This window comes from Gopherus flavomarginatus, chromosome 3, assembly GCF_025201925.1.
Source record: "Gopherus flavomarginatus isolate rGopFla2 chromosome 3, rGopFla2.mat.asm, whole genome shotgun sequence".
Classification (NCBI taxonomy): Eukaryota; Metazoa; Chordata; order Testudines; family Testudinidae; genus Gopherus; species Gopherus flavomarginatus.
In genome coordinates this window covers 233,343,311-234,496,743 of record NC_066619.1, presented here as the reverse complement: position 1 = coordinate 234,496,743, position 1,153,433 = coordinate 233,343,311, and the positions used below count along the sequence as shown (strand labels likewise).

Sequence of the window (1,153,433 nt, the reverse complement as noted above, 5' to 3'; positions counted from 1 at the left end):
TAGAAATGCTACGTTGATTTCCATAATCTATTTTCCTAGACTTTTTCATGAATCAGTGTTTTTCATGTCAGTAAATTAGAACACTGGAGTGGCATAACAGCAGCTCATTGAAGGATAAAAGTAAAACTGAAAGGAGGAAGCTCCTTGGTAATGAGGTGTAGAGTTGAAAGATATGCTGCATATTGGCCTTGGAGAATAAGTGCTGCTGATACCAAGTGCTTGCATATATAAGATTTACAGCATTGTTTATCATAGACCTGCTATGTCAGCAGGCCCTCTAGCAGGCTGTAATTGAATCTAAGTCCAAACACACCATGTAAAAGAATAATTGATATGCAGCTTTAAAAAAAACCCTTTGGGAATCCAACATCTGGGTTGGAAAGGGTCCTTGCAGGCCACCCCCCATGGGCTGGTGTAGGAGAGGAAAACAGGAAGTTTTATTCATCTTGCTTTCTCAGTGTTCCGAGTTACGGTCTCCAGCTGTTTACATCAACTTTGTTTTCTGAAGAAATGACCTTTGTAGAGAACCATAAGTCACAAACTTTCTTTAAAGTAGCCCTTTGTTAAAACCTACATTGTCCATTTTTTAATTCCTGAGTAGTCTTCCTTGCTCTTTTCTTCTTTTCCCAAAACAAACATCTCTTACTCCGCTTCCTTCCAGTCTGAAAGATAGCAGAAGAAAGCAAAGAAAAGAGAGCGAGACTAGGGGGAAGTAGGTTTGTTTATATCCAAGAAATGTGAATATGTAATGCCAGACCTGGGGATTCTGCCACATGTGACAAATGAAAACTCACTAGTGCAACATCTGTTGGCCAGCAGTGAAACTGCAGCATATGTGTGAGGACTTTTGCCATTGGTCTAAAATTAACATTTTATATACAATAGAATGTAACATTCCCAGATAAACACAGAAGCAGCATTTATCCTTATTACTTGGGACCATACGTTCCTTGCCTGCATAAAAATACCATACTTAAAACCACATGGATTAATAGGGCTGCATTCTGTACTTGCTTCCTTTGCCCTGGGATAGGGAAAGGCTGGAGCCAGAAACTGCTGGGAAAGCTGGCGATTTATTAGAAACCTTGTTCCCAACCATTATAGAGCAATTGGCTCCTGACCAGCAATTGCAGTCTTTGACACCCCTGATGGAAATAGTTAATGCTGCAGTTTTCTCCCCTCTACCTGTTCCTGTTCCATTTTCCCATGGATCCATGTGAAGTCTTTGTCTTTATATTACAGAAATGTACACACACCACTACCTTGGAAAATGAGATCATACAGTTACTGGCAACAAAAGTCAAACAGAAGATTGTGGCAGATCTGAAGTCAGCAAGGTATTACTGTTATTCTGGACTGCACACCTGATATCAGCCATATGGAACAAACAACTTTAATGGTGCGTTTTGTAACAACAACAGAAACCTAGTGAAAATGTCCCTGCAATGGTGACTGTCAGAGAGCATTTTCTAGAATTTATTGACATTGAAGATACTACAGAGGCTGGTATGACAAATGTGCTTCTTAAAAAGCTGGAAGATACGGGAATTCCGATAGCTGACATGAGAGCTCTGGGCTATGATAATGGTGCCAACATGAGAGGAAAGAACAGAAAAGTGCAGACGCGGATCCGAGAGTTAAACCCTCGAGCTTTCTTTGTTCCATGCAGTTCTCATTCATTGAACTTGGTGGTCAGTGACGCAGCATCAGCTTCTAGTGAGGCTGCTGAATTTTTAAATATAATTCAAAGCATCTATTTATTTTTCTCTGCATCAACTCATTGATGGCAAATTTTGAAGCAACATCTGGGAACATCCTCTCTGATATGGAAACCACTGAGTGCCACACGATGGGAAAGTCGAGTGGAGGCGATAAACCCTATCAAACACCAAATTGGGAAGGTAGATGATGCCTTGGTCCCCTCTGCCTGCCCCTGGTACTTCTGCCAGGGAAATAGGGTCAGGGCATGGTGGCTTCCCCTGCCCGCACAGCACTTTTGCTGAGGAGCTGGGTCAGGGTGTAGCACTGGTGTGTGTGTGTGTGTGTGTGTGTGTGTGTGTGTGTGTCCATCCATTTTTCTGGGGCCCTCCAATTGCCCAGGGCCCCGGCCCAGTGGCTAATCTGCGCCTACAAGGTACTCTGGCATAGCTGAGCCTAGTGCAGGGACTCTCAAACTGGGGATCGGGACCCCTCAGAGGGTCATGAGGTTATTACATGGGGGGTTGCGAGCTGTCAGCCTCTACCCAAAACCCACTTTGTTCCAGTATTTATAATGGTGTTAAATATATTAAAGTGTGTTTGATTTATAAGGGAGGGGTCACATGCATTCAGAGACTTGCTATGTGAAAGGGCTCACCGGTACAAAAGTTTGAGAACCACTGACCTAGTGCAACCTTGTGCTAATAGTCCTTCATACCAAAGAGCTGTACAAAACAAATTAACATTATGGAGAATGTTTTATTATTTTTGCAAAGTCTTTCGTTTGCAAAAACGTGCTACAGAATCCACGTCTCTTGATATGGTGAGCCTTGACATCTTCCATGTTTCCACTGTCTCGTTGGACAGAAATCAAGAGTTAAACAGATTCATGACTATGATGGTATGTGTTTTTAGTGTGAGAGCGCTTTTGGCAGCCGTGTTTTTTGGTATTTCTAGTCTAATGTTTTATTGCCTCTCCGTTGCTGTAAACAAAGCTGAAAGGAAAAGGAGAAGCTTTAGATTCTAACTAATGAGCATGAAAACTAAAGAAAGGAAATGAAGATGAATAGCTAGTGACCTTGCTTTATTCATGCGCTCTCTTATAAGTCAACAGTGAATTATTCAACTGATAAAACTGCTTCATTATATCAATCCCGGTGGTGGAATTGTACAGCAGTTACTTGGGGGCCCACTGTTTCTAGTAACTCGTGGGAGGCCAATTCATGCCCAGCAGTCAGTGTGGATTGACTCTATTTTGGAATCTTCTGCAATAATTTTAAGAACAGACTTCTGTTAATTACCCTTTTGGGTGAAATTGAAGGATCTCAGCACTTTGGATGATTGTTTGGTTTTGAAATAGAGTAAGTAGGAGGATGAGCTCCTCAGCCAAAACACTCTCAAACATGGATTTTTCACCTCCTGTACTGCATTACAGCTGACTTTCACCACATGATGTAGATATCACAACATCATCTTGTGTGCTTTGTCTAGATTTTATTCGCCAGCTGCTGAACAGTATCTCCTTGTAATGTGTTGATCCAAGACCATAGCCAATACCCATTTTAAGCTTCAACCAATAGATTAATGATTAAACAGCGTAGGGACTAATGCTCATCTCAGTTATGCTGGTGTGAATCTAGAGCTATTCTATTGACGTCAGTGGAGTAACTCCAAGTTTACACTGAAGTAAATGCTATCAAGGATTTTTTTGTCCAGTAATTTATTAGTTTGGGTATTTTACTGTTCATAAGAGTGATCTGACCCAGTATAGCCAATGGTCCATCTAGCCCAGTATCTGGTCTTCTGACAGCGGCCAATGCCAGGTGCTTCAGAAGGAATGAACAGAACGTACAATGTTGTCCAAGTGGTTTCTCTCCAGAATTTCAAACTGTTAGTGGATTAAAATGGTACTGGGATTAATTATTAGGGCTTGATAAAACAGTAAAAAGAAATAATAAATTATACATCGAGGTACATTCTGTTAAATTTCTTTCCCAACTACACAGTAGTTAGTGAAAAACTGTCTCTGAGCAGTTCCAAAACCCATTTCCCTTCTGCAAATAGTGCATGTTTCAGGTGAATCAAGAGGGCGCTATTAAAAAGCATTGTGTTCCTTTTTTTTAAAGTGCCAGGATTTCGTTGTAGAATTTTAACAACATATCTCCTGTTTGCTCTCTCCCTTTGCCATCAACTGTAATTTCATTTGCCTTTATCAAAGTCAACTGATATGAGAGTTTCACAACATTTTAAAACTCTTACTCATACTTAGCTCTGAGACTTTCCTCATGGAGGACTTGCTGAGTAGCTATATTTTTATGCTAAACATTTTGAGTTATTGGTGAGCAAAACATTACTTCAGCTGAAAGTGTGTGTTTGTATGAGGGGGTGTATGTCTGTGTCTCATACTCCAATAACTCAAAATTGGCTGAAGGACATTTTCTAACAGTTTCCACATATGTACTCTTAGTTCATCCCTGAACTGTGACCAAGCATGGAAATGTTCATTCTCAAAGGAGAATCTGGAAAGCTTGTGAGTAACATATGAAAATAGAGGATATCTGAACATAAACATATCAGTAGAAATATTGTTATAGCAAAATCTGCTTTAGTAAAGTTTTTTGTTTTTGTTTTTTTAACTGAAACTGTTTTATGTCTAATGGGAAAAAGACTCGTATTCCAAAACCAGTGCTGTCCCTAAGGAAATACTTGGGGTAAGCAAAGATAATATGGTAGACCATAGTCAGAGTGTGGAAACTATTGAGGCATTGCCTTGCTATCTACAACAGGGAAAATTCTTGCCTGTATCCTCTTAAACCGATTACTTCTCCTTGCTGAGGAAATATTTCCAGAATCTCAGTACAGTTTTAGACCATCCCGTGGGACAACCAACACAATCTTCATTGCCCGCCAAATCCAGGAATCCGAATCTCGGGAGCAAAATCAGGACCTGTTCATAGCTTTCACCGATTTGCAAAGGTCTTTGTCACAGAAACCCTGTGGAAGGTGCTGCCCAGATTTGGCTTCCCTCCAAAATTTATTAAGGTCCTAAGGCTTTTCCATGATCAGATGACTGCCACGGTTCTCTGTAATGGCTTTGAGAAGGAATCTTTTGTCATCAAAACTGGGGTTAAGCAAGGATGTGTTGTTGCCCCAACCCTGTTTTTCAATCTATGTAGCAGTCATTTTGGTCCTCGTTAAAGATCATCTCCCCAATGGAAGTGACCTTTAATATAGAACGGATGGGCAGCTCTTTAATCTTCAATGTCTCTGCTCGAAGTGTAAAGTCTTCAGGGTGTCCATTTACTGATCTTCAGTATGCTGATGATTGTGTCATCCTTGTGCACACTGAGCATGACCTTCAGTCCATTCTGGATTTTCTTGCATAAGCTTACCAAAGCCTCGGACTCTCACTCAATATTGGGAAGACTAAAGTGCTCCATCAACATGCTTCAGGCCTTGCACATGACCCACCACAAATCACCATCAAGTGTCAGACTTTCGATACAGTTGAGCACTTTTGCTACCTTAGTAGCTAACTTTCTCAAAATGCAAAAATTGACAGAGATCCAGCACAGAATCCGGTGCGCAAATGCTTCCTTTGGGAAATTTCTCTGATGCGTTTTCATGGACCATAATCTATGGCAGGTCACTGAGATCCAAGTCTATAAGATAATTGTTGTTCCTACACTCCTCTATGGGTGCGAAACCTGGGTGACCTATCGACAGCACCTCGAGAGTTTGGACGGGTATCATCAATGATTCCTCCGGAAGATCCTTCATGTCAAGTGGCAAGATTGCCTCACTAATGCCAGCATCCTTGCTGAAGGCACTGTCACCAGCATTGAAGCAATGATCCTCATGCACCAACTTCACTGGGCTGGACATTGTGTGTGGATGCCAGACTCTCACCCCCTAAAACAAGTCCTCTACTCTCAGATCACCCATTGTCAGTGATCCCGTGGTGGTCAGAGGAAATGCTATAAAGACATACTGAAAGCGTATCTTAAGAAAACTGATGTGGACATCACAAGCTGGGAAGAGCAAGCCACCAACCGACTCCAGTGACACGATATTCTCCATCAGGCAGTGGCCCGCTTCAAGAAGTGCTTCGCCCTCGAAGCTGAAAAGAGAAAGAGGAGGAAGGAAAAAGAAATAAGTTTCCCCCAGCAGGCCACTGGCCTCTCACAAAATGTCGGTAGCTACTGTGGGCAGATTTGCAGTTCCAGGATTGGACTCCTGAGTCATCTCCGGACCCATATGTAAATCTGTGGTAGAGATCATCCTCAACTCAAGGGATTGCCAGACCATAATATTTAAAACAACATGTATAAGTAATATTGTACCTCAACCCACATTCTCTTTATTCGTATACATTATGTGCTCTATTGTTCCTTTCAAAGCCACCCCCTGCATTTGGGGGGTGTGAGGGGGTGGGTGTGTGGAAGCAACCTGACTCAGTTGTGGTTCCTAGGAATATTCTGGCTTTGTGTTTGAGTTGCTGGAGAGATACAACAGCCTCTAAAAGGCTGCAGTGTGCCTGACCTTGCCTCAGTGTCCCAGCCTTGGATCACTGGCCAGTGGCTTTGGCTCTTCTTACGTGTCACAAGCTACCCACCCCCCTCCCCTGCCCCTTAGCCTTTACTTGTCAGGAAAGCAAGGCCTAGGATGGCTGCCCCTTCAAGAGAGGAGGAGGACAACTCCTTACTCTCCATCCACCCATGTACCCACAAAACGTTAGCTCTAATCCAGCCTGGTCTTTCAAATAAAAATGAATCCCAAATACAGAGCAGTAGTAGGAACAAAACGGGGAGGGAGGGAAACTTTAAATGTATTCATCCACCATCCTCCTTCTTTGGACCAAATTAGATTCCCAGCAATTGCAAAAAGGAAACAAATACTTTACAGTGGGCTCTGTATAAAAAATAAAAAATGAAAAAAAATAGTTTCCTATTGGTTCCAATGGGAGGTTTCCAGCATAGTCTGTGAAACTAGACAGAGTGTTTATAAATCAGCATTTCTATTTTCTGTATTTATATAATTTCAGGAAAAAAACAGACAATTAGTATATTTAGTTTTTCTTGAGAGCATCTTAAGGAAAAGATCCAAGTGTTATAAACTGATAAGGTTCTGCCTTGATAACTTGTTTTGTTTCTTTATTGGTAAGATTCCAATCTGTTCAAAAGCATCATAGCAAGATGGACCTCCAGAATCCTGCCCAATATGTGCACTTCAATGCAGAAAGGCCAAAATCTAAAGAAAAATCAAGCTTGATCCTGAAACAATATTATCATTGGCTTTAATGTGAATTATGATACAGGATTGGATGCATTGATAGTAACAATAAAACCAAAATGATTTTTACCCAAAAATAATTAATGTTGCTAAAAGAGCAATGGATACAATGAATATAAAGCAATTGATGATATGGAATTAGAAAGACAAATTAAAATACCCTTAAAAATCTATTTAAGGAACTTGTATATTAAAAAGAATGACACATGATTTCACTTAAATTCTGCAGCTGTTTTATTATCCAGCTAGTAGTACCCTAAACAGATACCTTGGAACCTCATCTTACTCTGCAGAAGTGCATATGCCAAGAAGAGTTGGCCAAGATGAAGCAGGTCAATTCTGCATATAACTTCTCTTTAATCATAGGAAACATTCAGCTAGTGAGCAATGATGCTTGTGCAAATGTGAATTACTCCTCCAAGGATTGTAGTAGTGTTTCCAATATTCTTTAGCAAAAGCTCCACTTCAGCACTTTTCATATTGTGAGTCTCATGCCTGGAAAAAAGTATAGAAATGAAGAATGAAACCAAAAGAAAAGAGCCTAACTATAAATAGCCTGGCATAACAGTATTTTTATTATGTGTTTTGGTAGTGCTGAGAGGCGAGGGCCCTATTGTGTTAAGTCTCGTACAAACATAACAAAAAGACAGTCTCTGTTCATAAGAATCTGGCTAGTTTGAAGCTTTAACTTTAAATGAATAAAAGGATAAAAAAACAAAAGTCTCTAGTGAGCATGTGCAAACTGCAATTTTTCAAAGGTTTATATCTTGGATCAGTTTGAGGAAATATTTACAGGAATAATAAAAAGCAAAGCTCTGAAACAAAGACCATCCCCCGTCCAAATTTCAAGTCCCTCTTCCAAAGCATGGGGCACTAATGCTGTTCAAATAAAAAGTTGTAAGAATTTTTTAACATGGGCAAATGAATCCATTTCCCCCTCACCTCAGTCTTGGAAATGGCTGAACTGTTTTGGCTGAAATTCCCCAAATAAATTCAGCCTGAGGCATACCCAGCATCAAAAATTGTAGCCTAAATGGTTAAAGATAGACAAAGTTATAAGTAACTGATATCAGGGTCCTAAAATGGAAACTGTCAGTCAACTTTAATGAGAGGTAGTGCTACCAGCCACCCTTTTAATAAAATAAAAATAAAATCTTTTTATTCATTATTATTTATATTACAGTAGTGCCTAAAAGCCCCATGTCATAAACAGATAGCTAAGGGTTAATGTCTCTTTCACCTGAAGCACCTGACCAGAGGACCAATCAGGAAACCGGATTTTTTCAACTTTGGGTGGAGGGAATTGAGTGTTTTTGTCTTTGTTTTCTGCCTGCCTGCCTTCTCTGAGCTTTGGAGAAGTACTTTCTACCTTCTAGTCTTCTGTTTCTAAGTATAAGAACAAAGAGATCAGATAGTAAGTTCTATGGTTTTCTTTTCTTTGGTATTTGCATGAATATAAGTGCTGGAGTGCTTTGATTTGTATTCTTTTTGAATAAGGCTGTTTATTCAATATTCTTTTAAGCAATTGCCCTGTGTTGTATCATCTATACAGAGAGAACATTTGTACTTATTTTTCTTTCTTTTTATATAAAGCTTTCTTTTAAGACCTGTTGGAGTTTTTCTTTACTTCAGGGAAATTGAGTCTGTACTCACCAGGGAATTGGTGGGAGGAAGGAATCGGGGAGATTTGGGTGTTGGATTGCTAGCCTGACTTTGCATTCCCTCTGGGGGAATAGGAAAGTACTTTTGTTTCCAGGATTGGGAACAGAGAGGGAGATTCACTCTGTTTGAATTCACAGAGCTTGTGTCTGTGTATCTCTCCAGGAGCACCTGGAGGGGGGAAGGGAAAAAGGATTATTTCCCTTTGTTGTGAGACTCAAGGGATTTGGGTCTTGGGGTCCCCAGGGAAGGTTTTTCAGAGGGACCAGAGTGCCCCAAAACACTCTAATTTTTTGGGTGGTGGCAGCAGGTACCAGGTCCAAGCTGGTAACTAAGCTTGGAGGTTTTCATGCTAACCCCCATATTTTGGACGCTAAGGTCCAAATCTGGGACCTAGGTTATTACACCCCAGCTGAGGTCAAGGTCCCATTGTGCAAGGCATTGTACAAACAAGTAGTAAGAGATGGACCCTACTTTGGAGAGCATAAACGGTGGGAGAAAAGTAGTATTATCTCCATGTTACAGATGGGACGCTGAGGCACAGAGAGATTAAGTGACTTGCCCAAGGTAGCACATGAAATTGGTGACGGGGAAACTGACTCCCAATCTAATGCCTTAGCCACAAGACCATTCTACCTAGTGCTTTTTAATTTATTTATTTTTTTAAGTCAAAATGGAAAGTGTGTTTCATTGGTGTCCAGCTAACAGGAAAACAATGATAACTTCCTTGCAAATATTCTACACCTTTGTAAAAAATCTAAACATTAGAATGTCTGGGAATGAACATTTTAAGAATCCATTCAATTCTCCACTGCCATCTAATCCTTCATTGGGCACTATTACCCTACCCAATTTACACTGCCCACCCAAACATAACAAAAAATATACACAAATGTCAAAATAATAAATTACTAGGCAAATAAGAAATGTAGTTTTTATAATCTCCTCTTATGACCTTTTTATATATTTGAGCTTCCTGGAATGTTGTAAGATTCACCTGTTTGAAGGTGGCGGAGGTCTTTTTAAGGAGATTCTTTCAAAGGTCTTCACCATGTAGTAGATCTGATTGTCTCTTTTCTGACGTACATTTGTATATAGAAAAGCTCTGCTGTAAGCAATATATAAATCGAAATAAGCTGAATGTTGCAGGGCTACGTGTCCCAGTATTTTCACTGTTACTAAAGACTTCCACACTGCAGATGGGCTGTGATATTTTGTAAGTTTGTGTGTGTTAGGGCACATTTAAAAAGTAACATTAAAAAATTGTACTGCGAAGTAGCCACCGTTCTTTACACAAAGTCATTCCAGTCACCAAATTCATTATAAAAGAAATGGCTTTTTTCAGCGACAACAGCAAGGTGGCTTCATAGTAAAGGCAAGAGAACTGACTCAACAGCCTGCTAATAGTGAGTCTTCCGAAGGAGGCTGCCATTTCTGCTCCCTCTTTGTCCTCTGCTTTGGTGCCACTGAATGCTGCCAGGGTATGGCTCCAATGAGCACACTATGCAGGGAAGGATTGCTGGTGCAGATGGTTACAAGTATGAAAGGAAATCCCAGAATTTGATCACTAGGTGTTTAAATAGATAAATAGATACTGACGTTATATTCCTGCATTTCACAAGTATTAGTTGATAAATACCAGAAGAAATTTCAATTTTCCTGTGGCTATAAATTCCTGTTACTGCCTGAACCTTATATTTTTAGCAGGGAACATTGCTGATTAAAATCTGGTAATTTAAATCAAGGGTTCCTGCTTGATTTAAATCAGAGATTTAGATCATAATTTTAATCTTGTTTTGCATTTGTACATTTTGGTTATTTTCCTAAAGAAAGGTTGATTCTCACTGGTTGGTAACCATTAAAACATGTTTATTTACAATTAAATATAGCCTTTAAACTAAAAATATGGTGCTTTTTTCCACTAACCATGAATATATATTATATAAATATACATTTACATAAGCAGTTATATAGCTTAACTTACATTTATTGAGATTCTTAGTTTTCATATTTTGTATTATGTTAGAAAATGGTAAATGCACTTTTAAGATACTTGATGAGGACTTTTTTTTTTAACTTGGTCACCATGTCCTTTCAGATTTTAGAATTAGTAGTTCTCATCCTCTCATTCCTGAGTTTTAGTCATAGCTGGCAGAGGAAAACAAACTGTCCTGCATTTATTTAACTCTCAATTGGTGTTTTAAGTCTGAATGAATTAGTCATTGAACTGAACTAGCTGAATAAACTGAAATGAAGAAAATAGTCTTCTCAGCTGCAGAAGATGTTATTGTTATCAAAAGCTAGTTTAGCACTTCAACAAATGCTGATTCCAGGTGCTTAGCCAGTGACTTCAGTGATTTTACTTTTTCTTTAAAACTTGGTAGCAAACATGTACTGCTTAATATTACTTTTTAAAAAATTTACTTTTTAAAGAGTTTATAGTAAATTTAATCCTTAATATAGGTTGCCATAATTTCAAATTTAATTTTAAATAGGTTGCATACAAAACTGTATTCAATTTAAATAAAAATCTGATTTAAATAAACTGATTTTTTTTATTTAAAGAATTCATTTTTATCTAACCTGATTTTTAGCAAGAGATGACTAATCCAAGGAGTTTAGGATGCTGAAAGAGTGCAGTTTTCAGTCTGTACATAATTATGTTTGCCAAAGAAAAATAGAAAGTTACTTGAACATTTTGTACTCGTGTGGTAGAAATAACTGGATTTATAGTATTGGAAGCATTCAGAAACATTAGCTTTCTAACACAAGACTTAATCCTGCTGCAAGGATTCCTGCAAGGTGCTGAATGCTCCCTGCGAGTTCCTAAATGGTCTTGATTCCTAATGAGCTCTCTCACAGGATCAGGCCTCTAGACAGCAGTGCTTGCACATCTCATGCAAATCCAAGTATTCAGCAAGAAAAGTAGTATATGCCCAGATGTGGGAAAATCTTCAGAGTTGTTTTATAATAGTTATTTCAAACCATTTTGCTGGCTTTAGAATCTGCTGATTATTTGGATAGACTCAAATAGTAAAGGTTGTACCTGCAAGTGAATCTGAATCCCAGCTTCCCCGAAGTTCAGTAGGATTTCGATTTGGCGTTTGGCACAGCACATTATAGAAGGCTGCTCACAGTCTGTATGTGGATCCAGATCCAAATTTTCCCCACATTTGAGGTTTTCTGATCTGAGCTCATTTCTGAGTGTTTAAAGCTCAGTAAGTGTAAACAATGCTTGTGACAGTAGAGGGCAGCAAGACACAAAGATGACAATTTTATAAATAAGGTCAAATTCCATTTTCTGAGTTTTGCTAGTAGAAACATTAGAATGCAGTAGTTAAAAAGTTGTCCCTAAATTCCCATGCATGCTTACAGTACATCCAGTGTTCTGTATCTGTCAGGCTGAACTATATAAACTGTGGGCCTGAGGCCAATTTCTTTCCTGGTGCAACTGTTTAAAACAGTGGAGAGAGTTTTTGGCTCATTGTGTCTATTATCTCAGCAAAAAGAATTTGCACTGGAAAATAAACCATGTTGAACTCAAAGAAGAGACTTGCCTCTGTTACAAAGACACCACATGGCATTTTTTTATGTTCTCATGATGAAAACCTTGTAGAAATCCTAAATTAGCTATGGATAGCATTCATCTTACAGTAAAATGTATAATTTCATAAACTTTCTTATATAATCACAAGAGTTGCTGAATCGCATCACCTTTCTACACTACTTTGCAAATGTCTGAAAATGTATGTTTGTTTTTGAAAATCCAATCCAGGCACTGCAAGGTTGAGATGAAGGCCCGCCACTGTTCCAAGGTTTTAAATAACAAATTCCCCTGTTAAGAAAGGTGGTACAGTTTTATCACAGGGCTAATGGAAACTGACATCTTTTATTTATCTAGCTACAGATCACACATAGCACCGGCAGCAGCAATGCAATTTTCCCCACATTGTACTGTGTCTATATGTGCCTTAACCCTGACCTGGAAGCATCATCTCTAAGCATAGGTACCAACTCTGTGGGTGCTCCACCGAAAAAAATTAGCAGATGCTGAGCACTCACTGGCAGCTTGCTCTTCCCTCTCCCACAGCATCTGCTGCCTGCTGGTGGCCCTGCTAATCAACTCCTCCACTTCCCTCCCAGCTCCTACTGCTGCAGCAATCAGCTGTTCCATGGTGTGCAGGAGGCACTGGAGGGGGAGGATTGGGGATGGGGCACACTTGGAGGAGAACTGAATGGGAAGAGGTGGGGTGGGGGTGGGGGTGGGGGCTTGGGGAAAGAAGCGGTGGGTTGGGGTGAGGTGGGGGATTGAGCTCCCCCGGGGCCCAGAGGAAGACAGCACCTGTGTCTCGAAGTGTGACATGTTTGAAGGGTGAATCTCCATTCCCCCATTCAGTCATTGTCCTCTTTGCTGACATACTGCTAATAAAATCAGCAGTTTTCATTTGAGATGACAATTTTTCTGATGAGGATATCCATTCACTAATAAATGGACTAAAACCACCAGTTTGTTTCTGCTCCACTCCCTAGCAGAGACCTTATCTTTATTTCCATCTTTAAAGTGTCTAACATGCTAGTGATGATATATAGATAACAACAGCACCTCCCATTAGAGGCACATACGCCATTTATACTAGAAAGCACCTACAATAAATGGGGTGTTTTTGTTTATTTGGCTTTTTTTTTTTAAAGCAGAGAGCAGCAATTTGTGCTTTTTCATTTATGTGAGAAAGGGACTAGTAAATGAAGTAGACGACTTCAACTCTTCCCATGATTAAGCTTCTCTTGCTCAAATTCTTGTACTGAGCAAATATTTATTTTCTTGCAAAACACAAGATAAGCTGCATATTATAGGCATTGGAGTTGATTGTCATCTCACTTACATCAGTGTAACTCCATGGATTAATTCCTGATTTACGTTAATACGATGGAGAGGAGAATTGGACCCTATCTTCTTTCATTTTAAGGGAACAGATGACTAAAGGAATATGTTATATAGATCATAATAGAAGAAATAGAACATACAAAATCAAATTTGGAATGGTGTCTTACATTCTTTAAAATAATATTTTGAAAATAAAGCTTTTGATTTGTTTTTTTTGCATTTCCCAGCAGTGCTGGAAACTCTGACGTAATAAGATGTACTAGTGCTTAAGCCTCTGAGTGCAATAATCTATAAGCAGAATGTGAAACTGACTGTTCTAGTTTTATTAAGCAGATTTAAATGATGGCTATGCTTGCATTTAGGGATGTGAGTGCTAGCTCACAAAGCCGTGTACTGGCTGTCAATGAGCTAGCAAGCTAAAAATAATAATGTAGATGTGGTAGCACAGGAAGCGGTGGGCATCAGCACAGGCTGGCTGCCCCAGGTACAACCCCTCTTGTGGGTATGAACTTGGGGCAGCTGCACATGCTACCCTGGCTCTACTACTATTTTTAGTGCTCTAGCTCAGTGAGAGCTAGTGTGAGTATGTCTATGCAAGCCTGGATTCCCCACCCCAGCTCTAAGTGTAAATGGCGCCTGAGTGAAATTCAAGAAGTAAGCAAACATCCCAAATCCTTAAAATCGGTACAATTTTAAAAATGTCTTTCATTTTATGTAATCTAAGATGGCTTTTAGTATGAATTTTTTTTAATGTATGCCTTTTATCTCGACAGTTGCTGTCTCTTTCTGAGACATGTCATTGGCACTTTATTGAGAAGGAGTTGGAAAATGTGGACTAGAAATAAGTGGATAATAAATATTACAGTATTTCTCTTCCTATTAAGTGTGGTAATACCATTGAGTTGCTTTGAAAAACAGCATACCAAATCATATTGTCTGCCTTCATGGTGAACAATGCTTATTGTCTGATCCCTATCTATTTTATTTTAATGGGACAGATACCAGATGTTCAATATTGAGCCTTCTGAGATTGGTCTTTGGTTTTGAAACTACAGCAATCAGATAAGACACATTAATCTCACTTTCCTTTAAACTTAAAAATTGAGTAAATGTGCAAGTACAAGTCTTGGGGCTTTATTAAAGACCTATGTCAACTTTGAACGAACAAGTGACAAGCTAGAGATTTAACATGTCAGAGCACACTTCAGTGATATACAGTGACTATTTTTTGTACCATTACACATGCAAAGGTCCATGCACATGCTTACATTGATTCCAGTCTATGGGGACAAATTCTGTACTTACTTACATGGGACTAGATTCTGCTATCCTCACTCATGCTAAATCGCACCTTACTCCATGAGCGATGCCATTGAAATCAATATATGGCCTTTAAGACAAGTTGATTAGTACCTTGATCCACTCATGAAGAAGTATTGTTGCAATAGTACTATACAACAACATGACTAAAGGTCTCTGTATCTGCCCTTTAGTTTTTATTCCATTCTTACTCGGGGGAAATGCCTATTGAAGTGATGGAAGTTGGCTTAATAAGGGGGTTTTCCAAGGCCCATGGGAGTCTTTCCATTGACTTCAGTGGACCTGAAGAATGGAGTAAACACTAAGTGGGACTTCAGAATCTGGGTTCTAGACTTTATACAGAAGAATCCATCACTAAATCTTAATTCCTTTCTTATACATCCACATGCAATGCTATTAATCTTTGATCTGTTTCCATATCTCGCTGTTTGTTAAAGATAGTGCTTGGATGAAATTTACTTTATTAAGCTTCGCCACCAGTTTCTTCAGAGCTCTAGAGATGACATGCTGAGGTCATTACATTTTCTGAAGAAATACCAGTTTTAAAGTTTTAAAAGGGAACCAGAGAGAAATTTTTTTTTTTTCTGCTCTCTCTGGCAGTTTGTGGCTTGCATGTTAAGCAGAAGTCGTTAAGGACTATTAACAGTCTTTTGTCACACAATAGCACTCCCATTGAGAGTCATACCAGCACTATATGAATGCAAATAAAGTGGTTTTTCAGGTTTACTTGACATTGAAGATTAGCTAAAGGCACTGTTGCTAGGCAGACTTCAGGAGGCAACAGAGAACCTGCAGTTCAGAAGATAAACACCGGAGGGCACCCCAACACAAGAAAACAGGAACCATGTCTACCAAGACAAAAATGGAGGCTGAGGAACAAATCAAAGAAGCTGAACACAGGCGAGAGATGGAAAAACACAAACAGCAACTGGAAATAAAACAAAAAGAGATGGAGATGAAAGAAAGAGAAGAACAGATCAAAGAGGCAGCCTACCAAAGAGAACAGACAGCCTACCAAAGAGAACAGGCAGCCAAAGAGGCAGCCAAGGAGGCAGCACACAAAAGAAAACTAGAAGAAGAAGAGGTGGCCCACCGCCGAGAAATGGAAAAACAACAAAAAGAGAATGAAGAGAAGGAAAAACAGAGAAAACATGAACTGGAGTTGGCAAAAGCTGGGCTGCCTGTGCCAGCCAACCCTAACAACCCGGCGCCAAATATTGCTCCACAGCACAGGAAATTTCCCACCTACAAGGCAGGTGATGACACCGAGGCCTTCTTGGAAAATTTTGAAAGAGCCTGTCTTGGGTACAGCATTCCCGAAGACCAGTACATGGTAGAATTGAGGTCACAGCTCAGTGGACCTTTAGCAGAGGTGGCAGCTGAAATGCCTAAGCACCAAATGAATGACTATAAACTTTTCCTAACCAAGGCCAGATACAGGATGGGGATAACCCCAGATCATGCCCGTCGGCGTTTCAGAAACCAAAAGTGGAAACCAGAGGAGTCATTTCCCAAACACGCCTACTGCATTGCAAAAAACTATGAGGCCTGGCTAACAGGAAACAACATTCAAACCTTGGAAGAACTGAACCTCCTCATACAAATGGAGCAGTTCTTGGATGGTGTTCCTGAAGACATCACACGGTACATACAAGATGGAAACCCCAAGAATATCGCTGAGGCGGGGGAGATTGGAGCCAAATGGATGGAACTGGCAGAAAGCAAGAAAGCTACTGTCAAGGGGAACGATTACCCCAGGGGGCACACAGACCATAAACCCTACAACCGAGGACAGCCAAAGACCCCACATACCACCCAAGTAAAGCCACAGATACCCTACCCTTCAACCTCACCAGTCTCCAGTAACTCACCTCGGCCCAGTGACCCATCAGATGGAAGATGCTTTAAGTGTAATGAACTGGGACATATCAAGGCCAAGTGTCCCAAGAACACCATGCGAGTGCAATTCATTACACCACCATCACACCAAAGATCCCCAGGCCCGGATGCCTCTCAAATACCCTTGGAGCGAAGGGAAAATTTGAGAGTGGGCGGAAAGAAGGTTACTGCGTGGAGAGACACGGGGGCACAAGTGTCAGCTATCCACCAATCCTTCGTTGACCCCAAATTCATCAACCCAAAGGCCAAAGTTACAATTTACCCCTTCATGTCACAAGCTGTAGACTTGCCTACAGCTCAACTGCCTGTCCAGTACAAAGGCTGGTCAGGAATGTGGACTTTTGCAGTCTATGACAATTATCCTATCCCCATGCTACTGGGGGAAGACTTGGCCAACCAGGTGAGGCGGGCCAAGAGAGTGGGAATGGTTACACGTAGCCAAACCAGGCAAGCTTCCAGACCCATTCCTGTTCCTGAGCCGTCCACAGAGGCCCCGTCTGTGTTACCAGAGACCCAGACAGAGGTAGTGGACCCGGATTCCATGCCTACCACTGAAACAGCCACAGCATCTCCAGTCCCAGGCCCGGAACTGGAACAGCAACCAGCACCAGCAAGTGCAACTACATCTTCAAACTCAACGCCAGAGGGCGCCAGCGAGCCAAAACTGGCAGAAGCACAAGACAGCCATACCCAAAAGGCTCAGCCAGAGCCTAAAATACCCTCAGGTGCACCAGCGGAGAGCGGTACACCAGCAACGGAAACAACCCCATCACCTACATCGCTTCCAGAGGGACCAAGCCCAAGTCCACAGTCTGAGGAAGAACTGGTGACCCCAGCCTCAAGGGAACAGTTCCAGGCTGAGCAGGAAGCGGATGACAACCTTCAGAAAGCTTGGGCGGCGGCACGGAGCACCCCACCGCCTCTCAGCTCTTCTAATCGATCCCGGTTTGTTATAGACCAAGGACTTTTATACAAGGAAATTCTTTCTGGTGGACACCGGGAAGAATGGCAGCCGCAAAAACAGTTGGTGGTTCCAACTAAGTACCGGGGGAAGCTCTTAAGCTTAGCCCATGATCATCCCAGTGGCCATGCTGGGGTGAACAGAACCAAGGACCGGTTGGGGAAGTCCTTCCACTGGGAGGGGATGGGCAAGGACGTTGCCAAGTATGTCCGGTCTTGTGAGGTATGCCAAAGAGTGGGAAAGCCTCAAGACCAGGTCAAGGCCCCTCTCCAGCCACTCCCCATAATTGAGGTCCCATTTCAGCGAGTAGCTGTGGATATTCTGGGCCCTTTCCCAAAAAAGACGCCCAGAGGAAAGCAGTACGTACTGACTTTAGTGGACTTTGCTACCCGATGGCCAGAAGCAGTCGCTCTAGGCAACACCAGGGCTAACACTGTGTGCCTGGCCCTAACAGACATCTTTGCCAGAGTAGGTTGGCCCTGCGACATCCTTACAGATTCAGGGTCTAATTTCCTGGCAGGGACCATGGAAAAACTGTGGGAAACTCATGGGGTGAATCACTTGGTTGCCACCCCGTACCACCATCAAACCAATGGCCTGGTTGAAAGGTTCAATGGAACTTTGGGGGCCATGATACGAAAATTCATCAACGAATTCTCCAATAATTGGGACCTAGTGTTGCAGCAGTTGCTGTTTGCCTACAGGGCTGTACCACATCCCAGTTTAGGGTTTTCACCATTTGAACTTGTGTATGGTCACGAGGTTAAGGGGCCATTACAGTTGGTGAAGCAGCAATGGGAGGGGTTTACGCCTTCTCCAGGAACTAACATTCTGGACTTTGTAAGCAACCTACAAAGCACCCTCCGACACTCTTTAGCCCTTGCTAGAGAGAACCTAAAGGATGCTCAAGAAGAGCAAAAGGCCTGGTATGACAGACATGCCAGAGAACGTTCCTTCAAGGTAGGAGACCAGGTTATGGTCTTGAAGGCGCAACAGGCCCATAAGATGGAAGCATCATGGGAAGGGCCATTCACGGTCCAAGAGCGCCTGGGAGCTGTAAACTACCTCATAGCATTTCCCAATTCCTCACTAAAGCCTAAAGTGTACCATGTTAATTCTCTCAAGCCTTTCTATTCCAGAGACTTACAGGTTTGTCAGTTTACAGTCCAGGGAGAGGATGCTGAGTGGCCTGACGGTGTCTACTACGACGGGAAAAAAGACGGTGGCGTGGAAGAGGTCAACCTCTCAACCACCCTGGAACGTCTGCAGCGGCAACAAATCAAGGAGCTGTGCACTAGCTTCGCCCCATTGTTCTCAGCCACCCCAGGACGGACTGAACGGGCATACCACTCCATTGATACAGGTAATGCTCACCCAATCAGAACCCCACCCTACCGAGTGTCTCCTCATGCCCAAGCTGCTATAGAACGGGAGATCCAGAACATGCTACAGATGGGTATAATCCGCCCATCTTCCAGTGCATGGGCATCTCCAGTGGTTCTGGTACCCAAACCAGATGGGGAAATACGCTTTTGCGTGGACTACCGTAAGCTAAATGCTGTAACTCGTCCGGACAACTATCCAATGCCACGTACCGATGAGCTATTGGAAAAGTTGGGACGTGCCCAGTTCATCTCTACAATAGACTTAACCAAGGGGTACTGGCAAGTACCGCTAGATGAACCTGCCAAGGAGAGGTCAGCATTCGTCACCCATGCGGGGGTGTATGAATTCAATGTCCTTCCTTTCGGCCTTCGAAATGCACCCGCCACCTTCCAGAGGCTGGTAGATGGTCTACTAGCTGGACTGGCAGAATTTGCAGTTGCCTACCTCGATGATGTGGCCATTTTTTCAGACTCCTGGCCCGAACACCTACTACACCTGGAAAAGGTCTTTGAGCGCATCAGGCAGGCAGGACTAACTGTTAAGGCCAAAAAGTGTCAAATAGGCCAAAACAGAGTAACTTACCTGGGGCACCAGGTGGGTCGAGGAACCATAAACCCCCTACAGGCCAAGGTGGATGCTATCCAAAAGTGGCCTGTCCCAAAGTCAAAGAAGCAGGTCCAATCCTTCTTAGGCTTGGCCGGATACTACAGGCGATTTGTACCACACTACAGCCAAATCGCTGCCCCACTGACCGACCTGACCAAAAAGACCCAGCCAAATGCAGTTAAGTGGACTGATGAGTGTCAAAAGGCCTTTACCCAACTTAAGGCAACGCTCATGTCTGACCCTGTGCTCAGGGCCCCGGATTTTAACAAGCCATTCCTAGTAACCACGGATGCATCTGAGCGTGGTATAGGAGCAGTGCTCATGCAGGAAGCAACAGATCACAACTTCCATCCTGTCGTGTTTCTCAGCAAAAAACTGTCTGAGAGGGAAAGTCACTGGTCAGTCAGTGAAAAGGAATGCTATGCCATTGTGTACGCCCTGGAAAAGCTACGCCCATATGTTTGGGGACGGCGGTTCCAACTACAAACTGACCATGCTGCACTAAAGTGGCTTCATACTGCCAAGGGGAACAACAAGAAACTTCTTCGTTGGAGTTTAGCTCTCCAAGATTTTGATTTTGAAATTCAACACATCACAGGAGCTTCTAATAAAGTTGCTGATGCACTCTCCCGTGAGAGTTTCCCAGAATTCAGTAGTTAAAAAGTGTTCTTAAAATGTACAAGTCTGTTAGTTATATACTTAGGAGTATATGTAAAGGTGTATGTGTTGTATTAATCTGTTTATTTTCAAGTTCTAGAAGGAAATCGCCGCCAGTGAGCTTCCCCACTGTCTGCAATTTGGGGGGCGTGTCATAAACAGATAGCTAAGGGTTAATGTCTCTTTCACCTGAAGCACCTGACCAGAGGACCAATCAGGAAACCGGATTTTTTCAACTTTGGGTGGAGGGAATTGAGTGTTTTTGTCTTTGTTTTCTGCCTGCCTGCCTTCTCTGAGCTTTGGAGAAGTACTTTCTACCTTCTAGTCTTCTGTTTCTAAGTATAAGAACAAAGAGATCAGATAGTAAGTTCTATGGTTTTCTTTTCTTTGGTATTTGCATGAATATAAGTGCTGGAGTGCTTTGATTTGTATTCTTTTTGAATAAGGCTGTTTATTCAATATTCTTTTAAGCAATTGCCCTGTGTTGTATCATCTATACAGAGAGAACATTTGTACTTATTTTTCTTTCTTTTTATATAAAGCTTTCTTTTAAGACCTGTTGGAGTTTTTCTTTACTTCAGGGAAATTGAGTCTGTACTCACCAGGGAATTGGTGGGAGGAAGGAATCGGGGAGATTTGGGTGTTGGATTGCTAGCCTGACTTTGCATTCCCTCTGGGGGAATAGGAAAGTACTTTTGTTTCCAGGATTGGGAACAGAGAGGGAGATTCACTCTGTTTGAATTCACAGAGCTTGTGTCTGTGTATCTCTCCAGGAGCACCTGGAGGGGGGAAGGGAAAAAGGATTATTTCCCTTTGTTGTGAGACTCAAGGGATTTGGGTCTTGGGGTCCCCAGGGAAGGTTTTTCAGAGGGACCAGAGTGCCCCAAAACACTCTAATTTTTTGGGTGGTGGCAGCAGGTACCAGGTCCAAGCTGGTAACTAAGCTTGGAGGTTTTCATGCTAACCCCCATATTTTGGACGCTAAGGTCCAAATCTGGGACCTAGGTTATTACACCCCAGCTGAGGTCAAGGTCCCATTGTGCAAGGCATTGTACAAACAAGTAGTAAGAGATGGACCCTACTTTGGAGAGCATAAACGGTGGGAGAAAAGTAGTATTATCTCCATGTTACAGATGGGACGCTGAGGCACAGAGAGATTAAGTGACTTGCCCAAGGTAGCACATGAAATTGGTGACGGGGAAACTGACTCCCAATCTAATGCCTTAGCCACAAGACCATTCTACCTAGTGCTTTTTAATTTATTTATTTTTTTAAGTCAAAATGGAAAGTGTGTTTCATTGGTGTCCAGCTAACAGGAAAACAATGATAACTTCCTTGCAAATATTCTACACCTTTGTAAAAAATCTAAACATTAGAATGTCTGGGAATGAACATTTTAAGAATCCATTCAATTCTCCACTGCCATCTAATCCTTCATTGGGCACTATTACCCTACCCAATTTACACTGCCCACCCAAACATAACAAAAAATATACACAAATGTCAAAATAATAAATTACTAGGCAAATAAGAAATGTAGTTTTTATAATCTCCTCTTATGACCTTTTTATATATTTGAGCTTCCTGGAATGTTGTAAGATTCACCTGTTTGAAGGTGGCGGAGGTCTTTTTAAGGAGATTCTTTCAAAGGTCTTCACCATGTAGTAGATCTGATTGTCTCTTTTCTGACGTACATTTGTATATAGAAAAGCTCTGCTGTAAGCAATATATAAATCGAAATAAGCTGAATGTTGCAGGGCTACGTGTCCCAGTATTTTCACTGTTACTAAAGACTTCCACACTGCAGATGGGCTGTGATATTTTGTAAGTTTGTGTGTGTTAGGGCACATTTAAAAAGTAACATTAAAAAATTGTACTGCGAAGTAGCCACCGTTCTTTACACAAAGTCATTCCAGTCACCAAATTCATTATAAAAGAAATGGCTTTTTTCAGCGACAACAGCAAGGTGGCTTCATAGTAAAGGCAAGAGAACTGACTCAACAGCCTGCTAATAGTGAGTCTTCCGAAGGAGGCTGCCATTTCTGCTCCCTCTTTGTCCTCTGCTTTGGTGCCACTGAATGCTGCCAGGGTATGGCTCCAATGAGCACACTATGCAGGGAAGGATTGCTGGTGCAGATGGTTACAAGTATGAAAGGAAATCCCAGAATTTGATCACTAGGTGTTTAAATAGATAAATAGATACTGACGTTATATTCCTGCATTTCACAAGTATTAGTTGATAAATACCAGAAGAAATTTCAATTTTCCTGTGGCTATAAATTCCTGTTACTGCCTGAACCTTATATTTTTAGCAGGGAACATTGCTGATTAAAATCTGGTAATTTAAATCAAGGGTTCCTGCTTGATTTAAATCAGAGATTTAGATCATAATTTTAATCTTGTTTTGCATTTGTACATTTTGGTTATTTTCCTAAAGAAAGGTTGATTCTCACTGGTTGGTAACCATTAAAACATGTTTATTTACAATTAAATATAGCCTTTAAACTAAAAATATGGTGCTTTTTTCCACTAACCATGAATATATATTATATAAATATACATTTACATAAGCAGTTATATAGCTTAACTTACATTTATTGAGATTCTTAGTTTTCATATTTTGTATTATGTTAGAAAATGGTAAATGCACTTTTAAGATACTTGATGAGGACTTTTTTTTTTAACTTGGTCACCATGTCCTTTCAGATTTTAGAATTAGTAGTTCTCATCCTCTCATTCCTGAGTTTTAGTCATAGCTGGCAGAGGAAAACAAACTGTCCTGCATTTATTTAACTCTCAATTGGTGTTTTAAGTCTGAATGAATTAGTCATTGAACTGAACTAGCTGAATAAACTGAAATGAAGAAAATAGTCTTCTCAGCTGCAGAAGATGTTATTGTTATCAAAAGCTAGTTTAGCACTTCAACAAATGCTGATTCCAGGTGCTTAGCCAGTGACTTCAGTGATTTTACTTTTTCTTTAAAACTTGGTAGCAAACATGTACTGCTTAATATTACTTTTTAAAAAATTTACTTTTTAAAGAGTTTATAGTAAATTTAATCCTTAATATAGGTTGCCATAATTTCAAATTTAATTTTAAATAGGTTGCATACAAAACTGTATTCAATTTAAATAAAAATCTGATTTAAATAAACTGATTTTTTTTATTTAAAGAATTCATTTTTATCTAACCTGATTTTTAGCAAGAGATGACTAATCCAAGGAGTTTAGGATGCTGAAAGAGTGCAGTTTTCAGTCTGTACATAATTATGTTTGCCAAAGAAAAATAGAAAGTTACTTGAACATTTTGTACTCGTGTGGTAGAAATAACTGGATTTATAGTATTGGAAGCATTCAGAAACATTAGCTTTCTAACACAAGACTTAATCCTGCTGCAAGGATTCCTGCAAGGTGCTGAATGCTCCCTGCGAGTTCCTAAATGGTCTTGATTCCTAATGAGCTCTCTCACAGGATCAGGCCTCTAGACAGCAGTGCTTGCACATCTCATGCAAATCCAAGTATTCAGCAAGAAAAGTAGTATATGCCCAGATGTGGGAAAATCTTCAGAGTTGTTTTATAATAGTTATTTCAAACCATTTTGCTGGCTTTAGAATCTGCTGATTATTTGGATAGACTCAAATAGTAAAGGTTGTACCTGCAAGTGAATCTGAATCCCAGCTTCCCCGAAGTTCAGTAGGATTTCGATTTGGCGTTTGGCACAGCACATTATAGAAGGCTGCTCACAGTCTGTATGTGGATCCAGATCCAAATTTTCCCCACATTTGAGGTTTTCTGATCTGAGCTCATTTCTGAGTGTTTAAAGCTCAGTAAGTGTAAACAATGCTTGTGACAGTAGAGGGCAGCAAGACACAAAGATGACAATTTTATAAATAAGGTCAAATTCCATTTTCTGAGTTTTGCTAGTAGAAACATTAGAATGCAGTAGTTAAAAAGTTGTCCCTAAATTCCCATGCATGCTTACAGTACATCCAGTGTTCTGTATCTGTCAGGCTGAACTATATAAACTGTGGGCCTGAGGCCAATTTCTTTCCTGGTGCAACTGTTTAAAACAGTGGAGAGAGTTTTTGGCTCATTGTGTCTATTATCTCAGCAAAAAGAATTTGCACTGGAAAATAAACCATGTTGAACTCAAAGAAGAGACTTGCCTCTGTTACAAAGACACCACATGGCATTTTTTTATGTTCTCATGATGAAAACCTTGTAGAAATCCTAAATTAGCTATGGATAGCATTCATCTTACAGTAAAATGTATAATTTCATAAACTTTCTTATATAATCACAAGAGTTGCTGAATCGCATCACCTTTCTACACTACTTTGCAAATGTCTGAAAATGTATGTTTGTTTTTGAAAATCCAATCCAGGCACTGCAAGGTTGAGATGAAGGCCCGCCACTGTTCCAAGGTTTTAAATAACAAATTCCCCTGTTAAGAAAGGTGGTACAGTTTTATCACAGGGCTAATGGAAACTGACATCTTTTATTTATCTAGCTACAGATCACACATAGCACCGGCAGCAGCAATGCAATTTTCCCCACATTGTACTGTGTCTATATGTGCCTTAACCCTGACCTGGAAGCATCATCTCTAAGCATAGGTACCAACTCTGTGGGTGCTCCACCGAAAAAAATTAGCAGATGCTGAGCACTCACTGGCAGCTTGCTCTTCCCTCTCCCACAGCATCTGCTGCCTGCTGGTGGCCCTGCTAATCAACTCCTCCACTTCCCTCCCAGCTCCTACTGCTGCAGCAATCAGCTGTTCCATGGTGTGCAGGAGGCACTGGAGGGGGAGGATTGGGGATGGGGCACACTTGGAGGAGAACTGAATGGGAAGAGGTGGGGTGGGGGTGGGGGTGGGGGCTTGGGGAAAGAAGCGGTGGGTTGGGGTGAGGTGGGGGATTGAGCTCCCCCGGGGCCCAGAGGAAGACAGCACCTGTGTCTCGAAGTGTGACATGTTTGAAGGGTGAATCTCCATTCCCCCATTCAGTCATTGTCCTCTTTGCTGACATACTGCTAATAAAATCAGCAGTTTTCATTTGAGATGACAATTTTTCTGATGAGGATATCCATTCACTAATAAATGGACTAAAACCACCAGTTTGTTTCTGCTCCACTCCCTAGCAGAGACCTTATCTTTATTTCCATCTTTAAAGTGTCTAACATGCTAGTGATGATATATAGATAACAACAGCACCTCCCATTAGAGGCACATACGCCATTTATACTAGAAAGCACCTACAATAAATGGGGTGTTTTTGTTTATTTGGCTTTTTTTTTTTAAAGCAGAGAGCAGCAATTTGTGCTTTTTCATTTATGTGAGAAAGGGACTAGTAAATGAAGTAGACGACTTCAACTCTTCCCATGATTAAGCTTCTCTTGCTCAAATTCTTGTACTGAGCAAATATTTATTTTCTTGCAAAACACAAGATAAGCTGCATATTATAGGCATTGGAGTTGATTGTCATCTCACTTACATCAGTGTAACTCCATGGATTAATTCCTGATTTACGTTAATACGATGGAGAGGAGAATTGGACCCTATCTTCTTTCATTTTAAGGGAACAGATGACTAAAGGAATATGTTATATAGATCATAATAGAAGAAATAGAACATACAAAATCAAATTTGGAATGGTGTCTTACATTCTTTAAAATAATATTTTGAAAATAAAGCTTTTGATTTGTTTTTTTGCATTTCCCAGCAGTGCTGGAAACTCTGACGTAATAAGATGTACTAGTGCTTAAGCCTCTGAGTGCAATAATCTATAAGCAGAATGTGAAACTGACTGTTCTAGTTTTATTAAGCAGATTTAAATGATGGCTATGCTTGCATTTAGGGATGTGAGTGCTAGCTCACAAAGCCGTGTACTGGCTGTCAATGAGCTAGCAAGCTAAAAATAATAATGTAGATGTGGTAGCACAGGAAGCGGTGGGCATCAGCACAGGCTGGCTGCCCCAGGTACAACCCCTCTTGTGGGTATGAACTTGGGGCAGCTGCACATGCTACCCTGGCTCTACTACTATTTTTAGTGCTCTAGCTCAGTGAGAGCTAGTGTGAGTATGTCTATGCAAGCCTGGATTCCCCACCCCAGCTCTAAGTGTAAATGGCGCCTGAGTGAAATTCAAGAAGTAAGCAAACATCCCAAATCCTTAAAATCGGTACAATTTTAAAAATGTCTTTCATTTTATGTAATCTAAGATGGCTTTTAGTATGAATTTTTTTTAATGTATGCCTTTTATCTCGACAGTTGCTGTCTCTTTCTGAGACATGTCATTGGCACTTTATTGAGAAGGAGTTGGAAAATGTGGACTAGAAATAAGTGGATAATAAATATTACAGTATTTCTCTTCCTATTAAGTGTGGTAATACCATTGAGTTGCTTTGAAAAACAGCATACCAAATCATATTGTCTGCCTTCATGGTGAACAATGCTTATTGTCTGATCCCTATCTATTTTATTTTAATGGGACAGATACCAGATGTTCAATATTGAGCCTTCTGAGATTGGTCTTTGGTTTTGAAACTACAGCAATCAGATAAGACACATTAATCTCACTTTCCTTTAAACTTAAAAATTGAGTAAATGTGCAAGTACAAGTCTTGGGGCTTTATTAAAGACCTATGTCAACTTTGAACGAACAAGTGACAAGCTAGAGATTTAACATGTCAGAGCACACTTCAGTGATATACAGTGACTATTTTTTGTACCATTACACATGCAAAGGTCCATGCACATGCTTACATTGATTCCAGTCTATGGGGACAAATTCTGTACTTACTTACATGGGACTAGATTCTGCTATCCTCACTCATGCTAAATCGCACCTTACTCCATGAGCGATGCCATTGAAATCAATATATGGCCTTTAAGACAAGTTGATTAGTACCTTGATCCACTCATGAAGAAGTATTGTTGCAATAGTACTATACAACAACATGACTAAAGGTCTCTGTATCTGCCCTTTAGTTTTTATTCCATTCTTACTCGGGGGAAATGCCTATTGAAGTGATGGAAGTTGGCTTAATAAGGGGGTTTTCCAAGGCCCATGGGAGTCTTTCCATTGACTTCAGTGGACCTGAAGAATGGAGTAAACACTAAGTGGGACTTCAGAATCTGGGTTCTAGACTTTATACAGAAGAATCCATCACTAAATCTTAATTCCTTTCTTATACATCCACATGCAATGCTATTAATCTTTGATCTGTTTCCATATCTCGCTGTTTGTTAAAGATAGTGCTTGGATGAAATTTACTTTATTAAGCTTCGCCACCAGTTTCTTCAGAGCTCTAGAGATGACATGCTGAGGTCATTACATTTTCTGAAGAAATACCAGTTTCAGAGATTCCACTGCATTCAAGAACTATTAATAATCACAAAGGACCTCTCACAGTGCTATTTACAATATTGGTGTCAACAAAAAGTAGAACACTTGTCCCCATCCCAAAGAACTTGCAAGCAAAGGCAGTTTTGTCATTGATCTTATTAGGAGCAGGATTAGGCCTAAAGTCTGACCATGTCTATGCGCTGCAGACACATGGTGATGATCCAATCTTTGGAGCATCAGTGGAGATAGCTTTAGGATATTGTGTGTACTTTTAAATGTATCTATAATTGGTAGATTATCATGTCATGGCTTTGCAGAACAAGTGAGTGCCATACACTGAAGTGTAGAGGATGCAACCTAGTGCCTGGAGCAGAAGTCTAGCCTAGTGGTCAGAGCAGAATCAGAGGGCAGAACCAGAAGTGTGGTCAGAAGAAAAGTCAGTGGTCAGAGCCAGGAGATAGGAATCAAGAGGTGGGCTGGGGCTGGGGCTGGGGCAGGCAAGGAGTGGACTGGAAGGAGACCTGGTGCAGCTGTGAGCTTAGAATGCATTGAGCAGCCACTATGCTACTGTTGCTACCAGTCTTAAATGGTGGTCTGTTGTCTCTTCTGACCAATCAGGGAGCACAGTTATTTAGTGAAGGTTTATTGGGCCCAGCTGACCTCCCTGGGTTTGTAGGCACTGAGCACCCGGATGCAGCTGAGATCCTGACAAGTTTTAAGGAAGGATGCAGATAGGATTGTTGTTTGAATGCAGATAGGATTGTTGCTTGGTGAATGCAGGTAGGTGTTCCAAGTGTAAGTGGCTGTATTTCACCTTTTTACTCAAAAACATGTTCTTCATGAAATTAACTTTTTTTAAAATAAAGAAATAGGCATTGGATACTAAGTGTTGCTTAGATGCCATGATGAATAGGCTATAGAAAAACCCTTAGATGGATAGATCAGACACTCAAGATATGGGATGAAAATAAATGAAGTATGAAGTAAAAAAATAAATATTTAGAGTTACTGTACACTTTCAAGAGGTATTTGACATTTACACTGTCCTTGACTTGTTTAGGAACATATTTAGAATGCCAGAAGTGATGTAAGTTACAATCAATCTTACAAAGCTGTTGCTAGAATTTTTATGCAGTAGTCTGCAAACAAAGGAAATATGCACTGATTTTTTTAAAGTGAAAAACCAAGAACAAATAAGAGCTTGAACTCAGATTGATGTTAGATTAATATCCCGCCTCCCCCACCTCAAATATACAATGTGTCAGGTATATCAACTGATAACACACACACACTCTCTCTCTCTTACTATTTTTGCATGATCCTTCCCATTATTTGAATAAGCCCCACATCACCTTACCTATTGTATTAATAGAAATTTAAACATTCAGCAAGTTTGTGGGGTACAGAATTAACACTGGAAAGTTAAATGCTACTTTTCTGTTAGGCTGCTAACAAATGAAGGGGAAAACAAACTAAAACTGTGATTTCATCTTTTTAGATGCTTATGGGTGAATATTTCTTATAGATGTGATATATATGGGCAGAGTTTCTTATACCTCTGAGTAAGATACAAGTAGAAATTTAAGAATGGAACTTAGTGACTCAGAGTTTCATGCACATTTCTGAAGGCAGTGTTTGGTCCTAGGAAAATGCTCCATAGATTTTAATCCGCTCTAATATTTTCCGAAAATGGATGCAAAATACACCTAGATATTTTTTGCCATAATTTTCCTTTTACTGAATTATCCCCTTAATAATGTTTTACCAAGTGATTTCTGTGCTTGTCTTTTCACTGAAGTATCTCTGCATGGTGAAAGACCCTCCACGCTCATTAGTGAGATGGACGAACTGAAGTCTTTCCCTGCCTTGAGGCATAACAATATAATATCACTCCATACTGCTAACTGCTTACAGAATGTTCCCTGCTCTCCCTGTTCAGGGCATAGATAACTTGCTGAAATTTGTCTTCTCACCTGAGGCAGGAATCTGCTGCTTGGTAAATCACCAGAACATGTCACCCACACATCAAAATAGACTTATGCGCCTCAGCTACAAAAATGCTTTTCTCCATCTGGAATTTAACAGTGATTGATTTCCTACCTAAAGCAATTAACTCCAAAGTGAATCAGAAATTTGACTGGCCTCCCTTTCATTTAGGAAATGTGGAATAGGCATTTTAATAACTAGCCCTTTGTATCATGACTAGCCTTCTGAACAAATTCAGGTTCTCTCCCTTATTGTGCACATCCTTACCAAGCGGCAATATATTAAATGCCAAAATCTGCATTAAATCTATGTGAAAGGTCAGACTTAATACACACCAAAGCAAAAAAAAGCAGACTTAGGTCAGAGCAGCAGCCTTAACGGTTCCAATTCTGTTTATTGTAGTCCATGGAATGTGAAAAAAACCTCACTTTTCTGGAACCCCTAGATATGGTGAGGGCATAGTGCTGTTGTGCAGGAGACCTGGGTTCTAGCTTTAATTCTGCCACTCGCTCACTATGTTGGTTAAAGCAAGTCACTTAGGCCCCCCCCAAAAAAAATTGTGTAATTTCGAATGTCTCCAGTTTTGGGTCCCTAACTCAAGACACTAGGGGCCTGATTGTCAGAGAAGTCCCCTAGACACTACTGCAATACAAATAATATATCATTCACTTAATATCAAAAACAATATAAGACCAAAGGGAAGAAGGTGGGGGGCGGGGCGCTAAATCCCCAGCTGCCCAAGGGGAAGGAAAGAGGAAACTAGACCACATAGGGGTGATGATTGCCATTGACATCAATGGTTGGGGTTAGGCCCTTAGCCAGTTGCTCAGATACACTGGTGAAGTTCATAGTATAGATGCTTATGTACATAGAAAAAGTTTTAAAAAAATGCTTAATAGTCTGAAAAATTATTTCAGAGATAGCCTCCTATGGTTGGTCTCATAATTGGATATTTCTCCTTTTGGATTTCAAGTTTCCACACTTAGGCCTCGATCCTGCTAACTCTTAACTTTATATCCATATATCATCCAACTGAATCCATGTACTCGCTAACTTTACTCCTATGAGTCAATGGATGAATTTCGTTGTAAAGTTTTTGAAGAAAATCTTTTTTTTTTTCCCTCTATGAGAATCTGCAAAAAGAGAAATACACTTTCCCCTTTCCATTGAATATAGCTGACAGTGGGATAATTTTTTTGGTATCTTCCCAACTGTTGACTTATACTGTAATTAAAACTATATTGCTCTGGTTTTGGTTGTCAGGTTTCAGCCATTACGAGTTATACAGATATACTACTGTCTTATTAAATCTGCTTTGCAGAAAACCAACTCCAGCCAAACAGAAGCATCAGCAAAGGTATGAACTTGACCCATTACCAGAGTGTAAGGTGGAACTCGCAGATACTTATTTGGACCATTTCTATACTAATATTATTAAGCAGCAGCAAGTTCTCTTTGTTTAGAAAAGAAATCGTGTGGGCTCCCCAATTTAAATATAGTCTGTATCTTGTTAGATTCTATAACAGATCAGGACTGCAGATTAAGGAGGAGAATTTTGCTGCATATATTGTTATTCATAGTAGTCTCAAGGGGGCCTCGATGTTCAGACTTCTTGACTGGGAGCTTTGGTGCCATAAACTTCATAGAATCAGTAATGGTGTATTGGAGTTGATTAGCACTGTCAGTGCTCACATGAATGAATGCCGTTGGGCATCATTTTTCTGGCTCAGAATAAACACACTATTTTTACAATTTCTTTTTAAATGAAAAATGAAACAAACCACCTTACAAACATATCACATTTATAGTAAATACATATATTTGTATTTCAGAAAGAATTCCAAAAAAGTTTATTAAAAATTAGCTTAATGTGTCTCCTCTTCACCCCATCCCCTCTCCACAAAAATACAAGTATAAGAGACAGTTATTTATGATAGCAAACATACTGGATGTGCATATGGTTGATATTTATACACTGCATAATTTTAAAGTAGTTGGCTCATACTTTCTGTCCCTTGCCTCTCCCACACAAAGTATTTTTTGCTCCTGGAAAATAATCACATTTTAGGTCTTGATATATTCTGGTACACAAATATATTAGGACTGTGTGTCAGTGCCTGTTCATCAAGCATATGGTATATAGCCTGAAGCACTCTAGGTTAATGGTATGTGAAGCTAAAACATTGCTCTTACGGATTCATCCTGCTAACCTTGACCAGAGGGCAACGTTAGTGTTTTGATGAGTGACTGGAAATAACTGTGTGTTTCTGAGAATGCTGAAGTCGTACGTCATCTGCATGCTAGGCTATTGCTATGATTTGCATTCTGAAAGAGCAGCAGACAAAACTAGGTCAATAATTTACAAATGGATTTTGATTTTAAGTCAAAAAAGGAACCAATGAAGATGAAATCTAGGACACTTCATCTGTCGGCTACGTTCAGTTGGCCACTGTCAATCATTTATGTTTAGATTTCTTTTTCCTTCAAGAGATGACAAGTCTGAAGTCAGAGAATGTTTAGAGGGTTATTTCAAAATATTTGTTCTTTGTACATGGGTGTCTTGTTGTTTTGGATTCTGTTTTTAGTACTAAGTGTTCCAAGACTCCAACACAGAGGCAAATTGATTGCTGCTTAATGCATAAATGTAAGTACATTTCAATGTAGTATACAACAGATTTCACTATAGATTCAGTACAGATGAATTAAAATTGCGTGACACTGGCTCCTGGATACTCAGTAGTTTGGAACGTTACCCAATCATCCATTAAAATTCCAGCAAAACAGTGGAATCTTATTTCTAAGGCTGTGGCTATAACACATTACTGAGTATTTTTCTCAAAGGAAAGCCTTTCTTTGCAATTAGAATAAGCCTTTATCCTGAGTAGATCTGAAGATTTTAGCACAGGAGATATAAAACAGATGATGTTATATTCTACTCTTGTATTACATTACCGTCTAGTCATACCCTAACCAATACCTTAAACAGAGGCAACACAGTGAGCTAAAACTGGATCAAAGAGAGGTCAAATGGAAGCTAATATCACATTGAAATTCAAGATGGAGCAGACCAGTAGTAGTTCTGCATAACCAATGCTAGGTGTTGATCGGATCCAGAACCCATTTACCTGAATTGCCCAGATTTTGAGTAGTTTGGGTAAATGATTACGGCTTTGTCCCATATCTGTTCCAATAGATTGGGATTTTAGTTTGCAAAGGAAAAAGCAGGGGATTCTGGTCCCATTTCTGTGAATCAAAAAGTCTGAGATTGGAGAAGCTTGGATAAATGATCCATAAATTTGTCCATTGCCACTTCCATATTTGAGAGCAATCTTCTAGGGGTAAGTATTTTTTCTTTTATTCAGCAAACACTATTAGAATTGCATGTATGTTGTAATGAACTGGCTGGAGTGAGTGTGCATCACCGCTCACTACTGAATGGAATCAAAACTGCTCAACTGTGTTTCACAGGCCCTATACTGCTAATAGCTAATGGAGATCCTCAAGTGCTAGAGGGCCATGTTGATGAAGCCAGTGGGTTTGGGGGCTATGATCACTACTGCCATGAAGTTCTGAGTGGCCATTCTGTTCAGAATGATGACTGATATAGCTACACCCATTGACTATGGGTCAACCAGAGTAACTTTGCTTGTGTATATGAGGTTTAAATGAATGGAGAGGCCTGTTTTTGGCCCTTAATGCTTTTCCCCTTGACTTAGGACATTGTTTTGATTTGAAAAACTTTTAGGTCTGCATTCTACTAAAGAAATGATCTCAGCAGTTACTCCAGGAATGAATTTGGCTTAATCTCACTATTTTAAAGAGCTAGTCAAAAATAAGTGGAACATCAATTTGGCAACTTTCACTCCCCTGTGCCATACATAAGTAGAGCCCTTACTGGCATGGCAAACTTCTTGTGGCACTAATGAAGAGGGTGAGGAAGAAGAGATGAGGGTTTAAATGTCCCCTCCTCCACACTCAGTGGCTGGAGAGGAGGACCTTGAACAGATGGATGGGTATGTAGCACAGTACCTGGGAGGACACAAAGGTGCACCATGGCCAGAACGTGCTGCCCCCATCACAGGTCTGCTGTCTTCCCATTGGTTGGGGATGTGGGACCAGGTTAGCCAATAGGCTCTTGCATGCCACTCCTCAAAACCTTGCATATTTAAACTATCCTGGGCTTTTCAAAAGCCTCGTGCTCCTTCTAGCTCCCATACCCGCCCTCCCCTTAGGTGTAGCACAGGAACTGTATTTTTAGGATATTGCAGGTCTGACTGATTGCCTGTTTCAGGATCAGGAAGGAATTTTTCCAGTTGGAACAAACTGGCAGAGGTCTAGTGAGGTTTTTTTCTGCATTCCTCATGCGATGGATTGGATCACAGAAACCCCCTTGACAACTGCCAACTGATGTGTCAAGACTACTTCTGCCCCTGCTTTCCTGCCCTGGCAGCTTAGGACTCAGCACCCTGTCTTAGTGAGCCAGATACGCCAGTCTGCTCCAACACAGACCCACGGTCTGAACCACATGCACCCAAAGCTGCAGACTTAACTGAAAACAACTTACAGAAGTGTTCCTGTCTAACACTCAGATGCCCAACTCCCGATGGGATACAAACCCCAAATAAATCCGTTTTACCCTGTATAAAGCTTATACAGGGTAAACTCATAAATTGTTTGCCCTCTATAACACTGATAGAGAGAGATGCACAGCTACTCCTTCCCCCATCCTGGTATTAATGCATACTCTGAGTAATTAATAAGTAAAAAGTGATTTTATTAAATACAGAAAGTAGGATTTAAGTGGTTCCAAGTAGTATCAGAAAGTGAATTACCAAGTAAAATAAAATAGAACACACAAGTCTGTCTGAGAAACTGAGTACAAATAAAACCTCATCAGTTCCAGTAAGCTTCCTTTTATAGACTAGCCTCCTGCTAGTCTTGGTCCAGCAATCACTCACACCCCCTGTAGTTACTGTCCTTTGTTCCAGTTTCTTTCAGGTATCCTTGGGGGTGGAGTGGCTTTCTCTTTAGCCAGCTGAAGACAAAATGGAGGGGTCTCCCAGGGGTTTAAATTGACTTTCTCTTGTGGGTGGAGACTCTCTCCTATGCAGAGTCCAGCTCCAAGATGGAGTTTTGGAGTCATATGGGTGAGCCACATGTCCATGCATGACTCAGATTTTACCAGCCAAGCCACATTCCTGTGAAAGCTCAGATGTGGATTGGCATCTTCAAGTTCATTGTTGGCTTAAGTGTTTTTTGATTGGGCACTTAATTTGCACTTTTCCCAAGAAGCTGACCAAATGCTCTACTAAGCTAGTTGAAATTAAGCAAGTATAGAGCCAATATTCCTAACTTCAAGTACAAAAATGACACATGCATACAAACAAAATTAATAGATTCAGTAGATCTTAACCTTTACAGAGATATGTTACTTGGCATATGTAGCATAAAACATATTCTAGTTATGTCATATATATACAATCATAAGTATATTCCATAAAGCCTTATGGGGGCACCGTCACATCTCACAGTATCACTGAGGCACAGTTGGGTTGCATGCAACAGGATTCAAAAGTTGAATATTCAGAAAGATAAGAATGTTTAGCTTGTTGCAACTTGTATCCAGTGTGGATAAAAGCTAAAAAGGCCGCTCCCAGAGGAAAATAAGACCTGGGATTTAACTTTTAGAACATGTGCCTATAAGAGAATGGGAGATCTGAAGTCTTCATGCTTTGATATCACCCCCTGATTACCCCTAGGTGGAGGGATTCAGAAATGTATATCAATGCAAGAAGTATGAGGATTAAGCAGGAAGAATTCAAAATGCTAGTAAATGAACGCAGTTATGACAGTTGTCATCAAAGACACTTGGTCAGATAATACGCATGACTGGAATATTGGTGTAAAAGGATACAGCTTGCTCAGGAAGGACAGGCAGGGGAAAAAAGGAAGGAGGTGTTGCCTTATATATTAAAATGTAGACACTTGGACTGAGGTTGAGATGGAAATAGGAGACAGACTTGTTGGAAGTCTCTGGGTAAGGATAAAAAGGTAAAAAACAAGGGTGATGTCATGATAGGGGTCTACTACAGACCACCTAACCAAGAAGAAGAGGTGGATGAGGCTTTTTTAAAAAACAAAATCATCCAAAGCACAGGACCTGGTGATGGTGGGGGACTTCAACTACCCAGATATGTGTTGGGAAAATAACACAGGAAGGCACAGATTATCCAACAAGTTCTTGGAATGTATTGGAGACAATTTTTTATTTCAGAAGGTGAAGACAGCTACTAGGGAAGATGCTGTTCTAGATTTGATTTTTGACAAATAGGTAGTAACTGTTTGAAAATGTGAAGGTGAAAGGCAGCTTGGGTGAAAGTGATCATGAAATGATAGAGTTCATGATTCTGAGGAATGGTAGGAGGGAGAACAGCAAAATAAAGACTGGATTTCAAGAAGGCAGAATTTAGCAAACTTGGGGAGTTGGTAGGTAAGATCCCATGGGAAGCAAGTCTAAGGGGAAAAACAATAGGAAAGATAGGAAGTATGGCAAGAGAGCACCCTGGCTTAACAAGGAGATCTTCAATGATCTAAAAATCAAAAATAATCCTACAAAAAGTGGAAACTAGGTCAAATTACAAAGGATGAATATAACAAATAACACAAGTATGTAGGTACAAAATTAGAAAGGCCAAGGCACAAAATGAGATCAAACTAGCTAGAGACATAAAGGGTAACAAGAAAACATTCTACAAATACATAAGAAGCAGGAGGAAGACCAAGGACGGAGTAGGCTCATTACTTAATGAGGGGCGGGGGAATAATAACAGAAAATGTGGAAATGGCAGAGGTACTTAGTGACTTCTTTGTTTCGGTTTTCACCAAGAAGGTTGTTGGTGATTGAATGTCTAATATAGTAAATGCCAATGAAAATGAGGTAGGATCAGAAGAGCCTAAAATAGGGAAAGAACAAGTTAAAAATTACTTGGACAAATTAGATGTCTTCAAGTCACCAGGGCCTGATGTAATGCATCCTAGAATACTCAAAGAGCTGACTGAGGAGATATCTGAGGCCATGGCTACACTCACACTTTACAGCACTGCAACTTTCGCGCTCAGAGGTGTGAAAAAACACCCCCCTGAGCGCTGCAAGATACAGTGCTGTAAAGTATCAGTGTAATCAGGGTGGCAGCGCTGGGAGCGCGGCTCCCAGCGCTGCACGCTACACCCGTAAAGGATGTGGTTTACATGCAGCACTGGGAGAGCTCTCTCCCAGCGCTGCCGCTCCGACTACACTCACACTTCAAAGTGCTGCCGCGGCAGCGCTTTGAAATTCCAAATGTAGCCATACCCCAAGCCATTTTCTTTGAAAAGTCATGGAAGGCAGGAGAGATTCTAGAAAACTGGAAAAGGACAAATATAGTGCCCGTCTATATAAAGGGAAATACAGACAACCCGGGGGATTACGGACCAGTCAGCTTAACTTCTGTACCCTGAAAGATAAAGGAGCAAATAATTAAGCAATCAATTTGCAAACATCTAGAAGATAATACAGTGATGAGTAACAGCATGGATTTCTCAAAAACAAATCATGTCAGACCAACCTGAACGCTTTCTCTGACAGGGTAACAATCCCTGTGGATAGGGGGGAAGCCATAGATGTGGGATATCTTGACTTTAGTAAAGCTTTTGATACTGTTTCGCATGACCTTCTTATAAACAAAGTAGGGAATTGAAACCTAGATGGAGCTACTATAAGGTGGGTGCAAAACTGGTTGGAAACTATTCCCAGAGATTAGTTATCAGTAGTTTACCGTCATGCTGGAAGGGCATAACAGGTGGGGTCCCACAGGGATCAGTTCTGGGTCTCGTTCTGTTTAATATCTTTATCAATGATTTAGATAATAGCATACAAATATAAAGTTTGTGGACGATACCAAGTTTGGAGGGTAGGATTAAATTTCAAAATGATCTGGACAGCAATTTCCAAGCACGGTGGCACACCCCGGGGGTCGCTCTGCCGCTTGCCGGTCCCGCGGCTCTGGTGGACCTCCCACAGGCATTTCTGCAGAGGGTTCGATGGTCCTGCGCTTCGGTGGATCTGCCGCAGGCATGTCTGCGGGAGGTCCACCGGAGCCGCGGGACCAGCAGACCATCCGCAGAAACGCCTGCGGCAGGTCTACCGAAGCCGCGGGACCAGTGGACCTTCCGCACAAATACCTGCGGGAGGTCCACCGGAGCCGCCTGCCGCCCTCCCGGCAACCGGCAGAGCACCCCCCGCGGTGTGCCGCCCCAAGCACGCGCTTGGCGCGTTGTGGCCTGGAGCCGGCCCTGGATCTGGACAAAGTGGAGAAATGGTCTGAAGTAGATAGGATGAAAAACAGTAAGGACAAATGCAAAGTACTCCTTAGGAAGGAGCAATCAGTTGCATACATACAAAATGGGAAATGACTGTTTAGGAAGTAGTAAATGTGGAAAGGGATCTGGGGGTCATAGTGGATCACAAGCTAAATAATAGTCACCAGTGTAACACTGTTGCAAAAAAAGCGAACATCATTCTGAGATGTATTAGCAGGAGTGTTGTAAGCAAGACATGAGAAGTAATTTTTCTACTCTACTCTGCATTGATTAGGCCTCAGCTGGTGTATTGTGTCCAGTTATGGGCAACACATTTCAGGAAAGATGTGGACAAATTGGAGAAAGTCCAGAGAAGAGCAACAAAAATGATTAAAAGTCTAGAAAACATGACCTTTGATGGAAGATTGAAAAAATTGGGTGTGTTTAGTCTGGAAAAGAGAAGACAGAGAAAGGATGTAACAGTTTTCAAGAACATAAAAGGTTGTTACAAGGAGGAAGAAGAATTGTTCTTATTAACCTCTGAGGATAGGACAAGAAGCAATGGGCTTAAATTGCAGCAATGGAGGTTTAGGTTGGACATTAGGAAAAACTTCTTAACTCTCAGGGTGGTTAAGCACTGGAATAAATTGCATAGGGAGGTTGTGGAATCTCCATCATTGGAGATTTTTTTAAGAGCAGGTTAGACAAACACCTGTCAGGAACGGTCTAGATAATACTTAGTCCTGCTGTGAGTGCAGGAGACTGGACTAGATGACTCTTGAGGTCCCCTTTCAGATCTATAAATTGTAGGAGTGGGCCAACGCAGGTCCACACAGAGTGTTCTTGGTTATACAGTGTGTGCCTGGTAACCCCACACTGGATCCAGTTAAATGCCAGGTATGTGAGAGCAGGGCAAGGGCACATAGCTCCCCTCCCCAGTGTTAAGTTAATAGTGTTTCAGCCTGCTATTTAAACCCATTCTATATGTCTGTCATTTATTCACCTGCATGTCCTGATCAAAAGATAGAAGGGTGACTTGTCTTTTACAGATACCGGTAGGTTTAGAAGTGTTCTTTTTGTATTTTGCAAAACAGTTACAAATAACTAGCTGAGCACATTCCTCTTACTTATTTTTCTTTATAAAACACAACCATTCATAAGGACAAATAGGACACCTTTATACAAGTGTCACCATATGGGATAACTTAGTGTGCCAGAAGGGATTTTAAACATGTTGCATAAGCTGTTGGTTTTTGCAAAAAATTAGATAGAGGGATCCGTATCAGAAAGGGCTATAGTCCGCTTGGGTTGTAAAGTGCTGTGGTTTGTACAAAAGTGTTATTATTTTTACTTTTTACATATACAGCCTTGTCATAAACAGATAGTTAAGGGTTAATAGAACAGGAGTACTTCATGTCTCTTTTGCCTGGAAAGGGTTAACAAGATCAGTGAGCCTGGCTGTCACCTGACCAGAGGACCAATCAGTGGACAGGATACTTTCAAATCTTGAGGGAGGGAAGCTTTTGTGTGTGCTGTTAGTTTTTGGTTGTTGTTCACTCTGGGGGCTCAGAGGGACCAGACGTGCAACCAGGTTTCTCTCCAATCTCTTTGATATAGTCTCTTATATGTCCAGAATAGTGAGTACTAGGTAGATAAGGTGAGTTAGGCTTATGTTTGTTTTCTTTATTTGCAAATGTGTATTTGGCTGGAAGGAGTTCAAATGTGTATTTGGCTGGAAGGATTTTAATTTGTACTTGAATACTTAGGCTGGGAGAGTATTCCCAGTATCTATAGCTGAAGGACCCTGTAACATATTCCATCTTAAATTTACAAAGATAATTTTTACTGTTTTTTCTTTCTTTAATTAAAAGCTTTTTTTGTTTAAGAACCTGATTGTTTTTTTTTATTCTGGTGAGACCCCAGGGAACTGGGTCTGGATCCACCAGGGAATTGGTGGGGAGAAAGGAGGGAAGGGAGAGAGAGAGGTTAATTTCTCTCTGTGTTAGGATTACTTTCTCTCTCCCCCTCCCAGACTCTCCCTGAGAAAGAAGGAGGGGGGAAGGTGAATTTTCCTCTCTGTTTTAAGATTCAAGGAGTTTGAATCACAGTGATCTTCCAGGGTAACCCAGGGCGGGGAAGCCTGGGAGAGGCAACGGTGAGGGAAAGGGTTTACTTTCCTTGTGTTAAGATCCAGAGGGACTGGGTCTTGGGGGTCCCCGGGCAAGGTTTTGGGGGGACCAGAGTGTACCAGGCACTGGAATTCCTGGTTGGTGGCAGCGCTACAAGTACTAAGCTGGTAACTGAGCTTAGAGGAATTCATGCTGGTACCCCATCTTTTGGACACTAAGGTTCAGAGTGGGGATTATACCATGACAAGCCTCCTAACAGATCATGGTGCTTTACAAAGCAAGTTAAATTTTGAATTCCTGTTTCAAAGAACTGACCAGAAAAGAACAGGAGAAAATAACAATAAAGAGAGAGAATCATGGAAATACTCTTCCCCATCAAAGCACTTTAATATGTGACCCAATTGATTTCAGTAGGCCTACTCACATGCTTACAGTTATGTCTGCGCTTTGCTGAATCAGTGTTTAGTGTGGGAATGTGGTCCCTTAAGGGAATAATGCACCTATCTTAAGGGTTACATGTTTTGTTAGGTTTTTTAAAAAATTATTATTTGTGTATTCATTTTTTGTAGTTAACGTTTTTGAGCCTGATTCTGATCCCTTATTATAAATCAAAAATAACTCCACATCAATAGGATTTTGCCTGGTTGTGAGAATCAGAATCAGAGATTGTAAGTCCCCACTGAATAAGCAAATCTTATAATTTAGTGGGCAAACAGCATGCCCATATCACATCCAGGAATAAAATACTCTACACTTTAAAAACCAAACCAAACAAAAAATCCCAACAACTATGGGGAATAAATAGGAGCAGCTATGTAAACAGCAAAACCAATACAAGCTGGTGGCTGAAATAGGAGATTGAGGTTTGTTCCCTTGTTTATCCAGGGCTGGTTAAAATAAATTGCTGGATTGCATAAGTGTTCCTTTGAGGACATATTTAAAATGTTAACAAAGGCTTCAGATTGTGTGAAGAATATTTACATAACAAGAAGTTTACTTAGAACTGGGTTGCACAATGTGTTTAAGTGTTTCATTAATCTGTTCCTCTTAATCCCTTAGTGCTGGAGCTGGAAGCTTTTACAGTCCGAACAATCTTTATACATTTTGTGAGCATTACATCTGAGATTTTTCAAAGGAACCTAAGGTAGTTAGGTGCCCAATATCCAATGAAATTCAATGGGATTCAGGCATTTTTCAGATATGATAGTTTGCACTCTTTTAACTCAGGATTCAAATGTATCATGTTCACCCAAACAGCTTTTCATAGCACTTAATTTACACTGGTATTACAGTCCCTAGAAGGCAGTATATACGTTCTTCAGCTGAAACAAAAGTAAGTAACTCGAGAAAGAAAAAGGTAACAGACACCATATTTACCTACTTGAGCAAGCTCCAGTAGCCCAGCTTGACAAGCTCTGATAATAGAACCAGTGTGTTATGTGACATACATGATGAAAAATACTTGTTTATTCTATTTTGCATACTTCCTGAATTTGATTACAAGTCTGTGGGAAACAGGTCATGATTACCTCAGACATTCTGCTATATTGGAGAATGGGAGAATCTAAATGGTATAGCTATTTATTTATTTATTTATTTTTAACCATTAGGTCAATGGTTCAAATGTTGTCCCAGGTGGTTGGAAACTGAAACTTGTTACCGTTTGATGTTTTCTTTCATATAGTAGCCAATTGCAAAAGGAGTTTGTGGCTTTTTTGGTTTTTTGTGTGGCTTTTTTTCTTTTTCAACTCTAATTTTTAGTGGACAAGTATCTACATCACAAAAACTACTAGCGCATCTAGCACCATTGTTGTGGCAAGTCTCAGCAAATAGGCCGGGGTGGATTAGTGTAAATATATGGGTATGAAATCTCCTTTACCCCAAGAGGTGGTCTTTGTATGTTAGGATTGAGGTGCATTACTGTTCCTTTTCTGTAGCTAATTAGACAACTTCATTTTCCTGTGCCATTACCTATGTAGCTTTCATGAGCAAAAAGTTCAATGTAATTACTTTTTTTAATTAAAAAAGAAAAAAGTTGAAGTAAAATGGTAAGCTACTGTATAGCAAGAGGCAGATTCTCAACTGGTATAAGTTGTCGTCATAGCTCCAAACAAGTTCTGACCATTCTGACCAGCTGATGATCTAGCCCAGGCATTTCCATCTGTAATAAAAAGTAGCCTTTTAGTTTTGATGCACTTTAGACAAGTGAAATCTATAATCTCATAATGGACCACAGTGCGTGACTAGCATGCAAAAGAGCTTGCTCTGGCTCATGGCTAGTGATGTTTGATTATGTATTATTTCATGCTAGATTTCAAGATATAGAAGTCCCTCATAGATGAGAACAAGTGTAAGCTAATCCAGCTCTTGTTCTCCAGTTTTATTCCTTTGATGTGCCATGGCCTCCTATTGAGAGAGTCATATCTTGTCCCAGGAGATGTGATAACGTTTTTTAAAAATAATGTCTGAAAATAATATCGCTTCTTGCATTGACCTATAATCCTCAGCTCCGTAGCAGGATTGCTATAATCAGAGCTTTATCATCTTGAAACAAGTACACTATAAAGAAAGTTTAAAATGATTGAAATAAAGTATGATGACCACCTGCATTGCTAATCTACTGTTTTGCCATGGAAACTGAGTGTTTTATACATTCTCATCTCGTTGGAGACCACCTCAGACTAGCCAAGACGTAAAGCTGAAGTGCAAGCCTTGCTTTCCTGAACTGCAAACTTCAAAGAGCATAGAGAAAGTCTTCAAGTATTTATTCATGTGTTTCAGATTCATGCCCACAGAGTGGGAGAAGCTGATAGTTTTTTCTGCAACAGACTACTAAATGGCTTCTTTTTCTCTATCACCAACTGTTCATCAATCAGACTGTCCCTAAAAAATCAACTTGATATGGCAGAGACAGAGATATAATTGACATATATGAGAGAACTCTCCTCTTTTTACAAACAGGAAAAATCTGTTGCTTGGTGCTAATTGTTGACTTTCTTTCAGATAGCCTACAGAAAATTAGTGTTAATAGTGAAAGATAACAGAAATTCTAGTTAAAATACAAAAGAGGTAAGGGAGTTTTAGGATAAGATAGTTTGTAGGAAAGGTGACATGCTTTGATTTTTTTTTTCTTATACCCTCCAGCACACTGAAAGTTTTAATTGCCTGTCAACTTGTTTTTTTCTGGAGTTTGATTATTCAGATATATTATATTTTGGATTGATGACATTAATTTGGATGGGAGTTGATGCAGGCATAGATCTAAGACATGCTTTATTATTCAGATTCCAAGTATTTATCAAGACAGATCATATTTGCAAATATGTCATTTACTTGGTACCCGTTATTACACAGTAAAGGGTACGTGAGATGTAGTGAAGATTTCACAGATCAAGGAAGACTAGAGTCAACTTTTGTTTTATGTATTTATTATTTGGTGCAAAATTTATAAAAAATAATGGTACAGTGAAACGTACTTTCAGCAAAAAATTGTGATAGCACACAAGCTATCAGCAAAAATTGTGACAGCACACAAGCTATCAGCAAAAATTGATTGCTTGGAAGAGGTGGATTTGGTTAAACAAAATTGTGCTGGGGGTATAGTAGGAGAAAAAGCAACTGCCTTGTAAGTTAAGACAGAGCCACAAAAGTTAATGAGTTTTCTTAATACGTTGGGCAGTAGGTGGCAGTGCTGCTACAACAAGGGGTCTCTTAAAGAGAGTAGGGAAACTAAATCTAGAGATGTCTCTGAGCTATGTCTGTGCTGTTCCTCTTTTTTCAGAAATAACAAGATATTATTCATTTAACCGTGTGTAGTTAAGTCAATTCGGCAGAGTTCTGAACTGGCTCCCATGAAGTCAATGGGACTCCTTCCACTGACTTCACTGTGTGTTAGATTGGCTCCAGTTGTGCAAAAGAAACCTTGGATTTACTCAACTGGCTGCGTAAGACAAGAGATACCTGTTAGGAAAAGCACTAGCACAAGGGCCCTTGTTGCAGTTTCATTTCATTACCCTACTCCATCTATGTTCCCATTTGAAGAGATCAGGTGCACGTTTTGCAACCAGAGTGCAAAGACAGGAAAATGGCTGATTATTACTTAATATATTTCACATAGATCATTGCAACATTAACTGTTTTTATACAACTATTTTTCTGATACTTGCATTTGTGCTCTAAAGTACTATAGTAATAATAACTATAGACAGCACTGTATCCTTGACATTGATTTTTGCATAAAGCTAGGGCTGTCAAGCAATTAAAAACAATTGCAATTAATCACACTATTAATAATTGAATACCATCTATTTAAATAGTTTTGGATATTTTCTACATTTTCAAATATATTCATTTCATTTACAACACAGAATAAAAAGTGTACAGTGCTCACTTTATATTTTTTATAACAAATATTTGCACTGTAAAAACAAAAGTAATAGTATTTTTCAATGCACCTAATACAAGTACTATATTGCAAACTCTTTATCATGAAAGTTAAACTTACAAATGTAGAATTAGGTACCAAAAAACCTGCATTCAAAAATAAAACAATGTAAAACTTTAGAGCCTACAAGTCCACTCAGTCCTACTTCTTGTTTGGCCAATCACTCAAACAAGTTTGTTTACAATTGTAGGAGATAATGCTGCCTGCTTCCTGTTTACAATGTCACCTGAAAGTGAGAACAGGCTTTCCCCTCTGGAATGATGGGTTCACATCTTGCCTTAGACCATGTGTGAAAATGAATTTGGTGATTCCCTCTCACTCTTCATGTGTTCCTTACTGAAAGATTGTCACTCTGCTCCCTAGATGCAGACCTGGACTAGCACAGGTGCTATAAATTATTTCAATCCAATTCAATGGAAGTTGGTCCAATTTCCTCCCTCATGGTCTCTTCACTTCAGCCTCACGCCACCTGCCTTCTCTGTTCCTCTCCTGTCAGTGTCTCATTTCCATTTTTCTAATTCCTTCCCAACAAAACCCCACACAATTTTGTTTATTAAAAAAAAAATTGTTCAGCCTGCTTCAGGGCTGTTAATTGATAGCAGTTAAGTCATGCGATTCACTCAAATTAATTGCAATTAATCGCAGTTAAGCAATAGAATAGCATGTGACATACTAAATATTTTTGGATGTTTTTGTACATTTTCAAGTGTTGATTTCAGTTACAGCACAGAATACAAAGTGTACAGTGCTCACTTTAAATTATTTTTACTACTACTATTTGTGCTCTAAAATGATAAAAGAAATAGTATTTTTCGATTTACCTCACACAGGTACTGTAGTGCAATCTCTTTATTGAGAAAGTGCAACTTATGAATGTAGGGTTTTTTTGGTTACATAACTACACTGCTGACATTTTTGGATTAGAGCTGGTTCTTTAGAAATCCTGCTCTCACTTTTGCTGATGTAAATCTAGAAGCATACTACTGAATCATGGGAGTTACACCCATGTAACTAGGAGCAAAACTTGCCCCAGCCCCCACCATCACTATAGGCATTTTAGGATCACACTGAAGACTACATGAGGATGAAAAACCCTTTTACTTTCATTTCTATTTAAATATGGACTTGTGCCAATTTAATGAGTTTCAAATGGATCTAGGATGTGAGCTGCTTTGAAGTCTGTCCCATAGCTGCACCTATATTTACATACTGGGAACATGCACATTTCAGTGGTCACATCCAGGCAGGAGAACATGATGAATTGGAAGTAGGTGTATACATGGTCTTACTCCTGTATATAGCCCAGTACATTGATATAAGGAACAGGAGGTAGTTTTACAAGATTATTACATCCTTCACAGGAAGATGTAATTGATCTGACTCTCAGAACCAGGCCTGGAGCAGAATATTTTATGTGGCTAGAAAGGAGAATTAGCAGCCTCAAGGGATTTTCTGAGCAATATCAAAAAGAATGACATGGAAAAGGTATAGAGTTGAAGAAAATGAGCAATCGCATTCCCACCCTGCTCCAAGCAGTCTGACATGCTGTATTAGTGTCTAATTAGTCCTCTTCCTTTGTTAACAACATAACTATTAACAATAAAAACATGAATTCTAACCAAAGCTTTCTTCCCCAGGCCTGGTTGTTCTTGCAGGACTCTTCCTTCCACCTCCAGAGCTATGCCTACCTTCTTTATGTCATATCCAGGGTGGGGTTAGCAAGCCACACCTGCCACAGGGAAGAATCAATTAGCATTTTCCAGCAGGGCACCTTACACTTCCTAAGAGGTTGGGTCAACAGAGGATCACTGCCATCTGTTACAAGGAAACAAGCCCTAACAGATTTTTTTTAAAAAACGGTAAAAGCCACAGAATATTACGGAAAGGGGAAGGCTATTGAATTGCTTGTAATAAAGATTGTGAAGAGCTTGTACTGTGTGGAAACATTGTAACAAAAAAGACTGTACCCAAGGAGCAGATACATGGCTACATCAAATCCATGTCCTCTCTAGGGGCCAGATCTTATTTAAACAGAGCTCCTATTGAAGCAGATGGTTAGAGTGAGAGAATTAAGCCTGGAAAAAGACAAGAAAATTGAGTTAAATTTACAAGGGAGGAATTGTTATTAAAGGTTAATTCTTGAATATAAGTGTGTATAAATAAGAGTGCTGCTACCTTAATTTAACAGGCATAATCATTGCTTACCTGACTTCCTTGTGTATCAACAGCATTTAACGTTACACTATTTAACTCCATAAAATATATTGGGATTGTTTATGTGAAAGACTCTATACCAAGCAAAGTTGTATAGTTCTACTTGCCTAAGTTATCTCAGGGAACTTGGGGATGGGGAAGGTGTCACCTGTGTAACAGTTTGATCCAACTTATAATGATGGCTATGTCCCTTTGGCTATTATTAGAATGTCGAATATTAAATAGGCACAGAGCCTTCAGGAAAGCATACCTTAGCCCAGAAGTTAGTGAGCCAAATTCACTCATAGGGTGACTACATTGATTTAATTGGATTCGGCCAAATCTGTATGAAATAGTGCACCAGTTTACATGCCAAATGTTATGTTCAAATTTTAAAACATTACAATGGGTTGAGATATAAATAAACTTGATCATCAACTTGTGCTTTAAAAGTTATGCCTCCTTTCCGCCTTTCTCAGCAAAGCTAGTATTAATTTGTATCTTAGACACAATAAATATAGCAATTAACTCCATTATGGGGCATGTTCCAAGGGACTTGCTGTACCATAGTTAACCATAAAAATATCCAAATTAAGTTCACATTCACATATTATTTAAGCAATACAAAGAATGTCAGAAAGCTAGTTTTATATAGTTTCCATGGGGATTTTTCAAACAGCAATAACAAAGGCTTAGATTTGCTTTTACTTAGAACGATCTTTAAGTATGCTTATGGATAAGAACGTACTATTTGAACTGTAATTTGTCCCTAGTGACCAAATAGCATAAAATAACTACATGTAAAATCTACGGGGCAGTGTTGTTCAAATATTTCAAAAGACCACCAAAATAGTTCTGAACATGTTGCTCAATATTTTCCCAGTTAACACACACACTAGAAAGGAAAAATAGTTCTGCTAGTTTAATATCTCTTGTAATCTACAGGTGGTCACATTAGACTACCTTCTGGAATGCATTTTGGCCTTCCCATTTCATAACAAAATTCAGAAGTTGGTCATGAGGCATTTAAAGCTGACAATGAAGACTATACACCGGCAATCACCCAAGAGCCCCAGGGCAAGTTGAAGTTATAAACTTACCTACAGTGTTGGGTGGGGGGGAGGGAAACAAATCATACTATTTCCTAATACTTAAGTCTGGCTAAAAAACTAATACATTGCTTCTTGTTTGAGTTCGCTAGCAACTAACAACTTCAAACAATAATGTTTCTGCAATTACAAACAAAGGGCCCACTTAAACAGGCCACATATTATGTATGACTTTGCAGGTTGAACTTTGAGGTCCCTGGACTTAATTCATCCAGGATAGCCATTTGTAGTACATCACAGGACGAAGAACTTTCCACACACCCTTGTGGGGTATTTGAACACATTCTCACTATGCTTGCTCTGCATGGCCTCCTATGCACTCAAGCATGTGCATAACTTTAAATGTGAGTAAACCCATTTGTGTTTAAAGTTATGCATATGCCTAAATGCTTTCCTGGATGAGGGCCTATGGGTACGTCTACACTACAGGATAAATTCGAATTAGCTAAAACCGATTTTATAAAACAGATATTATAAAGTCGATTGTGCCCGTCCACACTAGGCACATTAATTTGGTGGTGTGCCCGAGGCTACCGTCGATTTCTGGAGCGGTGCATTGTGGGTAGCTATTGTAAAAGAATGAGGCCAATAACGTTGATTTGCATCCACACTAACCCTAAATCGATATAGTAATATCGATTTTAGCGTTACTCCTCTCGTTTTGTAGGAGTACAGAAATTGATTTAAAGAGCCCTTTAAATCGATATAAAGAGCAGTGTAGTATGGACGGGTGTAGCGTTAAATCGATTTAACGCTGTTAAAATTGGTTTAACAGCGTAGTGTGGACCAGGCCTAAGTATTGATGGGTCTAGCACACCATTAGCGAAGTTTATCTTTCTCTTCACTTACAACATGCTGTACTGACAGGGCTTGCTATCGCCAATGAATCAAAAAATTGGGAGTATTTATTGCTGTGTAATCAGATTTTCACAAGTCTGATTTGTCATAGATTTAGGAGTTTTTGGACTTGACCCTTTATGGTGCTAATTGTTCTTCACCTCTGCCTCAGCACCTTGCAAGATTGAGCCATTGGGCCCACATCCTCAAAGGTATTTAGGCTCTAACTTCTATTGAAATTAATAGAAATTAAAAGTGCTTAAATACCTGTGGAGAACCTGGGCCTAAGTTGTCAAAAATTACCTCAGGTTTGCACCCTATGCACCAAAACCGTAACAAGTTTCTAAAATGGGACCAAAATGTTTAGTTGATCTTTAGTTGTGAATTATAAATGCTCAAGATGGAGTTTTTTCTACAGCTAGACTGCAAGAAAAACTACAAGCATGTACTGAGACCAGGGGTGAAATAACTTACAGGACTGTAACGAGGCGGTGTGGCTCCCCTCCTCTTCCGGGACGGTCGAGCCCCGTCAATCATTCCTAGGGGCAGGGCCTCTAAGCGGAAGTCCCGCCCCTCAGAGGGTCAAGCGGCGACCCAGAAGGATAAAAGCTGGCCCTCAGCCCTCAGTTGGAGACCAGCCACCGTCAGGAGCGAACCTGTCCGTGGGAGCTCCTGACTGGGAAGCGGCTGAGGCCGCAGGCCGGTGTCCGGACTGGCCGGAGCTTCCCTGCGCTTGCTACAACGAGGAGAAACCAGAGCCGCCCCGTCCCTGCTGTGGCCCCGAGGACACCCCGGAACAGGCCTGGCCGGACTTCCTGGAGGAGCTGCCAGATCTGCCGCCCAGCCCTGGCCGTGAGGAGCCAACGTGGTGGGACATCCGCGATGCTGATCCCATGAACCAGCTAGGCTCGGAGGGGGATATTAGAGGTAGCCTGGGGGCAGTCGACCCGAGTCAGGCTGCAGATTTCCCAATACCCATGGCAGTGTGTTGCGGTCAGGATCCCCACTGACCACCTGCAGCGATGATCACCGCTGCTAGGGCCCCGGGCTGGGACACAGTGGAGTGGGTGGGCCTGTGTTCCCCCTGCCACCCGTCCATGGGTGGCAGAATCCCCCTCCCCCAGCCTGAAGAGGCCAGCTAAACTGAGAGAACTGTGTAACTGGTGCCCCCCCCGAACCAAGGGCTGAGCCCCCTTTGACTGTGCCACTGCCAGGTCCTATCCACAGGGACCGAGCTACCTGGGCGGTGGGCGACAGTTCCGAGAACCGAGACCCTCAGACAACAAGTCGAGGCTGGTGTGGCTCCCCTCCTCATCCAGGAGGGTCGAGCCCCGGCGAGTCTCGCTTACAAGGACTTACTGGTACTGCTGGAGTCCTGAGGGGGCGGGGCCTCAACTGGAAGAGGTGGGGCCTCTCACACTTTAAAGACCCTGGGGCACCAGCTGCGGCTGGGAGCCCCAGGGCCTTTAAATCAGCTCAGGGCTCTCAGCTGCAGAGGTGGTTGGCAGCCCCTGGGGCTCACGGGCAAATTAAGGGGCCTGGGACTCTGGCCGCTGCGGAGCTCTGGACCCTTTAAATCTCCACTGCAGCTCCAGCTGGGATTTAAAGGACTCGGGGCTCCTGTGACTGCGGGGAGCCCCGAGTCTTGCCAGGCTGGAGCTGGGGCTGGGATTTAAAGGGTCCATCCAGGAAAGCATGGCTGCAGGGAGCTCCAAGCCCTTTAAATCCCAGCCCCAGCCTGACCGCTGGAGCTGCAGGTGGGATTTAAAGGGCTCTGGGCTCCCCACTGCTGCAGGGAGCCCAGATCTCTTTTAATCTCAGCCGCGGAAGCCAGTGCGGTCCTTCATGGCGTATTGTCTCTTGCCAGTACACTGTACTGGACTGGACCAGCTTACTTTCACCTCTGACTGAGACTGACATTTATTTTTGGTTTTGGCCTGCTGGTGTTAAAGCCTGCTTCTGTGCCAGGCCCCTGCCTATTCCCACTCCTTTGGAGATTGCTCCTACACAAACCTTTTAATTGCACTCAGAACTGTGAGTTGGCACAGAAGATTTTCTTTTGTTGTATAGTTACTTGTGTACTTTGGATGGCTGAGGTGAGGCTAGGGAGATTATGATACTTGTATTAAAAAAATTTCTGGATGCCTTTCCTCGTTGGGGAAAAACATAGCATCACCTTCCAAAAACACTCTGGGGCATATCTTAATCCACCTTGGATGAGTGCATAAGGACAGCAATTCTGCTGCTGTGGAGAGAATACACAGAAAACTCTGCACTATTCTGTGCTGCAGAGAAGTGCTCTGTGATGGTTTGCTCTGTGGTGCCACAAAGGAGGTGCTAGAGATAGTAGTATACCAGGGAGGGACTTGTGGGCTCATGATTACAGGGATCCTTAATCAAAAACCTCCATATGGAGGACTGTAGAGGCATCTGTGTAGGGAGGATTCTTTTCCCCTTCTGAGCCTGTAAAGATCTCCTTTTCAAAGCTCATTTACTCAGACTTCACACAGAGGGCCAACGTTTGGCACTGGACATTATGTGGGTGGTATGCAGGCCTTTAATCTGTTCAGAAGTGAAAGCCTGATTCTCTACTCCGTACGCTCATTTTATGCTGGTGTGTTTCTGCTGATTGCATTGGACTTACACTTATTTTATGCAAGTGCAACGGTGTGGAGAAATTTTACCAAATCAAGTGTGCAGCTAGCACCTGTGTGGAAATTCCCCATTCCCACCTGGCAAATTTCAAGCAGTAAAATATGGGGATTTCACAAACTTTTTCCTATTTTTTTTTTTTAAAAAGGACACATTCTCACACAGGGGAAGTGATGAGTGTTTGATGACCATGACTGACTTCACTTTAGTTATCTGCTCCCTCCCTCTCCTCGGTAACCAGCTGGGTGTAAAATTTGTGCAAAGCCTGCGACTGAAAAAAACCTAAGGGAATTCATGAGATGCTTTACATGTGTGTGTGGAACCTTCTTTTGAATGCTGCAGCTTTGCTTTGAGCTGGCTTTATTGAAGGGCCACCCAGCATTCTGTAAATGTCGACACAATTATTTGTCTATTTTATCTATTCAGCTGCATTTCTAATGCTCTGGTTGTAGCTGCTCTCCTGAGATCAGCTTTGATTAAGGGAACTGGAATGAAACACTGGACTGTAAATACATTGGTCTTAGTGGTAACCATCAGTCCATGAGCTTAAACCAATAAATGGTATATGCAGTATATGTATTTTTAGCACAATCATCCATGGCTCAGAAGAGACTGTATTGCCATAAGGAGGTCAACTGTTACTTCTAGGGGAATTCCGTGCTACTATGCATGCACAGAATTCATGGGACCCCACAGATTTCTTTTCTTCCCTGGGGAAAAATGACTTTCTGATGAGAAAGCAAAGGGAAGCCACAAGAGCGGTCACGTGCCCCTCCCCAGCAGTGCAGGAGCACCATTTCGGGCACTTGGAGCAACCAGTGGACAGGTAAATTAGTGCAGGTGGTGGGATGGGGCTCAGCTGCTAGTTCTGGCTGGGCTGGGGACGCAGGAGGATGGGACTTCCTTTTCCCTTGCAAGGAGTCAGTGCGTCTGAATCAGACCCACCTCCAGAAACCTCCCCCGGCTGCAAGAAGCTCGGTGCTCCCCCTGTCCACTTCCTGCCCCAATCTCTCTTCAGCCATGGAGGGGGGGTTCCCTGAAAGGGGAACTGATCCCCCATCCAGACCCCCTGCACTGGAATCCCCACCCCACTTTGCCTAACACCCCTGCATCTAGAGCCCTCCTGCACCCAGACCCCCTACCGAGCCTCACCTCCCTTGCACCTGGACCACCCAGATGAGCCCTCACCAGGGCCAGCTCCAGGCCCCAGCGTGCCAAGCGCATGCTGCGGGGGGTGCTCTGCCAGTTGCCGGGAGGGCGGCAGGCGGCTCCGGTGGACCTCCCCTGTGGCTGCTCCACCAGAGCCGCGGGACCGGTGAGTGGCAGAGCGCCCCCCGCGGTGTGCCGCCGTGCTTGGGGTGGCGAAATGGCTAGAGCCAGCCCTGGCCCTCACACCTGGATCCCCACGCTGCTGAGCCACAGCCCACCACACCCAGACACTTTCTCCTCAGCCCCAACCACCTTCATCTGGATCCCCCCCTGCAGAGTCCCATTGCCTCTACACCCAGACCCCCCCCCACAACGAGACCCTGTGTATCCAGATCCCTCCTGCACACAGACCCCCACTGAGCCGCCTGCACCGAGATTGCCTCACACAGAACCCTATCACCCCATACCTGGAGCTCCCCACACACTGAGCCCCTCCACACTTGGATCCTGCTGGGCTGAGCTTGCCTTGTGTGGAGTGGCAGGGCTTTTGCACTGTGTCAGTGTCAAGGTATTTTCCCCCCAGTTTGAACTTTAGCGTCCAAAAGTGGGGACCCGCATGTACCCTTCTAAGCTTAATTCCTAGCTTAGATCTGATAGCACCGCCACCAGCCAAAATATAGGGTTTGGCACACTTTCTGTTCCCCGAAAACCTTCCCTGGGGAACCCAAGACCCAAACCCCTTGGGTCTTAAAACAAGGAGAAATAAACCGTCCCCCCTCCTTTCCCCCTCCCAGACTTTCCCCTCCCTGGGCTACCCTGAGAGACTACACTGATCCAAACTCCTTGGATCTTAAAACAGAGAGAAATTAACCTTCCCCTCCTTCCTTTCCCCCACCAATCCCTTTCCCCTCACCAATCCCTGGTGAGTTCAGACCCAATCCCCTTGGGTCTTAAACAAGGGGGGGAAAATCAATCAGGTTCTTAAAAAAGAAAGCTTTTAATTAAAGAAAGAAAAAGTAAAAATTATCTCTGTAAAATTAGGATGGAAAATGTTTACAGGGTATTCAGCTCATATAGAATAGAGGGACTTCCTCCCCCTTAGCCTGAGATAAAAAGTTACAGCAAACAGAGGTAAAAATCCTTCCAGCAAAATACACATTCACAGGTTAAGGAAACAAACAAGATTAATCCACCTTTTCTAGCTAGTACTTACTATTTTGAACATGAGAGACTGTTTCAGAAAGATTGGGGAAACCTGGGGTGCACGTCTGGTCCCTCTTAGCCCCAAGAGCGAACAACGAACAAAACAAACAGCACAAACAAAGACTTCCCTCCACCAAGATTTGAAAGTATCTTGTGCCCCGATTGGTCCTCTGGTCAGGTGTCAGCCAGGTTTACTGAACTTCTTAATCCTTTACAGGTAAAAGAGACATTAACCCTTAACTATCTGTTTATGACAGTCAGGGTCCTCACTGTTGGGTTTCTGTCCTGGTGGGGAGTGCTGCAGGGTGATTTTCCACCTCCATGCAGCCAGTGGCCTTTGCTCCCCAATGCCATGCTGGAGCCTCCACATTTATTTATTGACAAATGAAATTTTGCAAAATTTTTATTTTTTTTAGTGCAGAATTTTTAATTGTTTGGCACAGAATTCTCTCAGGAGTAAACTGTAGAAACTCTGACATACAAATCATTGTAGGTTATTCGAGTACTTAATTTTAAAGCACAGAGGAACTCTCCTATTTAAACACAGAAACAAGAAGCTGCTTGATTGTTTATATAATGCAATATGTACAGCCGGTTACTGCAGCTAAATTTACCCTTGACATTATACCAATGCCTAATTATAAATAGCAGAGGCAAGTTATAATGACCTGGCTTTGTTTCCTTACTGTCTTCATAATTACATGGCAAAAGAGCCTTCTGGTTTGGATTGCTTTGCTTTGCTGTATGTCTACGACCACTTCAAATAAACAATGCAAGAATCTCCAAGCTTAATTCTTATCCTCTTTGTTCTTATGAAGATTTTATTATTGGCAGGCACAGAGATGTTGTTACTCAGTACATGAATGTTAAAAGGTGAACAGCAAAGCAAATATACATAGCATTTATTTGTGTCTTTTATTGTTTGTTTTCTTGCTTCAAAGAATTGGCTCAAATTTATTTTAAAATGTTCTGTTTGTTTTTTAATATTTGAAAGATCAGCTCTTCACATCTTCATTTTTGCTTGAGGAACTTTTGTAATTTACTCCAACAGAGAATTTGACCCACTACTTTTGACTTATTCCATTATTAAACCTGCGGTATTGCTCTGCTTTTTTTCAGCGTAGAGTGTTGTGCTACCACAGTTTGTCCAAACATGGGCTTGATTCTCACTCACGCTACTGCCCCTTTGCATTGCTAGAGGTATAAAGAGAATTTGCTCTTCATGAGAATCAGATCCAGTGGTTTTACTTTTGTGCCAGTTTTTGAGATGAGCATGTAGTACACTCAGCAGTTTCTAAGACTGGGCCGTAAAACAGAACTCCACAAGTAAATACGGTACAGTCTTTAAACAGAGGTGAACAAATGGAAATCATGTAAGTTGTAAGCTATAGTCTTTATGATCATTTATTTTTAAGAAAAATCTTTGAAATAATTGCTGCAAGGCAAACAACTTCAGTTACTAATAAGAGAAACATATGGAAATGTGTTTGCTGCTTTTATTAAATGAGCCACAATTAGTGATCTCTGAAACAGGTGATCGTTTTAATTTACATTAAACTCTCAGCATGATAGAGATGGTTGGTTTTCTTCGGAGGACTCTCACAGGTGACATTGAAATGTTAGCAATTTTTCTGAATGTTTTGTTTTAATAATGCAACAAAATAACTGTAGTTCCTCTGGTGTCCCCTGGCTCAGTTTAGATTTGCAAAGGAAACAGAGGTAAAATTGGATAGACCTGTCCTTGGCTGGCTTCTGCTGCAGGCAGAAGAGATTATTTTTATATTCAAACAATTTTGAGATGATATATCCAAGTACTGAACTTTCTGAATGACCGTGTGTGCCTGGAGGGCTGTAGAGAACAGAGTTCCTAAACTTTTGCAAACAAAACAAGGAAAATTGTTTTTGTTTTTAAGTGACCTTGTCAAGGTTTTACAGTCCCATCACTGAACTACCTGAAAAATGACAAAATCTGACTGAAAAGTCGTCTTGTTTCTGTAGTAAATATCTAGGAGCAGATCTTCAGGTAGTATAAACTGTCATCACTTCTCTGAAGTCAATGAAGCTATGACAGTTTACACCTGCTGAAGTTCCATTTCCTAGACACTAAATCTAATACAAAGCTTTTAAAAGCTTCTGAAGAACAAACTCTGCAGAGGCGGAATCCCAAGTAGCAGCCACAGTATGGCAGAACCTTGAAAAAACCTCCACTTCATCATTGAGGTCTATCACACTGTTATCACGTGTCATTAGTTACTCCTGAACAAAAAATTAAGAATTCTGCATACAATATTTTAAAATTCTGCAAAATTCTGCAGGACACTGGGAACATTTCACTTCAGGACGAAATGCAGAGATGAAATTTCTCGATACTTTAAATTTCTGCTTCATGGAGCAGCTGGTACGGGAACCCACAAGGGGAGAGGCAACTCTAGATTTAATCCTGAGTGGAGCGCAGGAGCTGGTCCAAGAGGTAACTATAGCAGAACTGCTTGGAAATAGTGACCATAATACAATAACATTCAACATCCCTGTGGTGGGAAAACACCTCAACAGCCCAACACTGTGGCATTTAATTTCAAAAGGGGGAACTATACAAAAATGAGGGGGTTAGTTAAACAAAAGTTAAAAGGTACAGTGACTAAAGTGAAATCCCTGCAAGTTGCATGGGCCCTTTTCAAGGACACCATAATAGAGGCCCAACTTCAATGTATACCCCAAATTAAGAAACACAGTAAAAGAACTAAAAAAGAGCCACTGTGGCTTAACAACCATGTAAAAGAAGCAGTGGAAGATAAAGACTTCCTTTAAAAAGTGGAAGTCAAATCCTAGTGAGGCAAATAGAAAGGAGCATAAGCACTGCCAGCTTAAGTGCAAGAGTGTAATAAGAAAAGCCAAAGAGGAGTTTGAAGAATGGCTAGCCAAAAACTCCAAAGGTAATAACAAAATGTTTTTTAAGTACATCAGAAGCAGGAAGCCTGCTAAACAACCAGTGGGGCCCCTTGACAATCGAAATACAAAAGTGCGCTTAAAGACGATAAAGTCATTGCGGAGAAACTAAATGGATTCTTTGCTTCAGTCTTCACGGCTGAGGATGTTAGGGAGATTCCCAAACCTGAACTGGCTTTAGTAGGTGACAAATCTGAGGAACTGTCACAGATTGAAGTGTCACTAGGGGAGGTTTTGGAATTAATTGATAAACTCAACATTAACAAGTCACCGGGACCCAGATGGCATTCACCCAAGAGTTCTGAAAGAACTCAAATATGAAGTTGCAGAACTATTAACTAAGATTTGTAACCTGTCCTTTAAATCGGCTTCGGTACCCAATGACAGGAAGTTAGCTAATGTAATGCCAATATTTAAAAAGGGCTCTAGAGGTGATCCAGGCAGTTACAGACTGGTAAGTCTAACATCGGTACCGGGCAAATTAGTTGAAACAATCGTTAAGAATAAAATTGTCAGACACATAGAAAAACGTATCCTCTTGAGCAATAGTCAACATGGTTTCTGTAAAGGGAAATCGTGTCTTACTAATCTATTAGAGTTCTTTGAAGGGGTCAACAAACATGTGGACAAGGGGGATTCAGTAGACATAGTGTATTTAGATTTCCAGAAAGCCTTTGACAAGGTCCCTCACCAAAGGCTCTGTCATAACATTTTTCCCAGATCTGGACCTTAGCATCCAAAATATGGGTGTTAGCATGAAAACCTCCAAGCTTAGTTACCAGCTTGGACCTGGTAAAGCTGCCACGAGCCAGGAATCTATACAGTGCCTGGCGCACTGTGGTCTCCCCAAAACCTTCCCTGGGGGACCCCCAGACTCAGATTTCTTGAGTCTCACAACAAAGGGGAATAAACCATTTCCCTTCCCCGTCCTCCCCTCCAGGTGTTCCCTCCCTGGGTTCCTGGAGAGATATACAGAAGCAAGCTCCGTGAATCTAAACAGAGGGACTCCACCCTCCCTGTTTCCAGTCCTGGAAAACAGAAGTACTGAGAGAGAGCTAATCTCTCCTCTTCCTCCCTCACCCAGAGGGTATGCAAAGTCAGGTTAATAAATCTAACACAAAGAGATTTCCCCCCCTGACTTCTTCCTCCCACCAATTCCCTGGTGAGCTGCAGACTCAATTCCCTGGAGTGCCCACTAAAGAAAACTCCAACAGGTCTTAAAAAGAAAGCTTTATATAAAAAGAAAGAAAAGGACATAAAAATGGTCTCTTTGTATTAAGGTGACAAATACAGGGTCATTTGCTTAAAAGAAAAAAAATGAATAAACAGCCTTATCCAAAATGAATACAATTTAACACATTCCAGCAACTACACACATGTAAATACAAAAAAAAACAATATAAACCTTATTGTCTTACTATCTTGTATTTACAACTTGAAAACAGAAGATTAGAAAGGCAGGAGACAGAAAGATCACTCTCAGAGCCGAGAGGGCCAGACACAAGACAAAGAACAAAGAACTCACACACAAACTTCCCTCCACCCAGATTTGAAAAAGTCTTGTTTCCTGATTGGTCCTCTGGTCAGGTGTTTCAGGTTACTGGTGTTACCCCTTTACAGGTAAAAGAACATGAACCCTTAGCTATCTGTTTATGACAGGCTCTTACGTAAATTAAGCTGTCATGGGATAAAAGGGAAGGTCCTTTAATGGATTGAGAACTGGCTAAAAGACAGGGAACAAAGGGTAGAAATTAATGGTAAATTCTCAGAATGGAGAGGGATAACTAGTATTCAATTTATTCATAAATGATCTGGAGAAAGGGGTAAACAGTGAGGTGGCAAAATTTGCAGATGATACTAAACTACTCAAGATAGTTAAGACCAAAGCAGATTGTGAAGAACTTCAAAAAGATCTCACAAAACTAAGTGATTGGGCAACAAAATGGCAAATGAAATTTAATGTGGATAAATGTAAAGTAATGCACATTGGAAAAAATAACCCCAACTATACATACAATATGATGGGGGCTAATTTAGCTACAACCAGTCAGGAAAAAGATCTTGGTGTCGTCGTGGATAGTTCTCTGAAGATGTCCATGCAGTGTGCAGAGGCGGTCAAAAAAGCAAACAAGATGTTAGGAATCATTAAAAAGGGGCTAGAGAATAAGACTGAGAATATATTATTGCCCTTATATAAATCCATGGTATACCCACATCTCGAATACTGTGTACAGATATGGTCTCCTCACCTCAAAAAAGATATTCTAGCACTAGAAAAGGTTCAGAAAGGGGCAACTAAAATGATCAGGGGTTTGGAGAGGCTCCCTTACGAGGAAAGATTAAAGAGGCTAGGCCTCTTCAGCTTGGAAAAGAGGAGACTAAGGGGGGATATGATAGAGGTATATAAAATCATGAGTGATGTTGAGAAAGTGGATAAGGAAAAGTTATTTACTTATTTCCATAATACAAGAACTAGGGGTCACCAAACGAAACTAATAGGTAGCAGGTTTAAAACAAATAAAAGGAAGTTCTTCTTCACACAGCGCACAGTCAACTTGTGGAACTCCTTACCTGAGGAGGTAGTGAAGGCTGGGACTATAACATTGTTTAAAAGGGAACTGGATAAATTCATGGTGGCTAAGTCCATAAATGGCTATTAGCCAGGAAGGGTAAAGAATGGTGTCCCTAGCCTCTGTTCATTAGAGGATGGCGATGGATGGCAGGAGAGAGATCACTTGATCATTCCTGTTAGCTTCACTCCCTCTGGGGCACCTGGCATTGGCCACTGTTGGTAGACAGATACTGGGCTAGATGGACCTTTGGTCTGTCCCGGTACGGCCGTTCTTATGTTCTTATGTTTATTTGTCAAATTAATGTGGAGGCTCCACCATGTCACTGGGGAGCACAGGCCACTGGCTGCATAGAGGTGGGAGATCACTATGCAGTTCCCCACACTCCCCAAACATGGACTTGGCAGTGAGGCGGCACTCAACCCTGATACAACACAAGAACCGAGGCTGCCCCAGAACAACCCAGGGCCTTGCCCCTCTGTGCCAGGTGCACCAGGTGTGGGCAGGCAGGCTCAGCAAGGCAAGATCCAAGTGTGGAGGGGCTTAGTGTGGGGGGATCCAGGTGTGGGTTGAGATGGTTCGGTGTGGGGCAATCTGGGTGTGCACAGCTCAGTGGGAGATCTGGGTGTGGAGGCAGATCTGGATGCACAGAGGCTTGTTAGAAGGTTCTGGGTGCAACAGTAATGGGACTCTGCAGGGGGAACCAGGTGATGGTGTTTGGGGCTCAGTGGTGGATCCAGAAGCTGTGGGAATGGGGCTCAGTGGGGTAGGGATCCAGGTGCAGCTGGTTGGGGCTCGGTGGGGTGGGTGGGGATCTGGATGTGGGTGGCTTGTTGGGATGGTCCAGGTGCAAGGGGAGTGGGGCTCATTGAGGGGTTCTGAGTGCGGGGGGTGGGGAGTGAGGCTCGGCAGAAGGGTCTGGGTACAAGGGGGTCTATATGCACAGGGGTTGGGAGGATGGGGGAGCAGCTCCCTGTATAGGGATCCCTCCTCCTGCAGCTGAGGAGTGATGGGTGCAGGAAGCGGGTGGGCAGGGTGATTTGCAGAACTTTCTGCAGCAGGGGGAGAAATTTGCAGGTGGGTCTGACCTGCCCTGGATGCCGTGCAGGGGAAGAGGAAGTCCCATCCTCCCCAGTCCAGCAGGGACTAGTAGCTGAGCCCAGCACAAGGGTAGGAGCCATCAGCTGGGTCTTCCTGAGTCCCACCTCCTGCCCCACAGTGATTTACCTCTCTGCCGGCTGCCTTGGGCATCCAAAACATACTGCTGGGGAGGGTCACATGACCTCTCTCATGGCTTCCCTTTGTTTCCTTGTCATTTTTCTGAAGAGAATCAAAGAAATCTGTGGGGGACATAAATTCTGCACATGTGCAGTTGCACAGGATTCTCACAGGAGTATAGCGTGCATGTGTGTATGATAAAAATGAGAAATGCAAATGATCTTTCCTTTAATGTTTCTTCACACCATTCCTGAGCTGCTGTATCTCCTGTTATTCCAGCATAGGATATCTCTTGAAATCAGTTGTGTCATATTGTGCTCTATTGCTTGTGTACTGTTGTCTGCTGTTAGTGTCAGATAAGATTTCAATATTTCTAAAGCTCGGATACCTGCATAAAATGTTCTTGGAAGTGAAATCATATTAAATACTTAAAAATGGATTTGACAGTCTTAATCTCCAGACTATTGAAGAAACCTAATTTTTCACTGCCAGTATCAACTACGCTATTGTTTATAATTTATGAATTTTATGAATTGTAAAATTTTAAAATGACAGATTGTTTTCTCCTTATACCTGGTGTGATTAAAACTTGCGCAAGTTTCCACTGTGACAGTAAAGAGTCTAATCTTCTTCCCATTGAAGACAATGGCAATGGGATCAGTTTCAGACTGTTTTGGACGAAAGGGAGTACATATTTGTAGTAGTGAACTATAGCATTTAATAAACAAAAGTCCCTACTGTAAGCACAAAACAGTGCTAAATAAAAAAATAAATTTTTTTATTGTTAAGTAGTACAATAATTTCAGTTCATCATTCAAAAACCCTCTATACAACTTTTTGCTCATGTGCATTGAACTATTTGCTACATTACAGACACGCCTGTCATGCAGGCAAGTATTATAGTACACAGTTCTACTGTGGCACTGAGAGGTAAAGTGTCTTGCCCAAGGTCACACACTGATTTAGTGGCAAAGCTGAGACTCAAACCCAGGACTTCGGTTCTTAGTGCCCTGCTCTAATCACTAGACAATTCTTCCTCTCCCACTTCTGCTTTATAGTAAACACAGAGAGTGGGACTTTCAAAAGTATCCAGCACTGACCAGACTCTGCTCCTGTTGCAGTCAGTAAGGTGAGTGTTTAGCCTTTTTGAAAAACCCATCCACACTGTCTACATGAAACAGTGAATCCACTTTGAAATATGTTTTACATTTTTTAAGTGATTACAACACTAAATAGTTAATAACGATTAGAGCTTTTGATTCATATCTGAGTGTTAGCTTCTAATACACATCCTCAGTGCTCCTTGAATCAGCTGGCCAATTCTCTTGTGATTTTTTCACTTTGCTGTTTATCTGACCTCCATAATCTTGTAGACATCATGATTGTTCCCGAGGAAAAGAAAAAATTTGCTTTAAATTCCATCTTCATTTTTCTCCAAAATTACTGCTCAATCCAATGTCTAACTGGTTTGATGAACATTATTTCTTCCAATGTTTCTGCCAGACATTAAAAAGAAAAAAACAATATCATAGCAAATTTTAGGATATCCTGTAAGTAAACTCTCTGTCCTCAAACTTCACGTCTGCTGCACTTCATAGTTATTCAACATTCCTTATTCTGTATTTACTCAGACAGCTTTCACTATCTGAGTTCAGTGGAAGAGCACAGGGCTTCTATAATGTTATCATCTTTGTTGAATCAACAGCATTTGGTTGCCTATGTCTCTGTGATAATCTAAGAAGTCCTTAAAGTAGCACTGCAGTTGAAGTTACAATATACCACATACATACAGCGGTTACTGGTGACATAACAGAGGCATAAAAAGGTATTGTGTCTGGGGAAAGGGAGATAATTACAGAATTTTTTAAGGTTATAAACATGGATAAAGTTGTATCTTTAAGGACTATATGAAAGCAGTAACAGCAAAAGCAGAGAAGACAATCTGTGGGCAGTAAATACACCTCTATCCCGATATAACGTGACCAGATATAACACAAATTTGGATATAACGCGGTAAAGCAACGCTCCGGGGGGCAGGGCTGCTCACTCCGGTGAGTCAAAGCAAGTTCGATATAATATGGTTTAATCTATCACACAGTAAGATTTTTGGGCTCCCGAGGACAGCGTTACATTGGGATAGAGGTGTATAGTCTAGGAGACAGTTCATGTTTCATGCTGTATTAAGGCCTTGATCCTGATCCTTGTGGGAACAGGAGTCTGCCAGCATAAATCAGTTTGAAGGACCAGGGCCTAAGTCTATGGCCTGGTCCACACTACGCTGTTAAACCGATTTTAACAGCGTTAAATCGATTTAACGCTGTACCCGTCCACACTACAATGCACTTTAAATCGATTTAAAGGGCTCTTAAAATCGATTTCTGTACTCCTCCCCAACGAGAGGAGTAACGCTAAAATTGATATTAACATATCGATTTAGGGTTAGTGTGGCCGCAAATCGAAGTTATTGGCTGGATAGTTATAGTGATAGCTACCCACAGTGCAACGCTCCGGAAATCGATGCTAGCCTCGGACCATGGACGCACACCGCCGAATTAATGTGCCTAGTGTGGATGCGTGCAATCGATTTTATAATATCTGTTTAATAAAACCGGTTTAAGTTCATTCGAAATTATCCTGTAGTGTAGACGTACCCTGAGTGTCATACCTTGAAAATAAAGAGATATTCAAGTCTTCTCCTTTTGTGGTGCTATTTTCCCCCCGTAGCTAATCTAGGTTTGGGTGATTCCCCCCCTCCCCCCCGGAAGGAAATGTTTGGAGCATGTCACAACTGCAAGGCTGCAGGCACTAACCAGGAAAAAAAAAATAGAACTGACTCGTTCTGGTTTTTTGGGGAAAAAAACATTAAAATTGCATTGAATTTGCAATTGCAAACCAGTTGTTTAAAAAATGGGTCAAACTTGGGGCACTGATAGGTTTTTACTAAAAGGGCAGCTAACTAGAAAATATTTCCAGACAAGATTTAGGTTGGAGTTAAACTGGCAAGTTCATAAGAACTTAAGTACTAAATTCATCCTTGGTGTAACCATAGTTATCTCGAATAGCACTGGAGAATAATTTGGCCCACTATTTTTCTTAGTTGAACATGGTCATTTCCATGAAATAGTTATTGGGGAAACCAGAAAATCCTACATTAAGATTGGTTTTTTAAAAAGCTCAAAGGTTAGAAAATGTGAAAATTCAGACTTACAGTAGCCAGACAAACTCTGTTCTTGATATCCTCCATTTGAATTATGCATGGACATCATGCTGTATCTCATATACATTGATATTCAGAGCTATAGCATCCGTTATACTGTCCCATGCTCTACATACTATGCACCCATTATATATAAGCGTTAAGGTTAAATGGGAATACAAAGAATTAAATCTGGAATAAAATTATTGTGTAGAAAGTAGAACAGATTCCATTTTCTTGTAGATGAAATTCATGTTTTTTGATTCTCACTGACAATGGCTTCCTTGTAATTCATAAAGTGTGTGTAGCTATTATAACATCAAACACATGTTGCATTCCTATAGCTGAGGTTAGAGAGGAGCCTCCCCTCCTTGATGGAATTTTTTGCTGCTCCGCTGACCAGATGTATGATTCAGGTTCATTTTCCCTTTAAATGTTAAGTATGGCCACAACTAGAGGCAGACCAGACTAGATAAACAGTGTCATGTCTATTACAACATGACAACCCTCATGTTCCTGTTCAATTCTAAGGATTTTCCACTTTGAGTCAAACAAGTATCTGAGCGTGGAAATGAGCAATGTTTTAATGTCTTTGCAGATATCCCAGAGTTATAAACAATAATACACTCTCTAGAAAATCTGCAATTTACAACATGGACCACAAGGACACTTTCAAGCTAAATATTCATGCTGAGATGAAATTTATTCTAAGCTGAGAGAGAACTTGATAGCAGGATTTGTCATCAAACACATATTTACCCCTTAATTGGACTCCCTATCTGATTAGTGATGTATTTCTATTATAGTAGTGCCCAAGTGCCCCATTGTGCTATGCATTGTGTAAACACATAGACACGATCCTTTCCCAAAGCTCTTACAAACTAGACTTGTTAATTGATTTTCTGTTGCTAACTATAACCTGCAAATACTCACCTTTTGAGTGTCACTGCACCAATACTGGGTTTTATTGTTTTTTTTTCCACCATCTCCAGCTTCACTTCTTTTAGCCTCTCTTTTATACTGGTCTCACCATCTTTACCACCTGTCGTCTCTCCCCCTCTTCATTCCCCTACTTCCTCACAAATCCACATCCCACCTCCACCCCAGCCCTACCTCTACCCCACCTCCTCCATCACTCTCAACCTTCCCCAACATAGCCTTTCACCCTCCCTCCAGCCCTTGCCTTCCTTTACCAGCCTTGTCCCTCCCTTTCTCCTGATCCCTATGGAATGCTCATCCCATTTTTAGCATCCGGGTCCTCCATTTCCTCTGTTCTCCATTGCTAGGAACTCATTGAAACCTGGCTCCCTTCTCTGGCACTGCCTTTAAGCTGTTCTCTCTCCTGGTGCCTCTCCTCACACATTCCTTGCCTTGGCTTCCACTCATGCCACTTCCAGACAGTCCTAATTTGTTCTCTTTGGAACAACATTTCATTACACATGGTTCTCCCCTCTCCTTCCATGTTGCTAACTACTGCCACCTAGCTGACATCTCCCCATTCTCTTTCATCCCAGACTTTGATACCTGGCTCTTTTCTTCTCTTCACCAAGCTCTACCCTTCACACTGTAGTATGTACTGTACGTAATCAAAAACTAGGCAGTAACAAGCCTAGAAGAGGACTCCCTTGAGTACATTGGTGCATCATAAATGTTATCAGAATCCCTCAATGAAATTATAGTCTCCTTAGGTACACTTGGCATGGTTCAAAGATATTAGAGACGAAACAGGCCTGCTCAGGGTGTTCAATCCAACTTTTATCACTCCAGGATTATAGCTGACAATTTATTTCCTATTACTTTGCCTGGCCTGGATTTAAATGTCTAACATAATCAGTGCCCTTGAGTCTTCCACAAACTAACAGATCTCACTGACAGGAAAGGGTTCCCAATATTCAGTTTAGGTTGCACTCTTATGGACTATTCATAATGAAGGTTGGTTTGTATGTTGTTTGTAGTTGGCCTTACCTAGTTACTACTTGATGTCATATTTTGCTTTTGTTGCTTCTCTTTGTAATTTGACTTCACCACTCTCTAGCTTATAAGCTTCTCAATCAGCACCATTTTCCAGGGTTTGAACAACAGTGGTCTCTGGAGAACTAGACACTTTTGTTGTCTTGCTTAACAAAGCACTAGCTGAACAGCAATGATATGTTTCCATTGCAAATGGCACTGTTTTTCCTCCACCCAATGATGAAAGAAGGGGGTAATTCTTCATATCCCAACCACCGCATTTCCTTGAGGCGCAGATCCATTAGCAATGGGAAAAAATGCTTCAACGACCACGATCACTGGGGACCCCATACTAGACATTAAGGGAGACGACCAATAAATACAGTAAAAAAAATTCAAATGAAATGAGATTGCAAAATGCACAGAGGGAAATAATTACTTTTTAATTCATGTTTTTAGACTGGACTGACACGGCCCCTCTTGCCACAACATCTGTTGTAGATTAAAGCTGAAGGATTTCTCTGAAATGATGCACTTACATAGTGTTCACAGCTGCAGAACTAACCAAGCCTACTAATGTTTGGCCAGTCCAAAGAGGTCTTGACTTAAGATGTGTATTTTTGAATTAATATAGTAGAAGTGGGGTTGAACTCAAACATGCCTCTCTCCTGGTCCCACCGGTTGATGATAATATCACTGCTACCAGCAGACCTCCCCACTCTGCGGTGTCAGGAAGGAGGCTGATACGAGTCTGCCTGTAAAAGTGTCCTCTTACAATAAAACTGGAATGCATTGTACTTTAGCTTTTAAGCCTTTTGTTGCTGATTTTAATTTCACTACTCCTGGGTCCCATCAGATTGGTTTGTGAAAGGGACACCTAGCATGGAAAGGGGGATAAAGTTGCCTCCATGATAGCATATTGACCTTCCCCATCAAGTGCTGATATCTCAATAAATTACATTCTGACCCTTTGCATAATACAGAAGTAAAACTATGGACTGGATCTATGAATGTTGTCATCAAGAAGTTTAGTAGTTGTTAAAAGCATATGTACAGGGATACTGTGCACCTTTCAGCAGTCACCATTAAAAACATGTCTCACAAAAGACACAGCACAGTTACCATTTCCTGTTCTATGAGGTCTGAATAGTGGCTCCCTGTTGAAAAACTGAGGTATGTCAGATACCATCATGCAGTAACTGTTAGGAAATGCTGCCTTTATAATGCCTGGAAATGCTCCAGGTCCAGTTCTCCTCCCACTGATTTCAATGACAAAATTGCAGGACTGAATCTCTTATGAGGAAAGAAAGTAGTGATCAGATAGGTGTATTTATTCATATGACTAGACAACTAGGTGCACTGCCATAGGATTCAGATAGCTGACTCAAATAGACGCTTAAAGCCAAGTCTGAACCCAGCAGCAGTGCACTTTGTCCAACGCTGACCTGAAAAAAAAAATCATGACAGCAGGGAGCTACTATTCAGACATCATTTACATGGGCCTCGTTCTAATATCGGATGGTCTGCATTTCCCACCTTCAAGCCCAGCTTTCCTCAAATCATCCCCAGGTGGGAGGTTTCTGAAAAACCTAATGCTGTGTTGTGCCAACAGCAGGATCTTCTACACGAGAGCACTGTAGTTTGAAAATCTCTGTCTTGCAGATTTTAATTTAACTACTACGGCTGGAAACTAGTAAATGAATTACCTGCTTGACCCAGAAGTTTCTAACAAGTCCACTTCTTTGGCTTATGAAGATTCTGCTACCTTTGTATGTAAAGGAAATGTGTTCATTTCCTATATCTGTTACTTTAGTTAAGCCAGTTTTCTGTTGCATTTCACTGGAAGTTTACTTTTGCTATTTGTCTGGAAATCATTCACTGTACCTTGGTTTATGCTTTGGGTTGGAGCACAGGAAATGTCTGGACTCCAGAAAAAAAGAAAAGAAAAAAAAAGACTACATATTTTAGTTGTTCAGAAAGCTCCTGGCCAGTGCATTGTCTTAATATCAGTTATAAAACATCCTAATGCATCTGTTGTAGTAAGAGAGCATGGTCCAGTTTATCTTTCTTAGAGAGTTAAAAAAGGCCCATTCCTGTAAACACTTACGGTTATGAGTAACGTTATGCACGTGTGTAGTCCCACTGAAATAAACAGAACTGCTTGTGAGCAAAATTAAGCACATGCGTAAGTGTTTGCAGGATCTGGGCCAAGGTTTGGAATGCACACATAATGTGGGGGGAACATATAGCTGCTTAGTAAGGAAGAATCAATCATGTGTCTGTGCTGACTGCTTCAAAGCAAGCCTGTCCCCATAGGATTTTTGAAAGATCCTTCCATCAGGCTCAGAGTCATGAATGAAAATGAATAATAAAATAAATTTAATGTAGGTATATGAAGGACTTTTAAAGATTATTTAGATACTTCAGGCAATATTTTAGATACCACTGAATGTTCATATGTATTTAATATGAAATTACTGTCTTTAAGATAGCATTTTGGCATTAACTAATTAATTTATGGCATGATCCTATTCCCAGTGAAGGCAAAGGAAAATACTCACTGACTTCAATGGGAGTAGAATTGGGCCATTATAGATAAACCTGTTGAAGTTATGCCAACCTATCATCAATTTAGCCAATTCTCTGCACATTTGCATCCTCAGCATGTTCTTCCAGTGTGTGTTTCCACATTTCTTTCCTGTTAATTAAGGAGAAAAACAAAATGTGTACTTTAGTGGATTCTCTCCACATGCCAAAACAAAATACTAATTCTCACCCTGGAAATTCATAGGCATTACCCATGAATGCCCCGTAATAACCATTTTTTTCCTCATTTTACATTGCTGTGTACCTGTGGTCATCTCGGACTTTGATTTGTTGTAGGATAAAATGGGTTTGAACATCATCTTGATTTTTCTCTCTCTGTTTTTGATGTTACTTGCTTCCTAATGAGAAAAATAACACAGCTTATTGCCCATCCTTTCACATTTACAACCATGAAGATTAGTCATTCTAGTGTTCTGAAATTATTCTCAAATTAATCACTTACACTTTGGATAGGACTGTATTTATTTCTTATGCATTATCAACATTTATTATAAAAATTCCTTTTGCGTATTTGATTTCTTCCTATGCTTGCTTTTCAATTTAATTTTTTTTAAATCTGAAATAGTTATTTGAACAGTTTTGTTATGCAGATGGGGTTTTGAATCTCCAGACTATAAGAAAGTGGGCATATAAAAATCAGATCTTGCTTTCTGGATAAAGTAATAAGATTTAATTTAAGAACCATTTCAGAAAAATATATAAATTAGAATGAATAATCATAGAGTTCTCCATGGGAATGCGAGCAATTCTGAGCATCAGTAAGGTGATAAGATCAACATATGGGGTAGGAGGGAGGGTGAGAGGGAAAGCAGAATCCAGATTACTCCCCAGGGACCAGTAGCATCAAAGGCAGCACTGGAGGTAGCTAATTTAGTAATCAGAGAGAGATGGGGAACAGCTTAACATGGAATTAATTATGAAAGAGAAAACCAGAACATGACACCCATGTTGCAACATTTAAACAGAGACTCATTCATTCCCAACACACACCATTATAAGCACAAAAGCAGAGCACCTGGAGCTGCTGTTTACCTTAGTCTACCTACCCCACGGATAAGTATACTTTTGCCTTGCAAACATTCAGTTCTCAAAGTGTGCAGAGTTTCATACATGAAACACTCATTCACTCAGAGATGAATAAACAAAGAGAGAGAGAGAGAAAAAACTGACCCTTTTTTGCAATTCTAATGTGAAGGTCTTTGTGATTGAATGAATCTGGGATGAGTGTTGGCCAACGCTCAAGTTGGCAAATCAGTTTATTGCAATGCTCAGCAGAGTTGGCCCCATTTTATATTCTTCATGTAACATTATGTGTCCAAGAACCTGCTTTTACACAACTGTTTACTGCCCTTGTGAACAACACAGCAGCAGCTTTCTAGAACACATGGACTGTCTCTGACAAGCTGCCAAAGACGCATTTTTAAATGGCATAGGAAAAACAGAGCATGGTGGTCGCTGAAAGCAGAGTGAAAGAAATGTATGTGGGGGATTAAAGTTCTTCTCTAACAGTTCATCTGTCCAGGTCTGCACAAAATCAAGGAGTAGGATGAAAAATGCAGCTTTGTTTTCATTTCTAGTGGTTGCTTCCCATTATCTGTTAATTCTCAAATGAGCATTTCCTACAGCTGGGACATTTCATTCTGTGCTTCATGGCTCAGTACAGGAAAGTACCAAAGACTTTAGTGAGCAGATGGAGGACACTTCTACCATTAGATCACATAGAATATGACAGAGACTACAGGTCTGGCAAAGCCGATGTCTTATGTCAAAGTCCTACACATGGCGTGAGGGAATGGATATCCAGGTATATGAAGTCACCTGAGAACCAGTGTAGTAGAACGTACAAAAACATACTCACCTTTTGGGGGGGTTATAAGATGGTAAAATTATGCCTATTTTTGGCTGCTACAAGTGATCAGAATAATAATGTGACTCAATATTAATTCAAGTCTCCCAAATTAACAGGAAGACAGATATGTACAACACAGTGGTGTCTAAAAGCTAACCTTGTGACCTAGCAATCAGGACGGACCCATAAAGCTTCATTATAGGATGGAGTGAGAGCTAGAATGAAGGATTAAAAGAACAAACTGTGACAGAACTGAACACTATCTAGTGTCTCTAGCCCCTGCCTCGAGGAGCCAGGTGTCCATTAGGTAATATTAATTGAAAAGACAGTTCATGATAAGACTAAGATTGATGCCTGAGGTCACCTACCACAAAAAGTTCATTCTTCAGAATAAAATAGCTTGTTACACTATAGCTGACTGTATCCTGAATTGTCAGTGATATACACCACTGAACAGTTTCAATAAAACATATATATCCCTTACCCCTCCTCCTCAACCCAAAAAGTGCTGTTTATGTAAAACTTCTACAACTGTTTGAAAAAGTAAAGTTATATGAGTGAATTCTAGATATCATCTAGAAATACCTAAGATATGGTACATACATTCGCTAGAAAAAGTGAATAGTGCTAGTATTATATACATGCCATAACATAACACATGACATATTGTATTTTATGATGTAAATTAACTTCTGATCTTTATTGCTTACTTCTGTGGCTCTGAAGATTATGTCAAAACCTAAAGTCCATGTTGGGCTCTTGTCAGTGAATGTCTCCTGACTCAGCTGCTTTGCCATCTCAGATGTTACCTGGAACACAATACTCTTAATTACTAATCTCTAAATGACGTGTCTCATGAAAGTCTTGCAGAAGCCACCATTGCTCCTCATCCTCCTCTTAAATTGCTCTGTGCGTTCTTTGGCTGAAGCTGAGGGTCTGGGTCACTTTCTTTCTTTCTCTTTCATTTATAACAGCTTTATTTATAAAACAGTTACACACACACACACACACACACACACAAAACCGCTCTTTAAAATACAACAAAAGACCCATTTAACTATCATTTTTTTAAACTTTCATGAAGAAGTCCTTAGCCCAGCTACCTATGAACACAAAATGCAATGAAACTTGTCTTACACAACTACTCAGACTAAAATGTGCTTAAGGGAGATGTCCTTCTATTAGATGTGAAACAGAATTGTACGCAGAAAAATTGGGGATACGCTGATGCGGTCAACAAAAACAGAAAAGTGCCTAATAACCATGACGACTTGTATAGGTTTCACTGTATAAGAAAGAAGGATGAGATTGGAATTATCATGTATATTTCTTTTTCTTAACCCTAAAACAGCTGGATTTTTATGAAAGTTTAAATTTACAGACAAAGATGTCTAATCTTGAAGTCTATACTCCAGCAAAATTCCTACTGATCTCAGTGGAACTATTTAGATGCTTAAAGTTAACATGCACTCAAATGCCTAGCTGAACTGGGGCCTTAATTTTTGCTAGTTTATCTATTTTTTTCTCAATGTACCCTTTAATCTAAAACATACTTTAACAATACCAAGCAATAAAAACTTTAATGAAATTATTTGGAATACACCTTTATAGATCTTTTTTGAGAAAGTTCTTTGTTTATACAGTATGTTGCAAAATGCTTGGATGTCTAAAATAAACCATTTGAAAGATGTTTGACAGAATAGTGCCAAAAGGGGAGCAGAGGGTGAAGCAGAATGTCATTTATTCTAAAAATTTCCAGGCATAAAACAAAACAAAATTGTCAAGTTATGTGTGACGAGTCTAATCCCCAGACAGTATTAATCACCCAGCATGAATTAAACCTGTTACAAAGTGCTGCATGGTATGTGGATTGTTTTTCTCATTCTGATCACCCATACTGCCATTTTAGCTAGACTCTCTGCATGGCAGCCACCACTTTAAAGAGCATGGGAAGTGTGTGCTTTCCCCTAGAACAGGGGTCAGCAACCTTTCAGAAGTGCTGTGCCAAGTCTTTATTTATTCCCTCTGATTTAAGGTTTCACGTGCCAGTAATACATTTTTAACATTTTTAGAAGGTCTCTTTCTATATGTCTGTAATATATGACTAAATTATTGTTATATGTAAAGTAAATAAGGTTTTTAAAATGTTTAAGAAGCTCCATTTAAAATGCAGAGCCCCCCTGACCGGTGGCCAGGACCCGAGCAGTGTGAGTGCCACTGAAATCAGCTCGTGTGCCGCCTTCGGCATGCTTACCATAGGTTGCCTACCCCTGCCCTAGAAGGTCTCATTCTGGAACAGTGAAATAGTTTGGACTGTTGGCAGGCTTAAGCAAGAACTGCCTACAAAACAGACACTTAGAAACAGAAAAATCAATTAATGGTGTGGCAGGCTTTGACTCTTGGGAGCCTCCTTATGCCAGTCATTTCTCCACATAAAGTGGAGTGTACAAACGTCCATGTCACCTGAATACAAAAAAATGGAATAGATGCACACAGTCATAGCCCATCATCAGTATCATTCTTAGAGCTGCTTGGAAATTTTCTGACAGTTTTCCATCAGAAAATGCCATTGTGTCCAAATTGAAATGTTTGTGGAAACACGGCTATTTCACATAAATTTCCTTTTGGAAAAAAATCAAGGCAAAGTGTTTTTAATAATGCTGAAACATTCTGGTTTGACATTGTTTTGTAGGAACATTTTGATTTCTCATTTCAAACAACTTTTTTAAACTTTTTTTTTAATTTAAAAATATTTTAAAATTATTTTCAAAAGTCAAAAGAGGAACAAAAAGTTTGATTATTATCAAAACAGAACATGCCAATTGACCAGAAACTAATTTTTAACATATTTTCTTTTCACAGGAAATTTTTTTGTTTTTGTTTGAATTTGAAAAGAGAACAAAAATTTGAAATGTTGGAAATTCTGTGTTCTGACCAGCCCTAACCCTGCTAAAGATCTTGGTTGATGTCTGATTTCGCATTCTGCCATTTCTGTGGAGCTCCACAGTGACATGAGGACATAGTATAAGAAGAGAACAGGTGTTCTTTGGGGGCTTGTGTGAATTCCCACTGCCCCCATCAATGTCTTCTGCAACTGTGAATGCACAGAGGTGATTCTCAAAGAACCAGCAGTGGCTGATAAGTGACTTCTTCTGAATAGACAGAACTAAATTAACTCTTAATAACATGCTTCTGAGGACTGAAAATCACCCATTTTAATCTGAAGAATGGGTGAAAGTGATGCAGTATATTTACTGGTGAAGGGTGGGGATGGATGGCAGGAAGCAGGCAATCTAAGGACATGAAGTATCAGTGGAGAGCACCCTGATGGATGGTTAATCCATTACAGTATGTATGGCGATATGAAAGGTGTTCGGACAGCTGAAGATCCTTGGCCAGAACTTAGGCTTTTAGGACACAAATCAATAGTTAGAAATAGCCTGGTTAGGCTATTGGTCCTTGTTAGCAAGCGCCAGCCAGGCTTTTATGAAATTTGATCCTCAGCACAAAGTCCTACCTTTAAATGACTGCCTCAACTTTGCCACCCACAAAGTAGCATTCACAGCTTTTAGCAATCTCCTTCTTATGACTGAGTTGGTTAATAATTTAGTAATCTAATGGCTTTGGCAGGAAGTGCAGCTTCCGCATGTGAATGCAGAGGGCAGTCATTTTTCCCTTCTGACTCACTGTAGCTCTGAGCTTAGAGAAATGTTCTGCTTCTGATTCCAGGTGAAGCTTTAAACTTTCTATCTTATTTAAACAAAACCTCATAATTGTTCAGTAGTTGTTGCAAGAAGAAAAGCAAATATCAATGAATTTCTACTGCATTTGAGTTTTTAATTGCAACGTCTCCTTATCTTGTCCACTGTTTTAAGAACAAATATAAAATAAGAGTTCAAGTAGAAAATGGGAAAATTATCATTTCCCAGCAACTCAGAGCAAGATTTTGATTGGCCATAGGTCTGCTCCTGAGATGCTGTACATGAAACTCCAACTGAAGTCGCTGGGAGTTTTGCACACTGAAGCAACTTAGGATACTCCCCTTTTTCATTATTTTTGGAAGGTTTTTGATTTTCTTTCTTTGAGCCAAAATGGGCTAGATCCTCAGCTGTGGTTCATCAGTGCAGCTTCATTGACTTTGTTGGGCTCAGCTCTTCAGCTGATGTAAACTGGAGGAGATCAATTGGCTTCTTCGACCAGATTCTCTGCTGCTGGTGTAAATTGGCATAGCTCTAGTAGAGGAAAGGATCTGGATTTTAAAATGTCCCATCACACCAATCCAAACATCTCAAACTGGGGGGGTATTTGAATTCTGGGCTTGAATCAGAATTTTGTCCCTTGAGCCCATCTCTAAATTAAACATAACTCTCTGGAAGTGAATTACTTTCCCCATAGAGCCATTCCTCATTTAATTTCTGATTCTAACTCTTCGTTATTTATCAAAAAGGTTTGACTTGCAGACTTTCCAATGAAATTTCCATCTGTCTCTAATACAGCACCAACTCCCTTCTGGGGCAATATACATTTGGATTTTGAAACAGAAACTATTTGTCTTCTAGGCTACTTAAAATAAGGTATCAGAACAACAGTGCTTCCTTGCTGCCGGGTCAAAACAGTTAAAACTTTCTTTCTAAACTCTGTGAAAAGACAAAACTTATTATTCTTGCAAAACCACATTAAATTGAAAACAACAACAAAAGTATTGCTGACCTTGTTTAATAAAACCCAACACATTCCAGTGGAAAACATACCAAGAAGGATAGTCTGGATTAGAGGGAAGGAGCAAGGTGGGGTAAATTAAAGACTTCATTTATACCACCTAGAGAAGGAATGTAAAAGGGGGGTTTCAAGGAGGGTCTAATTGAAGTATATGAAAATGTTAAATGGTTTAAGATAAGATCAGCAAGGATAATTACTTTCAACACAGACAATATAATCGGGGTACACACAGAAGTTCAAAAGAAACAATTCAGAACAGACTTGGACAGGGAAGAATCCTAAGAACAGTGAAACTGTGGAGCGCCTGCTGTACCAAGGATTTTAAGAGAAAAATACTAATTGCTCAAAAAAGCCAACTGTCTGCTATCACATGGAGAAAAGTGAATTTAAATGGGAGCAGAGGACAAAATGGCTCTTTCTTAAAGAGAGAATTTAAAAAACTGGGTGAAATTTATGCTATCAAGATATTTTGATAGTCATTTAAAACCAGCCACATTAATAGTGAAACTTTGCAACACTAAGAAAGATAAATACACAGCCCTCAGTTTCTCCAATCTTAAATTACTTAGGCCATACTGGATGTTTCTTTTTAACATGTTACATAAAAGAGATTTTATCGGCTCAAATATGCTTTTAATTAACATAAATTGTGAATGCAACAGAGAGATAAAAAAGAAAAAAACAGGATGACTAAAATTATTTCATGTACAATTCCATTAACAACAACAGAAGTCAAAGAGAGAGGGGTTTCTGCAAAGAAGCATTCTCTCTCTCTCTCTCTCTCTCTCTCTCTCAAAAGATTAGTCCAGACAGTTGCACTGTCATATACTCATGCTTCTTTTTCAGGAGCACTGGAACTCAAATCTTATTCCCCCTCCCTCTGATGCAACGAAATAGCAATATCTATGTCCCCAACCAGCTCTGTTGGGAAACTCTCACCCAGTCCTCAGATGTATTGGGTAGAGGAATCTATTTGAGCTTCATGCATGTGGTTTAGTTCAGGGTCTTGCAAAGCCAAGTGCCAGTCCTTTGGCCCCAGATCCTCAAAGGTATTTAAGCACCTAATTCCCATTGATTTCCGTGGGGATTTAGTACCTAGGTGCTTTTGAGGGTCTGGGACTTGGTTCCCATTTGAGTTGTTACATAGCATTTAGAAAACAAATAAACCCTTCTACGGATGAGTGAGTGGCTGTAAAACCACAAAAAATGTTGTGTTGTGTCTCACAATAAATATTTTGTGATGATTCTGGAAGTGAGCAACAACCTGAGCAGTTAAAAGGATTTTAGCATTTGACTGATTTTATTGTTTTTTTTGTATGGATAGGTAAATAATTCTGCCCTTACATTTGCTACATACCTGATTTAGAGATATAGCTGACTGATTTTTCATTTGACAGACTTTAGAATCTAAGTGAGACCTTTATCAGCTGACTGACTGATCTTGACATCTGATTATTTCTTGCTGTGTAACTGATTCTGCCATCTTAACTGATTCTCCTCCATCTGACTGATGTGCCATTGATCTTGTATTGTTTCACCACTTTATACATTGATTATTGCTATTTGATCACTTTTGTCAATGAACTGATTTTGCTATCTATTCTTTAACCCTGCCATCCGCTGCCTTGATAGTCAGTGAAATTGTAGCACAAATTAGACAGTCTCTCTCTTCAACTGCTCCTATCAATTCCATATTCTAATCTTTCTGTTCTCATTCCAGCATACCAGCCTTAACACTCATCTTTAACAGCCAGCTAGCCTGTCGTACATTGTGCTCTTGTCTCTCTATCCTCTCTTCCATCTTTACTTGCCCTATCCACCTCATACCCCTCCAGTGTATCAAAAACATTGCTGTTAATGTAATAATCTTCCTCACTCGCTGCTTGGACCATGCTTGAAATCTAGACATTTCAAAGCTGCTGTGTAGGTTGCAAACAATCTCCCTGGTGATCTAGAATCACACAAGTCCTGTCACTGGAAAAGAAGGGTTGTTGCAGGTCAGGTTTTAGGAGCATTGGTAGAACTATGTGAGGAAGGTTACACGGCGCCTGTCTGTACCGTGTCTGGCTCTTTCTAGTGCCCTAGGCCCATTTATTTCATTAGCACTTAAAACCTTTTAAAGTATTTATAAATCTTTATTGGGTGTTTCCAAGAGACACACATTATATAATTGGTCTTAAAATAAATCCGCTACAATATGTTTATAAATGTTGACTTTAGTTTCTCTGGAACTTTCTTCTTGGATGACAGGAGTTTATGTTGAGGTAGAAATACAAAAATAAAAGAAGAAGCCAGTTATGCGAGAAGTTCTATTTTGGTTTGAAATAAACTAAACACCAAGTGGTTTAATTAGGAAAGGATTGCTAACACAGTGTTTTCCCTTTTGATTCAAACTGTAACCTAGGCAGAAACTTATTGATAAACATATGCCTGATTGCTTGGTTTCCATTTTTGTTTTCATCTAGGTAGGCCAATGCCTCAAGATTCATGTCGGGATCCTGAAAGATCATACCACCCTGACCATAAAGTTTAGGGGGTTCAGATCAGGGAGCTAGCATAAGTCTGTCTCTAATTTTTGGTCTGCAAGCCTAAAAATATACAAATTCCTAGAAAATGTTAAAACAGACAGTTTTACCCAATTCCTTTTTGCCCCAATACTGATATATATTTTGAATAATGTTCTTAAAAGTTGTTTGGTGCAGTAGTTGAGAGATGGTCTCAGTTTAAATTACAATGACAGGGGCTCTCAATTCAGATAGCTAGCACCATCCACCACTTAAGCAGGTAGATGAGGTGGGGTGGGAAATAGGCAAAGTCTGTAGCTGCTGGGCAACACACCTAAGCATGCTGGTATAGCTATTAGCATGTCTACATCTACAATTTTGCAGCGCTGGTTGTTACAGCTGTATTAGTACAGCTGTATAGGGCCAGCGCTGCAGAGTGGCCACACTTACAGCAACCAGCGCTGCAAGTGGTGTTAGATGAGGCCACACTGCAGCGCTGTTGGGCGGCTTGCAGGGGGGTTCGGGGAACGCGAGAGCAAACCGCGGGGAAGGAGACCTGCTTGCAGGGGGGTTCGGGGAACGCGAGAGCACACCGCGGGGAAGGAGACCTGCTTGCAGGGGGGTTCGGGGAACGCGAGAGCACACCGCGGGGAAGGAGACCTGCTTGCGGGGGGGTTCGGGGAACGCGAGAGCAAACCGCGGGGAAGGATACCTGCTTGATTACTGGAGAGGCTTCCTCAGGTATGCTGGGATACCTGCTTATTCCACGGAGGTCAAGAAAAACGCTGGTGAGTGTCTATACCTGATGACCAGCGCTGGATCACCAGCGCTGGATCCTCTACACCCGAGGTTCAACCGGATGTACGGCCAGCGCTGCAAACAGGGAGTTGCAGCGCTGGTAATGCCCTGCAGATGTGTACACCTCCTAAGTTGCAGCGCTGTAACCCCCTCACCAGCGCTGCAACTTTGTGGTGTAGACAAGGCCTCGGTGTCTTTCCCAAAAGTAATTGTGAACTGTTATTGCATAGCTTTTCCACATATAGGCTTCTCCTGCTGTGCCCAACTATGACTGAGAGTTTCCTCATTTTCATTAACTTCTATCCCAACCCTAATGTTCTTTCACTGCCCCTTTTTCATAGTAGATTTGTTCTTTGCTCTTGGTTAAACAGTTTCAGAAATTCAGTTGTGAAATTATGGGAATAATTTGTCTTTTTCTCAATCGCTTCAAATATTCAAACCTGCCCTGAACAACAAGATAATTTACAGGATAAATAACCAGGAGTGCATTGACTATTACACTCAGATAAAAATACTACTCTGTGGAGTATGGTATATTCACTGTGAGTAGAGGAATCCTGTCCTGATCCTAAGATGCTGGTAATAGGCAGAGATAACATGCCCCTGATCCTACAAACTCTTATGGGCCAGATTCTGCCATGGTTGCAATGATTCTGCAACATTAATTTCAGTGGGGCTAAGTCATGGGGCAAGGTATTACTCACACTCAACATGAGTAAGTGTGGCAGACTTGGCTCTATGTGGTTAGACCTTACACCAGTAGTTCCATCAGCAGTTGGGCTACAGGAGTTAGATCAAGAGCACAACAACAAAAATTACAAAAGACTTTGTTGAGTAGGAAAAGGTAAAGAGGGTTGGAAACACATCTGTATACACAGTGAGCAGTGAACTGGTCTTGCAGGGGGCGCAGAGCAGATCACTTGTGGAAATTAATATCACTTTTTGTTGGTTACTTGGTATTTTTAAATGTTTTATTTAATAAAGATTAAATACATTTCAAATTCAGTATTTGGTGGGACTTGATTGGAAAGGCCTTGTGGTGTTTTAAGGGAAAGTAGCCCGAACTTGAGAGAAAGCAAGCAGGGACCAGTAAAGGAATTTGAACGGGCATGTGATATGGTCCTAGATCAGGAGAGAGAGAGAGAGAGACTGTTTTGGGAGAAGCATTTGGATAAGCTAGATGGGACCAAGATGAAAGAGATAATAATGACATATATAGGAAAATTATTCCTGAGTGGGGGCAGAATAGTAAAGCCAATAAAATCTGAGGTTAGTGGAACTCAGAGCCTCCCACAGAGATATCCAAAGATTTACTTTTTGAAGAATAAGCAGAAGTGAAATCCTGGGAAGCACTACAGCAACTGTCACCAGGGATACCATCACAAATCAGAAACATATTTATCCAGAAGAATTATATGCTTTGGAGTGGGATGATAAACTCAGAAACAGTATTTTAAAAGCCAAAATGTTATTACCTGGTAATACCTATGGTATGTGAATGCAGTGCTTGTGCATCAGAATGAAACAGTTATTTTTAACAAGACGCTGCATTAAGCTATTCCTTGCCATAAGATGTGTCTGACAGAAAAATCAGGATACATATACAGAATTGCCAACAAACAGAGGCCATGTCTGCACTATGGTGCTACAACAGCATAGATGACGGCGCTGTGTATTTTCGTAGGACAGCAAAATTTAAGATTGTATGAAAAAATATACTAATGATGAAATAAGAGGGTGCATGTACTTATCACTGCTAACAGCAAGCTTCCTAATACAGCATTCAAACTTAAGCAAAACTGAGTAATTTTTATAACTATTTTTATTTATTCATTTTGCAGTGTCCTTCCTGGACTTTACAAAGACAGGTTTAATCCAAGTTCAGTTGTAATTTTTAACTTTTTTAAAAAAATGAGACCTCCCTCTCAACAATATACACATTTATATTTGACTGTTTTTAATTTTATGTAAAATATAGTTAAGACCTGAAAACCAACTTGGTAAGAATAGTCTAACAATCAACATACTGTATGTTGTTCCCTGTGTCTTTGCTGCTTACTTGATGGACAAAAATAAGTTCTTACTACTCCAGAGCCAATACAAGTATTGGAAACCAAGTGGGGTTCTGTTTTGCTAGAGCACCAGCACATTTTGGTGATATAACAATAATACTTGACACTTTACACAAAGCCTTTCATCTGAGGATCTCAAAGCACTTTATAAAGGCGCTTATGCATTTGATTCTCATTTTACAGATAGAAAATGGAGACACAAGGCACTTAAGTGATCAGCTTTATAGCACACACTAACTCAGTCGCAGTTCTGGGAATAGAACCGAAGTCTTCTGACTCCTAATTCCCAGAGGTCTACTTAAGTCACGGAGAAATCATACATTTTTCATGGGTTGGTCATGGCATAAATAGCAAATTTTACAGATGTACTCATACCAAGTCATGCTTATTTCTGCGCTGCCTTCAGAGCTGGGTGGCCGAACAGTGGCAGCTGCTAGCCAGGCACCCAGTTCTGAAGGCAGCGCAGAAGTAAGGGTGGCAATACTGCAACCCCCTTACAATACACTTGCAACCTCCTTTCGGGTTGTAAGCCCCAGCTTGAGAAACGCTGTGCTCTCTTGTATACTTTTACGGCCGCACATTTGGTAGGGCTTTACCTATTCCTTACTCTAACCACTAGATGACATTGCCAATGTTTGTTAAACATTTAATCTTGGTTAAGACTTTCTATAGCAAGTTTCAACAAAAGCGGATTAGTTTGTGTTCAGGTTATACACTTCTGATTTTAGGAGTTTATAATGCAAGTGTTGGCACAAAATATTATATCTTCTTATAGGCTTCCAACATAATTATTTCATTGCAGAGTTTAAAACATCTCTTACCTATACCATTAAGATAATCTTTTATTCCCCTCTCTCAATGTTCCTTGAAAAACTATTTGATTTTGACTGCATTGTCAGCTGAGATACATTGAGCTGCATTGTCAGCTGAGATACATTAAGGAGTTTGGAGCGCAGGTGGTATTCTCTTCGATTCTTCCTGTCGAAGGTAGGGGCCCGGGCAGAGACAGATGCATCGTGGAGGTGAATGCCTGGCTGCGAAGATGGTGTCGCCAGGAGGGCTTTGGCTTCCTCGACCACGGGATGCTATTCGAGGAAGGACTGCTAGGCACAGATGGTGTTCACCTTTCGAGGAGGGGAAAGGCCTTATTTGCTCACAGACTGGCTAACCTACTAAGGAGGGCTTTAAACTAGGTTTGACAGGGACAGGTGAGCAAAGCCCACAGGTAAGTGGGGAACAAGACCTGGGAGATGGGTTGGAAACAGGAGGGAGCACGGGCTATAATGGCAGAGAGAAAGGAGGGTCAGGGCAAAGCTGGGAGGCAAGATCAAACCAGTATCTTAGATGCCTATATACGAATGCAAGAAGTATGGGTAATAAGCAGGAAGAACTGGAAGTGCTAATAAATAAATACAGCTATGACATTGTTGGCATTACTGAAACTTGGTGGGATAATACACACTACTGGAATGTTGGTGTGGATGGGTATAGTTTGCTCAGGAAGGATAGACAGGGGAAAAAGGGAGGAGGTGTTGCCTTATATATTAAAAATGTACACACTTGGACTGAGGTAGAGATGGACATAGGAGATGGGAGTGTTGAGAGTCTCTGGGTTAGGCTAAAAGGGGTAAAAAACACGGGTGATGTCGTGCTGGGAGTCTACTACAGGCCACCTAATCAGGTGGAAGAGATGGATAAGGCTTTTTTCAAACAACTAACAAAATCATCCAAAGCCCAAGATTTGGTGGTGATGGGGGACTTCAACTATCCAGATATATGTTGGGAAAATAACACCGCGAGGCACAGACCATCCAATAAGTTCCTGGACTGCATTGCAGACAACTTTTTATTTCAGAAAGTTGAAAAAGCTACTAGGGGGGAAGCTGTTCTAGACTTGATTTTAACAAATAGGGAAGAACACGTTGAGAATTTGAAAGTAGAAGGAAGCTTGAGTGAAAGTGATCATGAAATAATAGAGTTTGCAATTCTAAGGAAGGGTAGAAGGGAGTACAGCAAAATAGAGACAATGGATTTCAGGAAGGCGGATTTTGGTAAGCTCAGAGAGCTGATAGGTAAGGTCCCATGGGAATCAAGACTGAGGGGAAAAACAACTGAGGAGAGTTGGCAGTTTTTCAAAGGGACGCTATTAAGGGCCCAAAAGCAAGCTATTCCGATGGTTAGGAAAGATAGAAAATGTGGCAAAAGACCACCATGGCTTAACCACGAGATCTTGCATGACCTACAAAATAAAAAGGTGTCATATAAAAAATGGAAACTAGGTCAGATTACAAAGGACGAATATAGGCAAATAACACAGGAATGCAGAGGCAAGATTAGAAAGGCAAAGGCACAAAATGAGCTCAAACTAGCTATGGGAATAAAGGGAAACAAGAAGACTTTTTATCAATACATTAGAAGCAAGAGGAAGACCAAGCACGGGGTAGGCCCACTGCTCAGTGAGGAGGGGGAAACAGTAACAGGAGACTTGGAAATGGCAGAGATGCTTAATGACTTCTTTGTTTCGGTCTTCACTGAGAAGTCTGAAGGAATGTCTAATACAGTGAATGCTTACGGGAAGAGGGTAGGTTTAGAAGATAAAATAAAAAAAGAGCAAGTAAAAAATCACTTAGAAAAGTTAGATGCCTGCAAGTCACCAGGTCCTGATGAAATGCATCCTAGAATATTCAAGGAGTTAATAGAGGAGGTATCTGAGCCTCTAGCTATTATCTTTGGGAAATCATGGGAGACAGGGGATATTCCACAAGACTGGAAGGGGGCAAATATAGTGCCCATCTATAAAAAGGGAAATAAAAACAACCCAGGAAACTACAGACCAGTTAGTTTAACTTCTGTGCCAGTGAAGATAATGGAGCAGATAATTAAAGAAATCATCTGCAAACACTTGGAAGGTGGTAAGGTGATAGGGAATAGCCAGCATGGATTTGTAAAGAACAAATCGTGTCAAACTAATCTGATAGCATTCTTTGATAGGATAACGAGCCTTGTGGATAAGGGAGAAGCAGTGGATGTGATATACCTAGACTTTAGTAAGGCATTTGATACGGTCTCGCATGATATTCTTATAGATAAACTAGGGAAGTACAATTTAGATGGGGCTACTATAAGGTGGGTGCATAACTGGCTGGATAACCGTACTCGGAGAGTAGTTATTAATGGCTCTCAATCCTGCTGGAAAGGTATAACAAGTGGGGTTCCGCAGGGGTCTGTTTTGGGACCGGCTCTGTTCAATATCTTCATCAACGATTTAGATGTTGGCATAGAAAGTATGCTTATTAAGTTTGCGGACGATACCAAACTGGGAGGGATTGCAACTGCTTTGGAGGACAGGGTCAAAATTCAAAATGATCTGGACAAATTGGAGAAATGGTCTGAGGTAAACAGGATGAAGTTCAATAAAGATAAATGCAAAGTGCTCCACTTAGGAAGGAACAATCAGTTTCACACATACAGAATGGGAGGAGACTGTCTAGGAAGGAGTATGGCAGAAAGAGATCTAGGGATCATAGTGGACCACAAGCTTAATATGAGTCAACATTGTGATACTGTTGCAAAAAAAGCAAATGTGATTCTAGGATGCATTAACAGGTGTGTTGTAAACAAGACACAAGAAGTCATTCTTCCACTTTACTCTGCGCTGGTTAGGCCTCAACTGGAGTATTGTGTCCAGTTCTGGGCACCGCATTTCAAGAAAGATGTGAAGAAACTGGAGAGGGTCCAGAGAAGAGCAACAAGAATGATTAAAGGTCTTGAGAACATGACCTATGAAGGAAGGCTGAAGGAACTGGGTTTGTTTAGTTTGGAAAAGAGAAGACTGAGAGGGGACATGATAGCAGTTTTCAGGTATCTAAAAGGGTGTTATCAGGAGGAGGGAGAAAACTTGTTCACCTTAGCCTCCAATGATAGAACAAGAAGCAATGGGCTTAAACTGTAGCAAGGGAGATTTAGGTTGGACATTAGGAAAAAGTTCCTAACTGTCAGGGTAGTTAAACACTGGAATAAATTGCCTAGGGAAGTTGTGGAATCTCCATCTCTGGAGATATTTAAGAGTAGGTTAGATAAATGTCTATTAAGGATGGTCTGAACAGTATTTGGTCCTGCCATGAGGGCAGGGGACTGGACTCGATGACCTCTCGAGGTCCCTTCCAGTCCTAGAGTCTATGAGTCTATGAGAATCTAAAAAGATATCCTTTAGTTTAATAGCTTTCATTCTATTATCAAGTCATCACTAGAATAAACAAGGAATTGTCTGCAGTCAGGTTTCATTTTCAAGAGACAAAGAAGATCCAAGGTTGAGTTTGCACTTAAGAAAAAATAATCTTTTGACTTTTAAACTGTGCAAAATTTGACATGAAAATAATTGAGATAGAATAAATATAGAATCCAAAATATTTTCTAAAGAATTGCCCTTGCATGTTAACCTGTGATTCTCTAATATTTTAAACCAAATCAGCATTTTGGTGAAGCCACATTTTTGTTAGTGTCTTGAACTCAATGCTGCTCTCACTGAAATCAATTGAAAGCTTGTCACTGCCTTCACTGGGAGCAAGATCAGGTCCATGGTCTTGGTAATTTAATAAAATCACTAGAAATGATGTGGGCAATGTGAAGATGCTCAATGTTTAACATGGTAAACACTGTTAAATAGGGAGATCCAATGATTATATTACTGTATAATGTTTCTCCGTACAAAAGTTCACTCTTGTCTCTGATATTTATGTGACTAGGATTTCTAAGCCTGTTAAAACTTTCTAAATAAAGAAATAGTTTAAAAATAAATAGTTCTGGATTATAGGAGTTCTGGGTTCTATTGCTGTCTGTCACTAACTCATTATGTGACCCTGGGCAAGTCATTTATTCTGCCTGCTTCAGTTTCACCATCTATCAAATTCTTACCTACCTCCCAGATCTGAGGTGGAATGAATTAATACTTGTAATGTTGATGTTCTTGTAAGAAGACATGCTAATGCAATGTACTTTTAAAGGTACCATCCCGGCCCCTCAGTGGTCTGAATCCAAGGATTACATCCAGCTCAACTGCCATGGAACCCTGTTGCCTTAATCCCCTTCACTTGAGTTCAATGTGGGGTTCAGGATTTGGCCCTCACTGCTTTTCTTCTAGTTGCAGAACCTGCAACAGCTTCTGCCTTTGTCAAAAAGATAACTAATGAAAGTGACGTACCTAATGTGCTAGTGTGTAAAAACAAAGGTTTATATTGAATATACACAGTCGAAACTAAAGGTTTTGCTCTTGTGTATGTTTCTATAGAGATACATACAAAAAACCCTTGCAGAAGACCTTTTTAGTGGTTAGTTTACAGGCTTGTGATTTACATGGTAATATAAAAATAGTTGTAAAATAACCAGGGGTTAAAGAATAGACATCAATTTCAGTTTAACTATTTGGCTTTCAGATACCACAGTAATGAAAACTGGAAATTTAAGCAACAGGGGAAAAGAATACAGGCCAATAAAATAGAAGAGTCAGACTAAGAAGGAATTATTTATGTATGCATTTATGGCAGTGGAAAATAAACTTACTGTCTCAGAACAGAAAGAGAGCTTTGTATATTTTGTGAAAGTTTAATACCGATTTCTACTAAACTCCCTTCAGCCCTCCCCATCCCCAAGACCAAAGGTGATCCCTTCATTAAGCAGATTCTTGACTGAAAGACAAGCTGCTTTGCTTACATAAGATAAGTGAGAGGTAGGCACAAAATGATCCAAAAATACTGACCTCCAAAACCAACTGCTTCATGTTGAGCTGAACTGCTCTTTCAAATGACATTTCCTCAAGTATCTTGACTTGTTTATCCTTTTCACACTCTGGTTTTCTGGAAGTTGTCATGGAATAAGCAGGCAGAAATGATACAACATTTATAACCTGCCAAAAGCCGTGTTTTGCTGACGTTCTAAAAATTCTGATTGCATTGTGTGTTTCAGTTTACTACCATATACCAGTTATGAGCTCAGATAGCCAGTTCCGGCACCACAATGGGATAAATTCTGCCCACATTTACACCATTGAAGACAGCGGGGTTGTACTGTCGTTTTGCCCCAATGTCTGTTCTCTTGTGTCAAATAAACATCACAGGAGTATAGAGGCCTAGCTGACTAATGTAATTTTGGGTGTATTTGGATTTGAGGTTCTGGTTTGGGCCCTTTTTAATCATCATGTGCTCATAAAGACTGCCAGATATATTTTCTCTCTTGATTTTGTGAAATTCAGATTACAAAGCCAGGGCAAGCTGGCTCTTGGATCGGGGAAAAAATATTGAAAACAACCTCTGAGGTGATGAAAATACATTAACAACGTGAATTAGTTTTTGACATTGGTCTATTTCACACTAAGGAAATATGTTGCATTGGATAGATAGAACTGGAGTTTTTCCTACAACTATTGTTCTCATTTGATTGATATTCAATTGTACAATCCAGAGGAAACCAAAACAGTGTGGGAAGCTACCATTAAAACACAATTGGACATACGATAGGCTTTGAAAGTAATCTGTTGAAATTTTGCAAGTTACAGTAGAATGCTGAGTATTACTTTGATTAGCTCTAAAGAATATTCAGCTGTGCAAGGATACATGTCTTGAGGCACATGTATTATGTAGTCATCCATCAGATCTTCCACCATTTCACCAAGTAGTTCTTGAACCTTAGAGACAGGATATTTCTTATTTGTAAAATTGCTAACCACATTGTTAGAAAACATTGTTTTAATTCAGAGTCTAGTGTTATATGATTTAATTATTCTTCTAAATTTACCCATTATAATACCATTTAGCAGATAAACAAAAGCTGTCTTTTTCTAAGTTTGCTCTAGAAGGCCAATGAAATGACGTTAGTCCTAAGAGCCATTCAGTTAGATTCATTCTACAGTTTTGGCTTAAAGACACATGCAACTGCCTTACTAATGATTAGCTCAAGCCACAAAATTTGGATCTGGATGTGAACTTTCCCAAAATTCAGGAGTGCTCAGATGAATATTTTGGTTCAGGACCAACTCTAATTCTTAGTTTCTCAAATGGAATCAAAGGCTGGGTTTTCTAACAGTACAAAAGAAGTTATAAGAAATTCAAAGCACAAACCATTTTCATGTCTTGTAACTGATAGGGCTCAGCAGCAACTGACAAGGACTCTCCAACGTAAGGCCTTAGCTTCTTCTCATCTTCTCTATAAAGCTCCTCTCTGTACAGTAGCATACCACTGTTTAAGCTTATTTTGCATAATCAAAAAGGTTGTTTTTTTTGTTTTTTTTTAAAGTTCTTGCTACTCATGTTAAATGGCCCTTTCTGTCTTTTTAAATAAAGAACCAATTGCTCTCTAGAACCAAAAATTTGTTCTGGCTAAAATATCTATTACCAACTATTGGAAGCCCGTTCCCCTGCCAATGTAGGATGCGTCACTACAATACATTTTCTAGCATTTTATCCAGTCCCAAGCAATGGAGCTTCTTTTGGGAGGCTATTTTACAGAGCTGGGTGGGCAATGGTTCTCTTGTCCCATGAAATTTTTCCTGAATTAGAACAAAAAGTCAAAATTGGGGTGGGGTGGGGTGTGTGTTGTGATTCTCCTCAACCCTCCAAAACTGGTCTAGGTCAATTAACATGTTTCATTTCAATAACTTCAAAATGTTTCATTTTGATTTTGACTTTTTCCCTCTATAATTAGCTACAAATTCTATACAAAAAGTCATTTTGAACTGGAAAACCAGAATTTTTAATGTAAAAAATATTGAAATAGAAAGTGTCAACAATTTAGAAACTTTTTAAAAATATTTCAAGTAGAGAGATTTTTCATGGGAAAGGACTAATTTTTACTAGTTGTGGTTCTGACCAACCATTTTGTTTGAATAATTCCTGGCCTAATTGATATATTTCACTATCCATCTCTCTGAGACTTTAATTCTCTCATTGCCAGGATAACTTCCTAATATTCAGCCTAAATTTTTCTTTGTAAATTTCATGCCATAATTCCTCATTATAGAATCATAGAAGATTAGGGTTGGATTAGGGTTATACTCCCATATACCACATCTCTCGCCCTGATGTTATCATCTTTCACATATTTACAGTCTCACACATATTGTGACTTAGTGCATATTTTATGTGTTAATATAAAGAATACCACTGAGATTTATCATTTTGAGAAATATGTGCATATCCTAAGCTACTAAATCAATTGTGACATGACTATGAGGTGAAATGGTAAAATTAAGACATGACGTGAAATCATAGATCCAGAGAGCCTGAAGGCGGATGCACAATATAGCAAACATCAGTTATTTCTCAAATGAAATGGAGCAAATGCTTACAGCAAATATTTCTTCAAGAGGCAACATATAACAAAGAAATGGCCCCAAGCCCAGATCCGGTAGCCGCTTGACTTGAGAAATGGCTGTTTACTTCAATCCAAGGTCTATGCACAGAGATGGCCATTGTGCACAGTATTGGCCCATAAATTTGGAACTTGAATTAATAATTAATCAGAAACCCTCTTAATTTTTAGGGAAGTTCTTAAGAAAGTAACACTCTCCATGGAGATGTAGTCTTAGAAATACTGCATGTTTGCCCCAATTCTTATTTTACGTCAGTGGAGAAAATCAAGTAGAAAGCTACCTGAGGTTCTGGACTCTGGCCTCTAGTTCAGGCAAACGCTCCAATGTAGAGTGGATTCGATTCTGCAGAGTACCTTTATTTTCCATGTCTCGAGGAGACACTTTGAAATCTAAAGGCACAATATAAATTAGTAGAGAGGGCTTAATCTTGTGCAGGATCCTACAAATTAACCATATACATTTTCCAGAAATTTCATAAACATGGACATCACAGACTATAAGATCTCTACAACATTCTTTGTAAATAATAACAATAAAAAATAAAATTCAACAATGAGATTTACAAAAAATAATTTGAAGTCAATGTTTATGAAAGGTGACAATTTAACATCCCTCAAGGCTAATGTTCTTTACTCACAGAACAGGTACAGCACTATGCAGCTATCCAAATTTCCCTGTTGACAAATATACTTCAGTCCTGCCCCAAAGTAACCATTCCTGCAATGCAAGAGGATCTCTCTCTAGCTCTTCAGTCTTTGGCCTCTCCAATGAAGCAGCAAAGAAGTCTGCCGGTTAATACCACTTCTGGTAGGATTTCCTGAAGGGTATAAACTTGTCTACTGGGAAATTGGAGTGTGACTACCAAATTATTTCATCCATACTATCACACAGCCATGAGATGATAGCAACATGTGGAAACTATTGACCAGCTCTTGATTTCAACTGGCAGTCTAGAGGTGAAAGTTCTCTAACTCATTACAAATCCCTGGAGCCATCCAGTCCCTACAAACTAACAACTTGATTGCAATAACTTTGACTAAATGTATAATCAGAGTGGGCTCAGCTGTGAGTCCTGCTGCATGGCCATGCAGGGGAATAAGGGTGATTACTGCAAATCTTTAGACAGGTTAACAAGTTTGCAGAGTACTGCCCCTGGTTTTGGTTAAGGAAGCCCAGCAGATAAAGAACTGAGCATTGTATAAAGTGGGCAGCCTACTACAGAGGAGTAGTGACCTTCACCTGATGCAAGAACTGACACAAGATGTTAACTCCAAGGGCAAAACCCTGTTGGAAAGGTGTGAAGGACTTTGAAACCTACCAGGTTCTCCATGTGGAAGATGGGTGACACAAGGTGGGAAAGGCATGTATCTAAACTGCTAATTGTTTTCATGATATGTTTTTTCTGTAATGTTTTGTCCTAAATAAATGTACTATGCTTTGTAAAAGCTAGCTGGGGTCTCATCTCTCTGTAATAGCTCTTAGGAGATAACAGTGCTGAAGTAACCCGCTAAAGTGATCACTATGAAGAAGAGAAGGAATTGCAACCTAAATCCCCAATCTGCAGGGAGAGGGATGCTAGTTCCCTCCCAGAGAAAGGTGGGGGCCAGAGGCCTAAGTAGGGGTGCTCTCAATGAGGCCAGAAAGGGGTCAGAGGTGTAATTACTCTGGGGCTGTGACAACATGCATAAATGTTTCCAGGAGCAGGCCCATAGGGAGCCCATATATTAGCACATCAAAATGCAATCAGAAAAAGTTTTGAACTTAGGCAGAATAAACAACAGAAGGAACCTATTAACTCAGAAATCTAGATCAGAGTAATCATATTTGGTATTAAAGGCTATATATAAATGTAATGTAAGCAGAGTCTGAATGAGCTCTCCCTTGACATCTAGTGGTGAGCTGTGGAAAAAGACTTCAGAAGCTGATCTCATTTGCATGGACACACTCACCCTTCCTAGGGGTTCTGCATGATGGGATTGCTTGCCCAAATGATCATTTGTGGCTTGTGTTGGATCCCCAGTCTCCTTGTTATTGGGGCAGGAGTAATAAAGGGTTGTTATCCTTGTTGTGTGAACTAATGGCAGCAGAACTCTACCTGGCATACCCTGATAGAGAAACTCACCCTCAACTGAATGGCACTCGCTAGGCAGGGGACATGGGTTCCAAAGCCCAATGAGCTGAGAGAGGGTTTAAGGGTTCTAGACATCAGTTGATCCTCTCTCTGGCATAATAAAAGAGTGAATTTAGATTTGATTGAGAGTATTGTTACATGTTGCAGAGCTGAAATCACTGATACATAAGTCTAAGTATTAGACCTACTTTGAGACAGTGTCTCTATTGTAAGAGACTGTCCAGTGTGCACCAGCAGTGAGGCTCCTACACTAACAACTGAAATCACTGAGTGCTGTGTTAATTGAGGGGGCCCTGAAGACATCTTGGTGAGCAGCCAGCAGGGTGGCTGGTGGAGAGGTGCATCCAGTAGCCAGCAGGGTGGCTGGTGGAGAGGCATGACAAGCAGTCAGCAGGGTGGCTGGTGGAGAGGGTGTGGCCAGCAGGGTGACTGGTGGAGAGGCGTGGCAAACGGCTTGCAGGGAGGCTGGTGGAGAGGTCCAGAGCAGAGCCCTGTGGAGGCGTGGCAATTGGCCATTGGGGCAACGAGTGAATGCCCGAGCAGCAGAACATATAAGGTGCCTCCTTGCCCTCCCCTCCACACAGAGTGGGAGGTGAACTCTGCAGATGAACCTCCGAACTCTGGGGCTGCACTAGCTAAGGACAGCAACTGTGAGTGGGGTACCGAGATGGGACAGAGATGTTAATGGGACTTTTGGGTTGTTGGACTTAAGAACCTGAGGGGAAAAGGACACTGCCCAACTTACTTGGGGGTGGGTCTTTTGCTCATGGTTTGAGTTTATGAACCCTAACTGCAGTGTTTTCCCAAATTAATGCTGTTACTTCCCTCCTTTTATTACAAGTTCTTGCTACACTCAGAATATGTGCTTGCAAGAGAGGAAGTGTTGCCTCTTATAGGGTGGTGTGTAATTGTCCCAGGTCATTGGGTGGGGCTCAAGCCAGTTTTGTGTTGTATTGATGAAAAGGAACCCCTAAATACTGAACCTGGCCCTTGTTGCTGCTGGCTCCACCTGGTTACAGTCATGTAAGTTGAGTGATACCATACCATGCCTAAAGGATTGCTTTTCTAATTGTAACTCCTAGAGCATTTTCTCCAAACACACTTTTTCTTCATTCAGCTTTCTGGAAAACCAAAACAGATGACATTTTCTTAAAAGGTTGCATTCTGATTCCTTCTTAGATTTTGACTGAATACTTCCACTGTGTCAAATGGATTCAGTGTTGTTGGGTTGTTTTATTTTTTCCTGTTTCTAGACTGCTGTATAGTTTTACTTTGGTAGTATTTGTGACAAGACTACTATTAATCAAAAGCCATTGCTCCCACAATGCAAAAATAGAAACATTCTGATGGAAGAGATTAAAATGAAAAAATGCACACAATACACACACTGTTGGACTCTGCTGTTAGTCTTCTAGCCCCTTCAGAGAATATTTCAAAGGGTAAAAACTAGATTAAGAGTAGCGAAACTTTGTCTTATATTACTTCAGAGCTCCTCAGTCAGGATGCCAGTAACAGACTACACAAGTTTATTATGGGATCAAACTATTTTTTCTGATTAGCTTGTGACCCATTTCAATACTTACTTGCTATGTGGGGAAAATTTAAAATTTCTCTTTGGGCCTCCAAAAAGGTGCTTGCTTGCAAAAAGGGAAACTCAATTTCTTTTCATTCTTTCAAGAAAAGACTAGGCTAAATAGATAAGATCCAATGTATCAAAGTTATATAAGATGTCTGTAGAGATCATAGAGAATTAATCATGGGGATATCAATAATGTAAAGTGTCATAAGTAACTTTACAGAAAGCTTGACCAAAGCAGAAATGTACTTACTTTATCATTTTGGCCGTTTGTTTTTTCTTTTCAAGCCTTTGAATACTTCTCCTGGCCAAGATGTTATCAATCATCGTCTGGCTAGGGAGTGAAACTGCTGCATTTGACTGGTTCCCTAAAGGGAAAATATATATTAAGTAACTTCAGGTTAGTAGTGGGCATGATGCTATTATATTCCTTGTGCACGCAAAACTCCTGTTGACTTTGCTGGGAATGTTTTATGCACAAACAATGCAGGATCTGGCCCCATTGGTTTGTTTACACATTTATATGAAAAAGACAAAACAATTAATTCTGATCTTGCATTCTTAGGTGTAAACCAGGCGTAACCCTGTAGAGAAGTCAGTGGAGTTACACTGGTGTAAAATCAGCGCAGATGAGATCACAATCAGCTACTATAACTCTACAGAGAATAAGTGCAAAACTGAAGAACATAAAACAGAAGCTAGGACTTCTCATCCTCCAAACCTTTCCTAAAAATTAACCATTTGTTCCTCAGAACATCCCCATAAATTAGCTAATAGGTCTACTTTTACAGCTGTAGAAAGTGAAATAGAAAGCCTCAGAGGGGAAAGCGATGCAATATTATAATGTATTATCTTGTCTTCGTTCAGCTGATTTTGTTGTTGTTACAATGGTTGCCCTTGAAATCTTGTCTACTGTGTAAGATATTATAGGCAATACTTTAAAAAACAAGGTAACATCTCATTATCTAAAGCAAAACCAGAATGCTTTTAAGACTACAGAACATTGTTTTTTAAATTAAATTCTACAGACAACTTCTAAAAAGGGCATGAGCTAAGTAGAAAACGATTGACTGCTTAGGCTTGGGAAGTCTCTCTGAAGCATGTGAGCTGGCCACTGGAGGAAACACTATGCTGGATTTGATGGACCAGTGGTCTGATCTGGTAGGACAACTCCTCTGTTCGATTGCCTATTATTCCTCACTTTGGGCCTGATCCTTTCTCATTGACTTTATTTGGAATCAAGATTAGACCATGGTGCTTAGAAACAAATTTCAATACCACTAACCTTCTAGCAAATGGTCAGAATATATTTGCCTCACTAAGTCCACTCCTGACAGTCCATAATACTTTTTGATCTCTTTGTAAAGTTCTTTTCCTGTCAAATAATGGTCAACTATCTTTGCAGGCTGTAAAGCCCCGTCACTGAAAGGTGTGTTGTATTTATGAAAAGAAAGTATCTGAAAAGAAAAAAAAAAAAGCAATAATCTGAAAATCCCTATTTATTTTTCCCCTTTTATTACCAGACTTTAGATTTCTCCTCCCCACAGAAACAACCTGGAAGTCCCCAAATATTGGCTAATCACTTGGCCTAAGATAATACTACTTTAACAATAATATCTTTGACTTGTATAATACTTTTCATCCTGAAGAATCCCTAAGTAATTTACAAACTACCATATATACAACTGTAGATTAAAATAGAATGGGTACATAGAACTTATTCAGATTAATGACATTTCTGATAAATGAGGAACTTTTCAGTGGAAATGATTCATGGCTGGGTATGCAGGCCATTTTCAGATAGTAGTGTTTTTTGGATAAGATGTGTTTGGATAAACAAATGTATTACCACATGTGTAATAAGTAGTGTGCAGTGGAATGCTTGTTTCATCCTCCCTGTCACTGCAGAGTGAGGGATGGGTGTTACCTCAGGAGAAGCAGAGCAACTAACCCAATGTAATAGGGAAATATGTGCTCTTGGTGGATCTCTTCCCAATATAGTCACTACTAAATTAACACAGTAAGCCAAGCTTGTCTATTTCATTCTTCCACTTGCACATAGACCAGGTTCTCCTGCAGAAGTGAGGGATTGTGGGATGCCACCTACTCTTGTGATGCTTCAATTGGCCTTCCTCATCCAGGGCCATTCTGTAATTGCATCAGTGGAAGCTAATTGAGTGAAAATGCACATTAAATTTTCTAGCTAAATGCATGTATAATATTGCTGTCAAGTAAAACTCATCTTTTTTGTTTTCTGTCTTCTCTGGGCCATGATAATAAATACAAGAGTACAGACATTGGTGGCGCAGTTGACTGTAGTCTGTGCCACATAAAACAATCCTCTTAGCAGTCAAGATTCAATGGCAGAGAAAAGGGGGCAGAGGTGACTCAATAAAAACTCAAGTGGATAAGTAGTGAGGGGCAAAGGTCTGAGGGGCTTGGAAGGTGATGACAAGAAGCTTCAACTTCATGTAGTGGAAAAGAAGGAGCTAGCGGAGGCATTCAAAGACTGAGGTGACATAATCGGGACAATGGGCAAGAAAGATCATAGCAGATGTTTTCTGTTGATGGCAGGATGCCCTGTCGGTGTCAGGGAGGCTGGAGAGGAGGAAGTTATAGACCAGGGTGGCCAACTGGAGCCTGAGAAGGAGTTGGAATTTACCAATGTACATTGCCAAAGAGCCACAATAATGCATCAGCAAACTCCCATCATCTCCCCCACTCCACTCTCAACACCTCTCACTCACCAGCAGCCCTGACAATCAGCGCCTCCCCCTCCTTTCCCACACCTCCCAATCAGCTGTTTCGTGGCATGCAGGAGGGTCTGGGGTGGCGGGGAGGAGCGAGGGCATGGCAGGCTCCGGAGTGAGGGCAGGGCCTGTGGCAGAGCCAGGAGTTGAGTAGTGCGCACCCCCTAGCACACTGGAAAGTTGGCGCCTATAGCTCCAGCCCCAGAGTTAGTGCCTATACAAGGAGCCACATATTAACTTCTGAAGAGCTGCATGTGGCTCCGGAGCCACAGGTTGGCCACCTCTGTTAGAGACCATATCAGAAGATGATGCTCCCCACCCATCCAGCCTGCACAAACTTTTTCTGCTTTCTCTAACCTTTCAGCCTCTACTCTCCAGGTTCTCCTAAAAATCACTTTTTCCTCAGACACTACAACCCCTCTTTTTTTCCCTAACTGCCTCAAGACCTTTTAAAGATTAATTTCAATCTAGTGGCCTCTGCACTGTATTCTGGTGTGTGCTTCTCTGTGTGGCTGGCCTCCTCCTATGCTTCAAAGATAGGATTCTGAAATGACCGGGGCAAGGTCTCTCCTGGCTGAATAAGTAAATCTTTCCCCTTAAGAACAGGAAGCAAGCTTTGGCCCTCATGAGTGGAAACTCATGGAAAATGGCCCATGACTCATGGGACATCTGCTACAAAGACTGTTTGGGACTGGGCTATGGCCTCTGATCATAAAATACAGCAAATGTACAGTGATCTACAGTGGAAACAACTAAAAACTTTCAGGTTACTCTAGAGTAAAATACTGGAGAGATGGGTGTAATGTATGTTATTACAGAGCTGGTTGAAGCCCTAAACTTAGTGCTGCAATGGGACATGTGGTTTTGTTCAGAGAGAACCTCCTTTATGTAACCAAATGAATTGTCAAATAGCACTTAAACACTTTAAAAAAATCCTTGCTGTAAAGGATAGTTACTTTTAGGTTGTGCTTTGTCAGCAAGGCCAGCTTCTGATAGACGGCTTGGACTCCAGCATGGTCTGGTGGTTGTGGTTGGTCTAACTCTCTGCCTGGGTCACTCATCTAGCAGAAATTAGAGCGGTTGCTATTAACATCACTTTACAAGACCTCAGAATACTTTTGCAGATCTAAAAATAGAAAAAGAAACATCTAGAACTGAAAAATATAAAGAAACCAAATAAGTGGGATGGCCCAGCTCAATCTAAAATGTCCATGTAGATGCCTGTGATGTGATTGGTTATTTCAGGGGATACAGAATTCTGAATTCAGGCTTCAGAAAGTAAGGGATTGCTAGTGCAAACTCCCCAGCTGACCTCAACTGCCATGGCAGATTCCAGGGAAGACACGCAGTTTCTTGGATAGCCAGGGATCAAGTCACATAGTGCTAAATAGAAACACAATCAACACCTTGAACTATATCCAGAAGTGAATAGGACACCAATGAAGCTGTTGAAGAACTGCTGAAATATGTCTCTCTTGGCCAACTGACAGGCAGACACATTCTGCACTAGCTGTAGATATATTAAGACATGTTACTTTTAATACAAATGATATGGTTTCTATGGTTTTTACCAGCTTAAATGGTACATTCATTTAATGAATTCCTTTGTAGGCTACACTGAAGATGAAAAATGCTGCATAAAAGCCAAGTATAATCATTAACTCAACCAGTGATTTAATTAAGTGTAAGTTTCTGTATAAACTCTGAGTCTTGAGTTGCATTTTCAAACTGCAGGGCTAACTCCTAGTTTCAGTTTGAAACCTATTCCAGTCCTTACGATGTTACACACAGTGTAACTTATAATTACATACGAGTTAGAACTCTTCGTACCTAAAGCTTCGTATAGGTTTTGTAAGAAACCATGTGCTAATATCTACTCTCATTTACCTTGATACAAATGTATAAACTTGTATGGAGTTAGTCCAGGTTTATAGTGATGTAACTGAGAACAGAATTTGGTCCCGATCTGCAAATCTATTCTCTCGTGGTGATTGATTGCTAAAGCAAGTGATGTCTAGTTTGTAGAGCTGAGCTGATTTTCCATTTCACAGAAAGTAACACAATTTCAATGAAATGAAAACCAAAAATGTCAAAACATCCCACAAAATGACATTTTAAAAATTAAGGTCAGAATGTTTTGTTTTAATAACATCAAAATGTTTTATTCTAATTTCTACATTTTATATTATATTAATTCTATTATAAAAATTGTTTAAAATAAAGTAATTTCACAATGGAAAACAAAGATGTTACATTCCAAAAAGGTCAGAACAGAATATTTTGACCTTTATCAGAATGCTCCATTCCATAATTTTCAAAACAAAATTTACTCAAAATTAACACAGTGTCACAACATATTTCACTTTTGATTAATTAGATTTTTCCAATAAAATATTTTTACATCAGAATATTTCCAAACAGCTCTAGTAGTTTGGATATTTACTCTTTAATAGTTAAGATACTTTGCAATCTCTCCATACAAACTGTCTCCTTCAACTGAAAGTAAATAGGCATCAGAAAAATTCATAGTGGTTTATTTCATTATTTAGCTCAACATCTGACTAGTTTTTTCTCTAACAAGTATTTTGCATTACCACATCATAAAAGATACCCCAAATGATAAAATCCTACCCTGTGTTGAAATAAGACCAAAACATATCAGAAAGGAAGCAGTGATGATGTGGTATTGCCACCTATGCAAACAGAAGTGTGAAATATACATTTTACCTTATTTTTAAGTTCCAAGCTTGAGAAGAAAACTGAGGATGTTGTTAAAATAAAGACAACTAACATGCACTTTGTCAGGAAGGTAATAAGTGTCCTGCCTGACTGGGCAGAGTTTAGTTGTTATGTATAGTTGCTATTGGTGTGAAATGTAACTTTGTTGATTTAGTGTCTTTGTGGTTCTACTGCCTGAGAATATTTATTATTTTTTTTCAAATGCATGTAGATTTGCAAGGAAATTAGATGTTGCCATGGCAAATGTAAACATCATTTCAAATATTTGACCAGTCCTGATGTGTGATATTTTAAGTCAGATGTGTACATTTAACTGACAATACTAATACTTTCACCAGCATTTGTTGCATTTTTTAGCAAAATAATTTGATTTATACAACAAATATGGCTTGTTGAAAGTGTGTTTCTCTATATTGTTGAGATTGTTGATTTCAGTCATCTTTCATCATTAAACTTCAAAATCTCCTTGGCTCACTCAGTTAAAAGTTTTCTTTCTAATAATCTAAAAAAGAAATCTGAGTCTGATTCCAGGTCTTTGTCTTCACAGAAATTCTATGCCTTAGCTGTGTAGTGTTCACTCTCTAGTCCTTTGATACTTTGATAATTCATAAATCTTGTTGTATCTTTGCTATAATTTTAACATACAGTCTTACAGCAATATTTGAATTTGGTTCTCCAGGGGAGTAACAAGAACCCATGTAGACAAGGAAATTTGCCTGCCACTATAGAAGGTAAATAGCGTTTGCTAATGAATAGTTTCAAGGATACGAGCTGACTCAGAGAATCTTCCACTTCTCTGACATGATTTCAGACTTCATTAGCAAGCACTTCCCCACTCTAGCAGTCGCAGGGAAATGAAGGTATTTGGATTCTAGTTGCTCCCCTGATGAGATGGGTAACTTCATTCTGCCTGGTTTTCATTCTGTTCAGTTTCAGCTGTTCTCAGCAGCAAATGTTCCTGTTGACAAGGTCAGTCATGTGACTTGAACAGGTACTGCTGGCTGATGGAACTGTGTGTGTGTGTTCCACCAAAACGACCAAAGGGCTGCATACAAAAATTGTTCACTACAGACACTTCACAAGTAGTTAACCCAAGTGGAGTTATAGGCCTGGTCTACACTACGCGTTTAAACCGATTTTAGCAGCGTTAAACCGATTTAATGCTGTACCCGTCCACAATACGAGGCCCTTTATATCAATATAAAGGGCTCTTTAAATCCGTTTCTGTACTCCTCCCTAACGAGAAGAGTAGCAGTAAAATCGGTATTACCATATCGGATTAGGGTTAGTGTGGCCGCAAATCGATGGTATTGGCCTCTGGGCAGTATCCCACAGTGCACCACTGTGACCGCTCTGGACAGCAATCTGAACTCGGATGCAGTGGCCAGGTAAACAGGAAAAGCCCCGCAAACTTTTGAATTTCATTTCCTGTTTGCCCAGCATGGAGCTCTGATCAGCACGGGTGGTGATGCAGTCCCAAATCCAAAAAGAGCTCCAGCGTGGACCGTACGGGAGATACTGGATCTGATCTCTGTATGGGGAGACAAATCAGTTCTATCAGAGCTCCGTTACAGAAGACGAAATGCCAAAGCGTTTGAAAAAAATCTCCAGGCTACACAGTGCTGTGTGATAAGCGTAACGGAAAGCCAAAGAATCAAATGGACGCTCATGGAGGGAGGGAGGGGGTACTGAGGACTCCAGCTATTCCACAGTCCACAGCAGTCTCCGAAAAATATTTACATTCTTGGCTGAGCTCCCAATGCCTATAGGTTCAAACCACATTATCCAGCGTGGTTCAGGGTATAGCTTGACAATTTACTCCCTCCGCCCCCACGTGAAAGAAAAGGGAAAGAAATTGTTTCTTGACTTCTTTGAATGTCACCCTATGTCTACTAAATGCTGCTGGTAGATGCGATGCTGCGGCAGTGAAGAGCAGTATCCGCTCCTCTCCCCTCCCTGGTGGCAGATGGTGCAGTAGGACTGCTAGCCGTCCTTGTCATGAGCCCATGAGTGCTCCTGGCTGGCCTCAGGTGAGGCTGGCCGGGGGCGCCTGGGTAAAAATAGAAATGATTCCCGGTCATTCCCAGTAGATGGTACAGAACGGCTGGTAACTGTCCTCATCATAGCAACTGGGGGCTGGGCTCCATCAGCCCCCTCCCTTTCATGTGTAAAGAAAAGATCCTGTACTGCCTGGACTATCATAGCAGCAGGATGCTGGGCTCTTCTCCCCCGCACCACTTAATGTTCTGCTTTGATTGTCATAGCTTCGGGAGGCTGCCTCCCCCTCATTTTATCTCACTAAGAAGTCACTGTTTCTTATTCCTGCATTCTTTATAACTTCATGACACAAATGGGGGGACACTGCCACGGTAGCCCAGGAAGATTGGGGGAGGAGGGAAGCAACGGGTGGGGTTGTTGCAGGGGCACCCCCTGTGAATGGTATGTAGCTCACCATTTCTGCGGGATCTGACACGGAGTAGTTGTGCTCTCTGATACACTGGTTCTCTAGTACACTTGCCCCATATTCTAGGCAGGACTGACTCTATTTTTAGAAACTATAAAGGAGGGATTGACTCGGGGAGTCATTCCCAGTTTTGCCTTTGTGCCCCCGGCCAGCCTCAGCTAGGGGCACCCATGATAGCAGCAAACAGTATAGAACGACAGATAACCGTCATCTTACTGCCAATTTACAATGGCAGCAGACGGTACAGAACAACTGATAACCATCTCTGCTATCATGCAAAAGCAAATGAATGCTGCTGTGTAGCACTGCAGTAACGCCTCTGTTAGTGGCATCCAGTACACATACGGTGATAGTGAAAAAAAAGCTGAACGGGCTCCATGGTTGCCGTCCTATGGCGTCTGCAAGGGCAATCTTGGGAAAAAGGGCACAAAATGATTGTCTGCCGTTGTTTTCCCGGAGGAAGGAATGAGTGACGACATTTACCCAGAACCACCCGCGACAATGATTTTTGCCCCATTAGGCACTGGGATCTCAACCCAGAATTCCAAGGGATGGGGGAGACTGTGGGAACTATGGGATAGCTACAGAATAGCTACCCACAGTGCAACGCTCCGGAAATCAACGCTAGCCTTGGACCATGGACGCACACCGCCGAATTAATGTGCTTAGTGTGGCCGCGTGCACTCGACTTTATACAATCTGTTTTACAAAACCGGTTTATGTAAAATCGGAATAATCCCATAGTGTAGACGTACCCATAGTCTTTTGCAAGGAGAACCATTTAAAAGTCAACAGTACTGCTGAAGGAAATACATTTTTTTAAAGTCAGGTGCCTTCATATTCATAACAGTCCATAAACAATCTATAATGAGATTTGAAAAGCATGTTACATCTTGAATAAAGTCCATCTACAGACCCTTTGCCACTGTCTCAAACTGAAGCAGGATCAGGTCTCTTGTTTAAACATACATGCAAGAGTCCAAGCAAAACAAGCCAAGATAATCAGCTTAGGGTGTTCTTTTTATTTACAAATGTAAATATAGTTAGCAAACAGAAAAAAGCCTGCTTTCCCGTGTTACTACCTTGATATCAAACCAACATGTACATCACACCTCTGGGGATATTGCAGGTTTGTGACACATGTGAATGACTAGAGCGAACAGACACAAAACAATGTTACATCAGAATTATAACTCTAATTGTTACTTCCTGTGATGCTTCCCAGGGTTACCCAGAGTTGAGAGGTACACCTTGCTGCCACCTGCCCTTAGCGTGAGAAAGCTTTGTGTCTGCCATGCATCAGCTCCCCAACCCCACCGGCCACTGGCAATACAAGTGCTCCCCTCTAGGCCTTGCAGGCCCTGCTGTTACTCTGCAAGTTAACTATAGGCACCCATCAGCTCTCAAGCTCTCCAAGTGTCCCCATAGAGTGTCCACCCTCTTGTCTACTGGAAACTCATAGTCCAGAGGAACAGGGCAACCCTGTTCCACCGCTGCGCTGCGTAACTCACAGCACTTAGATTTGTTTATAGTGAATCAAATATAAGTTTATTTAACAGAGCACAGACATTCAAGTGACAGCAAGTAGAAATATTGGTAACAAATGGATATAAAATATCATAACACATTCTATAGCCTGGATTTAATTAACAAGATACTCTCATGTCTAATAGGGTATTGCTCACCCAGAATCCTTGCAGCACTCTATAGCTTCCTCTTTCATGACACATGCGTGCTGTTAGCTGGTCTCCAAGGTGAAGGATTCAATGTGTGTCTTTGCACTCCATGTACATTGGAGCAATTCTTCATTTTTATTCATTAACAGGACACCATCCCCACCCCGCCTTTTGTTTCAGCCTGTAGATGTCCTCTCTTGTAGATTTTGCAATCTCTCCATTTGCACCTGGCTTAGTGTGCAAATAGGCATACAGCATGAGGTGGACAATACACCAATGGCCAGACTGGGAGTTAGGTGTCAGTTACTGCCTGCCTGAAAGGAACATCTCTGAGGTATGTTACCTTCTGGTGACCTGCCGTAATTCCAAGACCTTAAGAGCATAATTTTCAGAATAGATACATAACTCCTTAAATATTATCCGTATATAGATTTTGCAGTGATTATGACAATCAGTAGGCTACTTGCTCTCAGTACAGACCTCACATGTCACCCTTCAGTGAACTCTTATGCAGATATCTGACCCAAGGATCCCTGTAAAACCCTATACACCCCTGTACCTTTTGACATTTGACAGCAAAAGGTCCCTGTGTCACATTATCTTCCTAATAATACCTACCTCTTATATAGCACTTCTTATCAGTAGATCTCAAAGTGCTTTATTGAAAAGGCACAGCGAGGTCAAGTGATTTGCCCATAGTCATCCAGCAAAGAGCCAGAAATAGAACCTGCCTGTCTTGAGTCCCAGTCTAGTGCTCTATTAAGTAGGCTATGTTTGTGTTATGTGTGCTCTAGAGATGATATACCCATACAGGAAGTCTCATCATACTATTTTTAAAGTGGATCTTGACTACATGGTAGTACTTTAACGCTTCATACTACATTTGTAAATTAGTCAATAAGAAAGCTCTAGTGCATCAAAAGAATTGCAATAACTTATTATGGTTACTTTTCTTTTAAAAAGAAAGGAAAGCCCCAGAGGTAAACCACACAGTTTCATCTGTGCTACTTTCTTGTCTTTAGCCAGTCTGGATCATTCCCAAATTAATACTTCCCTTTTGAGACAAATATAATTAATAAAATAAAGACAATTATGAAACATAAAGAAGTGAAGCAAGATCAGTCTTTGAAGCAGCAGCAAATATTCTCATGAGGGAAATTATCTATTGTTCTGTATCTCCATTGAGGATTCATCTTGATTATAAAAACTAAACCTTCCACATCCTTGAAATAGTTAAAGAGAAAAAATATTTTCAGAATTAAGTTTGAGATGCTGAATGTTATAATTAATCTTAACATATCACAGATATATTCAAAGCCCCAGAATGTGCAGTTTTCTACTGTACACTCTGTTTGGTATATTTCCATTGTTAACCTTTTTTAGTTTGTCTTTATAGTTTAACACATAGTAATGCTCATGTTCACCACTGAAGATTTGACTAGAGGTTTCCAACATTTTTAACTCTTTTTCCTCATGCCTCACCTATGTGAATGATTTTGGGGTGGGGAGCAGCATACACATACCATTTTATAGCTTTCAGTCACCAATATCCTTGTCCTAGCTCCCTTCTCTCTCTCTATACATACAGTGATGGAACTCTCAAGGCCAGTTAACAAGGCAAATTCAAGTTATGTAATTTCCATTGGTCAGTATTCTCTAATGAAAGCCACTAGAGCTGAAAGAGTGACTCCATGAGAAAAATCACTTGAGCCTACAATATGCAGACCTCATACTGATGCACTATTGGCAGGGGTGAAAGTAAAATTGAAAACTTACAGGGATGGGGGACGGCTCTGCCCCTCCCCCCCCCGAAGGGGAGGGGTCTTGGGCAGAAGGGGTGGGGCTGGGGGGGGGACAGCATCCCTCAGCCAGCCCTTCCAGCTGCCTGGCCCACACCACCCAGGGCTCCAGCAGTGATTTAAAGGCCCAGGTCTCTGGCCACTGCTGCTGCTACTGCAGCAGCGGCTGGAGCCCCAGGCCCTTTTAAATCACAGGCCCAGGGCAGCCATTCCTCTTCCTCCCCTACCCATTGGCAGCCTGGGGGGACAAAAAGGGCAGCGATGATAAAGCGCTGCCACGGCAGTGTTTTAAGCAAGAACCTTAAAGTGCTGCTGCGGCAGTGCTTTAGGGGCTGGTACCAGCAGCCACTTTTTACCGGTACGCCATACCAGCCCATACTGCCTTACTTTCACCCCTGACTATTGGGGAAGAGAAGCCGCCACCTATTACTAGGAGAATACTAGTAAGCTGTATGGTGTGTGAACACAAACCATATTTAGAGCGAACCATAACAAAGTGGTAGTGTTGACAGGACACTGCACTTAGGAATTTTGAAAGTATTTCTAAATTCTTTATTGTAGCTGACAAGTTGTTCATTGGAGGACTGCAGGTACCTTTCTAAAGAACTTGCTTCTACCTCTTGGGAGTCCCCTCATGGAATACATAGTACGCATTGCCTAGTGGTTAGAGTATAGGTCTTATTCAGGGTAGAAGTTTGGGGTGAGAGCCCTGAGTTCCAGGTCCAGCCCCCGACTTGCTGAGTTACCATGGATAAATCATTTACTCTCTTTTTAACATTATTACATGTCCTGGAGTGGCCACCTCCAAGAATCCTTCATCTGAAAAGACGTGTTAGGCTATTAAATTGACAGCTGTGATTGGCCCATGGATGTTATTTTACACTGTGTGATCATCTAAGCCCTGATAGTCCAATGAAGTGGAATGATTAAAGAATTACAGTAACTAAGACTGTTAATATAGGGAGTCAAGTTTGGTCTCATGTCTAAGCACTCAGGCAAAGCCAGCAAGCAAACCTCCTGGGGGAAAAGAATCACTAACTTGTAAGAAGACTCAAGATTAGCCCAGATGGCCATACCTTGCGGGTGAATGCCTTCTAATAGGTATTATCTGACCTTATCTGCAAAAGGGATATGTTTATCTAACTGGTTCCTGTAGCAGAGTTCTAATAATTCCTTTGAATTACCACTTGTTAATAGGAAGGATATTAAAAGTCTGTTTGTCAAAGCTTTCTGAGTATCATTTAGATATCGACTGCTATCTTAGGGCTTGGCTACACTTGTGAGTTAGTGCACATTAAAGCAGCCCTGGGTGCCCTAGCTCACTCCCCATCCACACTGGCAAGGCACATAGAATGCTCTGACTCCACAGCTAGGGCGCTCCTGGTACTCCATCTCGGTGAGAGGATTAACGTTTGCTGCGCCTTGGCTACAACACCCGGGCATCAGTGTGAACGAAGTGTTGCATTACTGTGCTTTAATCAGCCTCTGGAAACATCCCATAATCCACTTAAGTCAAGTGGCCACTCTTGTCATTGTTTTAAATCACTGTAGGAATGTGGATGTGCCCTTTGAAAGCTCCGTATCTGACAGCTGCCTGCTCATCTGCTCCGAGACAAAGCAACCATTAATGTGCAATGCTGTGTGTCAGAGAGAGGCTGGAGGGGGTGAGTGGGAGGTCTGATGCTGTCTGAACTTACAAGACAGCATGCTGACATGCTCTCAGCCCCCCAAAAATCCACTCTCTCTCCCCCCACATACACACAACACACTCCCTGTCACACTCCACACTCCCCCGCCACCCATTTGCAGTCACTTGCATCCTGGGATAGCTGCCTATAATGCACCGCTCCCAATGCCGCTGCAAGTGCTGCAAATGTGCCCACGCCAGTGTGCTTGAAGCTGTCAGCGTGGACAGACTGCAGCGCTTCCCTACTGTGCTCTAGGAAGGCGGGTTTAACTGGAAGCACTCTACATCTACACCTGTAGCCATGCCCTTAAATTATGAAGAAAAAACATCACAAAAAGAATTTACTTAAAGCTTTTGCAGTTTAGAAATAGCCTGGTCTTTTTACTGACCACAAAGAGGACTATCTCAAATGGTGATGAGGTTATTCTCAGCACTGGTATTACAATAAGTGCATGCCCATACAAGAAGAGCTTTCTTGACAAGCTCGATAGGGGCATGTTACAATAACAGAGAGATGCCATGGGCACTGATCTAGAAGAAATGTAAGGTGTTTACAAGACTTATCCTACCCAGTTATCTCTTCCTTTTATATGGGCACAGGGGTTGGGAAGGAGGGAGCAAAGGGACTTATTCTCCCCTCCTCCCCCCAACATAAGGGCCAGGGATAATTGTAGCTCTTGAGCTTGAGTACATTAAAGATTGTGAAGTGCTTGGAAGTTATGGCATGTGGGGGGGGGGGCTTACAAGTATGACTGACTGATAGCGGGAGTCCAGGGACCAGTGTAATTGGGGGAGTGGAGGTGGCAGAGGAAAGAAGTAATCCTCCATTTGGGGAAAAGAAGGAAACATTTCTGTAGCAGGTGTATTTTTTATATGGTGGTCATTTGTACTCCCAGATGGACCAGTGGGCAGAAGAAGCTGTCAAATGTGCATGACAAATACAATTTTTCATGTAGATGCTACTACCACATATGTGATTTCTATTATATGTATTAATTTAGATTTTAGACGTGAAATCAGTTTTTGATTGGCTAAACAAGCCATGGTAAACCATATCTCAATAACTCAAATCTCTTTGTATACAATATGCAGTGTAGTTGTAGCTGTATTCAGCCCAGGCAATTAGAGAGACAAGTTGGGTGAGGAATATCTTTTATTGAACCAACTTCTATTGGTGAGCGAGACAAGCTTTTGAGCTACCCAGCTGACCCAGGACACATCAACTCAAAGCAGCACCAGATCCTGCCAGAACAACAGATGCAAAATCTGCAGATGTATCTCCACTGCTACAGTGATCACCATCCCCCACAACACATCTTTCAAGATCCATGGGTCTTACACATGCCTGTCACAACATGTGGTGTACTCATCTGGTACACTAAATGCCTCAATAACAACTATGTGGTTGACACCAGATAATCACTATGCTCTCGAATGAACTCACACAGGAAAATGATAAAAGACCCAAAAAACCTTATCACCTATGGGTGAACAGTTTTCACAAAGCGATCACTCTATATCTGAATTCTCAGTCCTTACTCAAAGGAAACCTGCCCAACACTTTCAAAAGACAAGCCTTGGACCTAAAATTTGTTACTCTGCCAGTCACTAAGAATTATGGATTGAACAGAGACAGTGGATTTTAGTTTATTACATTAATTTGTAACCTACCAACTCCCTTTTTGTCCTGTGACAGCAGAGAGGTTAACGGGCCATTCTACCTTGAATGCTCCCTTACAATATGTGCTCATTGCTTATGCTAAACAATCTTTTCCACTTTGCATTTTGCTGTGATGCTGGGAGTACCTTTCCCAGACCTGAAACAGAGCTGTGTGTGGCTCAAAAGCTTGTCTTTCTGAGGCTATGTCTACACTACCGCGGTAAGTCAACCTACGCTATGCAACTCCAGCTACATGAATAACATAGCTGGAGTCGACGTTTCGTAGGTCGAGTTACCCCGGTGTCTACACTGATATTCTCCCATTGACTTACCTTACTCTTCTCATTGTGGGTAGAGTACAGGGGTTGACTGGAGAGCAATCTGCAGTCAATTTGGCAAGTCTTTAGTAGACCTGCTAAATCAACCACCGATGGATCGATCTCAGAGCATCGATCCCTGCTGTAGTGTAGACTTGCCCTCACCAAAGAAGCTGGTCCAATAACAGATATTATCTCACCCACCTTGTCTCTTTGCATACAATATTCCACAGACAATTCTCTAGATAGGTTTTTGTGTGTTTGTTCTGAAAACTTTATTTTAGAGGCAAAGTGTTAAACCGATTGAAATTTCACAAGATTAACATTATTGCTTAAAGTGCATGGATCAATTAAAAAATCAAAGTAAAGTACATAATTAAAACATAAGGCTAAGCAATATTAGCTATACAAGTAAATAATTACAGAAATACAGTAAATAGTACAGTTACTGAGAAAAAGAAGACAAATAAAGTAAAACAACATTGATAAAAGGTACTAGAGTAAAATATATACCAAGAAAGAATCCCCTAAAATTCTAAAACACATTAAGTTGTAAAAGAGAGTGCTCAAACTCCTTGACCACAAAACAGAAAACAAGAGACAAAACATTAAGGACCTGTTGCCAAGTGGTGCTGAGTAGCTGGAAGTTGCAAGTAGTCAGCGCCACTCAGGATCAGGCCCCCAGTGCACAATATCATAACACATATGGGTGCAAATGTATATGAAATGTACTGTTTGAAGATAAAAGCCATGTGTAATAAAATGCTAGAATCCATTGTAACGTTGCATAAATTCCAGTTACATCTTCTTTCAAGTCTTAGGCTATGGCTAAACTGCACCAGAGGATGGTCTATGAGGATATGAATTGTAAGAGAATAGCATTTTGATGCAATCAACTGGTCCATGTGGACGCTGCTGGCTCAAACGAAAAGGTACCGAGTTTGCAAAAACTTAGTACTCTTTCAAACAGGACTATATTAATGCAAACTAGCCTTTTAGTTTGCGCCTGTGGTGTCCACACAGAGCAGTTAGACTGTAACAGTTTGGTGCACTCTGCAATTCACACCCCTGTAGGCTGCACTGCAGCGCAGATGCATAGACAAGCCCTTAATGTCTTTGTTAAATTCAATGCATAGGAAACATCTGCTGCTTTTTAATTTTAACTGCTAAGGGAGCCAGACTTTAAAATGTTAGTCTATTGAACCACATCTGCACCCTATTAAAATTGGATGAGTATTGGGGTGGCTGTGCACATCTTATTTTCAACTAGATATTCTGCTTTCATTGATCCTCCTTCCCCACTGATTCCTTCTTTCGTCACCATCTACTATGTTCCAAAAATAGAAAATGTATAACATGCTGACAGCTTGCTCTGGGATACATAAGATTTGGGTCTGAACTTGTCCTCCAAGGTAGCTAATTTACACAGTGTACAGTAACACTTCCTTGGGGTTAGTGGAATACCAACGGAGAGTAAAAATGTTCTTTTCTATAAACAAGAACATGTAAAAAAAATGTGGAGATGAACGAGTAACAACGTTACACAGAAAATACATCTCATGCAATGGCACACAAAACTAATGAACTTAAATTATTCTTGGGACTAATCCAGTTAGAGCTCAATAAACTAAAAATCACATTATACAGGAGCACAGACAATCTGCTACAATTTTTTTCTAAAATTGCTGGCTAGAAAAAAGTCTTGACTGTCCCAGATTTTCTCCACTCTTTTCATGATGCACTGGAAGTGAAAAATGTACCATGCATATATTAAAAATCCAGGTAAATAAATGTACATCATCCTGCAAGGCGCTGAGCATCCTGGCCCCAATCCAGCAAAGCACTTACAAATGAGCTTAACTTTAACCAAGTGTATAGCTTTATGGACTTCAATGGGGCAACTCACATTTTAAAGTTGAGCACGATTAAGAGTTTTGCTGGCTTGGAGACAGGGTGGTGGATGGACCCTAAACTGATGATTAGAACTGTATCACGATGGCAATTTTTTTTGATCGACAGACCAAACAAATATTGAGTAATTCAACTGGTGCTAAAATAAAGTTCATGCTGACATTATGTACTTTGTAGTATTTCCAGGATTTCTAATCCAGCCATTGATTTTCTACTTGTGTTACATCATTACTGTAAATCTTTTCTTGAATTAGCAAAACCCTCTATTTAACAACTCTGCAGCACTTACATATAACTCCTCTGGGTCCCCCTAATGTATCACAGAAATGTTGATGGACTTTTTTTTTTTAACCCATAAAGTATGAAAAAAGCCTGCCATAATAATTGTACTGTCAGGGAACAAATTGTAATTATCTGAATTTATTATCCAACATAAAGTCTTGTCTTGCAGCCTGGGAAAAACAAAAATTTGCATATGCTGAATCTTAGATGTTAGTGTTTAACTATTGCTGCAATACCCAAACTTTATTAACACAAAAACCATTTCCTAGAATCTGACACAATTTAAAATAATTTCTTTATGTACAATTGTTCTTTATACAAACATCAGTCCCGAACACAAGTCATACATTGCTATTTCTTTTTGTTTTGTTGTAAAGTTTCACACACATCCTAAATATGTATGGCAGCAAATTGCAAAGTACAGAATGTTTGTCTGACCTTGGTTAACTCTGATCTAAAAAGTGCATTTATTCGCAACCAGAATACAGTCTCACTTCCCAGGCAAAAGATGGCCACATTTATTAAATCGAAAGATGTGAATGTTCAGAAATATTCCATTAAAGAAAACAAGTGATTTTACAGAATTTAGGGCCTGATCCAGCTCCATTAAAGTCAATGGACTTCAAAGATTGTTGAAGCCTCTTATTAGGCCAGTTCTAAAATTAAGAAACATCATAGTCCTCTATGGTAAAACTTCCATCCCACTGTGAGTAAAAGAAAAAAGTGCACTTGTCTGGACTCAATCCTCCAACCTTTACTCATGTGAATGGTCCCATTAGAACACTTGGACTACTCGCATAAGAAGAGTTGTAGGATTAGATCCTGTGTCTGATCTGTTGGATCAATACACTAGCATAATAAATAATTCACAAATCTCTGAAGATGAAAAAATCCAGTTTTGTTTTTCTTCCAAGGTAAAGTGCTATACTTCTTAGTATATGGCCACTGATATAAAATGACCACTTATAATTCCAAATAAATTTCAAACCATGTTATACCGGAGGCTAACATTGCATGCTCACTAAAACATAACAAAAACAATTTCACTTTCACAGTAGATTGTAACACAAGTAAGTTTTTTTCCCCCACTCTCCCAAGAGAAACGGAACTATCAGATTCAACATTGGTTTTAAACAATATTTGTTGAAATAAAAAGCTCAGCGACAAAACTACAGTTGGACTTCTAAAAAAGTACTGGAAGTGACACTTTCTAATAAATTTACAAAGTTAAAAACATGTAACAGTAAATACTGTGAGATGACGATGCTTCAATCTTTCTAGAATTCCTCCCCCTTTCTTTCTCTCCTCCCCCTCTAGTAGGGCCAAATCATGGTTTTATTGAAGATAATAGTAGTTTTACCAATTGTCTTCAGTGAGATCAGGATTCAATCCTTAACATCCATACACTAAATGGTGAAATATTACTGTCAAATCTACCAAGTCAGCTGTCAGACAGAAAATTACTCTCAACATGCTATCAATCCCTTCTCATGCCCTATTGATACTCCCTCTTACCCTCCTTTCTTGCCAAGTATTTCCAGTATTAATTTATAGCAATTTATTAGCAAGAACATGACCAGTGACAATCAGGTTTGAAAAGTAAAACATGAACAGTCACATTATGCCTTTTGATATCTCTAGAACCATGTACTCTTGAACCTTTCTGATACCACAGTGATTGAGTTGTTGACAATATATACTGCAGGTGTAAACTGTGGATTATTAGACAACAGGTTTCTACATTGATAAGCAATGGGCCTTGTCCTAGGTGTCAAGTACCTATAGTTGCCACTGATGTCATTTGGAGCGGTGAGTGCTCAGCACATTGCGAGATTGAGCCCAATGATAGATATTGTATCAATAACATTATTTAACTAGACTGTGTAATACTAGCTCTGATGAAGATGTTTTGTATGCACAATATTGGAATAGCTGCAAATTCAATAAGCACACACACGTTCTGTTACTCTTTTTGGCAGAAACATAAGATCACTCCTTAGAAAAGTACTTCATGTGAGGAACCTCTCCCTCCACTTTTCCCAACAAAACCCTCAGTGCCTCTGTTGCTTTTAGAATCAAAATGATCAGCTCAGCTTATTTGTGCTCTCTCATCAGGATAAACAGGAAGACTGGGCACATTGTATGATTTTGCTCCAATGTGATTTAAATCTCTTTATGTGAACTACAGTCTTGAAGTTACCCATTTAAAGTTTTTAATAACCTAAAGCTCAAAGGATTTGAGAAGAATATCTTTCTAGCAGTGGAGAGTAACATGACAAAATCCTCTATGCAACCACAATTCCAATGGTTATTAAATAGATTTTTTTCTACACTTAAAATGGATAACCATACATATTAGTACATATTTAAAGGAATGCTTCATAAAGTGATATCCCAAAGCTATTTAGAAAGTTTAAACATTTTGCTCTAAATATAATGAACACTTCCATAGAAAATACTATTCTAGCTCAGCTGGATTTAACAGGTGACCCCAAATCCTATTATCTGTAAATGTTAGTCCATATGAATTTTACTAAGAGCTGATTGAAATTCATTCAGTCATACTTTAAAAAAAAAAAGTGCTGCACATCAGCAATGAAGGGTTATAGTCAAGAACACATAAACCATTTAGTAGAAGATAAGATAGATCATTGTTCGGCTATTCAGGATGTGCTCTGTGTAAAAGTTAGTTAACAGTGCTGATCAGTTTTCTCCACTTGCAGCATTTCACAGTTCTCCTCCAAGTCACTCTCTTGACTGATAGAATAAAATATAACCAGATTCTGAATTTTTTGATATATCAGAGGTCAGACCATAGAATTCTTCAATAGCTTGAGCATCTATTTTCTGAAAAAATAAACAGAGTTGTTTAAAATGTTTGCTAAGAAAAAAAACTAAGCTTGGATTAAATGAATATAAAAATGCAAAAACACGTATGTAGTTATTTGCCTCAGGGTAATGATTAGCAAGTTTTGTTAGTGATTCAAGAAGTGAATGGGCTGTTTAATAATTTAGGAGCCAAATCCTGATTGCTTCACTCATTGAAATCAATGGGACTACTACTCTGAGTAATCCAAGCAGGATTTGCCATAGGTAAATGTAGAGAATCTTTTCTCTGTTACATAATAGCAAACAGGTAAATTGTGATTTAAGTTTTTTCTCCAAATGTAATGGTAGATTGGTGCTGAAGTAGTGATACTGCATTTAACTTTTGCCTTCCCCCAGAGGTCCTCTACTTTCCTCCTTTTATTTTCCTCATCACAGCGTCTTTTGGGACAGATTCTGCGACCCTTATATTTAAGTACACCTCTACCTCGACATAACATGAATTTGGATATAACATGGCAAAACAGTGTTCGGGGGGGGGGTGCACTCCGGTGGATCAAAGCAAGTTCGATATAACGTGGTTTCACCTATAACGTGGTAAGATTTTTTGGCTCCCAAGGACAGCGTTATATCGGGGTAGAGGTGTAGTACCACACTCTCTCCTTCCAAACAATGGGCCTGATTCTGATCTCACACTAGTTTTACTCTGCTATAACTGCAATGAATTTGCTCCTGACTTACACTAGAGTGAGATCAGAACCAGCTCTTAGTCTTGGCAACATACGGCAGCGATTTTTAGTGTCTGCTTGAGACACTACTGCACTATGAGTAGACTGCATCTGCACCAACTGTAGGACAGATTCTGCTCTGATTTATAGACAGCAAGTTGTACTGAAAGGTGAACTATCAGACTGGAGGGAAGTTACTAATGGAGTTGTGAGGCACTGTCAACACAGAGGAGGATCAGAACATTGTACAGGAAGATCTGGATGACCCTGAAGATTAGAATAACAAATAGGATAAAATTCAGTAGTACAAAGAGCAAAGTCATACAATTAGGGTCTAATAATAAGAATTTCTGCTACAAGCTGGGGATCATCAGTTGGAAGTGACAGAGGATGAGAGAGAATTGAGTGTGCAGCTCAATCACTGGATAACTATTAGCCACTAATGTGATTCAGCTGTGAAACAGGGCAAATATGATTCTAGGATGCATCAGGGGAGGCATTTCCAATAGAGATAGAGAAGTATTAATGCCATTGTAAAAGGCACTGGTCAGACCTCATTTAGAATACTGTGCACAGGTCTGGTAAGCCATGTTCAAGAAAGATTCATTCAAAGTGGAACAGGTGCAGAGAAGAGCTATTAGGATGACAGGGAACTGAATGACCTAGCTTATGAGAGGAGACTGAAAGAGCTTGGCTTGTTTATCTTTTCTTAAACTGAGGGGAAAGGAAAGAGGGAAATCAAGTCACCATCAAAGGCAGATGGTCTCTGAATGGTAAGCCACAACAAAGGGACATAGGAACTTACACAACAATAATCTTTTCATGATCGTCAGCATACTGACCTCTACAATGTCATCATCAAACAAAAGCCAAAATCCGTGACTTTTCACAATGGTAATATAATGCCCACGATTAGGTCCACTAGAAAAAAAAGTAATTAAAAAGTGTGAGATATAAATGGGCTGGTTCTGATAAGTCATATGTTAAATAGATATTATATTTCCACTGAAGCCCCTTGTAAGCCAGCTTTCAGTGTTAAATAGACACGTGCATTCTTCTTTCTCCTATACTGGGTTATCTAAAATGGGTTGGTCAACTGAAAATTGAATGCCCTCTCATTATCTGTATTATGATAGTTTATAAATCTAGCTAAAAGTAATTGACAATTAGTTGATGGCAGACATAAACTATGAGAAATATTTTCAAAACTGGTCAATGGAATTTAAATAGGAAGAAAACAGGCTGATATTAAACACGGAAATGCAATTATGTATCTTCTGGGTGGGGAGAACAATTGTTCACATTCTTTTTGAGCTTTAAGAATTCTTTTAGTTTTTTCCACGCTTGACAATCCATCCCATCCAAGAACTCCTATTATAGCTATGATTCTTCATTCTAACCAATCATTACCAGTCCTTAAAATCAGCCAGCTGAAGCAATCACCATTTAGTAAGAAAAGAAAATACAACCACTGCCTCCTGTTAGAGTCTGAATATGCTGTCTCCACATATTTCCAGCCCAATGGAAGTAAGACACAGAGGGCCAGTTTTTAATCTTTGTTACACTGCTATATAAACAGAGTAACTCCATTTAAAGTACTTGGATTTAAACCAGCTTCATTTACAAAAATCTGACTGAGATATAGGTATTTCATATGGCAATGCAGGATATTATGGCTATGATTCTGGGTTGGCCTATAATTACATATTTTTTTTGTTCTAAGTATTTATAATAATCCAATTTTAGGTAACCTAAAGTTCGTCTCAACTACATAAACAACTTGGCACAAGCAGACCCTGGCTTTCATATACTATCCCACTGACTTCAATGTGACTCTGCACAGTAGTAAAGGTCTGTTTGTTCAAATTTGTTGCAGGATCAGGCCCAGAGTCAGCATTCTAGATATACATGTATTGGCAGATAGCTGAATTAGACAGTTTGTTTGATCCTTTTCCATGTCTCATTTCTAGTCCTATGACACCTGTTTCAAGTAGAGCTGGTCAGGAAATGGAATTTGACATCCATGAACAATTTGAGGTTTTCGGAAATTGTTTTGTCTTAAATTAGGGCGAAAAGTAAAAATGTTGAATTTTTTTTGCAGAATTGAAATTCTGTTAAATCTTTTGGAAACAATGAAATGTTCCCAGGAACCGTTTTGGTGTTTCCCAAACAAGTATACTTCCTGGCTCCTGGGGCCCCCCACCTCTACAGTAGTTTGTAAACTCCTCACCAGGCAGGCCAGCTGCTGAGAAGCCTGGGAAAAAAGCTCCAAAGACAAAAGAACTCAAAATGCATTTTTAAAATCTTAAGATTTTTAAACCAATCTCAGTATATTTTGAGGCCTCACACGTGCTTGTTGAATGTTTGGAATTGGCAATACTACTGATCTAATAATAGGTTGGGTACTCCTGAATGCGCTTTACCTGCCACAATGAACGACAACAGCCACCAAGTCATACATGCGATCCAAGTTGACTGCATCGCTGGATGTGTTGAAGAGACGTAGCTCCAGAGGAAATACCACACGGTAAGAGAGTTTGGTGTACCTATGTAACTGCTCCATGTACTTGAATCTCTTGAGGTGCAATGCAAGGATCATTGGCAGCTTTTTTACTCTCATCCTGTGAAATCATTAATAAGGGTGTATATTATGAAATGCTGCTCAGTTCAGTGTTATTCTTTTCTTGCACTCCTATGTCTGCACATTATAAATGCACTTTGTAAATAGAGGTATTCCATCAGCAGTAACTGGCGACCTAAGAGATGTGTGCAGCAGCTGTGGCTCCACCTCTTGTTTTCAAGGTTCATATGGAGTGTACGTGTGTTGGAGAGGGCTGCAGCCACTAGAGGCCAAGAAGCTGCAAACAGGTTCAGGAGGGGGTTCACTGCAGCCACAAAGGTATCACAGGCAAGAGACTGGGAACGTTGTACAAACACAGAAGTTGGAGGACTGGACTGTAGTTTAATGTATCAGTAACAGAGTGAGTGAAGCTACACTTCAGCAGTGATTTAAATTTCTACTAACAATATGTCTACATTATGATTAAAAAAAACCATGCCCCAAAGTCTCAGACCCTCCCCTCTTGCGGGATCTCAGAGCCCAAGCCCGAATGGCTACACTGCAATTTTGTAGCCCTATGAGCCCAAGTCAGCTGACCTGAGCCAGCTGTGTCCATGCCACAGGTCTTTTATCGCAGGGTAGACATACCCTAACAGCTCAGTTTACCTGAACAGGGATTGAACTGCACTATTCTTTACCCACCTTTTCTGTGCCTCTTGTTTACTGCAGCAAGTTTCACAGTAGTACTTCTGTTCACTACATAATGTTTCTGTGTTGCTGAAGTCTCTGTAAATAAATATAAATTATCAGTTCTTAATGTTTCTTGGAACTTCCCCCAATATCATACTTGAACTGATGAGCTGAAGAGCCAGTAAGACACAATGGGTGAAACACTGGCCCCACTGAAATCAACAGGAGTTCCATCCAATTTCTAAAACATGCTATTTACATCACAGCTTATACTTATAAAGGCCCTGATCCAGCAAAGCACTTAAATACCTGAGTAATCCCATTGACTTCAGTGTGACTACTGGTGCTTAAACTTGAGCATGTGTTGAAGTGCTTTGCTGGGGGAATGTTAAGAATTACTTTTCTTTGTGAGTACTAAGAGTTTTGTGCTACTTGCTTCACTCTGGCAATTACTTCACCAAACAAGACTTTTCAACAGTATTAAATTCGACATGCATGCTTCCATCCCGTCCATATAACTCACACTGAAGTTCATGCAAAATGTGTGTGCATAAGGTACTCCTGAGGGAATTCTTTGCCAAAAAAAGTAAAAATTCTGCACACAAATTTTATTTGTCAATAAATAAATGTGGAGGCTACAGCATGGCGATGGGGAGCACAGGCCACTGGCTGTGCAAGGTGGGAGATCACCCTCTGCCTCTCCCCCGACCCTGGAACACGGACAAGGATCCTGACACAGTGCAAGGGCTGGGCCTGCCCCAGAAACACCCCAGGGCACTGCCTCTCTGCACCAGGCGAACCAGGTGTGGGCAGGCAGGATGTAAGTGTGGAGGGGCTTAATGTGGGAGGGGGGATCCAGGTGTAGGCTGAAAAGGTTCTGGGTGGGGCAATCCACATGTGGGCAGCTCAGTGAGGGGTCTGAGTGCAGGGGCATCTGGATGCACAGGAGTTTGTTGTGGGGGTTCCGGGTGCAGCGGCAGTGGGACTCTCCCAGGGGGTCCAGGTGAAGGTGGCTCAGCAGGGCGAGGGGATGGGTGTAGGGAGATGGGGCTTGGCGGGGGGGGCGGTATTTGGGAAAGTGGGGCTGTGTGGTGGGGGTCCAGGTGCAGGGGGCTCATCAGGGTGGAGGCTCAAGTGCAGGGGGCTCAGTGGATGGTAATCTGGGTGTGGGGGTCCAGATGTAGGAGGGTGGGGCTCAGTGGGAAGGTCTGGGTGCAGAAAGGTTCCAATGCAGGTGGTCAGTGGGGGGGTTGAGTGGATGGGGGAGCAACTCCCCATACAGTGACCCCTTCCTCTATGGAGGAGAGATGGGGGCAGGAAGTGAGAGTGGGTAGGCAGAGCTTCCTGCAGCCGGGTGAGGTTTCTAGGGGTGGGTCTGACCTCGCCAGGCTGCTCCTTGCAGGGTAAGTGGAAGTCCTGTCCTCCCACACTCCCAACCCAGCTGGGACTAGTAGCTGAGCCTGGTGCAGGGTAGGAGCCACCAGCCAGGGCATCCCCAGCCTCCCCCCCTTGTTGATTTACTTCTCTGCTGACCACTCTGGGTGCCCAAAACGATGCACCCACACTGCTGGGGAGGGATATGTGACCGTTCTTGCGGCTTTCCTTTGCTTCCCCATCAGAAAGTCATTTTTCTGCAGGGAAACAAAGAAATCTGCAGGGGACATGAATTCTGCATGTGCACAGTGGTGCAGAATTCCCCCAGGAGTAAAGAGCTTCAGAACTGGGTAAGGTATTCCTAGCAGCTGTAGCACTCAAGACACTCCTACTTCTCCCCCCATGTCACTGATTCAAAAAAGACTGAATTCTGTTTGTGTGGTTTTAATAGGGAGCAGAGGGGAATTTTTTGATACTTACATACACCCCACCCCAAACTATTTCTGGATTAGCCCATCTGGATTATTAAAAAAAAAAAAAAAAAAAAAGCCCCTATAGGTCTCTCTGCAAGATTTATCCAATGGTCAGAAAGGTGCCTCCTAAAATAGAAAGTGTGTTGGTGTTATTTAGTCATGTAACCAATATAAATAATATCTTTTAATGGGATAAAAAATTATAACAAAGAGACTGGAGTTGAAAGTTGGGATCAAATGGACTGAGTCAACTGGCCTTTATAACTTGGAATGGAAATAAAAATAATTGATACATAATTCATTTTGTTGTTAGATAAATTCCTCTCCTGCTCTTTGCCAGACCTTATACTCAGGAGAGAAAGATTATGCTGGAGGCATGTATTTTTTGGAGCTCTTAAACACAAAGATCTTTTCATCTGACCAAAGACAGAAATAACTAGAAAAGTTTCATCTATAGTTGTGAAGAAATATGTTTTACTGAAATACTGAACAATTCTTATTTACTTGTTCCTCTTTTCAACATTTCAGTATTTACATCATGAAGATGCAGCAAAAGCAGTTATTGTCATAGAAAACAGGCAGTGAAATTTAGTAACATAATTTGATGTTCCCTGCTGAAAAAGGCTGCAGAGGCATTTGTGCATTTTTATCATGAGTGATATGGTATAATAATGCACCTATGGAAGGCCCGTGTTCTAGCTTTACAAATGTTTAATTAAAAGAGGGTTTCTCTTTCTTCCAAGGAGGGAGTTGTGCTCCTTCTAACAGGCCATCGCAAAGTATAACAATTGTGGATTCTCTGCCTTGTGTGTTTTGTAGGTAACAATCTGTAGCCACCTTCTCAAAAAAGATTTGGAGTATTTTCATCCTATTGTGTTCCTGCAATGGAGGATGGAAAGGCTACTTAAAGCATGTGGTTGTGATATTGTTATACTGCCAAGGTTTTAGTTATGTCAGTACTGTAAACTACGGTATGTATATAGGAGGTTGTCCAGCAAAGCTACTAAGCTTCCTAGCTTCTGTTCTAGCTGAAACACATATGATACTGGCAAAGTGTAGGAGGAAAGGAATGGATTGCACAGATTCAAATCACAGTATTAGGAAGGCTCTCCATTCCAGACTGTATCCTTTATTGAAGAACTATGTAGCCTTGAAGAAGAGGGGTCCTTTTAAACAATACATTTCTTATGAGTTTAACAACTAAGAGGTTAGATAAAATATTAAGCTCTGTTTAGAATATCTAGTATAAATTATTTGTGCAATTTGCTTTTTACATATGGTTGGTTGTGTTACAATTTTCTGTTTAAATCTAACAGGCAGGCACTCAGAAGTATAGTTTAGGGTACTTTCACATACAGGTATTAGATAGTTATCTAGAACAGCAGTTCCTAACAAGTTTTCCAGATTTTGGCTGCAAAAGTCAGTGCTGCCTGCCTCCTATTTACAGTCTTTGTATACCCTTCTATTTGGAGACTTCTAAGTGCCATTGGAATTTGAAAGCATAAAGCTGAAAGAGAGATGATATGCTTAACTTTTAGTATGTACATAAATCCTAATCAGCAAAGCACTTGAGCATGGGCTTAAAGCTAAACACATACTTAAATCCCACTGAAGCAAACTCATATTCAGCAACAACTCTTCCAGGTGAACCAGATGATCAATTTCTTACCCCAATAGGGAACTGTATTCTCTCTCTCTCACACACACACACACACACACACACACACACACACACACACACACACACACACACACACACACACACACACACACACACACACACGAACAAAATGAATTTAAAGTAAATTTCTTATTAAAGGTTCCATTGCATCATGAACATCCAAATTACTCCCTTTTTCTTTTGCTCAGCAAAAGCTCAGTTAACACTGCACAGTTTGTCTTGCGTCTCATCACGCAGGGATGCTCCTAGAACCTTTACTTTCAATCTTTACTGGACTGACGGAATCAGAAAGAAACCACCAGGAGCTGAGGGAAGCCACCTGGGGTTTTCCTGCCGTGAAATTGATTTAGGAGAGTGGGGTAGAAATGTTTCCCAAACTGATGCATTTATGAATCTTCCATTTATTTACCTTAGACAGTGCGTAATGGATGTGTTCTGCTCCACATCAACAGAAAGGTCAAGAAAATCCTCATCTTTGCTACTAACCTGTAGCAAAAAATACATATGTGAAAGATAAACACACGTCTAAATGCACCTGAAACCCATACACAAATTTTGCACTTGAAACAATTACTACAAATACAAATTGTACAACATAACTACTTTTAATATTTTTTAGACAGATTTCTGGCTTTGTATAAATAGGTTCCCGTGTCAGTCAGCAAGTCCATTAATCCACTTTTCACACCATTTCAGTTCTGTTTCTGGAACTTATCCCAACTCACTGACCATGACCAAGTGACCATCTATCTCCAGTCCTTAAAATGGCCTGGCTTTTCACCACCGCATTTTTGGAGCGGCCAAATTTTAGTTCATTTGTGGTTTTCAGATGCTTATGAGAGAAGCAGGAGAGTGAAAAATAACTGATGTAAATATAAAAAATAAGGGTGTGTCTACACGACAAAGCTAAGTCGACCTATATTAGTAATTACTGCGGTGGTGCATGTCTACACTACCCTCCTTGGGTCAGTGGTGTGCATGCTCACCACGAGCACTTTCACCAACCTAAGGGCAGTGTCAGGAGCTGAGAGACCAGCCCCACAGGCTCTCATCCTGCCCCCCATTCCCTGCACAGAGCATGGGGGAAGCTGCCCAGGACTTCTCGCCATGCCTCTCCCTCTCCCTTCCCCACCAGGAGCTGAGGGAAGCCACCTGGGGTTTTCCTGCCTTGAAATTGACAAGCCCATGTAAGGGACACACTGTCTATGCAGACATTGTGTTGCTCTAACTACACTGACATAAGCCTTATGCTTCTTGTGGAGGTGGAGTTATGATGTTGGTGTAGTAGGGCACTTACACTGGTGAGAGCAAGGTTGTAGTGTAGACACTGAGATAATTAGGTTGACATAAGCTGCCTTACATCCATCTAATTGCACAGTGTAGACCAGCCCTAGGTGTTTCACCTCTTTCCCCTAGAGATGCACCTAGAATTTATACATATTGTTCTATGGTGAATTTTAAAACAATATGAAAATACTTTTGCCAGTTTTAAATTTAAGTGCACATTGTTCCAGAGCTTACTTGCGACATTATAATATACTGCATTATATGCGCACAGCTAAAGATTTACATAATTATATTCACCCTTGTGGCCAGGACTGCAATGAAAGTGCAGTGGTTGGTATAAATCAAGAATGGACATGCATGGAGAAATATCATATTCACCAAAATGGATACCATTTGGTTTTGTGTTCTTTCATCTTCACGGACAATCAGGGAGGTAAGCATCGCATTTTTGTACCAAATTTCTAGTTTTGTACCAAATTTTTTAACTTTATCCTTCTATCAAGATCTAGTTGGAAAAAATTCAGTAAAATAGTTTTCCCTCAGAGAATGCAGTTCTGTAGAAAGTGACATGCTTTACAAAATCATGCCCATTTCATCAAAATTTTATTTCAGATTAAAAAAAGGGGAGGGAGGCAGTTCTAACAATATTGAAATGTCCCATTTAATTTCAATATTTTTAATGAAAATTTTCAATTTTTCCTTTACAACTACTTTGTTTTGTTTTTAAATTTTGCATTATACCATACAGTGAAATTAAAATTGAAATGAAATGAATCCTGTAATTGTGCTAACATATTTGATCAAGCTCAAACAATTTTTCCCCTGTCATTTTCTTTCACACATAATTTTACATGATCAGGTTTCATTCCAGCCAAATGAAAACAAAAATTGAAATGTCACAATGCTCTGCAAAATGGAATTTCTGTTCTCTGCCCTGCTCTACTCATGTCCCTTATAGGCCATCTTAAAGAGTTTCAGGCAATTACAGGATTCAAATTTGGGGAAATTCTTGGAGAAGGAGGTGTTTAGGGCCATAGTTTTAGTTTAACCTATTTTAGAATTGCCAGCTGAGAAATCTGAATTGAGATCCAGACTTCTCCCAAATTTAGGAATGTTCAGGCCTTAGGTTTTAATTGGGATCCATCGCCAATTAACACAGAATATGTCTTAGAAGAGTCTTGAGAATGAAAGACATGAATAAATCTTCCTAGGATCTAAGTTTATTACAAATAAGAAAAAGACCCCCCTCCCGGCCTTTGATTCATCCCAGATCAGCAACCACAGAGGTTCTTCAGTATGCAAACACATCACATATTTATGATTGAAAATATGCTCTTTTCCACTGGTCTCCAATATTCATGCTTTAGCCTCTTATTTCATTATAAGTACAAGAGGTTTAGGCTGGTGTCTGAGGGAAATCTTTAAAATCCATAAATGCAGCCATTTATTAGGCAGCTCTGAAAGAAACTGAGTTTGAAGCAACATTGCCACATGAACTGATTTTGGCTAACTTCATGAAAATCAAATCCTGTTCATTTAAAAAAAAAATTGTGCACACCGATTAAATACTCTAAGCTGTTAGTAACTCCATGTGAGTCTGTATCTTATTAGAATAACTTGAGATGGAACTGAGAAGCAAAGTTCAAATCTAGATCTGGATCCAAACTTCTCCAAAGTTGGAGCGGGTTGGATCCTGTATTCTGCTGTGGATCCATATCACAGAGTTGGATCTGAGCTCTGATTCAGATCCACAAAATTCAAGGGGTTCTGGAATCAATGTTCTGGTTTGGGCCCATCTTTAAAGTAATCACCAACCCAGCAGACATGGTGAATCCAGCTGATGTCAGCCCTGAACCCATAGGAACATGTTTTGGGATGAATTTTGATATTCTCAAAAGATGTGGGTAGCCATAAAATATGTCCAAATAAAACTAACAGAAACTCTTCAAACAAAAATCCCCTCTGTAATATAACTCCATGCAAAATGACAGGAAATCACAGGACTCTTCAACAACTGCCCGTAGTATAAACACACAGCTAGAATTCAAAAGACAGAGGAACAAAATTTCAGAGAACATTTTGTCTCTGCTGCTGGAACTAAGAGCAAATTCTGTCTGGCTTATCAAATTTTAAAAATGCACGTAGATAGTCTTCTGGCTTGATTCTGTTACCACTGAAGTCACTTGGAATTTCGCCATTCGTTTCAATGGGTGCAGTTTCAAACCATCAGAGAGACTGGGGGGTGGGGAGGAACCTGTTGATCTGGAAGTAGAGTGACGTATACTGTACTAAAATTAACTGGAAGAGTGGATTAAATCTGTATTCATAAGTAAGAATAAGACGGCCTGTATCTGAATAACTCTCTGTAGATTGTATACTTGTACCACATCTTTTAATCCATCCTATTGCTTTCCAAAAAGTATGAGACAATAAATAAATAAATAGTTACATAATACAAACTGGAAAAGTGTACGAATAGATTTTTCCTGCAATCACAGGAAACTATAAGATCAACTTTCCTATAACAACAACAGGAATCTTCAGAAGTTAATTTTTCCACCAAACCTTGGACCAACTGCAGCGCTGACAACAGGGATGAGGGTAAGGGGGACAATTGTACCAGGATCCTAAGCTCAGGAGACCCTTCAAAACATCTGTAACATCTGTGTAAATAAAAAGAAATGGGAGGGGGTGGGACCCCAGTGAACATGATGTTCCAGGGCCCCAAATTTCTCTCAATGGCCTGACCCACTGTAAGATTTTACAAATAAGGTATTTAGCAGCTCTGCTCAGCTAGTTAGGGCAAAATCCTGGCTTCAGTGGGAATTTCCCTGAGTAAACACTGAATATAAATTTAGGATTTCATCTCAAAAGTTTAAAGGGACATTGTCAATTTAAAAACCAGCCGTTGGGTTTTCTTTTAACCTACTATTGTTACTAGGGTTATTATAACTGAAATACATTAGAGCAAAATACTGCTTTCCAATTTTTCCCATTGTTTTTTCACTTTGGGCAAGGTTCTGATATTGTTACTCTGCAAGTAGTCTTATTAGGTCAAGACTTTTTGTGGAGTACAACACTACTCTACAGCAGCAGGGGCAACTGAATCTGGTTCTCTATGCATTTGACTGCACTTTATATCAATTTCAACTGTTCTCCCAGAATAGCCAGGTTCCCTGTTGTTTGCATGGGTCTTTCACACAGCAACAAAGGAGAGAAAAATATTTTTTAAATAGGAAAGTGTGATTGAAAAACAACAAAAATTGGCAGGGAACTCTCTCTCAGGTATACTAGGTGGAACTACTCATACTCATTTTTCAAAATGAAGAGTTTTCAAGTTGACATTCTTTTAAATACTGGAAAAGAACATGATAATGTACAGTGTGTTGTTAGCAAATACTTTGAACGTTAATGGCATTCTTAGGGATGAATTAGCACAATTTGATCTTAACTTTGCCACTTGTTGGTTATGTAGTTATCCCTAACTCATGGAATAATGAGGCAAATTCATTGTCCATAGTTGCAGCAGCATCTATATATACTTAACTGTTTATAAATAAGATGGCTTGAATGAAAAGGGTATATCAGATTAGTTAATGAGGTGTCTAATCATATAACTGCAAAGTTTGGGACAGGTTAGTCAAGTTATGTTTACAAAAATGTATTTTTGGAAAATAATATAGTCACTTCAAGAAGTGAAGTTATACAGGAATATCCACATTTCTCAGGTGGCAGAATAGATTTGCATATTTATACATATCTATTAGTGTGTAAAAATATCAACCACCCCAATGCTTACGGTTTCACAGTTCAAACATCTAGTTTCGTTAGTCAGTGTTCCCTGAAAAATCTCATGCACCCAGGTGAGTTCTTGTTTATTGTTCTCTTCAGCTTCATTCATGTTTCCATTTTTTAGTTTCCCATTTTGCTTTTCCTGCTTCTTCTCTTCCTGCAGGATGTCTGCAATGGTGTTTAGCAAGTAATTTAAAAATTCATGTGCATCTTGCTGCATGTAGTTGTCAAAGAGATCTGCAAAGGAGAGAAGAAGAACTGTATCTTTCTAAAGTTCCTTTGCTCTATGCAGGAAAGGATATACTTAAATTCAGGTTCTGCTCTCAAATAGAAGTACAAGTCCCAATTCAGGAACATACTGCCTAATTTAAGTTTGTGAGTAATCCCACTGACTATGTGCTCTATGTTAGGAATGTGCTTAATTGGGGCAATAAAACACATGGGTGAGGATTGAGGGTGGGAGAGTCTGACACAAAAAGGTGTGGGTTTTTTTCAATATTTCCATCAGCAGCTTGGTTTGCCCCATCCCACTCTCTGTCGAAGATGCAGGAACTTCTGTTCCCTAAACACATGTATTTTTATCTCCTACAACCCTTCCAGCCAAGATACATGTGAATCCCTTCCCAGGGAGTTCCATCAGAGGCACAGGGCTATCTGTATGTAGACCCTTTGCACTGTCTCTTGGGCCACACCCACTGAGATGGCTCCCATGCAGAATGAAGCTGTGTTACCAAGACTGCCTCCTCCTCTGATGCCCTTAGAGGGGAATCTCCCCACATGGAATGGGCACCGTTGCTCCTGTGAAGTCACTATTTCTGGGAATGGGAGGAGCTGCAGATGTAGCTCACTGCATGTGTGCTAATACTGAACCCCAGGATGTTTTGGGCTAGTGGATCTGTACTATCCACAAACCGACTGGTCACACCTCATTCACTCTTCCAGCTGCCCAAAATATCCATCTCCATGGTACTGTATAGAAAGCCATGCAAAGCCCCTCATCCAGACCCAACTGCCTGCTGCTGGCTTTCTACAGCCTGCCCCTCTGTGCAGTGGAAATATCAATAGAGCAGTGCACCCATAAAAGATTTGGCCCTTAATTGCAAATCCTAGTATAGTTATTGCCAACTACAACACACATACGTATATGTATACACTAAATAATTAATATTTAGGAAACAAAGCATTAAAAGCTTATTACAAATCTAACCTGATTCTTTGATTAATCTGACCACACTGTTCAATGTTTTTACTTTCCTAGGCATTACATGAGTCTCTGAAAAGAATCAGAGTTTGCACTCACCATTCTCCTTTCGTAACCTTGAAATGAACTTCTTTGGTGGAATCACTCCAACTTTTTTTTTCTGAGTAGCAATACTGTGGAAAAGGTCTGCCAGGCATGTCAAGAGGTTTTCCTTCTTTTTCTGTTGGGCCTTGTATGCCAACACATTCTCCCGAAATGGCCGGCAAAAATACAATGCCTGCAGCACAGAGTTACAGTAGCAGGTGTTCCCAAACTGCCAATGTAAAAGCAAAAATGCCCTGAATCATTGTGCAAGGTAGTATAAACTAATCACTTCATCCAGCCTCTGCAATCTGCATCTCCAGTAGAATACCCCATCAATTACTACACAGATGTTGACTGAATATAGGTTCGGTGCCATTTACTGACTGTCACTTAGCAAAAAAAAAAGTATAAATATTAAAATGTCTTAACTGACTAGGACTGAAAAGAAAAGCTCCAAATGTAGGGCCATAATTTAAAAGGTATTCACTGCAATGAGCGCATCTTTGATAAGAGTTCCTATAAACCAATATGCTCTGGAATGGCCCACTCCTGTTCCCACTGAAATCAATGGCAGAACTCCCAGTGACTGCAATAGGAACAGAACTTAAATCGGTTTCATTCAGGACATGAAAAACACCCTTTAGACTGGATGCTTGCGCTCATCCGCTCTCCATTAGGTGAATAATGCTTTTTGACTGATACACCTAAGCATATGCCAAATTTTAACCATGTAAATACTCCATTCCCATTAACTTCATGCATCTTGATTTAAAAAGGTAAATATCAAAGTGGGGTTTTATAGCTAGAAAAAGATATTATTTAATTTTACTTGGGGTCAGGGAAAGAAGTGGTTTATAAAATGTTAAAACTCCTCAGATTTCACTAAACTGATCTCCTCAAATGGTAGATGTCCTAAAATGTTTGACTTAGGTGCAACCAACTCTCAACATATTACCTAAAATTTCCCCTGGAACACTAGGAGCACCCTCCCAAATTCTAGGCTTAAATCAGTGTTGCACTGGAGGTCATTGAAATTAAAGCAGCATCAAACCATAAAAGAGTCTATACGGTTCTTATCACAACTGCTCAATATAAAACAGTATACAGTTCACCTTACAGAAATGGTACTTACATTGACCAACCCAAAGTAGTGTTCATTGATTGGAAACTGCTCTGGACCAATGTCTTTTTCCAGAGCAGAGGCATTGGTGCCCTAAAAGGGAGAAAAAAAGCCAATTATCCTCCATTTCAGATTCCAAAATAAAGTTATGAATAATCATCAGATGGAAACCATTTCCCCTTTCCTGGGAAAAAATTAATCAAGCTAAAGCTGGCCTTAGGAATGGACAACCTGGGAGCTGCTTAGGCCAATAAAGATATTTGCATTTCTAGATAATTGCCTGGCTGGCCTGATCCTGTAGTCTCAAGTAATGGTTGATTTAAGGTGAGCAAGACACTCTATTGATAGCCTCCCCATCCTACCTTCCCTGCATGAAGGAATTCATGTGGTTTGGGGAGAGGCAGAGGAAACAGTGTTCATTAGTTGTATTCCAACTGAGACAAGTAAATGAAAAGCAGTGTGCAAGATCCTTCCTTTCTGAGGTAGGGAGTTGGAACCAACAACCACGTAGTTCCCTCTACCCTTAGCTACTGATCATTCTATCATCCAAAAGCCCAGTCTGTTTCCCTGCTGTATATAACATGCCAATATTTTAAGGCCAGGAGGAACCACTATGACCGTCTCTTCTATCTGCATAGCACAGGCCACGGAATTTCACCAACTGAATTCTGCATCAAGCCCATAGCTACAGCATATCTTGTAGAAAGACATCCAGTCTTGATTTAAAGACTTCAAGTGACGGAGAATCCACCCTATCCCTAGGCAACCTGCTGCAACACATAATAACCCTCACTGTTTAAAAATTGCACCTTATTTCTAGTCTGAATTTGTCTAGTTTCAGCTTCCAGCCATTAGATCTCATTGCATCTTTTTCTGCTAGATTAAGCAGCCCTTTATTAGATACAGTCCTCTAATATTAGGCACTTAAAGATTGTGATCAGTCACTTCTCATAGCTAAACTAGTCTCACTATACGGCAGATTTTTTAAATTAATATTGTAGTTCTTTTCTGAACACTTTCTAATTTGTCAACATCTTTTTTGAAAGTGTGGACACCAGAACTGGACACAGTTACTCCAGCAGTGATCTTATTAATACCATATGCAGTGGTAATACCATTTCTCTTTTTCTATTTGATATTCCCAGGTTTATAAATCCAAGGATTATGTTATGTCTCTTAACCACCGCATGGCATTTGGATCTCATGTTCAACTAGTTATCCATCATGGTCCCCAAGTTACTTTCACAGTCACTGCTTTGCAAAGTACAGTCCCTGATTCTGTAAGGGTGACCTACATGGATCTATTTTGCCTGGGATCAGTGTCAGGCTAATCAGCCTATATTTACCCAGGTCATTCTTTTTACTCTTTTTAAATGTTGGCACAACATTAGCTTTTTTCCAGGCCTCTGGAACTTCCCCAGGGTTCCAAGATTTGTTCAATATAAATATTACTTCCTTAGAGAACTCTTCAGCCAATATCTTTAAATATGCTGGTTATAGGTTTCAGTGATTTTTTTAATGTTACTTTTTTTCTAAGTCTGATTTAAATTTTCTTACTACTCCCATCATCAGCCACTTCCTTGCCATGCTGGATTCTTATCTCCTGTCATTCACTGAAAGAAGCCGTTTCTTTTCAGACAAATCAGCTGTCTTAAAATTGACACAGATGCTGTTGGTGACCCTGAAACCTTCCAAGTAAAATGACTTGCCTGAAGTCAGTAGCTTCCAATACAGTTTCAAACATCCTGCATTTCATATCCCTTTTTCAGACCCTTCCACCCCTCCACACCGTTCATCTTAACTCCCGGGGGCAGAGGTGAAAGTAAGCTGGTACGGGCTAGTATGGAGGACCGGTAAGAAAAGGAGACTGACTGAGGGAGGGAGGGAGAAGCCTGCTCCCTGTATAAGAATAGTTTAAACTCAGCTGTTCCCTGATGGTTCAGCCCCCAGGGCTAGGTTTCTGGTATCCTTGTTAATTTCACTCACAGTAGCTGGGGGGAGGGGGTTCAGGGGAAGGTGTGTTTGACCATGGCAGGGGCAGTCCTTTTCTGCCCCCAGGATAAGGGGATCTCTCCAGTACTAATATATACAACAAATACAAGCATTTGGCTGCACAGCTTAAATCCAGAGCTAATATAAGCAGGTGGAAGGGGAAAAGTCACTGTCACATTGGTTTCTCGGCTCCTCCCTCCTGCTCCTCCAGCCAGGCTGCAGACAAGGCTCTGCATTCTTCCCCCCCACCACCCCCAGCAGGGTTTCTCCTCTAGGCTCTAGCTTGCAGTATGGACACTGGCTGAGATGCCTGCTGCTGCTGCCTGCAAAAGAACAGTTTAAACTCAGCTGTTCCCTGTGCAATTCAGTGCCCAGAGTTAGGAACCTGTTAATTTCACTCCCAGTTGTTGTTGGGTGTGTGTGACCATGGCAGGGGCAGTTCTTTTCTTCCCCGGGGATGAGGGGATCTCCTAAACACAATCAAAATCAGGAACCATTTCCAAGTTCAAATCTATCCCATTCCCTCCCCAGCAGAGGATCATGGTTGTGATGTCCAAACTGCCTGCAGATCCTCTTTGAAATATTACTTTTTAAAAAAAAACAACACAAAAAACATGAAGAACATGGTGGAAAGATGTGTCACGATGATTAGGGTTTATTTTGGGCAAAGCAATTTTGCCAAAGCAACTAAAGATTCACAGCGAAAGCAAATACCCCCCATAGACAAAACCACAAAGGGATTGGAGGGGAAAACTGAATATTCAAGGAAATTATTGTGCCTCCTTTGAAAGAAATAGTAGTTTTCATTCCAGTCCACCCTCTTTATATATTGATTTAAACACATGAAATGTCCTTAGGACATTGGGTGCAATCTCAGATCTCTTTCTGTTTTGTCCTGCCTGCAGAGTGCAGAGGCTGAAATTGACAACACTTTCTCTAAATATCTTGTATATTTCATGAAGGCTATTCAGTTGTCCTTCATTCACTCCTGACTTCCCCTCCCTCCCACCCCCGGCTCCCTTCCTGGCTGTGGTTTTGCCTTGGTTATTTACTCCTTGGCAGACCCAGCCCAGTGGCACCTGCTGACTCTCTGCAGGCAACAGCCCACAGGGGCTAGTTCTGGGGTCACTGCTGGTCACTGGCAGGCTGCAGTTGCATTGTTTGTGACACATTCATACACATACACATTACATACAGTCAGAGGTGAAAGTAAGCCGGTCCAGTCCGGCGTACCAGCAAGAGCCAGTACGCCGTGCTGGACCACATTGACTTCCACGGCGGGGACTGAAAGGGCTCTGGGCTGCCCAGGGCTGTGGGCAGCCCTGAGCCCTTTAAATCCCAGCCGCAGCTGAGATTTAAAGGGCTCAGAGCCCCCCACCACTACGGGCAGCCCAGAGCCCTTTGAATCCCTGCCGCATCTGGGATTTAAAGGGCTCAGAGCTCCCGGCAGCTGCAGGCAGCCCAGAGCCCTTTAAATCCCGGCCGCGGCTCCGGTGGCTGGGCTGGGGCAGGGATTTAAAGGGCTCAAAGCTCCCCGTGGCTGCGGGTGGCCCAGAGCCCTTTGAATCCCGGCCACAGCTCTGGCAGCCGGGCTGGGGCCAGGATTTAAAGGGCTCTGGGCTTCCCTCAGCGGCAGGAGCTCTAGGCCCTTTAAATCCCTGCCCCAGCCCCGCAAAGCTCGGGGTTCCCCCTGGCGGCCAAAGCCCCAGGCCCTTTAATTTGCCCCTAAGCCCCGGGGGGTTCCCAGCCACCTCTGCAGCTGGAAGCCCCTGGTTGATTTAAAGGCCCTAGGTCTCCCAGCCACAGCTGGTTCCCAGGGCCTTTAAATCTTGAGACGCCACGCCTCTTCCAGATGAGGCCATGCCCCCCTCAGGACTCCGACAGTACTGGTAAGTCCGGCAGTACCCGGGGGCAAGTACATGTTTGAGTATGTTAATATTTCCCAAATGAGCCACCTGTAAACAAAGTACTTTACTTCATTTTTGTCAAGCCACAATAGGCTCAGTTCTTCAGTTCGTTCTAGCAGAGAGCTCAGATATAGAGGGTGTGGGTGTGTGGGGATGAAACAGGGAGCCAATTGTGGTTCCATGATTGTCAGCCACCTTGCCCCAGCAGAAGTTAGAGCAATAGGGGGTGTACTCCAACTTCGGCCACTAGCATGCAGTCACATTACACCAGTAGAGGACCAAGAGAAATGGCCCCCTTTTGTCCACCTCCCATTCCAGACATGCCTTTGTATTCCCCATATACTGGGGGGTGTTAAGAGAAGCTGGCACAGGAATATCAAAATGAATGAAGTAGCTGCAGCGTATTCACTGCTGAGAGAGGCTCCTATCAGAAACTCACATTTAACCACACACACACACACACATACACACACACACACACACAAACAAAGAAGCATCCACATGAAATTGTTATTGGCTGCATCTCAAGGCAGATGAAAATATGACATGCTGCATACATTACAAACTCCATGTGAGGATTAGTGTATTTGCTGGGAACAACAGTCTCCATTTCTGAGCTACTACTCACCAAAGACACACTGATTCAGCAAAGCACAAAACAGCTGTTGCTGAGAGGGAGGAAAAGGTATTAATCTAAGATATATAAAAAGCTAGTGGGAAAGTAAACTGCCATCACTGTTGGTCTTAAAACTTTGCCTGATTTTAAAAAAAAGTTCTCATAAGTAAATACAGAAGTGTGATGTTGTTTCTTTCGGAACTAAACTGTCTTTGGGTTGATAAGTTACTCAGATCAAAGCATGGGTATAAGGACTCAGAAAAAAATCAAAGTTTAAGTTCAGTTATTTGTCCAATAGACTTTCTGTTGTTATGTGACTAGCATTTAAATCACCCCTGTACAAAGACACTTCTGGGCATTTTTTTAGCTTTGCAGAAAGTTTCTTGACCTATATAAAAAAAAAGTCTAAAGGCCTTAGGAAATAATGACCTGTAACATGCCACTTTTTTGTAACCCACTGTGTAAAGAGGGTAGGTGTGTCATTAAACCTGTGGAGGGCCAATACTATGCTTATAAATTACTTCTGCAGTGCCCACTTGTGAATTCTCAAAGACCTGACTCCATGGTTTCTTATTTGAGAGAATGCCAAAAGGCTTGGACAGATTTTTTCTATTATTTAAAATATCTCCTAAATATTGTGAGAAACTACAAGAATTAGAATTTAACAGATGAACCACCACTGAAAACCAAAGAAGTCCATGATGTGCACTATCCATCTGTGCACCACGCAATCTGTATTTAAAACTCTGGACTCTAACTGCTTTTCAATATGGGGAGTGATGCGAATGTCAACTCTGCACTGAAGTTGCTGAAGCATACTTCACAGAAACAACATAGGCTTAGCAATAGCTTATCACTCATCACAGAGCTACCCCTTCTGTTTCAAAAGTAGGCCTTGGACATGGCAATTACACACTATACTCTATATCATCTTTGGAGAAAATAAAATAGGGAGGGCCAAATTCAGCCGTTGCGTAAGCTGACACAACATCCACTGATTACATGGAGAGTTGTGCCAGCTTACATCAAGGGTGAATTCAGCTTCGTAACTATTACTTTCAGGTGCCTGAGACGGTACTGTCAAAATTACATGGAGAGATTAGAGGCTGAAAAGTCTAGAGAGCTGATTTTTAACAGTAGATGCATTTCCCACACAGAGGAAGAAAGATCTATACAGTATACATTTAAAAAAAATAAAAAATTGTTAAAGAGCATTGACTTTACATTGTAAATGTTTAATATAGGACGGCTCCCCAATAAGCAATGGAGCTCAGAGAAGAAGGGAAAAGTTTTGACATATCCCACCTAGGCCATGTCTACATTAGGAACATGTATCTTGTTACAAGCATTTAACTAATGTTTATCTAGCCTGATGTTAAACATGATTTCACCCCTAGTGTAAAAATAGACAAGTCATGTTTAAAAAAACATGTTAGTCATTGTGCTTAACCTACCCTAGAGTTATCCATGGCCACTTAATAAGTTTTTAAAACATTACTATCATGGTTACATAGGGTTGCCAACTTTGGTTGGACAAATTAGTGGAGATCTCTTTAATTAAAGATTTATCTTTAATTCTTGGAGACTCCAGGAAAATCCTGGAGAGTTGGCAACCCTATGGTTATAATCAAAGTAAAATCATATTTATTAATATACTAATTAAAATGTCTAATACATTTTCCCACTGTAAACATGATCCTAGGCTGTATCTCCACCAGGAATTTTGGCAACATTTTCCTAACGTTGCTAATGCCAATTCAGCCCACATCCAGACTAACCCGCTGTATCGGCGGGTTAAAATCGATTGCTCGGGGATCGATATATCGCGTCTAGTCTGGACGCGATGTATCGATCCCCGAGCGCGCTTACATCGATTCCGGAACTCCATCAACCTGAACGGAGTTCCGGAATCGACACGGAGAGCCGCGGATATCGATCCCACGCCGTCTGGACGGGTGAGTAACTCGATCTTAGAAATTCGACTTCAGCTACGTTATTCACATAGCTGAAGTTGCGTATCTAAGATCGATTTTCCTCCCCTAGTCTGGACGTGGCCACAGTTCCATCAGGAGTAGCAATGGTGGGATAGCTGATTATAGAGAAGGGTCCTGCACCGAGGAGGCCCTACAGAGACAGATACTGGACTTGGATTTTAGGGTGTTAATTCCCAGACAGGATTCAGAGGCAACAGATTTGGTGAGCTGAGCCTAAATAGGCTCAACAGCTTAAAAGAAGAGTATGTTACAAAAGTAAATGCTAAAGGGGGCTGTGGTGACCAGAACACAGGCTGGGGAGCTCTTGGGAAACAAAGGAAGTACCCTTACAGCTTGTAGTCTGGGTGAAATCCTGGCCCCACTGAAGTCAATGGGAGTTTTGCCATTGACTTCACTAGAGTCAGGAGTTCACCTTTAGCATTTTGAAATGTACTGCTCACAAACCAGCATGGAAGGAGAAGAGCTAGCAGGGGCGGCTCCAGGCATCAGTAAACCAAGCGCATGCCTGGGGCGGCAAGCCACTGGGGGCACTCTGCCAGTCGCCGCAAGGGCGGCAGGCAGGGTGCCTTCAGCGGCATGCCTGTGGAGGGTCCGCTGGTCCCGCGGCTTCAGCGGACCTCCTGCAGGCTGTCGCTGAATCCGCGGGACCAGGGACCTCCCGCAGGCAAGCCACCGAAGGCAGCCTGCCTGCCGTGCTTGGGGTGGCAAACTACCTAGAGCTGTCCCTGACAGCTAGAGACTTTTGCCAAGTTTGTGTCAGTGTGGTATAAACCAAGACTTCTGAAATAGAACCAAAGCCAACGTTTGAATCAAAAGCACAGTCCTGAGCTTCTGATAATCTTTTCTCTTGTTTTGTCCCTGGCCCTACTGCACTTGAATTTGCTGATCATCATCTCATCTCAAATGGCTGATAATGATTTTTGCACTGGAGGGCCACATGAAACAAGAAAGAATAGCAGATTAACTACATTATGATTGTTCATTCTCAAAATTATTGTGGAAATAATGAAGCAAAGACCAATATTTAGTTTATTGCATATATAAACCAACAGCCCCCCAAAGCCCCAAACAGATCATCATGATTAAATCAGATTAGATTGTAAAGTCTGCAAGGCAAGGAGAGAATCTTCTCATTTGTTTGCAAATACCTAGCATAGTTTTGAGAACTATACAGTTATTTAGTTGTAATTACTTTGCCTCCTATTTTGATTATGAGTCTTCTCATTCTACCTCTTATTTTATAGATTACCATGGAACACAATCCAAGTATGGCACATTTTTATATGTACTCTTTGGGTACCTCTATCAGCTACCTCCAAGGCACAAAATACTGCCCTTTGGACAATGTAGTCTAAGTGATTACTGTACATATGTGCAAGAGGCCAATTAGCTGAGAATCTCAAGAACAAGACTAAAAACTGAATTCTGCTCATGGAAGTATGTGCAGGGCTCCCACTGACTTAAATGGCAAAGAACAGCTGTCTATGGAGATACAACAAGATTTGTGTTATGTCTGGTCTGATTTTTTCATGAATCATTTAAAATAGAGTAATACCAGTCATGACAGAAAAATGATATAAGAATCTGATATTAAAAATATGGGCAAAAATATAACAAAATATTTGTTTTTGAAAAAACAGAAACTAACTTATCTAAATTATAAAAAATAATTAAAACTCAGATATTTTTGGGAGATAAAAAGTGGAAACCAGTGAATCTGAAAGAAACTAGGGACAACAGAGGATGCAAATTAGATATGATTTTGCAGTGTGATAAAGTTAAGCACATGCTTGTTTGCTGTAAGTACATGAATAGTTCTACTGAAGTCAATCAGAGGGGAAATTAAAAGTTTTTTTTAATGTTAACTTCAGGGAGCCCAACAAATAGATATTCTTCTGAGAAAATAATACATTAGAACTGTAAGGTCAATATTAATGACCATGGAGAAATAAAAGAAAAGATGAGAAATAGTAATAAGGTTGCTACTGCAAGAGAAATGAAAAGTAAAAGAACATAAGAAAATGATCATGAAAGACACAGATGAAAATGAACTGTGAAAATGAACATTTAACAAATGAATATATAAGGAGCAAGAGATTAATGAAAAAAAACTGCCACTGAGAGAAACTGAGGGTCAGACATGGCTCGGAACTAAAGAACACTTTTTTGTCTTAGTGTTCACTAGGGAAAACATGCTAGAGCAAAACATGCTAGAAATCAAGAAGTTTCCTGGGGGAAGAACATGAAAGCTTAAAACAAATGAAGGGTGACACCAGAACTGGTAGAGAAACTAGAATAAAACTAGAAATGGCTGCAGGGTCAGGCAGCCCTCATCCCAGAATTTTGAAAACAGTAGCCTATAAAAGGGGAGGAGAAAGAAAGAAAGGGATGTAGAACTTTCTTTCTGTGTGTAGCTAGCCAGTCTTGCCAGCTAATGGCTGTGCAATGTAATAGGGAGAAGAGCTATTATGTGTAAAATCACAGCTCAGCTCCCAGAGTCAACATGCACAGAAAGAGAGTGCAGACAAGAGTGACCCTTACATCCCACTCAAGCTATTCCTTCTAACAGATACACAAAGTAGCACGGACAAGAGTTAATCCTCATCTACACTCAGGAACAACCACTTTCACCAATCAGTGACCAGCAATCAGTATAGCAGTAGCAGTGCCAACAAGCGCAGGCTGGAGTATAACTGCTTGAAAAACAGAATTCCCATCCCATGAGAAATTCTAAGAGTTCCAGATTTTATTTCATCCCAAAATGGAATGGAAAGTTGAAATTCAGAATTTTTCATTGAACAAAACATTTTAAAAAATTTCATTTCATCTTCAGAGAAATGTTTCATTTTGATAAGATCCAAAGGTTGTTTTGACTTTTATTATAAAGTATAAAAGTCAAAATTATCAAATTGAAATGAAACATTCTGATAATTTCCCATATAATATTTTGATGAAATCAGCACATTCAAACAAAAGTTTTTATTTAATCAAATTGGTATTTTCTGATAGGAAAACACTCCAACATAAAATTTTCAACCAACTCTATAACTGAGCTATTTGAGTTCTGCCCCTGCTGGGAGAATGAAGAGATGAGCCAAACATATTTTAAATGGGTGCAAGGAAGGAATAAGTGAATTACAAGAGCTGCAGAGGGAGCTGCAATTGGTCACAGGCAGCTGAGCAATCTCCTGAGCAGCTGCCACTGCCTGGGCTTCCCCAGCTCTGGTTCCAAGAGAAAGCTGCTTCCCAATATCTCCCTCCCCATTCTTGATGCCTCTGAGCCCAACAGAAGCAGGTTCAGCTGCTTCTCCCCACCAATCACTGCTTCCTGCTGCTCTGAGATCAGAGGAGAGTCTCCTCCTCCGCTGCCGACTGCCACTGCTGAGCCTGCAGCACCAGCACCCTAAAGGATAGGTAGCAAGCAAGCTCAGAGAGGAAAGCCAACTTGCCCAAAACTGGGTGGGGAAAAGGGGTGGAGAAAGAGAGGAGTGTAAGTGTCCATAAGGAGAAGGCAAGAAATTCACAAAAGATAGGGCAGGGAGGGAAGGTGGTCATAGTGGGAATGCACATGCACAGAAAGGTAAGTTAGTGGACAGATGGACTGACAAGGTAATTCAGCCCTTGTCACCCAATGAATTTGACACCCCTGTTTTACACTAACTGATCAGGGGCAACATAGAACTATTGCAGAGGAAAAGTATGGATAGTCTTCCTAGTATATGCGCAATGTGCCTCAGGTGGAGCATGACCAAGGATTCATCACCAAATTTGATCCACTGGTTGGATCTTTAGTTTCCCCAGCCCGGGCTGGGTACTGACAAGGAGTGTGACGTGAACGTTGATCCATGCCCCCCCCGCATGGATAGTGAAAATTATTAACATGGAATGATACAAGCTCTCTTATTTTTTTCCTCACCAGCATCCTTCAAAAACTTACTGATTTTTTTCCTTTCAGTATCTCCAAACTACATCTTTACCTAAAATGAAGGGGCTGGAGAGGGAAAAGTAGGTTTTTTTAAATAAAGTTGTGTCAAAATTGAGGCCAAAGTTTCTAAATGTGGTTGCCTAAAATTAGGCACCTACTGCATGTGGTTTGATTTCTCATAGATGATGAACAGATGCAGCTCTCATAGAAGTCAATACATATTTCAATTAATTAAAACTTTTAAAGTAATAATTGCAGATTGTATTTAAAGATGTGTGTGAGAGAGAGAGAATGACAGAGACCAGAAAACTGGGCATGAAAGAAAAAATGCTTAATTATTTGTACTCTCATTTACAGAGATGGAATTCAGAATAGTGGCATTAGGAGTACATGAGGAGTTGTTCTATCTCAAAATCAGAATTCATGACAGAGTAAAGTGGACTATATTATTTACAATCCAGAAAAGAATATAGCTGATAGTGAAAAGAAGTTAACCTTAAAAGTATATCATCCTGCTTTTTTCTTATGTTATAATAAGTGCCATAAAAATGCATGTATTATAATAGTTGCAGCAACAAAACAATTAACCAAAAATAATGTAATTTCTTTTGGCTCATCAAAGATCATCAGAAGAAACAAGTCATATGTATAAAAATTATGCACACTTGAGACCACACTTCTAAAGATTGGAATCTAAATTGTGCCTGCAACTATATTTTCACACTTAAATATTTACAGTGCTTCATTAATCTACCCATAAATAATTTCAGATGGCTAGTTTATTGCCTAGACAGTGACAGACTGCCCAAAGTTTTTCTTGTTAGAAGAAATTTCCAAAATTAAAATGATCATATAATTTGTTCTGTAATAATTTTAACCACTATCAAGTATGATGTAAATTTAAAACTCATGGTGCTAACTTCTGCCCCTCAAGTATACTTGTGTTGCAGAGAGCAGAATCTGGCTCAGAACTGTGTTTATAGAAATAACTAGAATGTACATAGTTTCCAGAATCTAACATTTTTCTAATTTGTCTCTGTAGCTAAGATCTTGACATTGCTAACTCCCATCATTCAAACAATCCTGAGACTTTAAAAAATAATAAAATATTGAGTTCTTTTTTTATCTGACTTCTGGGTTTTGAGCTTTTCATGTTTTCAAGCTTTTCTCCACAACCACAAGGGCTAGAAGCTTAGTTTTTTAATGAAAACTGAGATTCTCATGCGGTCACATAACTCTTGGAGCTGGCCTGGGACTTTAAGAAAAACACCAGTGAGGCTTGATAAAATCTTGAGTTGGAAAAACTAAAGCCATGTTTATATAAAGTAGAGAACCAAATTAACTTGAAGGGGTTTTTTGTACTGAAACTTGTTACTGAACTCATATTTATACATTGTATAGGATTACCAAAGAAACATGCCAGTGTCTAGTGTAAGTACAATGTATGTGACATCTGTGATACGCTGTATAACAAGAGATCCTCACAAGTTGTGTCACGTTATAACTGTGCATTAAACTGACACATATCATCTTTCAGTGGAGATCAGGTGATTTCAAACACTATCGAAAAATGTTGGGAAGGGGATATAAAACCTGCTTTTAAGCAGGACAACACAAAGGTGTATTTCTCTTGTTCAGAGTACAACGGAGATCGTCAGGTGACTCTGTACAAAAATAAATAAATATATATGTTTAATAAATGATTAGATGCAGTTCTTACAAAAGACAGTAACATTCTCTACACTGCAGTCTGAGCTTAACTCAAGAGTCCTAGGCTGAATCAGAAGGCCATCAACAGAGAAACGCACTGCAGTGGATTTCAGTAACAATCTAAAAATTACAACATGCTTATTCACCTTTGGACCAAACATTCTATACTCTAGTCACACTGGCTGCCGTCAAGGAGCTTTACGAAGAGGATTACAATGCAAGTTTAATATGGATACAATACGAGTAAATACAGGTACTAAAAATAAAAGTCCCTAATTTCACCTGGACTCCTTTCAGTTGGGGTAACATTAAGGCATGGACATTCTCTAGAACTGGGTTTTCCAAATATATCATACCATTCTTCCCCAAGCAATATTGCTAATAAACACTTTTATATCACCTAACATGATTAGAGCACTGTACACACATTTGACCAACAACTTCTCACAGCATCTGTTAGGCATGTAAAAAGAGAGAGTTGGACTCCCCTAAAATACAACTTTGCTGAGCAAGTGGATCCCACCATTCACACAAGAGTCCCATTCACTTCACTGGAGCCCCACATGAATGCAGGGGTATACCTCTGCAGAACAAGTTGCATAATCAGGGTGTTGGACCTCACCTACCAGTGATGACAATTTTTTTTCTAATTGTGGGGCAGGACAAAGAGAAAGGACATGGTCTTTATTGGTTTGTTTTGGAAATTGTGGGTTTATTTGTTTAACACGTGGACAGGGATATCTGCTAAGTTGTTCTTTTACTGGGTCACTTCTGCTCAGTTACTGTTGCCAACTCTTTTGCTTTGGGCTCAGTAAATGAGGATTCATCTATCTATTGAATATGCAGTACTAGATTTTGATTTTTTTCAACCAAGTTAAAATATTTTCCTTCACACTCTTGTTTCCCTACACCCGTTTTGGCCTTCCTGAAAGAGGCCTCCCCATAACTAGGAGACCAGACTTACAATTTGACATACTATACCCTCAGGCAGTCAACTAAATAATAAGAAGCATTCTTCCCACAACTCTGACTAACCCAGTTAGATCAGGCCAATTTCACCCTGTTCTCACTGTATTCATTTAATCTAGAGATGAGCACATAAAAATTTTGAAACAAAAAATCCTTGTTCAATAGAGGACTACAATCCAAAACCTATAATCCATCATTACATGACAAATATTTATAGCAGTGTAGGTGAGCAAACGCCAACTAGGCAAGGGTTTTTATGTAATCATTTCATGCACAGACCTTCAAACGGAAGGGGAACTAGAAGGATAAAGGGAAAATAACAGGGTGAGTTTTTAAAACTCCTTTCAACTAGGAAATGAACTCCAAATATATTTCTCTCTTAACCGGTTAATTCTTAGGCCAAAGAAGAATTGAGCCATTTGGCACCAAGCACTGAGACATTGTCTGGGATTAAGACCTGGGCATTAATAGTTCTGGCTGGAATTCATAATAACCTATCGTCATTCACCCTTCTCCAATCCCACTCTTAGTGCCTTTTTTTCTCCTTTGGATTTAACACATTTTGTTCTCGTCTTCACCCCCTGACCCCCACTTTATTTGTGTCAGTCTCTCTCTTCCCTACTTCTTGCTTCTATTGTCCCTCCTTTTTGGAAGCCTTTTATGATCCACTTGCCTCCCCCTGCAACAGGCCAAGCATTGCAGCAGCCGTCCCATATGGGGTTGACATAGCTTCCTCTAGAGTACATTGATAGAGCTCCTTCATTCAGCTGAAAGTTGTAGTTAGAGAAACAAAGCATTGTTGCCACCCTAATATCATGAAGAGAGCAAGAAACCAAACTTGGTCCTGAACATGAGGCTTCACTAGACCATTCCCTTCTTCTGTTCTTGTGTCCCTTTCCTGTTAAAGAGTCTAATTCTCCTCTTTACATTCATAAAGATGTTACTTGTGCAGCTGCCTACTGATGGTAGCAAGAGCGGCAATAGCAAGTAAAACTAATGCAAGTCTAGCTGGTTTTGCTCTGTGGTTCTTCTGGACCTTGGGGAAAGCGCAAATATATCCCTCTAAAATAATTGGAGTAGGTGGGGGTGGAAACATAGGATTCTTAAGACATCATGCCAATGTTAAACTCTTGTAGCCCTCTAACAATCTCCAGCTTTTTTTCATGCGGTGCTGTAGCATGCAGTCTAGGCGTGATCGCACCCACCATTCATCAAACGCTGAAAACTGAAGCCTGCCTATAGGGTAAGGTAAGTAACTCCAGGTTTTCTCCCCAAATACTGTATTGTTTCCTATATATTTCTTTGCGGTATACTTGCCTCCTATTCCACAGGGTTAAAAAAATAAAAACAATGAAAACGTTAGGAAACCACATTGGGGAGAGGAGGCAAGAACTCGGATTATCTTACCCTAGGGATTCTCAACCTTTTTTCATAATGTGACACTTAAAAATTCAATCCTCCTGTAATGCACCTCAGAACAGACATTTCAAAGGTGGCAACGAGGACCTTGGAACAAGGGTGGGGGCATTCCTAGCATCCGAGAATGACAGGTTGCAAGTGACTTATCAAACCAACTTCAGCATAAGACTGGAGACATTGAATGGTGGCAGACTCACAACCCTCACCCCCTTGGGCAACTGCTTGTGACCCCCAAGGGAATCATGAGTCACAGGTTGAGAACCACTGCCTTACCCTATAGGCAGGCTCCATTCTCCAGTGCTGATGAATGGTGGGTGTGACATCACCTGCAAAGGGCATGCTGGGGCACCACATGGAAGGAAGCTGGCAACTGCATGTAACTGTTCTTGCAGAACCTGAAAACAAGGGGGGAAAACATAAACTACAACAACAAAGGGTGTTGAAATGTGTTCTTACCCTATTTATTTTGGGCATTTATCACTTACCCCATAAATTGCTTTCTTTTGCAGCAGGTCCATTAAAACCTTTGAGCCCTTAAACTATAACCAAACAAATCTTAAAAATCCAAAGGCAATGTGGTCTAATACGCAAACCCCAAAGTCTGTAGAATCAAAATGAAAACCATATTCAAATGTGTAAAGAAATCTTCCTGTCCAATCTTATTGGGGCTGAAAGCAGCAAGACCCAACACAAACTGAAATGAAACATTAATGTTTTAAATTTATTTTTCTAATCTTTTAGACTATCCTGGGGGTGTTGTTGGTGGTGAAGTGTTTCAAAAATATAACAGAAGCATCTTGGGCCAAAGTCAGTTCTTATTTACTGTATATCCCTTACAATATTCATCAGCACAGATTCCAATCCTGTGGCCATTTTCAAAAATGGGTGCCTAAGGCTAGACTCCTAAGTCCACAGTTATAAGCCTAAATAAGTGGCTTGATTTTCAGAACAGATGAGCACCAACTGCTCCTATTGACTTCAGTAGGAGTTTTTGGGTGCTCAGTGGCTTTTAAAATCAGGCCACTTATTTTGGAGCCTCAGGATGGATTTAGGAACCTACTTTTAGGAATCCAGTTTTAGAAATATTGGCTCAAGTGTTTAATTGGGGCCACAAGGTGGGGACACAAACTGCAAACTTGTCAGCCTGCCCAAGTGTCACAGTACAAAGGATGAGACCTTCCACTGTTCTGAACTCCTTCCCATACCTAGATGCAGAGAGGTGATTGGACAGCTAAGCTCTGAACTCTCCCTTCTTGGGGAGACAGAATGTCTACATTCAATGCAAGGAGTCAGTAGAAGCTCTTCAAGCTATTGACTGTCCTGTTTTGAATTAAATATCCTGCTTATCTTTACATGGCCTTCACCCACTTCCAGATCTCACCAGCCTCCAGCGAGGGGATTAGACAGAAATAGCCATAACTTTACTCCCCGGTGCACCTGGAAAGGAGTCTCCTCCCCTCCCCCCATTCTGATGTTGCACCATTGGGGATTGTTGAGTTGTGTCCCCCACCCCTGAAGCCAGCCTGCAGGTCAGCAAGTACTTACCATATTACAGATGGAGGCGATGTTTCTGACAGTCATTAGTCTAAAGGTTGCAGTGATCCCACACCGCCATCTTTATAAGGTAAAAACAGACATGCTCATGTTTGGAGGATCGCGGGGAGGGGAGGAGGAGGAGGGTCCGAGGTTACGCTGGGGGGCTGGGAGAAAAGCCGACGGAGGGGGGTAAACAGCCACTAAAGCCCCCGCTGCAGCAGGGAGGCAACTAGCAGAAAGCGCCTCGATTCCTCCCGCTCCAAGAGCCGCCGGCGGGCGGCGGCTGCTCCTCCGAAGGGCTGACTAGCAGATTTACCAGCGCTGCACTGGCAGCTGCAGCAGCATCCCTCCCTCCCCCTCTCCGCTCACTCCCCCTTCACTGCATGGGGAGATCAGCCGCGCAGCTGTGCCAGCCAGGGCCGTGTTACTGTCTCCCTTCCTCCGCCTTCCCTGGCGGCCGCTGTTGCCGCGTTTCGCTCCATTGCAGCGCAGCGCCCACCCGGTGATCAACTTTGACAGCGCCGGGGAAGGGCAGGTCAGCGCTGGTAACTGGCGTGCAACGGCACCAACCGGCAGCGCCTGTCCCGCGGAGGCTGCTGTGCAGCAGCCAATGCGGTGCATGGGAGGGGAAGGCGATCGCTCCCTCCTCGGCTACCCGCCGGGTGTGTGCTGGGTGTTCGCGGATCAGGTGGGGCTTCGGGGCGTTGGCATGCCACAGCCTGGAGAGGACCTGGCCCAGATCCATAGGTGCTGGAACTAGGGCTGCTGCAACACCCCCTGCTTGAAGGGGTTTTCATCACATACAGGATTTACAGTTTGGTTCAATGGCACACAGCAACCCCGCTATACAAACTGTTCCAGCACCCCTGCCAAGATCCTTTAGTTCTGACAAGTGCAAAACAAAACTCCCACTGGATTCAAAGGGACTAAAGGATCTGGCTGGGACCCCAGAAAGGGGAAGAGCGCCCTCGTTCCAATTTGCATCTATGATGTGAAACCGAAAAGCACAAGGCAGATCTGCTGAGGGATGTTAGTTGGGGAAAGGTCGTTTGTTTTTAGATTTATTTGCTGCTTCAGTTGAGTTGTCTGTGATGTGTGCTAAGAGAAATAAAAAAATTATTAAAGCTAATGTTTAAAAAAAGGTAATACATAGGTTGGGGAAAGAGTTTCTGTACATCTGGGTATAGTGCTTAGATTATCTACAACTATAAAGTTAGTTTCGAAAAGTCATACGATACATAGAGTACATAATCAGCAATAATGCAACTGTAGGTGAATATATTTAACAATACAGTTTAGATATTAGAATCTGAATACTCTGGTACATCACTCATGAAAAGTTGTACAGAGATTTGGTTGTGGAAAGCAAAATATATCAATGAGTGGAGATTCTCCCTCAGTAATTGAGAGTTAGGTTGGCTGTCTATTTAGAAAATACAATCCATCCCTATTTAGCTGAACTATACAGTCCACAGATAGTTGTGTGAAAGACAGTAATATGTACTGATGTTCTGAAGAATTAGGGGGGAAATGTAGAGATTGCAATATATAGATGTATAACGATAATTATTAGGGCTGTCAATCGCAGTTAACTCACGCCGTTAACGCAAAAAGATTAATCGCAGTTTTAATCACACTGTTAAACAATAGAATACCGGTTGAAATTTATTACATATTTTTGGATGTTTTCTACATTTTTAAATATATTGATTTTAATTGCAACACAGAATGCAAAGTGCACAGTGCTCACTTTATATTATTATTTTTATTGCAAATATTTGCACTGTAAAAATTATAAACAAAAGAAATAGTATTTTTCAATTCACCTCATACAATACCCTAATACAATCTCTTTATCATGAAAGTGCAATATACAAATGTAGATTTTTTTTTGTTACATAACTGCACTCAAAAACAAAACAATGTACAACTTTAGAGCCTACAAGTCCACTCAGTCCTCCCTCTTGTTCAGCCAATCGCTAAGCCAAACAAGTTTGTTTGCATTTATGGGCGATAATGCTGACAGCTTCTTATTTACAACGTCACAAGAAAGTGCGAACAGGCATTCATATGGCACTTTCGTAGCCAGCATTGCAAGATATTTATGTACCAGATATGCTAAACATCCGTATGCCCCTTCATGTTTTGGCCACCTTTCCTGAGGACATGCTTCCATGCTGATGATGCTCATTCAAAAATTAATGCATTAATTAAATTTGTGACTGAACTCTTTGGGGGAGAATAGTATGTCTCTTGCTCTTTTACCTGCACTCTGCCATATATTTCATATTATAGCAGTCTCAGATGATGACCCAGCACAGGTAGTTCATTTTAAGAAAACTTTAATTGCAGATTTCACAAAAAGCAAAGAAGGTACCAATGTGAGATTTCTAAAGATAGCTACAGCACTCGACACAAGGTTTACGAATCTGAAGTGTCTTCCAAAATCTGAAAGGGATGAGGTGTGGAACATGTTTTCACAAGTCTTAAAAGAGCAACACTCAAATGTGGAAACTACAGAACCCACACCACCAAAAAAGAAAATCAACCTTCGGCTGGTGGCATCTGACTCAGATGATGAAAGTGAACATGCGTCAGTCTGCACTGCTTTGGATTGTTATTGAGCAGAGCCCCTCATTAGCATGGATGTATGTCCTCTAGAATGGTGGTCGAAGCATGAAGGGACATATGAATCTTTAACACATCTGGCATATAAATATCTTGCAACGCAGGCTACAACAATGCCATGTGAACACCCGTTCGCAGTTTCAGGTGACATTGTAAAGAAAGCGGGCAGCATTATCTCCTGCAAATGTAAACAAACTTGTTTGAGTGACTGACTGAACAAGAAGTAGGACTGAGTGGACTTGTAGGCTCTAATGTTTTACATTGTTTTATTTTTGAATGTAGTTTTTTTTTGTACATAATTCTATATATAATGCACAGTCAACCTGTGGAACTCCTTGCTAGAGGATGTTGTGAAGTCCAAGACCATAACATGGTTCAAAAAAGAACTAGATAAATTCATGGAGGATAGGTCCATCAATGGCTATTAGCCAGGATGGGCAAGAATGGTGTCCCTAGCCTCTGTTTGCCAGAAGCTGGGAATGAGCGATGGGATGGATCACTTAATGATTACCTGTTCTGTTCATTTCCTCTGAGGCACCTGGCACTGGCCACTGTTGGAAGAGTAAGTTCAACTTTCATGATAAAGAGATTATATTACAGTTACTTGTTTGAGGTGAATTGAAAAATACCATTTCTTTTGTTTTTTATAGCACAAATATTTGTAATAAAAAATAAATATAAAATGATCACTGTATAGTTTGTGTTCTGTGTTGTAACTGAAATCAATATATTTGAAAATGTAGAAAACATCCAAAAATATTAAAATGGTATTCTATTATTAACAGTGCAATTAATCGTGATTAATTTTTTTAATTGTGGTATTTATCATGATTGATTTTTTAAATCTCTTGACAGCCTAATAATTATACATTCATTGTATTATATTTATAACATTTAGCTTTACAAATTTTAACATTTGGTGAGCATGTATGTATACACACATTCATATATACACAGGCTCACATGCTTTATAACAGCTTCTATCCAAGGATCTCAGATCACTTTACAAGCATCAATAAATTAAGGCTCACAACACTCTGTGAGGGAGATTAGCACTGGTATAACAACATTGCAGATGAGATAACAGGTACAGGATGCTAAATTACTTGCCTAAATCCACACATTAAGTCTGTGGGAGAAGCAAGAATGGAATTCAGTTATACAGACTCCACAACTTATTGTTCCTCCTCTCTGTTGAGGGAGTGGTTCAAATGAAGAAAGAGAAATTTAAAAAAGAAACTATACACTGCAAACATCACTATGCAGATGTGAGGACATGTTTTTTCCTATGACCTCATCCTCAATGATAAATTTAAAAAAATCAGGAAGTTAAGTATGGCAAATTTGTACTTGGGGGCTTTTTCGACCACAGCTTGTTACTGGAGTGTAGCACCTTCAATCTGTAGAGGCCTAAACCCTGCAGACCTTGCTTAGGCAAAACACCCTGAACACACATCTTTAGTGGTCCTCTACTCAGTTAAAAATATTCCCTGGCTTCTACCAGGTGGAAGCTTGCATACTGTTGCAAAAACAGTCTCTTCACCGGGTAGTTTATTCAGCAAGAAAAAGCACTTGTGAATTTTACAAGTTTGTTTCTTAGATATGCAAAATGTGCTTTATAAGTGCTAATTATTAGGCATTTTGCACAAAAAGATGAGCCAAACCCTTCAAAGTCACCAAAATATGCAATTTACCAAACAAGAAAAGAAAAAAAATAACATAAAATTAAAGTTTGTAACAAAACTGCAAAATGCTTGTTTGACCTCTTCTCCTTCTCCAGAGTTTTTTTTTTACTCTAATCTACATGTGCTAATTGTAGGGAATATAAATTCTGGAAACAAAATTAAGAGGATATATTGACAGTATGTGGGCTGTAAATGGAGCCTGATCTATTTTCAGCATGATTTTAAAATAACCCTGCAGTTGCATGCAAATTGTGATATAAATTCATAAAATATTTTTATTACAGTAGCATCTAAGGGTTCAAATCAAAACCAGGGTCCCATTGTGCTAGATACTGTACAAATATATGTAATAGACAAGGTTTCTACAACTGAATGTCCCAGTCCTACAAATTATTCCATGTAGGTAAATCCCTACAGTCATCTATCTGGGCATAAAGTTTGCTCACATGGTGCACCTGCCAAGACCAGGCCTAATTTGAAAAAAGGTGCAACAAATGACCATGACAAAGTAAGGAAGTGGAGAGATAATGAAAATAATATCAAATAGTGACATAGTTCTTGCACAACTTGGTGGCTCCAACTCATCTGAAAGACTTTATTTAATACATAAAAGTCTGCAGCACTTTTTTGTCATCATTTCATGTCAGCAATTAGGACATATATGGGTAACTTTCTAATCTATCTAGGTTTTTATACCATCACTGTAATATCTGAGCGCTTCCAGTACTGCATTAAACTACACGACTGCAAATCTGTCACCTTGTTTGTTCTCTCATCCTCTCCCCAGAGGAAAAAGTGTGTGGAGTAGAGTGTCTTGTTTGGTAGTGTTTGTTTTTTTTAATACACCTGTTTCTATTGTGATAAACTCAGGACAGATAAACTCCTGTGTCCCAAGGAGGACTGCATTACCCAAGCCTGTCTCACCAGGGCTAAAAGCAGCAGAGGCTGGGGAGACCGAGAAGGTGCCTTGCCACTCTATGTGTTTATACTAGAGAAGGTAAGGTCAAAGAAATGTGCTTTGCACGTGGAGTGGAAAGTGATGCAATTTATGATAGTCCTTAATCCCTGGGGGAAGAAGGTTGTTTCCCACAGAAAAGCTTTATTCTTATTACTAAAGTTAAGATTTTGTCATAGTAATTTTTAGTAAAAGTCATGCATAGGTTGTGGGCTTCCATGGATTTTTGTTTATTGCCCATGACCTATCCATGACTTTTACTAAAAATAATAGAGGAGGGACTGCTGCCCAGAGGGTGGGACTGAAGCTTGAGCCCTGCAGGGGGGATAGGATTGACAGCCCAAGCCCCACCACCTGCAGGTGACTCCAGCCCCCGCTGCAGCCACTAACAGCTCCAGCCCTGCCATTGCAATGGGGGCTGAAGCCAAAAGTCATGGGGGTTTGTTAATTATGGAATCCCTGACCTCTGTGCCTAAATCATATCCTTATTACTGTTCTCTTGTGCCACAGGAACAAAGTTTTCAGCCATCTTCATCTCAGAGCTTTAAATAATCTTTGAGGCATCCTGGTCCCAGGCCATAGAGTGCTTTGAAGATAAGGACTGAGACATTAAAGTTGATTCAAAATTCTATGGGAAGCCTATGTAGAGAGTGGAGGACAGGTGTGATATGCTTATGGTAGCCTGTGTTGCTGAAGAGACACACTGCAGCATTTTGTGCTAGTCGTAGTTGTGCAAGTTTGAGTTTTCTAAGTGCTAAAGGTTTCGTGCCCACATCTATAGCATTGTGGTAGTCCAGCTGAGAAGTGACAGCATGAATAACTGAGACCAGATCCTTGTCCGCCAGGATGAGATGGAGTCTCCTAGCTAACTGGAGATGGTAGAAAGTGTTACTTGTGGCTGTTGCAACATGAGAGCTCAGCTTTAGCAAATCCACCAGTACACCTGACCACGGACTAAACTGACCAATTGTGGATGGGAAAACTTCAATCACAAGAGACTGCACCATGGCTGCAGACTCATCAAAATACTTTCTTCTGTTGACCAACATCACCTTCTTCAGTACTATGCAGCTGGATTCAAATCAAGGTGAAAGTCTCTGTGTTCCACTAGGAGAGGAAGGCTCCTCCAGGAGTTAGGGCACTAGCTTGGGCTTTAAGTTGGGAGACTAGGTTCAATTCTCTCCTCTCCCACATACTCCCTGGGTGACTTTGCATGAGTCACTTAAACCCAGATCATAAAAGGTATTTAGGTACCAAAATATCCCAGTGGATCTGGGCCTCAGATCCCCATGTGGAGTGAGAGTGTGTGTGTTTGGGAGAAGAGGTCATAGTAATTACCCCTTCCTACCCACACGGGTGTGCTGAGGATAAATACAAGGGGAGCCTCCTGCAGCAATGGGAAATCCTTAGACTGGCAGATACCGATCCCCAGCTAGTTTCCAGAGCTTTTACAACCCCTACTCGAAGCCGAGGGGCCAGTGGCGAGCAGGGCCGCAGCTGTGACCCCAGCGGGTCTGAGTTACACCGCGGCTACCCCCGGGTTGGCTGCAATCGCTCTCGGCAGGCAACAGGCAAGTTCTCTTTTCCCGCCTCTGGCGCTGCTCCCTACGCCGGCTCCTGGCCCGCCGTTTGTGTCACGCCATAATGGCGTCGCCATTGGTGATCTGGCACGGCCGAGGCCAGGCCAGGCCCGGCCCGGCCCCTGGCTGCAGCCAGCCCCGGGCAGCATCAGCGACCCGCCTAGCTCAGACTCGCGCTCTCAGCAGCCTGGCAACCGAGGGGCGGGGAGAGGGAGGAGAACACTCGGTGGCCCCCGTCACCCCACCGGTTGGCTGAGGTCACGTGCCTCTTCCCCACCAATAGTTGCGCACTCGCGGACATGGAGTCGCCCCGCGCCACTGACTGTTCCCCCTAGAGGTTGCCCCGCCCCCAACGCGCGCAGACATTAGAGCGAGAACTAGCGTGCGAGGATGCGGGTGCAAGATCTCGCGGTAACTGCCCGCTAGTATTTAAGCTCCCTCGAGGCTAAGGCTCGGTCTCTGGCCTCTCCTCCCTGCCTGGTGTGTGGACAGGTTGCTCGGTCCTTCCTCCCTGCTGAGGGCCGCGTGGGCAGCAGCAGGGACTGGGCGGCCCGACTCCTCCATGGGGAGCTGGGCCTGCGCAGGGCTCCTCGCCCCAGCCTGGCGGGGCCGTTCCGCCCGGGGGGGCAGCGCTGCGCTGGCGGTTCTCCCACCTGGGGGGCCCTTCCGCTGCGCCCCGCCGCGGCCCCGGATCGCCGGTAGATGCGGAACCGGGTGAGGCTGGCCCGGGGGGTGGGCGCTCCGGGAGCGTGTCCGACGTGGGGGCAGAAATAACGAGCTTTGTGCAGGTAGAGCCGGGTCCGCCCGCGTGAGGGGCTGGCGGGGGATGCGGCCGTTACCTGGGGGACTCCACTCCGGCCCGGCCTGCCCTGCCCTGCCCGCGCCTCTGAGCGCTCCCTGGGGGGTGGGTTGAGCACTGGGAGTTGTTAAGGGCCCAGCTTGGCAGCACACGTCGGTGTCTTCCCCTCGTCAGCGTTGGCGATATTAACGTAACAAACAAAATCTTCGTAAACTGCCCTAGCGCTGCGCCTGGCTCCTTGAACAATTCATTTAACAAGCTGCGGAGCTAACTGCTTTGGCGAAGTATTTTTGGCATTTTTAATGAAAGTCTAGTCCTGTCTCTCTTCTGACACATACATTGCTCAACGTGCGTTAAATTACTATATTGTAAATACTTGAAACTCATGGGGGGTGCGAGGGAGGCAACTTGCACAATTAATATTTGACATGCATTTTTCTCCATGTGGACAGCGAAAATTGAGTAACCCGTTTTATTTACTGGTTCTTGTCCACTTGCCCAAAGGCTGTATCTTAAACATCATGCTACAAAGAAACTCCTAGGCAAAACTCTCGAAATTTTTTTTGAAAGTTGGAAACATTTCTACTAGACTTTGTTACTCAGTTTAAAATCCTGTCACTTCAATAGTGTTGATTCTTGTGTGTAACCATTGCCATGTGCTTTAGTCTTTACATTGGTTGACTACCTAATGTATACTGTTACAATATGTATCTAAGATTCCAGTGAAAAGTTTCTACATTTTTTAAATGTGGACTTCCACTTTTTAGATATTAGCCACACTAATATCTAAAAAGATAATACAAAATTCTCATCTTGCTTATTACAACGAATAAGCAGTCTATTGCAGAAACATGTCTTTTTATATATTTAACTTGCTAGAGCTGACCATGGGTTAAATGGCTGCCAGCAGATATTGGCTGAAATATGGCTGAAAGCAAATATTTTTTTCCTAAACTTGAACCATTGACTTTTTTACTTTAGAATCTGAATTGATTATTAATAGTTGGATTGTATACAAGGGATTTTATAGAATAAAAACCCAAATTATGGCTGTTGGACTCACTAATTTTTTTAAGTGATCTTATGTTTATCTGTTGAAAATGTTGAACTTTAAATATCTTGAACAATGCATAGTAACATGTCCTTTAAAATATTGTGCAGATAAATGGTCACACCTGACTGAAGTGCTCATGAAGACACCTCTTAGGAATGAAGTGCCTCTGCTGGAAAGTAAGCAATTCTGATTGAATGAAAGTTAATAGTTTGCTTTGATTGTTACTTTGTGGTAGTTGGATGATAAATTAGAGGAATTTTTATGAATTACTTACAAATCACTAAATTACAGTGAATTTGAGAATGTTAAAGGAATTTTGAGATTAGTTATTTCCCCTTTTTTGCTTTGCCCTCTTAAGGCAGACTGTGCTTTAAGTGGCCAACACAGAGGGGTATAGTAATTCTCTCTCAAACCCAGAAGTGAGATTAAAACTCTTCTCTGGATCCTGTCGGGAGGAACAAACTCATAAGGAAATCAACTTAATGTGTTACAATTCCCTTTTTTTGAATAAATTTGTATCTGTTTTCTTCAGGTTCATTGACTTGAACCATTGGTGCTAGCATCAGATTACCATGCTTAGCTTTACTTTATGATGTTAGGGAATTACTTGTGATCACATGAAGCTTTTCCTGGTTTCAGAGTCCTCAAGAATGTATTCATAATAATCAGATGCCTAGATGTACTTCATAGAACTTGCAAGATACTTTTTGACATAAATCTCCTTGAAGAGTGACAGATTCCCAGGTATGTAATGTAAATAGGAGCATCAGACTGAGGTGGGTGGGTGCATATTTTCCACCAGTTGAAGTAAAATCTAAATTTGTGTACCTTGCCAATCTTCCAAGGTGCTTCCATAGAAACTTAATTGTGGGTCAAGAGAATAAACGCTTCAGTGTAAGATTGTCTAGGAGTCCTCTGCATAATAACTCTTTTGCAATGAATGTTTACTAGTAGTAGCTGATAGTGGAATTATAGCTCTGAAGTGAATTAGTGACACATGACTACTCCAGTTTATTGGCATAAAATAAGCTATGAACTTAATAGCTTGACTTTCATTTTTGGTTCTCTGGATGTTGTCTACATTACAAGTTTTGCTGATTTTTTAGCTCAACTTTAACATCTTTTTATAGTTTAAATCCTAGTGTGGATACTCTAAAATTGAAACCTGGATTACATTGATTTTAGCTGACCAACTTTAATTGGAAATGGCTGGGGAAAGCTTGAGGCATATTGAAGGCATGACAAATATATTGCATTTATGAATTATTTGCTGGTGATTAAACTCTTCCTTTTTTTAACAGGGGAAAAACGAACAAGATAAGTAATGGCTAGGACAGCACAACAGTTGGTAGCCTCAGTTTGCATGGCTAAATTTTTGACCCAGCTCATGTTTCAGTTCTGAAATGGAATAAAACTAGTGTCATTCATCTTTGAATAATGTATTTGGGGAATGTTTTTATACTATACTCAGTAATAAAGAATTTTGTAGTACAATGTACCTGGGCATTTTTGTATGCAAATACAGCAGAAGACTTGAAGCATGAAGAGAGGAGGAAGTACAATTCCTATCCCTGTGTCATGGCAGATGAGACAGACCTTCTGAGGCATGAGTACTTCTGCATAGCTGGGTCACAAGCCAGTCAATAGGCTGCTTACACACTGACAAACAGGTCACTTGTAGTCCACAGATTTGAAGCAGTTGTCATTTATCAGGTGGAGGTGGACTCCACCAATTAATGACTTGGGAGATCCCATGTAGTCAACATAAAACAATTTACAAAAAAGCATAATTTACCATAAGACACTAAAATTACACTTGGTTTCAGGATAGGAAGAGACAACAACCTTTGCCTTCTGTGAGGTGTCAGTTTTAGAAAACTGAATCCACTGTAAGGTTTTCATAAGAGTGGTTTCCTGCAGACTTCTACATAATTAGACTACAGAAATAATTGAAGTGAGAAATATTTGTGGTGCTGTCCTTACACTTCTAGTTGACAGCTGAAGACCTTCCTTGCTTCAGTCCATCTGTTCTTTGTAGTGGCAGGCAATAAAACAGTGAGTTACAAGCCTACTCGGTTGCTGTATGAAGAAGTAGGTGGAGCATGTGATTGTATTCTGCTTTCCTTCATCTCAAAACTCATCTAAGGGCCTTGCAGTTATACTACTAGGTCTAAGTAATTCAGTGGACAACAATGCATTTGGAACTTAAGGCCCCAAGAACATGGAGTGGGATATTGGAAACTTAATCTTAAGGCCACAAGCTACTCTTGCTTATCTGCTGACCTGCCTAACTCTGCTAGAACCTTATCTATTAATTCCTGTGTCAAGCCCGTAACTTATGCTATAGAGCAGTGGCTTTCAAACTTTTTCTGGTGCCCCAGTTGAAGAAAATTGTTGATGCCTGTGACCCAATGGAGCTGGGGGTGAAGGCTGTGGCATGGGGATGAGGGGTTCAGAGTGTGGGAGGGGGCTCTGGGCTGGGGATGAGGGATCCAGCATGTAGGGGGGTGCTCAGGGCAGGGGATTGGGGCATGGGCTTATTGTGGGCAGCTCCTGGTCAGCAGCGCAGCAAGCGTGCTAAGGCAGGCTTCCTCCCTGTCTGGAACTGCCCTGGGAATGACCAACAGCAGGTCTGGCTCCTCGGTGCAGGCCTTGTGTATCTTTCTCCCCCTCCAGTTCCCAGCCAGTAAGAGCCAGTGCTTAGGGTGTGAGCCCCCACCTAGGAGCCAAACCTGCTGCTGCCCACTTCCAGGGTGCAGCACAATGTCAGAACAGGTAGGGACTAGCCTGCCTTAACAGGGAACACCACTGATGGGACTTTGGTCAGCACTGCCAACTGGGCTGTTAAGAGCTGTCGTGACCTGCAGTTTGAAAACCACTGCAATAGAGCAGTGGTTCTCTAACTTGTATTAGTGACCCCTTTCACCCAGCAAGCCTCTCAGTGTGACATCCCCCACCCCTTATAAATTAAAAACATTTTTTTATATTTAACACTACTATAAATGATGCAAAGCAGGATTTGGGAGTGGAGGCCAAGAGCTTGTAACCCCTATGTAATAACCTCATGACCCCCTGAGGTGTCACCATCCCCAGTTTGAGAACCCATTCTACTGAGCAAACACATGATCTTGACTTAAAGTAATGGAGAATCCACCATATCCCTAGATAAATTGTTTCAATGACTAATTACCCCAGCTTATAAAAATTCATCTCAGGTTTATTGTATGCAGTACAGTTTTGGAGGACTTGGCTAGATTTTTTTTCTTCTGGGCATGTGTTCCACTTTAATTTCTTCTATGGTGTTTGTTTGAGAAGAGGCTGTGCACCTAATGCATAAACTGTTAAAGATGGGATAGTGCATTTTCTTTTCAAGTCTACATTACATCCTAGGTAATTTGTCTTTTTGCATATAATCTTGAATAGTACTTTCCTGTGAAAAAAGGACAATTAGTAGATTGAGACTATACTGGAACTAAACTGTTGAAAGCAGTATACTAGAATCACCAAACTGTAACACTGAGAATTAAGACCTAAATGCTTTAAAAAAAAAAAAAAAAACAACCTTCAATTTTTAAGTTCGTAGGCTCAAAATCCAGACCTCTTCCCTACAGCATTGCTGGCAGCTTTTGGAGCAAGTCTTCCACATGTTAGCTAGTGCTGTCATATTGTGCTATACATTAGCTATGCTGGCTATAATGAGAACTAAAAAGGAAGCTCTAGAAGATCTTGTAATATTGAGTTTTACCAGCTTGTATTAATATCTTATAGCATAAGATCCAATAATCATGCAAGTAGTTGGAGTTGGACTTTGGAGAAAATGCCTTTAAATGTTAAACTCTTAAGATACTAACTCAATAACTGAATGTATATAGACTTAAAATGCAAGTATTTTAAAACACATTCCTTTCCCTTTATTTATCTACCAAGACCAGAGTCTTCACCTTTTACCAATGTTTATTCTTTTACTGTGGTGAAAGCATTTCTTCCTCTTCCTCCCTCCCCTCCCCATCAGCCTCCTTTGAACCTTTTTTACTCTTGCTCTAGGACTTTATTGCTACTGCACTACTGTACAAATTTCTATACACTAATGGAATACTTAGAACAGGTGTTTTCTCAGTAAGCTCCACTCTACCGCTAGCTAACTCTTAACTTTTCTGTAATTACTAATGTCAAATGCAGATGTGATGTGGCATGAGAAGGGTGTCCAGAGGAATAGTAAAATTGAAGATAAAAGGCAAACCATTGTTTCAGAACATATTCCTTCTAGAGGGGATTGTAAGGATAAGAGTAGACAAATATTCCTTTCTAACCCAGACAACTATTGTTCAGAAAATGTAGTCACCCACAACTTTGTTTTTTTGCTCCAAAGTCTTAAGTGCAAATGCAATATTGACTACCCTTGGAACTAATGCACACATAAGTTAAATGAAACTGGCCACTTTCTATATACACGGAGACTATCTGCCAACTGCAATACATTTGTTTACATGGAAACTAGATATTTAATTCACAGCTTTTAGAAATGGTTGACAAGTTATACAGTAAAATTGGTTTTACTTCAAAATAGTTTTAGATTTTAAACATCTAATAGAAATGTCAATTATATAGTGAGCACTTTTAGTGTTCTGGAAAATTATTATTTTACAATAAGTTAATAGAATTATGGTAATAATTAGAGGTTTATATTTTGTTAGAAGTGCTCTGCATAGATTGTGGTTTTGAATTGGTGGTGATTAAAAGTATAATACAAATTGACTGGAAAAACAGATGACTTCAGTGAACATCCAGTGTCTTAGTCAATTTACTTATTTAATCTTGGAGTAACTGAGATTCATGGAAAGCTGCAAAAAATTGTATTAAAAATAATGGAATGAATACACTTCGTTTCTTTAATTTTTAGGTACATTTACACAAACAAAAGGAGTCCATCACTTATTCCTATTCATACAAAAGTATAACCCCCACTCTGATTAACTGATTGGGATTAATTATATTTTTATGGCACCTTTAACATGTAGAGCAACAAAGTATTATATTATACAGATATTGTGACTTGATATCTAGGAATAAGTAGCTGGAGCAAATGCAATCAAAGAGAGGAAACATTAAAACTGTTGGACTAAGTAGGCTGTGATTTTGCAGGTGTAGTAAGTAGAGGCTCTGGGACAGAAACCTTAGTTCAGGCCTCAGGCCTCTGATACCAAAGTTTCTGTCTCAGGGCCTCTACTTACTACAACAGCAGTTAGATCCTTGCAGCTGAATAGTGCACCAGTGACTAGCTGGCATGCAGGCATCAGCTTTTGAAAACATTTTCTCGATTAGTTCACTGAAAGAAATCTAAAGGAGAGGTGGAAGGCATACATTCTCAGGTGGCATTGGAAAATAGTTACTCTAAATCACAAAGATCTGAATACTATTGTCAGTCACACAGATATAAATGTTGAAGTAACTCAGTTAAACTTAGTAAAGTTACACTGGTGTAACTAATGGCAGAACTGGGCTTGATATGTGTTTCTTACATCTAGTAGACTTTGCCAGTATGTATAGTTTGTGCACTGGAGGTTGCTACTGAACCTCCCCCTCTTTCCTCTGCCCCCTGCTTGTCTCCTGTTTTGAATTTGGTTGGTGACTGCAAATTTAGGTTAGCACCGACTGACTGCTCAAGCATCAGCTCCTGCTTTGAGTGGAATTGACTAAACGTACAAGATACCTGCTAAATAAATTTCACAGCAGTTTCTCCAACTCCTGTTTTAGGAACTAATTGTCAATCAAATAGACATTGAGAAAATGATAGTTTAACATCCATTCATTTGTTTTGTGAGCTGGCAGCCCACTAATGAATGAAAGCCACTCTCATCTGGCCCACTTTCTTTAAATCAGTTGTTACCACCAGTTTGAGAATCACTGATCAAAAACAAAAAGGGTAGATTAAGAAATTGCATTTCTTTAGCCTCATTAACAATGCTCTTAATCTCTGCAGCAAACATATGGGGCAGGAAAAAAACTTCTTAAGGGAGGTAACCTAAATGGTAGTTCATCCTTGCCAGAGGTTTTTGCTTAATCTAGCAGTATACTCAATATTGCCTTTTGATCAACAAGAAAAATACAAAACTTCTGAGCAACTTATTCATCAAACTAATCAGTCAGGCAACCATTTAATTCTGAGCTCTGACAAATACTGTATTGACAACTCAGCTCCATAACTGGCCTCAACCTGCTGTTTTTATTAGAGATGGCCAGAGCTGAGGAAACTCAGATACAAACTTCCTGAAGTGTGAGCTGACTTAGGTATGGAGTCCTGGTTCAAGTCTGTCATTAGTGTTGATTTTTAACGACTATGAAAGTAATAAAACATTTTAAATAATATATATAGTCAGTTTAATTTTAAACTTTTATAACATACTGAGAAGGATGGTCCAGTTCCTCCTACAGATGTATCAATGTTACATGAATGTGAATTGTCTTTTTTAGACCTGTAATATACAAAATTGTAGGCATGCTTCCAAAATATACATACTGCATATTATGGCATTTCTGTGATTTAGTCATCACAATAATACTTTAATTTAGTCTACCAGTTAGTTTTCTTCACATTGGATACTTTTTGAATTCTGGGTAATGGATATAATAAGGAACTAGTTCCACAATATTTCAAATCATTCCACACATCTCAGTCCAGCATCTGCTTCTTGGCTTCTCTTTTGCACTAAGGAAAAAGATACAAAGCCATGAGGGTTATGATTGTTGTTGACGCTATGATCATAGTGTCAATCTCAGTATCAGCATATAAACCCTCTTCAAAGCCAATGTTTTGGGGTATTGTTGGCATCTTGATGTCAAGTGCCTATATTGACTGACTTTTGCTTCTGACCCTGATGTCAAGTTATTCCAGATGTTTTCAAAATCTGATGCCTGCACACTAGATGCTTTGGCATTGGGTATGTCAGCAGTGAGCTTTTCTATGTTATTGCCATGGCATTAGGCATGTGAGCCTCAGGCATTGAATAATTGGGTCCAAGTGTTGACTACTATCCATGTCATCTCTATCATTAAGATAAGCACTGGCCATGGATTGAGCCCCATTAGAAATGTCTCTTTTTGTACCTCTTCTTAGTCCTATTCTTCCTGGGGCCTGAGTAGAGGAACCTCTCATGTTTCTGCTTTCTGTTGGTAAAATTTTCAAAAGTGCCTAACTCCTGTTGACTTTCAGTGAGGCTTAGGCTTCTAAGTCACTTCTGAAAATTTAGCCTATACCTGAGTCCTGCAGTCTTTTTTAAAGTAAAATTCCTCAGACTTTAGGTCTGGGGACTACTTATTAACCACTTAAAGCAGGGAGCCTTGCAGGGAATGCTTGAAGAATGTGTGGTTACTTACCATAGTTGTTCTTTGAGATGGTAGGGCAAATCCAGGCAACCAACCTGCCATGCTGCCCCACTATTTTATAATCTTTCAAGAGATGCTTGAGTTTGTAGAAGGAACAGAGTGGTGTTTGGGCTGTAAAGACAGGCAGTTGCACAAGAGTTGTACACTTGTCTGGCCTGTACAATGGCAATGCCCGTAGAACCACTGTTTCTGGTAGGAAAATGTTCCTTTTGCATATATATTAGATAAAAAAAAATTATGCTTTGTTCTACATCTTTTTACATCTCCTTTTAGAAGCAGCTAACATTTGATGCTTTAACAAGTCAGTCCTTCACTTTTCTTTGTATAGACAAGCAAAGGCTAGAGGCTGAGTGACATTAACTGAAATGTACTGTTGTGAACGTTTTTCTGTTTAGAGATCTTTGAAGTAAAGATCAGAAATTATTCTCTCACACACATGCCTCTGATGTTTTCAAGTGGTACTGCTCTGATACAACATATATAAACCCTGAACATAAAAAGTATGATTGTTTTCAGCATTATCTAATTAAATGAGAAATCTGGAGAATGAACAGAATGATTTGCTATTTCCAGATTAATTATGCATCTATAAATCTATTGTAAAACTCACCACAAGGTTAATTAGCTGTAACTCATGGCATTGATCCTAATAAATACCAACAATTTTAACCTGTTCAAAATGCAGCTCATAAAGAACTTGCCCTGCTGTACCTATTGAAAAGCCAGGAGGCGAGCAGGTGCAAGCCAGTCTTGCTCTGCTATAGTTGAAGGTAACATAACTATTGAAAATGAAATTTAATGGAAACTGTTACTTCAGGATTTGAGTATCTTAATTTAAGTGAAACGTCTATGTTAAAAATGAGAGTACATACTAATAACTTAAGAGTAATTGACATTCTTGGCAATGAAAGTCTGCAGATCCATTACAGTGGGTTTTTCACCTGCTTGCAGTTCCTTAGAGGCGGAACCAGACTTGTAAATCAATGCAGACTGGGACTAGCCACACCCCTGAAGACCTTATCAGTTCAGTCTGCCTCCAGCAGCTGCAGGTAGGCCTAATTCACCCTCCTGCTCAGAGCATCACCAAAAGGAGATTTTATTCCTAAATTGCAGCTCATTGGATTCCAAGTTTAGGGTTGTGCATCAAGTTTATTGGAAACAGCTCTTCAGCTACTGAAGTTGCAGGCTGCAGCAGTTTCTAGCACAGCATGTCTAGGCCCTAGAAACATCCAGGCTACCTTCACCCTGCCAATTATTTACCAGATTATCTAACCCACACAAGCCACCATGCCCACCCACCATGCTACCCACCTTCCACCTCAACTGCTCACTCCACAAGTCATCACATCCCATTGACTGCCAGCTAGACTACCTAGGGTGATCAGACAGCAAATGTAAAAAATCGGGATGGGGTGGGGGGGTAATAGGAGCCTATATAAGAAAAAGACCTCAAATCAGGACATCTGGTCACCCTAAGACTACCTGGCCTGTGCTCACCCTGTAAGCCACGATGCCTTTCTGACAGCTATCCACTGCACAAGCCCACTGTGCCCTGCTGAGGGAGCCATCCAGCCTCCGCATACTGCAAGCCACTACACCCCACAGTTGGCCATAGAGAGAGGAGAGTGAGAGCAGCCCAGATCTGCAAGCAGATGGTAAGGGACCTCTTGGTCCGCCATTTATTTCCATAATAGGGGAGGGGAACTGGACAGAGGTATGGGTCAGCTCTTGTGTAATCTGCCTTGCTTTCTGTGGGATTCAGTGAGACAAAATGGCTACTCAGTGTTAAGGCTTGCCCTGCCCATCACTCAACCAAGGCCTCTGGGAGCATCTCTAAAATTCAAAGAAGCAACTAGGGTTTAAAGACTGAATGCTCTCAAGTGTTACATTTTACTGGACAAGAAAAGTGAGGTCCTAGAGTTAACTTGATGGCATTTGTCTGTAGGCATCTGGTTGCCTATCTCCCACCTAGCTGCACCCAAGTCTAAATAATGTTTATTTCTTAATACAAGAGTAGCTAGCATGTTTCTCGCCATTTCTTCTCCAGTGTCTTTGTGTGTGTGTGTGTGTAAAAACACTTAAGTGTGTTGCAAAAGCACTGTTGGAACCTGATTTGTAAGTGTGCTGGGTGGGAACTCAAGCCATGTTACAAGCGTGTTTGGCTATAACTGTGTTTGAAAACTGTTTCAAACATGGTTACAAGCCCCAGCATGGACAGGTTCTAAAACATCTGGACACCTTCTCTTGCTGGGAGATTTCTCTGACCTGTGTTTGCAAACCTGCAACCCTCCTGGATGCATCCCAATTCGCAGTGGATTCGCACTCTGACACCAACATCCCCATCCTGCAGTACCATGCCTGCTGGTGGCCTTTCCACCCAGTGTTGGTGTATGCTCCACTTCATCCAGTGGCCTGGGTGACTCTAGGTGCATGCTTCCCAACACCTGGTAGCCTTATGGACCCACGGCTGTAGGCACTTCACCCTCAGATCCTCCCCAATCAGTTATGGCAGGTGCCCCTCCTGTACAGTGGCCTCTGCTTCCACAAGAGAAGAATGCTTCACCTCCTCTCATCTTCCCATCCTGTAGTGGGAGGAATCTCACCTACCTGTTGGCCTCTGTGTCCTGGTTGTTTCTCTGCTGAACCCTTTGTATCCCATGAATCCAATGTCTTCATGGATTCTGGGTGGTAGGCAGCCTTTGCTGGCTATGCTGGGGCTTTGCTGATAATGATGAGTGTACCTCAGTGGTTCAGGGGCTTCTTCCTGGCCAGAGGAATCTTCCATTCCTGTCAGTGCCAGCTACAGGCTGTGTGCTGCCCCTGAAACTGCTAACTGAGGGACTGGGAGAATAAGGAGGTAGCCAGCCAGCAACTCTCGTGCCTCTAAGATTCTCTGGTGCAGAGTGAGCTCCTCTCAGTTCTCTGCAATCCCAAATCTATACCAGGACAGGAAGAACCAGAACATCTTCCCTCTAGTGACACGAGAGGTACGGCTTTTAAAGATGAGAGCCTCTTGATGCTATCAAATCCACCTTCAGCTCTGTGTTCAGAGAGCTCATTCCATAGTCCTCATTGGAATGGGAAGTTGCAGAAGTAATCATTTCCTCGTCCCAGCTCACAACTCTGACTCCATATTGAAAGGATGGCATAGAGAGAGAAGTGACTCCCTCTGCTGGCCTTTACTTGGCTGCATGATCATGACTTCTGGAACAGGAGCTGAGTGGTTTGTCCTCTCTTGCCATCTGTCTCTCACAGAGTTCTCCTGTCCCCAACCAGACATGTCTGGGATAAGTGGTTCTTGTAAGATTCAAATACCCCATTCTGGCTCTGAGCCTTATCATGGAAATGGGTTGGAAAGCTTTCCTTCCTCTCTCTATGCACTCCGTGTATACCCTTCCCCCCACTGGTAAGTGACAGATGAATGCTGTGCATATATTCAGTCAGCACTAAGCAGAGAGATCAGAACACAGGAATTGTCATACTGGATCTCAGTGAGCTGTTATTCAAGAACAGAGTTCCCCTTCACTCAGCTGCCAGTGTCCTCGCCCTCTGGAGCAGGGGCCAGGGAAGAAGGTAGCTTGGTTTGTTTGCTTGTAAGGCTGATGGACCTTTTTTCATCCTCCTTTCTTCTAAGTGACCCAGCATGGGCTCCAGGGTCCTTCTCATGTGGGTGCGGAGCCTAGGGCAGCTTGAGGTTAGCATCACTGCCATGACACAAGTCAAATTCCCTTGGCATTTTACTGATGAAGACATCTCAGGAACCACTAGACCCAGAAGGTCATGTGACACATGTATGTAGAATTCTTAGTGGTTTGTCCCTGCTCCAAGCTCCTTGGCCAGCTACAGGATTGAGGTGGCAGTATAGCAAAGAAATGACTGGTGGAGACTATGATAATCATTCACCCCAGTGCTTTAGAGAAATGTCTGCTCTAAAGTCAGAAGGATCAGCAGACAGGGTGCACAGACCACTGGAAATGGCACCCACCATCATTTCCCGTTTTACAAGAATGCTAACTAAAGGAATTGCCCCTATAATGAGACATATTGGTAACTTTGTGTAATCATCTTCCTTTCAGTGGGGTTGCCAGAGTGATACACCAGCTTGTTTTCAGACCCAGTACTTCATAGTATGCCAGGTATACCATGCCTCAGGTTAAAGGCAGTTCAGCTAGTAGGCCCCAATAAGCACTTGAACTGCCTCCAGAGATCACACTCCAGTCCCAGGCCCTTCAGAATCCCTGACTTACTCCTCATCAGCCATCCTTTCAATTGTCCCGGAACGATCCTCCCTTTAACTGACCTATGAATGCACAGCATTATTAGAATCTCATGGTTACCGCTTACCCTCAGAAATACCAAACCACTCGTTTATTACCAGACAAAAAGCTATGGTCAGCTGGAATTAAGGCTGAGAGTACGTATCAGTAATTTAGGGTAGAAAGCACTCTGAGGATGTTGTAATTATCCCCAAAGCAAGCATTATAAAATGAGGACATTTAGAGATAAGGTTAAAAGTGTGAATGTCTTTCAAGAAGGCTTAATTCATGTACTCTTTCATTTTTGGGGAGTCATCATGTGATGCTGTTGGAGATGGTCTTGGTGCTACTAGCATTTATGTGAACATATAGGCATTAGATCTTGGGTAACTGCTTATTGTTACCTGGGGTGCAGGTCTTTAAGAAGCTGAGTATATTCCCTGTAAAACTTGTTTCCTGCTTGGATTTCAATTTCTAAAATAACTTGCTTAGGACTAGAGTTGCTGCCTGCAGGTTATGCCCACACAAACAGGCAAAGCATAACATTTCATGGCCAAATTGAAAATCAAAGTGACCACTGATGAGAACACATTGTACTGAGTATTTAAGATTGGTTTTGCACAGTGAATTGTATGGGAAGGCTGAAACAAGGTGTATAGCCACTTTCAAGATACTGTGTGTGTTTAGTGTCAGAGAAAAAATGAAATGGTCCTTGAATCAAACCCTTTAACTGTATGTAAAAAGCAGGCAGATCTATTTAAAGTTAAGAATAATGAAAGAAGCTCAGTTACAAGATGATGTCCTAAAGAAAGTTCTGAGGAAGAGACAGGGAAAAAAATCTTATCCGATAATGCACTGTCACCGTAGTGGGAGATGCTGCTATTACAGTATTAGTTCTGTAGTTCTACACATTTCTGAAGCTGGAAAACTACAACTTATTTAATTCAAATATTTTTGGCATGAACTGATAAAAGATGTTCATAGGATTGTCTGAGTGATGCCAAAGAATGAAACCAGAAAGCAACAAAGCAGTGACTTCATATAGTTTACAAGAATCCTGAGCACTAGATTTGATTGCTCCTGACTTAAAAATAAAGGACTTCACTGACTACTGCAAACAGAATGTTTGATTTTTTTTCCCCTAAAAAATTACCTGGAAATGGGAATACACAATCCACAGTAGCTAGTAAATTCCCATGTTTTTGCAACTGACTATAGCCCACAATTTATAGGCAGGCAGAGGTATTGTCTGTGATAATCCAAATTGCACCTTCTAGTCCCCCCACAAGCTAATCATACAATGTGAATTATAACATCAAATTCATCTTAAGAACTGATGTGGGTAATCAAAATTTATCCAGGACTAATTTAAAGTTATGTTTTCAAATCACAAAACCATGTATTACATCTTAAAATGTGGACTAGTCTCTGAATCTTCTTTATTTTTCTTACTGCAAGTGTTTCATGAATAAAGAAACAAATTAAACATACAATATCACACGTCTTCCTTACACTACTGAGCCCGTTTTACCAGTGATTGTTTAGAGTAGATGGTAAATTCAGTAATAGTAAGAGATACAAGTGATCATCCCCTTTCCAGGAGTGGGTTGAAGTACAGAAATAGAGAATCATGCTTTGTTGACAGCCACAATCCAACAAAGAAATATATTAAAAAATAGCGTCTATATTCATCAGTTTGTGTATATATATTCCTCTTTGACCTTCTCTAAGGCATTATATCTTTTTATTCACGTAGTACGTCAAAGGGCTAGTAACCTCACAGTTACATCAGCTCAAAATGTATTTTTCAGGCTCTCCTGTAATTTGAGGTATGACTGAATGAACATCTCAATTATTAGCCCATAAGTCCTTTTCTAAGTTCATTTGGTCTTTTTGATCATGGATTTCCTCCCCCACCCCCAAAGTTTACAGTCAGCTATTCCCAGGAAATAAATTTTGATCATTTAAAGTTATTACTCTCAATTTTCCAGGCAACAGCCAAAATAGCACAACCACTAAGTCTTACATAAGCCATTTTCACCTAATTCATTAATTTTTTTATTTGTTCTTGGGAAGGAAGAACAATGTCTTTGAGTTTTCAATAAGATTGTTTTTCTGGCTGACTGTGTTGTGTCCGTGTCTCATTACTCAGAAACAGTTGAGATCACAGGTCCTGATCCCCCACTCCTTACTCAACCACAACTCCTTTTGAACATGACATGGATTTTAGCACAATTAAGAATGCAGGAACAGATTTCCCCCCCACCCCCTTGCATCAGTTTCCCTGAAGTAACTTGAACTGGATCTGTAATGAGCTCTGCATGAGTGGAGCCCTGCTGATTTGCAGGATTGGATCCTGAACAGAGTTCCTTCTAATTTTTTATGTCCAGATGGGAATTAATTTTGTTATGCGCACCAATATGAAGGTGATGTGTGGCGAGGGTGGGGTTGAGGGGTTCAGAGTGTGGGAGGGGTCTCAGGGCTGGGGCAGAGCGTTGGAGTGTGGGGGGTGAGGGCTCCAGCTGGGGATGAAGGGTCCAGGGTCAGGCTGGAGATGAGGGGTTTGGGGTGCAGGCTGCCCTGGGGGGAAAGAGGACTCCCCCCCGGCCCTGTTTCACCGCAGCAGCTCAGGGCCAGAGGAGAGCAGGTCTCTCTGGCTGTGGCAGCTCCAACTGGGCTGAGCCGGGCTGGGGAAGGGGCACCTATCCCCAGCCACAACAGCTTCCAGTGGGGCCCATCCAGGGGTGAGGTATCACTTCCCCCTTGCACGACCCTTGATAGCCTGCTGCTCTCATTGGCTTCTATGGTGCAGGATCAGGGCTGAAGATCCAAAGAAATGAAAGAAACATTTCCATAACCAAAATTGCCTTTGGATTCTCCTTCCTTTCCAGGTTTCTCATTAGGCTTTCAAAATATTGGCATATTATTGATTCTCGCATATTATTGATTTTCAAGCATTTCAATATGCCTTTCCATTGCTAACAGATGTTTAACCATTGTAGTTTGTACATGATCCAGTATATACAATTTATATATATAATCTCCCTCTCCCCCAACTTTTGCATTTTACTCATCCCCTTATATGGTAAGCTGTTAGGGGCAGGGACCAATCTTCTCTGTTTGAACAGCACTAGGACTTCTGGTTGAGACCTTTGGGTTCTAGTATAGTACAAATACTAAATACATAATTATAAATTTGCCAGTAGTTCCCCATTAATAATCAAACTGCCCTTTATTTCTCTCACTTCTGCTGCTTTTCCTCTGTTGATGTGTCTGGTTGTAATAGTTCCATATTGGGAGCATATCTGACAAGCCATCAGTTTCCCTTTGGGAGAGACTATGCTCCCAAGGCTCCCTCAGTGCTTTTACTTTTAGAGCTCTGTATGTACCACAGAACATTTTGATTAAAAAAATAGACTGATATAAAATGAACATGGCACACATTAAATGGATTAAAAACTGGCTAATTGATAAGTCTCAAAATGTAACTATACATGAAGTATCATCATTGAGCAGGTCTGTTTCCAATGTGGTCCTGCAGGGATGGGTTCTTGGCCCTATGCTGTTTAACATTTTTAATAATGACCTGGAGGCTGGAAGAAAACATAAAATCTTCACTGATAAACTTTACAGGTTACACAAAAATTGGTGGAGTGATAAACAATGAAGAGAACAGGTCACTGATTCAGAGCAATGTAGATCACTTGGTAAATTTGGTGCAAATAAACAATATGCACTTTAATATGGTTAAATGTAAATGGATACATCTAGGAACAAAGAATGTAAGCCACATTTATAGGATGTGGAACTCTATCCTGGGAAGCAGTGATTCTGAAAAAGAGTTGGGGGTCATAGTGGATAATCAGCTGGACATGAGCTCCCAGTGTGATGCTGTGGCCAAAAGACCTAATGTAATCCTCGAGCCATTAACAGAGGAATCTCCTATGGGAGTAGAGAGGTTATTTTACCTCTGTTATTTGGCACTGCTGCAACTACTGCTGGAATTCTGTGTCTAGTTCAGGTATCCACAATTCAAAAAGGATGGAGAGAGTTCAGAGAAGAGCCACAAGAATGATTAACAGATTAGAAAACATGCCTTATAGTGACAGACATAACAATCTATTTAGCCTAACAAAGAAAAGGTTAAGGGGTACTTGTTTAAAGTCTATAAGAATCTACAAGAGGAACAAATATGTAATAATGGTATCTTCAGTCTAACAGAGAAAGGTATAACACCATCCAATGGCTGGAAGTTGAAGCTACAGAAATTCAAACTGGAAATAGTGTATATTATTAACAGTGAGAGTAATTAACCATTGTAATAATTTACCAAGGATCATGGTGGAGTATCAATGACTGACAATTTTTATATTAAGATTGGATGTTTTGCTAAAAGCTCTGCTCTAGGAATTATTCTGGGGGACACTCTATGGCCTCTGTTACACAGGAGGTCAGACTAGATGACCACAATAATGATCTGACCTTAGAATCTATGAATCCATGAAATCATAGAATCATGGTAAGGTCCTCTTGACCATGAAGTCTGATTTCTGTGCTAACATTCCTGAGACTGTATCAGTTTTATTTTTATTTTGGAATTGTGACTAGATTAATTAAAAAAATAAAAAGATACTTGTATAGGTGAGCTGGGTTTTTTGTTTGTTTGTTTTTCGTTTTGTTTTTAAGTACAACAGCATTCCTTCTGGCCAGGCAGAGGGTTGCACCTGAGTAGTTCACTCAGTTTAGCAGGGCAGTCGACTTGAGAACTCTGACCATGTCCTGAGCTCCTTCCTACCACCCTGGTTTCTGTAGGCTCCTCAGCCTATCGGGCTGGTTGTCCATCTTAGGGTGCTGTCTCTGAGCAGCTTTTCAGCAGCTTTCTGGCAGAAGTTCCCTTCTTCAGCCTGCTGGCTCTGGCAGCTGCTGTACCCCTCTGCTTCCCAGCTTTTTTTATCCTCTGAGCTGCTGTGAGACGACCAATCAGCACTGTCCAGCAGTACCTGCATTAATCCCTGGGTTTCTGGTATACACACCCCAGGACAGCATGACTAAGCCATATGCCACTTTTAAAAGAGAAAGGCACAAGCCCTTACAAGAGTTCCATGAACTGATGTCACCTGTGGCAATATATCACAAAGGGATTGTCACTATAGCACGTTCTTACTGTATCTGAAGAGGTCAACACTCAGTGCAAATTGATGATCATTTTCAATTCCCTCTTCTTCTTAGTGACCTGCCTCTGATACTGACAACCACGCTGGCTATTTTTCCCAGGACTCCTCAGAGTGGCCACGTTGAATATTAACAAATATTTCTTGAGTGGGTGTTGAAAGTAGAAATGCAACATAACAATGAAATGGAGATGACCATGATTTCAGAAATAGGATTGTGCTGTTAGGCTCCTAAATCTATATTTGTAATAAATGATCAGATTGTGGCCCATTCTGCACACCTGCCCTAAAGAGTATGGGGCATAGGCACCTCTTCATGCTGTTGCATGGGTTGTCCATACCATGCAGAGCCTCTGTGAGCTGTTACATCCCTACATGTGGGAGGAGCAGGCAGGAGAGGATGAAGAATGGGTGGAGCCCAGCTGTGCCAGTGCATCGGGGATGTATGCTGTGTCACGTAGGGCTGGTGCAGGGTTCATTCTCTGCTCTCATGTCCTGGGCTGTAGGGGGGATTAGGGCTGTGTATGTGTTGGGAGAAGATTAGCTTCCTGGGCTGCCGTGGCAAAGCTGCAAATGAGCCCTAAGTGACTTGAATTTCAAAAGGGCTGAACACTCAGTAGCAGGGAGATACAACAACCGCACTGTAGCGGAGACTTCAATCCTAAACAGCACCGCAAATATTTTTAGTAACGAAAGTTGTCTATGATGCAATATGTGCAAATGTGTCTCCTTATCATCCTGCTTCTAAGAAGAAGTAGATTTTATTGTGATGAGCAATTTAATTTATTATTGTTGTTACATGAACACCACTGTGCAACTGTCACGGCTACCAAGAAAGGAATATACCTGTGTATTTCTAGATGCACTGTGTTCCATTTATATAGGACATCTTAAGTATTCGCTTCTCTGAGTATGATAATAAGCTGCTTCTTACCCAGAGAGTTTTTATAACTGGTTTATTATGATTTGAAGCAACATCAAAGAAGTCTCATCGGGTTCAAGGAATGTAAAATCGTGTATTTCAAGACTTAATGAACTGGAACATAAAAGCTTTTTATCCTCTGAAAAATATATTTAGTATATATAATCCACCATTTTCATTATATTGCCATCCCTAAATAAACTGTAACACTTAAATCACAGGCTCCAAGATTTTCCTAACATTAATATATTTCTGCAGTTGTGATGACTTAAAACTAAGAATTAAGTTGTACATCCCTGAAGAACGTTCAGCAGTTCACTTGAAAGAACAAAGTGCCATAATTTATGGCAGCAAAAAGTGCCGGGCATTTAAAGAACTTAGTGCCAGGGGATCTTATCATAGGGTTAAGAGATTGGTTATGAAGCTTATGCCAAGCCATTGGATATGAATTCCAGATGTGCCTTATCTATGACCTTGTTCTTAGAGGACAGCCTAATTTAAAAGACACCTTGTAAAACGGCATATTTTGTACTATTACAAGCAAATCTAAAAGTATTATTCAGTGTACATAAGCTTACACTTGCTGGAACTGAATGTTGCGGTGCTGGAACGTTTGGAAAGGCCTAAGTAGTTGTGTCATGCCCCATTTTTCACGATTGCTGGCTGGAAAGGAGGATGAAAAGCAGTGGGATTGGAAGGGAAGAAAAGGGGGAATAAGTGGCCAAAAAACACTTATGAAAATCAGTGATTTTTTCCCTTAAATATTGGAATAATAATGAATTAAAGGGGTACACGAAGGAAGCAAAAATGTTGTACTGTTTAGTTTACCAAGCAAGAAAAATAAATAGCATAATATTGATTGCTTTAACTTACTAGAACATCAGTTTGAAAAGGGGAATATTTTCTTTGGAAAATTAAACTTTTAGAATCACACCTGAATTTTTAGTATTTTAAATCTTTTGTTGAGAAGTACACAAGCCAAAGTACACAGCAGCAGGGATATTTTGGAATCTAGGGAGATCCCTCGGTGGCCATAAAGCTGAAAGTGAGCTAGAGACTCCAAACCCAGCATTAAAAGAAATCTAGGATTAACAGTATATTAGCTCAGAGTTTACAGTGTGATATGGCAGGAAATAAGAACAAAAACAAAACACACACCCCCCACTCATTTTGCTGTATGCATGTATATGCAAGAAGAAGAGAGGTGTTCGCCCTTCATGCTAGTCCTGGTAAGCCTGCAAGTAACTGTGTTAAGGTTTAGGGACCTCAGCACCGAAAGACAGAGATTAATTGGAGAAATACAGAGAAGAACAATGACAGTGATAAAAAGTACTTTTGGGGTTGAGTCATGAAGAAAGAGTAAGAGAATTCTTTGTTCCCCCAAGTCATCATTTACCCAAGCTTTGTAACTAGCTATAAATACTTGAAGGAAATACCACCATGAAGGGAGAAGAATTGTTTCAATTGGCACAATGGTACTAAGATGATATAAAGGAAAGGAAAATTTAGGCTCAATAGCTCTTCATAGCCATTGGACTGTGGAATAGCTTCCTAAGGGATATAGTAAAAGCTTTGTCAAGACTAGACAGAGTACCACAATTATTAGTCTAGAGAGAGTACTGGAAAACTCACAAAGGAAGGGACTTAATGACCCAAATTCAGACCTGATCTAAGCAGATGCAGCTTCAGTGAAGTTAATGGAGCTGCAGCTGCTTAGATTAGGTTTAAACTTGGCCCAAGTAGTCACGTCCATATCTAATTTCTATACCTAACTCAGGGTTGGGAACAGCAGGGCACCTAAACAGGCTGGGTACTGCAACACTCCACACAGCAGTGACCGAGTCCCTTTGTGACTCTAGCTCCTAGGACAAATGGGAGATTGACCTATGCTCTTTCCTTATGAAATGTGCTTCCTAGAATCTTATTTTGTATGTTCTATCATCTGGGTTTGGATTTTTCCTCCCTCACACCCCTACCTGTTCTGTCTGGGTCTTGCTGCATGTTGACATCGCCACTTTACTATGATCTGGTTCCTCTTGGTGAGCATTGCTGCTGCTAGAGACTTTTATGAGGAGGACTCCTACTGCCTCCCTCATTTAGGCATCTGATTTTAACTTACAAACATATCCGGGAGATCTAGTACCACCTGCCCACTCCTGGAGTAGTGCACCTAAGCTGTTGTTTTCAGTAAACACTGGAGGAGGCAGTGGTGGTGCCTCTCCCACTCCTATACCTTTAGCCCAATGGTTATGGCACTCATCCAGGATGTGGGAGACACACATTCAGTTCCCCCTTCTACCTGATGTAGAGAAGAGATTTGAGCTTACATCTTTTGCCTCTCAAGCGAGTGTCCTGACCCTAGGCTATGGGATATTCTAGTGTGGGGCGCTCTTCCTCTCTCCAGTTGAAGCTGTTCCACTTGGAATAAACAAACATGCACTGAGCCAGAGAGAGACTTCAGTGGTTAGGTCACTTCCCTGGGACATAGGATGCCCAGGTTTCAGTTCCTGCTCCACAGGGCTGAAGATCATAAAGGGTGGAAGGCAGCACCACCTCCTTCTCCAGCCATTTTGCATGGATTCCCATGTGCTGAGTACACCTGGTTACTGGGTCCCAAAGGCAAGAAGGGCAGGGGAATGCCTACTTTGTAAATCCTGCTGGAGCTTGAACATGAGCTAGATGCCGAGTTGCTGAGTGGCATCAGGACTTAGGTGGCTCGCACATGTTCAGCTACTGAAATTTAGGCACCTGGGGAACTTTAATGGTGGAAATTTAGGTGCCTGAGGTATTTAAGTGCCTATAGGGTTAGGCAGTAGCTGGGGGGGAGAGGGAGTAGTGAATCCCAGTGGGGCCTAAAATGTTGGACTTAGGCACCTAAGTCCTTTTGTAACTCTAGCTCTTGGTGATTTATTTTTCTGTTTGAGCAACTCTTTTGGTTGTTGGTGTACAAATTAAATGTTCCAAGGGTCCAATTCAATACACATTCCATTCCAGTGACACTTTTTAGACATCTTGTACTTTTTACATTTCTTTGTATTTAAATGTTCAGTTCTTGTGAATGATGTCAGATTGTCAGTGCTGGTGTTCGAAGCCTTCTGTTTGTCCATAAAACTAGAACAGTGCAACCCTCCTCTTACTGTTCTACAGGGGTATGTGCCTAAAACCTTGACTGGGATGAAGATAAGGAGCCAGTTTGTCCCAAGTGTGTCTGCTTAAGCTGCTGACCAGTATGTCTTCTGTGGTGATTTCTGTTGCTATTACTTAACTGTACTACAGTAGTGCCATAGGAACTGATTCAAGGATTGCACTAAGTAATGTACAAATACTTAGTAAAAAGACCAACCCAGTCCCAAAGAGTATGATAGAACACAACAGGTGCATGAAACAAACAAATAGAATGGTGGAGGGAAACAGATGGAGGAAGACGTAATGCAAAAATAAACACTTTCTAGCACAATGAGCATTAGTCCTGATGTGGACATCTGCTGGAGACTAGACTGATCACCAAATTAATATCACTTGGGCTATCAGTCACCCGCTGGTAACAACTTTTGAGCTCAAGCAATGGAACTGGAAGACTTTGATTTATACTGTGGTTGTCATGATTAACTCTGTTTCAGTCATCAAATTAATTTACTTGGTTATTGATGCTCCTGGCCAGCTGGAGAACTGCTCTAAGGTTCACGCAGCTGGTATCTGAAGGATTGAATTGTGCATGTGCCCAGAGACTGTCCCTTCACAGAAGAGGGCGCTCGCATGCTGTGCCCAATCTCTAGTGCTAGTAGCTGGAGGGGAAAAGATACATGTCTGCTGTTAAGGAAAGAATAAAATTACCTTTGGGGGCTGGGGCAAGAATTAAGTATAAAAATACAACAACATGACAATGTAAATCAGATCTAACTTAGTTATAAAACATACCAGTTTGACGCACAGTGTGATACACTTATAATAATATTAATTATAGCAATTAATAATGCATTGTTATTGGTTCATGGTATGTATTATGACCTTCCAAACATTCAAGAAGGATAAACCCTGCTCTGAGGATCTTACAGTCTAAAGCTGGCTGGACAGACAGACAAGTAGACAGATGTTAAGGAGAGGGGAACAGCAGTTGGCAATTTATGTACAAGTTAATATGATTCACTGAAAACAATACAAAGGGGTCTTTAAGAGAGACTTAAATGTGAAAATGATATCTACCCCAAATTCAAGTGTCTGTCAGAAATAGCAATGAGGTATGGTGGGAAAATAAAGGTAATTTTGAAATGATTACGATTTTGATCTCTGCATCTGTAAAGTAAGTTTTTTTACCTGCTACTGGGCCCTGCCTTTAGCTACAAAGGTTTGTTTGAAAGAAAGCCAGAGGGGGAAAGGCACTATAGAAGTTTCTAGTGCAGACAAGTATAAGGGTCTGATCCTGCAAGAAGGTATTCATGGGGGTGCAGGTTCTGTCGCACAGAGTCCCTTTGGATCTCCATGCAGCTGTCTGCAGCATATGGCAAGAGAAATAGGCCATGTGCAATTGTGAGCACCAAAGTTTTCCCCTTAGTTTTTATTTTTAAATGTTGTTGTTTGTATCCACCCAAAGTGCCAGTGAACACTAGAACACACAAAATCCCTAATTTTTAAATTGCATTAGATGCTTACAAGGATAGTGCCAGCTGCCTCCTTAACTACATTTTCCTGAGCACCTAACCTGTCTACAGTCGGAAAATGACTGGTTGGTAACAGCCATTGCCAACAGTGATTCTTCCCAGACCCCCCATCAGATGGTGTCAGGAATGGTTTGACTGCTAAGGGAGATGTTTTCCACAACTTCCCAGGAAGCATGTTGGACACCATGTTCTACCAAGGCTCTTGTATGCTTTTGGTCTCAGTGGGTGAAAATACCTCTAGTCTGGATAATAATATAGGCAAGGCCAAACTCTGTTCAGCACCAGTTTGGGAATGGAGTGTTGCTGAGATCATTTGCCTAGTTTAGACAAGTAATGTGAGGGAAGGGATAACTCAGTGGTTTGAGCATTGGCCTGCTAAATCCACGGTTGTGAGCTCAGTCCTTGAGGTGGCCACTTAGGGATCTGGGACAAAATCAGTACTTGGTCCTGCTAGTGAAGGCAGGGTGCTGGACTCAATGACCCTTCAGGGTCCTTTCCAGCTCTATGAGATAGATATATCTCCACTTATTATTATAATTAATTAGAGTACTAGATGTGCTTTAATGAGGGAATGTAAATGAGTAAACTCGAATCCAATCCAACTCATTATCTATCCCTATCAGGGGCCCAGCTTCTTGGGCCTCCTTGCTACCATATGAGACCTTACAGGCACTCTGCTGAGTGCTGGTGCACATGCCCTCTGAGAAGGCCAATAACCTCATGCTGCCTGCCTGCTTTCTGTCTCTCCTAAGCTATCAGCAAGAGGCGTCTTCTCTGCTCCCGGCCTGACCTTACAATGTGATCTTTCTTCGGCCTTCTTTGTTCCCAGCCTTAGCTGTGCCAGCAGGTGGGGATGCCAGTCTCAGTAGGCATGCGGGGGGTGGGGAGAGTTAGAGGGTTGGATTGGTTTGAACGCTCTCCTTCCAAGAGTCCCAACATTGCCCCACCTCCCAAACAGAAAGTCTTCCTATCACAACACCCATTGCCCGCACTCAGCAACCCAGCTGAAATAATGGGAAACTGGCTAAGTCTCCTGGAGTTAAATGTCACCTGGGAAATCACGACTGTGCTAAGAATTAACAGGTGTTTTTCCAAACTAATCTTTGGCAGGTTTTATGAGTAAATTTTAAATTTCGTTTTACTCTTGTTGCCTTTGCATCTAATTATAAATCCTTTTTACCATGGATTGTTCAGCAGTGGAATGTTCCTATTCCAATCTCTTGGCAGGGTGAAGAGATGCAGTCTGAGTTGAAAATCATTTCTGTTCACCTTAGAAAATGCTTTTAATTGTGGGCTTTGGATCAGAAAATAGACTGTGTTTCTCAGCAATTGCCTTGTAAATTGGACCATGATATGTGAGAAGAATGCTGCCCCGTCATCGCTGTAGGAGCAACATGTTCTGTTGTGCACCTGCACAATTCTTCATGATAAGCTTCGTCTTAATTCCTTTACCCTATCACAGCTGAAGGAATGTGCATGTCAGCATGAAATCTGTAGTACAATGGTTCCACTGTAGCACTAGAATTAAGCTGTAACCAGTATATAAACAGGAAAAACTGCTTTGCCTTTTCTGTTTGTAACAAGCATGATCAATGCATGTTTAGGGTGAAATAATCCAATTTAGAGATGCACACAGGTTGAAAAGTCTGGATTTAGATTTTGAAATGTCAGGAATGTTCAGATCCTAGGGTTTGGTTCAGACTTTATAAAGACGCGGACCACTGGCAAAGTTTTGATACACATCTGGGTCCAGAATTTGAGAACCAACATTCATGGTTGTTTAGATTTGGGTTATAATAGAGGCCCAATTCTAATAATTATTTTAGAAGTTTTGTCTCCACAGTCCATAGAACCGCTAATCATTAGAGCTATTAAAGCTATAAAGCAAACATTCTTCTGTGATTAAGACACAGCAATATTTTGCCTCTTCTATAAAAAGCTGTTTAAATTTTTCAACTCAGAGCCTTATTCTTTAAATTATTCTGTACCTCTTCATGCTGAGAAAATACTATATTGAATGTTAATGTGACTCAGAGTGACAGGGAGCTTTCCCTGTGTTTCCATTTAGGAAACACTGAAACCAGTATTCTAAAATCTTATCACCTTTGTTATGCAGACTAAACATAATTATTTATTATTATTTGTAATATATTAGCATCGGCTGAGATCAGGGCCCCAGGGAGCTAGATTCTGTACATACTCGCAGTCAGAGACAGTCTTCACCTTGAGAAGTTTAGAGTTTTAAACAGAACAGACATACAAAAGGTAGGAGCATTTTACACATGAGGAACTGAGGCACAGAGACCCTGATTCTATAAAGTACTTGAGCACATGGGTAACTTTAAGCACTGGAGTAGCTCTGTTACATTAATGGGATTACTCACATGCTTAACTACCTTGCTGAACTGGGGCCAAGAAAATTAAGTGACATACTGAAGATCACACAGGAAATCCATGACAGAGCTGAATTGAGCTCAGGTTTCCTAAGTGCCATCTTTTCTCTCTGCAGTTCTGTGAGTGGGCCTGCCCTTGCCCTAGTAGAAAGGATGCTAACAAGCTCCTCTGGGCTCAGCCAGTACTAACCAGACACACCTGCAAGGCTTGCTCTGCCTGGAGGGAGGAAGCTTAAAAGGGGAAAGCCCCTATAGGAAGTGGTGGGCTGACTGGTTGGGCCTGGAACAGCTACTGGCTTGACTGGCTCTAAGCTTGGGTGTGGAACTCAGGGGCAGTTTGGGCTGGTGGCTGATTGACTGAACAGAGCTAGAAATACAGGCTGAGAGGGACAGGCTGGTTATGCTGGAAAATGAGGAAGAAGATGTAAGGAATGGCTTCAGATTAAGAAGAAGGAAAAAAAGAATAGAAGTATCTGTATCTGAAGAAGAGGGAGCAGGCGGAGATGAAAAAAGAGTGAGGAAAAGGAATGATGGCTTATAATTATCAAATCACTGGCTGAAGATGTAAAGATAAGTGATGTTAATCCCTCAGAAACAGGAGAATAGATTAGATAAAGCATCAGAAATATATTAAGCGCTATAAAAATGCTGGGCAGAGATTTACTAGTAGAATATATATATATAAGGAACTGGTTGAGAAACTCCTTAAAACTACAATATAGGGAAAATAAAAGTAATTTGTCTGCTATCTAAATTTATTATAGAAGCAAGAGGGGTAGTGTATGGGGTTCCACTAGGCATGACTAGGGTGAAATTAAAAGGGGTATAGGTAAAGCCTAGTGCTGTTTGTTAAGTGACAGATTAGCAGGAGAGGGGAAGAGTAAAACCATCCACAACCATCTCAATAACACTTAAAGATGTAACACTACCTGACATAGTTACTATAGGATATCAACTCTTCTGGGTTAAACCATATATGCCAACCCTGTTGAGATGTTATAAATGTCAAAGGTTAGTGTATATGGCAGCTGTCTGTCAGGGGAAAATGAGGTATGGTAAGTGTGGAAGAGAAAACTAGTATGAGAACTGTATGGAAGGAATAGATCTAAAACACAACAATTGTGGGGATAAGCACAGTGCAGCATACAGAGTGTGTGTGGCAGCAGAATGAGCTAGAGAGATACAGAAAATTAAAACTATATTCATAAAATATCCAATGCAGAAGCTACCAAAAGATATTCACAACAGGAAGTGGAGAAGGAGGAAAATGCCCAGGAGGGAAAAGAACTACTGGTACAACAACACTCAGTTCGGGGCAGGAAAGATAATATAGGGGATGCACTGTACAATATAGATGAAGGCCTATTGCTTGTAGGTAATTTATAGCATTTATGATAGCAGTGATTAACTGCAATTTACAGACTAGGAAGAAGACTGAAAGAATAAAAAATATAACAAAAGCAGTAGAAAAGTATTTTTCACACAGCGCACAGTCTGTGGAACTCATTGTCAGAGGATGTTGTGAAGGCCAAGACTATAACAGGGTTCCAAAAAGAACTAGATAAGTTCCTGGAGAATAGGTCCATCAGTGGCTATTAGCCAGGATGGGCAGGGATGGTGTCCCTAGCCTCTTCCAGAAGCTGGGAATGGCGACAGGGGATGGATCACTTGGTGGTTACCTGTTCTATTCATTCCCTCTGGGGCACCTGGGACCAGCCACTGTCAGAAGATAGGATACTGGGCTAGATGAACCTTTGGTCTGACCCAGTATAGCCATTCTTGTGGTCTTAAAAGTACACCTCTACCTCGATATAATGCTGTCCTTGGGAGCCAAAAAATCTTACCACGTTATAGGTGAAACCGTGTTATATTGAACTTGTTTTGATCCACCAGAGTACGCAATCCCACTCCCCCAGAGCACTGCTTTACAGTGTTATATGCGGATTCGTGTTCTATCAAGTGGCGTTATATCGAGGTAGCGGTGTATTTGCACATAGGCAATCTTTCAACAGACCACATTCATGCAATTTTAAACGAAAGTAATAATGTAGTTTAAACAACATGGTTCTAGCTTGTTTTCCTGGAATGCACATAGTTTAACAAGACATGGTCAGGAATTACACAAAACTGAAATGGAAAACAAACCTGTTGTGATATGTGTACAAGAAACATGGTTAGGGAGAAAACTGATGTTTAGACTTCCAGGATATGATGTAACCAGATGTGACAGAGAAATAACAAGCAGAGGAGAGGTCTGTATATTTATTAAGGAAGATATTAGTTACATTGACATAGTGTACAAACTTAAGTTCTGAGTACAAAGCTGTTGAGATTCCCCTACAGAATAATAACACCTTTATACAAATCTATAATGTTTACAATCCATGTAAATAAAAATAGACAATCTAGAATTGGAAGAGTTAGGTAAAGGTGCCAAAGGCCCATATATTATTTGTGGAGATCTTAACAGCCATAATGAAATATCAGGAAGCAGAAAAACTGATTATAATGGCAAATGCCTGGAACAGTTCATTGACATGCACAACTTGGTATTGATCTGCTGGATGGAACCTTTTTGTGTTCTGATCTGGGAATTGCAACAAGCAATACAACAAGTAAATGCAGCTGGGAAATCTATAAAGAAGATGAAATGGAAAGTGATCACTTCCCTATGCTAATTACTTATCAAGGCCTACGTAACATTGAGAACACTTAAGAAGTTCCTACCTGGAATCTTAGAAAAGCAAACTGGGGACTCTTTAAGAGTAAATGTGCTGAGTAGCAAAGCACCCATTGGATAAGTGATAATCTAGACGAATTTCATGCTAATTTAATAAAGGGAATTGTAGCAGCAGCCATCCTAGCTATACGTATGACATTGAAGTGCCACAAACTCAGAAATCCAGTTTATACCTGGTCTGATCGCAAATGATAAACTTGAAAGTTCTAATTTAGGAAAAGTGAATATTTTATCAAAAGAGTTCCAAAAAGTTAGTAGTGATACAAGTCAAAGGAAAGAGTTTTGTGAACAAAAACTAATACTTGTTGAAGAAAATTGTGTGCTCTTACATGGCTGAGTAGAATATAAGGACGATGTACTGAATGAAAATTTCAGCATACAGGAACTCAAAAAAGCTATAGACAAAAGTAAAAATACAGCCCCAGGTAAAGATAGCATATGTAATGCAATGCTTAAGCACCTACTGGAAGGGAGTTTAACAGTTTACCAGAAGGGAGTTTACTGAAATTATGTAATAATATATGGGGGAAAGGAATATTACTGGCAAAAAGGAAGCAAGTGATGGTTATACTGATAGGAACACCTGGCAAATTACAAACAAGACTTGATGCATATAGACATATTGCCATCCCACTGTATATGGGCAAAATTATGGAAAGAATGATAAATGAGAGATTAGCAGCATGGCTGGAAAAAAATTAAATTATAAACTGTGGACAAAGTGGCTTCAGCAAAGAAAGATGCACAGTTGATCATATCGTAAGATTAGAAATGCAAATACCACGAGGAAAAGAGTTTATGACAGCTGTCTTTTAGGACATTGAAAAAGTGTATGACAAGCTGTGGAGGAAAGGCTTGCTCTATAGATTGGTCACAATTGGAATAAGAGGAAGAATATTCAGATTGATAAAAAACATGTTAAATGATAGACCCATACAAGTCAGAGTGGGGGCAGCTTTGTCAAATATTTATAAACGTACTAATGGCACTCCATGGGGAAATGTTATCAGCCCAACCTTGTTTAACATTACAATGAATGATCTCCCAGAGAGTATAAGAGCAGCAATAGGTATTACGGTATTTGCAGATGACTGTGCTGTTTGGGTCAAAGAAGACTTAAGATAGCTGTGGATGGAACCAATGAGGCACTTAGGGATTTCAGAATGGGAAGATACTTGAGGATTTAAATGCTCACCTGCTAAAACAAAGGGAACAATCTTCACAAAAAGGAAGATTAGGGATAATGGAACTTATATCTCTATACAGAAAAAATACAGGTAGTTCAAAATTTTACATTCTGAGGAGTTATTTCCAGTAACAAACCAACTTGGAAGGGTCAAGACTAAGGGCTTGTCTACATCACAAAGTTGCAGCGCTGGTGAGGGGGTTACAGCGCTGCAACTTAGGAGGTGTACACATCTGCAGGGCATCACCAGCGCTGCAACTCCCTGTTTGCAGCGCTGGCTGTACTCCCGTTTTGTCTCGGGTGTAGAGGATCCAGCGCTGGTGATCCAGCGCTGGTAATCAAGTGTAGACACTTACCAGCGCTTTTCTTGACCTCTGTGGAATAAGCAGGTATCGCAGCATACCTGAGGAAGCCTCTCTGGTAATCAAGCAGGTCTTCTTCCCCGGTTTGCTCTCGCGTTCCCCGAACCCCCGAGCAAGCAGGTCTCCTTCCCTGCGGTTTGCAGGGGGGTTGGGGGAACGCGAGAGCAAACCACGGGGAAGCAGGTCTCCTTCCCCGGTTTGCTCTCGCGTTCCCCGAACCCCCGTGCAAGAAGGTCTCCTTCCCTGCGGTTTGCAGGGGGGTTCGGGGAACGCGAGAGCAAACCGCGGGGAAGCAGGTCTCCTTCCCCGGTTTGCTCTCGCGTTCCCCGAACCCCCGTGCAAGCAAGTCTCCTTCCCTGCGGTTTGCTCTCGCGTTCCCCGAACCCCCGTGCAAGGAGGTCTCCTTCCCTGCGGTTTGCAGGGGGGTTCGGGGAATGCGAGAGCAAACCGCGGGGAAGCAGGTCTCCTTCCCCGGTTTGCTCTCACGTTGCCCGAACCCCCGTGCAAGCAGGTCTCCTTCCCTGCAGTTTGCAGGGGGGTTCGGGGAATGCGAGAGCAAACTGCGGGGAAGCAGGTCTCCTTCCCCGGTTTGCTCTCGCGTTCCCCGAACCCCCGTGCAAGCAGGTCTCCTTCCCTGCGGTTTGCTCGCGTTCCCCGAACCCCCCTTGAAGCCGCCCAACAGCGCTGCAGTGTGGCCACATCTAACACCACTTGCAGCGCTGGTTGCTGTAAGTGTGGCCACTCTGCAGCGCTGGCCCTATACAGCTACTATACAGCCCTATACAGTACTAATACAGTACTGGGCTATACAGCCCTATACAGTACTAATACAGCTGTAACAACCAGCGCTGCAAAATTGTAGATGTAGACATACCCTATATGTAAAGGTAGGATTAATCTGTTTAAAAGTTTTGCTGGGAACAATTGGAATGCAGATAAGAACAAATTGTTGATACTGTAGAGGGAATTAATAAAACCAGTTATACATTATGGATGCCACACCTTTAATTCAGCTTCTTAATTAACATAAAAATTAGAGCTGATCCAAGCCCAAGCTCTGTAAATCACATGTGGCGAGAGTATTTTGACTCCATTGTGTGTGCTGCAGGTAGCAACTGGAGAAATGCCTATACATGTCAGGATGAACTTGTTAGATTTAACCTTTTGGGCTAAGGTTAATGAAAATAGTGAAGATAAGAGTACTAACTGAATATATGAGGACTGTTGGGAATTAAATAGACAAGAAATAACTGGGAGCCACAAACTCCTACATGCTAACAGGGTCAAAAGGTTGGTAAAAGACATAGGTGAAAAGGCAGATCTGGAAGAAATTAAAATCTTTACTCATAGGAAATCAAACTATAGCTGGACGGCTGTCTCTCCAGCTGTGATTGGGAATTGTACGATAAAACTAAGAGACGAACAGGATTGTCAAATATGATGTCTATGATTTGTGAGTTTATATATGGCAAATGGGATCAGCATTGCCAAATCTATACTGACCGCTATAGAGATGACAACACAGGCCTTAAAAAATGAGGAGGTTGATATAAAGATCCCATTGAATATAGAGAACTTCAAAAGTTTGGTTAAGAGAGAATTTAAGAAGGAATGGCAAAAAACTATGGATCAAAGAGCAAAAAGGACAAAGTCTCTATGAAATATATCCTAAACATGAGGCTAATGGTATACGTAATAGCTGTGCTAGAAGAAGTGACATAACTGTACTTAAAGTGCTAACAGGCCACTGTAATCTGAATGGTAATTTACATTTACTAACAAGCACAAAGACGAGTTTTGCAACACATGCAAAATCCGAGAAACAGTTGAGCATCTGCTGTGACAAATGTAGGGAGAATAACACAGAAAGAAAGACTCGTTATGAAGAACTGAGACCACTCCAGTTGAAAGAATGTACTCTTAAAGGAATGGTGAGAGCACTGGGCAAGGGGGGGTAGCATTGAAAAGCATTACTTCACTTTTTTAAGGACACAGGATTGGCTGACAGAACATAGATATTTACTTATGCAAAAACTGCAGTAAGCGCGGTCATAGCTTCACATGCTGAGACTGCTGTACCATGAAACGAGGAAGGAAGGAAAAGGGCTGTAACTCGGGGGAAGACTGCTGTGCCTGGGAGATCAGTGAAGAGGAAGATAGTCGCAGAGCACCCCTTAGACCAGTGGTTCTCAAACTAGGGCCGCTGCTTGTTTAGGGAAAGCATCTGGCACACTGGGCCAGTTTGTTTACCTCCAGGTCAATGGGGGCTGCAGAAAGCGGCGCAAGCCAAGGGACATGCTGGCTGCCCTTTCTGGAGCAGCAAACCACGCCAGTGGGAGCCGCAATCGGCCAAACCTGTGGACGCGGCAGGTAAAGAAACCAGCTCGGCCCACTAGGGGCTTTCCCTGAACAAGCGGCGTCCCTAGTTTGAGAACCACTGCCTCAAGGGACCAGGTATAGGGTTACTTGGAGGAGGCTTAAAGACAGACCCTAGCCCTGATCAAGGACAATAAAACTTACAGATTAGCTGAGTCCTAAAGGGGTGACTGAAACTCTGCCTAAGAGACTTCTTATTATTATTATTTTGATTCTCCCTGTCCCCTGGGAGGGACAGAGAAAATCTCTTTTTCTTTGTTTGGAGAAAATCTTGTACACCACAAGCAGGGGAAGGACTCTGTGAGTGCCAGAGGAGAGAAGCATCCTCAAATCATGTTCTGGTAGGGACGCAAAGCGGCTTCCCCACCACAGCCCTGCTTTGGGAATGCAACCCTATTCAGGGCAGCACTTCAGTCCAAGCTTTAAACATCAGCAGGTGCTGACGGGTTGTCTTGACGAGGGATGGACTTAAGCACATGCCTAAGTGTTTTCCTGAATCACGGCCTCAGAACTGCTTTTGGTCCTTCATACATCTTAATAAGAGCAAATAAAAGTACAATTATTAGCATTTAGTGCAAATTCACTAAACCCAGTCCTGAACTTAAGTGCTTTCCTGAACAGAGATGCTTTCCTGAGTTGGGCCCAGAGCCATGCTGCTGCTGCTTGGTTCTCTGTTGATCTCCTTTCAACCACAGATTCCTCTGTAGCTGAGGATGTCACTGCCAGCAGAAGAGGTGAATCTATTCCTGCAAGGGTGGAGAGTTTTGTCACAGTCAGAGTGAAAAGAGAGTCTGAAAAAGGCTATCTAGTCTCTAGTTTATCTAAGGTTCTTATAAGACCCCTTATTACTATAGCAGGGGTAGGCAACCTATGACACGGGTGCCGAAGGCGGCACGTGAGCTGATTTTCAGTGGCACTCACAGTGCCTGGGTCCTGGCCACCAGTCCAGGGAGATCTACATTTTAATTTAATTTTAAATGAAGCTTCTTAAACATTTTAAAACCCTTATTTATTTTACATACTACAATAGTTTAGTTATATATTATAGACTTATAGAAAGAGACCTTCTAAAAACATTACAATGTATTACCGGCATGCAAAACCTTAAATTAGAGTGAATAAATGAAGACTCGGCACACCACTTCTGAAAGGTTGCTGACCCCTGTACTATAGTATCAGAGCACCTCACAATCTTTAATGTAGTTATCCTCACAACACCTTTGGGAGGCAGGAGGTACTGTTATTCCCAGTGATGCATCCAGTGAAGTGGGCTGTAGCTCATAAAAGCTCATGCTAAAATAAATTTGTTAGTCTCTAAGGTGCCACAAGTACTCCTGTTCTTTTTGGCGGATACAGACTAACACGGCTGCTATTCTGAAACCAAAGAAACCAAAATGATTTGCCCAGTGTCAGGCAGAAAGCCTGTGACAAAGCAGGGAATTGAACTTGCATCTCCCAGGCTAATGTCATTAGACCATCTTTCCTTTTAAAAATAGGCAACAGCTAATGCATTTTTAAGCTTGTTTATCAGCATTTTCCTAAGGGGCTTTTTTATATTTTGACGTGTCTTTGGTGTTTAAAATATGTATGTAAAAGTTTTTTCACAGTTAGAATTGAGTCCCTTGGACGTTTTTAGCTTGTCTTGTTGGTAGTGCTGGAGTACAATTCAAGACTCTTTTATTAATGATTTGTTCTTCTGAATGGCCATCTAGAATAACTCATTATTTGAACTGCAGGTATTTTCATGCTCCCTATGTGAATGTCTCAGGTGCTCTTTATGGCAGACACTAAAGAAAAGATTTAAATGCTTCTGTTTGTTCTTGTAGGAATCAATGTACTGCCCAAGTATCACTTTATAGTCCCTGAGCCAGGAGTAAGAAGGATACTTAGTACTTACGTAATGTTTCATCTTTAAGAAAATCATAATTGATTTTTTTATTAGTCTTATAGTAGCATCCAGAAGCTCCAAACAGGATTAAGGCCCCATTGTATTAGGTGCTGCCTCATTCACTGAGCACTGTCCAAACTCTGCACTGAATGAGCCAAGGGTCCAATGGACAAAATGATGTATGTTCATATAACTAGTGACTGTATCATATTGCACAAGGGCCGAGAAATAAAGTTGTAAGAGAACCTAAATTCTGGCATTTCTTAGCTATTGGGCGCTTGACTTTGCAACTTTAACAATGTTCTTTTAACAGATTTTTTTGGAATGGAATTCTTTAGGTTCAAAAAAATCTGAAGAAAAAGAAGTTCCATCATATGGCACTGTAACATCCCTCCTCTTCCCCTGTGGATCATCAGCAAAGTGTTTACAAGACCATTCAGATCCACAGCACAGACCTCTACCACTTAAGCTAAGGGAGCAACTCTATTAGCAGGTAGCAGTAGTAGGCTGTTATCCTTTGATTGAACCACCTGTTAGAGAGGGGCATAACAGACATTTTGCTGTTGGGTTACATAACTATTTGCTAGGAAGCATTAGAAAGATAGGAATCAGAATTCCATGTCTGTTCCTGGCTCTGATAGGGCACTGTTGTCTAGTGATTAAAACAGGGGACTGAATGTGAGGCCTCCTGAATAACATTTGTTTGTTAGGACTCCTGCGTGCTATTTGTTTGTTAATGATGCTTTGCAGTTGAATAGTGCTCATTCATATGTGTGTCTCAAAATAAAATGTCAGTGGATGTGCAGGAGTAGCCCCATTTTACAGATGCCATAGGCAAGCACATAGATTTGGAGTATTCATTCTGAGAGGCTGGATATGCAGATAAGACTTGAGTCTTCCATCACAGGATGTGTCTACACTGCAAATAAAAACCCACAGCTGGCCTGTTCCAGCTGACTCAGGGCTCAGGCTGTAGGGCTGTTTAATTGCAGGGTAGGCTTCCAGGCTCGGGCTGAAGCCTGAGCTCTGGGACTCTTCTACCTCACTTCCCAAGCCCGGAAGTCTACACAGCAATTAAACAGCCCTGCAGCCCGAGCCCTCAAGACCAAGTCAGCTGGCATGGGCCAGCCATGGGTGTCCAATTGCAGTGCAGACATAACCTAAGAAACCTGGGTTCTCTCTTAGCTTTGCCAAAAATAGTCCATTGGCTCTGTGGGGAGGCTTGCACTGCTTTTGTCTATCGGTATAGAGAGCTCCTTTAGTTTCCAGGGCTGTCAATTTGTCACCTTTCGCAAGCACTACATTCCCTAAAAAAAATGCTATTTAGTCAAATTGGTTTTAATTTACTTTCTTACCACTTGCACTTCTGTCTATATAAAATTGTGATCGTGTGTGTGTGTGTGTGTGTGTGTGTGTGTGTGTGTGTGTGTGTGTGTGTGTGTGTGTGTAGGGGGGGGGCGGGTTCCCTGCTTCTCTTTTGGAAATAATACCCTTCTGTGTGTCAAAACCAAAAAACTTTCACAATACAAGTTTATCTTTAAAAAGATCTTTGAAAATAGTGGAAAAGCATGGCATATCTTTTGGGTTTTTAACAGAGAACAGGGCAGGGTTAGAAGAGTTGTGACTTAATTTGGGTCACCAGGAATTAGAAAACTGTCATTTAATAAGAACAAATGTACAATGTTTATATGTATTGTACTTATTTATAGTGGTATGTTGCAACATGGCTAAGTATGTATTTCCTAGCCTCATTATTAAAGCTCATAATGGACTGCATCTCTCTTTTCCCCCTCGAATGAATGCCAGTAATCCAGCAGCAACATTATGAAATTATTTAGCACACGTACTCAAAACAAAAACAGCAAAATTTCTGTTTATTTCTATTCAGGCTTTTGCAAGATATATTATCACCTCTTTTAAGTAACACAAGGCTCAAGAGGAGATGAGAGGTGAAGCAAGACAATAGAACACATTGTTTTACAGAATGTTATTCCCCCCATTGTGCAACCACAACCAGCTGTCCCAGGCCAAGTTTTTTAAAGGGGCAGGATGAACTCTTGTTTGAAAGTGACATTAAAGGAGTCCTGCTGTGAAATGCTCCCTAGGTCACAACCTTTGTGGCCTCAAAACGTACAACACTGAATTGGATCAATCCAGCCCCCACAAATTTCTTGTCCAATGTACACATCTCTATGGTTATGAGAGTTCAAAGAGATATAAGTGATGGAGGAAATCACAGCAAAACTTGCATTCATATGTGACCGGTAAGCCCTCCAGAAGATTCCAGCTCAAAATCGGTTTACAAGGGAGAGTGGAAGAAATCTTGATGTCATTTAAAAAAAAGTGGGGAAGGGACTTCCTAGAATTACAGGTCCCCTGAAGAGTAGCCCATACCAGTCATTTTCTTTTCTTATGATGGGATGGCTAAACTGTTTCTCACAGGCCAGATATTCTCCACTGTGCCCAGCTACAGTGGTGAAATTCAGGAATAGCTCCACTGAAGCAAATAGAGTTAATTGGGGTAACACCCTGAGAGAAGAATTGGGCCCAATAAGCTTGTGGCATGAAGCTATACTAACTTTGGGCAGGTCTACACTACGGGGTTAAGTTGACCTAAGTTATGCAACTCCAGCTAATTGAATAACGTAGCTTAGGTCGACTTATTGCGGTGTGTACACCACGCTGGGTCTACAGGAGAAACTCTCCCGTTGACTTATCTTATGTTCCTTGTCCTGGTGGAGTACCGGAGTCCACGGTAGAGTGTCTGCAGTTGATTTAGTGGGTCTTCACTAGACATGCTAAATCAACCCCCGGTGGATTGATTGTCACAGCGTCGATCCCTGGTAAGTGTAGACATACCTTTTGAATACTGAGGTGCCGCATGTGTTTGTGCTCAGATCCTGTGAAGCACATTGTGCCATTTGTAGCCCTGGGGCTCCTAGCAGATTACTGACATAGCTCTCAGTTGGACAAAGCTTGAGTGCACCTGTTTCATAAAAGAGATAAAATTTCAGAAATTTTCACTGGCTCTCATGCTCTAATCTCTGACTGCCTGAGAAATTATAAATGTTTAAAGGGAAACTGTCCATTTGCACACTAGGAGGCCAATTCTCCATTGTTCTAGGTAGCCTTGACATCACTCTAGCAACTTAAAGGACTGTGAAGTACTGGTGCTCCTAATCAGGAAATAGCCCTCGCATAGGGGCTTCCCTGGATGGTGGAAAGCTGGTACAACTGGCTGGCTGCCCTCCCACCCAAAATACTCTGCCGTTGGAGCATGCTGGGGGCATGCCAAGGATGGTGATATTATTTTTGATATTACCATAGCACCAAGGAGCCCCAGTCATGAGCCAGGACTCCATTGTGCTACATGCTGTACAAACACAGACCAAAAAGACACTCAGGGCATAGCCAGAATGCTGCTGGGCTCTGGCTGTTCTCAGCTACAACAATGGCCACAGAAGGCCATTATAAATGAGCTTAAATAAGGTGTGCATCTATTCATGCAAAACGCTTCTGTAAAGATCATGTTCCTAATTTGTTGCTTTGACTACATCCGTCCTCTTGTGTCCCTCACTGGCTTCTTCTTTTCTACAACATCAAAAAACAAGCAAAAAACCTATTTCTCTTCACTTTTAGGGCACTTTGTGGTCTATTCCCAGTCTACCAATCAAATCTTGTATATTATGGTGTTGTCAATACCTACTTGATCTGCCAGTCATGACTGTCTTTGAATGCCCATTTGTCAAACTTTCCACCTTTGTGGGTTTTTTCCCATACATTCTCTATACTGGGAAGGAACTCCCTGCAAACATCCAAAAAAACCACCTCATTTTTCCTCTTTCAAGTTTCCCTCTGTCATGATTACTACAAAAATTTGGGGACTGGTGTGCAGTGACTTCTGCTTCTTGTGCTGTTCTTAATTGTTTCATTGGTACTTTTTGCTTCCTCTGTTTATAGCTTTCTGTTGTCTTTTGTCTTAGGCTTAGATTGTAAATTCTTCAGGGCAGGGGGCATTTTTATATGTGTTGTGCTAAGTACTGTACAAACAGGGCCCTGAGCCTTCACTAGGGCCTCTTCAATACAAATAGTAATTTACATAAATTAGAGCAGCTGCAGGGCTCTGAGGCTGCTCTAATTTGTGCCAGAGTTTGACCCTGGACTATGAGTAAATGGAAACTCACCTTTGCACATTTCTTTTCCTGCACAAACCTTATCTTGGTTGGCACAGACATCTGGGACACATAAATTGTAAACAAACACATTCCTTTACCTGGGTTGTTAATTACATTTTGGGTTATTAATCATAAAAATGTATAATTTAAAATGCACTAGTCACCGATCATACTCTTCAGTTGTCACAGTTCTCTCAGTTTGGACAATGAACATTTAAGGGAGTCAGTTTCCATTTTATTTGTAGTCTGTTTCCCTTTCATGTTCTTAGTGCTGCAATTTTGGGTCTTCAAACACTTCAGGGGAATATTTGTTTTAAAATAAATGCTTTTAAAATGTAATTTAAAACCAATCATGAAAACATTTCTATTGGGCTTAGGTTCTGAATCTTGGGCCAAAGTTAAGTTGATAAATTCCTTTAAAAGATCAAACTACAGCACATATCTCATACATTACGTACTGTTACCCAGGGACCTGATAATATGACACCCAATATATATCCACTTTCCTGTACCGTGAAGTTAAATAAACTTTTCAAAACAAATGCTCCATTAGCTCCTGACTATTAATCTTTGTGTATTAATGGAGGCTGTTTTAAGCCAGTTAGACTTTTTTTCCTATTCTATTAAAATATTTACATTGTAATAACTCAGCGAGGTTTTTTTCCTAAATGGAAAGCCCATAAGTGGGTGAAAGTATTTTAGAGCAGGGTGAGACTGAAGGGACATGACATGTTATTGAATTGAGGGCCCTAGAAGGTGAGGTCTGTGCAGTCATAAATTCCAGGAATGCGGATGTGACTCTCTCAATGTGTATATGAAGTTGACAGCATTTGACAGCTACCATCTGTGAACAATAACGTATAGAAAAGCAAGGCTGCATGATGCAGACTGGAATGTACCTATCAGACTCTAAGGACTATAACAATTTACTACTCATTATCAGTGACCATAGTCATGATTAGCTGCAGGGCTTGGAATGAAACTTGGAAATTATGAGAAGTCCCCCTTGTTAAAACAGAGTAATTAGTTTAATACATATGATGAGAAAATAGGCAAAAGACTTCCTTTTTTCCCCTTTTTATTAAGTGTTTACCCTCCATGTCCTGCACAGGAGCCCTAAAAAGCCTGCAGACTGAAAGTGGACAGAATGTTGTGTCATTCTGGATCCTAAGAAAATGGCTTTTTTGCATTTGAGGACTTAGGGCTACTGATTTAACCCTTTCCTGGCATCATGCATACCTTACAACATAAGATTGCAAAGAGGGACCATGATGATAAATGCATTTGTCACATTAGCTGATCAATGTTATTTTCCTGCTTGCCCATGCTGTCCAATGTTTCCTGTGATCAGAACATTTTGGCGGTAATGCCTGCATTGAGGAGGAAGTTTCCATAAGGGCACTCTCAATCCTATGGCTGATGAAGGAATATTTCATATTTTCTCAGTTCCTTATATTATCAATGTGTCTCCTAGTCATGACAGTAATGCAAATAATACATCATCATAATTAATAAGTTACTCAGCAGCTATTAGATAGTAACAACTTTTGGTCATTATTGACTTGGATCAGATTTGAACTAGGTGGCCACAGGTGAAAAGTTCCATTTACCATTACTATTCCTCCCTCCCATCCAATCTACTCTGTAATGGTTTTGATTTCCTGGTAGATGTCAACCATAAAGACTCAAACAGACACTAATCCTACAATATGTATTGATCAGGGATGTAGAAGGGTCTTTGCATCCCTACTTTGCAAATTGTTCTTGACAGGTTCCATCCTTTTGGCAACACTGTTAAGATGCTTTCTGTATGCAAAGAGGGACGTTTACAACTGAGAGCTTGAAATACTATTAGATCTTGAGAGAAATCAGTTCTGTCTGTATCACGCCCTGAAATGTCTCTGCTCAGATTTCGCTTCCTCAGAGGGAAGCTCAGTTAAGAAGTTAGCAAGTGATTTATTTCTAAACATTGTTTGAGCAATTCCCATATTTAGACATTAAACTTTTTCAAGCACATAGTGAAAAGAGGATCATTTTCACAGCACTCCACTCTAATTCAGGTAATATAATGCATTCCCTCATAATTGTACAGAAAATGGTGATGGGAACAAGATTGCCTGTAATTTTCTTCCCAACATTTGAGAGCTAGTTACATGGTTACTTTGTTATTTTACCTCCTTTTTTTTTTTAAGGTGGGAGCAATTTTTGAGAGTTCAGAGTCACACATCACTGAAAATTCCTTCCCTCTGTGCCTTAAAATATTGGTATTAAATCAAAGTTTTCATTGTTTCTCAAAAAGCAGCAAAGAATCCTGTGGCACCTTATCGACTAGCAGACGTTTTGGAGCATGAGCTTTCGTGGGTGAATACCCACTTCGTCAGATGCATGTAGTGGAAATTTCAGGTGTATATATATGCAGGCAAGCTAGAGGAAATGAGTTAGTTCAATCAGGGAGGATGAGGCCCTGTTCTAGCAGTTGAGATGTGAAAACCAAGGGAGGAGAAACTGGTTTTGTAATTGGCAAGCCATTCACAGTCTTTGTTTAATCCTGAGCTGATGGTGTCAAATTTGCAGATGAACTGAAGCTCAGCAGTTTCTCTTTGAAGTCTGGTCCTGAAGGTTTTTTGCTGCAGGATGGCCACCTTAAGGTCTGCTATAGTGTGGCCAGGGAGGTTGAAGTGCTCCTACAGGTTTTTGTATATTGCCATTCCTAATATCTGATTTGTGTCCATTTATCCTTTTCCGTAGCGACTGTCCAGTTTGGCCGATGTACATAGCAGAGGGGCATTGCTGGCATATGATGGCGTATATTACATTGGTGGACGTGCAGGTGAATGAACCGGTGATGGTGTGGCTGATCTGGTTAGGTCCTGTGATGGTGTCGCTGGTGTAGATATGTGGGCAGAGTTGGCATCGAGGTTTGTTGCATGGATTGGTTCCTGAACTACAGTTACTATGGTGCAGTGTGCAGTTACTGGTGAGAATATGTTTCAGGTTGGCAGGTTGCCTGTGGGCGAGGACTGGCCTGCCATCCAAGACCTGTGAAAGTGTGGGATCATTGTCCAGGATGGGTTATAGATCCCTGATGATGCGTTGGAGAGGTTTTAGCTGGGGAGTGTATGTGATGGCCAGTGGAGTCCTGTTGGTTTCTTTCTTGGGTTTGTCTTGCAGTAGGAGGCTTCTGTGTACACATCTGGCTCTGTTGATCTGTTTCCTTATTTCCTCATGTGGGTATTGTAGTTTTGAGAATGCTTGGTGGAGATTTTGTAGGTGTTGGTCTCTGTCTGAGGGGTTAGAGCAGATGCGGTTGTACCTCAGTGCTTGGCTGTAGACAATGGATCATGTGATGTGCCTGGGATGGAAGCTGGAGGCATGAAGGTAGGCATAGCGGTTGGCAGGTTTTCGGTATAGGGTGGTGGTAATATGACCATCACTTATTTGCATTGTTTCTCACACACACTTTCTCATATACATGAAGGTGTGTAAAGTTTTAATAAGTTCTAAGGCTTTTTATTCTTATCCTGCCCCTTAACTAATGTATTGCCAATTGCCTTCCCTTTCCTCCCCACTCAAACCAATCTGGGTGATCTGACCTCATTCTCTAGTTTTGCTTCTTGCATGGTTCAAAATCCATTACCTGTCAGATAAGAATTCATCTTTTAAGTTCCTTGGCCTTCCAGTTCTTTTGGGCATTGTAGCTGTCTGGGAGTGATTATCCGACTTATAAACACAGTGGAGAGTCTTTATCATACAATAGTGCTTATCACTGATAATAGGTTTGATCTTGAGAAATGATGAACTCCATGGGAACTGGGGCTGCTCCACACATCTGAGCATCGATAAAATCCATAACTAATCTGCCTATTTCTGTCATGATTTTTTTGAGATATTCATTGATTTTTTTTCTAACATGCTTGATGGCCTTTGATTAAGTAGAAAGTTCCAATAAAGTGTGTGAGATTTTCAAAAGCACTCAATATTGACCTACCTTTGCTCCCCTTGAGCTCAGTGGTAAAACTCCCGTTGATCTTCTATCTTCAGTGGCTTTGTTTCCCTTGTGTCTTCTCACAGTAATAGACAGTGGGTCTTGGAGTGTTTTTTTTCCCTGCTATTAAATAGTAGCTACTAACTCGTCCCTTGTCCCACAAAACTAAATGGAAAGTAATGTTCAGTTTTTGTATTAATGTTCCCCTACACTAAATATAATTAAGTGTCTTGGTTTATATGAGATTAATAAACTCTGGAGACTCCTCTGGGAGCCCAGGAGGTACATTCAAGAGTAGAATTTGACTTTTATCTTTAGCAGAAACACTGATAATGAAAAAATGATCAGCCTTCAAAATAAGGGCTACAACAGCATTAAAAGTCCAGCTCCTTAGTTTGGCAAGCTGACACCCACAATGACAAATCCAGGGTCAGGGACACATATTAAACGTGTTGCCCTATCCCAATGCTCTCTGTTGGCTCCATTTTCATCACTGAGAAGGGTATTAACCTTGACCTTAATCCTGTTCCCCAAGAATTTCAAAGGTCCACAGCATTGCCATTTTCAACCCCATGCTGGATCCTGAGAACGGAGCCATTAGGGGAGAGAAAATGAATGGTGCAAACTGGATGTACATGCCCATAACCTAATAAATTTGGTCCCCTGGATGGGTTATTGTTGGGTGGCCTTAGTTTGGAAGAGTGAAATTATAATATTTTAGAGCACAAAATTGATCTAGAGCACAAAATTGATCTATAAAAGCTGTGTGTGTGTAGATCTAGATCTAGATCTAGATATATTTGGCAGTATGCCTCTCCTCCATCCTGTAAATTCCTTAGGTCAGGCACCATATCTTCTATGTGTTTGTACAGTACCCAGAGCAGTAGGGCTCTGGTCCTGATTGGAGTGTCTGGACACTACCACTATACAAATAAATCATAACATTATAATGATAAAAGCTGACTCAGCCTTAACTGTCAAATCATTGCTATAAAAAGAGAGAAGAGGCTGAATTCATCAACAGCATACAAGGCTGATATCTTTCAAGTTATGAATATACATGCGCCATTGGCTTGTTTCTGTTCAGACTAGATTTCAGACTAGCAGCATTTACGGAATTGTTATATTTAGAGAAAATCTTGTATTTTTCAGTAAGGCAGGATTCTGCTCATGCTATTACCCTCACAGCTGGGATGAGAGATTACAGTAATCAAACTCCTCTTCTCTTAAAGTTAGGAATTGGCAAGTGCCAATGGTTGTGATCTGGGTTTAGATTTAAAGGGGGAAAAAACAACTTGGTAAAATACTGTGCACAGATGGATTTTTCTTTGCTCAATATTTAATATTTCATCTATCTCAAAATGGGAACTACAACTTCAGTAAAAGATGGATAAGGTCTATTCTACATAAGTTCTTATCCTGCCCTCATCACTGCCCTCATCTGAGCACCTTCCAGCAGTGCATTAAGTGACTTGACTAACATCCTTCACATGTGGTTTGTTATCTCTCTCATCCTCACTTCGGGATAAAGATGAGGAAAATTGAGCGTGTGGAGTAATGCTTTGTTTGGTAGGGTTTTGTCTGGGAGATTTTTGTTGTTTACATGTGTAAGCTGCTATGTTTTTATGTTAAAGAAGGCAGGTCAAAGAGGTGTGCCTTGCACCTGGACCGGAATGTGATGAGATTTGTGACAGTCCTTAGAAAACTCTGTCTCTACACAGATGAATTTTACCCTTATGGAAGAAAGTTCCTGTACCTATTGGGTGTCTGGGAAGTGGGCGGGCGAAGCCCGCCCACTGCTAAAGGATCCTCCCCCAGCCTAAGGGGAGGAACCACAGGGCCACAGAACCCACTGAGTGCGGGGGACAACTAATAAAAGAACAGGGACAGGAGTGAGGTCAAAGGGTCAGAAGGAGGGAACCTAACGGGGACACCGAGCAGAGAACCCCGGAGAAAGTTCCTGTATCTATTGGGTGTCTGGGAAGTGGGCGGGCGAAGCCCGCCCACTGCTAAAGGATCCCCCCTCAGCCTAAAGGGAGGACCCACAGGACCACAGAACCCACTGAGTTCGGGGGACAACTAATAAAAGAACAGGGACAGGAGTGAGGTCAAAGGGTCAGAAGGAGGGAACCTAACGGGGACACCGAGCAGAGAACCCCGGAGAAAGTTCCTGTAACAGGGCAGGTTGCCCCTTTAAGGGCCAGGGAGGCTGGGGAGCAGCCAGGAAGAGCAGCAGTTCTGGAAAAGAGCTCAGTAGCCAGGTGCTGGGAATCATCTGATCCAGCTGGACAGTATCAAGTGATTGGGTCTGATGATTCCTAGCTAGGGGACATAAAAGAGAGCCCAGCACCATTGGGGAGCCTGGGACCAGGAGAGGCTGGAAGTATACTTTCCTGAGGCTGCAGCAGAAGACTGCAAGAGGGCAAGCAGGCCCTTCAGAGTCCCTTACACTGGTGAAGGTCTGGACCATTAAGCTACCAGAGGGCCCTACAGCCTCAATTGACAACAGGACTGTTGCTTTTTGTTATTGTTTCACATTTCTCCCCTCCTTCTCCCTGGAGTGTATGCAAAGCCCTGAGGTAAGGTCTACAAACTGAACTAGGGGTGGCTGACTATTTTCCCAGGCTGGTGGTTAGGTCCACCAGCCTACAGTTCTGTTGTGCCAGAGGAATGCAGTTGTCAACTGCTGCCATTATCTCAGAATGTTAGGTGATCTTTTAGATACCCTGAGCCCAGGCCATTGAACACCTGGAAAATAAAGATCAAGACTTTGAACTTTATTAGATGTGCTATAGGAAGCCAGTGCAGAAAGCAGAGGTTTGATGTGCTCATGGTAGCTTGTGTTACTGAGGGGACATGCTACAGCATTCTGTACTAGATGGAGTTTCCTAAGGTCTGATGGCTTCATGCCCAGGCTGTCATTGTCCACCATGTTGATTTGGAGTCTCTTAGCAGGGCATAGTAGAAGGCATGACTTGCTGATGCTCCTATGTAAGAGCTTAACATCAGTGAGGAATCCAGGAGCACTTTGAAACTACAGACTGAACTGACCAATTGTGCGTGTGTATTTTCAACCAAAGGAGACTGGGCTATGGCTGCAAACTCCTCAGTGCTTTCCTCTGCCCACCTGCATTACCTCGCTCTCTCTTCTTTTGGTGGGGGGAAGGATAGCTTGAATCAGTTGCTCTTTATCCATGAGCTGAACTCATCCAAGCACTGGGTTATCTTGATGGTAGTGATATGGATGTATGCAGTGAAGAATAAGTAGAGTTGTGTGTCATCTGTATATTGTGGAGGTGCAATTTCCCATCACTACTCTTTGGGTTTGTCCCTTCAGGAAGGACTTATCACAGTTTAGTGTATTCCCTTGTACTACTGCCACCTCTCTCAGGCAAGACAGCAGTATCTCATAGTAGAGAGTGCTGAAAGCTGCAGAGAGGTCCAGGGGGATGAAAATGGATGTCCAACTGCTAACCATTAACAGCAGATTATCATCCATCAGTGCCACTGAAGTGGTTTCTGGCCCGTGTCCTGACCTCAATCCAAATGGTGCCAGGTCTGAGATAGCAGCTTCAAAGAAATGAGCTTGTAGTTGTCCTTTGGGTAGCTTTTCTGTGAGATTGCTCAGGAACAGAAGGTTGGATACTTAGACAGAACCAACGTATTCAGGGTAGATTTCTTTAGTTTTGGGTTTCTATTACATGTCTGAGGGAGGAAGGGAAGATTCCTTCCCTGAATTGGCTATTTCAGTCAGGACTGGCTGCAGTTGTTCAGACTCTTTCACAAACCAGGAAGGGCCTGGCTAGATTCACAAGTCTAAGGTTGAGATTTCTTGAATGTGAACTGTGGGAATGCAGATGCCTGGGCAGCTTGTTGGCTGATATAGAGGGAGCAGATTCATGCTGTCTGAGAAGCCTTTCCAGTTGTGCATGATCTTTTCAGCAAGTAGGTTGATAGTTGTTCATAGTTCTGGGTTCTTTTATGGGATGCAGGCACTAAGGATTGATAAAGTGCTTACTACCCTGGGTAGCTCCTTCAGATGAGGATTAGACAGACAAGGTGGGTGATTTAAGGGATTGACAGGTTCAATGAAGACTAATGGGAAAGTTGTCTTGGCCTGTAATACAGCCTCAATATAGGGCTTGGAGATGTTCTTTGTTTCCACCTATTTGGCACTCAAGTTTCTGCCCCTATCGCTTCATCTGAAACAGAGTGTCAGACCATCAAGGAGATTTGTGTGAGTGATGGGGAGGAAGGGGACATTTGGGGTAAGACTACATAGCCCATGTCAGCAAGCCTCTCACCCAGGTTGGCAGACTTGGGTTAGCAGGGCTTATGCTAGCACCCTAAAAATACATGTGTAGACAGCGCTTTGAAGTTGTGGGACCCTCCTCGCCAGGCTTCAGAGCCCAAGCTGCAATGTCCACATGCCTATTTTTAGCGTGGTAGCATGAGCCCTGCTAACCCAAGTCTGTTGACTCAGGCTGGAGGGCTTGCAGCTTCAGGTTGTGTAAATGTACCCTTGGGAGGCAGTGTATTGATGGTCAAGCCTAGTGTAGGATGATAATTCAACAGATCCTTGGTTCCTTTTCCAGTGGCTGGAGTGCTGCTGTCTTTTAACATGCTTTGGAATTTGATGGTAAATAAGAATTTTTTCATAATCCTATCAGGGTCATTGTTTTGTTGTGATTCCTATATATGGAGATAGAGCTATCTCACAGAGCTGGAAGGGACCCCAAAAGGTCATTGAGTCCAGCCCTCTGCCTTTACTATGAGGACTAAGTACTGATTTTGCCCCAGATCCCTAAGTGGTCCTTTCAAGGATTGAACTCATAATCCTGGGTTTAGCAGGCCAATGCTCAAACCACTGAGCTATCCCTCCCTCCCTTGTCTAGGAGCTGGGTGAGCCTCAGTGAGGGGATGATCTGTCCAAAACCATGGCTGTTTTGGGATGTCCTTGATATTAACATGTAATCTGAAGACCAGGTCAAGGGTGTCACTGGCTGTGTGGGGTGGCCCAGAAATGACCCAGGACTGGGAGAGTTCTAAGGAGGCAAGTGAGGACATTAATTATGGGGTTTTTGCATCTGTGGCCTTGTCAAAACGAATGTCAAAATCTCCCAGGAAGGTGTTTAGCATATTATATCACCATTGTCTGCAAGTTATAGGTAAGCTTCTCCATTAACCCTTTAGTCTGTGGTGGTCTGCAAATTAGCATAAAATCTATGTATCAGAGGAGTAGCTGTGTTAGTCTGGATCTGTAAAAAGCGACAAGATTTTACATAAAACCTATGTTAGCTTTGGCTCTGGTTTTCTAATGCTAGATAAGTGAATTTGCATGAGCTGATTATCTGATTTCACAGCTTCTGTCTCTTGCCCCCAGTATCTTTGACTGGAATTCTGGTTTGTAATGTCCTGTAGCAATGCTCCTCAGTGCATCATAATAAATATACCTCTACCTCCTACACCAACTCTGCACATGGGGTCTATTTTGCATTTCCCTGCGGTAATAGATGCTCCCTTGTGTTACAAAACACTGCATTACATGTACATTGAGGAAAAATCTTTTCTTCATGGAATAAGGTTCATTTTAAAAAGCCAGATAATGTGCACTGAGATCCACATGTGGATGGGTCCTCCACACATATAAAGGAGACATAGGTATTTCTGTGGCACCATCCTCCCTCACCCCATAGAACCTGCAGAGGGATCTCCATGGAGCCCAAAGACTGTGGCCAAAAAGGGTGAAATCAGGAGGCTGTTGGGGAGGGGATTGCACATCTTCCCCACACACTCTGGCACAAAAAAATGTGTCCAAAAAGTTACAGCAGCTATAGGATGTATTTACTTTCCTGTGGATCCTCCTATCTCAGGCGGGAAATTGCAGCAAGAGAGTGGCTCCACTGGAGGATGGTGCTGTTGGGGACCAGAACCACTTCACGCTTGGTCCATGAAGATTGTCTCATTCTCCCATGGATCCCCTGCTCCAGCAGATGTGGGCTGTGGCTTTTCCACAGGGGGCAAATCCTGCCTCCCCAGTGGGATGAGGCAGGAGAATCTCTGTAAGGAAATCATGGAATTTCCCTTGCAAAAAGCCCCCCTGAAACTTTTACCCCTGGACAGACTGATCTGATTCAAAGCATACACTGAAAACCACTTTAACTTTTAAAAATCAATTTTTTTTATCATAACAATACATCACACTTAATAGTACAGTCTCCCACTTTGCAAAGATGAGTCAGGATTAGTATCCTCAGTTTGCACATGGAGAAAGTGATGCCTGAAGCAGTTAAGTTTATTTTTGTTATAATTGATTATTGGAAATACTACAGGATTATGGAATAAAATAATATGAATATTTTAATACTTCAGAGCAGCTGAAGAAGTCACAAAAAATGTTTTAAAGCTAAATGAACAAAAGATGGAGTGCTTGAAATGCACACTTTGTTATGGCCACAATCCACATGTGCTTTTTAAAATCCAACTGCAAAATTATATGAGGGGAAAAAAGGAGCCTCTGGAACAGTGAATAATGTGTTTCTGATTTTCCTGAGACAAGGAAATCTCCTGGTTGTTCCAAATGTTTTATTTCTAATGTTATGTTCTTGTTTAGTGAGTTTCCTCTAGGAAGAGCTGACTGAATATTGGGTGTTCAAGCCTCACAAAAAGACCAGCATCTAGCAAAGACACTAATGGTGCGTATAAAGTATGTTCCAGGATACTGAAACTGAGCCAAGCGTTCATATGGTTCTTGTATCATTCGTCTTGTTTGGAATTCCTTTCATTGTCTCACTAATCCCATTGTGGTTTTCTTGAAAAACAAATATATATCATGGGGGTGGGGGGAACCTGTACACTAGAACTTAGTGATACAGCACATGCTGTTTCTATTTGCCTACATAAAGGATCTTGTATATCTTTACCTGCAATTTGTCTCATCCTTTTACATATTCTGAAATACTTCAGAGGTCACAGGAGCTTGCATTAGTTCTGCCTCCAAAGGAAGCCAGTTAAGTCTGCTCTTTCTTCCCAAAGGATTGCAAGGCAGGACAAGTCAGCTGAATTGGCAGGCAAACAAAAGCTATTTGGAAACGATAAGGAACACAACTGCTACACAGCTTAAATGTGGAATGCACACTGTGATTCACTACATGTCCCTTACAATTTCACAATAGCTCTCTTCTTTTGAGAGCAAAATCTAATGCCAGAGCCGAAAATAAATCTTACAGTATGTGGATTGTAATATTGTAACAGATTAATTTTCTAAAAATGAAGTATTTGGCCTCAAGTGTTGGGCCTTCAAGACTTGTGAAGAAATTTAATTTGTACTATATTTTATATTAAATCTTGACACCCTCTGATACAAAGCAGCAGGTTACATCTCTATGCAAGAGACACCAGCCCTGCACCCCTGCTATTCCAATTTTCCAGCACAACCCCATATCCTAACAACAACCACACTTAAGTCCAGCCGTAGTATACACAAACCATTTGCAGTTTCTTGCAGTAATCACAATTCCATAATCCTGTGTGCCACGAAACCAGGAGTGGCTTTTGTGTCCCAAGGGGGGGAAAGTTGAGAACCATTGGGCTAGTGGACTAAAACATAGTGCTAGGAACTAGGCAGTCTTGAGTTCAGATCCAGATTCTACCACTGACTTGCTGTGTAGCCTTTAGCAGGTCATTTAACCTCCTTGTGGGCCTAATCCAAATCCCATTGAAGTTAGTGAGAAGATTCCTAATTAGAGATGGTTGGGGAATTTTTTGATGAATAGTTTTTCATTGGAAAAATGCCTCTTCATCAAAACTGAAACTTTTTGAAGGAATATATCCATTTTGGCTAAATTCTGAGTTGGTAAGGATTCTCAGGCAGGGGCGGCTCCAGGCACCAGCACGCCAAGCGCATGCCTGGGGGCGACCAGCCACAGGGGGTGCTCTGCCAGTCGCCGCAAGGGCGGCAGGCAGGTTGTCTTCGGCGGCATGCCTGCGGAGGGTCCGCTGGTCCCGCGGCTTCAGCAGACCTCCCACAGACGTGCCGCCGAATCCGCGGGACCGGGGAACTCATAGACTTTAGGGTCAGAAAGGACCAATATGATCATCTAGTCCGACCCCTGCACAAAGCAGGCCACAGAACCCTACCCATCCACTTCTATAACAAACCCCTAACCTATGTCTGAGTTATTGAAGTCTTCAAATTGTGGTTTGAAGACCTCAAGCTTGCAGAGAATCCTCCAGCAAGTGACCCATGCCCCACGCTGCAGAGGAAGGCGAAAAACCTCCAGGGCCTCTGTCAATCTTCCCCGGAGGAAAATTCCTTCCCGACCCCAAATATGGCGATCAGCTAAACCCTGAGCATATGGGCAAGACTCACCAGCCAGCACTCAGGAAAGAATTCTCTGCAGTAACTCAGATCCCATCCCATCCCATCACAGACCACTGGGCATACTTACCTGCTGATAATCAAAGATCAATTGCCAAAATTAAGCTATCCCATCATACCATCCGTTCCATAAACTTATCAAGTTTAGTCTTAAAGCCAGATATGTCTTTTGCCCCACTACTCCCCTTGGAAGGCTGTTCTAGAACTTCACTCCCACAGGGAAACCGCCAAAGGCAGCCTGCCTGCTGTGCTTGGGGTGGTAAAATACCTAGAGCCGCCCCGGTCAGTCAAAAGATGACACAGCCCAAGGCCTCCTAGAATAGCCAATTGCCCAGTGGTTAGGGTACTTCTCTGGAAGGGAAGAGACATTGGTTCTAGTCCCTGGTGTGTATCCAGGGACTTAAAGCAAGGTCTCCCACCTTACAGATGAGTGTCCAATTACTCAGCCAATGGTGGTTCTGGGCAGAGATGTGGTCTCTCTGTTTTTTCATGGGGGGAAAAAAGTCAAAAGTTCTTGGTTTCACCCTAATGCAGCTGTGAAAATTTTAGTGGTACAGAAAAACCATTTCCTGCCCAGCTCTACTTCTAATGAGTTCAGTGGACTTTGGATTAGGTCCTTTGCTGAGATAATAATCACTGTATCTTAGAAATAATACGTGAAAATTATACTTGCGTACCTCAATGATGTCACAACAATTAATTGGTAGTGCTTTGAGGATGTAATGCCTGGAGCAAACATTAAATATTATTATTTTTCCTGGTACAATATTAATCTATGTAAGAAATCTATGATTATAAAATGCAAACAACTGTAGATTAAAACTGTCTTTTTCGGGACTCGTTTTTATGCATGCTATATAATTCAAACACTTCATTGTGGTCTTCCCTCCTCCCCCATCAAATTGTAACAGCAAGTGGATCATTATTCCATTTGTCAAACATTGAGAAGAGTAGGAAGATACATCTACACACTATAATGTTATTGTCATCTCACTATGATTGTACACTTTGGCAATGTGGCATTTGGTGAGGGTACATAGTTGACGATGACTCTTGGGAATTCATGGGAGAGATTGTGTAACCGAAGTGGAACTGTTGTGGCACACAGGTCAGCAGACTGCAGACTCAATAAGTAGACAGAGACAACTACGGTGGTTTGCCCATGTCATCAGGCTACCCACTGGCAGAAGCACAAGGTATGTGGAGGGAGGAGGTGGTGTGGAGGACAACGATTGACCTATCATAGGATGATTGACAAGGATGCTGCCATCATGGAGACAATGTTTGTTGGAATCAAACATCTTGCTTTGGACAGAAAGCAGTAGGGAAAAACAGGTTTCCTCATGTGCTACTAGGCACAGGAGATTCTAAGTTTAAGCTCATGCTGGTCCTGGTTTGTTTTTACTGAAGAGCTTTCTTTCCATTCCCCAAATTAGATTTGTTGCCTTCCTCTTTCCCAGTGTTTGAAAAGCTTACCCTTGGAAGTATTTTGCGAGCACTTTTTCAAATACAGTGGGGCTACAAGCCCCCAAACAAACCAAGGTTTGTATCATCTTGATGGACTTTTTGAGTTTGTATTTGATTTAAAACTATAACACAGGATAAATAAAATATCTTCCTTAATTTTTAAACTTCCTTGCTAACTACAGGACAGTCTGTTCCTGTGTAAGGAAAGTTCATAAGTGAAGCCATTAGAACTTTGCTGAATATTTGCCAGGTGCTCTTGTTAAAACTCCATGGTTGCTTAATATAACTCACAACAAATCTTTCCATTTGTCCAGTCAGATGATATGCTAACCAAGGAACAAAGGACAATTATTACAAACAACTCAAATGCTAATTCCTATGTAGTAGTCTCTAAATTAAAACCAATCGTACCATTTTATAATCATGCCCAATACTTTTGTGAGAACTTTCACGCTGGACCCTGATTTTGCAGAAGTTTTTATTTTAGGGCTACAATTTTAACCTTATCTGCCATGAACAGGGGGAAGCAGGTAGCTGCATTGCCCCATGAACAGGCCAGGGAAAGAAGTGTAACTTGGCCCCTTTTCTAGATGTATCATACACCACAAGAGACTGTATGTCTTTTTATGTATTTGGTGTCGTTTGGTATTTTGAAAGAGTACATCTTTTGAAATCACTGAGATAGCACTTACTGTTCAAATATACGTTGAAAACGCATTTTAGCAACTTTTAAATGTTTTATTCATGACTGCGTGCAATATTAATGCAAAATATTTTTACTTCTCATTTAGAAAGCTGAAACATCATAAACTGATAATTGGCTATCTTAGAAATAGATAGAGTCAGAGATTGGAGTGAGAGATTGTGTGACTTTAAACAGCGAGCCAGCTGCTGTCTAGGTTCTCTAGCTGAGTAGTGTGGAATGGACAGCATCTCATTCCATTGATCATCCAATTATTTTAATGCAAAATCTGTTCTCATTTGCTCCTAAAATCATTCCACAAGGCTACTGAGAATACCTGAACTGATAATTTCATATAGCTAGAGGAGTCCACAGCTAGTGGCTCTTTAGCTAGCTAGCAAACAAAATACAGGAGATCATAAAGGGATGGTTATATTTGTTCAATTTCAATATTGTCTGCTTTGCAAGTATTGTCACCTAAGAGTTGTAGTTGGAATAGCTCTTATAAGTGACTTATTGTAAGAATTCCTGCTACATAAACTCATCAAGCTTTTATTTTATAGTGCACTTAATATGACCTTGATTTTCAGTAGTTAATATGCTTTTAAATGGTTTAAAATCATAGCAGGCTCAAATGTGAGATACAAGTCAGTCTGGATCAGAATTACCGTATTTTTAATGAAAAATATATTAATTCATTTTAAATGTACAAGTGTCATATACCTTTTTTGCCCAGCTTCAAACCAAAGTAGGAAATAAATCCATAATGAAAGACTAATGACCAGGGTCTGATTGTACATCATTGAAATCAATGGAATTTTGTTACAGACTTCAATCGGAGCAGGATCAAGCTCATAAAGAGACACATGCTATATTGAAATATGTAATACAATACATTATGTATTGATAATACTTTAATGTAGTCATGATAGTACTTTGCACTTCTGTTGACCTTTCATCTTAAATTCAAAGACCTTTATATTTCAAGATTACATTTAATTAAGATCACAACTCTACTGTAAAGTATGCCTCCCCATTTTGTACAGAGGACTAAAAGGAGACACAGAAGTTAAGTTATTTGCCCAAGGACAACTAGTGAGTTAGTAACAAAGTCATTATTAGAATGTAAGAGTTCTGACTCCCACAGCCACGTTACAATCTGCTCTAACCACTTGAATGTACACAACAATTGTGGTGGCAGAGCATTCAATGTAGTAATTTGCTTTCATGGATCAGTAGATCCTGAAATGAAGCTGTGACATTTGCAAACTTCATCATTCTGATCAGGGGCGGCTCTAGACATTTCGCTTCCCCAAGCACGGCGGCATGCCATGAGGGGCGCTGTGCCAGTCGCCTGTCCCGTGACTCCAGTGGACCTCCCGCGGGACCAGCAGACCCTCTGCAGGCATGCCACCAAAGGCAGCCTGCCTGCCGCCCTCCCGGCGACTGGCAGAGCGCCCCTAGTGGCATGCCGCCCCAAGCACGTGCTTGGCATGCTGGGGCCTGGAGCCGCCCCTGATTCTGATTGTACTCCAGGGCATTGAATATTTTTATTACACAGAAAGGTGAATGAAGCTAATCAATCAAACCCCAAACAATTTTTAAATAAAAATATTTTAATTCTCTCATCCAGGTTTGAAAGTGCTAGAGAAATCAACAACAGAGAAATGTTACCTTGGGGGTAGGATGAATAACTTGTTTGTGGGTAGGAGGAAACAAGTGAATGGTTGTCTGAACTAGTGGCCTACACAGAAAATATGTAATCTGATTGGAAACACAGAGCATATAAAAGCTTTAGTCTTGATTGTTGGGAATGATATTTGACTTTTTGGGTTCTGATGGCTAAAATATTCCACCCGGCAGATAATCAAGCAATAGTAAACAGATGGTCACTTCAACCTGAAGGTAAATATTACATGAAACAGTCTTTTGTTGATCATTGAAATGTGAAGTCAGTACATTAATAGTGTTTATATATTCTGAATATTTTAATATGTATATAAATCTCCCAAGATATTAAGTGTAAGCATTTTTTGGTTTTGGTTTTTGTTTTAAACTAACATTCCAAAGAGATAATGAAGTCAAAAGGAAAGGAGAAAAAAGTCTTTATCTCTGAGCCAATCAGGAAGCAGAAATGTACATATACACCTTCTTGGGTCAACAGTGAATAATAGTTTTTACTGAATTCAGTTACAGCCAGTGACAGTGAAGTCACTTACATGTGGAATTTGAATGGTAAATGTTGGTCTGTTGTTGACCTCTGAAAAAGTAAACAGAAATTTCCTGACTTGCCACATGACTTTTCAGCCATTGACAAGCCAGGATTTGCTTCCTGTAAACTGTTGGTTAACTACAAAGTTATATTTTTTTTCTTATTATGTAACTGCCTTTGTTGCTATGGAGTATATTAAGCAAAAAATGGGAATTGAGCTTGTAAAGTTAAATTGAGGTATTTACTTAAAGAGTTCTGCAGAGCAACTGAAATTACTCCTATGGTTCAGTGAATAGGGTGCTGGTCTGGTCGTCTATTCCTGCCTTTGCTAATGATCTGCTTTGAGACCTGTAATAAGTCACTTCGCTGCTCTGTGCTTCAGTTTCCTCCTTGCAAATAGGGGTAATGATACTTACTTTCTTTGCTATAGTTCATAGACATATATGGATGAAAAGTGTGATGTAGGAGCTGTATGCTAACAAACCATGGAACTGAATAATAAACTAGGATAAATGTTAGAGTGACCAGGTGGGTGAAGACATATCTTTTATTGGATCAACTTCTCCTGGGGTGAGAGGCAAACTTTCAAGCTTACATAGAGCTCTTCTTTGGGTCTAGGAAACTTAATCAGTGTGTCACAGCTAACTACAAGGTGGAACAGATTGTTTAGCATAAGTAGTTAATATATTTTATGAGATCATTCAAGGTGAAGTGGTCCATTAACACCCCTCCAGTTATAGGGAGGAAAGGAAGGAGTGGGAGGAAGCAGCTAGGGGAAGGGGGGAAAGTTATTCTGTAATGTCCTTTGACCAGATCCCTCAAGGGGGTGTAACTTAGATGAATAATTGTTTGAGAGTAGGTTGAAAAGGGAAGAATTTCTAATGAGAGCTGCCTATGTGGAAAAGAAGTAATGTGAATGGACACAACGGGCCTTATTTGGATTGCATTCTCATCAGTTTTACAGTGGTGTAAATTTAGTGATTTTGGGAGAGTCAGTCCTAATTTACATTGGTGGAAGGGAGATAAGAATCAAACACAGTTAATGTACTTAGGGGTTTCAGTGTCATTTGTGAAAATACTATCTGGGTTTTTGGACTGTGAACAACTGGAATTTCTTTTTTGTATAACTCTTAGGCTATGTCTACACTACAGACCTTACAACGGCACAGTTGCTCCACTGCAGTTGTGCCTCTGTAAGGTCTCCTGTGTAGCTGCTCTGTGCTGGTGGAAGAGAGCTCTCCTGCTGGCATAATTAAACCACCCCAACAAGTGGCAGTAGCCTTTGCTTTGACCCCTCCAATGAATCCCCTCCTAGGAATATGGGGAAAGGGAACACTTGTTTTCAAAGATGCTGAATATTTGGGGGAGGAGGAAGACAAGAAGAAGAGAATTACATGGAAAATGAATGGTTAAGTCTTCTTGTTGTCCTTTTTTCTTTGCCCTATTTACTACTTGCTGGCAATGGAGCAGATGGGAAGATGTCCACAAATTGGGTGTCTATTTGATAAGGTTATATTCTGCTTCCTAAAAGGGATAAAGACCATCTTAAAAAAAATGACTTATCTTTTTGAATCTAGAGTTGTGGCTGTGTTGGTCCCTGGATATTAGAGAGACAAGGTGGGTTAGGTAATATTTTTTTATTGGAACAACTTCTGTTGGAGAAAGGGACAAGCTTTTGAGCTTAGCGTTAGGATCTCACTCACCTTGTCTCTCTCATCTCTGTAAATGTTACTAAGGGAGTTATATTTTATTTGAACGCCTACATCTTTAAAAATCTGGAAATTAATATACTGGTGCTATCATGGGGCAAAACAGTGTGAATTCTGAACAAGAAAATGAAGATAATAATGTTCATGAAAGTGGTATAACCAGTTAAAACTGGTTCTAGCAAACAACTGTAGTTATACATTGAGACACTTAAGTTCCAAGTGGGATTCAATAGCTTTACATTCCAGATGAAATATTGATGGCTCATATACAATATTCTCTGCAGAGATGCCCTAGCATACCAACCTTTGTTTTTTGGTACTTGGAATTTGTAATTCGTCCAGGAGCTGCATTCTTCCAAGTGTTACTTCTATTTTTTGGACTGACTCCATGCTTGATACAGAAAAAGAGTGCTCAGACCATATGAGACTATTTGAGCCATGTCTCCATACTATAGCACTGTATTACCCTCCTCTGCTATGGTACACTTCATCATCACAGGAGGATTTATGGAATACCAACATTTTTGACAGAGTCCAGGCTCAAGCTTCCTGTGTTTAATTCCTGTTCATGTTTAACCATTTTCACAGTATGTTGTTCAAAAGTGGCTTGTATTAGTGTGCTGGATGCTGCAGTAGCTCCAATTTCTCATTTTTGCTAAGAAAACTGAATAGCGTTTTTTTTGTCAACTTTCGGCTGCATATCTGTAGTCAACTGCCTGAATAATAATTGTCTGAATACTAATAACTATCTTTAATGAACAGAAACGATTTGAGGCTGTTATACAACCTTGTGGGCAGCAGTGCTGGCTCATTAGCATACCGTAAACCACATCCCTCACAAATTATAACAATGAGGCTCTTGCCTTAGATGAAAGGGGATGAAGAGAGTTACTGAAGGAAAATGGTTCATATTCATATAAAGCACAGCCATGTTTATCCAGCCTCATTTAGCCCTATCTGGAATGTAGTTATGTCTCTCTAGTGGGAATCACTTACCCAGTTACTTCCTGGGTTGGCTTAACTCCTGTTTGTTTGGCTGGTTTTGATTATCCTTGAAATGCTTTGCGAGCTGATTTCTGGAAGCAAAATAAGTGGGCATTTTCCCAGCCATTAATTAAAGCCAATTAGTGGTAATTTTACTAATATTTATTTTTGATACACAGTGAGATTTTCAAAGGATTCTACAGTGGTGAGGGTAGGTATCCAGGTCCCATTGAAACTGAAAGGGAATCAGTGACTAATTCCTGATTTGCTTTCAAAAGTCTTGCTCACAGAGCCATTGCTGTACCTGTTGCTTTACAACCAAAGGACACAACCCTGCCCTAAAGAGCTCACAATCCATGAGCTCAACTCTGCAAACCCTTCCTCACATTTGTAGTCTTTTCTCACATCAGTGGGCCTTCTGTACGTGAGTGGGCAGCAGCTCATTCCTTCTGGAGCCCTACACCCAGGTTTGTGTTTTCCATCACTGTACCTGCTGGGCCCAGGAATACTGGAATTGGTGAAGTTATGGGGTCAAGATTTCTAAATGTTGTGGTTTGAGCTGTTTTAATGCCAGCCTCTTCCCCACTGTGAACAAATCCAGCCCCTTCCCACAATACTCACAGAAATGAAAAATAGAATGTACTTATTTCTAAGAAAAATCCTGCTTACTCCTCACTAGTAAGTTTTGCAGGAGGGCTAGAGTCCGGGTTTATTTAGAAGAGTCTGTCATCAGCGTTCCATGCTCTGAGAATTACATGTACTGTGAAAACCCAAACATATGCAATAAAATGAGAGAGGCACATGAGCTGTTCTGGATGGGAAAGACAAAACCTTCCATTTCACTTCTTGGCCCAGAATTTGCATGTTACATAAGGAGGAAAAGGGAAGGGGCAATGGGCAGGGGGATAGGACCCAAAAGGATAAGAGAAGATAAAATCTGATTAAAATGCAGACTAGTATAACGGCAGAACATTAGTCAGTCTTCCTTGTGGAAAGAGAAAAATGTCTGATTATGCTGCTATAGAAACCAAGTAGGGTATGTGGGTGGGTGTGGGTGGGTGAGGGTATGAGTGTGTTTCTCTCCTCCCACCTCCCTTTTTCTTGGAATGAAGATCTTATCTTACTCAATAAGCTTTGTGCTTTGTTGCCCAGATGATCGTTCCCAGTACAAAGAAAAGTTGTTTTCCTGTTTAATTTCTCTTAAAATCTCTGCTCTCTCCCTCTTTTGTTCTGTTATTCACAGTGATGCATCTCTGTGCCAGAAGAGCAGTTAAACTAGTCTCCATGGTTTAACTGTCTTCCCCAGTGGTTGGAACATGGGTACTCTGCCATAACGGTACACATGGTCAAGGATGCTTTGAAAAGTAAACAGTGACCTGGAAGGAACACACATTGTCTGTGTTTCTGAACACTCTGTCCACACAGCTTTCTTTGCTTTAAAGGTGGATGTTAGTTGTTATATGCCACACGCGTTAGAAAAAAAGAGAGACAGAATCTGAGTTATAAAATTAAACTCTGCCTTGTTGTCTGCATTGCAAATAAATTATCTTCTTTATGGAGCTGCAGAGAATTGTGCATGAACTGTTTCTCTCTGAATAACAGCACAAAATTTTATTTAAAAGACCCTAAAATGGGAACATAGGAGTTGCCACACTGGATTAGACCCTAAATCCATCTAGTCCAGTGTCTTGGCACTGATGGTAGCCACTACCAGATGTTGCAGAGAAAGGTGAAAGAAACCTTACGTTAGACTGGTTAATAGCTGGGATAAGCTGCCTCCCCAATACTTGGTTTAAACCTTGGAGCATGAGGTTTCATAGCTCTTCCAAAGATCGTATTAGCATTAACTGATATTCTTGTTATCCAGAGAAATGTCTGATCCCTTTCCAGTCTGCTGAAGTATTTGGCCTCAGTGAATGTCTGTGGCAACAAGTTCCAGAGTTGAATCATGTTCTGTGAAAAAGTATTTCCTTTCACCAGGTTTGGATTTTCTACTGTTCGGTTTCATTGACTGTCCTGTGGAGCCAGGGAGAACTGCAGTTCCTGATCTGCCTTCTCTAGACCAATCATTATTGTGACTTTTGTCACCTCCAGTGGCATTGGAGCAATTTGTATAATGGGGGAGCTGAGAGCCATTGACTAAAACCATAACTCCAGTATAGTATGGAAACCACTTCAAGCCAATGGTGCTGCTGCATCCCCAGCACCCCTAGTCCCAGAACCCTGTGGTCACCTCCATTTTAATCATCCCCTTCCTAAAGATAAACAATCCCAATCTCTTGCCGGGGTGTGTGTGTGTATGTGTGTGTCTTTCACTTTCACTTCTTAGGTGTTTTCCCAGTCCCTTCTCAGTCTCTGAACCCTTCTCCAAACCCTCGCTGAGTCTGCAATACCCTTTTTGAGATGGGGTCACCAGTACTGCACACCTTCTTCTAGATGAGGTAATGCAGTGGTTTATATAATGGCATTATATTATTCTCCATTCCATTCCTGATGCACCCTAATATTCTATTTCCCTTTTTTGACCACCGCTGCATACAGTAGAGGTCTCAAGTTAGCTGGCTATGATGAAGTCCAGGTTCCTCTTCGGAGATGAAACAGTACTTGAGATATCCCTTTTCAGAGATGATACAGAATCCTGTAAAATGCATCAGATAGTAGAGCAGTGGCAGCTTGCTTAATTCCTTCCCCCTGCAAAATGTTGTACAACTCTTGAGCCTGCTCTTGCACCAGTTACAGTCAGTGGGACCAAGATTTTCAAGGTTGGCTAGGTGTGTAAATATGGAGATTTGCACCTAACCACATGTGTAAGGGGAACTGATGTAGTAATGGAATTTTCTAAAAGGCAGCATAGCAAAGTCTGTTGAATTCAGTGGGAGTTGGCTCAGGCCCTAAAGAGGAGAAAGTGTATGTTCCTGGAGGGCAGTGGGGGTTAAGTGCCCTGTAACAGTGGTTCTCAATCAGGGGTATGTGTTCCCCTGGGGGTACTCAGAGGTCTTCCAGAGGGTACTCAGTGAATCTGGATCAATGTTTCTCAAACTGGGGGTTGCAGCCCTGAGGGGGAGGAGGTGTCACAGGACAGGTTCAGGAGGGTTGCAAGTGCAGGACCAGCACTAGGGGGTGGCAAGCAGGGCAGTTGCTCAGGGCCCCACACCATTGAGGGCTGCGCAAACCTAAAGTACATGCTTCAGCCCTAGGTGGTGGGGCTTGGGCTACAGACAAGGCTCACACGTGAAAAACAGGCTCAAACATTGCACCCAAATGTATATTTATATTCCAATTGATTTAGTTTATAATTCTATGGTAACAATGAGAAAGTCAGCAATTTTTCAGTAAGTTTGCTGGGACACTTTTGTATTTTTATGTCCAATTTTGTAAGTTTTTAAGTGAGGTGAAACTTGGGGATAGACAAGTCAGATCAGACTCTGGAAAGGGAGACTGTGTAGGCTGGAAAGTTTGAGTACAATGGCAGGAATAAGCACCTACACTAGTAGAGACCTTGGTTCAATTCTTCCTGAGATGGGATTTGAACAGTGACAAGAATGAGGCTTTCATGTTAATTAAAGTGGAACATTTTCATCTGTTATTTGGGCCAAAGCAAAATTCCAGTGTGGGAAGCCCTCGATAGGGTTAGGGTACTCAGCTGGGATGTTAGATACTCTGGTTCAATTCCCGTCTGCCAGCTGAGGCAAAAGGATTTGAACGGGGAGTGCTGTCTGCTTGCCTGTTCCACTTTAACTATTGGGCCAAAGCGATAGTTGAGTACAAGAGGCCTTCTCTAGCAGAGGGGCTAGGGTAAACACCTGTAATGTGGGAGTCCTTGGTTCACATCTTCTCTGGGCCTAGTATGGGGAGGCATGAGACATCTATGACAGGGTATCTATATATTCTATTGACACAGAGCTGGCATAATGGCCTGCTGGGACCATGAGCAGTTAGGCATAAAGGATCCGTCAGACCACTTTTACACCAGGGATCAGCCTCCTCTCTAGGCAGCCCAACAAGAAGAGAAGATGTATAAAAGTGGTTTAAAGCCACTTTTACAACCCTGCTCTCCAGAATGGTGCAAAGTGCATCTTGGCCACAGCCCATAATGTAAACCCCCCAGTTCTATAAACCTCGGCTCCCATTTATCCTCTTGCCTCATTTTTTTTTCCTTCCTCCTTCTTGTCACTCCTTCATCAAACCCTCTGCGGCCCTACCTCCCAACTGGCTCCTATTCCAGTTATAGTTATTTTGTGGGTGTTGCCTTCTTATCATGAACCTCCAGCAGAAACATATTGTAAGGAACATGGAGCTACTGGCTGACACTGTAACTAGCTCAGTATTTCACCCAGCAGCAGCCAATGACATTCACAAAAAAACAAATGTCTGAGGGACATTGTGTACTTTGCTGGCTTTTTCTGCCCTCCTCTATGTGAAATCAATTGTATAGCCTTAGTCCAGTGCCCAGTGGACTGATGGTCTGTATCACAAAGCCAGCTCTTATTGCCACATGTGTTTGTTGGTAGTCTCCACAGACAAGCCAAGAATTGAATGGGCATGGGAGAGCACTGCCTTCTCACCTGGAGAGGTGCTTCCTTCAGTTCTGGTGAGGGAGATTGGCTTCATGGTGAGGAAGCTTGTGCTGTGCTCCTGCTGCTTGTCATACTCTACTCAGAAGCAGATTCAGATTGACTGGGATCCTGGGCACAAAGAACTTTTGGGCCCCCCACATTCCTCTCACCACAGGGCCCTGCCCTGTGCTCCTTCTCTCCCTGCCCGCCCCCATGAGACCCTGGCCAGGCCAGAAGCCAGGCCACACTAAGAGTTGCCCAGGGCCAGCCTTGGGGAACATGGCACCTTGGGGAAACTTATATTTTGTCACCTCTGGTCCTGTGGGCATGGTGTCCTCCCATTGCGCTGGCTCCCATGGAGGCCCCCCCCATTGCTTCTGGCCCCTGCAGGCTCCACACCCCCATCACACCTGGCCCCTGTGGGTTCCTCCCCAGGGCCCCACGGCCTCCCCCCAGTGCTTAATTTGTATTGAAAGAGGTGCCAGGGCTCGGCCCCAGCAAGCGCTGGTACAAATTAAGCAGGGGCTGGACCGTGGCAGCTGCTGAGTGCCTAAGTAGTCTAAAGGCAGTGCTGCCCCAGATGCAGTGGAGAAGTTAGGGTGGCATCACAGGCGCTGCTTAGCACCTGCCGGTAGCTTCCTGCCCTGCCCCCTCCCCCACCCCAGCTCACCTCCACCTCTGGTCTGCCGCCGCCTCCTCCTCCGGGTGCACCACCGCATCCTGCTTCTCGCTCCCTCCCTCCCAGCGCTTGCACTGTGAAACAGTTGTTTCACATGGCAAGCGCTGGGAGGGAGGGCGGAGGAGGGGGAAAGCGGCATGCTTGGGGAAGAGGCAGGGCTGGGGTGGGGACATGGAGAAGGGGTCCAATGGGGCAGAGAGGGGGGCAGAGTTGGGGCAGGTACTTTGGGGAAGGGGTTGGAATGGGGGCGGGGAAAGGGTGGAGTTGGAGTGGGGCCAGGGACACAAGCACCCACCGGTGCCAGGGAAAATGGCGCCTATGGATGGCATGGTATATGGCAGGGATTCGCAACCTTTGGCTCATGGCTTGCCAGGGTAAGCCCCCTGGCGGGTTGGGCCGGTTTGTTTACCTGCCACGTCCGCAGGTTCGGCCGATCGTGGCTCCCACTGGCCGTGGTTCACTGCTCCAGGCCCATGGGGGCTGTGGGAAGCGGCGCAGGCAGAGGGATGTGCTGGCCGTGGCTTTTTGCAGCTCACATTGGCCTGGAGTGGTGAACTGCAGCCAGTGGGAGCCACGATCAGCTGAACCTGCAGATGCGGCAGGTAAACAAACTGGCCTGGCCTGTCAGAGGGCTTACCCAGGTGAGCCACATGCCATAGGTTGTCAATCCCTGGTATATGGTGTATTGTCACCCTTACTTTGTGCTGCACTGTGACCCCTTTGCCCCTTAGCTCTTCAGCCCTAACCCCTGCACACACACCCTGTGTCCCAACCCCTGCACTGTGACCCTCTTCACGCCTAACCCCTGGACGCCTCTTCTACGCCCATGTGCGGAAACTGAGTTGGCTGCATGGAATGACTGGTGCTGCTGCTTGCTTCCCCCCTACCCTCAATGCTGCTCCCCTCTAGGGGGAAGTGAGGAGCGATATCTGGGCTTCCTGCAGCCAGGTCACTTTCCCCACCTGGGCTGTGCTGTGAAGCAATCATCAGGAGATGTTGCTCTCCTACCATCCCCTTACACAGCCCAGGGGGAGAAAGGGACCTGGATGCACGGAGTGCTTGGTGTTGCTCCTTGCTCTCCCTCTTACAGCCCCTAGGGGAGGTGCAGAGGAAGCGGGGGTGAAGGGGCCAACAGTATCTGTGCATCACTGCTCCCCCACCATTGCTCCGCCAGGCAGAAGCAGGGAGAAATCTGCTCCCCCCACTCGTGTTGCCGCTACAAGTTTGCAGCACTCCCCTGCCAGCCAGCAGCATGCACCGACCATTGTGCCCCCACACAGAGCCCGCTTGACCCTGAGTGGCCCACCTCAAAGCTGTTCCTGGAGCTGCCCAGGCTGCTGTGGGGAGCCCTGGACCCTCCAGCTGCCCTAACTGGTGCATCCCAGGGAGTGGAGGGTCCAGGGCTCACCACAGCAACCAGGCTCCCTGGGTGATTCTGACAAAGGCCTGGCTCTGACTTCTGGCCTGGCCACCAGGGGACAGGGCTCCAGGGGGAAGGGGAGTAGGGTGACCAGATAGCAAGTGTGAAAAATCGGGATGGGGGTGGGGGGTAATTGGTGCCTACATAAGAAAAAGCCCTGAATATCAGGACTGTCCCTATAAAACTGGGACATCTGGTCACCCTAAAGGGGAGGAACAGGAGGGCTGGGCCACAGTCAGGTGTGGCTCCAGGCACCGTGTGGGACCAGCGGACCTCCCGCAGAACTGCTGTCAAATCCGTGTGATCGGGGCGGACCTCTGCCAAAGGCTGCCTGACGGCCGTGCTTGGGACAGCAAAAACCATAGAGCCACCCCTGGCCACAGTTCTGGCGCTGGTGGCACTTCTACCCATGTTCCAGTGCTCCTGTGGGGGGGGTGGTGGTCCCTGGGCACAGACCCTGTGGTGCCACGTGTTAATCTGCCACTGACTCTACTTGTTCAATGGGTGAAGCAATGACTTTGGTCTCTAGGGCCAAGTGTGATAAGGCGGCATCAGCACTAAATTCAAAAGTAATATTGTGCATTCACAGTGCTTACTTGTAGCACTGCCTGTATTGGATGAGAATTATGCTCAACTAGAACATAGGGTCTGAGAATAATTTCTCAAAAGGTAAATCCCAACAAAAAGTGATGATTTGGATCCTATGCTGTGTCAATACGACATAACATATCAGAGGAAGAGGCCCTTTAGAAATGGGTTTGCCGTAGTATTCTAATCATTTGCCAAGACCACCTATCTGATGATTGTCCAGTGGGTGGAGGGGGACAGTGGGGGGCGGCCGGCTACGTGCTACCATAACACAAATAATAAATGATACTTCTCCCCACGTAACATAGTAACTGACTGCAGGACCGTTAACGCCCTTACGTTCAAGCTATGGCGACGGTTTATACATTGATATGGATAACAGGCCTAGGCTGAGTTACATTTATAATAAATAATCTTTGGGAGGGATATTAACCCTCGTGCTTCAGGCACTAAGCCTCTTTAACTACTAGACAGCATCGGGATGAGTCCTAAGGGTGAGGGAAGATCACCCTTGAGCTGCCCGGTGGCAGGGTCTTGCCCTTTCGGCTGCACCATCTGGTATCGCCCACTGCTGGAGCAGGGAACGGGACTGGCTGGGCCATGGGGCCGGTGCTGTGTGGCCACTCCTAGGGCTGTTACCGGAGGGACTTGGAAGCTGTTTGGGATCCACCCTTGGAACTATTCAGCCACCTCAGCGGGGTTTAATATTTCAGGGGTGACTCTGGCTGGAGCTGGTTCCCTTTGGTTAGGGCTTTACGCTGCCTTGTGACAGGCGGACTCTCCCCCTAACGCAGCAGCCCCGCACTGGGACCAGCCCAGGCCAGGCCTTCGCTGGTGCCTCGCCCCCCCCACGCCCCGGCCCATGGCTCGTTCAGCAGCATCCTCGAGTCTTCGCCGCTTCTCTGACCCGCTCGCTACCGCCCGGCCGCAGCCAGCAGCGCTGATGGGAGCGCGGCGGCCCAGGGGCAGCCACTGGCGGCGGAGCAGCGGCGCTGCAGGCGCGGGGCGGGCGGCTCCCGGGAGCGGTGAGTGGCCGCCGGAGGAGGCGGGGCGGGGTTTGGAGGAGGGGAGAGAAAAGAGCCGGGACAGCGCCGGGAGCTCAGAGAGCAGCGGGACCGACAGAGACTCGCCAGGCAGCTCCCAGCGCGGACACATCGGGTCCTGCCGCCCCCACGCCCCGCTGTGCCGCCAGCAGCAGCGCCCCCCACCCCGGCATCCTCCCTCCGAGCCGCTGCAGCGCCCGCTCCCCGACGCCGGCTGCTCTGCTCCCGGGGCAGCTGCGATGCGCCTTGTCCAGAACATGTGCACCATCGCCGAGTACCCCCAGGCCGGCAGCGCCAGCGCCAGCGCCAGCGGAGACGGCTGCAGCGGGGGGTCCTCCGCCCGCCCCCGCCTCATCAAGATCGCCGTGGTGGGAGCCAGCGGCGTGGGCAAAACCGGTGAGTGCTGCGCGCCTCGATCGCCTGGGGGCGGGGAGTGCAGCGTGGCCAGGCGCGGGCTCCCTGCCGCCAGAGCCCCTGGCCTCCCCCGCTCCCGCAAAGCGGGGTGCTGCTCGCCCCCGGGGCCTCGACACTGACCCTCTCCGAGCCCCTGGGCTGCGGGAAGGGGCTTGCTGCGCACGCGTCCCAGCGGGAGCGGTTGTAACCGGCTTTTGTTGTGTTCATTGCAGCCCTGGTGGTGCGATTCCTCACAAAACGCTTCATCGGAGACTACGAGAGGAACGCAGGTAAGGGGGCGGGGAGTGGCTGGGCGGCTTGAGCCTCATGCTGCGCGGTGCTACATTGATAAAGGCTAAATACCGCCTTGCCCTCGCCCCCGAGCACGTCGGGAGGTAGATGCCACTTAGATTTTCACTGCTTAAGGCACAAATTACATTGTCCAATACCCCTGCTCTCAATAATCACCGACCGCTGCCTGGCCGACTAACGTTCCGGGGCCGTGCACCAGTTTATCAGGGAAGCAAACAGGAGTCTTGCACTGTAGGGTGCTGAACACTGGCTAAAAGCAGACAAGGAGCATCTATTCCTGCTGCTGTGATGGGGATCGAGACTTTACACAGAGTGTTTAATCTGAAATTCGACTTGTTAAACCCCTAAGGCACCCCACTTTAGCTTGTCGTTCAAAGTTGTGGACCCAGCTGAGTGATGTTGGGGGGGAAACTCAGCTTCATTACATGCCCCTTTCAGGGGTGCTGGAACTGGGGTTGCTGCCCCCACCCTGGCTTGAAGTGGTTTCTTTCATATACAGGGTTTACAGTTTTGGTCAATGGTTCTCAGCACCCCCACTTTTAAAAACTGTTCCAACACCACTGGACCTGTTCTCTCTCTCTTTTTTTTTTTTTTTAAGATTAAAAATAGTTAATGATCCAGGGAAGACAGACAAGCAAACAAGCGTAGCCAAACTAGATAAGCAGTATGAGTGATGGACGGAAACATTTAAAAAAAAAAGAAGTGTAGGTCCAGGTAATACGATTAGAAATCAGCTATAGTATAGAAATAAGGCAATAAATATATCCAAGAAAGGAGTGTTTCTAATGACATCACAAACCAGTCAAGATGTTGCTGTTGTAGGGACACATGCCTTTAAACGTCTCAAGACCATATAGACTCAAAATGCATCCAATCCAAAAACACTTTAAAGAGAAAATATTTGCTCAAGTGCAGAACCCCTAATTGTCAAAGCAACTCATGTCCTATAACAAAAGTGGGTTTGTCTTTGCTGGTAATTAAAATTGTCCCAGTCTCTTGAAAGGTGTAATCAGCTCCAAGTTTTTTATAAAATTAAAAAACTGAAAATTTGCAAGCAAGTTAATGCAAAACTAACTTCTATGGGTTCTGATAACAACCACAAACCACTACAACCTTCCCTCTGTCATTGTGTTAAAGTTACCAGTCTCTTACTGCAGTTGCTTACAGTTGAGTGGTTATTGATAAGAGCACAGGACAATAGAAACGTTTTTAAGTGCTGCCGTTCATGTCCCCCCTCCAGGCAATTTTTGGGTCTGTTCATATAGCTTTGAGTGTATTTGTAACAGAATGATGTTGTTGTTAGGTAACCTTTATAGCAGACAGATCCAGATAGATGGAGAGATGCTTGCTATTCAAGTGCAAGATACACCAGGAATTCAGGTGAGCCACATATCCATACATTTCTTAAAATAGGAAAATAAGCTTTAATCTTTATATCTTTTGCCAGATGAGCTGTTCAGCCACTTATCAATTGTTCTGGAAAATAGTTCACTATCCATTTTAGTATCAAGTATTTTGAATGGCAGAACTGATAACCTTGTTTATAAACAGTGAAAGCTCGATGTCCTGTATGTATATAGTGCATTGACAGTAAAAGTAAACAACCCACTATTTCAGTTAATCTTTTGTACTCTTGGAGAGACATGGGAAGGCTGATTTATCCAATACAGATTTACATTCTAATGTGTTAGGAACATTTTATTTTTGTGCCAACAAGAAATGCATTGGGAAAAACTTGGAAGGAAAAATGTCATTACTACAGCCTGATAAACTCTAAAGTTTCACAAAAGTGCACAATAGAAACTAAAAACCATAGTATTGTGGTTGCATTCATTAAGAGTTGTTATGACTTAATCTCGTATTATGGAAAGTTTGAGTGTGTAGACAAGAGTAATGCTGGATTTTGCCTTTTTGCACTGGGCAACTCTCCAGGTTTAAATGCTTCCAGCTCATATCTTTGCTTCCCTAGACTTACTGTCTAGCCAGTTAATTTCCCATTCTGTGGAACTACAAAGCTTTTCTCTGCTTGCAGAACTATTCAGGTCAATTTTCCACTGGAGTGTGGCAACTCTAGTGTTATTTATTCCAGATTTCTGCAGTTGGATCGACATACTTTATAAAGGTGTGCGCGCACACACACAAATTATAGCTTAATTTACAATACAAAATACAAGTCTATCAAAATATAAAATGCATTTAGAATTACACGCTTTAAATGAAAGTCAGGTTACTTTAATTTTTTTCTGTCATAACCATCTAATTTAAAACAATTCTTCTTTCTCAGATCCATGAACACGGTCTGGACTGTAATGAACAGTTGAACAGGTGCATTCGATGGGCAGATGCTGTTGTGATTGTTTTTTCCATCACAGATTATAAGAGCTATGAACTACTTAGTCAACTTCATCAGCAAGTTCGACAGTTACACCCAGGAAACAGAGTCCCTGTTGTTGTTGTAGCAAACAAAGCTGATCTCCTACATATTAAAGAGGTGGAGCCACAGAATGGACTTCAATTGGCCAACATGCTAGGTTGTACTTTTTATGAAGTGTCTGTCAGTGAGAACTACAATGATGTCTTCAATGCCTTCCATGTCCTGTGTAAAGAAGTTAGTAAACAACAAATAACTAGCACCCCTGAGAAGAGAAGAACCTCTCTTATCCCAAGGCCAAAGTCGCCAAACATGCAGGATCTGAAGAGAAGGTTTAAGCAAGCTTTGTCTGCTAAAGTTAGGACTGTCACTTCTGTCTGAAGGCAAAGTTAAGTGGGGGGGTTTATCTTCTCAACCTGTTGTCATAAAGTTCCAACTTTGGAATGTTAAACACTGGCACTATGGAGTCCAAGGCCATGTGAAAGAAGGATGGATCAGAGGTTCTTTTGAACTACTGTAGAAATAAACCATTGCTTAAAGGAGAAATAAGCATGAGGCTTGAATAAACTCCTTAAGTGATTCTAGCAAGTGAACGGTAGAACATCTATCTTCATTTTAAAACCAAACTTTTAGTAATTGAAAAGAAAACAACCCACAAAACTTTAGTCTTGCTTTCCTAGGATGGGACACAGTTGGCTTGATGTACAACCACATCATTTAACTAAGTTTGGTGACCAAAACAATAAATACCCTGAACTGCAGCTTACTAATTGGAAATAACCATTTGAGTCTTACAGCTGTATGCTTGTTTTCGTGCTGGATGAAGGACAGCATGTATGTATTTTTATTGCTCAGTAGAGCTTGATTTTACCCATGTATTCTGAAGCACAAATGGGCTTGTTTTGAAAAGTCAGTGTAAAATGAGTGGCTGTGACTGGGTTTTCATGATTGTAAAAACAATGCTACACTATTTTGACTTGCTACATTGTTACTGAGGGTTTGACCAGAATTTTTGTACACAGAAATATTGTGCACAGGGTCTAAGTGTATTTTATCATTACAAATAACTTGTTTGTTTTTTTACTATCTAAAAATATTGTTGAGATTAATTTTAAAATGTTACACTACTGCTGCTTTTCAGATGCAAGTCCTGAGTTGGAATGATGATCCTTGGTAACTGCTCAGTGCAAAACCTTTTCCATTTCCCTGCAGCCCCATTGTGTGTAGTAAGCATGGAAGGAACTCTGTCAATTCAGTATTGTATGATATACACTGTTGGCTCCAGGCAGTGAAGCTGGCTGGGGCGGCTCCAGGCCCCAGCATGCAAAGCGTGTGCTTGGAGCGGCATGCCGCAGGGGGCGCTCTGCTGGTGGCTGGCAGGAGGCTCCACCGAAGCCGCGGGACCAGCGAGTTGCAGATCGCCCCACCGCGGCATGATGCTGTGCTTGGGGCAGCAAAATGTCTAGAGCCGCCCCGGGAAGCTGGTTGGATTTTTCTTAGCTGAGCCCTTTCTCTCCGAGTTCAGTGGGATATTCATCTTTAACCACACCTAGCAGACTTAAGCATTTTTACATTGAGCCAATGGAGTTTGAGAATATAGGCTAAAGGCCTTATACAAATGCACTTTAAAAAGCCACTTGTGCTTTTGCTTAAACTGTAATTTATTCTGTGTATGATAACTCCTTATGTGGAGCAGACTTTTCACTCCTGCAGTCTGTTTCAGCATTAAATTTTTTTGAACTACACATTTTCTCATGTAGTGTTTTTTGTTTTAAACAGAACTGGAAACAGCCTGTGAACCCTGGGGACAAAGCATTGCTTTACAAGTATCTATTTTACTCAGAATTTCCTGTATGGTATATCCTAACCACTCTTTACAAAATCAATAGGCAGAAATATGAATTAAATCCTCCTCCTTTGCATATTTTTATGTATTCAGGTCTTACAGGCACAAGCACCTTAGGCATTGTGAAAAGTACTCAGAAGCTTTTCTGTACCATATATTGTCCTTTGATGCAATTATGCAGAAAACAAGGCCTTTCAGACTAGGGTTCAGGATCCAACCCTCTCTCTTCTGGCATAAAAATTCAAATAATGGGGCTGTGGGGGTGAGGCTTGATGGTACTTAGATATGAGCTAAACACCAGCCTCTACCACTTTCAATTTCTTCTGTTAGAAACTGGCAGTATTAGCACAACCTACACTACAATTTTGCTTAGTGATAAATACGATGCCTTGAAGAATGAAAGTGAGCTTGATCAGTGTATATGGGGATAAAAGTAAATTGGCACAAACTTCTGACTTCATTCCATTCACAGAGAGAACTAGACAGCTGAGACATACCGCCTGGAACAAATGGCACCTAGGCCCCAACTTTATCGCACAATAATAATAATCATGGGGAAACACAGACTCATTCTTGAGAAAAGAGGTGGCTGTGCCTGATCTAACCACAGACCACCCCGCAGACCCAGCCAGCCGGCTTAGACGATAAGCCAATAACCATTCTGCCTTCTTAAAAAGGACTAGTTTTCCTAGGCCAACCCTTAAGAGCTTCTAGCACTGGGTTTCACTGTCCTGAAATATCAAAATTCTCTTCTCTATCACCCACGTAGGAGACAGTGACCATTTCCCCCAAGTTAATTTCCAATTGCTTATGAAAATGTCACCTGCAAGACTAGCCTGCCCCAAGATGCTATTAGTCATTGCATGATGGTCACCTGGACAAAGTGTTTCCTTCTGGTTGGCAGATTGGCTGCAGGCAAAGTGCTGTAATCAAAAGCCTACCCCTGGGAGTCAGGCTCCCAACTCTGCTCCTGATCTAAGGCATCCCCACCTAATGCCAAGCTTAGCTAGAATATCTTCCACTCAACACTTGCAATAGGGCAGTTGCTTCACCACCACTCCTGCTGCAGTAATGTGCAATTATACCAGCCTGACCAGAAGGATCATAGACTGTAACTTAATCTAGTCTCATTTGAGCTTTAATGCAGATGTGTCAACTAACTCATTGTCACCCAAGTGACTAATGTCCATGTCAGACTGGCCAAAGTGCCAGGGCAGGTGACAGAGGGTTGCAAGCATTCCACCTTTCCCCTGGAGCAGGTTCCTGGCATGGTGCTGGTATGGCAAAGTGGGGGGTGGGGAGTTGGAAAAGGATGAGGGCTGCAGGAGAACATGATGCATTATGAACCAGTTGTGTAACCAGACCACTGCTTTCTTATTTTCAAAGACCCTCTCCCCTCCACCAATTTCACTACAACTACTAAGATAGGGAAGCCTTCCAAAATCTGGTATAATATCCTTTGACATCCCCACTTCTTTGGCCAGCAAACACAAAATTCAATCCTCTACTGCAGTGGAGAATGGCCATGTCCCGTACTGTGTAGATGACGTTTGCCTGATGAAGTAGCGGCATCTGCTGAGCTATTCCTGCTTGTAGATGACTGGAGGGAACTCGAAGGCCCTTGAATCTTGTGTATGTGTGGTTGGAGGAAGACGAGAAGGAGTCCACCAAGGGATAAGCAACAGACACCTGGATATCTGCTTGGCCTCTACAGAAAATTTGGGTGCTAGCCATTACCTCGCTTTGGGACAGCAAGCATCCTCCTGCCAGTTCACAGCATGCAATGCCCATGCTGACCCCCCACTTAGGGGCCAGTTCCCTGCCTTAGCTCTCTATCTCACCCTCCCTCAAAACTTCTGCTGCTGATACAACCAAAAACCACACTCACCCTGCCCCACCTCCTCCCCCAAACTAGGAGACACAGCCCCCACCCTCCTTTCCAAAACAAATCCTGAAAGGCCCAAGGTCTGCCTTGTTGTCCTTGAACAGTAGCCAATCATCTTTGTCTCCTTTCAGCCCCTGACTGCTTGACTGCTCTCACTGTTGCTGAAGTACAGTGCTCTAGCCTGCTGTTGCATTCCACCATGGCAAACTGGCTATGAAGGTTCCTCCAAGGTGGGCATAGAAGATTAGGCATCCCCCTATACAGGGATCTGTGGAATCACAAGAGCTGTGGGAACCTCCAACACCAAAGTCTATTTAGTCCCCAACCCTCACTGGTTTACCCTGCCCAATAACTCATGCAGCATGTCCTCAGATTACCAAGTCAGGGCTCTGAGAGTGTTCAGGTAAGGGGGTGGGGAGAGGAAGGGACAGAAACTGTCACAGCTGCAACAGCTTCTTAGGACTGGTGACCACTTCCCTGTGCCAGGAGCTCCTGCATAGAATCCCTTGCAGCGGCTGAAAGATGGGGGAAGGGCCATACGATGTGGAGGAATTGACAGCCACACAGCAGAATTAACACATGACCAGGTGCCCCTTTCTGGTTATGCTGCCTGTGTATGTATGGGGTAGGGTGGGGTGGGGGAAGAGCAACAGACTGTATCTAATAAATGAGGGGTTGGTGTGTATGAAAAAGCCAGGAAGATGAGCAGATTCTGTAATCTTTTCTTCATTGTTAAGTAATTTCCAAAACATCTACATTCTGATAATGTAAACTAGGGGTAGGCAATGTATGGCATGCGTGCCAAAGGCGGCGAGCGAGCTGATTTTCAGTGGCACTCACACTGTCTGGGTCCTGGCCACCGGTCCAGGGAGGCTCTGCATTTTAATTTTAAATGAACCTTCTTAAACATTTTAAAAACCTTATTTACTTTACATACAACAATAGTTTAGTTATATATTATAGACTTATAGAAAGAGACCTTCTAAAAACGTTAAAATGTATTACTGGCATGTGAAACCTTAAATCAGATACTTAAATCAGAGTGAATAAATGAAGACTTGGCACAACACTTCTGAAAGGTTGCCAACCCCTGATGTAAACACTGCAGATGAAGAAGAAGAAATGTAACCACAGAGACAGGCTGTTTGCTGTTATTTCTCTAACTTGTTCAGTCAAAAAGACTTCATAAGCTTTTAGCATTACATGTGGTTTGATATGTTATTTTCCCATCAAGTACAGTGGAACGTAACGTTCTATATTCATCAACTAAATCTGTTTTCATAAAGGCAACTTTGTCCATGTTTCAGTCTAACCTTTATAATCAAGCTTTTGTTCCCTTCTGGCCACCAAAGTGTACCATTAAAACAAAACGAAGAGTTTTCAGAAAAAAGGTTACATTTAACAGAACTTAAACTAGCTAGTGAGCAAAGCTTACAGAACTAGTTTCTATTTAACCTAGTCTCTGGGCATAATAAAGAATGCTAAAATAGGGGAACTTCACTGTATATAGAATGACGGCCTAAAAATGTGGCCCTAAAATGTAACTGTAAATGATCTCCCAGCACAGAATGTAGCCTTAGCATCCCTGGGATGAACAAACTGAGACAATACGCTACATCTTTGTGGCACCATTATTTTATGCTGCATTTTTATTAACCTCAGTGCAGTAAACAGCTGGAATCCTCAACCACTTACGTTTTTTTCCTCCAAAAATTAAAGCAAAATTAAAAAAAGAAAAGTTACATAACTCAGAGAGCCTGCCTTGTTAAAGGCTGTTGCCTAATCATAAATTAAAATCAAAAGCTATTCCTACCTTTGTTATTCAGAAATACAACTTTAAATGAGCGTTCTACTTTTGGAACCCTAATGTTTTTGCACATGGGAATATGTTATTTATTTGATGTGCCTGAGAGAAGCATTCCTCTAGGATTAATAAAGTGAAACATCTAATCATCTCGGCCCACATGTTTTCCTGTGCAAAATCATGCAGAGGAGAATGTCAAAGAAAGTAACTTTTCTCATGAGATTATGACTAAGGCAAACAAGAGAGAAAACCAGGGACCTGTGAGAAAGCCAGTACATGGCTCACCAGTTTGATTATGGTGGAATTCTCCATCCATGCTTCCCTCCACTTCTACCATCGGTGGACTTGTAGCTATTCTACTACTGACAACTCAGTTCACTGCTGTGCTTCATAGCTTCTCCCTGGGGCTTGGGTCACAGACTGCGCAGAAGGACTTAAACACTAACTAAGGCACATGTGTTTTACAGGGGAACAAAACAGGCCATGGCTAGGTTCTGCTACCTTTACTCCAACTTTACACTACAAGGAATCCCATTTTGGGACTACTTACAGTGGAAAGAACTACTCCATGAAGGTAAGGCGGCAGAATCTAGCCCTTTGCAGCTGTTCCAGAATTACCCCCTTTCTGGGGAATTACTACAGGCAGCCATCATTCTCTGGGCAATGCGGTGGGGAGGGCCCATGTTAGCAATATCATTCAGCAGGGAGGAGCTGAGTGTTAGCCTGATGTCACTGAACAAATGAATGATTTTTAAGTGCTCCCAAAATCCATTCAAGTCCCCTTGCAGCCAGCTATCAAATCACTTAACTCAGTTTTCAATTACAACCACAATTAGCTTTTAGACAAATTCATTTTTGGAAGAATATTGGAAAGAATAACAGGCAAGAGGGTGGTATTTCCAGTGAAGGCAAATCACTTATCTTCTCCACAGATCTGCACTCTTCAGATGCCTATGTCTGGTTGTAGATGGTCTGTTGCAAACAACAACTCAGGAATGTTAAGTGGTGTCAGAAGCGTTGAGGAGAGCACAATTACCTGAAGACAGAAATAAAAAAATGCAATTCAGGAGACTAATCTTGTCTGCAATCAGAACAAGATCTCTAAACGTGTACTGTTCATTTACAGTACAGCAGAAGGATCATTGATGTCTTATGCTCACTGTGAGGTGGCAATACAGCTTGTCCAATGCTACCACCTGCTCAGCTAATAATTATAGCAGATCCCATCAGTGGGAGAAAAGTGATCACTATCTCACTCCTAATGCATTTGTAGGGTGACTCATTCACCCCACACAATTCCACTACCAGAGTAGCACAGTGATTTGTTATGACTCCCGTTGCATTTACTTGTGAAAAATGAGTTGATCAACCAGCAGTTTCCCTTGCCACAGCACTGAATTTTGTCAACAAGTGACACAAAATTGCAGCTGTTTCTTCTTTGTTTATGCTGAGGTGAAAATTACAGAAAGCATTGTCTGCCTGCTGTGGCTAGTCAATGAAATACAGTCAACTATCAGAAACTTGCCACTTGAGACTAGGAGCCTGGTGTTCCAGCCAGCAGGATCACGGCTGAAGCACGGACACAGTTTGGATTATCTTTGTTACTCTTTTCATAAGGAAAAAATATGTCCCTAGTGAAAGGCAGCATCACCCATTACTAGAGCTGGTCAAAACAGTTTTGATAAAATCTTTTTTCCACTGAAAAATACAGTTTTGTCAAAACCAAAAGAAATGTCTTGGTTCTGACACAATATTGATTGGGAAGGTTTCTCAGGTCAAGGAGGGAATTTCTAGTCAGAGACAGAGGTGTGGGCAACCCAGTCTGAAGCCTGTTTTCTGCCTGATTCAGAGCAGGGACTTCAACCTGAGTCCTCCCAAATCTCAAACACCCAAACCATCAAGCTTTAGAGTCAGCCTCTCTCTCTCTGGCTCAATGAATATTTAATTCTTTACATAGATCAATGCCAACATCCAGCATTGGAACACTTCAAAAACTAATATTTTTCACAGAGCAGAATTGTTGTTTTTATCCTTTAAGCAGCAGACCATCATAGATGGATTTTTGTACACAATATATATTTATATATGTTTTTTTCTCCCCTAGATCCCTAACTAGATTTGATTAGCTACTAAATTCTCAATCCTGCAGATCTAATGGAGTGTCGGGCATTACTACCTTTAGAGCCAATGGGACTACTGCATATAACAAGCACTACTCACAGCAGTGTTTGTAAGATCAGGCCCACATATTAAGTACAGGACAAACTGGAGGAGGGTTGTACCAGACTTAAAAATGAACTTGCTTTTTCAATGTAAGATTAAGGGTATCTAATTTAGAAAAATCCAAAAAAATGAGGAGGCATAAATTATGGCAACTGTAATTCAAATGCCAACAACATTGAGTGTGCATGTACCTATTTTCTTTTAATAATTGATCAAATTGTGCACACTCTTCATCTGAGGTAAAAATCAACACGCATGAATATATTGTTATCTGAATATTCAAACACTGCAGGTGATTTAAAAAAAAAGGTATTAAATTCCAAATACCCCAGATCTCAGTAGTACTACACTTAAGCCTCCCCTGCGCCACATTCTTTTCTTTTCTTTCATCCTCTCTTTAAATAATGAAAAGAATCTGGAGTTAAATTACTACACTTTCTTTTGTGCTAACAACCTCATGTGCTTTCCCATACAAACTACAGCAAAATGACACTGATTATCTCTTCTATTTCCCATTGCTTAAGACCACCTCTGTAATTTGCTGGTGTCAAAGACTGCACTTTCCTATTTATGTTGTGGAGGAATCAGAGTACAGTACAGTCTGTGCACTCCTCTTCCTATGTACTCAGCTTAATTCTAAGAAATGTGAGGTGACATATTACTAATGTTTTTTGTCTATGAATCTACAGGCCAAACCACCACCACTCACAGATAAAAGCAATTTCATCTTCATAGTATTATCATTAAACTACCAGGGTAGATGTGCAACTGATAAAACGAGTCCACACAAACAAATGAGAGTGATGACTGTAACTTATTCTGACGTTAAGACACAATCTTGCCGTCTCCCATCCATGCATATGGATATCAATAGTGGTTTCAGATGTGGATGAAGGAGAGCATATAGCCCTCTGTTTCTATGGAAAGCAGATGATTCAATCTTTTGTACAATTGCCCATAAAATAAATGTCCAAGCAAGTCTCTTTAGGAGGATAAATTTCCTTTGTAGATCCTCACCCATCTTAACATTTGTGCCCTTGTCTGTGACACTTCAATTGAGGGCTACATTTTGCCATGACAGCCACCATAAAGTGGCCAGAGGGTCATTCCACGATCTACTACACTGCAATGAGTAGCACCAGGGTAGAAAAAGAGAAGGTGAGGAGAAGGTTTGTGTGAAAAATGAAGGAATTGTGAAACAGAAACTAAATTGGGAAATTAATCATCCCACAATGCAAACATCCCATGAGACGGTAGCTGGTAATCTTGGATATCACCAGATATCTGGCTCGCAAGGAGGCACAAGAGGTTGAATGCACATGCTGTGAAGTTTCAGACTACATGGCTCAGGCAATATGATGCAAGCAGCAATACTAATGACAATGCAGTACAACTCTGGGTGTAATCCCCTGGGCAAAACTTCCTTTGACTTCAGTGGGGCCAGGATTTCACCCAATATTTCAGATCAGCTAAAGAACACAAACATAATCATGGTTGCCAGGGGTGATAATTGCACTTCATAAATAACTATGCAGTTTTATAGCATTTAATGTAAGGCATGTTTGAGACCTCACAGAAATAATCTGGGCCAGCAGAAGTAAATCATTGGAACTGAATCTGTATAAACTGGGCATGTCTTTATATTTCTGTTCTCATCTGTGTCATTGTTGCATAGTCATACAGTGGGAATATAGTAAACAAGGTGCAGGACACATGGATTGTCACATGTCACCATGCTCTGCTGTAGAGCAGATCTCTGGAGTCTGTGTGCACGTGAACATGAACCAATGTTGGTACATGTTCAAACATTTGTGGGTAGTGATGTGACACAGGGAAGGGATTAAAACATCCACTTTTTCCTCTTTCCACCTCTTTAGTTTCTTTCTTTTTTTTTTAAGTCATTCTCTTCTCTTGTTAGTTCAGCTGTTTCTGCCTCTTCGCAAGTTAGATGCCTCTGAAGTACCAATTCATTACACCTATGAGGTGGTATCTGCGAGGAAGCAGTAGGCAGAGCTATTCAGCTTCATCTGAGAACAAATGATGCCTGAAACACACTGTTCTCCTTTGTGTCTCACAATGAGAAGAGATGAACCAAATGTTCCCTATCTACACTAAAATATATATTTGCTTATGTGGATAAAAACATATGTTTCCAATCTCCAGACTTAATTCTCATTTGCCTAAACTCCAAACAACTGCTGGAGCAATTGGTGGGGAAACCAATCTGCTGACAGGGTTGTCTGTTGTTGTTTTATAAATCTCTTTACTTTCACATCCACAGTGCAACTCTAGTTTAAAAGAAGTGCCAATAATTGGTGCAAATGTCAGTGTTTTGTTTAAGTGCAACGGAACAGGGAGGCCAATGTTTCATCTTGCCCTGATGTCTGAAACTGATCGCCTGAACATCAAAAAAACAGCTCTGTTAAACACTGGCTTGTGGTAGATGAATGCCTGACTCTTTGAAAAGAGAATAATCCCAAACAGGTGGCGCATATTCACAGCCGAACTCTAGAAATTCAGGTAAATCCAGCTAACTCAGACACTTTTATATGTGAGACTCGAACAACCATTTCTTTTCTTCCTTTTATCCCCCCTCAGGACTCTCCCCTAAAGCCCTTTAGTCCCTAATGTAACAATTTTATACAAAGGCAAGGGGCAGTAAAAGATGCGTCACCTCTAAATTCTTTGGGAATCTGCCTCAAAGGGTGACCTGCCACCAGGGTCAACCAAAGCAAAGCAGCACCAGATTCCATGTCACCACTGTCAAACCTCAATCCCTTTTAGAAAGTTAGCCAAAAGAATTCTTGCATAGTTTTACACCATCTCCCTCATTAACTCTGTGCTTATCTTTCAAGCTATATTAAAACATTTAGAGTCTGGATTAACTTGTCCATCAGTACCTCACAATTCAGTCCCTGTTCTGAATTGCAAGGAATTTGACTCACCGTGTTAAGGAGATAAGTGAGAAGCTAATTGGGGAGAAACATGTTATCAGATGAAAAAGTGCTCTTGGAAAGGGCATTTAATCTTATAAAGATATTGAGTTCTCAACTCAAAGATGCGGTTAAGGTGTGGAAAACATGCTATCAATCAGAGGCTGCTCTGCCTTGGTTGGCTCCATTTTGCTACAGACTTTTCATTAGCAAGAGCTGTATTTGCAGGAATTAAAACGAGAGTTTACATTCAGCCTTTGGAACAAGACATGTTTAATGACACAGGCAGCTGGTTATGAAGTGTTTCTTTGCATCTCTCTTGCAGCTATAAGGATCACCTTCTGTGCCTGCTCCACCCAGGAGAAATCCAGCTGCTCCCATACACCTTCCTTCAAATTAACAATTATCAATATCTTAGAGCTTGGTTACACTCGGAACTTCAAAGCACTGCCGCAGGAGCGCTGCCGCGGCAGCGCTTTGAAGTGCGAGTGTGGTCGCAGCTCCAGTGCTGGGAGAGAGCTCTCCCAGCGCTGCACGTACTCCAGCTCCTCATGGGGATTAGCTTGCAGCGCTGGGAGCCGCGCTCCCAGCGCTGGAGCACTGTTTACACTGGCGCTTTACAGCACTGTATCTTGCAGCGCTCAGGGGTGTGTTTTTTTCACACCCCTGAGTGAGAAAGTTGCAGCGCTGTAAAGCGCCAGTGTAGCCAAGGCCTTAGACCCTGCCAGATGTAACCCCTGCCCTCCCACTCCACTGGAATGACAGTGAATGCAGTCAGGAGCTGCTGCCAGAGAATGAATGGGGCAGGGACCAGTCAGATGGACTTTTTGTCCCCTCTCCCAGGAAACCCCACCACATGGAGCTACCTGCCCCCCCCCCCCCCAGGCAGTGTGCCCAGGAGCAGCAGACCTTCTGATGCTTGCCAATAATAGTCCCTTCCCCTTAACTGACTGAGCCCAAAGTTATTTTGGAGGGTAGGCAGGGTCAATGAATGGCACCTTAGTGCCAGGGGCATCTGGACAGAAGAGAGGGGATGGGGCAGGGGAGGAGGTTGGTTTGGTGAGACAAACCTGGAGGGAATGCAAATACTATTTGACAGGTTGCCTGTGTGGTTGTTTATAGACTTTGTCTGTATTGTTTATTCAGCTGTAAACTCTTTGAGATGGACCTCTTTGCGGGATAGGATGGCAGCCAGGTTGTCAACTTGAGCATAGCACACTGAACTGCAGGTGGGGGGGGGGGCGGGGGGAGAGGAGAGGGGACACATTTTAACCTAGGAGGCTGGAGCAAACTCTTACAGAAAATGTCCAGGGATCTGAGGTCCATACAAAGCAGCTAGGATCTTGATTTTTAAGGCCTCATCCTGACTCTCAATCAGTAACAGAAAATAAATAATTTATCCAGTACAGAAGGATGAAAGGCTAAGTCAGCCCTGCAAGAATTCAACCCTGTTGGTGTAGGGAGTCACAGTAACTCAAACCTGACTGTGAGAAGGTGGAGCTGCTTGGGGCACCCTCCTGTGGCAGGTCATGGCATGACAAGTGTGTCTTTCTCAGTTTTCCATTAGAATGCACCCAGATTAAGGCACATTGTCTCTCTCAGCAACAAACTCAAACCTCTTTATTCATATAAGTGCCATAGTCCCATCGTCGTAAAGACAGTTGTTCTCAAAACCTCAAAGTAAAACAAGGTTACAATACAGCAGCTCTTCAATCCCTGGGTCACCACCCAGAGAGTCATTAACCACTCTGCCCCAGTCCGTTTAGCCTGTTACAGGGCTCCTCATTCTCCAGGCCTTCTACCCAATAGTTCCTAGACCCGTTTCTCTACCATGGGTTTTCTTCTGTAGCCCAAAGCCAGGTCTCCCACGACAGAATTCTGCTCAGTGTTCCATTCAGCCAGGCATCCCTGCCCGACAGTCCTACCTCTGCTCAGGGCATGTCCCTCCAGGACCAACCGCTTGTTCTGGGATCAGCTTCCTGCAGCCTCCCAGGCTCACTGTAAGAGGACTTCCCACAGTGTTCCATTCAGCCAGACTCTGCCTGTGAGTCCTGCCTAAGGTGACCAGATGTCCCAATTTTATAGGGACAGTCCTGATATTTGAGGCTTATTCTCATATTGGCACCTATTACCCCCCACACTCTGTCCCAATTTTTCATACTTGCTGTCTGGGCACCCTAGTCCTGCCTCTGCTCCTGGGATCCACACTCCAGGATCAACACTCTCCTTTTGGGCTTACTTTCCCCTAACCTTCTCTTCTTCCTAGGGGCTTCTGCACAAGCTCTCCTCTAACTCATCAGGGGTTCCCCAGTTTTGGCCAGTCCTCACCAACAACCTTTTGCTCTACCTCATGGCTTTCTGTAACAGCTCGTGGCTGCTGATGCCGCCACCGCAAGGAACTCTCCTTTCCTCCTCAGGCAGCTCTCATCTGCTCTTCTCTGCCTCTCTCAGACAGCTCTGCCTCATTAGGTCTCTCTCTCATAGGGCCCAAGTGCCCTCTTTTAAGCCCAGTTAGGAGGCAGTTGAGCAGTCATAGGTGCACTGGTCTTTTCCCTTTTAAAGGGCCAGCATCACCCTGTGACACTGACACGTAAGCCTCCCCTTTCCACCTCGGAGGCCCCTAATCCCAGCCATTTTCTTTCTGGCTGAGGAGAACAGAACATTTTGGACAGTCATTACTGTTCCTCTTAGTGGCATCGCTGCTTGCAGTTCAATTTATGTATGCAGATTCCCAAGCAAATGTTCATTCACAGAAAACTGCATGTGCAAATTCTGAGGTCCTATGGAACGATCTGGGCCTCACTGAATCTACTGCACACAACAAACTTTAAATAACTTGCATCTGAAAGCTGCTTGCCTGCACATGTTTATTTATATGACATGGTACGTGTTTGATACCAGGGCAGTGTTCAACACTATAAAAAGCATTTTCTTTGTTACTCTTAATTTTCCTGGCTCAGATAGAAATCACAGTACTTAAGGTTTCATACCTGGATACCGGGTTTGTATGCTGATATTAGGTCCCTCACCATTCTGACTTCAGAGACTGTCACTCCACCAACCATGTAGAAGATCAGGAGAGGATGATCACTGGGGTGAGGACGACTCACCTATAAAACAATGGAAAGCATTATTCACATTGCTTCAGTTTATTCTGAAACACAAGTACTCTTGACTACAAAGCCGAATGGGGCAGATGATCAATAACATAATGTAATGGCTATTTATGACTGGTCAAGACAGAGTATTGAAGGATTAAGAGGAAACTCAGAAATGATTTTTTAAAATGCTGGTTTCTATGGAAGTTGGATAGAAAATTAAAGAGATGCTGGCAGGTTAAAAATCACTGGAACGATACTCAGGTGTGGCATATTCACAGGTCCCACTGAGGTCAAAGGGAGTTGTGTGTACTCAGCAGACCTGAGAATCAGGTCAATGATTTTCAATGAATCAAATGTGTTTACATATATTACCATATATAGGAAAAGCTTTGTTATTCAGCATATTGGGGAAATGGGGGTGCTGGTTAGTCAAAAATTCCAGTTAACTAAAGAGTTATACTTATCAATGGAGGGAGAGAGTTTGGGTGAGGGAGGGAGCTCAGGGCTGGGACTTGGGGCGCTGGAGGGGGCATGGGCTCTGGGAGGGAGTTTGGGTGCCGGAGGGGATGTGGGGCAAGGGGGTGGAACATGGGAGGGGTTTTGGGGTGCCAGATCTGGGAGATGCTCACCTCGGGCAGCTCCCTGCAAGTGGCAACATGTCCCTGCTGCTCCTAGGCAGAGGCGCAGCCAGGCGTCTCTGCGCGCTGCCTCTGCCTGCAGGCGCTACCTCCACAGCTCCCATTGGCTGCAGTTCGAGGCCAATGGGAGCTGCAGAGCCAGTGCTCGGGGTGGAGCGGGGGCAATGTACAGAGCCCTGGTGGCCTTTCCTTCACCTAGGAGCATCAGGGACATGTCACCACTTGCAGGGAGCTGCCTGAGGTGAGCACTGCCTGGATCAGAAATCAGAGATATCAGAAATGCCGTTTTATAGAGCTTTCTGGTTGGCAAACATAAGAACGGTCATACAGTGTCAGACCAAAGATCCAGTATCCTGTCTTCCGACAGTGGCCAATGCCAGGTGCAATTTAACAGGTAATCATCTAGGGATTCATTTCCTGTCTCTTATTCCTAGCTTCTCACAAACAAAGGCTAGGGACACCATCCCTGCCCATCCTTGCTAATAGCCATTGATGAACCTATCTTCCATGAATTTATCCAGTTCTTTTTTGAATTTTGTTATAGTGTTGGCCTTCACAACATCCTCTGGAAAAGAGTTCCACAGGCTGACTGTGTATTGTGTGAAGAAATACTTACTTCCTTGTTTGTTTTAAGCCTTCTGCCTATTACTTTCATTTGGTGTCAAGTATCAGAGGGGTAGCCGTGTTAGTCTGGATCTCTGAAAGCAGCAAAGAATCCTGTGGCACCTTATAGACTAACAGACGTTTTGGAGCATGAGCTTTCGTGGGTCAGAGCATGAAAGCTCATGCTCCAAAACGTCTGTTAGTCTATAAGGTGCCACAGGATTCTTTGCTAATTTCATTTGGTGACTCCTAGTTCTTGTGTTATGAGAAGGAGTAAGTAACACTTCCTTATTTACTTTCTCCACACCAGTCATGATTTTATAGACCTCTATCATATTCCCCCTTCATCGTCTCTTTTCCAAGCTGAAAAGTCCCAGTTTTAGTAATCTCTCCTCCTACAGAAGCCATTCCATACCTCTAATAATTTCTATTGCCCTTTTTTGAACCTTTTCCAATAACCAATATAAAGTGCCGGATAACACAGCTTTTACTGTTTTGTGAAATCTGAATTACAAACATCTAATGTGCTTTGTAGACCAATTACTCTTTGCAATACATCCAATGTAAACAGATTAGTCAGGTCTACTTTAATTTAAAACCAGTCTCCTGACAGTTTCATGTTGGTGCTCTCCTGCAGTAGAACAATGCTGCAATGTTTGGATTGCAACCTCTGTATGGGATGTTTAAGACCAAACAAAATACTGTTTTCATTTAAATAAATAAATAAAACAATGCAAATATTGTCATTTTCATTTAACAAGCTCAATTAACTTGCTTATTTTGCTGTTTTCTAGAGTTATGTTTTGATAGAACAGTTCCATTGATATCGTCCTGGGTCAGACTCAGTAGATCCTTTGGACATGATGCCAGTGGAACAATCACAATCCCTCTTGTTATAACACCATGTCCCTACGCATGAGGCTCAAAACATTTGGCTCCGAGGACTGAGAACAGCTTAATTTGTTCTTTTCTTTATTCTTTTTGCCAGCATTCATTCTATAAAATGAAAGTAGCAATCTATGTTTGGGTGGAGCATGGTTCAATTTCCTTTTACCACCCACGGCATCTCTCTTTGATCCTGGTGGTTCCAGCTCCCCGGAGTACAGCTCCTCCTCTGTTCTTTATTGTGCCTGTCCTATATTTAGTCCTTGGGCAGTTTTTTGGCCAGCAGTCCAGTTCATGATTTCCCTTCTGGAGCTGACTGGCAGTCTTCAGAAGAGAAGGTTCCCTCTGTGGCTTTTCCCTTTGAAACCAGCAGGAAGTTTCCAAGCTCTCCAAGCAAACTGCCTTTGATAAAGCAGAGGTCTCAATCAAGTGCTGCTCACAGGTGCAGAGCTCTGGGGACTCTTCAGGACTTTGAAATAGGGCAGATAATTGACATACAGCCAGTGCCTGAACACTGTGTGTATGTATATTGTTTGCTCTCCTAGCCTTCCCTCATTCATCTTCATTCTGCTGGCAGCAGGGACAAGTATGGTTATCACATAGTCACGCATACCCCCCATTCAAGAACTGCATGCAGCTCCTTTCCAGTGAAATCCACAAACCACCATTAGGTCAATATAACTCATTTTTAACCTGTACACGGGCTTTCCCTAATTTCCCAACGCTGTACAATGGCTGCATAAGATGTATTGTTAGCTTAATTAAGATACCAAATGCATTCTTATTACAAATACTGTGAGGAGTTCAAGTAAGGTCTAAAATAGTCCAGTACAAAGTAGGCCAGATAGGATGATAAAATAGCTTAGGTGGTGGAGTATTACAGGGAGTTTACAGCGAACTGCATGGGCAACTGCCACAAGGCTGAAGAACAAACTGTTCACAAAGATGGTAAACATGAATGTTGGCCAAAGCGCTTGTGCTAGGGTACTCCTACGCAGTGCAAGAACTATATTAGCTTTAAGATGTCAGCCCAAAGGCTAACTTACATGGCTGCTTCCCACTTCCTAGGGTTATTTTAGTTGCCACACAGAAAGAAGGTGGTGATCAAAGAGTTAGATTTGAAGAATTTAAACGTTAGATATTCACCTCAGAATGTCCTCCATAAGAACTTTATCAAGTGACTAAGAAACTCATTGTAAACATATACATATAAATCTGGAAACTTATTATAAGGTTACCTAACATAACCTTTCATGGGTATAGAAAGGGAGAAAATATTTGACAAATCATTTCCATTAGTCAAAATAAGCCTCTATCCAAACACATGGTTCATATATAAAATGAATTATTTTTCAGAAAACTGAAATTCAAACCACAAATTCCAGAAATGCATATTAAAAAATACCAATCATTAGGCGTGCAAGCTCTAAATTAAATTAAAGTTGCCATGAAAAGGGTTTGGAACCTGTAATTTTATTACACTATGCACAAGTGTTTTGGAGGAGGACAATACTTTGGGTACAAAATATTTGGCTTGTTAAGAATGTGGGTTTCTGCCAACATATTTCCATTTGAGAATAAAACCACCCAAGGCTCTCTCTTTTGAAGAGGCTAGCTCCATGTGGCTAAACACAACTCAACTCTTGTGTTACAGAAGAAGAATAAAAATGAACTATAACAAAAAGCAATACACATTCTGTCATGCTTCTACAAACTATGCCTAGTTAAAATGGGAAGTTTTTTTTCCTTTCCCAAAATAGCACACACTTTTTACTAGTTTGTTTCACAAGGTTTTCAAGTCCTCAAAATCTCATTTTTAATATGAATTGTCAAGGATCTCAAAATGTTTTGCAAATCACCTATACAAATTCACTTCAAAACATCTTGATTTTGAAATTTTGCCCCAGTCTAAAAATCATTAGAAATTACCATGGCAACCATCTTTAGTAATGTAGATTGGTAGAGAGAAGACAGGAGAAGACAAGGTAATGCACAGAAAGTCTCCTCTCAGAGGCACATGCAGAGATGCATACTTGGTGAGATGCTGACAGAAGTGGCCAGGGACACATGCACTTTGGCTCCACCTCCAGAAGTAGCGCAAGCATACATACCAGGCCCAGGTCCTGCAAATACCATGGACAAGTCGTATAACTTTACACCACAAGTTCGGGCAGATAAAAGTATGAGAAACAAGATTGACACTGCAAGCATGACGGTTATGGTTGCTGGCATTATTGATATAACATGGCAGCAGAAAAGCCAGCCTATGTGCCACCAGGATTCTACAGTGTACCCAATACTCCTAAGAGTAGTATACTGTAACTACAAGGAGAATAAAATAAACATGCAAATCCCAGCATTAATGTAGTCAAATCACAGGTAAAGATGCTGGGCGAATCAGCTTCACTGTAGCCAGACTACACGTACGAGCATATTGTAAAACTACATCAACATAGCCAAGCTATCAAATAAATCTAGTGAAGGAGGAATCTTGGAGTTTGGATACTTATCTGAACCTAGCTGGTCATGAGGACCTTTGTCCCTACAATTGCCAGTCCTGGTATTTTCTCCTAGGGACTTTAGTGGTTGGAGTGCTTTCCCTTTGGTGTATTTTGGGGATCATCAGGAAGAGCCAATGCCCCTCAACAACACTTTATGGACCACATTAAATGGGAAGGCAAAGCAGGTTCCCAACTGCAGCAGGAAGAGGCTCAGTTGACAGGTTTGTTTTTACTAATTTAGAGGTCACAAAAATGCAGCAATTTCCTCTGAGAAAAATCAGTCAAAATGACTCTTCTAACCCAGGAGGGTCAGAGCTCAGACAACCAGGAAACTAGACCTAATATATCACTTCTGTGACCAATCACAACTAACCAACCCAGATCAAAATTGGAAAAAGTAAAATGGAAATGTGTCATAATCACTTTAAAATTAAAAAAAAAAAGTTTGCATTGAATTTTGTCAGAACATCCATCTAACAGATGATTTTCCATGAAATGAATTTTAATTATAAACATTTTACCCAGCTCTCTGTATAAGCATTTCTAATAATTTGTTCTTTTTTCTTCTTCATTGGGCTATACAGTATTCGTCATCAGATACTCAACCAATGTGAATCAGCGCAGCTCCATTGACTTCAGTGAACTTCAGATGAGGATCTGGCCCAATGCCTTGGCTTGCACTGACAGTTATGCATCAACTAGCATGGTGGAAGAGTTAATTTGGGATCTGGATATCTGAATAGCTGAGCCTCTGGTCAGGAAAAACAGAAGGCTGACAGTTATCCTGCATGCCCATTGTCTGTTGATATAAAACATATGGGGCAGGCCCATTAAGAGATATTCTGGGATATATGTAAGCCAAGAGCCATTTTATTGTGCCAATGACATGGTTCTTCACACAGAATGAGGACAATTGAAGTGCCATTAAGAACTGATTAAACTGAAGTTATTGACCCTGATTACGCATCTACCCATAAACAGCAGCTACTATACCAAACAATATTCCAAGGTAAGAAAATATCATTAATAAATTAAATAGTTTTACACAACACACCATTACTATTCAAATGAGAACAGACCTCATGCTCTGGCAGGAAATAAAGTTCTTGGAATCAACTGCTGAAAAAAAAAAAGCAACTCTCAGAGGCAATAATTTAACACCAAGAAATAAAAATGCAGAAAAGGTGGCTGTAGTGGTATAGAGCAGGCCTCTGCTGCACTCTCCCTCAAAACAAACCTGTTATTCTGCCAATCTAATAGTCTTGGGATGGAAGGCTTTTCTATCAGAGCAGCACAGAGGCAAGTTTTAGAGCTAAATCAAAAAAGCTCACTCAGGCATCTGTGCAAAGGGACAAATCCCTGCCCTTCTCTGTGGTGTGGAGGTACCTCCTGCAGCCGAACTGGTATGGTTCTGCTGGGTGTGTGGGAGGTGAGATTCGTGAGCCCAATTCCAAAGGGGATCCCTGTGTGCAGCTGTCCACAGAGGAGGATCCATCACAGCACAGATCCCCCAGACATTCCCCCCGACCATTCAGACAGGGGGCCTCTAACACCATGAAGGCTACTCCAGCCACTGTCCTTTGGTCTAGGAGAAGTCCTTCTCCCTTCTTTTTCCCAAAAGATACTCAACAACCAGCTGAGTAACTGGGCTGGGCATTAGGGATAGGACGTCCCCTTGAAAGCGGTGACTCATGAGATGGAGGGAGGAAAAATATTTTTGAGTATCCCTAATAGGAAAAAAAATGCATGAGGAGCTCAGTTCTGAAAAGACTATCTGTAGCCTTCTGGGCAGAACACGAGCAGAGGTGGACAGTGATGTGGGATTGCCAATGCAATGGAGAGAAAAACCCACCCCAAATGGCTAAAAGGGAAAAGCTCCTCTGTAAGAAGTTGTGGAGTGGTTTGGCAGTTAAGAGAATGTAAAGAATTGAGCTTTTTCCATCTCACACTCCCTCATACCTGTCTTTAACCACCTCATTGGGGCCACACAGCCCATCAGAGTAACCCACTTGCACAGCTCTTTGGGAAGATATTCCCAAATTCCAGGCCTTGGGAGTACAAGTTAGAATAAAGACAGCATCCATTTATTAGGGGAATCTCTCCTGCCCATGAATGAAGTAGGGACATAGCTGAGCACTGTTGTATAAAGCAATCGATATAAATGAAATGGGTCCTCTTTAAACCACCATTTGGTTTGGAGTACCACTAGAGAAGGAGGAATCTTGGACACAAAGGAACCCTTCCCTATCTCCTTGGCTGAACTCCAGAACAGATATGTCAGCTACAGACACAACTATTGGGTGAGTGGCATCTTTAATCTTCTCTGACTGAACAAATATTTAGCCAGGCAAGGGGATACACTGAGCATGGTAATATGTGACTGGGTCCTTCCCTGGCTGACTACTGTTGAGTCATCCAGCATGTTCAGCATGTCCCCAGATGTTACATTCCTAATGAACGCAATTAAGAAAGCAAGGTCACACATTCCTCTATGGAAAGTAACTGTCCTAGGCAGATGTGAACTGAATGAAGAACTAGTCCCTTTGAGCGTGGCAGTATAGTCCAGGAGGGTGGTGTATTCTACTGGACATGGGCTAGGAGAGGCTGCTCTTGGCTGGACTCTTAACACATAACAACTCACCAAATGTAACTTTAATGATCAAACTCGATTTGTTTGAGTTGTCACACATTTAAGGAACAACACATTTCAGGCTGCTTGTGAAATAATCATGGAACGTGATAATTATGTAAAAAAGGGGAAATCTGTGAAACATCTCCTATGTGATGAATACAGATCACTGGCTGGCTCAGAATCTCTCACATTGTAATACAGCACCCTGCCAACTAGCCACAGGTCTAAACAACATGCAGAGGAGAAAATGTGAGGGAAGCGAAGACAGTTTTGTGTCCATGAAATATTCATACTTGCACATCTGTTATGCATTTATATTTGCTTTATATTACTAGCAGATTTACAGACATTTAAGGTAGTAAGTATATGTTGCTGAAAGACCATAAAAAGAAAACTTAAAAGCCTAGAATGACTCAAAGACAAGTGAAAACACTGACATAGACAACTTTTAAAGCCTTCATAATCTTTCTCACAGACAAGGAGAGAGTTTTGGGGGAAGAGGGAAGAGAGAAAATTAATGAATGTTATGTTTGTTTGTGTGTGTCCATTTGTCTGTTTAATTGTCCACTCAATACTACTTTTGCTACCCCAGATACATGTGCTTTCTGGAGGCTCACCCTTGCAAATGGCAAGCATTTCTTGCAAGGCTGTTGCTACCAAACTCATATACTATGTCATGGAATATATTCTCGGGGGCTCTGAGTGTCTCATTTCAAGGTCTGAGCAATTCCCCATTACTCACAACATGCCACAGAAGAATAAGTCCATAGTTTTGTTATATTTACACTGAGGTCCCAAAAGGCAGCATTTTTTTACATTCCCCAGAAATGTTCCACTTTTACTTTTGTATATCAATACATTTTTGTTCATCTCACTTAGTAGAGCAACACATTTCCAAAATCCCTGAAATTGGCGGGGTTTGAACTAAGGATCTCTCTCTGATCTGGAAACAAAAATTAGAACAGTCCCCTTAGATGGAAAAGAGGGTACCCAAACCTTGTTCTGAATTCCACTAATTGGGCTTCCCCAAAAAGAAGGGGCAAAACGGGGTGAGGGGTGGAGAAGAAAAAGAAAAGCAGAGGAGACAGAAAATGAAGAAAGGAAATAAACATGAGATAAGACAGAGAAAAGTGGCAAGATCTTCTTTTCACATATCCTTGCCCCTTTCTTCTTTTTCCACACTTTGTGAAAGTGGCCCCCCTCTGTTTGACAAGAGTGCAATCAGGAGACTGGAGGGTTAGCCTGGTAATTATATTGACCAATGATACGCTGATAAGTAATTTAGTTTCTTCATCTATGGGAACTTTTTAAGAACCATGACACAGTCAAGTAAATTTTAGAAAAACATAATTTTAACAAAATCCAATCTAACTAACATGTATAGAAGTATTTCCTTACTCATCATAGCTGGTTTCCATATCTGGGTGCACATAAAAAGTGCTCTCCTTTATAATTCACTTGCTTCATTCAGTGATGTTCTAGTAAAGTGTTTGTGACATCATAATTTGTTATCATGGAAGAAAATGTGATGTGATATAAACGCTGAACTGTAACAGCACTCAGTGAGTCATGCAGGGGAGCATATTGATTATACTGTCCTATTTGCCTGTAAAATGCCAGGCATATCTTGGTGTTGTGTAACTAACAATAATATCTTGGAGTCAAAGCAACTGCTTGCCCGCAGCCCTACCGACATGGGTGATTCCGGCATGAAGAGAGCTTTGTTGATACGGTGCATTTTGAAAGACTAACTGGTGGCAGGGTACTGGTTCTTAAAACGTTGAGCAGACAGATGAAAAATGTCCAGAGCAACCAACAGAAGAGACCCTTGGTAAAACAACAGAGAATGATTCATGACAACTACTGAAAGAGTGAACACATGTATGATTACAAATCTCTTTTAGTATCTCACATTTTTTCAGAAAAAAAAACCCAACATATTTCAGGAGATGTCAACTTAACTCCCTCCCTTTTCTACCATTTCTCAAGGATTTCACCTACTCTTTTCCCTCCCCAACCCATTAGTTAGTGCTCCCTCAACAAGTTACCTCTTACCTTAAGCAATCCCTGGAAATTCACCATTATGTCAGTATGGAACAATGGGGCTCTGCGCAGGGTTTGCCTGCACAGGTCCAGCTGCAGGAGTGTGACCTGAGATCATCCACTCTCTGGAGAAGAGACCGATTTTGGTATATGACTGTACAGAACCTAGCACAATGCAACCTCGACTTAGATGGCATATAGGTGCTAGTGTAATAACAACAACAATTGGGTAGACCTAGCAACTGGTCAATGTTGAAAATGGCTCTATCTGAATGTTATACTTTCTGGAGACCACACATATGTTTTTAGAAAAACTAATTTATGTTAAAAAAGAATAAGGAGTACTTGTGGCACCTTAGAGACTAACAAATTTATTAAGCTCAAATAAATTTGTTAGTCTCTAAGGTGCCACAAGTACCCCTCGTTCTTTTTGCTGATACAGCTACCACTCTGAAACCTGTAATTTATGTTCCTGCTTTAAAAATAAAAAAAATAAACAAGCAAATAAAATCAATAAATGCAGATGTAAATTACAGGGAAATTTCCAGTAAATAAAACCCAAACATCATGTGTGCACAAGCTCATTTATATGCTTTGATAGTGGAACGTCTTTTTTTCTTTCTTTCTTGGAGTTACAGCATGGATTGTTCTTCAGAAATCACACAGGTGTAGTAAGATCTTTCAGAGGCAAAGAACTGTGGGTCAGTTTTTAGGTCTTCCAACCCTAACAGTGTATCTTTATACTAGGGCTGTCGATTAATCACAGTTAACTCACATGATTAACTAAAAAAATTAAATCGTGATTAAAAATTAATTAATTGTGATTAATTGCACTATTAAACAATAAAATACCAATTGAAATTTATTAAATATTTTTGGATGTTCTTCTACATTTTCAAATATATTGATTTCTATTACAACACAGAATACAACGTGTACAGTGGTCACTTTATATTATTATTTTTATTACAAATATTTGCCCTGTAAAAATGATAAATAAAAGAAATAGTGTTTTTCAGTTCACCTCACCAAGTACTGTAGTGCAATCTCTTTATCGTGAAAGTGAAAATTTACAAATGTACATGTTTTTTGTTTCATAACTGCACTCAAAAACAAAACATTTTAAAACTTTAGAGCCTAGAAGTCCACTCAGTCCTACTTCTTATTCTGACAATCACTAAGACAAAGAAGTTTGTTTACATTTACGGGAGATAATGCTGCGTGCTTCTTATTTACAATGTCACCTGAAAGTGAGAACAGGCATTCACATAGTACTTTTGTAGCTGGGGTTGCAAGGTATTTATGTACCAGGTATGCTAAACAGACTCCAATACCACCGCTCTCTTGTACTTAATCATAAATGCCTAAGAAAGAGAACAGATCATATAGAACACATCCTCCCTAACCACAACACCCCTCACTAGCGCTCCCTTCCTTTGGGAGTCCTTGGAAACCATCTGCATTTAGGAAGGTAAGCAAGGTCCCCTGCCTCACCCAGGCTTCTGCAGGTTGGGTTACCCCTTCCTCATCTTGAGCTGGAGAAATATGGCCCACAGAAGAGCAGCTCTTGCCTCTTTTATAACTTTTTGCCCCCTTTGTCAGGTGACATCCTCCTCAGCTCCCTGAGTGATCACAGCCTCCTGCCTGCTGCCTTTGTTGCCAAGATGACCTCTCCATGGCTAAATAGTTCTCTGGGTTGGGAGCCAGTATATTGTTTATAGTTATTTCATTTTGATAGGAGAGCACTTAATGTCAATGGTCCTCTCTTGTTATTCTTTTGCCACCAGCCTTTTGAATTTCAGCCCAGCATGGAAGCAACAGACAACGGAGAAGGCAAAAGGCTGCGCTTTCAAAATGGAGCTGTTACAGCTTGGTCAAGATACATACAGGAAGTTCATAATTCAGCATCTGCTTTTCTAACATAGTTTTTAGAACTGAATTAAATAAACATGTATAATAATATAAATAGACACATATTTATATCTCTCCATATAGATATATACACCTATGTACACACATATGTATAAGTATTACTGGAATAATTAGGTCTTCATTTTCTTGAGCATTAATCTCATCCAGTTATTACAATGACGAAGGCAAATACAGTTGTGTACCACTTCCTGGGCAGCTAGTGGAAGTATACACAACCATATATAATAGCAATGGCTGAGATGTTAAACTATGGACAGATGCAGATTTTATATATGAACTTGGGATGGCTGCTTTACCTTCATGAACATGCTGAATCCAGTTTTCAGGAGATCAGTGAGGCCTGCAGATAGGTGCTCAATATCAACAGAGTCAGGTCGATCAGAATTGAATATCTCCTCTACCACCTGCTTCAGTAATGGCTTGTAAGTGGCCTGCAAAAGTAGAATATGTGCTGAAAATAAAATGGCCTGTACTTGTGGCTAGTTGCTTTTCTTAGCATTTCATTTCCTTTAAAGGAAACAAAAGCTTTTGTCACAGAATGGAAACTGATTGGACATATTTACAAGGTTGAAGCAACAATTGTATTTGCAACACTACATAGCAATGATATGCACAGGATTCTCATCTAATTGAAAAGACAGGTAAATGCAGTATTTACCCAGGTGCTGTGTGTACTCCATGTGTAAAGGGAGGCAAGGAAAAAATGTGTGAAGATTCTTGTGGGAGAAGACGTCAAGCTGCCAGTCGTGGCCGTTACTATTAGCAGAGTAGAGCGTATGGGCTTAGGCTTCCTCTCCAACTCAAAGCTCCTTTAGGGTCATACAGAGAGGGTGGCGAACTGTCACCACACCTGTAAGTTATCTCGAATCCAGAAGGCATAATTACAAGGAGACATGTGGCTTTGTTGAACACTTAAACAGAAATGAGTACTATGATTTGTTTGAGTTAATTTAGTGTGTTTGAAACAGGCTGTCCTGGCAGCTAGAGAAGGGCATATCAAGTAAAATGTGAAATAATAATTCAGTCCCTACTCCCAGACTAGGAAGTGCTATAGAAGGAATGATCATGCACCTCTAGCTCTCTCTCCCTGCAGAGGCAGCCACTCCTGCTCCCTAGCTACATAGGAGAACGGGGACAGATTAAGACAATCTGGGGCCTTAGGTTCATAATAACATAATGACATGCAGTCTCCTGTGGTTCTGTCCTCCCAGCCCAACCCTCCATCTGGAGTGATGGTGGCAGGACCAGGGGCCCGTTTCCCCTGAAGGTGTTGCAGTAGGAGCCCCCATCCCTTTGGATGCAGCAGGGGTGACAGCACAGGTCACCTGTCCCACACAGAGTCAGGGGGCAGTAGAGGGAACCCACATACTTCCCCTGGCAGTCAGTTACTTAGGTGGGCATGTTTGCCACATACAAAGGACTGCTCAACACCTAAATCTTAGATCAACCTAGCTATGTTGCTCATGTGAAATTCACACCCATGAGAGCCATAGTTAAGCTATAGCTATGGGGGGAGGAATAGCTCAGTGGTTTGAGCATTAGCCTACTAAACCCAATCCTTGAGGGGGCCATTTAGGGATCTGGGGCAAAATCAGCACTTGGGCCTGCTAGTGAAGGCAGGGGGCTGGACTCAATGACCTTTCAAGGTGCCTTCCAGTTCTATGAGACAGGTATATCTCCATATATCATTTTTAATCTGACCTAACCCCGGTGTGGACATTGCTAGGTTGCAGAAAAATTCTTCCATTGACCTAGCTACTGCCTCTTGGAGAGGTAGATTTATTATATTGACAGGACAATCTCTTCCATCACTGTAGTAAGTGTCTACACTACAGCACTACAGTGGTGCAGCTGCAGCTGCACTCCTGCAGTGTTTCTAGTATAGACTTACACAGAGTCTTCTGTTTGTGTGGTGTTGGCAGAACCCCCTAGAGTTAGTGAGTCTTGGAGTGAACACTCTGCTGAGAACATAGAGCTGTTCACATCCCTCAGAGCTATTATTTCATGCTGTCTGCAAACGCACTGGTTTTCTTCACAAACATGATGGCTAAAAACTTAGTTTTGTTTTTCTAAATGAAAGCTGAGATTCTGATGTAGATTCCCACGTGGGGAAAAGAAGGGAAAGACCCCTTCATCCCTGTTGTCTTCAGGATGTGGCCAGCTGGTTCCCTTCCCAGAACTTCAGGGTTAGTTGAATGGCATGTCCTCACTGAAAGCTGGTCTGTGCTGCCTGTCCCTGCCCCCAGAAGCACATGGAAGCACTTCTCTTGCTCCTGCTAAGCTACATCTTTAACTCCTATGGTCTAGGACACACAAGGTGACATTGGACCAATGGGAAATCCTGTCTGTTGGCCAAGCTTCTAGCACACTCTGGGATGGTCTGAATGTCTGAGTGTTAAGGGGTCAGTACAGGTGGAGTATTTAAAGATGTAAATCTCTTCCTGTTCCCCCGAAGATACTAATTTAAATGTAGGGTGCAGTGAGCCTATTGGTCATCCCTTGAAAAAGACAGAAAGAGGAAGGGGTTTGCTAGCTGCCTTTGAAGATCCAGGATAAGTCCAGCAAACTACCCCAATGGTCTGAGATTACAGGGATCCTCCACTAGAAGGAAGAGAAGTGATCTTCAGCAGAGGTGGTGGGGGAAGCACTCAGACTCATATCTGATATTTAGAGGTCTGAGTATCAGAGCCCTCTGAATATGAATATTATCCAAACATTAAAACACAAATACAGCCCACACTCTGTAAACACGCCCTCAACCATTTTGAGACATTGGGTCTGATTTTCCTTACACCAACAAGATGAGAGGAGTGGTATTTTTTGTGACATGGACAGCTGTCAATTAGTGAATGGACTGAGATCACAAATTCTTTGCATAGTACACCAAATAGCTATTAGGTGATAACTTTCAGTGTCTATCAACCTGGGCTGACTTTGAACTGGTGATCTAGAGATGAAAGGGTCTATATTCCATTACCAATGGCTTGAGCCATCCAGCATAAAACTCCACGTAATATCAACTTAAAGCCACAAATGAGCAATAGAAATGCATTAAAAATGAAAAATTTGGAGCAGAGATCAAAACCAAAGTTAACCAGAAACCTATTATATGAAATAGAGGATAGATATCATCTGAATGCCTTCATAGATGAATACTTAACATCTAAGATTTTCAAAGGTGACTAATGAGTTTGGGAAGAGCTGCTCAAAATATTTTTGAATCTTCTTTCCAGCAAAAAATGCCATTTTGTGAAAACCAAAATGTTTCATGGAGCGTACCAACTTCCAGGAAAATTTCCCTGTGAAGGTTTCTCAGGTTCAAGATGGCACTACTAAAGAGATCCACCCCTGAATTGCCAATGGCTCATGGAGAGGAGAGAGCACTTACCTGGAATGTGGGATACACAGGTTCAAGATCCCACTCTGCCTGATTTAGAGCAGTGACTTGAACCTAGGTCTCCCACTTCCCAGAGGAGTTCCCTAGCTACCAGGACACCAGCTATTCCTGGGCCACCCAAAAAATGAGAGCCATGAAATCACTAGTCATTTTTTAAAATCTTGGCCACAATATTTACAATGCTTTTCAAAATATAATGTAATCTCCTTCAATTCCTACATTAGACTGACAATAACAAAAAACTTATATCCTAATGCCTACATTAAGATCCTATCTGGAGATTTGACACTGCTAACATTTTTTTTGTATAAAACCGTGTTTAAACACAGCTTTTGCTAGGAAGATGCTAACAAGTGGACCATATAGACAGACCAGGTTACCAAAAATTGTGTAAGTAACCAGAATGAGAAATGACAGGAACAGAGCAGCAGTTACAAGAACAGGCAGAGCAGAAACATTTGTTGTGCAATCCTGTGACACATGTAACCATGAGGATAACTGATAGGCTAACTTTACATAAACACTCATTAGCCTGTTTAATACAGGACATTTGTGGTGATAATAAAAGTTCTCTTTAAAGTTTCCTAGTAACTCTGTTAGCAACAGTATATTTTGGGATATGAACTCAATCAGAATAACTGCCCCAAAACATATCAATGCTGATAAAATGTCTATGAAATATCAAGAACCCTACATAGGTGTTAACACACTTTCAGATCTCAGTATAGACATGGCCCCTGGCAGGATGGGCTGAAGACTGGGGACTTTATCTGTACATAATAGAGATTAAACTAGGGTTTTTAAGGCTAGGCTCCTGGCCCAAGGAGCCATAGGCTGGGCTCTGTTTGGTGGCTTAATCAAACGTGAGGCAGTAAACAATAGTCTTATCCAGAGAACAGTATAATGCTCCAGTAGCCACTCAACTCCTCCTACCAGTTCATGTTTTTGTCCCACCTGGAAATGCAGTGTCTCCTGATTCCCTGCAGTGGGTGTCTCCTCTCTGACTGACAGGCACTGGGAGCAATATATACAGAAATGCGCACCCCTATTACATCACTCCTTAGTGGCAGCTCTGAAAAATCCCTCTACTCAGAAAACCCACAGCGCCCCAACTCATAAAACAGTAACTTTTGTTCTTTTCCATTTAAAAGGAGAGGGACCCTGGGTCCCTGCAACTCTCTCTCTTTGTAGCAGCTGTAGCATGGCAGTAACTGACTAAATACAGGGGGAAAGGACTTGGGATCCATCCACAGAGGGATGCTTGACAGAAAAGGGGAGCTTGTTTGTATATGTCCCAGCCACCCCAAAAATCCTGACCACAGTGAATCTGCAGATCTCTTCCTAATCTCCTTCTGCATGATCAGCTAGCACAGTACATAGCTAGGTTAGGCAGCTGTAAGGAATTAATGGATCCTTTATCTCCATAAAAGGTGTTCCAGGACTTGGCCCTAAATGAGTAGAAGTGGGTTAAAACCAAAGAACATACTGATGCTAGCTACATTTCTAGGAATCTTTCAGAAGTACTTTTTTTATCATGCTGAGTATTCTGCACAGAGCTACCTAATGAATATTTTGATTATATTTGTTATAATCAGCCATCATTCTGGTCATAAATGCCAGAAGATGTCAGGATTAGGTTTTCTGTTTTGACAGCCATTGCAATTGCAGCGGGATCCGTGTCAGGCTTTCATCTGCCTCTCCTACAGTTCTTCCACTGCACGGCCTCTTCAGCAATGTTGTGTAAAAGCCAAATTTCCATTGCTACATAGCATTGTTTGACTTACCACTAGACTAAGTTTATCCATTTGTTGGTCTGCAGTACACTGAAGTTTCAAAGGAGTCTTTCTGGCTAAAGACCAGGGACAAGCTTAATGGTCTTTTAAAATCTGAAATTACTACATGTGCTTTCCATGTGGCAAACGTCCATTTCCAACTGAAGAAGTTTTGTAATTTAGGTGGGGGGTGGGGCGGAAACTACCTTTGGTCAGGATGATCTATGCTACAAGAAAATCACATTACTTTTACTAAACAGAAGCTGTATTATCAGGCAATTTTTACAGCAAGACCCTTGCAATTGTGGAAATCTGAGAAAAAATACTTTGAAACACAGTCCCATGTAGGTACCTAGACATAATTTCAATATACAGTAGTGGATTCTGGTCCTGTGTAGTCATATGAAATGTATACAATATCACTACATCATTGTTAAACAAATACTGAAGCCCTTACTCAGGCAAATTCCCACTGAAATCCAATGAAGTCAAGGGAAGTTTGCTTGAGTCGGGACTAACTAAGGACCTCAGGAGGCTGCTGCTGCTGAGGTCAATTCTCAAACCTATTTCCAAAAACATTCCATGGGGTTGCAGAATATGTTTTGTATTCATACACAAGTAAATTAGTCACATCTGTGAAACTGTAATTTTGACCATATGCTAGAACAACATAACACAGATGGAAAAAGGATTATCTACTTACCTGACAGGTATTGCTTCCTGGGACATACACAGAATTAAACTGTTTCATGTGCATTCGAGCTCTTGTAACATCCCTGAGGGACTTAAAGATATTGTCCACTGCAACCGTAGCCTTCTGAAACGTCAGTTGAAGAGACGATTCACAGCCTGAAACAATACAGAAACACATGGCCGTGTGAACGAAGGTCTTTCCATATTTTGATAATGAGCAGTGGGAAAAGGATGATGAGGAAGAAATTTTAAATTAGTTCATAATATTTTTAGACTTTAGAAATCAACATATATATACACACAACACACTCCCAGCATAGAACAGTTCAGTAAAGCAGTCACAAATCCTAGAGAGTAAACAAAGCCAACAATGGATGAGTTACATGTGCATCTTGGATTATGAAACAATTTAACAGCAATACCATAAATTCTGTTTGCTACAGTAGGCAGAAAAGGTAGTTATGCTCCTAGATCTTTAAGGAATAGAACCCTGTTAAAGAGGGCACCTTCATTTTTCAGTCTGCTCATTGTGACACAATCGTGCACGGAAGTTTACTCACAACATAGTACCTGAACCTTTGCCTGCAGTCCAATGACCAAGAAGCCATTTCCGAGCTGTGTAGAACTGAATGACTTAATGACAAGTATTCTGAATTGTCAAGGAAGATGCAGTATTATCCAAAAGGAGATATGTTCCTCACTAATTCATAATTACTATAATTTTTTTAAATTTATTTGCTGAGAGCAGCTCAACCTAAGATGTGAATGTTAATTTTCATTGAGGCCTTACTTTTTAACCCAATTATCTCCACCGGGTGCAGGCACAAAGGAGTTGATGGTCAAGTGATTTCTCCAAGCCATATCCAGTTGGAAGCCCAGGACTTAGTAAGGAAGGATTCTAGTCCTTGGCTCTACTCACCACACCATCTGACCCATATCACAAAACAGAATGGGAACAGCACTTCCTAAACTTAAATGGCTCAAGTTAGAGAATTACTGGACAATTCATCGTTTATATTGAGATGCTTGTTGTTCCTGCCAACTGTCTGCACAACTCTCTCCCTGCCTAGTTTTCTGCTCTCATTTCTTCATCATTCTCCCCACTGCCTCTAATAGTAAAGGATAAAGAGAGTGTAAGACAAACCCCTACTCTCATCCTCACAAATAACTTACCACTGGGGACACAGGATGCATTCTGTTTTGCTGGTTTACATCCTGATTCTGTTGGACTGATCCACATGGGCAGGCCCTTACATCTGCCTGCAATTCCACTGGCATAAGTGGGGCTCCCTCCAGGCATGAAAGACTGCCTACATGTATCAGTATGCAGGAATGGTGTCTTGGGATGGCGTCCTGTAACAATGCTTAATCAATACTAAAGACTTTGGTTTTCCATGAATGGAATAATGGCCAAATGTTTCTACGCAGCAAACAAAGACAACAAGAAAAGCAAAACTTTGTAGATTTAAAGAGATGCCTAACTAAGGCCTTTAGAATCATCACCTGTCAAACCATCAATGAAACACAAATCTCTGTATTCTGCAGAGCAAACATTAAGAACTTTACAGTGCTGAAAATATTCCTACAAGATTATTTTTAGGTATTGAGACTGAAGTAACAGGTTCTTTATTTGTCCAAATACTAGCTCAAAAAGAATTTGGGTCAGATCCACAGCTGGTATATCAGGGCAACACTCCATTGGATTTTCATTTGTGCTACAGCTGAGGATCTGGCTTTCTAACTATTCATAGCCATTGTGTGGTCTAGTAATGCACTGGGACTGGGAGCCAGAAACTCCTACATTCTAACCCCATCATTGACACTCAGATGTCCTTGGGCAAGTCACTTGAAATCTAGTCAATTTTTAAAAAGTGAGTGAAAAGTTGTTTCAGGTACTGTGTTTGTTCAAGTCCCTCTGCAAACTATTGTGCTTTTACAATAATCGTTTCCTGTTTTTAAAACATGCTTCTCTCTCTCTTGTTGCTGTGTGAACAATCTGCACAGCCACGGAAACTAATTTAGGCCCTAATCCTTCAACTGACAAGTGTACCTGCTTCCTACCAATGACAGGCCAGGGTACCCCAATCCTTCAGACAATTATATATGTCCACATCTTTACTCACATGAGCAGTCCCATAGACATCAGTCTACTCCTCTGGGTAAAGTTAAGCATGTGTGTGTTTGTAGGAATGGAGCCTGATTCTATAGTGAAACTACCAAATACATAAATTTGTGCTACTGAATGCACAAAGTAAATAAACTGGGGGAAAAACGTTTTTGCTCTAATATCTGTCAGCTGTAGTAAGTTTTAATGTTATTTCTAACAATAGTAGCTAAACAAATTCAGATAGATTTTAAATAGACAATGTTCTTTTAATCTCTGTCTTGTTTTCCCAGTGAGTAAAATGAGGGTCCTAATACTTCAGTGGGGTACTCAAAATGTATCTGCCTTGATGGGGGTGGTCACTCTCTCTCTGCTATATTAAATTCCATAAGAGCCAAGCTCCCTCCTGGTATGTAAACACTAGAAGTAAGCTTTTTCTGACTAGCACAAGTTATTTTTCCTTTGTATAAAGTGCTTTCTTCAACCTTTTATGAGAAGAAAGCCATTGCTTTTGGCCAAAACACATCTGGAATGTTTTCTCTTGCTAGTGAACCACAGCACTCTTTGTTAAGCAAGGTCAGGCAAAGCAAAACCACATGAGGCAAAGTTTGTTGCTTTGGCTTTGGATATTTTCCTTTTTTTTCGGGGGGGGGGAGTTATTTTTTGTCATTTAAAACTCCATTGTCATGTTCTTATAGTTATTTTTCTCATTAGCAGAGACTACTCTGTATACAATTTCTTCCTTCTTCTATTGACAGCTTTTTTACTTAAGAAACGAACTTCAGATCAGAATTTTTAAACTTTCCACCCTCCACTTCTTCTGAAATGTAATGACCAGTCACTGAGGCCCATTGCCTTGAACTCTGTGCAGTCATTTATGCCTGTGCAAAGTGGGCATGAAATGCTACCACAAGTGTCTGTGAGTGGAGAGTTCTTATTTGGCAACATATTACAGCTCCATTGCTGGTGTGCGAATTACTGTACTGGGGGAAAGGCAGCAAGAATCAGGACCTGTATGTATACGGTGCCACAGGATAGGGACTCCATATAGTTACTATGATAAAGTTCCTCCTCTACCTTGGTGGGTCCTGCGCTTATTGGCAGATTTTCACACCTTAGTGATCTTCCCCTCTGGTGGAACCCACAGTCTGGGCCAACTCCTCCTGTATCTGATCAGGAGTTGGGAGGTTTGGGGGGAACCTGGGCCCATCCTCTACTCCGGGTGCCAGCCCAGGGCCCTGTGGATTGCAGCTGTCTATAGTGCCTCCTGTAACAGCTGTGTCACAGCTACAACTCCCTGGGCTACTTCCCCATTGCCTCCTCCAAACACCTTCTTTATTCTCACCACAGGACCTTCCTCCTGGTGTCTGATAACGCTTGTACTCCTTAGTCCTCCAGCAGCTCTCACTTTCAGCTCCTTGTTCCTCTTGCTCCCAGCTCCTCACACACCATCCACAAACTGAAGTGAGCTCCTTTTTAAACCCAGGTGCCTTGATTAGCCTGTCTTGATTGGCTGCAGGTGTTCTAATCAGCCTGTCTGCCTTAATTGGTTCTAGCAGCTTCCTGATTACTCCAGTGCAGCCCCTGCTCTGGTCACTCAGGGAACAGAAAATTACTCATCCAGTGACCAGTATATTTGCCCTCTACCAGAGTCCTGTACCACACTGGCCTGGGTCTGTCACATAACACTAAGATAGTCGCAAACACTAGCAATTATCATTTTGTGTTCTTTTGCTTTTATTGAATCTTCTATTTTCATATATCTTAGCCACAGTTCTCTTTATTTATTTATTTATTTTTATTTGAGCCTGGCGATTGTTTGGTTGTTATTCTCTCTGCATTTGGCACATAATCACAGCAGGTCTTGTTTTGCTTTCTTTGTTGAGATCAACCTGTTGTTAATGCATTTCTTGATTAACTGCATGCCCTTTAATTACTTGACTAACTACCCATCTTATTTATAAACATTGATTTTACATGTACCCATTGTTTTTACAGTTTATGTTAACAGAGTCAGATTTTAAGGCCATTAGATCACTTAGTTTGATGTCCAGTATAACACAGGCCCTATAATTTCATCTAGTTACTTGTGTATTGAGCCCAATAATTTTTTTTTTGTAACCAATGCATGCTTTCCAGGAAGGTATCTAGTATTAATTTAAAGACTTCAAGAGATGGAGAATCCAGCACTTCCATGGGTAGTTTGTTTCAATAGTTAATCATCCTCACTGTTAAAAATGTATGCCATATTTCTAATTTGATACTTGTCTAGCTTTAACTTGTATCCATTATAAAGATGGAATTTTAAAAGGACCTTATTTTATGAAATATTTATTTTAATTTGTTTCGTATAAATTTCTATGCACTTTCTAGGATTCACTGGCTTTAAAATTTAAAAGGAAGCATTAATTTTTATATTGCACGTCAGATTCCAGGAAAGGAAATAAGGAATCCTTCTGTTCAGCCTAGAAACAGATTCCAAAAAATCAGCCTAGACTCTTCAAGACAATTTACAGTGACCTAACACGTGTGCAATCTGAGACACCAAGAAAACCTTATATTATGAAAATACTTTTGTCATAAACAGATAGCTAAGGGTTAATGTCTCTTTCACCTATAAAGTGTTAACAAACAGTGACCTGCAACACCTGACCAGAGGACCAATCAGGAGACAAGATACTTTCAAATCTGGGTGGAGGGAAGCCTTTGTTTGTAGTTTTTGGGTTTTGCTTTGTTCTCTCTAGGCTCTGAGAGTGACCACACGTACCTACAGGCTATCTAATCTTCTGTTCCAATTTTGTAAGTACAAAAGTAGAAAGACAGTTTAGTCTTTTTAATTGTTTTTCTGTATTTGCAACTGTGTATCTGGCTGGTAGAGTTTTACTGTGTATTTGGGTGAAAGTATTCTAAATTGTATTTCTGCTGGAGAAAGCTTTCTTTCTATTGTCTATAAGCTGAAAGACCCTGTAACTTTTTACCATCTAAATTGCAGAGCTAGACCTTTTATTTTTTCTTTCTTTTTATTAAAAGTTTTGCTTTTAAGACCTGTCTGATTTTTCCCCTTGTTGAGGCTCAAGGGAATTGAGTCTATACTTAACAGGGAAGGAGAAGGGAGGGGGAGAAAAAGGAGGGTGGAAACCCACCTGATTTCCCTGTGTTGTGATTCAAAAACTTTGAATCACGGTGATCTGCTAGTGTACCCAGGGCAGGAAAGATCTGGGAGGAAGAAAGGAGAAGGGGGAATCCCTTTGTTTAGATTCACGGAGCTTGAATCTGTATATTTCTCCAGGAGCCCAGGGAGGGAACACCTGGAGGGAAGGAGGGGGAAGGGAAATGGTTTATTCCCCTTTGTTGTGAGACTCAAGGAATTTGGGTCTTGGGACCCCCAGGGAAGGTTTTGGGGGAGACCAGAGTCTATCAGGCGCTCTACTCTAAGTCCTGATTGGTGGCAGCACTACAGGATCTAAGCTGGTAATTAAGCTTAGGGGAATTCATGCTAGTACCCATATTTTGGACGCTAAGGTCCAGATTTGGGAATTATAGTATGACAACTTTACATAAGAAAAATGTATATTGTGGAGTTCAAACAGAGAAACTTGCTAATAATAAATATTCTGCTCAGGGTTTCATTAAGTCAGGTTGATTACAAGTATTTAGTGAGTACTTCGATTTCAAGCAATCATTTTCTTCCTCTGACTTTTCCCATTTTAGAGCTATATTCTTTCACATTTAGAAATCCATGGCATACTGCACAGCTGGGTATAGATTATAAACCACTGTAAACTCCTCTGGGATGGAATATAGTCAATTCTAACAATTATTCTAATTGGATTAAAATGACTAAGGCACACAGTTACGAAAACCATCTCCCTGACATTCTTTAAACTGTTACCATAATTGTTTTCCAGATTCTACCATTTCAACCTTTAGAGTCCTGCAGACTCCACGTTACCGTCCCTCGCGTTCAATGTATCAGCATCAGAAACTTCTGCTATAAACTAGAACCACAGGCATCCAAAGCTCTAGGATAAATTTTTCATTAGCATGTTAGATTGTCAAAGTGCACCATACACATTAGAGAGAGACAGAGAACTAATGTGCAAATTGATATATGAAGTGATTAGAGAGGGTTGTAGCCTCATCTCGTAGCTCTTCGAAGTGGGACAAAATGGGCAGTTGACATCACTGAAGAAATAGGGTTGAGGTAAAGGCCTGGGGGTCCTGGGAAGACAACAGTGATGAAAAGTGTGCCCTGGGGGAAGTGCCTATTTTCTGCTTTCATACCCAGAAGTAGAAGTTGGCATTTCCCAGGTTTTGGATCCAGTTTGGAGTCTGAGGACGCTTAGATCCAGAGTTCCAGTTCAGGGCCATCTCCAATCTCTTTCCTTCAGCTATCCTGAATAGTATATATTCCTTCTGTGCCACCGGGAAAAAACTCCATTCACATGGTAATAAATCAGACAACTCCAGTCAAGTTGGACTTTTTTCAGATAGTTCTCTTTGGAATCAGAGTTTGGCTTTGTCCTTGTTAGTGGTTTGGGCACGCTGGCACCAGCAGGCCACAGTGTTCTAGATAAAAAATGCTCACACCATCATATTATGGAGTAACAGGAAGTGCTGCAGGGATAAGAGGGGGTACAAGACTGTGCTGGACAATGAATGTGCATGTACTCTTGATCTACAGTAAGGATTTGGTATTTTGTTCCACTGTTCTGTGGCAGAGCCTACAGAAAAAACATTTGTCTGTCATGCCTTTCTCAGTTGCCCACACAGTGCGGGAAGGAGAGAGCTCCTTTTAAGCCCCCCTGTCCATCAGAAAAGTGGCTGTTTTGGGACTATGTTGATCCAGAAAGCTCAAATGCCTGAGGAAATCAAGTCCTTCATTTCTCTACTTGGCAGCATGACAGTTATATTCTTCTCCTTTCAAATGTATTTTTAGTTTTTCAATCCCTTATGCTAGGCATTAATAAAATATCCCAGGTTCTTTGAAACTTGTTATGTATTCGCTGTACTATAATATGTCTGTAAAATGAAAGCAACTTTGCCCTGATCTGTTGCCAAAAATCAGGAAAACAAAGGCAGTTGTGTTGAACAAATGACATGCTCCTACAAATCGCGCCCTATTCACACCTTTCATGTCAGTGGGAGTTGTGTATACGTATGGAGAGAAGAACAGAACCTTTATACTCTAGCTTTTTGATGTTATCAAGAAATATGTTCCTTTTCACAATAATGCAGAAGTGGAATATATTAGCTGGAGTACAGCTCATGTGTTAATTAAAATAACCTTAGCTGTTACTGATTCTTCATTATAAAATGGAGGTAAAATAGCATATCAATCTTCCTACATGTGGAGGAAGGAGTTTAAAGGATTGTCTACTATGGGAAATTTTTGGATATTGCCTTATTATTGCAAATATAAAATAATCCCACTTGTGAAAATGGGAAAATCCCTATTAATGGCTTATGGGATTGGAGATCTTCAAGAAGTAGCATTCGTGTAAAAATTCTAATATCGTACAGGAAGAGGACATTCAGACTTTGTGCTAATCTAAGCCTGTTCAACTTTCACTGACTTTACCAGGAGTTGAGGGGGTTTAGAAGCACACAGTCTTCATTCAGCAACTAACAGGATTCAGCCTCTGGTTGGCCCACTTTTGATTTTCCCTAGATCTCCGTCTGAGTCATATCATGGCTTTTCTTTTGTGAATAGCAGAACTATGAGAACTAGAACCAGTGGATTTCCACATAAAGTTTAAAACAAGAGAAAAATGGAGTTGTTCTTCTCTTTAACCCACAGTAATTATAGAAACCAAACTGTAATATGTTTATTTGACAGATTTCTAAAACTGAAAAAAAATCAGTAAAAACCTACTTTAAAAGGAAGACACAAGATAGATCTGTACTGTGAACCTATCAGCTTTGTCAGTGAGTCTTTAAGTATGTTACTGCTTTATTTTCCTCTACAGGAATACACTCCCAACTGAGACTTTCAAGAAGACTCATTGTGCATCGGAAAATCACCTTCACACATTGTTACTATACTTTGTGTCTATTAGTATATAGTACAGGCATTATAAGTAAGCTTTTGTTTCTTCTAAAATAATATACAATCATTGCAATTTAGCATGACACCAATGTTCTTTCTGAGAGATGCCCTTAATAAAGATAACGCTGTTTTCAAGGCTGCAAACTCAGGGAAAGATCAAACACTCTTTTAAAGCTCATGAGTTCACTGAGGTTCACAGTGTAGGGCCATTGTTCGGAACAACTGAGGCATAGTGCAGCCAGCATCAGAATTGTGACAAGTGAATGTATAAAGTACTTGCAAAAAACAACCAACAAACCCCCCTGAAAACCATGCCACTGGGTTGGTGGGAATGTTAAGCTGTTCTAAGAGCACAAGCAAAATGATGCGTTGAAATAAAAATCATCACTCAGAACAACAACAAATCCCAGCACCAGGATCTCATTATGAATGTTGGTTTTTTGTACATGTGCAAAGTTGGCTGACTTGGACTGTTATGCATCAGCAAGAGACAAAGAAAGAATAGAGGGCCAAGATACTGATCACAGCACCATTTCTTAAACTAATGAAAATCTCACATTTATTCTTTTATTTTGTATTAGAGGAATATTATGCCTCTCATTTTCTAGCAGATTAATATAAAAACATATACACATACCCCTCCACTCCCACATGTTTCATAATAGTTTATTAGAACATGAAAGCTATTAAGAAAAATGTAGGGAATGTGTATCTCAGTATCCATATTACACATATGCAGGTCTTTATACCTATCAGCTAGGAGAAAAGAGCCATAATAATCAGAACTAAAGTGGTATTTATGGGATATCACCTTCAGCCCTGATGGATCCCAGCATGCTTTACAATCATAATTATAAATAAGAATTAATTCGCTCCTCGCTGGGGTCAAACCCATAAGCTGTTTAACACTGTACAATGACACTGCTGGATAGTTTAAGAGAGGGCAGGGAGTGAAGAATACCACTATAGCCCAGCTGAAATTATAGGAGAAATGTAGAGTCAGAATTTAATTACACAAATTAGAACTCAGTGAATTAAGTGCTTGGAAAGAGATCAGCTTGACAGCCTGGGAGAATGAAATCATCCATTTTATCTACAGAGCAAATATTAGACAATGCAGGTGTAAGCTTTTCCACACTGCTCACCAACAGACTATAGCCCTGCCTCTAGGGATGAATGTTGTTCATTCTCAAAGCTCATTCAGCTCTCGGCTTCTCTGCTGAAACTGTCCACAAAGGTGTCATTTAGTGCCAGCTGGAAGTAATTTTTGTGCTCGACAGCTTTCCCGAAGGAACTAAACTGAGGCCCACTAACAGGGTAGGCCCACTGCTCAGTGAGGAGGGGGAAACAGTAACGGGAGACTTGGAAATGGCAGAGATGCTTAATGACTTCTTTGTTTCGGTCTTCACTGAGAAGTCTGAAGGAATGTCTAATATAGTGAATGCTTATGGGAAGAGGGTAGGTTTAGAAGATAAAATAAAAAAAGAGCAAGTAAAAAATCACTTAGAAAAGTTAGATGCCTGCAAGTCACCAGGGCCTGATGAAATGCATCCTAGAATACTCAAGGAGTTAATAGAAGAGGTATCTGAGCCTCTAGCTATTATCTTTGGGAAATCATGGGAGACGGGGGATATTCCAGAAGACTGGAAGGGGGCAAATATAGTGCCCATCTATAAAAAGGGAAATAAAAACAACCCAGGAAACTACAGACCAGTTAGTTTAACTTCTGTGCCAGGGAAGATAATGGAGCAGGTAATTAAAGAAATCATCTGCAAACACTTGGAAGGTGGTAAGGTGATAGGGAATAGCCAGCATGGATTTGTAAAGAACAAATCATGTCAAACTAATCTGATAGCATTCTTTCATAGGATAACGAGCCTTGTGGATAAGGGAGAAGCAGTGGATGTGATATACCTAGACTTTAGTAAGGCATCTGATACGGTCTCGCATGATATTCTTATAGATAAACTAGGAAAGTACAATTTAGATGGGGCTACTATAAGTTGGGTGCATAACTGGCTGGATAACCGTACTCAGAGAGTAGTTGTTAATGGCTCCCAATCCTGCTGGAAAGGTATAACAAGTGGGGTTCCGCAGGGGTCTGTTTTGGGACCAGTTCTGTTCAATATCTTCATCAACGATTTAGATGTTGGCATAGAAAGTACGCTTATTAAGTTTGCGGATGATACCAAACTGGGAGGGATTGCAACTGCTTTGGAGGACAGGGTCAAAATTCAAAATGATCTGGACAAATTGGAGAAATGGTCTGAGGTAAACAGGATGAAGTTCAATAAAGATAAATGCAAAGTGCTCCACTTAGGAAGGAACAATCAGTTTCACACATACAGAATGGGAAGAGACTGTCTAGGAAGGAGTATGGCAGAAAGAGATCTAGGGGTCATAGTAGACAACAAGCTTAATATGAGTCAACAGTGTTATACTGTTGCAAAAAAAAGCAAACGTGATTCTGGGATGCATTAACAGGTGTGTTGTAAACAAGACACGAGAAGTCATTCTTCCGCTTTACTCTGCGCTGGTCAGGCCTCAGCTGGAGTATTGTGTCCAGTTCTGGGCACCGCATTTCAAGAAAGATGTGGAGAAATTGGAGAGGGTCCAGAGAAGAGCAACAAGAATGATTAAAGGTCTTGAGAACATGACCTATGAAGGAAGGCTGAAGGAATTGGGTTTGTTTAGTTTGGAAAAGAGAAGACTGAGAGGGGACATGATAGCAGTTTTCAGGTATCTAAAAGGGTGTCATCAGGAGGAGGGAGAAAACTTGTTCACCTTAACCTCCAATGATAGAACAAGAAGCAATGGGCTTAAACTGCAGCAAGGGAGATTTAGGTTGGACATTAGGAAAAAGTTTCTAACTGTCAGGGTAGTTAAACACTGGAATAGATTGCCTAGGGAAGTTGTGGAATCTCCATCTCTGGAGATATTTAAGAGTAGGTTAGATAAATGTCTATTAGGGATGGTCTAGACAGTATTTGGTCCTGCCATGAGGGCAGGGGACTGGACTCGATGACCTCTCGAGGTCCCTTCCAGTCCTAGAGTCTATGAATCTATGAATCTATGAATTGCACATAGGCCACTGAATAACCATAAGTTGGAAAAGACTGAGTCATTGTCAAGATGAGCTGGACTCAGATGGGGCTTGCTCTTCTTGTCAGTGATCAATTGTGATATGACAGCAGCTGAGAGTGGCTAGAAGGAAAAGAAAACCAACAAAGTGGTGGAAAAAGGAGAAGATTTTGCAAAATAGGATTTATCTTTCAAGTGTGAACTTTAAAATCCCCCTTCATCCACAGCTATTTAGTAAACAGGAATCCAAGATCTGAGAACACATAGATCAATGCTGCCTCAACATCCAATAATGAGAACTGAGGGTGAAATCCTGATGCTACTGAAGTCAAGCAAGTTTTGCGATTGACTTCAATGGAGGATTTCACTATAACTCCAAATGAGGGTGCCCTGACAAAACTGATTACTATACCTTGTTGTAATTAGTATTTGAGCATGAATAATGAAAACAAATCTAATGAGTTAAAATCACTAATAATTTGCTCCTATGTAATATTTTTCATCTTAGAAACCATTTTAGAAACATGAACTGATCACAACACCGCTTTGAAGGATGGCCAAAGTGAGGCAGAAACTACCTGAGGAGTCCTGGACACTGAAGGGCTCAGCATCACAGTCAGAATTATAGCTCAGGAGTTCCTGGCTCTGAATCCTGTGTTCAGGCCATTCCTTTCTCAAGTATATTGATGATATTTAAATAGTAACTAACAACACATTGTGAATGCTAGAAAACAGACAGATACTGTAAAGAGAGTGGATAAGGAAAGGAAAGGAAAGGAAACCAGGTTACAATGGAGAAAAAATGTCAGAAAAGAGAGAGAAACTGAGACTAGCAATAGATTTGATGCAGAAATGAAAGAGGAGAAACAGTACTTTTTTCTGCTCTGGATTACAAATGAACATTTGATATAAACATGTTTGGAAACTGAAGTCTGCATACAGGCTTATTTATAAGACTCCAGTTGATTTACAACTTTAGAAGAAATCAAACGGGATCACTTGAAAAGCCACACTTCTATAAATGTCAGTTTCCAGGCTGACTAGCATATAGAGAATGAAAACAAAGCAGCGAGCAGTAACACTTTGGAGCAGTCAACAGTATCAAAGAATTCATATTAAGGCATGAATGTGGTTTCTGTGACTAGAGGAGGGTGCATGGAGCAGACTTGAAACCTTGCCAAAACAAACACTGCAACTTTTTGGACTAGCAGTGTCAGCAGCAAAGATGCAATATGTGTTTATTTTTATCACAACAAACACCTCCCATCTGAGACTTGGGCAAGGATTTTTTTTTAAATGAGTAACTAAAGCTTCTAAGTCTGTATGTAGGCACCTAAATAAGCAGCCTAATTTTCAGAAGTCCTGGGCACTGAGAGGCTCTCTTTGGCTCCCACTGATCAACACAATAACATGCATAACTTTAAAATTGTGAGTAGTCCCATTTACTACAATGGAATTGCATGCTTAAAGATATCCTTGTGCCTAAGCACTTTGCTGATTTGGCATCTTTAAATTCAGTGCGAACTGCTGGGTGCTCAGCACTTTTGAAAATATCTCCTTTTATTTAGGTACTTAAATATGGTTTTAGGAACCTGACTTTCGGGTCTCATTTTTAAAAATCTTGATCTTAGCATTTATTTCTACCACTATGTCTTATTACAGCAAAGTTTCATCTCCTTCCCAATTCACTGTATTTTAGTCTAACATACCATGTAAAATTAACTTTTATGTAGTATTGACAAATTCCATGCTGGAGGCTCTTTTGTTACATGAGATTAAACCTATCAATTTAATGAACAATTACAGAAAAGACTACAGTACGTATTAGAATAAATTACATACACCTATTGCAGGAGGAATTAAGTTATGCTCAAATGGTCTTTCTAAAGAAAATTATTGCAATAGTTCATTATGGAACAATTGAGTTGTTTCCTCAAGTAGTCTATATCTTAATTTAAAAGGTACACACTTTTAGAGTATAAATAAAAGCAGCTATGGTAAATGCTTTATGTATCTAAATAAAGTTTCTTAAGAAGGTTCTTGAAGGATATCAGTAAAACTCCACATATTACAAAAGATTATAAACCCCAATGGCAATGTCACAATCTAAATCCTGGACAATTGGTTGTTCTCAGCCTATTGCAGCATACAAATTCCTAATTTTGTTGAAAGCTTTGGCCTTTTTGCAGCTCAGTGAATGTATGATACTGTTAGGCTAATCTTTCTTCATCAAGGACCTACACTGTGGGTGAACCTGTCAGTGACAGTTAGTATTGATGCTATAGTTCTTAGGTTCTCTCTGAGATTTGTTGCCTCTGACCTACATACAATAAGGTGGCCGGGCAATATCTAGAATATTGTAGGGGCAAACTTATGCCTGGGGAGGGGGAAGAGGTGCACCATCCAATTAGCAACAGTGGAGGCAGTATGCCTCCTGGGCATTGGCTGGAATGTACAAGACAGGAATACTTGATACACCTGTACAACAAGTGTAACTATTCTCCTCTGGGACAGCTCTACTGGCAGAGAGGGGCACAGCCACAATTCTGCTTTTGCCCCTCCTACTATATCCTCCCTGGGGGCATTAGCAAAAAGCCTTGTACTCCACAGATCAGCCAAATGCCACAATATCCAGTTCTAGCAATTATTATTATTACAGTATATCACATGACATCTGTTGAAGAAAACCTTGTGTTCAGGGAAAGAAGTGTTTCTTAGTAAACTATGTTAAAAAAAGATCTTAATAAGGAAGACCTGTCATAGGTCTACTCAGTCTTTGTATTGAAAAATCAGAACAGTAGGAAAGATGCTTGAACAGATTTCTTCAATCTGAAAAATATATGTCTGACAGAGCCCCATCCACTTTACCTCAAAAACGATTAAAGAAACATGTCAAGATTTTCAATAGAGAAAGGCTAGTGATTTTAGGTGCTTTACATAGAACACCTTAAGGGAGCCTGATTTTCAGAAAGTGCTGAGCAACTACCTCTAAAAATCAGGACTCCTTTATGTCAACTTAAAATTCATTTATCTCAAACAAACTAAACTTCCTTATCTATGTTAATAACAATGCCTCAGATCTCTAACGCTAACAAAAATTGTTAATCTAATTTACTATTCATGTTTATTTTTGCATCTTTTTCAGTGCAATGAAAATTAATGCTGTCAATTACACTTGTGTTCATAGTCAGTTTTGATTTTACATTGTCTATGCTGCAAAGTTTGGGCTGCAACACAACAGGTGTATATTAATTTTTTAAAACAACTGTTCCACTTGGATTTTTTAAAAATACATTAAATTACAGGCCTTAGACTCTGTAAAAACTCTACTCTTGTGAAGGTTGTGTACAAATACCTAATACCTGATAGAGGTATATAAAATCATGAGTGATGTGGAGAAAGTAGATAAGGAAAAGTTATTTACTTATTCCCATGATACAAGAACTGGGGCCACCAAATGAAATGAATGGGCAGCAGGTTTAAAACAAATAAAAGGAAGTTCTTCTTCACACAGCACACAGTCAACTTGTGGAACTCCTTGCCTGAGGAGGTTGTGAAGGCAGGACTATAACAGCGTTTAAAAGAGAACTGGATACATTCATGGAGGTTAAGTCCATTATTGACTATTAGCCAGGATGGGTAAGGAAAGGTGTCCCTAGCCTCTGTCTGTCAGAGGGTGGGGATGGATGGCAGGAGAGAGATCACTTGATCATTACCTGTTAGGTTCACTCCCTCTGGGATACCTGGCACTGGCCACTGTCGGTAGACAGGATACTGCGCTAGATGGACCATTGGTCTGACCCAGTATGACCGTTCTTATGTAAGTCTTCTATCCAAATCTAAATTCTTAGCCAGATTTGAACTGACAGCATCCTTTAATTAATAGTAGAGCTATGCACAATAATATAAATGAATGAAAAAGATGAGATCTCATTGCCGTTTCCCCCCAATAAAAATAAATAATTATAATCTATTTATAAAGTAATGAGATAAAACATTCTCAACATGAAGGCAAAAATAAAATTTTAATGCAGTGCACAACTACCTATTCAAAAAAGCCTCTATCCAACATGTTATACAGTAAGTGAAAAGCGATTTGCAAACTGACAAGGATAATAGGCACTAGGCTCCATTTAATGGGATTTACTTAATGGTAGATAATAATTGTAATTTTGAATATTTTATTTCCCCTCATTCAGATTAATGGAATTACAACAGATGCCTGAAATACCTTTTTGTTTCCAGTCCATAGCAATGCTGAGAGTGTTTTTCTTGGTTTTTTTTTTTTTAAAGAATAAATGGCATTTTATGTGTATTCTAAAATGAAAATTGTATCTGCATGTAGAAACAGTGTAAAAGAGCTCAACATTCTCCAAACACTATAAGGTCATTCTACAGGAGAGCTAGCACTGAAAAGGCTACAAAGCTTCAATGACAGTATTGTACTCTCCTGTGCTGGATGGAAATGAACACTTTGTAACATGTTTACAAACCTGATCGCATAAAGAGGTCAAACTGTCAAATACATAAAAACATCATGAATTACAGTATTAAAATGGGTTGAATTCAGTGCATGAAAAATCTGTTAAGTAACACGGCTTCTACTCTGAAACATGTCATCCCTGTTATGTTTTAAGTGCTATTCTTACTACCGCACTTCTAAGCAGGGATAAAAGGAAAGAATGAATGCCAAGTTTGCTATGATTAAAACAAAACAAAAAAATATGCCTGACATTAATAAACACTAACCCTTTCAAAGTGACACTAGAACAGTTATTCTAGTGACATTAGAATTGTATAGTTCAATATTGTTCTCAAAGGAAAAACTACTGTTTGCTCTGCATGTGCTGATTTCTGAAGCCCTAATCCAGGAAAACATTCCTTTTCAGGAAGGTTATTTAAACATGCATTTAAGTCCCATTGAAAGCCACCATAATAGCTTTAACTTTTCAGTAGCATTTAACTATACGAGAAATAAAATCTTTGCTATTCCAATGTTGTTGCTGTCAAATACTGTACAACAGTACTTTTATGAACAAAAGGAGACCCATACTAGTGATCATGACCAAAAGATACTCCCCTATTTTAAGTAATCAGTTTAGCATAATGTTTCCTACACACAGTGGTTCAAATTTTAGCTAAGGATTCCTCTCCTAGATTGTTTGCTGGTTCCCTTATGACATATCGTGCTGATATCTTTTTAATTATAGTATAGTCAACCTGCAGAACTCACTGACACAGGAGGCAGACTATTCATACACTGTGGCTGAATTTCCTAAAGGCTTAATAATTTTACGACCACTGAGTGGAAGAATAGTCTTGTGGACAAGGCAGTAGCCTGGAACTCAGAAGCCATAGATTCAACTCTCAGCTCTACCACAGATTCCATGTATGAACTTGAGCAAGTCAGGTAGGCCCTCACTGGGCAATGAGATATGTGCAGGCAGTCTCTGCACTTGCGTCCTGTTGACTTCAAGTATTAGTCAGCACCATGGGGGTGCAGGAGCCAGCCAGCATGCATCGATCTCATTATAGCATTGGGGACTTAATCTCTCTGTCCCTCAGTTGCCTAATGTGGGGATACTAATGCTTCCTTCTGCCCACACTTTGCTGTCTTATCAGTTTGGACTGTAAGCTCTTGTGGGCAGGAGCTGTCTCTCATTATGTGTTAGTAACACAGCCTATAGCATAGTGAGGCTCCGATCTTTGACAGTGCCATTAGATGCTCTGTAATCCAAGTAAATAACAATACCACCACCTTTTGGAAAGGCTAGTGGTTTGTTTGCATGGCCCTGCAGTTCAGACTACAGGGTGTGAACTGCAACATGCAATGGCGTGCGGTGCTGTAACTTCCCAATGTCGACCCTGTGGATGCAAACTAAAAGGTACTTATTTCAAACAGAATTACACTAACACAAACTAAGACTATGCTTACACAAACTAAGTACCTTTTAGTTCACATCAGCAGCATTCACATAGGGCAGTTAGAATGCACACTAATAGGCATTGCAATTCACACCCCTGTATTTCGAACTGTGGGGCTGTATGGACAAAGCCCAAGAGAATGATAGGATAAGAGAATGAAAAGGATAATGAAATATCATGCTATCCGGGATAAACCGATTGCTAGAAGAAGTCAAGTCGGAAATTCCTTCCTCATGACGTATCGCACTGTGCAGTGCTAAGTGCTGTACAGGAGGCGGAAGAAGGGTTTGTTTTTTCCTGAAAGATCGAGTATTGGCCAATGGACTAGATGGGCAGATCTTCTTATATTATTTCCTGCTAAGCTTCCATCAGAAGCCTCCTCAGAATTTTCAAGTGCTACATTTTATTTATATATAAATATAGATATATACACAAACAAAAATGTTGGAAAAATTGCTGAAAGTGTTACAGTAGCCAAGTCAAAGAAAAGAGATACATTGCACCTAATTTCCTGCAAATTAAAATCATCCTAAATGTAACAGAGTAACTCTTGGGGGAAAATATTGGAAGCTTTATGGTAGGGGACTGCATTGTGTAAAATTAAGATTACTGTATATCTAAGGCAGCCCACAGTATGGAAACAAATTCAATAGCCACAATTTTCACACTAAAGACTTGAACTGTAGCTTAATTGTCATCTACTACAAAATAAGTCAAGTCAGTATGACACATGCAAAGTGTACTGTAGCTATGTTGGACCAAGAACTTGAGTACTACAAAACTTCGAATCTCCATCATGATAACTGTCAGCCCTCAGTTGCACCCACTAGCTTCAATGATGCTGCATGAGTATAACTGAGGGCAGACTTTGGTGTACTGCATCTCATGAATTCTGAACACAGATCAGGAACAACAGTAGTATACAGCTTTCTTGAGCCTTCGCGTTCTATGCTTTTTGCTATTATATTTCATACCGAAGAAGAGTGATTCTCAAATTGTTTTTCATTCAAACTTTAAGAAAAACAAATTTTTCTTCTTTATAACTTGAAGAGTTACAACATTGTCACATAACAGCAGAAAAAGTGCTGGCTAAAGCAAACACAGCATACATAGCATACATTTTTAACATACTAGCGATATCAAGTTTCTATTATTAGACTAAATGTACTTTATCTTCTGCATACAACACATATTGATCTGACCCAATTAAATGCAGTGCCTGTGGTTTGTCATGCCTTTCTATGCACAGTACACAGAGGAAACCAGTCATCATTTTTACAACTAACTGCCTGCCTAAAAAGCAAAATACTGTACCTATGGATTCTGGATGTGAGAGTCATTTTTTAAAGCTATGAATCATGAAAATTCGCTTCCAGTGTGGAAGAAAGCTGAACTGTCATTCAAGGAGAGATTATTATTCAAGAGCTTTGTGACAAGATAAAATGGTAGATGACACATTTGCCAAGTGCATGCGCGATTATGTGAGTTGGAGTAAACACTGCACCTTGATCAGATTACAAAAACATTTTTTGCAGGGGTGTTTACTCTTGTTTACATACATCATGAATCTCATGAAAATATCCATTTGAGAAATTTATTAACTTTGACAGAGAAATACAAAAGAAGAGGTCTTGTGAACCTCTCTGTAGACCCTTTGTCTATACCTTTATACTCTTAGATCACTTGCAGTGCAGATATTTCATTTGAATATATCACTCTGGAATAACTGGATTTTTCCCTCACATAATATTAAAAGTGTCACAAAATAACGTACTCCTTTTTTGGGGAATTCTTCAGATCAGCAGCCAGAAAAGCATCTCATAAAAATTGCATTTATGGAAAAAAAATTGTTATATATAAAATAATTGTTACTATAAAAAAGACTCAGATAACTCTGAGACAGCTATTGGACACAAATTAATCTTTCTGTATTAATGAACTCTGTTCATAACTATAGCCTTGCATAGTACTTTACAGAAATTGAAATGATACATGGTCCCTGTCCTCAAAGAGCTAACAATCTACAAACAAATAGGAAATGAAAACAAGTGGAATGGAAGTGAGGGACCATAGTTAAAACAAATAAATCATGTGTGAATCTAAGCTCTGTGTTAAATAATCTAAGTTCTGTGTTAATTCTAAATGGAGTGTAAAGCAGAGATAGCAGAAGAGTGGAGAGCAATGGTAAAAAGCAAGAAGAAAGAAGAAGGTTTTGAGGAGAGATCTGGAGGACTGGAAGATGGGTCACATGGTCTTCTTCAGTCTCAAAATATTACCATGCTATGTTGCATGTTAACCTAAGAGAATGCTATAGCCATTCTAGCTGTGTGCTCATCCATTTCTAAAGTCTGTACCCTTTGGTTACACAATAGCTAACACAATAGCCTGTATATCCATAGCAATTGTTTTTCCACACACACAAAATTATGATCCTTTGGTCTATATTAAGGAACAAAGACAAGCACAGAAGTGTTTTGGAACTTTCCTGCAAGTTTGTGGAGAAATCATTATAATACAGATTACACATAAATTTTTCCATAGCATTTTTTCAGTCGATGAAGAAAATGAGACTTCAGTAAGTGCTGTAGACACATACGTAGGAGAAGAAACTGGCCAAAAGTTTTAATGGTCATAAAAGAACTAATGGAATAAGTACAAAAGACATAAAAGGTGTCAGTAAAGGCCCCAATTCACTAAGGTACTTCAGCATATGCAGTTAAAATGCATGAATAGTCAATGAGAACTAAAGTTAGGCCTATGCTTAAGTATCTTGATGAATTAGAGCCAAAAAACAGAGTATAATGTCAGAAGTAGTAGTGCTGAATCTATTTCCCTAATGTCTGAGATGGCTGTGAAACCAATTTATAATATTTTATTTTCTCTTGGGGGTCTTATGAATTAATATATTCTGGATAAAATAATCAAATATAACTACAGAATAATGTACACAGTGGAACTACTCTTTTTCAAATATGCTCAAGTAGAATAAAAATATAGAAAATGTGCATGATTTTCAGTCACAATCAGTTACTGTAAATTGTTAATATTTCCAGGAAAAAGTAATAATGAAAACCACTCATAATGTTGTTGTCACATTTTAACACCTGTTTGTTTGTTCTGCCAGAGAGAATAATGAATAAAAATGATTTACGTTTCAAGTATATTACAGTAGTAAAAATACAATTTTTTTCATCAAATTGTGCTTGCATAATTCCAAAAGGCTATGTGCAGTTTCAACGTTAAAATGGATTTTCTCTGATTATGTGTGGAAAAGCTAACAACAACAGAGCCTAAAGTGCTGGCTATGGTCTTCAAAGGCCAAATTTTGCCCTGACTTAGACATATACAATCCTATTGCTTTCAATAGGATAGCTAGAGTGACACTCAGTGGAAAAACTCAGTAAGGTCTTTGGGGCAGGGGCTATTATTTACAATATATGTTTGTACAGAGCCTAGCATAAAATAAATTAAGATTTATTATTGCTATTGTTATTGTTATTAATGAGCAGATTCCAAAAATGATTGCTGGACCCAGGGCCAGCCCTAGACCAAATGGCGCCCCAGGTGAGCGGTGTCTTCGGCACTCCTCCCCATCTGATAAACTTTTGACTACCTTAATTTTTATTGTATTTGTAGCCCATTTCACGATTTTCATGCAAGATTTGCATGCATGATTTAGCCCTATCATATAAGACACTAGGATCTGTAAATCTGTATTTATTCATGCCATATATAAGCACTGTCTGTACTGGGCTATCTTGATTATCACTTCAAAAGTTTTTATTTTCCTCTTACTTTATTGGCCTCTCAGAGTTGGTAAGACAACTCCCATCTTTTCATGCTCTCTGTGTGTGTATATATATCTCCTCAATGTATGCTCCATTCTATGCATCCGAAGAAGTGGGCTGTAGCCCATGAAAGCTTATGCTCAAATAAATTTGTTAGTCTCTAAGGTACCACAACTACTCCTGTTCTCTTTGCGGATACAGACTAACACGGCTGCTACTCTGAAACATAAAAATTTGTTTCCTCTAAGGTTATAGAAACTTTTTAATTTTAAGAATAACTGAAATGTACTAACATCAAGAAATTGAACTGTGCACCAACATCGGGGTGGACCAGTATTAAAGTGTGTTACCGTAGATGACAGCTTCAGAATGTTAACCCTAGTCCTTTAGTTCAGTGGCTCTCACCATTTCCAGACTACTGTATCCCTTTCTGGAGTTTGATTTGTCTTGTGTACCCCCAAATTTCACCTCAGTTAAAAACGATTTGCTTACAAAATCAGACATAAAAATACAACAGTGTCATAGCAAACCATTATTGAAAAATTGCTTACTTTCTCATTGTTACTGTATAATTATAAAATAAATCAATTGGAATATAAATATTGTACTTACTTATAGATCAGTGTAAACAAGTCATTGTCTGCATGAAATGAAGTGTACTGACTTCACTAGTGCTTTTTATACAGCCTATTGTAAAACTAGGCAAATATTTAGATGAGTTGATGCACCCCCTGGAAGACCTCTGTGTATCCCTGGTTGAGAAGCACTGCTTTAGTTCAAAAAGTCACTTCTCTTGCTTTGCCTTTGCAAAACTGAAGCACAGCATCAAAGAGACACAAAGACTGGCCAATGGCATTTTCAGCCAATAAACTAGCAAGCCAGGTCAGTCTCCTGTTGGCCATCATCATTCAAAGATATGTTTAAATGAGCCTGAGCTTCAAAAAACTGTGCTCACCACTCACAACTGTGACCAGCAAGCGTGAGCAGAATCCTCAAAACTATCCACCCATTAGGAAAAGCATCCTTCAGCTTTGCATCATGAATGAATTGGAGAACCTGGAATGGAGAGTGCCGGGCTGCAAAATGTGACGGATGTTGTCCAATCTGACATAGAGATCTTTGTCACTGACGTCCAAACATTCCCCATATGTCAGTGTCCGGTGAAGGTCTGTACAATTGTTCAAGAGTGTTTTTGTATCTTCCAGCAGCTTACTAAGGTCATACAACCCCCTCTCCCCCCAGATCTTTTCATGGTGCTTAATTTTCCAAACTGTTCTTCAATGGACACTTGAGCACTGTCAACAAGCAAGCAAAAAATCCCTCCCTCTTGAGCGTTTCGTTTGAGCTTCCCATTTCTGCTGTCGTAACCCAAGTGTCTCTTCTTCCAATGAATATGAGTTTCCTTCAAGACAGGCTCAACTTCTAAGCTTTCTGCCATTTCTTTGACAGCAGTGATGGCATCTTCAAATCCATCATCTCTGTGGGCCCCAACAAAATCAAGACAGCTTCTCATCAAAGTAGTAGGGGTTGCAATGTCCATCAACTGAGTTTGTAATGCCTTGTGTACAATGTTTACTTGGAACAGGATATTGTGCCAAACCACAACTGAGACTGGAAATTAGAAGTGATCTGGTTTGCCAGGCTTTGCGCCCCGTGTCAGATTCCAGCCTTGGCTTTACTCAACTGAGCCAGTTCCATCAGGGTGTCATAAACCTCAGTCACTTGATACCTCAATGGCCTTATGCTGTCAATGTGGCTCTCCCAGCAGGTATCACTTAGCAGCTTCATGGTCAGATTTGTAATACTGTCCATGAAGATCTTCCACCTGATAGCTGATGCTGAAAACAGGACATATATGCTTTGAAGTACTCTGAAGAGAGATATTGAATCTAAAGAAGATGACATTGGATCTGACACAATCAGGTTGAGGGAATGGCAGCCACAAGGCGCAAAGAAAGCGCTTGAATTTAGCGCAAGGATCCTTGCCTGTGTTGATCTCTGATTACTCTCGCCCCTCGCTCCACCGAAATGGTCACAAGGTGCCTGTTATCTACTAGGTAATGAGCGCTGAGATAGGGCGGAGGCTCGATCACTGGATGTCCTCGGGAGGGGTGACAAGTGCCTCCGAAGGTAGCGATGGGGATAACGCAAACAATGAGTCGTGGGATTAAAATTGAGGGTTTATTGAATGGGTCACAGGTGCGGATAAGGAACAACTTAATATTAGTCACAATTTGGGCCTACAATATAATACTAGAACAAATAATAACAATACTGCAATTATAAACAGAACCTGACCCTGGTACCGCTCCAGGTCCCAGTAGTTATTCAGGTCCTTCCAAGGGTTAGTAAGGGTGCTATTGGTACTATTATTAAGCATAAATGCAATTACTCGTCTAATTAAAAAAATGCATTAAGACAGTTAAAAATTGCCGTGAGACTCCGGCCAATCCCCCTTGCGTTCAAGGTTTCCTGGTTAGCGGGTTTCCCCTCGCAGGAGCCTTGGGGCGGCTAGAATCAGCTTTCGTCTCCGGCTTACAATAGACGATTACAGGCTCAGTTAATTAGCAGCTAGGCATACTTACACATACAAACCACAAAAGTTTCATCACCGCCGGCAAACGGGTAGGCTTCTGAGAACACGGAGCCGAGGGAGACCTCGAGTTGATCAGGCTTGGTTACGGGTACGGGTCTCTGCGTTTCTCCCTGCCCACCGCTGGCACGGTGGGCCATTTATAAGGGTCATGACGTGTTCAGTTTTTTGGCCAGGTTTCTCCTAATTAGGAGATTTACAGATGCCTCGTTACCACCTTCATGGGGGGGGAGCTGTCAGGAACTGGCTGACCACAAAATTTGCCTAGCCCCAACGGTTACTTTCGGGGAAATGCTTCTTGTTTGAGAGTATGTGTATGCTCGTTTCCTGAACATGGAGGCCAGGGCAAAACTGCCTAGGGCTGTGGCACTAACATGGGCACTAACAGCCTGTACGCCACTGCTTCTTCCCTTCACATTCATGATGTTGTAGCCTTGGCCGCAACAGTGCTGAAGCTTAATTTTATTCTCATTCAAAACTTTTGCAAACAGTTCTGTTAGGCCTTTTCTAGTAGAGTCGTTCACAGACCGGAAACAGATAAAGTGTTCCTTTACTTGGATACAGCCTCACTCGTCAACAAATCTTACTGTAAATGATATCTTTTCACTGTGTCTAATGTCGGGACAGATGTCCATTATTACAGTGCAGTCCTTCACTTTGCTAAGCCGCATCAGTATGTTATCAAGCACCTTCCTTGCCATAAGGTCAGTCAATTTGTTTTGAATTGTTTTGCTGCAGTGTCATGTTATTGACTTGAGCTGGGACCATATCGAATGTGGTTACAACCAAGGTCCTGTAGTAGCACCAAATCTTGTATAAAGGGGGTCAAATGAGGTGTCTAAGACAAGGCTATGGTTGGCTGGTTATGATTATACTCTGTATGTGTGTATCATTTTTGTAATTAAAGTTATGAATATTGGCTCTATATTGTCTGTACAGTAACTCCTCACTTAACGGTGTAGTTATGTTCCTGAAAAATGCGACTTTAAGTGAAACAATGTTAAGCAAATCCAATTTCCCCATAAGAATTAATGTAAATGGGGCGGTTAGGTTCCAGGGAAGATATGCACAACTTCTCCCCCCCCCCAGTTATAAATTGCACAAATTGGGTTTAATAATAAACAAAAACAAGTTTATTAACCATAAAAGGCAGATTTTAAGTGATTATAAGGGATAGCAAACAGAACAAAGTAGATTACCAAGCAAATGAAACAAAACCAAACATACTAAGCTTAAGATCTTTAAGAGACTGGTTTCAAGAAGTAATTTCTCACCCTAAATGTTGTTTTAGGCAAGTTGCAGAGTTTCTATAGCTTAGAGTTCCAGTTAGTTCTCTTTACTGACTAGATTCTTGTTTTAGTCTGGACTCAGTCCTTGCCTTTCCCACCACTCAGTTCCTTTGCCTCTTCAGGTACTTTCAGCAGTCTTTCTTCTTGGGCAGAAAGGCAATGGAGAAGAGTCCTGTTTGCCTCACTCCCCAGCCTTAAATAAAATTTACCAAAGGCGCGAATCTTTTGTTTCCTAGTCTTGACCTTCCCCTCCTTTTAGTGGAAAATTACTAGAAGCCCAAGATAGTGTTTAGTACCAGGTGACAGGACCATATGTTAAAAAATATTACTATTATTATTTGTATTGCAATAGCACCTCAGAACCCCAGGCATAGACCTTCACCAAAGAAATATTATTGAGATGTGGCTCAGCGCTTACTCATTCTGAGTCACTGACCTGTGCTTTGTTCCAGAATTTCTGCAGTTCTGATAAAAACTGACAATTTTTTTAAAATCTGTTTTTGGATTTTTTAAGCAAACTTGAAAACATTCTTTGACATTACATAATGAGAAAAATGACCTGAAAGATCATTACATTTGCCATTTCATATTAAGCACATTATATTTTACAGCAACTTCTGTGAATGGCTTCTTGACACACTGTAATGAATCAGTAGGGAACAGCTCAGCATAGGTCTTACGTAAACAATTGCTTGTGTGTTTCTGTTACGTGATCAAACTATTCAGTCACTGTTTGACATTCTGAATAGTAAAAAAAAACCTTCCACTTTTACAGCTAGAGATAAAAGCTTCAAAGAGATACTTTCAAGGCGGAGGGCCCAAAACTTTAATCCCAGATCTTCAGTTAGATGACTCACCAACAACCCCTACAAGCTTCTCAGTGTATTTGTAAACCCACACAAATATGCAATTCTAGCATACATCCAAAATGCCCTCCGTGGGATTTAAAAGAAATGCTGGGAGTAGCGGATACCGGGAATTAGCAGGATTGCACTGAGACGGTTTCAGTTGTTCCCCTCAGACCATTCTGAGAGAGCTGTCATGGGGACCTTCTCCTTTGCCTTGAGAGCCTTTACTTGCAGAATCCTCACAGGGATCCAGATTCTCCCTCAGTAAAGATTAAAGCATGCGCAATGTCCATATAACAACTAGCTCTACATTTCCCTTACCTCAAGTGCAAACAGCACATTTCTCAGGTCTCCAAGGGCTTGGCTGAGATCAGTAAACAGATGAAGAGCAGCTGGCTGAAGATGAAATTTGAAATAAGAAAGGTGATCCTGATGATGACAGGGAAGCACTTTGAAGAGCTCCACACCTCATTACAGATTGTTGAATGGCCCCACAGGGTTTCACTTGGACCTCTTACTGATTCCGGATACCCAAATAGCCACAACTACAGAAAACTCTACTTTCCACTTATATCTGGAAAGAAGACTGCACCACCTTTCCCTATTGGATTCAGTTTTGTACACCGGGATCTCAACATCTGTGACCTTCAGGTGTGATTATTGTTATTCTCTGTATCTAATATGAAACTGCCAACTTCCAACAAGTCTGTACTGGTCCATAATGCAGTTGCTTGGAAACACAGGCTACCAAGAGAGTATCATTCCAGTGTTCTCTCTCTTCAACAGCTCCTTGATGAATACTGGGTCACATTTAAGGTCTTGGTATTGGTCCTCATCTTCAACATTCTCCATGGAATGCCCCAAGTAATCTGAGGGACAACAGCTAGGATCTGTCACAACAGCTATGTTCCCCTGAAACAATGGAAGAGTCAGCCTCAAGACTGAGACTTGTGTGTGCAGGAGACAGTGCTCTCTCAGTAACAGGCTCATGCTTCCAAAACCATGAATCTCAGCAACTTCAGAATAAAAAGTAAAATCTATTTCTTCATCCTATAATAACATCACCAAAATTACAGACAGAGATAATTAAAAGCACAAGGCAATATGCAGGAGGCATTCCTCCACAAACTTTTTTGCTTGACACACCTCTCACCATTGAGACTGCAAGTCTCTTTAGTTACTGTGGGTGAACAAATTGATTCATTATATGATAGATTAGTAGGCTCTAAGCCAGGGGAGGGCAAACTACGGCCCCTGGGCCAGATCTGGCCCATCAGGGCTTTAAATCCAGCTCATGGGATTGCCAGACCTGTTGTGCTTATGCTTACTAGATTTCCTGTGTACAGAGAGCTTTGGAGGAAACAGTGACACTGCACCATCCATTCACTCTGCATGCCTCCTCTGATCTTGCCAGCTGACAAAATATGGAAATTAACGTTACTCATTCCAGCTGGAAGTAGATTTCTTGTCATTTTCAGTACCCTATCTGCCTGCTCACAAACATGGAGCAAGCCAGATGAGTCGACAGATAGCATGACTTGCATACGCATGCCACAACAAACCCAGCTGTAGTAACCAGATGTACAATTGGGCAAATTTTTGAAATAAAAACACATGGACTGTCTTTTTTAGACACTAAAGTAGGGATGCAAAATCTACAAATGAATTTATGATCAGTTTTAAAATATATGCTGCAAGGCAAACAAAAACAATGCTGCTTTCTTCTGGATGACCCCAAGGGTGGTGGTGGTGGTGGTGGTGGTGGGGTTAGGTGTAAAAGCACAGCATAGGACAACACAGGAATCCTCTGAATAAATAAACCACATTGCATCTCCTGAACGGATTCTCAAAAAGGGAGAGAGATGTTAAGATTTCAGAACAGTCAACAGGGGACATTAAGGCCTGGTCCACACTATGCTGTTAAACCGATTTTAACAGCGTTAAATCAATTTAACGCTGCACCCGTCCACACTACACTGCTCTTTATATCGATTTAAAAGGCTCTTTACATCGATTTCTGTACTCCTACAAAACGAGAGGCGTAACGGTAAAATCGATATTACTATATCGATTAATGGTTAGTGTAGACGCAAATCGACGTTATTGGCCTCATTCTTTTACAGTAGCTACCCACAATGCACCGCTCCAGAAATCAACGCTAGCCTCGGACCACGGACGCACACCACCGAATTAATGTGCCTAGTGTGGACGCGCACAATCGACTTTATAATATCTGTTTTATAAAATCGGTTTTAGCTAATTTGAATTTATCCTGTAGTGTAGACGTACCCTAAGTCAATGACAAAGCCTTTCCCAATCCTTTATTGCAATTGCCTCAGCCCGGGTCCTCAACAAAGCAGCAGCTAATAGATGATCTACCAGTTGTACTTGCTTCTCTGGGTCATGGTCACAGCCTCTTTCAGTATTACGGCGCCCTCCTCTGCCCGTGCACACTGAATGGATCAGTTGGTTTTATTAACTCAAATGTGAAATGTGGATTATTAACTCCATGTTTTTCAATGTAATTGGGTAGTCTTGTCTTCATGTGGGGGAACCCTGCGTTTTCAGTAAGTAGTTATTTTATTTTTAGATATTGTCAAATTAAAGTTTATAGTTAAAAAAACAAAAGGAGTAGAACAATCATATTACATTATTTCTTGGAATGATATATAAGGGCAGGTTCTGCTCTGATTTATGTGCATGCACCACCATTGACGTGAGTTGGGCTGAACGGTTATAGCTGAAAGCACAGCATGACTCTGTATCTTTGTAGATTACTTAGAAGAGATTCTAAGACAACTAAAGGAAATTGAAAATACATTTTCAAGTTGCCTATTTTCAGTCCAAAGGTGAGGAAAATGAAATGCGAGAGGCAAGAGCAGCAGACCTATGCCTCCTATCACAGGGGTGGGCAAACTACAGCCCAGGGGCTGCATCTGGCCCTCCAGACGTTTTAATCTGGCCCTCGAGCACTAGCTGAGGAGCAGAGTCTGGGGCTTGCCCCACTGCAGCACTCCAGCCAGGGAGCGGGGTATCAGAAGCAGCAGCTTGTCCCCTCTCCAGCTCCTAGGTGTAGGGGAAGCCAGGGGGCTCCGCACGCTACTCTCGCCCCAAGCACTGGCCCTGAAGCTCCCATTGGCCGGGAACCACGGCCAATGGGAGCTGCAGGAGTGACGCCTGCGGACAGGGCAGCGCGCAGAGCCGCCTGGCTGCACCTCCGCTGCTTGAGGTAAGCGCTGACCAGAGCCTTCACCCCTGACCCCCTCCTGCGCCCCAACTCCCTACCCCAGCCCTGATCCCCTCTTGCCCTCTGAACCCCTCAGTCCCAGTCCAGAGCACCCTCCTGCACCCTGAACTCCTCATTTCTGGCCCCACCCCAGATCCCAGACCCCCAGCTGGAGCCCTCACCCCCTTCCCGCACCCCAGCTCCCAACTTTGAGAGCATTCGTGGCTCACCATGCAATTTCCATACCCAGATGTGGCCCTCGTGCCAAAAAGTTTGCCCACCCCACTCCATCAGAACAAGAGGCAATCGACAGCTTGGAGAAGAATAGGTCATGGAAGATGGTCTCATACTCACTCAGGGAGAAATTTACCCCCATGCATAGGGCCAGTACAAAGCTTCGTGCCATGTAAGTCCCACTTAAGCCCTTCAACAGCAGGCTGAGGTGGGACATAAATGCTGCATGCTTTTTGCGCTGGCCCTCTGCATAGGGCACAACACAACAGATAGTAAAGACATAGAGTACAGCTCAGAATCTCACCCTAAGAGGTGCAGCGCAGGACTCACGGCCCAGTGGGCAGGGGAATAGGTGGCACTGAGTCACCTTTGCACCCTGCAGATCCAGGGATGTTCAGGGGGCTAGAGAGGCTAAGACAGTCTTGGGGGCTTGTTTGTGTTATAGCAGCCTTGATGAAATTCCCTGTGGATGCTAGTGCTGCCAGGAATCTCCACAACACTGTGCAATGGAGCCTCCCACTTGATGTTCCCCACCTGTTGCAAGCACATACCCCAATGTTATGGCTTGCAAGGGGGTCCTTGAAAGGCAGCCTCATAGCTGTCTCCATAGTGCCTGTGCTGGAGGAATTCTCCCTCAGCTGGAATCAGGACATTTAGGGCCCCTTTACACTACTACAGCCTTTTCACTCAGCATAAAGGGGCCAGGCAAAGGACAAGGATCTCACCCATGGGGCCTGATCCCAAGCCCATTCTATGGGACTTTTTCCACTGACTTCACTTGGATCAGGCCCATGAGGTTTATATTTTTGTCCCTAATTTGCACAATGTAGTAAAACAGCAGCGGATGCTAACCAAATTGAGGCAAGATGATACAATAAAACTTGTGTCATTTTGATCTTATGGCATCATATCACAAGTCAGCACCCTCTTCGCACTACCTGAGGCTCAATTAGATTAACATCTACAGCATGCTCTTTTTTTGTGTGTGTGTGTGGTCAAGAGCAGAGCTGCACATTGGCTTATTTTAATTACAGCAGAACCAATCTTATGAATGAGCAGCTTTACCAAACAATTTTCCCACCAGGGAACTAATAAAATATAATCACATTATAAAAGTGATGTCAAAGAAGAAATGTCCCTTCACATTCTGATGCCTCCAAAGCATTGGAAATCACTCTGCAGTGGCTTGAAGAATAAGACAACAGCAATGCAGTGCCACCATGCTAAAATTTATGCACTCTACCTGGCGTAATTTCGAGGTGCTCAATTTCATGAGCTTTTAAATTTTATGAACTCCTCAATCCCCAATTAGTTTGTAAATTAGGGATTCTACTGTACTGGTAATTTTGGATACCCAGGTGCAAGAGGTCTATGGATTAGCTAGCAAAACATAGCTCTCTTGTACTGAAAAAATAATAATCTATAAATTAGGAAAAGTGTAATCAAGTAAAAGTGAGACAAGTATTTCTCTCTTTAAAGTCAGTTACGATTAGAAAAGTCACTAGGACAAATAGCACCTTCTGCTCCCTGGGTATATTGAAAATCAGAGCGACTTGCTTTATGGACACAAATAAACTATGCTAATTTTTACTCATGCCAGCACTGCAGAAGCAACAAGATAAAGGGAATTGCGCACGATTCTGTTCTGCCTTGTGGATCTTTAACAAAAAACTTAACCAATCTTTATGGAACCTTTATTATCTGTAATATTCTATTTTATTTACTGTTTTACATAGCCCCTTTAGCAGCAATACCTACATACTGAACTGAGCACAAAACTCGTAAGTGCCCCACTCTCATAAAAATTTGCCTGGCCTAAGGCTTCCGGAGAGAAGCAACCAGAATAAATACAAAATGATATAATGTTCAGCCAAAAGCCGGATGGAACAAAGAAGCCTCACAACATGATCTGAAGCTCTGATGTGCAAGCCAAGAAGGACACAGCTTGACTTCCAGATCTCCAGGGGCGTTTGGAGGGCTAGCAGCTAGAAAAAATATATCTGCTGTTGTAAACTGAGCAAATTTGATATGAATCATAGAGGCAATACACTTGGAACCCTCCAGAGTTATCTGCATGTCACTTTTCTGAGCATAACCACCTGAATTCAGTTAAAGATCCTTGAACTCTTGAAAACAATTTTTATATCTCAGTTACTGAAAAACAAAAAGTTTATTTAAGGACAAATAACTTGAGCTATCTCAATCTATATAAACATTGCCATAAGTCCTAATGCAGCATTTTGATTATTAGAAGGAGTAGAAACATTCAGGCAGCCAGTTCAAACTAGCTGTAGGCTGCTTCTGGCCAGTTTTGTCAAGTGCATTTTTCTATCTTGACAAACGATTCCAAGGACAGCCGTGGGATGGGCAATCTGGAAGTTTTACAATCCTTTAGTGACAAAGTGCTGAATGTTGGAAACTGGTCCCTAACAGAAATGATAATATTTTCCCCATGAAAAATTATTTCAAGTCTCCTTCCTTCTCTCAGAATATAAAAATAATCACTTGGGTAACCTGCTTAGCTATTGGAAAAGACTGGGAGTAACAGAAAAGATATCAGAGAGCACAGATAGATAGCTGTTTTACTTTTTTAACACACACACTGAACTACTTCAGGGATAAAGAAGCATTAAAAAAGTCACCAATGAAGCAATGTAATGAAAAAGTCTAGGCTGAAAGGAAAGCATGAGGCTTAAAACCTATCCTGGATTCTATTTCAAGCAGACAAAGGGAAACAAGAAGTTTTTCCTTGTCTGAATATGTGGCAAATATGTGATGCTGTTTGACCTGCAATATATTCTCATAGAGAAGGGTTTTCATCAGATAGTCCCATACAGCATGGAAAAGCAAATGCATCAGTTCAGAGCATTCAAAAAAAGTTAGACTAAAGAGGAAAAAATAAATCCAGCTGGTCTGATACATTGGCAGTAATACATCCTGACCAAAGGATAAGAATGTGAGGGTCAAGACTTAAATGCCATACTTCACTGCTGACCCAGCTAGCTAGGAATACTGTGGAGCAGAAACTGGGACTGGGTAGGCAAGAAGAATGGGACTGAAGAAAAGATAGGACTGGCACAGGAAAAAGTTTGAGGGGGATGGGGCAGAAGTGGTTAAGCTTAGGGAGGAATGGACAGAAAAGAGTAGGACCATTAGATCTCACAGAGCTTGGAATGGAACCCAATATTCCTGAGTTTCACCATTTCTCTGCTGACAGCAGATATCTTTGAAAACCACTGGGAAAGTGTGTGTCTTGTCCCCCCTTGTGCTGGTCCATATAGAGAATGACAACCTACTAGTGCTATCAGTCTCTCTGTTAGCTCAAGAGGCAGAGATATGTAGATCTAAAGCTTCGAACCCCACTGATGAACCATGTGGGTGTCAATATAGTGCCACATGATGGAATATCTGTTCTTTTGGTTTGTTTTTTCAAGAATCTTGTACTGAATGAGGCAGGGTCACTGTGGAAAAATTTTATGTGATCATGTAATTAAAGACTTTGTCATAATGCAAACACACAAGGAGGCCGAATTAAGGTTGCACAGGCAACCTTAATTCTGTCATTTCCTATCTTTTGAACACTTAAATGTGGAAACGTAACAATGTTTTTTACCCTAGCTTTTACATGATGTATATAAAATGCAACACTAAACACATGTTCTCATGTGTCTTGGCTTTTGGATACTGTTCATCCAATGCCATATTCTGGTTGGGGTTTTTTGTTAATGTTGCATCCTAGGTTTAAATCCTCCAGCAAGCACCTCTGATCTAATCATGGGATTGACTCATTTACACACTAATCTCAGTATGTGTAGGCTATTAAGAAAACAAGCCGTGTGAAGAGATAAAGTCCATATCGAAAATGAGTAGCAGAAAAGTACTATTTTTTTCAATATGTAGGGAGATTTATTAAAATATAGAGGAATTTTAAAAAATAAACTCAACAAGTTTATGCTGGTGTCAATGAACAATCCATGCTTACAACTAAACCAGCTTGCCTTATTAAATCTTTTCCTCACCAGGTTAGCATCACAAAATTTAACATCTTGTTTTTATAGAAGACTCAAGCAAACTCTTCATACTTGAAATGTCTAAATGGCTCCAATCAAACTCTTTTCATTTACAAGGAATGCAAACAAAATGACATGACCTTAGCAGAAAATTGGCTTGACTGTTTCACAAACAAAGGACAATAAACATATGGAAAGAATTACAGAACAGGGGGTCAGTGGAGCCGAGAGAATGAACTAGTTCACAAGAGAAATAGATGTGTTTAAAAATAAAAGACAATTATAGAAGAAGGAAGAAAAAAATGGTAAGAGTAGCAAAATGAGACATGCACGAAGAATGTACCTTTTCCTGCAAGCACATATTTTTATGGTCTTGCCAGGGTTTCAAGGACAGTCACTGCAAGAATGTATATCATATTATAGAAAGCAATCATTTATATGACATGTGTAAAGACAGTGATTTTGTCAGGGCTCATTGTTATGAAAAATCACAGCCCCAGGAGAGTGTAAAGGGCAAAAATCATAGAAGCATTCTAAAAATGCTGAAGTCACAGACATACAAAACACACACAATTACTCATTTAGTTGTAAAATACCCCCCATTGGTTTGTAGAAATCTAAGGGTCTGATTCTGCCAACACTTGCTACCAGGTGAAGCGCTAGTACCGTGACTAGTCTCATAGAAGTCAGTCCCAGTGTGAGCTAGAGCAGCCTGTCATTGGTCCAACTTATATTATCTAAGATGACTCCCTATGGAGCTGTGTGGCACGGCAGAACAGGCAAAGAGCACCGCACTTCAGCCTCCCCCTCAGCATGCCCTTGTGTCAAGTTTCAAGAAGGGCCAGGGGCCAACATAGGGCTGGTCTGCCAGCACTATGTCACTGGGAAATCCCTCTCATATTGGGAGATATTCCCTGGCAGGCATTCCTGCTTGTTTTGTTGCCTACAGCACCGAGGTGCAGAGACCCTAGGAAGCCCATAATCAGAGGCACTGTTTGATTTCTAAGCAATCCAAATTGAATGGAGGGCCTGAACCTGCAAGGTATGGTGAGCCTTCAACTCCTACTGAACTCAATGCAATATTTTAGCAGATAACCTGTCATGCCAATGCAATGGAAATATACTTACCAAAGAGACAAAACACATTAAATGCTATAAAACAGACTAAGAGGGCCGAGAAGGGAATAGTTATTGGATATTGTGAATTAATTTCCTCACTGGCTAGTATTAATTTGTATTAGCTTTAATTACTATCATGTTATTTCTATATCTTTATGAGAAAAATTCCACACAAAGTTTATACCAATTTTTTTTTAAAAGTGACAACATGTTGGATATGTTTCTGTACCAAGAGATTGAGCAGTAAACCTGGGCAGTGGTTTTAAGAAGCCAAAGGTTCCAGGATTGCTAAAGCCAAAGCTTTCATCCAAGTTATTTAGCATCAAAGAACTGAATGTATCTACTAAAAAGCACAGACTTTAATATGGATCAGGAGTAGTTTTGTCTGCAGAGAGTAGGGGAAAACAAAGTGTTTTGATTGATGGGGAATAGATGCTTGAGGGGAACTGGTAAATGACACTGCACCTGTCAGTTTTGAGTGCTGCTCTGAATATGGTCCTGCTCATTAGTGACCAAAAGTCACTACTATCCAACAGTTGTATGATGCCCCATGTGAAATGAGTTGCTGATCTCTGTTCAGCTCTTCGTGCACTGATGTCCTCATCACAAAAAAGACCATCACAACCAGTATGCTCAGTACAAAAGCCAAAGACTGAAGGGGCACAGAGCCTAAACTGGTTCCTACAGACACATTGGTGGGGCAGTGCAGTAAAGTTTGCATTGCATATCGTGCATCCATTTTGTTGTATGTAGAATTTTAGTCTGCCATGGTTGTCAACTTGCTGCTTTCATAAGCGTCAAAGTTACTTAAAGCAAGAGGAAGACCATTTGAGAACAGGATTTATTTGGTACAATACAAATTTCAGCACTGAAAATAGTGAGGCAGTAATTTAGAACGGAATTTTCAAAAGCTCTAATTATTGGCCTAACTCTGCTTCCATTGAAGCCAATGAGAGTTTATTCAGTCAAATAACTCAGGGCTTGTCTACATCACAAAGTTGCAGCGCTGGTGAGGGGGTTACAGCGCTGCAACTTAGGAGGTGTACACATCTGCAGGGCATCACCAGCGCTGCAACTCCCTGTTTGCAGCGCTGGCCGTACTCCCGTTTTGTCTCGGGTGTAGAGGATCCAGCACTGGTGATCCAGCGCTGGTAATCAAGTGTAGACACTTACCAGCGCTTTTCTTGACCTCCGTGGAATAAGCAGGTATCCCAGCATACCTGAGGAAGCCTCTGGTAATCAAGCAGGTCTCCTTCCCCGGTTTGCTCTCGCGTTCCCCGAACCCCCGAGCAAGCAGGTCTCCTTCCCTGCGGTTTGCAGGGGGGTTCGGGGAACGCGAGAGCAAACCGCGGCGAAGCTGGTCTCCTTCCCCGGTTTGCTCTCGCGTTCCCCGAACCCCCGAGCAAGCTGGTCTCCTTCCCTGCGGTTTGCAGGGGGGTTCGGGGAACGCGAGAGCAAACCGCGGCGAAGCTGGTCTCCTTCCCCGGTTTGCTCTTGCGTTCCCCGAACCCCCCTTGAAGCCGCCCAACAGCGCTGCAGTGTGGCCACATCTAACACCACTTGCAGCGCTGGTTGCTGTAAGTGTGGCCACTCTGCAGCGCTGGCCCTATACAGCTGTACTAATACAGCTGTAACAACCAGCGCTGCAAAATTGTAGATGTAGACATACCCTCAGAAGTAAAACTCAAAGGCCCACAAATATGTCCTGAGGCAAGGCTCTTACCTCAGAGCCTGAGTGAGAGAAAGTGTTCCTTCAGGATCCTTTTTATAAAATTAATTCTTGGGGGTGACCCACCGTAGGGCTCAGCTTGCAACTGTCTTGCTCAGAGCTGACTTCTCTGTAGTCTTCTCAGAGTCAGCCCTCTTAAACAACTGCTTCATCTCTCTCATAAGGAACCAGCTGCTTGAGCTTCCCTCCTCACACCAGGTATCTCTGGTTGGTTCATTTAGCACAGTGCCTCTCAATCTTTCCAGACTACTGTTCCCCTTTCAGGAGTCTGATTTGTCTTGCGTGCCTCCAACTTTCACCTCACTTGAAAACTACTTGCTTACAAAATCAGACATAAAAATACAAAAGTGTCAGAGCACACTATTACTGAAAAATTGCTTCCTTTCTCATTGTTACCATATAATTTAAAATAAATCAATTGGAATATAAATATTGTACTTACATTTCAGTGTATGGTATATAGAGCAGTATAAACAAGTGATAGTCTGTATGAAATTTTAGTTTGGTCTGACTTTGCTAGCGCTTTTTTTGTAGCCTGCTGTAAAACTAGGCAAATATCTAGATGAGTTGATGTACCCCCTGGAAGATCTCTGTGTATCCTCAGGCGTACGTGTACCCTTGGTTGAGAACCACTGAGAACATGTCTGCTCCAGGCTTTAAGTCTCCTGCAGGCAGCTCCCTCACTCCCTGTGCTCTCTCACATACCATATCTAAACAGATAGGTTGTTTCATGGATCTCTTCCCCTGTTGTACACAATATCCCTCTGCTAACTGCAACACTTGCTTACCTGGTAAAGTATTATTAGGCAAAAATGTAATTTATTTTTTAGATAACTTTTAATGATGCATTGCAGGTACAAGCAAGGAAGAGGCACCTGCATCACATGGCCAGCCAGCTTTCCAAAGGCCACCAGCATGGGCTCCAAGGACCACCAGTTTGAGAACAGAGGCCCTAGTTTAGTGTCCCAAAGTACCTCTTTGATGAAAACCCATTATGTAATTTAATGCAGTAATGTATGTCAGTAAATCACAACAGCTATACTTATGCCTCTGACATCACCATTGTATCTGGGAGATTGCTAGGTTAATTATCATAACAGATAACTGCCCCACAGCAAGCAAGAAAGGTATTTAGCACACGAAACAGTGCAAAATAACAGTGATTTCAAGCAAAATAACAATAAAAACCACAATGTCCCAATAAAAGAATAGGTTTTTTTAAGGAATTCAACTGATCTGGAAAGAAGTCTATGCAATTATTAAACACTGACTTAGATTTAGTAGGGTACATACTCCAGTATTTGAGCATACCTTACCTCAGTGTCTTTCTGTGGGGTCTGATGTTTCCATGCAAGGCTGTAGGGAAAAGTGGTGAACTAATGAGAACCAGGCTTTATAACTACACCTGGGTGGCAAGGCATCTTGCTTTGGCTATTATAGTGAGTACCATAAATTACTAATTGCGGTTCAGCAAGAAGTTTTGGAAAAATGCAGAACAGACAAGACATTCAGCAAGTATGAGAGTTTCAGTAATTAACACAAACCCCTGCCCCCACCCCCGCAAACGGTGCACATGGAGAGATATTTCGCAGAAAGGTCCCAAGTCAGGAGGGAAGTGCTTAACTTTAAAATGACAGGATTTAAGTATATGCTTAAAGTTAAGCACAAATGTAACTGCTTTCCTGAATCAGGATCTCAGTATGGTGCTCTATATAACTATAAGGGGGAAAGGCACATCCCATTTCTCCCTTCCTCCATCAAAGGCCATACCTACAGCACAATAAATCCAGATAGTAAATTTATGTAGGCTGAGGCCAAGAACAAAATTGAGATATCGCTTTTAATGTTTCCTAAATATGTATCATCTTTGTATCATATATAATATTATTTTATTTAAAAAAACACCATCACTAGATGTTGGAACACTAGGTCACACAATTCTGACAAATTCTGATCTACAGGCGTACACTCAAGTTATACAACTGCTCAAGAACACCAGAACCAAATGAATTAAAATACATGTTCAGTGTGAGATGGCACCTTCTGTCTAGTCTATGCTGTTATTTAGTTAAACCTGCATTGACTCACTTAAACTAAATTCTGAAAGTACTCTTGGGAAAATAACCTGCTTAACAAATGTGCACTAGGGATAACCATGGGTAAATTTTTCAAAAGAGTCTATGTTTCTTAGGAGACTGAGTCTCGTTTTCAAAAACAATTTAGGTGCTTGGAAGTCTAAGGGCTCGTCTTCACTACTGGGCTGCAGCAGCGCCAATGTAGCATGTCTGGTGAAGATGTGCTATGTTGATGGGAGAGTGCTCTCCCATTGTTGTACTTACTCCACCTCTGCGAGATGCGGAAGCTATATTGGTGGGAGAGCATCTTCCACTGACATAGCACAGCTCGGACACCGCTTTAAGTCAAAGTAACGTACATTGCTTATGGGGGTGGTTTTTTCACACCCTGAGCAACATAAGTTACATCGACTTATTCAGGCTTGTCTACACTGCCGCTTGTCAATGGGACCTTGGGTTTCTGGTTTATTTGCCCTTCTCTGCAGCATGCATTGTGGTTTGCCTGCGAGGATCCTCTGCTCATGTCTCACCTAATCAATTCCCTGCTTCTGAAAGGATCTCAGGCATTGGGGGCACCTTGGTCTCTGCTATTCTCTGCCTGCGGCACATAATATTTAGTCTACTGATGACTGAAATGCTTTAGTCTAACTGTAGTCATTGGATTCAACAACGGCACGTTGGAGTTAAATTTAATGGCCTGTGATATACAGAAGGTTAGACTAGATGATCTAATGGTCCCATCTGTCCTTAAACTCCATGAAACTATACCTACATCACACTGAAAATGTAACTAAGGAGCCTAAGAAATGAAAATGTTGCCCTCAGAAATAAGGGTACGTCTGCACTGCATTAAAAAACCCATGGCACCGAGTCTCAGGGTACCTCTACACCACCCATCGGATCGGTGGGTAGCGATCAATCTATCAGGGATTGATTTATCACGTGTACTGAACTCCAGCAGTGCGAGAGGCGGAAGCAAAGTCGATGAGGGAGCTGCTGCTATCGATCCAGCGCCACACGAACGTGAAGTAAGTAATTTTAATTCAGTCTAAGATACGTCAACTTCAGCTACGTTACACTCTGGACAAGACATACAATTTTTTCAGTGAATTCATAGGTCCTCTTCCAAGAATACTGGTGGAAGGGAACCAGATCAAGTGGACGTGTCCAGAGATACAAACCAGAAGTAGCTGCTACTTTGTGGCATATGTTCCTCTGACCCTGAGACCATGCAGTCCCTTTCTACCTCATCTCTGTGGCTTATAAGCTCCATAGATCAGTAGAGTTATGCCTGAGTTGACAGGCAGAGGGGCTGAGAAGCAGCTACACTCCACACTATACTGGCTATCCTATGGATACACCTCTAGCTATCCCATGGATCTTTGCATGAGATTTAATGCTGCTCCAGGAAGCTTTAATTCCAGCGGAAGTTCCTCCATTGCTTGTGCTGTGCAGATGCATGGGCAGCAAATGACAGCACAGCTTATAAGGGTATGTATACATTTGTTCTAAACCAGGGTCTGTGGTGTTTCCAGGCCTGTGCTTGATCGTCCACACTACATTGTAAACCTGGGCTTACAGTTGCTGGACCTGCATCTCACAGCTGTGCTAATGCATCCATGCTGCACTACGCATCCATGCTGTACTTCTGATGTGGGCCTGTGGCTTGAGCTGAGTCCACAATGCAAAATGTTAGGGCTTGGACCCAAGCCACAACAAGACTTGGGCTCTGACTCAGCCCCTGTGGCACAGAAGCCCATTTGCAATTCACTGCTCTGCGTCAGCAACTCTTGTCAGGCCTGACACACTCACTCCACCTCACACATGGGTGTCCTGACATTTATTTAAAAGGTGAAATGTATCATTTGAAATCTAAATACACTGTTCATTAATGTCACTGGGAAATGTGTGTGTAACAACTTGGTAGGTGAAATTATGGATATTCACTGGTATTATGGCCTGGAGATTGTAAACGGACAAAGGTGACAAAACAGGTTCCTTCTACATAAAGGGGAAAGAAAATACACTGGCAGATGCCCTGTGTAGGAAAGAGGGCTCTGATCTGCTGTCTCTTGGACAGTCAGTGGCTAACCCTGCTGCAACTTTGTACGGGGGGAGGTGTGACCTGAAGAGCATCCCAGTGCCAGAGGGCAAGGAGCTCACTGGTATCAGGTAAATGAGTTTCAGCTGGCTTGGCCAATTCAGTGTACCCCAGATCACTACAGTTATACAGTAAATGGTATCTAAAAGGTGACATGTAATATGTCATTGGAAAACTAATAACTCACTGATCATTAATATCCTTGCATGATATATGCCCAGGGTATGTACAAAGAGTTAATGGATATATACTGGAACTATGACTAAAATGTGTTTAAACCAAGCATGTCAGGGGGAGTTGATAAACAGGTCTGCCCTAGATAAAAGAATGTGTTTGCTTCTCTAACCAGCTGGGTCATCAGGCAGAGACAATGAATGTCCATTTACATATTAGGTAAACAAAGCTATCAAGCTAAGAAGTGGGGGAAAAGACAGCTTTGCATCTACACCCAGCAAGGAAGAGGAGAATGGCCTGGGTTTTAATTTTCAAATAATATATTGCAAAGGATTACTAGTCTATAAAGCCAGGGAAGCTGAAGCTCAAGTGATAAGCAACTGAATCAACTGATTATATGCAGTATTTCTGTACTATAAAAGTGTATTGAGCGAGGTCTTTTATCAAAGCTTATGACATTGGTGATTAATATAATTGTGAACTGTATGTATTAACATTACATGAGGAATTATGGATACTCATTAATACTGTGCTTTACAGTCTGTGACAAACTGAATGGAGAAGCAGGTCTCTTCTAGACAGGACAGCTGTTTACTTGTCTTCAGTGAAATTAAGCAAGGTGTGACCAGAAACAATGGAAGGCATATTTACACACAGGGGGATGGGAAGCCCACAAGGTAGAGTATGGGGGTGGGAAAGCATTAGGTCATCCTGCCTCTTGAAACAAGGTCATACAGTTCTGGAAGATATAAGCAAAGACAGAAGCCACCTTTGGCATTCAACACTAGACAGATACAAGAGAACAGAACTCTTGCAAGCTGAGAAAGATGGGTCCTTCAACCAAGGCAGGGGTAGGAGAAGTCTCTGGAACTGAATATAGGCAAGAAACCTACTTATGCAAAGATCTTTCACCTAAGAAGACAAGGGAAGCCAGCACCTTGTATTCTGTGCAAGATCCTGACTGAGGAAAGTCAGCCATGACTGGGAAGAAGGAAGATTGGTGAGAGAAATCATCTTGAACGAAGTCTATACCTTGCTAGATTAAGTTTTAGACTTTTAGATGCGTGTTTTCACTTTTATTTGCTTGCAACCGTCTCTACTTTTATTTCTTTTACTTGGCATCACTTAACCTATGTCCTATTGCTAATAAAGTTGTTTTATTTTTACTATAAACAAGCTCTGTGCTGTTTCAAAGGAAGGGTATATTTACCCCCGTTAAGTGAATAAGCTGTACTGTATTTTTCTCTTTAAAGCAGCAACAAAACGTATTATTTCTCTGAACTGTCCAGGTGAGGGCTGGACACTTCAGGGCACACGGTTTTGGGAAGATTCAGGACTGACCAGTTGGTTGTAATCAAGGCTGGTGGAAGCCAGAGTGGGGCTGTAGACAGGCTCCTGGGGTGACAGCTGCTGAACCAGAACTGACTAACACACAGATGCTCAGGGTGTAACCTGCCTACTTGAAGGCTGATGATGAGCGTCCCAGGCCGGGAGCTATAGCAGCAAAGCATTGTAAGGCATCCAGGGTTCCAGAGCAAATGGCAACATAGCCCCGGCCCTTACTGGCCTGGTTTGCCCCCTCAGAATGTAATACTCCTATAGCAGAGTCCTAGGATCCATGTCCTGAGCACTTGCTGACCCAACGTGAGTCAGAGCCTGGGCTTAGTGTGCGGTACTGACATACTCTCTGGCATCAGTGTTGCCACTGAGGGCCCCACTGCTCCTGATCATCTCAGATGGTCAGGCCTTCATTGGAAAGGCTCCAGAAGCCAGGTTATGAAGCTCCATTTTTACATTTATCTGGGCTCTGCAAATTTGGAGGCTAAACACCTCAGCGCCCTCCACATACCAAACCCCACTTCCCTGAGGGATGCTCTAGGAGGACACTCTGAAGAGTTTTTTGCAAAGATTCTTCTGTCCTTCTCCACCAAACACACACACTGGTTTTTCCAGAGGAGAGTTCATGGCCCAGTGATGTTTCAAAATATAGCTGTCTTTCTGAAATCTAGAAACATGTCATTGTTAAAATCAGAAATCCCTGTGTGTTTCTCATTAATTGACTTCTGCCAGACCTTCACATTTAAAATGTCCAAAGTCCTGAGTTCTGATGTAGAATATCAAATGTGTGTATACAACATGAACACAATAATAATAACCAGATTGCAGAGCAATCTTACCCATGTAGAGGGATTGAGGTGAAACAATTATTATTTCCAAACTATGCCAACAGAACTTTCTATTTTAGAAGCCATTTCTATAAATGTTTTTCTCCAAGAAATACACATAATTTTATACTTGATTATTGGAAATGTTAGCTGAACTAAGTGGTTTACTTTCCTTCCCTAAGCTTTCCCCACATTGTGCCATTTGGGTTTTAAACCTTGCAACTACAGACATCCCCTGAGATTTCACAACGTATGGGGGAGGGAGGAGGAGGGAAGAGCGGGAGAAGATGAATAAATAACTCTTTGTGCTCTTAGGCTTTACTGTCATTTTGCTGTCCCTTGACAGAAGGCTCCTGTGACACAGAGGTCTGGTATAAAACTACCCCTAACAACAACCTGCAGATTTGCTTACTCATTTTCCCTGTGGCAGTGAGATTTAACTCATGTTTCAAGGAAGAAAATGAGTTTCTGCTCTTTTCTTAGCTATTGGATCCTTGAAGATCAAGAAGCTTGAGTGCGGGTGCTTTTGGTATGCTGTTCAGTTCTACTGATTACTGGTCACCATGTCTCCTGCAGGAACTGAGCTTCCACACTCCACCTACTGTGGCTGCTGCAACAATTCCACTGAAAATGGGTGACCTGGTCTTGGGCTGTTTTGATCTTGTCTGACATGGTTCTGAGGAGAAGAATCTAGAGGAATTTCCTTGCTTACACCCCAGCCACCTCTATTTGTGTGGTGCTGAAACAATGGAAAGTCAACATGGAAGGGCTTCCATTGGCTGGGAGGTGAGACGTAGCATGCAGCAGAGGCAGAATTCCCTTCCTCTGCAGGCACAGTGTCTCCTACATGCCCTGGCAAGAACACGGGCTTTAAGAACATGGGTTTTTAATTACAATGGGAAGTCACATAAAAAACCTGGATCATCATCTATGGAATCCCCCAACGGCATGTGATTATGGAACCATTACAATACCATTGTAAATCAGGGGAACCACATTAAAAGGTTCAACTATCTCCCAGTGCCTGAGGTCAAAGCTGGGCAGTGCCCATTTCAGGTACAGTGCTAGGATTCCAGCCACATTTAGCTTTGCCTATGAAGGGATGTTCAGACCATTCTGACCATAGAGCTACACAGCAGCTGGTATATTTATACAGCCCCAAAGTTTACTGGATGCAGACATATACCTTCATGCAAGAACACATTTTTGCCTTGTTATCCCTCTGTGGTATTATACTATACTGTTACTCTGGATAGATATACTAAGTAATTCTATTATTCTGACTTATTTAAACAGACGTTACTACCACATTTTTTGCATTCCCCAAAGTCAACATAACTCTATTAGTTAAAATAAATAAAACCAAGATATCAATATAAGTAACGGCATTCTTGACTTTTAGCCCATTAAACAATTTTGGATTTAAATTACAGAATTTCTATAAAGCAGAGACCTCTATTTAATGATAGAGAATGCAGTTTTAAAAGCTTCTATCGCTTTTCTGATGGAAACAAAACATACTTCCGTAAGTGCCTGTGTTTTATCTCTATCTTTTTTTAAGATTTGTATACAGTTTTGGTATTTAAAACAATTCTGCCCTCTGCTGTTGAATTCTAAACTTGCTACAGTTAGGCCAAAAATTAGCTGGAAAGTGAAATCTCTTCCTATCTAACTATGTGAAATGTGCTTTTAAATTGTGCTCAGATCTGGTTTAATTTAAGTATGTCTACAAAACAGACATGAAAACATATTCTGGAATATTAAAGTACATACTATAAAGTTGTGCTACCCATGTAAGAAGAGTGATTAGAAACTCCTTGAAAACCTAATAAATATTACATATTCCCTATATTTAGATAATATTTTCAGTCAGAATTTCCCACCCTTTCCTCCTCTCTATTTTAAGGCTCTCTCCACTGCATTTGGAGCTATTAATGTTGACTGCACAAGGGATAGTTTAGAGCAGGGGTCAGTAACCTTTCAAAAGTGGTGTGCTGAATCTTCATTTATTCACTCTAATTTAAGGTTTCGCGTGCCAGTAATACATTTTAACGTTTTTAGAAGATCTCTTTCCATAAGTCTAGAATATATAACTGAACTATTGTATGTAAAGTAAATAAGGTTTTTAAAGTGATTAAGAAACTTCATTTAAAATTAAATTAAAATGCAGAGTCCCCCAGAGCGGTGGCCAGGACCTGGACAGTGTGAGTGCCACTGAAAATCAGCTTGTGTGCCGCCTTCTGCACGCGTGCTATAGGTTGCCTACCCCTGGTTTACAGCCTCAGTATAAACAATGCCATTAGGATTCCTAAATAACTAACTTTACTCCAGGATAACTTTACTATGGGATAATTAGCGATCCCGCTGCAAAATTCTACTGGAGACAAGGCACTGTCATTTTACTATGAGGCCACGTCTACACTACAGCATAAAATCGAAATTATTAAAACCGGTTTTATAAAACTGGTTTTATAAAATTGATTTTACGCGTCCACACTAGGGCACATTAATTCGGTGGTGTGCGTCCATGGTCCTAGACTACCATCGATTTCCGGAGCGGTGCACTCTGGGTAGCTCATTAAAATAATGAGAGCAATAACTTAGATTTCCGTCCACACTAACCCTAAATCGATATAGTAATATCGATTTTAGGGTTACTCCTCTCGTTGGGGAGAAGTACAGAAATCGATTTTAAGAGCCCTTAAAATCGATTTAAAGTGCCTTGTAGTGTGGATGGGTACAGCATTAAATCGATTTAACGCTGTTTAAATCGATTTAATGCTGTAGTGTGGACCAAGCCTGAGATAAATATGGTGAGGTTAACCAAGCACAGGGATTGTTTTGATGTTACTTAGCTACCTGGTGATTAGCTATCCCACTGTAAAAGCCCCCACCTTTTCTGCAGTGAAGACTTAGCCTTAGGGTACATCTACACTGCACGCATCTTTTGGTGGTGAGTAGAGTACATACCTGCACAGTCCCCCGGCACAGATATAAATAGCAGTATAGCTGGTGAGGTACAGCTTAGGCACGTAGAGTAAAGACATTCCTGAAGGGTGTGGGTAAATATGTGAGCACATACACTATACCTCCTCTATCTGCCCAAGCCATGCCTCTCTGTCTAACTGCTACTATCAGCAGTATAGTGTCCTGCTACCAGAGCCTCTCTCCTCTAGGAAAAGACTCCCCCAGCAGGGAAAGGCTCCAGCTTGGAGAAGGGCTGCCCAGAGGGGCAGGCAAGTGGAGCAATTTGCTCCAGGCCCCGGGCTCCACAGGGGCCCCACGAGAGTTTTTTGGGGGCACTGGAGTGGGGTCCTTCACTCACTCCGGGGGCCCCGGAAAACTCTTGCAGGCCCCGAGCCCCTAGAGCTTCTTCCGCTCCGGGTCTTTGGTGGCAATTCAGCGGCGGGGGGTCCTTTCATTCCGGAACCTGCCGCCGAAGTGCCCCAAAGACCTGTGGCGGGGGCTCCTTCTGCCCTGGGACCCACCGCCGAAGTGCCGGGTCTTTGATGGCAATTCGGCGGCAGGGACCGCCATAGACCCCAGGCCCCCTGAATCCTCTGGGTGGCCCTGGCTTGGAGGAAAGGCTCTGCAAGCTCCCCACCACTGCCGCCCTTCCCCACTGCAGGAAAAGACTCTAGTGGAAGGGGAAGGCTCCATCAGCTACCCATTGCTGGAGCATTTCCTCTCCAGGGGGAAGGCTCTGGCAGGGGGAGAGGAAGTGAGGAAAGGCTCTGTCAGCTCCCCACTGTTGGAGATCTTCCCCCATCACTAGGGAACTCTCTGGCAACTCCTCCCTGCTGGAACTCTTTCCCGGCCACAAAGGAGAGTCTGGCAGCATGAAGAGGGTTTGGTGGCAGGGAGGCAGCCTTTCCGCAATGCCTCCTCCTTGGCAGAGCCTTTCCTTGCTGCGGTGAAAGGCTCCGGCACTGGGGAGCTGCTGCTGCCTTGTTGCCAGAGCCTTTCACTGACACAAGTAGCTATACACCACTGTGTGGACATGGCTTGCTTTTCACTGCGGTGTGTAGCTACACGTACACTACATGTTGCTGCCAGTGGTATGCAGTGCAGATGTAACCTTAGGTTCAGTATGCTCCACATGTCTTTTAAAACTGGGAATCCAGTTACCATGATTTAAAGTGTGGTTCACTTTGAAAAGGGACAATACAAAAATTGGTTCTTCTTACTCTGTCAATCTGCTCCATGTATGGATTCCATTTTATCTGTTCACTTCAGTGACAAAAAGTATGTTTTTACTACTGGCAGCCCTCCAGATCCAACATACCTCTGTTAGAGTAAACTGAGTTCTTACCTGACTAGCAACAGAATTGTTCCCTAAGTTCCAACTGCACAGCCATCTGTGCAAACCCCTGCCTTTCAATTCTGTCCTCTGTTATGCAAGTGCAACCCTATTATCATCAGTGGATGGCACAGGTGAAATTCAGGCATAATTTGGGAACAATAGGTTTGTACAGAGGTAAATGAAGGCAGCAGTGGATCTGAAGTATATTTATAGTCAGTCATCAGTGAAGATACACAACCCAGACAGAACTAAGCTTCATTCTCTAATCCCAATCCAAATTTACAGGGCAGAGAGAAAATAAGACATGTTTTACTTGCATGCTAAATAAGTAAATATGCACTTTTATCATACTTCAAAGAAAGATATTACTTCTTAAAGCTCTTTTATGAGTTTAAAGAGACTGCATCTCTAATACAAATTCCCATGAGAATAGGAAAGAAGGCGGAATGGAAAAAAAGATACAGACCTGTTAAAATGATGACTGTCATTAATTCTGTTTTAGGCAGCCTTCATTTTATAATTGTATGATGCATCTCCTCTAGGATAGCCATTCAGGAAAACATCTGGCTTTAGACTGTTGTTATGACTTCACCCACAACTCTACAGGGAGGAAAATTATTGTGTCTAGAGTGTACTATTTTTATTCTGTTATTAAGAAATCAAGGACTGCAAAACTGCTAGTGTATCATGCAGCTTCAACGCTTTTTCAGAATGAGAACAGTGACCTCTGCTGTTTTGTGCAAGATATACTATTTAGAAAAGTAATAAGAACAACTTAGAGGCTTTCTCCCTTTCTCGGTAAAAAAGAAGCATAATTTTACACAAATGCACTTTTTATAAAAAAGAAAAAAGGAAATAAAAGAATGCTTGTTACAAATATTTATATGTTGTTTAGGCAGGAAATCTGGCAATTTTGTTGTGCTTGGATCCTAGTGAGGTGATTCTGGTATAGGCTGCATGAGGTGATGATCTGAGAGAACCCTAATAAAACAAAGATGCACTTACTCCTTCCCATCATATAGTGATTTTTTTAAACTTGGATTGCAACCTTGACATCTCACAGCAGAGGAAGAACTGGTCCTTAATTTAAATCCACTCTGGAAATCATAAAGAAGCTGTTGACAGAGGTCATGGCCACAGGGGAGTTCACAGTTAATTAGTTCTTCTCCACCGAGCTTTTGCAGCCAATAGAGAAGTGTCGAACTAATGGGAAACAATTTGAGATGACTGCTAATTGTTGTGTCTGCCCAGTTCCTAAATAAATGGGAAACTCATATAACCATGGATTCTGTTGCAGCTTTCAATGATTTGGGTGTATCTGATACATACAGATTTAGACACTATCACTGATTTGCCATCATATTGTATCATATAAAACTGGGATTCACAACTACTAATTCAATACAAAAATGTCACTTAGAAAACACGAAAATGATCCATTTCAGTAGTAAAGGGCTTAATCTGCAGCAAGAGAGATTTAGGTTAGATAGTGTGAAAAACTTTCTAACTATAAGGGTAGTTAAGCACTGGACTTAGGTTTCCATGGGAGGTCGTGGAATCCCCATCATTGGAAGTTTTTAAGAACAGGCTGGACAAGCACCTGCCGGGATGGTCTAGGTTTACTTGCACCTGCCTCAGCGCAGGGGGCTGGACTTGATGATCTGTCTATGTCCCTTCCAACCCTACATTTCTATGAGTCTCCTAGATTTAGGCTGCAACAGTTGGAGTTTAAATTTCCTCATCTCTTGATTTGACTTTTGTAAATTAAATTAAACACAGACCAAATTTTGGGCCCTGACTAAGGCCATAAGCTGGTACCATAATAAATAATAATAATAATAATAATAATAAACATAAATAAAAGCATGGAATGAGACCAACTAATTACAATACATTTGCAATTATTGAGTCATACAATCACTGATAAACCACTGCAGCCCTGATCCCAGGTAGCAGCAAGTGCCTCCTGGTGGAGGGCAGATTGAGCTGTATTAATCACCCAGTTTTCCTGCAGGACTCCCTTTCAAAGGATGGAGGGAGATTTCAGGGGTGTGATGGAGCAGATGCTAATGGTCATATCAGGGAATGTCACTTTGCTGCGTAGCAATTCTGAGCCTGAGCTCTGATTATTATTATTTGTCTGGCGTGAAACACACTAGTTCTAGAAAAAATTCTAGGCAAGTATTTTGAATTAGGGAAATAAAAATAATTTACATGAGGATGAACTTAGTGCCGGCAAGTGTATTAGAGAACGGGAGATTTCAGATTGTCATTTCTTTTATCTTCTCTTCTCCCTCTTCCACTTACTTTTTCTTCTCCTTATTTTTATTGATTTTCTTTTTTCCTCTACAGTGCCTTCGTTTTCACTGGGTTTGTTTGATTTCACTGTACTTGTCCACTGTAATGTGGTTGTTATTGTTATACTTGTAGGCTTCTGTGCAACTCTCAAAAAACAACATAAATAAACTAAATGATAAAATGCAAGGCATTAAGAACAAACATTACATCTTTTATTAAATGAATATTGTTACATTAAAGATGCTAAGGGAGTTAAATATTCCACCTCCCCCTGTTCTGTCAGCCTGCTTACTATCTCCTCACCTGCATCAGACAACTCCCCTGCCAAAACTTATTCATGCTTTCAGTCATCTCACCCTGACTGCTGCCATTTCTTCCTTTCCAGTCTCCTTAAATCCTAGTTCTCTAAACTTCATCCCATTCAGAAAGACTTGGCTCTTCTTTTTAACCCTATCCCGAAGCAGGAAAAGCTTACCTCATTGTTGAATATCAGTTGGTTTCCTATGCACTAACAAACAGCAAACAGTATGGCCAATGCCTTTTGAGTGGCTCAAAAAAGCCAGGACTGCTTAATACCCATCAGTTGACCAAAACCACTAGTTTGTATAAAAATAGATAAATACAATTCGGGATTATTTATGAATATTTTGGCAACATGCTTTTAAAAAGAATTAAAATGCAAACAGCAATATCTCCCTTGATTTGTTGTGCTTTCTCTTTCCTTTTTAACTTCTTTTACTCTTCCTTTTATTTCTTTCTCCAGTGTACCTTGCAGCAGCTTTTCCTCAATGCTGGTCAGTAATCTGCTTTGACTTAAATTTTCCATAAGGTTAAACAATTGTTCCCTCTTTCCTTATCTCTCCCTCAATCTCTTTTCTCTCTCCCTCTTTTCTTCAACCCCCACCTTTTTTTTTGCATTTTGTTTTCTTCCTCCTGCCCCAATATTTTCTTCAATGTTTCCCTCGCTAGTCTTCCTCTGTGTCCTTGTCTTCATTTTCATCCTTACTCCCCATCTCACCTAATCTCTCCCCCTTTCTTTTATTCTCTATTTCTCAGCCTCTCTCTCCTTTTCCTACCCTGTTTCCTCATTGCTGATCCAACAATTTAGCATTCAGTAACGTACCACAGGAAAGTCCCTGGACATGTCACAAGTACAGTAGTTAAATGCAGTAGCAGCATTTAAGATGGTCATTTATAATCTTTTAAATCAGAGTGCTGGACAAGAGACAAAATGTGAGAGACTTCCTTGAAAATCTGGGTTGCTCTGTGGTTCATGGATGTGCAGTTTTCATATCAACTGACCTTAAATAAACAAATGTTCACAACTCAAATACGCAGACACATATGTATGAAATGCAGGGGAAATATTAACATAAGAAATGACCTGCTATTGTATAAAAAATTTAAGCCTCCTTATTTAATTTTATATAACCTGATGCTTTAACATTTTATGCTGGCAATTTGATTTAAAAATGCAGTTCAGTTCAGAAAAGTTGTGCCATTACTGGTGTTAATAGAGAGGTGCTGGTGAGCTGTAGACTCACTCAACATACATTATAACAGTGAACATTATTTTATTTAAGTATTATTTGCTCTAACTTCTTTACAACTAAATATTTATTTACAATATTTATAGAAAACTGACCAAGACCCTGATCTGGCTAATTTGGGTGGACTCGGTACCAGTTGACTTCATAGAGGGTCTATGTGGCTCCAGGGTCCGGCCATGAGATTAAATTACCAAAATTGGGGACCAATTTAAGACATGCTGTACATGGGTGGAACTCCTCCAGAAGTGAATGATGTGGCATCCACTTATACCAGATCTGAATTTTGTCGAGCCTTCTGAACACATCTAACTCTGAATGCAAGGAAAATGGGGTTCTACTTTATGGTGGCTCTTTACTTTAATGTTCCACTTCAACATAGATGCAGCAGGCAGTAACAGCTACAGTTAAGGCTGCCTGCTTCCATTCTAAAGGCCCTTTTCCAGTTGCCCATAACTGCTAAATGTTAACTGTTAGGCCTGAAATGTTCCACAATCAATTTCTTCTCAAAAGGTCAATGTTTTTGGAATACAGGACCGAAAATAGTTCAGCCACTTCTGAGAAAACAGACTGGAGGAACAAAAATACATTTTTGTTATTCTACATTTTTTTTGCAATTGTTTTTTGAATAGCTCCAGCACCAAGGTGGTAGTAGCTAGAACGTTTAAGCCTGGGCCTTAGGTCGGTTATATACTTTACCATGGTCTGGTCAAAATCCATTTTAAAATTGAATTTTTAAAATGTACATTATGAAATTTTAACAGTCTAGAGTTATTTAATAAAATAATATTAATAACTTGAACATCTATAGCAATTTCCATCCAAGGATTTCAGAGTACGTTAAAACATTAATTAGGGAATTTAACCTCACAGCTCTCAGATGAGGCTATTATTTATGTTATACAGATTGGATAAACTGAGGCACAGAGGGTTTAAGTAACTTGTATGATGAGTCAACAGCAGCACTGAGAAAAGAATCCAGATCTCTTGGCTGTCAGACCCTTACTTTAACCACAAGAACAGGCTGTCCCTCACATGACATTAGATGTACCCAATTTGCTAATTTCAGTCTCATTTCATTCTGGCTTTCTTCTGTTTTCACTTTGAACATGACACATCACTGAAGTCACTCATATTTAACACTAGCAGCCTTATTTTAATTCCTTAATTATAGAGTTTTAAGGGGGGAAAGAGTATGTTTCAGGTTTATTTTAACACCAAACATATTCCCCCACCGGGGAGGGAGCAGTGTGAAATGTAGTCTCTACTAGCGTGGACAGTGCAACATGCACCTTTCACCCTGCATCAGCCAATGAGCTTGAGAAAACAAAAAAACTTTTACTAGAACTTCCTACCATGATTCACTTCCATCCACGGTCAGCAAGTATTAGAAACATTTTATTACATTTGTTCTCTCAAGTCGTCCCGATATACATAACTGCACCATGGTTTTTACATACCAGCACGGCATGTTTCACGCTCATTTTCAGGGAACTTGTTACCCATCCAAAAGGAAAAAAATAGCACAAAAAGACAGACTCTGATTAATTGAGGCCAGCTCAGCAAGAGGAGATCTATGAATTATTACATTTCTGACCCTCACAGCAATGCAGATTCTGGGGCTTGCCAAGAACAAATTAGGCTGTCTGCATTTGTTACTCATCCTCAGGAAAAAATCCTTCCTTGTAGCTGGAAGAAACAAGATGTTGTGCCAATGCTAGAGAACAACAAAAACTAAAGCTAAACATTCCCTTTCCAAAGTTTCATTTGGAGAGTTTCATGATTTTTCAGATGGATGATATGACCCAAATATTTTAAACTATAAACACAAATTAAAAACCTGCAAAAACAAGACATTAATTATCCTCTGAGAAGGCTAGGCTTTGAATTTCCATAGCTTTGTGTCAAACAGATGCCCCCTGGTGGTCCCTCAATGCCATGGTGTGAGAAGAGCTCCCACCTGCCCTGCATCTGGGACCTTTTGGGCTCTGAACGAAGGTAGCAGTCCAAACATGACTCCCAATCACTCTGCTATCTTCCCAATATCACTTCCATTTCCATGTACAACTGGCTGTCCCTCCGTGTAGGAATAAGGTACAACAGGGCACAGACTCTGGGATGCTTCCGTTCTTTCCAAAAGCATCACAAAGCCTGGCACATTAATAGGTTGACACAGATACAAAGAGGAAGCCCAAACAATTTTCTCTGAAGCTTACACTGAAAATCCACCTAGAAGATTGAAATAAACTGGTCAAACTCCCCTTTCTCCTGAAGGTACCTTCTTAACAGAACACAGTTCATGTGGCACCAGCAGTGGTAGCCTAATTTTTCAAAAGTGGGTATCAAAAATTGGGCATTTAAATCCATATTATAACCCTGGAGTGAGTGATCTGATTTTCAGAGGCAACAAGCACCCGCAGCTCCCAATGAAAATCAAAGAGCTTGTCTCCACCGTACAGTTACCTTGAGTTATAACTCAAGTGATACCACTAACGCGAGTTCCATCCACACAAAAACCCCTTACCTCCAGCGTGGTGGTGCTTTTCATTTGAGTGGAATCTCAATCATTGGGGATTTTTAAGAGTAGGTTAGACAAACACCTGTTGGTCCTGCCATCAGTGCAGGGGACTGGACTAGATGACCTCTCGAAGTCCCCTACAGTCCTATGAGTCTATGATTCATTTCATGATAACTGGCTCTCCTTTTGCTTCTAATATAGTTCATAAGATGAATCAGAATCAGGCCTATATAAAGGCTATCAATACAAAAAAACCCAGATGAAGATAAGAAAAATGAGTAAATAATTGCATAAGAATTACAGAGAGAACAGGAGAAAACTCAACCGAGAAACCTTAAGAGGCAGGTAAACCACATTTTTGTGAATTTGTCTTATTCTGTGTCCCCTTAGCAGAGAGCAAACCAGTGTTTACTAGACTCTAAAAATTGAGTCAGATGATATAACAGCTTTGAAGGGAGCATGATAGGTTGTTAGCTCCTGTAGCATTTCTATTCTATTTTAAAATAAACATGAAACTCAACATTAATCTTTCAGGTGACCTAAAAAATCTCTTAGGCATTATTTAGCATAATGAAAAATTATCCAGAGTAAGGGCTTATTCCTGCCTCTGATACAAAGGATGAATCTTTCCTAAATCTTCCATTTTTTATGTTGAAACAAGCAGTCACTGACTAGAAACCTTTCACTTAAATAGTGATTTCTCTGCATTCACTCTGTTTATAGACAAGTAGCGTTAAGGGCTTGAGTTTGCTCAAGACAAGTGTGGAGTGTTGCATGTACAGTACTGGCAACTCCAACCATTCAAAAGTCATGAGTCAGGCTCCAAAAAATCATGAGTGGCTTAAAAATTATGGGATTTATAAAATATTAAATTGTATTTACCTTGTGGTGTTGGAATATTTTGGAGTCGCATTTTCAAGCTCTCCTCCGCAGCCATAAAACCGTACTTAAAAAAAAAATGCAGGTGGTTACCTGAATCCAACAACTGCTTTCTAAGAAAAACCCAAAATATTAGGAGACTTGGGGAAAAATTGTGAGAGTTGGCAACACTGCGATATATAAATGTAAGCTGTACGGTGATGAACATGACAGGGAGTGCAGGGGAGCTGATCCTGCATTAATGACAGTGCTAGTGGCCACCAAGTTATTCAAGCCTAACAGCAGGGGGAGCAGGTAGCTAAGTGCCTCATTTGCATGCTGAGGATCACATTTCACCTCAGGATTCCTCAGACATCCCCATTCTCTTGCCTCCTTTTGTGGTTTTCTTACCCTGTACAATTTAGAGACGGGAGCATGGCCGTCCAAGGGGCTAAAGAATTGTTTCTGCTCAATGAGGAGGACTATGCTTAGTGCTGAACTTCACTTGCACCCAGGCCTAGCCTCCACTCACATGTGTGCTGGAGCACAACTATCTTGCACTCCCCACTGTGCGCTTTGCAAGGCTTCGTGGCATCGTGCCCTCAATGTACTTTTTGTACTTGCAAGAAAAGAAACCTTCAAGACTTTTACAGTAAGTAAGATGATCTCTTTCCTCTGCGAGTGGTAAACCTGCAGCTATTCAATTGCACTCCATAAATATGAACCATATGACCACCAGTAAGGAAAAGCATAGCTGTTATAGGCTACAGCTTAGGATCACTAAGCACCAGACCTTTTAAATGCACGCACTGTGACAGCTTAGCCTGTGAATCTCAGACCTGTTCACCAGGTGGGCCATTGCCATATAAGATATTAACTCCCCCCTTTAACTCCACCAAAAAAGTGTTTTGTCAGTGCCTCACTTGACATGGATTAATAGAGGCTAATTTCTCTCTCTTTTCTCCCTTCATTCCAGGCCCTGGCATGTTTGCCACCATCTCTCTTTTTTTCCTTTTCGATTTTCTCTCCCACTCTCTCTGTTTTCTACTTTATTTATCTTTACATTTTGCTTTTACTATTTTTGCTCTTCCTCGGTTTTTGCTCTCTCTCTGCTGTCAGCTCCCCCTCTGGAAGGAGGCATTTCTGCAGAACCTCTCTGTTCCATTCCAAAGACTGCCAGCCATGCTAAATAAGAAACACTAGGGACAAGACTGCAGCCAAAAAGCTCATTTCACCGGGGGCCTCGTCCAAATTAGAACCAAGAGCACATGGTGGCTCTGTGGAACTGGACTGCAAGTGTCCTTTCAGCTCAGCTGAACGCCAAGGGAGCAGAAAAGAGAAATGTGGGATGTCTGGCTGCTGTCTGACCTGTATGTGTGCAGTGCACCCCCAGATAGTGACATAAGAGTGGCAGCAGGAACAGGGAGGAAAGGCAAGAGTCTTGCAAGGAGTTGTCTGCAGATGTACTCCCAAAGATGCAGTGAGCACACGATGGATCCAAGATCTCTTAGCTTTCTCTGCCCATATAGTTTCTTTACTCTGCCAATATTCTCCCCGCCTCTTGACATGAATCTATGGCTCCCCAAGGGGATCCTGCCCTCAATTTGGGAAATACTGCTTTACAAGGTCAAAGTTCGTATCTTGTTCATTAGTTAATTTACAGTTGTCGGCAGGGGACAACAAAATTACTGTCAGGAGCAGAGTTCACACCATCTGTTGTTCCTATTATTTGCCTAAAGATCCCAAGCAAGCTTTGCAGACCCATTGTGCTAGGCACTATATAGACACATAGGATGAAATGCTCCTACCCCAAAGAGTTAATTTATGTTTCTTCATGAACACATCATCCCTACAAAGTAAGGAATCTATAACCAGTTCTCCTTCCTGATTTGCCTGGTTGCCAGCCTTTCACACTATTGTATGCAGTGTTGCTGTAGCCACATCGGTCCCAGGATATTAGAGAGACAAGGTGGCTGAGGTAATATATTTACTGGACCTCCTATGGGTGAAAGATAAACTTTTCAGCTAAGGACATAGTTAAAAGCTCGTCTCTCTCACCAACAGAAGTTGATCCAGTAAAAGATATTACCTCACCCACCTTATCTTTCACACTGTCTTTTCATACACTTGTATCCATTAGATAAGAGACCTGATCTTGTTCTCACTGAAATCAATGGGAGTTTTGCCATTCACTTCAGTGGTAGCTGGATCAGGGCCAAAATGTATCCCCTCAAGACATGTCCAAACAATACTTCTTTAATAAGAAGACAAACCTGAGAGGTCTTAATTTATCTTCTAGGCTCTTCCATCTATCTCCACAGTCTATGGATTGTATAGTGTGGGCAGGAAATGTGTGAACAGAGGGCCCTTAATCATAAAAAGTACTCTTCTTCACTAGTACACCCTCTACCCCGATATAACGCTGTCCTCGGGAGCCAAAAAATCTTACCTCATTATAGGTGAAACCATGTTATATCAAACTTGCTTTGATCTGCCAGAGTGCGCAGCCCCGCGCCCCCGCAGAGCTGCTTTACTGCATTATATCCGAATTTGTGTTATATCAGGTTGCATTATATCGGGGTAGAGGTGTATATTTTTTCCTCAAAGGGAGTTTGTTATTAATTCCTTTGGGAATAAAAATGGAAAAATTAAAGAAGGCAACATACGTTTAAAAAAAAGCTAAGAGAAAAAATAGGAAAAGATAATTCTCTAGTATATTAAAAGTACCATTAGTCTAGATTCAGAAGGAAAAACTCACTAGGATACTGGCAGTATGTTAATTTGTTTATTATACTGGATCAGAATGTGATATAAGATAGATGGGTAAATCTAGCAATATTTTTCAAATCTTTAAGAAGTTTCTCATTAGAAGAAAGTAAGCAAGAGGAAGAGGGATCCTATTTATTTTAGTAAATACATAGTTCAACAAGTCAAAAATAATCTTGACTGATTCTTAAGTATTATCCTGGACTTCCAAATGAACACTTTGGTTCCCTTTTAATTAGAGAATTGGATAGTTACAGTGTTCTATAAAGAGAAGCCATACTTAGACATTTAGTTTTTAGCCACAGAATGAAATTCAGCAACAACGCACATGCTCAGAACCTGCATATGGCACTTGGTAAAATGATGAAATGACTACAGGAGACTATGAGTCTGACTCAGAACTCCAAAACAAGACACAGTTCAATCCCATTCCTGCAAATAAAGCCCTTGTGATTGAAAGTTTGGCATGAAAGAAAATTTACTTATTAAAACAAAGTGAAAAGCAACTCAACTTATATAATATTAACTGACATGCATTATCTTAAATAGCACACGTCTCAGATTCCCATGTAATATCAGTCATTTATATTAATCTTCCACACAAGTTAGAGTAGACTGCCATTCTGACTTTACAAAACTCATATACATCTTAAGCAGCTTGACAATTACACTAGGGGGTGACAGCCATAGAAATGGTTAAACACAAAAACAACAGGAAGTAGTGTTGAGCAGGGAGTGCAACTTAAATGTATTGTTTTTTTCATGAAACAGGTAAATAAATGAATAAATACAATATGCAAGATACACATAATGTTAGAACTGCCTCTGGAAGAATTAAAATGGCTCTAATGTAACAAAAACTACAGCATATGTTTCCTCAGCCTTCTCCTACTAGATATTTCTCAAGATGGTTTACAAGGCATTTAAATAAACAACGATGTCTTTGAGTCCCAATGGCTTCTTTAAGTAGTTTTGCTCGTGATGTGTTATTGGACTACCATATCATAGCAAAGTTAGCGGGAAAAATGCTAAAACATTTTACTAACTGACCAGTGAAATAGCATGCAAACCTCATTAAATATAAGTGTTACTGACACTCTAGGGATGTTAGTGGTTCCTGATATTTCATAACACATTCCAATAAAATAAGAGATGCAGTAGAAATACCCCAACAGGCAAAACACAATTGCATGTTCAAAACAGAGAAACAGAAGGATGCACTACCATATGGGGATCAGAGTCTGCAATTTAACTTTGGCTGCCTGGGAAAGTTTCAGGAATAACACTGGTGGGCTCCAACATTGGAGAGTAACTGTGGGATAAAAGAATATTTTCAAAACAAAGGTGTTTGGGGGTTGTTCAATAGCAGCCATGAGTTGAAATCTTGACATTTTTGTTCAACATTTACACTGCTATAAAAACAAACATATTTTAAATAGCAGCAAATGATGCTGCATTTGTCAACATGGGAAACCATGCCCATTAGATATACTATTGTTAGGGGAAGCAGTAAAAGCTGATGCTGTTTCACTAAATATAAAGGCTAGTTTTAAATGTTTAAACATGATCAGACCCTCTGGCAACCAAACAGGAATGATTTTTAACTTGTCCATATTTCATTACAATACAAAATTATTCTATGTGCTTGTAGAAGCCATGTTCCCATATGCATACTACCATTCCACTCTCCCGTTTTAAACTGGGTACACCACATACCCAGGTTTGTTGAAAGCAAAATCCCAGCATGACTACAGTACTGCTTTAATTAATCAAGCCCTAAAACATTATTAAAGCAGATGAGAATAAATAATAAGTCCACCAAGAGATCTGTCTATTCAGACAGCAGAGTTATGTGTGTCATGGGTGAATTTCTCTGAACAGTCCGTTATATCTAACCACAAGAATGAGGTTAGAACATCCTTAAAAGACCATTCTTTTGGAAAACTATCATCTATCTCTAGACAATGTTTAATAGGTAAATATATTAAGTTAACTCAAGCATAGCTGCTGGAATTAGGAGTGCTGGAAGTGCTGCTGCACCCCTGGCTTGAAGTGGTTTCCATTATATAAAGGGTTCACCATTTACCTCAGCACCCCCATTATACAAATTGTTCCAGCACCCCTTAACTCAAGTCTTTACATTCTTGTTCTAGTGAAGTTAATATTTTATCCTTTCGGTTCCATGTCTAATAACTGCATTTCAGATATCAAAGCAATACACATAAATACCTTCAGGAAAACAAAACTATACATCAAGATTTCCAGAGCATGTGTTGACGAAAACACCCGTGCAGTAATTCAACGGGAACACATTTTACTACAGCACCAGAAGTCAGACTGAATTTTTAACATTTTGAAATAATTTGTGACTTTTTGAATTTCATTTCTCCCAAGATAGAGGAAAGGGGAGGAGAGATGGGCTATAATTTTACATGTTTGCTGTTTTGACAATTAGAACAATTCAGTTTCTATTACCAGAGCAGTATTGTTATGGGCCTTGCTTGTAATAAAACCTTCATACTAAATCTCTGTGCACTTTATGAATTTCACTACATCTTTACATAAAAAATCCTCAGGTTCCTTTAATAATACCAGAAAATAGTTCCAGCTTTCTGCAGCTGCAGAAGTTTGCCCTCCCTAGAGATCTGCGATGGTGCAACTCATGCTTCCAATCAAAACAGTGACATAGTGGACATGATTTACAGTCTAGAGGGGTTAGATTGGGGAATAGTACACTACTGAGCAAATATTAAACAACTAGAGAGAATTTTTAAAGTGTAGTCCTTTCTATCTTCGCAACAAAAACAAGCCAAAAACAATTTCCTGCCCAAAAGCTAAGGGAAATGGTATTTAAGGTTTCTTTTCCTCTGTTGTCGAGGTTTCAACCAGCAACTTTCACTCATAACTGAGACTGGCTCCTTAAACAACTTTAGCCTTATAATTTTTAACAGAAAACATCTGTACTTTTACACCAAAGGCAATGCAATATTTAGATTGTAACAAGGAATAATATTTATAAGGTTAGCATCAGACTAAAACTGTCTCTCAGGTAGATCTGGCAGAGTTTTCCTGACTGAATTCCTGGGGATTAACTAATGAAGGGAGCAATCAGAAAAAGGAAAGATTTATTTTGAAAGCATCAATTTGGTAGGAAGATGACATTTCAATTTCTGCATGCAAGCAGAACATCTTTCTAGGCTATTCTTTTCTGTCAGTATTAAGAGCACCAACTCTTCTGTGATTCCTTTCTGTTGTTTGCATTAGATTTTCCTAAAGAAGGGCACATTTGGAAACAATGTACAAAGTCTTCATAAGTTTGATTGTCTAGAACTAAAAAAAGTTTAGAATGGTTTAGACTACAAGTACGTATTCAAGAATGACAATGTGTGAATGAATAGTCTAATTTACTGTAATATTGCTTTCAGCTCTCAGTATCTGGTAAAGTTTTAGCATCTTAATTTTGATAAATGTTCCAAACGACTTGGATTTTTGAATAGCTATCTAGCTACATACATTTGCATTTTGTGAAAGTGAACTCAGTTGTCTTTAACAAAACATATATGTACATAAAAAGAGCACAAATTGTGTATTTTAACACTGGCTTTATGGACTTCTGCCACTTTTATCTGACTGGAGCAGTGGAAAAACTGCAGCAGCCTAAAGGTCAATGTTACAAAACCTTCTCACGTATTCATGCATGGTGATTTAAAAAAAATTAAAATGCTGTTAGCTATGAGAAAACCACAATGATGCTGTAGTGATTCATCACTTGACAGAGATTTCAAGCCACAAATACAAACTGTACATGAAGTCTTTATGAATTGCAGAGTCTAACTATCAAGGGATATGTCTATCAGTGAAATATTAGCAATTGTCACTATTCCTCATTATAAAATTGCAGAGAAATATCCGGTGAAGAAAGAAGCAATACTGAAACTGTTAGTTGCAATTCTAAGTCTAAATCTACGGTTAGAATCTAGCATTATCACATGTGTTACATATTAAGTAGAGAGCCTGGGGCTATTTGTCTGGTCTACATTTAATCTGAAGTTCTTTTTATTCTTTTTTCTAAGAAACTAATTTTTAAAAAGATATTCAGATTTTCCACCTACTTTTCCAACTTTCATGAAGCAGAATCCAATTTCTTCTGTAGAATTATTTAATTTTGTTTAATTTCAGTTTTCAGAGATGAAGCAGTCCTTTCCCAGCATAGATCATGAGTCTATTTCAGTTATACAGTTAAAACACATCTGCATTTATGGAGTTAATTGTCATCTTATTAATTTTACTTAGACTTGATTTTTTTTTTTTTTTTGGTAGAGAAACCTAATGAAAACCATGTTTATGTGCTCAAAGGCACAGAGGAAATTCATTACTCTGAGGAATAACACACTCCATAAGTTAAATGAAAGTAATCTTATTTATGACAGGAAGAGGCCTTCACTAGACTGAACTCCACCACACTTGGACTGATACTAACAGTCTGAAAGAAGCTGCAAGTTCAGGAACCAGTTTCAAATGGAAGCCTCATCACAGCAATAAACACATTTGCAGTTTAGTTTTGAAAACATTCAAAATCCTTAGAAGAGGACATATCCTGCTGTTATAGCCGCTAAGCAAATTTACCAAAATGTGCACATGAGCCGAACACAATAATGAAATGCTAAGAATGTAATCATTCCTTCCCCTACTTTAACATAAGCTTCTCTGTGTTCCACAGGCTCCTTATGTCAGTATTCACAATGACACATACCTGTGTTGACAGCCAAGCTTCCTCATTATCAGTTGGTCATTAGCACTCAATTTAGTAGCATTGGTAGAATACTCAACTTTCACTATTGCACTGTATACCCTCTTTGGAGTTAACTCATTTTACAATTTTATTTATTTTTAGGTGGGGGGAAGGGACTTGAATCTGTGATTGATTCTGTATGGGTGGACAATCAGTCTGTGGCCCAGCTGTGAACAACACCTTGCAGGACTGGTGCCTTAATTTGTAAAATAAAACGGATTTTGAAAGTCTCAGGAGGCACATACCCTACTCTGCACAACTTTTAAACAGAAGAGCAAAAAGTCTCCCTCAAACAACATTACACATTGCCCCATCTACCCAGGGCCACATTCATAAGCCTAAAAATGAGCGGTGTCTGGCATCTGTCTGCATTTATGTATGTTTTTGCCTTAATTTTAGATTTAAAACAAATTTTATTGGGAAGAAGGGAAGGAAAATAAAAGGCAGAGAGTGCCTGAGAGCTATTTCCACAGCTTCTTCTGAGGAATACAATACTGTCTGTCTTCCAGAACAAAACAGGAAATGCTCAGCACCTCTGAAAAATCAGACGCTATGCATCAGCTTTAAAATGCATATTAAATATACTTCAAAACAGTAATTTTATTAATATTAAATTGTAACGTTTGAGAGCCTCCTGGTGCATCTTGATGTGCTTGCCACTGCTTGGCCTTTTAGCCATTTTGTCTAAGAAGAGAAAGAAAGGGAAAACAACATTTATACTATGCAGATTTCATTTAGCAGTAAGATATTTTGTCCACAAGGCGGCACTATGTGTTCATAAATAAAAGATGTGCTGACATGTTTTATGAGTTTATTGTCAGTTTTTGCATTCTTGCTGACTTCTGTTAAGGGCCCACCAAAAGAAGTGTGGGCTTATCTAACATCATGAAAGACAGCTGCCTTCGTTGATATGCAGACGTTTGGCCAGTTCAAGTTTAGATGTTTGAGATAATTCCCTTTACAAGGCTAAAAAGCTTAATTGTTGCTGTTGTGGACGACCTCCCCTCAAAGAGGTACTTTTTACACTATAGCAAACTTGAAAAATGAGAACATTTAGGTAGAGAAATGTATTTGGCTATACCTTTTCTATATTCCCTTTGCAAATATATCATGTGAGTGTTTGAATAGATGCTTTCTTCCCTTGTAATCCCAGTTCTCCTTCTGCTTGATCCCACAGCAAGACTATAATCCTTTGTTTGCAACATCACAGCTGGTTGTCATGGAAATAAATGTGATGTCACAGACTTACCATTATAACCAGTACAGAACTATTCTATTAATAGAATAGATTGGTTGTTTTAAAAAACAGCTTGTTAACTACTAAACATATCAGAGACACATATTTTGAAAAGGTATAGAAAATTACTAAAACAGACAAAAAAGAAACAGAGTTTTAAGTTTGAATGCTGGGAAGAATTTTCAGATCTTTCTTTAAATCTTATGTATTTTATTTTTACTGAAACCTTCTCAGTCTTTTTCATCTAGACCTGAACTTGTTGCTGGGCGAAGTGAGATTGAAAATCTCCTTCCCATTAGACCAATAGTTTATTTACTGACAGAGAAGAGCAAGCAGTTCTCAGCAGAAGATGCAAACAGTGGCAGTGATATTTTCCTTGGGCCATATTTTATTCTTCCCTTTAAATACACATTTATGGGAAAGAGAGGAAATCTTACAAATGTGGATATGAAAAGGTGGTCCCATCCCCTCTGACATTTGCACATCTGAAGTTGCTGGAAGATGCATGGCATGGTCTAAAATTCCCATGTGAGACAGGGCAAATGGATAGGATGGAGCAACAGCACATATGGAGACAGCACAGTTTTGCAAGATCTGCATCTGGGGTTGATGGTGTGGTGAACTGGGAAATGCAGTACCAGCAAATGTACCTAGGCTACTAAAGGAAAGGAGAAACTGTTGTCGTAACCTCATGAGCAGCATGATAGATAGCATCAAATACCCACTGAGATAGTGGAACTGCCAGACAAGCTTCAGACAGCCAAAAGATGTTCTGCAGAGAGATCTGCAGAGAGCTGCACTCCCCCTTCCAGATTGAAAGCCCTCTGCCACCCCAATACTCTCATACAACTCCAGTTTCACCCTGCTCACATTAAATGACTTCCATTGGCTCAGACACAGAGGGAGGGGTGGCTCTGCTTCCTTCCTTCCATGATTTTCGAACCTATTTGAATACTACTGTCAGATTTAAATCCACTCTGTGCTGTGCAGCAAATGTGAGCACAGACCCCTCTGTTCAGAATTGATAAAGAAATGGAGATTATACAGAATATTTTTCCAAATGTCTGCTTTGGAGGTTTTTAAATCAGCATTTTGCACTACTTTCAGCTCTGCAAGAGTCAGTTTCCCTCTCTTTCTCGCTCTCACACACTTTAATGTTAGACACCTAAGATAAAATGCTGTAAAGGAAGACATTTCTAGGGAAAAAAAAGTGAATGTTAAAATAATCTCTAGCTTCTTGTTGTGAGGAGTGGCCTCCCATTGACCCAGAGGGGGAGGGGCCACTCGCAGAGCCCTGGTGGGCAGAGCCAGGCTGCGCTCACCCCGCCCAGTGAAAGTCAGTGGACGGAACAGGAAGTACAAAAGGCGGGTGTGCAAGCTCAGTTGGGCTGCAGCTGCTGAAGGAGCCAGATGCTCCTGCCTGCTTCTGAGCTAGGAGACTGCCATGGATCTCTGTGGCACGGAGGACTGGCCAACACTGCCGGAGCCACACACTGACCAAGCCGAGGAGGAGTTGCTGACACTGCCGCTGGCCTTCTATCTGGACGGTGCAGAGGCCCCCGTACAGACCCAGGTACACCCTGAGGAGGAGAGAGGAAGTAGCCCAGGGGAACTAAAACACTGTCTGGTTAAGAGATGGCCTGTGACAAGGTCAGCATGTTGCGGGAGGATCCCTACTGACCCAGTGGTGGACCCCTCTGCCACTGCTAGGGCCCTGGACTGGGATGCGGTGGAGTTGGGCGGGCCCACATCTTCCCTGGTGGAAGTACTCCCCCTCTGTAGGCCAGAGGGCCTGCATCTGCCTGCAGTCTGCCAAGTGAGGACACTAGGCTCTACTCCTCCCTGAGCCCCCTAGACTGTGTTCTACCCTGGCCTAAGCCCGGAGGACTCGTTGCCCTGCTCTGACTAAGGGTCTGGGCTCTGAACTATTTGTTTGCTGCTCAGCTCTGAGTGCAGGCCCGAGCTCCAGACTCTGTACTGCCCAGCCCTAAGGCTCAGCTTACAAACTGTTTATTTGCTGCTTGCCCTCAAGTACAGGTCCGAGCCACTGACCTTTCACTGCCCTGTATATGGGCTAGGGACCCTGACTGCCGATCACTCTACCCCAGGGGTGGGCAAACTTTTTGGGCTGAGGGACACATCTGGGTGGGGAAATTGTAAGCAGCGCTGGGGCAGGGATTTGGGGTGCGGGAGGGAGTGTGGGGTGCAGAAGGGGGTGCGGTGTGCAGGAAGGGGCTCAGGGCAAGGGATTGGGGCAGAGAAGGGGTGTGGGATGTATGAGGGGGCTCAGGGAAAAGGGTTGGGGTGCAGAAGGGGTGTGGAGTGCAGGAGGAGGCTCACGGAAGGGGTACAGGAGGGGTGTGAACTGCGGGAGGGGGCTCAGGGTAGGGGGTTGGGGTGAGGAGGGGTGTGAGGTGCAGGCAGGGGGCTCAGGGAAGGGAGTTGGGGGGGTAGGATGCAGGAGGAGTTTGGGCTCCGGCGCACTTACCTAAAGCGGCTCTGGGGTGGCAGCGGTGCGCACTGAGGCCAGGGCAGGCCCCCTGCATGCCTGCCCTGTCCCTGTCCCCGCACTTCTCCAGGAAGCGCTGCAGCCCCTGCAGGATGGCAGGGCAGAGGGCTCCGCATACGCTGCCCTTGCTGCACCTCCAGGTATCTTCCCCGAAGCTCCCATTGGCTGTGGTTCCCTGTTCCCAGCCAATGGGAGCTGCGGAGGGCGGTGCCTAGAGGCAAGGGCAATGCACAGAGCCCTCTGCCCCCCCACCCAGGGGCCACAGAGACGTAGAACCGTCTGCTTCTGAGAGCGGTGGAGGGCCCACGGCACCATAGGGGGCAATCTCTTGGGCTGGATCCGGCCCGGAGTTTGCCCACCCCTACTCTACCCGGACTGCCGACCAGAGCTACAGGCCGAGAGTGACTCAGCAGATTCCCCAACCATGAACAATGCACCATGATCTAGTGAGGTGGAGTGGCCTCCCACTGACCCAGAGGGGGAGGGGCCACCACTAACCCGCTACACTCCTATATAGCACACTTCATCCATAGATCTCAAAAGTACCCTACAAAGAAGGGTCAGTGTCATTATCCTCATTTTACAGATGGGAAAACTGAGTCATGGCATGAGGAAATCACTTGCTCAATGTCCCGTAGCAGGCCAATTGGCAGAGCCAGGAATTGAACCCTGCTCTCCTGAGTCTCCATCTGTGGCTACGAGATCCTAAATTTAGGACCTACACCTAGCATTATTGTAACCTGTTCAATATTCAAACATGAAAGTGGACAATGGTCCCCAAATGAACAAAAGAAGCTAGTCACAGGGAGGTATCACCAACCCACTGTATTCTCTCACTAAGAATATGTTTTGGAGCAGTTAGTCAAAAACATGTCTAAGACATTCTTTTGCTAAAATAATTTAGATTCACTTCAGGACCTAGGAGGGTCTGTTTTAAAAATAATGATGAATCATCCCCATAAAAACTGACCATTTATATTTATGTAATGTTACACAGATACAGCCAAGTAGCAGCTTAGGCCAAAATTTAGGTCTTGTAATAAACTGAATAATAAATGTATATTACAAAATCTAACCTTAGCATATCACCTAAAATTACTACAAACAGATGTTTGTATGTAAGTGTTCATCTGGAACAGGGGTGGCCAACCTGAGCCTGAGAGAGCCAGAATTTACCAGTGTGCATTGCCAAAGAGCCACAGTAATATGTCAGCAGCCCCACAGCAGCTCCCTCCACCTGCTCCCAGTGTCTCCCTCCCACCAGCAGCCCCACCAATCAGCATCTCCCCCTCCCTCCCCGCACCTTCCAATCAGCTGTTTCATGGCGTGCAGGAGGCTCTGGAGGGGGAGGAGTGAGGGCACGGCAGGCTCAAGGGAGGGGCGGGAAGAAGTGGAGTGGGAACAGGGCCTGTGGCAGAGCCAGGGGTTGAGCAGTGAGTACCCGCCAGCACATTGGAAAGTTGGTGACTGTAGCTCCAGCCCTGGAGTCAGTGCCTATACAAGGAGCCACATGTTAACGTCTGAAGAGCCACACGTGGCTCTGGAGCCACAGGTTGGCCACCGCTGACCTGGAACATTCGTACCTCAAACGCTACAGCAATATGGGTAGTCAAAGAGTGAAACTGAATATAAAAAAACAAGTCTAGTTTTGCTTCTTGGGCTCCAATCCTGCTATTGGATTTGCATGGACAAACTCCTACACAGATCCAACTGTGGACTGGGGCCCTAGACTGTAAAAACTTTGGGGCAGGAACCTGTCAGGATCCTGACACAGGCAGTTAGGATCAAAGGTCAGAGCAGGGTCAACCCTGAGACTGAGAATAGGGAAGAATTTGTAGTCATGTTCCAGGTCAGGGTAAATTCCAAGGATCAGAGTCTGAGTTGGGTTTCAGGGTCTGGTTCAGCAGATAAGGTCAAAATCAAGCCGAAGTCATAGACAGGAGTTCAAGAGCAGAGTTAGTCCTGGTCACAGGTGCCAGCTTCTTTCTTTCCCCAGGGCTCGACCATGCACAGAGTCAGCACCTATGGTCCTGGTAGCTACAGAGGAGCCACACTGTTGCCTGGACACTTCCTGGAACACACATTGGGTTTATATAGTGCAGGAAGCTACTGCATGTCAGCCCCCTTGAAGCAGGACTTCCCGTGGTCTGTGTCTGCAGTGGGTTGCGGGTAGTGTCGCATGAGCTGTCTCCTGCAGCTGCTGAATGGCACCATGGAGGTTTACTGCCTGCCAGCTCAGCAGACCCAGGTTCAGGAGCTGTGGGGACTTATAGAACTGCATCTACCACATTAGCCCTAATCCTGCAGAAAGTTCCATTTCAGCAGACCCTCATGCCTACATGGAGTCCCAGCGAAGTCAATGGGGCTCCATAAGGTTCAGTGACTTGCAGGATCTAGGTTTCAGTTTGTAGAGCACATTGGGCCCCTCATCTCAATCAGGGCCTCTGGGTGCTATGTTAATATTAAATATGAAATGTCTAAGCACAGTGAAATGTGTGAAAGATAAATCAAATTTTCAAATGTGTCCAGTTTTAGTAGAGTTCGCTCTTACTGGTAAAACAGGGAAGGATGTAGACTTTTCAATCTATTGGGCTGGATTTTTGGCTCCCCATTTGCAGGGGAACTATCTGCCAGTGAAAACAGCTAAGGCAGCTCCACCACATCCTGCACTGGCTATCCCCTTCCTCCAGTGAATGGGAAAGAAGTCATCATGTCAGGGGTGTCTGTGGGTATGATGGGACTTAAGCTCCACTCAGCTGCAGTCAAGAATCTGGCCCACTCACTTTTTTCTTAAAGATCCCTTTCAATGTTACTTCTAACTGCAAATTACAAATGCTTCAGAGGTTTCTGTCTCTGTGACTTCTCCAGCCTCAAAGAGCTCTCATAGAGCAATACCAGCCGGAGTCATTGACACCCTCTTGGGTAGCAATCAGATAGTTCATGCACCAGTAAAGACTTAATCCCATCTGTGGCCAACAATTTGCATTCACAGTATTCTCCTTATAGCTAGACAGGCACTTCCTGAAAATAGATCTCTGTATTATCTATGCTTAAAATCATATATAAACTTCTCAAAGAATATCCTGGAAATATAACAAAACCGATGCCAGCCTGACCCTACTCATTAATATATGAGCATGTACGGATAGCATATGTTCATATAGAACTTGTAGACAATATGTGTACAATCAAATTAATCTTTGGACTGCTGACATTTGGAACATAATTTACTGCAACAGGTTTCCCAACGTATATACTGTGCTCTGCTCAGTGCTGTTACTACTACAGAAATACTAGCCTATAAAATAAAGTAGGCTGATAAGAGTTGAATGTTTCAACTTCTACTAAATCTAGGCTACGTCTTCACTACCCGCCATATCGGCGGGTAGCAATCGATTGCTCGGGGATCGATATATCGCGTCTCATCTAGACGCAATATATCAATCCCCGAACGTGCTTATATCAATTCCGGAACTCCACCAACCCCAACCGAGTTGCGGAGTCAACATGGGGAGCCGCGAACATCGATCCTGCACCATGAGGACGGTGAGTAATTCGATCTTAGATACTTCGACTTCAGCTAGCTGAAGTTGCGTATCTGAGATTGATTTTCCCCCGTAGTGTAGACCAGCCCCTAGTTTAACATTCTTGGATACTCAACAGACATGTGATTAAATTCTGTTGGGTAATGGTTGGGTCATTACACTAATTGAATCTATTTCCCCATGTTAAGTTCTCCTCACACCTTCTATGGGTCATCGCGATTATCACTTCAAAGGTGTTTTTTTCTCCTGCTGCTGATAGCTCATCTCAATTGATTGGCCTCTTGCAGTTGGTATGGGTACTTCCACCTTTTCATGTTCTCTGCATGAATAAATATCTTCTGTCTGTGTGTTCCATTCTAGGCATCCAAAGAAGTGAGCTGTAGCCCACGAAAGCTTATGCTGAAATAAATTTGTTAGTCTCTAAGGTGCCACAAGTACTCCTGTTCTTTTTGCGGATACAGACTAACGCAGCTGCTACTCTGAAACCTGTTGTGTAGCTGTAATTATTTGTGTTTACATTGCAAGTATGAACAATTATTTCAAACTTTTGCTAAGAAATGGCTCAGAATAACTTGGGCAGATGGAGGGGAAGGAGAGAGAAACTTGGTACCTTCTCCAGTCATTGATTTAATTTGGATTAATGAAGTAGATCTTTGGCGGCTGAGCCATAGCATCACTGCCCAGGTCTCTGCAGCTGGTTTCCCACCCCTGCTAATTATTACTTGAATGGGATGTGCAGTTCAAAGGTTAAAAGTTCAGTCTCAGAAGCTTCCCTATAATTTGTATTGTTCTGCCAACCAAATAGGAGTGTCACCACGCGGTTTGAGTTAAGATGAAATATTCTAGTCACACAAGACAGGCATGGGCCGTTGTCCATCTGAACCCAATCTTCACTGCCAGGAATTAGCATGTAATCTCTCTTCTATACATGGTCACCTCTAACATGTCTAATACTAGGCTGCCGCCAATTATTTTGAACCAGACCTCTCATTTTTGAGTAGGACTGGTTTCTAGGTGCTGTGCCCACATGTTAAATCAACATAAAAGCTATATATTAGTCTCATTTTTCCTGAAGTACTTATTTTAATTACATTATAAAGGCTTTCAACAGATATACCTGAAACAAAACATTTTCTAAAAAATGTTCAGGTGACCTCTGGTGACTGTAAGAAACAATCATTCATAACACCTGCAAAGTTAGGGCCAGGTTTCCTAGTGCTGGAGCACTAAATTCTATTTCTCTGCACCAGAATATGCCCCTGCACTACAGAGAAATCCAACCTAAGCCTTACTATTGCTGCTGTCTCCTTCAAGGATTCTGTCAGTTTCATTTTAGTTCTGTTTAGTTTGCAGTTGAGACAGAACATTACTGGGGAGCAGGTAAAAGTGCACTAGACATACTGGTTCAAATCCTGGGGTGATATAACTTAAATGCAGAAGGGAATGGAAGGGTGGGCTTGTAGCCTGAAAATCACCCAACATAGCAGAGTAAGATTAAATAGAAAGAGGCTATTTCATCTTACAGCTTCTGAGCTCCTCCTAATGCTAGCTTTCCCTGCTCCAACCCCAGTTCATCTTCACCCTTTTGTTCTCATGGTGTAATGGCCACTTACAGACACACTTCTTAGTGTGTAACTTACACTAGTCTTTACATAACCTCAGGATTTGGACCAATGTGTCTCGTGTGCTTTTACTGCTTCCTATGTTAGGACATTACATTTTTTAAAAGTCTGCCACACTTACAATATTGCCACAATGAGGAGATATTCAGATATTTCTCTGAAAAAATTCACGTTCAAATTCTGCTTAGTTACACTTCAACTAGGGTTGCCAGGTGTCCAGTTTTTGACCGGAATTGGCGAATGTGGCGAAAGTGGCAACATGTCCCTCAACTCCTTGACAGAGGGACGGCCAGGGAGGATCCACGTGCTGCTCCCACCACGAGCACAGGCTCCGCAGCTCTCATTGTCCAGGAACTGTGGCCTAGGAGCTGAGGGACATGTCACCACTTGCAGGGAGCCGCCTGAGTTGAGTGCTGCCTGGAGCCCACACTCCCTCCCTCACCCCACTCCCACCCCCTCTCCTGCACCCTTGCCCCAGCCTGAGCCCCCTTCCACACCCAAACTGCCTCCCAGAGCCTGCATACCCTCCTGAGACCCTGCCCCAGCCCTCAACCCTTTCTTACACCCAAACTCCCTACCAGAGCCTCCTGCACTCCAAACTCCTCATTCCTGGCCCGACCCCATAGCCTGCACCCCCAGATGGAGCCCTCACCCCCCCCACACCTCAACCCCCTTCCCCAGCCCAGATTCCCCCTCCTGCACCCTGAAGCCCTCATTTCTGGCCCCAGCCCAGAGCCTGTACCCCCTCCCACACTCCAACTCCTGGCCTAAGCCCGGCACCCCCTCCCATACTCTGAACCCCTTGGACCCAGCCCAGAGGCCCCTCCCATACCCCAACCCTCTCATCCCTGGCCCCACTACGGAGCCCACACCACCAGCCGATGCCCTGACCCCCTCCTGCACTCCAATCCCTAACCTAGTGAAAATAAACGAGTGAGCGTGGGGGAGAGTGAGCTACAGAGGGAGGGGGATGGAGTGAGAAGGGGCAGGGGACCTTAGGAAAGGGGTTGGGCAAGGGAGTTCAGTTTTGTCCACTTAGAATGTTGGCAACTCTAACTTCCACTGATTTCAGTGAGATTGCATATGGGTAATTGAGAGCAGATTGTGACCCTCAGAATGTAAGTACAGGACTCTCAAAGGAAGGGGGGACAACTGTACTGAGGTCCCCAAAACATGTGTAACATCTGTGTAAATAAAGTGAAATAAGAGGGATGGGGGCCCAGGGAACATGATGTACCAGGACGTCAAACTTCCCTCAACAGGGATGTGTATGTAACAAAACATGTGCATTACTGTACTAACTTCATGTGCATTCATGGATATTTTACGCTTGTGTTCCTAAGGATAATATACTTCCCCTGTGCTTCACAAGTTAATATATATCTCATGACCAATAAATCTTAATTGCCACCTCTACAAAAGTGAAAGGCCCGCTTACTCTTTATAATAAGTTAGAATTACTGCAGAACAATGGTGGGAGTTTGCAGTATTTCCCATTCGTTCAAATACAGAGCAGCACTTCCTTTAACATAAACTATATCAGCTGACAGAAAAATAAATATTTCTGGACTCTTCAGTATTTTTATTTTTGGGGAAGCAGTGTGGCTTAGTGGATTTGGACTCCCCAGAACCAGGCTCTGCTATGGCCTGCTGGGTGACTTTGGGCAAATCACGTCACTGACCCTGCCTCAGTTTTCCCATCCGCAAAATGAGGATAATGATACCTCCTTTATAAAGTGCTTTGAGAGCCACTGATGAAAACTGCTATATAAGATCTAGATATTTTTCAAAATATATTGATGATTTTTTACAATTACTGCACAAGCAGAGTTTGCATATTTTTTGCGAAATAAACTGCAGTTTTCCTTTAGCAAATGTTAAGGTCAGGCTAAGCACATGGTGCTAAATTTTCAACTTGTTTCAGTAATTATTTTAAAAATAGTGCCATATTGTGCCATGAATGTTTTGTTTCAACATACCCAAGTACAATATAGCATTTAACTTTAAAATATTTAAAACAAAAGGTAAATAATACTTTGTACTTCTTTCAAATCATATTTTAGTCCGTTGCGTGAAGTAAAATATGTTGGAGTAAAAAGTAGGGGACTTTTCTTTTCAAAACAATGCATCATTGCTTGAAGGTAGTGGTAAGAACGTGATTTTAACCTAAGCATTTGGTGCTGTTTCAGAAACACACAGCGCGCACACACGAAAGTTCAGTGCAAACTTGTGAAGGTAAATCTACAATGATTTGTTTTGAGGAAGACAGCTGAGTTATAAAGCTTAAAAGAATGCAAACGGACTCATATCATAGCTAAATTCATGCTCATGCACTGTATGGCACAACTCAGAACACATGCACAATTGATGTTTCTCATTTTGATGAAAATGAACATAAAACATTTTTGTATTGTAATATCTTGCTCTTTCAGTAAAATAACTCTCTTTCAATAGACTTCTTATTACGTGAAAACCGTAATCTCTCTCCTTTTACATAAATCAGCACAATCTTGTTTTGCTAAAATAAAATAAACATTGCCAGGAGATGAAATGGATAGCCTGTTCTTTTGCAAGGCCTCCAATCTTGGCTCTGTGAACACTTAGATAGGAACCAAGTGACACCTTTTGGATAATGGTGCCAAGTCAGCAGATGTAACGCATTACAGAACTGGGACAATTCTGTTTAAACAATTGAATGCCAGGATCCCAGAATACAAAATAAAGAGGGGTTAAAGGACAATGCATTAGAAAACATGAATGCTAAGACCACTAGAGATGCTGTTGAGTTTTTCATTTCAAAGCAATTTTGGTGGCTGTTGAAAACCCTCCTCACACTTAACTCTTTTGATACAAATATGAAAAGTGTTGTCTGCTGATCATTCCAAAGGATGTTGGGAGTCTGAATGGATTGCAGAAAAAGATAATGATGGACTAACGTGCTTCACAAAGAAAGTGAAGCAGAAAAGACTAACTTTAAATGATAATATTTAATCACTGTGTGCAATGCAGTGAGCATTTCCAACTCCTATGGATTTCAATGGCAAATGAGGATGCTCAGAGGCAAGATCAGATCCCACAGGAGGGTTAGATTTATTTCACTGTTTGTTGAGGCGCCTCAGGCATTAAAAGATGGCCTCTCTCTGCTTTAACACCCCAATCAGTCCAATAGGGATAAATTAAGCTTTTCAAATATCTTATTGCTCCGATTTAATTTAATCTCACATCTTCTCTTTCCAGTAACTCATCTGAATGGGATTAGTACCTAACATCAAGCCAAGTTGCAATGCTCCATAATTTAGGCAGGAAATGGTCGAATGGTGTGTTTTCCCCTAAGAATAATGTAGTCAGAGCCACTTTCTTACCAAAGCTAGTTAAAATCTCCTGACTAGTGCTGGACAACATTTTCTGGCTGAAACTATTTTCTGTGAGACTTGCAGATATGGTGACACTGAAATGTCTTGGAAGCTCATGTGAGCTGTTTCACCAAATAATACTGGTAAAAAGAAAAACCTAAAATAATTTCAGAAAAAAACAAAGTGTTTCATTTCAACATTTTGTAAACAAAACATTTTGATGTTTTTGGGTCAAAATAATTTGGTTCAAAATTGTCTTTAATTTTATTAAAACAATAAAAAATGGTCTCCTGTTTTGATTTTGTGAAAGAGAAATGTTATGTTTGACCCCAAACAATTTTTTTTGACATTTCAATTCACTGAAAATCTAAAATAAAAATATGAAATAAATATTTCTGGTTTGACCTGAAATGAATTTTTTTTTTCCAGAATTGCCAGAAAACTAAAAAGTCATTATTGGCATAGCTTTAGTCCTGACAATGTACACGAAAATGCAAGCTTGAAGGTCCCCAGAGTGAAGCCATACTGCTGCTGGGTCCTAACCTGGCAGATTCCAATTAGTCTTCAATAACAATCATTTAGATTCTAACTACTGTAACGATTAGTAATACAACTTCTTACGGAGTTGAAATTAGTCATTTAAAAAAAGGTTTCGTTCCAAACATTATAAAGAGCTTGGCAACAGGAAATTTTTAGATGACAAGTTAATGTTTGAAATGTTCTCAAAGCAAAGCAATTTAAAACTACTCTAAAGCTGGTTTGAAACATAAACTCCTTCATCAGGCAGTGAGAATGAAAGCAGAGTCCGTGAAAATGCTCCAGCTGGTTCAGAATGCAGCAGTCTGCCTGATCCGGTGTTCTGCTCTTCCATGCGTTGGGCCTGGGCTATCTTCAAGACTTGCTTCTCCCTATGAGCTCAGGCATTACCATGAAAATGGTGGAACTGCACTCACCAGGAGCTAAGGAACTGGCTGTTCCTAGGGTGAAGCTCACATTGCAGGCTACCCGGCATTCTCAGCAGCTCCATAATGGCTGTAGGACTCTAAGGATACGTCCACACTACAGGATAATTTCGATTTAACATAAACCAGTTTTATAAAACAGATAGTATAAAGTCGATTGCGCGCGGCCACACTAGGTACATTAATTCGGCGGTGTGCGTCCATGGTCCGAGGCTAGTGTCGATTTCTGGAGCATTGCACTGTGGGTAGCTATCCCGTAGCTATCCCATAGTTCCCGCAGTCTCCCCCGCCCCTTGGAATTCTGGAATTCTGGGTTGAGAGCCCAGTGCCTAATGGGCAAAAATCATTGTCGCAGGTGGTTCTGGGTACAGCCTCACCCCTCCCTAAGTGAAAGCAGCAGACAAATGTTTCGCGCCTTTTTTCCTGGGTGAACTGTGCAGACACCATAGCACTGCAAGCATGGACCCCGCTCAGATCAACACCGCGATCGTAAACATTGTAAACACCTCACGCATTCTCGTGCAGTCTACGGTGAACCATGAACTGCAAAGCCAGGCGAGAAGGCGGTGGCGGCGGCTACGGCAGTGCAGCGACTAGAATGATGAGGACATGGAAACTGAATTCTCCTTAACCGTGGGCCCCTGCGCTTTGGAGCTCCTGCTGGTAATGGGGCAGGTTCTACCCATTGAACGCCGATTTTGGGCCCGGGAAACAAGCACAGACTGGTGGGACCGCATAGTTTTGCAGGTGTGGGACAATTCGCAGTGGCTGCGAAACTTTCGCATGCGTAAGGGCACTTTCATGGAACTTTGTGACTTGCTTTCCCCTGCCCTGAAACGCCGTAATACCAAGATCAGAGCAGCCCTCACAGTGGAGAAGCGAGTGGCAATAGCCCTGTGGAAGCTTGCAACGCCAGACAGCTACCGGTCAGTCGGGAATCAATTTGGAGTGGGAAAATCTACTGTGGGGGCTGCTGTGATGCAAGTAGCCAAAGCAATCACTAAGCTGCTGCTACAAAAGGTTGTGACTCTAGGAAACGTGCAGGCCATAGTGGATGGCTTTGCTGCAATGGGATTCCCTAACTGTGGGTGGGCGATAGATGGAACCCGTATCCCTATCTTGGCACCGGCGCACCAGGCCACCCATTACGTAAACTGCAAGGGGTACTTTTCAATGGTGCTGCAAGCAATGGGGGATCACAAGGGACGTTTCACCAACATCCACGTGGGATGGCCAGGAAGGGTTCATGACGCTCGCGTCTTCAGAAGCACTGCTCTGTTTAAAATGCTGCAGCAAGGAATTTACTTCCCAGACCAGAAAATAACTGTTGGGAATGTTGAAATGCCTGTAGTTATCCTGGGGGACCCAGCCTACCCCTCGATGCCATGGCTCATGAAGCCATACACAGGCAGCCTGGACAGTGGTCAGGAGCTGTTCAACTACAGGCTGAGCAAGTGCAGAATGGTCGTAGAATGTGCATTTGGCCGTTTAAAGGCGCGCTGGCGCACATTACTGACTCGCTCAGACCTCAGCCAAACCAATCTCCCCTTTGTTATTGCTGCTTGCTGTGTGCTCCACAATCTCTGTGAGAGTAAGGGGGAGACCTTTATGGCAGGGTGGGAGGCTGAGGCAAATCACCTGGCCACTGATTACGCGCAGCCAGACACCAGGGCGATTAGAAGAGAACACCAGGAAGCGGTGCGCATCAGAGAAGCTTTGAAAATGAGTTTCACCACGGGCCAGGGTACGGTGTGACTGCTGTGTTTGTTTCCCCTTGATGAACCCCACCCCCTTGATTGACTCATTCCCTGTAAGCCACCCACCCTCCCCCTTCGATTACAGCTTGCTTAAGGAAATAAAGTCACTATCATTTAAAAATCATGTATTCTTTATTAAAAAGCTCATTATAAATAGAGGGAGAGAACTGACAAGGTAGCCCGGGTGCGGTTTGGGAGGAGGATAGGAAAGAAGGAAAAGACCACTAAAATCATTTCAATGTAATGACAGCCTTTTGGTTGGGCTGTCCACGGGGGTGGAGTGGGTGGGTGCACAAAGCCTTCCCCCACGTGTTCTTACACGTCTGGGTGAGGAAGATATGGAACATGGTGAGTACTGAGGGTGGTGACACAGGAGCTGCAGCGGCACTCTGTGACCTCGCTGCTCTTCCTGAAGCTCCACCAGAGGTCGGAGGATATCAGTTTGATCACGCAGCAGCCCCAGCGTTTCATTCCGCCACTGCTGATCTTCCTGCCGCCACCTCTCATCTCGAGCGTCTCTCCTGTCCTCACGTTCACTGGCATCTTTCCTGTAATTTGATACCACGTCCTTCCACTGATTCAGATGAGCTCTTTCATTGCGCCTTACTTCCATGATTTCCGAGAACATTTCGTCTCACGTCCTCTTCTTCCTCTGCCTTATCTGAGCTAGCCTTCGGGATGGAGTAGGGAGGCTTGAAAAATGTGCAGCTGCATGAGGGAGGGAAAAAAGGGAGAGAAGTATTTAAAAAGATACATTTTACAGAACAATGGTTATACTCTTTCACAGTGAACAACACTATTGACCTTACACAGCACATGTGATTTCACTACAAGGTCGCATTTTGCATCTTAATTTTGAGTGCCTGGGCTCTGGTGTTACAGATCTCACAGATGCAGGTCCGGGCATCAGAATTCAGCTTGCATGCGGCCATGGTAAGCCATTGTCTTTCAGCTTCAGCAGCCTTCACTTCCATTCACAGAAGCCACCCTCACCCCCCTCCAATTCTCTAGGATGATCGCTTTACCCCCTCCCCCCACCGCATAGATTCATAGATTATCAGGGTTGGAAGGGACCTCAGGAGATCTAGTCCAACCCCCTGCTCAAAGCAGGACCAATCCCCAAAAGGCCTCCCTAGGGACTGAACTCACAACCCTGGGTTTAGCAGGCCAATGCATGGCTGGTATCATGGAAGATCACTGCTAATCATCCCCCTTCCTCCCCACCGCGTGGCTAGTAGCTGGGAAGATTCCTGCTAGCCAAACGGGAGAAAGTTCAGCGCTATCCTTCCTCCCCTCCCCCTGCTTGGCTACATGCAAGGAAGGATTTCTTGTAAGCAACAGGCAAACACTCCTGTAGGAAAAAAGCCATCTCTGTCCCCTTAATTAAATTCCTGAATTTCAACCAGGTTACCATGAACGATATCACACGGCTGAGGATGACAGAGCGAGGTAAAGAACGGATGTTTCATGAATGCCAGCAATAACCGGGACCATACGCAGCTATGCTTTGTCATGCAATGATACCCGATTACTTGCTACATGCATGGCGTGGTAAAGTGTCCTACCATGGTGAACGGAAAAAGGCTGCCCTGCCCAGAAACCTTCTGCAAAGGCTTTTGGAGTACCTCCAGGAGTGCTTCATGGAGATGTCCCTGGAGGATTTCCGCTCCATCCCCAGACATGTTAACAAACTTTTCCAGTAACTTTACTGCCCGCGAATGCATCCAAAGCCCTCAGGGCAAATCAATCATTAAAAAACGCTTGCTTTTAAACCATGTTTTATATTTACAAAGGTACACTCACCAGAGGTCGCTTCCATGGCTTCACTGTCTGGGCTAAGTGGGTTGGGAGGGCTGGGACGGTAATTCCGTCTGGGTCAGAAAAAGATCCTGGCTGTTGGGGCTGACGGAGTGCTGTGTGCTTTCTGCAAGCTCGTCCTCCTCTTCCTCCTCCTCACCTTCTCCGTCCGCATAATCCTCAAGCATGGTTGAGATTACAACCCCCCACCACAGAATCCAAGGACAGGGGTGGGGTAGTGGTGGCGCAGCCCCCTAAAATTGCATGCAGCTCAGCGTAGAAGCGGCATGTTTTCAGCCCTGCCCTAGACATTCTGTTTGCCTCTTTGGTTTTCTGGTAGGCTTGTCTGAGCTCCTTCACTTTCACTCTGCACTGCACTGAGTCCCTGGTGTGGCCTCTCTCCTTCATGGTCTTGGAAATTTTTTCAAAAGTTTTTTCATTTCGTCTTTTTGAACGGAGTTCTGTTAGCACTGAATTCTCTCCTCATATAGCAATCAGATCCAGTACCTCCCGTGTGGTCCATGCTGGAGCTCTTTTTCTATTCTCAGGAGACTGCATTGTTACCTGTGCTGATGAGCTCTGCGAGGTCACCTGTGCTGATCAGAGCTCCATGCTGGCCAAACAGGAAATGAAATTCAAAAGTTCGCGGGGTTTTTCCTGTATACCTGGCCAGTGCATCCGAGTTCAGATAGCTGTCCAGAGTGGCCAGTGGTGCACTGTGGGATATGGCCCGGAGGCCAATACCATCGTTTTGCGGCCATACTAACCCTAATCCGATATAATAATACCGATTTTAGCGCTACTCCTCTCGTTGAGGAGGAGTACAGAAACCGATTTAAAGAGCCCTTTAAATCGATTTAAAGGGCATCATAGTATGGACGGGTGTAGCGTTAAATCGGTTTAATGCTGCTAAAATCAGTATAAACACGTAGTATAGACCAGGCCTAAGTGTGATAATCACCAGAGATCTTCCCTCAGTCAGGATGAAATGCAAAACCCATCTTTTCAACCTAGGTATCTTCCCAAATCAAAACTAAGACACCATAAAGAATATAAATCTTACTCGCTGAAATCCTAATATTTGAAATATGTTTTGTTGCTTGTTTACTTTATATAATTTCTATCAGGCAATCAGATATAACAGTATAAATGCTCACAAAGAGAGACATACATTGCTGCCTACTTTGTACATGTAAAAAAAACAAGTGGAGCAATGGAAACCTTCTGTTTTCAGGGCTCACCAGAAATAAACCAATCCTAATGGCAATATTCCCAAATCCCCATGAACCCCCCAGTTTTTCAGTTTACTGGACATTTCTGGTGCTGCTGTAAAGAACCTAAGTTTTGAAGTTAGACATTTCAACAACAACAAAAAACACTTATCCTCATTCTTATTAACCAAATATTTAGATGAGTTGATGTACCCCCTGGAAGACCTCTGTGTACCCCTTGTTGAGAACCACTGAAGTAGGTATTTGCCTAGTTTTACAACAGGCTACATAAAATGCACTACATAAAATTTTAGTCAGTACAAACTAAAATTTCATACAATGACTTGTTTATACTGCTCTATATACTGAAATGTATGTACAATATTTATATTCCAATTGATTTCTTTTATAATTATATGGTAACAATGAGAAAGTAAGCAATTTTTCAATAACAATGTGCTGTGATACCGTTATATTTTTCTGTCTGATTTTGAAAGCAAATATTTTACGTGAGGTGACAAATCAGACTCCTGAAAGGGGCACAGTAGTCTGGAAAAGTTGAGAGCCACTGCTCTAAGCAACACAAGTGACTAAAATTGAGAAGCTATCAGTCTAATAGATACTGTGTAGCAATATGGAACATATTAAAGGGCCTAAAATAATGACTTCAATTATTAACTGGAGATAAGGTTGCCAGCCTGTTATGCTCTATCAGAAACACCCCGTCCTAATCACTGGTGTTGATCCTGTTGGGGAATATTAAATATGTTCCACTGATTCAGTGTTGCAGGTGCCTCAACACCCAACCAGTATATAAGGGAGGCAGGAGAAGTTCTCCTGAGAGAAAGGATATAATGTGTGGACTGAGAAATCCTGAGAAGAAGATCTGAGCTAAGCTTTATGTTAGCTTGTTGTTAATGTAGGTATCAGTAAAACCAAAACTAGGAATGGGCGAGTTTGGACTCTACATATTATGTGGACTGTGTTTGAGAGCAGTTTGGGAATGGCTCTAGTTCACACGTGGTGGAATTTTTTAAGATCACTCTGCAAAGGAAGTATCAGAACGGCAAGTGGTAGAGATCTGAGGCAGGCCCAACATCAGCAGCAGATCTTGAAGGAAGGAACAGCAGCTTGACAAGAACAGCAGACACAGCTACCAGAGCAGATGTTCCCGAGCTTGTTAGTCCAGGGATACCACCTAGACTAGTAGTAGGAGAGTGTCTATGGGTATGCTTACATCACACACTACTCTTCGTTTGTGGTGTAGACCTACCGTAAGCAGGGACTAGATGATGACCCTGAGTCCTTCCTTGTCACCTTTCAGTGGACAGCCAATGCCACTTAGTGGCAAGAAAAGCCTTCGGCCATTTATTTATCTTCCTTTCACTAACAGGAGAGGCCCAAGCAGCACATGGGGCTGTGGGTAGGGACACTGCCACCAATCACAAGGCCATCAAAGCTGCCATTTTGGACTGGTTGGGAATCTTAAGAGAAAAGTACTGGCAGCAGTTATAGAAGTGTCCATTCCCCCTTAGGCCTATGATTGAACATTTCTGCCCATCGGCTGACTGAATGGACATCTCTGGCTCAAGTCTGAATCTCAGACAGTGAGAGAACGGAGCTATTTAGTTATCCGAGATCTGTTTCTAGAAAGTCTGACTAGGAGTGCAGACATGGTACATCAGTACCAGCTGTCTATGCCAGCAGATGTTGCGTGACACACAGAAGGCTACATGCACATGGAGATACTGCAATGTCTGGGCACTAGCTATGGCCATGAAGGACTGAGAAACCAGCAGAGAGAAAACAAAGGGATTCAGGGACTCCAACAGGAGCCAAAAAGGATGTTCACCCAATCTTTGAGCTGCAGTCAGAAACTCCTATGGGTGAGTTAAAAAGTCAAACCCCAGGGAAGAAAAGTTTAGCTCTCCCTGGTGTGTGGACTGTTTGAGAGCAGATTGGGATGGCACCTGGTCACACATATCTGGGAGTGAGTGGAAAACCTGGATGGAAGAAAGGTAATACAATGATACCAACAGCTCTTGTTTTTGTCATTTATATCACAAGGCCTGGTCTTCTGCAGCTATGAAATGTGATGCTTACTCGGATGCTTCGCTAACGGCACCCTAGGGACCAATCCTGCTTCCAAAAAAGTAAGAAGAAAAAATTTCCATTGAATTAAACTAGGCACCTGCTCCTGTTCCCATTTATCATATACTACAAGTATTTTAAATTGTTTGAAGTGGATGAATGGTAGTTTTCTCTCCAACTTCGGCTTGTTTTCTGTTTTATCATTGCAAGGGAATTTTCATGCAAGTTACTGTGTAAAATAGAAATTTGCCAATGGGGAGAATTTTTCATTTCCCCTCTTAAAAGACCATAAAAAACGGCCTCTTTACTATGTGGACTTATTTTTTTTTTAGACTTACGTAATTCACACTTCCCTCTGGCTGCATTGTGACACAAAGTAACCAATGGTTGTCTTTGATTTATAATATATTTTAGACTTTGGAAACGGAGGTACTTACAATCTTGAATACTATACATTCTAAACAATGGTTACGCAGACACTATTGTTTTATATTGGCATGTTTGTAACAAGCTGGGAGCTAAATTCCCTGGTGGAGGGGATGATCTAACTGAAGCAAAATTAAATTAGAGCAAGAAGTGCTGGGAATGTTTGCTTGTGTCTGTGTCAAGAACTGTTGCAATCAGATCTCACATTTCATGGATATGGTTGATGCCAGATCAGTTTACACAGGGGATGTCCAAGACACCTAATAAAATAGTATTTTCAAATTAAAGTCTTTTATTTGATTGCTCTGAAGAGTTTTTGTGGAGTTCTTATAGGAGAGACTTTCTGGAAAATATGAAACCACACAATCTCTTATTTAAAATAAATCTATAGCTATACTCTGAAAATATTGTACTTCTTAATGGAAAAATACACCTCTACTCTGCTATAACGCAACCCGACATAACACGAGTTCGCGTATAGCGCAGCAGCAGCGGGGGCTCCAGTGGCGCTTTAAAGGGTCTCGGGCTCCAGCTGCTGTGGGGAACCCCGGGCTCTTTAAATCACTGCCGGAGCCCTGCCGCCACTACCCCAGGGTTGCGGCAACGGGGCTTGGTGGTGATTTAAAGGGCCCAGGCTCCCCGCAGTGGCCGGAGCCATTTAAATCACCGCCGGAGCCTGCCGTCACTACCCTGGGGCTGTGGCAGCGGGGCTCCGCTGGCAATTTAAAGGGCCGGGGGCTCCCTGCGGCCGGAGCCCCGGGCTCTTTAAATCACCGTTGCAGCCCTGCCACTGCTACTCCGATATAACAGTGTTTCACCTATAAAGCGGTAGGGATTTTTGGCTCCCCTCAACCGTGTTATATCAGGGTAGAGGTGTATGCACTGCCTGTTACTGCACTCATCACATCCCACACTGTTCATGAGGATCTTCCAGATATTATATACAAAGATTTTTTAAAAATATCTGTACAGTAAGAGTACCTGAAAAAAAATGTTGGGATGTTTATCTATTATGTACATCTGCAGTAAATTTAATGGCCAAGATAGTTGGCTTCTAAGTCCTTATTTAGGCACCTAAATAAACAGCAGACATTTATGGGTGCTTGAAACTTTTGGAAATTAGGTTACTCAGTTCTAATCTTTCGCCTACATTTTAAAAGAGAGACTTCCCTCTCCAACCCCGACTGTATTAAAAATCGCTGTTCCTGCTTGAGAACTGTTGTGCTATGGGTTTTTTTTGTAAAAGACAAAGGTAACAGACAAGTTATTAACTTGGGGAAAGAAAGCAGATTTACTGTAGGAATAAGAGTTACGGTTACCCTTCAAAGAAATCCAAACATGTTAAGGCACAAAATGCACAGTTAAGATATTTTAGTGTTTGTGATCACAGATTAGTTTAAACTCTTTTGTAAAGATTTTTTGCCCCCTCCTCCCTCACCTCTCACTGTGTCACTACCAGGCAGAGTTAAGGTTGTCTGAGTGCCTCAGCTGTGCATCTTACCTTAATATGTCTGGACTTCTTTAAAGCAAATTTAATTCTGAATTTCTTGAGTTTATAATGCTTGATTTTGAGATAATTACACCATTCATGTAATATTTCTTCTTCTTAAATTACTGATATGAACACTCAACCTCAAGAGGATTTCACCATAGTTTTAGCCTGGCAATTCCCTTAGTCTTTAAAATTATTAAGAATTTCACACAAACACTAAACAAGATAGGGATTAATAATCTTAAATCATTTGTTTAAAATTAACTGTTAAGGGCAAATTCACTGGTACATCAAAACACCATAAAGTAGCCAGAGTGCACTGGCCACTTCAACTATGTTTATAGTTGCTTGGTAGCACCAGTACAGGCAAACCTGGCCCTTAATTTGCAGACAATGTATTGGTTTCAAGGGCTATGTTAGTGAGATTGGTACTAAAGTGATGGGGGAGGTAGGGAGAGCCCAGTCCCTAGGTCCCAATGTCTCAGTGATTTAAGGGATCCCCTCTGCTCCTGACTCAGTTCCCCTAGCAATGTTGCCATGAGCACCTGGGCAGGGCACTAAACCCTATGTAGCCTCTGTCTTGACTCCCCTCCCACAGCACCAGGGGGAGAAAGGAGGGTGGGGCAGAAAGGAGAGATGCAGTTGTAGGTGTTTCTGTTGTGTTTGCTCCTTTTCATGCACTTTTATTTATTTTGAAAATGTTCATTTGTAACTGGTGTTTGGGTGTTGTAATGACAGCTGACCGGCTTGGCAATGGGTTACTGCTATACTGTTTTAACACACTTACAAATAAAGCTTTTTATGTCATTGAGAAAGTTCACTGCTATCACTGCATCTCATCATGCAATCAGTATTTGAAATAATAAAGCTAAACATATGATCAGGAACAGTTAGGAATTAGTAAACAAACACTATTCCTCTGTACTGGGATGGACACATTTTTTGGCCCAAGGGACAGATCTGGATGGGCAAATTGTATGCAGGCCCATGAATGTAGGGCTGGGCTCAGGGCAGGGGTTTGGGGTGCGGTAGGCAGTTAAGGGGCTGGGTGCAGAAGGAGTTCGGGATGCAGGCTCTGGCCTGGCACCACTTACCTCAAGCGGCTCTGGAATGGCAGCAGCACGCAGTGGGGCTAAGGCAGGCTCCCTGCCTGCCTTGGCCCTGCACCACTCCTCGAAGTGCCCAGCATGTCCGGCAGTGGCTCCTGGGGGTGGGGTGGGGTGGGGTGGGGCAGGCGGCTCCGCTGCGTGCAGCCCTTGCCAGCAGTACCACCCCTGAAGCTCCCATTGGCCATGGAGCCCTCTGCCCGTCCTCCCCAGGAGCCGCTTTAGCCCTGTTGCACCAGAGGTTGACAAACCCGCAGGCCGGACTGAAAGCCCTGACAGGACAGATCCATCCCGTGGGCCATAGTTTGCCCTCCCCTGCTCTATACAGTCAGGTACAGCAATCTGTTCTTCAATCACTTCCTTACATGAATCCATACTCAAAGACTAATAGACTTTAAGGTCAGAAGGGACCATCGTGATCATCTAGTCTGACTTCCTGAACATTGCAGGCCACAGAATCTCACCTACCCACTCCCTAACCTCTGGGTGAGTTACTGAAGTCCTGAAATCATGGTATAAAGATTTCAAGTTACAGAGAATCAACCATTTACACTTTAAACTTCCAAGTGACCCATGCCCTATGCTGCAGAGGAAGGAGAATCCCCCCGAGGGTCTCTTCAAATCTGATCTAGGGGGAAATTCCTTTCCAACTCCAAATATGGCGATAAGTTAGAACCTGAGCATGCGGACAAGACCCACCAGGCAGATACCTGGCAAAGAAATCTCATTAGTAACTCAGATCCTTCCCATCTAGTGACCTGTCTCCATTAGGTATTTTTGTTGCTGGCAGTTGTCAATACGCCACAGGCCATTGTAGGCAGCCCGTCATACCATCCCCTCCATAAACTTATCAAGCTCAGTCTGGAAGCCATTTAGATTTCTTGTCCCTGCTGCTTCCCTTAGAATGCTGTTTCAGAACTTCACTCCTCTGATGGTTACAAACCTTCACCTAATTTTGAGCCTAAACTGCCAATTTAGTTCCTTGTTGTTCGGCAGGCTATATTGGCCGGCTATTCAAACTTCCTGTAACACGCAGGGTGGGCAGTAAAGTTTTCTCACAGTGCACCATGGGCAAAGGGCTAAAGCAATCACATTTCAGGAAGGTGGTAGGGAATCTGAGATATGGTTGGTTTGACTCGGGTCTGTATGTTGCAGTGTAGATGCCAGACCCCCAGGTTAGACAATTCTTAACCTAGGATTCAGAATGAATGTAGATGTTCAAGCATCGGGTTCTCTAACACAGGCCAGCTGACTCAAGTCCCACTAACCCTAGTTTTACATGGCAGTGTAGATGTACCCATGATGGTCCAACAGCTAAGGAAATGCATCTTTCTTGGATAAGACCTTAAGAGAGCAGGAGTATGGAACCACCAAGACTGACCAGCTGTTCTATCACAGGATAATGTTAAGAAGTACTTTTAAAAATAACAAGCCTCTCATCTGGCACTTCTTTAAAGACATTAAAAAGATTTTTCTCTTCTTTCAATACTATAGACAGCAGAAGCCATGTGGACAATTTCACCATGTAGGAGTTCATAACAAAGAATTTAACTGACGGTAATTTGGAAAAAATAATTGCTACATTGTTAGAAAATGTCCAGTGATTTACATTTGCATTGCTCAAGCTTTATAGCTTCCAAGGTTCATTGCTCAGAATCGTGTATGCATTTAATAACTCAATTTGTGTAACTCCTAAGAGTGTTTCAGTCTACATGACCTATAATTATACTGCTGCTGTAGGTAAGTGTCTGCCAGCGTTGTCATCATAAACCCTGCTTTTCAGGGGTTTATAATGTGATTGTAACAGTTCACTTGGGGCTAAGGACTGGCGTACAACACAGCCTAGGAATGAACATACCAGGTGAAATCTTAGTCCTGTTGAATTCAATAGAAGTTTTGCCAATGACTTCAAATTGGGTCAGGATTTCACCCACAGTTTTCAGGTATTTTGAAAAAAAACTAACTGTACATTTTTGTTGGTTTAAATGTTATGAGGATAAAAATAGTTCATTGATTTTAAAATCTGGTTTTGAACTTGCATAACTCAAAACTGTCTTGACTTAAGAAAAAAGAAAGCTGTGCTATCATTAGTCTCTGTTATGAAGGACTATGTACACTGGAGTAAAAATGATATTGAGCTTTACTGATGAGTTAATCAGCACATGCAGAACATTTTCTAATGTTTCCTATGGAGTTTAACATGTGAATTCAGAGCAACACATGGACACCAGCTGTGCTGACACAAAAATACAATTCACAGTTTAGAAGGACACGTTAAATGAAGCCTCTGAGGCAGGAAAGCTTAAAAGTTCATGAGATTTTTATACAGCATCCTGATAAACACATTGTCAGAACTACTAAGATTCCATGATGGATACCAAATATCAGAAATTTTATGTGCATGGAAAGAGAGGTAGAAGAGACCTTGGATTGGGTCAGGAGCAACATAAAACTGTAGCCCAGGCTTTGAGAAAGAAAGATGAAGAAAGAAGCCAGAGGACTAATTTTATTACAAAGGAGAGATATGCTCTGTAAAACTGTCTGGTTGGCAAGGTAGGAGGGAGTGAGATATATGGGAAGCAGAGAAGGGAGACAAGACCTTACAAAGGCTCTGATTTATTTAGATAAGTGAACCAAATTTTTGGAGGCACTTACCCGAGTCAAACCACAAAAGCTGTTGGGGTTTATATATCACTGCATAAAATGGGGGCCTGTCCATACTACATTTGAAACTGTGTTATTGAAAACTATATTTGAAAACATTTGCAGTCATGCCTTCTATGACAAACCCGGACAGGGTTTTTGTCCCTAGCTAAATAGTGTGATATAATCCCTGGCTTGGTAGTCTATAGAATGGTTTGGTAACATGATCATTACTGGGCTCTCAGAAAGAAAGAATCTTTGTCAATACTCATCAAGGAGTTTGCATTAGAAGACTACTATGAGCAACTGTGTTTAAACATTCTTTTTAGCTGTTTTACCAGTAATGTGGAGAAGGTCATTGAAACTCAATATTTCAGATTCAGATACATGGATTTACTTTTCAGCATTCATCTAAGCCAATATATGATACTAGTCTTACAAATTACTTTACCCAGCCAGTAATATTGCCAAATCAGTGCTGAGTGTAAAACAACTCAAGCTGGTGTTGAAAAATGGAACAAAAGGACTGCCAACCAAGAGAACCTAGGAATGAAGGGAATGTATTTTCTATATTTTTTAAGGAAAGGACACACCAACACAATACAGAACTACATTCAGAACGAAGCTGAGTCAGGACACATTAGCTGTGGTTCTCTAGTTAAGAGTTTGATCTCCAGATGTGCCAGGGCAGCACTTGGTAGATAGGTAGCTTGATGCCACCTTTCTGCCCCCCTTCATCCTGGGCCAAGTAAGGGCAGTCGCAGGTACTGTTTAATGTGTGCCGGTGGACAGTAGCTAGCAGAGACCTGCTTTGTTGCCAGAATTGCTGGAGCACTTTGTGCTCTGGCCATTCCCCTTTCCTGCCCTGGAATACCCCTGTGCTGGAAGGGAGATTGTGCAGGCTGCCTATGCCATCTGTACACCTCAGGATTTCCTTATGATGGGAATTCTTGGATGCTGTCTTAACATGGCTTTAAACAACAATTTAATACATACATTTCACCATTTCCTCCCCCCACTTTCATTTTTTAAGTATGAACAATACACGGCCAGATTTTTTTTGGTTTGAAGCACCATAGCTTTACTGAAGTCAATTCTAAGCTAAGGCTATGCCAAGATCTTAATCAGGAACTCAAAAAGAGCTGATCACACTATCAATTCTAGAGAAGATGTATTGCTATCCAATTTATAGGGGGGAAAACCCTCTCCATAATTACAAATGTACGTACACCATCAAACACTACTTCTACCTCCAGAGCCCTTTTTCTAACATGTCATGTCTTGGAAGGAGACCTATGATTTTGCATTACAGGAACGTCCTGTTCAAAGAATTTATGGTCACTTCTTCATTGAAGATTCTTCCTAACAAGCTGTGCCCCTCAGTAACTTTCCATTCACTGGGATGTGTCCTTGCATGTTCCAGGGAATACCACTGATATATACCTTAGGGGTGCCATGAAGAATGTCACAAAGACTGTTCTAAAACAAAGCTGTAATGGAACATCTGCATAAAAGAAGAATACCACCCTTTGGAAAGGAGCATCATACACACTGGAAAAAACAGCTTGAAAGGACATCCTTTGACTCCATTCTTGAAGAATATCAATTATTCTGGGGACGTTTGAAAAGCATTTTATCATTAGAACTCCATTCCCAACATTCCTGTCAGTATATAAACATTCTCTTCGTGTAAACTTAATATTTCTAGAGTTAATTTTTATAATATTGTGGAGTGAAACATGTTGAACATCCTTTCTTCCTCGTAGACTTTCAGTAAGATTTTAAATATCTATATGCTTCCATAAAGGATTTTGTTTACATTTCCAACTCTGCAAGGTTCATACACTGCATTTCTTTTTGCAACATTGCAAAATTCAACTTATTCACTCAGCTGAAACAAGTGATTTTTAATCTATTTGTGAAATATCATTAGTTTTATCATCATAATTATCGTGATGGTAAGTAAAGACAACTAGAGTTTGTGAGTAAGCTGCTAAATTTTCAAGAGAATACTGCACTGTTGCTTCGTCTTTATCAGGGCTGAAAGATCCATAAAAATATTTTAACAAACAACAGGGTCCGTATGCTGCACATACCGTCTATGCATCACTGTGCAAATTAGGATCTGTGTATTCAAATGCCTAACGGCTGAGCAAGTTTGAGACTCAGCGTTCAAATTACTGCTATTAACCTGTAGAAAAACAAAGTTTCCTAGTAGTCACTCAATTCAAACATATACTACAATTCATAATTAAAGACTGGATTACTTTCTTGCTGTACAGTTCTTCAAAATCCATTTCCAGCTATGTATTACCATCATTGCCAGCAGACCAGAGTCTTTCTTATGGCTTAAGTCTTTTTAAAAATACTAAGTTACAGAAAATAACTTATTCAGAATCTTTCACAACCTTGATTTATTTAAAAATGTGCATGAGGAGATTCTCTCATCTCATATGTACAAACAGCACTGTTCCTCCTCAAGAAAGAACACTGTTCAGAGATAAAATTGAATGTCCAAATACCTGTGTCATCTGAAGACTGGGGCCTGTTACTGCAATGACAGAGTTATGGCTTGTCTAGAATGAGTATCTATTTGATGGAAGGTTGACTCAGACCCATGTCTTCTCTCATGGGTGCATAGGCATTGATGAGACTTTAAAAGGACCTTTTTACTGGATACGCTTCTGTAAGCTAAGCTCAACTTTATTGCCACCAAGGGAGAAAGCATGTCAAAGGGTGCTGGAAAAAGCTAATGTACATCACGCAAACAAATCTTATCAGAATAGGTGACAGAGTGAGGAAAGCACTGACCGTAGGGCTAATGGACACAGGATGCTGTTGTCAGACAAACTAAGATTATATAGTTGAAGATCCCAAGTGATTCACTAGAGGCGCAGTATAAACCACATGTAAATAATGTATCATTTTCATGTAAGTCTCCAGGGGCTGTTCAATACTTATGTTCCCTGCATTTCTGTGTGTTCCACAAATAAATCATCATGCATCTGGGAAATGTGTCTGGCCTCCTCATTTCCCTAATTCCAAAACATTTCCATTGCCATATTACCATATGATGAAAAAAAGCACCATCTGCCACCTTTGGATGCAGCCTCATCCTTTACCACTTATTTCTCACAACGTGCACTCCCTGCTTGCATCAAATTTGCTCCCCCCTCCCAATTAAAATTCTTTCTTCCTTCCTTCAAAGTGCAGAAAAAGGCCACCATGCTGAAATGCCACACACTAATCTTAGTCTCAGTTCAGCAAGCAAGTCATTAAACTTTCCTTCTTGCATTTACACACTTACACGGTGTCAGATTTGAATACAAAGAAAACCCACAATGACTTTTCCCCTATATTTGCAAACCAACTTCTTGCTAATTCATCTATTTTTTTAGAAGAATGGGAACAAGCATTATTTAGCTTTTCTTGAACTGAGAGGAACATTTTAGTATTATTGCACCACATTTGCTCTCAGCTGTAGATTTTTTTGGCTCTCAGATGTACAGATTTTTACAGCCACAACTGGCAGAAGTGTAATTCCCTCTAAAACTGGGTGGATTCCAGAATCCAATACACCCTTTTTGTGGTGAAAAAACTGCTGCTGTGTCTGGTCAGTGCAAGCAAGAAATGAGCTTACAGCCCTCTGTTATCTCTGGAAGATTTCAAAAAAGCCTTATTTAAACTAGTTTTCTTGTGGATTTGTTTTGGGGGAAGGGTCTCAGATAATGATGGCCCCAATATTTAGATGCCAAAGACACAGAGTTATTTATCTTATTTTTTATTAATGCCAAAGAAGTGGTCCACAGGTCACAATATGAAGTCAAAACTATATTTAGTTACTGGCAAATATCTGTGAAATAATGTCAAGCTTTTCTTCGTGCATACAGGAGTAGTACCATTATTATTCTATTTATAGAGTATAGCACCATTTATGTAAGATGGCTGTACCAAACAAACCATATATCCCCTGCCCCAAAGTACTATCAGCCTTAGGAGCACAAGCTGGAACTGTACAAAGTAATACAGAATGATGTAATAATAAAAAGAGTCATTTTAACAGGACTGCACCATGGAATGGGAGGATGGGTTATACGAAGCAAGAGAGTGATAGAGTTTGTGTATATTAATGGAGTGGCTGTTTCAAGCATAAGGACAGCATGACAGGAGGCACAAAATTGAGAGTGTAAAAGAGACAAATGTATCCAAATTTTACTTTGAGCAAACAGTGTGAAGAATACTCCATACCAATAATAGCATCCAATTCTTTTCGACTGGGGCACAACTAGCACATACCTGCACATCTGAGCTTGCCAGATAACAGTACCAGACATTTTGATAGCCTTCGTTTTGTTAGGTTCATGAGCTAGATAAAGCTACAGATTCACGCTTGGAACTCAGAACACAGGAACTGCCCTACAGAATTAGACACATAAACTGGGATTTTCAGAGGTGCCTAAAGGAGTTAAGCACTGGACACTCCTATAAGCGCCTCTGAAAACCCCAACATAGTCCAGTGGCTGGTCTCCTTGTTCAGTATCAGATACATTAAAGGAAGGTGCAAGAAACACCTGGATGGATGATTATGAAATAACCTACCCATAAGGAAAGTTGCTTCCTAACTTCAGACAGTTTTAGTTTGTCTTATTCCCTGAAACATGAAGGTGTATTATCCTTTGAGAGGACACTTTGTTAGATACATTAATACAATTAAACGAATGCACTGATCAATATATAAATCAAGAAGTAAAAACACTATTTTACATACTGTTCTCATACTCTTTAATCTAGTTCATTAGCATTTATTGGCACTTTTCAAGGGGCTGCACTCCAGCCTTTTTTTTTGCTTGGGGCAGCAAAAAACCTGGAGCTGGACCTGCTCCCTAGCAAGTACTGGAAGACAGAATTTCAGGTCATTCCTTTACTTATGGGTGGAAAAGAACAGCACTTTTAAGAAGCCACAGACTGCAGCTGGGATTTTGAGTCAGAGAGATGGCCAAACTGCACTAAATTGGAAAGGAATACTGTCATACACAGGGAAACCTATCAGATCCAGATGTGCTCCCAGTGAACTTGGGTGGTAAAAATCTGCTTAAAATTTGTTAAAGCTATAATCTGAGTTAGGGTCTTGTAGTCTGATAATTTTCACAGGGCGTTCTGGACCTGGCCTGAAATGTCTAGATGAACAAGGAAATATAACATAGGAGGTTTTCCCACCTGGACAGTGTCCAGTTGCCCAAGGCTGAAAAAAACATTTTAAACTCATATTCATAAAATGATTAAAGGATTAAACTGTGCTGTGGCTGTATGTGCCTGAGATAGGAGAGGAGAAGAGTAAGACTAAGTAAGGAGCCTGTGAAAGAGGGCAAAGTACAATCCAATGGTTGGAAACCTGGATTGGGAATCAGAAGAATTGGTTGCTATTCCTGGCTCTGCAATTCATCACAACCTCTCAGTCACTGTGTCCCTATCTGTAAAATGGGGATGTATGGCTGCCCGCTGAGGACCCCTCACCATTCCTGGTTTATGGGGCATGCTGGCAGCAGGGCTGGAAGGGGCAGGGCCACATCACATAGTGCTGCAGAGATTGCGGGCAGCATAGTAGCTCACAGTGCAGTCCCACAAGGCTATTGTAACTTACTGTAACAAGGCCCCAGGCTTGTCTAAATTATTCCGGGAGGCCCCTACTATCCCATCAGCCCAGGAGAAGGAGGGTGCCACAGCAGCTTGAAACCACATCAGCACCTGCAAGTTTTGTACTGCACCTCACTGTTGATGAAGAGAACTTTGGCCTGGAAAACGTGGTCCTGATTTCCTAACATACGTGAAAGGGGTTTGCCATCAGACACAGAAGCACAGAAATCAGAGATGGAAAAATCTTACAGAATCAGCTAGTCCATCTTCACTGATAATATAGCTATGGGGAGCAGGGAGGCATGTGTGTCTAATTGTCAAGGGGCAGGACTAAGGAAGGTGAGGTGATAGATTAATGGACACCTGGGCCTTACAAAATGACCAAGTGAGATCAGTCTGGAGTTGGAACTACAGGAAACAGGCAGGCTCCTTTGGAAGACCGTGAGCCAGACTCTGCAAGGAAAAGGGGTACGTACTACTCCAGAGTAACCAGCCTAGGGACCCAGGGTTCTATTTCAGAGCTGGTAAGGACACAAGGCACGCAGCCCAGAAAGGGGCTGGGAACAGGGCCCAGACGATGGACTAAAGAAAATCCCAAGGGTAGAGGGACCTTTTATTGGTTGGGACTTTTTAGTTTGGACCCTTGGTACCCCAGAAGGGAATATGTTTGTTGTGATTTGACAATCTCCAGCACAGATTGGTGTCTGGGAAGCTGAGCCAATCAACATCAAAACTGATAGGGCGTGCCAGCTGCACCAAGGGATAGCCACACCCCTATGACAATTGGGTACTAGAAATGGGATCACTCCAATTTAGGAGGGATTATGAGGCAGAGAGATACAGATGCTTCCTTTGGCTGGGAAATCTCCACCTTCTCAAACTGGTGTATGTAGGGACAGGGTGGGTCTGCTGAACCCCTGCTAGCAAAAGGGAAAGGAGTGGAAGACATTCTCAGTGTGCTGGTAGCACAAGAAAAGCAGACACAGGGAATCCTCCTAAAGTTGTTGGAGGGCCAACAAAAGCAGCACTGGCATGGCATGGTCCAGCACAGACCAGGTAGAAATGCCTGGGTACGCTTTAGGTGCAGAAAGATGGAGCACATAAGGAGGATCTTCTCCTTAAAGAGGAGAGAGGGCAAGTCCCTTGGGATGGAATGTTTCTCATGTGGGAAGTCAGGATACATTAAAAGTCTCAGTCCCATTAAGAGGTTGAACCTGAGAGACGGAAGGGTCTGGAGAACCAGATTTCTGCCCTTCACTGGCAGATGGGGCTCTGGACAAAAAGTTCAGAGGTGTGAATAGAGAAAATTTGTGCTGATAAAAGACTGAACACAGAGGCAGTAGAAAGGGCAGACTCTGCAGCTGTGGCAGAGACAGGAACCTATGCAGTACTGGAGGGCACACCTGTGGAAGGCCCAATTTTTGTAGTAGATGGATGCCAGGGGGAGTTGCAGGAGACACTCCTGGAAAAGGACCAGCTAAAAAACAGACCTAGAGGAGACATGTGCTGCAAATGAGAGGCCTGTGGCATAGACCAGGAAGAAAGCATGGGAAATGGTCCAGCCCAGGTTGGACAATGAGCACTGGAGACAACAGCAGGTGCTACAAAGTCATGCCCCTATGACACTAATGTAGATAAAATGTCTGAAGCCTCTCTTTTAAAGGGAGATGTATTGCAGATTGGGCATTTAAAAATCTCCAAAATGAAAAACTGGAAAAAAAATCATTCAACCCACAATGATTTTTCAGTTTTCCATTATGTTTTGGGGTGTTTTTTACCTTTAAGAAAAAATTAAACAAATCTAGCTAAATTTCAAATCAAAACATTGTTTTGAAATGAAAAGTACTGTTCGTTCACCCCAGAATTGCATTTTTCAGCAAATTTAAAATTTGACTGAAAATTTTTGCCCTGCTTTACACAAGTACGTAGAAAAGTAGACAGCGATAATGGGCCAGAGTCTTAAATGGTGTAAATCAAGATAGCTTCTTTGAAGTCAATAGAACGGCACTGATTTACACCATCTGGGAATCTGCTCACTGTTTGCAGACAGAGAGGTCTATCTACTGGTGAAACCAAGAGTACTAAAACACCTAGATTCCATGGTCCTTGCTTCCTATAAGAATTTAGGTAGATGGAAGGTGTGCAATTTATTTGAAAGATCATCAACACTATCTATTACTTATGTAGCATCACTGGTATCCGTTATGGGCCTGACCCAAAGTCCATTGAAGTCAATGGAAAGAAACTCACTGAGGTCAATGGACGTCAGGGCAGGCCTCAAGTTAGAGATGGTTTAATGGTTATATATTTATACCATATAGTTAAAGCTGCAGTCTCTATTTCCAAGGTTTGTGTTTACTAGTTTAATTAAATGGGGAGCAGAACAAGGTAGGAATGTGTCACTTTTAATGCCATATGGCCCAACTTTCTGCAGTACCAATGTATGTTATACAACTAAACACACACATAGTTGCACCCTGAAGGGAACAACCATTTCCAATACACCTCTACCTCGATATAACATTGTCCTCGGGAGCCAAAAAAAATCTTACTGCGTTATAGGTGAAACCGTGTTATATTGAACTTGCTTTGATCCACCGGAGTGCGCAGCCCCACTCCCACGGAGCACTGCTTTACCACATTATATCCGAATTCGTGTTATAGCGGGTCACGTTATATCGAGGTAGAGGTGTACCTGTAAGAACCAAGAGCCTGGCAGTGAAGAAACCACACAAGAAAAGTACAGATCAGTAAATATCTGCAATATCCACAGAATGAGAGCTAGTCAGGTTAACATGGTCCTTGTAAGAAATGTATGGTACTTATAGGAGCCACAACAGATAGAAACAACAATTAAGTTTAGATATTCTGGTGGGTGGAAGTGTATCCTGTTTATTTTTGGTAAGACTAGGGAGCTATGTATTTTCTGTAGCTGCCAAGAGTTCTGTTTATTAAAGCGTACCTATCTGTTTGGACTGTCTTTAAACAGATTGCAATGATAAATGATAATGACTGCTGTGTGGAAAACTGACCACCATCAGAAGAACCACCACCTTCTTGGAAGCTCTTTCTGCGGTCCATTTTCAGACCTGGTACTTAACTAAAGAGAACAACTAATGGCAAGTAGAATGTAAAACATTACTGTCTATCGTCTTCTAAAGCTGGCACATTCATCAAATTCTTCTGCCAGATTTTGACAAAAAACACTTTCCAAAACCAACATTTTCAGGGTGTTCTCCTACTCTTAAAAATAGCTGACTTTCTAGCATGCAGATCCAAAAGGAAAAAATTTAAAGCTGACAGGACTATGAAAACAACAATGTAAAATGTGTAGGACACAATAAAGCCTTATACTCTCACTGTTCCTCTGCATTCAGACATAACCAGTGGACTTAGATTAAATCAATTTAGTGACCTTAGGCAAGATTAAATCAATTAAGTGACCTCAGGCATGTCCCAATGGGAATTCAGCCTACATATCACCAGCAGTCTGGCTTTTGCACTATTTAAAACATCTGGACCTCATCTTCTCTCAGAAGCTAAACATGTAATCTGAATTACCTGCCACTCATAGAGAAGACAGCTCCTCCAAACCAAGGATGAACTTATTATTAGGTCTATCTACAGAAACTCATAATACATAAATTTTCATCAGATGATAATAGGATGGTTGGCAAATTTCAGTTCTAAGTGAGCCTCTCTCTAAATATTTACCAACTTAACAAGACATGGTCAACTTAAAAAAATCCAAGACACTTCTGTCTGAAATGTTTTACCTATTCTCACAAATGACGCAGTGTCTGTAACTGTAAGATAAGAAAAATATATTTTCTCTGCTTTTTCAATGTGTTTACTTGATGGATTTTATAGCACTGTGTGTATAGTCAGCTTCACTGCTTCCCCTGTACAGTCAGTTTCCTCTGTTGATTGTGTGGGTCTTTCACACAGCATTGTGGGAGAAAAAAAATTTTGAAAATAGGAAACATAATTGTAAAATTCAAAGAAATTGGCAGGGGATGTGAAGAAGTACAATGTAGTACTTTCATAAATTTTTTTAGAATGAACTAGGTAATTGATTGACAGCATCACTTTAAATGTAAAATAAGGAACAAATTCTATATGTTATTTTGAAAATGGGGAGAGGTCACATGCAAGGAGTAATTTGTAGGGTCAGAGTCTAATTTACAAAAAGAACCTTGTTTTCAGAAATTAATTCATTATCATGTTGTTAAATGATTACAGGTTTCTTGATTTTCTATATCCCCCCCCATAATCTTCATAATTTCCTAGAGCTCATTCTACATGCACCGATGCTAAAAAACGCTTTTAATAATAGTTGATTACTGTAGCAAAGGATATTGTAATTTTAGTCACGAGGGCATTCACCCTTAAATCCTTTATATTCTCCTTCTCTACTGTCACAGGAATGGGACTGCTTCATTTTACTGCTAAATTCAAAAGTAAGATAGAGGGGTTTGGAAACAAGGCAAAAGGGAGAAAAAAGACAAATCAGGAGTGAAGAGGTGGAAGGAGTTGGGGAAGATAAAAAGTAAGAAATTAACAGAAACATGGAGGGAAGGTCAGAAGGAAAACATCATCATCAATAAAGGGCAAAGAAGTGGAAAAGAAGAAATATGGAAGTGCAAAAAGTGAAGCAGAAAATGTAGGTGCATGTCTCGGAGTGACTGGCCCCTTTAAGAGGAATGAGGGCCAAGTCTGCCTGTGAATGCTGTCTAAAGGTCCACTTGGGGGCAACTGACTGACCAGATGCCAACTTAAAGATTAACTGGTAAACAAATTCCTGGACCTAATGAAAAAATTATCCGAGCTTAGGATAGATACTCTGAGGCCAATGGTGATTTTAGAGCAAAGACTCTCACAGAGAGAAGGTACACTCCTAGGGGCAGGCAGCTCTCAGGAGAGCTTGATCAGGAGAGCTCACTGAGCCTCGAGGCAGATCCCTAAAAGGAGAGCTATAGCTGGTAGGCCACAAGGAAGGAGCCAGCGAAGGGATCTCCCAATAGTGGCAGGAAACCCAGTCTGTCAGGAACTACGCGGCTCTCCTTGACAAGAGCTACAGCTGGCAGGTCTTCCCCAGCTCTGGGGAAGAATTCTTCCCAGATAGCAGCAAGAGACTGGATTCTAGGAAAGGGACCTGAGTTGAGAGAATCCTGCTAACGGAGGTCCTGGACAGAGGTGAGCAGTGGCCTCCAGACAGATCAACTAAGAATGATTCTGTCTCCCAGCTAAAATGCTGGGATGAAGGTTTTGCTTATGCTACGTGTTGACTTTTTCTGTTACTATATGAGAACTGCCAAATGGAGTGCTCTTTAGTATCTGAAGGTTTTCTGGGACCTGTTTATATCCTGGGTGAGGGGAAATCAAGGTAGGTCTCACCCATGGCACATGCCTGACCCCAAGGGGGTAGTCCAGAATGGCCAGCATTATAACAATGGACCTCTAGAAATGGAGCAACATGTGAATACAACTACAGAACAGCAAAGGGGCTGGGCTAAATTCATCACTGCTCAGTCCAGATGAATTGCCTCAAATTTTTTGCCATAAATTGCAAAGAATCACGGATTAAGATGCATGATGTCTTGTGCACTTCTAGCTCAAAAGAAAATAATCTCTAGGGTGGCATAGTAATATGCCGATCTGGAAAGAGCCACAAAATGCTCCTGGCATTAACATGTACTGTATATCATGGAGGAAGACTAGGCTACCTAACTTGGGTCCAAATTGTGCATCCTCTTCTATGTGGACCCACTGCAACTACATAGAGGCCCACTGACTTCAATGTTAATGGGTTCTGCCGTGGTGGAACAGTTTGCAGAATCAGTGTCTAAAGTGTAACTCAAGATATTGAGACTAGGATAGAAAAAGACAATCTGAAATTGTTCAAGTTGAAGCAGTGAAAGATTAGTGTGAGTGCAGACATATACTCATTTATCTGTACAAAATAGGATTAATTTGCCTTAATATTTTTTGCTTCCTCCCCCCAGAAAAGTGGAAATAACAAGCTTATAATTTTAGCAAAAATATCATTTAAACTGTTCCATTTATTCTGTGTTTTTACTGAAGTCCTGGTAATGTGAAGGACCTTTACTGCACTTAACAAAAAAAACAAAAAGTTTACTTGTGCTTTTGCATAATACAAAATAAAAGTTTGTACCATCTGAGACTCCTCTGAAGTTCTAACAACAAAGGTATACCAGAATACGTTTTATATTAAATATCACATATTTCTACATATAGTGTTCTACTGTGTAGTGAGAATTCCAAGGGATTTATTCCACAGCTACTGTACAGTACCTAGGGGAGAAAGGAATATTGATGGAAGTTCAATAAGTAACCTTTCAAAAATCTATGGTAACTACGATAAATAAACAGGTTGAGAGGATCAGGTGGTCAGATGCAATATCACCTAACAATTTTAAATGGACAAAAAATTAGTTTCTTATAGAACACCTTAAGGTATCTAGAAATATTTACTGTAGTTTTCCCAGCTGCCAGCAGGCCTATTTTCTTCTGTCTAGACAACAGCTGATTGGAAAATTTCACTCCATTTCTGCTTTAGACCTAGCACACTAAAGCAGGGCTGCTTCCAATTCACTGTGGACTAAACTGTGAAGACCTTACTCAGACAACATTAACAATGACACCTATTGAAAGTTTTGCTTGACCAAGAAATAAATTAGGGGGAGAAAAAGAAAGAGGGGGGAGGAAATGGATTATGCCTATAACCTATTCTCTTTGACTTTCCCCTTAGCCTCTGCACTGTGCCAGTGATGCCTTCCTCAATGCCTCTTATATGTCTTTCGCTCACAAATACCTCCAGACTTTCTCTCATGCTTCCTTTTATGCCTGAAATGCCCTTCTAAAATCTATTTGCCAAGCCTCCACCCTCATCTCATTCAAGTCACTCCTAAAAGATCCATTTTGGCAGCATTTACTTATATGAGTGGCTTTTCCACTTTTTTTACATTTTTTTTTTAATCAACAAGACTTTTGGTTTCATAAAGTGACTAAATATGTGACTCCCTCTGTCCTCCACCCCCTTCCTGTTATTTATTTTTAGCACAAAATTACTTCCTTTGACTTTTCCACATTTGTCGCTAGAAAAAACTGAGTAACACACATGTCTGAGCTAATAATTAGCACATGCAAACAGGACTATGAATGATTTATGGAACTATTATGCTTTCTATTTGTGGGTGGGCCTGATTCAATGACCACTATGCACACATGACTCTTGTTGAAATCTGTGGAAGTTATGTGCATGGAGCAGCTACAGAACTGAGTCTAACAAAACATGCACACATATTCATAGACTAATAAAGAAACTGCTATTGTTCTCCATTCTGTTATTTAGAAACTGAAAATACTGGTATTGTAATGTTCAAAGCCATAAAATACTCTTTATTTTGTTTTCATGCATCAAAACTATGTAGGGCATTCTAGATCAATATACACTATTTAGTGCAACCTTGAGGAACACAAAGACGTGAGAGGGAATGGACATCATGTTTAGACAAGGAAGGGAATTGTCAGAATAATAAATGCTTGATGGCATGACTCTGCTGTGGATCAAAAGGAATTTCTTATAAGTGAAGCTTGGATAATAACATTGGATTGTATATCTTGAATGGTGCCCCAAAAGGAAGTGGAAGCCAGCGCAGAACAGGTGCACTCTGACTCAGCTCTGACCATTAAGTGAACAGTCATGCTCGGCACTAGATGACACTTCCATTTGGGCTTCATGTGTAGCCCTATGTAGAGCATGTTGCAGCAATCCAATCTGGAGATCAAAAAGCACTTGAAAACCCATCACAGAGGAATGGTTGCAACTTAATACCTAACCACAGATGAAATAAGGCTCTTCTAGCCACAGTTACGAACAGAAAAATCAAGGAGTAGCTGGGATCCAGGAGGTCCCTCAGACTGCCAACCTCATTGACAGAGAGAGTATATACCACCTTTGCCATATGCTCTAGATACACTACCCATCTATACATTTTAATATTTTCTAATTGAATACAGCCTCTTCTGGTAGGAGACAATCTTTCTAGACTTTCCAGGCTATGAGTTCTTTTAACATACGCTTGTAAGACTGTGCATGATACCCATTAAATTACTGTGTTTATCTTTCATAAATCTATGAGGTCCAACGTGCAATGTTTTATTCTAATCATAAAGTCTGCCATTTGGAGCAATATAGAATCTTGTACTATATGGGATTTTCACATTAGCTTACAGAATGTCACATAACAAGACTCATAGGCTGTATCCCTCTTTTCTTCTCCAAATTACTCAAATTCTAGTTATGTAACAGAACTGCTGTGGCAAGAAGAAAATGAACCTTCAACATTTCCTTGGTGGGGAAAAAGCTGCTTGACATTAAAAAAATCGATTTAAATAAACTATGAGAAGAGCAAAGTTAAGGTAAATGAATTCTTCTTTCCCATTTGTAGCAGTGACAGGGGAAACAGGAGGGAATAAAGCCTCTCCACTTCTTAGGGCTTCTAAAAATGGAGATGGTAAAAAGAGATAATTCACTGGATCAGGATGGCTGTGTAGCAGTTCTCATCAAGAGAGAGTAGAAAGAGTGGAAACACTGGGTTTCACAAAAGAGAACTTACACCCAGCTATGGTAATTTACATGGCACCTACGCATACATTTTTCAGCTAACTACATTTGCACAGAATAAGGTCTTGAATGGAGTTTGAAGTCATGTAAGGTGGAGAAAGATATAAAAAGACAGCACGGACAAGCTTTAGTCTGAGAAACAGAGAGGCCACAAGAGAAGCTACACAATACCACCATTATAATAGAGAGTAGATCATACTGGAAAGAAAAATTGTATGTGCTTTGTAAATCTCCTATATTATAGAGTAAAACATTCCTAATAGTTAGAATGACTACCATATCATATCTTGTATATTACAATGACCCATTCATTAAACCACATTACAATATTTTCCCAGCTCAAGCATTGTCCTCTCGCAAAGTCTAATCTCTTTGTCTGTTCCAGATTATTTTTGCCCTTTTCCAGCATGAACTGCAAAATATTCTACCTCCTTTATACTGCTATTCTCTTCGTAAGATTCTGAATAATTTTATCTTATAATTTATATAAAAACATTATTTGGTTTTGTTCCTGTACAACCTTTGCCTCAATAAAAATCACTCTGGTTATTTTTTGTAACATTCTGCTATACTCCCTTTATTTTGAATGTTTTTCATACTAAGAGTCCCATTAAAATACAGATAATAATATAAATGAGTAAGACTGACAAATTCAGATGTTCACACAACTTGATTCACTAAACTCGTGAGTAAGAACAACATATGTTTTTCATTTGCTTTCACCTACTGTATTTATTTAGCTACTCTTGTAAGAGTAAAATTCAAAAAAAGAGACTGTATGGCAAGACCAAGAAGCAAATCAAGAAAACTGGATTTTTATCTGAAAATGTTTCCTTTAACATGAGTAGCTTTAATACCACCATTTCTTCATAAAAGAAAAACCACCACACATCAAAGCACTGACCAGGACTAACTCTTAAGTCTTGAAGTGATTTAAGTTCAAGCACTAAAACAATGGCGTAAAAACAACACTTTCATTTTCATTAAAAAAAACCCAAAACCTATGGTGCGGTTCTGACACACTACTTCTGTGTTTACTGCAAAACTAACTTCAGGTGAAATTAAGTTAACAAACTTTAGGGTGAAATAATGTTAATTGAACCAATGTGCCCTAGTTACTTGCTATAGTCGTTCAAGCAATTTAATAACTTGAGGATGTTGCCTGTCAGTCAGTTATTCTGGTAAGAACTGGCAATAGAATTTTCCCCTCCTCATGGCAATTATGGTTGCTAACTCTCCAGGATTGTCCTGGAGTCATAATGTCATGTGATGAAACCTCCAGGAATTCATCCAACCAAAGTTGGTAACCCTAATGGCAATTCTATGATACATTTTCATATTCTGATACAAAATAAAACAGCTATAGTGCTAAACTTTTCCTATAAGTGATACATTAAATGTATTTAACAAGGACAGAAGATCATGAACATAAACATAAATGTGCTGTTGCCATAACTTAAAAATACGATATGTGTTTATGGTTTTGATTGTATGATGGATTTTTGCTCATACAATCATATGAGCCTGAATAAATATATTTATTTATTTTGATTTAAACATGCATCCATTTAAAGCTCTGGGCACATGTGCAAAATATTAATACAAATTCCATACAACACACATACCATTCCAGTGTCTAAAACTAAAATCCCTCCCTACATCTCCCTGTCCAATATTCAGACTCTCTCACCACACCCTCACCTCCACTCAACCCTTCACCATTGCCAACCCCTGGAAAAGGCCTGGGAAAACAGCTAAGTTTTGTGGAGTGACCAGAAGGTCACTAAATATGTGCTCTTGCAGAGAAACAGGGTAAGATGGGGAGGGAAGATTGTTCCTGAGTACAGTGCCCTGCTCCCAGGCACTTCTACTTTAAAGAGCTGTCAATTCATGTTGCTTGATAAGAGTTGAAGAGAGAGACAGCCAATATCCAAACCATTTTGAGTTGACAGGCCAAATATAACACCTGCAACTTCTGTCAGAGAGCAGCTGGCTGTGAAGGCAGATCGTAAAGCACTGGTGTCATATGCTACTTATGGGAAATATCACTTAACAGGCACACAGTTGCATTTTGTACTAGCTGAAATTAAAGAATTATTTCAAGGTGGCCCCACCTGTGGAGCACATTGCTGTGACCTAACCTCATGGTGACCAAGGCATGTTATATCTACGTGGTCTTATAATTAGAAGGCAAGTTCTATGTAGCAGGTGGTTATCATTTTTTTTAAAGTGTCAGTGCATTGCATAGCATAATAGGGCAGTGACAAGAGCTGGCTGGGAAGTTTTTGATGACATTTTTTGTTGGGAAATGATTTGACAAAATCATAACTTTTTTGGGGAAACATCAAATTTGACTAAACCTTCAGTTGGATGGTTTCTGAGGCCCAGGACAGAATTTGGGTTGAAGCCAGGGGGGGTGGGGGAAGAAGAGTGAGAGATAGAGAGTGAGTGAGAGAGAGAGCGCAAGCACACACATGCTCAGAATAGCCTGGTGATTAGGGCACTCACCTAGGATGTGGGATGCCCAGCTTCAAGGCCTTGCTCTGCCTGATTCAAACCAGGGATTTGAATTTGGGTCTCCAGCATGCCAGATGAGTGTTCCAACCATCAGGTACTGGCTATTCAGGGGTGAAGTGGTTCTTTGTTGCTGGATTTCACCATAAATTCCTTCCTGATTCTGAAAAACTTACCTGATGAAAGTTTTGTCAAAATCAATAGAAGGGTGCTCTACCTGATTCAAAGCAAAGCCTTGAACCTGGGTCTTCCACACTCCAGCAAGTACTCTATCCCATTCAGCTATTGGAATATTTGGGGGCGGGGGTACATACATACTCTCTCTCTCTCTCTCTCTCTCTCTCTAATATATATATATATATATATATATATTTATATATATATACACACACACACACACACATATTTTCATATATATATTCATTCTTCCCCTCCCTCCGCCCTCTCCTGAAAGATTTAGAAAGTTCTTCCTTTTGTTTTACAGACACAGAAAACATGCTCAAACTTTGAAATTTTTCACTGAACAGAATTCTTGTTTTCCAGCCAACAGTGACCTCTAGGTGCTCCCACAATACAAATAATAATAATAATAATAATAATAGATAACTGTGATGAGATGCACATCTACTTTTTCTGCGCCAATGTGAGAGATCCTAGGGCTGTAATTTGGATTTTGGTTTCTTATTCTGATTATTCTGTTTAATAACCCATTGATTACAAGTAGCAGAATACAAAAGTAAAATGTCTAGTTTTGTGCAATGTATAAACATTAGAAAGGGCAAATTCCCATTCTACTGTAGGAAATATCTTCAAGAGTATCCTGCTTCATGGTTAACAGAATTACTACATGGTTTAGCCCGTAAGCATTGCCCACAGTTCTATGATATCTCACACAATTTTTTTTTAATTTTCACTTTAATTTCCAAGATTTAAAATGAGATTTCACAGACAGAAGAAAAGCCATTGATTACCCTTGCTGTCAGAAAGGGTAAATAGAGTAAATTAGGCTGCATGAAACAGGATATCTGGACATTTTAAATAAACCTAGAATATGTATGAAAATGGTCAAAATTCTACATAAATCTTAATTGAGTTTACATGGATATTATAATACAATCAGCTTAAAAGCTTCCATAAAAAGTATTAACTTGAAGTCAGAATTAACTGTTTAAAAGCCACTTTTTTCTCCTGAAAGACAGATTGATATTAGTATTCTCCCAGTAGTTGCAAGCATCTGAGTGCAAATTTTATCCCATCCACCTTCTTTTTAGAGGGCTGGGAAAATCTAATTGGTAAACACTGAGCTTCTGTTTTAATCTTTATGCAAGATACTATCGTTGGAACTTGGCAAAGCTGAAGAAAAGAAAACTCTTATAGCCCGATTTAACTTCAGACGGATGTGCATGGTACAAAGCCAGTGAAGTGATAAATAGGTTCTGGCAGCACATTCTTCCTACCTTGAGTAGTATTACAGTTTATCATTGGCGTTGGCCATTCAGTACAGGAAACAGGGGAAGTAGTGTGGTGGTGTCTCAGTGTAAATTCACAGATACTTCATAGAATTCTTTGGCAAATACTCAGTATGGACTAAAAAAGCATAAAAAGTGGCTTTATTTAAGGAGAAGATTCATCTCAAAGGATCTGCTAGGGAACTCAAAGAAAGGGAAGCCCAGGCTTGGGTTAAAATAGCTAGTTTATTCACTTCTTCACAGGGCACAACAGCTTTACTGATTCACTTCACAAGTCATTTGCTAATTTTGCACCTTGGAAATGGTTAGACACATATATAAATTAACATCGATTACCACTCAACACAAAGTAGGATCAAATGGCAGCTTTTCAAACCAAATCATAGACAAAATATTTTCACAAATGTTCTATAACAGCTATTTATAGCACCTTCTCTGATAATGCTGTAGTCTAAGGGGCCTGTTCTCCCTCACTCTCAATAATTACTCCTGCAAGCTATGTTATTGGATGCAATGGAAGAATTTACATACGTTCTACTCAACTAAGGATTGCAGAATCAGCCCTGGGTGATTTGAAAAGCTCTTTCTTACTAATGAAATCAACGATTCATAAAATCTCTTTTTAAATTAATCCTATACCAGATTTCAAAACTCTCAGCTATCAACAAAATACAAACTTTTAGCAAATTCTTTTGCAAATAATTCTAGAAGTAGAAGTAGAGGCCACTCAACACACTTTCCCTAAATCCTGAGTTATTCTCCTTTACCAAAGGGTTTTAGACGAAATCATTAATTTGAGGAGTTAGAAAAAAATGGTTTGAAACTAACATTATGGGCCAAATTCACCCTGCTGTAACTCTACTGAAATTAATGCAGAGGCTCCAGCAATTAATTTAGCTCTGTGTGTTTAACACTTGTAATTTGATTTAAGAATAAAAAGGTGCCAAATTCCTTGACACTTTATTTATATTTAATCCAAACAATAGCATGAGCATTTACATCTGCAAGATTCTTTGTGGGAAGAATAGATTATATACACTACAGTATAATGAATATCACATGTAAGGAATATAAAATGCAGCAAAATATTAAAAACGCACAAAGTTCTTTGTGATGCAGAATTTATGAGTTGGCTATTACAAATTACAAATGTCTTACATTCAGTATACATTCTGTGCTGCAAAATATGATTAACGAAGTAGAAGCACAGGAAACATATTTTAATGTTTCTGACATTAAAAAAGAATAATAAATTTTAATTCCTATTAAAATTAAGGAAGAAAAATGTAAACATCGAGCCCAATTTAATTAACATGTACAGGTTTATATAATATATTGCATAATACTGATGTAAAAATCATTCATTTGACTTATGTACTTTATTTTTCTCTGTAATAGCCTTGCTGAATTTGGGACCGTGTTTTGAAGTGTATTGTTATAACCACCCTCTTTTTTACAACCCTTTACATATTTGAAGACTGTTATGTTCCCCTATAGCCTGTATATCTATATCAGTATATCTATATCCAAAAAAGGGCTCCTCATGAACTGTAAATCCTCTAAAAGAACAGAAGTACTTGTGGCACCTTAGAGACTAACAAATTTATTTGAGCATAAGCTTTCATGGACTACAGCCCACTTCATCAAATGCATAGAATGGAACATATAGTAAGAATATATATATACATACAGAGAACATGAAAAAACAGAAGTTATCATACCAACTCTAAGAGGCTAATTAATTAAGATGAGCTATTATCAGCAGGAGAAAAAAACTTTTGTAGTGATAATCAAGATGGCCCATTTCAGACCAGGGGCGGCTCCAGGCCCCAGCACGCCAAGCATGTGCTTGGGGCGGCATGCCGCGGGGGGCGCTCTGCCAGTCGCCAGTCCCGTAGCTCCGGTGGACCTTCCAGAGGTCCGCTGGTCCCTCAGCTTCGGTGGAGCCGCGGGACCAGCGGACCCTCCGCAGGCACGCCTGCGGGAGGTCGACCGGAGCCATGGGACCAGTGACTGGCAGAGCGCCCCCCGCGGCATGACGCCGTGCTTGGGGCGGCGAAACGTCTAGAGCCGCCCCTGTTTCAGACAGTTCACAAAAAGGTGTGAGGATACTTAACATGGGGAAGTAGATTCAATTTGTGTAATGACCCAGCCACTCCCAGTCTCTATTCAAGCCCAAATTAACATGGCTGCTAGTCTGAAACCTGTAAATCCTCTGGCAGAACAAAGGCGCATCCTGAAATCCTATCCACAAAGCCTCAGGCTGCAGCCATCTTGGCAGGAAGAGGAAATGAAAGCTCTCTCTCATTTGACCCATTGTTGAAATCTATATGTTTCTAAGAACCATTTTGCTTTTGACAAAATGGCATTTTTTTATTGAAAAGTCTTTTTCATAAACATTTCAATGAGCTCTACCTTTAAGATTTGCATTGCATGTGCTGCACTGGCTATCTGTTCAGTTCCACTTACAATTCAAGGTGTTATTCTCAATTTAAAATTCTATGAGGTCTAGGAGACTGTTATATAAAAGATCACCTCATTCTCTATATCCGACCACATTAGCTGAGGTCCTCTAGGCTGTCAGTGCCTGGAATTCAGTTTTCCCAGGTCAGCAGAAGGGGATTCTTAGCTGCAGACGTTCAGTTTCTGAACTGATTCCTTCACGACTGCCTGTCAGCGCTTTGCTTAGGCAAGACTCAGATTAGGATGCAAGGCTTTTTTGTTCGGTCAGGCCTGTGGCTGAACAATATTTTATTTTCTATTCTTTTTGTTATGTTTTGCTCTGGTAGACTGGATCTCCTAGGTGCGTTTTACTGAAGGACAAGACTGTAAGTTTGGAGCTCTGTATGTTTTTAATAATTACTGTTTGCTGCCTTGGTACTTTTGTTTTAAACAGTATGAACGGTATCAGATAAATAAATTAAATGAACAACAGAATGAATTGAATGAGATAGATTCAAAACTGTAATAAAATATGCACATAAAAATGCCCCAGATGTAACAGGAAAGGGAGTAAAATAAGAAAATAAAAGATTTTGAATATATTTTTGAATTAGGAAAATGCTTCCAGCTACCAGAAGAAAACCGCAACAATTTGTAAAAATGGCAGCACATTGCTCAATGCTATTAAAGTCAGACAGCAGATTAGCAGTGAGATAATAACAATATATATAAATTATATATGAATTATGTAATATATATGAATTACTGGTAACTCAACATACATAGCAGCACTCTGTAGGATGAGCGAGAAAAGAGCAATGCTTTTGAGAAATCTTCTAACATGCAATGATTCACAAATTTCAAAATGATGACACGATTCCAGACTCCCTCAAACAGTGGAAAAAAATACACAAATCTTGTCTTGGCTACAATAGCATCTATGCATATTTCAGCTGATTCTTTTGACTCCTAGATTTCAACAGTGGTTAACATGAGAAGGAAGCAGAGTCATCCTTATCACATTTAATTGGTCCAAAAGATGCACGTTTGAAGAGAACAAGGAATGTTTTTACTGGCCTCAGGACTGGAACTTCTATGACTGGCAGACAAGAAAATATTTCATTAGCATACAAACCAAGACAGCCCCTGTAACATGAAATAAAATCATGCAGGAGTATTGCATTGAAATGTTATATAGTGTGGGTGAAATCCTGGCCCCGCTAAAGTCAATGGGAGTTTTGCCACTGACTTCAGTGCTGCCAGGATTTCACTCTGCATTTTTCTCTCTCTCTCTCTCTATTTTTGCAATAGCTTTTTAAAAAATTCTTTTGAATCTTTATTAGTGAAGTTAGCCAACAGGGTCATTGGCTGATCAACTTACATTCCCCCTTTTTCCCTAATACTTCAGCAATTTGTTTCAGCAACACCTCTGCATGTGACAGTTATTAGAGCACAAATCTATGTTGGATACTTGCTAGCTCATCAGGTCCAGCAGTGGACTACTTGAGTCAGCTTGACAAATGGCCAGAGTTCAGAGTCTTTCCATTAATAATGACTTCGTCTTGTCAGTTGTTTTGGCCTCCGCTGTACAGTAATACGTTTCCAGAGCAGATGGAGCAGCTCTCATCTGCCATTCTCTGTCTTTAGAACTTCCTGTTCAGTGGTATGGTTCTCATCAACAATGATTCTGCAGAGAACACCTACTTTATAAGACTGATTATTTTTTTTTCAGCCAAGAGGAAAATGGCTGAATATTTTTGTACGCTGAAAGACTTAAACAAAAAAATAAAAAATTAAAAAATTATTCAGATTTCTGAATTAAAGTTCTAACTACGATATTAGTTTTAACTGACAACAGTTAGGCCTTATAAAAGCAGTTTTTATCAGGTCTGTATTTCATCATACATCATTAAAAACTATATGTTTTTGCTGTGCAATTGCCTTTTATGATTTTCAACTCTTCCTCATATAAATGTATTTTCAACCACACACATCTACAAATCCTACAGTCAAAGTAATTCAGATATTAATTGGTTCCTTCTGCCTTTTAATTGCTGGGCCCAATTTTCAAAGCAGACTCTAACATTGCTCCTGTAATATTTATGAATACATCAACATGCAATCACAAAACACTACATTTATTGATGTATGTACATTTGCCTGTGCAGTTGTCCAGCCTACATGCACAAATGCTCATAACTCTGTAGACTAATTTTAGAGGCCTTCTTAGAAATGTGCTTCTTTGCATCCATGTGTCCCTGAATGTGAGAGATCTGGGTAACGGATTGTAACAGGAACTTTTATGAAGTTGTTCCTTAAAGTAGAACGCGAAGTTTTGCATTTACAATTTTTGTTGCTTATGGAAATTTAAAATTACATGCACATAGTCAAACCCTACGAGGACCAGGACAGAATTAACTTCAAAAAAAAAAGAAAATGACAAAGATATACATATTTCTAAAAGCTTACAAACTTGGGGCTCCATGCTTGTCTCTGCTCCACAGTGCAGAAGAGAGCAGCGGACCAGAAATAAGGGCCCAAAGAAGTCTGTACCCACAAAAGGGGGAGAGTAATGTCGACATGGCAGACTACCCTTCTTCCTTCACACGTACAGAAGCCCATTTGACAGTATATGCTCCATGGGATTTCAAGGTGCGTGACAATGGGACAGGAGACAAAGGAACTAGAAAGCATTCTCTTGGAATCCCTGCTGGAGAGGGCTTTTTGTGGAGATGTAGGTAATGGGTCTCCTACACTGAGGGACAGGCCATGCAGAACTGTGGAAGATGCCAGTATACAGTAGGCAGGCCCAGGGATATAACAGGATTATGCTACAGAACCTCCGGCTCCACTGAATTTGGAGACTGTGCTCCTTTTCTGAGCCACAGAGTGATGAATGCAGGATAAATTCACAGATAGGCAGGGTATCAAACTCTTCCCTCTTCAGAGAAGAATCTGGCTGGAACAACACAAGTGTGAACGCAAAGAGTTCCTCATTCACTTCCCCCCCAAATTCCTGCAAGCTGATCTGTAGGAGGAAAGAATTAGGCATGTGATGCTTTCCCTTGCTTCCTGCCCTTCAGTGTGTTACAAGCATGTGTCTGTCATAAACAGATAGCTAAGGGTTAATGTCTCTTTCACCTGAAGCACCTGACCAGAGGACCAATCAGGAAACCGGATTTTTTCAACTTTGGGTGGAGGGAATTGAGTGGCTAAGGTCTTTGTTTTCTGGCTGCCTGCTTTCTCTGAGCTTTGGAGAAGTAGTTCTACTTTCTAGTCTTCTGTTTCTAAGTGTAAGGACAAAGAGATCAGATAGTAAGTTATATGGTTTCTTTTCTTGGGTATTTGCATGAATATAAGTGCTGGAGTGCTTTGATTTGTATTCTTTTTGAATAAGGCTGTTTATTCAATATTCTTTTAAGAAATTGCCCTGTATTGTGTCATCTTAATACAGAGAGAACATTTGTACTTATTTTTCTTTCTTTTTATATAAAGCTTTCTTTTAAGACCTGTTGGAGTTTTTCTTTACTTCAGGGAAATTGAGTCTGTACTCACCAGGGAATTGGTGGGAGGAAGAAATCAAGGGAGATTTGTGTGTTGGATCGCTAGCCTGATTTTGCATTCCCTCTGGGGGAATAGGAAAGTACTTTTTGTTTCAGGATTGGGAACAGAGAGGGGGAGTCTCTCTGTGTAGTTTCACAGAGCTTGTGTCTGTGTATCTCTCCAGGAGCACCTGGAGGGGGGAAGGGAAAAAGGATTATTTCCCTTTGTTGTGAGACTCAAGGGATTTGGGTCTTGGGGTCCCCAGGGAAGGTTTTTCAGGGGGACCAGAGTGCCCCAAAACACTCTAATTTTTTGGGTGGTGGCAGCAGGTACCAGGTCCAAGCTGGTAACTAAGCTTGGAGGTTTTCATGCTAACCCCCATATTTGGACGCTAAGGTCCAAATCTGGGACTAAGGTTATTACATGAGTGGCAGCTGGTGGGAGACAGAATCCAGAAGCCAGTAGAAATATTATATTTTTCTTTTCTCTGCTAAGGGCTTTTTAGCAGAGAGAAGCAGTTGGTTTTAAAAGGGAACCAGAGAGAATTTTTTTTTTCTGCTCTCTCTCGCAGTTTGTGGCTTGCATGTTAAGGGTCTTTTGTCATGCAATAGCCCTCCCATTAGGAGTCAAGTACCAGCACTTATAGGCATGCAAATAAAGTGGTTTTTCTGGTTTCCCTTCATTGAACATTAGCTAGAGAGAGAAAAGGAAAATTAGCTAAAGGCACTGTTGCTAGGCAGACTTCAGGAGGCAACAGAGAACCTGCAGTGCAGAAGATAAACACCGGAGGGCACCCCAACACAAGAAAACAGGAATCATGACTTCTAAGGCAAAAATTGACGCCGAAGAGCAAATCAAAGAAGCTGAACACAGGCGACAACTGGAAATAAAACAAAAAGAGATGGAGATGAAAGAAAGAGAAGAACAGATCAAAGAGGCAGCCTTCCAAAGAGAACAGGCAGCCCAAGAGGCAGCACACAAAAGAAAACTAGAAGAAGAAGAGGTGGCCCACCGCCGAGAAATGAAAAAGCACCAAAAAGAAATGGAAAAACAACAAAAAGAAATGGAAAAAACAACAAAAAGAGAATGAAGAGAAGGAAAACAGAGAAAACATGAACTGGAGTTGGCAAAAGCTGGGCTGCATGTGCCAGCCAACCCTAACAACCCGGCGCCCATTATTGCTCCACAGCACAGGAAATTTCCCACCTACAAGGCAGGTGATGACACCGAGGCCTTCTTGGAAAATTTTGAAAGAGCCTGTCTTGGGTACAGCATTCCCGAAGACCAGTACATGGTAGAATTGAGGTCACAGCTCAGTGGACCTTTAGCAGAGGTGGCAGCTGAAATGCCTAAGCACCAAATGAATGACTATAAACTTTTTCAAACCAAGGCCAGATACAGGATGGGGATAACCCCAGATCATGCCCGTCGGCGTTTCAGAAACCAAAAGTGGAAACCAGAGGAGTCATTTCCCAAACACGCCTACTACATTGCAAAAAACTATGAGGCCTGGCTAACAGGAAACAACATTCAAACCTTGGAAGAACTGAACCTCCTCATACAAATGGAGCAGTTCTTGGATGGTGTTCCTGAAGACATCACGCGGTACATACAAGATGGAAACCCCAAGAATATCGCTGAGGCGGGGGAGATTGGAGCCAATGGATGGAACTGGCAGAAAGCAAAAAGCTACTGTCAAGGGGAACGATTACCCCAGGGGGCACACAGACCATAAACCCTACAACCGAGGACAGCCAAAGACCCCACATACCACCCAAGTAAAGCCACAGATACCCTACCCTTCAACCTCACCAGTCTCCAGTAACTCACCTCGGCCCAGTGACCCATCAGATGGAAGATGCTTTAAGTGTAATGAACTGGGACATATCAAGGCCAACTGTCCCAAGAACACCATGCGAGTGCAATTCATTACACCACCATCACACCAAAGATCCCCAGGCCCGGATGCCTCTCAAATACCCTTGGAGCGAAGGGAAAATTTGAGAGTGGGCGGAAAGAAGGTTACTGCGTGAAGAGACACGGGGGCACAAGTGTCAGCTATCCACCAATCCTTCGTTGACCCCAAATTCATCAACCCAAAGGCCAAAGTTACAATTTACCCCTTCATGTCACAAGCTGTAGACTTGCCTACAGCTCAACTGCCTGTCCAGTACAAAGGCTGGTCAGGAATGTGGACTTTTGCAGTCTATGACAATTATCCTATCCCCATGCTACTGGGGGAAGACTTGGCCAACCAGGTGAGGCGGGCCAAGAGAGTGGGAATGGTTACACGTAGCCAAACCAGGCAAGCTTCCAGACCCATTCCTGTTCCTGAACCGTCCACAGAGGCCCCGTCTGTGTTACCAGAGACCCAGACAGAGGTAGTGGACCCGGATTCCATGCCTACCACTGAAACAGCCACAGCATCTCCAGTCCCAGGCCCGGAACTGGAACAGCAACCAGCACCAGCAAGTGCAACTACATCTTCAAACTCAACGCCAGAGGGCGCCAGCGAGCCAAAACTGGCAAAAGCACAAGACAGCCATACCCAAAAGGCTCAGCCAGAGCCTGAAATACCCTCAGGTGCACCAGCGGAGAGCGGTACACCAGCAACGGAAACAACCCCATCACCTACATCGCTTCCAGAGGGACCAAGCCCAAGTCCACAGTCTGAGGAAGAACTGGTGACCCCAGCCTCAAGGGAACAGTTCCAGGCTAAGCAGGAAGCGGATGACAGCCTTCAGAAAGCTTGGGCAGCGGCACGGAGCACCCCACCGCCTCTCAGCTCTTCTAATCGATCCCGGTTTGTTATAGACCAAGGACTTTTATACAAGGAAATTCTTTCTGGTGGACACCGGGAAGAATGGCAGCCGCAAAAACAGTTGGTGGTTCCAACTAAGTACCGGGGGAAGCTCTTAAGCTTAGCCCATGATCATCCCAGTGGCCATGCTGGGGTGAACAGAACCAAGGACCGGTTGGGGAAGTCCTTCCACTGGGAGGGGATGGGCAAGGACGTTGCCAAGTATGTCCGGTCTTGTGAGGTATGCCAAAGAGTGGGAAAGCCTCAAGACCAGGTCAAGGCCCCTCTCCAGCCACTCCCCATAATTGAGGTCCCATTTCAGCGAGTAGCTGTGGATATTCTGGGCCCTTTCCCAAAAAAGACGCCCAGAGGAAAGCAGTACGTACTGACTTTAGTGGACTTTGCTACCCGATGGCCAGAAGCAGTCGCTCTAGGCAACACCAGGGCTAACACTGTGTGCCTGGCCCTAACAGACATCTTTGCCAGGGTAGGTTGGCCCTCCGACATCCTTACAGATTCAGGGTCTAATTTCCTGGCAGGGACCATGGAAAAACTGTGGGAAACTCATGGGGTGAATCACTTGGTTGCCACCCCGTACCACCATCAAACCAATGGCCTGGTGGAAAGGTTCAATGGAACTTTGGGGGCCATGATACGAAAATTCATCAACGAATTCTCCAATAATTGGGACCTAGTGTTGCAGCAGTTGCTGTTTGCCTACAGGGCTGTACCACATCCCAGTTTAGGGTTTTCACCATTTGAACTTGTGTATGGTCACGAGGTTAAGGGGCCATTACAGTTGGTAAAGCAGCAATGGGAGGGGTTTACGCCTTCTCCAGGAACTAACATTCTGGACTTTGTAAGCAACCTACAAAGCACCCTCCGACACTCTTTAGCCCTTGCTAGAGAGAATCTAAAGGATGCTCAGGAAGAGCAAAAGGCCTGGTATGACAGACATGCCAGAGATCGGTCCTTCAAGGTAGGAGACCAGGTTATGGTCTTGAAGGCGCAACAGGCCCATAAGATGGAAGCATCATGGGAAGGGCCCTTCACGGTCCAAGAGCGCCTGGGAGCTGTAAACTACCTCATAGCATTTCCCAATTCCTCACTAAAGCCTAAAGTGTACCATGTTAATTCTCTCAAGCCTTTCTATTCCAGAGACTTACAGGTTTGTCAGTTTACAGTCCAGGGAGATGATGCTGAGTGGCCTGACGGTGTCTACTACGACGGGAAAGAAGACGGTGGCGTGGAAGAGGTCAACCTCTCAACCACCCTGGAACGTCTGCAGCGGCAACAAATCAAGGAGCTGTGCACTAGCTTCGCCCCACTGTTCTCAGCCACCCCAGGACGGACTGAACGGGCATACCACTCCATTGATACAGGTAATGCTCACCCAATCAGAACCCCACCCTACCGAGTGTCTCCTCATGCCCAAGCCGCTATAGAACGGGAGATCCAGAACATGCTACAGATGGGTATAATCCGCTCATCTACCAGTGCATGGGCATCTCCAGTGGTTCTGGTACCCAAACCAGATGGGGAAATACGCTTTTGCGTGGACTACCGTAAGCTAAATGCTGTAACTCGTCCGGACAACTATCCAATGCCACGTACCGATGAGCTATTGGAGAAGTTGGGACGTGCCCAGTTCATCTCTACAATAGACTTAACCAAGGGGTACTGGCAAGTACCGCTAGATGAACCTGCCAAGGAGAGGTCAGCATTCGTCACCCATGCGGGGGTGTATAATTCAATGTCCTTCCTTTCGGCCTTCGAAATGCACCCGCAACCTTCCAGAGGCTGGTAGATGGTCTACTAGCTGGACTGGAAGAATTTGCAGTTGCCTACCTCAATAATGTGGCCATTTTTTCAGACTCCTGGCCCGAACACCTACTACACCTGGAAAAGGTCTTTAAGCGCATCAGGCAGGCAGGACTAACTGTTAAGGCCAAAAAGTGTCAAATAGGCCAAAACAAAGTAACTTACCTGGGGCACCAGGTGGGTCGAGGAACCATAAACCCCCTACAGGCCAAGGTGGATGCTATCCAAAAGTGGCCTGTCCCAAAGTCAAAGAAGCAGGTCCAATCCTTCTTAGGCTTGGCCGAATACTACAGGCGATTTGTACCACACTACAGCCAAATCGCTGCCCCATTGACCGACCTGACCAAAAAGACCCAGCCAAATGCCGTTAAGTGGACTGATGAGTGTCAAAAGGCCTTTACCCAACTTAAGGCAACGCTCATGTCTGACCCTGTGCTCAGGGCCCCGGATTTTGACAAGCCATTCCTAGTAACCACAGATGCATCTGAGCGTGGTATAGGAGCAGTGCTCATGCAGGAAGCAACAGATCACAACTTCCATCCCGTCGTGTTTCTCAGCAAGAAACTGTCTGAGAGGGAAAGTCACTGGTCAGTCAGTGAAAAGGAATGCTATGCCATTGTGTACGCCCTGAAAAAGCTACGCCCATATGTTTGGGGACGGCGGTTCCAACTACAAACTGACCATGCTGCACTAAAGTGGCTTCATACTGCCAAGGGGAACAACAATAAACTTCTTCGTTGGAGTTTAGCTCTCCAATATTTTAATTTTAAAATTCAACACATCACAGGAGCTTCTAATAAAGTTGCTGATGCACTCTCCTGTGAGAGTTTCCCATAATTCAGTAGTTAAAAAGTGTTCTTAAAATGTAGAAGTCTGTTAGTTATATACTTAGGAGTATATGTAAAGGTGTATGTGTTGTATTAATCTGTTTATTTTCAAGTTCTAGAAGGAAATCGCCGCCAGTGAGCTTCCCCACTGTCTGCAATTTGGGGGGCGTGTCATAAACAGATAGCTAAGGGTTAATGTCTCTTTCACCTGAAGCACCTGACCAGAGGACCAATCAGGAAACCGGATTTTTTTCAACTTTGGGTGGAGGGAATTGAGTGGCTAAGGTCTTTGTTTTCTGGCTGCCTGCTTTCTCTGAGCTTTGGAGAAGTAGTTCTACTTTCTAGTCTTCTGTTTCTAAGTGTAAGGACAAAGAGATCAGATAGTAAGTTATATGGTTTCTTTTCTTGGGTATTTGCATGAATATAAGTGCTGGAGTGCTTTGATTTGTATTCTTTTTGAATAAGGCTGTTTATTCAATATTCTTTTAAGAAATTGCCCTGTATTGTGTCATCTTAATACAGAGAGAACATTTGTACTTATTTTTCTTTCTTTTTATATAAAGCTTTCTTTTAAGACCTGTTGGAGTTTTTCTTTACTTCAGGGAAATTGAGTCTGTACTCACCAGGGAATTGGTGGGAGGAAGAAATCAAGGGGAGATTTGTGTGTTGGATCGCTAGCCTGATTTTGCATTCCCTCTGGGGGAATAGGAAAGTACTTTTTGTTTTCAGGATTGGGAACAGAGAGGGGGAGTCTCTCTGTGTAGTTTCACAGAGCTTGTGTCTGTGTATCTCTCCAGGAGCACCTGGAGGGGGGAAGGGAAAAAGGATTATTTCCCTTTGTTGTGAGACTCAAGGGATTTGGGTCTTGGGGTCCCCAGGGAAGGTTTTTCAGGGGGACCAGAGTGCCCCAAAACACTCTAATTTTTTGGGTGGTGGCAGCAGGTACCAGGTCCAAGCTGGTAACTAAGCTTGGAGGTTTTCATGCTAACCCCCATATTTTGGACGCTAAGGTCCAAATCTGGGACTAAGGTTATTACAGTGTCATATAGTGCAAAATTATTGCATCTATGATATGAGCAATTCACCTTATGGAGTGCTGACTGTACTCAAGCAGACCTGTTAGGTCTGCACATCCTTGTTTGTCAGACTGACAGTGGAAGTCCCAGAGACCTAGATTTTTACTGCAAGACTGCCTCTAAGAATCCATTACTGACTGAAGTTTGTGTCACACAGCTACTAGCAGAATCTAGCTTTGCAGGAGGAGAGTCTGTCTGCCCAACAGGCAGGGAGTCATATCTTGGGTTCATTTGGCTTTGCAGTTTCAGCAAGCAATATGTATGGGGGTAATCCAGTCAGGGCTTCCAGTTGCTGGGGAAGGAGCATTAGCAGCCGGCTGAAGCCATGTACTCCCAGCAAATAATGAAGCTATGAACTATCTAAATAAGACATTTTGCCTTGTAGTCTTACAGGTCAATTGAAGGAGAGGGGAATCTGTATGGTTTGATAGTGAACCTGGAGAAGGCCCTTCCTGACTTCTGTTTCATTTTGCAATCTTAGCATTCTTGTAATAGTTATTTTAATAAATATTTGCAAAAAACAGTTACAAACTTGAAGCACCACTCCATCTTGATTTGAAAAACATCAACACCAACAACAAAAAACCACTTTCACTTGTAGGGCCCTAAGGGGTTACAATAAGGGTGTGCAAAATGTTCACAACAGAACCTGAAATAGTGTGAAACTTGTCTGATTGATAAGTGTGCTAATGTTCATAAACTCACACCAATTAATGGATTTGCATGAAAATTCAGATGAGCCTGAACCAGAACTTACTGTGTCTCTTCTCTCAAATATCAAGAGGATTCAGAGTGAAAATCACTTTTAGACTGAGCTCAAGCAAGAAAACTTTCAATCCAAAAGGAGATCTTTTGAGTAAGTTCTAAGTATCTGAAAACGGCTTCATAATAGAACAGCTAATACAACCTAATTAGGTAAAATTAAGTTTGTATGGTACAGAAGTAATTCTATATTTAAAATTAAGGACAGTATGTTCGACATGTATCTCCTACATTTAGCCAATTGGCTTTGTAATTTCAATTTGAGAAAGAGAAAAATTTCCTCTCCAGTTTTTTCAATTACTATCTTGCTATCTACAGTGAACTGCAAGGCACAGAGCACAATGAATTTTTTAAAATGCAGTTTAAGTTTCTAAAAATTCTATTTTTTGGCCCAAATAATAGAAATTTGTGTAGAAAACCCGATCTTGTTTGGCAAACGGGAGAAACTTCCCATGCATATTGCCCAAAAGGATATGAAAATATTTGTCCTGTTACTGGATGGCTAAACAGTTTCCTAGAGGAAGTTGCATGACCTGAGGTAGGGTAAACTTATAAAGCACTGATACTTGGATAGATTTATTTGCTTCAGGTCCATAACAGAAAATTGCTTTCTGAAACCATTTACACTGACAGTTGGCAATCTACAGTCCATCAGAGAGGCAGAGGATATATCTGCACTGGCAAACTCTTTGACTTCAAATCTGTAAGTCTGAAAAATGAAGATGCTCAAACATAGCAAAATATCCTTGAGATTTCTGGTGTTAAAGAGGTACATTCATTTCCCTGCACCTTTCAGGAAAGCTCTATTTAGTATTTAATACCCCCAATGAGGAAAAAGAGCTGACTTTCTCACTTTTCAGGACTAGGTACTAGAATTACCATGAACTCTAAAGTAAGGGGCAGCGCACAGTTGCAATGCCCCAGGAGCACACTGGGCACTAAGCTGTGACTAGTGTCACAGTTCAGTCCTTGCTTTCCCCTTCCTCTAGTGGGAAAGTGAGGCAGGCCAGGTGAATGTAGCTTACTCCACGCCATCTCAGCTGCACTGATCAGTGCATGGGGAGAGGGGCTTTGGGACCACACACTGCCCACCTGTGTAGGAGGGAGAGCAGCAGCTCACAGAGGCTGCTGCACAGGTCACAGGCAGCTCATGGTCAATCTCCTTAGAATTTAAGATAGCCATAGGGCATGTTTGCAAATTCTCTACAGGATCTCAAAACACATGTGTATCTCCAGCACTGATTCAGAGGATATATTTTTTCCACACTTGCTTATGACACTGATATGGCCACTGTAAATTGCAGCATTATGTTATACATTTATACTAAGGGGCGTCTATCCTTGTAAGCTGGCAATTTCATGCCCCAAGAGTTCTAACAATGACATTCCTTAGTTTGCCACATATCTGGAAATCTCTTTCTGCTGTGAAAGCACAACATATTCCCCTTTGTTGTTCTGTTCTCATGGGGAGACATTCTTGTGGCAATCAACGAGAAAACACGAGGAGACTCTAGACATTGCTTCTGCCCATCTCTCAGAAAAATTGCCTCTAAACAGAAGCAATATTTCTTTGGAGCATTTGTTTAGCTAGGATGCTTCAGAACGTAATCAACTTTTGTGGCCTAGCATTTCTCATTGCCCAAACTGAAACTAGGTCAGAGTGGGCTGGAAAGCAGGCGCTTATTTAACAGAGTCTAAAACCACGAGACATAAGAGGACCCCAATGGTCCTTACTCTTTCCCTTGAGCCAACGGGAATGGAACTGTCATTGAATGTTCAGAAAACAGGAAAGGGATGTGGGAAGCTCCTATTTAACTGTCTGAAACTATTTTTGATTCTGTCGGTAGATATATCAATGTCAAGTTTTCAAAAACACTACATGAACTTACATTAGGCATATCTAGGCAATGATCTTTTAATGCAAACATTTCTCCTGAGAATATTAAAGTTGGCCCTGTGTCAAGCAAGAGACCTGGGAAAGCCTTTTCCCCTCCTTGATGAATGAGTCAGCTATGTTTGTAACTGAAGCAAATACCTACGGCAATAGTCTTTCATGTCCATTGATTAAATGCTCTCTGTTACTGAACTAACTGGAAAGCTTTGATACATAATGTGTGCAGGACTATGATCTGCTTAACCTCCTGTGAAACAGAAATTATACCTGCCACTAAATCTGCACTTGAAATAATATTTCAAACTGCTATTTATCTTAAAGCAAAGAATGGACAGAGATGGAGATTTCTTGATTTAAAATTTCTTCTGATATTTTGTGGTACAGGTATTTGCCATCACCAGAAATTCACAATCATGTAATCTCACCTTTTTACTAGCCCAAAATGAAAATGCATTTTTGTGATTAATTTCTCAGTGTTTTTGTATTGGAGCAATACCTCCTTTTGGAATTTTATAATCCATGATATACTTTCCCCCTCCTGTTGCTGGAGCTTTTATGTACATGCAGTGCTGTCATTTTGTAAGTGTGGACGTATGGTTTCCCGAATCTTGTCACATTAATTTGTAGCCTCCAACATGAGATCCCTCCTTTTGAAGCAAAACATTCCTATGGTCACTTTCAAAACTTGGTTTGGTACTGCAAAATCGTATTTTTCCAATGACAAGTTCAGTTTTGTAAAAGAAAACTGATCAGAAAGTGCTTTAAAAAACATCCACAAGGAGATGGCAAGAGAGATTTCACAGCTCTTCTGGAGCCCTAAAGATGACGCCCTTGGAATTCTAACACTTTTCAACTAGCAGAAATCTTCAATATCGTAGGCACTTGAGAATTCATTAGGAATGTGTACGTTTGTATGGATAACCTTCTCAGTGAAAAAAACAAATACATCCATCATAAGATTTACTCATAGACTCATAGACTTTAGGGTCAGAAGGGACCAATATGATCATCTAGTCTGACCTCCTGCACAATGCAGGCCAAAGAATCTCTCCCATCCACTTCAATAGCAAACTCCTAACCTATGTCTGAGTTACTGAAGTCCTCAAATTGTGGTTTGAAGACCTCAAGCTGCAGAGAATCCACCAGCAAGTGACCCATGCCCCACGCTGCAGAGGAAGGCAAAAAACCTCCAGGGCTTCTGCCAATCTGCCCCAGAGGAAAATTCCTTCCCAACCCCAAATATGACGATCAGCTAAACCCTGAGCATGTGGGCAAGACTCACCAGCCAGCACCCAGGAAAGAATTCTCTGCAGTAACTCAGATCCCATCCCATCCAACATCCCATCACAAACCACTGGGCATACTTACCTGCTGATAATCAAAGATCAATTGCCAAAATTAAGCTATCCCATCATACCATCCGTTCCATAAACTTATCAAGCTTAGTCTTAAAGCCAGATATGTCTTTTGCCCCCACTACTCCCCTGGAAGGCTGTTCACTCCTCTAATGGTTAGAAACCTTGGTCTACTTTCAAGTCTAAACTTCCTAGTGTTCAGTTTATACCCATTTGTTCTTGTGTCCACATTGGTACTAAGCTTAAATAAATCCTCTCCCTCCCTAATATTAATCCCTCTGATATATTGATAAAGAGCAAGCATGTCCCCACTCAGCCTTCTTTCGGCCAGGCTAAACAAGCCAAGCTCTTTGAGTCTCCTTTCATAAGGCAGGTTTTCCATTCCTCGGATCATTCTAGTAGCCCGTCTCTGAACCTGTTCCAGTTTGAATTCATCCTTCTTGAACATGGGAGACCAGAACTGCACACAGTATTCCAGATGAACACAGTAGTATTCATACTACTCCTCTCATTTATTACATAAAACACATTTTATTGTGCTTACTGTAATTATGTCGTATCTGTTTACAATGACGCAAGCTTACAAACACTCACAAATGGTTTGCAGGCCAACTTTTTTTGTCCTTCGTGCTTGCAAATTTCAAGTAATTGTTTATCTGTGCCTTCCCCTTCTCCCTCCCCCCCCAACCTGTCCCTCCATGCTTTCATTGTATATTTCTGAAAAACAAGCAACCAGCAGAATAATCAAACTTAAAATAATAAACCAACCCTGTACATACAATAACATATGAAGAAACTACTGTATGAGAAATAGTTTGACATTAAGTATTTTTTATTAATTATTTTATCTGAAAATCATATAGGAGAACAAGTCATTCTTCCTCTAATGCAGTGTTTCCCAAACTTGGGATGCCGCTTGTTTGGGGAAAGGACCTGGCGAGACGGGATGGTTTGTTTACCTGCCGCGTCCACAGGTCCGGCCAATCGCGGCTCCCACTGGTTGTGGTTCGCCGCTCCGGGCCAAAGGGAGCTGTAGGAAGTGGCGCGGGCCAAGGGACAAGCTGGCCACCGCTTCCTGCAGCTCCCATTGGCCTGAAGCAACGAACCGCAGCCAGTGAGAGCCGTGATCAGCCGGACCTGTAGACACGGCAGGTAAACAAACCGTCCAGCCCACCAGGGGCTTTCCCCAAACAAGCGGCATCCCAACTTTGGGAAACACTGGTCTAATGGATTGTCACAAATCGTACCTGAATACTCCTGTAAGCTGCATGTAATAAAACACATGAAATCACACCTCTTAAGCTATAATCTCTGCTGACAATTTCTGCATCTAGACAGGGTGACTAGTGCTACAGAAAAAAGACCAATCGACTAAGCATTTATTACCAAAGGCCTACCAAATTTCTAATGTACATAATCTATTTTAGGTACTTATATGGCCCTCTGACTGTAGTAGGTGAGCACGTCTCAATCTTTAATGTACTCATCCTCAAAATATCTCTGTGAGGTAGGAAATACCACTATCCACATTTTAAAGCTGGGGAAGTGAGGCACAGAAAGGCCCTGGTCGGATCCACAATCGGTTTTAGGCATTGTCATGTTGAATGTTCCTACATTTAACTTTTAGGTGCCTAGAAAATCACTGGAATCTACAAACCCTGAGCTAGGCACCCATGCTCCATAAACAATAAATGAGGAGAGACAGGCACCTGAAAATGGGATTCACAAAAGCCAGCACAACAGTTGGGGGACATCTAAGCTAGCCAAAGGCATTATTACTGACCTTGGCACAAAAAGTGGGAATGTGCTAATAAAGTTTGCGGATGACACAAAGCTGGGAGGTATTGCTAATACAGAGAAGGAGTGGGATATCCTACAGGAAGATCTGGATGACCTTGTAAACTGGAGTAATAGTAATAGGATGAAATTTAACAGTGAAAAGTGCAAGGTCATGCATTTAGGGATTAATAACAAGAATTTTAGTTATAAATTGGGGACACATCAGCTGGAAGTAACGGAGGAGGAGAAGGACCTCAGAGTATTGGTGATCACAGGATGACTATGAGCTGCCAATGTGATATGGCCGTGAAAAAAGCTAATGTGGTCTTGGGATGCATCAGACGACGTATTTCCAGTAGAGATAAGTAGGTGTTAATACCATTATACAAGGCACTGGTGAGACCTCATCTGGAATACTGTGTGCAGTTCTGGTCTCCTATGTTTAAGAAGGATGAATTCAAACTGGAATAGGTTCAGAGACGGGCTACTAGGATGATCCGAGGAATGGAAAACCTGTCTTATGAAAGGAGACTCAAAGAGCTTGGCTTGTTTAGCCTAACCAAAAGAAGGCTGAGGGGTGATATGATTGCTCTTTACAAATATATCAGAGGGATAAATATTAGGGAGGGAGAGGAATTATTTAAGCTTAGTACCAATGTGGACACGAGAACAAATGGGTATAAACTGGACACTAGGAAGTTTAGACTTGAAATTAGACAAAGGCTTCTAACCATTAGAGGAGTGAAGTTCTGGAACAGCCTTCCAAGGGGAGTAGTGGAGGCAAAAGACATATCTGGCTTTAAGACTAAGTTTGATAAGTTTATGGAAGGGATGGTATGATGGGATAGCCTAATTTTGGCAATTAATTTGGCAACTGATCTTTGATTATCAGCAGGTAAGTATGCCCAGTGGTCTGTGATGGGATGTTAGATGGGAAGGGATCTGAGTTACTGCAGAGAATTCTTTCCTGAGTGCTGGCTGGTGAGTCTTGCCCACATGCTCAGGGTTTAGCTGATCGCCATATTTGGGGTCGGGAAGGAATTTTCCTCTGGGGCAGATTGGCAGAAGCCCTGGAGGTTTTTTGCCTTCCTCTGCAGCGTGGGGCACAGGTCATTTGCTGGTGGATTCTCTGCAGCTTGAGGTCTTCAAACCATAATTTGAGGACTTCAATAACTCAGACATAGGTTAGGGGTTTGCTATTGAAGTGGATGGGAGAGATTCTTTGGTCTGCATTGTGAAGGAGGTCAGACTAGATGATCATATTGGTCCCTTCTGACCTTAAAGTCTATGAGTCTGAGTATAAGACAATGAGAGGGGTGTGTTCTAAGCCCCACGCCTCTTACAGATTTAGACGCCTAAGTCTGGGGTACAGGGAAATGTTTATTTCCGCTTGCAATCCACAGCAGGGAATCCACTGCTGGAGTCAGGTGCCTTAGCTGTTTCTTGAGAGAATGGTTTAGGTGCCTGCTTAACTCCACACAAAAACAGCTGAGGGAGCCGGCACCGGCATGGGGAAGAGGAGGAGGAAGAGGCAGCCTCCTTTATAACTCAGTGTTTGGGTAAACTCACCCAGGATGTGGGAAACACCGATTCAATTCCCTCCTCTGCCTGGTGAGAAGAAAGAATTGAATAGGGATCTCCTACCTCTCAGGAGAATGCCCTAATGACCGAACTAGAGATTCATTCTCACTCTTTCCAACCCACTTAATATTTTATTGTTAAATACAAAGGGGAATGCTTTCAACAAGAGAGATGGAGAGCCCTACATCAGAATACCTCATAGCTTACCAGATAGGGCTCTAATCGCCTCTGACATCAAAGGCTGTGATTTTCAAAAGCTGCCTAAATGAATGTTCTTGTTCAGAATTCACTTTTAAAGTGAATTAAGCTAAACTGAATTTAGTTCTGAATAAGAGTGTCCACACAGGGGTTTACTGTAGTTTAATCTGCTTTAAAAACTAATTTGGATTAACTGTCTGGAGTGTCTGCATGTAGACAAACCCTAAGGAAGTAAGCTGCCTGATTCCCACTGAAGTTAAAGGGAAGCCGGGCACCTAATTCCTTCAAAGTCTCTTGAAAATCTAGCCCATGTCCTTGGTTCCAAAAAGACAAGCTAAATTTTCCCAATAACTCTTAAAATAAAGTATCAAATGTATATTAGTATAACTCTTCAAAATATACTATTACAATAAATGTATTTTTAAACCACACTGGTTTTCTACAAAATCATGTTTTCTTTTTCAAACACCATGTACAGATACCTCTTTTCTCTGACTGGCTTGTTGTATAACAGAAATTACACATAAATAAGTCAAGTCTGAACAGACCTGTCTTTGAAGAAACGGTCCTCAGAATAGATCATCTTAGCAGATACCAAAGAATCAATAGTACTCTGGATGGTAAAAATAAACAGAAAGGAATCCACATTTCTGGAAACTGATATAAACTAGCAGACTGCTATTAAGAAAGAAAAAAGAAAGTTATTTTCTGAAGTTGAAGTCATTAAAAGAGAAACTAGAAGATAGCTGTCGATAACAAACTTAATATGAGTTCTGTTGCAACAAAGCTCTTTCCAGTCAATCAGATATACAAGGAAGAATCTCTTGCAGGGCAATGGAGCTTATATTATTCCCACTTTACAGTGTGCCTGAAATACAGCCCTGTGTGGTTCTCGTTTCCAAACAGAAGTTTTATTTTACCTTGGCCCTTTCATCCTGAATGTAGAATTTTTAGAGAGACAAGGTGGGGGGGGGGGGAATATCTTCTATTGGACCAACTTCTGGTGGTGAGGGGGACAAGCTTCTCTCTCACCACAGAAGTTAGTTCAATAAAACAGTGGTTCTCCACCATGGGTACATGTACACATGGGGATACACAGAGGTCTTCCGCGGGTACATCAACTTATCTAGATATTTGCCTAGTTTTACAACAGGCTACATAAAAAGCACCAGTGAAGTCAGTACAAAGTAAAATTTCATACACTGGCTTGTTTATACTGCTCTATATACTATATATTGAAATGTAAGTACAATATTTATATTTCAAGAGATTTATTGTATAATTATATGGCAGAAATGAGAAAGTAAGCAATTTTTCAGTAATAGAGTGCTGGGATATTTTTGTATTTTTATGTCTGATTTTGTAAGCAAGTAGTTTTTAAAGTGAGGTGGAACTTGGAGGTACTCAAGACAAAACAGATTCCTGAAAGGGGTACAGTAGCCTGGTAAGGTTGAGAGCCACTGCAATAATCCACCTTGTCTTTCTAATATCCTAGGACTGAAAGAGCTACAATACTGCATGCAGAATTTTTAGCATGCCATTTATTATTTCTTTACAGTGCCTGCAAGTATGACCAGTTTTTAGGCTGTGCGAAGTGGTTCTGCTATGGCAAGGGTTTACAGGAAACTGTAAGTGGACCAGAGATAGTTAAAACTTATCATTCTTTCAGACAGGTCTGATGGATTTCTGGAAAGAATAAAGTACTACAGGGCCCGTCTTATTTAAAGCAAGGGTTTGGACTGGCCAATATAAGAGATTGCAAACCTATTTTTTATTAAACAGAACACTGGAAAATATATATTTACCTATAGCCAAGGATTATACTCAATATGGGCCTGAACGGGGGTCCATGGTCAGAATTCACTGTTGGATGAATACCATAGGTTTAGTTTTTTGGCTAACAACATCGGGAACAAGGACGTGGAAACTTTATTCTCTCTATCGCTCATTCCTCCTAGGAGAGAGAAAGTGCCTCTAACATCTACATCACTCCCTACTGGCCACTGGTAAATTCTGGAGGAGCTTCACTCCCAATTCCTCCCCTATCATGAGTGCTGGGGGTCTGTATAGCTCCACTCTCTTTCCCCCTTTTTCAAGGCTGAGTGTGGGGGAAAGAGAATCTACATCCTTTATCTCAAGTTCCTGGAACGGCTGAGAGAAAGGAAAGCTCCATACTGTCCATATCACACCTCTGCATGGAAGACAGAAATTAAAATACTTTTGTGGTGAGCAAATAATTTCATTATTACTTAGTGAGCGACATTTTTAACTTTTGGCTGTGGTTCTATTTTTGAACAATTTTCAGGATTAAAAAGAACAGGGTTTATTGTTTCAGCAAAGAAAACATCTAAAGGAAAAGCAGCAAAGAGTCCTGTGGCACCTTATAGACTAACAGATGTATTGGAGCAATCTCTGCTGCTTTTACAGATCCAGACTAACACGGCTACTCCTCTGATACTTGAGCTAAAGAAAATAATACTTGTCTTTTTTACAGAGCTTTCCATCCATTGATCTCACAGTGCTTCCCAAAGGGAGTATTAATAGAACATTATCTCCATTTTACAGATGGCAAAACAGACACAGAGAGGTGAAGTGATTTGCTCAAGGTCACACAGCAGGTCAGTGGCAGACCCAGGCATAAAACCAAAGTCTTTAGACTGCCAGTCTTGGTCCCCAGTCACTGGACTATGTTCAGAGTAGAACTGCTAACAAAATGTCTCCAGAGAACATCCTATGAAATTTTAAATTAATTTTGAAGAGGCATATTTATAAAAATGAATCTAAATGAAAGTTAATTATGACGTATTGTTCTGTAAAATATCAGTGCACTTTAACTTTTGACATCTGAAAATTACAACACCTTAAATCTTAAATAAGTGCCTCAGCGAGGAGATTTGTAAACACTGCTAAGGTGACCTGTGACACAAAACAGAGCTGAGGATTACTATAAGAGAGGTATACTTTGAAGTGTCTAATTGTGATATATTGCATTTTATTTCCAGTTTATCACTATCACATCATCACTACTAATAGATCATATCTCACCCATATCCAATTACTCTTACTCACAATTTTCAGCTCTTTGAGTGATGCTTTTGGTTTTCACTTTGTCTTTAAAAATGGGAGAGGCTAGATAGCTAATATGTACAAGCTTCATATACACTGCAACCTTGGGTATTTGGGCCCCAGTTTTTTAGAATTTCCTAAAGGCAAAAGCCTGAGAAAGGAGTTCAACTTTATTTCATGCCTTTCTGCCAAACAGATTCTAGCTCTGGTAGAGTGTAAGGGAAACATGCCTATACCTTCTTTGTACATCCTAAAAAACAAACTAAAATTCTGGTCTGACATCAGAAAAGGGATGAAAAAGTTTTTTCAGTGATACATGCCATAAGAACCCATATTAAAAGTGTAGCATATTAATTTCAGAGAGCATCTCCATACCAAGGATAAATAAGAACATTTGACCAGGTCTGTCTGTGCAATTCATATTTAATAATTTCATCTCTTTTTTCCTTTCTATACAATTGTAAATAGGCCTAGTTTCTTTACATGGACACCTATTCTACCCCATTCCTTCAACTATTTTCACTCCTTCTCTAGATCTTTTCTATTTCCATTGTGTTTTCTTTGAGACAATGTGACCAACACTGAATTCAATATTCTAGGTAAGCACATTACATCAGTTTATAAAAAGGTACTATAATATTTCTCTCATGATTGTCTATCCTCTTAATATAACCTAACATTTCTTTAACTGCTGATGTGCAAGCACAGAACAGACATTTTCAATGGAGAGTCCACATTGTCTTCTAGTTGTTCCTCCTGAGAGGTTACAGGTCATTTTTAAACTTACCAGTGTATATTAATAATTTTAAGTGCTCTTTCCCATGCATATTATTTTGCACTTGTTTAAAGTGAAGTTCACCAGTTATTTTGTCACCCAGTGTTCAAGTTGTATTAAATTCCTCTAGAGGTCACCACAATCCTCCCTCACCTTGGGCAACATAAATAATTCTGTGTAATCATTACATTTGGACTCCTACTATTCATTCCCTGCTCTAGGATGTTAAGATGACCCAGTACTGATCCCTGGGGCACCTATTCCTAAGCTGTTTCCACAATAAGAACGAGCAATTTATTTATACTTCTGGCTTATCTCTCAACCACCTTTTTTAATCCATGACAAGACTTTACATCTCATGGATACAAAGTTTTCTTAACAGCCTTTTACAGGGGACTTTAAAAGGAATTTGTCAAAAGATGACATTAGATTTAATTGCATCCAGTCCTATATGCCCATTTCTAATTCAACTTGCGTACCTGCACATGGAACAAGCACATCCCCATGGGGTAGCAGGACTCTGTCTCTGCTAGCACCTCTAGCAGAGCTAGCTCCCCCCAAAATGGCATGGAGACGCGGAGCTGTCTAGGCATAGATGTGGAGTGCATGCTGTATGTGTTGGAAGGGTATCAGAGTTGTTATACCACAGGCTCCCCTGGGGGCTTTCAACTGTAGCACAGTTTCTCTGCACCCCTCCAACATGAGGCCAGGCTTAAAGGCCACAGTGCAGCAGCTCACAATATCCAACAGTTCTTTCTTTTCACCTACACTATTCAACCTTTCAAAGAATTATAATAAAGCTTGAGAAGATGCTCAACCCTTATGAAAGCTGTGCTGGCTGGCCCCTATCAGATAATATTCACGTTGACCAGTGTTTTTATTTCTGTCTTCAATACTTGCCTATATTGTTCTTCCTGGAAGTAAAGTAACATTTATAATTCCATCCATTTTTTGAAGCTGGGTGTGTGACATTGGTCACACTCCATTTCTGTGCTGTAGCAGCTGTTTTTAATGATGTTACATAGTATTGTTAGTAACTCTACTTCACTCTTAAGTCCTGTCAGAAATCTTGGATGTATGCCATCCATTCCTGGTGATTTACTGCAATTGCATTTCTCCAGCTGATTTATCAACTCTTTTATAGATACTACTGTCTCACCTTCACTACCTGTAAAGAGCAACCCCAAGCAAGACACAGCACTGCTTGGGAGCATAACACAAAACCTCAGTGCCTCAGAATGACAGATCAAAAATAAAACAGAGAAATCCTGATGCTAGTTAAAATACTCACAAGAGAAACTCTCAACATTGCTTCACAGAAGCAATGTCAGTTTTAAAACGTTTCATAAAATACACTCCACGGATGCCTTTGAAATTACAGACAGTACTTCAGCTGTGAATAACTACTGTTGGTCACAATAACTTGTGACAATACAGCAAGGGCTCAGCCTGGCAGACCAACACCACAGCACGGTCAATAGAGAAGGATCCACGTCTGGAACCTCAACTCCTGAGGCTGAAATATGAAGTACATTATATCATGCCACATCGGTGCATTTTGTAGATACCGGCCAAATTCCTAGTACAGTAAGGAATGTCTATTTGTGTACCATAACTGACTAGTCATCCTATAAAAGCAGCAAAGAGTCCTGTGGCACCTTATAGGCTAACACGTTTTGGAGCATGAGCTTTCGTGGATGCTGTATTTCTGAGAGTGTATATTGTACAGTATAGTGTTTCACATTACAAAATACAACATAATTTGTTTTTAAACTAGAAATACTGCATAAAAAGCAACACAAGAGATTTTATTGTAAAGGTACACCAGAGAGACACCACGCAAGAAAGCTGCATAGTGGCACTCATGCAGGCAGGAAGGGAAAATGATGTAGGAAGGTGGAGAAGATTAAAGTGAAATAAAGAACAGAGTGAAATGATACAATCAAGAGCTTTTGCAGATGAAATGCACTGAGAGGAGAATGGGAAAATGTGGAGGTGGAGAAGGGAAAACTAATGGGATTTAGTGTTAATCATTTCATATAACTGACTATTTATAAGGAAATTAAATGAAGGTAAAATGCACAGGGTGGTGAGCACAGTAACTGGGTAACTGAAGATCCCAAATTCAGCGCTCCCCTACTGATTTCCCCTGCCACAGGGAGGGCAGCCTGATACGTGATTCCATGGGTTTAATGACTTGGGAGAGGGCAGACAGAAACAGAAGTGTCCACATACACGTAGTCCGTTTATTTAAAAAATGGAAAAGCCATGAGATCTGCTACCCTTGCTTATAAAGTGCTAGTCATCTGTTATTAATGCTTATGGGCCAGATTCTCACTTGGCATAAATCAGTATAACTTCGTAGGAATGTTCTGAATGTGGCCCAAAAAGTCAGCAAGTTTTTCACTGTTTACCATTACAGTGATGTTGGAAGGAGCTTTTTTCCATTGAATGATATTGCATACTGAAATGTTTTCTATGTAATTCATAGACTTTAAGGGCAGCAGGGACCATTACGGTTATCTAGTCTGTTCTCCTGCACAGCACAGGCCACAGAACCTTACTCATCCACTCCTGTAGTAGGCCCATAACCACTGGCTGAGTTACTGAAGTCCTCAACTCTTGATTTAAAGACTCCAAGTTAAAGAGAATCCACCATTTATTCTAGTTCAAACCAGCAAGGGACCTGTGCCCCACTCTACAGAAGAGATGAAAACTCTCCAGGGTTTCTGTCAATCTGACCTGGAGGAAAATACCTTCCTGACCCCAAATATGGTGTTACAAAATGTTAAAGAATATTAGGCCAGAGCTTTGCATTAATTTATTCATAAATATTTAAGGCTCTAATTTTCAAACAGACCTGTGCAGTGGCACTTACAAACAGTATACGTGCATATATTCAGCTCGGCAAACTGGGCAATTCTGTGTTTGATGATCATATTTGCAAAAACACATGAGAGTATGTGCTGTAAATCTGCATGCATAATTTCAGAGGTCACTTGAAATTGGCCCATATTTGGCCCATACTGTTTGAAACCATGTAAATACCTGTAATCAACAAAATTAAAAAAAAATTAAAAATTAAAAACAAACTGTTCCAGGATGAATCACTTAGAGAAATGGGCCATCTACTTCTTCCATGTTGCTCAAGTGGGAAAAAGAAAAGAATAAACTTCACACTTAAAGAATTCAAATAGATCATGTGGAGGAAATGGTGAGAGAGATGAATGCTCAAGAAAATGCTCTCCTTCTCTTCTTCCTTTCATGCAAAAATTCAGATAATAATTACTTCCAGGCCCATAACACTCATTTCGGTGGAAAGACTGTTCTTAAAAAGTACCATCTTCTTTGATAAACTGGGTTGATAAGCAAACCTGGTATTTATATTTTATGCATCTTCTTCACTTTAATCACCGGTCATGAGCCTTACATTCCAAACAGTATAGACACAAAGGAGCAAAGAACTTACCTTGCAGATTAAATTTTCTCTTTGAAAAATCAAAGCTTTACATTTTCTTGAAGATCATGGTGCATATATTGAGCCTAGTTCTATTACAATAAGCAGTCAAACTTGATTTAAACTGTTCTGCTGATGTTTACGGAAAGTTTCATAGCAGTGATTTCTACTGATACCGTGATTATATCTATCATTAAAATTGTTTACATTACAATTAAAAGGAAACATGTACAGTACATTGTTAATTTACAGTGTTGCAGTTTATATGTATAATTAAAATTAATAATTTTCCTCAAGAAATGTTAATAGTGAGCCACAATACCTATTGCAGCTGCACAGGTAAGCCTCTAAGGAAAAAAGTTTGGGAGCCCCTGGCCTAAACCACGACACTTATTAAAAAAAATGGATTTTCAAAGTGCCCAGCATTGGCCTAACTCTCCTCCCATACCGAGGCTGATGGTATATGCTGAGCACTTTTGAACATTCAACCCTAAAAGACTAATCTCACACACATCACCTACCTAGTTGTGACTTAACACAGAAATGTCTTTGTCATTGCACTGTACAATGTATAGCTAAAGGAGTTCATCTAAACAATACATTGGCAAACACTCCACATTAATTACACCCCCAGTTTCATACTCTTATACTTGCTGTGATTTACTGTGTTTGATATACTCCAAAGGAAAACTGATGCAATAGAGGCGGGAGTCTTTGTACCCTCAAAAGCAAGATATTTCAACTGCATGCTATATCTTTGGGGGAACACTGTACAAGGTTATGAATGGTATATACATCACTGAGGGGCATGGACTGTATGCAGCCCTGGGGTGGAGGACTGCTTTTAGCTCCTCCGGGAACCAAAAAGAGTGAGGGATGATTAAGGTGAATCACTCATGCTGTAAACAGCTCTAGAGAGGTAGCACCCCCTGGAGAGGCTTGTATAAACTGGTTCAAACTGGGTTTTCCCAAGAACAATAGACAAAGAAGGGGCTTTTGGTATAAAAAGGTTAGGTTCAAACCAACTCAGGGCCTCTTTTCTGATCCAGCAAACGGATAGGACTTTCTATCCAAGAGGAGTCTCCAACCCTTGAGGAAGCAGTGGAAAGACTTTGGCCTACTAGGGCCCCATAACACTGATGAGCAACCCCTGATAAGCCTTCAGCATGCATATAAGGACTTCTACTGGTTTTATGTGCTTTCTCTGTAAGGTATTAAGAATAAATGGGATTGCTTAGAAGGAGCTATGTGGTAACATGCAACTGCTGGCTATACACTGCCCAGGGCCTTGGAGAGAAACTGGCCATTAGGCAGAGTGGCTTGCTGGGGATTATCACAGTATAAGGCAGGGAGCTGTGCAGCCTTAAAAATACCTAGTCAGAAGGGAGTAAGTCATGGGTGCCTGTCTAAAGACAGGTGATGGCTGGAGGTCTGAGATCAGATTGGGGACTCCCAGAGTGGACTACAGGGGGGGAAGGAGAGTAGGTAGAAATACAGGTGCAGTTACCCTGAAACTGTGACAGTATACACCAAAAGAGAACTGATGTAACAGAGGTGGGAGTTTCTGTACACTTAAAAGCGAGAGCAACTAGTTCTATCCCTCAACAGCGGCTCTGTTTTTATTAATTGAAACTCAAACATAAGAGCTGAAGAACTGCAAAATGTTGATGTAGAAATAACAAGCTATGCCCTATTTGTCAAGGAAATAGTTTTAGCATATTATAAAAACAAAACTGGAAAACAGATACACACAGCTGGAGTAACAATTTCTAGTTTCCTACTCCTGTTTCAAATTTTTCTTTTGATAATTCAACAAAACAGCTAATATTTCACCAATTAATAATGTTAAATGACAAGCCTGTGCTATTCCCAGCTGAATGGCTAAAATGCAGCATCAGACAAAGGGAAACCCACTACCATATTCCACAAGTTTGGGTACTGTGCTGTCATACAACACAAATGAGCAGGTTTTTTTGGTTAGTTGGCTGGGGTTTATATATTATCACACTTTCAAACTTTCTGGTAAAGATCTGTCCATTCTTATTTGTGTCATCTTTCTGTTCAGATGCTTCATAATTTCTCATAAACACTTCATAATTTCTTAGTGTTTTTCATTCTCTAGAAATACTTTCTTTAGTGATTCTTACAAAAAGGCAAGAACAGTCCCATCAAATTGTAACAACAGATAAAATACTGCCATTTGAAAACTTCTCGTAAGACAATCTGAAAGTTGCTTGTTTCTGTCACTCCTGACTATCAGTGTTACATGTTGCCTGTATACAACTGACTGTAGTAAGACATGTTAAGTGGTATATGTTTCATTGCTTCATCACATAGACTGTACCAATGATGGCGTACATTTAGTTATACTGCATACAGTTTGTCCTCCCTTAAATATTGGCTCAGTCTGAGTATTTTTGATTGCAGCAGTTTTCTCTTCCTTTCTTGGGTTATTGTAGTTGATACACTTATTTTGGAATTAGACTGGACTACATTGTTATTAATTGATGTTATGTTAAATACATTCATTCACTAAGTATTTACCACATTAATCTTCTTAATAAAAGATTATTAAAGAACTATTGCATTATTTTAAACAACTTATCTTTTCTCCTTTCTTCTCACTACAGATGTTCCTTGGAGTAACACGAGTGATTTATTAACTTTCAGCCTACTCGTCTTTCTTTTGTAAGTATATTTCTTTTGGACACTTGCTTTAGGTTTTCAGCTTTTTCACTGTGAATGTGTTTCAAATACACACATAGTCAAATATTATTTTTTCAATATAGTTCAACAAAAACCCTTACAATAATTTTTATTTCAAGAATGAGCCATTGTTTACCTGAAATAAACACTGAAACCCTAAATGCAGAATATTTGTTACTTCATTGCTAATCGTGGCTGGGAACATAGAATTAGATTCAGAATCTTTTACTAGTCATAATTAATCATATCACTTTCCATATGTTCACAGAGTTTAGATGTCGTTTGTTTATATACATCACACAGGGTTATATTCTTTTCTCAGGTAGACTGAAGTGGAAGCTGTGTGTGCACTTCTGGCTATAGTTTGGCCCATTTTGTAAGTTGGATAGCAGCAATACAAACATTTAAAGCATGATAAGTTAAGATAGGACAGCAATTGCCATCCAAGCCAATCAACTATGGAAGGCTAGGCTAAAAAGTGGACTTTCAGGAGAGATTTGAAGAACATAAAAACTTCAATCTGATAACTTCAAGCTTGCTCCAGCTGAATTCAGAATCTATACCAAAGGGAAATCAGGTCTGGATGTAAAACATTTCACTGTCTGGAACAGAAGGTCAAGCATGATTGACAGAAGAAAGAGGCCTCCTTCAAGACAAATCCAGAGACTGGAATCCCAGATACCTGGTGAGGTCACAGAGGCACTACTGCATGAAAATCTCCAGACATGGTTTGTAAGGCACCTATGGCAGCACAGGAAAGGAAGAATCTTTTTTCCCAATGGAACTGAAAGGTGTCTGAAAGAGGCCTCAGACCTATGCCCTTGTGGGCGCAGAAGTGTGGATACTTGACACTGGCCTGGGAAAAGAAGTTATTCTCTGGATAATTCTGCTTGCTGAACAGGCAGCAGAGATGTGTGCTTATCAGTATTTCTCAAACGCTATATAGTGTATTAAGGGTCATGTGGCTAAATCCAGGCACAAGCTGTTCAAAATTAATCTATGATAAATTTGAACAGAAACCCAATCTAATTATAATTTGCAAAGTCTGCTATTGAAAATGCACCTCTAACTTACAAAACATTGTTAAGCTATGCAAACTAAAAATGAAGGTCTACAAAACTACAGTAACATTTCCTAATGCATGCCCTGACACACCAGAATCACTATATACAGATAGCATGATAGATAAGTGTGTGAAGGGGGGGAGTGGAGCTGCACAAAACAAGGAGTCTATGTGATCTTTACCCCCTTTTTTCTCACTTTAAAAGAATTCCCTGTTAGTCAACCACATCAGTGTATTGTTTTTCATTATATAAACATGCCTAATCGGTTATGACTGGCTGCTGCTGCCACTGATCATCAGACAAGCATTTCCAAAACAATGTTACTGTCATGAAAAAGGAAACAAATTTTTAAAACAAGACTCATACATCTGCTTATAAATAAGGCATGTTGCTTTCTAGAATTATGAAGTGTATAAATACTGCACTGTTATTCACATGAAACTGTTACGTAACGGAACTGCCTCTGTCTGACTGTGCAACACTGTCCATCACAATGAGTACCAAAAGCAAATCCAAGAAAGAAATCCTGCACTGTGGACTGTGAACTTTTACATCTTGACAGACACCAGCCCGCATGTCCATAAACCAGAGTAAAAGGGTCAAAGCAAGACATATCTTGACCTGAACTTTAACTACCAGAGGTGACACTTATGCAACATTTAAAACTAAACAGAACAAATAGGGAAGGAGGGAATGCAGGAGCCGCCTAGTCCATGTTGAACTAAAATACAAGACAATTTAGTCTCTCTCTCAGAAGAAACTCCAGAGACATTCCCTGCTCTGTAGTCTTGGGTATGGAGTAGGGAAGAGAGTGTACACAAAGATGTCTACAGAACAACATTTGCTTAAATCCACATAAGAGTAGTTTATTTGATCATTTGTAATAGATTAGGAAATGGATAGTAACATTTTAAATGATACTAAAAAACAGCAGCAACACCATGTAGTATATACAGAACACCATATGCTATATTAAAATGTGGGATAATTGCTAATTTATTGCTTTTTTAGAACAGTTTTTAAGTAAAGGCAGCAAAATATCAGAACTGTACCATCAAGTTCCAGAGATCAGCTGAGGTACTAGTTTGCTAGCTTATGCTCATAGGTCTGAATAGCTTTATAGGCCATAATCACAATGGCCAAATTTGATCTCAGCCTTTTTTTTTTTTTTTAAAGAAAGAAGCACCTCATCAAATGTGTATTTGTATATGCATGTAATCGAAACTGGCTCTTAATTATGAGGGACAGAATCCATCTTGGCCAACACTGGGAACTAAATTGGAGTCCTCCAGAGCTAAAAGTATGAGTGTCTACAGCCTGACCTAAAGAGCCAGAGGCTTTGTCATAAGGGTCTATAGTAGACTCACACCCTCTGTGGATAGAGCACAGAGGGGAACACATAACACTTGCTGCATCTGCAAAATTACACTTAAGTCCTAAATTATTAATAAAAATAAAAACATATGACATTATTGATAAGCAAAATATATACCAGCTTTAAGAAATGCTCGTGTCATTTTCAGGTTCTGAAATTTTCATTACACACACTATTAGACTATAAAGGCACCAATGGGCCGATGCAATAAAAATGGTTATGATCAATAATTCAGGACATTTATTTGGCTTTGCACATAACCCTGTGATTATGGACCCTTGTGACTCTTTTTTACATCCATGCCCAGCTGTATATTGAAATACTGTATTTCAATATACTGTATCCACAGTAAAATCTGTACAGACTGCTACCTTGCTGAAACTGCTCTAAATTCAAAGGATCAAATTAATCTCCGGTATAACTCCACTGAAGGCATTGGAATAACACTGGGGTAAATCTGACCCAGTAATTATAAATGTCCTGTTCTGTCCAGTAATTATTCCTGTTTGCCTCAGATGATGCATTGTTTTCTATATTTGTGCATTTCCACTGAGAACAACCTGAAACAATCAATAACACAGCGTGCAATTGTTCAGAACAACCATCTATAAAGCTTAGCACATACTGGTAGCATGCCTTCTGGCTCCTAAAATATATTAAATTTAAAAGAATGGTAAAAGACTAAGAAGATACTTGCTGAATAGTTTAGTACCTTAAAATTCTTGAAAGATGGATATTGACACTAAAGAAAGAGGCAAACTGCTACAAACATATGCAAATATCCTAAAATTTGTTTCAATGTGCAAAAGAGAAACAAAAACAAGTGCCAGATTTATTTTATTTGGGTGGCGATCACTAAGAAAACATTTTTAATCGTATTATCTAACATCTCTCTGTTTTTGTTTTGCCGGGCTCGGTGTGTACTGCAAACTAGCAAGAATTTACTCATATTTTTAAAATTAGTAAGTTATATCCTACCAAAACCTGGAATCTTTGCAAGGAAATGACTCATATGGAAAAGGAGGGGAAAAAAAAGATTTAATTTCACCACATATATTTTCACAGGTATCTTTTAAAAAATGTCACCTAATTTTAAAAAGGAGCTTTAGTTTCCATTCCACAGCTTACTTAAACAGGAATACTTGATGTCAGAATGTCCTCTATATGCTATTGCATCTGCACACTGAAAAATAATATAAATGGTTAATGAATATTGCACCATATCAGTTTCCTGTTCCATTTGGCTGTCTTGTTATGTTGGCAGCAATTCAGGGGCCTGCAGAGCTGCAGGCATATGTCTCATGTTAAAAAGTCTCATGTTATAAACACTTCAATGAAAATTACCATCCAGTTTGGAGCCAACTCCGACCAGGTGCTGAAGAGAAAATAAATAGGTAACATATGAAAGCAGAATCAAAGTTGGGCTTCTATGGGGATTATGTTCTATGCTACATTTAAAATGTCAGTTTGAAATCTAAACTAAAATATCCGTGCCCTGGACAAAGAAGTCTAATTCTTTTACTGTTGATACTGACCAGTTTTTCAACCCAGTCTTTTGTTATAAGACATCCAACAAAATGTTTGTAAACAAATACTGTATTAATTTCTCAACACTAATTTAGAGTTAGGCTGCACAAAAATACAGATAAAACTGCCTCCGTGGTGGTCCCCTACAAAAATTCTCCAAGTATCCTGATTAGACAGGAGCAGAAGTTAATTCTGAAGAACTCTCCCATTCTGAAGCCAGAGAAATCTGAATTGGACATTCCACATCTCTCATTTTCAAGGGCAGAGTGTTTTTTCCTGATTATCATGTATAACTAGGTTCTAGGATTCTACCACAGCTGACATAGGGTTTGATCCTGCAGTATCCAAGTCAAAAGGAATGTTTCCATCAAGCCCTTAAAAAGACCATAGCGAAAGTTATTTGGGATCTTAGACGTCTGTGTGTTCCTGCAGAAAAGGCAGGAGACTGGGAGTCAGGTGTCCTGCATTTTGTTCCTGGCTTAGCCACTGACTGAAGCAAGTCACTTCAGTGCCTCAGTTTCTCCATCTGTAGCAGTGGGCATAATACCTACTTACAATACAGTGTGAGGTGCCAATTAAAACTTGTCAAGTGTTTTGAGATACTTGGGGCAGTATGAACTTCCAGTTGCTGCACGGCCATGAAAAGATGGACTGGGACACCCAGTCACTGAAAATGGCAGGAAGCTTATTTGCATGAGCTTTTCACCTCTCATGTAGCACCATAACTTGGCCATGAAGCAGCTTTGTTTTATGTCAGATTCACCATCTTCCGGGGTTTCTTGATCACAAATATTGTCAGCTGGATTTTGTCCAAAATATGTCAGGTAAATGATTGAAGGTAACAGAAGATCATTTTTATGTTCAGTTTTATATGCACACATTGCAAGGCAGAGCAAGGAGAATTTTAAGTTTTGGTAATATCAGCTGGTGCTGCAGGAGAAAAACAGCATACTGAACTGGGGTCGTGGCACCTGAAAACCATTTCAATGTACCTCTGAACAAAGCGATCTGGTTTTATTTGGTCCCACTGTAATGATTTCAGCATTGTGGCAGAATAACTAGTTAGCGAGATCAGCAAAGGCCGTATTTTGACATAAACTATAAAAAGAGAAATCATGCCAATAAACTCTGTTGTTATCTCTATAGGACCTAAGTAGGGTCTACACTGACCAAGGACGAATCTCTTAGCTACTGACAAAAAATTGTTATAAGCTATGAAGGGCTTCTGTTTACAATTTGATTGTGGCCAGTCTGTCACTAACCAACATGTTCTTCTATTTAATAAAATCATAATCACATTCAGAGACATCATGGCTCCGTGACAATGACATCTTTCCATTCAAATCACATCAGGGAGGTCTACATAGATCCTGCCCAAGGGAGTCGTCAATGATTTGCTATCATCACAGAGGAACATTTATAGCAAGAGGCTTGCACCATAGAGTAGATTCCTGCAATAATACCACCGGCAACTGACCATGTCTGGAGCATAACCCAGTGGAACGAGATCATCTTAGTGATATAAACTGATGTGCAGTCGTCCTGCTTACATCAGACAGGAAAGTCATCTTTTACTCTAACAACAGGGATTGGAGACAGCTAATCTGTATTTAAGAGAGCAGTGCTCCTGGAAATTCAAAAGGTTTTGCTGTTTGATGCTTTGAGGCATTGCCCCGCCCCCTGTAACCACGCTATGAACTTTTAAATTAAACAGTTTAGTTTATAAATCTTAGCTTTGGCCTGGAACAGATCTGTATCTAATAACCCCATCTATAGTTAGACACCCACACATGCCTGAACTCAAGAAGCAATCCTCAATACCAGGCTCTTGCACCCTGGTCACTCCAAAATGCCCTGACAATAGTCTAATGGGTTATTTTTATATTCACTTTTCCAAGCAGACAATATGAATGGGGCAGCCAAGCCCTCAGGAGTAGACAGACAAAGTGGAAGCATTTGGGGAGGGACTAGGGGACAGAAGACATAGTTAAGACATTCCGTGAGATGCAAATGCACAGTCTAAGGATCATAACTTTGAATTTCCTGTTTTATGTGTGTTTACAATCTTAAATACTTAATACTTCAACTGGCATTTGTTCTAGTGTCCCAAATTTCTTCCTGTGTAATGCGAAAATTTAAAAATATACTTCACCCATAACCAGATCCAATGCCAAAAGGTTTAGCCTTTTCATGACGCTCACTTAGTAATATATTGAAATAAAAGTTTCATCCACTAGAGCAGTGCTGGTTTTCCACGTCTCATAACTAAGGCTATGTTTTAGCCACAGATATTTTTAGTAAAAGTCATGGACAGGTCACGGGCAGAAAACAAAAATTAATGGCTCGTGACCTGTCCATGTCTTTTACTATATAACCCTGACTAAAACTTGTGGGGTGGGGCATGGCTCAGGAGGGTGGCCCGGGGACACCAGGGGTGCTGGGGGGGGATGGCGCAGGGGCCACCATGGGTGTTAGGGAAGGGATGTCACGGCAATTATTTTAAAATTCTGCAAAATTCTGTATATTAGATTTGCCAAAATAACACTATATAATCACTCCAATTTCAATTATTTTGGTAATTCATTTCAAAATACCTGTCAGCTACTATATCTGTAACAATACAGATGCCAATAACAAACAAAAAATCCCCCCCAGGAGTAGAGTTAAATAAACCCTTACAACAACCGAGTTACTGTTTCTCTGCCCCCTCCCCACAAAAGCCCAGTTGCAGGGTGCCCCCCAGTCCAGACACGCATACCTGCTACCCCTCAGGGCCCAGCTGCACCCCCCCCCAGCCTAGACACTCATACCCACAACCCCCGGGAACCCAGCTGCAGCCCCCTCAGCCCATAAATTTGCACCCCTTCTTCCCCCAGAGCCCAGTGGCAGCGTGCCTCTCAGTCCAGACACCCACACTCCTTACCCACCCCAGTGCTCAGCCACGGGGTGGCCCCCAGCCCAGATACCTGCATCCACTACCCCGCAGAGCCCAGCTGCAGGGCACTCCAGACGCTCTCATCCCTCCTCCCCCAGAGCCCAGCCAGAAGGTTCCCCCCCACCCACACACCTGCTACCCTCCAGAGCCCAGCTGCGGGCCACGTCCCAGACACTCACATGCACCCTGTACCTTCCCAGAGCCCAGGGACGCAGAGGGAGAAACAGTCTGAGGCTGGGTCCCGGGCATGTACAGAGTTTCCTGCATGCCACCTCCTTCCTTCAGGGCATGCCAGGAACTGCAGCTCCCTGGAACCCTCCATCTCTGTCCCCCTCCTCCCAGCAATGTCTTCTATTTGCAAGCTGGGCTCTGTCAGGTCCAGTGCGCCCCAGTGGCAGCCAGAAACTCTGCAGCCCATTTCAGGGGGATGAGGTGGGGAGGAGAATCTGTGCAGAACATTAATTTCTGTGTAAATTGTGCAGTGGCACAGAATTCCCCCAGGAGTATCATACTAAAAGAAAGCACTGGTACAGTGCAATGCATCTGTTCGGGGTTTACTACATCAATGCAGTTATATCAGAACAAATTTCAGCCTCACAATATATAATAAATGTACATTTACACTTTAAAAGGAAAACAAGGATAGAAAATAGAATGACAAGAGTTATTGTTGTGAGAGTATTCCTGACTTCCAAATACTTGATCTTGCAATCTAAATAAAGAACATCAACAAAATACTTTAACACTAGGTTTTGGTATTTAATGTCCCTCAATGCTTTGAAGGACAGGGAGAAGACCGAGAAAGGAAAAATGTGAACCTCTTCAGCTTGCAGATTTTACAAGATCTGCAAGTGAAGAGATATGCCAAGGGGGGCATACTTGGGGTATTGGCTAAGGTTCAGAGTCACAGTTAAGGTCTAGGTTTTGATTTCAGCCTCATCCAAACTAGAACCAGAAAATAAGCTTGGTAAAGGTTTGTACCTGGGGAGTACAGCACAATGCCCCTGAAATTCAAAGGATTCTGATTAATAAGAAGAACGCAGGAAAGGCCATATTAGGTCAGACCAATGGTCCATCTAACCCAGAATCCTGTTTTCTGACAGTACCCAGTCCAGATGTTTCAAAGGGAATAAACAGAACAGGGCAATTATTGAGTGATCCAACTCTGGTCATCTAGTCCGAGCAGTCAGAAGTTTAGGGACACCCAGAGCATGGTGTTGCTTTCCTGACCATCTTAGCCAATAGTCATTGATGCACCTACCCTCCATTAACTTATCTAATTATTTTTTGAATCCAGTTACACTTTTGGCCTTCACAACATCCCATGGCAACGAGTTCCACAAGTTGACTGTGTGTTGTGTCAAGAAGTACCAATACTTCCCTTTTGTTTGTTTTAAATCTGCTGCCTATTAATTTTATTGGGTGACTCCTTGTTCTTGTGTTATGTGAAGGGGTCAATAACACTTCCTCATTCACTTTCTCTACACCAGTCGTGTTTTTACAGATCTCTGCCATATACCCCTTAGTTATCTCTCTTGTAAACTGTACAGTTCCAGTCTTTTTAATCTCTTATCATATGGAAATTGTTCCATACTCTTAATCATTTTTGTTGCCCTTCTCTGTACCTTTTCCAATTCTAAACAAATCTTTTCTGAGATGAGGAAACCAGAACTGCATGCAATTTTCAAGGTGTGCATGTACCAAGGATTTATATAGGGCATTATCATATTTTCTGTCTTATTATCTATCCTTTCCTAATAGTTCCTAACATTCCGCTAGATTTTTTTTGACTGCAGCTGTACATTGAACAGATGCTTGCAGAAAACTATCCACAACGAATCCAAGATCTCTTTCTTCAGTGATGACAGCTAATTTAGACCCCATCATTTTGTATAAATAGTTGAGATTATGTTTTCCAATGTGCATTACTTTGAACTTATCAATACTGAATATCATCTGCCATTTTGTTGCCCGGTCACCTAGTTTAGTGAGGTCCCTTTGTAACTCTTTGCAGTCAACTTTAGACTTAATTATTTTGAGTAATTTTGTATCACCTGCAAGTTTTGCCACCTTATTGTTCACTCCTTTTTCTAGATCATTTATGAATATGTCGAATAACAGTGGTGCCAGGACAGATCATTGGAGACCCCACTATTTATCTTTAGTCCTGCCATTTGTTTCTGATCTTTTAACCAGTTACTGACCCATGAAAGAACCTTCCATCTTATCTCATGACTCATCACTTTGCTTAAGAGCCTTTGGTGTGGGACCCTGTCAAAAGCCTTCTGAAAGTCCAAGTACACAATATCAACTGGATCACTCTTGCTGACTGCCTCAAAGAATTCTAATAGATCGGTGAGGCATGATTTCCCTTTACAAAAGCTTTATTGACTCTTCCCCAACACATCATGCTCATTTATGTGTCTGATAATTCTGTTCTTTACGAGTTTCAAACAGTTTTCCTGGGGCTGACGTCAGGCTAACTGATCTGTAATTGCCAGCATCACCTTTGGAGCCTTTTTTAAACACTGGCCTTACATTAGCTATCCTCCAATAATCTGGTACATAACAAATGTTAGCCTTCATATAGTGGTTTTCATCTGTAGCTCCCAAAGTGATTCACAAAAGATTGGTATCAATTCATTTTACACACTGGAAGCTGAGACACAAAGAAAGTAAGTGACTTGCCCAAGGTCACACAGTGAGTCTGTAGCAGTCAGGAACAGCACACTTAAGTCTTGACCACTGGAACATGCTGCCTCTCTTCTAGTTCATAGTTCTGGCCCTGTTTTACTTATAGGTAAGGCTAAGATTTTGTCAAGGTTATGTTTAGTAAAAAAAATCACAGCCAGGTCACAGGCAATTAACAATAATTCACAGAAGTCGTGACCTGTCTATGACTTTTGCTGCTGCGGGTCCATGGTTTCCCCTGCCACCATGGTGGCTGGGAGCTGTAGGGTTCCCTCTCTTCCGGCAGCATCTGAAAGCTGCAGGGGGGCTGCTGGGTGCTACAGGGTGACCATATTTCCCAAAGAGACAATGGGACACCCCCAGCTGCTCATCCGAGGCATCTCCCCCCCCTCCCCCCCGGCAAAGCTGCTGCCCATCATGGGAACCCTGAGGAGGGCCCCCTCAGGAGTCTGTCACTTGTCGCTAGAACCTTGCAGGGGGCCCCCTGTATCTGCTGTTACCTGTCACTGGAACCCTGCCAGGGCTCCGCGGGCTGCCAGCTACAGAGTTCCACAGTCCATGGGACTGAAGAAGAGAATGTCATGGAAGTCTCTGGAAGTCACGGATTCCATGACCTCTGTGACATAAACATAGCCTTATTTATAGGTTCTTTAACTTTAGAGCTAACTTTGCTGCAAACTTAGGTGGCCTATATAGGCCACCTAATTACCACTATTTATTTATGATGTTACACTTCATTGTTAGTATGTTGTACATAAATGGTTAATTCTAACACTTTCCCAGTCCTTTCTGCATTTGTCCTGTGGAAAACCTAGTATGTGATCATGTAATTAAAGACCATATCATAATTCATACTCAAGGAAGCTGAATTAAGCTTGCACAGGCAACCTAAATACCGGCATTCCCTAACTTTCAAGTGCTTGACTTAGCAAACTCAATAACATTATTTTAACACAGGCTTTTGGTATGAAATTTCCTAAGGTTGATAATAACAAGCCTCTGATCATGTTTCATCAGCAGGATCTGAACCATGAACCTTCAGCACTGCTAGTAGTTGAGCTTCAGGACTAACTTTGGTAGCTGGCAGCAGCACCAGCCTTATCTCAGAAGGTGGATGGACTGCGGGGACAGGACCAAGGGGCGGTTGGGGGAAATGTGGTCTGGTTGTATCTCCCCACTTTGGGAGTCATAGGAACTCCAGCCCCCTCTGGTACCACCAAAAGGGATAAATGTTGCAAAGTGCTGGGTCCATGTGTGTATGCGTAAGGCACACGCAACCTTAATTTTGGCTTTTCCTGTCTTGAATATTTAACTATGCAATTTTAATGTTCTCCAACAATTTATTTTTATGCAATTCTCAAATAAGAGATAAAAAGCATGTTTCCCTTTGTTCTACTAATGAAAAGAAATGTATTAAAGCTGGTTGGAGTTTAACTGAGTTTTGCAACCATTCAAAAGCAAACCATACTTTTTAATTTAAAAAAAAATGAGATATTATAATTGGAATATTCCAGATCCACAGTTGGTGTAAACCAGCTCAGCTACACTGACTTCAAGGAGAGATGCCAATTTACACAGCTAAGAATCTAGACCCAATATTCTTTTTCACAAGATCCTTCTATGTCTGTAGGCCAATTTTTGTTCTTTTTAGTTAGTCCAATAAAATGCCACCAACAGCTTGTTGTTTGTTTTTCTTTGTGATTGGGCTAGCAGAACTGACACTTCTAAATAAAGTACAAACCACAGAACTGCAACAGGTCAAAAAACATGCCAGCAAGCAAACTATACATTATATGGTAAATCACAGACAGACGCACACACACAGAATGACCAGCATTTCATCCATATTTCTTCAGGTAACTAAGGAACTGCAGGAGCATAATATAACTAATACATATACTAAGAAACAGTTCTGTACCTCTTTAAAAAATAGCCTTTTACACTCACAATTTGTCTCCTAATGATGTGTTTGTAATGTTTCATACATATCAGCAGGTTGCACGGGCAACTGGCCTTCGTGATCCACAATTAACTTGACTGTGAATGAAACCCTTTATCTGAAACAAAAGTCTTTATAACACATCAGCATGAACTTTTCAAAACTTTTAGTAAACAGCTAAAACCCTCCAAACTAGTCAAGGTATATTATGCAGACAGACAGCTCAGTTTTCAAATGCTTAAATTATGAGATCCAGCTCCATACTAGTACAAAAATATTTTGATGATTAGGAGCACATCTCAAACTCCACTGTCCAAAGATTATGTCTGCAATGTGAAAACAAAGAATTGCTTTTTCAAAATACAACCTATTTGTACTTGGACTTTCATTTATCATTTTTTATTTGTTTGTTTCCTTGAACATCCTGACATTCGCTTCTACTTAGCAAACCTATAAACACACAAAACACTGGAAAAAAAGTAAGGAAATCTACGTAGAAAATATGGAAATATAGTTAGAATTTAACATTACTTGGTGAATACTGTGAAGAGCTTACTCCAGTCCAATGAGCTATGTAATCCACTCTCTATTTGTACTAGCAACTTTGATGGACTGTGAGACTGTAGAGGGCAATGAACAAACTTTCTGTGCAAATCAGAAAGCAGTTTCCCTGCTGATTCTTCATGAAATTAAATGTTAAATAATGCAGCCCCTCCCCATTTTCTTTTTTTGTTAGTCACAATTAAAGAAAATTATAAAACAGTGACTTGAAACATGGATCAACAGAAGAAAAACTTAAACATGGAGTTCTGCACAGGAGGGTTCGGTTTTCACTACATCCAACAGTGAATACCTCTGACGTCATTTGGAAACACTATATTAGCACAAGACAATCAGCATGCACTGAAAAAACTGTCATAGAAATGGAATGCAAGAAATATAGAACACACACACACACTCTCTCTCTCTCTCTCTCACACACACACACACACACACACACACACACAGAAACTTAAGGGCAAAATGGGCAAACTACAAGCAGTATGCCACTAACAGTAATATCGCTAATCCAAGTCCCCCTGAAATCAATGGAAAGGCTCTAACTATCTTCACTGGGCTTTGGAGCAGCGTGTAAGTGCATGATACTTGTGTAACTACATTTAAGGTGGAACACGCACCTCCCATTCCTGCACTCACAAAAATAATCTTCAGAGTTTCTATACATGTGGAAATGTACTGGCATAATTATTTTGGTATAATTTTACTGCTATAGTTAGAGCAATATAAATCCCTGTGTGGACACGCTTATTCCAGAATAAGAGTGTCACTTTATGATTAATTTATACTGTTTCCAGAGTGACAAACATGGAGAGTTACAGTGATATAACTACAGTGGTAAAATTATGCCAAAAACTTAGACTGTTAGTACTTTGGGGCAGGGACTGGCTTTTTGTTCTGTCACCTAACACAATGGTCTATGACTGAGGCTCCTAAGCACTAATGCAGTACAAATAATAATTATACCTGCGAACAAGTAGATGAACCCATGGTAGATGGGCAACACAGCCCCCCTTTCATTCTGAAATACTACTCTCCTGCTACAGTTCTAGTGCTTACAATCTTTTTTAACAATTTTTAAGTATATGGCAAGGACAACTGCAAGTTATTACTTGGCAATTCTACACGCACTAATAAGTTATAGCGTCTGCCAAAAAGGTCTCACTATGCTTATTACTTCTGTAAAAAATTCAATGTTAGTTTTAGACACAACTCTTTTTTTATGACAGACTGGGCAGTTCCTAGCATTCACAACTTTGTGGTTCGCTGAACATGTTTCCAGGATTAATTTTGACTTTCCAAGGTCAACTTTACACTGATCAATGTAAGAAAACTGGGGAAAAGATTACTTTATGAAAACATACAAACTTAACTACTCTTTAACAAAAAAAGAACAAATTACAGAACTTTCACCAGACTCAGCACTATTCAGGATAACCTGTCAGCATTTGGCTTTTGTGCACATCAGTGATGGAATAATCCACAGGAAATCCTCATGCTTACTCACATACCCTAACCACCACAGACAACTCACACTGTTTCTATGCTTTCTTTAGGTACAAATTTCATACCTACTGTTTTTTCATTGCACTGAAATATAAACTCACCTGTTATTTTTTGCAGTAAGGAAGATAGTTCTGGTTCATCACAAAGAGTCTGGACTAATGCTTTTTTCACCTCTCCTTCAGCTTTATCCAGCTCTTTTCCAGCTTTGATTTCCCCAACCACAGAGTAAATATACACCAGCAAGACAAGGAAATCTTCTGAGGTATAGTCATTAGCTGTCCTCTCATTATGAGACTTGATCATAGGCAATAACTCGTTCAAAACACTGGGTATCTCTGACTCACCAATATTCTGAAAACAGAGAAGAGAAGATCTTGGTTTCCATAATATAAACAGGTCATTTTTTGTCACCATCAGACAGATGCTGCTGCCTATGTGTGGGAACAGCTCTGAGTTCTTCTGCAAGGCTGCTCAACTGTTTTCAGATTCTTCCTGACAACCATTTCTTCCACACTGCCATCAAAAAACAAACCAAGTAATTTATTTAAAACAAATCCAAGCACTGTCTCCTCCATTATGCCATGAACTAACCTTTATGGAGCAACTGCATAATCTCATTGATGTTGCCCCTCTCCGTCTGTTACTCTCTTCACTGCATCAAATTTGTAAGCTCCTTGGGGCAAGGATTGTGTCATCTCACCTGGACTGTGAGAAGGCTAGCGCACTCTTGGGAGTACTTGCAGAGTAACACATTCCTCAGCATAAGTAATGGCGATGGACTCGGGCCCTAGAAGTTTTTCTGTCTGTGTTAACCTATCTGAATATTTTCCAGTTTTTCAATTAGAGTTTCTTTCAGACACAATTACTATGTATTATACACACACAAAATCTTAAAGAAGTTTTTATTAAGGTTGCAAAGTCAAGTCCTCAAAAGCTAGGAAATGCCAGAATTAAAGTTGCCTGTGATGCTCTAATCTGACTCCCTGTTGTATCATGCGTTATGATAGTCTTCCTCCCCGTCCCCCAGAGCATGTTCAGTCACTCTGTGAGATAGTGCATGTGCTATCTGGTCAGCACTATGACCTGGGAGGGGTTGGAGCATACTCAGTAAGGACAAAATCTTCAGAGACTTCAGCTTCTAATACTGAAGAAGTCTCTGTGCGCAAACTACAATTTTTCAAAGACTTATAAATTGGACAAGTCTGAAGCTGGATCTGCCTGACTCTGTTCAGGCATAGCAGTGTACCTGGAAAGAATGTAACCCGTGGTGGTTTTTAATTATTAGCTTAGCTTTAATTCTGTAAAATTCACTGTGTTTTTGGAAAGCAGTATGTTTTTGGTGACACAAATTATTTCATGTGTATGTATACACTGATGCTATTATTTCAGATCACTATTGATCCTAAAATGGAAGATGACACAACTGAAGAAAAACAGTTGTAAAGAGCTGGATGGAGGAAGCCATCTGCAGTGAACAACAAGAAGTTTTTATTGGTCCCATAAACACCAATAAAAAAATCAGGCACAAATTCTCAAACAGAATAAGTTCTTTTTTGCACGCACCCTGTTTAAGTGTACATGTCCTCTAAAACGGATGTGTTGCTTGGGAACATACAAAATAGAGCATGTTCACCTAGTTGAGAGCACACAAAGGAACCTAGAATAAATATGTGCAAAATTGCACACAAACTTGATTGAAATTTTGGCCCAGACTTTTAAAGGTATTTAGGCATTGCGGTGTTCAGCACTGCAACAGCTAGCTAATTCAGGAACCTATGTTTCATGTTCAAATGTGATTAAGGCACTTAGGAGCCTAAATACCATTGACTGTCAATGACTAAATGTGTTTAAAAACCTGAGCCTTTCCACCTATATTTACATAACATTTACTAAAGAAAGGGTATAAGTTAAACTTAACAACATGTCTTCAAAGAAAAAGGAAAGAAATAATAACTTAAGCAGCTACAATCAACTGTTGAAGTTTAAAACATGCATTTGGATTTTTGGATTATGATCTATTTTGAAATGTTTTTTCTTCTCTCTTGGGAAATAGTGTTACAGTGAATTTCAAATTTAAATGTCACATTTAAAAGGCTATTTTGTGTAAACAGGCCAGTTGGACTGTAACCTCCATGAAATAAGGGACTAGCCACCTCTTTTCCAACCAGAATACCACAGAGAGATGGGAAATTTGTCTCAAACAAAACCCTTAGCAGTTTGTCATTATCTAACCACCTCTAACATGATTAAGGAGCTCTCTGTGCCTCGTTACAATCAATCAATTACGCTGATTGAACAGCTCCTAAAACACAAGTTTTAAAAATGCAACTGCACATGACCTAAATTTCCTGTTGGCAATGTAGGCCTCAGGTTAGCCCTGTTTGTCTATCACCAAGAGAGCCAATAAAAACAAGTCAATCCTAAACTTTCCAAAGGCTCCATAAAGAACGCTCACAATGTTCAAGTTGGCACCAAAGTAGAATCAGACTCTACCCCCTCTCCTCAATTGCACTGTTTGGACATTTTAAGCCTATGATTGAACATTCTTCAGACTCCAAAGACAGTTAGTTAGTGATAGATTTTTTTTCCCTTTCCCCTCACCCCTTCCTTTCTCTTTCTTTAAAAAAAAAAAAACAAAAAAAACCTTGAGCTGAGCAATAATTTACTATCCCTAAAGGCAAATGAACTGATGTCAGTTTGCTGACTTCTGCTAAAGCTCTGTTTTTGGTAGATTGGAGAACACAGGAGAAAGTAAAAATATAATTTTCAATTTCCAAAGAGCAGCAAAGAATCCTGTGGCACCTTATAGACTAACAGACGTTTTGGAGCATGAGCTTTCGTGGGTGAATACCCACTTCCTCTGATTCACCCACGAAAGCTCATGCTCCAAAACGTCTGTTAGTCTATAAGGTGCCACAGGATTCTTTGCTGCTTTTACAGATCCAGACTAACACGGCTACCCCTCTGATAATTTCCAAAGAGTGAACATGATATTATGCTTCAAAAATTACATTTAAAACTGACTTCAAGAATCTACAGCATTGAAGAAGGAGTATAATAAATAATAAAAAGAAAATATTTTCCCCTTCTGTAGAACTTTTTAACCAAGGACAATTATTGTAAATATTAATTAACCCTATGTAAATCTTGTCCAGTAGGCATCATTACACACCTTTCCTCGTTTGGGAAGCTGAAGTTCGGAGGGGTTCAGTGACTTACAGAAAAGTTTGTAGAAGCTCAAGTCTCCATTCATTTATTGTCATCCCATAACACTACAAAAGCGGGGGCCAATTTATGTACTGTCCCCACTGTGAGATTTCAGCAGAAATTGTTACATAAGATCTTTGCAACATGTACAAATACATAAGATCACAGAAGCTAGAGCAGGAAAACACTAGTCCACGCAATCCCATCTCTTTCAAATCCATACCATTAGATGGCATGTGTATGTTTTACCTCTTTAATAGAGGTTTGCTTGTGTCAATGACAGAGGTGGACAGGAAAGGTTAGTGAGTGCCGGGAGGACCAGAATCTGAGATAGCTTTTTCTGTTTCCTCTTTGGAAGGAACAGAAATTGTCAAGAAGTGAACCTTTTCCCCCAAATTAAGACATTCAGAAATATTTTATAATACGTAGTATGCTCCAAATGTAAAAGTACATATTCTCTCCTGATACTAGCTCTGAAGTACCATGCTGTTGAGTGCAGGATAACCAGATGAGCATCTAATGTGTTCAGTTTCCTAATGTTGCAGTACATGATTTATAACGTCTCACTCAATTTTCAGTTGGTTTTTGCAAAAAGTTTTAGATGGGAAATTTAAGATGCAGTTGTGTAATAGAACCCATTGTCAACAATACCACCTTCACGTTTCAAAATGGCATATTAATTTTTTTATTCTAATTTTGAATAATGTTTAATTTATTATATCTTTGTAGCAAATGTCAAACAGACTTTGTAAGTAAAAACTGATATGAATAACTTTTGTCTGTGCCCTATGTATGTAAAATGGATTTTCTCAGAACTACTCAATGATAAATCTGTCATAAGCAAACCAAATTTGTGTTAGTCTGTGGTATGCAACTCTTCCGTTGCTGCTTGTTCTCTTTTTGCTTATTCTCAAAATAGGTAAATTTACAATCCATCCTCCCGCCCCCTCTCCAACCCCCCCCCCAAAAACAACACACACTGTAATGAGGACTGCATCATCATCCTACCATGACCCTGAAGGCCACATTTTCTATCCATGAAAAGGAACACCTTGCTCCACTTATTTTTAATGTGTCAGTGCAGTTCTTGGAGACTGCTATTTCAGCATGCAATTCTCCAATCTCCATCTTCATCCAAGCATTTAAATTAAATGAAGACAGAGCTGAGCATGTATTCCAAGGGCTTCACCCTTATATTAAAAATGATGGCTGCATTGCAGAACTCCATGGACATGGACATGCACAGAGTCCCACAGACCCCAAAGAGGGGGCAGATCTCGGCAGTTGGCTGACAATGTGTCACTGACATTCTTAGAGGGAGCCACATGGGTTTGGGGTGGAATGGCACTGCCCTCCTTAGAGAACATCCAGAGCCCTTCATCCACAAGAAACACCTTCTTTTCATTCCTCTTCTACCATGCCCTATGGCAGTTCCATGGGAGCTCCTGCAGTGGTAACCTCAGTAAGAATAGAGACCCAGTCAGGGTAAGAAGGAATTCACTCTCTTCAGCTGCTCAGCAGGTCATGACTCCAGAGACGCTCCAGATCTATTCAACACCCCAAGATTTGGCCTATTAGTATGTAGCTCCCCTTAGTGAGAGTAATGGGACCTGTGTGCCTCCTACTCTCATTAAACCAGGTCAGGATTTAGCCCTTATAGAGTGACTGCAATGAGTTACATCTAGTGTGACTTAACATACTAACAAAACATTCAAAATAAGATCTTATCAAGTAAATTATGCTTCTCAAGATAAGACACAAGAAGCCACTGTAGTTTATTATTTATGTAGCATTCTATAAATAAAAGCATCTTCTTTGTATCTTTTGATTTTAAATGCTCGGAGAAGGGCATCGGGGCGGGAGGGAGGAGGGAACGAAAGAGAAAAGGGAAATCAAAAACATTACACACACACAGTCCTTAAAAATATAGCTCTCCCTCATATGGTGACTCTTAACCTGACAAGGTCCAAATGTGAAAGACACAATTATTCACATAGGGCATTCAAAATAAGGATGGATTCTTCTCTTTAGTTGAAATATATTTGGCTTCTGCCTCTCTGATGTTATTAATTTACAGTAAAATATTATCAAGTTTGAGTGGAATGGAGTTAAATTTGGGTCTAATCAGAAGGCTGTCCTCATAGCGAGGAGATTTGAGAGGTATGCACTCACTTCCACCTCTAACAGAAAACTTTTTAAGTTTTCAGAAACCCTTCAATTATGCCATAATCTGCAAGATCTTTCCCAAATGCAATTTACCTGTTTAATCTGAGACGATATTAAGGACATCCTGACCATGCCCTCACGTCTCATAATGTCTGAGATTGAATGCAAGAAATCAGGCAGGGTCCCAAGTACTGAGCAGGGAACCTAACACAGAGTCAAGACATTTAACTTCCCTGTCTCAACCCCAGGTTTACACAAGGGTTGGACTGACAGGCTCCAGCTTTGTGGACAGAATGGAGAAAAGCCCGATCCCAGCAGTTGTGGAGACAAAAAGGAAGCAGATGAGGCATTCAGCAAGCTTGCAGTGGCTTGGGGGCAGAGGGGTAGTATGTGCTGCTGAAGAAGGCCATTTCCGGGTAGAAAGATATAAATAACTAAGAGTGAAGGCAGAGATGGCTCTGCATTCTGCTGTGCAGATGACTGGAGTTGTGACTGATCAGCTTGCTGCTCTTGGGGCCAGTAAAGAGAGAATACTGCTCCTGGTGAAGGGCAATGGTTCTAGCATGATCCTCAGGCTTAGCCAGACTCCTCTGTCTTTGCTCTTAATGTCCTCTCCCCCTGGAGGCTGCTCCTTAAGTTGTCAAACCTGTCTTCCTCCTAAAGCTGGGTGCTTACTGGCCATTTCAGCCCTTTAAACACTGGCATTCGGGAGCGATACCCTCAAAACTTCTGAGATTCAGGTTTCCCCATTCTCATCATTTCCTCTACGGTGAAACTTTGCTTGAGGATGCCTATTTCAGCATAGTTTAGGGCCTTGCCTGTCAAAGGATGCTGGTCCCTATCTCTCTCCTGTTATCTCTTCCCAGTTTCACACCCTCCCACCCCAATAATCCTACACACAATCTCAAATTAAACTGGTACATGGCATTTAAAATGCAAACACAATCACACCGATTGGAGGTTTATTTAAAGAAGGGGAAATGTTGATTGGGGCACAAAGAAAATGTTGACACACTGTAAAAATTAGGTTTTAGCACTGAGCCAATAACTCCTGAGATCTATTCCCAGCTGTGCCACTAAATCACAGTACTATATGAAACTGAGTAAGTCGATAAACCAGTTTGGGCAGAATTTTCAGAAGGGGCCAGCAGCTCCCAACGAGCACTTCTGAAAATTCAGCCACTTCTTTAGTTGCCTAAATGGGAGCTGAGATGATTTAAAAATCTGGCCCCATATACTTCAGATTCCACATAAAACAAGATACTTGCCTACAATACCTTACAAGAGTGATGTAATGATGAAAATGCTTTACAGACTTAACTAGTGGAAGATGAAAAGCTCCTTGTAATTTATAGAGCTAGTTGGAAAATGTTATTTCAAATTTTCTTGGAAATTCAAATACTGAAATATTTTGGCCAAACTGCAAACAATTTCAATTAAGAAATGCTGCTATAGTGCATTGTTATGCTTATAGTTCAGAAGCCTCATGCACCTATTCTTCTCTATAAGCTAGGATCCTTGTATGGACTACTTCTATTATAGACCACGGTCACACTTCATGGTGAGAGGAGGCGGTTGCATCACGCGAGCCTGCAGCCATGGTGCATCATGCAACATGCAGTCTGGCTGGGAAGCCCCAACCCACAGAGGAGAACGGGGAGATGAGGCAACTGAATTATATCTCCCATGAGGTACTGCAGCAGCATAATCAAATCCAAATAGTTTGTTTCCAGCTGAAATATTTCAGTTTTCAAGTGTTTAGTTTCTCTTCAAAAATTTATGTGGAAAGCAAAAACATTTAGGGGAAAAAAAGTATTTGGTCAAAGACCCAATTTTCTGCCAAAAAACTGTTTTGGTGGAAAATTTTCAGCCAGCCCTATGAGGCACAACACTCAAAATCTAATTTAAACAACAAAAGAGTTTTTAAAAATTCAGCATTATTAATATACTCTGTTCTTAACCTGCCCTGCCTCATCTAAGTTTGCCACCTGACATAACTGGTGATAAATGAGTGGAATTCTATGGACTACTTTGGAGCTACACCTATTTACACCAACGGAAGATCTGGGCTAGGGTAGCTATATAAGGCCTGATAGAGAAAAAAAAATACAGAAAAGAATACCAGATCTTTTATGATGTTGGTGTTTACTGCGTAACAGAATGACCTATCAAAGGGAAATAATAACTCATTGCACTAAGCTAAAAGCATTAAATTTATAAACTTCTGGCCAGTGGTTTTCTTGACTGTGTCTCTTCTACAATTCCAAGCACACTGTTGACACATAAATAATAGTTAACACACAATAATGAAAGCATTTGAAACAAGCTGCTCAAGCCACAACATTTTGTAACAATGGATGGATGGAACCGTATTTTGAGTTATTAAGGACAGATCTAGCCGATCTTCATGCCCTGAAAAAGATTATTTTCAGATTTGGTTAAGCTGCATAACCAGTTATGGAAATATACGTCATTACTTTTTTACCTAATTTCCAGAGGCCATACCAAACCCTTTTTGAACAGTATAATTAATACTGCCCTTTACTTCCTTTCTCTCCCACCTCGCTTTCTCTGCCTCTCCAGAACTCCCCAATTGCTTAAGTGGCAATTTCCTGCTTTCATTAAACTCACATCATCTTCAATCATTTCTTGTTTCTCTTTAGTTATATGCCTGTCAGATTCAGTTGTTAATTGTTATATCATACCTGCAAGGCTTAAATATGTGTTCTAATAAAAATTAAATACCCTTAGTTGTCCAACACAAAGGCTCATAATAAACTTACAAATAATTAATCTGCTAGTAGACACAGTGCAAAAATCAATCCATCTCAGGGAGTTATGCTGTCTGGCAATGTATCATTGTATCACAATGTCCAGTTTCTCTTGGTCTCTCTTTGGAAATAATATAAGTTTACAGCTGTGTTAAGATATTTTAATGAGTTCATGGGGGCCCAATAGCAACAGGATGCTAAAAAAAAAAAAGAAAAGAGATATAAAATAAGTCTGGATTTTATTAGGCAAATCTCTGCTAGCATAAGAACAATTTTACTTAAAACCCTGAGGGTATGTATACACTGCAATAAAACACCCGCGGCTGGCCTGTGTCAGCTGACTTGGGCTCATGGGGATCAGGCTGCGAAGCTATAAAATTGCAGTGGAGACACCTCAGAGCAGGCTGGGGCCTGGGCTCTGGGATCCCATGAAGGGAGAGGGTCCCAGAGCCCAGGTTCCAGTCCAAACTTGGATGTCTACATTGCAACTTTATAGCCCCACAAGCCCAAGTCGGCTGACAGAGGCCCAGCCATGGGTGTTTTACTGAAGCATAGACATACCTTGAATGTCCAACAGAAGAGAATCATCGACCAGGAAACAATTAATGTGGGCTTCAGTCCAACCCTGCTAGGTCAAAAGCCTTTAGCCATAATGGCTTTCCAGAGGGCATGCTTAGAATAACCATGAATCAGCAAGGTGAGCAAATCTGTCAGAAATATGGGAGGAAGCAATATGTAAACTACCAGCTGCAAGGGGGCTACAGATTTACGTGATGGGAATATGAGAGCAACAGTGAACTGCAGCCAAGGAACATTAGACTAAGAGTAATGGGTGCTTCGATACTACAGTATAGGCCCATTACTAGACAAAGATGGTAAAAGAGAAAGAAGAGTTACATAAATATTTCTGTTGTGTATTTGGAAAAAAACAGGATGTACCACATGAGGACATTTAATTACTTTCCAGTCCATTAGTAACTGAGGAGGAGGGTAGACAACATCTACTAGGGATAATAATTTTTTAAATCATCACCCCCAGGTAACTTGCACCCAAGAGTCCTAAAACATTTGACTGAGAAGCATCTCTAGCCCACAAAGTTAATTTTCAAAACATCTTGGAATACCAGGGAAACTCCAGATGACTGAAGAGTGTTAATGTTGTGCCATTATCTAAAAGGTTAAGTGGAGTGACCCAGATAACTACAGGCCAGTAAGTCTGATATCAATCCTGGGCAAAATAATGGAAAAAACTGATACAGTATTCAACTGATAAAGAATTAAAGGAGTATAGTTAATAGCAGTCAACATGGTTTTACGGAAACAGGTCTTGTTTAACCAACTTGATTTCATTCTTTGATTAGATTACACTTTCACTTGATAAAAGGTAATTATGTAAATGAAACATTCTTAGGGGCATAAGGTGCATAAGGTGTTTGACTTAGTACCTCATGGCATTCTGATTATTGATATTGTATAGTGCTATTTTTTTAGAGCACATATTAAATGGATTAAGAGCTGGCTAACTGACTGATTGCAAAAAGTAGGTTTCAGTGGGGAATTATAATTGAATGGGATCAGTCCAACACTAGGCCTAATGCTATTTATTATTTTCATAGATGATCCTGAATTAAATATAAAAGCATAAGAATGGCCATACTGGGTCAGAACAATGGTTCATCTAGCCCAGTGTTCTGCCTCCCGACAGTAGCCAATGCCAGATGTTTCAAAGGGAATGAACACAGGAGGACAACCATCAAGTGTTCCAATCCTTGTTGTCCAGTCCCAGCATCTAGCAGTCAGAGGCTTAGGGACACCCAGAGCAGGGGGTTGTGTCCTTAACCATCTTGGCTAATAGCCACTGATCATCCTATCCTCCATGAACTTATCAAATTCTATCTTGAATCCAGTTATAGTTTTGTCCTTGACATCCTCTGGCAACAAGCTCTGCAGATTGACTCTGCATTGTGTCAAGAAGTACTACCTTTTGTTTGCTTTAAACCTGCTGCTTATCAGTTTCATTGAGTGACCTGGGCAAGGGCCAGGGAAGGGTTCTTGCATTAAGTGAAGGGGTAAATAACACTTCCGTATTCACTTCATACCATTCATGATTTTTTCACCTCTTATCATATTCCCCCACTTGGTCGTCTCTTTTGTAAGATGAACAGTTCCAGTCTTTTTAATCTCTTCTCATATGGACGTTGTTCCATGCCCCTTTATCATTTTTGCTGCCCTTCTCTGTACCTTATCCAATTCTAATATATCCTTTTCTGAGATGGGGAGACCAGAACTACATGCAATATTCAAGGTGTGGGTGTACCATGAATTTATATAGTGGCATTATCATATTTTCGGTCTTATTATCTATCCCTTTCCTAACAGTTCCTAACATTTTGATTTCCACTGCACAGTGAGCAAATGGTTTCAGAAAACTATCTACAATGACTCCAAGAACTCTTTTTGGAATGATAACAGCTAATTTAGACCCCATCATTTGGTATGTATCGGTGGGATTATGTTTTCCAATGTGCATTTCACTTTACTCATCAACACTGAACGTCATCTAGCATTTTGTTGTCCAGTCACCAACTTTACTGAGAGATCCTGTTGTAACTCATTACAGCCAGCTTTAAGCTTAACTATTTTGAGTAATTTTGTATCCTCTGCAAAGTTTATCATCTCACTGTTTACTCTTTTTTCAATATTATTTATGACTGACTATGTTGAACAACACAAGCACCAGTACAGATCCCTGGGGGCAACACTATTTACCTCTCTCCTTTCTGATAACTTACCATTTATTCCTATCTTTAACTAGATACTGATTTATGAGAGGACCTACCCTCTTACTCTATGACTGCTTAGTTTGCTTAAGAGTCTTTGGTGAGAGACCATGTCAAAGGTTTTCTGAAAGTCAAAGTGCAATATATCCACCAGATCCCCCTTGTCCACATGCTTGTTGATGCCATCAAAGAATTCACACAGATTAGTGAGGCATGATTTCCCTTTACAAAAAAGTGTGTAGTCTCTTCCTCAACAAAATGTGTTCATCTATGTGTCTGATAATTCTGTTCTTTATTAGTTTTAATCAACTGACACTCAACCAATTATCATTGCTGATAAAATTTGTGGATGACAAAGACTGGCAGAGTTTCATGAAGATGATAATCGTGAAGATAGGATTGCACAGTAAACAGCCATTTTAAACAAAATATGTTTTAATACAGCCAAATGCAAAGTTATCTATCAAGGAACAAGGAACGCAAGCTGTATTTAAAGAATGAGGGACTATATTTTGGAAAGAATTCATGATTCTAAGAAATGGTAATGGGGAAAGCAGCACAATAAATATAACGGATTTCAAGCAAACTCAGGGAGTTGGTAGCTAAGATCCCATGGGAAGCCAGTCTAAGGGGAAAAACAGTTCAAGTGAGTCGGCAGTTTTTCAGAGAGACATTATTAAGGTCACAAGAGCAAACTATCTCACTGAGTAGGAAAGATAGGAAGTATGGCAAGAGACCACCCTGGCTTAACCAGGAGATCTTCAATGACCTGAAATTCAAAAAAGAGTCCTACAAAAAGTGGAAATTACAAAGGATGAATATAAACAAATAAGATAAGTATGAATAAGACAAAATTAGAAAGGCCAAGGCACAAAACGAGATTAACCTAGTTAGAGACATAAACGATAACAAGAAAACATTCTACAAATACATTAGAAGTAAGAGGAAGATGAAGAACAGGGTAGGCCTGTTACTTAATGAGGGGGAAAAACAATAACAGAAAAAGTAGAAATGGGAGAAATGCTAAAGGACTTTTTTTGTTTCAGTTTTCATCAAAAAGGTTAGCAATGATTTGACATCTAACATAGTGACTGTCATTGAAAATAAGGTAGGATCAGAGGTTCAATTAAGGAAAAACAGGTTAAAAATTACTTAGACAAGTGAGATGTCTTCAAGTCACTAGGGCCTGATGAAATACATTCTAGAACACTCAGGGAGCTGACTGAGCAGATATCTGCATCATTAGTGATTATCCTCAATAAGTCAGGGAAGACAAGAAAGATCCAGAGGACTAGAAAAGGGCAACTATAGTGCCAATCTATAAAAAGGGAAATAAGGACAACACAGCGAATTATAGACCAGTCAGCTTAGCTTCAGTACCCGGAAAGATAATGAAGCAAATAATTAAGCAATCAATTTGCGAACACCTAGAAGATAATAAGATAAGTAGTAACAGTCAGCATAGATTCGTCAAGAACAAATCATGTCAAACCAACCTAATACCTTTCTTGACATGGTAACAAGCCTTGTGGATGGGGGAAGAAAACGATGTGGTATATCTCGACTTTAGTAAGTCTTTTGATACTGTCTCGCATGACCTTTTCATAAATAAACTAGGGAAATACAACCTAGATGGAGCTACTGTAAGGTGGGTGTGTAATTGGTTAGAAAAACATTCCAAGAGAGTAGTTATCAGTGGTTCACAGTCAAGCTGGAAGGGCATATTGAGTGGTGTCCTGCAGGGATCAGTTCTGGGTCCAGTTCTGTTCAATATCTTCATCAATGATTTAGAAATAATGGGCTTAAATTGAAGTGAGTGAGGTTTAGGTTGGACATAGGAAAAACTTCCTAACTGTCAAGGTGATTAAGGAAGGTCAGGAATGGTCTAGATAATACTCAGTCCTTCTTTTGAGTGCAGGGGACTGGACTAGATGACCTCTCAAGGTCCCTTCCAGTCCTACGATTATATGATGATTCTGTGATTTACAGATCAGATTAGATGATCTTACGATCCTAATTGGCCTTAAACTCTACAAATCTGTGAAACTACAATAGTAAAGACCTTAGAAATATTTATTAAATATATAAATAAGAAAAAAAATATAGCCCTGCAAGTTCACAAGCAGGATTTTAATAAAACTTTTGTGAGTTTGCATCACTGACCCTGAATTTTTGCATACATGTATTTTAAATTTAGGGTAGATCTTGAATCTACTACTGCTTCCCCAGTTTATTATGGAAGATTGTGTTTTTTGTTTTTAATTCTCCTTTAATATGTAAGATGGGACTATGTTTTGGGCAACTTGCCATTTGGAGTTAGTTGAAGAAATCTTCCCCAAGCAAATTCATGTAGTGATGTAGGCTTCTCTCGTGTGAGCTCAGCTAATGTTCTCCCATTTCTATCACATGGGAAGATACTGTAAGAGGCTTATACAGTTCAGCATACAATAATGTCAGGTTACCGTTGGTTAAGAACAGAAAGAAGAAAAGAGAGCATAACCTCACTAATACATGCAATACAACACTAGGCAGGAGTAGCACCTGGTGAATAAAACTGTAAACTCTTTGGCACTGCTTAATAGCAGTGGCGGGAAAAACAAAACAAAAACTGTGGACTGCACAGGGGAAATCACTTAGGAACTGCACAAAGGACCAGGGAGGCCATTTTTGAAATATTGGAAATGACTCTTAGGGCTGTCATGCATTAATAAATTATAAAGGAGACTATTCATAAATACTTATGGCCCCATCTTATGGTCCTACATTTTATTTCTTCCTCCTGCTACCCTGTGTTGTCTCCCCCTGTCTCCCCATTCCTTCCTGTCTCAGCCATCTCCACTACATTGTCTCTCACCAATATTCCCTGTCTACAGTCTCTCTTCTCTGCATCTGTCCAACCTCTGGCTTTTGGGGGATTTCTCAAACTCTCAGGAATACCTCCAGACTTTTGGCAGTGTGGCAGTCATTAGTGTCAGAGCCACCGGCACTACAAACAGGAAAATGATGCTGACTAGAATAGAGAGAAATGGAAGAATGTATTTTCTCCAGGCAGGCTGCAGACAAAATAGGTCTTTAGCCCTTTGGTTCTTTGAGTTTATTAAAGCAGGTTACCTATTTGTGCAGGCTGCTGAAAGGAGAAGGGTTTGGTGAGGGTTAGATCTGGGGAGGGAAGGGGAGATTGTTAGCGAGGGATAATTTTCTTGGGCTGTTGTAAGATAAGCAGCTGTTTATAGCTAATTGTCCTGTACAGGAAAATATGCTTGGACCATAATGAAGCTCAGGATACTGTTTTGCTCACCATCATAGCAAAATAACAGGGTGCCTTGTTTAATTTGCTGTTATTATTTTGGTCCCAATTTCTCAAACTAAAAGAAAAGCACCATTCTTCCTTTTCCTTTGCAATACCCAACTGCTGTGTTTTGCTTGCCTGCTGTGTTTTACTTACCTATGTTTTGCTTATCAGACTTTTTAACTAACATACCCAAGACTAATGTTTCCACCACTGAATGTTTAATGTTGCTAGATATTATATATTTCCTCAACCACCAGTGACTAGCCAATTCCTATCAGAGAAATTTGTAAAGTAGCATTTCATCTAAGGCAAGGCCTAATACACACTTCAAAATAAACATCAGCAGTTTTCCAGGCATGATGGAACACGTTGTGCGTTATGCAATAAATGCCCATTTTTCACTCATCCATTCCCCTTTTCAGTTCCACCACTTAGCAGCCATACAGGCAGATTGGGATCAGAACAAATTTGGGAAATACGGAGGAATCTCAAATTATACCAGCTAACGTACAAGCCAAAACTGTCCTCCCTTAAATTACTACTCAAAGATACAACTGTGCAGAATCAGACGGCAGAATTTGGCCCTTTAAGTAGGATGCTGTCCGTTGACAATAGTATTAGCACTGTGCATTGCAAGTTCAAGCTATAAATTTTGTAAATGGCACACAGATATCCTGAGGAATATGTAGAAAGGTTTGACTTATCGCTCTTACCATCCCCCTTCTGAAAAATACCCCAAGGAATTCAATACAAAACCAACAAGAAGAATGCGCCACCAGAAACTGTAAGAACGAACCATTACATTTGGAAACTGAAACTCATAGAACTCAGGAAATTCACAGATCTATTTCCTGTACCAACACAGTCGCTGCACTTTTCAAAGTAAGCATTTTTATGATTTTCACTAGATGATCACAGAACACTATGAAGTGGGATAGATGTGTCCACATTTTACAAGTATTGGCTAATATTAACCAACTTTTAAATATTTTAAATACTTGCAGAAACTGTTACATGTCTGCACATTGTATCTTCTAAAATACAAAGGAAGTCTACATTGTTTTTGAGTATGCAGGAAAGTATTCTATTTCTCTCCACAGTCCCTGCTCAAACCACAGAAAGGAGCAAGAATGGCAATACAAAGACATGTTGAAGCCTCCCCCTGCAAGACAGGAAGGGTTCCAGAGACCGGGCTCCAGCCCAAATGTCTACTTCGCAGTTAAACAGCCCTGTGGCCCAAGCCTCATGAGCCTGAGTCAATTGACACAGGCCAGCCACGGGTGTTTAACTTCAGTGTAGACGTACACTAACATTACCAATCAACCGTGTAGTGCCAAACCAGTTAATTAACAAAGTAAATGTTATCTTAGAGGAATACTGACATCCATAGCAACTGAACAAGATCCACCATGCTTTAAACAGAACTTTGGCTTTCGGTGTGATTATGTTTATATCAGTAGTCAGCAATTTAAGAGCACCTAGTTCATATTTTGTCAACAGGATCCTTCATCTGTGGGACATGTTTTATTGGTGGATGCCCAGTCCAGTATGATTTTCATCAGAGAGCGTATTTTCCTTTCCCTTTCCCCAGGCTAGGAAAGGTAACACCACCTATAGTATGTATCCATATCAGATTTCATCCTGTACTTTGTATCAAGTTAAAGACCCAAATTCCCTGCAACTAAATTAAGATCAGTTTAGAAACCTTTTTGGGAGCATGAGGAAATCTAGAGTGGTACTTCAAATGTGTCAGTATTATTCTTTTTTCATATTAAAGTAGGAAAATGACAAGAACAATAGGCTACGGAGTTATGAATATAAACAAATGTAGGTATTTAAAGAATAATTATTGTTTTACAAGGTGGTCCTTATGTTAGAGGCAGGGGTAAAATCTCCTGAGACCATGCATTTTTTTCACTTCTCATGGTGTTACTCTCTACAGCCAAGGATTGCTAATTATTCTCTCTTTTCCTTAGCAAAGATTAATTTGTTCAAATACATGTTTTGTTTAATTGTTTAACAAAGCAGAAATCCTCACTGCCATATATTTTAATATGTGGCTGGAGGATAAAAATTAAACTTAGCCTATGTTTGGTTAAGAAAACAACAATTTACCCTTATACTTCATGGCCAGGAGAGAAAAGACCCCAGTCAGCAAGTAAATGAAGGCCATGAGAATAGTAAGTTGTGTTGCTTGTAGTATGGAAGAATGAATGGTTCCAAAAGTAAAAGTAAAAAGAGCTGCAGTAACAAGACAAAGGCAAATTGTCTTAAAAGAAACAAACCCAAACCTTCTCACTGTTCTGCTTTGCAAGCCAAGATGGGGGCAGAGAGAAGGTAACAGAAGGCGTCGAAGGAAGGAAAGTAGCAAGGAGAAACTGCTTCAAACTAGACAATGGCATAGAGAGTACACTTATAAAGTTTGCAGATGATATCAAGCAAGGAGGGGTTACAAGTGCTTTGGAGGATAGGATTAAAATTCAAAATACCCCGGACAAACTGGAGAAATGGTCTGAGGTAAATAATATGAAATTCAGTAAGGAAAAATGCAAAGTACTCCACTTAGGAAGGAACAAATCAGTTCCAAAATAGAACTGCCTAGGAAGGAGTACTGCAGAAAGGGATCTGGGGGTCATAGTGGAGCAGAAGTATTGGAGTATTGTGTCCAGTTCTGGGCGCCACATTTCAGAAAAGATATTGACAAATTGGAGAAGAGCAACAAAAAAGATTAAAGGTCTAGAAAACATAACTTATGAGGGAAGATTGAAAAAGATTGGGTTTTTTAGTCTGGAGAAGACTGGAGGGCGGGGGGAGTGGGGGAGGACACACATAATAACAATTTTCAACTACATAAAAAGGTTATCAAAAGGAGGAGGGAGAAAAATTGTTCTTCTTAACCTCTAAGAATAGGACAAGAAGCAATGGGCTTAAACTGCAGTAAGGGAGGTTTAGGTTGGACATTAGGAAAAAACTTCCTAACTGTCAGGATAGTTAAGCACTGAAATGATATGCCATCTAGTCCAGTCCCCTGCAATTTGAGGTTCCTTCTAGTCCTATGATTCTAAAGCTAGCAAATTAGCTGAAGACAGTTATTGCCAGTGACATTACTTGTTTGTTAAACGGTATAAACAGTAAACTCTTAAGGGGTTCATTGCTAATACCTGCCTGACCACATTGAAGCCGACCAATATGAGTCTAAGCATTCCCAGTTTAGCTTATTTGTAAGTACACTGATCACATGCTTATAAATATTGTTACTGCATTGGATTTAGTAACTGCTAAGTGCCAGGCTGTTAGACATGTTTAGAGCAACTGCATAAAATACCATTTGGCTTTTGGATTTAATAAAGGATTTATGGATAAATTAGTGTTTGGTGGTTTCCCATATCAATGTTAATAATTACAAATATTATTAGTAATTTCAACAGTAGAAATACCCATGGTGAAAAGATTGCAACTCATGCATGGGATAATCCATGCAATCATGTTTACCAAGCAGCATTTGTGGCATGCCAGACAATAAGTTGAAGGTATGTCACATATCTGCCTTTCAATCGTGACACACCACAAATAATTTAACATGGCACAGCACTTGTGTCATGTCTTCATCCAAAAGACAGGTGTCTAATACTTTCATTTCACTGATATGTCTGCTAAAATGTGTCAAAGTCTTTGACTTCCATTTCAGTGCAGTTGTGTTTTCTCAGATGTGAGACCTGATTCTTTAGCCTGGTTGAGCTGCACTGGATGGCAGCAAAGGTGGTTTTGCTGATCCCGAGCTGGCTCCCGGCTCCACTTAGAGCAGCTTCAGGGGCTCTCTAAATTGTGTCAAATTGCAACAGCCCTTTCAAGGGTCATTCTACCTGACAGCGACTATTGAAACACAGCAGTGCTCCAGCCACACTTCTTCCATGTCTGTGTCTCCAATAAGCAGCAAAAGGGATGACACAGATAAAATTATGCTGGTTCTATGCCTTCTAGGAATTCCCTCACACTCAGTGATTACTTAAACCAGCATTATGGTCCCTTATGGTGTCAGACCTGTGCAAATTGTCCCTAAGCCACATGGTGCTGAATTACAATATTTATGCATTTGTGAACACACATGTACAGTGTACTCCATATTAAAAAGTCAGCTTTTATCCTCTGTTTCCACATGCTGAACTCTGAGATGCCAGAGTAGTTCTTCCATATTTTTGGTGGGAAAGTGAGGAAGGATGGTGCAGTGGTTTAGCGTGCTAGCCTGGGACACAGGAGACCTCGGGCAACTCACTTAATCAGGTGTAATTCCTTGCTGTGCTGCAAACTTAATGACCTAGGGCAACTCACTTAATCTTTCTGTGCCTCAGTTCCCCACCTATGAAATAGGAACACTACTACTTTCTTAGCTCATAGGAGTGATGGGAGGATAAATGCACTAAGGATTGTGAGGCACCCAGATATTATGGCAATGAGGACCAGATGAATATGATCTGTAGCTAGTGCAGTAATTTCTATCTCAGACACCATAGAATTGTAACTGTGCATAAGGGCACAGCTACACTAGAGAGCTTACAATGGGAGAGCTGCACCGCAGTAAACTCTCTAAGGCCTGGGCTACCCTAGCGGGGGGGAGGTTTCGAACTAAGATTCGCAACCTCAGCTACACAAAGTATCTTAGTTGGACTTAGCTGGCCGTCCTCACGGCAGCAAGTCGACTGCTGAGGCTCCCCCGTCGACTCCGCTTACTCCTCCTGCCAAGATGGAGTACAGGCATTGATCCCCAATACATCGAACACTACCCACCCATCTGGTGGGTAGTATAGACGTACCCTAAGACAGCTGCTCTAAGCCGACGGGAGAGAGCTTTCCCACTGGCTTAACTACTCCAGCCCTCTGAGTGGCAGTAGCTATGTCGGCAGAAGCAGCTCTCCCACCGATATAGCACTGTCCACACCAGCACTTATGTCAGTGTAATTTATATCACTCAGGGAGCTGATTTATTCACATCCCTGAATGACATAAATTATGCTGACATAAGCTATAGTGTTACATTGCCTAAATATTTACTTCTGCTTGACAATCATTAGTAAGCTCCCAGCTCACTCCATACTAGTGACAGTTTCTGACTCCTGAACAGGCCATTTAAACTAATTCTAAGGTCAGAAGAATCAGATTTTAGTACCATGAAAGGATACAACAAAACCTGTTGGGTAAACCATACTCCCTGTGGAGATCAATTACCATCAATAAGGCAAGAAACACTATGTGGTGTCTGGGAGAATCCAGTGGATCTCAGTTATAGGTTACAAAACATAATATACTTTGAGTATCAGAGGGGTAGCCATGTTAATCTGGATCTGTAAAAGCAGCAAAGAATCCTGTGGCACCTTATAGACTAACAGACGTTTTGGAGCATAAGCTTTCGTGGGTGAACACCCACTTCGTCAGATGCATGTAGTGGAAATTTCCAGGGGCAGGTATATATATGCAGGCCAGGGAGGTTGAAGTGTTCTCCTACAGGTTTTTGTATATTGCCATTCCTAATATCTGATTTGTGTCTGTTTATCCTTTTCCGTAGAGACTGTCCAGTTTGGCCGATGTACATAGCAGAGGGGCATTGCTGGCATATGATGGTGTATATTACATTGGTGGATGTGCAGGTGAATGAACCGGTGATGGTGTGGCTGATCTGTGGCTAACCACACTATAGCAGACCTTAAGGTGGCCATCCTGCAGCAAAAAAAACTTCAGGACCAGACTTCAAAGAGAAACTGCTGAGCTTCAGTTCATCTGCAAATTTGACACCATCAGCTCAGGATTAAACAGAGACTGTGAATGGCTTGCCCATTACAAAACCAGTTTCTCCTCCCTTGGTTTTCACACCTCAACTGCTAGAACAGGGCCTCATCCTCCCTGATTGAACTACCTCATTATCTCTAGCTTGCCTGCATATATATACCTGCCCCTGGAAATTTCCACTACATGCATCTGACGAAGTGGGTATTCACCCACGAAAGCTCATGCTCCAAAACGTCTGTTAGTCTATAAGGTGCCACAGGATTCTTTGCTGAATATACTTTGAGGCATTTATTTGAAATGTGCTTAGCGCCCGTATTCGGGAAAGCGAGTTAGTAATATTCATGTGCTTCAAGGAACCATAGTTTATTAACATTGAAACAAAATATTAAAAAACCAGGACTCAATATGTTCAACAAATATATTAAATAAACAAAATAAAATGACCTAATGGCAACTAGAGGTAGTAAGATGAGGCCCTGAAATATAAACTCTTGTGTCAGAGGCCTAGTCTGAGACCTGAAGCCTGAACCAAAGTACTTCCAGGCACTGCTAAGCAAAAGCTGGACTGTGAGCCAGAGGCAGGCCTCACTCACAGAAATTGGTGAGAAGAGGCTTGTTAGAAACAGATGTGTTCACACATAACGGCTAATAAGAGGAACTTGTGCTAAGATGGAACCTGGACAGCCCGATACAAGGACACTCCATAGACATAACAAGGAACAGGTAGGTGCATCTTAAAGACAGGACAGCATGATGGATAGATCTGTATGTCTGGAACAACATGATCAAAGGGGAGACAGCACCCTAATAAGCCAAGAGGCTGTACCTCAATACATCAGGAGGGATGAGTAATCTGTCCTGTAACTGTATAAAAGTAGGTCCAGGAGTGCGTATCTTTGTCCAGCCTAGGGGGCAGTGGAAAGTCCCGCCACTGACTGATCTGTGTCCATTGCCAGGGGGCACATATTCGTAGTATGTCCTGTAGAGTCTATGGGAAACTATTACTGTTTCATTTGACAATAAACCTGGCTCGGGTTCCTTCGTACCTTACTAGAGTCTGCGGTCTTTGGGGGTCTCTCGGGGTCTGCTGTGTCAGCTATCTGCACAGAGTTGGGGCAGCACACAGGGGGAACACGCACGCAGCTGGCTATTATTATCATCGAACAAGAGCAAAGCACCACACCGGTAGCTACTAACAACACTAGACATTACTAAAGAGGACTGCATATTAACTGTTTATATTAAATAAACAAGAAAAATAAATTAAATTATGCTAGATTGATGTATTATTGTATGCTTCTACAAATAAACTTTCAAACCAACATCAGCACATAATATTAGTTAGTGACTTGAAAATGTCTTATCAGAGTAGCTACTCTAGTCTTAAATTGTGATCTTCATGTCCTAGCCTGCTTTTTTAGTTTTATTGGAGCAAAATTTCCAAAACTAGCTGTCAGGCTCTGATCCAGGTTCTTCTACTGTTCACAACAACAGGATTTTCCCAATAGTGTTTAAAAATATCAATATGTAAAAGCAAAGAAATTATATAAATTTGGTCATAGTTATTTTTCTTTTAAAAAATGTACAATGAATTTTTACAGACATCTCTAAAGAAAAGCGATTAGCTAAACTTGTCTCAGAACAATAAGTTTTTCCACTTCTCTGCATGTTTTCCCCCACCTTGATCAATGCCAATATTTTCAGCATCCAGATAAATTACTGGCTGATGGTCTGGTTGTTCCACACAAAGAGGTACTTTAATTAGTCAGAGCATTGAAAAAAAAAAATTATTCTACAAATAATGGCGAATCTTCAAACACAAGGTCCATTTTATTCACAATGAAAAAGCTCTTAAAGAGATTTCGATAAAGATTTGCCTGCTGCTCGCAGCCCACATTTGTAATGTTTATATAAGTGGGGGATATAAATCTTTTTCCAACGAACCCCTAGTTTTTAAACCAGACTGCTTGTTATAAACTGCCTGTTTCCGTTGTGCCTGCCTAAGCAAGCAATGCACAGCCTGCTCTGGATAGACTGGAACTAATTTAATGTGCTCCAGGTTTAATCCCCAATCCTCCCAGCTTTTATGGGTAGATTTGACACAGAGGATTACTGCTGACTTTAACAATGATTCATTTGATAAGTGGGTTTTGATTTGTTTTTCCACATCAGAAAACATGCAACAGAATTGCCACCAACTTCACTTTAATAAAACAATGCTGATTCAAAGAAAAGAAAAAGAAAAAATACATAAGGAGTTAAACTTTCACATGAAAATCACTCCCATATAGTAATCAGGAATATGAGTTTTTCCAAGTGAATTCCTAGTTTTCTTTATGTGCTAATGAGAGTTGATTGCAGACTGCAACATTTGGTTTGGAAGGAAGGTAACATTTTGTTACATGGATACACTATAGACTATACCATAGGACTCATGCTTATTATTAAAAACAAAGCAGCACAGGAGAGAGACAAAAGTATCATTCTTTTTCCAGCCCAAAATAATATCCTATATTGTTTCCCCAAATAATACTGTTCAATTTCAGACTACAAAAAAACAAAACAAAAAAACAAGAATGATGATGCCACAGTATCTTACCCTATCTTTATGAATTGTACCCCATGCAATGGTTACAATCATTGCTAGCTATTATTAACTTCTTACAATCATACTCTGCATGTGTATGTTTTATTGTGCACAGACAATATTGCAGGAAGTGAGATCTCCCAAAACACAGCAAAACAGTAGGTGGCAGTATTGCACTATACTTGTTGAAACAAAAACAAACTACCATCTGAAATGATGTAATAGCCTTTGACATTAAATTTCAGCCATGTCATAGTAATTACCCACACACAAAATTGCTGGTGAATTACCAGTATGAACTTATTTTGTTCTTTTTAATTTATAGAAAGAAAATGTCAATTAACTCTTTAAAACAACACAGAAGAGTAGGCATGTTTTACAAAATTGGAACAAAAACTATAATTTTCATTTTCACATTACATATGGCTGAATGATGAAAGCAGAGCTGATAGATAATATTAAGAAATCATCTTCTAAAATGAAGAATTCCCAGTGGTTTACACAACAATTCAGATGTTTCTTATTACACAAATATAATTCGTCTTAAAAAAAACCACCCAGCATACTTCATATCTGAAAAGATGACCTGAATACACTGAGTGGTGTTTTCAAATATTAAGGATAGGCAAATATTTGTGAGAAGTGCAGCAATTTTCTTCTATTTAGCTGAACTCTTCTTTGTCTTAAAGACCTTGGCAGGAGCGTTCAGAAAGGAAACTGAAACTGCTTGTATTATATGCACTGCCTTCAATAGCTTTCATTTCCTTTGAGAAAGCCAAATAAAATTCTTTGCCAGGTCCTGACACTAGAATCAGTCCACTGAGGAGTCTTTATAATGGACAAAGAGTATATGTTACACTGGGAACAGTCATTCATAGTCTTCTTCATTTCTGTAGGGATAACTGGCCGATGGAATCTTTTTGTCACATCTGATTCCCTGAAGGTCACTGAAGAAGCAGGGAGGAGGATAACTGATGATTTAACTATTAAAGTAACAACCGTATCTTCACGAACTTTTGGTTCATGTGAACAGGCTGAAAGGACACAGAGGAATAGATAAATAACAACAGACGGAATGATGGATTTCATACGTTTCTTTGGGCTACTAGTTGACCTTAATTTTTAGCTATTTACGTAGGGAATGATCGTGACCAAATTACTACATTACTATGAAACACAAAAATTGACATTTTACTTTCAGACTCTGGAACACCTGATTTTATGGATGTTAGACTGTGGGCCAAGGACCCCTTATTTGTTTCCTGTATGGCCATGACACACAATTTTAAAAAGTTTTATGACAGACCTGATTAAATTTATCTTGAGATTCTTCCACTGTAGGTGTCTTCAGTCTTGCTTTATTAGTTGCTAATGATATCTAAATGGTAAGGATGAATCCATGTAAGAGGATGCCCAAAAGACACCTACTTGATGGTGGGGCATAAAAGATTGTTATCTTCTCTATTGGAAGGATTACATTTTCTATGAGGCCCTTCGGAAAATCCTCGTTTCATTAACCTCTGAGGTCAAAACTCAAAATCAGAAAAAGAGAGGTGAGACCTGACCTCAAAATGCAGGAAGCAATGATCAGGTCATGACAAGAGCAAAACTTCCAGGCTTCCAACCTCAATTGAAACACCAGAGCAAGAGCATGGCTTACTGACATGAGCTGCATTTACCCTAACCCTCCCAGAAATGTGCCATGTCTATGACGATAGCCATGAAATCCTGAGCAGAATCAGAAGCAGCAGCACCTATGTGGATATTGAAGCCACACAGCACAATCTACCTTGGTGACTCCAAAGACATAGCAGTTATAAACGTCATCAGTTCATGCAGTGATGTTGGGAGACAACTGGGATGCCGAAACTAGCTCTATGTAACTCCATCTTGACACTTAAATGTCAGGTGGATATGCTTCTTTCAATCAATCTTAGATTGAAAACATTACATCATATGTAACAACATAGCACCACCACTTTCTCAACCATTCCTTTTGGTTTATGTTGCAGTGAGTTCCTGGGTGAATAAACTGAGCCAAACTGAACCCTGCAGTATCATTCAACCAATTATTCATGATACATGCACAGTGTATATGTAAGGCCTCACCCTTAATTAAGTCATGAATTTTACTGGCCATCACCCTGGATTACAAAAAACAAATCTCAGTGCCTCATCCTCTTGAAAAGTCATTAGAAGACAGACCAGTGGCAACAGAATTGAAACTAGACATTTTAGCTGAGGTCTACACTTCACCCTTACCTGTGTGGTCACTGGCTGCTCACTATCATACGAAGCAAAGGACCCAAAACATCACAGCTAACCCTCTTGCCCTACCAGGCCTCCCTATCCCCAACACATGGCAGGATCATTTTATCCTCCTGAAGACCATAAGGTGTCCCTCCAAGTGCTGCAACTGTCACACCGAGCACCTGAATAATGACTCCGAGTTGTTTGTCATACTCCAAATTATCTACAACTTCTCAAAAAAGCCTCTGAAAATCCTCAATCTACATCCCCCAAACTAGGATCTCAAATGCCCATATCAACTACTCTTAGCTACCCCAATCCTCCCATCTTTCCTTTCTCCGTATGCTTCTCCATACATTCCTATATCCCAAGATCTCTCAAGTCTTTTGATTCCTCTCCCCACCACATTGACCATGTTCTGAAATAGACAAATCCTCAAAGTCCTGTGGGGCTCTCACTCCCACAGGTGAGAGGAGAGCATTTCTAATGCCAGCGCAACCTTGCTGAACCCATAGATAAGATGTGAACATGATCATATCTAGGGGAACAAATATTACTCCCTTCCTATATCAAGAGATCTCTCAACCTTTGTGATTCTCACCTTCCATTGATTTGTATTTTTAAATCTAACCCCGCTCTCCAGACACTAAAGAAGTGTACAGGTTTAAATGGAGAAATACGTTTCCTTGCCTTATCCTAAACTGCTTTGAACAGCGAGCCTTCCAAAAAACACTCATTCATAATCAAACTCTCATCCCCTTAAGAACTTTCACCATGAAGTAAAGGTTGCTCATCCTAGCCTCGCCCACTGAAGCTGAATTTATGAACACAGAAATATAGTACAGAACCACAACCATTTATATCCTTACAAAAATCAGCACAACCCAATCTTCCCCATTTCAACTCCTAACGCCCATTGCAACCATCAACTACATGTGATGCTGAGCCAGAAAGGGTTAAGCAACAAGAAGGGTAAATGATCCAAATTCTACCTCTAAAGACCTGTTAGGAAAGTATGTACGTGGTAATTAGGGCTGTTCCTTACAAGTAGCTAGCTAAGCAATGTAGCAATATTAGATACACTAGAGCTTTGAAATGCAAACCTGTATTGTTAGAGAATTAGAAAAAAACAGTAATTGTATTTGTCTGTGTTTATCTATATCTTATTAGAGGTTAACAATGTAACCAGATGATTCCTATCACTATATTGTATTAATTCAGAGATCAAAAGGGGATTATTAACATTTAAATGAAACTTGGGTGTAATAATACCATTGTCTAAGTTTGTGTTAAACTGTCAATGAACTTCTTAATGAATAATTACCTTATATTAATCCATGTAGTTAACTACCAGTGATGTTTAGGAAATAGAAGGCTACTTCAAAAGCCTATTGTTCATCCAAGGACTGCATGCTGCCCAGGAATTGTATAAAGGGCTCTTGAGACCTGATCCTTTTTATCTCAAATCTGCTTATGCTTCATTCAGGGGGTGCATGAGCTACAAGACTGAAGTCTCCAAATTAATTTAGATCACCCTAGTATTGGACATTGCACTAAAGCTATGGGCTAATATAAGAAATCTTTGCAACTCCAAAGCTCACCATCTCTACTATGAAACTCATCTCAGAACTGTATTCATGTCTGTATGTATAATGATCTTTTAACCAATACTCACTCTCTCTTTTCTTCTTTTATTAAACTTTACTTTAGTTAATAAGAATTTGCAGTAAGCATATATTTGGGTAAGATCTAAAATATCATTGACCTAGTGGGTAATGTGTCCGATCCTTTGGGATTGGTAGAACTTTTTATATGATAAACACAATTTTCAATAATCTTCATCATATTTAACTTGGCTGTCTGGGTGGAAGCCCAAGGCCAGGTTTCTTTAAGGGAACTGTGTTTTTGGCTTCTGGGTAACCAGTAAAGTATTGTAGAAGCTGTTTTGCAGCTGGCTTGGTAAATCTAAGTATTGAAATATCCACCAGTTTGGGGGATTGTCTGCCCCATTCTTTGTAGTTTTCTCTTATTAAGCAACCTCAGCATAGCTCCCCCCGGGATCCCAGTCACATCACCTTTACTCCCAGCTTGTGGGATCACTTTAAAGGGGCCATAGCTTTTGCAGCTAACAGACCCTGGAGGGTGGGGGGGGAATAGGGAGCGAGAAATAAATCTAGGAAGATCAGATCCCACTTTCAGTCCAGGCTCTGTTTTTAGAAGTAAAGGTTTAGTGCTTATGAAAGCCAAACTGGCAGCATTGTGAAACATACAGAAGTATGAGGGGTTAGACAGAAGGTACTTCAAACTCTCTTCCTATTCAATCCTTGGCCTCTGCCAATTTGGCACCAATTAGACCTCTAAGAAATGGATTGATATCTGCAATTCACAGGCCACAGCACAGTTGGGATATGATAATGACTTTCAAGCAACAACCTGGGTGGAATTCAAAGCAGTCACCTAGAAGTGAAATGTTTTATGGTTGTTAGCTGCACTGCATGTCTTTTTGGAATATTTAAAGTTTTAACACCACTACTCTTGTTGGTTAGAGTTCAGTGAGCAAACCAAATTTCTGACTGCTACTTGTGACCCATCATAACCTCTATTTTTCAGACAATGGCCAGTGGTTAGCACAACTCTTTACTCAAGATATGCAGCTTCGTCTTTTACAATGGTCTACGTAAAGATGAAAATAGATTGGTAAGGTTTGCCAGCTCTTCAGCTGATTTTTCAATGTCAAGTTTTCTACTTGTAGACGGAACTCTTGAGTTCAATATTAGTTCCATTACATGGCATCTAACTTTCCAAGAACCTATCTTCTAAATGTAAAGTCATCAGCTAAATCCCCATGATACAAATTAAATTATAGAAATTAGAATTTGTAGTCAATTTCCCTGTCAAATACTCCCTAAAGTACATATTTTGTGCATGGGCTAGTCAGGTTTTTAAAAGACTTGAGAAATGGAAGTTAGGACTCTATTCCACAGTCTAATAGATCTCTCTTTTAAAATGGTTTTCCTGGTATATAGCCTAAATAATATGTTCCTCACAATCTAGGCAAGTTTGCTACATTGTTCAGCTGATGACCCTGTAAGTTTAAAGATTGTGAATACCAAAGATGTTTGGTGTTTAAATACAAAGGTTGTACAACTAAACAAAGTTTTGGGACAAAGGCTAAAACAATTAGCTTCTCAAGAAAACTTGCCAACATCTGGTTCCTGAAAAACTAAAAGCATGCTTTAGGAGAGATGAGGAAGAGTAAAGGAATACATCTAACACTAGTGAACAGCTCTTAGAGGTACTAGAGTGGAGGTGAGAAGAGAAAATTAGAAAGGCTATTTAAGAAGAAGATATATGTACTGGATAACATTTTTGTTGAAAGTTGATTTTTACTGTGATAACTTAAGCTAAATTCATGTTTATTTTTCTTACTCAGTTTATGATCACATTTAGTCATGCAGGATGATTAAGGAAGTTTTAGAATCTGGGCATTTGTTAGTTCCATGGGAAAGGAAGCTGTTTATTCATGTTTAGCCCTGTTTTGCTGGTTTTAGTTTTATCCTTCCTCTCTCTCTTTACATCATGACACCGAAGACACAGTGTTATTTTGCAGAAATATAAAAGCTCACCTTTGTTTGAAATTGATGTCGGTGTCACTGTGAATCATCCAGTAGAGGGCACTGAGTAAACACAATGGAAGTCACCTTACATATGAAGAGTGTGTATTTCACTTCTGTAATGTACCCACCCCCCACCGACTCCCAATGTAGATTTAGGCTCAGGTTTTGCAACTGGCATGATCATTTTTCCATGCAGCAAAACTACTTCATTTAATCACTTGTTTCAAGAAAAGCACTTTGGCCTTTGCCAGTAAGGTATAAAGATTCTGACTTTAAATGTGCACACATTTCTGGTACATGTTAACTGTGTCCGGCTGAAATAGGTCAGATTCACATACAATTAGGAAAAATAGGAAAAAGGGAAACCAAAGTAATTAAATTTGCATGTTTATTAATATCAAAGCATTTGAATTGGCATTAAGTTTTAAACCCTAACACACAGTATCTTAAGAGGGAATAACTGAAAAGGGGAATGGCCTTGTTAGAGAAAAACATAGACCTTTTCACTATACAGAAATGTTTACTTGAATGTCCCAAGTTTGGCTCCTTATAAGCCACAGAGAGGTTTTGTGGATGAACTCTTCAACCTGAGAGTTTTAGCAGAAAAGCTCCTTTACAAAGCTTAATTAAAAGCAGGCTTATGTCAGGGCCCTCCCTCACTCTGGTTTTTATTTTGGCCTTCTCTCCGTGTCAGAAGTCAAGTCTCAAAAGAGAAATGAAGTTCATTATTAAGTCAGAAGCATTTTTTTTTCCTTCTTCATTCTAAGACCAACTAAACATGTTTTAGGTTTTGGTTTGGCATTGTGCACCTCCAAATGAGATTTTGTTTTATATGCACCTAAGGGTGAAATGTAAGAAGATAGTGATCATAAGTCTGAACTTTACCCTACACAATAAATAATCTGCGAAAAGTACAGTGCAATCCCACTTACATGCAATGGATTTGGTATTGGGAACCAAATATTCTCAACAGATGGTGCTCACTCTGGAAATATTTTACAGCCATAAGAAGTTCACAATAAATTCAATGTCATCATCATGCAATATGGTAAATGTTTATGTAACCACATTATAAAAATGCATGGAACTGTACCACACAGATATGTAACAGAACCTTTCAGTTTGGAAAACTTTCTTCATTTGTAACTCCATGTAGCATTAATGTTGATAGTTTAACATACTGATTACTAAGTGTTCCTATTTTTTTACGTTACTGAAATGTTATAGTTAATAGTTGCATCTCATTTAGTTTCCTTACCCATCTCTCTTTTTTAATATTTCATACTGTGCTAGCATTTTTAATGGAATAACCCTATAGAACGCATTTAGCATCAGTAATACAGGAATTACAACAAACAAAACAAAACTGAAAAGAAGGGAAAAAAGCATACAGATTGCTATAAACATAGCAGGATTTTTTCCCTCCATTCTAAGCCTCTTAACTCATGCTTAACCTACTAGACATGGCCAGAACGACCGCACCTCCACTGCTGCCTGAAATACCAGTATAGTCATTACAATCCACTGTGATTTCAATGGAACATCAAAGAAGCATCATCATACACAGATGCAAGAAAGGTAGACCAATAGTTAAGTAGCTAATCTCTTGAATTTATTACAGTTATTCTTGGCAGTATTATAATTGCACAATAGCTGCTTTAGACTTCAGTGTGCTCTGCTTGCAGCCATCAGAAGAAGCAGATTAAATAGCATGATATTTGTAGTACTCATTTCCAAGCACAAAATGTGGTGGAGCTTTTCAGAAGGCCCCTGAATGTTCACCAGATGTGAAGCACATATGGCATTTGGATTCAAGAGAATAATGCGACAATGAAGTTTAATCTAATCAATTCAATATGTAATAGTAATTGCACAAAGATGACATGCAAGTGTTTTAAAAAAACAAAAAATATTTAAATTGTTTTATAGTTCTTCAGGCCAGAAAAGCAGGTCACCTGGTCATACATAAGTTTGTGCTTCCACCCTTCTTATAGAGTCCATCCGCATGAAATATATTACTCCCTCTGTGAGACAGCTATTTAAAATGATGTACCTCTTTTATAAAATATTGAATTCCTTCCTGATTATATACAACAAAACCTGTATTAAAGAAAGCCATCATCTACCCCAACAACTTTCATGCAAGTGGAACCCTTTCTCACTGCACATATTGATAACACTGAAGAAAAAGAAAGGCAACTTTAGTACTCACGAAGGATGCTTGACTAACAAATCTGGAGATTATAGTTCTCCTTTGATTTACTGAACAAGTACAGCCTGGGAAGTAGCACTACAAGCTTTCCCACATGGCTCCATCTATCTGTCCCAACCAGGAAGTGAAAAGGTAGTTCAGTTTCCATGACCAATCTGTCCTTAGCATCTCTGCCAAAATTGCCAGCAGAACACAAGCAGCTTTTGTTATGTGGACAGCTGTCCAGTAGGAAACCCCCAATTTCACACAGGACACCAAACTATCTTTGGGTAGTAATATTTGTGGTCCAAACTTGATAAACCTGTGTGGACTGAATTTGCATGGAGTTCAAGAGGGCTTTTGTCAGCTCAACAGCTACAAAGCTGGTTGAAATCTGAACCTGTGGCCCAGACGCCAAAGGTTCAGTATCCCATTATTAATTTTCTCAGCTACTGAATCCCCAAAAATACATGGCAGCAGTCTGAGGTATAAATTCACAGGTGATGTGTATATTAAACCCTCTGCCAATTAAATCCAGACAGGTACACCATCAATACAATGGTAAATCTCTGCTCCTGATACAAGCAAAAGGGGAACCAAAAATAATATGGTATCAACTGCCTTACCTACTTCAATCAGTGATGCTCACTTCAAAAATTACCAACTTCCCGCCCTCCCCCTTAGGCGGTTGATGCCAAAGATGTAGTGAAAAGTAATGGATACCCTTTCAGGATAACAGCATCCTGGAGGAGCAATTCCAGCAGGGAAAGCTGCTTGCTTGCATCACCTCCAGACCTGGACAGTGTGGCCAAGCAGACGGCTATATTCTGGAAGGCAAGGAACTAGAATTCTACCTGAGGAAGATCAAGGCCAGGAAAAGCGACTGCACGATACACAACTACAAGACCGAATAAAAACCCCAGAGTCTTGTTATAAAAAAGTGAACCCATGTGCTGCTCTTAAAAAAATCTGTTCTTTTCCTGTGGAAAAACAGAAACTCACATCCTTCAAATCCATAAATAAGACTGGCTCTTAATAAGACAAGCTGAAACAAGGTAGTATATTAGTAAGAGAATGGGAAAAGGCAAAGTGCTATTTACCACCATCATTTACCAAAGTTTTACTCCCATGGAATAAATCAAACATCAACCAGACACTTCTGGTGCATGGTAGTGTTTTATGAACTAGCTCATCTATCTACTGTCACTACAACCAGAAATTTTACCATTCAGAAAATGACTTATCCATTTCTAACTTAGACTACTAATAATATAAACTAACTCTAAGGAAGCAAGATTATTAATGGAGTAATCAACAAACTACCCTTTCACAAAAGCAGTTTGCGCAAGAGCCATGAGGAGATACTAAACTTTTGTCAACTCCATTGCGCTCCAATCTGTGAATATGAGGGTATATAACTCATGCCCCTTCTCTACCTACACTACAGTGATGACATCTTGACCATCTGGACCCACGGGAAGGAGACTCTGGAAAAATTCCACCATGACTTCAACAGCTTCCACCCCACCATCAGCCTCAGCCTGGACCAATCTACACGGAAGGTCCACTTCCTAGACACCACGGTGCAAATACCACCCTATATCGAAAACCTACTGACCGCTATACCTATCTTCATGCCTCCAGCTCCCATCCCAGGCACAACACACGATCCATTGTCTACAGCCAAGCACTGAGGTACAACCGCAGCTGCTCTAACCCCTCAGACAGAGACCAACACCTACAAAATCTCCACCAAGCATTCTAAAGCCTCCTACTGCAAGACAAACCCAAGAAAGAAACCAACAGGACTCCATTGGCCATCACATACACTCCCCAGCTAAAACCCCTCCAATGCATCATCAGGGATCTACAACCCATCCTGGACAATGATCCCACACTTTTAGAGGCCTTGGGTGGCAGGCCAGTCCTCACCCACAAACAACCTGTCAACCTGAAACATATTCTCATCAGTAACTGCACACCGCACCATAGTAACTCTAGCTCAGGAACCAATCCATGCAACAAACCTCGATGCCAACTCTGCCCACATATCTACACCAGCGACACCATCACAGGACCTAACCAGATCAGCCACACCATCACCGGTTCATTCATCTGCACGTCCACCAATGTAATATACGCCATCATATGCCAGCAAAGCCTCTCTGCTATGTACATCGGCCAAACTGGACAGTCTCTACGGAAGAGGATAAATGGACACAAATCAGATATTAGGAACGGCAATATACAAAAACCTGTAGGAGAACACTTCAATCTCCCTGGCCACACTATAGCAGACCTTAAGGTGGCCATCCTGCAGCAAAAAAACTTCAGGACCAGACTTCAAAGAGAAACTGCTGAGCTTCAGTTCATCTGCAAATTTGACACCATCAGCTCAGGATTAAAACAAAGACTGTGAATGGCTTGCCAACTACAAAACCAGTTTCTCCTCCCTTGGTTTTCACATCTCAACTGCTGGAACAGGGCCTCATCCTCCCTGATTGAAGTAACCTCGTTATCTCTAGCTTGCTTGCATATATATACCTGCCCCTGGAAATTTCCACTACATGCATCTGACGAAGTGGGTATTCACCCACGAAAGCTCATGCTCCTAAATGTCTGTTAGTCTATAAGGTGCCACAGGATTCTTTGCTGCTTTTGAGGGTACATATGTCAGTTAACTATCTTCATGATTTAACAGATACAGCTACACAAATGAACTACTGTCAGACTTCGTCAGAATACATGAGTTTTATATCTCGGAGAGTCACTATAATTCCAGAGCCAACCTGGCTAATCAGAATCTTCGGAACACTCATGGAAGCACACTGTACTAGTTCTAAAGGTACTAATGCACAAAATAAACTAAGGACAGTTCCTTTACAGGTTACTTGCATAGAGGCAAACAACCCAGTGAGAGAAAATCAGACAGACCCACAAAGAGGAAATTTGATTTTTTTCTTCTCTTTCAAATTGCTTCATTTTGTAACAGACCAAAACATTCTTACTAAAGAACTGCAATAAAAGCTAACAGGCTAAATTCAAAAGTAGCTACAATGGCCCAATAAAGTTTGGCGGAGAAAATATCAGTAAGGTAGCATCAGCCTAAATATTGGAGGTCATATCCACGCCTAGGCTAAGTCTTCCCCTTTGTGCCCTCCGGGGCAGTTATCAAGTAGCTTAGATCAGCCCTTACATTGTTCTAAGTTGCACTGGGACCACACTGGCCCCCAGTCTGCCTTCGACACAGAGCCACCTTTGTGTGCTTAATGTAGTTCTCATGCACCTCAGGAGTAAGTCAGGCACAGAAGGGCTGCACAGAGTCCTTTGCACAGCTCAGGAAAGTTCAGAGAGAAAGTCTGAATGCCTTATAGTGTTTGACTCACTATAACAATGGAAGTTGCACTGCTAACACAGGAAGCTGCAAGAACAGGAGAAGGAAGGAGAAGGAAGAAAGTTCTCTCCATTTCCCCAGGAAGTTCAGAAATTTTCTACTTGGGCAAATCTAGGAATCAATCCATAACACTGCATGTTGTTTGGCTTGTTTTATGTATTAGTTATGTATACGTGTATATATATCAATTATTTGTGTACTAGCAAGACATACATTTGTGTCTGGCCACCATTGTTTTCAGATTATTTAAATCCTCATATGTTACTTCTCTCTGAGATCAAGGATTTTCTTTTGTTTAAGCAGTGAAGGCTCTGGTAATTTGTCATGGGGAACAGAAAGTAGAAGCGTGGCTCCCCCAGAGATAGGACCCTGGCCAACCAAATTTATTTTGAAACACTACTTGCCCTGTCTACACTAACGTATTAAACCCTGTTTAAAATCACGTTAGCTAAAATGCATTAAACAAGATCTCTTTTCCTAATCTAGAGATGCTAAATCGAGGAATCCAACCTGACTGAATTTGCCCTCCACACACAAGCATAAGGGATGGACCTTTGGGAGGACTGTTTCAATGTCCAGAAAAAACAGCACTGAAAAAATGGAAATCTGGCATAGTAGGACTGAAACCCAGCCACACTCTATTTATGCTACCTTTGCTTTCTGTGGACCGTTTTTTTTTTTTTCTTTTTCAGAGAACTTGTTCCACAGAAAGTGTAGACTAGAGCACACCCATACACTGCCTTTCCAGTCCTCTTTAGGTGTGTCTTCACTAGGAAAAATAGGTGTGTTCTTAACCTGAGGTAACTAGAATACAGTAAATTCTAGTGAAGACAAGGCAGTCTGTTTGCACACAAATTAGCAGGTCAAGGTAAACACAAGGCTCTCCTACAGCAGGCTGAGTTAAAAACTATGGGAAAGCCTAGGGTTTATCTTGACTTGCTAACTTGTGTGAAAATTACAAACTGTCTTGTCTTCTCTAGGATTTTACCTCCAGTTAATTCAATACTGTGAAAAACTTTCTAAAATAATTGTTTGACAAAACAAACTCAAAATGAAAATTAGAACGGGTGTCTTCCTTTGGGCATTCTGTTACCAGGAGGCAAAAGGAACAACAGAGAATACTTTACAGTTGTGTTTGTTTTTATGGGACCACAAAGACCACATCTAAAGACACCATTTCTTTTCCATATTATACATTTACAAGACGTAGTCGGCCAGGGTTTTGGAATCCATCACTTTGTTAGCTCTGAAATATGTCCAATTCCTTTTTCTGTACATTTGGTAAGCCAAAAAACCTGGGTGGTACATTGGGCTCATTTTTCCTGTTTTCTGAAAAGTTTCTGTATTTTTGATCACTCACTACAACTTGTAGAATTCTTTAATTTTATACTAAGGAAAACTGTACCGAAGTTATTTAATAAAATTTACAATAATCTTTTTAAGAATGTAGGGATTGTGGATCAGATTCTCCCACCTTTACTCCTATTGAGTAATATCTTATTCATTAAATAGAGCCATCAGTGAGATTACTCACAGAGTAAGAGACTACTGACACTGAGTAAGGGTGGCAGAATCTGTGTCTTTGTGAGTAAATTAATCTCTATACAAATTCTAAGCAGATTAATTTATGTACTTAGAAAACAACTGTTTTTAAAAGGTACATGGCAATTAGCTCCCTGTATCACTAATGTTCCCATATTCTTTACCCCTGTATTTCATACAATTACAGTACTTGGCATTTGATCCCTATTAGTGAAATATTTAATAGAAAGTTAACAGTTAATAATACATCTGGGGGCATAAGGGAAACAGAGTAAGAGTGACATGTGATTGACAGGAGTATATAGACATGTAACTCTCAACAGACATTCCCATGAAGCTAATGAATGTCTCCAACAAATCTTCAATGACTAATGTGCTTATAAAACTGAATCTTATATGGTACTACTAGAAAGCAAGCCATACCAATTGCAATATGATTTTCTTATGTTATTCAAGGGAATATTGACAAGAAAAATCTGTTAAATGCTTATTCTTATTATAAAATAATGTATGTGTTCTTAACAGTTAGCTCCCCTAACAATCATTTATTTAATAAGATAGTAATATTTTAGAGCACGTTTTCTGTTTTGGTACACAGGAAATTCATTTAACAGCTCAAATTCACTTAGTACAGTCAGCATTCTTTTCCCAAGGCTTTTTCTATTTTATTGGTGTAAACATTAGTTCATTTAACAAAGTTGTTTCTTCACTAGGTGTTTACTTTAAAGGCTTTGTATGAATTTTATTTGGCTGCACAATATTTCTTCTTTTAAAAGAGAGTCACAGCAGAGTACTTTTCATTTTCTAGAGAGGACTACAAACAAGCTGCTGCTCCATGGGCATAAAAGGACTTCCTAACATCTCATTATGATTGTTCCAATGCTGCATAATGAAAGATATATTCAGCCTTTGTCAAGTCGTTTTAGAAATCCTTAAAACAGTTTTCTTTAACCCTTTTATCAATAGAAACAGCTGCACCTATGTTTGCACTAAATATGGAGGAGTTATAATTTCTACTCTTATTTTTTTTTTCTTCAAGTTCAAAAACCTAGCAAGAAAGAAAAACAAATTCTTCCAAAGGTGGGAAATTTTACTTACGGCTTAGATAAAATTTTACTTATGGCTTAGATTTTCAAAAGTGACTAGTCATTTTGGGTGCCTCAATTTCTGGGTGTCCAACTTGAAATTCCTTGAATCAATGAATTTTTGATTTTCGAAAAGTGATGAATATGATCTCTGGTGTGCAAAGCTGGGCACCCAAAAATAAAGGCATTTGAAGTATGAAGTGAAAATTTAGGCCATTATCTCTATTACAGAAGCACTTAAGTAGTCACAATTAACTTAGGGCCCTGTTTTGCTGGATGCTGTATAAACACATAGGAAGAGAGAATTCTTGACCCAAAGAGTTTACAGTCTAAATTAACATAAGATACAACAGGTGTGTGCAATAAACAAGTGGTGGAAATCTATGACAGGAGATGAGAGGGGACAGGATTGAGTGGGGCTGTACATTGGCTACTTGCATAAACTGCCAAGTTCTTTAAAAATCCAATTATAAAAATAATAGATACTAATGATACCAATAACATTGGAAATGCAATGGCAGAATGCAAAGACGGTTTAAATAGGTCTAACAAAACTATGCAAAATTCACAATATAAACCAATGTAAGAGTTATAGATATAAGAAGCTGAAGTAAGAACTTATAGTAAATGGCCAGGAACATTAAGTAGGTGATTGTTGTAAGGACTATTTTCTTTTCAGAAGCTATTGCCATATTAAATTTGACAAACTTGTGCGTTTTTTATCTCTAATACTAAACAGAGTCAATATCAGAGCACATTATTTCTTAACCTGATTGCCCCAGTCTGCAGTTTAGCCAGCAACATGCCAAACTCCAGAAAAGGACCTTTATAATCAATATGACAGAATGTAATATTCCTGCACAGCAGATTCACTTCATATGCAGTTTCATGGCTGAAAAATTATTGATCTAATGGCTACTCTCCTCTTCTTAAAATCAAGGTTAAATCTCACATAGCTGAGATATTAAAACTACAAAGTGGATTTTTCTGAAGCGTTTTTTAGAATGGAGATATTACTAATTAAGCTACATTTGATAAAATTTCATGGTGATTACAAGTAAGGATGTCAAGAATTCTTCACCCTAAATAGCGCTCCTGAACACTGTGCTCAGGCTTCGGATTCGTATTCAGAGTGAATACTGTCACCCATGTGAATGATGAATGTTCCTTCCTTCAGGATGTACTGTAATAGAGGTATGTAGGTCCCAATCTTCTAGTAAGCTCCACGCAGGTGGAGTCCTATGCCCATGCAGCACAACAGGCAGGATCATGCCCTTAGTTTGGAAATTCCTTGGTACAGAGACAGTGTTTTCATGCGTATGTGTGGGTGTGCTGCCTACACAAATAAATATTAACCATAACGTCATCTGTTTAAGTACTGAGCCAGCTGGACCCTGTTTCATCTTACGAGATGGGACAGAATCATAGCACTTGGTGGAATCACTGCATACTTCAAAGTTATTACCTTTAATATTAACTTATATTTGTTATTGAAACATAAGAAAATAAGAACAGCCGTACTAGGTTACACCAAATGTCCATGTAGCCCAGTATCCTGTCTTCTTACAGTGGCCAATGCCAGGTGCTTCAGAGGGACTCTACAGAACAGACAATCATTAAGTGATCTATTCCCTGTCATCCACTCTTAACTTCTGGCAAAATGGAGGCTAGGTACACAGAGTATGGTGTACAATGCATTTAAACACTAGCTATAATGTAAAATGTTTATCTGTATTATAGTTTTTTCCATTCCTTTTTCCTTAGCTTGCACTATGGCATTCACAGGAGAGAGAATGATGTCATTTTATTAACCTTATAACTTTCCTGTAGGAGAGGAAAAAAACATTGGAATGACCAGCTGGCAGTAAGTTTCTGTTTTCTCTTTTTCAAATATATATGCATAAAATTTTATTTTTTCAATAAGCTTAGCAGAACAAAAAGCCCACTATTCTGCCTTTCAAAACATTTTGTAAGATAAAGAACAAAGTAAATAAAACAAACATTAAAACAACTAATTATGTGTGGACTCTGAGACCATGAAAATATTGTACTCTGCCAATGTTTATCTGTTTAGGTACTTTTTTAGCTCCCATCACCACAGAATTTGACTTAGTCACATCACCAGGAGACACTAAAACCTAACACTCTACTAAAATAACCTAATTCCTGAGCTGGCCTGGAACTTTAACAGCTGCATAATGCAGTGTCAGACATACAGAATAAGAGTTCTGGTTGCAGTCCTGGTCCGCTAGTCCTGGTCCTCAGAGGCTGGAGGTACCTTGCCTCTCTGATGCCCCACTCTTGTCTACTAAATAACTAGCACTGATAGTTTTTGAAGAAAAGGGAGCTCCAAGCTCCCTGATGTCATTTCCAGCAGTGAATGGTAGGTGGGGTAAAGGCCAACGGCTCTGGCACCCAGGAATCTATTATTAATTGTTATTGAATTATGATGGACTCACAATGTGCCATGTAATGTCCACACACAGCAAGACACAATCCCAGCCTAAAGAGCTCGCTGCCTAAGTCAGGTGGTAGAGAAAAGCTGGGGGAGTTTTAGTTGGTCATGGATCCTAAGGTTAGCCAAATAACAGTCATGTTTTAAGTGTAGACAAACCCTTAGATTACATGACTTACACAGTAGTACACAACAAACCACTGATAGAACTTAGATCAGACCACAGGAGTAATGGCCCCCTAGTCCAGGGTTGAGGCTACTGATCCATATTGACTTTCCAAGTGCTCTGCAAAACAACGTTACTGCACTTTTAACTATTTTGTTTTCCATTTTACAATAGAATAAAGCATATAACAAGACCCAGTATTATGTAGTGATTCTTACACAAAAGGACTGGGTTAAGGGAACTTCTTTTCTCTGTTTTGGGCAGTTTAGCTCTAAATGTAATATTGTTTTAGTTTAACAGTTTTGTTATGTTGAATTTTACACTTCTTACCATGAGTTTATCCCAAAGCTATTATAACAGAAAAGAACAACCTCCTACTAAAGAGGGATCTCCCTTTAAAAAATAAAAAAATTGTGAAAACAGCTGTTTGTTTTCAGCATCTACGGTCTGCCATGTTTAAAAAAAAATCAGTAATCTCTTGCTAATAAAATGTTTCCTTCTGAAGAGTAACACAAAAATATCAGTGATATATTGTAGAAACAAGAAGCTTTGCTTTTCCAATTCAAATTATTTTCCAAGCATAACATTTTTAAACATCATAAATAATCTATTTTCCAGTGTATGAGTCCAAATATGGGGATACACTCATAGGTGAGAAAGATGGCAATTAAAATCCACTTCATTTACTAGATATATTTACATAATAAAATCTGCACTGGATACTTTTGACTCAGGAGAAAGTGTGAAGAACAACTATGTCATACAATGTCGGTAGATGCATTTAACCTGCTGTCAGACAGAAATTACACCAGTAGGAGTAAAACTATTTTTATGACTCAACAAAATTTATTTGTCAAGCCAATCTATATTAATTTGCAGTCAAATTACATCTGCCCTTTTCTAAACTTTGTTCTAAATACAGCAGTAAAATGTTAAATGCTAACAGGGCTGTATTTTTTGCAGGAAAAAATAGATATTTTAAGCCGCCAAACTGTATTTATCCACCTATTGTATTTTAGAACAAGTTTCTGCAACCCTTACTCATTGTGAATAATCCTTCCCTTATAACAGTCTCATTGAAACAGATGGGACTACTCATGGAATAAAGTGCTAGTCACTGTGAATAAGGGTGGCAGACTCTGGCCATTAATATATACTTTAGAATCTTTTGGGCTAGATTGTGCCAGATGAAAACAGCCCATAGTAAGGGGTAGTGTTTTGCTCTGCTGCCCCTGGGTGATCCCACAGAAAGAATTAATAGAATCAAAGAAATGTAGAGCTGAAAAGGACATTGAGAAGTCAACAAGTCCAGCCTCCTGCCCTGAGGCAGGACCAAGTAAATCCTAGACCATCCCTGACAGATGGTTGTTCAACCTATTCTTAAAATCTTGCAATGATGGTAGGGTGACCAGATGTCCCAATTTTATAGGGACGGTCCCGATTTTTGGGTCTTTTTCTTATATAGGCTCCTATTACCCCCCACCCTAGTCCTGATTTTTCACACTTGCTGTCTGGTCACCCTAAATGATGGAAATTCCACAATCTCTCTTGGAAGCCTGTTCCAGAGTTTAAATATCCTTATAATTAGAAAGTTTGTCCTAATTTCTAACCTAAATGTCCCTTGCTGCAAATTAAGCCCATTACTCTTGTCCTGCCATCAGTGGACATGGAGAACACCTGATCACCAACCTCTTTATAACAGCCCTAAACATATTTGAAGACTGTTAGCAGGTTCCCACTCAGTCTTCTTTTCTCAAGACCTACCATACCCAGCTTTGTTAACTTTTCCTTACAGGTCAGGTTTTCTAAACCTTTTATCATTTTTGTGACTCTCCTCTGGACTCTCTCCAATTTATCTACGTCTTTCCTAAGTGAAGCACCTGGAATTGGATGCAGTACCAACTGAGGTTTCAACAAGGCCGAGCAGACTGGGACAATTACTTCCCAGAACAATATTAGCCTTTTAAGTAACTACATCGCATTATTGACTCATATTCAATTTGTGATCCACCATAGCTCCCCCTCACACACATACTCTTTTCAGCAGTAGCACCAGCTAGCCTGTTATTCCCATTTTGTAGCTGTGCATTTGATTTTTATTTCTGAAGTGTAGTATTTTGCACTTGTCTTTACTGATTTCCATCTTCTTGATTTCAGATCAATTCTCCAATTTGTCAAAGTCATTTTGATTTCTAATCCTGTCCTCGCAGGTGCTTTCAACCCCTCATATGAAAAGTTTTTAAGCATATTCTCCACTCTATTATCCAAGACATTAATTGTGTGCTCACTCTGCCGTGCTCCAGACAGTGATAATTTGCAGAAGTCCTGTATGAGTTAAGTTACCCACTTTACACTACCTGCACCTAACTCCCTTAGACTCTTTTGAACACCCCTGCTGTATGCAAGCTAAGCAGGATATAGTCTGTTCACTGTACCAACTACTCTTAAAGTTTAGCGGTAGCATAGATAGAAATATAAATTACATATTGGTTAGTGTGTCACTTCCAACAAGAAGTTGTAAGAAGTTGTCAGTGACAATATGAATGTGAGGGAACAAATTAATATCACATTCTTCTAATGGTGGCTTTCCCTATTAAATCTCACCCACTCAATATGTAAATTACACAAGCTTACACTCACATAAAGGTATACAACTTACCACTTTAAGTCATGTCTGAATTTGACTGTCTTGGCTCCAGAAGCCCATTATTTATCATTATTATTTTAAAGCTTAATAGTGATCCTAACCAGTGACATAAATCTATACTGTCATCTTGCAATTCAGTATGCCAATGTTCCAGTCTCAATTTAAAGTATTTTATATACTTTCATCTGTAATATTTAATTTTGTACCTAAATTATTATTAGATTAAAAACTACAAAAATAATAACTGTGTAGTTTCCCATTCTTTTAAATAGCTTGAAATGTATGAAAAGCAAAAGTTCAGGAGGTAGCTTTTTAATACTATCATATAGCCCAAACAAAGTATGCAAAAATAAAGTTGGGCAAAAATATTTAAAACCAACTATGTAAAAGTTACATTGTTTATTTAGTTTAAAGTTAAATAAGCTTATATAATATTGTACCTGCAAAAGTAGCCTTTCAAAGGCTAAGAAGCTGTCCCATTTGGCATTCTGGGGGTGTTTTAAAGCCTGGATTGTGGCCAGCACAAGCTGTAGAAGTCCACAGTGGTTCCTGAGAGCTTTGGAATTGTTTTTGAAAAGCTTGATGTATGAACTGAGCTGTTCTGGGGTGACTCTACCTGTCAAAAGAAAAACAGAGCATATTACCAACATTTCATGACGGTGAATAATCATAAATAGCTGAACAAACCTTTTTAATGACGATGGATAATATTATGCAGTGCTTTTCATTCAGAAAATAAGCTTCACAGCTATGGGTCTGCTCCTGGTTCCATTGCAGTCAACGGGAATTTTGCCCTACGTGTTAATATTAGCAAGTTTGGACTGCATAGTTCTTTTCTATAGGAGTCACTTCATCCATGATTGAAGTGCAGTCATTTTAGATAACACACTTGGCTGATATATAACAACATACAGCAATGCCAAAGAGCAATTTAAGACACAAAGTTAAAAGTAACTTCTCTCATTCAAACATATGGGGAAATTCAAGTAAGCTACCAAAAATCACTCCAATCTCTCTCCCGGACACTGGGCTAACACTTCTACTCTTCGGAAAATTACGGTAGGAATTTTAATGAGCACATGCAGAGGGCTCCTTAGTCTTACACCTTGTCCATAACACTGCACCATCCAGCAGCACAGTCTCTCATGGCACCTGGCTAGGACAAGATTTGGCTCAGTATTGACTCAGGCCTTGGCTACACTGGTGCTTTACAGCGCTGCAACCTTCTCGCTCAGGGGTGTGAAAAAAACACTCCTGAGCGCTGCAAGATACAGTGCTGTAAAGCGCCAGTGTAATCAGTGCCGCAGCGCTGGGAGCACGGCTCCCAGCACTGCAAGCTAATCCCCATGAGGAGGTGGAGTACGTGCGGCACTGCGACCACACTCACACTTCAAAGCGCTGCCGCAGCAGCGCTCCCACAGCAGTGCTTTGAAGATTCGAGTGTAGCCAAGCCCTCAGAGGAAGAATACAACTTACTAAATCACCAGTATCATTTCCTGAAACACATTACAGAAGAGAAACCTCCAAGGGATCTGACCTTTCTCAGCTTATGTGAGTTGAGGAGATCACTGAACAAGACAGTATGATTTCATCCATTGTTCATATATACATGCATTAGTACCCAGTAGACAATCATCTCCTTAATGTAAGAGAAGAGTGTGGATATCCTTTACAGTATATTTTAAGAATTATCATATAGTTAATCCTGAAATAAATATTATTCTATAAAATATTAAAGTGTAAACTATATTGCTTTGTAAACCTAAAAAAACCCACCACAATATTTTGCCCTGTGACCAGGTGTAAGCTGCACTATAGTACCTGATCCCCAGTGAACAAGGTGTGAAATCTAAGTTTCTCCTCTCCTTGTGCAAGTGCTCAAGGGGAGATCTACAAGATCTGACCTACTCTAAGAGCATTATCCCTTGCTGATAACAGGTATCATCAATGTGCACAGCTGAATCATTCTAAACATGGGTTAACTGCAACGCATAGACCAGGATACACCATGCCTGTACCATTTCATGGCATATTATTAGCAATGAGTAATTTTCCTAGTGCAGACCAGGCCTAAGAGTGGTTTGGAAGATCAAATTGGGAGAATACTTGGTATAGTATTGGTATTATAGTCATAGTTAGTTAGGGCTCCAGACCCTGGATCATGGTCAGCTTAAATGAAAGTAAGGCTTTTCTGTTATTAAGTATTATTTATGTTATTTTGATTTTTTTTTTTATAATTTATAATCTTCCTTAAGGAAAGGACCCTGATGATGGCAACTGTATCTTTTTTTTTCCCCTGTTTGGCCTCTTCACCAGTTTATGGGACCCCTCATCTCTTTTCTTCTCTCTAATGGCTTGTTTACACTGCACAGTTTTGTCGGCAAAACAGTGGAGACAAAACAGTGGCGGCATACACACTACAATATTACTTTTTTTTACTCTCCTGTTTTTCTGACCAAAAAACCCCCACCTCGACAAGAGGCAAAAATCTTTCAGCAACAAAGTTAAAGCGACAAAACGTCAATGTAGATGCTGCCATTTATGTCGCCATCACTAGCTTCCCCCAATATCCCACAATGCCCGTCGTGACCACTCTGCTCACTATTTTGAACTTGACTGCCCTGTATTCCAGCTACACAGGCACGTGCCCCTCCCCTTTCAAAGCTTCGGGAAGTTCAGACAGCTGAGCATATGGCAGTAACCAGCAAATCATTAACAGGAAATCCTGCTCTCTCTGGCACTAGGAACACAGTGGCAGGTAGGCAGGGAGTGCATGTGTAGGTGTGTGCTTCCATCTGCTGTCTGAATTTAAAGGGACAGCATGCCAATACACTCCTCCTCCCCCAACACGCACTCTCCCCCCCCCACACACACACACACTCATCCCCCACATTTCAGTTGAAAAGCACCTGGCAATACAATAGGAGGCCTATGGAACAAGAGGATTAAGAAACCTGCATCACGTGACACTGAACCTGTCCCATGAGGCACTGCAAACGCTTCCCAAAGCTCCCTGTGTCCAGTTGCACAGCGGGACAGCTACCCACAGTGCACTGCTCTCTGTGTCGATGCAAGAGCTGCTAATGTGGATGTATTCTGCCAATACAAGGAGCATAGTGTAGACAGTGTTTTAATTAAAGCGGTTGCTGTATGTCAGCATAACTTTTGTTGACAAAACTCTAGTGTAGACAAGGCCTCAGATTTCGTCACAAAGATACAATCTTGAAAGGGCTTTCTTTTAATCCCAGTGATTCTAAGCAGCAAGCACTGGAGATACAGCTCTCCAAATGTATCTTTAAAATATGGAAAGCCATTAAAACAAAAAAATACAAACTCTTTATAGGAATCTTAACTCAAAACATCAAGGCATTTAGTGGGACGAAGAGCTGACAAAAGAGTTCTACAGTTAGTTCACATAGCCTAAAACAGCGACCTCAGCCATATGTGTTTTTAGACTAAACACTGGAACTTTTAGTTGTGTTTTATTTCTTTTAAAGTTTTGTCAGGCAGATGTAGATGGTGACTGGAAAATGCCACCCCATGATGCTTTGCAACATACTTTTGATAAAGAATACATTTTTACCTTTAGCAATCATGATATATAATAGCTCATTCAAAATCTGATAACGTGCTACAATTGAGAAAACATGAAGCTGCAAGTCCCTCTCTCCTCCCCCACAATATAGTCAAATGTGGGGATCATCAAGACCTCTGATTTCAAGTTAGAAAAAATAATTTAATCTCATTCTATTACTAATACTATTCTTTATACAAATAAATCCAGATGCCTTATTGGATCTGTTCCTTTGCGATCCATTCAGCAATTTTTAATGTACAATATCTCTGTTAGCACTAGAATACTAAAAAGGGAAAGTTCCACAGCACATGAAATCAAAGGGCGAAATCCTGGCCCCATTAAGCCAATGGCAAGAATTCCATTGAATTCAATGAAGCCAGGGTTTCACCTGTAATATTTACCATTTCCATACATTTTTCTGTAAATCTGCCTAAAGTGTGTGTACCCCCCTCTGACAACCCCCTCGTCCCCCTCCGCTTCCATTTCTGCTCCTTTTTTTCCAAACTCAGCTCCAGAACCCTGGACTTACGCAGAACCTCACTGCTTTTTGGACACAGGCGTCTGACCACAAGGAACAAATTGCAGGATCAGGGCCTATATTAGGCTAGCTGCCTAATTCTAAAGTCCTCCTATATAATGGAGGTAGAGTCCATACTGTCTTTCTAAGGGATACAAATAAGTTAAGAATATCCTTTCTTGCACAAAAGTTAAAAACTAAGTAGAAATTAGGAAGTGAACTTTGACAAGGGATACAGCAGGAGGCAACCATTTATTTATGTTTGTAAAACAAACAAGCATTCATCTCAGACTCAGGCTGCCGCTGCATTCAGATATTTATTATGAAAATTAATAGACCAGATTAAATCCTACTCCAGCAATAATTATACAAACATGCCCTAGTAAACATGGTAATAAATGAAAACATCTCTGCAGAAGGCAAAATAACAAAAACAATACCTCCAAACCTCAGCCCACCCACTTCCCAAATGCCTGGGAAGAAAAAAAGGGGTTTTGCAATATGTCTGAAATGTTAACAGATCCAAGCTCTGGAAGAATGCAGAGAGTAAATTCCAGTCTGACGACCCCTCTCAAAGAACATCTTAACAGCAATTTTGTTGTTTGGAGTGAAGGAGAATCAGCTCAAGAGCCTCTGATGATCTCAGCTTTGGCTGTATGTCCAAAGAAAATAATCTATTTCCCACAAAACTGGGCCCCAAAACTTTTAGGACCATGCAGGCTAAAACCAACACTTGAATTCCACCTGGAAATTACTGGACAGCAAATGAAGATCCCAAAACTACAAGTTATACAAGCCTCGTAGACAAACAATAACTTCTGTTGAAATGATTTATTTTTTCCTTTATCAGAGTTGTGTTCAAATAACTTTATAACAGCTTTGAAAACAACAGGTGCAAGAAAACACATTAAACATAAAAATATTAAATGCACAAATAATGACCTACATTAGCTTGAGGTGGAGTGAAAAAGGGGAAGTGATTTGTCTTCCAGGAATAAACCCTTGCACAATTTTTTTAAAAGCGTAATATTAAACATATTTGGGCAAAAACTCTTAGGCTATACAAATAAAATAATGACAATGTTGGAGGCTTAGTCTAAAGTTTATGGTGAAGAAAAACTAGTGGAAGAGTAGCAGATGATTCAGGGAACTCATAATGGAACAGAAAGACTTTCACTTCAAAGTTAATGGTTTGAATCCAGTTCAGCTTAACAACAATGAAAATTGTAACTTCTTAGCTGTTCTGTGAATAGTCTGTGTGAAGTTAGTTAATGTATTCTAGAAATATTACCAGGTCTCTACAGAGGTACCTCAGTTTATCAGCCTTCCATCAATTAAACAAAATGTAACACTTAACACCTCCTGCTCACTTAAAAAAACCCTCCTACTCTATATTACTGCTTAAAGATCGATCAAAAACGTGACCAAAAATACCCAAGCCATTCTTTTATTGCCCTCAAACTGTCTCTTCTCTGGAGTCTACTCCATCCATGGCTGTAGAAGTACACTCTGAAGTCCTTAAGAGTGCTTTCCTGCTGAGGAAAATCTCTCTCTTTCCCCATAACAGTAATGCTCCATTGGACACTGGAACACAGGAAGGGAGACAATCCCTCAGATAACATGTTCCTATACCAAATGGAGGATTAGAACTAGAACCCCAAGTTCCCTCACAACTTAGCAGGAATCCAGTACAGAAAATGGAGCACTGATATTCTGTGCTCAGAATGCCTTATTATAGACATTATAGACTCATAGGTCAGAAGGGACCAATCTGATCATCTAGTCTGACCTCCTGCACAAGGCAGGCCACAGAACCCCACCCATCCGTTATTCAATCTGCACTGACTGACATTCTGAATCCTTTTCAGGGGTTGCCCTTAAAGTGCAATGCAGCAATTTAGCTTCAACGTTACACACACATGGCCCAGTGGCAAGGTCCCCATGGAAAAGGCAGAGTCACAAGTTTTGTCCCATCAAAAGGAGTACTGTACACCACAACCGTCATCCAAAATGTCTAGACACAGCAATGGGCCCAACAGCGACAGAGCCTATGGGACACAGAGTTGACCTCAGTTGGTGTAGCAGATCTTAGTGTGATTCCTAGAAGAAGGCAGGCATACCAAAAAACATCACCACAACAGGCATCTATTCCGGCATCTCAGCAGAAACACCATGAAGTGACAGGACAGAGAGACTGTGCTACTCTTTCTTATAATTCAGATGAGTGTCTACAGAGTTTGCAGATTCATTTCTAGTAGAACAAAGAACTGTTCTACTTTGAGCTTGGCTAATTCTTGCTCTGTGATCTCAGTTGCATGTTATCTTCCTTCACTGGGCTTCTGTTTCCTTACTTGTAACATGAAGTTAGTAGCTTAGCTATCCCACATGGATTTTGTATAGCTTAAGAACATAAGAATGGTTAAGAAAGACGCTGAGAATGGGAGACACGGGACGGCTCACTTGATGATTACCTGTTCTATTCATTCCCTCTGGGGCATCTGGTATTGCCACGGTTGGAAGACAGGATACTGGACTAGACGGATCTTTGGTCTGACCCAGTATGGCCAGTCTTATGTTCTTATGCATTTAGTGGGTAAGCTGAGGGGCATTTTCATCAAGCAGCTGAGGGGCACTTGGGGAAAGCAGATATCTAGGTACTGGCACAAAGAAGGGTACCTGGCCCTTCTAAAGGGAAATAGGTCTCAGCCTACCTCTGGTGCAGCTCGTTTGCCTCCCCAAAGGAATTAAATCACATGCCAGACAATCATATGACTAAACCAGTCTTCTGTTGGGGGAGGGCGGTCGGACAGGAAAAAAAGGGTGATTGCAGTGTGAAGCTGCAGGAAGTCCCCTGCACTGGTCTCTGAGGAAGGGAACTGTGGCTAGGTAGAAAGATACTGCTGGAAGTCTTGTTTTCCTTCTGTGAGAAGGCAAAAAAGGCAGAGCAGACTTTGTATCTTCTTTAACAACTTACAAAACAGTGACACACGGTACCCCTGGGAGGAGGGGCTGTGCCCATTTTAAGACTAGGGTGGATGATCTTTTTGAGCTTATTTTGAATTTTACATGAATAAAACTAGACCCTAAGAAAGGCAGTTATGAGACTTGTGAAAATCTTTTTTTCCCAAGTGTGAAAGTCACTGGCAGCCTCCCTTAACAGCTTACAAGCAGCCAGTAGGGAGAAGCAGAAGCAGAAGCAGAAGCCTCACGGACACAGTACCCTGAACTTTTGAACTGTCTCCCCTTATCAGTTTTGAGGCAGTTGAAGCTGGTTCTTAGCTGTTTTTTGCTGAGCAGATTGCAGAAGTGCAGGGTTTGTTAACCACCAATCAAATGCTAGCACGTCCGAAGCCTGTGTGTGAGAGTGTATAAAAGATTCTTGATTTTTGTATTGAGTAGAGTTTTTTGTACCAAGGTACAAGGCTCTCCTTTCTTCTGCAGAATAAAGCATCTTTTCCTTATCTCTGTCGGGCTGTTATTGGCTCTCAGCTAGGCAGACCCGATATTTCGGTAACACAAAGAACCAAGATGGGGAAATGAAACAGGCTGCTGCAGAGCCACCCCTGGCTATGAGGAGGCATTCAGAAGGAGGCTGTCCTCTTACATGTACATAAATAAAATTATATACTTCCCTCTGCATATGCTTTTTAATCATGGTTTTAGAAGCAACTGAAGTGGAGAAGCCAGAGTTGCAAAATTTAAAGTGAAATTAAGTACTACCTATGTCTATAAAATGACTGGAAATCTACAACACTGCTTGGCTGAGCCATCTCCTAGCTTGTTTTGAGTGAAAGAGTGGAGCTTGGTTGTGGGCAGAACCTGGAAAAGTACCAACACATCTTATTCCTGCGCTGACCCCTGGAACCCAGAGGTGAGTACAAGCCCCTGAGATACCCAGACAGCAGCAGGAAAGCCAGGTGCCATGAAGTGGGTTCCAAAGAGGATGGATCTAGACTATTCTCAGTGGTACCAGATGACAGAACAAGGAGTAATGGTCTCAAGTTGCAGTGGGGGAAGTTTAGGTTGGATATTAGGAAAACTTTTTTCACTAGGAGGGTGGTGAAGCACTGGAATGGGTTACGTAGGGAGGTGGTGGAATCTCCTTCCTTAGAGGTTTTTAAGGACAGTCTTGACAAAGCCCTGGCTGGGATGATTTAGTTGGGGACTGGTCCTGCTTTGAGCAGGGGGTTGGACTAAATGACCTCCTGAGGTCCCTTCCAACCCTGATATTCTATGATTCTATGACCTCTAGGAAATGAGCTGACTGAAAAAATATATGCCCAGAGGATTTCAGTTGGCTTTTTAAAATGCACACATTCTCATTTAGCATTAAGTCATGTGTTTTCAGACATTCTTGAGTGCTTCATCATGTTCTTGGCAAGTTGTTCCAAAGACAAGCATGTCATTGCAATAGGTCAGTACATTATTCACAGGACTGATTATCTGTCTGATAATGCTTTGGACAATTTATACAGCTGAGTATACTTAAAGGATCACCTTGGGCATGGTGCAATCCAATATGAGTGGAAATCATGATGATATGGATTAGGGCAGGGGTCGGCAACCTACGGCACGCATGCCAAAGGTGGCACAAGAGCCCATTTTTGATGGCACGTGGCGGCAGGCTGAGACGCTCAGCTCACCATCACTCTGGGGTTTCTGCTGCCGGCTCCTGCCAGCCGGGGTCCCACCGCCGGTCCCACTCAACAGGAGCCAGTGGCCAAAAAACAGAGTGGGGGTGGGCTGAGCTGCTCAGTCATTGCTCTGGGGTTCCCGCTGTTGGCCCCTTGCCAACAGGGTCCCCGCTGCCGGCCCCACTCAGCACCCACTGCCAGCCTGGGTGAAGGAACTCCAGGCTGGCAGCGGGTTGAGACCCTGGCTGGCAGGAGCCGGCGGCCAGAACCCCAGAGTGGCAGTGGGCTGACCTGCCCAGCCCGCCGCTGCTCTGGGGTTCCGGCTACTGGCCCCTTGCCAGCCAGGGTCCCCACCGCAGCCCCACTCAGCTTGCTTCCGGTTGGAGTTCTAGCGCAGACCCCCTGCCAGACAGGGTCCAGGCTTCTAGCCCTGCTCAGCCCTACCAGCCGCCAGCTCCACTCACCTCAGCTGCCCATCTGGGGTTCCAGCCGCTGACCTTCTGCCAGGCTGTTAACAATTGATCACTGAGAAGCCTGTGTGCAGCTTAAAGTATCCAAATACGTGCCAAACATTGGAAAACTCAGCAAGGAAAAGCAAGGGCAAGGATCACACTAAACTGCTAAGATCTGCTTTTAATTTAATTTTAAATAAAGCTTCTGAAACATTTTAAAAACTTTGTTTACTTTACATATAACAGTAGTTTGGTTATGTAATATATAGACTTATAGAGAGACCTTCTAAAAAACGTTAAAATGTATGTCTGACACACTAAGCCTTAAATTAGAATGTATAAATGAAGACTTGACACACCACTTCTGAAAGGTTGCTGACCCCTGGATTAGGGGTATAGTTTGTGTTCCTATAACACTTTTTGAAGTAGGGTCTTGATTCCAATTCCATTAAAAATGTAGTGTGCAGGTCCATCCAGATTCAGTGTCATATGATGGTCCACTTTAAATGTTACATTTGGAGAATGCATGACCACACAAATGTGCATTGCATCTTCATTTTGTGCTTTGAAGACATTTACAGCTTTAGAACCCCACGGGGTAGATCTTTTTAATAATGTCTTGCTTTTATATTTTTCTTGTTCCTTTCAGATAGTTCTCTCATTCTCTTCTGTGTTCTGGGCTACAGGTGTGTCTGTCTTACCTTTATGTAAATAAATCTGGAAGTCCCTTATTTTTTCCCCAAGTTATGAAACATGGTGAGGTACTTTACTAGGAGACTTAATACCAACATCCATAGTGTTTTGGTCAACAAAGATATTTGCCACCTTTTTTATTATGCATAAGGAAAAACCTGACAAAGGTATCAGTATTTCCACATAGGAAATCATTTGGTGATATAGAATATAGGTTTTGCAGTTGATCCTCCCTTTGTCACTTATTTTGAACAAGCCCAGCATGGGGCGCAACTCTCAGCAGAACATGTTAAATCTTTGTCTTTGAAACTAGTCTGGTTTTGTTCTGCAGATAATGATGCATTGTCTAAATCAGATTTACAGGTGACCCAGATTATCAGTGGCTCCATGCTTGTGTCTATTAATTGCATATTTGTTTTGGGGCATCAGCCCTTTCATCTTGGTAGGCTGTTAACACAAAAGCAGCAGCTTCTTCTTCAGACTTTAGGTCAGTCCCTACATAGCGAATTTTTCTGAAAACTGCATTTTCTCTTGTGTCTCCTAGGTGAAAATCAGAAGTTTGAAAATTTGTGATGACATGACTGTCAGTTGGCTTCTTGCTGTGCCATACTGACCCAAGGTGCTCTCTCTCTGCTAGGCACTGTACACTGCAGACCAGCAGAGAGCCACTTACCCAGAAGGCTTAAAATCAAAACAGACAATGAATAGATAAAGAGTAGTGCAGTGGTTCTCAAACTTTTGCACTGGTGACCCCTTTCACATAGCAAGCCTCTGAGTGTGATCCCCTTTATAAATTAAAAACACATTTTTATATATTTAGCACCATTATAAATGCTGGAGGAAAAGCAGGGTTTGAGGTGGTGGCTGACAGCTCGCGACCCCCCACATAATAACCTCACGACCCCCTGAGGGATCCCGACCCCCAGTTTTAGCATCCCTGGAGTAGCGGATGGGATGGAACATATCAAAAACAGATGTCAGAGAAGCGATGGTGAGAATGCATCTACATTTTGTTTTGGTTTTTTGTTGTGTTGTTTTTAAACAGGTGTTATTTACAAATAGTTCTTGAAAACAGGGCTAGCATTTGTGGCCCCTCAGAAAAACATTTCTTTCCACAAATGCCACAGGTTCACTCTCATGTGAAGGGGCCTAACAAATTCATGGCCATGAAAAATGCTTCACAGACCGTGAAATCTGGTCTTTTGTGTACTTTTACCTTCTACAACACCAATTTCACGGGGGAGACCAGAATTTCTCAAATTGGGGGTCCTGACCCAAAAGGAAGTTGGGGGGGTCGCAAGGTTATTTTTTTGTGGGGGGGGATTGTGGTACAGCCATCCTCACTTCTGCACAGCTGCCTTCAGAACTGGGTGGCCGAAGAGTGGCAGCTGCTGACTGAGGGCCCAGCTCTGTAGGCAGCAGCGCAGAAGTAAAGGTGGCAATACCATACCCTGCCATCCTTACTTCTGCTGGCAGCAGCTCTGCCTTCAGAGCTGGGCTCCCAGCTGCCCAGCCTCCACTCTCCAGCTGCGCAGCTCTGAAGGCAGTGCAGCTAGCTGCAGCAGCGCCAAAGTAAGGGTAACAATACACAGCCCCCTTACAATAATCTTGGAACCCCCCCAACAACTTTTTGGGTCAGGACCCCTACAATTACAAACACTGTAATTTACTATTTTTAAAATCCTATGACTGTGAAATTGAACAAAATGAACTGTGAATTTGGTAGGACCATAACTCATGTGGGATAGTCCCCTTTGTGAACATATGGTTAAGCACAATTATGGCAATATTGTCTGACTTCTGACTAGCAGGTGTCTTCCTTTTGCTGCATACGTACACTTAATAAACATTGGGAAGTAGAACAGGCCACCATTTCTTGGGCACATAGGCAAATATTTCCAGTCCTCTATCATGTTGCAAGAGTGCCATAGGAGCCATTTCTGTTTCTTCAAGCATGTACTGATAGTCACCTACATAGAGATCACACTAATATTTATTGTACAACTCATCTAGAGCATGGAATCTAGCTAAACCAAATTTGCACAGCCCTCATAGGGTTAACATCTATCTATTGTAGTGCTTTGTAAATCTAAAGACATAGTTTCTGTTTTATAAAGTTACATGTTGGTGCAAAATTTTTAGTGAATCTTTTCTGCATTGAGTATGTTTGATTGCTCTGTATCTTCTTGCAGGTTATTTATCTCATGTAGCTTTAGTACTATGCTTTTAAGATCAGTGAACTATTCTCTCATCATTGGTGTTGTCAGTGGCTATGTAGCATTCAACATTTTCATGTCACTGATGCCACAGTTGAGCTGCCTCCACCTTTGCGGAGGTATTTGTTTCAGTGAGTTGTCCTTTTTTGCTGTACAGTGAGATTTTTCTTCTGGTGAGAAAATTTAAAATAAAAATAATTACTACAAAGACGTAATGGACATTTCTTGATCCAATGAATAAGAGAAGCATCCATGTGTACTTATAATGATACTGTGCCACTTTCAGCGGAGACCAAGAAGTGGCAATGCACCCATTTCCTTTTCGTAGTGCACAGTGGTGTCCTCAGTGTTGTCAGTTGGCTTTGATGCATCTATAGGTAGAGTACAGTTTATTTCTATATAACAGGAACCCTGACTTAGTTTTATGCCTACTATTGGTTAGTGGATAATCAGTAAACACTGATGGAGGTATTTTTGGACACATCTTGCCTGTCTTTTATCTCAAGATACATGCCTAAAATGGCCTCAACATGTTATATGACAACCGGAGTCAGAAGTCTCTTGCAGGTATTGTCATGTATTACCCTCTCCTAAACATTAGAAAGTGTCATCCTAATTATAATGGGTTGAAACTATGTATTTCTGATAATCTAGAATCAAAACTTTCATTATTTTTAAGTAAGCAGTCTAAGATGCTATTTTTGTCAGTTTTTCCTATCACAAAATCATGATCTTCCCATTTTTAAAGCCAATCCAAGCTTCAAAGGAATTACATGATAATAATTATGATATGTGAAAGACAATGCAAGTTTAGTTTAAACCCTTGGACTTTCTGAAGCTAAAATGTGATGGATATATATCAGTGCATTAATGTTTACCATAACTGATCATAGGAAAACAGGTTACAAATTATGTAAAGTAAAGGCAAATTAATGAAGAGCTAATACAATTTTATTTTATTAACTGACAGACTTCTGGCCCTAAAGTCTATGAGTCTCTGATGAAGTTGATATTCACTATCTGCAATTTTACAGTAACATAATAAAATTGGATTTAATTGTAGTATTCTTACAAGATCAACATACTTCTGTTTTCTTTTAAACTTTTAGAATTACCTTTAAGCTGTAATAACAACCAGACATATAAAGAGACCTGCTCATGAATTCAAATTAAGTGTTTTGAGTTTTCTGTCTACAACAAAAATTGAGATTAAATATATAAGAGCTTTATCCAAAAACTCCAGACTCACAAAGAGCCTATTGTCAGCAAACTCCTCTGTTAAAAGAAATAATAGTAAGGTTAGCCAAATAGTACTGTTTCCATGTGCCAACTGTAATTTAATCAAAGATAACATACTACCAGTATATTGCTGTTTCACATCACTGCACTGGATTCCAATAATGTCTCACTTCCATCTGCTAACGGTTTTACAGCAATAAAGTGCAAAGTAAGTGAGCTATGAGGCACACGTATGATATGCCTTACAATTTTATTAGGGCTTGAACTGTTTGTTACCTGTCTTACACCACTGAGATTATATATGCTCTAAGGTTATTCACTGAGTAAAGATAGGACTAAAATAGTTTATTTGAAACCCTGAAATACAGTTTAGCCTTCGAGCTCTGCAAAAGACATGAAGCAGAACAATAAATTGTATAGGCTATAGTATGCACTTCTTGTAATACAAGCACAGAACTGGAATTTTATTGTAAACTGAATTTTTATATCTTATTTTCTTATAAATTATAATAGACCTTAATATCTCCTCCTACAAGGTAAACGAACATAGTTAAGCAACTATTAAACGTACTTAGAAAATAAATCGTTATTCAGCTGTTACATAAGATGAAGAAAAAAGTATGGAAGTACAGCAAGAACTGACAGGGATTTGAAGGGGATTTCAATGCAGTCTCTTCTGTGAGCAAGAGTCAGGCTAGCTGTAACCCTAATAACGCAAGACTTGTAGAAACGAGGATTGTATGAGGCAAGTGAAAAACAACTGTGTAAAAAGTTGTTGCGACCTTGTGTAGATAGATATTGAATATAGACTAGAGTCTAAATAAATGTGAAAATAAGACATCAGAATGACCTATGTATAAACAAAATGCAGCTGTTGCTCATTATTGTATGTAACAAAAGGTATAAATGCTTGCTTTAATTGTTTACCTGGAAAGGGACCTGTTTAGCTCTCTCCTTCCATGCAATTGCTAGAGATAATAAAGTATCTGATTTGCTGCACCCAACCAAAAAGTGAGAACTATGTTTTTCTCCAACAAAAGGCAACCCCAATATTTACCTGCTACAGAAATATCATCCTAAAATATCAGGGGCCAAATTCTGCTCTCACCTATGCTTCTTCAACTACATTTAGCCTATGAAGATTTATAAAGCTTTTAATGTTCAAGATACATACTTTTCTGAGCAGGCTGAATTCATTCAGTCTTTGGTTCATTATCACCTCTTCTAAAATGTTCCTGCTAACCTGCACTGGTTAACATAATTCCATTCAATTATGAATAAATTTTCCCTTTACCCATTTCAGCCTCCCTGATAAATAGGGCAAATTTTCTTTAACAGTCTCATCTCTGTAGTTAATATTTTTTTTAATTGCTGAGAACATTTCCAGAACTATTTCCACCACCTCCCATATGACCTAGATCTGTTGCCCCGTTAACAAAACACAGCGGCTGTAATGTTCCCTGGGGTATCCAGAGTTGTGAGGCACCTCACAACCACCTGCCCTTAGCATGAAGGAATCCTGTCTGTGCCTGCTGTGGATCAGGTCCCTGAAACCATCAACCTCTGAGAGCACAAGCACTGCCTTCAAGGCCTCGCTTTCTCTGTAGTAGCAATGGTTTCACACCAATCTCTGAGTTCTCTGAGAGCTCCCTGAAGAGTCCAACCCCTTATCCACTGAAAGGTTACAAAATTACCAGGCCTGCTGTCCCCAAAGGAACAGTGCACACCAGCTTGTAAGATTCAACTCAGGACCAGCACTCTGCTTAACAGCACAGGCCTTAGATATATTTTAAAGCGAAAACAAGAATAAGTTTACTATCAAAGAAGAGAGAGATATTCAAGTGACAGTGAGTGAAAATATTGGACACTAATGGCTACACATAAAACAAAATCATAACACATTTTCTAGAAATTAAACCCAACTAATCAGTTAACCAACTGCTAAAGAAGTTTCTCACCCAAAGTTCTCTAAAGCATTTCCAGCCAAGCCTGGGGGAGACCCCACTTTCATGAAGCAAATTTGCTGTCCATTTGCTTCTGAGGTGAGCAACACCAGCGTAACTTTACTCCCAAACATAAAGCAAATCTTTGGTGTTCTCCCCTCCCACTGTTTCTCTCTTCATTTTAGTTTCTTTCTGAAGTTCTTATAATCTTTCATTTACATTCAGTTCAGAGTGGTGATAGGATACCCACTGTGAATGAGACTATACTCAATTTACATATAAACAGGTCGATGGTTAGACATCTCTTCTCTGACACAAAACTTGTTTTTCAACTTTGCTGGTGACCAGTACCTAGACATAGACTTTAAGAACATATTTTCAATATATACACATATCACTCTTTACACAACATCTGCACATGCATGTTGCAATGATACTGATGACAACTGTGACACCAGTTTTTATCTGAGATCTCATATTACATTCTTTGGTGAATCAGAATGTGCATGCCAGACTCAGGAGATTCCTGTAACCCCTATGCACCCACTCTGTGCCCCTTGCCAGGTGGCACTAAGAGGTTTCTGGGTCACATTGTCCTTTAGCTTAAATAGCTCTTCACTGGAAATGCCTTGCCTGGATCACAGCTGCCTTTTTCACAGCCACATGACATTGGTGGCTCATCGTCATCCGGCAATCAATCAACACACTCAGTTCTCTTTCCTCTGTCATTTCCAACTAAAGAGCCCTGAGTTTGTAACAGGAATTCTTATTAACAGATCCTATGTGCATGATCTGACACTTCATACTATTGAATTTCATCCCTACCTGAACTTTTCTAAGCTGTTCATGAAAACATAATAAAAATTACAATAGCAGCTTGAAACTGAATGAAGCTAATAGAGAAGCCTGTCATAATGACCTCTGCCTTTTTTAAACCCTGAAGTTTCTAATAAACTCAACTGTTAGGTTACAGATATTCAGGCCTGTCTTTAAAGTCCTATACTTTAAGAATTTAGGTATATGTTTATCATTTAGCGAGTTATAGAGGTATAAAAGAAAGAATCTGTGTAAGGGCCTTCTCTCATTGTGACAGTCTGAGGCCCTCTTCTTAAGCTAAGGCCTTTGACTAAGCAGTGGGAAGAGTCATAAGCTGGGAAGCGTATGGTCACGTCCTCACAGTCCAAACTAGTCACATTCTGGGGCTGTTAGAAAGGTGACCCAATCTATCACCTCCAGATAAAGGGAAGAGCCTAGAAGATGAAAAAGGAAATTTAGTTTGATAGTTTTCTGTTTGGTAAGAATTCACTTATCAATAGACACAGCTGGGAAACCCTAATGTCTTTATAGATGTAGCTGTAAAATCCTCACTTCTGTATTGTTTTGTCATTATAGTTCCCACTTTGCTATTGTTTATTTGCATGGTCTCTGTCTGGTTCTGTGATTGTTTCTGTCTGCTGTAGAATTAATTTTGCAGGGTGTAAACTAATTAAGGTGGTGGGATATAATTGGTTAGCTAATCATGTTACAATATGTTAGGATTGGTTAGGTAAATTTCAGTAAAATGATTGGTTAAGATATAGCTGAGAATATTACTATATAAATTAGGGGGAAAACAGGAGGTAAATTAGGATTCGAAAATAAGGAAAAAGAAACTTGGATTTAAGCTTACTGGAAGTTCACCCCAATAAACATTGAACTGTTTGCTTCTTTGAACTTCGGGTATTGTTGCTCTCTGTTCATGCAAGAAGGACCAGGAAAATGGGTGGTGGTGCAGGAATAAACTCTCTAACATCACCTTTTAAAAAGAAATTGATAGTAGGGCTTTTCTTTTCACAATAATTTTTAATAAATCCTCGATTAAAACAATACATTTCAAGCAATTGAAAGATCCAGTAAAATTCCTGAAATCAGTTTTCTTTGACAGATTATCATGCACTGATTCTGAAAAGACCAATAATTTCCTTTTATACACATATGCGACAATTAGATCTTAGTTCTTATGCCCCTCTGGAGGTAACTTATCAAGCTAACTATCAACATGCAATAAAAAGTCACTGGAATACATACCAAAACAGGGCGCACATACCAAGGGAAACCTTTACAAAAGAAATACTTCTGTGTTTTTAAAACTAATAAAATGGAGTCCAACCACACCAGTGAGAAAGAAGGGCAGCCTCACTAAATTGCTAGGAAGGGGCCAGTGGGATAGGAAGGGCACAGTGGATCTGAGAAGCTAGGCTCTGTAGATCCTTGTTGGGCTGCATGCGTTAGTACATTTGACTTTTGTTTAACACAAACAAGTAAACAAACTAAAGCAGATGCTGCTTTAGCATAAGCATGGCTGTGGGACCTGCACAGATAAGTCTGTGAAATTACAAACAAAAAACGAGGGCATTTTAAGTAGGAAAAAAAAAGGGTATGTCAAGGAAAGAAAGACCAAGATTAGTGTTTTAAGCTCCAAGTGAGCCTCACAAATCGTACACTTTGAGCTAGTGTGTGTAACCTTAATGCAAAAGAACAGATTAAAAAAATACTTCATCATTCTGCTTCATATTGTAATAACCTTAGTCCCAGATTTGGACCTTAGCATCCAAAATATGGGGGTTAGCATGAAAACCTCCAAGCTTAGTTACCAGCTTGGACCTGGTACCTGCTGCCACCACCCAAAAAATTAGAGTGTTTTGGGGCACTCTGGTCCCTCTGAAAAACCTTCCCTGGGGACCCCAAGACCCAAATCCCTTGAGTCTCACAACAAAGGGAAATAATCCTTTTTCCCTTCCCCCCTCCAGGTGCTCCTGGAGAGATACACAGACACCAGCTCTGTGAATCCAAACAGAGTGAATCTCCCTCTCTGTTCCCAATCCTGGAAACAAAAAGTACTTTCCTATTCCCCCAGAGGGAATGCAACATTAGGCTAGCAATCCAACACACAAATCTCCCCTTGATTTCTTCCTCCCACCAATTCCCTGGTGAGTACAGACTCAATTTCCCTGAAGTAAAGAAAAACTCCAACAGGTCTTAAAAGAAAGCTTTATATAAAAAGAAAGAAAAATAAGTACAAATATTCTCTCTGTATTAGATGATACAACACAGGGTCAATTGCTTAAAAGAATATTGAATAAACAGCCTTATTCAAAAAGAATACAAATCAAAGCACTCCAGCACTTATATTCATGCAAATACCAAAGAAAAGAAACCATATAACTTACTATCTGATCTCTTTGTCCTTACACTTGGAAACAGAAGACTAGAAAGTAGAACTACTTCTCCAAAGCTCAGAGAAAGCAGGCAGCCAGAAAACAAAGACCTTAGACACTCAATTCCCTCCACCCAAAGTTGAAAAAATCCGGTTTCCTGATTGGTCCTCTGGTCAGGTGCTTCAGGGGAAAGAGACATTAACCCTTAGCTATCTGTTTATGACACGCCCCCCAAATTGCAGACAGTGGGGAAGCTCACTGGCGGCGATTTCCTTCTAGAACTTGAAAATAAACAGATTAATACAACACATACACCTTTACATATACTCCTAAGTATATAACTAACAGACTTCTACATTTTAAGAACACTTTTTAACTACTGAATTCTGGGAAACTCTCACGGGAGAGTGCATCAGCTACTTTGTTAGAAGCTCCTGTGATGTGTTGAATTTCAAAATCAAAATCTTGGAGAGCTAAACTCCAACGAAGAAGTTTCTTGTTGTTCCCCTTGGCAGTATGAAGCCACTTTAGTGCAGCATGGTCAGTTTGTAGTTGGAACCGCCGTCCCCAAACATATGGGTGTAGCTTTTCCAGGGCGTACACAATGGCATAGCATTCCTTTTCACTGACTGACCAGTGACTTTCCCTCTCAGACAGTTTCTTGCTGAGAAACACGACAGGATGGAAGTTGTGATCTGTTGCTTCCTGCATGAGCACTGCTCCTATACCACGCTCAGATGCATCTGTGGTTACTAGGAATGGCTTGTCAAAATCCGGGGCCCTGAGCACAGGGTCCGACATGAGCGTTGCCTTAAGTTGGGTAAAGGCCTTTTGACACTCATCAGTCCACTTAACTGCATTTGGCTGGGTCTTTTTGGTCAGGTCGGTCAGTGGGGCAGCGATTTGGCTGTAGTGGGGTACAAATCGCCTGTAGTATCCGGCCAAGCCTAAGAAGGATTGGACCTGCTTCTTGGACCGTGGGACAGGCCACTTTTGGATAGCATCCACCTTGGCCTGTAGGGGGTTTATGGTTCCTCGACCCACCTGGTGCCCCAGGTAAGTCACTCTGTTTTGGCCTATTTGACACTTTTTGGCCTTAACAGTTAGTCCTGCCTGCCTGATGCGCTCAAAGACCTTTTCCAGGTGTAGTAGGTGTTCGGGCCAGGAGTCTGAAAAAATGGCCACATCATCGAGGTAGGCAACTGCAAATTCTCCCAGTCCAGCTAGTAGACCATCTACCAGCCTCTGGAAGGTGGCGGGTGCATTTCGAAGGCCGAAAGGAAGGACATTGAATTCATACACCCCCGCATGGGTGACGAATGCTGACCTCTCCTTGGCAGGTTCATCTAGCGGTACTTGCCAGTACCCCTTGGTTAAGTCTATTGTAGAGATGAACTGGGCACGTCCCAACTTTTCCAATAGCTCATCGGTACGTGGCATTGGATAGTTGTCCGGACGAGTTACAGCATTTAGCTTACGGTAGTCCACGCAAAAGCGTATTTCCCCATCTGGTTTGGGTACCAGAACCACTGGAGATGCCCATGCACTGGTAGATGAGCGGATTATACCCATCTGTAGCATGTTCTGGATCTCCCGCTCTATAGCGGCTTGGGCATGAGGAGACACTCGGTAGGGTGGGGTTCTGATTGGGTGAGCATTACCTGTATCAATGGAGTGGTATGCCCGTTCAGTCCGTCCTGGGGTGGCTGAGAACAATGGGGCGAAGCTAGTGCACAGCTCCTTGATTTGTTGCCGCTGCAGACGTTCCAGGGTGGTTGAGAGGTTCACCTCTTCCACGCCACCGTCTTTTTTCCCGTCGTAGTAGACACCGTCAGGCCACTCAGCATCATCTCCCTGGACTGTAAACTGACAAACCTGTAAGTCTCTGGAATAGAAAGGCTTGAGAGAATTAACATGGTACACTTTAGGCTTTAGTGAGGAATTGGGAAATGCTATGAGGTAGTTTACAGCTCCCAGGCGCTCTTGGACCGTGAAGGGCCCTTCCCATGATGCTTCCATCTTATGGGCCTGTTGCGCCTTCAAGACCATAACCTGGTCTCCTACCTTGAAGGACCGATCTCTGGCATGTCTGTCATACCAGGCCTTTTGCTCTTCCTGAGCATCCTTTAGATTCTCTCTAGCAAGGGCTAAAGAGTGTCGGAGGGTGCTTTGTAGGTTGCTTACAAAGTCCAGAATGTTAGTTCCTGGAGAAGGCGTAAACCCCTCCCATTGCTGCTTCACCAACTGTAATGGCCCCTTAACCTCGTGACCATACACAAGTTCAAACGGTGAAAACCCTAAACTGGGATGTGGTACAGCCCTGTAGGCAAACAGTAACTGCTGCAACACTAGGTCCCAATTATTGGAGAATTCGTTGATAAATTTTCGTATCATGGCCCCCAATGTTCCATTGAACCTTTCCACCAGGCCATTGGTTTGATGGTGGTACGGGGTGGCAACCAAGTGATTCACCCCATGAGTTTCCCACAGTTTTTCCATGGTCCCTGCCAGGAAATTAGACCCTGAATCTGTAAGGATGTCAGAGGGCCAACCTACCCTGGCAAAGATGTCTGTTAGGGCCAGGCACACAGTGTTAGCCCTGGTGTTGCCTAGAGCGACTGCTTCTGGCCATCGGGTAGCAAAGTCCACTAAAGTCAGTACGTACTGCTTTCCTCTGGGCGTCTTTTTTTGGGAAAGGGCCCAGAATATCCACAGCTACTCGCTGAAATGGGACCTCAATTATGGGGAGTGGCTGGAGAGGGGCCTTGACCTGGTCTTGAGGCTTACCCACTCTTTGGCATACCTCACAAGACCGGACATACTTGGCAACGTCCTTGCCCATCCCCTCCCAGTGGAAGGACTTCCCCAACCGGTCCTTGGTTCTGTTCACCCCAGCATGGCCACTGGGATGATCATGGGCTAAGCTTAAGAGCTTCCCCCGGTACTTAGTTGGAACCACCAACTGTTTTTGCGGCTGCCATTCTTCCCGGTGTCCACCAGAAAGAATTTCCTTGTATAAAAGTCCTTGGTCTATAACAAACCGGGATCGATTAGAAGAGCTGAGAGGCGGTGGGGTGCTCCGTGCCGCCGCCCAAGCTTTCTGAAGGCTGTCATCTGCTTCCTGCTCAGTCTGGAACTGTTCCCTTGAGGCTGGGGTCACCAGTTCTTCCTCAGACTGTGGACTTGGGCTTGGTCCCTCTGGAAGCGATGTAGGTGATGGGTTTGTTTCCGTTGCTGGTGCACCTGAGAGTATTTCAGGCTCTGGCTGAGCCTTTTGGGTATGGCTGTCTTGTGCTTCTGCCAGTTCTGGCTCGCTGGCGCCCTCTGGCGTTGAGTTTGAAGATGGGGTTGCACTTGCTGGTGCTGGTTGCTGTTCCAGTTCCGGGCCTGGGGCTGGAGATGCTGTGGCTGTTTCAGTGGTAGGCATGGAATCCGGGTCCTCTACCTCTGTCTGGGTCTTTGGTAACACAGACGGGGCCTCTGTGGACGGTTCAGGAACAGGAATGGGTCTGGAAGCTTGCCTGGTTTGGCTACGTGTAACCATTCCCACTCTCTTGGCCCGCCTCACCTGGTTGGCCAAGTCTTCCCCCAGTAGCATGGGGATAGGATAATTGTCATAGACTGCAAAAGTCCACATTCCTGACCAGCCTTTGTACTGGACAGGCAGTTGAGCTGTAGGCAAGTCTACAGCTTGTGACATGAAGGGGTAAATTGTAACTTTGGCCTTTGGGTTGATGAATTTGGGGTCAACGAAGGATTGGTGGATAGCTGACACTTGTGCCCCCGTGTCTCTCCACGCAGTAACCTTCTTTCCGCCCACTCTCAAATTTTCCCTTCGCTCCAAGGGTATTTGAGAGGCATCCGGGCCTGGGGATCTTGGGTGTGATGGTGGTGTAATGAATTGCACTCGCATGGTGTTCTTGGGACACTTGGCCTTGATATGTCCCAGTTCATTACACTTAAAGCATCTTCCATCTGATGGGTCACTGGGCCGAGGTGAGTTACTGGAGACTGGTGAGGTTGAAGGGTAGGGTATCTGTGGCTTTACTTGGGTGGTATGTGGGGTCTTTGGCTGTCCTCGGTTGTAGGGTTTATGGTCTGTGTGCCCCCTGGGGTAATCGTTCCCCTTGACAGTAGCTTTCTTGCTTTCTGCCAGTTCCATCCATTTGGCTCCAATCTCCCCCGCCTCAGCGATATTCTTGGGGTTTCCATCTTGTATGTACCGTGTGATGTCTTCAGGAACACCATCCAAGAACTGCTCCATTTGTATGAGGAGGTTCAGTTCTTCCAAGGTTTGAATGTTGTTTCCTGTTAGCCAGGCCTCATAGTTTTTTGCAATGTAGTAGGCGTGTTTGGGAAATGACACCTCTGGTTTCCACTTTTGGGTTCTGAAGCGCCGACGGGCATGATCTGGGGTTATCCCCATCCTGTATCTGGCCTTGGTTAGAAAAAGTTTATAGTCATTCATTTGGTGCTTAGGCATTTCAGCTGCCACCTCTGCTAAAGGTCCACTGAGCTGTGACCTCAATTCTACCATGTACTGGTCTTCGGGGATCTTGTACCCAAGACAGGCTCTTTCAAAATTTTCCAAGAAGGCCTCGGTGTCATCACCTGCCTTGTAGGTGGGAAATTTCCTGTGCTGTGGAGCAATATTTGGCACCGGGTTGTTAGGGTTGGCTGGCACATGCAGCCCAGCTTTTGCCAATTCCAGTTCATGTTTTCTCTGTTTTTCCTTCTCTTCATTCTCTTTTTGTTGTTTTTCCATTTCTTTTTGTTGTTTTTCCATTTCTTTTTGGTGCTTTTCCATTTCTCGGCGGTGGGCCACCTCTTCTTCTTCTAGTTTTCTTTTGTGTGCTGCCTCTTGGGCCGCCTGTTCTCTTTGGAAGGCTGCCAGTTTGATGCTTTCTTCCTTTTCTTTCATCTCCATCTGTCGCCTGTGTTCAGCTTCTTTGATTTGTTCTTCGGCGTCAATTTTTGCCTTAGAAGTCATGGTGCCTGTTTTCTTGTGTTGGGGTGCCCTCCGGTGTTTATCTTCTGAACTGCAGGTTCTCTGTTGCCTCCTGAAGTCTGCCTAGCAACAGTGCTTTTTTCCCTTTCTCTCTCTAGCTAATGTTCAATGAAGGGAAACCAGAAAAACCACTTTATTTGCATGCATATAAGTGCCGGTACTTGCCTCCTAATGGGAGGGCTATTGCATGACAAAAGACCCTCAACAGTTTCTTAATGGCTTCTCGCTTAACATGCAAGCCACAAACTGCCAGAGAGAGCAGAAAAAAAAATTCTCTCTGGTTCCCTTTTAAAACCAACTGTTTCTCTCTGCTAAAAAGCCCTTAGCAGAGAAAAGAAAATATAATATTTCTACTGGCTTCTGGATTCTGTCTCCCACCAGCTGCCACTCATGTAATAACCTTAGTCCCAGATTTGGACCTTAGCGTCCAAAATATGGGGGTTAGCATGAAAACCTCCAAGCTTAGTTACCAGCTTGGACCTGGTACCTGCTGCCACCACCCAAAAAATTAGAGTGTTTTGGGGCACTCTGGTCCCTCTGAAAAACCTTCCCTGGGGACCCCAAGACCCAAATCCCTTGAGTCTCACAACAAAGGGAAATAATCCTTTTTCCCTTCCCCCCTCCAGGTGCTCCTGGAGAGATACACAGACACCAGCTCTGTGAATCCAAACAGAGTGAATCTCCCTCTCTGTTCCCAATCCTGGAAACAAAAAGTACTTTCCTATTCCCCCAGAGGGAATGCAACATTAGGCTAGCAATCCAACACACAAATCTCCCCTTGATTTCTTCCTCCCACCAATTCCCTGGTGAGTACAGACTCAATTTCCCTGAAGTAAAGAAAACTCCAACAGGTCTTAAAAGAAAGCTTTATATAAAAAGAAAGAAAAATAAGTACAAATATTCTCTCTGTATTAGATGATACAACACAGGGTCAATTGCTTAAAAGAATATTGAATAAACAGCCTTATTCAAAAAGAATACAAATCAAAGCACTCCAGCACTTATATTCATGCAAATACCAAAGAAAAGAAACCATATAACTTACTATCTGATCTCTTTGTCCTTACACTTGGAAACAGAAGACTAGAAAGTAGAACTACTTCTCCAAAGCTCAGAGAAAGCAGGCAGCCAGAAAACAAAGACCTTAGACACTCAATTCCCTCCACCCAAAGTTGAAAAAATCCGGTTTCCTGATTGGTCCTCTGGTCAGGTGCTTCAGGGGAAAGAGACATTAACCCTTAGCTATCTGTTTATGACACATATACTTTTGACTTTCAATTCTCTACAAATCTTTAAAGTAAGCACTTCAACTTTAAACTGACCTTTACTGAAGAAATGAGCTGAGCTTTGCCTTATACACGAGCTACTAAGGAGAACTATACATTTACAGGTACATGAACGTATGTCTAAGAAAGTGTGCGTGACCATACATATTTGACTATACAAGAAAATCATTAATGAAGAAATATATAGGAAGTCTTATGTTCAAAGGCTACCAGAAGCATAAGAAAAAGATCAACAGAAAAAAATAGAAGAAGATTTGTGTGGAAAGGCCTTTAGAAGAAAACAGACAAAATCTACCAGTGATTAGGGAAATGAATTATAAAGGCTGAGGCACTCTAAATTCTATTTCCATATGTATCTTGGGTCAGGAAGGAAGCACTATTTATATTTATATAATCACTAACTTCAAATGGGAGGAGATTAGGACTATGATTCCACGTATGTACTGACATTCTCAAAGACGATAGTATCTTTCATAAATCTCTTCCAAAAGGGACTTTTGCAAACGGATCCTTTTGGAGATTTCTTGCCCCAGAGTCCACTTCAATGGTTTTTAACACAGAAGGGAACAATTTGACCCTAAATATAGTTGTGTCCTTGCCACCTTAAGGGAAACAAGGAAAGGCGGTAGCAACAGCCTGTGTACCAGCCACATGCATGGAGAAGGCTGCCATAATCACTCTAGAACAGTGCCAAAGAAGGTACTGTTGTGGGCCGAATTAGCACAAGGCCACACAGGCTAAATATAAATGCTGATGCTAAGAAATACAACAGACAAGTAGCAGTGTATTTCTGAACAGTTATATACTGCATGCAAGGCTAAGTCAACACTGTTAAGGTTTAGATTTTAGGTAGAAGGGAGCCAGGCAACCAGAATTCCCCTTCACAAGAATCATTTGCAATAGGGTTGTACTGCTATCATACAGTAATCAGGTAATTTTTGTGAAAAGTATTATAGATATTCCTGAAGCTTATTTGATCCCTCCACTTGACAGTATTGAGTCTTTAATACTTTTGGACTGATGCTGTCTCTAGAAATAGCACATCAATAAATGTATTGTTATTTATAATATCATGCAAGCAATTGTTTTAAAAATGTCTGCTTCCTATTCTATATCTGCTTCAGATTTCAGATACTGCATTACCTCAGTATACGTAAAAGTTGTTGGTATTCTCTCTATAAACATCATTCCAGATCAATTTTCCATAGGAAAAAAATCCTATGAGCTAATGCCCACCCCCAACCTCACAGGCTATTCTTTCATGTTCCCTAAGGCCAGGCCAAATCTCCAGGCCTGCCCCGCTCCTACTTAAAGTTTGGAATTTCAGTTCAAACTTTACTCAGGGAGTTACCACACTACTCTAGGGAGTTACCCCCACCATCTTTTACAAAGCCTGATGCTGGGCTAAGGAGTTAGTTTAGGTCTCTCCAGGGATCTTTAAATTTTTAAAGACTAAGACTTTCAAGTTGCATTTTGTATACTTTAATAGGAAGAAACTAAGAAGGATTTCTTCCCATTAATGAGGATTAAAGTAACAGCAGAGAGCACTTTGTTTCTGTTACCGTACTGGTGTTTCAACTTTGATCATTCACAATGTCACTAAGGGAACATAATCAAGGGATTCAGACTCAACCTATATTTACCATCCTCTGTTAAAATTGCCAAACAAGTCTGTTTTTGAGACAACAGAAAGATATTTGTAGTAGGGTTTCTATTACTGCCAAGTAATATGTTAATAGCACAGCTTTCATCAACAGAATCAGGGACCGTCACATTCAGAGGATTACTAAAAGATACACAAGATTAGCAATGGAGTCAGAGAGGAGGTCAGGACTGGACAAGCAGCAGCACTTCTACTAAAGCTGAAAAAGCAGAAACATTTCTCCTCTGGTATAAGTGGCTCCCTAACTCCAGAATGGAACTCATAAAATCCAGCTGCACCTAAGTTATTGATCATGAAAAATACTCTCAGAGTCTGTTAAAAACAATTTGTCTTTAATTGAGCAAAAGTAAGCCGCATCAGACATCCATTCCTAACTGACTTCATTCTCCTTGGATATCACAAAGGTCTTTAAATAACTGTACCTCCAAAATGGTCTCAACAAGAGGTTTGTTGAAAACAGATTACCTTTTAACTGTTTAATTTAACTGAATGATTTTCTATAAAAGCTACAATGTGTCTACGCATCAAAATAAAGAAACAATGGCTAAGTCATCTACACACTGGCAAATCAGAACTGCACTGAGCAAATATTTATCTTCTCTTGATACTGAAGGTTATTTCTACTCTACAGCAGCTAGTGGTGCAGCTGCACTGACGCAGCTGTGCTGCTGAAGCACTTCTAGTGAAGATGCTCTAAGCTGACAAGAGAGAGCTCTCCCATCAGCTTAATAACTCCTGCCTCCGCAAGAGGTGGTAGCTATGTCAGTGGGAGAAGCTCTCTCGCTGACATAGCACTGTTCACATCAGCACTTAGGTCAGCATGACTTACGTCGCTCAGGGGTGTGGATTATACACACCCCAGAGCGAAGTAAGTTATACCAAAATAATTTGTAGTGTAGACATAGCCTAACAGTACTCACCTACTACTATATACATACAGTTGTTTGAGAGTCAAGATGGAGCTATTTCATTTTCATTTACTATTTTAAATAATAAAGTATCATAGTATTCCAAGTATCTTGATATAAATGGTTCTCAAATATTTATGGAACTCTAACAAAAACAGACCAACCAATCAAAACAAAAAGTCCAGAGTTGCACCTGGACTTTACAGACTAGCTGGGGCTGCTCTGGGAAATACATCCAATCTAAAGGAAAGAGCAACTCCCACAATCCTCCGATCTATTGCCACAACAACAATCTTGACCCCATGGCTTTGGTTCCACACTTTGAAACACTCTCAAGTGTTTTGAGTATATTGCAATAAATAGTATGCACAATGAACAAGTAATTCACAACAAGAAATACAAATGGTAAAAAAAACTATTACTGAACACCACAGCAAATTAAATCTTCAAAAACCAAATAACTATTTTTGCATATGGATTGTAAAATAATTTAAGATTAAATTTTAATATTAAATGGCAAAGCACTGTTGTGTAAGTTCGAAAACATGGCTCTCTCACCAACAGAAGTTGGCCCAATATTAGATATTACCTCACCCATCTTCTCTCTCTAAAACCACTGATAAATAATCCAAATATAGCATAAAGATTCAAAAATAATACAAGGGTCCCAAAGTAAAATAGTACCTAGAATTTAGTCTGCCTCCTTCAAGTCTCATTTCAGATCCGAGCCTTAGGAATTCAAATATGCTCTTAATTGAGACGCAAAGTCATGTGGATAAAAGGAAATCCCTTTTCCCTAATCTAGCAATTCCTAAAAAACACATTTGGCTCCCCTACGAAGGGAGGCCAACTCATATTTCAGCCTCTAGTAGGCCTTCAGGTTTAGTCTAGTTCTTTGTCTAGTTCTGTGAGATGGTTCCCCAGGCCCTCAAGTTTTCCTTTAACAAAATTATCTGAAGTTCTTCCAGATGCTACTATGAAGCATCAGTATGTTTGATAAACAACTCTGAAGTGTTTTCTAGCAAGTCAGCTGGACAGGAATCTCACACTGAGATTGTAAAATTATGGCATCACATCTGTGTCTTTGACCACGTTGCTGTTACTAGCAGCTTAAAGAGGCCAATTTTCCTTTTGACGTCTTTGGAGCGAAAAAACTCATCTGAAAGTGGCACACACTCCACAGAACTCTTATCCTCACCTGGAAACCACAGCACTAGCTGACTGGAGAATTCAGAGGGAAAACCAGCACACTCTCAGCAAAATTCCTCCTTAGGAGACATCAGGGAGATCTTGCCACCTTGGAATTGTATTTATTTCTGAGCTCCCAGAAAGTTCTGCCAGTGCTGCTCTCTCCATTCTGCTGCACTTTCTTTGACATCCAGGCCTCTCACAACAGCCTCTGGCTGTTCCAGAAGCTCTCTCATCAAATCTGATGATAGTTGTGCCAGCAATAGTTTTACACAGCCAAAAAGAACCTTAAAGCAACACTCCACACCTTGCCTACTCAGCTCAGCATTATGTCCTCAAAGTTGTTTCCCACCACTTCTCTAAAGCATTAGTCCCTACAGACTAAAATCCTGTTAAAATGGATGAGTTCAGAGGTGGAATTTAACCTACTCTTCACTCCTTTCAACTAACAAACCACTGTAATTCACTCAGTTGAACCCTGGGGGCAGTTTGTACAGGTGAGTCATAATTCCCTACAATTAGGGATTTGTAATGGAACTCTAGTCAAGCCCTTAATAAGAAGGCACCAGCCATTTTGCTCAGTCCAGTCTTGAGAGTTCAGAAGGCAAAAGTCATCACGAATTTTTAAATGAAAGCTTAAAGGGACAGTAATGAGTCTCCTGCAGCTGTGAACATTTTGCTGAAATATGACGTCATTTGGGACACTAGCAGCACAGGGGCCCTATATCTGCAACTGAAAAGTAGTTTCCAAAGTTCTCCAATACTTAGGGCATGGCTACACTTGCAGCTGTACAGTGCTGGGAGTTAAACCTGTCTTCGTACAGCTGTGTAGCGAAAGCGCTGCAGTATGGTCACACTGACAACTACCAGCGCAATGTCGTGGCTACATCTGCAGCGGTGCTGGGAGTGGTGCATTATGGGCAGCTAGCCTACAGAGCATCTCTTCCCATTCTGGCACCGTGGGTTGTGGGAAGGGGGCGGAGGGAGCGGGTCATTCTGGTTCCTGTCTCAACGCCCTGTGATGCATCGCTTCACATCCCAGCAATCCCTGTGTTTCTGTCCACATTTGGTGCCATCTTTGCACAGTTTCAGTGCAGCGCGATTCTGTGTTCCGTTTCGGTCTGCGGGAAATGGAGCCCAAACTGCTGAGGAGTATGCTGACGAGTCTCGCCAGCACATCACGTTTGGCAGTTGAGTTATTCCTTAAGGCCCAAAGTGACAGTGAGGAGTCCGACAATGATAGCAAAATTGCTTGTGGCATTCATGGACATGCTTAGCACTGTGGAACGCCGCTTTGGGGCTCAGTAAACAAGCACTGAGTGGTGGGATCACATCATCATGCAAGTCTGGGATGACGAGCAGTGGCTACAGAACTTTCGGATGAGAAAAGTCACTTTCATGGGACTGTGTGAGGAGCTCGCCCTCACCCTGCGGCGCAAGGACACGAGATTGAGAGCTGCCCTGCCGGTGGAGAAGCAGGTGGCTATTGCAATCTGGAAGCTGGCAACTCCAGACAGCTACTGATCGGTCGTGAACCAGTTTGGAGTGGGAAAGTCCACCGTTGGAATCTTGTTAATGCAAGTTTGCAAGGCCATTAATCGCATCCTGCTAAGAAAAATCATGACTCTGGGGAACGTGAAGGACATTGTGGATGGCTTTGCCCAAATGGGTTTCCCTAACTGTGGAGAGGCGATAGATGGGACGCATATTCCTATTTTGGCACCACCCCACCTAGCATCCGAGTATGTTAATCGGAAGGGGTATTTCTCTATGGTTCTCCAGGCGCTTGTGGATCACCGTGGACATTTCATTGACATTAACGCAGGCTGGCCTGGAAAGATGCATGATGCATGCATCTTTCGGAACACTGGCTTGTTCCGGAAGCTCCAGGCCGGGACTCTTTTCCCCAGAGCGGAAGATCACAGTAGGGGACGTTGAATTGTCCACTGTGATCCTTGGAGACCCCGCTTACCCATTAATGCCGTGGCTCATGAAACTGTACACAGAGAGCCTTGACAGCAGCAAGGAACAGTTCAACTACAGGCTGAGCCGGTGCCAAATGACTGTGGAGTGTGCTTTTGGCCGTTTAAAGGGGCGCTGGCGATCTCTGTATGGGAAGCTGGACTTGGGTGAAAACAGCATCCCCGTGGTTATATCCACGTGCTGTACCCTCCATAATATTTGTGAAGGGAAGGGTGAAAGATTCAGTCAGGCATGGACCTCCGAGGTTCAACGCCTGGAGGCTGAATTTGCACAGCCAGAGAGCAGGGCTACTAGAGAGGCCCAGAACAGGGCTGCAAGGATTAGGGATGCCTTGAGGGTGGAATTTGAGGCTGCAAACCAACAATAATGTTTGGTGCCCTGCACGGCAGCGAAATGCAGTGGTTACAATGTTAGTAGGAATCTGTGTTTGCTAAGCTGATTTGCAGTGCCTGTTTCTTTCCTGGGCTAAGGTATCTTTAACTTTATGCAATAATAAAGACTGTTTTCAAAGCCAAAATTCATTTATTGAAAAGAAAATTACTTTATTGAAAGAAACATAAGTTTTTGGGAATCTGAAAGGGCAAGGGAGTGGGGTGGGGAACCATACAATCACAGATTTGCATATGTCCTGTCTGGAGTGCTGTGCAGTGAGTGCTGCACTTCAGGATGGCTATACTGCATGGTGATGGGGGTTGAATGCAGAGGGTAAGGGTCATAGTTCTCAGGGCTGGTTGGTGAACATACAGGTGTTGGAGGCAGCTGGTGGTGGTAAGAACCCGGATGTTGGGGAAGGGAGGATGGAGCTGACATGGGGGCACAAGGGAAAGAGCTTTGGGACAAGGGGTGCAGGGAGGGGCGGGGGCGGTAATGCTCCACCTGCATGGCTACAAGCGCCTGGATAGAGTCTACTTGGTGCTCCAGGATGCTTATCAGCCGCTTTGTGCTGTGCTTTGCTTCCTGTGCGCTGCGTTTTCCTTGCAGATCCTGCTTTCCCTCTCCCTCCATTCCTGCGCTTTTCGATTCTCTGTGAAAGACTGATGCATCACTTCGTGCAGCATGTCGTCTTTGCTTTTTCGCGGTCTCTTCCGAAGGTTTTGCAGTCTCTCAGCCGGTGATAACACGGACAGCCGAGATCTCAAGGTAGCATCGGTAAAGGCAAAATGCAACACTTAACAGAGGCAGCATTTTTTATACCAGACAGAGTAATTCCCCCGCACTTAAGGAGGGCACATACAGTTTTCACAATAGCATAATTTTCCCATCCCAAAGAGACCACACATAACCCACGGGAGCCCCGAAATGGTGAGTAAGGGGGACTGATTGCTTTAGGACTGTACTGTCCTCTGGGTTTCCATGCGTTGGGGAGAGCCAACAGCTGCAGGAGGCACCTACACTGAACACTATCCCAACATTTTCCACAGGAGTTTATCCTGGAAGATATCTCGCTGCTGAGAGTCACCTGGGAAGCAAGGGAGGGTCTTCTACTGCAATGCGGATTTCGCCCTGGCCCCTATGCAGCTTGCTTGTGTGCAGCAATGGTCCCCCCACCCCTCGTGGCAGAGTGGCACGGACGCGTTAGCCTGACTGGGACAAGGACCACAGTGGCTCTCCCAATAAACCTGCGCAAGCGCATTGCCCACGCTCTGGCTGAAACTTTTGAAGAGATTACCGAGGCCGATTACCGCAATGTGATAGACCACATCAATGCGCTATTCCTCATCCATCCTGAAAATAAGAGCCGCTTACCGGGAACCCGCTCCTCTGCTTGTCCTCCACCAAGTGCCGGCTGCTGCGACTGGCTACCTTCCTCCTGGCTTGAGAAGAGCTCCTGGCTGCATGTCTCCAGGGAGTCTCCCCCCACCCCAATACCCTCACTCTCGCTTTCCTCCTCCTCCTCCTCCCCCCGCTCTGAAGTGTCCCTGGTTGTCCTCGGAGTGGAGGTGGGGTCACTTCCAAGTATCGCGTCCAGCTCTTTGTAGAAATGGCAGGTCATGGGGGCAGCACCGGAGCGGCAGTTTCCCTCGCGGGCTTTGCAGTAGGCACTCAGCAGCTCCTTCACTTTAACCCTGCACTGCAGTGCGTCCCAGTCATGGCCCCTTTCCATCATGGCCCTTGATATCTGCCCAAAGGTATCGTAATTCCTATGGCTGGAGCGTAGCTAAGACTGCACAGCTTCCTCCCCCCAAACACTGATGAGGTCCAGCAACTCACCACTGCTCCATGCTGGTGCTCGTCTGGTGCATGGAGGCATGGTCACCTGGAAAGATTCACTGATTGCACTCCACACCTGGCTGAGCAAACAGGAAGGGGATTTTTAAAATACCCGGGGAATTTAAAGGGTGAGTCTGATGGTTGGTCACTTGAGGCTAGGGCAGTAGAGTTCGAACTGATAAGCAGAGTGGCTAGAACAGGCATTCTGGGATACTGCCGAATACTTCTGAAGGCCAATAACAGCGTTTTTGGTGGCCACACTGGCGGGGCAGCACTGCATCAGCAGCGCTATAGTCTTTATTCCTCTTGTGGAAGTGGAGTACAAGTAGCGCTGTAGCCAGGGAGATACTGCACTGTATGTGCCTTGCCAGTGTGGACAGTGAGTGAGTTATAGCGCTGTAAAGACACCACCAGCGCTGCAACTCTCAAATGTAGCCAAGGTCTTAGAGTCACAGAGTTTAAGGCCAGAAGGGACCACCAGATCATCTAGTCTGACCTCCTGTATGTAACCAGACACCACCACCACCACCTAGCACTTGCACAGTAAACCAAACAACTGAAATTAGACCAAAAGTATTACAGCCCACAGATTAGACTTCTGTGTGCCACAGACAGAGAACAGCAGAAACTGAGGCCCACCAATGCCCAAGGAGCCCCAATGTCAGGGAATTGATATGCAGTAGGTGTTCAATACAGAAGGGTTAGCAAGAAGGGGTTTACCTGACAGCTAATAGGAAGATATTTAGTGGTTAATAAGGCATGAATACAATTCCACATTTATTTATGAATGGTGATTTGTACATAGCCTTCAAATGGTGCTGCTGTTTCCTGGGATTCTCCTAACCAATCTTCATGTTTACCATTCATTGTGTTAATGCTTAAAACTTTATTTGGGTTTAAATATTAAAATGAAACTCGAAGTTGCATACTAGTGAAGACTGACCATGGAAACAGATCCCAGCACCAGTGAGGTTCAAAGACAGTGCCCAAGTGGTGAGATCAGACTTCTGTCTTGCTCACAACCCCCTCTTGGCTGCTGGAAGGGCAAGGAGCACCTGTTCCCTCTCTATCTCTCCTGGCAGCTTCGCAGAATTCTCTCCCTCTGTTCATTCTTGCAGCCTGAAGTGTGGAGCGAATGGAGCTGCCAGCAGGTGTAAGCAGAACAGTTACAATGACAACTTTTCTTCCACAGCTGGTTTCATAAGCTCTCACACTCTCCTCCCACCCCAGGGTGGGAGAGCTGATGCATTTTTCAACACCCCGCAAAGATGCTGAGCACTCTGCAAGATACGGGGTATCACACTGAATAAACTGTGCTCATATGATAAGTGCTCTGCTCCCACTACATCAGACCAATCAAAGAAAGGAAAAAGCTAGTCCTTAATATTTGCCTGTCGAGGAAAAACATGCACCACACTAGGGAGACCACATCCCGATTTTATTGGGACTGTCCCGATATTTACTTGTTTGTCCTGCATCCAGACTGAACGCAAATTGTCCCTCTGCTGCCGACTCGGTTTTTTGGGGGTTTTTTTTGTTGCTCTGCTGGCACCCCTCCTCCCCCCCCCCACGCCCCGACATTTCATGTCTCTCATCTGGTCACCTTACACCACACAAAGGTGAGCTGGTGCAGGGGGGCGGGGTGGGGCGGGGCATGGAGCTACTGGCAGGTGCTCAGCCCCTACCAATTTTTCCTATGCTCTTGGGGGGAGGGTGGTAGTTTTTTTTGTTGGGGGGAGGCGCTTTTGTTTTTGTTTTTTCCTCTGCTGCCGACTCTTGGGTTTTTTTGGTTTTTTTTGTTGCTCCGCTGGTACCCCTCCCACCCCCCCACACGCCCCGATATTTCATGTCTCTCATCTGGTCACCTTACACCACACAAACACGCACACACACTGAGGAAGGCAGGAGAGTGATCTGATTCATTGCAGTGAGTGGTTAAGGATATTTTAGTACACTGAAAGAAGCAGAAGTTTTTTACTTTCTCTACACATATTAAAGGAAGATAGAATATGGTTTATAATTTCTGAGACAGGACCTCCATGCTGCCAGTGTCAAACCTGATACAGTTTTTCAGCCAGCTGCCTACAACAGGGGGTCTCAGAAATACCAACTGGAATTGAAAGCTTTGCTTCCAAATGCATTTCACATCTTATGTCAAGCATAAAAACAGTTTTTACCTTGTGACAGCTGACTTTAGTAAAAGTGTTAGAGATTTTCTTCCTGTTGGAAAATGATGCCTATGATATTTAATATGAGGAAGGGCCTAAAAGTCCTCAAAACATCCTCTCTAAATATTGGAGTGACTGAGGTGCTACTCCTAAGCAGCAGAAGACAGTTCACTATCCACTGAAATATACCGATATCTGCAGAGCCTGAACTATGACAGTGCAAAGTTAACCTTGGCAGAGGGTATGGAGACTCAAAGCACCTCCATCTTCTCTCCAGCCTCACTGCCCCATATCTCAATCATATTGGAAGCAGGTGGCCTTTCGACTAAATAAAGGCATCTGGCAGAAAAGAGTACCTAGAATTGTTTTGTCCCAGACAAAGGAAGCAACTGATAGGCAACATGCTACTTAATTTCTCGCTGCCTTAAGGGGCTTTAAGTATTCCCGTAGCATGATATATTTGGCACTGCACACTCAAAGGACACAGTACAATTTTAAAAGTTCATTCAACAGTTATGCATCATTGAACAATTTAGTCCCTGACATTAGGAGCAGCTTCCTGCATTTATTAGCCAATGAGAAGCTATGGTTTTTAGAAAACCACACACACACACGCCCTCATTTTTAGCTTTTGCTTCTTATTTCTCTCTTTTTCTATTTGCAAGACTGTCCCAAAGCTTTTCTTTGTTGCTCTTCTAGTTATGAGCTGATGAATCCACAGTTTAAAAATTAAATGAGACACACATACAAATAGTAGTAATTTATATCTGTGCTTCAAAAAGTATTTCAAGCGCAAATAGCACCTCCACTGCCAAAACAAAAAAACAAAACCCCAAACAATAAAAGCAAATACATACTATGTACTCAACAGAAATCAGTTTTAACACCAATTCTTAAGGAGGAAAAGTTGTTGTGACACTACTTTGGCCTAAATCCAGCAAATGCTTCTCCTTGCCAGTAGTCTCACTGAAGTTTCTGCACATGTGAGTAAGAGTCTACAGCACTGGACCCTTAATTTGAAACCACGGGAATGGAGAAGGGCACACAGGATGGAGGCAGGGTTACTGGTTTATTAGCAATACAAAGCAGCAAAGATGGCTAATGGATCATGAAGTCTCAAAAGTGAGAGAAACCATTTTTAAAAGAAAAAATTAAACTTGTTATAAAAATTAACACTATCACACCAAAATGAACAAGTCATCCCGGGGGATGCTCCCACACACATCATTCAAGGTTATTTAAGCAAATATTCCCAATTTCCTGTACCCTTTTTCTTATAGGTAGATTTGTGACAACAGCCCTACCACACTTGCCATCTTCCCACTCTCAAAATATCCCAGACTGCAGTGTACTGTTGGTATCACCAACACTGACAGAACAGTAACTCTGTTTAAGGGGTAAAGCAAGTCAGTTTTTATTCCCTATTCAGTGTTTTCTATTCTTGATTTACAGACAATAGAGTAAAAAACAATATGAATTTTGCTTTTTAAAAACAAAAACTGAACACCGGGAAAAAATTCTATGTATTTTCCTTGTAAACAGGTTTGCTGCTTCATTTGCAGCTACTTCTGTTAACAGCACTGTGCATGCCAGAATGTCCTGGAGCAGGAAATCTGGCTGGAGTAGAGCTGTGTCATGGCCCTGAAAAAGGTACATTAGAAAAAAAATACATCAGTGGTTTATTATGCCTCATCCAACAAGTCCTATTGAAAAAGATCTGTTTTTTCCATCTCTGATTAGCACACTGATCAAAATACATTAAGTTCACTGAACAGCAAAGCACATATTTTTAAACTAAAAAGTTGTTCAGGAATGTTTTAACTTCTAGTCAGATCAAAAGAAAAAAAAATCACATCCATCCTTAGACACTGTCCAGAATAAACATTTTGGAAAATATGAATATAAACAATGAAGTGATCAGACATTTGAAAGAAGTGTCTCTGCCAGGTACACACAACAGGAGAGTCCTATTATATAGGAAACTCTCAGCAACAGCATGGAGCCATGCAAAAACACAGGTCTAATACTTGATAGTCTCATTAGCGTCTAATGTATTGATGAGACACCTTGAGATATTTCATTCATTCCACACTTTCCCTCCAGTCTCAGGGAAGATTCTGGGACTGTCATAGCTCTTCACCTCCTTGATCTAGGATCTGATAATATCTTCTCTCATCCTCTGCACTGGAGCTGTTCCCCCCAACTCCCCACCAAGGTTCCAACCCCTTCCCATCTAGACCCGCAGGAGATAGGGTGGAGATTCCAGTGCCCTTCCTCCCCTTCACTCCCCCTTTCCACAGAGAGGTCAGATGGCTACCAATGGTGTTTCTCCTACATATCTTCAGGATCTTTAAGGAAGTCCTCAAGACATGAAGGTTTTCTTTAACATCCCTAAAATATGCCCATGTGTTCAGAATGAATGGAGTGTGTGTAAAGAATCTCAACCTCTCCAAGAACTGGAAAAGGACTTTGTCAGTCTCCTCCATTTGTTGTCTTCGCCTCTTCCATTTTTCCCTAATCTCATTTTCTTTTCTTTAGAACAAAAAGAAACAAGAAATAAACACAACTAAGTATGTTAGTAAAATGAAAAAAGCTGTAATTTAAACAAATTACATATGAAATGTAAAAGTTAATATTTGCATATTAACATTGCCTCTCAACATAAATGTAGTATTTCTGATTACTAATCTATTAATCTATACTTTAAGCATATCAGGTGCATAAAGAATATACAATAGGTAAGATGAGTGAGTTAATACTATCACAAGAATCTTCCTTTATTTTTGTATTTCATGACTTGTTTAAATATGTAAGCCTACCATTAACTTCTTGCATTTCAATCTATTTTTGTTTTGTTTTTGTCCAATTAGAATAACGTACTAAAAAAGCTGTAAAACCTTTATGTCCCACAACTAGCATATTTCTAAAGACTCTGACTCTAAAAATGTATTAAATATTGTTTTCAGCTTTTTCTGAGGTGGCCTTGCTTCACAAAATATTCAGTTAAAAAAAAAAAAAAGAGAGAGAGAGAGAGATCAGTACAGATTCCAACAGTTCCGATTCTAGCTAGACTGTCTGCTTGTCGAGAACAGAAGCTCAGCAGACTACTTTCTGCAAACATGCCCCAAACTGTCATACTTCATAGTACAAAGGCAAGAAGTAACAGTAAGCACTTGCATCAGTGTATTTATCATCCTCCATGTAACTCTACCACTTTATAGGCTTTTGAATCTTTTATTTAATTTTTTTTTAATTTCCAAACTCCAAAAACACAACTGCATCATGCTTAAGCACAGCCTCAAAGTTCACCAGAGGCTAACTAACTATGATGGGATAAGAATTTAGAGAATAATGTAAATGCTTTAAATCAGTGGTCTCCAAACCATGGGACGTGCCCCCCTGGGAGTGGAGGGGGGTGTGGAGGAATGTCTGGGAGGGCAGAGTGGGTCACAGGCCAGCCCATGCAGGGGGGCAGGGAAGGAGCATCACCCAGCCTTGCTCTGCCCCCACCCCCAGCTCCAGTCCCTTGCCACAGCTGAAGCCACTGTTCCACTCCTGGCTCTAGGCTGCCACGCCCTGGTTCCCAGGACACAACTCCCGGCCCCCCCGGCTGCTGGTTCCACTCCCGGCCCGGGGAGGGGAGGGGTAGGGGGGCGTGGACACACACTATTACTGTTAAGGCAGGGCAAGAGAGGAAAAGTTTGGGCACCACTGCTTTAAATGTTGGGACTAAAGGGAGTATGACGCTGAAATATTCCACATTATAGTCACCTGGTGAAGGGTATATTATAATGCTTACCCATGCTCATCTTAATGGGCAAGTTTTCTCTGCTTGCAGCCTCCACTAGGTGTCTCCTAACTTCCATCACAGCTTCCTTTTGTCTGAGATTCATTAAGGACTCCCAGAGTGCTTTGGCAGCTGGATCACTGCAAAAAAAACAAGAGGGTTACACTAAACATCTGTTGCATAATGAAATAAGTTTAAGGCAACATTTACATTTTAAAATGTGTGTTCATATGCAGTAACTCCTATGAGGTGGACAGTAGATAAAGTGAAGATTAACTTTTAAAAATAGCACTCTCAGAACTACAATATCCGCACGAGGAAATAAGGAAACAGATCAACAGAGCCAGACGTGTACCCAGAAGCCTCCTTCTGCAAGACAAACCCAAGAAAGAAACCAACAGGACTCCACCGGCCATCACATACACTCCCCAGCTAAAACCCCTCCAACGCATCATCAAGGATTTACAACCCATCCTGGACAATGATCCCACACTTTCACAGGCCTTGGGTGGCAGGCCAGTCCTCACTCACAAACAACCTGTCAACCTGAAACATGTTCTCACCAGTAACTGCACACCGCACCATAATAACTCTAGCTCCGGAACCAATCCATGCAACAAACCTCGATGCCAACTCTGCCCACATATCTACACCAGTGACACCATCACAGGACCTAACCAGATCAGCCACACCATCACCGGTTCATTCACCTCCATGTCCACCAATGTAATATACGTCATCATATGCCAGCAAAGCCCCTCTGCTATGTACGTCGGCCAAACTGGACAGTCTCTACGGAAAAGGATAAATGGACACAAATCAGATATTAGGAATGACAATATATAAAAACCTGTAGGAGAACACTTCCTGGCCACACTATAGCAGACCTTAAGGTGGCCATCCTGCAGCAAAAAAACTTCAGGACCAGACTTCAAAGAGAAACTGCTGAGCTTCAGTTCATCTGCAAATTTGGCACCATCAGCTCAGGGTTAAACAAAGACTGTGAATGGCTTGCCAACCACAAAACCAGTTTCTCCTCCCTTGGTTTCACACCTCAACTGCTAGAACAGGGCCTCATCCTCCCTGATTGAACTAACCTTATTATCTGTAGCCTACTTGCATATATATACCTGCCCCTGGAAATTTCCACTACATGCATCTGACGAAGTGGGTATTCACCCACGAAAGCTCATGCTCCTAAACGACTGTTAGTCTATAAGGTGCCACAGAATTCTTTGCTACTTCTACAGATCCAGACTAACACGGCTACCCTTCTGATACTTTTAAAAATGGTTACCGTGATTCTATATTAAAAGCTCATATTAGCTTGTTATAAACTTGCATTACAAGTCACACATCCACATTTTCATAGATGTTAACATATGCTAAAATAAACAAGATACCCCAGATGTAACCACTATTGTTCACTTTGGAAATATCAATAATGCTCTGAGGTTTTTCAAATACTGAAACTGAAGTACAGATAGGCTCCAACTCCATCGTTTGGGTCCGGATCTTGGTGCAAACATTCTTAAAATTTGGTAGCTGATGTGCTGATTTGATACAATGGGTACCATATCTCGGGGCTTTGTTTATTGTCCTCATACTTACGTATAAGAAATGAACAATATGCAATAAAGCTTAACAGTCCTTATGTTTTTGGTACCTACAGAATGTTAAAATTATTTATAGTTAGTTTTTTATAAAAGACACTTAGTATTTTATTTGGCTCATCTGCATTCATTTCCTCATCAGTATTCTCTCTCACCCCCAAATACTGTATTTTATATAATGAATGGCTCCGGTGTTTTCTCTGGAACAAACGTGCCTTAAGCTAAATCCGCGCACATTTGATTCACTGGGTTGGTTTTTTTGCTTGTTTGTTTTTTTTAAAATAGCTTCCTTCTGTTTTCTCTCAGGAGATTTTTTCCTCCTAAACTTCCTCTAGAGACCCTTACTACAAGTTTACTGTACGCCAGAAAAAGTCGTTTTGTTTTATGAAATACTCATAATTGAGTTGATACCTATGTTGTGCTCTCTCCACTGATATAGTCTGGTTATGTTAAGTCCAGAATATCATCCTCCAGTGCAGATGAGAGTGCTTTCCAAGCCCCTCTATTAGTAGCCCAAGAACCCCATAACCTCTATTTGGATTTGGCAGGGGGAGAAGTGGAGGATGGGAAGGAAATTAAACACTTCCCTCAGCTAACCAGGTTGTGGGGGGAGGGAGTGTATATTTCATCCCATTAACGTGCTCTGGGAAAGACAATCCAAGCTAAATAGCAGAGAAAAATTGGAGTAAATTGGGGAATAGTCTCCCTAGGGAAATGGCAGGAGACCCATCACTTGAGACATTTAAAAATTAGCCTTGATAGAGCACTAAAAAAAATCCTGTACAGCACGATCCTGCATCAGCAGAGGAACTGACTAGATGACCTAAAGAGTCTCTTCATTTCTAATTTCTAGGACACTTATTACATCTCTTTGAGGCGGGAGGCCTGGGGGGACAGCTCCTTCCAGAGACCATCCAGCCCACTTGTGATGCAGCCACAAGCAATACAAGTCACTCCATTCGCAAGGGTGATCTGAGTGCACTGTCATGATGGCCAACCCAGCACCAGACTTTGAGCTCTTGTAACACAAAATGGAGTACTTTTTGATACAAGGACTAGAATTCAAGACAAAGCAGAGGTTCCAAGAGTAACTGTATGCTTCAACACAGCTTCCTTGAATTAATGCACTGCTGTGTTACTTTATAGTTATGACTATTGGATTGTTTGGGGTTAGTGCTCAAATTCCTTTCTAGTTATCATCATCATACAAAAATGTAACTAACTGACCCTATTCAGACCACTCATAGAGGGCATGTCTACACTATCATTTTAAACTGTGTCTAAGGGTTAGGTTACATGCGGCAGCATGGCGGCGGGGCCGGACGCGCTGAGCCTGTTCACAGCCATCGGCCTGAGCGAGCCCCAGGCTCGCGAGACCCTGAAGAACGAGGCGCTGAGCGCGCTGCTCCAGGAAGCTGTGACCCAGATCCAGACTAACATGGCTACCCCTCTGATACTTGACACCATGCAAGGCACTGCATTTAGCCGTATGGAGTGGAAATCCATCAACCTCATGAAGAAACTTGCACAAATACAGACAGATATCATCTTCCTTTCCAAATGCAAACGGACGGACATCATACCAAATGGACTAAAGGTAAAAAATCCACTGCTATCTACATACTACATAGACCACAGTGAGAGATTATGCCATACTCTATCAAAAAAAACTGAGGAACCACCTGATCAGCATCCTATACAGCAAACAGGAAAACATCAAAAAAGAGCTCTCCAACCTGGAGACTCTCATTAATAACCAAACTTCTATACAAACGGACTTCACTAGAATAAGACAGGAGATCTACATTACTCACTTCACCTCTCTACAAAGGAAAAAGGACTGTAAGCTGTCTAAACTCCTACCTGCCACATGGGGCCACAACCGTGGTACCCCTAACCCACCCAGCAATACCGTCAATCTATCCAACTACACACTCAGCCCAGAAGAAAGTCTGTCCTATCTCGGGGACTCTCTTTCTGCCCTGCCACCCCCACCAACATGATACAGTTCTGTGGCGATCTGGAAGCCTACTTTCGTCGTCTCCAAATCAAAGAATACTTCCAGGACAACACTGAACAGTGCACTGATACACAGGTGCCCTCCCACCACCAGCACAAGAAGAACTCCACATGGACTCCTCCTGAGGGTCGAAATGACAGTCTGGACCTATACATTGAATGCTTCCGCCGGCGTGCATAGGCAGAAATCGTGGAACAACAACATCGCTTGCCTCACAACCTAAGTCGTGCAGAACGCAATGCCATCCACAGCCTCAGAAACCACCCTGACATTATCATCAAAGAGGCTGATAAAGGAGGTGCCGTTGTCATCATGAACAGGTCTGACTACCAAAAGGAGGCCGCCAGACAACTCTCCAATACCAAATTCTACAGGCCACTTCCCTCAGATCCCACTGAGGAATACACTAAGAAACTACAGCATCTACTCAGGACATTCCCTACGCTAACACCAGAAGAAATCAACATACCCCTAGAGCCCCGACCAGGGTTATTCTATCTACTACCCAAGATCCACAAACCCGGAAATCCTGGATGCCCCATCATCTCGGGCATTGGCACTCTCACTGAAGGACTGTCTGGATATATGGACTCTCTACTCAGACCCTATGCCACCAGCACTCCCAGCTATCTCCGTGACACCACTGATTTCCTGAGGAAACTACAATGCATTGGTCACCTCCCAGAAAACACCATCCTAGCCACCAGGGATGTAGAGGCTCTCTACACAAACATCCCACACACAGATGGAATACAAGCTGTCAGGAACACTACCCCTGATGATGCCACAGCACAACTGGTTGCTGAGCTCTGTGCCTTTATACTTACACACAACTATTTCAAATTTGATGACAATATGTATTTCCAGATCAGTGGCACTGCTATGGGGACCCACATGGCCCCACAATATGCCAACATCTTTATGGCCGATCTGGAACAACGCTTCCTCAGCTCTCGTCCACTCACGCCCCTTCTCTATCTACGCCACATTGATGACATCTTCATCATCTGGACCCATGGGAAGGAGACTCTGGAAACATTCCACGACGATTTCAACAGCTTTCACCCCACCATCAACCTCAGCCTGGACCAATCTACACAGGAGGTCCACTTTCTTGACACCACGGTGCAAATAAGTGATGGTCACATTAACACCACCCTATATCGAAAACCTACCGACCGCTATGCCTACCTTCATGTCTCCAGCTTTCATCCCGGACACGTCACACGATCCATTGTCTACAGCCAAGCACTGAGGTACAACCGCATCTGCTCTGACCCCTCAGACAGAGACCAACACCTACAAAATCTCCACCAAGCATTCTCAAAACTACAATACCCGCACGAGGAAATAAGGAAACAGATCAACAGAGTCAGACGTGTACCCAGAAGCCTCCTTCTGCAAGACAAACCCAAGAAAGAAACTAACAGGACTCCACTGGCCATCACATACAGCCCCTAGCTAAAACCCCTCCAACGCATCATCAAGGATCTACAACCATCCTGGACAATGATCCCACACTTTCACAGGCCTTGGGTGGCAGGCCAGTCCTTGCCCACAGACAACCTGCCAACCTGACACATATTCTCATCAGTAACTGCACACCGCACCATAATAACTCTAGCTCAGGAATCAATCTATGCAACAAACCTCGATGTCAACTCTGCCCACATATCTACACCAGCGACACCATCACAGGACCTAACCAGATCAGCCACATCATCACTGGTTCATTCACCTGCACATCCACCAATGTAATATACGCCATCATATGCCAGCAATGCCCCTCTGCTATGTACATCCTGCAGCAAAAAAACTTCAGGACCAGACTTCAAAGAGAAACTGCTGAGCTTCAGTTCATCTGCAAATTTGACACCATAGCTCAGGATTGAACAAAGACTGTGAATGGCTTGCCAACTACAGAACCAGTTTCTCCTCTCATGGTTTTCACACCTCAACTGCTAGAACAGGGCCTCATCCTCCCTGATTGAACTGACCTCGTTATCTCTAGCTTGCTTGCTAGCATATATATATACCTGCCCCTGGAAATTTCCACTACATGCATCTGAGGAAGTGGGTATTCACCCACGAAAGCTCATGCTCCAAAAACGTCTGTTAGTCTATAAGGTGCCACAGGATTCTTTGCTGCTGTTACTACATAGTTATCTCTTGTTCTAGTTACAACACTTGTACACTCTGCAGCACACATGAGATCCTAACCAACTTCCCAAACCATGGTAAAGCTTTGGACATAATTTGCTCAAGACTTTGTCTGGAACTTAGCTATATCCCCATCACACCATCAAATGAAACCGTGCTATAACTGGGTCCCCGACACATAGCATGATGGTTATCTACCACAGTGATCATTTACAATGGTGCTTGGAGGGTGAGGTGGGAGGAGTAGCCCTGGCTGGCTCTCATCTATCTCCCTCCTCTCCTCTGAATGTTTTCCCACTGTCTCCCACCCCACTCCCTGCCACTGCTTTTTCTCATGTCTGTTTCTCCCTTATGCCCCAGTTATCTATGGGCCCATCTAGAGTGTACAACATCAGATGGTTTTACACAATTTTTATTCTGAATATTCTTTCCTCTCTGCTGATTGACTATTTGTTCCAATAATCCCCATCCTCACAGTCTCTTCACTGGAGCACTGTCTCCCATGCTCTTCCATTCTTTGTCCCCCATCCTCTTACCTCCCTTCCTTTGTTTTTATTCCTTTAGCTAATCCCTGTCAAACTGTCTATTACGAACCCCAAGTTTGTAAATATCATGAAACTGACTAAAAATATCAGGAAATTGCCTTAAGATCATGGATTTTTTAAAGAAAATAATACATTTTGACTGTCTTTTTGGCCTTCTGGTTTTTGAAACTTCAGAGTTCACATTTTCCTGCTTTTCTCCACAACCATGAGGCTAGAAACTTTCATTTAAATAAAAAAGTAAGCTAAAGTTTTCACACACATGCCTCCAGGAGCTGGGGCTTTAAGAAAAGCATTAAATATAGCAGTGCCCCTGACAAAATTGTGAGACTTGGCAGCAGGGCCACCCAGAGGGGAGGGCAAGTGGGGTAATTTGCCCCAGTTCCCTCTGGGGCCCCCACTAGAGTTTTTCAGGGCCCCTGGAGCGGGGTCCTTCACTCACTTCGAGTGCCCTGGAAAACTCTCACAGTGCCGGGCCCCCGGAGATTCTTCCGCTCCGGGTCTTCGGCGGCAATTCGGCAGCAGGGGGCCCTTCTGTCCCGGGACCCGCAGCCAAAGTGCCCCGAAGACCTGTGCCGGGGGGGGGGGGTCCTTCTGCCCTGAGACCTGCAGCCAATCTGAGATCTACTGCTGAAAAGTGCTGTATAAGAGCTAGATCTTATTACTTAGATAATAACCAATTTTTAAAAAAACAAAAAACCACCCCCAGACTTACAGCTGAGCCAGACTGATGTACTAAAACAAAGTTCTATCTTCTTCAGCTATTTCTCATAGCTTTTGACAAAGTAGGTTTTCTTTACTCTTGCTGGCTTAAGTTGCGGGACTGAGGGTTGTTTTAATGGGCTAAAACAGCAAAAAAAGACAAGTGTGGTGAAGTCTTAGAGCTGACTGGGGCTTGCCATATTCCCATGTGTCTGGAGCTTTTCACAAATTACAATGAGTATTTCCAGACAAAATTCTGGTTACTTGAGAAGAAAAAGAGCAAGAAGGGTAAACAACAGTAGAGATACCACAGATATTATTTTTCTTTCTGCAGATGTACCAAGAAACAAATACCCAAGCTCTAGGTCTCTGTATACAAATATTTTAAAATATAAAAAAAGAAATAAGAATCCCTAATGCAAATACTTGATTGCTCAAGGCCAATGCTCTCAAAAATAATCCACTTAACAATTCAAAATGCCTTATCAATAATACTCCACAACCAGCACTCGCCAATTCCTCATGTCACCCTGTTCCTGAAAAGACCGAGTAAGCAGATAGGCCGTGCAGCATGCCCTGATAGTAAACACACATGGATACTATGGGTATAAGCCTGGGTCTGAGCCCAGGCTCAAGCTAAACCCCACTTACGACAGCACTACAAATGTGCTACCCTAGGGCTCACACTCAGGGTCCCAGGACCCTGCAGGGCTGGAGAGTTCAAGCCCATGATAAGCTGGGACCAAAGGTCCAAGGCTCTATTGCTTTCCTGTATGCAAGCAGCCCCAGCTTGACTTGGGTCCTGAAAGTTCTCCAAATGTATCCCAGCATGCCGAGCAGCAAAGGAGCATCGCTGCAGGCAGCCAGCCCAGTATCTGACTACCATTACTGCCTGGCCGAGCATGCTATCCCTTCCTGCTCCAGCTCCTCCTCACTGCTGTGCAGAGTTTGCCCCAAGCAGGAAACAGAGATGACAGGAGGAAGAGGCTTCCAGGTGTCGGGCTGTTCGGGGGGGTCATCCCTTCCCTGGGTCTGCTGAGACAGGAGCACTACCACTCCCCCTCCGTGCAGGGTGGTGCTTGGTTCCCACTCTGCTCTCTGACCCTTACACCTGGGACCTGCCTGCCTTCCTTGGGGCTGTGTGAACTGTCAAGCCGGTGAGTGGGAGCCAGCCTCAAAACTTCCCTGCAGCCTCCTGCAGCAGCGGCTGGTACATCACTGCACAGAAGTTTTGGAGCTGGCTCCCACTCACTGTCCTCACCAGGGCCAGCTCCAGGCACTAGCTTACCAAGCAGGTGCTTGGGGCGGCCACTCCGGAGAGGGGCAGCACGTCCAGCTATTTGGCAGAGGGTCCCTCACTCCCGCTCGGAGCAAAGGACCTCCCACTGAATTGCCGCAGATTGCGATCACAGCTTGGGTTTTCTTTTGTTTTGGTGTTTTTTTTTTGGCTGCTTGGGGCGGCAAAATCCCTGGAGTCAGCCCTGATCCTCACAGTGCACACAGCCCAAAGAGGGTGGAACCAAGCAGCTGCCCTGCAGGAAAGGAGGCAGCAGAGCTCCCAGCTCAATACAGCTTGGAAGGGATGATTCCCAACACCTCCGCCACTCCCCATCACTACAGAGCAGCTGCTTGGTCCCGCTCCACAATCTGTCCCTTGCTCCTGGGCCCCCCCGATGTTGGGAGATGTGAGGCACTTTGGGATATGTTTACTTTGAGTTGGGTCTGTGCACTGCAGTGTGGACGCCAGAGCCCTAGGTTTGAGCACATGTTAGAAATTTTTTAACCTAGAGTTAAAATGCATAGCCCAGAGTTCCCTGACACAAGTCCGCTGACTCAAGTCCCATTAACTCTGGACTTACACGGCTGTGTCAACAAAGCTTATGAGACCAAGGGTGCAGAAGGAACTCAGCTCCAGCCCCTAGGATTTCTGCAAAGAAAACTCTTCAGCTAGCAGCCCCTTCCATTTTAACCAAGCAGAAATGAGCTCAGGCCCCTCTGCTGATCACAGCTGCCCTAATATTATACATGGTGAGGGGCTGTCTTTCAGGGCCTTCAACAATTTAGGGCTTTCTATGTCAAAAGCAACTTCTTAAATTCCATTTGGAAGCTATCCTGGATCTGATGTGGATTTTGGATCACTAATATAACATGCTTCTTGGGTTAACCACTGTTTAATAAGTAGGTAAATATATGTGGCATGAACTTGACATTTCCAAATGATATTAAGGTGCATTCTCACGCAGGGCATGTTGAAACAGTCAAACCTCAAAGAGATATTGCTAGTGATCTCAAAATGTGTGAAATGAAAAGCAAAACCAGGAAGGCAGAGTCTTTTCCAGTCCAGTTCTCTGGGCTGGCCAACCCAATCTCCTGGTTTCAACCAATACCTCTCAATGTTTTGGACAGCCAATAGGATAATTCAGTTTACATATCCAGAGATGCTAAATGAAAGAAATCCAAGTATTTGCAGTAGGCCCTATATTTCCCTATATAGAGCGAATACTGCGGTAAATTAATTTAGTTATTTATGGTAAAATTGGCAAATTGCTAAGGGTGAGTAGTGTGTTCTTTCTCCACCCCTTAAAGAAAGATTAAAATATTACCTGATATCCAAACAGGGAACAAAACAAAAGAGTAGGAACAACAGCATCCAGTAGTAAAAACTTTCAGGGACGGGGCAAAACTCAGCAGATCTGAGAGATTTTGGCCCAGATTCACAAAGGTATTTAGGTTCCTTACTTCCAGTGAAATCAACAGAAGTTAGGAGCCTAATAAACTCTCAGGGTCTGAGCCTTTGTAATTAGAAAATTTTAGGGACACACACACACACACACACACACAGCAAAAATGTACCAGTTTTTAAAAATTATATGACCAGCCAAAGAATTTTCTCTCTCAAAACACTATCCCTTCAGTCATACATAAAACTATAAGTTTGCATAAAACGAAAGACTACATTTTTACAGTGTTCTCTTATAACTGTAAAATCCATAGATATACCAGCAAACTGGCATCGTCCTGGGAAAGTGGACTCCACCTAGAACGCATAGCTTTACCAATCTGTGTCAAAAGGCTCCTCAAGATTTTAAACTAGACTTCTATAGATTAAGGATGTTCTATCAGTGAATAGCCTGGCACCAAGAGTAAATCCTGTCTTTCACCAGTGCTACTTCAATCTGGATAAAGCATTTAAAATAGTTATGGCATGCAATAAATGTCAACTGGAGTTTGCTAGAAACTAACAGGAAATGCTAATCATAAGATAAAATGTGAGCCTGTTTTCATGTATAAGAAAGTTGTTAAGTAGTGAATCATGGGAATGACTCAATGAAGTGCAAGTAGAAAAATGGAGTGAGTGGTGGGATAAAAAAACAAAATATATCCCATGGGTCACCAATACCTGATCTTTCAGAATGGAACTGCTAATATGTATTGTTTATTCATGGCACAAGACCAATTTACTCACATATTTTTAGTAGGTCACATCACTTTTTGTTACCATGACCTAGTGTTAGGACAAACTAGTTATTAAAATAATTTAAACAGAGAACAACTCTTGAGTCTCAATAGCCAAAACCGTTGAAAAACAGCCTGTTTTTGCATTGTGCATCATATTGCAGCAAGTGCTAGTGGCTGATTGATTTAAAGAGTAACACAAAAATGTTGAGATGTACTCTTCTGCGGTTCCTCTAATCCCCCGCTCCCCAACCGTCTATTGCAGCTCTAGGGAATGGTTTCAGTTTTAAAAAATATTAGCTCCATAATCTGTCCAGTGAATATACATGTAATGAGTACAATAGTAAACAGATTAGAATAACATGAAGAAGAGTCTCTCTTTGTCCAAGTTACAAAGCGGACGGGCAACAAAGTCACCACACTGTATTTTAGAATCCCAAACTAAATGAAAAACAGAGATAGGATCATCTTATTTGCCACTATTATTCAAAGCAAAGTCTGGAAGAGAAAGTCTCTCTCCGTTCACTGTCTTCCTATTTCCTCCCACAGTGCTCTTCCCCTCCTCCTTATTCACCTTTGGTTCCTGTAACTTTCACCTCAGGTAGTTTATTCTGATCACACAGACACTGGTTTTACACTTCTGTAACTACTGACTTAAATGAAGTTCTGTCCCCTAGCTCCTCTTTCCCTATTTCCTGAAGTCTTCTGCTGCTTTGCATATCTGCATATATTATCAGAGGCATTCGGGGGGGGGGGGGGAATAGCTCAGTGGTTTGAGCATTGGCCTGCTAAACCCAGGGCTGTGAGCTCAATCCTTCAGGGGGCCACTTAGGGATCTGGGGCAAAAACTGGTCCTGCTAGTGAAGGCAGAGGGCTGGACTCAATGACCTTTCAAGGTCCCTTCCAGTTCTAGGAGATTGGTATATCTCCAATTATTATTATTTATCATGAACCACAATATTCACAATGTACTTACCTGTGGCTACGATGGATTTTTACCTTTAATTTTTTATTACAAAAGCAAAACAAAATATAACCATGAAGTTTTAACACTGTATTCTTAAAATTAACACAATTCTTTACACTTATAGAACCTTACATTCAAGGAACCCTAAGTCACTTTAAAAATATTAACTTTCACAACAACCCTTATGTATTACAACACATTTTACACAGAGGAAAATGGGAGGCACAGAAATTAAGCAACTTGTCCAAGGCCAGAAGAGAGCCTGACAAAAGCAAGGAATAGAACTCAGGGTTGAAATCTTGGTCCCCTGTGACATCTATCAGTGTTTTGTTAGGGATTTCACCACAGACATTTTTAAGGCCTTGTCTCTTATTTTTACGATGTGGTCTCACTACCTAATACCCCAGTACAACCACCAGCTATTGCTGATGTGCTATAATTCCACATTTGTGCTTTTTAAAAAGTTGTACACACAACAAGTATGTAACATCACATTAATCATTAAGGTTAAGAAAGATAACAAGACTTCTCAGCAAGAGCAATGCCATTTGATCCTTGCAAAGTAAGATTTATTTATTCTTTTTTTTTTTAATGACACTCAAGTTACTGAAGATTCCTCTTTCTTTTGTAAAGGGCTTCATACATTTCATGGACATGAGAAGTGGAAAACATCATTCTGTATTCTACATTTTTGATTACCTATCCAGGGAATTTTACATGTAAACAAGTTTTGTTTACATCAGAAAACTCTTGGATGTGACACTATATCCAGGGTGGTTTGTAACAGAAGTTAAGCTACAATTTTTATACTTCAGGCCAGAGGATGCTCTTGTTATCCTCTAAGTTGAAGGCTCCTCACATTTGAAACAGCAACATGAACTCAGAAGCTGATATGTAATTAGACAAGGAAACAGGGGGCACATACAGAAGGTATTGTACTGAAACATACTCTCCTTCATCCTGATTAACCCTGCTTAGAAAGGATTGGTCTGCATGTCAACTTACATATTTTACATATATATTTTTTTAAATTCCTCTCCTCTTTGAAAGAGCATTTTTCCCTGTTCTTAGACAATGAAGGGCCAGACAGGACCATTGTGATCATCTAGTGACTCTGGTTTGCTCTCCAGCATAACATACACATAAGGCTTCCCTACATTAATTCCTGTTTGGACTATAGTATATCTTATAGAAAAACATCTACTCTTGACTTAAAAATTTGCATTGATGGTAAATCCATCACAATCCTTGGTAAATTGTTTCAATGGTTCATTACCCCCATTGTTAAAAAGTTTCACCTTACTTCTAGCCTAAATTTGACTAGCATCCTCTTTCAGTCATTGAATCTTATATGTTTGCAAACTAGATTGAACAGCCTTCTATTATCAAATTTCTGTCCTCCATGCAGATACTTACAGATTGTGATCAAGTCACTCCTAAAGATTCTTTTTGATAAACTAAATAGATTGAGCTCCTTGAGTCTATCAGTGTAAGGCCTATGTGACAGAGTACTGAGAGCCAGGAACTGACTGAGCACTCTGATCACTTCAGCATTAATCAGTACCCCAGATCGGACTGGAGTCTGATGAACTACAGAGCTAATTATCCGTTACCTGAGAGGGTAGTTAAAAAGCACTGGAAGAAAATGCGGGGGCAAGGGAGGAGGTTGTAGAGTCCAGAGGAAGTAAGATCTCAGGGCGGTGAGATCTCTTTCTTTCCCTTCCTGAAGAAAACTGCAGACAGAGTTGCTGCATGGGATAATGATTGTGGTTTGGTGGAGGTAATATAAAGCTCAAAGAACTGTTAAACAGAAAGTAGACTCTGCCCTGTTACAGCATGTTTTCCAATTCTTTAATCATCCTTGTGGCTTTTCACTCAACCCTCTCCAAATTATCAACATCCTTAAAGTGTGGACACCAGAACAGGACACAATATTCCAGCAGCAGTTGCCCTAGTGTCTAACACAGAGGTAATGTAATCTTCCTACTCCTTCTGAATGTTCCATTGTTTATACACCATAACACCTACATCCTTTTCAGAATCACTACTTCCCAGGATAGATTCCCCTAACCTATAAGTATGTCCTACGTTCTTTGTTCCTAGATGTACGACTTTACATTTGGCTGTAGTGAAACACATGGTTTGCTTGCACCCAGCTTACCAAGCAATCCCAAGCGCTCTGTATCAGTAACTTGTCCTCATCTTTATTTACCAGCCCTCCTATCTTTGTGTCAGCTGCAAACTCTGGCAGTGATGATTTTGTTTTCTTCCAGGTCATTAATAAAATGTTAAATAGCATACAGCTAAGAACCAACCCTTCTGCAATCCCACTATAAAACACACCTGCTCAGTGATGAATCCCCATTTACAATTGCATTTTGAGACCTATCATTTAGCCAGTTTTTAAATCCACTGAATGTGTGCCATTTTTGTATACTTCTAGTTTCTTAATCAAAATGTTGTGTGGTACCAAGTCAAGTGCCTAACAGAAGACCAAGTATATTACATTTCATCAACACCATAATCTTTGTCAACCAAACTTGCAGTCTTATCAAAAATAGTTACCAAGTTAGTTTGACAGAATCTATTCTTCATAAACCCAGGATGACTGGTATTAATTATATTAATCTCCTTTAATCCTTTATTAATCCATTCTTTATCAGCAGTTTCATCAATTTTGCCCAGTATCGACATTAAGCTGACAGGCCTATAATTACCCAGGTCAACCCATTTACCCTTTTTGAGTGTTGGCACAAAATTAGCTTTCTTCCAGTCCTCTAGAACCTCCTCACTGTTCCACAACTGTCTCCAGAAGTGGAGAAGAGGGTATGTGGGGTAGTATGAGTGAAACATGGTGGGGAGGAATGGCAAGCAAGTGGCACTCATGTCTGCTCCTGGCATCCTGAAAGCAACAGATGGAGTATAGGAGCTTGCATAAGTGAGAAAACATCTGAACCGTTGTGAGTTAGTAACTGTACAGCATTCCTGCCCTGATTAGCTCACACAATTGCATTTCAATATAACTGAATGTAACCATTTACCATATTTGTAATCATTTCCTTTATATTTAAAAATGGAAGACCATGAGACATATTATACAGATTCTGTGGTTTCCAAGTCAGCAGCACTACTTCACTTGAGGTCTATGAAGCTCAGGTAATTGTGCAAAAAGAAAAAAAGTCAGTATGGATTAAATTAGAGCTTCATTAATTCTTCATTGCTACCCAAGACTGAGTGATTGCTAAGAAAATGAGCAGGTAGCCAGAGTATCCTTCTCAGAAACAATGCATTAACTCCCAAGTTTGTTTTAAAAAGGAGGAAGCAACTTCCACATTAATTGCTAAGCAGTTCAAAAAATAATAATGTGATTGTTAGATTTTTCTTGCTGTAACTATCTTCTATTATCAACAATGTGTAATACGAACTCTGATAAGCCCAAGACTGTAACAGGAGCTATACAGTTTGACTACAAGCCCTGATCAAGGGCCAGTACACTGAGAGTTACAATCTCCCTCCTAGTTCCCTTGCTGCTTCAGGGAGCAGTAACTGTGCTGAATCTAAATCTGGTGTAGTATATATTCCGGTTATACTGGCTAGTGCATATGCAAGGCTCTGATCCTCCCAAGTGCATGATGTGGGAACATATCAACTCTGCAGAACCCACTTGCCTTATCATGCAGACAGCCATGATGCTAGTGGTTGGCACAGGAGAATAATGGGGGGCCTGAGTCACTGCATTATCCAGATCACAGTTTGGCCCTGACTTAATTGCACTCTTGCCAAGGTCTTTTCCCCACTTTGAACTTTAGCGTCCAAAAAGTGGGGACCTGCATGATCACTTTTAAGCTTAATTACTAGCTTAAATTTGGTACGCTGAAACCAGCCAAAATATAGTGTTTGGCACACTTCCTGTTCCCTCAAAACCTTCCCTGGGGAACCCAAGACCCAAACCCCTTGGGTCCTAAAACAAGGAGAAATAAACCATTCTCCCTCCTTTCCCCCCCCCAGACTTTCCCCTCCCTGGGTTGCCTTGGGAAGCTATACAGATCCAAACTCCTTGGATCTTAAAACAAAGAGGAATTAACCATTCTCTTCCTTCCCACCCCCACCCCCCCACCACCAATCCCTGGTAAGTTTAGACTCAATCCCTTGGATTCCAAAACAAGGAAAAATCAATCAGGTTCTTAAAAAAGAAAGCTTTTAATTAAAGAAAGAAAAAGTAAAAATTATCTCTGTAAAATCAGGATGGTAAATGCTTACAGGGTATTCCGATTCATATAGACTAGAGGGACTTCCCCCCGCCCCAGCCTGAGATTCAAAGTTACAGCAAAACAGAGGTAAAAATCCTTCCAGCAAAGGAAAAGCATTCACAAGTTGAAAGAAAACAAACATAAGACTAATCCGCCTTGCCTGGCTAGTACTTACTATTTTGAAACATGAGAGACTGATTCAGAAAGATTGGAGAAAACCTGGGTGTACATGTGGTCCCTCTTAGCCCCAAGAGCAAACATCAAACAAAACAAACAGCACAAACAAAGACTTCCCTCCACCAAGATTTGAAAGTATCTTGTCCTCCCATTGGTCCTCTGGTCAGGTGTTAGCCAGGTTTACTGAGCTTCTTAACCCTTTACAGGCAAAAAAGAGACATTAACCCTTAACTATCTGTTTATGACAACTCTTCCATTTCATTTTTATGAAAGTGACATTGTGGCTCTCATATCTATATATATAAAATGTAACTGGCTCCAGAGAGGGACAAGTGTTAATGTTTTCAGATTTTTTTTTTTCAAAAATAAATACCTGGCATTACTGTATATGCACCGATAGGACAAATTGTACACTTTGCTAGATACAGTATAAGATACAGTACAATTAAGTAGAATTTATTTAACTGAGTGCATGGCAGTGATTTCTCCTAAAGAAACTAAAAATAAGAACAAAACATTTAATTCTGGAACTAACATAATTCCTAATCCAGAGTTTGTAATACTAATGGGACTATTTCTAAAATAATCAAAGACAACTTTTTAAAACCACTAAAATGGCTCATGTTAGTTGGCTGAACTTTTAACATGAGCAAAAAGTCCACTAATGCTGATTCACCTTGTCGATCACAGGAAGAGTTAATAGCTAGAGGCTCACTTGAACTATTAACTATAACACGTAACACTTCTATTAACAACATCTGTCTCACAATCATAGAATTAAAATATAGGACTTTATCTTCATTTGGATTTACTGTGTTTAAACACCCTCAATGCGTGGATTTTTCTAAAATCACCTCATGCAAATGGATATGTGAAAAATATCAGATATCCATTAAAGAATATATACGTTTTCTTGAATAAATTAAGCTTATTTTCCAGTCCTACCAAACCCTCAAGCCACTTGGTTGGTGTAATCTGCTCTAGACTCAACTGTGCCTGTGTATTTTGGCACAGTCTCAAAACTTTGAGGTTATTGTTTGATTTATGTGCCAAAAGTCCACAGATAAAGAACTAGTGACAGGCTGATAGATTCAGCCTTTACGTGGGCTGTATGAACAGACTTGCCCCTCATTCACTTTCTGCATTTACTCAAGGAAGACTGTGTCACATCAAGATCAAGTTATCCAATTAGCCTATTGTTAGCATAACTTGATTGATAAGTCTATCAATTCATTGCAAGTCACTGAAAGTGCTCTTGCCTCTGTTAAAAACATACATAACTTTTCTGTGTCTGAACCATGTGAAACATTTTTCTTAAATGTGCATTTTTCTACAGAGTGAAAAGCAATGTTTAAGCAATAATCACATGGTAGAAGATTGAAAGTAAGAGTCAGCAGAAGAAATCACAAATTTATTTTTAATCAACATGAAATAGGAGCACATCAGAAAAACAGCAACAGATTTTGTATGAAAAAATTAAAATGGTTTAACATAGGCAAAGCATGAATACGGGTATTAGCAGTGAAAGAGCCCTCTAGTCCCATTTTTTTTAAATGAAAATGTACCTGAAAGAAGGAGCCTTTTATAAGATGACTTTGATTACAATGGAAAGTCTGATAGTTCTGAATCTTCAGCCAATGTGTTATAGAATAAAATTAAAGAAAAAGAAAATTCAGGCTGAATATCCAGAAAGTTTCCTAAGAATGAGGTCTATTAGACTGTGCAATGTCTCAATAGAAATGGTGGAAGCATCTTTTGCTTGAGTCTTTTAAAACTAGACTGGGCAATACTTTAGTGAATACACAGTAAAGGATCATTCTTGAATTGGCAGGGAGTGAATTAATACAGATAGATCTTTTCCAACATTGGCTTCTATGAGATACGGAAGAGACGTATTAGGTAATTAGGAATTGCCAAAGTCAGTTGCCTTTCATTGTTGGGCAAATGGTCTTTGTGAAGTTCTAGTTTCGAGAATGTTTTGATATCCTTTTATATTAAAGGCATTATATAAATGTAACATTATTTGATTAGTTATATTCATTATATATCAAATGAGAATATCATTTGAAAATTAAACTAACATGCTGGCTCTATTGGTTAGTGTAGTTTAATTCCAGTTTAAGTATCCATAGTAGCAAACAGAGCTTATACTGAGAAAAATGCAATAAATCTTATTTCCAGGAAGATGATAAACAGATCTGTAATAAGCTGACTCACACCAGTTTATCAGTTTGACGAAGGACTTTAAGGAGGACCCTGCATTTTAGCTCCTCTTCCTTCAGCAGCAGTGTGGCCAAAAAAGAAGAAATATGCCTCAATTTCTTTAAGAGAATAAGTTTTTTTTGGTACAAATGGATTAACTGGTTTAGACATACATTTCCAGGGGCATGGTGTGGTGGAGACAGTGAGTGGCTTTTCAATTGGAAACAGCTGTGAATAACCCAAGGCTGTAACATTTCTGGAGTTCTTCCAAATTCTAGTGGTGACCAGGGTTTGGAGGTCTGAGACCAACTAATATGAATTTTGTTTTATTCAGTTAATTGATGATGGAAGAAGGGTTGTTTTTTGGAGGGGGAGGGGAGACAGACAATCTGTCAGTTAAAAGTGTGTTATGAAGTTTGCAAGGTATTTTGTGCTACAATATTTTTCAAAACACCACACTCTTAAAGCAAACACGAAAAGTCACTCAGAAGACCCACTACTTCCTCTCACTAATGATGCCAGTTCTAGTCAAGATACTCACACTCATTCTCATCTGATTAAGAAAAGAAACTTAAGGCAGTAATTATGTGCAAGGAGTAAATGGTACCTATACATTTTTTTAAACACAAAAGAACAGCTACGAATTTCCCCAAACAAAATCTTACATATTTGTTACCAGCCTGGGGTTCACAAGCTTCATTATTAGTAAATATTATTCCAAGTATTCTTTACAAGACAAAAGATCCAGCTAATATTGTAGCTTTCTGTTCCAGAAAGCATTGGAAAGACAAACCAAGATCTGAATTAGAGGATTCTTAAAGATCCAGTACAGATCATTTACTTTAAAAATGTATTCATAGCATTTAGCAGATAAAATACAAAAAGTTATAATACACACTGCAAATAGGTCTGCACTGCGACTCTCCCCAAATGAAATGGAGTATTTACAAGCGTATGCTGGTTAAGAATAAATAAGCAAAATTTTCAAGCTGACCTGTAGGGATAATTTGCTGTAAGAATCTTGTTCTCCATATACGAAGAGAGTATATGAATACAGGTAATTAGACAGACTTTCATAATTTGACTAGAGAATAGCAGCTTTCCTCTTGGCCGGTCTGCTTGCATTACCTTTAGCTGCATATTCAGAGAACCTATACACACTGGGAAGTGCCAGCCATCATCAGAAAATCTGAAGTTTAAAATAATTTATACTACTTTTTAAAATTGTTTTATTACATTATGTTTTGAAGGAGTTAATTTTGTAACAAACTACCATGCACAGCATAATGGTGAAAATTTACATGTATGGAGAAGCATGTACATTAAAACATACAATGTACTTAATATTAAAAGAATTAGGCATGATAAAGGGGAAATTATTTTCTTAAGAGCTAAGAAAAAATATTTAGTTTCATAAGATGTACTTAAAGATAACTGCACCGAGGGTGAAATCCTGGCCCCACTGAAGTCAGTGGAAGTTTTGCCAATGACTTAGACGGAGCCAGGATTTCATCTTGAGTCTTTTCAAGGGGGAAGTTATTTACCTTTGTAACTAGAGTTCTTTAAGATGTGTGATCCCTGTGTATATTCCAGTGTGGGGTATGCATGCATGCAGTCGAGATTGGAAGATTCTTGCAAGCAGTGTCAGTTGGTCCGTGCCTTGCCCCTGCTCTCCTTGTACCATACACAGAGGGTACAAAGGGTGTGGGGGACTGACAGCTTCTTCAGTTCCTTCTCTACTGCAAATCTAGCCAAGATCCAAACCAGAGGGGAAGGAGGTTGGGTAGTGGAACACAGATAGGGTACATATGTCTCAAAGAACTCCAGTTACAAAGGTAAGTAACTTCCCTTTCTTCTTTGAGTGCTGGTTCCTATGTCTATCTTTTCCACTCTGGGTGACTAACAAGCAATACTCAGAGAACAGGAGGGTGCAAGGATGCAGATAGTATAGCCCAGGGGTAGGCAACCTATAGCACGTGTGCCGAAGGCAGCATGCGAGCCGATTTTCAGTGGCACTCACACTGCCCGGGTCCTGGCCACCGGTCCGGGGGGCTCTGCATCTTAATTTAATTTTAAATGAAGCTTCTTAAACATTTTAAAAAACCTAATTTACTTTACATACAACAGTTTAGTTATATATTATAGACTTATAGAAAGAGATCTTCCAAAAACGTTAAAATGTATTACTGGCACATGAAACCTTAAATTAGAGTGAACAAATGAAGACTTGGCACACCACTTCTGAAAGGCTGCTGACCCCTGGAATAGCCACTTGTAAAACCGCTGCCCCAAAGGATGCATCTGCAGGGAGTCTTGAACTAAGGCTTACTGTCTCAAGAATGTGTGGCTGGAACTCCAAATAGCTGCCCTGGAAATATCAAGCAGGGTTAGCTCTTGAAGCAAGACCACTGAAGTCATGTCTGCCCTTAGAGAGTGAGCCCACATGCCATGTCAGGGAGGAAGCTGTGTCAACTGATAACAGTATATCTTACAGCCAGAGATCCACTTAAAGATCCTCTAAGATGTGATAGTCTGACCTCAGACTCGTTCTGCCACAGCAATGAAAAACCTAGGCAATATTCGGATCGTTTTTGTTCTTTGCAGATGGAATTTTAATGCTCATCACACGTCGAGGCAATGAACTCTCCTCTCTTGACTAGAGGTAGCGGGCACTGGAAAAAATACAGGTAAGTGACTTGACTGCTTTATGTGAAATTCCAAAACTATCTTAGGCATGAATTTCAAGTGTAGGCAAAGCAAGACTTTGCCCTTATGGAATATTGCGTTCACCTACTTGTCTGGCTGAGGTGATAGTAATGAGGAAGGAATGCTTCACTGACAAGAGGGACATGGAACATGTAGCTCGTGGTTCAGAGGGTGACTTAGTGACTGCTGAAAGCACTAAGCTAAGGTTCGCAATGCGGGGGTTGCTTTCTTTACTGGCAGAAAAGTTCTGATCAGACCTTTTAAGAAGCAGGCTGTAACTGGGTAAGTAAAGATCGAGTGACTGTCTGATAGTGGGTGACAGATGTTGATTGCCACTAGGTGAACCTCTACAGAACTAAGGGAAAGACCTGTCCTCTTGAGAGTAAGAAAACAATCTAAAATAGTTGGAATATCCACAGATACATAATTTTGCAGGGCCCAGAGAAATGTTTCCATCTGACTACGTAACATTTTCTGGTGAAGACCTTTCTGTTATTTTTAAGAATGGTTTCCACCACTTCAGAACAAGAACTTTCTAGGTGTGATTTCCATCCAAATACAAAGCCGTGAGATGAAGCACATCCAGGTTTGGATCCCTGACTCAGCCACTCTCCCGGGTCAAGAGACCCGTGAAGGATCGAATGCTGATACGGACAGGATGACATTTGTAAGAAATTTGGAAACCAGAACTGTCTGGGCCATTTGGGGGCAGACTTGTGCCCTGTCCAGTTGAATCTTCCATAGAACCTAAGGTAGTAGCAGGATGAGAGTGAAGGCATAGCTGAAGTGATCTGTCCAATGTAGTAAGAGAACATCACCTCTGCAATGTTTTCCTTGAGCTTCCCTGAAGCAATATATGTTGCTTTGCCTGGGAGGTAAATACATCCCAAGTGGGGGTTCCCCACTGAGTGAAAAGGTTGTTCTCTACTGAATTGTGTAACTCCCATTTGCAATCAATGGCTAAATGACTGATGTCTGCTAATGAACTCTGTGTTCCTGAAAGGTACATTGCCAATAGTATGATATGGTTTTTGATACACCAGTTCCCTAATGCAACCAACTTCTATACACAGGGGAATGGATATTGCTTCTCCCTGCTTATTTATGTAGAATACGGTTGTTATGCTGTCTGATGTTATCAATACATGGTAAGACAGGATGATTGGTAGAAATGTACTGCCCAGAGGTCCAGAAGATTTTACGTGCATTCTGGTCTCTTGGTGCACCCAAGTGCCTTGCACCATGTGACCATCCATGCATGCTCCCCAGCCTAGCAGGGAGGCTTCTGTAATTAGTGTTTTGTTCGGTGTGGGGAACAAAACAGTAACACTCACAGGATCTTTCCACCAAGTTAGTGAGTCCCTAACTCTGGTGGTGTCATAAACAGATAAGTAAGAGTTAATAGAACAGAAGTACTTCATATCTCTTTTGCCTGGAAAGGTTAACAAGATCAGTGAGCCTGGCTGTCACCGCGACCAGAGGACCAATCAGAGGACAGGATACTTTCAAATTGAGGGAGGGAAGTTTGTGTGTGATGTTAGTGTTTGTTGTTGTTCACTCTGGGGCTCAGAGGGACCAGACGTGCCAACCAGATTTCTCTCCAATTCCCTGATACAGGCTCTGTATAGATTCAAAATAGTGCAGTACTAGGTAGATAAAGCGAGTTAGGCTTATGTTGTTTTCTTTATTTGCAAATGTGTATTTGGCTGGAAGGAGTTCAAATTTGTATTTTGCTGAAAGGATTTTAATTTGTACTTGACTACTTAGGCTGGGAGAGTATTCCCAGTGTCTATAGCTGAAAGACCCTGTACCTATTCCATTTTTTAAGTTTACAAAGATAATTTTTACTTTTTTTTTTCTCTTTAATTAAAAGTTTCTTGTTTAAGAACCTGATTGTTTTTTATTCTGGTGAGACCCCAGGGCACAGGGTCTGGATCCACCAGGGAATTGGTGGGGAGAAAGGAGGGAAGGGGGAGAGAAAGGTTAATTTTCTGTCTCTGTGTAAGGATTACTTTCTCTCTCAGGGAGAGTCTGGGAGGGGGAGAGAGAAGGAGGGGGAAAGATGAATTTTCCTCTCTGTTTTAAGATTCAAGGAGTTTGAATCACAGTGATCTTCCAGGGTAACCCAGGGAGGGGAAGCCTGGGAGAGGCAACAGTGAGGGAAAGGGTTTACTTTCCTTGTGTTAAGATTCAGAGGGTCTGGGTCTTGGGGGTCCCCGGGCAAGGTTTTGGGGGGGACCAGAGTGTACCAGGCACTGGAATTCCTGGTTGGTGGCAGTGCTACAGGTTCTAAGCTGGTAATTAAGCTTAGAGAAATTCATGCTGGTACCCCATCTCTTGGACGCTAAGGTTCAGAGCGGGGATTATACCACGACAGGTGACAATTGTCACTATGGTGCTCATGCTGTGCCTGTTTGGTATTTACAAAGTTCGGCGCCAAGCCTGCAAGCAATGGATGTGGAGTCTGGTGAACAGCATAATGTAACTGTAGGATACCATGTGCCCCAAGAGAGAAAGACAAAACCAAACCTATGTTTGAGGGTTGTGCATAACCTGGTCCATCATGTTGCTCGTGGCATGAAATCTGTCAATCACCCTGACTGAGTCTAGAGTTGCTCCTATAAAATCTATAGTCTGTGCTGGAGTCAAGGCAGACCAGTAGTTTCCAAACTTTTTATGTCACACCCCACCCTTCACCCGTAATGTAATCTGTCTGCACCCATCTGGGAGTCGGGGCCAGGAGTGGGATCAGGGGCCAAGGCTGGCGCTGTGGCTGCAGCTGGGAGCGGAGCCAGAGCTGGGAGTGGGGCCAGGGGACAGGCTGCTGACAGAGGCCAAGGCCAGGGTCATGTGTGAGAGCCATGACCGGAAGCTGCAGCCGGGAGCCGTGCTGCAGTTCGAGGCCTGGGCCCCACCACTCCTCCCTGAACATTCCCCCTCTAGTGGGGCACGCCGCAGTTTGGGGACCACTGAGGTAGATTTTTCCATGTTCAAACAGGGTATGTCTAATAATAATAAATAATAATAATAATAATAATAAACGCCCGTTGCTGGCCTGTGTCAACTGACTCAGGCTTGCAAGGCTCGGGTTAAGGGGCCGTTTCATTACGGTGTAGATGTTTGGCTTGGGCTGGAGCCAGGCTCTAGGATCTTGTGAAGTGGGAGGGTTCCAGAGCTCTGAATGCAGCCCAAGCCTGAGCCAGCTGCGGGTTTTAATTGCAGCGTAGACATACCCACAGACTCCTAGGGATGATACAAGATGAAACAACAACAGTGCAAGGGCTTCTAAGCATGTCCTGCCCATGAGAAGCCAGCCATCTAAATAGAGGAAGATGGTGAAGCTGCGCCATATGAATTCTGCTGCTACTATCAGAAACACTTTGATGAAGAACCTTGCTGCAGTTGCTAAGCCAAATGGATGCACCTTGTATTGACAGTGGTTGGGATCCACCATAAATCTGAGGAATTTTCTGTGGGCAGGGTGAATGTCCATGTGAAAGTAGATATCTTTCATACTGAGAGATGTGAACCATATGCTCTTTTCCAAAGATTGTATTATCAATGACAGTGTAACCATACAGAATTTTAATTTATGGGAAAAAAAAGCTGAATTGTCTCAGGTGAAGAATAAGCCTCCACTCTCACTTCCTATTGGGAACTAGGAAACATTTTGTATAGAACCCTTTTCCTTGATGTTGAAGAGGCAATCAATCACTCTATTGCTCCCCACTGGAGGACAGATTCCACCTCCTTGAGAAGGATCTCTTGATGAGAATGGCCCAAGAAGTGGGATGTGGAAGGGTTTTTTTGAGGGAATAGGGAGAGGAACTTGATGGAATAACCAGAATGGATTATACCCAACACCAACTTGTCTAATGTTACTGCAATCCAGCTGTGAGAAAAGAGTAGACAGCCACAAAAGGATATGGGAAGCCTGGGAAGAAACAGCATCAACAGTGGTTCACAACTCCCGAATGCTGATGGAATTGCCACCAACCTCAATGCAGTGTCAGCGACATCAACTGCAGACTGCAATGAAGTTCTGGCCACCAACATGCCTTCACGGATAAGGGCCTGAAATTGAGCCCAGTCCTGCTGAGGTAGCTGCTTCTTAAAATTTGGAATTTTGAGTAGTTTAGAAAATTGTATTTAGTCAACAGCACTGGACAGTTCAACATTCTAAAGTGGAGGCGAGTACATGTAAACACCTTTGTTGGTATTGGCATATCCAGCACATATTCTTCCTCTTCTGTTGGGTCAGGAGGAAGCTCTGGTGGCTCTCTTGGAGGGCAGAGATTGTATGACTCCTTATTAGATCACACAGAACCTGGCTCTGACTGAAGCCTGATAGCTTTCCCATGAGGTGCTTTTTAACGAGGAATTTCTATGCCTGTCGAGTCTAGCTAGGGAATGAATGACAGATACTGCACCTGCTGGAGATACGCACTTCCCCAAAGCAGTATAAGCAGCATTGACTGAGAAGGTGCAAGGGCAGGAGACATATTTTTTGAAGCCCGATGTTCCGGGCATAATCTAATTCCCATATCAGGAACCAGAGGGTGAAAAATCTAACTAATCACTAACTATACACTAAAACTATTAACACTGTAATTAAAGATAAAACTTTGAAATATTTACAGGTGTGAAGGCTGGAGAGAAAAGAGATGACCTGTATACTGGAGGTTCCAACGCAGGCTGTGTGGGGGTAAGAAAGAACAGAAGCAGTGGATGGCCCGCCCCTCCCATTATGCCCTCAGTGCAGAGCATGAGGAGAGCAGGTGTGCAGGCACAGACTAACAGACACTGCTTGGAAGAATTTTCCAGTCTGAGGCGCATGGAGCACAGGCGTACTCCACAGCAGAATACACATTGGACTAGCTTGAAGAAGTAGCGTATGCCCAACACTAAAACACTCTCCTCCCCTCAAACCCCACATATATTATTGTACTCATTTATTTATTCTGTATAATGTTTAAAATGGCTTAAATACAGACCCAGTTAAAATGGTTTCTATCATAGTTTGGCCAGAAAGTATGAATGGAGTAAAGAAGTTTTAAAACTATGCTCTAGATTAGTTAGGACAACAACCTTCTAAATAGCCATAAAAAGTGTTTTAGGTAGAACTGCCTTCAAATACCTTTCCTAGATACAGTAAAATATATAGTGAAGATGGGGGCCTTAGATAAGTTAGTTATACTGGCATGTTTAGTCACTCATCTCAAAGGTGATTGATGGAATTAACTTTTTGTATTTTCCCCAAATCACCTCCATAGTTAGAGAAAGATCACACAGGCTGCTGAATATCACTGGAGGGAGAGTGGGGAAGATCACACACTCCATGGGTGGGGCCAGTGACTTTTTTAAAAGGCAAATATTGTCTCAATTTGTCGAGGATCCTTTCCGGAAGACTTAGGTCCACCTTGTTATAAGCAAAGTAGCCAGAGTCCACTCATACTAGCTGAGGATATACATTTTCCACAGAGGTACTCTCAAAACATTTAAGTGATGCTGAGAATACATAAAACCACAATTGTGTTTCAGCCAGATAAGGACTATGCAAGAGTTATGGTGTAGTTTTAATGTTACTTTGAGATAACATTAAGTTAAAAGATTGTTCTGTTTTGTGTAAAATATTGTGTTCCAATAAAACTGACCACTGCACTCCAAAAAAATGTATTCCCTGTCATTTATGGAGCGTGGGAGAACTTGAAAACAAACAGAATTCAGAAGGTTCTTCCAAGCACAGCAGAGCGAGAAATCCTGAAATGCCCTAGAAACATCTCTGATTAACCCAAAGTAACCTAAACCTCACTGCAGAACACCAATATTTTACAATTCTTGCTTTACAGGTAACCATTAATGAAGTAACTTGACTCCATTTGGCATATTTTTGTCCAGAGAGTGAACTGGAATGTAATAAAGTAAAAACTGAAGTTTTAATTACACAAAAAGATTGGCTATGATTCTATGCATATCAGAGAAGACCCCAGAGGGGAAAAAAAAATCATCACACAGCATGGTGAGGTTTACCAGGCTCTTAGAAAACTGATTGTATCAGCTGTCTCTCAAATCTATATTACAGATAGATGCACATATGAGGTAGAATGTGTGTGCCATCTCGTCGGCTGTGGTCAACCAACATTCTAAGCAAGTTCATAATTTGCCAAACCACCAACAAAACCAATATCTGGAGTTTTAATCAATCATTTCCTGCAACCCAGCATCTTGTAAATTTGCAAGGACAAGCATCTTAACCACAGTCCTACTTAATACTGATCTAGCAGAATGTGCTCAGACATACAAACACACATGAAGTTCCTAGGCTTTAGAATGCCAAAGTTTAAGATATATTTTAGTCTCTGTGACATGGAACAACTTTACATGTTAATTGCTGTATGTGCAAGATATAACCCAGCTGTCTAGGGAATAACAACATATTTCAAACTCAGCTCACTGTATCCTTCAACTTCAATAGTAACAGTGTGAGACTCAATGTAGTTGGTCTGTGCTAACACACAACAAGAAAAATAACCAAGAATCCTAGAAAAACAATTTTGGGAACCATATTATACATTCTAAGAGTAGTCAAAAATGCACATTATTCCAAAAATGAAAGGGCTGGCACAAAGTAAACCCTAGAATTTGGTCTTAAATCTGTGATTATAAATCTGTTTATTTGGACAGATAAATAAAGCATTTATATTCAGGCAAAACACTTCATTGTTCAAATCTAACCCACAAACATTAATAAAAAAAAGGAAAAACGCATAATACACACTGAATGCTGTTTGAAACATTTCTTAAAGAGAATCCAAACTTATTTGTATGCAACTTTTTTTTTTAAAGAGGCGTGGTCAAATTTCAGCAATCCCTTAAATAAAAGATGCTCTATGACAGGGGTCCCCAACACGGTGCCCGCGGGTACCATCTAAATGTGCTTGCGTCCTGGCCAGAGGTCGAGCATCTGCCGAAATTCAGCAGCAACGCCTCTCAATGACGCCGCTTGTCACCAACAAGCGACGGCATCAAGAGGTGTCGCCGCCAAAATTCGGCAGCATTTCGGCGGATGCTTGACCACCGCCACGGTCCTTTGTCTGGAGCCCACCAGACGAAAAGGTTGGGGACCACTGCTCTATGAGGTGAAACACTGTAGACAATAGAGCATTTCACTATGTTAAACAAAAATGAAATTGCACAGTTCAACGACACCATACATCAAACAGTAGTTTAGTGAACTATGAGCTCTCGCCGCCTTTCTGTTCTGTTTAGTTTAGCTGTTCCCAAGGCCATTAATATTCACTTGAACCTGTAAACTTCAAGGTCAAACAAAGGTGAAATGTAAACAAACCATACGATATGAAGCACTTAACATGTGAGCCATTTTGGCAGTATTTGTGGTCTTTTATATTCTTCCCTTTCAGGAATATCAAGAGACAAAAGGAAGAAGCCAGCATACAGTAACTGAAGCAGAATTTGTAATTTGAAGGATCTGGAGTGTGTTACTGGCATCTTTTAGACAGGCACATTTTAAGACAGATGACAGTAGCTCCCTAAAGAAATTAGACTATTCAATGTGGTGCTATATCAGAGCAAATGAGTCGAGTTCTTAAGGAATTCTATCAAAGGAACTATATTTTATAGGAAGAAATATAGAAACAACAGTGAAAATATGTATAATGGGGCAAGAATGTTCCTTTTTTTGCATGCAAAACACCTTACTTAGCTGTAGCTCTATATAAGTGACAACAATGAAGTTGATCTGTCAAGCAAACAACATTGACCAACGTACTACCAATTAACAGTAATTCATTACTAACAGTAATTAATGCAATCCTTTATCTGAAAAGAAAATAAATTGCCATGCTTAAAGAATAATCTGGACTGAGTGTCACAAGAACCTTCTTGCTTACCATAGGCTGCGTACATATTTTTAAATGATTGCAAAGGAGATTGTAAACTCTCTAGGGCAGGGACTGTCTCTTATTATGCATTTGTACATGTCTAATACAACAAGACTCCCTTCTCAGTTGGGGCCTCAAGGTGACAGTGTAATATAAACAAAGTTCAGTATAAAAAAAGTATAAATTACAAGGAAACATCGTACTTTAACTCTATTTTTAACCTCAGAACCTTAGGAACATTTAATATTAGGGCTTTTAGGACCTTGTGATATTCAGTGCAGAAAGGGAGAGGGAAGGGCTTTGTTTGTTTACATATCAGTGTGTCTTTTCTTCATATACAGTCAAGAGGTAAGTCTTCATTGTGTAGCAAGAAACAACAACAATAATGAAGGCTAGAAACAAGGAATGAACTTCACTTGAGACTGAAATGCTTTCCACATCTGAGCCTCAGACTGAAAACTCTTCAAAGACTGACATACTGTTAGCTTGCATTTTTTGGAATTTCGTCAGACACCAGTCATTAAGATGCTTTTTGTATAAAATACCACTTGGAGGATATAACTCATCTTTGACAGTACACAGTTATTTAAATGTGAACTTCAAAGGAAGAGGATTTTAGGGTTTTTTATTTGCACCTTTTATGGATGTAAAAAAATGGCTTTGGGGATTTTAAAAATAAATTGTTTCTAACCTTAGAGATTGTCATAAACAGATGGTTAAGGGTTAACGTCTCTTTTACCTGTAAAAGGTTAAGAAGCTCAGTGAACCTGGCTGACACTTGACCAGAGGACCAATAGGGGGACAAGATACTTTCAAATCTTGGTGGAGGGAAGTCTTTGTTTGTGTTGTTTGTTTTGTTCATTGTTCGCTCTTGGGACAAAGAGGGACCAGATCTACAACCAGACTCTCCAAATCTTTCTGAATCAGTCTTTCACGTTTCAAAATTGTAAGTATAGCCAGGCAAGGCGGATTAGTCTTATGTTTGTTTTCTTTCAACTTGTGAATGCTTTTCCTTTTGCTGGAAGGATTTTTACCTCTGTTTGCTGTAACTTTGAATCTAAGGCTTGGGGCAGGGGCGAAGTCCCTCTAGTCTATACGAATCTGAATACCCTGTAAAGCATTTTCCATCCTGATTTTACAGAGATAATTTTTACTTTTTCTTTCTTTAATTAAAAGCTCTCTTTTTTAAGAACCTGATTGATTTTTTCCTTGTTTTAAAATCCAAGGGACTGAGTCTGAACTCACCAGGGATTGGTGGGGGGAAACAAGGGGGGGATGATTAATTCCTCCTTGTTTTAAGATCCAAGGAGTTTGGATCGGTGTGAATCTTCCCGAGGAAACCCAGGGAGGGGAAAGTCTGGGGGGAAAAGGAGGGGATGGTTAATTTCTCCTTTTTTAAGACCCAAGGGGTTTGGGTCTTGGGTTCCCCAGGGAAGGTTTTGGGGGAACAGACGCGTGCCAAACACTATATTTTTGGCTGGTGGCAGCGTACCAAATTTAAGCTGGTAATTAAGCTTAAAAATGATCATGCAGGTCCCCACTTTTTGGACGCTAAAGTTCAAAGTGAGGGAAAAAATCTTGACAGAGATACACCTCCCTTCTCCCTACTTATCCATTCTTCTCTATTATCTTGTCTGTTTCTCACATTTACTCTACTAATATTGCTAACCTTATCTGTTTCTTCCACAACAATCTTTGCACCTTCTTATGTGCTGCCTTGTGCATGGAACACCCTTCCTGAACTGAACCATAAGCCACTACCTTCTCATCCTGCAAAACTACCTTCTCATCCTCCAAATTCTTCCTCAAGACTCATTTCTATGATAACTAAAAGAAATTGACTAACTAATAACCAGTGGATTGAAAGGCACTCAGGTACAGGTAATGCTTATTCATTCTATTGACGTATATAAAAGTTATGTTCTTGCCTGCATGTCTTCTTTTACAGTAAACTGACCAGGGGCAAGGACTAAGGGCTTGTCTACATCAGAAAGTTGCAGCGCTGGTGAGGGAGTTACAGCGCTGCAACTTAGGAGGTGTACACATCTGCAGGGCACCACCAGCGCTGCAACTCCCTGTTTGCAGCGCTGGCCGTACTCCCGTTTTGTCTCGGGTGTAGAGGATCCAGCGCTGGTGATCCAGCGCTGGTAATCAAGTATAGACACTTACCAGCGCTTTTCTTGACCTCCGTGGAATAAGCAGGTATCCCAGCATACCTGAGGAAGCCTCTGGTAATCAAGCTGGTCTCCTTCCCCGGCTTGCTCTCGCGTTCCCCGAACCCCGAGCAAGCAGGTCTCCTTCCCTGCGGTTTGCACGGTGGTTCGCGGAACGCGAGAGCAAACCGCGGCGAAGCTGGTCTCCTTTCCCGGTTTGCTCTCGCGTTCCCCGAACCCGAGCAAGCAGGTCTCCTTCCCTGCGGTTTGCAGAGTGGTTCGCGGAACGCGAGAGCAAACCGCGGCGAAGCTGGTCTCCTTTCCCGGTTTGCTCTCGCGTTCCCCGAAACCCCTTGAAGCCGCCCAACAGCGCTGCAGTGTGGCCACATCTAACACCACCTGCAGCGCTGGTTGCTGTAAGTGTGGCCACTCTGCAGCGCTGGCGCTATACAGCTGTACTAATACAGCTGTAACAACCAGCGCTGCAAAATTTTAGATGTAGACATGGCCTTAGTCTTCCTGTGTGAGTGGAAGGTGTCTTCCACATTATGGGCAGTAAAGACATATTCATCATTTTTAAAATTGACTTTCCTGTTTCTACTGCAGGACTGAAGGGCAAAGTGAGAAATGTTCTCACTTCTCAACTGAATCTTCAGCAAAGGAAGCTTTTCTCTCAAGTGTTAGTCAGGCATCTGAATTAAATTGGTATAAGCAAAAATGGATAGAAAAAAAGCTTTAAAATCTGACTAAGGGCTTGTCTACACGTACACTTTATAGCGCTCTAACTTGCTGGCTCAGGGGTGTGAAAAATCACCTCCTCGAGCACAGCAAGTCTGAGCGCGTTAAAGCGCTAGTGTAGACAGGCTCCCAGCTATGCTCCCAGTGCTCAGAGCTAATCCCCTCATGGAGGTAGATTACCACACTCACACTTCAAAGTGGAAGCATTCCTGTGGCAGTGCTTTCAAGTTTCCAGTGTAGACATACCCTAAAAATTCCTTCTTTTCTCAGATGTCAGTCTCTTGTGATGTCATAAAATCCATTGGTTCTCCCTCAATGGAGAATTCTCCCTCAAAAAGAGGAAATGTAGACAGGATATTTCTAATGTTTAAAAACAAACTGTAAAAATCCTGAGGCCTACATTATTCAGCAGAGAGTATACAGCTATGCTGTCCTTCCCCTTCCCCCCTCCCACTCTTTGCAATATCTTTCAGGACTATATGGTATTATGTTTATTTATCACTGTGAGACAGGGACTGTATGCAACTCCAGGAGGGAGGGTTATCACTGCTCCTCCAGAAACCAAAAACAGTAGGGGGGGGCAGCCCTAAGGTGAATCACCTTAGGTGTAAAACACCCCCAGAGAGGGAAGGAAATGCTTGTATATATTGGTTCAAACTGGGTTTTCCAGAGACCAACAATAAAGAAAGGACTTTTGATTTTTATTTTTAAAGACTGGATTTAAACTGACTCAGGGCCTTCTGTCTGATCCAGCAAATGGGTAGGACATTCTGTTCAATGAAGGCCCCAGCCGTTTAGGAAGGGTTAGACTGACTATGACCTACTAGGCCCCACTGTTTATTGTTTTACTATGTTTCCTTTGTAGTGCTTGCTTAAAAAGAGCTGTGTGGTAACTTGTAACTGCTGGCAATACACTCTGTTCATAGCCCTTGGAGAGAAAGCAAAGCACAGGCACTGGCCATTAGGCAGTCACTGGCTTGCTGGGGATATCATGGTGTAAGGCAGGGAGCTGTGCAGTCTTAAAATCCTCAGTCAGTCAGAAGGGAGTGGGACAAGGGTCCCTGCCCAGAGCAGGCAATGGCTCGAGACATGAGAGGAGACTCCTCTCCCGGAATGGACCATGGAAAATGGATACCCTGAAACTGCGACAGCCTACTTTATTCACTATGGAGCAGAAAAAAACAAGGGTACAAATCATCATCGTTTAAGCACTGCAGTTCACCTTTAAGTGAGTTAACAAAAATGCAACAATTGCCACACCAAACCAGTAGTCCAGTTCTCTGTTCAACAGTGGACTATACCAGATACTTAAGGGGGAAATATAAGAAACCCTGCACAGGATGATTATGGAATATCCTGCCCATACCTGATTTTTTTCCCTATGTCATATGGGCCATTAGTGTATACTGCAACAGTAGTCATAACAGATTCCCCTTCCTCCTACTCTGAGGAGTAAGTGAGCAGCTTTTTTCTGCAACAGTTGGACTGGAGGCTACAATCTGAAAAACCTTAAGCAATCTAGTCCAAATGTGACTGAGCATGGTGAAGTCCACATGCAAGAGAAATGGGCACATTTTCTAGATATGCAGAACATAAGGCCCATATTATTATAGTGGGCAAGAGTGGCTGTTAATACTGAGAGAGCATGCCAGCATAACTCCAAAGTGCCACTCCTGTTTCTCTCACTATGGCCAAACTCCTTAAAAACAGCATGCATGAACTACCTCAGCAAAACTCCTTACTCACAAGCATTGCTTCAGACCTGTCCGAGTTTCTACTAGTTGCCTCTCATCCCAATAAAATTTTTCTGTAAACATTTTATTCATACAAACTGTGAGATAATTTTATAGAGGATACCAGACTGAGTTATAAGTGCAGGAGTCTAGTTAACTGAAAGCTAACAAGTCAAAAGTTTTGCACAATACAAGACATATTAAAACTCTTGCCAAGTAATTCTTCACGAAGTGCATATTAAGGAGTCATTTGTCAGGGGATTTGAATTTAGTTTTTGGACAAAGCAAATGAATTATGCTAAAAATAAATTTTGATCCTTACAACATATGTATTACTTGGGAATTCTACATGTAACATAATAATGATTTAAAATAACCTTTGGTCTGTTGTAACACTGTCACAGAAGGTTATTTTAATAAAAACAATTCCAATGAAAGAGTAGTTAATAATGAGGTGATGACAACTGAATCTACATTCAGGGATTATATTCAGAGTGCCAAGTCCATTTTTACAGATGTGCTAGCTAGTAATCGAATAGATGTCCAGGATACATGTAAAACCAATATTTTGGATCACTTTTTGCAGAAGAAGTGGATAATCTGACTGAAAATGTTCATTGAACACTAAAATTGCATTCTCTTCTATTTGTATAAAACAAGAAATGGAAATTCTGATCCCACGGAATGCCAGGAATCCCCTTGCCTCTGAATGTTTTCTATTTGCAAGGCCACCTTTTGGTACATGACCCTCTGACCTCTCTCTAGTTCTCTGGCCTTAAATGCAGTTACTGAAGCAAGCTCCCAGCTAGGAATTCATTACACTGTAGCCTGTGAAGCTGCTCTGCATGTTTAAATGCAAGGGGATTTTTTTTCCATCATAGAAGGCAAAATCATCCTTTAAATAAATGACACAGCAACCGCAAACTTTATAGGATTTTTTATGTTATTGACCTGTTAAAACACTTTTTCTGCCAATCCAACTATTCTAGTAATAGAGACTTAGAGCCCCCAAAGATTAATTCATCTATTTATTTAATCTAAGTCAGGCTCTACATTACAAAGTTCTACTATTTTAAATTTGTTAAGCATCAGTGTAGCACCCCACTGACTTCAATGGAGCTATGCTGATTTACACCAGTTGAGGATCTGATCCTCTACGCATAGAACTTTTGGGTATTTATTTTCTTTACTTACTTCAAAGCTGAATATGTCATTACTGCAGTACAAACAAGGACTGCAAAGCAAATCATGGTCTTTCTTTTGCAGACCTCATGCAAGCCTAATCTGGCTGATTGCACCCATCCAAACTGAACGGAGACCCACTCTAATAAAGCCTAAAGCACTAACTTCAGATTCTGTTTTGTATAACTGTTTCCATACTCAGAGTGATCTGCCAAGAAGACAGAGATAACCATTCCTATGTTGCACAAGATCATCCACTATTCTGGAGATCCTATCACAAAGGACCAGATGTATAGTGCCTACCACAGAATGACTAAAAGACAGAATTTTGACCTACACCAAGATATCTGTATTTTAATTCGGTTTATGTAGGTCTTCAATAATCTATGTTGGAGGAGATTTTTCTTACTTGAGCCATTGTCTTCTGGTGCCACCCCCATGCATATGTGCTTGCATGCATGTACAGACAGATAAGAAAAGGGAAGGCTTACACACAAAGACGACGACTGAGGGATGTTGCCACTTAGCCTCATATCCACCATCTCCTTGTATGACTAAAGCATAGCTCGTTTTAATCAGCATTTTTGTAATTTCTAGCCTCTGTAAGAAGTTTTTGAAGCCAGGACATGGCCCCATGTCAGTAATATGACCCGCAAGTTTCACTGTCAAGTTTCATTTCCTTCTTCTCAATTGTATATCTACAGCTTGGACTAAAAGTTGAACTATCAACATTTTATATTCCTGCTGCTGTTTCTAGTAATTAAAAATGGCTTAACACTTATTTTGTTTAAATAAATACATTAGAGGAACAACTTAAATAAGGCCTGAAATATCCACTCTCCCACAGAGAATTGGAATCTTTCCTGGTTGAGTATCAAACTTCTCCAGAACCTGGACTTTTTTTTTTTTAAAAAAACAGACAGAAAGAAAGAAATTTGCAAGTATCTCCAGTGGTCAGATTTGGGACACTGGATGGGGAGGGATCTGAGCTACTACACAGAATTCTTTCCCAGGTGTCTGGCTGGTGGGTCTCCCCCTTTTGCTCAGAGTCTAACTGATCATCCTGTTTCGGGTGAAGAAGGCATCTCCCCCTAGGTCAAATTGGCAGACATCGCGTAGCGGGGGGGAAGGGGCGGACAGAGAGAGAGGAAGGTTCGCCTTCTTCCACAGAGTGGAGCAGGGCTGATTTGAACTAGAGAAAATAGTAAAGGCTCTGTAACTTGGAACCTTCAAATCAAGATCTGAGGACTTCAATAACCCCGCCTATTACAGGAGTGGGTGGATAAGATTCTGTAGCCTGCCATGTGCAGAAAGTCAAGACTAGCTCATCATGATGGTCTCATCTGGCCTTAAAGTCTATAAGACTAAAACTCTATTCTTCATGGATCCAATTAAAACCTTCCAAACATGAACTGAGTACAAACTAATGCAATGCTGTCTTCCAAAATCTGAAGACAGACAATCCTTGTATTTCTGCAGCTGCTCAGAGCTTTGCAAGCTTTGTCAATTTTCACTGCTGTTACTGGGATCTGGCAGAGCAGCTATAAAATTGACAAGAATCATGCCAATGTCACTCTGGTATATCTTGGGAAAGCAACCACCACCACCAGTACAGCAGGTACTGGAGCTACTGACTGGGAACTAGAACCCATCAGAGGCTGAGGGACAGTTAAAAAAAGGTCCACAGACATCATTATTCTCACAGATCTGGGATGAGAATGCGGTGAAAGAGGGAAAAGGTTCCTTTTCCCTGTCCAGAGGGGATGGATGTTTCAAACTGAACAGAAATCTACTAGCCAGAGGCTACAAAAGATGGTATCCCTGAGCAATGTCAAGGGACAGCTTCCCGGTACGAAGCCCACAATGCAGCCCAATCCTAAAGGGTGGGAATGGGGAAAATGACCTGACTTGTCACTGGACAGAGGGACCTGTCATTTTATAAAACAGAGGATTAAATTAGGTGCCTAGTAAAAAGGTTATGGGGTATGGAGAAGGCAGGAAAAGAGAGAGAGCAATTATTAAGTATTTTATAGTACCAACTAGTGTGCTAAGCACCTCACAGGACACAAGTACCTGCCCCTTACAAGGGTCTTACAAATTAGAAATGAGAAGTAGGGAGAAATGATTGATTTCAGGGAGAACAGTGGAGAGACAGAAAATACAAAGGAAGAGGCAGAATAAAAAATGTGGGGAGTAAAAAAAGTAAAGGAATGTAGGGAAAAAGAAAAAAAATGAGGCACACTGAAAACATCACTTTGATATATTACAGGAACATACAAAGAAAAAAAGTGTGACGCTACAGAGAGAAAGAAGACCTAACAAAAACATGAGAGATGTAGTAAGCTACATATTAGACAGGAAGGGGATTGCCAATGCCTTGGAATTAAATATTTTTTTTAAACGTAGGAGTTGTGGCAGTGTAGTATTTTGCAGCCTGGCTAGTAGGCTTAGTTTTCAGAAGACTAAGTGCCAGATAAATGTCTCACACCTTGAACTTAAATTTTAGCCTGCATAATTTGCAATAGCAGACACTGAAGCTTGAGTTTATACAAAAAACCTTGAGAGACTCTTAATGATACTTCAAAAAACTGCAACAAAACGAGTTGCCAACTATGAGGCAGACTCTTGTTTTCCTTCCCAAACATTGCTCCCTCATCAAAATAAGACGGTTTCATGTGTTCTTCCCATTAGTTTATTATATTATCTTTTACTCTTTTGAGAGAAAGCAGGTTTATTCTACTGTATGAGCTTCTGAATCACCCTTCCACTCATACACAGGCTGTTCTTGTACCTAGCAGAAGAGCCAAGGAATAATTCCACAGTATGTAATAAGGCTGATAGGTACACTTGCATTTTGGAATTTTCATGTCAACCTGAAGGCAGCATACAACGTAGAGTGGAAACTAGTCTTTGAAGAGTACCTTACAATATTAGGCAAAATTACATAGATAGGAACATTACACAAACCCTAGTGCCCATCCTGGCTGCTTAAAATAATTTTGTAAGGGTATGAACCCCTCCTGCTCCCTAAAAATTATGAAGAGGTAAAAGAAAGTGTTGCCACACCTGAGTAATAAGTGAGAATATAAAATATCTAAGGGAAAAATCCTAAAGAACTAACAAAAGAAACAAACAATTTTCAACTCAGGTTTAATAGTAATAAAGAAGGGAGAGGCTAGTTAAAGATGGATGAACAGAACTGGATCTTTTCCATACCTCTAGAAGAAATGCTGCTACAGTCCACACACAATAAGAAGAGTCTTTAAATAGCTTACCACTACTCTGCGGATGGATCAATAAACAGACGTTCGGGAGGAACATCATTTTTCTTTATTTTAAGTCAGAATGGCAATTCCATGACACGCATTTTATCAAAAAGAAATATGGCTATGAAGCACTAAAGCATAAATACCTATATTTTATTCCCTAATTTACAAGTGAATGAAGAACAAGGGTTTTCAAAACTGACAGGCAATTCTGAGATGCTTTGAAGGGCCCTGATCTGTAGAAAGTGCTGAGCACCAATCCATTGGGGGACACCCAAAATCATTAGTTACTTTTGAAAATCTTGGCCAAAAGACATATTTTCCATTTTCTATAAATGTATAAATTCAAAAGGGCGTGTAGTTTGTATATTATACATGCATACAAAAAATATGGCATGCACCCTACATTTGACCAGGTAAAGTTTTTAGCAACTTGCAGTTAATGAAATCACTTTTTCTGAACAAGAGGTTAAGCAGATAACTGGTCTTCCTTGTGAATCAAATATGCTCTGCGTTTCATACTCAGTGTTACACCTGGTGAATTATAGGCTGCTGCATACACTATGACATCATAATAGTTATTTAATCGAAGAGTTTGAATGGTTCCACTGGCCAGCTCGTTGGCAGTGTAGTGGTGAGTTCTGGTCAAATAAGGGATACCAACTTACAGAAGATACAACTACAGATAAGGAAGTTAATTATATCTTTCTTCTGTGTGGACACCTGCTCCTCTGTCAGTCCAGTACTCGTAGAAAACAACAAGCAATAGAAAACATCCTCCTTCCAGCTAAATACTGTCTGATAGTACTGGCTACTTTCGAAATTAGAGAAGAAAGGCATAAATCACTCTGTCTAAGAAAAAGAAATCACCAGCCTCCGGGCTTCAGTGGCAGGAACAAAAATCTCATTTCCTTTCTATTGCAACTATTCCTTTCACTTACGAATAGGTTAATCTGAAGAAAGAATCATTTCTCAATAATCTGATTGATTTGGTTTCCATTCTTCTGATTCCAGCTCATATTGGCTATGACAGTCAGTCTGTCTGTTGCTTTTATTTTGAAAATACATGGCTTTGATGGACAGACCCTGTTGTGCTAGACACAGTAGGAGAGCTCATTTCATGACTCATGCTTTTTATTTTGCTCCACACTGGAGGTTCAAATACATCACTATGATATTTCCTGTCACTTTCCACGGGGCAAAATTTCTGGAGCAAATTAAATACTGCATTCTTTACCACCTGCAACTCCTGGAAATTAGTGTTACGTTGGGATTCCCAGAATAACAGTTTGTTCTGAACCATAGAGGAGCCCATCTGTGTCTCCCACCTCAATAACCTTGTGTGAGTTGTTATTCTGATTGCCAGTGAATTAGTCAGAGGTTTGCCCTTTATAAGTTCTGAAGTGAAAAGATAAAACAAGTGGTAGCTACACTGATAGAGGAAGGGTCAGAAAATAACTTGTTTCTGGAAGTTCCAATGATTGATGAGAAAATTCTCCAAAAGACAAAGATATAGCCTTGGGCAATGCCATTATCATGCTGATCATCAGAAGATGCTAGTGAGTTGACACTTGCAGAGTGCTGAGAAATACTCTGTTGAGATGTTGAAACTTACTGAACCTTTTTACAAGCAAAGGAATCAGAAGCTGAAAAACACCAGCAGAAAACGGAAGTGACCCCCTTCAATTAGAAAGCACAGGTAGTCCTGGTGATGAGGGCAAAGAAGGACTACAGTTAGACATCATTAAGATCTATGGAATGAACAAAATCCTGAAGAGGTCAACTTTGCCACACTGTCTGAAATTTCCATTTTTGGGGTCCTGAGGAGGAGATTAGGAAGGCAAGATCTTGAAGTAAAAAAGATTATTTAGATAATGACTGTATTAAGGTTTCAGGCCTGTATGGGACCCTGGACTAGAAGTCTGTTCAATATCTGTGTGGAGCAAACTAATGATGGGAGATTACAAAGGGCTGTAAGACAGGGATAGGCATTGGTTCTAGGGCCCTCCTAGGGTTCTAGGTACTATGGGATACATAGAATTTATAAATGAAAGCCAGACACTCTAATATCCGGGGAATGAGGGACCATCCCTTCAGGCATTTTTGTTTCCTCAGACTGACCAGATAATTCCTCCTAGAAGGCATCTGACTTCTGATAATTGGAGAGGCAGGAGAAGTTGACAGAGAAATCCTAAAAAAAACAAGTCCTATCTCTGGAAAAGAACCCCAAATGGTCCACAGAGTCATCCTGCTGCAGGCAGAAGGGCGGGAGGAAGCAAGGAGTTGCAGGAACATAGATCTGAAAGGGAAAGCACCTTTGATTTTAAGTATTGGATCTGCTGCAACTTCTGCTACTGCTGGGAAGAAAGCAGAAAATTCCCTTAGCTCTTTTTATCAATCCTTCAATAAACACCCACATGCACTCATGTTTTTTTGGCTAATATAGTGAGGGAGGCTAAAAAGGCCATTATCATGTCTGGAATCAGGGTAGTCCTGAAGGAGAACTCAAGAAAAACCTCAAAGTTGAAGCAGGATACTGGTTTCCAAACATGAGTGCAGTACCTTAAACTTTCCAGCAGGGGGAACTGTCAAAAAACTGAAAAGGTCTCAAGAGGAATTTCTACCTGCCAATGCATGGGACACAGGTAGAAAATCCAAGCAGCGCTGGACTGATGAAATGCAAGCCTGTACAATGGATAAAAGAGGAAGAGCTCAATATAGAGATGGATACAAGAATACACATACACATATATTTTACATTTAAAGGGGCCTCACCCTCCATCATTCAACAATAATATTCAATTATACTATAATCTAAGGCAGTGCTTCTCAAAGTCGGGCCGCCGCTTGTTCAGGGAAAGCCCCTGGCGGTCCAGGCTGGTTTACCTGCCGCGTCCACAAGTTCGGCCGATCGCAGTTCCCACTGGCCATCTTAGGCCAATGGGGGCTGCGGAAAGTGGCGCGGGCTGAGAAATGTGCAGCCCTATTGGCCTGGAGCAATGAACCGCAGCCAGTGGGAGCTGCAATCAGCCAAATCTATGGACGCGGCAGGTAAACAAATTGGCCCGGATTGCCAGGGGCTTTCCCTGAACAAGCGGCGGACTGACTTTGAGAAGCACTGATCTAAGGAAACCAGATATCAGCAGCTTGCTATGGAGGTAGTTTAATTATTCTAATTATGAAATACAAATTTTCATTCAAAAACACAATCATTCTGATTTACCTTCTGAAAACCAAAGTTTTCTCTCACATGCCAAAAAAGAAAAAAAAAATTACAAAAAGAAACCATTATCCCACATGACTGTTAAAGTTCAGTGTGTCATTTATTCAGCATTAAAGAAAAATAGTGCTTCATATTTTTTAAACTATGTTCAAGAACATATGTCAAAAGGACAAAGTATGTATGTACAATAGCTGAAACAATGCCCAGCCAATGGAAATAAGCTTCCCCTCCACCTCCCGTTTTCTTTTTCCAATATTGGTAGAAATTTTTCTTCTTTTAATGGCTGTACTGGTTGCTCTTTTTCTTCATCATGCAAGAATAATTAAGCCTATCTTCATTAATTTACATTATGTATGATTGTTGGATGCTTATATCTAAGTATCACAGTAGCTCTAATATAGTCTTTTTCATCCTTTCAGCAACAATAAGTCGAATGCATCAAAAAACAGCACACAACTAAGATTTGCAAATGATGCAATGTTAAAAGAAAATGAAAAATTAAACACATGCAAAGAGTTTCAATAACTTACTGTTAATTATGTTCCTAGTACTATTATTTATTAAACCCCAGTTGAGATCAGGGACCCTTTTTGCTATGCACTGGACAATCACATAGACAGACCCTGTCCCAGACAGCTTACCATCTGTCACAAACAGATAAGTAAGAGTTAATAGAACAGAAGTACTTCATATCTCTTTTGCCTGGAAAGGGTTAACAAAATCAGTGAGCCTGGCTGTCACCTGACCAGAGGACCAATCAGGGGACAGGATACTTTCAAATCTTGAAGGAGGGAAGTTTTTGTGTCTGCTGTTAGTGTTTGGTGATTGTTCTCTCTGGGTTCTGAGAGTGACCAGACGTGCAACCAGGTTTCTCTCCAATCTCTCTGATATAGTCTTTTATATGTCCAGAATAGTAAGTACTAGGTAGATAAAGCGAGTTAGGCTTATGTTTGTTTTCTTTATTTGCAAATGTGTATTTGGCTGGAAGGAGTTCAAATTTGTATTTGCTGAAAGGATTTTAATCTGTACTTGTATACTTAGGCTGGGAGGGTATTCCCAGTGTCTGTAGCTGAAAGACCCTCTACCTACTCCATTTTAAATTTACAAAGATAATTTTTACTGTTTTTCTCTCTTTAATTAGAAGTTTCTTGTTTAAGAACCTGATTGTTTTTTTATTCTGGTGTGAGACCCCAGGGGACGGGGTCTGGATTCACCAGGGAATTGGTGGGGAGAAAAGAGGGAACGGGGAGAGAGAGGCTAATTTCTCTCTGTGTTAGGATTACTGTCTCTCTCAGGGAGGAGTCTGGAAGGGGGAGAGAGAAGGAGGGGGGGAAGGTGCATTTTCCTCTCTGTTTCAAGATTCAAGGAGTTTGAATCACAGTGATCTTCCAAGGTAACCCAGGGAGGGGAAGCCTGGGAGAGGCAACGGTGAGGGAAAGGGTTTACTTTCCTTGTGTTAAGATCCAGAGGGACTGGGTCTTGGGGGTCCCCGGGCAAGGTTTTGAGGGGACCAGAGTGTACCAGGCACTGAAATTCCTGGTTGGTGGCAGCGCTACAAGTACTAAGCTGGTAATTGAGCGTAGAGGAATTCATGCTGGTACCCCATCTTTTGGACGCTAAGGTTCAGAGTGGGGAATTATACCATGACACCATCCAAATAGGCAAGACAGACAGTGAGGGGAAACAAGCACAAAGAGATGAAGTGACTTGCCCAAGGACACATAACAAGTTGATGGAATTAGTACCCAGGTCACATCATGCCCAGACCAGTATCCTATTGATAAGGACTATCATCATTACTATGCTTAAATCTTTTAACAGGACACTTAAAAACCACCAGCACCAATACTGTCCATAAGCCATCTAGGATATTTTGGAGCCACATGCTGCCCCAGATCTGCACTCAAACTGCCTCTGAGGTTATGAGGAGTTCCATATGTATGCTGCATGACTCTTATTACCACATCATCTGCAAGAATGTAAATATAATGGAAGAGTTGGATTTCTTTTCTTCCTAGTTTAAATTGTAACAAGTCAAGTGTTTTCTGAAATGTGAAGATTTACAATTACAGTAAGATCAGAGTACATATCCAAACAAAAATGTTAACTGTTTAAGACCAAATGAACATGCACACGTACACCCACACACCATCCAAAGATAATATGTGCCTAAAGTTAAACAGGTGCATTACTGTTTTTAGGACTGAGGAAGAGACATGCTTTCAGCTTCAGCATATTCTTTGAGTATGAGGCACTGACTGAAAAAAAAAAATCTACCAAAGTTTCTCAGTGGATGATTAAGTTTCCACTGCCAATGTTTTATATGGGGGAAAAATAATAGAAAGTTTTGTAGTGTATCGTATTTTAAACATCTGGTCAGCACTTCCAGGTTTATTGAATCACACACCAATGAACAAGATCACCACATTTTCAGGTTGTTATTTTTACCAATGCAAACTCAGATGATTTAATGACTAATTGCTTTGTCAAAAATGTCTAGACACCTTAGCTACTATTACCTATTGAATTGCTTTAGGCACAGCAATCCAAATGCTAAATGTATTAGAGTATGGTTTTGCATTTTCATGGACAAAATATTTACAGTAAGTAGCTAATGGCCCATTTCATGTTTTATAAAAACTGTTTTATCTTCTGCATAAACGTCTGGCCCTTTACTGAGTTGTATTCTACCACAAAGCTGGTCCAAAATGTATACATAGGAGATATTTACAAGCTCCCAAGTGTTTTGGAGGGATAAGAAAAACAAGCTGTATTCAGGAAGTCACTTATATATGTATAACCAATGTGATTATAATTTGTCTAATTTGATACTGAAAACACATGATATAAGATATGGTTGAATAATAACATGTGTCATTTAAATTTCCCACATTTCAGCACCATGTTAGTTAGTATTCTCTGTTCTTGCTCATCATTGCCCAGTGATTAGGACACTAGCCTAGGACTTGCAAGACCTGGGTGCAAGTCCCTACTTTCCCACACACTCTGTGTGGCCTTGAACAAATCACTGAGCCTCTCTGTGCCTCGTAATACAGCTCAGGATGTTGTGAGAATGAATAAATGTAAAACTGTGAAGTGATCAGATACTACGGTAATGGGGGGCCACAGATAGACTGACACTTTTTTTTATTGAGATAAATGACCAAATTCTGCCCTCAAGTGGACAAATGGTTCAAGTCAACAGAATCACAGATATTCATCCAAAGAGAACATACAGCGTCCCCCAAAGAACTGCCATGGTCTTTAATGAGAAAAGTAACTGAAATGATATGAATACAAACTTAACTCCAAAAGCATTCCACAACTCATCTAAATGCTAACACCAAAGGTGCCATCAATATCAGCCGTTCATTTTTAAAAGTGTCTACAACTGTTTCCATCATACCATTATTTTGCTCGTATTATACATTCTTTGTTTGAAAGAGCAAAGTTTTTCTGCATAAAAAATATGGAGAAGCACATAGTACTGATCCAATATGGATGTCTTTAGTTCTCATTCCATAAGTTGTTTCATTCTTTAAATCATAAGAGTCTTGGGTTCTTTTCAAAATATTTCTTGATTAGCAGCCATTCATGCTGGAACAGCAATGTGTTCATAATTATATTAATGCAACATTTGTTCCTCAAACTTTTTTTTTGTACTACTAACACTATTAAAATTGAAAAATTTAAAAAAGCAATTCTTGAACTTTTTTCCTCGTCAAGAGATCACCTTCAAAGTATAACAACTTAAGCAGCACATGGCATTTAAATTTTCATTTAAATCTTTAAAGAAGCCCATTATTTCCTTAGGTTTAAGAAAAGAACCCTGCTTTATTTCATCACACCAGCCATAAATTATTCATTAATTCTGTTTGCTAACCTCATAACTGAGCCCAGATGTTTCTGTTGGAGAAACATTCCTTTAAAACGTAAAAGACAGCAAGCTGTGTGGATACAGCCGACATTTCTTCTCCTCCTCCTCCCCCACCGCAATATATTTGAATATTAACTCAGAGGAGAAAAAAAAATTTTTAAGTATTTGAAAATATTCTGAATATAGAAGTCAGCATTTGTGAAATGCCACTGAATTTGGCACAACCATTCCGAAGCCATTGTGTAAAGAGCCACTCTGTCCACTCCTGTGCCACATTAAATTACTAGTTCTTTCCCTGACAGAGGCTCTGCTACCTTCACTCCGCACAGTAACTGGAAAATTTACAAGCAGAGAAACACTTGTTGCCATGCATAAACTGTACTTTATATCTGTATGCTAAAGTTTTTAATTACAACTAGCATTTCTGAGCTTGCTACCACTGGCAACAGCCATAGCCATTTTGATGAAGCACGAGATCACTCACAGCACAATCAGTATGGGAGCTCATCGTTAGGAATTATAAATCAGTTTAAGTATTGCAGAAGAATTTAGGCATTTCACACTGGTCAATAGCTGTAATGTGACCTTTAAAACAGACTTGCGTTGAAGAAGAATGGAAACTGGTTTAAAATAGTTAGACTTCCATTCTGACAATGTCACAGATTCTATTACTTTCAGCATAGTAGAAATGTAGTAGAAATGCCGACAGTAATTGAAAACTGTTTTCAAACATTTCATAGTTTATAGAAATGATTAAATAAACAGGACCTGAATGATCCAGAATAGCCTTCTGATTTGGAGACATGAACTTTTTCAGGCCATGTAGTACTTCTCCAGTTGTGAGCGATGTGGAGATATAAACATGGCTGTACAAATAACACAAGCACTTCCAGCAAACCACAGAACAAAGACAGTGTAAAAGGTGCTAATAGCCACCCCAGAATCTGCTTTAAAATGACTCAGCAGAGTGGAGCAGTTTCCCAGGGCTTGTCTACACTGGCAACGTTAAAGCACTGCTGTGGCTCTTTAATGTGGTTTGTGTAGTTGTGACAGAGCACTGGGAGAGCGCTCTCCCAGCGCTCTAAAAAACCCACCTCCATGAGAGGCGTAACTACCAGCACTGGAGGACAACTACTGTCTACACTGGCACTTTACAGCGCTAAAACTTGCTGCGCTCGGGGGGATGTTTTTTTCACACCCCTGAGCAAGAAAGTTGCAGTGCTGTAAAGTGCCAGTGTAGACAAGCCCCTAGAGTCTGAGGAAACCACACTCTAAAAGCAAAACTCAAAAGACCAATTAGCACCTTCAAAAATGGTTGGTGAAGATCCAACAAATGGTTTATTTTTGCTAACCCAGTCATCAGAGCAGTAAAGTCCACCTAGCTGAGCAAATGTATCCCTCTCTATCCCCTTAGGAACAGACTGAAGAAACATACAGCTGTGCATTGCTTCAGAAGCTGGACCCAGCAGCACCTAGCTAGTCAGGGGTGGGAGTGGGGAGAAGGCAATGGGCACAGAGGACCCCTATAAAATAAAGGTCATAGGATGAAGTGTAGGAAATCAAGAAGTCCTCTGCAAAATATCTGGGCGAGAGGGGAAGGAGAGGGGCAGGACCCAAAAGTTGTCAGTCCAGAAGGAACAAAACAAACTTGATAGTCTCTCCCAGAAAATCATGTTCCAACATGAGGAGGGGATGTGGTGGAAATGGGAAGTAACCTAAGATACTGGTTCCCTACCCTAGGACTTCCAGAGCACTATGCTGAGCAAGACTGGTATAACTTTGTAAGATAAAAACACAGCTAGCTAGCTAGATATTTTATGCTCTGTTTTCATACTGTAACAGAAGCTGTTGTAATACAGCAATTCACAAATAAATGACTATATCCAGAAATTGAAATTTCAAGTTAGGTGCACTGTATACACAAAAATAAAATATTAGTTCTGAGTTAAACACAGGAAAAGCAAAGCAAAGTTATTTCTTTTAAATGGCATTGTTATTTTTATGTGTTATCATAGAGTGGGATGGCCTATAAAGAAAGGTGATCTTAGCCCCACCTGTGCCTAATTAGCTCCCTCTGCCAGTGAGGTGTCTGAAGCCAGGGATATGGTGATAGGCTGCAAGTTACCTGGCTCTCAGGTAGAACGCCAGCAAGTAGTCAGTTATTAAGAGACCCACAGGAGCTGGAAGGAGACAGAACCTGGAAGGAGGCTCTCCACCCCAGCTAGCTGGAACACCTAGCTAGAGATACTCACTATGTGGGCGCAGAAATTTTGTGAGGTAGATGCTTTAGGAAGGGCCAGGCAGCAGGACCTGGCTTATCTGTTCTGATTTACTTTGGACTGTTTTAGTTTTAAAAATTAAACTTAACCTGAAGAACTGAAATCCTGCCTCTACCAGGAGCTTATTTCACCCACCACTGTACATGTATATATGTATTGATTATTATTTCAGAATCTATTTCAATAGCACTAAAACCATAATCTTCCATTTTTCTGGACATATGGTTATTGTTCTCTTCCCCGGTACCACACAAAAAAGTCTGTTATTTACAAAGAAAAGAAAAAAAGCAGTTTTACTTTGGTTGTGCCAAGCAGCCAGGTGCTATAATATTGCAAGTTTCATCTTTAGTCTGCAGTGCAGTGAGTTCCACCATATTAACCATCACATCATTTGCGTGTCCAGGAAGTCGAGGAAGCACAGAGAATATCTTCTCTGCTAGGCTGTCACCATGATGACCAACTGCCCCTGGGAAAATATAAGTAAATAAGGAGTCAGATACAAACATGGGAAAAAACGGAGTATTAAGAACAAAAACCCATTCGATTACTGGGGAGAGGAGATTTAGTCTTGTTTTAAAAGAGAACATACACATTTTTAAAGTTACTGTGCTATAAGAGCCTGGGGGTATCCAACATTAAATTAGAAAGAACAATACTTTTTTGAAGAACTTACTTTAAAAAGTAGGATTTAAATGGACTTTTATGATTTTAGAGATGTTTGAGATTTTTTCAAACAAGAATCTAATTCCTTATCTAAGGAGAAAAGTGGACGAGAAGGCTTCCAGTGGCTATTTAAGAAACAAAAATGAACAAAAAAACCCCAAAACATGCACCACACTTTTCATTACCTAAATGAACAGTGGTAAACCAAAACTTCTCCTCTTACACAAGCCATATGCCTCCTCCAAGAGTATGGCTTTGCATACCTCCTAATGTGGGCCTGTGGGTTATTTCTGATCAGTTACATTAGCTTGCATTTGTCCAGAATTAATCTCATTTTATTATTCCCTGGCCAGATTCCTAATTTTTTCTCTCCCTTTATATTATTTGTGTTCTTTCTGGTGTTAGTAGCATCTCTCAATTTAGTACCATCTGTACATATTTGGAGGGGAAATGTAAGATTTCATACAGAAGGGGCAAGGACTCTGTCTCCTTGGACATCTGATACAAACTATGATTTATAGCTCAATGCTGTAATCATCCCCTCATTCTGACAGACAGCTGCCATTCAAAGAGAAGCCACCTCATAGTTAAATTATTACAGTTAGTAGTAGGGATTGAGAGCAGCTGAAAATATTTCAGACAGGATCAAACACAGTATTGTCTGACAAGGTATAGGCTGTGTTCAGATAAAGTTTGCGAAGAATCTGGCACTTATTAATTAAGCAAACTGCTATATTTAGAGCTTTATGGTGGCATTCAAGAATTCTTCAACAGTTAGTTACAAAGTGCTTTAGCAGTTTCAGAGAGGTCAGCAAAATATGATGGAATAATTTGAATGTTCTTTTAATGCTTAAAAGAAAGCAGCACCCAGTTAGCTTAGTGCATGGATTTGAAAATTCCCATGCTTGGAAGTAAACTTAAACAACAGCTCAAACCTTTCCCATCATCCAACATACTGTATATATTTGAGCTACACTGCTAGCTCACAGTGCCACATAAATAAGGAAAGTGGCTGGCTCTTTATATATGAGAGACTATAGCTGTTAAGGACATTATTTTGAAACTCAATGCACAGCTCATCTTGCATAGGTAATCATAGATTTTAAGGACAGATGGGATCATTAAATCAGCTATTCTGACCAACTGTACATCACAAGCCATTAAATTTCACCTAGGTACCACTGCATTGAGCCCAACAATTTGTGTTTGTCATGCAAAGGCTTTGCTGGACAAATATGTGTTTGTTTTTAAAAGGCAAGTTTTTAAGGGAGGTGATTTGTTGCACAAGGAAGACGGCAACCACTCAAAGTGTAGGGCAAGCCATGAAAAACTGGAGCAAAGTTACCTTGCAGAAAAGTGGCATCATTTTGGTGGAAATCTCATGTCAGACTATACATTAGCTTTCTTTTCTGCTTATAACAAGACCCTATCTTCTTGGTTCTACCTCCTTTCTCTTGGAGATCCATGTATATTAGGCATGAGTAATGCTACGTTTTAGTCACTGGTATTTTTAGTCAAAGTCATGGGTCATGGGCAGTAAACAAAAATTCACACCCTATGACCTGTCCATAACTTTTACTATACAGGTAGTCCTTGACTTTACGATGTTGGTCCTGCAATGGACTGTACTGCAGTTCTGAGTTACAACATTTTGACTTATGACAAAATTTCCAGGAATCAATTGTGTTGTAAGTCCGAGGACTGCCTCTATACTCCCAACTAAAAGCTGGGGGAGGGGTGGCTCCAGAAGCGGGGAGCAGGAGGTGCCGCAGGTGCTGGGTGGCCTGGAAGCACTGCAGGTACTCAAGTGGGCACCATGGGTATTGGGGGGGGGGGCAGCGTGGGTACTCAAAGGGGGGGTTCCCTACACGACTGCTAGGAAGTGACGACTTCCAGCTCCTAGCTCCACGTGCTGCCTCCGCTCCATCCCAAGCCCCAGTTCTGCAGCTCCCACTGGCTGGGAACCATGGACAATGGGAGCTGTGGGGGCAGTGCCTGCGGGCGGAAGCAGCACATGGAGCTAGGAGCTGAGGGAGGGGAGTTCCTGTTGCCATTCCGGGAGCCCCCCCCAGGTAAGCACCACCCACACCCCAATCCCGAGCCCCCGCACACACAAACTTCTGCTTTTGGAGAGCAGAGGGAAAGACTGTCCCAACAGCAACTGGTGCAACTGGCCCAGTGGCTGCTCGAGCTACTCAGGTGGCTCCCAGGCCAACTGCATGGCCTGCTGCAGAAGTCATGGAGGTCACAGAATCCGTGACTTCTATGACCTTCATGACAAACACGGAGCCTCAGGAACGAGCAGTGTGTTTTCAATTCAAACATACACATGAGGAATAGGCGTCAAATGTATTAGAGAAGAGACCAGGATGTAAGCTCAAAATTAAACAACAACACTGGTCTACAATTTTTGAGAAGTCGTCTGCTTCAGAGATAAAATGTGATATTATGTATTTTGATGTGCTGAATTCAAATATGACAATTAAAACAACTGATTGGCTACTGTTTCTAAGATATTTAAGTTTTTACATTTTATGTCTATGTATATTGTGTAGATAGTAGAGTTTTAATCATAAATTGTAAACCTAGGTCTTTTCATGTGTTTATGGTTGCTTTACATGATAATATTTCACCTGTCCTGTTTATGTAACACTTTAAAAATCAGCAAAAGGGATATAAATAAAATTTATTATGAAACAAAAGGCAAAAAACTATTATGTACATAGTTTAGTCCTATTCAGTGTCTACTCGACGCTTCTTGGCTTGTCTCTTGTATTCATTAAATGGAGCATCTCTTGTCACTGTCCAGCAATAGTCTGCAAGCATTGATGGGCTCCATTTGCCCTGATAGCCTGCCAGGAGATTCCACTGCTGTAGTCTGGAGCCCAACACCTCTGCCTTACTCTTGGGTAGTTCCAAATCCCTGACAAGGTCATTCAGTTCACCTTGTGTTATGAGGTGTGCTTCAGAGGAGGAGGATGGGAGAAAATGTGGGTCCGGTGACATTGATGGTTCAGGACCAGAAGTGTCATCCTCTTCCTCGTCTGACTCAAGTGAGAATGATTCTGGAACCGGCAGTCCTTCTCCGTGGGGTACTGGGCGTATAGCTGATGGAATGTTTGGATAATGCCCAGTCCACTTTTTCTTCTTTGACACACCTTTCCCAACCAGAGGCACCATGCAGAAGTAACAATTACTGGTATGATCTGTTGGCTCTCTCCAAATCATTGGCACTGCAAAAGGCATAGATTTCCTTTTCCTGTTCAACCACTGGCGAAGATTTGTTGCACAAGTCTTGCAGCATATGTGTGGGGCCCACCTCTTGTCCTGATCTCCAATTTTGCAGCCAAAATAAAGGTGATAGGCTTTCTTAACCATAGTAGTTATACTGCGCTTTTGGAATGCAGAAGTCACTTCACCACAAACATAGCAGAAGTTATCTGCACTGCTCACACAAGTACGAGGCATCTCTGCTCACTTTGGTTAAACAGAAATGTGTCCCTTTGCAAAATCAAACACTGACAAATAAGAGAGCAGGACACTGTATGATTTCTAGAGCTGATATAGGGCAATTTGTTCAGCAGAGTGATGTAAGCTTCGTTATGATTGCATCATCCATGACTTCTAGGAATAACATGATGCAATTCATATCATGTATGACGCAATACCAGCTTCAGATTGCATCACTCATTGTTTTGCCTAAAAAGCAAGTACTGTCCAAACCCAGTCATAGATTTATTCATAGATCCAGTCAAAGGTGTATTTTAGTCATTTCTGGTTTAAATTAAGATCCCTTCCCTTTATAACTCACTTATCCTCCGCCATTCCCAAGTCAAGGGTCGTATATACTGACCCAATAGCATATCTTGAAAACTAGAGCCAATTAACAATTTTAAGCATCATTTTCGTTCTCAGTGACCCAGAATTAGTAAAGTTGGACTACATTTATTTCAGAAGCATTTTGGCTGTAGAGTAGTGTAATTAATTTGGAATAAAAATCATTCATAATCACATAATATTAACACATACGCTTTTCCTGTCTTAACTGCTAGTTAAGAAGGGGAAGAGTTTTGAAGGAGTGGAAGGAAAAGGAACTCTGAAAGCCACTTTAGGCTGCCATCACTGCGTGTTACTTGGCTTTGAGACTCTTCTCTTGATTCCAACCACCATGACCCTCTCACTCTCCCCAATTCCTCTCAGCATAGTTAGTAGAGCAACTATCCTTCAGACAACTGTGATACCACCTTCCTCAGCTTGTTCAAAGTTGACTATGAGTAAATCTGATTTTGGATGACACTTTGGGCAAGACACCTGACCTTGCTTGTTATGAAGACCTGGTTTAATGCACCACCAATTCTCTGCTAATCAGTTAGTCCCCACAGACTACTTAAGACAGTTCACACCAGAAAACATCCAATGATCCAAGATAGAGGTCCTGTCCTTCTCTCACATTAGATCCAAGAGATGCCTCACACCAGAAGAAATCCATTGAATGGTCTTCGGTTCATTTTGATTAATGCAAGATCAGTGGTCAATAAAATTACAACAGATCATGATTTGATTCAAGGCTCCAACTTTGCACAGATTTCTGAGATACGATCATCAGATTTGTTTTGGGTGCTGGGATAGTTTAATCCAACCTGCTTGTGTTCAGTGGCTGATCTTAAGTTCTTGTCATTGTGAGAATTCTTATTTTGTAGTTACATTTTGCTCAGATGGAGGCAGAGATGTCTGCTTCTGTGGAGATAGGGAAATATATTTAGGGGACAAATGCCAGTTCTGTTTCTGGGTCAGCCACTGTTGCTACCTGAAGTACTGGGGGCGGGGGCAAGGGGGCTTTGTTCGACAACTTCTGACTGTGACCTATGCTGTACCTGGCTTGTGGAAAAACAGTGAAGAATCATCATTGGCAGAGATTGTTTCTGGAGCAGCAGCCACATACTGTATGTACTTTTTTTCCCTCCCTTTTTAAAAACAGAAGCCACTCATGTTCTCTCTCTCAAGAATGCATTGGCAATCACTTGACTTTGACAATATGGCCAACTATAGCTCTATACTAATCTTTCTTTCTCTCTCTCTCTCTTTTTTTTTTTTTTTTTTAAAGCTTACTGAAGCATGGATGCTTCTACCCAGATCCTGGTGTGGTTTTGCAGAAACTATGATTTGCAATTCCCACTTACTGACATCCAGGCCGGGGGGACCATCCAACGTGAAAGGTGCCTGCTGGTGAAATCTCTCAGGCAGCAGGTGAGGGAGCTACAGGAGGAGATGGCTAGGTTGAGGAGCATCCGAATCCACGAGCAATTCCTGGACAGTGTCCATGTGGAGACAACTGAGATAGCTGTCTCAGTACACAGGACTGCTGACACACCACTGGTGGAGGAGGAAATGGCTCAGGGTGGACATTGGCAGCTGGCTACTTCTGGCAGCAGGCAGTGCAGCACCCCTGCCCCAAACCCTCTCGCCATGGTAATAGGTAACCGTTATGCTCTTCTTGATACAGAAGAGAAGGAATCACCCCCTACAGTAGAGGAGGAGAAGCCTCGTATCCCTAAGGCTGGGAAGTCTGCTTCCACCACTGCGAATAGGCAATGTAGGGTAGTGGTGGTTGGGGACTCTCTTCTGAGGGGACGGAGGCGCCCATCTGTCGCCCTGACATTTCATCTTGAGAGTTATGCTGCCTGCCAGGGGCCCGTATCCAAGACGTCACGGAGGCATTGTCGAGGATTATCCAGCACCCTGATTACTACCCCATGCTACTCATCCATCTGGGCACAAATGATACTACGAGGTGTGACACTGAGCGGATCAAGAATGACTACAGGGCTCTTGGAGTACAGATGAAGGAGTCTGGAGTGCAGGTGGTATTCTCTTAGATTCTTCCTGTCAAAGATAGGGGCCCAGACAGAGACAGATGCATCGTGGAGGTGAATGCCTGGCTGCAAAGATGGTGTCACCAGGAGGGCTTTGGCTTCCTTGACCATGGGATGCTATTCCAGGAAGGACTGCTAGGCAGAGATGGCGTTCACCTTTCAAGGAGGGGAAAGACCCTATTTGGACACAGACGGGCTAACCTAGTGAGGAGGGCTTTATATATAAAAAATGTACACACTTGGACTGAGATGGAGATGGACATAGGAGACAGAAGTGTTGAGAGTCTCTAGGTTAGGCTAAAAGGGGTAAAAAAACAAGGGTGATGTCATGCTAGGAGTCTACTACAGGCCACCTAACCAGGTGGAAGAGGTGGATGAGGCTTTTTTTAAACAACTAACAAAATTATCCAAAGCCCAACATTTGGTGGTGATGGGGGACTTCAACTATCCAAATATACATTGGGAAAAATAACACAGCGGGGCACAGACCATCCAATAAGTTCTTGGACTGCATTGCAGACAACTTTTTATTTCAGAAGGTTGAAAAAGCTACTGGGGGGAAGCTGTTCTAGACTTGATTTTAACAAATAGGGAGGAACTCGTCGAGAATCTAAAAGTAGAAGGCAGCTTGGGTGAAAGTGATGATGAAATCATAGAGTTCACAATTCTAAGGAAGGGTAGAAGGGAGTACAGCAAAATAGAGACAATGGATTTCAGGAGGGCGGATTTTGGTAAGCTCAGAGAGCTGATAGATAAGTTCCCACAGGAATCAAAACTGAGGGGAAAAATAACTGAGGAGAGTTGGCAGTGTTTCAAAGGGACACTATTAAGGGCCCAAAAGCAAGCTATTCCGATGGGTAGGAAAGATAGAAAATGTGGCAAAGACCACCTTGGCTTAACCACGAGATCTTGCATGATCTAAAAAATAAAAAGGAGTCATAAAAAATGGAAACTAGGACAGATTACAAAGGATGAATATAGGCAAACAACACAGGAATGCAGGGGCAAGATTAGAAAGGCAAAGGCACGAAATGAGCTTCAGACTAGCTACAGGAATAAAGGGAAACCAGAAGACTTTTTATCAATACATTAGAAACAAGAGGAAGACCAAGGACAGGGTAGGTCCACTGCTCAGTGAGGAGGGAGAAACAGTAACAGGAAACTTGGAAATGTCAGAGATGCTTAATGACTTCTTTGTTTTGGTCTTCACCGAGAAGTCTGAAGGAATGCCTAACATAGTGAATGCTAATGGGAAGGGGGTAAGTTTAGAAGATAAAATAAAAAAAGAGCAAGTTAAAAATCACTTAGAAAAGTTAGATGCCTGCAAGTCACCAGCGCCTGATTAAATGCATCCCAGAATATTCAAAGAGCTAATAGAGGAGGTATCTGAGCCTCTAGCTATTATCTTTGGAAAATCATGGGAGACAGGAAAGATTCCAGAAGACTGGAAAACAGCAAATATAGTGCCCATCTATAAAAAGGGAAATAAAAACAACCCAGGAAACTACAGACCAGTTTGTTTAACTTCTGTGGAAGATAATGGAGCAAGTATTAAGGAAATCATCTGCAAACACTTGGAAGGTGGTAAGGTGACAGGGAATAGCGAGCATGGATTTGTAAAGAACAAATCATGGCAAACCAATCTGATAGCTTTCTTTGATAGGATAATGAGTCTTGTGGATAAGGGAGAAGTGGTGGATGTGGTATACCTAGACTTTAGTAAGGCATTTGATAGGGTCTCTCATGATATTCTTATCAATAAACTAGGCAAATACAACTTAGATGGGGCTACTATAAGGTGGGTGCATAATTGGCTGGATAACTGTACTCAGAGAGTAGTTATTAATGGTTCCCAATCCTGCTGGAAAGCTATAACAAGTGGGGTTCCACAGGGGTCTGTTTTGGGACCAGCTCTGTTCAATATCTACATCAACGACCATATATATTGGCAGAAAGCTTATTAAGTTTGCAGATGATACCAAACTGGGAGGGACTGCAACTGCTTTGGAGGATAGGGTCATAATTCAAAATGATCTGGACAAATTGGAGAAATGGTCTCAGGTAAACAGGATGACGTTTAACAAAGACAAATGCAAAGTGCTCCACTCAGGAAGGAACAATCAGTTTCACACATACAGAACAGGGAGAAACTGTCTAGGAAGGAGTACGGCAGAAAGGGATCTAGGGATTATAGTGGACCACAAGCTAAATATGAGTCAACAGTGTGATGCCATTGCAAAAAAAGCAAATAAGATTCTGGGATGCATTAACAGGTGTGTTATGAGCAAGACATAAGAAGTCATTCTTCCACTCTACTCTGCGCTGGTTAGGCCTCAACTGGAATATTATGTCCAGTTCTGGGCACCGCATTTCAAAAAAGATGTGGAGAAAATGGAGAGAGTCCAGAGAAGAGCAACAAGAATGATTAAAGGTCTAGAGAACATGACCTATGAAGGAAGGCTGAAAGAATTGGGTTTGTTTAGTTTGGAAAAGGGAAGACTGACAGGGGACATGCTAGCAGTTTTCAGGTACCTAAAAGGGTGTCATAAGGATGAGGGAGAAAACTTGTTCACCTTAGCCTCTAAGGATAGAACAAGAAGCAATGGGCTTAAACTGCAGCAAGGAAGGTTTAGGTTGGACATTAGGAAAAAGTTCCCAACTGCCAGGGTGGTTAAATACTGGAATAAATTGCCTAGGGAGGTTGCGGAATCGCCATCTCTAGAGATATTTAAAGAGTAGGTTAGATAAATGTCTATCCGGGATGGTCCAGACAGTATTTGGTCCTGCCATGAGAGCAGGGGACTGGACTTGAACTCTCGAGATCCCTTCCACTCTTAGAATCTATGAAAAGGTGGTGACAAAACAACTCTTGTTATCTTGTTGCCTCAAATCTCCTTGACGCTTGGTGGGCAGGGTGCTAAACTGGCACAGACACAGCTGTTTGCATTGGTAATTGATTTTCTCCTGCCAATAGATGCACATCAAGTACCATGCCAATATTGTTTAATATGTCTATTGCCTTTGATTATGAGATGTTGCTGAGTTGCAATGGGGACTCTGGTTAGAGTGTGTGGAGCTACTCTTGCATAACTTTGTTCTTTTCTCTTCTTGGCCACTCTCAAAATGTGGTAATAAGCAATTGTTCCTTTTTCTTTCTGGGTGTGCTCTCATGCAGTTCTTTGAGATGGTAAAAATATAGATGAAGTATTCTGATACCTGTTGTCTTTTTAGCTATCCATCAGAGCTTGAAAAATTCAATGGCAAGTAGGAAACTTTTCCGTAGGGTGTAGGAGACTTAAACTACCAATTTCTGTAGAATCTAAACTTTTATTAAAGAATATTAAGTTTAGCACATGGTTAAGCATATGGCCTACTCAATGTGAACCAGTGAACTGCTAGCAGATTTCCCAAACATCAGCATGACATTAATATCATTCAGGTCAGTTTCACAGTTGCTGTTCAGCACCCTGTGACCAGAGCTATGAAACTGACCATAATCAAGCAAGGATACACTTAGAAGGATAGAGAATTGTACTGAAAATATTATAGCATAATGCATATCTATGGTGCATCTTCACCTTGGATGCTTAATTAAGTTTTAGTATAACAGAAATAAGATGTATAGAGAAGACTAATGAAAGTTATTGATAGCATAGAAAGAGCTCCATAAATGGAGAGATTTGAAAGATCAGCATTATATAGTTTAGCGATGAATAAAAGGGTAGACTTCAGAAGTTTACAGCATAATAAATGGCATAGAGAAGGTAAATTATGTGCTTCTATGTACGATTCAGAATACAAGAATAAGGGGACAAAATTAAATTAATAGGTAAATGTCAAACATTAAAAAGAAAATCCTTTTTAAAGATCCCATCAAATTAACTTGTGAAACTCACTGTCACAAGGTACTGTATTGAACCAAAGATCTTAGGAGGACTAAAAAAATTAAACATTTATAGTTATGATACTTAGGATACAAGGGTCAGATTTTCAAAAGTGCCTGAATGGTTTAGGAACATGACTCCCATTGAAGTCAAATAAGGACTTGTTCTCCTAAGCTCGTAAGCCAAGCACAAACTGCCTGGAAATACAAAGAAACATCACCTCAAAGACCTGTTATCATAAAAATATCCATTAAGGAAGTGGGTTGTATATAACTTCCACCAACACCTCTAGTACTGGTGGCTACTGTCAGAGACATGATTCTGAATGTTGATCAGATCCAATGTGGCAGCTTATCTTCTGCTGCTTCTTGGGGAAGTTCTTGGATTCACTGAAGCTATTTATGCGGAAGAAAAATTCTCATCAGCAGCCAGGCTGCTGTGAAGTGAATGGATTCTACACTTTTCCTAGCTTTCTTCTCCCAACCCTTGTTTTCTTTTCCATCCCCCAAGGGGTGAGGGCTACTGTATCACTGTCCATCTCCATAACAATCCCAAAGCCATAAAATAAAATAGAGTGGGGGAGAAAAAGAGAAACATCCTTTGCCTTCCATCACTGGTGGGAAGCATGCAAACTTATCAGAAACACAACCTGCCAGATCCTGATACAAAAGATGGAAGTTCAGCCTTCTCACAGGTCATTGTCCCTGGAGCTTGCTGGTGACTCCCCTCCCCTACTCAAGTCTTTCATTTCTGCCTATCAATATCATTTTTTCAAACATCTAGCTAGGAAATGCCTTGTAAATTTTTCAAGCCCTGAGCATTTTATTCTTATTCTGTTCTTCCCCATACAGGTTCTTATACTGCTCTCATCACTGTAATATTTAAGCACCCTCCAGGAGTGCACTAAGTGACACGCCTAACATACAGCATGTATGGTTCATTATTTCATCTTCTCCCCAACCTGAGAGTTGTGTTTAGTTTTGCTATTGTATTTTCTAAAATAGCTTCTATCAGGACAACTGACATATAAAAACTAATAGTTAAATAAGATACAACTCAGGTTTTATCTCTCATTATAAAAAAGCTGTTTACCCTTATGTGACATTTTAAATCCAAAGATTTCAAAGTACTTTACAAACCATGATGAAATAAACTTCACAGCACATTTCCCTCTCCCTTCCCCACCCCTCTCCCAGGATTGGGAACCTGAGGCACAAAAACTATACAGACTCTCTCTAGGTCACAGGGTCAGTGGCAGAACCTAGAATTTATGGCTCAGTCTCATGCTTTAAACACAAGCCCACATCTCCTATTTTCACCACTCTCAATGGGCTACTAAAGCCACATTTGTATGTGAGCACCTATCTGCACAGGCACTTCGAAATCCAGTGATCACCATAATAATGTAAATGAAGCGTCTCACAATTGTGATATTGCTATTAAGCTTCTTACCTGTCAGATCCAGTGTCCTGTCTATGAAGATGACAGAGGCTCGGTTTTGTGCTGTCTTCCTCCTGTTTCTGGCCTGTGAGTAGTTCGCCAAATCCCCTGCAATAATCTTGCTCAGAGTCCCAATTGCAAAGCACTCCTCTCTCACACTTAAGCACTCAAACAAGGAGTTCAAGCCAGACACCAGGGTTCTGATCTGAAGCTGCAGCTCAGGAGGCAGAGAGGAGAAGTCCAGGTCGTTCAAGCTGCCAAACTTTTTCTTCTCGGGCCTGGAGGCATTGATGCGAGCCAGGTCTTGGGGCGTCATGGGAAAGAGCGAGGCAAAAGCCGGGGTCACGAAGAGATGGGGCGAGATGGGCGCCAGCAACAGGGGGGCATGCCGCACCTCGGCGGTGTAGTTCATGTTGCCCATCCACTGGCAGAGCTTCTCCTCGAACTGCTCGAAGACCGCCTGGCTGCCCCCCTCCGGCTCGGCGCCGCCGGGCGCCCCGTGGGCCAGCAGGTGCACGGCGTGGCTCACGGCGGTGAACACCACGCAGTACTGGAAGCGGCTGAGGCTGACGATGTCGCGAATGACGTCCACCGCCCGGCCCTTCAGCAGGCTGCTCACCACGAACACCGCCTTGGGCTGCTCCGCCGCGCCCGCCTCGAAGCTGGAGAACTCCTTGACGTTGAGGGCGCCGGCCTCCAGCAGCCCGCCCGCGCCGCCGCCCGCCCAGTGCAGGCTCTCCGCGCACGCCGCGTCCACGAACACCACGGCCCGCTTGGCCTTGGCCAGCACCTGCTCCCACGCCTGGCGGCAGGCGGCGAGCGCGGCCGCGGCGGGGCAGCCGGACATACTGGGGGCGAGGGGCGCGCGGGGCGGAGAGCTGCCCAGTCCCCACGGCGCGAGCCAGGCTCAGGAAGAGCCGCGGCGAGACAGGTACTGCCGCGGTGGCTGTGACAGGCACAACACAGCACACGTGCCCTTGGGGGGGGGCGGAACGGCCGCAGCAATGTGACGCACCGAAATGGTGGAGGGCGCTGATTGGCTGCTTGAAGGCGGAGGGCGGGCGATGCGATGCGCCAGTTCCGGCGTCGTGGCCCTGTCCACTGGCGGAGGGCGCTGATTGGCTGCTTGAAGGCGCGGGGCGGGGTCGTGGGCGGGGGCTGCGAGCCGGGTTGCAGAGGAAGCAGAGGTGGGTGTGATGTGGGGCGGAGCCGCGGTACTGGCTTTGCTTAGAGCCCCGAGTCCCTATGTTGCTTTTTATTATGTGTGGAGTCCTCCCAAAATATTAATGTTTATGGGTCCCAATGGGATACCCTTGCCTCTGCCCATGTTTTCTATGCTCTGTAGCGTTCACGTTTTCAAGCATTTCTGTGCGATGCTAAAGGGTAGAGAGTTTTTAAAAATTATGACGTGCACGTGTAAATCACAGGACTCCAAGAGCTGCGGCTTTGTAACTTGGACTACCTTAACCCTGCAGCCTAGCCACAGTCAACAGCTTGGGGGTATGTCTACACTGGAGCTGGAAGGTGAAATTTGCAGCTCTGGTAGACGTACTGACGCTGTAATTGAGTTACTATGCTAAACAGAAGTGTAGCCTCAGCAGTGCTGCCTGAGTACTTGGGGTGGCTATCGACCCACAGCTACACTTCTATTTTTAGTGCAGTAGCTTAATAAGAGCTAGCAGAGGTATGTCTACTCAAACTGGAAATTACACCTTCCAGTGCCAGTGCAGGCATACCCTAAATAGCATAAGACTTGTGATAAAAGGCACAATAAGATATAATGGTGTGCAGGGGCTTCAGCTAGATGGTCAAGCTAGTTCATTCTTGTCTAAGCATCTGAGTCCCCCTTTTCTTCCCCTTCTTTCATGGATCATGGGCACAGTGTGCCCTTGTTGCCAAGAAGGCTAATGGCATATTGGGCTGCATTAGTAAGAGCATTGCCAGCAGATCAAGGGTAGTGATTATTCCCTTTTATTCAGCACTGGTGAGGCCACATCTGGAGTATTGCATCCAGTTTTTGGGTCCCACTACAGAAACAATGTGGACAAATTGGAGAAAGTCCAGTGGAGGGCAATAAAAATGATTAGGGGGGTGGGGCACATGACTTATGAGGAGAGGCTGTGGGAACTGGACCTATTTAGTCTGCAGAAGAGAGAAATTGAGGGGGGATTTGATAGCAGCCTTCAACTACCTGAAGGAGGGTTCCAAAGAGGATGGAGCTAGGCTGTTCTCAGTGGTGGCAGATGACAGATCAAGGAGCAATGGTCTCACGTTGCAGTGGGGAAGGTCTAGGTTGGATATTAGGAAAAACTGTTTCATAAGGAGGGTGGTGAAGCACTGAAATGGGTTACCTAGGGAGGTGGTGGAATCTCCATCCTTCGAGGTTCTAAAGACCTGGCTTGACAAAGCCCTAGCTGGGATGATTTAGTTGGACTAGATGACTTCCTGAGGTCTCTTCCAACCGTAATCTATGATTCTGTGGGGAGAATAGGATTGTATACATTGCCCTCTACATGCTCATAATACTTGCAGCTCTGGTGTAACACGTTTGGTTGCTGTGGGGGCGGGGGTTTGAAGTTTAGGTTTGATAGCTGATTGTCCTGCAGTTAGATGAGTTAGCAGGGCTCTTTGAAGGGCTCTAGCAGGAAACTCTGAAATGTGAGCAGTAGAGTTTTTGTTTTAATAGGCCAGTGATTAGAGGAGACTGAGTGAGAGAGTTTGAGTCATCCATTCCAACTATGTGTGGGGCCCAGACTTTAAAAAGCATGCAGATGCCTAGTTGCTGGTAAAATGAAAGCAGCTGAAAGACTCAGCCCTGGTCTACACCTAAAACTGAGGTTGACATAGCTGTGTCACTCATGGGGATAAACAATTCACAACCCCGAGAGATGTGGTTAAATCAATCTAAACCCCACTGCAGACAGTGCTAAGTCAATGGAAGAATTCTTCCATTGACATAGCTACTGCCTCTCGAGGCGGGGGGATTTACTGTATCTACAGAAAGGATTTTTCTGTCCATGCAGTTAATCCATCTTTCCAAGAGGTGGTACCTAGGTCCACGGAAGGATTCTGTCAACTGGGCTGCATCTACACCAGGGATTAGGGTGACCAAACTACAGTGCTCAGGACATGAAAGTTTTGACAGTCCTGAGCAATCAATGTAGCCAGTTCGATATAATTTTTAAGTATAGATCAGGCCTTAGGGCAGTGGTCCCCAAAGTTTACAGGGTCATGCCCCTGTTTATCCCTGTCCGCACCCTCCCCGCAAGCTGGGGCCAGGGGTGGGGTCACGGCACTGGGAAAGAAAGGAGACTGTTTGTTGCGGAAGTTAGTAGCATTGTTGTAAGCAAACTCAGTGTGAGGGATCAGAGACAGACAATCATCTTGATGATAGTTTAGACAGCAACATAGTTACTGATCAAGGATCTGATTGACCCACTGTGACAGAATACACTCCTGTATTCACACCCTGCACACTAATGTAATAATCTTTGTACAGGCCATGTCTTGTAAGATATCATTTGAAAAGTCATAATTTGCTCGTCAGTATCATCCTGATAAACTGTGTGGCAACATTGTAATGTGAAGTTAAAAGATTTCCCTGTATGATGTTATTAACACATATTCCATACCCCACAGCCCTGCCCAAACAGAAGTCTGCAAACAGGTCTGGCCTAAACAAAGGAATATGTGCTTTGTTTACTGCTTAAATGCAAATTAAGGCAGAGTCAGCAAACAGGAAGGGAGGAAAAAACGTTCAAACAGGTGGGAAAAAAACAGCAGGGAATATTCTTCCACATGGACCCTTTGCCTCCTGGTTCTCAGCTGGAAATGTTTTTCAGGAGGGGGACTGAAACAATAAAAGGAGGGGAAAACACCTTCAGACACACACACTCTCCATGCCCATCACATTCTCTACACCTAAGAAGAAAAAGGAAATAGCCGTTGGACTCTGGGGTGGGTCTGACCTGAAAAGTGTGGTCAGTAATCCCGCTGGAAGCATGTAGTGAGACTTTGCTTGAATCTAATATAGAGTAAGTTAGTCACTAATAAGCGTTTTATCTTTATTTTCTTGTAATCGTTTCTGACTTTTATGCTTCATTGCACTCACTTAAAATCTATCTCTTTGTAGTTAATAAACTAGTTTTATTGTTTCATTTAATCCAGCATGTTTAAGTTAAAGTGTCTGGGAAACTTCATTTATCATGATAAGCTAGTGTATATTATTCCCTTAAAGGCAGAGGTGAAAGTAAGCTGGTCCGGTCCGGCGTACTGGCAAGAGTCGGTATGCTATGCCGGACAGGACTGGCTTCCCCAGGCCAGCGATTTAAAGGGCCCTTTAAATCACCGCTGGAGCCCTGGAGCCCCCACCTGCTGCCGCTAACCCTGGGGCTCCCGCAGCGGAGCTCAGGCAGCGATTTAAAGGATCCGGGGCGGTAGTGGCACTCAGAGCTCCAGGCCCTTTAAATCACCACCCAAGCCCTGCTGCAGGAGCCCTGGAATAGCAACAATTGGGTTCCGGGAGTGATTTAAAGGGCCAGGGGCTCCCAGCTGCCACTACCACAGTGGAGCCCTGGGCCCTTTAAATCTCCGCCCAAGCCCCGAGATAGCGGCGGCAGTCCCCAGGCTCCGCTGCAGCCAGGAGCCCCTGGCCCTTTAAATTACTGCCAGAGCTCTGGGCCACTGCTGTTACCCCAAGGGCTCCAGCAGTGGGGTTCAGGCAGAGAATTAAAGGCCTCGCCTCTTCTGGTTGAAGCCCCACTCCCTGCTCAGGACTCTGGCGTACCGGTAAGTCCTTTAAGTTACTTTCACTCCTGCTTAAAGGAATAATGGATTTAATATATTTGGACTGTCCAGGCGAGGGCTTGGCAGTACAAAACATCCATTTCTGAGGGAAAGTCCAGGACTGGGAGTGTGTTGGGATAACCCTGCATTATAACCACACCCTGGTGGGAACCAGGGTGTGAATGACAATCTGCAGTTACACAAACACAGCTGAGAGTGACCTTGTACCCATTGGGTTTCTGGGAACTGGCGCACTGCTAAAGCATCCCCCCCAGCCTAAGGGGAGGACCCACAGGACCTCAGAACCCCACTGATTGCGGGGGACAACTAATAAAAGAACAGGGATAGGAGTGCGGTTAGAGGGTCCTTGTAGCAGGGTGGTTACCCGCTCCTGCCCAGAGGGGTTTAAAGACAGCCCAGGGAGAGGGCTGTGGCAGGGGAAAAGCTACTAGGCTGATTGGGGAAGCAGCTGCAGCTGGGCCACACCCTAATCGGGCCTAGCTGGCCCTATAAAGGCAGGAAAGCCAGGAGACAGACATAGTCTCTCTCTGTCTGTAGAGAGAGAAGGGCCTGGCTGCAGGGAGCTAGAGACAGGGGACCTGAGTGGAGCAGGGCTGGGGAAAAGCAGAGGAGCTGGGGAGCTCCAGCCTGGAAAGCCCTAGGCTGCAGCCTAGCAGCAGGCAAATAGGTACTGGGGGTTGCAGAGAGCAGCTCAGGGGTAGGCAGAGGCAGCAAGTCCAAACCCAACCTTGCCAGTGATGAGTAGGCTGATACTACATTCTGCCCCAGGGCGCAGGGGCAAGACAATGACTGGCAGTAGCCGTATACTGAGGTGAGGTGGGGATAGTTAGTGGGGGTTCCCCAGAGAGGGGAGACCCTAAGATTGAAGGGTTACTGCCAGGGGGCAATGCCCCAGATAACAGGTCACCAGGTCCGTGAGGGACACGGGGCCAAGCCTGCAGAGGGTGCTCCGGGCTGGAAATCAAGCTAATCCCCTGAGAGACCAACAGGAGGCACTGCAGGGGTGAGTCTGCACATTGCTACAAACCTACATGCTAGTGGCTGGTTGTGAGCAGTCTAGGTTGGAGGCTACAACAGCAAGGCATTGCAAGGCATCTTGGGTTAAAGGGCAGGGGTGACACAGCACCCTACTAGTCTGGATTGTACCCCTATATGTCAGACCCACTCTGCCTGGCCATTGGTGCTTGGGTGATAGGCCATTGAACTAGGGCATCCATACTCGGCATAGAAATTCTCACCAGAAGGAGAAAATAAACACAGATCCTTGATCAGCTGTGCCTGTAGGCAAGTCATGGAGACTAAAGATGTTCAGAAACAGGTGGGCTTGGGCTTGTGCTTCCAGGGACCATAAAAAACAGATTCCCTTCCACAGCAAAGCTCTGAGAGGACTGGCCAAACTAGAGAATTCTGGGGTAAACGGTCTGTAAAAGTTACTGAAATCCAAAAAGCATTGGATTCCATGAACATTATCAGTCCCTTGGCAAGATAACATATCCAACAAATTCAAGGGTGTCCCAGTCAAATTTGTATTTCTCTGGCTTGGCATATAGATAATTTGTAGTCTTTGAAGAATGTTATGCATGTGCTTGTCATGAAGAGCTAGGTCATCTGAGAAAATCAGAACATCATCAAAGTAGATAATGACAAAGGTGGTTCAGCATATCTCTGAATGTATGTAATCTCATAAAGCATTAAAAAATTTGCTGGAGCATTTCATAGGTCAAGGCAAGATGGCCAGGTTACCCACAATACAGGCACAAACTTAACACCAAATGTTGGTGTTTCTTTGAGTCAGAGAATCAAACTGGTTGGCTTGCAACTGCTCAGATGCCAGGGAAGACCCATACGGATGGGGTGTTGTGGACAGGATGGCTGGCAACCTCCAGAGAATCCAGGTATGCTTGCAGTGCTGCTCCGTGAGGAGTTATTTGATTCTAATGTACAAGTTGATCAGCTCATTCAAACTGGGCAGAGGGTCACCCATGTGAGCTCATCCTTTATAACCTCGTTAGCCCCAGGTAGAAATAGTGGTGCTCTGCCATCTCATTCCACCCTGTGTCAGAAGCCAAACAATGAAATTCAGTGGTATATTTGGTGAAGGGCCAGAATCCTTGCCGTAAGGCTTGAAGGATTGTCTTGGTCGCCTGTGCACTGTCGGGGACATCAAAGATAATGCATATGGCTTGAAAGTATTTGCCTAATTGTTACAAGAGGGGGCTGGACTGCTCCAGGAGGAGGGAAGCTCAGGCTAAAGCTTCCCCAATCAACAAGCTAAAGATGAGCCCCCCCATTGGCCTGGTCTGGAGAGAATGATCTAAGGTATAGTAAGAACAGGAGCCAATGTTGGTTCAAGAAACCCTGAAACTTGTCCTGATGGCCATCAAATTAATCAGGCAGTGGAATCTTCAGCTCTGGGAGGGGTGGTGGAAGAGTTCAGAGAAGCCAGCAAAACAACCTGCGCCTGCAGAGCTGCATTCTGTGATTGCAGAATGGTTAATTGCACCTGCAGATTCTGTACAGTGTCCACCAGTCCTGATGGGACCTTGCTCGGAAGACCCCTGTCCTTTTTTGAGGCTGGTCAATCTGTCAGGCAACTGGGATAAGGGCAATCTAGCTTAGTGATAAGACCAGGTGTCATGCCTAGTGGTTGGAACAGGCATTGAGAAGCATGGACGAGAATCAGAACCAGAGTCAGTAGTCAGAAGCTGAAGTTAAGGGTCAAACCAGAGGAACTAGAGCAAGCAGCTGGCAGGCAAGGAGGGTGTCACAGTCTGGGGTGCAATCCAGATCAGTGAGGGGTTGTGTCACCATTAGCTCTGTAATCTTGGATGCCTCACAATGCTTTGCTGTTGTGGCTGCCAACCACGGCCACTCACAACCAGCCTATGAGCATGCAGGTCACACCCTGATTGTGTGCTAGACAGCCCTGGTTCAGCAGATCTGCCCCCTGCGGTCTATGTACAGCCCCACAACACTACGCTGGCTTCTACCAGCCTTAGTTACTACTAGCAGGATGATCCTGTCATAAACAGATAGCTAAGGGTTAATGTCTCTTTCACCTGAAGCACCTGACCAGAGGACCAATGAGGAAACCGGATTTTTTCAACTTTGGGTGGAGGGAATTGAGTGTCTAAGGTCTTTGTTTTCTGGCTGCCTGCTTGCTCTGAGCTTTGGAGAAGTAGTTCTACTTTCTAGTCTTCTGTTTCTAAGTGTAAGGACAAAGAGATCAGATAGTAAGTTCTATGGTTTCTTTTCTTTGGTATTTGCATGAATATAAGTGCTGGAGTGCTTTGATTTGTATTCTTTTGGAATAAGGCTGTTTATTCAATATTCTTTTAAGAAATTGCCCTGTGTTGTATCATCTTAATACAGAGAGAATATTTGTACTTATTTTTCTTTCTTTTTATATAAAGCTTTTTTTTTAAGACCTGTTGGAGTTTTTCTTTACTTCAGGGAAATTGAGTCTGTACTCACCAGGGAATTGGTGGGAGGAAAAAATCAGGGGAGATCTGTGTGTGTCGAAGTGGCTAGCCTGATTTTGCATTCCCTCTGGGTGAAGAGGAAAGTATTTTTTGTTTCCAGGATTGGGAACAGAGAGGGAGATTCACTCTGTTTGGATTCACAGAGCTTGTGTCTGTGTATCTCTCCAGGAGCACCTGGAGGGGGGAAGGGAAAAAGAATTATTTCCCTTTGTTGTGAGACTCAAGGGATTTGGGTCTTGGGGTCCCCAGGGAAGGTTTTTCAGAGGGACCAGAGTGCCCCAAAACACTCTAATTTTTTGGGTGGTGGCAGCAGGTACCAGATCCAAGCTGGTAACTAAGCTTGGAGGTTTTCATGCTAACCCCCATATTTTGGACGCTAAGGTCCAAATCTGGGACTAAGGTTATTACATGGTGGCAGTGGGTGGGAGATAGACAGAATCCAGAAGCCAGTAGGAATATTATATTTTTCTTTTCTCTGCTAAGGGCTTTTTAGCAGAGAGAAACAGTTGGTTTTAAAAGGGAACCAGAGAGAAATTTTTTTTTTCTGCTCTCTCTGGCAGTTTGTGGCTTGCATGTTAAGCAGAAGTCGTTAAGGACTATTGACAGTCTTTTGTCACAATAGCACTCCCATTGAGAGTCGTACCAGCACTTATAGGCATGCAAATAAAGTGGTTTTTCTGGTTTCCTTTCATTGAACATTAGCTAGAGAGAGAAAAGGAAAAAAGCACTGTTGCTAGGCAGACTTCAGGAGGCAACAGAACCTGCAGTTCAGAAGATAAACACCGGAGGGCACCCCAACACAAGAAAACAGGAACCATGACTTCTAAGGCAAAAATTGACGCCGAAGAACAAATCAAAGAAGCTGAACACAGGCGACAGATGGAGATGAAAGAAAAGGAAGAAAGCATGAAACTGGCAGCCTTCCAAAGAGAACAGGCAGCCCAAGAGGCAGCACACAAAAGAAAACTAGAAGAAGAAGAGATAGCCTACCGAAGGAAACAAGCAGAAGAAGAGTTGGCCCACCACCGAGAAATGGAAAAACACCAAAAAGAAATGGAAAAAACACCAAAAAGAAATGGAAAAAACAACAAAAAGAGAATGAAGAGAAGGAAAAACAGAGAAAACATGAACTGGAGTTGGTAAAAGCTGGGCTGCATGTGCCAGCCAACCCTAACAACCCGGCGCCAAATATTGCTCCACAGCACAGGAAATTTCCCACCTACAAGGCAGGTGATGACACCGAGGCCTTCTTGGAAAATTTTGAAAGAGCCTGTCTTGGGTACAGCATTCCCGAAGACCAGTACATGGTAGAATTGAGGTCACAGCTCAGTGGACCTTTAGCAGAGGTGGCAGCTGAAATGCCTAAGCACCAAATGAATGACTATAAACTTTTTCTAACCAAGGCCAGATACAGGATGGGGATAACCCCAGATCATGCCCGTCGGCGCTTCAGAACCCAAAAGTGGAAACCAGAGGTGTCATTTCCCAAACACGCCTACTACATTGCAAAAAACTATGAGGCCTGGCTAACAGGAAACAACATTCAAACCTTGGAAGAACTGAACCTCCTCATACAAATGGAGCAGTTCTTGGATGGTGTTCCTGAAGACATCACGCGGTACATACAAGATGGAAACCCCAAGAATATCGCTGAGGCAGGGGAGATTGGAGCCAAATGGATGGAACTGGCAGAAAGCAAGAAAGCTACTGTCAGGGGGAACGATTACCCCAGGGGGCACACAGACCATAAACCCTACAACCGAGGACAGCCAAAGACCCCACATACCACCCAAGTAAAGCCACAGATACCCTACCCTTCAACCTCACCAGTCTCCAGTAACTCACCTCGGCCCAGTGACCCATCAGATGGAAGATGCTTTAAGTGTAATGAACTGGGACATATCAAGGCCAAGTGTCCCAAGAACACCATGCGAGTGCAATTCATTACACCACCATCACACCAAAGATCCCCAGGCCCGGATGCCTCTCAAATACCCTTGGAGCGAAGGGAAAATTTGAGAGTGGGCGGAAAGAAGGTTACTGCGTGAAGAGACACGGGGGCACAAGTGTCAGCTATCCACCAATCCTTCGTTGACCCCAAATTCATCAACCCAAAGGCCAAAGTTACAATTTACCCCTTCATGTCACAAGCTGTAGACTTGCCTACAGCTCAACTGCCTGTCCAGTACAAAGGCTGGTCAGGAATGTGGACTTTTGCAGTCTATGACAATTATCCTATCCCCATGCTACTGGGGGAGACTTGGCCAACCAGGTGAGGCGGGCCAAGAGAGTGGGAATGGTTACACGTAGCCAAACCAGGCAAGCTTCCAGACCCATTCCTGTTCCTGAACCGTCCACAGAGGCCCCGTCTGTGTTACCAGAGACCCAGACAGAGGTAGTGGACCCGGATTCCATGCCTACCACTGAAACAGCCACAGCATCTCCAGTCCCAGGCCCGGAACTGGAACAGCAACCAGCACCAGCAAGTGCAACCCCATCTTCAAACTCAACGCCAGTGGGCGCCAGCGAGCCAAAACTGGCAGAAGCCACAGACAGCCATACCCAGAAGGCTTGGCCAGAGCCTGAAATACCCTCAGGTGCACCAGCGGAGAGCGGTTCACCAGCAACGGAAACAACCCCATCACCTACATCGCTTCCAGAGGGACCAAGCCCAAGTCCACAGTCTGAGGAAGAACTGGTGACCCCAGCCTCAAGGGAACAGTTCCAGACTGAGCAGGAAGCGGATGACAGCCTTCAGAAAGCTTGGGCGGCGGCACGGAGCACCCCACCGCCTCTCAGCTCTTCTAATCGATCCCGGTTTGTTATAGACCAAGGACTTTTATACAAGGAAATTCTTTCTGGTGGACACCGGGAAGAATGGCAGCCGCAAAAACAGTTGGTGGTTCCAACTAAGTACCGGGAGAAGCTCTTAAGCTTAGCCCATGATCATCCCAGTGGCCATGCTGGGGTGAACAGAACCAAGGACCGGTTGGGGAAGTCCTTCCACTGGGAGGGGATGGGCAAGGACGTTGCCAAGTATGTCCGGTCTTGTGAGGTATGCCAAAGAGTGGGAAAGCCTCAAGACCAGGTCAAGGCCCCTCTCCAGCCACTCCCCATAATTGAGGTCCCATTTCAGCGAGTAGCTGTGGATATTCTGGGTCCTTTCCCAAAAAAGACACCCAGAGGAAAGCAGTACGTACTGACTTTAGTGGACTTTGCTACCCGATGGCCAGAAGCAGTAGCTCTAGGCAACACCAGGGCTAACACTGTGTGCCTGGCCCTAACAGACATCTTTGCCAGGGTAGGTTGGCCCTGCGACATCCTTACAGATTCAGGGTCTAATTTCCTGGCAGGGACCATGGAAAAACTGTGGAAAACTCATGGGGTGAATCACTTGGTTGCCACCCCATACCACCATCAAACCAATGGCCTGGTGGAAAGGTTCAATGGAACTTTGGGGGCCATGATACGGAAATTCATCAACGAATTCTCCAATAATTGGGACCTAGTGTTGCAGCAGTTGCTGTTTGCCTACAGGGCTGTACCACATCCCAGTTTAGGGTTTTCACCATTTGAACTTGTGTATGGTCACGAGGTTAAGGGGCCATTACAGTTGGTGAAGCAGCAATGGGAGGGGTTTACGCCTTCTCCAGGAACTAACATTCTGGACTTTGTAAGCAACCTACAAAGCACCCTCCGACACTCTTTAGCCCTTGCTAAAGAGAACCTAAAGGATGCTCAAGAAGAGCAAAAGGCCTGGTATGACAGACATGCCAGAGATCGGTCCTTCAAGGTAGGAGACCAGGTTATGGTCTTGAAGGCGCAACAGGCCCATAAGATGGAAGCATCATGGGAAGGGCCCTTCACGGTCCAAGAGCGCCTGGGAGCTGTAAACTACCTCATAGCATTTCCCAATTCCTCACTAAAGCCTAAAGTGTACCATGTTAATTCTCTCAAGCCTTTCTATTCCAGAGACTTACAGGTTTGTCAGTTTACAGTCCAGGGAGATGATGCTGAGTGGCCTGACGGTGTCTACTACGACGGAAAAAAAGACGGTGGCGTGGAAGAGGTGAACCTCTCAACCACCCTGGAACGTCTGCAGCGGCAACAAATCAAGGAGCTGTGCACTAGCTTCGCCCCATTGTTCTCAGCCACCCCAGGACGGACTGAACGGGCATACCACTCCATTGATACAGGTAATGCTCACCCAATCAGAACCCCACCCTACCGAGTGTCTCCTCATGCCCAAGCTGCTATAGAACGGGAGATCCAGAACATGCTACAGATGGGTATAATCCGCCCATCTACCAGTGCATGGGCATCTCCAGTGGTTCTGGTACCCAAACCAGATGGGGAAATACGCTTTTGCGTGGACTACCGTAAGCTAAATGCGGTAACTCGTCCGGACAACTATCCAATGCCACGTACCGATGAGCTATTGGAAAAGTTGGGACGTGCCCAGTTCATCTCTACAATAGACTTAACCAAGGGGTACTGGCAAGTACCGCTAGATGAACCTGCCAAGGAGAGGTCAGCATTCGTCACCCATGCGGGGGTGTATGAATTCAATGTCCTTCCTTTCGGCCTTCGTAATGCACCCGCCACCTTCCAAAGGCTGGTAGATGGTCTACTAGCCGGACTGGGAGAATTTGCAGTTGCCTACCTCGATGATGTGGCCATTTTTTTCTGACTCCTGGCCCGAACACCTACTACACCTGGAAAAGGTCTTTGAGCGCATCAGGCAGGCAGGACTAACTGTTAAGGCCAAAAAGTGTCAAATAGGCCAAAACAGAGTGACTTACCTGGGGCACCAGGTGGGTCGAGGAACCATAAACCCCCTACAGGCCAAGGTGGATGCTATCCAAAAGTGGCCTGTCCCAAGGTCAAAGAAACAGGTCCAATCCTTCTTAGGCTTGGCCGGATACTACAGGCGATTTGTACCACACTACAGCCAAATCGCTGCCCCACTGACCGACCTGACCAAAAAGACCCAGCCAAATGCAGTTAAGTGGACTGATGAGTGTCAAAAGGCCTTTACCCAACTTAAGGCAACGCTCATGTCTGACCCTGTGCTCAGGGCCCCGGATTTTGACAAGCCATTCCTAGTAACCACAGATGCATCTGAGCGTGGTATAGGAGCAGTGCTCATGCAGGAAGCAACAGATCACAACTTCCATCCTGTCGTGTTTCTCAGCAAGAAACTGTCTGAGAGGGAAAGTCACTGGTCAGTCAGTGAAAAGGAATGCTATGCCATTGTGTACGCCCTGGAAAAGCTACGCCCATATGTTTGGGGACGGCGGTTCCAACTACAAACTGACCATGCTGTACTAAAGTGGCTTCATACTGCCAAGGGGAACAACAAGAAACTTCTTCGTTGGAGTTTAGCTCTCCAAGATTTTGATTTTGAAATTCAACACATCACAGGAGCTTCTAATAAAGTTGCTGATGCACTCTCCCGTGAGAGTTTCCCAGAATTCAGTAGTTAAAAAGTGTTCTTAAAATGTAGAAGTCTGTTAGTTATATACTTAGGAGTATATGTAAAGGTGTATGTGTTGTATTAATCTGTTTATTTTCAAGTTCTAGAAGAAAATCGCCGCCAGTGAGCTTCCCCACTGTCTGCAATTTGGGGGGCGTGTCATAAACAGATAGCTAAGGGTTAATGTCTCTTTCACCTGAAGCACCTGACCAGAGGACCAATCAGGAAACCGGATTTTTTCAACTTTGGGTGGAGGGAATTGAGTGTCTAAGGTCTTTGTTTTCTGGCTGCCTGCTTGCTCTGAGCTTTGGAGAAGTAGTTCTACTTTCTAGTCTTCTGTTTCTAAGTGTAAGGACAAAGAGATCAGATAGTAAGTTCTATGGTTTCTTTTCTTTGGTATTTGCATGAATATAAGTGCTGGAGTGCTTTGATTTGTATTCTTTTGGAATAAGGCTGTTTATTCAATATTCTTTTAAGAAATTGCCCTGTGTTGTATCATCTTAATACAGAGAGAATATTTGTACTTATTTTTCTTTCTTTTTATATAAAGCTTTTTTTTTAAGACCTGTTGGAGTTTTTCTTTACTTCAGGGAAATTGAGTCTGTACTCACCAGGGAATTGGTGGGAGGAAAAAATCAGGGGAGATCTGTGTGTGTCGAAGTGGCTAGCCTGATTTTGCATTCCCTCTGGGTGAAGAGGAAAGTATTTTTTGTTTCCAGGATTGGGAACAGAGAGGGAGATTCACTCTGTTTGGATTCACAGAGCTTGTGTCTGTGTATCTCTCCAGGAGCACCTGGAGGGGGGAAGGGAAAAAGAATTATTTCCCTTTGTTGTGAGACTCAAGGGATTTGGGTCTTGGGGTCCCCAGGGAAGGTTTTTCAGAGGGACCAGAGTGCCCCAAAACACTCTAATTTTTTGGGTGGTGGCAGCAGGTACCAGATCCAAGCTGGTAACTAAGCTTGGAGGTTTTCATGCTAACCCCCATATTTTGGACGCTAAGGTCCAAATCTGGGACTAAGGTTATTACAGATCCCAACACACTCCCAGTCCCAGATTTCCCCAAAACTATGTGCTCTGCACTGTCCAGCCCTCTCCTGGTCAGTTGAGAGAAATAATATGGTTTGTTTGCTCCCTTAAAGACACAAAAAGCATCACAGCACATTAACTTAACTAGAAGTGAATACACTCTTTCTTTTAAACACAGAACTGAATTGATTTATGGTAAAATAAAACAAATTTATTAACAATAGGACATAGGTTAAGTGATGGTAAGTAACAGGAATAAAGTTAGAAAGGGTTACAAGCAAATAACAGTGAAAACATGCATCTAAAGTCTAAAACTTAATCTAGCAAGATACAGGCTTTGTTCAACGTAGTTCCTTTTACCAGTCATTCTTTTCCTAGCCATGGCTGACTTTCCCTCATAGAGAACCTTCCACAAAAGTACAAGGTGCAGGCTTCACCTAAGAAGACAAGGGAAAGGTCTTTACCTAAGTAGGTTTCTCACCTATATTCAGTTCCAGAGACTTCAACCTCCCTTTGGTTGAAGGACGCATTTTCTCAGCTTGCAAGAGCTCTGGCCTCTAGTTTGTTTAGTGCAGGGGTCGGCAACCTGCGGCTCCAGAGCCGCATGTGGCTCTTTGGCTGCCCCCTTGTTTTTTTAGGAGCTGTGAGGTAATCTCAAAAGTAATGGAAATGGTCATGCAGATTGTTAACAAAATAATGGCAAGCACTCTCAATCATCAGCAGTTTTACCAGGTTCTTCAAGACGTTAACAGCCAATATGATGATCTTCTCATGTATAACAAGGTAAGATGGCTTTCCAGAAGTGCAGTCCTGGTAAGGGTTGCATCATGTCTTGAGGAAATTAGGGTGTTCCTATGAGGAAAGGGCCTTAAATATGTGGTGCTAACAGTTCCTCACTGACTGCAGAAATTCAGTTTCTTGGTGGATTTAACTTCTCATTTAAATGTATTGAATTGGAAGCTACAGGGAAAAGAAAATACACCTCTACCCCGATATAACGTGACCTGATATAACATGAATTTGGATATATCGCGGAAAAGCAGTGCTTGGTGGAGGGGGCGGTTCTGCGCACTCTGGCAGATCAAAGCAAGTTCGATATAACGCAGTTTCACCTATAACGCGGTAAGATTTTTTGGCTCCCAAGAAAAGCGTTATATCGGGGTAGAGGTGTAGTGCAATTTTGCTTTTGGAAGAAGTTCTTTCATTTAAATGAAAGCTGTTTTTGTTTGTAAGGGACATTGAGATGCACGTGTTGGTGCATTTCCCAATACTGAAGCAATACAAACAAAAAAATGACTGTGACGTTGATGTTAGATTTCTTGCAGAAACGGTCATCAGAATGCAAGCTGCATTTGCTGTCCGATTTCAAGAGTGCAGAAGGGAAAAGGCCACTTCGTCATTTCTGTTGAAACTGCTTGAAGCTGACACTTCTGCATTGAATTTTTCAGGATTTGTGGGAATCCATCGAGTGCAATTTGAACTTGAATTAGCGGACTTGCAAGACAAGGATTTATTAATTCAAAATTGAAAGATCTTGTAATTGAACTTCAAAATCTGGGAAGGCAGAAATCCACCCTGGGGCTACAATACAAGTGGTCTGAAATGGATGACCTTAAGTGGGAAGACCATGTTATATTTGATGTTTGGAATTGTCTACCAGATACGTACAGTCACCTGAAGAAATATACATTTGGACTTCTCTCAATCTTTGGTTCAATGTACTTCTGTGAACAAGTGTTTTCCAACATGAATTTAATCAAAAACAAACTGAGGAGCCAACTACAAGATGTTAGTCTTGAGTCTTGCTTGAAAATGAAAATCACGGCATATTCACCGAACATTGAGCAACTCTCTAAAGATATCCAACAGCAGAAGTTGCATTAAAAGTATTGGTCAGTAGTAATAACTTTAATATGTTAAATTATTATTAGTTGATAAATTCTAACTCGACAAGTAGCTTTGCGTGTGTCATGGTCTAATTCCCCACTCTGAACCTTAGCATCCAAAAGAGGTACCAGCATGAATTCCTCTAAGCTCAATTACCAGCTTAGAACCTGTAGCGCTGCCACCAAGCAGGAATTCCAGTGCCTGGTACACTCTGGTCCCCCCCAAAACCTTGCCCGGGGACCCCCAAGACTCAGACCCTCTGGATCTTAACACAAGGAAAGTAAATCCTTTCCCTTACCGTTGCCTCTCCCAGGCTTCCCCTCCCTGGGTTACCCTGGAAGATCACTGTGATTCAAACTCCTTGAATCTTAAAACAGAGAGGAAAATCCACCTTCCCCTCTCCTTCTCTCTCCCCCTCCCAGACTCTCCCTGAGAGAGAAAGTAATCCTAACACAGAGAGAAAATAACCTTTCTCTCCCCCTTCCCTCCTTTCTCCCCACCAATTCCCTGGTGGATCCAGACCCAGTCCCCTGGGGTCTCACCAGAATAAAAAAAACAATTAGGTTCTTAAACAAGAAAAGCTTTTAATTAAAGAAAGAAAAAACAGTAAAAATTATCTTTGTAAATTTAAAAAATGGAATAGGTACAGGGTCTTTCAGCTATAGACACTGGGAATACCCTCCCAGCCTAAGTATACAAGTACAAATTAAAATCTTTTCAGCAAAATACCAATTTGAACTCCTTTTAGCCAAATACACATTTGAACTCCTTCCAACCAAATACACATTTGCAAATAAAGAAAACAACCATAAGCCTAACTCGCTTTATCTACCTAGTACTTGCTATTCTGAACTTATAAGAGCCTGTATCAGAGAGATTGGAGAGAAACCTGGTTGCACATCTGATCCCTCTGAGCTCCCAGAGTGAACAACAACCAAAAACTAACAGCACACACAAAAACTTCCCTCCCTCAAGATTTGAAAGTATCCTGTCCCCTAATTAGTCCTCTGGTCAGGTGACAGCTAGGCTCACTGATTTTGTTAACCCTTTACAGGCAAAAGAGATATGAAGTACTTCTGTTCTATTAACTCCTACTATCTGTTTATGACACGCCCCCCAAATCGCTGACAGTGTGGGACCACGCTGGCAGTGATTTTTCCCTAGAACTCTAGAATAAACAGATTAATAACCATAGCGTGTGATGTGGCTGTTGAAATATTTTGGTCATAGACCAAAACAAAAAAGTGGCTATTCTTCTTTGAAAGGTTGCTGACCCCTGGTCTAGTGAGAGATGCCAAAGATGGCTTCTTTTCTTGCTTATATCTTCCAAAGTTCAATAAACTTGTTTCAAGTGGCAGGATGACTTTGTGCTGTTCTTCCCATTCTGTGGGCTTCCTAATACCTGTATGATTTCTATGTAAATGGGGCTCCCCTTGCTTGATTCCATCATGCTTAATTTATATAGGAGACAGCTAGAGAGCTGTGACATTCACTCTTTTCTGGGCAGATCATAGAGCCCTAATATCAATAAGAATCTATAGTTCCTTACATAGTGTTAATACATACCTTTTCACGATGATATTAATCACCAGTGTGTCACTAGCTTTCAGAAAGACCTCACTCTATACACTTTTATAATACAGTAATATAATATAGCATCAATTGATTCAGTTGCTTACCACTTGAGGTTCAGCCCCTATGTCTTTATAGACCACTAAAACTTTGAAATGGATTCTTTGAAAAGTGAAACCCAAACCAACCTTCTCTTCCTTGCTGGGTGTAAATGCTATGCTGTCTTCTCTCCTTGTTAGCTGGGAGGTTTGCCTCCACCCCTCATTAACCTGATGGGTCTCTTTACTGCTTATAGGTAAATTGAGGTAAACACACATTCCTTTGTTTAGGATAGATTTGTTTAACAATTCCCCTGATACATCTGGTTTGAACATATCTTAGTTATCGTTCAAGCATATATCCATTACTCTTAATTCCCACCATGTGCATACATGATGGAAGATCAGTAATGATCAGTGAGTTATGAGTTTTCAAATGATACCTCACAAGGCTTATTTTGTACAAAGATTATTACAATAGTGTGTGTAAGGTGTGAAAACTGGGGTGCTTAGTGTCACAGGGGTCTAAGGGTGGGGACAGGGCAGAGGCAAGGCTGGGTACAAGGCAGGAACAACAGGGATAAGGTAATGCAGAAGCAATCACAGTGGTAGGCATGAGCATTGAGTAGCCATTGAGCTGCTGGCCCTTCCATCCAATCGGGCAGTCTGCTGCAGGCCGCCTGTACTGATAAGGCTACCAGGAAACTAGCTCTGCTGCAGGCCTTGGTTCCTGACATTTACCATTGAGGTCCCAAGACTGCAAACACAACACATGCAAGTATTCCTATTGGAATGTAAGTAGGTCTAAGGGAGTCATAATGACTTTAAGTTACGCTAAATTGGTAAACTTAGGCCTCATCTACTCTGGCAAGTTTCTGCAGAGTAAAGCAGCTTTCTGCGCTGTAACTCCTGAGGTTACACATTGCCAAGCCTCTTAGTGCACAGAAACTGTGCAGTTGTAGTGCTCTAAAAAAACTACTCGAATGAGAGGCATAGAGCTTTCTGCGCTGTGGCTACTGTGCTGCAGGGCAGTGTAGACACCATGGTGATTGGCCTCTGGGAGGTGTCTCACAATGCCTGTTCTCATCTCTCTGGTCATCAGTTTCAATTCTACTGCCCTGCCCTGAGGTGACCAACCGTCATCCCCATCCCATACATTCCTTTGCAGATCTGAAAGTCCCCTTCCTGTTTGCTCAGTGATGCATGCAGTGGTCTCAGTGCATCTTTCCAGGTAGCCATGCCTGCTCCACTCACCAGGGGATCCCCTGCTTGGAGCAATGCCGAGATGCTGGACCTCATCAGCATTTGCAGAGAGGAGGCTGGGCAGTCCCAGCTGTGCTCCAGCCATAGGAATTATGATACCTATGGACAGATTTAACAAGATATGATAGAAAGGGACCATGTCCGGGCCACATTGCAGTGTAGGGTAAAAGTGAAGGAGCTGCAGAACACCCACCACAAGGCGCAGGAGGCAAACTGCCGCTCTGGTGCTGCGCCCACAAGCTGATGGTTCTACAAAAAGCTGGATGTGATATGTGGTGGCAACCCCACCTCCACTGCAAAGGCCTCTGTGGATACTTTGTTGGCTCGCGTGCCAGTCGAGAGTGGACCGAGCCAGGAGGAAATTTTGGACAAAGAGTGGGAGGGAGGACCCAGAGGCAGAGGATGACTCAGAGGCCAGAGATGCATGCAGTCAGGAGCTGTTTTCTACCCTGGAGGAGTCTAGCCAGTCACAGCAGTTGGATCTTGGCACAGCACAAACAGGAGAGGAGGCCCCTGGTAAGTGGATCTGATTTTGTGAATTGCTGAAGCAAGTTGTTGAGGGCAGGAGGGCTGCAGAAAGCAGGCTTGTTTCCCACCTTATGCCTAGTTTGAGTGGTGGAACAGGCTATTGATAGACTCCCTCACTTCATGGTAATCTCCCTCAGAGATCTCCAGGAAAGTCTCGTGCCTATACAGTAACTCCTCAAGTAATTTTGTAGTTATGTTCCTGAAAAATGCGACTTTATGCGAAACGATGTTAAGTGAATCCAGTTTCCCCATAAGAATTAATGTAAATGGGGGGGGTTAGGTTCCAGGGAAACTTTTTTCGCTGGACAAAAGACATTATATACACATACAGTATAAGTTTTAAACAAACAGTTTAATATTGTACACAGCAATGAATGATTGTGACACTTGGTTGAGATGGTGGAGTAAGAGGGAGGAATATTTCCCAGGGAATGCCTTGCTGCTAAATGATGAACTAGCACTTGGGTGAGCCCTCAAGAGTTAATAAACTGTCGTTAATGTAGCCTCACACTTTACAATGCAGAAAGAAGGAAACACAATAGATGCTGGGCAGTAGTTGCAAACACTTCCCTGCAAAAACTGAACATGATGATGAGCCCACGCTATCTAGCTAAAGCGCACCACTCCCTCCTCCTGACAGCACATGAACGGCTGCACAGGTGCTGACTTTCCAAAGTGCTGGGGGGGGGGTGCATGAGTGAGAGAGAGAGGTGCATTGCCCAAATATGCTGACCTCGACAAGTACGTTGCCCTTTTAAGCAGATCAGACAGGAAGCAACAGCTTCCAGCAAGCTCCCTCCTTTCTGTCCCTGAACCCTGTCTCCCTCCTCCGCTTTGAGGGAGTATGAAGGGGGGGGGTCAGGAGTAGGGGGACATCCTGATATCAGCACCCCTCTCCTCCCACCCCCCAGCATGCAGAGAGCTCCTGGGAGCAGCTTCAAGCAGAGGGCAGGGCAGAAGCAGCAGGGCAATGGTGGAAGGGCCACCTGAACTGCTGCAGGGCAGCTGCCGAGCCACATACCTAATCCCCACGAGGGGCTGCTCTTCCAGCAAGCAGTGGCAGAGGCGCCTGGGGGGAGGGGCAAGTGGGGCAATTTGCCCCAGGCCCTGGGCCTCGCAGGGGCCCCCATGAGTTTTTTGGGGCCCCTGGAGCAGGGTCCTTCACTTGCTCCTGAGGCCCCAGAAAACTCTCACGGGGCCTGGGCCCCTGGAGCTGCTTCTGCTCCAGGTCTTCAGCGGTGGGGGGTCCTTCTGTCCCTGAGCGGAAGGACCCCCCACCGTCGAATTACCGCCGAAGCGGGACCTGCCGCTGAAGTGCTGGGTCTTCAGCGGTAATTCGGTGGTGGAGGGCCCCCACCGCGGGTCTTCGGGGCACTTCGGCGGCGGGTCCTGTAGCAGAAGGATTCCCCGCAGCTGAATTACTGGCGAAGCGGGGGCCCCCCACCGCCGAAGACCCCAGACTCCCTGAATCCTCTGAGCGGCCCAGAGCAGTAGACAAAGCAGGCAGCTACCAAACACCGTTATAAGGGAGTATTGCACAACTTTAAATGAGCTTGTTCCCTAATAGATCAGCAACGTAACAACGAAACAATGTTAACCAGGACAGTGTTAAGTGAGGAGTTACTGTACTGGGCAATCCGCTGCCACAGGTTCCTTGGCAGAGCTGCTTTGTTTCTAGTCCCATTAATGGTAACTTTCCCATGCCACTTTGCCATCACCGGGGACCATTGCTGCACACAGGCAAGCCACATAGGAGCCAGGATGGAAGCCGCAGGCTTGGAGAAGACCCTCCCTTGATTCCCTGCTCACCCTCAGCAGCGAGATATCTTCCATAATGATCGCCTCCTGTGGAAAGTGTGGGGACAGGAAAGATTATCAGACCCTGTCCCCTACAGTGCTGGCTCTCCCCAAGAGCAGTAGGGTCCAAAGAGAGTGATTTACCCTGCCCTGTAGCTACTCACCATTTTGAGGTCTTGTGGATCACGTGTGCTTGCTTGGGATCAGCCAGTTAGTGACAGCTGTGTGAGTACTGGCTGTGTTTTAAAGCACTGAATCAGTATTATCTGTGTTGCAAACAATACTGCTTCTGTAAAATGTTGCATTTAAATTTCACAGAGATGATCTTGGGAGCCCAGCCTCCCTCTTTGTTATCAGTGGCAGAAAAGCGGCACAGAATTAGAAAGTGGCCACGAAGAACTAAGAAGGACTTTCTCCGTGAGGTTATGATGCACTCCGCTGCTGAGAAACAGGAATTGAAGGAGTGTCAGGACAGCGAGAAGAGGGACCGAAAGGAGAATGCGGCACACCAGAAAGAAGCCACGGAGCGGCTCTTAAATGTTATGGAGTGCTAAGTGGACATGCTCCAGGCAATACTAGCTCTTCAAACTGAGCAGCTCTGCGCCCACCCTCCCCTACTGCCGCTGTCACAAATCTTTTCCCCATGCACCCCACACACACCACCAACACACTGTTATCAACCTCCTGGCTCCACTCTCTACCCGCAGCATTCCACTCCTCTCTCCTCACAGTCCAGCACTGTGGACTCCCACTACACTGAACCCCCATCCCCCTGCAGTTTGGCCCTGCTGAAGTACAGCACTCTCTTCATTGTACTCCAAAGGAGAAGGTTGGGCATGATCCCTGGGCATACACAAATCTGTAGCCATCTTGGGACCCTTCCTCCTCTGGAAACCATCCCTTCCCCCCTCCCTCCTGATAAATTTTTTATTTAACTCTCTCCTCCAGTTGTCTTTTAATAAAAGAATTGTGTTGGTTTGAAAGCAATCTTTATTCTACTAAGTGAAAGCAAAAAGAGCACTGCAAAGCAACATACAATTATGTTAAGCCCCCTTTCTTGCATCATGTGCACCAATCTCCTCCTAGCATTACAACACTGCAGTCCCGAGCACAGCAACAAATATAGTGACTTTCAGCTTCAAATTGCTCCCTGAAGGTATTCCTGATCCTTATAGCCCCACGCTGTGCCCCTCTAATAACCCAGGTCTCGGGCTGTTCAAACTCAGCCTCCAGGCGCTGAACCTCTGCAGTCCAGCCCCGAGTGAAGCTTTCACCCTTCCCTTCACAAATATTACAGAGCATACAGCACACGACTATAAGCGTACGAATATTGTCATCGGCAAGGTCCAGCTTCCCATACAGGCATCACCAGTGGGCTTTTAAATGGCCAGATGCACACTCAACAGACATTCTGCACTTGCTCAGCCTGCTGTTGAACCGCTTCTTGCTGCTGTCAAGTTGCTCCGTGTATGGCTTCATAAACCACAGCATTAAGGGGTAGGCAGGTCTCCCAGAATCACAATGGGCATTTTGACTTCCCCTACGGTGATCTTCTGGTCTGGGAAGAAAGTCCCTGTTTGCAACTTCTAGAATAGGCCAGTGTTCCAAAAGATGCATGCGTTATGCACCTTTCTGGACCAGCCTGTGTTAATGTCTGTGAAAACCCCCACGGTGATCCAGAAATGCCTGGAGAACCATTGAGAAATACTCCTTACAATTAATGTACTCAGTGGCTAGGTGGTCTGGTGCCAGAATTGGAATGTGCGTACCATCTATTTGCCCCTCTGCAGTTAGGGAAACCCATTTGTGCAAAGCCATCCACAATGTCATGCCCATTGCCCAGAGTCACAGTCTTTCGGATCAGGATGCAATTAATGGCCCTGCACACTTCCATCAACACAACTCCAATAGTCGACTTTCCCATTCTGAACTGGTTTACAACCAATCGGTAGTAGTCTGGAGTAGCCAGCTTCCACAGTGCAATTGCCACGCGCTTCTCCTGCAACAGGGAAGCTCTCATTCTCATGTCCTTGTGCTGCAGGGCTGAGGCGACCTCATCACACAGTCCCATGAGTGTGGCTTTTCTCATGTGAAAGTTCTGCAGCCACTACTTGTCATCCCAGATGTGCATCACAATGTGATCCCACCACTCAGTGCTTGTTTCGCGAGTCCAAAAGCGGTGTTCCACTGTGGTCAGCACCTCGGTGAATACCACAAGCAATCTCATGTCGTAGCTACTATGTGTGGCGAGATCAATGTCGCACTCCTCTTGCCTTTGTAGGTTAAGGAATAACTCCGCTGCCACTCGTGACATGTTGGTCAGAGCAAACAGCATACCGGTTGGCAGTTCGAGATCCATTCCTGCTGCCCGAAAGAGGCAGGGTGCACAGTACACAAACCGTTGAAAGATTGCACCAAATGCAGACAGAAGCACAGGGATTGCTGGGATGCAAAGCAATGCATCACGAGGCATTGGGACGGGACCCAGGATGCCCCGTGATCCACCTTCAACAAATCTTAGTGGTGAAAGAGAAAGAGGTACTCTAGGATAGCTGCCCAGAGTGCACCACTCCGAATACCACTGCAAGTGCTGTAAGTGTGAATACATTATTGTGCAGGCAGCTGTCAGTGTGAACATACAACCATAGGCGCCGACTCCAAGGGAAAATTGGTGGGAGCAGCTCCCCGCCCAGCTCACCTCCGCCTCTGCTCCGCCTCCTCCCCAAGCATGCCACATGCCCGCTTTTTCCTCCTAGCTCCCAGCGCTCGCACTGTGAAACAGCTGTTTCGCATAGCTGGGAGGGATGGAGGAGGGGAAATGCAGAGTGTTTGGGGAAGAGGCAGGGCTGGGGATTTGGGGAAAGGGTGGAGTCGGGGCAGGGAGGCATGAGCACCCACTGGCGCCAGGGAAAGTTGGTGCCTATGCACACAACAGCAGTTTCCCTTCTGAGCTTTGTAACTGCCAGGACTGCAACTTTGCCAGTGTAGTCGTGCCCTCAGATGCTGAAGAGACAACGTGTAAATAATAGGTGACATATTTTAGCTTACATATTCTAACACCCTCCTGTTAATTGCTTTTTCTGCTATGCTTCTCTCAACCCCTTGACCTTGAATTAAACAATCCAAGACTCTCAGGCTCAGGACTTGCCTACAAGGAACACAGCTGCATGCCAGGGTGCAAATCTACAGAGCACTAGCTTGTTGAATAGTAATGTCCCATATGGACACTGATATAGTGAGTTGAAAGTATGTCAAATGACTAATGATGGAATTTTTGGTGTACTGTACCAGTTTCCGCACTGGATGTTACTGCACAGCAAGCTAATGTGATGTACATTTACATCCTGGCTTGCTGTGCAGTAACATCACATATAGATAATCCCTCAACTGATTAATTCAGGAATGAGGCCAACTCTTCCTCCCAATATTCAGTGGGAGCAAGACTAGACCCACGATAAGAGTCCTTTATTAAATCTTGATTAGTTGGTGAGTCTCAGAGGGCAAAATAAGTTGTAAATTAGCTCTGACTTTGGATTTGAAGCCTGCCTCCTCTTGTCCTGCTGTGAAAGCAATTTTTTCCCCCATCCTGTAGATACCTTTCCACTTGCCAATACTTATAGGATCCCGAATGGAAAACCAGACTGAACATGCTACAGCATCCAGAGTATCATCTAATCATGATAATTGATAAGAATCCTTTGAAGTTACTTCATTTAGTTTTCTATAGTCCACACAGAATCTGGTACTGCCATCTTCTTTAGCTAGAACTATGAGTGAGGTCCAAGAACTGATTGAAGGCTCATGGAGATCAGCCTGCATTTTCCTCACTAGCATCTGCTACACTTTCTGGTGGGCTGCTGCAAGGAAAGATTCAAGTTCTGTGACAAATTCCACAGCCTCTCAGAGTATTCTTGACCTCCTTTCACTGATCTTGATCTGCAAGTCCAGCTGATCATCTATAAATTGGTCCATTGTTAATATATCCTGGAAGTTCTCACTGGTATCTAGTTATGTCAGGAACACAAATCTCCTCAGGGCTTCTACCAGTTCAGGCGGGTTCACTTCTTTCCATTTTCTTGCTCTCAGCTGCAGCTTATGCAGCTTTTATTGATGGACGACTCCAAACTGCATATCAACGCCTAGTACCAAATCTGGATGATTGATTTAGACTCTTTTCTTGGGGTAAGTTCTGAAGAACCATCAGAGCTGCTCCATTCAAGCTGGCTGATAAAAACTCCCTTCTCTGTTCATCTGGGGTATGTTAAATTGAGCCAAATAAGCCTCCCAAGAAATTAATCCTTCAAAGAAAGTTGGCTTTTGTATTACTTTAGTTGTAACAATCAGATCTCTCCCTTCTGAGCCTCTGTTATAAAGGAGGGTAGGTAGAAAAGTGTTGCAAATGTCCTGTTTTATCCAAGTGCTTTGGCTGGCCCAATTCCTCAACCAAATGGATTACAGTGACATTTTGATTTACTTCTGAAGCTGATTTAAGCTCCTTAAGTCTTTGCAGCAGCTCATCTCTGTTAGGAAGTTCCAAATTAGACAAAGTTTTCCTGTTCATTTCTATTTCCTGGAAAGGCGTGTCCATGATAATCAAGTTGCTGGTTACCTCATCAATCCATCCTGCCATTCCAGGTTGGGAGTTTTGTAGTTGGGTTTCCAAATCTGTCCAGATAGAGATTTGTATCTCAAACCACAGGTCTCTCAGTCCTTTCTGAGAAACCTCTAGATGTTTCTTTAATTTCTATTCCAGGGTCTTCAGCTCCTGTTTTAAATTATTTTGAGAAGTCTCCGATTTGTGTTGTAAACCTTGTTTTAATTCTGTTTTGGGCATCTTTGTATTCTGTGAGCACCTCCCTTATGGCTCAACAAGAATGCCAACTCACAATTTCTCTCCTTGGAAACGCTATCCCACCACTAACAGTGTTGCTCCTTAGTTAAAGTAGTTAGCCAATATTTGATGTCTTGTCATGTTTTTGTTAGGAGGAAAAATTAATGATATGTGTCAGGTATTTCTTTGGTGAAATCCTATTTACAAAGAACATACAGACTGTCCTGTTTCCCAGAACACAGTAGGAACAAACTACAGGCATCAGAATAGCAGCTGTGTTAGTCTGTATCCGCAAAAAGAACAGGAGTACTTGTGGCACCTTAGATACTAACACATTTTCTCACAATTTCTAAGCCTGCCTTTCCTGTGCCTGAAGGGAATCAGACTCTGCTCCCTCTCAGGACTGTGTTCATGACTGCTTCTCAGCTTTTCTGATGGCTTTCACAGGGACACACCATTTGCAGCCACTCAATGCTCCAGTCCCTGTGTTTCCAATCAGTCTTCAAGCCTGCATGGCTTAGCTGTTTATCAGCTTTGCATGTGCCCTAATGCCTTGGGGGATGGTTTCCATTGTCTTCGGCAATCTTATTCCATAAAGGAGCTTAATTACCTCTGTTTAGTCTAAATGGAAGGTGGCTAGCGTGACCGTAAGTTTTAAAGGGGCTGTGGTTGCCTACAGATCAACACTGCTTGATGGCAGCCATAACCACAATACCTTGCTCTTATATCTCAAAACAGATGATTATTCTGTCACACCATCCAACTTAATATTGCACAATAAATTATTGAAAGGCAAGTATAGTTAAAAAATTATTCCACATGTTGCTTAATTAAAAGAAATAAATATTTAGAATTTGTAAAGTGGTTGAAAATCAGTCCTACAGAAACCATCAAAAATAATTCTGTCCACAGGCAACTTTAAAAAAAAATCTCAAAAATATCTATTACTTTATTTGAAAAAAGCTACAAATTACCATATTTCACCTAATCACATTCAATTCTCAGACCTGACGATAAACACTCCTGATCTTCTATGGTGATGAATGGCAGGAGAATGTTCTTTTAATTCCAGCTATGATGTGTCTCCCTACTATTCCCACTCTGATGTATCTTTTTTTCCATTCTCAGTTCTGATTTGTATCTTTGTTTATTTCAGCTCTGATCTATTATTTCAACCTACTAGCTGTGGTGTAAAACTTTACAGTGCAGAACAATATGAAAGACAAAATTAGTCTGGAAAACTATTTGATGTGAACAATTAATGCCCAAAAGGATTGGTTGATCACCAGGCCACTGGGCCTATCCCCATGCAGAATTAATTCCTTGTCAGACTGAATTATCTTGAAGGCTAAAAATCTAGGTTTTTCTTTGACATATCACAAACGCTGAAAATTTTTGTTTTTGTTGCCTTCTGCTTTTCCAGTGTTGTTTTTATTTTTCAATGTTTTAACTTCCATTGTTTTCACAGTTATGCAGAGTCAAAGCAACAAAAGTTCTGTCAAGAAATCATGAGTTTTTTTTCTTTTCAAAAAATACACCATACAGTGCAATTATTTCTCTTTGTAAGCTAGTCTGAAAGAAAAACTACTAGCCAGTGCCCAAAATCAGATTAATCAGTGTAAGTCCAGAGTGACTCCATTAATGAGGAAATTTATATTGGTAGTTAGTTGTAGTCTATTTTAATTATTACTTGTGCAAATACTTAAGCATTCTGGAAATAAAAATAATAGGTATTGATTTGAAGACTCACTGTACACTGGAAATCTTGTAAGTTCTAAAAAATAATGTAAAAGTAGTTTCATGTTCTGCACCTGGCCTTTGAGTCCTGTCAATTTTTATAGATTTAGTATCAGATTTTTTAATTCAATTTCTTATTTTCTAATCTGTGTGAAAGTCCAAACAAGTAAAACTGACTGACTCCACAGGGGAAACAGTGTAATCCTGCAAGCACTCTTCTCAGGTGGACCATTGTATCTACATGGAGTGCCTGGTATGACCAAGGTCAAAGTACTGCCAAATATACAAAGTAAACAAATGGGGGGCGGAGGGAAGAGAAATATTGTACTGACCCTTAAAAAAAGATACAAGTTCCTTAAACTGTATATAAAATTTGTATAGGAAACCCAGGTCTGAAAACTTTCCAAATCGAACCACCTTTCTCTCTCCATTTATGATTGCATAGTGAATGAGAATTGACTTGTAGCAATGAAAATGACCTGACTTCACTGCATGGTTAAATAATTAACTAAAGTAATGTTCCATTCGCGCTCATCACACTATTTTCAAGATTTAACATTTCAAAAGGAAATTTCTTTATTCAAGGCTACATCTATGCCAAGTACAAAGCTGTAAAACAAGGTTGTCTGTGCAGATGATTCAAAGAATGAGCTCCCTGCCACAAAGTGGAGCTTTTAATATTTGCATAGGCTTCTGTTTTGATTTTCAGAGGGTAGATGATGGCATGAGAGCATCTCTTTTGAGAAAAACCCACATACCTGGGCTGAAGTGGACCCAGGGTGGGCCAAATTTCTTTCCACACCTCCCTCTTCTTGCATTTTATCATAAAACTTTTCATTAGTTGGCGCAGGCTGAAACCACATTAAAGATGGTCTCCATTTGCTGCATGTGAAAGGGAGGCTTCCAGTAACAAAGATGGCAACCATTGTCTATTGTTTTTGAAAGGGGACAGATGCAAGGCTGCCTTTTAAGGCAAATAGTCTCAGTCCCCCATGCTAAATGGACAGAAGAGTGCAGGAGGGCATGGCAACGTAGGGAGCAATAGCGATTCCCAAAGGGAATGGGGAGGGGAGGGGGTGTGACAGAAAAGAGATGAGGATGCTGGACCAATGAAGGGAAAAGGACGGGAAATATGGGAGAACAACAGCTGAAATACAGAGAGTGCAGGAGCAAGGGGAAGACTAGTGAGGGGAGGAGGGCAGGATCCTGGCTGTAGCGTGGAGGGATGCAGGATTATGCTACGTGAGTGCGTATCAAGGAACAGAATGGCAGGCCCCCCCCGCCCCCTTAACGATAAGGGAGGCTAAGCCCTTCTCCCTGTGCCAGTAGCCTGGGAAAGGCCTCCATTAATGTGGACCTGTTCAGGGCTGGATTCACCAAGCTGCAATGAGCAGCATCCTCCAGCTGGGGAAGGGTTTACTCCCCTAGAGACATCCCCTTCCCCGACTTCCCCGTGCAGTTGGTTTAATCTTTTTATTTTGGGGCTGGGTCTCACGGAGGATTTCTGTAACCCTCGTGGTTGGCAAGTGTGTATCTCCCCCTCCCCTGGCTGCAGAGGGAAGCCCCCGTTTCTGTGGCACCAGTTAGCAGGCCAAGGGCCCGCTGCGATGGTTGTGGGCCTATGGCAGCCCAGCCCCTTAGAGGGGGTTCTCTCCCCACTGTGCCCCAAGGGCCAGGCCACCTTACTCCTACCCGCACGATGCCCTGCCGGGAGAGGGGGCAGACCCCCTTGTCCTACCCCCAGTGGGGGCCGGCCCGGCACCCTAGTGCTCCGGGGCCCGGCCCTTTCCTGTGTATGTGTGAGTCACTCGGCAGGGGGAGGGGAAGCGCTGAGCCAGCGAGCGGCGGCGGCTCCTCGGCGGGGGAGGGGCGGGCGCTGCACACACCGGCCTCCTCGGCTGCCGCTGGAAGCGTCCACGGGGCTGCGCGGGGAGCCGGCGCGGCGGGTGCCTGTTGTCCGCGCTCGGCAGGGGCCGGCGAGTCCCGGGGGAGGCGGCCATGTCGACCGGTGAGGTGGAGCGGCTGGCGGCGGACCTGAGCGGGACCGGCGGCGATGAGGAGGAGGAGTGGCTCTATGGCGGTACGCACCTTCCTAGGCCCCGGCCTGGCCCGGCCGCCTCGGGCTCCCTCCCTGGCGCCGCAGGACGGGGAGAGGCCGAAAGGGGAGCGCTAGGCCCCAGCGTGCGCAGCGCGCACTCTCCCCATCGCCTCGGCCGGCTCCCTGGCCCAGGCCGGGCCCGCTGCCTCTGACCCCGCTCCCCGCGTGCCCATCTCCCGCAGGAGCCGCTCCGGGGACTGCTGGTGCGGGAACCACCTGCTAATGCGGCCGCGCCGGGCATGGCGCAACGCGGGTCTCCTAATAAGCAGTGTGATGCCTCCACTGATCCCCCGCCCTGCGGCACTGGCCATCCGCCCCATTTCTGCTGGTCCCCGCCTACTGCCTGGCCGCCTGAGGGTCTTCAGCGCTCCCCTCTTTATTCCCCCCCTCTCCCGCCACGGGCCTGGGGCACTGCTCGTTGTGTGCCCCACAAATGCGTCCCCCCTTTAAAACAAGTCCATTATTCTTCCTGGTTTGTAACTTCGCCATCACCATCCTGTCTGGGCACTTCCTATATCTAGACTCCTTTGAAATATCAAAGATTTAAAATGTGTGTTTCCAAGTGTATTTTTCTATCCTGTATAGTGACTGTACCATTGGCTGTAGAAGAGCTAAGAGGGAAAGGCCATTTGGACACTGGATTCATATAATGCTTCGGTCTATCTATAATCTGTACCAAATGCACTTGTTTTGGAAAGGAGGGTTAGAATATAGTGACTGATCAGAATGTGTGTGTGCTAAGAGGGAGTTCTTTGTCTGAGAGGTAGTAGCTGCTCAGGTACTTTGAGGAAATTCTGAGGTGTGATTGGTATGGGAGTACTGAATACATATTTAGGGGCCATTCTTGCAGCCTTCATTCACTTGAATAGTTCCACCAAAGCCTTATTTTCTGTCATGCCTTTCAAATAAATTATCTTAAAATTCTTTGAATTCTCAACACCAATAAACTATCTTAGGCACTCCTTATTGTAGATTAAAATTTCACATACATAACTCACATTTAAGTAAAACAGTAACAGTAAATAAGTGACCTAAAAATGAAAACAAGTTTGAAATACTGTAATCTCTCTCTTTTGGTTTGAAACTTGTAGAGCTTGACTTCCTACACTGCCACTGGGAGTGAGCGTCCCAGTCTGGGTAGACAGACCCTCACTAGTGGGGCTTCAGCTGACATGCTAAAAATAACAGTGTGGACATTGTAGCGTGGACTTAGAGTTCAGGCTGTCGAACCTAAGGGGTTATGTTGGTTTGAGAGCCTGAGCTCCAGCCCAAGCCACAACATCAACACTGCTGTTTTTAGCATGCTACCTTGAACCTTTGCAAGCTGGAGTCTGTTTTCCCTGACTGGGGGGCTTGCTTCCAGCTGCAGTGTAGACATACCCATTTACCCTAACCACATGAATACAGTCTGCAAACTAAAATCCTGATACCGCAAAGGGTCTGTTTGTGGAGCTTTGTTGGCTTAAGTGGAGTGTTGTGTTGGCTTACACGTCTGACCACACAGATCCAACTCAGGATTGGAGGATCCACCATTTTATTTAGTGGTACAGAATTAGAGCTTGCAAGATATTCTGCTGTTTTTGACTCCATGGTTTCTAAGACATAATTCTTAAATAATGTTTTTTGCTTTTGACAGATGAAAATGAACCAGAGAGACCAGAGGAGCAAAAAGCTAGGTGGGTGTCTTGATAGTTGTGAATTTGCTAATGTAGTTGTGTAAAAAGTGTATTCAGAACAAATCATTTCACACCTGTTCCTTGCAAAGTGATAGCCACTGGTAAGTCATTGGAAGTTGGGCACCTAAATTGATACCTTTGAATATCTCCTTCATATCATATGTAATCTAACTCTTTAAATGGTTTAACATAGAATTTGGCCTGTTCAGTCTTAAATATGAAAGTCCACTTTTCAGGGTTATCACTATCACTGTAGAAATGACTAACAGATTTCTTTAACATAGCTTTTGTTACATTGGGAGCCTACTACTGTAGAATGAGGGACACCCTTCTCCCCACGCACTTAAATGGATTATTGTGGGAAGTATAACGATATACGATGTAATTTAGTACTTGCTATGTGCATTTCAGCATAGAAGCTACAGTGAAATAAGAACATTTCGCTCTGTTTTCCAGGGGGTTACTGCTCTCTTTTGAGGGCAGGTAACACAATAGATATTGAGCAAATAAAGGCATTCAACAATAAATATAACATTAAAAATATCAACGTGGAACCATTCACTTTTGCTAGTTCTTGTTTTGTATTCATTTGACTTGATTAGTGTGTTCCTAAAGTCAGATTCTAGGGCTGAAATATATACTGAATGTTCCTGGGGATTGTCTTGTTGGGGGATGTACATATTAGATTTCAGTTAATCCCTTTTAAATTGTGCCTGAGAAGTGGCATTGTCAAGAGTGACTGAGATTCCTGAGCAGTAAGTGTTTTCTAGGTATCCCTTGACCAGGCTACTTAGTGCGTTGATGGTAAGGACTGAAATCTTCTACTTGATATGATTTTCTGTGGTGAGCAGAGGGCAGGTATGATATGCTCATAGTATCTTGTGTTTGTGAGGAGATATGCTGCTGGATTCTAATTTCCTCAGCAGCTGTCAGGCCCACGTAGATTGTATTGTTGCAGTTCAGGCAGGAGATGACAAAGGCAAGAATTACCAAAGCCAGGTCATTATTCACAAGGATAGAACATGACTTCTGGCCAGGGAAAGATGGTAGAATATATTACTTGCAAGGTGCTGCTGTGTGAGAGTTTAGCTTCAGCAGGGAATCCAGGAAAGCCTCCTAAACTGCACAGTGCCTACAAACTCTTCTTGGCATTTTATTCTACCTTCCAGTATAACCTAAGTCTTACAGCGGCTTAATGTCAACCAGCTTTTCTTCATCCAAAAACATATCTCAGCCAAGCATTGGGTTAACTTGGTGACAGAGATCATCCAGAGGTCCCTACACGTGCAACTGTGCCCTGTCCTCTGCATCTGCAGGGTTTGGAGACAGATCCTGCCAAGATATAACTTGGGAAGGCTGCATCTTCATTTCTAGGCTGCAACTACGCTGAAGACTTTGGCCCAGCTATTTAGGTGTTGCTGTGCTCAGCGTTACAATGATCCCAACTGTCTGGTTTTAGACTCCAAAGTGCCTAAATCCCTTTTTGGGGAATGAGGTTTAGGCTCCTAAGTCTGTTAGCAGTTTTCCCGTCATTAGTCTAGCGCAGTGCAGTTCTGCTGATGCTGATAGAAGCACTAAAGTACATTCGAGGTCTGCCATTTTTACAGTGTAATCTAGACATGCTGATTTAGTGTGGGTTTTTTTTCACTATAACTATAGATAGATGTGACAATAATTTTCTTTTATAATTTCAGCAGATAATATTGTTTAAATTGATAAAAATTGAAAAAATGCTAAAAATGCACAATTGCAGGAAATTATGGGGTCAGACAATTATTGAATGAAAGTAGATGTTGAGATTCAAAAAGTTAAAACTTTATAAACCATTAAAACACAACTTTTCAGCATCACATGTCAAAATATACCAATAAATACCCTTAAATCAACAAATTATACCTGTTTTTACTATTCATTCATAGGGAATTTGTAAGAAGTCTAAATCACTGGATGTTGACTCTGTACTCTGCCTATTTGTACATTTTGGTTATCATCTATGGAAATGTATTTCTGTTTGTGGCGGGTGGGAAATAGGGAAATCCACATGTACCAATTAAAAAAATCTAATCCTTCCAAGCCTGCTTATAGTCACCCATAGTAACTAGCTAGGAGCAGAGTTAAATGACAGTGTTAAAAAGGCCTACACCAATATATTCTATTTTTTCCACCTCTGCTAACACTGATGCCAAGGTTGCACTGATGTTTAACCAATGGTGGAAGAATTGCTAACAATTTTCAGTGTCATCAAGGCCACAAAGTGGAGTAGCTGTAGCAAGTACTTTATTCTTTGCTGGAAACAACTATTGCAAGACTGGCCCTTTTTTTTTCTTAATTCTCTGGAGCAACTGCATCAAGATGATTTTTTTTACCGCTCCTCTCAGAGGACAGTGGTGGGGTAGAGATGATCCCTTTGAAATTCAATGCTTTACATCTGTTTATTATATAATGACTTTTGTATTCAACAGTGGATTCAGTTCTAATGGAGCGAAGCTTCATTATAAGAAGAGTGAAAGTCCACTAAAATGCACTCAAGCAATTTTGGACTTGCATACTCCCTTCGTATGGAAGTAGAATCATTATATATGATCAATTATGATCATGTTCCACTTTATCTGCTTCTTGTAAACATTTGAATCCAGTTTTGCTATCCATGGGGTCATATCGGTGGACAGGAGTCAATGAAAATTTAAACATATTTCTTAGATTGAAACAAAAGGGATTATTTCATTATATTTTGTAATACTACTTTCATATTGGTGAGTCTTCTGATATTGATGGTGAAAATTGCACTATTCTGTTGTCTTCTGATTTTCTAGTATCTTCTGTAGATAATCTCCAGATTCATAGAATATCAGGGTTCCAAGGGACCTCAGGAGATCATCTAGTCCAACCCCCTGCTCAAAGGAGAACAAATCCCCAGACAGTTTATTTATTTTTTTTTTTTTAAAACCCTGTTCCCTAAATGGCCCCCTCCAGGATTGAATTCACAACCCTGGGTTTAGTAGGCCAGTGCTCAAACCACTGAGCTATCCCTGCCCCCATAGTATTTCATTGCTATGCCCATGAGCCTTTCTTCTTTTGTAGGTTTTCAGACCCTTGAGGCTAGATTCACAAAAGGGTTTAGGTACCAAAGTCCAAAGTTTGTGTGCCATTGGCATTCACTAAACTGCTGCTCAGCTGCTGCCTAATCACCTTTGAAGGGTAGTATTTAAGGCCCCACCCTCTCATCATGTTGTACTGGTTAGCTTAGACAGCTCTCCACCAAGCTTACTGGCTTCTGTGAATCCCTCTTTTGTGGCACCTAACTCTCCCTATGCGTTGTGTGAGGAGCCAACTCGGGCTTGTGAATCCCACTAGGTGGCAGGGGGCTTAAGTCCCCCTTGGGAATCTAGCCTTCAGTGTAGTTGTTTGATTTCCTAATCTTGCTGCCACCATCTCCATTTCTACAACTTTTGTCAAAATTGATATCATGCTAATTTGCTTAGTTAGGTGTGCTGTAAAAGTGCTTTGTCACATTTGAGTACAACTGGTGATGAAAAGAAATACTGAAAAAACACGGAGTCATGAGAAAGTTAATAATGTAAACCTCTACCCCGATATAATGCGACCCGATATAACACAAATTCTGATATAACGCAGTAAAGCAGTGCTCGGGGGGGCGGGGGGATGCGGCGCACTCCGGTGGATAAAAGCAAGTTCGATATAACACGGTTTCACCTATAACACGGTAAGTTTTTTTTGGCTCCCAAGGACAGCGTTATAATCGAGGTAGAGGTATATGTGCATTCTTTGAGTGTCACTGTACTTGAGCATGTGTAACGAAAAATATTTTCAGGTTTATTGAACCAGCCTCTGTGGCAAATAAACTTTAAATTGTATTTGCCATAGTAATAACATGTGCTGGACTAGTTCTCTGATGTATTGGTTAATTTTTAAGGCTTTGTAGTGATCTCATAATTAAAGTCACACTGGAAAATCTGTTTTCTTTTTAGAATATTGGCTATGTGGCAGGTAAAATGATCAGTTGTTAAATGAGTTGGTTCCTGCCGTTTTTAGTCAATAGTACCACACCTGACCACAGTACAAATGGTCCTGATTAACAATAATTGGCATCACTATTGGCAGTGTATTGAATGGATACCAAACTACCTCCTAACACCTAAATTGGCCTATTTCAAGTTGGGACAGAGTGGGGAAGGTTGTACTACTACTAATGCTTTAATCTCCATTCTTGTAATTCCAGCATAATTAAAAAACATGAAATTAAATGATTGTTTTTTAATTTAACAATAGCCAGTGTGTCATCCTAGTAAACGGTGATGTGAAACACCTAGGTTTGAATCCCAGAACCAGCCCTGGTAACAAGCCAGTGCAACTCTGATTGAAGCATTGGGAGTGTTGCCAATTTAAGTTAGTACTGAATTTGGTTTTCTGTCTGATTGCCCATCCAGAAAGAAGCTGGGACTACAGATCCCATCTAGCGGCTTGAGGAAATAATTTTAAGTACCAGTAGTCTCCTTTTCAGTTAAGGAGCATTTTTCATTATGGCTCTTATATGTTGTTTTGTTTGTTAAGCAATGTAAACAAGGATATCAGCACAGTGTTAGAATTAAGTTTAGTAGTCAGTTTTTGCTTCTCAGAAGCAACAAAACACTGGCTATTGAGTTAACTTGTTTTTATAAATTTCAGAGTGCAACAATGACTTAAAAAACAGTATTTTCAAAACTGGTGGATGTTACAAATCAGGTTACAACAAATTTAAAGGCTAATCAAATGTATCTAAGATATCATATACTATTGTGCCAGATAAAAAGAGAGAAAGAAACCTTGATAGAAATTTTTTTTGAAGCATTCTTGGATGTTCAGGCACATGTCTTTCATCATTTTAATGGAAGACATGTCTAAACAACCTAGTCATTGTAAAATATGAGTCCTCATTTTTGCATGCTAAGGTCCGAATCCTGCTCCCAATATACCCAAAGTATACTCTATGACTTCAATAGGTGCAGGTTCCAAACATGGTGAAAAATTGAAAATACAGTACTCTGAAAATATCTAGTTTGCATAATTTGTGTCACTTGGTAGTGTAAAATTGACATTAAGTTATCTCTTAGAGTATTTTTGCTTAGCAGTCATATAAAAGACTGCTGGGACATTGGCTATACTTCAAAATACTGTAACAGTGCTTTTTCACTGTAACCTGTAGGTACACAGGGTAACTAGCTTGCATTTTCTGTTTTTAAGTGCTCCACCGCCTTCTGCAAATGAAGAGGAAGCTGCTGAAAATGGTGTAGTGAAAACGGTAATTTTAAATATATATTACAGACGTATTCGTTAGTATGCTTTGCTTTCACATGGGGCAATGATAATTTCAGTGACCAAAGAACTTCGCCAAAGTAACTGACTTTACACGTTAGTTTGTAAGTTCTGTCACTGACTAATTTTCAGTTCATTTTTTATATGCAGTGCTTGCCAGAAATTTCTTAACATCCAAAACAGTATTTACTATGTGACCTTCTGCATGTCTCATAGGTTAACCTCTCACTAAGAATTACCTTTAAAATGGGTCTAACAATGACAGGTCTAACAGGGATGTTGAAGCTTATCTAATGTTTGGAAAGTGTTTTGTGATTGTCTAGTTAAAAGAACTGTGTAAATGCTAATTACTATTAGTGCTGCAAATGGTTTTTTTTGGAGCGGGGGTAATTCTGATTTTGTAAATGAACAGTAGTTTTAATATTTTGGATATACGAAGACAACTGATTAGTACAATGTTTTAAATGTGTATGCATGTTAATACTCATTTCTAATACCATCTGCCCCCTTTCCCCTTTTGCATCTCCAGGCAGTTAACTTATATGCTACATGGAAGAACGGTATATTAAGACATTTTAATAAAATTAGGGTTATCAAGGGAAAAGGGGAAATAGGAAGGGTATACATATAGGGTCAACAGCAGTCTAAAAAGCATGCCTTAATGTTATAAATTCTTGAGTAACAGAAAAAAAAATCAAATAACTTATTCAAGAACTATAATTGGTATACATTGACTAAGTTATTTGATGAGTAATATTCACCAAGCTGTAGAGAAAAGGAATTGTTTATGTAAATTATTTAATGAAAATTTGTGATGTTTGCTGAATTTCATGTATCTGAACATTTTCACCAGCATTTGTATATATTAGTATTTGATTTGCTGTGAATGTGTATTTAAAGATGCAAAGAACGTGGTCTCTTATATTTTTATGTTCTTTCCATGTTGAGCAGATGACAGTAGAGCTGAACTGTTATGGAGTAGGTAGATAAACCGCAGTCTTGAGTAGCCAAAGCCAGTTTTTCTTTATTTTGCAAAATGTTACATTTCACAAATAGCATATTGACATTCAAGATACATAAGTCTTATCACCCCTTTGCATCCAGATATCATCAACGTTAACATAGAGTCAGTGGATAAGTTGGGTTTTCTTGGTAAGACCCTGTTGTGCTAAGCAGTAAATGCCAGCTGTAAGCCAAAAAATATAAATTAATGTGTTACGGTTAATTTGTTTTTCTACCAGAGTTTGCTGGAATGGACGCTTAAGTCTGTGATATTTTAGGTAAATATCTGATTGTACCTTTTGTCTGTTTTTGTTGAAGAAGGTGACAGAGGCTGAGGATGACAGTGACAGTGACAGTGATGATGATGAGGATGATGTTCATGTCACCATAGGAGATATTAAAACAGGAGCTCCACAGTATGGGTAAGTTATTTTCAATACCTGAATATTAAGTGTTTGACTCGGAGCTTGCAGCAAGTATAATGCTTGAAATAGATGACAACTAATTTGTTCTATGTGTTTCTATGTAGCCTTTTCATCTGGTTAACCAATTAAAATTTAATTATCAAGTTGATCTGAAAACAGAAAACTGTAAAATAAAATTTCTGCAAGGAAGAACCAGCAGATGGGTTACATTTTCACTCTCTGAAAAACCCAGAGTGGATTTGATTTAAATCAAATCGATTTAAATCACTAGTTGGGAAGACTAAATTTAATCATGGATTTCTACATAAAAGTGCATTCTTGTTTGTTACAACCTTAATACATATTCTTCACAACTCAGCGATAGATATAGGTTTCATTTTTAGAAGGTACACACTATACATTTTTAAAGTGATTTATTTTAAAAACTTTTCAGATTAGTTTTTACAGCTATATCAGAAAATGAATGATTGGTTGTTTCATTTATCAAAGCTAATTAAAGCAGATATTTATGAAGTCATTGGGAGGTGAACTATTTACAATTCAACAGGCTAATCATTAATATTTGGAGGATTTTCTTGCCATGCTGTATTAGGAGGAGACTATCCCCAGACAGATATTTAAATTGTTTTATTTAACTAAAACAACAATGTTATGTATTCTGGATTTTTTTTCTTCCACAGCGAACATATAATATTTTAACAAAATAAGCATGTGAGTTTTTGAATTTAGTTGAACATTCATGTTTTTTAAAATCAGGTTTGTTTCTGTTAAAATTGTTTTTAACTAAAATAGTTAAATGAAATATTTAAAACAAAAATTAAGTCAACTATATCAGCCAGGTAAACATGAGAAACTTAAAATATTGGCTTCTGCAGCTCACTCAGTGGTCTTCACCTTCATTTTCCTGTTTGTTCATAATCTGGAAAAGAAAAACAAGCTTTCCTGCTTTTTCAGGTCCCAAACAATTTCTCAGTTTGGAATGAATTAGTCCAAAGGAAGAAAATATTCTTTTTACACCAGCAGAAGAAGCTACTGCTCTTAAAAGTGAGATTATCACTTCAGCAATCTCTGAATCCAAGTGATTAAGTGACTTCCACCAGTTCACTGGTGTGACTTTCTTTAAAACATCAGCAAACGTATATTTCTTGAATTGTTCACTCTTAGCTCTGAAGTTTATTATAGTTGGCATTATGGAGGGATGATTGCTGGATGTCCTTGTCATAACCAACTCCTCTTCTTCAGCATTTAAGGTTTGGCCCTGATACTGAGTATTAAGAATATTTGCAAGAAAATGAGCTGGTGGTAGTGCTTGTCCCATTCATTTTCTTAATGCTTGTGATTTAACTCGGTCATTGCATATTTCTCTTTTTAAGATCTCACTCAGTTCCTTCCAGATTTCAACAGCATCAGCAATAAAACAGCTATTTCCCTGCATTTTGTTCAAGGCTACAGAAATAGGCTTCAGGGTACTCAGAATGTATTCAATACTTCTCTTAAGCCCAATGTTGAGAACTTTGGCTGTGACAGTGCCATCTATTTTTTTTCACGATTTTGTTCACAAACTGTTATCAGATTAGGCCAGTTCTTGATATGGTCCTCAAAACAGTCCACTGCTGAGTTTCATCACATGTATTATGGGAGAGTTAGCTTGATTCCTCCAACTTTTTTCAGAGCAGCTGTTGTTACGGAAGTATTTTGCAATTTCAACAACATTAGCCTTTATTTCTGGAACAGTGAAGTTTTGGCTAGGAGGTGCGTCAAATGAGAACTGTAACCATAAGTTATTAGCTTGGGACTCTCTTCTAAATAATTTCTTCTCATCTTAGATACATTTGCAGCATTGTCTATGACCAAGCAGCATACTAGACATTTGAATTTTTTTTCATAGTTTGTTATAGCTTTTACTGCTACTTCTTGTAAGTATTCTGCTGTGTGTGCATTTCCTGATGTATCAGTTGTTTTCCTTACAGAAACAACTATTCCTTTCTTCTGTTGTCACACAAGCGTATACAACAGGATCATTGTGGACATTGCTCCACCCATCAAGACTCAGGTTAACAATTTTACCCTCTACGCATTTTGCACGCTGCTCAATTTCTTTTTCATATACTTTATCCAGCAATTTGCCTGCGACATCTGCTCTGTTGGGTGGACTGTATCCTAGTCTTAATGCCTGAACCATGTTAATGAAGTGTGGGTTCTCAATCATATGGAAAGGAGAGTTTGTTGCATAAATTTTTTCATCAGTTACCTCTGAGTAATCTGCTCATCCTTATCACAGACTTATCTATGATTGTTTCCGGATGATGGGGATTTTTTTTTTCTTTTTGCTACAGGTTATATGCAGTGGCTATGTGACATACATGATGTGACAGAAACACTGTCATTGGCAGATAACTCTGAACTATAGAAAATGATGGTGATCTTGAAGGTGGATAGTTTTGAGAATCCTCTATGTTGAAGATGGATTCTCCTAAACAAAATAAGTCAATGCAGTTATTTAATTATTATTATCATAGTGCTCATTTAGTATTACTCATTGCGTTCACTGACACTCAGTACTATTTTAAAGGTGAAATTGTTAAAGGAAGATCTGCCTATTTCAGCTATTTATTTTTTATCACAACTGCATCTAAAATGATGTTACTCTATGGTACTGATTATAGTTTTTGCTCAAACATGAGAATTCAAGAATAATCCAGAAGGAAGACAGGCAGTCCTTAAGAAAGAAGTATGAAATAAAAAAGTTTACCAACCTTAATATCCTGCATATTCAGACATGTTCCTTTCATCATCTTCAACGCCGCTTCCTCCTGAAAAGGAACACTTCTCATGGTGACTTTTTCATTCGGGCAGCCAGGCCTTGCATTTCTTTGTTGCACTGTTTGCGTTTTGCACGCATGCCTGTCTTACCTACAAGTAGAGGAACTTAATTAAAATATTCCAAACAGGGTCTCTTTTATGTCCTGCTGCCATTATAGGTTTTCCCTAGTGAGAGAATGGTATGTATGGTAGCTCTCAAATCAATGAAGGCTACATATTCTGGAATATGATGCGCAAGGAGTTTTGCTTTTGTTTCTACTGCCTGTCCCTCCCTTCTCACATTTATCTCCAGACTTCTTCTCCTCGTCCAGATCTATTCCACCCCCAACAATCTTCTATTCATTGAACTTTTTGAAACTTTGCACTTTTAGAGACAGGTAAGGGATTGACTCTGTGTACACAAATTTGCAGAGGGACAATAGGGTTGAGGTCTCTTATTTCTCACCTGTATTTATTTATTTTAAACCATTTTTGGTATTAACAAGCATGTTATCTCTGGAGACACAAATCCACAGTTTGAGAACTGCAAAAATAAGCATCTCTGATGGTATCCTCTAGACCGGGGTGGACAAACTACAGCCCGGAGGCCGCATCTGGCCGTTCAGACATTTTTAATCTGGCCCTTGAGCTCCAGCTGGGGAGCAGGGTCCGGGTCTTGCCTTGCTCCACGCCTGCCAGGGCTCCGCGCTTCTCCTGGAAGCAGTGGCGTGTCCCCCCTCCATGCTATGTGTAGAGGCAGCCGGGAGGCTCCATACATTGCCCCTGCAACTCCCATTGGCTAGCAGCCATGGCCAATGGGAGCTGCAGGGACAGCACCTGCAGATGGGGCAGCGTGTAGCCGCCTGACTGTACCTCCCTATAGGAGCTGGAGGGAGGACATGCCACTGCTTCCAGGAGCTGCTTAAGGTAAGCGCTGCCTGGAGCTTACACTCCTGACCTCCTCTTGTGCCCCAACTCCCTGCCCCAGCTCTGATCCCCCTTCTGCCCTCCGAACCCCTCCGTCCACGTCCAGAGCACTCTCCTGCACCCCAAACCCCTCATCCCCAGCCCCATCCAAGAACCCACACCCCCAGCCATAACTCGCCCTCCCTCCCGCACCCCAGCCCCCAATTTTGTGACTGTTTATGGCCCACTATACAATTTCCATAGCCAGATGTGGCCCTTGGGCCAAAGAGTTTGCCCACCCCTGTTCTAGACTGAGCACTGAGTCTCATTGGGTAGATAGAAAGATTAGCCTAAATAATCTATACAGAAGCCCCTGGAACCCCATAAAATTGGATCCCTAATCCATGAACTATTGGAACTCATTTACAAAAACTTTTTTTAAACATTACATGAATATGTTGTCTCCTACTATAGAATTAGAATTGATCATCATGGAATAGGGATTAGATATCTTTGAGCTCTAATGTATCTTAATAAAAACCCTTAAAAGCATTTGATTAAAAAACACCGGTTTTTTTTTTTTTAATCATTGATTTTTATCCACCCTGGAAAAAGTTGCATTGCAGAAACATATGAGGGCTGAGACTTCAGTTTTAATTAAGTGGCAATATAACCGAATTAGAATTTTAGGTTAATACTTATGATATATTGACTTTTCCTTTGCAAACTGGAAAGTATTATGCACAAAGAGGACATTAAATATGTTCTCAGTCCAGTTTCTTGTGGACAAAGTGCATATTAAAACACCATCATAGTTGGCATTTTTATGATGTTCATAGAGGATTTAGTGGACTTCAGGATTGAACTGACAGTCCTTAGAGATGGTCCTTCAAAGTTAGGGCTCAGGCACATGTTTGGGCTGTGTAGGAGAATTTGCATTATCACTGTCCTGTATTTTTTTACCTGTGAATAGAGGACTTCATTTTCATTTTCTGCTACCCCAGCAACTTTAGAGAGCACTAAGTTCACTTAAAATTATGGAATACAATTTTCCAAGTGAATTATGTATTTACAAGGATTCTGAAGGAAAAGCACCATTAAAGAATGGAAAGTCTGCTTTAGGGTTGCTGTTCATGTGTAGAATAAAATTCTGTTAATCTAATGCCTATGATAATACTGAGCCAAATTCTGCTTGTGTTTCTCACATGTGTAGTCCAGTTGACTATTTACATGAATAGAACTAGTAGGGTTTAATGCTGAATGTGCTGCAGTAGTACATTTTCTAGGCATAATTCACTGGGTTATGTACACAGTCTTAACTTTAGAATTATATTGTATATTCTTCAGTTTTGCAAAGTGTTCAATATTCCAGAGCTTTAAGTATTTCGTATCTGAAAATAACAAAATTTGCGAAACTGGGCAATATTAAAAAATGCCAACTGTGTCATCAATATTTGTGATTGTCATTTCAACAGCATACTGCATGTTCTGGAGCTGGTCACCTTTGGATAAGGAGAACCTGGGGTGATGGGAGAGTTTTTTAATGGGCAGAGTGCCCCTCTTACCCCGAGTACATAGGTTTATTAGCATATTATACTAAAGCTTATTAAACTGAGTACAAGGAATTTTAAATAAAAGCCCTTCCAGAACAAGGTTATACAATGAATTTGTCACCCACTCCTGCTTTTATGCATGGGAAAAGGATTTTAAAATTAATTCAGTTTTAGTTTATTTAAACTTTAGTACAGAAAATTATTTTACAAGTTTAAATTGTCTCTATGTATTTAGTTTTGGCCATTGATACGAGAACTATAACATTTTCTCAACAAAGTCATATACTGATGTAGCATTGTCATACCAGAAGAAAAGTGCTATTTGTCAGTCTTGCATTATTGCAATGGAAATTACTTTTATTTAGGAAGAGAACTGGAATGAGAAAGATGTTACAGGGTAGTTAAACAGGAAATTGTACACTTCCCTTTACTAACCAAGATTATCTGGAAGATTGTCTGCACCTTGAAGTCTTTAAACCATGATTTGAGGAGTTCAATGGCTCAGACACAGGTTTAATACAGGAGTGGGTGGGTGAGATTCGGTAACCTGCATTGTGCAGGAGATCAGACTAGATGATCATAATGGTTCCTTCTGACCTTGAAGTCTATGATTCTAATAAAAGTGCTATCATCACTGTCATTAGGGGCAAATACTAGCTGTGGGGATGAGCCACTTGCACACATTATGGGGTAGAATTTGTTCCTTTGGTGTCCTAAGTTACAACACCAGTACTGGGCCTTGACAGCACTCTATTACTAGAGCAGTGTAGTGTCTAGTTTATAGTTAATGCATATTTATATATGCACTGGAAGCTCAAGATCTATTGGTATCTGTGAAGCAAGTTCTATTGGCCTAATTTTTGTTCTTTGTTTTTGTAACATATTGTTAGTGTAAAAGTATGAGATATTTGTTTAATTTACTGAGGATTATTTGAGATGGTACAAAATAGCATTTTCAGCAAAAGACACAAGGGTATGTACTTATTGAAACTACAGTTACCTTTCATTCAGTTTCAATAAATGCTTATTCTTCCTGCTTCAGTACAGATTAAATGATAATACTGAAACAACAGAGAATCTTAACAGTATTGTCCAGTCCTAGTCCCCTGGCATTCTCTGTATCCCGAAGTGAGCCTTTTTTCTTTTTTTGGTCCTGTCCATTCTTGAGGCTCTGTCATGGTCACTGTGCTGTCAGCACCCAAAGTGTGATTGAGACTTCGGTGCCGTTTATTAATTGGAGAAAAGTGCTATTGAGTGTTGGAGCGATGCATTCTCTTGCCCTAAACTGATCTCTCTACTTCTGTGGTGTTTGTTTGGAGAGCTTGAGATTCAGAATGACAATCAAGTCTAGGTCCTCTTCTTGTTTCTGGATATAGCTAACCATTTTTATGAGTATTCTCTATCTAATTCAGTTTTGTTAATTTGTTGAAGATATGGAACAGCTCCTGTGAATCTCAACATCAAGACAGGAGGTCGAGTTTATGGATCATCTGGTAAAAAAATGTTTACACATTTATATTAATAGAAAATGTAGCAAATGTATTAATCTGTAGTAGCAGCACAGACTCTGTTTTTAATAACAGTTTTTGCATAAAGTTTCTGCACAGTGTTAGTGAATTAGACAAATACAAAATCTTTAACATTTTAGTCCATTTGCTTTTAGTGAAGTGGCCCCTAAACTGAGGTTTGCTCCCCCCTAGGGGAACACGGGGGAACGTTTGGAGGGGCGGGACCCGGGCCAGCTCCCATGGCGGGCGGGGAAGGAGCACCACCCAGACTCTCTCCATTACTAGTTCTGCTCCAGCCCTGCCCACAGCCCTGGCCCCACCCTTAGCCTTGGCCCCTGGGGAGGAAGTGGAGTGAATGGGAGTAAGAGGGGGCACAACGCTGAAAAGTTTTGGGACCAATGCTGTAGAGTATTAGATCAGCTGATATGTTAAGAATTAGGGTCGTAAAAATGGTATAGTTGCATTATGTATAATTTAATCCTAACATTTAAGGTAGTACAAATAATTAAAAATAATATAAATAATATATTAATTGTACAGCAGAAGTCTCTGAAGAAACTTTGCCTTTGTATTTACCATCTGTACCGTAAGGCACTTAAAGGGTAACACTTGGTTCGCCTCTGTTGCTGATTTCTACTATTGCATCTCTCAGCTCTCTCGTAAAAATTCTGTTTGCATTCCAGCGGTGATGAATGAGCTACAACTACTTAGATAATATGAGTTAAAAAAGATGCATAACAGGTGTCATGACTTGGACCATTGTCTTCCCTTGCTGTATATCTAATTTAGATGGTATACTGCTTGGAGAAGAAAAAAATTTTTTAACTGTCTTAAAGTACCATGTGTATCTACAAAATAATTATGCACAAATTAGAGAGTCAAATTACATGGCAGAAATTATATATATAATTTAAGATCCAATAAACAATGCTTGCATTTTGTTATAAAAATACTACTATATGTGAAGCTTTGGATGATATCTTCTTGAATGTAGAAGGGCCACGTGATGTCCTAAGTGCAGTGGAAAAGGTTTGGTGCCACTTCAAGGCGAGGGCAGGGCACAGAGAAGACATAATTGGAGACTGCTCTATAAGTGCATGCATAGAGTACAGCTCAGATTGCAATAGAAGGGTTTCAGCATGTGGCTGTTCAGGTGGTCTGTACCCTGACCTTTTGGTTTTGGGGCAAGGGTTGCATGAGAGGAGGATTTGTGTTTCACAGGGACTTTTTTCATGTCATACACTTTAGTTTATTGGAATCTGGAAATAACGGTGATGCCTCTAAAACCAGTCCTCAAAACAGCAATTATGGTAATTGAAATTTCTGATAAAACAAACACATGTATAAAACTACTGTTTTCTGAGCATGTACAGTTGTTAAAGTCTACAAAAATTAATTGCAGATCATGTAGTTGCTATTTATTCACTATAGGTAAGTTGGAAGGATAAAATGTGTTTAATATAGTAAAGAAAATGGTTTCATTTAGATTACATGCTCTTCGGAGTAAGGATGCTTTCTTCTTACTTGTCTGTAAAATGCCTAGCACTCTAGTGCTAAATAACTTGTCAAAAATAAAATTTTAATTTTAGGAAAGTCACATGAAAAGTGTTGCATTTATTAACTTATCTCTGTAAAAGGGATTTTATGATTTTTGTTACTTTTCTTTATAGGTGCAAAAGTCAAAGGAGTAGATCTTGATGCACCAGGAAGTATTAATGGTGTTCCACTGCTGGAAGTAGATTTAGATTCTTTTGAGGATAAACCTTGGCGAAAACCAGGTAATATTTCTGCATGACATTCTTACTGCATAATGTACGCATCGGTTGAAATACAGTGATATTTAATAGATTACTTTAGATAGTTTTTACCCATAGCAGATTAATTAATTGGTAACGTCCTACAAATGGAAGTAATATACACAATTGTACTAATTTTTAAGTGTACAATTAATGAGCTAAATCAACCATTCCTACTTGAAAAACCTGTAAAGGGAGACAAGTTACTTTGATGAGAATGTATTAACCTACATGGAGTTCCAGGGTATCCACTGCAAACACCTGTCAACAGGTAGGGAGAGGAGGGGATGGGAGAAGGGGGCATAGCATATGCCCAGCTAAATTCATGGACATCCTGAGAGATCCATGACTGGAAAATCCAAAGTTCTCTGGGGTTGTTGCTATTAGCTCCATGCCTGCATGTGCTACCAGAGATAAAGCAGAAAGTAATGTTACTAGCAGAAAAAGCTACATAGAATGATTGGTTACCCCTTGGCCCACTGACTTTGAGGAGAGGGCTGACTCTTAGGGTCTCTGCATGTGTTCATTGTTTTCTGCTTACCCCTCTCCCCATACATATGGTAGAGCCAAATTTGGCCAGTGTTTGCATTCTTTTCATCCCTCTGAACTGCTCATTGGAGTATTTTGTAAATTGCTTTAAAGATGAAAATGATGTCTTTATAAAGATGTAAGAGGCATAGTACTTTTTGATTATTATTTGAAGCCTGATATCTGCATAATTGGAATGTATAGCATCACCAGAATAGACATCAAATATATTGAACTGTAGAAGGTTACATATTATTTAGTGTAAGAAATTTATAATTCTTAACATTGGGACTTTTCCCTGATATCTGCTTCTTTCTGTTGCTATAAACAAAGCAGAAATAGAAAAGGGAAGATGAGTTATAATGCTTAATTCTTAGAATTTGTGCTTTTCTGTTTGAAGGTGCCGATCTTTCAGATTATTTCAATTATGGGTTTAATGAAGATACCTGGAAAGCTTACTGTGAAAAACAAAAGAGGATACGAATGGGACTTGAAATTTTACCAGTTACCTCAACTACAAATAAAATTATGGTAATTAATAACATTTCTGTGGTATTCCATAATGTGTAAACACTTTTCCCCTCTCCCTCCATAAAACTGTTATGGTGCTGTGTCACTGTTTGTGTGTTAGAAACCTCTTCTGCCTGGTACAATATCATTGTTAATAAGTTCATACCTTATCTATCCTTTCCCGCCACCCAGAATATTTCTCTATTGTGTCATTGACTATTGGTGCGGATAGTGGCACCGCTAGGCTGTGACCATGTGTTAGTCATGATGTAGTCCATCAGTTCAAAGTTGTGTGGTATCTTAATGGGCAATGTGTTATTTAACTTAGGCCGAAGACAATTCTATGGAAGTAACACCAGGTGCAGAGATTCAAGATGGCAGATACAATCTTTTTAAGGTGAATTTTAGTAAACTTTCCTTGGTTGCTCTCATTTTTGTTGAGTATTGCTTCCCGTATCACTCCCAAGTGATAGAGGCAAGATTGAAGTGGACATAGCTATTTTTCTAAGCTCTCATCTTACGTCAGTGACTTTCAGTGCATGTCACAAACTTGCTGAATTAAAAAAAAATTGTTTGTTTTGTCATCACTGCTGCAGGCATGAGAGTTAATGGCCTAGTGCACTAACAACTGCTAAGTGAAACTATACTTGCTTTATGTGGTGGTTTCATTTTTTTAGTTGTAGTGCATTTGTTTATGCAGGTTAAAGAATTCCTGCAGAGGTTCTGGAGAGGCTTTGGAGATTATGGCATGATATTTTACTCCACAGCCTTGTAGTTATTTTACTTTTTGTACCCTTCATCCTTGATGAGTCTGAGATGTGAAGATGTCTTTTCTATTAAGTTATTTTGTTGTCTGGTGTGAGTTAGATGTACTCTGCTTTATTTTCTATCTGATATTTGTCTAAATGAGGACAAACTGCGATAAATAAAATACCAGTATTTTAACAGAAAAACAACCTAGCTACCTGTTTTTATCTTCAGTAGACTGGCTTGAAGCATTGACTTCAATTTTCTCTTTTTTTAAAGTCACTCTTTAATACTTCAGTTTATATTAAAAGTAGTTTTAATGTAAATAAGTCTGTAGTTTCAGTTGAAATGCTAAAGTCATTTTATTTTGGTTGTTGAGTTATAATGTGTGGTAAGTGTTTCATTCTTGAATTTCATTAAAACCAGTTCAGAACAGATCATTGCTGTTTCTCTATTCCATGCTACAGTAACAAAAACAGCAATTGTAGCCAGGGTAGTTTTTTTTGTTTTTGTTTTGGGGCGCCATTTCTCACTCCTGCATTGCTGTAGTGTCCACTAGTTTTCTTCTCTGTCTCAGTGAGGATATTCTTTACAGTAGCTCCTGTAGCTTTTCTTACCCCCATGTTCATCATGTCAGAGTTCAGGAAATGCAAGGAATGTGGTCTCCCATTGCAGCTAGCCATTACAAGGTCAGACTCTCTTCTGGACCTGCTGCTTGCCCTGGTAGGGGGAGATTTAAGTGGTCTGACTCAGAGGCTGCCTTCCTTGAACCTGGGGATTGAGGTTTGAAGCTCTAACAGGAAGACAGCCGGGGGGGCAAGAGTTAGTGATCTATCACTGTTTAGGTAAGTATTTTCATTGTCTAAACACAATAGATTGTTTGCCATGTGTGTCTTTCAATTTGCGTGCCTTTTCTGAGAAAGAGGAGGATATGTACATATTTCCTATAGACGTCTGAGGACAAAGACACTTCTTCTTTGAAGAATATAACTTCTGTCTGATTAGTACAGAATCTACCATTTAATATCATTCTTGTTAATTTCCCCATAATAGAACCATGAATGAATTACTAAAGAATAGCTTTTATTTGAATACAATTTGTTCATAACCACTCCAGACTTCATATTTGAGCTACGATTACAATTAGAATGTGACTAAAACATACAGTTACAAAATTGTTTTGTTATTGAAATAGCATTCTATAGCTGATCATTTGAAGCGTCTAAAACAGGTAGGCAACCTATGGCATGCATGCCGAAGGCAGTACATGAGCTGATTTTCAGTGGCACTCACACTGCCTGGGTCCTGGCCACCGGTCCGGGGGGGCTCTGCATTTTAATTTAATTTTAAATGAAGCTTCTTAAACATTTTAAAAACATTATTTACTTTACATACAACAATAGTTTAGTTATATATTATAGAGTTATAGAAAGAGACCTTCTAAAAATGTTAAAATGTATTACTGGCACACGAAACCTTAAATTAGAGTGACTAAATGAAGACTCGGCTACACCACTTCTAAAAGGTTGCAGACCCCTGGCCTAAAACATAAAAGGGCATGCATTTGGTTAGAATAAGAAAATAGAGAAAGCTGAACAGGGTAATGAAGAATAGGCTTATTTTATCATTTTGTTTACATTTTTCATTCTCCATTGAAACTATAAGAGCCATATTATTTGCCTTCATATTGTAGGTTTAGACTAGCCCTAAAGTAATTAACAAAATTAAATCTTACAGTATTTTCACATTTTCCAGAATCGATGGGCCAATAGAAATCTTTAGGGATTTTATCCTTCACCCGAAGAGTCTGTAATAATATTAATTCAGTTTTTCCAGCTATTATGCTTTTTTATTTCTGGTTAAAAGAAAGGTCGGTGAGCTACAGCAACATACATATTCTGGCTGAAAACTTGAACAATTATGCCACTCTTGCATGTTTGATTAGAAATTTTCTAATGTTAAAGTATTTGTTTAAAATCCAGTGTGACCATGGCAACAAAATGTTGAATATAAAGTTACTTTACTATACATGGAAATAGCTCCACAATGATTTCTTTTTAAGCTGATGTCCTGTGAGGTTAAAGAATCCAAGATTGTCTATTATCATTACTAATTACTTAAGCACTGAAAGTCTCTGAGGTGTTGTACATAAATGTGTGAAGGAAGACATAGTCCTTGCATTAGACAACTTGCCTTCTAAGGTTGGACTACTGTGCCTGTGTGGAACTCTGTTTAAGGGACTGAGGCTGTGCAGAGGCTTTGCAGTCCATTGCCATGTGAAAAGTTACAAGATCAGAGCCTATATGGAAGTATACCATGATTTAGCTACATTCCCATATAATATTCTGAGATGTTGGGATCTAAACAATCATCCAATAAATGTTGTTAATAAATGGAAATTGTTTTACAGATGTTACAAATGGAAAGTTGTGTGTCTTAGGTTTTTTTCAGGCTCCTAATTCCACTTTTGCTACTGCTTTTCCAAAGAGAGTCTCTGAAGAGGTGGTATGCATGTGTCACCAGCACCAATTAGCATGTCCATTCTACTACTGAATCACTGCTGCTTCTGTTTCTTTCATAGTGCTCACATATTTACCTAACAGAATCTTTAGGATATTTTGTTTATATACCGTGTCACTGTCAGCTGAAAAATTGGTGGGGGAAAATAGGTATTATAGGTATTTGCATCAGAAATACTTAATAAGATAGAAATTCTATAAAATCTTGCATTATTTTAAAAACGTTTCTACATTTCTAGTATTTCTTACTAAACTGTAAATGCCAGTAGCTGCATAGTTAAAGTGCATGAATTGAATATTCTTGGTATGACTTTCAACAGTGAAGTAATTAATTAGGCTGTAGTTACTGTCTCGTTACGTGGAGAATGTTTTCACCTTGTTTTGCCGTTTGTTTCTGATGTGAAGACTTTACATTCCATTGGTTTTCTTGATGATTAGCATCTTTGAAAATAACTTCGATATTTTAAATCAAAATGTTATTTTACAAAATAAGAGTCTGCAGGAAGATTAATTTAACTCAGATTTTGTTGTCCTTGGTCATATACCTTAACAAAGTTATGAATTTTGATGTTCATTGATAAATGTGAAGCTCTTTAGTTTCTTTTTTTAACGTCAAAAAGAATTTCTTGCAAGTAACACTTCCTTGTAAAATGTGGGATTTTATTAACTGTGCAAGAATAATAGTTTTAATATTATTGAAGTTGTGAATCATGTGGTCTCTTTCCAGTGTGTATTGTTGTATCGAGTGATGGTACTGTTAAACTTCTGAGGCTGAGCTAATGAGGAAAACTGTTGTTTTGAAGGTACAGCAGGGCAGAACTGGAAACATGGAGAAGGAGGTGGCAGTGCAGTTGACCAAAGCTGAGTTTACGTCTCCTCCCCCACTGTTCAAATCAGGAATCCCGACAAACAGGTCAGTTGGACAGTCATAATTTCATAGCTTGTTGTAAAGTTTTTTCTTTTTAAAGGTTTTGATCTGTTGTAGAAAAAAAATTTTTTTGACTTGTTAAAAATATGCAAGGAAGCATGATCTTACTCAGTTTCAGTTTGTAACCAGTTCTGAGTGAATCATTTCTGTTTGTGCATGCAATGCAACTCCTGTGATGTTCCTAAAAGAAATGGTAGAATGACAGACCAGGAAAAAGTGATAGGACCAAATAGGACAACAGTGAAAATCCCAATGTTGATATCTCATATAGTATTTTCTGCATAGTTAATTTGGCTCCCAAAGAGTGGAGTAGCCACCAAAATGTCTCTTGTTTACACTGCAGTATTAGCACTAACGCACATTTTTTTGAAATAAAATTTAGAGTTGGAAAACTAGAATAAAAACAACTCAAAGATCCTGGCATCTAGTCCCCTCTCTGCAAGGTATCTCTTGCTTTCTTGCACTTGGTTGACACGTAGCATACTTTTCTTAAAAGTGGAGGAAATAACTTCATTACTGTAGTATTGTTCCACACCTCTCTGGCTTTAATATGAACTACTTGTGTCCTTCTCCCTTCAACTCTAAGCTTTACTGTGTTTGTGATTATGAACTTGGCTGTCTTTGGAGTTCATGACTCTACTTTGTTCTAGTTATCAAATGGTCCTGAAGAGCAATTCTGCTGGCAACTCAAAAAACCTGAAGGCATTTTATCATAGTATCGTAGACGTTACAGATGATGGCAGTGGAAATATATTGAATCATCCAGTCCCACTCTTCCCCAATTCAAGGTTTTTTGCTATTCATTTTTTAGTACTATGTCAGGAGTAATTTTAAATATCCCAAAGAAGGGGGCTTCTGTCATGTTTTTGAAAAGCTGTTTAACAGGCAAATACATCTCCCTGTAAAGAAATCCTTGCTTAATTTTCAGCCAAAATGTTCCCCTCCTGTTGCTCTGAGTTATACTCCATTGTGCTAAACTAAATAGTTCTTCGCTGTGCTTGGGGCTTACGCTGTTGAGATGTTGGTAGATTATTTTCAGGTCCCTCCACTAACCTTTATTTATCCAAAAAACAGTATAACTTTTAAACTTTCCTCATTTATATATATCCTTCCAGCCCCCTGACGATTTTTATTTCTCTTATCTGAATTACCCGTAGTTTATCTGTATTGATAATGAGATTCCCAGACTGAACACAGTGTTCCAGGTGTGATTGCTTTAGAACTGTGCAGAGTACCATTGTTTCATGATATGATATCTTGTGTAACACAGCCCGTTATTGCACTGGTATTTTAAATACTTTAGATAATGTTAATGAACGGCTATGAAATTAGACTTTTTAAAATACATATCCATTCAGCTTAAAATATATTGATAGTGTAGATATGGATTGCATATTCTATGGATGTATATTATGAGTGTGCAGTTTTAGTTTAAGCACTGTATATGTGTGTATTGAGATTGAATTTGTTACTTTGTAAGGAAAATCCCTGTGACATGCTGCAGATGGAATTAAAATTTCATGCCATGCCTCTTCCCTTTCCTAGTGTTTCCCTGCCTACTTTCATTTCCCCTCACATCCCTTATCTTTGAGTCTCAGCTTGCAGCTACCATATTCTGATTTTCCAGTGGTACTAAAGTCAGTAAACATTGTTGATTAGAGGAGTTATTCTTGAGCAATTGAGGAGCACTCCTTTTCTTAAAGAGCCAAGTTTACTCCCCAAGTTTTGATATCTTTGGGAGTAGAGATTGGAAATCAAACCTGGTTCCCTTGCATGGCAACAGAGAGCACAAATCAGCATGCCAGCATTTATATTCCTATCCATCCTTCCCCATCAGTACATGTTTAGAATAGGTGTGTATATGGTGCGTCTGTATTTATATATAAACTTTGTTTAGATCACTGTAATTGCATGTCCTTATAATGGCAAAGCTGACTTTTTTTAGTATTTGATGTCTGCTATTTTAGGATACACTGAGTTATAAGTTGCCATGCCAAAAACAATGTTTCTTATAAGTGGTCAGATGAGACTTTGAAAGAAAAATTTAAAAATTATTATAAACAACTTAGTTTTAGATCATTTGCAATGCATGCTTCTACTTAAAACATTTTTGGTAGAATGCAGTAACAGCAGTACAAAGTTCATCACCACCACCACCCTCCCTGCACCCTGTTTGTATATGAGGGAATGTTACTCTGAGTTTTTGTATTGCAAATTAGAAAAAACTTGGAAAAACTATTTTAGATGTTCTTATCCCTTAAAATAAGAGAATTTTAACTAGGTACAGATTATTTCAGGTGGTAGGATTGCACTGCAATCCCAGTCTGATGTCATTTGTTAAAAATTCCCAGTGTAGTATGAGGCGCCAGCAGTAGTATTGTTTATAAATGTGCTAGTAAAGCTTCTTGTCTTACATAAGAACTCCTGCTAGTTTTAACAGTAGATGATGTACTGGGTGGAGGGAGTGGAAGAATGACAGTGGAAATGGGAGTAGGGAAGAGAAGAGGCGCTCAAAGAACAGAAAAGGTAGAGACACAAGAAAAGAAAGACCTAGAAAATTTATCTCACCAGAAACAGCACCTCTTCTCAGTCACAGACAAGCACTGCTTCCAGAAAAGCCAGTTCAGGCATCGGGAAGTGGCAGGAGCGATATGGGAGGGCCGAATCACCTGAATTAAGGTAAGAAAAACAAAAAAATTAGGGCACAAACATTATTTAACATTTTAATCCCTCCCTTTCCCCCTCCGTCTTCCCATTTTTTATTTTATTTTATTTTATTATTTTTTTTGTGTCATTGGTGGGACATTGTCCCCCTTAGACAGATTTTTGGAAATCTACCTAGTCAGGGCTGCCATTTGGTTTGCTGGATGTACTCTTGTGCCTAGATATTGCAGCACATATTTCCCCTTATTTGGGAGTCTGAAAACAGATGGTGGTCTGACCACATAATACATGTGTGAGAAGCAAAAATTGAAAAACATTTCATTTTAAAAATTTGTTCTCTAGTGTTTGAATTTAGAGCCTATTAATTACTTCCATCCAATGGCTTATCAGCTTGAAAACCCTAATACCCAAATAGCTTTCCCTCTAGTATGTAAATCAATAATAGTGGTTAGCCAGGAGCATGGAAATTGTTGTTTAAATGATGCAAACAGAACTATCATTGGCTACTAAAAAGCTAAGAAGCAATTTTAGCCAGGTGGTAATAGGTTTCATTTGAAAAAAAAAATCGTGAATGTACATCATATGAATACTCCTGTATAATGGAAGACTTCCATTTGATTGAATAGTTTTAGTGATATCTCATCTATTTATAGCTTATTTATTAGGTTTATTTAGAAACTGCAGTATAAATATAATCATGTAGAAGGTTAAAGATTATTGAATAATCTAACAATATGTACTTCTGAAAGAACTAGAACATTATGGAAGTCATCTAATAGATGTCTAAATAACACAGTATTTAGTTAGCTATTTTAGCAGTTTAACAGAGACAGATAATTACAGGGTGAGTCTTGTTCTGTCACTGGGCTAGCTGTACCTCTGTCCGTTCTTCGGAGTCTCTGTGAGAGCTCAGGCTGTTGGCCTTTACCATTTCTGAGGTGGAATTCCATAGTTTGCCCACTGTCACACCAGGATCCCTTGGGTATTAACCGTAACTAATGTGGCAGGTCCTACTCAAGTATGACCCCGCAAGGGTTTCTCTTTCGGAGCCTGTGACAGCGTACGCTTGCAGTAAGATGAAATCAGCTTCTTCAAAACAAAACATGATTTATTTTGCCCAAAGGATACACAGTACTTAGATCAGTAGATATAAAGCAAGAGGCCTTACATACATATTCCCTTGCCTAAGCTTAATCTCTCTATCCACAGCTCAGGTGGGTCTGACTTATTTCCCCATCTCTGAGTTGGGAAAACCAGCCTACACTGCTTCTAGCCTTTTCTCTTTGTCTCTAAATGCATCCCCCTGTCAGCTTATTTTTCCCCCCACTGACAGCACCCAAGACCAGCTCACCCCAAAAATGTCTTCAGTTCCTGCCAGCAGCACTTTAACTGTCATAGTCTTTTGATCTCAGTGACAGAAAGTGAAAAATTTTAGCCTGGATGGAGCCAGCTAAGTAACTGTTCCCTCAGTTGATAGCCCAGCCATTGTGTGCTTAGCTGCTTTGAAGGTGTGTACCTAAAGCTAAATTATATCTGTTATTGTTTTACCTTTCTTGCTCAGTTCTGTAGCAGTCCTTTGTAACAAGGTGCACCTTGGGCCCCTCTGGTTTTGGACCCTACTGCCCTCTTCAGTCAGGAATGCATCAGCTTGATGCAATACCAGTGTTCTTTTTTTACAGTTGTTTTCCCACCACCACTTTCCACCTATGTGTACGTTTTGCAGCTAACTTTGCCAAGTGCAGGCCTGGCCAGCAGCAGACCAAGGCTCCCAACTCCCTCTGTGCCTGTCTCTCTTCCTCCAAACCTTTATAGCCCTGGCTTATGAGGCTGGCAGGTGCTGGCCGTTACCAGAGAGAGACAGGGCTATCCAGCCAGCCCCAATCCATTCCCCTTGATTGGGGCTGGAGTGGCAGGGGCTGATTTAAGTGCTTCTCACTCAGCACCCTGTCATACCCCTTTACAGCTCTCTGCATTGGGTCAGGCGCCAATATAAAATTGAATAGGGAAACTGATGTTTTACACATCATATTAATAAAAAAACCCCACCTGCACTACTTACAGCAAATATAAAGCAATGAAGGGAACCTCTTTGAACATATAAATAACTAGATTGTGTACAGATTGAACATTTATGAAGTGTATTTCAGACTAGCTTAACAACCAGCTCACACTCTTTAGGTCTTTGTAGACTATTCTGTTCTCACAGGTCATAGTGGAACATTTTATAAAAATGATATGTTTCAAACAGTCTAGGTATGAACTTGAACAGTGAAGTGCAACATTTCTCGCATCTAGATTGTAAATGATATAGCTCATTTTTAGTAATATATAGTGTAACTAACTCTCCATTACTTTTTTGGTAGCATTTTTATGTTGTTTATCCCTTGTCTGCTCTGTTAATTTCATTATTTTATGTTTCTAATGGATATTTTCATTAGGGGAAAAATGACTTGTCACCTTGACAGTCATGTTCTCGGTTCTGCATGGTTCAGAGAAAAAGCACTGTAAGTGCCATAGAACATTGATCTGTGCTTGTTCATAATTAAATAGGTAAATACCTCAAATTCCGTGAATTAGCATTGCAAGATTAAAGGGTGAAATATCAACTAGATTTGAAGTATGTCTGTTCATGTTGTACAGAATTGAACCTGGTTAACTTTGTTACATTTGTTTGCTTACTTGTGCCCAATAATTAACAGCAAGTAAAACTGTCTCAACAAATCCCTGGTCCTTGTCAGGAGATACAGGGTAACAAAATGTACTTATGAAGGTAGGATAAGAAGAAACAAAGAAAAGCATTATTTTATTAGTTAATGGTTTCTAAAGCACTGAGAAGATGAAGAGCAAAATATAAATGTACAGTTGGTATTGAGTAGCCTAGTCAGTAATTGGTATCTTTCAGATTTTATTAGTTTATACATTTGGAAAAAGTTGAGTTTCTGTTAAAACACATTTCATTGTTCATAGTCTCATTTCTGGTGAAGGTATGAAGCAGTTTATAGCAACTTGGAATTTCTTAACAGAGTTGCATTTGTATTTTTTCTTAAAACAACTTCAGCGTGCCATATAAGAGAGTCACTCTTTAAACTAGATTTCCTTGGAGAATAGGGATAGTGTGATTTGAATGGTTTATAAATAACTATTCTCTGCTTAGAATGGAACCATTCACTATGTATTGTTGGAGCATCATTCTTTTTCAAGTTTCAGAGTGGTAGCTGTGTTAGTCTGTATCAGCAAAAAGAATGAGGAGTACTTGTGGCACCTTAGGGACCAACAAATTTATTTGAGTGTAAGCTTTCATGAGCTAAAACCCACTTCATCGGGTGCCTGGAGTGGAAAATACAATAGGAAAATATATATACTCAGAGAACATGAAAAAATGGGTGTTGCCATACCAACTATAACGAGAGTAATCAAATAAGGTGGGCTATTATCAGCCGGAGGGGGAAAAAACTTTTGTAGTGATAATCAGGATGGCCCATTTCCAACAGTTGACAAGAAGGTGTAACAGTAAGGGAAAAATTAGCATGGGAAAAAACAGTAAGGGAACAGGAGTAACAGTAAGGGAAAAATTAGCATGGGAAAATAGTTTTTACTTTGTGTAATGACCCATCCACTCCCAGTCTTTATTCAAACCTAATTTAATGGTGTCCAATTTGCAGAATTGGAATGAATTTGCAATTTCTTGCTGGAGTCTGTTTTTGAAGTTTTTTTGTTGGAGTATTGCAACTTTGAGATCGGTAATTGAGTGACTGGAGAGGTTGACGTGTTCTCTGATTGGTTTTTGAATGTTATAATTCTTGACATCTGATTTGTGTCCATTTACTCTTTTGCGTAGAGACTGTCCGGTTTGGCCAGTGTACATGGCAGAGGGGCATTGCTGACACATGATGGCATATATCACATTGGTAGATGTGCAGGTGAACGAGCCTCTGATAGTGTGGCTGATGTGATTAGGTCCTATGCTGATGTCCCCTGAGTAGAGATGTGGACAGAGTTGGCAACAGGTTTTGTTGCAAGGATGGGTTCTTGGGTTAGTGTTTTTGTTATGTGATGTGTGGTTGCTGGTATTTGCTTCAAATTGGGGGACTGTCTGTAAGCGAGGACTGGCCTGTCTCCCAAGATCTATGAGAGTGAGGGATTATCCTTCAGGATAGGTTGGAGATCCTTGATGATACACTGGAGAAGTTTTAGTTGGGGGCTGAAGGTGACTGTCCATGTAGATAATACTTCTGGTGTGCATGTGCCTCATGTCTGCAAGACTACATTCTTCCTGGTACGCAGGGTCCTTTGGAGCAGTGCCTGCACCCTACAGACCTTTGGGGCATAAAAGGTGGAGCAAGCAAAATTGTCCTTCAATTCCTTCCTACTGCCCATGGCAGCAAGATGGAACCCTTTTAGCGTACACTTACATCTTGGCCTCATTAGGCTAGTTAGTTTAGTTTTATTTATGCCCATTGGCAAAAATACAAAACCAAACTTTTTCCTAGTAGATTAGGACATATCCCCAGTACTGGAACTCAAGACACTGTACTGAATTGAAGTCTCCAGGTTTTAAAATTTGTCCCTCTGTGAGGTTGCTCTCTTGCTCAGTGATGGACGCACTCTAGATGCCTCTTGTTCCTTGGCGAGGGGCATGTCTCTGACAGGCTTAATCTGATGCTCTTTTTCCAAGAGGACACAGAAAGCAAGCGAGGCCTGTTTCAGCTCTTTCTGCTGGAGGGCTCAATGAAGAGCCTCTTTAAAGTCTGAGAAAAAGAACCCTTGAAGCCTGAACTTTCAGCAAGTCTCCTGTGAACAGTGGCTCTGCTGTGAGCTCCTGGGCTCATTTTTCAGATGAACAGCTTGAACTCTTTGACTACTGAATATTGAAGAGCAGTCAAGACCTCCTCTGCCCAGTCATCAGAAAGGAATAGGAAGGAGCATCACTGCAAGGACCAGCGTAGGCATAGGTCATTCTCTCTGGTGCTTATTAAAATGAGGCAAAAAGCCCATCATGCATCTGTATTGGCTCTTGCCCTTCACTAGAAAAGAGTTCACAGGCTAGATCCAAGTATGATAGAACCAAGTATGTTGGCTGGTCACTAAGAATCTGTGGTACCATCTGAAACCAAGGTTCATACTCCCCCCAGTACTATTGACTTGGTACTAATGTCAGCACAGTACACTTGGTACTGATAACCTCGGTGCCCGGGACTCTGATGTTGACCTCCATGGTGCAGATGTTTGTAGCCCAGGCTGTCAGTGCCAAATGATCTCATGATGACCCCACAACTGGAGTCACTCTTGCTGGACTCATCTGTGGTTAGAGGTGCATCTGCTTTGGGACCGACTACAGATATCACCACAATACTGCTGAGCTCTCCTGTTCAGATTGTGGATGAGATTTGGGCGTGCCCTAGGACACTAGACAGAGTAGCTCCCTCTTTGGAAAAACATATTCATCCAGGCTTTTAACAGAGGGCACCTAGAGCACAAGCATGGTCCCAACAGACATTGCTGGCCAAAAATAATCCACTCTTGCGTACATGGGGAATATGCTCACCAGGAGTAGAATCCATGTATATAACATATTTCAAAGAATCCCAGTTACTATAAGGTAAGTAACTTAGGACAGAACTTTTTACTGTTTGTTTTTTAGGAAGTAGACAACAAAATACAAAGTGTGTTTTTAAAAGGAAGGATTTTGAACTGTTCATTTCTTTAAAGAATTCTGTCAAGTAACACTTCTTGCCGCTTCCAATATATTACAGTAATTCCTCACTTAAAGTCGTCCGGGTTAATGTTGTTTTGTTATGTTGCTGATCAATTAGGGAACATGCTCGTTTAAAGTTGTGCAATGCTCCCTTCTAACGTCATTATTTGGCAGCTGCCTACTTTGTCCACTGCTTGCAGGAAGAGCAGCCCGTTGCAGCTAGTTGGTGGGGGTTTGTAACCAGGATTAACTGGCAGCCCCCCAGCAGCTTCCTACTCCCTTAAGTTCAATGTGCTGCAGCTGCCCAGCAGGCTATCAATTGCAGGCTACCAGTTGCGGGCAGTTCAGCTGTCCCTCCCCCGACGGCCATGTGCTGCTCCTACCCTGTGGCTTGGAGCTGCTCCCAGAGACTCCTGCTTGCTGTGCAGGAGGGGAAGGGGGTGGGAGCTAATATCAGGGTGTCCCCTTTGTGCTGCTCCTGCACCCTGCTTACCCCTTCTCCATATAGAGCAGGGAGGGGACACGGACGGAGAGAAATAGAGAGAGCTTGGGGCAGCAGCTGCTGTCTCAACTTCCTGGTCCACTTAAAAAGACAATGCACTTGAGAGGGTCAGCTTACTTAAAGGGGCAGTGTGCATCTCTCCTCCCCCCTCCCCCCCGCCACACACAATGTGTGTGTCTGTCTCTGTCTGCTATGCTGTCTCCCCTTCCACTTCTTTGTGCTGCCTTCTGTGAGAGGCTACATTAACAACAATATGTTAACCCTTGAGGGCTCAGCCAAGTGTTCATCATTTAGCAGCAAGGCATTCCCTGGGAAATATCCTTCCCTTTAACTTCACCACCTCAACCAAGCTTCACAATCATCATAGCTGTGAACAGTATTAAATTGTTTAAAACGTGTACTGTGTGTGTATCTATATAATATATAGTTTTTTGTCTGGTGAAAAAAATTTCCCTGGAACTTAACCCCTCCTATTTACATTAATTCTTATGGGGAAATTGGATTTGCTTAACATCGTTTCGCTTAGTCGCATTTTTCAGGAACATAACTACAACATTAAGTGAGGCATTGCTGTAGTTACATGTGTACCTCCCTCCTATGCAAAACAGACAAAGTTTACTGAATGGAGAAGGGGAGGAGAAAGTGAACAATCTGAGATAAGGAAAACAAGGTCTATAAACCTTCATAACCCACTTCCAGTATCTGGAAATCTACACTATTTTGTTTTGGACAGTGGTTGTATGTGTAAAGTAGGTGATCTGGAGATCCACTCTCTGGTTCATTTATTTTTGTCAGAATGCTGTCCCAGAACTACCCTATGCATTGACTTTCCTAGAATGTGGTGATAATTGCCAGCGCTTGCCTTGCCAGATATTCAGTGTCAGCGGTTATCTCATGGACCTGTCTTGTGCTTTCACTAGGGGGTCTTGTATAACATGTCAAGATTTTAATTGCGTGAGTTTCTGCATAGTCTCTGGACCCAGACTGACTTCTAACTGGGCCAGTCTGCTTCCAAACTCTGCCTCCCAGATTTGCTTTTAGTGTGTAGGTGACTTAATTGTAAAATCTAGGAGCATGCTTTAAATAATCAAAACCTATTTAACTCTGATTTTTTTTTGAGCTGATTATCCAATTTTTTGTTCTTTGGATTTAAGAGTGGGTAATCCAAGACTTTTAATCAGATTATGTATTTTAATTGTAAATACTGATAGATATTACTCTCCCTCTCCCCTCCACCTCCCTTCTTTCTTATATGTACATGTACACACAACACAAATAGACCTCTATTTTTGTCTAAGCACTATATATACACTATGCTTTTTATTCACATAGCATCCACCAGTTGTATTTTGCCTTCACCTCCTTTTAAAAACATTGATGTGTTATATTGTTTGGATTTTTGGCGTAGAAAATCAGCGAATAACTTCTGTGTATGACTTGTAATTTCTGTGTTGCCTGCATTTTAAGACCTGAATAGTAGGTCCTCCATTCTTTTCTTTTCACCCTACCTTTAACTCACTTATTTCCAAAATGTTTCAATCTCCTGTATCTATATTGACTGATGTCACTAAAAACATTCATATTCTGTTGATGTTCTATTATATAGTCTGGCAGATTTATGATGTAATCTTGCAGTTTACTGTATGTAAGTAGTGCTTGATTTTTCACCTATGGTGTTATGGTCTCATCAATGTGATTTAGTGAATTGTGTAAGACTGATAAAGCTTAGCTTTATGATAGATGAATGTCTGCTTTCCTCATGGAAGCATATAGTTTCTTCAGTTTCAATCTTTGCTTTTTCTGCCATATAAAACTAAAAAAACCTACTTTTAATTCCAAAAGTTAATTTTCCAGCTGGTTAGTAGTAGCAGTTTGAGGCCAAAGTAGTTGTGAATTGTGAATCTGAGTAGACCTGAAGAGACTTTTATAAGAGACAGTCTGTAAGAAGTTATGTGGGGAGCGGAAATTTGATGGTAGAGGGCTCTTCAATCTAGCAGACAAAGTGGCTGGAAGTTGAAGCTTGACAAATTCATGCTTGATATAAGACGCACATTTCTAACAATGAGGGCAGTTAGTTGTTGGAACAACTTACTAGGTTTGTGGTGGATTCTCCATCACTGACAATTTTAAAAATCAAGATTGGATGTTTTTCTAAAAGAGGTGCTAGAGTTCAAACAGGGATTAATTAAAGAAGTCCTGTGGCTTGTTGTAAAGAAGGGCAGAGTCAGTTATTACAATGCTCTCTTCAGGCCTTAGAATCTATGACTCTGTCTCCAAAAGTCCTCTGTCTAATAATGTTGATTTTTGAATTATTCCTTTTTTTCTCTCAATATGCTTTAAAGCTCTGTTTAATGTCACACTTAAATAACTCATGCTTTTTGTGACCCATATAAGTTGGTAGTTCTTAAAAACAGAAGGATGGCAGAATGTAAAAGGTAGAAGAATTTCCATATGAACCCAATCGGCTTTACATCCTGATATTATTCTAAGTACTGCAGTGTTCTGTTACTTGCCTGGCTTACTAGTAGCTGGGTCTTTAAACTGATAATAGAGAATTGTCTGTATATAGTATAGACTTGCATTCAGTCTCCATGATTTGATACCTTGTGACACTTTCTTTCCTTATTGCTGTTATTAAAGATTCTAATACCAAAAGAATAAACCAGAGAAAAGAGCCAGCCTTATCTACCCCCCTGTTTCCAATTCACAAAATACATGCAAAAAAATTAGGTTGGAGTTAAATAAGAGCAACATATTGAAAGACAAAATGTTAAAATTCTCAAACTGTTCCACAGCTGTATCACTTCATAAAGGGAGAGAGCATGACTAGAACAGTAGCCACAGTGGGGGTGAGAAGAAAAATGGAAACTCAGACTTTTTGGACCCCTGTTTCTAAAATGAAAAATATGTCAACGTCTCTAAGGGACTGGAATTGCTATTATCTGTTTAGTCTGTGTTTGCCTCTTTTAAATGTACTTTTAGAAGACCTTGTCTTTTTCCTATCTCAGAACTAGTATCCTTTAGTTTTAGAAGTCGTCTCCAAAATGGAGACCTTTGGGAATTATTTGAAGCTCAGTGAAAATGAGTAGTCCAAGTTTTGTGAAGGGCCATTACCTCTCCTACATTATCAGAGCAGTATATGAGAATATTTTAAAATGTCTCAGATTTGAAAGCGCACAGCAAAGCACATCTGAGGAAAGAGTAGAGAGGTAGGGGAGTATTAATATAATGCTGAAAGTAGATTAGTTAACTTCCTGAGACAGTGAAGTCAAGTCTCTTTGCTGACATAACTTGCATGTTTTATTAATAATTTGCACTTACGTGTTGAGTTTCATACGAGGATCTCAAAGAGCATTATAAACACTGAATCTCTCAAAGAATTGTTAAGTAGTTAGGAGATATATGTAGGACATTTAAACTGTGCTTGAAGTGGTGACATGTGGAAACTGTTTACTGGCACAGAGCAATAGTATATGACAGCTAAGGACTGGACTAGCCAAGTGAAATTTCAGGAGGAATTAGGTAGCCAGGGTGCAGTTATTGGAGCTAGAATTTGCTTAAGGTACCAAGATTAATACCTTCTGCTCTAACACAAATACCACAGATTCTTTAACAACCACGTCTCTCTCTTCTATTATGTTGTGTTAAAAAAAATTCTTAAACTAATGCTTTTTCAAATGAAGCTACTGTACATGACCTTTGTGTTGATATTTAAGATTCTTGGAAAATTTGTCGGTCAGTGGAATTCCGAAATTTATTGTCTAATCTCTATCTCAAATCTCTATGTGATTGTGATTCATTCATCTATGACAAGAAGGATGATGGTTGTGGTGGTAAGAGATCTTCAGTAATATAAAGTGACAAAAAATGCAGAATATCTCAAGAATCTCTGAGTGGATGTAGAGTAGAACTTGGGTCAAGACCCTCTGGTGCTTCATGAGTAAGGCTCTGTATTTGTCACACAGGTCACGGATTATGTGCCTTTCTGTGACTTTCCTGCTGGCTTGGGAGCCATCTGAGCAGCTCAGCCAGCCCCTGGGCCAGTCGCAACGCCTGCTGCTGGGGTAGTCCCTTCTCCCGCCCCCAGCATCAGGGGTTCAATGGGGGGGTTAGGTCTGGGGATTGGGGTGCAGGGCAGTGTTTACCTGGGAGGGGCTCCCCGGAAGGGTGACAGGAACTCAGCTCCTAGCTCCACATGCTGCCTCTGCCTGCAGGCACCACCCACGCAGCTCCCATTGGTCATGGTTCCCAGTTAATAGGAGCTGCAGAACCAGGGCTTGGGTGGAGCGGAGCTAGCAGCTGGAGGTTGCCACTTCCCAGTTGCCGGGTAGGGAACCTGCCCCAACCCAGTCAACCCCCTTCTCCAGTCCACATGGTGCTCCCTGGGCTGTGACCCCCCCTGCCTCCACCGAGTACCCATGGTGCCCCAGGGCTGTCCATCCCCATCCCCTCCCCTGCCCCAGCTGCCCCCACCAAGTTTTAGTTAGGGGCATATAGTAAAAGTGATGGACAGGTCATGGGCTGTGAATTTTTGTTTACTGCTCGTTCTTGACTTTTTCTAAAAATACCCATGACTAAAACGAAGCCTTATTCATGAAGAGATGACTGCTAGGTTGCACCTCTCAGGTTGAAGTGGGTGGAAACAGCAAAATCCCTTGGACACTAGGCCCAGCAGGAACAAATGAAGTTAATGGTAGAAGAAACTGCTCCCTTCTACTACTCTTTCTATTGAAACTGCCATTCCACTCCACACCTCTGCCTTCATTTCAGCTCTGGGGGCAGCACCACTTCGAGATACTGTAACTGGTTCCATAGCCCCCTAACAGTGCTGTTGGACCTGATTGTTGTGGAGGCCGGAAAGGGAGACGTACTTACCCCAGACCCTTCCCCCCCCCCTCCCCGCACTCAAAACCAGTTTTGAGTTTATACTCTGAATCAGTCCTTAGAATCATAAATATTTGTCATTTGGGCAATAAACTGCGGATGGATTTTGGATCCTGGGTGAGACGCACTGGGAGTCAATGCCTTCCAAAAACAAAAATATAAACAAAGTCTGTCAAGAGGTTTGAGTTGAACTTTATCCTACTATTAATTTCTTTGTTAGTAAAGGCAAACCCAGGAAGGAGTTAAGTGTTTGCCTCTGCAGGTCTGTCGCATCTTAGGCACATTTATCATGCACGAGTTCAGCTTTAGGCAGTCAGCAAAAACAAGAAAAAAACAAAAAAAAGAGGAAAAAACAATTTAAATACTGTTTCTGTAGTGCGGGCAATTCCGCCTGCCATTACACTCAGTGTAATTTTGACTATACGCAATTTTTGCTTTACACACTAACTGCGGAATGTAACCCCAGCATAAGATGAGACAGACCTGTACTTTGTTTTTAGAGCAATTAGGCAGCTCCTTGCGTAACTGGGAGGAGTGGTAGATACTCTGGAGGGTAGGGATAGGATACAGAGGGACCTAGACCAATTAGAGGATTGGGCCAAAAGAAACCTGATGAGGTTCAACAAGGACAAGTGCAGAGTCCTGCACTTAGGACGGAAGAATCCCATTCACTTTTACAGACTAGGGACCGAATGGCTAGGAATCAGTTCTGCAGAAAAGGATCTAGGGGTTACGGTGGACCAGAAGCTGGATATGAGTCAACAGTGTGCCCTTCTTGCCAAGAAGGCTAACGGCATTTTGGGCTGTATAGATAGGAGTATTGCCAGCAGATCGAGGGACGTGATCATTCCCTTCTGTTCGACATTGGTGAGGCCTCATCTGGCATACTGTGTCCAGTTTTGGGCCCAACACTACAAGAAGGATGTGGAAAAATTGGAAAGAGTCCCGCGGAGGGCAGCAAAAATGATTAGGGTGCTGAAGCACATGATTTATGAGGAGAGGCTGAGGGAACTGGGATTGTTTAGTCTGCAGAAGAGAAAAAGGAGGAGGGATTTGATAGCTGCTTTCAACTACCTGAAAGGGAGTTCCAAAGAGGATGGATCTAGACTGTTCTCAGTGGTACCTGATGACAGAACAAGAAGTAAGGGTCTCAAGTTGCAATGGGGGAGGTTTAGGTCGGATATTAGGAAAAACTTTTTTACTAGGAGGGTGGTGAAGCACTGGAATGGGTTACATAGGGAGGTGGTGGAATCTCCTTCCTTAGAGGTTTTTAAGATCAGGCTTGACAAAGCCCTAGCTGGGATGATTTAGTTGGGAATTGATCCTGCTTTGAGCAGGGAGTTGGACTAGATGACCTCCTGAGGTCCCTTCCAACCCTGATATTCTATGATTCTATTTCATTTCTACATTTTGGGAAACTGATGTACCAAAGGATAAGTGGCTTCGTCTAAGTGACTTCTGAGTTTCAGGCAGACCTATTAACTCAAGAACAGAATCCAGGTCTCTTGGCTTCTAAGTACCCTGTTCCATTTGACGTTACCCACTAAATGGTATGCTGCTATGTCTAGATGTTGCAGAAGCCCAAGGATAATGGGTGATTTCATGTAATATGTGCTGCAATATCTACAGTATGCACAGTATGCTAACCGTTTTTATCAGTGCCTCAGTATTTACCTTGTCAGTCCTCTCCATCTTCCATGGACCATTAGGTATAGTTTCTGGAGCCTCAAGTCTAAATTTCCTGTGTTTTGATAGTTTCCTGTAACACTTTTTTAAATTGCATTTGTTAATTTTTATAGAATTTCTCTGAGAATACTCTTTTCTTGTTACATGTTACCAGTACTCTTTAATTCCAATATTGCCGATCTTTTTTTTTTTTAACATAGGCAGAAACATATGGCTGTTTACTGTAGGAAAGTGGGAGTGGAATGTGGAAACATTCACCTTTTATTCTTGAGAGGGCTGTACTGTTCCTTTCCTTAATTCTAAAGAAACAAGAAAGCTGAAGTGATAAGATTCAATAAATGAAACATGTTTTTAGGATCTAGCATTCTGCAGAAACTTTACATGACTTGTAAATAGCTTTTGTACAAAGGATGGCGCTTATGGACTTTAATTGATTCATATATTATTTGCCTTGGCTGTTTAATTTGCTTGTTCTAAGCTTTGTAAAAGTCCTTTAGTACTTTTTGGTAATTCCATTTTGTCCTGTGTTGCAGGAGATTGTCTGGTACAATAGATGTGATTGGACAGACCATTACTATCAGCAGAGTGGAAGGAAGGCGGCGTGCTAATGAAAATAGCAACATACAGGTTTCGTATTGCAGATTTTCACATGTTGTGTCACTGACCAACAAGGGGCTTTTTTTCCTTTCACCTTATCGTCTGAATAAATAATTCTAAACTGCATGGATGAATGATGATATGAACAACCAAGGAAAATGAACAAATATAATTTAAAATTAATATGTTGTATTTAACTCCAAGAAACTCTTTTCGCTGTGAAATCCAAATTGATGTTGTTCAGAAGAAAACATTTTAATATACTTTTTAGTAAAAAGCAGCAGTGGTCCAGCTTCTTTGCTGACTTACACCCCAGGCATCTACATTGACTTAATTGGGCATGTATGGGTGTGGTGGTGTATGTGTGCGTCTGTGTCTGTAAACACACACATATAATATAAATATAAATGTCCATTGTATGGTCAGGGTGGATGTTATATTGGAAATGGTCATCTACCATGCATGCCTGCCCCCCAAATGACATTGATGTTAAAAAGAAGTGAGGAGAGTTTTCTTAATATGCAATTTAAGAAATAAAAATTTGATTTAAGGCATAAATGGCTTGTAATGAAGGGAGACATTTTAATGAATTTCTTTATCACTGTTCCACTAGCTCACACCATGTAATAAGAAATTTTAGTGTTTGTGGTCCCTGATTAAATTAAATTGATTTTTGAAGGTAATCAGGGTTTTTAGTCTAATTTTTCCCTCATGGCATCACTATATGGCAGAATGAAAGTTTTTGGGTGCCCTAGTTGTAGTCTTATGCTTTCACATGTTCAAGTTAAATTTAAAAGAAATCCTAAGTCTGAATTACCTGAATATAATAATTACAATTTTCTTATAATATTTTTTACTCTTAAATTACTAATATGCAGTCTCAACCCTAACTCCGGCTTCATGTTGTTTTTTAAATCTAGGAATTCAAAATGTTCTTGTTTTGTTTTTAATATTTAGTTTGGTTCATAAAAAGCATTTTTAAAAAAAATTATATATTCTTTACATATCTATTTAAGAAGGTATTTTGTGTGATGTATGTTCCTTCCATGGAAAGAACTAGAAAGAGAAGAAAATTATATTTTCCAACCCATCTCTACATAACAATTGTAACTGTAGGTTTCATATCTTACAGGTTCTTTCAGAAAGATCCAGTGCTGATGTAGACAGTTTTACCAAGCCACCTCCATTTTTCCCTCCTGGAGCTCCACCTACCCACCTTCCACCACCTCCTTTCCTCCCACCCCCTCCAACTGTCAGTACTGCTCCTCCTCTGATTCCGCCACCAGGTAAATACAGTAAGTTTTATAAAACGATTGAAACAGGAATGTGATGTTTGAAATGATTTTTTTTTTAATGCGTAGATCCTAAATTATTTATTCTTCTTCGAGTGATTGCTCATATGCATTCCAGTTAGGTGTGTGCGTGCCGCGTGCAGGTTTGGAAGACTTTTTTACCCTAGCAACACTTGGCGGGTCGGCTGGGCGCCCCCTGGAGTGGCGCCGCTATGGCACCGTATATATACCCCAGCCGACCCGGCCATCCTTCAGTTCCTTCTTACCGCCCGTGTCGGTCGTTGAAACGGTGGAGTGCGGCTTAGCTGGCCTCCACCTTCCCTAGCTACTCGTAGTTTCTCGTTGTTATCGTGTACATAGTTATTGTTCTTTTGTGTGTATAGATAGATAGATAGATTTAGTTGTAAGTTCTTACATTAATAGTATAGTTAGTTTAGTACTGCTTAGTGGGGTTCGAGGAGTAGCCCCTTCCCCACACCCGGCGCCGGAGCTCATGCCGGGCTCACCGGGTTTCAAACCGTGCTCGGCCTGTCACAGGCCAATGCCAACAGGAGACCCACACGACTCCTGTTTAAAGTGCCTCAGGGAATCGCACTTAACAGCTAAGTGCCCTATTTGCAAAGCTTTCAAGCCGCGAACTAAAAAGGAGCGGGATATCAGACTAAAACAGCTCCTCATGGAGGCGGCCTTGACACTGCCATCTTCGGCACCGAGCACCTGTCAGTCAGTGAACAGAGGCACCCCTACGGCACTGGATCGCACCGGCATGCCTAAGGACTCTCGGCACCAGCCGACACCGGCACCGAAGTCGACTCCGCGTCGCTCCCTCTCCCTGAGGTCGAAGAAGGCCAACACTTCTGCTGCCTTGGCTCCAACTACGCCGCAGCCAGAGAGCATGCCCAGTTCGGACCGCCTGGTACCGATACTCGCCGCGGCACCGACTAAATCGGCACTGTTGATTCTGGTCCCGCAAGGGCCGTTGAGTCCGGTGCCTCATAGCTCCCCGGCGCTTGTTGCGGTAGAGTTCACCATGCCATCCACGCCAGAGGCATATTCGGCGGCGAGAGACTTAATCTCCTTGACAGCCTCGGCACTGCCTCTACCCCAGGCACCGCCGTGCGGGTAATCCAATCTCGGGGCAAGCCAACCCTGCCTAGACCACCGTCCATCGGCACAGTGGACCGGCACTGTGCGGTCCCATAGACGCTCCAGGTCGAGAGGACGCTCCCGCTCTCGACGCTGCTCGCAGTCCCGGCACCGTTCTCCTACACGGCACCGGTCAGACTCGCAGCACCAGTTGTACTCCCGCTCTCCACCTCCCTATCCACAGCACTGCTCCAGTTCTCGGCTCCGATCCAGGCACCGTACCTCTCAGAGCCGTTCACGCCGCAGAGACTCGAGATCTCGGTTGACCTCCCGGCACCAGTCTGGTCGCAGGTCCCAATCTCGATCCCAGTACCGCTACGAATACCGGCACCGGTCCCCGTTAAAGAAGGGAGCGAGGTCCGTCGGAACCTCAGCCCAAGATTTCTCTGCTCCTCCATGGCCATCCAGACAGTCGTCGGTGTCCTCTCATGCAGACAGTTATTACGACCAGGAGCGAGATACGGAGGTGCCTTCCGAGGTCTTCCAGTAGGTCCAGTCTCAGGACCCGGGCCCTCACCAGTGGTCCTTTTTGACACTCTGGGCGTACCATGAGGCCTTTTGGACACCCTGGGTGTACCATTGCTCCAGACCTGCTCCGCTTCCTCAGAGCATCGAGCTCCAGAGGCCACCATTAGCCGTCCCCCTCCAGCTGGGACAGAGGAGCTGATAACCCATCCACGAGGTTCCCCGGTACCGCTGAAGCAGGAGCCAACCCCGGAGCAAGAGGCCATCCAGGACCCCCTCATCCCCGGTGTATCGTCCTCTTCCTCCCCAGACGAGGCGGGGGCAGGGACCTCATCATCAGGGCCCCCGCCGATAGACCTCAGAGCCCATCAGGACCTCCTTAGGAGGGTGGCGCTCAACATCATTCTTCCTGTAGAGGAAGTCCCGGAAGTTGAGGACCCAGTTGTCAGCATCCTTTCGGCAGATACCCCCACTAAGGTGGCTTTGCCTTTCATCAAAGCCATCCAGGCCACTGCTGACACCTTATGGCAGTCCCCAGCCTCCATTCCCCCTACGGCAAAGGGAGTTGAGAGAAGATACATGGTGCCCTCTCTGGGGTACGAATACCTATATGTTCATCCTCCTCCCTCCTCATTAGTTGTCCAATCAGTCAACGAGAGGGAACGCCACGGCCAACAGGCACCAGCCCCCAAATCAAAGGAGGCTAGGCGGATGAACCTACTGGGCTGTAAGGTATATTTGGCAGATGCCGTACAGCTCCAGGTGGCCAACCAGCAGGCTCTCCTGAACCGTTATAATTACAACACCTGGGCGGAGGTGGGTAGATTCACAGATCTTCTACCCCCGGACTCTCGCCAGGAATTTGCCACATTCCTTGAAGAAAGAAAGAAAGTGGCTAGAACCTCCCTCCAGGCTTCTCTCGATGCGGCCAACTCGGCATCCAGAACTCTGGCCTCAGGTATCACCATGAGGCGTATCTCATGGCTACAGATCTCCAACCTGCCACTCGAGCTCCAATACACCATCCAGGACTTACCCTTTGATGGCAAGGGTCTGTTCTCTGAAAAGACTGACTCCAGGTTGCAGAGTTTAAAGGACAACATGGTCATCACGCGCTCGTTGGACATGCATACACCGGTGACCCAACGCAGACCCTTCCGACCCCAACCTCACCAGCCTTATTTTGTGCCCCGGCAAAGACAAGACTTCAGCAGAAGGCGCGGGAGGGGTGGCCGTAGACACCAGTCCGGACCCCAAGGGGGTCAAAACAATGGCCCCCCAAAAGCACCTCCAGGGCCTAAGTCTACCTTTTGAAGGTACGCACGAGGACGGTGTAACAGTTTCAGGACAGGATCCTTCTCCTCCCTTCTCCAGCCGCCTCTCCTACTTCCTCCCGGCGTGGTCCCAATTGACCTCAGACATCTGGGTCCTACGGATGGTGAAACAAGGATACCACCTCCAATTTGTTTCATCCCCGCCTTCCCACCCCCCAACCCAGTCCCTCTTCAGGGACCCCTCTCGTGAGCAAGTCCTCTTATAAGAGGTGCAGTCTCTCCTCGCCTCAGGAGCAATAGAGGAGGTAACACCAGACGAGAAGGGAAAAGGGTTTTACTCCCGCTACTTTCTCATCCCCAAGTCCAAGGGAGGCCTCAGACCCATCCTAGACCTGCGAGGCCTCAACAAGTTTATGGTCAAGTTGAAGTTCTGCATGGTCTCCCTGGGGACTATTATCCTGTCCTTGGATCCTGGAGACTGGTATGCCGCCCTCGATATGAAGGACGCGTACTTCCATATCGCCATCTTCCCTCCACACAGGAGGTATCTTCGCTTCGTAGCCAGTCACTGGCACTTCCAATTCACGGTCCTCCTCTTCAGCCCCTCTACAGCCCCAAGGGTGTTTACGAAGTGTATGGCCGTCGTCGCCGCCCACCTCCGCCCGTGGCAGATACATGTATTCCCATCCCTGGACGACTGGCTCGTCAAGGGAACCTCTCAGACTCAGGTCAGACAGCACGTGAACATAATCACGGACCTATTCTCCCGGTTGGGGCTGCTCCTCAATGCCAAAAAGTCCACACTGGTTCCCACACAAAGGCTGGACTTCATAGGGGCAACCCTGGACTCCACTCAAGCCAGGGCCTACCTACCTCAGCCACGTTTCCAGACACTCACGGCGATCATTCGAGGTCTGCAGAGCTCCCCGGTCACCTCGGCTCGCACGTGTCTCGGCCTACTAGGCCACATGGCCGCCTGCACTTATGTGACAAAATATGCCAGGCTCCGCCTCCGGCCCCTTCAAACGTGGCTCAACTCGGTCTACCGTCCGGGCAGGGACCCAATAGACACTCTGGTGACCATTCCCCCGAGCACCTTACGCTCCCTCGACTGGTGGCTGACTCCCTCCCTGGTGTGTGCAGGGCTACCTTTCCATCCACCACAGTCCTCGCTGTCCCTAACGACAGATGCGTCATCTTTCGGGTGGGGGGCTCACCTCGGTCACCTTCGTACGCAGGGCCTTTGGACATCAAAGGAGCTGTTGCTCCACATAAACGTCTGGGAGCTGAGAGCAGTCCGCCTCGCGTGCCAGGCGTTTCAGCAACCTCTTCATGGCTGTTGTGTCTTGGTGTTTACGGACAATACAACGGCCATGTATTATATCAACAAACAGGGAGGGACTCGCTCTTCTCCCCTGTGTCAAGAGGCCATTCGACTCTGGGACTTCTGCATACCCCACTCGATAGACTTAGTAGCGTCCTTTCTCCCAGGGGTTCGGAACACTCTCGCGGATCAGCTGAGCAGATCCTTCCTCTGTCACGAGTGGTCGATAAGACCAGACGTAATTCATTCCATCTTCCAGAGGTGGGGTTTTCCCCTCATAGACCTGTTCGCCTCTCCCACGAACAGGAAATGCCAAACGTTCTGCTCCTTCCAGGGTCTTTCACCGGGATCGATCACGGGCGCATTCCTCCTGTCCCGGGAGCACCACCTGCTCTACGCCTTCCCACCGTTCCCTCTGGTTCACGAGATCCTAATAAAACTCTGCAGGGACAGAGCGCATCTAATCCTGATCGCGCCAGCGTGGCCCAGACAGCACTGGTACACCACACTGCTCAACCTGTCCCTGGACAACCTGATTACCCTACCACTCCTTCCAGACCTCATAACGCAGGACCACGGCAGTCTTCGCCACGTAGACCTGCAGGCCCTTCACCTCACGGCATGGCTCCTGCACGGCTGAACAGATCAGAGTTACGCTGTTCCGCTTCGGTACAGCGTGTTCTACTAAGCAGCAGAAAGCCTTCCACTCGGTCTACGTACCTGGCCAAGTGGAAACGTTTCTCCTGCTGGTGTGCATCGCAGGTTGTTACTCCTTCTGAAGTCTCGATCCCCACTGTTTTACCACTCTTAAACAACAGGACCTGGCGATATCTTCTCTGAGGGTGCACTTGGCGGCTAGCTCCACATTCCATCCCGGAGGAAGTGGCCGCTCCGTGTTTTCCCACCCCTTAGTTACTAGATTTCTTAAGGGCCTGGAACGCCTCTACCCCCCAGTACGCTGCCCTGCCCCCACCTGGGACCTCAACTTAGTCCTAAGTAGACTTATGCATCCGCCCTTTGAGCCATTGGCTACTTGCTCACTCCTGTACCTGTCGTGGAAGACAGTCTTCCTGGTGGCCATTACATCGGCCAGAAGGGTCTCCGAACTTCGAGCGCTTACAGTGAACCCACCGTATACTGTCTTCCACAAGGACAAGGTACAGTTGCGACCTCATCCAGCTTTCCTCCCTAAGGTAGTGTTGGCTTTCCATACCAACCAGGACATCTTCCTCCCGGTCTTCTTTCCGAAGCCTCCAGGTCTTCTTTCCGAAGCCTCACTCTTCTCGGCGGGAGCAACAGTTGCACTCCTTAGATGTCCGTAGGGCGCTCGCTTTTTATATCGAGCAGTCAAAGCCCTTCCGAAAATCCCCCCAGCTGTTCGTGGCAGTCGCTGAACGGATGAAAGGTCTACCCATCTCCTCCCAGAGGATCTCCTCCTGCGTAACGGCGTGCATACGCACGTGCTATGACCTGGCTCATGTCCCCTCGGGCCATCTCACGGCGCATTCTACCAGAGCTCAGGCTTCATCAGCCGCCTTCCTGGCCCACGTGCCTATCCAGGAGATATGTCGCGCAGCGACCTGGTCATCGGTCCGCACCTTTGCTTCCCAGTGTGCTCTGGTCCAACAGTCTAGAGATGATGCAGCCTTTGGCTCAGCGGTTCTGCACGCTGCCACATCTCACTCCGACCCCTCCGCTTAGGTAAGGCTTGGGAATCACCTAACTGGAATGCATATGAGCAATCACTTGAAGAAGAAAAGACAGTTACTCACCTTTGAAACTGTTCTTCGAGATGTGTTGCTTATATCCATTCCAAACCCACCCTCCTTCCCCACTGTCAGAGTAGCCGGCAAGAAGGAACTGAAGGGTGGCCGGATCGGCTGGGGTATATATATGGTGCCACAGCGGCGCCACTCCAGGGGGCGCCCAGCCGACCCGCCGAGTGTTGCTAGGGTAAAAAAGTCTTCCGATGAACGTGCATGCAGCGCGCGCACACCTAACTGGAATGGATATGAGCAACACATCTCAAAGAAAAACAGTTACAAAGGTGAGTAACCGTCTTTTAGATATCCTAAAAGAGATTTTTCAGAATGTTCCTGGTCCCTCCCTTCCCCCGTTGAGAATTAAACTGGGAAGGCTAAGACTGAAACCTGTTTTTACATCCTCAATACTTATACAATACAGACCGGGATACTACAGAAATAGCTAAAACAGGGAGATTATCAAATTTTAAGTCTTCCATGCTTGAAAGTGCCCTTTTAAGTCAGATGCTTTTGTTATGAATATTTACTATTGTTAATATTGCAGAGGTGTGTTTTAAAGAGGAGCTATGGGTGGCAAAAGGACTAGAGGGGACAATACTAAAAGTGCAGTGGGGCCAGGCAAGGAAGTTCTTGAGCAAAGGAGCAGCTGAGTGGGAGCTGATTAAGATGGGAAAGGTATACTACTCATGGGGGGAGAGACTGATTCAACCTGGAGCCAGAGAAGCACACTCATTTTTTTTCTTAGCCTCTCCATTGCTCTTTACCTTCTCCACTGCTGAGCAGTTTTCCTTCCCTTCTGTGGCCCTGCAGAGATCCCACTCAGCCACTCCTTTGCTTAATTGTTTCCCCTGCTGTCTGGTGCTCTTCTAGAATCCTCCCTTCTAATCTTCTCTGCACATGAGCTGAATGGGGATAACTGTGGTAGAGGCAGCACCCTTCAATTTCTGCAGTGTTTTTTTGGCTTTTCCATGGTCTGGATCCTTCTCTTGGAAGAGGATGCCAATGCAGCTGCTGCTGGCGACCTTTAGAATTATCAGCTCCTGATCCCTGGAAAACAAAATCCTTCTCAATGGCCTGCATCTGGGAAATGGTGCAACCTAGGGGAGATGGAGGAGAAAAAGTTAAAAATAAAATCTTTCCCATGCCATGTGTGTGTGTGAGAGAGAGAGAGTGTGAAATTATACGTACAAATAAAATGTAGAAATACGAACATGATGAGAGAATGCTGCTGCTCTGGAGCCTTTATAAAAGTTGTGTTGTTGTTAAAAACAGAGCTAATCAAACTTTCAACTTTAAAGTGACCTTTACATTGAATTAATGTGTGCAACTAATTGGAAGGAATTTGAAAATAATTATCTTCTTTTTAATGGTGGAAAGGATCAGAGTTACATACTATAAAAGTTATGCTGATCTTCCTTTTTTTCCTCCTAAGTGAGATGATGATGTTATGTAGGTGTACCGTAATGTTTTTATAAAACCTTTCACATGTCGAGAATAGGCATTTCATGAAATATACACACGTGTTGCAGATCTATCAGGCAGGTTTGGCTTTAGTCTTATGTTTTACAGACAGGTTTATGACATGCACTTGTTCAAAAAGTCTCCTTCAACATCCTTCCGTGCTTCGAGTAATTTGAAAATAACCATTAAGAGCTGTGGCTTTGGCTCCTCCAGTCCTGTGCTTTAATTGTGCTGCTGCCAGCTCTTTATCTTCAAAGCTTTTACTAAAATAGAATCTGCCATCCCTCTTAGGTTCAGTGGAAAAAAAATCCACTGTTGTTACCTAATATTAACTTGGACTACTTGCCAGAAAATTTAAGTAATCCAAATATAAAACATCCTCCAGAAGCTCCTTTGAAAAAGAATTCTGCTTTGAAGTTCTGTCTCTTGTACTGTGTTCACTTACTCTCTCTTGTGATGCAAATGCCTTTTGAGGAAAAAGTACTAATATTGTTCAGAAAGCTGAACGTGGAAAACTATGAAATACTCCTAGAAAAGTCACTCTAATTGGTTGTGGTAAAAGGTATATGTTTTTAATTTGTTAGGATAATTGAAATCTGGGAGGAATTATATTTAGGTGCTGTTGTGATAGTTTTAAAGCTTATTACCTTTTTCTTTCTAATATTCCATTTTAAAAAGATGCCCATTTATATATTTATAGTGTTACAAAAATATTTTTACATTGTTATATTCTCATTCAGGCATGCCACATAATTTAAAAGGTTATTACTGATCTTAGTGACAGGACATTGTGGTCCTGCTCCCCTTCAGTGGAAGCTGTAACATTTTGTGAAGATTTTACACACTTGGACTGAGTGGAGTGGTTAAAGGCAGGGTCCCAAAAAAAAGTGCTTGAAGTACATTAGGTCATCTTTTTCAGACTAGCCTTCAGGTCAAGTCCAGAATTGCAAGAAATGAATCCGTTGCTTCAATGTTATCCTCTCTCAAAAGAAATCATTGACTAACCATTTTGTCCTAAGAATATCTTTTTAAACATTATGTTCATCAGATATAAGGGACTAGAGTGTCCCTCATGCTAATTACCTGATTCTCCTGATATTATGTTACACATTTTTGACATTTATACTATGGAAGGTAAGGTGAGAGAGAACTTTCTGTCTATATCGGGGTTCTCAAACTTCATCGTACCGCGACCCTGTTCTGGTAACAAAAATTACTACATGACCCCAGGAGGCGGAACTGAAGCCTGAGCCTGCCTGAGGCCCGCCACCCCTGGCTGGGGGGCCAAAACCCTGGAGAAGGCAAAGCTGAAGCCTCTGGGCTTCAACCCCTAGCATGGGGCCTATAATTCAAGCCCTGACGCCCAGGGCTGCTGAAGCCCTCAGGCTGTGGCCCTAGGTGGTGGGGCTCGGGCTTCAGTTTTGGCCCCGGGGCCCCAGCAAGCACCATTGAAACAGGGTTGCGACACGGTTTGGAGTCCCGACCCACAGTTTGAGAACTTCTGGTCTAGATCTTTTCACTTGGTGTCTGCTATCTTGAAGTAAAGAAGAACTGCTATGCTAACACCAAATAGATTCCAGTCCATTATTTAAAGTGACGTAACAAATAATCTTTTCCTAGTGTTAAAGATTTGAGGTAGAAGAATCTGAAATGTGATGATTTAATATAAAGATCTGTTAGTGAACCTAACTTACTTTTTGTTAACTTTTCCAAGTTTGGAAATCAATTTCAGTATTGAGACATTTACTATTAGTAATATTGGTCTCTAAATATAAAAGTTAACACTACTAGGTCTAATTTTGGTCTTTGCACACGTCTCTGTAGAGTACATATCTTAAAATGAAAGTCTTAGTTTTACCTAGGCTCAAGTATAGTGCTTTATATTTATGTATATTTTCTTGAGATGTACAGATTGTTGCAACAGGACTCATTTTGTAGAAGGTGTTCACTGATGATTTTCATAGTTAAATAAAATGTTGTAGTATTACCTGTAGTGGAGAAAAACTTATTTTATCCTGAAACTTGACAAATTAGACTGTTTTAGTACAGTAATGGAAAATTACATGCAAAAAGCCAACATTCATTCAGCGTTAAGTTTGAAATGTCAATCATTTAAGTTGGAATTCTAAAAGTATTGCTGGGGAAACATCTCTAAGATCTTTCATTTTTGGTATATTTAATGGTGTATGTTGATAACGTGGAACGTTAACAATTATCCAAGAAAGGAGGAATAGAAAATACTCCATGTGTTCAACTTAACTAAGTTAATATTGCCCTCTTGCCCTTCAGGTGAAGTATTTTCTGACTCTTTTGGTGCTTGATCTTTCAACCATCACATTAATGCTAGCTAGCTTTTTTTCTATCAGATTTCCTAGATTATTAATAAGAGTGAGTGTAGAAAATGCCACAACCAGAAGGTAGAACAGATAGCACATTTTACAAGATCTACTAATGAAACTAGTAGATCTTGACCGCTTTTATCTCTGGAATTAATGGATTCCTGGAATCACCAGGGTCCTGTTATCCCTTTAGTCCAGATGTCAAGGAGTTGCTTGAGTTCAGAAGTTCTGTTACCTCTACCTCCAAAGCCACCAGGTTTTTGGATCTTGCCATTTCCTGCTTCCCATTTCAGGTAAAAAATTAGCTTTTAAGTTTGTAGTTCAAAACCAAGAAATTATAATTTACAACATAAACAATTTAATTGCCTTTGAACTAAGGTTGCTGAAATTCATTACATGTCAACTCAGGCATTAAAAAGCAAGCACGTCACTAGTTGATATAAGACTTATCCAATACTCTGTCTCAGCTTGTATATTAAACACTCTGCTATCATGCATAAGTCACTGGGAAATTTGGTAAGACAGTACAGGCTGCAGTGCCAGCAGAATGTGGCTGACACAGTTATACTTCCATTTTATGCCTTAATATGCTCAGATTCCACTGCTCCACAATATATTCGCTTAACATTCTTAGAACAGAACCACTCAAATGTATACATCTAGTTTCTGTCTCTCTCGCCCAAAGCAAAACCTTAACACTGACCTCTGCAAGGTGAAGGTATCTTACCTATAGATGTATAGTATTAGCGTAAGTCATGAGAAATTCTAAGAATGGACCCTGTGATTGGGTCTGAGCTTTGTTCAGTGTGCATATTAAAGTAGTCCTCACAAAACTGGTGAAAGCACCTTTCCAACCACTCTTTCTGAATAACATGAGGGAAAGAATTGAGTCTTGTCGGGCTCCACAGATGCTGGCTTTCCTAGTGGAAGCACTGTTGTCCATAATGACCCTTATGTTGCTGTTAAGTCTGCCACATTGCCCGTGTGACCTATTTCGGATTCTCATTTGTGCCGTTAATGTGAATGCCCTTTTAGAGTACATTGGGGCCCATTAATATTACTTGGGGTTTTTAGCTTTTGATTTTCATGGCTTTTGTACTTTTATATCTTCAGTGTTAATGCTGTGTGGGGTTTTTATATTGAGTTTTGCCCACACAAAGGAGAAAGAAGGGACAAACTTGCTAGTGATTTTATATCAAAATAAATACAACTCTACTCCGATATAATGCTACCCGATATAACACAAATTCTGATATAACGCGGTAAAGCAGTGCTAGGGGCGGGGGGGGGGGGAGAGCTGCGCACTCCAGTGAATCAAAGCAACTTCGATATGCAGTTTCACCTATAACATAAGATTTTTTGGCTCCCGAGGACAATGTTATATTGAGGTAATGGTGTACTCAAATATATTTGCTTATTTGAATAATTTCTTGGTGCAGTTACTGAAATATATCGAAATGGAATATGTTTGCTTCAAATTACCCCTGATTTCATTAGATTTTTATATTTTAAAAATGTCCTTTATGATGTTCTAGAAGATGTCAATGGAGTCTTGTGAAAAATAAATTATTAGCACATGCTTTCATATTGGAGCTGAATGTTTCAAGCTGATATGATTTGATAATTCAAGGAACTCTCTGTAAATATTAACAAATTGTCACCATTCAAACAGAATATGTTATATTATTTGTAGTTATAATTTTAGACAGGAAATACTGCTTTAAACATATTATTTTATCTGTATATAGAACTGAAAAAGATCATTAATACAATCTGCACAGATCCTCAGGCAGAAGTTTTCAAATTTGGATGCCTAAAAGTAAGACACTTAAATCTATATTTAGACATCTAAGGAAAGTATCTTTACTTTGAGATGTGGTGAGCATCCATAATTCCAATTTAAATCAGTGAACACATTTAAATCAGTGAACATATTTGCATTGAAATGAATTAGTGGGATGTATGCTCTCATTTAGGTGTTGAACTTTAGGCTCCCAAGTTTGAAAATGTTGGTCTTAGTACTTTAGCTTCTGAACCTGCAAAAACTTGTCTTTTCAAACTCAATGGGACTACTCTTGTGCATAAAGTTATGAATGTTCATAAGTGTTTGCAGGATTGGGCACTAAGATGCAGGATTGATCAGTCTTTTCATTGACTTCAGTGGGCTTTGGATCAGAGCCTAAAGTAGGTACGTGTACTTGGTGAAGTATTCTGATACATATTCTATAAAGCCCAATTGTACCTGAGACTAGTTTAGAGTTTGAAAGGGGTTTAAATTATGTAATTCAGCATTACTCCCAAAAGTTCCTTTTTTCTCACATTAAAAACCAAACTAACAAAACAACAATGCAGCAACAACAACAAAACAGCTTTGGATGTTTGTTTGCTTTCTAGTTTTTGAATGTTTTGGGTATGCTTGGGTCACATTTTCAAGGTATTATTTGTAACTTTGAAATCTTGAAACTTACTGGAGTGTTTGTTGTTGTTGTGTTAATTGAAAACAGTTTGCAGGAGCTGAAGTTTTAAATAAAACCCCACATATCATGAGACTCGAGAGAAAATGACAAGTTGATAACACTGAGACAGCCATGATTCTTACTGTAAGCACAGGGAAATTAGATACTTTTGTTCTTTGTTTTGATGACATAACTTTAATTAGCTCTGCTGATAATGAACACAAATTATTGCTAAAATTGACTTAGTATGCATCATATATTTTTATTTCTTAGGTATACCAATAACTGTGCCACCACCAGGTAATTTATTTACATATTTTCTGAAGCATTGTTAAGAAACGTGAAACTTAAATTTGAATGTGCAACAAGGAGTTGCCTACATCTGCTTGTTCATATCAAGATAGAAGTTCATAAACATAAAACTATATGTGTAGACATAGGCCTGGTTGATTTTATGCAAGGTAGAGATGGAACAGTTTTAATGTTCCTGATTATGGGACCAACGTGCCACTTCCCTGAGAGCTACGCTCCCCATTAATTCCCCTCCTCCCCCACCCCGAGAAGAGGCTCATTAAAATTATTCAGAGACTTGTTGCTGGAGCAAAGCATTCTTGATAACCTCTCAAGAGTTACAGCGCAATAGAAAATACCTAAAGTAAATGTTTTAATACTGATGGCAGGTGAAATTAAGACACTGAAAATATGTACATCTTTAGGACTGACCCTGCTTTTCGTTAAGTAGTTATGTATTGTGTAGACGGTAATTCTTTGCTTCAGCTCTGCTTCTCTGAAATTAGTATGCCATTATATACCTAACCCAATTTTTTGTTTTCCAATTAAATATTTCAGGTTTTCCTCCTCCGCCTGGAGGTCCGCCACCTTCTCTTATACCAACAATAGAAAGGTAAATTTTGTTTGAAATCATTTTTTAATTTTCATCCCTTTCAACATGGGACTTTTAAAAAAAAAATACTTACAGTAAGCATAATAATTTTTATGTTCCTTATCTAGAAAAAAAATTCTGCTTTTGTCATCATTTTCTATCTTGGTTTTTCCCTGGAGTTCCTATCGTCTAAAATTTCAGAAGGCTAATATGGTTTGTGTATAAAGTACTTTGCTATCTGTCATCCTGTAGATCTATCCCATTATATTGATGCAAGATTTAAGAACAGAGCAGCTCTCCCATTAGTTAGGGCGCTGATTATTCAGAGAGTCTCAGATTATTCAATGGATTAGCTAATTTAATTTTACCGTGTTTCTCTTGAACAGCATATGTATTACACACACAAAAAGTTAAGGTTGCCAAGTCAAGCACTCAGAATCTAGAAAATGTTGGAAATCAGGTTGTCTTTGCAACTGTAGACACTGATCGCCATAGTATCAGAGTGCTTCTCAATATCCCCATCAGGTAAAATATAAAATTATTCCCATATTGTAGATGAGGATCTGAGAGAGAGAGATATTAAGGCGAAATTGTCATGTCCACAAATACTGGAAATCTAACTTGAGATGTCTAGGGCCTGATTTTTTTTAAACACTTAACATTTTTTAGCACTTGTTGTTCAAAGCTCAGGTCCCATCAACTCCAGTTGCAGTTGTGAGTATTTATCACTTCTGCAGATCAGGCCCAAAATGTCTCAAGCTGGGTCCCAAGATAATAAGGGCGCACAGTAGCCACTTGTGAAAAGTTGGTTTAAATTACTTTCCTAGCATCACATAAGAATTTTCTGGGAGAGGAAGGGATAGAATCCATTTCTCCAGGGAGGCATTTCAAATGTCTAAACCACAAGACCATCCTTTCTCTTCCTGTAGTCCCCAACCTTATTTACTACACACCTTCCTTCTTTGCAGCAAATCAGATCCTGCCTGCAATATTCTAAATCACAACACACTAATTCAAAGGTGGTCTACACTTAAAAGATAGGTCAGCATAGCCAGGTGCACAGGGGTATGGAAAACACAACCCCCCCCCCCCCCCCCCCGTACTGTATAGTTAAGCCTGCCTAACTCCCAATGTAGATGCAGCTAGGTTATTGGAAGAATTCTTCTGTTGACCTAACTATTACCACTCGGGGAGTTGGATTACCTATATTTATGGAAGAACCCCTTCCATTGCTGTAGGAAGTATCTGCACTATGGTGCTTCAGTCATCTAGCTGCAGCTTTGAAGCTGAAGTGCTTGCAGTGTTAAGATGGGCCTGAACATCTTGTATGCTGAATAAGTAAGGGTCCTGTGGAAAAAATAATATTCAGTCATGTGATTAAAAACTATGGGCCAGATTTTTAAACATATCTAGGCAAGATGCAGGAATGAACCTAGTGGGATTCTCAAAAGTGCCTAGGCACCTAACGCCTATTGATTTCATAATGCATATGCTCAACAGAGCCAAATTAAAGTGCACAGACAACCTCAACTCTGGCATTTCCTACCTTTTGAGTGCTTGCCTTTGCAACCTTAACATTTTTGTAATATAGTTGTTTTTATATGTAGTATCCTAATTTTTTTTTAATTAGAATTTCTGCAGGTTTTTTTTATCATATAGAACCATATTAATCTTCATATAGGTCAACAGCACTATCAGAACCTTTAGATTCATAGAACAGACCTTTGCCATTTGAATTTGTGAGGTAACTGGTAATATCAGTAGGCTATTATTCACTGTCAGCCTCTAACAAACTTCTAGTGAGCATGTGAAAAATGAGATTTTCAGTGGTTTATAATTTGGCCAAATTTGGATGGAATTTCACAGAGACAGTAAAAGGCCCATTTTTGATATCAGAGCATCCCTTTTGCCAGATTTTAAGTCCCTGCTCCACAGTATGGAGATGATAAAGCTTCTCAGTGAAACAACTGAAAGAATTATTTTTAACATAGGTCATGCACAACCCAAAGATTTACATTCCCACCAACCGAGATGTTAAAATTTGCTGAAGGATATAAAATATATATGAAATACTTTTCTTAAGATTTTGCAAGTAAAAAAGACATAGCAATACAGAGAACTGCTGAAAAGGTCTGAAGTATATGCTAGCTTGATTTTGTTTCTTTGGGTCATTGTATTTTTTATGCCTATTTTTATTTATGAGAATAAATTATATAGGTTCCTCAGTATAGTACAACTTTGTAAAATTCTTTATCTAGTTTATATTAAAACCTTGCATTTCCAGCTTTGACAAATACCCTAAAATGCTGAGACATTGCATAAGGCTTTCATTATTCTATTTTTAAAACCATACTGATCCAAAAGCTTTTTTATACTGTGAGGCTGTCTTCAAGAACAAAAGTAGCACTTAAGTAAATGTGTTAAATAAGATATTGTTGATTAATTCAAGCTATCTAGGAAGCGATAAAACTTATCAAAGGTTATAGAAAATTGAATTTAAGCCCTATGTGCACATCATCCTTTTCAACCTCTATATTTTACCTATTTAAGTTGGCTACCATTGAAAGAAGTAGCTCTAGAAAATATGAAGTTGATTTAGAAGAATATTTATAGAACAATCCATTTGAAGCCCACCTGCTTTTATATGCATATGTGTTTGAAAAAATTGGATTCACTTCCATACCTACTTATTTAACAGGAAGGATATCAGGAAGCGTTCATTCACAAATTTGCTTGTTGCCAAGCAATTGGGCATGAAGTATGATTTCTCTGCCAGTATTTGTTTTTTGGAATATAAGCAACATACTGAAATAGAAAATCCAGTGAGGACAAGACAGAATAGTTTATATATAATATAAAACATATTCAGACCTTTTTGGGAACAAATGTTTAAAAAAATTAGGAATGTTAAGGGAGAATATGAATCCTCCTTGCTACATCAGTATTAAAATATTTATATATTAGACATCTGTGTTTATTCAGTGCAGTTGATGATTAAATTGTTTTTTATAGTAGGAAGCTTATGATGGAGGGCATATTATTTAAATATAATCCCCTTTAAATACACCTCTACCTAGATATAATGCTGTCCTCGGGAGCCAAAAAATCTTACTGCGTTATAGGTGAAACCGCCTTATATCGAACTTGATTTGATCCGCCGGAACGCACAGTCTCCCCGCCCCCCGAGCACTGCTTTACTGCGTTATATCTGAATTCGTGTTATATTGGGTGGCGTTATAACTGGGTAGAGGTGTATACTCTTTTTTAGTTACATACTTCTAAGAATTGTGAAGAATAAAATCAGGTACTATAATATATGGATCCATGCAGGTGTGGGCAGGAACCTGACTTGTATATTTACCTTTCAACAGTGGACATTCCTCTGGCTATGACAGCCGCTCTGCTCGTGCATTTCCGTGTGAGTATGGTTATCAGTTTTGAGGATTTTACTTAAGCTTTGTTAAAAATTGTTTTAAAATAGCTATAGCTATGTTATTTCAGTTTAAATGTAAACAAGAATCTATCCACTAGCCAAAATAAGATGGTGCAAAAGATCAACATAAGTATTATCATGACTGAATACCTAGCACCTCATATTAGCAGCTGCTGGTAAATACCTGCTTACCTATTCATTCATTTTTCTGTCTTCTAAATTGAAATTTCTATGATGGGGGCATTCTTCCATTCTGCTTCAATGCAAATATGTTTGTTCTTTGTTTTTTATAAACCATGCAAACACCAATAGAATTCAGTGTGTATCACTAGCAGGTGAACAGACATCATTTTCTCTTCATGTACCTTCAAAACTGTACCCAACAAAATCTAACAGTGGTTGGAAAGATGCAAACTTGTTTTGTTAAGGTATTTTTCCTGCACATGCTGTAAACTTGTTGCAGATGGCAATGGAAGGCAAATAGTTGAGTAGTTCAGTATTTTCTTGGTGTGTGTGTGTGTGCTGTGGGGCACTGGATAATCTAATACACTCCCAGTGTGTATGTGTGCGCGCGCGCCCTTTCTAGAGCAAGTTTTTTCATTTCCTATTTAAAAAAAAAAAACAACTAAGGTGAATTGATTTAAATAACAGACTGTAATCATGATTTAAATCAGCAAGCAGGAATCCTTGATTTAAATCATGTGTTTTAATTGTGTTTTGGATTTGTACTTACGTTCTTTTCCTAAAGATTGATTCTCATTTGTTGGTAATCATTAAAACATGTTGACTTAAAAACTCAGTACAGTCTTTATGCCAAGTCTGATACTCTTTTTTTGCTAACCAGGAGGATACACTATATCTCTACACATTTACTTAAGCAGTTTATATAACTTAATTTACATTTATTCAGATTCTTGATTTTTACATGTTAGAAAATTGTGAATAATGCATTTCTTATTTACTAGATAAGGATTAATTTTTTACTTGTGATTTGTTCAAGTTCTGTTTGGATGGTAATTCAAATTCAATTAAAAATGCACAACAACACCTTCTTTTTTATTAAATAAAACTACTGTAAGTGAGGGAAACATAAAAAATGATCAAATATATCAAAACACATTTTGCTTTTAAAGCTAACTGATTTTTTTAATAAAGGAAGTATTGTCTGTAGTTAGTTAATTAAGCTGATTATTTCTGCATCACCATGTCCATCAAGGCTTTAGAACTAGTAGATCACAACCTCTCACACGTAGTTTTTATTCATAGATTGGAAGAGGAAAACAAGCTCTCCTTTTTAAACTCCCAATTAGTTTAATAACTTTGAAGAGTAATTTAACTGTGTTAGTTGAGTAAATTGAAATGACAGGTTTTTTCCTGCACCTGTAAAAGGGAGGCAACTGCTGTCAAAAGCTTGTCTAGTACTTCTGCAGACTCTGGTTCTAGGTGCTTAGCAGTGACGTCCACGAGTTAGTGGTTTGCCTTTCTTTAAAACTTGGCAACAAACATGTACAGCTTAATATTATTTTTTTGTATTTAATGTGAATCATTTAATAGCTTATTGAAGTTATTATAAGGTTAGGCCTCCTCAACATAGGTTGTCAATTTGAAATGTAAATTTAAGTAGATTTATTTAAAAAATAAAACTGTATTTAATTTAAATTAAAAAGACAGTTAATGTAATTAATTTTTCAATTAATGTAAATCTTGGGGATAGCTCAATGGTTTGAGCATTGGCCTGCTAAACCCAGGGTTGTGAGTTCAATCCTTGAGGGTGTCATTTAGGGATTTGGGGCAAAAATCTATCTGGGGATTGGTCCTGCTTTGAGCAGGGGGTTGAACTAGATGATCTCCTGAGGTCCCTTCCAACTCTGATATTCTGTGACTGCAAATTCTTCAGGACAGGGCTCCGTCTTTTGGGAGGGATAGCTCAGTGGTTTGAGCATTGGTCTGCTAAACCCAGCGTTGTGAGTTCAATCCTTGAGGGGGGCCACTTAGGGATCTGTGGCAAAATCAGTACTTGGTCCTACTAGTGAAGGTAGGGGGCTGGACTCGATGACCTTTCAGGGTCCCTTCCAGTTCTGTGAGATAGGTATATTTCCATATATTATTAATGTTACATGAATGACCTTAACTCTGTCATTCCTAACTTCTAAGTGCTTGAGTTTTCAAACATTTTTCAATGTATTTTTGTAGTTTTTAAAAATTTCCTAGCTTTTTAAAAAAGCAAACTGAAAAACCAACAGTTCCATCCTGTGTAATCATAAATTATTTGGATATTAATATCTTCAGGATTAGAAACTTGAGATGCACAGCATCTGGCACTTGAGCTAAGAGTAAATGATAGCAGTAGTAGGTTGTCGTGCTCTGTGGGCCAGCCACTAGAGTGAGATAAGGTGCACGTTTTGCTGGTCACCATCTCTGCTCTCTACTTCTCATTCCAGTCCTCACATTCCCATTCTGGCTTTTCCATGACTGTCTCTTCTTTTTCTCCCCCATTCCAGTTCTCCCTGCTTCAGTTACTGTGCCGCAGGGCCCCCTGGGTGCTGGAAGCAGCAATTTCAGAGAAAGTGCTGCTCAGACCCTGCAGCCCTGAGACAGAGTATGCTTAATACAGACAGCGTCTTCAGAAAATTTATCTGCCAAACTCCTAACAAATCTCTACTGACCATTTTAAAAGGCTCATAACTTGGTCAAATTAGGGTGGATTTTCATAGGAATGGCAAAAGACATATCCCTGACCTCAGGGCAGTCTCCCTACCTTAACTTTAAGTCCTTTCTCCAAAGCATCTTCTTAATGCTTCCTAGAGTCTGGAGTGTCTTAGTGAAACAGTTGGAAGAATTTTTGAATATGGGCAAAACACCCTATTTGTCTTTAACTTTGTTCTCACAAATAGATGAACCATGCTTCTGGAAATTTACCCCAAAAAATTCAGACTAAGGCAGACACCCAATCTGGAAAATTTGCACCCAGATATTAAAGTTTTGCAAAGTTATAAGCCAATGGAAAAGGGTCTTACCATGGAAAGTGCTGAAAATTAATTATAGATGTTACTAACTACACTGCTTATAAAGAAAAAAACCCATCCACCCGCTATGGTTTGCTCTTTTGCTCTTGGCTGGAGGTGTACTCTCAGTTGAAGTCTTTATTTCATGTTGGGGAATGTTTTGGTTACAAGGGCTAAGCTATTTCCAGCCACCTTTATTGCTGCTAGATAGTGGCAGAACCAGCTCAGCATTTTCTACTTTAGAAGACCGTGATTGACCTTCAGGGATGATATTAATGTCATCCTTACAATGAATATTCTCCTGTCTCTTGGGCAAAATAAAAGCAGCAGCAGTGCATATATGTGGATGTGAGGGCCAAGCAGCAAGTGAGGGGGGAACAAAATGGAAAGTTGAAGGGACATTTAGTTGTGAATGGGCATACCAGAATTTTATTTTTCAGGTAACTGATCACAGATGTTGGTCAAATTGACTCCTGCAGTAGAAGACAGATGTGATCTGATTAAGGCATGTATGCAAATATTTTTTTTAACTGTCTTTTCTATGTTAAATAACATAATACAGTAAAAGCAGCAAAGAATCCTGTGGCACCTTATAGACTAACAGACGTTTTGGAGCATGAGCTTTCGTGGTGAATACCCACTTCCTCAGATGCATGTAATGGAAATATCCAGGGGCAGGTATATATATGTGTGCTAGCAAGCAAGCTAGAGATAACGAGGTCAGTTCAATCAGGGAGGATGAGGCCCTGTTCTAGCAGTTGAGGTGTGAAAACCAAGAGAGGAGAAACTGGTTCTGTAATTGGCAAGCCATTCACAGTCTTTGTTCAATCCTGAGCTGATGGTGTCAAATTTGCAGATGAACTGAAGCTCAGCAGTTTCTCTTTGAAGTCTGGTCCTGAAGTTTTTTTGCTGCAGGATGGCCACCTTAAGGTCTGCTATAGTGTGGCCAGGGAGGTTGAAGTGCTCTCCTACAGGTTTTTGTATATTGCCATTCCTAATGTCTGATTTGTGTCCATTTATCCTTTTCCGTAGAGACTGTCCAGTTTGGCCGATGTACATAGCAGAGGGGCATTGCTGGCATATGATGGCGTATATTACATTGGTGGATGTGCAGGTGAATGAACCAGTGATGGTGTGGCTGATCTGGTTAGGTCCTGTGATGGTGTCGCTGGTGTAGATATGTGGGCAGAGTTGGCATCGAGGTTTGTTGCATGGATTGGTTCCTGAGCTAGAGTTATTATGGTGTGGTGTGCAGTCACTGGTGAGAATATGTTTCAGGTTGGCAGGTTGTCTGTGGGCAAGGATTGGCCTGCCACCCAAGGCCTGTGAAAGTGTGGGATCATTGTCCAGGATGGGTTGTAGATCCTTGATGATGCGTTGGAGGGGTTTTAGCTGGGGGCTGTATGTGATGGCCAGTGGAGTCCTGTTGGTTTCTCTCTTGGGTTTGTCTTGCAGTAGGAGGCTTCTGGGTACACGTCTGGCTCTGTTGATCTGTTTCCTTATTTCCTCTTGCGGGTATTGTAGTTTTGAGAATGCTTGGTGGAGATTTTGTAGGTGTTGGTCTCTGTCTGAGGGGTCAGAGCAGATGCGGTTGTACCTCAGTGCTTGGCTGTAGACAATGGATCGTGTGATGTGCCCGGGATGGAAGCTGGAGGCATGAAGGTAGGCATAGCGGTCGGTGGGTTTTCGATATAGGGTGGTGTTAATGTGACCATCACTTATTTGCACCGTGGTGTCAAGAAAGTGGACCTCCCGTGTAGATTGGTCCAGGCTGAGGTTGATGGTGGGGTGGAAGCTGTTGAAATCATGGTGGAATTTTTCCAGAGTCTCCTTCCCATGGGTCCAGATGATGAAGATGTCATCAATGTAGCGTAGATAGAGAAGGGGTGTGAGTGGACGAGAGCTGAGGAAGCGTTGTTCCAGGTCGGCCATGAAGATATTGGCATATTGTGGGGCCATGCGGGTGCCCATAGCAGTGCCACTGATCTGGAGATATATATTGTCATCAAATTTGAAATAGTTGTGTGTAAGTATAAAGGCACAGAGTTCAGCAGCCAGTTGTGCTGTGGCATCATCAGGGATAGTGTTCCTGACAGCTTGTATTCCATCTGTGTGTGGGATGTTTGTGTAGAGAGCCTCTACATCCATGGTGGCTAGGATGGTGTTTTCTGGGAGGTCACCAATGCATTGTAGTTTCCTCAGGAAATCAGTGGTGTCGCGGAGATAGCTGGGAGTGCTGGTGGCATAGGGTCTGAGTAGAGAGTCCATATATCCAGACAGTCCTTCGGTGAGAGTGCCAATGCCCGAGATGATGGGGCGTCCAGGATTTCCGGGTTTGTGGATCTTGGGTAGTAGATAGAATAACCCTGGTCGGGGCTCTAGGGGTATGTTGATTTCTTCTGGTGTTAGTGTAGGGAGTGTCCTGAGTAGATGCTGTAGTTTCTTAGTGTATTCCTCAGTGGGATCTGAGGGAAGTGGCCTGTAGAATTTGGTATTGGAGAGTTGTCTGGCTGCCTCCTTTTGATAGTCAGACCTGTTCATGATGACAACGGCACCTCCTTTATCAGCCTCTTTGATGATAATGTCAGGGTGGTTTCTGAGGCTGTGGATGGCATTGCGTTCTGCACGACTTAGGTTGTGAGGCAAGCGATGTTGTTGTTCCACGATTTCTGCCTGTGCACGCCGGCGGAAGCATTCAATGTATAGGTCCAGGCTGTCATTTCGACCCTCAGGAGGAGTCCATGTGGAGTTCTTTTTCTTGTGCTGTTGGTGGGAGGGCACCCGTGTATCAGTGCACTGTTCAGTGTTGTCCTGGAAGTATTCTTTGAGTCGGAGACGGCGAAAGTAGGCTTCCAGATCGCCACAAAACTGTATCATCAAAACTCCTATCTGCCACATGGGGCCACAACAGTGGTACCCCTAACCCACCCAGCAATATTGTCAATCTATCCAACTACACACTCAGCCCAGAAGAAAAGTCTGTCCTATCTCGGGGACTCTCTTTCTGCCCTGCCACCCCCACCAACATGATACAGTTTTGTGGCGATCTGGAAGCCTACTTTCGCCGTCTCCGACTCAAAGAATACTTCCAGGACAACACTGAACAGTGCACTGATACACGGGTGCCCTCCCACCAACAGCACAAGAAAAAGAACTCCACATGGACTCCTCCTGAGGGTCGAAATGACAGCCTGGACCTATACATTGAATGCTTCCGCCGGCGTGCACAGGCAGAAATCGTGGAACAACAACATCGCTTGCCTCACAACCTAAGTCGTGCAGAACGCAATGCCATCCACAGCCTCAGAAACCACCCTGACATTATCATCAAAGAGGCTGATAAAGGAGGTGCCGTTGTCATCATGAACAGGTCTGACTATCAAAAGGAGGCAGCCAGACAACTCTCCAATACCAAATTCTACAGGCCACTTCCCTCAGATCCCACTGAGGAATACACTAAGAAACTACAGCATCTACTCAGGACACTCCCTACACTAACACCAGAAGAAATCAACATACCCCTAGAGCCCCGACCAGGGTTATTCTATCTACTACCCAAGATCCACAAACCCGGAAATCCTGGACGCCCCATCATCTCGGGCATTGGCACTCTCACCGAAGGACTGTCTGGATATATGGACTCTCTACTCAGACCCTATGCCACCAGCACTCCCAGCTATCTCCGCGACACCACTGATTTCCTGAGGAAACTACAATGCATTGGTGACCTCCCAGAAAACACCATCCTAGCCACCATGGATGTAGAGGCTCTCTACACAAACATCCCACACACAGATGGAATACAAGCTGTCAGGAACACTATCCCTGATGATGCCACAGCACAACTGGCTGCTGAACTCTGTGCCTTTATACTTACACACAACTATTTCAAATTTGATGACAATATATATCTCCAGATCAGTGGCACTGCTATGGGCACCCGCATGGCCCCACAATATGCCAATATCTTCATGGCCGACCTGGAACAACGCTTCCTCAGCTCTCGTCCACTCACACCCCTTCTCTATCTACGCTACATTGATGACATCTTCATCATCTGGACCCATGGGAAGGAGACTCTGGAAAAATTCCACCATGATTTCAACAGCTTCCACCCCACCATCAACCTCAGCCTGGACCAATCTACACGGGAGGTCCACTTTCTTGACACCACGGTGCAAATAAGTGATGGTCACATTAACACCACCCTATATCGAAAACCCACCGACCGCTATGCCTACCTTCATGCCTCCAGCTTCCATCCCGGGCACATCACACGATCCATTGTCTACAGCCAAGCACTGAGGTACAACCGCATCTGCTCTGACCCCTCAGACAGAGACCAACACCTACAAAATCTCCACCAAGCATTCTCAAAACTACAATACCCGCAAGAGGAAATAAGGAAACAGATCAACAGAGCCAGACGTGTACCCAGAAGCCTCCTACTGCAAGACAAACCCAAGAGAGAAACCAACAGGACTCCACTGGCCATCACATACAGCCCCCAGCTAAAACCCCTCCAACGCATCATCAAGGATCTACAACCCATCCTGGACAATGATCCCACACTTTCACAGGCCTTGGGTGGCAGGCCAATCCTTGCCCACAGACAACCTGCCAACCTGAAACATATTCTCACCAGTGACTGCACACCACACCATAATAACTCTAGCTCAGGAACCAATCCATGCAACAAACCTCGATGCCAACTCTGCCCACATATCTACACCAGCGACACCATCACAGGACCTAACCAGATCAGCCACACCATCACTGGTTCATTCACCTGCACATCCACCAATGTAATATACGCCATCATATGCCAGCAATGCCCCTCTGCTATGTACATCGGCCAAACTGGACAGTCTCTACGGAAAAGGATAAATGGACACAAATCAGACATTAGGAATGGCAATATACAAAAACCTGTAGGAGAGCACTTCAACCTCCCTGGCCACACTATAGCAGACCTTAAGGTGGCCATCCTGCAGCAAAAAAACTTCAGGACCAGACTTCAAAGAGAAACTGCTGAGCTTCAGTTCATCTGCAAATTTGACACCATCAGCTCAGGATTGAACAAAGACTGTGAATGGCTTGCCAATTACAGAACCAGTTTCTCCTCTCTTGGTTTTCACACCTCAACTGCTAGAACAGGGCCTCATCCTCCCTGATTGAACTGACCTCGTTATCTCTAGCTTGCTTGCTAGCACACATATATATACCTGCCCTGGATATTTCCATTACATGCATCTGAGGAAGTGGGTATTCACCCACGAAAGCTCATGCTCCAAAACGTCTGTTAGTCTATAAGGTGCCACAGGATTCTTTGCTGCTTTTACAGATCCAGACTAACACGGCTACCCTCTGATACATAATACAGTAACTCCTCACTTAGTCGTCCTGGTTAACGTTGTTACGTTGCTGATCAGTTAGGGAACATGCTCATTTAAAGTTGTGTAATGCTCCCTTCTAACATCGTTTGGCAGCTGCCTGCTTTGTCTGCTGTTTTCAGGAGGAGCAGCGCCTTGCAGCTAGCTGGTGCGGGCTTGGACCTAGGGTGGACTGGCAGCCCGCTATCAGCTTCCCGCTCCCCTAAGTTCCCTATGCAGCAGCTGCCTGCAGTTCACCTGTGTCCCTCCCCCCACTACCATGTGCTGCTCCTGCCCTCTGCCTTGGAGCTGCTCTCTGAGACTCCTGCTTGCTGTGCCAGGGTTGGGGAGGAAGGAAGGAAGAGGGGGGCTAATGTCAGGGTGTCCCCCTGCTCCTGAACCCTTTACCCCATCTTCCATAGACTAGGGCTCAGGAGGGAGGGAGCTTGCAGCAGTTGTCCTCTCAGCAAGCTGATTTAATTAACAAGGCAGTGTACTTAAGAGAAATGCGTGTATCTCCCTCCATTTCTGCTGCCTTGCAGAGTGAGAGAGTTAACCCTTGAGGACTCAGCCAATTGCTAGTTCATCATTTAGCAGTAAGGGAAGTATCCCACCCTCTGACTCTTTTACCTCAATCAAGCTTCACAATCATCATCACTGTGTACCAGTATTAAATTGTTTCAAACTTATAGTGTGTGTGTAGTCTTTTGTCTGGTGAAAAAAATTTCCCGGGAACCTAACCCCCTTATTTACATTAATTCTTATGGGGAAATTGGATTCGCTTAACGTCGTTTCGCTTAAAGTCCCATTTTTCAGGAACGTTACTACGTTAAGTGAGGAGTTACTGTGTCTGGATTTTTTTCCTATTCTCTTCTCTTATTCTTTCTAACATGATCCATTGTGGTGAATCTCTCACTAGCGAAAACAAGATGGAAATGGCGCCCTCCTGAAACCTATGGCTGTTGCTTATTAAGCCAGTTGGAAAAGTTAACTAGAAAGGAACATGTGGTGCTTCCTCACCTCCTTCCCGCCTTCCCCCTCTCTCCCCCCCCCCCCGGCACATAGCTGACTCAGATGCCAGTAGCAAGTTTGAAACCCTAACTTTTGAGCATCACTTTTTATTTCAGAGACTAGGCATGTATTGTCTCCTTAAAACATGCAAATCCAGTACATGGTTTTTCCAGTTTCACAACTTCATTCTGAAAAAGCAAAATATTTTACCATTATCAAAATACTATACAAATTTTAATTGGATGGCTTCTCTGTATTTCTGTCTGTCAGAATTACTGTAACTTGAGAGAAAATGAGGGTCTTAGTTCTTGATCCCATTTACTAAAGGCACTGAAGTTTAAGAATTCATTTATAATTTATTAAGTCAGTTTTCTCATGTACATTTTAATTCTTCTAGGTTTAGCTCCTGGTTTTTAGTGTACATAAAATTTTTGTTTACTAAATGAACAAAATGTGCCATCAGTTTTCACTGGGGATATCTACAGTATTGAAAAAATAAGCTGCTTTTTTAGTGAATAGATTTGTCTTGGATACAGTACATATTTCATAACAAACTCCCTTGGTAATAGATGTCTTTCAGTCATTCTTTGAAGGTCAGTAGACTTGGACTTTGTCAGGCAAATGTGGAGAGTGAGTTTCTGCCACGTAGACCTCCTGTTACCTACCTGCAGATGTTCATGTGTAGGGGCTGTTAGCAAGAGGTTCCCACCTGATCTCAATTGTTGCAGCAGCGTATAAGGAGCGATTAATGTGGACCAAAACCATGCGGAGCTTTATAGACTATATCTTGCATTTGTACTCAGATGCAACTTGGAAGTTTACAATTTTTAGAGAACAAAATGTTCCCTATGGGTGACATAAAGTAGGGTGCTGTTATATTCTGCATTGGCCCTAGCTTCCCAAAAGGGTATTGAAATAATCTAATCTGTGGATCACAACTCAGAATTGACTGCCACAGTACACAGCTGTGGAGAAGTGGTTGTAAACATCTTAGCAGACTCAGATGGGAGAAATGTCACTTTTGCCTACAGATGCTGCCTCAGAAAACAAGAGTAATAGTATTTTTGGATTCCCAAAATTGTGGGCCTGCTTTGAAACAGGTGGTTGAGCCCCTTTAATAACAGGAGCCAAGTGCCAGCTTTGCAAACCCATCAGTTCCTTAGCCTGCTAGGACAAAGTATCTCCTCAGTTTTGTCTGGACTGAGCCTCAGACTGCTCATTTCTATTCATATTCTAACTTCTGGAAAAGTAGACACTGGACCATCTGTTTTTGAAAAAAAGCATCAGGCTGTGTTACCTGGATCCTGATTATTTCAGCCCAAATGTCTTGCTATCGTCTGTTCAACTGTCTGTGAGCCCACTAGAGAAGGGATAACAAATTTTGTGGAACCCTACACAAAAGAGCTCTCAGAAGAGTGATTGCTCAACATCACTCTTTGAAATCTGATTGAAAGGTGGGTTGGCTCAACATACTAGCCTGTCTCTGCAATCAGTAGCAAGACCAAAACCAAACAAAAACCCACTGTGATAGACAGCTATCAGAGTCTAACAGATACAAAAGAATCGCTTTAGTAGTTCAGAGTGGCATCTGTGCATTCCCAATATTGGTATAAGGCACCCTAATACCTCAGGACCAATAGAGGATCTCAGAAAGAGTCTAGAACTAAAACACTGATTCAGTAAGCTTGTGTAAGAAGCTCTGTCATCATGACTCTGGGCGACTTTTTCCTAAAAAGGTCTCCAAAGTCACAAGTAGTAAGTTGCTAATCCTCATTTGGTGCTGTAACCTGATACAAGACAACCCGTTTCTAATCAAGACTTTGCAAGTGGACCTTTTCAAAATAATTTCCAAAGGCTCAGGTTAAAAGTTCTTTGGATAGAGCCAAGGAAGGACTGGTGATCTTGAGAGGCTGCACAATGCAGAAAAGATTTCCAATAAAGATTCTGCCATCAGATCCAGCCAGAGTTTGGTGTGGTATACATCACTCGATCTTAGGGCGAAGGTGTGGACTAGTTGTCTCATTCATCCGAGTAAGGGTGCTCATCTGGTATCATCCGGCAGAAGAAAAAATCCCGAGAGACAATCTTTGAGGATGCTGTTGGAGGAGCATTGGATGACTGGAACGGTCAGTAATGCTGAACTCCAGTTACTTTCCCAAAGGGCAGAGGGACGGAATTGAAGGAAACCAGTCACAACCATGTGTTGAAGAAAGAAAGAGAAAGAAAGAAAGAGAAGCCTAAAGAAAACAAAAAATTCAACTGAATACAGATGCCTTCAGCATTAATTTAGGCAAAAATATTAATGCACTCAGTTACTCACCATAGAGAAAAGGCCTTAATGTTGCCAGGCATGTACAGTGGCCCACAAGGAGAGAAAGATATTGTAAAGATACTTTTGAAAATATGACATTTTTTAACATGAACGGTATGTTAAATATAAAAATATCACCCGTTTGAGAAAAATAATATATTTTCAGTATATCCCTATATATTTTCAATCATTTATGAACATATAGCTTGTAAAATGTTTTATGGAACATAGTGAATTGATATAATCAATATCATATTTACTTATTTTCTTTTTGATTACATAGTAGTTTAAACCAATTAAGCATATATTAGGGCTATATAAATGCTATTCTTTTATATGGTATACATTTGACAAAATAGGAATCTTGCTGTTTTCTACGCTCAAATAAGCACTTTTTTCATACTCTGCAAAACAACAGACTTCTCTTGCCACGATTCCTGCTGCTTTGACTTTTCTGATTTGAAGGGTGATTCTGTCTTAAATTATCAACTAAATATCTATTTTTACTCCTTAAGACCGTTTTTGAATGCATGGCAGAAGTTGGCCTACTATAATCAACTTCATTAATGTTGCTTGAACATACTAGATTTTTTAGACTGAATTTTATGAAGGAGATTATAAAGGAAGATGTTTAAAGGTGACCTTTAATGAGCAAAAAACTGACTTGTCTGGGGTTTTTTTGCTTCATAAGGTTTAAAAAATGCTTGCTAGTTCTCTTTTATAAATGAATGTTATAAAGGGCTTTTTATTTTTGATTTTGTTTTCCTGCTGGTGTTTTATCTTAGAATGTCAGGAATGTTGTCTAGCCTTCTTAGGCTTTTCTGGAAGTCTGAGACGTGGATTGTGAGCTCTTTTAGTTCTTAATTGAAAGGACCAGAGTTGCTTGAATCCTTAAGAAATACATCTTTTTCTCTTGAAAGTTGCAGTAGTATTCGTATTAACAAAAAACAAAATTTTAAACAGTTTAAAATCACTTAATTTCTCTGTCATAATGCTATCAGTTCTCCAGTTGTACATAGCATCTTCTAGGAAAAATGAGGTAGACGTGATCAGAATTTCTAAACTGATGCCCCTCTAACTGTGGGTTTTGAGGTGATGTTTACTCATAGGTCTGTGAGTACTGATACTCTTCCCAGTCTAATGTTCTCTATCCATTTAAAATGGAATTACAAATTTCGTGTTAGTATTGCAAAAAAGTTGTAACAGTTTTTTCTACAACACAAATAAGATCAGCTAATGTTTTGTTATTGTTCATGATATAGTATAGTCTTATTTGTATGAAAGCAGAGTTAGTCTCCAGCTGTATTGAGTAAATTACATACCTGAAATAACAATCACCAATCTTATTTGCTACTCCTCTCTCCCAATCTAGAAATGATCAGTAGTGTTGTTTCAATATGAAGTTTATTACAAATCCATCAAGAAGAAACAAAATATTTAAATTTGTTCTTAGTAGAAGACCCAAAATACTAATCTTGATTATGTTTGAAAGCAATTCTGTTTTTTAACTTCTTGCATGTTGAGAACTCTTACAGATGAAATCTGATTAGCTGCAATCAGAGCTATATAAAGCCAGAGCACTGGGTCACGTTAGGTCACTGAGATTCAAATGACATACTTTGCTTATGTCAGATGAATTTTCTGCGTATTTGTCTGGCAGGATATGGAAATCACTGTAGTTATTCCAGAGGGGGGAGCAGATAGAATCAGCCTGGATGTAGATTCCATAATAAGTAAAAATCATGACTGTTTGTGTTTTGCAACTTAATTTGTGTAAACAATATAATTTAGTAAATATAATTTCATATTTTTAAATCAGAATAGTCTCTCTCATCCAGTGTATTCAAGCCCTGGACACCATACATACCTTGTTGAAATCATGGCAAGTTAAGGAAATTAGCAGTCTTTAAAGTCCAGCTGTTTGTTTTGTATGTTTTGCTATTTCTAGTTGCTTTCCTTACATAGAAGAATTTCAGTTTTGGCAGCATAATAAACAAAACACTGTTGTGCTAAGATTTTTTTTAACTCCTCGTTTTCCCTATATTCCTAAACTCAAACATCAACTAATGTTTGTTCAGCATTTTGTAGATGTAAAGCACTGTATTGCTGCTGTTATGCATTATATGGGTTGTCACTGGAAGTAGTATTTTAAGGCTGAAGTTCCTTCTCCCTCCCTCCATCTTCCCCCTCTCAAAAGATCTTTTGTATTAGTTCAGGAGCCCTTGGCGAACCAGCATTTTACACTTCTGCTCAAGCACCTTGCTGCAGGCACATTCACAGGCATCTTAGACAAAGGAGATTGAACATGACTCTTGTAGAAACCGTTAGTGCTGCCTCTTCGTGCAGTTATGTAACACTTTATATTTTTGAAAGTTCTGTACAGTTAACTTGCCCTCATAACAACACATGAGTTAGATAAGTAGTATTCTATTTTACAAATGGAGTAAAGTGGTAAGTCACTGCAGTTAAACTGATTTACCTAAAACCACACAGTGAGTTGGTCGCAAAGCAGATAAGAGCACTCAGGAATTCCTAACTTTGAGACCCTAAGTCCACTAGAGAGTGCTGTGTCTCAGTAAAATAAAGCAGTCACTGTTGGGTAGAATGAGGTATTCCAGTTGCCCCATTGAGCATTATCTTAGGGCTACTAAGCCAGATCTCTAGTCATTTTGGTGTCTTCCTGACATCAGAGCATACTGGAGAGTCTTTCTATCCCACTGCTGGTTACAGAAAATTCTTGAGTGCAAGAGGATGTTTTCTTATCCGAAAGTCTGGTTAAAATTTTTCTCCTCTGAACAAGTATATTGTGTTTTACAAAAAGTCTTAAACTGAAGGACGTATTTCATTTTCTCAAAATGTAATATGTTTTAGTAGTAACTGGTTCTGGTGAACGTTTATTTGAATGGTATATTTGTATAAGATAAAATAATTATTTCCTTTAGCTAGTTATAATAGCTTCCCCAAGGCTAATTTACAGAAGGGACTTCCACATTTACTATTATGTTCTATAATTGGAAATGCTTTGAAAAATATACAGTGTAGAATATGAACTCTTGAGAGAAAATATGGAATGCAACTGTCAAAAATTGTACATTTAGTTGCAACTATTTTTATTTTGTGTACCTTTTTACTTCCATAATGTTTTTCTTTAAAATAATTAAACTGACCAAAGTAGGAAACACTCTTTCCTCCCCCTTTTTTGATTATGCTTTCAGAGCCACATCATTTAAAAGGTTCTATGTTTGTTCTGGCTGTTTTATTTCCATTTGTTTTGCAAGAGTAAAACTAAGCTAATCACATAAAAAAATCTGATCCTTCTTAGGAAGTGTTTGTGTGACTGTTTATTTGTAGTGACCTGGAATTCAGACATTCTGTATGATATATATCTGAAGAAACAATGTATACTGGTAACCATACATCCTCGGAATTAAAATGCAACAGAAGAGTGTCTGTGATCTTGGATTGCCATCATAGTCAATACTGTACCTAGTTTCAAGTAATATGTAGACTTGCGATGGAAAAATTGTGCATGTACAAAACTCTCTCTCATTTCAAGAGTGAATCATACTATATTTTACCAGCTTTTGTTCTTGCTAATACCAGCATTTTTTTCTTTAGTCACCTTTCCGCACCTTGCAGGTTCTGCTCCTTCGTGGCCTAGTCTTGTGGACACCAGCAAACAGTGGGATTATTATGCACGAAGAGAGAAAGATAGAGAACGAGAAAGAGAGAGAGACCGAGAGAGGGATCGTGATCGTGATCGTGATAGGGAACGAGAACGTACCAGAGAGAGAGACAGAGAACGTGATCACAGCCCAACTCCAAGTGTTTTCAACAGGTTAGTAATAAAATAGTTAACTATAATACTGTGTTTAAGTGTTGTGTCCATATTAGGTAGTGTGCTTCAACACTTAAAACCCTTGGTGTGCAGCTGTATGGTCTCAAGGGACGAGAGGATCTGAGTCTCCTTCTCCTTTGTTTTCTGTTGGAAACTAGCAAAAATTTCCAAATGTAGAACAGAAGTGTAAAAATATACTTTATGTCCTAACTACTTATAGGGCTGTAGGCATTAAGAATGTGATTTAAGCTTTGAGTATGAGGGAGAGAAGCAGCTCTTTGACCTCATTAATTCCAAAAACAACTGTGGAATCTGTGGGTTCTCTATTATTTTACAACTGGAATTTCTACTTCTTTTGTAAGAGCAATGTCCACCTACAGTTGACTAATTTGAAACAGTAGTATTACTGCATGCTAAAAACGGGTTGATTAGTTTGGTGGCTTTTGTGAGTAGTTGGGAATGAATAATATTCTGTCTAAGCTATTTATTTGTGAACTGCAGGCTTCACTAAAAGGTCAAGAACTTTTTGTTTTCAGACAGATAACTCCTTTGACATTTCAACTCTTCAATAATTTTTATTTTTTAAGTGATTAAACTTAGACACTACTGCTGTCTTCAATATGTCTTTGTGCACAAGAACAGAGCATTTAATGTTGAATTGGATGTGACACAAAGAAGTTGAGAGCTATAGGCTTAACTTAGTATAAACTTACTTTGCTTAGGCACTTTTTCATGCTTTTCTAATGGTTGCAAAATATTTTGGGATTAGTCCCTTGACTCTTCAGTTAATTGTTTTGATCAGTTTCGTGTTTACAGGATATACACATTAGCCATTAAATTGATTTTGGGACTGTCACCTTAATTGTTTTACGTTGCTGAACCTGAGCAGAACACAAGGAATTAATATTACCTTAGTTAAGAGAAATGTTGTTGTTTTTTAAGATCATCTTTATCAATCATTACAGGCATAAACTCATTGTTAAACACCTAAATTAGGTGCAAGAAAACTAGTTTTTATTTTGTGCAGACACTGACATTGTGGTGTTATGGTCCTGTACTGTGTCTGTGTTTTGTGTTACAAATTACAGGGTCAGTGTTTAAGAACTTAAGTCCAATTTAAACATCTGTTTCGCAGGCAGCTTGATTGAAGGCCAGAAAGAAGGCTGGTCATTCAAGGGTGCTTGAAATGAACCTTAATGACTTCCAGGCCCAGTGGAGTCTCTGTGTTGCTGCCAGAGATATCAGTAAAGGAGGGGGGAGAGGAGGCCTCAGCCTTTTTTTTTTTTTCTTTTTTTTTTTTCAATATGACTAAATTATCCACCATCTGCAGCAAAGCTGCTGCCACAATGCTATAAGGAACCAAGAGGCCCTTAACTAGTAAAAAATACATTTGGGAGTAACAGAGAAGGTGGGAGAAGATTTAAAAGGACATATAATTCACATCCAGTAATGTTGTTTTTTAAGATTATTTACAGTTTCATTCACTTTTCAAAAATAAAAACACCTGTGAGGAGGAAGAAGGGAACAAGAACTTCACACATCACAAAGATGCATTAATTTTCAAGGAAAGAATACTTACAATAGTGTCTTTCTTCCTCTCTGTTTAAAGCTACCAGAAACAATACTTCTGTGAGATTCAAAATAGGCATCATGTTTTGTGCAGGGAAAACTAAAATGAGGCTATATGGTCCTGCAAATGAAAAATCTGTGTTCTATTGCATTTCTTACCAGTGTAAGATAACCAGAGTGCATGTTACTGGAAATGTGCAAGTTAATGTGGTTTTAAAATGATCCCACAACCATCTTGCCACCTTCTTCCCATAGTACTCCCTCTGTACATGATAATTCAAATGATGCCTTCTTTCTTGGATTATAATCTCTTCAGGGCAAAGACCACATCTTACTTTCTGCTGAGGTACAATTTTAAAGTTAGTTATCACTAACAATGTAAAGTGCAAGTAATTGACTTCCTCCCTGTATTGGAACTCATTCTTAGCAGGGTATCTTATAAAGAATGAATTCTACCATTTAAATCAATATGAAGGGTTTTAGCAAAATTTATGATAAAACTTTCAAATATGGATGCCTTAAATTAGGTACCTAAATAGAAGTGGGATTTTCAGGTATGCTGAGCATCCTCAACTGTCATTGAAGTGAACAGCAGTTGTAGGTTCTCAGAATCTCTAAAATTATGCCCATTTCTGATTTGATGTCTAAATATAGATTCAGATGTTGACCTTTAGGCACCCATATTTGAAAATTGGGTATAAAATATGTGGATGTGTGTAATGGGGTGTACATTAACGTTTATTGTGTGTGTATGTTCAAATATGTGTGCGTGCACATGCAGTGGTATCACCTATATGATAAAATAGTGGAATCACGATAATTTTTTATTACAGAGTTCTGTGTATTGTCATACACCTTTGACTGCCCTCTATACACTAATCTATTTCTCATTGGGAATATTTCTGACAATCAGAATGTGAGCAGCTTCAAATATCCATAGTTTATTACTTTAAGCTACCTACCAGGCAGAGAAATGTTGGTTCCTTTTGTCTAACGTCATGGAATCTCTGCTCTTGCTCTGAAGATCCACTGATCCATTGCCCAAGGCTGTCTGTATTTGTTCAGTCCTACACCGGTGACTGGTTTTAAGGTCCAATATTACACAACTCTGCAGGGCAAAAAAATCAGCTTTAAATTATTGAAAAGGAGAATATGAGACATGTTTACCTGTCAGTTGTTGTTTTTGAGATACAGCAGAATAAAGATACAAAGGAGTAAGAAAATATAAGCTCTCCCTCTCTCAGGGTCACAGTGAGCTAGATTTAATTTGACATGTATAGCCAGAGAAAATTGTTATACGTACCAGGATCCAGGCATCTTTACACTTTAGGATGACTGAGGTGTGAGCAAGATAAAAAAGCATTTACAATTTTAGGTTGTGTGAGAGGAAATTGAATAACTCCAGAGATGGACAGGAATGATGATAGTAGGCAGATATAGGTAACAATAGCTATTGTACAGAGAATAAACTATTCCACTTCTCCTCATCTCTCCCCTCCCAATGGCACATCTAATCAGCCATTTCATTGTTGAATTGCTGATGTAGTCCAGTGCTGTGTGCCTGATGGAATGATGGATTGTCATAGTTTTAATGACAAAAAGGGTAACCATTACGAAGGACTTGGATCTTGGAGAGGAGGGAAGGTAATATGGTTGAGTCTCAGACATGTGTCCTGCTTAGGCGGCTAGAAAGAAACTGGTACAGGAGTCCATTCTAGAAATCTAGGATATTGCTTTTTTTACTGTAACAACATGGATTGTATTTGTCTGGAATTAACTTTTACAAAGTTTGACTAAATATGCTAAGCATACAGTTTTTTCCTAATCTAATTGTATTGCTCTGTTTTAATTTTTTGGTTTTTTTTACCTATAACCAAGATGGCTTTAGACTGAAAATATCACGCAGACCAAGTTGAAGAGGTAGAATAATTTCAACCTCTTAAGAAGAGATAGCGAAAGGAAGCTTGTCTGGATCCTATCACACTTGGATTTCTCTGTTAAAAAGAGCACTGGTTAAATATTAGATTCTTTTTTGAGTGGTGTCTCTAGGGTTGCTTCACTTTGTGAGTGCTGGTGTTCTTCGAGTGCTTGCTCATATCCATTCCAGTTAGATGTGCACATGCCGTGTGCACGTTCGTTGGAAGATTTTTACCCTAGCAGCACTCGGTGGGTCGGCTGGGCGCTCCCTGGAGTGGCACCGCTATGGCACTGGATATATACCCCTGCCGACCCGATCGTCCCTCAGTTCTTTCTTATCGCCCGTATCGGTCATTGGAACAGTGGAGTGCGGCTTAGCTGATCTCCACCTCCCTAGCTATTCGCTCTTTTCTAATCATTATTGTGTATATAGTTCAATTTTCTATAGTTATAGTTAGTTTTATTAGTCCTTTTAAGTAGTTCTTGTATATTGTTAAGAGGGATCGGGGATTAGCCCCTTCCCCTCACCCGGTATCGGGGCCCATGCCTGGTTCACCGGGCTTCAAACTGTGCTCAGGCTGTCATAGGCCAATGCCCACAGGAGACCCTCATGACTCCTGCCTCAAGTGCTTGAGTGAATCCCATCTCACAGACAAGTGCCGCATCTGCAAGGCCTTCAAGCCCTGGACGAAAAAGGAGCGGGACATTCGTCTCAAGCAGCTCCTGATGGAGGCAGCTCTCACTCCTCCACAGTCGGCACCGACCACCGCACCGGGGAGAAGTGTCTCTTCCACACCAGAGCGCATGGGCACTCCGAAGGCCCCTGGGCACCAGCCATCACCGGCCAAGGATCCTGCCCGGCACCGCTCTCTCTCCCCAAGGATCAAGAAACACAAGACTCCTGCAGCTCCCGTGCCTACGCCGCAGTTGGAGTGCCCACCTAAGTCGGACCGCCTGGCACCGTCAACTGCCACGGCACCAACATCTTCTGCGCAATTGATTCCAGTCTTGCAAGAGCCGTCGAGTCCGGTGCCCACCAGCTTCCCGGCGCACGCCGTGGTTGAGCTTATTGTGCCCTCCACGCCGGAGACATTCTCTGCAGCAAGGGAATTGATTGCCCTGACGGAGCCGGAGCTGCCTCAACCCCCAGCACCTCCGGTGCGAGTTGTGCAATCAATGGGCAAGCCCGCCGTGCTGAGACCATCCTCGCCCAGTACCGCTGAATGACGCCAGTCATGATCAAGGTCCCGCAGACATTCTCGGTCCCGTCACCGATCCTGGTCCCGACGCCGCTCGCAGTCCCGGTACCGCTCTCCATCTAGGTACCGGTCGTACTTGTGGCACCATTCGAGATCCTGATTGCCAACCCGATACTCTCGGCACCGATCCAGGTCCCGGCACCGCTCACGGCACCGTACCTCTCGCAGCCAATCTCAATGTTGTAATTCGAGGCCCTGGTCCACCTCCCAGCACCGCGCCGGTCGCAGGTCCTGGTCTCATTCTCAGTGCCGGTCTGACTCCTGGTACCGTTCTCTGGTGCCGCGTGGAGACGGATCGACCAGAAACAGAGACCCTCCCCAAGCAGTTTCAGCTCCTCCGTGGCCATCTCAGCATGCCTCTGTATCATCCCATGCGGACAGTGCTTCCTATGGTGATTCAGATACACACAGCCGGGTCATCCAAGGGACGCACAGCCCTGACCAGGGACCTCATCAGTGGTCCTTTTGGACGCCTTGGGCATATCACCAAGCCCAAGGCGAACCCACTTTACCATCACGCTCCGTTCCTTCAGAGCACCGCGTGCCAGAGGCCACTGTCAGCCGACCTCCCCCTGCTGGTACGGAGGAAGTTCCCATCCACGCACTGGATCCACATGTCCCACCGGCCCCGGATGTCCCCCTTGATCAGGAGTCCATCCAGGACCCACTCGTCCCAGGACTTTCATCATCTTCTTCCCCGGGTGAAGCGGTAGCAGGGACATCATCATCTGGCCCGCCTCCAGTTGACCTCAGGTCACACCAGGATCTCCTGCCGCCCAGAATATCAACTTGCCAATAGAGGAGGTTCCAGAGGTTGAGGACCCGGTGATAGATATATTATTGGTGGAGGCACCAACCCAAGCGGCCTTACCGTTCATTCATTCCATCCAAGCTAAGGCAGATACCATCTGGCAGTCACCGGCATCTATCCCGCCCACAGCCAGAGGGGTTGAACGGAAATACATGGTGCCCTCCAAAGGGTACGAGTACTTATATATGCACCCTCCTCCCTGCTCATTGGTTGTACAGTCCGTCAATGAACGGGAGCGTCATGGCCAGCAAGCCCCTGCCCCAAAATCTAAGGAGGCTAGGTGAATGGATTTGTTGGGACGTAAAATCTATTCAGCAGGAGGCCTCCAACTCAGGGTAGCGAATCAACAAGCCCTGCTTAGTAGGTACAATTACAACACCTGGGAGGCAGTAGGGAAATTCACAGAGCTGGTCCTGCAACACTCTCACCAGGAATTTACGGCAGTATTGGATGAAGGAAAGAAAGTGGTGCGGACCTCTTTACAGGCCTCGCTGGACGCCACCGATTCAGCAGCCAGAACGGTCATCTCTGGAATCGCCGTGCGACATATATCGTGGCTTCAGGTGTCAGGCCTGCCACCTGAACTTCAGCACACTATACAAGACTTAACATTTGATGGCCAGGGCCTGTTCTCACAGAAGACGGACCCTAGGCTACAGAGTCTGAAAGACAATCGGGTGATTATGCGTTCGCTTGGAATGCATACGCCACAGACTCAAAGAAGGTCCTTCTGCACCCAACCTCAACACCCTTACCCCCCACCTAGGCCAAGACAAGATTTTGCCAGAAGGCAAGGTCGGGCCAACCTCAGGCGTCACTCTGGACCTCAAGGGGGTAAAAATACCAGTCCCGCCAAGCCAACAATGGGACCCAAATCAAACTTTGGAGGGGGCGCCCAAGAGCAGTGTACCAGTTGTCTCCCAGAATCCTTTTCTGTTTTACAACCGCCTTTCCTCATTCCTCCCTGCGTGGCCCAATTAACCTCGGATCGTTGGGTCCTACGCATGGTGGAGTTGGGATACCACCTCCAGTTTATTTCACCTCCTCCCTTCCGACCCCCCTCCTCGTCCCTCTTCAGGGACCCCTGTCATGAGGATTTCCTCCTGCAAGAGGTACAGAAGCTCCTTACGATGGGAGCTATAAAGGAGGTACCGAAGGAATTAAGGGGCAAGGGGTTTTATTCCCGATATTTCCTAATCCCCAAAGCAAAAGGAGGCCTCAGGCCTATCCTAGACCTGCGAGGAGTGAACAAGTTCATGAAAAAGTTCAAGTTCCGCATGGTATCCCTGGGGACCATCATCCCTTCCTTGGATCCCGGAGATTGGTACGCCGCTCTCGATATGAAGGACTCGTATTTCCCCATTGCCATTTACCCTCTGCACAGACGGTATCTACAGTTTGTGGTGAACCATCAACACTTTCAGTTTGCGGTCCTGCCATTTGGCTTCTCTGCAGCCCCTCGGGTATTCACGAAGTGCATGGCGGTAGTCGCCGCCTCCTTCCGCCGTTGTCGAATACGTGTCTTCCCATACCTCGACGACTGGCTCATTCGAGGGACCTCAGAGGCACAAGTCACCAGTCATGTGGGCATCGTCAAGGACCTATTCATGCGACTAGGCCTGATGATCGGTCTGGAGAAATCTACTCTAGTGCCTACACAAAGAATAGAGTTCATTGGGGCCATTCTGGACTCCAGTCTTGCAACGGCCAGTTTACCACTACCCTGTTTTCAGACAATAGTATCACTTATACAAAGACTTCAAAACTTCCCATGACCTCGGCTCGCACTTGCCTCGGCCTCCTCAGTCACATGGCTGCATGCACATTCGTGACAAAGCACGCCAGACTGCGCATGCGCCCCCTTCAAACTTGGCTCGCCTCAGCCTACCGCCCAGGCAGGGACGCCATAGACATGGTGGTCACCTTTCCTCCGAACATCCTAGACTCCCTTGACTGGTGGCTGACACCATCCCTGGTGTGCGCAAGCCTTCCGTTCCATCCACCATAGCCCTCCACGTCCCTGACAATGGACGCGTCATCTCTTCGCTGGGGTGCTCACCTAGGACACCTTCGCACTCAAGGCCTTTGTTCGCCTCGGGAGTTGGTGTTATACATAAATGTCCGAGAACTGAGAGCAGTCCGCCTGGCTTGCCAGACGTTCCAGCGCCATCTAATGGGTCGTTGTGTGTCAGTGTTTACGGACAACGCAACGGCCATGTATTATATAAAAAAGCAGGGAGGGACACGATCCTCCCCCCTTTGTCAGGTGGTGATACAATTATGGGACTTCTGCGTAGCCCACTCAATAGACCTGGTAGCATCCTTTCTCCCAGGAGCCCAGAACACTCTGGCAGATCAACTAAGCAGATCCTTCTTCTCTCACGAGTGGTTAGTCCGTCCGGACATGCTCCGTTCTGTCTTCCGGAAGTGAGGGTTTCCCCACATAGACCTCTTTGCCTCCAGAGAGAACAGGAAATGCCAGGTGTTCTGTTCCCTGCAAGGTCGCTCCTCGGGCTCCCGTTCGGACACATTCCTAATTCCGTGGAAAGGACACCTCTTGTATGCCTTTCCTCCGTTTTCACTCGTCCACAGAGTCCTACTCAAGCTCCGCAGGGACAGAGCTCACCTAATCCTGATAGCTCCGGCATGGCCGAAACAGCATTGGTACACCCTGTTGCTCGACCTCTCGGTGGCAGACTCGATCCCCCTGCCACTCTGGCCGGACCTCATAACACAGGACTTTGGCAGGCTTCACCACCCGGACCTGCAATCCCTTCATCTGACAGCATGGCTGCTGTCTGGTTGAGCCAGTCCGAATTGCGTTGTTCCGCACCGGTACAACAGGTGCTGTTAGGAAGCAGACAGCCTTCCATGCGGATGACATATCTCACCAAGGGGAAGCGCTTCTCCCACTGGTGTGATCAGCGTAACTTTACTCCCGGACGCGTATCTGTCCTCATTATCTTGGATTATTTATGGACCCTCAAAGAGCAGGGTTTGGCGGTCTCTTCTTTAAGGGTTCATCTTGAAGCTATTTCCGCCTTCCACCTGGGGGAAAGTAGCAGTTCAATCTTTTCTCACTCCATGGTTTCCAGGTTCCTTAAGGGATTGGAGTGATTGTACCCTCAAGTCAAACGCCCGACCCCTACCTGGGATCTAAACCTGGTGTTAGCTAGGCTTATGAGTCCCCCCTTCGAGCCTCTAGCCACATGCTCGCTGCTGTACCTTTCCTGGAAGACAGCCTTCCTCGTCGTTATCACCTCAGCTAGGCGAGTCTCAGAACTTCGAGCTTTGACAGCAGATCCCCCGTATACGGTCTTCCACAAGGACAAGGTACATCTGCGACCTCACCCAGCATTCTTCCCTAAGGTGGTGTCTGCCTTCCACATTAATCAGGACATCTTTCTACCATTCTTTTTCCCAAAGCCGCACTCTTCGCGTCGGGAACAGCTGCATACTTTGGATGTCCGCAGGGCTCTTGCCTTTTATATCGAGAGGACCAAACCCTTCCGACGTTCGCCTCAGCTCTTTGTAGCTGTCGCAGAGCGGATGAAAGGCATGCTGGTCTCTTCCCAAAGAATTTCATCTTGGGTAACATCCTGTATCCTGGCATGCTATGACTTGGCTCACGTTTCGGCTAGCCATCTCACCGCCCATTCTACTCGGGCTCAAGCCTCATCTGCCACTTTCCTGGCCCATGTTCCCATCCAGGAAATATGTCGCGCTGCTACCTGGTCTTCCATCTGCACCTTTGCATTGCACTACGCGTTGGTTCAGCAGTCCAGAGATGATGCAGCCTTTAGCTCAGCGGTCTTACATTCCTCAACATCTCACTCCGACCCCACCGCCTAGGTCAGGCTTGGGAATCACCTAACTGGAATGGATATGAGCAAGCACTCGAAGAAGAAAAAACGGTTACTCACCTTTGTAACTGTTGTTCTTTGAGATGTGTTGCTCATATCCATTCCAAACCCGCCCTCCTTCCCCGCTGTCGGAGTAGCCATCAAGAAGGAACTGAGGGACAATCGGGTAGGCAGGGGTATATATCTGGCGCCATAGTGGTGCCACTCCAGGGAGCGCACAGCCAACCCACCGAGTGTTGCTAGGGTAAAAATCTTCCGACGAACATGCACGCGGCGCGTGCACACCTAACTGGAATGGATACGAGCAACACATCTCAAAGAACAACAGTTGCAAAGGTGAGTAACTGTCTTTATCTGTGCCTAGGATTGGAGATCTTCGGTAGCAGTGCCTGTTGGGCTCATCCCTGTCACATGCTCATCCCCGTCACACACACTGAGTGACATCTATATACCACTGTGCGACCCAACATCAGTCAGTTCCTTCTCAACTGTCCTTGATCTGGGACAGAGCCTCTAGCAGAGCTCTTCATTGCTTGTTGTAATTCCTTTAAATGTTTTAGGTTTCCATTTAAGATAGTTGTTATCAGTTTTTCTGCCTCTTTTATTCTCCCTCTCTGTTATTTCCTAGTAGAGATTCCAGAGTCCTTCCCATTCGTGAAGTTCTCCCCTCACGGGACTATACCTGGATCCCCTGGCTTTAAAAGATGCCTCCCTTGAGTGATGGGCACTCCCGGTGCATTTTGGGTGTGGGAGAGGAGCACATATATCAGCAGTTGCTCCCGCTGCCTTAATTTAAAGGCATAAACCAGAAAAGACTCTGACCTCAAACTCAGGTTAAGTATGATGAAGAACACATTATGGCCTGCCTCAGACCCTTGTCCTGAGACCTCTTTTCTGCAGCACTCACCCCCCGTGGTATCATCAACTGCTGACCCCGACTCCTCGCATGCTGTGAAGGGAGTCTGCTCTCTCCTGTCCAGAAGACAAAGTGTGCATTCCAGGCTCACTCTCCAAGGAGCCACCCCCAAAAAGACCATCCCAGCGAGACCTGTGGCTGCCATGTCTTCTTCACTGAGATGTAGCTGTTCTGACCGCGTGAGTACCTCCGGTACCAGCGCTATTGGCAGGCCCAAAGACCCTAAGAGGGCAGGACAACATGAGAGGATTCCACCGTGTGAGACCAACAAGGGTAATGCAAAAACCTTCAAGTTGGCTCTGCCTTCCGTACCAAAATATATGGCTCGGAGTGCCTCAGCATGGCCGAAACCACCAGCACCGCAGAGGCCCTCAGCATCGATGAGGCTTTCAGCACCACCTGGTGGCCATTCACCAAGCTACACTCTGTCTGCCGTACCACTGATACCGACAGGCTTCACACTAATGCCTCATTCTAGGACATCTCAACACATGATGCCAATGATGCTTACGCCGGTACCTCAGGAGTTTAGGTTCCCGAGAGACCTGGCAGTTTCTGACGCCCTGGAGTAGACTCTCCTTCAGACTGAACTACCATGATCCACGTCTCTCTCCCAGAAATGCATGCACTACCACACTCTCCCTCACCTTCTAGAACTGTCTCCCCTCCTACCCCCCTCCAGTGGGGAGGAAGAAGAGGACGACAAAGACTACGCCACTGCACAACCTTCCATCATATCCCACAGCATGGTGTATCGTAAATCCTATACACATCCCCAATAACAGGAGTGAACAACTGAACCAGGTCCTTAGTATGGGCACCTGTGGACGGCACCTAACATGCCTATTCCCCCACAATGGCCATATTGGGACCCATGGGCTGTGTATAGTCAATCCTTTCCTCAACCATCCTCTCACAAGAGGGCATTAAATAGTCGCTCTTCATCTTCCTCGCTATCCAGGCCCCTGGAGCCAAAGCTAGAATTTCTGAAGGAGCAAGCAGTGGATTTAGAGGAAGAAAGCAGATCACTGGCCAACATCTTGTTCTCTCCAATCATGCCACCACCTCCCACTACAGATGACTTCAGACACTTACAAGAACTCTTTCAATACAGACAAGTGTAGCGGACACTCTGCAGATCCCACTAGAGGAAGTCTGTGAGCAACAACATAAGTTGTTAGATATCTTACAGATCTTCACATCAGCAAGAATCACGATTCTTGTCAACGAAGCCATATTAGACCTAGTTAAGGTAATCTGGCAGATCCCTGCATCCATACCACCAGTCTGCAAACGGGTGGACAAAAAAGATATCCTTGCAAAAAAGAGATCTTTTTTTTCCCACCCTACTCCTAATTCCCTCATAGTCAATGCAGTGAACGAGAGAGGGAAACAACATTCTTGGCTAACCCCCTACAATAAAGAATGAAAGAGGCTGGACCTCTTCAGCTGCAGGGCCTCCTCATCCACTACACTCCTGTTCAGGATTGCTACTTACGAGGCGCTTCTATAAAATATAACCATTTGCATTAGTCTAAGTTCACTGACTTCTTGCAACATATCCTGGACAGCAAGAAGGAGCTATTTCAGGCACTCATAACTAAAAGACAGCTGTTGGGACAAACAGTGCTACTGGCCCCTCTGGATGCTCCCGACACTGCAGCCCAATCCATAGCCACAGCTACAGTCATGAGACATGCCTCGTGGCTACATCTATGGGGGTTTCCCAAAGTAGTACAGACCACAGTGGAGGATATCCCGTTTGGGGGTCCCAAACTTTTCACTGAGCATACTGACAAGTCCCTTCATTCCCTGAAGAATTTGAGGGCAACACTATGCTCCCTCAGCGTTTAGACACCAACACCAAAACAAAAACAAGGTAGATATCAAACTATTGCTAGTTCTTGTCCTCCACTTTTTGGCCTCTAACGATACTACAGCCCACAACATAGATGCCAGAGACCCCCTCCTAAACATAAGCAGGGACCAGCTCAGTCAACTGCTCCTCATCCTTCCACCTCCAAGCAGCAGTTTTGAAAGTTAGGTTGAGGCCCTGAGAGCTCTCCCCCTGAATCAAATGCAGTAACCATCCACATTATCTCACCAGTTTGGCAGCTGTTCATGGAATATCAAGGTTGAAAGGGACCTCAGGATGTCATCTAGTCCAACCCCCTGGTCAAAGCAGGACCAATCCCCAGATCCCTAAACGGCCCCCTCAAGGATTGAACTCCTCCCCCCAAATATATGGCAATATACCTATCTCATAGAACTGGAAGGAACCCCGAAATGTCATCGAGTCCAGCCTCCTGCCTTCACTAGCAGGACCAAGTACTGATTTTGCCTCAGATTCCCAAGTAGCCTTCTCAAGGATTGAACTCATAACCCTGGGTTTAGCAGGCCAGTGCTCAAACCACTGAGCTCTCTCTCCCCATGGCAGACAGTCACCTCCAACAAGTGGGTATTGGAAATTATAGACAAGAAATACTCCATTCCTTTCCTCTCCCTCCCATACACCCATCTCCCTTTCCGTCCCTCTTCAGGAACCTTTCTCACAACCATATGGGAGGAAATAAGCCACCTTCTGCAACTGGGAGCCATAGAACTAGTCCTGTTCCATCACAGAGGGAAAGGCTTTTATTCCAACTACTTCATAATAAAAAAGAACAACAGTGGATGGAGACCTATCCTCAATTTGAAGTACCTCAACAAGTTAAAATGCAGTGCTTCAAGATAGTTGCGTTAGTAATTGATAATCCCAGCTTTGCAACATGAAGACTGGCTCTCAGCCCTCGATCTCCAAGATGCATATTCCGCATCTCTATACACCCTTTAGACAGACAGTTTCTCAGATTTGCCCTATGATTGGACCATTATCCATACAAGGTACTATCCTTTGGCCTTTCTACAGCTCCCAGAATTTTTACATCAATAGGTTAAGGGGAATCCAGGTCTCAGTCCCTATGCACTGAAGCCCATAAGGTTGTGGAAAAGGTGTATCCGACACGGTATCCATATCTCTGCCATGTACCTATCTGGCCACCAGAACACCACAGCAGACTCACCAAGCAAGAAGTTCTCACAAAATCACAAGTGGGAGATACACCCGCCAACTCTACAGACTATTTTCAACCAATGGGGGTTTCCGAGCATAGATCTGTTCGCCACACCGCACAATGCCAAATGCTCACATTTATGCATGAGGGCGGGTCTTGGCCACCAATCCCTCGGTGACACCTGCCTTATTGTATGGAACGCACCTCTTCTATATGCCTTTCCACTCTTTCCCCTTTTTTTCAGAGTACTGCACAAGATACAAGTAGAATAGGGCAGAGTCATTCTGATAGCTCCGAACTGGCCCCAGTAAATATGGTACCCCTATTTCCTGTGCATGGTGGTCTGTCCTGCTGTAACCCTTCATCTGGAGCCACACCTCCTCAGCATGCAGGCACAGTTCTCCACCCCAACCTGAAAATTCTTCATCTGAAGGCCTGATTCCTTCATGGTTCCAGCTCCTGAGATGACCTGCTTTATAGACATACAGGAAATCCTTTAAAATAGTAGAGGTGCAACCACTCGCTAGACTTAACCACACAAATGAAAAGATTCCAATCCTAGTAAAAGCAGCAAAGAGTCCTGTGGCACTTTATAGGCTAACAGACGTTTTGGAGTATGAGCTTTCGTGGGTGAATACCCACTTTGTCGGATGCATGTAGTGGAAATTTCCAGGGGCAGGTATATATATGCAAGCAATCTAGAGATAATGAGGTTAGTTCAATCAGGGAGGATGAGGCCCTGTTCTAGCAGTTGAAGTGTGAAAACCAAGGGAGGAGAAACTGGTTTTGTAGTTGGCAAGCCATTCACAGTCTTTGTTTAACCCTGAGCTGATGGTGTCAAATTTGCAGATGAACTGAAGCTCAGCAGTTTTTCTTTGAAATCTGGTCCTGAAGTGTGTTTGCTGCAGGATGGCCACCTTAAGATCTGCTCTAGTGTGGCCAGGAAGGTTGAAGTGTTCTCCTACAGGTTTTTGTATATTGCCATTCCTAATATCCGATTTATGTCCATTTATCCTTTTCCGTAAAGACTATCCAGTTTGGCCGATGTACATAGCAGAGGGGCATTGCTGGCATATGATGGCGTATATTATATTGATGGACGTGCAGGTTAATGAACCGGTGATGGTGTGGCTGATCTGGTTAGGTCCTGTGATGGTGTCGCTGGTGTAGATATGTGGGCAGAGTTGGCATCAAGGTTTGTTGCATGGATTGGTTCCTGAGCTAGAGTTACTATGGTGCAGTATGCAGTTACTGGTGAGAATATGTTTCAGGTTGGCAGGTTGTCTGTGGGTGAGGACTGGCCTGCCACCCAGGGCCTGTGAAAATGTGGGATCATTGTCCAGGATGGGTTGTAGATCCCTGATGATGCGTTGGAGGAGTTTTAGCTGGGGAGTGTATGTGATGGCCAGTGGAGTCCTGTTGGTTTCTTTCTTGGGTTTGTCTTGCAGTAAGAGGCTTCTGGATACACCTCTGGCTCTGTTGATCTGTTTCCTTATTTCCTCGTGCGGGTATTGTAGTTTTGAGAATGCTTGGTGGAGATCTTGTAGGTGTTGGTCTCTGTCTGAGGGTCACACCTCAACTGCTGGAACAGGACCTCATCCTCCCTGATTGAACTAACCTCGTTATCTCTAGCTTGCTTGCGTATATATACCTGCCCCTGGAAATTTCCACTACATGCATCACCCACGAAAGCTCATGCTCCAAAACGTCTGTTAGTCTGTAAGGCACCACAGGACTCTTAGTCTGGATCTGTAAAAGCAGCTAACACAGCTACCCCTCTGATACTCCAATCCTAGTGTGACACTAAGCATACTCCAGTGCTTCATGCTCCTCTGCCACTCATTCTGGACTACATTCTCAAACTGAAGAAATCTGGACTCTCTTTGAACTCTATTTGTGTACATGTGGCTGCCATCACCACCTTCCACTGCATAGTAGAAGACCATTGCATTTTTACCCATCCTATGACAAAACGATTTCTAAGGGCCTCCAAAATATTCTGAAGTTCAAGATTCAACCCCGTCTTGGACCTTATCTTAGTCCTAGGCTGCTTCACCAACTCCTCATTTGAACTCATGGCCTCTTGTTCCTATATCCACCTGCCTATGCAAATGCCTTTCTCATCTGCTCAATGAGTGGGTAAAACAGGTGCCCTCATGGTGCGTACCTCGTATACAATCATCTACAAGAATACGGTCACATTACGACCCAACCTGAAATTTTTACCCAAAGTCCTTTCACTTGAACCAATCGCTCCACCTTCCATCATTCTTTCCCAAGCTATATAAAAACAAACATGAGGCAATGCTACACACACTGGAAGTAAGTGAGCCATACCCTTCTACCTCAAATGACCTAAATCATTCAGACACTCACTGCACTTATTCCTTTCTACAGCTGAAATGTCAAAAGGATCTGCAATATCAAAGCAAAGATTTTCAAAATGGATGTCTCAATGCATTCACCATTGCTATGAACAAGATAATCTACAAACCTCAGCGGGAACTCAAACATATTCTTCCTAATTGCTGTCCATCTCAATAGCCTTCCTGAATAACATGCCCTGAATAATGGACATTTGTAGGACTGCTACTTGGGCTTCCTCGAACATGTTCACACAACATTATGTGATCATGCATGATTCAACATCCGATACGTTACTAGGACACACAGTCCTATCTTCACTCTTCAATACTACTCCGAAGCCTCAACCTTCCAACACTGCTAAAATGAAGCACCCATAGGGACACCACTCAAAAAGGAGAGAAGGTTACTCACCTTGTGCAGTAACTGTGTTACTTCAAGATGTTTGTCCCTGTGAGTGCTCCATGACATGGACTCGGCAGTGGCGGAGAAACAGGGTGGTTGGATTGCATCATGCTATATAGACGCTGCTCACGGCACATGACAGGGAGGAGCGCATATGCGGACCAATGGACACTGCTACCAAAGATATCCAATCCCAGGCACAGGGTGCAGGGGTTGCCAGCACACCTAAGGTGGAACCAGGGGTGGCTCCAGGCACCAGTACGCCAAGCGCATGCCTGGGGCAGCAAGCCACGGGGGGCACTCTGCTGGTCGCCGCAAGGGCAGCAGGCAGATTGTCTTCGGCGGCATGCCTGCAGAGGGTCCGCTGGTCCCACGGTTTCGGCGGACCTCCCGCAGGCGTGCCGCCGAATTCGTGGGACTGGGGACCTCCCACAGGCAAGACTCCGAAGGCAGCCTGCCTGCCATGCTTGGGGCGGCAAAATACCTAGAGCTGCCCCTGAGTGGAGCACCCATAGGGTCACATCTCGAAAAAGCTCAGTTACTGCACAAAGTAGCTAACCCTCTCATCCTGTCCCTCAAGGATGTGGTCCTACAAGCACATAGGAAGTGCCTAATGACTACAGATCGAAACCAGGTGTAAAGTGACAGGGGAATTCCTAGCTTGCCAGTGGGGCACATGGGTCTTATCCCTAGCCTGGAAGGTCCCAACATACTGGACCACTCAAATTGTGATTTTTCTTTTACATGTAGTAAAGCTGGGTTTGGTCATGTTTAGAATTTTTCATAGTTCTTGCTGAATCCGTTGTCATTTGGTGGTAAGATCTCAAACTGTTTAAATAAGAGGGATAAAAAAGAGTGTCAACTTTGAAACCTCTATAGAATATTTTAAAATAATTTTCTATAGCTCTCTGGCAAATACGGAATATGAAAAAAGTGTGATGAAAGGTTTTGGTCTTCATTTTTTAAACTTGAAAACATAGCAGGCATTTGACTACCTATGTTAAACTCATCAGAGGTAGCATTCCATATTCCAAAGTTAACTTTTTACATTAGACATTAATCAGCAATTTTTTGATCTTGGGAACTAGATCTCAGGTAGGGGGAAATCCACTGAATTATTATTTTTTTCCTCCCTGGCTTTGTTTTTTGCTACAAAGTACCAAAAATATTAAGCTCTTTGAACTGTGCTGAACATTCTTATTTCAAAAGTGTCTTCATTCAGGGAATTGTCCAGTTATTTAAAATTTGGTGCTCAGTTTCTCTCTCTTTTCAGACCTGGCTTACCCATTTTAATACCAATATGACATTTTTGTGATTTTAGACATGGGGTGAAATTTCAGTTTATAATTTATAATATTTGAAGTGCATAGAAGTATAATTTATATTTAGCAAGTATGTTTATGAAACCCCACTTATGCATATGAGTGCTCACCTAAACTTCCTTTTTCTCAACCTACAGTATGTTATCAATTTCAATTTTTTTTAATTATAAGACATTTAAAACATTTTACTCTTTTTGATAGAAGGGCTATATATTTTAAAATTGATCATTTAAGTGAAGGACTGAAGCAGAATCTAGAGCTAGACAGATGTTATGTAAGCTCTATCAGTGCTTCTCAGTTCTGACCTGAAACAACCTTTTTATTCCAGACCTGAGCCTCTCATAACTAGACTGACTTGTCCTGTTTAGTTTTTGTGACATGGGCTAAATTTATTCAGGATTAGGACACACCTCCACTTTAGGCCAAATCAGGATTGGAATCCTGAACTAGAAAAGTAATGTGAACTATCCACCAAGTCTTTCTTAATGCTTAAGAAATAATTGCTAATTAGTTAATAATGTTAAATAATTAGCGTTTCTAATGTTGTATACACTGCATAGGTTGGGAAATGTCTGAAGTGATGTACCACGTGGATGTGTGCCCCACTGCAGCTCTACTCCACAAAGGCCTAATGTTCTCTTTGAGTTTAGTCAGCTCTGTCTCTTGTTTAGTGTTGTTAACCTGGGCTGCCCTCTTTCAGTATGACATGTTTTGGAAACTGGGTTGATATTTGCAGAATTTTCTGCTTAAATTCATAAGAAGTTTGATGTGAGAGAGTTTGATTGGTCAACATTTTTTTCCCCTCAGTGGAATGACTGTGATGTGAGGAAATATGTAGTGGAATGGAAGTTTGGTTATGGACCTTTTCCCTTCATAGCATCTTACAGTAGAAGGGAAATTCAGCGGTAAACTCATTAATTTCTAATCCATTATACTGTTGGGATTCTGTTGTATACTACAATTGGGATTCAGCAAAGTTTCTTTTTCTAGCAAAACTACGTCACCTTATTCTGGTGTTGGGCACCTAAGAAGAGTGAGAGAGTGTTGTGGATTCAACACAATAAGCACATGTGTGTTTCGTGTAGCTTATTAAGTATTACCCCATACTCCTCAAACTGGTCATGGAACTGTCTGATTTAAGCCTTAATCAGTTCCCTATCTATTTCTTGTTTTTTGTTTAGGTATGTTGTAATTGTAGGGTTTACTTTGAGCCATAGTGTGAATGTGCATATGCTTTTGAATAAATTTATATTTCTTTTAGATTTAAAGTAGTGTCTCCCGCAACATAAGATCATGCTTTATATCAATTTGTATGCTCCTTCATCTTTGGTTGTAACTACAGTTAAATGGTTATAATGGAAAACATTTAGAAGAGCGTTGTTAGTCAACCCAATTGTATTACTTAGCAATGAATCATTACTGTGAGTTAACCAATGGTAACTATTGTTGTCCCATATTTTGACAGAGGAAATATTTTAACATATTGTGGAGAAACAGATGACATTCCTTGGGTTCCTTTATCATTTGTCCATTTGTTAAAGTGCTGTGTAATATTTTAGGAATTAGTATTCTGTAACTTCCAAGGAAATACTTCAAATTTTTACCCAAGATTTAACTGCCAATGACAGTCCCTAATTTTACTGCTCCACAGCAGTAAAATTATGTAAAGCAGTATATAGAGACCCATAGTGAGACTTGGCAGTACTCATTCAGGTGTTGATTTCCTTCCCCTTCTCCTCCCCCACCACAAGTCCATGCCCAGGCCTGGAGTAGTCAGAGATGCAGTGGTCCTATTAGGGAGAATTCCACTGGAGCCATATTGTGGCAAATCAGTCTTCTCTCATCCAAATTCTCACTTCATTGAGATGTGGGGAATCTCTGTGGAGCTGGGTTCTAATATGTGTAGAAGGCACATTCCCTGCACAGCTTCCGCAAATCCTTTCTCATTAGTGGAGCCACATAGATTCTTCTGCACATAGGGTCCCCAGTACCATGAAGGAAAAGAGTAATATTTTGCTAGTAAATGTTGACTTAGACTAAAGATGTGGATCTTCAGTTTTTGCTTTAACTTAATGGCTTCTAAGTTCTAATTCCTTTTAGCTAGTTTGACTCAAAAAGTTTGATCACATCAGTCTGTAGTTTTCTTTCAGGATCTTAATTTTCAAAGACCTCCCCTTTATTTTCTGAGCTATAGAAACTAAGAATTCATATGACATGCTGCTATTCAGTCAATTTATCTTCATTGAACAACACAGCTGTTAAATTGCACCTATGACTCTGTATCTGTTTTTTAACTAAGTAATAAATAATACCCAGCTCTTACATAGAGCTTTTTCATAAGGAGATCTCAAAGCAAGGAGAAGGCAGATTGGATTATTGACAGCGGCTGCATAAGAAGATAATGTTTGTTAAAATCTACTGTGTTTTCTGTTGGGCTAAGCTCAAATAGGTATAACTACCAACTTCTTATTTCATGGAACACTTCATTGACTTTGTGTGTGTGTTTTAGTAGGACAGGAACATGATGCAGTGCCTGCTTTATCTAAGATGTTATGAAGCCTTACCAAAGCAACAATATTTTACAGGATCTTCTATAGTTTATAGTGTCTCTTTAACAGTGCATTGAGGCCTCCTATATATCTAATTTCTTCCTTCATGGCTGTTACTGCATGTCATCACGAAGACTTACTGAAGATTTCACTGAACATGCTCAAATGCTTTATAACACCTCAGAGATGCTGATAAGAAATAGCCAGTATGTTTTTTCAAAAACTTCATTTATAAATGTGAGCTCAAAACTGTATAGCATACCATCCAGATGAGGATTAAGTATAATAAATTTTCACTACCTATGATTTTCATACAAAGTTTGTTATTGCATAATAAACTGCATATATTTAATAAGATGCTGCTAACTTCTCCTTTTTCCCCACCCCAGTGCACCCTTATGTCAAAATATCAAGACTTCAAATCGAAAGTTACAAGAGTCCTTATAGTCTACCCCTTAGGTTAAACAACTTTAATGTCTTTTTAACATATGTTGTAGATGGTATTTATGAATCCTGACTAATAGTCTGGTTTGCCATTCTGGTTTGCCATTTAGATTCATAGATTCTAGGGTCAGAAGGGACCAATGTGATCATCTAGTCTGACCCCCTGCACAAAGCAGGCCCCAGAACACTACCCATCCACTTCAATAACTCAGGCACAGGTTAAGGGTTTGTTACAGAAGTCTTCAAATTGTGGTTTGAAGACCTCAAGCTGCAGAGAATCCACCAGCAAGTGACCCATGCCCCACACTGCAGGGGAAGGCGAAAAACCTCCAGGGCCTCTGCCAATCTGCCCTGGAGGAAAATTCCCTTCTGACCCCAAATATGGCAATCAGCTAAACCCTGAGCATGTGGGCAAGACTCACCAGCCAGCACTCAGAAAAGAATTCTCTGCAGTAACTCAGATCCCATCCCATCCCATCCAACATCCCATCACCAACCACTGGGCATACTTATCTGGCGATAATCAAAGATCAGTTGCCAAAATTAGGGTCTCCCATCATACCATCCCTTCCATAAACTTATCAAGCTTAATCTTAAAGCCAGATATGTCTTTTGCCCCCATTACTCCCCTTGGAAGGCTGTTCCAGAACTTCACTCCTCTAATGGTTAGAAACCTTCGTCTAATTTCAAGTCTAAACTTCCTAGTGTCCAGTTTATACCCATTCGTTCTTGTATCTACATTGGTACTAAGCTTAAATAATTCCTCTCCCTCCCTAATATTAATCCCTCTGATATAGGTATAGAGAGCAAGCATGTCCCCCCTCAGCCTTCTTTTGGCTAGACTAAACAAGCCAAGCTCTTTGAGTCTCCTTTCATATGACAGGTTTTCCATTCCTCGGATCATCCTAGTAGCCCGTCTCTGAACCTGTTCCAGTTTGAATTCATCCTTCTTAAACATGGGAGACCAGAACTGCACACAGTATTCCAGGTGGGGTCTCACAAGCGCCTTATATAACGGTACTAACACCTCCTTATCTTTGCTGGAAATACCTCGCCTGATGCATTCTAAAACCGCATTAGCTTTTTTTCACTGCCATATCACATTGGCGGCTCATAGTCATCCTGTGATCTACCAATACCCCAAGGTCCTTCTCTTTCTCTGTTGCTTCCAACTGATGCATCCCCAATCTATATCTAAAGTTCTTATTATTAATCCCAAAGTGCATGACCTTGCACTTTTCACTATTAAATTTCATCCTATTACTATTACTCCAGTTTACAAGGTCATCCAGATCTTCCTGTATGATATCCCGGTCCTTCTCCGTGTTAGCAATACCCACCAGCTTTGTGTCATCCGCGAACTTTATTAGCACATTCCTGCTTTTTGTGCCAAGGTCTGTAATAAAAAGGTTAAATGAGATTGGTCCCAGTACCGATCCTTGAGGAACTCCACTAGTAACCTCCTTCCAGCCTGACAGTTCACCCTTCAGTACGACCTGTTGTAGTCTCCCCTTTAACCAGTTCCTTATCCACCTTTCAATTCTCATATTGATCCCCATCTTTTCCAATTTGACTAATAATTCCGCATGTGGAACCGTGTCAAATGCCTTACTGAAATCGAAGTAAAATAGGTCTACCGCATTTCCTTTGTCTAAATAGTCTGTCACCTTCTCAAAGAAGGAGATCAGGTTGGTTTGGCACGATCTACCTTTAGTAAAACCATGTTGTACTTTGTCCCAATTACCATTGACCTCAATGTCCTTAACTACTTTCTCCTTCAAAATTTTTTCCAAGACCTTACATACTACAGATGTCAAACTAACAGGCCTATAGTTACTCGGATCACTCTTTCTCCCTTTCTTAAAGATAGGAACTACGTTAGCAATTCTCCAGTCGTACGGTACAACCCCTGAGTTTACTGATTCATTAAAAATTCTCGCTAACGGGCTTGCAGTTTCATGCACCAGTTCCTTTAATATTCTCGGATGAAGATTGTCCGGGCCCTCTGATTTTTGTCCCATTAAGCTGTTCGAGTAGGTCTTCTACTTCAGATGTGGTAATATCCACCTCCATATTCTCATTCCCGTTTGTCATCCTTCCATTACCCCTAAGCTCCCCATTAGCCTTATTAAAGACTGAGGCAAAGTACTTATTTAGATATTGGGCCATGCCTAGGTTATCCCTAACCTCCTTTCCATCCTCAGTGTGTAGCGGTCCCACTTCTTTCTTTGTTTTCTTCTTATTTATATGGCTATAGAACCTTTTACTATTGGTTTTAATTCCCTTTGCAAGGTTCAACTCTACTTGGCTTTTAGCCTTTCTCACTTTATCCCTGCATGTTCTGACCTCACTAAGGTAGCTTTCCTTGCTAATCCCACCCTTCTTCCACTCCTTGTAGGCTTTCTGCTTTTTCTTAATCACCTCTCTGAGATGCTTGCTCATCCAGCTTGGTCTACAACTCCTGCCTATGTTTTTTTTCCCCTTTCTTGGGATGCAGGCTTCCGATAGTTTCTGCAGCTGCGACTTAAAGTAATTCCAGGCCTCTTCCGCATTTAGATCCGCAAGTTCTTCAGTCCAATCCACTTCCCTAACTAATTTCCTGAATTCTTTAAAGTTAGCCCTTTTGAAATCAAAAACCCTAGTCCAAGATCTATTTTTGTTTATCCTTCTATCTAGTTTGAACTGAATTAGCTCATGATCACTCAAACCAAGGTTGTCCTCTACAACCATTTCTTCTATGAGGTCCTCACTGCTCACCAAAACCAAATCTAAAATGGCATCCCCTCTTGTCGGTTCTTCAACTACTTGGTGAAGGAATCCATCAGCTATCACATCCAGAAAAATCTGATCCCTACTATTCTTGCTAGCACGTGTACTCCAGTCTATATCTGGGAAGTTAAAGTCTCCCATGATCACACATTTCCCATTAGTGTTTACTTCCTTAAAAACATTAAAGAGGTCTCTATCCATCTCCAAATCAGATCTAGGCGGTCTGTAGCAGACTCCAAGTACTATCTCAGGGGAGGCTCTAGTAGCTTTCTTTCCCAGTGTGATTTTTGCCCAGACAGACTCTGTCTTGTCCATTCCATCACTTCTTATTTCTTTACAGTTAACCTCCTCATTGATGTACAATGCTACTCCACCACCTTTGCCTTTATTTCTATCTTTCCTAAACAGCACATAGCCTTCAATAGCTGTACTCCAGTCATGACTACTATTCCACCACGTTTCTGTTATCCCTATAATATCTGGTTTCACTTCCTGCACCAGTAGCTCTAGTTCCTCCATTTTGTTCCCTAGGCTCCTCGCATTAGTGTACAGACATCTTAATTTTTGCCGTTTGGCTTCACTCACAATCTGTATACCCTGTTAGGCACGGACATTCTACCACCATCATCACGTGTTAGTCTGTTATCTACACTACCCTTCCTCCTTATGGCAATTCTTCTGTCCACGGCTGTATCCTCTCTTACTTTGTTTACTTCCCTCTCAAGGTTAAGTTCCGGCGTGGAGATCTCCCGAACATCTCCCAACCATCTCCCCCAAATTTCTAGTTTAAAGCTTTCTTAATCAGGTCAGCGAGCCTCCATCCTAGAAGTCTATTTCCCTCCTTGCTCAGGTGAAGTCCATCCCAAGAAAACAGTCTTCTGTCCGTAAATGCTTCCCAATGGCCGTACATCCCAAAACCCTCCTTATAGCACCACTGCCTGAGCCATCTGTTGATTGCCATAATCTTGTCACACCTTTGTCACCCTTCTCTAGGAACTGGCAGAATCCCACTGGCATAGTCTCCCTTGTTGTGTAAATGTTAGAATGTGTGATTTTTTTTTTCCCCCCCAGGCTGCTTTAACATTTCACTGGCAAGTGAAAGATTTTTTTTTTTCTTCGTATCAGTGATGAAGAACGATATAGGTACAGAGAATATGCAGAAAGAGGCTATGAGCGTCACAGAACAAGCAGAGAGAAAGAGGAACGACACAGAGAAAGAAGACACAGAGAAAAAGAAGAGACTAGACACAAATCATCTCGAAGGTTTGAGCTTTAATAGTATATGAAAAGGCTTGATCTGTAGAAAAATGACAGTTGGAGTATCATGAAAAGGTTGGAAAGATTCCGATGTGCTGCCTGCAGCAAATTTGCCATGGAAAAGATGTGTAGCTGACAAGAGATGTTGGTCCAGGGTTACTGTGTAATGTCTCTACCAGCTTCAGCTGGCGCGGTGTGTAAAATCCTTTGTCTGAACCTTTCTGGTATACTTCATATAAGGAGAATGAGTGGGGTGGGAGTGGTAACAAAAACATTAAAATAATCACAGTAGGGACTTTCTTAAGCTGTAAGAAAAAAGCCTTGTAGTTAGAATATGAGATGAAAAAATCCTCTCCCCTCTGTCTTTAATGAATCTGTAAACTCGGGGGTTGTACTGTATGACTGGAGAATTGTTAACATAGTTTCTATTTTTAAGAAGTGTGTGGGGAAGTGATCCGGGTAACTACAGGCCTGTTAGTTTGACATCTGTAGTATGTAAGGTCTTGGTAAAAATTTTGAAGGAGAAAGTAGTTAAAGACATTGAGGTCAATGATAATTGGGAAAAATACAACATGATTTTACAAAAGATAGATTATGCCAAACCAACCTGAGCTCCTTTTTTGAGAAGATAACAAATTTTTTAGACAAAGGAAACACAATGGATCTAATTTACCTTGATTTCAGTAAGGCATTTGATACGGTTCCACATGGTTTGTATACATCCACCCTTTTTTTTTTTTTTTTTTAACCAGGAATGGGGCATTATTAGTTAAATTGGAAAAGGTGGGGATTAATATGAAAACTGAAAGGTGGATAAGGAACTTTTTAAAGGGGAGAGGCTACAACGGGTCATTCTGAAAGATGAACTGTCAGGCTTCAGGGAAGTTACTAGTGGAGTTCCTCAGATATTGGTTTTGGGACCAGTCTTATTTAATCTTTTTATTACTGACCTTGGCACAAAAAGTGGGAGTGTGCTAATAAAGTTTGCAGATGACACAGAGTTATGGGGGATTGCCAAAACAGAGAATGAGCAGGATATCATACAGGAAGATCTGGATGACCTCGTAAACTGGAGTAATAGTAATAGGATGAAATTTAATAGTGAAAAGTGCAGAGTCATGCATTTAGGGATTAACAACAAGAATTTTTGTTATAAGCTGGGGATGCATCAGTTCGAAGTAACAGAGGAGGAGGAGGACCTCAGAGTATTGGTTGATCACAGGATGACTACAAGCCGTCAATGTGATATAGCCGTGAAAAAAGCAAATGCTTCAGGCGAGGTATTTCCAGTAGAGATAAGGAGGAGTTAGTACCATTATACAAGGCACTGGTGAGACCTCATCTGGAATACTTGTGCAGTTTTGGCATCTCATGTTTAGAAGGATGAATTCAAAATGGAACAGGTACAGAAAAGGGCTACTAAGATGATCCAAGGAATGGAAAATCTGTCTTATGAAAGGAGACTCAAAGAGCTTGGCTTGTTTAGCCAAAGTAAAAGAAGGCTGAGGGGAGATATGATTGCCCTCTATAAATATATCAGAGGGATAAATATCAGGGAGGGAGAGGAATTATTTAAGCTCAGTACCAATGTGGACACACGAACAAACGGATATAAACTGGCCATCAGGAAGTTTAGACTTGAAATTAGACAAAGGTTTCTAACCATCAGAGGAGTGAAGTTCTGAAACAGCCTTCCAAGGGGAGCAGTGGGGGCAAAAGACATATCTGGCTTCAAGTTTATTGAGGAGATAGCCTAATTTTGGCAATTAATTGATCTTTGACTATTAGCAGTAAATATGGCCAGTGGCCTGTGATGGGATGTTAGGTGGGGTGGGATCTGAGTTACTACAGAGAATTCTTTCCTGGGTGTCTGGCTGGTGAGTCTTGCCCACATGCTCAAGGTTTAGCTGATCACCATATTTGGGGTCAGGAAGGAATTCTACTCCAGGGAAGATTGGCAGAGGCCCAGGGTGTTTTTTGCCTTCCTCTGCAGTATGAGGCACGGGTCACGTGCTGGAGGATTCTCTGCACCTTGAAGTCTTTAAACCACGATTTGAGGACTTCAATAGCTCAGACATAGGTTAGGGGTTTATTACAGGAGTGGGTAGATGAGATTCTATGGCCTATGTTGTGCAGGAGGTCAGATTAGATGATCATAATGGTCCCTTCTGTCCTTAAAGTCTATGACTCTGATTTGTCATTCCTGGTTTTAAAAAAAAGTGTGGATGAACATAAACCATTTATTAAAAATGAAGCTTGATTGTGATGCATATTTATGTTCTGATGATCACTTCCTAGTCATCTTTGTCCACATTTTCCAATACTGCACATGACATTAAAATTGCAAGTGTCAGTTTCTTATAAGGAAGCAAGAGGCAGATTTCCCATACATTACGTTTGAGGGCCTGTTTAATAGCAGAGTATGCATCTGTCTGAGCATTTTCCTCTCTTTGTCTTAGTAACAGCAGGCGGCGTCATGACAGTGAAGAAGGGGACAGCCACAGGAGGCACAAACACAAAAAATCCAAAAGAAGCAAAGAAGGAAAAGAAGCTAGTGGTGAACCTGCCCCTGAACAGGAAAACACTGAAGCTGCTCCAGTGGAATAGGCATGTGTGATATTTGCTTACTAGCATATATTAGTGCCAGAAATAGATTACTATAAATCTTGTTATTTTTCTGGGTATTAAGAAATTTGCTCTTAATCTTGTTCTGTTGGTACAAAATATAAGGTTAATTTGTTTTTTGAAAATAAAAGAGTGAATTTTTCATGTTAAGTTAAGATTCATGGATTGACTTTGTCTGATTGATTTTTAAGATACTATAAGAAAAAGTGCAGCAGTGGCTTCTGAGGTCTAGAGGGTGGTGCTGTTGCAGTACTGTACAGGAAACCTACCCCTAAAATAGTGAACTCAGTCTCTTATTGCCTAAGCCAGTAGGAGCTGTAGAAATTTATTCTTCTCCTGAGTAAAGGTTGGTTTGCATTCATGTTACCACATACTAATACCTACCAATACATCTGTAACAGTGCTAATGGATCTCTGAAGTTTATCTTTGCCCTTTGAGTTCGTTATATAAACAGGTCATCCTTTTGTGTGCCATAGGAGAAGAGCGAGAGGCATTTGAGAAACTTTTGCTGGAAGGTATGGCAAAAACATAAAATATGCACATTATTTTTCGTGTGATTGGAGAGTATGACCATTATTTATATTACATATAAAGCGTTAAGGGTTTAACACAACTTTCAAATGTATGAGTGAGTGCAGGAGGATGATTTAAGTAGCTCATAGAATTGGAGGTTAGATATTCAGTTAATAGAAACCAAAAGTAGTTATCAGTTCTGCTGCTCTGACCTATGTAAAATGAAGTTGGTCTTAGCATATTTTCCAGAGACACCTGTCCACATCACAATAAAAATTAATGGCTTGCTCCTTTCCCTCTTTAAAGTTAATGGGAATGAGCACCTGATTTCAGAATATTGATAATTGCCATAGAGGCATCTGTAGTTGTTTAAGCAAAGAAAATAAGCTACCATCTCACTTTTGGATATTGCCTCCAGAAAATATTTGAGTCTAGCAAAACTTACACTGCCACTATCCAAGTGGATAATTAGTAGTAAATCTTGCAATACTTTATTTTATCCATGAATTTTAAAAAAAATTGTGTTTAAGGATGAAGTCCTAATCTTGCTGGGTTATCTGCAGTTTGGGAGGAAGAATAGTTCTTTCTGGTTTTCTTGAAGAAAAGAACATGTCTGTACAATAGTTACATTTATTTTTAATAAGAAATAAAATCTCATTCACAGTATTACATCCTAACAGACAAAATATTTGAAAGTCTTGAAAATATCAGCATCATACTGACCATGAAAAGGAACATTATTTGAGCAAAGTGCTTTTTACATGTTGGGTAGAAGCAGTCAACTGATTTAAGCATTACAAAAACATTTCAAGTTTATCATTTCAAGAGCCTGCCAAGTATTTTTCCAAGTTACATATCCATAACTTTTTTATAACTTGAAAACGGTAGTGAACAGAATTGCTTCTGCTGCTTTTTAATAGACATTATTATAATGAATCAAATATAAAAATACAAACTTAACCACATGAGAATTGTATCCTGATCTAGAATTTCAGCAGCTTTGCTTTTTTCTAAAGTGCACGTTACTCTGACAGGTGCCATGTTTTCTCAAGATCATTTTGACATGCAAAGTTACATTTCACAAACTTTTTTTTTTATTATTTACAAATATACAGTTGACCAAAAAACTGTAGGAAAACTGATGTCCATAGTAAATAGCTCGTTTTCTGTGTCAAATGATTTGTCATTTTTCCATGAATACTTGTTTTATAAAAAAGTGCCAGGCCAGGACTTAAGAGTGAGAGTAATTTTTCCTTTCAGTTCTTTGAGCATCCTTGCCAAACAGGCATGCATCATTCCTGATGTATTCCTGCCATTGACAGCGAGGAGGATATCACCGCATCTGGAAAATTAAAAAAGTAGATAAGATTTTAGTTAAAACACTTAAAACTAAGAAGAGATCCAGATCTCAGACAACTTTCTTGCCAATTGAGCTGCTTTGGCTGGCTCTATAACATTGTGTCACCACTTTGCCAGAAGGATGGCAACTACTAAGCAGGCAAAAGAGGGGGGGTGAAAAAGTTGAGGCTTCTGAAGGTAAGCTGTTGAAAAAATCCTTGCGTTCTTACTCTATCATGTATTTATTCTTCCCTGGCATTCCTTTACAAATCAGATATATATGGAGGAAAATCTGAAAGAAGAGCTCTTCTTTCAGATCTCTGTGTGCCAGGTAAAATTAACTGGTTATTGGACAGTAAAACACTGTAAGAATTTACAGGTCACCTATATTTTATTTCTCACACCTAGTATTGGATTTAAATTATATTTTTAGTTGTCAATGTAGAAGCGTATGTATAATTAAGAGAACTGTTACTGTGTAAATAACATATAATAAAAGACATCTGGGAAGTAGTGTCTGTAGATGTTGATAGTTATACACTTGATAATATTTTGCCAGGAAAGCAAGTTGTTAAAGCATCGGATTCTGTTTTGGGTTCTATACCCAGCTCTGTCAGAAAGGGCCCAATTTTATACTCAGCTGGTTTCATGGAAGTTTTCATTGGACTGTTATGAATTTGAGCCCTTTTTACCTTCAGCAAGTCACTTGGTCTCTCTGGACCACAGTCTCCTTATTTTAAGACTTTATAATATTCTATGAATATTAAGTTCTTTTGAGTTCCTTGGGTGAAATATTAGTTTCATTAGTTTACCTAATTCTTCCATCATTGTATGCTGGTGTGCCTCCAACGATGGATTTGATAAAGAATGGTTTGTTCCCACTGTGTTCTTCATAACCGCCTACGATGCTGAAGCCAAGACTTCCTGCTGTATTTCTTCGTAATGCAATTTCTTTGCAGCTGTACAAATACCTGAAACAAATCTGTCTAATTAATGTCTCAGGATTAAGTTAAGTTTATTTGTTGATGCATCTGCCTTTCTAGGTACTGGTAGCATATTTGGGGCCTGCTAAAAAGCACCAAATTTCCATTGAAGAAAATATTTCTACTGAGATTGGACTTCATTTAAATCATATCTTAAAAACAACAATGATGCTGTCTGCAGATCTCAAGTGCCTTGTTACCTGCCTCTGATCAGCTATTCCATCAGTAATAAGTGTCATGATTTTAAGACACCATTTAAAAAAACAAAAACAAAAAACCTAAAACTCTCAGGATAAGGATGGATATGAATTCTGGTGTAATACAAGGCTAAGTAATTCAGATATCCATTTAAAAAAAAACCCAAACCACTAAAATCAAAGCTATCACACAAGGAAAAATATCACCTCAGAGAAGGGACTATAGCTTTTCTGTTACCTAGCAAAGAGTGAGAATTGTGCAGAGAATATTATACTTTCCTAGCCCTAGTGGTGAAGTGTTCTGGAGTAATTATGCTGTTATTGAGAAGGTGGCCTGTTACAGGTACAAGATTAATTCAGTGGTTTTTTTAATAAGAAAGAAAGAATGAATGATTTAAAAACCCTCTCTCTGTCTTTTGCTTTGGCTTTGTTATAATCCATTGGTTATGTTACCTGATAACATAATGTATTGCCCAACTCTACATAACTGATGCTGGCTGGAAGGAAAAAAGGGGGGAAGTGTTAGGTTAATTAAGCTTGTATTTTGTGGTATGTGGTAATCAATCTTAATCTTGTATTAGTTTACATGCCTGTTTGTTAGTAATTTTAGTGTTTATTATAAAACTAACCTTCCAAAAAATGTCAGTGTACCAATCAGATATTTGCTGAAAACTAGAAAAGACTATTGCCATCTTCATTATAGTAAATACAAAATTTTGCCCGGGATACTGATAAGCCTTTACCATCTAGCATAAGGCTGGCAGAAGAAGCTGAAATACATTTGGTGTTATAACAGATTAGTGAACTTTCTGCACATATTCTAAGCCAATCCATTATAGCTGAATTTACTCTGTATTGAAAGACATTTTAAAATTCTTACAGAGAGCCGACCCTTCTGCTGAAAAAATCAAAATTGTACCTTTAAAGATAAAGTATATCTTTTTTTAAAAGTTGGTCATATTTTTCTTGTAAAATAATACGTTTGCTAAGTTTCACAGCAGGATTTTACAGTATTACTAGATTAGTCCCCTAGGATCTACAAATATTCACCTGCTGCCAGGATGTTAGGTATAGTGTTTGCACAACAGATCACTGGCTGCTAATGGAAAAAGCAGGTGACTCTTGGTTATTCCCCAGAAGGCGGGCTCTATTACTTTCCCATCTGTGGGGTTTTGAGCATGCAGAATCACTTTAAAGAAAATGGAGAGAAAAAAAAACCAACTGCCCTAAGCTCACAGGATTTGGTAACAAGGTCACGACCAAGTGTTGCCAGGATTTAGTCATCATTAATATTAATTCAGCCTAATATGCAGAATGGGTAACAACCTTGCTGTTTCTGGACATTACTTATTGCCTTAAGGAGGAAGTTTCTTGACTGCTTGAATAAGGGCAATATTACAGTAAATACTTCTGTCCATTTTTTTAAAAAAGGGAGTTTGTTTTTGTGTGCTTAACCAGCTAGGCCAAGTATAATTACAAGGAAAGAAGGTGTCTGAGTACCTTCTGTAGGTCTTTCAGTTAAATTACCACCATTAGACTGTAGAATTTACCTTATACTTGTAATCTAACTGTTGGATTTAGGTAACAGAGCTATGACATGCTGTCAATGTGATTGATCTAGTGTGCATTTAATCTGAACCAATTGTGTTTGTGCAAAGCTGTCTAATTGATGGTTAATTGTGGCTGTTGGAGTCCTATTAATAACAAATTCAAGTTCCAGATGGCAAAGTGATTTGGGTTTCTGTTGTCCATTACTCTTAACAACCTAGACTTGAGAGAAGAGGCTGGCTCTGGAATGCTATCTTTACTCTAACCTTTCCTCTATGGCTGTGAATAACTTTGAATGCTTACACAAGGCAGTTCAGCTAATAACAGTCTTCTAATGTTTACACCACCCAGCATCACTCTCTATAGGAGTTAGATTTGCAAGAAACAAATACTTTTGAAATATCCCTGTTCTAAAAAGTAGAGCAACAGAAACAACTTCATCATCTAAAATAGTCTTAAAAATCAAGTTAATTTTGGAGGAGAGTAGGGCAATATTTGGCTCTAATGAATGCAAACAAGGGCTTAGTAGCCAACAGTATTTCTCCCAGGTTCAGATAAAAGTGTAGTGGCCTGTCACTATTGTAGAATTGATCATTTGGGAGCAGAAGCCAGCTCCAAGAGGTGCTATAGTCTGAATGTTCCTTACTAAATAGGGACAAATAACCTGCTTGTCACACCCCCCCCCCGCCAAAAAAACACCAAACCAAAACCACTCTACTAGGCATATAGTGTACTCTGCGATTATTCATAGGTACCCCTATATCTTACTAGCAACTACAATTATGTTCAACACCTTGTTGAGTCCTTGGGCATACCATGATGGCCAGGCTCCCTCACTGGGGAGAGGGGGTAGATGTCTTACCACAGCCTACAGGAGGTGATCGACTGACTGGGGTAATGCATGATTCACACACCCCTTTATTTCAACACTTTGGCTGAAGATCAGATATTCTTAAACAATGAGCTTCGTGCGCCAGGGACTGTCCCTGCCTGAAAGTGCATAGAATATCATGAGAGTTACTACAAGCAGCAGAGATCAAGTGCTTTTCAGGGACCAGAGAACATCAGAGAGAGTCCTAGAGTTGGCACAACATGAGTACTGGAGTCCCATAGTAATCATGAACCTTGAAGATGACACTGCCAGAATGAACAGCAACTTGAGCTCTGCTAGGAAACTAGTGCTATTTTGCAGCCTCTCTAGACTAGCCAGATAGCAGTGGTGTGTCTAGCTCAGAAAAGGTGGATACCCTCAACTGCTCTGGTTGTTCACTGGCCCCGAAACACTTGTTGTTAAATGCCTAGCTTTGGGCATTGATGGCTAAAGGGGCACATCTGGTCTTTGATAGCTGTGAAGGGTGGAAGACGTGACATCTGCAGGCCAGACTGGCAAAGAAATTTTTGCACTTACTGTTGAGATAGCTTGGCAGTGGAGCAATAGAAATTGCCCAGAGTTAAAGACAAATAGACATTTGTATTGTTATTTTTTGAACTAACTTCTTAATTTCCACTTTAATTTCTTGGTTGGCTAGCCAGAAATACAAGGAGTTCAGCCTAAAAATGTTCAAACTTGGGGGCCAAAAGTTAAGCACCTAAATACACCAGTAGGTGAATTTGTATTCACACAAATCTTATGTTTTTTCATTACTTTAGTAAAGCAATAAGTTAGCAGATAGATAGATGGTGTGCACTGCTGTAATACATTGAAACAACAGCTCCCCAACAGGGGGAGGGATAGCTCAGTGGTTTGAGCATTGGCCTGCTAAACCCAGGGTTGTGAGCTCAGTCCTTGAGGCGGTCGCTTAAGGATCTGGGGCAAGGTCAGTACTTGGTCCTGCTAGTGAAGGCAGGGGACTGGACTTGATGACCTTTCAAGGTCCCTTCCAGTTCTAGGATCTAGCTAAATTAGATTAATTGGAGATATACCTAAGGGCCTGAAAGCTGCACAGAAATAAGTAATGGAGTTGTTTGGATATTTCAACAGGTAAGGAATAAAAAACCTCCTACTCTGCATAGCTGGCAGAGAGAGGGTTACAAATGGAAAGTTTGAGAACAAGAAAGAGGTCATTGTAAGTTTTGTAGTAGTAAAAATTGAGTTAAATAGCACCACAGAGAAAATGAAATGATGTACTTGTATCATCTGTACTTATTGCTGTGGAGCAGCTTGAGGGTTCCTGGTATATAAAGAAAAACTTTAATTTGTGGACTACAATGGTTCCTTTGGAGCTGCTGCACTATAGGGGATGATGTCTACTTGGGACCATACTAATTTACAGATTACCACTTTTCAGCAGCTAGTGGTTGGTAATTTTTTTAAGTTTAGGAGGGTTTTCTCTGCATACAAACACACTGATCACGTGAGTGACAAAAAGTATCAGGGCAGTTTAGAAGCTACCAGTGCTGTCAGACCCTTGTTTATAACACCATTACAAATACAGTTGCCCATCTTAATGTTATGTACTCAGAAAACTAGTCCAGCAGTTGATAGGAAGCTTTCACAGATGCATTAAGAGATTAAAACAAATATAACTCTGTTCTCTTTAAGTCTTGGATTCAAATAGTAAAATGTGTAATGCCTTGCTCCTGGCTGCTTCATCTTTGTCTCTGCAACAATGAATATTGAAAGTTTAAGTGTTTCACATTCATACTTCAGTTTTGTCTGCTGACATGGGTTGTCATTCTGATTTCCCTATCACATCAAATTTCATCTGTTTTCCCCTTGTTATAATGGATCAAAGTTACAGAACAATTTAGTTTTACACATTATACTGAAAGTTTGGACTGACATTTACTTGTGTACTTAATGGGGTTTAGAGGTATGTTTGAAAGTTCTGCTTACAGCAAGACCATTAAAATGGGGGAGAGCTTGTTGAATTTCATATTTCATACCCAGTTCTTCCACTGATCCTGTGATACATCTTGAATGACTCAATCTCTCTGCTTCACTTCACAGCTGAGTAAAGATGACTAGTCACAGTATGTTTGTGAATTATAGTTGGTTGATCTATAATGTATTTTTAAAAGTAGTGTTGGGGGGGAATGTGAGGATAAAGAAAGAGGGCAAAATTAGCAAGGGTAGAAAAATTTACTGTAGCACTGGGAAAGTGTAACTTCGCTCTAGCTGCTGTATAGTGTTTTTTATCACCTTCACCAGTATATATTTCCTTCAACAATAAATGACCTGTATTCCTCAACAGCCAGCTGAGTAGAAAAAACAAATGTTAAGAAATAACTGTGCTAGATAGGGATGATGATTAGTCTTTACTTCAATAGATCTGACTACCAGCAAACATAGCTGCGGCTCACATGTCATCCCTAGGATCTAGCTCAGACAATTGTTAGAAGCACATAGTGTATAAATAACTACTGCCTCTCTTCATGCTGTAGTATGATACACTAACAAGTCATCTAAAAATGACTCACTGAAGACCAGTTTTAAAATATTCTTGGAAATGAAATTTCTGCCCATTTCTTGTGAGCTCAGCAAGTGCTTACATATTTAAAGAATGTAGAAAGGCTGTACTTTCTGGTGCTTAGAGCCCCAGAGCCTGACAAGTCAGACTTGGCTTCTATTGCTGACTTGCTATGGAAGTTTGAGCAAACTGCCTAAGCCTGGGGATTTAGGTAGGGATTGGTCCTGCTTTGAGCAGGGGGTTGGACCAGATGACCTCCTGCGTCCCCTCCAACCCTGATATTCTCTGATTCTGAAAACAGATACTCCAGGTTGTTGCTGAGGCCAGTGATTCTTCCTTCTCTCTTACCCCATGTCTCCATATCATGCTCTATATTTCCCCACTACCATTTTCTCTCCTTTCTGCGTCCCCTTCCCATCTCCCTTATTCTGCCTGCTCTTCCTTCTCTGGCTTCCTATCCTGCAGGACCAGGCCTGCTTGTTCCTCGCATGCCTCTTTCTTAGGGGCATTGACTCCTGCTGTTGAACATCAAAATATTCCACACTCTTACACCAAGACTCCCTCCCATTGCCCCACACGTGCATATTAAGCAATCTAGATTAACACTGACTAAGCAGAATTGTATTTAAATTGAAATCATCTTTTCCCAAGACAAGCCTGGGCGTTGTAGCAATGCTGTTGAAAATACCCTTGAAATCTAGTGAGGAGCGGCTCTTACCAACAACATCCTGGAAGCCTAGTGAAAGGTTAAATTCTCAGACCGGGGGAAATGAGTTAATGTGTATTAATGATACATGTCCTGGTGACAGAGCTTGAAGGACTTCCAGATGTGTAGTGTGGATGCCAGAGAGTCAGTGAGAACAGAAGGGTAACCAGTTTTTGCACTAGATAAGATTGAAGTATCTGATAAAATGTTTTGTTAAGTGAATAAGTCCAAATCTGTTTCTTGGGGTCTGCCAAACAAGTCAGCACTAATAAGGGTGAAATACACCTCTGTTACTGTCAATTCTAATAATCTTTATTCCCCGTATTGAATTTAAATTTAAGACGACCAGCGGACCAGTTCAGCATACTAATTCCCCTATACTTCAGCCACACTGTGGCCCTTTTCTGTGAGTTGAGTTGCAGCTGGGGATATGATTACAATGAATTTCCTGTTTTCAGACCTGCTGACATGGTGGGCAATTTTCCTTCAGTTAAAAGGTTGGGGGCTGCACATGTGCATTTTCTGGAGCAAGGCAGCTAATAAACTCAGATGCTGTTCAAAAGGGTAAAATTCCCTTCCAGCACAGAAAGCCAACGATATCTGACTGCTTGATTTTAACCGTGTGCTTTTGCTGATTGGTACTCTGCATCTCTGACAGTAACTTTATCTTGACTGCAGGACCCAGGACAGAGTGACCACAGTCCTCCTTCAGCGTTACAGCAGGTGCAGTGAGCTGACTCAGGGAAAGCTTCCTAGAAGTAGACTTAAGCTGTATTTTCCTTGGCACTAGGCAATGCATTGTATTTATATTGAACCACTAACAGTAACATTTAGATTTCTGTTGGCTTAGGAGGGAGAACTGTAAGTTGTAGAGAGGGGAGCTCTCAATCCCTGTGGTGCAGTAGGGTTAGCTATGCAGTGAGGCAGAGGGTGTGTTCTAGGGGTGATACTGGTATCTGACTGGTTCATCAGAACCATGGTGAAGGGTAAATTAAAATCCACCCTCAGTTGCTGATAAACACACTAGTTTCTACATAAAAGTAGAAAAGGGAAAAATCTATTGACCTAGGCTGTCTCCCCCTGGAATGAAGAGATGTACCTGACCCCTAAAGATGGCACAATTTTGCTTTTCACACCGAAGTGTGGTATTCTGTCTTTGCACTCAGCCGGAGTTCAAAACCACCTCACCACAGGCCTGATGCAGTAAGACACAACAAAACCCAAAGAAGCTTCACCTGTACCATCCCATCAGGCCTTGCTGCAAGCTGAGGAAGGGCCTGCAAAATGGCCTAACATGGAATAGTAAGGAACAGAATCTAGCTAGAGTATAAATACCCCAAAAAAGCAAAACCATGAAGCCGTGTACAAAAAACCTGAGTAACCCAACTGGTTTCACCCTTGTTCTCCATGCAGCAGAGCCACCTGATCTTGCCCTTTTAACAGAAAAAGGGATATTCTGAGCAGCCATTGGGTTCAGGTTAATAGGTAAAGCATATATAAAACTGTTGCATCAATTCTGCAGTCCTAGAAATCAATGAGAGTTTTGTTCCATTTAAGAATTGGAATTTCAGCATTAACTGAGTGTAATCCGTGATGCAGGGCAAGTCTTCATTAAAAGCTCAGGTTCAAACAACATTGCAAGATGCAGATTTATGCGTGCTGAAGATGTTAAAATGCCCTGTGTATGTAAGACAATTAAACTACACACGATGTGGATTATTTTTACTAAAAACTACAAAACAGCTGCTTCCTGTATCTTACAAATGAACTTTTCGCAGGCAGGTGGTGGAGTCAGGGGAGGCAATTCTGAGAAATGCACCAACTATGTGCACTTTTTAACATCTGGGCAAAGTCAAACAGTTCAGCTGTATTTAACTAACACAGGATCTGTGAAGCTTGAGTGCTGCAGGGGTAGTTTTGGACTTTGCAGGGTGGTCCAGAGGGCTCAGATCCCAGATCTAAGTTCTAGGAGCTCCTATATCCACTCAGACTTTTCCCTTCTCTAACTCATTTTCAGGATCTCTCTTTCCTCCCTTAAAAGCAGCCCTATGTGTCTATTTTCCATATATGTATAAACAATTACTAAAGGGAGGTATTTAAAATAAAGGTTTTTGACAGAGCCTGGATTTAATTAAGATGTCAGTGTAATGAATCAGGCCAAAAAGCAAGAGCCATCCAAGAAACATAAATCTTTCCTCCCATTCCCCTTCAACACAAGGATGTAATTTTTGGACTTACCGTGGCAGCTCAAGCCACATAACCCAGGAAGGTGACCATTCACTGTTATCAGATGTGTTCTGAGTAGTGTCAGGGAGTGATACATGGCTCATGTCCTCCAGGGCCTCACATTCTTTCATTTCCAAGGCTTTGAGCACTACAGATGAGGTGGTGTTTTTCAATAGGGCTACTGCCTCACTACGGCTGACACCAGTCAGGTCAATTCCATTCACATTCAGCAAAATGTCACCTGGAGGACGATAAATATACAACCATTATAAAAAGGAGAAAATGGTTTTAAGGCTTTAATTAATTTTTCTTTTTAAACAAAACACATTTCAGGAATTGGCCAGGGCTGGGAATTTGTTGCCTGTCAAAAGTGGTTGTTAATATTTTCATATGAAATAAACGTGAGGCATAAAATAGACCATGAGAGTGAAATGAGGGGCTGAACTCAAACATGCCTCATCACAGCCAGAATGGGCAAAGGTAGTGTTTTTGGTCACACCTCTCCTCTACCTTGGATCAGAGGGCAGCCAAGGGTCCTGAGGTAAGAGAGAGCAGTCTAAGGGCCGCTCACTGCACGGCATTAAACAAGGTTTGGCATACACAGCGTTGTACCATGGCAAACACCATTACAAATCCTTTTAACTTTTTCTTAAAGATAAAAGAAGGAAACAGTGTTAATGTGAAGTATTAAGGTTTTCATTTTAACAATATCCCTTTAGCTGGCAAAAGTTTTTAGATGGAAAACCCCCTTGTTTGACAATCTTTTAGATGGGATAAAAGATGGGGAAGAGAGAAGAATTTAGTTGAGATTGGCTGGAACTAAAAGTCTGATCCCATTTCCTAGAAGACAAACACACAAGAGAGAAGAGAAAAGAACAGTGAAGACAGAAAATGCAGCTTCTGTCTCTGATATTGATTTCACTTGCAACCTCACTGTAGAAAAACACAGGCATAGCACATGGTCTTATCAGCCACTTTTGAGACCTGGCAAACTCATGTCAGCATCAGGCTGTGTAGAACATTGCTTTTGCTGTCTTTCTGGTCACAGGCTTATAGTACTGTTGCAAAATATACAGTCTTGGCTGGCTAAGCCCAACTCTTATCAGACATAAGGAAAAAGGAGAGAGAGAGGAAAGAGAAGAAAAATAAGGTAGGGAAAGAAGAGGACACAGGGACGGGGGAGGAAAGGAAGTTTCATATCTTAGGTGGAGGCTGGATTTCCTTTGGCCCTGTCTGCTCAGGATCAGGCTGGAGGAGGTTTGGCATCCCAGGAGATGGTGGGGGTTGCAGTCATGATGGTGAAGCTCACTCCAGTAGCCCCCCATATTCCCCAAAAGAAGTTTCCCTAAGGACTCCAAAAGGCAGTGATGGGCAGAATAGCCCATCTCATTGCTATTTTATCTACCAGTTAGGCCTAGTTTCTGACACACCAATTTTTGGTTCACTGATTTCTGGTAAACAAGAGAAGTATGAACCCAAGCATGATCTTAGCCCAGTCCTTGAGCTGTATCAGCAGCCCTTTTTGTTTGGAAAAATTCAGATTTGCTTTTGCACCTTTTCCTGTCAACATTTGTTGTTACAGGTTGTTGCAATATCTTATGAACTTACACTCACTTTTTACTGTTGAGGGTAAATTACGATAAATGTGTAGGCTCAATTATCACAACAGGGCTACTCTAAACAGGGCCCCTTACTGGCAGAGCTGCCGAGGGAGGAAGAGGTGGAGGGGGGGAGGAAGGGGCAGCTGCCCCAGGACGCGGCACTGGGCCTGGGGCTCCTGGCACTGCCCTTTAAATCACCATTGGAGCCCGGGGCAGCGCAGATGGGCTGGCTGGGGAGCACTAAGCATCTGATCAGCATTTAATTGTAGGTGACACAAATACTGATGCCTATAGTTAAGGTTGTGCAACATTTTCCATTATCGTGTTTACAGCTGTTTATAACTTTGCCAAACTTTAAGCGTTGGGGCTGAAATTTTCTGCCTCAGGCTGAATATTTTTGCAAAATTTAAGCCAAGATGATTCAGCCATGTCTCAGAATGAAGCTAGGGGAACAGACAATGTTTTAATGCACAAAATATGTATAAAATTCTTACATCCATTTTGTGGAGAAGCTCTAGTAGCTCCATGCATTGGAACGAGAATACCTAAAATTCTGTCCATATGGTGTATCCTCTAGCCCAGGGCTTCAGGGGCTGAGCGTGACTTTGTTGCCAGGAACAGAGCAGGGCTCTCAGTGTTCCTCCTGTTGGCACACAGGCAGCAACGAATAAAAAGAGGAAGCAGCCAGATTGAAATGAAGAGGGGTTAAGGGGAGCAGGATTTGGAGCTGTTCGGAGGAGGTAGAGGGTACTAGAATGAGGGGCCGAAGCAGGGTGGAGTCTGGGACTGGGACAAGGACAGGCTGGAGGGGTCTGTAATCACTACCACACATTCCCCTCAGAACCTGGAATAGTACCCATAGTCTCAACAGTTCTCTGCTGTCAGATCCACTGGCAAAATGCATCTCATCTCCCTTTAGTGGTTGGCCCACATAGAGGATGAAAACTTACACCTGCTATTACTTACTCAGTTAGCTCAAGAGCCAATGTTCTAACCCTGCTGATGATATGGGTCTACATTATGGAAATTCTGTTTTTTTCCAGTTTGTTCTTTTTTTTTTAATCTAAAATTACATACAAAAATGCTATTAAAATGAAGTTAAGGTTGCAAAGTCAAGCACTCAAAAGTTGGGAAATGCTAGAATTAAGGTTACCCATGTGGCCTTAATTTGGCTCCCTTGCATGTATGTATTATGATGCAGTCTTTAATTACAGGATCACATACTGTTTTTTCCACAGTATCCCGGGCTCATTCAGTGCCTAGAATGGCTGGTGCTCTGGGAATAAATCAAGGTTGTACAGTGAAGGAGGCTGTTATGTGTAAATTCTTGCCTCACTTGTTGCAGAAAATGGAAGGTGTGTAGTAAATGAGGCAGGGCTGAGTATTGCAGGGACTGAAAGTCTTGGGTTCATGCTTTGAGTACTTAAATGCTGCCCTGGAGAACCGGATTCTCTCTCTTACTCTCCCACAGAGTTCCAGTGTCATCTCAGGCACATTATGTCACTTAAACCAAACTTCAGTGGTGGTCATTAATGATGTGTTCCTCATTTTCTGGGTATCCAACTTGATTCCCTGGAGTCTGATTTGCAGAAGAGCTGAGCACTCACAGCTGCAACTAATCAACGGGAGCTGTGCTTTGAACATAGGATATGCTATATAATGCTACATAACCTGAAAATATCAGGTCCTAGGCATCTCTAACAGGGCACTTAATATTAGTGGACAATTTTGACATTAATACTATTGCGAAGAGCACCACTGTGGAAATGAATAATTCTGCCTTCAGAGAAGTATGAGGGGTAGCCATGTTAGTCTGGATCTGTAAAAAGCGACAGAGTCCTGTGACACCTTATAGACTAACAGATGCATCTGACGAAGTGGGTATGCACCCACGAAAGCTCATGCTCCAATATGTCTGTTAGTCTATAAGGTGCCACAGGACCCTTTGTTGCCTTCAGAGCAGGGTTTGAATAGTGTGCAGTAAGTAAGGCTTAGGGCCACAAATTGAAAAATGAGGATAAAACAAGATATTGAAAAGCTGACTATTAAGTGAGCACCGTTCATCCTGTGCACTGAATGAGGCAGGGGTCCTATGGAAAAATAGTATGTGACCATGTAACTGAAGACTATATTATAACACATATGCAAACAAGGGGGCCAAATAAAGCGTGCATGAGCAACCTGAATTGTGTCCTAACTTTGCATGCTTGACTTTACAGCCTTAACGTTCTTTTAATTTTTTTTGTGTGTAATAGATAATATAGGCCCATTCACCCTCTCATGCTAAAACCCATAGGAATTGATACTGAAAAGAAAATCTCTGCAAAGATCCCTTTGCTAAGGTCCCACCACATCATCTGACGGGGGAGAGATTGTGCCCCCCCACGGAAAAGACTCTGGGGAAGAAGGCTATTCTATGCACCCTCAGGCTGTAATTTTCTTTTTTTTTTAAAACAACTTCAACAGGTATTTGGGGTTGGTGGGACACATACATCACATTACCCCTCTCCCCCACCCTGACACTTCTACTGTCTCAGTGCACACACAGGACCACATAGAGTGACCACAGGCTCTGAGAGGAGAGGTAGCTAGGAGAACCAAAGGCTCCACAGGAGGAGGGTCCGTCCAGCCATAGGTCTCAGAGGCACAATCTCAGCTAAGGAGTTTGCCTCCTTTTAAAAACTCTTTCAGGCTAGTTTCTCTCTCATCTCTGAGAGATGTTTAAGTGTTTATAGAAACATACAGAGTGTGGCACCCCTTCTTTGTGATCTTTCGTTTCATCAAAAGGGAGCTTTCCATTCAAGCAGGCCTCTAAACCCCATTAGCTTTACCTGTTTTCATACTGCCATCTCTGCTGATGACTCCTCCAGGTTCAATGCTTATCACGTAGATGGGCAAATCCCATTCCCTGTGAGATGCTCCACCTGCCACAGTCATTCCCAGTGACTCTGTGTTATCTTTCCGGACAGACACCACCTTCTCATGACAGGTGACAGCATGAAGGGTATTCTGTGGAGGCCAAACAACAAGGATAAATGAAGTGTTCACATATAGCCTTCTGATAGCTTCATTACTTGGAGTAATCAAACTGGAATTAATATGCAGCTGTATGATGACTACTCAGAGGATCTCAAAGCATTTTACAACTCCTGAGCTCACAACACTTGTGTGGACAGTAAATATGACTATCCTACTGCTTGGGATTCCACAGGGTCACAGCTATGACCAAAGCAATCCAAACTTGGATGAGTAAAGTCGGTCACTAAATCTGTATTTGGGATCCAATACTGCTCCCATTAAAGTCAGTGGTTGTGTCATTTACCTTAATGGGAGCAGAATCAGGGTGCCTGGACACACAAATAAAGTGGCCTGAGTTTTCACTTAGAAAGCAACCAGAGATTATACACTAGTAAAAACGTTGGGTGTTCAGCACCTCTGAAAATCAGACCACTTATTTAGGTGCCTCAATTTAGATTCAGGTGCTTAACTTTAGGCATCCAAATTTGAAAACTTTGTCATACATTTTTAACAAAGAAGAAACAATATATGTACTATAAGGAACAAACCTATAGGGGATGGACTACATGACATCTTAGACTCATAGACTCATAGGTCAGAAGGGACCAATATGATCATCTAGTCTGACCTCCTGCACAAGGCAGGCCACAGAACCCTACCCATCCACTTTTATAAACAACCCCTAACCCAGGACTGAGTTACTGAAATCCTCAAAATCGGTTTGAAGACCTCAAGCTGCAGAGAATCCACCAGCAAGCGACCCACGCCCCACGCTGCAGGGGAAGGCGAAAATGCTCCAGGGCCCCTGCCAATCCGCCCTGGAGGAAAATTCCTTCCCGACCCCAAATATGGCGATCAGCTAAACCCTGAGCATGTGGGCAAGACTCACCAGCCAGCACCCAAGAAGGAATTCTCTGCAGTAACTCAGTTCCCATCCCATCCAACATCTCCCCACAGACCATTGAGCAGACTTATCTGGTGATAATCCAAGATCAATTGCCCAAATTAAACTATCCTATCATAACATCCCCTCCATATACTCATCAAACTTAGTCTTAAAGCCAGATAAAAGTCTTTTGCCCCCACTACTTCCCTCGGAAGGCTGTTCCAGAACTTCACTCCCCTAATGGTTAGAAACCTTCGTCTAATTTCAAGTCTAAAACTTCCTAATATCCAGTTTGTACCCATTCGTCCTCGTGCCTACATTAGTACTAAACTTAAATAATTCCTCTCCCTCCCTAACGTTAACCCCCCTGATATATTTATATAGAGCAAGCATATCCCCCCGCAGCCTTCTTTTGGCCAGGTGAAACAAGCCAAGCTCTTTGAGTCTCCTTTCATAAGGCAGGTTTTCCATTCCTCGGATCATCCTAGTAGCCCGTCTCTGGACCTGTTCCAGTTTGAATTCATCCTTCTTGAACATGGGACACCAGAACTGCACACAATATTCCAGATTGGGTCTCACCAGCGCCTTATATAACGGTACTAACACCTCCTTATCCCTGCTGGAAATACCTCGCCTGATGCATCCTAAAATCGCATTTGCTTTTTTAACAGCTGTATCACATTGGCGGCTCATAGTCATCCTGCTATCAACCAATACCCCAAGGTCCTTCTCCTGCTCTGTCGCTTCCAACTGATGCGTCCCCAACGTATATCTAAAATTCTTATTATTAATCCCTAAGTGCATGACCTTGCACTTTTCACTATTGTATTTCATCCTATTACTATTACTCCAGTTTACAAGGTGGTCCAGATCTTCCTGAATAGTATCCCTGTCCTTCTCCGTGTTAGCAATACCTCCCAGCTTTGTGTCATCCGCAAACTTTATTAGCACATTCCCGCTCTTTGTGCCAAGGTCAGTAATAAAAAGGTTAAATAAGATCGGTCCCAAAACCGATCCTTGAGGGACTCCACTAGTGACCTCCTTCCAGCCTAACAGTTCACCCTTCAATACGACCCGCTGGAGTCTCCCCTTTAACCAGTTCCTTATCCACCTTACAACTTTCATATTCATCCCCATCTTTTCCAATTTAACTAACAGTTCCCCATGTGGAACCGTGTCAAACGCCTTACTGAAATCGAGGTAAATTATATCTACCGCATTTCCTTTATCTAAGTAATCCGTCACCTTCTCAAAGAAGGAGATCAGATTGGTTTGGCACGATCTACCTTTAGTAAATCCATGTTGTAATTCGTCCCAATTACCATTGACCTCTATGTCCTTAACTACTTTCTCCCTTAAAATTTTTTCCAAGACCTTACATACTACAGACGTCAAGCTAACAGGCCTATAATTACCTGGATCACTTTTATTCCCTTTCTTAAAAATAGGAACTACGTTAGCAATCCTCCAGTCGTACGGCACAACCCCCGAGTTTATCGATTGCTTAAAAATTCTCGCTAACGGGCTTGCAATTTCATGCGCCAGTTCCTTTAATATCCTCGATGGAGATTGTCCGGGCCCTCCGATTTTGTCCCATTAAGCTGTTCAAGTTTGGCCTCTACCTCAGTTGCAGTAATATCCACCTCCATATCCACATTCCCGTTTATCATCCCTCCATCATCGCTAAACTCCTCACTAGTCTTATTAAAAACTGAGGCAAAGTACGTATTTAGATATTGGGCCATGCCTAGGTTATCCTTAACCTCCATTCCATCTTAGTTCTTTTCGATCTCTAATTTCTATGGCTTGATGAAGCTCTCCGGGAGAAACTGCATAGACGGCTGTGTATTTAACTAGGGAGAACTGCTAAGGACTTTTATAGAATAAGTGTCAAGGGGTTCTGCTGTGATTCATTTATTGCTGATTTTTAAAAGGTTGCTTCTGTGTGATGGCCATATCCAAACTATGAGGCGATTCATCTTTTTTCTCCCAATAGGAAAAGCTAACCACTTTGTTAGGCAAGGGTGCTCAGTTTGTTTATACTTTGTGAATAAGGGTCAGACAAATCAACACACATCATCAGATATTGAAGGATCATAAGGTAACATAGGTTCTAAAATGTAGTACTGGCAGGGAAAGCCTTTCTAGTATTCAAACAGAGTTTCCTCCTCAGCATGTGACCTGAATGTGTGACCGTTTCAAAGCACCCCAATCTCTACCAAATAATTTATATAATGGACATGGATTTTTCTCCAAAAAATCCAGATTTAAACCTCACTGAGTAACTTTAACTACCCTCAATAATTCATATGCTATGTTCCTACAATTACTCTCTGACCATTTCAGCCTCTAGAGCAGAACTGGCACACTACTTTCGAGTTTCAGTATAGAAATATAATACATGTGCTGCAGGGCTAGCTACTCTATGACATGGTACAAAAGATCTCATCATTCATGAGTGTGACATCACATCTGTGATACGCAGAAAGATGGATCAGTCTCATTCAGGACTGTAATAATCCCATCCCTGAAATCTCAGATTCGACCACGAAATCCTATTTCAAGTTCTGACTCAATGGCATAGAGAGAAGAACAATCAAATGTCTGGCTCTTCTGGCAATGACTAGAGTAAACTTCAAGGAAAGACAGAAGTAGGAAAAGGTAACAATTGCATTGGGAAATCTGCCAATGAATGATTAGTGAGCTTGAGTATGTATATATTTACAGCATTTTATTTTTAAAGGCACATTTAGAATGATGAGACTATAATTCCATCTCAAGAGTTCTGCGATTAAAACAAACAAGCTGCATTTATCAGCTACCATCCAGCAAAGGAGTTCCAGACACTGCAGAAAATAAGCAGAAAATGTCAAAATGCTAATATTCCATAACACTTCAGATAACAAAGTCACTAAACTCCATCTAAACAGGTTCCTTCTTATGTCGTAGGGATAGGAATTGCAAATGTAGCACTGTTACGGATGCTACATACCATGTAACCCCGGGCCTGAGATGGAACACAGAGTGTCAGAATCTCTATAAGACGACTTGCTATTGTGGTTTGAGAGCAACTGAACACTTCCAAAGGATCTACAGCACAGCTGTGTGAAATCATCCACTTTTTTTCCCCAACAAAAAATGTTCATTATTCTATTTCAGGTAGTTTCATTCCTGCAACATAGTCTTATTTTTTCAAAATTAATTTTTTATATGAATGTGTAAAATTATTGTGATTCCACCTTTGCTCAAAAATAAACCTAATTTTGCTTTGGTTTACCCATTTGCATGCAAAAAATTGCCCCTTTCCCCTTGAGAATGGGTTGATTTAACTGAGAATAGCCCTTTTCGGGGTAGAGGGTGGGGAGAGTAGTGCTAATTTTTCACAAAAGGGCAGTTTTTGATTTTGTAACAGCAGCGCAGAATTATATCCTCTGTTTCAGAGCATGCTTGTTAGCTATTCTATGCCCATTCTGTCTCAGACATCAAGAATGTTACTGATAAAAGTAGGCTGCTTATGCCATATTTCTGAGGAAACAGTACAGACACTATCAGCATTTAAGAGTTATGTTCAGAAACAAATTGCCAAATGTTACTTTTCAATGAACAATGATTGAAGAACTGCTTTTCTGTGTGCACACACACACACAAGCCAACAATCAGCTTCCCTTTGAAGATTCTTTGCAGCATCTTATTTTTTAAAATGATCAGAGATAGATGGGAATTGTGAATTCTCAAATGAGGGGAAGATAGTGATAAAAGGAAATTAAAGCCTGTTTAATAAACACATGGACTGCACTCTCGGAGGTATTGCTGGTCATGAGTAAACCAGTTAAAAGGCAATGTTTATTAATGAGTGCATTTCAATACATTCTCTTCTAAACAACTACCCTTCTCCATCACTTTGAAATGACCATGGAGGCTGTGACGGGGAAAACATACAGCTTGTCCCCCCCCCCACCTTTTTTTTTTTTTTTTAAAGTTTACTGTAAAATAAATATTTACAGCAAATTATCACAACCTCAAAGTCATGACGCGTGTCTCACAGACAACGGACACAGCTGCAGCTGCTTGGAAAATATATATTACCTACAAGCTAACCCACTCACACAGCTACAGGACATTATGTGCCTGAGCAGCAAGGGCAATAGGCTCTGTCTTTAAGGACTGGACAACAACATGTTATAAACAATCAGACTAGAAGAAATAGTTACAATTAAAACCAAGTGCTATTTTAGTGCCTAGTACTGTATCTGCATTGAAGTCAATGGCAAAACTCCCAATGACTTCAAAGGAGCAGAATCTGGCTCTATTTCTATATTACAAATCCTGTTTAACAGATCCCTCTGTAGTACAGGAGAGTGTTTCTGACATCTTTTCTATTCAAGTCCAGGCAGCAGCAGCAACTTGGGCTTTACATTGCCTTGTTCCTCAGACATGGGAAGATAGCTTACTAAGAACCCTACCCATGACCAATCATACACCACACTGTATGCAAAATACACTCCCAGTACACACCAAAGAGGATGTATTCAATACAGATTGTGTTGCTACTTCATCATTGCTCTACTGGCTGTCCTTCTGTTTACCATTGGCATTTGCTTGAAAGAAAGCCTCTTTTCGCCTCTTTCCAGATGGAGGCAGGATGTCATGAGGGCAGTGACTTGGCCAAAAGGGATTCCTGAGTCATTATACAATAACAAATAATACTGGAGTCTGGAGTTTATTCTTGGCACTGAATACGCTAGAGACTTGAAGGCAAAATCCAGCACATATTTATATCCGTGTTATATAGTTAACCCAGACAGAACTGGCTCTCTGAGAGAGTTAAAAGAGGGGACCAGTGATAACAAAAGTCCACCTCTCCCAAGGATAAATTATTCCCCCAATAAACTTCAAATTAACAACACTGGGTTATATTAATTAGCAGTTTCTCTATTAGCCACATTTAATTTAACAATCCCCACTGATGAAGCCTGATGCAAGATTCACCAAGCCACACATCCAAAGGAAATTGCTTTGACTGGAAAGCATGGCCAAGAAGATGTCCATTAGATCTAAGCAAGAGCACACACTGTACTTAAGCCCACATAGCCTAATTTTAAAGAGAGTGAATTATGAAAGAGTATGGTGAAAAAAATGCAGGGTATGTACTGAGAACTATCTGGTAAATACTGAGACAAATCCAGACCAATACTCACATGTGCCTGACAAAAGGCAAACAACACTACAACAGCGAGTTAAAGACAGTGCACCACAGCAAAACGCTACGGCGCCTCCACATAATCAATCCCACAGGCTGTCTGAGCTCCTTCAGAGTTGTTCAGTCTATTGAATCATAGGTGCCACACTGGAAAAGCAAAAACTAGATTCTAGCTAACCAACAGGAGTGCAGCACAGCACCAGTGTTGTGGGGAAAGGGAAACAGAACCACCTCCCTTCTCATGCACCCTTTCAGAAAGAATGGGGCTGTTTGCATACCCTCAGCTAAAGGGTGCCAGGGGCATGTGTATGACTGAGGGTACATCTACATGGTGGGTGATGTGCACTACAGGGATGTGATTTCTAAAGAGCACTAACATATTGCACAATAATTGGTCCATGTAGACCCAGCTAGTGCACCTTAGATTCACAGATTTCAAGGCCAGAGGGGAACATTGTGATCATCTAGTCTGCCCTCCTGGACAGTCCAGGCCATAGATCTTCCCCAAAATAATTCCTAGAGCAGAGCTAGAAAAACATCCAATCTTGATTTAAAAATTCTCAGTGATGGAGAATCCACCAAGGCCCTTTGTAAATTATTCCTTGGTCAGTTACACTCACTGTCAAAAATTTACTCCTTAATCCCAGTCTGAAGTTGTCTAGCTTCAACTTCCAGCTTTGTACCTTTCCAGTGTTGTACCTTTCTCTGCTAGACTAAGGAGCCTATTGCTAAATAATTGTTTCCCATGTAGATACTTACAGATTGTAATCAAGTCACCCCTTAGCCTTCTCTTTGTTAAACTAAATAGATTGAGCTCTTTGAGTCTACCACTATAAGGGACGTTTTCTAATCGTCTGATCATTCTTGTGGCTCTTCTCTGCACCCTCCAATTTACCGACATTCTTCTTGAGTTGTGAGCACCAGAATGGAACACGGTATTCCAGTAGCAAACACACCACTCCCAAATACAGAGGTAAATAATCTCTCTACTCGAGATTCACTTGTTTTATGTATCCCAGGATTGCATTAGGTCTTTCGGTCACAGCGTTGCACTGAGAGCTCATATTCAGCTGAGTATCCCCCAGTATCCCCAAATCTTTTCCAGAGTCACTGCTTCCCAGGATAGAGACCCCATCCTGTAAGCATGGCCTCCATTCTTTGTTCCTAGATGTATACATTTACATGTAGCCATATTAAAATGTCTATTGGTTGCTTGCACCCAGCTTACCTAGAAGATTTGGTCTGAATCAATGACCTATCCTCTTCATTATTTACCACTACCCCAATGTGTGTGTCATCTGAAAACTTTACCAGTGATGATTTTTTGTTTTTTTCCAGGTCATTGATAAAAGCTTCCTAGTGCACTGCAGTGTAATGCTGTTTCAGTACTATTTTGAAGTACACTAGGGAACTTTTAGTGCACACCAGCAGGGTCTGCAGAGATCAATTAATGTGCACCATGTTAGTGCACTTTAGAAATCACACCCTTGTAGTGCACATTACCCCATCGTGTAGACAAGCTCTAAGTCACCCGAGTGCCATGCTGTAGTAACCCCAGAGGCATCTCTATCCCAGCCACATCCCTTCAGTGCGGCTCTGATTCTCAAAGCCAGATCTGAGCCCCACATCTAAATATCCTTGGAGCTGGTTGCTGAAGAGTTGAACTGTGTGGATGGATAACCTATTTTTCAAGGAAAACACCTATGGTCGTTCACTCTCATTATCCCAGAAATACTACAGGCACCTAGTACACCAAAATCTAAAATTAAATGAGACAAGAGGGGATGTATGAAAGGGAAAGGCAGCTAAGCAGCCTGCTCTCTCCAATCTCGATTTAACCACCCTAGAGCTCATCTGTCTTGAGGTGAAAAGGCCACAGAGGGGAGGAGTCAGGGATCAGGTGCTCCAGATAGCAGGTTTCCCTCCTATGGAGCAGTCACAAAGTGCTGTCACTGGCCAGAAGCAGCACAGCCACTAAGCCAGTTGTGCTGTCACTGATGGGACAGGACTGGAGACAGAGGTACAGAGACATACTCCAGACACCTGTTGGGGGATTCCCTCATCTCCATAGTCTATGCAACAAAATAAGGCCTCACCAGCTCCACGTAGGGTGCTGCAATGCAAACACAACTCCCTAAATCTCAAGTCAATGCAGTTCCCCAAATCAACATGTAACTAATCAAGAGTTCCTTTCCTGCACCTCTTTATAGAGGAAGAGAAGAAAGGGGCCCAAAGTTGGGTATGGAATAGAATTAATGTACTGAATTCCCCTGTACCATACCCATAGACCAGTAACACAAACATATTGGATATAGCGGACACCCAGGCAGTCATGTGATGCGACATGAGTTAATTGCTATCCCACTCAGAGACCTCCCTAACAATCACCAAAGCATTATTTCATTGGAAGTAATGACTTGCAGATGCAGTATCAGCTAGGATTTTCTTGTGACAGGATGGCAGCAGCCTTGTTTCATCTCTGCTGTTCTGGACAGCAGACGTGGGTCTGTTCTTACAGAATAAGGGAGGAGTTATGTCTGAACGGCATGCGAGGGTACAGGTAAGATGGAATATGCTGCAGGAAGTATCATTTCTTAAGGGGCTGAATGAGCATAATTGATAAAAGGAGGAAAACAACAAATGGATGTTTATAAACATTTTTAAAATGTGGGCCCATCCCTTTCTCCCCACAGGCAACTGCATTCGGGAGCTGACAGCTGGCAGTGCAGTCTAAGGCATGTGGTCCTTTAAGGTCACAGTTGCCTGCTTATCAGTCAGGATTGATTTTAAATGAGCCCTGCTGCTTTTTAAAGCCCCTAGTGACATGGTCCTGCCTATATTCAGAACTCACTCTTTGCTGGATAGCCATGCTGTGGCACTGATCTCCTTTTAGAGATTCCACCCTTGTGTGATGTATGTAGCTTGGACCCTGCTTTCTGTGTATTGGATTCCAGGTGAAGGATATGCTGAATGATGCACACACTGCTGTCACCTTTGTGGAAACTGTATGCCTGTTCTTTGTCATTTTCCTTAATCTAACAATATCCAGTCCTTATACAGGGCTTTTCTTCCACAGATCTCAAAGCACTTTACAAAGGAGATCAGTATCAGTATCATCATCCCTGTTTTCATAGATTCCTAGATTCCAAAGCCAGAAGAGACCATTGTGATCATGTAGTCTGACCTCCTGTATAGCACAAGACCATAGAACTTCCCCCAAATTATTTCTATAGCAGAAAAACATCCAATCTTGATTTAAAAATTATCTGTGACAGAGACCCTACCATGACCCTTGGTAAATTGTTCCAATGGTTAAGTACACACACTGTTAAACATTTACACCTTACTTCCAGTCTGACTTTGTGTAGCTTCATCTTTCAGCCATTGGATGGTGTTGTACCTTTATCTGCTAGACTGAAGAGCCCATTATTAAGTATTTGTTCCCCCACGTACATCCTTACAGACCGTGATCAAGTCACCCCTAAACCTTCTCTTGGTTAAGCTAAATAGACGGACTAAAGAGTTCAACCACTATAAAGGCAAAATTTCTAATAGTTTATTCATTTTTGTGGCTCTTCTCTGAACCCTCTACAATCAACATCCTTCTGGAATTGTGGGCACCAGAACTGGACACAGTATTCCAGCAGTGGTTGCACCGCTACCAATTACAGAGGTAAAATAATCTCTCTACTGCCCAGCTGAGATTCCCCTTCTTATGCACCCTGGGATCACATTAGATCTTTTGCCCACAGTGTTGCATTGGCAGCTCATGTTCAGCTGATCATCATTCATGACCCCTCAATCTTTTTTCAGAGTCACTGCTTCCCATGATAGAGTCCCCCATCCTGTACGTATGCCTTATATACATCTGGGAACAAAGAATTTATTTATATTTTCTGTATTAAAATACATATTGTTTGCTTGCACCCAGTTTACTAAAAGCGAATGATCGAGTAACAGCCACAGTAATCAACATGTGGGAATATCACACCCAGTCTGTGCAAGCTTCTTCCCTTCATGCTTTGCTTCAGATGGAGTAAGTGCAGATAAGCCTCTTATTTTTGTTAGGCTCAGGCTGGGAGGCAGGTTTGTGTACAGTATAGTATGTGTGTATAAAACTTTCGTCTCATTATTATCCTTCAGCTTCCTCTCTCCCAATCCTTCCAAACTGAGTCAAGACAGAAGCACTTCCTAGTGTATAAATAAAGACGCTCTCTGTTTTTACATTTATACCGCAGAATAAGATGTGCTTCTCCTGGTGATAAGGTCTGGAGACAACAAAGCCTTCTGTTTCCCACAGAAAGAACAGTAAATGTAAGATAGATCCAGGCCTCACCTTGTTAGGATAGTTTCTTTCCGATGGGCAAGGCTGAGGACTGCCGTTGTAATTCCACCCAGCCTCCTGCACGATGTCAGGGGTCTGCTGTCTGGTCTGCCGTGACACAATAAAGTGAACCCGCTTCTCACTGGCCTACATGACGAGACACAGATGTAAATCCTGCTGTTATGCAGCTACAAAGCCAATCTTTTCAGCTCTAGAAATTCACAAAGCCCAGGTCTCACTTTAGCTTGCTGTTATTTTCATTTTCTTTTGAGATGATATTTTGGTTGCAGATTTTGGTTAATTGAAGGGCAATTCTTTTTGGTGCCTCTACCCTTATTATCAGCTTGCCACAAGAGGAAGTAATAATGCAAGTTCAGCTCAGTTCAACACAGACTGCAAAACTAAAGTTAATCCTCTAAAAGCCTATCTTCATGCATTCAAAATTTCCCCTGAATTAACAATCCTCTCGCATGACAGTGCAGCTCCGTTCTTGTTTTTAGATATTTATTCTGTTCACCTGTGTACATTAGCACAGCTAACTAGTGTCTCATGGGTACATCATGTGTAAAACTAGGGGTATGGCTACACTTGCAGCTGTACAGCGCTGGGAGTTACAGCTGTCTTCGTACAGCTGTGTAGGGAAAGCGCTGCAGTGTGGCCACACTGACAGCTACCAGCGCTGCAGTGTGGCCACATTTGCAGCGCTGTTGGGAGTGGCTGAACAGGCATTCTGGGATACCTCCGAATACATCTGGAGGCCAATTACAGTGCTTTTGGTGGCCACACTGGCGGAGCAGCGCTGCATCACCAGCTCTGCAATTGTTATACCCCAGGCAGAGCAGGACTACAGCCAGCACTGCAGTCAGGGAGATGCAGCGCTGTACGTGCCTTGCAAGTGTGGACAGTGAGTAAGTTGCAGCGCTGTAAACCCACCACCAGCGCTGCAACTCTCCGGTGTAGCCAAGCTCTAGGTCTACTACTGTATGATGGAAACAGTGGAAACAATGCCGCTTATCTCAGAATGATGGAAATGCTCACATTGAGGGGCGCTAGTAGCAGAATTTTGCAAGCTGCTAACATGATAAAAGTAGTTTTACTTAGAGAAGGGGCCATGCTATTTTGAACAATAAAATCTTAACAGACTAGTGTAATGGACAAAACACAGGACTGGGAGCCAGGCACTCCAAAATTCAAATCCTGGCACTGCTACTTGCTCAGGCAGACCTCAAAGTCATGAAACCTTCTGGTCTGTCTACTTATTCCATCTGTAAAATGGGGATCATAAAGACTGTCCCCCAGAGAGGTGGTGTGAGGATTCATTGATTTGTACATCGCTTTGAAGTTGCAAGATGCGATACTAGTTTAGTTATTATAACTACAAAGTCTCAGTGCAGTTGGATCAGTACTTGAGAGGCAAGTCCCACCTCCAGGAGTAGACACCCAAATTCTGCTCTCACTTAACACTGACTCCACTGAAGTCGATGGTGTTGTACTAGCATAACTGAGAATAGAATTTAGTTGAGCAAATCCAATATGTGGTACTTTCCTAACATAAAAACAAACTAATACAAGAAAGACAAATGTATTGGTAGCTTCAGTGGTTTAGAGCTATATGGTGCTGCTAAATGGGAAAATCCAAAGTTAATTTTCAAATCTGTAATCTGTTCTCTTCAGGTTGATGTGGCTGGAAAGGCTGCAGATAAAAGAAGAGAAGTTGGCAGTGCTTAATTTGTGCCAGGACTTGCCAGGGCTCAGCCCCAGCACCACTAGGCCTGGCAATTCATAGCCCCGGCACTTCTGGGCTTGCCATGTCAGTTATGAATGTAAAAAATTGCTTGAGCCCCAGCACCTCTTTCATTACAAATTAAACACTGGTTCTTGGGGACAAGAAGAGCCACTAATGGCCTCCCGAGGGAGTCTTGTCCATTTGGGTTCAGGCTATTGCTGTAATGTAGAGCCTCCCTGCAAGAGTTTAAAGGGGAAAAAAAACACCAGAGCTTCAGAATCCTAAGGTGTTGGTCTGGGTTGGAGGAGGCTCCAAGGATAGAGAAGTGTGGAAAAGCATTTAAAAGAAGATGTAAACCAAACCTGGAATTCAACCCTACTCTCACCAAAAGTCAAACTCACTCAGTGACTTCAGTGGGAGCTAGATTTGGTCCCTGAGTTTTGTATTCTACAGTTAAACTTTTCCTCACTAGAGTCTGGTTTGCTGTGATTTAAAAAAAATGTTTTGATGGGTTTTAAACTAACAATAAAACTAATCAATATTTCCCGTCTGAATTCCTCATACTGGGCTAGTTACTACTTCAAATGAAACACAACACAAGACTAAATGACCCAATGGTGTAAAACCCTTTAAGATGTAATTTCTACTGTAAAAGAAACACTTTACAACTTCAATTTAAAACTGATCTCTCCCTACGTGGCTTGTCTCAAAATTGATTATTTACAAGGCGGCTGTAAATTTGATTAATTCCTTGTAGAATGAGAAACAAAAGTTCAACACAAGCATCTGCTGCAAATGTCCCATTTGTCTCTAGGTCAGTCTAGTTGAGTCATTTCTCATAAAATTCAGAGAATATTACTAAGTTATCAAAACCACATCAGCTTCCAAGTCTACATTCTGCCATGTAAAAACCCATAAAAATGTTCGCTGATTAGTATATTAAATTGTTATTTCAGTTGGTCTCTCTCTCCTTTGCTAGTGGTTTTGCCCCAATTCCCCCATAGCTATTCATGACCAGACAAGAAGTAAATACACATACATCTTACTTTTAGGTTTGTTTTAGTACTGCACACAAACCGTAGCTTAAAGAACCTACAAGGGTCAGATCCTCTGCTAAGACCAAAAATGCGCGCGCACAAAAAACCATCAGTGTGTCTTAAAACTCCCCTTTACCCTAGCTCTGGGCAGGCTACTCCCCTGCATTGTGCTCCAGGAGCCGGAGGTCTCCTCTAATCACAATGCTGTGCAATAGTCACCATTATTATTGTTATATGGCATCATCTGGATGCCTCAGTTGAGATGGGGCTACATTGGGGCACTGTGCCAACCCACAGTAAGAGACATCCTCATCCCAAAGAGTTTTACAGGCTAAACAGACAAAGGTCAAAAACACCATGGGCAGGTCCATGCAGCTCAGAGGATTTTCATCTTTCCCTCCAGCTACATTAGCAGCAGGGTGAGTAAGTGGTGCCCAAACCTCAGCTTTGATTCTGGGCCACTGGCAGATCCCCTCCAGGCCAGTGAAACTGGCTTTAGCACCAAATGTTGGGTCAATGCAGAGTAGACACACTGTACTGGAGGAACTAGCCCAAAAATCTTGACAAAAAGGTAGGAGAATAATCCACCAGATCACCTGCCTCTATGGGTAAAGTTGATTTCTCCATAATGAAGCAGTGAGCTCTATTGTACTCATTTAAAAAATTCTTCTTGCTTTGACTTGACACTCGCTCTTTCATAACAGAAAAATTGTATTATATGGCAATATCTAGTGTGAAAAAATACACAAAGGAAGAGAAAGGAGATTAACAATGCGTTGCTGTTACTATGTTTCCTGAACAGGCACTGACATATGAGGCCTGATTCTCTACTCCCTTGCACAATTTGTTCTCATTTGAACCTGGGCAAAGTGGGTATAGAATGTTACCATTCTGATTTGGTATCTCTTCACCCTTAATTTGCACTCCCTTTGCACAGGTGTAGATGACTGCACAAGCCCCAGGAACTGTGGAGAATCAGCTCCTGGGAATGTGGGTGACGGGAACGTTTAGCAACTGGATAAAGATTTGCCTTTAAAGCAAATAGCCTATCCAGTGAGATGTTGGTATGGAAAGAAGTGATTGGATGGCAGATGTAAAAATCAACAAGATTTCACTGTTTTTCATCTGAAGGTTTGGGGAGCATAATTCCATGACTTTGCTGCATCATTCTGGGGTCCCTGCTTATAATTTAGGCCTAAAGTGTGATCTCGGACCCATCCTTACCATAGTGATGGGGCAAATGTGAAAAGTCCAAAATCCAAACTTCGTGATTTATGCACATCGCTAATTACCACCTTTACATTCTCTTCATTTCAGGTTTTGTGACTGAGTTTATAACTGCCAGACACCTAATCTACTGATTAACAAGTACTTAATACGTGCTAATATCTAACTGCTAGGGCTGATGAGTCAGACCTCTCTCAGTTATACATCATTTAGGAGCCAAATCTAATCATGCTCTACAGAAACCTGATTTTCTCTCAGCTTTATTCAGTGCAATAAGTCAGCAAAGTGAAGCTATAGGACAAGATAATAAAATGATAATCACCACCACCGCTTAAGACATATAGTTCTTTACAAATGTTAATTAAGGTTATTTATACTTTAAAACTGATCCCATATTTTGAAAATCCTGTACTATTATTTTTTGGTTCCTCGTCTAATAAGAGTGTCCCGCATTTGGGTCTTGGCAGGTGGAGTGTTGTTGAGAAAGAAGAGGGGGAAGTACTGTGCTGTGTAAAAAGCAGATGCAAAACATTTGTGGCTTCTATAGAATCGTTCTCCTCTGAAATAATGTGGAAACAAGCAAGGAGATTTATGAAAAACATGACAAAAAGGACACACAGTCTGGGAATTCTGTGCGAGGCAAATGTGATTCATGGAGCTCACATCAGTGCAATGTAATCCTGGCCTGTTTGGAAACATGAGTCAAAGTCTTTGATGGGCATTTTGTTTAAATCCCCCGAGGCTGGTGTGCATTTCAAGTATTTATATAAATAACATTCATTCTGTAGAACTAGTAAGAACTTTAGTTGTGTTTTTAAACATTTGTGTGAATGGTCTCATTTCTTCCATCTCTTCCCAAAACTGAGGGTGTGTTTTCTGCATGTGAAGCATTGTTGCTTTGTTTTTTTAAGCATAAGGAAATGTTCCAAGAATACCAATTTTCAGGAGGGCTTCATTTCATATGTTGCTCTCCCCAGACAGCATCCACCTTTCTATTAGTAAGCTACACAAGGAAAACAACAACAACGCTGTCAGGATTCCAGCATCTGACATTATGCAAAATGGTGTACAGTCTTGCTCTCCAGCCAGAACGTACTCTATCTGGATTAGGCTGACTAGGGAATTTATCCATTGAAACACAGCTGAGTAAATGAACACGTTCCACCTCTGCTACAGACTTTCAATACACATTGATCACTGGAGCCCATGAATCTATTGTAAAAATAAGCCTGTTACACACAGTATACTGAGCTGAAGTCTATTCTCGCTCAAGTCCATGTTACTTCACTGGAGTCAGTAGGCTTATGCAAAAGGACAGAGGAGAGAATCTGGCCTGATCTGTTGTCTTTGCGTTACTACATGCGAAATGCTTCCATACACATGTATGCTACACCCCACCAAACCAAACAAGCAGAATAAGCACAATGACTTTGTCATAAATGCAAGGCTTAGCAGTAAATTACTCTTGGTTGTTTTGATAGTAGCACTGCACCATTTTAAAGAGAAAATTGTAAAGATTAGGTCTCAAATAAAGACTAATGCAAATGGCTGTGTGTGGGGGCGGAGGATGTGGAAAGAAATCAGGTTTGTAGTGGGGAGCAAAGTTAAGTTTTCTGTGGGCAACTTAAGTGTATTTGGTTTTGTAATTTTGGTAGGGATACTTAGTACCTTGGATACATGCCCCTTTTAATTCTTTGTATATATGTAAACAAACAATAGACCTAATCTATACAAATCTTCCCCAAAATACATGGCCCTCCAGATGCAGGGTGTAGGTATGGCCCACCTCTGGTATAGAAGCATAGAAGATTAGGGTTGGAAGAGACCTCAGGAGGTCATCTAGTCCAATCCCCTTTTCAAATCAACCTGAACTAAATCTTTCCAGCCACTGTTACTGTAGATGGTATCCACAGAAACCACTGAGATTGGAAGATAATACATATGTTACCAATGTTTTCTCTTCTTGGCACAGAGCAGGGCAATAGAACTCTTTTAATATCCTTTGAAAAAGGTTATATATTCTAATGCTTTCATCACCCCTTACCATGATGCCTGTCCCAAGAGTGGTAGTACTGAGCACATCAGCAAGTCTGGCATCCAACAAGTTAAAAATTCTATTGCTGACAAGCAGAATATACAAAGAGATTAAGTCTAGTTTAAAATCATAACTAGGCCTGTTGAATAGTCTTGTACATATAGAAGATGCTGCTATTTTTATGGAGTTCTTGGCCAGTATGGGCAAAATTCTGTTCTCAGTTTCACCCATGTATTCTCCCTGAAGGCAGTGGAGTTGCATGGGTTTAAGTGACAGCAGAATCTGGCCCGTGGCATCTACCTTGCCACTTGATATGGCTCATCTTGTGGCATAGCATTAGATGGGAGAATTATGGTTTTTTTCAGTCTAGTTAAAGGAGTTCAAAAACTGGGGTCAAGTCATCATGACAAACCTGTATCAGCTGGGCTGCATTTTCCGGACTGCCATACCGAAGATCATGGCCATTAATAGCTAACACCCGGTCATTTTCTCGAAGCTGTCCATCACGGGCAGCCACACCTCCTTCCAGCAAGTTGAAAATAAATACCCCAGGTTCATCTGCCTTGCGGACCAGCTTTATTCCCAGCTGCTCATCTGGGCTGCCTTTGTTTAGAACCACATGAAAACTGTCATCCCTGTTGTAGTGAGCATCAAGAGAAAGTCCGTTGTTTCGGCACCGGTACCTCTGCTCTCTGAGCACAGTGAGCCGGAGCACCTGACAAGGCTGCTTCAGAACTGACAGGGCGTAGTTGTGAGGAACATTGATGATGTCCATGCCATTCACCTGGAAGAGAGAACCATAAATCAGCAATGTAAAGAAGCATCTAATCTGAACTGGCACTGCAGACAGCTGATCTATTTACACAGATGTCTCCATGTTCACTGACGTGCAGGATTTGAAACGGTGTCACACAAGAGGCCAAGTTTTTATTATATAATATCCTCCCCCAAGGACAGGACGCAGCGTACAGACACTTACTGTCTTTTTCCTCTCTCACTGATTGTCTCCAGACATAACTGTTATTTTTCAGTTTATTATTGTCCCTCCTCAGGCCCTAATCTCCTTTTGTGTATCTTCATTTTATTCCACTAGTTTCCGATTTCAAACCCAGCTACCCTTCCTCCCACTTCCACTTCTTTTCTGCAGTGTCCTTGTTCATTATCTCACAACCACTGCGGTAACAGTAGACAGTCTGTATCCCCAATTTCCAACCTCACTAAAGAACTTCTAATTAAAATGGGGTGGGGGAAAAAGCCCTGAGAGTTTTAATTCACTGTGGTCCAGAATCTCAGCTTGACACTATGCTGATTTACATCGGCTGAGGAACTGGCCCTTCATGTTTCCCTCCATTTCCTGGGTCAGAAGAGTTCACGTTTTTTTCAAATGGCTTCAGACAAAGAACTTTAACTCAATCCTGCAATTTTTGTTCTGTAAAATTGGCTGGCTACTGCACTATATCCTTACTAAATGAAAAACATTTGCAGGGTTTTAATTTGCTGGAGGAAAAATCAAACTAGACAACAGCCTCTATGTAGCTTTACATTACAATAGCAGAGCCATTTAACATTTAAAAATGTTTCCTTACTGCAACAAAAAAGATCCCCAGCAGGGGTAAAACAACTCAGCTTGGCTTGATTTTCTAAACTGCTTCTGGGGCCACTAACTGTAGGCTCTGCTAACCTGTTATCTTGAACTCTCACCAATGCTGAAACTCTACAAGGAGAAAAGAAGAGCAGACTTGGGCTAGGTCTACATTTAAACCATTACAGTACAGCTTCGTTGCCATAGCGCTTCAGTGTGGACACTCACCACAGCAAGAGGAAGGGTTCTCCTGTCACAGTAATTAATCCACCTCCCCAAGAGGCGGTAGCTAGGTTGACAGAAGAATTCTTCCATTGATCTAGCACTGCCTAGGGTCAGGTTGGCTTAACTACTGGCTTTTCACACCCCAGAGCAATGTAGCTGCGTCATCTTAACTTTTTAATGTAGACCTGGCCTTAAAAATTCAGTAACTCTGGATAGGCTTCTCCTCCAGTTACCTACAAGTATTATGTAGAGGAGAATTTAACTAGGACAAGGAATAAATAGACCAAGGGCACAATCCTGCATTATTGACTACAATTGATTCTGATCTTGCTCTCATTGAAGATGATGGCAAAACTCCTTTATGGGAAAAGGATCAGGCCCCAAATGGGCAATCAAATCTGAATCTCTAATGTCATGATGCCATGAGGTGCTGGGTATTTCCCCAACAGGACGCTGAGTGTCCTCAGCTATCACTGATGTCAGTGGCAGTTGAGAAAGCTCAGCAACATTCAGGTGGTGCTCTGCATCTCAAAAGATCAGGCCCTCTTAGATTACTAGAAAAGAAAACTTAAGAGAATTCAGCACAGTGTTCAGTCCCATATACCATCGTGTGCCAGCAATGCCCCTCTGCCATGTACATTGGCCAAACCAGACAGTCTCTACGCAAAAAAGAATAAATGGACACAAATCTGACATCAGGAATCATAACATTCAAAAACCAGTAGAACACTTCAATCTCTCTGGTCACTCAACAACAGACCTAAAAGTGGCAATTCTTCAACAAAAAAAACTTCAAAATCAGACTCCAATGTGAAGCTGCAGAACTAGAATTAAATTTGCAAACTGGACACCATCAGATTAGGCCTGAATAAAGACTGGGAATGGTTGGGTCATTACAAAACGTAAACTTAATTTCCCCAATACTAATTTCCCCCTACTGTTACTCACCCCTTTTTGTCAACTGTCTGTAATGAGCCACTCTCTTACCACTTCAGAAGTTATTTTTCCTCCCCGTTAATTGATTTATCTCGTTAGACTGACCTCACACTTGGTAAAGCAACCCCCATCCTTTCATGTATTTATACCTGCTCCTGTATTTTTCACTTTGATGAAGTGGGTTCTAGTTCACGAAAGCTTATGCCCAAATAAATTTGTTAGTCTCTAAGGTGCCACAAGGATTCCTCGTTGTTTTTGCTAGATGTACTGTACACCAAAGGTCATAAAATGGAGACCGTGAAAGGAGGCACCAAGCTGGCTGTCAGAAGTTATAGCTCTGAGGGAATCCTGTCATATAAATATACAGGGACTCCATCAACTATACACCCTCAAGGCAATGAAAGAAGGGAACTAGTACTGTCTTTGTTTAGTACTATTGTGCTATTGCTCTTCTCTTTTAAGAATTGAAATATTATAGATTTTAGTAGCCGTGCAGGCCTCAGAAGCTCACGGGCACAGTGTGAGAAATGGTACTTGCAGCAGAAGCCACAGTTGAAATATACAAAAACTAGATTTTAAAGTAGTTGGCCTCATTTTTTGCCCATCCATCATCCATTTCTATGGAAACAGGAATGGAAGTAGCAGCTGACAGCCAACATCACCTAGTTATTCAAGCTCTCTTATAGATTTCAGCTGCTGCCACCGACTGAGCTGTTTACCAAACAGCACCTACAGAATTAGGGACTCATCTTGCCAGGTGCTGAGAATCTCAGTGCCAATGAGAACTGAAGGCACTAACCTCCCACTGGACTGGGCCTGTAGGAGTTTCAGGGCCAAATTCTCTGCTGGTAGAGATGTATTAAAGTTGCATCAACTGAGAATTTAGCTCTCAATGTATTAACACCACTTCCTTTAAAAACTCAAATCTACAAGCCCTAATATTAGAACAGTCTTTGCAATGCCCTTAAACTGAATTAAAGATTTTAAAAAATCAGCATTTCTTTTATTCAAATATACAAACATTCCTAAACCTTCTCTTTCCCCTGCCAGTTTAGAAAAACACCTGTGCATTTCTAATGGTGTGGTTAAACCAGATGCCGGAGAGTGACGGGTGAACTTAAAGGTTTGGAGTTTTGGTTAAGTGTCATTCTGCTTAAGAGAAGCATATAGGAACATCTTGGCCCTCATTCTGCTATCCCTGCAGGTTGTATAGTCATTAGTGCAAAGGTGTAAAACATTGTCAAGCCAGAATGGTAGCATTTCATACAGCATTTGTGCTAGTGTAAATCAGTAAACAAGGAGCAGGGCAATGGAGAATTAGGCCCCTTTCATCCAAAAGTGGATCTCAAAGTGTCACTAGAACAGACTGAACTGTACTTTCTGATTCTGGCTGGGTCAGAAATGGCACAAGAGTACTCTCTCTTATTGCATTTTGGTCCTTCTGCCTTGGGCCAGGAAACAGAGGGGCCTGAAACTCAAGGGAAAAATGAGCAAACCAGTCAATAATCTTCAGAAAAAGGTTTGGTTGAAGTTTTGAGCCAAAGTTAGGGTCAGTTCTTATTTGTGCAATGCAGTTCATCCATCCTTATTCACTGAGACCCCAATTCAGGAAAGCATGCCTACTCAGGGCAGCACTCAGATACATGCCTATGTGACAGAAGGAACCATATCAAGTACCAGAGCCTGCAGTTTAATGACACATCTTGTCATGCATTATGCTTCTGTATACACAAACAGGTAAGTCTTACCTCCCTGTCTTACATCTCTATTGCAGTATGTATTTACATTGACTTGTTCTTTGTTAAGATGTTAACCCTTCACCTGGCATTTCCACAGTACCGTACCTTTAGTATCATGTCTCCCGGCAGTAATCTTCCATCTCTGGCAATCACCCCATCTCGATAGATATGCTGTATTATGATGTGGACCAAAGGCGTCTCACTGCCTCCCACAACTCTAATGGCAAGACTTTCTTTGGGATCAGTACGAATGATCTTAATACTGGTAATTTCTCCATCTGGAATCAGGTGATATAACCTGGGGAAGGCTGAAATGCACATGTTATTTATTTATCTGAAATAATAATTATGCTTTATTAAAAAAAACACAACATAATTTCAGGTCTCTGCAGCAGATCCAACCAGGTTTTAGCAGTCGATATAACTTATGTTAAAGGGGAGGAGAGGATGCCCTGGGTTTTTCAGGGATTGTTATAATTAGTAAATTCAAGGTTTAATGTTTTCTGCAATCAGTTCTTCTCTGCATCTTCTACCTTGATGGAATGCGCCTTCCTCACTCGTAAGTACGATTCTACAGAACACTGCTGGGACCTTCAGAGTGATCCAGGCCAGTGAAAGGTATTTAAAGGAAAATTGCAGTGATTTGTTCTAATATTCTAGAAGAACTAAATAGATACTTTATCTCTCCAATACCCTCCCTACTCAGGCAGCTCTTTACTGGCCCCAGGTGTGTCTCAGTGGGATGTGTGTAAATACCAGACAAACCAAGAGCCTGAAGGGGCCGCAGTCTGACCTATTAGCCCAGAACTCATATCTGAGTTGCATTGACTTCCGTATGTGTGTCTGTCTGTCTGTCCAGGACCAACCTGAACATTGCCTATTATTGATTTAGTAGCCCAGGGTTTCAGCACCAGAACAGAAAGTTCAAAGGGACGTTTGGCTCACAAAAACAGAGGAAATATTACCTCACATCTTCACATCTAGAAAGTTTCCTAATATTCAAATTAAAGGGAGGAAGAGGAGATCTTCTGTGCTACCCAAGAGAAGTGATGTTTCCTCTCTAGGACCCTTCCTACTTCACTGTATGGATTGCTTGGGATTGCATGCCACGGGGACGCTCTGTCGGTCGCCAGTCCCGCAACTCCAGTGGACCTCCCGCAGGCATGCCTGCGGAGGGTCCGCTGGTCCCGCGGCTCCACCAAAGCTGCGGGACCAGAGGACCCTCCACAGGCACGCCTGCGGGAGGTCCACCGGAGCACTGCTTACCACCCTCCCGGCGACCAGCAGAGCACCCCCCGTGGCATGCCGCCCCAAGCACGCGCTTGGCGTGCTGGGGTCTGGAGCTGTCCCCGTGTATGGAGCTCAAGCAAACTCATTGGAATAGGAATCTCTTGCTCCTCCTAACTTAAGTGTGCAAAATGTCCATATTAAAGCAGCATGCACTTGGACAGAGAGCAGACAGAGATCCCTAAGGATCTGAGGTAGACAAGGCTCCATCCAAACGTCAAGGGTTTTCCAAACTCATGGGCCCAGCTACATGAGAAAAAATGACTCATTGCAGACAAATCAGTCATATACAATACACAAGGGTTTAGTTAAAATTCTAATTGGGAAATGCAGACTTAAATGGGTCTCAGCATGGAGCCAATTTAGTGGAAAGGGACAATAAATCTGGAGTCATCAATAGGGATGTGCCACCTCCCCAATGCTGTCTACGGCCTGGTTAAACATTACTAAAGACTCTTAGGCCATGGCTACACTGGCACTTTACAGCGCTGCAACTTTCGCGCTCAGGGGTGTGAAAAAACACCCCCCTGAGTGCTGCAAGATACAGCGCTATAAAGCCTCAGTGTAATCAGTGCTGCAGCGCTGGGAGCACGGCTCCCAGCGCTGCAAGCTATACCCGTAGAGGATGTGGTTTACGTGCAGCGCTGGGAGAGCTCTCTCCCAGCGCTGGTGCTCCGACTACACTCACACTTCAAAGCGCTGCTGCAGCAGCGCTTTGAAATTTCAAGTGTAGCCATACCCTTAGTTTCAGACAAAAACAGCTAGGCAGCTGGGTGTCCTGGTTATTACTGCACGGTGTTATCTCCCAGCTATAGAAAAGTAATATGGCATTATTCCCAGTACAGACCCCAATTCATCCAGGAACTTAAGAACGTGCCGAACTTTAAGCATATATATATAGCCCCACTGAAATGACGGGATTGCTCATGTTCTTAAAGTCTGGCATGTGCGTTAGTACCTTTCTGTAGCAGCACTATACCATACAGAGACAAACTAGCTTTGATTTTAGTAAAAGGAAATTTATTTGAAGGGAACAATGACCTTATTTCCGCTTGATGCTGGAATATTTTTCACCTGACTTAAGAAGCCCTCCTGCCGCCCCTCCACACCCCCGGTGGCACAAAACCATGGTGTTCCCTTGGCTGTATTAAGTGGAGCTCTGCTGTACTTGAGGATCTGAGCATTATCTTTTAAACTATAATTTACCGTAGAAGTATGTTCCTTTCCCAAATGGCACATTTGTCTGTACAATGTTACTGTAATTTTCTTCCCTTTTATAAGTGTTAAAACTTTTGGTTCAAATTCATTCCTGTCTAAATCCAAATAAAATCAATGGAGTTACACTAAGGAAGTATTTGGTTCAATATTATTTTACACATGCCTTAGTATTTTTTAATGTATTCATCTGTCCCAAACCATCTATTACAGAAGAAAGGCATTTTGAATTTTTGGCACAAGGCATCTTTTGATTGTAAGAGTGAGCTCACACGAATAACCCACTAGTAGAGAAATAATATATCATCATTCTTTTCAAAGAACTGTAATTACCTATTTTTAAAATCAAAGGGCAGAGGTTGCCTTTAAAAAAGCCAACACTTCACTAGAATTACAGCAGAACAGTATCAGAGAGCACAGTATTTCCTAGCCTATGTTTGTCAAAAAGAGCAAATAGAGAGAAAAGCTGAAAAAGAATAGTAGCATTGTGTTGCATCCCTTCCCACTCCTTCGACTGTAAACTCTTCAGGACAGGAAACTCTCCTCCATCATGTCTGTAAAGAGCACCTACCAGCAGCACAGACTTGGTCTTTGTTGTTTACATACAGTAGATACAGTTTATTACTGATCTAGGTAATTATACTGCCTCATCACTGCAGTATCTGAGTGCCTGTTCTCTTACACCCTCCTTTTAGTTGTTTCTGCTACAATACCAGCCCCTTTCTGTTTTGCACACACACTATGTGCCAGATAGGTAGAAGTCATGTCACTTTGCCATGTACACCTATATTTTGGGACCAGGTTTTACTCAGTTTGTAACTTAACCAACCACTTTAAGTCACCACTGAATTTGGCCCCAAATATTTTTTTTTATATATTATAAAGGATCCAGACTTTCAGGGCCTGATTCTCATTTCAGCTAATTGGGTGTATATCTGATAGAAAGCTGTAAAAGGGCTATTGTGTAAATGAGAATCAGAACCCCAATATTTTTCATTGTACCTAATCACCTATAAACCATCTTGTCAGTCTGTACTAGGCATTTTTCATGTCCCCATCACTATATTAGCTAGGTGTCAAAGGAATCCTTGTAGTGTGATCAATGCAACAGATCAAAAAACTGCTTGAATTTCACATTCCATGGCAACTTGTTACAGCTTCTAACAAATTGTATCATTTGATTTTAATTAGACTCTGTCTCTAAATCTTATTCTCAGAACCTTTTCTGGTGAATTATACCGATTAATCTCTTGATCAGTTAAACGCTGTGAGATTGATACACTACTATGTTATTCCAGTTTTACACCAGTCTTGCTGTAGATTTCAGATGACTTGTACTAGCATAAAAGTGGAATATAGGAACAATTGTTATATAGTTTTGGCTCTTTGCTTCATGTATAGACAATTCTTTTAACTAGTTTGTAACCTATTGAGTCTTGCACTGGCATGTTCCTGTCCTTCACTACCAACTTTTACAGCGCCTTAGTTGCAGATATGCCAAGAAGAATTTTAATATCTAATTTGCTTATACTCTAATCAAAAGTGTAATCTACAAAAGAAATCTCTCTGAGAATTCTCTCTTTTCTTGCCAGTCGCCCATTATACAGGTTTTCCTCTTATACTCAGTTGTGTGTGTTTGATGTCTGTAAAGAACATCCTGTAAAATACAGAATGTTCTTTATAAAAAGTAGACGCTTCTGCCGATAATCCAAGTGAAATAACTGGATTCATCTCTTTATTTCTGCTGATGGTTTTTTTAATGCTTTCCTGGATGGTCTATATTCACAATATCCATTTCTACTTTGAGCCTGGTTTTCAGCTGTATGTTTGTCTAAACTATACTAAAAACTAGCTGCTAACCAGATTAGACCCCCTTTTAAGTAGAACACATCTATTATCCACTTTCATTTCATTGTCCATATGAACTATGAAAATGGTTGATTAAAATATACTTTACCTATTTAAAATAGTAATATACAAGAAAAAAACTGGAATGGCCTTTTAATTTACTAATATTTATTTCACTTGAAAGAGTTAGGCCCTGGATCCAGCTACTGCTTGCGTATGGGTGGATGCCTGTGCCTGAACAGAGCCTCACTGACCTCAACAAGGCTTTGCACAGATGCAAGTCATGCGTCACACATAGCTAGTTGCAGGGTCAGAGCCTTAATCTGTGTTCCCCCCATTTATTCCAATTTTAATTGTATTCTTAATTAATTAGGTATCCCCCATCCTCTTTCAGCAGGTTTTCCAGAGCAGGAAAACCATTAAGTATTTCATACCTTTCTTTCCCCATTTACACTTCCAGTCTTTATATATCGTTGAACGGCAGAATCTAGAAAGAAGTAAACTTTCTGTCTTGTTTTTGATGACTCTGCTTGCAGATTTTTCTCCATACTCTTGTACATTTCTCATCGGGAGTGGTATGGAGCACTCTGAATCTGTCAATAATAATAAAAGGTCATCTGAGTTCAGAAATATCCTATGTACTACTTCCTCAAGCTATACTCCTTTGATAGTAGTATGTAATATTACTGACATTACAGTTTTAAATAAGACAGTAGAGAATGGCCATTCCTGTTTAAGACAGTACCTCTGTTTGCTTGAAAAGATGTACGACTCTGAATGTTCATTAGTATTTTAGCTACAGGATTTTTATATTAGACTTTATGTGCCCAAAATTTAAGTTAATGTAAGCATAAATTCAATGCTCAAATTTAGCAAACTCATATGCTTATTATGCATCTACTGATAATGCTGCTAGTGAAATATTCTATTCCTTAAACTTCCTTAGCCTAATATCCTGCTCCTTAACTTCCTTAACAGGAAATATCCTGTTCCTTAACTTCATCAGGTGTGATGAGTGCTGGATAATGTCTGCTATTAGGTTTTAACCCAGCTTGACTAGACTGAATTATTAACACAATTTTCACCCCATGCTGAAATCTATATTCATGCTAGTAGGCCTGATTCACATGAGTAGCTCACTGAAGTCAATGAGTTTATTTGCATGACTAAGGACTACTCACCTAAATAAGGCTATGCAAGTGCAGGCTATCACTTCCTTTACCCTCGTTTCCAGAATTTAAGCAATATAATCAATGTTATAATCAATTGTTAGCAAATACGCAGATCTATAAATTCTCACACACAAGTTTGACCCAGTTTGGTTTCTGTGTTACATTAGAATTATATGAGCCTTGCATATTGTTCTTTGCAATCTGCTTTAATATTTGATTTTCCTAATGATTTTCAGTCACTTTGGAGACAGGAAAGATCTATCCATCTTTAATTCTCCAGTGAAGTAATCTCTACTTTGGGGTTTTACCTTTTTAACATCTTATTGCTTCTGTGGTTTCTCCAGTGGTATATCAATCTTCTCAAAGAAGGGTTGGTAGGAGTGATGACATGATTGTTTAAGATCTTATAGTATCTCAGTAAAATTGCACTTGTTTTATTTGGTCAGTAATCACATTTCCCTTTTATAGTCAATTCTTGCCTTGCACAGGCAGGCTAAAACAGGAATTTATCTCAAATGGTGGAAATCCTGCAGGATTACTCTTTTTCTAGGTATTTGTGCCTTGTGCATCACCATGGAATCAGAGTGCTTAAGATCTATCCTTTCTGAGATCTCTACCAGCTGTTTTCTGAGATTTTGGCAAAAACAGAACCAGAAATTCCAATCTGCTGTGGTGGATTTTAATTTGAAAAAATCACCGAAAGCAGATTAGACTCCACATTCTAGGTTTGGGCCACCACTAGAATAAACTCGATTTTTTCGTGTTCTTTCTTTGCTTTGTATAAACTATTTTCCTTTCTTTATACAAGTCTCACAGGCATGACGCTGAAAAGGGGAGTCTAGTTCCCTACAGTCATAACTTTTTCTCATCTTTTCAGTATCTCCATTCAGTGAATAGGACTCTCATCTTGCTCAGGATCAATTCCTGCCTCTTGCACCAAAGCCAAGTAGCCAGGCTTAGTACAGGGAGTGTACCTCTACAAGCTTCTCAGCAGCCATTATTGCAGCCCTGAGTCTGCAATAACTCTTTACAGGGTGAGGGGTAGAGACTGGTGGATCTCTATAAGCACAAGATCCACAACCTCTATACCACTCATACTACAGCCTGCCCACAGCCTTGCCAGCAACTCACTTGTATTGATCCCCTATAAAGAAACTCCCCAGTGTACAAAGAGGCAGACATCCTGGCAATATCACACCAACTCTATTGCCCTCTGCAGCTAAGAAAAGGGTAGATGTGTCCCTCACTGCAGGGTGCCACCTGCAACATTGCTGTCCCTAGGAGGCAGTCAAGCCTCATGAGACATATGGGAATGAGAAAAATTCAGATAAACAGCTATTTTAAAGTTATTTTAAGGTAAAGCCCATTTAAAAAAGTTCAGTTAATTTGTTTAAAGTAACCAATTTAATATTTATGTATAAACCGCTTTGAAGTTGTCGGAGTTTCAGTGGTTTCCAATGAGTCCTGAAGCTTTTTTAGGCCTAACTTTGCCTCTTGAGATTGTCAAGATGACAGCTTCTTGCCTGACCACTCACTATTCACTCACCTTCCTTTTATTCTTATGCTTTTTACAGAAAACTGCAGTTTCCCTGTAAATTCCACCCCTCACCGGGATAGCCTCATAAGACCTCTAAAGAGACAACACTCAGACCACACACTCGTACTCCAATATACACCTGCTGCCTGGATGCGTTTGCTCTCTGTTTGTACAACGCCTACCAGAGTGGAGTCCTGGCCCCTAGGGACTACCACATTACTGCTAATAAAATAATTACAATACAATATAGTTACAAAAATGATGCAGTGTCGAACACATTCCATCTAAAATAGCAGGAAATGTCATTCACAATGTCAATCACAATCTCCATTTATTTTACAGCTTCCCAAAATAACTAATGACTGTTACTGAAAACCATCAGCATGAGTACCTGTTACAGTTCCCACAGTTAGTGTTAGCCCTAGGTGGTTTAAAATTAATACTGTAGACTGGTTTGAATGAGGAGTATATACGTCTCTGTTGGACAGAAATGAACATAGACAGGGTGGTGCCAAACTAGGAGTATATTGACATATGTGGAGTACACCATAGTTGTACTGACTTGCTCATGATACTTGATCAGTTAAGTCGACTCTTGAGGGAACTCACAGTGACAGACCTAGTCATAAGAAATTACATCTTAAATGCAACACACTTGGAGAGGCTACTTCAAAACCTCAACACCACCTTCTTTCACTTCTCAAAATGTAAAACCATGCACTTTCAGACTCTCTTAGCATTTCAGGGATGAAGTAGGAATTTTTTTTAACCTTATATGCTGCGAGTTAGACCATTCTCATTTACACACTATCAACTTGGATGCCGTATTGTAAACAAACATTTCCTTGCCCATAATTGCCAGAAAAAATATCTTAAATTCTTTAAAATGAAAGATATGCTCACTATTTATGCTTTCTGTTTTTTAGCATTTCAGGCTGAGGCAGAGAGCAAGTCTAAAAATTTTTAGCCTAAACGGTTGGGGTTTGACAAAGTTATCAGCAGCTGAAAACAGGGGCTTACCATGGAAAGTGTCAGGCAACCTTAGCTTTAGGTGGCACTACCAGCTCCATTTATAATTGATCATTAAACTCCTAAGAGAGCATCTAGGACGCTATAATATAATCAGATTAAAGAGACGATCAGCAGTGTTTAATATTTATCCAATGCCTCCTTGTCCATGGTGAGTGAAAGAACTGTGTGAGGACAAGCTAAACGGAGTCAAGATTGCTTCATTGTGGATCTTTCCACCTTAACGAAAAGCATGATGAAGAGGAGTATAGATCATCACTAAGGATAAGATTTTGCCATAGATATTTTAGTAAAAGTCATGGACAATAAAGAAAAATTCACAGAAGCCATGACCTATCCCTGACTTTTACTAAAAATATCCACGATAAAAAGAGAAGGGACTAGGCAGCTATGGGTGGCAAGGAGCTCTAGGGCCCCCACCTCCAATGGGCTCAGAGCTCCAGGGTCCACCTGCGCACCCCTACATGGCAGCTGGGGGCTCCGGGGATCCCCCTACCCCTGCCACCGCGGCTGAGAGTCCCCCTGCCCCCACCACCGGGGAACTGCGGGCGTCCCTCTGCCCTCATGGCTGGGGAGCTATGGGTGTCCCTGCCATGGTGGCTGGGGAGCTGCGGGGGTACCCCTGCTGCCCATGAGGCTGGGAGCTTGGGGGCCCACTGCCTCAGGTGGTGGGAGTACCTCACAGTGGGGCTGGAGTCATGGAGGCCTTTGGAAGTCACAGATTCCGTGACCTCTGTGACAAAATCGTAGCCTTGATCATCACTTGAGGCACACAACAGCTAGCTTACCGGTTTCACATTATGAGAGCAGTGCCACAGCGATGATATCAGACTCATCATATGAGGAAGACTATACAACACAACATGGGCTATGGCAAGGAGGTTATTCTAAATGCTGTTCATGCTGTGCAGCTACAGGAAGCACAAGCATCACAAATGAGGTTCTTACTTGCCCGTACAGACAAACACAAAAAACAGTCAGAGACTCCTCAGCCAGGCAAGGGGAGGGAGTTCTGACAGACTAGCAGATCAACCACAACAGACGTTAACTCAAGCTCAGTTCGGCTTTTGTCAAATGGATGGCAGCCCCACACAGAAAGGCTCAGCTTTAATTAGTAATATAGCATTATCAAAAACTTTTACTGCAACCTGATTTCTGCTATTCAGATGGCATGGGCGTAAAAACAATGAACACTTTGGGCCTACTTGTGCACTCACACTGACATAAATCAGGGGTCTCTCTGCTGATGTTAATGGAGGTACACTGGTGGAAACAAAAAGAGAGTCAGACTCACTCTCTCTCTCTCTGGAAAAGTTGGGTAATTTGGCCACAACTGACCGGATGAAAAGCCCACCAACAGAGGAGATGTATGTAACAATATAAAGCTGGCAGAGCTGGCTCTGGCATCTGTGCCAAACCTCCCAACCACCTTGGCACAAGGGGCATGTGGTGGTAGACAGAGGGCATGTCAGAGGCAGGAAGGAAAGGGGAGAGGGCAGGGCAGAAGGCAATTCTGCTACATCAATTCACAACTGGTGTATGGTCCCTCGGGAACCAGAGTAAGCTGTCAAATTAGAGGAGCCCCTAAACTGTTCTAACTTGGGCTGAGGCCAGTGCTGGGGCATCTCGAGACTCAAGGAGCCATAACTAGCTCCCTGATAGCCCCAGTATCTTCTGCCCTGAGAACTGCTCAGCACAGGAGAATATCTGGCTTTTGAATCCCATTTTGACTAAACATTGAGTGGCACAGGACATATGTCTAAAAATAAATTGAAATGAAGTTGACAGCTACAGAAAAAAATTTAAAATAATAATGGCAGCTAAACCATCCGAACTGCTGCTGACCTCTGTGAAAGCATGAGGTATAAAATATAATGTTGGTAAAACCAGCCAGATCTTGAATCCTGCCAGGATTCAATTCATCCCAATATTTACCAGTCAGGATGATCCTGGAAGGGTACAGGCAATGCCTGGTAGCCAATGGGTCACTAAGAGAAAGGTATCCCCTCCAACACAGCACCACGCTTTCCAAGAGGTAAAATCTCCCCAAAAGGGATAAGAGACTCAGCAAAGGAGGATGACTCTGCAGCAGGCTGAAAATGCAGCCTGGAGAGAGCTATGACCTGTTTGGCTATCAGACTCCAGCCATCCCCCAAGTCTGTCCCAGTGACAGCACAATTAACAAGATTCAGACGTGTAGATTAGACTATGGAGAACAGCTGAAAGAGCCCCCACACCTCACAGAATTGGAGTGTTCTGCTGCCTGTCATGATGATTACAATTGTTTCAGAAAGAACTGTATTCCATTTCTCCTCCAGCAAGAGGAGAGAGACGAGCAAGAACCTTTGAGTCTCTGCTATACAAAGCACCTGCCGTAATGAACTGTCAAGGATCAAAATCACAGATTCATATTAAGGGTGTATTTGAATTCTAAGAAATTATTTGTTTACATGCTTGTTTCCAAGATGTAATAGAGCATTTAAAGACAGATTCCCAGAACTGTATAAGTTGCTGCATAAGTTTTTTGAATTTAAGTTCATACAGTTCTAGCAATGTCCATGCAAATAGTATGATTGGCCATTTGAATGCATAATTACTGTGATCACTATGATGGTAACTATATCTGCAAATTGAATAATCAAATGCACACATGGCTTTTCACATGCAATAGCACATGCAGAGTTTTGTAAACCTAGGCTTTTTAAAGTTTGTTCGCAATTTTTAACTTTAAATTTCAGTGAAACTACATGGTTCAGGGAAGTTATCAGTGATGGCATCAGGTCAAAGATCAGAACCATAGTACTTTTAAAGAAAGGTTTATGCATTTAGAGTTACCTGGTTGCCATTTAAGTCCAACTTTTAAGTCACTTTATAAATATAATGTCTCAGTATGTGGAGTAAGTACTGAAAAATACAGAAACCAAATGGAGCTTTCTTTCTGCATGGAACAAGCAGATAAATGGTGAGAGATGTTGGCGTGGCTCTCTGTTGCCATACGCCTTGTGTAGTTATTTACTCCTGTGCAAAGTGGGTGTAAAATGCTACTGTTCTAACTTGGCAGCATTTTACACTTGCTGTATTCAGGTGCAAATGACTATAGTGCAATGGGGAACTGGACCCTTTGTCTTCCTAAAACATTGACCTAAGCAAGATGCAAATGGGTATCTGATCTGGGGATAAGAGATTCTATGGGCTTGTCTACATCACAAAGTTGCAGCGCTGGTGAGGGGGTTACAGCGCTGCAACTTAGGAGGTGTACACATCTGCAGGGCATCACCAGCGCTGCAACTCCCTGTTTGCAGCGCTGGCCGTACTCCCGTTTTGTCTCGGGTGTAGAGGATCCAGCGCTGGTGATCCAGCGCTGGTAATCAAGTGTAGACACTTACCAGCGCTTTTCTTGACCTCCGTGGAATAAGCAGGTATCCCAGCATACCTGAGGAAGCCTCTGGTAATCAAGCTGGTCTCCTTCCCCGGTTTGCTCTCGCGTTCCCCGAACCCGAGCAAGCAGGTCTCCTTCCCTGCGGTTTGCAGGGGGGTTCGGGGAACGCGAGAGCAAACCGCGGCGAAGCTGGTCTCCTTCCCCGCGGTTTGCTCTCGCGTTCCCTGAACCCCCGAGCAAGCAGGTCTCCTTCCCTGCGGTTTGCAGGGTGGTTCGGGGAACGCGAGAGCAAACCGCGGCGAAGCTGGTCTCCTTCCCCGGTTTGCTCTCGCGTTCCCCGAACCCCGAGCAAGCAGGTCTCCTTCCCTGCGGTTTGCTCTCGCGTTCCCCGAACCCGAGCAAGCAGGTCTCCTTCCCTGCGGTTTGCAGGGTGGTTCGGGGAACGCGAGAGCAAACCGCGGCGAAGCTGGTCTCCTTCTCCGGTTTGCTCTCGCGTTCCCCGAACCCGAGCAAGCAGGTCTCCTTCCCTGCGGTTTGCAGGGTGGTTCGGGGAACGCGAGAGCAAACCGCGGCGAAGCTGGTCTCCTTTCCCGGTTTGCTCTCGCGTTCCCCGAACCCCCCTTGAAGCCGCCCAACAGCGCTGCAGTGTGGCCACATCTAACACCACTTGCAGCGCTGGTTGCTGTAAGTGTGGCCACTCTGCAGCACTGGCCCTATACAGCTGTACTAATACAGCTGTAACAACCAGCGCTGCAAAATTGTAGATGTAGACATACCCTATGTCATGTTCCCATCGTTGAAGTTTAGAGCAGAGAAATAATGAGCTTGATTTAGGCAATCACTCCAAAGATATTGTCACTTTCCCTCCATTCTGATGGCTGCGGGGTTGGCACATGGTGCAGAGCAATTAGTTAATGTTTATGTAGTGCTGTGAGCCTATCAAGTGCTAAGTATTATTTTCCACCCCTCCCTGTCACTGACTGATAGCATATAGTAACTTCTCTCTATTTCCTTATGACAGAGCACGATGCTCTTGCAGTGTCACCTGTCTGACCATCTTAGCACACTTCTGCCACAAAATATCAAACATAAGTGCTGGAACACTGACGATGATATTTTACCTTTGTAAAATACCTTCCACCTACAGACTTGCAAACACTTAAAAACATCAATGAAGTCTTACAACCCCCTATGAGATGTATAGTAGGTATTATCCACATTTTATAGAAGGGGAAACTGAGACACACACTGGATAAGTGGCTTGTCCAAAGTCAAAGAGTGAATTGGGGCAGAGCCAATAACAGAATTCAGGTGTCCTGACTTCCAACCCCATGTTTTAAACACTAGGCCACCCTTGTCTCTGTAGCACATGTTCTGTTGCCAGAAAAGCCCCAATTGATTCCACATCTCTGTAAGTTCTCCCTCTCCTTGTTTGGCTGGTACATTTAAAAAAAAATAAAATAATGAAGTATTTTAAAAACACAAAGTAATCCATGACTAGGGCTCCTAGGCACTGCAGTCACACAATACAGTACTTCTGTTATTATTTATGTAAGACCTGGGTGTTAAATCAACATGTGAATAGGGTTCCCACCCCGTCATGGTATACAGAAAAATACACAGGCTGAACAAAGTCTTACCTTCCTCTGCAGCAAGACAGTTTTCAACACACTCCCTTTCCTGGTCAGCCTGGTTGGATACGGCACTGCCGCTTTTCGTCCTTCGAAGGACACTCAAAGCTCGATTTATTTTTTTAAAAGACCTGCTTCTTATAGTGGAACGTTCGAAGGGTCGACCTGCAACAGACAGCGAAAAATAAATAGAATGCAGCAGCTTTGGGTTGCACAACCAACAGAACCACGTCATTTCTGTAACCGCAGCTATGCGCAGGGAAGGCAGAGGTGGTGGTAGTGGTGACACCAAGGCTGCTGTAGCTTCTCCCTCTCCTCCTTGCTGCATATGGCTTCCCTTACATTGTATCTGGCCCCAAATAGATTTTCAGGCCTGAGAATTCATTAACCTTAATTTGAAGGATTGCTATCCTGTGGTGCCCCAGGATCTTTAACTCCATCTGTTTAGCCAGTCATAAATGTAGCATTGATTTCCAGAGGTAGTGGCCTGTGAACAGCACTATTCAAAGTCAAAGCCATACTGTGGATTGGCTAGGGGAAAATGCCTATAAGGTGAAGGGCTAGTGCCACAACAAATGAGCTGGGTATGTTCCACTAGCCCGCAGGAGAGAAATTGGAGGCTGTTGCTAAGTCTGCTATGGAAGCAGCATATGGCACTGCTGCAAAGCCATCATGGTGGACCTTCCACCCCCCAACTCCAACAGTGCCTTATATTTTAATGGCTAAAATTAGAAGTGTCAGGAATGCTAGCCATATGGCATTCCATCCTCCTGATCAGGAATAATAATTAGGGAGGTGAGAAACCAAAAGGGGTCCCAGTTCTAAAGCAGGCTAAAGAAGTTTTTTAAAATTCAGCAAAAAATAATAATATGAAGGAGGGGAAAAAAGAGCAAAAGGGACTAGCAAGACAGTACAAATGTATAATAATTGAAATACAGACCCTGATTTCTACAGGGCCATAGATATGCATGGCACTTCTTACTCTATATCTTTCAGTACGATAAGCGTACTGTGCATCACCATCTAATAGTACACAACTCCTCAAAATCAGATTTAACTCCCGGCTCCCAGCCAAACAAAAACAGCAGGGTTCAATTCTATGATGAAGGTCTTTGATTCTGGTGCTCTCTCCTCACCTTTCCGTTTGCCCGTCCACTGCATGCTCTCAAGACCAAAGCATTGGTCTTGGAATCCTAATTCAACTCAGTTTAAATTTTTCCTTTGTAGCCTTGCATCCATCCTCCCAAGACAAACTCCTTTTGGCTCCCATGCTCCCACAAATACTAGTTCTACCTGTACTATACTCTTCCTTTTACTGGCTATACTTCTTGATGACTACCTTTGGTCATACTGCATTTTTCCAATATGCTACACTCACTGGGGCTTGGCAGGGGAGGAAAAAATAGGGAAAGAATTTTTGGTGTGGCTAGTTCATTACTGTGGTTCATTTTAGCAATGCCAGCTCCTCTGAGCTTCATCATCTTGGAATGTTGGCAAACACTCCTCCATTTCCCTGGGAAAATTTTATACCCATAAAACCACTGATTCATTTCAAGATATTGCTGAATGCATTTGTCACCCTAAATATATTGGTTTATTGGGAGCACGCCTGAACAAGACAAATACAAAAAAGGGTTATTACAGAAAACAAAAACATATTTTTCTGCTCTCTGACATTTTTAAAGCATTCAACAAAGTTAATTTCAGAGAGGCGCCCCCTAGCCTCAGAGACCATCCTAGTTAGTTCTTACTTCTGTTTCGGTTGCTCCTGCTGGGGTCCCCAGAACTGCTCCCTGACTGGTTGTCTTCTGAAGCAAGGCTGAAGGCTGGATTAACTAGGCCTGGTTCATCTGTCATTAAGGCAATCGCTGCAGCTGTGGAGAGCTCTGGGCCAAGAGCCGCTATGGTTAAAGTGGCACTACAGTCTGGAGAGTCATCTTGTGAACGTCTCTTTCGTTCCTTGGTAAGGCCATAATGGGATGCTCCTTTACATCTAAGGCAAAGCAAAGGAAAAGGATGTGTTAGTAAAAGTTGCATTTAAAACATTACCTGCTTAGGACAGTGTGTCTGACACTGACAAATGATTAACAGTACCAAGGGTAACGATTGCAATTAAATCTTTTTCTTGACCTATGAAACAGACACCAAACAATGTGGGAAAATGCCAGCCCTGTCGAGGTTTCACAGAATTAAAAGAAATTGAATAGATGCCACTGAATAATTAGTTAAATTATTATTTTACTTGAGAAATCTACTTCAATAGACAATTAGATAGATACAGCCTGTTGGTAGCTGTAGTTTTACTGAGCATAAATGGGCGATACAGGCATAGCAGGTGATTGATCAAATCAAAGACCGGAATCTATAATCTGTCCTTTGTGTGCAATTAATGAAAGAGACCAGTGTGAGGCTTGAAAGCTTGTTTGTGTCAGCTTATGTTTGTGAAAGAAAAAGCCACATACACAGTGCCTTTGTGAGCTCCTCACCATGACAAATATTCTCTGTCAGAGGAGCTGTCATTCTGTTAGTGTAGCAGCACCTCTCTGTCCGCAGAAGACATCTCTCCCTCCCCTCTTTCCTTTTAAACCTCTTCCTTGACAGCACCTACTTCAAATTTGTGCTAACAGTATCGATGAGCCAGAACTTCAAATATCAATACCCCTGAATATGGGTGTATTCAACAGTGGAACATCAGATCCAGACCCAGCTAGCTTGAACCCACTTCAGAGTAACACAGACACAGTTTGACACCTTCAGATCGAAAAATTAAACTATTTTAAACTGTGTCTACACTGGTGTTTATGTAGGGTTCTCAGTTGACAGAAGTGACTCCATTGGACAAACAACTGTAAAAAAACATCTTTGCCCCCCAAGTCTAGACAAGGCCCAAGAGACATTAGGCGGTGGCCAGCTGCCATCACAAGAGCCCAGGAGAGGATGGAGGTCTGAGAGTCCCACTCAGAATATAGCAGTGGTGAGTAGGGGCCCAGGAGAGGGTGACAATAGTTGTTCAATGGATATAGCTGTTCGGGGTTAGATGCTCAATCCAAATTAGGATCCAGCCTGTTCTCACAAATAAAAATCCAAACCCTGAATCCTAACCACGGCAGCAACCAAATCCATGTCAGCCCATTACTAGTTAACAGACACACTTATTCTTTTTAAAAAAATAATAAATCAAGGGTAGTAGCTAAAGATGTGGCATTGTAGTAGATAAAAATACATATCTTTCAATTTTAAATATACTTATTTTCAGAGCCTATTGTCTGTGTGAGATTGATCCTATATGACAGAACTGGGACCACACATACACAGTTGCTTTCAAAACTCCTAGGACTGCCTGAAGAAAGAAGAGTTCTGTGATTCCATATTTAATGAGTCACACACTAACCACAGAACCATGGGGGTTCAAGGAAACAGCGCCTGTCACTTTTCTCCAGCGTCATTTCTACCCCACTACTGCAGCCATCACAAACATGTCCATTGTAATGAATTCTGCTTTTTAATCATTGCCTAATGAGCTTGCCCTACTTACTGTTACTATTATATCTTCCTCATAGCTAAGGTTAACTGATGACTTTCATATAAATGCCCTCTAGGATGCAATCCCAGAAATAGCTGCAGAAGCCCTTAGGGACACACACACAGCCTTTTGTAATATGTGGTGCACACATAGAGGAATACATAATACATACAGTACATGATGCTGGTGGAGTATGCATCAGGGAAACTGTAATACATGGAACAGACGCCCATGAAATAGAAATGGCTTATGGAGATATTTTTGGGCATGTAGGAGAGGTGTCGATGGGAGGCAGACAAGTTACAGAACTTGGTGTGTTCATTTCAGGACCGTATTTTAATTCAGCTTACAGCAGTAGTATTTTTAAGAGAGAGAGAATTAAAAATGGTTACTGTAATACTAAATCATGTTTTATCCCCATTGTGGTGACACTGGTTCTGATATCAGTTCCTTCTTGGGCCGAAAGCTGCTTCAGCTTACTCATCTTTTCAATACTCATGAGAGCTGATTGACAAAGGATAACTTTTTTGGTGGCTAGTTATTTGAATCGACAAGCAGTTCCCCTTTTGACTGTATTTGTGACCCATTAGTGTTTGCTTGCCGTGAACAGTCAAATGGTCAAGTGGTCCTAACACAAATACCCTGGAGAAGCAAGTCTTAAAGCTTGAATATGCACCAAAAATGTATCTCCAGCAAGGTGTATATTTGATTGTAATATTAGAAATTCATTTGGTGCTGGCTTGTGACATAAGTCATCCAACTGGGGAACAGAAACAATACCACATACCTTAGTATCTAACCACCTTGTGTACATTTCAGAGTTTGGCTCCTATCACCTGTGGCAGAGGCCAGTTTCAGAGCTCTCTCTCAAACAGAAGGAGAAGGGGTAGAATAAAAACTCTTCTCAGGAACAGTGGCCTGGTTAAGTATTTTAAAGAGCCAGCAAAAAGTAAATGTGCCCCTTAAGGCCCTCAGATCTTGGGGGCTGCTTATTCCAAAACAAGGCCCACAACAAAACCAGCAAAATAAAAAGTACCTAAGTTTGTAAGGACTCCCCTCAGGGAGTGGAGAGCTTTCCTCACTGCTGCAGCCCCTTCTAGCAGACTGGCCTTTTCCTATGTGCTTTGGAAATTGGGTGCAGCTATCCCATCTTATGCCCTAAAGGTCCTTAGAGAAGTCCTCTAAATCCTTGCTTTCCACCACCCAGACAGACATTGCCTTTTTTAGTTAAGGGGACCTGTGAGTGGAGAACCAGGGCCCCCATTTTGGGTCCTGAAAGGTCTACATCACAAGCAGGGGCAGCTCTAGGCATTTTGCCACCCCAAGCACGGAACGCAGGCTGCCTTCGGTGGCTTGCCTGCGGAGGGTCCGCTGGTCCTGTGGCTTCGGCGGACCAGCAGACCCTCCGCAGGCACGCCTGCGGGAGGTCCGCCGAAGCCGTGGGACCAGCGGACCCTCCACAGGCAAGCCGCCGAAGGCAGCCTGCCTGCCACCCTCAAGGCGACTGGCAGAGCACCCCCAGTGGCTTGCCACCCCAAGCACACGCTTGGCGTGCTGGTGCCTGGAGCTGTCCCTGATCACAAGTACAGATGGCTGGAAAATGGAAATCCTTTCCTGCAAAAAAAACTGTCATGTACTGAGTGCACCCTTGTCTCTCTTGCCCTGGAGTAGGGGGCAGGCTGAGAGCCAGGGAGGCAGCAAGTCAGAGCGCTCAGCCTCGGCTGCTCTCCTAGAAAGCTTCGGTTCATTTAGTTTTCCGCCAAACAGAAATTTAGAAGAGTGTTTGAGGCAGAAGCCAGGGAGCCATCATGTCAATATTCCCAATGGATTTTCCCCAAAAAATGAAAGTTTTCCTGTGGAAATTTTTGGATTCGCAGAAAAGGCATTTTTTATCAGAAAATTGTTGCAGTTAAAAATTCCCAACCAGCTTTGCTCATGATAACAAACCATTCACAAGTTATTTGTTCAGGAAATAAAACAGATGTGGAGAATCTGGAATAACCAATTTCAAAATGTTGCAAAATCGCCCAGTGAACATTCCACAATCAAACAAACAAAATGTTTGTTCTGAATTATTTGCCCATCTCTGATTACTATCTTCCTACATCATGGATATGTTACAAGGATTCTGGATTTAATAGCAGACGTTGCTAAGTAAGTATTTATTATTACTACAGAAGGTATTCTTAACATGCTGCTAGGGATACCCAAAGCTGCGAGGCATTGTTACCCCTCTGCCTCAGCTAGAGTGAATTTTATTGGAGAGAAGACTACGTGTCAGATCCCTGCCAACCCCATTGGTCATCCTCACCAGCCAACTCCACCAGGCTCTCCCTGCCCCAACCTGGCCTAGCAGGAAATAATCAGTGGGCTCAGGGTCAGATTTATACCTTTTCAGTGCCCCCCCCCACACCGCCTACAGATGACCTTCATATTTTCCGTAAAAAATGAAACGAAAAGAAATATAAACACAGCCTTCCCAGGAAGGCATGAGACCCTTCGCCATGCACAATGCTCCCAGCCTGGTACTCAGCCCACCTGCCCCAGGCGAGGTGCAAGGGGGAGACTGTACTTCTCCCCATGGAGAGTGGTCCCTGGGCATCTTCTGTCCCTCCCGCAGCCTGGCATAGCAGCCATGCTCTGTCTCTGCCTGTGCAAGTGAATGGGGTGCTGGCCATGCCCTTCCCTCTCCCTTCCCAGCAATGGGCACAGGCAGCGGGTTGGCCAAGATTGGGAAGGGCTGGGACATTCCTGATACCTTCAAGTAGCCACTCCACCTGCCCGCGGCTCACAGTGCCTCCAGGCAGGCTGACTTGCCCTGCTCCAGCCTAACAGACTGGGCAGCCACCAACCAGTGCCAGGAGCCTGGCCACCCACAGGGGACCTGTATGTATTAACCTTTTAACTTTTAGGTGCCCCTAGAATGCCAGCGCCCTTAGGCATGTGCCTACTGTACCTAATTGGAAATCCAGCCCTGTGTACTCCAGCCCTGAGCTTCTCAGAGATGTTTCTCTGCAATGCACAGCACCTATCACTGTATATTCACTGAAGATATTAAGTTCACTGCTCTTTTAAAGAGTAAGTACACTACCGCTCATTAACTTGGCTCGGATAAACACACCCTCCCCTTCAAACACAGCCCTGAATTGGTTTATAGTAAAAATAAAACAAGTTTGTTAACAAATGGACATAGTTAAGTGATACTAAGTAAAAGAGATAAAGATAGACATGGTTACAAGCAAATTAAAGTGAAAACAAGCATCTAAAAGACTAAAATTTATCAAGATACAATTTTTGTTAAAGATGGTTTCTCCCACCCACAGTATTCTTTCCAACTTTCCATCACAGAGATCAAATTGCTAAGGTGAAGGAAAATGAAGGAATTTCTCTCTCTGTTCCTTATATCCACAAAGGGATGTCTTTGTCTTTCTTATAAGTGAGGAACACTTCCTGAGGATTCAGTCTCCTGCTTCTCTCGAGTTCAGGCTCAGGATAACACTGGCCAGTTTAGCTTGATTATTTTGTTTACTGCTAATATGTAAATTGAGGTAAACCTGCAATCCTTTGTCTAGGACAGACCTCTTTATCACCTTTACCTAGGGTAGGTTATTTGGTCTTAAACATGTTCTAGTAACATCCTACAGGGGACATTTATAACTTCATACATAATGTTAACCCATGCATTTGACAATGATATTAATAATCAGTGTGCTATTAGTTTTCAAATGATACCTCAGAAGGCATATTTTATACCAACATTATTGCAGTAGTGTGTAGGGTGTGAACACAGGAGTGCATAAGTCACAATATTGTTAAGGACTTTAAGTTTTAAACCAAGGTCAGGTAGTTGATGACATAAGAAATTCACAGCAGAGAGCACACTACTTAGCAACAAGACAGACCAGACTAACCCTAAACTAGAAATCGGAGTATTTTTACCATGCGACCAAGGTTCAGTTAATTACACACCTAGGCCCCAGTCCTGCAAATGGATCTGCAGGGGCAGACCCTTACACTTGCATGAAGCTCCACTGGAGAAAATGAGACTCTGCACGAGGCACACCAACATGGAACCAATTGCTGAATCGGTGCCAAAGTACCTTCTTTTACTTAAAACTATACCACACATTCTCTGGCCATCCCAAATCGCTGATGTTTATTCTGCTACAGACAGATAGTTAACAGGGTCCAGCCAACTGGCTTGTTTCAGAGAATCATTTCTCCTAATATATAGATGGATGGCGAGGTTTAAGATGTGGTGACTAGCACTGTGTTCTAAGGTGAAAGACATCTTCTAATTCTACCAGAAGACGTTAAAAGACAGCCAAAGCTCTTTAAGTGTGAACACCAAATCTGTACCCTAAATAACTGTGGCAGGCATAAATCAGCAAGACTCCAGCAATCTCACTTCAGATTAACATACTGTCCCTAGAAGAAGAAAAACCTCACACTTGCAATAAAATCTGCAGTGGCATCTCTTCACTTTCAAACATCCCTGTTTCACTTACGATGACACTGCTGAGATAATAGAAGACAGAACTAAGCAAATATGTTTCTCTAGCCATGAATGGAGGCGACTGCTTAAGTGAAATCATATTTGTATGGTTTAAGCTTTCTTTTTTCTTTCCATATGGCCATGTTTGGCTCTCCGAAGAGAGAGAGAGAGAGAGAAACATGCAATAGCTACATGCCAGTACTAATTTTCTCTCTTGTTGTGACTAATACTCAGCTCCTTGATTTATGGATGAAAAAAAGAGGGCTGGAAAGGAAAGTCGGATCCCGGATTAGCATGGGCAAGACACAAAGTAACTAGAACACTGACTGGTGGCCAAAGTTAATTGCAGATTTGTGTTCTCCCTCGGTTGTTCTGGACAGCAATACTTTTGTGTTGTGACAAGATATAGAAACATTAGGCTTGTCGTCATTACTGGGGTAAGTCAACCTAAGTTACGCTACTCCAGCTATGCGACATAGCTTAGGTTGACTTACCCTGATGTCTTCACTGCGTTGCGTCGACCGAAGACACTCTCTGCTCAACTTCCCTTCCTCTTCTTGGGGAGCTGGAGTAATGGGGTTGACCGGAGAGTGCTATGCCATCGATTTAGTGGGTCTTCACTAGACCTGCTACATCAACCCTTGTTGCAATCGATTGTAGCAGCCTCGATCTTCCCATAGCGAAGACCAGCCCATTGTGAAGGCCACAAAAAAGAGATAATGAAAATTGTCCTTTCTATGATTCTATGCCTATCTTTAGGCCTGTCGTCTGAGTTAAAAGGAAACAAAATTTGATGGTAGTGGTATCAATCTGTAAGGAGAGTTTTAAATTGCTAGCTACATCTTAGTTCAGTGGTTCTCAAACTTTTGCACTGGTGACCCCTTTCATAGCAAGCCACCAATCCTAAAAATATGCTAATGGGCCTGACCCAGAGAAGTGCTGAGAACCCTCAACTTCTGTGGACCCCAGTCATGGTGGAACTTTGTATTATTACCTCACAGGATTGGGCCATTTTCTACAAGACATTTTAGAAATGAAATAAAAGCTAGGATTTTTCTGACGAATACGTCATTTCAAGAGGAAGACCTGAAAACGTTAATTAAACAAAATCTGCCCCCAAAAGATTGGATGATGGAAAGCCTGTATTGCTCATTAAACATCAGTGGTCCCAGAGTGCTAGAACATTCTCATCTCCGTCAATGATTAAATATAGAAGATATATACTGTAGATTAACTATGTGTACATCTCCACAAGGAGTTAACCTGGCATTTGGACAGTTCCACAAGCTTAAATATTCCCCATTAATAGCTGTCAACTTCATGTCTGGTTTCTGAATCCTTCCAGGAGCCTCCAGAGAACAAGCACGGGCAATCCTGCCTATCAGGTTTGTCTTATAATAATAAAATGATAAACACAATCCTTTCAATAGCAAATGAGCCCCACACTTAGTGAGACGGCAGATCATTCAAAATTGTGATGGTTTCAGATTTTAACTGAGGGGGTCCATGTTTTCTTTGCAAAAGAGAGCCTAATCAAAATCAGAACTTTTATACAATGGCTCTACTTTTTTATACTGGCCAAATCAAGTTGTTCGGTGCAAAAACAACAAGAGAAGACCGAGTGAAATTTCCAAAGTACTGCAATTATGTGTCTCATAACTCATATAATCTGCTATAGTGATACTGTGTTCTTCAGGCTGCATGGAGGGGTTCATCCTGTACTAGATGTTAAAACGCAGCCACAAATCTGTTAATTTATTGATGTATTTTTCATGTTTGTTGTTCAGTGTTTTGATCACTTGATTATATTTAAATAAGAATAAACTAGTTACCCAGAAATCTCAAGAATATCTCAGCATGATCTTCCCCTTCTACCGTACTTCGAAAGTAAGAAAACTGCATAACAGAGAAGACAATATTGGCACTAGCAGTACTAATACAACTCATAAACCTGCCAAATAATAAATTAGGGGGAGGGCTTGTTTTTTTTAATGAGTTGTGGGTTTATCTGTGTTTTGATTATAAAAATCAAAGCCTTTAAACGATAACAAAACACACATCTCACATTAAAGCAGTTAGTGGGTGGCAACATATTTTTGCTTCTCCAGTGTTGGCGTTTAGTTTTGAGAGAGAGGTTATTGTCTGTGGTGTGGGGCAGGATGGAAAAAGCGCACTTGTAAATAGTTGTATTTCAACCTTTTTTGTGTCGGCAGATTAATATTTTGTATCTTATCATATTAATTCTGTACGTACTTTACATAAAATTTCCTTGGCTGTAGCTAAGTAAAATACCCACCAAGTAACAGACCAAACACATCAACTCAGCTGAGATCAAAATGTCTGTTTTTAAGCTATTGTTGACATAAAACAAGAATATAAGTGTCCAGATTTGAAATATAAAAGCATCACATCCAATTTCAGGGAGCTCCCAATCAGGATCTTATTTTTACTAACCTGCTGCCTGAAGTAGTTGGAGATTTTTGACAGCAGCCCCAGGCATATTATGACAAACAATGAACACTGTCTTAACACCGTGTTCCAGCAAATAAAAAGGTGTAAATAGCAGCCCAGAAGTCTGGATTTACTGACACTTGCCTCTGACCTTAATAACCCTCAGATCCCCCAAGGCCTCTTTTAGGTCAGGCTAAGTATGCAGATTTCCACTCTGGGCATCTTAGTAGAGACTAAAAATTCTGAAAGAGGATCTGCTTCATGCCAGCAAAGGTCAGAAAATGGCCTCTGATAAAATGGTGGTAAAAATGAAGATGTAACTCAGGTGCCCATGTAAGCGTTGCACATGTGCGTGTGTGGATAGGAGTGGGTGGGGAAAGGATCATCATAGGATGTTAAAAATACATTTTTGACATTGTTACTTTAAAAAGTAATTCTCCTGACCTGTTGACTTCATGATCTGACCTTTAACAAGAGCAAAAACAGTTTAAAACGTAAGTGAATCAGTGTCTTGCACAAAACCCTGAACCAGCAGGGGCTTCTTGTAGGGGGGAACGGAACATTTCCTGGCTTACAACACAGTTTTAGTTTCATTGCTTTCAACATAAATGAGTATTGACACTGAAATAAAAAGTAGATTAAGTCACATTACGGAATAAGCTTCTCATTACACTGGAGGTTCTGTGGACCTAACAGATCCAGCAGCAGACCTTGCTCATCTAACTGTAGTAAAGACTCATGCTGGTATCCGGTCCTAACAACTGCCCAGGGCACTTGCTGTGATTATCACTGGAAGAGGATTTGGTTAAGTGTGATATTGTGAGCTGCTGATTTTCAGAATTACAACTTTCCTTTATTCTCATGCTTACTGGGTAGGCAAAATCTCCTTTGGTGATGGTTTAATGGAATTAAAAACATCCCCTGGAATATGCTAAAATAACAACAACAAAGAAGAAATAGTGTGGCATTTTGGTGAGGTATTCTGATACTCCGTTAAAATGCACACAGGACAAAACCAAATATAAAAGGTTTGAGAAGTCCTTGTTCAGTCTTTGTACAAATATCACAGGTATACCGATTATAGTCCACTGAAAGCTTACATGGTAAGTAACATGGATTACTCTGTAAAAATTACAAAATGCATTCTCCTTTTAAATTTCTATTTTTTTTCATAATAACAGAATTGTTGGTAATAAGGTATTTACTTACCCAAGAAGTGAGAGCATAATCCTGTCAAACAGCCATTGACTTTAATGTGAATAGGATTAGGTCATAAGGGAGGGCATGAGATATGGGAGAAAAGTGAACATCAGAGCAGATGGTATAGCTCATAAGTTATGCTTTTTATCTACAGAACAAAGCACTTTAGAAAGAATGGTAAGTATATGTACCCCTCTTTTATAGATGGGGAAACTGAGGCATGTGACAATGAAATGACTTTCCCAGAGTTGCAGAGAAAAGCAGTGACAGAGCTTGGAATAAAATATAGGTCTGATTTCTAGTCCAGTGCCCAACACACTGTACCATGCTAGTAAAGTTTAATCAAAGAAAATTCCTTCACTACTGAAATTAAAAAGTCATGGAAACACATCTATTGAAGTTAGGATTCATAACATTTGTTTGTGACATTTAAAATTTGGGCCTAAATTCCCCAGATGGTTTCCCTTTACATTCCTAATCTTGCTGGCAATGCATGTTTTCTTTCATGCTTCCTAGAATGAAAGTTACAGTTAAACTGTAAATTAAGTAATGGATAAAAAATAGTTACTGATTCTTTAGAACTGTCTTTTGTACAGCACCTAGCACAATGGAAGCTAGTTTCTGGTCTGGAGCTCTTGGTGCTAATGTTATAGAAATGTTAAACAGCAATTTTAGGAAAAAAAAAGTCTCTAACACTATGTCAATTACACTTTGATCAAAGTTACTCCTGGAAACCACTCTACACCTCCATACACTGAGGATTTTCTGGGGAATATATATTACACACACACACACCCCTTTCCTTTAGTCACTTCAGGCCTGTTAGACAATTGGCCCCTTTACGTGTGATTATAAATTAAAAAAACAAAAAACCTTTCACTAGTCTTTTTTTAAATTACACCCATTTAGTTAACAAAGATTCCAAGGTAAGTAACTGACATCATACCAGCTCAGTACAAATTGTATTAGCCCATTTACTCTCTCTCCAATTAAAATACAGTGTATAGAAAAGAAAAATAGAAAGAGGAAAATATTTAAAAAGATTTTAACACAATATAGCATTATGTCCAAATGGTGAGTCCAGTTTTCAGTACCTAAAGTTTGGGTGCTCTGGTCCGAATCTGGAAACTCAAACATGCAACTAAAATGTGCACCTGAGCACCAAAATAGCCAGTGGCAGAACTAAGTACTCAAACTTAGGAATCAGTGCTTCAAAATTAGACTGTACACTGATCCCTCACAGTCACACTACCTAGCAATTCACATCCTGCTTTACCTTGTTGCTGCTATAAAATGGATCTGGATTATTTTTTAAAAAAAGCAGTGAGACACTTTTGAAATTATTTCAAAGTGTATTGTTTCTGACAGGTTCTGACATCTCGGTGACTCAGTCAGTCTAACAGCCTGCGGTCATACCACATCAGGTCGTGATTTCGTTAGCATCACAAGTTAAACTGGTTTGAGTCTAGTTAGCAGCAATGGCAGACTCTCAAGGAAAATCAAGGTGATGTAGGAAATGATGCTGGTTCAGTACTGACTCAGAAAGGAGAACAATTACACTCTACCTCCCTAAAATTGCAATGATCCTACTCCTTCAGAAGTGAGTAAGCAGCTCAGAAAATAAACTCTCACAGCACATTCACTGCATGGCTCACCTCCTGCTAAAATTTACACAGTGGAGGAACTAGACACATCATGTAAGCACAAAGTGATCCAAGGCCATTGGCTGCAGTGACAATTAAGAGCTCCAGTGGGACATCGACACTTGTGTCCAGCAGACTGCAACACATGGTGGGTATTGGATGTGCTGACAGACTGAATCCAGAGATATTTAAAATAAATCTTGCTTGCTTTCTGTAAATATTACTGTAACAGCCTGTCAATGCAGATGGCTAATCCACCCAAACTGACCAGCTTTTCAATATGTAATACTCCTACAGCTACAATAGGAAATTTTCTTCAGTTCCAAAAAAAACTCCATCCCTGAAACAAATCCGGTGGATAAAAAGTTTTTAACCACAGGGAACAGACTAAACAAATTCACAGATGAATTCAAATATTTATATTAATGACTTGGTCATTGGGTTCTCTCTTTGTGGTTGTTAGCAATGCCCTGTACCTTTGGTCCTTGGTTAAATCTAGTTTCATCTGACTGTACCTTTTGTGGTTTAGGCAGTATTAAATTGCTAGTGGAATGAGTTCTCTTCCTGGAAGACAGAGAGAAGATTCTCAGCAGTCATCACTTTTTGTTTACCAGGGCAGATATATGGGGGAGGAGGAGGAAAAGGGAAGAAATACCTAACATCTTAATGGCTGTAAACATAACAAGGGACTCACAGGAAACTATTTTCTGCTATTTTTTTTTTTAAAAACAACAGGCTTAATGGGGATGTTACAACATCATGCACCAAGGACAGCTGTGGACTTAGATCTTTGCATTACAGTAGACCTTTCAAAAAGGAACTCTAATAGTTCCACCGAAGTTACCACTCCAGTTTACAGTGTTCAGTACATGGTATTATTTACTAAGGGCTCGTCTACAGGGGGAAATTGACCAGAACAGCTATTATGGAATAATTTTCATTGTTGTTTGCAGTGTTGTTGTAGCCATGTTGGTCCCAGGACAGTAAAGTGAAAAGGTAGATGAAGTAATATCTTGTATTGGACCAACTTCTGTTGGTGAAAGAGACCCACTACTGAGCTATACAGACCTGAAGAAAAGTTCTATGTAGCTCAGAAACATGTCTCTTTCATCAACAGAAGTTGGCCCAATAAAAAGATACTCCCTCACCCACCTTGTCTCTCTATTACAGAATAAGGTATTCTACAACAGCTATTCCAGAATAGCTCCCCATGTGGACACACTTACTCTGGAAATAAGAATGTCTTTCTTTAGTTTAGCTTAATCATAGTCAATTAAATTAAACCAGAAAAAAGGCACTGTTTTTCCAGACTAGCTATAAGCATTTTAAATTCACACTCTACCTTATTCCAGAATAACTTCCCTGTGTAGACAAGCGTAAGTTGTCCCTCAGAAGACCCTAGGCACTGACAAGGAACTGGGGAAATCCTCGGGGGGAAGATGGGGTGGAGTCCTCCCTAGGCCCTTCCACAGCTACTGTTCCAGGTTCTACCACTTGTCCCCACAATAGGGTAAGGCAGGGTAAGACAATAACATCTACAAAAAGGTGGGGCACTCTGTCCTCCCTACCTGCCCTTGCATACAGCCATGCAAGGAGCCACTGGTGAGTAGGTTTCACATACAGAGGCATTCCAACACGGTACAATCTCCCCAAATTCTGCTCCCCCGATTTAGGCACTGGAAGTGCACTGACTTTGATGCAAGAGGATCTAGTGTTCCAGATGAAGGGTAGGATTTGCTTCTTTGAATGCAGAACCTACTATTGCTTATGTGCGTCTCATAGTTGCAATATCTGCACCGATATCTCCATTGTGCAAGAATCAGAATGTGTTTTCCAGTACGTGCTTTTAAATGTCAGACTTGTTCCAACTCCATCACATAGGAGAGACCCTAAGAGCAGTGATCTCAAACCAGAAACTCTTTAATCTTTTTTTTTTAAATCAAATTTAATCTAATGTAAGTTACTTCTACTGGAAAGTCAATGAAAGTATTTGTCATCTCCTTACTCTGGCCTACCCAGGTCTTGTATACCTGAGTATGGATTGCATGTGAACACCACAATACAGTGAATCAGCAGGTCATTCTGATGGGGGTAATTTGGGGTTATTCTCTTTTTTTCCTTTGCAATCTTCTCTCAGTTGATCAGTCTTGAGAAATATCACTAACATAGGTGTTTTGCCTGATCTGGAAAAAAAATCTTAAATTAGAAGACACTTTTCTTGGTCAACATCCTGTACTAAAGAACTTAATCATCCTATACAAAAAGGTAAATCCAGTCACCATGCTAGCTATGATTCAGTGTCAATGAGCAGGCGATCTCGTCTTCCATTCAGATCAAGTCACTGGGATTCAGGGAAGAGGGGCTCTGCTTCTCACTCTGCCACTGGCTTGCTGTGTGACTATGGGAAGGTCACTTAGGCTCAAAATTTTCAGAAGTAGCCTCTAAGGTTCTGATCCTTCAAACACTTAAATACCTGCTTAAGTATATGTACACGAGTAGCCCTGTTGAAACGAATGGCACTATTAGTATATGTGAAGTTAAATCCATTCGTAAGTGGTTAAAAGATCAGAGATTAATATCAGATGCCTTATACCAGGGCCATAGCAACAAAGAACGTGGCCCCCTCCGAACATATGTCTGGGGCCCCTTACAATGCAGAAACTGGAATGCGGTATTTATTTTATACAATATACAGGGTTCATATTATGTATACATAGGCCTAAAGTGTACACGTATTCCGTATTTACGCAAAGCGCTTCTTTCGAGCCTTGTTCTCCGCAAATTGGTTAATCAATGCGTCATAGTCCAGAGATCTGGCAATCTTGTTTTCGACTGAGATAACTGCAAGCGCAGAAAGCCTATCATCTGTCATGGTTGAGCGCAGGATATTCTTGATCAGTTTCATTCTGCTGAAGCTCCTTCAGCACCAGCGACAGTAACTGGTGTGGTCAGAAGAATTCTCATGCAAATACAAAGATTCGGATATATCTCCTGAAGGCTGTTCTTGTATATGTACATTAAAAAAATTGTTTGCCGTGACAAGTCCTCTCTCTTTCTCGATGACATAAATAAAATGATTCAATTCCATTATGAGTTCGTTGGCATCAATGTCTCCCATTTTTCTTTCAAAATTTTTGCTGTGACTCTCCAGTTCATTTTCTCTGTGACACTGCTTCAGGCTGTTAGCGTTGTACAGAAATCCAAACAACTTATACCACTCCACGAGTTGGTCAAAACGCGACGAAACAAGAAGATATGGCCTGATCAGTGAGAACTGCAATTTGAATTTTTCTTCGGCAGAAAGACGACTCGAATCAGCACATTCATAATCAAACATTCTCTTCTTACGTCGCACCCTGGTTTCTGGAAACACCTGCTCAATACCCATATGCTCTGCTATTTCACGTGCATTTGTGACCACAGAGTTATATCCTGTATTTCGATAGTCTTCCAAAAACTTCATTGTAGCACCGACTTCTGCCTGCAGTATGTCAATTGACACATCTGGTGACTGAACTAATTTGCTGGTTTTATAGACAAAATAGTATATCGTACCATGCGTACACAGTCAGAACAAAAGGCCACGTAGTAAAATGGTCTAAAAGCGCACTGGCTTCTGTTGCTGTATTGCTATCTTTCTTTTCGAGTGCATATTCTCGCAAAGATGACAAAGCATTGCATAATTCTTCAAGGTGATAACACAATGGCTTCACAGCATCAATTCTCGACTCCCAACGAGTGTCCGATAACCCTTTAACAGATACTGGCATATGTTCTTGAAGTATATCCCAACGTGAAGGTGAAGAAAAGATAACGTATATTCTGTTAATCAGACCGAAAAAGTCAACGGCATATTTCGATGACTTTGCCGCATCAGAGATCACAAGATTCCAAGTGTGAGCTCCACATGGTACATACAAGGCACGGTCATTTATTTCTAGCATGAGGGCTTGAACTCCTTTATTCTTTCCTCTCATATTTGTGCCGTTATCATAAGCTTGGCCTCTCATGTCAGCAATGTCTATTCCTAAGTTGTTTGCCTTTTCAAGAAACGCTTCCAATAAGCCCTCGCCAGTTGTATCATGAACATTAAGAAAACCAACAAACGCTTCACGAATATTGACACCATCTTCACCGTTGCATTCAACAAAGCGTAACACCACAGACATCTGTTCTTCATGTGACACGTCGGGAGTACAGTCCAAAATAACTGAATAATATTTTGCTTTTTTAAACTGCGCTATGTTGGCCTCTTGAAAGTTACCGGCAACAAGTTGAATCAGCTCGTTTTGGATTTGTGGACTGAGGTACTGAACATGTGTCTCTGCCTTCTTAATCCTCTGTTAAAGTTCGCTGAGGACAGTATCATACTTTGCAAGCAATTCAAACAGTCCCAAAAAGTTGCCATTCGAAGGATCGCCGAGCTTTTCATTACTTCCTCGAAATGCCAAGTTTCTTTCGGACAAGAAAATAACGACATCAACCATGCGTTTGACAACATTTCTCCAGAAATCTCTTTCTTTCAGAAAAGCCTGAAATTCGAGTTGGTCAATAGATGTACGGTTTACTATGCCTGACCGAAGGTCAAACCATTTCACCATACAGTCTTGATGACCTTTGCCTGTTTCATGCTGCTGAAGTCTTTTTGACAGTGCTTTCCAAGCAGATGTTCCACGACGTAGCGGTATGTCGCCAGTGCCAAATAATTTACAACAAAAACAAAAAATGGCATCTTTCTGAACTGAGTACATTAACCATGAACGTCTTATTTTCTCGCCATTTGCCATGGTTCGATAGAAATGAGTACTTGTGAACCTCCGTCTTTCCTCGTTAAATGGAAATTCGTAACTTTCATTCTGCTGCGGTGGGCCACGTGCAACAATGTCACACACTTGCCTGTCCGATATTATAGACGGCCAATCTCCTGGATCATCAGTCAGTGGTTCAGATTCAGAAACTTCTTTCCCGGCAGCAGCTGGAATATCTGTCACAGTTTGTTTGGTAGAACAACTGGCTTCACCTTCGACCTCATTTGGAGCACTTCTGGATACAATTCGTCGCTGCTAGCGCTGTCCGTTTTATGTGCCTGTACCTGTACATTGGACTGCAGCGCAAAATACGTTGACAACTTTGGAATTTTCTCAAGTTCCTTCTCGGCATCTTTTGCTGCCTTTCATTTACTAGCTCCGCTCTTATACATTCTCTTAGACATCACAAAGCACGCTTCTGCATTGGAAACGATAAAAAACTAAACAACTAAATTAATAACATTTATCCGCCGACCGCCATTATGAACGCAAATATACATTCTTTGAATGGGTCCAACTACAATTCAAAACTGACCGACAGACAACTGATGTAGCCAATAGCATTATGATGTATCATAATGACTTCACGGTTTTGTCAGTAAAACCGACATGGATTGTGCAATAGCGTCAATAAATGTCACTTACCTAGTTATACCTTACATTTTTTTTGCCACTTTTAGGGGCCCCCTTCCTTGCGCGGCCCCCTCCGGTCGGAGGGTACGGAGGGCGCTCGCTAGACCTCTGCCTCATACGCAGGGTTGCACTTACGGAACAGAGCCAGAATTTGTCCCAGGAGAGGCAGTTTGAATAGATTGCATGAGACTCAGCAGATCCAGATTATGTTGCTGGCTCTGCCACTAACCTGCTGTGTTACTTTGGGAAAATCATTTTACCTACCTGTGGCTGTCTCTCCACAGGCTGCCTGTTTCATCTATTATGACTAAAAGCCATTTGGGGCAGGGACTGTTTCTTACTATGTGTTTGTATAGAGAGTCTTGCACTGATCTCAGTGGGGCTTCTATGTACTACTGTAGTACAAATACTAATAGTGAGGGGAAAACTCTCCTAGACCCCTAACTGTACAGAGAGCATTGTCATGCTATTTCAGCACTTCTACCAGGAATAACAAAGGGCAGGGAAAATATAATCCATGCCTTTTAGAATTTGTAATTAGCTTAAGGCTTTCGTTGATTTATTTTATTTGAAAGCTAGCTGAGCTGGGAACCTGACACATTGTCTGGATCTACATCCAAATGTTGCCAAAAGTTTAATGGTGCTTGAATCTGAGGTTCCACTTCCGGATCATTGCTCATCTGAACTAGTTTGCTCATCCCAAGTATTAATGAAGTGTCATTGGTTTGAAAGGTCTGCTAAAAAACTAAAAAGGAACAATTTTTCTCCTATCTGAATATTTTAAAAGCCCTGGAAATAGCGTTCTTCGTGAAGGGTGCCAGAGGAGAGGAGGAGGAGAACAACAAGAGCTTCACAGGCACAAGGGACCCTGGATGGAACAGCTGTTCTCTTTTGGAAGCATTAAAAGCAAAAAAAGTGTCATGGGAGGTCATTAGCAGACACCACAGTAGAGGTTTCCAAGTTGATGTTTTATATACTGAGATTCTTTTCTTTAAAATGCATCTCAAGAAGGTCTGGGTATGGCAAACTGTGTGTGTAATGAAGGGAGTTTTAAAAAAAAGTTTGATTCCATGGGTGAGTCATAACCATTCATCATCAAATCTCTTAGGACCAGCTTTGCCTTCGTGACCAGCACAACCCTGGGTCTCAGCAACCTCCAGCTTCCATTATAGTCCCTTAGAGTCACTAGCAAATAGCACAGGCAGGAGTAGCCTGATCTAAACCACTGTCAAAAACTTCCTTAGCTTGCAGTGTGTGTATGTGGGGAGATAATCCCATTTAAAAAAAAAAAAAAGCAGCCTAGGAGACAGCATTTTAGCACCTCTTTCACCATTGTGCTGAGTACTTCTTGGCTGAATCTTAGGATCTGCATTGGGAAGTCTCATTTTCTGCCACTCTTAGTCAGCTGTGCTACTTTATCAGGAATATCAAATTTAAAAGGGACTTTTCTTAAGTTGTAACAAAGAATTGTCTGAAATCAGAAAGATATGGTGTGTGTTTCTAACAGGGAAAGATAAATATCAACAGAAACATGCAAGAACTCACAGCTACTTAGGAACTGCTTTAACTCCTGCCATCCTCACTAGGGAAAGGAAAAGCTCACAGAGTTTGAGGTCTGTGAAGCTCACAAATGGCTATTTTTTAGGTAAAGTTACCTACCTGAGAGTGGGATTGAGAGGTTTAATTAATGTTTATAAACACTTTTAAGAGGTAGAGACCTAAGTAAACTGCTAAATATTATTTAACCCTGTTGCTCTTAAACAGCATGCATGCAAATCAGGCTCTATCAGTAAAGTAGAAATCTTTGGTCTGTTGACTACCAGCTATCCTGGTGCCTCAAAGCACCACTAGGCCCAGAATCATGCTAGGATTTTTTTAGTTGTTTATATTTATTGAGAATTTGAAATAACTGAGGTGACATCAAGTACAGAACAAAATTTGCATCAAGGTGACATCAAGTACAGAACAATTAGTTGACTTTAACACTAAGCAAAGAGACTATCACAAATCTTTAAAAAGCATTTTTTAATAGCTTCTAGGACAAGCACTCCATAATACTGCTGCAAAATGAGCACAAGGGATGAAATGCAGTGTTAGCTGACAGACAGGACATTGGATGGGGGAGGGGAGGAACTGGGGGAAGCTTTCCAAAAGTGTCTAGTATGGCTTATGGTTCATCAACTGTACAAAAAAGTCATTTGGTCTAAACCTCCCTTTACAAATTTCCTTTCCTCATTCAGGTCACATTACTATTAGTCAGGCTTCAAGTCTGAAAAAGCCAGATCCATGAGGCTTTACATTTATTAAATGCATGTTTAGATGGGCGCTATACATCTTATTAAATGCTCTGTCCTGTTTAGCTCTGTTCTCATCTGATTTATTCTGAATTCAAAGACTATAACTGTACGTGCCTTCAAACCTACAGATGCTTAGACTGCTGGGGACACAGCACAAAAATGTGAAATGTAGCAACCATTACTGTCCGATCTCATTATGCTCATGCCTTGGAAGGATAAAATAAGAATGCACTGGAATTCAATCTCTTCTATGGGGAGAAATTGGAAGCAGAAAACCTCCCTTAGAAACTATGTGCGCTCAAAGCCCCTGGAAATGACCAAGATAAGTAAAATGTACATAGAGACTACATCAAATAGGGGACTGCAGACAATTAAAACACAGCACCAAAGGAAATACTTATAGATTCCTAGGGACAGATCTTTGGCTCATGACAATGCATAGTAGCTGAAAAACCAGCAGAACAGAGGGTCAGCAGGTGATGTAGAGCTGGCATAGCCATCTTCTATAGCCCTTCATGAAGAGGGCATGGCCAGAAAGCTGCTGTGTACCAACAATCCTGGGGCACCCAGAATGGCCCCTCCTAATTTGAACTAGCTACACATATTAATACAATCGCCCCCCAGGTACTTATGCAAACAATTAAATGTAAAGTAGATTGCACGTCCAATCTCCCTCCCTCGCCAAATGGGTTCCAATGACAAAATAACCACAGTAGTGCCAATAGCAAGATAATTAAACACTGCACTCATGCTATTCTTAGGGAAGATAATTGTACTCTCTTTTTTATGAAGACTCTAGTAGTGCAATCTTAATGGTGGTTGTTGTAACTATTAATTGGATATTAGTACACTAGTGAGATACTCGCCATGAGTTTAAACCAACATTACTGGTGATCCCTTTTTGGGTGTTGGCCAGCGCAAGTCACAACTACCTCTTGAGATTCCTGTTTCACAGAATGCTACTGCAGAATCAGTTCTGTGAACTGTTGCATTACAACAAGAGCTGTATACATTGTGTGTGCTTTTCTGCATGTAATTTAACTCATCGCTAAGAGCTCCGGCATCTATTAAGAATATTAAGCAGAACAATCTTATTTCTTACTCATAAGTTTCAGCCCAAACATTCACCACCACCTAATAGGAGCACAGTGTACTCATTGCCTTCAATGGGCCGCCTGTGAATTACAGAAGTTACCAATGACAAAGACCTATTGGATCATCCAGGCCATCTCCTGTCCATACAAGATTGTTCAATAGGGTACAATTTGTAGCATTTCATATAGCCTAGCTTAAAAAGTCCCAAGTGAGGAAGCCTCCACCACTCGCCTTGGGACATTAACTAAGCAGTTAAAATAATGTGAAGTGATGGAAACAGCTACAAGCATGGTTGAGAGAGCTCTTTTTGTTCAGAGTATCACCAGGTTGAATCACCACTAGGTTTTGCTGTCTGTTACCATCCAGTTTTTGAGTTCCTAGACATTTTGACTTCACAAATTACACTCATGTGCTGTACAGCTACAGTAAGACATGTCTCTATGCCATGCCAAGAATCCTAGATCATTGTGATTTCAGAGGTAACTCAAGTCATCACCGCTCTTGTGCTACAGCTAGTAAGCAAGCAGCAAGAAGTATGAGTAATAAGCAGGAAGAACTGGAAGTGCTAATAAATAAATACAACTATGACATTGCTGGCATCACTGAAACTTGGTGGGATAATACACATGATTGGAATGTTGGTGTGGATGGGTATAGTTTGCTCAGGAAGGATAGACATGGGAAAAAGGGAGGAGGTGTTGCCTTATATATTAAAAATGTACACACTTGGACTGAGGTGGAGATGGACATGGGAGACGGAAGTGTTGAGAGTCTCTGGGTTAGGATAAAAGGGGTAAAAAAAAAAAAAAAAAAAAAAAAAAGGGTGATGTCGTGCTAGGAGTCTACTACAGGCCACCTAACCAGGTGGAAGAGGTGGATGAGGCTTTTTTTAAACAACTAACAAAATCATCCAAAGCCCAAGATTTGGTGGTGATGGGGGACTTCAACTATCCAGATATATGTTGGGAAAATAACACCGCGGGGCACAGACTATCCAATAAGTTCCTGGACTGCATTGCAGGCAACTTTTTATTTCAGAAGGTTGAAAAAACTACTGGGGGGGGAAGCTGTTCTAGACTTGATTTTAACAAATAGGGAGGAATTCGTTGAGAATTTGAAAGTAGAAGGAAGCCTGGGTGAAAGTGATCATGAAATCATAGAGTTTGCAATTCTAAGGAAGGGTAGAAGAGAGTACAGCAAAATAGAGACAATGGATTTCAGGAAGTCAGATTTTGGTAAGCTCAGAGAGCTGATAGGTAAGGTCCCATGGGAATCAAGACTGAGGGGAAAAAACAACTGAGGAGAGTTGGCAGTTTTTCAAAGGGACACTATTAAGGGCCCAAAAGCAAGGTATTCCAATGGGTAGGAAAGATAGAAAATGTGGCAAAAGACCACCTTGGCTTAACCACGAGATCTTGCATGACCTACAAAATAAAAAGGAGTCATATAAAAAATGGAAACTAGGTCAGATTACAAAGGATGAATATAGGCAAACAATACAGGAATGCAGGGGCAAGATTAGAAAGGCAAAGGCACAAAATGAGCTCAGACTAGCTATGGGAATAAAGGGAAACCAGAAGACTTTTTATCAATATATTAGAAGCAAGAGGAAGACCAAGGATAGGGTAGGCCCACTGCTCAGTAAGGAAGGAGAAACAGTAACAGGAAACTTGGAAATGTCAGAGATGCTTAATGACTTTGTTTCGGTCTTCACTGAGAAGTCTGAAGGAACGTCTAACATAGTGAATGCTTATGGGAAGGGGGTAGGTTTAGAAGATAAAATTAAAAAAAAAAGAGCAAGTTAAAAATCAGTTACAAAAGTTAGATGCCTGCAAGTCACTAGGGCCTGATGAAATGCATCCTAGAATACTCAAGGAGTTAATAGAGGAGGTATCTGAGCCTCTAGCTATTATCTTTGGAAAGTCATGGGAGACGGGAGAGATTCCAGAAGACTGGAAAAGGGCAAATATAGTGCCCATCTATAAAAAGGGAAATAAAAACAACCCAGGAAACTACAGACCAGTTAGTTTAACTTCTGTGCCAGGGAAGATAATGGAGCAAGTAATTAAAGAAATCATCTGCAAACACTTGGAAGGTGGTAAGGTGATAGGGAATAGCCAGCATGGATTTGTAAAGAACAAATCGTGTCAAACCAATCTGATAGCTTTCTTTGATAGGATAATGAGTCTTGTGGATAAGGAAGAAGTGGTGGATGTGGTATACCTAGACTTTAGTAAGGCATTTGATACTGTCTTGCATGATATCCTTATCAATAAACTAGGCAAATACAATTTAGATGGGGCTACTATAAGGTGGGTGCATAACTGGCTGGATAACCGCACTCAGAGAGTAGTTATTAATGGATCCCAATCCTGCTGGAAAGGTATAACAAGTGGAGTTCTGCAGGGGTCTGTATTGGGACCGGCTCTGTTCAATATCTTCAACAACGACTTAGATGTTGGCATAGAAAGTATGCTTATTAAGTTTGCAGACAATACGAAACTGGGAGGGATTGCAACTGCTTTGGAGAACAGGATCAAAATTCAAAATGATCTGGACAAATTGGAGAAATGGTCTGAGGTAAACAGGATGAAGTTCAATAAAGACAAATGCAAAGTGCTCCACTTAGGAAGGAACAATCAGTTTCACACATACAGAAAGGGAAGAGACTGTCTAGGAAGGAGTATGGCAGAAAGATCTAGGGGTCATAGTGGACCACAAGCTAAATATGAGTCAACAGTGTGATACTGTTGCAAAAAAAGCAAACGTGATTCTGGGATGCATTAACAGGTGTGTTGTAAACAAGACACGAGAAGTCATTCTTCCGCTCTACTCTGCACTGGTTAGGCCTCAACTGGAATATTGTGTCCAGTTCTGGGCACCGCATTTCAAGAAAGATGTGGAGAAATTGGAGAGGGTCCAGAGAAGAGCAACAAGAATGATTAAAGGTCTTGAGAACATGACCTATGAAGGAAGGCTGAAAGAATTGGGTTTATTTAGGTTGGAAAAGAAGACTGAGAGGGGGACATGATAGCAGTTTTCAGGTATCTAAAAGGGTGTCATCAGGAGGAGGGAGAAAACTTGTTCACCTTAGCCTCTAAGGATAGAAGAAGCAGCAATGGGCTTAAACTGCAGCAAGGGAGATTTAGGTTGGACATTAGGAAAAAGTTCCTAACTATCAGGGTAATTAAACACTGGAATAAATTGCCTAAGGAGGTTGTGGAATCTCCATCTCTGGAGATATTTAAGAGTAGGTTAGATAAATGTCTATCCGGTATGGTCCAGACAGTATTTGGTCCTGCCATGAGGGCAGGGGACTGGACTTGATGACCTCTCAAGGTCCCTTCCAGTCCTAGAGTTTATGAGTCTATGAGCAATTTTATTGATTGTATGAGGGAGAGAGACTGCACAGATGGTGGATTACTTGGTCCACCTGCCACACTCATGCAACAGGATGGCCTTTCAGCTACTCGTATACAGTAAGTCATAAGACATACTGGGAAGTGGACCAAGGCAGGGTGGGAACAGGATAGTGCATGGATCCACTGCCCATTGCACCCGATGGACAAAGACTACTTACTTATGAGGTGAAGGATAACTCAGTGGTTTGAGCATTGGCCTGCTAAATCCAGGGTTGTGAGTTCAATCCTTGAGGGGACCATTTAGGGATCTGGGGCAAAAATCTGTCTGGGGCTTGTCTTGCTCTGAGCAGGGGTTTGGACTAGATGACCTCTTGAGGTCCCTTCCAACTCTGATATTCTATGATTCTACTCTGACTGGGAATGCTACTTCTGTGCTCTGACAGCAGTGGCAGTCATGCAGCAACACTACTGCTTCTCTAGAACCTGGGAGAAAAAAGGACTGATTTCCTCCTCTCCCATCTTGACCCCACAGACCTCCCTCATGTCAAGCCTAGTAGCTCAGGCTTGGCACAGGAAGAAGAGAACATATGCCTCCTGGCTACAGTGGTTAAAGGCAATACTCTTCCTGATGATAGGTAAAGTGCCTGACTGCCTACGATCTTGGGGAAGGCAGGACATAATCTGTCAGTGAGGTTTAAAGTATTACCAAAATAATCCAAAAACCCAACTCTATGCAACATAGAGGAAAGATAAATATTTGGATAACAAGTCCCTTAAATCTAACTTAGCTACAGTGGGTTCCATACACTTTGTCACAGGATGATCGGTTATAACAGATGAGTTTATGGTACCTTAATCATGCTCCTTCTGTATAGTAGTACTTTTTAATCTCAAGCCTTTCCAGCAGCATGTTCCTGATTGTGTTTTTTTCTACATTTTGCATCAGTTGTCAAAACAGCCAATGAGTCAGACAGTACATTCTAGGCATAGTCGCAGAGCAGAGGGCTGGACTAGATTACCTACTGAGGTCCTTTCCAGCCCTACATTTCTATGAAAAGCAAATTCTATGATAAGCCAAATTCATCCTTGATATAAGTCCACCGAGGTGCAGGGACGAATTTGGCTTAGTGATTCAAAAAAACTGATTTCCTATTCTTTGATCTATCATCTAGAACAAAACGCAGCTACAGGACTCAAATCCTTTTGTGATTAAAATACACAAATCACCATATTACACCTTTTTTACTAATATGTAGGCTTGGAAGGATTAGATTTTTATCAGTAAGTGTCAATTTCACCATACATATACAAACTGTCAAAAAATATTTCCATCAATAACAATCGAAATTTATGGATAGGTATAGTAAGAAAAATGCTGTTTGGACCCTTATTAGAGTTTGATTTAAGGATATTTACTTTGCATATTGTCGTGACATTGGCTGCTCCATAATTTCTCTCAACTGTGAACATTTAAATTGATAAAAGTCTAAACTACTTGAAAATAAACAGCAATATTATCCATCAAAATGATTAAAAAAATTTAACCCTGGCAAGCCTAGTGATACAGAATATTTCCACCATAGTGCTGATTCAGCAGAAGGGGCCAAATTATGCCTCATTTACAAAAGTGAATCTCTAATGAACCCCAAACATACTTTCTACTTTATTAACCTGATGTTGCTACTTATGTTGGTATAAAGTCTCCACCTCTGTATTTGGTGCTGTTGGCGTCTTTGCACATACAGTCAGCCTGTAGCTCAAGGGGAACAGTTTGGATATTCACTCACACGTCAAGATGCTGAAAATCAATTCTAAACCCTGAAAGATAGAACTACTCACAGAGAAGGGTCACTAAACAGAACAGCTGTTCTGCTGAGCTACAAGCTTGAAGGCAGATTCTACAAAAAGGTCATGGGGTCCCAATACACACATCCATCCATCCCTCCCCACTCTGTTTCATTACTGTAAGAGGGACATACCTGCAGGGGACCGGAAATATTTATTGAGTAGTATTTACCTTATATTGAGGCATAAATATTGAGGACAGAATGTTGATCCCTAGTGTTGCAAGATAGCAGAAATCTGCCCTGTTCATCAGAGAAAGATCTCAAGATTAAAATATCATCCTTATCATACTGCCAAGGTCAGTGATAAACTGGGTTAATTGTAGTAAAGCAAAGCTGCACAAGTTAGGCCTGCCTATGTATCACACCAATGCATATTAGCGCAAGGAAAGCTAGGGTAATGAACAGGGACAGTTTTAGGGGTTGCTTGGCAATACCCAGCCTGCACCTTTTCCCTTCATTTCCTGCCCCATTTCAATGCTCAATCTCCTTCTCCAGTCCCCTCCCCAACAGGTGACCTGCTCAGGAGATGATGGAAGTAGCCTCTGATGGGAGGAACCTAGGTTTCGTTTGTGCACAGGATATATAAGAGGGGTGTGCAATGCAGTCTTTTCAGGCAACTTACACAAAAATCCAACATAACTAATTCATGAAAAGAGAGCTTTGTGCCAACTGCAATTATGGCATTACCTTTTCAGCTTGGTGAGGTTTAACTTCAGCCAAAAGTAAAACCTGCGCTAGTTGCTACAGAAGTATTTATCCTAATTGATGTTGTTTGGGAGGGGGCTTCCCAGGGGGTAAGAGCCAATTAGTGCACCTGTGACTGAATGAGTGCCTCCTAGGGGGACTAGATGTCCCGATTTTGGGGGCTTTTTCTTATATAAGCACCTATTACCTTCCACCCTGTCCCGATTTTTTACACTTGCTATATAGAAACCCTAGTGCCTCCTGGCCTGGGTGGGGAGAGGCTGAGCTAGGTAAGGATCATTAGGTATCTGGGCCTTATATAGGGTGACCAAGCAGCAAGTGTGAAAAATTGGGACAGGGGGTGGGGGGTAATAGGCTTCTATACAAGAAAAAGCCTCAAATATCGGGACTGTCCCTATAAAATTGGGACATCTGGTCACTCTAGCCTTATAAGGAAACTGAGGGAACGCAACAATGGGGAGGCTGGACTCTCCTGGGAAGAGAAACCCACAGAGAGCAGCTCAACCCAAGAGGGGTGAGTTCAGCAGAGAAAGAAGAAACAGAGGATCTAGGGGGAAAGCAGAGGCCTGAGAACCAAAAGGAGGTGGTATTAAGCATAGGTTTCAGGGGAGCTACACAAGAGGGCTTGGGGTAGGAAGCAGCTCAGGGGAAGCACACCTTTTTTAAGATCATAGAATGTCAGGGTTGGAAGGGACCTCAGGAGGTCACCTAGTCCAACCCCCTGCTCAAAGCAGGGCTAATCCCCAGACTCCTACATGCCCTCCTCAAGGATTGAACTTACAACTTTGGGTTTACAACCCTCTCTATCATGCTGAGAGTTTAATGTAAATTAAAATGATCACCTGTTTCAGAGATCACTAACTTTTGCTGCTTTATAAAATGAGCCAACATATTTCCATATGTTTCTCTTATTAGTAACCGAAGTTGTTTGCCTGGCAGCAATTATCTCAAAGATTTTTCTTTAAAAAAAAAAAAAATGATCATAAGGACTACAGCTTACAACTTACATGATTTCCATTTGTTCGCCTCTATTTAAAGACTTTACCGTATTTACCTGTGGAATTCTATTTTATGGCCCAGTCTCACAAACTGCTGAGTGTACTACATGCTCCATCTCAAAAACTGGCACAAAAGTAAAACCACTGGGTCTGAGTCTCATGAAGAGCAAATTGAGTATATTACTTTACATAACCTAACATCAGCCTTTCCTGAAACTCTCAGAGAAAATATATACAGCATCACTGCAGATCAAATTCTGCTTCCAGATGGTAGTCTGCAGCTACCAGTGAGGTAAAAGGGAGTTTCACACAGGCACCGGTTGGTAGAATGTAGTTTGATCATTTTCTTCTAAACTATTCTAGATACTACAGCCTGCCTCCTATGCAAAATTCCCTGGTAGAGATTTACAGGAACCTATAAAGGATAAGTGTTGTTGTCCATAGTGTAACCTCCCGAAGTTAACAGCAATATACCCTAGAAATAAACTTAGCCCAGTACATTGTTTTTTTAAAATGGCCTTTACCTGTGTTACTAACAATATTTAGCCATTATATAGCACTCTAGATTTTCAAAGCATTTTATAGTCACATGTTTAAAAGGACACAGAGGAGTATGGATGCAGAAAGTGGCACCGGCAATATGAACCAGCGTTGGACTGTCAAGGGAGGGCCTGAAGAGCAGCCTAATGACTGGGTGGCATCACACCATCCACCAACAGAGAGCACTCCCTTCCTGGTAGGACAACTGCCATTGGTCAGTCATTGGGACTGGCTTGCTGCTGCCTATAAAAGGCAGTGTCAAGTGGAAGCCACTCCTTTCTGCTCTACCTCCTACCCTGTAGCATCGTCTGTAACAATGTGTCTTGTCGAGTTAGTAGCATAGCACTGCTGACCCAAAATGTTCAAAAATCTTGAGTTAGCCCCTGTGCCTCCAAACCATGAGATTGACTTCAACATAATTATTAAAAAAATAATAAATTTGAGGTTCTTTCCATTTTCCTTACACTTTTTGAGCCTTCATGGAGCTCTGAGATCACATTCTCAAACTTTTGTCCTGCAACCATGAAGAACAGCAATTTACTTTTAAAAAAGGAGGAGGAAAAAAAGGGGGAGAGAGATTCTCCCATAATCAATTTAGTCCAGGAGCTGGGGCTTTAAGTAAAGCATCAAATATCACTAAAATTGGCAACACAGAGTTTGTGGTCTGCTCGCTCAACCCCACAAATGTTATTTCTTTTCTCTTGATAAGGCAACTATACAACAAGATATGTTGTTGGAAGCTGGATCCACTTATGCACGGTCTGTCTTTCTGAGGACTTTCTAAGGTGGTTGGAACTCAGGTGTCTAAGCCAGGTACAATTTAAGAGAGCACAGCTTGTGTCCTAAATGGCAGTTTTCTCACAGCACAATGTTATGATTGTTGTGATTTCCCACTAATGCAGCATGGATGGGTCTGTCAGCCTAGTTAGGCCTTGCATAGGTTAGATGCTCAGTAGTATTAGTACCACTGCATGGGGAAGAGGAGGATGCAATAATAGAATGGCATGGCTGTTCTGACCCATGCAGTTCTGACCCATTGCTCTGATACGTTAATCTTTTTAAGTCCAATTAAATAAAGTGACAGCATTTGGAACATTTTGGACCAGATTTTGGAACCTTTATTTGGGTTGGTGAGCATTTTATTCCATGCAAGAAGCACCAGTGGTTTCAATGGGCCTCCTTGTGTGAATAAATGCTTACCAATGTGAGTGAGGGTTGCACAGTCCGGCTTCTTCTTTGTACTTTTGCATCTGCCCTTGTTGGTCTCCACCCTCAGCACGAGAGAGCTGCTGATGGGAGGAAAGGAGCAAGTCCAAGAAAATAGAAAAGCAATTGAAGAGTGGTGTTGGTAGAGATGGAAGGGTAAGTCACAAGGGAGGAGCGGGTAAATCAAGTTAAGGAGACAGAACAGATACTAAGCAGAGACCAGGACTGGAAAGAGACACCGCAGTGAATGAAAGGGAGAGTGACAGTAGGGCCAGATACCAGGTAGGGGTCATCACCCTCAAGCTGGGGGAAGTGACAACAACAGCTGCTGGAAACTGTAAGAGATCCCAGGAGTTTGGTGGAACAATAACTAATGGGAGGGTGTACTGCTCTAGCGAAGGGGTTGGGCAGAAATAAAAAGAGGCTGAAAATTTCCAGCCCGTTACTCATCCATCCTGCAGTAGCTGCTTATACTAAGTGGAGGGCTTAGAGCCAGAAGATAATATCCAGATCAGCGGGGGCCCAAAGAAGATATCAGAGACAGGAAGTCTACAGGACCAAACAGACTGGAGAGCTTTTTTTATCAAAGTCACCAACTTTCCAGCATAGCCCCTTTTGCAAGACTGTAGAGTACATCTGAGGGTAACAAACACAGTCCAAAAAATTAGCTATTTCCTCTTTATTGCTACTCAGTTTTGTTTTTCTTGTGATCCATCCAATTCTGGTACACTGGAAATAGGGTTATTCAAATTTGTTTTGGGCTATTAATTCAATTTAAAGGTTCTTGTGCTTTTTGTTCAAGAATGATTTTCTTTTGAACCTGTGCCTGCATTACATTTCTGTTCTTTAAAAAAAAAAAAAAAAAAAAAAAAAATAATCTTAATTCTGGGACAAATTTTCCTGACCCAGGCCATTTATGTGTCCACAGTCAGTGGCATTCACAATTTTTTGATGCACTAGCAACCCATGTGCGAATGGGATTTGTCTTTATAAATTCTGTTATAGATGACAGTGAATGCAGTATGTACTGCACTATGGGATTACTCCTGCCGATCAGAGCTCCATCCTGTAAAGCACATGTGCGCTTATATTTAAGCATGTGAGTAGTCCCAACTCAATGGGGGTACTCACATTCTTAAAGTTAAGTATGTGGTTAAGCGCTGTGCTGAATAGGGGCCAGAGTACTCTGCATCTTGCAGAACTAAGCCCCAAAACGCCAATGCTACAAATACTTACACTGAAAATGTACAATGCAGAAATTAACCAGTGCAATAGTTAGGCCTCGAGCCTGCAAACCTTTAGGATCAAGAGTAAGTTCACTCATGTTGGGGTTACTCAGAGGTGCAAAGTTGCCAACATGTGTAAAGTTTTGTAGGATCAGAGCCTATCCATTGCATTGGCAAGATGTGCATGCACAAATACAAGATCTTTGTTGAAAACGTGAAAATGAGTTGTGCAATGATTTTTAACCATCATCTCTCATTATGCAAGGAAGCCCTCCTTCTCTTAGTAGCTTGATCCAAACTGTGCTTACAATACATGAAATGTATCCAAGGAAACTAGAAGACAGCTGTGTTTGTTTTTCAGTTTGATGAAAGAGAAACTTTTGGAGGACTAATTTTAATGGAGAACCCATAAAGCTCAGAGTGTTGTTTTAAATGTTAAGAAAATAGTTATCCTAAAAAAATGAAATGGGAAACCCAAGCCAGTTAATTTGGTGAGGTTATTCTTGACTTTCTAATGCAAAGGCAAAAAGGAATGCAAATTAACTTTCAGCACTACACAAGAAACAGGTCAAAAACCATGACTTCAGCAATAAAACTGAAGATTTAAGATTTAAAGAATATTTGGGTTCAAATTAACTGGTGCTCTGAAGTTGGTCAATTAATGGCATTGGGTAAAATCAGACGCTGTGTAAACTTTACCACACAGCACTCAATCCTGACAACTGTTACTCCAGTCTTGGATCTCTACTGAACACACAGACTGCCAAACCAGCCAAACTAAATGGTCAAGTTAGGCTAAAACCAACAAATTTCTTGCATGGCTGAAAGCAGTTCCTCAGAGGTAAAAGTCAAGTAATTCCCACCAACTGGACCATCCTTCCCCTTATCATTTTATTTCTAGCAGGTTTAGTCATGGTCAGATTTTTTGATGCCTTTACATTGACTCCACAAGTAGTTTATGGTTTTTACTTAAGGAATGCTCTTGTAAAATGGCTTCATGTTATTACATGATTTACATTGATGTCCACATGTTTTGTTTCCAAATTAATAAGAAATCCATCCTTATTCAGAAGAGCTTCTTGGACCCATTTGTAAACAGTACTACTATGTTTTATCTAAGTGCAAAAAAGTTATCCATTGAGTTGTTTTGCCAGGAAGTAGAGGAGAGGGAGTGGATCAGGCAAAACAATGCAGCTGGCCTGGATCTCTTATGGCTCCCTCTGCATGGATGTCAGGGGTTGTGTGGGCTTGTGTGTCTGTACACCTTACCCACACTGCTGGGATGAACAAGCTCCTCTCCTCTGAACATGGAAAGGAGACTTGGCAAGGGAAACTTCATGGCTTGCTCTTCTAGCACTATCCCAAGGGCTTCTTTGCAGGATGGAGCAATCTGATCTAATAATAAATCCCAATAATATTGAACATCTGTCAAATATTCTGGAAGAAAATGAGAGCAATATGTATTATGTGTCCTAAGGAGAGGGGACATCCTTCTTGGGGAAGTGGTTTCAGTGGTTGTGACATTAACAGGAGATTGACATTTGCTCTCTGAGAATACCTGTAACTACCAAATATTTTTTGCCTAATTTGAACAAACTGCAAAAAAGCAGAGAACTAAAAATGACAATATCCCCCACTCTACCCCAGGGAAATCCCAGAGAGGATGCTTCTCTTGGGCTTTAGGGACCCCCCTTCCCCAACACCTGCACCATTATCTTCCGACCTACATGGTCCCAGATGAAGGATCCCAAGCCCCTTTGATACTCCTCTCTCCAATATCCCCTCCCTCATCTATCCCAGAAAGGAGAGCTCTAAGGCGTCTCTGCTCTGTACTCTACAATAGCCTTCTCCCCATCTTTGCTCCTCCTCTACTCTGCTGAAAGAGGACAGCCAATCCCTCTCCATAGCTCAAGAACATGTCTCTCTAGAGGCCAGAAGAGAATCAGGGCTGTATCACGATCTCCACCCCCAGAAGATCATCCATTCTGCTGTTGTGTAGAACAAAACCTGGCATTCCTACCTTCAATGCCCCTTTCCTGGCTGTCTTGCAGTTTAGTACCTAGTAAATTACGGTAGTACAGGGTGATATAGAAAAGAAGAGAGAGGGAGGAAGAGGGAGTCTCCTGACTGCTTCATTCCTTAGCTCTTGCCTAATGTGGACATTCACAAGACCTTCATCTAGCCTCACACCAATAGCAACTCATGCTCAAGAGTGCACCAATTTCTTTCCTTGGCAGCCACTCCTGTCCAATCCTGTCCCCTCAGATGATGCCAATAAAGTGAGTTCTGACCAAGTTCAATACTTACACTGGCCTGCACCCAAAAGCGTATGTGGTAGTGAATAATATTTCCACTTATTGCAATCTAATTCCCAGTGACACCCACAAGTTGATCTGTTGCATGCAGTGATGGACTAACTCTTTCTGTTGTCTGTGTCAGGGATTAAAAATATTGCCTTCCCCCAGCCTAGCCCACTAAAGGGCAGGGGGTTAAAAACTTGCCCACATAGCCTGTAGACTGTCTAGGGTACTGATACTGAATTTGTCAAACAGACAAATCTTTAAGAATACAGAAACACACACTGGACAATGTGTCCAAGTAACCCTAAAAGCAACCAGTAGGCTTAAAAAAATTCATGCAATCTAATTAAACAGGACTGAAAACAGCATTTCTCTCTTTCAACTACTGATGTTACAATGGGCCTCGAATCCAACCTGTATGTTAACAGAGTATGTCACTGATTGTGCAGTATCCATCAGTAGCCAACACGGAAAAACAAAGAGGAAAAATTGCAGCAGTCAATTCTAAAACTAGCACAAACTGCCCGATGTCCTTTTGAACTGTGTCAAAGAGAGAAGATACCGACCAATGCTCCTGTATGTTAAAGAAATACCAATAGTCTCCAGTCACACAATCCATACCCTATCCTCAGTTATTTAAACTACTCTTCTGTGGCTGGGTTGTGTTTCAGTCCAGTTCCCAGGGGAATAGACGAACATCTCCCATTATTCATAACTGGAGATGCACGTCCAATTCCAGAGCCACTGGGCAAAGAACATGTCTCTCTACAAGAGCAGCTAAATAGGATGATTAACATTTTTGTGGGCTGGAGGGATAATGTAAATTGGAGATGAATAACTACTGTATATAGTAGCCCTTTATCCCTGTAAAGCCAATGAACCAGAATTCCCCAAGAAAAAGCACTGTGTGTGTGTGTGTGTGTGTGTGTGTGTGTGTGTACGTACGTACACAAGCTCTGATTAATCTCATCAGTTTGCTTTCCTGGAAACTGGATGCCCCAGATGCCATTCCTTCCATTATAAATGTTCATCTGCTCCGGTTTCTGCTTGATTTTCTCTAGCTTGCTTTGCTTAAGTGATTTATTTTTTTTAAAATGAACATTCTTAGCACAATCCTGATTTTAATTTAGCATTTTGGCTATGGTTGTCTAAGTCTTTTTTATTATTTAAAAAAGACTGTATGGCAGATAGAAATCCTAAGTAGCACCATAAAGAATTACTAATTGCTGTCATGCACATCAAACAAGAATTTCAAAAGGGGACTTTTTGTTATCTCAAATGCTATGAGTTTGGTATGAGAGCAGAGACAACACAACCACAAACACACCCTGTGAATTAAAACTGTTCTTATCAATTCTTCTTCAAAGGGTAGTTACTTTGCTAAAGAATGATAAGGTAAGTTACTTTATTCATTCATCTCAAGCAACGTGTTGAAATTAATAAAACTTATTTTACTTGAGACCATATTTGCTAATGTTCTTATAATGCATTGCTATATTTATCTGCATTTAAACAGCGCCTATTACCATTGAGTCTAAGCTTTAATTAAACGAGCATCATTTATTGACCACGCATGAAGTGACAGAGTATTTATTGTAAGCTTTGGCAAGGTCAGTTATGTTTTTAACACACCAGATGATATAAATGTGGATCATTACATTTAAAATAGGCAATATTATAGAGAAAATAACATTCTGCTATAGGCAAAAACCACAAACATGGGGGATTTCTTTTCTCTCATAAGTGATTTATGTATGGGAAAGCGTTCTCAGGGATAGGGTGTTTTACCAAAGATATGCAGATTTACACAGAGAACACACACACACACACACACACACACAGAGTGATTTACAAATCATTTGTATCTGTGATCCCATGCTCTACTCTCATCTTCTGTTTGAGTCTATTTATGAACAGAAAAGGAGACAAAGGGGCAAAAAAAAAAAAAAAAAAAAAAAACCCAACAATCAGAAACACCAGCCCAGAAAAGCAAAGTCGACAAGGAGACAGAAAGACTGCTTCACTCAGCTTATCTCAGCTGCTTCCATATTTCAAAAGTGGAAAGCACTAGAGAAGTATTGCTATTAGTCCTTCCAATCAGATGCAGGTTGTGTGTGGCATTGTTTTAAGCCCTTGGCAAGATGCTTTGTAGTTTATACACACACAGGTATTGCATACCGAGAATTTCTCCATTTAAAAGACAATACATAGACACACACAGAGACCACAACAACAGCACGACTGTGAGTACTCACAGCTCTGAGTACAGGAAGTGCAGATTGCCCACATTGTCTATGTAGTTTGCAGGACTTAACCAAGGTAGGACCAGTAACAGAAGAGCCTTCATTTTCAGTGTAGGGCTGGCACTGCTGCTAGGTTTCCTCCTTCCCACTTTTTCTCTGCCTGCTGATGGGACACAGAACTTCAAGCTTGTCAGCCAAACCCTTTCTAAATGAGCCTTTCCATTTCAACGCATTTGGTAGCACATTATGAATCAAATTTAAATCCCTTAAACGAAGCTATGCTGAAAAATCATTGACCTGTAAGAGGATTACTTGATCTGATTTTCAGATGGGTAGATGTGAGGGTTTAGGGACAGCACAGCATGGTTGGCGAGATAGTGACTTATGCTGCAGAGCAGGCTGATGCACAGGAAAGAGACCTGCCTCCTGCAGTATTCAGAGTGGTTCTTCAGAAGCAGCTGGTACATTTACATCACTGGCTAGAAGCAGATGGGTTATGAGCTAAACTGCATCAGAGAAGGGTGTAGCAGTCTCAACATGGCAAATGAACCTCCCTCCTGCCCCCTGCAGCTCCAAAGCAAGCAATGTAGGATGACCACACCTTTTTAAAGTAAAATACCACAAAGAAGCTTAACTGATTGGTTATTGATTCCAGTTCAATCTAAATTCTCAATATTCAGCTAGATGTTTTTGTGCAAAGGTAATTTAAATATGAACCCAGCACACATCTCCTCTGTCTTTTTTAAATAATACAAATAACTAATTTTAAATGAGAATGTTTTTAATGCATGTTTGTGTCGATTCCAGTTATAAACAATTAAAGTTCTCTTATTAAGCACAAGCAGAAATGCACAGGAAACTCACCTTGTCCTATCAATGATCTCATCTGTGAAAAGGAGGGAGCTTTCTTTTTCTCCCTGAGCAAAAGAACCGGCCAGAGACTGATTTATACAAGAATGGCAAAAGCTGGCTAAACTGATGACTAATAGAATCCACTTTGATTTATTCACTGAAAACAACAGTCACATTTAGTGGCGATTTCAGTCTGGGTTTGAGTTGTTCCCTCCACAAGCATTAGACTACTTTCTTAGCAGAATCACACACCTTCCCCCCCGTCCCGCCTCACTGATTTGCCAGTGCTAAACAGAACACTGTCATTTCAATCTGCATTGTGCCTAGATGAGACAGATTCCTTGCTTGAAGCACACACAGCCCTTCTTGTCTCCTGTACTATTACGGATTGGAATTCAGACTGCAAGTGGGGTTTCTGCACCTCACTGGGCTAAAGTAGTCACAAGCAATAAAGAGTGGTAGTGACAATTACCAAATGGTTGTATCTAAACACTTAATATGCTTTATCTACAACTATAGGGTTTGAAAGTCCCCTAGGTAGGTCATTCTGGTGTAGGGGCAAGGAAACTCAGCCAGCTGGTACTCATGAAGTTTCCCCTTAACTCTTACTTTGTGGAGGGGCATGCTTGTGTGGGTTGCCTCATGACCTCATGGAAAGTGCAATGGGTTTGTCCCTCAAAAACTGTAGATCACCCAAGTGTCATCCACAAAGAGGCCCTGCTCTCTCTGCACTTCTTCCTACCTTTTATCTAGCCCCTGGCTCTTTTCTAACAGCCCATAGAACCATCCTTAGGGAGGAGAGTGGGTTCCACATGCAGAGGGGGAATCAGTTCAATGACTTGTTCAGCATTAAGTTGTACTGGGTTGGCCCACAGATTTCAGGAGTCAGGGAAAGATAGCACTAGATTGGCCAATACTGTCTCCCCACAGGCCCACTCTCTCCAGATCTGCCAAGCTGGAACCTCGAGGAGCACCTGTAGAAGTTGTCTGCTTGGTCAGGCAGGAAAGGAGAAAGGAAGTAGGCACATGCTCTTGAGCCAGTTCTTCTCTTTTCTGATGGATCCAGGTCAGGTGGGCCAGAGGCTTATGTTCTATGAGGAAGCTGAGAGAGTGCCACTGACATTTGGTAATTATCATTGCAATAATATTTGCTAGTATTTTATAATGTCAAATCACCATGCACAACACATGTCTCGTGCAAGCTAGGTAGTAACATTATCCCCATTTTACAAATGGGGAAATGGAGATAAATTGAAAAATTGAAAAATGAAGTAACTTGTCCCACACCACACTGTGTAACAGTATCAGAATGGATATTAGGAATCATGAGATCCTAAATTCTGGCCCTATACTTACTCCATAGAATAGAGCTCACTCTGCCTCTATGTAAAAACTGTTCATTAAAATTCAAAAATAATGACTAGGAAACACCATGTTTTAATTATCTTATGGAAAATGAAAACTGTATCTACCCTCTACCTCTTAGGTCTCTGACCCACTATGACATGTTAGTAGATGCTTTATCGGGCATCTGCAGTGACCAAGTTAGTTAGTGTGTGTGTGTGTGTGTGTGTGTGTGTGTGTGTGTGTGTGTGGTCTTTGCTAGGTTTATTGACAGGGCTCCTCTTCAGAGAAGCCTACAATAGTTATACAATCAGAAGTTCTACTGAGATCTAGTTGAGAGGTATCCAAAATACATACACAAATTGCATGAATTGTGGAGAAGAGAGAGGCTGGTGGAACTAGAGCAGGGGTAGGCAACCTATGACACAGGTGCCGAAGGCGGCACACAAGCTGATTTTCAGTGGCACTCACACTGTCCGGGTCCTGGCCACCAGTCCAGTGAAGCTCTGCATTTTAATTTTAAATGAAGCTTCTTAAACATTTAAAAAACCTTATTTACTTTACATACAATAGTTTAGTTATATATTATAGACTTACAGAAAGAGACCTTCTAAAAACATTAAAATGTATTACTGGCACGCGAAACCTTAAATTAGAGTGAATAAATGAAGACTCAGCACCCCACTTCTGAAAGGTTGCTGACCCCTAAACTAGAGTCTTCCAACTAACAGAGTCTTGAATCAAATACACTTACTGTAGAGGAGCAGCATTGCGCAATAATATTATACAGCCAGAGTACCATGGTTAGTTCACTGCTATCACTATTAATACTTTTTTCATGCCTCAGATAAGAGTATTGGCCAAAGGTTAAAACTTTATGTGACATTGCTAACCACTGAAAGATAGAAAACTAAAAACAACATAGAACACACCACAGCTGATCAAAAAAAAAACCAAACAAACAATCAGAATCAGGAAATTAAAAAAAGGAGGTGATTAAATCATGAGTTTTAAGACACCATCACAGTGAGCAATGAAATCTAATTTCAGAAGTACATGTGACCAATATGTAGCCACAAATTATGGTTGCATAAACACCAAGGAACACACACATGCATGTTGGGGACCCACATTTTAAAATGTCTTTCACTTTTGACAATACAAAGTTGGCCAGATACTCAGATGGTACAGAGCAGGATAGCATCACTGAAGGTCACAGGTAAAGGGCTCAAAAGTACCTACATAATTTAGGAGTTTAAGTATCATTTTCAAAAGTGACTTAGGAGCCTAAGAGCCACTGATTTAGGCTTTTAAGTGTTTAAGTCATTTCTGAAATTGGGCCTGAAGTACTTTTGAACATTTTACTTGATAAGTTCTTCTCAGTTTCATATATAGGTAACTTTTAAAAAAAGAGAAAGCAATTTATACCTCCCTTATAGCAACTACAAAATATTTAAGATATCCCTACTCCCAATAACTCAAAGATCATTTTGGATTATTAAATACAAACTTTTACTGTACAACTTACCATGGAGATATCCTCCTTGACCAGCCCCAGGATACTGCCCAAAAGAACTTAGTGTATTTGAGTTTGTTTGTTGTAGTGAGGAGAAGAAGAACATACTAAAATGAATGGGCCAAATTTAGCCCTAATTTAACTCCTTTGAATACAGTGAGCTGTATATCAGGGCTGAATTTGAGAAATCTGTGTTTAAATTAACTGTCCATTATAAGCAGAGTGTGTTTGCCTCCTTTCAGGTTACTGTTGCTTTCAGTCCCTTCTCAGACAAACAAACAAATCAAGCAAGCAAAAAACAGGTTAGGGGTGGGACTTACCCGGTTTGAAAATGCTGTTCAAGGTCACAACGTTGCAAAACCTCTGAGCAGTGTTCTGTGAAAGGGCAGCTAACCATTAGCTTATCCAGGAGTTTATTTACTAGTATGTTGGACTTTCTGCAAGACTGTAGAATCAAATTTTTGCGATCCACAGGGCAGAAGTCTTTTTCCACTAGGAAGTTTGTAAGACAGACTGTGCAGTAGGTGTGACCACAAGGAGTGTCCAGTGGCTGGATCAAAGCTTGCAGGCAGATGTGGCATATTAGATCATCATCCACTTCTTCTGTGTAGCTGTACAGGTGGTTCTCTTCTAGTAAATGTGGTTGGCCACAGGTGATACATAAGGGTTGAGGGCTCTCCTCCACTTCTTCTGACAAATCTTTTCGACTCATGATAAGATCTGATGTGATGCAAAATAGAGTAAATAAAAACTGCTCTCTATTTGGAAGAATATCAGCAAGTTCTGCAAGACAGCAAACCTGTAGGAAAAAGCCAAAGAATTACATTCTGGGGTGGCTGTTTTAAAACATCCAGATAAATCATAAATGATGTGCTGTGCCTTGTAAAAAAATGCTGTAGTGATTTTTACAGAAAGAATGCACAATTAGGGCAGGAAAATAAGAAAATGAGTTAACCCTATAACTTATGGTTTTTTTTCTTGCTGTTCTTTACCATCCCCTCTCTGAAAAAGGTATTCCTGCAAGGGAGGTGGGGGGGAAATAGGAAGGAGAAAGGAGAAGGTTGCAAGAACGTAAGGCTTAAAAACCATTTTAAAAAAACAACATAAAATCAGAGTCTGAGAACTTTAACTTCTCTAAGGCACCTGAGTTTAAAGCAGGCAAGTCAGCTGATTATTTTTTCCCTGCAGGAAAACTTGGCAGTGATAAAGCAGCAGCATGTGAAGGCAGAGCAGCGTGACACTGCATGTAGAAATATCATTAAGAATTATCTCCCCCTGTCCAATCCAACACAGAATGGGAAGCCACTTGTAAAGTAGATGTAAAGGAAAATAGTTATGTTCTGAATTAGCATTAGGCTCATATCATATGCTGCACTTTTCTGCACTAATAAACTTTTAGGACCCTTCTTCTAAACATTGCCTCAGCTATAGAAGAAAAGAACAATAGACATAAAACATTATAATTCAAAGAACAACTAGTGAATAAGACTATCTTCTTATAGAGATCTGAAGGATGGATCTTTGGGGCAGAAAATAATATTTGTAGGGATTAAATTATGATCTGCCTTCACTGGATTTACATGTGTGTACTTCCACTGTGTTCAAAAGAATTACTTCTGCTCTACACAAGCATGAGAGGAGAATAGGTCCTTTGTATTTTTATTTAATAGCTGTCAGTTTCTGTCCAGTTTCTAGAGGCAATGTGTCATCACCAAATCTGGACACCCTATTTGCAGTCCCAGAAGCAACAGGGATTGAACATGAAGAATTAATTACCCTCCAACCCCTAGAGGTGAAGCCTCTAAATCATGGTTGTCTCAAGCACATTACTAGAGTGGTTTGAGGAAGGGTTGCATACTGCTGCCACTGGCCATGCTACACCTGTTCTGTGAATAAAGCAGGCAATTTCAGTCTTCAGGGCTGTCAGTCCAGCCTCTTTCACAAACTATACATTTACTTTTACAAAAATGCAAAACATATATTGGTCCAAAGGGAAGTATAACACTATATACTACAGCAAAGAGTCCTGTGGCACCTTATAGACTAACAGACCTATTGGAGCATGAGCTTTCGTGGGTGAATACCCACTGTGTTGGATGCATGACTATATACTACAGAGAAATCCACATATAAATATCTTACAGCCAAGCACCATCAGGAGTCTTGCTTATTGACCAAACCCAACAAACATGAAATTCAATTTTTTACTTCTCCAATTATATGAAGATTTTACAGACAGACATTCTCTCTCTACATAAAGAGTACATTTTACCTACCATAAATGCTGCACTAACTAGCTGCTGCAGGACTGATTAAGAAAAAACATAAATGTAACTTCTAATTTTGTGTTTCTATTTTTAAACTCCTCTATCCCACCTTCAATCATCCCTCCAAAAGAGTCAAAGCTCTTTTGGGTTCCACATTCTGAGGTATCACATTACAGAGCATGGAGGTAACAGCCTAAGACTCTGATGAGACTTCCCCATGGCCTACTGCATATAGGCCGCAATTCAGAACAACCCTTGGACATGCTCTTAAGTCCCACTGAAATCAATGCACTTAAGCACATGCTTAAGTGTTGTGCTGAATAGGGGCCTTAATTCTGAACACTGCGTTACCAAAAAGTTTAGATATATTTGAAGGAATTTAGGACCTGGAGGGATTGACTATGAGGAAAGATTTAAAGAACTGCAACATCCAAGGGTCAAAAGAGTGTGGAGAGGAAGATTTTCAAACTTAGGTGCCTAAAGTTCGGCATGCAAATTCATATTCAGGCCCCTTAATAAATAGGCTCTATTTTCAGAAATTCTGACTCTCAGTTTCAGGATAACTGCACCTGTATGTTCCACCATTCTGTGGTCCACCCCAGCAGTGCCCAGTCAGGCCTCAGGTATTCAGCCATCACCTGTCTCTGGGCAGGGACCCTTGTCTCATTCTCTTGTGATGGGGGGTTTTAAGGCTCCTTGCCTTATACTGTGACTTTCCCAGCACTCTTTTTTGAAAGGCACACAGCAAGTTAAGTGTTAGAGCAAGGAACAGTATTCAGCACTCCAGACTCCCAATTTATTACTCTAATCCCCAGAACATGCTCACTCTCTCCCATGCAAAAGGGTTATTCAGTTCATATTAGGTTCAGCTGGAAATGGTGTTATATTTCTAAGTGACTGAGATTATTTTCACAGTGACAACAGAGAGAGAGACATTGCTTCCCTAAGGCCACATCCTGGTGCAGTAAGACAGATCAACAAGACCCACTACAAACAAGTCTAGTTGACACAGCCCTCTAAAGTGGCAGTGTGTTAAGATACACTGGCTGACTCCTGTGGTAGAGGCTGAAGGCAGCGGTATACCATGGAAATTACATGACCTGTGTTAAATTTAGGGGAAATGCTACTGGCTGTATTTCTTTAGCGTACCCTTTGTAAGCAGATTCAGTACACAGTATTGTGCTGACTGGAATGACTTGATCTCTTGCTATATTAGACAATGGTATGGATACTATGGAACTGGTTAAAACAAACAGAAAACGTGAGACAAAAATCTGTCCTAATTTACACCCCACACATCGCTAGATTCCACTGTGCCCATCATATGTATTTTCCATAGTTATGCAGTACACTTTTCCTTCATCTGGTTTACAATTATTAATAAGTGCGTGGCTATTATACCTGAATGTCGAAAGTATATATATAAGTGCAAGTACTTGCTACTGTGCAAAAAATCAGAACACTAAATTAAACTTGTATGGCTTAAGTGTGATTACCTTATATACACAAGCAGGCCTGTTAAATCATTGGGTCTGCTCATGTGATAAAAAAATCACAATCTGGCCTTTAATAAGAGATTATATTATCACCTATTTTGTATTTCAGGTATGGAAAACATTTGCCTAAAAGACTCCAGGAGAGGGAGGAATTAGTCTGTGATGTTTACAGTAGCTTGTATTTATAATACTGTGTTGTCATAACCTCCATAATTCACTTCATGTCTTTTTTACTGGCATGATTTTAAGCTAGTGTCACTGATTTTCTCTTTAAATATGTGTGAAAATTAACCAAAAAGTTTAAATGAAAAATGTTATTTTAAATTACTCTGAAACAATGACTCAAATATTGGGTGATTTTTCATTAATTGCAATGAATAAACAATACATGATTAAGAAGCACTGACGACACTTCACAATCATGCTAAAAGACAGTGGGCTTCGTTCTGATCTCATTTGTGAGATTGTAATCAGGCCCAAGATTTCTTCCTCAAGGACTTTACAGATCTTCCATCACTGAAAATAATGAGGGTGCAATCTTGGCCCCACTGAAGTCAATAGGGAAATACCTTTTGACTACAATGGGCTAGGATTTCCCCCCAGAGAATTCTGCTATTGTCTTCAACATGGGAGCAGGCCTGGGCCCCAATGGCCTGATCATATAAAAACCTTATTCCTATAACTAGTTAACAGGACTAGTTGCATGAGAGAGTGTTTGCAGGACTAAACTTGTAGAGGGCACATCTATATTCCAGCTGGGAGAGAGTCATCCAGCACAAGTATACAGATTTGCACTAGCAGGGCTCCAGCTAGCATGCTAAATATAGCTGTGTAGATGTTGCAGCTCATGGATTGTCCTTTAGTATGTCTGTACAGCATCTAGCACAACAGAGCCTGAACTTTGCTGAGATAAATAACAAACAACATAGAAAAATCATATATAAATAACAGGAACATATCAGACACATTGAGGTGATACTCAGGAAAATGATATAAATAGCAGATGAAGATAGGACAGTATCATCCAGGAGATTAACGCTGGAAAGCTTTGCAGAAGAAGAGATTCTTTTTTCTTATTCTGTTTTTAAAGTTTTATACAACTTTATACCACATAAATATTTAAAGTTGAAAGAGTCATGCTGAGAATGGTTCTAAAATGCTGAATGAAAACATCAGCTTGCTGACTTTAGTCATTGCAGACAGCCAGTTTTAATACTGAGCTGTTTTATTTAAATTCCATTGAAATGGAAATTTCCTTTATTTTTTTTTTTTGGAGTTGCTGTTGGGTATTTTGTATGTTTGTTCTATCAAATGAAGGAGAAAGGGGAATAATAATTGCTAGCTGAGTTTGTAAACTCCATCATTCAGATTCAGTTGGCTTCATGACTCCTGAACCCAGCTGCCCTTGACTAAACAAGAACAACCAACACCAGGGGAAAGTGGATCTTTGTCCCTACCTAGTGGCTGGTCCCCATAAGAGGGTGCAAGTTTATTACAGCTGCCAGCTAAAGCAGAGTTGCTTATTTACCTCAAATTGTAGTGACTCATGCATTTTGCACTGTAGTTCCAGGATTCAAACCCCACTGTCAGTCCAAGGAGGGTCAAATTAATAAAGTATACGGGAAAACATACCTCTTAACGGTTATTTTGTAACTTATGTGTAAAAACACCACAACTAAGAATTTCATGCTTACTGGACATCTGGCTGAATACCAGAATAACGGTCTGACACTAGTTAATTTGATTCTAATATTGCTCTAATTAAGCAACATTCATTATGAAACAAAGCATTTTCCTGTGAGTGGCCATCTTAATTCAGCATTTCACAGTAACATATCCTGTAATGCTCCTTTGCATTTAAACACCACCTTTCATATTGACATACTTTGCATATTCAGTCACCCAAACTCAGTACCTCAGGCATGTATAGAAGCAGCCAACTGCCATTTGGGATACTGTACAACCGTGGTAGAAAACCATCAGACATTGACCCCTGCTCTTACAATATGCACCACACACTCTTTAATATCTACAAAGAACAGAGGAGTGTTTTCATTTTTAAGCTCTTGATTGGAAAATTCACACAGTAAATTGTATAGAATTCAATTTATCTACCTATAGGCTGAAAGGCTGTGTCAACCCTCCCTAGATCTGAACCATTGCTCCAAGGGCAACTAAATATTTCAACCCTGATGTTTAGACCAATAAAATATTCTCTCATTCAGATCTTTAAAGCGCAATTCCTACTACGCATACTAGGGCTGGTCAGCAAAATTCCAACAAATTTTTGTTGTAAGTTTTGCCCATTCATAAAAATCAAAACATTTAGTAGAGATTTTTCAATTTCAACAAAGTTCTGACACGACCCTGGCAGGAATCCAATGAAACCCTAACTGCTGGAATACATCAGAAACCTGCCTGGTTTTCTGGCAGCTTGCCTGCCAGGCTCCTTGGCTGTCTGCCTGGTGGACGGCCTCTGAGGTAGGGATCCCAGGGCTTCCAGGGTCTGTGGCTCAAGGGCAATCAACCAGGCAGACTGCTCTAAAGCCAGAGCTCCATTCCTTTTCTTGGAGAATTTTGAAATTTTGGTTTTTGTTCCACATCAGGAATCAAACATGAATATCAATAAACATGGATCTCCACAGTGCCCCCAGCGACTGAAGCCACTTTACACTGAGCAAAAAAATCCTAATAGCACAGTACTGCAAGTTACTACCTGCAAGTTTTTAAGCTTTAGATCAAGCTATGAAACCTGACAAAATCCATACTATGCCTGGAAGTAACTTAAATAGCACTGAATCAATTTCCTTGAAACAAGGCTTATTCTGTGGATCTCACTGAAAGGTAGAAAATAAACAAAGTTGGAGAAATTGGTTTGTTGAGTTTTGTACACAAAATTTCTGATCAGAACATACGGAAGCATACTCTCTCTCATGAGTGCACACAATCTTCTCAAAATGCCTGAACTGATTTTATTGACATTTTCACAAATATAAAATTAAACAACTTCTGAGACCCTGGATGGAAAATTTCAGCCCCAAAATAAATCATTTAAGAATATTAGGAGCACCTGAACAAGATATGTGGGGTGAAGGAGGGGAAAAGGAGGAAAGCGGGGATACAGAATGATAAGAAATATGAGAAAATAAAAGTTGCAGTTCATCTTTTACTATAGCTGTTACTCACTGTATGATAAATATAAATATAAATGGACTTACCTTGACAATATGTAGTACTTCTGATGAGATTTAGTGGTGTTGCTTGCACAATTGAAATGGTCAATAATTTGAAAATATTCCACCACTGGTATAAGATATAATTCAAAGTTCCTATTTCTTATATGGTTCAATAAAATCAATGTAAACCACAAGCTAAGATTACAAGTACAAGGACGAGTTGTGGCAAAATCAACAGACAGAGGCTAACTGCTTCACAAATGCATGCTCTATCTATACAGAGGAAGTCCATCATATAGTTCAAGCCAGATCATGTGAGCAATCATGATTAGCTCCTGAAATGCTTCCTAAACATGTGCTCCACCTAATTGCATAATAAATGCCATCAACATTCATGCACTAAATTGCACTGCATAGTGGCATTAATAGTTATGTAATATAAATTGCATTACTCTGTAGTTTGGTTGATAGCCCTAAAATACTTTTACCAGACAGATAACCTCTTTAGTAACATGACCATATTTAAAGCCATCTGACCAAATGATGGTTGTCTTTATTTGGTAGAATCACTGGTTTGACAGTATCACTTGATGGCCTTACCCAACTCCCACTGATTAAGACCCATGGTTACTTTGCTGTGACAGAATACAGATGGCTACAGAACCCCTGCATACACTGTGTAGTAACAAGAACCCATTCTGTATTTCAGCAGCTATAGAATAGCTTGCAATAAACTGCATTTGTTTTATTCCTCTGGATTTCTCACATGCACTCAGCTCATTAATTTAACTCCACCAGGAGTGCTTTATTCCAGCATTTTTATACCCAGGACATCAACACTAAAAGCAAATTTTATTTCCTTCCCCTCCCCCATCTATGAAACTGGTAAATGCTCATATTTCCCAGTTACCTATCAGGGCAGAACGTGTTCCCCCGCCACTACACTGGTTTCCAGCTGACCAGGGATCAGGAAGGAAATCTGCCTCTCTCTATATTCCAAAGTCCTGTGCTCCAGGGCTGGGGCACCCATGGAAAAAAAATTAGCAGGTGCTTAGCTCCCACTGGTAGCCAGCTACCCCCTGCCTTTAAGAACCTCCTGTAGACTGGCAGCCCCATGGATCAACTGCTCCCCCTCCCTCCTAGCTGCCATAATCAGCTTTCCTGAGAAAGCAGGAGGCACTAGGAGGGAGGAGGAGTAGGAGAAGTGTGGATAGGGAACGCTTGGGGGAGGGGGCGGAAAGAGGCAGGGAAAAGGTGGGGGCTTAGGGGAAAGGGTGGAGTGAGGGTCGGGCTGGGGGCGGAGCGAGAATTGAGCACCCTTTGGCAAAGGAAAAAGTCGGTGCCTATGAAATGGGCCCACAGGATACTCCCAGGCTGCCTTCAGTGGCTAAATAGGGGGAAAAGTAAGAGACTGGGTGGGAGAATGAAGTGAAAAGGGCAGATGGCGAGGCAGCTGGGAGAGGACAGGAAAAGTATAGCTAGAATGGTGTTGGAAGGAGTTACCAGCATGTTCTTAACCCCACTTTGACTTAGAAAACGTTCTGCTTGTTCTAACTAAACTATTCTGCACCCCACGGCCTTCATTGCAGAGGATGTGAGAGAGATTCCCACACCTGAGCCATTCTTTTTAGGTGACAAATCTGAGGAACTGTCCCAGATTGAGGTATCATTAGAGGAGGTTTTGGAACAAATTGATAAATTTAACAGTAATAATTCACCAGGACCAGATGGTATTCACCCAAGAGCTCTGAAGGAACTCAGAAATGAAACTACAGAATTCCTAACTGCGGTGTGTAACCTATCACTTAAATCAGCCTCTGTACCACATGACTGGAGGATAGCTAAGGTAATGCTGATCTTTAAAAAAGGTTACAGAGGCAATTACAGGCCAGTAAACTTAACTTCAGTACCAGGCAAACTGGTTGAAACAATAGTAAAGAAAAGAATTATCAGACACAGAAGAACACAATATATCAGGGAAGAGTCAACATGGCTTTTGTAAAGGGAAATCATGCCTCATCAAACTATAGGAATTCTTTGGGTGGGGGTCAACAAACATGGATAAAGATGATCCAGTGGACATAATGTACTTGGACTTTCAGAAAGCATTTGACAAGGTCCATCACCAAAGGCACTTAAGCAAAGCAGGCAGTCATAGGATAAGGGGAAGGTCATTTCATGGATCAGTAACTGATTAAGAGATAGGAAACAAAGGGTAGGAATTAATGGTCAGTTTTCACAGTGTTCAGAGCTAGCTCCCCCTAGAATCTGTATTGGGCCCAGTATTGTTCAACATATTCATAAATGATCTGGAAAAAGAGGTTGCACAAAACTAGGTGACTAGGCAACAAAATGGCAGATGAAATTCAGTGCTGATATTGGAAAATACAAGTATGACTACAAAATGATGAGGTCTAAATTAACTGTTACTACTCAAGAAAGATCTTGGAAACATTGTGGATAGTTCTCTGAAAACATCTGCTCAATGTGTAGCAGAAGTCAAAAAAGCTAACAATGTTAGGAACCATTAAGGGATAGATGTTGAGACAGAAAATATCATCAGGCCACCATCTAAATCCATACCCACACCTTGAATATTGCGTGCTGTTTTGGTCATCCCATCTCAAAAAATATATTGGAATTAGAAAAGGTTCAGAAAAGAGCAACAAAAATGTTTAGGGGTATGGAACAGCTTCCATATGAGGCGAGATTAATAAGACTGGGACTTTGCAGCTTGGAAAAGAGGTAACTAAGGGGCAATATGATAGAGGTCTATAAAATCATGACTGGTGTGGAGAAAGTAAATAAGGAAGTGTTATTTACTCCTTCTCATAACAAGAACCAGGGGTCACCCAATTAAATTAATAGGAAGCAGGTTTAAAAACAAACATAAGGAAGTAGTTCTTCATACAATGCACAGCCAACCTGTGGAATCTGTTGCCAAGGGTTTGGAAAGCCAAAAGTATAACTGGGTTAAAAAAGATTTAGCTAATTTCATGGAGGATAGGTCCCTCAATGGCTATCAGCCAAGATGCCCAGGGATGCAACTGCATGTTCTGGATGTTCCTAAATCTCTGACTGCCAGAAGCTGGGAGTGGACGACCAGGGATGGATCACTCAATAAATTGCCCTGTTCTGTTTATTCCCTCTGAAGTTTCTGGCACTGGCCACTCTCAGAAGACAGGATACTGGGCTAGATGGACCATTGGTCTAATCCCATATGGCTGTTCTTATATTCTAAAAATCAGGTAGCCTTAGTTAGGCAACAGGGTAACTCAGCCAAGCAGACTATCCAATTTATGGAATACCAAAAACTAATAAAGCTGAAACAGGCAAACAAAATAACCCTCTTAAAAGGTCTAAGTAGCTTTATTCTAGTATGTGGCATAAATATATTTTGTGTTTGTGCAGTATATTTTTGTTGGCACTGGTTTAGAATGACCTGCCTGACTCACTCATGGATTTGTGAGTTGGGGGTAATGCCACAAACTTAATCATCCCAATAATAACTTTATACCACTCTACTAACTATACACTTTATATAGAGAAAATACTACAGATGACCCAATACCACTACAATAGATATAGTTTATAGATAAACATATCCATCACACAGATCTAAAATGGGATGAAATATCTACCCATGTTAATATTTTTCATGGATTGTGGTCCCTCTTACAGAAACTAATAAAATGTTAAAACCTTTGGATAATTGAGGGTTTTAGTAAGTTCAGCTGGCAAGCCTAGGGAAAGCTGGTGGGTGGACAGCTTCACTCTGCTTTGGTCCTCATTTGACTGGCCGTAGGGAAGCCAGCTGGCTTCCGGCTCACTGTGCTCCAGATTCCTGGAACCAAACTGCTGTGAAAACTGCAGCAATACCCAGGACATATAACAAACCTTCTGATAATAGAGTTTCAGTTAGCAGGGTCCAGGTAGCCAGGGTCTACTGTATGTTTACATGCCATACAAACCACTAACCCTAATAACCCTGGACATTAACAATGGAACATTCCTTCAATCGCTGTGTATCCTGTATACATACTGTACACTGTGTTCCCATACCCTGCTTACCATATCTATATACGAGAAAGCTACAATAGTTTTAAAAGAAATGGAAATGTATGGAAATTTGAAAGTCTTAATCTTAACACAGATTTACCAATAGTCTTAATCTCTCTTTACATTCCTCTCTCAGGCCTCTGACTGTGTTAGCAGAGTGTATTGTCAGTATTAGATTTACCCCCTGGACTGAGCCTATACAACGAGCACCTAAGGGCATGCTGCATCATGGCACTCATTCCTGGTTTTAAAGGAAATTATTCCAATTCATTCTCCTCATACAGCTTTGCTGAACATCCTCATCTGGCTCCTGCACCTTCTGTCAGGTTCTGCAGTAGTGAGACCTTCGACTGGCGCTCTCTTTGCCAGCTCCAGAGGCAAGGGGAATGCTGATCAGAGGTGCTAGCTCCAGAGGAGAGGGGAGCACTGAACAGAGGTGCTACTAAAGTAGAACTGGTGTGGGGAGCTTCTCATGCTGCATAAAGGAGTGGTGTTTCTAGAAACAAAAATACACGCCAGGACTGCAGAATGATTACTCCCAGGATGTAGAATGAGGAGGGGAAGGAAGGAAGGAAAGAAAGAGAGAAGGGTTCCAGCAAGGGTGTTAACCGGGAGGAAGATACCATGAAAGGGAAGAAGGGTGAGTGGGCACAGGGTGAGCTAGGTTTGAGAGGTGAACAATCACATTCTCCCCACATCCCCTCAGTCCCAGATCTTCCATTGGTGACTTGGAAGCTTAATGCTGTCAACTGATTTTTTTTCTAGTTTCAGATGTTAAATTTTCTCCCATAATTTTCTTGAAACTGCTATTTCAACAAGGGATAACCTTTGAAGTGACTGGAGAGGTTCTACTCTCATTTTCAAAAATGACACAGGCATTTAGGAGCCCTGAAATGCATTGACAGATAGTGGTACACGGGCTCTGAGGTGCCCATGTCCCCTCTGAAAACGGGACTTAGCTCTAGGGTTAAACGTTCACAAACGCCAGCTATTATTACGTTTGTTGGCAACAAATAGGATGTTTAACAGTACCATGACATGTCCATCAGATAATAGTAATAGCTTAACTATAAAACACAGTACACATAATTGGTAGCTGCATTAACACTGTAGCAGTGAGTATGCTGCATTAATTGTACTGTACACTTACATAACTCCTTTCCTCTATAGATCTTAAAATGCTTTACATAGTATTTAATCCATTCTCACAACACCCCATGTGACCTTGGGTTTTTTAATGCCCATTTCATAGATTGATCAGGTGAGCTGCAGAGAGGTTAACTGAATTCCAGCATCCCACAATGAATTCTTAGCAGTCAGGGATATAACCAGGGGAGTCCCGATTCCCAATCCATGCACACTAGACCACACATTGTGTTATAACTGTAGAAACAGTGTTGCATCCTGGATCTGGGAAAAAGCACATATTGTTTACTTTCAGGGCCTGATCCTCAGCTGATATAGACTGGTGACTGCAATGGAACTACACTGATTCACACCAGCTAAGACTCTGACCCTCATGTTGACTTGCCTGAGCAAAGAAAACATTCTGGGTGAAATCCCGACCCCAATGACAGCAATGGCAGAACTACGAATGAATTCAATGGAACCGAGATTTCACCGTTTGTACCTCAACACTACTTGAGAGCTCCCGCTCTGATTCTGCTGATCAGGATAGTATTCTGTTCCCAATTCAAATATAGGGATTGGCTTTCCAGCATAAGCAACTAACTGCAGTAACACTAGAAGGCGTTAGTATTGAATAAGGAGAGAAGGATTTTACTCATGCAACTCAACTCAAGGTGGAGACAAGTTTTCAGAGGTTAGGGTGAGGGCAGTCCCCTGAGTCCTGACGTGGCTGCTGCTTCTGGCAGTGTGTAGCAGAGTAGTCACCCTGCTTCTGCCTGGAGGGGTAAAAGCAGCCTTGGAGAGGGCTGAGGCCGAGAGAAAAACCTACACTGATTGGGGAAGTAGCCTCAGTGGGGGGGTGTTGATGGGTTGCTTGCGGCCCTTGAGAGTTCTGAGGGGGACAGTTGAGGGCAGGACATAGGTGGTGGTTGGATGGCGGGAGGGGGAGAAGACAGTCTGTTTTTGGAGGTACAGCCTTCCCTACCCGGCCCCCGATACAATTTTGCAACCCCAATGCGCAGGGCTGGCTTTTGGAAGTGTGGGGCCCAATTTGAACAGTTTCGACGGGGCCCCGTCAGGGACGACTTATAAAGAAAACAAAAACAAAAAAACCACACATAGGCCTTGTACTCACCGGGCAGCGCTCCAGGCCTTCGGCAGCACTTCGCCGGCGGGTCCTTCACTCGCTCTGGGTCTTCGGTGGCACTGAAAGACCCACCAGCAAAGTGCTGCCAAAGACCTAGTAGGGAACCAGTTAAGATTTTGGCAGCTCATCGCTGCCTGAATATGCTGGGGGATCAGGCCCTCCAAAAAAAGTCAATACAAGGGTGGGAGTAGGCCTTCAGATGGTCTGAGCAGTCATGACTTTAAAAGTTTGAATGAACTTCTAGATATTTTTCTAAAAACTGAAACTTACTGCTAGGCTGAATGTTAATTACTGTGTCAAAAGAAAGACGTCATTTAAAATAAAGGAATAAATGCTGAGACAAAAGTGTGGCCTAGTGGCCCAAATAACATGGTTTGAGTTCTAATACTGCATCTAATCCCCACAGGGCTTGGATACACAATTCCCCCTTTCTTGTTCAGTTTATCTCATCTGTAAAACACAGTAACAGTGCACATTGCCTATTTTGCCTGTAAGACCACTAAGCATCATAGTGGAAGTAGAAACAATTGCTATGGTTAAGTTTTGCATAAGTGTTTCCATTATAAACCACTATATTCAGCAGGCTACTGACTAAAGGCTCTGTCCTGAAAATACTTATGCACATAAACTTTGCTCAGGGCCAGATTCTGCCACATTTACTCATGTTGAGGAGCACTTTATTCTGTGAATAGTGCCACTGAGTCAGATACTACACACTGGACTTGATTCATCACTGCTTTACACCTGTTTCATGCAAGTGTAACTCCATTAAATCACTCTTTAAAGCACAGTACTAATTAAGATTCATGCTTTGTTGCCCACTATTAATGTATTCAGAACATTCTTCTCAAAATGAAGAGGCTTAATAGAGTTTTATCTTGTCAGCCAGGACATGCTGGTAATTTATGGCTAAAGAAGATTGTGGATACTGTGGCTGAATTAATATCTTCTTCTGGGAACTGGTTTTGTGGGTGTGGACACAAATTTGGTGCAACTTAATCTGATGGGAGGAGACCAATTAGTGTGAATTCATAATATGGGCACTTGCCACAAGATCAGGTGAAAGTGGCTGCATGGATCAAAGTTTTTTATTTGGATTTTTTATTTTTATTTTTCCTCCTATGAAGCTTAGCCACCTGCAGTAATCTCAGACCCATCCTGCTCAGTAAGGCCTCTCAGAGACTATAGCTTGATATCCTCCAAAGTAGCTGTAGAGCAATTAGATGACCTCATCGCAATGGAACTACAAGAAACAGGGATGTGGTACACATTTCCTAGCATTAAATTCTATTTGCAAAATACTGCTGTAGTCCTGAAGCTGTGTAGTACATTTTTGGTGTTATGAATGTCTGCACTCAAAAAATCAGCCTTAAAGGTGAACTCCAAAGAAAAAGCAGCAATTACCTATATTTTATAATAGTAGTATTTAAATAGTACTCATAGGCTTTGATGTTCACATCACTGAAGCAAATGGGTTAGGGAAGGGATGAGATCTCACAATTCACTGTATTTTTGGCCAAACCATTCCCTGTCAGAGATAAATCTGTAGGAGGCAGTCATAGGTACCGGAAAGCTGCAGTGGGTTCATTTCATGAAGTTTCCTGCCAAGCAGCATCCAGTGTGTATTTAGACATAGGGATTTAAGGGATGCAGAATCTGGTTCAGCCAAATCTGCGCACACTCATTTGTTGTTGGCAGTATTCTCCAGGCAAGTTACATTCTTGCACAAGGTTGAGAACAAGACACCTGCAATGGTGAGGTCATGTCCAACATGAAAAAGAAGTTATGCTTTTACAGATGGATTATAGAGGAAGGTCGAAGGAAATAGAGCATAAGGTCAACTACAAACAAGGTTGGAAGACAGGTTTCTTAAATCCTTCAAAATTGTAAGTCCTCCCATACTTTTGCTGAAGGAAGTGTGCAGGATGAAAGTCCATTCTATGTGCTACTATGGCTACATCATAGCTATGTAAGTGCAGATGCTGCTCTGAGATTTATTTAAGGTGAAAGTTTCCATATGCACATTTGATAGCCTCACATCACATTTTATTCTGATTTCAGGTGATTTTTCTTAAGCCAAACGTGCAAAAAATCAAAATGTGTGTTTTTGGAAGTTTAATAGAAAAAGATGTACAGCTTTGCATGCCCTGATTTCTTTGGGTGAAATTTCAGTGAAGCTATTATTTCTGCATTTCAATCTTGGGAAAATATTGAATTTCTGCATGTCTTCAGTGTACAGCCATTTGCACTAGAAAAACTGACTTTATTTACACTATAAAAAAGTCTGTTCTACTGAAGTCAATGAACCTGTGCATGGGCACAGTGGTCTGCCCAGGCAGATCAGTCTGCAGGACTGGGGCTGTGGAAGTGCAGAAAGAACTGACAGATTTGTAGGGGCTCTTAATGCATGACAGTCTCTGTTAGCCAGAGTTAGGCTAGCGGTAACCCTAATAACGCGAGATTTGTAAAAGCAAGGATTGTGTGAGGCGAGTGGAAAAGAACTGTGTGAGAAGTTGTTTTTCGACCTTGTGTAGATAATACAATATGTAGACTGGCATCTCTTAAGTGAGAAAAACAAGGTATCAGGATGACCTATGTATAAACAAAATGCAGCTGTTGCTTATTATTGTCTATAACAAAAGTATAAATGCTTGCTGTAATTGTTTACCTGTTGAGATACCTGTCTAGGAAGGGGAGACCTTATGTACTAGTGCACTCTCCCCCTGTTGTAGCTGCTAAACAGAATAAAGTATCTGACTCTGCTGCACCCAAACAAAAAGGAAGAACTGAGTTTTTCTGACAGGACCATATTAAAATAGGTCACATTTTGGAGTTGTCAGTCCAGACAGTATCCCTTTAACAGACAATTTGGATAGCTCTCTCACTTTGAGAATCCCCTTATTGTTTGCTTTCTTGCTTGAAAAAGAATTGCTTGAGTTATTGGATATTTTTACATGCAACACAGTAACTGAATGTTCTACAATGAAATGAAGCTTATATATCATCTCCTCCTATGTGCATGCTTTATTGGCATTTTGCACAAAAATGTTACCCTGGGGGAGATACTGGACACTTCAGAATTCTCACATAGAATATTTTAATTTTCTCCTCTGATAAACAAGCACGATATTGAGTCAGGAACCTCCCTTTTTCCAACTCAGTGCTACAATAAGGCACTGCAGCAGTTAACACCCAAACACACAGGCAAAGAACAATCCTCTAAATAGCACTAATGTTAGTGGAACCAAGAACAAGACGGGTCCCAAGTGAGTAAAAGGAATTGACAGAAGCGGCAGAAATATTTTCAGGTGGCAAGAGAAGGCTAACAGACAGCTTGTTTCAATTTATATTTTTGGAAATATACGCTCTTAGTTTTTGGGTGGAAGAGTATAGGATAGTAAATTACTAACAGATTACTTCCTTAAGAATTTTCTAATTTCATCTCAGGAAAGAAGTGGATTAGAGTATTTACTGTAGAACTCCTCAAAGAAAGCATCATTTCAAATGCCTTATATAACCCAGTGGAGAATCCTAGCATTCCATTTATAGATTAGTGCTTTTGTTGTTCTAACAATAGCAGATAAAGCTGTTTTTATTTCACTGGAACAACTGCCTTGCTATTGGTATTGTACTGCAGGAATCTGACTGAGCAAATACAAATAGATCCTAGGGCAGAACCAGCCCTCAATTTTTATATAGGATTCCACAGAGCAATTTGGTATAAATAAATAAATATCAATCACCTAATGTAGCTCCCCAGTGAGAATTTTAAGGCCAGTCTTGCTCTTTTTATTGCTGGCTGAACAATTTGTTACCAATTTACTTGCCAATTAAAGGGAAGCATGAATTACCACAGCAGTGTTCTGTATATTCTATTTATGATATTTCTGAGCTATGTATACAAGACCTCAATTCAGCAGTCCATCCTCCCAGCCCAACAAAACATTTAAGTACCTGCTTAACTTCAGCACCTGATAAAGTCCCTTTGACTACATGTGCATAAGGGCTTTGCAGGGATAGGATGGACTTAAAGTACTTTCTTAAATATTTTGCTGAAATTTGGGCCTTAGCATCCATGTGCCAATACAGGGTCCAGTCCTGTGACCTTTTCAAGCTTAATTTTACATAGGTCACATGACCCACAGAAGTTAATGGTACTATTAACATATGCATAAATTATTCATAAATGTAATTGTCTAAAGGATCAAGGTCATAGTCTGCAGGTGTATTATTAAAAACTTTAGTTGCTTTAAATTGAAATGTCACTGCAAGATTAAGCTAGTGAAAGACAATATTTGCCAAAAGCAAATTAACACAAATTGAATTAAAGTTTCTCTTTTCAAATGTAGTTCAACGTTTTGATAAGGTGTATCATTTTGATTTTAACATACTTTACCACAGATGAAAGTTTACTTAGAAAAATACAAACATAAAACAAAGCAAAATTGGCATACAGATTTAGTGGATGAAAGTTGCCACTATCTTTATCAGCTAGATTAGTATTTTAAAAGCAGTTAGGAAGATATACTGTTACACTGCAAAAAAAAAAAGTTACATGTCTTCTTTTCTGGAGCATGAAAATGATCAGTGTATTAGGTTATGGAGAGACTGAGCCCTACGTATATGAAGTAGTAAAAATTCACTGCTGCGGCCATGTTAGAGTGTCACTTCATAATTATAAAAGCTGAAACACTAATCAACCCTTAAATGGTCTTTTCTTCTAATAAAGTACAGTGTTTTGTTCACATGATCAGTTCCTTTCACATTTGTTTTTTAGACAAATGTGTGGCCATCTGAAGAATAAAAGTCAGAACAAAACGGTTTAAACTCACCTTTCTGTCTTACTTTGTCTTTGATTCATATACAGAATTGTATGCCGCTGCTAGATTCCTGCAGGTGTAAATTAATGAACTTTGGCAGATGTCTGCTGAACAACAGTGTTTTACCTTTCAGTCTGATCTCTGTAGGAAGAAAACTCTTATTGGTTGTACCACACAAGGAAATGCATGACATCACAAAAGGTAGAAAAGACAAGCTTCACTGCATACTCCTAAGTGATTTAAAGCTTCAGCAGACCACACCCTACTGGTTAGTTAGCACAGAGGAAGGGCTGCACAAACCTGCATGTTCAGACTTCTCAAGTAACAAAAATCATTTGTAGTTTTTGGTTTTATTTTTAAACATGCACATAAACTCTATTTGTATTTATGCTTTTCCTTAGTATGTCTTTTCTCTTTCAGCCTATCAACATTTAGTACAGGTTCAAAGAGCTGAATGAAAACCTAAAGACTGGTTCAAGACAAAGATTTGTGGTTGTTTTCCCCTGAAGGAGGAAGAGGCAGCTAGAAAAGACTGAATAACCCTTTTCTGCTTTAGAACTTTTGAAATTTAAGCTTCATTGTTTCTTAAGAAGATGGACTTTGAACACAGACCTAGGTCTCTAACCACAGACTCTGGCTTCAAGGATCCTGGGTTCTATTCCTGGTTCTGCCATTGACTTGCTGGGACCGCAGGCAAATCACTTAAATATCACTTATCCTTTTTTACTTCTTTATGGTGCATAAATGAGGCCTGAGCAATTTTTTCTGATCGCTTTAAAAATAAAGTCAGTCAAAATATCAGGTTTTGTTTTCCTTGCTTTTGCTAAAGGATCTCTGGGAGGAATCAGAGAATGTTTACTGTAAGATCTAACACCTTCATTGAAAAGACAAAGCTGCTGAATTTTAAAAAAATTCCTGTATCCATAATGTTAGTCAGTCATTGGAATTAAATAGGTGTTAAACTGTTTTTAAAGTCTGATTTTAGTTAACTAGAAATCACTTTCCCCCTCAATTGTTCAACTTTCACTTTCTTGGCTCTTGAGATGTCACCATTTCACTAATTTTCCAATAATCACAGAGTTTCAGGCCTAGAATATTTTTAATATGAAAAAAGAAGCCTTTTTTAAAGAGAGACCTTTCAAGCTTTTTTTATATAACATACAGCAACAAAAAAGACCACTTTTCCCTCCTCTGCCCCATCCCTCCATCTTGCAGGTCTTCTTTATCCTAACTGTCTCAGTTTAGCTATCTATCTTTACCTGTTTCACTGTTTTTTAATCCTTCTAGTGTTTTTTCAATAGCTACAGATGAAAAGTACTATGGAAGTGCTAAATATTATTTACAACACTGTTTTTGTAAAGCAAAAACACAATTAAAATCAATTTATATATTCCTTTCTGTAAGTCCATCACAGCACCTTCCCTAAAATATGATAGTTGTAAGTAAGTTAAAAAAAATCTCTCAACTTTTTTTTTTTAGTTTGAAGTATGAATTTAAAAGTAATCTACTCCAAACGCAGCATATTCAGTCAGATGCTACTGACCAATTACAGCCTGCAAGCAGAATGGTTTAAATACCTCAGTTTAGAGCCATGCAAAAAGAAAATAATCCAAACCCACATTTATTTTAAAAAAGTCAATTTCTTAAGAATCAGCAGTTGAAGAATCAGTACTAGAATGACTAGCCTTTGAAAAATTAAGGTCATACTCTGTAATCTTGATTTCAAGTTTGATTATTTTAGAACAGGCAAGCTAAACATTACAAAAATTTTACCTTTTATAGATAAATATAAAAAAAAAGTAGCAGGCCATGAACATCTAAGAGATAAAAAGCCATACAGGTAATACAGTATTACAATAAAGTGACTGAGCATGAATGTTTACAATAACAAAAACATCATTTTTGTCTGAAAGAATATTTTCATTGGAGGAAAACTAATCTAGTGATTACACGAATCACTAAAAATACAGTGCCTTCAATTACCATAATGATTTTTCCACTAAGAAAGGAAGCATTATTCAGTTCAATCATTATTTTCAAAGGAAGGAAGGCCAGTTCTGAAGATGTACTCATTATAAAACACCGATCCTGCAGTAATCCTATTTCATGTTAAAAACAAAAAAAAAAAAATTCAGCAGTCACTAATGCAGATGTATGTGGCTAATGGATCTTTGCTTATATCCTTTGATTCATGCTATAATTTGTTTTGTTTATCCTTCAAAATACTGCATGCTAAAAACTGAATTGCAGTGAATCGATATAAAATCTAAACTAAATCATTACTAGTGAAATGTCATCATTATATACAATGGAGTTTTAAAATAGTATTTAAGCTACACATGCTTAACTGTGAGCAAGTGCTTAAGTCCATCCCTATTCAGCAATGGAACTTAAACACATGCTTTGATTTCCATAAGAATTAAGCACATTGAGTGCTTTGTAGAATCAGGGCCATAGGGATGGTGAAGTGTCTCTTTATGTGAGGTCCTATGTTAAATCTGCCTCTTATCTACCCAGGCTGAATACACTAGATGCTTCTTTGAACTAATGCCTGGTGCTGCACAATTAACAGACTCATTCAGATGGTTCTTTTGAATGGTTTGAGGAGTTTCTAGATTTTCTTCAGCAAAACCATAACATTAAAAAAGTGGGAATATTTTCCAGTTGGGATTCATTCTATCCCACTGGAATGAGAACAAAGACTGGAAGGTCTAAAGCTGGAGATGCACCAGGTAATGAAATTGTACCTCGTGATTTAGAAGTTTACTTGTGGTATGCAAACCCAAAAAAATGGTTCATTACAGTTTGCTGTCTTTAATTATAACACATTATTGAGTTTGCCTCAATTGACTGAACACCACAACAAATACTGGTATATTCCATCTGATTTTAATGAGAGGCCTTTCTAATTGAAGGCAAATTATCCTTCCAAACTGCTGAAAATATTTACATCAGGACAGCATAGTGCACATTGTCTCATACTGGGCTTATTCAGTTATTCATTTTCTTCAGTTAAGTTACTTCAGCTTCTAGTACAGGGGTCGGCAACCTACGGCACGCGAGCCGATTTTTGATGGCATGTGGGGCAGGCTGAGCTGCTCAGCCCACCACTGCTCTGGGTTCCCGCTGCTGGCCCCTTGCCAGCTGGGGTCCCGCCCCCGGTCCCACTTGGAACCCACTGCTGGCCTGGGGGAAGGAACCCCAGGCTGGCAGTGGGCTGAGACCCCAGCTGGCAGGAGCCGGCAACCAAAACTCCAGAGCAGGGTGGGCTGAGACACTCAGCCCACCGCTGAAACCCCAGAGCTGGGTGGGCTGACCCGCTCAGCCCGCCGCTGCTCTGGGGTTCCGGCTGCTGGCCCCTTGCCAGCCGGGATCCCCACCGCAGCCCCACTCACCTTGCTTCTGGTCGGAGTTCCAGCACAGGCCCCCTGCCAGACAGGGTCCAGGCTTCCGGCCCTGCTCAGCCCTACCAGCTGCCAGCTCCACTCACCTCAACCGCCGATCTGGGGTTCCAGCTGGTTAACAACTGATCACTCAGAAGCCTGTGTCCAGCTTATAGTATCCAAGTATGTGCCACCAGATATTGGAAAAGTCAGCAAGGAAAAGCAAGGGTAAAGATCTGACTAAACTAATAAGATCTGCATTTTAATTTAATTTTAAATAAAGTTTCAGAAACATTTTGAAAACCTTGTTTACTTTACATATAACAGTAGTTTGGTTATATATTATAGACTTATAGAAAGAGACCTTCTAAAAACATTAAAATGTATTACCGGCACACAAAGCCTTAAATTAGAGTGTATACATGAAGACTCGGCACACCACTGCTGAAAGGTAGGCGACCCCTGTTCTAGTGTATTCATTGGCACATGGTGTGAGCTCAGTATAATACAAATGAGTAGATTAGTAGAGTCAAATTACTAAAAACTGTAATAATCAAAATGTTATAGGTGCCATCTGTGTGAAGCTCTGATAAGAACATTAGTCTTTTTTTTTTTTTTATAAAAACATACTGTCCATGCAGCCTCAACTGAAGATGTTTCCCAAAGAGTGAAGTTGCCCTTCCTCACACATACCAGAACTTTCCGCAGGGAACTCTATGGAGGCTATGGCCAGAATTGACACCAGTCTGTGGTCATCTGTGCAGCTTGCTGATGGTCTCTATTACAGCCCGTTTTAGTCCTTCCAACAGAGGATTTGTGGCCAGTAGATATCTGTAAATTTGGTGCCAGTGCTACACCAATCCCAATAATACCCTGCATGCTGGGCTATGTGGAGATGGCATGGAGCCAAGCTGTGCAATATGCAGAAGATGCAGAGTCCCTTGAATAATCACTTCCGCAGTCCCCTTCTCTGCTCTTCTGCGATGTTGGATGCCATCTGCAAGTTCAATCCTCAGGATAAATTTTCCGGAGGGCCAAAATTTGCCTTCATTTACACCCCAAAGGCCATATTAAGGCACGGATACTAAAAGGCCTGCAGTTAGGGCCCCAGTTCCTGGAGTCATGTGATTACGTCAGACTCTAAATGTTCATTAAAAACAAAAAAAACTTTGAAAATGTGACCCAAGTGTAACCCATGCAGAGACATCTGTCTGGGTCTGAAGACAGGCTAGAACAATAGCTCAGAGGGGGTGAACTTTCCTATTCCTCTCAATAGGTTAACACACTGCTGAGTGAGGAGCCTGTATCACCCCAGCAGAGGGCTCTGTGAGGAATGAAAGGGAAAGAGTGCAGCAGGCATGGCCTATCCACCCACCTGTGCAGACATACCTTGGCTGCTGCTGAAATGAGTGCTGGGGGGGGGGACCTAGCTGCCACCCCTGCCGTGCCAGGGTGAGAGCACTTCTGCTGCTCCTGAAGGGAAGAGACCCCTGCTATTGCTGCTGCTCCTGTGGGAAAGAAGTGGGGCCCCATGTTGCTGTCCCAGACAGCCACTCCAAGTAGTGCTGGGCTGCTGGGGCACAGCCACTGTGAAATGCTGTCTCATGATGTGCCTAGATCTCCAGATTACCTTAATTTGGCTCTGGTTATACGCATATTCAGCCCTAAGGAAACCACTGGGCCAGATTCAGATCTGGGCATGAGTGGGTAAAAATCCCTTTATTTCAATGGAGTTGCTTCCACTCATGCCAGGTCTGAATTTAGCCCATTGAGTTTTGTGACAAAAGTTCCTCCTCTACCTTGGTGGGTTCTGCGCTTATTGGCAGATTTGCTCACCTCAGTGATCTTCCCCACAGTCTGGATCAACTCCTCCTGTGTCTGATCAGGAGTTAGGGGGAACCCAGGCCCACCCTCTACTCCAGGTTCTAGCCCAGGGCCCTGTGGATTGCAGCTGTCTATAATGCCTCCTGTAACAGCTGTGTCACAGCTACAACTCCATGGGCTACTTCCCCATGGCCTCCTCCAAACACCTTCTTTATCCTCACCACAGGACCTTCCTCCTGGTGTCTGATAACGCTTGTACTCCTTAGTCCTCCAGCAGCACACCCTCTCACTCGCAGCTCCTTGCGCCTCTTGCTCCCAGCTCCTCACATGCACTTCCTCTCCTCTGGCTCCTCCCCACCTGACTGGAGTGAGCTCCTTTTTAAACCCAGGTGCCCTGATTAGCCTGCCTTGATTGGCTGCAGGTGTTCTAATCAGCCTGTCTGCCTTAATTGGTTCTAGCAAGTTCTTGATTACTCTAGTGCAGCCCCTGCTCTGGTCACTCAGGGAACAGAAAACTACTCACCCAGTGACCAGTATATTTGCCCTCTACCAGACTCCTGTACCCCACTGGTTTGGGTCTGTCAAATATCCCTCCCCTCTGCTCAACACCAAGGGGTTGGGCAGCTGGGGATGCCAGACAGTGCACACGTGACAAACCATCGACATTGCCGTAATGGCTCCCTGCTCTGTGTTGTGCACGGAACTAGAAAGGTTTGAGGGATAACAACCACCAGGTCACCCTTGTTCTGCTGCATCCATTGAAGAGGGGCATGGTTGGTCACGAGGACAAATCTGTGCCCGAGCAAGTAGTAGCACAATGCTTCCATGGCCCATTTTACGGCAAGGCACTCCTTGTTCACCACTGCATATTTTTTTCCCTCAGAAGGAGTTTCCTTCTGAGGTAGAGAATTGGGTGTTCCTCCTCCCCGGCCATCTGTGATAGAACGGCCCCCAACCCTACTTCCAATGCATCTGTCTGCAGGATAAATTCCTTGGTGAAATCAGGGGCTATTAGTACAGGATTACTGCAGAGGGCAGTCCTTAGGTCTGTGAATGCTTCCTCTGCTGCATCAGAACACTTTACCAGACCAGGTCCACGGGCTTTTACTAGGTCAGTCAGGGGGCTTGCCCTTGTGGCAAAGTGGGGGATAAATCGTCGGTAATACCCCACTACACCTAGGAATGCCCGGACTTGTTTCTTGCGATGTGATTGTGGCCAATTTTGGATGGCCTCCAACTTGTTCACTTGGGGTTTTACCCGACCTTTTCCCACAATGTAGCAAAGATATTTGGCCTCTAAACCCTACAGTACACTTGGCAGGGTTTGCTGTAAGGCCAGTTCGCCTGAAGGTATCAAGGACTGCCTCCACCTTCTCTAGGTGAGTTTCCCAGTCTGGGGTATGAATGACCACATCGTCCAAGCAGGCAGCAGCATAACTGTTATGTGGGCGTAATAGCTTGTCCATGAGGCGCTGGAAAGTAGCTGGGACCCGATGTAGTCCAAGAGGGAGGACAGTATATTGAAAAAGACCCTCTGGTGTAGAGAATGCAGTCTTTTCCTTTGCATCTTCTGCAAGGGGAATCTGCCAGTACCCCTTTGTCAAGTCTAGAGTAGTCAAGTACCGGGCATTACCCAGACGGTCCACTAGCTCATCTATGCAAGGTATGGGATACACATCAAACTGGGATACTGCATTTAGTTGCCGGAAGTCGTTGCAAAACCTTGTGGTGCCATCAGGTTTGAGCACCAGCACGATTGGGCTGGAACATTGACTGTGGGATTCTTCGATGATCCCCAATTCCAGCATTTTTTACACTTTTGCTTTTATTTCCTCCCTTTTGGCCGCTGGCACCCGATAGGGCCTCATTGTTATTCTGGCCGCAGGGTTCATGACGATGTGGTGATGTGTCTCAGTTGTTCAACCCAGTTTTGTCAAGAACACATCTTGGTTCCGGAAGATCATCTCAGACATCTCATTCTTCTGGTCTGGTGTTAAATCAAGAGACACTCTCACCTGTTTGAAAGGCTTGTTTTCCTGGGTTAGGTCTTTTTGACTTTCTACCCTGTCTGGGAATGCAAAATAAATCTGGGGATATTTCAGAGAAGACTAGGGGTTGACAATCTACTCTGGATGCCTCATTAACTTCTGGGTTCCCCTTTTTCTCCAATCCTCCTACTGGGAGTAAGTTTCCAACCCCTGAGAAGTCCCTCCCTATGAGCACCAGGTATGGGAGTATAGGGACTACACCTGCTGCTACCTCAGTAGTGTTCCCCTGAATCTCGAGTTTTACTGGGATGGTGGGGTAATAACCAACTGTCCCATGGACGCATGTTATCCCCATATGCTTAGCCCACAGCAGCTGACTACACTTGATGAGCTTCCCCGAGACAAGCATGATAACACTCTCTGAATCAACCAGTTCTGTGGTCTCTACCCCATTTAGTTTCACTGGTCTGGTGTACATATGTGGGGTTAGTGAGATCCCCACAAGGTGGATTAGGGAGCATGGGTCTGCCCAGTTCCCCAGGTTACATTGCATAGGCTCCTCAGCATTGGGACACTGTGCAGCTATATGTCCCCACTCCCCGCAGGCATAACATCTGTATGGAGCCCTAGGCATTCCCCGGTCTCTTGGTTTGGGCAATCTAACATCAAGATCCTCATCTCCCTCCGTGCTCTGACTCTTTGTGGCCTCTGGTGGGCCTTCAGCCCCTCTCTTTTTCCACCTGGACCCTCCTCGTTGCCCAGTCACCCGAGCTCTAGGGCTTGGTGCTGCTAGTTTAACCCGGGTTGCCTCTTCCTTAACTGGTCGAGTCAGCTCCCTCGCCGTCCTTCGCCTCTCTACCATTGCAACAACCTCATCATAGGTGGAGGGTTCGTTCTGGCTTACCCAGGCATGAAGGTCTGGCGGTAGTCCCCTCATGTATCCGTCGATGACCAGAACCTCTAGTATCTTTTCCGGGCTCCAGGATTCCATTCGCAACCACTTTCGTGCGAGATGGATGAGGTCATACAATTGGGACCATGGGGTTTTGTTTTCCTGGTACCTCCACTCATGATACCGCTGGGCCCGCACTGTGGTCATTACCCCAGATCTGGCCAGGATCTCTGCTTCCAGCTGGGGGTAGTCTGCTGCAGCCTCTTCAGGCAGATCATAGTAGGCCTTTTGGGCCTCCTCACACAGGAATGGGACAAGGATGCCAGACCACTGATCTCGAGGCCAGGCCTCCCATAAGGCTGTCCTCTCAAAGGCCAGAGGGTATGCCTCTACATCATCCTCCTGCATCATTTTCTGCAGCCAATGGCTGGCCCGTATGTTCTGCGTCCTATCATGGCCACGGTTCAGCTCTGTAAGGGTCTTTACCTGGTTTACCAGTTCTCGCAACATAGCTCGGTCGTGAGAAGCCTGGTCCATCAGCAGGCGATTAGTCTCTTGCTGCAGCTCCACTGCCTCCTCTTGGGCAGCTGCCTGGACATGGGTTGCCTCCTGCTGGGCTGCTGTAGCTTGTATCAATGCCTGTACTAAGTCATCCATTGTGGGGGGGGAAAAATTTTTTTTTTTAAATCACCCTCCTTCTTCTGCCGTGCTGTGCACACCAGATCCCACCCCTGATACCAGTTGTGACAAAGTTCCTCCTCCACCTTGGTGGGTCCTGTGCTTATTTGTAGATGTGCTCACCTCAGTGATCTTCCCACAGTCTGGATCAACTCCTCCTGTGTCTGATCAGGAGTTGGGAGGTTTGGGGAGAACCCGGGCCCGCCCTCTACTCCGGGTTCCAGCCCAGGGCCCTGTGGATTGCAGCTGTCTATAGTGCCTCCTGTAACAGCTCTGTCACAGCTACAACTCCCTGGACTACTTCCCCATGGCGTCCTCCAAACACCTTCTTTATCCTCACCACAGGACCTTCCTCCTGGTGTCTGATAACGCTTGTACTCCTTAGTCCTCCAGCAGCACACCCTCTCACTCTCAGCTCCTTGTGCCTCTTGCTCCCAGCTCCTCACATGCACTTCCTCTCCTCTGACTCCTCTCCACCAGACTGGAGTGAGCTCCTTTTTAAACCCCGGTGCCCTGATTAGCCTGCCTTGATTGGCTGCAGGTGTTCTAATCAGCCTGTCTGCCTTAATTGATTCTGGGAAGTTCCTGATTACTCTAGTGCAGCCCCTGCTCTGGTCACTCAGGGAACAGAAAACTACTCACCCAGTGACCAGTATATTTGCCCTCTACCAGACTCCTGTACCCCACTGGTTTGGGTCTGTCACAGTTTGGAAGGGAAGAGTTAAGGGAAATGGCCCCTAACCATTCAATTTAGTAATTGCTTTTAGGTTTAAAGCCATTCTCTTTGTTTCTGTTCTCCCCCACCCATCCCTCCTTTTGGGGAATGAACATTTAAAATCAAATTACAAAATCTGGAAATATAGTCTTCTGGTGGATTGTACCACATTGCAAAGGGGGTTTACTACGGACTCTCGCATAACCACTGAGCACTGTGTACCAGTCTGCTAGGAGACAGGCCTATGGACTCTCTTTTAACCACTAGTCAACTGATGTCAGACTGAAAACACCTTTTACTGTGAAGCTGTAAGAAGGGCCCTCACAATTGGCACTATACAATATGTCTACACAGCAATTGAACACCCAGAGCTGGCTGGGGACAGCTGACTTGGGCTCACAGGGCTGTGGATGTGAAATTGCTGTGTAGCTGTTAAGATGACCAGGTGTCCAGTTCTTGACTGGAACGCCCTGTCAAAAATGGACCCTGCCAGCTCCAGTTAGCACCACAAACTAGATCATTAAGTCTGGTCAGCGGTGCTGTGGTGCTAAGGCAGGCTAGTCCATGCCTATACTGGCTAGCACCGTGCTGTGCCCCAGAAGTGGCCAGTAGGTCCAGCTCCTAGGTGGAGAGAAGAGGCCATGGGGCTCTACGCATTGTCCTAACACCAAGCATTGGCTCTGCATTCCTGGCTCATGGGAGCAGTGCTTGCAGGTGAGAGCGGGGCGTGGAGCCCCGTGGCCCCCCCTGCCTAGGAGTCGGACCAAGTTAGGCGCAGGAAGTAAGGATGCAGGGGATACTTCCTGCACCTATGCCTTGCTCCCAGCCCCCCACCCCTCAACACCTCACCTCACCTAAGGGTGGATCGAGTCCCGGCTGCTGGCCCCAGGGCCCCACACCAGTTCCACTCCCACTCCCAGGCCTCTGCTCCTGGAACCGTGGCTGCTGGCCCTGTGCCTGCCCCCAGGGCCAGGGCTCTGCTCCTGGCCCCACACGGGGGATCCCAGCTGTTGGTCCCTGCCCGGGACTTTGCTCCTGGCCCCATGCTCTCCCCCAGCTGTGGCCTCAGACCCCTTACCTCTGTCCAGGTCCTCTCTTCCCCCCCCCCCTTCCTGGACACACAGCCCTGCTCCCAACCTCAGGGGGAGGGAGCTGGCTTTCAGCACCCCCACTACTAAAAATGTTCCAGCACCACTGGGTGCCAGGACAGGCAGGCAGCCTGCCTTAGCCCCCTCCCGCCACTGACGGGGAGCCGCATGAGGTAAGCCCATACCCCAACCCTGAGCTCCCACAAACCCCTCATCCCTTGCCCCATCCCAGAAGCAGCACCCCCACCCCAGAGCCCTCCCCTACCCAATCCCCTGCCTCAACCCACAGCCTCCTCCCACACTCCGAATCCCTTGTCCCCCCCCCCAGTGTGGAGCCCCCTCCTGCACTCCAAGCCCCTCATCCCCAGCTCTACCCCAGAGCCCATACACCCTCCAACACCCCAAACTCCTGCCTCAACCCACAGTCCCCTCACTCTGCCCCAGGTCCCATCCCATTCCACCCCTTTCCCCAAACCCCCTCTCCACCTCTTCCTGCCCTGCTCTTCCCCGTTCCACCCCTTCTCCCAAGCCCCCATCCCAACTCTTTCCCGCTTCCTCCTCCTCCCCCCAACATGGGATGGGGTGGGGAAGGATGAGGCCAGTACCAGGCTCTCCGCTAACCCCCCAGGCCATCCTGGACCCTATGTACCAAAGTGTGGGGCCCCCCAAAGCGCAGAGCCTGGGGCAGTGGCCCTGGTTTGTCCTATGGATGGGACGGCTCTGTCAACTGATGATCAGTTGGCAAGAACAAATGGGATAAATACCCAAAAAAGTTGGGATGTCTGGGGCAGGGCTTAAAAAGGGGACTGTCACGGCCAAAACAGGACATATAGTCACCTTATGTTCAGTGGGCACCTAATAAAATTACCAATTCTCTTTGGCTCCTATGAGATGATAATACTACAAATAACATGTTCTATATGTTCTTTCTCAGGAGAAAAGTTAAGTTAAAGGATTAATCTCGGCTTTCAGCATATTCATTAGTAAAATTGAAAAGTTTGTTACATAACCAATCCTATGACAATTATATCTAACTCCTCAAAGTTCAGAGTGGATTTCTAACCAAAATGAAGGGAATACATCCATGGAGATCAAAGTGCTTTGGACACTGCAGCAATATTCAAATTAACCTTTTCCCCCCACAATAATACTTTGCACTTACATAACACCTCCCAAAGATCTCAAAGCACTTCAACATTAATGAATTTTGCTTTACAGTCTCCAAATACTGTTCCTGTCTTACAGATGGGAAAGTTGAGGCACAGAGGTGAAGTGACTTGCTCACAATTATATAAGTAATCTGTGGTAGAAGTAAGATCTTAGATAGAGCTCGTGATGGTCACTCCTAAGCTTTAACCAAGAAACTATCTTCTTCCTATTGATTATATGTAAAAAGGCAGAATTATTTACCCTGGGTAAAGATCCCACAGTTTAGCAGATGCCACAGTAGCTCAGTTGGGAGAACATTTGACTGAAAATCTAAAGGGTCCCAGGCAGTGGCAGGCCTCTTTGCTTCATTTACAGGTCAGAATGGATGATCACAGTGGTCCCTTCTGTCTTTATAATTATAAATAACACTTGTCTACTACAACATTGTGACAATTTGCGGGTCTTGTCTGTACCACCTCTGAATTGTAGATTTTATGAAATTGTATCATGAAGTTACTGTGTCATGGAAAGCCTACATGTACGTGGATCCACTCTGAGTTAGCAGCAGGGCTGTCATGTTTTTGCCAGGCCAGAGACAATGGTGAGTCATCAGCACTCGATGACTGATCATATTGAAAGTAAATAGCTTGGGACAATGGGTTTGCTGTAGCTGGGAGAAGACAATCCCTCCTCTTGTCTGAATGGAGGTGGGCTGGAAGTAATGGAAAATTACCAGAAGGAGAAGAAAAGAGGGAGGTGATCCCCATTTTCAGGGCCAGCTCCAGGCACCAATTTATCAAGCCAGGTGCTTGGGGCGGCCACTCCGGAGCGGGGCGGTACTTTTAGGTATTCGGTGGAGAGTCCCTCACTCCCGCTCAGAGCAAAGGACCTCCCACTGAATTGCCGCAGATCGCAACTTTTTTTGCGGGGGTGCTGCTTGGGGCGGCAAAACCCCTGGAGCCGGCCCTGCCCATTTTGCACCAAATTAAGATGAGGGAGGCGGTTGCAGGGACAGAGAGGAAAGGAGGTAGAGGACTTTGACTGCCTGCATGCCTGATGGCACACAGATGATCCCCCAAGGACTCCCAAAGGAAGGGTGAGCTAGTAAGGGACATTGCATTTACGCTGTTGGATTGTTTTGTATGATCTATTAATCTCCTATGCTTTACATGATTAAGGATAAAAGAGCATAAAGATGTTAGACTGGGAAATGTGTGAGTGTGCTGACTGCTTCATAACAAAGAGTTAGGGCAGGTCTATATTTAAAATGCTGCAGCTGCGCCACTGCAGTGCTTAACTGAAGTTGCTACCTCTGCTGATGGAGGAGTTTTTCCATTGGCATAGGTACTCCACCTCCACGAGAGGCAGTAGCTCTGTTGACATAGTGCTGTCTACACGAGGGCTGCCGGGGGGGGCAAGTGGGGCAATTTGCCCTAGGCCCTGGGCCCTGCAGGGGCCCCCTCGAGAGTTTTTCAGGGCCCTTGGAGCGGAGTCCTTCACTCGCTCTGGAGGCCCCAGAAAACTCTCACAGGGCCCAGACCCCTGGATCGTCTTCTGCTCCGGATCTTCGGTGGCAATTCAGCGGCGGGGGGTCCTTCTGCTCCGGGATCCGCTGCTGAAGTACCCCGAAGACCCACAGCGGGGGGTCCTTCCACGCCGGGACCCACCACCAAAGTGCTGGATCTTCGGCAGCAATTTGGTGGCAGGCCCCCCCTGCTGCCAAAAACCTCAGGCCCCCTGAATCCTCTGGGCAGCCCTGGTCTACACTAGGGGCTAATTGCATCACTCAGGGGTGGAGATCTGGGGGAGAGGTGTGTTGAATACTGGGGAGTCTGAAGGATCAGCATTGTGTCCAGAGGGGCTAGGACAGCAGGTCCCAACATCTGAGGGTGAGGGAGTGTGCCAGGCAGAAAATCTGCCCCATGACAGCATACCTAGGAACCCTGAGACTAGGGCAATGGCTGGACTTGGTTCAGGCTTTAGGGGCTTGAAACACCCTGGGAATCTAGAGCACAGGTGCTTGGATTCTCCTCCCAGTAGTCCTAGTGGGAGGCCAGTAAAGGATGCTAGCTGTTATACCAATTATATTAGACCAGTAAAAACCAGCAGGCTCTTATTAAAGGGGACAAGACAAAGATGCCACATTTATTATGATAATTTGATTTATGACTAATAACTAATATCTTAATTCTTATACACACACATTATACCTAATACCTATACACACACACATTCACACACACACTCATCAGATGTTCTGTAGCTGCTGCATAGTTACCAGTCCTGAAGATAGCTTAAGTTCATAGCTTGATTTTGTAGCTTGGGTTCGTAGCTTGTGGTGGCTAACTGGCCAGGAAAGCCAGGCACAAGGACAAGCTGGATCTCTGTTGGGCAGGCACTGATGTCCTTCCATGTTGGCAGCAGAATGTTACCCAGAGTCTCTCATCTCACCCTTCTTTTTTATAGGCTTTTAGTTTGGATTCAAAGTCTATAGGTCTTGCTGTGTCACGCTGCCTCTGGGTTTAGATTGATCACCCATCAATTGCAGGCATGACTTTCAGCCTTGAACCTGGCTTTGATCTTCCTTCTGTTGTTCTATTGTCCTTTTCTTTTTAGGGTGGATGCTTCTTACTTTGTTTAGGGCTGTTGTCTAGGTCTTGGTATTTGAACTTTATCTCATCAGGACAGGCTGGGGCTGGAGGTTGATTCCGTCATTCATACATACCTCATTCACACATCTAAACCAAACTAATAAGATTACAGCAGGGTTTGCAAAAATGAAGGTTGGAGGAAGCTTTTACAAAATGGAGTGAGTGTTTTAAAATGGGGTTTGAATTACAATATGGAACAGAAGTTACAGTGCAGGTAAGTGTAGTGAATGGTGAACAGAAGTTACATTAATAAAGTGAACAATTAAAAACAATTTCATTTATCAGTTCTACATAGCTACGATCTGTCACAACCATTTGTTCAAATTAGCACATACAGACATGCACCAAATACACAAGCTATCCTCAGATTAACTTTTACATTCAGTTTTATTTTTAGAATCCATTTCATAGATTCTTAGTTGAAGGCCAGAAGGAAACATCCAGTTATCTAGTCTGACCTCTTATGTATCATGGGTCATTAAATTTTACTCAGTTATGCCTTTACTGAGCCCAATAACTGGTATTTGACTAAAACATAGCTTCCAAAAATGCACCTAAAGAGAGAGAATTCACCACTTCCCTTGGTAGTTTATTCCAATGGTTAATCACCCTCACAGTTAAAAAAATGTGCCTCATCTGAATTTATTGGGTTTCTGCTTCTAATCATTGGTTTTTGTAATGCCTTGTTGTGGTAGACTAAAGAGCCTCTTAGTACCTGGTATTTTCCCCATATAAAGGTGCTTACACACTGTAATAGAATTACCTCTCAATCTTCTTTTAAACTAAATGGACTGAACTCAGTCTCTCACTGTAAAGCATTTTCTCCACTCTCGAATCATGTATGTGGCTCTTTTCTGCACCTTCTCCAATTTTTCAACACGCTTTTTAAAGCATGGACACCAGAATGAGATACAGTGTTCTTGCACTGGGCTTACCAATGCCATATACAGTGTTACACTCACTTCCCTACTCCTGCTTAGTACTTCCCTGTTTATTCATTCATGGAACGAATTAGCCTTTTGCAACAGAATCGCACTGGAACTCATGTTCAGTTGCTTGATCACTAGGACCCCTAAATCCCTTTCAGCATCACTGCTTTCCAGGATACAGTCCCCATTCTACAGGTATGGCCTGCATTCCTTGGGCTAGGTATTGACAAGGGGGACTTTGGCACCAAACTGCCACTTTAGGTACCTAAATTCAACATTTAGATGTCACTGGCATTCACAAAACCACCCTCAGCAGCTCCCTAAATTCCCTAGGCACCCACTGGTTCACTTCCTTAGGTGTCTACATTTGGCACAGGCATGTGCAAAGCCACCTAAGTCCTGACAGCACTGAGCAGCTCAGCATCTAACTCATGGGTAAGCCCTGGTGGGATTCACAAACTAGGTGTTCCTCTACCTTTCTTGCCTGTGGTGCCCAATCTGACAGGCATTCTCAGAGATACTGAAGTGCACACCTACCAGACTGGGTCTCTCACAAAACACTGCTCCTATACCCAGTGGTCAGAGCACTCACCCAGAATGTGTGATACCCAGGTTCAAATCCCTACCCTGCTCTGAATCAGGAGGGACCTGAACTTGAGTCTCCCACTTCCCAGCTGAGTGTCCTAACCCATGGGGTGGGTGTCTTTCTTTCCATCCCTCTTGTTTAAGCTGTTGCACTTTGTATGAAATACTGAAATATTCATTGGAGCAAGGGCAGGAACCCAGGTCTCCTAGGTGAGTGCTCTCACTGCAGGGCTGTAGAGTCAACTCGCACTCTCTCTCTGGCCCAATGAATATAATCAGTGATTTTAACATTCCAGTCATGGGAAGGGTCCCACCAGGTTTCCATAGTGTCAATTGTATCCAGTTTCTTCTCAGAAATAAGAATTTCCAATTCCTCTTCCTTGTTACCCTGGCTCCTAGCAGTGGTATTTAAGCAACTGAAAAAATTCTTCTCTTCACATTCCTTGCCACATCTATTCAATTTGTTTCTGCCCAGGTGTGCTTCAGTTTGTATCACATATGCCTCCTTAGCAACAGCACCTGCGTTGTTAGTTTAATGCCCTCACGAAGGCTCAAGCTATTCTCCAACCTCGCAGTCATGCAAAATGAAAATTTCTGCCCTCTGCTACAATCCCATTAACTTCAGTAGTATTGCATGTGTTGTAAGTCCACAGAGAATTTAGTCCTATATTGTTTTTGGCACAAACAACAAACACGGAGGATATTTTTGTTGACATGTGGGATGCTGACACAAACTAGATGGAATATTTTATTTGCACTACAGCTTAAATAACGGCATTCAGCGTTCTTCTTTTACATAGGAACATTCTGTTTTTGCAGGTGGCTTTGTACATTAATTCAACAAGTAAAATTGTAAATGTCAGTGTAACAATTCTATTTACGTCATGCAGTCAGGCTTAATGACACAGCTTCAAAGAACCACTGTCTACAAACTTCTAATATAAAGCCAGAGTATTCAGCTCCACACCTAGCCAAAAAATATTGTTGAAATGTCTCTGAAGAGACAATTACATTTCACACAACAAGAAGAAATGGACTGCTATTATGTGAGACATCATCATCTTGTACTCATCTGTGACAGTATCTGTTACCTATAGGTAATTTGCCCTTCTGTATATAGCACCAAGTCTTCTGAAGTCCATCCCTGGAGCAGAGATGGCAGCCATCTCAGTGTGCATGACTATTACACAGGTATCATTGACACCACTGTGCTACCCACCTCCCTAAGATGAGAAGGCGGTTTCCTCTAGGAATTGTCTGTATGGAGAGTTAGTGCGTAGCAACCCAGGGTGTAAAGCTACAGCGCACTAGCCTGTCGCTCGCTCCCTGGCCGTGTGGACCCTGCTGGTGCACGTTAAAAGTTCCCTAGTTGTGGCATAGTAGTGGAGAGAGACACCGAAAGAATGAAATCCAACAAGGTTTCTTATTAAGACAACAGTATTGTAGCTCCAGAAGCACTTGCAGCAGCCCCTGACCCAGCTGTGACATGCACCCACTTACATTTTCTGCTTCCTGTTGTTTCTTCTTAAATCAAAGACTACTACTCCCGGCATACTATACTAGATACAGCAACACTATTACTTTGATCGACTCCCATTTCAAACATAAAAGCATCCAGCAGCATTTGCCCCATCTGTGGCCAGGGTCTGTAGTGTGTTAAGCCCCCATACACAAATGAGGAGTTTTCAAAGGTGCAAATTCAAGTTAGGATTTTGTGGTCCAGAACAGGCAAAATAAATCCTCAATACTTCAAAGAGATGTATCAGTGTAGAGTGTTACACCCTAATGGCATCCCAATTAAGCCAAAGGGACTGCATGCAAGTGCAAGGGTCTGCACTGATTCATTTGTTTGCAAGATCAAGGCTGTGGACAAGTGTGAGGCTCAAGCAGAGAGTGTGGGTAGGAAAGTTATTAGTGGCAGGCTAGGAATGTAGTACAAAGTCAGCTTGCAGAAACTCAAAGGGAAAAAATGCTCACTCGGGGCCTTGTTCTACAGTTTTCACTGAGGCAACATTTCCATCAATTTCAATTGAGATTGTCAGCTCTTTGGGAGACTCTCTTTGCTATGTGTTCTGTACAGAACCTAGCTGATTTGAGGCTCTAAGCAAAGATGTAATAATAATGTGAACTTGGCTTGAGTAAGCAGTAAGGCAGGGAGGGGGAGTGCACTGAAAGATTCTGCAGCTTAAGCTCATTTACAGTATGTCACTTATTTCAAACCATGCTTGAAAGCAGTGTGCCATGCAACTGCTGAACTGGTCTCTTTTTGACCACACACACTATGATGTCTTTTTCCTGGGAAGAGGAGTCTTCCTTTTTCCCCACTTCAGTCATGGTTTAAACATGGAAAAAAACAAACATACCCACCTATAAGATAGGTAAGGGCAGGAAGGAGGAACAATAACCCGAGATACCTATTGACCTTTCATTAAACACCATCTTCTTAGAAGCATCATTTCCTTCTAAATAGATAAAATGTTTCCAATACACACAGATTTTGTTCAGTTGTCAAGTCCATTTCAAGTAGGATGCTTGGCCACTGAAGCAGTCAATGTTCCTAGCCTAGCTACCTCAGAAAACCTAGGGGGGTACATATCTTTCAATTAACTTTTGTTTTGCTAAGTGAGGTCAAATAACACTTAGCTAGGCAGAGCACCACTTCTATGCAAATTAAAAGTTTGTTCTGGCTGTTCATTTATGCAGGAGGAGTACAGTGCATACGGGAAAAACTAAGAAAAAGAAAAGGCCTGAAGATATATATACAAAAAGAGCTTTTCTTTTAACAATATCCATTGCAAGTTAAAAAACAGGATAAGGTGAACCTATAAATACTTCTCAGTTTGGTTCAGATAACCCCCAAAAGCTCAGATGAATAAGTGCTGCTTTATTCTAAAAGATCTACTTGCAAACCCAAAGGTAAAAAGAAAAAGCCCTTGGTTTGCTGACCTACACTGCATAGTACAAGGCCTATCTGTTTGGTAATGCTTGTGCCTGAGGACTTGTGCCTCTTTTTGTTTCTCTATGCTGTCTAGCAAAGGCCTAATTTTTGTTCTGTTTGTTTAAATCGTCTCCTTTACAAATTCAGGCCTTGTCTATTGTAGAAAACTATAATGAGTGGAAAACTAGTTGAATGACACCAACACAAAACCTAAAAGAGGGAAACACCCCTGGCTCAGCAAGATGTCTCCTCAGCAAATGCATGCCAAGCATCTTTCTCCACCCTATGATATACTGAATCAGTCTTTTGTGTTTATTGGCAGACAGGGTGATCCCTTGTCTGTTACAACGTTCCTTTTTACCTCCAATTGTTTCTGGTGCTTACAGTTTGTCTTTGATGGTTTTCCATTGGCTTTTCTGTGGTTGTTGAAATGGCGGACAGTTGAGCAATACATTATTTAATTGGCTAGCCAGGAAGGAGTGACAACTCTCAACTTCTTGAATGGGCCATCACTGAGTCCTGGCTCACTTTTACTCCAAGCCCATAAGGGCATAATTTTCTATATAGTTACATTGTTCCTTAAATATTTTCCATACACACATTTTGCAATAATTGTGAGCATCGGTAAATTACAAGCTTTCAGTAGAGACCTCACATGTTACCCTTCATGGATAATACCAGAAGTGCTGTATTAGGTGCAGTGAGTTTGTCAGGTCTGAGGCAGGAGGAATTTGTAAAGAAGAGTGAATGCTTTGTCTGCAGGCATCGATGGTCCTCTGTGCACAGTATTTAACTTAATCCATTTACAAATGAATTTGTGAAGATCAGCCCAAAATTCAGTGCTCTTCTCCTTCAGGCAACATAAGAACGACTATATTGGGTCAGACCAAGGGTCCATCTGGCCCAGTATCGTGTCTTCTGACAGTGGCCAATGCCAGGTGCCCCAGAGGGAATAAACAGAACAGATAATCATCCCATTCCCAGCTTCTGGCAAATAGAGGCTAGGGACACAATCCCCATTATAGCTCTGCTCACCATGAACAAGCTCTAACACATCAAAAAGGCTTCAAGTAAATTAGACAATGACAATTAAAAAATTTCAAAAAAACATTCAGATCTTTCTTTGAGGTCTTCTGTGCTTGATGAATTCTGCAGTTAACATTGTGCTAATTCTGATATAATTTCATGTGTGGGTTTAGATCAATGACATATGTGCACCTAAAGAATGTGATAGGAGCATTTTATAAACACATTACAAATGGTAAAAGGCAGGCATTTAAGCCACATATGTGACATATACATTTCTTTACACAGCTCTGCCAGTGAACCTCAGTCCTGGCCTGCAACACACACAATTTTGCTCTTAGTCTTAGGCTTCTCTGGAGCAGAGAAAGAAATATCCTGAATTTTGCAATACCCACAAAGAGAAATTAGTACTAAGACTCCCAAACTAGTTTTTATACATAACCCAAGACAGGAGATTAACTGAAGTCTCCAGAAGTTTAAGGCTGATGCATTAATCTTACACCTACACGTCCCCTGTTAACTAACTCATGTGTTTGTGATCAGAGCATAACTCTTCCTGTGTATTTAAAGAACATACCTTATTTTTAACTGTCAAAGGTTTCAGCAGTAGCAATCATTTAATTGACATAGAAATGTGTTCCTACTGCTGATAGAATAACTTTACATTAATGTATTACAAGGGAAATTGCCATTTACATTCAGACATTGTGTCATATCACAATGCTCCTGATAATATAAAAGCTCTGTTTGCTTTTCATTTGGGGACATGGATCAGAAAATGCTGACAATTTTCAATGCTTGCCTTGAATTTCAATGCCGCCTCCTTGTAATAGCTAACAGTGAACTACTGTTGGAATACACTAGGTCCCTCACACCACACAAAATATGTTGACTTGTCAAGTGTGTGGAGACTACAAATTCCCTCCCCTCCCAAAAAGTTTAGCAATGGACCATTATCTTTGATTTTGACATCTGAAGAGAGGATCCAAACACCAGGAAGGAGGTTTTCAGAATCTGTATAAAAATACTCTATAAAAGACCTTCCAAAGGGAATATTAAAACAGGACACAGTAAAGGAAAACGGGAAGGATTTCAAGGGGAGAGGTTCACACTGTAAATGAAAAATACTTCTGAGAAAAAACAAAAACATACCAAAACACAGCAGAACTACTTTTGCCTAATGAAAAATGCATCATTAGTATGTTAACTACTTAAAATAGACTTAGAGCACATTGGTGGAATTCTTAAGTATAGTTAATTTGTACCTTCCTAGTACAAGAAATGTGGAGATATATTTATAATCAGTATTGAGCTATTCCCCCTAGGCCACCATCATATTGGTGGAAATGGATAGGTTATATCCTGTGTACTAGAGTTCAGAAATCTTTGAAGGGATTCCCTCCCATACCCTGAACACTTCTTGAAGAACTAGAAGGAAAAAAAAAGGGATGTTACCCAATAAACTGCAGTTGAGTCCACGTGTGGAACTGCTCAATTATATGTGGTCCCGACAAAAATAATCACAAGTTATTACACTTTGTGGTAGTGATTTGCATAATATGTATCAATATTCCATAGCACAATATGATCTAATGCAGGGATCTCAAACTCAAATCACCACGAGGGCCACATGAGGACTAGTACTTTGGCCCGAGGGCCGTATCACTGAAACCTTTTTATACAAAAGACACAAAAGCCCCCCCTGCCCCCAGCCCCACCCCCACACCACCCCTTCCATGAGGCCCTGCCCCTGCCCTGCCTCTTCCCACCACTTCCCTACTCCCATTCCAATCCCTTCCCCAAATCCCTGCCCTGGCCCCGCCTCTTCCAGAGTGCGCTGCGTCCCTGCTCCTCCCCGCTCCCTCCTGGAAAGTCCTAAGTGCTGCCAAACAGCTGTTTGGTGGTGGGAGGCACTGGGAGGTAGGTGGAGGAGCAGGGACGCAGCACACTCAGGCCAGGGGTGAGGGGAGCTTGGCTGCTGATGGGTCGGTACCTATGGCGGGCTGCAGGAAATAACTCTGTGGGCTGCATGTGGCCCGCAGGCTGCATGTTTGAGACCCCTGATCTAATGCAATAGCAAAGTAATGTGGAATATAAAAGTTTAGATTCTGAATTTATCTAATTCCAAAATCCCAGCATTTATTTAAGCACAGACAATCTGTTCAGTGCTGTACAAGACACAAAAAGCCTACGCATCCAAGAGTTAACACGCTAAGAAACAAAATAGAAAAAAGATAGGATTGCACAAGGAAACACGGAGAAACCTTGTGTTACACAAACTTTTGTTTGTCTTTGTTCACATCTTGAAAGTATCATGGAAGAAATGAGTCGTAGGGAAGGACTTGAATATGGAGAGACCGATGGCTTGGCAAAAGGGAATAGTGAAACTTCTTATAATTATGGAACATAGCAGATCACTTTAAATCAAGCTTTTACAGTTATTGGCAAGATCTTAGAAGACAGGATTAGAAATAGAGCTATGCCAAAGGTCCATGGCAGAACTTCCCTAGTTTGTAATTGGCACTCATTTATTGAGCCAGTAGGTTTTTGTCTGAACGTTTTTTCAGGCTCAAAAATGTTGTGACAAAATTGGAACTGACATTTGTTGATCTACATGTAGAAATGCAGATTTGTTGAGGCTTAGGTCTTGTTGGTTTGAACTGACTTTACAGTGAATGGTTAGATGCAGTAAATAATATGGTAGGTATTAGAGATATGATTAGCAGCAATCATGTGATCTGAAGGGGACAACCACAATGCAAATCATGGGTATGCCTTCACAGAACGGGGCTAAGTCCCACTGAACTCTAAGTCTGCGATACAAAAGCAGTGACACTACATAGTCCTAATGAGAAGCTCTCTGTTAGCTGTGTAAATGCTAAACAGCCTGAATGTAACAAAAAATACATCCAGGAAAAGAAACATTGGGAGGACAACATTAAATTTTCCAGCTGTGGAGCAAATTCAGTTGTCTCTTTTCTTTTAATGAAAGGTCCAGAAAAGGCTATGTAAGTCTCACAAGGTAAAATTCACATCCTTCCCAGTTACTTTTATATTTCTGAAGTAAGAAAGCAGACCATATAGGATATACAAACTTTAAGAACTAATTGTTTTGCACAATCAATATGTAGCAAATCAATTCTTAATGATCAAAGGATGAAAAAGGTAAGGAAGTGTAACATCGATAGACCCTGGTCATCAGTGGGTGGGATCAAACCTGGGACCTCTGGAGGTAAATACATGAGCCTCTACTGCGTGAGCTAAAAGCCATATGGCACTTAGCTAAGGCTGTAGAGATGATTTATTAATATCTAAATGGTCTCGGTGCCACTAGAGGGGACAGAACATCACACCCAGGAGGTGTGTAGGTTACATAGGCGTATAGCTTCCTATTAAGATGTCCATGCAATAAACATAAGACTATTAATTTTTCCTTTAAGTTGCAGTTCTCCTACAACATGCTGCAATTCCTTGCTAGATCATCAGGTGGCATGTAACAGATGAGAGGGTAGACAAGAGAAAACTGCTCTAGTTAGAGTTAAGTAGAGAACTCAAGGACAATGAAGTTATGGTGTTTATTATAGTTAATCCACTGCCATCTGTATTCATTTTGACAACCCACTAGATCACACACACAACATTCTTCAACAAAATCCCTGACGAACTATACAGAAATAGTGTCAAAGGGAGCATGGTTCCCCTCCAAGGGCTTGAAAATGAAACCTCTCATAAAAAGAAGAGCTATTCCCTCAAGTGGCATCTCTGCAAAGGCTATTCAGTACTACAGATGTCTCTACTGCGGCAGAGAAGTTTGTATAGCGCAGTGCCATTTGTCATATTTATGAAGGCAGGAGGTGGATGGGGAAACAGAAATAGGAGAGGTTGCAAAGAGTAGTCTTGGTCCTTAAGAGATAAAATGCATGAAAGAGGCTATTGATTCTGCTTGTTTGTTCAGTCTTTAAGTGACTGATGGAGGGCCAGAACCATCCATCTTTCCCAGCAGAAACCGAATGGGCATCCCCTTAGGGGACAAGTAGAAATGCAAGCAGAAGACTGAACCTTTAAAATAGCCTGGAATGGAGAGAGAGTTTTGCAAGTCAACTAGTCAAAAAACTTGCTTTTCATATTCTTCCAAAACACTGTCTTGTAGAAGGAGCCATCCTCTGCAACCTTTTGGATTTCTCTTCAGTGCTAAGGTGGTCTGTGGCAGCCTGCTAAGAAAGCTCACAAATCATAAGTTATCTTTATACCCAGATGCCAATTTTTAGAACCAGATTACAGGATTCAGAATAAAATAAACTAATTTCTTTTCTTTGCTGAAGATGGGAGGGATGGTTAAAATGCTAAAATAATACCTGTCTCAGTCTGTGCTGCTTGGTATTTATTAATACTATCTGCAGCTAATTACATGCCTACAGTGGTATCCTAAAAAACAAAACAAAAACAAAGCAGATGTTTTGATACCTGAACCTAATTCTCTACCCACAGAGACTATTAGTCCATTCAAGTAGTTTCATGCACTCTATAGTTCCTTGTCTACATGTGTTTATTGGTTTCCACATACAGAAAGAGACATTTTAAAAGAAAAAAGCTTTGAACTTGGTTGTCCCCTCAAAACATGGCTGACATGCAAAGGGTGCATGCTACCAGAGAAGAGAGGGAGAGAGCCTTGGTACGTGCACTGCCCAGGGCAAGATTCTATCAGGTGGTCTACAGCACTGGACTGTCCTGTGCCTGCTGCTGTACCTCTCAGCTTGTGCAACAGCCATCCCCTCTGTCTGCCAACTAGCACTAGTTGTTATGCTGCTGTCAACACTAGCTGTCCATGTCTCCCTCAGAATAGCTCATGTACAGACACATTAGAAAGGCCTGCTTCCTAGGGCACTCCTATACACAGTGGAACGTTCCTGCCCTGCTGCTTATTTGCATAGATTGGTGGGGGTCAGAGGGAGTATGAGGAGGAGGCTTCCCCCTCTCCCGCACCTTCCCAATTTTGCCTCCTGCAATGATTTAGATTAAATCTCAGGAAAAAACGTCCTAACTGTAAGAACAGTAGGACAATGGAACAGACTGACTCAGGAGGTTCTGGAAGCTCCTTCACTGGAGGTTTTCAAAAGGAGGCTGGATAGCCATCTGTCTTGGACGGTTTGGACATGGTTTTGCATCTTGGCAGGGGATAGACTAGATGACTCGTGGTCTCTTCTAACGCTATGCTTCTATGAACATGCAACTTCTCCTGTTGAAAGTGCCAAATATTTCTAATTGTGACAAATGACAGCGTAAAGTAGAGATTCTACATTCACAAGGCCTGAAAGGAGTAACCAGCACATATATGTCACTGAATAGCTGCTATAGCGGTTGTGACGCTCCCCAGGAGTTCCCAGGGTTGAGAGACACCTCATCACCATCTGCCCTTAGAGTGAAGGGGTTTTGCCTCTGCCTGCTGTGGATCAGCTCCCTGAAACCACCAGCTTCTAGCAGCACAAGCACACACTTCCAGGCTTCAACAGGCCTGACTCTCTGTGTGCAGGTAGTGATAGGCATGCACCCACCTCTGCATTCTTGGAGCATTCCCTGCAGCGTCTAGCCCCTTAATCACTGAACGGTCACAGAGTTACCAGGTCTCCTGTTCCCAAAGCTTGTAAGAGTCAACTCAGGACCAGCACTTTGTTTAACCCCACAGCACTTAGCTATATTTACAGTGAAAACAAGAATTATTATCAAAGAATAAAGATTCAAGTAATAGTGAGTAAGAATATCGGAAACAAATGGTTACATGTAAAACAAAATCTTAACATGCTTTCTAGAAACTAAACTTGACAACTGAACTCTTTTGTCTAAAGAAGGTTCTCTTACCCATAGTTCTCTCCAGCATTTTCAAACAAGCCTGGTTGAGACCCCTTTTTCATGAAGCAAAAGCACTGTCCTTTTCTCCCTCAGTGAAGAGTGCTTGGGTGTCCTCTTTGTCCCCCCAGCTATACTCAAGCAAACCTACGATAGGCACCTAAAGATAAGTTCTTTCCCTGCACTATGTTTCTCTTCCCCGCACTGTTAGTTTGTTTCTAAAGTTCTCTCTTATAAGCCTTCATTTGCATTCAGTTCAGACTGGTCATAGGGGACACATTGTGAATGACACAAATATTCAATTTACATTTGAACAGATAGAGGGATGACCATTTCGCATCTGACAAACCTGCTTTTCACATTTGCTGGTGACTAATACCTTGATACAGCCTTTAAGAACATATTTTCAGTTATGTATACATAACTTCTTACATAGCATTTGTACATACTGTGACAGACCCAGGCCAGTGGGGTACAGGAGTCTGGTCCTATTGGTATCCAGTGGGGGTGGGCGGGCAAAGCCCGCCCACTTCTAAAGGACCTCCCCCCAACCTAAGGGGAGCACCCACAGGTCTGGGACACCAAGTAATTACGCGGGACAACTAATGAAAAAACAGGATCTGGAGTGAGGTCATAGGGCTAAATGAAGGGAACCTGATGGGGACACCGAGCAGAGAACCCCGGACAACGCCCACTGCTCCTCGAAGGCGTCAAGGGAGCCAGTGGAAGCCGCCCAGAGGAACTCTGCCCGGATGCGTGAACAGACGGAGGAACGGAAACGGGCCCTACAGTCGCAGGAAATCCCGTCGGCCAACCTCCTCTCCCTGGTGTTGTAGATGGCTAGTTTGGCCAGGGCTAAGAGGAGGTTGATAAGGAGATCCCGCGACTTCGTGGGGCCACGGATGGGGAGCGTGTAGATAAAAAGTTGAGGGGAAAAGTGCAACCAAAAACGCAATAAGATATTCAAGAGGAGCTGGAACAGGGGCTGCAACCTGGTGCACTCCAAATAAATGTGCGCCAAGGTCTCCTCGCCACAGAAAGGGCAGGTGTTAGGGACAGGGGTGAACTGCGCCAAGTACATGCCCATGCTCACGGCCCCGTGAAGGAGCCACCAACTGACATCCCTGGTGGGCCTCGGGACCAGGGCAGAGTACAAGCTGGCCCACCGGGGCTTCTCACCCTCGAGAGGTGGCAGGAGGTCCTGCTATTTGGTATCGGGGCGGGATGCGAGGGTGAGGTAGTGAAGGGTGTGGAGCACGAGCATGTACAGATGTTTCCGTGGCGCAGCCTGGAGCAGAACCAGCTGCAGATCGTGCAGCCGGCTGGCAGTGAAAGGGTGAGAGGGCCGATTGGGTCCACGGGGCAGGGGCCCGATAAAAATGTCCCTGGGGCCTGGGGTGGAGGGTGGGCGGGGCGTGCCCTCTTGCAGGACCCGGTCGAGGTAAGCCCGAGCAGCAGGCAGTAAAGCGGCCTTCACCTCCTGAAGTACGCGCTGGGGAGTACGAGGTCTGGAAAGCCCCATGCGCTGAGCGAGCGTCAGGGGATCCAGCCAGTCTCTCCGGTCATAGTCCAGGAGGTCTCCAATCCTGGTGACTCCCGCCAAGACCAGCCTCTGGCGCACCGCGGGGGACTCCGCCATCTGCACACAAAGCTGGGGATTGTGTAGCAGGGACTCCGCAAGGAGGTTGGCCCCCATGGTGGCCGCCATGGACCTGGTCGTTGAAAAGAGCTTCCAGGTCCGGAGGAGGTCTTGGTAGAAGACCGGCAGCCCGGAGAGGTCTTGCGGAAGACCTCTCAGAGGGAGGTAAAAGAGCTGCCGGTCGTATCGGAGCCCTCGGAAGCGGCGGAGGAAGGCGTGCGCCAATACACTCCACGCTGAACTACCTGCACCGTACAGGAGCCTCTGCAGGGCCTGGAGGTGGAAGACATGGACCTGAGTGCGTAGGCACTTCAGGCCTTGCCCCCTCTCCTCCAGGGGCAGGTGGAGGACCCCTGCAGAGACCCACTGCATCCCTGGCCAAAAGAACTCCAGAATAGCCGTCTGGAGGTGTCATAGTATAATTCCCAAATCTGGACCTTAGCATCCAGGATATGGGTACTAGCATAAAGTCCTCTAAGCTTAATTACCAGCTTAGATTCTGTAGCGCTGCCACCAGTCAGGAATTTTTAGGGCCTGATACCCTCTGGTCCCCCCAAAACCTTCCCAGGGGACCCCAAGACCCAGATTCCTTGAGTCTCACAACAAAGGGAAATAAACCATTCCCTCCCACCCCTTTACCTCCTCCCAGATCTTTCCTGCCTGGGTACACTAGGAGATACCGTGAATCAATTCCTTGAAACACAACACAGAGAGATCAAGTTTCTCTCTCCCCCTCACCCAGAGGCAATACAGATTCAAGCTGCCTGAATCTAACACAAAGAGGAAATTTATCCTTCCCTTCTCCCCACCAATTCCCTGGTATATACAGACTCAATTTCTTTGAGCCTTAATTAGGAGAGAAAAATCAACAGGTCTTAAAAGAAAAATTTTTAATAAAAAAGAAAGAAAAAAGTAAAAGGTTTATCTCTGCACTTTAGATGGTAAAAAGTTACAGGGACTTTCAACTTATAAACAATAGAAAGAAACTTTCTCCAGCAGAAACACAATTTAAGCTACTTCCAGCAAGAACACATATGCAAATGAAAAAAAACAAATTAAAAGACTATGACCGCCTTTTCTTACTTACAATTCTGAATAGATAAGAGACTGTAGCAGAGAGATTGGCAGAAACCTGGTTATACCTCTAGCCCCGTCCACGACCCAGAGAGAACAAAGCAAAACCCAAAACCCACAAACAAAGGCTTCCCTCCACGAGATTTGAAAGTATCTTGTCTCCTGATTGGTCCTCTGGTCAGGTGTTTGCAGGTCACTGTTTGTTAACCCTTTATAGGTGAAAGAGACATTAACCCTTAGCTATCTGTTTATGACAAGCCAGGAGAGGTCTCGCGGAAGACCTCTCAGATGGAGATAAAAGAGCTGCCGGTCGTATTGGAGCCCTCGGAAGCGGCGGAGGAAGGCGTGCACCAATACACTCCACGCTGAACTACCTGCACCGTACAGGAGCCTCTGCAGGGCCTGGAGGCGGAAGACATGGACCTGAGTGCGTAGGCACTTCAGGCCCTGCCCCCCCTCCTCCAGGGGCAGGTGGAGGACCCCTGCAGAGACCCAGGGCATCTCTGGCAAAAGAACTCCAGAATCGCCGTCCGGAGGTTGGCCAGGAAATCCGGGGCCGGGACCAGGGTGTTGAGCCAGTACCAGAGCATGGACAGGACCAGTTGATTAAGCACCAGCGCCCGCCCCCGAAGGGAGAGGCACCGGAGTAGTCCTGTCCATTTCCGGAGCCGCTCCGTCACCCTGCCCTCCAAACTGTGCCAGTTCTTCGGCGGAGACAGACGCGCGGCAGAAAGGTAAACGCCGAGATAGAGCAGTGGACCCGAGCTCCACCGGATGGCCTGAAGCGTGGGTGGGAGGGAGCTTGCCTGCCACCCGTCCCCGACCACCAGGCCAGAGCTCTTGACCCAGTTGACCCAGGCAGAGGAGGCCGCCGAGTACACAGCCTGGCAAGCCTCCACCCACGCCAAGTCGCCCGGGTCTTGGACCATGAGGAGCACATCATCAGCGTATGCTGACAAGACCAGCCGCAGCTCCAGTTCCTGAAGCACCAACCCCGTCAATCTCTTACGGAGGAGACAGAGGAAGGGCTAGATTGCCAGAGCGTACAGCTGGCCCGAGAGGGGGCACCCCTGCCGCACTCCCCGTCCAAAGCTGACCGGCTCGGTCAGGGTCCAGTTGAGCCTGACCAGACACTCCGCAGAAGCGTACAGCACCCAGGGAAAACCCACAAACTGGGGTCCGAAGCCGAACGCTCGCAGAGTGCTCAGGAGATACCCGTGATCCACCCTGTCGAACGCCTTCTCCTGATCCAGGGACAAGAGGGTGAACGACAGACCATCCCTACACCCTAATTCCAGAAGGTCCCGGACCAGATACAAGTTATCAAAGATGGTGCGGCCCAGGATGGTGTAGGTCTGGTCTGGATGGACCACGTCCGTCAGCACGGACCCTAGCCGCATCGAGATGGCCTTCGCAACGATTTTGTAGTCCATGCTGAGGAGAGAGATGGGATGCCAATTCCGTAAGTCGCAAAGGTCCCCCCTCTTCGGCAATAAGGCGAGCATGGATCGCCTGCACGAGAGAGGGAGGACCCCGCTCTGCAAAGACTCGGCCCAGACGGTGACCAGATCTGGGCCGAGGATGTCCCAGAACACGCAGTAGTACTCCACGGTCAGCCCGTCCATGCCCGGAGATTTATTGGTGGGCATGCGACGGAGGGCTTCCGAGAACTCGGCCAGAGTGAGAGGCAGCTCTAGCCGGTCCAGGTCGCCCGTGCTGACCGTCGGGAGTCCATCCCAGAGCACTCTGCAAGCGTCAGGATCGGTCAGATCCGGGGAGAAAAGAGTCGCGTAGAAGGCCCTGGCCCTTTCGCACATCTCCGCCAGACCTGTGAGGGGGGTGCCGTCCTCCGCCAGGAGGCAGGTGACGTGCTTCTTGGCCCCCCCTCCTTTTCTCCAGGGCGCAGAAGAAGCGGGAGCCGCGATCCATCTCCTGAAGGAGGTGGATGCGGGATCGAACAAAAGCACCCCGGGCCCGATGGTCTTCAAGGGCCCGGAGCTCTTCCCGCTTCTCCCGGCACGCTCCGCAGAGGGATGGATCCTCGGGGCTGTTGGCCAGACGCCCCTCCAGCTCCAAGACCTCCTGCTCCAACTGCCCTATCGCTGCATCCTTCCATCGGCTGGTGTCCCGAGTGTGGTCACGGCAGAAGAGCCGGGCGCGCACCTTTCCCAGATCCCACCACCGCCGCGCCGAGGAAAAGGCGCACCTCTGCCCTCTCCAGGCCAGCCAGAACTCCTGGAAGGATGCCACGAAGCCCACATCCTCCAGCAAACTATTATTAAAGTGCCAATAGGCTGGCCCCGGCCTCTCCGCGCAGAGAGAGGCTGTCACGGTGGCAAGATGGTGATCCGAAAAGGGGGCCGGCCGAACGCTGGGGGAGTGGGCCCGTGAAAGGTGGAAACGCGATAGGTAAATACAGTCCATCCGGGAGTGGCACGACCGATGGGCCTCCACCCAGATGAAGGTGAACGTCGAGACGTCCTCCGGGTGGTGGTTGCGCCAGACGTCCACCAGGGAGCGGCGTTCGACGATCTCCCGGAGGACGTCCGCGGCGGCCGGGAACTGCTCGGTCCCCGAGTGGTCCCGTTCCTCAAGGGTGGTGTTAAAGTCCCCTCCAAGGAAGGCACTCACGAGGATCCAGGGAGCCGAGGAAGGCGGACGCCTGCTTGTAAAAACGCAACCTCTCCGGGCCCGATGTCGGGGCGTAAACCTTGATGAGATTAACCACAAGCCCCTCCATGCGGACCCGGAGGTGCAGCTGGCGACCCGGCACAGCCTCAGCGACCCCCAGCACCTCAGGCCGTAGGTCGGGGGATAACAGGGTCCCCGTCCCCACACTCCAGCCGCCAGCTAGCTTCAGCGGCTGGATCCGTATGGGTCTCCTGCAGGAAAACCACAGAGTACCCCGCCTCCTGAAGGAAGAAGAGCACCTGGCTCCTGCAGAGACCCATCCTACAGCCCCGAGTGTTTAAAGTGGCAAAGATGATCAGCGCCATGAGGAGGGCTGGGGGGGATCCTCGCCAGCAGACATGCCACGGCCTCCGGCAGGCCGCGCAGCAATCCGTGACCTACCCCGTAGGTGAGTAAAGAGTCACGGAAGAGGCGGACTCGCCGGTAGGCCGCGGCGGCCTGCTTCCCGGTCCTCTTACCCTCCCCCATGAGGGCCCTCACGGCCCGGAGGACCTGATGGAAATCCCCTCACCGCCGGAGCACAAGCTGGACTTTGTTACGGGAGCCACGGACGTCCTCAAGGAACTCCCGCAGCTCCTCCCTCAGCGCATGGGGGGGGCGGGGTCACTGATCGATGACTGTCCCCCAGTCAGTCGATCAGTCAGAATGGGGGAGGTGGGGATGGAAGTGGTGGTGTCTGGCCCAGCCAAAGGAGCGGCAGGAAGAGCAGCAGTAGCAGAGAGGGCCCAGTGCTCAGCAGGAACAGCAGCAGCAGCCCTCTCCCTCCTCCCCTCTACAGCAGAGGAATAGAAGGGAGATCTACTGGCCACAGGAGAAGCAGGTTTCTGTTCCCTGAATGACCAGAGCAGGGGCTGCATTAGAGTAATCAGGAACCTGCTTGAACCAATTCAGGCAGACAAGCTGATTAGAATACCTGCAGGCCAGTCAGGGCACCTGGGTTTAAAAAGGAGCTCACTCCAGTCAGGGAGTCGGGGGAGCCAGAGGAGAGGAAGTGTGTGAGAGGAGCTGGGAGCAAGAGGCACAAGGACCTGAGAGTGAGAGGGTGTGCTGCTGGAAGACTGAGGAGTACAAGCTTTATCAGACACCAGGAGGAAGATCCTGTGGTGAGGATAAAGAAGGTGTTTGGAGGCGGCCATGGGGAAGTAGCCCAGGGAGGTGTAGCTGTTATGCAGCTGTTACAGGAGGTACTAAAGACAGCTGCAATCCACAGGGCCCTGGACTGGAACCTGGAGTAGAGGGCGGGCCCGGGTTCCTCCCAACTCCTGATCAGACACAGGGGGAGCTGACCCAGACTGTGGGGAAGATCACCGAGGTGAGCAAATCTGCCAATAAGTGCAGGACCCACCAAGGTAGAGGAGGAACTTTGTCACAATACATTTCAAAATGGTATAGATGACCAGTGTGATACTGGCTTTCATTTGAACCCTCACATGACATTATTTGGGTAACCAAAATGTATATCCCAGAATCAGGAGATACCTGTAACCCCCTCTGGATCCAGTGGCGCTGGAACAGAGGGAGCCAAGGGGCCATGGTCCTCCCACTTTCTGAAAATAGAAGGACCTGGCCTGTCCACTTTTTGCCATGGTGGACCTGCCCCCTTCCCCTTGAGGCCACACACCCCAGCCAGGCCAGCAACTGGTGGAGCCTGGCTGGGGAGTCCGGGCAGTTGTGAGAGCCACATGGACCCTCCACCTTCCTGCGGTTCAGGGGGCCCTAAAGCAGTCCCTGGCCCATGTCCCTGCCCCCCCCCCAGGGTCTCTGCTCAGCCCAGGGTAGGTGGAGGTAGACGGTCCGCGCTAGCTCCCCACACCTGCTCGGCAGAGGGATGGGGCCTCGGAACCACATCCCAGCCATAGTAAGAGTCACACAGGTAGCTGTGGGGAGCCACAGCAAGGACCCTCCACTTGCCTGTGGTGTGGGGCACTCATGTCCCCCCTCCGGATCCTCCACCCAGGGCACATGGTGGGTCCTTGCTGTGGCCCCCCACAGCTGCCGCTGCAGCTCTTACCATGGCTGGGCTGCGGCTCTGAGGCCTTGCCCCCCAGCCAGAGGAGAGTTGGGGTAAGAGCCACATGGGCAGCTGGGGAGGAGCCCCACCGACTACCCCAGGCGAGGGGGGTCAGGTGCCCCAGCCCCACTCTGGTTTCCAGCTTGGCTGGAGCCTCCGGAGGAAGAGAGGTGGAGGTGGGGCCTCAGGAAGAGGCAGGGCCTTGGGGATAGGTGTCCCTGCCCCACCCCACTTTTGGGAAGGCTCTGCCACCTGTCTAGACACCCTTGCCAGTTGGCATTAAGAGGTTCTAGGGTCACAGTGGCTTTATTACAAAAGTTATAGGAATACAGGTCTAACCACTTTTACACAGAAAAACCTCTTTTCATTGCACTTTAGCAAAGCTACCGCGTGTGCCAGAAAGGAAGAATAGGACATTCTGTAAAATCATAAGCTATAAACAACTGAAAAACATTGACAATGGGGAATTGAGACAGAACAACGAGAAATTAAGACACTACAGGTTTTTTCCTGGACATATTAAAACTTAAGTATGATCTATGGTAGCAGTAGAGTGAATTGCACTATTATAAACAAAATCCATCTGGCTTGTAGAAGGAGTAGGTTTTTAAAAGTAGGAAGTGGGGGATATAAAAGCCAAATGGCGTTCTTATGATCAGTCTCTGATTTTCCACAAATTTAAACTAAGCGATTCCCTGATTTTGCTTGTTAAGTAACTAGATGTTTTGGGAAGCCACGTATATTTCAGATTGGATTTACATTTATGATCGTTTGACATTGGTGCTGGAACCAAGAGTTCTGAGGGTGCTGCTGCATGCCCTAGTTTGAAGTGGTTTCCATCAGATACAGGGTTTACAGTTTGGTTCAATGTCTCTTAGTATCTCCACTATACAAATTGTTCCAGCACCCCTGTCATTTGATGTTGTATGCTACTGTCTCCAGTCACAATTCCTTCCCCTTAACATCCTCCAAACATTGGATGATATTGTGGCATCTTTACTCCAGATGAAAAGTTAAGTAAACAGCTCCTCTTTAGAGTCAATGACTAATTGCTACAAGGCTAGTTGGGCCAGTACTTCAGATCTTTCCTGACACTACTCTTCCCCACCTTAATTTCTTGTCACGCACACCTATTAGTTATATTCCTTTGTTAACCTTAGGCTTCCATTTGGCAGAACAAACCACTGTTAATACATGACAGGCTGCAGCTTTCTGGTTGGGTTCCAGACAGCATTGAAAAGTAACTTCTGCCCATTGAAAACAAAACAAAATAGGTGGTTTGGGGATAGCATTTTCTGTATGCCTGAGAAATAAAATATCAATTTGTTCACTTCTCGTTTAGGGCCTCATCCAACTCCCACTAAAGCTAATGGAAGTCTCCTTATGAACTTTAATAGAATTTAGATTGGATTCTTAAGAGGCTCTAAATTTGATCACCATAAAATCTCCAGAATCTAGTGAGGAACCTGGATGCCAAATAACAATGCTTTATTTTTATTTTTAAAAAAACAGTCTCCCATAAGTCCATCCCTGAGAAGTTAAACAAACCTCCTCTCTTCCAACTCCAATAGCAACTCATCTTGGAGAAATTTCCCCAAAACCATATTTTAGGATCATGCTGCTAAGTCTGCAGCAGCAACAGCTGCTAACTAATAAGCCTTCTTCCCAGCTAGGAAACTGAGGTGAAGAAAAGGAGGAGAAACATCCCATTCCCTGACATTCCTTTGCATGGCTGGGATGGGAGGAGGGCAGCTCGCTCTCATTGTTTCAGGGGTTTGATAGCTGCAGGCTTCTTCATTGACTCTGAGGAGGCAAATGAGGCTAAATATGACAAACTGTAGGAACTTAGTCTGAATGTAAAAAGAAAGCCAGAACATATGTTCTCTATCTTCGTTTTTCTTTCTTTCATCTTTATTGGACGTTCTCAACAATTAGTTCTTTATGCCACTGTTATTACCGCAGGCCTGTTGGCAGTTTGTCAAGAGAGAGCCAAAGCACTAATTTGAATTACTAAAATAACATGCTCTTTAGAACTCTCTGCTTTCAAGTACAACTAGTTGTAGCTCTTACCCTCCTCTGCGGTTGGACTGTACTTTCTCCTGCTGAGTCAGATCTTCTCTGGCCAAACTGGGCCTATAGGTATTTTTCACTTTAATTCAGCAGATGCACAGTAGTCTTTAGAATTTCTGACTCCCAAGGACATAGAAGATGTGGAAGACAAAGTCTAAAATCGGTTTATTCTACCTTCATTATTTTTATTCCTGGTCTACAAACACATTAATGTAACTATAGAAAGTCTGAATGAAAAGAGGTGCTTTGTTTTACAGATGAGCCCTTTGCTTTCTTATTAAAGATTTATTGAGTGATGTATTTAGCTCTTTTTACAGATAGGCATGGTTCTTGAAGATCTTTGTTGAAGAGAGGTGATTCATAACCATTAAGTTGTCTCGATGGAGCCATATAAAACACATGAAGAAAAATAGAAAAAACTGAAAGATTGAGATGTTTCTCTTTCACTATCTCCTGCACTATATGTACATGCATGCTTATGTGATTTTTTTCAATGCCTATAATCTCTATGTTTAGAGTAGTTTAAAGTTCTGTTTTATTTTAAAATAGAAAAGTAAAACCTCTTCACACTCCATTTGCTGGCCAGCTGGAACGACAATGCCTGTTCCTGCTTATTTAAGAGAATTCAGAGCAGAAGGGGATAGACATCACACAGTTGATATTCTCCCAGTAAAAGATGTAAATGGGAAACAAGGGAAAGACAGCTTTAAATGGCTTCATTAAAAGCATACAGAGGAGTTATGAATGAGAACTGATCTCAGTCTGATTTCACAAGTCTCCTTTCCAAAGCCAAAATTACTCATTCACTGGCAGTAAGCATCTCTAGATAGTATCCAGCAAAAGCAAGTTCTATGACTTTAGAGTGTCATTCTCACCATGGGTGGGAAGTTCCAGTAGGGCAAGAGATTCAAAAATCAAGCTGAAATGCCATTATAATGTAATGATACGATATAATCACAATAGTCATGGAAAAGGAAAATGTGTAGCAGCAGAAAATAGACTGATTTAATTGGACCAACATTTAGGAAAGTATGTCTTCTAGTTTAAAAAAATAATCTGGTTCTTATTTTTTGTGGAGGATTCTGTTCTTTTATTTAAATAGTACATTTGAGATTTTGTATCTTTTTATGCAGTATGAGATTCATTTTACTCTCTACACTTACTTCAGTTTCCTTGGGTCATTATCTGTATCCATTATTTCATTATGAAAGAAGTATAAGTTTGTTGAAAACTAAACGTTTCTGCCTTTTTCATGGATTATCTGCACATTCCTGCAAAACAGTCCGTGAGAAAGTGTGTCAGTGTCCATAAAAAATGCGTTCTTTGCTCTAATGCTAGCTAATGGAGTTAAAATCCGGTCTTTCTGCCAGTTTTAGGGTTTTCTATAGTATCTATCCACTGTAGTACCCAAGCACTTCCCAGCTACCTTAACATCTGCATGTCAATGTCCCTAATGGATTTCATTGAGTCATTTGCTCTTCTCTTTTCACTGGTCATAGGAAATTTTGTTTGGGGTAGATACACAAGCTTTTCTTTCCCTTTTTTAAAATATCCCAGTCATGGCATTGGAGAGTCTTGCAGTATGCACTAAAATTTTAGACTGCTCTAATCTCTTTTGGAGGTTTTTTCCACAACTCTATTCCCGCCACTGTATTTCCACAAACTCTATTAACCCCACATTTTGCTTGGGAGTTTATAAACTGCATCGTTTCAGAGAAACAACAGCTGTGTTGGTGGGCTCCGGATGTGAATATGGTCACAGATGCAGCTGGGTCCACCCCACCATGATGAAAATCAGGACCAGGATCTTGGACTGGCAGTGGAAGCAGAGTGGGATCCAGTCAAGGGACCGGAGCACAGAAGTGATGTGCTCCCAGCCACTACATGCTGTTGAGAAGGAGGGCTGCAGCATTCTGCACAACCTAGGGTCTTCTGCCTTGCCTCCACCTTGAGAAACAGACACAGCAAATTGTGGTAATCCAGTGGGGGAAATGATCAATATGCTAGATCTTCATTTGTGAGGTAGGGGAAAAGTTTCCTAGGAAGTTGAACATGGAAACTTTTCAGCATAGATGGTACCTGTTTATCTAGGATAAGCGAAGAGTGAAATAGGACTCTGAAGATCATATTTTGAAAAACCTGGGTACCTACCTGTACTAGAAGGGGAGGTCAGTGTTTCAGTCAGTTATTTCCCTCTCCCTACAAGCATTGCTTTGGTCTTGTCCAGGTTTATATGCAGCCAGCTGTTCTTTCACGTGCTGACTTCCTGTAGGCACTGGAACATCGCTGTGATAGGACTGATTGCATCGGTGGAATATTAGATATGGTTGGAGATTACAGGCATTCTGCTCGTTGGGGAGCCCATGTTATCTCACAAGCTTTTAATAGATTCATCTACACATTGAAGAGGAAGTGGGACAAATTAGATTCCTCTGGGACACCAGAAGTGAGAGCTCTTGTGGAAGAGGCACAAGTTGCCCTTCACAACCTGAGGCCTTGTTTGAGAGTAATGATTAAAGCCACTGTGTTGCTGCACCGTCTTCAGCAGCTATGTCATTAAGCAGATCAGCCACACCTCAGGGTCAACTGTTTCAAACACTGGAGAGAGATTGAGGAGGACGAGTGCTTTGATAACAGCTTCTATTAGTCTCCATGAAGAGCTCATTTTTAGTGCTACTAGGGCTCTTTTCATACCGTACACTGTCTAAAGCCCTTACATGCATTCTAATCAACCAATGCCACTTTGAAATAATAAATAATTGGCAGTACAGAAATACTGATTGATTGCGACAATTACTTGTTATGTTAAGAAAAATCAGTTAATAAAGCTTTTAAATTTAGCTATCCAAAGCAAACATGGGGAATTAAAATCTCACATTACGTTTTATTTTTTCCCCAAAACCCTTTGATTAGTTTGACTCCTTTTTTGCATGCATATTACTATCAATCTCAGAAAAGTACCGATCTCCAGCAAAATATTTTGGCTAGATAAAGACAGTTTGCCCTTTGAAAACAAGTTACCGAGTTCCAAAGGAAAGTACTGATGGTAGTTGTGCTATAATCTTAGAAAAACTCAAATGTTAGCAAAGAAGAAAAGATATGAACTAGTGATAATAGTAACAGACCAAAGGAAAATGTCTAAAGGCAGTCCAAATTGTGGGGGGGGGGGGGGAATTACTTCAGAGGGGAAATATTCTGGAGAACATTTCTCTCTAATTTCTGCAAGAAAAATGCTAACTTTCTGCTACTTGACAAGTGTATTAATTAAAAAACCCATCACATATTTCTGAGACTACATAACAGGCTAGAAACAGTTGGGAACCATGCATATAATATTTTGACTTGGGTCCTCTGAATTGGTGCCAAAAGCCTGGTGCATTCCAACCCCTCCCCCTCCACCAGTTCTCAGAGTCAAAAGTAGTCACAGATGGACTTTTATAATCACATTTCAATTACTTAAGGTGGGTGTTTGGGTTTGGCATACTTGTTTATCATGTCAGCTTTTAAAAATCTGCCCAGCTTGGCTTTTACGTTAACACCCTATTAAGAAACATGGGGAAGTTTACACCCTGGTGGTAGTATCATTTCAGGCTGACTGGATATAGTATACTGCACAAGGAAGCAGTGCACTGATTTACCGATTGAAGGAGTTACAATTTGACTTCTAAGTTAACTCCCAAAGGGGAAGTCATAATTCTGGAGGACATGAAATTGTATCACCATTCCAATTGACATAGAATCATAGAAATGTAGGACTGGAAGAGACCTCAACAGGTCATCTAGTCCAGTCCCTTGCACTGAGGCAGGACTAAGTATTATCTAGCCCATCCCTGACAGCTTTGTCAAACTGTTCTAACCCCCCACCCCCAATGATAGAGATTCCACAACCACTGCCCCCCCAGGTAATTTGTTCCAGTGCTTAACTACCCTTCCAGTTAAGAAGATTTTCTTAACATCTAACCTAAACCTCCCTTGCAACAATTTAGACCCACTACTACTTGTCCTGTCCTCAGTGAATAAGAACAATGTATCACCCTCCTCTTTATAACAACCGTTTACATACTTGAAGAGACTTACATACTCCCATCAGTCTTCTCTTTGCCAGACTAAACAAACCCAGTTTTTTCAATATTTCCTCTTAGGTCATGATTTCTAGACCTTTAATCATTTTTGTTGCTCTCTTTTGAACTCTCTCCAATTTGATCACATCTTTACATGAGTGTTGTGCCCAGAACAGGACATGCTACTCCAGTTAAGGCTCCTGCTAATACATCCCAGAATGTTCACTTTTTTACAACAGTATTACATTGTTGACTCATATTTAGTTTGTGATCCTCTATATGTTATAACACCAGGCCTGCTTCTGCATGTCTGCCCTGGCCTCCATGCTTAGATGCAAAGCCAGCACGTACACCGAGCTGTTTCCTGTTATTGTCTTTGCCAGTAAAGGCTGAGGGTTGACCATTCCAGTAAGGCTGAGGCTGAAGTTTGACCGCTCTGTTTCAACTTTACAGATATTTTGCAAACAGCTTCCAGTAAAGGCTAAGGCTGAAGTTTGACTGCTCTGTTGCAACTTTACATATACTTTACAGATATTTTGCAAACAGCTTGCAACAAAATATCCCCCGCTCTTCGGGGAAACTCGGCGAAACCCTATCTATAGTTAATTTTACCTTATTTGGTAGACGAGAAGCCCCATATAGCTGTCAGCGATTTCTTCACTAGATCTTGGGGGGGGGGGCAGGGCATCACTTTCGGTATATCTGTCCTGCCCACAGTTTGGCAAGCAGAGAGGAGAACGCACCTGAGTCACTTGCACCCTGAGTGCACCCGTAACCGAGCCTGATCACCTCGAAGCCTCTCTCAGCTCTCGTGTTCCAGTGGAGCTTACGCGTCTGCCGGCCGTAATGTTTTTGCATTGGTTTGTATTAGTAAGTATGCTTTGTAATTAATTGTTTTTGGAAGTTAACAAGATTTTCTTTTTGGGTTAACTGTATATTGTGTCTTTCTTTGTACGAGTATATTGTGTGGTTCCTTGTATAAATAGAGTTGTTAGCCAATATTGTTTCTGTATCACTAATAAACCATTAAGGTAAAACCATACGTCTCAGTGCCTGCACACTGTGCCACAACTGTTCCCCCTCTAAACATCCAAAAACGAACCTTTATCGTTTGGTCACCCCTGCAACCTGGTAGATAATAGGTGTGCATCTGTCTACTTGGGTCCTCGCATACTATTGGGTGACTAACACTATAAATCTCAGATCCTTTTTCTGCAGAACTCCTTCCTAGGCAGTCATTTCTCATTTGGTATTTGTGCAGTTGATTATTCCTTCCTAAATGTAGTACTTCCCACTTGTCCTTACTGAATTTCACCCTATTTATTTCAGATCATTTTGTCAAGATCACTTTGAATTGTCCTCCACACTGCTTGCAATGCCTCCCAGGTTGGTATTGTCTACAAACTTTGTAAGTATACTCTCTATGTCATTATCCAAGTCATTTATGAAGATATTGACTAGAACTAGACCCAGGACAGATCTGTGGGACCCACTTAATATGCCTTTCCAGCTTGACTGTGAACCACTTAACTACTCTGAGTATGGTTTTCCAACCAGTTGTGCACTCTCCCTTACAGTAGTAGGTTCTTCTAGGTCAGGGATAGTCAATAAGTGGACCACACGCCAAATCCAGACCGCCAGACACTTTTGAATGGCCCCAAATCTTTTTATTTATTTATATTTATTATTATTATTTTCTCCTCTGGAGTCTAGACTTTGATTATACCTTGACCAAGAAATCTGGACCTTGAAAAAAATAAAAATTGGCTACCCCTTGTCTAGGCTATATTTCACTAGTTAGTTTATAAGATCACGTGAGACAGTAACAAAAGCCTTAAAGTCGAGATATAGCACATGTACTGCTCTCCCCCATCTACAAGCTTTGTTACCCTGTTGGTTTGACAGGATTTGTTCTTGACAAATCCATGTTGACTAACTTATCAGCTTATTTTCTTCTAGGTGCCTACAAAGTGATTGTTTGATTATTTGCTTCATTATCTTTCTGGGTACCAAAGTTAGGCTGACTGGTTTATAATTCCCTGGGTTGTCCTTATTCCCAATTTTATAGACCGGTACTATGTTTGCCCTTTTCGGGTCCTCTGGGATCTCTCCTGTCCTCCATGAATTCTCAAAGAGAACTATGTATGGCTCAGAGATCTCTTCAGCCAGTTCCTTAAGTATTCGAGGACATATTTAATCAGGAACTGCTGACTTGAAGACCTACGAACTGGCTAAGTAATTCTTAATTTGTTCTTTCCCTATTTTAGTCTCATATCCTACCTCATATTTACACTGTTCGCTATGCTAGTCATCCAATCACTGACAATCTTTTTGGTCTGTTCATTCTGAGAAATGGCCTATGGATCAACTATGACCAATAGTGTTTATGGGTTAGAGTATAAAAAGATTAATAACAAAGCAGTAGACATCTCCAGTAGGTTGTCACTTGAAGCAGCAGCAATGAAGGCAAGAAATTCATCCACCTGCTTTAAAGACAGGGAGTTGTGCAGGGTTTCTAGAGGGCAGGTGGAAGGCACCATGGAATATAGTTCAAAACCTGAAGCTCCAGACTCAGGGTATGTCTCCTCTGCAATTAAAAACCCACAGCTGGCCTGTGCCACCTGACTCAGGCTCACGGGGCTCTGGCTAAGGGGCTGTTTAATTGTGGTGTAGAGATCTGAGCTTGTGCTGGAGCCTGGACTCTAGAAGCCTATGAGGTAGGAGAGTCCCAGAGCTTGGGCTGCAGCCTGAGCCTGAACATCTACACCGCAAATAATCAACCCCTTAGCCAGAGCCCCGTGAGCCTGAGTCAGCTGGCACAAGCCAGCCACAGGTGTCTAGTTGTAGCGTAGACACACCCTCAGTGACCCCAAACTGCCTGTCCAAAGAAACATGCTTTAACACTGTGTTTAAACATAGCTTGCAGTAAAACTGGTTCTAACACATGCTGGCAGGTCAAATGGTCACAAGTTGTGTTACTCCTGTTTCTAACCCATTTCCGTGACGGTACCCATATTTGGCCTTTGCCCACAAAAGTCAGCCAGATTGTGTTAGAAACAGATTTGCAGTGCCTACATTTGAACAATGTTTCACATGGCTTTGAAATGCTGTCCTTTGGTTAGTGAAAATATGACCACTGAGTTAATGCAACATAGATTTACCTAATGAAATTGTCAATGATTAGTTTTGAAGTTGATGCCCCATTAAGAAGAGTGCAGAAATAGACTCTTCTAGTGGTGGCTACATAACACATACATTTCCAGCATACTTTCTCAGTTGTGAGCTAAAGCAGCATCATTTCACTCCGCCTAGCTACAGCAGCAGTGGGCACTGTCCAGGGTTCTCTGCTCGGTGTCCCTGTCAGGCTCTCATCTTATGACCCTTTGGCTGCACTCTTGTTCCTGTTCTTTTATTAGTTGTCTCCTGAACTTAGTTGGGTTTTTGAGGTCCTGTGGATCCTCCCCTTAGGCTGGGGGGGGGGGGCGATCCTTTAGCATTGGGTGGGCTTCCGCCCACCCAGTTCCCAGAAACCCAATAGGTACAGCAGACTTTGAGGAAGCATTGTATTGGCACATTTAGAGAAATTTCTCTTCACAATCAGTGGGGCTAAACAAAACCTAATTACTTTTATAATCAGTAGCTTCCAATTCAGAGGCACCCATGCTCGAGGCACCCTTGGCACCTTTACCAAAATATAACTCAAAATGGTGTCTGATAAGCAGGACAATTTGCTTGAATACCTCCCAGAGAAGGAGTGTGTGTCTGGGTGTGGAAACAGTATGATCATGCTGTCCTGGCACCCAGACAGATGGCATCAAGACAGCTTTGGGAGGAGTGCTGGCTACACCTTTCTGAAGGTGAAGTCAGTCTTCCAGCTCATCACATTTCCCCCAGTTCCTATGAGGTACTGTGCCTTAGACAGGCACGTCTCCCACCCACTTGCATTCTACAAGCTTCTTCTCCCTAGCATGCATAATTTAGTCCTGATTGCTCTTCCACAGGGTTGCCTGAATCTATTTTGTACCTCTGCATCTTAGAACATGATAACAAATGCTTCTTGATATAAAAGGAAGTCAGCTGCAGTAATAAGAACTGTACTCTGCTATGCTAGGAAGTCTCCTATAAGGAGGCCATTGTCCAGACAGACAGGAAGTGGAACTACACAGTAGAAATAAATCCAGACAAAGTAAGCATTTTAAGAAGGTAATCGTCTGTGCATGGAAAAGACTGAGATCACCTGTGAGGAGTCTAGAATCAGAATAAATTTCCAAAGCCATGCATATGAGGCAGCAGGGACCATATCTTACTCCAAGTTTGTAAAGCAAGGTGAAAATTTATGACACTACTTTATGAATAATGAGACCCTACTCTACTTGCACTACATTGATTACATCTTTATCATCTGGGGAGGAGGCCGTTGAGGAATTCCAATAAGATGTCAACAATTTCCACCCCACCATCAACCTAAGCCTGGACCAGTCCACACAAGAGATCCACTTCCTACACACTACAGTGCTAATAAGTGATGGTCAAACCACCACCACCCTACACTGGAAACCTATACTTACCTACAAGCCTCCAGCTTTCATCCAGACTGCATCACACGATTCATGGTCTACAGCCAAGCTCTAAGATACAACCACATTTGCTCCAATCCCTCAGACAGAGACAAACACCTACAGGATCTCTATCAAGTGTTCTTAAAACTACAATACCTACCTGGTGAAGTGAAGAAACAGATTGACAGAGCCAGAAGGGTACCGAGAAGTCACCTACTAGAAGACAGGCCCAACATAGAAAGTAACAGAATGCCACTAGCCATCACCTTCAGCCCCCAACTAAAAACTTTCCAGTGCATCATCAGGGATCTACAACCTATCCTGAAAGAGGATCCCTTACTCTCACAGACCCTAGGGGACAAGCCAATCCTCGCTTACAGACAGCCCTCCAACCTGAAGCAAAAACTCACCAGCAACTACACATCACACAACAGAAACGCTAACCCAGGAACCAAACTCTGCAACAAACCCTGTCTACATTATCTATTCAAGGGTCACCACTGTAGGACCTAACCACATCATTCACACCATCAGGGGCTTGTTCACCTGCACATCTACCAACGTGATATACGCCATCATGTGCCAGCAAGACCCCTCTGCCATGTACATTGGCCAAACTGGACAGTCTCTACGCAAAAGAATAGATGGACACAAATCTGATATCAGGAATCATAACATTCAAAAACCAGTAGGAGAACACTTCCATCTCCCTGGTCTCTCAATAACAGACCTAAAAGTGGCAATTCTTCAACAAAAAAACTTCAAAAAACAGACTCCAATGTGAAACCGCAGAACTGGAATTAATTTGCAAACTGGACAAATTAGGCCTGAATAAAGGCTGGGAGTGGTTGGGTCATTACAAAACTTAAACCTAATTTCCCCAATACTAATTTCCCCCTACTGTTACTCACACCTTCTTGTCAATTGTCTGAAATGGGCCACTCATTACCACTTCAAAAAGTTATTTTTCCTCCCTTGGTATCCTGTTAATTGAATTGTCTTGTTAGACTGACCTCACACTTGGTAAGGCAACTCACATCTTCTCATGTATTTATACCTGCTCCTGTATTTTCCACTTCATGCATCTGATGAAGTGGGTTTTAGCCCATGAAAGCTTATGCCCAAATAAATTTGTTAGTCTCTAAGGTGCCACAAGGATTCCTCGTTTTTGCTAATACAGACTAACATGGCTACCACTCTGAAACCTGGATGTTGGACAGTAATTCTCAGAGAAACCTCACTTCACCAATATGAATAAACACAATTAACTAAAATGGCATAAGAGGCAATTGTCCATACTGGCATCAGACTATGTTGTGCACATTTGGAATTGGATAGGAGGCATCTGTCAAGGCTAATTCCCCACTCTGACACTTCAAATGCAGAAGGTGGGGGCCTGCAAGGATTCTAAAAAATAATACAAGCCTGGATTGGCCAGTGTATTACACTCCCAAGGTTACAGCTTTTCTCTGATCTTGGATTGGTAGATGCTGCCACCACCCAAGTGCAGAACCCCTTTGAGAGCTCAGGAAGGCGCACTTGGAAATTCCTTCCTGTGGGTTACCCTCAAGCCCTTTTCACGGCCCCACCTTGCCCGGGGAAGAGCTAAAGAAAAAACAAAGATCAGCTGTTGCCATCAGCTAATTAAACAACATTTGCACAAACCTCTTAAGACACAAAAATCGAATTCTATTCTTAAAGGTACATTTTATTAATAAAAAAAGAAAATACATCTGGGAACTCAGGCTATTGCTAGATTTTAAAAGAACAACTACAAGGATTAAGTACCAAGAATAGCTTTCTTGAGGTCCAGCTTAAAGACTACAAGCAAAACAAAAGCACTTGGAGTTAGCACAGAGCAATCCACAAGCCATAAAGAAATAAAAGGGATAAATCTAAATCACATCTTCATAAACATTTCCTGATCTATTTACATATCTGGGGTTTTAAATGAGTAGTTTCTAGGTATGATACTGATGATTTTTTTCATACCTGGCCCAAGCTTCTTACATCATAGCTGCTGCCCTAACCGCCTCCTGCCCTTCCTTTCCTTCCATCTTTCATTTCACTATCAACCAGAGAACTGGGCTGATTTCATTCACCCCTTTAAATGGAGACTAGTAAACAAGATTGTATTGACAGTACTGCATCCATCTTCCCAACACAGGAGGTACCCTGACACTGAGAAATGTTCATTTGTAGAAATGATGTGAAAAGTTTCTGAAACTGCTGTAATGTTCATCATCTACAGTTGCCATAATTAGGTGGGAAGGGACACTAGGTGCTATGATATGGGGTCAGGGCCAGTGGGTCTGGAACTGTGTGGATCCATCAAGGGAGAGCAAAAAGCTTTAGAGGCTATTGCAGCCCTGAGGCTGCATAAGTGGCTGCAGAGCAGCTCCAAAGCCACTTGATGGTCTGGCGTAGAGAAGTCTTTCTATCTTGGCTCCCCACAATTCTCCCCAGCACTCAGCCTGATTTAAACTGCAGTTTACGTACTTCCATTCAGAGCCACGTAAACTGACTAGATCCCTCACAGATGCAGTTGGACTTCTATACGCACTGCTGACAACAGCACTTCTAATATAATTCAGCTACTTCAAAAGTGCTGTGCAAGTACTCAGTCTTCACTAATACCCATGAGAGGTAGGTATCTGTGAGCAGGCACCTTTCCCAAGCTACTCTCTAGCACAATCCAAACCTTTCTGGGGGTTTGGTTTTATTAGCGCAGAAATTAACAACAACAAAGCATAAAGTTCAGCTCAGACTTTCTCCCCGGCTTGGCTGCTCCTAGGGTTACTAGTTTAAAACTTTCAGCCCTTTTCTAGATCTCTCTAAGGGGGTCACATCTGCCTCCCTTATATGCAGCTGGGGTTGCTAGCTACCTGCCCAGCCTTGTCTACACTAGGGAAAATGGTGTATTTTAGGTGTTTTAGCAAACACGTTTTAATTTCCTGCTGTTTAAGAACATGCTAGAGTCTAGTGCAGACATATTTTAACACCTTTATAAACATGTTAGCTGCTCATGGTCAGTCCTAGCCTATTTTTAAAAGTGTTAAAACTGGTCTACATTGTACATTAACCCTTTCTCCACAGGATCAACACCTGCTAACAGGGTAGGTTGTTTAAGACAAACACTGCCAGCCTATTATCATTGGGCCTTTATTACATATGGAGAAACAGATATTTGGCCTGATTCTCTAGTGCTTTGCCCCTTGTGTTGCCATTTATACTTGCACACAGCATGCCAAGTAGGTGTACAAACCTACCATTTTGATCTGGTTGCATTTTAAATCCACTTTATACTCAATGGACCAATTCCCTATTCTCCCAAGATGCATGGGATAAGAGGGTAGGGGTAAAGGTGGCTTTAATCCATCTTTGCATCCTGTATCCTTTGCCTTCCCTTAAGGCCTACCTGGCTGTGGCAAAAATCAGTGCACCTACAGGCGTGCTTTAATTATGCTCAGCTGCAACACCCCCAAGAGGCCATTCTGCTGCTGAGAATAGCTGGAGGGCAGCATAGTGCGCTTTGGTTGGATCCCCTCCCCATCACCTAAACTGAGGAGGATGCCAGAGCTGGCATAAAGCTATTCCAGTAGCTCTACTCAGCCTGGTGAATTTCCTTACACTGGGTGTACTTCCTGGGGCCATTTCCATTGGCTTTCTAGTTTCTTTATGCTGTTGGTGACATTTAAAGGAGCCAGACTGCAACTGAGAATCTGGCCCATTCGCAGAAATGCAAATGACTACACAAGGTGCAGGGCAGTGCATAATCAGGCACAGAGAAAGGTTAAATGATTTGCCTAAGGCCACAAAGTGAATGACTGACATAGCTAGGATTCAGAGTAGCAGCCATGTTAGTCTGTATCCGCAAAAAGAACAGGAGTACTTGTGGCACCTTAGAGACTAACAAATTTATTTCAGCATGAGCTTTCGTGTGCTACAGACCACTTCATCGGATGCATGGAGTGGAAAATACAATAGGAAGATATATATATACACACAGAGAACATGAAACAATGGGTGTTACCGTACACACTATAAGGAGAGTGATCAGTTAAGATGAGCTATTATCAGCAGGAGAGAAAAAGAACTGATTGTAGTGGAATGAAAATGGCCCATTTCCAGCAATTGACAAGGCGATGTGAGGAACTGTAGGGGTACGGGGAGGAGAAATAAGCATAGGGAAATTGTTTTACTTTATGTTAAGAGCGAGGATTATAACTCAGGGGTTCCCAGTGCTCAGTCCACTACACCATGCTGACTCTTTGCAGGTAAAGATGAAAAGATTCAGAAATAATTGCTTCCTGTTTTGTTCTTTCTTCACCGAGATGCACAATGTCATCTGGGTGCCTCACATTCAATTTAAAATTCAACAAAGAGGACTACACGAGTCACCCAAATGGATGACTCAGGAAAATTAAATACAGATCATGCCTCACTCTGATAATTAAAAGAGCAGAGTAAACAGGAGAGCCTCACACCAGGCCCTGCTGATTGCTCTGCAGACTGTCAGAAGCAAGTTCCACAAGGACAGGCTCTCTCTGTGGAATATCATGCTGCTAACCTTGGGGGGAAAAAGAATCAAATCAAGAAAACAGGTAGCAAGAATGAATTAACAGCCATGGAAGGGGAGGAGATACGTGAACAGAAGGAAACCCCTCAGGTAGAAGCATGCTGTGGGCTCATTTATCTCCTATAAAAATGCATTTCTGTTCCCTTACATTGTCAAGTCATTACCTATGGAAGGGATTACAGATGTGCCTGATTGCTGAGCAGGGTGCCAGCCAGGACAGCTCTCTGAATCCTCCCCAGCTCTTGTGTGCCTTGTAGAGCTGGATGGCACAATCTGGGCCAGCATCTGAACCATGCTGCTTTGGGAATTTCTTGTTTTTAGAGTAACCTTTGGCCTAAAATGTTGTAGAGCTAAGACAAAACGATCATTGCTGGTCTACCTGACTATTGGAGCTGATCCTACAAATCTGCAAGAGCTGCCTGTAGAACCCCAGTTTATCAATAATTCAGTACAGTAAGGCTCTATTTCTTCTAATATCTCCAGTTGGACAGGTATTCATCTTAATTATAGAAGTGTAAATCAGGATTAATTTCAGTGAAGACAATAATCGGGTGTAAGATCAGAATGAGGCCCCCTGCCTTGTTTCAGGCTACATTCAACGTATTAATGATTTCCCAGCGAAGCTGCAATTAGAGTTTGTACTGTTTGGATAAAATTTCAAGGTTACTCGGAAGTCAACTGCTAAAGTCATTAGAGCTTCCCAGAATAATAACACTTTCCTTAATATCCTATCAAGGCCTGCCAACAATATGAGCCCTGAGGAGTCTCCCATGTTTGCTCTTTGCTGCCCCAATCCTCAAGGCTCTTCTGTCATGTCATAATGATTGTCTCCTCAGTTGAGCACAGAGGGCTGCATCTTCCTCCAGAGTCTATCAGTGTTGTTCCTGAAATAACCCCACAGCTGCAGAGTGGCATGTAATCACCGTAAACATGACAGGCAGTGACCTCCAAGATGTGGTGCTCATTGCAGGACATAGTTTATTCCCTCATACTGTCTCATTTCTCCTCTTGCTCCTGCACCTCCATTTCTTTTACTTCTATCACGCTTTCTCTCTAGTGCTCTCTCTGCCCCTCTCCCATGAACTTTCCTCCACTCTCCTCCTCTTCCCCTTTCACCAGCAACTGCTCATGAAGCTCCCTTTCCCATTCCCTAGAGCAGCAGAGTTCTGATCACAGGGAGTGGAGCAGACCTAGCAGTCTGCTCTCACATTGCAGGACATACCAACAATATGTCCAGGAAACCAGCTGAAAATGGGACATGCTTCCAAAAGCAAGACAACTGAGATCCCGGGGCTGTTTGTCCTGCTTGTCTTGCATTTCTGGTCCAGCAATGAAGGGCTCCTGTATGTCAGTGCAGTTTGCTACTGCTAGATCTAACATATCAGATATTTCCAAAACTATCTTAACACACATGTCATTGAGACATTTTCTCCCTTTAGAAGGGGGTGTTTCTCTCACTCTCCAACCACTGACATGCTTTTGATGCAAAAATAGATCCTTAATTGACTTTAATCTTGCAAAAAAAACCAGAATGACGTGCATGCCATAATATTGTGAAATGTGTTTTCTCTTTATTTTATGGAGTTATAAAAATGCTGACAGCTGTATGAAATTTACTCTGGGGAGGAGATGTTAATTTAAAGTGAAATACAATGGAAAGTGTTTGATAGCAGTTGCATTTAATTTATTCTTGAGCTTTCCTGGAATGATGGGTCATTGACTTGAATGGCAACCTGCAAACTTCTTAAAGTAAAATCAGACCATTTGCTTTTAAATTCTTATCCAACTCTGGTTGCGACTGGAGTTAAGACACTGATCACATCAGCCACACCATCAGGGGCTCATTCACCTGCACATCTTCTACCAATGTGATATATGGCATCACGTGCCAGCAATGCCCCTCTGCCATGTACATAGGCCAAACTGGACAGTCTCTATGCAAAAGAGTAAATGGACACAAATCAGACTTCAAGCATTATAACATTCAAAAACCAGTCGTAGAACACTTCAATCTCCCTGGTCACTCAATTACAGACCTAAAAGTCGGAATACTCCAACAAAAAAAATAAATAAATTAAAAAACAGACTCCAGTGTGAAACTGCTGAATTGGAATTAATTTGAAATTGGACACCATTAATTTAGGCTTGAATAAAGACATTTTTTCATGTTCTCTGTGTATATACATCTTCCTACTGTATTTTCTACAGCATGCATCCGATTAAGACGGTTTTAGCCCATGAAAGCTTATGCCCAAATACATTTGTTAGTCTCTAAATTGCCACAAGTATTCCTCATTCTTTCTGCTGATACAGACTAGCACGGCTACCACTCTGAAACCCGACACAATACAGCCAAATTGCGTAATGTGCTACCGGAAGGCACTCATATGAGTCAGATACTATAGTAATGAGTGCAGTATAAGAACCTATATAGAACAGAACATACCTGCAGCACAGGCAGTGGATTTCAAGGAGATATTTGCCATTCAGTTTATCAGAGAATAAAGCAGGATATGTCTTTAAAAATTAGTGTTATTCGCAGCCATTCCCACCATTTGATCTCCTTCCTGAAGAAAAGGGGCTTGAAACATAGGGCTGGGACCTGAAACAGTAGCAAAGAAAAAAAGATATATGGCAACCAGAAGAGATGGACCCAAAGCACATCTCCATTGTGAACACTCCCACTAGTCAGGGGAAGTCTGGATCCATACCTAAATCCAACTTCAGAGCCAGCCTCTATCTACATAGAGCTCAACCAAAACTTTAGATCCGAACATCAGGGTTCATTACAAAATATGCAGGGACCCCTATGCAGCCCATCTGCAAAGGCCAAAATTCAATTTAGCACCTTCTCACCTCAAAACACCTCAAACAATTTTATCATGCCTGATTATGGGAAAAGTGGGAGGGATGGAGGCTTTAGTTCTAGGGGTTATGGCCAGTAGTCAAGGTCACCAGAAACTGGCTTGTGCATTTTTGCCTAGGAGCACATTATCTCCACAAAGCTCTGCCAAAACAAAGCAGTTTGCTCCACACCAGCTGGTCCTGGAGAATGAATAAAGAACATCCTACTCTCATTTCATCTGTCCATAGTGAGGTCCTAATGTTGAGGCATGGCCCCTACCTGTACTGATGATGCTAATCTAGCACTTTTAAGGTTGGCAGGCTCAGAATTCAACCTACATTTTACATCCACTTTAAAATACCAAGGAGAAGAACATTGTTCTTTTCCCTCTGTGTGGCTATTTTACTATGCCCTTATAAAAATCAAAATACTTCCTGAAATGTAAGGAACAGAAAGAACACCTAGTGACGTGAGAGATCTGAGAATTTGTATTTTATGTATTTCTGTGCTCAAGATGGCAGAAAATACTACATCTCTCTGGTTCTGACAACGATAGTAACTGAGTGCTTCACAGTCTTGAATGTACTTATCTTCATGACACCCGTGTGCGATAAGGAAGTGCTATGAGTGGCAGAGCCACAGAGAGACTAGATGATTTGATTGGAGTCTCACATGGGGGATCAAACCTGGGTCTCTCAAGTCCTGGGCTAGCACTCTAAACACTAGACTCACCATCTTTCCTCTCTTGGATGAACAAATTTCACAATTTCTAATAATGAAATACTAACCATCTCAAGTATGCTGCTACCTGTGTTCTCTGATTTCAAGATATTAAAACAGTACTGATAAATAATTCCACTTTAATTCAAACTTCATGTGTCCCTACACCTTCAACCCTACACCTTCAATTATTATTTTTTTTAAGAGTGGTAAAATGTTATGGAAAATATGGTGAAAGAAAATTATGTTTTTAATGTGAAACCACACCTTTTAACTTAGGGGACACACACACACACACACTCTACCACTAGAGGTTGGAAATACAGGATGGAAAAATAATTCTGACATTCCAAGAGAATAGGCAACCCAGGCCATTGTTAATCAGACCACCCATTTGATACTTGAAAAGGTTGATAGTTTTTAACATGCTACCATGTGGCAGTGAGAAAAATGTAACAAATATATCCTTTATGGGGAAAAAATGTGAAAATTGCCTGAAGCAGACATTGGTTGTGTTCACATCAAGGAGCTAACTACTATCCTAATAATGTTTGCTTTGTTTCATAATATGGTTTTCTTTGTCTTGCTGTTGTTCTTTTATTTTCTATGTTAAATGAAAGGTGAGTTAATCTCTCCTAGCAACCAGGAGCAGCAACGGGGGAGTTTTGCAAGCAAGTTCTCCAGGTGAAGGAAGAGCAACTGCATGATCATTGGGGTGATGATGTTGTCTGTGTGTTGTGTGCTTGCTTGCCATATGCCTGCTTGATTGACGTTTATAGTGCAGTCCATTTGGGCAGCTGCGTGCTGAGCCTAGTGCTCAGCTAGGCAAGGCTGAGAGCTTCCTAACAAGGCTCTAGCCTGTCATCCTTTGATCCCTATTCCCTTTAGGATCCCTTGACAAGGGGATGTGGCTAACTCAGGGAGAACAGGGGTTTAAAAAGCTGGCTTGTAAGTGACTAGAGGAGCTAGCAAACAGGAGAGTTTTGTGAGGAAGTTTAGAGAGGGAGTGCGAGAACCAGATACCCCTAACAAACATTCTCTAAACTTAGGCCAACAGCCGCGCCCCCCCCCCCAAATCCTCTCCCCCAAACCAAAAAAAGAACAAAGCCAAACCCCTCAGCAAGAGTAAAAACAACACAGGGAGAAGTCCAGCAGCACAGTGTGGGCCATCTCATTTATTGCACTGGATTCAGTTTGTCTGATTATCTGCCTTTTGGGCAGGTGATATATGTGCGCATGCAGTGCAAGCAACTCATGGTCCTCAATGACCAAGTACAGGTTCTTGAGATTAAAGTGGCTGAACTGGAGGAACTAAGGGAGACAGAGAGGTACATAGATGAGACTTTCGGGACTGAGTACAGCAGACCCACCCCCAGTCCAACAGCCTCTACGCTGTTGAGAAGGATGAAAGTCTCAGGGAAGAACACCAGGCTGGAGCAGAAGGTTGTAATCCCTTTCTTCCAGATGATGTGATGGTATCCTCTCATCCTGAGACTACTCCTGCGGGGAAGGGGACCCCTATTTATTAGGAAGAGACAGATAACAGTAGCGGCGGATTTGATTGTTAGAGTTATAAATAGTGGGTCTATCATGCCTGGGAGAAACACAGGGTGAATTGCCTGCCAGGCATGGACCTCTGGAAACAGCTAGATAGACTTATGTGCAGTGGTCGTGGTACATGTAGGTACCAAATGACCTAAGAAAAGGTAGCAGAGGAGTGCTGGAGGCCAAATTTAGGCTGATAGGTAAGAGATTAAAGACCAGGACCTCCATGGTAGCATTCTCTAAAATGCTTCCAGTTCCCTGCACAGGGTCAGTTAGACAGGCAGAACTGCAGAGAGTCTCAGCTAGTGCATAAGATGATGATTCTTGAGAAGGGATTTAGGTTCAATCAGGAACTGAGGAATCTTTTGGGAAAGGAGGAAGGATGGGTTCCACCTAAATCAAAATGGAACCAGATTGCAGGTATGTAAAAGTAAAAAGGTCATAGAGGAGTTTTGAAACTACGAGTTGGGTGAAAGCCAACAAGTGTGGAGGAGCACACAGATTGGACTGAGACATTCCTTATGGGAGGATTTATTAAAAGAGTACGCTAATCCTAGCAAGGAGGAGATGATAAAAGTTGATAAAACACAGGTAGGAGCTAAAGAGAAACTAAAATGGCTACAAAAACAGAAAACCCAACAATAATGTGGGATTATAGATCTATAGATTCATAGATTTTAGGGTCAGAAGGGACCAATGTGATCATCTAGTCCGACCCCCTGCACAAAGCAGGCCACAGAACCCTACCCATCCACTTCTATAACAAACCCCTAAGCTATGCCTGAGTTATTGAAGTCTTCAAATTGTGGTTTGAAGACCTCAAGCTGCAGAGAATCCACCAGCAAGTGACCCATGCCCCACGCTGCAGGGGAAGGCGAAAAACCTCCAAGGCCTCTGCCAATCTGCCCCGGAGGAAAATTCCCTCCCGACCCCAAATATGGCGATCAGCTAAACCCTGAGCATGTGGGCAAGACTCACCAGCCAGCACTCAGAAAAGAATTCTCTGCAGTAACTCAGATCCCATCCCATCCAACATCCCATCACCAACCACTGGGCATACTTATCTGGCAATAATCAAAGATCAATTGCCAAAATTAGGCTCTACCTTCATACCATCCCTTCCATAAACTTATCAAGATTAATCTTAAAGCCAGATATGTCTTTTGCCCCCATTACTCCCCTTGGAAGGCTGTTCCAGAACTTCACTCCTCTAATGGTTAGAAACCTTCATCTAATTTCAAGTCTAAACTTCCTAGTGTCCAGTTTATAACCATTCGTTCTTGTATCTACATTGGTACTAAGCTTAAATAATTCCTCTCCCTCCCTAATATTAATCCCTCTGATATATTTATAAAGAGCAAGCATATCCCCCCTCAGCCTTCTTTTGGCTAGACTAAACAAGCCAAGCTCTTTGAGTCTCCTTTCATATGACAGGTTTTCCATTCCTCGGATCATCCTAGTAGCCCGTCTCTGAACCTGTTCCAGTTTGAATTCATCCTTCTTAAACATGGGATACCAGAACTGCACACAGTATTCCAGGTGGGGTCTCACCAGCGCCTTATACAATGGTACTAACACCTCCTTATCTTTGCTGGAAATACCTCGCCTAATGCATCCTAAAACCGCATTAGCTTTTTTAACGGCCATATCACATTGGCGGCTCATTGTCATCCTGTGATCTACCAATACCCCAAGGTTCTTCTCCTCCTCTGTTGCTTCCAACTGATGCGGCCTCAATCTATATCTAAAGTTCTTATTATTAATCCCTAAGTGCATGACCTTGCACTTTTCACTATTAAATTTCATCCTATTACTATTACTCCAGTTTACAAGGTCATCCAGGTCTTCCTGTATGATATCCCAGTCCTTCTCCGTGTTAGCAATACCCCCCAGCTTCGTGTCATCCGCAAACTTTATTAGCACATTCCCGCTTTTTGTGCCAAGGTCAGTAATAAAAAGGTTAAATAAGATTGGTCCCAGAACCGATCCCTGAGGAACTCCACTAGTAACCTCCTTCCAGCCTGACAGTTCACCCTTCAGTACGACCCGTTGTAGTCTCCCCTTTAACCAGTTCCTTATCCACCTTTCAATTTTCATATTGATCCCCATCTTTTCCAATTTGACTAATAATTCCGCATGTGGAACCGTGTCAAAAGCGTTACTGAAATCTAGATAGATTAGGTCTACCGCATTTCCTTTGTCTAAATAATCTGTCACCTTCTCAAAGAAGGAGATCAGGTTGGTTTGGCACGATCTACCTTTAGTAAAGCCATGTTGTACTTTGTCCCAATTACCATTGACCTCAATGTCCTTAACTACTTTCTCCTTCAAAATTTTTTTCAAGACCTTACATACTACAGATGTCAAACTAACAGGCCTATAGTTACTCAGATCACTCTTTCTCCCTTTCTTAAAGATAGGAACTATGTTAGCAATTCTCCAGTCATTTACCGATTTATTAAAAATTTTCGCTAAAGGGCTTGCAATTTCATGCGCCAGTTCCTTTAATATTCTCGGATGAAGATTGTCCAAGCCCTCCGATTTTGTCCCATTAAGCTGTTCGAGTATGGCTTCTACCTCAGATGTGGTAATATCCACCTCCATATCCTCATTCCCGTTTGTTATCCTTCCATTACCCCTAAGCTCCCCATTAGCCTTACTAAAGACTGAGGCAAAGTACTTATTTAGATATTGGGCCATGCCTAGGTTATCCTTAACCTCCTTTCCATCCTCAGTGTGTAGCGGTCCCACTTCTTCTTTCTTTGTTTTCTTCTTATTTATATGGCTATAGAACCTTTTACTATTGGTTTTAATTCCCTTTGCAAGGTTCAACTCTACTTGGCTTTTAGCCTTTCTCACTTTATCCCTACATGTTCTGACCTCACTAAGATAGCTTTCCTTGCTAATCCCACCCTTCTTCCACTCCTTGTAGGCTTTCTGCTTTTTCTTAATCACCTCTCTGAGATGCTTGCTCATCCAGCTTGGTCTACAACTCCTGCCTATGGTTTTTTTCCCCTTTCTTGGGATGCAGGCTTCCGATAGTTTCTGCAGCTGCGACTTAAAGTAATTCCAGGCCTCTTCCGCATTTAGATCCGCAAGTTCTTCAGTCCAATCTACTTCCCTAACTAATTTCCTGAATTCTTTAAAGTTAGCCCTTTTGAAATAAAAAACCCTAGTCCAAGATCTATTTTTGTTTATCCTTCCATCTAGTTTGAACTCATTTAGCTCATGATCACTCAAACCAAGGTTGTCCCCTACAACCATTTCTTCTATGAGGTTCTCACTGCTCACCAAAACCAAATCTAAAATGGCATCCCCTCTTGTCAGTTCTTCAACTACTTGGTGAAGGAATCCATCAGCTATCACATCCAGAAAAGTCTGAGCCCTACTATTCTTGCTAGCATTTGTCCTCCAGTCTATATCTGGGAAGTTAAAGTCTTCCATGATCACACATTTCCCATTAGTGTTTACTTCCTTAAAAACATTAAAGAGGTCTCTATCCATCTCCAAATCAGATCCCAGCGGTCTGTAGCACACCCCAAGCACTATCTCAGGGGAGGCTCTAGTAGCTTTCTTTCCCAGTGTGATTTTTGCCCAGACAGACTCTGTCTTGTCCATTCCATCATTTGTACTTTCTTTACAGTTAAATTCCTCATTGACGTACAATGCTACTCCACCACCTTTGCCTTTATTCCTATCTTTCCTAAACAGCACATAGCCTTCAATACCCGTACTCCAGTCATGACTACTATTCCACCACGTTTCTGTTACCCCTATAATATCCAGTTTCACTTCCTGCACCAGTAGCTCTAGTTCCTCCATTTTGTTCCCTAGGCTCCTCGCATTAGTGTACAGACATCTTAATTTTTGCCATTTGGCTTCACTCACAATCTGTACCCTGTTAGGCACAGACATTCTACCACCAACATCACCCGTTAGTCTGTTATCTACACTACCCTTCCTCCTTATGCCAATTCTTCTGTCCATGGCTGTATCCCCTCTTACTTTGTTTACTTCCCTCTCAAGGTTAAATTCCGGCGTGGAGATCTCCCGAACATCTCCCAACCATCTCCCCCAACTTTCTAGTTTAAAGCTCTCTTAATCAGGTTGGCGAGCCTCCATCCTAGAAGTCTATTTCCCTCCTTGCTCAGGTGAAGTCCATCCCGAGAGAACAGTCTTCTGTCCGTAAATGCTTCCCAATGGCCGTACATCCCAAAGCCCTCCTTACAGCACCACTGCCTGAGCCATCTGTTGATTGCCATAATCTTGTCACACCTTTGTCGCCCTTCTCTAGGAACCGACAGAATCCCACTGAAGATCACCTGAGCCTCGATTTCCTTAAGCGTCTTCCCCAGTCTGGCATAGTCTCCCTTGATACAATCCAGAGAGTATCTAGCCGTATCATTCGTTCCCACATGAAGGACAATCAATGGATTCTTCCCCGCTCCCGCTAGCATCCTTTTCAGCCTCAGGTCCACATCCTGTATCTTAGCACCCGGCATACAACACACTCTTCTGTTCTCCCGATCAGCTATAGTCACAGGCCTGTCTACTCTTCTCAGTAAGGAGTCTCCAATCACGTAGACCTGCCTGTTCCTGGTGACAGTGCGCTTCTCCGGTCTATCCCCCGCATCCACTGGCTGCAAGTCCTCTTGATTCCTATTCCCCCTTGCAATCCTCCTGGGGCTCATATTTGGTGTTGCCTCCATTGACTCCTCCCCTCCTCTTGCAGGACTATCAGCTCTTCTCTTTTTCCTTGCCCTCTCTCCTTCAGCAACCACCTGCTGTGCCCCTTCTTCATTTTCCAACTCTGCAAACCTGTTCCTGAGTTCTATTTCTCCTTCACTGGCCCGTCTTTTCCTCTGCCTGGTTCTCTTAGTCACATGCTTCCACCGTCCGCTCTCCTCCCCCAGCAGTCTCTCCTCTGAATTCTTTGGTCCTGCTTCCAACTGCACGTCTGAGCTTATCCCTTCAGCCCCCTCGTGTCTGTGCTCCATCGTCTGCTCAAACCCTCTTCTGAACTCAACCAGAGTTTGCACCTGCATCTCCAGTCCTCGGGTCTTCTCTTCCATCAGCTCTATCAGGCGGCACTTCATGCAGACAAAGCTCTTCTCAGGTGCCCCCTCCAGGATCATGTACATTCCGCAGCTTCCACATCCGGTCATCCTCATTGTGTCTTTCACTGCTACCTCTGTATCAGTCATGGCCTTCCCACTTGAAGCCTGGTAAGCAAAACAACACAAGCCCCCAACAGGCACCAGACCACCACCGTATCCCTTAACTAGCTTGTCGGTTCCTCTGTCCTGGTCTCCCCTGCAACCTCCCCCTGGAAACTCCCACTGAAACTCCCCTGTTTACAGCTCTGTTTGCTGGCTCCTGTGCTGCTGCAGCTGTCTGTGATCACAACCCATATTGACTAGATACAGGTCACTGCAGGACAGGATGCGGAGATAAAATGTTGAGTCACCAGAATCACTGCTTCTTGGAGAAGCTAGTCCTGGAAAGCACATAGGGAGAGGTAATTCTTGATTTAGTCATAAGTGGTGCACAGTAATGGTCGAAGAGGTATATATATATAACTGAACTTCTCAGTAATAGCGACCATAATGTAATTAAATGTAAACATCCTTGTAGTGGGGAAGATAGCAAAGAAACCCACCACGGTAGCATTTAACTTCAAAAATAGAAACTACACAAAAATGAAGTTAGTTATTAGGAATTAAAAGGAACAGTCAACAAGAGTGAAATGCCTGTAAGCTGCATGAAAACTTTTAAAAAACAGCCTAATGGAACCTCAAGATAGATGTATAATCCAAATAAAAAATACAGCAACAGGACCCCCCGAAGTGCTGCCATGGCTAAATGAGGCAGTTAGAGACAAAAAAATCCTTTAAAACTGGATGTCAAATCCTAGTGAGGAATACTGTGTGCTGTTGTGGTAGACCCATCTCAAAAAAGATGATGTATTAAATTGGAAAAAGTACAGACAAGGGCAAAAAAAATGATTAGATGCATGGAACAGCTTGAGGAGAGATTAAAAAGACGGGAACTGTTCAGCCTGGAAAAGAGACAACTGAAGGGAGACATGATAAAGGTAATATGGAAGCTAAATCCTACTGAAGAAAATAGAAAGGAGCGCGCACTCTGGCAATTCAAGCGTAAAAATATAATTAGGCAGGTCAAAAAAGAATTTGAAGAGCAACTATCCAAAGACTAAAAAAGTAACAGCATTTAAAAAAAAATACATGAGAAACAGGAAGCCTGCTAAAGAACCAGTGACACCACTGGATTAATATCTCCTCCTCCTCCTCGGAGTAAATTTCATATAAATCAACATTTTTATAATGCCATAAAATAAAGAGAAAACATTTCATAATTCACTGGACGATTGAGGTGCTAAAGGAGCATTCAAGGAAGATAAGGCCATTGTGGAGAAACTAAATGAATTCTTTGCATCAGTCTTCACTGCCGAGGATCTGAGGGAGATTCCCACACCTGAGTCATTCTTTTTAGGTGACAAATCTGAAGAACTGTCTAGACTGAGGTGTCACTGGAGGAGGTTTGGGGATAAATTAAACAGTAAGTCACCAGGACCAGATGGTATTCACCAAAGAGTTTTGAAGGAACTCAAATATGAAATTGCAGAACTACTAACTGTGGTATGTAACCTATCATTTAAATCATCTTCTGTACCAAATGACTGGAGGATAGCTAATGTGACGCCATTTTTAAAAAAAGCTCCAGTGGCGATTCCAGCGATTCCAGGCTGGTAAGCCTAACTTCAGCACTGGGGAAACTGGCTGAAACCAAAGTAAAGAACAGAATTATCAGACACAGAGGAACATGATTTGTTGGGGAAGAGTCAACATGGCTTTTGTAAAGAGAAATAATGCCTCACCAATCTATTAGAATTCTTTGAGGGTGTCAACAAGCATATGGACAAGGGTGATCCAGTGTAAATAAGTTACCTAGATTTTCAGAAAGCCTTTGACAAAGTCCCTCACCAAAGGCTTTTAAGCAAAGTATGCAGCCATGGGATAAGAAGGAGGGTTCTCTCATGGATCAGTAACTAGTTAAAAGATAGGAAACAAAGGGTACGTCTACACTACCCGCCATATCAGCAGGTAGCGATCAATATATCGGGGATTGATTTATCGCATGTAGTGTAGACGTGATAAATCGATCCCCGATCGCTCTCCTGTTGACAGCTGAACTCCAGCAGCCCGAGAGGTGAAAGCAAAGTCAATGGGGGAGCTGCGGCCATCGATCCAGTGCCATGAGGATGTGAAATTAGTAATTTTAATTCGATCTAAGATACGTCGACTTCATCTATACTATTCTTGTAGGTGAAGTTGCATATCTTTCCCCCCTCCCTCCACAGTGTAGACCAGGCCAAAAGGTAGGAATAAATTATCAGTTTTCAAAATGGAGAGAGGTAAATAGTGGTGTCCCCCAAGGGTCTGTACTGGGACCAGTGCTGTTCAACATATTCGTTTTTTCCAGATCATTTATGAGGTGGCAAAATATGCAGATGATACTAAATTACTCATGATAATTAAGTCCAAAGCAGACTGTGAAGAGTTACAAAGGGATCTCAAAACCGAGTGACTGGGCAACAAAATGTCATTTATCAACCTTGAATTTCATCTGCCAAGTAATGTATATTGGAAAACATAATCCCAACTATATATATATAAAACGAGGGGGTCTAAATTAGCTGTTACCACTCAAGAAAGCGATCTTGGAGTCATTGTGGAGAGTTTTTTGAAAACATCCACACAATGTGCAGTGGCATCAAGAAAGCTAACAAAATGTTAGGAACCATTAGGGAAGGGATAGATAAGACAACAGAAAATATTAGAATACAGTATGTCTATATAAATCCACGGTATGCCTACATCTTGAATACTTCATGCAGATCTGGTAGCCTCATCTCAAAAAAGATATATTGTAATTGGAAAGGTACAGAGAAAAGCAACAAAAATGATTAGGGATATGGAACAGTTTCCATGTGAGGAGAGATAAAGAAGACTGACTTTTCAGCTTGGAAAAGAGATGACTAAGGGGAGATGTGACAGGTGGTTTTATAGACCTGTGGAGAAAATGAGTAAAAAAATGTTATTTACTCCTTCACATAAGAACTAGGGCTCAACCAATGAAATTAATATCACAGGTTTAAAACAAACAAAAGAGAGCATTTCTTCACACAACACAACCAACCTGTGGATCTCTTTGCCAAGGGATGTTGTGTAGGCCAACATTATAACAGGGTTCAAAAAAAGAACTAGGCACGTTCGTGGAGTATTGGTCCATCAATGGCTATTAGCCAGGAGAGGCAGGGATGCAACACCATGCTCTGAGTGTCTCTAGGCTCTGTTTGCCAGGAGCGGACTACAGGGGATGGATCACTTGATGATTGCCTATTCTGTTCATTCCCTCTGAAGCACCTGGCATTGGCTACTGTCAGAAGACCGGATACTGGGCTAGATGGACCATTGGTCTGATCTAGTATGGCCTTTATGTTCTTATGGTCTATCCAATCATGAATGGTGTGGAGAAAGTAAATAAGGAAGTCTTGTTTACTCCCTCACATAACACAAAAGAACCAGGAGTCACCTAATGAAATTAATAGGCAGCAGGTTTAAACAAACTTTTCACAAATTTCTTCACAAAATGCTCAGTCAAGCTGTGGAACACGTTGCCAGGGGACATTGTGTAGGCTAAAAGTATAACTGGGTTCAAAAAAGAAAGAATTAGATACTTTCACCAATGTCTATTAGCCAAGATGGTAAGGGACACAACCCTATACTATAAGGGTTCCTAAGCCTCTGACTGCCAGTAGTTGGGATTGGATGACAGGGGTTGGATCACTTTGTAATTTCCCTCTGAAGCTTCTGCTACTGGCCAATGCTGGAAGACATTATACTGGGCTAGATACTATTTTGACCCAATGTGGCCATTCTCCCACCCATTCCACCCCCAACTCCCACCAAAGTATGTGATATTTTAGCTTAGAAGTAACAGATCTACGCTAAAGAATCAGGGATAATTCAACTGATGCAAACCACCAAATTCTCTCTTAGACAGTTTTTTATGTTTTAATAAACAAGTTTTGGTTCAATTTTCCTGCTATCTTACCACTTCTGAGTCACATTCCAATGATGGAGAAGTGGGTGTTTGCATGTGTGCCAACATGACCAAAATCCAACTGCTAAATTGTATAAATAACATTTATATTCCTTGCGCAGATCAGAATCTCTACTGCCAGAAATGAGACTTTTTTTTTTAAATGAGAAAAATCTGAATTTTTCTTATGCTCCTTCCCCTCCCCTCCTTAAAAAGTGTCCCAGAAAACCTGCCATCTAGACAGTTATGCACATAACCATGATTTATTATTTGTATTAACAGTAGCACTCTATTGTGCAAGGCACAGGGATGGGAACAGGAAATATTATCCTCCTACATTTCAAGATGGGGAACTGACACACAGAGATTAAGTGATTTGCCCAAAGTTAAACTGGAAATCTGCAGCCAATACAGGATTTGAAGCCTGATCTTCTGATCCCTTATCCAGTGACTCAACCATTGTGGCAACAAGATCCTTCTGGCATCTGAGCACCATTTTCTATTCCTGATTACTATGTATAATATATCCAATAACAGGTCTGTCTAACAGTGTATTGACCTACGTATGTCTGCTGAGTGTTGACTGAGTAAATGAACAGTCACATTTGACACTGCACACTATGGATTATATTCCCTCCATGATGGTGAGCTGGGTAGGTAGGAAGAGAGATAGGACAGAATGCTCATCTTTTAAGATGGGACATCTACTGTAAGTTACTACTGTATTGTGCTTGACTATGTAGCCTAACTGCACTCATCCTCTCACACAAAGATGCTTTCATATGGTTGATTTATTATTATTCATTATTAAAAAAACCCAGCAATAAACTTAAAAAATTCAGGAAATAATATTTATTATTTGTGCATCTTGACCTACCATCAAAAGCACAAATGCAAGGCACAATTTGATATTTGGAATCTGCAATCTGAGTATTTATAAGTTTAAACTAATAAAACTGCATTGTTCTCACCTCTGCAGGAAGCTTATGCAGATTGTCCAAAAGAGGCTACTTCCTGCTCATATTCAGTAATCTTTCACAAACATGCAAAGGAAATAGTGTGATAGTCAACCAGTGAAAACGGAAGCAAAACTATTATTGAAGCAAAAGGATTATTCTGACGCCTCAACTGGTAAATAAAGAACTTGTTTAATGAGTAAAGTAAATATTCTCCATAATAGCTTGGGTATACGTAAGTTCCTTACTCCAAAGCAGCCTGTCAATTAATGCTACTGCAGATCTGACAGCCCTGAGGTATAGCACCTTTGTTAAGAGAAAACCTCAGGGTATACATGCAAATTAGAATTGTTGGTCATTGCTTATGATTGATCCCTGACTGTAATTATTGGCAAAACAAAACAGCAACATTTACCCTTCCTTTGTACATAGATGGTTCCTTGGACATTAGAAAGTGTTTAAATTGAATTGACTACTAGTGGTATCAGGTCAACGACATTTACAACCTGACTGGTGAACTTCCAGCCTACGTAATAAATGGGACTGATTAGTGTTTCAATGGTTAGATGCGCAACAGATGCCATCAGCGACAGAGCCAACCATTGTAGCTTTCCACAACCTTTCTAAAGATCTTTTTCAGGGAGGAGACCACCTTTCTGACCGAGCAGAATTGTGTGTAGGTATCCACTTTAAAATATTAAAGTTAGTCACTTTTTATTTAGGGCTTGAACTGTTAAATGAACTGTCAGGGTGGGGTGGGGAATTGAAAATTTACCTTTGTAATAATTTTGGGGATAACATTTTTTTGATTGTTAAACTGAAATCTGAAATTACTAATACTCAGAGCTGAGACAAGAGAGTTAATTTTTTCAGATATACTTTGACATTTGAAGAGAATATTGATCAGGCATGATCATGACCCATTTTATCTTTGCTTTTTGTGAAGATCTAAATGTTTAAGGTTACTATTACAAATATTGGTTAATGGCAAAGTTATCTCAGATGCTCGAAAATTTATCAAAATGGATTTTGATTGCAAGCATCATTGTCAAATTCATGATTAACAATTAACATTAACCAATGCAGGATGCATTGCAAATTGCAAGATTAACAATCAAATATACAATTCAGTGACTGGGTTAGTTACCAAGGCAGTGATTTTCAGCCCTGGGCACCCTGGGGGTCCACGAACAGGTTTCAGTGGGGCTGCCAAGCAGGGCCAGTGTTAGACTCCCTGGAGCCCAGGGCACAAAGCTGAAGCCCCACCACATGGGGCTCAAGCCTGGGTCTCTGAGCCTGGCTGCTTGGGGCTGAAGCCAAAGCCTGAGCAACTGTGGTGGGCTGCCCTGTGGTGGGCTGCCCCATGCAATTGCCCTGCTTGCTACCCACAAATGCCGACCCAGGCTTTTATATGCAGAAAACTAGTTGTGGCACAGGTGGGCTGTGGAGTTTTTATAGTGGGGGTGGGGTATTCAGAAAGAAAAGGGTTGAGAACCCCTGACCTAAGTCATATGGTATTGTTTCTGTTCCTTGATTAGATGATTTGTGTAACCAACCAACACAGTGTACCTTCCAGATTACATAGCTGTTTGTCGTAATCGGCAGACCAAGAATTATTTGCTGAAGAAAGTTTAATGAATAAAAATTGAGAATTTCTGTCTGTTTACCAACAATTCACAAAGAGAAAAACGAAAACTGAATATACTGAATTATTCATCTAGCTCTAATAATAAATCAGAATAATAAATCACAAACTATGCAAGTGTTTGTGGATAGCAGATTTTAAAACTTATACAAGCAAAATACTGTATTTTATATAGGATGAGCTGTTGCTTGACACATCAAGACCAAAACGCCTTGCCAGAGTTCTGGCACAGACGCAATTAAATGAACTAGACAAGAATCTGACAACTTTTGCAGTCAGAATTACACTTCTTATGCCTTGTCTACACTCAAAATTTTTGCTGGCATAGTTAAAGTAAACCTAGATCATCCCTGATGGATGTTCATCTACCCTGTTCTTAAAAACCTCCAATAATGGGGATAGTGAGTATATTCATCCAATTAGGGAACAGAAACAATATCATGTGACTTGCGGCCCACCACAACCAACTAATGCAGCTTGAATTTCAGATATGGTGTGTGTAACATTCACAAACTGTTCATGATCAATCACAGAGAGGGGGAAAAGCTCAGAGAGAAACAAAAATTCCATTAAGACATTCCTTATGCAGGAAAAGAAGATAAATTGAGAAAATTAGTAGATTTTAGTGAATAACTAGAAACAGCTAAATATGATTGATTATCACCAGTGGAACAAAACAGCTAAATTACTTCTGAAGGCCAGAGAGGTTTCAGGGATCAGAATCAAAAGCTTATTGTTCCTGGATCCCCAACCTGTGCTCAGACTGAGAATGGTCTATTCTTGTACATGGACTCCTAATTTTTCATAGATTTTTAGTTAAAGTGAAGAAGGTGCTATTCTGTTCGTATACATATTGAGCAGTTCTCTGGGTGATTTACGCCAACATGCATTATACTCTACATGAGAAGTGACACTTTTGCTGTAAAACCCATAGGACTAATTGAAAGTAAAAAGAATGATCTTCCCTGAAAATCCTCTTACATAGGCTTTATTTTAAAATATCTCATGTTGGTTACTTATTTAAATGATTTTTTTTTTAAAACAAAAAATTCTCTGCTGATCTGGAGGAGCTCAGCATAAAAAAGAAAAAAATCACCCATTTCAACTCTGTGCATCGATTACAAATAGATTCCTGTTTGCTTTTAAACCAGTTCCTTATTTGGACTGATTTTTAAAAGTGAGCTATTTAAATGTATAAAAAAAAATCAATACAACTTAAAAATATCACCAAAAACATGGAAAGCCCTATATGAGACTTAAAGTATTACTATTTATTATATAATATGCTGATTTAAACACATGCTTAGCATATATGTATCTGTGAATTAATCATCTTATCTCCAGATAGGGTAAATGAAACAGAAAGGCTTGTGGACATTTAAGTCATGGTACAGTTGAGAGTAGAGCCCTGGTCATTTGACTATTATCCTCGTGCTCAATCCACTGGATCTCTGCTACCCTTCTTAACAACTGGTGAATTTGGAGAACATACAAGGATAGTTTTCAGACACCTCCCCAACCCAAAACCCTTAGCAATGAAAGGCTGTAGTCTGGTCAGCTCAGTAATGGAGGGATCACTGAACTGAACAACAGAGTTGCAGCAAGTGGAGCAGTGACCAGACCAGTCAGATCTGTGTTGCTACCAATGTTGGCAGAGCTTTGGAATGTCATAGAGAACAGATACTATGTGGCCCGCTGCTTTAAGACAGCTTGGCAGCTCGGAATGAAAAATGGCCTCCATTTTTAGCCCTGTCTCCCCCAGCCTCACTATGTAGGTGGGAGAAGGAATGAGGGAGAAGCCAAGCTTTGATGAAAACACAGATCACAATAATGTTAGTCTGCCAATCAAGAACAGGAAAAAACAACGGATCCACACACATACTGCAGCAACCATATCCCTGTAATGTGGGGTTATATGTTCTCCAGTGCCTTCTACAGAGGTTACATTAAAAAAAAACCAAAAAAAAACCCCCTGTCTTGGAACAAGTTCATAGCCTGGCAGAGCTTAGGGGATTTTCTGTTGAGTGTGGGGTTCCTGTGTTTGCACTTTGCACTGAGTATAACAGAAGCTAGACTGCTTCACCTTTTTGACCATATGTGTATGGATCTTTGATGTCCCAGGAGAACCCAGTTACTCCCCCAGATCTTAAACAAGACACGTTTTGCTTTCATTACAAAATTGCACAAATCAGAAATGACTTGTTCTGCAGTCATACTTAGTATTACACTATACATAGACCCTCTAGCACATGTTCCTCTTGCAGTAAGGAGCAAAAAGTCGCAGCTGGACAGTAAGACAATTAAGCGCCAATCTGCAGAGTGTTGCTTCTGACCATAAATTATTTAAATTAAGATGTACAAAATTCCCCAGCCATGTAGTAGAATAATCATAGAATAGGAACATATGGGCATTTTTTTTTGGCCTCATCCTGTCTACAGGCTCAATACCACCCTTGCTTCAGAGCTCCCAATGACGTCAATGGGAGTCATGTGCCAAGACCAAAGGTCTTACCTGGCTGAGTGCCGACAGCCCCACTTCATGGTTTGCTTACCTTGTTTTGAAGAACTACTTATAGCTTGTGTTTTTCTCTTCTTCTCCAATGAAGGGCAAGAGAGAGGAGGAACCTTACTTTGGGGTCCTGCAAGGTAACCAAATTCTTTCAATGGCAGGGCTTGAATGGGGCTTCCATTAGGACCTGCCCGTTCAGCTCCTTAGTCAGTCATAAAGGTTGCTGTTGAGGGAAGCCAAGATGATCCCTCCCCCTCTCTCTGGGGACTCCAGGCCACATTTTAAAATATATTTAGGTACCTTAGACTTTTGAAAACCTTCTCTCCAGCCCCATTCTCCTGATGCCTATCTGCATCTAAATGTCTTAAAAATTTGGTCTTCAGTGTCAGTTCAGGGAGCAAGACAACGGGAATTGGAATCAAGCCAGTCTCCCCACAGGGCAATGCAGAGTACTACCACTTAGCCTCTAGGGTGGCCCTTCATTTATTTTTGGATATCATTTTGTTAACATAGCTGGTTGGTATAAACTTAAAAATTAGCGTTTACTAGTGAAGAGTTTTTACAAGTTGGCAGTCTCCTTTTTGTGGGTTCTAAGATCCTGCTACTGTCAGCACACTTTGGTTTTGGTTAAACAGAGCGGCTACAATAGTCAGTCATATGGGCTTTCCCAACTCAATATAAAGGCATAAGTGTATCCTTTAGTGGTGGTGAGAGAGAGAGAAAATTCAGCTGACCAAGCTCCATTGTACCATGCACGTCATTCAAGAATCTCTGGTGCTTGGACCATGTATAAACAATCTCTTCTATAGCCAGTGAGAATACCTGCAGCCAGAGAGACTCTAGGAGCTGCACAGGTATAATTCTGGGGGCTAGAACAGCAGAAGGGGGAAGGGAGGAGGAAGACTGGTGCTGGACACAATTTCAAAAAGCACAAAAAGAAAAGTCAGCAAGCCATCTTATAACCTGTGTTTTACTGCACATAAAGGTTTAAGTTAAGATTAAATTGCATATGAAGTCCATAAGCAGATATTTAACTTAGTTTATAAATAAAACTCAACCACACAGGCAAATTATAGTCAGAGAGAGAACTCTATACTGTGTTAGAATAATAGAATCATAGAAGACTAGGGTTGGAAGAGACCTCAGGTCATCTAGTCCAACCCCCTGATCAAAGCAGGGCCAACCCCAACTAAATCATCCCAGCCAGGGCTTTGTCAAGCTGGCCTTAAAAACCTCTAAGGATGGAGATTCCACCACCTCCCTAGGTAACCCAATTCAGTACTTTGCCACGCTCCTAGTGAAATAGTTTTTCCTAATATCCAACCCAGACCTCCCCCACTGCAACTTAAATCCATTGCTCCTTTTTCTGTCATCTGCCACCACTGAGAACAGCTGAGCTCCATCCTCTTTAGAACCCCCATTTCAGGTAGTTGAAGGCTACTATCAAATCCCCCCTCAATTCTTCTGCAAGCTAAATAAGCCCAGTTCCCTCAGTGTCTCCTCATAAGTCATGTGCCCCAGCCCCCTAATCATTTTTGTTGCCCTCCGCTGGACTCCTTCCAATTTGTCCATATCCTTTCTGTATTGGGGACTCCAAAACTGGACGAAATACCTCAGATGTGGCCTCACCACTGCCGAATAGAGGAAATAATCACTTATCACTTACAACTATAATGTAATTTAATGTAACATCCTTGTAGGAGTAAAATAACAAAGAAACTCGCCATGGTAGCATTTAACTTGAAAAGGGGGAACTACACAAAAGTGAGGAAGCTAGTTTAACAGAAATTAAAAGGACTCATCATAAGAGTGAAATGCCTGAAAGCTGCATGGAAACTTTGAAAAAAAAATCACTAGAAGCTCAAACTATATGCATAGCCGAAAACAACAGCAGCAGCAAGGAGGACCAAAAAACCACCACCATAGCTAAACAGAGTAGAAGTGGCTAGAGGCAAAAAGGCATCCTCTAAAAATTGGAAGTCAAATCCTAGTGAGGAAAATAAAAAGGAGCAAAAACTTTGGCAAGCCAAGTGTAAAAATATAATAAGAGGTCAAAAACAATTTGAAGAGCATCTAGCAAAAGACTAAAAAAATTGCTATTAATTTTTGTAAGTACATCAGAAGCAGGAATGCTGCCAAACCAACAATCTGTGGAGCCACTGTATAATCAAAGTGCTAAAGGAATATTCAAGGAAAACAACGACATTGCAGAGAAGCAAAATGAATTATTTGCATCAGTCTTTGTTACAGAGAATGTGAGGGAGATTTCCACAGCTGAGTTATTCTTGTTAGGTGACAAATCTGAGGATCTTTTCCAGATGGAGGTGTCAATAGAGGTGGTTAAGGAACAAATTGATAAATTAAACAGTAATAAGTCACCAGGAGCAGATGGTATTCAGTGAATACTGAAGGAACTCAGATATGAAACTGCAGAACTCCTCACTATGGTATGTAATCTATTGCTTAAATCATCCTCTGTATCAGCTGAATGGAGGACACCTAATGTAACACTGATATTTTAAAAATACTCCAGAGGCAATCCCAGCAATTACAGGCCACTCGGTCTAACATCAGTACCAGGTAAATTGGTTGAAAGTACAGTAAAGTACAGAATGATCAGACACACAGAAAATCACTATACATTGGGGAAGAGTCAACATAGCTTTTGTAAAGAGAAATCATGCCTCACCAATCTATTAGAATTCTTTGGGAGGGTCAACAAATGTGGAGAAGGGTGATCCAGTGGATATAGTGTATTTCAATTTTCAGAAAGTTTTTGACAACGTCCCACACTGAAGGCTTTTAAGCAAAATAAGCAGTCATGGAATAAGAGAGGAGATCTTCTCATTGATAAGTAACTAGTTAAAAGACAGGAAACAAAGAGTAGGAATAAATAGTTGGTTTTCACAATGGAGAGGTAAATAATGGGGTTCCCTAAGGATGTGTACTGGGACTTATGTTGTTCAACATATGGATAAATGAACGTGGGGTAAACAGTGAAATGGCAAAGTTTGCAGATGGTACAAAATATTACAAGATCATTACGTCCAAAGCTGAATGTGAAGAGTTACAAAGGGATCTCTCAAAACTGGGTAACTGAGCAACACAATGGCAGATGAAATTCAATGTTGGTAAGTGCAAAGTAATGCACATTGGAAAACATAATCCCAACTATACACACAAAATGATGGAGTCTAAATTATCTGTTACCACTCAAAAAGAGATCTTGGAATCTTTGTGGACAGTTCTCTGAAAATGTCAGCTCAACTTCCAGCAGCATTCGAAACAGATAACAGAATATTAGAAACTATTAGGAAAACAGAACAGAAAATATACTGTTACTATAAAAATCCATGGTACGCCCACCTCTTGAATGCCGTGAAGAGTTCTGGTCACCTCATCTCAATAAAGATGTTAGAATTGGAAAAAGTACAGAGAAAGGGAGCAAAAATGATTAGAGATATAGAACAGCTTCCATCTGAGGAGAGATTAAAAAGACTGGGATAGCACATCATAGAAAAGAGACTACTAAGGGTTTATATGACAGAGGTTTATAAAATCATGAATGATGTGGGGAAAGTGAACAAGAAAGTGTAATTTACCACTTCCTATAATACAACAACTAGGAGTCAGCCAATGGAATTAATAGGCAGCTGATTTAAAACAAACATGAAGAAGTACTTCTTCATACAATGCACAGTCAACATGTGGAACTCATTGCCAGGGGATGTTGTGAAGGCCAAAAGTATAACTGGGTTCAAAAAAGAACTGGACCTATCCTCCATGAATTTATCTATCATTGGCTATTAGCCAAGATGATCAGGGATGCAACCCCCTGCTCTTCATGTTCCTAAACCTCTGACTGCCAGAAACTGGGACTGGATGACAGGTTATGGATTACTTTGAAGCATCTGATATCAGGCATTGTTGGAAGACAGAATACTTGGCTAGATGGACCCCTGGTCTGACCCAGCACAGCCATTCTTATGTTCTTATGGATGCTCTGCCCATTTCTTGAAATTGGAGCGAAAGCCTGGGCAAGACAATTTCTTCAAACAAACCACTGACTCCGGTTGCTAGGAGCAGGTGGGCCTAAAAGACAGCTCAGCTGGATGTGTTGGCAGGCAGTGACAACATTCTGTAAATTGCAGCAGGATGGACTGTCAAGTTTTCTCACAGTGAATTATGAGCAGCTGAAGCTGGGGAAAGAACTTGGAAGCCTGGGATAAGATGGCTTGACTTGGGCTTGCATAGTGCAGTGTAGACGTGTAAGTGTGGGAGACAGCAACCCATGTTCAGAAACGCTAAACCTACTGTCAATATTCAGTGAGGATGCTCAAGCCCAGGCTTACAAACACCAGCCCTGTGGGCTTGAGTCCCAGAGACCCTGAGCTTACACTGCCATATAGACATACCCTTAAACATAAAAGGCACTATATGTATTTGATACACATCAGTGCAGTTCCAATTAAACCAATGACACCATGCCAGTTTACATTAGCTGAGTTTCTGGGTCTTTTATGTTAAATGGCATAGCCGAGGATCCAGTCCCAAGGTTAGTGATACAACTTCAGTGATTTACAAGGCAAAAGCAAACAAACCACTTCGGAGCTTAAAGATTAAATCCTCTTTCCACACAACTGATCCAATGTAATTCTTATTTCCCATGCAGACAGTTAGAAGAGAACTGCAGAATACAGCGTAACTCGAGAAATCCTTTATTAGAATTAAAAGCTATTAACGTCTAGGATAATATTCAAAATCTCTTCTGTAATTACTTCTCTCTCTTTTGTCTATAAATATGGGAACAGTTAACCACTCAGGAAGGACTATTTGTGAATCTGGAAACTTGAAGAATTCCCTTATTTGAATCAATCCACATTATAAGCAAGTTTTTTTTTATTATATTAAAAGGGTAAACATAATATATTGTGTGGAAAAATATGAAACAGATTTTTTTCACTTTCAGTCAGTTGAGGACTTAAATAGCTCTTAAAAAGACTATGCAGCAACCAGACTGGTAGCATTGCACTGAACTAGCAAACAAGGGAAGATGCCTTCCTTACGGCTGGAATCTTTCTAAAATATTTCTCTAATACTGTTTCACATTGTATGTAAACAATAAAATGTAAAGAAAAACTAGCAATAAGAGATGAAAATTCTTTACTCCTTCTATAGATTTACCGTGCTGGCTATATGGTGATCACAAGAAATAAGTACTGTGGTGTCCTGACACCTTGAATGAGATTAATCAGAAGTTTCTTCTGCCCTGTGAATCATTGATCAGTCAATAAGGTTTTGTTCTATTGATGCAATACCTCTGTCTTATGTTTCATGGGGCGACTGTTGTCTACTTTTCTGTGGGGAATGGAGGTCTTTCTGAAGCTAAAAAGGTGATTCCATCTTGAACATCCAAATTTAAATAAGTTTCTTAGCTTTTAATATGGCTCAGGTCATTTTTTTTTTTCTAATTTGTTTCTGAACCTTACTACCTTTCCCCAAACACAAGTACCTTTTAGGAGAGAGACAGTTGCTCTAGCTTTCATAATCTACTCTTCCTTTCATATCACTTCCATAATCTACCCATTCTATGGTAAGTTTAAAATGCTGAATGCTTCCATTCCCCAGTAAAGGAAGAATAACCAACTCTAGTCTCAGAGCCAACAGTAAGCATATACTGAGTATGCACTTGCAGCTGCTCTATTCAACTTTCTTAAAAAATTATTACTTTTTCCCCCAAGATCCAGCCCATCTCCTGCTCCATCTGCTTTTAATTTGTTTGATTCATGCATAGTATTAATGGCTGGAGCAAGGACTCAGAGAGAATAGCAGCCCTGCAGTGGTTTGGCTACTATGCTGCTCTTATATGTCAATGTCTATCTGCTTTATGAATGAGTGAGGGTTTAGGCAGGCTTTTATAGTTTTTTGGGTGCGTAAGTAATTGGTAGTTTGTCCTGAAAGAGACATCTACCTGTACTAGGGGCCAATACAAAGAAATAACTACTTGTCTTCTCCTATAGATAAGCCTGAAAGAAGTATTGGAGCAGGCCCAGCTAGCAAAGTCATCTAATTTGGAGACAGTCAGTCAGTTATAGCCAGGAAAAAAAAAGAGACTAGTGGTCAGAGACCATATCTCCCAAGATTCCTGGATCCAGAAGGAAGAGAAGGCGATCATCCACATGGAGGGATAACACAACAGGATTCAACACAGACACTGTTGGGCCAGAAAAATATTTTTCAGAATATGTGTGAGGAAAAGCAGGAAGGACAAGAGCTCTAGTCCTGTAGGCTGGAGGAGGAAGATCTGGTGTCCCAAGAAGGAAGGTTGCAGGTGCCTCATTAGGGTGAAGTTTGTGGATGGAGCTTCAAAGAAATACATTCTGTGTCTACTTGTTCACACCTATGGTCCTGGCCTCAACTAAGGAAATCCTCCAGCCACTCAGTATTAAAAGTCTGTGTGGCTTATCAAGCACATGACCCCTCAAAATCTAAGACTGTCCCTCCCTGTTTGGTTTCCTTGAAGGACATTTTCATTATGGTTTATAGCAATAATAAATGTGGAGTATCTAGGTGGCAAATATCAGGGCATGGCTAGAGTAAAGTCAGGATAAAAGCACAGGTAGAACAACAATATTGAAAAATTAAAAAAAAAACAAAACAAAAACCAGGCAAGCCCCCTCCCCCCAAAAAATAAAAATAAAAATCCCCACATAAACCATTGCAGGATTTTCCAGCATTAGGTTAGGTTAAAATACCCCAGTACTCAGTTACCCATGAATCTTAAGCGTGCGATCCTAGCACAGACAGAGAGAAAAGTGACTCATCTGGAAGAAATATAAACATATTTCTGAAAATATACTTTCAGACTATGAAACAAATTATGTTAAATACCATGAATGGCAGCTTTTGAGAATAATGAAGCTCTATGGGGATATGCTGAAATTATACTAATCATATATTTATAGTCATGTTTTGAAAATGGATTAATTGTGTCATATACTTGACATTTAATATATTTTGCTGTTACCTGTGCAGGTGTTATATATGGAGGAGATAAAAAGCCACATCTGTATTCTGGACATAAATCAAATGCATCTTTACTAAGTGCCACCCCGTCCTCATTAAACTCAATAGGAGTCATTTATAAAAAATACTACATGCTGCTATGAAAATATACCCTCAGGGGCTTATGCTCCTCTAAAGTCCTGGTAAGAGTGATTCATGAATACTCACTTTAGTGTTAATGGGGTAGGTTACACACACAAATCTTTACATGTCCATATGATATTACTATATTGTACAGTTGTGACCATAGGCCAGGGGTTCTCACAACAAATTTTTTGGTGGGCTCTTGTTGGTTTCCACTATGACAATTTTTCCTAAAATACTTAATTAACTGTAGGAAAAACAAATATGAACATACACACATCCAAATCATAGTAATTTATTTATGTAAGGGTTTTTTTGCAGACTGAATAATAAAAATAATGTTCAGTTGTCTCTGTTCTTTACAAGACTTCAACAGGACAGAAACACAGATAAGGTGCTTTGCATGTTATTGTGTTCTTGTTTCTTTTGCTTTTTTGGTTGCCTTTTTATTTTAGAACTTGGTAGCTAGTAAGTTTGTTTCTGTGAAAAATGATATTTGTACGTTTGTTAATAACACTTTTCACAGCAGGCTTCTCAGCCCTGGCAAGCTGGGGGATAATTAAGCCTTGGGTGGGGAGGTGGATAGGGAGGCAGTGGGGGCCTGGGGTGATGGGTCAGGGGATGGAGTTTGCCAGGCCCTGCAGTTGGGGGGCCAGAGCCTGTGACTGGAGCACTGCTGCTACACAGCTGGAGCCTGCTGCCTGCACACTACTGCAATACCGTGTGCACAAAATACGCCTTGAGAGGTATTATGTGAGAGTTAACAACATGATGGTTATTAATATCATTGTAAAATGCATGTGTTAACCTTATATGTGAAGTTCCAAATTCCCTCTATATTGTATTATTAGATCATGCTGATGTAAGCAGGGTCTGAATGAACTCTCCCCTGACAGCTAGTTCGGAAGAGGGAGAGACTTTCAGGAGTAAACTGTATTTACATGAACACAGCTACTCTGCGCAGGTATCTAGCAGCAGAGTCATAACAAGGAATTTTTGTGCCCAAGGCAAGGGCTGTCTCCAGGCTCTCTGGCAGTAGGTCACCGAGTCCCTCTCGGAAAGAAGGACCCGCCGAATTGCCGCTGAAGAATGAAGTGGCGGTGGCAATTTGACTGCAGGTCCTTCCCTCCAAGAGGGACTCAGGAACCTGTCACCAAAGAAGCGGTGGTGGTAGAGCTGCTTCCGAAGCACCGCCGATCGCGGTAGAGCTGCGCCCCTCCACTTTGCGTGCCTGAGGCAAGTGCCTCATTCGCCTCGTCCTTGTTATGGCACTATCTAGCAGACAGGAGTTGTGTAGCTCCAAGTGATCAGCTGTGGCAGATATTGGGATTACAAATAACCCACTTCCTTCCCAGACAAAGCAAGGGATGCACCCCACCCATGTACTCATTCGCTACCCTGATACCGACTTGGACTCCTTATACATTCCATGGGTGGCGTACCCAAGCCCACTTATCCACTGACACTTTAAAAACTCTTGCAGTCCAATCCGGGTTTATGCCAGTTATGCAATATGTATGTATCCCTTCACCCTTGCAACCGATACCTGTAATCCCTTATAACTCAAGCCTGATCCCAGATGTACAGTACCTTCCCTCTTAACTTGTGTCTATTTAATTTTAAACATTAACTTTAATTAAATGCAGGGGTAGTGAAATGTTATCTTCATTGTATGACTAAAGGAGAGGAGAACTGTGCTGAGCTTGTCCTGACTGAAGGGTCACCCTCAGCTGAAAGGAATTTGTTAAGCCAGGGGCTCCAATGACAGACGTCTGTGAAAGTAAGAGGGGTGGGGAGAGGTGTCTCAGCCAGGAGATGTGGACTCTCCCTAAGGATCCCCAATCTGGTTTAACCTGTTCCTCCCCACTGTTCAAAGATAGAACTAAAAGAGGCTTCATTAGGAGCCTTTTTGTTATGTTAAAGTGGTCAAATGAGAGCTGAAATCACTTGTGATGGGGCAGTGTTTCTGCCTAGCCTGAAAAGAGCTGAAAATCACTAACAGACTGATGTGCAGAGGTCACAGCAGAGAGGCAAGTGGCAGCTGAAGGTGACTGACGGTTGGCCAGTGAATGAGCACCTGGCAAGGCGACAAGCTGCTCGTGGGGCAGCCAGGAGGAAAGGAACTGTGGCTGACGGAATGGCCAGTCAGAGCAAGTGCTCAGATAGCAAAACAAGCGAAGTGCCTTCTTCCCTGGGTGGGAGTGAATTCACACAGATGCACCTCTAAACCCTGGGTCATCACTGATCAGGGACAACCACCGTAAGGAAATTTCAGTTCGCCATGTTGGTTTCCTTGAGTTGTACTTCACCCTCCATATTGTATTCCCTCTTCTTGTTCCCCCTTGTCTATAATCTGCCTAGCAACAGCACTTTGGCAGGAAGTATTGGTACTTTTTGTACATTTGGGCAGGAAAGGATGAAGTGACCTAGAGAATCCTGCCTGGCAACTAAAGGTGATAAAAGATTACAGTGCCTTGTGACAGCTGCTGTCCATCATAGAGGCAGCCCAGTGCCAAGATCTATACCTTGCTGAGACGATGTGGCAAGTTGAGAAGGAAGAAGATAGCTTACCTGATCCTGTCCTGAGTATCCTGGTGTTCATGTTTGTGGCTCCTGTCCTTTGATGTCCTGTGGTCCTGGTGGTGTCCTTAGTTCCAGTGTGTCCAGGGTCCTGTGTAAACAACAAGAAGAATGGTGATGTGTTAACGCCTTTAATCTGTCTTACCCACTCCCGGTGGTGTATGGTTTTGGGTTCTTGGCTTAAAGCCTGTTTGTATTGCTAACATCCAAGTGATTTTCCTGTTTCCTCATCGAGTATAGTTGTTGGTGGTCCTTTAATAAACTGTTTTTATTTTGTACCTGATCCTGCCTCTTTGGTTCTTGGGAAAAAATCATTAACCGAAGATAGATGTGGCAAGGGTACGGGCTTGCAGTGTGGGAGTTTGGGCTTAATTAGGGTTTCCAGTTCCCTTAGTAGTTACCACCACTGTGAGTGGTGTACGGTGAGGGAGTAGAGAGGGGCACAGAAAAGGAACTGTTGGTTGTAGAACTCAGGAACATGAGGCAGAAGACACTGCCCCATGCACTCTGGGGTGGGTGTCCTGCTCATAGTATCCTTTCAGCCCCAACCAGGATTCATAATCATAAAACTAAGGTCACTCTGCAAGGAGCATCCAAGATGGGCAAAACCATGGTGAGACTTGTGGGGTGCTAATAAGCTTTTCGGGTCAGAGCTCTGAACCAAGCTGCACGGCCAGGAGCAGGGGCAGCTCCAGGCACCAGCAAGCCAAGCGCGTGCCTGGGGTGGCAAGCCACGGGGGGCGCTCTGCCGGTCGCTGCGAGAGCGGCAGGCAGGTTGCCTTCGGCGGCATGCCTGCGGAAGGACCGCTGGTCCCGCGGCTTCGGTGGACCTCCCGCAGGCGTGCCGCCCAATCCGCGGGACCGGGGACCTCCCGCAGGCAAGCCGCCGAAGGCAGCCTGCCTGCCATGCTTGGGGCAGCAAAATACCTAGAGCTGCCCCTGGCCAGGAGACACCCAGGGTTACAAGGCAGATGTTGACTGAACCCCTTACTGGCCTGAGTGACCCCAAACTGTGACAGTCTTGCTATCCTGAGAACACACACTTCAGTACAGATGGACAAATTCTGATAATATTACAAGTGAGCAGATGATATGTCTGGCATGGGGAAGGAGATAATGGGAAAAACCCACAAGGGTTTTGATTTGACTATATGCTTCGGACTAGAATATCTTGTGAAACTGTAGTCATTAAGAGAAGATTTTGAGCTGAAATGTTTAAAAAGCGTGTTTTGGAACTATTCTGTGTACGTTGCTGATCTTGGAACAGATCAGTTTCAGAATTACATTGCACTTTTAAAGCTGCCATCTGATAATTAAAACAATACACTCATTCATTTTGGATGATGCTGTCAGCACAGTTGATGGATAGGATTTATTTAGTGAATAAAAGATAGAAAGTTTTCCTAATAATTAACATGCACTGATTTGAACGTCCAAACAGTTTTCTTTACTAACCGCGCCCCCCCCAAATAAAAATAAAATAAAATCAAAGGTTGCTGCCCGGTGTACTGAATCACTTCCAGATTTCTGACTGTTTGATACTGTAAACGCCATGCTGATGTTCCATGGAAGGTTTACTGTTTGGTTCATTTAAACTAAGCCAATGCTCTAACAGCCTGTGAAGAAAAGAAACTATTCATGCCCTAGTTAAAAGGCATCAAGGAACATGCCAGATTTTTAAATCAGAAAATTCTTTTAAAATTGCATGCTGAATTACAAAAAGAAAATATAGTCTTTAGGAGAGTTTAAAGTAAATACAATCTATACTCTCTCCAGGGGGACTCTCTTATCCAAACAACACTAGTACACTTCAGTTGTATAAACTTATGTTTGATTAGAATATTTTCATAATAATAGAAGCACATAATCTCACTGAAAAGGCAAACAAAACACACTGGTACATGCTTTTACAATATAAAACTGATATTTAAGGTAAAGTATATCTAGACCACAGAGCCTTGTATCCTCTCACACAATACTTCCAAGAAATACAATAGTGAACATCTGGTGACATTGCCTCATTAGGGTCTCAGATAAACAATTTCCAGTGATCCCAAAATGAGGGAAATGTAACAGTGCATTGGAGAAGTTGAACAACTGCCTTCTATTTTATATAGATTCTTATACTGCCCTCATCACCATAGTATGTAAGCAGCTTCCTGTAGTGCATTAGTGATGTGGACTGACATCTGTTACATGTGGTTTATTTTTTCCTCTCATCCTTTTCCCAGAGGGAGAATTGTGTGTGCTTGGTATGGTTTATTGGGGGGGGGCGTGTTTTGATTTTTTTAAAATACGTATGTTGCTCTGTTTCCCCATTAGAGGAGGCAGTTGAAAATTGCACGCCTTGCACTTACAGAGCAGAAGGTGGTGACGTTTGTGGTAGTCCTTCATTCCTGTGGAATTTCATTCCACAGTCTTAAACTGGCCCCTGAGAAAGCTCGGTCTCAGACAAGATTTATTCTTATTGTAGAGAGCTCCACTGGGCCAGTGGAATGAAGCTGTCATACCAGGCAGTCATACAGAATAATCTAGATAGCTTCATAAACTAGACTTAATAAACAAAATACAGTATATTTAAATACCACCAAATGCAAGGATATCCATCTAGGAACAAGGAAAGCAGGCTTGAACTAGAGAATAGGGAGCTTATCCTGGAAAGCAGAGACTCTGAAAAGGATTTAGGGGCCACAGTGGACAATAGAACATGATGATGAGTTCCCAGTGCTATGTCATGGCAAAAAAGGCTAATGAGATCCTTTGATGCATAAACAGGAGTAGCAGCAATCGGGAGGTGATTTTACCTCTGTATATGGGATTGGTGAGATTGTTACTGGAATATTGCACAGAGTTCTGGGGTCCACATTCTAAAGAGGGTGTTTCTAAATAAATTTTTTTAGCTCTTTTCTGCATACTCTCTATCTGAGGGAATGGAGAAAATGCCTTATCCTGAGAGACTTCAAGAGATCAGTTTGTTGAGTATACCAAAAAGAAAATTGAGAGGTGACTTGGTTATAATGTACAAGTACTTTTTCAGGGATATAACACTGGGTATTAATGGGCTCTTTAATTTACTGGAGAAAGGCATAACAGGAACCACTGGCTGGAAGCTGAGGCCAGACAAATTCAAATGAGAAATAAGGCACACATTTTTAATCATGCAGGTCAGGTGATTAACCATAGGAATGAACTACTAAGAGAAAGTGGTGGATCTCCTAAAGTTCTCAGATCAAGACTGGATGTCCTTCTGGAAGATATGCATTAACCAAACAAGTTATTGGGCTCAGTACAGGGATAACTGAGTGAAATTTAATAGCCTGTCATATACAGGTGGTCAGACTACATGATCTAATAGTCCCTTCTGGCCTTAAACTCTATGAATCATCTACCAGCATGGAACAGAGATGGTAGAAAGCATTAATTGCAAATGCTGCTATGTGAGAGATCATTGCCACCCAGGAATCCAGGAGCACTCCTAAACGATAGGCTGAACTGACCGACTAAGGGTGTGCACCTTCAAGCAAAGGAGACCGCACCATGGCTGCAGTCTTCAAAGTGTTTCCATCTGTCCCAACAGCATAACCACTGCTGCCTTACTTGGGCTCAGTGTCAATCATCTGTTCTTCATATAATAATCTATGGTGAATCAATCTAAGTAGCCAAGCAAAGTATTTAGACTGACATTTAAGAGGATAGTTATTCCTAGTAAAATAATACATGGCACATCTTTAGCACTTTACAAGTAACTAAGCTGCACAACACTCTTTTAACATAGGTAAGGGATATATGATAGCTACTTCACTCACAACCGAAATAAAGCCACCTCTGTGGTGGACTGTATCAGCTGTTCAGCCATGCATAACAGCACTACACTGCAGTTTAGTGAATGAAATGAAGAATATGATCATAGCCACTTGATATTGTAGGAGGAATTTAGGTAGGCAGAATGTAATAATTACTTGAGCTGGAATTAATAGGATACAGGGGTTAACACCCAATACTCTTATAAGTAGTGTTTTGAAGACTGCATGGGTTCAAGACCTGAGTTTTATATCTCATCAGCCAGACAGCAGCTCTAGCAGCACAGTGTCTCACTCAAATGGTACAGGGTACAGTTTCAGTACTGACTCAGAGGGAGGAACACCAGCTTTGGAATCACTGTCACTTCCTCATGCGGTACCTGTGTTCTCTGTGAAGTTCTCCAATGCAAGCCTGATCTTGCTTAGCTTGTGGATGTTTACTGGGGTTACAGCACATGGCATTAGAGTTGCAACTAGAACACTTTCCTTTAGATTTGCATTCGTTTCTCCTATTGAACACAATGAGCCTGATTCTGTCACTCATTCCTCATGCTATGCAGTCCCTTATGTGCAATCCCACTGAAATCCATGTAATTATTTGCCAAGAAAGGTACTACCAAACATAAGTAAGGGTGGTGGAAACTTTGCCCTCTCTCCCCCTCATGATAAGAATGACTGTAGTTAAGTTTGTTTGCACTGTTGTCATAGCCTTGTTGGTCCCAGGATATGAGAGAGAAGGTGGGTGAAGTAATTTCTTCTATTGGACCAACTTCTGTTGGTGATAGAGATGAGCTTTTGTGCTAACACAAAACTGTTAAGAGAACCCATTATTCTTATAAGAGCGCTGTGTAAGCTCAAAAGCTTGTCTGTTACCAAGAGAAGTTAGTCTAATAAAAAAATGTTACTTCACACACCTTGATTCGGTGATTATATTTGTCTGGAAGGAAATGATAACTGCAAAAGCAGGAAAGAATCCTGTGGCACCTTATAGACTAACAGACGTTTTGGAGCATGAGCTTTCGTGGGTGAATACCCACTTCCTCAGATGCATGTAATGGAAATATCCAGGGGCAGGTATATATATGTGTGCTAGCAAGCAAGCTAGAGATAACGAGGTCAGATCGTTAGCTTGCTTGCTAGCACACATATATATACCTGCCCCTGGATATTTCCATTACATGCATCTGAGGAAGTGGGTATTCACCCACGAAAGCTCATGCTCCAAAACGTCTGTTAGTCTATAAGGTGCCACAGGATTCTTTCCTGCTTTTACAGATCCAGACTAACACGGCTACCCTCTGATACTTGCAAAAGCAGGGTGAGAAAAGTTGAGCTGTTCGCAATGCTAACAATTTGGATTCCCAAATTGGACTTCTGAGGATTAGGCAGAACTCAGTTACATTTTTAAACAGTTACTGTAAGTGTAAATGTTATTTCATCTCCCCTCTTGTACTCTATCCTCCTGGCCGGCCACCAGGCAACCACACCCATGCTTTTACTTTGTCACAGCTGCAAGTATGGGATCAAGAGAATCTATACTCTGTGTAATACAAAACCCATTATTCAAATAAATATATTTTTCAAATAAATTGCCATTCCTATGCATTCCCATGTAGTGGAGGAGGAGCTGCTGCTGAGCCTGACAAGCTGAATGCGAGTCCTCTGTTTACATTAGAGAAGAAATTGCACCAGATTTGTGCACTGTGATCCTCCCCCATCTTTATTAGACACACATTTGGGGAGTTGCTACAGTTCTTTGACACTAACCAGAAATAAGAGAGTTATCTGGATTACATTTCATTGTACAAATGAAAAAAAACAAATCAAAGTGCTTGTACAGTACTCAGAGGGCCAGGCAAACAAATTAACACCAAGCCAGAGAGAACAGAGAATGTAAGATTTCCTTATTTTCATAAGCGTGTACTGTGACAGATATGGCAATTTCCTGCAATATCTTTGGAAGATCTTGTCATATTAAGTTTGCATATCACTGTGGGCCATGTAATTCTATGAGGAAAGGTGACCATAGTTCTCCTGGAACTAAGAATTGTAGGGGGTGATTAGACAAATTCACTCAGATTGTAACACCTCCCAAGAGGTACCCGCAGAGGCTCACATATATTGGCTCAAACTGGATTCTCCAGAGGCCAAAAGCCAAAGATAGGACTTTTGGACAAATAGCCTTCGTTTAAGTGGACTCAGCCTTCCTTCTGATTCAGCAAATGGACCAGAACCCTCTGTCCAAGGAGGACACCAAGTCTTCCTAAGAAGAGATTGAAGGACTTTGGCCTATGGAGGCTCCATAAGTCTGATAGGTGACCTCTGGTAAGCTTTTAGCATGTATATAGGAACTTTTATTGTTTTAAATGTTTTCTCCGGAAGGCTTTCACCTTAAGAATAAATGTGCTTGTTTAGAAAGGGCAGTGTGGTAACTAGTATCTATTGGCAATTATATTGTTCACAGCCTTCGAAGAGGAAGCAAAGCACAGACGCTGGCCTGTTTTGGCAGTCTGGCTTGCTGGCAGTATCACATTATAGGCAAGGAACTGTGCAGCCTGAAAAATCCCTGATTAGCAGAGAGAGAGAGAGAGAGAGAGAGAAAGAGAGACACCTTCCCACCCACCCACCCATGGTTGTCACCACTCATGCCCAAGAGAGGTGACAACTGAAGACCTGGGACCTAGAGCAGGTGCCGTGGAAGTACCATGGACTGGGAATACAGGTACAGTTGCTCTGAAGTGTGACAATACAACACCTGCATCTATTGTGTTTCTTTTGTGATTCACTGGGTGAAATCCTGGCCACATTCAAATCAATGTCAGTGATCCCCATTTACTTTAAAGGAGCCAGGATTTCACCTACTGTATTTAGAGCTTCATCTTATGAGGTACTGAGTGCCTCCTTAGAGTTAATGAACATCCTCACCTTCAATGAGGCATTTCATAACATGCAGGATTGAGCTCTGAAAGACACAGGGGTCTGATTTTGAACTCACCAATCCTATGTCCATTGAAGTCAATGGGAAAACTCCCATTGACTGAAATGATGCAGGATCAAGCCGTATACTGGTTTAAAACAAGGGACTCTGTTAAGTGACTGAAATTAGGTTGGTTTAAAGCTGATATAAATGAGCCTTGGATCCTGGCTCATGGCCTTAGTTCTGGTGTCACTGATTATAAACATGTCGTATTCCTTTACATACAAGGAAAAAGGTCAAAACATTTTCATTCACAAGAATATTCTTTCCACTAATTTCTAACCCACTTTGCAGATAAGCTTTTAGATACTGATGTCTATGAAAGTTCTTGCTTGAATAGGCCAGAACCTGACACCTTCCCCCAAAACAAGTCTTAGAGCCAAGTTCTCTGCTAGTGTAATTCCACTGAAGTCAACAGAATTGTGCCAGCAGAGAACTTGGACCTTTATATTTATGCTTTGTCTGTATTTGTGCAAGATATGGGATATGCATGGGAATGACAAACTTGTATTTTATTATTATTCGAACCAGGACTAAAAGGTTCATTTTATCTTTAAATAAAACAAACACAGAAATATCTGGTTATTAAGCACAATATTATTTCATGCCTGTTGTGATCTTCACAAATATACATAAAGATTAGTTAGTTTTTATGTGATAAATTAAAGATACTGGCTGAGTTTTACCTGACATCAGATCCAGCAAAACACTGTCCTGAAATTATCAGAGCCACATTTTTTTAATCGTATAAAGAATATTTAAAAGATTTTCTATAGTTACATTAGTACATTATTTTAAAATAATTTCTTTTCCCCTCTGCCTTTAAGGCATTTTGATGGTTTTCAACTACCCAGCTGCTCTTCTAATTATAAACCTGAATCTTGACTGAAAGCCAAGTCTAAACACAAGTAAGCATTATTTCTATATTTATAAATTAGATGGGTTTCTGTTTGTACACAATTTTGTGATGATGGATATAAAACTCACCTGAATGGAAGAGATCTTAATTTAAATTCAATTAACTTCTTTATCATGTACAAAGGATAAATTAGTTGTGCAAACAGAAGCTTCAAATTTTTTCTAAAGATGCTACCTTCTTCTCATTTTATGGCTATATGGCCTCTAATTTATGGTAGATTTTTAAAATGGTATTATGTATCCAGTCATTTTATACTACCTTAACCTCACACTAATGTGAAAAAATGCTTTAAATATATTAGTATTGGCAGTTTCTGGAAGTACTCAGAGTTGCCGAGTCCTAACTATGACATCAAAGAGACCCTGACACAATATGGTGACTTACATTGGGCCTATTTGAGTGAGCTAGGTGAGTAGGATTTGGCCCATTGTATTACCAAAATTGGTGAAAAAAAAGTTTGCTTTCCTGGCTGAAATAGAAACACTTTTTTTTTCTAACCAGTCATGTTTCTGGTACACTCTACATCAGCATTAAGGTTCTTCTAGAAATGTTTGACTGTTTAGAAAAAAATTAAATAAAAACGTAGAGTAAACCAAAACCCAGAATATTGCAGAACTTTTATTAGAAGGGGAAATTAAGATTGGAAACATAGGAACATAAGAACAGCGTACTGGGTCAGACCAATAGTCCATCTGGCCCAATATCCTGTCTTCTAATGTGACCAATGCCAGATGATTTAGAGGTAATGAACATAGCAGGGCAAATATTGAGTGATCCATCCCCCAACATCCAGTCTCAGCTTCTGGCAAACAGAGGCTTAGGGAAACTCAGAACAGAGGTTGCCTCCCTGACCATCTTGGCTAATAACCCCGATGGACCTATCCTCCATGAATTTAGCTAATTCTTTTTTTAATCCAATTATACTTTTGGCCTTCACAACATCCCATGGCATTGAATTCCACAGGTTGACTGTGCATTGTGTGAAGAAATGCTTCCTTTTATTTTAAATCTGCTGCCTCTTGACTTCAATTAGTTGACCCCTGGTCTTGTGGTATGTGAAGGGATAAATAACACTTCCTCATTCACTTTCTCCACACCATTCATTATTTTATATGCTGCCATCATATCCCCTCTTAGTCATCTCTTTTCTAAACTGAAAAGTCCAGTGTTTTAAATTTCTTCTCATATGGAAGCTGTTCCATACCCCTCACCATTTTTGTTGCCCTTCTTGGTACTTTTTCCAAGTTTAATCTACCTTTTTTGAGATGGGGTTATGAGGCTTGCAGGGAGTATTCAAGGGGTGAGCATAGCATGCATTTATATAGTAGCATTATGATATTTTGTGTCTTATTTTCTATCCTTTTCCTAATGGTTTCTAACAGTTAGCTTTTTTGACCAGTTAGCTTTTTTGACTACACACTGAGCCGATGTTTTCAGAGAACTATTCATGATGACCCCTCAAGATCTCTTTCCTGAATGGCAATAGCTAATTTAGACCCCATCACTTTGTATGTACTGTTATGATTATTTTTCCAAACGTACATTACTTTACACTTAACACTGAATTTCATCTGGTATTTTCTTGCCCAGTCACCCATTTTTGTGAGATCCCGTTGTAACTCTTTGTTGACAGCTTTGGACTTAACTTGAGTAATTTTGTACCATCTGCAAACTTTGACACTTCACTGCTTACCCTTTTTTCCAGATCATTTATTAATATGTTGAATAGCACTGGTCCCCATAAAGAACCGGAGGGGACCCTACTATGTGCCTTTCACCATTCTGAAAACTGACTTTTTTCCTACCCGTTGTTTCCTATCTTTTAACAAGTTACTGATCCAGGAGAGTGTAGATGCTTCCTAAATCAACATTCAGTTTCTCTCCATGTAGTGTAATCCACCTTTGAGGTGACTCCTTTGACCAACCTAGCTGCATCTACACTGGGAGTTAGGCTGACCTACCTACCGTGCTCTGGGTGCAAAATTTTTCAGAGCCTTGAGTGACATAGCTCGGTCAACCTAAGTAACAAGGTAGACTAGGCCTCATAGTAGTTTCCTCTGGGCCTGATCCAACTGAACTGAAGTCAGTGGAAAGACTGCACTGGTTTCTAAGGGAGTTAAATCAGTACCTTAGTCAATAGTCAGGAGGTAGAATTCTATGCTCTTTCAGCCCTAAGTGTAATATAGTTATCATAAATGAAAATGGAGGGAATTCCCAGTACCAACATTCAGCAGTATTTCAGTGCCTTAAAATGATAGTGACTTTAAAAAAAAAAAAGTAGCTTAATGCTACTATGTCCTTCTAGAAATTACCCAAAATGTTTGGAAGACTTTAACATGACAGACTATAATTTAGTTATCTATAGTTTGTTTTCTCCTTTATACATGGAAACATTTTTCTCTACATGTCAATAAAGTCATTACTAAAGACAAAGAAAGCTGTTATTTGGCTAACCTGGCATTCTCCTCTTAATTTTAATGTCTATGACCCCTTTGCATGGAATGCTCTCCTTAAACTTGTCTGAACAGCTAATTCCCTCTCAACATTCATCTCTCTCATTTCTACTATGTTGATAATGAGAAATGAGCTAGAAAAAGAAAAACTGATTAAACAGAGCCATCACTTGCCTTTGGCTTGATCCAAAACCTACTGCAGTAAATGACAAGTTGTCTATTGTCTCCCATGGGCTCTGGATAGGGCCTTAATGAATAACCATGTCATTATATTTACTCTTGTTCTCCTCCTCCCTGCCTTCCCTATTTCTCAGCTGTGCCCTCCATTTGTTTTCCATGTTGTAAGCCCCGCAGGACAAAGCTACATCTGTATTTGTTTCTGGGAAAGAAACCTACCATACTTTGGGTTGCTCAAATATAAAAATTGTATCAAAACACTTAAGGGACCATTTTATTATCCTTCAGGAGAAAAAAAATGCTGGCTGACAGATGTACTGCAGAAAGGGAAAGGCATTTGTTACCCTTCATTTCTTTTCCATCATCATTTGATCTCCCAGCCACAGATCTGAACATGCTGTCTCATCACAATAAAGGGCACACTGATAATGGTTGTTCCTAAAATATCACAGCTGTGTACTCTTGGCATTACTAACACATTACTACACAAGATGGGCAATGATTATTCCCAAAGAGCATCTAATAAGTTGCTAATAAGTAAGTGACAAGTGATCTGTCTTTTTAAAAAGTGTGCAGAATATGCATCCATTTGGCTCTGTATTATTCTATTTTTGTGCATTAACTTCTACTACTTATGTCAGTTTCCTGTTTGTAACATTTCTTTTCAGGGTGGGGAAGAAAGAGATGGGGTGAGGAGAAGACAGATGTTTCTGATTTTCCTTTCTCTGGAGGACACTGCAGAGATGTAAGATGGAATTTGACACTGAGTACTGTCTGAAGCAAAGCTACTATACATCCTAATCACAAAACAACTACATGCAGTATATTCTTTTCTGAAGGCATCTGTTGTGATAAAATGAATCAAGTGTGTCTTGCAATCTATTAATCCTGTCCAAAATACAAAGAACTTTTGGTGATTTCTGTTAAGAATCTGAACTTTATATCTAAAACATGCTTTTGATTAATAGAGACGCAGGAGATTTAATTGTACTTCAGAGAAACTAAGATTATGCAGCTTTTAGGTAGTTAAATATTTCTCTGCACAGAATTATCACAGAAACAAGTAACGTAAATACCAAAGATCCTCTTTTTTATTCTGGAAAACATTTATCAGTAAATATATTAGTTAGGAATAACAAGAAAGAAAAGAGTCTCTCTCTTATCTCAATTCCAATCTGCAACAGGGCCCAATTTGATAGTTACTATGAAATACTCTCTCGGGTTGTGTAATAGCCCACCTCCTGTCATGCATAGGAGGCAGTGTACACAGAGGAGCACAGGTAGGCGATGTGGCCCAGTGGATAACATACTGACTTGGCAATAAGGAGGAGATCGGAGAAGAGTTATTTCCAACTCTACCAATTATCTACTGTATTATTTGGCCAAGTTACTGCTTTCCTTTGTGCCTGAATTTCCCCATTTATAAAATAGGGATTGGGATACTTACCTTCCTTTAGCAGAACCAACTTATACCAGCTCAGAATCTAGCCCACAATCATCATCATCACCACCACTACCCCTCCCCCCCAAATGACCAATCATATGGATCAAAGCATATAGCTCCACTTCTATTAAGGAACAGTTCTTTATGTATTTACCTCCTGTATCTCTCTGTCCTGTTTCTTTCTCTGCTCCATTTCCAAGGACTAATTTTCACCCATGTTCCATAGGGTTCCTCAAATGCAGAAATAGTTACAAAACTTGCAGGAGCCCCAGGAGCATAGCAGGAGAAGGAAGATGGATTTTAACTCAGTAGGCTTAAGGTTAATTTTAATTTACATCTTTGTCAATTAAATGATTAAGTAAACTATATATGTAGTGTTCAGGATTTCAGCTGTCTAGCAGGGTGACTGGATAACATCTGGCATTGACAAGCAGGATGCCTGGATTCTTATCCCAATATGTCAATCTTACAGAAGGTTTTTCTGGTTTGCCCTTCAGAGATAACCTAGCAATTCAGGACCCTAGGGCAACACCCCATGGATTTTCAGAAAACACATGGCACTTTTGTGACCTAAACCTTATGAGAGGTCAATAGTCTCAGATGTCTTCAGTGGTCACTAGAAACACCTAATGAAAAACTTAACCTACTATGTCAATAACTAGAGATGCTTCTCATAAATTGGGTTTTATCCTAAATCAAGAGTCCCCCTTCTGGCCCATTCAGTCCATGAATGAAAAACAATTATTACCAGACCAAACTGTAAAGAAATGCAATTGTGACACTATCAAACAGAAGGCCATACTTCCTCTAAGGCACTTTATTGGGCGTAAGATCTGGGTTCAATCCCCAGCCCTATCCCAGACTTGCTGAGTGACCTTGGGCATGTCATTTAATCTTCCTGTCTCAATCACCCATCTGTAAAATAGGGAAAAGAATACTTACTCCCTCAGACACTTTGTCTTTTCTATAGAGGGGTAATTTTTTGGAGGCAAGGATAATTTCTTAATATTCGTATACATAACACCTAGCACAATGGGCCCCCATCTCTGTTGAAGTTTCTCGATGCTACTAGCAATATACATGTTACAATCTGTACAGTCACATGACAACACATGTATTCTATTCAGAACACACAAGCTTGTAGGAACATAGATTACCCAGTGGACTCTATGCTCCAACCCAACATGACACATTACTAATTAATGCTTTGTTTTGGAACATTATCTGATGGTGCATTACTTGAATGCAGTATTGTCTGTGCAACATGTGCATCTCCATGAGATCAGCTAATCAGCCCTTCAGGCTTCTCAGTCCATGGAGCTATTAGTTATATAATACCAAGAATGCTAATGTTAATACTTAGCATTAACATCATGCTTTTCATTTTTAAAGCACTTTATAAACATTAATCTTCACAAAAGCCTTTTGATATAGGTATGCATCATCTATTATTATAGCCATTAGTATTAATTCATTCTGTGTATTTTCTATTTACTGCTCTATACCACAAATGTGTAATAAAACTAGGCTCTTTGCCTACACTCAAAAGTCAGCTGCAATACATCAGTTGCCTCTTTACCGCAGACCAGTACTTTGTTCATTCCACACATTCTAAAGACATTACATGATGTGCATTCGTATCTGACAGTCATTCAGATTCTAAGTTTGTTCTGTCTCCCTCATATGTGCTTGGGAGGAACGTGATCCTAATGTGCTCAATATCTTATTGTTCATGCTCTCCCCACCAGGGCTCAGACTAATATATGAATGCCAATGTACCAAGCCAGTACTTTTACTGGCATCTACACTAGCACTTTCTACCCTCAGCGTTTTGCATCCTGTGCTCTTATCCTGCTGCAGTGATAAAGGAGACCGGATTGCATGCAGCCCATCTCTGAACCACTACAGAGTCTCCAAGCTTTTGCCCAGCAAGCCTATCAATAAGATAAGACATTGCTCCAAACAGGAGAATGGCAGCTGCATGATTTAGAGCTCTGAAGCGTGAAAAAAAATTGTTTACTGGTGGTGAGCTGACCTCTGTGATGAGTTCCCTATAGATCCAGTACTCTTAAGAACCTTGAAACAAGATCATTAAGCAACATCCTCTTAGCCAGTTTGCTGCGACGTGGCCTGAGACAGTAGGTACACTGTCCTCAACTTACATGTAGGACAGAGCTCATTTGAGGATTTAGTAGTTGTGTTCCACCATCATCTTCACTATGTACTTTACAGTCCAAGGTATCTAGATCTCTTAGGTACTTCTCTTGCTCCCATTACTGTAGCATCTGAGCACCCCACTATCTTTAATGTGTTTATCCTCAATACTCATCTGAGGTGGGAAAGTGCTATTATCCTATTGGACACATGGGAAACTGAGGCACAGAAAGACCAAGGCCCAGATCCATAAAGGGACTTAGCTCAGTATTGCATCACCTAACTTTTAGGCATCTAAAAATCAATCACAGGAACAACCATATGATGCACAAAGCCTGAGCTAGATGCCTAGACTCCCTATACAATGAATGAGGAGAACTAAGCCCCAATAACGCAATCCACAAAAGCCAGCATGCTAGGTGGGGAACTGCCTCAGTTAGCCTATGCAACATCCAATGAGAGAGAGAGAGAGAGAGAGAGGTGTCCTAAGCCCTGGCTCTCTCAAGGAGTTAGGCACCTATGTCTGGACTGCAGGGGGACAAAACAGCAATCCACAGCCAAGAACTCCCCTCCTGGAGTCAGAAGGCTTGGGTACTTAAGTTGTTTCTTGTGAGAATGTGTTAGGTACCAGCCTCACTCCACACAAAGTGGCTGAAGGAGGAAGTGGTGCCTTGATAGCTGTTAACCCAGTGGTTAGACCACTTGCCTTATACGTGGGAGACCCAGGGGGAGAAAGGATTTGAATGGGGGTGGCAGGGTCTCCCATAGTTCTTAGGAAAGTGCTCTAATCACTGGGCTATGGAATAGTCTGAAACTGGGGTTCCCTCAATCTTTCCTTCTGAAGCTGTTCCTCTGTGGATAAACAGTGAAATCCAGTGAGAATAACTCTGTAGCCTGCTGGTTAGGATTTGAACCAGTGGGTGCCTTTTCTCATCCTCAGGTGCAGGTGAGTCCTCTAACGACTGAGCTAAAAGTTGGGCATTGGTGCCTTCTTCTCTGGCCAGATTTTGATGGTGCCTGCTCTGGTAAGTGGCCACTGAGCATGCCTACCAGTTCAAGCCCCACCTTTGAGTTAGGCAGATGGACACCTATCTTCCCCCAAGTCACTCTCAAGCATAGACAGGCGATAGGTGTCCAGGTGCTGTGTATGTGCCCAGAGGCAGTGAGTATAGATGTCTACTTTGGGGTTAAGTGGCAACTAAGCGGGAGTTTGGTAGATCACAGTGGCACCTACAACTGAGATTTCAAAGCCTAAATACCTCTGTAGATCTGGGCCCCCTAGGCAGTCTATGGCAGAGCAGGAAACTGAACCAGGGTCTCCCAAGTCTGAGGCTAGTACTTAAACCACTGGGCCAGCCATCCTCTCTACACTGGTGTTTCACTTATTTCACCCTTGGGCCGAGGGTTTCTGCCATTAAACCACTACTCAGTTATCTAGATTTGTAATATGAAAAACATTCCCAGTAGAGTTAAAAGGTAAGATTATCATTGACTTCAGTGGAAGTATCAATCAGATCTTTCCATAACACAAATCCAGCTTCAGGGTGTTAGTATATGTCATCACATCCATGCTCACATCTTTCAGGGGCAACATTTGTACTGAAAAAAACAACACAACGCAACGTGCTGAGACCAGTGACAGAGAGATTGTGTTAATGCAATGAGATGTCAGACTGATATCCACTTGCATACTAGCACATACTTCTCATGTGTTCATATATGTGACTGACAAATATTCTTTTAATGGATACAGTCATCACACTGCTGTGGCATACCACATCATGCCTTAAGCATTCTTTGTTGCATAGCTGCAAAAGGTACAGCAAGTACACTACTTTGCTCTATGACAGCATATAATTGAGCCTATGAGCAGCCTAACAGATCTAAGGTGAATCATATTAATACCTGTCTGGTGAGAACACTCCTTAATTATGGTGATTGCATAATACCTGCCAGGGCAGAACACTGTATACCCTTGCTTAAATGGTGTTTGATGCTATGCTTAGTGTGATACGAAAGCCATGTGGAATACAATCCCTTGGTTGCATATCATACTCTCTCATTTAGCTCCATTCTGCACCTCCTGTGTCTGTGTGTGGTACATCACATAGGCAAGGTTAGTACAGCACATAAAACGCATTCTCTTTCATTATGTGATCACAACAATTAGAAATGAAAATGATCTCTTAGCTCATCCAGTCCACTCCTCTGCTAATGCAGGACCATTCCCTGATGTATTTTTTCCAGGATAGATCTAGTTTTACATGTGTGGCATTGAGGACTTACACTACTTCTCCTGAGGGGACTATTCCCCATTTCACTGAGCCTACATTATATTTGACTGTTAGGAGACACTCTCTCATCAGATCACTCCTGGGCAACACCCCAAATAATAAATTTTGTGCTAAGTTAATGATTGTTATATCCCCTCCCAACTTAGAGAGCCTGGCTACGCAAAACTAACTCAAAAATAAAAAGGTGTGTGTAGCTGACTCTTAACTGGTTAGTATGCTATAGCAGAATTCCCCCTCTCCCCCCAAATCAACATAGTGACCTGATTCTTGAGCTCATTGATCCTTTAGAATATCTATGGCTTCATGTACCAATTTGGTCCCTTACACAGCAGTGGAGTTACATGCAAAATGTATCCATAGGAAAGAGGAAAAAATTGGAGAATGAGAATTTTTCTGTTTTTGTCCCTAACATTGTCATATTTTAATGGTATCTGAGATCTCTGCAGCATTTCACTGGCACTGAAGGGATCATTAATCATAGAATATCAGGGTTGGAAGGGACCCCCAGAGGTCATCTAGTCCAACCCCCTGCTCAAAGCAGTACCAATCCCCAGACAGATTTTTGCCCCAGATCCCTAAATGGCTGCCTCAAGGATTGAACTCACAACCCTGGGTTTAGCAGGCCAATGCTCAATCTGCTGACTTTTTCCTACCCCCAATAAGAGCAAGCCTCATGCATATTGTATTCAACAAAATTTACATCATCAGTACTTATTTATTATCTATTAAGCACCAACAGTGGACTCACAAGAAGATGATCCACTTTAAAAACATGGTGTTCTGAATATCCCACCAGCAGGAGAATTTTGGGTGTTCAAATGAAGATTTTCCCTTCTCGGGCTCTTCAGAATCTGACTTATGCATTTTTAAATCCTGAGATGGATGTTGTGCACTTTTGACCTGCTGCTTGTGAACCTTGGGAGTGCTTAGCTATTCAAAATGGATGAGTAAGTAACAGCAGCATGATGCAGTTGTATAACAATGAGGTGTAGGTGATTTGTCAGTTCGAAGATAAGTGCAAATAAGAACAGAAGATTAACAGCATTAATGAAGAGAGGAATGGGTTTGAAGTCACAAATAAATGAGTTTTTATTAGTACAGATTGCTAAAATAAGCTGGGCATGGGATCCAACACAGAACTGGAAGAGGTTTCCAGACAAGTAGTCTAACTGTAAATAAATAACAGATCCCTACAAGTCTGCACATTGTAGCTAACATTCTTCCTGGTTCTGTTTCCTCAAAATAGGAAAGATGCCCAAGTAAAAAATGAGCCTTCTCTATCATATGCAGTATTAATTAGGATACCAGAAATCTTTAAATGAAGTCTGTTTGGCTGATGACTCATTGTACAAATCTTTGTACAGTGCTCTGGAGACTTATCAGTTAAATGACATGAGATCACGATCAATGCATTGTAGTGCAACCAACATTCTCCAAAATGACTACCTGTAAACACTGCTGGTGGTAAAACTGTCAAAGTTTCCAGAGGTGTTTACCACACTGCTTATTCAGCAGCTAGTACCCTTTTTGCAGATCACCAGTTTTTGTTATTAGTACACAGTCCAGATCGGCAAAGAATTTTTCAGATACTTTTCTTTGTTTGATCCCATAGCTAATTTACATGTAGACAGAGCATGTCAGTTTACAAATAAGACAGTCAGATTCTGGTTTCACACATAGTAATCTTACATCAGTGTAACCCTAAGTGATATCAATGTCATTTGAATTACTCACTAATGCTAGTGGAGTTACTGCAGCAGTGTAAATCAGATCAGATGTAAGATCAGAATCAGGCCCATTGGCTCTGGGTAAAAGGATGCGAACATACTAGCTCAAATTCATCCCCTCACATAAGTGGACTTACACAAGGGATGAATTTGCCCATAGACTAAAACATCAAGATATTTGTTTCACTTATCTTTAGAAATATGGATGTTTGTAGGCCACATGGTGTAAAAAGGTAATTCTAGATTTATAGCTTTTGCCTGATATTCATGCTCTTTGATTCTCACTCTTTCCAAAAAAAAGAAACATGCCTTTATGATTGGTTTTTATAAATTTAAATGAAAACAGTTTTTAAAATTTAACCATTTCTCTTCACTTTTGCTAGGAAACCCAATTACAGTACTATACCAGGCCATGATATTAAGTGAAAGTGACTACATCAAGTTAACAGAAAATGAAAAACTTAAAACTCATGTCAACTTTCACTGTTTGTGATGAACAAACTGTATAAACACCATAAATATTGTTAAAACTAAAACAATTTAAAAAAATCTAATAGACAATCTGAATTAGTAACATGAGCAAGGGTATTAAAAATATAGAATGGATGTCCCTCTAAATGTTAGAGATATAGTCATCTTGAAATATTTACATAACTTAATTTACATATAATTTTCCTTGTATGGGTAACCCAAATTACTCCAGCCCTGCTGCAGGGACTGGCCAGAGTGGGGAAGAGGGTGACAGCCTGGCCATGAGAGCTGGCTGGAGTGGGGAAACTAAGGGCCTGGCTGCGGGTACAGCCCAATCTACATAAGCAATGAAACATGCAACCCTCTAGTAAGCTACTGCCCATGATAGAGTTCTACTCACCGATATCTAGAACATTCCCTGAAAATTTGGTATTTATCAGACGCAGTTTTCAAAAGTTATGTTACATACAGACAAAGAAATTCCATTGTGCAAAGGGTTTTGCTTTGCTCAACTTAACTGTACTCACATGGATAACCCAAATTATTCATCTGCATCCTGGATCTGGTCTTAACTATCTTATGCTTTACCACCCAGTATGGCCTTGTCAGAGTTATCAAAATATTTCTCCACAGTACATTCCATCTTCTTTAAAACAAAAACACAGAAAAAACCAAAAATCTCACCAGCACCACCATACATCCAATTCAACAGGAGGGTTTATTTTTGGGGGTTTTTTTGGCTCATTTTAGTAGCCTGTTTCAAAAACACCATAAAATTAAAGAGAAGAAAGGTAGGGGAATGCTGCATGGTTTTGATCAGATTGATCTTAATCCACTCCCTAGCCAAGGAAGACTTGACCTCAAGATAACCTTCAAACTCATAAATTAAAGGGGAACCCCCCCCCCCAAAGATTAGTCAAAATTTAGAAAAAGCAGGCAGTTAAAGGTCACATGATCCTGAACAAATTAGATCCCCTCAAGCTGATCTTTTAAAACCGAGGAATGTAACTGGCCATTTTAGGCTAATTTGCCTCATTCCATTCAGGATACCTTCCACTGCCTGAGGAGGGCTCTTGGCTACCAGAATTTAAACTGCAAACCGGTTTTAAAAATAAACATTAACCATACTTACTGAATTAAAAAAAAGTTTGCTCAGAAAGTAGTGGCTGAGAGACTTGAAAATGGTCTAGGTTCGATTACATGGATTACAAATGGTAATACTGCAAATACTATTTGGGAGAAACTAACGGGAGCAGAGGAAGTTTCTGGAAGAAGTTTGAGGATAGATGAACAGGAGAAGGCAGTTGTCTGATGATTTGGAAAGTCTAAGAAGAAATCCATGAATCAGGCAGGACATCTACTCCAGGCTGGCACTAAACAATAAAGGTGTCCTAAATTAAATACTGCTCAGCGGTTCATAAGAGCTGGTAGACAAGTCCTTCCTGCCATCCCTCATTAAAAATGTCTAGTTTTGGCAAAACCAAAAATCAAACCAAAATACTAAAATATTTCAATTCTGACATGCTTCATGGGAGTTGTAGTTCAAGGCCTCCCGATCGCCTGTATAGGCTGGGCCCCCTCTTGTCAGAGTACGCTTCCCATGATGCACTCCAGCCTCTCCTCTTCATAAGGAGAGGCAATGCACCATGGCAGTCATATAGCCATGATGCATCTGGTGAGAGGATATCTGGTTTGGGAGCCTGGCCTACAGAGGAAAAGGGGGAGTATGAGGCACCAAAACTCCAATTCCCATGAGGGTTTGCAGCAGCATTTCAGACTCTAAATACTTTGGTTTTCAGTGGATGTGTTTTGGCCAAATATTTCTGTTTTCAGTTGAAAAACAAAAGTTGGATTTTGATGAAAAACTGAAATTTTCTGTGAAAAGCAAACACTTGTGAAAAAAAAATTATTTAGTCAAAAAACCAAAACCACACTTGTGATGGTTGGTGCCCCCCATAACGCTTTATGGAAATATGCTTATGTATGTATATATAACATAACATAACTAGAATGTGTTTTGTTACATATGCCATGTAACATACCTCTGTAAAGGTTATGATCTACTTAATCTGTTAATCCTATTTGTATGCATGCATCATTTTTGTATTCAACGTTATGAATATTGGCTGCATACTTGTTTGATTCAACGTAGGCTGTAGTGAAGCAGTTGGTCAGCTTCCTGAGAAAAGGCTATTCTCAGTAAGTGCCCAATCAAGAAACACTTAAGCCAACAATGAACTTGGAGACACCAGTCCACATCTGGGCTTTACCAGGAATGTGGCTTGGCTGGTAAGGAACTCAGTCATGCATGAACATGTGACTTGCCCAGGTAACTTCAAAACTTCATTTTGTAGCTGGACTTCGCATAGGAGAAAGGAGGGGGTCTCCACCCACGAGAGAAAGTCTATTTCAGCCCGTGGGAGACCCCTCCATTTTGTCTTCAGCTAGCTAAAGAGACGGTCTCTCCACCAAAGATACCTGAAAGAAACTGGAACAAAGGACAGTGGCTGCAAGGGGTGTGAGTGATTGCCAGAGTAAAAGGAGACTGGTCTGTAAAAGGAAGCATTTTGGAACTGGAGAGGATCCTACCTGCATTCAGTTTCTTACTGTATTAGACAGACTTGCATGTGATATATTTTACTCAGTTTACTTTGTTCTGTCTGTTACTACCTGGAACCACTTAAATCCTACTTTCTGTATTTAATAAAATCACTTTTTACTCATTATCCCAGAGTATGTATTAATTCCTGGGGAGGGAGGGGGGCAAACAGCTGTGCATACCTCTCTATCAATGTTATAGAGGGCAATTTATGAATATAAAGCTTATACAGGGTAAAATGGATTTAAGATCCCATTGGGAGTTGGGCATCTGAGCGATAGAGAAGAGAACACTTCTGTAAGCTGCTTTCTGCAACTTTGGGGCAAGTAATTCAGACCCTGGGTCTGTGCTGGAGCAGACGGGCGTGTCTGGCTCAGCAAGACAGGGTGCTGGGGTCCCGAGCTGGCAGGGAAAGCAGGAGCAGATATAGTCTTGGTACATCAGGTGGCAGCTCCCAAGGGGGGGTTTTGTGATCCAACCCGTCACAACACTTTTGATGGAAAAATATTTCTAGAGCAAAGCAAAGCTCAGGGATGAACAAACACACATGGCCAATTGCAGATCAGCCTCTACTTATCCACTCTCGCAGGCATCAGTACAAAATACAGCTATGTTTATGTTCATAATGAAAAAGAGTAATTCCCACCTAAGAGAAGCTTCCTCACCTAAAAACCTGAGCAAATAGATTGGAAATGTATATAATTATCCTGAGCCTTCAGTTTGTTGGGAGAGGTTAAATGACCAACCCTCACCTCTCTTGTTTAGAGTTGCCCTTGGTGCCATCTTTTCTAATACTGAGATTTAAAGATTCTGTTTACATAAAAATAAATACAATAAATAGCACATTACAATATTAATTTAGATACAAAGTAGCAGAGCAGCTGCTAGTCATCACTCATTGTTGCAACAACTTGCAAGACATCTAGAACTTTCAATTAAACATTTTTTAAAATCAATGATGTCCCGTTGCATATTATCCAGGATCCTATTTGACCTAAATGGAAATTGTAAATACAGAATGCCATTTAAAAGATGAAAGCATGAAGTCTCACACTGCTGCTTTGATCAGGAGCCTTGAATTAAAAAAAAAGAAAAAAAAAGAAAAATCCATTGTCTTTTTACAGTAGTAGCAGTTTTAACTGAACCCTTGATATGTATTAAAACTAAAGAACTAGATAAATTCATGGAGGATAGGTCCAACAATGGCTATTAGCCAGGATGGGCAGGAATGGTGTCCCTAGCCTCTGTTTGCCAGAAGCAGGGAATGAGCAATAGGGGATGGATCACTTGATGATTACCTGTTCTGTTCATTTCCTTTGGGGCACCTGGCACTGGCCACTAACAGAAGACAGGATACTGGGCTAGATGGACCTTTGGTCTGACCCAGTAGGGTCACTCTTATTTTAGGCTGTCATGAGATTAAAAAAAAAGAATCGCGATTAATCGCACTGTTAAACAATAATAGAATACCTTTAATTTAAAATTTTTTGTATGTTTTCTACATTTTCAAATATATTGATATCAATTAAAACACAGAATACAAAGTGTACAGTGCTCACTTGATATTTTTTGATTACAAGTATTTGCACTGTAAAAAATAGTATTTTTCAATTCACCTAATACAAGTACTGCAGTTCAATCTCTATCATGAAAGCTGAACTTACAAATGCAGACTTGCATACAAAAAAACCTGCATTCAAAAATAAAACGTAAAATTTTAGAGCCTGCAAGTCCACTCAGTCTTCTTGTTCAGCCAATCACTCAGAAAAACAAGTTTATGTTTGCAGGAGATAATGCTGCCTACTTCTTGTTTACGTCACGTGAAAGTGAGAACAGGCATTCTCATGACACTGTTGTACCTGGCGTCGCAAGATATTTACATGCCAGATGTGCTAAAGATTCATATGTCCCTTCATGCTTCAACCACCATTTCAGGGGACGTGTCCCTGCTCATGATGGGTTCTGCTTGATAACAATCCAAAGCAAGGCGGACCAACTTATGTTCACTTTCATTATCTGAGTCAGATGCCACCAGCAGAAGGTTGATTTTCTTTTTTGGTGGTTCAGGTTCTGTAGTTTCCACATTGGAGTGATGCTCTTCTAAGATTTCAGAAAGCATGCTCCACACCCGGGGCGGCTCTAGACATTTCAACGCCCCAAGCATGGCGTCATGCCACAGGGGGGCGCTCTGCCGGTCGCCGTTCCCGCGGCTCCAGTGGACCTCCTGCAGGAGTGCCTGCGGAGGGTCCGCTGGTCCCGCGGCTCCACTGAAGCCGCGGGACCAGTGGACCCTCTGCAGGCATGTCTGTGTGAGGTCCACCGGAGCCGTGGGACCAGCGGACCCTCCGCAGTCACGCCGCCGAAGGCCGCCTGCCTGCCGCCCTCCTGGCAACCGGCAGAGTGCCTCCCGTGGCATGCCGCCCCAAGCACGCGCTTGGCGTGCTTGGGCCTGAAGCTGCCCCTGTCCACACCTTGTCCCTCTCAGAGGCACTTCAGATTCTTAAACCTGGGGTCAAGTGCTGTATTGGTCTTTAGAAGTCTCATATTGGTACCTTCTTCGTGTTTTGACAAATCTGCAATTAAAGTGTTCTTAAAATGAACAACGTGTGCTGGGTCATCATCTGAGACTGCTATGCCATGAATATACGGCAGAATATGGGTAAAACAGAAGGGGACATACAGTTCTCCACCCCAAGGAGTTCAGTTATACATTTAATTAATGCATTTTTTTTTTAAAGAAGTGTCATCAGCATGGAAGCATGTCTTCTGGACTGGTGGCTAAAGCATGAAGGGGAAATGCAAATGTTTAGCCTATCTGGCATGTAAATACCTTGTAATGCTAGCTACAAAAGTGTCATGTGAAAGTCTGTTGTCACTTTCAGGTGACATTTTAAATAAGAAGCGGGCAGCATTATCTCCTTAAATGTAAACAAACCTGTTTGTCTTAGCAATTGGCTGAACATGAAGTAGGACTGAGTGGACTAGTAGGCTCTAAAATTTTACATTGTTTTGTTTTTGAATGTAGTTATGTAACAAAAAAAATCTACGTTTGTAAGTTGCCCTTTCACGACAAAGATTGCACTACAGAACTTGTATGAGGTGAGTTGAAAAATACTATTTCTTTTATCATTTTTGCAGTGCAAATGTTTGTAATAAAAGTATGCACTTTGATTTCAATTACAATACAATATATATGAAAATGTAGAAAATATCCAAATATTTCATACATTTCAATTGGTATTCTATTTAACAGTATGATTAGAACTGCAATTAATCACAGTTTTTTTTAAATTGCAACTTTTTGTAGTTAATTGCATGAGTTAACTGATTAATGACAGCCCTAATTAAAATCTACAGAGAATATTTTTAGAATTCCAGATTAATCGAGCAGTCCTTCTGAAACATTCATATATTGAATGTACATAGACAATCTCAAATCCTTTCCATTCAGTAGATCAGAGGTTTTCAAATTGTAGGGCACACCGCAAAGGAACATTTGGAGGGCTGGAGGAAGCAGTGGGGCTTGGGACTCAGTCTTACATGGCTAGAAGGTGAAGTGACACCACCTCATCCCCTGCCTTGCATGGACTCCCTGTAACTTGGCAGTGGGTAGGACAAAGCAGGGGCTGTTACCTTCTGCACAGGTGGGCAAGGAGCAGATGGGGGAGCCAGGAATGATTGGAGCACAAGCTCTGCCCCTCCAATGTTCTAGCAAGTGCAACTGAGCATATGTGTTGGGTGGGGAGGGGATCTGCTGTTGGTCAGGGGAAGCAGCAGATTTCTTCCTCCCCTGGTGGAAACTGGAGAGCAGGTGAAGAATAGTGACTCTGCACATACAATTCCTTCCTCCTGGGGCAGTACAACTCCATGCATCCCCTTACACGGGGCTGTACCAAAAGCCATCGTCCACTAATTTTTTTTTTAAATTCATTCGATTTTTGCTACACTAAATAAAGGAATTCCTAGTTGCCCTTGAAAGTCTATTAACATCCAATAGACTTCCAATAAAATAAGTTTCAACGATTTCCCCCAGATCACAATAGCTTGGCCGCAACAGAAACAAAAAAAATGTAATAACCCCTTCCCCTGAAAGACCACCACCTGTCTCACTCCTCATCCATGCCTTTCTCCTATCTCCTTACAGGTCAAAGAGAAAAGATGGGCTTTGCAACATGTAAATCTTGGGCTGTTACAGCCCAGGGCGAGAAATGAATTATGAAGACATGGCAGCCTAGCAGAGAGAATGTCTTGCCAGCAGCCTTCTCTCTTTATACAGTATCAACGGGGCTCCAGCTCGGATGTCTCCACTAAGCACAGCTGTCGCAATATTACATGAGGCAAGAGGAGATTTCCACCAGCAGCTCTCTAGCCATTGTCTCTCTCACGTCATTGTCAGAGATCACCTGTAAACCATCTTGCCCTTAATGGTGGAGGCCTGGGAATTTAAACAACATTGGGGTTCTTTTAACACAACAAAAATCCCACAGGAATCTCCATACAGGATCATGCTCCCTGCTTCCCGGGGCCAGCCAGTTCTTCTGCCCAGTGCGTCAGAAGGGTATAGCCCTTACTGTACTACTTCTCCTTCCCCTTTTTGGCTCTCGCACTCCAAGGGGAATAGGACATGAGCAATTACTGTATGGGACTGGAACTCTGCCTGGCCTGGGCCTTATAGGCTGCATATGGGAGGGGAAAAGTCTTGTTTCTTCCTCTCCAGCTGTGCACTCATGGAAGAACCATGCAGAATCTGACCCTTAGTACTTCTTTACTAGGCCTTGCGCTAGGTGAGCCCTATTCAACCATGCATCTAGTACACATACCAAATACGTTTTAATTTAACATGTAAGCAGCAGACTAAACTGAGACTTTTCTTTTTTGAAAAGCCACTATAGTTCTTTTCTATAATCTGTGCAAAAAGAAGGTTTATAAATAGGTTCTGCAGATGTATTTATATTACAGCTCAAAACATTTTGGCACCAATATCTCTTGACAGAGACGGTAAATTGGATTGGATGTTAATCTGACTGGAAATAAAAGCTAAAATTACTTTTCTAAAAACAGCAGGTAACAGTAATATGCAGAAATGAACAAAAGATCAGATCAGAACCATGAAACTACATACTATGTAAACCACTGTGCATTAAAACACAGATTCAGAACTATGGACTAAAAGCAATGGCATATTTCAGCCACATAGGACCAGATCTGGGGCAAAACTACCAGACTCTTTAGTAGGATCTCATGATTTCTGGGTAGTAAGAAATGATAAAGTTAAAAATGATAAATAAAACCCACTAAATGTCTTGAACTCTATGTGTTTATATGACAGTTGGTCACATAGGACAGAGGGATCCACAGTTTGTCCTAGGTGAAGGCTTGATTAAATTAGTTCAGACAGATCTTTATCACACATGAGTTTAAAGCTGTGCACAGATGCAATGTGGAAATCAGCCAAATTAAAAATGGAAATGAATATTTGTTTAGAAAATCTGCTGCTAATGGACTTTCTTGGTGGAAAACTATATTTATAGAAAAGAATCCTTCATTATACTGTAACATCCACATTAGGTAAATGGTTCCTAACAAGTCCATTTGCCCAGAAGTACAGAAAACAGAAATCCACACCACCTGGAGAACTTGTGACACACATCTTGTGAAAAAAAAGATCTAAGAAAATCACCCATAAAACATCAATGCACTGGAAACAGAGATTGCAGCCTCTGAAGTGGATTCTCATATAATCCATTCAGAATAATGAAATTTTTTAGCTGAATCTCTAGAGGAAGCAGTGTTCACCAGACTGCCTTTCAATATGGGATTCAGGATATCATCAGTTGGAAGAGAATTACTCTGAGATTCTATCCAGATGAGAGATTTATCAGAAAAAATGAATGTTCCTGCTGGAAAAACCCCAAATAAAACCAGACATTCAAATACTTAATCAAATCTTGTGCTGGTTCCAAATCTCACAACATTTCTTATCCATCCTCTCTTCAAACTTCACCTTCCCTCTTTTCTCTTGCAGGAACCTACAGACTTAATTTTCACTCACTGTGGAGGGAGACAATACTACTGGTGATAGTACTCAAAGGAGATAAGTTAGATAAGATGACAGCTGATGAAAGAAACCTTACAAACACATAGCCTAACCCTGATTGCAGTTAGAGAACTTTGATCTGAAAAATAAAAAAGTGTCAAAGCCTAAATCTGATGGCTTTGTGACTAGTAAGAGGACAATAAATTACTTGTTTGAAAAGAACCAAAAACTATGACTCAAGAGAGTGAGGGAGATGAATTGAAATTATTCTTTAAATGAAGAAAGGCATACTTGAGCCAAAAGAAGAATTTAAGGTACAAATACAGTGTAGAAACTACTGAAACTGACACCTGAAATGGACAGACATGAACAAAAATTAGTTATCCTTCCTCTGCACTACACCACACACTGGATGAGCTAGACACTATATGTGTAATGAGACTCCGGTCTCACCATAATAAGTATTGACACACAGGAATGCTGACAAGAAAACTGAATTATTTATTTGCTAACAGAAACACAAGACTGGATCAGGGCTTTGAAGCCAAACACCACTGTTACATTATGGGTCAATAGCTACTGTGTCCAGTCATTACTGTTACACTCACTGATTTGACCCTAATCGAGTTTCACTAATGTACCATAGATCATATCTAACAGGCAACAATTGCCAAGACATCGAGTCCCTATTTAGAGTCAGCCAGCTTGAAGCTAGATGCCAGCCATCTACCAGAGTTCCACATATGACAGTATTTCAGAAACTATGGCTGTAAAAACAAAACGCCTAATTCTTCCTTGCCTGGAATGGTAACCTTGAGTAACAGCAAAAACATTCTGAGAGATACTAAAGTGAAGTATAATAACCTGTATTTAATAACTACACAGTAAGAATGTGCATACAAAAATCAAAGTTTCTAACAAAATTTCAGTAGGTTTGAAATGTTCAAAAATATTGTAAGAGAGCTAGTAGTATTAGCTATTTCCTAGTGCCCTATAAAGGAGAGACTTTGCTTGCATCTTAAAATCCTTTCAGATAGTTGTCTAGCTATGGTATGGCCTTTTAGTGACTGATTTCCCCTAGATATGCATTTAGATACCACAGCAGTAGATGCTTTAGATAGAACACATGGGTGTCTGTTGTAATAATTATCAGCTACTCCTTTAATTCAAGTGATAGTAGTGTGCGTTGCAGATCTAAGAGTGCTGAGTTCAAACACCAATGATGATTCACACAGGGTTCAATATGATTACATGGAAAACACTATTTTTTTCCATTTTCTAAGAAGCGGTGTACAAAAACTACATTAAAAGAATGTTAAGGTTGCAAAAAATCAAGCACTCAAAATCAGCGAAGACGAGAATTAGTGTTACTCACTGCAATCTTAATTTGGCCTATTTGTGCATATGCCTTATGATACAGTCTTATTACATGATCACATACTATTTCTAAGGAATACCCCCTTCATTCAGTGCACAGGGAGGGCAGCAAATGAGACAGGAGTGTTCTCTGTGGTAATGCACTGGGACCAAGAGAGCTGGATTCTATTTCTGACACAGATTTCCAATGCAATGTAGGACAAGACTTTAATAGTCATAGTATACATGCACAAAAGGGTCAAATTTAAGGTTGCACGGACAACCTTGATTCGGTATTTCCTAACTTTCGAGTGCTTGGCTTTGGGACTCTTAACATTCTTTTACTAGGCTGTTTGTATATATGCATAACTATGGCCGAGAAACACATCTTGGATTATCCTAATGGGCTAGTCATCAGTGTAGCCTAAAGATGACCAAGCAGAAGCCTGTTTCTAACATTTATTGGGGATTTATGGCACACAGTGCATTTCAAGAGGTAACAAAAATATTTCAACTCTCTCTTGGCTTCAGTTTCTCCAGTGCATTCAGTAGTTTCCATTGATCTTGGAGAAGATTTCAAAAACAAGATGCCTCAGTGACCAGCACTGCTTAGGAAGGATGCTTTATACCTGAGACCATTTCAAAGGTTCACCCAAAGCTATTTGTGAAAGATGCTGAGTAAGAGATAGCCCAGATAGTAAGAGAACTTTTATTCCTCACTAAAACAATGATAGCTTATTTTCTACCTCTCTTCCTCCTACTCTTTATGGATAGTTTTGTGCCATTTAGGCCCAGCCCATAGTCAGGGCCGTCCTTAGCCATAGCCAGAATAGGCAGCTGCCTAGGGCACCACTCTGCCAGGAGCCCAGACAGACGGGAAGCAGTGAAGCATGTAAGAGCAGGGCTGCTGGGTCCTAGAGAGAGCAGAATGCTGCACAGTCTGAGGGAGGGGATTGGCTGCTGGGGTCTCTGGGAAGGGGAGGGTGTAGGGGTTGGGGAAGGAGCTCACTTGTGAGTGTGACTCTTTCCCCCGGCTGAGGTGAGGTGAGGTGGCTCTGGAACCAGTATCCTTTGTTGTCCCCCATAACATCCATTCTTCTCCCCCCCCCGCCCCATGGAGCACCCCCTCCTTTCTCCCTCCTCCCCAGGAGCATCCCTTTCTCTCTCCTCCCTCCCCTCCGTCAGGGCTGGGTTGGGTGAGGTGCTGGGGGATAGGTGGGGGGAGGAGGCTGGCTGCCTGCCTGCTGAGGAATGAAAGTGAAAGTAATTCACTTCCTCGGCAGCCAGCCAGGATTGGAATGTCATCACACAGGGCTGGCTTGGGGTTAGCCAGATGTGTGAAAAATCAGGATAGGGGATTGGGGTAGGGTGAGCAGATATCCCTATTTTATAGGGACAGTCCCAATTTTGGGGTCTTTTTCTTATATAGGCTCCTTTTACACACCCCCCCCCGGTCCTGATTTTTCATACTTGCTGTCTGGTCACTGTAGGTGGGGGTAATTGGTGCCTATATAAGACAAAGCCCCAAATATCGGGACTGGCCCTATAAAATCAGGACATCTGGATCTATCACCCTAGCTGGGGAGCGCCTCTCCCCCGGGCTGGCAGCTGCCAACGATCCATCTCATCCGGGGGGAGCTGCACAGGGCAGGATGAGCTGCTGTGGCTCCATGGGTGACCTGTCTCTGAGATCAGATGCTGTGCTAACTTCACCATGGTCCATAAGGCTGGTGGTGGTGCCCATTGGCGTGTGATTGGACCTGAGGGTTTGCTGCTGCTGTTGCCACTCTGCACCCCAAGAGGTGGATTTTGGGGTCCTGCAGTTTTCCACCTATCTCCTCCTCTACTGCAGCTGTTGGACCAGCAGGCTGGGGGGTGAGCCAAGCAGTACTGTGTTGCCATTTAGATTGTCATTTAACAACTTTGTTAGCAAGAATTTTTGGCAAACAATCCTGAATCCAATTTCAATATTTTTTTTTAAAAAAGAAATCAATATCTTAGCCAAAAACAGAAAATTAAGTCGTTGACAATTATTAGTGACAGGTTTGGTTTGAGGCAGGGAGTGGGCCAGTTTTCATCAGAGAAACAAAAAATGTTGACTGACTTTCCTATAGCCTGTTACTCCTGATAAGAGCCCTCCAACAACTGTAATATGCTCATCTCCTTACTAATGTATAAAACAGGGGTCAGCAACCTACAGCACACGTGTCAAAGGTGGCAAGTGAGCTGATTTTTGATGGTATGCAGCGGCAGGCTGAGCGGCTCAGCCCATCACTGCTCTGGATTCCGGCTGCTGCCCTATTGCCAGCTGGGATACCAGCCGTCGGCCCCACTCAGCACCTGCTGCTGGCCTGAGGACCACCAAGGAACCCCAGGATGTTAGCGGGCTGAGCAGGCCAGCTGAACCACTCAACCTGCTGTCAGCCTGGGGTTCCATTCACTCAGCCGGCAGCGGGCGGAGTGGGCTGGTGGCGGGCTGAGCAGGGCCGGTGGGGGGTTGAGTGGCTCAGTCTGTTGCCAGTCTGGGGTGCCAGCAGCACTCAGCCTACTGCTACTCCAGGGTTCTGGCTGCTGGCCCCTTGCCAGTCAGGAGCCCAGCCGCCGGCCCCACTCTGCCTCCTGCCAGCCTGGGTGAGCAGAATCCCAGGCTGGTAGCGGGCTGAGGGGGGTTGGCGGCCGGGATCCTGGCTGGCAGGAGTTGGTGGTCAGAACCCCAGACCAGCAGTGGGCTGAGCAGGGCCTGGGATCCTTGTCTAGGGTTCCAGCCACCAGCCCGGCTTAGCCCGCTGCCGGTTTGGGGTTTCATTTACTCAGCTGGCAGTGGCCTGAGCAGGATTGGATTTTTGTATGACATAACTAAATTCAACGACATAGGAAAACAAGAGCAACTAATGACAAAGTGCAAGAACCTAGAGAGCCTCCTGAAGCACGGTGATAGTTTTGATTTAAATGGACTTGAACTGTACGAAGAATTGAGTACACTGTCATCAATGTTGCCACATGCAAAATCGGTGAAGGACATTGTACAGTTTATTCATACCCGCAAACTTGTTGACATATATCCTAATGTATACATTGCCACTTGTATTCTACTGACAATTCCTGTAACAATAGTATTAGGAGAATAGAGTTTCTCCAAACTAAAGCTCATTAAAAACTATCTCCGCTCTACAATGAGTCAGGAATGCCTAACTGGTCCTGCTATTCTTGCAATCGAACAAGACACAACTTTGTCTTTGTCATACGATGACATTATTACTGATTTTGCAGCCAAAAAAAGCCAGAAAGATTGCTTTTAATTAAAAACAAATCTTTGTTTCAATACCTCTTCATATAAATTTCCAATAAAATTTTGATAAATTAAATAAATTATATTATTTGCATCATTCTGTCATATCCGAATTTTTTCTATATGCTGCTTCTTTAGTGCTAGTCCATCAGCATTACAGTGTGCTTTATTAAGTTAAACTGGTTTTAATAACGTGAATGTGGAAAGTTTTCCAATACTGTAAGCTTATATTTGTGTTGCTAAGAGCAGATGAGGCACAGGGGCACCAGTTTAATAATCTCGCCTAGGGCACCATAAATCCTAAGGACATCCCTGCCCATAGTTCAGATGGTATAGAACCACACTGTCATGTGGAAACACTGGGAGCCATTCTGCCTCAGAGATTATGAGGGGCTGGGAAGAAGTGTAGCCACCATGCAGGAGTGATGAAGGCTTCTTACATCCGCTCTCGCTATAGTGCATATCTAAGTGGGGGCAGAGGGTGGGCAGGAGGGAGAATATGCAGAATATTTTTGACAGCAGTGTATTACACTCCCTTTTTTCCAGCACCTCAGCTTAACTCTTTGCGGAAGCACAAGCCAGAGTTCTGCCTTTGCAGGACTCTTCAGGAAGCAGCACACAGTTAAAATCAGGGTTATTGTATGTAAAACCCTAATAGAGGTTAATCTTCCCAGTCTATTTCAAAGAGGGAGCAACATACACTTTCTTGGTAAAACAAATGTTTAATGAACACAAAACACGTTGTCAATAGTATAAAGTATTGTAAATTGTGCCTGGAAAGTGATGAATCTTTTAAATAAAAGCTCTCAGATAGTAAATTTACTGGTGTTCTTATACAAACTTGCTCTTTTGTTTCTGTTACAGACATTCAAATATAAGGTTTCAGCATAAAGTTCTATACTTCAGCACATACATCAACATACATTCCCTGCTGATCTTCTCTCAGAGATGATTTCTGAGTCTTTATATCGTGAGCATACTATGGAAAGGGTAACACCTGGGCTCTTCAGAGTTTGAGAAATGGCAGCATCCCCATCCTTTCAAAAAACACACACTTCAGAATATCAGCAAACACATTGTCTGGGCATCTCCACAGTTAGCTGAGTGGTACTCTCAGCTACTGATGAAACAGACATCTGTAACCTGTATCCAGGTTGGTACAGGGATTGGGACCCAGCCTTCACAGCAAACACAATGCTTGGTCCTGCATCAATCGGCCATTGAGTGCACAGAGCTGTTTAACGCCTTTATTTATATTCCCCTACACTGCTTCGTTCTCTGATTAGCTCAGCTCTCAGAGGGTGACTAGGATATGAAGACCTACCAGTTGGGGTTCCCCCACAATGAAAACTTTCTACACAGCCTCAGAACAAGTACTGGCAATATCTGGTGGCTTCTGTGTCTTTCTGAGTTACTCTAGCCTGCTGTCTGCACATGCGCAAAGACACAGACACGTCTCCTCCCCACTGCTTCTCTTCCCTCTCCTGGAGAAAAAGTCAAATGCTGCATATAAAGAAGGCGGGTTACAAAATCATGTAAGGGCAAACACAATCTACACTATAGAGAGCAAATTTTATGGAATTCTCTTTTCAGTAGTGGGATATTGGCACTTCATGAGTATGTGCGACACCTGGTGGCTAATTTCTGGAAGTGCTTAGGAAAATTAAGGAAGAGGAAGTAGAACTAGTGCAGAAAATATAAAGGGAGTTTAAATGGCACTTAGGGTATGGCTACACTTGAAACTTCAAAGCCCTGCCACGGCAGCGCTTTGAAGTGCGAGTGCGGTCGCAGTGCCAGCGCTGGGAGAGAGCTCTCCCAGCGCTGCATGTACTCCACATCCTCTACGAGTGTAGCTTGCAGCGCTGGGAGCCACGCTCCCAGCGCTGCGGCACTGTTTACACTGAGGCTTTACAGCGCTGTATCTTGCAGCGCTCAGGGGGGTGTTTTTTTTCACACTCCTGAGCGCGAAAGTTGCAGCGCTGTAAAGCGCCAGTGTAGCCATGGCCTTAGTAAGGAATCTGGTTACCAGAGGTAACAAGTGGAAAATACTAAGAAGTGGAAATTCAAACAAACATGTTTCACTGAAAGCAAATTGAATACCCATGAAGGAATAAAAAAAAAACAAAACACAAAAAAAAACACACACACACACCACTAGTTGAATTTCAAGCCTTGTATCTCAAGGTCCTATTTTTTCCTCCTCTTCTAACAAACTTTCACCACTTTTCCTTCTTGCTCTAAGGCTGCTAACCAGCCATTTTGGGTCAATTTCCTTACAAACTGGTTTCAGATCAGTTGCAGATGGTTGTTTTCATGCCAGGTGTGTTGGCCTTAAGTTATTTTGACAAACCAGAAGATTTATTTGTTTTGGTAGAAGGAAGACTGCCCAGTCTGCTCTGCCACGCAGTATGAAAGTTCACAGCACTTGTCACCATGAATACATTTTTAAATTAAAATGACATTTCTCAGCATCTGGGTGAGGTGAGGGCAGCCATCTTGCCAAACAAAAAAACAACCAATGTGATTGGCCACAGTGACAATATGAGAATTCAGTGGGGGAAAAGTGTAAAATAGTCTTCCATTCCTGCTTTAATAATGGTTTAACCATCACAAAAAGAACTCTAGAATTTTATAATCAAAATATTTTATTTAAAACACTCCGCAACCCATTATTGACACAGGTTAGATTTCATTTTGTCTTCTCTTGGGTTCTGACATAATTGCATAATTTTTGACCAGAAAGTCATACCTAGAAAATGGCTCAGAAATTCTTATTTTATTTAAAAATACTTGCTCATCCTTGAAGATCTGTTTCCGTACATGGTTCCTTCCTGTGCTTTCATGAAGCTCAGAATTGCACTACATCCCACACAAGTAAGCTCACTGATGCTCTTGATAGGAAAAAGACCACTTTGTTTGCCTAAATCAACCCATTCAAACCACCATGGGTTTGAGATTAAATCCTAATTCAAATATTAGAAGCATCATGGCCCAATTCAGAGAAACTGTTTAAACAAAGAAAAATTCTAATAAAAAATAGATGCAATATGCTCATGTCATGGTATAATTCCCCAATCTAAACCTTAAAGTCCCAAAGATGGGGTACCAGCATGAATTCCCCTAAGCTTAATTACCAGCTTAGATCTGATAGCTGCCACCAGTCAGGACTTGGAGTGCCTGATACACTCTGGTCCCCCCAAAACCTTCCCTGGGGACCCCCAAGACCCAGACCCCCTGGATCTTAACACAAGGAAAGTAAACTCTTTCCCTCACCAGCACCTCTCCTAGGCTTTCCCTCCCTGGGTTACCCTGGAAGATCACTGTGATTCAAACCCCTTGAATCTTAAAACAGGGAGGAATGTCCCTTCTCCCCTCCCCTTTTTCCCTCACCCAGAGGCAATACAGATTCAAGCTTTGTGAATCTAAAACAAAGGGATTCCACCCTTCCCCACTCCCTTCTTTCACCAATTCCCTGGTAAGTACAGACTCAATTCCCTTGAGCCTCAACAAGGGGAAAAAATCAAACAGGTCTTAAAAAGCAAAACTTTTAATAAAAAGAAAGAAAAAAAGTAAAAGTTGTCTCTGTAATTTAGATGGTAAAAGTTACAGGGTCTTTCAGCTTATAGACACTAGAGAGAAGCCTCCCCCAGCAGAAATACAATTTAAAATACTTTCAGCCAAATACACCTTAAATTTCTACCAGCCAGATATACATTTGCAAATAAAGAAAAACAATCAAAAAGACTAAACCGCCTTTTTACCTTTGTACTTACTAAATTTGAACAGAAGATTAGAGAGCCTGTAGATACGTGTGGTTACCCTCAGAACCCAGAGAGAATAGACAAAGAAAAAGAATACACAAACAAAGACTTCCCTCCACTGAGATTTGAAAGTATCTTGTCTCCTGATTGGCCCTCTGGTCAGGTGTTCCCGGTTTCACTGTTTGTTAACCCCTTACAGGTAAAGGAAACATTAACCCTTAACTCTCTGTTTATGACAGCTCACCTATATATTCTTTAGTTCTACTCTTAAGGCATAGCACACACTTCCCTTTAGCTAGAAAGCCATTTCTTAAATTGAATAATCCATGAAAAAAAACCATGGAGTTAAATTACAGGAAACGGCATTGCAAACTCTAATGAGTGTTGCAAATCCAGAAACAGGTCACATCATCTGGAAAGCCTCCAGTTCCACCATATTCACCCATCCCTAATTTCTCTCTCTTCCTGTCATCTTCTCTCCTCCCTTTTTGGGACTGGGAAGTCTCTCATTACACATTCATCACTGGATAGATAACATATGGCAAGAAGCTAAAATCATACCTGCATCTCTCTGAAAATTTCACCTACTTCTAAAACATCATTGATGGACTCATCTTCTTGTGGTTGTATCTCATCTTAGTCTATACTTCTCATCTTGGGTTTATGGACCCTAGTACATACTGTCCTTTTGCAGTTCAATAGCAGCATACAGTTAACTAATTGATACATCCAATAATGGCCAGCTGATAGTGTAAGGAATCACACACTATGGTTGATCAGCACATAACTGATTTGATCATATGCTGAATTCAATACAACATCTTTCTATTCAGTTTTAAGATACTACAGGGTCAGGTTGGCTCCCGCAATAGGCTGTTAAAATGGGTTGGTACAGTTTGATGCATCAAGGTAACATTTTTGCTAATGGGACTTTCTTCCTCATCTTAATTACACTGGTTTGGTTCATGCTGCTGTAGTTAAAAGATAAGGCCATACCCAAAGGCGCAATCTAAGCACCGGGAGGCACTGGGACTCAGATATAACCATCTCAGGCACAGTTCCCCCAATTCTCTCTTGCTCTGACACGCTGAGAGAGAGCAATAATATGTTGCTCGCTGGCCACCACCGGCCAGTGCACTGGGGCAGAGGCGGCAACACTCAGCCTATTCTTTGCAACTCTCTGCTCACATGCTATAAGGAAGGTGCAACTTCTACATCTTGGACCCAAGGTCCAAATAGCTTGCCTGACGGATAGAAGGGTGAGTCCTGACTCCCTCCTATTCATTTACATGGGTATGTAGTCCCAGTCGTAATCTAGTCCTAAAACTTCCTAATGAACCCTGTTTTATAGGTTGGTGGTAAAGTTCCTGCCAACCTGAAACTTGCATACAAATACATTACCAAAGTGTAAAACAAACTATTTGCCTCTTCTTGTTTATTTTCTGAGGATAGAGAAAGCAGGTTTTACTCAGCAGACTAAGATAATTTCATGTTTTAAAGAAAATATTTCAGTTAAAACATTTGTAATTTATACATTATTTTGTTTTCAGTTTGATTAGTTTCACTTCCTTCAAATGCCTTTACTAGCACCGTGCTGCTGTGGGCTTGGGTTTGCAGCATTGCAGGACAAAGCGGGTTCATTTTCCTATCCATGTTAATCTAATGCAAAATTCATATCCTAAAGGGTGAAAGTTAAGGTAGTTTTTTTAATATTGTTAAAATTGAAAGACTTTTTAAATGTTGTGCTAATACTTAAAAAAAAGGTAAATGAGACCACTCAGGTAATTATAGGCCTATCAGTCTGACATTGATCCCAGGCAACATAAGGGAGCTGCTGATATGGGACTCCGTTAATAAAGAACTAAAGGAGAGTAATATAATTAAGGACAATCAACCTGGGTTGATAGCAAATAGATCCTGTTTAACTTGATTTTTTTTTAAATGAGATTACAAGTTTGGTTGATAAAAGGTAATAGGTTTTGATGTAATATACTTAAGACTTCTGTAAGGCATTCGACTTTGTACCACAAGATATTTGGATTAAAAAATCTAGACCTACAAAATGAACATGTCCCACATTAAATGGATTAAAAACTATAGGTCTCAAAATGTAATTGTGAATGAGATTCATCATTGAGTGGGTATAATTTTAGTGGTATCCTACAAGGAGCTGTTCTTGGCCCTGTGCTATTTACCATTTTTATCAATGACCCAGAAGAAAATGTAAAAAGTCATCACTGACAAAGATTGCAGAAGACACAAAGATTAGGAGAGTGATAAATAATGATGAGGACAAGTCACAGATACATAGGGTGACCAGACATCCTGATTTTATAGGGACAGTCTTGATTTGGGGGGCTTTTTCTTATATAGGTACCTATTATCCCCAACCCTAGTCCCAATTTTTTACACTTGCTATCTGCTCACCCTACAGATACAGAACAATCTGGATTGCTTGGAAAGAAGGGTGCAAGCAAACAATATGGCTAAATGTAAATATATACATCTAGGAACAAAGAATGTAAGCCATACTTACAGGATAAGGGGGCTGTGTTCTGGGAACCAGTGAGAAAGAAATTTAGGGTTTGTGGTGGATAATCAGCTGAACGCGAGCTTTCAGTTTGATGCTATAGCCAAAAAGGCTGAGGTGTTCCTTAGATGCATAAAGAGGGAACTCTTGAGTAGAAGTAGGGATTATATTTTACCCTCTGTATTTGGCCCTGGTGTGACAACTGCTGGAATGGCGTGTCCAATTCAGGTGCCCACAATTCCAGAAGGATGTTAATAAATTAGAGAAAGTTTAGAGGGAGACAGGAGAGTGATTAAAGGATTAGAAAACATGACTTAGATAGTGATAAACAGCTCAATCTACTTAGTTTAAGTCTAACAAAGAGAACGTTAAGAAATGATCTGATCCCAGTCTATAAGTATCTACAGGGGGAGCAAGTATTTGATAATGGGCTCTTCACTCTATCAGAGAAAGTTAATCACAATCCAACTGAGGGAAGGTGAAGCTAGACAAATTCAGACTGGAAATAAGGTGAGGGTAATTAACCATTGAAACTAACAACTACAAGGGTTGAGGTGGAGTGTCCAACATTAGCAATTTTAAAATCAAGATTAGATTCCTTTCCTCTCATCCCCCAGATATACTCCAATTCAAAAGGAATCATTTTGGATGATCACAACCGTCTCCTTCTGGTCTTGGATGAAAGTATTTTAAAATATTGTTTTTTATCTTGACAGCATGTCATTAAACTATCTGGTAGCCATGATCGCAAGTGGAGTACTGAAGGCTGCTGTACAAAGTAATTTTTAACTTTTCAACTAACTTAAGGTTTCGTATGGACTCTCATCACTGCAATAACTGCGTACTGATACTTTATAAGGAAAGTAGGAGCAATTCAAGAGAGGCACAGTGAATGCTTCCATTGCTGGTAGACTAAGTTCAACATTTTCAAACTTGGCTGCCTAAAGTTAGGCATCCAAATTGAGGTAACTGCATAAGGAGCCTGAATTTTAGAGGCAATGAGTATCTCTACCTTCCATTAAATTCAGTGCTCTCACTAAGTGTAGTGTAGATACTCACAATCCCTCTGAAAATCAGGCCATTTTTATTTAACTAACTGTAGGCACCCAAGTTTAAACTTGGCGGCGTGTATACTAAAAGTCTGGGTATATGTTCCCAATAGAAAGTATTATTTCTCCATTACTCTTATCCAGAATTTTTTTTCCTTTCCCCTCCTCACACACTAGTGGCTGAGACTGGTTTAAACATGATATTATTATGCAACAAAATACATAGCAGCACTTTGGGAAGTTTGACAAACTAGAATACATGTTAAGCTTTCCTGCCTCAGAGACAATGCAGAAGAGAAGGATCTGGCAGGCTTCCTGGAGCAGGGCTACAACTGGTTCTGCTTTATATTCAGTAGGATTTATAGACATTTTGTGAGCATTTACTTTACAGAGCAACAGCTACAGAACAAATCACTTTTTAATCCTTGTACTGTAATTAAACACCTCTGAAAGTTAAGCAGAGCTTCTGTGCATGAAAGAGTAGACTGGAAAGAAATTAATATATTTAAAATGGACAGGACTATTCACAGCATATAAATACATGCATGTTTAACAGATCTGCTAGCTATGCAGAACTGAATCTCATGCTTCATTGTTTCCTCATCTCTTTCATGTCAGATCATATCTCATAAGGAAAACCAGACCTTTCATCTTCTCTCCTCTCTGGATAAGGATTAATTCACTGGACACATGGCACTTAGGAATAATTCCTCCTAAAAAAAATGGTAGGTGCACAGATCTTGGGAAAGGTAGTGGGATTTCCAGAGTAGACCTGTGTAGTCTGGAAATTACTTTGAACCAGTCTGGATCACCTTTGGAGTTAACAATATCACTCTCTCTGATTTTTATATCTGATCGCAATAGAAATCTGCTAGCTAGGTTTATGGTGTAATGTGATTGGATTAGTTCCTCCAAAAGAAATTTTCCTCAGAGTTTGCCATGTTCTTTGTTATCTTTCCCTCAGCCTCCTACCTCTCCATGCTCTTATGTTCTTCCACTTGGTATAAACCTCTTCGTGGCTTATCTTCTTACATCTCCCTCCCTGGAGCTCTATCATATTTTGCTCACTCTCAGATTCCTCTGCTCTGCCCCCTTCTCCCTCACTTCCATAAATCTCACTCATCCCCAACTTCCTGCTCTTCACTGCTAGTGACATTTCTCTTAATCTAGGCCCCACCTTTATCCCTACCCTTCCTTCCTGATAAGTACCTCACCCTCTACCAGCCTTCTGCCTCTGACACCGATAACCTCATTTCCATCTGCTGCTCCTCCCGTTTGTTCAAGAAGTTCACAAATACATGGAAACAGGGATATGGTTAAGGTTATTGAAATGTATAAGGCAAGTTTGCACATCAGTAATGTCAGCTGAATGTATGAACTGTAACGCTAATACAGTATTTATGTACATTACTGTGACAGTTTTAGTGCTTAGGGTTTTGTAATGGTGATACTGCAAGCCAGGATTTTAAAACATAGTAGCCTAAAAGTTACACTTCTAAATCCATATTTAGGCACCTGCTTGATTTTCAGATGTGCTGAGAACATAAGAATGGCCAAACTGGGTTCAACCAATGGTCCATCTTCCAATAGCAGCTGGTGCCAGATGCTTCAGAGCAAGTGAACAGAACAGGGCAATTTATCAAGTGATCCATCCCCATCATCCAGTCCTAGCTTCTGGCAGTCAGAGACTGATTGACAGCTAGAGCACAGGACTGCATTCCTGATCAGCTTGGCTAATAGACATTGACGATCTATCCATCCCATAAACTTTTTTTTTAATCCAGTTATACTTCTGGCCTTTATAACCTCCCTGGGCAATGAGTTCCACAGGTTGACTGTGCAGCATGTGAAGTAGTACTTCCTTAGGTTTGTTTTAAACCTGCTGCCTATTGCTTTCATTGGGTGACTCCTGATTCTTGTGTTATGTGAAGGTATAAACAACATTTCCCTATTCACTTACTCCATTCCATTCATAATTTTATAGACCTCTATCATATCCCCCTTTAGTCATCTCTTTTCCAAGCTGAACAGTTCCAGTCTTTTTAATCTTTCCTCATATGGAAGCTATTTCATAGCCCCAATAATTTTTGTTGCCCTTCTCTATACTTTTTCCAATTCTAATACATTTTTTTTCAGATGAGGCAACCAGAACCGCATGCAGTATTTAAGGTATGTGCACAGTATGCATTTATATAGGGGCATTATATTGTCTGTCTTATTTTCTATCCCTTTCCTAATGGTTCCTAACATTGATAGCTTTTTTAACTGTGGCTGCATGTTGAGCAGATGTTTCCAAAAAACTATCCACAAAGACTCCAAGATCTCTTTCTTGAGTGATAACAGCTAATTCAGACAACATCATTTATTATGTACAGTTAGGATTATTTTTTCCCCGCTATACATTAATCAATACTGAAGTTCATCTGCCATTTTCTTGCCCAGTCACCCAGTTTTATGAGATCCCTTTGTAACTTTTTGCAGTCTGCTTTGGACTTAACTATCTTGAGTAATTTAGTAGTATCTGCAAACTTCCTCACCTCACTGTTTTCCTAAATGATCTGGAAAAAAGATATATGTTGAACAGCACTGGTCCCAGTACAGACCCTTGAAGGACCAGATTATTTACCTCTCTCCACTGTGAAAACTGACTATTTTGTCCTACCCTTTGTTTCCTATCTTTTAATCAGTTACTGATCCATGAGAGGACCTTTCCTCTTATCCTGGGACTCCTTACTTTGCTTAAGAGCCTTTGGACCTTGTCAAAAGCTTTCTAAAAGTCCCAGTACACTATATCCACTGGATCCCTCTTGTCCACATGTTTGTAAACTCCCTCAAAGAATTTTAATATATTGGTGAGTCATGATTTCACTCTACAAAAGCCACATGGACTCTTCCACAACATAGTGTTCATCTATATGTAGGGTAGTACCAAATTCACAGAACTGGGCACTGGACCAGCAGCCACTGTTCTCTGGACACCCAGCTTGAAGGCAGTGCGGAAGAAGGGTCACAATACTGTGACTCCCCCAAAATAGATTTGACTTCCTTTTTGGTCAGGACCCCCAGTTTGAGAAATGCTGAGTCAAGGGCTTTACACATTTATATTTTGCCATTTTAAAATACATCTTCATATTTTGTTATAACAAACCATGTAATTTAAGATTTAAATATCTGAAACTGAAATTCAGTATTTTTTAAATGTAATGATGTGAAATTTATGAAGATGAACCAAGAATTTGGTAGGGCCGTATCTATAGGTCTGGTTAAAACTATAGTAAAGAACAGAATAGTCAATTTGCCTTGTTCTGAAGTTGGGCTTACTAGCTGTAATTGTCATCTGGTACAGAGGCTGATTTAAGCCACATACCACAGTTAGGAGTTCTGCAATTTCATATTTGAGTTCCTTCAAATCTCTTGGGTGAATACCATCTGGTTCTGGTGACTTATTACTGTTTAATTTATGAATTTATTCCAAAAATGTTTATTGACGTTTCAGTGTGGGACTGAAAAGAATGGCTCAGGTGTGGGAACTTCCCTCTGTAGTGAAGACCAATGCAAATAATTCCTTTAGTTTTTCTGCAACAGCTTGATCTTCCTCAAATGCTTCTTTAGCACCTTGATTGTCCACTGGCCCTACTGATTGTTTGGCAGCATTCCTGCTTCTGATGTACCTTACAAATTTTTGTTACTAGGTTGTGTCTTTTGCTAGATGCTTTTCAAATTCTTTTTTGATCTCTCATTATACTTTTATACTTAACTTGCCAGAGTTTATGTTCCTTTCTAGTTTCCTTGCTAGGATTGGACTTCCAATTTTTAAAGGATGCCGTTTTGCCTCTAATCCCCCTTCTCTGTTCAGGCAGAGTTGGGCTTTTATTGGTCCTCAATTTGTGTGTGTGTGTGTGTGTGTGTGTGTGTGTGTGTGTGTGTGTGTGTGTGTGTAAACACACTTAGGATATACAGTTAATTTAAGCCTCTATTATGGTGTTTTTTAAAAAGTTTCCATGCAGCTTGCAGCTATTTTACTCTAACTTTTCCTTTTAAATTTCTGTTTAACTAGCCTCCTCTTTTTTGTGTAGTTTCCCTTTTTGAAGTGAAATGCTACTGTGGTGAGTTTCTTTGGTAGTCTCTTCATTCCTCCTCTCCCCCCCCAAGTATGTTAAATTTAATTACATTACGGTCACTATTACCAAGTGGTTCAGCCATATTCACCTGTTGGACCAAATCCTGAGCACCCAACAGAGTCAGTGTTTAAGGCCAGAAAGGACCTCTAGCACTCAACCACACATACATTAGGCACAGTGCATACTCCTGGCAGCAGTGAGGAGCAGCAATGCTGGCCTCCCCACTGGCCACTCAGGTTTGGCCCTGCCAGCCCTCCATCACAACAGGACCAAAACTGAGCGAGTAGCTTTGTGACCTGATGCATAGGGTCACACTGCTGCTCAGATTTGGCCTCAGAGAGGCCATAAGGCAAAATCAGAGTTACAGGGGTCACATCATTACTCACTCAGTTTTGCATCCATTGTGATGGGGGTGGGGTCACTGGACTAATCCTGAGTGGGCAGTGTGGCAGCCAGTGCTGCTCCTCCTTGCTGCTCCATGAGGCCGGATCCCACACCAAGGATCTCACCCTTTGGGGCCTGGCCGGCTTCACCCTGTTTTCAGGGGCCCATGTCATCTCTCGGGGATAGGGAGTGACTCTGCACTTGGGCGAGCTGTGCTGGAGAGCAGGGGCTGAGCATGGCATGGACTGTGCAGGGGAGGCAATGAGGCCAGCAGCTGCAGCAGTGATGGCTCCATAGGGATTGCTGGTACACACCATGGGAAAAGTTTCTGAAGGCTCCCCTGGAAGGGACCACCAAGTCTGGCCTCTGGCATATCACAGACCACCAACACATTAGACTGCACACTAAACCCAATGACCAAAATTAAACCCACGTATTACAGTGCTCAGGAGACTAACTGTTGTGTGCAGGGGCGGCTCTAGGCACCAGCAAAGCAAGCAAGTGCTTGGGGCAGCCCATTAGCAGATGCAGCAGCCGGCAGTAATCCGGACTGGGAGCTGAGAACCAACAGGGGGCCCTGGGAGCTGTAGTTCCTTGGTTAGCTCCCTGCCTATAGAGCCAGCCCTGGAGTAGGGAAAGAACTACATTTCCCAGCATTCCCTTGGCTGCGATAAACAGGAAAGGGTGGGGGAGGGAATATGGTAGCTGAAACCTCATGCTGCAGCTTGCTGTCAATGGAGAGCTCACTGCTACAGTAGGGTGGCACTGAATGAAGAACAAGTATGCCCAATGAGTAGAAGGCTTTGGCACAGATACCCCCTTCAGAAGACATCCCCAGACCAGATTAGGGATACTGGTGTGACCTCACCTTGCAGCCCTCAAAGAAGGAATTGGGTGGACTAAATGGACAGTGCCCCTCTCTATCTGAAGCCTAGCAAGGGAGGTACGTGGATCCCACTAGAATTTAAAATGAAAAAGTAAGGGAGGGGAGGCTCTGGACATGGGCAGCTTTAGATACAGTACCAGGCACATAGGAGGATTTCCATTTCTGAGCCATGGAAGAAGAAATGGACTTTTCCTTTCCAGATTTAGCTAATATTCAGAAAGGGAATCTAGCACCTGCCTTCCAGATTTGAACACCTCAAAATTCAGGAGTGCTCACACTCAATTTGGGCAGCTGTTGCTTCATTTCTCCCAAATCAAATATACTGATCCACTGTAATTTGCTGTAGAAAAAGTAGGATAAAATTGAGCAAGAAATGCTTACCAGTGGTTTTTAGGACTAGAATTGCTATTTTCAACAGCCATTGCCTTTTTTTTTTAAATTAGTTTAAAAGGAAGACAGTGCTATTGCATTGGCAAATTCCCCATAGAAACAAAGAGTGGAACAAAAGAATAATAAAGGAACCTCAACTTTTCCTCATTTATGGAGGACAGTCTTATAATATGCATCCAGATATCCTCCAGTCACACAAGCTGAAAATTGTTCCACTTTACTGCAGTTCTGTAACCGTATGGGAACCAATCCTGTCTGTGTTCTGTGCACATCCAAAATTCCTGCTGAATCACCCGCCCTGGGAGCAAGTTATCAGTGACCCAGGGCTGAGGTGGCAGGGGGGTGCAGGAGAGCCCAGGGCTGGGGCGGGGCAGCCAAAATTATTTTTGCTTGGGGCAGCAAAAAACCTAGAGCTGGCCCTGGTTGTGTGCCACCAGCACAGAACAGGAAGGAGCAAGATGCACTGGTACCTGACGACACTGCAAAAGGCAGGAAGCATTTTAACCGAGGTCTATCTAGATAATCCTGGCAAGTGACCTAGGCCCCATCCTGCAGAAGGATGCAAAAAACCCCAGCTCACTGCCAACCTGACCAGGTGGAAGACTCCTTTCCAACCCCACATATGGCAATCATTTACACCTGGAGCATGTGAGCAAGAACCAGCCAGCCAAACACCTGAGAAAGAGTATTGCCTGTACCACGTCAGAGCACTGGTCATCCCATCCACTGTCTCATTTCCAACTGTGGCCATCCCTGATACCTCAGAAGGAGACAAAACCAAAAATCCAAGCAGAATACATTGGGGGGTAGAAAGGGTCAGGGAGAAGAGAGAATATCCCTCCCTGACTCAGGTGACCAGCTGAAGTACTGAAACGTGATTTTTAGGAACATAAAGAAACTGGAATGGACTTCCAAGGCTGCTGAGCTTTGCCCCCCTCCATGACAAGCAACCCTATAATCCTACTCAAATTTGTCCAGTTCTCTCTTAAAACTAATTGTTTACCACCACAACTCATGTTAGGAGACTGTTCCAATCAGAACCTCACATAACAATCACCTTAATTATTTTAGCCACCTTAACTTTAAATTAGCAAAGCTTGTGTGCAAGAATTATCTTTTTCTTTTTTAATAAATAAGAATACAAGGAGCCCACAAAGTGTAAGTCAAGTTGCCACAGCAAACTAAGTGCTTGGCAAATAACGTTTTCTGCTATGTCAGGCTAGTAGTAGTTTTCCTAGAAAAACTTTATGCACCGGGCACATAATTTTTGTTGTGTGGCATTAGGCTCTCCACTGCTATGCCTCTCCTAGGGTGAACAGTGGATTTGAGGAGATCCACAGCAACAAGGTTCCCCTCTTGTACACTAATGCGTTGCTGGGAAAAGTGCCTGCCCTGTGGAGTTGAGAACCTAAGTGACATTCTGGACCCACTGAAGTCAATGGCAAAACTCCCACTTCAGTGGGGCCAGGATTTCACCTCCTGATTCTGAGGAACTTGGAGCTTTGCTGGGCAGGCGCCTTTTTCTGGAACTCTTCTCGAGAGCTCCCCAGACCAGAAAAAGAGCCTAAGTATGATAATCTACATGTCAATGTTTTGTCTCATTTTCTACATCAGCTTCCATTCTGGCTAATATTTTCTCTGTCAGTGTCTGTGACAGAGAGACATTAATAAAGAACAGTGCTAATAACTTAAATATACACACAGTTAAAAAAAAAAAAAAACTACCTGATGGGTTAAAATTTGTTTAAACCTGCACTCTCTCTGCTGGAACCTTGAGTTGTTGAAACCAAGTCATTTGTAAGTGAGAGAGATCACCAAATACATTACAGACCTGCCCTAAACTTAACCTTGTCTGCCTGTATAACTCTACTGAGGTCAGAGTTATGCTAGCAGAGAATCGCCCTTAATCTCCACCCTAGAAATAAGCAGAAGAATAAGTGGTGTACTTTTGATGGTGATCAGAATTAATGTGTGTGTCTTACAATGAGATTTAAACCTTGTTTTCACTGACAAAACTTGAACTATGGAGTTGATACTAATGTTTTCTTAATAGAACTAGGGGTGAAATCCTGGCATCATTAAAGTCCCTTTAGGAATTTTGCCTTTTACCCTGGCTGCACTGAGCTATGTAGTTTAATAGAACAACCTAGCAAGATTCCTTTGGGCACCTGGCCAGTAAAAACAGAAACTTGCTATAGATTTTGTTATGAAATTGTATACATGTCACCCTGTAGACAACACAACATGTGACAAGTAAAATCAAGACATTTCATTCTAAAAGACTAACCTGTTTCATATATAGCTCAGCTAAATAAAATGCAACTTCTTTAAATATTTCAGCCAGAATAAGTCTGCACTATACTGTAGAAATACTAGATTTTTAAATGTTATATAAATACAGCTTATCACAGCAAAAAAACAAAAGTAAAGATGGGTTCATATTTCAATATATTGTAAGCTAGACCACAGATTACGTGTAGACTGAGGACACAATTTATTCATTTGTCCTGAATTGCTGTGATTTGCTGGTTGAGTGTTGGCTTTGTTTCATACAGTAGGGGATTTTGAGAACAGATCTTAGACTGGGTCACCTGCATAGCATCAGGTGGACAGAAATTGTAAGGATTAATAAATCATAGTACTGCCCAGAGTCATCAAGGACATGCAAATACATTTCACAGTGAAGGTCAAGCTCTTCTAATGAGACAAAAAATAAAGGACATTTTGGAGAAAGGTTTTAGGAAGTAGTAAATATCTTTAAAGGGAGACAAGGTTATCTAGGATTTATAGGTTTTACAAATATTTATGCAAGGTGCTAAAAAGCAGCATCTCTCTTGCTTTAAACTATTTGGACAAGTAGGCTTAAGGCTTTCCTCTACATGTAAATAGTACAGCAGCATTCTAAACAGATTAATAGTAGCATCAGTATAAGTCAAATATTTATGTAAGCTACGTGAATTGAAAAGGTATTCTAAGGACAACATTTTAGCCACACATTTTTAAATGCTATGGTGCTGTAATATCCTGCAGGGGAACATCCTACCTTAACTAGATCATTTTGTTTGGAATGAAAAGGCAGTATGAACTATTTCCAGTTGCCTAAGAAAGAGGTTCTCTCTCTTTTAAGAGCTCAGTCTTAGATGTTCACACAGTGCCAGACGCTGTCACATATAGATGCCCGCAAGGAAGGTTTACAGAGAGCAATTTAGGTTAATTTCCCATACAGTACTTTGGAGACAGTCACTAATGAACATGTTACTGTTTTACTGTATTTTTATTCTTCAATTCCGATTAAGTAGCTTTTGCTCAAATTCTCCCTTCTGCTACTTAGAGGAAAGGAGACCAAAATCATGGTTAAAACCAGAAAAAAAAAAAGGTCAAAAGGAATAGGGACCAGAAGGTTACCGTTGCCATGTCATAGTTTTCCAGCCCTTTCCTTCCAGCGCTTGGGAACATGGTCCCACAGTTGCTCCATCACAGTACATTCCTCTCAAGGCAAGCAGTGTAAGGCAAGCAATTGGCATGACAAATTACTATTATTATAATACCAGGATGGTGCAGTCATGATTCAATATCAGTTTGTTATTGATATTGTTGGGGTATCCTCTGAGACCTATGTTGGGATGGCTTCCAGGACCTTATCCACTCACGTCCCTAAGAACTCAGCTTGACTCCAAACTCATCACTGAGGTTTCTTTATTGGCATACAATCAAACTACACAGAGCTCACCAGACTCACATGAAGGGCATACCATACATCCAAAACACAAAGTCATTCATCAGCTTATATACACATTCTGAAATAGACTGCTGCACATGCCTTTTATTCCATCACACACTGTGATTGGTTCATTAGTTTCTGGGACCCAATCTCCACATAGATCAAGAGCTATCCAGGCACCACACATGTGCAGCAGACAGCATTGGTTACTTCCCTACTATCTCTTCTCTTCCAACTACACAGTTACTGTGGATTCATGCTTTGTTCATTGCTTCATGTTCTTAGCCAGAATAGACCTACCGATAAGGAACAATGTGAAGTAGACAATTAATCCTATGAATTCCATTACAGAGACACCTACATTTTATGAAAATTCAGGGAAAACTCAAACCTTTCGTAAAATTGGAGGAAAATAGAATACCCTCCTCACTGAGAGGCTCTCACCCACTCAATTAAACAGAGGTTCAGAAATTCTGTTTGAAAAATCTGGGCTTGAGGGTTTGCATAGATTCATAGACACTAGGACTGGCAGGGACCTTGAGAGGTCATCGAGTCCAGACTCCTGTATACTGTATCTATGATGAGTGAACTTAGAGGTTTGGAGACCATTATATGCGAAAGAATGCCCCAAAAGTCCTGATTCTGCCTAATTTTAGCCAAATTTTCTGATTGCTTTGTACAAGCAAGAATTCATCTTAAAACACTGAACACCCACTGAATCTTAGGACTAGCATATTTTGTAGCCGAAAATAAACTCACTATGTAAAGTTAATGTAACATTTTTAGATTTCTGTTTCTGACCACATTCCATGCAGAAATGAAGTCTTTCACAACAAATACTGGAGAGGAGCAGCCAAGATATTTAGTAGGCACAGCTGTATTGCCTCAAGTGCAGGACAAATAGCTTTCTTTGAATAAAAGTAGTGCACAGAATCTTCCTTTATGCTAGTAATTATACTGTCTCCTATCATTGTGGAAGCTGAATAGCAGCAATACACATTTACCCCTTTTGATATTTCAGTTCAGTGGTTCCAGACCCACTAAACACTTTCCTCAGAAAGTTTGTTGGCCAATTTACAGGAATGGCCAATGCTGCAAAAAATATGCTAGCTGGAAATAGTCCCAAACTAAAACCTAGCCTCTAAACAGGCCCAAACTTTGCAGAAGTTCAGGATTTGATCCAAATTACGCATCTGGCCAAGATCTTTATGACAACTCAGTTTAAACCACTAGAATTAAACATCCACAAATCTTGAAAGGGCTTGGTCCAGATCTGAACTTGGTTAGTGTGGTACCAGGAGACAGGGCACCATTTTGCTGGAACTGCAGGAGCGCAATTAGGAAAAAGATCTTTGCAGCATAGAAACATCAGTTTCTCTGCTTAGTGTTTTAGTTAAATGGTGCCTGCAATCTTCTTTCTTCTAGGTCTGTATTTTCAACTGGGAGCTGCCACTCTTGTAAACATGCCACTGAGTGAGAAGCCAGTGCGTGTGGCTTATTCACTGCAGGGCAGGCAGCTTCTCTACTCATCTATGCTTTTGTGCCATACTTACAACAGTATTTTTGTTTTTTAAATCAGCAGTGGTCAATAAGAAAGAAAGAAGACAGATACTAGACCTCATCCAGGCTTTTCCTTATTCTGTTCACTTGCCCCTAATCCCAAAATTTGGATGAGTGGGGCCCATAAGCATGGCAGCGCTGATTCATTTAGAGGCAAAGTGTTTCAGGATATGAAATAAAGAGATTCCTCAAACAGCTAATATATGTCTGGATGGCATCCTCCAACATGTCTTTTTAAATGGTGTATACTGCAATTGCTCCTTTCTGATCACGAATACCATCAATAACAGTGTTGTTAGAATTCCATTCAGTTTGTATACCCTAAATGGTCTTTGGAACTGGGTATTGTTTGACTTTGCTGGATAAGGACAAGAGTCTCATGAACATATATTCAACGATTAAAGCTAGTGAAACTTCCAGTCTTTGTACTGAACCCAATATAGTCACTTCCTGCAGTTAAAAAAAAAGCTGACAGTTGGAGCAGATGTGAGTGAACCCCAACTTTCTGTTCCCTTGCCATCACACTCTGGAATGAAGAAGTCTTTTGCAAGACCCACTGAGGTGATCCAGACATAAACCAAGAATTCCAGCTGGTTTTAAATGTTCTCAGCCACATACATTTGCAGGAAATGTGCACCTTGAAACACAGCTATTGTTATAGTCTGTGTTCCTGCTGGAGTTTCTGCTTAGCGAGGGGTAATAATGGCAGTGCTGATGCCAAGCACAGAAACAGTGGTACGCTCTCTCAAATGCAATAAGGTTGGAAAATAAAGACCAGTCATCATCATCTGTAAACTTATCTCCCACAGAGTGATTGTACAGGTCTGATTACAGTTGTGCAAAGCAAGCTGTTGTTTCATTTGCATAGGTACCCACCATACAAGTTCTGCGTTCAACAAACCCAAAAACTCAAAGCAAAAAAACCCAAAAAACCACACACACCAAAAAACACCACACACTGTCTAAACCTCCAAGTTTCACACAGTTATTGATTGAAACCATAAATCTTGACCCTGGATTTGAGGGATAAGGGCATTCATATGAAACTCTACTCAGGCTTTCCAATTTGGGCTGAGTTTTAGGCATGTTGTAAAGGGTTCGCAAACAACGACAACAATGTTGAATGTATCCCACAGAGATCTCCCATGGATGTAGAAAGCACTGAAGATGAGTGGATATTGTTTGCACAGGGACAAGTGGGACTCAGGCAGAATATATGCTGGCAGAACAGCAAGAGGAAATTTTTCATTACAGTTTCTGCTACACAGGTCTTGCTATTTGAAGATTCACACAGATACTCCAATGCTGAATTTTTCTAATACTCAGACTGTTCCAAAAATTAGTTCCACTGCTGAGAGTGGTACTGACCAGTTATTTTGCTGTGCCTTTTGCACTCTTGGGGGCCAGTTTCTTAAGTATCAAAACTTACTGGATCAACAGGTCTACAGGTCTGTTAATGACTGGTCACACTCAGGGCCGGCGCTACCATTTAGGCAGCTTAGGCAATCGCCTAGGGCGCCAGGATTATTGAGGAGGCGGCATTTTACCGGGAGGATGGCAGGCGGCTCCGGTGGAGCTGCCGCAGGCATGCCTGCAGCAGCTCCACCGGAGCCATGGACCAATGGACCCTCCGCAGGAATGCAGGATCAGCGTGGGGGGCGGCAAAATGGCCGGGCGCCTAGGGCGCGAGAAACCCTGGCACCGGTCCTGGTCACACTGATCATGCAAAATGAATCAAAGGCAGTACACAAGATTTGACAGACCATTGGTCGGATCTGCAGTGGGATATATTCTTTTGTAGATTTTTGAGAAAAAGTAATTGGTTAACCAAAGTTAGATCAAGTTCAGAAAAGGCCTCATTTTGGTTCAGTTTGAAGGGATGGGAGAAAGTACAGGTCAATTCTTATCTTAGCCAAAGAAGAGCCCTCAAATCTACTACCGAACATACTGAATGTATTTCAATAATATGTTATACTGACGGGATGATTTAAACAATTACACATAGTGCAGGCAGTGAGATTAACAAAGATGTCCCTTATAAAAAGTCATTGAGAGGAGAGGAGACCAGCAGACTTTTTTGGGAGGAGGGGTAGCATCAGACCCTCAGTTTAAAAAAAAGGAATGAAAAGTTAATTACATACAGAAATTATGAAACTGTCTTCAAAACAAAGAAGAGGGGGTGCTTTTTGGAGGATTACTACATCTAACCTTGTTTGTTTTTCTATCATAGATGAATGCTTTTGTAGATTAGGATTTCTATTTTAAAAATCCACTATTTATGTAAGTAGGAAAACAAATATGTATTGATTATTACATGTCAGTTTATAAAATAAACATTTTGTTCCATTAAAAAGTTGGGAGCACTCTGCTACTATATTTTTTTAATCTTACAATAAATAAAACTGATTAAAAACCAGTTACCAACACTGGTAACTTTTATATATATTTACAAGTATGTAGTTTCAGCTGGAATGGTCATAATGTACCATAAAAGGATTTTAAGCACTCTTTCCATTTGAAGGAAAAAAATACATATTTGAAAAACAAAACAAAATCTAACAAAGAATTTGAGCTTGAAACAAAAGTCATAGATGTTACAGGAAAACCACGCAAATTAATGCCAAAGTTTTCCTGTCAAACCCAGCCAACATTAATAGAACACAATCTAAGGAAACGTCAGAGGAACATTCAGAGCCCCGCTATGATTATCCGAGTCTGTTGCCACACAGAGTTCAATTTTCAGTGTAATATGACTTAGTGTGTCAAAAAAATGGATACTCATGTCTGCACTTAGACACATAAGTGCTGATTTAAGTATCCTATTGAAGTTCCCACGTTAGATGTTCTAGTCAATAGGTTGGATGTGTTGGCTGGAGGGTAACCAATCATTATCCTCAAATTCAGAAAGACATGAATATGTATTAGCCTCCAGTAGTTTACACTTTAACATGGACTGAAAGTACAGTAAAGGAGAGCTTTGCTGTACTTTATTCAGCAGCCTCTAACCGCTCAATGGATTCCAGGACAAAAACATGAACCATGTCCCATTGTATCCAACTGTGATTGGCCAATCTTAATAATCTCAACCCCCTTTAATGGAGCTGAATATGGAGATCTAGGGAAGAGGATAAGCACTAAACAGCTGGCCTCCTCCTGCCACTGCAGCCACAGAAATACAAGTCTCAACACTTTCAAGTTAGGGAAACTGTTCACCAACATTTTGGATCCCCTCTAAGTTCAGAGTCTCAAGAGAGACCAGCAGTTCCCAAGATCTAGGAGATGACATTTGGACTCATGAGCAGGAGTGCCTGGGAGTACAGCTGTCAGTCTCTCTCAGCCCACATGGCAACAGAAATACAGAATTTCAGTCTCCCAAGGGGAAAATGCAACTTATCAACTTACTTTTTTTCCTCCTCTCCCTCAACTTTATTTTCTTTTTTGAGTGTGGAAAACCTCCAGTTTCCTCATAGCTGTTGGGGAATAAAAGGGTACATTGTGTTATTGGTTGATGGACAAATCTGACTGACTGAAGCCAAAAGGAAGTTGATACCAAGGTAGGGGGACCATAAAACTGGTGTCCAGGGCTGAAGCAAATCAAGATTTGGGTTAGACCAGGTAAGGACCAGAGCTTGTAATACTTAGCTTTAGTTTTTATTAATCTTATTAAATGTGGTAATATTTAATTTAACTAAGAACTAAGAACTGCAGATACTAAAACCGGAACTCGTGTGGTGATTCCATTTATATTTTTATGGCCCTTTAAGTAGAAAGCACTATCTTGTATATAAAAGAAGATCCTGTCTAGCTTCTATCCTTCCTCCCTCACAGAGCCAGCATGTGTCTACTACTCAGGGTTCTGCAGCCATACTACAGCTGTTGAGAAAGCTTTATCTCCCCCCTCCCCCGAGTCCAGGTTAACTGTTTCATGGTTCCTAAGGAACAAAGCTGTTCTAATGGGATCATGGAGAAGGCCCAGCCTACCACCCAGAATGGTCCTAATTCCTTATAGCACTTTAATAAGGAGACCAATGTGTCCTGATACTCTGGGGAGCCAGTGTAATAACACATCACCATAGATCTCTGCATCTCAACCACCAGGATGCTGGAGGCCAAATGCTGCATTCTAAACAAGTTGAAGCTTATTTATGGCTTGAGGGCTCATTCATGAGTTGCTATAATCTAGCCTGGAGGTCTCAGCAATATGGACCACAGTGGCCAATTCAGCATCGGACTGATAGAAAGCTGCTCTCCATCCTAGCCAGCCACAGATGAGAGAATGTGTTTTTAGCAACAATAGCTATAAAGTATCCAGCAACAGTGAGGAGTTGTGACCCTCAGAACACCCCAATGCCAGATAACAATGGGCTCCTTTGTATGTAAAAAAACCCATCAGTCTGAGCTGGCCTGACCAGCTCAAAACACTTCACGCACCATTGTCATGATGTTCATTTAACAGGTGTCTTTGAAATATATAAATTTGAAAACTAAGAACACGCTTGTCATTAATAGCACTATGAAATGAATTTAACAACGCTATATGTGAGATTATGCATACTCTGATATGTTTTGGAGTCTGTAAACAGACCAAGGAGGCAAAACAGGATGTTTTTTTCCCCAGAAAAAGGAGGAAAGCAAACATCTCTTTGGCTCAATAGCAGATTGAGACGGGTGTGACAGTCAGGGACAATGGACTACTCATTTGCAGCAGATTTCCAGAATATAATTCGCATTGTAAATCACAGCATACAGAAAAACTAGCAAGGTGTTAGCTCCCTGGTGGACACAGAAACCTAAACCCACAGGAGGGCTTCCTAGCTTTGAAGACAAAGATACAGTCTGGGGATAAAAAGGAACTGCTGGAAGACTTTGGGGCATCCATCGCTTGAGAAAAACAAAGACAGCACCCTGTACCTATAAATGATGGGTCCTCCTGCTACAACAGGCTGGAGAATGTTGACAACTTGGTGTGAGTAAGAAATTATGTCAGGCAAAGCTCTCTTATTAGAAATAAGTTTGATACACTAGCCAGTGTGTTGTTTCTCATTTGTTTATAGCCTCTCCATACCTCTTTCATCCTTGCTTGAAATCATTTGCTAGTAAGTCTATGTTCTTTGTTAATAAGCTTGTTTAGTTTCACTAATACACAGCTCTGCGATGGTTTGTAGAGTGGAGTGCATCATGCCAGCTGAGCTAAGAAGCTGTTGTGTGTACTGGCTCTTAGGAGGCAGCAAACTTGCTGTTACTTCCGTGAGTGTCCAGTAAGAGGGACTGGACCAGTGCAAGGGAGACTCAGGAATGGAAGGGTTGTTGGGGGTCACTCTGCAGGAAGTAACTGGGCTGGCAGAAGGCAGGTGAGACTATTGGGCTGTGAGCCAAAGCTGCACAGCCTACAGGCACCGGAGGTTTCAAGGCAGGTAGTGACAGAACCCCTCAAAGCTCACACGAGTCCTGAAGGCCCTTAGTGCCTATTACAAGTATACTTTACCAACAGTCAGGACAGGACTTTGATTTTAGTATTTTGATGAGCAAGTCTGGTTGTAGGAGTTGTAAAGGATTTCTTACAGTACAGCAGTGCACATACAAGCCTAGAGTGAGCAGTCATTTACAGGATGCATCTGATTTAAACATGGAAAACACTAATTTTTAGCTTGTCGGATGAGACAATTCTGCTAGGTCCATTGAAAAAAGCCTTCTATACTTATGTTTTTTCCCTTTATTAGCATTGGATATCCCTGACAAATATTCTCCGATGATGTGGATGACAAATACAAACTGTCATTCTAAACATTCCCTAGCAAGTGACACACCAAAGCATTGACAAAATGTTTGTTTACAGTGCCATTTCTTCACCTTCTGTCAGGTCCAATGTACACTCCCTTGTCTTGCGGTGGCTTTGATCTTCACTAGCAGATAGCAATTATGTCTCTTAACTTCACAGAAGAAACTGGAGAGCCCTGCGTGTAGCACAGCTGAAACCATGGCCCATATACTGCATCACTCAAACTGAGTAATTCAATACAGGTGAGCTGAAGAGGTATGCCAGGAGCAAAAAGGGCAAGATTCACCCATACAAGAAATAGCTTTTACCTCTAGCATTATTTCCAAAAATAGGGTAAGTAAATAATTCATAAAGAATTAGTTGTCAATTTTTTCCTTTTCTGTTAGGAGAAACATTTGCAATAGGTGGGTGAAATTCTTTAAATTTATTATTTAAAATTGTTTGCTTATTTATTCAAGCAATTCACTACTCTATATGATTAGCTTGTGAACAGTTTGTTGTGAATATTCTAGAATCAAGATTTGCAGGATATTGGTAGCTATATATGTTACATGGTATTGTATCAGTGCCCTGAGTGATTTATTTAACTAGCCAATACAGTGTTAAATTTAAATGTAAAATATTACAAGCAATACAATTCAAATAGTGCTTTTTGGAAAATATTTGAACTTTCAAGCTTCAAATTTGCTATTTTTGGAGTATATATAAAGGGGACCATAAATTGCACACATAAAATGCAGGAAGTGAATGTAAACAAGCAATTGTGCACACAACTGCATATTCTGCACATATAGAATAGAACTGCAAGTGTATATTTAATAATAATGTTTTAAACTCATTTTAATAGCATTTTTCATCCAGAGACCTCAAAGTGCTTTTATAAAAATGGACATTATTCCTATTTTACAGATAAGAAAACTAAGGTGAAAAAGGTTCAAGGACTTGCCAAAACAGTGGCAACTGAACCTAGAACTCAAGTCAAATTGCAGTGCTGTCTCTTCTGCAACATTCTTCATTTTCCCCCACACCTTTTACCCCTGTTTGATTGTGCTGTTAGGCAAGGAAAGGCTCAAACTGCATGACTCCAGGAGTAACCCTGGGAGGGCAGGAGAATAGTATTTGTTGCTGGATTATACCAGTAGCAAATAAACTACTCCCCACATGTGCTCAGCTGTGCTGGCCAATGCAACGTGAAAGAGGAGACAGGTGGAGCAAAGCCAGTGCTTTGCCCACTCCATCCAGGGAGGAAGTAGGAGGTGCACAGCATCTTGTCAATCCTGCGCAGCTGGACCCAAAGTGCCAGTATCCCCCAGTGAGGGGGTTGAGGGGACGAGTGGAAGGGTAAGTTTCCTTACTCTCTCCTTATAACCCTGCATGGATATGCAGTTCAAGTCAATGATTGGCCTTATGACCTAATCATGTCAACGTTAGAGAATGATGCCATTTTATTTTTCCTTTTGCTAGATTACCGAGTTCCTCCTGTCCTCCCATGTCATTTTGTTCCCTTGAAGGCTTGAGCAGGAACTTGTGTCTGTGTGAAGTATAGTACCAAGAAGGTTTTACTGCAAGACCTCATGGGCAGGCTGTGTACATAGCTGTGTTACAGAGGCTGACTCCTTCAGGGCCACAGAAATGTATTTCGTGATAAAGAACAACATATTTGTTCCTGGCACAAGTAGCAGCAACAACCACTGAGCATTTCTTTAACTAGAGCACATCAGGATGGAGACCACTCTCTGTCACTTGAATGATTTCACCCTACAGCCAACATTAAAAGGTTAAACTCAGCATCTTTTGACTATTGAAATGACATGGAGATTTTGCTCTTAACTGGAGCAAGAGTTCACGGGCAGTCTAATGTAGCTTGAGATGATAAAATAATAATGGAGTAGTAATGCCTCAGGTGGAGAGAGATTTATGCCTACCCCAGGCATTGTCCATTGAGCATTGGCCTGCTAAACCCAGGATTGAGAGTTCACTCCTTGTGGAGGCTATTTAGGGATCTGGGGCAAAAATCTGTCTGGGGGTATGTCTAAATGACCTCCTAAGGTCCCTTCCAACCCTGATATTCTGTGATTGCTACTTCTCACTTCCTAGAAAAGTGAGTGTGACAGTTTACTGCTTCATTACATTTTCAGCAGGAAGTCAGGCAGATGGTGCTGGGGAATGTTTGATCCTGCAAGGTGCTGAGTAACTCCTGAAGGTGGAGAGCAATCAGTGGAAACCATCTCTGATGCAGTATTCCCCTTTATGAATACCTCTATTGGAATATTTCACTCCAATCTTAAGTTACTGGTTTAATAAACTTAAAAACCTCACTTCTTGAAAGGTAGGACAAATCCTGTTAAAGCTACAGATTCTTCCAAAGTCTTTTTAAGTTGCTGTTAAAACAGTGAAATAATAATTCAGATGATGGTTTCCATTCACTCTCTCCAACCCCCGGGCATGGAAAATGCAGATGGTATTTTGCAATGGTGATGTGTCTCAAACATTTAACAGGAGAATCTGTGGTGCCTTCAGATCAGTCTGTGAGTAACAGAGTGCAGCAATAAAGTGAAACTTAGTGAGACCTGCCTTGTGACATAGCTTCTTGGCTGAAGAGACCTCGCCACCAAAATCCCCAGCCACATTGGACCCGGTCCTTCGGCCTGGTCAAGTTCCACTTAGCAGAGGACACAAAGGGCATGATAAAAGTTGGCTATAAACCATGTTTCTCCCCCCCGCCCCAAATCCCTAGGGAAGCTGGAGGCTACTCTGGGCACTGACACTAAGAATCCAAGGGCAGCATTGAGTCAGCTACATTAGCGCTACACCACTTGGAAATTTTTCCCAAGGGGGAAATCAGCTCAGCTGCCCAATTAGGGGAAGTTTATAGTTTGGTTGTGCCAGCACAGAAGCACAACGACCTGTATAGTAGGCCTGGACCTGACCCAACAAGTACAGTTCTGCTCTCTTTGTAAGATGATCACCTCTATTAAGTAGCCAATTTTTGTTGATCTCAATAGGTCACATAACAGGGTACATTGTAATAAGTTAACATTAGCACAGTATAAAGAAAAAAAAATTAAGTATCCAAAGTAACTGATGTACTATTATGTTGGAGAAACCTACCAACATACTGCTGTATTGGAATCTTCAAATGGAGACCTAAGCCTTCAGACAGGATACCTGTAGCATAGCTATGTTAAGGAGAATTTTACTGCAAAATAGTAGCTTTAGTTGCATTTCTTCAGTGGGATTAAAAGTATTATCCTGATGTGCCACTACAGCTACCCTCAAACATATGCAATGCAATAGCATCACAGGGCCCACTCACCATGAGTAGCACTTCCTGCTGGCCATCTTGGGGATTAGTTCTGCCAGCTTGCACTCTCCCTCTGGTGTTGGCTTCTCCCAGCTTGTCTCACTCTGCTGCCCTGTTCATACTGGGCCTACAGCTTCCTCTCTGTGCTTGGCTCTCTGAGCCAGGACACTAAAGTCCTCCATTTCTGAGAAAGTCAAAGTCTTTCCAGACCCACTGGCTGGTGCCTCTAACTCCATTGCCACTTCCCAGTGGCTAGTAGAGGCACACAGGCCCACCCTCTACATTGGGTTCCAGCCCAGGCAGCCAGAGTCCCTGCACAGTCCTACCTCTTGCTGTTGTTTCCCTGGGCTTTTTCCTACATATCTGGTTTCTCCTCTCTCTGGGTTTGCCAGTCAGCCTCCAACTCCCTCCACTCAGGGAGTGACTGTAACCTACTTCCCTGCAGCAGTAGGGTTACTGTCTCTGCAGCCAACTACCTATTCCTGCACCGGTGAGACAGTCCTTAATTAGCTGCCTCCATTCTAAATCTCCCCTGCTTGCAGCCTAATTAGCAGATTGAGCCCACCTGGCCTAATTCAGCTCTTGCAGGGCTAGTGTTGGGAGTCCAACCCATCAAAAAGTCAGAATAGATTTAAGAGCATTAGCTGATGCGTTAGCTGCAAGCAATTAAAAAATCTGAAGTTTGGCAACACTGTTAAGTGTATGAATTAAGAATAGAAGTCTTTCAGTCCACAGATATTATACACACCTCTCAAATACAAATATGCCAGTAACCAGCAATGATTATATATATATATAAATAAAAAGATAGTAAATTACCTCTGCAAAGTAGCAAAAACTCTGAAAAAAACTGACAAGAGATACAGACAGGGCCGGCTCTAGCCGTTTCGCCGCCCCAAGCACAGCGGCACGCCGCGGGGTGCGCTCTGCTGCTCGCCGGTCCCTCGGCTCCGGTGGACCTCCTGCAGGCGTCCTTGTGGAGGGTCCGCTGGTCTCTCCTCTGTTGTGTGTGAAAGACACACACAAGTAAGGAAAACTTACTAACAGAGTGACTATTTGGGAAAACAGTAATGCTGCCTATACACACAGGGTGAAATCCTGGGCCACTAAAAAAAAGACGGTTACTCACCTTTGTAACTGTTGTTCTTCGAGATGTGTTGCTCATATCCATTCCAGTTAGGTGTGCGTGAGCCGCGTGCACATTCGTCAGAAGATTTTTACCCTAGCAACACTCGGTGGGTCGGCTGGGCGCCCCCTGGAGTGGTGCCGCTATGGCGCTGGATATATACCCCTGCCAACCCAGCCACCCTTCAGTTCCTTCTTGCCAGCTACTCCGACAGTGGGGAAGGAGGGTGGGTTTGGAATGGATATGAGCAACATATCTCGAAGAACAACAGTTACAAAGGTGAGTAACCGTCTTTTCTTCTTCGAGTGCTTGCTCATATCCATTCCAGTTAGGTGATTCCCAAGCCTTACGTAGGCGGTGGGGTCAGAGTGAAATGTGGCAGAATGTAAAACTGCTGAGCCAGAGACTGCAGCATCTCTTGACTGTTGAACCAGAGCATAATGCGAAGCAAAGGTATGGTCCGAGGACCATGGAGCTGCGTGACAGATCTCGTGAGTAGGTACACGAGCCAGCAAGGCGGCAGATGAAGCCTGAGCCCTGGTAGAAGGCACGGTGATGTGGCTTGGGGAAATACGAGCCAAATCATAACAAGTGTGGATGCACGCCGTCACCCAAGATGAGATCCTCAGAGGAAACGGGTAGACCTATCCTTCGGTCTGCTACCGCAACAGAGAGTTTGGGGGTTTTACGAAATGGTTTTGTCCGCTCAATATAAAATGTGAGCGCTCTATGGACGTCCAGGGAGTGCAATTGTTGCCCCCATTGCATTGAGTGTGGTTAACACAAAAGGCCGAAACCACCTTAGGGAGGAAAGCCGGGTGTGGTCGTAACTGCACCTTGTCTTTGTGGAACATAGTGTACTGCGGAACCACCATAATAGCCCTGAGCTCGGAGACTTGTCTGGCCGATGTAATGGCTATGAGGAAAGCTGTCTTCCACGACAGGTATAGCAGCGAGCAGATCACTAACGGCTCGAATGGGGGAGCCATAAGTCTGGTTAAAACCAGGTTGAGGTCCCAGGTTGGGGCTAGGCGGAGTACTTGAGGGTATAAACGCTCCAAGCCCTTGAGGAACCTCGAAACCATAGAGTGTGAGAACACGGAACGCCCACCTTAGCGTGGGTGGAAGGTAGAGATGGCTGCCAAGTGTACCCTCAGCGATGATACTGCTAGGCCCTGCTGTTTTAGGCCAGGGGTAGTCCAAAATAGAGGGGATGGAGACCTCAGTAGGAGTAAGATCAAGCGTTTCGCACCTGTAGGAGAAACGCTTCCACTCGGCCAGGTACGTTGACCAGGTGGAAGGCTTCCTGCTACCCTGGTTTAGCCACGCAGCAGCCACACCGTGAGGTGAAGAGACTGCAGGTCCGGGTGGTGAAGCCTGCCATGGTCCTGAGTTATGAAGTCTGGGAGGAGTGGCAGGGTAATTGGGTTGGCTATCGACAGGTCGAGCAACATAGTTTATCAGTGCTTCCTGGAAGATTATAATGATGCGCGCTCTGCCCCTCTGGAGTTTCAGCAGGACCCTATGAGTCAGTGGAAATGGTGGGAAGGCATAAAGGAGTTGGCCCTTCCACGGCATCAGGAAAACATCTGAGATCGATCCCGGGGAGAGACTTTGGAAGGACAGAACATCTGGCATGTCCTGTTCTCGCTGTACGCGAACAGGTCTATGTGGGAAAAATCCCCACTTCTGGAAAACAGAATGCATCACATCAGGGCAGATTGACCACTCGTGAGACAGGAAAGATCTGCTGAGTCAATGTGCCAAGGTGTTCCGAACGCCTGGGAGAAAGGACGCTACCAGATTTATCAAGTGGGCTATGCAAAAGTCCCAGAGATGGATGGCCTCCTGACAAAAGGGGGAGGACCATGTCCCTCCCTGGTTGTTTATGTAGCACATGGCCGTTGTGTTGGCTGTAAACACTGAGACACCACGGCCTCACAGCTGCTGCTGGAACCCCTGGCACACCAGGTGGACTGCTCTCATTTTTGGACATTTATGTGGAATGCCAGCTCCTGAGAAGACCAAAGGCCTTAAGCTCGAAGGTGACCGAGGTGAGCACCCCAGCCGAGAGATGACGCGTCCGTCGCCAGGGACATTGAGGGCTGGGGCAGATGGAACGGCATCCCTGCCCACACCAGGGAGGGAGTTAGCCACCATTCTAGGGAGCCTAGGGTGCTCGAGGGAATGGTGACTATCGTGACCATGGGGTCCCTGTCCGGGTGATACACCGAGTTGAGCCAAACTTGGAGAGGACGGAGGTGGAGCCTGGCGTGTTTGGTTACAAACTTGCAGGCAGCCATGGGACCCAGGAGACCGAGACAAGTGCGAGCCGAGGTCATTGGGAAAGTCTGCAGACCTCGCATGATTGTTGCCATCGCCTGAAACCGCGGCTGTGGTAAGCAGGCTCCGGCTAGATCGGAGTCCAGGATAGCTCTTATGAAGTCTAACCCCTGCGTGGGAACCAGAGTGGATTTGTCTATAATGATCATCAGGCCTAGAGGTGTGAATAGGTCCTTGACGATGCCCACATGCTGAGTGATTTGTGTCTCGGAGTCTCCTCGGATAAGCCAATCGTCCAGATACGGAAAAACGCATATCCGACGTTGGCGGAGGTAGGCGGTGACTACGGCCATACACTTGGTCAATACCAGTGGGGCTGTAGAAAGGCCAAACAGCAGGACCGTAAACTGGAAGTACTGACGGTTGGCTAGAAAGCGGAGGTATATCCTGTCCGGGGGGAAGATGGCGATGTGAAAGTACGCGTCCTTCATATCGAGGGCGGCATACCAATCTCTAGGATCCAAGGACAGGATAATGGTTCCCAGGGATACCATGTGGAACTTCAAACTTATCATAAACTGGTTGGGTCCTCGCAGGTCTAGGATAGGTCTGAGACCTCTGTTCGACTTGGGGATTAGGGAATAACGGAGTAAAACCCCTTGCCCCTTTTGTCCATCGGCGTCTTTACCTCTTGTAAGAGGAATTGCTTGTGAGAGGGGCCCCTGAAGAGGGACAGGGTTGGAACAAATTGGAGGTGGTACCCATACTCCAGCATGCGTAGGACCCAGCGATCTGAAGTTAACTGGGACCCTGCCAGGAGGAAGTGGGAGTGGGATCCTGGCCTGTAACTGGTACGCCGCCCTCGGGTGCCCCTTCGGAAGTTCATCTTTGGTCCTGGTGGTGGTTGCGAGGGATCTTGATCTTGGCCCTCTTGGGGTCCTGACGGTCATCTGTGACCACTTTGGTCGCGCCTCCTGCCAAAGTCCTGTCTCTGGCTAGGCAAAGAGTACGGCGGTGTGGCTGGAGATGGAAAGGCCTGGGTTTGGTCACCGGCGTATGCACGCTGAGAGAGCGCATTAGGACCCTGTTGTCCTTCAGGCTTTGCAGCCTGGGGCAGTCTTTGCCGTGAAGAGGCCTTTACCATCAAATGGTAAATCCTGAATGGTATACTGCAGCTCCAGCGGGAGGTTTGAAACTTGAAGCCATGAGATGCGCCTCATGGCAACACCCGAGGCCAGAGTCCTGGCTGCTGAGTCTGCTGCATCCAACAAGGCCTGGAGGGAAGTTCTGGCCACCTTTTTCCCTTCTTCCAGGAGGGCAGCGAACTCTTGGCGGAAGTCTTGAGGGAGAAGCTCCATAAACTTACCCACCGCCACCCAGGTGTTATAATTATAGTGGCTAAGCAAGGCTTGTTGATTTGCCACCCAGAGCTGTAAGGCCCCTGCAGAGTACACCTTGCGGCCGAGTAGGTTCATTCGCCTAGTCTCCTTCGATTTCAGGGCTGGCACCTGCTGGCCATGCCGTTCCCTCTCCTTAACAGACTGAACGACTAGTGAGCAGGGAGGAGGACGGAGATACAAGTAGTCATACCCTTTAGAGGGCACCATATATTTACGCTCGACTCCCCTGGCCGCAGGAGGGATAGAGGCTGAGGACTGCCATATAGTACCGGCATTCACCTGGATGGTCCGAATAAACGGGTAGGGCCCCTCTAGCGGGCATCCGGCGATAAAATGTCCACTACCAGGTCCTCTACCTCCGGGGCCTCCTCCACCTGGAGGTCCATATTGAGTGCTTACCCTCCTTAGGAGGTCCTGATGGGCTCTCAGGTTGTTGGTGGGCACATCAGAATCGCGGTCCTGAGCATAAGAGCTGTTCGCGTGGGATGACACTGACGCATGTCTGGATGGCCATGGAGGTGCTGAAAAGCCATGGGCAGAGTCTCTGTCTCTATCGGATCTTGCTCAACTCGGCACTGGGGACCAGTGCCGGGAGGTGTACCAGTACCTGGAATGAGATCCGGACCTGCGGCCAGAGCGGTGCCAGGAACGGTCGACTGAGATCTCGAGGCTCGAGGTCAGGAGCGGCTACGGGAGTCACGGTGCCTGTAGCGGTGCCAGGAGCTGGAACAGTGCCGAGAGTAGCGGGTCGGCGAACGGGATACCGACTGGTGCGGCGAGTGTGACCGGTACCGAGGAGGAGAACAGCACTGGGACTGCAAGTGGCGTCAGGAGCGAGAGTGCCGATAAGACCTGGAGCGTCTGCAGAACCGTGATCATGAACGGTGCCGCTTGGCAATGAGATCCCTCGCCGTTGGGAATGTCTCCGGTGTGGAGGGAACAGTAAGCTCAACCACAGCGCGTACCAGGGAGCTGTCAGGCACCGGATTCTACTGCCCTCGTGGGACTGGGATCGACGGTGCCAACGTCGTTGGTGTCTCAGCAAGTGTCAGTGCCGGGCAATCCGACTTAGACAGGCTCTCTGGCTGCGGTGCAGTTGGCACGGAAGCAGCAGGAGCAGGGAGCTCAACCACTGCGTGTGCCGGGGAGCTGTCAGGCACTGGATTCGGCGGCCCTGTGGGACCGGGATCGACGGTGCCGACGTCGTCGGTGCCTCGGCAGGTGTCGGTGCCGGGTGATCCGACTTAGACGAGCTCTCAGGCTCTGGTGCAGTTGGCACGGAAGCAGCAGCAGCAGTAAGCTCAACCACTGTGCGTGCCGGGGAGCTGTCAGGCACTGGATTCGGCGGCCCTGTGGGACCGGAATCGACAGTGCCGATGTCATCGGTGCCTCTGCAGGTGTCGGTGCTGGGCGATCCGACTTAGATGAGCTCTGTGGCTGAGGTGCAGTTGGCACGGAAGCAGGAGGAGTCTTAGGCTTTCTCGACCTCGGAGAGAGGGAGCGGTGCCGAGTCGACGTTGGTGCCGGCCAGTGCCGAGAGGCCTTGGCAGTACCGGTGCGGTCTGGTGCCGAGGAGGTGCTTCTGCCCGCAGAGTGACCAGCGCTTGGTGCCGAAGGCAGAGGGGTAAGTGAAAGTCCCACTCCTTTTTGTTCTCGACTTAAAAGCCTTGCAAATGGGGCATTTAGCTGTCAAGTGCAATTCCCCGAGGCGCTTCAGACAGGAGTCGTGCGGATCTCCTGTCGGCATTGGCTTGTGGCAGGCCGAGCCCACTTTGAAACCTGGTGAGCCGGGCATGGGCTCCGGCACCAGGTGCGGGGAAGGAGCTACTCCCCGAACCCTGCTAACTATATACACGATACAAGATAACTATATACACGATACACAAACAAGAGCTATGAGTAGCTAGGGAAGTGGAGGTCAGCTAAGCCGCACTTCACTGTTCCAACGACCGACATGGGCGGTAAGAAGGAACTGAAGGGTGGCTGGGTCGGCAGGGGTATATATCCGGTGCCATAGCGGCGCCACTCCAGGGGGCGCCCAGCCAACCCACCAAGTGTTGCTAGGGTAAAAATCTTCCAACGAACATGCACGCGGTGTGAACACACCTAACTGGAATGGATATGAGCAAGCACTCAGAGAAGAATTCAAAGATCCCATTAACTTCAGTGGAACCAGCATTTCAATCAGAGTGTTTCCAAATGCACAAAGTAAACAACCTTTTTAAAAAAAATAGTGTAAATATGTTTCTTTGATCTCCTTCAATTATAGAAATCTCAGGCCAAATCCTGGGCCATGTTCAGTGCTGAAAATAAGTACTATCTCTGCTTATTACAAAATTCAGAATTAGTATGGGAGGGTCTCAATGCACCTTACAAATGTGGGTTTTACCCCCATTTTACAGGTGATGTGACAAAGGATAGGGAGGGTAAGTGAGTTGACCAAGAGTAAATAGAAAGTCAATGGCAGAGTTGGGAAGAGAACTCAGATTTCCAGACTTCCAATTTCCTGCTCTGATAATTAAACCAGGCTACAATCTTGATTCTTTAAAATGCCATCTGCCCTGTGGGAAAGGGGTTCCTTTTTCACAGGAACTCACTGATTTTCAGAAGTTCCCCCTGCAGAGCAGGTGAAATTTTAAAGGGCCAGGACTGTACCTTGTAGTACTTTGGCAGCTCTAAGTATTTTCTTCCTGTTCAGGAGGGCTGTTGGCAGGTTTCGCGAACCTGCAGCCTGTTATGTCTTTAATCTTGGGCTTCTTGCCATAGCTCTTCCAAGAGCTGAATGTATGTTCCTGTTTAATAATATTTGTCTTTTTCCATTTGGAATGGAGAAGATTTGTTGTCCTGTAAGGAAGCAAAAGTGCTTTGGCTCATTGGATTGGTCTTTTGATACTTACAGGAAAAAAGAGTGTTATTGTAACTCTGACAGACAGAAACAAAGCTTCAACACACATAAGAGACATACAATTCCTGGGTCACACACAGGATCTGTTTCCAAAACGGCCATGGACCAATAATTCTCCAGTGCCTGGAGAATGCACCCTCAAGCGCAGACTGTGTTTTCTTTTTGCAATAAATCTTTGGGCACTGCACTATATGGAAGAATAAACAGATTTTAAAATATTACGGGCTCATGTATGCTTTGTAGGCACAGCCCATAGTAAGGAGTGGTGCAAAACCATTCCACTCAATCCTGCCACAGAGAGTTCCCAGTGCACAGATTCCATCTGTCCACTTCAGTGCTCCATTCAAAGGATGCAGCTTCCTTCCCTCACATCATGCCTATTCAGCTCCATGTACTGGCCTGGGGGTGGGGAAGTACTGAGGGGAGAAGTACCTATGCTCACTGGTATTGTGCATGTCCCTTACTCCATCTGCAAGAGGTAGGAGGGGAGCTCCATGTGTCTCCCCCCCACTTCCCAGTATTGCCAGCCCCCAGCATTCAAAGACCATGAGTCAGACCTCTAAAATCATGACATTTTAAATAATAAACTGAGTTCTTTTTATTTGCCTTCTGATTTTGACTTTTTAGGGGTCAGATTTTTCAAGCTTTTTTCCCACAACCATGAAAGGCCAGAACTTGCACTGGAAAAAAAACAAAAAAAAAGGATGAGAGTTTTACATGATTCCAGGAGCTGGAGCTTTAAGGAACACACTGAATATCACAAGACCTGTGATAAAATTGCAAGAGTTGGCAACACTCCACTTCATAAACCCTGAACAGCCAGGCAGGCTTTGTCCTTAAATCACTGAAATCAAACACAGCCAGCAGGAAGGACCTGAACAGATTTTAGGATAAAACACAAACACATGCCCACACACATACACACAAGTTTTTAAATCATACTTAGAAGGGAACAACTGATCCTTCTTTTTCAGTAATTAAGGTTACCAGATATTAAAACAAGTTGATCTACACTGTATGAAATGAAACAGCTTCAAAACCTGTTTTCGTTTCGGACTTTCTGATTCAGGAGAATCACGCTACATTGTGGACAGCCAAAGAAAGAAGTGTCATAGTAGCACTAGAATATTTGCATGATCTAGCAAACTAGTTACAGAGAACAGCAAAGGTAAACAAAATACAGGCTAGAACGATCATAAATGAATTAGAGGTGACATTTCAGCTCTGAGGGTTTCCCTGAACATCCAGTCACACTGTGCCAGTCATGTCACCTTATGTTATTTGACACGTCACACAATGTGACTGATACAGCCTGAGAGCACACACACAATATTAATGCAAATGAGAAAGAGCAGTTCCCCCCTGCCCATGCTCAGTATGTTAAGGTATAAGGGGGGGAAATGTTTTATCTATATTATGCCCTGCTACCTAAAGAAGAGCTATTTAGTTGTTTACTATCCAAGCCTTTTTGCCATTAACGCTACAGGTTAGGTATTTGCTTCCATATTTGAAACAAAACAATAGGAACTGCTCTTTCATGCAAGTGATACACAATAGCCACTAAACAAAACATTCTGTTGACTGAATTGCAAAATCATTGGACAAAATGAAGAGTGTAGACATGCTATATCTAAACTTTAGTAAAGCATTTGTTACCGTGGCTCATGAAATATTGCTTGAAAAATTGACTAATGTCTGTCTAGCCTTCAAACCAGAAAACAAATATTTTCATTTTGGGCCCCCCCCCTCCAAAAAAAAAAGACATTTCAAATCTAGGAGGCATCACAAGTAACAGCTTGGGACTTAAAAAATTAGAGGCTATGCAGCGGTGAGCAGAAGTCATACGTTACTGGACCCTCAGAACTCAGATGACTATATACACACACAAAATTACTCACTGTAACCACTATCAAAGTGAATGCAGTGCCATTAGTCTCATAAGCTTAAGACATAAACACACTATAACAGAGTTCATCTTAACACTTAGTGATTTATTGATCAATATCCCTGTTTTCATTAAGTTATAAACAAAAATACTTTGTGATAGTAATAAAACCTGTGAAAATGCTACCCCCACTAAATAATATTACACCAGCACTCACAGTTCTGCAGATATGAGTTGGCTACAAGCCATTTTACTTTGTTGAGCATTGCTTTAGGAAATATAAATGCTCTTTTAGTTCACTGTGTATATGTATGATAGCATCACCTACCAGCCCTGCCTTAGTATTAAGGTTGCCCAGCACTTCCAATTATAAGACCCTGTTTTCAGTTTCTTGTAAATTCGCCAAATTTCAACTGTTTGCACTGAAATTCTCCCTGCTGAGCGTCTGCCTCAGGGTGAATTTTTTTGGATGATATCAGCCAAAATAGCTGAGCAGTTTCCCAGAAAATGCCTAGGGGACGATACACTGTGTTGCTCATGTTAAAAAATTCTGGCAAACTTTTGAGAAACTCTCGCACCCCAATATTTTGGCAAAGGGACTTGAAATTTGGCAGGAGGTTGCCTCTGCATTTTCCCGTGAAAATCTACCCAAGTTAGAAGCCTTTGAAAAATTACAGCTTGCACATGCTCGGTGGAGACTTGCTGGAGCTTTGCAGCTAGATTCCCCAAGTATTCCTTCTGCACTCAGCATCCTTCAGCCCAGGGCTGAATGGGACTTGAGGTACAACTGCATCTTTCAACTGGTCACCAGAGCAGGGATACTGTCTCTCCTGTGCTCTCAATACACTCCCAGCTGGGCTTAGGCAGTATGAAGGAGTAAGCTGCTTAATTCAAATGCAAAGAAGAAGAAGTGGCAGATGGTGGATGGTGGGGGCAGTAGACTGGGACAAGGAGCCAGAGGTGGGACTGGAGGCTGGCTTGGGGGATGAGGGGAAACTGGGACTAGGAAACAATGGAGTAGGGGGAAGGGGTGGGAGACAGACCTGACAAGGAGCCTCAGTGCAGGGGGAGAACTGGGATTGGCTGGGCAAAGAGACTGGGACAAGGAGCCCGTTGGGCCACTGAGATTGTACAGGAACTCTGGGGTGGGAGACTAGGAGCCAGTGGGGATGTGCAATGTGTGCTAAGGGGTGACTCAAGGAAAGGGGGAAGAGACGGATCAGACAAGGAACTGAGAGAAGGGAAGCTGGGACTGCCTCAACAAAGACTGTGGGAAAGGAGCCTGGGGGAGTGGGAATGGCTGGGATGAGGAGACCAAAAGAGGAGACTAGGACTGGCTGGGCAAGGATGTTGGGACTGTCTAGGAGAGGAGAATGGGATTAGGAGGAGGAGCTGCAGGTGGGGAAAAGACAGGATTGGGATAGTTTGGAGCAGAAGGGGTCACGGTGTGGGTCAGGGGAGTGGGAAGAAGAATCTGTGCCCACTGCAGCACTCCCCTTCCAAGACTGGAATGAAACTGAACATGCCCCAGTCTTACCACTCCTCTGCTCTTAGCAGATATCTGTGAAACCCACTGGGCAAGTGTCACATTCCACTCTAGTGCTGGTCCACAGAGCAGGCAACCTACTGTTGGTATCAGTCTGTTAGCTCAAGTAGCAAAGGTCTGTGTGATGGATTTAATGGTTTCAACCCTCTTGATAAGCCATGTGGATATCGATATGACGCCACATGAAGAAATTTCTGTTTTTTCAGTTTGCTTTTTTAAAAAGCCATAGGAAATTATATACAAAAACTAGATCCAAGAGATGTACTCCTCCATATTGGTGACAGGGCAGGGCCAGTCTCCTGTCAGACATAAATCTGGGAATGCACAACTCCTGCCTTTCTGCGTGAACATTGTCAATAGCATCAATTTTGTGTTGTATGAAAGATTCGCAAACTGTTGTACAGTGACAACCAACTAGGAAACAGTTCCAGGTTGAAACACAGGTCTTCAAAGGCATGCTAACAACACAAAGCCTAATTCTTAGTCTGTGAAAAACCACACAACAACTTAAAATACTAATCAGTGATGTAATACACTTTAAGGAATTGCCAGGTTTGAAAAAATTGCTTATAATAGATTATCTCTTTAGAAGGCAAAAATATATACAAACAAATTTGGCAACAGCTTACTAATGTGTTTATTGGTTAAATATACAAGAGGAAAAAGAATATTTGTATTGTTCCTTGTTCCTTTGAATCATTTCCAGTTTCATAGGTTAAGGAAAATTAATCTGAAGAAATACCCAAAGATTTCATTACTTCCTTATATAGTAACAGGGGCTAAGAGTCAATTATTATTTCATGTAATAGTTTGTCTGGCTTGTTATACCTTATGTATTATCAGTTCTCTTTGTGCTGTCCGTATTTTACAACCAACTTATGATATAATATTCCATGCACCATATGTATGCAATAGTTAATTTAAATTCTGATCCTCCAATATGCGGAGTACCCTCAACTCACCCTCTCAAGTCACTGGATTGAGGGCATTTAGCACTTGGCAGAAGGAGACCCTTACTTCTGCCATGTTTTGAAACTTCCAGGTTTTCATATTGACAAAGGATAAAACTTTCAAAAGTGCCTGGGGGCTGAATCCACAAAGGGGATGGGGCTCAGCATTGTAACACCAACTTTAGGCGCCCTGCTGCCAGATGGAATCCACAGCCCTGGGTAAGGCACAAAGGCTCCCTATCCAATGCCTGGGGAGAATTAGACGTCTGAGAATGGGATTCACAAGAGCCAACAAGCTGAGCAGGGAGCTGCCTAAACTTGCCAATAGGAGAGGAGTGTGACCGAAACCCCTGACCCTCAAACGGACTTTGCATTGTAGACATACCCTATTAAAAACCTGCGGCTGGCCCATGCCAGCTGAGTTGGGCTCGCAGGACTCAGGCTAAGGGGTTGTTTAACTGCAGTGTAGACATGTGGGCTCTGGCTGGAGCCCAAGCTCTGGGACCCTCCCAGCTTATAGAGTCCTACAGCCTGGCCTCAGGCTGGAGCCCAAACATATACACCTCCAGTTAAACAGACCCTCACCCAAGGCCTGCGAGCCTAAGTCAGCTGGTACAGGTCAGCCGTGAGCATCTAATTGCAGTGTAGACATGCCCTCAGGTGCTAAGTCTGGGTTGAAGGAAGATGCCTAGCTCCCTTTGGGATTCATAGCCATGAACTCTCTCCCAGATTTGGGCTCCCAAGCTCTCACATAGGAGGAAGAGGAAGTAACCCTCATAACTGTTAGCCCAATTGTCAGTACTCACCCAAGATGTTGGGGATCCAGGTTCAAATCCCAACCTCTGCCTGATTTGGAGTAAGGATCAACATTTTCCACTTTTCAGGATCATGCCCTAACCACTGGGCAATGGGGTACATCTAGCTTATTCTTTCCTGTTGAAACTCTTCCACTTTGTATAAATAATTAGTTATTGGAACAAAGACTTGAACTTAGGGCATCCACCACTGAAGTGAGAGACCAGATCTCTGGGCTAAAGAGTCATTTTTCATTCAGTCTCTGTGACCCAGTGACTATTGATTTCTACCCAGTGGAACTGCTTGAATAGTAGAGCACCACTTAGATGCTTTTAAAATTTTTACCTAAAGTCTCAAATTGTTTAAGTCTTATGACTAGGGCAAGTGGTTTATCACAGCAAGCTACATAATGAGTCATGGTCTGGTCATGGAGAGAAAAAATAAAAAAAATCATGAATTTATAATAAAAGTCTCACAGGTCACATTGTTTTAATCAAAATTTCCTTTGTTGTGCAACAAACATTTAACTAACAGTTTTAAAATATTTTAAACAGCTCTGACTGGTGCTGCCAGGGCAGCCTCACTGCTGCAGCAGTACAGAAAGCCAAAAAATCAAGAAGAAAGTGGGATAGTACTGACGCAGCCTCCTCTGGTAAAAATGCATGTTAAGTTAGTTATAAAAGCTCAGTGATTGCTCCAGTGCACTCCAACAATTAGTAGTAGTGGATGAAGATGAAATCACATTACAGCACTAGTCCTAATTATGAAAGCCTTGGCTCTTCCTCAGCCTCCCAGAATGCCCCTCGGGCAACTCTCAAGGTTCTTTGTGAAGCTAGTCCAGCTGTCTACCACTGCATCTACTTGCTCACACAACAAAGCCCCAAAACTCAGATATTTTTTAAAGTTAACATGTAATTTGCATTATCCATGACTCCCATAAAAAGGCAGACTTACTGTCACACTGCACTGAGCAAAGGAACAATGTGTCTACATTAGAGATGTGCCCGAACCAACATCAAGACTTAAATACCCCTGAGTTTTGGGAAAATTCAGATGAGATCAGAACTTCGTGGTTCTGAATATGGCTAACCTATGGGTATGTTTGGCACCAATCCCTGAAATGAACTCTGTGTCTCAGTACAGTCTCTTGCACTTACCAGCAGCGGATCTCAAAGCGCTTCACAAAAGGAGGTAAGTATCATTATCCCCATATTACATATGGGTAAGGCCCTACTTAATTGGCGATACTGTGGAAATTGCAGATCCCGCAATATTTGGTTTCTACCACAATTTTTATTTTAATTAGCTTATTTTACACTTTCCACATTTTTTCACACATTTTGAGGTTTGCAATACACACTCCCCTCTCCAGCCATTAGTACAGTAGAACCCTATTTATCCAAACTGACCACAGCTGAGGCTCGGGCTGTCAGCCTTGTGCATGATGGGGCTCAGGCTATCAGTCCCACACACAAATTAGTGTAATATAGTTGTAGCACAGTGTCTGGTTATCAAAAAAATTAGCAGTTACAAATAATACTTGAGTGTTTATATTGTTCCAGCAAATTTTTCTTAAACAAATGGGTCTTTTGGCTTTTCCAAATTACTGCAATTAATAAAAAGGTCCATTATTACTTTTCCATGTCTTGTTCGTAACTCAGCTACAAGTATTTGACAAGAATCCTGTGATTCAAGTCGGGCCTTACCTATGAGGATTCTGAGGCACAGAAAGGAGATAACCCAGCAGGCCAGTGGCAGGGCTAGGAAGAGAAGCTGCTAGTTCAGAGTCATGGTCCAGTGCTTTATCCACTAGACCACACTGCCTCCCTGTAAATACCATCTCTAGGCTGTTAAAGCTCTGTTTCTTTAACCTGAATACTCTAACACAGCCAGTGAAGTGGGTTCTCACAGGGAGGTTGTAAGTGACTGTAGAAAGTTCCAGTTTTCTAAGCATTTTTAATTGGCCACTTGTGAGTTTCTTGCCACTTTTCAATAAATAATCAGGGCACTACCTTCTTTTAAGAACACTTGCACTTATAGCTACTTAAAATGGCATTAAATCGTGGCATTATATAGCCATATCCTCTATACATCAAAGGCCTTTCTTCCTAAGTGCATTTGCAGTGCCAGGTTGTCACAACATATGGTATATCTTCTGACCAGACCAACCATGCACAGCCACATTTTCTGGAAGCAAGTTGTGCACCCTGGAGTATGCCAGAGATCAATTTGCATAGAAATTCAGGGCAAACAAACATTTTTAAGGTTAGATGGCTAACCTTAGACTCCTAAATTCATATTTAGATACCTACATTAGAATTTAGAATCCTACACATTTAGGAACTAACTCTAGGCAGTCTTTATTTTTTAAAAATTCTACAAAGCTATCTATTACTATGTGTTGCTTCTCCATAAATCTTAAAATATTTTCCTTAATACATTAAACTCTTATTTGGAATTAGCAATAAATCCTTCACAGTTAATAAATATATGGAGATGAGCACTCTGGAAATACAGGAGATAAATTTAATTGATTAGATATGTCAGGGGAAATCCTGGCCCCATTGAAGTCAATGGGAGTTTTGCCATTAATTTTGTGGAGTAAAGAAATCAGGATTACACCCATAAATAAGCAAGCAGATAGGTCATGACAAGACTGATTTCCCTCCTCTCCCCCAGCCCCACCGCCCATTGCCAAGTGCTGAAAGTATCAGATACCTTATACCAGTTCTCAATGGAAAAAAATAAATTATGTATTTGTTGAAAAGCAATATCTCAGTAAATGGAATAATTGTCTTAGGAGTTATTCATAGACCTGTCATGGGGTGCACTACTCACTGCTGGAGAACCTCCTTCTGGCCCCTTCTGGGGATTAGCTCTGCCAGGCTGGTGTCCCTTCCTGGGATTGCACTCCACCACTCTCTGTCTTGCTCTCTTGGGATTCAACTTGCTCCTGCTTCATGGCTTGGCCTTCTGGCCAAGTCACTGTGGTTTTCCCCTTCCGGGGAAATCACATGCATCTAAAGTTTTTCCAGACCAACTGTCCCAGGCAGTCTTCTCTGTCACTGTCCCCTTAACATTGCTACTTCTCCACTGACTAGTAGGGAAACCCAGGCCCACCATCTACTCAGGGTTCCAGCCCAGGGACCCTCCAACTATTAGTTAAGATCTGCACAATCCTAAACCTTACTGCTGTGTGCCTAGGCTATCTCCTCCCTTGCCTTCTCACCTGACAGTGACTGTGGCACACATGCCCACCTGCCTGCTCATGCTCTCTCTCTGCAGCCCCCTTCTCCTCTCAGCTACTGGGCTTTATACAGGCCGCTCCTGTTCAGCTGCACTTCCTCTTTAATTAACTCTCATTATTTCCTAGTTCCTCCTCCAGGTGCATTCTAGGTAGTTAACTGGCCCACCCAGCCACATGAACCCCTTCAGGCCTTGGCAAAGCTCTGGTATTTGTTATGGAGCTAGGGGGAACTTTGCAATAGTCTGTATTTTTTAAACATGCATCTTTGTAACTTAATCTGGAGTTGAGGCCCTCCTGTTCAGATGGTGCATGGGTGCACTTGTGTGCAAGAGTATGCATGAGTAAAGGCTCTCCTGGATTTTCAAGGTTCTGCCTCTTTTTGGTACCAACACATCTATACTACATGTGCCTTGTGTATTCCCCTAGCTATTCTAGAGGAACCAGGGCATGATGTGCAAGAAGGTCTAAGATATCATTTTTACTGCCCTCTTGAATTATGGTATAGAATATCAAATTTAAGCTACTTGTCCCTCCCTTGTGAAGATTCCTGTCGCCTCTCGTGCCCTCTGCTCTGTCAGAGCATGTTGATGGTCTCCCTAATGCTCTCAATGCCCCCCCTGCTCCCGAGGCAGCATGGAGGAAGAAAGAAGATTCAGACCTGCGGGGGAAGGAAGGAATGGAGTGGTAAAGGGAGCAAATTGAGATGAAGAGACTGGGACTCTGGAGGAGCTTTAGGGGAGCTGGGAGCCGGTTGGGGGGGTGGGAAAACTGAGATCAGAGCTGGGGAGACTGGGACTGGCTGGGCAAGGAGACTATGAGGAGGCTGGAGCAGAGACTCTGGGATATTACTGAAGCAAACGGCTTAGCACTTTTTAAAAAAAAAAAAACAAGATTACAGATGTTTCTATGAAGTAAATTGGTGTAGTTGAGAATACATATGCTGAAAAATATGAATGACAGCAGAATATTTATCAAGCAAAGTAGAGATACGGGAGTAGCAATCACTGGTTCTTCCTCCCTTTGCTGGCCTGAACTGATGGGCCCACTCTCCCTCCTCTCAGAACCCTAAGAGGAGGAGAAAAGCAGCAGACACCCATCCCTGCTTGCCTTGCTTTATTGCTGGGGAAGGGGACATGGTAAGGATCCTGGCTGGCTCTGTTCACTCTCGCTAGATTTAGGGAGATGAAGATTACTCTGCTGACCAGTCCTGTTCCCTTTCCTGAACACTGGTAAAGAACAGGACTTGATCCAACTCCTTGGCAGGGTGATCTCCCACTCTCCTGACTTCAAGGGGTGGGGAGACAGAAAATCCAACAAACTTCTCCACTAATTGAACTCTTGGGTCCCTCTGGTGTTTGCCTGCAGAGAAACTGGAAAACAAGAGCATCCAATGATAATGGAGCGTAAGGCCATTCAGTTGTCCCCAACCAGAAGATAGGCCCATGTAAATGCTGGAGTTGGAGACACTAAAACCTTTATAGTTCAGTTAGTTGGGTCACATTTGGATCCTAGACCATGAATATCAGCCTGTTTGCTCATCACTACTATCAACACTTCCCCCCTTATTATCATCAATGAAAGTTTCAGGTCGCAAACTGAGCATGGGCTTGAGTAAAGAAAAACCATCACTCCTGTTGAAATATTGCAGTTATGTGCTTTGCTCCTTCCTCTGAAGCATCTGCTACTCGCAGAAAGTGCATACCTGGCTAGATAGGCCATTGGTCTGTTCGAAGCTAGATTACTAGCAATTCTTATGTACTTACATTATGTTCTCCTATTGCTGTAAGAAATAAACAAACAATCTTATAGAGAGAGGAAGGAAAAGGGGTTTCCAATAAATAGACCCTGGTAAAGATTTATATACATCCATATATGCTGTATCCACTTATCTTTGTGTGTGGTTTTTATTTCATCTCAGGGGTTCCTTCCAACATGCCATTATAGCACCAGCAAATAAGTATTTCTAGTAGACAGACTGTATAGCAACATTGACAAGGAACATGGCACTACTCCAAGTACAGTGACACCAACCAGGCCCAATGTTATAGCCATCATCTCTCTAAACAAAAACAACTGGATAGAACTCCCTGCAGATCCCAGAAATGCTGCCTGTTAATCTGCTCAGGGCATCACTGCTGAGCAACAAAACCCTCCCCCTCTCCTAGAGCACTTTTCCTCTGCAGCAATGCCAACCTGTCTTCTTATCCACATATATAAAGATTCCAGAGGCTGTATTTTATTCTTGGATGCACAGAAGTGGTTCCCATTGATTGCTGTGGCATGTTTCTGTTCATGTCCTCTTCATTTCCAAGGAGCAATGAGAAAGCCTCTGAGAGTAACCTCTGAAGGATGAGCATAGAATATCATGGTTGGAAGGGACCTCAGGAGGTCATCTAGTCCAACCCCCTGCTCAAAGCAGGACCAATCCAACTAAATTACCCCAGCCAGGGCTTATTCAAGTTTGAACTTAAAAACTTCTAAGGAAGGAGATTCCGCTACCTCCCTAAGCAACCCATTCCAGTGATTGAAGGATTCGTTTGACAGACTTTTACAGTAAGAGAAATATAAAGACCTGGCATTAAATATTTACTTTGCCTCCTGAGAGCCATCTATAAACACACATGGGCAAAGCTTTCCACAAGGTATTATGCAACTTTTCTGGTACTGTAGAAGGCTGCCTGGACTGGATCCTATCTATCTCACGTCATTGGCTATTACTGGACTCTGCCAGCACACACTGTATTTACTCAGGGTCTCTCCTTATCTCCTCTTCCTTGGTTACTTTGAACCGCTTCCAACTCTTCTTTGTTGCTTGCAGCAGTTCAGATTCCTTTGGATTTTTAGTGCCACTTTGCTTTCACATCTCCTATTCTACTGTCTCTTCATGCTTCACTAGTTCCACAATGTGCCCCTTGGCTATTGCTGTGTTCTCTCATCAGTTGCCTTCACGATTCAGATTTGATTGATTATTTACCATGTATCAGACACTGTACGATTATTATTAAGCACTAACCATGTGTTCAGTTCTATACAAAACAGGGCAAGCTTCTGCAGAGTTTTCCCTGACACCAATCTACAAGCTAATGTTAAAAGGCTTTGTAAAGGTAGGTAATTATTATTACACAAAATATCTGAGAGTGGTATTGATGATGCACAGTGGTTTGGAAAGATGCTGATAAATATTATAATGGAAATCCAGGTATCAACTTAGATAAGTCATCTTTAAATCACTTATATGATCACTATTTGTTGGTCCACTAAATGGTGAACTTCAAATGATACAACAGCAAAATCTCCATATTGGAAGGATTTAATATCAAGCTAAAGTTTAATACACAAGAAAGTTTCACCTATACAACCTGAATTGGCTTTTAAACTGGTTTTGTTAAATTGGAGTACAAGACTCTGTGGACACTCTTATTTTAATATCAGAATAGTTTAGTTAAACCTGTTCTAATCACCTTAAATTAAACCAAAATAAGACACTCAAACTAAAATCAGAGTGTTCACACAGAAGTTTGCACAACTTTAACTATATTGATTTAAATTCACATCTTAGGTTATACCTGTGCAACTTTCCATGCAGACAAACCCTAAATCTCCCTTGTTAGAAGTGTAACTTCAGAATGTAAATATTCTTTATTGCCTGTAGAAAGCATCACAATGATAGTTTCTAACCTAATCCTGAAAAGTCCTACTGATCAGCCAGAGTGAAGGACAAATACATCAGCACAAGTGATTTTGAGAAGAAAGATTAGAGCCAAACAGCCAAACAATCACTCTCCAGAGTGATGTGGGAAACTGAACTCTATGCATTACTACTCAGACAGTATTCAGGCAAGTAAAATATTGACTTTCGACAGTTCCTAAAAAACAGTATAGCTTGTGTCCTAGGGCAGCTGTTTAATCTGCAATTGGTACCGGAGTATGACATCAGATATAATTATATTTCCCATATAAATCCCAGAAAGTTTTTTCCCCCAAAATTGATATTAATCACCTAACTGCTATGGTTAGGTGATCAGATTTCTAAACTCAACAGCATCAACAACAGAATTCTGTATAGGTATTAATGACTTGTATTCACGTAGCACTCACAAAGGTGATAGGCACTGTCTACTCAAATACTGAGCAACACTGTGCACAACAGATTAGAATCTCAGACATTCAATATATGAAGAGTGGAGGAGAGGAATGCAATTAATATATGTACAATCTTTATTTACACTGACATATTCTTACGTAACGTGGAGGAAGATCCCTGGCCAATGACACCCATTTATTGTGCTTAGTGTTCATTTTGATGTGACTTCATGGTGCTTTGCAGTATGAGTGTAAGAAGTATTTTTATTTACTTTAATTTTAGCCACTCTTCCTCTAAATTTAAGCCATGTAGAGGTTAACTACCTCTACTAGAGGAAAACACTGAATGTATTGGGCCAGATTTTGGGCCCTTGCTGATCTGTATATTATTGACTTCTTATAATGGTTTTCTATTCTCAGCAACAAACACTTGTCTTTTCTGTTGCGAGTTCTTTAATATAAAGCAAAAACAGCAATTCATTAAAATGAATATTTGAGTAGATATATGTGCAGAAAGAACAGACTGATGCTTTCCATAGGACCTCTTGGAAAAAAAAATCGTGTCTACTGAACCAAATTACTCTCTTGATATTTTCATTTAAACAAAACATTTTGGATAGTTTGGATTGAAGCCCGTTGGATTTGTTCTGCTTCATATGCTTTCGTTTTCTCTTCCTTTTCTTGTACTCCTCATTCTTTTGGAGTGTCAGGGGCTGCAATTTGTTTCAGTGCAGACAAAAATGTGGTTTTGCTTTGTATACTTAGCATTGGTTTCTATGTAAGATACACACTGGGCAGATCCCAAGTAAAGGTCTCTTCCAGCAGAAGGTCAGACATTTGGTGCCTTTTCCATATGTTCTGAACAGTGTTGCTGGCTGTTCTGTGTGTTGAAAAGGAGCTTTGAGAAAGATGCATTGAGTCCTGGTTGCACATCTGGAAATGTTGATGGGCAGTTGAGATTTTAAGGCATTGTGTTCATTCTCCTCCACAGCAAAGATTCAACATACCTTGAAGGCAAAAAGCAGCAATTTCCAAATGCTCATGACATTCCAGTGGGATTTTGAAACAAAAAAAAGAGAATGGATTTTTTTTTTAAAAGTACCTGTCAATCCCCAGCATGGTACTGCCACTGTCTAAGCGTTCACATTCTTACCACAATATGACACAAATTTGCTTTTTGCATTGATTAAAAATTGTCAGTGTGAACTATACCTTGCAGCTACATATGCAAACAAACAAACAAACAAACAAACGGAAACAAAAAACACAGAAGCAAACAACACATGAAGCAAGAAGAAAGCTGCATGCTTCTTTATGAATGTATAGGCAAAAAGATAAAGTGGAGTAAATATAAATAGTCGTTACACCATTAAAACTTTCTAATTATAAGGAAGGTGAAGCACTGGAATAGACTTCCAAGGGAGGTTGTGGAATCCCCATCATTGGAGGTGTTTAATAACAGGTTAGACAAACACCTGCCAGGGATGGTCTAAGGGTCCTGCCTCAGCACAGGGGACTGAACTTGATGAAGTCTCGAGGTCCCTGCCAACCCGAAATTTCTATGATTAACTAAAATCAGGAAAATGTAGTGCTTTTTAAGGATGGAAATATCTGAGTTGACCAGATTCCTTTATTCACAGGAGAATATATTTTCTGTCCATAGCTCCTACAAAGTCTTTTCATTTTAAGAAAACGTACATTTATCCACTTGTCTGGAATAAAGAGAAAGGACATATGGTGAGCATTTTTCTACCATCACTCAAACTAGTTCATCAGTCAAATCTGTCCAATGTAAATACTGTCCAAAAGAGCAAGGTTATTTTGATTTTTAATATGAATCTATGTTAAACAGCTACATTCTCAACTCTGGAAAAATCATCTGTGAGGAGCTTATGTCTAATTTTAAGATAAGTCAGAGAATGGAGGCCAGCATTTTAAGAAGTAACTAGTAATTCTGGGTGCTTCAGCGGTTTGAGTTTTCCCACTTGAAATGCCTGAAAGAGACCTGATTTTCAGAAAGCATCAAAGACTCAGTCCTTTGGAAATCAAGCTCCTTTAAAATTATCTCAGATAGGGCAACTAGAAATTGAGGCACCAAAAAGTGAATCGCTCTTTAAAAATCTTGGTCCAAGACTGCCCAGTATGCAACTAAATCTTCACAAAATGTTCTTTATGACAGTGATCCTGGCATGGTTCCCCAGGACTAAAGAACCAAATGAGCTAAGGAAAACAATGGGGGCCTTTTAATTTGACTTGGACACCCAAGTGGTTTTCCTGACAAAACTGCATCTTGAGCTGTATCTTACTTGCAGCTAATCTGTCTGTTTTCCTGTGGTCAAAGGACTTTGCAGCCAACATAAAGTGAAAGCTTTACAGGAACTTGTATCCCTACATTCGGATGAACGCATTGTAACAGTATAGCCTTTTGGAGTGCCTTGAGTGTAGTGCCAAGGGAATTACATGTTTGTTTTAAGTCTCATACGCTCCTTTATCTTGCTGCTTCAATTTGTATCCATTAATAGGCACTGCGTTATAAAGTCAACTCCCATTACTTATATGATATCTAGAGTTATTGGCCCTAATCCTGAGTTCTGAGGTCAATGGAAATTTTATCAGAGCCAGGCCTGCGGGACTGGGCTGATTGTTGGTGAGATACCACATTATGGGGCAAATTTTCCGAGAGGCCAGTTTCTAGATGTAATTTATTTTCACTAGAAATTCATTTGCAGACACAAATCCTAATAGTTGTAGCTTTACCTAACTTGTTGCAGATGTAAATTAAATAGAGCCAAATTCTGACACCTTTATTCACACTGAGTAGCACCTTAATGCTACACACAATCCCATTGATTTCAATGGAATACTTCTGGAGTCCAGTGCTACTTAGAGCAAATAAGAATCTGACCCATTAATTAAACAGGTGACTACTCTGGTTTGTGCACATAGTTTATTATGTGGATACAAGTTTTGTAAGGTGTAATATGTTCTGGCAACCAGGGGCCTCAGTCAGCATCTGGTATATCCCTGTATCTTTACTCAGTATAGTACTTTGTTCCCCTACCAAATGCCTTGTTTTCTGGCAATGTTCTTGTGTTCTCTCTCTCTCTTCCTCCCCTGCCCTTCCTTCCCCACTTTTAATAAAATAAAAATTATAAATTAAAAAATAAGTTTAAATTAAAGAATGCTGCAGCTCTGTGGTGAAATGATCACATTTGATGATCTAGGTTTATGGAGTTTAAAAAAATCTTAGCACTATATAAATTATAATTTTGTGGTGAATACCTTAAGGAATCCCTTATAGTAGGAACATCAGGTAGCTATTTTTCCAGAATGCTGTACCAAGAAATCCTATTTACTTACTATCTCAAACCTCCACTGAAAACTCTTAAACAGATAATCACTGAATATTACATTGTTGCTGTCTTTTCAGGACCAGATTGTGAACCTCATCTGGTGAGCAGTTTCTCTCACATCAAAGCTCGAAGTGCAAGGGGCCATTCACCAATAGGAGAAATAGCTCATAATCTGGTCTTTATATTCACTACAGTTAGGTTATGTTAACTATTCTGTGTTTTGGTATTCAGATAATACCACATATGCTGATTTATATATGTTCCTTTAACATGGCTACTTCAGGTATGTTTAACTTCTTGTGGTTCTAAGACCAAGGCTTATTTTTTCTGGTGATTAAAATCAATAGCCTGTAAAGGATTAAAATACTTGAATAGGCTTAACTAGAACCATGTTTAATCTACTGGTCTTTCAATATGCACTGGATTCCAAGAGGCAGGACAAGTTCAGCAACCAAGAGATCCCAGTCCAAGCATGCTGAGGGGCTCTTTCCCAGGCATAACATAACTGGGACATCTCCTGTTAGTTTCTCTGTGACTACATTATCCAATGCCTGGCACTATGTGAGAGTCTGGGCTGAATTAAAACTAATCAGTTTCCAAGGTCTGTTCAGATTCTTCCATTAGATTTCCTAAAGGTCAAGTGCCTCTAGACTAAGGTCAACTTAGTTGCTTGCCACCCTGATACAGAAGCTCCCAACGACATCATGCAAGGAGAAAAAAAAAAAGTCAAGCAGTTGGGTAAATTCTTGAGAGTTTGACAGATTTTCAAATAAGCGTTCAGGAATTTCCTTATTATGAAGGACCCGAACATTTCACTCATCTGACGTGGGTCTTACTTGCTCCATCACATCAACACCAACACCCAAATGTAAATAGACAGGAAATCCTCAATGAGGAACAGATGATTCATATCAATCACACTGAAGTAAGTATGTAAAATGCTTGATTAGAGTATGCACAAACTGCATCTGTGCTGACTCAGTGCTTGCTAACACATTAGGTTGAGGGATTGTTCTTTCAGTTTTACTTGGCACATCTCCCATTGACAACAATGGCGGTTTCACTTGACTAACGACTGCAGGATCAGGCCCTTCACGGTTAAAACTAATTTGAAGCAATTAAAAACAAAACAAGGACTTGATCTACTTTTTTAAGCCCCTAAATGACAGAACATTGAGAATTAAGGTGGACACCATCATCAACTGCAGTTTATGATGATGAAACCATCGGGGGGTAGTAGTCAGAGCTCTCTACCTTTCGTACTATACACAAAAGTACAACTATTATTAGTATGTCCATTACGCCCCCACCTAGATAGGGGCTCCCTTGGCACTGTACAAGGAGATAGCAAGAGACAGTCCCTGCTCCAAGGAACCTGTAAACTAAACAGACAAGACATCATCATCACGTCCATTTTATAAATGGGGAACGGAGACAGAGTGATTAAATGACTTGCACAAAACTGTCAACTCTTCCTGTGTGTTTGTACAGCACCTAGTACAATGGGTCCAATAACAGTTACAGACTCTAGGCCCCACAGTAAAACAAATAAGGTCACACAGAATGTCAGTGAGCTCCTGAGCCCGCACTCAGTGCCTTAAGCATGGGACAAACTTTCCTCAATACATTGTGTGTATATGCTTAGGGAATCCAATGTATGAGATAATGTTATCAAAGTTAATGTCAGGTCCTAATCCCAATTCAAAGTGGATCAGGATCAGGTCCTAAGCATGGCAAATATTCCTGTGCCACCACTGCTTTTTTATTTGGTACAGCGTGGTTAAGAACTAGGGAAGCAAATCTGAAATCATACTCAATACATTTCAAACAAACAAAAAAGCACAAAAGACACCACATTTCTTGATCCTGCTAGGACAATAGCTTTGTTGATTCACTTCACTATACTTGGGCTTGGTGTTGTTCCCATTGAAGTCAATGGGAATTTCGTCAACCTGAATGGCAGCAGGATTATGCCCATTCTGTATTTGTACTTTTCAGGAGAAATCCATTATGACTCATATAGAATATTATGCCTGGAGAATTCTTGCTGTTCTGTTTCTCAGTCTGACAGCATCATATATCCATTTAGGTTTTATTTTAGCTTTTCCTTAGACACCCCATCCAAAGCCCATGGGCATTTGTTAAACTGAGAATGACAAAGCAGCAATACCTTGTAACAAAGACGAATCAGTGTATTTGTCAAGCTTGACTATTAACCACAGTACTTTTTCCAGCTGGAATAGAAACTTATAAAGACCCTTTCAGGGCAACAAATTAGTTTGTCAATGGATCTAAATAGTCATTAATGAAAATGCTTCATAAATGAATTACTGAAAAATTATTCTTGGGTTTAGTTATAAAAATACTCACTCTCAAGCCAGGATGTATTTGTTAGTCAGTCTGCATGCTTTGAAAGTAAATTGACTGTTTAGCCATTTTAGAAAACAGGCTGAAGTGACAGCAAACGTATCTGCTGCATGTTATTCTTGAAGTCTGACACTTGAAATGCTACATACAAAGCAATGATGATCAGACACTATACTTTATTCCACTGCAGGAATCATGTCAGTTAATATGTAGGAGTCTGACTTGTAGTGATTGAATTTCTTGAGTCTTTCTATTTAGCTTAAACAAAAAGACGGTTAAGGGGTGACTCGATTACAGTTTATAAGTACCTACATGAGGAACAAATATTTGATAATAGGCTCTTCAATCTAGGAGAGAAAGATATAACGTGATCCAATGGCTGGAAGTTGAAGCTAGACATATTTAGACTGGAAATAAGGTATGTATTTTTAACAGTGAGGTTCATTAACTACTTGAACAATTTACCAAGGGTCATGGTGGAGTCTCCCTCACTGACAATTTTCAAATCAAGACTGGATGTTCTTCTAAAAGATCTGCTCTAGGAATTATTTTGGGGGAGTTCTATGGCCTGTGTTATATAAAGAGGTCAGACAAGACGATCACAATGTGCCTTAGAATCTCTGACACTATAAAGTATGTCAAATACAGGATATACTACATAGACTATATAATTTGATATGCTATTTAAATGGATGCTCCAGGAAAACTGACAAAGTGACTTGCTCAAACCAGACTTCTGGCAGGAGATATGTTTTTGGACTGAAACCAGGGCCCATCATTGCACACCCATGCAGAAGAACAAGGTAGCATAAGGCACCCTTGCTGGTAGCAGAACGAGGGCAGGAGAGTGGGGGAAGCAGCCTCTGCAAAGCTGCCCCTCCTCCTCTAATACAGATGGGTGGAAGTTTGGCTCCAACCTGTCCCCAAGGCACCAGAAAGCACAGCTGCCCAGCACACCAGGGGACATACTCTGTACTATGTGCAGGGCTGGCATAGAGTGCATTTCCTCTCCCGTCTCCCCCATAAGATCAGGAGGGGCACTAATAAGGGCTTGTCTACATCAGAAAGTTGCAGCGCTGGTGAGGGAGTTACAGCGCTGCAACTTTGAAGGTGTACACATCTGCAGGGCACCACCAGCGCTGCAACTCCCTGTTTGCAGCGCTGGCCGTACTCCCGTTTTGTCTCGGGTGTAGAGGATCCAGCGCTGGTGATCCAGCGCTGGTAATCCAATGTAGACACTTACCAGCGCTTTTCTTGACCTCCGTGGAAGGAGGAAGCCTCTGGTAATCAAGCTGGTCTCCTTTCCCGGTTTGCTCTCTCGTTCCCGGAGCCCAGAGCAAGCAGGTCTCCTTCCCTGCGGTTTGCTGGGTGGCTCCGGGAACGCGAGAGCAAACCGCGGCGAAGCGGGTCTCCTTTCCCGGTTTGCTCTCGCGTTCCCGGAGCCCAGAGCAAGCAGGTCTCCTTCCCTGCGGTTTGCTGGGTGGCTCCGGGAACGAGAGAGCAAACCGCGGCGAAGCGGGTCTCCTTTCCCGGTTTGCTCTCTCGTTCCCGGAGCCCAGAGCAAGCAGGTCTCCTTCCCTGCGGTTTGCTGGGTGGCTCCGGGACCGCGAGAGCAAACCGCGGTGAAGCGGGTCTCCTTTCCCGGGTTGCTCTCGCGTTCCCGGAGCCCAGAGCAAGCAGGTCTCCTTCCCTGCGGTTTGCTGGGTGGCTCCGGGAACGAGAGAGCAAACTGCGGCGAAGCGGGTCTCCTTTCCCGGTTTGCTCTCTCGTTCCCGGAGCCCAGAGCAAGCAGGTCTCCTTCCCTGCGGTTTGCTGGGTGGCTCCGGGAACGAGAGAGCAAACCGCGGCGAAGCGGGTCTCCTTTCCCGGTTTGCTCTCTCGTTCCCGGAGCCCAGAGCAAGCAGGTCTCCTTCCCTGCGGTTTGCTGGGTGGCTCCGGGAACGAGAGAGCAAACCGCGGCGAAGCGGGTCTCCTTTCCCGGTTTGCTCTCTCGTTCCCGGAGCCCAGAGCAAGCAGGTCTCCTTCCCTGCGGTTTGCTGGGTGGCTCCGGGAACGAGAGAGCAAACCGCGGCGAAGCGGGTCTCCTTTCCCGGTTTGCTCTCGCGTTCCCGGAACCCCCCTTGAAGCCGCCCAACAGCGCTGCAGTGTGGCCACATCTAACACCACTTGCAGCGCTGGTTGCTGTAAGTGTGGCCACTCTGCAGCGCTGGCCCTATACAGCTGTACTAATACAGCTGTAACAACCAGCGCTGCAAAACTTTAGATGTAGACATAAGAAGCAGATGTGACAGTCACAAACTGCTCAGAAAGCCACATTTAGCCCTTTGCCGACTCTCTGTAAAATTCACAGGTACAATAAAAGAGCTTGTGAATGATCTTTTTGTTCTCTATGAGCCAAATCCTAGTTCTGGGTTTGCATTACAGTAAGGAATATGGTAGCCACATATGGCCGTGTGAAACTACTGTATACCAGGCCAGCTAGTTCTGAAGATAGCACATGTTTCAGCCATGATAGGCAAGAAGTAGCTTGGTGGGAACAGGGAGCTAATTAGAATGACCTCACCTCGACCTTTACCAGTCCTATGGTGATCTCTCTCTTCTCTCTCTCTCTCTGAGAAGGGGAAGGCAGAATCCTTACAACCTTTGAGTTCTAATAAGCCCCATGTAGCTCCAGCAAGAGTGGAGTGAGGGAGCAGATCGCACTGTGAGCATTCTGTGTGCGCAAACTAGATGCCAAAAACTCCACTTTTCCCCTCACAATTTTTACATTGCAATTACTCATTGTCTACACAAAAATCTGAAACATATTGAACATTTAAAAGGTTGGGGCATTGTACATTACAATTAGCTGGGGATACTACATGAGTGCTTGTGGGGTAGGATGGAGGGGAGGATGGATGGGCAGCCTACTTTGTTTTGAGGTTCTTGCAACATAATTTCAGCTTCACATGCTGCTTAGGATACAGGTCCTGATCACAGAACACTTAACAGTCCTGAAAAATTCAACAATCTTTTAACAGGATGATGGTCTGGGAAAGATTTAAAATGAAGAAAATGAAGAAACTTGCTCTAGGAGGCTGAGAATTCCAACCCACATATACACTGAATACAGTATTTCATTGCAGATCATGACTCATTAGCCACATTACCCTCCGTTACATAGATGGTTTTATGAAAGATTAGGAAAGGACTGGGGTGGAAAGCACACACACGGAAACATTTTTCGGTGTGCTCTTTTGCTTTTTTCATTCTTTTCACTTTTAGTTCTATGCACAGTATTTCACTTTAATGCACATACACAAAAGGTTTTAAAACTGAAGCTGGGCAAAAATTGCCATATTATTCTGCAAAATGTTCAATTGAATCGTCAAAAGTTCTCTTGGACTGTATTCACACCTGTTGTCTTTGCTTCCTGTGAGTACTCTAAAGAAAGAGATTGAAATTCCCTCTCGATGCATATTCAAATTGTATAGTTAACCAACACTCCATTTAGAATTTTGCATTCAAATATGCAATTTGAAATATGTGCTGCTGGTTATTTAAGAAGTCATCCACTCAGGAAAAAGAAATACCATGCAATTTATTGAACAAACCAAACCAACGCAGCAAAAATTTCAAATGTTAACAATTTACAAATGGTCTGTAGCCAATAAATCATTTAAGAACTTTTCAAAGAAATTTTAAATAAAGAATAAATTTGAGGATTTTGCAATTGGTTCATGAACAATTTTCAAGCAGAAAAAGGAGGTAAAATTAATCAAATTGCTAATTAAAAATTATTTGCCCGACTCTAGATAGGATCTTGTGCCTGGTCTAGAACCCATCCCGCTACATTCTTCTACCAAACGCATTACTGCAGTGTCTGAATACCTTTCAAATTATTAAAGTGAGTACATATAGGGCATAGTATATTTCTCTCCCTTTTCGTTGTGTGTGTGGACTTTGATTTAATTGGGTATTTGTTTGATGTTTTATTGTGTTGTTTTTTTTTCTCTCTCTCTGTTGATGCTGCTAGGTTTTGTGTGTTATTCTGGAGGGTTACTGAGTTAAAGCTGGTCAAAGTGATGAGTTTTAGGTTTCATTCTGAAAGTACTGAGTTTGTAGCTATTCCAAATTGTTCCATGGTTGTGGACCTATTGTTAAGAAATCTTTGGGTCTTGAACACACAAAGTCTCACTCTTGAGGTTAACACTAACACTGCCATAGTTGTAGGAGACTATAACCATTCCAGAAAGTCATGATCACATAGGATGAGGTGTTGTTTTAGATAGCTGATTGGGTCAATCTCCTTGATGGCTCAGAAGAGGAACAAAGCTTTGAATTTTACTCTGTATTCTACATTAAGCAGTGAAAGAGTGGGACCTCAGCATAATATGCTCTTGGAAGTCTGTGTTGCGAGTAAGCAAGCTAGTGTATTTTGAACCAACTGGAGGAGCTTTTTAAAGTCAATAGTTTCATTCCTGTGAACATTCCATTACAATAATCAAGTCTGCAAGTCATGAGTACATGGATCACCATGATTACGTCTAAATCCAATAAGTAGCATTACTCTCATTCTTCTCTGGATTCAGCTTCATCCAGCTGCTGTTCATCCAGATACTATTTTGACCAGGATCCTCAAGAGCTGGGAAATCATGCGTATTCCTGATATCTTAGCCATGTTCACATCCCTTGTGAAGGTGATATAGAGCCGGGGATATCATCTGCACATTTCTGACATTTCTATCGACACTGTATTAACATTTCTCCTAGAGGATTCATATTCATTAGCTATGCAGTGGTATAGGGGAAAGGATGGATCCCTGTATAGGGGAAAGGATGGATCCCTGTGGCAATTGTTCTGGAGGCCAAAGAGCAGATTCCCATCCATACTCCTCTGAAAGGAATGATTGAAGCGATTTCAGCACTAGCCCATAACCTCATGGTCCACTAGAACAATGGAATAAGTGAGTTCATGCGCACGTGGCAGCTTTCTCCAAGGAGGCTTTCAGAAAATCCTACTATCCCTCAGTAAACTCGGCCAGCAGACTATACTGAACTGATGATGGGGAGGAAGTCTTCTCATATATAAGCGTCATGGTGCTGAATACTATGGAAATGCCCATAAACACACATTAGAATAAACTCACATCAGGACATGCATTCATATTGTACTGAGGAACATGCACTTCTTCAGTGCTTGGTGCATCTGGCCTTAAGATTCATACCTCTCAGTGTACTTGATGCAAGCATCCATCTGTTCCTTGACCATGTGCCTTGTTATGCTGTTCCTTTGCTAGATCATGCATAAAAGTGGAATGAAATATTACCTACTTCAGCCGTATGGTTTCACCATTCAGGCCAGTGAAGTAAGTGACCTTGTAGCTCTCTCACATTGTTTCCTTAGTGGAGAGAGTGTTAGTGCCAATATGTTAACCATACTCAACCATTCTTCATTTCTGATTTCTCTCGTCTAAGCAGATAAGAATGACCTAAGGCCTCTTAGTGTGTTTTACATCAAAGGCTGATGAAGAGTTCTGACAGCCTGGATGTCAGTGCTGTAAATAAGCCATTAATCACACTGCCATTCCATGGAACAAACTTTTCCCAGAGGGTATGAACTTTCTTCAGGTCACTAATATAAACCATATCTTCTCTAATCCAGTGGGGCAGTCGTTATGTCAGTGCTCTCAAGGTGGGCTAGCTCCATGTCAGGCTGATACTCCATTACTTTCATTTTAATGCATAGGTCATTGTTACGGTTCCATTGGATTATAAATGGTCAATTAACAGATAAGTAGTTGCAATGAATTAAATAAATGAAGGCAGAGCTCAGTTGAATTTCCACCAAGGGATAGCTGGTTCAGTGTCCTGTTAAAACTTTTGCCTCAGCATCACATATTGAATAACGATCCAAGATAAGGGCTATAGGAAAAACAAGAGCTTAAATGATTTGGCGGTCGACCAAAATAATGTGGTTGCAGCAGAGGCTTCTTAACCTAAAGTAGAATGAAGGGACTATAAAAAAACAATGTATCTAATATAAAAATAGAAATAGAAATAAATATAAATAAAAATAGAAATTGGTTTTAAAAAAAACCCCTGCCATCAATATTCTTTATATCACTACACAGTAAAAGGCTATAATATACTCTTACACATAATCATCAGCAGACAGAAATGATCATATGTACTGTACAATAAAATATTAGTATGATTCAGGGGCATGGCTAAAAACAAAGGTTAGTTCCATCTACATTTCAAGGCCAAAATGTTTCAACCACCTGGAAATCTAGTCTCCTAATTTGTCTGGAGGTTTGTTTTTGCAGTGTAGAGGGCCTCATTCTGCTACCGGTTAAAATATATGTCTGCTCAATAATCTGCTGCACCCAATGGAAACTAGGCATAGGAAATATGGGGGGAACTGCAATCCTGGAAGCTGTAGGTCCCTGGTTTGAGTCCAGGCATAGTTTAGAGCAGCCCTGAATTGCTAGGTCTCAAGACTGTTCTTAACTCTGCTTTGGCTACAGTGGCTCTAAGGGGACATTCACCGGCAGGGGACTGCTGAACACCACATGCTTTGGCCATACACCCCACACCAATACAAACTCTACACTACGGGTTGGAAGAGGAGTGGCACAGGGCTGGCTAAAAATAGCTTTTGTCACCTGGAAATCCCCAGCTTGCTGTTTAAGACGATGCGAGTTCCTTATTTTCTCTGTATAAAGAGCTACATTTTGAAGCTATGTTTACCAAAAAAACAACAACATCAAAATCTGTGTTCAAGCCACAGTGAAAGAGGAGAGTGGTGAAGGTCAGGCTTAGACAATTCTGAGTAACCTATTTCTCTACCTTTCTGGGAACTGCTGGGTCCCCACCACCGCGGGGACCTTAATCAATTTAACAGACTGTGCCTACTTTACAAATAAAATATCATCATCCCACACTCCAACTTCTTTAACTACTTTAAAGTCAGATGTTTTTGCTAACTCAAGTGGGCACTGAACTAAATGTGGACAAACACTGATTGACTAGCTACTGTTTGAGCACAAGCTCTTTACCTAGCACATCCTCTCACTCACCTATTCAGAGTTGGATGCCAGGCCTCACAAGCCGGAGAACCCATCTACACTACAAATATAATGAATAAGATAATAAAACCTCAAGGGGCCCTGTTGTCCCTTTCCTGGTTAAAATGAGGTTAAAACACTTGGACTGCTTTGAACACCTCCCCACAAAAGCTTTGACCCACCAGCAGTCACCTCAAATATATATTTTGAACAACTGGATACTATACACTACTGTAGAGGCCCGAGTCTCTTGTCTGACAAAACCACCAAGACCAGAAAACGTTATTTCGGTTTTGTCATATAGCTCTCTGCAAAGAAAAAATGTGTTTAACAATATACCAGTAAATAATTATAGATTCTCTCCATTAAATCAACAAAAATTCTAGTGTGCAAAATTTACCATTAAAAAGTTTCTATCACAGTCATGGGGGGGCGGGAGGAGAGAATGTACATCTACGTCATCTAAAGCCCCATCTTCACTACAACCGTAAGTGGGTAATGGGACCCTATTCCAACAGCATTTACAATTGGATTCATGACCTAGGGCTCCCCTGGGAGGAGATAACCAGGAGGCAAACATAGTTTAAGACAACAAGAGCTGTGCTAACCTTTTCTAGGTTGTAAGTCATGGTTTCAGACATTGCTGTTTCATACAGCATATATTTCACTTTGCAATCACAACAATTTTGTTTAAAATGCTCTAGTTTCAGGGATTTATATTCCAACCACAGAATGGTGTTCTGAGCTGGAACTTGACCCACAGGCCTCAATTCCACCTGGGAAGCAATTCTTCTATTTTTAACATTTTAGAAACATCACTTCTGACCTTTTAAAATAATGAGTGTAAACAGCAGCTGGTTTAAGATGCTGGGCTAAGTCTGTTTATATATAAAAGTCTGATTCAAAAAAAAACAACCTGTTTTGGAAGAGATTAGTTATAATACAGTGAAAGATTTTTATATTCTGGAAACAAATTTAATCTAATCAAGAAGTGAGATTTTAGAACTGAATTTATAATCAAACAAAGCTGACAGTTTTTAACACATGGAGTTAATCCCATACATGGCAACCACGACCACTGAGAGTATCAGAGCTCCACTCTGTCAGGTCCATATATTTTGGTATAAGGAAGGATTTGACTGACGGACAGACATGAGCTGGGCAAATGAGGATACTCGTCAGATTTCACAAGAAGAACAGCGTTGGACAGACCTTAGTCGTGTTTTTGAACCAATGTGAGACTTAATGAGGTTTAATGGGAGCTGGGACACCCAGGGTCACAGACCAGCCAAAATAAAGAGATCTCAGAGGTGGGTCTGAAGAGGTGACTCTGTAGCAGAGACTATTCACATACCATCTCAGTCAGACCCTTGGCTTTCTCCTTCTCCAAGCCCCTCCCCAGAGGCTTCCAGCACAATTCTGTTCCTGTTACACCCTGACTATGCTGTTAGAATCTTTCTTCCTCCTTAACATTTCATAGGCCTCCAAAAACCCCCATGCCCCTGCACCCTGTCACCAGCTTTCCAGAAAAGATTTCAATTCACCTCCTTATGCTCCCTTCCCTTTTAAGGCATATCCCAGGGTCCAGCCTACATGCATGTACTTGTACAGGACTACTACAGAATTCAGTGTAAACCCTGCAAGAGCCTCTAAAAGCAAAATCTGGCCCCTTTTTATATTACAGTGTGTCAGAGATAATAATATTATTCATCGTTCCACTCCCCCAAATAGAAACTTAACTAGCTTAACATGGATTCTATCCTTAAAATCCATTTTCCTTGTGTAATGCAGATGCTTCCTTGGTGGGTCATCGGCAGCAGGGATCAAATCTGGGACCTCTTGAGCTCATGTACACGCCTCAACTGCCTGAGCTCTACTAACCAAGGCTGTAGCAGGCTCATCAATTTCCAACTGGCCTAGCCACCACTAGAGAGGGATAGAGTGCCACACAGAGCAGACATGGGTTACACTTTTACCCACACAAATGTGCATTTATTTTAAAATCCCATTTCATTTTTTTAAGTATGCATCAGGTGCATTTATTCAGGGCAGCCCAGAGGATTCAGGGGTCCTGGGGTCTTTGGTGGCGGGGGGCCTGTAATTCGGCAGCGGGTCCTGCTTCGGCGGTAATTTGGCGGCGGGGCGGAAGGACCCCTCGCCACCGAAGACCCGGAGTGGAAAAAGCTCCAGGGACCTGGGCCCCGCAAGAGTTTATTGGGGGCCCCAAAGCGAGTGAAGGACCCCACTCCAGGGGCCCCGAAAAACTCTCGTGGGGGCTCCTGCGGGGCCCAGGACCTGGGGAAAATTGCCCCACTTGCCCCTCCCCGGGCAGCCCTGCATTTATTTCTGGAACTTCTTTTCCTGTTGGCCATTGCATTATTGTAACACATCAAGGAAAAAGTCTAGTGAGAATCAAGAATCCTGCAGATTGACAAGAGGAGCAAGTTTTATTAAAAGCAAACTGTAAACTTTTGTACTTTAAAGAAACAATTTGATTTAGCAGGTCAAACACAAGGTGTCAGCAGACAAGTTGGAAGGTCTTTGGGACTGCTTAGTGGCCTCAAAAGTTATTTCTTGTTTTATTATTTGATTTCTTTGGAGGTGTTCATACCAAATATGTTGACACAGCTTCTAATTTTTCCCCAGGCTGATTGTGCAAATTTAGTACAAACATTACAAATAGCCAGTGTTCTCAATGATTTTGCAGAAACCTCAATAACCTTATAGAAAAGGTGACCTTAGAAATAACCTTAATTTATTGTCTGTGGATGGATCATAAAAAGGTATTTGGTGCCAAATCCTGCAGCAAGCTGATGCACATTTTTTTTAAGTCAAGATAAAATGTGTGGTATTTAAAAAAACATATTCTTGTCCTTCAAGAAAATAAGCTTTTTCAATAGAAAGAGAGCTCAGAATCAGAACTTCAGATCAGCATATTCATTAATTTTGGGTAGGGGGAAATGGTAATTGTTTATATAGATTTAAACAAGACGTAAAAGACTCCAGACATGATTACCATATATGAAAAATACAGTCACTCTACTCCAACAAAAATAAATGTACAAAACAAGAACAGAAAAGAAAGAAAACCTACTCCATCCACAAATCACAGCTCTCGAGGCACAGATCTGCACCCTCACCATATCCCTTCCTTCTCAAAATCTAGGAAAAAAACGGTGGGCTTTGATGCAAGCCCTGAAGATTAACAGATCTGGGTTATTTCAGACCAAGCACGTATGGAGTACATCCAAATCTAGATTTTGCAGTTGGCTTCTGTCTTTAAGATAGAGCATTTCCTTAACCTGAGACTTCTATGCAAACTCAATCTCAAATGATACAGGTATATCTTATTAAATGAAAGCCTCATTTCTGTCCAAACCAAATAAAGATGGTAGTCTTCACTGAAGACATCTATAAATTCACTCCCGGTTTCCCCTTTCAAACTACAGCCATGTTTTGCACTTGCTGTGTTTTGAAGAGTTTGGTTAGGATTTTTTTTTAAAGATGAGAAAAGTGCATTTTTTCCATCCTGGGTGAAGTGAAAATCAGATGAAGTGATTCTGAGGAGAATTTAACTCTAAAAATTAAATTTCCTCTCTTTGCTTAGTTTAAGCAGACTTTTCACATTATTGCTGACCTTTCTAAGGAAGTCTCACACCTTCAGGAAGAACACAAGCATAGAAAATTTTAGCCAAAAAAGTGTATGTTTCAACACAACATGAATATATCTATAAATGAAACTTCAGTAGAGAGGGTGCTAGGAGCCACCTGCTAGAACTACTTCTGCTCTTGACAATTACATAGAAACAGCATATTTTCAGCTTTTCCATACTCATTCATTAGTATTAAAAAAAACTGCAAGTGACTTCTATAATAGCTGCCCACTTATATTTAATGTTAAACTAATACCACAGTATTTGTCAGTGTTTTCACAATATTTCTGAAGAGCTCTGTATAGCTCAAAAGCTTGTACCTTCTACCAACAGAAGTTGGTTTAGTAAAACATATTACCTCACCTGCCTTGTCTCTCTAATATTTCACATTGTTTAGGGGAATTACTACTGCAGAGAGAGAGGTTATTTCATTAATCTTCATCCACTTTTGGAAAAATGATTACATTTCAGATTTCTATTTAAATTTTGTTCTTAAATGTTAAAACCAAAAAAATAAATTATTACCTCTCCTAGCAGTGGTGAAAATGTTCTCTCTGGGTCAGATGCAGGCCATAAAATTCCATAATTTCGCCTACAGACACTCATCTGTCATTAAAAGATGCAATGAATGGAGACTACTGATCCTAGTATGCATTGCAACTAGGCAGCTGAGATGAAGGTGGGGTACTAATGCTGTGACCTATTACTTCCTTGGGCCACATGTCTGTATTTAAGATGTGAATGCCTTTAATCCATTCCATTTTATTCAGGTTAGATTTACTCCTTGGGGCTCGTGGCCAATGTAATCTTCAAAGAGGGCACTATGACCCTATGTATGTGAAATAGTTTCAAGAGATGTAATGCACTCTCTCTCTACAAAATAACAGTGTACTGTAGAAATCTTAATGCGTGTAAAAAAGTATTTTTTACTTTATTTGGACTGCACTGATATTATTGTTTTAATTCCATGTTGCATTAAGGATAAAAACCTGTAGTAAGGCTTCAGAACAAAGTTCAGCTGCATCAGATCATACAAATCACCTCTAATGTGCTTTCTGTTAAAAGCATTATTGCTTATTATTTATTTGTTAAAAGTCAACTGCATCTCAGGGTGGTACAAGGCACAAAATACAAATTCCATGGCCCTAGGAGATTGCAATTTAAACAGGAGAGAGTATACATATGCTTTTGTGCAATAGATTTATACACATAGACATGAAGCCTGGGATAACCAAAGTCTAAATTTATAATATAATCCTTCAGGCTGGATGTTTTGGTACACAACATACACGTGTAATAGAAAACTACTAGACATAACCACAGTTTATACTTTAAAATGAAACATCACTTTTATTGCATTAATACTGCCTTACCTCAAAACTGCCTTCTAGGGATAATAAAAATATCACAACTTTTGAAGATATGGGATGGGATTTTCAAAAGCACCTAAGTGGTTTAGGACCATAAATGCCACTAAGTCAATGGCTCTTGTGCTTCTAATTCACTTAGGCATTTTTGACAATCCTACCCATGGTTATTGTCATGATAGAAAAAATGCTTCCTTTTTAACATAAAGCACTGTATGTATTCATGTAGACTACAATGTTCAGAGACGCATTAAGGGAGTTCGGTGCACAACTTCACATAGAAAACAGATGCAAATATTTCAGTACAAAAGTGTGCCAAGCACAAAATGCACTACACAGTGTAAAATGCAGCATCACAGTACTATTTTTGTTCTTCCAGATATGACTAAGTTTGTTTTCATTTTAAGCAGCGGTATTTTGCTTTCTAGATTTTTTGGGGGGGGCGGTTTCCTGGCACAATATGATCAGCACTGGCTGTGTTCCCATTTCTGAGTAATTAATTAGCTGCACCCACTGTCTCATATGTTTATAGTTTCCTACCCTATACTGAGTGAAAAATGGATATATAAAGCCATAGGCTTGACCTCAACTGACCTAACATTTGATTGCCTACATCCCAGTTCATGGGTGAGAGCCTGCGTTGACTTCCATGGTCCTCAGCACAGCTTGTAATTGATTTCCATTTGACCTGCAGTGTTTAATTTTGCTCACTAAGGAGCTCCTAGATCATCTTTGTTATCTAGTAAGATCAGTGCACCATATGCACACATAGATCCACAGGAGGTCTCAGACAGCTGTAGCTTTAGTGAGGGACCACCAAGCGCCATCTCAGAGGCTGTCCATTTTGAAAGCAGTTTTCAAAGGATTTCCTGAAACTCTGAGCTTTATTTTGGAATCAAAGTTTAATGTCAAGCTGCTTGTTTTTTTTTAAAAAGTTACTTAATTCTAATTAACAGGAAATACGTCTTTAGCCTTTTGTTTGACAAGTATTTATAAAAACTACTTCTCTTCTATTTTCAAAACAGAATGTAGTGTGACAGTAGAGCAGACTTCAGAGTGGTATTTTCAATGTATATACTTAAATAGTGCCACAAATATCATAAAAGCTGGAATATAAAAACCTAATTTAGTAAGGAATCTAGAATAACTGACATCTTAGTAAGTCACATTGTGGGTTTCCTTCTATGTTTTGGGAATCTATTCTCTCAATGCACACTTTGGAATTCATTTTTACTAATGGTTGTTGTGCCCATTGTCAATGATAAATTATATTGAAGTGAAATGGTTTTAGCCAATCAGAACAAAGAAGTTTATGTTTACTGACTCACAGATACATGCTCATTTCTGTAACTATGCACAATGCAAGTCTCTGCACTCTGATTCATTGCTGTCATCAGAACTCACCCTAACGACTTGCGCAACAAACATGGCCCATCTCTGCTTCAGCTTCATCCTGCCAACAGAAGAAGAAACACTGCTGTTTCTAAACAACCATTTCAAGACCAGTTGTATCTCCCCCACACAAAAATGTAGTTATTAAACAGTTCAGAGCATCACTACCATCTACTTGAGAGTGCTTCCTGTTAGCTGATTAATAATTATACAGTAACCTCAGTACCTCATCCTCTGGCCTCTGCTTTTGTTTGGCCTGGTAATTGGCTTGTTACCGTATAAACAGGAAGCTTACTCAATTATCTAAATAAACTCTAGTGTATATAATTCACTACTAGGTTAATGAATAGGAAGGTGGCCAATAGTAGAAAGCATTACATGCAAGAGAACAGATTTTATGAGAGCCAAAACATGTTGGTATTATTATGATCTTCAGTAATGTCTGAAACTAGTTTAAGGGAAAAACACCTGCCAAAATGAAAAACTAGATTTAGATTTTTCTTGCAAATACACACGGAGACTCAGCCCTCACATAGCTCCACTGAAGGCAGTAGAGGGATCATCATTCAATACATTTGCAATTAAGTGTTGTGTTATCTCTTGTTCTCTCAACAGCCACTTTTACACAATAATCTGCTGAAAAATTCCTGTCAAATTGTCAATCTTTTGTCCCTCTTCCAAACCTCCCTGGAGTCTCTAGTTTTTAGTTTTAGGTTTGGTTATCAAGACTGAAATTGTTCAAATAAGCAATGTTATTTTAGTTCTCAAAATGAATTTTATTTTATCCAGACGCTGATGATCATACCACTATCTTCATTTAGAGCAACATTCTGTAGAGTACCTAGCCTTTAAGTCATTTTTACTTCAATTCACCACTCTCTTTTTTAAAATGACTGTGCTTGACATAAAACACTAGTTGGCTTCAAAACTGTGACTTCCCTGTCTTTGGCAAACTGTCCACTCACTTATTCCATGCTTTTCTAATGGAACTTCTGGAACCACTTAAAGTCCATTAAGATACTACCAGCTTCAAGTAAAAATGATACTTGAGTGCATTAATGCAGTTGGGAAGACTGAAGAATGTCTATTTCATAAGAAACTAAGTACGTCGCAAGCTAGTAGCTACATCCTTCAAACAAGGCTGTTTTTAAGATTATCCACAAGAAAGTGTTGATTTTTAAATCTATGCTTTGTAAATTTTACCTAGATTTTAATTTTTTTTTGCCTGCGTTATCTTGTTTTACAAAGCAAAAAAGTTACTTTCATGTACTTTCATGAGTAAGATGCATTTATTGGATAAGGTTAGTTATCATACACACTATTTCTAATATTGTGTATATATTGTGGCAAATTGCCGGCACTATTTTGATGGGTCTCACGCTTTCTCTTCTTTGGGGAGGGTTCAGGGCACCATTTCTTGCCCCTGCAGTGGAATGTTAACTGCCCCACTAGTGTCCTAGAGGAGGGGAGTGGAGAGGGAGGGACCTGGGACCACCCTCTATTCCAGGTCCCAGCCCAGGGGCCCTGAGGATAGTGGTAAACCACTTGAACTGACATTTCCTTCCCCTGGGCTACTTCCCTCTCCTGCCCTTCAGCTTGTGGGGGGCTTCTGGCCCTCCCTCTGTACAAGCCAGGTGCCCCTTTACCTAGGGTCTTGGACTTCTTAGCTCACCGCAGCACTTCTCCAGACTGTCCTCTACTTCCCTTCAGACTGTTCTCTGCTCCAACTTCCACACTGTCTGATTGAAGCAGGGGGTTTTCATCATGTGACTGGTTTCAGGTGCTCTAATTGGCTTCAGGTGCTCTAATTAATCTATAGCAAACTTTCTTTCCATTACAGGGAATAAGGCTCCCTTCTAACCATCTCCTGCTGTCCTCTGGCCATGCTGTATCACAATATATATACACACAAATATACACATACAGTGTAATATATTATACATAAGGGCCACGTGCTAGCTTAAACCAGAATAGCTCCATGAAGAAAATGGAGCTATGCCTATTTAGACCAGATGATCCCAGGGTTTCTTGGATTTATATTTAAACCAATACAAGCTAAAAAAAAAAAAAAAAAGTACCCTAAAGCCATTGTTTAGTGTTGAACTTCTTAAAAATAAGCCCTGAACATATTTTTCTGTTTGTTTCTCAACTTGTCTTTGAGTTATGTCTCCAAATGTGCTGCTGAGAAGTTAAATAATTCATCAAGAACAGATGTAGGCAACTTATGGCACACGTGCCAAAGGCGGCACGTGAGCTGATTTTCAGTGGCACTCACACTGCCCGGGTCCTGGCCACCGGTCTGGGGGGCTCTGCATTTTAATTTAATTTTAAATGGAGCTTCTTAAACATTTAAAAAACCTTATTTACTTTACATATGACAACAATAGTTTAGTTATATATTATAGACTTATAGAAAAAGACCTTCTAAAAACATTAAAATGTATTACTGGCATGTGAAACCTTAAATTAAAGTGAATGAATGAAGACTCGGCTACACCACTTCTGAAAGGTTGCCGACCCCTGATCTAGAGAGAGGGAGATGGATTCTGGTGTGGAGAAAAAGTGTTCTTTAGATTGTAAATTGTAGTTGGGAAGAAAATTTGGACAAAAATGCTTTGGAAAATACAATTTGGAAGTGAGCCATAGTTTGCTGAAAATAAACCCCAAACTAGCCAAAATTGATCACTTTGGCAAAGCAGCTCCATTTGCTGAGCACCAAGGCAGAGTAGGTGTGTCCATGCAAATACGGTCTGCTCTTGAAGTCTCCCCCCCAGTTTGTCATTAGATGTCAGCACAGAACTCATTCAGACCCTTATTACAGGTCCTAACATATTACCTTCTGCGGAAAACATTTAGGTTAGTTACACAGACCATCAACCACTCTCATACATTAAGAAAATAAAATTAAGAACATACCATTAACCCTCTGGTACCTGGTGTTGCAGCTCTACAATTATACAGTACATCACAAATTTGGAACATGGCATATAAATGCTGGTTTCTTATCACTCCATGAATTAGAATTTGAAGTACAACTTTCTTCTTCTTGTGTGGGATGGAGTGTAAGAAACTGAGTCCTGATGAGAGAGTAAACCTTCTATCTAGTTATAACTAACTACAGATGGTTCTTGTTACCATAGATCTGAGTATCATTTTGCTGTATGGAGAGAGAATCCCAAAACCACTATGAGAAATGAGTGGGAGCGAATGTGGTATTTGTTTTCTTCTTGTGACAAATCACATCTTTGAATTTTCAGGTATTTTTCCTCTCTCTCTCGGTAGCTAAAACAACAACTGCAATCCTATGATAGCTGAACTGCAGACATTACAAATACAAATCCGGAAAGACTTGGGGATAGGTTAGGTAAGGCCCAATTGAGTCTACCTAGAACATCTATGAAAATAAAGGTTTCCACCTCTGCATCAATGTAAATCAGGAGTAACTCTTTTGAAATGAGGCAAGTTACACTAGCACAAGACCTGTGTGAGAAGAGAATTGGACCTATTTGTTACTGCTGTATATAAGTCTGAACGGACATCTAGTGCTGTGTTCATGCGCAGCCCATGGGTGCGCTGACATTTTCAAAGCCACCACTCAGCTGCCACCTAATCTTGTAGGCACCTACAACCCCCAGGCACCTAAGTGTCTGCTGGTCAGCAAGTGCTGATGCTGCCCCCAGCTGGCGAGCTGCTTAGAGCACCTACCGAAGCCCCCGAAATGGGATTCTCAAACTACATGGGGCCATGTCTGTCTTGGCAGTGGAACCAGATACTGATGCATGATCAGAGCACACCTAACTTCTGTCATCTGACAGCCCCTGCGTCAGTAGGGCCAGAGGCAGGCCACAAATATGTATGGGTGCTCTGCTGCCACTCTGCCTAACACAGCCAGGAGGACTGAGATACAGAGGGTGAGCATGAGAGAGGTATTAAGCAGGAGAGAGATGGCTTCAGCTGCTAGGGCGTCGGTTACCCTCAGGGTATATCTATACAGCCCAGAGCAGTGAGTCTCCCAGCCCAGGTCGACAGACTTGGACTTGCAGATCTCAGGCTGCTGCACTAAAAATTGTTGTGTAGATGCTTCAGCTTGGGCTCTGAAGCCTAGAGGTGGGGTGGGCTTCAGAGCCCAAGCCAGAATATCTATACGGCTATTTTTAGCACAGAAGCACCGGCTGGGAGGCTTGTTGCAGGGGGCTCTGTCGACATACCTGGTGTGACTTACCTGGCTTAGGTGTTTAAATCCAGGAGAGGATTCTCAAAGGAGGATGCAGAGCAGAGGGAGGTGCCCATATCTGTCCCATCAGCCAGTTGCACCTGGTCAGCCATTTGGGTCCTAAGTCCCTCTCCTCTTCCTATTCATCTCTTTGGCATTTCACTCCTGGCCAGTTTAGGCAACTCCCCCCTTAGCTGGCTAGCTTCTGAAAATCTCTTCTTTAGGCACTTAACTCTCCCCAAGCACTGGCTGGGGATCTGGGACCCTATTTTGGTGCTGAAATTTCCACTGGGCACCAGGCTATCTAGGGCTTAGGCATTGCAGTGCAAATGAGCAAAATAACGCCCAAGTACTTTCAGCTCTTTCCCTATCAGGATTCAGTACCCTATTGTCCCCCAGATTTCGTTTCCCTCAGTTTCTCATTGCTCCTATCTTTTTTTTCTGCAGCTGCCTGGGGACCTGCCAGTGGTGTAGAGCCACTGTAGCAATTCCTATGCCACCTCCCCATCCTATCATCTGTTTACAGACATCACTTCATGTCAGTGATAGTAGAACTGCTCCTCTTGAGGCTGTGAGTAGCAGGACAAGTTAGAGCAGCCGTGGGGTGGCATGAAGAGTAGTAAGAGATGTAGACAGGAGTGGCATTGTGAGTGACCTCGAAGATCTGCATGAGGAATTACTACATTGATATGGAAGTTGAGAGGAAGCCAGTGGAGGAATCCAAAGTGAAGAGATGTATAACTTGGTCAGAAAGAAGTGTTAGGAAAAAAATTTCAGCACCAGCTTTTTGAGTGGACTGAACAATAGTCACCACATTTATGATCAGTGCCAAACATCTTGACAGGAAACCCCAAATGCACTGAATTAATTACATCTCTAACATTTTCCTGCTGCACAGATAGCTTTGGATAATTTGAAATAAAGCTTAAACAAACAAGAACTAGGCAGGCTACAGTCACTGCTTTTAAATTATTTCAGATTGTAATGGGGTGTTGCTGGGCCCTCCTCGCTTCTGCCCCTGCCGCACCCACAGACCAGCCGGAGACCTCAGCACTAGTGCAATCATCTATACTCTTTATTTACAGTATCCATTACCATCACCTTCTAGCTACAAACAGCTTCAATATTACAGCCTCAAGGACTGCTAGCTCCTGCAGCCAGCAGAGACAAGCTCTCACTCACTCTAATTCCCCCCCTGTTCCCCGCTTCTTTCCTGCCAGCCTTTATGTAGGCCTTGGCTAACAAGGCCGCAGCTGTTCCCTATTTGCCTATCAGGCCTACTCAGCCAGTTCCAATTCCCCTTTCTTGATTGGAGCTCTTGCAGGCCCACCGACAGCAATTCTGGGCCCCAGGATAGAACAGTCAATGGACCCCCACGCACGCACAAGCCACGCCCATGTGGACACGGTTCGCCTGACATTTTGGTGGTGCTGTCCCTGCGCTGGCTGGTGCCTCAGCAACCTGCAGCTGCGCTGCTGGGTGAGCTCTTAAGCATGGCCAGGGCTCCCACATGCCCGCCCAATAGAGTTGCCAACTGTCTAATTGTGCCAACCCAAAGGCCCTTGCCCTGCCCCTGCCCCGCCCCTTCCCTCAGGCCATATCCCTGTCCTGCCCCTTCTGAGACCCCCACCCCTGCTAACTCCATCCCCATTCCCTCTGTCGCTTGCTCTCCCCCACCCTCGCTCACTTTCACCAGGCTGGGAGAGGGGGTTGGGGTGCATGAGGGGCGCACAGGCAGGGGTGGCTCTAGGCACCAGCACAGTAAGCACATGCCTGGGGTGGCAAGCTGTGGGGGGTAGCCTGCTGGTCGCTGTGAGGGTGGGAGGCAGGCAGCTTTCAGAGGCACTCCTGTGGGAGGTCCCCTGGTCCCGGCAATTCAGCGATGGGCACGCCGATGGTGTGGCACCGGTGGACCTCCCACAGGCATGTCGCCGAATCTGCATGACCAGCAGACCACTCACAGACACCTCGCTGAAAGCCAACTGACTGCTGTGCTTGGGGCAGCAAAAAACATAGAGCCGCCCCAGGGTACAGGATCTGGGAGGGATTTTGGAGAAGGTGAGGGAACGGACTTTAGGAGGAAGTTTTGGTGCGGGAGAGGGTGCGGGATCGGGCTCTGGGAGGGAGTTTGGGTGCAGGAGGGGGTGCGGGGTCTCGGCTGGGGCAGGGGTTGGGTTGCAGGAGGGAGTCAGGGGTTCGGCGCTTACCTCAGGCAGTTCCCAAAAGCAACCGGCACACCCATCTGGCAGCGGCTCCTAGACGGAGGCCCAGGGGGTCTTCGCTTGCTGCTGCCCACAGGCACCGCCCCTGCAGCTCCCATTGGCTGCATTTCCCAGCCAATGGGAGCTGCAGAGTCGGCGCTTAGGGTGGGGGCAGTGTCCGGAGACCCCCTGCCCCTTTCCCGGGTCTGTAGGGAAGCCTGCCTTAGCTCTGCTCTGTTGCCAGCAGAAATGGCCAGGGGCTGCCTAGTCCTTGGCCAATTGCCCCCTTTCCCCCGCCCCCCACCAGTTAGCGGGACTGCGTATAGCCCTTCCTGCAAGTGCTAAGCAAGGAGAATTGTTGTTGAAAATTAATGGAAAATTGGTAATAAGAAAAATACTTTTCTTTGCTAGTAATATCAAATTATGAATTAGTGAAGAGAAAGGAGACTTCTGGGGGAGGGCTGGTGAAGAGGTTAGAAAAATAATAGAGTACACTAACACTGAAGAAAACTAGTAGCAAAAAGAATGAAAGCAGTAAACCTGGTAATGAGAAACTCCCAGATGGTTGATTGCCAGTTAAAAATGTTGGAAAACCAAATGTGCACCAGAAATATTAGTGCTAGGAATCCCTTCAGGAAAAGGATATACAGACCCAGTTGAATTGATGGAGAATTTATTACAGAGACATTGTAACTAAATACTAAAAACGTTTTCTGTTGACAGGGCCAGAGTTCCCTGAGTCAATGAGAAGACTTCACAATGACTCTAGCAAGGTAATAATGTGGTTGTCTCTTTTGCAGACATCTGGGACAACAGTAGTGCTTATTGCAGCCAGGAAGACAGGAAACACGCTCTACTAGAATTCAGAACTATTATTTCTCCAAATTTGAGACTAACTATGCAAAATGGCCAGCAAAACTTGGCAGAATTTAAGAGAGCATTCATGAGAGAAGAAACTGATGCCAAAATACAATACCCCACTATACTGCAGGTGGGTTATAGAAGCAAAACATATCTTGTAGGACAAAGAATCTTTCACAAAATTACTGGACAAACTCAGAGCTTAATTCAGCATTCATACCAAGCACAGAATACCTTCTGGGACTACTGGCAGCTTTGTGCAAGGCTCTATCTCCATGCATAAAATAATGCTTAACAGAGGAGACAAATAGACCTTCCACTGAGATGAAATATTTGGAGTACTAATTATTGCTGAAGCCCAAAATCAGTGTTTATATCTTATTGTTCAATTGGCTAGAGTAAGGACAGAGATCACTCTCTGATCATTGATAGAACATAGTTTCTTTTTCTTATAGCTATTCAATGCCTTCTGAGTTTGGCTTGAAAGAGTGAATTTTAAAAAATGTCTTCATATATTTTTGGACAGCAACTGTTCACAATGAGCTGTAGGCCCCAAACCTTGGAAGAATTCATAGACAGAATGGTACTGGTATTCCCATGGTCAAATCTCTTTGCAAACTCACAAGTAAGATTCAGTTTCACACACCTTCACATAGAGTTAGGAGAGGTTTCATGATAATAGAAAGACTGGTCCAATGATCAGGGCACTAATCTAGGACTTGAGGGATGTGGGTTCAAGTCCCTGCTCCACAGTAGACTTCCTGTGAGACCTTTGGCAAATCACTTGGTCTTTTTGTGCCTCAGTTACTCATCTGTAAAATGGGGATATTACTACTTCCTCTTGGGACAATAAATACACTAAAGACTGTGAGGCACTCAGCTACTACTGTACTGCCATATGATATGACCTTTCCAAATGAACTCAGTTGGGAATACACTTGCGAAAACCAGTCTCAAAGCATTCAAAGGTATTCTGATCAAGCACAATTTTGCATAAGAAACATTATGCTTTCATGCTCTTTTAACTGTAATTAGGAAGAAAAAGAAATATAGGGCAGAATTTTTAAGTGAGTTGTGCATAACTATAGATACACATTTGCACATTACTAACTTGTTATTTATTAACCTACATGTAAATATTTGGTATTTGTGAACAAATGTGGCCAATTAGACACTTAACTGGCTAAGTGCATGTGCAAATGCCTGATTTACATACACTGATCAGCTAACAAGTCAGAAGTACACAAATGTATGACCACAACTGCACCTAACTTTCAAAATCTGACCCATGATGTTATTGTTAATATCAGCATTCTGGAAGTAATTTATCTACAGTGGAAGTTTACTTTTTCCTAAAACCAAGGGTCAGGTGGAGGGAGGAGTGGTGGACTGCTCAAGCTCCACCCACACACTCAAGCTGTTCACAATATCAGTGTAGCTAAACATGAGTGTTTAAAAATGATAAACAGAGAAACAACTTATAATGTTGATGTTTAGTTAGGCTGCAATGTTACCACAGCATTCAGGTGATGGTGGTGGTTCCTACATCTCAGAATTACTCTTTCAGGCTACCTGTCAATAGTCAGTTGGAAATAACACTGTATCCATTCATACTCTGAAGCTTGTTTCTCAATCAGAGTGAAAAACATCTGTCAATTTGAAAATGAAAACTGAAGTTTTTCAGAAACTGCAGGGTCCACAAGAGAAGTGAGGTATAGAAGTGGCCAGTCCCATCTCAGATCAACCATTGTCTAAGGCCAAGATGAGCAGATAAGCTACTCCAACAGCTCTTTTGTAGGTCACTATATTTTTGCTGTAAATCTTTTAGATCCTTAAAAACTAGGGCAGTCAAGCAATTAAAAAAATAATCTGGATTAATCACGTGATTAATCACACTGTTAAACAGGAATAAAATATCATTTATTTAAATATTTGAATGTTTTCAAATATATTGATTTCAATTACAACACAGAATACAAAGTGTACGTGTTCACTTATATTTATTTTTTATTACAAGTATTCGCACTGTAAAAATCAAAAGAAATAGTATTTTTCAATTCACCTAATACAAGTAGTGCAATCTCTTTATTATGAAATTACAACTTACAAATGTAGGTTTTTTTTGTTACATGACTGCACTCAAAAACAAAACAATGTAAAACTTTAGTGCCTACAAGTCCATTCAGTCTTATTTCTTGTTCACCCAATCACTCAGACAAACAAATTTATTTACATTTGCAGAGATAATGCTGCCCGCTTCTTGTTTACAATGTCATCTGAAAAGTGAGAACAGGCATTTGCATGGCACTATTGTAGTCAGTGTCACAAGATATTTACGTGCCATATGCACTAAGAATTCATATGTCCCTTCATGCTTCAGTCACCATTCCAGAGGACATGTGTCCATGCAAATGGCAGGTTTAGCTTGATAATAATCCAAAGCAATGCACGCAGATGCATGTTCATTTTTATCATCTGAGTCAGATGCCACCAACAGAAGGTTGATTTTCTTTTTTGGTAGTTTGGGTTCTGTAGTTTCTGCATTGAAGTATTGCTCATTTAAGACTTCTGAAAGCATGCTCCACATCCTGTCCCTCTCAGATTTTGGAAGGCACTTCAGGTTCTTAAACCTTGGGTCGAGTGCTATAGCTATCTTTAGAAATCTCACATTGGTACCTGTGATGTTGCACTCTATATTATTTTATGAAAGTATGCTGATGAGTTATGCTAATGCAACTAAAGTATGCTAATACAACTAAAATATGCTTCAACAAAAGGTCTCTTGCAAGGTATCATTACAAAGCTTATAATCTACTGAGTGTGGTTACGCTATTTGTATAAATGTATCACTCTTGTATCTGAAACTAGAAATATAAAATATAACTCTGAGGGCCTATTGTAATTATGCAAAGTGTGGGCCGTTAATGGTGGTTTGGAATCTTGATGGCTCCCATCAACCAGGACAATTGACTGTGGATGGCTCTGTTTGCAGGCAGGCCTTCCTGTGAGTCAGGCTGGGAGAAATGAAGGCTTGGGGTCTCACAGGACATGTGACCATGTCATCTGGTACTGAAATCCATCTTAAACCTGGGTTTTTTCCATTTAGAAGGGGGGGAGGGACCCAGAGAGACAAAACATTCCCGCCTTGTGTCAATGCCATATAAGGGGATGGAACAGAACAAAGGGGGCTGCAGTCATAAGAAATCCCCTAGCTACCACCTGAGCTGGAACAAGGGTTGTACCAGGGGAAAGGATTGTGCCCAGACTAGGAAGGCATCCAGTCTGTGAAAGAGACTTAGTGAAACATCTCTGAGTGTGAGATTTTATATGTATTCAGTTTTATTACTGCATTAGGCTTAGACTCGCATGTTTTATTTTATTTTACTTGGTAATTCACTTTTTTCTGTCTGTTACTACTTGAAACCACTTAAATCCTACTTTCTGTATTAAATAAAATCATTTTTTACTTATTAATTAACCCAGAGTATCTATTAATACCTGGGAGGGGGAACCAGCTGTGCATCTCTCTCTATCAGTGTTATAGAGAGTGAACAATTTATGAGTTTACCCAGTATAAACTTTATACAGGGTAAAACGGATTTATTTGGGGTTTGGATCCCATTGTGAGCTGGGCATCTGAGTGTTAAACACAGGAACGCTTCTTAAGCTGCTTTCAATTAAGCCTACAGCTGTTAGAGGTTGTGGTTCAGACCTGGGTCTGGGTTTGCAGAAGGCTAGTGGGACTGGCTCAAACCAGGCAGGGCACTGAAGTCCCAAGCTACCAGGGCAGGAAAGCCAGGGCAGAAGTAGTCTTGGCACATCAGTTGGCAGCCCCAATGGGGTATCTGTGATCCAACCTGTCACACGACCTTCTTTGCGTTTTGTGAAATCTGCAGTGAAAGTGTTCTTAAAATGAACAACATGTTTCTGGGTCATCATCCCAGACTGCTATAACATGAAATATATGGCAGAATGTATGTAAAACAGAGCAGGGAACATACAATTCTCCCCCAAGGAGTTCTGTCACAAATTTAATTAACACATTTTTTTTTAAACAAGTGTCATCAGAATGGAAGTATGTCCTCTGGAATGGTGCCTGAAGCATGAAGGGGCATATGAATTTTTAGCATATCTGGCATGTAAATACCTTGCAATGCCGGCTACAAGAGTGCCATGCAAATGGCTGTTCTCACTTTCTGGTGACATTGTTTCTGAGTGCAGTTATGTAACAACAACAACAAAAATCTATATTTGAAAGTTGGACTTTCACAACAAAGATCGCACTACAGTAACTAGTATGAGGCAAATTAAAAAATATTGGTTTTGTTTATCATTTTTACAGTGCAAATATGTGCAATCAAAAATAATATACACTTTGTATTCTGTTTTGTAATTGAAATCAATATTAAGGAAAATGCAGAAAAACTTGCAAAATATTTAATACATTTCAATTGATATTCTATTGTTTAACAGTGTGATTAAAACTGTGATTAATGAAGATTAACCTTTTTAATGGCGATTAATTTTTTTGAGTAAATCGTGTGAGTTAACTGCGATTAATCGACAGTCCTATTAAAAACATTTTCAATGTACTGTTTCATTCTGCGCATGATGTCTATAAAGATAAAATTGACTTCTTGGGGAAAAAGGTGTGTACATCAAAGCTATTATGGCAGCATAGGACCATATTACAAAATTAATATATATTTGAAGACTTTCCTCTAGATGAACAAACTGTTAATAATGCAGTAACCTGTCAATTAGAATTACTAAGAGATTCATAGATTGTAGGGCTGGAAGGGACCTCGACAGGTCATCAAGTCCAGTCCCCTGCCCTCATGGCAGGACCAAATACTGTCTAGGCCATCCCTGATAGACATTTATCTAACCTACTGTTAAATATCTCCAGAGATGGAGATTCCGCAACCTCCCTAGGCAGTTTATTCCAGTGTTTAACCACCCTGACAGGAATTTTTTCCTAATGTCCAACCTAAACCTCCCTTGCTGCAGTTTAAGACCAGTTTAAGATCAGTTTAAGCTTCTTGTTCTATCCTTAGAGGCTAAGGTGAACAAGTTTTCTCCCTCCTCCTTATGACACCCTTTTAGATACCTGAAAACTGCTATCATGTCCCATCTCAGTCTTCTCTTTTCCAAACTAAAGAAACCCAATTCTCTCAGCCTTCCTTCATAGGTCATGTTCTCTAGACCTTTAATCATTCTTGTTGCTCTTCTCTGGACCCTCTCTAATTTCTCCACATCGTTCTTGAAATGCAGTGCCCAGAACTGGACACAATATTCCAGTTGAGGCCTAACCAGCGCAGAGTAGATTGATTTCTAGTTTATATGTCTTGCTCACAACACACCTGTTAACGCATCCCAGAATCACGTTTGCTTTTTTTTGCAACAGCATTACACTGTTGACTCATATTTAGCTTGTGGTCCATGTACAAAGGTTAGCAGGAGATCAACCACCTCCGGGCAGCAGGGAGCCACATCGGCTCACTACACACAGTTGTCATTCGGGGGGAATTAGTCTGTCCACGGGGTCTCCCTCTGCAGCCCTTGCGGTAACTGAAACAAACACTGTGAGCCCAGGCCCTGGATCAGGGTGGGCAACAATGAGCCAGGGCTCAGGCCATCAGGCAGGGCTGAGTGGTAGCAGTACAAACAGTGATGAGCCCAGGCCCTGGGTCAGGGCGGGGCAACAATGAGTCAGGGCTCAGGCCCTCAGGTAGGGCTGAGCAGTAACAATAGGCCCAAGCCTCCTCAGGCCTGGGGGAGGAGGAGACTGCCACCCACAAATTGGGTGGCAGAGGGGACACAGGCCCTCCCACTGCACTGTGTCCCAGCCTGGGGCCCTAGCAGCGGCAGAAGACCCGTTGCTTAGTCAGTGGGGATCCTGGCCGCAACACATCGACATGGGCTCTGGCAGTGCTGCAGCCAGACTAGGGTCGGCTGCCCCCGGGCTACTTCCAGACTCCCCTTCAGATTGTACCTGGGTCCAGGTGTTGTCCTCTGGAGGGTCCAAGACCATGGATTCTTCGGGGCAGTGGGCGGTCAGCAGGCCCGGCACCTCCTCTGGGTAGTGAGAAAAGGGCAGGTCCGGCAACTCCTCCGGGTAGTGGGCGCAGGGCAGGCCCAGCCAGTCCTGGCGGCCGTCTTGGGCTGTGGGGTTTTCCCAGTTGCGGGCCAGGCTGGAGACGTCTGGTCTCTCCGGCGGCTGGCCTTACTGAGCTCTGAGGGTGAGCCTTTATACTTCCGGGTTGTTGTTTGACCCTCTGAGGGGCGGGCTCAAAGCTCCCTAGCTCCGCCCACTCCGGCCTCCGGACGAGCTCTTCCCCCTCCGGGGTGGCGGGGAGTCACACCAGCTCACTACAGTTCACTATATCCCCTAGATCCCTTTCTGCCGTACTTCTTCCTAGACAGTCTCTTCCCATTCTGTATGTGTGAAATTGATTGTTCCTTCCTAAGTGGAGCACTTTGCATTTGTCTTTAATAAACTTCATCCTGTTTACCTCAGATCATTTCTCCAATTTGTCCAGATCATTTTGAATTATGACCCTATCCTCCAAAGCAGTTGCAATCCCTCCCAGTTTGGTATCATCTGCAAACTTAAAAAGTGTACTTTCTACGCCAATATCTAAGTCATTGATGAAAATATTGAACAGAACCGGTCCCAAAACAGACCCCTGCAGAACCCCACTTGTTATACCTTTCCAGCAGGATTGGGAACCATTAATAACTACTCTCTGAGTACGGTTATCCAGCCAGTTATGCACCCACCTTATAGTAGTCCTATCTAAGTTGTATTTGCCTAGTTTATTGATAAGAATATCATGCGAGACCGTATCAAATGCCTTACTAAAGTCTAGGTATACCACATCCACCACTTCTCCCTTATCCACAAGACTTGTTATCCTATCAAAGAAAGCTATCAGATTTGTTTGACATGATTTGTTCCATGCTGGCTATTCCTATCACCTTACAACCTTCCAAGTGTTTGCAGACGATTTCCTTAATTACTTGCTCCATTATCTTCCCTGGCACAGAAGTTAAACTAACTGGTCTGTAGTTTCCTGGGTTGTTTTTATTTCCCTTTTTATAGATGGGCACTATATTTGCCCTTTTCCAGTCTTCTGGAATCTCAACATCACAAACAGGTCAATGCATCCAGATAGCTCAAACATGTCAAATTCCATTACTAATGTTTTAGTATCAAGCCTTCTCTGATTGCTATTTGCAGTCCACTTCATACTGGTCAGTTTCCTTTTGGGTAAAAACTTTCTTGCAGTTAGTTATTGCATAGGGCTGATTTACAGCCAAGCAGGAATAAAGCGCTCAATACACACTGAAAGCAGTAAGGTGATTGACAAAAGCTATGGTTTAGATTACAACATAACTGAAGGTCTCAGGTACACACAGACATGCTGTCTCTCAGTTCCCAAATCCTTGATCTTCTCCTTTGATTTCTAGTTTATATACCAAAAATTGATATTACATCACCTGCTCTACAAACTGATACATGGAACAGTGTAAAAGCAGCCTTAATTTATACTACTATTCTTGCCTAAATCTTAACTAGGTTATTCTTTCAGGAAGCACAAATCTTTGTGTGTATGTTGCTCCTGCTGCGGAAGGCCTGCATAGTAGCCTTTGCAGATTTTGGGCAAAATCAGAAGGAAGAACGACTTCTGCATCATCCCTTGCTCTCTCCACTCATGACTTGGAAACTTGCCAGGATACAGGGCAGAGGTCAGACAGGGAGAATAACTGGGGTGCAAGGTCAGACTACAGGGCTGATGGTAGGAGACAGTTTGCTGAGGCCTGGATTGGGGATGAGATGTGGTATGTTACAAGCTGAGAGTGTAATCAGAAAAATGTATATAAGAGGCAGAGATGAACAAACATCAGTTCTCAAGAGAAGGAGAGTTTTCTTTCTTCTGTAAAATCCAGAGCCCACTTCTTTGTCAAGTAAACAAACAGGCTAAAATTAAAGCAAAGCTACATACATACAAACAAACTGAATTAGATATATGTTGAAAGTGACCTCCAATCAGCATTCCAAGCCAAGAGCTTTCTTTCATAGAAATCAAGAGGAGTTAGTTGCTCCTTGTCATAGTTTGCCTTCTATTTAGGAAGCTTTGCTTCCACGCAGCACACACTGACAGAATGTTAACGACAATGTGAAGAAAGCAAGCCCATGGCTGTCATTTCTGATGCAAGTCAAAATGATTACGAAGTAATAATCTGTAGTTCTTCAATGGTGAAGGTGCAATTAGAGCTAATTTGCTTCTCATCTCACTCTCAGAATCTATACATTGTCACATGGAGGCTCTGGATTAGGAAGAGACAACTTTCCACATACACCTAAAACCCCCAAATTATCATGATCGGTTCGCCAAACAATGAACTGGTATGGATAGGAACCATTCCCAATCAGTAAAAAGACCCTTAACGAATGCAGCAAAAGGAATTAAGCTTGTCAAAGTTCTTTAATTGGTAAGACAACGCTAATGATGAGAAAACTCCACAGGGATGCTCAACTGTGGTCAAGATGGGATTCTTTCAAAGTTAAGTCAACATGGAAGAGAAAAAAGAATCCATATAGCCCTAGGGGTTGAGGCTGTTACAGGCCACTTCACTCACTGCTGGGAATCTCCTTTCAGTGCAGTTTTGGCAATGTGACACTCCTTTATTTCTCTGTACCCAGGCAGTCTCCTTTAGTCCTCAGCTCTACTGACAGTTCATCTACAGCAACATTTCCCAAAGTGTGGGGGGGACACACAGGAGCAGCCAGGGAGCATGGGGAGAAGATGTATAAATTCAGATAGGCAGATCTTTAACAACACATGGTAAAGCTGAAGGAGGGCATGATTCGATTCATTTTCCTGAAAAAATACTGACCCAAAGTATTTCGTGGTATGCTGGAATGTAGTCTCACTTCACATTTGTCTTATTTGTAAACGTTTCTGGATGGCATCATTGTTGCTGAGAAACACTAGTTGCATTGTTGCTCATTCTGAACAGTAGTACAATTCCTTATTGGTCCAGCTAAGGTATCTGAATCTTGGCATGTGAAGAGCCAGATTGTTCTCCTTATCGCTTGTTTCAGCACCATGCAGGGACAACTGCAACAAAATTTGTGGGGGCTAAAGGTTTCGGTTAATGGAAACTGAGCCATCAGGATCCCCAGATTTAGTAGCTGCAGCAGTCCTGCCACCTATTTCCCAGCCAGTCCCACTCATTCCCTGCTGATGCTTGCTGTCTCCCTCTGTGACAAATGGAGGTATAAAATGTACATTGCTGACACCAAATAACTGCTATAGTGTGAGCTCAGCCAGCAATCAGCAGGAAGCTTGTCTGCTAAAGTTTGAAGGTTTAAAGTGGCTTGTTTCACAGAATTACTAAAATGCCAGCAAACAAATAGCTGCAATAAAAACAAAGCATATATCATACCTATTATGTGTTCATAAAGAATATATCCCTATTGCAACAGAATGGTAATAGTGCTTACAGATTTAATGCTCCCCCCACACATCCCTAGTGCCAAGATAAAAATATAGAGGGATAAATTTTCAAGAGCCTCTTTGAGGACTCTACTTGTGTGTGCACAAAGTTCAGCTCATGCTTGCATGTGCCTGCACTCCCATGCTGGTGCAAACACTAATGTTTATAATCAGGCATGTGCTGGACTATTAAAAGCATATGCTCAATGGCTGCTCCTGCAAAGCATGCAATTTTATGCACATACAGAATCTAAAGATTTACCGCATGCTATACAGTTTTTTGTTTCAATAAATCAAACTCTGTGTTGAGCATAAGATGTGGCCTATGTCTCTTTTCTCCTTTCTTCTGATGCTTCAGGCCCCCCTCCAGGGCTGCCCAGATGGCGGGGGCAAGTGGGGCAATTTGCCCCAAGCCCCACAGGGATCCCCACAAGAATATAGTATTCTATGGTATTGCCACTTCTTTTATAGAAGGGGCCCCCAAAATTGCTTTGCCTCAGGCCCCCTCAATCCTCTGAGCAGCCCTGCCCCACTCAGTGTATCATCTGTGGAATAAACTCAGTTCCACTTTTTCCAGGAAAGGACTTTGTTTCTTCAGCTATTTTATTGTCCATTTTCCTCACAGGCAGTTTCTTCCACTTGGACAGGTTTCTCTCTCTCTCCCTCCCACTATCCCAATTGCCACTCTCAGATTACACCTGCCCCTCCCTGTATGTTCTGGAACTAAGATCAGGCTCATGCATTATTAGCTTGCTTTTAGTAGCCTAGCAAAGCCTCACTTTACAAAGTCACTCCAGAAAATGGATGCATTGAAGTGCAGAGCATCTGAACCTTGATGTGATAAAGCAGATTATATTTTCAGTGTTCTCAGAAGCACATGTCAGAGAGGGCTAACTGTTATGTCAAAGCAATTGATCTAGCTGTGACTCTGCTCTTACATATCAGACATCACATAGTGCTGACATGTGACTCTTAACATTACAAAACTATCTAAATTATAATATTACAGTCATGAAATGTCACAGAAGGGAAAAAAAAATCTTATTCCACAAAATGAGTGCATTTTATGAATGTGGAAGTTTTGCAACAGTATAAAAAGAGTATTTTTAATATAATCCCTGTGCTGTTCTGGCCCAATAGCAGAGTATTTCCCCCAAGACTAGTAAGATAATATTACAATTTCAAATACAGATTTAATGCTCTGTTTGTAAGTAATCATTGCACAGCTATGAATACACATTTTAAGTTGCACAATTAAATAAGTAAATAATGTAACTTCAGTATTCACAGATCCATTATTTAAATACATCTTGTGAATCATGCAAATGTATGCCTTTAAGGCACAGTCAGGGTAGTCACTCAAGACTGGGCACAGTTCTTCCCTAATGCTCTAGTACTATTCTAACTCTATACACAGGTTATTTCTCATAACTATTACCACAGTTTTATCAACTTTCCATGTAACCCACCAGACCAATAGTTATTTGCCTTTCATACAGTGTTACTATGGTCACAAATGACTGTACTGTATGTCAAATCAAGTACATGTGTTTGGGTTAGGAAGAGAACAGGAAAAAGTGGAAACAGATTCGGAGACTTGAGCATCTTTAAAGATGAAAGCATCATAAGAACATAAGAAAGGCCATACTGGGTCAGACCGAGGGTCCATCTAGCCCAGTATCCTATCTTTCGACAGTGGCCAATGCCAGGTGCCCCAGAAGAAATGAACAGAACAGATAATCATCAAGTGATCCATCCCCTGTTGCCCATTCCCAGCTTCTGGCAGGATTATATTTTCCATTAGTACATTCAAATATTTCATAAGAGCTGTCATTGCCTTGCGCTAAGAAGGCACAATACAGCTCTTAAAGAGCTCATACACAGATCTGTATTGCTTTACATAATCCTACAAAGTAAGATAATACCTTGGAATGCATGATCTTAGAAGGAACTGGTGGGAAAATAAATCCTGAGCAGTGGATGAGCATACTGGGCCAGATCCTTGGCCATGCACTTCACACGGCTCACAGCACAAAAAGGAGAAAAGATGGCTTTAAACCCCAGGTCTGTGTAGGCACCAATCCAGTCTCCACTGTTAAGTGGGGCAGCCTGAGGACTTGCTATCAATAGCCATTAAAATGTTATTCCAGTAGCAACAATGCCACAATTACACTCCCCTTCCCATGGCCACACCTATGCTGTGGAAACTGGAGTGAGTGGGACAGGGGAAAACAGTGCAGGAGCTGCTAGGATGGCTCTACACTACTGAAGGACTTCCCTGAACAAGGGAATCCTTCAAACTGCAGATGTGCCAGATTGATCTGCACAAAGTGGTGGTAAACAGGCACAAAATAGGTGCAGTGCAGCAAAGAATCTGAGCCACTGCAGTCTATATCAACCTCTGAGAGTATGACAGCTAACACTGGGCAGAACCAACTTCTTACCCTGCCAGGCTGGCAATGGGAAGGAAGGCAACATAGCTCGCTGTTAGTGGAGAGTATAAATATTCTTTTACAGAGCTTAAAGAATTTTGCGAATTCCTCATTTTCCCTCATAGCCACATAAAATCATCACCCCATGGTTGACTTCATGACTTTTTCTTTGGAAAAGTGATTTGATCAGCAATAAGATAATCATTGCCAAACAGTAGATGATGGGATTGTAAAAAACACCTGAGCGTGTCAGAGTTCTGTCTTCACACAGCTTCATGGCTGGAGCTGTATGGATGGTGAAATATGTACCATTTTTGCCAGTGCAGACACAGCCCAGGAGACAAGTCATCTTAAAATTCATTTTCAACCATGTATCCAGGAGTTCTCTGAAATATACAAAGCTCTTTGCTCCTCAATTCCATTGGACAGCTGTGGAATGGCAACTACTGCAGAACCTAGTTTATACCTGGAACTAATGTGACATTGTTGTGGAAATACTTGAGGAAATTAAGGTTGCTTTCAGTCTGGGGACGAAAATGAGGTTGGATGTAGCAGGAAGCAGAGGGGCAAGACAAATCAAGTGTTGGATTATTGGCTTGCATGCTTTATTGCACCATCATTTCTAAGCTTCTAGCTTCAGATGTCAGCAGCAGGTGACTTGCTTGCTGACTGATTATTAAGGACAGTGCACCACAGTGCAATGCTGTAGAAAGTTAAAAATGGTCCTTTTCTCAACATTATATGAAACCAACAGGAAAGCATTGGAGAATTGTGACCATGATGTTTCAGGCAGACAAGCATAGGATGAAACAAGAAACTATAGTGGCTCAAAAGAAGATACTAAACATTTCAGAGGTTGTTTTTTGTAAGTGAAATGAAGGATGGAGGTGATGACAAACAGAGTTAAGACAGACCTATCAACATTCCTTGTAAAGCATGTGGCCCAGTAACTTAGTGTTCACTGACTGATCTTGCTGTGTGCCATTGCCCATTATTGTACCAGCATTCTGACTGGCTTTTCATCAGAGACCACTGAGTCTGCCTAATATGTAATGTGTTTTATGATATGGATTATAGCCTTCAAAGTCTCGGACTGGCTTTCCTCAGATTTCACAACCGTCGTATCATGGATTGTTTTCAGTCTGGCTCTCTACTAGTACAAAACCCAACAGCTTTGACCACAGTCCCCTCTGTTTCTTTAGTTTAAATTATTTAAGATGAAAGACAAACAATCTGAACCCAACACCATAATTTTTACACATGCAATCCCTTGGAAACTTTGAATACTGAAAACAGAGACTGGTGTGGTATTGAGGAAAATACATGAGCCAGGTCCTGACGGGATTTGGAGTCACACCTTTATGTAATCATTTTCTCACTTTTCTGTCTGCTGAAATGTTCGAAGCCAGACTAGAAAATCTGGTTTGTCAGATAGAGTGACTTGCTGCTAGTTGTTCCGAGAGGTGTCCAGTGAGTTAGGATGTAAAATGTTGCGGTGTATAAGGCTGTTTTACAGGAACACTACAACTTTGTACCTTTCATTTGCATCTATAGCAGTTCATGGATATTGCAATGAATAAAGAAATATTCAGAACTCAGGAGTATAAGTATTCAGATGCCAGCTAAGAAACAGTAGTTAAGTCTGGCAGATTCTTGTAGTTCTGTGGAAAGGTCAACTGAACAAGTGTCCTTTTTAAAAAATAGGCATCTGTTTTAGTTTTATTAATTTTGACTTTATTTATCAGCAGGACACAAGAGTGTTAAAGCTGGTACAAAACAGCAGCCTGCCGTCCAGCAGGGAAGACCCAAATGTGCTAGGTGTCAGTTTCAAGATAAATACGGTAATTTGTTGAAGTAAAATTGAGCTTCCTGGATGAAACCCTCCACTCCCCCGGGACGCTGCATTTGGGAGACTATTAGCAGCCATGTGGCAGCCATGCCCTGCTGGGACTGCTGGTGATTGAAATGTGGTCGAACAATGGCCAAGGGAGGATGGCAGGGGATGAAAGGAGGAGACCGAAATCTTCAATCAAAAAGCTTGTGTCTTACCTAACTATCCCGGTGTCTGTGACAATTTGCAGCAGCGCGGACTATCACCACGGGAAGGGAAAACGTCCCATTTCAATTGAAGTCTCTGGTCATCCTTATAGGGACTAACGCAGTTAACTACTTGACTGTTTTCTCTCGTTTATTGCTTAGTATGAAGTACATCTATGGCCCATATTTAAGAGTAGACAGTTTTTAGGTTTAATAAAGTAAAGATCAAATTAAGCATCTGGGAACCTATAGCAGTGGGATGACTACTGAGAAGTTTTAAAACTCCACTCCTTTTCATTTTAAGATTAGAGTAGCTTTCCTTTTTAATGTGGCTAGAGAGATCTAGGAGTGTCTGTTTTGCTAACTCTTACTGACATATAAGAAGGTGAGTTCCTTATAAGGTGTACAGTTGGCCATTGGGTACAAGATTACATTTATTAATGGAAGAGCTTTTAGTTCTGTCCCAGCTTCCATAACAGGAATTTTAGAAAAGACAATAGAATTTAATATATAACTTTTAAACAGCCAATGTAGATACCCTTCCAGAAGCTATGATTATGCATTGAAGCTGATAAATGAAGCGTGTACACACACACACACACACACACACACACACACACACACACACACACACACACACACACACACACACACACACACACACACACACACTATCTAGTTAATGGGGGATTTGAAATCGCTGGAAATGTTATGCATTTAAATAAGTGAGGTTTGAGATTTTACCTTAAGATTTCAGCTAAATATTGTTGCCTGAGAAACACTTAACAAAAACAACCAAACACAAACTGCGAGACAGTTCTGTTTTCCTTCTTTAATCAATCCCGATCTCAGACCTCAAAGGCAACATCATTTATCTCGAGTACTAGATACCCAGTTAATGGTCTTCACAATTATCCAACTCTTTCGCAAAGGCTGTACCCCCACCATTGATAAGATTTAACAATCTGAGATCTGGCTGAAATCTGCCAATTCCATCACAATGTAACCGCATACTCAAGAGAGGGAAATCAGAGAAAACCATACAGGGAACGCTAGGACAGCACCACGTGGATTTTTAAAGACATTTTAGTGGCAAATTGACCCTCATACTTTGACATATGACAGTGATACACACCAACATAACACTGCTTATCAACATCTGTGTACAACAGAACTGAAGTTACCAGGCTGCACTATTATGATTGCTTTATCTCCTTATATTAGACAGGCAATCAACAAAATCACTTGTCTTGTGTGACTTCTGAACAAAACCAGAAATTCCTTTTTCTGCAAAGCTTTAGTAGGCATTATGCTATTAAGTGGCAGTAGAGCATTCCATATTCAAAAATTAATGGGATTGTTTGTTTACATTTGAAAGCAGTAACTTCAAATGATGTTCTCAAAACAATAAAAAACCCAAGTAAAATTATGAAACTAGTTATATAATTATTCAGAACATCATAAATCTAGAATGAAAATATTTCACAAGATAAAAATACCCAAGAAACATTTACAGTTTAGATGTATCATTAAATACCTTCTGAGTGTAGGCATTTTGCTATTAAATGCATACTTCCAACTGGAAAACTAAGCAGGAACTATAGTAACTTGATTTTTCAAGATATGTCACAAAACAAGTGGCGCCCTTTGTGCTGTATCTCATTTCTGTCCAGAGAATCATATCATGATGTGTGCAGGTTGTTAAAGTACTTAGAAAACAATAATGTATTACCAATTATTAGCTACTAGATCTAGACAGTAATTAGCCACCAAAATATCAGAAATATCCAAAACACAAAACCTGGTAGTATGGGGGAATTTAAATACCCAGACATCTGTTGGAAAAGTAATACAGGAAAACACGAACTTTCCAGTAAGTTCTTGGAATATATTGGGAACAACTTCTTGTTTCAGAAAGTGGAAGAAGTAACCAGCTGGGTAGCCATTTTAGACTTGATTCTGATCAGCACAGATGAATTGGTAATGAATTGGTAGGTGGAAGATAATTTGGGTAAAAGTGATCATGAAGTGATAGACTGCAAGAGTCTAAGGAAAGGAAGGAGTGAGAGCAGCAGAACAAGGACAATGGACTTCAAAAATACAGACTTGAAACTCAGAACTGGCAATGTAAGGTTGCATGGGAAAAAAATCTAAAAGAAAAAGGAGTTCAGGCAGTTTCTCAAGGAAATATTAAAAGCATAATTGCAAGCTCTCCCAATGCAAAGGAAAGATAGGAAGAATACTAAGAGGCCAATATGTCTCCATCAGTAGCTCTTTAATTACCTGGAAATAAAAAAGGATTTGATTTTTTTTATTTGTAGAAAAAGGTTTCCATAAAAGTGGAAACATGGACAAATTGCTAAGGAGGAATACAGAAGAATAGCACAAATATGTGGAACAAAATCAGAAAGGCTAAGGCACAAAATGAGTTACACCAGGAAAGGGGAATAAAAGGCAATAAGAAGAGGCTCTTTAAATTCATTAGGAGCAAGAGAAAGTCAAAGGAAAGTGTAGGTCCTCTATTTGGTAGGGATGGAGAACTAATAACAGATGACATCAAGAAGACTGAGGTATTTAATGCCTATTTTGCTTCAGTATTCACTAAAGAAAGGTTGATGGTGAGCAGATGCTCAATGCAATATTAACAACAAGGGGGAAGATAGGTAAGCCAAAACAGGGAAATAACAGATTGATGAATACTAAGATTAGATGTATTCAAGTCAGCAGGGCATGATGAAAGTCATCCTAGGATACTTAAAGAAGTAGCTGAAGCAATCTCAAAACCATTAACAGTTATCTTTGAGAACTCTGGGAGGAGAGGTGAGGTCCCAGAAGACTGGAGAAAGGCAAACAAGGTACCTATGTTTAAAAAATGGAACAAAGAGGACCCAGGGAATTATAGATACCTTGAAGGACACTACAACAAATTATGAAATAATGAAATTGCAAGCACCCAGAGGATAATAGGGTGATAAGAAATAGCTAGATTGGATTTGTCAAAAACAACTCATGCCAATCCAACCTAATTTCCTTCTTTAACAGGGTCACTGGCCCAGTGGATTGGGGGGTGGGGGCAGGGCTGGCTTTAGGCCTATTCCACCAATTCCCCCAATCGGGCCCCGAGCCTAAGAGGGTGCCGCACTCAGTGAGAATCCTTTCCCTGGCTAAAGGCGCCTTTTTAATTTTTACTCACCTGGTGGTGCTCCGGGTCTCCAGCGGAGGGGTGGCTCTAGGCATGTTGCCGCCCCAAGCATGGCAGGCAGGCTGCCTTTGGAGGCTTGCCTGCAAGAGGTCCCTGGTCCCGCGAATTCGGCGGCACGCTTGTGGGAGGTCTGCCGAAGCCACAGGACCAGCAGATCCTCCGCAGGCATGCCGCCGAAGGCAACCTGCCTGCTGCCCTCGCTGTGACCGGCAGAGTGCCCCCCATGGCATGCCGCCCCAAGCACGCGCTTGGTGTGCTGGTGCCTGGAGCCAGCCCTGCTCCAGCGGAACTTCGGCGGTGGGTCCTTCACTTGCTCTGGGTCTTCGGTGGCACTTCAGTGGCAGGTCCTTCAGTGCCGCTTAAGACCTGGAGTGAGAAAAGGACCTGCCGCTGAAGTGCTACCAAAGACTTAGAGCACCGTCTGGTGAGTACAAGCCTCACGTGTTTTTTTACATTTTTTTTTTAAGTCATCCCTGCTGGGGCACCGTCGAAACTGTTCGAATTGGGCCCCAAACTTCCTAAAGCTGCCCCTGGGTGGGGGGAAAGAAGCAGTAGATGTGATACATCTTGATTTTAGTAAGGCTTTTGACAAATCACCCACAACGTTCTCATAAACAAACTAGGGAAATGTGGTCTAGAATGAAGAAATTACTATACGGTGGGTGCACAACTGGTTGAAAGGCCGTACTCAATGGTTCACTGTGAAACTGGGAGGGTGTATCTAGTGGGGTTCCACAGGATTCAGTCTTGAGTCTGGTGTTATTCAATATTTTCATTAATGATTTAGATAATGGAATAGAGAGTATGCTTATAAAATTTGCAAACCCTCCCAGCTGGTATCCTCTGCAAGCACTGTGGAGTACAAGATTAGAATTTAAAAAAGACGTTGACAAATCAAAGAAATGGTTGAATTCAACAAGATGAAATTCAATCAAGACAAGTGAAAGTAGTAATTTACAAAGAAAAAAAATCAAAGGCACAATTGTAAAATAGGGACTAACTGGCTAGGTGATAGTACTGCTGAAAACAATCTGGGGGGTATGGTGGATCACCAATTGTACAAGAGTCAGCAATGTGATGCAGTAGTGAAAAAGGCTAATATCACCCTTGGGTGTACTAACAGGGGTGTCATATGTAAGACAAGAAAGGTAATTGTCCTACTCTGCTCAACACTTGTGAAACCTCAGTTGGAGTATTGTGTCCAATTCTGGGCACCACACTTTAGGAAAGATGTGGACAAACAGGACAGAGTCTAGAGAAGAGCAATAAAAAAAAATCAAAGATTTGGAAAATCTGACCTATGAGGAAAGGCTAAAAAAACTGGGCATGTTTAGTCTTGAAAAAAGGGGGGGGAAGGAAGGGGGGAGAATCTGATAGTCTTCAAATATGTTAAGGGCTGTTATTAAAGAGGACTGATCAATTGTTCTTCATGTCCACTGAAGTTAGGACAAGAAGTAATGGACTTAATATGCAGCAAGGGAGATTTAGATTAGATATTGGGGGGAGGGGGGAAACTTTCTAATTATATGGGTAGCTGAGCTCTGGAATAGACTTCCAAGGAAGGTTGTTGAATCCCCATCACTGGAAGTTTTTTAAAACAGTTTGGACAAACATCTGTCAGGGATGGTCTGCATTTACCTGGTCCTGCCACAATGCAGGGGACCAGACTCGATGACTTCTTAAGGTCCCATCCATCCCTACATTTCTATGATTCTATGAAAACATATAGGTCTCAATTCATCATCAGTAAAACTTCTTGACATCTATGGAGTTACACTGGGAAGACATTTAGTCCAGTTTGCCTTTGGAAAGTGGAGATTAGTAAGATTTTCATTTTTACGATTTTATTTTATTTAGAGAGAGAGAGACTAATATATATATTACTCTTCATGGTAACCCAAACTGATTATATGTTTTCCTTAATAGTTTATTGCTATCATTAAAGAATACGTTTCAGAATCAATATTTTAGTGCTTTAACAAAAAATAGTTGCCTTGTCTTAAAATTTATGCATAATATTAATGTTCAAAAACTATTTATCAGGGTTTTAGACATTTAAATCAAACTGAGTCAAAGCAGAACACTATAAACTTCAATCTGATGCAACTTAATGTCAATTTTGTTCTATTTTTTAACCCAAATACTCTTATAGTTGGGACAGGCGTCTGAACCTCATATAATGGACAAAAGAGGGCGCTGTTTTGCCACATCTTATTTCACAGAAGACAGCTTTGTTTCCACTACAGTGCAGTTGCAGTTCAGAGCTGCTTTCAGCATTTCATAATACAGGAAATAGCGATTATGCAGACTGTAAAAGATTAGATATTGAGCTCGGCTGTTACCAAAAAAAAAAAAAAAACAAAAAATCCAAAAGAGGACGTAAAAAAAAATCTTAAAAAATCCTTCCCTTTTCGTACTAATACAGTTGAAGATTTTCTCTTTCACTAATTATACACACTAAAAATTCTTCACCTTTTTATAGTTCTCTGTTCATTTTCAGAAGAAAAGAAATACTTAGGGCAACATTCTTTCCCAACTGTAAGTAAGGGGAACTCATCCACTGGAATTAATTCACATACAGCTGAGTGCAACATCTGGCTATAAGTAACTATGTAGTCATTATCCTATCTTTACTCAGGCCAAAGGATATATTGCCTGAATAAGGTCTAGGTAAGAACTGCATAATTTGGCCCCCTATATCTACATTTTTAACAACCCGATTACATAGGGAAGCACAGGCTTTATATGCCATATGGGGAGCTACTTGTGTTTACTTATACCTAAAACTGACCACATACACATTGCAAGAGTGTAACCAGCCTAAGTAGTATGTTCCTATTCATGGATATGCTGCAGTACAGCCCAGCAAAAGACACATGCAACACTTCCACAAGAGTGCTGTTGTGAGATGGGATTATAGCAGAAATTGGGGGCAGACAGAGAACACACAGTACATGGCATGCTACACCCTTGTAAAACCATGTTTTTCCTGACTAACTCTCAGTTACTATGCCAGGATAGTCTGAGGGGCCACAATACCACAGCTGGCAGTTGGATTTGCCTGACAGAGGGAAGCCCAGGAACGGTGACTTTCCAGGTTTTTCAAATTGGTGAAAAAATAAACAAATGAACAGCCAATGAATAAGTTCTTCTTGTGACAAATAAATGGTGCGAGTTAGAAAATGAATGCGCAGACATCTGAAAGGACGGATGTGGAGAAAACCAGTGGAAGTGCAGTTGACGACACACTAGATTTTCCACGTGTTGACATCTGTGTACACAAGATGCATTATCACCAGTATGCACAATGCAGGTTTGAAAATATAGGGCCCAATTCTACACCATTGAGGACAAAGGAATTTTTGCCTTTGATTGCAGTGTATGCAAAACTGGCGTTTTAAAGAGTCAGATTTGAGGCCCCAATTCAATAACGCAGTTAAGCACCTTCTTAAATCCACTCATATTCCACAAAGCGCTTAACTGTAAAAACTTAATGTTGAGCACATGCTTAAGCACATGTCTAGATGCTTGGTTTACAGGGATGGACTGCTAATTCAGGGCCTGACAGAGAACATGAATTTTGAAAGCAGCAGGAAAAACACTTCATGCAGAATATAGCAGCTGTCCCTCCCCCCAACAGCCTTCTCCTACTATCCTCAAAAATTACCGCACATGGAGAAAGCAAGACCCTGAAGCAGCATTTTTGCCTGGACTACATATCTCTAGGGATCTATCTGTAGGTAAGTTTTATTTGTATTCATTTGTTCTTTTATTTGTGTTCTTCAAAATGTGCCAATGAGCTCTCTGTGCACAGTTTAGTTTTAAAAAACACCACATCCTACAAAAATAAACCAATACAAAAGTTTTGATGCTATATTCTATCTACTTTAGGGACATATACAACCTCCCCCCATCACCACTGAAGCTAAGTGCCTCATAGTCTTTAATGTATTTATTCTCACAACAAGCCTGTGAGGTAGATAAGTAGCACAGTCCCATTTTACAGATAGGGAAACCGAGGCACAGAAGGGGTTAAATGACTTGCCCAAGTTCACAAGAAAGTATGTGGCACTTCAGGGACTTGAATCCAAGTCCCAGGCTAGTGCCCTAATCACAGGACTATCTCTTCCTCTCTATTTTAAGGAAGACAACATAGTCAGATCTTTATTTGAATCAAAATTTTGCTCTTTTCATGCTATAAAAGTGGATTAGTAACAATAATCGAATCAGTTCCTCTTCCTATGCTATCAGATATCCCTCTGACCCTGTAAATATTAACTTCCCTGCAGCCTCTGACTGCAACTTGGCAGCTCAATTTTTAAGCTGTGAAAAGCCAGAGTAAGGCTATCCCAGAACAACATATGGATGCTGGTATTATTCTCTTCTTCTACTAGAGTCTGATCTTCAGTCATTGCTCAAGCAGAACTCTTATTGAAGGGCTGGGACAGGGTGAGGGGAATATTTATTTTTGTGTCATCAGGCCAATCAGGCTAATGACCCATTGCAATTAGGGTCATTATTTTCCTTGGGGCTGAGGGAAGATAGAGTAGAGGTATGTAGGCATGAAGGAGAGGGATTAAAATGGGGGCACCAGGCAAAAGGGAAAGAGAAAGATATATATTTTAAAATATTCAAGGTTTAGGGGAAAATGTAATGAGTTTTCACTCAACTAACATTTCACTCATCCCAGTCTTTATAATGTTCCAGGTTCTCTCCCTGACAGGGCATCATGTTTTCCCTGTTGGACTATTGAAAGAGGAGGAGAGACAAGGTGGGTAAAGTAATATCTTTTATTGGACCAACTTCTGTTGGTGAAAGAGACAAACTTTCGAACTTACACAGAGCTCTTCTTTAGGTCACTTTCTCTAAAAGCATTCCTTTAGTGAAAGAACCTATGTTATTTTGACACATCAGCATGTGGAAACACCCAAACACAAGGACAAAGAAAAAGCCAAAAAAAGAGCAGGTTGAAAAACAGAAAAATAAAATTAAAAAAAAATCACCAAAGCCTGGGGAAGAGCATGTCAGCAAGGGGAGGAAAGAAACCAACACAGATAGAAAGGATATGTACCTCATCACCAGTATTCCCAAAGAGAATCTTTGCTGTTCCTATTTGAGGTCAGGACACATACAAAAACAAACCTACATATGTAACAGATTACTACAAACACAAGGGAAGGGTGTGGATCATAGCAAATCAAAAGCCAAAGATATATGATGCCTCAAGCTAACATAGAACAATAATAATACTTAGCACACACGTCAAACCTCTCACATGAGGAAATTACTATAATTTTGATCATTCGTTAAGGGCTAACAGTGCACTCCGAGTTGTACAAAACATAAATAAATCAAGTTCCTTCCTCCTCAGTGACGACAATCCAAAAACAACTTTATAAAAACCAATGGCCAGGTCTACACCACACACTTCCTTTGGTATGACTACGGCTCTCAAGGGTGTGAAAAATCCACACCCCAAGAGATGTAGTTATATTAACCTAACCTACCCACCACCACGTAGACAGCGTTATGTTGGCAGGATTGCTTCTCCCACCAAAATAATTCCACCTCTTAGAGAGGCAGTAGCTAAGCCAACAGGAGAGCTCTTTCCGATTGATTTAGAGCGTCTTCAACCAGAAGCATCACAGCATTACTTGTGCTGATGCAAGTTTGTAGTGTAGACCTGCCCTAAGTCTTACTATTTTTTTGTGAGGTTGCTAAACAGTATTCCCTTCTATAAAATGATCAAAGGTAAAGGCACCAATATATTAATTTTTCCAAAGTATTACAACATGCTAGCACCCGAGATGGGACCCAAGGCTCTAAGCTCCATGCTTTAACTACCAGAAAATGCTACCAATTTAGAAAAACTGAATGACAGTCTGCCCTATCTGTTTAACCCCACTGAATTTAGTAGGGTTTGAGGGTTTAAGTGAGGGCAGAATTTGGCTGTGGAAATCTGTTCTTCTAGTTAGTGAACTACAATGCTTGAGGTATCGTAGATTTTTTTAAAAAAATCAAAAACAAAAACCACCACCAAAACTGGCATCTGGAAGGCCCTTATTTAAGGGGTTTTAGACACGTTATTTCCAACTTTGTGTTTCCATTACTGTTACCTCATCTTCTCTCCCCCAGTCCCACTCACGCCATTGTCTGCTACACCCACCTCTTGTATCTTATTTTAATCTAGATTTACTCTTCATGGCAGGGACTGTCTCTTACTACGAGCGAAGATGTGATTTTTAAACCATACTCTGAAGGTGATGCACTGCCTCAGGAAGAGTATCAGAAAGAGATGTGCCTGTGAATTTCAGTCTCACTCTCTACCAGGGCTGCTCTTTGCATGTGAGGAAGCCAATCTGTGCCATCCATGAGGAAAGGCTCTTTGCATGTGAGGAAGCCAATCTGTGCCATCCATGAGGAAAGTGCTGATTGCTCCCCCTTGTGCATCATCCCAGCTCCACAAGCTGTTGCAGAGTGGGACAGGATCATGATCTTGCTTCCTCCACATACAGTTCTTAGTATCCTGCTCCCCAGAGTGTAGGAACTGCTATCATGAGAGCCCCATGCAGCCAGGCAAGGGAATGCAGGAGTGGCGGTGGAGAAGGAAAAAAAAATTCTTGACTCTTCACAGCTGCACATGGCCACAAGTAATCTGAACCTATATGTTTATATAGGGCCCAACAAAATATGACCCTAATGCTAACTGGGGCCTCTGAGTGCTATTGCAAATGAAAAAACAACTACTATGTATTTGAAAGGGTTGATTTGCCTGAAGTTTAGAGAGTGAACCATGTGTGGCAAGCCGCAGAGTGAAACAGATCATAAGACCTCTTCTTCCTACCTGTCCTTTCCCTCTCCCCAAAATCAGCTACAAACAGAGGCATTGGCTGTCCCTCATAGTCAGGTCTCTGACGCTGGGAGGCATCACTCTTCCATGTAGTATTGGATGAAACCCAAAGCAAAAATTAAGAGATCCATATGAGAGAAGCAGATGTTTCTCTGCATTGTTTATGGGGAACAGCAAACCTTTGGGGAGACATTCAATTACTAGTGTTTAGAACTGGGGACAGCCTTTGAGGAAGCCAAGCTATTGGACAAAGTAGCAGCTGCTATGTCATATGCAGGAACAGATAAGAAAGTCTCACAATAAAAGGGAGTAAATGTTCTGTAAATGAGGCAGTCAGAATTGCTTTGTGCACCATAATTTCAGTGAATGAAGCAATGAATAATACATTTTGTCTAGTGTATAAAAGCCCCAGCACTTTTATAGCAGTCCAGAGACATTTTCAGAATGGTACATAGGAATATAGAGAAAAAAGATTCTGCTGATCTATATTGAGTTATAATTGGAGGCAACAAACTTCTGAAAAGAGATGAGTCCTGCACCTGTTAAATCCTCACAGATAACTCATTGACTTCTTCCTCACTTGTCCCCCTCACCAGCTACTGCCTTTGCTTCCCTGCTCCATGAGTAAGCAGTCTCTTCCCAATGTCTTAATTTCCTCTACTCTGATTCTTTGTTGGATCCTTTGCAATTAGGGGGACCAGACAGCAAGTGTGAAAAATTGAGACGGGAGTGGGGGGTAATAGTATCCTATATAAGAAAAAAACCCAAAAATCGTGACGGTCCCTATAAAATCAGGACATCTGGTCACCCTATTTGCAATGCATCTTCCATCCTCTCCACCCTTCCTGCAACCACACTTACCAAAAGTTACCAATTATTCTCTTTCTCCTCCTCTCTGCCACTTTTGCCACTATCAATCTCTCCCTCTTCTTTCACTCTTCTTCCTTGGGCTTATTGATTCTGTGCTCTCCCTATCTCTCTCCAACTGCTCCTTCAGCATATCCTTGAGAGACTGCTCCTCCCACTCCCTACCCTGATGGTATCCCTCAGAGTTTGGTCTTGTTTCCTCTTATTTCCCTTCTATATTTTATCCCAAGGTGACCAGATCTACTTTTATGGTTTCAGCCAGTGGCGTTGGACCAGTTTTTATAGTGGGGTTGCTGAAAACCATTGAGCAAAACTGTAAACCCTGTATATGATGAAGCCACTTCAAGCTGGGGTGGGCAGGGGGTAGGGGCTGCACCTCTTTCAGCTACTCTGTGCCTAAAAACTTCCAAATCTGTCCCTTCACTTTGACTTTCCTCCTCTGTCCAGTACTCCAGCTGTCTACAGATCTTCCTGGAAGTTCTGACAATTCAAATTCAGCAAGATGAAAACTCATCATCCTCTCCCATCATCCTCTCCCAAACTTTCCCTCTATCACACTGTTCTATTTGTCAACCATGCTTACAACCCATGGTGTCACATTCTCTCCTCCTTCTCCCATTCCATGTTGTTACCAGAACCTATCAATTCTTTCTCTACAATCTTTCTAAAGTTCATCCTTTATCTTATCTTGCTTCCTCAACCACCACCTCTAGTCTATGCAAAATGCCCATTTTACCATAGCATTGATGTAGGGGATGGAAAACTAGGCTTTGCTGTATGTCCAGTTATATTAGCACTTCTTTAAAAGTTGGCGCATGGGAAGGAGGGTGTTATTTTTTCTGACTCTACCACCAATTCACTGTTTCACCATGGTAAACTCACTTAGACCCACATTTTCAAAAGTGGTCTCTGATTTGGGGTGTTTCAATTTTTGTGACACCAACATGAGACATTTTACAGCCACTTAAAGGTAATCATAAAATCTTTATTTTGTGTACTTGTAGAAAATATCTGCTAGTAACACTGCTGTAAATATAACCTGCCTGAGGATATGCTATCCCCATTAATCCTTTCGAATAAGTCTAGGACTCTTAAACTACCATATATATCATGATAAATACATCACATGGCCTTTGTTTGGTAAAATTATAGCCTGAACTATAAATTTGTAGGTGTGGCTCATCCATGAATTTAGGGCTTCCCATTCTCTAAAATGTAGCCTTTTATTTTCAAAATAATGAAAGTCTTTAACTCTCTTGTTTGCCAAGATAACCTTGAAATGGTAACCAATGCAGTTTTCCTGACTTTGCAGAGAGATTATGAGAATAACATCAGTAGTGTGAACTTCATCTTGCCAGGTCATTAAAAGGGACTGATTTTTTTAGTTCTCTGGTGGAACTGAGGTTTCAGTTCTCTGGTGGAGTGCCCTTTAAACTGGAGGTTTCAGTTCTCTGGTGGCGTGCCCTTTAAACAGTGCCTCTGGAAATGGTATAAAAATATCCTTTAATGTTTTTGTAAATTTTTGTTAGGACCCAGGGCAACAGTCACAGGGGCCACAGATTTAAGGACAAAGGTCCAGTGGGCAAATGAACTGTGGAGGCAGCAGGCTTCAGCATATGGTTTAGAAAGAGGCAAACAGGTGTTGCTGGAAGGTCAGCAAGGAACTGGGGAGAGTGAAAATGGTAGCAGTTGGAGATGGAAGCAGCTTACTGCAGATTAAAAGCTTTCACCACATTTTCTCAGGGACTCCATCTCCTGTTGTCCATACTCCAATATCCTAATGTTATGATTTCCATCAAGAGAAAGCAAACCTGAATTTTGAGTCTGAGTTGCATCTGAGATTAAGGAAAAACAGAAAGAGCATGACTAAAGTCTAGACAAGATAGGACAGATCCAAAGTGCGTCCCCCTTACTCTGTGCCAGCAAACACGTCGAACTGCCTCAGAGCAGGACCCACTAGTGAAATAGGGGTCAAGAAAACAGAAAACATACACCTCCTTAATAATCACATCCTAGCTCGGGAATCCACCACATATCTGGTGTTCCCTCCCCTCAGGAGCCTCTCCCAGCATATGCTTACTTTGCTCCCTTGTCCTTCCTGCATGAGACTCTTTCCTTCAGACTCCCCCCACACTTCCTCCACAACACATCCATGGTTCCCTCAACCCTTGCCCCAAGAAGTGTCCAGCCCAAAGGGACATCCTGGCAAAAGTGAAGAACCTCCAAATGGACGTGTCCCTCAGGGACACACATGCACCCATGAAAGAAGAGGAGTCCATCCTTTTGTGTGAATTTACCAAGTGGTTCAGTGTTAGAAGTGTTTGATTGAAGGGGTCATTTGGTAGGGTGGAACATATTGTCGTGAACAAATCAGATTGCGATGAGCCTCCAGGATGCAGGGAGGCTCTTTTTTGAGTCTCTTAGGATCGTTGGCAATTCCACTTTGCAGGTCTGAGCATCTACCTTACTGTTGTGGGAGCTAGGGCAATAGGTGACAGCAAAAAATCAAACCTAGAAAAGAGTAGAGCCCACCACAGCTGTTGGGCCAGGTCTTTAGCAGAGTGCAGGTATTCTAGATTTTTGTGATCAGCGAAGACCTGAACTAGATGTCTGCCTTCTCCTAGATAATGCCTCTTGGTTCTGAAAGTCACTTTGATGGCTAGTATCTCCTTGTCTGAAATTTCATAATTGTGCTTGGGAGGAAACCGTTCCCACAGGGAAGAACCTCTTGGTCAACACTGTTTCTGGGACAGGATCACCTCAATGGTGACATTGGGAGCATAAGTTTCCAGAATAAACAGCTGACTTGGGTCAGGAAGTGTGAGGAGGTGAATGCCACCTTCAGATCATAGAAAGGGGATTGGAAGGGACGTCAGGAGATCATCTACTCCAACCCCCTGCTCAAAGCAGGACCAATCCCCAGACAGATTTTTGCCCCAGATCCCTAAATGGCCCCCTCAAGGATTGAACTCACAACCTGAGGTTTAGCAGGCCAATGCTCAAATCACTGAGCTATCCCTCCCAAATGAACAAAAAGGCATCCAAATGATGGTGGATTTTTGCAGCAGAGAGGTTATAGAGGCCAGGGAATCAGGAATAGTCCCATATAAAGCCTCTATAAAATGAAGCTCTGAATTTCTTGAATGCTTCGTGGTGTTACCCAATCAGAAACCACTTCCACATTCTGCAGATCCATGTAAACTCTCTCAGTGAACAGAATGTACCCTAAAAATTCCACAGTGGGTTGATCGAAGATGCATTTCTCCAGCTTAGCATAGCACCTATGCTGGTGGAGTCTTTCTAGGATTTTGTGCGCATGCTGTTGGGTGTAGACTGGTCTTCAAAGTTAGTATGTCATCTAATTAGGTGACCACATAGTAGTATCATAAGACATCATTAGTTAGATGGTCAGAGATATGTTAATAAGTCCAAAAGCCCAGATATTTGAAGTGGCCACCCTGGCTGTGAAAAGTGTTTTCCATTCATTACCTGACCAGATTCTGACTAAGTTGTACACCCCTTTTTAGGTGTACTCTTTATTTTGGTGAATATCGTGGATGTTCTGCCCTGACCCAGGAGCTCTGGGATAAGTGGTAGCAGGTATCATTTCCGCATAGTGATTGTATTTAGAGCACAGTAGTCCACAAAGTCTTAGGGAGCCATCTTTCTTTTTCACAACAGGACAGGGGCCACGGCTGGTGATGTGGAATGCCAGATGAAACCTGTCTCCAGATTCTTGTGGATGTAGACATTAAGGGTGGCTAATTTGGGTTCTGACGCAGCATATAGTTGGCTGAATGGAATCTTGGCCCCAGTCTGCAAGTTGATCAGACAGTCATATTCTCAGTGAGGAGGTAATGTGTCTGCATTTTGTTTTCTGAATAGACCTGAAAAGTTTTGGTATTTTGCAGGCAGTGTGATGGCTAATCCTACTAGCAAGGAGGCCTACTCTGTTGTTCTAATGTCTCTCCCTGTTTCTGAAGCCTGACCAAAGCCTCTGACCCAAGATCCTGGAGGCTCGAACATGGAAGTCAGGAGGCAGTTGCCCTGTAAAACTTAGGCTTATGGCTAGGCCGAGTACTTGAGCAAAAGTAGTGTCCATGATAAAGATATTGCTGGCCCCAGAGTCAGAGACTTCTAGGGGTGGGAGTAACTGTCCTGGATCTGAAGTTGTAACTAGAGTTGTAGGTGCAAGGACATTTTCGATGTGTCAGGCCAGCCACCCACAATATATTGCTGGAGGGGGCTTGATGGAGTTTTCCAGATGTTGTACAGCCTTACCAAGGCTGGGCACAGTCATTTCCTGGAACCATATGATTTAGAGATTTAGAAGGACAGGCAGACATCCTGTGGCCGGTACTACCACAGTAGAAACACAATACTCTCACCATCGGCATTCCCATTTGGTCTGTGCCTCATCCACCTATGTGAGCTCAGGTGAGTAGGCCTCTGCCAGGGTTGTGGGTGGTGCCTGGATGCAGGGTGAAATCATTTTCCTTTTGAGTTGCCACTCACTAAGTCAGGTGTCAATTTGGAGTCACAGCTCAATAAATGCATCCAGGTTCCTGGGCGGCTCCAGGTGGACATGCTCATCTTTTATTTCCTTGCTGAGACTAAGACAGAATTGGTGTAGCTGGGCTATCTTATTCCAAGCCAGGCATCAGAAGCAGGCTGCATACATTGCAGCTGACCCCAAGGGCTGGTGGAGTTTCCATAGGGTCACCTCCACAGTGCAAGCTGGGTGTGGGCCATCAAAGAGTGAGGAAGGTGTCCCAGCTGGCCAGTATGGGGTGATCCTGATCTAGCAGAGGGGACCCCCAGTCCAGAGCCTCACCTGTTAGAAGGCTGATGACCAGTTCAACCTTCACCAGTTCCATCTAGTAGGAATTGGGCTGTAGTAGAAATAGAGACAGCAATGGTTCACAAAATCTGCTACGGGTCCAGTTGTAATGCCCTAGGAAAAGGTATGGCAGGTTCAGGTCCTGAAGGCAACATGGGCCAGCGGGCTGTGGGAGACATTCCTGCTTGCAGTTCTGTGGTCTGTTCTCATAGGGTGCAGTTTTTTGCCCAGAGCCAATCCGTTGTGGCCTGCAAGGCTCAGTGTCCCACGGAGCACCTGTGGTTCTGTACTTGTGAGTTCTATGCCCTTTTCAGGTAGGATGAGCCTGAGCCTATCCTTATCCCTACACAAAGTACGCAGGTGTGTAGGGCACCAGGAAACTTGGGGCACCAAATTTCCTGGTGCCCTGCGCAGCTGCGTACTGCTCCAGCCCTTGCCCCACCTCTTCCCCAGGCCCCTTGCCCCTACTCCGTGGCAGCCCCGCCCCGGGCTTGCACTTACTGGTGGCGAGAAGTGCAGGGACCTGGCCCCAGCTGCACTGCCGGTGAGTGCTGGGGGGTGGTTCCCCTCTCCCCCTTAAGCCAGCCCCCCCACAGAGGCCTTCACCCCCCATGGGGAGGGGGGCTGCGTAGGGCCCCAGAATAGCTAGGGATGGCCCTGGACAAGCCTAAGAGGAGATTGAAACGATCTGAGCAAACTGTAATGCCCAGTAGCCAACGCAGGCTAGGGGCAGTCCAGAGCCATAGTCAAGTGTGTGCGGGTGGTTGGGTGGCCAGCAAGTCAATTGGTATTAGAGGCAGTCTGGGGCAATGGTCAGAGTTTTCACAGGGGTCAGTAGCCAGAAGATCCAATCCAAGGGACCAGGTCAGTGGATTGGGGAGGTGAGGTGGCAAGGCAGTCTAGGCAGCAATCAGCAGGCAGTGGTTTGTTGCTCATAGCTTCCTCTTCCTGTCAAGGTTCAGGTACATGAGAGGGCTGCCTGTCCATGCAATCAGGGGCCTGTGGTATGGCTGCTGTGGGCCCTTAGTACTAAGGCTGTTGGTCAGAAGTGGCCATTCAGTGTTCTGCTGTGGCATAGCAGCCAAGGATACTTCCTAAGAACTGCTGGGCCTGGTTTCTATACTGTGGTCTGACAGAAACCCAACAGGTATTTGTTGACTTTGTCACCTCTTAGAAGTGAGCAGCAACAGAGCTCTGTGCACATTCCTCCTTAGACTTGTGTGTGTGGCTTATGAGATCTACTGAGAATTGAAGTATTATGGGTAGAATTCACCACATGCTAGGGTGTTCCATGCTACTTAGATCCTAGTGTGTGGATGCTGCTGGGCAACAGCCTTCCAGGGGGCATCTCTCTCCCCTCTGTGCTAACCCTGCATAGACTGCCATTGAAGATGTCTTTGAAGAGAGCTCCACAAGAAACCTTAGGATCTGATATTGTGCAGTGTGGCTATGTAGCTGCAGCAGGCCTGTGCTGGATTTCACCCTCCCACATCTGGAGTACTTCACCCACATACTACCAGATTACTCAGGCTCTAAATGGAGTAAGTGAATTTCACCCTGTGCATCTTGAATATACAATTTTGCCAAGCACCAGTAATAACTAAATTTAGTAGAGTGATGTCCATCCTTCTTGCCCAAGTATGATATCTGGTATTAATCTGTAAAAATAAAACGGAGGCTAAATAAAATAGAAACCAAAATGCATATCCTGCTGTAATCCTACAAAGATATTGAAAAAAAAATTTAGATAAAAACCACCTCATAGATTTCTATTATCCCTTGGCTAACTATACCAGGTACAGCGTGCGTGCGCGCGCACACACACACACACACTATATTCTTGTATGGGGCAAAAAGCTTCTGAAGAAAATGATGCAGACGCCTCATTTTCTAGCATAGGTCGTTGCTTTGCAAATATTTTATTATTTACTTTACATATCTAAGGAGATGCCAGCCAATACATGAGATTTAGCTCACTGCTGTTTTCTGTAGAAGGGTTAATGTATATGGATAATACTGTCCTAGCACTTAAGAAAACCTTTTAGATTATGTTTGTACTTGAATCAAAGCTAAGTATAATACTCACAAAACAGCAGAATTTTCACAAGCTCATTCTAAACTACAATTACTAAATTTTACAAGTTACCTGTGACATTTTGGGAGGTGTTTTAAATCATATGACCTGCTGCCTGTAAAATTATATCATAAAGTGTATATCCTACAACTTAGGCCCTCACTGAGCAACATATGTAAGCAAGTGCCTAACTTTAAGCACGCGAATGGTCTCTGAACCATGGCTTTACAATCTAGAAACATGTAGCACTTGAGTTATGAAATACGGTAGTTTGTTCTAGGAAATATGGCCTATGGGCAGGGGCGGCTCCAGGTCCCAGCATGCCAAGCGCGTGCTTGGGGCAGCATGCCGTGGGGGGCGCTCTGCCGGTCGCCAGGAGGGCAGCAGGCAGGGTGCCTTCGGCAGTGTGCCTGCGGAGGGTCCACTGGTCCCGCGGCTCCGGTGGACCTCCCGCAGGCGTGCCTACGGAGAGTCCGTTGGTCTCGCGGCTTCAGTGGAGCCGTGGGACCAGCGGACCCTCCCGCAGTGGGACCAGTGACTGGCAGAGCGCCCCCCGCGGCATGCTGCCGTGCTTGGGGCGGCAAAATGTCTACAGCCACCCCTGTCTATGGGGATTGAGAGTGTTATTAGTGCTGGGCACATCACCTGTTATCAATTGTTTATATATTATTAATAATATATGTGTATTATCATGGGGCTAGGGGCCCCTGCCAGGCACCAGGGGCCTATTGTACTAGGCTCTGTACAGATACATTCCTGTATCTTGCACATTTTTGTAAACCGGTGTGGAAGAATTTTTGATTAGTTTGATCAGATACTTTGGGCTAGCCTACAGTGTGTGTGTGGAGAGGGGGAGGTGTTGCACTGATGTAACTAAACTGACAGTTTAAATTTTTAGTATAGAGGTGCTGCAGTGGTGTACAAAATGACCAGCACTGGTCCAGTTCATTCCAGTTCCAAATCAATTGGTATAGTTACACTGATGTAAAAATCCTCAGATTTTAGACAAACCGTGGATTGGGGAGTCCATGGTCCCTAAGCAGACAGATCCTACTGGAACACTGAGATGAACAGATTGCTAAACTGTGACTCAGGGGGTTTCAAAATGGAGATTTGGATACACTCCAGAAGCTTGAAACTGATTGTTTTTTGTTTTGTTTTTTCCTCTTTTTGGATGCCATCAAGCCAGGGATGTTTAGGAATGTGTTAATAATTCCCAGAAGAGATTGGCCAGGTTTACCTCCAATGACTAATGAAACTCTCATACTCCGTTCCTTCCTGCTGTTTAATAACATTTTCAAAAGAGCCCTTTATGAAGATGAATAGTATTGTAATGCTGCAGCTGAGGAACTGGCACTCTGTCAAAGAAAACACAGGCCAGTTTACTATGCGTGGCACTGTATTTTTCTTTATACTCCGCAATAGCTTATTATTAAATGAAAAGAGATTTCTAGTCCCCATTAGGGACTGGATATTATTAACAAACAGTTCTGAAGAAAAATTAAGTCACAAAACATTACTGAAGTCAGATTACATGATAGCAGCAATTATACATGCTGCTCTGGATATGGTTGTATCAGAATTTATTTGATAAATCCTGAATTTCAGGAGTTTATAATATAACCATAAAAATTGTTTTGTTTGGAAATAAATTTCACTCTTGATCCCTTTTCTCCCATATCAGTTTCATCAAGGATTTCTAGTGTACAGATATATCGCACAAGGATGGCAACTGAACTGATTTCATGGTCTTAAAGTAGAGATAGGCACAAACCAAAACACTCAGATCCAGATTTGAACTTCTCTAAAGTCGGTGTGGTGATCAGAACCAGGGTTATATAACAACAACAAGACAACCTCTGAAATTCCTAGAATGACTCATTGGTCTTCCCTGGTAAATACTGGTTTAGATTGGAGCAAATATGGCTATTTCACACAGCTCTAATATCAAACCTCAACCCTTGTTTGCAAGAGTTTGGTGACTGTAGAATAGGGTTGGTCACACAGCTGGGGAATCATCACCAAACCTCCCCAGCTCCACAGATGGCTTTAGCTTTGAGCTATGTAAGCAGCCCTATAAGAGAACCCTGAACTCTTGGGATCTCTATAATGTCAGCAACTCCTTTCAGCTCACAACTACTCCCTCCTATTCTTGCTGTGATCTCTCTCACATGGGAAGCTAAACTTGGAAGCTCAACCATCTACCATCCCTCTTAGATAAGCAACACAATGCACACCCCCTAGAAGCTGCTGATACCTAGCTCCCCAAAGAAAAGCACCTTGAAACCCTGCCTAGTTGCCAATCTCTCCACACAAAAAACAGAATCTCAAAGTCAAGCGAGAGTTCTGAATTTGCTATTGGTGAGACTTCTTTTTGCATCTACACACAGGGCTTGGCTACACTGGAGAGTTGCAGCGCTGGTGGTGGGTTTACAGCGCTGCAACTTAGTAACTGTCCACACCTGCAAGGCACATCCAGCGCTGCAACTCCCTGGCTGCAGCGCTGGCTGTACACCTGGTCTGCTTGGGGTGTAACCATTGCAGCGCTGGTGATGCAGCGCTGCTCATCAAGTGTGGCCACCAAAAGTGCTGTTATTGGCCTCCAGGGTATTAGGAGGTATCCCAGAATGCCTGTTCACAACAAACCGGAAGAATGGCTGAACTCCAAGCTCCCCTGAACTGCTTATTTAAAAAACAAACACAGCTCTTGTTTCCTGAGCGAGCGGAGGCAGGCAGGGGAATTGCTTTGGAATGTTCACAGCTGTTTGCTTGAAGAGAGAAACGGCACGCTCACACAGCAGAGGAGGAGGGGAAGTCCATGTTGAGCAGCTGCTTATGTGGTCTGAAGGCTATTTAGGAGTGCATAATTTGCATTTAGTGAATAAGAGAGGGGTGGGGGAAAGGTGGCGAAACTTTTAAAATGATTGAAGATAGGTACTGTGTGTCTTCCAGTCCTTAGAACTTGCAAGGCAGGGAGCTGAGAACAGTGTCAGCTCCAAAAATCCACTCTCTCTGTCTCCCCCACGCTCCCTGTCACACTCCACCCCACCCCGCTGTTTTGAAAAGCACGTTGCAGCCACTTGAACGCTGGGATAGCTGCCCACAATGCACTACTCCCAACAGCGCTGCAAATGTGGCCACACTGCAGCACTGGTAGCTGTCAGTGTGGCCACACTGCAGTGCTTTCCCTACACAGCTGTATGAAGACAGCTGTAACTCCCAGCGCTGTACAACTGTAAGTGTAGCCATACCCACGATGTGCTTTCAGAAGCTGCAGCAAGAAAAACTTGCTAAGGGCTTGGCTACACTGGAGAGTTGCAGCACTGTAAACCCACCACCAGTGCTGCAACTTACTCACCGTCCACACTTGCAGGGCACATACAGCGCTGCATCTCCCTGGCTGCAGCGCTGGTTGTACTCCTGCTCTGCCTCGGGTATAAGGATTGCAGTGCTGGTGATGCAGCGCTGCTCCACAAGTGTGGCCACCAAAAGCACTGTAATTGGCCTCCAGGGTATTAGGAGGTATCCCAGAATGCCTGTTCACAACAAACCGGAAGAGTGGCTGAACTCCGGGCTCCCCAGAGCTGCTTATCTAAAAAACAAACACAGCTCCTGTTTGCTCGAGAAGAGGCAGGCAGGGGAATTGCTTTGGAATGTTCACAGCTGTTTGCTTGAGTAGAGAAGCCACATGGCTGAGGGGGAGAGGGGAGTCCGTGTTGGAGAAGCTGCTTATGTGGTCTGAAGGCTATTTAGGAGTGCAAAATTTGCATTTAGTGAATAAGAGAGGGGTGGGGGAAGGGGTCGAAACTTTTAAAATGATTGAAGGTTGGTGCTGTGTGTCTTCCAGTCCTTAGAACTTGCAAGGCAGGGAGCTGACACAGTGTCAGCTCCAAAAATCCACTCACTCTGTCTCCCCCACGCTCCTTGTCACACTCCACCCCATCCCCCTGTTTTGAAAAGCATGTTGCAGCCACTTGAACGCTGGAATAGCTGCCCACAATGCACCACTTCCACCAGTGCTGCAAATGCTGCAAATGTGGCCACACTGCAGCGCTGGTAGCTGTCAGTGTGGCCACACTGCAGCGCTTTCCCTACACAGCTGTATGAAGACAGCTGTAACTCCCAGCGCTGCACACCTCCAAATGTAGCCAAGGCCTACATCATGCTCAGGTTAGCTTGCCCTGTGTCTGTAGAATTGTTTAGCTAGTTTTCCTAAGCGTTTGTCTACACGAGGACACTCAAGAAAGTTAACACCATCTCTATTCTACAGGGACTATAACGGCATAGCTACAGGAGCCACAGTTGTAGCCATGCCAGCAAAACCCTGTAGCACGGAGGCAGCCTACAGCGACAGAAGGCATTTTCCCATCGCTGTAGGAACACCACCTGTTGGAGTGAGGTCAGCTAGGTCAATAGAAGCAGTCTTCCATCAACCTAGCTGCATCTATACCAGCGGTTAGGTCAGCATAGCTATGACACTCCGGATTATTTTTGCACCCATGAGCACCGTAGCTTTGTCTACATATGTTTTAAATGTAGACCAGAATTAAAGTTACAATGAAGTAAGGCCACTTCATTTCTGAATGAGTGCATCTACCTGGGGTTTAACATGTTTTAATTTTACATCTTTAGTTACTTCATCTTAACTTTCCTGAACATCCCCATGTAGACATACCCTAAGTATCCCTGTGTAGATGCTCCCTAACTCCAACTTCGTTTTGCAGCTGGCAATCCCAAGATTCAGGGTGTTACGTGGAGAGCTCTCCTCCAGTGTGCCCTGCCCAGAACATCGCTTATGGCAATGCAGGCTACATAAACAACCAAACAAAAAGTGCTGTACTGGAATTTACATCCCAACAAACTGCTTCACCACACACCTTCTGTCCTTCTTTTCTATCAGATTGCTGAGCCATGCTTGTGACAGACTGGTGGATTTATTAGCCACTTGGGATGAGGCTAATGTGCAGATCTTGATCCCGATCGGAGATGACTGTTCAATTCAGGCTAAGATGAGCTCTGTTGTCCAAAAATCTGTAAATCTACAAGTGGGTATTGGACAAATTAACTGATTCTGGAATAACAAGAAGTGCCAAGCGGTGCTATGAGAAGATAAGTCACTAAAAGCTTAGTACAATGGAGTCTGTTGCAATAAATTCGGCTTTATATATTTGCCAGATCCTCCTTTCCATTGTACTACATGAGTTACTGAAATCTCCCTGAGGGCAGCTCTGCTTCCGCCAACTGGCCTTCCATGCTTCAGCCTCAATACCTGCCCCTTCTTCCAACAAACAATGCCCAAAATTTAGATACGAAGGGGCCTTAGGGCTGGTTAGAGGGGAAGGGAAAACTTGACTGGGAGAGAGTTGCTGGGTGTGAACTCACATTTCCAAGCAAACTTGCAGGGGCTGATTTGAGACAGTGTTAAAGCCATTCAGCAAGCTGTAACATTCAGCATCATCATGCTTGACTTGTGTTGCAACACCCTAGATTTTAAATGAAATAACCAGAGTGAATTCCCATTCATAAATACTGTATATTGAATTATGTCCTTTAATGAAAAAAAGTATTGCTTTCCTTTCTTCCATCTAAAGTTTGTAAACCCTCAAAACCTACTGTCATCACGGTTGCCATCTGCCCAGCTGGTAAAGAATGATTGGGAGCCCTATCAGAATTGTTCCTTGTTTGTCCAGAGGTGGGTGCTGTCAGTAACACTATTTAGTGCTTACTGGTACATTGCACTTTTCAACCATACATCTCCAAGAATTTTAGAAATGGTAAGTAAGCAGCAAAATCTCCATTTTACAGAGAAGGAAACTGAGGTATGTAGAGGTTAAGACTCACATTATCAAAAGCATGTCCACTAATTCTTGGTGCCCTAAATTGTTGTGAGCCCATCTCCACTCACCTTAGACTTGATTTTTCAGAGAGGCTGAACCCCATGCAGTTCCTATTGATTTCCTCTTGTGTTATGGGTTTCAGCATCTCTGAAAATTTGACCATCAGAATTTCAAGTTGGGCACACAAACTGAAGCAAACTTTTGAGAAACTGGATCTAAATGACTTTTTCGAAGTTCATACTTGAGTCAGAAATAGAATTTATGGTGAATATTGGCCTCATTGAAGTCAATGGGGGATGTGTCATTGACTTCAGTGGAACCAGGCTTTCTACCCAGGTCTACTACCCAGTGCCCTATCCTCTAGACAGTGGGGCAAATGACAATAATTGTTGAGACCAATGTCAAACTGTAAGATTCTTTCATCTCCTACAACTAGGGGTTGAGCAGGTTTTTCTTCGGTCAGAAAGGTTTATAATATTAAGTACAGCCCACTGTACTTTAGTAGGAAGATTAAGCTTCTTCCCTGGCCTACATTTAGCAGTACACAATAGGCCATATCCTCAAGTGGTGCAAACTGGCTTTGCTCCATTGGCTTCAATGGAGCTATACCAGTTTATACCAGCTGAAGACCTGCCTCATTACTGCTAATAAGGTGATTATATGTATTGGTCCTAATCACATTCAGCAGTTTTTAGTCGAGCAGCTAAGTTTTCCTCGCTTTGCGTTTATTTTTTTTTCCCTTGGAGATCATTGTTCTCAACTTTAGACCTTCATAATCCTTGACAGAAGCTTTAACCACAAGTTTGCTTCTGTGCCACAAAACATGCAAGCGACCAACAATTTCACTTCATCTCTAGAGATTACATTGTGGGCTTTTTGCCCACACTTAAAAACTAACTCTGACATTAGGATTAAATCAGCTCCAGGGACTTCAGTAGCTGGCAAATCTTCAGTGCTTCCCCAGTCCACCACTTCACATCAGATCACAAACACATATGACTTTATGCACTGTATGCTACTTGTTTGTTTTATGTGTCTTCTGGACTCTTTCCTAGGTGAGCAAAAGACAAGCGAATATAATTAATGCCGAGAAGCCTATTTGGGCCTGTTGATGTTCCACCAAAAAAAGGTTGTTCTTTTTCAATCTTAGACTTGAAGTGACTTGAACATTATTTTTGAACCTAGATTGCAACAACTATGTCGAACTGGTACTTCCTGTTTCTGAGTCACTGACAACTCAAAAGCAGATTGTCTTGAATGATTATGGATTATGGTCTTACAGCACAAAATGGGGTTTTAGTTATTAGCTGGTGTCTGCTACAGACTACCAAATCATACTACAGAACAAGGTGACCCAGCTCCTTAAGCACCTACTTATAATGTAGAGTGGAAAAAGCTGCATGACCATGGGAGACTTAAATCCAAGTGATATATGCTGGAAGTTTCATTCTGCCAGTACGAAGGAGTCCCTGGAATTTCTGAAAATTATATATGACAAATTCCTAACTCAAAAATCTTGTTTCCAATATAGAGGACTTAGACTCATCTTGACAGATGGAAAGGGAAGTTGTCACAGAACTAAAAACTAGTGGTAGCATAGGTACAAACAATCATGACTTGATCACATTTGGTATACATCAGCTCTGGATGCACCTGGCAAGATGACCCAAACACAACCCAGTCCCAGATTTTCCCAAAACCTATATAGATTAGAATGAAGATTATAGAAGACTCTGAGGAACTGCTGAGGAACCTATGAAAACTAATGAATGGGCAACACAATGACTGATGAAAGTCACCCTTGATAAATGAAAGTTAATGCCTATTGGAAGGAATAACTCAAACTACTCATACACACTAGTTGTTTCTCAATTAGCTGTAATCTGCAATGAAAAAATTCTGGTTATCACTGTGGGTCACAAAATACAGACTTCTGCTCAAGGTGCATCAGTGGTCCCCAAAAAAAAAAAAAGGGTGGGGGGACACATAAGGAATGGGGTAAAAAACCAACACTGAAAATATTGTAATACCATTAGAAAAATCAATGGTACACCATCATCTTTAATACAGTCTAAATTTCTCTTTTTAAACGTTAGAGCAGAAATAGGTATAGCCCAGAGACAAGCAACAAAACTGAATGAGTTTAAATAAAAGGTTTCCATTTGGGGAAAGCACAAAAAGGCTGGGACTGTTTGGTTTAAAGAGGAGATGAATTAAAAAAAAAAAAAAGGACATGAGATACACATAATACTGAGTGGTACAAAGAAGGTAATGTTGATGCTCCCTATTTCCTAATACAAACACCAGGGGACAGCCAATAACACTGAAAGGCGATAAATTTAAAATATTAAAAAAAACCCACCATAAGATCCACCTATAGAACACATCATCATGAGACAGAATCCAGGGTTCTAACAGGATTTTAAAAAGTACACATGTATAGGGAGACAAGATAAATAAAACTTATCCTAAGGTGGGGTAGTCAATTGGTGGACTGCAGACCAAATCTAGGCCACCAGACATAGATGCTGGAATAGGGGAGCTGCCGCACCTCTGGCTTGTAATGATTCCAATCATATACAGGGTTTATAGTTCGGTTCAATGGCTCTAAGCATCCCCACTATGCACATTGTTCCAGCACCCCTGTCACCAAATGCTTTTGAATTGACCGTGAAATTCATTTATATATTATTCATCAATATCATTTTTGTATTATTTTCTCTGGAGTCTGAACCTTGACTATACCTTGACCAATAAACTTAGACCTTAAAAAATAATCAGTTATCCCAACCTATGGGATATAAACTTTTTTGTTTTAGGGTGTAAGCCATCTACTAATTGATGAGGATTACAAGGAAACTTCCTCTATGGACAGATTATTACAGAGTTATAGGTTTGAGGGTTCTCAATTAAGTGAATTAAACATGTTTCCCTTCTGACAGCTCTGCTAATTTTAGAAGTTGTTTTGTGATTGGAATTAGCCTAGTTCATATCTGTAAGAACAGAGAACAGATCATGGGACATCAAGTTTTGAAAATTTCAGTTATTCTGGACATTTCTTCATAATAAATGATAATACCACCTAGCACTTTCATAGCACTTTCTAGCTGGGGAGCTCAAAATATTAATTTAATCTCAGATACACTGATAGCCTAATGCTATAGATGGGAAAACCGAGGCACAGGGAGAAATTAAAGGTGAAAAGCATCCAGTGCTGAGGGCTCCAAAAGGCCATAGGCCTCAAGGTTTAGTTCCAGGGCAAAGGCTAAAGGGGCTGATTCTATCAATAACTGGTGCAAGGGCTCAGCACTTCACAGGAGATGCCTAGAAGCAACCTCAGTTCCTGGGCACTCAGCACGTTTCCTCCCCATTGCCTTGCCCAATGTCACAAGAGAAGTTGTGACACAGGTGGGAACTTAGAATACTGATCACCTGACTCCCAGTCCTGTGTGTGAACCAGAAGACAACAAGTTGAAGAGTAGGATGCTCATCATCAGCCTGACCCGGCTCCCAGCTGAAGTTAATGGCAAAACTTCAACAGAAGCAGTGTTGGAGTCTACAGGCCTTATTACCTTAGTGACATGTTTACAGTCAATTGGTTTGTCGCTTTAGAAGTTTTTAAGCTATTTAGCATGTGGTCTTTTCTTCAGGAGATGATATTCAGTACTGTTATTCACATGCAATTGGAATGAATTTTAAAGAAGAAATAAAAACTCTTAAAAGTTGCTTGAACCCTCTTAAAGGAAAACTGCAGGAAATAGTAGATTTGGGACTTCAAGGACATCATTTGCCTGCCTTATTATCTCATTTTTCAGTGGAGCTGACAGGACAGCTGCCTGTTATTACAGTGCACACCAGGAAATACTTAACTGCCAAACAGTAAAGAGCTAGTGAGGGATTAGCACACAAAATAGAATTCTTGCACCTGGTAGTCATGCAGTTAGATTTATCATTTTTGTAGGATATGTTACTTACAGCCTATTTACAAACAAACAAACAAACAAACAAAAATGCCTGCTTGTCATTGTAATTATAAGTATTAGTAACAGTTTTGCCTTTTTTAGGCTAGATTACATTAATTGCTAGTAGTTTTCATTTAATTGCAATAATTGTTTATTACGTTTACATAACTCTGTAATACATTTAATATTCTCAGTTGCATGTTTAAACTGTTCCTAAAAGTGTCAGATCAATACATTTTAATTGACCAGAAGGCTGTTGTTGTCATTAGAGATATTATGTAACATTAGAGCTCACTTTTGGAAGGATGTTGATAAACTGTACTTAGTTTAAAAGATGGTAAATCTCCTATTCCAGGTGTAGCTCACTGTTAGTGAGCTTTATTTATCTTCATCACTATCTTAATATAAAGAGAAAGTGTCTAAATTCAAGAAGGTTGCTAGTGTGTGAAGTGCATCAAATATACACACAGATATAATATGATCATGTATCTTTATGTATTAACCATCCTGGGCCTGCACAAAAGTGATGTGCAGATAGAACACTTTCTCTCTACTTTTTGTTTATCTTTTGTGCTGCTTTTGCTCTATATACAACCTCTGTCTGAGGTTCCATCTTGTCTCTACTGTTTCAATATCTGAATTAATATAGAGCACTTCCGCACATCAACCATCCTGGGCCTGTTCTCCAGAACGTCTTGTAGACATCCACCCCAGCCTCATGTTAACTAACCACTGCTGGGAGACTGGAAGAGCTATGAATTGCCTGGGAGAAAAGGACCACAGAGAAGAAAGACAAAGACATTGCATACATTCCACTAAGCCAAGCCATGAGTCCTATGTTAAATGAGGGATTACCCTACTTATGCAGAAAGGGGAGGTGGAGTTGAAGAAGAGCACATAGATTTTCTACTTCCATAACTACTTCTGGGGAATCTTCCTATGATTCCCGGCTTTTAGAGCTGCCCTCAGGGAGAATCTTTGGCTGAGAAGTGAGGTACAATTGCTACCTCTTGATTGCTCTTCCAATCTCCAGCAATTGTTGGTCCACATGAGGCTGAGGTGGAAGTCTACAAGACGTTCTAGAGAACAGGCGCAGTTTGGATGGCTGATGTGCAGAAAGAACACTTTCTTTCTACTTTTTGTTTATCTTTTGTGCTGCTTTTGCCTATATTAATTCAGATATTGAAACAGTAGAGACAAGATGGAACCTCAGACAGAAATTCCCAGCTGCTGTTACTTCCAAAAGAGGCTGGAAGCAGCTGGGAGAAAATCCAGGCAAAGACAGACAAATGAAGAAACTGGCTACCACCTACTTGCACTTGTGCCAGGCCCATCACAGAACAGGAAAGGGATAACAGCCATGTTTCTAACGTGTGTTTTCATTTTCTATGTATTTTCCTCAGCAAGAGGTTCAGAATTTTTCTGGAGTGGCTCAGTGATGTACTGGTGAATTCCATTATGACACTTAAGTAAATATTAACTTTAGATAGTGCTGCCAAGTTTTTAAAAAGGCAAAGCACAAAACCTTGAGTCCCTGCCCCAAAGAGCTTACAATCAACCTAAGACAAACACTGAAAATGAAGATAATATCCCTAGGAAGCAACAGAGAAAGGGGTGACTTGGGTTAAAACAAAAAGACAGAAGTTCATTTATAATATAAGAGTTAAATATATTTCTTTAGTTTAAAAAGAGTGAGCCACAGATAACACAGGAGTAGAGAACAAGGAGAAAGCAACGGCTTTGGAAGGAAGTTTGTGCACAGACAGAAGGATGTCATTTCAGAGAACTGCAAAAAGGCAAGGGTGGAAATAGACAACGTGAACAAGGCAGGAAGAACGAGGCAGACTGTAAAGCACAGGATTAGGAGTAACAGGAGGAAAGATATAGGGAAGGCAGAGCCTTAAAAATAAAAACCTGGAGCTTCAGCTTTATGCAGAAAGAACTATGGAGCTAGAGAAGAGACCAAAGCTGGTGTGCAATATGGCAGCTGTATTCTTCCCATTCCTTATTTTTCTTACAGATTTAATTTTCTATATTGCTACTATGTCTATAAAAAGCCCCATTCTGGGCTTTCAAAGACTATGGTATTTTAGAGGTGTGTTGCCATTTTGTGATCAGGGAAGACGGTCATTTCCTGCTTCATTCTACTTTTGTGAATGGCATGTGAAAAAAACCTAGTTCTCTTCCGATGTTTCTAAAATTCAAGATTTTTCTGTACCCAACTGAAAGAGGCATACTGACTCAAGCCTGAGCCAAAGTCCACTACTGTCAATGGATGTCTTCATTGACGTCAATAAGCTATGCATCAGATATTAACATATCTCAATTCCTAGCTTCTGATTTATATTCATTACAATCAACTCCCCGTTTCTTCCCTTTGCTTTTATATATATAGATATAAAAAACAGCTGCCTTTACTTCTTATCTTAACTAGGCTGTTTTTTTAAACCAACATAGCCTTATTCCTCAGTTGTGGCATTTAGGGCATCTAATAAAGTGTTCTTAAATTATTCCAAATTATCATTCACATTTTTCTGATTAAATTTTTTCTCACAGCTGATCTGGCTCACAATTGTTTTCAGCTCTGTGAAATTGGCCCTATTAAAGCACCAAGTACCTATACTACCATTAACTTTTAGTTCTGAGATCAGTTCCTCTTTATCTGTTAAGATAAGGTCTAATATAGAATTCCTCCATGTTAGCTGCAACATTTGTTGATTTAGGAAATTGTCATCTATTATGTTTAGAAATTCTAAGGACCTTTAGTACTGACAGCATGAAATCTCCAGCATATGTCAGTCAAATTGCTGTCCCCCATGACCACACAGATTTTTTCCCTACACATTGTAGATACATGCATAAGGAAGTGGCCATTCTGTTCCATAGTGGTCTGTAACAGTTATCAACTAGTATCTTGTGCTTTATCTGTTAGAGTGGTGTTCCATAAGCATTCGGTTTCTTTCAAGTTATCAGTGACTTGAAACAGGTAATGCCATTTCTGATGCAGAGTTCCACTCCCCACTCGCGTTTGGCCCACTTGTTCCTTTCTAACTAGGTTATAATAATTAATGTTAACATTCCAATTGTGTGAATCATCCCACCAGGTTTCAGTAATACCAACTAGACTGAATTTATGCTCATAAATGAACAATTTCAGTTCCTATGTTTATTATGCAGGCTCCTAGCATTGGTGTCTAATTCTCATTTAGCAGTTGGTGGTGAATTTTTCTAAAGGAAAAAAACCACCCTTTTATTTCTGGCAGATGGACTCATGCCGGTGATAAACTGAGCTAGAGTGTTCTTTCCTAAGGATTGTCTTTTTTGCATATGCTAACAGATAAGAGGAATCCTATTTAATGAGCATTATTTTCTGTAGTATTACTACCCAGTTTGCATGTTTTGCCTTGCCAAGCAGTTGCCAGGACTGAAACAAAGGACCATTAAATACACATTAAAGTAGTAATCCATGAGTCTTTGGATTGTCTGTGGTATTTGTACAGCACCAATCAGAAGAGCATCTTGAGTGCTGAACTATGCTGGAAGGATCTTATTCAGGTACACAGCATATCACAGTGAAATTGCCATATCCTTACACTAAGTTAAAGACATGAAGTGAATGGACTTTTGTATTTAATTGAACTTGTATATAGAGGAAAGTTGTCCAAATATTTGGTGTAAAAGTCACTTAACCATTGAAGGACTTTACTGTTCTCATGTCTCTAAACATCACACAAAAATGTTTGTCAAGAAAAAAGTGTAAATAAACTACAGCAGGTTAAAAAAATCATTAAATAAAGATCATATGATTTTTTCAATTATTGGGAACAGCAGCATGAGTTACAAGGGAAGAAGGAGGAAAAGAAACCTTATCCAAGTCATGTTACTGACCCCTCCGATTCCAATTTTTATTTTTGTAGGACAGGAGAGGGTATCTGTCCAGATCACTTATTGCCTTCTGTACCTAACCATTAGTTCAGGAAGATCCCAATGTACACAACTAGCTGGAGCACCTTTGGAAAGACAGAGCTAGTGACTAACGTACCCAAGTGCTTGCTTGCAGAGATAGCATAAGCATCCTGTCACAGTTGCCAATAGTTTAGCATCTTATATCCTATACCTGCTACTCTACAGACAGGCAAAAAAAACCCCATGAATGTAGTACACTTGCTTATTTATGGATATAGAGAAAAACCTCATTCCTAATCCCAGACACATGTATGCACTGAAGAATTATGGCAAACTCTGTGGCATTTCTAATACTAGATAGTATAATTACAGGTGCTCTTTTTACAAGCATTTCATTATTGAATATTAAGTAAACTACTTGTTTTAGCAACATACTGTGATAATACTGTATATTGCAAATAAAATTATTCCATTTAGGACCCTCTTCTTTGAGATATGGGAAAATTTACGTAGGAGAATGCAGCCAAATTCACCTTCCTATTCTCCCTTCTAAGATGTACAGGACTATATTATATAATTAAAAGAGAAAAAAAACTGTGGTCCCCTCCTAACCTCAAAAATTTCTAAATCATTTTGTTGTAATTAATAATTTTAGCAGGAACTCATCTTCCATGGAGATAACTGGAGTCAACTGAATCCCTCTCAGTTTGAACCTGTGAGCTCAGCACCCTCAACTCCCAGTGAAGCCACTGGGAGAAGGGGAGAAATTTAAATTCAAATAGTTATGCTGTTTCCAAGAATGAGGCAAGGGGAAAATACATTGATTTTGCCCATATTAAAAAAAATTCTGGCAACCTGTTCTCTGAGCTCTAGTGCCCCTTATTCTGGAGCAGGGATATGAAATTTGACAGGAAGTGGCCTTTGTATCAGATTGCCATCCCTGTGAAAATCTGCCAAAATCTGGCTGAGTTATAAGCCTTTGAAAAATTGCAGCTTGCACTTTAGACTTTTGCTACAGTTTTGCAGCTAAATTCCCTGAAGATTCCAGCTGCTTTGGGTATGCGGGACTTTCCCCCTACAATTTCAGTTCTGGGCTGCTGTGGGCCTGGCACCAGAACTAACAACAGGATGCCTGTGTCTCCTGTGTTCTAAATGTCCACCACTCTGGGCCCAGGCACCATGGAGAAAGCTGCCTAGTTTGAATGGGACAAGAGCTGCACTGGGAGAGGTGGAATAGTGGGAGTAGATTGGAACAAGGAGCCTTGTGGGGGAAGAGGGAAACTGAGTCTGGGAGTGTTGGGGAGAAACTAAGACTTGTTGGGCAAGGAGATTTGCTTGGGTGAGTGGGATGAGGAGCCTGAGGAATGGAGACTGGTACTGGCTAGGTAAGGAGAACAGGACTAGGACAAGAAGCCAGAGCTGGGGAAGAGATAGGATTGCTACAGGAACGGGTTTGAGGGGATGGGGCAGAAGTGGTCAAGCTTGAGGGGAAATGGACAAAATAATCTGTGTCCATCTGTCATTGTGATGCCACTTGATGGAATTTCTGTTGTTACAGTTAGTGTCTGTGTATATAATTTCGGGGGGGGGGGGGCATCATTTGTTTGTCCTCACCCCCATCCCCATTGTATTCAGTGGGATATAGGGCTTGGCTACACTTGCACAGCGCTGGGAGTTAAAGCTGTCTTCATACAGCTGTGTAGCGAAAGCCCGGCAGTGTGGCCATACTGACAGCTACCAGCGCTGCAGTGTGGCCACATTTGCAGCATTTGCAGCGCTGGTGGAAGTGGTGCATTATGGGCAGCTATCCCAGCGTTCAAGTGGCTGCAACGTGCTTTTCAAAAGAGAGAGGTGGAGTGGAGTGTGACAGGGAGCGTGGGGGGGAGAGAGAGAGAGAGAGTGGATTTTTGGAGCTGACACTGTGTCAGCTCCCTGCCTTGCAAATTCCGACCACTTCCCCCACCCCTCTGTCATTCACTCTTAAATGCCGATAACCTTCAGACCAGATTAGCAGCTGCTCCTATGGACTCCCTCCTCCACCCCACCCCGCTGTTTCTCTCCTCAAGCAAACACTAGCTGTGGACATTCCCTGCCTGCCTCTGCTCGAGCAAACAATTGCTGTGTTTGTTTTTTAGATAAGCAGCTCCCGGAGCCCCGAGTTTACAACAAAACAAAGAGAAGCATCACAACAAAACAAAGAGAGTTCTTTAGTTAAAAGCATTATGGGAAAATTCCGGAGGTCAGTTACAGCATAGTAAGATTAATCACTGTTTACACTGGCACTCCAGCACTGCAGCACCAGCGCTGTTCTCTTTATTCCTCTCGTCCATGTGGAGTACAACCAGCGCTGTAGCCAGAGAGATACAGCACTGTATGTGCCTTGGCAGTGTGGACGGGGAGTAAGTTACAGTGCCACCACCAGCGCTGTAACTCTCAAGTGTAGCCAAGCCCTTAGTCTTTAATTATATGATTATATATTGTTTTTTCCACAGTGCCCCTGCCTCATTCAGTGCACAGGATGAACAGAGCGATTCAGTGTTTTGTTTTCTCTTCATTGTTCAATATGTGACTCCATGTCTAATTTAGTGCACTGTATTCAGATCCTGCTCTGAAGACAGACATATTAATTTCCTCATGGATTTTTCTATGGCACTAATCTCTATATTATCTGAGTGCTTCACAAACATTAATGAATTTATTTTTGCAATACCCCTGTGAGGTAGGTGAGTGAGTATTATCCTCATTTTACAGATGAGGTACTGAGGCACAGAGTTTAAGCTTAAAAAATCTATAAATTTTGGGTGCCCCTGTTGAAACACCTGAGACCTGATTTTCTTCAAAGCACAGTTCCTGTTGACACAGTTACAGCTCTGAGTGCTCAGCACTTCTGAAAGTTAAACCCACGGGTCTCAAGTCAGGCACCCAGAAAATGAGGAACACAGTTAGTGACCACTTGTGCAAAGTTTGGTCCAAGTGTCATGCCCCACATCGCATACAAACTCTGGAAGAGGTAGAAATAGAGTCTAGTTCTCCAGGGTGGCAATCAACCATCCTCACTCTTCCTGCAGTTCCGTGTCTCATTCAATAATACGTTCCATCTTCTGCAACAAATGAAGCAGGAGTCCTATAGACAAGTCTCCTTGACTACACAATCCTTATTCATCTCCAGGCAAAGCTCCATCCTGACCACTGAATGAAGCAGGAGTACTGTGGAAAAAAGTAGTATGTGATCATGTAATTAAAGATTTTGTCATAATGCAGATGCACAAGGGGCTGAATTAAGGTTGTACAGGCAACCTTAATTTTGGCATTTCCTAACTTTTCAGTGCTTGACTTTGCAACATTGATATTCTTTTAACATAGTTTCTCTTAGTGTGTGTTTCTGTATAGAATTTACTGCCTAGTTAATAACAGTTCATATTATCTTTATGGTCCTGCTCAACCATATCCTACATGTTTATTCTATAGTTCATCACTCCAACCATGTATATCACCACAGCTAACATCTGCCTACTCCTGGCAGTGCTTCTATATCCTGGGAAATTTCCCAAAATCTGGGAATTTGTGAGTAAAATGTTTTGAATGAAAATTCTCAATTTCCCAAGTTGAAACATTTTACTCACAAATTCCCAGGTTTGAGGAAATTTCCCAGGATATAGAAGCACTATAAAAAACTTTATCTGGGAATTTTTCACCAGATTTGGGAAATTTTTAGCGCTTGGTTAGAAAAAGTTGCCATCACAATATAGAAGCACTGAGTCTTGGTCATAATACAGGAGCGAGATGGAAACATCCCAATAAAGGAAAGGAAATTGAACTCTATTGGCCTACATATATCAAGAAACCACTGGCACCTTAAAACCTTTGCCACAACTGTGAAGAGTCTCTTGCCACTTTCTGAAGCACCACAATAAGTGCTGTTTGGGAACAAGATAGTTTTACTTGACTCATTCCTCCCAGCTGGAGTTTATTTTGCCAATAGGCATCAGTGTGGGAGGCCAGAATCTCATTGTAACAGAGTGAAGTGTCACTGGGGGAAAGGGAAGGGAAAAAACCCCAAGCCATTTAAGAAGTGAGACTTACCAAGAAGCAGACTGTAGAGAGTTTGTTACTACCACAGGAATTAGAATTAGGATGTGATACATCTGGCTTCAATTGGCCATTAATCCTTAGCAAAGCCTGCTGGGAGTGGGAGGGTTCTGGGGCCTTTGCAATTCAGGCTTGGCAGCAATGCTTCTATATCCTGGGAAATTTCCCCCAATATGGGAATTTTTGAGTAAAATGTTTTGAATGAAAATTCCCAGTTTCCCAAGTTGAAACATTTTACTCACAAATTCCTAGGTTTGGGGAAATTTCCCAGGATATAGAAGCACTGTAAAAAACTTTATCTGGGAATTTTTCACCAGATTTGGGACATTTTTAGCACTAGGTTGGGAAAAGTTGGTATCATGATATAGGAGCACTGCTTGGCAGGAGGAGAGATAATGCTAGGTAAAGGCATGCTGTTAAGAGAATATTAAGAATAACATTCAGGATAGGAAATACAGTTCCAAGGATCCTGAGAAGATTAAACCTGTAGGGACATTTTGGTAGATGCCTGAAGAGAGTCTCCTGCTTGAAAAAGCTTACAGAAGAAGGTACTGAATTCTGACACACTGAGTGGGAGCTATCTCCCTATAGAAACTTTGGACTTCCCAGAAAGCAGGGACTTTGATCACACTTGAGGCACAATGAACATAGGGAAATGGGACTGAAAGTGACTGTAAAAGCTGGTGAAATAAATATTGTCTTTTTAAAAAGCTGCTGCCATGTTTCTGGCTTCCTATATCCTCCTCCATTTCTGTGGTGATCAGGTCCTCCTCGCTCACCCATGCTGAGTAGCTAAGAAACTCATACTTAGGAACAATTCTATAAGTGAACCTGCTAGCCTACTCATTATTAGCTCATTCTATACAACCATAACTGGGGTCTCTGCAGAGAAGCTATGGGAGGAAGAAGACCAAAGGAACTATTTCTACTTTCCCCTCATTCTCATGCCGGAATGTTATGTCTCCACAGTTAATACATATAAATGCGAGCAACAGAGCTTATAAGAAAGAAAATAAGTTAAGATTAAAGGAGTAGCCAACCAGCATATTATGAATTCTTGTTTTCATGCCTTTCTTCCCATTCCATTAAGCCCCCTCTGGAAGTCACCGTGCCTGTATAGCACAACTAATTCTAAATTAACCACTAAACACCATTTGCATATATATGTAGACTCTTGTACAGCAGCTGGCAGTCAACAGTGAAACTACTGAGAGCACATATCATTACAGCCCACCCAAGAGACTTTTATATCATAATCAGCTGGTTGTGTTGGCTTTTCCCTGTTACAGATGTGACAAGCATTCTCCCTTATATTTTCTGAATGGTTTCTGAACAACTTTGAATTACCCTGAATTTTTTTACTACTGGTGTGTATTCAACATCTTTAGTGGTCCAGATATGTTGTAAGTAGAATCAGTCTTTAGAAAGCCATCAAACATTGCAAGTGACAATGAGTGAGGGGTAAAGGATAAACAATTTTCTCAATATTAGATGGATGATGAAAAGTTGTCTTATGGCCAACAGATGGATGGAAGAAAACCTTTGCTTGCCCTGATGATTCATTCTTTAAGATGGTAAATGGAACAGTAGTCACATTCTGACCTATATGTCTCTCATCCATAAGCATTTTTGGTTTTGCATCATTTGCATAGTGTCAATAAAGTCAAGGAATGCTTTACCTCCATCCTCCCAGCAGGAAGCCAGAAGCTGAAGTAACTCAACTTTTTCTGGAATGCATTAATTTCACAATAGGTAAGCAAGGAAGGAAGATGCTGAGTAGCCTCAGAAGCAATGCAGTACTGCTCACTGCTGCATGGGATGTCTAAGTCTGATTAAGAAAATTCTGCACCTCTGCTGAAAACTGACTGCACAAATTTTTGGATATACACCACTGACTTTTGAGGGAGAGCATCTCTAGAGACAGTTTCAAATATCTCATGGTAACAATGCAATACTTACAAGGAACAGAAAGCTGAAGGCCTAATGAATAGTTGCAGGTAGCTTTCTCATCCTTTACCTCCACAGAATATTCCTTTCTCCACAACTCAAGGTAATGTTATCTGCTTACTGGTATTTCATTGCTATGTACTTCATAAATTCATGGCTGTGGATATTCTGTGGTTATAGCACATTCTGAAAAGTGAGAGCAAAGTGCATGTAAATCTGGAAGATTTAGCTTGAAGTTGTATGTATAGGATTCACTAGAGCATAAAATGCAGCATCATATTTTCATCTTAATTTATGTATGCTCATAAAACTAAAATTCCCCCACCCAGATGACACTGCATATCATTTGAGTTATGTAAAGTGAAAAATGAGACTGTCTATTAAAAAAATAAGAGAAATTAAAGTGGTACAGAAAGTTGCCTGAAGTAATGGATACGGCTGTCCAATCCTTTCCAGAGAAATTTGCAACAGTTCATTACACTGAGCATTGATCATTTCCTTAAATGCGATTAAAAAACTTCTGCTTTTCACAAATTGTAGTCTTTATGCTTTTCATTTTATTGACACATGATACTTATTGTTCTTTTTACTACACTTATTTCATTTATGTCTTTGTCCAGCATAACAGTCCAGGTGTTATCTAAACTGCAGCTCACTGTCTGTTTAAATATTTTCATAACTGTGCTGTTAAACAATAATAGAATACCATTTATTTAAATATTTTTGGATGTTTTCTACATTTTCAAATATATTGATTTCAATTACAACACAGAAAACAAAGTGTACAGTGCTCACTTTATACTCATTTTATTACAAGTATTTGCACTGTAAAAAAAAAAAGAAAAAGTATATTTCAGTTCATCTCATACAAGTACTGTAGTGCAATTCCTTTGTCGTGAAAGTGCAACATACAAATGTAGATTTTTTTTGTTCCATAACTGCACTCAGAAACAAACCAATGTCAAATTTTAGAGCCTGCAAGTCCACGAAGTCCTACTTCTTGTTCAGCCAATTGCTCAGACAAACAAGTTTGTTTATATTTGCAGGAGATAATGCTGCCCGCTTCTTTTTTACAATGTCACCTGAAAGTGAGAACAGGTGTTCTCATGGCACTGTTGTAGCCAGCGTCGCAAGATATTTATGTGCCAAATGCGCTAAAGATTCATATGTCCCTTCATGCTTCAACCACCATTCCAGGGGACATGCGTCCATGCTGATGACAGGTTCTACTTGATAACAATCCAAAGCAGTGTGACCGACACATGTTCATTTTCATTATCTGAATCAGATGTCACCAGCAGAAGGTTGATTTTCTTTTTTGACGGTTCGGTTTCCATAGTTTCCGCATTGGAGTGTTGGTCTTTTAAGACTTCTGAAAGCATGCTCCATACCTTGTCCCTCTCAGGTTTTGGAAGGTACTTCAGATTATTTAACCTTGGGTCAAGTGCTGTTACTACTTTTAGAAATCTCACATTGATACTTTGTGTTTTATGAAATTTGCAGTGAAAGTATTCTTAAAATGAACAACACGTGCTGGTTCATTATCTGAGACTGCTATAACATTAAATATATGGCAGAATGTGGGTATAAAACAGAGCAGGGGACATACAATTTTCCCCCAAGGAGTTCAGTCACAAATTTAATTAGTGCATTACTTTTTTAATGAGCATCATCAACATGGAAGCATGTCCTCTAGAAGGGTGGCCAAAGCATGAAGGGGCATATGGATGCTTAGCATATCTGGCACATAAATACCGGCTACAAAAGTGCCATGCAGATGACTGTTCTCACATTATGGTGCCTTTGTAAATAAGAAGAGGGCCGCAATATGACGCCAATTTTTAAAAAGGGCTCCAGCAGAGACACCAGCAATTACAGACTGATAAGCCTGACTTCAGTACCAGGCAAACTGGTTGAAACTATAGTAAAGAACAAAATTGTCAGACACATAGATGAACATAATTTGTTGGGGAATAGTCAACATGGTTTTTGTAATGAGAAATCATGCCTCACCAATCTACTAGAATTCTTTGAGGGGATCAACAAACGTGGACAAGGGAGATCCAGTGGATATAGTGTGTTTAGATTTTCAGAAAGCCTTTGACAAGGTCCCTCACCAAAGGCTCTTAAGCAAAGTAAGCAGTCATGGGATAAGAAGGAAGGTTCTCTTGTGGATTGGTAACTGGTTAAAAGATAGGTAACAAAGGGTAGGAATAAATGGTCAGTATTCAGAATTGAGAGATAAATAGTGGTGTCCCCGAGGGGCCTGTACTGGGACCAGTCCTAGCCAACATATTCATAAATGATCTGGAGAAAGGGGTAAACAGGGAGGTGGCAAAATTTGCAGATCATACAAAACTACTTAAGATAGTTAAGTCCCAGGCAGACTGCAAAAAGTTACAAAAGGATCTCTCAAAACTGGGTGATTGGGCAACAAAATGGCAGATGAAAATCAATATTGATAAATGAAAAGTAATGCTCACTGGAAAACATAATCCCAGATATACATATAAAATGATGGGGTTCTAAATTAGCTGTTACCTCTCAAGAAAGAGATCTTGGCATCATTGTGGATAGTTGAGCATTGGCCTGCTAAACCCAGGGTTGTGAGTTCAATCTTTGAAGGGGCCATTTAGAGATCTGGGGCAAAAATCTGTCTGGGGATTGGTCCTGCTTTGAGCAGGAGGGTTGGACTAGATGATCTCCTGAGGTCCCTTCCAACTCTGATATTCTATGATTCTCTGAAAACATCCACTCAATGTGCAGTGGCAGTCAAAAAAGCAAACAATGTTGGGAATCATTAAGAAAGGGATAGATAATAAGACAGAAAATATCATATAGACAGACTATAGCTGAATCTGAACACTAGGGAGGAATCTTGGATTGTTGGTAAAAGCCAGCTTGTTTTTGATACTTGAGAAATATGTTGTTGGCACTGGAGAAGGGATGCATCTCTTCTTTTCCCCTCCCAATTGGACATGGGTGGAGATAATTTGACATTTTTACCAGTGCTTAAACTCAGTTCCTCAAATGATTGTCCACGTGGATTATATTTTTGGCCAGGACCTGCAGCTCATGCTTGGACTCCCCAAAAGTGTAAAAGGCAGAATAGGCTCAACCATCCCTCAGTTCCTTACCAATCTTAGCAGTGAGACAGAATCCCTGTAGTGTCTGTCTGCTTCTTTGAGCACTGTGCTAGCATTAGTGTTAGTTATTATAAAGTATTGTTAATTAATTAATTGTTCATTAATTAGTGGCATTAGTCTTTTTGCCTGTTGGCATAAAAAATCCAAAATTTTGGTTAGATATTCAATTTATAGACTAGACCCTACCCTCTGTACAGGAGCTCTAGCAGTATAGCATAAGTGAAATCCCTGGGATTCAAAACTGACCCTTGTTTCAAGCTTCAGTGCTGATTAATGACAGGCACTAAAGGTGCTTGTTTGTTTAGTAGAAGAGGATTTTCCTGAGCAATGCTCCTTCTCTAAGAAGACACAAAAGATGTTCCTATGGCAATATGCAAGCCTTGGTAGACGTCAACAGGGAGAACAATATGTAAACCTCAGTCCTTGGTCAGTTCCTCACTGTAAGAGTCCCAGTGAGCCAAGAGATTCCAGCCCAAGGTCCTTTAATACGTCAAACAAGAGTCTCCAATTGTCTGCCAGGAGAGCAAGAAAGCAGCAGGAAGGAACACAGCTCCAGAGAGGATCTGAGGTATAGGTTACCATCTCTAGTGCCACCTGAGACACAAGAATAAGCAAGTGTCTGAGTCATTTTGGGTTCAACAGTCAAAAGACAGCAAAGAGGTATGTAGACCACTGTACACTGCTATCCAAAAGAATCCAATCTTGGCTGCAGATGCACCAAGAGGAATCTATGTGGACATCATCTCTGGAAGACCCACAGTTATTATAAGGTAAGTAACCATTCTTTCTCTGTCCCTTGTAACCTTTGACAACAACCATTTGCCCTGTTGCATCCCTCCAACGGTATCTGTTACTGCAATCGACAGTGATGGATTAGAACATTATCTATATATTTCTGCTAAAATGATCAGTAGTTTGAAATTACATTTAAATTGTCATAATTGTGTTTTAGAGTTAATACCCCCTTGAGAAGAATGTGGCAGTTGATGCCTCTCAAATATATGGTTTTGCTGCATGTCTGCAAATTGATGTGCAATACTACAATGTTTTATATTTAGAAGATTTTCTTCACAAATATGAGGCCTACAGACTTTTTAAAGGAAGGTTATATTCTGTATCCTAATTCTGTGGCAGAACAACGATTGCATGGCAAAATTATGTAGTACTGTAGAAAACAGGTTATTGGGCCAGATTTTGCTCCACTCCCAAGTACAGTGATGTAAATATAGTGTATTTTCATTTAAGTCAGTGGAGTGACTTTGATATAACAGCAGAATTTAGCCCTCTCCCTTTAGCTTTCAATATGACCATCTCAGATGCAAGAAAGCATTTGGAAATTGAATAAATAACCCAAGGAAATTTTTCACTGTTTTCTATTGTTTTGTTTTTAAGACAAAAATAGAATATTCAAAAACTACTATAGTGAAGTACTTATTTTTCAAATCCCCAGCAGAACACAGTTTGAGGAAGTACACAGATCAGATCAGTACATATTGTGTACAAATCTACCCTCAAACTTGCAGTTAGATGCAAATGAGTGGCCCTTTGCACGCACATGGAGCCCCTTTGTAATCAATGGGACTGTGCTGATGTGATGGCTATTAACATGGATTCACATGGAGGATAAGGGGCTGTACTTTGGGCTCTACATGCAATAACTCATGAAAAAACTACATACTGAAAACTGAGGGACAATGGTAGATTATTACACTGCGTTGTATTTCTTTGGTTGGAGTTCTTAAGGTTTAAATAAAACTTTGGGGCCAAGTATATCCACAGTGAAACTCCATTAACTTTAGTGGTGTTAGAACTAGGATGAGTTTTGCTCTGACAAACTAAATTGCATTTAGCCCTGATACTTGTATGAGCTAGATGTGCTCTTTGCTTCCAAGATACGCAACTGATTGGAATCTGACTCTTGAAAAAAATATATTTATTATAGACATCTTTCTTTAGTTCTTTAAAACAAGCAAAATTAGTTGTCTGTGAAAGGATGCAACAGTCCCTCTATTTTTCTAGTAATCTGATTTATAATAAGCAGCAACAGTGAAAGCAGATATCCTCCACATGAATTCAAAAAGCATCTCTCTTGGCAATTGCTGATAAGACTGGAATCTTTAGTCTGCACTGGACAGAATTTGAATGATGAGCTGAACAGCAGAGTGTTTGTGTGCATGTATAGTAGGGAAAGTCAGGCATAAGTGTTGAGTTTTAAATGAGAATTGGCATATAAACAGAGCCGAGATGCTGAAAAGCCATCGTTATAAGGTTTTAAAAAAAAAACAACACAGACCAAACATTTGGTTAACCTTTATGAAGTGGAAGTGTTCATCTCTGACTGTTTTCTAAATTATCTTAAATTTGGTTAATTGTTTTTAGATTTGAAAGCAATTGGCAGACAATCAAAATTTGAATCTGATGATGTACAATTGGTTTGTTCACAGGAAGTTTGGAAAGGAAAGTAAAGATCTAGTAGACAATAAAACAGCCATGATGAAGCTAAGGCTAAGCCCTCATGTCAACACAGAAGAAAGCAAACAGTGTTACTGAATTGGTTGGAGCAAGCAACATTTGAAAGAAGATTTTCTGTTGGAGGAGACCTGGTGGAGTTAGAAGTTTATGCATTTGATGACCTTCAGCAAATCACGGGCATGTTATTTATACCAGGACTGCCAATTCACGGCTACAGTGACAATATGCCAAAGACCAATGACAGTACCTAATTTCCATAAATTGGAGCAGCCATTTTAATCCAGTGGCATGGCCATGGAAACTACAGTTCATAGAATGCAATGCTCCATGTTGATTCTAAGAGACCAACATTTAGAACTCTGTCAACTGCATTTATCCTGTGGACTTCACTTAGCTACCTGTGGTTCTGATGTAAATAAAATAATCCCCCAAATTCTTCCTCCTCAGATACTTTGAAATTCTAATATAATGTAATTTACACTAAATAAAATGTAAGGGTTTGTATGTGTAAATCCATGTTACTTTACATAATTTGCTGAAACGTAACTCGCGTGATGACAGTTGACAGAAGAGTTTTCCTTTGGAGTTTTCAGTGAAATTTAAACGTTTTACGGAAACATGTCAATTCCATCAAAAGTTTAGAGGGAAACCAGGCAAGCAGGCAAGCTAACTGGTGGACTGGCCAGGCTGCTTGTCTCATGGCCACACTCTCAACCTGATTTTCTAACAGTCCACCCACCAGCCAGCCACTGGGCTAGCAGGAACTCAATCTCACCTGCTGCCCAGCTAGCTCTTGGCTTCCCTGCTGGTGAGCTCCTGGGCTGCCTCAGCTTGCTGGTTGGTGGTGGGAGCTTGCTGGCTTGTTTGCTAAACAGTCTGCAAGCCAGCTAGCTAGCTCCTCAGTTGGTGGGTGGGTTGGCGGCCCCTGAAATGGATTGTTCTGTTTTGCCAGGAATACTGTGCTGTCAATGTTTCATACTGATGTGGAACAAAATGAAACACTGACAACCTGTAAGTTTCTTTCAAAACAGAAATCTCTATAGTGGCCAGCTTTATAAGTAATAAAGGATGTCTGGAGAACTCTATTTTGTAGAAAAGGACAAGAAACATGGGACTCCTACTGTTTCAAGCCTTAGAGGGATTACCAGAGAGGGAGTCAGGTATGGTGTTGGAATCCTCCCGATTTTTTTGTTGTTGTCCTTGGAGACTTAAATACCCACCTAGACAATTCTATCAACAACCTAGTATCCTGACCTGCATGGTAAACATTTGGTTTCTTTCAGGTTATCTCCAGATCTTGACAGGCAGCCAGAGACATACTAGACTATCTTTAGCCAAAGGGTGGATACTGGGAACATAAACCCCATAGTTCTCTCAGTCAGATGATCACCTCATCCAAGTGAAAATCATAGCTTTCCCACTATCTTTCCTGGGTGACAAACTGACTAGAATAGTTCCTTCTTATTTTCTTAAAGTCTCTTGAGTCCAATGAACCTTGAAATTTTCAGAATCCAGCGAACCAAGAACTTACAGGGAACCTATTTAACAGCATGACCAATGTATGGATGTATGGTGGAGCAATATAATCATGTGGTAGCATCAAACATGATGCCATAACCCCAAACTACCTCTTTCCCCAACAACTCCATAGCTGATCAGTGAACTTCAACAGATAAAATATGCATTTTGAATTGATTCAACAACAGCACAAGGATTTTTCACTGAAACAGACTATTCTAAAGGAAGTGAAAAAGGCAGCGAGGCAACAAATCTTCCTACAGAGAGTAGACATAGAAGTGATTCTAAGGTCACGTCCAGACTACCCGCCGTATCGGCGGGTTAAAATTGATTGCTCGGGGATCGATATATCGCGTCTAATCTAGACGCGATATATCGATCCCCAAGTGCGCTTATATCGATTCCGGAACTCCATCAACCCCAACGGAGTTCCGGAATTGACAGGGAGAGCCGCGAACATCAATCCCACGCGGTGTGGACGGGTGAGTAATCCGATCTTAGATATTCGACTTCAGCTACGTTATTCACGTAGCTGAAGTTGTGTATCTAAGATCGATTTCCCCCCCGTAGTGTGGACCAGCCCTGAGTTGGGACAATGTAAGTACTGCTGCTACTCCACCTACTGATGAGAAGGCTCCCCAGTCAGGTACCAGCTCCTCCTGCTGCTTGTCTTGCCTAATGAGTTGTCTCTTTGCCAAACAGTGAAAAGGAGGGGACTTCTCCTTCTGCTTTTAGAGAAAGAGGAGGGCAGTGTATCCCCTGAACCCCCTTCCCTTGTAACTAATGCCTGTCCATATTTGTTCATAGAAAACAAAGTTCCATTTCGGGATGGCTGGACATAGCAGTTGGGGAATGCTAAGGGAAATACAAAAGCAGAACCCATTGTTATCCCTCCTTTAAATTATGTTAAAGGTTCCTGCTGCAGAACACTCCTTTTATTGCCTCATCAAGGATTTGATTTAAAGCCTCAAGAAGATATAAAGTATTCCATTGTATCTCACCCCAAACCTGAGAAGACTTCTGTTTGTCTTCAAAACACAGCAGATGAAATTGATAAGAAAACACAGTGCTGTGAAAGATAGCTGTTAGAAATGCAGAAAGCTAGCAGATCAAGAAACTTACTAGTTTATAGCAGGAACATGATACAGAACTAAGGGATGAGATTTTTTTTTTTTAAAACACAGACTGAAAATGGTAAAGAAAACTGCTGCAAAACCTGAAAAATGCCTTTGTCATGAGCGGGCATAACCTTTGAAATTTCAGTTAAAAGGGAACATCCCATGAATCGAAGATGAGGATTTTCAGACTTTCTAGTTCCCTAAAGTCCTCTTTTGTTTTACATTGAGAGTAGTGGTGTCTCTTACCAGAGAAGCACAGGCAGGCAGTAGATTAGTACTTATTTAGATGGTAAATTCCAGCCTATTTGAATTGTATTAAGCATTCTCCTTACTTCTGTGGGATTTGTCATAAATCTTGAGTAAATATACTTAGCACAACCTCAAAGACTGAAGTTTTGATTTCTCAGAGGGCTCAAATCATTAAGCCTTAAAACTTCTCTTGTTTAAGAGAGATAAAGCAAAGGAATCTACTTGTCAAAACAAATATAGCAAAAAAACCTGACTACAATCCTAGACATTATCTCAATGGGAAGTGGCACTCATGCTAGGCTTTTTGGTAGCATTCTTTGCCCAGGAGTGAAATCTATTATAGGAATTAGTACAGCCTCTTAAAATGATAGCATCACTAAGAAGCAAATGAATCCTATTCTCTTTCTCTCTGTCACTCTCATCAATTCTTCCTCTTTTAAATAGTCTTCAAAGTTTTCTTCAAAGGTCTCCATCCTATTTTTGTTGCCATGGTCGCTCACAGAGTTTAATCAACATTTTCAAAAGTAGTGACTGCTCTAAATGCTTTGTTATTGGAGGTACGGAATCAGTTCTGTGCTGACTAGAGCAACAGAAGAGAAGTATTTTTCAAATCAAGTTTACCCTGCACATTAAACTAATCTGAGGGGAAAAAAACCACCATGTGCTTGCCATTGGCAGGAGGCAAAATGTGGCAAGAATGATGACCACCTCATTGTCCTGGCTGCAACATTTGGAGCAACACAAAGCAGGCTAAGTTGAAAAGATACAGCTCTTCGATGACATCTAAAGATGTTTTACTTCCTCTTTCTAGTCACACTGAAACTGAGAAAGACAACTGCCTCTCTGAAGGGAAAAGGAGTCAGGAAATATGAAGGTTTCTGGGAGTTTATAAAAAAAATCAGACTTCCTCCCCCACAATTGAGCAGGCTGAAATAAGGGTGACACATTTGGTCAGCAATGGTGGAACGAGCTGGCCTGGTCAGTTCTAGACAATGGATGTAGGGAGAACTCTGGGGCAGCTTATTTATTTTTAAAAAAGTAAGAGAGATGCACCTTCTGTCATTTTGCTTGAATGGAGCTTTGCATGTCCACTTCACTGTTTCCCTTCAAATCTCTTCTTATAACTCTCCTTGTCCTCATACCTACAAAACCCATGGCAATCGTTATCCTGCTGGTGTGCTGAGACCACTGCCTGTTACACTGACTAATACTGTAGTATTGTTTCATTGTACGCCCCAATCTGCCTGTATCCATCTGTTGTTTCTTGCCTTCTAGGAGGTTGTAAACTCTTTGGGGTAGGGACTGTCTTTCTGTTCTTGTTTGTACAGTGCCTAGCACAATGGAGTCCTGGTCCACAATTATGGCTCCTAGGTGCTATGGCAATACAAATAATAATAAATGAAGTATGTGTTTGTCTTTCTTCTGAGAGGAGAGGGGGTAGAGAAGGGTGTCTCTTCTACCTTCATTTAACTTTCTTTCCAGGGCTGTCTCCTTTCCCTATGTCTATTTTCCATATCCCCCATTCCTCCTCCAAATCTTTCCTTTTCTAGTTATCCATCTCTGCCATTGCCCTTCCAGCAGTGCTTTCTTTTTATTCACCCTTCCCACATTATCTGTTTTCTCTTGCTAGTAATAGTCTAACTTCTGCTTAGGTTTACTCTCCCATGTTCTCACCAGTCTATGTCCCACTCCACCAATGGCTTCCCTATGCTCTGCTGGGCTGCTCCTATCACTTCCCTATATTTTCTTCTCTTTTCTCAAGGTTTTCATAAACTGTTTCTGTCTTACCACCCACTGTTGCTGGAGCCCCCATAGCCCTCTTGTCCTGTTCCTCCCTTTATTTCCATGCACACTTCATCCACATCAATTTATCTAGCATGTTGCCCCTACAGCCCCATCGAGCCTGTGTTCCCACTAGTTTCCAGACAAGCCATCCTCTGTCCTCCAGGCCTTCCCTTCAGCCAACTGTGTTTCTGACCCTAACCTCCTACCCATTTAAACATTCTCTTGTCCTCAGCCCTCCCCAAAAGACCCCTACTAACCCAATTAATCCCTTCCCTTAGTACCCATTGCCCTTTTCCCAGCAAATCAATCCCATGAGCCACAGCTCCTTATGCGCTAATGCAGCCATTTCATTGTCCGCTATTCCCATCCCTTAGATCCAGTTGGGCCCATTCATTCTCTGATCCCCTGTCACAGGGTGCACCACTCACTGCTGGTCTAGCACCTATTCCTGGTCACTCTGGAGATTAACTCTTGAGCTCAACTCCCCTTTCCATGCAGTCACTGTCTCTCACACAGGTCTCCAGCTACTCTTTCATCCCAGGAACCGCAGTGTTCTCTTTGTGACTCAGCCCTCCGGCCAGGTGACTCAGTGCTCCTCCTTTCCAGGTCCCCTCTCCCTAGCAGTTCTAGGCAGTCTTACCTTCCACTGCCTTAGTGCCACTCCTTTAGTAGCTGCTAGGGGAACCCAGGCCCACTCTTTATTCCAGGTTCCAGGCCAGGGCCCCTCAGCTCAGCAGTCCTGAGCTTTCCCTCACTGCTCCTTCCCTGGACCGCTTCTTGCCACACTTGGTTCTCCTTCTCTCTCTGGGTGTACCAACTCCAAACCCTCTTCCAAGGCAGTGGCTGCTGCCTGCTTTCCTGCAGTCCTTCCCAGCAGCCCATCTGATGTCAACTACCTGGTTTTATACAGGCCCTGCCTGTTCCTACACACTGAACCTACTTCTAATTAGTTCCCTATTTCCTGGCTCTTGTTCCAGGTGCAGCCTGTGGAGTTAAGAGGCCTGCCTGGCCCCCTTAATCCCTTTCAGTCTTGTGTGGGGTTGTCACCCCATCACACCCCCACAAAAAGAAGAGCAGTGCTTTGTGAACCAACCCTGCCTTTACATTCACTCCACCAAGATCAGTTTGCCTCTGTTATCCTGCTCCTTTTGCTTCATTTGATCTCAACACAGGCAGAAACATCAAGAAGATTCCCTCTGCAGTCTTCTGCTGTCACCCAGGTCGTGGAAGTCATTTTCTTTTTAATGATCTGCCTAACATGAAGCCAATGCCTTTGTCATCTGTGTGACTGCCAAATCAAAAACTAAATGTATACTGTATGCCCTCAGGCCTTTCTGCAAAAGGTGTCCACACAAGGAGGAATGGAAGGCTGAGGGAAGGAGACACCACAATGGATTAGGCTGTTATGTCACCTAGGGAGAGAGAGATCCCAGGTGAAAGAGAATAGGTCTCTATCTTTTTCCTATTACATTTTTGACAAAGGGTTAGATCCTGCCCTCCTTACCAAAGCAGACTCACTGAATGCCCTGGGGCTACCCATGTGAGAAAGCCAAGCAGGATTTGGCCCAATATCAGATTTCACCAGTTCAGCACAATTTAGAATGGGTGACAGTCTCTGCTCAGGAAACAGTCCATGGATTGGAATAGCAGGGGTATTTCAGGTCAAAACTGAGGTGACTTAGCAGTCAAGTTGTGAAGCTTGCACAAAATATGACTACATTGTGCGTGGTTCTAACAAGCACTAATAGCCTGTCACTGAGCACCATGTTTAAACAATTTGAGCTAACAGCAAACACAGAAGGTGGGAGGAAAAAAGCCTGTGAGAGACGAGAAAGAACATTATTTAGCATACCATGCACTCAGATATTACAGTGGTGAGGGTCACATACAGACCTGGATAGACAGAGGAGGATACTAACATGATCTTATTGTGAAATAACGTGAAACCAGCTGCCAGATGCATAAATTTGTCTAATTTTAAAATCTACTCAGCCAGCAATTTTTAGAACTACACAGACAACCATCCTTGGTTTATACTTTGTTTGATGACTGTGTGACTTTCTTAAGAGAAAATGTTTTGGTTTAGTGGAGAGGAAACAGAAAAAAGAATATGAAAGGAAAAATAACTTTTAGGAACAACAAAAAATAAAGTAAACCACATCCACATAAATAACATGGATTCCAGTGTTGGAAAGTCAATATAAAAACATTCTAAAATAGAAAACTTTGAAACCACATTGCACTATTTAGTATGAAAATAATAGGCTTTAGAGTCTGTGCTAATAGAGAATGTATTTAATCTGATGCAGAGTTGGAGATGAAGCAATCCAGTCTACCATGGGAATGCTTAGCTTAGTGTCTGGTAGGTTGCCAACCATTTAAAATGTTTTTGTGTTGGTTTAATGATTGCTCCCATGAGCCTTGATGGTAAGGGTTGACATTAATTAAAATACTAAGTCATCAGAGCTTGTATTGTGGAGTGCGGGAGAAGTAGAGTTGGATCCAATCCTGTTCAAGATTTCTTTGGCCTTCCACATTTTTCTTTTAGATGCATTGTACATGCCAAGTATCCTCTGAGCTGAGGTGCAACAATGTAAACAGATGTTCTCTGCACATATGAAGTAACTCTTCAGGTTTTCCACACATTCCCATTTAACTGATTAGAGGACACTCATTAAATCAGTTAAACATGCAACTGGGTTGCATTCTGAATGCTAAATATATAAACAAAAAGAGGATTTAAAAAAGATGTATGCTATACTCAGTGAGCGCAATACAGTAGGAGCTTTGGGCCTCATCCTGCTCTCCCTGATGTAATGGGGAAAATTCTCATTGTCTTCTCCAGGAGCAGGATTTACCTAGAGCATGTTGGAAAAGATACACCTTTAAAGTATGTGAAGGACTTTACATACCTTGCATTTGATACCCAGGCACAGACTTCTGAATGTTTATGGAAGGATTTAATTTGAGAGACTTAATAAAGTTACACTCAAATAGTACAATATGCTGTGAATAAGGTCTAGTGACAAAATAATGTTGGCAACACTTTTAATGAAAGATTTACCTTCTTGTCTTTAAGTACCCAATCATGAAAAGTAGTACTTACAACTTTTAAAAATTGCTAAGTGTGTTTATGTTACAAACTCAAGCTCCAACTGTATGAGGTATCACTCTTTCTACTATCAGCATTCCCATTGCGTTGCACTGGAGAAAACAGTGGGCGAAGAGAGAGGTTGCAATGTGTTCAGCTGTCATTAAACCTTAGAATGAAATTATTTGCACAATATGGAACAACAAACTGAAAATCAAAACAAGTTTAATATGAGATAATTGCAATAATACCTTATATCAGTGAGAACAGTCTGAGCTCCAGCCTCAAAAAGACTACTCAGGCATTCATAGTGCAAGTGATAAACAGCCCTCTTTTATATGAGAATATAGGGCTTTCTAGTGCAGGGAGTCAGGATGCTTTCGGTTCTTTTACCAGTTCTGTAATCTTGGGTCCCAAGACTCATTTATCCACTAGTGGGTAACATAGCTGTCATAATGCTTACCTGCCTCACAGAGATGGTGTGAAATAATTAAGATGTGTGTATCCTCTGAAAGTACTAAGATATTGATAAATACTATTAAATGTCATGACAGGGCAATTTTTATTTAGGGAAGCAACACTTTTGAAAACTGGAATGCTATTTTAATTTGATTCATTAATCAGGTAGAAGTTTGTGTGTTTCAAAAATATATATGGTGTATCTTTACATTAACTGGCAGGTGCACATGCTGCAGTGCAAACACCAAGAAATTTTCCTGTATACATGGATAATTTGGGAGACATGGAGTTAATCTTGATTGCGTAATTGGGCTTAGGTCTTTATTTTGTAACTTTTAGAAGTGAAATTGTGCATGAGAGATTTGATAACTGCAATAGAGAGCTCTCAAAGCCAAGTGATGGTATTCCTGGATTCTGTGAACATTCTTGGGGATTTTCAACATGTACGAACCCAAGATAATCTGTTTCCATATATTGTCAGATCCTGGTGTTCTTTATCTGTCGGCACACCACATATTTAAATATTTTGGCTGAGATCTGATTTTCCAATAGATCCAATCTACAGCGGTTACAGGCAAATTATCTTCATCTGCTGTTTCTTGAAGGTTGCTGTAGCAGGGGGCTTGGGGTGCCAAGCAGCCTAGTGGTTGGAATGATTGACTTTGAGCCCACTGCTCAGTCTTTAAGGCAGGGGAACCCAGACCATCTCACTCCACAGGCTTCCAGGCCCTGGCCCTGTGTGCATTGACCCTTGAACAGGGTCGGGAGGAGCAGCCTCCCAGAAAAGAGTCTAAATCTACTGCCCTGGGCTTCTTTCTACCACTATCTCTTCAGTTTGGGGTGTGACCCCTCTAGTCCAATTTGCTGAGTGTCCTGCCTCTCACAGTGCTTTCTCATGGATCTTGCCAGCACCTTGCCCTGGTCCTACGCTCCTTCAAGTGGAGCAACCATGAGTTGGTAAGGCCAAACCCCACAAAGAGTTGGTGAGGCCAAACCTCTAGGCTTCACTCACCAGAGAGCAGAGGGAATTACGGTCTAATTCAGGTTTTTTTACTTTTATACACTGACCGCTACAGGGGACGGGACAGAAGGATCTCAATTCAACCTCAGAGCTTTATCGCACACAATGGCTTTCACCCTGAGGAATTACGAACGAGAGGTTCGGTTCCGCCCACACACCTAATGCCCAAATGAACAGAGCAAAAAAACAACAGTAACCGGTTAAACATAACAGAACCAGAACCAGATAGTGTTTTCTTATCCTACTAGGGCTCACCTTATCAGAGCACGAACCCCAGGGGCTGCGGTGAAGTGAGGAAGAGGGGTTAAGCACCCCAGTGGTGCTGCTCCTAGTTCACCGCAGCCGTCCGGAGTCCAATGTCCGAGCTAGGAGAATCCCATCTGGGTCGCCAGAAACTGTTACCGAAATATCGGGTCTGCCTAGCTGAGAGCCAATAACAGCCTGACAGGGATAAAGAAAAATGCTTTATTCTGCAGACGAAAGGAGAGCCTGTACCTTGGTACAAAAGACTTTGCTCAGTACAAAAATCAAGAATATTTTATATGCACTCACACACAGGCTTTGGATGTGCTAGCATTTGATTGGTGGTTAACAAATCCTGCACTTTTGCAATTTGCTCAGCAAAAACCAGCTAAGAACCAGCTTCAACTGCCTCAAAACTGATAAGGGGAGACAGTTTAAAAGTTCAGGGTACTGTGTCCGTGAGGCTTCTGCTTCTCCCTACTGGCTGCTTGTAAGCTATTAAGGGGGGCCAGCAGTAGCTTTCACACCTCAAAGAGTAAGATAAAAGCTTCACTACTATTTATAAAAAGCTTTGAGAGCATCAGATAAAAGGTCTTAAAGAGAAAAAATAACCTACATTTCACCTGCTGATGTTTAAAGCCTTTTATTATGGCTATTTGCACTAGCCCATGAAAAGAATAATTCTTGTACATTGCATAGCACAAGTTAAATAGCTAGTACTGTACTAAGTTCTTCTAACTGCCTTCTGGAATTTAAAAAGGAAGTTCTCCGTGTTCCCTTTTTTGGGGGAAAAAAAGCATGTTTTATTCACTGCTCTTTGACAGGTCTCAAAAATCCATGAGCCCTTGGGCAATCCCAAAACAAACTATGTACATGAAATAAGCAGTACATAAGCACTCTGGTGCACAACAAGTGCAAGCTTTAAAAGAAAGAGAATCCAATTGTTTTCTTTATTTCCTCTTTGGCACAACATACCATCAAGTTAGGCACCTGTGATCTGTAAAACTGTATATGAAATACACACAATTTATATTGGAAAAATTCATACTTGTTAAGACTACACCATTCTTAAGTCTCTTAGTTGGGTTTAGTTCAAATTAAGCAACAATTATTGGAATTATAAAATAATTAGTAAGCTTAAAAATAGCAAAATAGCTTGTTTAAATTATTTTGGGAAGGAATTGATCCAGTGACTAGAATGTGGGACTAAGATTCAGGAGAGCTGGGTTCTCCTTCCTGGCTCTGCTACTGATGTCCTTTGAGCCCACAACTCATTTATCACTTGGCTTCAGCTAACTCAACAGTATATTTGGCATAACAGAGTTGAAGTGAGGCTTCATTCACATTTCTTGATGTTGTGAAGGCCAAGACTATAACAGGGTTCAAAAAAAGAACTAGATAAATTCATGGAGGATAGGTTCATCAATGGCTTTTAGCTAGGATGGGCAGGGGGATGGTGTCTCTAGCCTCTGTTTCCCAGAAAATAGGAATGGATCACTTGATGATTACCTGTTCTGTTCATTCCCTCTGAAGCACTTGGTATGGGCCACTGCCAGAAGACTGGATACTGGCCTAGATGGACCTTTCTTATGTTATTAAGTGTTTTGATTTTCTTAAATGAAAGCACAAAATATTGTTCAATTGTTACTAATTGCGGGGGAGAGGGGATCTGTTAAGGGAATTATCACAGTGCTACCGCTATACAGCCACTGCGATTTCCATTTTTGAAACTTGGCTTTTTTCTCTGAATTGTGCAGAAAGGCATAAATAATTTTAAAAGCTTTCTGTGCTATAAGAGGTAGGGAAGAAGAAACAGTGTTCTATTATACAGAATGCTGTAACATCTATTACTAAGCTTGGCTACTGGATTTCTTACCTGCTCCTATTAATTCAGGAATGAAATGTGCTTGTTCCAAAAATGTTTTTACTTCAATAGTTGAAGATCTGATGTGTTAGTACCAAATCTTCAAAAGGAGGGGAAGTTTTATTTTTAATCCTTTCTGTGGTCTTCTGGAAAGGTAGAATGCATGGAAACGGTATGGACTAGAGCTAAGTTGCCCTCTCTTTAACTATAGACACTTAAGACACCATCAGTGCCATGGCTATCACCGCCTTCATAAGGAAGTGAAAGTAATGAAGTCATGCAGCCAGCACATATTTACTGCTTTATTGCACTTATTATATCAATAAAGAGATAGATTGATATTCCCAGTGAACATGCTCATTTTTTCAGCTTGTAAAAGACATCTAACACAATGTAAACAATTGTACATTTGAAAAAAGGAGGATATTTTTCTAGCCTAGCATGAACTGTTTGGCTGTGGCTGCTCACAGGATATGGACTCTGGTTCTCTGATCTGGCTGTATCAAACACCTTGGTCAGGAGGGTTAGTAAAAGCAAGCCTGGCTCATTTTCTCGGAAATCGGGGTTACATTTTGTATCCTTCATACCCAACCCTTCCCCCCTTCAAAACAATAAAATAAACCAAAACCGAACTCGGAGCTTGAGCCCTCTGGTTTCCGTAGCAGAACAAACAGTTCGCCTGGTGAATGTTTACAAAAGGAATTGGCGAATTAATTGCATTTTTGTATGAATTTCTTGGCAGGAGCAAAGGCAATGAGCTTCTCATTGCTGATAGCCCATAGTCCCAAAACGACGAGCAAGCCAAGTGTGTATATGATGGTCAAATATTTTTAAAGGGTCACATCGCTCCTCAGCTGTGCACATATAGGAAGGAGAAAAACAAACAAGTTGATGTGACGAGGTAAAAGGAAGGAAGTGAGCGCAAATGTCTGGGGACCTGATAGGACAAACAACATCAATACTAAACATCGATTTTCAGTCCTCTGGTTGCATCGGGTTAGAAACTGAGCTGAGGGCTTAGATCCTGACGACAAATCTCTTGTGCCTACCCGCCAATGCAGTTTACTGTGTTAGTTTTCACACGTGCCTGGTCCTCCTGTAGCAGCGCTGCCTGGCTGCGCCACCACTCCTACCTAAGCTCCACCAACTCTCGCTTAGCCCAGCAGGTCTTGTAAAAATAACCATAAACCTGAGCTGGGCGGGGAGGGGGGAGAGACACTCTTTGTACCTGATCTGACCAGGTCCTACCTTTGCAGCAATCCCCTACACCGGGCACTGATCCTGCTCGGAAAGGAACGAGTTTCGACCACCGTTTCTCTTCCAAAACCGACTCTCTTGGGGTTTTGATGGTTTGGTGCAAACGTTAAAGAGCCCCCTGTTTGTCATGTGCAGATGAGCACCTGCCTTCAAATTGCTCAAGCCTCTGACAAAACTCCTCTTGGGAGGAATGGGAGCCGGCGGGGCTGATTTTCCAGGAGTCAGAGTAGCTATTTCACACTGGGGCTGCTCTGTAGCACGGCTGCTGCAGTGGCCAGATGGCCAACATGACACCCCAGCAAGCTGGTGTGTCTTTGGTTACTTTGCTACACGGAGTCAACTCACTGTTAGGCCCGGGGCAGCGGGGTTTGGCCGGCCAGGGGCATCGGACACGAACCCATGTTTTCTACAGGAAAGCACCAGCACACAGCTGTAACCGCTCTCCCCGCTTGCCTCTTGCCCTGCTATTCACAACACTGGCCATGCCGGCCACAGCCGATCCTTTGCGCACCACCTGAGCGAATTGACGCTGCCTAGCAGCATGAGGGGGCAGCTCGCTGGGCCCCGGAAGGGCCCCGCAGCCCTCAGCACGGAGGGGGCCGGTGGGGAGGTCACACGCTAAAACAAACGCCCGGAGGCAGCGCTGAGGCGTTTCCAGGAAAAGCCCGGGAAGCGCCGGGCGAGCAGAGGGGCCTGGCTGTGGGACCCGAGGGGAAGCCCCAGCGCGGAGCGGTGGCACAGCCCCACAGCGAGCCTGCCCCGGCCGGCGGAGCAGCGCTTTGTGCGCAGCGAGGTAATCCCCGGAGAGCAGCGAGTGGGTGGTCTTTGCGGAGGGAGGCGCTCGCTCTTCTCCCTCTGCCTCTGGCCTGAGCCAGTTCCTGCAGCTGGGCCGAAGGCGGCCCGCAGACTGCACTCGGCACATTTCTTCATTTCTCACTTGAGTGCCCTTCTTTAGTTCCCTTTCAACTGCCCACTTTATATCGGCTTCATTACACCACCGCTCCATTTGTAATGTAAATCGGGAAACTCGGGGAAGTTTTTCTTTTGGCCTTGTCTACGGAAGAATACCGAGAGGTATTCAAAACGTATTAACACAAATCAATGGCACCAATAAAAGCAAAATCTCCTTAGCAACATAATCTTGATTGCAAAGGGAGAACTGAGAGCATTTAGCAGAACAGTGGCCCACATGGAATACGCATTTGTCTAGAAGAATGCAGCACAAAGCCTAAAAGAGAGATGCTGAAAAAATCCAAAATTAACTCACACTGAACAGTTACTCTTTTTTTCAAAAGTACACAATTGGCTACATTAAATCTATCGTGCGCTTTTCTGCTCAGCAACATTGTATCATACCGCTTTGCAAGCTGAAATTACAACACCCTGCATGCTTCAGAATAGTTCCAGGGAGTTTTTTTAAATATATCTAAAACGAGGCTGTTAGGGATTTCCTAAGCAGAGTAACCGAAGAGGGTAAAATGTTTCATACATAGAGAAGTTGGCTGATGAAATTCAATGCTCTCCTCAAAGCACTGGATAGAAGTAGAGTTAATATTGCTTATTAAGGTTCAGTTTAAGGAACATTACTAGGTTTTGTAAGACAATCTGGGAGATTTGCCTAATATGAAGTAATGAAACAATAATGATTCTTATGGGAATAAGCTGGTGACTTTGTCAATTGTATGGAAATTGTATATTAACTGTGTAAGTAAGTAATATATAAAAAAAAGTTGAAACACAGCCTTAACTATGGTATTATTTACTCCACCATAATGGAAATACAGACCAAGTAATAATACCAGTAGCACTCTGGTACGAAATACTTAAACTTCAGCCACAGAATTAAATAAAAGCTAGTTTGAAAAATTCAGTGTAAGCAAGACTATCCAGTTTGAATACTGCAGTTCTAGAGAGTTTATGAACAGTAAATCACTCAAAATTGATTTTTCATTCTCTCTAAATCAGATTTAAAGTATTAACTGATTTAAAACAGACCTGAGGAGGAGCTCTGTGTAAGAAGGAAAGCTTGTCTTTCACTGTCAGAAGTTGGTCCAATAAAAGCTCTTACCTCGCCCACCTTCTCTCTCAAGACTTAAAATAAGCTATTATGCCATAAAACAGTTTTGACATATTTTATAAAAGAAAATAAGCCTGAGTAGATAGCTTCACAATTATTTTATTAGTTTGTAATACATACAACTTAACTGCTTTAAAAAGGTTTTGTATTTGAATCCATTCCAATCCTAGGTCAGGCCAGAAAAAACTAACAGAAGGTTGATGCATTAAATAAAGTTGTAAAATTCAACAAAAGATTAACTTCAGTAATAATAGCAGGTGTGGTTAAATACTGTTAAATATGCATAATTACAATTGTGCAGTTTTTAAACGATCTTCTCCTCACTCATTTCCCTCCCCTTCCCATTAACATAGTACTGGCCTTTATGCTTTCAGTCACTCATTCTGGATTTAAAATATCTGAAGAGTAATGTTACTATAGTCAAGTCACAGAAATCCAAGCCTTCTAATATTCTCAACTGTTTATTACTAGGATATCCTTATGATTACTTTTGAATTTAGGTATTTGGGAGACTACTACTAAATCTTAATGTAAAGTACATTTATTGCTTGCTTTTTTTTTTTTTTTTTTTAAGCAGACTGATGCAGTGTGGTTATTTTAACATGTTTGTTTATTCGGCCAGTTTGACAGATCTCGTAGGTCATTTTTTAGGATTACTGATTTATAATGTGTTTCACAGGATTTTAATAACCATATACAGCCAAAAGGTAACTCTCTAGAACTTCACTTAATCAGCTGAGTTACAGAGGGATTAATTTAGTCCATACAACCTACAGTAAATTGTCTTTATTTTAGTTGAACCTAGGTCAGCATTTTCACTGCAAAATTTAGGTCTTTTAGGGAAACCAAATAAGTTACACATTTTAATGCTGAACTACTCAAATTTCCTTGAAACAATTTACTCTCTGAAAAAAACCCTTCTATTTTAAAATATATACAAAGCATATTCTGATGGATTAGGCAGTGTGTTGCAACCATTACATAAGAGATCACAACTAATTTTTAAAGCTTGTTAAAAAAATTCCTCCATACGCAGACCCACCTTAAAGTATTTTAGGATTACACTGCAGCACTATATTTTGATTTATAAAAGGCTGCTAAAGCATAGTCTTTAAAATGGATTAACCACCCCATTTTTACAAAATAAAAATGATTGAAATAAAATTTTCAGATTACAATGACTGATTCGAGTTTTTGACATTTGAGGCAAAGTAATTTTCAATATTTCTTAGAGAGAGAAAAACAAACTGCAAAGACCATTAAAAAATGTAACATCTGCTCCTTAAAGGTGAACATTTAACAGTTCCTTTTCAATAAAAGACAACCAGCTACAAAATCTACTTAATTTACCTGAATTTAAGCTATTCTCACTGGATCCTAACTCTTGGGTTTTATATATGTTGTCACGTGACAGGAGCTGTATGCACAAGTTAAGATTTTTCTTTGAAAACAATTAACTATGTATTACAGGCTCCAGCTTTGGAAAAGACCAGTGTGTAATTCAGGCTGCCTCACTTTTATCCACGATTCCTTTTTGAGCTAGATATCCGAAGTTTTAAACTAAAGAGATCCAGTTAACGGAAAGGTAGAAGATGCTTTATCTTTAAGGTGGAAGTGTTTCTCATAAGTAGCATAGCTGGCAAAATCTCTATCAATTAGGGCACAGCCAAAAAGGTTAATGAGGCACTTGCTGGAGACCCAAAATGTAGTGGGAATTAGAACACTGTCTACAAAAGCTTAGGAAAGGGATTCAATTAGCCTTGACATAACCTTCATCCTTCAATACCGTTTGATACAGAAAGAAACCAATTTTGAAGTACACTCAGAGTTCTGTTACCAAGTTCAATGTTCAGACTTTTGCACCTTGCCTTCCTAACTAAAATTTATTACAATTACCTTGATTGCACCATTGCCTCATTGTAACTTTCACAAATGCTTGACTCCTGAGGGTAAAGGAGAGAGTGTAACTTCATTTTCTCCAAGACATGCTGATTTTAACGAAGCAGTATTAAAAGGAAATAAGCCTGGATGAACTTTTAAAAGAGTGTCTTCCAATTAAACAAAACAATCTAGGTCACAAAAAATCCATTTCATCCAGCTGTGATGTGGTGGGGATATACACTGACAAAATTAAATTTAATATACATAACTCAGTTAGAGGATTCTTTTTTAACAACTAGTCTCAAAACATACCAAATCACACTGACTCTCATTCCAGGGGCAAAGAATTATGCTATATCAGTGGACAATAACAATGTCCAAAGTTTGACATGCTGTTACTAAGAAAACTGAATATATTAATCTGGTGGCAAACTAGAGCACTGCATTACTTGAGGATATTGGACATGAGTCACATCACACAGTAGCAAGAGCATTTGCTTCCACTGCACTTTTTTCCACTGGCACCCACGATTAAGTTTCCCAGCAAAAAGAACATTTGCATTCATCATTACCAGAAAATCCTGGCTCACCCAGCTTGCAGACATACCTGTCATAGAAAAGGGAAGCATATAGAAAACATTTCGGTGTGGAACTAGTCTTCCTTGGAAACATTCAGGTTCTGCATTTACAGCAAGGGAATTAATCTATCCTTATCTGGTGATCTAAAATGCTCATTGTGTTTAACATCCTCACACCACACAGTGAAGTGGGCTGCCTTGGCCACAGGCTGATTACATTTTAAATGGTCATGCATACTAAAGTCCAAGTAACCTTCTGGGGAGCAATTTGTAAAATAAGCCTTCATGTAGACAGGCAGATTCAGCCTATTAGCTGTTATCATCTTTCCTATTAATGCCTCAGGAATTATATTTTCAGCTAAGCATGGCCAACAAAATTGTTATATAGTGTACACTAAACAGGATGGGAAGGATGCTTTTGGGGAAAGAATCACAGAAATTGGAGTAAATTAGTAATGATGATGAATACAGATTTCTCTTCTGAAACACTGTCCTTTTGATATCAAATTATCTAAGCAAGAACTTGGTTTTAGTCAGGGATCCAAAGCCAGCCAGTTGAAGGCACCACTCGTACTACTGGGCTGCTACAATGAATCCAAGACATCTTTTGAGACTAGGATGCATCCTTGCTTAATTTTAAGTATTCTTCACATTAAAAATGTTGACCTCAGATAGGAAGAAGGCCCTTATTTACAAAAATGCAGTGCTTTCAAATGTAGACTAGAGCCACTGATATATATATTTTGTGTTTTTCTTTTTTGCTAAAGTCCTTCCCGTCACTGTTTTTTCCTGCAGGCACAGGTTATCACACTTAAGAGGTACATGTCTCATGTATGAATCTCTTTAAATTGTTCAGTATTAAGCTTTCTGGATCAGCAATCTGCAGGATTACCAACCTCAAGTATTCAAAAATAATGAGGCACTCCTCCTCAAAGATAGATTTGTTTAAATGTCTCTTGATTTAAAAAAATAAATACATGTGGGGTTCTTTCCCTTTTCCTTCTAGTTTCTGAGCCCTTAAGGTTCATACATTCAAGCTTTTACCTGCAAACAGGAAGGCTAGAAATTTACTTAAAAAAAGAAAAAAAAAAGAAGCAGAGATTCTAATCTAATCACCTGACTCCAGGAGCTTGTGATAAAAACCATGAGTTAGTTACCAATTTCAATGCTGCAATCTGGGGAAAAACAGTGTTTAACCCCATTCCTATGATATTTAGAACTCTACTACTACAAGTCCTCAGAATCCACAGCATATGGTAATGAAAAGTTCTGTTATTCTGATAGATGTAATGGACTCTTGAATTTACTTGTAAAATTTATTAAAAAGTACCCTTACCAAAGGGATTTTGAAATGCTTACTAGCTTTATGTAACTTTTATCTATAAAGATTCCCTCCTCTGATTAACAGTTTACTGCAAATCGCACTCAAAGCTTCGAACCTTAACCAATGACCAACTGCTAAGGGTTCTTGCAGATATATTATATCATCAGGACTTCTCATTTAGGGCCTGATCCAGAGCCCTCTGGAGTGGGAACCTTTCCCCAATAACTACAGTGCATCTTTTGATGATGGAGATAACTGATTTTCTTTGCTTATACCATGGAAAAAAAGAGAAATCCTGGCCAAACAATTAAAGGCAACTGCATTTACAATCAACTACCTAAAATAACTTTCAAATACAGTCATTGATGCCCTTAGCACCAGTTTCTTGTGCTAAAGGTTAAATAGGTATAACTAGATACTGTGTTAATTAAAAAGAATACAAATGAGAAATCTTAAGTGCATATCCAGCCTTCACAGTTCAAGCAAAGTTAACTAGTTAAAAGGAATCAGAAAGGTTATTTTCTTTTGTAGAATATTTTCAGGCTATCCTTTACAATTGTAAAGCAGTTAACACACAGACTAGTCTAGTGTGTTAAATGCTTTTCAATTATAGAAGGGCAGCCTGAAAATATCCTGCAAAAGAAAGTAGCATTTTAATTCCCTTTTCACCTTACCATTGTCTTGTGGCCTGCCCAAACTATAAATTGTTTAATTTTGGTAGTTGGACTAGTAGGAAATGAAACCATTGCTAGAGACACATAAATATACTGCATAGTGGACAAAACACTAGAAATTATGTTTTAAAAAAATCCCTACTGATCGCTACAGAGATTAACTTGATGACTTTTTAAGGTCTTTTCCATCTCCAATTTCTATGATTTTTGTTCAGGGGTTAAGGGATTTGTGTAAAGAAGTTTTATAACTACTACTGGATGAATGGTCTACTTTGACAGGAGAAACCACAAAGATTTAAAAATCTTGCTCAGCCATAACTGCCTCAATGATCCAAAACTCCTGAGTCTCTCTGGAGGCCAACCCAAGTCAGAGACATTGAGTGTGATGAGAACTGCTTCTTAGGCCATTTCATATATTTTGACTTGTCCTTCATATCAAAGAATTTCCAAAGTTTCTGATCTACAAAAGCTCTAACTTGGACTTCTACAACAGATATTCAAAGGGTGATACAGAAGTTTCAAAAATGAGCTGCAAAGTCTGATAAAATTAGGCTGACATCCATTGGTTAACACAAATTTGACACCTTGAGCAGTCATGGCTCTTGTGTTAACACAGGGTAGTACCTAACACATATAGGAACTTTACAAGAGATATGCCTCAAGTGAAAATCTTTCAGCCACTCAGACACTTCTTCATCAATGAAATACCAATGGAGAACTGGAAGGGATGACAGATACTCAACAATACATCTATGAAAGAGCTATTTTATATAGTCCATTGAGAACTTTGATAACAGTAAAACATACCTGCAGCTTACATAAAAAACACAAGAGCTCCTTTCTTCAATAGATAAAAGCTGAGTAATGGAAGATCTCTATTCTGGGGCATATATAGAGAACACAGATTAAGATAATTTAGAGAAAACCCTTGACCTTTCTAGACAGCTCCCAATATCAAACAATCAATACGACATTCACTAGTGATGATTTATCGAGAATAACTATTTTGAAGACGTATACAAAAATAGTTCATAACATCCAGGTACTTGTATATATTAATGAGAAATGAAATTTGTATTAAAAAGTGTAAAAAGATAAAGGTATTCATGTAGTGATATCAACTTTTCATTCATACAAATATTAAGCAGAGTATATTTGTTTGTCATAGTAATTCACATTATTGCTTGCTACCACAGATGTATAAGGAACAGTTTCTTAGCATACATTAATGTTCATGTATGGTAAATCCAGATATACAAAGAACAAACTAAAAAATAAGCTTACTGGGTAGCTATTAAAAACAAACATATATGAAGATATGTACAACCAAGTGAGATAAGTAACAGAATGAAATAGAACTGGCCTGACCCAAGCATACATCACATATCCAGGTTTTTTTTAAATATTTGTGCAGAAAATAAACCTTGTAAACCTAAATGAGAAGAAATCAGGATGCAATAAATATTTATCCAATGCATTTCTTAAGTTCTCACTATTGTCCAGTGTACCCTGCTTTGACTAATTTTGTGATACATGGCATCCATTTGCATTTGTGTCTGGAACTGTATTTTTCAATATTTTTCTCAAACAACTGCCTGTGTGAGGTTATAAATGCATTTAAAAAAAACCCTAAAAAACCCTAAAAAGATTTTCTTAGGACAATACATTTACTGAAACAAATATTTTTGCACCCTTGTGTACAAGATCTGGTAAACAATAAGAAGTAAAGAGTAAAGCTGTTACATGGCATTAACCTGAATTAAGATATATACATTATAAGTTGCAATACTAATGTATTTTTGTGATCCTGAGCTCTAGTAATCATTAGATGCATGCAAACCTTTCCATGATTTTTTTGTCCGAGTAAAATACTTCGAATTCTGGTTTATTAACTTTTAAGGTAGAACTTCTTCAGAACCAGCTGATAGATTTCTTCACAAAAGAGCACAGAGACTTCTAATGGTGCATTGACATATGGGTTCCAAAATGGACAGTTTCAAACAAGCATTGCTTATTATCCCAGTAGAGGTGGCTGGCTGATATTCCCTTCGCTCCCCCCACCCCCCAAAAAAGGGGGGGGGTGGATAAAAATATACAACTAGAATGTCAAGGGCAAAATCTGGAGAGGGTCATAGAAGTTACTTAGGTAAACAGGTAAAAGATTAAAAGAACTTCCACAATTTACAGTCAACTCATTATGTTATTATGGATTAAAAAAAATCTGCTCGCTTGTAGGCTATTTTCAGCTGTATATTTATGTTATGTATATATACACACATATAAAAGACTCTCTGAAAATCAAGATACATTAGCAAACATAATAAGTACAAGTAATAACTTAAGTAGTACTTAACATTTGCATGAAATGACTTTTGCAAATTTTGACAAAATGCACTTAGAACATGCTGTTATTAAAAAACAAAGAACAAAAACACCACAATATTCTGTAGAACCAATGCTATATCACCACCAGGAGAGCACCAAGCAAGGCACCATTGGAAAGACAACATACTTGGGTAAGTCTCTATAAATAAAGCAAATGCTAATCTGGTCGAAAAATCGGTGTCTTTGGTAAAAATTCTATCAGAATGACCTGTATAAAAAGAAAAACAAATTTAATTAAACTTGGCATCAGTCTTATCCATTAACTGAAGTTCATCACAGCAACCACTCACAAAATTTGTTTACATTTATCTAAAAATGTGGGGAGAGAGGAAGGAATGAACAATCAAGGGCCATGCTATCCTTTTTAGCTAAGGGACCACTAGGAAATCATGTGCCTATCTAAGGGCAGTAAACCTTAACAGCTAGAGTATCAGATGGGAGAGAGAAACGTATGGCTCACAGGTCATGTTAAAATAAGCCACCAGCTAATTATTCATTGACAAACTCAGCTAACTGGCTCAATTTTTTTCTAACAAAATATAAAGACATGAATGTTAAAAAGAGAAGATGACTACATGTAAGAATAACTTTATAACCAAACTATCAATAGTTGTTCTCAGTTCAGATCAGTTTTGCAATCAGTTTAAAATTAAAAACACATGCTTATAGTTTCAATGATTTTCCATAAAAAATACTAATTACTATTCCACTAATCTTCAAATTCTCAGGTAGGTAAAAAGAAACTTGACTTATGTTTCAACATGAATTTTCAGACTGAGATTCTAATATGTGAGCCATTTTGCTATAGGAGGCCATTAATATAACATACCTGAATATAATCTACCCCTTAAAGTTAGGCTTCTAAATATAAATTTAGGCACCTAAGTAAGTAGTCTGAGCACCACTGACCTCAATTGGGCTACTGAGTACTGAACACTTTTGAAATTCAGACCATGTTTCAAACTAGAATAAGCTGAAGAGGTGCAGGTCATTTTTTATACTGGTGGAGTGAAACAACTTGTATGCTCTTTAGTATCAGGACCAACAGATAAAACCTTCTTGTAGACAAGCCCTATTAGATGCCTAAATATGGATACGGGAGCCTCACTTTCAGCATTCATTTTTTAAAGTCTTAGGTTAATTTTTCCCCCCAATTCTTTTTCAAGTTAACTTATAAATGGAAAATTCAAACCAGCTTTAATACAACCAGCATCTTAACTAGTTACAGATGAAAGAATGGAACACAAGTTCTGTGGAATATCAATGTTGGATTAAAATAACTATATTCAATATTTCTACAGCTAAACTGTTAGAAGCTTTTAAAAATATTTCTCACTCTTAGATCTTGATCCTGCAAACACTTATGCAGAAGCTTAACTTTACTCCTGTCAGTAGACCAATTGATTTAAAATCTTTAGTTAACAGAATGTCCACTGTATAAAAAGTTGTTAAAATTTCATACAAGTTCACCTAAGAAAAGGTGAACGTTTAAACTTTAATAAGCCACCCTCCAAAATTAATAAAAAATACCTGCAGCCTCTTTTGCTTAGTTTCAGCTCAGTCTGTAAAGGATTTGAGGTAACAATGCTAACTACTTCTGTAGAAAAACAGAAGCATTCCGTGATGAAAAAGCAGGACATCGTCATATAGGTCAAGCTCAAAACAGCTTACTGAAATTTTCTTTTTATAGTGAAATATCATGTATCTCATCATAAATTAACATGTTTTATATAATAGATAATGATACAAAAATCTACTTATTCAGTTTAGTGAATAGAACTATTCTGTGAAAAGAGACATTAAAAATCTTTTATGTTTCAGGCTAGAAATAGGATTTAGTGTGAAAATGAAAGAAAGGGGAATGATTTTAAGATAATTTCTAATTATTTAAACACTATTTTAACCAATCTTTTTATACGCTGTCTATGATGGCTTTACTGTTTCAAAGAATAGACAAAATATCACATAACAAAAGACTATGCATATTTAAGACGTGCTATCCTAAGTATTTCTCCAAGGTTAGTCTTTATTTTCAATAGTTAACCCCTTCCTGGCCCACTCGCTTCTCCAATTAAGGAAATCCTACATATTTCAATGATTTCATCAATTTAACAGACTCATCTCACTACACTCATTCTCCCTTGACTGCACTCAAAAGCTTTTGAAAACAGTAATAAAACAGAAAACAAATAAAAGAGCAAAAAAGCAGCTAGGTGAGCAAACTGAAATCCCATACTGATTGATTGTAGAAGGCATGCAACTTTTCAGCGTATATATTTCTATAACTTGAGAACTTCTTAGGGAATAAAAACCAAACAAAAGTGTCTTTTGTAGCTTACTTCTAAGACTGACATTAAAAATATTTTAATGACTCTATTAAAGATAAAGATACTTTCAAGACAGTTGAGATATGGGGCAGTGAATATCTAAAAAGGCTAAAGTTTTCTTAAGCTCCAACAGCTTAGCTGAAAGGTCTTCTTCCATACTTTTAGACTTGATTAGCATTATATAAAACAGCCATATCTGACTTGCTGCGTAACCAAAGTTGTAGTTATTCTTTATACAGCATCTAAAATTTCACACTCCATCAACACACGTTCAAGCTATTTTATCTTGGCAATTAATTTATTATTTTTCAGAACACAGTGAAGCTTTGTTTTCAAGTCATTCATAACTTTATAAATCAGTCCTGCACATGAAACCATGCATCTGTGAACCGTAGAAAATCCTTGCACTCAGGCGATTAAGCTCCTGACACCTTTACTGATTAATAATCATGAAAAGAATAAGATCAGAAGCAAAATAAATGATCATTTAATAGAGAAACTCACAAAACAGCCCTTTAACTTACATATTCCATCATGTTATTCGTTTCACATTTCCTTTTGCTCAGTCTCCAATGCAAGCACAGCTAGACAGAGAGGAAAGAAAAAGAAGAAAAATGAGCTGTATTTTATTGCAGCACACAGACTAGCCCATTTGTCCACCTTTCATATTTTTCGTTCAACAAAAGCATCTGTTTCCATACTGTGCAATTCAGACTCCAACAGTACGAAGCTGCTCCCTGCGGCACTCACCTTGTGGTATAACCTATTGTTTTCCCATTCTAATAACTTCTCAATCGATCTTCGTGTCTGGAAGACAAATGAGAAAGAATTTTACTCTTGACTGGTTTTAGAAAAACTTTGTTTTGCAGCTGCTTTTGTGTGAAAAGGGGAGAGGTATAGGACAGTGACTGAGTACAGGGTGGTCTACAATACTATCAAATCTTCTGTAGTATTAAACAGTAACTACAGCAGAAATGACCCGTTTTAAAAAGTAAAAACTAACTATGGGACAATGTGAAAAAAGTATTACAACTTTTGAGCACAATGGTTCATACATATGGTTTAATTGCTTGGAATTAAAAATGTCTCCTAAGAGTATTCAACCGCAATTTTCAGACAATTTTAAAGTTTCACTAAGAATGTGAATATACTGCTTCCAAAACATCACTATTTGAACAGCTGTAAACTTTATTTTGTAATGCAAGAGGTCAAGTATAAATATCTAATATTCTATCTAACCAATACCTTAAAGAAAATCTTTTACATCTTTAGCTCTGAAAACTAGCCAGGAAAATCCAAATACAGAAAGTACAAATGCTAAGTGGTTAAAAAAAATATCTATGATTTACACAAAAATGCAGTGCAATACCAGAATTTCAGACTCTCAAAATATGGATATCTGTGCTTTTACATTTGACATTTCATGTAAAGAATTCTGATATTTTGAAATCTAAGCTTACATAAATCTTTACAACGGAAATTTTGCATCCATGCAATTCTAATAACTTCTCAATCAATCTTCATATATGCAAAATGTAATGAAAAACAGCTGTTTTGAAGTACAGCTTCACGCCTAGAGATATTTTGAGTATCTGAGTATAATAATTTAGTTATACTTACATTTTAGAAATGTACTCTGACATTTATGGTCATTTGACTGCCGCAATGTATACTGCTCAGCCCTTAATGAGATTTGCTAGCAAGTATGAATAAAAGAGGATAATTCATGATGCCAGGTGTTAAGATGAGACCAACAGAGCTGCAGGTGCAAAAGGACGCAGTACTGACAAGGATCAACTGCAAGTTAGTGCAGCTGCAGCTTCCTTACAAAGCAGTGGGGATGAAGGGGGAAGCATCTTGCTGTTATTATTGCAAAATAACAGAGGTAGTATAAACAAACACTAACAATTACAAACTAGAAATCTGTGTCAAGCATGTATGGGCTGAATAAAATAAAAAATAAACAACTGTTTTCAAATGATTGGCTTGGTATTTCAAATGCAAAATGTTAATATTTATTTAAAGTCAGCTACCTGCTCTCTAGTTACCATACAACCTTTCAACATCAAACATGTTTAAGCCTGAGCTATGATCATATGATTAAAAATAAATTAATTATAATCTATGAATAATCATTATTGGGTTGTGTTTCTACTACATTATATTTTAAAAACAGACATTAAAAAAGAGGTGGCTTTGTCAGTGACTAAATTTATTTCATCCGTTTTTGGAATTCAGGGTTTATTTTTGTTTATTATTCTTATTAATTATTATAACTACTACTATTTTTTAAGACAGTGTCCTTTAACTATGATCAGCAGACCTAACTTGTTTCTTTGTAAAGATAGCCTTTTAGAGTTTGCTCTCCTTTTAAATGAAAATAGGGCAGCAGTTATGGTCACACTTTTGTTAATTTAGTTGCCAGTCAGCTCCAAATCAAAAGAAAATAAGGCTGCAGAGTGTAATTAACATTCAGTTCAGTCGTTTTGTCCCTTGTCTAGCCCCCAAGCTTTGTTAAAATTGCCATCTGAATACTGAAGGCTGTAGGGAAATCGATTTGATTCTAATCGCACCATGAAAAGAACATGATCTAACTGCTTTCAGCCCTCCGTAAATCTGTACTAGGTCTTTAGCACAATGCAACTTCCAATTTAAAAAGCACTGAATGTCTCGTCAATGACTTTGTGAAGAAAAAAGAACAAGGAGCAGACATAAAAATTCCAATAGTTGTTTAAGCATTAAAGTTCATTTGCATCACAGCAAACCTGAAAAGGGCTGACCTCTCAAACCGCCTCTCAGGTCTATGAAGTTGTAGCCTTGACAAGCTCACATTGACAGAGCTCATTGACTCTGAAAGGCTACTCTATCAATGGTGAAAAATGGCAATAGGTTCTACTCTGAGCAGGCATCTGCCTGCCCACCCGCTGCTAAACCAATGGCAATACTGATTCAAAACTTGAATCTACCTTGTAATCTTCCTTTCCCGGACCTTTTAATAATAGATTAAGATCACAATACAATTTAATTTTACCACTTGCCTGAAAAAGAGTGGAACAAACATTCAAGCTTTCCAAATTCCAGTAAAATTGTACACACACATGTGCGCATTCACACACATACATATAGATAATGTACTATACAAGGCATACAATAAGTACACACAAGAAACTGAGCATACAGTATTAAAATCTTGCACACAGAATGGACTAAAAGTACTTGCCATAAAATATAAGAAGATCCTTCATTACAGTAAAAATATCAACACAAATATTAAACCTGTTAGGCTAGTGGCATAGGTTTAATCAATATATTTAAAAATGGTAATATGTTGTATCCAATTAGAACTACTCTAACTAGTACACTTTTGACTATATAACATTTGATAACACTATATTACACAGTTGGTCTTGCTCACTGATGTAAAACTGCTACTATAATATTTTATATCCCCCTGTAACTATGCCTTGGGAGATTTAAAATTCGTAAACCAACACTGAATTACAGCTATAAAAATGTGAATGAAAATTTAAATGTAAAACATTACTGCAAACTCCACAGCTTGGGGAAAAAGAAGTGAATTAAACAGCATCACACAATTGTCTATAGCAAGTCTTCTTTCCTACTTGACAGGTGAAAAAAAGCACTTGCACGTGCAGCATAATTAATCACTACACTTGACATTTCAGTGATTTACAGTGAGGAGCAGGTGAGGACATACAAAACCAGAAAGAAACCCTTGATTTGAGTGTAACACTTCCAGCATACGGGGATGACAAGCACATAGATTCTATCAATGGTGTACAGAAAACCCATACTGCAAATTATTTGTTAGTAGCAACAAAAGCACAAATTAAGTGGAAGAAAGCTTTAGTTATTAAGAAGATTTCATCCTGTCCACGTTAAAAAAAAATTAAAATCAATATTGCAACAAAACTAAACTACGAATTCAAGTTGATTTTAATTTTTTTTTTAAATTGTTAAAGGACAGACAGATGATGTGACAAATCAGAAGATCTTTACCCTCCATTAAAAAAAATGGCATAACAAATTCATCTTCAAATAACTGGTTGGATGTAGAATTTAAGGAGACATTTCAGTCAAATGAAACCATAGCATCTTAAATTCTTACATGCAGTCAGAGTTGTTGACTCAGCTTCTAAAATGTGCATGTTTGATGGCCTCCTTTGAAAAATTATTTGGCCAACCACCAGGAAATCTAAAGCCAAAATAAATACTTTCAGCCTGATATTGCTCCCATTTAAGTCAATGGGAGTTTGGCCATTGTCTGCAGAGGGAGCAAAGTTGAGTCCTTTAGCTAAAAAGCAATGTTGCGTTTCTTTAGTTATGTAATATGTGTGGTTTTTCAGGTGTGATATGACTGTGTCATTATCAGCCACCAATGATTCAGACTCATAGACTTTAAGGTCAGAAGAGACCATTATGATCATCTAGTCTGACCTCGTGCACAATGCAGGCCACAGATTCTCACCCACCCACTCCTGTATCAAACCTGTGTCTGAGCCACTGAAGTCCTCAAATCGTGGTTTAAAGACTTCAAGGTGCAGAGAATCTTAGAGCAAATGACTCATGTCCCAAGCTGCAAAGGAAGGCGAAACCCACCCAGGAGCTCTGCCAATCTGTCCCGGAGGAAAATTCCTTCTTGACTCCAAATATGGCGATCAGCTAAACCCTGAGCATGTGGGCAAGACTCACCAGCCAGACAACTAGGAAAGAATTCTCTGTGGTAACTCAGATCCGACCCTATCTAGCATTGGGCATATTTACCACTAATAGTCAAAGACAGCCTAATTTCGGGGATTAGTTGATCCCATTATACCATCCCCTCCATAAATTTATCAAACTTAGTCTTAAAGCCAGATATCTCTTTTGCCTCCACTACTCCCCTTGGAAGGTTGTTCCAGAACTTCACTCCTTTGATGGTTAGAAACCTTGGTCTAATTTCAAATCTAAAACTTCCTGATGGTCAGTTTATATCCATTTGTTCTTATGTCTACATTGTTACTCAGCTTAAATAATTCCTGTCCCTCCTCTGATATATTTATAGGGGGCAATCATATCTCCCTTCAGTCTTCTTTTGGTTAGGCTAACAAGCCAAGCTCTTTGAGTCTCCTTTCATTCCATGGATCATCCTAGTAGCCCTTCTCTGTACCTGTTCTAGTTTGAATTCATCCTTCTTAAATGTGGGAGACCAGAACTACACACAGCATTCCAGATGAGGTCTCACCAGTGCCTTGTATAACAGTACTAAGACCTCCTTATCTCTACTGGAAATACCTCGCCTGATGCATCCCAAGAGCGCATTAGCTTTTTTCACGGCCATATCAGATTGGTGGCTCATAGTCATCCTGAGAACAACCAATACTCCAAGGTCCTTCTCCTCCTCTGTTACTTCCAACTGATGAGTCCCCAGCTTATAACAAAAATTCTTGTTATTAATCCCTAAATGCATGACCTTGCACTTTTCACTATTAAATTCATCCTATTACTATTACTCCAGTTTACAAGGTCATCCAGATTTTCCTATATGATATCCCAGTCTCTCTCTCTACTGGCAATACCTCCCAACTTTGTGTCATCCACATTTTATTAGCGCATTCCCACTTTTTGTGCCAAGGTCAGTAATAAAAAGATTAAATAAGACTGGTCCCAAAACTGATCCCTGAGGAACTCCACTAATAACCTCCCTCCAGCCTGACAGTTCATCTTTCAGCACAACCCGTTGTAGTCTCCTCTTTAACCAGTTCCTTATCCACCTTTCAATTTTCATATTGATCTCCATCTTCTCCAATTTAGCTAATAATTCCCCATGTAGAACCATATCAAATGCCTTACTTAAATCAAGGTAATTTAGATCCACTGTGTTTCCTTTGTCTAACAAATCTGTTACTTTCTCAAAGGAGATCAAGTTGGTTTGGCATGATCTACCTTTTGTAAAACCATGTTGTATTTTGTCCCAATTACCATTTGACCTCAATGTCCTTAACTAATTTCTCTTTCAAAAATTTTTCCAAGACCTTGCATACTACAGATGTCAAACTAACAGGCCTGTAGTTGCTTGGATCACTTTTTCCCCCTTTCTTAAAGATAGGAACTATGTTAGCAATTCTCCAGTCATATGGTACAACCCCTGAGTTTACAGATTAATTAAAAATTCTTGCTAATGGGCTTGCAATTTCATGTGCTAGTTCCTTTAATATTCTTGGATGAAGATTATCTGGGGCCCCCAATTTAGTTCCATTAAACTGTTTGAGTGTGGCTTTGACTTCGGATGTGGTAATATCTACCTCCATATCCTCATTCCCATTTGTCATCCTATGATTATCCCTAAACTCCTCATTAGCCTCATTAAAGACTGAGGCAAAGTATTTGTTTAGATACTGGGCCTGCTATAGAACCTTTTACTATTGGTTTTAATTCCCTTTGCAAGGTCCAACTCTACATAGGTTTTGGCCTCTCTCACTTTATCCCCACATGTTCTGACCTCAGTAAGGTAGCTTTCCTTGGTGATCACTCCCATCTTCCACTCCTTGTAGATTTTCTGCTTTTTCTTAATCCCCTCTCTGAGATGCTTGCTCATCCAGCTTGGTCTACAACGCCTACCTATGATTTTTTCCCCTTTCTTGGGATGCAGGCTTCTGATAGTTTCTGCAACTTTGACTTGAAGTAATTCCAGGCCTCCTCTACCTTTAGATCCTCAAGTTCTTCAGTCCAGTGCACTTCCCTAACTAATTTCCTTAATTTTTTTGTTAGCCCTTTTGAAATAAAAAACCCTAGTCACAGTTCTATTTTTGTTTATCCTTCCATTTATTTTAAACTGAATTAGCTCATGATTGCTCGAACCAAGGTTGTCCCCTACAACCATTTCTTTTATGAGGTCCTCACTACTCACCAAAACCAAATCTACAATGGCATCCCCTCTTGTTGGTTCAGCAACTACTTGGTGAAGGAATCCATCAGCTATTGCATCTAGGAAAATCTGAGGCCTATTACTATTACTAGCACTTGTCCTCCAGTCTATATCTGGGAAGTTAAAGTCTCCCATGATCATGAAGTGTTATCTATCAAAATTACGTAGACTGTAAAATCTTTGTGTTATATGAGGTGACAACCTGCTTCTTCTTGGGCATGTACCTTATTCAACACTGGTGTTTCTGGATCATTAGAATAGCCCTTTTACCCCTCTAATCTTCCTCTTCTCAGTGATTCTGGCTGCTTTTCATAACTCTGTGTTACTGAAGATCTCTTCAAAACCCACTGATTGACTATGCCTCCAACTACTGGGTTTGAAAAACCACTAAACTTATTTAACCAGAGTAAATGTAACATACATAATAGTTGCATTCAGTAACCCTTCTACTTCTTACTCCAGTAGGGAAAGCATAATCTTGTAAAACCTCTGCAGTGCTTCCCTTGCTGATCACAATCTAGATCCCCCTCTCCTCAGGAGCCAAACAATGATCCTTCAAATTCAAACCCCTCAAAGTTCCAAATGATCAGTCTGGGTGGAGCTTCCATCCACGAGTCCAAGCCTCTGTGTCTCTGTGGAACAAAGACCGAAAAGAACACAACATACCCCATCCTACAATTTTGCTTAACTTATTCTATAACCTCTCATCTCATTCAATTTCAAGTTAACCTACTCCCTTCTCCACACACGTTTACAGCATCTAGCTGAATGGGGACCCAACTCCTGATGGAGGCCTCTAGGTGTTACTGCAATGCAAATATTAAATTATAATAACCTGGCACCCATCATGTTATTTGAGTACCTCCCTATACTTTAAGGTGTGGCGTGGATTCCTAAGGATTAGTCATATTATATTTTTGTAAATATTTAGAGGATTGTATTTATTGTTCATAAATGGTAACGTGACAGACCTGGAGAATGAAGCCCTTTATTCAACAAACAGAACAGGGACAAGGCCAGTAGTAATGCAGCTTTCTCACCCTACCCATTAATTTTGTTCACATTCCTCTGGGGTTGATAGGGAGGTTCATTTTTCATGTCCATTTAATCTTTGGCTTCTTTCCTGAAATTGCCAACAAGGGTGCTAACATGTTCAGAAAGAATTGCACCAAGACCATCATTTATTTTACATAAGCCTTTACACAATCAAATGATAATGGTTTTTGCCCTGATCCTGCAAAGACTTGTGTGCGTGCTTGACTTCTTAGTTGGGACTTTGCAACACTATGGCCTTTGTGGCTATGCATCTGGACAGGAGTTGTACTAAATACCTAGACAGAAAGGCTCCTTATCTTATCTGTACCCTGACCTATGCTCCTTTCGTCCTAAAAAGGAAATTTTACACACAACTTCTTGTTTATCTCCATACAAATATGTAAAAAGAACAGGAGTACTTGTGGCACCTTAGGGACTAACAAATTTATTTGAGCATAAGCTTTCGTGGGCTACAGCCCACTTCATCGGATGCATGGAGTAGAAAATACAGCACGAAGATATATATAGCTATATATCTATATATATACGCACACACACACACAGAGAACATGAAACAATGGGTGTTACCATACACACTATAAGGAGAGTGATCAGTGAAGGTGAGCTTTTATCAGAAGGAGAGAAAAAAGAACTGTTTGTAGTGGTAATGAAAATGGCCCATTTTCAGCAATTGACAAGGAGATGTAAGGGACTGGGGAGGGGGGAAGGGGAGAGCGGAATAAACATGGGGAAATAGTTTTACTTCGTGTAATGGCCCATCCACTCCCAGTCTTTATTCAAGCCTAATTTGATGGCGTCCAATTTGCAAATTAATTCCAATTCAGTAGTCTCTCCTTGGAGTCTGTTTTTGAAGTTTTTTTGTTGTAATATTGCGACTTTTAGGTCTGTAATCGAGTGGCCAGGGAGACTGATGTGTTCTCCAACTGGTTTTTGAATGCTGTAATTCTTGACATCTGATTTGTATCCATTTATTCTTTTACGTAGAGACTGTCCGGTTTGGCCAATGTACATGGCAGAGGGGCATTGCTGGCACATAATGGCATATATCACATTGGTACATGTGCAGATGAATGAGACCCTGATGGCGTGGCTGATGTGATTAGGTCCTATGATGGTATCCCCGGAATAAATATGTGGACAGAGTTGGCAACAGGCTTTGTTGCAAGGATAGGTTCCTGGGTTAGTGTTTTTATTGTATGGTTACATCTCCTTGTCAATTGCTGGAAATGGGCCATTTTCATTACCGCTACAAACGGTTCTTTTTCTCTCCTGCTGATAATAGCTCACCTTAACTGATCACTCCCCTTATAGTGTGTATGGTAACACTCATTGTTTCATGTTCTCTGTGTGTGTGTGTGTATACATATATCTATCTTCCTATTGTATTTTCCACTACATGCATCCGATGAAGTGGGCTGTAGCCCACAAAAGCTTATGCTCAAATAAATTTTAGTCTCTAAGGTGCCATAAGTACTCTTGTTCTTTTTGCGGATACAGACTAACATGGCTGCTACTTTGATACAAATATGTGTTAACTTCCAGTTAAAGTGGCTCAGGTACACATCCTACCAACACAATGAAAGCCAAGGAAGTCACAAGTTAAATACATTTCACCCCACTTTTCAACATACCTCACCATCCCAGATTACAAAAAAAACAACAACACATAGACCTCCCTCTTACAACCAAATGCTTACCTCAATTCTTAACACATTAGTTAGAGAAATGTGTTTAGGTTGAGACTGTGGGAACAGTTAAACACATGGTTGTTATATCTGAACTATGGTATGGTGGTAATACAGTGAGAGAAGTAAAACAACTGAGGGATGATATTTGTGCAGGAAATTTGCGAGGAAGTAATGCAGTTGAAAGAGACTCAATTTTGTAATCTTGTGAAAATATCATTGTAGAGAGTTAACTGTTAGCGTTTAGCATTGTAGTATATAAACGCAGTGTCATTCATTTGAACCTAGGGAGGTCTGTGTAGTTGTGGGGTAACATAGGTGGCATGGTAGGTAAGTTGAACGCGCAACTGAAGCGTGCAGTTGGATTATGTACTTGTGATTTCCTTTGGTTTTATTGTTTGTGTTGAGAGGCTGTGCACTTGAGCAACCTTAACTGTAAGCTAAGCAAGTGTGTGTTTGGGGAAATCTTACAGATTTTCTAATATCTTTCCTATGCCGGACCCCCCCACATTCCACTTCTCCTACTGGCCTTGCACAGAGCTGACTCTGACATAATCTCCCACAACCCCGTTCTTCAACACACTTCTGCCAATGAGTGTCACCATCAACCACAACCCTCATCTACCATCAAGATACATGTGAACACCTAAGAGCTGGATTGGTAAGGGCATAGGGTGCATTGGGCTTGCTTGGGATGAAAAAAGTAGAATACAGAAGATTCCCCCATTCATCAGAGTGCAGCCCCCTCTGTTCTGCTTATTGCACCACAGGTTCCCTGTTCAGCTCAAGCACCACGTCTCCATGCACTCCTTATAAAACTGTGCTCTCCCTTCCACTTCACAGCCCTGCTCCACCAATCCAAAAGTCTCAGGGGCTACAGCCTGGTGCTCTGGTAGGAGTGAGATGGGTTGTGTGGAATTAAGGAAAAGAAGCAGGGATGCATATGGGACCATGGGACATGGCTGGCATGGAAGGGAGCGTGCTGTCTACCAAGGCAGTTGTGCTGTCCCATGGAAGGTGCACTGGTAGGAAAAATTTGGGATGTACATGCAAAGATGGGGACAAAAAAAGCCATTTATCATCTTCCTTTCCCTAAGCAACATGAAACGTTTTAATCCTCCACAACTCTGGCCTGTTAGACCACAACTTCCCTCTGGTGAACCAGTTACTGGGCCACAGTGAGATTGAATGACCCTATAGCCTGGTGGCTAGGACACTGAGCTGGCAGGGTTCCAGTCCCTGCGCCAATGACTATTTAACAATTTAATACAAAGTGAAACAATTTCCACAGCAGAGATTAAGCGAGACCTACCAATTAATATTCTATAGTTGGGCACCCATCTCGGAGGGGGGAAATTTGGGTTCAAGTCCCTGCTCCCAAGGGTGCCACACATCCCAGGTGAGTGCCAACATAAAGGAGGGGAACAGGTACCAGCACCACAGGTTTTGTCAATCTAGTCTTTTTTTTTTTCTGTAAAGAAAATAAAGTTAAAAGTGCCCCCAAAACAAAACATTTAATTCAACCAGAAAAATTGTTCAACTTTTTCAATTTGCCAAAAATGCTAAGACCTGTCATTTTCAGTTCGGGTCAAACTAATTTTACCCTTCCTGCCCAATTTTTCAGAACTGATAATAAACCAAAAAAACAAATCAGGTTATTTTCATAGCTCTAGCTACAGTGCCTCTAGAATGGGTCAAGTTTTTTTCTTTTCTGCTTTCACCAATATATTCTTTTTTGCTTCCTTGTCATTAGGGCCAAAAGAGATCATTTCCTTTCATGCCAGACTTATTTCATTCAAACATAAATCATTCCAGAGTAATTTATTAGTCTTATGTTCTTACAATCTCTGCTTCTCTGTATTACCATATATTTGCTCTCCTTTTCTTTTGTGTACTTTCAGTTTCAGATTGGTTAATTGCGCTTTGCTGGGATTATAGCCATCACCATAATTAGTGACTATAAACCACTAAGTCCACATCACTATTCAAATATTTATTAATTTTATTTTTTTAAGCTAATGTTAGGGTCAACAAAGCTTGTTTGGTTTATTTTTTTATGTATTACATATTGTAGTTTGTTTATATCTAAAACATTTCAAATATTGCCATGGTATGTACACATATATCCTTTATGGATTACTGTTAAAAGTGTTCAAAGGCTTAATTCCAACATACAAATGCAATTAATTCAGAAAGATCAGTAAGTCGGCATTCAAAGTATTCACTATAACATTTTCAAAAAATGACTGCTCTTACATAAAAGGCGTATCTTGCACCTAAATTGAAACAAACTTTATTCAGAATACATAAAATGATGATCTAATGTTCACATAAGTAGCATTCCTTATAGACTTTCTATTATGTTGAATTTTTAATCAACTTTAGAACATTATTTTTGAAATATGAGAAAAATGAACTTTAATACACAAAAGTTATACATCATTGATATCTTGCAATTTACTTCATATTCATATTGATGTTCTTTCATGCCAAAAATAATATTGAACAAAAAAAGGCTGCAAAATAAAAAGACAGTCCTTTAGCCATTTACTCCAAAACATCACCCACTCTTCTACTTCCCAAAAAAGGTCTTTGCAGAGTGCCCTGCAGTTTATCAAAACTGGGCTTTGATACCACAAAAGTGGAGTAGTGATTTCCTGAGCCAAGGACCCACTACTAAAAATGCACTGTCAGCTTTACATTATTTTTAAAAGTCAGAGGACTGTTAGTTCAAGTCACTGTTGATGGCAGCTACCATGAAATCAAAAGAACAGAGACTAAGTAAGACCCAAAAACATTTAGGGCTTTCTAGGACATTAAAGAAAAATACAATATACAATTGAGAATATTGAAAAACCTAGAGATGCATTAAGATAGTTGTAGATAGAACAAGCAGATAGTGATGAATCTATATTCTGATAAATATCAGCTGTATTGTAAGACAATGAAAACCAGTAAAACCATACAAATGTGTTTAACTGATGGAGATAAAGCCAGAGAAATCCAAAACACTGTTTTCCAAGCTTCTTCCACTATTCTTACTGTTTTACCTCTGGGGAGTCATGAAAAAACAGATCAAGATAAAATACCAAAACAAAGTCACTAGAAATTTACATGAATCACATTAGTTTATAGATCATACATACTGGCATACTGCATCATTTTTCCAAACGATTCATGCAAATATCAGTGCATCTCCAATTGTAAGCTTTAGGTACATATGGACAATTGAAAATACACCTTCCTTCATTAACTTTTGACAAGTGAAATGTGTCAGTAATCTCCAGAAAGTGCCAACGTAATATTTTAACATTCATGGAGAGACGCACAATAAGAACATAAGAATGGCCATACTGGGTCAGACCAATTGTCTATCTAGCCCAATACCCTGCTTTTCAACAGTGGCCAGTGCTAGATGCTTCAGGGAGAATCAACAAAACAAAGCATTTATAATCTCCTGTCGTCCAGTCCCAGCTTCTGGCGGTCAGAGGTTTAGAGACACCCAGAGCATGGGGTTGAGTCCCTGACCATCTTGGCTAATGGCCATTGATGGACCTATCCTCCATGAACTTATCTAATTCTTTTTGGAACCTAGTTATACTTTTAGCCTTCATAAATTCCCCCTGCAATAAATTCCACAGGTTGACTGTGCATTGTGTGAAGAAGTACTTCCTTTTGTTTTAAGCCTGCTGCCTATTAATTTCATTTGATGACCTCTGGTTTTTATGTTATGCGTAGGGCCCTACCAAATTCACTGTCCACTTTGGTCAATTTCACAGTCATTGGATTTTTTTTTTAAATCAGAAATTTCAGGATTTCAGATATTTAAATCTGAAATTTCATGGTGGTGTAACTGTAGGGGTCCTGATCCAAAAGAGGGTTGTGGCGGGGTTGCAGTATTGCCACTCTTACTTCTGTGCTGCCTTCAGAGCTAGGCCCTTGGCCAGCAGCCACCATTCTCCAGCTGTCCAGCTCTGAAGGCAGCGCAAAAGTAAGGGTGGCGTAGTATGGAATTGCCACCCTTATTTCTTTGCTGCTCCTGGTGGGGCACGGCCTTCAGAGCTGAGTGCCTTGACAGCAGCCGCTGCTCTCCAGCCATCCAGCTCTGAAGGCAGTGCAGAAGGGTGGCAATACAATAACCTTGCAACACCGTCTCCCACAGGCCCCTTTTGGGGCCAGATCCTCAGTTTGAGAAATGCTAGTCTCCATTAAATCCGTATAGTATAATGTAAAAGTATACAAAAGACCAGATTTCACTGTCCGTGATGCATTTTTCACGGCCATTAATTTGGTAGGGCCCCAGTTATGTGAAGGGATAAATACTTCCTTATTCACTTTCTCCACACCATTCCTGACTTTAAAGACCTCTATTATAACCCCTCTTTGGTCATCTCTTTTCTAAGTTGAACACTCCCATTCTTTTTAATTTCTCTTAATATGGAAGCTGTTCCATACCTCTAATCATTTTTGTTGCCTCTCTCTGTACTTTTCCCAACTCTCATATATATTTTTTGAGATGGGGTGACCAGAACTGCATGTGGTAAAAAGGTGGGGTGTACCATGTATTTATACAGTGGCATTATTTTATTATCTATCCCTTTTGTAATGGTTCCTAACGTTCTGTTAGTTTTTTTGACTGTCACTGCACAGTGAATAGATGTTTTCAGAGAACTGTCCAAGGGACTCGATCTCTTTCTTGAGTGGTAAAAAATGATTACTTACCTTTCTGTAACTGTTGTTCTTCGAGATACGTAACACATACCATTCCACTGTAGGTAGTATGTGTGCACCTTATGCACAGTGGCTGGAGATTTTTCCCTAAGCAGTACCAGTCAGGGCAGTGCAAGCACCCTCTAGTGCCTCACGCCACTGCACACACACCTACAGAGGAATGGACATGTGCAGTCACTAGACTCCATCATTTAGCATGCATAGTTGAGATTATGTTTTCCAATGTGCATTACTTTGCATTTATCAACATTGAATTTCATTGCCATTTTGTTGCCCAGTCGCCCAGTTTTGTGGGATCCCTTTATGCTAGGTGCTGTACAAATACACAAGTAGAAAGTCCGTGCTCCAAAGAATTACAGTTTAACGCATCTTGATTACTACTACTATGATGAGCAGTTGAACTAGCAAGACTAGTCTACAACCAGTCCCCAGCACGGAAGAGCTAGTGGAATCCAGTCCATACTCCGATTTTTAACATGTTTTAAGGTAAATTTAGTACTCCAGAATTCTGGGGGATTGAGAGCCTTGAAAATTGAAGTCCTCTGCAGGGTTTAATTCCTAAGTTTGTGTAAGTGAAAACATACGCCTCCAAAGACAAAATGTGAAAAGTAGTGAACATATTTTAGAAATAAAGGTCATATAAAAAAAAAACAAGCTAACAAGCTTGCCTTCCAACAGGTGAATTAGCAAACCCCTATTGTTCCTGCTATTTCTTGGTGGTTGAACTGGCTTTTTCTGTCAACTGACAAGAGAGGTGCTCTCTCTGGCAAAGGATACATTTATCTTATGTTTTTCCTCTGCTATTTTTTACTGTGCATCTTAGTGGCTTCCTTCTTATGACCACCTCCCTCTTGCAATGGTCCCATCTTCTATCACTTTCCCTCAAATTTTCCCTGCCAAGCTTCCTCCAAATTTTAACAGCATAAATTGGTAACTATTTGAGCATCTAATGGGGCCAGTGGGATCACCCAAAACAACCAGCTAGGATAAAGAGCAGGATACCTCACTCTGAAGGCCATTTATTTTACTCCTTTGTAGGGGGATTACACAATGAGAAATGGGTATACAAGTTCTGAAGGACAAAGATGACCTGAATGGATTGTGCTGCTCAGTTCTGACCAAACTGCCCCTCACTAATGTTTGGACACAGTCCACATCTACTAGGAGAACATCCCTCACACCTAGCTACACAGGTACATTATATACAAGCTAAAAACTATTACCACAGCAAGATTACATTTCCTCATATTCATGCCCCATCAATGCTCAGAATATATATTCATGTGTGTCTCTGTTGATCACAAATGAAACAGAAAAGGAGGGACTTGGTGGTTTTCTTCTAGAGTCTGGGGACAAGATACTGTGTTGAACCTCTAAAAGGTGCAACACTCACAACTTAGGGGAAAGGGGGGATCCTAAAGTGCACCTTCCAGATTCAGGGCTGCTCTGGGGGTCAGCCTGGACCCCAGCACGTCTTCATCTTGGAGTGCTGCCTAAGCTATAATATTCTGTTACCAGACATCTATGGAAAGCAGCACTGCCTAGAATCTCTACACACCATGGCTCCAGTCCCTCACGCCCCCAACATGCCTCACCCATCACCTCTCTTTCACACAACTTACACCAGGATTTGCAAGGCAGTTGTGGGAGGACAGCCTGTGGTTGTCTTCCTCAATTCCTGAATTCTCCCCCAGCCAGATCAGGGATTAAGGATCTCAGTTTGGAGGAGCATACTTGTCCTTTCCAGTTTCTCTCGGAGGCCCTAAGTCATTTTATTAATATATGGAGATATACCTACCTCATAGAACTGGAAGGGATCCCAAAAGGTCATCGAGTTCAGCCTCCTGCCTTGACTAGCAGGACACTGCGGCTGCGGTTTCTCTGATGCATCAGCCTCCAAGATGGTCTCTGTTTACTGCACAGCCTCTGCCAGTGTGAACACATTGTTCTGCCACATCTTGCAGGCAGACTTTGTAGGTAAAGATCCATTATTAGATTCATCTATGTCCCTATTTTCTGGGTCACAAGCCTGAGCTAATGAGTCACTTAGTTTGTTAGGTGTAAGACAGAGGTACCTGGCTGAACCCTCTTCATGTAACCAGATATGTTTCTGGGTTATCTTCTGGTTCCAGTTTCGCTAAGAAAGAGACTGGATTTCCTGGCATCGTGAGTGGTGCATGTGGGCCAACCCCGGAACTGCAGTTGCCATGCCTGTGGGCGCTGCAACCCAGGTTTGCTGTCACTGTTTCTATTAAGTATCCATTTCACAAAGCTGCTCATTTTCCCTCCTTATGCAAAGTGTTTTATCCTACCACTGACTCCATCATTAAATGCATAGCTTCCATCTTGCTCTGAACAGAATATATTAAAGAGAGAGAGAGAGAGAAAAAAAAGAGAGATAGATACACACACCCCAAACTTATCCCCTTGGTACACCTTGCCTTTATTGGTAACTCAAACAACAACAAACAGAACAAACCAAAGGTGAAACTTTCCTCAAACTTGTTAGTTTCTAGGATTTCCCTGCAGGACTCCTTTTCCTCCCAAACCCTACTTCCCTCCGTCTCATATACTCCAACCTCTTATATTCTGATTTGAGATAAGATGCATCTGTCGGTATAACTCAGCTATAATTTTCTGCCTCTTTATGCAGGGCGGAAGCACTTCACATTAGGATAATTACAAGGAAACCAGCATCTTTATTCAGAACCTTAGAGCCTACCATCCTATTATATGTTGCTAATGACTTCCTGCTGCAACAGCACACTAAGGTTGATCCAGTATGGAGAAGAAATGGGTCACAGCAAGACTGCAGGGTCAGCATGCCATGCATCTGTTTATCCACAGAACAAGTTCAGTCTCAGTAGTAGTAGTGTAAGTTTCCCTTCCATTGCACCACAGGCCTGACTGCAAAAGGACCTTTTGGGCTGAGAAGATAGATCAAGCAGATTCAGTCCATGGCATCTCTACTCAGACTGCCATCCAAGTGGGTAATCACTGTCAACTGTAATAGTGTTTTGGGGCTTGGACATACGACCATCTTGAAGTAGTCTAATAGAAAGGAGCCATGGGAGCTGGTGGCAGTTTCAAGCCCTGACAAAAGCCAAAGGTTTGACCCTTTTCCCACTGAAGTCAACTGGAGTTTTCAGTTGACTCCAACAGAAGCAGGATCAGCTCTAATGAAGGTTAATTTACCTTAATTTTATTTTCATATAATAAAACTGGTCCTAAGCAATCACTCAGGGGACTGACAAAAAGTCACTGTTTAACTAATAAAAGAGCAAAAATAGAGACACTTTGGGGAGGCTTCTTAAGACAGAAAGTTGCCTAATAAAGAGAGTCTCTTCTTCAGGCTTCATTACGTACACCAACATGTATTCTAAGAATACTGGTAAGAGAAGCTATTTTAAAAATGCTTTTTACTTACCAATACGTGTGGGTCTTAAGTGCCTGCATAGCTTCTGCAATATTTGAGGATATCACTAACATCTAATCCCAAGCAAGCTCCTTTAACTGTTTTAGGTTTTAGTAACGTCATCAACCATAGCACAGAAAAAAACAGAACCTCAAGACCCTGAACTATTTTAAAAGATAAGTGGAAGAACCAATTTAAAATTATTTTGGTTTTAATTTTAAATCACAAACAAAAAACAGACTTACTGTAATTTAAGAGCTCAGTCTTGATTTACCAACTGAGAGAAATGATGTCTTACGCTCAGCTCGAAGGCATTTCTCCATTTGTCTGTCTGTAATATTAAAACCTTTGCATGCTGTGGGTATTAGGGGACCCAGGTATGGAGGCCCAAAGAACCTGGGCGGGGGGGGGGGGGAGACAGAGTAACTGTCATGAGAGAGTAGAATGGGGGGAAAGGGATATGGGGGCTACGCAGAGTTCCTTTCATGGGAAAGGGGGTTTGCATAGAGTCCCTGAAACAGAAGGATACGGGAGGGTGACACACAGAGCACTAGTTGGGAAGGAATACAATGAGCCCCTGATGTATGCAATGTACACAGCCTATGGAAGCAATGAAGTATGGACCCCAGCACAAAGTCTAGATATTAACACACTCAAGTATTTTCGTCATTTAGAATCTGGAAAGAAGATCCAATAGTCTGATCACAGATCACTTCATTTGACTTATATCTTTAAAAAAGGCCTTTTGAAATGAGAGATACTACAAAATCTGTAATCATTAGGAGTGTAATCAGTTTGTCAGTATAATCAATAGCTCTTCAAAACTAAAAACTCATTTCAACCAATAAGTAACAACTGTAATATTCTAACAAGTACAAACAGGATATTATGGAAAAGCTGAAGTAACAGAAGTTATTGTATTTATTTGTATTGTTGAAAGTTATTTTCTGAAGTAAAAATTGTTATTCATGTATAAAAATTAGGGCTGTCAAGCAATTAAAAAAAATCTTGATTAATAGCGCTGTTAAACAACAATAGAATGCCATTTATTTTATATATTTTTGGATGTTTACTACATTTTCAAATCTTTTAATTTCAATTACAGCACAGAATACAAAGTGTACAGTGCTCACTTTATTTTTTATTACAAATATTTGCACTGTAAAAAACAAAAAAACTGTTTTTCAATTCACCTCATACAAGTACTGTAGCACAATCTCTATCGTGAAAGTTTAACTTACAACTGTAGAATTATGTACAAAAAAAACTGCATTCAAAAATAAAACAATGTAAAACTTTAGAGCCTACAAGTCCACTCAGTATTACTTTTTGGTAAGCCAATCAGACAGACAAGGTTGGTTACAATTTGCAGGAGATAATGCTGCCTGCTTCTTGTTTATAATATCACCTGAAAGTGAGAACAGGCATTCTTGTGGCACTGTTGTAGCTGGCGTTGCAAGATATTTACATGCCAGATGAGCTAAAGCTTCATATGTCCCTTCATGCTTCAACCACCATTACAGAGGACATGCTTCCATGCTGATGATGGGTTCTGCTTGATAATGATCCAAAGCAGTGTGGACTGACACATGTTCATTTTCATCATCTGAGTCAGATGCCACCAGCAGAAGGTTGATTTTCTGTTTTGATGGTTCAGGTTCTGTAGTTTCCACACAGGAGTGTTGCTCTTTTAAGACTTCTAAAAGCACACTCCACACCTTTTCCCTCTCAGATTTTGGAAAGCACTTCAGATTCTTAAAGCTTGGATTAAGTGCTGTAGCTACTTTTAAAAATCTCACATCAGTATCTTCTTTGCATTTTGTCAAATCTGCTGTGAAAGTGTTCTTAAAATGAACATGTGCTGGGTCATCATCCAAGACTGCTATAACATGAGCTATATGCAGAATGCGGGTAAAACAGAGCTGGAGATATACAATTCACCCTCCAAGGAGTACAGTCACAAATTTAATTGACCAATTATTTTTTTAAACGAGCATCATCAGCATGGAAGCATGTCCTCTGGAAGGGGTCATACGAATGTTTGGCATATCCAGCTACAAAAGTGCCATGCAAACACCTGTTCTCAATTTCAGGTGACACTGTAAATAAGGAGCTGGCAGCATTATCTCCCATCAATGTAAATAAACTTGTTTGTCTTAGTGATTGTCAGAATAAGAAGTAGGACTGAGTGGACTTGTAGGCTCTGAAGTTTTACATTGTTTTGTTTTTGAGTGCAGTTATGTAACCAAAAAAAGTCTGCATTTGTAAGTTGCACTTTCACAATAAAGAGATTGCACTTCAGCATTTGTATGAGGTGCATTGAAAAGTACTATTTCTTTTGTTTATCATTTTACAGTGCATATATTTATAATAAAAAATAATAATATAAAGTGAGCACTGTGCACTCTGTATTCTGTGTTGTAATTGAAATCAATATTGAAAATGTAGAAAAACATCCAAAAATATTTAATAAATTTCAATTGGTATTCTATTGTTAAAAGTGTGATTAATAGCGATTTTTTTTTTAGTTAATCGCATGAATTAACGGCAATTGACAGCTCTAATAAAAATGTATACGTATAGCCGTGCTACCTGAAACATTCAAAACAGCATATACTTGCTTAAGTTCACTAAACTGGTTCTGTACAGTTTCCACTGTAATATTAAGGTCTGGTATACACACAACTTCCACTGAAATAACTAAATAAGCTTAATTCACACCTTTTGTCATTTTGCTGCTGCGTGGACCAGATCTAACATACAGAGTTTTGAAAATGAACAAAGAATTAATACACATATGAACCCAATCACAACTTCCAGATTTACAACAGATAATGCCAAATGATAATATAGTCCAACTTACTCTTTTACTGAGGCAAATAACTGGCCACATACTACAACCTAATGTACAGCAGCAACAAAGGCAGCCACAAAGTAGCCATCGAACATTAATTGGAAGGTTCTTCTTAAGACAACTGTTAACTCTGCTGATGCTGGCTTTAAATTCCTCAGGTGCAACCTGTGAAGAAAGAAAAATAATCCACTACTACTGCAATATAATTTAAATGATGAGTATTCCTACAAAGCCCAGCTATACATAGAAACCCAAATACCAAGCTTTTCTAGTAGCAAAATCTTGTTACCCAAATTCTAAGTTTTAGAGGCTGTTACAGTAAATTTCTAATTGAGACTTATCCATAAATACCCACCTTTCCAGTTAAAGAAGAAGGGAATTCTGCTTCAAATTTGTTGCTCAGTCCAAATCTGGGGGGAGGGAAAAAAAAAAAAAAAAAAGGTAGATCATACCAGAAACACAATCATTCAATTAAGAGATTAATACCTCGTCACGAAGGTTCCTCTGCAAAAGCAAACAAATTTAAAAAAAATAAATCACATTTCCATCTGAAGGGTTAGGTGGGAGGGGGCAGTGGGGTGGGAAGAGGGGTGGGGGGAATTTGGGACATGCAAGGCTCCGGCAGCCAGAGAAAGAGGCGACTTTCCCCAGCTCCAGGGTTGTGGCTGCCAAGGAAAGACAGCCCTCCTTCCTAGCCCCAGCTCTCCGAGTGCTGTAGCGGGGGAGAGAGGGAGAGACACCCCTCCTTCCCAGCCCTAGCTTGGGGGCTGCTGTGGCAGGGAAGAGAGGGCACATTGCATTAGAAAGGTAAGACTACTGATATTAAAATATGAGTTGTGTGTTTTTATTTCTAGAACAAAAAAACCTTAATTATTATTAAGGGTTTTTTTTGTATAGCGCTTTTATCCAAAGCGCTTTACAATAGTTAGCGAACAGTACAAACAACATTTGGAAAGATCATTAAGTGGTCTGCTGAGATCCGACACAATTTTCAAGTGGTCCGCGAAAAGAAAACATTTCAGAACCACTGCTTTATGTAATGTACTTTTGGCTATGTCTACACTAAAGAGCCTATGTCAGCATAACCTTTCAGTGTAGACACAGTATACACCTACAGGAGTTTTTCTGCTGGTGTAGAAACCTTCCTGAACCACATTAGTTATGCAGACAGAAGCACTCCTACATAGTTATCAACTCCGTGGGTACTCCAGGGCTGGAGTACCCATAGAAAAAAAAATAGTGGGTGCTCAGCACCCACCAGTCCCCTGCTGATCAGCTGTCAGGCAGGAGGCACTGGGGGGCCCGCTGAACGTCAATTAGCTGTTCGGTGGTGGGTGGGAGGTGCTGTGGGGTGGGGGAGAAGGAGGAGCGAGGGCAGGAAGAGGCAGGGCAGAATGGAGTCTTGGGGAGGGGTGGGGCAGGGTTGGGAAGATGCGGGCGGGGTGGAGCCTTGGGGGAGCAGCAGAGTTGGAGTAGGGTCTCACGGCATAGTGGGAGTGGAGCACCCCCTGGGAAAGCTGAGAGTCAGTGCCTATGCACTCTTACACCAGCACAGCTGCATCTACACTAGAGTTTTGTTGCCACAGCTATGTTGAGTCAGGGGTGTGGGATTTTTCACACTCCTGACTGACAGATTTGCTGGTATAGGTTTTAAATCCAGTCAAGGCCTTACTGTTTGTTGATGATGCCAGCCCTTCCCCAAACCCTGCAAGAGGGTGTTTACCAGTGGAAGTCATGGCAAAGCTGATGCTGAACAGGCTGTTGTATGCACTGAAGCTTTGGGTATGGCTACACTTGAAACTTCAAAGCACTGCCACGGCTACACATCCTGTACGGGTGTAGCTTGCAGCGCTGGGAGCCACGCTCCCAGCGCTGTGGCACTGTTTACACTGAGGCTTTACAGCTCTGTATCTTGCTGCGCTCAGGGGGGTGTTTTTTCACACCCCTGAGTGCGAAAGTTGCAGCGCTGTAAAGCGCCAGTGTAGCCATGGCCTTTGTCTTCACTAGGAAAAACTATGTCTTTTCATACCAAGTAGTAAAAACACCTTTTTTCCCTAGTGTGGATGCACCTTGAAAAGAAAGGAAGGGAAGCATGTTCAGGGTTTTTACGTTCAGGCCCAGCCACATCACTGTTCTATGCATAAGTAAGGGAGCAAAAACAGAGTTAATTTTTCAAAGAATTATTTTAGGACATAATGTAAGGACACTATCAGAAACTTTTTTTTAAGTCAATTTGAAATAAATTAAAGTTGACAGCGCCTATTTAACAGTCAACACTTAAGTTTAAAACCCCCCACAAAATATGTAAAGTCAAGCTAAGTCCACAAATACTACAGCCCAAGCTGCATGAGTGACGTCAGTAATACATCTTATGAGCAACTATGTAATGGCAACAGAATTAGATTACACACCAATATATAAATATGACAATTACATATTAATTCAATTTGTCCTACTGGGTATGCACTGCTGTGCTATATTTCAGGAAAATATATTGCATTGGTGTTTCTTAGAAAGCTCTGTCATTCTAGAAATGAAAAAAACCACATAGCTATAGTACATAAAGTTCAGCAACTTATTTCATGGGAGGGGGAAGCCCTGTGCCATATGGAGCCCGACAGATTTCATTTGGCTCTTTGAAGTGTTCACCCACATGGAGGTGAGGTGGTGAGGTGAGGTGGTCTAACACTGTAAACTATACTAGCTTTGAACAGATCTTAAGAACTAGGGGCTGGTCTACACTATGGGGGAAAATCGATCTTAGATACGCAACTTCAGCTATGTAAATAACGTAGCTGAAGTTGAAGTATCTAAGATCGAATTACTCACCGTCCTCACGGTGTGGGATCGATGTCCGCGGCTCCCGCTGTCGATTCCGCAACTCCGTTCGGGTTGGTGGAGTTACGGAATCGATATAAGCGCGTTCGGGGATCGATATATCGCGTCTAGATGAGACGCGATATATCGATTCCTGAGCAATCGATTGCTACCCGCCGATACGGCGGGTGTGCAGACGTACCCTAGATGAGAAGTTTCAACTTGCCAACTTTAAACTACTAAACAGACTGCCTGTGAATTTGAGGCAAAATTGAAGACTGTACATACTGTAATGTTGTAGAAGAAATTCCAGAATATAATATACAAAACCTGACAAATCCACTCACCAATATCCTGTAGGAAACTTTACTTGGCAAATGGTGGCCTTTCCCAGAAGCCTGTGTAGAATTTTAGCTTTTATTTTTATAAAGTTACTTTTCTAGCCCTTATAATTATGATAGCCTTCCAAACTACATAGTGTTATTGAACTGAATCTACAAACAACCTGAAACAGAGGTTAAATTGTCCAGGACACAAATATTGATCCCAAGGAAAAGGTTGAGCAGTTGGACTGCGTGCAGAAAAGTTCCCCTGAGGTTTGAGAGTAAGGGAAGGTGTTAAAGAAATCATTCCCCCGTGCAGGTAACTTTGTGACAGTACAGCTGCTCAATGGCTGCTACTTCACATGATTAGCATCCCTGCTAAGTGGGCTGAAATGGCCCACACAAATTACACAAATAATATGGAAAAAATAAAAGTTACTAAGAGATACAGAATAAAACAAGGTGCTTAAAAATAGATCTGCATCTTGATCTAGAAGTCTTACTATACATAACCCAACTGGAAATTCATACTAAAAAACTCCTTTGGTCTGCTGTTCTCTAACTCTTGTTCTACAGTGGTATTGGTTGGGATAAGGGTGGATAAAAATCAATGATTTCTTTAAATCAGATTTTTTTGATAAAATGCTTTTTGAGGAAAAAACCTATCTAAAGATAGTTTTAATTAAGATACATTATAGCTCAAAGATATCTCATTGTGGAATAGGGATTATAAATTCTAACTCTATGGTATGAGACAATATATTCATATAATGTTTAAGAAATGAGTTCCAATAGCTCCTGGATTAGGGACCCAATCTTATGGGGTTCCAGGGACTTCTGTAGAGATTATTTAGGTTAATCTTTCTATCTACCCAATGGGACTGAGTGCTTAGTCAAGAAGATACCATTAGAGATGCCTAGTTTTGCAGTTGTCAAACTGTGGATTTGTGTCTCCAGAGATAACATGCTTGTTAACTGCAAAAATGAACCACAGAATCATAGACTTTAAGGTCAGAAGGGACCATTATGACCATCAAGTCTGACCTCCTGCACAATGCAGACCACAGATTCTCACCCACCCACTCCTGTATCAAACCTATGTCTGAGCCACTGAAGTCCTCAAATCATGGTTTAAAGACTTCAAGATACAGAGAACCTTCCAGCAAGTGACCTGTGCCCCACGCTGCAGAGCAAGGCAAAAAAAAAAACCCAGGGGTTCTGGGAATCTGCCCAGGAGGAAAATTCCTTCCCGACCCCAAATTGGTAATCAGCTAAACCCTGAGCATGTGGGCAAGACTCACCAGCCAGACACCCAGGAAAGAATTCTCTGTAGTAACTCAGATCCCACCCCACCTAACATCCCATCACAGGCCACTGGCTATATTTACCGCTAATAGTCAAAGACCAATTAATTGCCAAAATTAGGCTATCCTATTATACCATCCCCTCCATAATAAACTTATCAAGCTTAGTCTTGAAGCCAGATATGTCTTTTGCCCCCACCACTCCCCTTTGAAGGCTGTTCCAGAACTTCACTCCTCTGACGATTACAAACTTTCATCTAATTTCAAAGCTAAACTTCCCGATGGCCAGTTTATATCCATTTGTTCTTGTATCCACATTGGTACTGAGCTTAAATAACTTATCTCCCTCCCTGGTATTTATTCCTCTGATATATTTGTAGAGAGCAATCATATCTCCCCTCAGCCTTCTTTTGGTTAGGCTAAACAAGCCAAGCTCTGTAAGTCTCCTTTCGTAAGACAAGTTTTCCATTCCTTGGATCATCCTAGCAGCCTTTCTCTGAACCTGTTCCAGTTTGAATTTATCCTTCTTAAACATGGGAGACCAGAACTGCACACAGTATTCCAGGTGAGGTGTCACCAGTGCCTTATATAATGGTACTAACACCTCCTTATCTCTACTGGAAATACCTCGCCTGATGCATCCCAAGAGCGCATTAGCTTTTTTCACAGCCATATCACATTGGCGGCTCATAGTCATCCTGTGATCAACCAATACTCCGAGGTCCTTCTCCTCCTCGGTTACTTCCAACTGATGCCTCCCCAGCTTATAACAATAGTTCTTGTTATTAATCAACATACAGGATTCTCAAGACTATCCAGCTTCAAGATCACCATCATTTTCTATAGTTTCAGAGTTATCTGCCAATGATAGTGTTTCAGTCACATCATGTATGTCACCTAGCCCCAGTAGATCATCTGTAGCAAAAAATCGCCATCATCCAGAAACAACCATAGACAAATTTGTGATGATAACCAGATTACAGAAAGAGGTAACTGATGAAAAAATTGCCCGGTTTGTTTATGCAACAAACTCTCCTTTCCGTATGATTGAGAACCCACACTTCATTAACATGGTTCAGTCATTAAGACCAGGATACAACCCAGGTAACAGAGCAGATGTCACAGGCAAATTGCTGGATAAAGTGTATGAAAGAGAAATTGAGCAGTGTGCAAAAGGCCTAGAGGGTAAAATTATTAACCTCAGTCTTGATGGGTGGAGCAATGTCCACAATGATCCTGTTGTATGTGCTTGTGTGACAAAAGAAGAAGGGAATGTCCTCCTTACAGAAACAACTGATACATCAGGAAATGCTCACACACAGCAGAATACTTACAAGAATTAGCAGTAAAAGCTATAACAAATTGAAAAAAAATGTAAATGTCTAGTACACAGCTTGGTCACAGACAATGCTACAAATGTATCCAAGACGAGGAGAAATTATTTAGATGAGAGTGAAGAGAATCCCAAGCTAATAACATATGGTTGCAGTACTCAATTGATGCTCCCTCTAGCCAAAGACTTCAGTGTTCCAGAAAAAAAGGCTAATGTTGTTGAAATTGCAAAATACTTCCGTAACAACCACTCTGCAGCAGCTGCTCTAAAAAAAGTGGAAGGAACCAAGCTAACTCTACCACAAGATGTGTGATGGAACTCAGTAGTGGGCTGTTTTGAGCACTATAACAAGAACTGGCCTAATCTGATGACAGTTTATGAACAAAATCGTAAAAAAATAGATGGGACAAGCACTATCTCCAGCTCATTTTCTTGCAAATATTCTCAATACTCAGTACCAGGGTCAAACCTTAACTGCTGAAGAACAGGAGTTGGCTATGGCATAGACATCCAGCAAGCATCCCTCCATAATGCCAGCTACAATAAACTTCAGAGCTAAAAGTGAACCATTCAAGAAATACATGTTTGCTGATAATGTTTTAAAGAAAGTCACACCAGTGAGCTGGTGGAAGTCACTTAAGCACTTGAATCTCACTTTTAACAGCAGTAGCTTCTTCTGCCAGTGTAGAAAGAGTATTTTCTTCCTTTGGACTAATTCATTCCAAACTGAGAAATTGTTTGGGACCTGAAAAAGCAGGAAAGCTTGTTTTTCTTTTCCAGATTATGAACAAACAGGAAAATGAAGGTGAAGACGACTGAGTTAGCTGCAGAAGCCAATATTTTTAATTGTCCTGGTTGACACAGTCGATTTAATTTAATATTTTATTTAACTACTGTAGTTAAAAACAATTTAAACAAAACCACACCTGATATTAAAAAAGTTGAACGTTTAACTAAATTCAAAAATGCATATGCTTGTTTTGTTAAAATATTAAATGTTTGCTGTTGACAAAAAAAATTCAGAATACATAATGTTGTTTTAGTTAAATAAAACAATTTAAATGTCTGTCTGGTGATCTCCTCCTCCTAATACAGCATGGTAAGAAAAATCCTCCAAATATTAATGATTAACCTGTTGAACGGGAGATAGTTCACCTCTCAATGCCTTCATAAATATCTGCTTCAATTACCTACCATTGGTAAATGAAAAACCAAACAATCATTCATTTTCTGATATAGCTGTAAAAACTAATCTGAAAAGTTTTCAAAATAAATCACTTAAAAAAATGTACAGTGTGTACCTTCTAAAAATGAAACCTACATATATCCCTCAGTTGTGTAGAATATGTAGAATATGTATTAAGTTTATAACAACAAACAAGAATGCACTTGTAGAAATCAATGATTAAATCAAGTCTTCCTGACTAGTGATTTAAATCATTATTCAAATCAAATCCACCCTGCTTTGCACATTTAATAGAATGGTCTCCAAAGATACTTAAACTTAATTCAATAAGTTTTTTCAAAGATCTTGCAGAAATTGCCAGCTCTCTCACACCCACAATTAGTGATCACCTGTAAAAAGTTTGATTTCAGTGACTTTCGTAGCATTATACAGGGCAGCGGTCGGCAACCTTTCAGAAGTGATGTGCCAAGTCTTCCTTTATTCACTTTGATTTAAGGTTTTGCATGCCAGTAATACATTGTAACATTTTTAGACAGTCTCTTTCTATAAGTCTATAATATATAACCAAACTATGTAAAGTTGTATGTAAAGTAAATAAAGTTTTTAAAATGTTTAAGAAGCTTCATTTAAAATTAAATTAAAATGCAGAGCCCCCTGGAACGGTAGCCAGGACCCAGGCAGTGTGAGTGCCGCTGAAAATCAGCTCACATGCTGCCTTTGGCATGCGTGCCATAGGTTGCCTTCCCCTGATAATAGGGTATGTCTACACTGCAGCTGGATGACTAACCTAAGCCTCTGCTGGTATAGCAACATCCACACTGCTATTTTTAAGTGTGCTCAAGCCTCACTATCACAACTCTATCTATCTGGGCATGGAGGCTCACTCCCAGGTGTAGTGTAGACATACCCATAGAGACTCTGTGGCCAAGGCAAGGATAGAATCCAGTTATCCAGGAAAGCATTCAACTGTTTTAATTATGAGTTCATCCTCTCTCTTCCTGTAGTCTCATCTCATTGACTAAACACCTTCCAACTTCTGCAACAATGGAGGCCAGGATCCTACAAAGAACTCTCTTAATCTACACAACCCTGATTCATCCCAAAAGCAGGTCCATTATGTACACCGAACAAGATAGGAGTCCTGTGGAAAAAGTAGTATTTGATCATGTAGTTAAAGATTCTCATAATGCATACACACAAGGGGGCTGAATCAAGGTTGCACAGGCAACCTTAATTTTGGCTTTTCATAACTTTTGAACACTGGACTTTGCAACCTTAATGCTCCTTTAATGTAGAGTGTTTTGTGTGTGTAATTCTTATATCTATATGAATAGATATAACCATAACAATTAGAAACAACCATTAGTAACTTAGCATAGTAGCTACCAGACTGGATTGATTTAAATCAGAATGATTTAAATCACCTATTTTTATCTAATTTTGCATTTTTTATTTTAGTTATTTTCCTAAAGAAAGGTTGATTCCCTTTGGTTGGTAATCATCAAAACATGTTGAATTGCCATTAAACATAGCCTTTACACTACATTTGGTATTTTGCTAACCAGGAGGATACACCATATACACATCTGAGTAATTACAGTAAAAGTGTTGTTATCCGGCATGCTTGGGGAGTGGAGGGAGCCAGTAAGTGAAAAATTCTGGTTGACTAAGAGGGAGCGAGTTTGGACGCGGGAGGGGATGCAGGGCGTGGGTTTGGGAGGGAGTTTGGATGCAGAAGAGGTTTTGGAGTACCGGATATGGGGGGTGCTCACCTCGGGCCACTCCCCCCAAGCAGCAACCTATTCCTTCTGCTCCTAGACAGAGGCATGGCAGACGGCTCTGCGCACTGCCCCTGCCCTGCCCCAAGCTGGGAATTGCAGCCAGTGGGAGCTGAGGGGGCAGCACCTGTGGCTGGAAGCAGTGCGCAGAAGCTGCCTATCGTGCCTCCGCCTAGGAGGAGCAGGGACATGTCGCTGCTTCTGGGAAGCCACTCGAGGTACGCACTGTCCGGATCCAGCACCCCAAAACCCCTCCCACACCCCAATCCCCTGCCCCAAGTCCCCTGCACCCAAACTCCCTCCCAGAGCCTGTGACCCACACCCACTCCGGCACCCCAATCCCCAGACCCGCACTCCCTCCCACACTCTGAACTCCTCGTGGCTATTCCTCCACCTAGGAGCAGGAGGGACATGTCACTACTTCCGGGGAGCCACACGGAGCCAGGTAGAGAGCCTGCTGTCCTCGCACCAACCGGACTATAAACTGGACTTTCTATGAAGATTAGAAATGCTGGTTTTTAGAGCTTTCCGGCTGGCACACGGCCGGATAACACAGCTTTTACTGTATATAGCTTAACAAACATTTATTCAAATTCTTGATTTTTACACTTTTTTGTGTTAGAAAATGATGAATTACATATTTCTTATTTACTAAAAAATTTTTTACTTGTGATTTGTGTCAAGCTGCATTTGGATGGAAATTTGAATTCAGTTAAATTCACAAAATAACATTTTAAAACTGTGTTTTGTTAATGAAATAAAGCTCCTTTAAATGTGCTGGACACAAGAAAAAAAGTAAATTTATCAGACCAGGTTTTGCACTTAAACTTATTTATCAAACAAAGGCAGAATCAGCTGTAGTTAGTGTATTGAATTGATTGTTTCTGGTCATCATGACCTACAAAATTATAGATCTAGTAGACCTCATCCTCACACACGTCATTTTTATTCCTTGACTGTTAGAGGAAAACAACCTTTCCTTTTTCATTCCCAATCAGTTTTTCAAGTTTGAATGAACTAGTCATTGAACTGAATGAGCTGAAGAAACAGAAATGGGTTAGCCCTTCAACAAACTCTGGTTTCAAGTTCTTAGCCACTGACTTTGACTTTCTTAGTTCAGTGGCTTGACTTTGTTTAAAATATTAGCAGAAAATGTACTGTTTGAATATTACATTTTTAAAATACAAGTGATTACAGTAGATTATAGCGAACTGATGCCTTAATACAGATTGTCATAACTTCATATTTAAATTAAATAGGTTTATTTTTTAAAAATCTGATTTCAAAATTGGATTTTTTTAAATTTATTTTTCTTTAATCTACCTTGATTGGTATCAAATTTCATTGACTGTAGTCTATGCACAAGTGTTTGTTGAGTTTTAACTATATAAAAGTTTGAAGAGTCTTTCTTCTGTGGGACAAAAACAGTTTAACACAGAATGTTAAATTTCCTAAAGGACCCATTTTTAATTAATTTTAACTCAAAAAAATTGATGTATGTGAAAATGTATTTGGTATTTGAAGAGTAAGTGCTGTGATTTTAGGGAGGATATCCTGTATTCATCCTACAGGTATGAATACCTCCTTTAAGTGCAAACCTAAATTCAACCTTAATTATGGAGCCATGACTGGTGCTGTGTAACGTAAGCTTTATTATCATAATTAAATCAGAAAGGTACAACTATCATGAAAAATTTCTTGCTTTTATTAGAGTTACATTGTTCAACAAGATACTCCACACTCTTGCATTGTCACATGCCTGTGGTTTTTTGTTTTGTTTTTAAATTGTTAATACTTTTCATCTATAACAAAATAACTATAACTAAACTGCATTCATGTCAGTACAGATTACTAGCTGATTTTGCCTTCCTCAGAATATTGTTTTCATGAGCTGCAGTTGAAAACAAAACACTTCACTGTACTCAAACTTGCTGATATGGTATAAAATAAAAACCAAATAAAACAAAAGAAAAAACAAGTTTTGGTAAACTGATTATATAAACAGAGAAACTGGCATTGAGTGATCTGTTTTTTGTTCACTTATTGGAAAAGAAAAACTAGTTTTCCTGCTTTCTCCATACTGATCAGCTTCTCAAAATTAAAACAAACATATACAAATTTTGAAAATGGTCTTTTTACATCTACCGTAGATACCACAAAATATCAATCCACTTAAACTTGCTAAGCTATCATTCTCAATTTATTTAAATAATTATAAATTAGTGAGTTTAACCTTAAAGTTAATTTTACAACAAATTGAATGTATTTTTAAAAATTTAAATATCCTATTTAAACTGACTTTTTTTTTGTTTTAAAAATAATCCATCCTGAAAGGGGCTGCATGGTGATTGCTTTTTAGCACGTATGATAAGAAACATGTAAAAGGAAGAGATCCTCTAAACTACATTTTCAGTCTCAAAGATTAAAAATAAAACTCTGAAACAATATTCTGAATTAAATCAATCTATTCTCAATTTGTTTATTATTTGTATTACTATAGTATGTAGGAGCCCTAGTCATGGATCAAGACCTTATTGTGCAAGGTGCTGTACAAACACAAAACAAAAAAATGGTACCTATCAATTACTAAGCACTGAAATACTTGCCATTCTACAAGAAGGAAGAACTTTCTAAATCTCAGATGTAATCTTGATTCTCTCCCCTACCATAATCTAACTACATAATGAATTCCAAAGCCTCCTATATGATATGCTCCCCTAGTAGTAGGGGATCTTACCTTGTAGCCTTAAAACCACTGGTAGTAAAACTGTTGGGTTGTGTTCCTAAATTGAGCTTAATACAACAATTGCCACACACTGAACAATGGGAAAACAAAATATGGAATAGCAGCTCATTCGATGAGCACCCTCCATCATCTGCACTGAGTGAGGCTGGGTTCTGTGGAAAAAATGGTATGTGACCATATAATTAGAGACCATATCACAGTACATATGCATGGGGGAGGGGGGCGCAGGGGATTAATATTAGAAGGGCAACTCTAATTCTGCATTTCCTAACTTCTGAGCACTCGACTTTGCAATCTTAATGTTCTTTAAATGTACTTATTTTTCCGTGTAATTTCCTACGTTTTTAAAAAGCAAACTTTAAGACCAGAAATTCCATCATGTGGCGTCATACTGCCTTCAACAGGTTTGGAACCTTTAGCTCCACTGTGCAGATCTCTGCTACTTGAGCAGACTGAGTAAATGATAGCAGTAATAAGTTATCCTCTAAATTCCCAGCACTAAAGGTTGATAAGACACCCACTTTGCTAGTGGGATTTACAAACAGTTGTTGATAGCAGAGGAATGGTGAAACTCAGGAATCTTGCATTCCATTCCAGGCTCTAGTGGTCACATACTCTTTGGCCAATGTCTCCTAAGCTTGATCCCTTTTACATGGGATCCAGCATGGAAAAATTCATCCCAAACAATTAAAGCTTGGAAAACTTATGAGCAACTGAGAACAGGGTCTTAAAATGAGACATGCCTGGTAACCTTATCAACAGGTGGTGCTATCAGTCATGCCTAAATAGACACAGCCTACATCCAGGGGCGGCTCTAGGTATTTTGCTGCCTCAAGCACGGCAGGCAGGCTGTCTTCGGCGGCTTGCCTGCGGGGAGGTCCCCGGTCCCGCAGATTCGGCAGCAGCCTGCAGGAGGTCCGCTGAAGCCGCGGAACCAGCGGACCCTCCGCAGGCATGCCACCGAAGGCAACCTGCCTGCTGCCCTCGCGGCAACTGGCAGAGCACCCCCCGTGGCTTGCCACCCCAGGCATCCTCTTGGCGTGCTAGTGCCTGGAGCCACCCCTGCCTATATCCCTGCAGGTCCACGCACATCCCTGCTTCCCCCTCTGCTCCCACCCATGCTCTGTTCACCTAATCACCTCACATTCTGATAATCGTGGAAGTACCCTCCCGATTCAATGGATGCCCCATACTAAACTAGTGCAATCACAGGATGAAATAAAACAAAAAATAAATAAAAAGAGCATGAAACGACAGCGCACAGGGAGGTGGCCCAGGGGGCTGGTCCAGTGAGGGGCCCAAGACTCACTTCACCCTAGGGCCAGTGTTAGTTACTCATGGTAATGAGGAAGAATCTGCCTGGGACGCAGTGGGGGAGAGGCCTCACCATGAGCATGCACATACCTGGCTAGTCCTCACTACTCTCAACATTGCTCCTGAATCCCTGTGTCCTGCTCCTCCACTGAAACCCATCACTGAATGCTTCCTCCCTTCAATTTCCTCATAATCCTCCATCACAATCCCTCTATAATTCCCACACAGACTTGCTCTCGTCCACCTTATGCCCCCTTGCTACCCAGTGTGCGTCCATGTTTTCACTGCTTAATTTTTTTCAAGTGGATATCTATTTCTTTTCGACCACTATAGTCACATTCAACAGCTTCATATCCTGGAAATTTACCTGTTAAATTCTCACATTTTTTTTAAAAAGTTACCCTGAATCTCAGAAGATAAGCCAAGAAGACAATAGAATACTAAGGACCACATTCACTTGTACACTCTAGTTGCTTTGCAAAGCAGCTGTAAACCCAATTTAACTGGCTAGTACACTTTGAATGCTGTTGCACTGCTTCAGAGCAGTGCAAAGCAGACTGAATGGACTGCTGAATCTGGCCCTCGTTAAAAAAAACAAATATTTTAACTTTTATTGAAGGTGAAAATGACACAAATTTCAAATTGTTAGAAATATCACCTTGTAGCAACATTTTAAAGTTTTTTTGGTTCATATTCATGTGTAAAAATTTTAATTAAAAAAAAATCAGTCAACATTTCCAGAGGGAAAAATAAACATACTTTAAAACTGAGTTGAAGTGGAGCATATGTATCAGTAACTTAAGGTTAAATGCAACAAGGATATTGTATTTATCTACAAAACAAGCATTAAATACCCAGAAAATTCAGAATTAAAGTTAAACTTAAAAGAAACCCAAACATATTAGGGTATGGACATATGAAAATAAGGAACTTAAGTAGTCTTAACAGTGCCCTGTAGTGATATGGTGAGTGAAAATATGAACCCCCAATTCTGCAACAACCTTAAGGTGTCTTTTTAAATAAATTCCAGTTAATCTGGGACCACAACATTAAACTGCATTAATTATTGCCGAATGGTTATTGCCTGGTATCACAGGACAGGTTAAGGTTGTTTGGGTGTATTCCCAAATATGTTATGGGATGGAAATATGCAATAGTTTGATGAATAAGTTACACCCAAGAAAATGAGAAATATATAATTCCCCAATATTTACTAACAGCCTCTGAAGAAATATAATTTATTTATTGTAACAAGACACTGCTTGCACAAGGCACGTATGCATTATCAGACAAACTCTCACCTTTTAGGTCCCAGTCTTGCCAAAAGAAGCATGCAGGTGACCTTTGAGACCAATGCAGAGACCCACAGAAAATAAATTAGGTTCTGCAATTCTCTTGGCAGGACTGGGGCCTTGCGGGGAATAAGCCCACACTTCCAATACATCTTCAAATCACCAGGGCCTGATGAAATGCATCCTAAAATACTCAAGGAGCTGACTGAGGAGATATCTGAGCCATTAGCAATTATCTTTGAAAAGTCATGGAAGACATGAGACATTCCAGAAGACTGGAAAAGGGCAAATATAGTGCCCATCTATAAAAAGAGAAATACGGGCAACCTGGGGAATTACAGACCAGTCATCTTAACTTCTGTGCCCAAAAAGACAATGGAGCAAATAATTAAGCAATTTGCAAACACCTAGAAGATAATAAGGTGATAAATAACAGTCAACATGGATTGGTCAAGAACACATCATGTCCAATCAATCTGAGAGCTTTCTTTGACAGGGTAACAAGCCTAGTAGATGGGGGGAAGCAGTAGATGTGGTATATCTTGACTTTAGTAAGGCTTTTTATACCGTCTCCCATGACCGTCTCATAAACAAAATAGGGAAATACAACCTAGATGGAGCTACTATAAGGTGGGTGCATAATTGGTTGGAAAATCATTCCCAGAGAGTAATCATCCGTGGTTCACAGTCATGCTGGAAGGGTATAATGACTGGGGTCCCACAGGGATCAGTTCTGGGTCCCGTTCTGTTCAATATCTTCATCAACGAGTTAGATAATGGCATAGAGAGTACACTTATAAAGTTTGCGGACGATATCACACTGGGAGGGGTGGCAAGTGCTTTGGAGGATAGGAATAAAATTCAAAATGATCTGGACAAACTGCAGAAATGGTCTGACGTAAACAGGATGGAATTCAATAAGGACAAATGCAAAGTACTTCACTTAGGTCAGAACAATCAGTTGCACACATACAAAATGGGAAATGACTGCCAGGGAGGAGTACTGCGGAAAGGGATCTGGGGGAAGGGATCATAGTGGATCACAAGCTAAATATGAGTTAATAGTGTAACACTGTTGCAAAAAAAGCAAACATCATTCTGGGACATATTAGCAGAAGTATTATAAGCAAGACACAAGAAGTAATTATTTGGCTCTACTCCATGTTGATTAGGCCTGAGCTGGAGTATTGTGTCCAGTTCTGGGTGTCACATTTCAGGAAAGATGTGGACAAATTGGAGAAACTCCAGAGAAGAAGAACAAAAATGACTAAAGGTCTAGAAAACATGACCTACATGGGAAGATTGAAAAAATTGGGTTTGTTTAGTCTGGAGAAGCGAAGACTGAAGGGGGACATGATAACAGTTTTAAAGTACATGAAAGTTTGTTATAAGGAGGAGGGAGAAAAATTGTTCTTCTTAACCTCTGAGAATAGGCCAAGCTATGGGCTTAAATTGCAGCAAGGGAGGTTTAGGTTGGACATCAGGAAAAATTTCCTGTCAGAGTGGTTAAGCACTGGAATAAATTGCCTAGGGAGGTTGTGGAACCTCCATCACTGGAGATTTTTAAGAGCAGGCTGGACAAATATCTGTCAGGAATGGTCTAGATAATACTTAGTCCTGCCTAGAGTGCAGGAGACTGAACTAGATGAGGTCCCTTCCAGTTCTATGATTCTATGAAATAGATAATGAAAATGTTTTGACACTTGTCAACAGATGAAAACCAACCTCTCTTTTGGAAACACAAAAGTAAGTTTAAAATCAAGCTTTTTCACTGATTTAAATCACATTTTTAATTAATACACCTGACCTTCTATACTTTGTTACTGATATATACATCAATTTCAAATACAACATACAATAGGCAAATAACCTGAAATCCATTAATTGAAAGACAACCTGAAAACACATATTTTACAAAAAGTCAAACAATTTTATAACATATAAGCTTTGAACTTTATAAATGCCTCAAATAATCAAAGAATAGGAACACTGAGCAAATTTGTCAATGAAAACATAACTTTTTCTCCTCTTTTTTCCAGGTACATAATTTTCATACCCAACAGAGAACACCAGCTGCTAACTGGTAAGACATTCTAGCATGCATATTTTGCTAGCAATATCATCCCTATCACTCACCCCCCACTAAAAACTGGAGCTCACCTACAGATATAAAAGTAAGTACTTTAATGGTTGACTCTCTGATTTAAATCACTTTTTATGGTTTGCCAAGTTTAAAGATATTAGAACTTTAGAGAAACAGGTCATATTTAAAAATGAGGGATGCTCAGTAGTAGGATGAAATAGTAGGAGTGTCACCAGCAGTGCACAACACTACGGTACCACCCAAGTAGAATCTGGTGGTCTGAAAGTTGCAGAACTGAAATAAATGCGGGGGGAAAGGTTTTTAATGACAACAGACTTTAACCTCTTACTCTATTTGGGCCATTCTGCATATAGTTCTAGCTTGTTTTAAAGGAGAACTCTGTTTAGAAAGCAAACTTGGAAAATGGTCTTTAGATATTAAACCAGGGATAGTCAATAGGTGGACCACGGGCCAAATCTGGACCACCAGACACTTCTGAATTGATGACAATCTTTTTATTGATTTAATACAAAAACAACAACATTTTCTTGGGAGTCTGGACCTTGACAAAAACTAATTGATTACTCCTGCATTAAATTTTATTTGCACAGTGTTCACCTGCATTTCCTTTATTTTTTAAAATAGTTTTACCTAAGGACTCTCTCGCACATAACCCATTTTCTCCTTCTCGTGGATGATGTTCAAGTAATAATTCTGTCTTTGTGACATTAATCTGTAGTCATGAAAATGACTGATAATACAAATTCAACATTATGATTCCAATGCATGATCAGAAAGGATAAGACAATAGACGATGAAGGAGGAAGCCTTTACTTAAAAACAAACACAGTCAGCAACTGTTTTAAACTGCAGAATCAGTGAGAGGACCATAAGTATTCCTTTTGCTTGCTAGATCTGTGATAAAATTTTCCAGACCTCTAAAATGCACGTTTCTGTAAATCAAGGAAGAAGAATGCTTTGCATACAAGTTCTATAACAAAAATCTAAATGAAAAATAGCTTTTATATCTTATCCCAAATATGTTTGAAATTTCTCTCTAGTGTCAAAGTCCTCATTTAAGGAAACACAATGATACAGAAGTAGGAATTACAAATGGGTTGCAATTTGATTAGAAGGAAAGAGGTGAAAGACTCCAATAGGTATTTTCAGTCTTCTCTGATGTCACGGAATTACATTCAATTGATGTAGTTTAGGGGAAGAGAGGGAAAATGAGCAGCTGAGGACATTCAGAGCATATTTAATACTGGATGGGATATACAAACCAGATGAAGACCATTCAAAATAGGCACTCCTTTGGCCACCCAAAAGATCAAGTACTAGAGATTAGGAGATTTTTTAATTATTATTATTAAAACAATTCACATGACTAGTTGGCAGGACTGACAGCCCAGAGCCAAATTCCTTCTATGAGCCACAAGTGTGAAGGCTTTTCCAGGCTTTCCCATCAATGGGCCTTCATCTTGGCTCACAGGACCCACAATCAAGGAAGAGAAAAGAGTAGTGTCTTAATTTCCTTTAGTTCTTTGCCTTTTTGATGAGAACAATGAAAAGGTTGCCAACTAGTGAGCAACGACAGTTATGATTTTAATATAGTATATGATCAACTGTCCACTAGAAATGGACTATTTCACATATGCTATTGGATGGTAACAAGGACAAAACCAGAGGTGTATTCAAACTGACCTACAAACAAATCATTCCCTTCCTTTCAACATCTTCTCACCCCTAACACCTCTCCCAAAGAGCACTTAGGCCTTATGTAAGCTTTCTGATTTCTCACTAGCAAATCAATATATTTCTGCATTGATACTTTCCCTTACATTAACAACATAGTAAAACAATATTAATGAAAAGTTAACCCCAATATCTTGGATAGCTTTGCATCACATCTGATAATAGGATACAGGGCCGTTAACTTCTGTGCTGCTGCCTCAAATCCAGCCCTGTTCAGTAGTGAATACAACATGAAGAAGCTTGTGCTTCCCCTATTCTATCTTTTGCAGACTTTTTTTTAGTTTCCAAGAATATGCAGTACCATTCATAAGCACTAAGTGATTTGTTTTAAATAGAGCTCCTAATAGATCACAGAAAACAACCTAGCCTGTGAAATTATTGAAAACTTAAATACACTGTTATTTTAGTCACCACCAGATCCTCACTGATACCTGGCCCAAAAAAAGAGGAACCCACAGCAACAGTGGGTCACCCTCATCACATGCCAAAAAGGTAATGACATTGTTTTGGTCGTGCTTGTCAGACTGGTTAGCTGCTCTTACTGTATTTACTAAGACTTTTCAGACCACATCAGAACGTTGACGCTTGATAAAGGAGGAGGCTGACTAACAGCAGCATAAACAACTACAGGACTACAGGTCATGTACTTGTAAAAAAAAAATTGTAACCAAATGTCCCACTTCCTGACAGCTCATCATTGGATTTCATACTTTACATACCTCTGTTAATCACAACCCAGGTCAGCTTTGTTTCCTTAATGTCTCAATAAGCGATCTGCCTGTGAAGGTTTCTAGCCAACAGCACTGAGGGCTTTACAACGTGACCAAGTGCAAGATGCGGCGCAGGGGAAACGCCACAGGTGCCCCCACGGTTGGCTGCGAGGAGGGGGCAGGGAGGGAGAAGCCACACTCCCCCCGACTTGGGCTGGAAGTTCAAAGCCAGACTCGCAGGCTGGCTCCTTGCAGCAGCGGAGCTTCCCGCCAGGCCCTTTCCAAACAGCTGGCACACAGCAGGCACCACCAATCGCCTCACACCCCCTGGGGCACCGGCAGGGCCGATCCAGCCAGAGCAGCGGCTGGACGGGTCACAACTCTGTCCCCTCCCCCGCGGAGCCCAGGCTCGCCACATTCCCCCCGCGCCCCGGCCCCATCGCGTGCCCGCGGCCTACCCCCGTCCCTTCCCCCCGGCGCAGCCCTTACACGGTGACATGGCCAGAGCCGCGCACCACCACCGGGTCGGGCGAGTATTTCAGCAGCTGCTCCTCCAGCGCCCGCTCCTCGTCCTCCTCCTCCTCGTAGATCTCGTCGAAATCCGCCATAGCCGAGCCGATGTCCGGACAAGGAGCGGGCAGGCGCCCGGGGTCCCCCGGCGAGGCTGAGCCGGCGTCGTTGTGGCTCAGGGGCAGGAAGCGCCAGTCATTATCCGGGGAGGGGAAGAAACAACAACATCCGGGCCGAGCCGCGGCGCCAACGCTAGCGCCGCCCCAGCCGAGGGAACCACAGCAACGGCGCCTCCGCGGCCTCGCGAGAGCTTGCGGGTGCGGGCTGCAGCGCGCGGCCTCGGCTCTCTCGAGGGTTGCGAGCGCGCAACTGGGGGCGGCGGTTAGGAGCGAGGCGGGAGGGCGGAGCGGCTGAGTGGAGAGAGGGAAGAGCCGCGCGCGCGTGACTCCAGGCTGGGATAGTTCGGCAGGGTCGGGGTCAAAGGTGTCTGGAGGGGTGATTAGGGGAGATGGGCAAATGTTGCCTTTACCCAGTGGTGGGTTAACGCCCAGGCCCGGCCAATTTGGGGACCCCTCAGGAGCGTTGTCACTCTGCCCACGCCCCCTGCTGCCCCGCCCTCAGCCAGGTTGGAAGGTGATGGAGCCTGTGGTACTGTGGGTAGGTTTGCGTCCTCCCCGTACGGAGCTGGAAATACGGCCCCTCGCCCTTTCCCTGCCACCCCCTGCAGCTGGCCTGAGCCACTCGCCCAAGCCCCCTGGTCCTCCACACAGGGCTGGACTGAGGCCCGCCTCTCACTCCTCCCCAACCCCTCTTTGGTAAAACTGGGCATTTGTATCATTTGCCCTTGCAAACTGGTGATCAGTTGGCAAGAGCAAATGAGACAAGGCCCAGTTTTGCCAAAAAGTTGGGACATGTAGAGCCAAAATGGAAGGTATGATTACCCTCAGCCAGGGATCCCCAAACTTTTTTGGTTGTGTGTTCCCCTTACCTGGTCTGTGTTCATTCCCCCCCCCCCCCCCGAAGCCAGGGGCTGCAGTGGAGCTGGGAGTGGAGTTGTAGCTAGGAGCAGGGCTAGAGGTGCGGCTGGAGTGTGGCCAGGAGCAAAACCATGGCTGAGGGCAGAGCAGGGCTGGCTAGTGCTCCCTCTCCACCCTCATTGTGAGGGCTGACTCCTGCCCTGCCATACATCCCCAAACATTCCGCTCTGCCCCCCAGGAGGCACACCCCACACTTTGGGGACCACTGCCCTTGGCTGTGGTAATAGCCACCCAGGGAGCCAGCACAACTGGGGAGCTCAGGCCCTCCACCTGCCCTGGGTGAGGGATTGGGGAGCCCAAGAGCAACCTGTGCCTCTGCCCCAGGGCAGGTGGAAGGTCCAGGGCCCCCTCTTAACCCACCTCTGGAGGTGGGTAACAGTGCCAAGAGAAGGTGGGGGGAATCCTGTCCACCCTGTTTTCCCATCCGAAGCCCCTTGCTCCACAGACTGCTGCCCTGCTGTGCCCTGATTTGAGGAAGGTGCAGTTATGGGGTTCCCAAGTGGGAGCAACAGTTGGAGGTTGACTCATGTCCTAAACCAGGAAGGTTAATAGCCTTTTAGATATTCCCTCCACCAGGCTCTCAGAAACCTACAGATTCTTGGCACTGCACCAAGGTGAATAGGGTAAAATTGTCACTTACCTCCAACTTGGCCAGGTCTGCACATGATGCAGGAGAGTCTGGAGCATGCTTTGAAGATGCAACTGAGGATGTCATTACATCAATAAACCTAATAAAAAATCTAAGAAACCCCCCCCACCATCCCTTTCTTTCACTAATTACATCAGAATTACTAATTTAACAGAAATGTCTTTTTAAACGATGAGTTCTATGGGCCCGTGGTGCCTGGGAGCCAGGGATATTCCTGGCCTGGGGCCTGGCTCCAGCAATGTTTGAGGCTGGGTCTCTCCCTCGGCCCCACCTTCCGCCTCCAGGCATGCTCACACACCCCGTGCATACCCCGGGAAACTTAAAACAGCCCTGGGCCCTCACCCATCACTGGCAGTGCAGCTGAACGGCTTCCTGCCTGCTCATTCCACAGGCTGCTGGCCCCTCCCAGCAGCCCCTTGGCAGATTGGGTCTGTGTCTAGTGCGCTTCTCTCGCCCCAAGCGCCCCTGTGGCCAATAGGAAGCTGCAGGGACAGTGCCTGGGGGTAGCAGTGCACGGAGACCCCCCGGCCTGCCGTGCCTAGGAACCCCAGGTAAGCACTGCACCCCCTCTCATCCCCAAACTCCCTCCCAGAGCCTGCACCCCCACCCCTTTCCACATCCCCTCCTGCCCTCAAATTCCTTCCCAGATCCTGCACTCCCTCCCTTTGCAATGCCTCCCATCCCAAACTCCCTCCCAGAGCCTGCACCCCTCCTACACCCCCACCTTCTGCCCCAGTCCGGAGCATGCACCCAGCACCCAAATTCCTTCCCAGAGCCTGCACTCCCACTCCCTTCCCACACACCCCCTCCTGTCCACCGGCTGCCCTCCCTCCCTTCCTTCCTTCCTTCCTTCCAGAGCCTGCACCCCTCACCCCCTGCTGCACCCTCTGCCCCAGCCTGGAGCCTGCACTCCAGACATCCCCCCCACCCAAACTCCCTCCCAGAGCTCAACCTCTCACGCCTGTTTTATCCAAACTCCCTCCCAGAGCCTGCACCCCAATCCCCTGCCCCAGACCTCCTCCCCCCACCCAAACTCCCTCCCAGAGCCTTAGGCTGTGTTAGGTTCACCACATAATGGTAATTATTTGGGGATTTTGGTGCTAGTTGCTCAATTTGATCCATTTTTGGATCAAATTGGATCATTAAATTGGAACAGAAGGGTAAAAGCAGTATCTCTTATCTGTCATTGACTACTTGTTAAGAATTAATTGATTTGGTGGGCCAGAAAGTTAAAATAGTTGCAGAACTTCAACAAGTCAAATATGTTTCAGTTATTGTGGATTTAACACAGTTGATGTTGCATGTTGATCAGCTCACTTTTGCATGCAGATTTGTCATGTCAGAGGGACAAATTGTAGAACGATTCATTGGGTTTGAGCTGCTAGAGACAGGTACAAGCCTTGCTGATTGTGTACTTGCAATGACAAACAGCTTGAGTTTGGGCATATCTAATTGCCATGGGCAAACATGGCAATGTCAGCAGTATGTTGGGATGATAGAACGATCTGCAGGCACATCTAAATTGACTAAACCCTCTTATTGTCTACGTTCCTTGTGCTGCTCATTCTTTAAATTTAGTGGGAGTCAATAGTATTAACAACTGTTGTTCAAATGCAGTTAATTTTTTCTGGTTTCTGCAGTCACTTTGTTTTCTGTTCAGCCTCTACATATCAATGGAAACAGGTTTTCCGTGATGATAGGAGCCACTCATTCTTGACAGTCAAAAGTCTGTCTGACTCATGATGGAGCAGTTGAGCAGATTCTACAAGGGCCCTGTGTCCGAACTATAATACAATTCAGCATGCCCTAGAAAGCAATGTCAAAAGATATGAACCAGTAACTTGACACCCAACTGGAAGCGGCTTCCCTTCAGAGAAAAATTGAACATTTGGAAACAGCCTTTATGGTGCAATTTTGGGACATCATTCTTCAATGTTTTAAAATGACCAGCTTGCCGTTACAGAAAAATGACATTAACCTGAATACAGCAGTTCACTTACTGCAATCACTACAATTACTTGTTGCTTCTCTATGAGATTAATTCAAGATTTTTGAAAATGCTGCTATAAACCCATGCAAGGCTCTTTGACAGAATTGTCAAACTGATCTGAATTGTTACTGAAAACAGAAACAGTTACCAGATGAATCAGGAGGACCTAATGTTTTACTTGAGGAAAGTCAAAAGTTTCGCACTGAGACTTTTTATGTAACTTATCTTCATCACTGACAGGATGCCTGTAAGTTGTTGAATGACCACTTTGGAGTACTATTTGAAAACAACTTGCTGGACATTTCTGACATTCACAAGCATGCTGCTGAACTTGCTGCAGTTTACCCTGATGACTTGGAACAACATTTTCCTGATGGACTCATACGATGCTTTGTACAGGATGAGCCTGACAAATCTCCAGCCCATTTGCTGCAAGTTTTAAAGCAAAGTGGCCTTCAGTCAACATTCCCTAATATGTGCATTGCTCACGAAATTTTCATGACCCTACCAGTTACAAATTGTGAAGGAGAACGTACGGTTTCCAAGCTTACAAGGATTAAAAAATGAACTGAGATCAACAGTGCATCAAAGGCATCTGAATGCCTTGTCTCTAATGGAAGTTGAGTCAGAACTGGCTCGACAAATGGACTTTGATGCTATTATACATGATTTTTTCCTCCCTTAAAATTCAGAAACAAACAATCATTTAAAAGGAAAGACGTACATTTTTATGATATGTTTTGTATGTTTATTTTTGGGTACACAATGTGATAGATAATATTATTAAAATATAAGTGTAATGAGTACATTAAAGAGAGACATTTATAGTATATTACTTGTAGCACATTTTTTCCATTGCTATGTACTGATGTTACTGGGAATGATACGCAAAGTCTGGCTGTAATTAGTTTCCTAAATTACTCTCAGTTCAGTAGATGGGTTACAAGTCACAGAATCAAAATGACACCAACATGTAATCTCTTTAAAAGAAATGTGAAATTTAAAGGGCATGCATGGAGTCTTTGTATTAATGCATTTTGATACATTTGTGTTTTTAATGGGGTGGAGGGGTTACAGGTGTTTTGTGCCCAGGGCCCCAATAAATCTTAATCTGCCTCTGCCTGTGCCCTTTAGCTATCTATAGCAACCTTGGGACCTTTTCATCACCCACATGGCAACATTGATGAGAGGGCTTTTTTTAAGCACCATTTTTTCTTTTAAAGGTGAATGCCCGAATTTGCACCCTTCTTTTTCTTCTTTATGAAGTATGAAACAGGGCAGGGGTTTTCCTGTTTGTTTTTTACCTTAAAATATCAAGTTTTTTGCCTTCGCTGGTTTTGCTGGATTTCTTGTTGGAGGAGCAGAGAAATGGAACTGGAGCTTTGTTAGCCCTCGTTCAGCACCCTTCTGCTTCAACTCTAAACAATGAGAACTTTTCTCCCAACTTTTTAATCAGGTTTTGGATTAAATAGTTGCCTTAAAAAAAGCAAATGAAATACAATTTGACAAAAATCTCATCCATGCTCAGTTATTTAGATTTCACTTTCTTGGTACTGGTGATGTCATAAACTTACTAGTTCTTCAATAATACATAGTGTCTTCCAGGAAGAACACTAGTGACAAGACTTTCATTTATAATGTGCTTTAAAAAGCCCCAAAACAATTAGAAGACCTTCCCCACTCCCCACAATATTTAGGACTCTATACATTTTGGGGGGGGGGTTGTTTGTAAAAAAAAAAAAAACTTTTGGTTTTTCCTTTGCACCATTAACACTTGTCAAAACTGGAAGTTAATATAAAGGGTGCAAAATTCTAACAATATAATAGGCTTTTAGTAACAATGTTGGCTGTTGTGCTGGTGTGGTATTTAGCGGGAACAGAATGGCATTTTAGAAGGGGAGAATTATCTTTGGTTTGGACAGAGTAAACTAATAGACTATGAAGTGTGCAGAAACGTTTAGATCCTGTGCTTAGGTGATGGGTCTATAGCCTTTGTGTAATAGGCTGCCATGAAAGAGTGAATTGATCAAGAATATTGATTGCCAATTTGCTGCCTGAATCGCACAAAAATGAATTTCACCTAGTATTTTCAACAGACATTTATGATAGTCACTGATTGAAATGTTCTTTATGTGTTAACTGCTGTCCAAATGCTACACTTGGGGTGACGTAAGTTCCATCGTAAAACTTGATTATGTTGTTTTGGGGGGTGCATGAAACATTGGTAAAGTGGTAGGTGTAACACACCTGCCTTTCATTCAGGATAAATATAAAAAGTGATTAAGCTTCTTTACAGAATAGATAGCTTTGATAATAAGACGTACTGCTCAAAACACAGGCCACATGCAAGACCAGCTAGGAATCTAAGGCTTGGTCTTCACTTATAAATTAGGTTGACATACGTATGTTGGTCAGGGGTATGAAAAAACCCACCCCGACTGACAGTTATGCTGACCTAGCCCAGAGTATAGATGCAGCTGTGTCAGTGAAGAATGTTTGTCTATGTAGCTAACTTAATTTGGGGCGGTGGTGGTCTTCCACTGACAGAAAAAATGCTTTTCTTGCCGTAGGCTGCATCTGCACTAGTGGGTTATGGAGGCACCTTCCAACTTCTGGAGCAAATGAGGCAGGCAACCTCATTTCTGGCATTTCCTAACTTTTGAGTGCTTGACTTTATAAACTTAATGTTCTTTTAACATAGTTTTTTTCAGTTTATAAAAAAAAAAACCCTGAAAAAACAGAACTTCAGTCCTGTGGCATCATGTTGACACTAGTATGGTTCATCAGCTGATTTGGAACCTTTAGATCCACTGCACAGACCTCTGCCACTTGAACTAACAGAGCAAATCATAACTGTAGTAAGTTGACATTCTCTGTGTGGACTAGTCCTAAAAGGGGTTATGACACGCACTTTGCCAGTGGGTTTCACAGATATTTGATAGCAGAGGAATGTCAAGACTCTGGATTCTTGCTTTCCATTTCAGGCTCTGGAGGGCAATATGTCCTAATAGGCAATGGTTCTTCTGCCCATTCCCCCCAAGCTAGTCTCCTTATGTCTTGTCCTCTCCATCCTGTCCCTTTCTTGTCTCTTTCCCCACCCCTGACTCCTTATCACAGTCTCACTCTTCTTGCCTACACAGTCCTAGTCTCCACTTCTCATTCCAGTCTCCTTTCCCAAAAAATCCTAGTATCCATTTCTGAATCATGCTCAGTGAGAACAGAATCTTTGGAGATTTTCTCTGCTAAACCCCAAGAATTCTCTACTGAACATGCCAACTGTGATTTTTCAAAGGCTTACAACTTGGCAAAAATTGGATGAATTTTCTCAGGGATGGCAAAAGGCATATCCCTGACACAAAGCGCCTGCCTCCCCACTATCAAATTTCAAGTCTCTGCTCCAAAGCACAGGGCTCTAGCACGTCTCAAAGGAAGGGTTGCCCAAAATAATTTAAACGTCTATTTTTCCTTGCCTCATTCTTGGAAAAGTGTTAACCTTTTTGACAAACTTCAAAATAATTGTCAGTGGCAGACACTTGGCATGGAAAATTTTAGCCCAAACACTTAAAATTGGGCAAAGTTTTAGACAACTGAAAACAGTCTTCTAATTGAGAGTGTCGGGCAACCTTAATATAAAGTACTTATGTGACCCCATTAACATGGTATCTGAACACCTCACAATCTTTTATGTAGTTATTCTCACAACACCCCTGTGCACAAGGAATTGCTATTATCCCTATTTTACAAATGGTAAACTGGGACACAGAGAGGCTAAGTGACTTGCCCAAGATATTTAATGGAGCAGGAAATTGAACCTGGGTCTGCTGACTTCTATGCTAGCACCTTAACCACTTGACCATTTTTCCACTACCAGCCCTGCTTACAATGACTTTCAGTAGATTAAATGCAAGCAACTCAGACCTGTCACTCCCCTGGGAACACTATGAACAACTACAGTTTTGTATTAGCATCTTGTATTTATAAGGCATCTATTACACTGGTATCTGAATTACAGTAGTTGGACTGGAAATCCTGTGTAAAGGTGCAGGGCCTATGACAAAAATATACATGTGATAACTTAGGGTATTACTAGCATTTCCCTCTCCAACACCCAATGTATTTGTTTTCAACATCTATCTTTGTATGTGGGAGTGAGTTGCTGCAGTAAGCTGTGTTCCCACCTAACAAGATCTTAACTACCAATAAGTGGTTACCTTCTTTCTTCCCTCTTTTTTCCTCCCCCTGTTCCCTTCCCCCTGTTTTGCTTCTTTTCCTGTGCTCCTTTCCTTACTTCTATTGCCCTCTTTTTTCTTCTCTTGCTCCGTGATTTCTTTCTTTTTCTTCTGTTTCTGTGCCTTATTGCTTTCCTTTCCTCTTCCATTTTTCTCCTTGCTTCCTGGCCTTATTCCTTCCCTTCCTTCATGCTGTCCGCCATACTTATCTTTAACTTCTTACTCTTTACCTCCCCCTTGCCTCTTCTTTCTTTGCCTCACTCCTTCTCCCGTACTTGTGAAGATTTTTCCCCTTTCCTTTGTTTCTCCCTATCATTTTTCTTGCTAATTAGCAAGCATTCGGGCTTCTAAAGAGAAATTGCTTCATTCAAGAAGGGCATGAAAGAACAAACAGCAGGTCCAGGAGTAAATCTATACTTTAAACTCCTACTGCCAAGCAGCAGAGCAAAGCTATCGGCAACAACTTCTTTTTTCAGGCCTGATCCTGATTAGTTATGAGAAGTGGGGAGGGGAAGTTAAAAGAAAAAGTGGGTGGTAACTGGCAAGGAAAAGGGAGAGGAAAAAGCTGGAGGCGGGGAGCAGGAGAGGGCTAAAGGGAACTTATATTCACACATATCATAGTGCAGTTCAGCTGATACAAATACAGAATTGTATAAAACCTCTCAGGCTTTCCACATCCAAGCTGTCACCAAACGCTCCTCGTTCTTCATCTGTAACTGCTACAGAATACAGTCGAACCTCGCAATAACGCGCCCCCAGCAACGCAAATTTGGATATAATGCGATCATAAGTTGGCTCCCCTTTAAGGTGGTATTACTGTTCACATTTTGCCGGAATACTTTTTTTACAACATTTATAAATAAACCACATTCTTCCGGTCTTATAGGATAAAGTGACTCGTGGCCATTGCAGGCCCATTGCACTTAGTTCTTGGGATGTACATGTGTATGGTGTTTGCTTATTAACTTGTTATTAATTTCCTATATTTTTAAAAATATTTTACCATTACAGATACGCCAGTTCACAAATGCAAGTCATTTTCTGCCCAAGAGAAATTGTACACCCTGGATCAACTAAAGAAGGGCAAACAACAAACTCAGCTTACTAGAGATCTAGGAATTAGCGAGTCCACTCTGTGAGGGTGGAAAAAAGAAGAAAAGCTCCGTAGCCTCCCCTGCATTCTTGAAGAGGAAACTGGTTTACAGAATAAAAAGGTCAAGTTTGCTATTGACGAAAGCCTAGATTCAGCCTTGTACCAATGGTTTGTCCAGGTTCGCTCAGAAGGAGTTCCCATTTCTGACCCTATTCTGAAAGCTCAAGCAGAGAAATTTGATTGCTTTATCAATGGAAGTGAATCCAAATTTGAGGCGAGTAACGGCTGGCTGGACAGATTCAAGAAAAGGCACACTATACGACAAGTTCTTGTGTCTGGGGAAATCCGCTCAGCTGATAAAGAGGCTGCCAATTCCTACCCAATTGAGCTTAAAAAGTTGCTGGAGGAAGGTTGCTACACAGCCGATCAAGTTTACAACTGCGACGAGACTGATTTATGCTTTAAAATGTTACCCGATCGCACACTCGCAACCAGGACTGATGGTCACAAATGAGAAGGCTTTAAACAGAGGAAGGACCGAGTCACTCTCTTTTTTGTGTCAACAAGTCTGGCAGTCACAAAGTCAGACCTCTGATCAGAAAAGTGAGGTCTCCCAGATATTTTCATCATGTTAATATGAAGGCCCTTCCTTTTGAATACACCAACAGCAAGAATGCATGGATGAATAGGTCCATATTTAAAGACTGGTCCCATAAAACTTTCGTGCCAGCCATTCGGGCTCATTTGCAAAAACTCAAGCAGGAGAAAAAAGCTCTCCTCCTGATGAATAATTGCCCTGTCCACCCCCCACCCCCACCCCCCGCAGAAAATCTTGTCAGTCATGACTGCAAGATTAAAGTCTCTTATCTCCTGAAGAAGACTACGTCAGAAATCCAGCCACTGGACCAAGGCATATCTGTATTTAAGCAAATCTATTGTCGCGAAATGATCAAGCGGATGGTAGTGGATAACAACTCCTCCATCAACACATCATTGGCATCACTTAGCTTGAAAGAAGTCTGTCACCTCAGCGGGAAAGCCTGGGATGCTATCTCTGTGTGTTGCATTGAACAATGCTGCATAAAGGGGCTTGGTCCAGCTTTTCCATCATCTACACACGATGATGATAACAACGACAAGCCTGAATTTACAAGATTCGTTGAAGATGATGTAGGTTTAGCTGAAGAAGACTCAGAGAATATGAGCACAGTCATCATGATGTCATCCGCTGAAAACCAGTTGATGATATCTGCCTCATATATGAACACATCTCAGATGATGAAATTGTTGCAAATGTCAGCAGGAAGAATGAAACTGCACCACCAGAGCCCGAAACCAGTGGCGCTAATGACGACAATGACGATGGCACCTCAACTCCCCTATCAAGAGTGTCCGAGGCAGTAAAGCACCTAGAAGCCAGTTTGAGGTGGCTGGAAACTCAAGACATGGACGGTGTCAAAATCCTCCAACTCAGAAGCATTCTTGACTTTGCTAGAAGCCAACAGTCCACTGCAAATGAGCAGACTACACTAGATAACTTTTTTAAGAAGTGATGAAATTTAAAATTATGGAGTCTTGCAACAAGATTAACTTTGCACTCTGCGCAATGATTGGTATAGTCGATTTCACATGTTTCTTTTATGTACATGTAATTAAATTACTACTTTTGTATTTAAAACACACTGGGATAACCGTTGTTGGTTTTTTTTACAAGACTTAACTGACCAGCTTGAAATGGTAAATTTTCATAACCTCACTATAAAGCAACCTTGCATTTATTGCAATTGAATTTTTTGGACCCCAATTATCACGTTATAACGGGGTTTCACTGTACATCCTTTCCCCTGCCATTTCTTCTGCTGAAACCCTGGCCTATGCTCTAGGCATGTCTGGCCTCCCTAATCCTTACACAGCTCTCCACAAGCCTATTCAAAGTGTCACTGATACTTATTTAAACTTCCTTGCCTTGATTACTTGCACTGGCTTTGGATAGCCTTCAACATAAAATATATGGCCCAGATCCTCAAAGATATTTTCAAGATGGAACTGAGAATCTCAAAAGGAAGAGAGAAAGAGGAATGATAGGGATCAGATGAAAGATGTGTAAAAACAAAAAATAACACCCCCCCAAAAAAACTAAAATAGCTTCTATTCAGGAGTGAGATGAGAAGTGTGGGGGATCATCATCATGTTCCTATTACGCCTCTGGCGTTTAGGGCAGTGACGAAGCTCCTCCACTCCTATCTGTTTCTGGCAAGTCTTTCAATGGTTCCCCAGCTGTTCCCCAGGTTTTTCAGCTTGGCTTCCACAGCTCTTTGCCATGTTGTTTTTGGGCTCCCTCATTTTCGCTTGCCTTCAGGTGTCCATCTTATTCCTACTCGGGTGATGAAATCAGTTTCCTTCCGAATCACATGACCAATCCATCTCCAGCACCTCCTGACAATGATGGTGCTCAGATCCTCTTGGCTGCACTGTGTCAGTAGATCTTGGTTTGAGATTGTTCTGGGCCAAAAGATAAGGATGATTTTTCTGAAGCAGGGTTGTATGGAATGAACACAGTTTGGACATGTCATACTTTCTCATTCCCCAGCATTCTGCACTATAAAGTAGTGTTGAAAGTACATAGCTCTGAACATCTTATATTTGGGTTTGGTGTTGTATTTTGATGATTTCCAGACTGTATTTAAGTTCCTGAAGGTCTTCCTGGCTTTACTGATTTTGTTCTGGATGTCCTGGCTTGTTCCACCATCCTGGCTGATGATGCTGCCCAAGTATGTGAATGTTTCTACAGTGGTGAGACCATAATCCTCTATCCGTTCTGGTGATAGTGAGGTAATATTAAAGGTCATGATATCTGTCTTATTGTGGTTGATTTTCTGTCCAATTTACTGGCTGAATGTGTTGAGTTGAGTTGTTTTTTCTTGTATATGGTGTTGGGTATGTGATAGGAAAGCGACATCATCTGCCAAGTTCAGGTCTTCAGGGGATGAGAGAAGAGTGTCCATTTAATGCCTCTTGGCTTGTCTTCTGTTGTACACTGTATTACCCTGTCAATGGCAATGTTGAAGAGGATTGCGGACATGACACACCCCAACATACTCCTGTTTTGACTTCTAAACTGAGCTCACTGTGATCAACGCTGCATGTAAACTTGAAATAGAAGCTTTTGATTACATTGATTATAGAGAAAGGAATTCCATATGCCTGCAGAATGTGCCATAGGCGGGTCCTGTGAATGCTATCAAAAGCCTTCTCAAAGTCTGTGAAATTTAAGTAGAGTTCCCGTTGCCAGTCTAAGTACTGTTCTATTATGTTTCGCAGAGTAAAGATCTGGTCTGTGCATCCACCCCCTTTCAGAAAACCAGCTTGCTCTTTTCTGAGAATGCTATCAACTGCCTCTGATATATGCTGGACTATGATCTTATATAGTACTTAGCTTGGCATGAATAAAAGTGTGATACCCCGCTAGTTATTACAGTCACTGAGAGTTCCTTTCTTTGGTATCTTCACTATAACCCCACTGGTCCACTCATCTGGCACTTTTTCCCTTTACCAGACTGCTGTAAATAGAGGAGCCAGGATAGATACTGCTAATTTAGGATTTACCTTGAACAATTCTGTATTCGAGTTATCCTTGCCAGGAGCTTTCCCATTTTTAAGGATCTGATGGCTTGAATGATCTCTTCCTAAGTTGGGGTGCCTGTGGTGATATCAAGATCTTCTTCTGCCTCCTGGTTGTTTGCTTCCTCCTTAGGTGGCTTCCTGTTTAGCAATTGTTTGAAATGCTCTGTCCAGCGCATTTCTTGTTCTTTTTTGGTTGTTAGTAGGTGTCCTTGTTTGTTCCTGATGACAGTGTTTGTTGGTGTCTGCCATTTACCACTGATAAGCCGCGTCATTTTGTAGATGGTTCCTTATTCACCACGAGCAGCTGCATCCTCTGCTTGTGTTGCCAGATTATCAATATAATGCTGTTTGTCTGCTCTCACAAGGCGTTTGACCTCCTGGTGTGCCTTGCTATACTGCTTGTGGTATTCATCCTTTAGCTTCTGGGATTTTGTGTCTAAAACTTTTTTTGTCAGGGCTCGTCTGGTTTCTATGGCGTTCCATGTGCTGGGTGTAATCCACTCCTTCCGTCTCTTCTGCCTGTAGTCTAGACAGGCTTCACTGCTCTGTTTATAAATTGCTGTTACTTTGTCCCACTTCTTGTTGATCTCCTCATCTGCATTCCCCTCCTCTTTATCAAGGTCTGCAAGTGCTTGAGACCTGTTTTTTAACTGCAGAATGAAGGCTTTCTATATTTCAAGGGACTTTAGCTTGTCAATATCATAACGCTCTATGTCCCTTGTTCGGTGGACCCACACTTTTCAGTTTTAGCTTGATGGAGGCTGTCACAAGGTGGAGTTCGCTGCCAACATCTGCACCCCTTCTCACTTTCACATCTGTCAGTGAGCATCGTCATTTGCCATTGATCATGATATGGTCAATCTGGTTCTTATCTCTGCCGTTTGGAGAACACTATGTCAGCTTGTGAATTTCATGATGTTCAAATAGGGTTCTGCAGATGACTGGGTCATTCATATTACCGAAATCAACAAGTCTTTTTCTGTTTTCATTCATGGTGCCACACCCATATCTTCCCATTGCTCTGTTGTTGTTTTGTATTGTCCTTACCAACCTTGGCATTCAGGCCTCCCATGAAGATAGTTAGGTCATGGCATGGTACTCTCTCTAATACCGCCTGTAATGTAAGGTAGAATTTGTCCTTTACTTCTTCATCACTGTCATTTGTCGGTGCATAACACTGAATCAGGTTGATATTATGTTTCTCTTTCAGTCTGGCTCTCATAAGTCTACTGCTGATGGATTTCCATTCAAGCAGGGAATGCTCCACTCCCATCTTCAAAAGGATGGCAACACCCTTATGGTGTTGTCCACCATCACGTCTAGAAGACAGAAAAGTTTCTCCTGAGGCTATTTTTAATCTTCCTGACCCCATCCATCTGCTCTCGCCGACACCCAGGATGTGTAAGCTGTAGCGTCTCATCTCTGCTGTGACCTGAGCTAGCTTCCCTGCTTCATTCATTGTCCGTATGTTCCAAAAAACAAGTTTGGTTTTTGTCTTGGTGTTGAGCACTTCAGTTTTCATGCCAGTAGCTTCTTTTCGGCTTTCACAACTGGCAGTTACACAGGTCATTGACTCCTGAAGGCTGTTCCGTCACTGTTTCCATAACACATTTTGTTTTTTTTATGGGACAGGGTTGTTAGTCCTCTGCCTAATTCCCAACCTAGAGGATCAGGGTGTCTGTTTTGTCTGGCCTCTCCCCCACAGACCAATCCAGCATGGTTGAACCTACCAGGAACAAAAAGTCCCCACCGATACAGACTCTGGGGATTGTTAGAGCACGCAAGCTGTCCCGTCACAACAAGGCACGGACACTAGAGGACAGAAGTGTGGGGAATAAGAGCTAGAAAATCTACAAGAAGAAAAGTTTGTGTCACAGAGGCAGAGAAAGAAAAGAGGGCTCATGTTGCCTAGTCAAAGTATAGCAAGTATCTGAGTTAAGATAAGGAATGGAAGGGAATTCATTAAGGGGATAAGCTATGAAAGTCAACAAATCAGAAAAAAGAGTTGGACAAAGTATGTCTAGGGAGAAAGATAAACAGTGCCCACACCCCAAGAAATGATAGTGATGTTGGAAGAGAGACTTTACTTACCTAGCTATCTGAATTGAAAAGTAGGATAGCAAAATTCAAGGCTTGCAGTACATCTCAAATGGTATGAACATCATTTTGTTTGAAAAGATAGAAGGAGAATGTAGACACTACTTTAGATCAGATACAAATGGACATGAATTAACTGGTTGGGATCTTGGAAACTGTAGGTAATAGCTGGGCATCAGTGCTCACAAAATGTCAGAGTGATAACACTAGGCGTGGGGAAGGATGAAAGCAGCAGGAAAGAAGAATAGACTTGAAAAGGCAGACTAATGAAAAAATAGGAAAACTTAATGCGTAAGGTCTCATGGAGAAAGAAATTGATCATCAAAGGGGTCTAACGGTTTGCTTCTCAAGGTATCAACAAAAACAATCCAAAATAGGGAAAACAGGAAAAGGAGCTAACGGTCAATGTAGTTTAATTATATAACATTAAACAAACAAAAACTCCAAACCATGAGCAGAAAAGTGAAAAGGGTTGAGTTTAAGGTATTAATAAAGACATGGAGGGGCACAGTCAAGAAAGGAAAAGTAGATACAATTCACTATTAGCCCAGTAAAAAGAATCGATGTCATGTAATCAGAGAATTGATGTAATTTTCCTGTCTAGGTTTACTGAGCTGTTTATGTTGATGCATCCTTTAGTTTGCAATCTCCTTATGAATCTACAGTTATGTGTATAAATGCTCTTTGTAAACAAAAAAGGAAGAGATACTCTCAACTGAGGCTTGATTTTGAACCATTGAAGTTTACAGGTGTTTTGTCACTCACTTTAATGGTGCAGAACTGGGCCCTTACAGCAAAGAGACATGAGAGTAGATTCAATTTTCTTCATGTTTTTCTCTGTCCTTTTTGCTCTGGTCAAGTCATTTATTCTGTTTTTCCTTTATAATATAAGAAGCTAGACCTTGTATGTCACACTAATGAGGGGAGGGTTCAAAAGGTATTTATGTAGAGGTGTCGTCTCTTCTTGAAAGAGACTCTTTATAAGCCCCATGTAAAGTACAGTAAAGAATAGATTGCTTACAAAGAAAAAAAGCAGATATCCTCCTTTTCAATGCCCTTAAAACAAGGGTGGGCAACCTATGGCATGCGTGCCGAAGGCAGCACGCTTGCTGATTTTCAGTGGCACTCACACTGCTCGGGTCCTGGCCACCGGTCTGTGGGGCTCTGCATTTTAATTCAATTTTAAATGAAGCTTCTTAAACATTTTAAAAACCTTATTTACTTTACATACAACAATAGTTTAGTTAGATATTATAGACTTATAGAAAGAAACCTTCTAAAAATGTTAAAATGTATTACTGGCATGCAAAACCTTCAATTAGAGAGTGAATAAATGAAGATTCGGCACACCACTTCTGAAAGGTTGCTGACCCCTGCCTTAAAATATAGTAAAGTATAGTGAAGAATAGATCCCTTGTAACTTCAGATCTGTGGACTGGTGCAGTTGGATGCTGTCGCTCTTAAGGACCACATGACACAACACATTATTGAGGGTAGAATCCCCTAATCCAGAAAGAATGTGTAATATGCCTGACTTAAAGAACTACTTGTGTTCCACGTTATATGCTGCCAGGATAAACTCCCAGATGCTTTTAAGCATTCCACTGATTTTTTTTTTCCTGTTCTTAGTACTAAGAATCACTGAAGTAGGAAATGTGTGTGGTCACTTATTTCATGAGAGAGAGCTATAATGTGACAGAGTCCTTGCTTACTTTGTTTGTGATCACACCATATTATGCACACACACAAAAAGGCACCTATGAAATGTTAGGTGTTCTTGCAAAAATGTTCATCACCTTGACCTGTTTTCGTATATTGTTGTTCATGTTAGGTCTGAAAAGTATAAAATATATTTTTAAAGGCAAACATGCGACAGTCCTAATGCAAGTTCAAGATTTTAAGAAGTCCTTTAAAAATGACAAATGTACAATGCCAAATCATTATCTCATGAAGCCTCCTGAAGATCATCTTTAAGAACAACATATTTTGGAATTGCTGAAAACAGTTGTCAATGGACATTTTGGGCCTGATTCTCACATCACTCTGGCAGTGTAAAGGGACCTTAGTGAGTGTAAATTTAATGTATAAACTCATTTAGGTGAAACTTCAATATGATTAGCAAAAAACCCAGGGTGAAATCCTGGTGCAATTGAATTCAATGGCAAAACTCCTCTTTACTTAATAGGGCCAAGTTTTCACCTCCATCCTTTATTTTCCCTCCTTGTTTTCACATCCTTTGACATTTCACTGGATAGTTCATATTTTTCTGGAAGACACTGTTTTTGTCTTAGCAAATATGACTGAATCTCTTAAATGGTAACTCCCATCTCCCACAGATAGCAAGAAACTGGAATAAATATTAACTACTTAACCCCTATCACTGGACTGCAAATGGGCTGATACTTAAAATTAATAATATACAATTTTTATATGAAGAAAATAAACTTTTTAGTCTCTTCTAAGAAGAAGGAAACAAAACTGGGTTGTCTGCTTTTATATGGCAAGAAACTTCAATGTAAAACAATTCAGGAAAATTGTATACTTCGATCCATCTTTCTTTGAAAATATAAAGTGTCAATGTTTTAATTCTTAACAGTTTACAGCCTTTTTACAGACAAATGCATTGTACTATACCACCCACATCTATCCAATCTGTTAAAAAACGAACTACATATTCCTTCAGGATTGAGAGCATAATTATTTCCCTGTCAGATTACTATGACAAATTACATTATAATTACTTTCCTATTAATTACTATGACAAGTTTTGATCTAGAGGGAATAGCAAAAGATGACTTTGTTCAAAATTGTCAAAATATGCACATTTAAGATTTCCTCTGGACTTCCTTTTTGTTCATTAATATGTGAGTATACTAATGTATTTATACCTATTATTTGCAAGCAGTCTTAAATCTCTGACTGTTTATGCCAGAGATGACAGTTCATTTTCTTCTGCGCATCTCTAAATTCAGAACTTTTCCCTTATGACTCTAAGGAAATTCATGCTTTCTGATCAGACAGGGTCTGATCCAGTGAGACATTAACAAGTTTATAGAATATTTGAACATTTAATAAGAAACTCTAGTCGTGAGTTATAAGACAGTATCTCACAATGTAAAGCTTCATGAAGACTAATGCAAATGTAGAACTTACCGTGATACTGGTTATTGGAAACATAAAATCCCAGAATACCTCAGTAGGTGAGAGTATGTACTTCTTCAGATAGCATTCAGAAAATGTATGAAATTCCTCGCTACTGGAGGTCAGAACCAAAGGAACAAATTCTGCCCTCATTTATGCCACTGTAAATCCAAAATTACTCTGGACTTACACTGATGTAGTTGAGCGCAGAATTTGGGCCAAACTTCATATGTGGATTTTTAAAGGGTCTGAACAATCTTATTTGTAATCACGCCTGCTTAGAAAAGGGTTGCTGGTCTCATGCTTCAGGATATCAGCTGATCCTCACAAGGACCTGAAGGAATTCCTTTCCACCACCACCAGCACTCCATATAGTGTTGGCCAGTACTGGAGTTAGGATACCAAACTTGATAGACCATTGGGCTTATATAGTTTGAAAAATTCTGCATTCCTATCCTGGGAAGATGTTTAAAATAGTTTTTAATACTATAATGAATGTGGAACCAGGACATATAGAATCATAGAATATCATGATGGACTAGGTAGGACCAGGGCCGGTGCAAGGAAGTTTCGCACCCTAGGCAAAACTTCCACCTTGCGCCCCCCCAGCCCTGCAGCAGCTCCTCCCCCCGAAGTGTGCCGCCCACCCCCGTGGCAGCTCCCTACCCCCTAGCCGAGGAGCCCTGCGGTACCTCCCCACCCCAGCTCACCTCTGCTCCGCATCCTCTCCAAGCAGGACTGCGCAGTGGAACCCCTGGGCTGGCGGCTGCTGGCAGCAGTGTGCTGACCCAGGGTACCTCCCTGGGTTGCCAGCGGTGCGCCAGGGCAGCCCAGAGGATTCCGGGGGCCTGGGGTCTTCGGCGGCGCGGGGCCCCCGCTTTGGCGGTAATTCGGCGGCGGGGGGCCCTTCCGCTCTGGGACCTGCCGCCGAAGTGTCCCGGAGACCCACCACGGGGCCCCCCCATCGCCGAATTGCCGCCGAAGCGGGACCAGCTGCCGAAGTGCAGCCGGGTCTTCAGTGGTAATTCTGTGGCAGAGGGCCCCCACCACGGGTCTCCGGAGCACTTCGACGACTGGTCCCAGAGTGGAAGGGCCCCCTGCAACCGAATTATCGCCGAAGACCGGGCTGCATTTCGGCAGCGGGTCCCGCTTCGGCGGTAATTCACCGGCGGGGGGTCCTTCCGCCCCGGAGCAAAAAAACCCCCTGCCAGCAAGGACCAGGAGCAGAATAAGCTCCAGGGGCCCGGGCCCCGAGAGAGTTTTCCGGGGCTTCCGGAGCAAGTGAAGGACCCCGCTCCAGGGGCCTCGAAAAACTCTCGTGGGGGCCCCTGGGGGCCTGGGGCAAATTGCCCCTCTTGCCCCCCTCTCTGGGCGGCCCTGCTGGCGCGCTGACCCAGAGGAAGCCCTGGGCTGCTGGCTGCCGCGGCGGCGCCCTGACCCAGGGGACACTCTGGGCTGCCGGCTGTCACTGGCAGCTCAGACTCCCTCTCTGTTCCAGCAGCAGCGGCTGCGCAACCATTTAAAAAGAAAGTTGGGGGTGCTTTTTGGTGCCCCCAAATCTCAGCGCCCTAGGCAACTTCCTAGTCCACCTAAATGGTTGCACCGGCCCTGGGTAGGACTAAGGAATGGTTAATGGGTTCCAGGAGATGTGACCAGGATTGATGCGGTAAGTAAGCTGTATTTTGACAAGAGGTGAAGTAACTTACTCCCTCATCAGAGCAAGAGGAATACAGGGAAGAATTGTATCTAAGATGCAATTCCTTCCTGGGGTTTATTTTGTGGTGGCACGTTTGAATGCCAATCTTTAATCTGGGCTGAATGTAATGGCTCAGTCTAGCCCATAACCTATATGCATCCTCATACTGATGAAACAAACTCTTTATCTATTGCATATAATGTCTCCCGGTGTTAACACACGCCCATAAACAGCCGGTGCAGAATTAAGGGTGCTGAACCCTGTTTTTTGTGGTGGTGTTTTTTTTTAAATGTTTCTCTTGGGAATCCAGAAAAATAGGTATATTCAGGGATGCATTTAGGATAATAAATATAAATCAACAAAAATATGTGCCTTCAAAACCACCTTCAGAAGGTGAGAGTATGGATAGAATCAGTTGTTCTAGGTGAAATCTTGGAAGGGGGAGAGAGGACTTCTGGAGAAAATTCCGTAAGTGGATGTGGTAGTCCCCCCCCCATTTTTTTTCTAGCTGCACCTCTTTTCCTTGCTATCTGAAATGCTGGCAGTTCTGTCCAAAGCATCAGGCCTGAAGTGGCAGAGCTGTTTGGCTATTCTTTATTCCATCACTGTAGCTATAATATTCTTCCAGTGTATAACTGGAACTCCTCACACCTGCTGAAGGGGGAAGAGGCCACACATATAATTCATGGGTTTTGTATCCCACCACACCTTGGAACAACACAGGAGTAGATCTTTCTACCCAAGTTTTTTTCTCTTACTGCAGAGATGAAGTGAGACAATAAGGCACATTCCAACTTAGGTTAATTTTCTCATTAAGACGATAAAAACAGGGTTCAGGAAACTCACCACTGTTTGTGGGAACACATCAGGAAATGTACTAGAATCACCCTGGGAGCAGGAGAAAAACCTGGACTGTAGAAGTCCTTATCCACCAGAGGAACTCTGGCTGCTGGTAAAAGGTGACCAAGCTGCAAATGTTTCCTTGCCTTAAGAATTATTGAAGTATGTTGTTTTCCCCTGACCCAAAAGACTTGTTTGTAACCCTGAGGCGCTTTTCAGAAAGCAGCCTTGTCTAGCGGTTAGTGTAGGGTACTGGGAGTCTTTGGTTCTAATCCTGAGCCTGTCACTGACTTTGCTGTATGATCTTGAAAAAATTACTTACAGCTTGCTTCTGCTGTCTTTACAATGAGTGAAACCACAGCCTCCTTTAAGTTAGTGATAAAACTCTCATTGGCTTGAATTGGGCCAGAATTTCACTCAGTAGAATCTTAATATGCAAATATCTTTTCCATGCATGAATCTAGGAAGGATGCAAGGTTTTTTCCCCACTTTGAACTTTAGAGTACAAAAAGTGGGGACCTGCATGAATACTTCTAAGCTTAATTACTAGCTTAGATTTGATACGCTGCCATCAGCCGAATTTAGTATCTGGCACACTTTCTGTTCCCCCAAAACCTTCCCTGGGGAACACAGATCCAAACCCCTTGGATCTTAAAACAAGGAGAAATTAACCATCCCCCTCCTTTCCCCCCAGACTTTCCCCTCCCTGGGTTGCCTTAAGAGGCTTCACACCGATCCAAACTCCTTGGATCTTAAAACAAAGAGGAATTAGCCATCCCCCCTTCTTTCCCCCCACCAATCCCTGGTGAGTTCAGACCCAGTTCCCCTTGGATCTTAAAACAAGGAAAATCAATCAGATTCTTAAAAAGAAAGCTTTTAATCAAAGAAAGAAAAAAGGTAAAAAATACCTCTGTAAAATCAGGATGGAAAATGCTTTACAGGCTACTCAGATTCATATAGCTCAGAGGGACCACCCCCCCAGCCTTAGATTCAAAGTTACAGCAAACAGAGGTAAAAATTCCTTCTAGCAAAAAAAAACATTTACAAGTTGAGAAAACAAAAATTTGACTAATCCGCCTTGTCTGGCTATTACTTACAATTTTGAAACATGAAAGACTGATTCAGAAAGATTTGGAGAGCCTGGGTGTACGTCTGGTCCCTCTTAGTCCCAACAGCGAACAACGAACAAAACAAAAAGCACAAACAAAGACTTCCCTCCACTAAGATTTGAAAGTATCTTGTCCCTCTATTGGTTCTCTGGTCAGGTGTCAGCCAGGTTTACTGAGCTTTTTAACCCTTTACAGGTAAAAGAGACATTAACCCTTAACCATCTGTTTATGACAGGGCCAGAATTTCACGCAGTAGAATCTTAATATGCAAATATCTTTTCCATGCATGAATCTAGGAAGGATGATTTGGGCTATTGTGTATTTTGTAGCCCTGTGTGATGAAGCAAAGAAACCAGCCGCTGGCACAGAAGTGGTTAAAGAGAGCCTTTGGGCCCAGTTAGCCCTGCCCATTTTCCTGCAGCCAATACCAGGCCTGGAAGGGGAAGAAAAGGAGAGAACCTGGCTCATTTGGGGCTGATGGGTGAAGACCCAGGAGCTAGTTACTTCTCCATCTGAGGGGAAGGATTATGACCCTGCCAACCAAAGCAGCCACCAGGAAATAAGTATCATCTCCCTGGCTAAAGGAGACTTGGAATCACCTAGCCTAAGAGATAACTGGATGACTGAAGCACAGAGACCTCATGGAGTCTGGCCCTACCAAACTTATGGCTGCCCCCTGTGGAGGAAACTAGAACCACAGCAGGATGCTGTCTAAGGTCCATGAGGGAGTGCTACCAAAGACAAACCAGCACAGTGATTTAGATTACAGGGGCCCCACCCCAAACTGAAGGGACAATGGTAGTGTCAGGGCTGAATCCCCACTCTGTCACTTTGAGTGCAGGAAGTGGGGGCCTGCAAGGATTTTAAAAATTAATTCTTGCCACTCCAGGCTTGTATTATACTCCCAAGGTTAAAGCTTTTCTCTGACCTTGGCTTAATAAATGCTGCCACCACACAAATGCAGAAATACCCCTCTGAACCCACGAAAGAGCACTTGGGAATTCCTCCCTGTGGGATACCCTCAAGCCCTTTCAACGCCCCCTTCCCACCCCTACCCCGCTTCTAGGGAAGAGCAGAGAAAGAAAAACAAAGGAAATTAGCTGTGGCTACCAGCTAATCAAACAACATGCACCAACCTCTTAGGACACCAAAAATCCAATCCTGTTCTTAAAAAAAAGATAAGTTTTATTACAAACAAAAAGGAAACAATTATAGGTGAAACTTAGGCATTTTGCTAGATTTTAAAAGAAATAATTTATAAAAATTAAGCACACAAAATAGCTTACTTGAGGTTTCAGCTTAAAGGTGACAAGCCAACAAAAGCATCAGGGGTTAGCACATAGGAGATCCACAAGCCAAAATAAGAAATAAACCTGATTGTGTCTAACTAAATATTCCCTATCCATATTATTTCTTCTAGGTGTGGAAGATACTTTTTCATACCACCTAGTTCAAACCTTACACAGCATTTCTGCTTACAGCATTGTTGCTCCATGTCCCTGCATTGCAGAGAACAACAGAAAAGGGAAACTTTCCCCATTTTAAAAAGTTCTAGCTTTCCCATTGGCTCTTTTGGGCAGGTGCCCACTATTTTTTCTTTACCTGGGGGACTTTTTAACCCTTTACAGGTAAAGCAAGTAGAGAACTGCCTCCAAGAGGGATTTTACAGCTGTCTGGCTGGGTGCCCATCAAAGGGAGCTACCTCCCACCTCATTTGTCACAGGTAGGAAGTAGCCTGGGGCAGTGGATGTAGACTCCCTGCTGGGAGGTCCCCTATTCAAGGGTCTACTTGCACAGAGCTCTGGGCTTGAACCTGGTGGAGTGGGAGGGCCTAGGTCCTCCTACCCTACTGCCTTAAAGACTGGGGCATCTTAAGCAGGGAAGACAGGAGCTGAAAGTTAAGAGTTCCAATCACTAGGCTGCCTGGACCTCAAAGCTCTCTGTTACACCCTGAAAATATATAATTCTATAGAATGAACTGAATTGTTTTGTTTCCTTACCCTGATCAGGCCCAGAGATAGTGGTGGTACTCAAAACAAAATAAAACAGCTAATTATACAGAAATAAATGTCCACACAGCCTTTTGCAGTGGTTTAACTGTATTAGTTTCAAGGCTGATTGCAATGATAGGGTATATCTCCTCTTCAAGTGCTACAGCAGCATAGCTGCAGTGGATGGCATGATGTTGCCTCATATGGAAGCATTTGAGGGACACGGAAAAGTGACATACAGAGAAGTACTAGGGAATGCTGCAGATTCTGAGGTGACCTACTCAATTTTCCTCCACTGTACATTGGCTGTGCCCTGACTCCTCCCACATTTCTTCTTTGGGTGGAGTTTATAGACCTTCCTATGGAACTGTTTTAGATTTGTACAGTGATATGAGAGTGAACTGAATAAGGAGGTTTGTCCTTGCACATAGAATTTAGAAGCAGTTTTTAGAATAAGGGCCAGATCCACAAAGGTATTTAGGCTCCTAACATCCATGGATTTCAGTGAAAGTTAGAAGCCTAAATACTTTCATAGATCTGGGCCTCAGTTCTCACTCTTTTTAGTCCACAGGCCATGGGGGCTTATGACCCCATGAATTTAAATGAAAATTAACTAAATTAAGTAAGAAACTTGTAAAATTAATCATGAGAAACTGCACACCAAATAGTAAAATGGGGATTTTTGTTTAAAAAGTGATGGATGAGTATTGACCTCCTGTTTCTTTGTGATAGCATTAAAGCAAAATTAATCTAAATTGCTGTCATAAGAGCCTCATCATCTAATCCACCTGCACCTAACACTTACATCAGCTTCAGTGGAAATTTATGGTGTACAGAGAATACAGGATGTGACCCTTGGGAAATTAATATTATGAATGGCTTGTATTGAGGTTGTTTTCAACTTTTCAACCATATATGATTTAATTAGCCTAAAACACTTGCTTATGTTTATTCCAGCCAGATGCAAAGACTTGCATAAAAGAATAAATCCATTTAGTGAAAAATGATCTTCCTTATTGAGGAGGCTATAATTTTTCCCATGTAAAACAAGTTTACCCTTCAAACAACACATTTTATCTAAATACAAAATATTTATGTATTTAGTTCTCTTCAGTGCTAATCGATTAGCAGCCAGCTTTCTCAAACCATATGTATCTCTTTGTGTTTTTAAAGATAACTAAGTGTTAAAACAAATTGGCTACATTTTGTGGGTGCTGTTAGCGAAAGTCTGATAGGGCCAAAGATATTGCAAACTTCACCAGTAGCCTGAGATCTCACTGGTCGAATCTAACCTCCCAGGGAGAGGTGTTCTAAGTTTTTGTGCTGTATTCTTAACCTCCCAGAGGCACTCTTAACACCTACTGTCCTACTCTGATCCATAGTCACATTGCTGCTACGCAGTTTTGATTCGCGGGTAGTGAGATTGTGTGGTCTGTAGTTTAGTGGAGTTGGCGTGGCCACCCCTCACCCAAAACTCTTAAGGGTTTGCAAATCGGACTCTCAGTGCTACGTTGCAAATAAGGATTACACTTTGCCATTCAGATCCAACTATATTTTGCTAGGAGAGGGGAAGGGAATCTGTCCTGATTCCGAAAGCTAAACAGGTGAGAGCAGGCTCTGCAGAAGAAGTTTGCTGCAGAGGAGGACACTGCCATTTTAAAAACCTATTTTAACTGGTGCTACTTTCTAAAGGGAGCTCACGTCGAAAAATACAGGGGAGGGCAGCTCAGCGTTCACCACTTACAAATAGTCTTCAGTCAGACCAGTAATAAGGGCACAAATAAACGCAGTATAGTGAAAACACAGGCAGGAGGGACATCTACTTAGGCTTTGAGATCTCTCGCTTCTTAGGTGTTAAGTCGAAGCATAAGCTAAATCCATAGTCGTCGTGGTACTTGTCATTGTGCTGTGTATTACTAACAGAGAAAAGATACTTTAGCCAAAACGTGATTCTTTTTAGACAAGTACTTACCAGTAGTGGTTTCGTCAAGCAAACAGCTAAAGAACGCGAGGGTTAGGCCAAGCGTTATCTTCGGGGCAGGGACTGTCTCTCCCTGTGGTTGGAAAGCGCCTGGAATATTATAGGTACCTAAATAATGGAATATTATAGAACCTGAATAATAATGAATGCTTAAAGCAAGAGTCTGAATTCCTCCAAAGTACTCACTGGTGGATCGTTTTGTATTTTGCTTTTTCTTGAAGGTAAAAGTGCGGATAAAATTGGATTTAAAAGTAAAAGTCACCTTCTCAGTCTACTCTGCTCTTGATTCTCTAAGCGCTCTCTTTTGGAAAAGCAATAGAAGTTTGGTTGCCTTTTGGGGGAAAAAAAAGAGTTTGGTAAGTATTGAGCAAACGAACGACGTAGAAAATCATGTGACAAACTTGCTCCCGCGCAATCACGGTTTCACGAAACTAAACAGCTTGGTTTCCCCCGCTACAAGTTTTATTCTAGCAGCCAAAGATTCCTAGAGTCTAGAAGCAGCGTCTAAGTTCTCCCTGGGCAGTGGAAGGATGAGGAATCAGAAATGAAATTCCCCCTTTCATCCTAATACACATCTTTTCAATTTTTGTAATTGCCAGCCTCTGCCATAATGAGATCCTCTGAAATTCAAAAGACACGTTTTAATGTTACATCTTTATCTTTGGGGGGAAACCTAGTTTTCCACCACTGCTACATATCCTGTTAACAATCAGAGCCCAAGACCCTGAAAAGAGACCTACTGCACAATTTCTGCTGAATGCACTTCTTAGTTCATATAATGCTAGGGCCTTTTGAAGTGCTACAATGCGCGTTACGCCCAAAGATTGTCTCTTTGGACAGATCTACAACGCTTGGCTTAATGTTTGAAAGTTAAATGGACAACAAGGATGTTGAAACTCCCACGCTTTAGCCACTGCGGACGCTTGCTACATTTTCCTGTTAGTTTCCATAAGTGAAACAGACGTGGTAGAGTGAAGGAGGCTGGGGGGCGGGGAAGGAACATTTTTCTCTTTTATTTCCCCTTTTACTTTTTGTCATCCTTAAAATAAGAGCTATTTGGGAAGAGTATAGGTAGCTTGTATCTTCAAGTCCCTGGCTATGTTGCTACTCCATGAAATCAAAATTTATGATTATTCAAATGTTGGGGACTGTGAAAAGAGAGGAAGAAAGAGGGAAAATTAATATTGCAGCTGTTCTTCTGATTAATGAGAGATAATTGCTCATGAAAAGTCACCCCTGTGGCATTTTGTTGTCTCCTGGATCTTTGTTCTTTTCCACTATTATTGAGGACTTTCTTGAAGACTAAGCGGTTCTTTTCAATTTTTGGTATTCAGAAAGTGTTGCTTGGTTACAGATAATAGAGAAATCTCGGGCTATATTGGGTAAGATGTGCCACAGACAGCAATATCACAATGCCACTTTCAGAAAAGGATGGATACAAGTTAACGATGCGCTTTCAATAAAACATTAATAGACTTGTTCACGCTTTTATAATGACCTCATTAATGGGAGCTGGGGGCAAGTCCTGTCTTCTGCTTATGTTCACGTAACAAAACCCTGCTTTGAGATCATTTGCAAACTAATATGAAACCAACTTTAGATTAGCTGATAAATGTGATTATAACGCAAGAGTCATTATGTTCCATTTGGTTTGCAAGGGCTTCTTTTGCCATTAAAATGGTCAAAACTAGTGTTTTGTTCTTCCCACAACACCTCATTCACCGGAGAGCAATTTGGTCACTGGCTGTTTGTAAACTGGCTATTCTGCAGTTTTACTTATATAGTTATGTCTGGATGCCGTCTTCCTTGCACAGCCAGATCCGCCAGTGAAATGAGTGGAGAAGTGTGTCGAGGGAAAGAAAGCAGACTATTTCCCTAGCATGAATTTTTGGGGTGGGGGAGGCTTCACTTTTGTCATTTAAGCCGCGAATCTCTTATAAATAAAGGTGTTAGAGGCATCTGGAGGAAAGGGAAAACGAGGGCAGCTAGTCCTACAAGTTGCAGTCTGGGGGGAGCAGAGCTGCTGTTCTTTTTGAACTGCGCTAATTTAAAAGGGGGGCAATTTCGTTACATTCTCATTTGTTACACTGTCTTGAACTAAAGGCAGACAAAGCTATACTCTGTCACCCCGAGCAGAATGAAGGGAATCAAAGGATTTTCCCTTAAAAGGACTAATTTTCTCCTTGAATTATGAAAGTAATGGCTAGGTAACAGCCTGTGCTCTGTACCCAACTGCTTAATACCGTCTAAATCCTTCCACGTGGCTCGACTAGTCGTGGCAATTAGAGCTCATTATAGGCTCATAAGAGCTCTCATTTTGGGGATTACTTAATGGACAACGAAATTTTATCGGACAGAATTATTGAAAAATAAAATTGTAACGAGGTCGCTGTGATGTGGGCGCACGCCTTCCATCATTCCGCCTGGATTGGAATATCTTCGCCTTCGCATCGCGCCTTTCTTCCTCTTCTTATCACTGCACTTGGTTTATTATAACAATTACAGATTAAAACCGTGATCTGATTCTTACTCTGTCTGACTTTTCTTAAACAAAGCCATTTCCCCCCGGATCCGCTCTATCTCAGCAGATACAACTTGTCCCACTTCCGAGAGCGGGTTATTTCCTTCAGAGCAGCTTCTTGTAAACGCCGATGACTCTGAACCTCTCTGTCCATTGCAGTAAAAGCCATATCACGCAGGGAGATCTGCAAAGAATCACCTAATTAGTCATTCTTATAATAATCATATGTGTGTTCTACATTCATATGGTGTAAAGTCCAAATGCCAAAGAACTTGCGAAGCATCCGTGCTTTCTGTTTATCTCAGATAATGTATAACTGGTTGACTACTTTTTAGCCACCAAAGACATTATTAGGCCTCCGTAGACTGTGAATCGTATCTGTTAGCTTGTCTTTAATCGGTATCAAAACCTTGGCACAATAGTTTTTAACCATACTAACATAGCGCTTTGCGTCAGAGCACTTTCCTTAAAGTTAATGGCTCTTTAATAATTGTTCACTCTCGATTGCTATCTCTTGCCTTCCGGGATTTTTAATTCTTTGATCCTGTCTGTTGCTCTGAAGTAGTAAATGATTCGTTTGTAAAGGTGCTTTGCTAGCAATAGTTAAAGTTGAAGCTGACCTGCCTTAAACTTTGCAACTCCCTAATTGTTGTCACAAGATGTTGGATTAGCACATTTCTGGAATAGCTGTCTGTTTACACTCCAGAGACTCACAGTCCAGTAAACACTTTCTAATTGAATTCTAATCACATTCAAATAGCTCAATAACCAGTCTCAGCTGCAATTCATAAAACTTTAATTGCCATCCATAAATCCTGAGCTCCCCGAGTGTGGAGTGTCCCTACAACTCAATTATATCTTGCTTGCCAGAATTTCACTGGATGTCTTCAAGGAGACTAACTGACAATCCCTCCTTTCACACGCCTTTGAGAGATATTGATTGTGAACTGAGATCTATTTCTACTTTTCGTCGTGTGTTAGTGGCAGCACCCTCTGCACGACTGCAATGAAAAATAAAGCCTGAGCTTCTCTCTGTTTGGTAATAGGGGAAGCGGCCTTTTAACTGAGCCTGAGATACGCTGGTACGTTACATTTCTAAACTCAGCGGCGAGGAGTAGCCCTTTGACAGAAATGCAAACAGATGAGCAAGCTTTGAAAACGATTTAGGCTTGACTTAAGATAAATTTAAACAGTGATCGCTGTTTGACTACGCCCATTGCCCAGGAACTTGTAGGATCATTGTGTTTCTCCCTCCCCACCCCCGCACCATGATATCCTTTCAACACAATTAGGATACAAATTTCTGTGCTAGCCTAGCTTATTGGGGCCAGAGTTTTCTGCTGTAAAATGCAATTGTCACTGCTGAGTCCAAAGTCAAGTAGAATTTGATAGTCATCTTTAAGTGATGCTTCGGGTCAGCTAACCAAGAATGCAATATTAGTTCTATTAACTATAAGTCCCTTTTAAACTCCCATAGAATAGGTAAGTGGAGAATCGTGTAGTATGCTGCAAATACCTTAGCTCTTTAATGAAATCTGAAATGCTCAGGAGTCACAGACCATATTTCGCTGTTGATCCAATTTTACTTTGACTGATTGCTTCGGCACACTTGGTGGAGATCAAAGAATCCATCTCGGACATTTTCTCTTTTCATTAGGATTTTGAACTGAAGCTTGGAAACGATCATGGAAGTTAACTTGAAAGTCTTCCGTTTTGACAAGGTCTTGGCTGAGAAGTGTCCAGCTATTTTAAGGCTTTATCTCTTGAACTAATTGCCAGTTTGACAAGATTCACTCATAAAAACCAGCCCCTTACCCCTAGAGTAGCTCTGTCACGTACTTCACAGAAAATATAAGGGCGACTGCATTCTTGGAAAAGCAAATGGGATTGTTTCTAGGTGTAACTCGATCACCCAGAAGTTATAACTACTGTACTTAGATGCTACCTAGTATATTAAAAGAAAATGAACCCCATCCTGCTTATTTCATCACGCGCCACTGGTTTCCCCCTACTCAGGAAATGGTATATTATTGGTATAAACGATGTGACGGGAGAATCCCTTAAGGCTTATTTTTAAACCTAGTCAAAGACGTGCATTTATTTACCTGGTAATGTGTTAGAAAGTACAACGTGGGATGTGCCTGAATCACAAACAGGGCAGCTGCCCCCTCCGTTGCTCCCCTGTTCCTATAATTTATCTGGAGAGGAGGAGAACTGAAGTCATGGTGAAATTAACAAAACACACACACTTTGGAAAGTCTCCCCCCCCCCTTGTTTTGTTCTAGCTCGGGCAGCCTATCCCGAGGGTTTGGAGGAGAAGCCAAGGGGGTTTAGATCTGCATCTCTTTCAGGAATCACGTGTTAAATAGTTGATATAAAACCCCGGAGCAGGGGATCCAGGCGGGGGACTTGAAGACCAGCCCTCTCCAGGGACCCTTTTGTTCAGCTCTCAGACATAAGCACCTTCTCGCCAGCCAAGTGCTTCAGTGGCGACTTCCCCGCCTTGGCAAAGGAGGAAGACCCGGGAGAGCCAGCCCTGACCTGCAGCAGCCCTTCGAAATGTCTCGATCCTTCTATGTCGACTCTTTAATCATCAAAGATTCCTCGAGGCCAGTTCCTTCCCTGCCTGAGCACCCCCACGGACAGGATTTCCTCATCCCCCTCAGCATGCCTTCCCCCCTGGTCATGTCGGTGTCGGGCCCCGGCTGCCCGTCCCGCAAGAGCGGCACCTTCTGCGTGTGCCCGCTCTGTGTCACTTCTCACTTGCACTCGTCCCGGGGGGGCGGCAGCGGGGCCATCCCCTTGCTCAAGAGCCAGTTCTCTCCCGGCGGAGATGCCCAATACTGCCCCAGGATGAGCCATGCCCAGCACCACCAGCAGCAGAGCTCGGTACCAGCCGCCGCAACAGCCCTGGGCCACCCAGCGCATCACGCACCTGTCTGCACCGCCACCACCTACAGCGTTAGCGACCCCAGGAGATTCCATTGCCTCGGCATGGGTAGGAGTCACTGGCCCGGGGGTGCCATTCCACCTCGCTGGGGTGCGCTTCACTCCGCAGCGGGCGGGCAAGGGCGTGAGCTGGGATCTTGGAGGGAGGGCGGATGCCCAAGCCCGAGCGCGGAGCTGCACTGCCCTACAGGTGGGGATAGAGTGGGGAGGGATCGTTCATTCCCCGGCGGGGGGAGGGGATCGGAATGAACCCCAGGGGGAAAGAGCAGGGGTGTGTTTGCTTCCACTAGTGTTTGTGGAGCGGTTCTGATGTCGCAGGCAAGGAGGAGGCGAGTTTCCAGGGCTGGCGTTAGCGAGCAGGTAATGTGAGGCTCTCTGTCTACACACACCTAAAGAGAGCTTACCGAGGGGTCGCGTCTTGCTGCTCCTGTAACACATGAAATGAACCGGGGGGGACACGTGTTTGGAAAAGGGCGATAGGGACAGATTAGTCTGAATTCTTTTCACGCCACTTAGCCCTTGTGTCTCTCCCGTCCAGGAGGATCCGATACTAGCCACATTCCCAACGGCAAGAGGATGCGGACCGCTTTCACCAGCACGCAGCTTTTGGAGCTAGAGAGGGAATTTTCTTCCAACATGTACCTGTCCCGCCTGAGGAGAATCGAGATCGCTACCTACCTGAACCTGTCCGAGAAGCAAGTGAAAATCTGGTTCCAGAATCGGAGGGTGAAACACAAGAAAGAAGGCAAGGGAACCCAGAGAAACACTCACGGGGGCTGCAAGTGCACTGGCAACCCGGGACATTACCCCAGGTCAGAAGACGAAGAGTCTTTATCCCCATCTTCTGCGAACGAGGACAAAGAGATCTCCCCTTTATAAAGCGCTAGCAAGCCCGCCGACTTCCGTCCCAAACTGGGGCTCCTTAGATCCTCTGAACTAGCTCCTTCCACCCTAGGGCTGCAAGCCTGAGCTAAACGGGGAAGCATGTGTGACTGCAACTGCGTACACCTGACCGAGCTGGTACCATGCTAAGGAAGACACAGACAAAGGAAATAGTTCTGGATGGCTCTGTCCGCCAGTATGGTTTATTGTAATGGATTCACAGGTTAGATAGTTTGAATGTACAGGCTTTAGTGGTGAGCGTTCAACTGAAACACTATTTATATAACACAAGGAGCAATGTTGTTCTTTTTTAAAAAAAGTTAACGTGATCCTGGATTTCCTATGGGCATGGCAGTTTTCCTCCCTTCCCTCCCCTCAATACAGTTTAAGGAAATTCCATTTCATGACTTTACTGAAAGTTCTGACGTCGAGAAGAATTTAGAGAATTAAAAGGAAAAATAGGTCTAACTGCATGAGAATCTTCTGTACAGCGTTTAAAAAATTACAGTCGTTCGGAGGTTCGTTTGTATGTGAATAGTTTTATATCAGATTTATATTTATATTTATTTAAATGAGGTCAGACAAGAATTTTATTTTTTTTTAAAGTGCCAGCTTGGTTCAAACAATGATGGTTTAATTAATGGGGCAAAAATGTTTTTTTTAATCCTTTGTACACTAATTGAATTAGTATGGTTCAGAAATATATAAAGCAATACAAATAAATGCCATCCGCTACTAACCTGAATAACTATGTTTCCTACTACGCCATGTTCTTGGTTTTAAACAAATAACCCAATTTCAGCAGGAGAGAGGGCCAATGAAGCGAAGTTTCTAAGGTTGGCACAATAAATAGCTTCTGGTTACTTTACAGCCGCGAACAATGAGAGTTCTTAGCGCTTCTGACAGCTTGTATTTGTCTGTTTTATACACATCATCCAGCACATCGGCATTTTTTGAAGCTGATTACTGTTGGTTGGTGTTACTGAAAGTGGAGCTACAAAATCCCAGCCTCGTCAGCAAGAAATAGCTCGCCCAAAACAAGACACACTCTCTGGGATTGCGGCTACCCCATTGAGGGCCCTATCCTGCAGGCACTATAATCAGTGACAGAACTGAGCTTCAACAAGCCAGATCCCCGTGGGCCTTTCAATAGGCGTGTGAGGCGCTCAAGGTACAGTACGCTGGGCTTTGCCCCTCGTTTGTGCCCGGGCAGGGCTCGGTGACTCCACTCGTTGGAGTTTAAAATCCTGAAGTTTGCCAGAAAGGACGAAGGAACGTTTAGGTTAGAACTGCAAGCCCAGGCGTGACCCACAGTCCCCCCTGCGCAGCGGGAGACGCTGGCTGGCTTTGCCCAGGCGGGCGGGTCAGGCCCATTGAACTCAGGCCTGTACTGGACAAAGCGAGTTTGAGTTGGCCCGCGAAGAATAAGCGCAGGCGATAGCAGCCACTGCTCAAGGGCAGCTAGGTATGGTGCCTACGGGCCGATCCTGCCAGCCCTGACTCAGGTGAGTAATCCTGACCCACGGACAACTCTCTCTGAGTGATACCTACTCAAGGCTTGGAGGACAGGACCCTATCGTTTATTTATAGCCCATTTGTACAGCCTGACTGAAGGGGGTAAAGGCTGGAGGGCTGATCCTGGGTGCTTTGCCACTGCTTTCAAGGGATGAAGCGCCAAGTCCCTCATTGGCGAATAGTCCTCATACCAAGATTGCCATCCATAAACCTACCTCTCTTTCCTGGGGCAGCTTTGGGATAAAGCCTCACCCAGAGACACTTACCGTTATCCGGTACTAGCACGTTGTCTAGGATTAGATGTGCCCATTTTACCTGCTGAATTATTTTCTAACAACATCTTTTGCCCTTTGTTGCAATCTCTTGCTATCAATTCCCTCTCGTGGGAGAGGAGATTTTTAACCACAGCCTCCAGTTGATTGCAAAAACCATTAGAAAAATCGCTATCTCCTGCACACTTTTTTTTTTCTTCATCCTTTCTCTTTAACAAAAAGCCCTGGAGACCTGGCATAAATGTTGGTCTCTTCTTTCAAGTGCCTGCACCACTTTTAATCACAAGATGGCTACTAAGGTTCCCTACTGTTTGCACAGCAAAAGTGAATAACCAAAACACATTGTACAGTACCAGTGAATATCCTGGTGCATTAAAGCAAATGCAGTCCTGAACAATGATGGTCTGATAGCCTTCAAGCAAAGCACAAGTACAAATGGTGGTCCTCAGAAGATGCTCCCTGATAAAAAGATAATTAGGAATAAACAAGTAATAGGTTGACTATGCCTATTTATTAATATTGTGCTTTATCATTAGCGTACAGCCAGATTCTGCAAGGTGTTTAGCACTCCTATCTCTCACTGAGTCAATGCACTTGGCCCCTCCCCTCACCCCCATTTCCTCCAGCAAGCATCAAGAGTAACTGCATTATAGTCAATTAGATTACACTGGGGTGAAAGTGGTGTGAGGGGAGAATCAGATCAGCAAGCTCGATAACTCACAGGGTCAGGGGCATACGGCCAGATTCACCCCTGCCTCATACCAGTTTCATGCTAGTGTAATTCCACTGAAGTACTGAATCAGGCTCTCAATGGCGACAGTGTGCACTGTATAATACACAAAGATTAGGACACAGTCTGCCCTAAAGGGTTGTAGAAATAGCCACAGTTTGCCAGAGAAAGGTGATATAACATGATCCAATGGCTGAAAGTTGAAGCTAGACAAATTCAGACTGGGAATGAAGCATGCATTTTTAACAGTGAGAGCCACTGGAATGATTTACTAAGAGTGGTGTGGGATTCTCCACAACTGACCAGCTTCAAATCAAGATTGGATGTTTTCCTAAAAGCTCTGCTCTAGGAATTACTTTGGGGGACGTTCTATGGCCTGCTTTATACAGGACGTCAAACTAGATGATCACAGTGGTCCCTTCTAGCCTGGGAATCTGTGGCACACAGAGAGGAACATACTGGTAGTTGGAGACAATAAAGAGTATTTTATTTGGCTGCTTTTGTTTATTCACCCATTCCATAGTTACAACAAACTCACTTCATATCCCATCAGAAATAGGTTTTGGGGTGGGATTGGAATGATTAGGGAGTTTCAATTTTGAAAACTAGGACTGGGAAATCACTCCACAGAGCTGCATGTAACATGAATGGCTAGGGGAAGAAACTGAGCAGAGCATGTAGGGTGGTGTCGCTGGCAGAGTGGACTTGGGGAGAAGAAATATGGATTTTTCCCATAATGCTCTGATTGTAAAAAGATCTGATACGTTAGCCGACTTTTTTTGTTGTTGTTGTAAATAACTGATCTTTGTGTTAAGCCAAAGTAAGAATTGTAGAGAGCTCTCGAGATAAGGGTCCTGGACAGGTACCAGTAAATCAGAAATACCATGCCTACCTTATACTGGTACAGGAGGAGAGGGGTTCCAGCTAGATCCTGGCGAGGTGGGAAGAGGATTTTGGAAGAAGGAGCCTGCTATGGAAGAGGTTGAGAACTACTGATATATATCAATGGTATATTAGAAATGTTTACAAACTACATTCCAGATTATGCAATGAAACATGGGGCACCTACTTTGTCTAACATATGACTATTCAAAGATGATGAAATGCCTAGAGGAAACGTTACTTTCAGCTTGCACAGAACTGTACTTGTCATAATATTCATGAAAGGAAAAAAACAAACCAAAATGTGTCTCATTATTATTCCCTAAAAATAATCACATTTCTTCAACTCCGGTACAGGCAAAGGTTTTAGGCTTGTGGGTTCCATTCTGATTCAGCTGAAGTGACTGGGAGTTTATTTTGCCTGCAAGATATGGCCCTTTTTGTGTATAAATTCTTTGGGCTAGATCATTCCCTTTTAAAGAGGAAACTCCTTGGAGGGAGGCGCAGAGAGGCCAAGTAATTCACCAGAAGCACCTTCAGAGAATATCTAGGTTTGTCTCCTCAGACAGGAGGCATTTTGGGGGTGAAGAGGGGCCAAAGGCATGGATATTTAACCCAGGGAATCCTAAGGATCCAACATAAGGTAGGGAAATGCAAGTCTTGTGGAGCTGAGGCCTTCTCACGGTGAGCTGTCCCGTCCCTTCCGTGTTGCCTTCCTGGCCAGGATGGAGTAGCAACTGAGAGGACCCAACTAGGACAAATTCAAATTCAAGAAGCATTCATTTACACCACAGCACCGCTCGGACTGACAGGGAAGGATACCAGAGAGAAGCTGGTCCCTTGTTTCACCCTATCTGTCTCTGGTCTGTTTCCAAAATCCCATAGAGTCTTTTCTTACACAGATGTTTTCATGTAGTACTGGGGAGAGGAAATGATGTCACAGATGTGGAACACCCCCTCTTTTCACATCCACTAGGAGAGTTCTACCTAAGTTTACCAAGAGGGAGGGAAGGATAGCTCAGTGGTTTGAGCATTGGCCTGCTAAACCCCAGGTGGTGAGTTCAATCCTTGATGGGGCCACTGAGGGATCCAGAGCAAAATCAGTACTTGGTCCTGCAAGCAAAGGCAGGAGGTTGAACTCAATGACCATATAAGATGCCTTCCACTCGCAAAAGAGGAGGAGTCAAGCAAGACCTTAATATCTTCAGACAGTGGAACCAAAGAGAATTGTGCCATCTGCATTCAGTTTCACATATGCTTTTTCTTTTATACATAAACATATTTCCTTGGATAGAATTGACCTCTTTCAGTATAAATGAATGGGAAGAAGCAACTCAAAGCCCTCCTCCTCTGGTATTTATCATCACCAGAGAAATATGTGAAGTGATGTCTCCCTAGAGTTGTTCATCATTTCTTAAAAAGTGGGGAAAGTGGCATTTGTTATAGTTAGACTTAACTAGTCAATATTGTACAATTATTTGAAGATGTAGTAGGCTATAATGACTACATATGATTATTTATTATTGTGTTGTTATATTATATAACATAATATAATGTATAGATACTTATATAGTTTCCATCACTATAGTATCAAAGGGCTTTATAAACATTGTGACAAACTCACGCTGGACAGCTCTAAGAGAGTGGTGGAAGGCAGATATATTAGAACGATAAAGGCCATTTTCCCTATAAGCTGAAAAGGGATTACCTCAGGTCAGCTAGGGATACCTGAGTCTAATAAAGGGCTGCTAGCGCTAGCCCATTGAGGGCTCTAAGCAGGAATATTCCACCTCCCCAGTACTAAAACAGGCAAGTTCTTATCATCAAAAGCAAATAGGGACCCCCTTGAGCCGCTTGGGGTCCTAAACAATTGTTTAGTCTGCTTATGCCTAGCACTGGCTCTGTTGAGACCTTTAAAAACCCTTCCTCTGGTGAGAGAGGAAGCGGAGAAAGACAAGCTGCTTCAGTGCTAGTGGCAGGGGTGAGACAGGCTCCTCCAAGATACATGGCTTCTCTCCTCCCTGCAGGGGAAGCTACCTGACTGACTGCCTGTTTGGGGGAAGGACTGGGGCCAATAACAAGGTGATACCCCTCTGCCGAGAGGGGGCAGGAAAAGGTATTCCCCTTTAGTTTGTGTTGTGAATTTGTTTCTTTTGTTTGGCGGAGGCACACTCCTTGGGCCTGCCCTGAGGCCTACTTGGAAATTTTTGAGAAATAAATCCCAAGTGGGAAAATAAACAGTGGCTGGAGTGTGGCTGATTTACTGCAGGCCCCCCACCATGAGAGGGGGAAATGCTGAGCCTGGCGAGGTGGAGGAGGTGCCTTGGCACAACCCTAATTATTTGTTTCCTTAGAATACCACTGGGAAATTGGAACATTGTATTATCTCCATTTTATAGCCCAGGAACAGAGGCACAGGGAAGGGCTTGCCCCAAGTCACACAGGACATTTGTGGCAGACCTGTGAATTGAACTCAACTCTCCTGAGTCCCAATCCAGTGGGTGAGCTACAAATTTAAATAAACTATACATACAATTACATACAATTACATACAACACCCTTCCCCCTCCCACCACATTAAAAGTACCTTCAGGTTGCAAAATCAAGCACTCAAATGTTAGGAAAAGCCAGAATTAAGATTGTCTGTGCAGCCTTAATATATGTCCCCAGAGCATCTGTATCATGATACAGTCTTTAGTTACATGGTCACATACTATTTTTTCCATAGAATCTCTGCCTCATTCAGTGCACAGGATGGATGTGCTCACTGAATAGGTAGCTAGTCAATATTCCTTTATGTCTTCATCAGTCAATGTGTGGTCCCAGGCCTTATTTACACACCCTCCAAACTCTGCCCTGAATAAAGAATTACTTTTCTCATGGGCTTTTCTTAGGTGCTCATCATCACACGAGGTGCTTCAAAAACATGAATTAATGTATCTTCACTCCTGTAAGAATAGGGGGTATTTTACAGACAGAGAGGTGAGACACCAAGAGAGATTAAGGCCTAAATTGTCAAAGGTGTCCACTAATTCTGGGTGCCCAACATGAGACAAAAAGGGCTTGATTTTTTTAGAGTGATTTGCATTTTTAAGCACTTTATATAATCAAAGCACAGTTCCTATTTCCTTCAATTGTATTTGTGCAGCTCAGCATTTCTGCAAAGCAGGCCACAGGTGTCTCATATTGGGCACTGAAAAAATAAGAAACAAATAGTTAGTGGCCAACTGTGAAAAATTTCATTTAGGTGACTTGCCTGATATTGCATCAAATCCATGGTAGAGGCAGGAGCAGAATCCAGTTCTGCAGGGTAGTATTTTCAACTTTCTTAACCACAAGACCATTCCCTTCTGTTCCCTTGTGCCTCATTCACTACACACCTTCCAGCTTCTGCAACAAATGAGACAAAAGTCCTACAGACAACAATCTCATTCCCTTACCTGTCCTGATTCTTTACCTGAGCACTTTCTGTTCTGCACACTGAATGAGGCAGGGGTCTGTGATCATGTCATTACAGACAGTATCATGATGCGTATGTACAATGGGTGAGAATAAAGTTTACTCCAGCAATCTTAATACTAAACTTTCCTAATTTTTGAGTGTTTGACTTTGCAACCTCAGTTTCCTTTTAACATAGTTTTTTAAAATGTAATTTCCTGTTTCTAAAAATGCAAATGGAAAAACAGAAACTCTATCCTATGGAATCATAGTGAGCTCTATGACTATCATTAGCAAAGTTGCAACTTTTAGGTCTACAGCACACTACCACTGTAACTGATGGAGTAACTATTGTAGCGGTAGTAAGCTATTATCATCTCTGTGGACAATCTCCTAGAAAGGGCTGAGATGTACATATTACTAAGGGTTTCGTAGGTATTTGCTAGACAGCAGAAGAATGATGGGATTCAGGACTCCTGAGATTTATTCTAGGTTTCAGAGTACAATGTGCTTTTTGTGATTACAGACTCTTCTGCCCTCTTCCTGCTCCTTCTAATGTCTCCTCAAGCCTTCCTCTTCTGTTCCTGTCTCCCTTCCTGAGTGCCTGTCCCCTGCCAGCATGCCCCTGCCACTTCCTCCATCTCCATCTCTGCTCTTTTCTGAATTTGAGTCTGGCTGCTTCTTCCTTCTCCTTCACACTGTCTTGGCGTTAACAGGAGGAGCATTGAGAGCACAGGAAATATAGCCCCAGCTGTCCGTTCTGGTGCTTGGTATCACAGCAGCCCCTCCATCAGCTGAGAGGAGCAATTGCAGAAAAAATCCAGCTTAGCCTTAGGGTAGTGTATACTCTGTGTAGATGGAACATTTCGAGAAATTAGCTGCCAAACTCTAACAAACGCCTTGTGAGCATGTGCAAAGGACAATATTGAGGGGCTTATAGCTCAGTTGAATTGAGGTGGATTTTCAAAGAGTGGGCCAAAAGCACATTACTCAGGGCAGTCCTTCTGCCAAATTGCAAGTCCCTGCTCCAAAGCATGGAGGCACTCAGGCTTCTCTCAATGAAATAGTTGTAAGAATGTCTTAACATTGGCAAAGCAACCAATGTCCCCTAAATCTATTCGCAGAAAGGGCCAAACCATTTCTACTGAAACGTTCCAGAAAAAAAAAATTCAGCCTGAGGCAGACAACCAGCATGAAACAGTTCAGCCTGAACAGCTGATGTCTAGCAAAGTTATAAGCAACTTCAGACAACTTATAATGGCAAATAGTACATGGCATAGGTTTTGCTGCCAGTTCTGCTCATAATGATAATAGAGACACCTTTACACACAAAACTATCTGCCTCATATAGGGGTGTTAGTAAAATAACCGGTGATGGTTTAAGCTCCTCCCAACCCTTGAGAAGAGTCTACACCAGATACTTCTCAGCTGACTCCACCTGAGGGCAAGAAATATATACTGGACACAAGCAAATCTTGTCATCATAACAGAGAAATAGTTTGCATGGTCAAGTATAGTAAAATAGGGTCTAAAATAAGAGACTTTGAGACCAAGGGCAGTTGAGTGTTAAGACTGAACTATGGCTCCCACAGCTCACAGCCCCTTGGTTGTGTTGCTAGGCTCTAGTCTCTTCCAACAGCAGAAGAGGAATAAGTGGCCTCCTACCCTGCAGGCCTTACTTAAATAAAACTCCTCTGGACTCAAATCTAGGTTCCACTGCAGCCCTTTAACAACATAAAACCGGGTGAATTGGCCACCTGGAAATTCCCCTGATGTAGAGGGATTCCCCAGGTGGTGAAGGGCTTCTGAAATGGCTGCATCTCCTTGCAGTCCCACCCAGCATAGAAGAGTGTTGGAGGCATGGCTGGAAGAGAGGGTGTGTATTAGTAATATTTTTCGGTTTTGGCTATTTTGGCAATCTGAACAGCTCCTGTGGCCCAGTGCAGCCTTCAGGCAGCTCTAGCTGCTGCTGGAACTCGATGAGTCACTGGCCAGCTCCACATTCCAGGATGCTAAAAAGGTACCATAAAGCTACCTTCCCCTCCCCACATCTGTGCGGAGGTCATCTGCAACTCAGAAGATGGACTGAGTCCTATAGGATCTGGCCCATTATGCAGTGCCAGATGACCCTCTATAAAGTAGTCTGTAAAATAATTGCAATGAGGAAAAACTATGCAGGAAAGGCCATAATTCCCCAAAGTACAGTGAACCCTCAAAGGACAATCCCAACACTAGCCATATTAAGGAAAGCAAACCCAAGTTACTGAGTATATTACTGAGAGATTACATTATTGAAATCAGGACTTTAGGTGCCCCACTTTCATTTACATTTGATATAAATAAAGAGAGAAAAAGTAAAGTTTAACAAGAATATCTAGGCATTCTTTAATATTCATGACTAAAGAAAGGAGGGGAAGTAGGCCATTTAAAATGCATTTCTGTTCTGTTTTCTTTAAATATAATGATACCCTTTGCACTGAACTAAGTGAAAGCTATTATGTACTTTCTTCATGTTATCTTAGTTTTAGGAGGAGAAACTCCAGCTATGTGTCTTAAGAGCATTCTACACATGAATACCTTAAATTGTTCTTTAACAAATGGACACAGTCTCTTATGGCAAAAGGCTGTTTTTAACAAGCTCATGTGTATACTCACTTTTTCTGGGTGAGAATGAACCAGGCTCACCCATAGCTGCACAAATAGCCAATGTAGTCCACCCACACTTTGCAGCTAAACCATCCTGATGAATTCCTGACTTTAAAGTGCAGGTGCATTGTTTGTATCTTGTCATTGTTTATGAATGAAATGTTCTCATGATTGTGAAATGATATAAATGATAAATAAAATGTCCCAAGAGGTTATAAGAAAACTCTCTCTCTCTCTCTCTCTCTCTCTCTCTCTCTCTCTCTCTCTCTCTCTCTCTCTCTCTCTCTCTCTCTCTCTCTCTCTCTCTCTCTCTCTCTCTCTCTCTCTCTCTCTCTCTCTCTCTCTCTCTCTCTCTCTCTCTCTGTGTTGCTGATTACATAAAGAGCATTATGTGTCCCTAAAATACAAATACTGATTTCACACAGTATGTGATTCCTAACCCTTTCCTGTCATGTGTTCTATTTCAAACCCACACTATTTTGGTACATTCCAATTTTCAAACTGTTTATTATTCTTAGCCTCTGACCACTTTCTAGGGCTCAGAACTGGTCCCATGCTTCCTTCAGTGCCTCATACATGTCAGACATTATCCAGGGGATTTCAGCTATTGCAAGTGCATCGAACTAGATCGGAAGTGTATACTGTGTGCTCTGGAAAGTAACTAGTTTCAAATTAATGAAGCACTGACAATTTCAATCTGTTTAAAGGCTGAGGTTGGCACTGCCCAAGCCTGAGCGTGGGGAGCTGGCCAGGCTTTGCTTTATATTGTCTGCTTTTCTGAAGAGTAGACAAAGATGGATAGAACGACATTGAAAAGCAGGGGGCGTATTTCAAACAGCCCAATAAAGAGGGTTGTCACTTTAAGACAAGAACCATAGTGCTTTGATGACTTTGTATTAGCCTCACCGTTTCAAAGAAGTGACTCTGCTCTCCTTACAGAACTCAAGGAAATTTAGTGGATGACACTTCAGTGAAGGCACTTTAGACAGTACCATGAGTCTACAACTTCAGGGGGGAAATCAGCTTCTCTAGTACATTTAGAGGAAAAAGATACTAATTCAAGGTTTCTTTCCTTTCACAAAGAAATTCATTGGCAGGTTTCGTTTCCCTCTCCGCCCCCGAATAAATAACATCCATAACATGGAGACATTCAGACTTCATAAAATTAGCCTGGTAAAATAATTCATTTACAGCCGTAAATACCAGAATGAGCTTGGGTTGCCTGTAGGTGAGCCGAAAACTCAAAACTGAGCATGTTCAAAGTTTCATCTAAGGGCTCATAAAATCCAGTAGAGAAATATCACCTCCCTTCAGGCTTATGTGGATTAATAAAAGGGCATTTAACAAGGGCTTGTATTTTTAAAATCTAATTTCAAATGCCTAGATCAACCCCGAAAGGATCCGGGAAACCTGAGTGGAAAGCTGTAAAGTGTTATTTATGCCCTGTGACATTTCCCATGTTTTAAATATACGGAAGTTTGTCTATTCCCTTTTGGTGTTGGTGTTCCCCTCTCCTCTGTATCTCCCTTGTGCCACGTTGCTTGATGGAAGCATCTACATTCTGGCCCCTGTCAGGGACATCTTGTCTGTGCTAGTGCAATAGGCTGGAGATGTTACAGCTTGTTTTAAAGTTGTGTGTGTGTGGTGGGGAAGAGGGAAGCTACATTCGCTGGGCAAAGCCGTTGGCGCGTTAGATTTGTCTGCCAAAGACAAGTATTTTTTAAGATGGGGACCCCCGACTGCTGCAGACCCACATGCTTTGAAGGCACAGCTAAAGAGCTCCATTGCGGGTTTGAGAGAACCATTTAGTCACTGTTTCATTAGGCACTATTTGAACCTTGCAACATGTGGTAATTTCTGGGGCAAGCTGAAAAGGGGGGATTATGTAGGAGGGACACAAGGAAATTAAGTAACGGTTAATTTAACTCGTTTTCTGGTAGAATTTTCGATACATTCCTAATTGACTGAGGAGGCAGGTGAAGTCTCAGACCCATGCAGACTCATTCACGGTGGGAATAAATGGCTCTTTTTCAACTCACACTGCTCACAATATATCATCAGGGAAAAGACATGCAATGAATATGTTGATTTTTTTTATTAAAGGAATTACACCCTGCCACGCAGGTGTGAGAGTAAAAACCTACACTGCAATGAAATCAGATTAACAATGAAATGAGAATTTTATTAGCTTTCTATGTCACATAGACCTGGATTTAAACTGTCAAAACAAGAAACAAGAAAAAAGATATTCTGAAGGGAGAAGCAGAAGCTTGGTACCCAAATAATAATTAGTTGTAATTCCCTGTGAATATCTACACCACACAGTATATGCTATTTATATCATATAGAGATTGTATGATTAGCCTCTAATGGCAAATAGCTTTTGAGTCCAGAGTTTGTCAATTAACCCAGTGTCTCATCGCTTTGATTTGCTATAAAACAAGGAGATGCCAGAAGATTAATTTAATACGATTAATACGATTGCGTTTTATTATAACACGAGATCACTCACATAGAAAATAAAATCCAGCTAGTCTGTGTATTACCCAGCCCCAGGAAAGGAAAAGTGCTAAAGCCAAACTGCACCGTGTTTCGTACATCATCACTGAGTATGCCCCAGGTGAGAGTGACATGACTCGTTACACAAGAAGCCGTGGCTAGTGTGGCAATGCAGAAGGAGAGGGCCAGGGAGACTTAGGGCTACTACCTGGGTCTGGCAGGCGAAGAGGTGATCTATGCAAATGAGTCCGTTTTAGCAAAGGAATAAATACTCCCAATTTTCCAATGGCCCTTTGTAACCTTCTATAGAAAAGCGCGGCATTCTGCATGACAAAACACAATTAAGCTTGCTATTCAGGAGTTCTGCAGCTGGTAGCCCATTGGGAAAGTGGGAGGAAACGTGAATATATTAATCGTGGGCAAAAGTTTTTGTCCCCCTTTTTTTTTGTTAATGAGGAGGAGGGAGGCGAATCTCCGTGTTGGAGCGCTGCCACCTGAGCAGTATCGCCTCTTCCCGCATTAAAGCCACCCTCGTCACGGATCAAGAGCCACCGGGACGATCTCTGCGACCTTCCCGAGCTGGGAGGAGGGGAGGGGGTGGACGGGTCCTGGCTAGGGCGCAGGAGAGCCGGGGGACACGCGTCCCGTCAATTTCCTCCTCCGCACATGTCCATGCAGGGGCTGGAGTCCCGATCATCGCCCAGCACGGCTCCGCAAGAACAACAGCGGCTCCTAGATGCCGGGCCAGTGATCGGGGGCCTTATTCAGCACGCTAGGGAGAGGTAGCACGCACTGGAGAGCACAAGCTTGGGCAGGGGATATATGGTCCTTTCCCTTGAACCCGCAGTTAGCGTCTTCTACGGTCCGTCTGGGTGGGAATGAACCTCAGCTGGGGGCTAGTCTGAGTTCTTCTTCCAAGTCACTACGGAGAAACGACCGCTGATGATTTCTGCAGGGCTTAGAGCAGGGGTGGGCAACCTTTCAGAAGCGGTATGCTCAATCTTCATTTAGTCACTCTAATTTAAGGTTTCATGGGCCAGTAATACATTTTAACGTTTTTAGAAGGTCTCTCTCCATGAGTCTATAATATAGAACTAAACTATTGTTGTATGTAAAGTAAATAAGGTTTTTAAAATGTTTAAGAAGCTTCATTTAAAATTACATTAAAATGCAGAGCCCCCCAGACCGGTGGCCAGGACCCAGACAGTGTGAGTGCCACTGAAAATCAGCTCGCGTGCCGCCTTCAGCATGTGTGCTATAGGTTGCCTACCCCTGGCTTAGCAAGATACTGATCCTGTGCCCAGAGAGCACTCCAGTGGGAAGGCTCCTAGAGGGCTTTGCTAATTTAAACTGATACACAAACTCCATTTGGGGCCTGATTTACAGCCCACAGCAAATCTAGTCCTGAAATGTGAAAAGAGGAAACTGGTTCACAGCACAACAGTGTAGCGGAGAAAGTTAAAAATACCTGGTTCCCAATTCAAATCCAGTGGGTATTGAGCCAGGCAGGTTTCTCTAGGTTATCTAACCAAGCAGTTGGTCTATAAAACTTTTGTCAGTTTATGACAAATTGCCAACATCTTTCTGTTTTAAAACATGGCACCCTGTTAATTATGTCAGCCTGGGAAGCTTGCATTATAGAAAAAATTCAGACCTTTAAGGAAAATATGCTGCTAGTGGTGACTACTAGAAAAAAGAGTCAACATGCATTGACTTCTTCCCACAACTCTGCCTGTGATGGTGAGTTCTCACCACACTTTCCCTGAAAGGGTTAAAGCAGGCCAGAGGGGCCAATTAGCCTCTTAGGTGGCAATCTGGTGGAGAATGCAGTCACATGCAGTTTAAGAGACTGTGATGGATTGCATAAGCTGGCCACCCCCCCAATACAAGGGGAGCATGGAGAGCCATAAAAGAAAAAGAGGAAAGGTGAAATAGAAGGCAGGAAGAGGAGAAGGCCCCCAAAGTCCGCCCTGTGAGGAGAACAGGAAAGGGAGAAGCGTGTTTTGCCTGTGGTCAGCAGGGGATGCCTGTGTATGAGCTGTGAAGGGAAGACTAGCCCAGGGGAAGCAACTGGACAAGAGAAGGCCAAAGGGCGGCCTCCTGCCAACTAAAGGTAGTGAGTTATTATTTTTATGGCTGTGAGGTTGGCCATAAAAAAAAGCATTGTCCTCTTAAGAAGTTGGGAGATAGTAAAGGGGAAGACATGGACCACAGAAATACAGAAAAAAAGGATGGATAGCTGGGGACCTCAAGAGGTCACCTAGTCCAGTTCCCTGCACTCATGATAGGACTAAGTATTATCTATGCCATCTCTGACAGGTGTTTGTCTAATCTGCTCCTAAAAATCTCCAGTGATGGAGATTCCATAACTTCCCTAGGAAATTTATTCCAGTGCTTAACCACCCTGACAGTTAGGAAGTTTTTCCTAATGTCCAACCTAAACCTCCGTTGCTGCAATTTATGCCCATTGCTTCTTATCCTATCCTCAGAGGTTAAGAAGAACAATACTTCTCCCTCCTCCTTCTGTCAACCTTTTATGTACTTGAAAATGGTTATCATGTCCCTCTGAGTCTTCTCTTTTCCAGACTAAGCAAACCCAGTTTTTTCAATCTTCCCTCATAGGTGATGTTTTCTAGACCTTTAATCATTTTTGTTGTTCTTCTCTGGACTTTCTCCGATTTGTTTGGCACCCACAACACAAGATCTGTGGGTCCTAAGCATGCCTGCCACAACATGTGGTGTATCTCATCCAGTAAATGCCCCCAAAACAACTATGTGGGTGCAACCAGAAAATCACTATGCTCTTGAATGAACACACGCAGGAAAATGATAAAAGACAAAAACACTCTATCACTGGTGAGTGAACACTTTTCAAAAGTGATCACTCTATATCAGACCAACAGTCCTCATCCTCAAAGGAAACCTGCACAACACTTTCAAAAGACTAGCCTGGGAACTTAAATTCATAACTTTGCTAGACACTAAAAATCATGGTCTCAATAAAGACATGGCTTTATGGCTTATTATAACAGTCTGTAATGCAGTAATCACCCCTCGCCCCACACTTGTTGTCCTACAGGGGTGTTTACAGGACATTTCACCTTGAATGGTCCCTTAGAATATGTGCTATCTATTTATGCAAACCTGTCCGTTGGATCTTGTATTTAACTGTGACATTTTGAGTACTTTTCCCAGACCTGAAGAAGAGCTCTGTGTAGCTTAAAAGCTTTTCTCTCTCACCAGTAGAAGTTAGTCCAGTAAAAGATAGTACCTCACCCACGTTGTCTGTCTAACATGCATTGAGACTCATGAACAATAGAAAAACACTGGCTTTGAATTGTGAGCAGATTTTCTGAGAAAAACTGGCCAATAACACTCAGAAAAGTTCTTTGAGAAGGAAAATCGAAGAAGCGTCATGATGTCCCTGATAGTTGTGGGCAGGACTATTTGAATCTGGGATGAAGGGGAAGAGTCCATGGACAACAAACTCTTAGTGACTTGTGATCCCTGGCCTGGGAGCTGAAGTCTGTGGAAGGTTTGGTAGCTGAGAGATAGAAAAGTGCCTGGTTACCAGGGGGTGCTCTAGACATTTCGCCGCCCCAAGCACGGCGGCATGCCGTGGGGGGTGCTCTGCTGGTCGCCGGTCCCATGGCTCCGGTGGACCTCTCACAGCTAGGGCATCTGCTGGAGGAACCTGTAGTTATGCCTAATGAGAAGAGTGAAAAGGAAGAGAAAAGGGGGGGGGGGCGGGCGGCACAGCTTTTTAAATAACTAGTTCTGAAAAGCAGCAAAGAGTCCTGTGGTACCTTATAGACTAACAGACGTATTGGAGCATGAGCTTTCGTGGGTGAATACCCACTTCACTGGATGCATGTAGTGGAAATTTCCAGGGGCAGGTATATATATGCAAGGAAGAAGCAGGCTAGAGATAACGAGGTTAGTTCAATCAGGGAGGATGAGGCCCTCTTCTAGCAGTTGAGGTGTGAAAACCAAGGGAGGAGAAACTGCTATCAGGGGCAGGTATATATATGCTTCTTGCTTGGATATATATATATATATATATATATATATATATATATATACCTGCCCCTGGAAATTTCCACTATATGCCTCCAACAGCAGTTTCTCCTCCCTTGGTTTTCACACCTCAACTGCTAGAAGAGGGCCTCATTCTCCCTGATTGAACTAACCTCGTTATCTCTAGCCTGCTTCTTCCTTGCATATATATACCTGCCCCTGGAAATTTCCACTACATGCATCTGAGGAAGTGGGTATTCACCCACGAAAGCTCATGCTCCAATATGTTTGTTAGTCTATAAGGTGCTGCAGGACTCTTTGCTGCTTTTACAGATCCAGACTAACACAGCTACCCCTCTGATACTAGTTCTGAAAAGATAGTGGGAATGAACCTTGGAGTGAACAGACTGCCTGGGCCTAACTATGGTCACACTAGTAGACCCTGGGCCTTTGGCTTGGATCTGTTTCCTGAATGTTGCACGGAAACAGAAGATACTTCTCTGTAGTTTTCTTTATTCTCCCAGGGTTGCTCTAGCCATGATGTAGCTCCACCAGTGCTAAGAGTGGGAGCACTAGCATTTCCTGGCCACTGGCATTTTTACCACTAAATAGTCTAGACCCACTCTAAGCAGGATTATATGTTGCAGTTAGAAAAATGTCAGTGGCTGGTCAAAAATAGCACTTTCATGGTTGGCTGCTGGCACCCATGCAGTTGCTGGCACCCATCTAGGCAGTGAATTGAACAATGAACCCCTGGGTCTGATAGATAGCTGTCAGGGCTCATTTGCAAGGGGATGCTCATAGAAAGAAGGTCTCCTAAGAGAGAGAGGAGCTCCCGGGGACCATAGACCCCAAGAGGAGGGACTTTATTTCAAGGTCATTTAGATTTAATTAAGTGGAACTCCAGCAAGGGATTTTTGTGTTATAGCCCATTGGACTGTGTGACGTTCTTAAAGGCTGCTGAGAGACAGGAAGTTGAGACAGGGAGTGCCTGCAGCACTGCACTAGGTCAGCAGGAGGCATTGCAGGGCAGGCATGTCCTGTGACAGCAATGGATGGAGACTTCAGCCAGGACTGTGGCACAGGGACTATGAGCAGGGTGATGCAGTACCAGAAGCTAAGGAACTGATGTACCATACGGGGGTATGTGGAATTTGTTCAGGAGATGGTCTAGGGATCTCAGTCTACAGTGATGAAGAGGGACCATACAACCAGAGCTGGTTCTAAGGGCAGATGAATAGTGTGCTATCTCCCTGGTTGTCACCTTGCAGATGAGGCAGGATCATTGTGCCACATGGTGTTTTTTGTGCTCTGCTCTGATTGGCCAGTTGTTCTTTCTCTGGTAATGATTGGTTGGTGTTTTCTTGTTTTTGTTTTCTCTTGCCCATTGAAGGAGGATGCAGAAAACATTTTCTGTTTTGGCCAACAAAATAGCTAGGGTCACTCCTGCTTTCATCTATATTGTAAGAGGTAACTTTGGGGCACACAGATGCTTAGCTTACTGTTTTCTTCCAATTGACTTTGTGTTTAGTCCTTTCTATGCATCCACAGGGAAGCTCAAGCAATCTGCATTTCTTTTTCTAAAGGCAGTTACTCAAGATATGTGAGGGAATTTGACATGAAATCCAAGAGGGATTTCAAAGGGAACAGCCCCAAAACTAAAATATTTCAAAGCTATCGCCTGATTTCTTGACTCATCTCATAGTTTAGATTATTCATAACCAGATTCCCCAGACTCTCTGACAAGACAAATTCTAAACAAATATGCCCCTCCCCCTATCCCCATATAGCTCAGATTTCTCACTGAATTTTATTCAAGTTTTAAATCTGTGGTAAGAACTTCTTGGAGGAACCTTGGAATTTTTCAGGCTGCCTCTCAAGACCAGAGAATGAACACTTTTGCAAGAGAAAAATAGGATGTATATTTTGGATCCTTGACTTTCCAGTATTCAACCTTAAGATGTCACCTTCAGACTTCCTAAGAAGATCAGTACAGAATTAGTTTAACTGATTTGACTTTTGCCATTTTGGGGACTCACTGAGTAAGAAATAAGATCAGGGTGGAGCTTAGAATAGGGTTGCCAACTTTGTGTTTAAAAACTTCACACTCCAGCAGGAGTGCTAGAACCTTCCCTACCCCACTTCTTCTTCCTGAGGCCCCACCTCTGCCCCACCTATTCCCCCCAAAGCCCCACTCCTGCCCCACCTCTTCCCTCAAGCCCAAGCCCAAGCCCCTGCCCCTGAGGCCATGCCCCAGTCCACTTCTCTTCCCCCTCCCACCCATCGCTCACTGCTTTTCCTCTCCCACCCCCTGTTGCCTTGGTCAGGAGGGACTCGTCTGTGGAGCTGGGCCTGGGAGCTGCAGCTGCCCGATGCAGGTAGGAGGTGGCCCCACTGAGTAGGGGCTGGAATGCATGATGCCCAGCTTCTCCCCGCCTCCCACACTGGTGGTAACCAAACTTTGGGTGTCCGGTCAGTAGATCTGACTGGACACAGTTAAGTCCCCTTTTTGACCAGACTTTCCAGTTGAAAACTGGGCACCTGGCTACCCTAGCTCAGAGGCATTCCTCCCCCTTCCACTTTCTTACAACTTTTCACTGTGAACAAAAGTAGGATCAATATTGGAAACATGTCATGGAAGTTTAGGGTGACCAGATGTCCCAATTTTATAGGGACTGTCCTGGTTTTTGGGTCTTTTTCTTATATAGGCTCCTATTACTCCCCACCCTGTGTCCTGATTTCTCACACTTGCTGTCTGATCACCCTATGGAAGTTTCTTTGATTTCTTTGTTGGATTTGTGCTGTGTGTATGCCCTCTGTCATACACTCAGAACTTCCCACAAGTGAATGAAATTCTCTCCCCATGTTGTTGTACAATAGCTTTAGAACAGGAAATCATGTGACTCAGATGGCTTTTGCCTGGCTTTATGCAAAGATATGAAATGTATGCAAATTTGCAATTCAGACTTTTTTGCCAGAAGATATTGGCATGTAGGAGTGACAATCAGGAAGTGGCCAGGGACCCAGGGTTGGGCTGTGGCACTGATACAAGGAGTGAGTAACCAAGAGATGAGCTGCTCAACTGGGAGTGTTTGGGTTTCATGGGAATAGCTTGTGTTTGAAGAAGAGACTTCCTCTCTTGAACTGGTGCCATCTAGTGGAGAGAGTAAATAACTTAAATTGGAAGTTAAATGAGAGAAAAAAATGTGTTTTGCACTTTTAACGGTTAGGCCAGGGTAACTGTGAGTGCTTGTCTTGGTTCCATCTTGGGCCTCTTTGGGGGGTAGAGTGAAGGCAAAAGGTGAAGACTAAAGATAGAAAATGGAGATCAAAACCTTTTCCTACAAAGTGTGTATTTTGATCCACTGACAATTTCACTATTCCAACCTGCCAAAGCTGTATCAAAGGGAGAGTGGGAATGCTCAACCAGTAAAAGAATGTATGTGGATTAAAAAACTTCATTCTTATTGTAACCAGAGCAGAAAATGGCACAACATGAATCCATTCTAGTGGCAATGATTGTAAATGAGAGTGGGAATGCACAAAGGTAACCCATTTCAGCCTTAATAAAGTAATCTTGTGTGGTCTTCCTTGGATGTCCTAACATGCTCGGCTCTTTATTTTGTGGAACATTATGGTTTCTTTGATAGAATGACTGCATGGTCATAGCTCTGGAATAGCACATTGGCAAAGACTTTAAAGAGTGTAATCTTGCACTTTAATCACAGGGATGCTGATCAGTAAATGTCTTTCAAATATACTGTAGCATCATATTTAAAGTGACTAAAAAGACACTTGCATTAGAAGCCCATTTTCAAGCACTCAGAACTCTGTTAAAGTAGAGATTTGTTTGTAATGTTTCATGCTTATTCTCAGCTCAAAGACTGAGGGCAAATATTTCAAAGTGTGTGCCTGATTTGAGATAGTGCAGACACCGCTGGACACACAAACAAACCTTGATTTGTCAGGGCTTGTGTGTGCGCAGCATATTGGGGTTTGCTGGTACGCAACACCATGTGCACAGTTTAGCACATTCACTTCTGAAAATGTTGTTTAATTGTGTGTGAAAGTGCAGCAGGCTAGTACTGTCTGCCTGAAACACCTCCTGCTGCTATCTGCTTCCTGCTCTCCTGGGAAGGTACTGAGATTCTTTGCTGACTCATGGGAGCAGCTGGCTGATGGACTACCCCTCAGGAAAGAGAAAGCTAGGCTTGGAACAGGCAGATCCTGATAGAAGGAACCTTAGGAGCAGCCAAGCCTGAGGAGAAAATTTAGGCTGGGGTGAAGTCATAGATTCTGGGAGCCACGCGGAGCCATGGCACACACGGAGTGGGGCAAGCCTCCGACCCCACTCCCTGGCTGGAGCGCCAGAGCAGAGCAAGCCACAGACCCCACTCCCCAGCAGGAGCTCGAGAGCCAGATTAAAATGTCTGAAGGGCTGGATGTGGCTGGTGCACCATAGTTTGCCCACCCCTGGTTTAGACTGTAACAGGACACACTTCATCCAAAATCTTAAAAATATGGAAATAAGTTAATGGGAAAGATAACGTGCTCCAGTGCTCCATAAGGCTTTCATTTCTGTCCCCAGCAGACTCTCAAAGCAATACATACCCCAGCTTCAAATGTGCACTCTAACCCACTCTTACCAGTGACCTTGTGTGCTTTTGTAACAACAGATCAGCACATCTGACTGTCACACATTCTATGGGGCAGTTATTGTGCCTTAACACTGTTAAGCTTTTGCAGTAGAGTGCATCACATACTAAAATCCATGTGGCTGAGTTTATTTTAAAGGATGAAACTCCAGTTTTATTTACGTCTCAGAACAGTGCTAAAATCAGTGATACAGTAGGGCCCATAATCACTACTTTATGCTAGCTTGACCGGTTTCTTCATTTAAGATTGTGTGTTCTGTGTTTAATTTATTCTCCATTTCCTAGAATAGCAGACAGTCTTGCTTCTCACAATTTGAATCGATCAATATTGCTTGTAGAGCAATGGGGGTATTCTTTCCCCACCCTTGCCCTGCAAGGGTTAATTGTGCATTGCAGGTTGAGGAAGCCATGTCCTTTCCTCCCTGCGGTGCATGCTCAGCCTGGAGGTAAGATCTAAAAGGAAGTGGCCCAGCTCAGTCTGGGCAGGCTGCTGAAGGGAGAGGATGCAGACTGCAGGCTCTCTGCAGGGAGCTGCTACAGGCCCTGAGCCGCAGGTGAATACCAGGCGGCCTGACAAGCCCAGAGAGGAGGCTGAGCTGTCAGGAGCTAGTACTACACTGCCTGAGGACCCCAGAGACCAATGAGAACCATGGATCATCGCTGGCGAAGACAGGGTAGGAAGCAGCCTAGGGGCCTTAGACTTTTCTCCAGTGGGTGAACTGGGGAAACAGTCAGTGTGTTTCAGGAAGTTTCCTGCTGACTCAGTGGTGAGTAACCCCACCACTGCCAGGACCCTGGGCTGGGGTTCAGAGGAGCAGGGAGGGCCCGAGTACCCCTATCCTTAGCGCCACACACCCTGAGTGGCACCCTACTTCTCCGACATGCCAATAGGCCACACAATCCCACAAATGGGGTGCTTCTTTATTGCCTCTGATCATTAGGCCATGCTGCCCTGAGTGGAAGGGCCACTTTATTGATTCCGGCCATTAGTCCGTACTACCACATTTCATAGTAGTAAAGCCTCTGCCCTTTCTTTTGACAATAGGACACCTGACACCCTGTGACAGGGTGTACCTACCCCATCGCAAGCAATTATTGACCTGCTTGATTCTTATGTAGGGTAAGGAACAAGGACAAAGAATTGCTATCTAGTAGAGATTGCTGACCCAGGGCCCAATCTTGCAGATACTTGCTGCTGGACACAGTGCTTACTACCATGAGCTGTCCCACTTGCTTCAATAGGACTATTCGTGGTTTGGTAGCAATCACTGCACTTGGCTCAGCAGTAAGTGCCTGCATTTCAGTCCCTAGTATTATTCAAGAGCTGAGAATCAGATCAGTTACATTATGAGGGATTGCTAAAAGATTAAACTCCCTTGAATAATGAACATTTAAGTGCAAACAAACAGATTGCCCTCTCTTACCTCTCAGTAAACTATCTGATGAGTTTAAAAGAAATGACTATTTTCTTTTAGATAAATCAATGCCGTTTTAGGACCCAGCTTCCACTCAAACCAATGACAAAACTCTCATTGGTTTCAATGGGAGCAGGACTGGTTCCATAATATTGCCTAACTTAGAGCTTTTAGAACACAAACCCTAGATTGTAATAACACAAAAATAGTGGTTCAGAGAGCGTGCTATGCTTGGACCTTTCTGTAATATCTTGTGAGTGCACTTGTCCTGCTGCTAGGACCTGAGTGACCCCTTCTCTCAAGGGGGAATCCTGGAACTCTGCCACTCCCAGACTGGGTCCCTAGGTTTTAGCACCTCATGTTTCATGCTGTGTCTCCTCCAGCAAGGACAATTTGCCTTGATTCCCGGCAGAAGATTTCTCTCAAGAGCTTTGTAAGGGGAAAGTGTATGCAGTTCAGACTTCTCCAGAAGCAAAGTATCTGTCAACAGGAATACAGCAGCCAGAGATAAAATAACAAAGAAGGCCTATATGCATGAATCTTACATAACCCTTTAGCTTCTCCTTGCTTAGTTAAGCAGTCCTATCCCGACTTCACTCAGTCAGCATTCAGCGTCTGGGTTGAAAGAACACCTGAGGCTCCTACAGGGCCGGTTCCAGGCACCAGCCTATCAAGCAGGTGCTTGGGGCAGCCACTCCGGAGTGGGGCGGCACTTTCAAGTATTCGGCTGCAATTTGGCAGAGGGTCCCTCACTCCCGCTCGAAGCGAAGGACCTCCCGCTGAATTGCCGCAGATCGCGATTACGGCTTTTTTTTTTGGATGGAGGGGCTGCTTGGGGCGGCAAAACCCCTGGAGCTGGCCCTGGGCTCCTACCTCTGACCCCCTCCCAGCCGCTCCCAGCGTCTCTTCCAAAATCCCCTCTCTCATTTGTCAGGGCTGCTTTTTAATAGAACCAAATCCCTTTGTTTCAGCTTTCCTCACTCAAGAATTCTTTCTCTCTTATTCCAAGCCAAGGGTGTCTGCCCAGTTAGGTTGGAAGCCGTAATTTATCTTCTTGGTGAAGTACTAAGTGACTGAGTCAGTCCACATCACTGTCTCTCTACCTGGTCTGCTGGGTGAGACCTCCAGGTGGGAGTTAACCCTTTGAGTCCATGTAGCCCAGAGTACTGAAGTAGGTAGGTAAACCAAGTCACACATAATATTCATAATAATAATTCCCAAATCTCCCACAATCTCCACACTATCAGAAGAACATTTAGAACACAAATCTTAGATAACATAAACATCAGCAATCCATAGGAAAGTCTTTCTCTCACACACACAAACTCGAATGTGACTTCAGCTTGGAGCTGGTTTTTCAGATATTGAAAATTTGTGGAAACAAGCGAATTGTAACAGTTGCTTATTATGTATTACCATACTTCTGTAATATTATAGCACTAGATATCAGACTTTGAGATCCAAGAATGTTATCAAGATCTTATTGTAAATCCTGACAAGTTGTACATTCTCTCTCTATATTTTAGTGCCAAATTCTGCAGTAATTACTCAGTGCTTAGCCATACACAATTCCCACTCTAGCCAATGAATAAGGTAGGCAGGATTGTATCTTTAGACTTAGTTTTTGGGGAAGGAATCTCTTTGCTTAATGTACTTTTTGTTTGTTGTAAAGAGCTGTATGTACTCCTACACTCCATAATATTTAATATTTTATTACATTTATAAATAAAAGCTTTCAATAATATGACAAAACATGGGCCCTCTATTCAGGAAAGCACTTAAGCACATATTTAACTTTAAGCATGTGCTTGAGTCACATTGAACTCAATGCTGAAAGCTCAGCACATGGTTATATACTTTCCTGCATTGTGGCCAATGGCGACTGATGGCAAATGAGATCACTCCCGAGTGAAAAACGGAGACTGTTAATCTAACATTCGCAGATGTTGCAATCTAGTTGTGCAAGAGTTTCCTTTCTGAAGAGATGCCTGTCATTAACTGATTAGGGCCTGAACTTGACCCACTGAAGTCAATGGAAGGTTCACCATTGATTTCAATGGAAGCAGGACTGGGCCCTGATAGAACAAGTCAAATAAGAAATTCATTCCATTTGAGGCATAGCTGGACACAGCTCCCAACTGGAAGTCCCTACAGATTGATTAATAGGGCTAACAATAACACTGTCAACTGTTCTAGTAAATCCATTACACTATCTCTAATAAAAGGGCTCACTTGGAACACTATAAACAAGATGGCTTTTTGTATTACAAGCACAAGAAGTGTTTGATATAAGTGTCTGGTTTTGTCACAGAGAGCTTCAAGCTGAAATCTTTATGCAGCCCACTAATCGTGTTTTTCAGTGTATTTGAGAGTACAGTTGGGCACTCTGCGCACATTAAAAGTAAAAAAAGGTGTCACTGCTGACAGGAAGCATGTGATTCTTAACTAAACAGAAGCATGTGAATGCCTGAACGCTCTTACAACACTTTACAATGATCGCTATTTGTTGGGTCTGGCTTTTCTCTTATGACAACCCCTACTCTTCTGGAGAGCCACACAGTGTGGAACTGTGGGAAGTTCTGCATACTCTGTACCCTACACACAGTAGCTCTTTTGCCAGTTGACTCTCCATTTTAAAATTAAGAGCCACTTTAGTGTATCTAGCTCTAAGATAGCGCTGAGTGGGTCATGCAGACTAGCAATCCCCCTGCATATATGCCAGGTTTCACCAGTCACTGCCCACTTTTTACAGTGCGAGTATTAAAAGTAAAAAGCCCAGTGCTGTAGCCTTCTTAGGAGCAGTTCAGATTCCAGATCTGAATGTTACAAATGGGGCCCATCTCTGCTGAACAGTTTGGGGATATCAGATTTATATTCTTATTAGTTGACTTTAATTTTTAAAACTTTAATAAGGAAAGAGGGATGTGACTTTTCGCGGGGGTACTAAGGGCTGTGAGGCACCTCACTACCACCTGCTCTTAGCATGAGGAAGCTTCGTCTGTGACTGCCATGGTCAGCTCCCCAACCCCACCAGCCATGGGTAACACAAGCACTCCTCTCTAGGCCTACACAGGCCCTGCTTTCTCTCTACAGGTTAGCAAAAGGCACCCTCCAGCCCCTGAGCCCTCCGAGCATCTCCAGCCCCTGATCCCCTGGACAATCACAGTATTCGCAGATCCACGGCTTCCAAAGATACAACCCATCTTACCAGTTCCATCTCAGATCACGGCTCCACTTAACTTTCAGCACTTAGATATGAGAGAAATCAAATATATGTTTATTTAACAAAGAATAGAGATGCAAGTGACTTGAGGTAGAAGTATTAGAAACAAATGTAAAAGCAACAAAGAATCCTGTGGCACCTTAGACTCATAGACTCATAGACTCATAGGTCAGAAGGGACCAATCTGATCATCTAGTCTGACCTCCTGCACAAGGCAGGCCACAGAACCCCACCCATCCAATTTTATACAACCCCTATCCCAGGACCGAGTTATTGAAATCCTCAAAAATGGTTTGAAGACCTCAAGCTGCAGAGACACCACCAGCAAGCGACCCGTGCCCCACGCTGCAGGGGAAGGCGAAAAACCTCCAGGGCACCTGCCAATCCGCCCTGGAGGAAAATTCCTTCCCGACCCCAAATATGGCGATCAGCTAAACCCTGAGCATGTGGGCAAGAGTCACCAGCCAGCACCCAAGAAGGAGTTCTCCGCAGCAACTCAGTACCCATCGCATGCAACATCTCCCCGCAGACCATTGAGCAGACCTGTCTGGTGGTAATTCAAGATCAATTGCCCAAATTGACGATCCTATCATAACATCCCCTCCATATACTTATCAAGCTTTGTCTTAAAGCCAGGAAAGTCTTTTGCCCCTACTACTTCCCTCGGAAGGCTATTCCAGAACTTCACTCCCCTAATGGTCAGAAACCTTCGTCTAATTTCAAGTCTAAACTTCCTAATATCCAGTTTATACCCATTCGTCCTCGTGGCTACATTAGTACTAAACTTAAATAATTCCTCTCCCTCCCTAACGTTAACCCCCTTGATATATTTATATAGGGCGAGCATATCCCCCCTCAGCCTTCTTTTGGCCAGGCTAAACAAGCCAAGCTCTTTGAGTCTCCTTTCATAAGGCAGTTTTTCCATTCCTCGGATCATCCTCGTAGCCCGTCTCTGAACCTGTTCCAGTTTGAATTCATCCTTCTTGAACATGGGACACCAGAACTGCACACAGTATTCCAGATGGGGTCTCACCAACGCCGTATACAACGGTACTAACACCTCCTTATCCTTGCAGGAAATACCCCGCCTGATGCATCCCAAAATCGCGTTTGCTTTTTTAACAGCCGTATCACATTGGCGACTCATAGTCATCCTGCTATCAACCAGTACCCCAAGGTCCTTCTCTTCCTCCGTCGCTTCCAACTGATGCTCCCCCAACGTATATCCAAAATTCTTATTATTAATTCCTAAATGCATGACCTTGCACTTTTCACTATTGTATTTCATCCTATTTCTATTACTCCAGTTTACAAGGTGGTTCAGATCTTCTTGAATAGCATCCCTGTCCTTCTCCGTGTTAGCAATACCTCCCAGCTTCGTGTCATCCGCGAACTTTATTAGCACATTCCCGCTCTTTGTGCCAAGGTCAGTAATAAAAAGGTTAAATAAGATCGGTCCCAAGACCGATCCTTGAGGGACTCCACTGGTGACCTCCTTCCAGTCCGACAGTTCACCTTTCAATACGACCCTCTGGAGTCTCCCCTTTAACCAGTTCCTTATCCACCTTACAACTTTCATATTCACTCCCAGCTTTTCCAATTTAACTAACAGCTCCCCGTGCGGAACCGTGTCGAACGCCTTACTGAAATCTAGGTAAATTATATCTACCGCATTTCCTTTATCTAAGTAATCCGTCACCTTCTCAAAGAAGGAGATCAGATTGGTTTGGCACGATCTACCTTTAGTAAATCCGTGTTGCAGTTCGTCCCAATTACCATTGACCTCTATGTCCTTAACTACTTTCTCCCTTAAAATTTTTTCCAAGACCTTACATACTACAGACGTCAAGCTAACAGGCCTATAATTACCCGGATCACTCTTTTTCCCTTTCTTAAAAATAGGAACTACATTAGCAATCCTCCAGTCATACGGCACAACACCCGAGATTATCGATTGCTTAAAAATTCTCGCTAACGGGCTCGCAATTTCACGTGCCAGTTCCTTTAATATCCTCGGGTGGAGATTGTCCGGGCCCTCCGACTTCGACCCATCAAGCTGTTCAAGTACGGCCTCTACCTCAGTTGCAGTAATATCCACTTCCACATCCACATTCCCGTTTATCATCCCTCCATCATCGCAAGGTTCCTCACTAGTCTTATTAAAAACCGAGGCAAAGTACTTGTTTAGATGTTGGGCCATGCCTAGGTTATCCTTAACCTCCATTCCATCCTCAGTGTATAGCGGCCCCACTTCTTCTTTCTTTGTTTTCTTCTTATTTATGTGGCTGTAGAACCTTTTACTATTGGTTTTGATTCCCTTTGCAAGTTCCAGTTCAATGCGGCTTTTAGCCTTCCTCACTTTATCCCTACATGTTCTGACCTCAGCAAGGTAGCTTTCTTTACTGATCCTGCCTTCCTTCCACTCCCTGTAAGCTTTCTGCTTTTGTCTAATCCCCTCTCTGAGTTGCTTGCTCATCCAGTTTGGCCTGCAACTCCTGCCCATGGTTCTTTTCCCCTTTCTCGGGATGCAGGCTTCCGACAGTCTCCGCAGCTGTGACTTAAAGTAATTCCAGGCCTCCTCCACATTTAAATCCACTAATTCCTCCGTCCAATCCACTTCCCTAACTAATTTCCTTAACTCTTTAAAGTTAGCCCTCGAGAAGTCAAAAACCCTAATCGCAGATCTACATTTGTTTATCCTTCCATCTAGTTTGAACTGAATCAGCTCATGATCACTCGAACCAAGGTTGTCCCCTACCACCATTTCTTCTACGAGGTCCTCACTGCTCACCAACACCAAGTCTAGAATGGCATCCCCTCTAGTAGGTGCTTCAACTACTTGATGAAGAAATCCATCCGCAATCACATCCAGAAAAATCTGACCCCTATTATTCGTGCAAGTACTCGTCCTCCAGTCTATATCCGGGAAGTTGAAGTCCCCCATAATCACACATTTCCCCTTTGTGTTTACTTCATTAAAGACATTAAAGAGGTCTCTATCCATATCCCAATCCGATCCCGGCGGTCTGTAGCACACCCCAAGCACTATCTCAGGGGAAGCTCTAGTTGCTTTTTTACCCAGCGTGATTTTTGCCCAGACGGACTCCGTCTTATCCATTCCATCGCATCTTATTTCGCTACATTTAATTTCATCATTGATGTACAAGGCTACTCCCCCACCTTTGCCTTTCTTCCTGTCTTTTCTGAACAGCACATAGCCTTCAATACCCGTGCTCCAGTCATGAGTACTATTCCACCAGGTTTCGGTAATCCCTATAATATCCGGCTTCACTTCCTGCACGAGTAACTCCAGTTCCTCCATCTTGTTACCTAGGCTCCTCGCGTTAGTGTACAAACCTTTTAATTTTCGGCGTTTGGCGTCAGTGACATTCTTTCCCCCGTCGTGCACAAACTGTCTGCCACCAGCATCACCCGTTACTCTGGTTTCTACTCCACTATTCCTCCTTGGATCAAATATTGGGGCCGCAAGGGTATCCCCGCTCACTTTGTTTACTTCCCTCTCCAGGTTATGTTCTGGCGTGGAGATCTCCCGAACATTTCCCAACCATCTCCCCCAACTTTCTAGTTTAAAGCCCTCTTGATGAGGTCGGCGAGCCTCCATCCTAGAATCCTATTTCCCTCCTTGCTGAGATGAAGTCCATCGTGAGCAAACAGTCGTCTATCCGTAAACGCGTCCCAGTGACCATACATCCCAAAGCCCTCCTTATAACACCACTCCCTGAGCCATCTGTTGATCGCCATAATCTTGTCCCTCCTTCGTCGCCCCGCTCTAGGAACTGGCAGAATCCCACTGAAGATCACCTGAGCCTCGATGTCTTTAAGCCTCTTCCCCAGTCTGAAATAGTCCTCCTTGATACAGTCCAGTGAGTAACTAGCCGTATCGTTCGTTCCCACATGAAGGATAATCAACGGATTTTTTCCCGCTCCCGCTAAGATCGTATTCAGGCTCAAGTCCACATCCTGTATCTTAGCCCCCGGCAGACAGCACACTCTTCTGTTCTCCCGATCCGGTCTAGTTACAGGCCTGTCTACTCTTCTCAGTAGAGAGTCTCCAATCACGTAGACTTGCCTTTTCCTGGTGACAATGCGATTCTCCGGTCTATCCCCCACAGCAGCTGGCCGTGATTCCTCCTGATTTGTATTCGCCCTCACCATCCTCCTCCTTATAGACTAACAGAGGTTTTGGAGCATGAGCTTTCATAGGTGAATACAAATGGTTACATCTAAAATAAAATCATAGCAGGCATTCTAGAGCCTAGGCTTAATGAACAAAATACTCTCATGTCTAATAAAGTGTTGCTCACCAGCACTTTGCAGCCAGACTGGCTGTGACACCTCTTTCATGAGGCACAATCAGCTGTCAGTTTGCTTCCTTGGTGAAGGATCCTGGGTGTCTCCTGCTACCCTTAGATATATCAGAACAATCCTTTATTCATATTCATAAACAGGATCTCCTCTCCTCTGCTGATCCCCCCTCCCTGTGGTTTTTCTCATCAATTTGGCAATCTCTGGATTCGCATCAGCTTCAGTATGCAAATGGACCTCCGTTGCGAGGTGAACAACGTATGTATGACCAGTCAGGGAGTTAGGTGTCAGTTATCTCCTGCCTGAAAGGAACCTGTTTGAGGTATGTCACCTCCTGGTGACCTGCCTCACCTTCAAGAGCTTAAGAACAAAACTTTCAATATAGATACATAACTCTTTAAACATTTTATGTACATATATTTTACAATAATTATGATGACCAATGGGCTACTGGCTCTTGTCAGAGATCTTACATGCTGTGGTTAGATGTTTGGTTGCGTGTGTTTCCTCTATATGCCATCCCAGCTCTGCGCAGATAGCTGGCACCCAGTGACCACAAGATCCGTTAGGGTCTGAAGGCACCCAGACAGGTTTATTGTCGATGAAGCATGGTACTAGCATCCCTCAGACTCTACCGGACCACTAATACATGTATGACCATAACAATGGACCAGCTCAGTGAATAGTGGGGTTTTCTGGTCCTCTCTAGGCCGGACAGTCACTCCCTTTGAGGTGTCATTTTATACACCAAACAAACAAGTTAAGTATTGACCCTCTGATGTAGTTAGTTATTGCCCTTTACCTTGTACATGTTGATTTGATCAAAATATCTCTATTCATCATACTCTCATCCTGACCTTATCTTTAGAAGGGGTCAATGTGTTCTCGTTATCTTTGAGGGGGTGTTTGTACCATACTTGATATTGGGGTGTTCTGGAACCACCCTTCTGGAATGTATTTGTGTGAGTGTCCTGTGCCTAACCTTTCTGAGGAATATGTGTGGTTTTTGCATGCCAGCCCTATTCCTGCCAGTTTCTGTGAGCATGCAAACGAGCAGAGCCTGACTTCTGCTAGCTTTGCTTCTTTGCTTTATATCAGCAAAGTTTGACCACTGCTTTGGTTCAGGCTTCTGATACAAGGCCTTTTCTTTCAGGCTCTCTTCCTCCACCCTTCATTGAAATATTATGCAAATATCTGATGCAAGGGATCCCTGAAAAACCCTGTGCCCTCTGCCAGTTGGCACTAAGGTGTCCCTGAGTCACAGGGTACATGAATGATGGTTCATTGGGTTTTCTAATATAAGAAGAACAATTAAAATAAATTTCTGTAATCACTATTTACTATCTACTTAGACACTATTGGTGTATTTAATTTCTGGAGTAATTTTTTTTTTATGGACTAAAAGTAAGAAGGAAAAACCTGGTGGAATTTTCTCATACATCTTACAAGCTCTGCTGGTGGAGATTAGAAGTCCTTGAACTTCAGTGGAATCACTCTGTATAGCTTATTTGACATAACAAGTGTTCACATATATTGATTTTAATGGGAGTTCTGTCTCAGGAACAGAATTAGAGCCTTATGTATCTGCCTGCAGCCTTGAGACTCGATTATCCAAATGCTTCATGAATATAACCATAGACTTCAGTTTTGACCATGAGCAGGGGTTTTGTTTAAAGATCCGATAACTGGATCAAGATGAAGGGGCTATAATTATCCTGAGTCTTGAAAGCTTTCTTCTTATCTGTCCCCCATTCCTTCCTTCCTCTGTGCTATATGGTACAGAAGGGACTCTATAGCTCACTTGGTCATCAAAGCCCGTTTATTATAGGTAAGTGCATTAACCCCAGCCCTTATTGGCACTGGCCTATCATCCCAGTGCGGGAGAGTCACCAATACATCCATAGTGAGGAAGTGTGGTCCCTGCTTCCCTCGCAGTTCCATAAACCTCTCTCTTTGTGGGAAGCATTCAGGGGAAACTCTGAGATGAACTTTGCAGAATCTCCTGATCCGTGCCATGAAACAGTTCTTCTGTGAGTCTTATTGGAGGAGGTTATGATAGGACCCTTTGGGTCTTCCTTATATAGGACCAAATTCTATTAAAAAGGCTTAATTCTGAGGAAATTACTCTGAAGCAAAGTGCAGCAGAAGAAAGAACTCTTAAATAATTTCAGCATAGGAATTATCACACTGGATCAGACCCCTAGCCCATCTGGTTCAGTATCCTGTACTCAACAGTGGCCAGTACCAGGTGGTCCAGAAGATGGTGGCAGAAACACCACAGTTGACAAGCATGTCCCCCATTAAAATTTCATCTTAACTTCTAATAAAGATTGTCTTAAATCCTGAAGCAAACTCACATAGCTAGCTTCTGGTTGCTTACTGTAAGGTACTAGCTGTTGGGCGTTCAGTGGCTGCAGCCCACTGCGCTCCTGAACCATGGAGCTTGGTGTTTGTGCATTAACACTGTGCATGAACCCTTTGGCCATGACCTCAACCCATGCACTTGTCCCATTTCTCCATATGACAATATATGGAGATCTTATCCAGGTGTCCTATAGGGTGAGGAGTTCCCCTGCATAGGCTTTCCACTGCCTGCATAACTAATGCAGTCAGGTGCATCCTTGGCATTTGAGCCCTGTGCAGATGCTTCTTGGCGTTATGTACAGACAGAGCAGCACCGCAGTGAGTTTGCCAGGATGAATGAGTACTATAGAGGGTATGTCTACACAACATTTTGGAGCCCATGGGAGTGAGCCTACTAGCCAGGTCAACAGACCTAGCCTGCTAGTGAGGCTTGTGCTAGCTTTCTAAAACTACCTGTGTAGACAGTGCTTGGAAGTTACAGCATGGGCTTCACCCACAACTTCAAAGTGCTGTCTGCAGAGCTATTTTTAGAGTGCTAGCGTGACCCTGCTAGCGGAAGTTGGTTGACCCAGGCTGGCAGGCTTGCTCCCATGGTTCTGAAATACTATGTAAGCATATCCTTACCAGGTGCGTGTTTATAGGAAACGGGGTGGCCCCATCCTTAAAGAGATGTGATTTCTATTTTCTTACATTATTTATTCAGTTTTTGAGTTTACAAGCTACTAGAACAAGCAAATAGTGCTGGGATATTGGGTTGTGGTATTTGTACTCATTTGCTCATTTACATGAGCTTGTACCTAGAAGAACTTTCTCCAAGGCTGAAGTGTTGCTGAAATTACACCATGTGAAGAGCTAAAATGCACTTTTTAATAAAATTGTTCCATTATACTGACACTGACTTTGAGCTGACCATGACTTCCTTGGGGCTACTCATACAATTAAGAGCTGCAGGATGGGCCCTGGATTGGAACTTTACTGGCATATTTTCCAAATCAAGAGGATTTCTTGGCATCCTTTGTATCCGCTTTACAAATGTTGCTATTTCCTGTAGTTCTGCTGCAGCACAGAAGAACTTGTGGATGTGTATTGCCTGCAAGAAACAGGGCTGAGCTGAGCAGAGAAGCCTTTTTATAACAAGTATGAAAAACACATGCTTTTTTTAAATTGAAAGGCGACTATATTTTAAATGCCAAAAAATGGAAAATATACTACAGTTGAATATGAATATGAACAGATGTTTACTTTAAGGAGGCTCTCAAGTGACTAGAAACCCTCTGGAGTCATTTATAATAAAGAACAGGTAAGCGTACACCTGCAACTTTCTCTCAGTAGTGGGGCCTCTTTCTCCTTTCAGTGACACTGAAGTTACAGTGATGTTACTCCTCCTAATTTACACCATTATAAATATGATCTGAATCTCTTTCTAGATTACTCTATACATGTGTGATACTCCTTTTATTAAACTACTCGGTAAAATATATGGCTGATGAGAGAAAAATGAATGTACTCCAATAGTATGATCAGTTTGGGGCACTGTCATTTCAAATGACAACATAAAGTCCCCTGATTTTCTCCTATTGAAGTGAGTGGCAAAACTCTTACTGACTTCTGCGGTGCAAAATCTGACCTACCAAGAAAAGTAATATGGTTCCCATAGGACTTCACATATTTTCAGATTTATTGGGTTCACTCCCTTACAACTTGATGTAAAAATATTTTTATAATGGGGTACATGATGGACAGTCTGAAGTGATTAATTATAAAGTTATATTGCTTTTTACAGTAAAAAGGACTGACTGTTATTTCCATTCTTCCATAGTTCCAAAGAGTTATGGCCTTTTTAGGCATAATTTGGAAAACAGTGCTGTCTCTTCCCACTTTAGGAGGAGTTATATTGCACAACGCAAAATTATATATATATTATACCAACTCTCTTTACAGTAAAATCATCGCTACTGGCTTTTAGGATTCAGAATGCACAGTAGTTGCAAAATTTCTGCAATCATAAACTTTTTTTCCTCATAAAAACATGATCAATCCTTTCAAGAGGAAACCAATATCTCACTGAAAAACCAGGTCTGGGAAACATTTCCTTTTATACTGGCTTTTGTGTATGTTTATGATAATGTGAGTAGGCAGTTGCTGAAACAATCTAATTTTCTTTCAGCCTTCACCATCTCCCTTTGTACAATATACACTCAAACAGAAGAAAAAATAAATTTCAGTTTTCTGTTATTTTTATTGGTTATATTTGTATTTCTATCTGTTTCTAGATGTTGGGCTTAATCCTGAATTCCTTACTCAGGGCCTGATCGTGCCTATCCTATTATTGGCAAAATTTCCATTGACTTCAGTTGCAAAGGAGTCCTTGGGAGGTTTGTCTGAATAAAGTCTCCAGGATGGGTCCTGAGTAAGTTATTCAGCATTTGGTCAAGTATTTGTAGGCAGACTTCCAAGAGCGAAGAGGAAGAAAGGTGAAGAAATATCTAGACAACAAAGCATAGTAATACTTTGGACATACACTCAGAGAACTTATCTATACCATAGTTACAACCCTGTTAGAAAACAGAGTAATAATTTGGCTCTATCCTAACCATGTTATAACAATTTGAGTTTGCTTGAATTTGGTAGATCAGACCAAGTCATGTTATAATCACACTACAGGGCTCACAATGCCTTATATTCTACAAGATCCTTGCAGCCTCTTCTGAGGCCTGATCGAAAGGCCACCAAAGTCAGAAAGAGTTATTCACTTGACTCCAATGGGCTTTGATTCAGGCCCTAAATTGATTAATTTCAGGTCTTTCGAAAGAGCCCAGTCCAGACAGCTCTTCATTTTCTCTGCACATAAGCTGATCCTGATCATCTTCCAATTGGTTAACTCTGAACTTTGTCACCGCAGATGAAACGTGCATTGTTCAACATCCATTTATTTTTTAGTTCTACTTTTAATGGATTTGCATGAGACCATGTGCTGCAGGCAGCAAACACCTTTACTATATACATATACATAATATATAAACCGCATGTCCCTGAGGATGTGAGAATAGGAACTTAGTCCTTTAGCTCCAAAATACTAGTCTCTGCCGCTTGAGCTAAAGAACATTGTGCAAAGTCAGTAGTAGTTGTAGATCATTTATTCTCTCTGTGGGTCAGCCACTAGATGGTGATATCCTACATACAGATGTGTCCAGGCAGGCATGCCCACATATAAACTGTCAAAGCCAGTATGTTACCAAATATATCTTGCTGATTACTAGAGGGGAAAACTCAGGCATTTCATTTCTGGTTTTTTAGAAAAATAACAGTGAAAAAAGAAAAATGTGGTCTAGGACAAAATGTTTTGATACCTGGAAGCAGTACAGGAAAGAGATGACAAGGCAAAATTATAGTGCAAGGTTTGCATGTGCCCTGTGAGTTTGAGTAAACAGGAGGAAATACTTCACAGTACTTTGGGGAAATCTTCAGTTCTGTGTCTCTCAACAACCAAGAAGCAACTAACACATGACTAACAGGAGATCATCAAACACCAGGCCCCAAATAGGGCTAGATTACAATCATTTGAAAAAACTGAGACATGAGTGCTGTGGACAAAGAGATTCATAAGAGCAAGCAATTACAGTATCTACATGTAGAGTTACCTAATAAAAAACTGCCAGGAACGTCGTTTATTTTGACATTTTCAATGGAAAATAGAGTTGATATGTTGAAAGAAGAGTGCAAAGGTTAATCCGTTTACAGGTATAAACAACACGAGATTCAAATGACTCTGGAAATCAACTTTTTTAGAGGTAGTTCCCAGCGCTATCTGACAAGATCTTGCCACAAAGGGGCTACTTTAGATCAGTAAAACAATATCATGATTAACAGATGCACAACACAGATATTTTGTGATATGCTCTCATCTCAAGCCAAGAGGGATCTATTATAGATATAAAGGTTTAGATGATCTGAAGAGAGAATTTACAAGATGCTACAGTATAAAAATGGGTCACTTCATTTGGAGAAAAGTGGTAGTTCAAATAATATCACCTTCTAGTCTCATTGAAGGTTACAGGTTGTGATCTTGGTTTCTATGTTATTCTTTTTGTGTCCTCCTCCACCACACGCATTCTATCTGCAGAACAAACTGTACTTACCAACTAATTGCTGCAGGTTTTAGCATGAACTGTCCTTCAAAAGTGGAAAGCATGAAGCAAAGTAACTGAGAAACTCTAACAAACCTACTATTAATAATAAGATCAATACGTTACCTTTTAAATACTTATTTTTCCAAAAGACTCCTATAGGTCACAGAACACAAAATATTATAAAATGTCAAAATGATAGTTTTCCTTTATTTAGGATTTTTTAAAGATAATAATACAGATGTTTATCTCTTTCATATATTGTAATGGTCCTCAAAATGCCAGTGCCTGATTCTCCTCTTACACCACTATACAAATAATTCTATTGAAATAATTGGAGTTGATCACTGTAAGACCATAGTAAGTGAGAGGAAAATCAGGTCCCTAGTGTTACTTAGGACCTGATCCTACTCCCACTGAAGGCTGTGAGATTTGTCACTTACACTAATGATGCATGAGTAGGCCCTCGGTAAACTAGGGTCTCACTCACTTCTGTGCCACCATGTTTATTCCAGTGTGACTCCAGGGACTTTAAATGGTGTTATCCGTGTAAAACTGAGTGGGGCGGAATGGACAATCCTTACTGTAGAGGTCAGATTTGGTCATCACTTCATATAATCCTGTGACCACTGAACACATCTGGGTGAAATTCTGGTTCCAGTGAAGTCAATAGAAAAACTCCCACTGACTAAAATAGGGTCAGGGTTTCACTTTTATAAAGACTATAAAAGAAATGCTGGTATGAGACAAGAGAATGAGGGGTGACAATAGAGGTGGTGGGGGTAAGGATACTATTAATGGAGAGGGTGTGAATTTTGTCTTATTTCTGAATTACTTACTGTGGGCCAAATGGGCACTGCTTCCAGAGATGTGTCTGAGGCAATGATTTAATTTACACTCTGGAATCTATCCTCAGCCTTGACTGAGTTGCCTTTGGCAAAGCAGAGGTGGGGCAAATGTGGCTGTATGCCATGCAATCAGTGGGGCTACTCTTAGAGTAAGGTACCACTTTTGGAGTGAGTTGCTATTTGCTATGAATGAGAGTAACAGGGTCGGGCCTGAAGTGGTCTGAATTATTTTTCTGGTTCTTAATGAATTATCTGGGGTGATTCTACTGAAGATTAGTATGAGTCTGAAAAGCATTGTAATATTTAAATAAATCAATACTGCAGGCCTGAGTAACCTGATAAATTTAGGGGGAAATAGCTATTTGGCAAAAGAAGAGATGAGTTTGAAAATTTTCAGGAAAGTGGTCCTACTACTTGGAATTACATTAATGTGGAAGGAGGTTGATCAGAATTGCCATTTCATACTGAGTAAACATGTGGGCTAAGAAAAGTGATGTGTTTTCTTTCCTTTGAAAAAATAATAAAATCCATTAAAACAAGCCACTTCTTCTTTGTAAATTATGACTCTGCTCATTAACAAACAAATGAAGCATGACTATTTTGGGGCGTGTATATATATATATGCCATATCAAGGTATGTTCTAGCAATCAGCCAGGATTCCTGGCCAAAATTCTATAGCCTGGGTTATGCAGGTGGTCAAACTAGAAAATCCTAATGACCTGAAAATCCATGAATATAATTTACTTTAAAAAGGCATATTCAGAATGGTTCATCATAGTTTCAGATCAGAGCTCAGCAAAACAGCAGATGCCAGAAGGACTTAGACCAATAACTCGTCAGAAAGATGGTCTCATAGTTACGATTCTGGACTGAGGAACTTCTATTTAGTTAGGAATACGGGCACATTGGAATTGCCAGACTGGATCAGACCCATGGCCCAGCCACTCCAGCATCCTCTCTCTGACAGCAACTTGCACCATATGCTGCAAAGGAAGGTGTGAGAACCCCACAATATGAAGGTGAGGGATAATCGCCCATTCTCAGCTTCTGGCAAACAGAAGCTAGGGACATCATCCTTGCCTATCCTCCATGAATTTATCTAGTTCTTTTTTGAACCCTTGGCCTTCACAACCTTCACTGGCAAGGAGTTCCACAGGTTGACTGTGTGTTGTGTGAAGAAATATTTCCTTTTATTTGGTTTAAACCCCTAGTTCTTCTGTTATGAGAAGGAGTAAATAACATTTCCTTATTATTCCACTCCAGTCATGATTTTATAGACCTGTATCATATCCGCCTCTTAGTCCTCTCTTTTCCAAGCTGAAAAGTCTCCGTCTTATTAATCTCTCCTCAAAGGCCGTTCCAAACCCCTAATCATTTTTGTTGCCCTTTTCTGAACCTTTTCCAAACCCTTTCCAATTTCAATATATCTTTTTTCAGATGGGGGGACCACATCTCCACACAGTATTCAAGATGTGAGAGTACCATGGATTTATATAGAGGCAATATGTTATTTTCTGTCTTATTATCTGTCCCTTCCTTAATGATTCCCAACATTCCGTTTGCTTTTTTGATTGCCGCTACACGAGTGGATGTTTTCAGAGAACTATCCACAATGACTCCAAGATCTCTTTCTTGAGTGGTAACAGCTAATTTAGACCCCAGAAGCTGGGAATGGGTGATGGGATAGTTCACTTGATGATTACCTGTTCTGTTCATTCCCTCTGGGGCACCTGGCATTGGCCACTGTTGGAAGACAGGATACTGGACTAGATGGACCTTTGGTCTGACCCAATATGGCCGTTCTTAAGTTCTTATGTACAATTAAGGACAAAATCATGTAAATATCTGGTAAAGTCATCTTCCCTTGTTGCTGTTGTATGTGAATTACATAATGTATTGATAATACTATATAATTTTCCTGACAGAGTACTCCTTAAACTTCCTAATTTTCTTTGAAAACACAACTTCCATCATCATCATCATCATCATCATCCCGGCAAATCCCAAAGGTATGTGGACTCCTTGAGTATCAGCACCACCTAGATTGATGTCTGGCAAGTTGCTTAAGAAGGTCTGACTGGATATTCAATTTATGTCCATCAATGGCAACCTTATTGCAATATCAAAGTTTTTGGTGCCCATGTGATCACTGGCCATATGGCAGCATTCCATAGTACATGCGCTTCAGAATTTGTTGGTCTTCTAGTCTAATAATAAGAGAGCTTCCCAAATCAAACCAGTGGTGATGTCAGGTGGGTAAACAGCTGAATCCTCTTGGCTTTGGGGCAGCTCTCCTTCTCCCTGGGTGATTGGTGCGGTGGCTGTGTGCCACGCTTCTGCCAGCCTCTGTTACCTTGCTGCACTGGGTGACTGTGTTGGACTGGCAGTGCCTCTCACTCTGCAGCACACACAGCACAGTGGGGGTGGGCCGACAGCAGGAGCAGGCCACACAGCCATGGACACACAAAGCCATTGCTGCACCAACCCCATGGGCCCAGCGAGGTGAGCTGACCTCACGGATAGGAGTCTGGGTAGCTGCTGACTCAGGTTTGGGGTTGGGATGGAAAATGACTCCACCTGCTCAGGTCAGATCTGAGTTGGGCCTAAAACTTAGACCTGAGCAGACCTCTAGTGAGGTTGCAAGTGAAAGTCAACACCAGAGATACAAGCTGCAGTTTTTCTCTTCACTGTGCTTTTCGCTTCCCTCTGGTGTGTGTTTGTCTTGTTTTGTCTTCTAGGAAATGGGATCAGACTTTAACAAAAGCACCAGCCCATCCCAACTAACTTCTTCTCTTTTCCCTACAAAGGACAGTTATTATCATCCGAGATTGTCAAACGAAGGGCGTCTTCCTTCTAAAGACATTGTCCAGCTAAAGGGAACAAGACCGGATGCTGGGCTAGATGGACCTTTGGTCTGACCCAGTATGGCCGTTCTTATGTTGTTGTTAAATTGAAAGCCTTATTTAATACTTTACATTTCAAATGCTTTAACTGTTTTTTTCTTTTCTGTATCTTTTAATAAAAGGTTAAAAGGATTGTTAATGGTGTGTTTCCTTGGGACTATGCAGGCTGAGATCTCTATAGAAAACCCCCAACCTTGTTT

At 41.8% G+C, this 1,153,433-nt stretch overlaps 7 protein-coding genes, 3 long non-coding RNA genes and 1 other non-coding gene across 36 annotated transcripts; 7 read left to right on the top strand and 4 right to left on the bottom strand.

Moving 5' to 3' along the window:
• Positions 1-111,718: 111,718 nt before the first annotated feature.
• Positions 111,719-144,000, bottom strand: USP46 (ubiquitin specific peptidase 46). Of its 2 annotated transcripts, XM_050947873.1 has the most exons (10): positions 143,422-144,000; positions 142,150-142,271; positions 127,357-127,437; positions 126,240-126,453; positions 124,947-125,176; positions 120,270-120,346; positions 116,345-116,428; positions 115,506-115,703; positions 113,925-114,003; positions 111,719-112,375 (listed from the first exon to the last, which is right to left on the bottom strand). In XM_050947873.1, the coding sequence occupies exons 2-10, from the start codon at positions 142,228-142,230 to the stop codon at positions 112,274-112,276; spliced, it is 1,146 nt and encodes a 381-aa protein (XP_050803830.1). In that variant the 5' UTR covers positions 142,231-142,271; positions 143,422-144,000; the 3' UTR covers positions 111,719-112,273. The 2 variants fall into 2 exon arrangements, with proteins under 2 accessions (XP_050803830.1, XP_050803831.1); XM_050947874.1 differs by lacking the exon at positions 142,150-142,271 and having other exon boundaries at positions 143,422-143,998.
• Positions 144,001-150,746: 6,746 nt separating this feature from the next.
• LOC127048370 (uncharacterized) lies at positions 150,747-153,611 on the top strand. The gene is made up of 4 exons (XR_007773588.1): positions 150,747-151,048; positions 152,221-152,289; positions 152,753-152,857; positions 153,415-153,611. It is a non-coding gene; the product is annotated as an uncharacterized LOC127048370 (long non-coding RNA).
• LOC127048510 (small nucleolar RNA SNORA26) lies at positions 152,459-152,576 on the top strand. The gene has a single exon (XR_007773704.1). It is a non-coding gene; the product is annotated as a small nucleolar RNA SNORA26 (small nucleolar RNA).
• Positions 153,612-157,342: 3,731 nt separating the features above from the next.
• LOC127048393 (uncharacterized) lies at positions 157,343-210,601 on the top strand. Its single transcript, XR_007773639.1, has 3 exons — positions 157,343-160,545; positions 161,022-161,151; positions 210,286-210,601. It is a non-coding gene; the product is annotated as an uncharacterized LOC127048393 (long non-coding RNA).
• A 6,763-nt stretch (positions 210,602-217,364) lies between these two features.
• Positions 217,365-222,149, top strand: RASL11B (RAS like family 11 member B). The gene is made up of 4 exons (XM_050948048.1): positions 217,365-217,724; positions 217,955-218,011; positions 219,337-219,413; positions 220,318-222,149. Exons 1-4 carry the CDS (start codon positions 217,568-217,570, stop codon positions 220,783-220,785), a joined length of 759 nt encoding a protein of 252 aa, XP_050804005.1. The 5' UTR covers positions 217,365-217,567; the 3' UTR covers positions 220,786-222,149.
• Positions 222,150-224,977: 2,828 nt separating this feature from the next.
• SCFD2 (sec1 family domain containing 2) lies at positions 224,978-541,146 on the bottom strand. Of its 3 annotated transcripts, XM_050947619.1 has the most exons (9): positions 540,200-541,144; positions 528,625-528,793; positions 481,193-481,320; positions 442,951-443,126; positions 400,681-400,930; positions 251,303-251,448; positions 245,727-245,861; positions 234,086-234,205; positions 224,978-226,975 (listed from the first exon to the last, which is right to left on the bottom strand). In XM_050947619.1, exons 1-9 carry the CDS (start codon positions 541,032-541,034, stop codon positions 226,883-226,885), a joined length of 2,052 nt encoding a protein of 683 aa, XP_050803576.1. In that variant the 5' UTR covers positions 541,035-541,144; the 3' UTR covers positions 224,978-226,882. The 3 variants fall into 3 exon arrangements, with proteins under 3 accessions (XP_050803576.1, XP_050803578.1, XP_050803577.1); XM_050947621.1 differs by lacking the exons at positions 224,978-226,975; positions 234,086-234,205; positions 245,727-245,861; positions 251,303-251,448 and adding exons at positions 390,638-390,798; positions 391,943-392,048 and having other exon boundaries at positions 540,200-541,145; XM_050947620.1 differs by lacking the exons at positions 224,978-226,975; positions 234,086-234,205; positions 245,727-245,861; positions 251,303-251,448 and adding an exon at positions 391,304-392,048 and having other exon boundaries at positions 540,200-541,146.
• Positions 315,495-386,956, top strand: LOC127048408 (uncharacterized). Its single transcript, XR_007773654.1, has 3 exons — positions 315,495-315,694; positions 332,945-333,030; positions 386,909-386,956. It is a non-coding gene; the product is annotated as an uncharacterized LOC127048408 (long non-coding RNA).
• A 29,418-nt stretch (positions 541,147-570,564) lies between the features above and the next one.
• Positions 570,565-669,620, top strand: FIP1L1 (factor interacting with PAPOLA and CPSF1). 18 transcript variants are annotated; one of them, XM_050947661.1, is made up of 19 exons: positions 570,565-570,710; positions 572,365-572,404; positions 577,646-577,703; positions 579,041-579,141; positions 585,837-585,898; positions 587,584-587,691; positions 588,638-588,768; positions 589,076-589,144; positions 592,817-592,926; positions 593,592-593,729; positions 595,513-595,620; positions 608,906-608,999; positions 610,102-610,255; positions 622,763-622,789; positions 623,339-623,393; positions 626,703-626,790; positions 642,123-642,342; positions 666,709-666,846; positions 669,300-669,620. In XM_050947661.1, exons 1-19 carry the CDS (start codon positions 570,629-570,631, stop codon positions 669,455-669,457), a joined length of 1,941 nt encoding a protein of 646 aa, XP_050803618.1. In that variant the 5' UTR covers positions 570,565-570,628; the 3' UTR covers positions 669,458-669,620. The 18 variants fall into 18 exon arrangements, with proteins under 18 accessions (XP_050803618.1, XP_050803619.1, XP_050803617.1 ...); XM_050947662.1 differs by having other exon boundaries at positions 570,566-570,710; positions 579,038-579,141; positions 642,144-642,342; XM_050947660.1 differs by having other exon boundaries at positions 570,566-570,710; positions 579,038-579,141.
• A 1,565-nt stretch (positions 669,621-671,185) lies between these two features.
• Positions 671,186-1,031,048, bottom strand: LNX1 (ligand of numb-protein X 1). Of its 6 annotated transcripts, none has more exons than XM_050947563.1 (15): positions 1,030,449-1,031,048; positions 953,443-953,491; positions 908,349-908,416; positions 854,839-854,938; positions 759,626-760,104; positions 720,773-721,014; positions 719,031-719,186; positions 710,708-710,866; positions 706,029-706,231; positions 701,854-702,225; positions 695,429-695,563; positions 684,820-684,997; positions 680,400-680,628; positions 672,130-672,288; positions 671,186-671,321 (listed from the first exon to the last, which is right to left on the bottom strand). In XM_050947563.1, exons 5-15 carry the CDS (start codon positions 760,015-760,017, stop codon positions 671,186-671,188), a joined length of 2,361 nt encoding a protein of 786 aa, XP_050803520.1. In that variant the 5' UTR covers positions 760,018-760,104; positions 854,839-854,938; positions 908,349-908,416; positions 953,443-953,491; positions 1,030,449-1,031,048. The 6 variants fall into 6 exon arrangements, with proteins under 6 accessions (XP_050803520.1, XP_050803519.1, XP_050803522.1 ...); XM_050947562.1 differs by having other exon boundaries at positions 1,030,469-1,031,048; XM_050947565.1 differs by lacking the exon at positions 710,708-710,866 and having other exon boundaries at positions 1,030,469-1,031,048.
• A 1,585-nt stretch (positions 1,031,049-1,032,633) lies between these two features.
• CHIC2 (cysteine rich hydrophobic domain 2) lies at positions 1,032,634-1,081,799 on the bottom strand. Its single transcript, XM_050948109.1, has 6 exons — positions 1,081,523-1,081,799; positions 1,062,748-1,062,802; positions 1,062,402-1,062,557; positions 1,042,474-1,042,530; positions 1,042,248-1,042,307; positions 1,032,634-1,039,604 (listed from the first exon to the last, which is right to left on the bottom strand). Exons 1-6 carry the CDS (start codon positions 1,081,639-1,081,641, stop codon positions 1,039,554-1,039,556), a joined length of 498 nt encoding a protein of 165 aa, XP_050804066.1. The 5' UTR covers positions 1,081,642-1,081,799; the 3' UTR covers positions 1,032,634-1,039,553.
• A 30,158-nt stretch (positions 1,081,800-1,111,957) lies between these two features.
• Positions 1,111,958-1,113,369, top strand: GSX2 (GS homeobox 2). Its single transcript, XM_050948046.1, has 2 exons — positions 1,111,958-1,112,539; positions 1,113,029-1,113,369. The coding sequence occupies exons 1-2, from the start codon at positions 1,112,101-1,112,103 to the stop codon at positions 1,113,367-1,113,369; spliced, it is 780 nt and encodes a 259-aa protein (XP_050804003.1). The 5' UTR covers positions 1,111,958-1,112,100.
• The last annotated feature ends 40,064 nt before the right edge of the window (positions 1,113,370-1,153,433 follow it).

Bases quoted from the DNA above. Each gene is read 5' to 3' on its own strand.
- FIP1L1 (XM_050947660.1), top strand. From the start codon at position 570,629: ATGTCGACCGGTGAGGTGGAGCGGCTGGCGGCGGACCTGAGCGGGACC. The intron at 592,927-593,591 runs GTCAGTTGGACA...ACTTTGTTCTAG, and splicing joins TCAGGAATCCCGACAAACAG to TTATCAAATGGTCCTGAAGA. The intron at 610,256-622,762 runs GTAAATACAGTA...TTTATTTCTTAG, and splicing joins TCCTCTGATTCCGCCACCAG to GTATACCAATAACTGTGCCA.
- CHIC2 (XM_050948109.1), bottom strand. From the start codon at position 1,081,641: ATGGCGGATTTCGACGAGATCTACGAGGAGGAGGAGGACGAGGAGCGG. The intron at 1,062,558-1,062,747 runs GTGGGTATTTAT...CTTTCTTCACAG, and splicing joins CTTCTTCTTTAACTGGAAAG to GTTGCACCTGAGGAATTTAA. The intron at 1,042,308-1,042,473 runs GTGAGTGCCGCA...CTCTCTGTCTAG, and splicing joins ACAATAGGTTATACCACAAG to CTGTGCTTGCATTGGAGACT.
- USP46 (XM_050947873.1), bottom strand. From the start codon at position 142,230: ATGTGGTGCCCCAGCATGCCCTTTGCAGGTGATGTCACACCCACCATT. The intron at 120,347-124,946 runs GTAAGCATTGGG...TTTTTGCTACAG, and splicing joins GATGTTTGAACTGTGAAACC to GTTAGTAGCAAAGATGAGGA. The intron at 115,704-116,344 runs GTGGGTAAAGAA...ATGATTTCACAG, and splicing joins AAACAAGAGGCACAGAAAAG to GATGAGAGTAAAAAAGCTGC.
- GSX2 (XM_050948046.1), top strand. From the start codon at position 1,112,101: ATGTCTCGATCCTTCTATGTCGACTCTTTAATCATCAAAGATTCCTCG. The intron at 1,112,540-1,113,028 runs GTAGGAGTCACT...TCTCCCGTCCAG, and splicing joins ATTCCATTGCCTCGGCATGG to GAGGATCCGATACTAGCCAC.
- SCFD2 (XM_050947619.1), bottom strand. From the start codon at position 541,034: ATGTCCGGCTGCCCCGCCGCGGCCGCGCTCGCCGCCTGCCGCCAGGCG. The intron at 443,127-481,192 runs GTAAGCATTATA...TTCTTTTGACAG, and splicing joins GCCCATTAAGATGAGCATGG to GTAGAGTCACCCCAGAACAG. The intron at 251,449-400,680 runs GTGAGTTTATAT...GTATTGTTTCAG, and splicing joins CTTACTGCAAAAAATAACAG to GCTGTGAATCGTCTCTTCAA.
- LNX1 (XM_050947563.1), bottom strand. From the start codon at position 760,017: ATGAGTCGAAAAGATTTGTCAGAAGAAGTGGAGGAGAGCCCTCAACCC. The intron at 721,015-759,625 runs GTAAGTCCCACC...GCTTTGCCTTAG, and splicing joins GAACAGCATTTTCAAACCGG to ATGTAAAGGAGCATCCCATT. The intron at 695,564-701,853 runs GTTTGTCATGAT...CTCGTCATGTAG, and splicing joins ATGCAGCCCAGCTGATACAG to GCCAGTGAGAAGCGGGTTCA.
- RASL11B (XM_050948048.1), top strand. From the start codon at position 217,568: ATGCGCCTTGTCCAGAACATGTGCACCATCGCCGAGTACCCCCAGGCC. The intron at 217,725-217,954 runs GTGAGTGCTGCG...TGTTCATTGCAG, and splicing joins CAGCGGCGTGGGCAAAACCG to CCCTGGTGGTGCGATTCCTC. The intron at 218,012-219,336 runs GTAAGGGGGCGG...TGTTGTTGTTAG, and splicing joins AGACTACGAGAGGAACGCAG to GTAACCTTTATAGCAGACAG.